The following is a 1,067,938-nucleotide window of genomic DNA, read 5'->3' on the forward strand; positions in this document are numbered from 1 at the left end:
CTGGAAGGTGTTTATTTATTTTTTTGTGATGGTAAATTCACATAATCTATTAAGAGCTAGGACAAACGCCTTTCTCTCAAAGCAGACCAGATTTCACAGTCCAGCAAAATATGTTCTAAGGACTCAAGCTGACTCAAGCTGACCAGATCCACATTTACAAACTCTGTCTGTATGATATGCCTGTGAATCGTTATGGCTGAGGAGAAAGAGTTTAAGCAAGCATGTATAAATGAGGGATCATTAGGTCTTTTATGGAACTTGGAAGGGAACTCCGGAGAACACTGGTGGTGAGTATACATGCCATACACCTCAATAAGGTCCTTGTTCTATGATGATTCAGCACTTAGTGTATTATTTGTTTAACGATGTCCATATCTTCACCATGAAATCCTAACCACTGGAATCTATTCTTAACAGTCACCCTCCATGGCCCCATATAAGGGTCTTTCTCAATAAGATTTAAAATCCTTGCAGTGGAGAATTTTTGCTTTATTTTTTTTAATATTCCAGATCTCAGAAGTGGAGCTAGAGCATGGATGGCTTTGTTCGTACACATGTTCATTGCCCACGTTGAGGCAAGCATGCGTAGAGGAAGGCAGGCACATCACGCTTGCTCCCCCTCTGCGCATGTTGACTCTGTGCTTACAGTCTCACACATTCAGAACTGTTTGTTTTTTTGTTAAGGCTTTGCATTGCTGAAACCACCGTAGCTTTATATTCCCTAACAGGTTTGATTGATTTGATATAGCATACTAGTGAGCCAACAAATCATTATACAATAATTCAATTTCGCCATCACTGGTAACAAAATCAGATTTGCTATGATTGAAATTACCCGTAGATGGATAATATACGTAGCATATTATTATGGACAGCTTCATGCTGTGCTGCTGTTATTGAAACAGTCAAAGCAATAAAGGGAAATAATCACAGAGCACCTACCTTGATCTTGAAAGTGGGGAAAGACCATCTCATCCAATTTCATTTCCAGAAGGAACATCCAGGAAGCTCTCGTAAGATGTCACCTAAGGACGTAAGAAGGGCCCTGCTGGATCAGACCATCAGTTCATCTAGAAAAGTATGCTATCTCACACAGTGGCCAGCCAGTTCCTTTGTCGGCCAACAACAGGGCATAGAGGCTGGCTCCCTCCTCTGATGTTGCCTCCTAGATCAGGGATTCAGAGGATTAGTGCCTCTGAATGTGGAGATGAAGTTGATACCCATCTTCTTTTGTGGTTGGAGCCATGCTTCCCTCTAAGCAGGCAGGTGCTGTTTAGATATAATGGCTATTGGTAGACCAGTCCACCGTACACTATCCGCAGCACAGGGCATCTGAAATTTAACAATTCCCAGCTGCAGCTTGAGGGCTGCTTGCTTCTGTTATTACTAGGCGCTCGAACAGCACAGTCTTAACCCTGCTAAGCCCATCTGATTAGTGTGGCACTGCAATTCATCCGACTTGACCTAACATTCTTTAGCTAGTATGAAAACACAAATGTGCAATTTTTTCCGTTCCTCGTGCAAGTCTTGTATGTGTGATTGTTTAGTTGCTTCATCTCCATGTCTTGCATGATTCTTAAATTGTTATGACTAGTTTTTCTATCAATCTCTAGCCCAGGCTTTCTCAGCCAGGGTTCTGTGAAACTCTGGGGTTTCTTGATGACCCTGGAAGGGTTTCCTGAATTTATTTTTAAAATATATACAGTATTTGCTGGCGTATAAGACTACTTTTCCCCCCTGAAAAATTTGCCTCCACGTGGGGGGGTCGTCTTATACGCCGGGTGCACTTCAGTTGGGATAGACATAGTTGCCCATAGTGGCCCATAGTACTGTATTTTGAGTGGAAATGTTGGGGGGTCGTCTTATACACCTAGTCGTCTTATACGCCGGCAAATGTATATATTTAAAAATTTTTAAATATGTATTGACCTCCCCCCCCAGTCCAATAATTGAGCTGGAGGCAGTGAGAAGGGGAGGGGCCCCGGGTGGGTGCGTACACTAGGGTTGGGTGCTTCGGCCGTTCACTTCCACCGCAGGAAGCACCGCAGGGGGGAGGGAGGCTGGGGCATCGGCGCACTGGTGGGTGCAGATCTCTGTGCCTGTGTGTGTACGCCCACCAGCGCGCCGATGCCCGCACCCTCCTCTCCCCCCCCCCGTGGCGCAGCGCTGGCTGTGGCGGGAGCAAACGGCTACTTTGGGCACCAAAAGGCCCAACCATAGTGTAAACATTTATGCTTCTCAACCATGATCTGCACCAGCGGTCCGCAAGCTTGCGCCCGCTGCTCCAGAGTCCAAGGAGAGGGCGGCCCGGGGGCCCGCGCACGTGCGGCAGCCCCAGCACATGCGCGTTTGCACCGCCACCATGCCAGCGGCCACGGCTCCCCTTCCCGGCCCCTCCGGGCCACAAGTAAATCGGCCGCTAAAGCGGCCGATTAACTTGTGGCTCGGCAAGCTTCTCTTCCCTCCCCCCCCCCCCCCGAAGCAAGAAGCTTTCCGGGCCGTGAGCTAATCGGCTGCTTTGGCGGCCGATTTGCTCGCGGCCTGGTGAGCTTCTCGCTTCGGGGGGGAGGGAAGAAGGAGCCGCAGCCCGGTGCCAAGGCCTTCGCGGCCCGGCGCCGGACCACAGCCCACGGGTTGGGGACCACTGATCCGCACGATCGCGCCACTTCTGGGGTTTCTCAAAGCCTGAAGAATGTTTCAGGGGTTTCTCGACAGTAAGAAAAATTGAGAACGGCTGCTCTAGCTTATTCCCCCTTGAAGGTCATTGAACACATAGAACAGCATCTCCGAAGGATGAATTGTCTCGAACAGGATATGCCGCAGGATGGGCCTGCATTCCTCCCCAAAGTTCCTCCACTTTAAAAGCAGCAGTACGTCCTTGTTAAGCGCCAGCAGGCTTGCCTTCTATTGTAGTTCCATTGGAGCTGTCTCTTTGATGCATGTTCCACTTGCCCTGAAATGTTTCCCATATGGCATCATTAAAACGAGTTGCTTAAGCGTGCTTGAAACCTGAAATTCACTTTGGGTAGCCAGGTGAGGCTACTGAACCTTGGTAAGTTGTCTCTCGTTCTTATACTAGCATATGTTTGGCAATGCATAAATAATGTTCTTTGTCACGTTGGCTCTAAGGGACTGTCGCTAAAGTACAGTGTCTGATCCATGAAAGTTCGAGGGCCGGTATCCACCGAAAATATAAGAAACCGGCATTGAGTTTTCACTCCACGGCAAAAAGGAGCTGTTTATATTGTAACCCTTTATCCTACCCATCTGAAATACACGGACGGAATCTTTGAACGGCTTTTAAGTATCTGTGTGATGGCCTTTACAAGTGATTGCTTTGCTGGGAATTACAGATATCGCACATCAATGTAAGTATTCACTAGGGATGAGCCGGTCTGGTCCTAGCACTGAAAAATGTATTCATTTCATTGGAAAAGGGGGGGGGAAATTCAGCCTGAGGAAAGAGAAGCCGGTGTGAAAATAGAGTCATTGGTTCATTTCTCACAAGGGAGAGAAACAAAACTGAAAGAGAGATCTTTGAATCAAAGACACTCTTCAAAATTCACTCTCCCCTTACAGGCTACCTGCTGGCCTATAGCTTCTTGTGCGTCCCTTTTAATAGAAACTAATTGCCTTTCAGAAGAATTTCTCAGTATGGTTTGCAGGTCAGAAGAGAAGTCCCCCCTGTGTTTGATCGTGGAGGTGGTGTCATGTCATGTGACACGAGATACCCTGCTGTGAGCCATCACTCTATACCTCGTGGTGTGCTACAAAGGATCAAGGGTGATACACAGCACAAGGCAACTTTGAATGCTTGATGACTAGAATTTAAAAGCACAAGGTCCTTACTGCTTGTGGAAGACTTGCTCTTGACAACATTGGTCAGGACAGAAAGTGGTTAACAAGGGGCATTTGGGCGGTAAACCAGCTGGGATCAGCATCCTGGCTGTTGTCCCATCTCCCAGGAGGCAATGACAGTTCCCATGGTGTTCGCATCCTCTTTTGTTTTCAGGTCGTAGTCACCATGAACTTGGTTGTGTTGTCAGATAATTTTCATCTTCCAACTTCATATGCAGGTCCACAGTGGGACTGTTCTTGTGCAGGTCAGCCGTATGACATTTTGATCTAGCTTCAATACTCCAGAGAGGGGGCACCCTGCCCCTTTGGGAGCTGATGCACATCGCATCATGTGCTCTGTTGACAGGCGCCCCCTTCCCTCAGTTACTTTTTCACTGCTTCAAGGATAGGAAGCTTTCTAGCTCACTCTGTTTATTTTTCCTCGTCATCATTGTGGCTGGAAGAATACTTCTTTTTGACCATCGAGGACTAATTTTGAACTCCTTCGGAAGTCTGTTTCATGGGGGACAAGCCCCGTTTCCTTGCCCAGACTCTCCCTATTAGCTATGCTTGTGGTCTCTCGTGGTGGTCAAGGCACATTTTTAAAAGATGTGCAAAATGTAGAACAAAAGTGATGCACAATGACGAGCATGAATTCCACCTTATTTGCTTAGGAGAAGCCCACAATGTTGGAGCTTGTTCAGTTTGCAAGCACCTTACCCCTAATGCTCAGTCAGATAGGATGTCTAGGCTGAAAGCTATGCTATGGAAGAAGGCTTTGTCTTTCTTGGTTCCTTCCAAGGTGACTCCGAGCTCGGGTCCTACTACCTCAGGTCCATTTCTTTCAGTTCCAATTACTGAATCCCATTCTAAGCCCCCATTGGTCTGTTTGGTTCCTACAGGCTTGAGTATCAAGACAGCTCCAATTCCTCCAAAAGAGCCTCTTGGGTCACCCTAGAGGTGAAATCTCTGTGTCCTCCTTTTCAAGGACCATCAACAAAGGTTCAATCGCATTCAGAACCTCCTGTGAAGAAATGTAACAAATGGAATCATAAGGAGAAGGCCAAGACTGCACCCAAATCAGGAAGTCAAATGTCAAGTCCTCTAATGATCTAAGGATCTTGGTTTCCCTTGCACCCTGTTGCCACATCTCACCTCTGCAAGCTCCTTTTCAGGTGCAGATAACAACCAAGGACATGGGGAACCCTCAAAATTGGGTCCTCCCTTATCATGGCAACCAGCAGATCTTTCTCAGTATTCTTACTGTATGTCACCATCCTACTTAAATAGATGGGTTGGATATCATCCTCAAGCTTTGGTGGGATGTGACCCAAACATGGGGATACATGGATACCCACTCCACTCTGGTTCTTTTCTGGTCTCTGATTAAGAGGTTTCTGTGGCATCTCTTTATAGTTCCAAGAGTGCTTTGGACCCATCACCAGTACATTTGGACCCATCATCACATACCGTGGGTGACCTGACCCCAGTGTCTCCTAGCAAAAACCTTCATCTCTACAGAGAACAAATACTAAGGATGGCAAAAGCCCTTGAAATTGATGTTTTCACTTGAGACAACTTTCTGAAGGACAGAATTTTGAGCTGTCTCTATTCCAATACTCCTGGGATAGTTCCATCCATGGAGCATAACTTCCCCCCTTCTTCTGCAGTATAAAATCTTGTCCAAAATATTGCTTCTGTGGGACAGATTTCCCCCCGCCAAACAGCAATGGGAGAGTTGGGGCCAGCGCCGACTTCTAATCTGGTGAGCCAGATGGGTGACCTTGGGCTCATCGCTGTACTGATAAAGCTGCTCTGACCGAGCAGTAATATCAGGGCTCTCTCAGCCTCACCTACCTCACAGGGTGTCTGTTGTGGGGAGAGGAAAGGGAAGGCGAATGTAAGCCGCTTTGAGACTCCTGGTAGGGAAAAGCAACATAAGAACTGACTCTTCTTCTGTGAAAATGCAGAATTGGTGAGAAAATCTTGCTTTTTCAAGCAGAAACTCTCCACTGAATGGAGCTGTTCTCTGGTTGCTGTTCTAAGTGGGACCTTGAACATAGGAAGCTGTCATATATTGTCAGACCAACAGTTCACATGGTCTGCTCTCATCATTTTCCTGCTCTCTAAGTTCTGAAGTTCCTGTCATCATTGTCAGAAACTGCACTCCAAGCACTAACGGCCTCTTCTTCGATAATAATTTCATGAATATGAAAATATCCTGAGCCAGAATAATGTGTCCAGTGTCTTCTGGGCTTGTGCCAAGTTACCTTTAAAATGCATATGTTGGCTGCCCCTTAGCATTGACAGAGACATTTTTTAAAAAAATTCTCAAGGGAAATGTGTCTTGCTCAAATAATGCTTTTACGATCACGTTGACTAGTGATCTCCCACCTCTTGTTCCTTCAAAAGATTGCATAGTGGACCTCTAGAGTGCCATTCGTAATATTCAAAATTCCATTCCAGGTTCTCTGTAGAGCCACTTGCTTTTGAGGTCATTACAGAATACAGAGGGGATAGGCTTCTGTTCTCTGCTGGAATACATCTTATATGACTAAAGATGGCACTAGATCAGTGGCTTCAGTTTTTGCCTCCTGTTTCTCAAGAGAGCCCGTGTGGTGTGGTGGTTAAGAGTGACGGCTTCTATCTGGCGAGCTGGGTTGGATTTCCTGCTCCTCCAAGTGCAGCCAGCTGGGTGACCTTGGGCTCGTCACAGCACTGATAAAGCTGAGCAGGAATATCAGGGCTCTCTCAGCCTCACCCACCTCACAGGATGTCTGTTGTGAGAAGAGGAAAGGGAAGGTGACTGTAAGCCGCTTTGAGACTCCCCGTAGAGAAAAGCGGCATATAAGACCCAACTTTTCTTCAGTAATATCAGGGCTCTCTCAGCCTTACCTCCCTCACAGGGTGTCTGTTGTGGGGAGAGGAAAGGGAAGGAGGTTGTAAACTGCTTTGAGACACCTCTTGGTAGAGAAAAGCAACATATAAAACTCTTCTTTCTGGTACTTCAAGTGAATTTATTTTCAAAGTGCTGGTTAAGCACTTTGCCTTTTGTTTGCTTCTTTTTCCGCATTGTGTGTCCAGTTGGCTAAAAATAATAGGGTTTGTTTTACTATTACCTGACCAAGGTTACTTTCCCTGCAGTTGATTAATTAACTCCTTCCCCCACAAGGCCCTTTTATTTAAGGAATTCAGAACATTCCATACAATTTGAAAAAAAAAAAGAACCAGGCTTCTGTGTGTGGCGGGGGGGGGGGGGGGGAAGGGAAGGGTCATTGCTTCTCCATTTCAAGAAGCCATTAGTATTGACTAATTATCATCCATTTAAGCAAACCAACCCCACAATTTTGCATAAACTGCACCTGTGACTTTGAAAGGTGAAAAGTTGTTGCAAATGAATTATTCACGGGGAGAAAGAAGACCAGAGGCGAGGAACACCAATCTCTGTGACATGAGTTCAGAATTCATTAGTTGGCACTTTTCACCTATAGCAGTCATTGTTCGGCAAATCTCTTTGCCCTGAACTTTTTTCGCAGTGGCATTGAGTTCTGCTTCCACCTGCCAGTGTCTGCATTACAGAGCAAGGCAACACGTGGTCTTGAGGTATCCCCTCCACACCCGAATATTGTATTGCTCTGTCAAGATGGAGCTTCTGCACTGCCAGCTCTAGCACAAGAACCATTAATCAACTTCAGCGGTTGCTTCCTGTAAATGATTGAATGCAACCTGGACAAAATCTGATTAATGATACTTAGGGCTGTGCATGTGTTTTGGCTCTCAAAAGCATGTAAAGCAAAACAGGTTGTCTTTAGCGCTAAAAAAGCAGATGAGAAATCGTTCAGAGGGGAAACTGAAAATTATTTCGATGACCTTCTCTCTTGTGGTCTGCTCTTTCATCCTTAGGATATGACTTAAAGGAGGGAGTTTTTTTGGGGGGGGTACAACAGGTCTTCAGGGACAAGAGGGATTGTAGCACCACCGCTTGCGGGGAGGGGTGGGTTAGCAAAATCTAGCACCAGAGCAATGTGGTATCTCCATGCAGCAGCAACAGGGTTTTATTACTGCCGGTAAACATCAGGATGTGATTCCCGAGTCCTCTCAAGACTTTATCGACATGAGCAGATGTCTTTTATTACATCCTTCAGCAATAGTTTATCTCCAGCCAAACATTTTGTCAATTACCAGAGTCCTTCAAAATGTGTATATACCCCCCCCTTTTTTTTTTTAAGAAAGAAAACCTTAAGGGGGAGGTCAGTAGAATCTGAGATACAAAGTACTGCCTTTTTGGGGGGGAGGGGGAAGACATCAAAAAAATGAAACTGCCATTCGTGTAAGAAGATTGCACTGCATCCTCTTATCACAACAAAGTGAGATTAAAATTATCAGCCATTTTCTGCTCCATATTTCTAGCATAGATGTTACACAATTACCCCCTTCATTTATCTGAGGTTGTTTGCATATTTCGTTTTCAGCTTGCTTTTCATGCTGGTATGTTTTTTTGCCTGCTAAATGTCTGTCCAATTATTGATATTTTAGATTCTGATTATCTTTGCCCACAATCTGAGACAGGTTCCTGACTTTGTTAGCATAGACCTTGTTATTTCCCCCCAAAATGGGAAATAAGCAACATTTAGGGAACTCATGAGAGCTCCCTTCTTCCAAGTGAGTAAAAGAAGCAATGGCGGTGGTCAAAGCAACTAATTTATGCATACCACTGTCTTCATCATGATACCTCTGCTTTACTGAACTGGATAGGTGTGTCTTTGAATGGAAACCAAGAAGTACATCCACATCTGAGACTGCTACAGCTGAATTGCCCTGATCTTGATGGCCCAAGTTAGCCTGGTCTTGTTAGATGTCCAAAGCTAAGCAAGGTCAGCAGTTCTGCAGGGCCTGTCAGACAGAGTTGTTCTGCAAAGCCTATTGTTGAGGTCTAAGGGTACGTCTGATTTCAACTGGCCTCCCTGCCCGACTCCATTCAGTCAATGTGTTGACATTTGAGAGTTGACATTTCTGTACATTGTCCCCTCCTGTCTTCTTGGTCAAAATGCAGAACTGGGTTACCTTGGTACCGTGGATGGGAAACCCTGCCCTAATCACTACACTGTACTGGGACTTGGTCTAAGGCCAGTTAAATGTATGACAATACTCAGTGTTATTTCAATGTACTAAATATTGGACAATGTAAAGGAGGGGCCATGATTCAGTGTTAGTCCCGACACTATACATGCCAGAAGTCCTGAATTCAATCCTTTTTTAAATATCTTTTTTATTTTGTAAAAGTATACAGAAAGGAGAAATAGGTGTGGATTACAATATATCCCCATCCCTTGTCCTCCCACAGTGTCTGTATCCTGCTTGGAGCTTCATTGGGCGAGGTAATCAAGGAAGAAGCTGCACTGCTCCTGAAATTCTTCCTTTGGCTTTTTGTTGACTATGGACGTGAGTTTTGCCATTTTCGCTAAATCAGCAAGTTTATCCAACCATAGTTCAATAGTTGGCATCTCCTGAGATTTCCAATTCTTGGCCAAGACTAATCTTGCCGCCGTAGTTTCTGGACACAAACTTAATAACATATTCAGCTCTCATAGGGAATTTAGGATTAAACATCTCTTCTAGAACAGCATGTACTGGATTCAATCCTAAATATCTCTGAGTACAAGGATCTTGTCTAGATAAAGCTGGGGAATAACCTTACTAGAGACCTTGGGGAGCTGCTCATGGTATAGGGATGAGGATCCAGTGACAGGCTTGGTAAAAACTGCTTTGCCTGGGTTAGAAATTTGAATTTTTCCTCACTTGTACAATCCTTAGCTCAACACTCTTTAAGCCTCTTGTTGGAAAAAGATGTGGCCGTAGGTAAACATTCGGCCCATATCTTCATCTCTGCTTGATGCCTATGGGGAGGGGTGGACAATGCGGGACTGAGCTCTTCCATTTTAATAATAGGCAAATGGTGAGATCGGGCAATTAGCTGGGTGATGAGCTAATTTCTGTTCTCATTCTCCATAATCAATATCCTCTAAGCATACAATTCCTCTAAAAATCTATAATTGAGGAACATTATGCTAGCTTTAAAATTTTTAAGGGTCTCATTTGATTTCCACTATTTGCACTGGGATGTTTAACTACTTCCTGTCCCTGATGTTGTTCACACAGAAACCTATTGGTTCTATTGCTCTTGTTTATTTATAGACTTCCCATAAAAAAGAGAAAACAGCAAATATTTTTATTCATTCGGGTGATCCAGCTTGAAAATCCAAGGGCATGTATTACATGCTAGTGGTCTACATCACCAGTCCTCAACACAGTGCCTCCCCATATGTTTAACAACACTGCTTGTTTCTTGGGTTCTGAGGGTACAATCCAAAGGGATTGAGTGAAACCCCAAAAATACAGGGACCTTCAGTTCACTTCCTAACAAAATGCTGAGTTTATCCCAGGCAGGCAAGTTCCAGTTGTGTAATGTAGACTTGGCCATATACTGATGTCTCTGAAATGCTAAACCTTTTCATGCAATTGCAAAGGGAACAGATCTTTCCCTTTCATTGGATACTGAAACCAAGCAGCATCGCCTCTAAGAGGTATAGTTGACTCTGTACTATGGCAGCCATTTTGTGGCAGTACCTGCTGCCCCTTTTCTCCAAAAAGTGCTCCAGGATCCACAACGTTGGTGATGGCAATTTTGCAGCTTTACCAAACTCTAAGGCTGTTGTAGAGTGTGGGTGATAGAACAATAAAGCATGGATTTAAGAGAAAACATTTTTGGTTTTCCCTCTTCGTTTGCAAACAAGATGTCATCGAGTGCTTCAGAATTCCTCCTCCTTCTCTCTTCTCACTTCAGAATTCCTCCTCCTCACTCTCAACTTGCAAGCTTGGTCTTTAAGCAAGAAAAATAGAAAATACCACAAAGTGAAGTGGTCATTTTAGGCAGCCGTTGGAATGCCTCTCCATGTCCTTCATTCTATTCTGGTCTGTCGTACTTTGGGTGGCCATGGTTACTGAATTTTCAGTTGAGTTTGTGAAGTAAATGACATTTGAATGGTGGTCCCTGGCCCTAGAAATGGCCACCTGACCTCAACCAGAGCCAGGGCCTCTTCAGCCCTGGCTCCACCCTAATAGAATGAGTTGCCAGCTGAGACCTAGGCCCTGATGGAGCCATCAAAGTTCCATAGAGCCTGCAAAGTGGCACTCTTCCATCAGGCCTGTGGCTGAGGTCATGGTGACCTATAATCAGATGGGCATACCCCCTTTTTTTCCTTCTATCCTTTCTCTTCCATTCGGTGCTCTCTCTCCTCAACTAGGCAACTCGATCAATCAAAACAAATGACCTGGAAGGTAGTTTATGTGTAAATCATTGTTTTATTGTTTTTAGTGATGTTTTATTGATGTTTCTACTTTATGCTGTAAACTGCCCCAAGCTGGTGAGGGGAAGTATAGAAACCTAATTATAAATAAGTGAAATGGATCCAAATAGATTTCTGGAAAACAATATTCAAGCCCATAGCTGTCATGATCATCCTCCCGATCTCCTTGGGAGTGTTAACTTAGAGATTCAACGGGCATGCAGGACCTTCAACTCTCCCTAGCCCCCATGTTCCTTTCATTTTTCTGTACCTTCCCTCCCCTCTTCCAGCCCATGGTTTATGACCTTTAGAGACTCCCCCACTGCAAAGAGCTCTCCCTTATCTATCCTCATCCTTGGTTCACATAGCAGGGGTTGGAAATTTACTGCTAGGAATGGCAGAGAAGGCAGACTGGATGTCTGCTGAATTCACACCTTTTAGATCAAAAGCCTTCTCTATGAGAACTATTTATCCCGCTTAAACTATCCCCCCTATATATAGACCCGAGGGGGCCATCTGTACTTGTCTCTGTCAGTGTTCCTGTTCCTGCCATGCTTTGTCCTACTTTCACTTATGGAACCCTTCAATAAAGACTGACTTTTTTGCACCACGTGTGTATGAAGCAGTTCTCTACAAGGGGGTCTCTTCTGATCAGCCAAACCAGCCTACGGTTCATGACAATAGCATCTTAGGGACCAGTAAAATTTGAGGGGGGGGGGAGACAAAACTCCCTTTGACTCTTAAAAGCTTACATCCCAAAAATCCTGCTGCTATGGAACTCAAATCTAAGCCTTCTACTGCAGACCAAAATAGCCATCCTCTGAAACTAAAGGATAAAAAAACACTTTCCAGGGCAACGGTGACTGCTATGGGAGAGTCAAGGAGATGGCACTGGGGAAGTCATAGATCGTTGATTGGCCACTGCCAGTATCATTTTTTGTACTGGGATTTTATCAGGTTTTTAATGTTTTAGGTAAACCACCACGAGCCGGCCGAGCTGAGAGTGGTGGTCAATAAATACAATAATAATAGTCATAATAAAGAATGACAAAGTCCGTGTCCTGCACCTGTAGAATCATTTTTCAATTTGCTTCTTTTCAAAAGGTTAAATATAATCTGAAGAGCTGGTGAGGAATTAAAAGCTCTTGCCAAGGCTTCTAAAGAATGTCCAAACCAGACAGAAGAGTGAGTATTTTCAGTGAACTAACAGTTGCCCATTACTGAATACTACATTACGTTTAGCTGAATTTATAGATAACATTCCAAGTAAATTCTTTTGAAAGTAAATACACATTTATAAGAAATCATTTTGCTGCTCATTTTTTTTCTTTAAAAAAATGTAAATGAGCAGTTTGTAATTTTAGATTTAACCTAGGTGTCAGAACTAAGGGCAAGATCAAGGTTTAGGACTTCCTGACCTAAAGACAGACACACAAACACATATTCACAGACCTTACCTTAAGCAAAATTCAATATTTCCCCATGTGGTCCCCCCATTGTGGGGGGGGCATCAAACAACTGACTCTGCATATGTCAACTGAATAACAGTGAGCTCTAGTTGAACTAAATTTGATCTTATTTTATGGACTTTTAAATGTATATTAATTGTATGGTTTTATCGGTTATTGTTATTGATGACATGCTGTAACCCTCCCCGAGATGGCTGGGACAAGAGTAGTGGGCTATAAATATAAATAAATAAACTAAATTTATTACAGCAAGAAGAGTAAAGTTTTGCACACAGGGTATTTTATTGCCCACCTCCTTTCCCTTGCTGTCCTGAGTTCTTCAGAGAAAGAGAATAATGAAGCAATTAATACACCAGTGTGACTTTCAATTCACTATCATCATTGACTACAACTAGGCTGGCGCATACAAATTGTGAAAACTGCACAGTTGCTGCCAACAGACTCCATATATTGCCCAGGTAAGCAGAAAAATACAGTTGTGTAAATTAAGCAAAAGAAAACGATTCAAATCAAGTGGCTCGATTAGGATTGATTATGCAGCAGGAAACATCTAATGTTGATAGTTAGTGAAAGAGGGGGGGGATGGTAAGAAGGGGAAATTCATCTGTTCATGTCCCTGAAAGTTTATAGACTTCTGGAGTAGGGAAGTCTTGGGATTGCACAGATTTTCAGAATTTCCTCTATTCTAGAATGTCTCATAGAAGAAGAAGAGTTGGTTCTTATATGCCGCTTTTCCCTACCTGAAGGAGGCTCAAAGCGGCTTACAGTCGCCTTCCCATTCCTCTCCCCACAACAGACACCCTGTGAGGGAGGGGAGGCTGAGAGAGCCCTGAGATTACTTAAGAAGAAGAAGAAGAGTTGGTTCTTCTATGCTGCTTTTCTCTACCCGAAGGAGGCTCAAAGCGGCTAACAGTCACCTTTCCTTTCCTCTCCCCACAGCAGACACCCTGTGAGGGAGGTGAGGCTGAGAGAGCCCTGATATCACTGCTCGGTCAGAACAGTTTTATCAGTGCTGTGGCGAGCCCAAGGTCACCCAGCTGGCTGCATGTGGGGGAGTGTAGAATCGAACCTGGCATGCCAGATTAGAAGTCCGCACTCCTAACCACTACACCAAACGCTTTCATAGGCCACCATCTTGTTTCTAATCTCCAGTAAAGGATAGTTGACTTGATATTAATACCAGAAAGGTGTCAGTGCTGCTGGTGGTGTTGATATAAGATCAATCGTCCCATGACTCAATTTCTTATTTGCAAGTTAAATGTGTTTTTAGATGTTCATTTACAAATGTCAGCCTCCAGGTGGGACCAGGGGAAGCCCCGGCGTTACAGCTCATTTCCAGACTCCAGAGATCAGTTCTTGTGGAGAAAAATAGATGCTTTGGAAGGTGGGCTTTATAGCATTGTATCCCCTTGAAGTCCATGTCCTCCGCAGGCTCCAATCCCAAATCTCCAGGTGTTTTCCAACCTGGAGGGCAGCCCTACACCCCTATCCCCTTCCGGTGGCCAGCAGGGACCTGGCAGCCCTACATTTATTAGATACGTGTTCACAAGCTACATAGACATTGTCTATATAGCGCAAGGGCTAATCTGCTGTACAATTCCATACAAGAGAAAAAAACGTCCCACTTGTCTATATTTGCTTGTGCAATTTCATGGCTTCTTGGAGTGCCAGTGGAATCAGTCTGGTCACATGGTGGAACAAAGTCTTTCATCAAAGTTGTATGAGCAGAAAGACCCTTGGGTTTAGAATGGGCATTCCACTTTGTAACAATGTGATGGAAAGTGCTATCAAGTTGCAGCTGGCTTACGGCAACCCCATAGGGGGTTTTGTGGGGAAAAACACGAACAGAGATTGCAGCCATAGACTTCCTTGGTGGTTCTCCATACGAGCACTAAGTAGGGCCAATCCTGCTGAGCTTCCAAGATCTGAAGAAACAGGGCTTTGTACCTCAGGCAATCCTAAATTTCACATTGGATGTGTCCAATAGTTACCTTGCAGCAGCTGTGATGGTCAGATGTGAGGCGATCACCGGATCTGTGTGGTGTGGTACCAAATGATTTGAAATTTCATCCGACAGACTTACGTTGGTAGTCTCAAAACTGCGCATGAGCAAAAATGTTGCTGATCCAAACAGATCAACAATCCTAAATGTTGCTTAAAACTGGTTAGATGATCACCAAATGATAGAACAACATAGCATTTCTTTATGACTGATCAATATAATTTATAATTGACTTTAACGGTCTAAACCAGCCTTTTCCAAGCTTTTGACCATGAAGGAGCCTCTGAAATAATTTTTCAAGGAGCCCTGGAAGTGATGTCAGCTGGCCATGTATCCTTGATAACCACCATCCCCCTTACACACAGAGAGAAGTACCATGTCACCAGAAGTGATATTACCACCTGCATTAACAGGCAGGCTTGAGGAGAGCTGAGGGAGGGGAAGACACAGGAGGCGGTTAAAGGCAGGAGTAGGTGTGCAGTCCCCGTCCCCTCCCAGGCAAAGAAACCACAAGGGAACTCACCCATGCTCAGGGGGGACATTGAAGTGCCTGGTTCCTTAGCATGTGGCTGAATCCATTGAGGCAGGAGGGGAAAGGCTGTGGATTTCCCCCCCCCCAAGCTTTTGCAGACCTCAGGGGACCAGACACCCCTGGTTGGGAATCCCTGGTCTAAACAATTGTCTGCTAAACAAATAATCAGCAGGAGGTAGAAGGCAAAGGAAGTCATGTGCCACTGGCAAATCATTCCTTCAACTCATTTGGTTGCAGCTTTGAGAACGGGGACACTTTCAGGGAAGCTGGGTACCAATGAAATATGCCAAAAGAGGTGGATGGCAGTTAGGCAAGGCGCCAACAAGTGTAGACACCTAGGACATTCTCCCCCCCCCCCTTTAAACAACCAATAAGCCGGGAGCCAGGTTTCAAGCAGTGAAACTGAGTGGAAATTGAAGGGTTAATTCCCCTCTCTCAACTGCAATACAAATTGCAAGAGGGAGCTCCTCCACCAGGCATTCGCTTGTGGCCGACCGACTCAGAACGCCTGCTGGTCCCCCCCTCAGATGCCCCCCCCCATGACTGGAAGAATTAACCTCCCAATGTTACTGTTAATTGTTATTTATGTTATAATGTGGATTTGTAATCTTTGGATGCTTTATTGAAAGTTGTTTTGATGTTATAGTCTGTATAACTGTCCATGTAAGTTATATAATGTTCAGTGTAGACCGCCCAGAGCTGCAAAGAAATGGGCGGTATAGGAATCTAAATAAATGAATGAATGAATGAATGAATAAATAAATAAATAAATAAATAAATAAATAAATAAATTTTCAGTTTATCTGCACAATGAGATAGTGATCTTCATCTCATCTTTTTAGCCGTAACTGTTCCCAGATCTCCAGCCTTCCCAAATATGTGCATCAACATAGCCACCGTTAAACTAGAAATAACCGTTTTACTTCACCGTTTACATGTCAGTCTAGCTATTCGTCCTACGATCTTGCAAGTAACTTTAAAATGCAGAGTATCTACCACTCAGGTTAAAAGGGAGAACTCGTGGCCTGGAGCACAGATTGTTCCAGACTCAGTGGGGAGTTAACCCCGTCCTCAAGAGGCAGATGGTTTAGCTTTGTCTCACTGACAAATGTAACTGGAACAATGGCTTGCTTAATAAGACCTTTGCAAGCAATGGCTTAATCAAGTACTTAAAACCAGCAATAAAAACATGTTCTGCTGTAGTGTTTTTGATGCAGAATGGAAGCTGACACTATAAAAGTTTGTCTTCCCCCTCCACACACACGCACACAAATCAGGGCCATTTTGCACGGGGATCTTTGTTGCAAATTGGTCACTGAATGAAAAATCGCCATTTAAAATAGTGGAATTCGTCGTTTTGCACACCTGGCTTTGTAGTGGAATCAGTTGCGTTTTTTAGCGTTTCCCACAGGCTTCCGGTCTCGGCAGAAATCGCTAGAAAGGAAGCGCTATTGCCAAGCTCGTCCCGCCCCTGGCCGTCAAGCAGCCAATGGGCAGCCGTTAGCATGCTCCCAAACAGCCCCTTTCCCTTTAAGAAAGGTTTTTTTAAAAAAAAAACAGACCCATAGCAACGAATCTAGGTAGATTCGTTGCAACGGAGAGACCCATCCAGCTGCCTAATGTGAGCTGTCGTTTGATTGTATGATCGTTGGCACGCTGCCTCGAGTGATAAAAAAAAAATCCCCCCCCCTCACGGCCCCGATTTTGGGCTGAATTAATGTGTAAAAAATAAAGGGACTTTATTTCAGCAAACGGGCTTTTATGTGGTTTGTGCTTAGTGACTAAAGGTGAAGGACTGAAGCCAGGGAAGCCTCTAAACAGAAAGAGGCTCGCCGGTGCGTTTATCCCCGCTCGCTCCGAGAAAAAAAAATGGCGATCGCTTCGCCGGAAGTTTGGAGGACAGGCTCAGGAGGAGGGACTTTGAAGAACCCGCAACAATGGTAACGCACAGGTCTTTAGCGCTAGTGTTGCAGATTGGTTGCAGGAGTGTATCGCTATCCGGAGGGTGAATCCACTTTTCTGGGGCCATTTCGCACGGCTTAAAAATAGCACAATGGTTGCTAATTGAAAACGCTACTAATTTGGCATTACCCACGACGTCGTAGACAATCTGCAACACTCCTGAAACCGATCAGCAAAAAGCGCTTCGTTTTAGCGCTTTCAGGGGAATCCAGAAAAGTGGATTCACCCTCCGGATAGCGATACACTCCTGCAACCAATCTGCAACACTAGCGCTAAAGACCTGTGCGTTACCATTGTTGCGGGTTCTTCAAAGTCCCTCCTCCTGAGCCTGTCCTCCAAACTTCCGGCGAAGCGATCGCCATTTTTTTTTCTCGGAGCGAGCGGGGATAAACGCACCGGCGAGCCTCTTTCTGTTTAGAGGCTTCCCTGGCTTCAGTCCTTCACCTTTAGTCACTAAGCACAAACCACATAAAAGCCCGTTTGCTGAAATAAAGTCCCTTTATTTTTTACACATTAATTCAGCCCAAAATCGGGGCCGTGAGGGGGGGGGATTTTTTTTTATCACTCGAGGCAGCGTGCCAACGATCATACAATCAAACGACAGCTCACATTAGGCAGCTGGATGGGTCTCTCCGTTGCAACGAATCTACCTAGATTCGTTGCTATGGGTCTGTTTTTTTTTTTTTTAAACCTTTCTTAAAGGGAAAGGGGCTGTTTGGGAGCATGCTAACGGCTGCCCATTGGCTGCTTGACGGCCAGGGGCGGGACGAGCTTGGCAATAGCGCTTCCTTTCTAGCGATTTCTGCCGAGACCGGAAGCCTGTGGGAAACGCTAAAAAACACAACTGATTCCACTACAAAGCCAGGTGTGCAAAACGACGAATTCCACTATTTTAAATGGCGATTTTTCATTCAGTGACCAATTTGCAACAAAGATCCCCGTGCGAAATGGCCCCTGGATTCCTCTGAAAGCGCTAAAACGAAGCGCTTTTTGCTGATCGGTTTCAGGAGTGTTGCAGATTGTCTACGACGTCGTGGGTAATGCCAAATTAGTAGCGTTTTCAATTAGCAACCATTGTGCTATTTTTAAGCCGTGCGAAATGGCCCTCAGTATTCCTGACTGTCATTGTGAGTAGATAATATTTTTACGTTCTTCCTAAAAGAAAAGCTCAGTGGTTGCTGTAAACGGCTTTCCCTCAGACAAGAGAAACAATATTTTGTACGAACAAATTTGCTACTGTTTTCATGGAATCATTTTAGAACCATTGAGTTCTTGGGCTTGGTGCCCCTTTAAGAACATAAGGACATACATACTGAAGAATTTGGATCCTCCTCAGGATATATAATCTTGAGGAAAAAGACAAAAGTGATAACAGTTTTTTAAATAGAAGAAGATATTACAGAGTACAAAATACACATTAGCTACCGACTTGATTAAATACCTGAGGATAAATGTGACTGAATAAAATTGTAATCTTTTCTAAAATAATTATGAGAAGACTTGGAAAGAGATACAAGCAGATTTATCCAGATGGAAAAATTAAAAATTTCCTGGCTAGGTAGAATTTCAGCCTTTAAAATGAATGTAAATACCTACACCCCTCAAAGAGCCTTGCGCTCTACCACCTCCAACCTCCTGGTGGCCCCTGGCCTCAAGGAAGCCCGCTTGACTTCAACCAGGGCCAGAGCTTTCTCCATCCTGGCCCCCACCTAGTGGAACGAGCTTCCAGATGCGATCAGGGCCCTGACAGAACCTAAACAGTTCCGCAGGGCCTGCAAAAGGGAGCTCCTCCGCCAGGCATTTGGTTGAGGTTGACCTAAACCATCGTTTCCAATTGGCCCCCAAGCCTCCCCCCACACTACGACTGCTATGAATCTATCCAACATACTGGGTCTCAGTAAGAGTTGAGCTGAGGCTCCTTGAAGCTACAACATTCTTTAATGTTGTTATTGTTATTATGTTAATGTTATTGTTGTTATTCACCTTGTTGTTCTAGAAGTGATGTTACCTGTATCGTTTTCTTGTTCCATGTAAACCACCCTGAGCCTTTGGGGAGAGTAGTATATAAATAATAAATAAATAAATAAATACCTTCTTTCAAATGCTACCTATAGGGAGAAAGAATCTTGACAGAGTGGCAAAAACAGATAAACTAATTTATTTGGAATGGCAAGAAATAAAGAATCAGTTTTAAAATACTCCAAGATGAGAAAAAGAGAGGAGGGTTAGCAATCCTAAATATAAAATTATATTGTCAAGCAACAGGATTGGATTGCAAATAGAATTAAAGACCCAAAACAAAGAATAGTAAAGCTTAAATCAGCCAACCTAGATGAAGGTCTATATAATTATTTATGGATAAAGAAATCAACCAGCGTCATTACAGCAAACACAAAAAGCCACATAATTAAAGATGGATTATTGAGTCCCCCAAATGGAATTTATTGAATCCTTCAAATGGAATTTATTGAATGCTCCAGATTCCCTGCTTATGCCCCCGAATAAAAGCTTAACATGAAAAGAATACGAGAAATAACAGCAGTTTTTCTAAACCTATAATAATATGCTTTAACATTGAAAGGAAATTTAAATCTTATCAAGATAATACAGATGGAATAAATTAATATTCAGTGGTTACGACATTATCAACCAGCTTCAAGATTAAATACAATAATATGGAAGGTGGAGCTGTGTATGTATGTATGTATGTTCGTTCTACATACCCCGCAATGTACAATAACTTTTAAGGAATATGATTTGTTATACAATCCCATTTCTCTCTGTATTATATTTCTAGTTGATTTTTTTAAAATTATGGGAGAACGTAAGAGAAGGCATATTGGATCTAGTGGAACCAATGTTATGTGTCACTCAGTGGGCAAAATGCAGGGGCCATCAGGAGGTCTACCAGCAGGGCCAGAACTCCAGAAGCCTCCATACTGTTGCCCCTCAAGCACCAAGAATATCACTGCCCCAGACAGGGTTCCATCTGTACTGTGGCCAGAAGCTAATGGTAGACCTCTGCTTCATATATTTACCCAATATCCTCTTGAAGCTGTCTATGCTTATAGCCGCCGCCACTTCCTGTAGCAATGAATTCCTTGTGTCAAATGCTCCTTGGGAGCAATTTTATCTGTTCTAAGCCTAAGATGTTGTTAGATGCGAAGTCGTGTCCGACCCATCGCGACCCCACGGACAATGATCCTCCAGGCCTTCCTGTCCTCTACCATTCCCCGGAGTCCATTTAAATTCTCACCGACTGCTTCAGTGTTTCCATCGAGCCACCTCATTCTAAGCCTACTGCTTAATAATTTCATTGCATGCCCACCAGTTCGTATATTGTGATAAAGGGTAAAAACTTTCTTCTTTCTCTGCCTTGTCTATCCCAATCGTAATTTTGTCATGTCACCCTTGAATTATCATTTCTTAAAGCTAAAGAGCTCTAACCTCTTTAATCTTTCTTCATAGGGAAGGTGTCCCATCCCCTTAACAATTTGCATTGCCCTTTTCTAAACCTTTTCCAATGCTATCTTTTTTTGAGGTGCTGGGACCAGACCTGTACAGTATGCTGTAAACAGCATTCCAAATTTAGCCGCACCACAGATTTATGAATGGGCATTATGGTAGAGGCTGATTGGTTTTCAGCTCCTTTCCTAATAATCCCTATGATAGCATTTGCCATTTTTGTTGCAGTCACACACTAAATTGACTTATCTACCACAAACACAACCTCTCTCCTGGTGGATCCCCACCAGTTTGGACCCCATCAATGTGTATAGTTGGGATGTTTGGCTCCATTGTGCATCACTTGCCCATTTTGAGCTCATTTGCTGATGCCCACTTGCTCAACCTTGACAGATCCTTCTGGTGTACCTCACAGTCCTCCCTGATTTTATTCCAGCACTGGAGAAATGTTTAATCTTTTCCTGTTTCTTGTGTTTGTTTATTTATTGATCCTTGTGTATTATTATTCTGACTAGAGGCCAAGGCTGTTGCATTCAGGAATACAATGAGCGCTAGATTAAGGGGGTGGGGTGGAAGAACTCTGTGGACGGCCTCCCCCTCCCCCCAGGACCTGAAAAGGCTGCAGGCAGCTGTTAGGGAACTCACCGGCAGGGGCAGCTCTCATGCACCAGGGATCTGCAGCCTCCGAGCCTCAGAGGGAAGCGGAAGGAGGAGGGGGTGGTCAGGGGTGGAGGATGGAAGGTGATTGGCTGGCCGCTGGACAGACAGGCCAGCTGGTTGGAAGAGGAGGCACTCAGGGGCTGGACGGCCACCCTGAGTGGGTGTTAAGTGCAGAGTGGCACTTAAGGCCTTGGAGGAGGAGTGTGTCTCATGGCTTATCAGAAATATTAAGTGGAACAGATTATTTAGTATTCCTCTGTAAAATATATTGCTTTTAGACAACAAGCCACAGAAGGCAAGTGACTGGAATGAAGAGGTAAAAAGGATAATTTGACATTAGTATGTATTGACTAGGTTGGCTCTAAATTGAGAGAACGTTACTTGTTGAGACAGATGGACAGACAGAATATTAACGCATACTTGTACTGGCTTAACAGCAAAAACAACTGGGTTAGAAAACAGCATCAAGGCTGCATAAAACAGCTGTGGTCTATATTTATTTATTATTTATGCGAGTGTTACTCTTCTGTGGTGAAGAATGAATGCTAGGCTGTAAAAAGGGAAATGCATGAGCTAATGAGGAGGAGGAAATTGAATTATATTTTCCATTTTCCTCTTTGCACATTGATGGAATTCAACATCCATTACCTATTCAATCTATATTTCACCAATGCTGCTACATTTGTGGTCAGGAAGGCAGTATGGAGAAAACAGGACATGATATCTATTCTAGTTTCTCAGGAAATGCAAGGAGGGGGGGGCTAGTCATAAAAATTATCTCCCCCCCCCAATTTGTTGAGTCCTTTGCCACTTTGGATGCTAAATTGGAATAGAAAATGGGTAAGAAGTCTAAATGATGAGTTGATGATTTGAGCATTACAGATGGATGGAGCAGAAAGTCTGAAGGTCCCTAAGTCCCCAACAGAGGTTCAACGTATATGGAAATACAGATGCTAATCAAATTGGCATTAATTAAAATTAATCTTAGAGTCCTAGAGGAGATCAGCCCTAACTGCTCCTTAGAAGGCCGGATCCTGAAGATGAAACTCAAATACTTTGGCCACCTCATGAGAAGGAAGGACTCCCTGGAGAAGAGCTTAATGCTGGAAGCGATTGAGGGCAAACGAAGAAGGGGATGACAGAGAATGAGGTGGCTGGATGGAGTCACTGAAGCAGTAGGTGCAAACTTAAATGGACTCTAGGGAATGGTAGAGGACAGGAAGGCCTGGAGGATCATTGTCCATGGGATCGCAATGGGTAAGAAACGACTTCACACCTAACAACAACAACAGAATTAAAAATCCCCATGGAGTAGACTTCAGTAGGATTCTGAGTTGACTTGCTTAGGATGGCTCTGTGAAAATCCATTTTAGGTCCCTAAGCATCACAGGTACTAACTTAACTAATAGACAACCTGAGAACTCTTTCATGTCTAGAATCCCCAAAAGTGTTTCCCAAAACTATGATTACAGATGCCACCTAGTGGCTGAAATATAGCAGGGAATAAGACATCGAAAGATTTACATGGGGTGGTTTTTTTGTTTATCTAATAGAAAGGTGATCAGATGCCACTTTTAGTTAGGCCCTGGAGTGAAAAACAAATCTGTACATTGGAAGAAAAAGGTTTACATGATGGGACTGGGGACAGCCCATTACGTAAACTAGAATGCTTAACCTGGAGTGATGTCATAAAAGGGTTGATAGTAGCTTTGATCGCATTCAACCATTGCAGCCAGATCCTTTGATCCTTTGCACCAACCCCTTCCAATGTCCCCAACCATGCTAATCTGGGTGGTGATGGAAAGTGGCATCCAATCGCTGCTGATGTAGGGTTTTCAAGGCTCGAAATGATTTCAGAGGTGGTTTGCCATTCCCTGCCTCTGCGTCCCAGCTCTGATATTCCTTGGTGGTTTCCCAACCAAATACTAACGAGGGCTGGCCCTGCTTAGCTTCCAGCAACTGGATAGCCTAGACCAGGGGTAGTCAAACTGCGGCCCTCCAGATGTCCATGAACTACAATTCCCAGAAGCCCCTGCCAGCATTCGCTGGCAGGGGCTTCTGGGAATTGTAGTCCATGGACATCTGGAGGGCCGCAGTTTGATTACCCCTGGCCTAGACGAACCCAATCTTGTCAGATATCAGAGGTCTCTTGGATCGGAGGCCTCTGAGGAATACCATGGTGGTGACACAGGAGCAGGCAGTGACAGATCACCTCCAAACGTCTCTTGCATGGCTGCCAGATAATTTTGGGATCTCCTGGCACACATGCCATACGATGAGGAAGAGGAAGAGGTAGAGTTGATGTTTATACCCTGCTTTTCTATACCCGAAGGAGTCTCAAGACAACTCACAATCGGCTTCCCTTCCTCTCCCCACAACAGACACCCTGTGAGGGAGGTGGGGCCTGACAGAGCTCTGAGAGAAACTGCTCTATAAGATTTATTTGACTAAAGGTATTTTATTGGATTAGTTTTATGGGGAAGTTTTTTTTCCAGACAAGATTTTATTAATAGTAAATTTTTTGGGTTGATGGGACTATTCTGCAAGAATCATACATGCTTTTCTCAATCCATTTTCCCATTATTCCCTCATATTTTCTAAAAATCTGTTTTGTCTCGGAACTATGTTGCTCCTCCATTTTCCCACAGATGCTTTGGACATGATGTCCATGAATGCTTATCTCACTCAAAAAAATAATAAGATTCAGACCTAGCAGACACTGATCAATCCAGCACTAAACCTTCTGATGCATGAAACCATTATGAAGTAAAGTCAGAAGAACTGCTTGACATGAGTATTCCATGAGTGCTATGCTGTTCAGTTTCCTGTCTGTGATCCTTTGTCAATTTATTTAAAACTAGGGGCAAATCCTGTTGTCTCCAGGAAACTTAGCCAGCTGCCTGTGGGGAATCAAACCCAGCTCTCCAGGTCAGAGGCCGCTGTTCTTTATATGTTACACCCCGGAATGGCTCTCAGAGACCAACACTAGAGTTGCTCTTTTCCCTCCTCCAGCTGTTTTGTCCTGCCAAGATAGGTCTGACATTAAAATCTTTGGCAAGGGATTTCCCCTCAGAATTCCCACAGCACATGGAGGCCGGGCCTTAGAGGGCTCTCCCTCCGACTGGCTGACTCTCCTTTCCCCACATTCTCATTGGCTCTGGTTGCCATGTGTTGCAGGGAGGCCCCTGGGAGCGCACTCTCCAGGCACCTGCCTGCTCTGTCAGTGGTCTGAGTCAAAGGGAGCAAAGTCCTTGGACATGACAGCTGGGGTATGAGACGCAGCCTGATTGGGCAGCTGTGGCCAGCCACTCAAGCAGCAGGATGACACAGGCAGAAGCATTCATTGGCCCTTAAATTGTGAAGGCCAAAGCAGGATTATTCATTGGTCCTTAAATTGTAAGGCCGAAAAGGTCATTGTGTGGCCCAAAGGTCATTAGGTCTTTTATAACAGTTACTGATATTTATATACCTGTATTCCCTCCAAGTATCCCAGGGCCAAAAAATGAGTACGTAAATATTTGAGAAATGTAATTTGAAGTGAAAAAGACAAAAAGATTCTCAGAAGCACTAATGAGAGGGGGGGGACATATAATTAATTCAATACGAACTAGTAATTTATCCTTTGAAAAGCATACCTTCTCAGAAAATGTACACCTCGTGTTTTTTTTTTATTTATTGACAAATTAAATGATGATATAATTTCTTATCACTTCTATAGAGTCTTCCATACGTAGGGTGAGATTTATTTCTGTATCATCTCATCAAGTTGTGGACAGGAAAAAAGGAAATTTGTAAGGGACGATTTTTAAATGTTTTTTTTTAAAGAATTTCATTATTATTGTAAAAGAAGACATCCTCAACGGAGTAATGTACCTTCAGAGGTCCTTCATCTGTAATAAAATAGCCCAGACCATCTACTTCAGAGTCAAATTAGATATGTTGAAAGCAGATTGTTGTCAGTTCCCTTGTTCAGATATAAAACAGAAGATCGGAGTTTTATATTTTACCCCACAGGTGGGGAGCAGAATCCTTCTTTTCTCCCTTTGCTCACCTGAAGCATTCTTCTCTCCACTCAACAGGTAGGTAAAGTGGGCAAGGGGAGAGTTTTGTTCTCAGACATGTGAGGGAAATATATATATTTGTATAGAACTCAACCATGGACAAGTATGAGCTCTGGTTAGGCTTTCAGCCTAATAACAGCACATGCTGTCCTGATTTCTTCTCTGTGCATTCGTTCATGTGAATAGAACAATTCTATTTTTCCCCCCTTAACAGTATCAGAGTCAATGCGGCTTAGCGGTTAAGAGCTACATACTCTCATCTGGAGAACCGGGCAGTTCTGTCAGAGCTCTCTCATCCCCACCTGCCTCCCAGGGTGTCTGTTGTGGGGAGAAAAAATTTTGTCCAGTAGCATCTTTAAGACCAGCAAAGTTTTTATTACAGGTATGAGCCCAAACACTTACTCAGATACAATTGTGAGTCTCTTTGGAACTCCTTTGGGCACGGAAAATCGGGTATTAAAAAAAACAGCTCTTCTTTTTCATCACAATATCAACATAGAAATTCTGGTATGGCATAGCCTTTATGACCTTTATGACCGTAAAAACTTAAAATTATCAGACTTCCAAATGAAATGTTTCTTTCGCTATATCATGATTTATTCATAAGTGTCAAGTTTGGAACGCAAACAGAATTTATGTTTATGTATTCTCCTGTAAAGCACTAAACGGTGTGGCCCAAGGTTAGGTAGAATGCCGTCAGTTTACTAATTACACTTTGGATTCTTTCAGCTAAACGGGTGAGTTTTAGGAAACAGAAAACTGGATCAGGCATCTTTCAGAGGTCTTGTTTTTGTCTACTTTTTTTGCTGACACATCACCAAAGGTCATTTAAGTTTGGGTAATGGAGAACATGTCAGATATATCATCGAAGAAGGTTCAGGAGCTACATCAGGGACTGCCACCTTGAAATCTGCAGACTTCTCAGTACAACTGGTAGCCCTATCACATTTTAATCCAAGACCATTTCAGCACTAGGGTTTGGGCTCAGATTTCCATTTGTATAGGGTGGAGTATTTAGTCCATTTCCGCATTCAAATTCCCCCTTTCAGACCTGACTCGCCCCCTCCCCCCAGTTGCCCTGCAAACAAGGGAATCCTCAGAAATCCAGTTCTTTCTTTTTGAACCAGGAGCTAACAGGGTATGAGTTGGATCTGGCCAATGTGCATACAAGGACATTCCAGCTTTTGGGGGTCTTTGTACAACATTGTTTCCACCTTGCATAGCATCACCTCCATTGGCAACCCTCAACCTACCTCCCTTTTTTCTTTCCACTTGTATATCCTGATGAAAGCAGCCAATAATCTACCCCTACCAGTTTGGTACCTCTGAATGCCCCCCCCCTTCCATGTCTGACATATTTTTGGCTTTAAAAAAACCCTCAACCTCAATCGCATTATAGCATGATTCCACACTTGTTCCCCCCACCCACTGCCATGCATCCATTTTGCGGACTGTACAGGCGAGGCTCCATTGCTATCTTGCAGCAAATGGCAGCTTCCCTTTCGCTCCACATTGCAAAATTTCCCAGCATTTCTCAACAGGAATTGGGTCCAGACAGAGTCTGCAAAGTCACTCTGATCATACTCCCTGGGGATGGCCTGAATCAGGGACACAGAGGCAGCATACTTGGGGGGGGGGGGGTTGAGTTCTCTGCTTGCCAAGAAAAAACGTGGCCCCAGCTGGCCACACCTGGGTGTAAACTGCACGAAGCTTTTATTCCAACCTCTGATCGATTCAGTCCCTGCCCTCTACACAGAATGCGATTTCTGTTTGGATTTAGAATCATAGAATCATAGAGTTGGAAGGGGCCATACAGGCCATCTAATCCAACCCCCTGCTCAATGCAGGATCAGCCCAAAGCATCCTAAAGCACGATTTGGGGCGATTTTTTCTCCCTTCTCTGCCTTTTTTTGATCCTCTCCCCCACCCCCTCCAAGAAAAGAAAGAGGCTCCCTGCCTGGCTCCTCTCCCCCTCCCTTCAAGAAAAGAAAAAGGCTTGGCTCCCTCCCCCCTTCTGAACTACCCTAACCATGTGCAGAAGACTTTCCTATTTCAATGGGGAGGGAGATCCGAGTTCAAAGCGATCTGAATTCAACAGGATTGACAATGGAATAAACAAAGTAAGTGCAGACTCTGCCTTGGTCTGCTCTTATCTGGGGTCTCAGCAGCTAAGCAGGGTGGGCCCATGCTGCAAGATTGCAGCAGAGACTAGCCTGCACAGCTCACTTCTACCTCACCGACTCAAGTCTCAGGTTGGTGAAATGGGGGTGCGGTATGCAGGTGAGGTCATGTTGCAACATTTTGCCCTGTTGAGGAAAAACTTGAAGAAGCCCTGCCCCCCCCCCCAACCTAGTTCCTAATGGTGAACAGTGCTTATGAGGGCATATTTTCCTCAGGACTGCTATTAAGGAAGGCAATATTTGCCGTTGCCAATAGTGTTGGATTAAGAGGAGATGCCAGTTCATATCTCCACTCAGCCATGTAGCTCACTGAGTAACTTTGGACTTAACGGTCATCCAAAAAAAGCCATTTTGGTGTAGTGGTTAAGAGCAGCAGCTTGTAATCTGGCCAGCTGGGTTTGATTCCCCACTTCACAGGCAGCCAGCTGGGTGACCTTGATCTCGTCACAACCCTGCTAAAGCTGTTTTCATAGAGCAGTCCTGTCAGAGCTCTCTCAGCCCCACCTCCCTCACAGGGTGTCTGTTGTGGGGAGAAGGCGATGGTAAGCCACTTTGAGACTCCTTTGGGTAGTGAAAAGTGTATAAAAAACAACTGTTCTTCTAAGCTGTCTTACATAATTGTGAAGAAGACAAAAGGGGGAGGGGATTGTGTATGAGCTTCTTAGAAGAAAAATTGGTTCAAATGAATAAATGGCTGCAGCAGCTGAATCAACAATAGGTGTGAAGGAGAAGACTAGAATTTGACACTTTTGGAACGAGGGCAGAAGTGCCATTGACATTTCAAACATTGAGTTTAACAACAATAATAAATATTATATATAACTATGATAAATAACCAAACAAAGGTTGGTGTAGTGGTTAGGAGTGCGAACTTCTAATCTGACATGCCAGGTTCGATCCTGCGCTCCTCCACATGCAGCCAGCTGGGTGACCTTGGGCTCGCCACAGCACTGATAAAACTGTTCTGACCGAGCAGTGATATCAGGGCTCTCTCAGCCTCACCCACCTCACAGGGTGCCTGTTGTGGGGAGAGGAAATGGAAGGTGAATGTAAGCCGCTTTGAGACTCCTTTGGATAGAGGAAAGGGGCTTATAAGAACCAACTCTTCTTCTTCTCTCCAGGAGTTTAATTATGACAGGCTTTCTCCACCAGGGTTTCGTGAAACACTGCGGTTTCTTAACAGCCCTGGAAGGGTTTCCTGAATGGGTGGGAGTTAATTTTTAATATATTTATCATGATCTGACCACATAGGGTCATGTCTACCCACCCACCCCAAATGGCCATTGATGGGCCTAGAACGGGTGGGAAGGGGAGGGACCCACAGCTATGCCTCCCGACCATATTCGGCACAATCGCACCGGTTCTGGGGTTTCTTGAAGCCTGAGGAATGTTTCAGGGGTTTCTCAATGGTGAGAAAGGCTGAATTACGCCATCAGTCTGACACAGCACAATGACGTGCTTCAATGCACAACGGCTGCCATTATACATAAAAAATATTGGCAGGGATTTGAATGCTAAACAGCTTGGGATGGGGTGGGGGACACAATCCAGCTCACAATATAATGAAATACATGAAATAAATACCATGTCTTTAGTATGCAGTGCAGCCTTCTAGCTGTGAATATTCCACTCTTATTTATGCACAAATAAAATCAACCCCCCCTCCTTTTACTACTAAATATGCTCATTTCTAAAAGGATCATTTAACAAATCTGTTAAGTAACTTCCAAGAGACTCCGTCTGCGCTTCCCACAGTGACTGTCAGTTGTCTCCCCCATGATCATTCGAAAGCCAATAGTCTCTTAAGGAGGTTTGGCCACCAGTGGTTATAGTCCCCACAGACTGTTACTGATTACAGTAAAACCCAGAGTCCATAGCTCTTGCTCACAGCTGTATGGATATCTTCCATTATGGTAATAAGGGAATGAGTCATTAACCCAATTGCACTCGTGCTGCTTAGATGCCTATCAGGAACACTGAATAATACAGAAACCCATGTTTCCTAAATGGAAATATTATAACATCATTATATTATAATAAAGTTACAAAATAATTCCTCCTTCCAAGATATGTTTTTTTGGTTTCTGGGGAGTAATAATTGATGGTATTTGAATTATTTCCTTTGTGATGAGCACCAAACAGATGGTTGAGGTCGTTGAAATGGCAAAAGAATTGAAGAGCTACAGGGAAGACTGACTGTTATGCAGAAATACTTGTACCCATAACATGGCTCCCTCGTCTGCTTGCTTCCCTGTCTTTCTGCATGGACAGAATTCATCATTTTCTTCAAAATTCAAAAGAAATTCCATCGAAACATCCGGAAGAAGTTAGAGCGGTTTCTCAGTGGAACAGGCCTCCTCGGGAGGTGGTGGGTTCTCCATTTTTGGAAATTTTTAAGCAGAGGCTAGATAGTCATCTGACAGAGAGGCTGATTCTGTGAAGGGTCAAGGGGGTGACAGGTTACAGTGGATGAGCGATTGGGATGTGAGTGTCCTGCATAGTGCAGGGGGTTGGACTAGATGACCCATGAGGTCCGTACCAGCTCTATTATTCTATGATTCTGTGTTTCCATAGATACTTCTCTTATATCACTCTTTCTCGGCTGTTTACCAGATCTTGTCGTTTTCACTAGGTCTCTCTCTTCCCAACATCACCCACCTAGGACACTTCCCAGCAACCTGGTTTGTTGCCTGCCAGCACCTGAAGACCTGGTGGGAGTAAAAGGGGGACACAAGTTCTGGTAAATATCACGCAATACCCTATGAGTTATAAAAATTATGTGGTTTTAACCATAGAGTTTTAGCAAGTGTTGAGCATTGAATGGTATCATCTTTGGTTTTAACCAGAATTGACACTAGAACACCAGAATGATGCCAGTACACAAGACCCTATCCCCTAAACCAGGTTTCTCAACCAGAGTTTCATGAAACCCTGGGGTTACTTGACGGCTCTGGGAGGATTTCCCTAATGGTCTGAGTTAACTGATTTTCATATATTTTTAAATTGGTTAAAAATTTATCAGGTGATATGACCATATGTGGTCATATTGACCCCTCCCCATGGCCAATGGGGGGTATGGAGTGGGTGGGAAGGGGAGGGGCCCTGAGTGAGCATGTACACAGCTATGTTTCCCAACCATATTCTGCACGGTCGCACCCCTATTGGGGTTTCTCAAAGCCTGAAGGGAAAAAAAATTTCCCGCCACAAAGAGAAAGCACCTGTCAATGTTATGGGGTGAGGGGAGGAAGCTCTGAGACAACTATCTTGTGGACTGAGGAATATTCTGTCTCCTACTCTGGCCTCTCCCATAAATTATATCCCAGCCACCCAGAATCCAATAAAAAGGGGGACATAGGCACTAAATAAACATTGGTAGTATGTAAGCCAGGGGTAGTCAACCTGTGGTCCTCCAGATGTTCATGGACTACAATTCCCATGAGCCCCTGCCAGCAAATGGGCCCCCAGAAAGCCTCTTATGTGCAAGCCTGCTAGACTAAGGCTGTACTTATCTGTGGGGTAGAGAGTAGAGACCACTGCTTCTTAGATTTTGGTCTTGGCAGACAAAACAGATGGAAATGAAAAACAATGGTGTATTTAACAGAAAATACAGAATCTAACAAGGTAAATATATATAGATAATATATATTAGTAAATATATAAAGCTGACTGTCAATATGCTGATTTTCCCCACTAAAATAAACTTTCTTTCCTAAACTGACCCCCACCCCCACCTTCCCCCAAAAAACCCCTAATGAAAAAGTCAAATAAAAGTCTGGCTAAGTTGACATTTCTGTCCAGAGCTAGGAAATCCCTATCTGCAACTATTACAAAAGACCTAATGACCATTGGGCCTCACAGTGTCCTTTTGGGCCTTACAATTTAAGGGCCAATGAATGTTTCTGCCTGTGTCATTCAGCTGCTTGAGTGGCTGGCCACAGCTGCCCAATCAGGCTGCGTTTCCCACCCCAGCTGTCATGTCCAAGGACTCACAATTTAAGAGCCAATGAATGCTCCTGCCTTGGCCTTCACAATTTAAGGACCAATGAATGCTCCTGCCTGCGTCGTCCTGCTGTGTGAGTGGCCGGCTGCCCTATGGCCAGCCACCCAATCAGGCTGCATCTCCTGCCCCTAGCTGTCACGTCCAAGGACGTCACTCCCTTTGCCTCAGACTACTGACAGAGCAGGCAGGTGCCTGGGGAGTGCGCTCCCAGGGGCCACTGCCTCCCTGCAACAGACAGCAACCAGAGCCAATGAGAATGTGGGGAAAGGAGAGTCAGCCAATTGGAGGGAGAGCCCTCTAAGGCCCAGCCTCCGTGTGCTGTGGGAATTCTGAGGGGAAATCCCTCCATTTGGGGGGAATGGAAGATTCCTTGCCATAAATTTTAAGGTTGAACAAAACAGCTGGGGGAGCGAGAAGAGCAACTCTAGCATTGGTCTCTGAGAGCCATTGTGGAGTAACAGTTAAAGAACAGCAGCCTCTAACCTGGAGAGCTGGGTTTGCTTCCTCACAGGCAGTCAGCTCAGTGACCTTGGGACAGTCTAAGTTCTCTCAGAGCTCTCTCAGCCACACCTCCCTCACAGGGTGTCTGTTATGGGGAGAGGAAAGGAAGGCAATTGGAAACTGCTTAGAGACACCTGAGATCTGCGGGGTGACCAGTTATCTCAGAGCTCTCTCAGATGCACTTCCCTCACAGGGAGTCTGTTATGGGAAGAGGAAGGGAATGTTTCTTCTCCACAACAACCCTGTCTAACCTCCAAAGCAGCCCTTTCTGCCTGGGGAAGAAACATTTCCTCCTTTATTGTCTCGAGATAAGCAGCAATTCTAGGAGATTTCCAGTCCCCACCTGGAGGTTGCTGTCCCTGGTCTGAATATATTTCATGAAGTTTGAAAGTGGGGCCTCAAAAGTGTGTCATGCCCCTGCAGCCACCTAGCACCCTCTGACTTATTTCAGGTGAAGAAAACATTGCAGAGAGAAGGTAAGGTTGCCAAATTGATGTAGGTTCATATTCTCAAATTTCACACTACCTAAGTGAGCATAAACCTGACTAGGGTCAAAACTACTGTGCACAGAGGGACCACCTTTTAGGGTTGCCAGCTTCCAAGTGAGGCACTAGACCTACACAAAACCATGAGCTAGAACTCTCTCGGCCCCACCTCCCTCACAGGGATTCTGTTAATGGGGAGAGGAAGGGAAGGTGATTGGAAACTGCTTTGAGACACCCGAGGCCTGATGGGTGACTGTGAGCCATTCTCAGTTCTCTCAGAGCTCTCTCAGAGACAGAACGAGCAGGGGGGATACCAGTGTACTGTGACTACCTTATGTGGATTAGGGCAGGGGGATATTTTGGTGTCTGTGGCCTAATTCACACAAGAAGGGAAATGAGACTGAATGCAGAAAAGGGAGGAGTTGGCTGCCATGTAATCTCCCCCTAAGAAGAGTCTCCAGTCTGATTTTCCCTTCACATATCTGAAGACATGGCTCTGGAAAGCTCATCTATAATAACCACTGTGCTACAATTCCCGAAGGCCAGTTCTCTCCCATACTGAACAAACCTTCCAATCCACAGCTTCTTGATACCCATCTTGAGAGAGCCAGTTTGGTGTAGTGGTTAGGAGTGTGGATTTCTAATTTGCCGGGTTTAATTCTGCACTCCCCCACATGCAGCCAGCTGGGTGACCATGGACTGGCCATGGCACTGATAAAGCTGTTCTGACCGAGCAGTAATATCAGGGCTCTCTCAGCCTCACCCACCTCACAGGGTGTCTGTTGTGGGGAGAGGAAGTGAAGGCGACTGTAGGCCGCTTTGAGCCTCCTTCAGGTAGGGAAAAGCGGCATATAAGAACCAACTCTTCTTCTTCTTCATCTCTCCACACCCATGCCCTCATTTGTCACCACGTTACTACAGCCCCCCCCCAACACACACATTCAACCCCATGCCCTTACAGACTAGATAACCCCTCTCCTTCTTCCCACCACCAAGCTCTAGTGCCCGTTGTTCTAAAACCAACAGTCTCCTGAATGCTTCATTGTCTTTGAAGTTCTTAACGTATTCATTTTCATATTTATCTCATCTTGTTTCTCTGAAGTTCAGGGCCCTGAACATGAATATCAATGAGCTTATTCACCTATTTGAATCTATGGCTGTCATGGTTTTTTAGATAATGCATGCTGACTTGTGCATAGGCTAAACCTGTCAAGTGCCTGCCATACACCATGTGTTAAGCTGAACCTGCAACTGAGACATTTGCAACTGGTTGCAATTGAATCTACAAAGCTCAATATGTAGCCATTAGTGATAGCATATCTAATTTGATACAGAGTTATCTAGGGTCGGGGAAAGTGGCATGTGTTAATTAAAATGTCTGTCTGTCTGAGATACTCTCGAGCCTCTGTCAAATTCCCAATAAGCAGACTGTTGAAAGAAATGTCTTTATTGAAGAAAATAATGAGCAGAGAGGAAGGTGTTTCCTTGCTAGAACTGAAAACAAAGCTAACAAGCAAGACTATATGCTTTCCCCAAAACCCCTTTCCCAATTTGAAAATAGGCATGGACAGTCTCAGAAAAAGAACTACAGTAGTTTATTGGAGAGGCATATGAATGGCTACATTGAACTCTTCATTACTGAAATTGACCGCATTAAAAATTCAAGATAATTATAGAGTTTAGCTTGCTCCCCCACATACCAGTTGTTTTTCACACAATCTGCGATCTCATAGATTGTACCACCTTATCTTCAAAGTGAAAGTTTGTTTTATAACTTAGCTCCTAGAGCTGGAAGCATGGTCAAAACACACAGAATGTGATAAGAAGCCAGAGGGCCCCGGAGCCAGAGAGCACAGAAAACACTTGGGAAAACAGGAGGTGATAGTCTACCTTCTAAAGTAGTCATTTTCTCCAGGGGAACTGATCTGTAGCCTGGAAATGAGCTGTAATGATTCTGGGGGATCCTCAGGTCCCACCTGGAGGCTGGCACCCCTAACCCAAAATGACTTGGCAGGTATTTTGTGCGAGTGATGAGAGTTCTTTCCATGGACATCTAATACAAGGCAAGTTGCAGAGGTGAACAGGGATTGGTTTACTGATGGTCTTTGGCCTGCCTCCCAAGGGGGGGGAGGAGCCACCGTTGCTGCATAGTATCGAATTCCAGAACAGCCAAAGCTCAGGCTTTTGTTTTTGTATCTTTGTTTTAATCAGCAGTGCTTTGTCAGGAGGAGACGAGGAAGGTCTCTTATTTTTAAACAGAAAATTTTGACGGGAGCTAATCCGAACGGTTTAATTTGCTGGCAGGACCGTGTCTTGAATTCTGGATGTGCTTCCAGACAACTCCATTCATATGCTGATGCTCGGATTGTTTACCCATTGTTGTACGTTGGGTGTAATGCAGAAAGCCGTCATCTGCGTTAATTAGATAAAACCACAGCTTGTGAAAAGGTGAGCGCCTTATCTGTAGTCTTTTGCCGTGGCTTAATCCCAATGCAGACAAAGCTACCCGGTTAACAATGTTTAAAAGTTGTTCGTTCTAGCAAATGCAAACAACACCCCCACCACTCCATCTCATTGGACAGATATAGGTCATGAGGGTTTCTGGATTATTATTTGGAGTTCTTAAAAACCTATCATATTAGTGATCGGGAGGCATACAAGCCAAAAAAAATGCTGTGAATGAAAAGTGAGGGAGGAAGCTTTGCATAAGCTTTGGGGACAAAAATTGCATTTTCCTTTGTAAACGGAACAGAGAAGTCCATTTCATTTCATGGACACACCATGTGCACATTGATTAGCAGGCTAAGCTCTGGGTGACAACTGTGACTCCGCTGAAAGGGAAATTATTTTGTGGCCATAATATTTTTTAAAATATGGGAAACAGGGTTGTCAGTGGCTTACAATAAAGGCTAGAGAGCAAACATAGTCCCTGAAAACAGACCTCTGAACCAGCGTGGCATACTGGTTAAGAGCGGTGGCTTCTTATCTGGCGAGCCGGGATTGATTCCCCGCTCTTCCACAAGCAGCCAGCTGAGTGACCTTGGGCTCATCACAGTCCAGATAGTGCTGTTCTCACAGAGCAGTCCTGTCAGAGCTCTCTCAGTCTCACCTACGTTACAGAATGTCTGTTATAGGGAGAGGAAGGGAAGGCGATGGTAAGCCACTTAGAACAGGCAGTTAAAAGCGAGGTATTTTAAAAAAACTTCTTCTTCACAATCTGTCTGCAAAAGTGTTGATTGGGATCCTCACTTTTTCAACCTTGACCCTGGCCTGGTGGAAGGCTCTACCTAGTGAGATCAGGGCGCTGCAGGCCTTTAAACCACGCAGTGGGGCCTTCAACTTGGAACTGATCTGCCAAGCCTATCTGAGGCCGGATAAAAACATCAAGAAGCTGCTGGCCTCCTTTCCTGGAAACCCACCCAGTCAACTTAATCCTCCAAGATCTTGCCCCCTCCCAATAAGTTGATTTGGAAAAAGGAGGTGGATTTTAGGTGGTTTTAATCCTGACATTCAAATTTATAATTTTATTTATTACTAGATTTAAAGCCCATTATATAGGAAAATACAGTGCGCGCTAGCATGCCATCTGCTGCCCCCGTTCCCCTTGCAGCCCTCCTGGTGGGCCCCTGCACCCTGAGGCCCAAACTTTGGCACTGGGAAAGGAACAAGCCCTACGTGTCTCTGATGTACCGGGCCTGCTCCTTTCCCCGCGTTGAAGCCTTTCCCCCTGCCGCCCTCCCCCCGGAGGCCCTGGCTTCGGCGCGAGGAAAGGAGCAGGCCCACCGCGTCTTTGATGCGGTGGCCCTGCTCCTTTCCTGGCGGTCAAGCCTCTCCCCCGGCCCCCTCACCCCTGAGTCCAGGACGAGCCAGACTGACACTCGGAGGGGCCAATCGGAAGCCGCTTTGCAGGTCCTGATTGGCCCCTTCGAGTTTTTATCCCGGACTCGCCCTGCCCCTTTCTCCGCCCACTTACCCCTTACTCTTTTATTTTTACCGCTCCCGCAGGAGCAGTTTACAGGTGTTTGAGATTTCTAACCCACCCCTCTCCAAAACTGGTCTCGGGGCAGTGTACATCAGTAACATACAAAATAACATATACATAGAAATCTAGATAAAATTCTAAAAATTCAACTCAAACCGATTTTATTTACTCCTGCTATCCCACTTCATCCTGGAAAGCCTTTTAAGCTACAAGTCAGGCTTGGCTACAGCTCCAAGCTGAGCAACTAGCATGTCTAGCTCTGAGTGCCATGCTCCCTCCCGCCCCATTGCCACTGGCCACCCAGAGCTTCCTTCACTTGTCTAGTCAGGATTCAGGCTGGTGCCATATCTATAAATCTGATGTTTTATAGATTTTAAAATTTTGTTAAACATTTGTCAGGTGATATGGCCATATATGATTATGTCAACCTGCCCCCCAATGGCTGATGGTGGGCATGGAGGAGTGGGAAGGGGAGAGCCCTGTGTGGATGTATACACAATGAGTATGCTTGCCAACCATATTCTGTACAATTGCGCCACATCTGGAGTTTCTTGAAGCCTAAAGAATGGTTCAAGAGTTTCTCATTAGTAAAAAATAAGTTGAGAAAGGCTGGTTTGACCAGTTTGTTATGACCCCTGAATTCCATTGACCATGGGAATGAAGTATCCATATTCCACAAGTACATTCCATAGCGAACAGTGAGACATAGTTGTTTGTGTGGTTCTTGAACATGCCTTACTTTATATCAATAATTGCGTATAGAGCTTCTAGCCATAATATTTCAATGGGATTTTTGCTGAAGACATTAAGCATTGTTGCTCAGTAATGGGTATCACATTACCAGATGATTTTAAAGTACCTTTTTGTCTTTCTGTTCTACTGTTCCTGTTCAGCCCCATTTTATCGCCTAAATTTTAGATGGGCCTTCTCAAGGGCAAGATTTAATGCTCTTCCCTCAGCGGTTTGACAGGTTAGATTTTCCTGTACCCACATGCACTTGAGGCATTGTCTCTGTTCAGTAGACGTAATCAAGACAATTGCCCATATTTTATTATTTTGCCCACTATATGTGGTAGAAGGGAAATTGCTAATTATGTCTCTCCTTACACATTTTAACCCTCTTGAAAATTTGTGAAACAAGCTGAGGGCCTAATACTGAGGGCATTTCCGCACATCGGTAAAAAAAGCGTTGTGCCAGCTGAAGGGTGTAGCGCTAAATATTATCATGCCTCCTGGCCATCCTCACCTTTTTGCTGTCTCACTCTTGTCTGCCGCCTTTTCCCATGATATCGACTGTTTTTTTAATTCCCACTTCTCTGTTTAAACTCTGATGCATAGTGCTTTTTGAATGCCACCCCTTATGGAATCACAAGTCTTTAGATACATTAATCTCGTTCCTGATTTGGGGACGGGGAACTTTGGAGAGGCATGTTTTGTGTCACAACTTTGGAAAAGAATACTTTTATTTCTGGCATCACCTGCATGCTTGGGTGCCTATCCATTGCTCCAAGCTGTTCTCCATTTTTAAAAAGCACTTCCTGTCCCCCGTAAGAAAGGAGAGGGAGGGGGTGCAAAGGGACATTGGAGGTGGAGGTAGCGGTTCTTCGCCTCCATGCATTTCTTTGGCTGGTGGCCTGCTAGTTGTCTGCTGGGTGATGGCGCTTTTTAGGTTGGTGAATCCACTTTTTGGGATTCACCAACTCACATTTTAAAATGGCAGATATAGTGAGCAGTTTGCTGGCGACGTCATGTGGAGCAGCCGGAATATAGCGTCTTCAGAGGGTAAGTATGATGCTAAATTTATGGCGTGCAGAAAAGCCCTGAGACATCTTTTGGATGATAAGCATAAGACAATCTCATATATGGTTGCAAAGCTTTGCCATACAGTGATTTGCAAACGCAAAGTGCTTTTAATATTGATGTTATTTTAGAACCTTTATTATTATTATTATTATTATTATCATCATCATCATCATCATCATCATCATCATCATCATCATATTTTTATTGGAGCCTTTTTGTTATTGTTCCTGACACTATATTGTTACTGACACTTCATAGATCTAATGTATCTATGCCTCATTGACTTAATCCCTATATGTATCAATTCGGCATCGTTTAGCACCACGTTTAAACCTTAGATGACGTAATTTTTATCCATTTGTTGGGAATTCCGTTCTGTTGCCCCCTTTCAGATTTCCCCATTCCTTTCTCTCTCTCTCCCCCCACACAATCACTCTGCAGAGAAAGGGTTTTCTATTTAAAGCACGAACGTGCAGGGCCTGTTCAAATGTCCTTGGCCAAGGAGCAGGGAACACACCGGGAGAGCCGCCAGAAACCTATAACCCAAACCCAACCATGTTGGTGGGTTCTGCTCTTCATGCAAATGAGTTAGCCTGCAAAGAGACCGATGTGTGTGTGTGTGGGGGGGGGGGGCAGCTCGGGGACTCGTTGAGAAACCCACACAGCAAGTTTTTATTTTGGCATCGCTTTCTTTTCTTTTTTTTTAAGTCGCAGACTGTTTATAACAGCTTTCATATGAAAAGCGACAGGGCTCCTAAACTTTTCCGTGTGGGAACGAGGTCACTTGGAAGAGGCTGACAAGCTGCCAGCTTGAATGGGAGAGAGGTGTTCATCCTTGGACTCTCGGTGCATCTGCCTGCCTCTCGGTGGCAATTACTCTTGCTCACAATCTGCTTTGACGAGGGAATGCTTGCTGGGCGGGGTGGGGGAAGGATGCCTTCCCTGCACTGCTTTAAAGTGGCATTCTAAGCATCTCTCCCTTCCATAGCTGGCAAAGCCTTTGGGGCGTTTTGTAGTTGTTTAGGTCCCCGCCCCCACCCCTGGCTCCGTATACACTTAGCCAGGGCCATTTCGTCCACGCAGTACATGTAGCATGTGCGATGGGCCTTGCACTTCCAAGACCCCCATGCAGTGCCTTCTCCCCTTGGATCAGAGCCATAGCCCCTCTCTTCCCCTGTCTTTCCCTCTTTGAGTGACACTCCTTTCCATATGTGTGTGTGTGGGTGGCTTCTGCCCCCAGTCTGGCTGCTCCTGCCCCAATTGTACTCTGCTCGGGGCTCAAGAATCCTTAAACTGGCTCTGGTGCTATGGACTCTGCAAATCCTTAAACCACTCCTGCACTTAGGGACTGTGGCTCAGTGGAAGAGCCTTTGCTCTGTGTGTCATAAATCCCAGGAACAATCCCCCATGCCACCGATTAAAGCCATCAAGCAACAGGTGACACGAAAGACCTCTGTTTGGGACCTCTGTTAGGGACCCTGAAGAGCCGCTGCCCTTGATGGACGAAGGTTCTGGTTCGCTAAAAGGCAGCTTCATGTATTCATGTTATAAACCATTGTGTTTTTTTGGGGGGAACACAAGGCCTATGTGTTTGATGGAGGGGGGGTTGTGCCTCTCAGAGGCTCTTTGTCTGCAATCACAGTGTGTAGGGAGAAGGGCTTGCCAGCTCCAGGTTGGGAAATACTTGGAGATTTGAGGGTAGAGCCTGGGGAACATGGGATTTAGAAAAGAAGAGGGAGCTTAGAGGGAGGATAATGCCATAAAATCCACCACCCAAAGCAGCCATTTTTTTCCAAAGGGGAACTGATTTCTGTGGTCTGTAGTTTGACTGTCATTCCAAGAGAAGAAGAACCTGTAATGGTAGAGGTGAAGATAGGTGGCTAATATGTAAAGAAAGGTATTATTTTGTAAGCAGCTGGGATTCCTTGGGCAGTGGTCCCCAACCCCCGGTCCGGGGACCGGTACCGGTCCGTAGATCAGTCGGTACCGGGCTGCAGCTCCTCGTCGTCTCCTCCCCAGCTGCTGCCTCATGGGCTGCCCTGCCACTCTGTCACCGGCTCACCTTTGGTGCTCTCCAGCGGCCACCGAGACTGGGGCTCCCCCTCAGCATGGCACTGCGCAGCTGCTGCTGGCAGCGCCCCCCAGTGGGCAGTGGGAAGTCAGGGGCACCAGCGGGAAAGCAAGGGGCTCAGGTGGTGGCAGTGACGTCCCTCGGCAAAAGACTACCCCCTGGGGCCTCAGTAGAATTGTCAAGTGTTAACCAGTCCCCGGTGATAAAAAGGTTGGGGACCACTGCCTTGGGAATCCTGGGCTGATTCTGCACTTTGTTTTTTTTCTGTTGTGGATCCAGCTGAATTCAGACTGATTTAAACTCGGGTCTTCCTCTATCCCCCCTCCCAATTGAAACAGAAAGTGTTCTGCACTTGATTGGAGAAACTCAGAATGGGGAGGGGAGCCAAGCACAGCAGGAGTCTCTTTTCTTGAATGGGGGGGGGGGATTGGAGACAGCAGAGGAGGGGGGGAAACTAAGGGGGGGGGGAAATCTCTGCTGAGAGAAATTAGGGCTTCTGGAGCGCAGTCACTTTAAGGGAAGCCTTGCAACCAGGAAGTCTTTGAACTGATGCCCAGGCCAATCAGGGAAGACTGCTTTGCTAACAGGCACGGAGAAGGAAGTTAATTCGCAAAAAGCAAGAAACTTCAGACTTACTGATGCCGATTTTTCAAATATCGAGGGTTATATCCACTTCTGGATATCGCAGGGGAAAGGTAGGGTCACTCTGGATCACTCATACATGTTGCTCAGGGAAAATTTAAAGTGCTCAAAATCAAAATTCAGTGTAGACAGGAGGGATTTATTTGGACTGAGAGTGGGTAAAAAAACCCATGCAGACTACACCCTGGAGGATCTTCATAAACAGGAATATTTTAATGGCAGTGTAATTATCCCTACCAGTAGGTGGTGTTGTTGCACATCTGAGTGTTTGGTTTGGTTCTCTATTGGTTCTAATTCTTCTTCTGAAGAGAGTTGATAGTTTTAACAGTTGGAATTGTTTTAATATCTGTTCCGGACAGACTTGGAAACCATTTATTAAAGGTGGTTCCTTAAACTGGGGCGTAACAATATCTCAGAAGCCTGATACCTGTGTTGCTCTGATGCAGCAGAACAAAGTTTAATGTGCGGGTACCTCTAAGTCCAACAAAGTTTTATTCCAGGTCAAAGCATTCCGGAGCCACTGGACTCAGACTTTCAATAGCCTGAGTCAGCTGTGGCAGAAACAACCAGTTCCTCCCCAAACCAATATGCATTTGCTATTGTGCTCCTTTAAAGCCATGAGGTTAGTTGTATGAAGGCATGTCAGTTGCCTGATTGAATGCTCTGTAGCAAGACTTGTAACTTGGGTAGCTATTATGCCCAGTCTACCCTAACTTTTCTTTAAGATAGGAATGCCGGTCTCTAGGTGGGACTTGGGGATCCCTTGGAGATACGGCTAATCTCTAGAGTACAGAGATCCACTACCCTGGAGAAAATGCATGCTTTGGAGTTTAGACACTATGGAATTGTACCCATCTGAGGTCCGTGTGCTCCCCAGGTTCCATCCCCAAATCTCCAGGAGTTTCCTAAACTAAATCTGGCAACCCTACTCCCCCACCTCCACTATCTATTGGTGGCCAGAGGGACCTGAAAACTCTACTTAAAGAAGGTCAGACCAGCATACAGGGTTTCCCTCTGTTCTATATTATCTTTGCAACAATTCTTTGAGTTAGATTAAGTTGAGAGAATGTGACTGACCAAGGTTATCCAGTGAGCTGTATGGCTGAGGGGGGATTTGAACTCAGATCTTACCAGTCTAATGCTCTAACCCAGGGTTTTGTGAACCCGGGGGTTTCTTGATGGCCCTGGAAGGGCTTCCCAAATAGATGGGAGTTAATTTCGTATATATTGTTTTCAATTTGTTAAACATTTATTGGGTTATATAACCATATATGGTCATGTTGACCTGCCCCTTCTCCCCAAATGGCCAATGATGGGCCTGGAGGGGGTGGGGAGGGGAGGGGCCCAGGGTGGGCATATACACAGCTCTGCTTCCCAGCCATATTCTGCACGATCATGCCACTTCTGGGGTTTTTCGAAGCCCAAAGAATGTTTCAGGGGATTCCCAAGGATACAACACTTGAGAAAGGCTGCTCTAACCTTTATACCACAATGGCTCTTTGTGACAATGGGAGTGTGTTGAATGGAATCAAGATTGCTCAGATACCAGTTGCTGATATTCACATAGCCTTTGGGAACAATAACTGTGCGTTTCGTACAGAGGCTTCTGTGGTAAGCTTGGTTTATATCTTGGTTTCTGTGGCAACCGTGGAGCTAAATTTCTTAGGAGCCAGCACCTCCGGGTGGTGGGGCTAGTCAGATATGCCTGCAGTGTCTTTAGTGAAGAACTACTACTTCTACTATTACTACTACTACAATAATAATAATAATAATAATAATAATAATAATAATAATAATAATAATAATAATAATAATAATAATGTTATAGCCCACCCTTTGTAGCTGGCTCTGAGGCTCAGTACTCCTTCATCTGCTGGTTTTCATTTTTCTCCCCCACGGTCGTTCCCCCTCCCCATCTTCTCCTCAGGCAAGAGCTTTGCCAGCTAAGTACCACTGGTGTGTTTTTCCCTTCCGTGTCCAAGCTGCTGAAGTTGTAGAACGTGTGGGTGACGCGTATAGCATCGAGATACGGTTGCCATTCATCATTGCTCAGAGCTTTACGGAGAGTGAATTACAGATCCGTATTTCCTAAAAATATAATAAGAAGCTCGGCTGACATTTATAGCAGAACTCTTTGCATATTACAGTGTCAACATTCTGCAATTAGATGTTTTGAATTATTAAAATGCCTTATTACAATTATTCATGCGGCAGGTCGAAGCTGTCTGCCCTGCTCTCTCTTTTTCTTTCATCAACCAGGATTAAACTAGCTCTCTCTGCAGGGTTTTCATAGGAGGGGGTTATCTGAAGGAAACGGTGTAAGGCTTCCATAATCTATTGAAGGGAATGAGTTGGGTTTGAGGCTCCTTACAATCCTTGGCATGCCGGTCTGGAATAGCAGACTTCTGGATTGTCGCGATGACCAAACAAAAGTTAAAGGATCCTGTATTTCCAACTGGTTTGGCTCATGATTTGCCTGTGGAGTTTAACCTTTAATGTATTGTGTGCCTGTGTCTGAGCAACCCAGGTACTGAATTATGAGAAAAATATGTCCGTCCCCACAGTGATGATTTTATGCTGCTTTGACATTGCTCTCTTTGTTGGAAACAACCCTCTGTGTGATGTCTCCTGACTTGTGAGGCTGTAAGCAGGAACTCTCTTCACCATAGAGTTAGACAGGGACTCTGACCACTCACTTTTGATCTCACTGACCTGTCCCTAGAGGGTATTTCCTGTTTCCCCAGTCTCTTCCTCTTCTCCATCTCTCAAGCCTGCAACATAATGGAAGGGAGATGCCTCAAGCATCTCTCTCCATCCAGCTATTTAGAATAGAATAGGAACCTTCTCTTTACCTCTAAGTATGTAGAATTATGTTCTTTAATACATAGTTCTTATATTAGTTAAGTACCATGCTGGTGAACATGTCTTTGTTTGTTGTTTTCTGACCACATGCACTCTACCTCCTGCTGCACTAATTGCCATACTAAGGCACTCTGCTAACTTTCTGGATATTAATACCTTACCAATGTTTAATACCCTTCACTCTTTCTCTGTGTCCCTCAACAACTGCCATGATTGCTGCCTCCATGCGTTACATTACATACGTTAGGTGGTGTTTCTGTGTCCATTATAGCAGCAGTGCTTAACCATAAATGGCTGTCCATCTGTCTAGATGTGGTACAGTGGTTAGAACAGGGAATTCCAACCAGGGGACCGCAGGCACTCTAGAGTAGGTCCATGGCCTTTCCCCCTCCTGTCTTAATGGACTTGGCCACAAACTACGGAAATGGTCTCTTCCATTGCTCCCCTTCCCAAGTGTAAGTGAGTTCACTTGTGGTTTCTGAGCCCGAGAGGGGAGTGGAGCCTGCACGCCTACTCCCGCTTTAAACCACCTCCTGTCTCTCTCCTCCCTCAGCCGTCCTCAAGCCTGCCTTTAATGAGAGTGGTGATGAAACTTCTAGTGACATGTCATGTCCAGGGGTGTGACAGAGAGGCGTAGCCAGCTGACATCACTTCCGGTGCTCCTCAAAGCCTGATAAATTATTTCAAGGGTTCCCTCATGGTCAAAAGGTTGAAAAGGGCTGGCTTAGAGAGTCAAACTAGTGTCTGAAAGGCTCAAGGTTTGAATCCCCATTCTGCCATGAAAATTCTCTGGGTAGCCTTGAGCCAGTGACTCACTCTCAGCCTAAACTATAGTTTTATGCTGTAAGCTGCCTCGAGGTGACATCTGTCAAGAGAGGCAGGATACAAATTTAAAAATAAATAGAATAAATAAATAAAATGGAGGAGAGGAGAATGGTATAGGCCATTTTGGATCCCCATTGGGGAGAAAAGTGGGTTATAAATACAATAAATAAACAAATCTAGATGGATTTCCACATTTGAATTCTTGTAGTGCACGGTGACCTAATGGGAAAAGGAATTGGAGACCCCTAGGCTTGGAGGAGGAGAACTCAAATAAGAGGCTTTTGTACCTTGTTCTTCGCTACTAAGAGTTTCAAAATGGCTTACAATTGCCTTCTCTTCCTCTCCCTGCAACAGGTAGCTTGTGAAGTTGGGGGGGGGGGCGCTAAGAGAGTTCTGCGAGGACTGTGATTGGCTTAAGGTCACTAAGTAGGCTTCATGAGGAGGAGTGGGGAATCAAAGCCGGTTCTCCGGGTTACAGTCTACCTCTCTCAACCATCACACTCACACTGACTTTGATTGCTGCTGCCCATAGATGTTTCAGGAAAGGTTCTGCTCCAGTCTTGTTACGCTGAGATGAGCTTGACGTGAAGCCTCTTTACGGTCTGAAGGCTTGTAAGAAAGGGAGTGGGAACTTTTGAAGGAAAGTTAACTCTCTCCTGCCTTCCCTGAGGTAATGATACTGATTGGTTTGAAGGGGGAGAGCTAAATGCTCAAAGAAACGAGCCACAATTTATTCCAAATATACTAAGTGCTTATTTACAGGCAAAAGATTTCAAAGGTACAGATGACACCGGGATCATGTTTGGTTCAAATAGGAGAGTTGAAGGACCTCAGGATAATTCAAAGGACAAGGGAACTAAAATCACAAACATATCTCGTGTCGTAATCTTATAATAGTTTGTGGCTAGAAGTTTAGAAACCAGGCTTTAGTTTCCCCCCCTTGCTTCCCAAGGATGAACAGGGGCAGAATGCACAACCAAAGCCTGAGGCACTCTTAAATAAATAAATCTTTAGCTTTGTAGCCCACCCTTCCTAAAAAGCTCAGGGCGGTTGACAGCATTAAAAAAGACAAGCCATCAAAACAAAGTCACACCTTAAAATTACAACATTTACAGATTAAATTATATAATAGCTACAGGTAAGCTAATTTAAACTGATTTAATGGGGGAGGTCAGTCCTTTGAGGGCAGATCTTCCCTCTGTTTCAGTCATGAGGCCAAACCAAAAAGGAGTACACAGAGAAAGAGCAAGTACTCAAAAATAAGCAGGTCTGTGCTTATATAGTTATTATTATTATTATTATTATTAGATTTATAGCCCGCCACTCCCTTGCGGCTCGTGGCGGGTAACAATATCGCAATTCCCCATTAAAACCCCATAAAACAATAATAACATTGCCAATATTGCCGGCATGGCAAGAATGGCAGCTCAACTCCCCCCCCCCTCCCTCCCACTACTAGCGGGTGGAGAGGAGGTCCTGATGATGTTTTGCTTCGGGTCCAGAACCCGAGTCCCCTCTCTATAAATGAATCTACTGTGAAATAAAACACTATATTTGTATTTCTTGGTACCAGATCACTCTGATAAACCGTTGCTTGTAAACAGAAAAATTTATAGAAATTTTTCGCTAATGTAGTGAAAATACTAGACAGGGGTCTGGTATTTAACTCCTGTTTCTGGTGCTCTTGGTCAGTAGCCAAAGCTAAAATAAATAAGGTAACGGTCATCATAAATATATTGTTTTCCCCTCTTGTTATAATCATAATATAAACAACTAGTAAAAGAGCCCATTGTATCCTAAATACAATGGGCGCTAGGAGGCATTGGGAGAGTAAAAGATTACTTACCCGGCGCTGGGTTTGGTGTCTGGCGGCGAGTTTTAGCGGCGGCTTGATCGGCGGCGGCGGATGCGGCTTTACAGTGAAGGCTGGCGGCCATTTTGAGCGGCGGGTTGATGGCGGCGGCGGCTTGATCGGCGGAGGCAGAAGCGGCTTAAGAGCGGAGGCGAGGGTAGATCGGCGGCAGCAGAGGCTTGAGGGCGGAGGCGGCTTTACCGCGGCGAGGCGGCTTTACCGAGGCTTGAGGGCGGAGGCGGCTTTTTGAGCGGCGGCTTGACGCGGCGAGAGGCGCGAAGCGGCGAGAGGCGCGAAGCCAAGCCGCCGGGCAGGAAGCCCCCGGCAGCCGCGCTTCGCGCGACTGCCGGGGGCTCCCTGGCCGGCGGGCTGACGCGTCGGAGGCGCTTTGCGCCTCCGACGCATCAGCCCACCAGCAAGGAAGCAACTGCGAGCCGCGCTTCGCGCGGCTCGCAGTTGCTTCCTTGAGCGGCGGCTTGACGCAGCGAGAGGCGCTTTGCGCCTCTCGCCGCGCCAAGGCGCCGGGCGACTGCCGGGGGCTCCCTGGCCGGCGGGCTGACAGTTGCTGACAGTTGCTGACAGTTGCTGACAGTCGCGCGGCTCGCAGTTGCTTCCTTGTGAGTGGGGTGGGAATCGACCGAGCCAATCGGCAGGCGCTTCGCGCCTGCCGATTGGCTCGGCCGATGGTCCGTCAAGAGGAAGGGGCCAATCGGCACCCTTCCTCATCCCGGACCGAGCCCGCCCTAACTCCTCCTACACAGCCCTTACGGCTTTATTTAGTCCGTGGCGCCCGTGGCGCCATGGGCGGTGTAAAGATCATAAAGGTATACTTTCTTACCAAATATAAATTGGATAAACCCTCCAATAGGCAATTAGCTCAGTTAAACAATCAGTTAAAGATATGTCACATAATATCAACATTCATACAATTCCTGTTGACTTAACCATTAAAAAAAATCAATTGGATTTATGCAAATGTCAGGCAGTTTATATGAATAATTGTTGAAAGCATCATGAAAACCTGAATATCAAAACCTAACTGACACCAAATTTTATTTTAAGGATTTGGATACTTTCAGTAGGAAGCTGAGCACTACTTAATGGTCCATCCAGGCCTGGATCATAGGCCTTGTGGAACAGCTCCTTCTTGCAGCCTCTGTACAACTGGTTAAGGTCCTGCAGGTCCTGATCTCTTTGGCAGATTATTTGAGTAATTCTAGAACCCACATTGTCTTTTTCTAGTAGGAAACTAGATGGGATCCTCTTCTCACTTCAGTCAGGTGGACCTCAATTGGTTTAATCCAGGGACAATGCGGACCATTTGCAGGTTGTTTAAGTTGGGCAACAATATTGTGTTTCCCTGGGTTTGTGAGATTTTAGGACAGCCTTTCTCAACTTTTTTATCATTGAGAAACACCAGAAATGGTGCAATGGTAAAGAATATGATTAGGAAGCATAGCTGTGTACACACCCACCTAGAGCCCCTCCCCTTTCTACCCCCTCCAGGCCCATAATAGGTCACTTTGGGAGGGGTGGCGGGTCAGCATGACTATAAATGGCCATATCACATGATAAATGTTTAACAAATGTAAAAATATATTTAAAAATGAATTAACTCCCACCCATTCAGGAAACCCTTCCAGGGCCATCAAGAAACCCCATGGTTTCATGAAACCCTGGTTGAAAAAGCCTGCTTTAGGATAACTTAGCCGTTCTCTTTGCATGTGTCTGTTGAATGTACCTTCCAGGACACAGTCTCCTGGAGTTTGGTGATACAAACAAACCATTTCATTTTGGACTCAGAAAGGAGAGTGATGGGCCCTGTCACTTCACAGTGCCTTGCACAGGAATGTTAGTTTCTTCTATTATGACATGACAGTAAAATTCTTGTCCGTCAAACATTTGAACCAAGAAAGAAGTTGTACCTTCTTTCTTGGTTCAAATGTTTGACAGACAAGTTGTACCTTGAGGCTTTTTTGCTCCTCAATTGCTGGTATACGATGCCTACATGGAAAACTAAAAGGAAGTCAACTGGGCTATCCTGATCAGGATAAATTATACATATGTGTTCTCACAGGCCATGTATTCAGGGTAGGCCATTTAAACAACACCGTCAATTATGCAGTCTGAATTTGTGCTCACGTTAAAGACCCAACCATAACCCCTGGGGATATGTACTATCTTTCCAGAAATTGAGAATATTTATTTTAATAATTCTTTACCCTCTGTGTTCTGTCTCCATTAGGCCTAAATTAAAGAGCTGTGTTCTCCTAACAATCTGTGGTTTAATCAATGCCATTTATTGATAAAACTCACAAATTATCCAGATTGTTTGGCTAATGTGATTTGGCTAATGTAATCTCTACCATTAGCAAATTACATGATTTTATAGAGCATGGGATTGCTGGATTCAGTAACTCAGTCCTGCCATCACATGAAGGAAATATGTGCACTGGAAAGTATACATGCACATTGGCTCACATGACTGCACTGTTTTCTGTTATTCTGATGGCTTCCAAAACTGGAATCAGTAAATTAGCACAGGCTAGTACGGAACTAGAATCTGGATAGACATGGTTTGATGTCTGCCCAGACATGTGGACTATCAAACGAACACACTGTTGACCAGAGTTGCTTCATCAGCCAGGTTTTCATGAAACACTGGGGTTTCCCAACGGCCCTGGAAGGGTTTCCCAAATGGGTGGGAGTACATTTTTAATATATATTTATAATTTGTGAAACACTTATTGGGTGATATGACCATTTATGGAAGGGGGAGGGAAGGAAGGAAAGGGATGATGGCAGTTGTTGGGAGCATTTCTCAACACAAATACCCTGCTGTATGATGCACATGACAGGACGCATTTGGGGGGGGGAGTGCAGGAAGTTCAGGATCTGAATTTATAGTTCTGACATTAAAGCTGAGTCCCAATTATCACTAGAGTCACGAGGGCTTATAAACAAAATTAAATGCTTAAGCAGTACTGGAGCATAAGGAGGGGGGGGGAGAATCTTCTACTAAAATGTCTACCAGAAAGTGAAAGCAGATTTAATAATCTCTCCTTGCAGTTTCAAAAGGCGCCCCCTGCCTGAAACTGACCTGTGAGCAGAGACTGCAGTATAATGTTGGTGCTGGAGGAGTAGCCTCCCATGTGCAGGGGAAGGGGAGAAAAATATCTGATGGAATTGTTCTGTTTGTGAATTGTCTTTAACTTGGGAGGTAAGAAAGGGAGGAAACCATGGCAATAGGACTTTTTAAAAAAAGACATAAAGTGGGTGGGAGAATTGAATCCTGACCCACCTGCAAAGTGAAAGTGAGTTAGTATCAGAAGTGAAAAATATACCTGACAGGAATGCATGGCAAAAGCCAAGGGAAACACCAGTGCATGAAAGGCCAAGTGTAATCTAGGTTGTTGGGTTTTTTCCCTGCATTATTTAAATTGTGTTTTTGTGACCTGATTTTGGACCCTCCAGGCAAAATATTGAGGTGAAAACACTTACATAAAAATATATTGGGCAACAGTACCTGGATTAAATCACAGTTTAACTTCCAAGAACAACAACAAATTAATTCTACAACTTCAGTCCCTTTACAGCTGGTTGAAATATTTTTACCCAAACGAGATAGTATCACCTTACCTCTGCCTCTCTCACGCTTGCTTTTATATATATGGAAAATTGTTTATATTTTCTAGCATTTAGGATTCTAAGCAAACAACATATTATTCCTATTACTGTAAGTTTATACAAAGAAGGAGAGTCTCTTGAGAAATGTCTGATGCAGTGGAAATAATAATCATATCAAACATGAACAAATATAATATCTCAGCCTTTAGAAATATGAAGATATCAAAGAAGGGGGTGGCATGGCTTCCATAAACAGGAGCACACAACGAAGCAAAACTGTGTTTTCTCCAAGGATTTTTCGCTTTCCTAAAATGTGGCGCTGAATAAAATGATTAAACGCAATATTATCTACCACATTAAAAAAAAAACATTTCAAACGTTTGAAAATGTGTGTTTACACATTTAATATGGTAATAATTTCCTAATCTTCCCATATATGAACAGCATATCCAATCTTGCAAATCCCCCCTTTTGTAATTTATACAGCTGCTTTGTTTAATGTCTATGGGTAGAAAGGCTTTAAGAAAGAAGTCCTAGGCCTTGAATTTCCCCTTAGTTCCAACTCCCATGTTATATATATGATGGATAATTTACTGTTCTAACTTACCTCAGTGGGTAATTTGAAACTCCTGTAATACATGTGAATGTTCTTCTTGCTCACTAATCGTGGTAGTTTTATTTGGCTATTAGCTTGGATCCAGAACAGCATTTGTGGGACTGTATGGATTTTTGACTTGTGGAACATGATTTTCCAACCTCCCCCTGTCTGTGGCACCCTGAAATTTCCCCCAAACCCTGTTTCTGGGGAATTTGGGGAAGGTGAGGAAGTCACATTCCACAAGCGGAAATTCTTGCACCTACAAAAATGTTCTAGATCCTAGCCATTAAGTCCTAACCAAAAGATTTCTTGGTTTTTGCATTTCATCCAGGATTTGCTTCCCTCTAAATAATTCTCTTTCTGTAAAAAAAAATAATTACATCTGGTTGCTATGTTACCACAGAAGTATTGTTACATGTGCAAATGAGTATATCTAGTAGCTGTTAGCTTCATTGCTGACACTTTTGTTTTTATTTAATAAAAAGCATTCTCAGAGTAAAATTCTCTGAAATTAACCCGTCAGTATAAGACATCGGGCCTGAACTCTGAGGTTACTTTTATTGTGTGCAAGCTGACATAATTTCAAACAGCTTCTTACCGAAGAATCTCTCAGTGAAAATGTGACAACCAACTAGATGCAGCAGCTTTAAGACGAGGATTGGTGGTGGAACGCCTTCACCTTTGATGACTGTTGTACAGTTGATGTGTACAATTTTTCCCAACATGAACAGACACTGTCTTTGAAACAGTTTAAGGGAAAGAGTTCTTCTAAGAAAAACTAGCGCCTTCCATCTTCAAATATCTGTGGTCCAAAGAGAGGCCCATGTGACTTAGAACCACAGATTAAGGTCTGAGGTAGCAGTCCAGGGGCATCTTTAAGACCAACAAAATTTTATTCAAGGTGTAAGCTTTCAGGTGCATGCACACTTCCCCAGGCACAATGAAATGGGAATTTTCCAGTCCATGCGTATATAGGCAGAGGGTGAGTAGTAAATCAGTAAAGAGATACAAGGGCCGTACAGGAATAACAAGCTAAGTCTATAAGGTTATCATTTGTTTGGGTTAAATTCTGAGGGATACGCATAATAAAAATAAATAAATATGTTGGAACTGGAGATTAATGGAAAATGCATCCTCAGATGGAGAATGGATCTGTAATCCTATCACTATGGTCCATCCGTATCCCCCAAGCACCCATTCCAGTCTCCCATTCCGAATTACATTACATTGTACTATTCATTACAGTACATTACAATCTTCTACTCAATTCTATGATTCCAAATAAGAAATCAAATACAGTGAAGAGGATGTGTGGCCCTTCTTGGGGACTGTTAGGAATGCAGACATAAGGGCTGAATGGGGTTAGCACACAGGAGTGGTTTAAGGATTTGCAAGGTCCATAGCACCAGAGCCAGTTTCAAGATTCGCAGGGCTGTAGCAGAGTACAATTTTATTGAGAGCAGCCAGACTAGAGGCAGAGAGCCCACCCCCAATTGAAAGGGGAGTCACTCCAAGTGTCCTTAAAGAGGGAAAGGGGGAGGAGAGAGGCTATAGCTCTAGTCCATGAAAGGAAGGCACCGCACATGGCCCGTGGAAGTGCGGGACCTGTAGCACATGCTACATGTGCTACACTGATAAACCGGCCCTAGGTTAGCATGAAAAGGTAAAGGTAAAAGTATCCCCTGTGCAAGTACCGAGTCATGTCTGACCCTTGGGGTGACGCCCTTTAGCATTTTCATGGCAGACTCAATACGGGGTGGTTTGCCAGTGCCTTCCCCAATCATTACCGTTTACCCCCCAGCAGCAAGCTGGGTACTCATTTTACCGACCTCGGAAGGATGGAAGGCTGAGTCAACCTTGAGCCGGCTGCTGGGATTGAACTTCCAGCCTCATGGTCAGAGCTTCAGACAGCATGTCGGCTGCCTTACCACTCTGCGCCACAAGAGGCTCTTGGGTTCGCATATATAGTGAAATAAGAATCCAATATCCTAATCTGAGGGACTGTGTGTGCATACAAAAGCTTCCACCTCAAATAAAACTTTGTTGGGCTTAAAGGTGTCCCTGGACTCCAGCTCAGATCCACAGTTTCTTTTATTTATTATTTATTATTTACCTACCCCAACTGCATCTATACTCTGGCACAGCCAGGTGGATCTCACACAGCGCCTTCCACTAGGAGGGACCTCCAGTTCGTAAATCCTGGGACAGCTCTTCCTCCGCAGTCTCAACCAGAAGCCTGGCAGAAGAGCTCTGTCATACAGCCATTGGTTTATAGCTGTTGGGTTGCATCTGATAGCAGTTCCTAGCTGATTGAAGGATAGTCCCAACCCTAGAGGATAGGGAGCAATTCTCCCTCTTCCACAGCAGACCTCCATAGCTAGGGCTGCCATCTTTGAGTAGGGATATACCCGGATATTTGGGGGGTGGAGCTTAAGGAGGGCAGGGTTTAGGGAGGAGGCCCTTCAATGGGTTATAATGTCATAGAGCCCATTTTTCTCCAGGCAAGTCCATTTTTCCTCTCTCACCTGGAGATCAGTTGCAATAGCAGGAGATCTCTAGGGACAACCTGGACACTGGAAAGCCTACCCATATAGCAAATGAAGGATCATTGTCCATGGGGTCGTGATGGGTTGGACACGACTTCACCACTAACAACAACAACAACAACATGTGTTAGGGTGCCCTGGTAGAAGCATTTGATGGGGGGGAGGGGGTCACCAGGGCAGAGTCTGCACTCTTGTCAATCCTGTTGAATTCAGATCGCTTTGAACTCGGGTCTTCCTCTCCCCCCTCCTCCCCATTGAAACAGGAAAGTCTTCTGCACGTGGTTAGGGAGGCTCAGAAGGTGGGGGGAGCCAAGCCTCTTTCTTTCTTTTCTTGAAGAGGAGGGGAGAGAAGCCAGGCAGGGAGCCTCTTTCTTTTCTTGGAGGGGAGGGGGAGAGGATCGAAAAAGGCAGAGGAGGGAGAAAAAATCCAGGACCGACAGAAGTTGAGAGAAATTAGGGGCTTCTCCTTTAAGGCAAGTGTGTCACATGACCAGGTGTAGCCTTTCAGAGGTTCTCTACCACGGAGCTTTCTTTTCCAATCCGGATATTGAGGATTAAAAGGGTGTAAACTGCACGGAGCTTTTATTCCAACCCCAGGTCGATTCAGTCCCTGCCCTTTACACAGAATGTGATTTCCGTTTGGATTTGGGGCGATTTAAAATTTCCTTCTGCAGCAAGAAGGATTGATCCGGAGTGACCCTACCTTTATTGTGCGATATCTTAGAGTGCTTTTAATCCTCAATATCCATTGGGAAAGAAAGCTCTGTTCCAGAAGGAGAATTCCACTTAGATTTGGTTGGATTGAATACAACTATTTCTCATTGTACATACTTTCCTAGTGCATTGCATTTCTGGCTTGGAAGACACCTTAGAGAAAAACCTGCTGTATAATATGTAACTAATTTAACAAGATAAGACTCTAACTGCAGGATGCATGGCTCATGGGAATTGTAGCCCATGGACTTCTGGAGAGCCAGTTTGGCCACTGCTGTATAAGAGGAACTCTGAAATACTACCCCACTCCCAAAGTAGAAAATGTTAAAATAAAAAGAAATTCCAGGAACCACATCAGAAACAAATTTTGGACTGCTCTTATTTAGTCCATGGGGCCCTCCACTGAACTATCACCAAAGGTGAGGAGGGCCTGGGAGGCATGATATAATTTAGCACTTTGCCATTCTGCGGGCGTAACGCTATTTTTATTAATGTGTGGAAATTCCCCAACAATCAATCAATCAGTCAGTCAATCAATTAATCAATAAAACTTACTGCTCCCTAAGATCCCATCTAGGTTGTAGGTAAAAAGAGGTTTCCTTCCTCAATGTGCAATTTTGCTGACTTGGGGATAGGAAAGAATCGGTCATACCTTAAACTCTGAAATATTTAATGTTGAAATTCACTCATTCAGAGATGACCCCTTCAGAGCTGGCATAGTGTAGTCCTTAAGAGTCTTGGGATGTAGTCTGGGTTCGGATGTCCACTATGCATCGAGGCTTGCAGGCTGATTCTGGGCCAGTCTCTATGCCTGATGGGCCTCGTGGGTTTGTTTTGAGAGTGGAATGGGGCGGGGAGAGCCATATATGCCATTTTGAGTTCCTTGGAGGAAGCAAAGGATAAAAATATAAGCAGTCAGACAAATGCTCTATTCATCCCAGCCTCGGGAAAATAATCCTGACCTCAGCATTACATCTAAACAGAACCTCTGAATAGCAAAAGCATTGGGTTGGATCCAGCCAGCTGTTTGACTTGAAGGGAAACAGGAATCCTCTTTGATCACCAAAGAAGCCTGTGATGGGGATTATGTGAACAACATAAAGAAAAGCCATATGGGGCGGTGTGTGTGTGTGTTTGAAGAAGGAGAATTGGGTAAAACTAAAGAAACCCTCAACGCTAGGTGAATCACACCCATTGGCTTTAGAGGTAGGTTTTTGTGCGGGTTGAATCCCCTTACTGGACTATTGCTATTCCCTCAAAGAGAGCTATGCCTTTAAAAATAAGATATATAATTTGGTTGTGGAGTTTGCTAGAAGGAGCCCAGGAGCTATAGAGGGAGAATTTGGTCTTTGTGTGTTCAAAATGTAATTCTATGCCTGCGTAAGCTCCAAAAGGTCAGAGCCTGATTTAATAAATTCATCTTTCAAGAATATAAGATTCCTTCTTTAAAGTTTAACGTAAGCACTTAACTGAGGGAATGGACGCATGGGGCATTGCTAATGAGCTCTTTAACATGCGCGTCACAAATCTGGATGTGCACCACACAGCCACCAAGGAGCCAACTTAATGAATTTTGTGTGATCCCCTACTGTGTGGTGCGTTTGATGCCTCTGACTACCAAGAAACAATACAGAGGATGGCGTCCCCTGCCCCAAATCCTGGATCATAAGCATAATGGATTGTCAGATGTCTGTGGTGCTATACCCTACAGCTTGGGCTCTGCAGATGGAAGAATCCAGTCACATGACTCTTAAGATGGCTCCCTGCCTCTCGGTCTCTGTCTGTCTCTGTCTGTGTCTCTCTTGGGAATGACTTTCTCTGGTTCGGACCCTGAAGAGCTTTTGCCAGTCAGAATGTACACCATTTTATTCGTTATTTCTGTAAGCATCTCTATCCTTTTCTCCCACATCTGGGGACATGAAACTGCTTACAAAATCAATGCAAACCAACAATTTAAACAAAGACTTTGATGCTCCAATATCCTGGGAGATTGTGGTTTCACTGGTCCTGCTCACTTTAGGCCACAGGCAACAAGACAGGCCCAAGAAGCGCCCTTTGTTGTGGAGGCTTGGGGTAGTGGTTAAGAGCAGCGGATTCTAATCTGGCAAGCCGGGTTTCATTCCCCACCCCTCCACATGCATTCAGCTGGGTGATCTTGGGCTAGTCACAGCCCCGTTAGAAGCTGTTCTCACAGAGCAATCTCTCTCAGAGCTTTCTCAGCCTCACCTAGCTCACGGGGTATCTGCTGTGGGGAGAGGAAGGGAAGGTGGTTGTAAGCTGTCCTTTGGACAGTATAATGGGGTATAAAAGCCAACTCTTCTTCCATTTTAGGGCATGATAAAGTTGTTACCCTGTTCCTGCTGGGGAGAGAAATCTAGAATTTCAATGGAATCTTAGATTGTCACCCTGATGACATCACTTCTGGGTTCCACACAGGAAGTGATGCCACACATACCTCACTGTCTTCCAGCAGTTTCCAATTAATTTTGGTCATGCGTTTTCAGAATAAAGACAATCAATCAATGTGTTGTAGCCTGTTCATCAGTTCCTCCTTTCTTTGTTCGCAGCCAACAGTTGGTGGGTCTTCTCCTCCCCCCACCCCTTGGAGATTAGCAGCTCCATTTTACAAACAATTAGCAACCTGACTATATCCGTCTCAGCAGAGTTTTGATCAGAGTTGGCTACAGTTAGTACTTGGATTGGGAAACCACCAAAGAATTCCAGGGTGGCTATGCAGAGGAAGGCAACGGCAACCTCTGCTCATCTCCTCCCTTGAAAAAAACATGGTCCTGTTATAGGGTTGCCAGATCCCTTCAAGCAGCTGGCAGGAAATCTTGGGTGCACTTCCCAGGATCACAGAGGAACGCCCAACATTTCAGCAATGTGCCTATGTTACTCTGAAGTGATGAAGTAACATCAGGGATGCCGGGGGTGAAACTCTTAGTTTTGGGCAAAGCTCTATGGTAGAATTAGCTTCTCCTATAGAGACTTTGCCCAAAATCCCATGCATCCCCCCTGAGGTCCCTATGTCACTTCTGGGTCACATAGGCATATCACTTTAATTTTCTGTGTTCCTCCATTTTGGGAGGGGGGTAGTTTTTTGTCACTGGCCAGCTGATTGGCAGTGGAGAGGTGGGGCCTGGCAGTGGGAGACCCCCCCCCTCACTCCCACTGGTATCCCTATCCTGGGGTCACCATAAGTCAGTTGCGACTTGATGGCACAGAGTTAATCGTTTTTATTGTTGTTACTGTTGTTAGTATCAGGAAATAGCTGTGGCTCACATCCTCCACCTAAGATCGTTGCCTTCCTAGCAGAACCTCTATGCCTTTAATATTGCTGCTATAAATACAACACGTGACACTTTCCTCCCTGTGGGAAAGCTGTACCTGTTGAAACTCTGTCTATTCAAGGTGCAGCCACTTGGCCAGAGAAAAAGATGGCAGGACTATCTGTTTCATAGCGGAGGTGCCATTCTGCAGCTAAGATTCTTGGCAGAGCCTCCAAGAGTAATCTGGCTGCAGAGGGAAGCAAAATTGTTTGGCAGAGCAATAACTCAGCTGCAGAGAACGGCAGGAATCCAAAGAAGCCATTTAGAATTGGTCAAGGGAACACTGCGTGCAGCTGGAGTTTTCGATATGCTATGTCACTCCTGGTACAGTTTCCAACTTCCAACCACATGGTCAGAGCGGACCACATGGTGACATACCATACTATTAATAAGCGGGCAGGACAAGCATGGTGTATTCCTACAAGCGCTACCCTAACTATGTGGCAGATCTCAACTACCCCATGTGTTTGATGGCACAGATTTCTGTATTCGGCTTGCCATGAGATCTGGAGGATTCAAAACGTCTGCGGCTTATGGCCTATTTTATTCCAGAGCAATGTTCTGCTAGTGCGTTTGCAAGCTGCAAAGAACTCTTCCTTTTATGGGCACAGATGTAACTTAAAGGGTCGAAAGTCCAAACAGGATAGAACAACACAGAAAAAATTCTGTTGTCAAAAATATGTTAGGGCAATGATCATATTCCTTATCTGTATAGCTCCCCCCCTTGCCCCTCCAGGCAGATTACTGGTTTGGCCTCTACTGTTGGGGTAGCATGGCTGAATCGGTTGCTGATTGTTGGATGTCCAGGACCCTGCAGATATGCCTGGATGGGTCTTAAAATCTAGCAACAGGCTTCTAATAAGCATGCTTCTATTGCTTTTCAAGGAGCCTCTTGTGGCGCAGAGTGGTAAGCAGCAGAAATGCCTGTCCATGAGGTTGGGAGTTCGATCCCAGCAGCTGGCTCAAGGTTGACTCAGCCTTCCATCCTTCCGAGGTCGGTAAAATGAGTACCCAGCTTGCTGGGGGGTAAACGGTAATGACTGGGGAAGGCACTGGCAAACCACCCCGTATTGAGTCTGCCATGAAAACGCTGGAGGGCGTCACCCCAAGGGTCAGACATGACTTGGTGCTTGCACAGGGGATACCTTTACCTTTATCGCTTTTCAAATATTTGAAAATATTCTGGAGGCCGCAAACAAATATTTGAAAATATTTGAAAGTGGAGGAGGGTTTTTTTTTAATTCTTCTCATTGCCAGAGCAGGTTGTTGTTAGATTTTATGATTTTTAATGTTTTATATATTGGGGTTTTATTCTCGATTATAACCTGCTGTGAGTCAACTTTGAGAGCACAGGGGGGGGGAATCAAATAAATACATAAATAAATAAATATTGGCTCCCTTGGCGGGGTCAGCCCCTTCTTCCCAAAAAGCCCTCTCTGAGTGGCCTCGTCCTGGAGGCCGCAAACAAAACAATCTCTGAGTGCCTCCTCAGGGTTGGAGAAGTGGCAATCTCAAGCGAGTTTGCAGAGGGTGGCTGTGTAGTCAGCAATGGACTCACCCTCCTGCTGCACTCGAAAGAATACATGGTGGCAGGCGATCTCCCCTGACTGCGGGTTACAATGTTCCCGGATGCGCCAGAGGATCTCATTCAGGTCCGCATCATCCACGTTGTCTGAATCAAAGTGATCTTGTGCTAGCTCGTAGGGATGGGGTCCACACAAGCCCAGGAACACCGACTATGCCCCATTGGTGATGCCATTGGCTAATGAGGAAATGCCGTTGACTAATGCCATTGGCTAATGAGGACCATTTCCTTGCCCCGTTGGTGATGCCATTGGCTAATGAGGAAATGCCGTTGACTAATGCCATTGGCTAATGAGGACCATTTCCTCGCCCCGTTGGTGATACCATTGGCTAATGAGGAAATGCCGTTGACTAATGCCATTGGCTAATGAGGACCATTTCCTCGCCCCGTTGGTGATACCATTGGCTAATGAGGAAATGCCGTTGACTAATGCCATTGGCTAATGAGGACCATTTCCTTGCCCCGTTGGTGATGCCATTGGCTAATGAGGAAATGCCGTTGACTAATGCCATTGGCTAATGAGGACCATTTCCTCGCCCCGTTGGTGATACCATTGGCTAATGAGGAAATGCCGTTGACTAATGCCATTGGCTAATGAAGACCATTTCCTCGCCCCGTTGGTGATACCATTGGCTAATGAGGAAATGATGGAACCACTTTTCATAGAACTGCCAATGGGTTGTGTGGCTGAGATCGAAGGCCTCAATTTGGCCAAAGGTAGCCAGTGCATTCAGTTTGCTGAGTATGCTCTCCAGCAGCATGTTCAGCAATCAGTCAGTCCCTTCCCTGGAGGTCGGGTACCGATAATCTCAAGTGATTCAGCAGTGGTTTGTCCCTCCTTGGCGGCAAGGCTCCACTCTAGTGATCCAGTTGATTCAGTAGGATTGGTAGTTTTAAAGCGCATTGGCTGCTTTTGAGTCTGCTAGAATCCTCCCTCTCACCTCAAGCTCAATCCTGTGCAGATTCACATACACAGGTCACCAAGTTAGATTCCGGATGCATGACTTTATGTTGTTGTTGTTTTCTTCTTGCAGATTTAAAATACAATCTCTTAAAGCCTCCTGCTTTTCAGTCAAGAAACAAATGCATTTAAAACCCAAACATAAAAGCAGAGTGAGAAGGATCTTGGTTTTGATTATGCCATGAATCATAACCAGTTGAAAACCTCTCAGAGATGATCCCCAGCCCCCCACCCTACCCCGGCTGCCTATGGATGTATTTATGTATGTAAAGGATTTCGCTACAAGCATCCTTGTGGTAGTTTGCAAAATCAATTAAAAGAAACAAATTATAGCTATGAAACATTAAGCACCATGTGCCGATTACAGATCACCACTGCCGGCATCGTTGAGTGAAGCAACAATTAAAGTCATCGATTTTAAACTGATATATTAATAATAATGTAAATTAATGTATTTTCAGGAAAGGCTATTTCTGTCTAATCCTTTGCCAGAGTTATAAGAAGTTGGTCTGATGGGTCTCAGGCAGGGAACTGAGAGCCATTTTGACCCCATCTTTTAATTTTTGGAAAGAGTGAGGGGTAGAGGAATCATTTTTGGAGCAAGTTGAGAAATTGGAAAAAAGATGTTATTCTCTGAATGTACCGTTGACTAAAGATTCCTCTAGCATTCTACTAGTACCAGTAAAATGATCTTTCACCACTATGGAAACTCAAGGAACTATATATTCAGCTCATTTTCTGATTTTGAGCTAGAAAGTTCCGAATAATATTCTGCCAGTGCAGTCATAAGCAAAGCTAGGCTCTTCTAAGCTAACTGTCTTCATTGGATTTAGAAGGGCATTTAGATTTAGAAGGTCAGCTGATCATGATGGCACTGCCTTTGCTTAGGACAGCCCTGTAGAATTTTGGGCATAATTTTAAAGTACTGCATGTTATCGTTATCAGGCACCAAAAGTAAAATGATGTTAAGCCTTCTGTGACTGAAGAAACAGCTCCATGATCATTTTTAACCTTTCATCAGGATAATTACCAAAAAATTAACAATGATAAAATGATTGCAGAGTCTGAGGCAGGAGAGCGATTAGCATTAAAGTGCCTACTGCTTTTGACTGAGAGGTGACCTATTTATCTTGCATTTTGTCTGAAGAAGTAAGTGCTGTGAATTTAAGAGTGTCTAAACGTTTCTGCTGGATATAATCTTTCCTACAAATGTTTCCTGATGTTCTTCTGGAGAAAATAGCTGGTTTGGAGGGTGGCAGAGTCTATGGCGTTACACCCTGCTGTCGTCCTTTCCACAGGCTCCACCCGATACCCCCCACATCTCAGGAATTGCCCAAACCGAAGTTGGGAGTCTGAGGGAGTATAACAATTGACCTCTGCTCTGCCTGTTCACAATTCTCATTGCGTACACAGTGCCGAACGACATGAGGTTTTGAGGAAACTGTGATCTAACCTCTCTAGCGTTTCTCAATTGAATTAGCTGTGGTGTGAGGTACAATTCATTAAGGTATTCAATTCATTTATACCCTGCTTTTCTCCACAATGTAGAACCCAAAGTGGCTTATATCATTCTCCTCTCCTCAGTCTGATCCTCACAATAGCTTTATGAGGTAGGTTGTGCAGAGAGTTTGTCACCCAGCAAGCTTCTATGGAAGAGTGCTGTTCAAACCTGGGTGTAAACTGCACGGAGCTTTTATTCCAATCCCAGGTCGATTCAGTCCCTGCTGTCTACACAGAATGCGATTTCCATTTTGATTTGGGGCGATTTAAATTTTCCTTCTGCAACAAGCAGGATTGATCCGGAGTGACCCTACCTTTATTGTACGATATCTTAGAGTGCTTTTAAACCTAAATATTTTAAGATTCGGATTGAGAAAGCAGGCTGTTTTGAATCTGGGCTCTCCTCTGTGGTAGAGACACCCTGATTGGCGAAAGGTGCCCATGCAACAAGCTTACCTTAAAGGAGAAGCACCTAATTTCTCTCAACTTCTGTCTTGGATTTTTTTCTCCCTCCTCTGCCTTCTTCGATCCTCTCCCCCCCTTCAAGAAAACAAAGAAAGAGGCTCCGTTTGCCTCCCCCCTTCTGAACTACCCTAACCACATGCAGAAGACTTTTCTGTTTCAATGGGGGGGGGAGAGGAAGACCTGAGTTCAAATCGATCTGAATTCAACAGGATTGAAAATGGAATAAACAAAGTAAGTGCAGACTCTGCCCTAGTCTCCCAGATGTACCATGCCAAAGTAAGAAGGAAGGGTTGACTCTTCCGGAATTGCATATTTGTCTCCTAAAACCAGCCCTGTTACACTTGGAAGGAAAAATGATAAGCAAAAGTTGTATGTTGTATGTGACTTTTGGATCCACAAGTATGTATGCTGTCTAGTTTTGATTGGCAAGACCATGCAAGGGCAAAAGGGATTAAAACCCGCTTTTTCCCACTCCTTGTCCATAGCAATGACTATCAGTCCATCTATCTAGCTCAGGCTTTCTCAACCAGGGTTTTGTGAGACCCTGGAGTTTCTCGATGACCCTGGAAGGGCTTTCCAAATGGGTGGCAGTTAATTAATTAATGTTAATATATTTTAAACATTGGTTACACATTTATTATATATTATTTAAATATTCTTTTATTGATTGGTATAATAAAGGTAAAGGTAAAGGTATCCCCTGTGCAAGCACCGAGTCATGTCTGACCCTTGGGGTGACGCCCTCCAGCGTTTTCATGGCAGACTCAATACGGAGTGGTTTGCCAGTGCCTTCCCCAGTCATTACCGTTTACCCCCCAGCAAGCTGGGTACTCATTTTACCGACCTCGGAAGGATGGAAGGCTGAGTCAACCTTGAGCCGGCTGCTGGGATTGAACTCCCAGCCTTATGGGCAAAGCTTTTAGACGGCTGCCTTACCACTCTGCGCCACAAGAGGCTCTGTGATTGGTATAATACAGAAAGAATAAAATATAACAGATACAGTGTCAGTGAACCTCCCATTCGGGAGTTTAGAAATATTGATTTTTCCAAAAAAAACCCAAACCATTAGTTCTATTTACCAAGAAAATCCAGATAGTAATACCATTGTTCGTGGCATTCTTGTGTTGGTCTCTCATCGACTTGACTTGTCAATTTGGCCATTTTTGAGAATTCTCGTTTATCAAACCAAGCCGATAAAGGAGGTAAAGTTGATATTAAACATTTATTGGGTGATATGATCATATATGGTCATATTGACTGCCCCCCCCTCCATGGGCAATAATGAGCTGGGAGTGGGTGGGGAGGAGCCTCGGGTAGGCATGTACAGAACTAATGATATTCTGCACGATCGCACAACTTCTGAGGTTGCTCAAAGCCTGAAGAATGTTTCAGAAGTTTCTCGATGCTAAAAATGTTGAGAAAGCCTGATCTAGCTCATCTTCCAGTCAGTTCCTGTGATTACTTCAAATGACACAATAGCACAGACATGGGAATAACTTTCAAAAATGCATACTTTCCCATCCATGCAGCATTCAAAGGTGCTTTAATGGTGATCTATCACAAAAGATCATTTCAAACGAGGTTTAAGAATGACTTCAGCAAAATGGGGAAACCCCCAAACTGATGAATAGCAGCCAAACTACCCTCAGGATGTTATTTCACTTGTTTATACTTGTTTTCCCATATTACCAGTAGGCACACAGCAGCTGTAGGGAACCAGGCCTGTAGCCAGAAAATTTCTATGGGGTGGGCAGGGGATGAGTGGGCAGGGCTCCCTACAACTGATCATGATGGGACTGCCTTTAAAAGAAAGTTGAGTTGAAACAGAGTTGGAATGGCACCACAGGGAGAAGAAGGGCCCCTGCCTCCCCCATAGCTGTTTTCTTACCCAAAAAACTGGGGGTGAGAGGAGTTATTTAGCTAGTTTGCCTGATCCACATACACAGATACTCCACATGGAGCTGCAAATTGGTGAAATGCCCACCCACCTCCACGTCAGAGGACAAGAAGATGGTGTGGGGGAAGGAGTCCTATCTCCACCACCCCCTGCCACCGTCACTCCATTAGGAGCCTGTTTGGGATCTCTTTTTAAAAGAAACCGTTCCTTCTAACTGCTGTGTAGCTATGGGGAATATGGAAAAATGAGTGTAAACATGTGAAGAAGTGTATCCTGTAGTTAGGCTCTAGGGGACAACATCACATGGATAAGGAAGAGACCCAGCTTGGCAACTCTATGCCTCAACATGTAACACGCCATCCCCACAAACCCATTGTTCAATTTGCTCTAGCCTCTTAAGTCTGATAAATAATGTGTTAAATTCAAAAACTTGGTGGCAAAATATACCACAGATCAGTCTCTTACACTTAAATTGTTGCTCTTGCTTCAAGCAAGAGAAACAAGAATTGTGCCCATTCACAAGCAATATGGGCCATAATGTAAAAGCCTCAGACACTCCTTGAAATAGAAAACATGAAGACCCATGACCAATTAGTGAGGCAATGAAATGAGATCACACAGAGCCAGCTATGGATCTCTGCTTAATTAGAGGATTTTCAAGACACATGGTGTCTCTGTGTATGTAATTTTTAAAACATTCCTGAGAGGGGGAAATGACAACCACAGTTCTCATCCCCCTTGGCAGCCCTACCGACGTCCTCTCCCTGCGGTGGTCAGGGGCAGACTGGCAGCGATGTCTCCAGATTGCCCCTGGTTGGGTGGGTGGGCCCAGTCAGTACTTTGGTTCAATGATTGGGCCAAAGTCCTGAGTGGGTGTAACCTGTCTGAGGCAGGGCCCAATCGGGACGTACGAATGCCATGCCCACTCTCCGCCCATTTAGCCCTTAGTGAATTATTATATAACAGCAAGCCCGCTGTTACAGATATTATTCAATAGAGGCTGAATTTCTCAATTTGGATTTTCATTATATTTACATTCAAAGGACAACCATTGAGGAAAACATTTTGAAAACAGGACATATCTAGAAACCGTTCTGGTTGGATCCTACATTATAATAAACAAACAAGGATGAAGAACTCTTTATTTTACTCTGTAATAATTTTAGTAACAACAATAGTAGCCTTGGGATAGGTTTTTTCTTTCTCTAATGGTAGACAGAAACAGGCTGGGGAAACAAAGTAGGTGGTTTTCAACTCATAATGATAAAACTCATAAAACATGATAAAAATCCCAATATCAACCGTCCTTGACAGTGAAAAACTCCCTCTCTCCGCTCTACAGAATGTCTGAAAATCAAATCTCACGAGAGATTTTCCTAGGGGAAATCCTGAAGACCTCAGTGAGGGGCCGCAGATCTTCCTTATTCTGGCCTCGTGCAAAAACCTGGTGGAAGAGCTCCATCTTGCAGGCCCTGCAGAATTGTGAAAGCTCCAACAGGGCCCATAGCTCTCCTGGGGGCTCATTCTATTAGGTAGAGGCCAGGACCAAGGAGACCCTGGCCCTGGTTGAGGACCGGCGAACCTCCCTCTGGCCAGGAACCTTCAACAGATTCATACCCACAGAGTGCAAAGCCCTGCAGGGGGCATAAGGAGTTAGGCAGTCCCGCAGGTATGTGGGGCCCAGATTGCAGATGACCTTAGTTGACACCAAAACGTTGAACTTGATCCAGGCTGTAACTGGCAACCAATGCAGCTTCCTCAGCACAGGCTGGATATGTATCCTCCAAGATGTTCCAGTGAGGACCCTAGCAGCCGCAGTTTGCCTCAGCTACAATTTCTGGGTCAAGGACGGGTAGGCCTGCGTGAAATTAATTTTAATTTTAATTTTGTTTAACCTATTGTACCCAGACCTGGATGGCGCAGGCTAGCCTGATCTCATCGGATCTTGGCTGCTAAGCAGAGGTGCCCCCTGGTTAGTACTTAGATGGGAGACCTCCAAGGAAGTCCATGGCCACTACACAAAATGGCAAACCACACAGGCAATGGCAAACCACACATCTTTGTTCCTCTCTTGCCTAGAAAATCCAGTTGAGTCGCCATCATCAATTGGCCCCGTACTTGATGGCACTTTTCACATACATTGCTTGTTGTGGGAATACTTAGTATGTGGTTATATGCCCAGTTAATTTAGCCAGCGTTATTTTTACCGGTGCCATATGTTCAGACAGCTTTTTCACATTCCTGGTTATTTACGCAACTGAAAGTCATTAGTATGAGTGAATGTTTTTGGAACAGCTAATTAACAAGAGCACTGTGATTCAATAGAGTAAAACCTCCCAACATATTCAAGAGGAGTGTTAAGCAAATTGGGTTTCTTCTCCCTCAGCAATGCCGAGAGAAACTTCTTTGCACGCAAGGACATGTTACTTTTTATTATCTTTGGAAATATGCTAATGGACCCCTTAAAAACGTCATTCATAAATAACAACTGCGAAGAAAATAATTGCACCAAGTCCCATTCCATTACTGATAAGCAGAATTTGTTTACCCTAGTAATAATGTAAGAATAATCATATGGTTTTATTAGATTTTTAAAAGTTTCTTTCTGTTTGGTATAACTTAATTATTTTTAGTACACAATCTAATATAATGTAGTATGTGTCAATTACTGAAAAATTAAAAATTAAAATGAGTTTGATATAATCCAGAAAATCTAACAAATAAATATGCTTTGTGTATGGAACGCATCTATCTATTAATTCTTGAAGGAGATTCTCCCCCCACCACTCCCAGTTTGATAAAATTTATAAATGTATCTTTATAGCAATTTACAAGACAGTAAAATAAATCCACAATCCAACAGGAATGATTTATTTATTACTGACTTCTGATTGCATGGGGGCTTGAAAGGGAAGAGGGAATTTAAAAGGTCAAAAATAAAATGCAGGTTTGAAAGAATACATAGAGGACTAAGGGAGAAAAGATGAAAGTGTAGGCACAGTACAGATATGGGTGAAAGTCTGGAGGGCTGCATCTATTAATCTTTGGGTATTGGGCAACCATTGCCCTATATTAGGCTTTCTCATTCTGGGTTTCATGAAACCCTGGGGTTTCTTGACAGTCCTGGGGCATCCACTCTGATCCTACTTGGTCCCCCCCCCCCATTTGTACTGCCCAGGATCGACTCTGGAATTAAACTACATATTCCCCACCATATCCAAGAGTGCATTTTTTCCTACTTTATCGGAGAAATGTGGGTCCATTGCACCCAATTTCCTGAATGGGTGAGAGTTAATTAATTTTTTAGATATTGTTTTAATTTGTTAAACATTTATTGGATGGTATGACTAAATATGAAAATGTCAAACTGATCCCCCCTCCCAAAATGGCCATTGATGGGCCCGGAGGGGGTGGGTAGAGGAGGGGCCCTCGGTAGACAGGTACACAACTATGCTTCCCAATAGGTTTGGGCGCTTTGGCCACCAAAGCGGCGGTTCATGCCTGAAGCAGCCAGCACTGTGGCACGGGACAGGGAGGGGCGGTGCCGAAGGTGGCACACAACCCGGTGCCTGCATGCAGGTGCAGAGCTCTGCGCCTGTGTGTGTGTGCCAACTGGCATGCCGGCCCGGCACCACCCTTCTCCCTACGGTGTGGCACTGGCTGCTTCAGGCATGAATGGCCACTTTGGTGGCCCAAGTGCCTAACCCTCCTTCCCAACCATATTCAGCATGATAACACACCACTTGTGCAGTTTCTCAAAGCCTAAAGAATGTTTCAATGGTTGCTCAACAGTAAAAAAAAAATTGAGAAAGGCTGCATTATGTCAATCATTTGCTCTAGCTTGTCCAAACAGGCTAATTTATTTGTGAATGCCTGCTAAAGTAATAGTGAGGGGCCTTCTTGCCATCATTTTTGTTTGGTAAGCAATCTCATGTCAACTCCCCAGCATGCAAAGAGACGCACTATTTGTCATTTCTGGGAGATAAAGGTATAAAGCTCAGAAATGACACATGGTGCCAGTGGCTCCAATCAGAATGACCAAATCTAGGATGCATGCTCTGCAGCAGGGGAACTGCCTTTGCAAAGGACAAAGAGGAGTGCAACTTGAAAAATGTTATAGAATGTAAGCACATCTGTTTTTATTGATGATGCATGTATTAACTTAAGAGCCTCTTGTGGCGCAGAGTGGTAAGGCAACAGACATGCAGTCTGAAAGCTCTTCCCATGAGGTTGGGAGTTCAATCACGGCAGCCGGCTCAAGGTTGACTCAGCCTTCCATCCTCCTGAGGTCGGTAAAATGAGTACCCAGCTTGCTGGGGGGTAAACGGTAATGACTGGGGAAGGCACTGGCAAACCACCCCGTATTGAGTCTGCCATGAAAACGCTAGAGGGCGTCACCCCAAGGGTCAGGCATGACTCGGTGCTTGCACAGGGGATACCTTTACCTTTACCTTATGTATTAACTTACTGATTGATAAAGCCCGATTCAAATACAACCCTCGTGGGCAAGAAGAATTTAGTTGTGCAATATCATGTTGTATGGGTAACTTCTTATCTTTCACCAATGTCACATTTAAATCCCTGAGTGTTCTGGGACTTAAATTGCTTTCTCCTTTAAGAGCCTGACATACAACTGAAACCTTCAAGCTAGATCCTTTCCCCTCCCCTCCCCGCTGCCTGCCTCATTGTAAAGTAAGATGGGTACCCAAAAGGCCCCTTTCCCATTGGTGTGTCAATCTACGGAACTGCCTAGAGCCCAGTTTGGCCAGGATTAGGTGTTGATGGAAATATTCTGAGTTTTTATGCCCAGCCCTTTGACATACTCATTGCCCCCGCCCCTCCATCCCCAGTTAAAATATTTAATGGCGGTTCCATTGTTTTCATTTTCAGGTCTGGCAGGCTGCTGTTATTAGATTTCACTTGTTTTATAGCTGTTTCATATTTGATGTGTATTGTATTATTTATAGCCTAGCATTTTTATGCATTTTTAAATATTTTATTGTATGGTATGATTTCCAGGGTTGATTTGAAGCTGCTTCATGACCCTATATGGGCTAAGAGTTGCAGGCTATAAGTGCATTATATTAAATGTATTGTATTATAGCCTATAAATGTATTATATCCTGTTAGTAATAACGGTAAGAACCTTATTTTTATAACCCGCCCTTCCCAGGTGGCTCAAGATGGGTAACAACAAGAAGTGTATAAGTAATTAACTCCCACAAACAGGCTTTTGAATGTTTTAAATTAACATAAATTAACATATATTATTTAAATTATTAAACGGTCTTCTTAAAAACCCTTCAAAGGGGGAGCCAGTTTCTGTTGGATGGGTTGATGTTTTATGGATGGAAAATTGCTGTGTTGAGAGTTGAGGAGACCGGTTAGATCTAAGTGTAAAGTAATCGAGTGTGAAGAAACCAGAAACCAAATGATGAATTTCCATGTGCAAATCCTACTCTAGTAATAGAGCTAAATGTGGAATCTAATGTAAACAGAGATGGCATTGTATCTGATGATATTCAAAGCCCCTAGTAGCACTGGGGCTTCCGGTTGGGTTGCCAGCTGTGAACATAAAGTTATTAAATGAATAATATGTCGCTTCTCAAATTCTTTCATAGAATCATAGAGTTGGAAGGGGCCACACAGGCCATCTAGTCCAACCCCCTGCTCAATGCAAGATCAGCCCAAAGCAGTCAAGCTTGAGCCATGAAGGAATTTGAGAAGTGACACGTTATTTATTTTAAAACTTCGAAGTTACGCTGTTGGGTTGATCATTTCTTAGGTCTTTGCTTCACTGATTGACCAGTCTTAGTTCTTCAACTTCCAGGTGTGGCCTGGAGATGTCCCAGAATTTCAGCTGATCTCCAGACTACAGTGAACATGTCTCCTGGAGAAAATGGCTACTTTGGAGGGTAGACTCTATGCCAGGCGTAGTCAAACTGTGGCCCTTCAGATGTCCATGGACTACAATTCCCATGAGCCCCTGCCAGGGGAATTGTAGTCCATGGACATCTGGAGGGCCGCAGTTTGACTACCCCTGCTCTATGCCATCACATCCAAGCTGAGCTTCCTCTCCTTCCCAAACTATTTCATCTCCAGGTCCCTCCCCCCAAATCACCAGGAAACTTCCAACCCCTAATTGGCAGCTATAGCTTCTGAAGACGTGATAGTTCTCGAGGATTCCCTCCTCTGACTTTTCTCTCTCCTGAACAAGTACTGATCATGCCAGTCATCTATTGAAACGGATACCAATCCCCCCACCCTTTTCCATTTCACAAACGGGTAGTGCTAGAGTTGCCAGCTGCAGGCTGGGAAAAACCTGGACATTTTAGGGGTGGAGCCTGAGGAGGGCACTGTTTGGAGAGAGGAGGGCCTTCAGTGCTGTATAATTTATTCATTCATTCATAATTATATTCATATACCACCTCTCCTGGTATGTACCTGCTCGCGGTGGTTGACGTCATTAAAAATAGTTTGCAATTTAAAATGAGTTAAAATACATTGACCCGCATCAGCTAAAAGTCCTTCGTTTCTGTACCCCACCCCACCCATCTCCAGGGCTGGGTTGGTCTTGAGGAGGGCCCATTCAAGAGTGTCATTTAGTGGCCCCAACCAAAAGCCTGGTGGAAGAGGTCTATTTTGCAGGCCCATAAAGGCCACATTCCAAAGCAGCCATTTTCTCCCAGGTGGACAATCTCTGTTGCCTAGGCATCCGTTGTAATCCTAGGAGATCTCCAGACACCACCTGGGGATTGGCAAGCCAAGTAGCAGGATCAAAGCTAAAAGGGACAAACATCTGTTATTATTATGTGGCTGAGGAGAGTCGTCTTTGCCGCTCGACGTAGGCGCTCCCTTCCCAGTATAGCAGCATTTGTACTCCAGATAGGGTTAGTTAGACAGGTAGAAATCCTTTTTATGGATCACCGTCAAAGGACCACAGCAAACATCTTTGAAGCAAACCTGAAGTCTTATCCGCCCTTGTATAATAAAAGGCCTTATGTATATGCAGCCACAAAATAATCAGTAACATAATACCTCAAGCCAGCCATTCTAATGACACATTCTGATAATATCTATTATTCCTGGAGGTAAAAAAAAACAGAAACAAATCTATTCCACTTTCCTATAAGCACATTTACTATTTCCCTTTCATCTGTAATGCAACCGTATACCTTAGAGACATTATCAGTACTGTATCCTCTCTGCAGCAGCCTGCTGGTATTTCCATCAAGTGGTTATTTCCACTCTAATCGTTTCTGAAGCTCATCAATAATCCTGTGTGTCTCCTTATGTGTCTTTTGTACACCTTAACAAAAAATAAGGTTAGCATAAAGAATATGCAGTGCGCTCACAGTTTGATACTGTTAAAGCAAGTCCAACAGAAGTCCAACAGTGGTCTTTTTTAGTTTTTTATAGCTCCAACGCATTTCGTAAGGTACATCTGAATTTCACAGCTCTCGTGTAGCATCTCTTAATCCCTTTTAAAAATAATTATGTCATACACACACACACACAATGTCACCTCAGTAAAATTATGCGTCAAATAGCAATGTCTCGAATAGAATGGAATGGTAGATGGAATGCCACAAATCCATTGGTGCAATCTGAAGGAACTCAATAGAGAATCGCAAAATCACAGATATCCTTTGATGAAAGATATTTCTCCCAATTTAGTTTCTATTGTCTCAAACAACACGCACGTCGCTTTAGAAGTTCCTGGCCAATACTGTCAATGTAATCATTTAGGAAAGTCCGCCAGCGAGAATTATGGCTAATATAAATTTTTTAAATGCACCCCTTCAGAGTTTTTCAAGCCATTTTACATAAGTCTCAGTTATAATTGGGACGTAATTCATTTCATAGGTATATGAATAAAACATTCAGTTCTTGGATCCTTAACTTTTCATGTCCTAAAGAGTGAGCCAAGTAACAGACAGAATCCTATGCAGAGTTATTCCAGTCTAAGCTCATTAATTTAAGTAGAGTAACTCGGCACAGAACTTTGCCGAGAGTTTCCAAAAAAAGATTACTTAAGGATATTCCCTTTTAGATAGTCTCTTTTCTGACGGAAAAAGACACGAGGCGAGAGAAACTTCTGGAATGTCAAGTTTTGACTGGATGAGCCGCTGATTTTTTTTTCCTTTCCTTTTTAAAAAGAAAGACAACTTTTCTCAGAGTGATGAGCTTTGCCTTGTCACCCCTAAAAATAGTTTGGATTTCTAAACTTTTTCATATTCAGTGTGAGGCTATAGGCATGCATGATTAGCATTAGCAAAGACCAAAGGTAGGTCGTGGTATGGAAAATTGAAAATCTAAGCTGGAAAGAAGGGGAAGCTATATTTAGCGTTTCTTTAAGAGGCAAAACCAAGTTTTCTGAAAAATTCAAGGTGACAAGAGAAAACCAAATATTAAGACGTTCATGAGATCCCCCCCCCTAATCTTCTCTCGGTATGATCCTTGCAAAACACATCCTCCACGTCACTTTTGTGTATTTTTCAAGGGCAGGGGTAGTCAGACTGCGGCCCTCCAGATGTCCATGGACTACAATTCCCAGGAGCCCCTGCCAGCGAATGCTGGCAGGGGCTCCTGGGAATTGTAGTCCATGGACATCTGGAGGGCCGCAGTCTGACTACCCCTGATATAGGTTCTCTGTAACTAAATATACATAGCTGTCATCCAGGCTGCAATCACAAGAGCCACCTGAATCTCTGCTGGTCGATTCTGTTTTTTGGTCAATAACAAAAACAGCAGGTGCAGCCTCAGACATCTATTAATGCCTGGCTCTGCTTCCTTTGCCATGGCTCAGTGTTAGAGCATCTGCCTGGCATGCAGAAGATCCCAAGTTCAATCTCTAGCATCTCCAGTTAAAGGATTTCACACTAGACAATGGGAAAGACCCTGAAGAGCTGCTGCCAGAGTAGACAATACTGACCTTGATGGATCAAAGATCTGATTCAGTAGAAAGCAGCTTCATGTGTCCAAGTGTTCATGTGTCCAAGTGCTGCTAATGATACTGCAAATGTAATTGTTTCATGGAACAAAAAGCAGTCCTCCAGATAGGTGGGCCCCAGGTATGAATTACCTCTTTGAACTGAGTCCAGTAACAGGCAACTCATGAAGCTGTTTTCAACCAAGAGTAATGGATTCAAAGCAATTTGTTTCAGTCAAGAGATGAGCTGCCACGTTTTGTACCAGTTTAATTTTGTGAGATAGCTGCAAGAGTAGGCAAGGTAGAACATGGTACAGTAGTTCAATGTGTTGTTAGTTGCGGAGCCGTGTCCGACCCATTGCGACCCCATGGACATTGATCCTCCAGGACTTCCTGTCCTCTACCATTCCCAGGAGTCCATTTAAGCTCTCACTGGCTGCTTCAGTGACTCCATCCAGCCACCTCATTCCCTATCGTCCCCTTCTTCTTTTGCCCTCAATCGTTCCCACCATTCTTCAGGATCTGGCCTTCTAAAGAGCAATCAGGGCTGATCTCCTCTAAGACTGACCGGTTTGTTCGCCTTGCAGTCCAAGGGACTCGCAACAGTCTTCTCCAGCACCAGAGTTCAAAAACCTCAATTCTTTGACGCTTAGTTTCCTTTATGGTCCAACTTTCACAGCCATACATTGCAACTGGGAAGACCATGGCCTTGACTAGGCGCACTAGACCAACCTAAAGGTAAAGGTAAAGGTACCCCCTGTGTAAGCACCGAGTCATGTCTGACCCTTGGGGTGATGCCCTCCAGCGTTTTCATGGCAGACTCAATACGGGGTGGTTTGCCAGTGCCTTCCCCAGAGACCAACCTAGAGGGCCGCTATTATTTATGTGCCTAAATCAGCTGAGTCCAGAAGGGAACAAACAAGGTAGAGTTCATAGAATCATAGAGTTGGAAGGGGCCATACAAGCCATCTAATCCAACCCTTCATTCAATGTAGGATCAGCTTAAAGGCAACTGAGACCTTTTCAACACCTCAGTGTTGCTGCTGTTTCCTGGTGAATCTCTGACTTTGCAGTACCCTTCCTGCAAAAGAGCATTTATTTCAGGGAATTTTTCTTGGATTGGGAGCCAGTCCTCCCCATATGTTCTACATTTCCTTTGTGCGGTTGTGTCATCGTGTATTTGGTCAGTAGGTATAGGGAAAGGGATGGGGAGAGAGAATGAAGAAACAATAAAAGTGTGAGGTGATAAAACCTACCCCCAACCCCCTCCCAAAAAAAGGGGGGAAAGGAACTTTTTGGTCATGTAACTGCACAGAGAAAACTACATGAAACCTTGCTACTCATTTTGTCCCAATATTATTACCTTGCTATATTACAATGAAAAAATTTCCATCATAACATAGTCCACATTACACTTTATACAAATTAGCAGATCAGGGGACAATCTGAGAGGGCACAGGAGGGTGGGATGTCAACTCAACAGGGTGGCTGGAAACAAGATTCAAAATTGGGAATTCTTCACTGGGAAACTGAGTTTGGATTAAAATGGCAGGGAGGGATCACAGAAAACGTGGATTCAGAAAATGTGAGGTAACAGGGCACTAAATTCAGATCTATTCCTGGGGAGGCAAAATTTAATAATTTAATTTAACAAACATAAAAAAGTTTTCCAGAAAGTTTTATGAGCTTTGATTACTTAAGAAACTGATGTAGAGGTTTGTACTTGTGTTGAAATAGTCTCATCTGACATGTTCCTCAGCAAAGTTGAATCTAAAATCACCACCCTCAAACAATTCCCTGGCCAGGAAATATATATATAGGGTACCAACAATAAGGAACAAATGGAATAGAAGGAAATTTGATAAGGGTCTCTGACAAACAATTGCATGTAAGATTCATAACTCCAAAGGACAATTCAACCAAGTGTCCAAAAGCTGGTTTCTGAATTCACCATTTCTTTGCTTCGGCAGTAGATGGTGCTAAAGCAAAATTGCACAGTTGCTTCACCATCAAGAGAGTGATTGTGAATGAGTCATGTGTATCAGATCAAGAGAATCTGAGATGGGGAGAAAAAATAACTGTACTGCAATGCATGTGTGTTTTTAATTGATTCTCCCCCCCCCCCTGGTTCTTTCCATACAACCTGTTCATGCACCCACACAAGGAGAGAGTGTTAGGCAATATGTAAGCAGTTAAATGCACCCTAAGTATGGAGTACGTTTTCTATATCTAATACTTGGAATTTGACACCATGCATTATCCATAATTTTTTCAACATTTCCTTATTTATGAACCTTATTGTTTTTACTTATGGGGGGATGCATTTAACTATTTAGCATTTTCTTTTTCTCGTTACCTTATTCTTCCTTCTCCCTGGTTATTTTCTTAAAATGGAAGATTTCACCACTCATATCAGTGTTTTTGTCTGTTTTAGATCAACTCTCCTGGTAGAATTGGCTGTTTTGGGGGGTACACAGGGCTGTTGTGCAAACAAACATTTGAGGCCTCCCACATAGGTTGTTGTGGAGATTAAACAGTTGAGGTCTACTGCACAGGGTTGTTGTGCAGATTGAAACAGGAGGCAAAAGAACCCCCCACAACCTTTAACTTCAGCCATCTTTTTAGATGATTTTAAACCCTGTTTCTAGAATCTACCGTTTTTTTAGTGACTCTGTAAATTCTTATATTGCAGATTTTATTGATTACTACTGTGAAATTAACAAGAATTACATGATTGGGGGTCTTAGTGATAATTTTTCATTCCTTTAAACAGATTGTTTTCTGCTTTTTTTGGAATTTCCTGCCTTGGCAAGATATGCTTGGAGAAACAGAAGCAACAACAACCACACACACAAAAAGAACCCATTCTAAACAAATAAACAAAAGGACTCAAGGCTGTGCAATCCTGTGCAGAATTAGTTCAGCCTAATTCCGCAGATTTCAGTGGGTTTAGATCAGCCTTTCCCAATTTTTTTTACCATTGAGAAAACCCTGAAATGTTCTGCAGACTTCAAGAAACCCCAGAAATGGGGCAAACATGCAGAATATGGTTGGGAAGTTATTAAGCCTGCGGGTTCAGTGAACACAGATTCCGATTCTTCAAAACAGCTTTTTTGATCTAGCAACTGCAGCAACAAGCTCCAAATACTGAACAGGGAAAAACAGGCGAACTCATGCATCTTTATACTTTTCAGACAGCCCGCTGCTGCCTCTGATTGGCCCTAAGCAGAGCAATCCAATTGGCTCTAAGCAGAGCATTCGGATTGGCTCTAAGCAGAGTAATCTGGTTGGACCTTAACAGGTTGCTTTGATTGGTTAGTTCCTTGGCCAGCAGAAGCCCTCATTTGCATCAGCGGCTAAATGCCCACAGACATAGCAGAAGTATTAGCTGTGTACATGCCCATCTAGGGCCTCTCCCCTTCCAGACTCATCATTGGCCATTTTGGGAGGAGGGAATGGGTCAACATGACCATACAAGGTCACATCACCCAATAAATGTTTAACAAATATTTTAAAATATATATAATTAACTTCCACCCATTTGGGAAACCCTTCCAGAGCTATCAAGAAACCCCAAGGGTTTCACAAAACCCTGGTTGAGAAAGCCTGGTTTAGACTGAAGTAAATCTGCATAAGATTACTCTGCTGCAGACAGATATGCCTAGCTTAATAATAATGCAATGACCAAAACGACCTAACTATATCTCAGCCCATAATTGCTTAAGGGCAAGCACGTTTGGATGCTCTCTCTCTCGAAAACTTTTGTTAAACTTCATGGTGGATTACGTTTCTCTACTACATCAAACAGTTATGAGGATCTAAATATGGAACTTGCAGGCCAGCTTTCTATTGGTTGTTGTCACTTTCAAAAAGGAAGCTCATATGTCTTCCAGTGGGACATGTGTGGGATGGCCTCCAGATACATTTAGAGTCTGGATATCTTATAACAGGGGAGATGCCTTGTTTCCTTTTTGGATGTCACAGTGTGTGCTAGAGAGGATATCTGCGCTTTCCCTTTTCACTGTAGAACAAAATTTGAGACCAACAGCTCCTTTAAGACCCATGAAATTTTATTCAAGGATCAACAAAAGTTTTATCCCTTGAATAAAACTTTGTCGGTCTTAAAGGTGCCATTGGACTCTAAATTTGTGCTGCCACTTCAGACCAGCACGGCTACCCACCCGAATCTACCTTTTTACTGCAGCTGGTAATGTGCAAAGCTAATATAGATGGATGATTTTAAGAGGGAAAGGTTTATATAAAAATGGTACTGAAGTTTAATTTCAGTTCCAGGTTACTGTAAAGGCTCCTAATCCAATTAGACATCAAATCAATAGATGCATTTGCATTTAGATGTGACACGGATGTGACAAACACAGGTTCAAATCCCTGCTTAATTGTGGCTCATTGGACATGTTAGTAAGGTGTATATAACCATCATGGACGGATTATGCACAGGCCAGAATGCCCGAGCTGGCGGCGATAGGGCTTCGGGGAAAATCCCTGATTATTCTTGACATTGCCACCATTCCGGGCGCCACCAAGCCCAGGCTCTCGAAGACCCACGGATTCTTCCACGTTCCTGGGTCTCCCGAGGGCACAAGCAAGGGCTAGGTCGGGCTAGCCTTGTGCATAATCAGAGGAGCTGGGCTTTCAGGCCCAGCTTCTCCGACCTACAGCATCCCTTCAGGGAGCCTCTTGCCCCTGCCAGCTCCATGGAGCTGACAGGGGCATCTTCCCCATCCCCACCATGGTGGGAGAGCAGCATGCCGCTCCCCACCATCGTGCAGTGTGGGCCCCATGTCCCTGATCCCCGCCACCACTGCTGCCGCCACTCCGGAGCACTCCTAGCGCTTCTGGTCCCGCGTTGTGTCTGTGGGGCCATTGCACCACGCATAATGGGTCATGGTTAACTTTGCAGAATGGAACTTTCCTATTTCTACCTCCCCCTGCGGCTTACTAAGCTACCTGAAATTCTGTTCCTGGAATTGGAAAAGTGGGGGATCTGGTGTGAGAGTGGGAAATTGGCGGAAACTGGTGTCTCCACTTTTGGGAGAGACCTCTGTTTTGTTAACAAGCCTAAATGCCATTAATATTGACATGAGTCTGTTCATTCTTGTCACATGTTGTTATTTGTCTTCCAAAGCAGCGTTTAATCAAGACGCAAATCACAACAGTCCTTCAAATTCATTAAAAAAATTTTTACTGGAAACCTTTGCGTCATAACTTTACTCCCAGCTAGGGCTCTCGAGACGCGACATTCCTCCAAACAGTAACTTATTTCAATTTCACATGCATTGAACACAGCCTGCAAGTTCACTACAGTCATTTCTGGATTTCAGTGCTTGTCAAATAGGCATTACGGACATTAACCATATATGGTGATTTGTAAAATGCTGCCGCATCGAACGTTAGCCTAGTATTTTAATAAATGGAAAAGCATTTGAATATGATTATATACTCATAGACTCATCAACTGCTTGATCGACTGCTATTTTCCTTTTGAAGCACGCAATGGAACGGCAGTGTTCGCTTTTGTATTTGTGTGCCAATACGTTACGGTGGGTTTGATTCTATTGCGGTGCTGTTTCGGTAAACATCAATCTATCTGGTACAGAAAAGCTTTGCAACAGAAGAAGGTCTTAGAGAATATCCTAAAAGTGATTAAACTGTGGATTAATCTAATCGCCTTTGGAAGTTAGTCCAGAAAGCAATCCTTTGCAATGAGAATGATTTATTTCTGGCTCTCACGTGTTCTGTACATGTAACCGTCCTGAAGGGAGGTAGCTCTCCTGACACACTACGGCTAATGGTGATTACTGGTGTGAGTGAAGCCACATTCATTAGTGCGTAAGTCAGGTAAGGCCTGATTGCAATAACAGGGAACAACCTAGATCTAATGAATGCAGTACAAAGGCTCTTCCATGAAGGATCTCATCTGATTGCCGTAGCAAATTACCACAATGTTCTGAAGTGATATACTTCTGTCTGGGCTGTACCACTTCAGAGTGCAGAGGAGTGCACATGGAACCTGTTACTTTCCCTTTGAGAGATTATTTTCTTTCTATTTTTCTCTTAATTATTTTCTTTCTATTTTTCCTCTACCCTTGTGACGTTTCCTCCCAAAGCCGCCACAACTTCCACAACATTCACGAAATGAAACAAAAAAAACCTATCATATAAGAGCGCCCCCTTTCTCCGGAAGAGTGTGGTTCCTTCCTGGTCCGTGGCTTCAACTCGCCACCTCTGAGGGAAAATGGTACTTTCCCTCAGTTCCCCCTATGCCAAGCCAAGCTACTATTTTATGGAAATCCATCAATGCTCTCCCAGGATATAATTTCCCATTGTGGGGAGGAGGAATTCCTTGACATATAAAACCCAAATGTGACGGAAAGCCTGGAATAGAAGCCAAATGTCGATTTTCAATGTGTAAGATCTATTTTTTTTTTAAGTGAGGGAATGTTCTATCATGTGAGCCCCTTCTCAAAGAGATCCTGCCAATAGGTTGGCTACCTGCCGTTTGTGAGAACAATCTATTCCGCACTGGTTAGACTTCATTTGGAACATTGGGTCCAGTTCTGGGTGCCACAGTTCAAGAAGTATATTGACAAGTATGTACATGTTCAGAGAAGGGTGACTAGGATGGTTGAGGGGTTGGAATCCATGACTCGTGAGGAGAGCTTGAGAGAGTTGGGTATGCATAGCTTGGAGGAGAAGAAGGGGTAATGTGATCTCTACTAGGTTGCAAAGCCCGTCCATAAGCATAGGCTCTAAAGGGACTGGGGCAGCCCCCCCGGCCCCTCTGAAGCCTCCCCGGCTGCCCCCCTCCTCCACGATACCCTGGCTTCGGCGTGGGCATCAGAGCAGGCCGGCTGTATCTCCGATGCAGCGGGCCTGCTCCGAGGGCCGCACCGAAGCCTCCACTGCCCACCCCCCTCCCCTGTGAGTCCCCGGGCTTCGGCTTGGGGCTCGAAGCAGGCCCGGCGCATCCCTGACATGGGGGGCATGTTCCAGGGCCTGGGCTGAAGCCTCCCCTCGGCGGCTGCCTAACTGGCGCATCCCATGGGGAATGGTAGAGGGGCCAATTGGAAGGCGCTTTGCGCCTTCCGATTGGCCTCTCTGTCATCAGTTCGGGGCCAAGGGGCCAATCAGAAGGCATGCAGTGCACGCCTTCCAATTGGCCCCTTGCCCCCAGAGTGACAAGGCTTTGCGCCTTCCGACTGGCCCCTCCGCTTGTCACTCCTAGGGCCGGGGGCCAATCGTTGTCCCCTGTAAGCTATCCCTGACTGAGCCCACCTTAGGCTTTTATTTATACCGCGGAGCGGTATAAAGACGTTTAATTTCATGGAAGGTAGACATGCTGAAGAGGGAAGGGGGCAACTTGTTTAGTGCAGCCTTAGAGAAAAGGACTAGGAGCAATGGCTTCAAATTATGTGAAAGGGGGTTCCACTTGGAAAGAAGAGCCAGCTTGGTGTAGTGGTTAGGAGTGTGGACTTCTAATCTGGCGAGCCAAGTTTGATTCTGCGCTCCCCCACATGCAGCCAGCTGGGTGACCATGGGCTGGCCATGGCACTGCTAAAGCTGTTCTGACCGAGCAGTAATATCAGGGCTCTCTCAACCTCACCCACCTCACAGGGTGTCTGTTGTGGAGAGAGGAAAGGGAAGGCAATTGTAAGCCACTTTGAGACTACTTCAGGTAGAGAAAAGCGGCATAAAAGAACCAACTCTTCTTCTTCTACTTAAATATTAGAAAGCATTTTCTGATGGTGAGGACTGTTCATAGGTAGAATATGCTGCCTCAGAGGGTGGTGCAGTCTCCTTCACAGGATGTTTTTAGGAGGAGAATCTGTCAGAAGTGTGTGATTTTTATGTCCCTGAGGAGGTGGGGAGCTGGACAGGATGGCCCTTTGTAGTCTCTTCCAGTTCTGTGTGATTCTGATTCTGAGTCCATTTACTAGGTATGCCTGAGTCCATTTACTAGGTATGCCTGAGTTGGATATTAATTTTTTTTTTTGCTCTGAAACAGAAGATTCCTCTGAGGTAGTCAGTAGGCCTTTTCCTAACTTTGCAGGTGAAGAAGGCATCTTTACTAATCTGCTTGCAAAGGTTGAATGGAAGCAGCAAAGGGCTGCTGCCCAGTGGTGGTTCTACTGCAGTTGCCTTTTTAGACGGAGAAACAAGCTGAAACATTCCAGTAAGTTATGCATTGCTTACTCTGTTTTAAATATCTGTGCAGGCCTTACAGAAGGAGGTCTGCAAGTTGGTCTGTGATAAGACTATGCACCAGTTTTTCTTTTACATTCAAAATGTATTCATTTTTATTGTTCTACCTATTATCCTGATTAATTTTTTGTTATTAATCCTCCTCCCAATTATTTCCTGGCTATTGCTACTTTTTCCACCTCTTGCTGTGCAAGTCGTTCTGGTACTGGGGCTGCTGCTATATTTTGGTGTACCCTGGAAAATGCCCACTGCCTGCAGCTGCCAAATCCAGATTGAGACACTACTGGAGGTTTAGTAGTGAAGCCTGAGGAGGAAAAGATTTGGAGAGGAGACAGAATGTCATGCGTCATGGAGTCCATCCCCCAAAGCAGCTGTTTTCTCCAGGGGAACTAGTCGGTGTAGTCTGCAGTTGTAATTCTAGGAGACATCCTGGTCCCTTCTAAAGAGTAACAACCTTACTACTGGCTTGCTCTGCTTTGAAGGGGTTTCAGCAGTTGCCACAGAAAGGAGGAATGGGGAAATATCTGTATCTGTGAGCAGAATTTTTAGATTTCAGCTCATTATTTTTAATTCAATTAAGAGCAATAAGTATACTAACAAAACTAGGGGTTTTCTGATTGTTTTGAATAAGTTAATATGTGAATTTACTGCCTTAATAAGTGGAGCATTGTACAGGGCATTTAAGTGTCAAAACTGTATCTAAGCAGAGATATAACACAAAGATGCAATCTGCAGGCCATTTAACTTGGCATTCTTGCATTTTAGCTGGCTTCTAGCCACTGTGAGTAATATAAACTCTTTAACAATGACCTCATTTGGCATTAAGTATAATTTCTTCGCATAATTTGTGTTTTCAATATTCCACAAGTTTATTTTGCATGGTCTACTGAATTTTCCTTTGCTTTTGCTTTCTTTGAGAGCCTTTGAGGCCTGAACTAGCTATGTATTTTTATCAACCAGGGTTGACACCTAGTTTTAATCAAATTAATGGCATGTCCTTCCTAGTGTTACCTGTCATACAAACCAAGATATAAGTTATATTGCTTTCTGAAATACTTTCTGACTTAGATGGCACACTGGGAAGAAAAAAACTATATTGTCAATATATTTAATTCTCAATGTGGTCAAATCAGTGGATACTTAAATCCAGAGATTGGGGCCATGAACAGACCCCAGCCCTTTCTAGAAACCTTAGAAAAATTCAGAAATCTTTTTAAAAGGGATAAATGATAAAAAGAACACCTTTAGCTTTAAGCAACAGTTTCCTTCAGTGGCTGTTTCTAGATAACCTCAAGAGTATTGCCAGACTTCAAGCCGGTTTTTTTTCTTGTGAATAAAAGGCAAAGAGGGTGACTCTTTCCAGGGGTGTATGGGCCTCTGGGGAGGATTTTATTGATTTATGGATTTAAATATTTATTAACCATCTTGCTTCCTTTCAAATTCAAAGAAAAGCAGCTAACAATATTAATAAATTACTTTTAAACATTTAAAACCCAACATTTAAAATTAGAATTTAGGATTAATCAGAGTCAGGCCTGCCAACAGCCACTGGGAAACTTGATACCACACAACTTGTTTTATACTCCCAGACTTAGCTGCTTGTTACTGTTCAACCGTAGGTATACCATGAAAGCCAGTGTGGTTAGAGTCTCAGAGTAGGATCTGGGTGGCCCAACTTCAAATCTCCACTCTGCGGTGGAAACTCAGAACTCTCTCAGCCCATCTACTTCACAATGTGCATAATGGGAATGCAATTATAACTCACTTTAAGACGCCTTAAGAAAGTGACAATAAGGAGCAGCTATATAGAGACTTATCATGGATGCTTTAGGCCAGTGGTTCTCAACCTGGGGATCGGGACCCCTTTGGGGGTCGAACGACCCTTTCACAGGGGTCATGGCAAGGCGAGCACCTTGGCCGGGGGGGGGGCGCTGCCACTGTTTCCACTCCTCCTGCAGGTGCCCACGCTCGGCTGCCAGCCGCTCCAGCAGTGCCTCCAGTGCAGCGTAGTCTCCCGCCTGGCGCTCCATGTGGTGGCGCAGCTCAGCCGGACAAGAGGCAGAACTGAACTGAGCAACCCCAGAAAAAAAAACATTTATATACAATCACGAACAATGGATCTCACACCATTGGTCAGTTTCAGTTTAATTTCTGTGAAAGAACACTTGCATAATTTTGTGTTTGGTGTTCACCACAACATGAGGAACTGTATTAACAGGCCACAGCATTAGGAAGGTTGAGAACCACTGCTTTAGGCTGATCCTGCGTTGAACAGGGGGTTGGACTAGATGGCCTGTATGGTCCCTTCCAACTTTATGATTCTATTATTCTCTTCTTCTCCCGTCTCCATTTGTGTACTTTTTTAAATAACCTGTGTGCAGGATTTTGATTTGGATGCGAACAGCTGCAGGCAGGTTTAACTCTTTCCTTCCTATATGGCTTCCTCATTTGAAATCGTTCCCCGAAGTAAATATACATATACAGAAATATTTCTGCGGGTTGCCTACATTTCTGTCCCATGAGCTCTGTGAGCTCATTTTGGATAAGAAAAAGATGGGGAAATAGCCCCCACTGGGGAATCAGCATCCAAATCTGAATTGGAGCCAGTTATGTTAACATGTCAGTTTTTTAAAAAAATAAAACGTGTCCAAGGTAATTTTGTCAAGTTTTTAAGGTACCATGTGATGTATATTTGTTTCCCCATAAAATATTAGGACAACTCTTCCTCCGAAATTTGCTATCTGCCATTATCATATGATCAGGATTTTTCTACAAATATGATCGATGGAATCATTCTATATAATGTCCCAAGCCATGCAGGGCAATTTTATTTGGATGCTATACCTGACAGCTAAAGCACTTTAGGGCCTTTCTCTTGTTCTCGGTATACATGTGCAAAAGACAGAAATATAATTTTAGACGACCTTGCTTCAAGTTTGTAAATTGACTGATGGTCATGCAGTAAAATGGCTTTGTGATCACATTTGAACTTTTTTAGTGGGGGGATGAACAGATGCATGGCACCTAAATTCATTTATTATAGTCCACTTTTCTCTTCACAATGGACCCAAAGCAACTTACAAAGTAACACAATTTAAACCAGCCTTTTTCAACATTTTTACCATTGAGAAACCCCCTGAAACATTGTTCGGACTTCGAAAACCCCAGAAGTGGTGCAATCATGCAGAATATGGTTGGGAAGCATAGTTGTGTACATGCCCAACCAGGGCCCCTCCCCTTCTCACCCCCTCCAGGCCCATTTTAAGAAGGGGGGAACTGGTTCAACATGACCATATATAGTCATATCCCCTAATAAATGTTGAACAAATATATGGGAATTGTGGGAATTGTGGTCCATGAACATCTGGAGGGCCACAGGTTGACCACCCCTGGCCTAGAGATCCCTCCGGGTGGCGAAAAGCGTGGCATAATAGCCAACTCTTCTTTCTCCACATGCGGTTCCGCTTCACACAGGCTGGCCGGTGCTTCCCGAGATCCCTTTCCTCCTTGGCCCGGGAAAGAGGGTGAGGAGGGGGGGGGGCAGGAGCCATTAAAGCAAAGGGGTGTGTTTGTGTGTTTGTGCGTGTGACACCCCCCCCCTCCAGTGCCTCTACTCCGCACGTGCCTGTTATATATATAACAATGAACTCCTAGCCATTCAGGAAACCCTTCCTGGGCCATCGAGAAACCCCAGGATTTCATGAAGCCCTGGTTGAGAAGGCCTGATTTAGATAAATAAAAACGTACTTCACAGTTTCAGCTCTTAGGCTGGCTGACTCAAGGCTCCAGATCATATTCCAAAATTTGCAGCCCTGGCCTCAGGCTTAGATACGTACAAGAGGATTGGAAGCAGATGACTATTTCCCGACTGACTACTTCAAACAAGAGATCACTATACCAAATCTCATTTTAAATTCCACTACTATTCAAGCTGTGATAAAATGCTACTAACTAGGAATATTCCTGACCTTCCAACACAAGAGTACCATTTCATCTACTTTTTAAAAGCCCAGAAGAGGACAGACGCACACACAAAATAGGTACCCCTACCAAACACACAATACCAACAACAGGGTTAGAGCACACAACAGGCAAGCTTCGGCTATGAACCGTGGTTATGGCCTCAAACTGCCTAGGGATAAAAATGCTTTTTCATGCGCACTAGAGAGCCAGCTTGGTGTAATGGTTAAGAGCAGCGGTCTCTAATCTGGCAAGTCATGCAGCCAGCTGGGTGACATTGGGCTTGTCAGTTCTCTTAACCCTGTTCTTGCAGAACAGTTCTCTTAGAGCTCTCTTAGCCCCACCTACCTCACAAGACTGGTGTTGTGGGGAGAGGGAAAGGTGTTTGTAAGCTGCTTTGGGTCTCCTTCAAGTAGTGAAATGTGGGTTCTATGAACTCTCCTTAAGTGTAAATAAAAACTCTCCTTAAGTGTAAATAATGCAAAATTAACTTTTCCTTGTACAATCTCAGGATATGGCCATGGAGTATGGCTACAGGTGTGTCACAATAGGGCTGTCAGGTGGTCTTCAAAATTTACCATGACAAGAACATAGTGGTGGCTATAGCTACCCAGTGAAATGTGGGTTATATATATATATAAACCCTACTTAATAAGTGCAAATAATGTAAGGTTAATTTTCCTTGTACAAGCCCACGGTGTGGCTACAGGTGTGTCACAATGTGGGTGTCAGGTGGTCTTCAAAATTTACCATGACAAGGAACTTGGGATAGCTATAGCTACCCAGTGAAATGTGGGTTATATATATATCAAAATTCTCCTTAAGTGCAACTAATGTAAAGTTAACATTTCCTCGTACAGTCCGTAGTATGGCCACGGGGTGCGGCACGCGTCTAATGTGCAATGTGGCTGTCCGGTGGTCTTCCAAATGGCTATCGCTCCCCAACACATGCACAGGTCTGTACAGAACAAGGCTGTAAAGCACAAAGCCAGTTCTGCAGGAACAGTACTTCCTGCAGAAAATCGCTTTTGCATTAAGAAAGACCGCTTAAAGCAGGGGTAGTCAACCTGTGGCCCTCCAGATGTTCATGGACTACAATTCCCATGAGCCCCTGCCAGCAACGCTGGCAGGGGCTCATGGGAATTGTAGTCCATGAACATCTGGAGGGCCACAGGTTGACCACCCCTGGCTTAGAGATTCCTCCGGGTGGCGAAAAGCGGGGTATAATAGCCAACTCTTCTTTCTCCACATGCGGTTCCGCTTCACACAGGCTGGCCGGTGCTTCCCGAGATCCCTTTCCTCCTTGGCCCGGGAAAGAAGGCGCGGAGGGGGGGGGGGCAGGAGCCATTAAAGCAAAGGTGTGTGTGTGTGTGTGTGACACACTCCCCCCCCCCCTCCGGTGCCTCTACTCCGCACGTGCCCGAGCCTCCCCAAGCGCCGGGCTTGCCTCGGCGGCTGCATTGTTCCCCTCCAGGGTGGGGCTCTTGGCTGACCCTGCCTCGGAGCAGCTGCAGCGCGGAGGGGAAACCCGACCTCCCCTCAGCCTGGCCGGGGGGGGGTCTCCGGCGGCGGCGGCGGCAGTGGCGGCATTGCCAGGGCGGGCTGGCTGGCTGGGTGGGCGTGCTCGGCTCGCCCTGACTGTCAAGCGCGGCGGTGAGGGGCTGCCGCAGCCACGCCAACCAGCCAGCCAGCCAGCGGCCGCTTTTGTCCGGCCCTCACGGGAAGGCCCGGCTTGAGGCGGGCCGAGGAGGAGGCGGAGGAAGCCGGGCGGAGGAGGCGGCGTCGACACTCGAGAGCTGCCCGCTGCCTTCCCCGCGCCGTCGCCTCAGGCCGGCCCGCACCCAGCCGCTCGCCCCCAGGCCCAGGTGAGTCTCTGCTGCTTGCTTGCTTGGCTTGCTTGCTGGCGGGCGTGGAGAGGGGAAGGGAAGGAGGAGCAGGCCCGGCTCCGAGGCCCGGGCGGGCTTTTGTTCGCTGGCTTCTCCTCCTTTGGCGCGGCGGGAAGGAAAAGGGAGGGGGGGGGGCTGCACAGCAAAAACGCGCCCCCCAGTCTCCGCCAAGGGCGCTCTGCAAACACCCCCCTTCCCCTTTCCCCTTCCCCCAGACTCTGGTCCCGCTGTGGGATTTGCCATCTGCTCTCCGCCCTCCCCAGCCTTTTCTTCTGCAACGCAATATCTCCCTGGGCTGCCTTGTATATTTTGTCGCGTGTTTTGGTTTAAAACGAAATTTATTCAGCCTGGGTGGACCTTAGAGCATTAGCATTCCTTGCATTGCGTGTGCATGTAAATATATACATCCATGTATATATATATATATAGCAACAGGTATCTTCTTGGAACTTAAAAAAGGCGGGTGGGTTTTTCCGATCCCAACCCAGCGTGGAGAAGAGGCCGGCTTTAGGCTCCCCGCCGCTCTCTCGGGCTCGGGGGTTTCCTCCTTCTCCCTTTGTATGGTTGCTTCTCCCAGCCTCGCCTTGAGCACCAGCCGGTGACGCTGCTTTCTGGTGCTTCCCCCCTTTGCTTTCTTTCGCGGGGCCGCTTCTCGTTTAACTTGAAATCGGATTCAGGAAGGGAATAAAATGCCCCAGAGACATAATAGCTTTGAGATTTTTTTTTAAAGAATAGTTGCCAGCATCATCGGGAGGCGTGAGGTTTATGTTGGCTTCCCTGTGACTTCTTTGACTCTTGGTCAAATTGGTACTCTGCTTTGACTCTGGCCGTGATTTGGCAGCCTTTTCAACATTGCAGAGGAAATGCATGGCTTGGGGTGGGGGGGTGAGTGGGGGGGGGGGGTTGTTTCAGCACAGCAGTCCTCTGAATTGCCTTGCTGTCTCCTTTGGGTTTTGGACAGGTCCTTTGTCTTGCTGTTATGCCTCTTCCTCTCCCTCATTGTACTGCATCTCGCTACCTACTGAACGGTGGCTGGCTGAGAATATGCCTGATATAAAGCCATTTTGGGAGGTTTCCGTTCCCACCGTATTGTGTGGGGAGCTGGGAAGGAGAGATTAAAAAGAGATTAAAAAAAACCCAAATGAAGAAACTGGAAGTCACTGCAGGATACGTTGCCCAAATCCGGTAATAGCTCTTTCATGAAATTCTTTTCTACCTTGCTTCCCATTAAAGGACGCCCAGTTGACCTTTGCAGTCATTTACACATGTAAAAATGGTGGCTCTGCAGATACCTTTTCATGCTGAACTTCTCTTTGTAACAGTCTGCATTAATTTCCTTGTTTCCTTTGCCATTTCATTATGCTGTTTAGGTACATAAGCTTTGTCGTTCTTCACCATCACCACACCAGCTGAATTATTTTCTGCGTTGTATAGAACATTTTTTTTGGGGGGGGGGAGGATTGATTGTGGGGAGAAATGTCACTGAAACATAAAACTGAAAAAGCAGTTTCAAAAGTCTCGTATAGATACGTATATCTGGTGAGAGAGTGAAAATTGTACAAGATATATTTGGAGAATGGTGCAGACAGAGCATTAGGAAAGTGTACACTACACACTAGCCTCGTGTATGATTGTAACCCTTGTCATCAGGTTGGGTTAAAATCTTACCAAAATGCTGATGCTGACTGACATCTTTAAGTTGAGATGGGTAATAAAGCATTTTGTGGAAAGTTCTGCCCCCAAAATCTCTGCCTCTTCTGAAACTTCTGGCATAGATCAGTTTATTTTGTACTCTGTTCATTGCTGTTGGTTTCTTTATTGTGAATATAAGGTAGAGGCAACAAGGCAGCTCTCCTCTGCCAGGTGGTCAAAAACAGAATAGTTGTTTAGATATTTCAGTCCAGAGCAGACCCAAAGCAGTTTATAATACTATATTTGTAACACCCCTCCTCCCTTTTATCTTCACAACAGCCTTGCGAGACCAATGAGAAGGTTACAGGATAAGAGAATGCATCTATCTCGCTGTTCTGTACAGCACTGGTCCCCAACCCCCGGTCCGGGGACCGGTACCGGTCTGTGGATCAGTCGGTACCGGGCCGCGGCTCCTCTTCATCCTCCTCCCCAGCTGCTGCCTCGGGGGCTGCCCTGCCACTCTGCCACCGGCTGACCTTTGGTGCTCTCCAGCAGCCACTATGGCTGGGGCTTCCCCTCGGCATGGCACTCCACAGCTGCTGCTGGCAGCGCCCCCCAGTGAGCGGCGGGAAGTCAGGAGCGCCGGCAGGAATGCAAGTGGAGTAGGGGCTCAGGCGGCAATGTCCCTTGGCAAAAGACTACCCCTCCCCGGGCCTCAGTAAAATTGTCAAACGTTGACCGGTCCCCAGTGATAACAAGGCTGGGGACCACTGCTGTACAGATTCCACTTGGTGGAATGAGCTCCCTGATGACATCCGGGCCCTGTTGTAACTAGCACAGTTCCGCAGGGCCTGCAAAAGGGAGCTCCTCCACCAGGCATTTCCCTGAGACGGACCAACCCAATAACACCTACAGGTCCCCCCTTAGACACCTCATCCATGGCTTACACCAGTCTGACCTCTCTGGGGGTTCATCTAAGTTATATTAGTGTTGATCAAAATAATTGATATTATGTTAATTTAAACCACTGTTGGATTATTGTTGACGTTATTTTTGACTATGTTGTATGCTTAGGTTGTTCCATGTATTACCCCACAGTGTTGTATGTAATCCGCCCCAAGCTATATGGGAGGGCAGTATAAAAATCTGAGAAATAAATAAAATAAATAAATATTTGCTGCTCAGAAAGACATCGTCTTTACAATCATTGTACCGTGTACATTATGGATTTGCAGGACCTGGTTCGCTATGGACGATGTGTTTCAAAGAAGTACATGTAACGGGATGGCTAACGGATATATTTTCCTCTTTAAGAGTCTGTTGTAGAGAACTATTAAAAACTGCTCTTAAGAAGTCAAGCAGCCCCCTCCCCCCCACACACACATACAGAAACAGGATCGTTTAGAAGAGATAAGCAAACAATATTCCAGTGTTTTATTTTTGTGAGGGAAATTTCCGTTCTAACGATCTGTTATTTCATAAAATGAGTAACATAATTGGATGCTATTGCCAATCTGATATTAGGGAATCCTGGCAGCTTCAAAGTTGTAATTCATATTTTTCACATCATCTTTTCTAAGAGTTATTGATTCGTAAACAGTGGGAGGATAAAACTGCGAATGTATTGAATTCAAATGTTAAAAGTCAGGTTGTGAATTCATCTGATTGGCTGGGCAGGTGAAAACCAGAGGGTAGAATTCTTATTGATTTTTCTTATTTCACGTGAAGAAGAGCAGATCAGATCTCGATACTCCACTTTTTTCTACCTTAAAGAGTTTCAGAGTGACTTATAATACTCTTTCCCTTCCTCTCCCCACAACAGACACCTGGTGAGGTAGGTGAGGCTGAGGGAGTTCTGAGAGAACCCAGCTGGCTCCATATGGTGGGGTGTGGAATTAAACCCGGCTCTCCAGATGGAAGTCCACCACTCTTAATCACTGTACCACACTGGCTCTCATGGCAGAAGGAATACTGTAAACACCAATCAGACATAGAATTAGCAAGTACTGCAAGAAGAAGAGTTTGTTCTTATATACCGCTTTTTTCTACCCAAAGGAGTCTCAAAGCGGCTTACAGTCCCCTTCCCTTTCCTCTACCCACAACAGACACCCTGTGGGGTAGATGAGGCTGAGAAAGCCCTGATATTACTGCTCAGTCAGAATAGCTTTATCAGGGTTATGGCAAGCCCAAGGCCACCCAGCTGGTTGCATGTGGGGGAGGAGTGGGAAATCAAACCCGGCCCACCAGATTAGAAGTCCACGTCCTAACCATTACACCAAGCTGATGCCACAGAGTGTGAGTGAGTTGTCTCATTGACTTCTGTGGGGGAATTTTAAATTCTGCTCAAATAGGTGGGTGAACAATCACATCCCTGATACTTCCTATATACATTGTTAGGGGGCACTAACATTATTATGTCAACAGTTTTCAATGTCTTGGGGGGGGGTTGCTCCTTAAAGATAAACAATGCAAGGGAAGTACATCCTGTTTTGCCTTTAATTTTTTTTAAAGTATTATTCAAATAAGATAATATTTGAATAAGTGAAGTTGGGGGTACTTTTGTTTGCTAAGGAAAAGCCAAGATAACCCCCCCCCCCAAAAAAAAACCCAACATTAACTGGGACTGCAAAGAACTTTGTGTTTTCCTTTGCGGTTATTCTTAATATCTCCCTGATGAATAGAGCCTTGGAAAACTGATACTTTCCATTAAAGAAATATGATCCCCTTTATGGAGATCTTTTTGTTACTCTAACCCAGTGGTTCTCAACATTCCTAATGCCACAGCCCTTTAATACAGTTCCTCATGCAGTGGTGACCCCCAGCCATAAAACTATGCAAGTGTTCTTTCATAGAAATTAAACCAACACTGACCAATGGCATGAAGATCCATTGTTCGTGATCGTATATAAATTGTTTTTTTCCCGGGGTTCCTCAGTTCAGTTCTGCCGTGCCGTCTCGCTCTTTTCCGCTGATCCAGACAGACGAACGCTCTATCTCGATCTACCCCGCAAGGCTGTTGTATGGATGTTGCCAACCCCCCCCCCCCGGCCAAGCTGCTTGCCCTGCCGCGACCCCTGTGAAAGCGTCGTTCAACCTCCAAAGGGATCCCAACCCACAGGTTGAGAACCACTGATCTTGGTGTAGCAAGAAGGAATTATTTATTATATATATTTTGGCAATGTCCCATTTGCATGCCTGGATTAACCAACATACTGTGTTTTCATAGATCAGGAGGTACTTTTTAAAGGATCTGCAGTGTATGCATTTTATGGTAATGTGACTTTGAGAGACTATGTATTCTGACTAGCTATTTAGGAGATCTGAATACTGTGATAGAAGAAAGGTTTGGGAAGATCTGTGTAAAGATTCCTTTCACCTTTACTCCCTCACTGACAAAGCTGTTCCCCTTTTAATTTTTCTCCCTTCGATATCTAGAATTTTCAGTTGACAATATAAGCTTCAGGAGTGCTGACTCTTATTGGTTTGCCATCCATTGTTTTTCCATCTTCACTTGAGTATTTTTATTTATTTATTTATATATTTACAACGGCACTTTATTTATTTATTTTTTAATTTTTATACCGCTGCTCTTCCATTGGTCTCGCGGTGGTTTACACAAGATAAAAACAGTAAAAATACAATAAAACACCCCTTACAGCATGATAGCGAATAGTAAAATAGATGGTGACCTGTCACTCAACTTGTCTAATATCCATCCCCTTCCCCATTCAGCTGGAGGGCCCAGCCGTCTTCCGCTGGGAGCGAGGAGTCAGATCTGATAGACATCAAGGGCATCAAGGGGGAGGGTCCTCCAATGAAAACACCGGAACTCCACCCCGGCCTCAACCATATGCCTGGCGGAAGAGCTCCGTCTTGCAGGCCCTGCGGAATTTGATATTCTGCAAGTGGATTAGAGCAGGGGTAGTCAACCTGTGGTCCTCCAGATGTTCATGGACTACAATTCACATGAGCCCCTGCCAGTGTTTGCTGGAGGACCATGGGGCTCATGGGAATTGTAGTTCATGAACATCTGGAGGACCACAGGTTGACTACCCCGGGATTAGAGCATGTGAAAGAAATTTTTACTGCTTTCCTTTTTCATTAGGCCAACCTCCTGTGCCTTATGAAAATGCTCCTCAGGGACAAAGGACTGTCCCCAAAGGCTGTTGGGGGGGGTTCCTGTTAGGGTGGGTTCCGAGGGGGGAATTGGTAGCAATCACCCTTCTGCTTTTGGTGAGTCTCTGCTTTGTACATGCAAAAATGAACAGTGTGAAATTTCTGTCAGTTCCCATTTCATCCTACACCACTCACAACCTCAGCAGTATGGGGTGTGGGGAGCACCAGAAAGAAGCAGCAAACACCCATTCTGTGTTCTCTCCTTGTGACAGATTGCACCCATCCCTGCGTCTTGTAAAACAGAGGGGAGGGTGGAAATAAATAAGTTCTTCTTATTACAAGATGGGTAGCTGTGTTAGTCTTTCTATAGCAGTAGAAAAGAGCAAGAGTCCAGTAACACCCTAAATAACAAAATTTGTGGCAGGATATGGGCTTTTTTAGTTGGTCTTTAAGGTGCTGCTAGACTCAACTCAAGCTGTCTAAGCTCATTTGTATGATTTCAGTGCTTTTTGTTCCTGATGTACACTTTTTTACAGTTCTATAAGAACAAGCTTGGTGTAGTGGTTAGGTTGGTGGATTCTAATGTGGCAAACCAGGTTTGATTCCCACTCCCCCACATGCAACCAGCTGGGTGACTTTGGGCTCGCCATAGCAGTGATAAAGCTGTTCTGACCAAGCAGTAATGTGAGGGCTCTCTCAGCCTCACCTCCCTCACAGGGTGTCTGTTGTGGGTAGAGGAAAGGGAAGGCGCTTTGAGACTCCTTTGAGTAGATAAAAGTAGCATATAAGAACCAACTCTTCTATATTAAGCTGCTAGGAACAACCATTAAAAAACCCAAATAACAATATTAAAAATATGTAACGTTCTAATTTAAATTCACAGGCTTTGACTCATTGAGTCAGATCTGAAACGTGTATTGGCAAGGATTCCCAATGTTTCTGGAAACTGCAGAACACACAGTAAGTAAGACTATTTACGTTTGGAGGCTTTTTTCCATTGTACGGAATTAAAATGAGCCACCTAGAAAAGAGAGTTTGTATTTAACTCAATTATATGCCAGAACAAGAGATGTATTAATGGTTTGTGGTGTGCTATTTGCTTTCAAGATGATGTTGCAGGAGGTATTTTGGTTATGCCAAGCAGTGACGCTTTAATAGGTACCTGTGTGGTTTCATATGTAGACCAATTCTTTAGCTTGGATCTAATTGTAGTTTTGACTATGTACATTAATGATTTCTCACTCAGTGGAAAATACAGAGGTTTTATTACAGGGATACACAGTGTGTAAGGCCCATTGGTCCAGTTGTATTGGTCCATACAATTCTTAGTGTTGATTGCAGATGAATTGTTTGAGAAAAACCCATAGCAGATGGGTTCTATTCTATGACCTTCATGGACCCATTATGCATGGCACCAGCCACACTGGACTGCTATTGGGTCCTTATGCTGGGGTGGAAGCAGGGGACATGGGGCCCCTATTAAATTATAGCAGGGAATGGCATATAGCTTTCCCACCAAGGTGGGGGCGGGGGAACGCCCCAGCAAGCTCCGCAGCTCCACAGAGTTGACAGAGGTGTATGGTGTCCCTGCAGGGATGATTTTCTGATTATGCACAGTACTGGCCCTACCTAGCCCCCAATGGTGGCTGCGGCATCTCAGGGAATGCAGAACACTCTGCGTTCCCTTGCCGCGGGCCATCCAAGGACCTGAGTCGGGCCAGGGCTGGGTGGTGCCCGGGATGGTGGCGACATCAGGCATAATCGGGAATAAGCCCCGCAGCCCTGCCGCCGCCAGCCCGGGCATTCCGCCCCGTGCGTAATCGGCCATGCTGCATATACTTTTGTATAAACATTTAAGCAGGTGGCTTTAGACAGTTTATCCACCACTGTGCAATGGTGGCCTGGGCAATGTACAGTGGCTGGGGATTGTGTTTTAGTAGGTTGTGGCCTTTGAGGCCTAACAGTCGTATCCAGTGCACTGGTTGAACTGAGACCACAGCAGAAAACCTGCCTCAGACTCCACTGCAATGTGGCTGACTTTCTGGAGTCCCCAACAAACAGTTTCCTTACAGGAGAATATTTTAGGAGTTTTGGAAATTAGTCTGGGTGGGCTTGGAAAAAACATGGACTGATGTACCCCTGGCTATAGAAGATCCAGATTGACTTTGTGTTGCTAATGATCTAGTCCGAAAACTTCAGAATCCTAGGAAAGAATGCTACCAACTTGTTCTGTCACGTTATTAAATTTGTGCTAATGAAGCAGCTTCATAGAAGCCAGTAAATAGGAAGTCGTTGGGTTATTTTTGGACTCTAAAGATGTCATTTGGAAAGAGATTAATACGGAATGTTGTCTTTCGTCTTTAGGTGAGAAGATGAGCAGCTGCAATTCAGAAAAGTTGAAGTTTGGAATATTTGCACATAAAGCCACAAAGAGAGAAATTACAGTAATTAAAATAAAAAGAGATGAAGGTATGATAAAGTGAAGCGGTGGAACTGTTACTGAAATAAGCAATTGTGTACGTACACATACTGTATATTACCTGAACTTATGGACGATAGATAGGGTGATATATGATCTATTGAAGTGTGCTTATACTGAATTGGACTATTAGTCTGGCTAACTGAGTAGTTTTTGTTCTCTGACCAACAGGGCTACAAGATCTAGGGCAGGGGTAGTCAAACTGCGGCCCTCCAGATGTCCATGGACTACAATTCCCAGGAGCCCCCTGCCAGCGAATGCTGGCAGGGGGCTCCTGGGAATTGTAGTCCATGGACATCTGGAGGGCCGCAGTTTGACTACCCCTGATCTAGGGCAAAGCCCTTTTCCCTCCCAGCCACCTTTCCAAGTGGAGATGACAGAGTTGACCTTGGTTCATGAGCTATGGAGTCATGCTGGCTTAGAATTTAATTTACCATATATACTCGCATATAAGCCAAGGCGCTTAATATTACCACCAAATCTGGGCAAACTTATTGACTCGCATATAAACCGAGGGTGGGAAATGCAGCAGGCTACTGGTAAATTTACAGGGTGGCCTAAGTGCTTAATCCATGCTCAATCATCACAGGCTTTCCCATCCAGCCTCCCTCCCAATAAATACAGAAAAGTCAAGAGGATGAATAGCTGCTGTTTTTGTACCCTGCTTTTCACTAGCCAAAGAAGTCTCAAAGCGGCTTACGATTGCCTTCCCTTCCTCTCTTGATGCCAGACACCCTGAGAGAGCACTGACAGAACTGCTCTGTGAGAACAGCTCTGGCAGGAGAACCAAACAGTGCCCCCCAGGCCAGCAAACCAGAGCAGAACAATAGTACCCAAAGTTGGCAACCTACTACAACAAATACAACTGGGGGCTACAGTGCCCCCCAGAACAAAACACTGAAAGAAAGAACTGTAAAAATCAACTTGTAGAAGAAACACAACCCCAAGAAGAAAAGGCAAACAATGCTGCCCCTCAGATAAAATAAGAAACAATGAAAAAACAGTAAATCCCAAAGCACCCCCAAATAGATATTCTATCTATATCTTCTATATCTATATATCTCAAAGAGCTGACCTTTTTTTAGGGAATAGTGAATTTGCTAGCATTATTTCAAGTGTGGTACAGGCAATGTTACTTTGTAGAAGTCTCAAGCATTTCCTCAGTAATGGGCCAGAAATGCATAAGGCATTACATTTTGATTATGAGAGACCAGTGTAAACAATGGCATGTTACACTTTGGAGTAATTTGCTGTTCTTTGGGGCTGAAATATCATGACTGGTTTGCACATGCAGGTATGTGAGCTTACTTCCTATCTTTTGATCATGTAAGTGTGATGTGGGTTCCCTCAGAAGCCCCCTACCCCTCACTCGTATACCCTCTGTCAGTGACTGACTTCTTTTTTGCAGCAGAGAGAAACTGATTGGGAGGATGATTCATCAACTAGAAAAATTTACACATACACAAGTCATAATTTGATGCTATAGCCAACAAGTAATCACTAGTCAATCGACCCTTTGATATAAGGACCACTGCACAGTGCACATTCCTGATTCAGCTTTGTCTTGTATGTCCAATGTGGAAGTGTTGTCTTCTCCTTTTCTTGAGTGTCTGGAAAATATAAAGAAGAAAAGGGTCTGTTTTGGCTGTTTCTCTTACTGTCTGTGTCTGGATCAGGGTTTCATGAAACCCTGGAGTTTTTTGATGGCCCCGAAAAGGTTTCCTGAATGGCTGGGAATTAATTCTTAATATATTTTTAATTTGTTAAATATCGGATGATATGACCATGTATGATCATGTTGACCCTCACATACCATTCTCAAAATGGCCAAGGATGGGCCTGGAGAGGATGGAAAGAGGAGGGGCCCCGGTTGGGTGTGTCCACAGCTCTGCTTCCCAACCATATTCTGCACGATTGTTCTACTTCTGGGGTTTCTCAAAGCCTGAAGAATGTTTCAGGGGTTTCTCAACAGTAAAAAAGGCTGGAGGTATGGGAAGGATTTGGGAAGTAGGTTAAAATATTTGTGTCAGAAACGATACCTGGAATGCAGTTTACAACATTGGCTATAGTAGCTGAGACTTTTCTTCCTAAAGAAAAGAAGTCCAAAGTTTAGATTAATATCCCAGAAATAACTAAATCAGAGGTATATGTAATCAGGAAGTAGTTTGAAACGAATAAGGAGTTAGTGCAAAATAAATATTTTAGGATGTCAGTTCATCTGTTGAATATATTAAAGTGGACGAACTTCCACATTCATCTAGGTTGATCTATGCATTTATAATTAATGACATTTTATTCTCCTCCTGTTTACAGAGGACTTATATGCATAGCATTCGTCTTGTGAGGGGAAAGTAAGCTACCCTTAAGAAAGAAAACTTTAAAAGTACAGAAGGTCCTTCAGGGTAGTAGTAGATTTTCTCTTGAATTATGCATTTGAATAAATGTGGTAATAAGTGTCAAAATTCAGTTGTCTGGACTTGTACGTAGTCCTTTGGACTGGAGAGGCCTCATCTTTCTTTCACCATCCAGTATTTCTGAGGAGTGGATTCTTTTGTCATGGTTATATATTTACTTCATATGTACGATGCTTTTGTCCCCAGTGGAGACCCAAAACAGCTTAATTTTTTTTCCTCTGCCCTATTTTATCCTCACTCTGTGACATAGGCTTAGACTGAGACTGTGTGACTGACTCAAAAGTCACCCAGCAAACTTCCATGGCAGGAGTGGGGATTTGAACCTGGGTCTCAAATCCATTTATTTATTTACTAGAAATAGAGCCCATTGCACGGAATAATGCAATGGGCGCTAGGATGGGGGTCAAAGGGGTGGGGGCGCGGGCACCCACGACCCCCAGCGAGGGCCGCGGTTTTGCGCAGTCTGCGGAGGCGAGCTGCTGGTGGAGGGGAGAGCAAAAGACATGGGGAAGTCCTTTGAGCCGGGCACGTCTCTCCCGGCGACCAGTGCTCCGGCCAGCAATCCGTCCCGCAGCAGGTGGGTCAGAGGGAAAGGCACCATCGGGGCAATCCCCGGGCGAGTGGTGGGGTCAGGGTAGGATGGGGCTTGAAGGGGGCGGAGCACGCGCATCTCCCACCGGGCCTCCGACAAGGACCGCTTGTTGGCGCACTCAGCAGAGGCAGGGCACGGTTGGCGAGGAGAGGTATGGCATTGGGGAGGGCTGGGAGCCAGGCGCGGCTCCGCTGCCTACCTGGGCAGTCCTGGGGCTGGCAATCTGGACCGCAGCAGGCCGAGGCAGATGCGGGCCAAGGCAGCGGCACTGCAACGGGAGGCTCCCTTTGTCCCAGCAAGGGAGTGGAACCCCCCCCCCCACCGGTGGTGACAGGGCTTCACAACTCACAGGGAGGCTGCAAACTCCCCTCCCCAGCTCCCTTGCAGCAGGAGCGTACCTGCGGGCTGCAAAGGCCTGTTGCTGCCTCTCTCCTCGTGGGCAACAATGGAGGCCAGAGCCGCATGGCTTCTTGCAGGCAAGGAGGGAGGGTGGGAGCTGGAGGGGGAGGGCCAGTCAGGGTGGACCAGGATGGACAGGGCCCTGGACAGTCTCCTCCCAGGAGGCTGTTTCCCAAATATATAAGGGAGCGAAATAGTGTTAAGGATGTAACAATGCAGTCAACTAGCACGATAACTGTTGTTATCTAATCAACAGTGCAATAGGACTGGGATTACAAGAACTGGAAACAGTACAATCAAATGTTAGATGTGATATATTTTAAAGGAATGTAATTACAGAATTAGAACACAATGCAGTAAGAGCAACGTGGTACACACCATACATTGGCATAGACCGCTGCATGCACTTCATATATCTCTGTTATCCATAGATGGAAAAAGGATGATGAACTCAAAGGAACCTCCTGATTCATCCGGACAGTTCTTGGTATGATTGTAATCATTGCCTACAAAATCCAGCGTCCCTTGTAAGTGTAGAATTTCTAAAGCTGTGGGTGGTGAGATAGGAGCCTGACTGATTTCTTTGCAGAAATCTAGTCTGTATGTGCAGAAGCATGTGTATGCGGTTTGGATTGTGAATCAAATTGCTGGGTCGGGGCAAACTCAAATTCTATGTCTAGTTTGACTGGACAATTACAATATTTTAAAAGTATGCCAGCATGCCATTTTCATCTGTAACACACTACTGACGTCTTTAGATTTTTTCCCGTAACTAACATATCTGCTTGTAACATGATTCTTACCATTGACAATAGAATGTTACTTTTGTGTTGTTCTAGCAGTTATTTCTGTATTTTAGAAAACTAACTCTTGCATTCCCTCTATTTTATCCTGATGTCTCCACTCTACTTCCAGATCTGCTTTAGTCGTAGGGGAAAGAACAAGATGATTAAGGATGTGCATGATCTGCTTATTAGTTGTGGCCATAATCCTTATTTTTGGATCACAGATAATAGCGGTGTTGCAAAGTTAGTGAGTCACGGATATCTTTCAGTTTAGCAAAAGGCAGGGCTTTTTTTTTTTTTTTGCGATCTAGAAATTATCACATATGAACTCTGTGACTTCCAAGAACTCTAATTCTGTTTTCTGATTCTGGCTTGTTGACAGTGGGACAAGGATGTTGATTCATATGAGTGTAACTCATGTTTCTTTAGACCAGTGATTCAGGCACTCTAAAATATCTTTGGCAAGGAGATGGGTAAAGAAGAATTGTCGAGTTGTTTGGGGAAAATACCTACTAGCAAAAAATCCCATTGTACTTTAAAACCATAGGTTGGGTAGGCCTTTTCAGGATGGGGTGAATTGCTGATAGGGACCCTTTTTCTCCCCATGCAGACCCGCTGCAGACCCCATGCAGACCCGCTGGAAAGGCCATGGCGGGCCTGCCCGGAGTGTGTGTAGGGGGGTGCTGGCAGGGACTGCGTTCCCCCTGACCCCAGGTGGTCCTGCTTAGGCCTTACAAGGCTGTGGCAAGGGCTGTTCAGGGTGGCGGGAGCACTGGTGGGGACTGGTTCACTCCCTCCCCCCTGCCAGCCCTGGTGAGGACGCTGCTGGGGCTGCTGAGGTTGGGGATGAGGGCTGGCAAAGGGCTTCCTGCCTCCTTCTCCCCCCATGGGCCTGCAGTCCCAGGCCCTCTGCCCTCTCTCCCAGCTCCTGCTGGCTGCCTAGCTTACTGCAGGCTGGCACTTTTTCCAGATGGAAGAAGTTGGAGGGGGACAGGACAGCCTACCTGATTGGCAGTTAGGCGATGAATCCCAAGTCCTCCCACCACTCCCTTCCCGTTATATTTATATGTTCAGAAGATCAGATCTCTCTCCATATCTCCACACCTAATAAAGGGGGAAGTTAATATAAGGTAACTCATCAGAAAGCCAGCGTGGCGTAGTTGTTAGGAGCAGCGGTTTCTAATCTGGCGAGCTGGGTTTGGTTCCCCACTCCTCCACATGCAGCCAGCTGGATTACTTTGGGCTCATCACAGCCCTGATTTTGCTGTCCTGTCAGAGCTCTCTCAGCCCCACCTCCCTCTCAGGGTGTCTGTTGTGGGTAGAGGAAGGGAAGGTGATTGTAAACCGCTTTGAGACTCCTTTGGGCAGTGAAAAGTGAGGTATATAAACCAACATCATCTTCTTCATCAAAGGTTTTGCTTATTAAACAAAATATTTAAAGAGAAAGCATATTGTACCATCATCTAGAGCTAATCATTCAGCTTAAGTGATATGCTGATGACTTGATGCTGGTAAACGGCAGATTTATTTGGCTGTACTCTGCTTGCCAGCAAACATCCACTCTTTACTATATGGTGTATCTGGTATATATTTGTGCTTGTTTCTAGTTTGTAGAGACCTTTGTTCGCTAACTATGTTGTGTAAGGGGCGGGGGTTTCCTCTTGACTGCTGATACAGTTGCGTAAGCCTTGTTTAATGCACAGTTGTGCTGTGGATCATTCTTTCATGTTGGTGGTACAACTCATTGACTCTTTAAGGGTTGTTGCTCCAGTTCAGCAGATTAATGGGCCGAAGAAGAAGAAGAAGAGTTGATTCTTATATGCCGCTTTTCTCTACCCGAAGGAATCTCAAAGCGGTTTACAATCACCTTCCCTTCCTCTCTCCCCAACAGACACCCTGTGAGGTGGGTGAGGCTGAGAGAGCCCTGATATTACTGCTCAATCAGAACAGCTTGATCAGTGCTGTGGCGAGCCCAAGGTCACCCAGCTGGTTGCATGTGGGGGAAGCAGGAATCAAACCCGGTTCGTCAGTTTAGAAGTCGGCGCTCCTAACCACTACACCACTACACCAAGCTGGCACTACACCAGGTTGGTAACCCTGTAAAACAAAATGTGCAAACTGATCATTTGGACCTCTGTTGTCCCTTAATTTTCACATCGGCTATAAATCTTCCTGGGAGATTGTCACATCCATGAGTAGAAGCAAGTTAAGACTTTTATCAGATACAATATATTTGGTCATTGTCCAAGTTCCTAGCAGACATCCTTTCATCATCTGGTTGTGAATGCTGAGCATGGATAATCTTGAGTGACCAAGACCTTTGTAAGTTGTTAGTGTGTTACAAATGATTAATATGTTTAAATCGGCTAAGGGGAAGTTTTTTGTGGAGTTATTTTCGACATGGTGCTTTCTATCATTGAACGTTGCGCATTGTCTCAAAACTTAAGCATGTGGAACTGTTAAGCTTGTCTTAATTCTTGGAGGATCAGCACTCTTTGCTGAGTGAAATAAGTACATCTTCTTAAGTACCACATCTACCTTATTTTACCCAATGCTCTCTTGAGGAAAAATTATGTAAAACTGTAGATGGAGATGGAGCAAAGCAATCCAGATAAGATAAAGCCACAGTTAAAGCTTCTTTTGGAATTGTCAGATTTAAAGTTTTTCATTTAGGCTTACAGTCCACTGTGAGTGACTATTCAAAATGTGAGATTTTTAAAAGGATTGCCATTAAAATAATTTCTTTGTGACTGAGGTTTATTCTAAGCTAATTGGAGGAAGAAGAAAAGTTGGTTTTCATACTCCAGTTCTCTCTACTTTAAGGAGTCTCAAAAGTGGCTTGCAATGACCTTGCCTTCCTCTCCTCCCAATAGACACGGAAGGAGGTTGGGGGGGCTGAGAGGTTTCTGAGAGAACTGTGACTGGCCCAAAGGCACCCAGCAGGCTTCATGTGGAGGAGTGAGGAATCAAACCTGGTTCTCCAGGTTAGGGTCTGCTGCTCTTAACCACAACATTCTTGCAGGCCGGGATGTCAAAGGTAGTAGCAGAAAACTTTGAGGAAGAGTGTCCCATGTTGGAACCATTGGCAAGAATACATATTTGCGTAAGGTGACCAGATTTTAACATTGGTAAAGCAGGACATCATTGATCGGGGGGAGGGGGTCTTGATTAAATTTTGGTCTATATGGAGCAACAAAAATTTTCATAGAACACAAAAATAGTACTGTAATATATATATATATATTTAAATTTCAACATAAGTACAATTTGCCAGAAAAGTGGGGCAATTTGTCCCAAAAGTGGGACAATCTGGTCACCTTATATTTGTGGTCCCTTGCAGGATACTTGTAAATGTGACGAAAGCCTTTATAAATCCAGGTCATCTGTTACCAGCACTATCTCCTTTCTCTCTTGCATGTTCATTCCTTCAGACTGTGAATACCTATCTGTTACCTTTACATCTGTTTGGGAGGGATTTCCCCTGCTCTCCCTCCCTCATTTGCTGTGTAAAGTGCAACAGCACTTTGTATTTTTCCCATTGCTTTTTAAAGTTTCTTTTCCCCATTGACCATTTAATTTTACCATCCGAACTAGGGGAGAGTGCTTGGTGCGGTTCGGCTGCCTTGATGGTGCAGAGAGGAGGGGCGGGCGTCTGGGTGCCAGCTGGTGGCAGCATGCAGGCATGTCGCCACCGCCCCTCCTCTCCACGGTGTTGGCTGCCTTGAGCTTCGGTGATCCGTGCCGAAGCGCTCACCCCTAATCCAAACTAAATTTTTAATCCATTGCTTTGTGAAAGAGAACATCGTTCTGATGAATTGAAAATTCAGCTTCTTTTAACAACACAGAATCCTTGTATTAATTTAATCAGTTGCAAAGTTTTTACAACCTGCAATGAGGTGTCGTGAACATACTCTAAAGTGCTTTTGTCTACTTTGTTAGTATTGCAATGAGACCTTCTGTATATTGCTCCCTTATATTGTTCATTTATATTATATATATATATAACAACATATATGTGTTTCGATGTTAAGAAAGGCTTTTTTGTTGTTCTTTTTGGTCTATCCCCCCCAAAATGATTTTACTTTGCATTTGTGTTGATTGGTGTACGAACAGCTTTCGGGATAAGGAATTATTTGTCTTTTTCTATTTTTCCTCCAGAGAAAGGCATATGCCTCAGGGAGACATATATCCCCTCAACAACTTGTTGTAGTATGTTATGTTGAGGGAGTTTGTGGCCCTAAGTAACCTCATGTGTTTACTGGCTGAATTTGGGTCTTTGTCCTGCTCTGACATTCTTCCCACTAAACCATGCTGGCCCACAGCATAAGAGAACGTGATTATAGTATGTGGCTGGAATCTGGAGAATTGTATAACTGGTTTCATATGCCCAAGGGGACTCCCCTGCTGTTTGAAATGTGGCAAGCCACATTTGAAATGGAACAGGGAGGAGGAGAAAAAGTACACCGGGTATGCCTAAAATAGCTCCTGGGACTAAGCAAATATTTGTATATATTCTACCTTGATTCTCATATAATTGCTGTACGTTTTTCTACATCAAACATTCAAGTAGCTTCATATCCTGCCTCCTTCTGAAACTTTCCCTGAAATAGTTATATTGCAATCACATTTACATGGTTTTTCTTCCATCAGATCTGCTGGTGATCTATCGGGATAGATGTGTTCACTGCATGTAACTTACCTGTTGTTGTTGTTTTGCTTTCTCCTGTAAATCTCAAGCTGTTTGAGACACAGGGGGCTCAGCGGTCAAGGGGGGGTGGATATGGGTTTTAACAGTTTGAGTATTGTATTTTATTATAGTTTTGTGTGAACTGCCCCAAGCTCATTTGGGGAGGGTTGCTACAAGTGATATAATTATAATCATGCTTGAGGAACATAATCCACTCTGAAGGCCATCTCCACAATGAACAAAATTGTGTACAAGTTGAAAGAGGGTGGGTGTGTGACCCAAGTTTATGACCCAAGTTTATATACGAAGCATTATTCTAAAACTAGGGGCCAAGCCTATTGCATTCAGGAATACAAGGGGCGTTAGATTGGGTGTGTGTGTGGAAGAACTCTGCAGATGGCCTCTTCCTCCCCCCAGGACCTGGAAAGGCTGCAGACCCCCAGGAAGGGAACTCACCAGCAGGGGCAGCTCTCACACAGCAGGGATCTGCAGCCTTAGTGGAAGGAGGAAGGGGTGGTCAGGGGTGGGGGACGGAAGGAGATTGGCTAGCCATTGGACAGACAGGCAAGCCGGTTGGAGGAGGAGGCACTCAGGGGTGGGACAGCTGCCCTAAGTGGGTGTTAAGCTCTGAGTGGCACTTAAGCCATGACACATGTTCCTCCTCCAAGTCCTTACCAGAAATATTAAGTAGAACAGATGTTTTATAATTAATTCCTTGCTTTCACCAATGTTCCTCAAAGTAGTATTTTATGTTGCATGATGAGGATTCTATATTTGAATTTCATTTTTTCCCCCTTCAACACATCAAATAGTGCTCATTTTTCATTTTTTTTTTAAACTAGCTAAAAGCTCTTCTTTCTCTCATGCATTTCCCCAGGTCTTTTTCTTTCTCTTATTCTTTAGAAATAAAGTTCTTACCAAGTCTGTGAATAAAATACTTGATATCCTGGGATAATGTTTTGCACCCCAGTTTCTGTCTGGATTTTTTTTTTTAAATACAGAATCACTTTGAAATTATTTATCTTTAGTGTTTAGTGCTTCATGAACTAAATGAATGCTCTAGCTTTAAAATTTTATTCCTAATTTTCCCACTCAGCTACTGTAAAGGGAGATATGACAGCATCAGTAGAAATGATGAATATGAGAAACAATTGTCATCAAGGAGTATGAAATGCTGAAAAAGGGAACAAGTGATACTTTTAAATTACTTTTTGGAGTTCAGCTTTAATGAGGTACTTATTTAGCAGGCTAAAAGCTTTCCTTTTCTCCCTTTTTGCTTCCAGCAAAATATTTTATGTAGAGCTGCAGCTGTTCTATATGTGGAAAATCTTCGGATGTCCTTTTTTTGTTGAAAATTGTGAATTTAAGTCATTCATGCAAGTCGGTCAACTTTAGAATGTAGTATGACTGGTTAATATTAAATGCACATGTTTAGTTGTTAATGCTGTACTTCGTTGCTGTACTTCGTTGCTGTACTGTAATGCTGTACTTCGTTGGTATTTCCTTTGTCCTAATGTGAGTAATATTTTAATATTATGTCTGCTCTGTTTTTATGTTTTGTGAGCTGGCTGTTGCGTTCTAAATAATTCTGATGAACGTACTCCCAGTCTTTCTAGTTCCTGGTGAATAGGAGCATTCTAGTGAATGGGACTTGTTTCCTAATTGTAGCTCTATATAAAGGCCTTATTTTAGTTAAAAGAAGCACCTTGATGTCTCCCAGCATTTCACTGTGCAGTGAAAGCATATATATGGCACATACCTTAAGTCCACATTCCAATATAAGGTAGAAAAGAGAACTCTGAAGGTAACCTTTTCAAGGACACGACTAACTTCCTATGGGGATCACTCCCGCCCTCCATTTTTCATTATGTGTATTACACTAGATTTAAACGTCATGCACAGTGTGTGTTTAAATAGCTTACCTGAACATGAAATTATCTTTTTGGTGAGATTATAGTATTGTATGGATTTGTGGTTTACCCTGATTTGAGCCTCTACTTGGAATAAATGAAAACTGTTAGTAGTATCAGTGGTTTGGACCCAATACTGGGCCAGGAAGAAAGCAATCTGTTTGAGAAAAATGCTGGAGCATTTGGTATTTTCACAGTAGTCCAGAGCAGAGAGACCTTTCTGAGCCCATGGACTTGGAAAGATATAATAACTCTGTAAATAATTTCAAATGCACCCAAGTTTTCAGAATCTCAGCTTGACCAAGAGGAAAAATAAAGACAACTTGGTTTCTAAATGTCTTCTGTTGTTGAATAGGTGATACTTTTGGTGATGCATTAATACATTTTCTTTGCTCTGTAGAAGATTAAGGAAATGTTTTTGTTATGGGCTGAAAAGGTGATAATGCTCAGAAGTCTTCAGCAGTCTCAAGTACGGTACAGCAATAGGGGTCTTTAATTTGATCTTAAAACCTGCTATTTTATGGAAGCCGCTCACCAATTTTATGAAAGGATCTCTGTGGTTGCAAAAATACATTAAAAACCAATTAGTGCTGTGGCTTTGAAGCTTTGGTGAACAAAAAGAATTTTTCAACATTTTCTGCAGTATTACACCTGTATATGTGCTTCTGCCACTCTTCAGTCCCTCCTATACTGAGAGAATGATTTGGGATTGGGTCTTTACCATGTACTAGGACACCCTTGCTCAACTTTTTTACCACTGAGAAACCCCTGAAATATTCTTCAGGCTTTGAGAAACCCGAAAAGTGGCACAATCATGCAGAATGTGGTTGGGAAGCATAGTCGTGTACATGTCCACCCAGGATCCCTCCCCTTCCTACCCTCTCCAGGCCCATCGGCCATTTTGGGAGACTAGTTCAGACCATTGAAGGGATGTCTAAGGGGGACCTGTAGATGTTAGTGGGTTTGGTCATTTTCAGACAAATATTTTGGTGGAGGATCCTTTCATGACCTTGGCCCTCTTATTTGCGGGACTGCCTCTCTCCCTACGTACTACCATGATAACTGCTCAAGTTAGCAGGGGCTTCTACGGGTGGCAGGCTGCAAATGCACAAAATCAGCAATGGTCCTTACATGTGCCTTCTCCATTGTGGCTATTGTCGTGAGGAGTGGTTTACCCAAGAAGGTCAGGAAAGCTCCCACTGTCCTGGCTTTCTATGGACTATCAATCAGGATTTGAAATCTGCTTCAGACCCTAGTTTAAGTATAAAAATGCTTTTTGGCACTCTGAATACACATAGGAAGAGAGAGCCCAGGGCTATTCCCTGGCTCAGCACCTAACTGGATTATTGTTCTTTGGAGTGGAAAAAAAAATTGAGAACTACTCATTTGAAGTGGGTGTATTTAATACTGGATAAAATAGAACAAACTAGACTCCAGGGAGGCCGGAAAAGACAGAGAATATTAAAATACGCAGCTGAGTTGAATTATTCAGTAATTAAATCGGGGCAGGCAGAACTGGACTTCCATAGTGAAAATACTCTGAAATGTTAGGTTGAAAGATTTGTTGAGTATTTTATTAGGCGTTATAAAAGTGTTAGCACAGGGTTAGCTAGGGTTTTGTTTTTTATTACGAAGCATTCTGTACCACTGTTCAGGAATCAAGAATAAATGCGTGTTGTTGTAAGCTGACTATTGAGCAGCTTTAGTGGAGCATAGTGATTGATATCTCTTGGCTGGCACCTTCTAACATTAATTTCTTGTGTTTCAGAACTCTGAAAGATAACTGAAAGTAGGATGGATGCTACAGTAATACTGCCTATTCTGAAGAAAAAGTTGGCCTTCCTTTCAGGTACAGCTTGTGTGTTGTGTTCTTGGTTTGTCCTTCTGAATAAGAAGAACTGGATGTGGTAATTCTTACCTGAATTTCTTGTATATGTGTTTGACAAGAATAAATTTGATTAATGGTATTTGAAAAGCCATTAATTCATTTTTGGCTATGACCCTTTCAGCAAATATTAGTGATAATATTACCCAAGTTCTTGGGTAAATCGATTTCTCTCCCTCCCCCATCTTGTTAAAATTTGGATTGGTTGTGTTTTACTTTATTTTTTATTATAAGACATCAGATTTACAACTTGTTCAAAAAGAACAAACAGAAATACAGTTTCAGAGTTCATTAACTTATGTTTTATTTTGTTCTAAAATTATAATTTCTTCGAAAACCAGTGGTCAGTTTGACGAGCATGTAAACAATTATAAAAATTGGGATTTCCCAGTCCTTCGATACCTTACCAAAATGAGATGTCTCTCACTACAAGTTGCTAAACTCTCTGGGTGTCTTGTTTCTGGGATGCTTTCATTCTTCTGAATTATGTATAGCAGAGGGAAATGAATGAGTAATTGGAGAAGATTTACAGGCTATACATTTCTAGTACGTCTGTTGCAGTGAGCTCCAACTGAGGAAAGTTTATGTGGGAATAAATTGAGTTAGACTTCAAGGTGCCAGTTGACGCACGCATTAATTTCCTTCTATGGACTAACACAGCTGCCCATCTAAAATTACCAAACGTTTGTTCGCTGTTTGGAATTTAGCACTTTATTATTCTTGTTAAAACTGATGTAGGTTCCCGGGATCCTCCACTGGCTGAATCACTCACTGGCTTGCATACGGAGAAGTTATGTCAAAATTACCCATATTTGCTGGAGTATAAGACGACTGGGCGTATAAGACGACCCCCCAACATTTCCACGCAAAATATAGAGCTTGTTACATTACATTACAGTACTATGGGCCGCTATGGGCAGCTATGTCTATCCCAACTGAAGTGCACCTGGTGTATAGGACGACCCCCCCACTTGGAGGCATGTTTTTCAGGGGGGGGGAAAGTAGTCTTATACGCCAGGAAATACTGTATTTAACCGTACATAAGAGGACTTGCTTTGAATTAAATATGCTTTAAACCTGGTATGTAATGTGATTCATATTAGACATTTTTTGTTGTAGTTAATGGAGGGGAAAGAGACTTTAAGGTTTGTATTCCCTACGAACTAATAATCCGTCATGGTCATAGGCTGGGTGCCCTTTGGGTGCCCATTCAAGTGCTAGTGCTAATGTTCCTAGCACTGGGTTATGGAGCATCGATGGCCACCTTCTAGCCCACACGATTAGATATTGGTAAGAGAGTCAGGTTAGGCTTCACCATTTGCAGTTTTTTGTTCATTGATGGATTTCCTATTTTTAATGGATTTATCTGGGTTTTATATTGTTATAACCTGCCACAAGCAGGCTTTGGGAGTGGCGGGGAATAAATCTAATAACAATACAAATACCGATAATGCCGATAACGATAATGATGATACTACTACTACTACTACTACTACTACTACTACTACTACTACTACTACTACTACTACTACTACTACTACTACTACTAGAAACTTGCCACTTTAGTGGGTGGAGGCAGCTTGGAGTGCAGCTACAGTGAGAGGGTATGTTCAGATAGAGTGTAGGCAGAGGGCTTGCACACTACCTTCTCCCATCCTTTGATACAGACTTTCTCTGCCCATCCCGTAGCTGAAGAGCAGGGAGGAATGATCCATGGGTCTATTACTAATTCCTCATCAGATTTATTTTTTAAATCTAATAAGCAGTTCCTAAAAACTAAAAACTTTAAAAACTCCTGAAAAAGTGGTACGGTGGAATGGGGCTAAATAGTACAAGAAAGGAAAGGCAAAAACACTTTGAGATTTACTAACTTCCCTGTTATTTTCTGTGTCTTGTTCTTTACTTTCTCTTAATTTATCCAAAGTAGGCCAGTTGTTATCTACTGGTAACCCAAATCACCATTTAAATGTAGCCTAATGAGTCTTACAATTAGTTGCAAACTCAAGAATTCCCATTCCGTTCTTCTAATTAAGATACGATTGTTTGCTTTCAAATCATGTGATTATAATCTCTAATTGCAAATTGGTTTGTCATTGTTACTTCTAAAGTTAGTATGGTGTAGGAAGTGGAAGAAATTTTAAATAGCACGGGGGAGAGGAAAGCTGGAAACTTTCATATGAGTTGTAAGATAAAGCCCAGGACTGTAATTCAGTTCCTTTTTAGTAAGAGTGGTGTGGAGTAAGTTGGGGAGAGCTACAAAAGTGGAGTGGAGTGGTAGGGAAGGAGAGCAAGCAAGGGTTGGATAGGCTGGTGGAGAAAAGGCTGATGGAGGGGCAAAAGATAAGGGGAATGGGAGAAAGGGGGGAAATTGGGGTATGCTATCAGAGAAGCAGGTGTAGATTGACAGAGAAATGGGCAAAAGAGATGGGGATAGGTTGACTGATAAGGGAAGGGTAGAAAAAGGGGGAAGATTGTTAGAGAAGGAGAAAGTGAAAAAGAAACAAAAGATGGGAAAGGGATACACATACTCTGCAAGTTTCTTGTGGATTCCCACCAGTTTTTAATAAAATGTACATTTTTAAAATTCCGGGTCACACCATCGTGTGATTACAAATAGCTTGTTATGTACTGTTGTTTGTTTAATTTGGTATTTCCTCCTTTCCTGCTGAATGGAGAGCACTTTGCCCCTTCCATTTAAATGGATTTTCTGCTCCCCACAGAAAGCTGCAGGGAGCTGAAAGTGTTTAAATGGTTCTGACCCATTGAAACTAAGCAACGGGGAGCTCGCAGCCCCTCAGCAGTCTAACCATCACATGATGTTTGCTCTCTTCTTCAAGAACCATCATGAGGCACCATGAGTTACACCGAATTCATGGTAGATTCATCTGGTTTGGCAGAGATTTATCAGATGGCTGTTTGGATGCTATGACACAGTTTACTAATGTAACAAGATTAACTTTTGTTTATATATTCCTCCTGTTATGATGGTCAGTTCTTAGTCTGACGAAGAGTGCTTGCACTCGAAAGCTCACGCCCTGAATAAATCTTTGTTGGTCTTAAAGGTGCTACTGGACTCTGGTTTTATTGTGCAAATTCATGGTAGTTTATTGTAGTTCTCTAATTCTTGTACTTCAGCTCATGAACCCCGAACAGACCAAAATTCATGACGAATTTTAGTTTGTCAGCCTATTCATGCTTATCCCTATTTATAACATTACTAGTAATCAAGCCCGCTGTATGAGTAATACAGCGGGCTCTAGGCACTTACCGGATCGTGGGAGGTCCGTCGGGTGGCGGGGCCTCCCCCGGGCGGTGGTCATTTGGCGGGCAGGGAGCTCCCGGCAGCCGCACTGTGCGCGACTGCAGGGGCCTCCCTCGAGCGGCGGCGAGAGGCGCTTTGCGCCTCTCGCTGCGTCAGGCCGCTGGGCAGGGAGCTCCCGGCAGCTGCGCTCTGCGCGGCTGCCGGGGGCTCCCTTGCGGCCGGCCTGACGCGTCGGAGGCGCTTCGCGCCTCCGATGTGTCAGGCCGGCGGCAAAGGGAGCAACTGTGAGCCGCGCTCTGCGCGGCTCACAGTTGCTGGGGCTGGGAATCGGAGGGACCAATCCCTCTGATTGTCTGTCCTGAGGAAGGGTCCAATCCGGACCCTTCCTCATCACGGACACATCCCGCCTTAGAACCCCTTAACCATTTATTTAGTCCGTGGCGCCCGCGGCACCAAGGGCGGTTTAAAGATTATATCCTCATAACAATCACTTTGTGAGGTAAACCAGGAAGAGAATAACTGGGCCAAGGTCACCCGTAAGACTCCATGATAGAATGAGGAATTGAAGCTGGATCTCCAAATTTTCAGTGCACTAACCATTACATAATGCTGGCTCTATTCTATTTTGATTCTTAGTCTTTATTATCTGAATTGCTCCCGTCAACATTGCTGATGTTGATCAAATTTCACATTAAACATTGGTACTGTGAGTCAATCCGGTTAAAATAATTGGGCATAGAATGGAGTACCTAACTTATCAAAGGATGGCACTGGAAACATCTGAACTAATTATTTCTTTAGGTCTTGTTCATGCATGTTCTCCATGAGATCATTTTTTCCTTCTGCTGACTTTCAACTGAAATGCATAGGGCTTTATTGTTGCCCATTAGAGAGGGATTTGATTGCTTACATAATGTGTGCATATAGTATTTTGTTATGTATAGTATCGTGTTTGTATATATGTTGCTAGGGGTCATTTCATGCATGAAGTACATGTTGTACATGCTAAGTATGTATGTATGTACCCACGCTTGTATCTATTTCAGAGCTTGAAACATAGTATCAAATACTGACTTACACATGAATTGTTGTATGCTTGAAGAAATATACACAAACCTTAGACTTTTTCTGCACAGGAGGGGTATATTGTTGCTCGCCTTGTGTAACAGAGGTGTAAATTTCATTTATAAAACCAACTATTTAAATTATGGAAAGTCGAATTGTTCAGACGTATAGTCTGCATACAGGTGTTCCCGTATTATCGGCTCGGCTAGTGATCTGTGTTGAGGGAAATTAACATGAGACTCTGTTTCGGTCTCACTTTTGTGCACAGATGTTTAAACAGTAAGGCCAGTCTTGAAATACACACTTTATGCCCACACTGACAATCCTAGAATGCATAGGTGACTCCCCCTGCCAACCTTGGGAAATACTTAACCCAGGGGTAGTCAAACTGCGGCCCTCCAGATGTCCATGGACTACAATTCCCAGGAGCCCCCTGCCAGCATTCGCTGGCAGAGGGCTCCTGGGAATTGTAGTCCATGGACATCTGGAGGGCCGCAGTTTGACTACCCCTGACTTAACCATTTACTGCAACACAAACACATTCTCAACATTTAACCATAAAAATAAAGAGCAGGGTTCAGAGCTTCTGTCCCTAGATGACATTATCCCTTTTACCATCATGACACGGTTCCAGGTTGCCATGGGTCTCTGCACATGCTTTATTGTTAGAGCAACTAATGAAAGGGAAAGGGTCTACCTTTGTGAGTCTTAGCTTCAGGAAATACAGCTTAACATGACAACCATGAGCCCCAGGAGGGATTGGGCAGCTGAACGGCCTCATCAATAAGATGCATAAACATTCATATATAGTTTCAGAGGGGAGCCATGTTGCTCTGATATCGAACCGCTAGATTCAAGTCCAGTAGTGCATTAAGGCCAGCAAAACATGTCAGGTAGGAGGTTTCACAAGCAAAAGTTCCCTTTGTCTAATAGGGAAAAAACTCTGATGAAGAAAGCTTTGGCTCAAGGAAGCTCATACTTATAAAATCTTGCTAGTCAGGGATTCTCAACTAGGGGTCCGTGGATCGCTGGGGGTCTGCAGGAACTCTGGAGGGGGGGGGGTCTGTGACCTTTCCTCTCCTGCTGTAATGGACTCAGCCACAAGCAAGGAAACTGGCCGCTTCCATTGAGTTCTGTTAAGGTTTCTGTGCCTGGAAGGGAGCAGAACCTGTACATCTAATCTTGCCTTAAACCCCCTCTTGTCTCTCCCTGCCTTGGTCCTCCTTGAGCCTGCTTGTTAATGAGGGCAGGGGCAGTTCTCACTTGGCAGGGATCTACAGCCTCAGAGGGAAGTGGAAGGAGGAGGGGTGGTTAGGGGTGGGGGACGGAAGGTGATTGGCTAGCCGCTTGACAGACAGGCAAGCCGGTTGGAGGAGGAGGCACTCAGGGGCAGGGACAGCCTCCCTGAGAGGGTGTTAAGCAATGAGTGGCACTTAAGCCATGAGACCAGCTCCTCCTCCAGAAATATTAAGTGGAACAGATTCTTGAGCCATCAGCAGTGGTGTCTCCGCGGTACTTGGCAGGGGTTGGGAGTGCTACCTGGGACAAGCAGTTTTGACTGCAATAATTTTACTTGAAGTGCACATATGCTGCTTGAATACATTATTTCACTTTACGTGTTTAAAAAGATTAAAATCACCTTTTTCTCCCTCCCAACTAGTGATCGCTTTTATTGTTAATTACTTTAAAACCAATAAGCAGCAAAAGGAGTTAGCCCTTCTCTATTTGAATAATAACTCGGCTTCAATAAACCTTTAAGGAAAATGGGGCACATAAATAGAGGCGCAGAGGAAAACAATTACCAGCAGGACGCGTCTTTTTCTTAGCATATAATTTTTATAGCACCTTTTCCTGGAAAACATTAAACATATGGGTGCTCGGTAGTCATTTTAGTTTCTAGCAGTAAACCATTTCACCTGTTGTAAGCGCTTAACTGGAAATAATGAATTTAATTGATGCTTTTAAAGCCTGTGGTTCTGACACTTTGTAAGGGTGCATATATTCTGGAAATCATGATGTTCCCAATCTAGAATTTGTGGTCTAAAACATCTTTGTTTCCCTTGTAAAAGTCATGTGTTTATCTTTTTAAATCTGTCTTATCCTCTTGCTTTTACTGTAAGCAGTCTTAAGATGTATGTCTTTTTTTCTTTGTAGGAATATTGTTCTTTCCAGCGTGGTGTAGTACTGGCAGCCTTTAATCTGGAGGACCGAGTTTGATTTCGCATTCCTCCACATAGAATCATAGAATAATAGAGTTGGAAGAGACCTCATGGGTCATCTAGTCCAACCTCCTGCACTATGCAGGACACTCACATCCCATTCGCTCATCTACTGTAACCTGCCACCCCCTTGAGCCTTCACAGAATCAACCTCTCCATCAAATGGCTATATAGCCTTTGTTTAAAAATTTCCAAAAATGGAGAATCCACCACCTCCCGAAGAAGCCTGTTCCACTGAGAAACCACTCTGTCAGGAACTTCTTCCTGATGTTTAGACAGAATTTCTTTTTAATTAATTTCATCCCATTGGTTCTACTCCGTCCCTCTGGGGAAAGAGAGAACAACTCTGCTCCATCCTCTGTATGGCACCCTTTTAAATACTTGAAGATGGTTATCAGATCCCCTCTCAGTCGTCTTCTCTCTAGGCTAAACAGACCAAGCTTCCCCAACCTTTCTTCATACGTCTTGGTCTCCAAACCCCTCACCATCTTTGTTGCCCTCCTCTGGACACGTCCCATTTCTCTACATCCCTCTTCAACTGTGGTGCCCAAAACTGAACACAGTACTCCAAATGAGGTCGAACCAGAGCAGAGTAAAGTGGTACCATCACCTCCCGTGATCTGGATAAGATATTCCATTTGATACAGCTCAAAATCCCATTTGCCTTCTTAGCTACCGAGTCACACTGCTGACTCATGCAGCCAGCTGGGTGATCTTGGGCTAGTCATTATTCTCTCAGAGCTCTTTCAACCCCGCGGGGTATCTTTTATGGGGAGAAGAAGGGTAGGCAATTTTAAGTCACTTCGAGACTTCTGAATGTAGTAAAAAGTGGGGTACAAAAACACAGCTCTTCTTCTTCCCAAAAACAAACAAAAGAAAACATGTGCGAGTCAGTGGGGGAATCTCTCACATGCCAAACAAATAACATTTTCCTTTCTTTTAAGTGTCATTTTGCAAATGGCACAAAAGGAAGGAAAGTGTGTCCTCTTTAAACCTGCTCAGTTTGCTTCAGATTAAAGGATGAATATGATCTTAGTTTTTCAGCTGTGCCGAGTTATTTCCTCTTCTTCCACCTGCTTCCTTTTTAATCAGTTTAGTATTGGCTGAAATCCTATTCCCTGGGAGAAAAGGAGGTAAAAGCAACTCTTTGCAGAATTGCAGAGGCCCCACAAGTTTGCTTAAGTTGCAGTGGCGTGGGGAAATTAATTATTCTTCTGATCATTTTTTGTTTATTGGAAAGTGGATTTATAGTGCGTGACTTCCATTTCATTCATCTGTCATTAGCTGCAGGAGAAGGTAAACAGAAGATGGGGCAAAAATGTTGGAAGAGGGGTCTTTTCCACAAATAGAACTGGGGAAATTATAAACTGATCAGGGCAGAGTCTGCACTTGCTTTGTTTATTCCATTGTCAATCCTGTTGAATTCAGATTGCTTTGAACTCGGGTCTTCCTCTCCCCCCCCCTCCCCATTGAAACAGGAAAGTCTTCTGCATGTGGTTAGGGAGGCTCAGAAGGTGGGGGGGGGGCTCTTTCTTTTCTTGAAGCCTCTTTCTTTCTTTTCTTGAAGGGGGGGGGGAGAAGCCAAGCAAGGAGCCTCTTTCTTTTCTTGGAGGGGGGGGAGAAGATCGAAAAAGGCAGAGGAGGGAGGAAAAATCCAGGACCGACAGAAGTTGAGAGAAGTTAGGGGCTTCTCCTTTAAGGAGTCACATGACCAGGTGTAGGCTATCAGAGGTTCTCTACCACGGAGCTTTCTTTATTCAGGATTAACAGCAGTCTCAGATATGGCACAATAAAGGTAGGGTCACTCCGGATCAATCCTTTTTGCTGCAGAAGGAAAATTAAAATTGCCCAAAATCCAAACTGAAATCGAATTATGTGTAGAGGGCAGGGACTGAATCGATCTGGGGTTGGAATAAAAGCTCCGTGCAGTTTACACCCAGGTTGAATAAACTCTACTTAAAATACATTTCAGTGAGGGACCGGTTCTTGTCATCCATGTTAGGGCCCCAAAAGCCCAGTGCAAATGAGCTGAAAGAAGAAAACATTTCTCTGCCCAAATCCATTCTCATCCAGCAAGACTTTTCTCCAGAGGTGATGGAAGGAGACAGAAAATCAGAAATTTGGTTCTTGAATACAGAAGTCATGTTCGTTGAGCTCACACCAAAGAAATCCAGAATCTTTCAAAGACAGGCTTGCCTCCATACATACCAATGCCAGCTTTAGATACAGCTAATAAAGTGTCAAAAGTGGAGAATCCCAACTGGTGATGGAGGAAATTCTGCCCCTTTGCCTGTTTTATACCCCACTCTGTCTCAGGCCCCATCTCGTTTATGCTCTCCTCCTTTCTAGGAATTGGCCAGGTCCTGGTGTGTGGTGCCACAGCTTTCTTGGGAGAATGCCCTGTTTGGGAACATCTAGGGAAAAGTTCACCTTTCACTCTTATTAGAAGGTTGTGGTGGGCCAATTCAGGGGACTCAATAGGACCTAATCCAGGGACATCTTCAGTATCTTGACCAGAGATTATCAGGAGAATGGCCCAGATACCGCTTTATAAGAGTTGAGGTGGGGGAGGAAGTCATGCACACAAAGTCACTTAGAATTCCCTGCGAATTGGGGAAAGTGTCTTCTGCGTTTGCAGCTTGTGTTCACTGCAAACAATGGAAACCATTGCTGATCTGCTTTTGTAACTTGCCTCCATACAGAACACAATCACACCCAGCCACTTATCCATGCCTTCAAGAGCCTAGCATTCAGTGAAACAAATATCAGCTAATAATGAGAAACACAGGCAAGCACTGCATGTTGGTTCAAAGAGAGCATAAATTCAAGCATAAAGGTAAAGGTATCCCCTGTGCAAGCACTGGGTCATGTCTGACCCTTGGGGTGACGCCCTCCAGCGTTTTCATGGCAGACTCAATACAGGGTGGTTTGCCAGTGCCTTCCCCAGTCATTACCGTTTACCCCCCAGCAATCTGGGTACTCATTTTACCGACCTCGGAAGGATGGAAGGCTGAGTCAACCTTGAGCCGGCTGCTGGGATCGAACTCCCAGCCTCATGGGCAGAGCTTTCAGACTGCATGTCTGCTGCCTTACTACTCTGTGCCACAAGAGTCTCAAGTTCGAGCATAGATCAGTTCAAAACTCATAGTTCCTCACAACCATAACAGTTCCAACGTAACCATTGCATGTATGCATTCCACAATGTTCAATGTAAACTGCCCAGAGCCGGAGGGAAAGGTGGTATAGAAATCTAAACAAGCAAATAAATAAATAACTAAACGTAGTTGTCTAAACCTCTTACTGACTTTTGATCTCTCCAGCCTTGGAAGGTATTTATCTTAACGTAGAAGGGATGAAAACTGTTTTCTTTAAATGAATGCTTGCTGTTGCTGACAGTAATAACCGTATTTGAATGAATGGCGTTCCTATTGACCTGAGTGGATGAACTTTTAAATTGGGGTTTACAGATTTCCCATACTCATATTATCAAATGGAGTAATATGACCTGAAAGTGTATCTTCTTTTTTTTTTCCTTTTTGAAGCAACTAATGAAGTTCATGTTCATTAGTACACAAAGGAATGTCCTAAACAGAATGTCTTGTGTGATAAGTCTGGCGGGCAGTCTTTTGGTCATTCAGGTTATGTCCTTCTGTACACTAGGGAAGAATTCAGTAAAACTCTCAGCATTATTGGTAAGTCCGGTATGTGTCAGGATTGCAGATTTGAAGGAACACACCACTGTTAGAAGATGGTAGTTCAATCAAACAGAACTCCCAGGACTACATAGACGAATCTGAACAACACAGGTCAAACCCCAGTTCTTATCCCTCCCAGCTTCTCACCTTTCCCAGGCCCATGGAGATTCACATTCCATCCAGACACAATACACAGAGATACAGGTGCAAAGCTGGGAGGCCAGGCAGACCAGATAACAAGCAGCAGCACTGACCTTGGAGAACGGTGCCTATGTCTAAGAGTCATACAGAGAGAAACAGGCGCAAAGAACATAATTCAAAATGGTTACTCTTTGGTTCATGGTACAGCAATTAATTATGGTAGAAACCTTGGGGATCTGACAATGTGGAAATTTGGGGTAATAATGGTACAGGCCTGATCTGTTTTTGTCCTGTTTTGTTAATTTTTAATGTGGCAACGGGTGCTTTGATACGCCAAATCTCAAATGCAGCATTTTTTAAAATAATGTTATTCATTTGACTTTAAATAGTTTTAGAAATTGAGGAAGAAAGGATCAATTTTGTGTATGTACACCTAAATCTATCTGTTACTTTACAATACAATACAATACAATACAAAACCTTTAATGCCATTCACGATATAAAACAATATACAAATCGGTTCTGTAATACAAGTCTAAAAAAAAACTGTGAGGAAAGTTACAGCAGGCAAGGGAGCAGCAAATACAAAACGATGAAGCCAGCGACGTTTACTTCTTTACCCTGTGGGACATTACTATAGATAAAAACTTGGCTACCCGTTCAGTAGTCTCCGAGCAAGTATCGATAAGCAGCAATTCAAGAGCTCTGCTATCTGAGGCATTAGGGAAGGGTAGAAGTGGGGAGATCAGGTCAGAACGTTTGTTGTTATACAACTCACATCGCAGGATGATATGGCAAACTGAGTCTGGTTCTGTATGGCAATTTTGTGTATGTACACCTAAATCTATCTGTTATTGATAATTTGCTATTACAGGAGGGAAGGACCGAAGAAGTGGCCTCATTCTGACAATTCCATTATGCCTTGAACAAACCAATATGGATGAGTTGAGTGTCACCCTAGACTACCTGCTAAGCATTCCAAGGTAACTCCAAGGGTTTTCTTTTTAAAGCATTGTGGTTTGCCATTTTGTTTCTCAATAAAACATGTTCCTTGCATTGATGGCAGTTGCATTAGATTTCCTGCAGAGGGAAGGGGTGGGTGGACAAGAGCCTTAATACGGCACGTGAACTATACTATTGCTTAGAATTGTTTACAGAATTTGTGGAAAGAATAATGAAAGCCATATTATGCTGACATTTAAATTCATCTCTTAGAACTGAGGGATGAGGAATGGGTACAAATACGTGCTACAGAAGTGTTCCTTGATAGCATTTTAAAACTGGATAATTACTACTTTTATTTAGGAAATGGGTCAGCAAGAATGCTGATCTTCTAAGACGTGGTTTGAAAACAAAATCAACATTGATGGTGAAATGGAATAAATTAATAGGTGCAATAGTATTCATTCTTGGAACATGTGCACCCACGTGCACTCATGGAGAGTTGTGAAATGTGCTATTGTTGACATATTTCAATTACAAGCTATGGAGCCAACAGCCATTTAAACCTCTGTTTTGTTCCCCCGCCTCCAAATTGAGGGAAGCGAAAGGGGCCCTTGAAATGGCTTGCAGCCCTTATAGCAGATAGCTATACTTCCTGTTTTGGGATGAGCTCTGATTAGGGACTAGGGAAATACCTTTTTTTTTAAATTCAGTATACTTAAACCTGACAAATGTTGCTTTGGATACCCCTGTTGTCCATATGCTTTTTTACCAAAACAACGCTTATCCAAAACAAAAAGTCAGTTCTAGTTATCTTCCATCTTTGGATGGAATGTGCTTCAGAAGACCTGGGAGACATTACCTTTGCATCGGCAGGATACCTGCCCCTATCAGAGGATGCTTGGCTTGGAAGTTCCCAGCAGTTGGTAATTTACCCTCAAGGCAGCCTCTGAAGAGTTATCTTTTGAATGACTATTTCCCAAATTTTAGCTTTTGAAGCCACAGTCCGTAATTTCAAGTAAAAAAACTGAGTTAAGCCTTCAGAACTTACCTGGTGTGAGAATATAATGTATGTCGGGAGGAATAGCAATTGTAGAGGACAGATAACATCAGGTTTTGAAAAAAGTAGTCAGTAGGTGAGGAGAGGTCATCTCTGAACGTTTCCCATAATGCATTTATGTGTTTTTGTTTCAGTGATAAGTGTAAAGCCAGAGGATTTACTGTTATAGTGGATGGTAGAAAATCTCAATGGAATGTTGTCAAGACTGTTGTATTAATGCTACAGGTGAGACATTTTTATGCATTCGTATAAATGAAAGAATTAAGGTTGGTGAAGATTAATCAGTAGTTAATTTTAGGGTCATTGTTGCATTTACTTATTTGGAAAATAGGCCATGCTGAATTTCATACATTTTAAATAGAAAGTATGTTTGCGTGTGTATTTAGGGGAGAGATGAAGGCATTTGTATGAAGGCATTTGTATTACCCAGTTGTTTAAATATGTTCAGCTGGTAGTCTGTTAGTTCCCCCCCTGCAGCTAGTTAGCTATTCATTCAGTCAGTCAGTCAGTCAGTCAGTCACTTACTCACTTACTCACTCACTCACTTATTTACTCACTTATTTACTCACTTACTTACTTACTTACTTACCGCCCTCCCTGGAGACTCAGGGCGGTTTACATGGAACATATGCACAATACATGAAGCAATCTACAACATGTGTACAATAATATTAATGATAGTTGTAACAATATAAACAGTGTAAACAATGCAACAATGCATCAGCTGCATATCTTGCAAACCTGAAAGTCTGAGGTAGCAAACAGCTTCTGTGGCTGGCTGCTTACAGTAAAGGGTTATGTAGAAAATAAGAGCGGAAAAAGTGCTTCAAATGAGGAATTTTTCGCATTCTGAGAACCTGGGTAGTACTTCCTACCACTCCGTGACTGTGTAACTTCAGAGTGTTGATGGGAACTTAACCATATGTCACGATTTGTCCCATTAGATACTCCTGTAAAGCTTAGTTGCTATGACAATCCATTCTTTTTAGAGGTCTCTTATGATTCTCATTTTCAATTCACTTCACAACTAGATTAATATAGGTTATTTTATAGAATTTCTGGGAATTTTCAAGAATTGCATTTCATGGTGTAAACTGTGGGAATAAAACTGTGTTACCTTTATAAAATCAAATAGATGCAGTTTGCTTTTAATCCAATTCTCTTTTATTGAGTGAAGAGCTTGTTAATTTGATAATTTCTGAAATGGACGGGGCAGAGGGTCCTTGAAAATCATGGTTGGGTGATAAATAGTACCCAGTTTAAAAGTATGGATAAAATTTGGGATGAACAGCAGGAGGTGTGAGGCTGACTGTAATGCTGATTAACAGAACTGCTTAATCTGTTCAAATGAATTGTCTTGTTCTTATTGTTGCTTTTTCTGAAGAGTTAAAAGTGGGGAAGGCATTTTTCCTTTTGGTTTTAGGGAAATCCTTAACAGATGTTGGTTTAATGAGGTCCACATTTTGACTCCAAGCCATCTTTTTCTTTTTTCTTTTTCTTTTGGTCAAGTGGGAAGGCATGTTGCTTTGCTACTTTTTTTTAGTTCTTTATGAATGCACTTTTCCAGGATGTGTGCTGTCAAGGTCATTGAATCATAAACACGTTGTTTCTGTCTATTGAATACGTAATGTGTGTGTTCATAGAGAGGGACAGAACACCAAAGCAACTTGACAAGCAGAGGAAACAACTGTGAACCATGAGCAATTCTGAACTCTTCTCAGCTGTGAATCAAGTTGGTTTAGATGGCAAGGTGCAAAGTTATATGGATGGGAAAATAGAAAGGAAACAGCCCAAATAAGCCTTTTTATTGTGCAGTCGATCCTGTGGAATGGAGTTTCCTCCATTTTACCATTTCTGCTGTAATGAAATGGAGTTTTTACTTCTTTTGAGGGCCTTAGACCCTTTAATCATATTTCTCATCCTTGAAGAGTGAGCGTACTCTGAATTTAAGCCAATATAGTTATGTTTTTACAAATTTCATTTTCAAGATGTCGCTAATACATTAGTAGTTACAGGCAACGGCCTATCAAGGAAAATAGAATTGGTATAGCTCTTTGTATTGTACGCTACTTCTGAACTTTTCTGAGAAGCAGGATAATAAGATTGAAATTGGCTGTTGATGGTCCTACTATTAGTGCATCAATAATCAAAGCACTGAAATGTATAAAAGGATCTCAGGTGACATTAACCCAGATCTGCACAGTGGAAGAAGATATTTAGTGCTTAATATTTATGTTTATTATTTTTACATAATATGAACATTGACCTACAAGATCACAAAGGGGGACTGAAATCCCATAACTCATCTACCCTTTTCACTTGCATGCCAAACCACTTGACAGTCTGCAGTACTGCCACCACTCCTGGTCCCCCCTACCCATCTGGTTCATGAGGGGGGAAACCCCATCTGCTTCACCTCTATCCAGTGGGTCCCAACGCTCACAGTAGGTTAAAGGTATCTTTAATTGTTTTAGAGGAGAATTTAAACATCTCTGTCTGTTTCCGGTCCCCCCCAACATTTTTTCTACGAATCTGGGAAGGGCAAGTTTGGCATTAAGATATAAGATTAATTTCCCTCCAATGCAGTGTGTGTTCTTTTAGGAAGCTTCTGTTCATGCAGGGTCTGTGCAAATACAGTGCCCAGTGCCAGGGGAGTGCACCCCACTATGAAGGGCAGTGCTGCTCAAGAAGAGAGGAATATAGAATCCAAATCATGCTGTCTTACAGTAAAAGAACTTTAATTTTGTACTTTTAATCTTCCTAGAATGTTGTTCCAGCTGAAGTGTCACTTGTTTGTGTGGTAAAACCGGATGAATTCTGGGATAAGAAAGTTACACATTTTTGTTTTTGGAAAGAGAAGGATAGACTTGGGTTTGAGGTATGTATATCTGCATTTAGCTTTGTCAGCCCTGTAATTCTCTTAAAACCTCATGAACTTAATAAAAATGTATATCTCCTAAAATATTTAATAAGCAGTTATTTTATTTAGTGGGTATGGTCAAATAGTTCATATCTGTTATTTTGCTGGTATATATATTGAAGACCATATGTAATTGTTGAGTGTTATACATGTTATGTGCTTTCATGTCGCTTCCAACTTATTGATTGTTACATAAATGCATTGTAAAATGAGTATGGGTTTAGAGGAACTGAGCTTACAGGTATGGATGGTTTATCCATGTGTCACATGTAGCACATGCTACAGCCCCCACCTTTCCCGGGGTCTCTCATGGTGCCTTTACCCCCGTGGATTAGGGCTGCAACCTCTCTCCTCCTCCCATTTACCTCTTTAAAGACACTCAGAGGGACATGCCTTTCCACTGTGGGGTCCACCTCCATCCTAAGTCTGGCTGCTCCTGCTGCAATTGTACTGTGCAAGGGCTCCACATATCCTTAAACTGGCTCTGGTGTTATGGGCCCCGCAAGTCCTTAACCACTACTGCTTTCAGGTTTGCCCACCAGCTCAAGAATGGGAAAAAGGAATATTTCATCTGGTTCCCCCCACCATCCCATGCAACATAGCATGGGTTTTCTGATCCTCAGCAGGGGTTTTATAGAGACTGCAAAGGAATGTTAAGAACCTCCACTTGCACAGGTTCCATCCACCAACTTACTGTAGGATCCAAACCTATTTATTCTTGTTCCTGAAAGTATTTTCTATGATTTAATAGACCGTTTTCTTTGCCTTGTGCTCAGTGGTACGACAAGCTGCCAGTAAACCTTCTTTCCATATGAAATAGTTTTCATGACTATGCCAATTCAAATAATGTATTTCTTTAAATAATATATATATCGCATTCTTTTAAAAAATGATTTGGTAATTACAAGTCTCGGTCCAATATGATTCTAGAATTCTTTGGATTGAGTTGGACTCTGAACACCCACCCCACATCCTAGCAACTGAATATTCTCAAGTAGTTCTCAATGCTTGTAAAAATATATATTTCTGTAAATATTTGTTCCAGCTTCACCTGTTTTCTTGACTCCTTAGAGACTAATTACACAAAGTCCTTGGTTAAAGCCTTCCCTTTGGGAGGCTTAACCTAATTTTACAGGTTCTGTTGAAACATCTAAGAATGATAACCATATAAGGTGAAGCAAGGAAAAATCTAGCCATGTTTGAAGATAGTCAACAAGTGTCTGTAATAGATTTCTCCCAAGCAAAGTTCAGTATATAAAGATATTAAGCCCAGGGGAAATGAGCATTCCTAAAAGGTCAGTACGAGTAATATCCGCTATCCTGTAATTTTCTGAAGTTAAGAACAAAACCTATGAGATCCAATTCATGAACAGGGAAAATAATATATTCCCATTCATAAAACAGTGTAGTCTTCTCGAATAGGCAAGGTCATGAATACAAAAAGATGTGCATCACAAGATATAGCTAAAAATTATTTGGAAAGGTTTTTGCTATTGAAAAGCAGTACAAAGTTTTTCTACTCACTTAGTTTACTCCTGATTTTCTCAGGAGTCAATCCATAAGTAATCAGGTTGAGCCCAATTCTTCGGCACATTTGCCCTCCTACAGATGTGGTGTCAGTTTATTTTCTTCCACACATTATTTAAATATTGAGGATTTTCAATGGAGGGTGCTGTCGTCATCAGTGAATCCCAGCACCCCCCCCCTTCTTTATTATTATTTTTACATGCTTATATTGATATCACGGCTGTATTTTTTTTAATACTCTTTTGGCCTTAGGGAAAATTACTGCTTATAGTTTGGTTAGTAGCCATACTGTAGAAGAAGAATGGTGCAGTGTTCAGGAAGGGAAGTGGCACGTATGTTCACCCATATAGTTTGGATAATCATACTTTAATCAGTTCCAGTTATGCAATAATTATGGTGTATAGATTTATTTGTATATGGCTACAGATCTTTACCATGCTGTCACCGCCCTCGGACCGCCCTCCCTTCCCGCCATTACTGCACTACAGGCGACCAGGTCTCGAAGCACCCACCTCCTGCAGCGCCAGGCCAGCTGCTGGGAGCGCTGCTTAGTTTCGCTGTGGCCGCAAGGCAGCACCTCCTGCCTCGACTTGGCCACCCTTCTTCAGCACTGAGCTGACCACCGGGAGCGCTGCTTGGCCCCTCTGCGGCCTCACAGCACAACACATGGCCTCTATGGGCCTTCCCTCATGGAGCCCCGAGCTGCCCGTCACCAGCGCTGCTCGTTCCCACCGCTGTAGGATGGGAGGCCATGGTAAAAGCAGCTTCAAAAGAACATTTTTTTGGGGGGGGAGGGGGGGACATGGGCAGACAAAGGAAAACTAAAGCAAAAACTAAAGGCATAAAAAGATGTGCAGAAATCAGCAGTAGGGTGCCAGAACTGATGGGGAAGAAACCATGCAGAAAAGCACACAATCTCAGTTATTGGATCTGAATAATAAATTGAAGTTGGTCATTTCTTGTACTGCGAACATTGTCCACTCTAGCACAATCAAAAGGTCTATGAAAAAAAAAGTTTAAAAAAAAGATTGTTACTATTTTTACTATATTTATTTTTTAAAAGTTCTATGTAAATGTTCCAAAATGTTTTATGTAAACTGCCCAGAGCCATAGGGAAGGGCAGTATAAAAATCTAAATAAATAAATAGATAAATAAATCAGCCATATGCATGGAGCTATTTGCTTGGAGGGAAACATCATATTGTCCCTTTCTGTAGAAAAAAGTTGAAAATATGTATGTACTTTTTTGGGTAAGAGGCTTTAGATATTCTTACCCACAACGATACTAAGATCAAAGCTTGTTTTGAAAACTGGCTCTTAAAAGGGTGGTGAGCAGGAGGGCTCCTGCAGAGTGTGGCAGCCCAGCCAGAGTGCAGCCAGAGTGCAGCCAGTGAACCTCCATTATGAATATAACATGCATAAAATGCAGCTCCATGGCTTGGGAGCTCAGTAGCCTACTCATGGGGGCTGGGGCAACAGGGATAATGCAGTGGAGAGCATCCAACCACTTCCCCTGCTTGGGAGTTGGGCAACCCAGCTATGGGGCTGGTCTCCTGGGGCCAGCATGCAGCTGACTGGCCTCCCCCATTCCTCATTTGCCAAGAGGCTTTGGAGCATGGTGGCCCAGCCATGGGGACAGGACCAATGCTGCGCCCATGGTCGAACAAAGCCTGCTAACTCCTCCGCAGCCAGAAGGCTTGGGAGTGGGACTGCCTGGCTGTCAAGCCGGGCTGCTTCCTCCACCCTCCCCGACTTACTTTCTATCAGCTTTTCCTTCTCCCAAATGCTTGGAAGCAACACGAAGGAGGAGGACGGGTTTGGGGAAGATGCACAATTTGCCTGCTGTGGGGAAGTGTCCTCTCCCTATTTGATGCCTGTCCCCCACTGAGGGTCAGTCAGGATGGGTGTGTCGTTCGCGCACAAACCGGGCATTATTAGAGCTACAGATTTCGTAAGGTAGGGGTAGTCAACCTGTGGTCCTCCAGATGTCCATGGACTACAATTTCCATGAGCTCCTGCCAGCGTCTGAGGGCAGGGGCTCATGGGAATTGTAGTCCATGAACATCTGGAGGACCACAGGTTGACTATCCCTGTCGTAAGGGACTTAAGGTAATGCTGGAGGCTTATGTTGTTGCTTTCTTTCTCTTTAACAGCAAATGGAAGTCATTTTGTAGAGGATTATCCATGCAATTTTGGCCCTTGTTTTAGCTCTACTTATCATAAACACTTCAGGCCTCCTTTGTTTGAAACTTGTTTTTGATTTTAAAAGTTCTCTACTTGTCTCTTACTATGACTTGGTAGCAACATTTCCCCAGTGACATAAGCAGAATGCCTAAAATAAAAATCTGATGTACTCATGAGGCTGGGATAATATCCGGATTTCAGATCTTTTGGAAATGCGGCCATTTTTTAAATTATTTCACTTTAAAAGCTTGTTCAATACCAGTCATTTAATCATAAAAATGTATTTAATTAAAGTTGGTAAAGATAGACATTTAATTAGAGAGTGTTGCTGTAACCATGCGGATAATTTCGACTCCTATAAGTGAACCTCCATTATGTACGTAAAATGCAGCATATTTGAACTACACAAACTTACTGTACTGAAACACAGGGGTCTTGGCTTTAGGTAATAGTTACTTTGTAATCAGCTGAAAATGCTGCAGGAAATTGGATAACTAATTAGCGTGCTTTTTGATGTAAAGATTAAAATAGTTCCAAATTTAAAACGGTGAGTGCTTATGACGTGTTCACAATCCGGATATTTTAATGGGTAAAATTATGAGAACTTGCAGCTCAAGAGCAAGGACAAAAAATGTATTTTCTGAAGATTTCCCCTTGGGATATTTTTGTACCTTATTTGGTAGAGGTCGCTCATTTCATGTTATGCAAGTCAAAATGTACTCATTGTTTCCTTTTACATTGAATTTCTAAAAAGGCAAACGTTATTTGCAGTGCAATCCCATAGAGTCATTGTATGAGATCACTGGGCTGAGATTGGAGTAATTGTGCACGATTGCACCATTAGACTAGCTGGTCTGGTTGGATGGAGTGTATGAAAATCCATAGGCTTGGAGCCATCTAACTTCTGTACTCAGTCTCAACCAGTTCCTATTTCACATTAGGGTTGTGTGCTTCGGGTCGGCTGCCTTAATGAGCACCAAAGCCCGAGGCGGCCAGCGTTGGAGGGGTGGCGGCTGTGCCCCAGCCAGCACCACCCCTCCTCTCTGCGTTGCGGTGCTGGCCTACGTGCTGCTTCAGGCTTCGGTGATCACTGACGCAGCCAAACCGAGCCGAAGCGCACAACTCTATAGCTTTCATATATGGGGGCTCCCTGATTCCCTGCACAGCTTTTTGTTTGTCGCGGGGAACCCCTTCCTCCTTTTTCTTCCTGTAGAAAAGTCAAATGGATCAGGAACTGGGCTTTATATCCTGATTTGAGATTCTCATCTTGATTTTTATGTGCTACATGGACCTCTGTTAACTTCAAGAAATTATATTATGAAGGTCAAGCCAATGTGCTGTTGAAAAAATGTTGGTCAAGGGATGGGAGGAGGGGAGAATCATAGGCGTCACCTTGAGTTTGTTGCAGGAAGGATGGAATAAACATATACTAAAAATGAATCTGTAAACAAATTCTTAGTTATTAACTACTGCCAGTAATTCTAGAATGGGAGGTTGGGAAACCAACAGGTAAAAGGGGAAACAGGAAGGGGGAAGGGAAGGGAATCTGTGCGTGTTTGTGAGGGAGGGGGGAGGAACCAAGGAGGAGTTTGGGAAACCAACAGGTAAAGGGGAAATGGGGATGAAGGGATGATTGTCTGTGTGTGTGTGTGTGTGTGTGTGTGTTTGCAAGAGAGGGAGGGGGGTTTCCCAACGTCCTCCTTGATTCCTAATCAAGGAGGAGGTTGGGAAATCAGGTAAGTGGGGAAAAGGGGGGGGGGAGGACATCTCTGTATGTGTTTGTTTGCAAGTGAGGGAGGGGGCCCTGACCAAGTAGACCCTGATCAGGTATGTGTCCCACATACCCTCTGAGAGTCAGACTATCAGTAGGTTTTTTCTACTTGGGCTATGGATAAAAATACATCTTTTGAGACAGTTGTTATAATTGTAACAAGCATCATGGCATGATTTTGTTTTAAACCAATCCCAGGTAAATATCTACAGTGTTGGATTCTGCAGAAGGGTTGAGCACATGCTTAAATGCCTCCATGGGTGTGTTCTTTATGTTGAACTTTATAGTCTTTAGGATAGCCTTGAAGCCAGTTACATAATTGCTGCCTCCCATAATTCCATGGAATTCTTACCGCATTCAAGAACTTTCCAACCAGCAGAATTCCAACAAAAGAGGGAGAAATTCAACTTGAGGATGTTTTCCAAAGCTTGTAGACCCTCAGAGGAAGCTGATTTAGAGCTGCCTCCCATTCTTTCAAGCCATGAATAAGGCTCCTGTAAGGGGAGTGGGGTATAGAAAAGAGACTTGAAGACCTCAGGGCATTAATTATTAATGTTATACTTCTGTCTCTGCAACCATCTGCCCAGGTCTCTCCTTATTCTCTCAGAGCAACAAACTGGGCCAGTTTAAGAAATGTCATTCAAAACATTAGCAATATGCTACGGCAGCTAGATAAAGAGGAGGAAGAAGTTGTTTATATGGAAGAGCTTTCTTAGGATTGTAGCTCTTTTGTTCTTGCTAATTTTGAATTTTGTTTAAGCTTCATAGCTTCTAATCTGTCATAGTTAACAATGGCTAATAATTCATATGCTGAACATGCTGACTGAAGGCCATCAGAACTAAGTCTGAAAGGAGTGCTAACGTTGTTTACAAATCTGGCAGGCTGTTCTGTAATAAAAGAAGCATTAAATGCACTTTCAGCAGGAAAGTCTTCTCCTGACCTTTTTTAACTATTTGCACTGTGGAGTTCTGACCATGAGGTTGGGAGTTCGATTCCAGCAGCCGGCTCAAGGTTGACTCAGCCTTCCATCCTTCCGAGATCGGTAAAATGAGTACCCAGCTTGCTGGGGGGTAAACGGTAATGACTGGGGAAGGCACTGGCAAACCACCCTGTATTGAGTCTGCCAAGAAAACGCTAGAGGGTGTCACCCCAAGGGTCAGAAATGACCCGGTGCTTGCACAGGGGATACCTTTACCTTTTTTACTATGGAGCTCAGTGGTGTACATCAAGGGTAGTCAACCTGTGGTCCTCCAGATGTTCATGGACTACAATCTCCATGAGCCCCTGCCAGCATTTTCTGGCAGGGGCTCATGGGAATTGTAGTCCTTGAACATCTGGAGGACCACAGGTTGACTAACCCTGGTGTACATCATTCTTGTCCAGTTTTATTCTCAAGCCAGATTAGTCCGAAAGAAAGTGACTGGCCCAAAATCAACCAGCAAGCTACATTGCAGGGTAAGGACTTGAACTTGGGTTTCCCAATTCCTAGTAGAGGGGTGGCCAAACTGCACCTCTCCAGATGCCCATAGACTTTGGGGCTCGTGATAATTGTAGCCCATAAACATCTGGAGAGCCACAATTTGGCCGCCCTGCCCTAGGGCAACATTATAATTGCTAGCGCTTTCCTGGCTACGATATTTAATTAGACCACTGTGCTAGGTGCTACTGTCTGTGTAAACTTTAAAAAAAATATAAAATAAACTCCTAAATTAGTAGCTTCTCTCAAACGCAGTCTGGCTGCTTGTCTTCCTTTGCTGAACTTGCTCCCTTTGTTGGTAGAAAATCCTAAAGAGAGTATAACAGCATTTCTTCACGTTTCCCAAAGAAAACCAATGAAAGTAAGATCATTTTCAGTTACTATGAGAATTTATTTCGATCATAGCAGATAAGACTTTCTGAAACAATCGACCACTCAGACCAAAATATGTGATATACATTTTTTTCAGAAGTCTAGTTTTTACTTTATTATTGTTATATTCTCTGTTCATGTTAAATAAGATATAGTTTACTTGTGTGCAAGGGGCGTTGACTATAACCTGTAATTCTACCTTAAAACCACGATCACTGCTAAGGAACAAGAAGGTGAGTTGGTTTTTATACCCTGCTTTTCACTGCCTGAAGGAGCCTCAAAGCGGCTTACAATTGCCTTCCCTTCCTATCCCCCCATCCGAAACCCTGTGAGGTAGGCAAGGCTGAGAGAGCTGACAGGACTGCTGTCACCCACGCATGCGCGGCCTGCTGGACGTGGTCACCCAGCTGGCTGCATGTGGAGGAGCGGGGAATCAAACCTAGCTCGCCAGATTAGAAGCTGCTGATCTTGACGTACCCCACAAGTCCTGCTGGTCTTAACCTACACCACACAATAGAACTTGTTGCTCACTAAATATGCTTATCACAACAGTAGCCATTGGACACTGCAACTTTAATGATGTTTGCCAAAAAATGTTCTAATTTTATGGTGATAAGTTAATTACAGTGTTTATTTCATTACTGAACTTTTCTCTTTTAATATACTCATACAGGTTATTTTAGTATCTGCCAACAAACTTACTCGGTACATAGAACCATGCCAGCTGACAGAAGACTTTGGAGGGAGTATGACTTACGATCACATGGACTGGCTAAACAAGAGGCTGGTTAGTTTCTTGATCAACTTTTGTCTCTGTGATTCGGTAGACTTTACATAGGACGTTAGCAGGCCTCATATTTATGCTGGCAATAGTGCTGATGTTACTTTATAACAGTGGTTCTCAACCTTCCTAATGCCACAACCCTTTAATACAGTTCCTCATGTTGTGGTGACCCCCAAGCATAAAATTATGCCAGTGTTCTTTCGCAGAAATTAAACCGAAACTGACCAAATGGTGTGAAGATCCATTGTTCACGATTGTATATAAATTGGTTATAAATTGTATATCCTTCGGCGGGTGCCTTCAGGAGGAGCTGCAACAGTGGCGGTGCTCCCCCACCCGGGCCAAGCTGCTCGCCCTGCCATGACCCCTATGAAAGGGTCGTTCGACCCCCAGGTTGAGAACCACTGCTTTAAAAGGTAAATAAGACATCAATAAGTTGATGATGGTCCTTAAAAGGTGGGGCATGGAATGTCAGTAAAATAGAGTCACAATATGGACATAATGAATAGAGAGATTTTAAAAAACCAACTTGTGTAACATTATTAGCACATTAAAATGTCTAGTATATGGCAGGGTGTTATTAGAGTAAAGAACTGATACTTCATAATTTCTGTTTTAATGATCTAGCTATGGCTTGTCTTAGTTTTCTTAAAGGATGACTTATTGTTAGTCATTCCTAAATAGATGCTTGTATCCAGAGGTATATCTGCTCCTAACTTACTAATGAAGTGAAGTATTCTCAGTGAAGTATTCTCAGTTGCTAATAGGCATGAGCATTCGGTTCACCCAAACTGAAAAAATAGTTTGTTTGGGGGAATTTCTTTTTTTTCCCTTCAAAAATGATTATTTTCTAATAATAGGCAGAAAGTTACAAAAACAAAACAAAAACCATGCTTTACAAACACTTTAGATATTCGTCCCAGCAGTTTTGGTATTCTTCAGCTGGTCTTTGATTTACAATATTTGTTAGCTTAGTCATCACGGCTAGTTCTCAGGGCGGTTTACATAGAACTGAAAACTATACAGGAAACATTACGAGTCTTTCTGCTTGCTTTTGGGGTATTTCTAAGCTGAACATAGATTCTCTAATCTGTCTCAGCTTCTGGTATAGCTGATTCAAATAAAAGCCAGCTTTTTGAGGGTGGGGTGGGGTAGGGGGGGTTATTTGGACACATTCAGTAGCTGTACTGCTGAAATTGCTGCCAGCCATTTAAACTTGTTAGGTTCTGACCATCAGTTGTTAAGATAAAATTACCAGCAGCCATTTAAACCCTCACTTTTACTTTCCCCACCCTTCCAATGGGAGAGAGGGAAAGGGATTGTTAAAATGACTCTGGTCTTTGAGTGGGGAGAGTGGGAGGGGGCTTGTTCAAACCAGGCTCTCAGCAGTCCCATCCTGTGGACAGGGTTTTGTCTGTGGGATCAGCAGTTTGCCAAGCTGTGTGAGTGGCCAAGGCATTTAACTGGATCTCAGTCCCTTTAAATGCCTTGGAGCTGAAAAAATCCAACTTTTCTGAATATTTTCTGAATTCTGGTATCATACTGGTATTGGAATTTAGGAATATTGGGTAACCCGAACCCGAAAAATGCAGAGCTTTTTCTGCACATGCCTAGTTTAAGGTGACCAGATTGTCCTACTTTTGGAGGGACACCTGGGGGCACCTGGCAAATTGTACTTATGTTGAAATTTAAAAATATACCGTATTTGCCAGCGTATAAGACGACTGGACGTATAAGACGACCCCCCCCCAACATTTCCACTCAAAATATAGAGTTTGTTACATTACATTACAGTACCTGTCATTGTCACCATTGTACGGCTGCAGCGCGACCGCAGCGCCTCTGGCCCGCCCCTGCATCTCCCTGTGACCGGCACTAGTGCGCACGTGCGAGCTCTGCGTAGACAAGGGGTGGGGCGTAGTGCCGCTGTTTCCCACCGAGCAGCACGGGCCGGTCATGCCGAAAAGGCTGGCACCCCTGTCTCGCTGCTGATGCTCGCCTCAGCCACGCTGATGACCCGCCGCGGGCACGCTGGATACCGTGCAATACTGGATGGAATGTAAAATGAGGTGGGCGAATATCGGGAGGCCACTATGTGCAGCTATGTCTATCCAAGCTGAAGTGTACTCGGCATATAGGACAACCCCCCCCCCTCCCACTTGAAGGCATATTTTTCAGGGGGAAAAGTAGTCTTATACACCAGCAAATACTGTATATTACAATACTATTTTTGCGTTCTATGCATTCTATGAAAATTTTTGTTGCTCCATATAGACCAAATTTTAATCAAGCCCCCCCCCCCCCCCCCCCCGGTCAATGGTGTCCCGCTTTGCCAATATTAAAATCTGGTTACCTTAGCCTAGTTGCTAATAGTATCCGGAGCTGACTGTTCATTGCCAGAATGTGTGACATAATGTGTGATACTATGGTTCCATGATAGAAGTCACCATGTTCTGCTCATGCATTACATTGAATAGATTAATTCCTGATCGCATATTTCAATCATTGGCATCTTCATGTGGCAATACCACATAATGACTGATGCTACATGGAAGCTGTTTTAGATGAGCTCTGCAATATTTCAGCAATCTGAGTCCTGGGTTTAACAACAGTAACAAATTGTTTTGGGAGGAGGGGGAATTGCAAGGACAAAGTTTGCAAGCTGTAGTAAGGAATATGAAATCTCCTCCAGTCCACAACTAAAAAGCATGTGTTCTTCCCAGCAGTCAAATAGAAGCTGTAGAAACAAATAGAAGCTGGCATTGTACTGCATAAATGTCATATGAATGAATGTTTAGCCTTCTTTCATCTTTAGCAAGTGGTTGTTAGACAAGAGAGGATTAGACGGAGTTATTAAAAAAAATTAAAAGCCACTTCTCTGAAATGTAAAGGTTTTGCGGTTAAATTTGCATGCCTTTGTACTCAACCTTTAACGAACTGATTGATACCAGCCACTGCTACAAAACAGTTGGATCACGTTAGATCAGTGTGGTGTTGTGATTATATACCGATATTGTTCATTTCAGTGTTCTCCAAATCACATAATGTTTGCCATTTCAATAGTATTAAACTATAAATATTTTATAATAGGCCTTTGAAAAGTTTACAAAAGAATCAACATCCTTACTGGATGAGCTTGCCTTAATCAATAGTGGAAGTGATAAAGGAAACCAACAGGAGAAAGAGAGGTAATCCTGTTTCTTATTTTCACAGCTAATTAGTTACATTCTGTTTTAACATGCTGGCTGAGGACAGCGTCTTGCTGAATGCTCTGGGGGGTGACACAGGTGTTTTTCAAGAGCAGTAGTGTGAAATATATTGGATGTATGATAACTTGTATCCAGTACATGTGTTTTTTAAGAAGGGGGGTTTTATACACTGCTTTTCACTACTAGATAGAGCTTCAAAGTGACTTCCCTTCCTCTCTCCACAGCAGACAACCTGTGAGGTAGGTGAGGCTGAGAGAGTTCCGAGAAAAACTGCTGTGGCAGGTGCTCTAACAGGACTGTGACTAGCCCAAGGTTACCCAGCTGGCTGCATGTGGAGAAGCGGGGAATCAAACCTGGCTCTCCAGATATGAGAGCTCTCCACAGCTCTTAACTACTACATCAAGCTGAACTACCACTCAGATTGAGTTTACACCTTCTCAGTGGCAGTGATTTTGCTCAGTTTTTAAAAGTCCTTGCATTTCCTTGCATTTTTAATCAATGGAAGTAGGCATTTAATTTCACAATAAATTTTGTTATAATGAAGCAGGAAAAATTGTTCTTTTTCATAAGTCTGCCAAGATAACGCTAGAGGGCGTCACCTCAAGGGTCAGACATGACTCAGTGCTTTACCTTTATCTTATAGGTGGAACACTGTCTGGGGCAGTGATGCTCTATGTTTTTGGTGCTTGGGAGGGGGCACCAGTGGGAGGGCTTCTGGAGTTCTGTCCGTACTGATGGATCTCTTGATGGTACCTGGGTTTTGGTCCCTGTGTCACAGTGTTGGACCAGATTTGGTCATTGGCCTGATCCATCATGACTTCTCTTACAGTCTTAAAGTCAGCTATCTTTCTCATTGGATAAATAACTAAAAAATAGATAAGGCAAAAAAAATCCAACTATTCCAACATTTCTAATTTCTAATGAACGTTATTGATATTTTCAAAATGTCAAAAATTTATTGTTTTCAAAGATGACACCAGATTTTGATGCAAATATCTTTAGTATTCATAGTGCAAAAGGAAAAGCAGTATTTATCCTGGAGTATTGGCGGGGAGGAGCCCAAACCCTTTCTGAGAGTACTGTTGGTATAGTTTTAGGATTTTTGTTAGTCTGCTTGCTTTAATAATAGTTAATCCTTTTTTCATTTCAAGGTCAGTAGACTTAAATTTCCTTCCGTCGGTTGACCCTGAGACCGTCCTGCAGACAGGTATAGTAAACTGAACTCTAGCTGTGGCATCATTCTAATTTTTATTGATTTATGTCTTGCTAAGACAGTGGGTGATGTGTGCCATTTGTCTAATTTCTGGGATTTTGAGTGAACTAAAATTCTCACCATCAGTCATTCAGCACAGCAGAACAATGCATATTAGGAATTGATTCATTCTTGCCATCTCTATCTCTTATATCTTATATCTTATATCTTATATCTTATATCTTATATCTATATCTATATATTCCACACAGTGTCATTCTAGCAAGCCACCTCAACCCATTTCTGGGAACAGCAGCTATACAGAAATAAAGTACCAATCTCCCTTTTTGCTGGAATTGCTAATCGACCTCCTGAGATTGCCAAGAAGGCAATTAAGAATTAAGAAATAAATAATCCAGTGGGAAGGATAATGGACAATGTTAAGACTTGGCAAGATGCTAACTTAAAGATGTTTATTGTGGAAATGGAAATAGTATGCAGACATTTAGTTTCTAGCTCAAAAAATAGGCTGCTTCTCCCATCAGATAAGGCAACTTGTTGCTCAAAATCCTGAAATTGTTCCTCAACAAATCCCTTTTGATTTTGGGAATAACACATCTTCCCAGTTCCCCAAATACAGTAGGTTCAGTCCAGCACAAATTAAATATGTTTAAATTGATTGGATTTCTTGGGAGGAACTTCTCATAGGACAAATTCAAAAGGGTAGTCTTGTTGGTCTGAAGTAGCACAATAAAATCAGAGTCCAGTAGCACCTTTACGACCAACAAAGATTTATTCAGGGCGTGAGCTTTCAAGTGCAAGAACTCTTTGTCAGACTATGATCTCCTGTCATGTATGATTCCCCATCACGTTAGAAGTTCATAGTCTGACAAAGAGTGCTTGCACTCAAAAGCTCACACCCTGAATAAATCTTTGTTGGTCTTAAAGGCGCTACTGGATTCTGATTTTATACTCACAGGACTGATGTTTAGAACTATTCAGTCAAGTTAGATTGCGTCCAATATGTATTTCCGGCAGAATGCAGTCATTATCCCCTCCCCATTTTTGAGGACAGTGAATTGGACTCAGTGCCCCCATTCTGCTATCATCATGCCATTTATGCTAATGAAATGGTGCTTCCATTGATGATGATATCAAAAGGGGACATGATAGCCCTCTTTGACTATTTGAAAGGTTGTCATTTGGAGGAGGGCAGGATGCTGTTTCCATTGGCTGCGGAGGAAAGGACATGCAGTAATGGGTTTAAACTACAAGTACAACGATATAGGCTAGATATCAGGAAAAAAATTTTCACAGTCAGTGTAGTTCAGCAGTGTAATAGGCTGCCTAAGGAGGTGGTGAGCTCCCCCTCACTGGCAGTCTTCAAGCAAAAGTTGGATACACACTTTTCTTGGATGCTTTAGGATGCTTAGGGCTGATCCTGTGTTGAGCAGGGGGTTGGACTAGATGGCCTGTGTGGCCCCTTCCAACTCTATGATTCTATGATGGAGGAGGGGAGGATAATACTTGCCAGTTCGCTCCTGCACTGCAGACCTCCACTTTATCACCCATGATGTTCAAGAAGTCTCTTGACTAGTGAGAGCAGAACTTCAATGTGCCCAGTGGGCTCTGCCAGGAGAAGGAAGGCAGAGAAAGACACCCTTTGCCAGTTCCATTCCATTGGCAGTGCTTTGGATCCAATCCATTGAGATTTGGAGCACTTTGGTGGAGGTTGTTGGGTTAGATCCAACCTGTTTTTCCACTGGTGGAAAAGGGACGCTGGAGTTCCCAAGAAGCCCTGGGACCGGCATGGAGAAAAGGCGTGTGGGATGAGAGCTGTAATAAGGAAGAGAGTTGGGTGAGTTGGAGTGGAACAGCTGGCTACTCCATTGGGAAGGGTCTGTGACATCACTGATGATGGACTCAGCTGCCCCCATGTCATGCTGTGACCGTAACACCAGCAGAGAATTGCATAGGAACTAGAAAAGACTGGGGTCAAGACAGCATGTGAAGCCTATTCCTCATTTTTACTGCTCGTCACCTACCCCTTGAGATTTTGCCCCCTGTCACTTTATTATTTTTTTTTTTACCTGGCTGTGCCTCTTGGGTGTTAATTATGACGACAGCTTCTTTTGTCATTACAGGCCATGAGCTGTTGTCTGAATTACAGCAGCGCCGCTTTAATGGTTCCGACGGAGGAGTCTCGTGGTCTCCCATGGATGATGAGCTGCTCGCCCAGCCTCAGGTCATGAAACTGCTGGATTCGCTCCGGGAACAGTACACGCGTTACCAGGAGGTGTGCAGGCAGCGCAGCAAGCGGACTCAGCTGGAGGAGATTCAACAGAAGGTAATGCAGGTATGTGCCAAGCTCCACTTGGTTACTTTTACTTACCTGTAATAGGACATCTAATACAGACTTTCATAACCAGGGGTTTGTGAAATCCTGGCGTTTCTTGATGTCCCTGGAAGAGTTAATAATTTTTAATATATTTTTTTAATGTTGTTAAACATTTATTGGGTGATCTGACCATATATGGTGGTGGTTCTCAACAAGGGGGTCGCAACCCCTCGAGGGGTCGCTCGACCCTTTCCCAGGGGTTGCCAAGACAGCTCAGTGGTGGCCACAGTCGCAGCCTCCTCTGCACCGCCTCAGAGGTAATGGAAGCTCATGGAGATCACCAAGGATGCGTGGAGGAGCACAGCGCCACGGTGAGCAGGAGCGGTGGTGGCACGTACACATGCCCGTGCCGCCACCCCCGCTGTAGAGGTCGCGGCATTAGGGCAGTTGAGAACCGCTGATATATGGTCACGTCGACCTGCCCTGCCCAATGGCCAGTGATGGGCCTGGAGAGAATGGGATGGGGAGGGGCCTCAGGTTGGCCGCATGTATGGCTTTGCTGCCCAACCATATTCTGCATGATCGCGCCACTTCTGGGGCTTCTTAAAGCCTGATGAATATTTTAAGGGTTTCTCAGCAGTCAAAAAGTTGAGGGAGGCTGATCTAATAAAGACCGCGATCGAAGCAGCCGTACTGCACCTCTGCAGATTATTCACGTAAACATCCCTCAATGATCAGTTTGACAAGTAGAGAGAAACAGCTCCTGATCATTTTGGCAGATTTACAACGCAATAGAGCTTTGTGATAATACAGTCATTGTCCTTCGGTAGAATAAAAGTATTTAGCCACTTGTTTGTGTGGTCTAATCTATTTTTTTTACTGAGGCTTTTTTCCCCGTTATCCCAGTCATGGGATAGGATTTATACCCTTGTGTCTCCTGAACAGCCAGATGTCTGTGGTTTGAATAAACAGGCCATCTGCATCTGGGAACATCAGACAACGGCGCCCTTCCTGTGTGTGGTTTGGGAGCCATGTGGAACAGTTTCAAGTTTCATTAGCATAGGGCAGTTTTAATTGCACCCAAGTACGGCAATCAATAACATTAGTTATTAGTTTCTGCTAGGGTTTGCAATCAGTTACCAATTTTTTAAAAAATGAACCAAAAAGCCCTCAGGGACAGTGAGCCGTAGGAAGTATGATACCTTCTCCCAGAGGCTTGGGGCTCCTCAGCAATTATTGGTGTTAGCAAGCTCAGCAAGGCGAGAGCAAATCCTCTGTCACCCATTACTGCTGTAATAAATAATCTGTACTTTTTTCTTAATTACGTCTGACTTTTGTGTAATTACACCTCACCTTGTTCTTCCTGCTTTTCATGGCCCTTTAACCTTTGCTGTTTACATCTGGGATTTTTTTGGTTTTTTGTTCATAACCTCTGTATTTTTGTCAGCCTAATGAGACCTCTTGCGCGCATGCAGGAAAGTAGGTTCTAGTTCATGAAGCAGGGGAAAAAATGTACTCGTCTTTGTGGTCCCACAATGTTTTGTATATGACATGTAAGGCAAGCTATTCATTGTCCTATATGAGCCTGTCTAACATTTTAAATAGGTTAGTATATTGAGTAATTAAAATCTATAGCAACACTTGTAGTGCAAATCTGTCGCTGACTGGAATGAAGACAAATCCTTTTAACGAATTGGGTGCTAAAAGGTCATAAAAAGATGGGGTGGACGGTTTGCAAAGCAGCATGTAATTGGTGCTTTCAACACTCTTGCAGACATTGTCTCAGTAGAGATAACAGAGGAAACAGAACAATTGTGCTTCTTTTCCAGGCTTGTTATTTGAAATTAGATGGGTATATATATTTTAGCAGCTTTGTTGGATAAATTGAAGGCAGTGAATTGTGATAGGTGACCTTCGGGTCCTGAAAACACAAACCAAGAACTCAAATGATTTTTTTTTTCTCCGCGCCATTTTAGATGTATTTAAATGCCACGGTTAAGTTTTGCTTCTTGTTTTAATTGTGGGAATATACTGTATAGGCACAGTATTCACATTATTAGACTTTTAAAAAGTCAGGCCATAGTTACGGAAAGAAAGACTGACTGAAAACAAAGCAAAATAAGCACTGCATCAGTAAAAGGCTTATTATGCATGGGTGTTTTCCCTCACTTTCACCAGGCATAATAGCCCTTTTACATTGATTCTCCTCCCTTCCTCACTTTTGTTTTCTGGTCTCCGTTTCCTGAGGTTTTTGGAGAGTGTGGTTGTCCCCATTTTCCCCTGGTTTACCTTCCGAGCTAAAGGTAATTCAGAAGCATACAGATTCTCTCAGATTTCCCCCAACCCCTTTGCCCTCCCTTGAAGATCACTCCCCACCCGCATCATGGCTGTTCTGACCACTCTGCATTTTTACCATCCACAGCCCTTCATTGGTGTTCAAGCTCCATTTCCCTCTTGTTTTTAAATGTCCAGGTTTTTGTTATTTTTACAAGCAGCATGAGTTTAACAATATGAGACTATTGCTAGTGTCAGATGGCTGAATTAAAAAAAAAATGACGGGGAAAAATGTAAAAGGAGCACCGCAAGGTTTAGTTCCTTGCTGGTATAGACTTGAAAGAGGGGGGGGGGGTCAGGGAGGAGGCAACTGGCAGCATCCCCCATGATGGTGGGAGGGGGAAGGATTCCAGTGCTGCAGGCAAACAAAATTTACAAGGGGGGGGGGTCATCTGCATGGAATAAAATGGAGAGAGAGAGATGCTGGGTTAGGAAGCTTAGAGGTTTGAAAATACCTTTTCCCTCTAATGCTTTAGTAAACAAAGTTCGGGGGGTAGGGGGAGGCTATTTTACGGTCTCTGGAAGTCTAACATTAAAATGGCGGTTGACTCACATGGACCATCTGTGAACTGCCAATCTTAAGAATAACTTGGGATTGATCCATGTGGAGGAAGAATGCAATCTGCACAATCCACACAGGACAAGCTTTAAAAAACTGCCCAGATCACAACTAGCGTGCAGGATCAGATTAGAGAATCCCAGGAAACCACACACATTTGCAGGGAGGGCAGGAAATGAGTGTTATTAGGCAGCTGCCCTGGTGCACTAGTGAAAATATACACCCCACCCTCCCATATTTTTTTTCCAATTTGGTGCCACTGGACTGTTCCTTCATAAAAATTACAGCCCTGCGGAAAGTGTTGGGCAGGTGCAGCTGACTTTGCACAGGTGATGGTTCTGATTTTCCACAGTGGCTGATAACACTGCAGAGAAGGCCCTAGTACTGCACAATGTAGAAAATGGGACTTTGCAGCTGTTTATCAGTTTCAAGTCTAGTCAGTTTCAACATCGGGTTCCCCTCCCTTTGCCCGAGTTTCTTCCTGTTCCCATTCATTCAGCGGACTAAAATGTCTGCACAAAGCCTGGACCAGAGGGATTTAAATGGAAGGCACTTGCTGGACAGGGCAATCCAGCAAGTAGTACTTAAACTACAAGTACAAAGATATAGACTAGATATCAGGAAAACATTTTTCACAGTCAGAGTAGTACAGCAGTGGAATAGGCTGCCTAAGGAGGTGGTGAGCTCCCCCTCACTGGCAGTCTTCAAACAAAGGTTGGATACACACTTTTCTTGGATGCTTTAGGATGCTTTGGGCTGATCCTGCGTTGAGCAGGGGGTTGGACTAGATGGCCTGTATGGCCCCTTCCAACTCTATGATTCTATGATTTTATGATTCTATCATTTTTTAAACAAACTTTGGACACCACTTTCCAGATGTCTCAAGAAAAGTGCATGTTGTTCCATTGCAGCTGCAGAATAAATACTCCGGCGGAAAAATAATGGTTTGTAAAGCTGGCACAAAATCCCAAATCAGGATTAAAGCTTGCTGCTCTGAAAATCCGCAGTAAGATGAGCATGCATCATAGGCCAAAAACTATATTGACTTCATTTCCCTCTGTTGGTAGCTTGAGTATTCAAATGATCTAAGCAACGAAGAGCTGATTGGAATGAAGTTTATAACTCAGTTTGGCAAACTGCCATTATTAATGCATTTAAATAGACTTGTTTACTGGGGCATCAACCTCAATTTGCATCATTCTGATTAGAAATTGTCATCCATTTGCTCTGTCTATATTACCGATGCTGCATAATAAATGACTTGAACCTTGGCAAGCAATGAAACTGTGCATTCGTCTGTGTTTTTATTTGGTTAAATCAATTTGGAAGGCACCTGCCAAAGATTTCCAAATACTATAGGGAGAGAGAACCTCAGTGACTTCTTTTAAGAGTTTTTAACAAGAGACCCAAGAAACCACAAGTGATTATAAAAAAAAAAACCCAAACATTATTAAGCCAGCTGTCCACATGCTGCAGGAATGGTGGGATGAAAGGGAGAAATGGAACAGGGGTCCCTGACGCAGACAGATACGACGGGATGATTTGCCGTACCATTTGGATAAAACGAATCGTAGCTGCTGCAGTGGGAAATTCCAACTCCCAGTGCAAGCTGTGTTTTGTTCTGTCATTTAACACAAAATAGATGCTAGCCAGCCATGTCTAATTGCTCAGCTCCAGGTGTGTTTGTGGATAAGGTCCATATTAGTCATCTTTTTATTTGATTACTACCAAGAAAGCAATGAATGCAATGGGCACTAGGGCCCAGGGGACACCGGGAGGTGCAGATCTCTCTCTCTGTGTCTCTTTCTCCCTCTCGCTGCATGTCTCTTGGTGTGCCTCGCAGCAGGAGTCATAGCAGGTAATTAGAGCTTGTTCTTAGGAGGGGAGCAGGGCTGGTCAGCTGCTTGGGGCAGCTCTCTCTGTGTGTCTCTCTGCCTCCCTTGTGATAGGAGGGAATGAGGGCTCGTGTTCATTCTGGCAGGCCTCTGTGTGTCTCTCTCTGTCTCTGGTGCGTCTGAGAGGAACGTGGCTAGCGTCCAGGGAGGGAGGGCAGGAACTGTAGGGACAGCCGGACACGTTCCACCCCCCCAGACTGTTTCACAAATATATAGAGGAGCCATGGATAAGGATTTGTTGCATCCATCTCTAATCCGAATGGCACATGTCAGTGAGCTATTTTTCCACAGTATAAACCAAAGACTATTGAGAAAGGATCAAGGCTCTTGACTCCCATGAACAGAATCATTTTAAAAACACACATGTGCCATTTGAAGTTGACAGTGTACTCTGTGTGTGTTTGTGTGTGCTGTTTTTCTGTTTGGCTCTCTGTGACAGACTACAAGAAACACAGAGTGGGGGTCAACTTTTATGTGGCTTGAATGTGTAAGAACTACTGAGGATTTTGGTATCCGGCCCCTAGTTGAGGGATAAGACTTTGAAAATACCTGCAAGCCATCTGCCTAGGCCGTGCTGGTTGGGCAGGAGTTAGATGTGGATACTCGCATAGCTAATGCTATGTAAGTAGCAGGGATTTGGACCGCTTCCCAATCATAATGGTACCTTTCCCATCTAGGAGCTATTGAATTTTTTTCAGAGATTAATACAGAGAACTCTTGGACCAAAGAATTCCCCATCACTATGTATGGGCATGAAAACTGGACAATGAAGAAGGCTGACGGGAAGAAATCTTAATGTTGCAGGAGAGTTTCTCTCTCTCTCTCTCTCTTTCTCTCTCTCTCTTTGAAACAGTGGAAGAACTTTTCTTGATGCACCTTATTGAGTTTACACAGGATACATACCATCTAGAGACTTTACGATGCCACACCCTGCTCTAGAATATTCCCTTGGAGCAGATGGATTGTGTTCTAATTCCTGCAAGTGGAAGGTGTTTGCAGAAGCAGATCTTCTAACTTCTAACTCATTTTGTAGCAAACTTCTGTCTCTCTTTAAGAGACCCTGCCAGTGCCCCTCCTACCCAGGTTCCATGTTATAGTTTGTCAAGAAGGGTACTTATTCTTTGCCATTGACAGGGTACTTTTAAAGAAAGAAATCCCACGAACCTCTCTGTTAGCCAAGTAGAACGCATCTCAGAGCCACAATCGCTCTGTTTGTGCTTCATGCGGACGCACACGTTTCTTCCTGTCACATTTGAAATGTGATGTGGCAGGAGACTTTCACAGATAGGATGGGCCGCCGAAAAGATAAGTGGGTTCAAGATCAAATCAAGCTTCAAATGAAGTCAAGCCTGGAAGCGAAAAATGACTAAGCTCCAGCTATCGGATCTTGGGTGTAATACAGGAAGACACATTGGAAACAATAGTAACATTAGGTAAAGGTAAAGGTATCCCCTGTGCAAGCACTGAGGATATATCAGAAGATGCATGTGATTACCATAGAAGCCAAATGCAACACACTTTGAAACTGTATAACAAAATGCACAGGGTAAGTATAACGAGTCTTCTATCACTGCAAGGTGCCTGGTAGAACAACATGGCTCCCTTTTCCTCCACATGCAGCCGGTGAGGTGACCTTGGGCCAGTCACAGTTTCTCTCAGCCTCACTTACCTCACAGAGTGTCTGTTGTGGGGAGAGGAAGGGAAGCTGATTATAAGTCACTTCCAGACTCCTTCAGGTTGCAAAAAGAATGCAAGAACCCAGCTCTTCTTCTGAGAGCTGTTGCCGCAGAGCAATCTTCTTACAGCTCTCAGTCCCCGTCCCCCCCCGTCCCCCGTCACAAACTATCCGTTCTGGGGAAAGGAAGGGAAAGGTATTTGTAAGCTGCTTTGGAAATTTTTCTGGTCAAGAAAATTGGGGTATTAAAAAACCTTTCAATTTTTGTCTTTAAAAGTGTTAATACAAGAATCTCCTGCAGACTTAATCTAATAGAATATTTAAAAGGTAAAGGTACCCCCTATGTCATGTCTGACCCTTGGGGTGACGCCCTCCAGCGTTTTCATGGCAGACTCAGTACAGGGTGGTTTGCCAGTGCCTTCCCCAGTCATTACCATTTAACCCCCAGCAAGCTGGATATTCATTTTACCGACCTCGGAAGGATGGAAGGCTGAATCGACCTTGAGCCGGCTGCTGGGATTGAACTCCCAGCCTCATGGGCAAAGCTTTCAGACGGCTGCCTTACCACTCTGTGCCACAAGAGGTTCTATATAGTATATAGTAACGTTAGTGAAACTTAAAAGCAGCAGGACAGGAGGACCCAACATGATGTGGACTGCGACAATTAAGGAAGCTGCAGTTTGTGAGACCTGAGCCAGGCTGTTAATGCTAGGGCATTTTTGAGGTTCTTCATTCATAGGGTCACCGTAAGTCAGAAGTAGGGCCTCTTGTGGCACAGAGTGGTAAGGCAGCAGACATGCAGTCTGAAAGCTCTGCCCATGAGGCTGGGAGTTCAATCCCAGCAGCCGGCTCAAGGTTGACTCAGCCTTCCATCCTTCCGAGGTCGGTAAAATGAGTACCCAGCTTGCTGGGGGGTAAACGGTAATGACTGGGGAAGGCACTGGCAAACCACCCCGTATTGAGTATGCCATGAAAACGCTGGAGGGCGTCACCCTAAGGGTCAGACATGACTCGGTGCTTGCACAGGGGATACCTTTACCTTTAAGAGAAGTGACTTGATGGCCCAAACACAACAGCCTTTAGGGAGCTTCTAGAAAGAGTTCTTGGGGGGGGGGGGGTTGCTGCCTTTTGACTTCCTGGTCCCCCCCCCCCTGAAAAATTATAAAACACTGCATTTTTGTTAATCGTCTGCTCTGTTTATCTGAAACACATTAATGCCCTGTTATGACTCGGTGTGAAGTCCTCATTTTCTGTTATCACACAGATTTGTTGATCATTAAGGGATGCGTAATGCTGTTCCCTCGGTGAGGCAGGCTCCTCCCCAATGAAAAATATTGTTCCAGATCCATTCATTGTGTTCTTCCACCTGCATTTAAACACAGACCATTAAATAACCTGCAAACAGCACGGGGCATAACGAGGGAAGCAGGAAATGGGTGTGCAGTGCACTGGGATTTGTTCCTAAGCCAGCTTGGGCACTGGAACTTTGCAAACAGGAACAAAACTGTTTTCAATAGAAACTGTTTCTCTCCCCCCCTCCCCCTTCTGAAGTGAGCCTTTCATCTTACCTGCTAATAAAGACAGGAGTTGACAAAACACGGGCGTGCCAAATACTTTTCATGCTCTGCTTCTAACATGCAGCGACACCTTATTAGGGCTCACAAAGCAAACATTCTTCCAGAAAAACATTTGCCTATGCTTGATCCAGCTTGGTTGGTTGTGTGTGTACCGAGATGCTACTCCAGTGTATTCTGCCCGCTCGGTCCTTTAGGGACAGGGAGCGTCGCTAATTAAACGCGCACCGTTTAAAAATGTAAATATCAATGCCATTCATGAAAAATGTAAATAATGTTTCCTACGAACTGCCTAGGCTGTGTTTGCATCGTATATTATTTGCTGTGGTTGTAAAGGTTGCTGTTTGATTTAACAGGTGGTGAACTGGCTTGAAGGACCCGGGTCAGAGCAGCTGAGAACCCAATGGGGGATAGGTGATTCCATCAGAGCCTCACAGGCTTTACAGCAGAAACACGAAGAGATTGAAAGCCAGCACAGTGTGAGTTTTCGTGTTCTTGGAGGAGGCGATCGCATGATTGTCCTTACGTGTAATTAATTATATCAGTGGTTCTCAACCTGGGGGTTTGGACCCCTTTGGGGGTTGAACGACCCTTTCACAGGGGTCATGGCAGGGTAAGCAGCTTCGGGGCGGGGGGGGGAGCTCATCCACACAACAGCCTTGCTGGGTAGATCGAGATAGAGTGTTTGTCTGTCTGGAGCAGTGGGAAAGACTGAGATCGGCATGGTGGGACAAGAGACAAGTGAACTGAGAAACCCCGGGAAAAAACCAATTTATATACAATCGTGAACAATGGATCTTCATGCCATTGATCAGTTTCGGTTTAATTTCTGTGAAAGAACACTTGCATAATTTTATGGTTGGGGGTCACTACAACATTAGGAACTGTATTAATCGGTCATGGCATTAGGAAGGTTGAGAATCACTGAATTATATGCAACATTTTTCAGTGACATTTTTTTCCTACTAAAATTTTTGGACAATGATTTATGACTTACAAAGCACTGCATTGGGTTTTCTGTAACAGCCCACCAGAATAGCTGGCAATAAAAGTTGGTGATCACCACGAACGGTAATTAAAACCTAATGCCATGGCAGGGTACAGTGATGTTTTAAAATGGAAGAATGAGGATGCGTGCTTCTGATGAGATTGAAAATGCAACATGAGGAGCATTAGATTGGCATAGGCATTTCTTTTTCCTAGTGGTGGAAAGCACCATAATTACTTCCATGCCCAGTTATGTAAAATCCTGTGTAAATCTGATGAAGATGAGATTGCCCAGTCTGGCAAACATGTAGGACCGGAATTCCTACGCAAATTCTGCAGTTTATAGGGAAGAAAGGCCGAGAGGGCAGCGTGCACCAAATGGAACTATCCCATTTGTCTGGAGCTACCCTGTAGACAGAACATATTCCTGCCAGCAGAGAATTCAATCCTGCAAATCATGATTACCGTGTCACTCTTGCCTACAGCAGCCAAGAGCCGGCTTGTTGTAGTGGCTAAAAACTTCTAATCTGGTGAGCTGGGCTTGGTGCCCTGCTCCTCCACATGTTGCCAGCTTGGGATAGTCACAGTCCTGATAGTGCTGTTTTCACAGAGCAGTTTCTGTCAGAGCTCTCTCAGCCCCACCTACTTCACAGGGTGTCTGTTAGGGGGAGAGGAAGGGAAGGCGATAGTAAGCCACTTTGAGATGCCATCTAGTAGTGAGAAGTGGCATATAAATCAAAACAAGCGACTTAATTCTTTGCTGGATAGTGCTGTGGTTTGGGAGATCCACATGGAGAAAATGCCATACAGCATTGGGGAGAAAGATTGGCCAAAATTGTACTCTGTCTTGTTCCACTGGCAGAATAGGGGCATGTGTTGGCCAGTTCTTCATCGTCCCTGTGAAATCCCCCATATAGATTCTGTTCCTGTACTTCTTTGAACCTAAGTTTGCAAAAACTTAATTTACAAACTATAGTTAGCATCAGTAATAACTTTTCTGTGTGCAGAGAAATTTTCTTTAGCAGGGCCTTTCACAGCTGCCTTATTCAAGGGGGTTGATACTCTCATGAGGTTTTAACTGTTCCCTCAATCCTACTATCCACATGAGAATTTATTCCATGTAATTTGTTGTTGTAAAGATGAACATTTCCATTCTAGAAACATTATAAAGCATGGCCCTTCTTCATAAAACTCAAAACATTTCAGCGTTAACTAGTCATTTTCTACTGGCCTCAATAAATGTCCTCAGGTCCCTTGCCCCTTATATCAACTTGAACGAATGTATGAATGAAGTCTCATTTCATAGCCATGCAGCACATCCAATTTGTCAGTGCTGCCCTTTATTCAACCTGTTCCTTGGATGAACTCATTGTGGAATCCTGTTTTTTTTTTCTTTTCTTTCTTTCATCTAAGCTAGGCTATTGTGATGACTGCTCTTCTAAACGTAAAGGCTGCAGCCATATGTGTGGTCTGCTGCTTTTGTAGAAGGATATGACCAGCTTTCATTTCTTAGGCTTATGATCCACTTGAGCTCTCCTAGTCCCAGCTATTAAACATCCTAGACTGATCTATATTTACTTCCCTAGTGAGGATCCTTTTCCAGTTTCTTACTTTCACTTTGTTGTAGGGAATGCATACAACCCACTGCAGCAGTGTTCTATCCTCCTGCTTAAAGGTAGAATTATCCTGGCCAGCCATGGACTACCAGATTTTACATCAACAAACAAGGGGTACTGCCCTCTTAAACTTCATGCAGTCTTACAAGAGCAGTCTGGGATTTATATGTTCAGATCATGACATTCTGCCTTGAAAGAGTTGGGCCTTTATAGCCCATGTACGCTGAATGAGATATGTTGGCTGGCCTACGATTGATCGTTGCCCAGCATAATTGCTTCTACTGTGCCTTTAAAAGTTTGTAGCTGATCTTGTATCTTTAGGGAACTGAATCAACCAGCATCCAGGAAAGCCCTTATGGGAATTATATTCATGTGGTCATAAGATGGAAGCTCTCGTTTTATTTGTCTTCTCTTGCATCTGAAAGCAGTGTAAGCAAAATCCACCCTAATTTTATCCTCCCGAGTCTGTAATGGCCTCCTCTTCCCAGACTCACAATACCTACACATCATACAGAAGACAATTAGCTACAGCTGCTGATGAAAGTGAGCTTGCAAACCATCTCCATATGACGATCAAGGAAGATCCCCTGTCACAATATCCAGTTATTGATATGGTTCTCCTTGGATCATCCCATACCTTTTGAACGATCCACCAGAAAGTCTTGATTTCACTGATGCTTTTTCCCCCCCTTTTGCTGTACAAACAAGAAACAATTGATTCATTTTCTTATTTCCATACACACCATTTGGGACTCCATACTCCAATGGAGTCAGCATGGGCTTCACTTTCTCCTTGTGAAATCACATGGCTGTGATTTGTCTCGTACAGCCTCTTGTTGAAGGTCATCATATTCTTTGTCACCAATCGATTCAGTTTTTTTCCCCCCTGGGACCTTCAGAATCTACTCCCATCTGTCATCCCATCTGTCCCAGCCTGTGGATTGTCCTCAGTGCTATCACAGCTAACGCATAAATATAGTGTGACGCTATTGCCTCTTTTCTCCTTCAGAACTGCCTTCTTTTATGTGCCTTGTGCTCCAGTATGCCCTTCCTCTGGAAGCTTAAGCTCAAGGTTGTATTGTGCCTAGACTTGGCGTCCCCCATTAAAATGACTTCTGTATTTCAGCTTACATAATATGTCCATTTCCTGGTTTATTTTCCTGCTCCACTAGGTAATAGAGAATGCAAGGCCTTTCACTTGTCAGAAAAAAAACCATCTCCATACCTGTTGTGTAGCAACTAATGGAGGACTTAGTTTGTAGCTCAACTGCTTATTTTTTTTTAACTGCTTGGTATTTCCAGTGCCTGTTTGAATAGGGATTGTGTAAGATCTGAAGGTAATCATCCCATGGCTGAAACTTGTTGGGACCCAGTTGGTTCAGAGTTGGACAGGATTCTCTCACTTTTGGCCGTGTTCTCTTGATCCCTTCTTGCCTGCTGCTTTCTTACCTGGCCCGTTCCTCAGTAAATAAGGTACAGCAGGCTGTGTTTGTGATTCCTGGACCTCTCAAAACATAGACCCTTCTCTCACCTCTCACATGGTTCCCAAGCGACCCCAGACTCTCAGGAGTTGCAGGTGGGGATGGGGGGGGGGTACAATGAGTTTCAGTAGGAATGGGCAGAAATTGTTTCCAAAAGCACACTCTGATTGCCATTCTGTAGGACAGGCTTTCCGTGAAACCCGGGGGTTTCTTGACAGCCCTGGAAGGGTTACCCAAATATAAATTTGTTAAACATTTATTGGGTGCAATAAACATATATGGTCATGTCAACTCGCCCCCCCTCCCAAAATGTCCAGTGATGGGCCTGGAGGGGGTGGGGAGGGGAGGGGTGAGGTGGGACGGGGAAGGGTGGGGTGGGACGGGGCTCTGGGTGAACATAATTGTGCAACTTCTAAGGTTTCTTCAAGCCTGAAGAATGTTTCAGGGGCTTCTCAATGGTAAATAAGCTGAGAAAAACTGCTGTACGATCAAACTCCAAAGGGAGACGGAAAGTAAAAAATATACATAGATTAATTCATACTATTTACATTACGAATTTATAGTGAAAAAAGGGGGATGATCAGTGGAAGCCACTGGAACCGCATGACTTTTTAATCACTTGGAAAACATTTCTTTGGTAAATAAAGCATTAAGAGACTATCAGTCAATCTGTCTTTTGCCACTGAATGTGAGAAATTGACACCAAGGCTGTGCAAGGCAGCGATTAGAAGTTACTGCCTTATATACATAAAAACCTTTTTAAATAACTCTGGTGTTTCTTTAATAAGCTGTCTCATTGATTTACAAGCTAATTACTTTTAACTGTGTTTACTAAAAAGGATTCTGACTTCATTGCATGCCGTAGTCATACTGCATATGTCATTTATTTCACTGCTACTGCAAAATAGCTCAAATATTCATTCAGCTTTCAGTCATTTCCTTCCCTTTCTCATTGGGCATTATACCACCTTTAAAAGTCCTGGTTCATGATACCATCATTTTTAAAGATGGTACTGATGCTATTTGCTCTATTGGAATTTTAGCCAATAATTACAGGAAGAGTTGGTTCTTATATGCTGCTTTTCTCTACCCAAAGGAGACTCAAAGCAGCTTACAATCGCCTTCCCTTTCCTCTCCCCACAACAGACACCCTGTGAGGTGAGTGAGGCTGAGAGAGCCCTGAGATTCCTGCTCGGTCAGAGCAGCTTTATCAGTGCCGTGGAGAGCCCAAGGTCACCCAGCTGGCTGCATGTGGGGGAGCAGGGAATCAAATCCAGCTCGGCAAATTAGAAGTCGACACTCCTAACCACTACACCAGGCTGGCTTTCTCCAAGGTTTTACCGCTGAAAAAATACAAGTAGGATAGCCTATAGGAGTTTGCAAATGGACTAATTAGAATTAGATCAAGATTCAAGTCCAGTTGTTCCTTTAAGCCAATAAATTATGTTGTATGTTAATTTGCTGCTCATCTTCTACCTACACGTATGGATTGGTAATTTCCATTTCCGTGTATCTGAAGATGTGCATGTACATGAAAGCTTACACCTTGACAGTGGCCCAAATTATGTTGTGTTGCATCAGACCACCTGAATCTAATTAGGGCTGCCAGTCCTGTTCTGGTAAGTCCTGGGAGCTTTTGGGGTGCAGAGTATGGGGAGACCATCAAGACCATAGAAGCCAGAGAAATCCCTCAATATTTTTGAGCCCTTAGAATTCTGACATAGGGTGGTAAGCACAACCACAAAATGGCTGCCACAGGAGGTGTAGCCAACCCAAAAATGGTCACTGCTGGACATGGAGCCATCCACAGAGGAAGCACAAATACAATGGATAAGGGTAGTAATTTAGAAAAAGAAACACTGGAAAAGTGGAGTATGAGAGAAAATAAAACCAAACAGCATATTGGCAGCCATCACCAAAAAGATGTTTCTTTAATCTGCACAGCTAATCAGAAGCCCTGCTGAGCAAGCCTCCCAACTTGACCCCATCCACTTTCTAAAAAATCCAACTGGCAGCAGGACTAATATCATTAGAAGTGATGAAATGATACTGTTTGGTTGAAAGAGAAAGGCAAGGTGCAGAGACTGTTAACTCAGGCTAGCAGCGTAGCTCCAGATATTTAAAGTGCATCTTAAACATCCTAGAAGTCCTGAGATCTAGTGCAGTCTAGTGGATTGAGAGCATGTAGGGCCTAAACACCCCCCCCCCCAACCCTCTGTATTTTTCAAGCTCAGGTATACTGAAAGCCCAAAATATGTTATTTCCCAGTATTACCAAATCCCGATACTGGTATGGTATTCAGATTCGGGTATAATCAGGAGTGCCAAATTGTTCCAGCTCCATGAGTCTGAAGCATTTAAATGCCTCATTCTCAGCTTGGCCAATCCTACCAGCCTGGCCAATCCTGGACTGGCTCCTGTTTCAGCTCAGTTTAAACAGCTGCAACAAGAGTTAGCCAGCCCAGCCTAAGCAGCTCAGGGCTATCAGTTTCTTCCACCCCGACTGACCTGGCTGGGAGGGACTGAAAGAAATTGTCTCCAGGGAGGTCTCCCTGCCACATGCAGACCTGACTGGAGGGGCTTTAGTTGCAATGTGGATTAAAAGGAAGAAGGACCTGTCAGCCGAACCATCCAGGAAAGGCAAAAAGCAGGCTGACAATGACAATGGCGAACCATTAAGTAATACTTAATAACAGGATGAACTGGAGCCAAAATAAGCCCTAGAGGAATACAATGCGTTTTCATCAACAATTGTTCCATTTTGGGCACCACAGTTGAAGAGGGATGTAGACAAACTGGAGTGTGTCCAGAGGAGGGCAACAAAAATGGTCAGGGGTTTGGAGACCAAGATGTATAAGGAAAGGTTGAGGGAGCTTGGTCTGTCTAGCCTGGAAAGGAGATGACTGAGAGGGGATCTGATAACCATCTTCAAGTATTTAAAAGGCTGCCATGTACAGGATAGAGCAGAGTTGTTCTCTCTTGCCCCAGAGGGACGGACCAGAACAAATGGGATGAAATTAATTAAAAAGAAATTCCGTCTCAACATCCGGAAGAAGTTCCTGACAGTTAGAGCGGTTTCTCAGTGGAAAAGGCTTCCTCGGGAGGTGGTGGGTTCTCAATCTTTGGAGATTTTTAAACAGAGGCTGGATAGCCACCTGACGGAGAGGCTGATTCAGTGAAGGTTCAAGGGGGTGGCAGGTGACAGTGGATGAGCGAGAGGATTGTGAGTGTCCTACATAGTGCAGGGGGTTGGACTAGATGACCCAAGAGGTCTCTTGCAGCTCTATGATTCTGCGGTTCTAGTTGTCTTCATAAGTAACTCTGGATTTTTGTAGATGATTTTCACCACTTGATCCCCATTCTACAGAACTGATTGAACCTTTGTAGTCTACTAATATTACTAGAAATCCATGCGGAAAAAAATTGGTGCATTCAAAGCCTTGTTTAAAGTACCCAGAGTCACTGATGAATACAACTGTTGTTGTTGAAAATGACTTGTATTACTCCAGGGCTCGTTTTGGCTCTGATTCATCTGTTTCTTAAATATTACTGAACGGTTTGCCATTGTCAGCTTGCAATGTGGCTTAAACATCGCAGCAGCAGAAGCTTTCTCCAGTATCTCCGAGTGTCTGGGAAGACACACAGACCTGAGACATTCAGCTGGGGTGGCCAGAGCTGAAAGCTCTCAGCTCCCACTCCCCCAGCTGATCTGTATAGCCAAATTAATGCTGGAAAAATTTGGCTTTTATTCGGATTCTGCTAGACCAATAACTGATCCGATAATCTGTACTCAACTTCAACAATACCAGAAAAATACCAGTATTTTCATTTTGGTTCAGCCGAATGCACACCCCTAGTAGGGCCTTGATATTCCGCTTTGGGCAAAGAATGAATTATGGAGTGGTGCGTTCGGCAAGAAGAGCAGCTTCAATTGCATCAAGGTACAGAGTCACTTCTGCTTTATGAGCACCTGGTGATCTCCTACAAAGAACCCAATAACGGCACATGCTTATGAAGCCTTTGTAGTTTTTCTTCCCCCACCTCCAAGCAATAAATTCCCTTTCGGACATCGCTGTGCACAATGGTAGATGAAGCAGTAGTGGCAACACTCCCACACTTTTCGCTGTGTAAACCTGCCCTTCATCTCTGTTGTGTCATCAGTTTGTCCCTTGAGCGGAATGCACAGCATGTTGGACTTGTAGCATGACTCTATTAATAATAATCAGATCAGATAAGACAACTGATGTGTAATCCTGATACCTGTAAAAAGAAAAGAGGTGGTCAAAGTTTTGTGAAGCTGCAGATAGACTGAGTGTGAAATAGTTTTAAGATTTGTTCTTGCATTAATGGAAAGGAAGACTGTTGGGGAAAGAGAGGGCATATGATCAGGGGAACACGCAACAGGGGGATATGATCAGGGGAATATGATCAGGGGAACACGCAATATGGAATGTGCATGTTAAATGGTTAAAATTCATGTTTGGATATTATGGTACAGAAAGGTGAAAGGGGTACAGAGAGTGGATAGAGAAAAAGCTGGAATTTCATTTGGAAGAACAAGGAAGGTTTAGATCACGTTTTTTTGATGGCCTGGAAGGGTTTCCTGAATGGGTAGCAGTTAATTAATTTTTAATCTATATATATTTAATTGGTTAGATATATATGGTCATGTTGACCCATTCCCCTCTCCCAAAATGGCCAGTGATGGGCCTGGAGGGGGTGGCAAGGGGAGGGTCCCTGGGTGGGCATGTACACAGCAATGCTTCCCAACCATATTTTGCATGATCACTCCACTTCTGGGGTTTCTTGAAGCCGGAAAAGTGTTTCAGGTATTTCTCAATGGTAAAAAAAGTTTCAAAAGGCTGATTTAAATGAAGGGCCCACCAACTTCCAAGGCTGAATTAATAATAGAACTAGCTTGTCATGTTGAAATAGAAGGAAGTTCCTGACACTTAGAGCGGTTTCTCAGTGGAACAGAGAAAGCTAGTGGGTTCTCCATCTTTGGAAATTTTTAAACAGAGGCTGGATAACCATCTGATGGGGAGGCTGATTCTGTGAAGGCTCAAGGGGGTGGCAGATTATAGTAGATGAGCGATTGGGATGTGAGTGTCCTGTATAGTGCAAGGGGTTGGACTAGATGACCCATGAGGTCTCTTCCAACTCTATTATTCTATGATTCTAAGTTTGTCATCAACATTTGTTCCTTAAGAAGCCAGGCATTCATACATCCTCTTGGCCGCACGTATTTATTAAAGTATATTTAACCACCCATAATGCTAGAGCGAGCCTAAATTTTGTTTTCATTTGTCAATGAAACATAGTGTCGTCTCAAAATGTAGGATTATATGGTTGAATAACTTTCTCTTTTTGCAATGCCGGTTTTTGCAGGAGTGGTTTGCGGTGTATGTGGAACTTAACCAACAGATTGCGGCGCTGTTGAATGCCGGGGATGAGGAAGACCTTGTAGAGCTGAAGGCGTTACAGCAGCAGCTGAGCGACGTCTGCTACCGGCAAGCCAGTCAGCTGGAGTTCAGGCAGAATCTGTTACAAGCAGCACTTGAATTCCACGGGGTTGCCCAAGATGTAAGCAGGCTTTTATTCAAATATTTACGCTCTGGTTTGTTGCAAGCTGTTACAACTTCAGAGAGACAATAATGCAGACAGCTTGTTTCAATAATGGAGGCAGCTCATAGCTGTTTATTCTGAGGCTAGCAATCGTCATTTCTGAGGATGCACCCCCTATAATCCTCCAATTTATTATTATTTCCCCTGCACTAATGTAGGCATATTCAGATCTACTTGTCCTTTCAACACATGCAGCGCGAGAAACAGGTTCCTTTTGTTAATGCCTCTGAAAGAATATATTAGGAAGCCTCCATATTAAGTAATAACTTTGCAGCTGGATTTCATTAAAGGTGTGAATGCCTTCAGTTCTTATAGCTGTTTTTTTAAACTTTCGGTATTTGATAAATCTTTTTTTTGTGCGTGTGTGTGGCCTACTTCCCTTCTTACATGATTTATACTCAAATACCAAAAAATAATACTATGTAATGTACCTATTATTACCTAGAAATTCATTTTCTTTTATTGAAATGAAATCGAGAGTGGTTGATTGAACCTTTTGATGGAGCTATCAGAGTTCTGCAGGGCCTGTAAAATGGTGCTATTCCGCCAGGTGTACAGTTGAAACCACAGCCAACAAATAAAATCCACGGGTCTCTCCCCTCCCCACCCCGCCCCAAATATAGCTCTCCAGACTGTAAGCATAAGATGGCCTATTGATTCAGATATAAGAACAAGGCCAAGAGGTAAAACTTGGGGGAGTCTGGGTCATGGTTTTATGGTTTTACTACTTTGTGGTTGGATTAGAATTTATGTTTATAGAGAATTTTAACATGTTGTATACCGTTCTGACCCTATATAGCAGTGGTCCCTAACCCGCGGGCCGCAGCCCGGTGCCGGGCCGCAAAGGCCTTGGCGCCAGGCCACGGCTCCTTCTTCCCTCCCCCCCCCCGAAGCGAGAAGCTTGCCAAAGCGGCCGATTAGCCCGCGGCCCGGCAAGCTTCTTATTTAGGGAGGGGAGGGAAGAGAAGCTTGCAGAGCCGCAAGCTAATCGGCCGCTTTAGCTTTAGCGGACGATTTGCTGGCGGCCCAGAGGGGCCGGGAGGGGGAGCCGCGGCCGCCGGCATGGCGGCGGCGCAAACACGCATGCGCGGACTGCCGTGCACGCGCGTTTGTGCCCCTGCCGGGCGCAAACACCCGTGTGCAGCAGTCCGTGCATGCGCGTTTGCGCTGGGGCTGCCGCGCATGCGCGGCCCCCCGGGCCGCCCTCTCCCCCCACCACGCCGCAGCGGTCCGCAGCGGGAGAAAGCTTGCGGACCGCTGCTATATAGGGAGAGGTGGTTTATAAATCCGATCATATAAATAAATAAAATAAAGTAAAGCAGAACTTTTTCAAACAGCAGTATTAGTTTGTTCATGAAATGTTTTGTGTGTGTGTTTAAATGATGTAGAGCTGTGGATACAGTCCAGACCAGGAATTAGGTTTTTTTTAATACATCCTATTTTACCCTCTCACCACCAATCCCTCAGAATCAGGAAGGAACTTCTAGTTTGCACTCTTTGCCTTCGTGTTGTCTTGAAGCTCCTCATTCATAGCGCTTAGGAGCAGAGAGAGTTTTCTCCCTCTCAAAGTGACGCTTAAGAGTCAGCATCACTTTCCTACTCCTGGATCTTTCCCATTCCGTCTGGCCTTTCAACCCTGCATTGGTGTCTGCCAAAACGGAAATGCAAAGTATTTGAGGGCTCTTGTCCACCCCCACACTTTTGACCCCCAGAAGACAGATGGAAAGTATTACGACAGGATTCTTTGCAGTCGTCAAGTGTTAGCCATGAGCCATTCCACTGATCAACTCTTCTACCTGAGAACTTACTTTTTCATTTGATTTTTTTGGCCTCGCTTTCCTGCACAGCAGGATCGGGCTGGCTTACATCAAAGGTTTAATGCACTGTTGAAAACATAAAAACACAGTTGAAAACAATTCAGAACCCAGTAATTCTACTAATAAGACTAAGCTGGTGGGGCTGCTCAGTTCCGTTTCTTCTGTTAGGAAGAGGAAAGGAGGGAAGGGGGGCCAATTTAATATCCTGCTTGCTCATTTTGGCCTAAACTATACTCCTGATGAGTATAGCTTTCCTGGGGAGGAAAACTATGGCAAATCTAGACAGCATCCTAAAAAGCAGAGACATCACCCTGCCAACAAAAGTGCGTCTACTCAAGGCTATGGTCTTTCTATATATTATTTCTATATAGAGCTTTTATTAAGAAAAGTAGTCGCTTATCAATTAGCCCTTATCACTTAGCCCAAAGCAAATTCCTATTAATGGAACTTCCAAAGTTGAGAAGAATCTCTATAGAGAACCACTAGCCTAATGCTGGGAGCGATTGAGTGCAAAAGAAGAAGAGGATGACAGAGAATGAGGTGGCTGGATGGAGTCATTGAAGCAGTCAGTGCAAACTTAAATGGACTTCGGGGAATGGTAGAGGACAGGAAGGCCTGGAGGATCATTGTCCATGGGGTCGCGATGGGTCGGACACAACTCCGCACCTAACAACAACAAATACTACTGATGGAAGAGTGGTTATCTCCCACTAGCGCTGTCATCCTTATGAAGCACCTTTTTTCACAGCACGTTCAGTGCACCCTTTAGAAAGCACTGAGATTGGGAGAAACTAACTTCTGTGGTCTTCTTTTTCTCGTTTCAGTTATCTCAGCAGCTCGATGGCTTATTAGGGATGCTGTGTGTGGATGTAGCGCCGGCTGACGGAGCATCGATACAGCAAACTTTAAAGTTACTTGAAGAAAAATTAAAAAGTGTCGGTAAGCCAAAGACGGGTGATGTGCCGAAACTTGCATTGCAGTGAATTGCTCCGTTAGGATGAAAAAAAGGGAGATGCCACCTCCCTTCATGCTTGACATTATATGTACTGTCATCTCTTGCTAACAGTTGAGCCAATTCCTTGAGATGGACAGAGGGCTTATGCTAGGGTTGCGCACTTCGGCCGCCGAAGTGGCCGTTTGAGCCCGAGGCAGCCAGCACCGCGGTGCAGGGGAAAGGGGGTGGCACCGGCCGGGTCATGCACTGCCACCGGCGCCGCCCCTCCTGCTCCACAGTGCTAGGTGCTTCTGGCTTGAGCAGCTGCTTCGGGGGCCGAAACACACAACCCTAGCTTATGCATGCCATGCAAGTCTTCCATCAGATATGTGGGTGCCCTCCTCCCACCGGTAGCTTCCAGGACTCTAGAAATTGACTCTTTAAAAAAATAATAATAATGTAATGAAATACAGGAAAAATAAACAACCCTCACTGAGTGCACAGACTTAAAAATATTCTCCTTTGCATCATGGCCTAAATCGTCAGTTTCTTTTAAGATTCAGCTTACAGGTAACACCGTTATTTGGATATAAAATGCAGCACTGTGTTAACATTGCACAGAAAAGAAACTTTACAATCAAATATAAAGTCTTTAAAAGTCTTTAAACAGACACCCTGTTCTGACCAAGCAGGGCTCCCTCAGCCTCCCCCACCTCACAGGGTGTCTGTTGTGGGGAGAGGAAAGGGAAGGTGACTGTAAGCTGCTTTGAGCCTCCTTCAGGTAGAGAAAAGCGGCATATAAGGACCAACTCTTCTTCTTCATCAGTAATATCCGGGCTCTCTCAGCCTCACCTCCCTCAAAGGGTGTCTATTGTGGGGAGAGGAAAGGGAAGGCAATCGGAAGCCGCTTTGAGATTCCTTCGGGTAAAGAAAAGCAGCATATAGGAGCCAACTCTTCCTCTTCTTCTTCTTCTTCTTCTTCTCCTCCTCCTCCTCCTCCTCCTCCTCCTCCTCCTCCTCCTCCTCCTCCTCCTCCTTCTGCATTTAATAGCAACTTGTCCACCCTCATTGTGACATTGTAACAATACATATAAAATGGAGAAAATGAAAGAGTTGGTTTTTATATCCCGCTTTTCACTGTCTAAAGAAGTCTCAAGTGGCTTACAGTCTCCTTCCCTTTCGTCTCCCCACCACAGACACCCTGTGAGGCAGGGGAGGCTGATATCACTGCTCGGTCAGAACAGCGTTATCAATGCTGTGGCAAGCCCAAGGTCATCCAGATGGAATCAAACCCGGCTCGCCAGAGTAGAAGCCCACACTCCTAACCTACACTACAAAGCTGCATGGTTATGATGAACATGTGATCTAATACGACATAAGAAGAAAACTACAGATAGGAACACAAGGAACTGCCTTTTACAGAGTTAGGTTGGTGGCTTATCCATTTCAGTACCGCCTCTTCAGACTGGTAGCAGTTGTCTAAGGTCCCTTCGGAATTCGAGGGTGCACCATTGAGTTCTGCCCCTTGTAATAAGTGCTAATGCTGTTTGTAACAAATGATAGCGTAGAAACTCTGGATGTGCCTGTGTACCTTCCTAGTCACTTAGACGCTAATTACCTCCTTATAAAAGACCCAAATAGAATTGACCGTCAATGCTTGTAGGAAGAGTTAAAGCATTTTCTCACTTTATAGTCCAGTAAGCTAACTCAACGTATCATTCCTTGAAGGATAAATTGCCTCCACTGGCTTGTACGTGAAAAGAGAATTGTACAGTCGGTTCTCGAAAGAATAATAATATTTTATTGATTGAATGTATATACCGCGCCTCACTGTGATGTCTTGGGGAGATGCACAGGATTCACGGGGGAAAATATGTAATCGTTTTAGGAAATAAAGGTGCTTGCTTTGCTGTGCCTTTAGATTTAGGTCTGCAGGGTCTGCGCGAAAAGGGACAAGGCCTTCTCGATCAAATAAGTAGCCAGGCGTCTTGGGCTTACGGCAAGGATGTGTCTACCGAAAACAAAGACAATGTGGATCACATCCAGGGAGTGATGGAAGATATGCAGCTGAGAAAGCAGAGGTAACTCGTGCAGTGACAGCAACTCCAAACATGTTTGGAAATTAAAAAATATTGCGTGGAGCCATTTTATCTTCGATTGATGTTCCTGCTACAAAGGGAGGTCCATATGCTTTCTTAGTTTGCTGTCCCACTTATAATTGCTGTTCTTCACTTGAGGCTTTTCGATGCCTCGGCGCCAGCTGTTGTGGTATTCTTTTATAGAGGATATATTAAAAGCAACCTGTTGTGCTCAGCAGAACCGGTAGTTTCAGGCTCAGACGCAATACATTAATCACGACCTAAAAATCAGCCCCCTTATTTCTGAGCCCCCATTTAATATTCACCGACGAGATAACGTCTCCCTCCAAAGTTGCATCTTGAAAGCCCTTTGGATTTTTTCCCTTCATATCAGATGATTAATTTATCTCGAAACGTTTTAAATAATAAATCTCTCTGTCCCCTGATATAAAGACTAGGAAAGAAAGAAGTGTGTGTTTGAATGCAGAGATTGGCCATTGCAAGGAAAGCCAGTCTTGCTCGTCTCCTACCAAAATTTAGTTTGCTGGTTGCTCTTTGGCAGGAGGTGCTGTGAACAGCCTGGGTTAGTCCTCGGGACTTACGCGGAGGTAGCTTGGCCCAGCCGCCCTTCCGTCCAACAGAATGAGAATGCGGGCACGGGGAGAGCCGCAGCCACCCCACAATTTCTTCTGCCGTTCCACAGGCACATACCACGAGGTCCCCACCCATCGTGATGCTTTCCCATCACCCTCAGGTGCCTGCACAGACAATGCCGATGGGGCCTCGGCTGCATTGTGCCGGGCAGCTGCGTGCTGTTAAGTTGAAGCGAGGAGGAGCTGTGCTGTAGGCTGAAAATGGCCATTCCGTCAGTGGGCTAGAGCCTGAAGAGCCCTGAGCTTGGCCTAGCTGTCCCCAGCTGAAACCTCCCCCATGGCCACCTTTCTAGCCTACTTTTAGGGGTTGGAGGGTGGGATTCCTGGGCTCAATGCGCCCACCCCCGGTCTGGCCTTGGCTTCTGCTTGCTGAGGCAGTAAGGTGGGCTCTTCCTTAGGGTGGGGCTGCAAAGTGCCCATTAGCACCTTCCAGTATGGCACCCTGGGTATGCGCCCTGTTTGCCACACCCTAGATACACACCTGCTTGTTTGGGGGGAAAATGACTCGTCAGTCACCCTGAAGAAGACAGTTGCAAAGCTCTTCAATTATCAGAGGAAATGCCTGGATACGTTGAGTTGGATCCAGCAATCTACTCATGCAGGGCTTTCAAATCTTCACTGCTTTTCCTGCTTTGCAACAGTGTCTTCCGCACAGCACATTGCCTAGTAATGTTTTTAACAAACTTTAGTAATAAGAAACAATGTCCTCTAAAACAGAATTGCTTTTGTATACTGCCATTGTATATACTGTGGGAGTGATAACCATGCAGAGGCATCATAACTTCCTTTTGAACACTGCTGCATGCAATTTCTGGCTTTTACAGATGCGAAGACATGGTGGATGTGCGGCGACTGAAAATGCTTCAGATGGTTCAGTTATTTAAATGTGAAGAAGATGCCTCTCAGGTGAGATACAGTCCCCTACACAGCCCATTACGCATGGACTGGAAGGTCCGCATTCGGGGTGTAATGGCGGCGGATAAAATCACCAATTATGCACGCTGCAGGCAGCAACTGGGCGCAGAGTCAACATATGCCGCTGAAAAAGCCGTGTTAGCGAGATGCGGAAGAAAGTGGAGCTTCCCAGGACCAGGGCGCAACCAGAAGCGGCTCCAGAGTAGCCGCATGCATAGTCGGATACTTTTGCCGCCATTGCGTTCCGGCCCGTGTGTAAACGGTTTGCTTCGCTTCTTCCTCCTCCGTGTTCTCCATGCTGCTATTTCAGCGGCCGTGCATAATAGGCCCATTGCAGCTTTTGAAATGTATTTCATTGATATTTTAATGACCAAATGAAATAAGCTCTGGAAATGAAATAGATGATGTTTGGCCCTTGAGCATCCCTGTGTTAAATGGCAGCCTCGTTGAAGAAAGTGCAAAGTTTAAGTAATCAACCTTACTCTCATGCCACCTTTTGAAAATTAGTTTCCATTTGGATTAACCTGGTTGACATATATTCTGCTTCACCGCCTGCTGCTGCTTCTCTCTTCAGGCAGTCGAATGGTTAAGCGAATTGTTAGATGCCCTACTGAAGACTCACATCCGGCTGGGAGATGACAGTCAAGAAACCAAAGTTTTGTTGGAAAAACATCGGAAATTTGTTGATGTAGCACAGGTATGCGAAGGAGATACTTCATTTTGTAGCAGGTCAGATAGGTCACTGGCAAGTTACAGGGAGAGTGGCTTGTTTCAATGGGTATGTGCAGATTTTATATTCACACAGCTATCTACATCTATCATCCATCCATCCAATCTCCCTCCCCGAATGCTCAGGGTGGTTTACATGAAACAAGGAAATGATACAGGTAACTCAGTTTACAGTGAAAACAAGGTAGAATCAGAGAATAACAGAGTTGGAAGAGACCTCCTGGGTCATCTAGTCCAACCCCCTGCACTATGCAGGACACTCGCAACCGTATTGCTCATCCACTGTAATCTGCCACCCCCTTGAACCTTCACAGAATCAGCCTCTCCGTCAGACGGCTATCCAGCCTGTTTAAAAATCTCCAAAGATAGAGAACCCACCACCTCCCAAGGAAGCCTGTTCCACTGAGAAACTTCTTCCTGATGTTTAGACGGAATTTCTTTTGAATTAATTTCATCCCATTCGTTCTGGTCTGTCCCTCTGCGGCAAGAGAAAACAATTCTGCTCCATCCTCCATATGGCAGCCTTTTAAATACTTGAAGATGGTTATCAAATCCCCTCTCAGTCGTCTCCTTTCCAGGCTAAACAGAGCAAGCTCCCCCAACCTTTCTTCATACGTCTTGGTCTCCAAGGTGACAACAACAAGAACATTATAGAACAGTGGAAACTGCAAAGAGCATCAGCTCATGCTGAGGCCCAGTGAGTTTGGGTGGATTTGTAGTAGTCGTCGGAGGGAGGCTTTGGGGGCCAGTGAGAAGCTGTGGTTCAGGTCGACCTCAACCAAATGCCTGGCGGAGGAGCTCCCTTTTGCAGGCCCTGCAGAACTGTTCAATAACATTGCTTATCAAGCAAAAAAAAAAGTTTGCTGGAAATTATTGCTAAGTCTGATGAGATTATTTTCCTGGAACATGTCTTTATGGGCAGTCTTAATCTTATGAGTGAAGATGTATATGACATTGATAGTTTTGAGATCAGAAGCAAACATGGAATGGTTTTCCTTGGGTGCTTTCTGCACCTGCCACTGGATTGTGCTGTGTGAGATGGCAAAAATCCACTTGCAAACAATCACGGATGTGGGTTGAAACGGCATCATTTAGCCCAGGGGTAGTCAAACTGCGGCCCTCCAGATGTCCATGGACTACATTTCCCATGAGCCCCTGCCAATTCTTGAGAATTGTAGTTAATGGACATCTGGAGGGCCGCAGTTTGACTACCCCTGATTTAGCCAGTGTGAAAGTTTCCTGTGCTTGGTGACAACAACTTCACGTTTTGGTGATGTAGCTAATAAGGGAACTGAAACATTTCAACAAGTAGTCTGCACAAATTGGAGATGCTGCATGTCAAATTGAGGACTGCTAATTCTCTCTTGGCTCCTTAGCCAACCATTATTCATGGTTACCACCAATCCAATGCGTAATTTGCCTTGAGTCCTTTTGAGAAAGGCAGGCTATAAATAAGGTAGTAGTGGAAGATATTTATTGTATATGGCCAAAGGCCTTTACACAACATAATTAAAACCATAAAATACAAAAATAGAACTGTATTTCTCCAGTTAATACATAAAAAACAGTGAGGATAAAACAATATATCACAACAAGATATTACAGAATTGATATATCAAGATGGGGGCTCTTCAATAAGGTGATAAATTTTAAAAGTCTGATCAGCTCTTTTCTTCCAAGTCCTGTGGCAGAAAACATGGGGGAGAACCAGGGAGTCCTTTTTTGCCCTCCTGCTAGACTTTGGCCTTGCTTCTGCAATCTGCAGTTGCCCAGTTGGAAGAGGATTAAGGGACCACCTCTTTGCTGGAAACCCCCCCCCCCCTAAGAACACTAAGGTCCAACGATCAGTATTTACTCAAGATACCTAGCCCCAAAGCAGTAAGACTTGCTTTGAGCAGAGCATTTTCAGTCCTGGTGGAATGCTCCCCCTGCTGAGATCAGGGCACTCCGGAACCTTAAACAGTTCCGGAAGGCCTGCAAGGCTAAATGTTCCGCCAGGCCTACAGTTGAGGCCTGGAAAATAACGCTGAGGAAACTGTGTGACCTCCCTACCCACAAAACAATGCACCATCCACAAAACCGCCAACCCGGCCAACAGAATCGGGCTCCCTCTGCAAGGTTTTTAAGAAGGCGGTTTAAAAATATGTAATATAATTAAATTTAATATAATTAAATTATATATTTCAATTTTAAACATTCAAACACCGTTTAGCAATGCCAAAATTAATTGTATATGTCTTGATACCTGCCCTGAGCCAACCGGGAAGGGTGGGCTATAAAATAAAATTACTTTTTCTGATTATTATTAAAATACTTTTCCTCGCCCAACATCTCCACGAGAAACGATGTAACCCTCATGTTGGACTTCTGCAATTGTGCTTCCGGCAGAAGGACGGAGATTGGAGGAATCAGTCATGTGATGGATCCATCTGGCTTTTAGCTTTCGGAAAGGAGTTTATAAGTAGTTTGTAAAGTAGTTTATAAGGCAGAGGTGTTGAGCATACTAAGTATTGGCTGTGCCTATTTGTGTGCACACAAGAAGTGGCTCGGTACAAGCTGGCAAGAGGATTGTGTTCCTGTTTCCCTCTGCGTCTATCCCTTTTCTGCTCTCCCACGTGAGAACATTGCAGGTGTCCCGCGACAGCTAACTGGGAGAATCCGATTGGTAGTCTCAGTAAGTTCAGGAGTGCCTGGTCATGTACATTTTATTTATTTATTTTATAAGTACAATTTTTTATTTTTCATGAAAGATAGAAATAGAACAGATATATAAAATATGAGTTAGTAAACATCAAGTAAGATATGCTCTACACATGTTTGCTGTAAACCCCTCCTTTACAATATTCCATTTTAGTTTATCTTCATAGGTAACTCAGGTAAGGGCCCCATTGTTCTTGGAAAGCATCTTGCGTTTTTCCATTGGCTATCAGTGTCAGTTTGGCCATCTTAGCAAAATCCACCAGTTTATTCAACCAATCCTCTATTGCAGAGGCAGCCAACCTGTGGCCCTCCAGATGTTCATGGACTACTATTCCCATGAGCCCCTGTCGGCAAACGCTGGCTGTGGCTCATCAGAATTGTAGTCCATGGACATCTGGAGGACCACAGGTCGACTACCCCTGCTCTATAGAAGGCAATTCTTGGGCTTTCCATTTTCTGACTAACCTTGCTGCCGTCGTCATGTAAAAAAATTAACTTCTAGTCTGTGCTGGGAGGCACTGCGGTGGTACGCTTAATAACATAGATTCAGGTTTCAAGGGAAAACTCAAACCCCACATTTGCAGCGTGATAGTATGAACGTTAGGCCAGAATTTGTATCCTTTTTCGCATTCCCACCACATATGAAAAAAGGAACCAGCTTTGTCGAAAATCTCAATCTCACGTACATTTTAGATGTAAAATCTCATGTATATTTTAGATGTTTCGTCTCTTGCCGATGTGTCACTCTGTCGTCGTCTAATCTGTTCCCAGCTCTTTTACCTCTTTTTCCCCCCTTCTTACACAGAGTACTTACGATTACGGGAGACAGTTACTGCAGGCGACTGTCGTTTTGTGTCAGTCTCTACGATGCACGTCTAGGTCCTCAGGAGACACGCTTCCGAAACTGAACAGAGTATGGAAACAGTTTACGATAACTTCGGAGGAGAGGGTAACTCGGCTGGAGATGGCTCTTGCGTTCCATTCGAACACGGAAAAGGTTAGTTAGTCCAGACTTGTAGTGTCTTTTTGTCACTATTTATTGCACACAAGGCCTAGCTCACGATTCAGTGGGTTCATATGACGATAACGTGAATGTTGCAGAATGGACAGGTTATTATTTATTTATTTATTTATTTAGATTTCTATACCGCCCATTTCTTTGCAGCTCTGGGCGGTTTACACAGAACATTATAACTTACATGAAACATTATGCAGACTATAACATCAAAACAACTTAAAAAAAAACATCAAAAGATTACAAAACCACAATTATAATATAATAACAATTAACAGTAACTTTGGGCGGGCGTCTGGGGGGACCAGCAGGTGTTCTGAGTCGGTCGGCTTCAAGTGAATGCCTGGTGGAGGGGCTCCCTCTTGCAGGCCCTGCGGAACTGTGGAAGTTCGGGCAGGGCTCTGATCTCTTCAGGGAGCTCGTTCCACTAGGTGGGGGCCAGGACCAATAAGGCTCTGGCCCTTGTTGAGGTCCGACGCGCTTCTCTGGTGTTTTTGAGTGGCCCAATTGAAGCAGGTCTATCTGGCTTCAGTCTGTGCGGTATCCTCATATTAACCAGAACTTGGTTCTAAGGAAATATGTGTATTATCACACTGTTATGGTTATGTCAAACAGTCCTGTAGATTTTCTTTTTATATTCCATTGTGCCATCCCATGTAGCTTAGGTCCAGCTGGTGCAAACAACTGATCCTGGGTCAGTATAATTATTGGGCTGTACTACTTGAGACTTCCAGTGGTGGTTTGTGAAATTGTCTTACAAGTAGCCCTTGTTATCTTCATCCCACTCTTCATTAAAATATATATTTAATTGCATTCAAGTGACCTAACACAGCCAAATAGACAGAAGTATTGCTGTCTTTATGCAGATTTCCACATCGCAGCCCAAATAATTAAATCTTAGAGCACTTTCAAAAGATGCTCAGATTTGGGCCACAAGTTCTTCAGGACTGGACTTTCCATAACTGGGAAGAAACCTCCATGGAGTGTTTTCAGCGTGTGTTCTTACTGTATCACCCTAAAGCAGAGGTGTCAAACTCATTCGTTACAAGGGCTGGATCTTACATAAATGTCACTTTGTTGAGCTAGGCCTTGTGTGCAATAAAATGTAATGCCAGGTACCAGAGATGATATATGACTGTTGTACATGCCCTGGGCAAAACATGGGGAGGGAGGAGATGCCCACTGAGACAATGTTGTCAGTGGTTGCTGTGGCAGCCACATTCCAGCATCAGCATGCTCTGTCAGCCATGAAGTGCCACAGGCTGTGCAGCAAAACGAAACAAATGAAGACCGGTCAATCCCACAGTCAGCAAACCGACGGCTCCTGAGCTCCAAGAACTTGTGCATTCCAAAGAAACAGACTTGCTTAACTTGATTCATTAAGGAAGATTTATTTATACAGTTTGTCCGGACATGGTAGAAAAATTCGCTCTGCTCTTTTAATGGCTCTTTGGCGACTTGACCTCACCCAGTTTTTGTTGTTTCTCAATCCAGGTTTTGCAAGAGTGTCCAGATCAGCCTGAATCTATGAATGATGTGGAGCAATTTGACGAAATTGAAGCTGTGGGGAAATCCCTTTTGGATAGATTAACCGTGCCAGTAGTTTATCCTGATGGGTACGTTGCCTGCTCTTCTGATACCTAAGCTGAACCAATCTGTATATTCCACATGAGAACATAAAAATACTGTGCCTTGCATTCATTTTGAAATTATTTCATTTATGGGGACCCAAAGCAATGGGGACCAAAAGCAGTACATCACTCAACCCAGAAGTACACCGGGCCAGGCACTGTGACTTTAGCAGTCAGTAGAATCCACCCTCTGAGGTGGAGGACATCTTGGATGGGTTTTCCCACCCATCATTCTGGAAAGAAGAAGAAGAGTTGGTTCTTATATATGTGTCTTTTTCTCTACCCGAAGGAGTCTCAAAGCAGCTTACAGTCGCCTTCCCTTTCCTCTCCCCACAACAGACACCCTGTGAGGTGGGGGAGGCTGAGGGAGCCCTGATATCACTGCTCGGTCAGAACAGCTCTATCAGTGCTATGATGAGCCCAAGGTCACTGAGCTGGAATCAAACCCGGCTCGCCAGATTAGAATCCCACATTCCTAACCACTACACCACTACACTACGAAGCTGCATGGTTATGATGAACATGTGATCCGACATAAGAAGAAAAATACAGATAGGAACACAAGAAACCGCCTTTTACAGACTTAGGTTGGTGCCTTATCCATTTCATAACTGCCTATTCAGACTTTCTCAGTGCCATGGCGAGCCCAAGGTCACCCAGGTGGCTGCATGTGGGGGGAGTGCAGAATCCAACCTGGCTCACCAGATTAGAAGTCCGCACTCCTAGCCACCACACCAAACTGGAAGCAGGAGCAAACTTATTTCCGCTTCCTGTCTCCTTGTGCGGGACAACCCCCATCTCAGTTTTCTTCCTGCCTCGAGAGGGAACGCATCTAGTCTAGGCTGCTCTGCCAGCATTTGCTTCTAATCCTTTCTATTTCTTCTCCAGCTCTTAAATGCTCCTCTCCCTCCCTCCCTTGCCAGTCAATGGAAATCACCTGTTTTATAGGTGCGTGTGTGTTTTCTCCCCGCCCTCCTTGTTTCTTTTAGTACTGAACAGTACTTTGGGAGCCCAAGCGATATGGCTTCTACAGCCGAACACATCAGAGAGAAGATAAAGCTAGTTTGTCTGAAGAAGCAGCAGCTGAGACAACCAGAAGTCTGTCCCGCGGAGAGCTAATAGTCCGGGTCTTTTTATCTCGCCAGTTCATAACATGCCCGTTTGTAACCCCAGCATGTCACTGCATTTTACACCTGGCGTAATCACTTTAAAACGCATTTCCTCCGCTATTATAAACTCTCCATCTTGTTGGGTTTTGGTTTTTTTTCCGAAGTAAACCTTATTCTACATCTTAGCAGTGTATTTCTACCAAGCCATAATTATTTAACATGCTACGAAACCATAGACTTCAAATATCGTCTAAGAAAACCCAGGAACTGAACAAGTTGCACTGAACCTTTTTGTTCTGAAGCTTTACCCGACTCGTCAGGTGCTTCTCTGCCTAAGCAGCTGACGCAAGTTTTGAATGGTGCTAAAAAGTACAAGTTCCACGCAAAAAAACAACAACAACCACCAACACACAAAAAAGAATTCTCTTCTCCAAATGATTGTAGTATTTTTAGGCTATAGGCAAGCTACCTGTTGTGTAGACAGTGGTGACCCTATGCTTCTAATTCGTCTTACTTTTTTAAATGCTCCTTTCTGATTGTGCCAATCCGCATCCCACCCATTGAATCTTGGAGTATCGATTTCAGTATAATGGACTTTTCCTCCCAGTTTGTATGGATAATGTATTGAGAACTGTTTTGTGCTGAATAAAATCCATCTTTTAAAAATCAGATCACATTTATGTATGCCTGTGTTTTCCTAGTTGTGCAGTGGAAGTTCACCAGTAAATCTGGGGAGGGCATTGTTTTCTCTGGCCTTCCAGCTTTAAGTCAAGTATTCTTCCTCTCTTTCCTGTGATGTGGAACAGGGAGAGAGAAGAAGGGTTGGTTTTTTTATACCCTGTTTTTCAGTACCCAAAGGAGTCCCAAATTGCCTTCCCTTTCTCTCCCCGCTACAGACACCCGGTGAGGTAGGTGGGGCTGAGGGAGCTCTGCAAGAACTGAGAGTGGCCCAAGGTCACCCAGCTTGGCTGCATTTGGAGGAGCGGGGAATCAAGCCCAGATCTGCAGATTAGAGGCCAGAACTCTTAACCACTGTAGTACGCTGGCTCTCGCCAAAGGAACATGGTCATTTGAAACTTCTGGGGAGAAGAGCCTCTTAATATTTGAGAGAACATGGAATAGGGGGGAACTTGTCAAACATAGTATGGGGGGGACACGTCTCCTTCTGTCTGAAATCAAGAGATGTGAGGCAAGCAAACATTTGTAGAGGGGGATGGAAGAGAGCTACCTGAGTTCAGATTCCTTTTGCCTTCACAGTATGAGTGTTAACGTTCCTTTGGCTCCTTGAGTGGTACAGCAGAACTGTGTTTCCTATCAACGTTCATCTCTAGATGCAGAGAATAAAATATTAGACTTGGAAGGGGGAAAACTCTAGTGGCAAATTAGCAAAGTTATCCATTGCTTGGATGTTTTGAATGAGGAGGAAGCTTCTTGGGACGGGTCAACCCCTCCCTAATGCTCACACTTTGTTCTCCTTGCTGCTTTACAGGGTTGTGGACTGTCAGTTGCTCGTGGCTGAGCAAGCTCAAATTAAATAGGCAATCTGTATGCGACGTCCAAACTTGATAAATGCTGCATATTGTAACGAAAAGCTTATTTAAATTAATAAGATTAAAAATTATGTGCAGACTGTATTTACTCTTCCAATCTGCAAAAGCCAAATAAAGACCGTTTTATACATAAGAATCATAATTTCATTCTCCTTTTTGACACCCTTTGCTTTGTATGGGGCAATTGCCTGCATATTTTGTTGCCCTTTGTTGTTTTTACATCATCCTTAGGGACGTAGGCTCAAAATGTTTACCACTTCGGCTCCTGGAAAGTTACAAAAGCTTTTGGAGGCACCTGAAATTGATCATTTTGGGGGCGGGGGACACAATAGGAAGAGAACACACTGTACTAGAATTTTGCCATACGCATAAACCCTTTACTGGCCAGGTACTGAAAATAACTGTCAATATTGCAAGATTTCTCCAGACACGGCGTTAATAAAACTGACTTGCAAGGAGCACAACATGGTATATCCAATGTTCTGCTAATTCACATCCAGTATTATGCTTCTTATTAGAGCCTCTTGCGGCACAGAGTGGTAAGGCAGCCGCCTGAAAGCTTTGCCCATGAGGCTGGGAGTTCGATCCCAGCAGCCGGCTCAAGGTTGACTCAGCCTTCCATCCTTCCGAGGTCGGTAAAATGAGTACCCAGCTTGCTTGCTGGGGGGGTAAACGGTAATGACTGGGGAAGGCACTGGCAAACCACCCCGTATTGAGTCTGCCATGAAAACGCTGGAGGGCGTCACCCCAAGGGTCAGACATGACTCGGTGCTTGCACAGGGGAGACCTTTACCTTTACCTTTTAAACTGCCAATCAATGAGCCTCTTGTGGCGCAGAGTGGTAAGGCAGCAGACATGCAGTCTGAAGCTCTGCCCATGAGGCTGGGAGTTCAATCCCAGCAGCTGGCTCGAGGTTGACTCAGCCTTCCATCCTTCCGAGGTCGGTAAAATGAGTACCCAGCTTGCTGGGGGGTAAATGGTAATGACTGGGGAAGGCACTGGCAAACCACCCCGTATTGAGTCTGCCAAGAAAACGCTAGAGGGCGCCACCCCAAGGGTCAGACATGACTCGGTGCTTGCACAGGGGATACCTTTACCTTTTATTATGCTTCTTTAGCATTATTTGTCCTGCTTGTTGCATTTGAGGAGGAGGTCCTGGGATCACTACAGCCCATGGAACGGGCTCTCCTGTTCCTTGCAGTCCGTTGCCCAATGCAGAGTTGCAGCCTATATGCTTCCAGGCCTTATCAGTACAGCCACCTGTGCTTGACATTTGTGGTTTTTTAATGATGTGTGCCTACTTGCAGCCCTGACTATATTTTTGCTGTGTTAAAAAAAATTTATTTGTTGAAGGGCAGACCACCATGCTCCCTTCTTAATTATGTGTCTCCCTGATGTTTTCATTTACAAAGTTTCTGTGTCAATAACTTGTTTATCAGTGCGATTTCAATTACTGTAGTTCAACTAAGCTGCTTATGTATAATTGAAATTGTCCAATATGGAATGACTTCCAGGAGCAGTCATAGCAGGCATAATCTCTGTTCTTTGGCATGAAAACCATAATTGCGCTTAAAGTATATTAATGTAATAAGCCAGTACGTTTCACTCATTTTTACAGTACATTTCCGTAATTGAAAACAAGGGTTACAGTACATTGCGAAAGATTTATGTTTGTTCTTTTTTCTCAGTGATAAAGCCATTTTTTTAGTTTAACTCTTTAAACAGAATCTGTATTTCAAAGAAAAGAACAATATTGAAGAACAAAAACATTTTTAGCACTAAGGAAGGCAAAAATGTTATGTCTCATACTGAATTGATTACGGTATACCGAGCATCTATCTGGGCTTCCTTTTTTAAAAAATGGCATGTTAATCTGGGCCCATGGAGAATTGCGCTGTTTTCTTCTCTTACAACTTTTGAAGGAAAGATTGTATTTTTGAAGGTATGAGAATGCCAGTTAGTGTCACAAATTCTGATTCATAAGAGATTGGAGCATGGTTGAAGAAAGCTCAGATACTTTATCCTACAAAGGAGCATGGAGACGTTCTCAAGCAGAACTTAAAAGTCCCTCCAGAATGCTTCTGAAGTATTGCCTTGGACAGGATGCTTCAGGAACTTTTCCATAGTTTTAATTTCATCTATCAAAGCAGGATGGCCTTCAGCTGCCACTTAGTTCTCCAAGTCTCCACTGTAGTCCAACGGTAAGGAAGCCATAGAAAATTCTCTCTTAGGTGTGCACACGTGCTTGCTAAAGTCACATTTCTGAATATTTTAATAGAGTAGTGGTGCTGGAAAGTGACGGCCATCTTCTGGAGACCCCATAGGGCAGGAGTAGTCAACCTGTGGTCCTCCAGATGTTCATGGACTACAATTCTCATGAGCCCCTGCCAGCATTTGTTCATGGACTACAATGTTCATTGTAATCCATGAACATCTGGAGGACCACAGGTTGACTACCCCTGCCATAGGGTTTTCAGGCCAAGAGAAGAACGAGGTGGTTTGTGATCCTGGTCTGCTTTGGTGGTCTCCCATCCAAATACTAACCAGGGCTGACCCTTCTTAGCTTCTGAGAACTGATACCAGGGAAGCCGGAGCCATCCAGTTCAAGGTATCTTGCACATATTTACTGAGACAAAAGTCTCATTGAGTTCAGTGGGATTTAGGCCCTAATAAGAGTGGTTAGTGTGGATGCCTTAATCCAGGCTTTCTCAACCAGAGTTTTGTGAAATGCTGGGGCTTCTTGATAGCCCTGGAAGGGTTTCCTGAATGGGTGGTAGTTAATTTTATATATATATTTTAAGTTTGTTAAATATTTATTGGGTGATATGACTACATATGGGCATGTTGACTTGCCCTCCTCCCAAAATGGCCAAAAATGGGCCTAGAGGGGGTAAGAAGAGGCCATGTTGACTTCCCCCTCCCAAAATGGCCAATGTTGTGCCTGGAGGGGAAGAGAAGATGCCCCAAATGGTTTTGTATAGTATAGAGACTTCCTGCATCAGGCATATTGTAAGGCATAAACAGAAAACATTACTATGCTTATTTTTGAACAATTAAGGCAACCTTTCTTGATTTTTTAAATACTGAGAAACCATTGAAACCTTCAGGTTTCGAAAAACTCCAGATGTGGCACAATTGTTATAATGGAGACAAAATTAATTCAGGTTTTCCAAATATTTCTTATTTATTTGTTTATGCTCTTCTGACTAAAAACTCTAGCATTACCAGTGAAGAGTAAAATGATGACCAGATTAAAATACAATTAGTAATACAGGTATAACTATAATACAACAGCTGATCTTGGACATTGACAAACACAATAACAGTACTAAATGTCAATATACATACCAATACAAATTCATCTCCATTTGCATTTCCCAATTTTTTTCCCAAATCCAAATATCATAACAGTATTTGGGATTCACTTAGACCTGTAATGTACATATATGTATGGATGAAAAAGCCGGAAAATGATGCAAGCCGATAGGAAGAAAGTTGTTTCATTTGAAATGTGTTGGAGGAGAGTTTTGCAGGTACTTCAGTCCACCAAAAAGACAAGATCAAATAAATCCTGAATTCTCTCAAGAAACTAAAATGACTAAACTGAAGCTATCGTACTTTGGCCACATCATGAGAAGACAAGAATCACTGGAAATATTGAAGGCAGCAGGAAACGAGATGGACAGACTATAAAGCAGTGGTTCTCAACCTTCCTAATGCCACGACCCTTTAATTCAGTCCCTCATGTTGTGGTGACCCCCAATCATAAAATTATGCAAGTGTTCTTTCACAGAAATTAAACCGAAACTGACCAATGGTGTGAAGATCCATTGTTCATGATTGTATATAAATTCGTTTTTTCCCGGGATTTCTCAGTTCAGTTCTGCCTCTTGTCCCACCGTGCCGATCTCGCTCTTTTCCGCTGCTCCAGACAGACAAATGCTCTATCTCGATCTACCCACGTCTGTTGCGTGGATGGCCCTCCCCTCCAGCCAAGCTGTTCACCCTGCCGCGACTCCTGTGAAAGGGTCTTTTGACCCCCAAAGCGGTCCTGGCCCCCCAGGGTGGGAACCACTGGTATAAAGGAAGCCATGGCCCTCAGTTCCCAAGACCTGAGCAAGGCTGTTGACAATAAGATGTTTCTGGATATGGTATTAATCCATAGGGTGACCAGAAGTTGAAAGCTACTTGATGCCACATAACACACACACACAATGTAGGACGTTTCTTTCAGTAACCATACCCTGCAGTAGATTACAACAGGGGTAGTCAACCTGTGGTCCTCCAGATGTCCATGGACTACAATCCCCATGAGCCCCTGCCAGCAATGCTGGCAGGGGCTCATGGGGATTGTAGTCCATGGACATCTGGAGGACCACAGGTTGACTACCTCTGGATTACACAACAGCATCCAAAAGCCTCTTCCCGCAAACTCAGCAGGCAAACAAGAAAATGTCAGTGTGTAAATTCAGGTTGTATATCTGAGGCAATATTAGGACTCTGCAAAAATCCCAAGCTACATAGGCTGCAGTCCTGAGAACACTCTCCTGGGGTAAGCCTTATTAAGTAAAACAAGGCTCACTTAGGCTGTCTTGTCACTGAACGAATCTGAAGTTCTCTTCAGGCAGGCAACCGGGGTCGTTCCGAAGCAACGATCAGCCTTCTGAGTAAATATCAAATACCATGAGCTCAGTGGCTTTAGTGGCTTGAAGTGGAGCCCAGCAGTCTCTGGAAATGTGTATAAAAATAAGTAATGTACCAAAATAAAAGCAAGAAGCCTTAATCCCTTTCCTATTTCTGGGTATGCAGTTCCTGGTTACTGAGCTGCCGGACAGTCGGCTTGGAATACAATCCCCTAGCAGGTAAGAAAACTTCTCCTTGTCATCTCCTGGCTTTTTCCTCAAGCACGGGTTTAGGCCGCGACTCGGGTTTTGTAAGATTTAAATCTTATTTCTGCTGCTGCTGCTGTTTTTGTTTTACACAAGGCGAGTGTGCAGTAGTACACGTTGGCACTCTGCCGAGAGGGAACGTGGGAGAAAAATTTAGCGTGCTTCCCCCCCTCACGTGAAATCAATGCGACAATTAAAGTGCTTAAATTTGCTTAGGTTATGCCCCATTGCTGTTAACAAAGAGTTCTATCTAAAAAGCCCTGAGTTATCGAAAAGAGATGAACAGATTTTCTGCATCTTTGTATTCTTCTTTCAGTAAACTTGTATGGATAACAGGGGGCCCACATTGGTGGAGGAAGCATGAGGAAGTAAAGGGTGTGTGTGAAGGGGCTGAAAACCGATTCCCCCATTCCTTCCTAATCTCCAGACCCCTACTAATATTAACAATGCAAGGGAAGAGGTTGGGTACGGTGGTGACTGAAGAACACTTCTCTTCATTGTAACAAAATTTGTTTAATGGGGTCACCATTGTTAAGGGAAACAAAGAGAACTTCCATTCGTGCTATTGGCCCATTGTGCTTTGGGGCTTCCCAACTACTGCTGGGTCCCTGTGCCCACCCATTCCATGAAGCTTTTGGATATGACAAGGGCTTGCAACAGTGATGATCTCCCCATGGAATGTATATTTGGGACGGGGTGTGTGTGTACCCTTTGTTATTCATTGTTTTGGATTCAATGGATCATGTCCATGGCAGAAAGGATTTCTTTTGTACTTCCTGCTTCCCACTGGAGTCAAGTATTCCAGGAGCTGCATTTTGGGCTACCCTAGGAGGTAAGAATGTCATGTTCTGCGGCCACGAAATCTTTCCTGCCAACTGGACCTGCTCCTGGAGCCAAGCCATTGATGCTTAACAGAGCAGAACTAGCTAGCAATGATATTCTAAGGCCAAGAAGTTCTGTATCAAATGGCCTGGTGGAATGTACATGGTGGAACATTTCAGTTATTTTTTAGCCTTATTGATTTTTATCCGAGGGTACATGCATCCCATTTTATCCTTTGCAAAAATAACCCTATGAGGAAGGTTAGACTGAGTGAGAATGACCAGCCTAAGGTCATTCCCAGAGAGATCCGGAGCAGTGTAGGGATAAGAACTTGTATTTGCTAGTCTGACCACAATGCCCTCAATTTATTGGTGGTCTTTTTTCTGTTGTTCCTGTTCCAATTATGCCTTTTATACTTTTACAAATAATAAAGCCCATTTATAAAAATGGGCAAGAAACGCGAGGCTGCGAGAGGGTGCGCGGAGTCGGTAGGGAGGGGTGGGTGGAGGGTGCTGTGTGGGGACGGGTTGGGCTGGCGTCACGCAGTGGGAGTCGCACGGGTCAGGCTGGCGTCGCGCAGGTCGGGCTGATGGGTCAGGCTGGTGTTGCGGAGCGGGAGTGGGACAGCCGGTCAGGGTTGGGGGGAGGGGGAGGCGGAGGGGAACCACACATGGCCGGAAGTCGGCGCATGCGTGGTCTGTCGTTGTGGCATGGGTAGCGTGGGGAAGGGAAGGCACGCATGCGCGGAACGCTTTGCGGCTCCTGATTCGCCCTTCCGAGTTTTATCCCAGACAGCACCCACCCTAACTCCTCCCAACTTGCCCTTAGCCTTTTATTTATAACTGCAGAGCGGTTAACAGATCATTTACTTTAGGTCATTGTTTACTTTAACCTTGAACCTGGGACTTTGTATCTAAATTTGGGCATTTGCAAATCTATCTACTGAATTTAGGTGTATAAAGAGTAGTGAAGACAAATCCACAGAAAAGCTCCGGATGTTGATGCTTGTCTTTTGCGCCATCTCACTGTGGGTCAGCTTCCGTGACCCACGAGATCCACTCAAGTGCTACTTGGTGGGCAGAAAAATTGAGGCATGGACCATTCTATCTCCAGAAACTTTTGCAGAGCAACTGAAAAGTTTGAGCACAATTTATTATTAAAGGGCATATTACGTCAGAATAATGCCATGGAAAAGAAATACTGCTGGAACGTGAGAAGTAAGATTTTTTTATTCGTATTCTTTTAGTGTCATGCTTTCTTCTGCATTCCCAGTTCTATACTACCCCAGGAAAAAATCACTTTATTCTCCCTTTCAGGGAGTTGCAGCCCAGATACACAGATACTAACTTGGTTGATCTCTCTCTCTCTCTCTTCTCTCTCTCTGTCTCTCAGTAAGGGTTATAAATACTGGATAAGTGACAACATATTCCGTTTCCTAGTATCACCGCTGACTTCCCAGGCATGCAAAGATTGCTGTTGATCCCCATTCCCCTCTATACAGAATGGAACACTTGAAATTCATATTTGAAATAAATTTAATTGGGATCGAGACAGAAAATGCTTGGCTGTTTTGTGTCGCAGTCAGGAATTTCTCCTGCTGTGTCTGCTCGCTTTAAAGATACACAGGACAAGCCGCCTTGACAATGAATTAACAGCAGATAAAGGCAGGGTTTTTAGGATAGTTTTCTAATGTATAGTTGTCTGTCTTTTCCACAAAAGGCTTTTCAAGTTTTTAAAGACCTTATCTGTTCCATGTGTTGAGTCGAGGCCTAAGAGCTACAAGTAGACCAGCACTGAGAATGGATATCTGTCTCCTCTCTCTCTCTCTTGCCTGTGGGGCCCCCATAGGCCCACCCTTCCTGAAAACACTCGGGTCAAAAAATTGCCATCTGTCAGGAAATGCTCTAACTTTAGATTTCTCGTAATGAGCAACGGGGTTGGGCTAGATATCCTATGAGGCCTCTTCCAGTTCTAGGTTTCCGTGTGTCGAGGTAAAGCAAGATTCTTCCTTTACAACATTTTTACTACCTGGCCAGTGGTATTTTGAATCAGATGGAATTTTAAATCTTTTTTAAAGATTGTTTTTCTTAAATTATATTTCTTAATTGTCTGTAATTACTATGTCACCAACTTTACACAGATGTTATATATTTTATAGCATCGAATCAGAATGGCTTATATTTTTGAACTGCGACGCCAATAGTTATACTGGTCTAAATGACTGCAAATAAACATCCTTGACTTACTAACATGTTGACTGGATGCTGTTGTGAATAACTGAAAAGGACAAGACTATGTATAGTGTTCCTTATGAAGAATGGCTCCAGGACTTTTTAGTTTGTTCAAGCACTGATATAAACAATCCATGTAGACACAATCCACAAATTGCATCTCCCTGCTCTTTCTTCTAGCTCTCACTTCTCATGGGAGAGGGCCTCGTCCTCTTGTTTATTTACTTACTTCACTTACCCCGTGTTTCTTCCCAACAGGGACCCAAGATAGCTTATATAACCTCCATTTAATCCTCACAACAACCCTGTGAGATAGGTTAGGCTGAGAAGATACAGCTGGCACAAGGTCACTCAACTGACGTCCACTGGTAAGGAGGGATTAAAACCTGCTTCTCCCAGGGTCCAGGGTTTTCTGGTTTTGAGCCTGCGTGTACCTTTGATTGCATACAAAATGGCTGCCACAGGAGGTGGGACTGGTCACAAAATGGCAGGGAGTTCATAGCTCTTAATAGTACCTCCTCAACATTTCAGGCCATAGCCCTGTTTAACATGATGTTTCTTTAATTTGCAGTGGCCAGTTAGAATCTCCGCTGGACCAAAGCCCATCTGGCCCCCACCATTTTCAAAAACTATTTGGCAGGCTCCAGTAAAGGTATTGGCAGGCACCATGACATCCTCAGGGAACATGTTGGGAATTTCTGTCCTAGTCCAAAACTTTAACTCGATACCACGTTGGCACTCTCTCCTCTTAAAGTAACAGGCTCTTTGAAGAACATATTTTGATATCAGACACAATTTTATGTTTGGTTAACAAACTTCCCCTTGCACATGGGTTGAATCCAGAATACCAGTGAATCATGGAAGGCAACAATGTTCTCCTCTGTCCTGTGTGGTCCCAAAGAATAGTGTTATGCAGCACAGCTAACAGGCAGTACATGAAATATTTGACAATTTGATAGCCTCAGCATTATTTGAGTTCAAGTTCTTATTGCTAATCAGAGTTTGGTGGGTTCCAAATCCACAATATCTGAGGAGCTTCAGAGGTTGCAGGTTGCCCACTCTGCGTTGGGAAGTTCCTGGAGATCTGGGGATGGAGTTGGGTTATAATGTCATATAGTCTATTCTCCCAACCCATAATTTTATTCAGGGAAACTGATCTCTGTCATCTGGAGGTCAACTGTAATTCCAGGAGATGGATTTGGCAACTTTAGAAAGGCTGCATTAAATGTACATATCTGGTCTATATGAAAGGACTGTGTACAACACAGGGAAACCCTCCTCCCAAATTCTGACCCCCCCCAAAAAAGACAAAGGTAGATGCAGAAACAGCTCTTTGTTAAATTTCTGTCGACTCTTGGTCTTCTCTACTGTGACAGACTAACTCGGCCACCCATCTTGATCTATCCCATATACTTTTTGAAACTAGTTCTTCAGAATCTGAAGTAGCTTCAAGAATTTAATTACCCTGGTCTGAAATGTTTGCTAGTCAAAACATAATGGTTTGCTAGAGTTAGTCTGCTAATTTAGCTCAATATATGTAAATATTAAGAGCCTCTTGTGGCGCAGAGTGGTAAGGCAGCCGTCTGAAAGCTTTGCCCATAAGGCTGGGAGTTCAATCCCAGCAGCCGGCTCAAGGTTGACTTAGCCTTCCATCCTTCCGAGGTTGGTTAAATGAGTACCCAGCTTGCTGGGGGGTAAATGGTAATGACTGGGGAAGGCACTGGCAAACCACCCCGTATTGAGTCTGCCATGAAAACGCTAGAGGGCATCACCCCAAGGGTCAGACATGACTCGGTGCTTGCACAGGGGATACCTTTACCTTTACCTTTTTATGTAAATATTATAAGTATAAATATTATAATGTTTTCTTTTAAATGCATTGCAATTTTATATTTAATACAGTTTGAAACCCTACCCCCTAAAAAAAAGATTTACTATCCATTTCTCTTGTTAAATCTCTGTTGACCTAAGTTAGATAGCTCAATCAACCAAGTCCTTTATTTAACGTTGTGCCTTTCCTGAAAAGCTGAAGGGCTAATTAATTGGTTTTTATGGTATCATTTCTTCATTTGTAATTATGGCAAAGAGTATACAGAAGGTTTTGTATGCTTGTTTTATCATCAAGTCTCAGCACATGTATAGTGACCACACAGGTTTTTCAGAGCAAGAGACATTGAAAGAAAGTCTATTGGTTTATTTAATTTATTTATTTACAAAATTTGTATCCTGCCTTTCTGCCTTCACAAGGGCCACCAAAGCGGCTCACAAATTAAAGTACACACCATAAAGTCGCCTATTAAAACCATTTAAAACCTCACACACAAAAATCATTAAAATAAAGTCTGCGGGTTCGGTCGACACAGACTACAGTTTCTTTGAAATAACAGCTCTTTTATTGAACCCAAACACCAACCAAACACCAACCAAGGGAAAATGACAAACTTAAATATCGTTTGGCTAGCCCACTAAAGAACCTGATTGGTCCTTAACGGGCACAGTTAATTGGTCCATAAAGTTTGTCAATAAGAATCTCTGATGGGTTTTTTCACAAGCCTTCATTTGCATAGTATCTGAATCAGCATAACTTGGACTACATATGTAACAACACTAATTACAGGAGGCACGGTAGCTGGTTGTGAACTCCTCAGATTAACTCATACATCCACATTTCTAATAATGGCTCTGTAGATTCTGGATGCTTGTATTGAGAATTCAACAAGCAGCGTTTCCCTTGTGAATCTGGAAGCGGAAATAAAATTTGTTTGCATTAAGTTAGGTGAGCTGACTGCATGCTGTGAACCCAATCCAGACCGCTATCACACCCAGGCAGTAAGCCTAAAGGCACCTGACTAGGTCATTTCATTTCCTTTCTGCAAAAGCCACAGGTATTTATTACAATCCTCTGAGCAGAAGTCTTGGGATGAAAGTACCTCTGAGGTATCCACTAACATGAAGGTTTAGTATTACAGCCTCTGATTTGGAATGCGTCTCAGTTGAGCTTAGGAGTGTGAACAGCTTGAAGGAGTGCACCTGGCCCTCACAAAATTCTCCATCTTGAAGCATCACAGTGTAATGCGATTCTTCCCTTCTCGATCACTGGCTAACTTCACAGCAATTCCTGGCAACTCCTCCAGAAGAAAATTCAGACTGGAGAAATCCCAAATTAGCTGGAATAGTTGGCCCCCTCGAGTGGTTTCAGCGTGCGGGTGAGGAAAATCGAAATAGCTCTGGCCTGACTCAGAAGCCAATATGTAGTCTGAAGTGGAGAGATAAAGGGAACAAATATTTCAAGGGCGGGAAACACCCAGTATGAAGAGGAGCCCACGTGGTATGGTGCTAGAAGGCAGCCTAAGTAGAGAATGTGTAGAATCCACTTCTGAGAACATAAACGCCTCAAAATTATGCACGCCTTCTGGTAGTCTGAATTATCATGAAGGAACCTGGGGGCTGTGCAACAGATTGAGGCAGGAAATCATACACGGGATGAAGTAGAGGAAGCCAGGAATGGTGAGTAGGGGTTAAAGTGAGTTAAGTACTCATGATGTCCTGATATCCAAGGACACTGATCCCTGAGCTGTGTACATTGCTTGCATTTGGGTCTATGCATGCATGCTCTGGGCCCATAATCAGGTGAACATAAATAGAAGAATAGAGGAATGGCCCTTGATAAAAAATGGGCCATCATATGCTTTTTTTTTGGTCTACCTCCACGCTTGTTGCCTTATACACTGAGATGTTGTGTGTAAAGGACTAAAGAGGTCCCCCAGAGAAGAGTGTCATTAAAGCTTTAATTCACTTTGTGACATTAGAAGAAGAAGAGTTAGTTCTTATATGCTGGTTTTCTCTAGCAGAAAGGAGTCTTAAAGCGTCTTACATGCGCCTTCCCTTTCCTCTCCCCACAACAGACACCCTGTGAGGTAGGAGAGGCTGAGAGAGCCCTGAGATTACTGAAGAAGTAGAAGAGTCGGTGCTTATATGCCGCTTTTCTCTACATGAAGGAGTCTCAAAGCAGCTTACAATCATCTTCCCTTTCATCTCCTTACAACAGACACCCTGTGAGGTAGGAGAGGCTGAGAGAGGCTGATATTCCTGCTTGGTCAGAACAGCTTGATCAGTGCCGTGGTGAGCCCAAGGTCACCCAGCTGGTTGCATGTGGAGGAGGTGCAGGGAATCAAACCCGGCTCGCCAGATTAGAAGTCGGTGGCTCTCATTACATTTCCGTGAAAAAGGGCTGTAGCCAAGTTATGTTTCCTTATGGTACAGTGCTACAAATTCGATTCCGCTAAAAGAAAAGAAGACATCAAAACTAATAGCAAGAAAAACCAATCTTGATCTAACTCTTGGGTCTGCTGTTTAAAACTGTAAAACGTTATAACTGCTCTATTTTATTCAGAATAATTAAGGCAATGCAGTGAAGTAGGTTTCAGTAGAATTTGCAGAGTTTATTGATGCCAATTATTAAGAAAAGCATGGAGTGGTAAAACTTAATGTGCAGTTAATGTGCCTTGCCAGAATGCCCAAAATACGTCTAGTGAAGTCTTTTTCAAATCTACCATAAGATGCAGGGAATGTAAATTTTGGGAGACTTCAGGCAGATTTTATTTTTGGAAGCATTTGACCTCAGTGAATATTTGTTGTTTGTTTCTTTGAGAAGTATTTATATGTATGTTGTGGAGGTTATGCCCACTGTGATGATACAGAATGTTCAAAACATGTCCCTTACCTTTGAATGAAGGGAAATGGTAGTTGAATGAGATCAAAGCGCCTAGAGGCAGATATAATTTTCAGAAACTAGTGAGCTAAACAGGAAGGGAATCCAGTGTCATGGCTGGGCTTGCCAACTTTGGTTTGGGAAATACATTCAGATTTGGGGGGAGGTGGAGCCTGAAGGAGGGTGGGGTTTGGAGAGGGGTGGGGCTTCAGCAGGGTATATTGCCATAGAGCAGAGGTGGCCAAACTTTGGCTCTTCAGATGTCCATGCTGGCAGGGACTCATGGGAACTGTAGTCCATGAGTGTCTGGCGAGCCACAGTTTGGCCACCCCTGCCATAGAGATCATAATCTAAAATTTTCTCCACGACTCTTTCCACGTGACCAATTAGGCTCTGATATCCACTTGTTTGCCATCTAACAGAAATATTGATTTTGTGAACTTAGGCAGATTGTGAGTGGGTGGGCAGGAAGGGTTGTGTCAGTGTTTGACTTTTGTGGCCCTTCTTGCATGCACAGGGAAATTCCAATCACCACTTCGGGTTTCTTGTTTTCTTGGGGTGGGGGCATCACCTGGGTGTGACATTTGGGGTCACTGTGTGTGGGCGGGTAGTTTCCTGGATTTTGCAGGGCGTTGGACCAGATGGCCCTGGAGATTCCTTCCAACTCCATGATGCTATGATTCGATGAAAGTGAGGCTAAAATAAGGTATATCTGAAATGCGGAAATGCTCCCAGTCACTTTTGCCTGGGATGACCTTGGGCTAACCTGTCTCACAAAATCATTGTGCTGATAAACATGGGAAAGGAGAACTACTAGGCAACCCTGGTGTTCACAGGAGTACATCTCCCTGCCATGAACTTTCAGTACAGTGCCTTGAGAAATGAGGAGTTATGATTCTGATGATTAACTTAATGTATAAAATGCCTTTCTCCCTGTGGATCAATGAGGATTATAAAATATGAAAATCATTTATATCATACCACAACAGCCTCCAAGAATGCAGTAGGACTATGGTTAAAGAGCTAGAAAACAAGGCAAACAATACACTGTTTAAGGCAGCAAAAACTGATGAGGCATTGTTAGATTCCAGCTCCTTAAAGACCAATGAGAGTTTCAGGTCTAAGCTTTCAAGAGGCAAAGCTCCCTTCGTCACACATGAGCAGAATCGAAATGGGGATCTCTACATCCTTTTATCCCAGTCAGAAGGTGGGAGGGGTGATGTAAAGACTGCTTGTAAAGAATGCAAAGGTCTCGTGCATATTGTAATCAGCTTGATGGGAGCAAAGTATAAAGTAGCATTGAAATACGTTTATCCCCAATTTTTGGTGGATGGAAATTTGGGTTCTTCAAAACACAACTGATATCATTTATAAAGAAGATGAATAAAATTAGGGCCAGGATACATCCTTGTTTGACTCTGTTGCCTGACTCTATTGCGTTTGTAAAATGGCCTTGGGACTGCATTTGATTCTGACAGATGTATTTCTATATAGAGCTTTTATTAAGAAAAGTAGTCGCTTATCAATAGATGACCTATCAATTAGCCCTTATCACTTAGCCCAAAGCAAATTCCTATTAATGGAACTTCCAAAGTTGAGAAGAATCTCTATAGAGAACCACTAGCCTAATGCTGGGAGCGATTGAGTGCAAAAGAAGAAGAGGATGACAGAGAATGAGGTGGCTGGATGGAGTCACTGAAGCAGTAGGTGCAAACTTAAATGGACTTCGAGGAATGGTAGGGGACAGGAAGGCCTGGAGGATCATTGTCCATGGGGTCGCGATGGGTCGGACACGACTTCGCAACTAACTACAACAAGGCTCATTTGTTCACAATTGTCCATTGTGGCCTTTTCTTTTTAGCTAGAATTGTATTTTTATCCTTTTTTCTATTGCTGGGTCTCAGTCCTTAAGGCTTCTGAGGGGTTATCCCGATGCCAGATGTGCATGTATCTCAAAGTCTTTTTGAGAGACCTGCACTCACTATCAAACTACGATTACTACTGTAATCAGAAGGAAATGGGCTATTAATCCATAAGAAATGAAATAAGTGATAACTCAAAATGCTTTCCTTCAGCAATTTTATTGTCTTTAGCTTTTGATAAGTAAGACCGAAAGAAGTTATTTTATAAAATCTTAAAACACCTTTTAGTGATTCTTGTAACTGCTATATTTCAGGATCACAATTACATTGTTCTTAGTTATAAATCTCATACTTTTTTTATTATATCTATACTATGACTACTGGTCTTTGACAGTCAGTAATTGACTTTGACTTTGATTGGAGCCAAGTAGAAATGCTTGAGGGCAGAAAATTAGCATCAGTAGTGAAAGAAGAATCCTATGTGCTCATTCAACCCTTGCTCTGAACTTGGGAACCGTCTCGAGGTCAGCAAGCTTGTGTTGCAATTTCCCCTTGAAATTTCTTTGTTTGAAGACTGCAACTCTTAGGGTCAGCCATGGAATGACCTGGAAGGCTTCGATGAGTCATTACATATCGCAATGAAGAAAGGGGGCTACAAAGGTAGATTGCATTTTAGTAAAAAGGAAGGTAATACCTGTAATACTGGAACAACAGGTGTAGGGCCATGTTACTTGCAGGGGAGGAAATTCCCACACACAATTTTGCGCTGGGGCCAATACAACCAAGAGGCTTTGCCGCTGCCAGCAGCATACCCCTCATGTCTCTCAGGCTGTTGCCACTGGACCCACTCTGATTCCTAGGTTGCACCACTTCAGGGACATGCCCTGTATGGTTCCCTGGAGGTGTGGCTGACCACAGGACCAACAGGGTTCCCCAGCTGCACCATTGGGTCCAGGCTGCACAGCTGCCAAAGCCATTAGACCCAGTTTGGCTACCCAAATCAGCCATTGCTTCTGCTGGGCCCAGAATAGCTCCTGAGTTCTGGAGATAATTTTATTTTTGGGGGAGGGCGGAATTAAAAACATCTATTTAGTATCTGTGCAAAGATTTAGCTATCCACAAATGGGGGTCACACATCACTAGTAGCATATATATATACTCTCTCCCTTACAGAAATGACACCTGAGTACTTCCATTAAACTCCAATTCTCATCTGTTCCACATAATATATTTCTGGTAAGGGCTTGGAGGAAGAGCTGGTCTCATGGCTTAAGTGCCACTCAGTGCTTAACACCCATTCAGGGCAGCTGTCTTGCCCCTGAGTGCCTCCTCCTCCAACTGGCTTGCCTGTCTGTCCAGCGGCAAGCTAACTGCCTTCGGTCCCCTACTCCTGACCCACCCCCTCCTCTTTCCACTTCCTTCTGAGGCTCGGAGGCTGCAGATCCCTGCTGTGTGAGAGCTGCCCCTGTCAGTGAACTCCCTTCCTGGGGCCCTCCAGCCTGCAGCCTTTCCAGGTCCTGGGGGGAGGGAGAGAGCATCCACAGAGTTCTTCCACTCCACCCCGCCCCCCCCCAATCTAGCACCCGTTGTATTCCTGAATGCAACGGGCTTGGCCCATAGTCTTCTATATATATACATTCTGCAAAATGAGGAATGAGGCTTTCCTGACCACCTCAGGCCTTTCCACAAGGTGGCAGGTACCATACATGAATGGGATGTGGCTAATTTTACCCAATTGCATGGTTGTATCTTCAGAAGGTCTTGTTCAGGTGAACAAATTCATTGCACCAGGATGCAGTGGGAAAGGGAATCCTGCAGGTGTGTAAGTTCAAGACCAGGAAGAGCCTTGTAGGTGATACCCAGGACTTTGAATTTAATTTAGTAACTGCATGAATATATCATAGGAGAATTAGTACTTCTAAGAGACTTGCTGCATGAGAGACGTGTGACTTTCTTCCCTCTATGAATACAGGTGGAGGATCCTAACTGCAAAAACCAAGGCAGAGGCAAACTTAAAAGTCACCAAAAAGGATTTTTATATTAAAAAACAGTCCCTAACACACATTCACACTACTTAAACAAGCACGCAAAGAGAAAGAAAAGACCAGAGATGATGCGAAAGAGGATTAATAATTTGAGTCCGAAAAAGGATTTAATATCAAGCTTCCATGATGGGGAGAAGTCCGTAAAGATGAGAGAAGCAGCTAGACCAGGGGTAGTCAAACTGCGGCCCTCCAGATGTCCATGGACTACAATTCCCAGGAGCCCCTGCCAGCGAACGCTGGCAGGGGCTCCTGGGAACTGTAGTCCATGGACATCTGGAGAGCCGCAGTTTGACTACCCCTGAGCTAGACAAACCAATATGGTTTACCAATATGAAACAAACTGAGAGCAACTAGTGTTTTTAGTAAGCCTGTGGCGAAGAAAACATCATTGGGCTACAGGGAAAACTCCAGAGGGAGGAAATTCAAAAACAGTTTTCTCTGGCAACTGCAGCATTTTCATTCATCCCTAAATAGGTGTTTGGGTGTGTGGTGGAATGAGTCCCGGAGGGGGATTTGTGTCCTGAAATGGCTGCCCTGAGCCTGCATTTTAAAATGGCTACTAGGGGGTGGAAGGGCTGCAATGGCCTACATTTCCCAGGAGACTCAGGGAAGGGAGAGGGTCACATGCCCAAATGAGGAAGGAGGAGTCAGGCTCTCTCAGGGGGAGGAGCTTGAGAGTATTTAGGCTCCAGAGCTCCTGGGAGGGCTCAGTCTCTCCAGGAAACTCCAAGGGAGGAGGTGGCAGAGGTCCTCTCCAGAGAGAAAGAAGGCCCTGCTTGCCCCAGGCAGAGGGACAAGGGCTGGCCTGCCCACAAGAGAGAGAGAGAGAGAGTGGGAGGCCTGAGAAGCAGCCACCCAGGAAGTCGATGGTGAGACTGGCTGGCAAGTGTCCATGGGAGCCTCTCCCCCCTCTTCAGCAGGGAGTGTGGTGGAAAGAGAAGTGCATTTAGGCATCCCTTTAAGTTCATGTATAAGTGCTGAGGCTTGATTTCACCTGTTGTGATTTCACCTGGGAGGGTAAATTTACCAACCTAATTGTTAATAGTTGAATAAGCCTGAGTTTTGAACCTGAACAAGTGGCTGTGCAGTGGACTGTGTAGTCTCCTCTGCTCTGGTAGAACTAGTTTGGTGGGAGGGCCCGGGGGTGGTGGTGGTGGAAAATGAGGCAAACCAGTTGGTTGCCATCTCTCCAGGCGGGGCCCAAAAATTTATGGTTTTGATGCTAAAAGGCCAAGAACTTAGCTGTCCCTCAGGAAGGGGTATTTCAGTCACTGAGTGGTGGTAGTGATGGAGAGGAAGATATAGGCTCCAGCCAGGGAAAGGGTGGGGGGGCTGGAACAGGGCCCACAGGCTTGGCATCTGTCAAGTGGGTGGCCATTTCCGCCACAGGGCATGCCAGAGCTACCTGCTAATATGGATTTGGCAATCTGGTGCACAGAGATGGGAAAACTGACTTGGACAGATAATCAGGGAATAAATTAGGAAAATAATAGTTCCAGTTATTTTGTGGGGGTGGTATCTGAGAGGATTAGCAAATTGCTAGAGTGAAAATTGCTTGAGGTGTTCCCAGGTGAAAGAAAGGTTGCGGAATGGGCCTTCTGTGCAGTTAATGGGGTTACTCTGTGACAGAGTCTTTTGGCTGGAGGTTGACACCTCACTAAAGCAAGCATGGCTCGTCCCTGACATGCAAACATGCCTGCACAAGCTCCCTGGCCCAGCCATGCTTTGTTAAGGTGTACCAGAAATATTATTATGAAAGGAATTCTATGGACAAACTCCCCCTTTTGCAAGGGGGTGGGTCCTGGGGCTCTAACACCAATAGTAGCCATGCTGTGGAGCTCTCTACTGACTGGAGTTTGAGTTATCTTAAGGACAGAACCATAACGTTAGATCCATATGACCAGATCAGCCAAACCAAAGTAGGAAGCCGTCTTCTGAACTAAGTGAAACTGAAATAATACCTTTCTTGCACCTTCATTAACTTGCTTCTTTAGCAATAAATCTGGATCCGTAATAACCTCTAATATCTTAAGATGGCTCATTTTAATTTAATGGGGGTGGGGCTATACACCATAACATAAAGGGAGTTTACCTTTCAGTCTAGACACCCTTAAAAAATTATCTGGCTATGACAGGCAGAAGGGTGTCCAGCCTTTCATATATTGGTCCCTTCTCAATTGGCCAGTTTTAGTCAATAGTTCTCCACCTCACTGATCGGCAGCTTAAAACTGTGACTTTTATGTGTTTTATGTATTTTTATTATGTGATCTGTTTACCTTGTAAGCCACATTGAGTTCCATAGGGTAGAAATACAACTAAAAATGTTGTAAATGAATAAATAAAACGATTCTCGCAAGAAACATTCTGACAACTAAGGGCATCAGTGGGCCAGAAGCAAATAGGTTATTTGGTTAAAGATCATGGCATCCGGCCCTCTCAATTCATGGCAAATAGATGGGGAAGAAATGGAGATAGTGACAGATTTTATTTTCCTGGGCTCCAAGATCACTGCGGATGGGGACTGCAGCAAGGAAATTAAAAGACCCTTGCTCCTGGGGAGGAAAGCTATGGCAAATCTAGACAGCATCCTAAAAAGCAGAGACATCACCCTGCCAATAAAAGTGCATTTAGTCAAGGCTATGGTATTCCCAGTTGCAATGTATGGCTGTGAAAGTTGGACCATAAGGAAGGCCGAGCGTAAAGAATTGAGGCTTTTGAACTCTGGTGCTGGAGAAGACTCTTGCGAGTCCCTTGGACTGCAAGGCGAACAAACCGGTCAGTCCTAGAGGAGATCAGCCCTGATTGCTCTTTAGAAGGCCAGATCCTGAAGATGAAACTCAAATACTTTGGCCACCTCATGAGAAGGAAGGACTCCCTGGAGAAGAGCCTAATGCTGGGAGCGATCGAGGGCAAAAGAAGAAGGGGGCGAGAAGAGAACGAGGTGGCTGGATGGAGTCACTGAAGCAGTCGGTGCAAAGTTAAATGGACTCCAGGGAATGGTAGAGGACAGGAAGGCCTGGAGGATCATTGTCCATGGGGTCGCGATGGGTCGGACACGACTTCGCACATAACAACAAACATGTTTGCACCATGGACTTAATCCAAAGGGAGCCCACTTTCTGAAGGGAGGAGCCTGGCTAGCCGATTGGAAGAACTCCTAAAAAATTGGAGCTGTTGTATGATAGTTGACTGCAATTTCTACCAGAGTTGAAGTGCGTGTAAAGTTTGGTGAGAGCCAGTTTGGTGTAGTGGTTAGGAGTGCGGACTTCTAATCTGGCATGCCAGGTTCAATTCTGCACTCCCCCACATGCAGCCAGCTGGGTGACCTTGGGCTCACCACGGCACTGATAAAACTGTTCTGACCGAGCAGGAATATCAGGGCTCTCTCAGCCTCACCCACCTCACAGGGTGTCTGTTGTGGGGAGAGGACAGGGAAGGCGACTGTAAGCCGCTTTGAGCCTCCTTCGGGCAGGGAAAAGCGGCATATAAGAACCAACTCTTCTTCTTCTAAACTCTGAAGGGACTTAAATCCCCCTATGACAATAACTATCCGAAAAAGACAATATTTACCTCAGCAGAAAGTGTTGAAACTTTCCTAAGGAACTGAATGTACAAATTCATTTTTTCCTCTGGAAATCCTGTCTCCTGTGCGTCGGTCTCCTAATTTGTCATTCCTCGTAATAACAAACTCACATTAATATAAATGTTGAAATAAAGACTGGGGCATGTTAGCTTAAAATTCATCACGTGAGTTTTCTGTTAGGAATAATCTGAAACATAAAGAGATTGGGGATTTAAGAATGTTAGAGCGGATGTTTAAGACGGTTTTAAAGAATGCGCTAGACATTTCCTCCCTGCAATTAATTTCACTCATGAAAATTAATGTTTATGAAGTAACATCGCTAAAATTGCGGTAGCAGATACTGTCTCAAATTCTATATATAGGATTCTAAAAATCACACACAGTTGTGGCCTTCTGTTCATTAAGAAACGGTGTTCTTGTTTAGCGTGTTTAATATCTCTAGGACTACTAATGTACATTTCATGTGAACAAGACACAAATCTACACATTAATTTGTTTTTTTGCTTTTATTAAAAATACTATCATAAATGCGGGAATGATTTATATTAGTTTATCATACGTTATGAAACAAAATCCCACTTAAGAGGTAAGTGATTGGATACATTGCTTTTTAAAGTTAGAAAATGATGCTATACAATAGTATTTTTTCATTCTTGCTGACAGATCGGTTTGGCCAAAGGGAAATGGAGGATTTAATTATAGCTCAGTTCCAAGGACTGAAGCAGCTCTGTAGCTGTAAATAGGCCTTGTAAATTAGCCGTCAGTCCTTAGCTCAGACTCCTCTGGTGATATGTTGTCACTTCTGCCCTCTGAACCTTGATCTAGAAGAGGGATTTAGCATGTTTTTTCAGGTGCCCATAATGATGTAATGTGCGTTATTGTTTTCTCCAGTGTCCCCAATATCCCCTTCCTGGATAGGTTCTGTCCTCATGATTGTGAATCACGGAAATGCACAATTTCTAATGACTTGGGTGGTGGTTGGAGATCTCCCAGAATTACAGCTGATCTCCAGAAGAAGAAGAGTTGGATTTATACCCTGTTTTTCACTGAAGGAGTCTCAAAGTGGTTTACAATCACCTTCCCTTTCTCTCTCCAAAACAGACACTCTGTGAGGTAGATGGGTCTGAGAGAGCTCTGACAGGATGGCTCAGTCAGTCAGAAGAGCACCATTAGGGCTGTTATGAGCCCAAGGTCACCCAGCTGGCTGCATGTGAAGACGAGTTGGTTCTTATATACCGCTTTTCTCCACCCAAAGGATTCCCAAAGCGGCTTACAATCGCCTTCCTTTCCTCTCCCCACAACAGACAACCCTGTGAGGTGGGTGGGGCTGAGAGAGCCCTAATATTACTGCTTGGTCAGAACAGCTCAATCAGTGCTGTGACTAGCCCAAGGTCACCCCACTGGCTGCATGTGGGGGAGTGGGGAAACAAACCCAGCTTGCCAGATTAGAAGCTGCTGCTCTTAACCACTACACCACACTGATGGAGATCAGTTCACTCAGATCAAATTGCTTCTTTGAAAGGTAGACTTTGTGGCATTGATGTCCCTCCCCTCCCCAAACCTTGCCTCCTCATGTACCATCCCCAAAATCTCCACGTATTTCCCAACTTGGCAACCCGCCTAAATCAATTTGCATCCAAAGAAGTCCCGTACATATGCCATTTTGACTGAGGAAAAGTGGGATATATAATGCTATTAAATTCAATTTGCAAATGAAATTGTTGTGATACTTAGTTTCTTCCTTCTGCCACAATTCTGCCACATCTACATCAGCAGTGACCCCTGGTTTTTCAGATAGTTCCGCCGCCATCAGGTAGGGTGTGTCCGGGTGGGTTGGGGAGGGGTTTTATGGGGGTTTTACATGTTGTTACCCGCCGTGAGCCTCAGGGGAGCGGCGGGCTAGAAATCTAATAATAATAATAATAATAAGGTCTCCTTTTGTCTTTTAGACATTGCTTTTGTGAGCAGTTTAGTTTCCTGATCGTGCAGGAGGCACTCTTGTGTGGTTATTTCATGAGGTAACAGCTGCATCAGTAATTGGGAAATGCAGTTGTTAAAACCAATAAAGTCCGCAGCAAGACTCAACGCTGATAAACCTCCCGAATCTCCTTTTAGTTCATTTATTTAAAACAAAAAGTACAACTAGCTGTGAAATGTCTCATGTTCCCTTTGGTGATTTCGCTATCGGGTTTTCCAGAGGCCTGAGCAATTCCAACAGAGGCTGCATCTTTCTATTCAGACGTACTTAATTCTGTCAGATTTCCAGCAATTCGGGCTGCTATTGTTATATACAATTTATCATAAAACTTAATTTAACAAAAAAATATTTCTGTGTTTCCTTATATATCTCAGTTCAAAAATATTTCACCAGGCGCCATAGTGATAGAAGCAACTACTTAAAACTCTTTCATTGTATTAGAAGAGCTTTTCAAATCAACTAAAAAAAAAAAGAAAAGAAAACCCCTTTGCAATTCAACCTAGAAAACTGTCTACAAAAGTATTAAATCGTAAGATACTCATCTTTAATTATTTTGGCCTCAGGTTAGCTACGATCGTGGCACGTGGAATTTTAGTGTGCTAAATGGGCTACTGCCAGGTAATTCTGGAGGTTATATTGCTTGTATAATCTCTAGTCACGGGGGAGCGGGTTAGATTCTGCCATTCTCCTTCATAGTGAAGAATCATGGAATAATAACCCAAAGTGGAAGACAAAAATTGCCTTTGGCTAGTTTTATATCCTCGCTTTCAATAGCATATACCCTTTGCGGCAATTCTTTAATGGATCTCGATTGTAAGCATAAATGTATCAAATAAAAGGGATGGTCAAAGGAAGGAGGAAAGATCAATATTAAAGTAATTTTTGATAGTCTGAGATATCTGCTAAAAGGTAGGTTTCTTTTTATCAACATCTTTGTTAAGATTTCTAGTGTTTTGGAATAATCCATAACTGTAGGAATCCTCTCTGTGTACTTATCATAAAAAATACATTTGCAGAGGTTGAAAAGCTTCCTGCAAACATATATTATAGTGACATCAGATGAAAAGCCGCACAGTTAACAGGCTTAAAAAAACAAAACAAAAAACCCACTACTTTTACCTTAATCCTTTGGGAGAAAATTTGAGGGAGCTATTGAAAAGAAAGGAAGGGTGGAGGGATTCTTTCTAAAATTAATTTCGTCTCTGCAGATAAAAAGACAACTATATATATATGTTTATTTCTGTGTCTTGCCCTTCCTCACAAGCAGCCTGTGAGTTCCAGTCAGCCCAGAGGTAACACACTACTATGACCTCTTCACAGAGAACTCCATCATTTCAGTGCCCCAGGTTCTACATAACCTCACCTTTAAACCTTCGTCTTGTGGCACAGAGTGGTAAGCGGCAGAAATGCTGTCTGAAGCTGTCTGCCCATGAGGTTGGGAGTTCGATCCCAGCAGCCGGCTCAAGGTTGACCCAGCCTTCCATCCTTCCGAGGTCGGTAAAATGTGTTCCCAGCTTGCTGGGGGGTAAATGGTAATGACTGGGGAAGGCACTGCCAAAACCACCCCGTATTGAGTCTGCCATTAAACGCTGGAGGGCGTCACCCCAAGGGTCAGACATGACATAGGGGATGCCTTTACCTTTTAAATATTCTATTAGATAAAGTCTGCAGGAGATTCTTGTATTAACAATTTTAAAGACAAAAATTGAGTGGTTTTTTAATACCCCAATTTTCTCGACCAGAAAAATTGCCAAAGCAGCTTACAAATACCTTTCCCTTCCTCTCCCCGGAACAGATAGTTTGTGACGGGGGAGGGGGGGGCTGAGAGCTGTAAGAAAATTGCTCTGCGGCAACAGCTCTAAGAAGAAGAGCTGGGTTCTTGCATTCTTTTTGCAACCTGAAGGAGTCCGAAAGTGACTTATAATCAGCTTCCCTTCCTCTCCCCACAACAGACACTCTGTGAGGTAAGTGAGGCTGAGGGAAACTGTGACTGGCCCAAGGTCACCCCACCGGCAGCATGTGGAGGAAAAGGGAGCCATGTTGTTCTACCAGGCACCTTGCAGTGATAGAAGACTCGTTATACTTACCCTGTGCATTTTGTTATACAGTTTCAAAATGTGTTGCATTTGGCTTCTATGGTAATCACATGCATCTTCTGATATATCCTCTGTGCCAGGGGTAGTCAACCTGTGGGGATCCAGATGTTCATGGACTACAGTTCCCATGAGCCCATGTCTGCTGGCAGAGGCTCATGGGAATTGTAGTCCATGAACATCTGGAGGACCACAGGTTGACTACCTCTGCTCTATGCCTTGATGTGATTGCGTTTACTCTTTTATTGGCCTCTAGACACAAATCCATTTTTTGGAGCAACTATCCTTGGCCCATGCACAGTTCTCGTAGAGTAGCCCGCTGGGTGTGTTGGTTAAGAGCGGCGGCCTCTAATCTGGAGGAACCAGGTTTGATCCCCCACTCTTCTGCAGACAGACAGCTGGGTGACTTTGGGCTCGTCACAGTTCTCTCAGAGCTGTTCTTGCAGAGCAGTTTTGTCAGAGTTCCCTTAACCCCACCTACCTCACAAGGTGTCTGTTGTGGGGAGTGGAAGGGAAGGCAATTGCATGCTGCTTTGAGACTCCTTCGGATACTGAAGGGTAGGTTATAAAAAACAAGTTGTCTTCAACCTTTTGCTCCACTATCCTGACTCAGAGTGCTTTCTGGCGAGGTTCCACTGACTTTAGTGAGAACTGAGCATGTACCGAACTCTGCCACTGAAATCAGTGTTATGTAAATCTAAACATACCCAGAAAGGAAGGTGGGTGTTATGACCCTATGGAAACACAGCAGACAGAAAGGCCTTAAGCCAGTGGTTCTCAACCTTCCTAATGCCCTTTAATACAGTTCCTCATGTTGTGGTGACCCCTAACCATAAAATTATGCAAGTGTTCTTTCACAGAAATTAAACCGAAACTGATCAATGGCATGAAGATTGTGTGTGTGTGTGTGTGTGTGTGTGTGTATACACACACACATACACATATACATACATTTTTTTTTGTATATAAACTGTTTTTTCCCCCGGGGTTTCTCAGTTCAGTTCTGCCTCTTGTCCCACCATGCTGATCTCACTCTTTTCCGCTGCTCCAGACAGATGAGTGCTCTATCGCGATCTACCCGGCAAGGCTGTTGTGTGGATGGTGCCCTCCCGGCCAGGCTGCCATGACCTCTGTGAAAGGGTTGTTCAACCCCCAAAGGAGTCTTGACCCCTAGGTTGAGAGCCACTGCCTTAAGCATTATCCCACGTATAAGACTCCACGTATGATACTCCCTGAGTTTCTTAAGACAGCTCTTTTTCTTGATCCTGTCCTACTAAATTAACAAATGCCTACATAGCTGAAACATCATTCAAACTGTCTAAAGAACTTCATAATTATAGAGAACTTTCTGTAGGAATCCCAGCCAGCCAGCTTTTAACATATGAAAATTTAATGCTTTAATGTATATTCATAAATAGAGTTGCAGCATGGAACTTCCATTTTATGTTATTACTCATTACTTTTTAGTACTTCCAGAATCAGCATTCCTTTTATTTTTTTACAGTCTTTATCTTACTGTGGGGACCTCCCTTTGGTGCCAGTAGAATCTTTCATTTCTTTAGTAGCTCTCTGAATCAAGCCGTTACTGCCTTGTGTTTTACTCACGGGCTGGATATTTCTTCCACAGAATCATTAAAGAGATATTTTCTGAGGGTTCTCTTCCTGAATTCCCCCCCCCCCAAAATGGCTAAAGTGTACTCAAGAAATGTGACATAGCGACTCTCCCAAGTTCTTCACATCCAGTTTTAAAAGATAGGTTCACTGTGTCATTTGTGAGCATTACTTTGGCACAGTGCTTTTTTTGTTTGTTTGTTTGTTTCCCGCCCCCCCACCAAAAAAAGATCCTGATATTAATATATAAGATTGTACTGATTTCCACCAGTTGCCTCTTAGGAGTGGTTTAAGGATTTGCAGGGCCCTAACAGAGTACAATTGCATTGGGAGCAGCTAGACTGGGATGGAGCCCCCCCCCTCACACTCACACTCAGTGGAAAGGGGGTCACTTCAAGTATCCTTAAAGAGGGGGAGGAGGGAGGCTACATCCCTATTCCATGAGGGGAAAGGTACAGCATGGGGGTCCCTGGAAGCATGGGCCCTGCAGCATGTACTGCATGCATAACATGGCCCTGCCCCCCCCCCCCCGACTTGGGGGAGGCCGTCAAAAAGATGGCAGTACTCAGCATCAGTTTGAATACCACCACAAGAAAAGAACAAAGGAACCCCCTGCTTTTGCAGGACGGTGACAGATCTTGGTAACCCTTCCACTCATCTCTGTACCGCTACTTTGTAAGTTGCGGTGTAGGGGGATTTCATATAAAAATCCCCTTCTGTCACTGCCTTTGTGTTTCACCTGGCATTGCCACAAGGATCGACCTTAAATATTGTACTTTAGCTTTGTTTATTTATTTATTTTGTTTATAACCTGCTCTCTCCGCTGAAGTCAGACAGTTGAGGCTAGGGCAGGGTCCCGATATTCGATCTGGGATTCCCCCATGTTAATAGCTGATTGATCTGATACCTCACTCATATCAGTAGAACAGCAGGAAGGTTGGTCCTTGGCTGGACCGAGAGGATGAGATAGTTATTGGATTTTTTCGCCTGCTGACTCAGCAGTAGTAGCAGTAGTAGCAGGATTAAGGGAAATGATGGTGTTTTATTGTGTTTTTATTCTTTTACTGTTGTAAACTGCCATGAGCCCACCAGGGAACAGCGGTATATAAATCCACATATAAATAAATATATTAATTTTGTTTTTTTAAGTTTTAAAAATTAGCCACCTTGGTGCCCCTGACTGGGCAGAAAGGCAGCATAGAAATTCTGAAATTGAAATGTAAACGCCAATTGAAGTGCTACTTTTAGATGTTTTTGTCGACTTCCCAGTAAAAGGTAAAGGTAAAGGTAACCCCTGTGCAAGCACCGGGTCATGCCTGGCCCTTGGGGTGACGCCCTCTAGCGTATTCATGGCAGACTCAATACGGGGTGGTTTGCCAGTGCCTTCCCCAGTCATGACCGTTTACCCCCCAGCAAGCTAGGTGCTCATTTTACCGACCTCGGAAGGATGGAAGGCTGAGTCAACCTTGAGCCGGCTGCTGGGATTGAACTCCCAGCCTCATGGGCAAAGCTTTCAGACGGCTGCCTTACCACTCTGCGCCACAAGAGGCTCTTGACTTCCCAGTAGCCACACTCATCTGTGGTTTGATTTTGCTTTTCTGTATAAGTGGACACTCCCATTATATGTGTTTTTTGAACCAAGGAATACTTAGTATTATTGCTATGTTTGTTACGCGGTTTTAAAATAGCAGATTCTGATCTTCTGTTACTTTGATTTTGTTAGTGTGATTCTTAATGGATTTATCATGAGCCTCATTGAAGGCCGGCCCACAAAGCCATGTGACATGGTTAAAAACCCATAAAACCTTCCTGCATGCTCAAATGCCATGCTTGAAAGCTCCCCTTTTGGGGTGTAAAGTTACCTGCTTATATATCAGGGGGGGGAAATTTCACGGTCAGAGTAGCTGAGCAGTGGGATCGACTGCCTAAGGAGGTGGTGAGCTCCCCCTCACTGGCAGTCTGCAAGCAGCGGCTGGACAGATACTTTTCATGGATGCTTTAGGCTGATTCTGCATTGAAGAGCGGATTGGGCTAGCTGGCCTGCATGGCCCCTTCCAACTCTATCAGTCTATGAATAGGAGGTAAATTATGGTGTCAAATAAAAACCATATCTTTGAACAAACTAAGTGTACAAGAACAGCATATAGGGGAATGAAGTCTGAGGTACACTCAAGTGTAAATCAGAGAGCTGCAGAATTATCTTGATTATATGTGGGTATCCTGTGATAAACTCAGAGAAGATTCTCCTCTTTGATTTTGATACTATTAAAATCTCATTCACATTCTGACACCTTCACAGATTACAATTCCTACTTCATTAAACGTCGCTGGCAAAATTCCCATTCATTGTGTTTGGAGCCAGAGTTTCAAACAGTCTTCCCTTTCTGGGTTTGCCTCTTAAATTAGTCCAAACATGTCACATATTTTCAAGAAACAATGTGATGCCAGATGGTAGGGACTGCTCAGAATGTGCAAACCTCTCTGAGGTTTGTAGTGTCATCTGCGGAGAGACTTGTGGCCTAAACTCCCGTGTCATTTTCTCAGCTGTTCTGTCACCGAGAATCAAACAGCTGCGGCCTAAGACCTCAGGCTGCTTCTGGCACACTCTGTCTTTCTAGCAATAGATTCAATTTACTGACCCTGTGACATGGTTTAAGGTTGTCTGCGATTTTGCTTGCACCGGATAAATGTTCTTCCTTAGACAGTACTTCATGAGAGGACTATTACAGCGCTCCTTTGATGCATTATTATAGAGAATCACCTCCGTTTCTGAGGTGATTTTAAACAACTTGGAGGTAACTTGCAAAGACGTGGAGGGCACAAGGTTCAGCAAAACAGCAGTCTTAACAATTAAATGCACGGGGTGCCGTTTTGCAGAGGAGAGCCAGCTTGGTGTAGTGGTTCAGAGCGGCGGCTTCTAATCTGGAGAGCTGGGTTTGATTCCCCACTCCTCCACGTGCAGCCAGTGGGGTGACCTTGGGTTAGTCATAGTCCTGTTAGAGCTGTTTTCAGTTTCTCTTGGAGCTCTCTCAGCCTCACCTACTTCGCAGAGTGTCTGTGGTGGGGAGAGGAAGGGAAGGTGATTGTAAGTTGCTTTGAGATGCCTTCAGATAGGACTTTGAAGGATGGGAAGTGTGTAGGGGGGGCTGAGGGAATCTGTACACTTTTGAATTATCCTTGGCTTAGAAGCAAAAACAAGGGAGAAATTGGCACAAAAACACTCTCAGGAAATCTGGGGAATCAGCAGCCAGAAAGCAAACTGAGTGCTGGAGGGAGGAAAATCAATGCAGATCAACAAAGAAAACCCAAGGGACATGCACTGTGAAAGGGTATTAGATTTATTATTATTATTCAATTTATTGCCTGCCATTTCCGGAACCGGGTCATGGTGGTTTACAAATGTCCAGTAAAACCCAATTAAAACGGACAGCACACATTACAATAAAAACAGAACAACATGGCAGTAAAAATTCTCCAATCTCCCCCCCCCCCTAAAACTCTAGGAGGAAATAAAGAGGGTCACAACGACAACTGACTGCTGAGTAAACCAGGGCCCCCCCACAGATCTTCCTTGATACCCCCAGCCTCAACCATAGAACTAGAGAGAACTCTTATCAGTGGCTTCTAGCCATGAGGACTGAGGGGAACCTCCACATTGCTGGCACTAATCCTCAGCATCTCAGAGCAGGAGGCAACATCGGGGAAAGGGCTTGGCCTCTATGCCCTGCTGTTGGCCATCCAGAGGAACTGATAAGCCACTGCATGACTCAGGATACTGGACTAGTTGTACTATTGATCTGATCCAAGAGGGCTCTTCTTATGTCCCTCTTGAAGTTTGATTTTGGGATCTCTGCCCGCCCTGACTTGATAGGTCTGGCAATGGTTAGTGTTGTAGGCCAGTGGTCCCCAACCTTTTTATCACCGGGGACCACTCAACGCCTTTTACTGAGGCCCGGTTCGGGGGGGGGGAGTTTACTCCTCTACTCTCAACCACTGCCCTAACGCTCTCTGACTCTGGTCGCTATGGTAATGTTTAAACATCCCTTCAAAATAAGATGCAGACACGCCACAACAATGAACATAAGGAACATTTTATTTTCATGGAAATTTTAACTCATGACAATGACAAATCAATGGGAACCCTGAGCTTGTTTCTCTGCAACGAGATAGTCCCATCTGGGAGTGATGGGAGACAATGACACCCGAAGTGTGTTGTAAAGGGCCGGGGGGGGGGGATGAAGTAAAGGGCTGGGGGGGGGAAGGCGTCCTTCGGGGCCCACCTCCAATTAGTTGAAGGACCACATGTGGTCCGCAGCCCACAGGTTGGGGATCGCTGTTGTAGGCAATACACTCGGACTGCTTCCCTATGGCTGTTTAGCTCTGAGTTGCCTCTCAGCCAGCAGCATCCCCCTCCCCCCAAGGCTTCCACGACAACATTGTCCCTTTTCCTGGGTTTCCCCTGCTTTGGTGCAGTTCTCCCTCACCCATCCAAATCTTACCAGAAGGATCATACTTGTGGATTTGTTCACTCATTGGGTAGATATGAACGGATGGTATTTTGGCCCTCCCCATCCACAGCAGCACTGTTGCACCTCAAGATCAACTCATGCCCTTCTACGCCCTCCCCCTCCTGCCAGTGGGGGACTTATTGACAGCACTTAAAAAAAAAATCAGGAGGAACTTCATTCATTCATTCATTCATTCGTCATCTTCATTATCTATTTACTTATTCATTTTTACTTTTTGTTTTTTATTTATCTTTTATTTTGTTTATTTATTTATATTTATATTAATTATTTTATTTATTGTTTGTTGTATTTATATACTGCCCTCTCCTGAGGCTCAGGGCGTTTTTCATAGAACGTAGAACAGTACAAAGAACTTTGGTTTTACATAATTTATAGATAACCACAACAATAATAATTAACATTAAAAACTGTAATACTATACTGCTGCTACTTTTTTAATGCAGGGGAATAAACTAACCCTCCAGCAGCAGGGTGGGTGGGTGATACTGGACAGGCAAACCAAAGGGGATCCCAAGCAAAACATGGAGAATCACCCATGTGGATACTCAGCTGTAGCAGCTGTGTATTATCAACGCTACATTTATGACATAAGGAATTGGTGTTGATTGCCCATCAGGTCTTCTCAAGACTGGCACTTCTCTAGGAAAAAGAAGCTGGTTTTTATGCCCTGCTTTTCCCTACCTGAGGGACCCTCGAGGCAGCTTACAATGGCCTTCCCATCCTCTCCCTACAATAGACCCCTAAATCACAATAGGTGAGGCTGACAGAGCTCTGACATAACTGTGATCAATCAGGCCTATGACTAGCTCAAGGTCATCCAACTGGCTGCATGTGGAGGAGAGGGGAATCAAACCTGATTCTCCAGATTAGAGGCTGCCACTGTGAACCATGACACCATGCTGGCTCTCTAATGGTTTGGTCCATCACGGAATCAAGACAGTATTTAACTAATATATAACTAATATTTTAAAAATCCAAGGAATTCACTTTTGTATTAAAAAATTCTGAATTACTAACAACTTCAAGGCGTTTTAGGAGGCGGTTACTCACAGGGACTAAGGGAAATGTTTGTTTAAAGCACCTCTACTAACGGTGTGTATGTATGTGTTAGACTCACCTCTCTCCCCCTCTAGGATGATAAACTCAATGGCGTTGTCTATTTTTAACTGTCTGTTCTTTCCTTTTGGCAGAGCAATCAGTGTTAGCTGAGCTCTTTGACGGACGACAGCCAAGCAGCCCTGTTTATTGCCTTCTGCGATGACCGGCAGACATACCCAGCTGCAGAAGAGCAGCCTTTTTACATGAAGCCGGGACCTAGGGCAACCATGACGAGCCAGAGCAGTTCCAAGGATCCACCGTCTACAACCACTGTTAGTTCTGTCTTTGTTCAGGCTGGAGTCTGCAGAATTGTCATTGGTATACTCAAGGTAGGCTTAGCAGTGGTGCTTTCAGCTCTGCAAGATCAACTTGTTTGGGGTTTGGGCCATTTTAATTCATTTTTCTGCACACGTTGGCTGGTGCTGCAGATGAATGGGAAACTTTGGGGAAGGTATTATTTGGTTGTCCTGATCTGAGTTAGAAAATTTCTAATCCATTTGAGTGGAATAGAATGCCTTAAAAGCATTAAGTGTCAACAGCGATTATCAAGCTACACCACGACAAACAAAATATTCTTATTGTTTGAACAATATAAGTGTAAAGCAACGTCATGGTAAAACATATTGGAGTATGCTTACTGTTATGTCTCAAACTTCATTTTATTATAACCGCGTTAAGTATATCTAAGTGTTTTTCCTGTACTGTACATCTATTAATATACATAGTGCATTGGTAGACAGATTTAGTACTATATTCTTTTTGGCACAAGTAGTAAATCATTAATGCATGGGCAAATAATTAATGTTCCAGGGATTACATCCCTCTGTTTTAGAAAGAGAAAAGTCGTTTCTCTCTTAACAGGAATGGTGTAGTTCTCCTTTGAAATACAATTTCATTTTCATTGCAAGCAGTTCACAAATATAAAGTACTTCTCAAACCAGATCCACTAAAACTTAACACGGTGTCACATTATTATGGGTGGAATAGAATTTTGTACTTTATTAGGCTCTGATGATGTCTTAAAGTATTTGCACGTACATACATTAGAACTTTTGTATCTTGTATTTGCATTTTAGTGTGGAAAATGGGTGCAACTCCAGTTGTCTGAATCTGTACCAAATTTGTTAGAAATTGGAGGCAATCAGGAAGAAACAAAAAAATTGTTACAAGATCATGAACTTCTCTTGTCTAAACTTAAGGTAAGCCATGCAATACTATTAACTAGACTATAACTAGACATGTTATACTTTGAACATGGAAACTAGAATTGATCGTTGAACCATTATCCCTAGGCCTAGAGTTGTTTGGTCAAGCTTTCACGCTGACACTTGGATTTTAGGGATCACTCTTGGAGCCTCAAGTAGAAACTTCAGGGCCATCAGCTCGAAATAGATTTTCAAAAAGATATATGGAGCCCTGCTTGTGGTCAACTGGAGGCGATTCTGACAGTAATATACGGCAGTTTCATTTTACCATATTATTTCTCTGATATTTGTTGGGGCAAATAGTCTATTTTTCAATGTCATCTGGGTGGCATTACATACAATCACAGACACCCTAATGTACAATAACTAGGGCTGCATGGAGGTACTGGTACTGCAATACAATGTTTTACTGCTGGTTTATGCCTAGAGTTGCCAGTCCCCCAACCTCTACCTCTTGTTTTCTGTTGCCATGCCAAGCAATGGTGAGATAACATTAAAAAAAATGTCTGGTGGGCTGATGGCATGATGTTATTTCTGAGGAAAACGTGGAAACGGCATCATGCCTCTCAAAGAATTGTTGGAAACCTCCCTCCATGCTTTTACTTCCTCCCTGTCTCCCTGCCCCAGATCTGGCAACCCTAGTTGCACCCTGTAAAGATTAGGGTTTGGGATACTGAAGTCCTGACAATTAGTTGCTTGCTTTTAAACTGATCCATCTCTCTTTTTGAGGTTTCTAAAGATTACTCCTAACAAGTAGACTATTTTTGTGGTAAATCTCTTTATTGAAAGAATAATGAACTGGACATCATGGGAACTTTGCTAAGACTTGAGATTCTAATCAAACTACCCCTTTATCTACCTTTTGCCCTCGGCCCTTCCATGCACCAAATGTTTTGGGTGTGAAGACAATCACTGCTTGAAAGCACCTGCTGTGGACCTGTGGTCACATGATTTGCTTCCACCTTCAAGATTTAGGACCATTCCGCACAACCGCCAATGTAGCTAAATGTAAGCGCTATTGTAAAGTGCTACAATTAATAGCAGCAGGTCTTGACAACGTACACAGACGTTTCTAGTGGGAAAAAAGCGCTGTTTTCGTTACCCACAAATTTCCGGTCTCGCAACAGAGGAGGCGATATTTTTCTGCACTTCTTCCTGCCCCTGGCCATCAGTCAAACAGAACAGCCAATGGACTGCTGTGTTCATGCTCCTGGAAAGCCCCTTTCCCTTTAAAATCTGTTTTTTAAAAACCTGAAAAAATCAGTAGCACCCTCTTCAAGTTAAAAAAACAATTCCCCCCTCTCTGATGGGTGCAATTTCTGGCCGAAAATAATAGGCAGCATCGAACACTGGGCTGTATTGTGCTCGGAAAGTTTAAAGACAATTGCAGAAGGGAGCTTTGTTTTACTGTTAAGCACTTCTGTGGAGGGACTTCAGCCGAAGAAGCCTCGCTTATTCGTTGCTTTAATGGAGGGAAAATGGTGATCGCGTCTCCGGAAGTGCAGGGGCAAGAGCTGGGGGGGGGGGGGTGGACATTCATTCTACCGCTATATTGAGAATGCACATATCTTTTTCGGATGTGTTGCAGGTTGTTCTCAGGAATGAAGTGTTTTTTTTAGGAGGAATCCACTTTTTACGATTCCCTGAAAAGCTCTACATCGAAGCACTTTTTGCAGGAGTGTTGTGGATTGTGTACTACGTCATGCATAATGTTAAAAAAATAGTGTTACACAACAATTAGACATCAGCATCGTTAGCCCTGTGCGGAATGGCCCTCAGTGTTGGCAGATGCTAGAGGGGAAACTCACCAGTGGTAGTAGCAAGGATCAAAAAGTATAATTTTGCAAGTGACAGTACCTTCCACAAGGCATGGCTGTACCTAGGATATTCAAAGGCTTTCCCATGATTAATATTATATGCTCGATGGTTGAATAAATTTGTCTTAAGAGAAAATGAATATGAACCAGCTGTTAGAGCTCACTCTGAAGCATCTGGTAACCTGCTTCAAGGGCCTTCTGGGCATCTATATGTTAGAATCATTTTCTTTCTCCCACCATGCTTTGTGATAGTTTATACAAAATAATTGCAGCAGCCTGAAAACTTTGCTGGAAGCATGAGCATCTTGCTTGATGTATTGAAAAGTTTGCAAGAAACATGTCATAGTAGCAGATATATATCAGTCTTTTATAAAGGGACATTAACATTTTTTAGCATATGCAGGTAGGAAGCAGAAAGCAATTTGAAGACGTTCTAAAGAGAAATATATGATATATATGTATCAGTGTGTATATATTTATATGATGTCTGATTTCAATATAGCACATAGAACTTAAAAGAATTACATTCTTGAAGTTACCTTGCAAAGCACATTCTCTGAGCTCATCTGTCTGTTTGGCTGGCCCCTTGCAAATTTGGCTGGCCTATTCCTAAACTGTCTCACCCGGGGTAGTGAGAGTCATACAGCTTTTCTACTGTCCACTTCAGCTGTGGGCTAACTAAGGCATATCTCAGTTGTCTACTATAGTATTCTTGGCCAATGTCCCCTTGGACAGCATCTGCAAGGCTGGTCTTCCTCATCAATGTTCATCAAACACTATGCAGTTGTTGTCTGCTCCAGATGGGATGCAGCTATGAGGAAAGCAGTCCTTCAGTCTTTGTTTTGCTGTGAATCCCAAGTCCATGTCCTTCTGGTACGTGAGATTGCTATTCTCCCTTACAGGACTGCACAGAAGCCATGAAGATAAAAATAGGGCTGCCCTTACCTGTAACCGTTGTTCATCTAATGGTCTTCTGTGCAGGCACACATCCCTCCCTCCATTCCCTGCTGTAGGATTCCTTAGCTGATCGCCGCATGGCTTCTGGGGAGCATACCATTTCCTGGATGGTTCCTGCCACTTTCACGTTTCCTAATAGTAAAAAAACCCCAGTCTTTCACAATACAAGGCAGAATCACTGAAATGCGACAAGCTTTCTTTTTCAAAATGAAGGAGGAGCAATGGAAGTAGACTATTGAGGGCAGGGAATGGTGAAATGGAGGGGTGCAATTAAAAGGAAGGTGCAAGGAGGCAACGTTTGGCAAAAAAAAATTAAGTAAAACCTTTGGGAGAAGGGGAAGGGAGCAAAGCATCATGGGAGGCTGCCTCCTTCCCACAATGCAGAAAACACATGGCAAATTACAGCCTGGAAAACGAGGGGAGGAAAGTCCAAATGCAGAAAGCCAATTTCAACTCACAGCAGCCAATCAAAATCCAAAGCGAGGCTAAAACCAGATATGCCTTCTCATGTATGCCGGAGACGGCCACTGTTCGGCCACCCCCTGACACATGAAGACAAAAATCCCTGCACATGGAAACCTAGAAATTTGTAGAATTTAGATCACGTCTACTGAAACTTGGCAATGACGTCAGCCAGCCTGTGTGTGAAGCAATCGCACCACAGTTGTTCCCAAGACATCCAGGTGACGATGAATCAGGCTTTAGCTCGTTTCAAGCAACAAATTGCCCTGGCTTCCAATTACCTGCATGAGAACGGGCTAGCTAGGAAACTGTGGGCTTTAATTTGCATGCTCTGTGGACTCTTAAATGTGCAATTCCTACCTAATCTGCCTGGCCTGAACCCTGGAATGGCTACGAAGCACAGCCTTTGTATGAGCACTTAATTGACTAATTATGAGATAAATTGTGACAGCACAGGGCAAAAGAGCATCAGTTACTGTTCTCTACGAGCAAACTCTCTAAGAGTTAGGCAACACAGATCTCTCGCACGCACCCCTCCCCAGAGTTGTACCAATTATTTTAAGGCAATTTTTGCCAATTCCTTTTTTCTGCGGTAGTCCTCCCAATTCTTCCCCCTTCCCGAGATTCCTTGACCCTGGAAGCTCCCTGATGTTGAAGGGTGCAGGCGGGGGGGGGGATGTTTTGATTGATGTCAAAATGCTCTCACCCCCAGATGCTAAGCTGTGAGAGTAACAATGATGAAACTGATTGTGATAACATGAACAGTACTTAAAAGAGTTGAGGTGGAACTGAGATCAATATGATTGTCAATCTTAAGTTAATGTTTGTTACCCAAGGAAAGGAAATCTAGAGTGTGGTATCATCTATCTGTTGATGATGCCCATCTATCTTCCGTTTTCAGCAAGGAGGCCATGGAATTAGGTCCCCACAGACAGGGGGGGATGAGGGTGAGCAGACCAAAAGGTGACAATGAGGCAGCTGCACTGGTTGCCGGTTATTATCTGTGTCCCAGATCAAGTTTAGGGTTTTGGTGGGCCATTCGCGATCTGGGCCCCACATACCCGAGGGGCCATCTATCGCCTTATGCCCCCCATAGGGCTCTTTGCTCTGCGGGTGCAAACCTGCTGCTGGTCCCTGACTCAAGGGAGGTGCACCTGGCCTCGACCAGGGTCAAGGCCTTTTTGGCTGTGGCCCTGATCTGGTGGAATGAGCTCCCAAAAAAGCTAAGAGCTCTGCAGGAGCTCTCACAGTTCTGCAGGGCCTGTAAGATGGAGCTCTTCTGCCAGGTATTTGGTTGAGGTAGGGGCAATTAGATCTGTGGATCCCTCCTTGCCTCAGCTAGGACAACATGCTGACTTCCATAGTTTCTTTCCCCCAAGGTACGGAATGGTAGAAGGGGCGCATTGAGCTATGGGAAGTGGGCGGGCTTGGTTTTACACTCAATGTCATTAAGGGATTAGGATTTTTATGGTCCTTATTATGGAGCTTTTAAGAATTGTAACCCGCCATGAGCCAGCCAATCTGGGAGTTGACAAACAAGATGGAGATGCTAATACTGGTTGCTCCTTAGCGCTGGATGGGGCTGCACTAGGGTTGCCAAATCTGGGTTGGGAAATACCTGGAGATATTTGGGGTGGAGTCTGGGGAAGGCAGGATCTTCGTTGGGAGATCTCCAGGCGGCATCTGGAGGCTTCAAATTCCTATCACTTGAGTGACAGGAATGTCACTGGGGATCTTTATTATTGTGACTAGCTGGAAAGAACGGCCCCTAAGAACGGGCCTTGAAAAGGTCCCCTCCCCTGGCCCCCAGCCAGGCATTGTAAGGTGGCTATGGGCTGCAGCTGGCAGCCGGATCAAGTGGGGCGGGCGGGGGCTGGGCAGCTTGTTAGCAGTGCCAGGACAGAGCTCCTTAGCAGGCAGTTAGTAGGCCCTTCACCACGATCCTTTGCCCAGGGCCCTCTCCTTTTACCTGCTGCTGTCTCCAGGCACTGAGGCACGTCTGAGAGCAAAGAGGCTAAAGTCCAGGGATGGAGGGCGGGAGTTGCAGGGGCAGGGCCAATCAGGGTGCAGCCAGCTGCACCCTGATTGGCCCTATTCCAACTTGGACAGCCGGACACGTTCCACCCCCAGGCTGTTTCACAAATATATAGAGGAACAACAATGGATAAGGATGAGCCAATGGCTGCTGGGATACTAGAAACTGATAATAGAAAAGTGAATTCTACATTTTGAATTTATGAAGGTTTATGGAAAGCAGTGCCACTGATCAAGACGTTTGAAAATGAGTATTTTTAAATCCGGAACCTCATTTTGGCCTTTTGACTTTTGTTGCCACATAAGCGACAAGAAATCATTGAGAAATTTGACTTCTGTTGTACAGCCTCATATTGGTTCTCTGAGAGAAAACCTGGCTGCTGTGTTGCATGCCTTGGTAGCCTTTGGGCTGGACTACTGGAATCTGCTGTACATGTAGCTCACTTTGAAGACTATCTGAAAATGATTACCAGTAGGGTGATTGCTACCGGAACTGAGCATGTTATCAGGAGGGGACAAGGTACTTTGGGACTGTGAAAGTATTCCAGTGGCTTCACTGGATATTTTCATGTACAATCCCAAGTGTTTGTTTTGACCATTAAAGTCCTGAACACCTGGGCTCTGATTACTTTGGAGGAGCATTTCCTCCATGGTGAGCCTTAGTGAATTCAGTGGTGTTCTAGCCCTGAATCTCATCTTTTACTGAAGGAATATCTATTGGTTGTGGCATGCATTTTCTGGAATATCTTCTTTAGGAAAGTTTGTGGTGCAGCTTTTATTTTATTTTTTATTTGTATTCTTGCAAGGGCTTGGGGGACCAGTGGGTAACATTTCAAAACTTTTCTGCTGACCACCACTTAGGTTATTTTTCCTCAGTTGTGCTTATGCTGGGTTGATTTCAGGTTGTGTTTTGTTCTTAATCAGTTGAGGAATGGCACGGTTGTACTGATGGTTATTTCATTAGGTTGCAAGCCACACATGTTGTTCCAAAATATTCAGTTTTAATCCCCTCTGGCTGTTGGGTACTACAGGTTTGTGGTTGAGGAGAAGACTATTTGGAATCCTGCTGGAGTATCTTTTCTCATCACTTAAGTGTGGAGTTGGGAATGGTAATGTAGAGTCAGTTCTTCTTGGCAGACCATTGGGCATACAGGAAAAATGAGGCCCATTCCACATGCAATGGATAATTTACTTTGAACATGCTTTCACAGCTGGATTTTCCTGTGCAAAACAGAGCCCATTCCATACACATTAGATCAGGGATTCCCAACCCGGGATCTGCAGGTCGCCAGGGGTCCACAGGAGCTCTGGAGGGGGTCTGCAGCCTTTCTTCTCCTGCCTTAATGGATTCGACCAAAAGCTATGGAAGCAGCCACTTATTGCTCCTCCTCCCAAACTTGAGTGAGTTCTCTTGTGGTTTCTTCCCCCCTCCCATGGGGGGGGGGGAAGACTGCACACCTACTTCTGTTTTTAATCACTTCTGGTCTCCCCACCACCACCAGTCCTCCTTAAGCCTTAACATGAGTGGTGACGTCACTTCCAGTGACATATCACTTCTGGGGGCATGGCAGGGAGGCGTGGCCTGCTGACTTCACTTCTGGGGCTCCTCAAAGCCTGAAAAAATTATTTTTTCCCAATAATGCACTTTCAATTCACTTGAGAAACAGATTTTTCTGTTCCACACAGAAGGACATTGCAAGTGTATTATCCAATTTGTGCTGAATGTGTCCAGGAAAATCTACTTGTAAAGAAGAAGAAGAAGACGAGTTGGCTCTTATAAGCTGCTTTTCTCTACCCGAAGAAGGCTCAAAGCGGCTTACAGTCGCCTTCCCTTTCCTCTCCCCACAACAGACACCCTGTGAGGTGGGTGAGGCTGAGAGAGCCGTGATATTACTGCTCAGTCAGAACAGCTTTATCAGTGCCGTGGCGAGCCCAAGGTCACCCAGCTGGCTGCATGTGGGGGAGCGCGGAATCGAACCCGGCTCGCCAGATTAGAAGTCCGCACTCCTAACCACCACACCAAACTGGCTCTCTGGCATTGAAGATACAGTATCCAATGTATGTACACTGGGCTTCAGCAGAAATGGAGCCAGGGTAGGATTGCCTGTCACTATAGTATGGCTGGCTTTGTATGCACGCAGATAAGGGGCTTGCTTACTCCTTAACCTTTATTGACATGCCAAATTATTACAAAGTATATATGGCAAAAGGTCAGAGCAAGCTTATTAGCAAGTTTACTTACTCATAAATCCAGTTTGATCAATCAATCAAATCACCCAGCCTTTAGTGGCATAGTGAATCCAATTTGATCCAACTTTTGGACACGTGGAATCTTCCTGTTTGGGGGATGGGTAGGCATTAGCAGTGTTATAATCACCCTCTCACCTGTGACGAGGATAAGATGCCGGCACCGATGAAAAAATCTGATCTCTTTAATAGGAGCATTATGGCAACTCTCTCTGAATTATTCTGGCAAAAACGGTTACTACCTTTCCCGCTCCCTGATTAATAGGGAACTTCCCTTCAAAGGGTTGCAAGATTCATGTGAATGCATCTGCACATTCTTGATTGCTTGCCAAAGCACTGTTCTTCGTCACAATAAAAGGTCACAGCGAGCTGTAATAGAGAACCCGGACATATATATATATATCAAACCCACTTTTTAGAGCGCGGATTTGCATCAATAACTTGAACCACGTTCTCTTAGATACAATTTTGGGTTGCTTTTAATTACTCGGTTTATCCCATTTGCAGAACCTACATTTCAAAACGATAATCTATATGCTAATATTCTAGCAGGACAAATTTGGAATGGAAATGCTTTTTTTTTAAAAAAAAGAAATAAACATATTATATTGCTCTTCGGCGTTTTTAATCCTTGATTTCTACGGGGACATATTCACTTCTAAGTATCTTTGTTATATTATCTGATAATCCTGTTTCACAAAGTTCTTTCCATTTAATCATAGATGTGCTTTCATGACGCCAGGAAGGCTACAGTCCTGCGTTTTTCCCATTACAAAATAATTCCTTAGGGTTTTGAGATTTTTTTACAGCTAGAAAAGTAACCTTTAAAGCGACATTGGGAGCCTGCTAGTATCTACAGTGTCATCAGCATCTTGCTTATAAAAGCAGTCGTCGTTCCTTTACCCCCAGGGGAATGCTGATGGAATTGTCGTTTGGTTTCCAACTCACCTGCTAGCCCCATCATTCCCTCCCAAGAGTTACTGTCACCAATGCTTAAACTATACTAATGCTTGGATGCTTTAGGATGCTTAGGGCTGATCCTGCGTTGAGCAGGGTGTTGGACTAGATGGCCTGTATGGCCCCTTCCAACTCTATGATTCTATACAATTTTGGGGCCTGAGGTCCTTTTCTATGGCTCCCCATCATCCCTAGTGGACTCTGTGTGACCGTTTTGCTAAGCTTCGTCCCCATAATATATGCAAGCGATTCCTTCCAAAACAAATACGTTGTTGCTAAAATAACAATGATCAGGACAGCCCTAAAGTGACTTACCTACCGTCTCAGCTTGGTCATGCATGCAGAATAGACACCTGGCCCTACCTGTGTGTCAGAGCAGCATCAGAGACAGCTTATGCCTGTGCTTTCAGCATGCAAAGCAAACGCAGAAAGGCCATCAAAATGTACGGCTCCGAAGTTCTACGGAAGGAAAAGAATTAAGGGCAAGAATGTTTTGAGAGCACAGCATGATGTGTTAAGCGTGCAAGTGCTTAATGCAGCCTTTTTCAACATTTTGACCATGGAGGAGCCCCTGAAATAGATTTTCAGGCTTAGAGGACCCCTAGAAGTGGTGTTAGCTGGCCACACCTCTCTGCCACACACCCCAGAAGGGGCATAACCATCCAAGTAAGTGTAATAGATCTTATGAACGTTGACCCCACTCCACTCCATGCATTATTTAATGAAGAAGAAGAGTTGGTTCTTATATGCCGCTTTTCTCTATGCAAAGGAGTCTCAAAGTGGCTTACATTCACCTTCCCTTTTCTCTCCTCACAACAGGCACCCTGTGAAGTAGGCGAGGCTGAGAGAGCCCCGACATTACTGCTTGGTCAGAAAAGCTTTATCAGTGCCGTGGCGAGCCCAAGGTCACCCAGCTGGTTGCATGTGGGGAGTGCAGAATCAAATCCGGCTTGCCAGATTAGAAGTCCGCACTCCTAACCACTACACCAAGGTGATGTACCGGCATGAAAGTCTACTATTAAGATTACACAAGAGTGACCGTAGTTTCAAGCAGTCAGCCTGCATAGAGCTTGGCCTCTCCTTCACCTTAGAACGCTAATTGCATATCTTTCATTCATTGTACACATGTGGTTATTGTACACTGATTACACAAGTGTGGAAAATCACACTGATTAGGTCTTTTTGTAATCCAGATTGCAACACAAGATATTTTTTTCCTTCAGTAATTTTTGGGAATATTCCCATATTCACGGAGCCCACTTGGTGTCATGGGTAAGAGTGATGGCCTCTAATCTGGAGAGTCACGTTTGATTCCCCACTCCTCCAAATGCAGTCATATGAGTGATCTTGGGCTAGTCACAGTCCTGTTAGAGCTGTTCTCACAGAGGTGCTTTGAGACTCCTTCGGGTAGTGAAAAGCAGGGTATAAAACCAGCTCCTCCTCCTCCCATGTTAAGAACACTTGCTCAGATCCTATGAATCACTCACACCAGTGGGTCCTCCCTGCCTTCCCTTCTCTGCAGCAGCTCCCGCAACAAACCAAGGCTGACCTCACTGACCTCACAGAAAGAATCACGGCCCCCTTGTTCCCACAGCCTCATGGACAAAATGCCACAAGGCAGGAGGTATTGCAGAAAACTGGGGGAAATCACACCGTTTATTTAATTTGTTGATTTAAAGTATTTATACCCTGCTTTTCTTCTAACCAGCAGGACGCAATTTCCCTCTTCCTACTAGTAGAGGGTCCTTGATGGAACAAACTGTCTAGTCACATTCACTTAAATCTCCTCCGATTCATGTGTGCATTGTCTTTTCTGAGTGCACAGGGCCAAACTGGCACCCACAGCCCCCATGCCACATCATCCTTAAGCTTCCTTAGCCTGTGATTTGGCAGGATCGCTGAGCTGAACCACTAAAATAGAAGGTGCTTTCACACATACAAAACAGGGCAGTTTTAATCCAGAACGGTGCCTATTGGCAAGTGGATTTTACCATCTCACACAGTCAAACCCAGTCGCAGAGTGCATTATTTGGTGTGTGCAAAAGTTCCCTCATTCAGCTTCTAAGGCTCCCATTACATGAGACCCCTGACATGAACCAGGGTTCCCTCACAGGCTCACAGTCAAGATATTCAACAGGGGGCTCACCTTAAAAGCAGGATTTGCTTGGAGCAGTGGTGGGGGTATTGATGCCAGCCTCCAGATGGGACCTGGGGATCCTCCAGAATGACAGCTTATTTCCATATTACAGAGATCAGTTTCCCTGGAGAAAATGGATGCTCTGGAGCAGGGATTCCCTACCAGGGGTCAGTGGTCCCCCAGGGTCCATGAAAGCTATGGAGGGGGTCTGGGTCGTTTCCCCTCCTATCTTAATGGATTTGGCCACAAGCTAGGGAAACAGATGTTTCCATTGCTCCTGCCCCCCTCCCGAGTATGAGTTCTTTCAATACGTACCGTGTCGGAATGATAGCGCCCCCTACCGGATTAAAACTTGAAATACATGTTCCGTAGCAGGCTTGCAAAGTCCCAATGTGTGTCTGCACACAAGACCTCAATGAACAACGGTTATAGGTAAGTGCAACCCCGTTTGCTTTCATGTTATCTGTGCTTGGGAGGGGATGGAGCCTGCATGCCTGTTCCCACCTTAAACTGCATCCTGTCTCTGCCCCCCAAGTCTTCCACAAGACTGCCTGTTAACGCAGACGGTGATATCACTTCCAGTGACATGCAGCTTATAGGGGTGTGGCAGGGGACGCATGGTCAGCTGACATCACTTCCAGGGCTCCTCAAAGCCTGAAGAGTTATTTCAGGGGCTCCTCCATGGTCAGGTTGAAAAAGGCTGTACTGGAGGGTGACCTCCACTGAGGTCCCTGTCCCCTCCCCCAGTTTCCATCCCCAAATTCCCAGGAGTTTCCCAGCCTGGATTTGGCAATGTTATCCCCTATCCCCACTGGTGGCAGGGGAGACTCAGCAAGGGTAGGCATAGCACAAGAAGGGGCTGCCATCTTCTTTCCCACACTGTTTTCGCCAGCACAAACCGCTGCGGAGGAGGCCTGTTAGTCCCACGGCCAGGGGCCACATGTCCTCAGTCACACGACCCCTGACCTGACTTGCGTGGGACGTCTCACTAAATGAGAGCTCTGAATGTAAAAACCGGGTTCCCAATCCCACCCTTGCAGCATATAGTTCACGAATCTAATGAAGGGGGTTCATGAAAGTTATGCTAAGTCTTTCCTGTTACATGACTCCTTTTTGGTTTTAGCATAATGTGCCCTTCAGCAGAGGTTGTAGGAAGGTAACCATATCCATTTATCCTTCAGTCCAATGTCTTCCGCAAACGGATGACGTTTATAAGTTATGTATCCCTGTCCGATTCTGCTTTATACTTCCACATTTATATGCATGAAGGAGACCTTCTCTTGGAACATTCTGATGTTGGGAGAGCATAATGGGAACAATCCTGGTTTGTTGTGTACCTGTTCAGGTTATACGTGAATGAATATATGAAGAGGGCCTGAGAAAACAGTCTTGTTTACTCATATGGTCCAGTTGTGGTTGTTTCTCCAGGGGATAGAAGAATTAGAGGATGCCACTTTTAACCACTAAACCAGACTTTCTCAACCAGGGTTTTGTGAAATGCTGGGGTCTCTTGATGGCCCTGGAGGGTTTTTAAAAATTTGTTAAACATTTTTCCGGTGACATGATTATATATGGTCATGTTGACACCCCCCCTCTCCCCAAATGGCCAATGATGGGCCTGGAGGGGGTAGGAAGGGGAGGGCCCCCAGGTTGGGCATATACAGAGCTATGCTTCCCAACTATATACTGTACTATCATGTCACTTCTGGGGTTTCTCGAAGCCTAAAGAAAGTTCCAGGGGTTTGTTAGCGTTAGAAAAGTTGAGAAAAGCTGCACTATACCATATCTAAAACATGGTTGATGCAAGGTTGACAGAGTTAATTCGTCTCTTATAAGACTGGCTATTCTAGCAGATTTTTACTATGGTCATTTTTAGTAAACATAGTAGATTCAGCTAACCCCTGCTTCCCCCTTGCTGCCCCCAGATTCCTCACTACCACCTGGATCTTTCCACCACCACTGGGGGCGGGGGTGGCATACCGCCATTTTGGAACCTCTAAACTAATCTAAGCCAACTAGAATAAAAATAAATGCAGTGGTCTCAGTCCAGCATAATTAGGTGTGCTTAAATACAGAATTAGTTCAGCAGAATTAGATTTGCTTAAATACAGAACCGTTTTCCCCAATTTATGGCTGGGACTAAGTATTAAATGCATGGATCCAGCAAGACACGGACACTCAGCTCCGACAACCAACAACTTTAATAGCACAAGAAAATACTGAACAACAGTTGTAACTGTGAAACTTATATACACTTTTACCTTCAAGACATGATTGATCCCTGTTCTGTGATTTGCTAAGGGACTAGGGTTGGCAAATCTTGAGTGAGAGCTCAGGATCCCAGCCTTAGGTCCAAGCTTAAGGTTTTTTGTAAGGTCCCTTGAAAACCACATACACGACACTAAGTGCATTTTATTCATGGAACAGAGAGTGAACGGATGGCTAGGAGGCCGATTAGACTGCTCACAGAAACTCAATTCTTTAAGTCCTGGGCAAGCTCTAACCTATTATGAAAATGTAGCTTCAGTTTGGATTTGTTGAAATAAATCGGCCCAAAACACCTCAGCCCTTTGCCGTCCTGGATATTTAATACTTTATTATTCAAGAGACTGGTGTTCCCCAGACAGCACATTTTTCTTGAACATTTCATTCTTTTCTTATCGCAAAGTGTCTTGAAACTTCAGTAAGCGGAGCTAGCAAGCGATCTCTTAGGATACCTTCCAAGTGACCTTGTGACAGAGCTTATGTTATCACTGTACAATGTGACCTCTGGTGCCCTTGTGTACTGTAAGGCTATTTTAAGCAACTGCTGTTCAGTCCCTATCAATGGTCAACTGGCACATGTGTGCTTAGGTAAGGGCAATGTTTTCCAATGCTGGATCTGTGGCAAAATCCTTTGTGGGAAGGAGGGTAGCACAAGGAAAGCGCAATTAGTCCACCTGATACAATTGAGATCGGAGCAGACAATGACAACAGTAGAGACGGAAAGTAGGAATATTGAGACCTGCTGTGTATGGACAGATTGGGAAGCAACATTTATCCCCTCCCTTGCTGAATAGTTAGGGATCTAACTAGGTTAGGAGTCTAACTAGGGGTTGCACACCTTCAGTTCGTGGGATTACAACAGATTTCCAGGTAACAGATCAATTCGCCTGGAGAAGATGGCTGCTTTGGAATGTGGACTCTATGACATTATATCCTTTCGAACTCTCCCCTCCTCCAACCCTGTCCTCCTATGGTGCCTCCCTCCAAATCCCAGCCCATAGATGGCAACCCTAAGTTCCAGGGATCAGTCACTCTGGAGAAGATGGCTGCTTGGGAGAGTAGACTCTATGGTTTGGCAGGGGCTCTTGGGAATTGTAGTTTATGGACATTTGGAGAGCCACGGTTTGGCCACCCCTGCTGTGTGGCATTGTACCCCACTGGAGTCCCTCCCCAAGCTTCACCCCAAAAGGTATTTCCTAGCTCAGAGCTGGCAACCTTCCCTCCCACTGTGGCAGATACATATTTTGTTAGTCAGGTAATATTGAGGTCCTAACAGTTGAAGCAGTTCTGTGACTACCAAATGTAGAACATTACATATCTCAGCTTTTTAATCGCATGGGTAACATTTTGAACTGATTCCAGCTGCTGGGTTGTTGTTTTTTTTTTTTAAGGCTGCCCTGATCAAGGGCTAAAACCCGAAACGTTCACATGTTGTTTCACTGCATGAACAGGGATCAGAATCTTGCATCTCATTCCTGTTCCAAATCTCTATGCATTGAAGTGGCAAGAGAGTCTAAATGTCCGTCCGTCTGGAAAGTTGTATGTATGTAGTCTCCATCCATTCAGGAATCATAGCTCTCTTCACACATTAATTCTTGGGTATGTTACCAAAACTCCGGAACTATCTCCCAGGGAGATTTTCCCATCATTTTCTGTTGCCATCTTCGTCTATCAGGTGAAGAGGGATTCCTCCGGTCATCGTAGGTATTTTCATTCTGGTTTTAATTGTTTTATTGATGTGTTGTTATTCCTTTTAGTTGGTCTTGATGGTTTTTTAACATTAGATTAGTGTGTGTGTTTTAATTTGGTGGCTGCCTAGATGGCAGAATGGCAAGATATAAATTTTGTAAAAGAAAATAAATTAAAAAAAAATTGTTACACAAAATAAATATGCTCCTGACTTCGCCATATTAGCCCTGTTCAGGTATTACACCCATGAGAACCAGAAGCCTGCCACCACACATATTGCGAGTGTGCAGTCTCTGTGCTTCTTGCATGGTGTTTTCTTAGGCTGTTTTCTGGACAACACATGGATTATTCATCCACATAGATAATTCATCCACAGTCTTTCCCAACCTTTTCACTATTGAGAACCCTTTGAAGCATTCTTCAGGCTTCAAGAAGCCCCAGAAGTGGTATGATTGTGCAGAATATGGTTAGCATAGCTGCACACACACCCAACCGGGGTCCCTCCCCTTCTCACCCCTTCTAGGCCCATCACTGGCCATTTTGGGAGAGGGGACAGGTCTACATGACCACATATGGTCGTAAAGGTAAAGATATCCCCTGTGCAAGCACCGAGTCATGTCTGACCCTTGGGGTGACACCCTCTAGCGTTTTCATGGCAGACTCAATACGGGGTGGTTTGCCAGTGCCTTCCCCAGTCATTGTTTACCCCCCAATAAAAGTTTAACAATTTTAAAAAATATATTAAAAGTTAGACCCATTTTGGAAACCCTTCCAAGGCTGTCGAGAAGAAAAAGAGGAAGAGTTGGTTCTTATATGCCGCTTTACTCTACCTGAAGAAGGCTCAAAGCGGCTTATAATCGCCTTCCCTTTCCTCTCCCCACAACAGACGCCCTGTGGGGTCGGTGAGGCTGAGAGAGCCCTGGTATTCCTGCTCGGTCATTGCAGTTTTCTCAGTGCTGTGGCAAGCCCAAGGTCACCCAGCTGGCTGCATGTGGGGGAGCACAGATTCAAACTCGGTTTGCCAGATTAGAAGTCCGCACTTACACTAAGCTGGTTCTCCAGGTTTAAGAGAGCCTGATGTAGTGTATATGCAATGCATGGGAAAAATCCATTAATTGCCCAGTCCAAACAAAAGTTCTCAAAGAGGATAATTCCTATTGTTCTTGGTCTGTCAGAATATGATCAATTGACTTTCCTGCTTTAGACATTGATCCTTATGCATCTAACAGAGTCGCTTTCTAGGGAGATGAGAGCAAATGATCCGTGTCTCTGAATTTGGGGAATGCGGTAAAGTTCTGTTTGTTTTCACATATGTGTTGTTAGATAAGATAGATACTTACGTGTCTGAGCTTGGGAAACGGGTAGGGTTTTAATTGTTTCACATGATTTGCTACTTTGTGGCATTTTTGTTTTGTTTTTCTTTTTATGGTTGTTTGTGTTGTGCTGGCCTTTGGCCAATGACAAATTTCACTGCTACTACGGAGTGAAAACTGTGATCTACCGCAGCATGAGGTTATCGTGGGAGTGGTCCCTAACTGTAACTCATTGCCGTCCATGAATAGAGCAGTGAACAGACCGTAGAATATAAACTAGATTGCCCAAATTCCCAGACCTATTTTATGTCTGCCTCAAGCAATTTTGCCTTTGATCAGGATATATGGAACTAGTTCAGAAGGGAAGAGCTACTGACACTTGGCGACAAGGTCTTGAATCTTCACCACTCGGTCTTGTGATGAACAAATTTGTCAGAGATTCAGGCACATAGTAGGCAAATGAATTTCTAACACCTCCGTCTGTTGTTACTGAGATTGAGATACATTGCAGATACCTCAGTATTTAAGGATATATCTACCGCTATTCAGCTTGCCCGGCATTAGAACATTTTTCTGTTTAGCCTAAAACAACTGATATTCTTACTGCCATTTCGATGTAATTGAGCTAAATTGAGCTAATTTTATGCCAGGAAAGATATTATGCAAATAGATTAGAAACTCTAATGGTGTCTTTAGCACAGAAATTACCTGTGAAAACTGTAGGCATTATTGCATAATGTCAGCATTAAAATCCCTACCAGTATTTTGCAATTCAGAATTTGTTTTTGCTGAAGTGAGAATGAATTAAGTAACCTAAATTACAGGGAGATATTTAGACAATAGACTATTAGTTATTCTTTTCCTAAAAGTTATTATTTTAGTTATTCTTATTTCATCTGCGCCACAGTAAATTGTACTCTAAAAATGTCTACCAACCCCCCCCCCAAAAAAAAAACGAGAGAAAAAAATTTGAAATGCTGCCCACTTATTAGCTAAAACCTACACAGAAGGGATTGCTGTGCTTCAAATTATGCCAAATTTATGGGAAAATTCAATATGACTGTAAACAAAAAAGTATTGTAATTGAGTTTAACTTGAATTGATCTAGCAAATATTTTCTACACTCTGGTGTGTGAAGTTCAAACATCTGGCCCTTCTGTTAATCGTGTTTTATGTCCAGTTCACACATGCAGGAAGATGACGTGGAAATAAAGTGACAAAAGATCTGAGTTGGTAGAATGAATTGTTCCACTTCAGACTGTAAGTGGGAGACCTAAACATTCCTTCATGTTAAATAATACCCCATACAAATAGGAAGCAGGAGGCAAAGAGAGGGGTAGACTCTCCCAGTTGTTTTGGTTTTCTGCTTGCACAAGGTTATTTTATATGAACAAACACCCAAACCTAGAATAATCCACACTTGGAAGTAGTACAGCCTATTCTATCACCTTTGTTTCCACTGCATACCCCTGCATTTATGACTCCAGCCTAAGATTAACCCAGCAATTTACCAGGTCCCATTAGTATGCTCTAAGACAAGCTTTCTCAACCAGGGTTTCATGAAACCCTGGGATTTCTTGTTAGCCCTGGAAGGGCTTCCCGAAAGGGTGGATGTTAATTCATTTAAAAATATTTTTTAAATTTGTTAAAAAATTTTGGGTGATATTACCATAGTAGTACTGACATCCCCATCTCAAAATGGCCAGCAATGGCCCTGGAGTGGGTGGGAAGGGGAGAGGGACTAGGTGGGTGTGTAAACAGCTATGCTTCCCAACCGTACTCTGCATAATCATGCTAGTTTTGGACTTTCTTGAAGCCTGAAGAATGTATCAGGGGTTTATCAATGGTAAAAAGTTGAGAAAGGCTGCTCTAAGAGATTTATGAATGCATTTCAGGGACTAAACTAGTTAAGAGTTCTTGTAACTCCCATCAATCAAGGCGGTTGCCCTCCATCTAGGTACTTGCTTTATTTCTTTGACTTTACCACTTTCCCAAACACCCACCACCGTGGGAAGGTAATTCTTCCTTATCTCTTCATTGACTGTGAATGGGTTTGTAAGTCATTTTTCATGCAGATATACACCAGGATTTTCTACCTCTGGGGGAATCTGTCTCTCTTCAGAAGTTTCTGCCCTACATTAATCTCCTTCAGATCAGGAAAATGGCTCAAAACAGTGGCAGAAACATAAAATATGGGTTCTTCATAAAACAGGAAGTTTTCACATGCCCCCTCTCTTTCTTGCTCTAGAAGAGAACGAGCTGCTGGAGAAAGTGGTCAGCTAGGAAAGTCCGTTTCTTCAAACTTGCCCAGGAAATTCTTAGAATCCAAGCTTAAACATTCCCAAGAGTCCCCAGTGTTGAGAGACTGGAGGAAAGCTCAAATACATATTATAACTGTTATTACTGGGAGGGAGGGGGGATTATTGAATTGCTGATCAGGTGTTAAATTAGTGTTGTGGGTAGGAGAAAGTAGATTATAGATAGTGGAGAGATCAGGGTAGAAAGTTATGGGAGTAGTGGGAAGGGACAGGAATAGGGAGAGGTCTTTGATACGGAAATGCTCAGACCTCTTCTAACCTTCATACCATCCTAGAGATGAAAGGGAAGAGGCTAATGGAATGGACCTGGCTCTGACACAGATGTTGTGCACTGCCAGGTCTATAAGCAATAAGATCTCAATTCTGCAAGCATATTTCGCAGACCATAAAGTAGGCCAGGCACGTGTGACTGAGACCTGGATGAGGGACAGAGAGTCTCCCTAAAAGGACCTGCCCCACCAGGGTACTTAGTCCTTCAACAATCCTGGACTATGGGCTGAGGGGAGGGGTGACAGAGTTCATCTAGTAGTCTTTCTCCTATAGGGCACTCCCTGCACCAATGATCCCAGGTATCAAATGTGGGTCGTAGGATGAGAATTGATCAAGCATTTGGCCATATGGCTAGTTTACCACCTGCCAACTCCAACAGCAGATGCCCAGCCGACCTTGCTAGAGGCAGCGGCTGCCTGGGCGCAACTGTACCCATGACTACTTACCATGGATGAATTTAATGTCCATGCAGATGAGCCTGCTGCTAGTCAAATGCTCAGACCTGGTGATATTCACGGCAGTGCTAGGGTTCTTGCAATTTGTTGCCAGTCCCACCCACCAAGCAGGCCACATCCTGGCGTAGGGTTGAAAGTTGATCTGGTAGCAAAAGAGAGAATACCTTGGTCAGATTGTTATGCCCTGAAAGCCCAGTGATCCATACCAACCCCACCCTGTGTAGGCAGGGGGCAAATTTACACCCACCTGTGGAGACTTACAGATCCAGCTGGGTTCCTGAATGCTCTGTGGAACCTGATGCCTCCCAGTGATTTGTTGGATGATTTAGTCATCAACTGGCAAAAGTGGCTGTTGGTTGCCATCAACGAGACAGCTCCCCTACATCCTCTCAACCCCAGACCTAAACTATCCCCCTGGTATAATAGGGAACTATGTGAAAGGAAATGGGAGTTGAGACGACTCAAGAGACTTTGGAGGAAGAATCGGGACAAAGCATCAAGGACATCCTATAGGACGCTTATGTACGCCTATGAAATGGCAGTGAAAGTCATGGAGAATGAATACTACATGACTTCCATTGCATCTGCTAGCTCACAGCCAGCACATTTATTTAGGGTAATTCAGTCTCTCACAGACCTCAGAGAAGGGCACAAAAATGACACCCAATTGGTTATTAGCTGAGAGGGTTTTGGGAGCTTTCCTGCAGATAAAATCTTGGTGCTCAGCTACATCAGTAAAGGAACTGAAGGACCCTTGGCTGCCTTCTGGGATGAGTTTTGGGTGTTTCAGGGAGCTCATACAAACTGGACAGGATGCTGCCCCCTGGATCCTTGCCCCTCACGGCTCATTAAAATGGGTAGGGAAACCTCTATGGGAGATAATAAACTTATCCCTATCCTCAGAGATATTCTTGAGCAGTTTAAAGGAGGTAGTTGTTGGGTCTCTAGTGAAGAAACCATGGCTTGACCTGTGGGACAGCTACCACCCTGTCTTGCATCTAGTGTTCTTGGGGGAAGGTGGTTGAATGAACAGCCATGAATCAGTTGCAAGCATTAGTCTAAGAAGCATCAGTTCTAGACCTATTCTGGTCCAATTTCTGGCCTGGCCGTAGGGTGGAAACAGGTCTGGTTGATCTGGCGGATTCCTTCCAGAGGGAGCTGGACCAAGGCAGGTCAGGGCTGCTAGAGTTGTTAGACTTCATGGCAGCGTTTGACCTAGTTGATCACGAGCTATTAGCTCACTGCCTCGTCAAAGTAGGGATATGGGAACCAGCCTTACAGTGGCTATTGTCCTTCCTCCAAGGTCAAGGACAGAGGGGAGCAGTCGGAGGAACAATCATGTTGCTGGGAGTGCTTTTGGGGGGTGCCCCAGGGTAGCGTTTTCTCCCCATTGTTATTTAACATCTTCATGCGCTATCTTGCACAGCTGGTCTGGAGGCATGGGCGTGGGTGCCATTAGTATGCAGTTGACACCCAGTTTTTTCTGGTAATGAGTGACCGGCTGGATCAAACTTTATAAATAATAATAACCAGAAGTTAAGAAAAGACTGGTATAACCTGTCTCAAACACACGTCACAATGATAAAATAAGTCCATGTGCGCTGTTTGACAGAAAGATCAATGCGCCAGGCACACAAATTACAGTTCAAGATCTTTCATGAAATGTCAGGTAATGAAGGGCTTTGTTGATTTTCGTCTAAGGGAAAATGTGCAAGGACTTCTCATTGTGTAGTTGGGGCATCCTCCATCATTAAGAAGACTGCAAGGAAGTCTCAGAGCAAAAGATGCTCCTTGTATATATTGAAATAATAGCCTCATGTCCCGCGTTTGATCATCTTATTCAGTAAATAAAAGCTGTTATCCTGCTTAGGTATGCTTAGAACCACCAAATGTCCCCCAGACTGATTTATTTAGGGTTGATTCACAAAAGCTCATATGGAAAATAAATGCTGTCGTCCCCCCCCCCCCATGATCTCCTTACCCCACCAAAACCCAGACTAAATATCATATGAGAGCAAATCTGGCTCTGTGGGTCCCCAGAGGGAGTGGGACCCAGGGTCAGCATCAGCATACCCAGAGGGGGGGGTGCAACTGCTATGGCCCAAAGCTTCTGGAAGGGCCCACTGCCACTGACCACACCCCTCCCCTGTTGCCCACTTGCCCTTTCCCCTGTGGGCATGTAGGTGGTGCAGGCATCTGTAAGTATAGGAAGGACTGGTAGCACACTAAGGAGAGGAAGGGGCCACTTTCTGCCCACCCACCTCCCCAAAAATCTGGCAAGTCTGCAGAAATTTTGCCCCCCTAGTCTGTCTCCCCTTCTCAGCAGCCTTGATTGTTCTTGTTTCCTGTCCTAACCCTGCCCTGTTCTCTGGGGCCAACTCGACTACCGAAACTCTGATTTTACAAGTACAGTTTTGTTGCATGTTGTTCTGGAGAGCAACTTGTGAAAACAGGGAACAGCAAACAGCAGCCTGCAGGCATATTTGCAGCAGCTCTTCCATTTGTACTTGTCTGAAATATGTCTTGAGTCTGCCCTTGAGCATATTTTCATGGTGACAGATAGTTCAGTCTTTTAATGTTATGCTTACACTGGGCTGGCCTTTAAGATCTTCTCGTGAACAGGCGTGCTACAGTTCCCAGGACCCTTCTCTTTTTTTCGGAAATCAATACCTAGGCCTGTTTCGAAAGCCCATAAATGTCAACTTCTGACTTGGTTCTGTGTGCAAAAATGTAATGAATGATAAGAGGAACAGCTGGCACTGGAAACAAATTGGCTGGCTCAAAATATATTTATTGAATTCATAGGCAGTCCCGCTTAACAAAAGAGGCGCATAATGGCCAAACGTGCCCATTTACCTATTGGCAAACAGCTTCCAATTAAAAAATAAATTGCTCATTGAGATTCCGCACGCCAGAAGCCTAAGAAACAAATTTATTGGTATAATTAGTAACATCAGAAAGAAACAACACGTTGGGAACTTAATCAGTGATTTTAACTGCATTATATAAAAAGATTCTCAATGTGCCATTAATAGCGCAGACTTCTTTTTCGGTGTGCTTACTCTGAATTTTTAATTGTACAACAAGAGATGCCTAAAACTAATCATGGGGAACTCAGAAATTTGGGTAGAGTGTGATGCAATTCTCCAGTCAAAGTCATTTGGGAATGCGGTTCCCAGGTGGTTATTTATCAGAGTTTGGGGGCCGAGGGGGGGGCAGGTAACTGTGCTAGTCTGTTACAGCAAACTTAAAAAAAATTCCAATAGCTCCTTAAAGCAGATTCCTTCTACCTATTTAGCTTATAGGTGTCTTTTAAATTTTTACGCGGTGCGTTGGGCACAGTTGTACAATGACTGACACAAAATGGCTGCCTCAGGAGGTGAGGCCAGTCTTAAAATGGTTGCTACAGCAGTCATGCACTTAAGGGACTTGTGTAGTGGTGGCAGCTTCTGCCAAAGCAACATTTTTTTAAAAAACCGCCCAGTTAGTCAAATCTCCACTGGCCAATGAGGAGCCTAGGTAGGCAACAGCCCCACCTGGTGTTACCCTCTTTCTAAAAACACTCGGCAGGTGCCAGAAAAGGTGGTGGGGTGGGACAACATTTATTTCCACATGAGCTTTTGCGAGTCAACCCTAAAATATTCCCTGCTCAAACTTGTCCTTGCTATGTATATAAAACATTCAAAGCTTTCATTTATGCATTATCTCTACAAGGTTCTGGCCCCCTGTTCATTAATCTCTGGTTAAGTAATGCATAGGTAATATGGGATTCACTTCCACAAGTCATGTTAATGGACACTTCTTACCCAAAAGAAAAATTAAAGCAAAATCATGAATGGTACGAGAACCCACCAAATGTTTGCCACTGTAGCTAAATGGAACCATGGTCAGAGATTGGTTTTGCAAAGAGGGATTTGATTTGTCGCTTTGCAGGAGGAATCTGATGGTTACATTTGTAGTGGCATCTCATTAACCAGCCATTAGCATCAGTTTGGTGCAGCTGGATTAAATTGCATCCAATCATACGGCCTTAGAGAAAGAGACAATAAAAGTGTGCTATGAGCCAATAGCTTTCAGTATTGCTGATAATAGCGGTCGTATTTGACGCATCAAGTCCCAGGTTTGGACAGAAATTAGCTTAGTGACGTCTTCAAACATTAAAAAGACTGCTTTTTTATCAAGAGGTCCAAGTGAACTTGCTCTGTTTGTTCCCGTGTATTTTTGCACTGCTGCTTGAGAAGTATAGAATGGGTGTCAGGAGAGGCAGCACGTTACAAAGGTTGGATTCTTCTGTTGGCTGGGGCACATGATTTATGGGACTTTCCATTTAATATCGATTGTTCCCTGAAGTGTCATGGAGGATGTTTAGTGACTGAGTTCTCTCTGTGTGTGTCTTAATGCGTTGGTTTATTTGCCATTCAGGAATGAAGCTAACAACAAACATTCAGTTCCCTTGGCCAGAAGGTGTCTTTATTAACAGTAACTGTAGGGCAGGTAAGTTGTCTACTGGAATAAGGAATGGTGATGGTGTTAGCCATTCAGTCGATTCCGGCTCTTGGCGATCCTATATGGCTCAACGGTTGCCACGTTTTTGATCTTGCACTGCTTCTTTTAGTTATATAATGTTCCGGCCGGTGTCTGTTTTGATTGTATCTAGCCACTGCGTTCTTGGTCAACCTGGTTTCCACTGACCAATCCTAGCACAATTGCTTTCTCCATTGAGTTGGATTGCATGATATGGCGAAAGTAAATGAGCCGAGTTTCGTGGTTTTGCCTGCCAACAATATATCAGTCTTTCTGTACTGTAGTATTTCCTTGTTTGTGACTTTTGCCACCCATGGAATCTGCAGAAGCCTTCTTCTGCACCAGATTTCAAACAAATCAATTCTTCTCTTGTCTGATTTTTTCATCATCCAGCTTTCACAGCCATAAGTGGCTATTGGAGGTATGATAGATCGAACTAATCTACATTTGATAATGAGGTATATGGCCTTGCTTTTCCATGTTTGGAATAAGGAACAACAATAGGCTGTTTCTAGACCTCTAGGCTGGGTTATCCTGGCTTGTTTGGGCAAATTCTTAGTAAGCCTCTGCAGGATGCTAGCAGGGAGACAGAAAGGAGGACAGAGTTCCTCCTACTCTCCTGCTTGGTCAAACAAGATAACCCCTTAAAAGAGGCAGTAAACAGGTACTGGGTCTCTTGTTTTTCCACTCCTCCTCTTCCACTTGTTTTTATAAGCTTCACATTTTGGTCAAGATGAGGGCTGCTGAAGATTTCACCACGAATGAGTTCGACAGTCCAACTTGGTGTGTTAAGAGAGGCTGATCAAATGTAAGTTGATCATAAGATCTGTTCCATTCATGCTGAATTGGTTGGCGTTGGTATTAAATCCATGGGTTCAGTGAAGGCACAGACACTTCTGCTCCAAACAACCAACACTTTACTAGAACCAGAAAACACTGAACACGAACAAGCACAGCGGGTGAACTTACATAAATGCTTGAGACTACTGCCTAGATAGACCATTGGTCCTTAATAGGAGCATGCGATAGGCTTGTAAGTCTGTTTGCTGATAGGACACAGCCCAGGAGCTGGCGAATCCCTGAAAAGAGTTCAGGATTCCAGTCCTTGTTCTAAACTCAAGGTTTCTGAATAACCACAGACGCACCAATCGGATTTTTATAAAACTACTAGCAAGAAAGCCCATTGCAAGCAGGAATGAAACAGGTGCTAGGACCCAGGGGACACCGGGAGGTACAAATCTCTCTCTGTGCAGATGTCTCCCTCTCACTGCGTGTCTCGGTGTGCCTGGCAGCAGAAGGCATAACAGGCAATGAGGGCTGGTATGCAGTTTGGGTCAGCTCTCTCTGTCTCTCCCTCCATCCGTCGCAGCAGGGGTTACTCTCTCTGTGTCTCCGTCAGCAGCTTGGGGCAGCTCTCTCAGTGTCTCTCTCTGCCTCCCACGCAGCATGAGCGATAGGAGGGAATGAGAGCTTGTGTTTGGTCTGGCAGGGTATTGTGTTTCTCTCTCTGACTCTGGTGCATCTGAGAGGAACATGGCTAGTGTCCAGGGAGGGACGGCGGGAGCTGTAGGGGCAGGGCCAATCAGGGTGCAGCCAGCTGCACCCTGATTGGCCCTATTCCAACTTGGACAGCCGGACACGTTCCACCTCCAAGGCTGTTTCACAAATATATAGAGGAACCATGGATAAGGAAAGATGAATGGTCAAAGTCCTTATTCTCCCCAGTCCTCCTCAGGCTCCACCCCCAAGGTCTGACCTCAGTCGACCGAGAAAGGTGTCTTTGCTTAGGATTGTACTGTTTTGAAACAAACCTAAGAACATTATCCTGGGACTGAACCCCACTAAATAAAACAGAACTTATTTCTAGTAGACTTGTTTAGAATTGCTCTTTTAGACAGGAATCAAATGTCTACACATACCTTAATGCTACAAGCATGCACTGGTTTTTGATTCCTTTCAGTGGAATAAATACTATTATGTTTGGATGAAAACTTTGTAGCAGCTTTCCAGAATGTATTGATATAGGACACATCTTCTGGTGTGCCTCGTCAAATGAAAATGTAAACGGGCATGACATCTGTTGTCTGACCCACAAAGCGCACCAGAAGATGAGGAAGGCCCAGCCAGCGAATCACTGGAAGCTGGACAGCTGCTAAGCAACCCACAGGGGCCGAGGCAGCGGTTGCCCCACCTATGAGGTGTTTGCAGTGGTTGCACTAGCCCCTGGGGCCTGGGCAGCTGCTGAACGACCCACAGGGGCTGAGGGTCAGACTGTCGGGGAAATTTATTTGTGGTTTGTGTGTTTGTGTATAGTTCGTATTTCAAATGCTGATTAATAATTAGTGACCTCATCGCCGGGTTTTTTTTCTTTTACTGACAATGATTAATCTTCTCAAATGAAGGAATAATAGTTCATTATTTCCAAAAAGTGTTGCTCTATGAATTTGTTTTAGAAAGGACAGATTAACAGTCTATTCATATGCAACCTATCATTCATGCAAAGAATACACTGGAGGTGGGCTTGAGAGAATTTGGGAGATTATGATTCTGAGTTTACCACAATGATGAATGAATTTTCTATTATTTCCTAGTCTCAATTCAGCCTCTCTCAGGAGAATTTCAGATAGTCCTATCTTGAGTTTTTATTACAACTTGTGTCATGAGAATGAGTTATCTGAGACTTTAATTTGCCCGTTACAGGTTTCTCTTTTCATTACGCATTTCCTACTGATAGTACTAAACGTAACAGCATAAAATTGGCATTTCACTCATTCATTGTCATGATAAAGATGCGAGATGAAAATAGCCAAACATAAATCAGCTCTCAAGAAAGCATGAATAGAAAATGCCCCACTTATTACACTTTATAGCAGCCTTTCTCAACCTTTTTACCATTGAGAAATCCCTGAACCATTCCTCAGGCTTCAAGAAACCCCGGAAGTGATGTCAGCAGCCCACACCTCTCTGCCATGTCCACAGAAGTGACATATCACCAGAAGTGACATCACCCAGACACTCCCACTGGAAGTGACATCATGCTCCATTACCCCGCCCCCTTCCATGCCAGAACTGGCCCTGTGACTTACTCTGTTGGTCTGGGACAGGCATCCGCTGTTCTGTTACTGTCTGCCACCTCCCAATGCAATTAATTTAGAATAAGAGTATTTACCTCTCTGGTCTCCAGTTTCTACTGCATGTTACTAGCCTGGCTAGCAAGGTTCTTTATGCCTGGGGACCCTCCCCTTTCTACCCCTCGAGGCCCATCATTGGCCATTTTGCAATGAGGGGGACAGGTCAGCATAACCATATATGGTCATATCATCGAATAAAGTTTTTAAAAAAATATAAAATATATTGAAAATTAACTCTCACCCAATTGGCAAAACCTTCCAAAACCTCTGCTGGGAAAACCTGCTTTATAGTGAAAACAGTAAAAAGGGCATAAACACAACTCATTCTCACGCTATCCCATATAAAATGCCTGACTGAACAATAAATCAGAACTTGCTCCGTAACACTTTTCATACCTGCCTTCCACTGGCTCTCTCTCCTCTCCTAAAAGGAGCTACAGGCTTACATCCTATACTACTTTGAGGAGGTGGGGAATAACGCACACACTTACACATTCAAGAACTCCGGGATGGGTTTTAATGAAGTATCAAGGCTCCTAGGGACGTTTGGAAAAGGTGCCGAGACTTGGAAAAACAGTTTGAAGAGAACAGTCGGTACAATTCCCTGCATAGAGACTCTCTCTCCCCATATGACCCCCCACCCCCGAAGAACTGCTTGCTCTGCAAATACCAACATGTTGGTCAGGGGTAGTCAAACTGTGGCCCTCCAGATGTCTATGGACTACAATTCCCAGGAGCCCCCTGCCAGCGTTCGCTGGCAGGGGGCTCCTGGGAATTGTAGTCCATGGACATCTGGAGGGCCACAGTTTGACTACCCCTGATGTTGGTTGTCCCCAGCCTTCGAGAAGTGTTGGCCCCGGCTCCAGCCTGGTGGAATGAGCTGCTGTCAGAGATCCGGGCCCTGACGGCACTCCCGAAGTTCTGAAGGGCCTGCAAGATGGCGCCCTTCCACAGACCTTTGGTTGAGGCCTAGGCTGCACTCTTATCACTTGAGAAGGCTCCCTCCCTAATCCCTTGCTCAGGCTTTTCCTTGTCATCAAACCCAGGCCAATATTCTTAATCTCATCGGTTCCAACATCCGGCCCAGGAGATGGTTTAACTGACAGGGCAATTATAGTGTGTGTTAGTTAAATTTTAAGATTTGAAACCTTTTATTGTAAAATTATTTATGTCGTTAGCTGCCCCGAGATCTTTTCGGAGAGGGGCGGCCTAGAAATATAAGAGAAAATAAATAAATTCCAGCAGTCATGATAACATTAGGCACACAAAAGTATTACTCAGTGTTAGAAGGTCCACAATAAAATAAACTTTTCCAAATAACCTTATACTGTCATGCAAAATGTGCCTCTCAAACAGGAGAGGCGGTAGGGATGCCACCCTTCAGGTGGGAACTGGGGATCCCCTGGAATTCCAGTTTATCTCCAGATTATGGCGGTAATTTCCCCTGGAGAAAATGGATGTTTTGGAGGGTGGACTACATAGGAATTTACCCAATAAAGTCTCTGCGCTCCCCAAGCTCCATCTACAAATCTCCAGGACTTTCCCAACCTGGATTTGGCAACCCCATCCCTCGTCAGTGACTGTGGAAACCTTTACAATATTAGGAGGAAGTGTCCAAAGAGGTAAAGTAAGAATGAAAAATCTCCTAGCTACCTGTCAACGCAGGCTTCTGGGAGGAATTCAGGACTGTGCCTGAAGGAGCAAATTTTAGTGCAGAAACAGACAAAAAAGCTGACCATTTAAAAATGCAAATCCGAATGATACCGTTAGTGCGGAAACAGTCTGGGAAGCTGCATCCTTATGAACAGGACTTGGAGGAGGCGGTCTTTGGAAGTGCAGGCTTCAGCTGTCCCTCAGACTTAATCCCTCTCCTTTGTTTAAAGCCCTGCCCTTGAGCTCTTCCAAATTGTTCAGTCTTGGGTTAAAAGATGTCTTGGAGATGATCTTGTAGTTTCCCTGTAAGAATACGGAGTGCCATAAACAGCTCTCCACTGCCTGTCTTGAGTCATGTAGAGATCAATTTTTTGTCTGAAGGTGCTAAGGTACAGCTGTGGTTCTGTAAAGGAATGTTAATGTAATAAGTGGCTTTGTGTCAAACATACCTTGATTAATTGGAGCAAAGTACTGATTAGTGGTCTAAGCACCTGAGTGCTGGTATAGGTCTAAATGTCTTGGAGGTTCACGTTGTTTTTCTTGTGAGCTATGCTGGGATGAAGAGCCTCTTGTGGCGCAGAGTGGTAAGGCAGCAGACATACAGTATGAAAGCTCTGCCCATGAGGCTGGGAGTTCAATCCCAGCAGCCGGTTCAAGGTTGACTCAGCCTTCCATCCTTCTGAGGTCGGTAAAATGAGTACCCAGCTTGCTGCTGGGGGGTAAATGGTAATGACTGGGGAAGGCACTGGCAAACCACCCCGTATTGAGTCTGCCATGAAAACGCTAGAGGGCGTAACCCCAAGGGTCAGACATGACCCGGTGCTTGCACAGGGGATACCTTTACCTTTTTATGCTGGGATGAAAGTTGGTATATGTCATGTTCGCCTCGTACCATGGTGGCTCAATTAATGTCCCAGAATCCTCTTTGAGCAGCCAGCAGTCTTCCTCCTTCAAGTACCCCTCCCTGTTTCTCAGGCTCTCAGGCCATCTGGATTCCTATTGCCTTCTGAATGTTATGGCCACCTTTTTCCTGCCTCTAGGTGTCAAGTTGTAAACTGTGTATACTCTTTGAAGATAAGGTGATGCATACTGTAAGATCACAGGCAGTCGGAACAAATAGCACAAGGGTGTATGTGCCTGGCTCTGTATCTGCTTTGTATGTCTTCAGCTTCAGCAAAAAAAAGTGTTCTATGTAGCTGTTCATAGTCTTTTCAGTAAACTGCTGAGGTTAGTCCAGGGCTTTGAGTTTGCCTTTTGGGGGAGAATTGCCAGGGAACATGCCAGTGTATAGCCAATCTTACTTCCTTTATATCAGTTCTCAGCCATTATGCTGCAAATGAACCAAAACTACAATTCCTGGGCCCTATTTTAGTGCCTGAGATTAGCTGATCACAGAGCTAAGCAAAGCATATGTTATACCCATTGAGCCATGACCCATCTCTAAATGATGGGTTTCTATCAGCTGTGGCTTGACATGCAAGAAGAGCAAGAAAAACTGCTTGCTAAAATGCTTTCCTCTGCATGGCTCCAGAGATACGTAGCTCTTAAATCATTTTACTCTGCTCTGCTTAGACCTCACTTAGAGTACTGTGTTCAGTTTTGGACACCACAATTGAAGAAGGATGTAGACAAACTGGAACATGTCCAGAGGAGGGAAACGAAAATGGTGAGGGACTTGGAGACCAAGACGTATGAGGAAAGGTTGGGGGAGCTTGGTCTGTTTAGCCTGGAGAGGAGACTACTAAGAGGTGATGTGATAACCATCTTCAAATACTTGAAGGACTGTCACATAGAGTAGTGATCCCCAACCTGTGGGCCGCAGACCACATGTGGTCCTTCGACTAATTGGAGGTGGGCCCCGAAGGACGCCTTCTCCCCCCCCTCCGGCCCTTTACAACACACTTCGGGTGTCATTGTCTCCCATCACTCCCAGATGGGACTATCTCGTTGCGGAGAAACAAGCTCAGGGTTCCCATTGATTTGTCATTGTCATGAGTTAAAATGTCCATGAAAATAAAATGTTCCTTATGTTCATTGTTGTGGCGTGTCTGTATCTTATTTTGAAGGGATGTTTAAACATTACCATAGCGATCAGAGAGCGTTAGGGTAGTGGTTGAGAGTAGAGGAGTAAACTACCCCCCCACCGGGCCTCAGTAAAAGGCGTTGAGTGGTCCCCGGTGATAAAAAGGTTGGGGACCACTGGCATAGAGCATGGAACAGAGTTGTTTTCTGTTGCCCCAGATGGTCAGAGCAGAACCAATGGGATGAAATTAAAGGAATGTTCAGCTAAAAATCCAGAAGAAGTTCCTGACAGAGCAGTTCCTCAGTAGAACAGGCTTCCACTGGAAGTTTTTAAGTGAAGGCTAGATAGCCATCTGACAGAAATGCTGATTCTGTGAACTTAGACAGATTCTAAGTGGGTGGGCAGAAGGGATTGCGTCTGAGCTTGGATCTTGTGGCTCTTTCTTGCATGCCCAGGAAAATGCTGATCACCACTTTGGGGTCAGGAGGCAAATTTCCTCCAGACCAGGTGAGCAGGGATTCTGGTGGTGGGAGCATCATCTGGACATGGAATTGGGGTCACTGTGGTTGGGCAGGTAGTTATGAATGTCCTCCATTCTGCAGTGAGTTGGACTAGATGACCCTGGAGGTCCCTTCCAACTCTATGATTCTATGATTGCATCTTGGTAATTTTCTGTCAAACAACAGGATGCATTGGGGGGGGGATCGGTAACAGTTGAGACCACAGAAGTTCCAACTCCTAAATACATCAAAAATCAATTGCCTATTTTGTAATAGATTTGATTAGAGACCAGCAAGAGTTTAAGGTATAAATTTTGGCTGTCAAAGCTTGCACCCAGAAACCCTTGTAGGTCTCTCAGGTGCTACTGCATTCGAATCTATCTGTTCTGCTGCTGACCAACATGTCTACCCTCTGAAACAGTACTGATATTCCTCATGCCACAAAAGTGAGCCACAGCTAAGTCCCCTTGAAAACAGTGAAAAGGAACTTGGTTATGACTAATTTAAGTGCCACTTCCTTCACCGAGAGTTTGCTTGAGCTGTGCCTTAGAGCAGCGGTCCCCAACCCCCGGGCTGGGGACCGGTACTGGTCCGTGGATCATTCAGTGCCGGGCCGCAGCTCCTCCTTCTCCTCCTCCTCCCTGGCTGCTGCCTCGGGGGCTGCCATGCACTCTGCTGCCTGCTGACCTTTCGTGCTGTCCAGCGGCCTCCATGGCTGGGGCTCCCCCTTGGTGTGGCACTGCGCAGCTGCTGCTGGCAGCACCACCAGCGAACGACGCGAAGTCAGGGGTGCCGGAGGGAAAGCCAGTGGAGCAAGGGCTCAGGTGGCGGCGGTGACGTCCCTCGGCAAAAGACTACCCCCCCCCCCGGGCCTCAGTAAAATTGTCAAGCGTTGACCGGTCCCTGGTTATGCCTTAGAGGAGGCATAACTCAAAGAACATTCTTTGCTGTTACGTCTATTGTGTTCATTCATGCCTTTCTGGTGATTTGCCACTTCCTGTTAAATGGGTGTGATCCACAGTAATTCCAAAAAAATTTTCTGGTCTCACATTTCTTTCTGCTCCTTTTTTAGCCTCTGGAAGACCAAGTTTGGGACCTGTTACGTGAAGCGGACAAGACCGTGGAAGAAAACAAAGATCAAAAAGAAGTGTACGAGGCCATGGCGGAGACGCTGGGAGACGCTTGGGATTCCCTTGTTCTCGTTCTGGAGAAGCGCAGGGAACTTCTGAAACTTGCCGCAGATTTTTTTGAAAAAGCTCTGGAGGTTTGTCTGCAAAGATTCTCAAGCAAATGTATTGTATAAAAATTCCGTTCAATATATTAGAATAGGTAGGGAGTAAAATAGTCCCTAAGTGGATTTCCGTTTGTACTCTGCCTAGAAGGGAAATGATCAAAACAGACATTTAGAGTGAAGGTACCTGAGGAAAGTAAATCTGGGACAGTTTTGAGACACCTCATTGAATAAGAAATAATTAAAATGAATAATGGCTTATTTTGTGAATTAATTAGTGCTTCTTCGCCCCAGTTCGTAAGTAATAAAAAAAATGCTCAAAGGGATGAGGAATCCCCCCAGGTAGTTTTGTGACTCTTAGCAGAACACTTTTTATTTCTTGTTCTCTCACTGCTCACTACTTCCCTCAGCGAAGAGCCTCCCAAATGTGTCTTACTTTCTGTGAAATTGCTTGGCAAAATAGGTATGTTGCCTTTTCATGATTTAAAAACAAAAACAACACTGGCTGCAGCACCATGTCACTTTCAAGTAGGAACAAGAAGTGTCATTTAGCAGAGTTGTTCTCTCTTGCCCCGGAGGGACGGACTAGAACCGATGGGATGAAATTAATTCAAAAGAAATTCCGTCTAAACATCTGGAAGAAGTTCCTGACAGAGCAGTTTCTCAGTGGAACAGGCTTCCTTGGGAGGTGGTGGGTTCTCTGGAGATTTTTAAACAGAGGCTGGATAGCCATCTGACGGAGAGGCTGATCCTGTGAAGGCTCAAGGGGGTGGCAGGTTACAGTGGATGAGCGATAGGGTTGTGCATGTCCTGCATAGTGCAGGGGATTGGACTAGATGACCCAGGAAGTCCCCTCCAACTCTATGATTCTATGAATTTAGACAAAAGTTTCTGCCAATAGAAGACAAATGGGACTCTTGAGTGAGTCCTGGCTTGTTTGGTTCATGCTCAGTCGAGAGAAATGGAGGTCAACTCCTGCCAGTTTCTCCTTGAGCTGCAGCAGTCCACAGTGCATCATATTGTTCCCCCTCCCCAGAACCCCCTAGCCATTTGAAGCCGCTTTTCACAGGGCACAAGGAGCTGCTGAAGGAAAGCAGAAGGGAGACAGTTCAATTTCTCTCCTGTTGTCTTTGTATCAATAGATTTGGGTTATGACTCCATTGTTGAAAATCCCTCTCCTCCCAAAATCATACCCTTGTCGGCTCCATGTGCAAATCACCAGGAATTTCCAACCCTGTGCAGGGAACTCCTCTCCACCTCTCCCTATCACCGAGTCTGGGTTCTCACACCCAAAACTCAACTTAGAAATTGCATTTAGAGGGATGGTTAGAACATTTTATACCTTTTAAATAAGAAATTAGATGTTAACTATCTTTTGTTTTTAAAACCATGTATGTATGGGTTTTTACATGCTGCTGACTGCCCCGGGATTGTTGCCAAATCAATCAATCAATCAATCAATCAATCAATCAATCAATCAATCAATCAATCAGCTTTATCAGGGTGTTCTTTTGAGTAAGAGAACTACTAAAATAAAATAAAAATTCCCAGAGCATTGCTTTTGCTGCCAGAATGCCAGAGCGGGACCCAGGAAGAGGCCTAATTATATCCTGAAGAATGTGAACAAAGGATGAGTGGGAAATGTCATCCTGACTTAAAATGGAAATACTGGAAATTTCTCTCTGAAATGTTTTGCTTCAAATGACAGAATGTGATTATATGTAATCTTTGTTTTATTATGATAAAGTGCATGCCTCATCTCAAGGATCTTCTTTAATGAAAATCAGAACCCAAATCCCAAATGCTGAAGCATAATGGATTTGTTTTATATCATAAAGATCATAAAAAACAGGGCAGAACATGAGAGGCAAGCAGAGCAAAAGGCTTATTTTTCATCTTTCTTAATTTCATCTGAGGTTGCAACGTCCTGAACTCGGGCGGTTGGTTTTATTCAATTTTACAGTTTAGTTTTACAGTTTTACTTAGTAGACAAAGGGCAAACTTACTGGATATTTGCTGCATTCAAGAGGCAGGGGGTGACTGCTTTGAACCAAGAAGAAAGGCAGGACAGAAATATTTTATAAACAGCTGAATGGATAGACTGGAGCAAAAAAAGTGAGCATCAATCCATTTGAATATCAACCAATTCCTTCCTGGCCTCCTCCTCACCAGGGTACCTCACTGGACTGTGGAAGAGTCTCAACGTTCCCAAAACAAACAAAAAAAACCCCAACACTTAATTCCATTCCAGTGTGCTTCTGCAGCTGGTTTTTCCTGTGCAAAACAGGAAAATCAGCTTCTGAAGTGCATTGAAAGTGCATTATCAACTTCTAAAGTGCATTGAAAGTGGGTTATCCAACATATGTGGAAATGGGCGCTTAGAGAAAGTATTAAGTCTGTGGGTTCATTAGACACAGACACAACTCAATCAGCTCCTTATTCCAACTCCGACTCAAAACACCAAACAGCAAACACTAGAAGAAGAGTTGGTTCTTATATGCCGCTTTTCTCTACCTGAAGGGAGGCTCAAAGCGGCTTACAATCACCTTCCCCTCCTCTCCCCACAACAGACACCCTGTGAGGGAGGTGAGGCTGAGAGAGCCCTGATATTACTGAAGAAGAAGAAGAGTTGGTTCTTATATGCCGCTTTTCTCTACCCGAAGGAGTCTCAAAGCAGCTTACAATCACCTTCCCTTTCCACTCCCCACAACAAACACCCTGTGAGGGAGTTGAGGTTGAGAGAGCCCTGATATTCCTGCTTGGTCAGAACAGCTTTATCAGTGCTGTGGGAAGCCCAAGGTCACCCAGCTGGCTGCATGCGGGGGAATGCAGAATCGAACCCAACATGCCAGATTAGAAGTCCGCACTCCTATCCACTACACCAAACTGGTGTATTTCAGATGGCCTACCAAGAACCTGATTGGCCCTTAATGGAGGCCACAGATTGGTCCATTTCCAGAGTCTCAAGAGTCGACATGACAGGGAGGGGAGAGGGAAGGACTCCTACTGCTCCCACGATGCATTGGGAGGAGGTATTTCCCTGTTTTAACTGAAGAACAGGAACAGCAAAAACGTGGAAATAATGCAGCTGCATTGATTTGGCACTCGAAAATGACTTCAAGTGGGAGGGAAGAACCCTTCCCATGCAGTTGTGTTTGGATGGGCTGTCCTTTATTTTTAAAAAGCTGTTTCGTGCAGCGGCTGCTTTAAAAACCCAAAATTTGGTCCCTAGTCATGAAGATATGACGAGATGTCCTTTCCCCCAGCCTTTCTTCCCCCTCCTAAGCAAGGCACAAGACGTAATAATATGTCTCTCGGAGCCAGTCTAGTAACCCTCCAGGTATTTGTCACTGGAAATGATTGATTGACATTGTTGTAAAAGGGCCAAGCCCGCTGAGGAACCTCGAAATGGCAGCTTGTCACACATCTCTGAAATGTGTTTTTCATTTTCTTCTTCATCAGTTTGCCACGAAAATTGACCAAGTTGAAGATTTCCTGCAGAATTCTCAAGAGTTTGAGAATCCCGAATCTTTGACAGCGCTTCTGAACCAGCATGAACATCATACCAAAGGTAGCAAAGGCAATTTCTTCTTTTACAGGGACATTTTTAGAACGTGGTATTTAGCAATCAGTTTGGCTTATTTCGCATTGAAAGGAGGGAAGGTGAATAAAGTTCTGCACAACAGTTCTGACTTTGCAAGAATCTAAAAATCACATGGAAGCTGACAGTGCAAACCTACAAAATCAATAAGCTTTGAGCTACTCAATTAAGGAGTGCCCTGAAAATGCACTGAAGCATAAGTAGAGCCCAACTTTCAGATGTTTGGTGGGCTTCAGCCTGCTACAGTTTATGCTTAAATAAATCTGTTAGCCTTTCAGTTGCCTTTTTTGGTGTGAATTTCAATATAGCTACCTCACCTATAAAGCAAAACCAGCTTCCCTCTTCTCTATACTTTCCCTCTTTTTTTTAGTATGTGTATTTCCCTGGCACAGAGTCTTCACTGTATTCTTCCAAATCTTAAAGGGCACTCTTGCCTTGATTGGTGTAAGGCTGTGTCCGTTCAACACGTCCCCTAATGGCCAACTTAACAGGGTAATACTAAATCCGAGGGATGGTACCAACTGTCAATGGGGGTCCGCTCTGTTTGAACACTTGATGCTGCCCGATACTCATTCACACCACTGGTTTGTGAAGGCCGGTATTACGTACTCTGACTCACAGCAGCTCTTTCTCCAGGGTCTCAAACAAAGAGGTCCTTCACATCACACGTGTGTGTTTGTGCCCGCCGGAGGGGCACAAACGCGCATGCGCAGTAGCTCTGCGTATGCGCGTTTGTGCGGAGCTGCCACGTATACGCGTTTGCTCTCTGCCAGCGGACACGAACTCGCACGCGCGGCAGCTCCGCGCAAACATGCATGCGCAGAGCTGCTGCGCGGGCGCAGCACCCAGGCTGCCGGCTCTCCCCCACCCCCGGAGGCGGTCCTCAACCGCAAAAAGGTTGGGGACCGCTGTCATAACGTATGAATGTTTGGAGCATGACAGCACATATGATGTTACTAGAAATCTTTGGTGTTAGACTAAGGTGTTGTTATAGTTAGTAACCGGTTTGTTTGTTTATTTATTTATTTTTGAATTTATATCCCCCCCCCCCCAACTATTGTCGGCTCAGCCAATCCATGAAGCAAGGTCATCAGGCTCCCTGTATGCCTGGAGGCGCCAGTCCTAAGCCTGTGGAGCTGGGGCGGGGGGACGCTGTTTGAGAAGGCTGAAGTTTTAGGGGGACTGGAAAGTATTCTTGTAGAGAGAATGGAGTTGGCATTTGCAGATGAAGTTATGTATGCTGGTGGGGGCATGACATTATGATAGGGTTGCCAGATCTGGGTTGGGAAATACAAGCAGAGATGTGGTTACCTGCTAGCCATAATTTGTCAAATACCTGAAAAAATAGAGAGGGGGGAAAGTTCTTTCACTTTCTAGGCTTCCTGAATAGGCTGTAACGTTGCCAAGAAGGACCTGGTAACCAATGCGGGGACTTATAGCATCAGAGGCCCTCACTTCCCATGTGCCCAGAAATGACAACAGTGAGTAGCTAGGGGACACCAGAAGCTCTGGCATTTGGGTTAAACCATGTGGTTTAACCATAAAGTTTTGCTTGAATAGGAGAACCTTCCTGACATTCCTTGGTGACACACTTAAATCACTTCCAGGTGCCCAGGGAATGATGTCAGTGTGCCAGGCTGCTAATAACACCCCCCCCCCCAATTCCCTCTCATATTTCCCCACAGCCAGCTGAGCAGCAGCAGGGAAGCACCCAATGTGGGTGTGGAGCCAGTGTGTGACCGTTTATGCACTGGGAACTTCACTTCCCCAGCTCCCATGCAGGAACATAAATCGGGGGTGGATGAGATACACCAGGCCAAATGCTCCCCCATGTGAGTGCAGGAGGAGGTGGGGCAACCTGCCACAACTAAAACTCCAGCCTGCAGCCTGGCATGAAACCTCCAGTGCGTAAACGGTCTGTGAGAGGCCACTCTAATTGGCTGTGACCACCATCCATGGAATTCATAGAGTCATGGATTTGGAAGGGTCCTCCAGGGTCCAACCCCCTACAGAATGAAGGAAATTCACAATTACCTGCCCATCCACAGTGAACCCCAAATCCATGTCCAGATGATGCCTCCCCCCAAAAACCAGAATCCCTGGCCATTCTAGCCTGGAAGAAAATCACCTCCCAACCCCAAGGTGGTGATCTGCATTTTCCTTGGGCATGCAAGAAAGGGCCATAAGAGCCAAGCACCGACACAGTCCCTTCTGCCCAGCCACTCACAACCTGCGTAAGTACACAGAATCAGCGTTTCAGATGGCTCTCTAGTTTCTGCTTTAAAACTTCCAAAGAAGGAGAACTCACCACCTTCTGAGGAAGCCTGTTCCACTGAGGAACTGTTCTAAAGGAACTTCTTCCAGATGCTTAGCTGAAACCGCGGGACCAACTTTTTCAACACTTAAGAATTACATTTTGCCTGACGCATACGTACTTCTTGTTGTTCTTCTGGGTAAAGCCATTACGATAGTGAAAAACATGATCAGTTTTTTGGCAGAATGCAGTTTGTGTAGTCGGCGGTTTTTCTGCTGAGGGCCATTGTCCATCTGTGCTGGGAAGTTGGATTAGCAAACTAAAAAGGAGTTGCAGGTAATGGCTTGGCAGATTGGAGAGAGAGATGCAGCCGCCCCATCATTTATGTTCCAGAAACATATTTGCAAGGGCCCCACCCTGTAGAATGGTTGTTATATATACTGCCCACTCACTGAATGTGTCTCTTTGTGAAGTCTGCAAAATAGCATTTCTAGGCTTTTAAAAAATGTTGCGAAGAAATCCCTTGACATTTTAAGCCCCAACCAGAGTCCATTTTACTGCAGTGTTGTGAAGTAAATTTAAAACTTTGGAAAGAGCATAAGAAACATTTTGCCATCAGTGGCAACATGTACAATTAAAACATGTTGTTAATGGGAGTTTTATCTGTAGTTTTGATGTTTGTTTTTATTAAATCCTTTTTACACTGTTGTTTTTATGTTGTTATGCTGAGCCTCCTGAAATGTTCACGGGAAAGGAGGACATTTAAATATTGTATGTACAGGTGAGCACGTTTCGAAACGAACTGTGTTGCTCACAACAGTGCGGAGGCTCTGAAATAACTCCATTTGTATTCAGTACATTTCTCAGAATCAAGGGCACATTTATTTATTTATTTATTTATCTATCAATCAGTCAATCAATCAATCATACTTCTATACTGCCCTCCCCGGAGGCTCAGGGTGGTTTACATTATAACAGAGAACCATACATAAAACAGTCTGTAAAACATGTATAACTGATAACTAATAATTGTAACCAAATAACAACACAGTATAACAGTAAACAATATAGTACTACAAACAGGTCCAGGGCTTATTGATGGGATTCTGAGGGGGGTGGCTTATTGATTATCATCTTGCCTAGTAACGCTAAGTGCGAGACGGGCCTGTAGTTGTTAGGCTCTTGTGGATTTAGAGATTTTTTTTCAACAGTGGATGTACCACAGCCTCTTTCAAACCCTCCAGGAATTCTCCTGTTGTGAGAGATAGGTTGATTATCTCCCGGAGGGGGCCCTTTATCTTTATGCCAGCTGTTTTTAAGAGCCAGGATGGGCAAGGATCTAGTGGGCATGTAGTTGGTCTTGTTGTCGCTAGAATCCTGTCCACTTCGGTCAGCGTGAGTCGTCTGAAGTTACTCATAGTTTTCTCCAAAGACGGCCAAGGGGCCTCTAGTTCACTTTTTGTATCTAAGGTTGGAGGGAGGTTGTGGCGGAGTGTCGAGATTTTGTCCGCAAAATGACTCGCAAATGCCTCACAGCTGATGTCCAATTGGCTACTGTTTTGTTCCCCTTCAATCAGGGCAGTGAGGGATCGAACTACCTTAAACAATTGAGCTGGGCGTGAGTCTGCAGATGTGATGGTAGCCGAGTAAAAATTGCGTTTTACTGACTTCACCGCCATCTCATAGGCTTTCATCTGCATTCTATAAGATGTTCTCGAGGCTTCGTCACGAGTCTTCCTCCAAACTCACTCTAGCCGTCTCAGTTCCCGTTTCTTGGTGTACCAGGGGGGCTCGCTTGAGACGGGGCCGGAGAGGGTGTCGGGGAGCTATCTCATCAATGGCAGTCAGCAGTCTGTTATGCCAGTCACTGACCAGGCCATTGAGAGAAGTGCCGGGAGGCATTGGTTCCTGCAGAGCATTCAGGAATCCTATTGGATCCATAAGTCTGCGGGCGAGCTAAAATTTGCTCGGCGCCCAACTGAGGAGGTGGTGGGAGCCTTAGCCGAGCCTTTAGAGCATAGTGGTCCAACCATGGCACGGCTGTTGTTGTGACCAGATCCATATCCAAACCTGCGCCGAAAATAAGATCCAGGGTGTGGCCTGCTTGATGGGTGGGGCCAACAACAAATTGAGAGAGCCCTAGTGTTGCCATGGATGACACTAGGTCCTGTCCAGTTCTAGAGGACAGTAGCTCAGCATGGACGTTAAAGTCCCCCAGGACTAGTAGACTGGAGAACTGTAGCGTCCAGGCCGCCACCGCCTCTAGCAGGGCAGGCAGGGCATCTGGCAGTGCAGTTCTACTTCAATCTTTTGAGTTCTACTTCAATCTTTCAGTTCAAATTGTATTACAGTCATTCAGACCAAGTTATACAAAGTTAATACATAAAAGACCAAAGGAATATGGTCATTTGATATAATACAATTTAAAACATTATAAAATAGAACTTAAAATTATGCTACTTTATAGCATTGGATTTTTATGGCGGTGGCACAAAACTTAGCCAGCTGAGTTGTCACCTGGGGGGACTCATCACTTAGCTGCTTCTTTGCTCGATCTACATCATGATGTTCTGGCAACTTTTTAAGGAATGGTTCAATCAAGTTGCTACGAATGTCTGCATAAGCAGGGCAGTGGAACAATATATGATATCTTGTATCAATTTCGTCACTCCCACAAAAACATAGTCTCAGTGTAAGGGGAATGTTCTTATAGCGACCCTCTACAAGAGCTGAAGGCTCTACTTCAATCTTGGCCTACACAGTCAAAGATAACATAAGAAGTCTAAGAGATCCCAAGCAACAGTCAACAGATGGGATTGGCCCTAGATACTATATACTAGAGTTATGGAAAATTGGAAATCTGTATAGTAACCTGATTGGAAGCGCAACTTTTTAGAAGACAAAAAGGTGTAGCGTTACTCATCAAACAAAACCTAAACCAAAATGCTGACAATCGCGTATGTTTCACAACAGTGACAGAAGGAATTGGTGTCAGGTCCTGTTCACACGTTACAGTGAACATATGTCGATGCTGCTACAGGCGTATATCTCTTTGTAAGAAAGATCCAGTGTGTGTTCACCTTCGAAATTTAATTGCAGAACCGTACCTGGATGAATGTGGAGTTTCAATCACATGTTCAGGTATATGCGTTGAATGTAACATAAAAATTATTTGACACACATCTAAATTAATATCATGGGTATGTGGGATCCTGATTGTATGTGCCTTAACTGTAATTACTGACAGGGCTTGATTGCACAACTGTACAGTGAAATGGTGCCATACTTTTTGCTTTTGTTTGCATACACGCTAAGAGGTGCAGGAGAAGTTCTCCATGGCTTTGCCCTTTAGGTCATTCCTCACTGTTATTATACCTACTGGTGCTTGGCTTATATTTCTATCTCCAGATCAGTGGGTCCCATGCAGCATGGGTTTGGAAACATTGAAGATCACTATAATGGAATTTATTCTCCATCAGTCCACCTGCTTATAATATCCTCATATCAAGGATCATTTTGTACTTTTCACTATTACCCTGTGTTTCTTCTCAGCCAATACATGGATGCTTGTTCATATACTCTGCGATACCATACCTACTATTGGCTTTAAAGCCCAAAGTCTGATCGTTCATTTGGTTGAAGATGTATCTGGTATATCTTAAAATATGTATTGACAGATCACGGTATGGAATGGCATGGAATATCCCTACATTATGCTCTTAGATTTGTGTGCATACGTCTATATTACAGTTGAGGTGAATCCATGCCCCTAATCACAGATTTAGTTTTCAGAGACCCTGTGGCTGCACTATGAGGAAAGACAGTGTTGACTACTTATACAAACGTATCCCCAAAATTTAGAAATGAAGACAAAACTAGGACAGTAATTTATTGGGAATGTTAGCAGAAAACGGGTGCTGTCTAAGTATAGATAGGAACGAGGATAATGTGGTTTAGGAACCAGGAAAACATGGGCTGGGTCATGATTCATGACATGCTCTATTCACAAACCACATACCATGAATTGATAATACTCTCTCCCCCATGATAGAGATGTCAAACTCACAGGGGATCTCCAGCTGACTCTTTTCTACTTGCCCTCCAATTTTGGTGAGGATTGGATTTATGGGGTCAGAGTTCTCTCTCCCCCCAAAGAAGGTGTTCCCAGGAAAGTGTTCTCTGGGTAAATGACAAGCAATCATTTCCACAACAATCACTTTCCTAGGGAGACCATCCTAGATGGGCTGTGACTCAGACCCCTTGAATCTAATTACCATACTTGTAGGGCATGTAGAGGACAGTCAGTCAGAGATCCCCTGGGTGTTTGATGTTTCTTGTGGTCACAGGATCTATTCTATACCCTGCTGAATTTCCTGAACCTGCACCTGTCAAAATGATGGCTTACAATCACCTTCCCTTTCCCCTCGTCACAACAGATGCCCTGTGAGGTAGGTGAGGCTGAGAGAGGCCAGATATTTCTGCCTGGTCAGAACAGCTTTATCAGCGAGCCCAAGGCCACCCAGCTGGCTGCATGTGGGGAAGCGGAGAATCAAACCTAGCTTACCAAATCAGACCCACCACTATTCTGTCTCTTGGGCCTGATGTTAAAACCAGTCAAGATAGAATAATTGGACCAACTTTGATGGCAGGGAAATAGCTCAGGCAGAAGTCTGGTCTGCAGGTTAGGCAGGGGGTAAGATGGTATGAGTGCAATCTTGGCCTCAACCAAATGCCTGGTGGAAAAGGGTCATCTTGCAGGCCCTTCCGAACTTTGGGAGCTTCATGAGGGCCCTGATCTCTGACAGCAACTCATTCCACCAGGCTGGAGCAGGAGTAGAGTCAAGGCCAGGTCCACCTCTCTGTGGCCTGGAACAACGAACATGTTGGTATTTGCAGAGCGAATAACTCTTTGGGGGTCATATGGGGAGAGATGATCCCTCAGGTATGCAGGTCCCAGACTGAGTAAGGCCTTAACGGTTAAAACCAACACTTTAAACCCTGCTGCTTCTGGTGTTTTTTGGTGCCTCTCCCACATGGGTACATATGTGAGAAACAAATATGTAACAATTTTTAAAAATCAATTGATAGTCGTGAAGGAAGGTAAGGTCACAAATGATACTGAGGTGAAAAGCAAAGCATCTGGGGTGTGGAGTCTCTCCTTAACGCTGAGAAATTTGACATGGTACCTTTTAGGAGGTGGTATTTGCCTACATCATTATGAAGAAAGCTGTTGTTACAACAAATCGTAACTCTCCATTGCTGCCCCATTCCTTCTTGCCACTCAGGTGAATAGGGAATGTGGAATAATTTAAAAACAACAGACTGATCAGGGACCAGATTGTAAAAACTTGGCAGGATCCAGAGACAGCATTACTGCTCCATCATACTTGATTACTTTCTTGGTGTTGTTATTCAGAATGTATAGTACCCCAAATGAACAGTGTTATACATATTCTGATACAACCAACCAACTTGATATGGGAAGTGGGTGTAAATCCTTTCTCAACATTTTTACCATTGAGAAACCCCTGGAACATTCTTCAAGCTTTCAGAAAACCCAGAAGTGGCGCAATTGTGAATATGATTGGGAAGCAAAGCAGTGTACATGCCCACCCAAGACCTCCTCCCCTTCCTGCCTCCTCAAGGCCCATCAGTGGCCATTTTGACTTGGGGTGGGGGGAGAGATGTTGAGATGACCATATATGGTCATATCACATGGTAAACGTTTAACAATTAAAATTATTAACTCTTTCCCATTTAGGAAACCCTTTCAGCCAGCAAGAAACCTCAGGGTTTCATGAAACCCTGGTTGAGAAAGTCTCATGTAAATAGACAGCTGGCTATAATATCTGTACTCACACACATCACCAAAGGAGATAGATCCCGATGGGTAGCTGTGCCAGTCTGTCTGTAGCAGCAGAAAAGAGCCAGAGTCCAGTAGCAACTTTAAGGCAATACAAGCAGCTTGCATTTTTCTCAATGACAATTATTTCCAGGAAAGGCATTTGTCATAAAGTGGTCCTGAGCTTTCCATGAGAGAAATGTTGGATCAGGCCTTTAACAATTCACCTGCCTGATCATTAATCTCTATAAATACTGTATTCCCAAACAACTGTTTCTGTCATGTAAACTGAAAATCTTATTCCCCCTCCCCACATAAGCCACTAGTGTATTGCCCTTATTTAAGAAATCAATCGCTTGTTATAACCAAGGACAACTGAAATTCATTTGAAAGGCTTTTCTAATCTCCCACGGGCTTGGTCCTAGCCTAATAGCTTCTAGATTTAATCATGTACTTTTAATCAAACGTTTTACATCAGTGTGGCAAATGTTAATGATTTAGCACATTAGTAGCCACGTAGCTTAAGACTAAAATTTTTTGAAATGCCTATATAGTTTAAAAGCCAGTGGTTTGAATGGTATGTAATTCTGTTCCTAAGTCAGGATAGTGAATGGAAACCTGGCCACTTCAATATGAGTTTGGTGGTCTCCGTTCAATCTTCATTGGTCTGAAGGACTCATCACACACCGATTTGGCCTTGGGACTCCTGATAGTGATTGATTGCCATAGCTAAAAGGAAGTTCATCGCAGAAAACAATCCAAATGGAATTGTTTGTCATGGGGAGAATCGTCTTGAAGAACCTGGCTGTTTCCCAGAGGGATAGGAGCTAATCTCTAGTAGCTATCTTCTTTGTTTTGGGTCTTTTCAGAGAGAAGTCAGAAACGGGCAGCCATGTATGTAATTAAGATTGTCTTTTGTATTGTTCACTGTGTGATAATCAAATCAGATTCTACCAGTTGATGATGGAAAGGGGGGGGGGATGCCTGTATATGGGCACTGCCACAATCTTGAGGTATCGTCTGCTTCTCTTTCCCAAAATGCCTGGTAGCATTTTTTTCAGCACTCAACCCAGCTGTGCTCATATGCAAATGAGGGATGCCTAATTTGATTCTCCTGACCTCCTTGGTCCCAGCCTCCCAGCTGCCTCTACACAAGGAAGTCGGAAAAAGCTGGCTGGCAATTTCTTCAAAGAACAACCTGACAGATGCCTTTGCCTTTTTGTTCTTTTGCCTGTCAGTTCCTGAGAGAGAGCCTTTTCTTTGCCTTTAGTCTTTCCCTGAGTATATTTGGCATCTCCAGGTTGGGAAAAATCCTGAATATTTTGAAGTAGAGCCTGAGGAGTGTAGGCTTTGAGCCTCAGTACAGTATAGTTCTGTGTATCGTCTTTACATTTTGTGTGAACCGCCCTGAGCCTCAGGGAAGGGCAGTATATGAATATAAATAAAAATAAATAAATAAATAGAATACGCCCTCCAAAGCAGCCATTTTCTCCAGGCACACTGGTAGTCTGAAAAGCAGTTGAAATTCCAGGAGTTCTCTAGACCAGCTGTCCCCAACCCACGGTCCAGGGACCGGTCCCAGTCCGTGGATCAGTCGGTACCAGGGCGCGGCTCCTCCTTGTCCTCCTCCCCAGCGGCTGCCTCGTGGGCTGCCCTGCCACTCTGCTGCCGGCTCACCTTTGGTGCTCTCAGGCGTCCACCAAGCCTGGGACTCCCCCTCGGCGTAGCACTGCGCAGCTGCTGTTGGCAGCGCCCCCCCATTGAGCAGCGGAAAGTTAGGGGTGCCAGCGGGAAAGCAAGCGGAGCAGGGGCTCAGGCAGCAGTGATGTCCCTCGGCAACAGACTCCCCCCCCCCCCCCCAGGCCTCAATAAAATTGTCAAGCGTTGATTTGTCCCCGGTGATAAAAAGGTTGGGTACCACTGCTCTAGACCCCACCTGAAAGTTGGCAGTCCTTACCCCTCTCTTGAATTTCTGTCCCCGTCCCTTTTCCTTTTAAAGGTCTGAGGGACAAGTTTCTGTATTACTATAATACAGCTAAATATCTGTTAAAAATAGGGCTTCCAACCTGTGGCCTGCTTTAGGGTTGAGATATGCTGTAAGGGGCTCATACAATCTCAGTGACACCACCAACAGGGTCACCATAGAGTTTAATGTGATTCCTAGAACTACTCCATATCATTTCCAGGTACTCCTTGGGAGACGAGTAGTGGCATCACTGTCTTTTAAATTTTAAACTAAATTAATTCAGTTTTTGATTTTAAAGTTTAGAGGAGGAGAAGGAGGTGGTTCTTATATGCTGCTTTTCTCTACCCAAAGAATTCTCAAAGCGGCTTACAGTCGGCTTCCCTTTCCTCTACCCACAACAGGCACCCTGTGAGGTGGGTGAGGCTGAGAGAGCCCTCATAGCACTGCTCGGTCAGAACAGTTTTATCAGTGTCATGGGAAGCCCAAGGTCACCCAGCTGGCTGCATGTGGGGGAGTGCAGAATCGAACCCGGCTCGCAAGATTAGAAGTCCGCACTCCTAACCACTACACCAAACTGGGTTTTTGCCTTTTCTCTGGAATCAGTTGCACCAAAGACTTGATCTTAGAAATATTTACATCTCTGCCTTGATCTTATAACCTCTGCTGAGTTTTGCAGCTAAAGCCTGGCTTTAAAGCCCCTGCCAGCATGTGCTGGCACAGGTTCATGGGAATTGTAGCCCATGGACATCTGGAGGCCCACAGTTTGGCCACCACCACTGTCCTTAATTATCTGGGACTGGCATATCTACAGGACAGCCTTTTCCCTTACATTCCCCCCCTCCCAAAAAAAAGTGTTAAGATCAGCAGACCAAAATCTGCTTACAAACCCTGGCCCACAGGAGGTGAAATAGGCCTTGGCCAGGGCCAGGACTTCTTCTGCCTTGGCCCCGTCCTGGTGGAACACTCTGCCAAAAGAGATCAGGGCCTACATGCTGGTAGGGGCTCATGAGAATTACAGTCCATGGACATTTGGTGAGCCAGTGTGCGCCACGGACTAAATAAAACAGTAAGCCCTCCTGGGGCGGGCTGTGTCCGGGATGGGAAGGGTCCGGATTGGACCCTTCCTCATGACAGACAATCGGAGGGACCTGCCGATTGGTCCCTCCGATTCCCAGCCGCAGTTGCTCCTGGCCTCTCCCCGCGTCAGGCCACCGCCCGAGGGAGCTCCCGGCAGTCACGCGGAGCACGGCTGCCGGGGGCTCCCTGCCCGGTGGCCTGACGCGGCGAGAGGTGCAAAGCGTCAAGCCGCCGCCCGAGGGAGTCCCTGCCAGCGGCGCGCTATGCCTTTCGCCGCGTCAGACCGCCGGGCAGGGAGCCCCCGCCAGCCTCTCTGTGCGCCGCTGGCAGGGACTCCCGTTTAAAAATCTGGTGCAAAACGCTCCTTCGGAAGACACCGACGGATTCGAAGATGGCTGCCAAAGGCCCGCAGAGCAGCCGCCCGCCCTCTCTAAGGTGAGCTTCCTTGCTCCGTGCTGCCCTGTCCCTCCCTATCCCCCACATTCTAGCGCCCATTGTATTTTGGTTACAATGGGCTCTTTTACTAGTATATTATAATAATTCTCCACTTGGCCAAATCTGAGGATACTTAAATAGCAGAGAATAGACAAGACGGATTTTTCAACAAACCTTAAAAAACACCACAGATTTTCAGAAAATAAAATCTAAAATGTAAAAGCCTGAAAACATTGGCAGGGGGAGGGTTTAAAAACCCAGATATAAAAACCCAGATAGATAATAGGATCACCTGCAGCTTTAAGAAATGAAAGCCCCTAGTGGCCATTGCTTGGCAACCACAATAGTTTTTGCCAGCTTTGCAGGCTTGATTTCTGGCAGTAAAAAGCAGATGGAAGAGGCCTTTTCCAGATGTGTTTTGACCTTTGAGGGAAGACTCATTAGGGCCAGGCCCAGCAGCAACCACCGTATGAGTCACCTAGACCTGGTTTCTTGCTCAGTTCAACAGCTGGCACCCTATGAAAACCAGCCGGGTGTAATGGTTAGAGCTTCATATAAGGGCCTGGGAGACGCAATTTCAAATCATCAATCTACCATAAAAACTCACAAGGTGACTTTGGGCCAGTCACATACCATTGGGCCTCTCCCACTGGCCAGGAAGGCACAACTGGGCCATAGTTTTTCTGGGTAGAGGCTGCTGGTGAGGAAAGAAGAAAAACGTTAGAGGGGAGAACAGATAATGGTATGATGGCTGTTTGGTGGGAAGGAGAGAAGAAAGCCGGTAAAGAGAATAGACTGGAGGCTTTTAGGGAGGGGAGGAAACTAGATACTTCCCAGAAGCAATAGGGAAGAACTGGTAGATGAGGTGGAAGTAGTGGGCACACTTGGTAGCAGTGACCATGTGCTTTTGGAATATTCAATTGTGGGAAAGAGAAAACCTTTACGTAGTCATACGTATAGACTGGACTTCAGGAAAGCTGATTTTCACAGACTTAAAGCTGTGTTGAGTACAGTCCCGTGGTCAGAAAGACTTAAAGAGATGGGAGTCCAAGAGGGCTGGGAGTTTCTTAAGTGAAATACTGACGGCTCAATCACAAACAATTCCCTTGAGAAGAAAAGATGGAAGGAGCCCAAGTTGGCTCCATAAGCAGTTGTCAAAAGATTTGAGGAATAAAAAAGAGTCATTTAGGAAAGGGAAGGAAGGCCTTCTTACCAAGGATGAGTATAAACAAATAACCAATAATTGTAGGGGGAGTGTTAGAAAAGTTAAAGTTCAATATGAGCTCAGGCTAGCAAGTAATGCTAAACATAACAAAAAAGGCGGCTTTAGTTATATTTCAAGCAAGAAAAAGAATAGGGACACCATAGGACAACTGCAAGGATAAGAAAGTGAAATTACAACACATGATGAATAGAGGGCTGAACTGCTTAACTCCTATTTCTCCCCGGTCTTCTCTTGTGAGGGAAATAGAGATCAATGTGGCAACAACGTAACACTGCATGGGGGACGGGAATGGTGGCCTAGGATCACTGTTGGAACAGTCCACAAACACCTAGTTTCTTTAAATGAAACAAAGCCTTCTGGGCCAGATGAATTGCATCCAAGGGTACTAAAAGAACTTGCAGATGTCATCTCTGAACCTCTGTCCATTATTTTGACACTTCTTGGAGAACAGGTGAGGTGCCAGATGATTGGAGGTGGGCAAATGTTGTCCCCATCTTCAAGAAAGGGAAAAAGGAGGATCCGGGTAATTATCGATCCATCAGCTTGACATCTGTAGTTGGCAAAATTTTGGAACAAATAATCAAACACTCGGTCCTTGAGCATCTGGAACTGAGAGCTGTGATTTCTAAGACTCAGCATGGGTTTCGCAAGAACAAGTCATGTCAGATCAACCTTATCTCTTTTTTCAAGAAAGTGACTACCTTGCTGGATCAGGGGAATGCCGTGGACATAGCTTATCTGGATTTCAGTAAAGCTTTTGATAACGTTCCACATGATATTCTTGTTCACAAGTTGGTAAAATGCAGTACGGATTCTAATTTTGTCAGGTGGATCAATAACTGGTTGAGAAATTGTACCCAGAGGGTACTTGTTAATGGTTCAGCATCTTCTTGGAAAAGAGTGACAAGTGGAGTACCCCAAGGATCTGTCCTGGGGCCTGTGTTGTTTCAACATATTTATAAATGATTTGGATGAGGGATTAGAGGGGATACTTATTAAATTTTCCGATGATACTAAACTGGGAGGGGTAGCAAACACAACTGAAGATAGCAACAGAATACAGGATGAGCTTGATAGGCTCGAGAAGTGGGCTAAACTGAATAAAATGAAATTCAATAGGGACAAATGTAAAGTTCTGCATTTAGGTAGGAAAAACCAAATACACCAATATAAGATGGGGAAGACTTGTCTTGGCAGTAGCATGTGCGAAAAGGATCTCGGAGTCTTAGTAGACCATACACTGAACATGAGTCAGCAGTGTGACTCAGTGGCTAAAAAGGCAAATAGGATTTTGGGCAGTATCAAACGGAGTATCGTGTCCAGATCACGGGAGGTGATGGTACTGTTTTACTCTGCTCTGGTTCGGCCTCACTTGGAGTACTGTGTTCAGTTTTGGGCACCCCTATTGAAGAGGCATGTTGACAAACTGGAATGTGTCCAGAGGAGGGCAACAAAGATGGTGAGGGGTTTGGAGACCAAGACATATGAAAAAAGGTTGGGGGAGCTTGGTCTGTTTAGCCTAGAGAGGAGACAACTGAGAGGGGATCTGATAACCATCTTCAAGTATTTAAAAGGGTGCCATATGGAGGATGGAACAGAATTGTTCTCTCTTGCCCCAGAGGGGCAGACCAGAATGAATGGGATGAAATTAATTAAAAAGAAATTCCGTCTAAACATCCGGAAGAAGTTCCTGACAGTTAGAGCGGTTTCTCAGTGGAACAGGCTTCCTCGGGAGGTGGTGGGTTCTCCATCTTTGGGAATTTTTAAATGGAGGCTAGATAGCCATCTGACCGAGAGGCTGATTCTGTGAAGGCAAAGGGGTGGCAGGTTACGGTAGATGAGCGATTGGGATGTGAGTGTCCTGCATAGTGCAGGGGGTTGGACTAGATGACCCAGGAGGTCTCTTCCAACTCTATGATTCTATGATTCTAAGCCTTTGTGAACCTCCTGTATTTATTGTAGAATGCTCACTGGACCCTTTGTTGAGGACATAGCTTATAGCAGCACTGATTCAGTGCTGCTTCTCATTTTCATTTCTTAATTGGCAAATTGAATACGTTGAGCATTAGCATTTCTAATTTTGCCATTAAGTTATCACATATCTTTAAATATGAAGGTTCTTCCTCGGGGCACCGGTGACTTTTGAGCCTTTCAGACTCAGGCATGAAGACGACGAAGAAGAGCTGTTGTTTTATAACCCAATTTTCACAACCCAAAGGAGCCCCAAAGTGGCTTACAAACACCTTTCCCTTCCTCCCCCCCCCCCACAGCCTTGATGATGCACTCACAAACTAACTCCAAACTAACATAGATTTAAGTTCGAGTTTATGATTTGTTTTAAATTGTGTTATATTAAATGACCATATTCTTTTGGCTTTATATAACTTGGTCTGAACGAACGTGATAATGTTTGACTGACTGACTGATGAACTTACATGTCCTTTTTTGTGATTTTGGAATACTTTAGTCCTATGCAAATTGCATTGAACCTTCCATCTGTTTAAAGACAGTGAGGTTTGATTTGCCGCCGTGATCATTGTTTGTCAATTCGCTGTCAACAGATGGAATGAAACATGTGGAACTACTTGAGACAATTGTGTGTTGGCAGAGAACTTTAGAGGCAAAATTTGGCACTTACCGTTCAGTGCTCTTACCTTTTTGGTCTGTTGCAAGAAGACGGCAGTCTGTGCAGTAGTTTTCGACTGCCTATTATCACATTGTGATACTGGCTTTTATCCTAGAGTGTTTTTTAAAAAACAAAAGGCTGTTTGAACAGAGATGATGTGCAAATGTATTTAAATACCATTGACATAATATGCAAATTACATGCTCTCCAGTTTGGACCTCAGGTGCTGTCAATCATACCTAACAATATGAAGTGGTTTGAATTGCCACTTATGTAGAATGTCCTCCAGAAATAAATGGCCTGAGTGTTTGGAATGCCACTGCTGCCCCCTGCTGGAAAGAATAGTCACACTTCTTTTGATTCTAATATTTGGGGTGGTATTTGGGGTGGGTTCCCCCCCACACGCCAAAGGCCAGCTCATGAAGTACATTTTTATAATGCTAATATTCTCACAGTGTAACTTTTGTGTAGAAGCCCACATGTATGGCATCATTATTAGAAAGATCACTAATGTAGGACACTGAAATGCCATCTGTACCTGTTGCACATCTAGGAAGATGAAATTAGATCTGGGCACGAACCTGGCAAATGGAGGTTTGTGGGGGGTCGTGGGTTGTGGGGGCATCATGAACTTTGAACCCCAAATCTGCATGGACCTCCCTGTGTTCATGAACTTCGGGGTTCGCTCGAGTTCGTTAATTGCTTAGCTGTTTCCTGGGGTGCTATAGATGTGAAATTCACTGTGGAAGCCCCTTGACTGCATCGCATCAATGTGAACATGGTTTCTGGGTCACATCCTGTGTCTACCCTTCTCCCCTTGGGAGGTGGTTATCTACCTACCTACCTTCCCATATCATAGAGAGGAGCATGGTTTCCTGTTGACTTAATGGACTTTCTTGTATAAATACTTCTTGTACTTTGGGTAAGGTGAGATATCTAAGTCAGGCATCTCAGTAAGTGTGGGGTCTCCAATGGGGTTTTGCCTGCCCCTACCCACACAAAAGCTTCCCACACTTTGTCCACTGGTTGTCAAACCACCATCTCCCACAACTGCGATAGGGGATGACATACCATAATGATGCCTTGTCCAGAGCCTGTGCCACCTAAAGCCATTCTCTCTAGGTGCAAGATCCTCATCCCCCTTTCCAGTCCTCAGATATCCCTCCTTCTTATAAGACAAACATGAACTTTCATCGTCTGGGTCAGCGGTCCCCAACCTCCATCTGGTCGGGGACCGCCTCCGGGGGTGGGGGAGAGCCAGCGGCCCGGCTGCCGCAGTTGCTCAAAAACGCGCATGCACGTTTTGGCCACCAGGGGGCGCAAATGCGCATGCGCGGCAGTTCCGCGCGTGAGCGTTAGCATCGCTGCCGCGCCGGCCTCTTTCCCCCCCTCTCGCTGCAGGGGGGGGCAGGCGTTCTTCTGGCGGCCCAGTATGATGGCCTTTGCGGCCCGGTACCGGGCCGCGGACCGGGGGCTGGGGACCCCTGGTCTGGGTTACAATGGGAGGACCATGGATCATTGAATTTCAAGTGGCTGGTTAGCTAGTGAAAGACAGATGTACTAAGGTTGAGATGGGCTGACCATACATAGTTACCATATCCCCAGTAAGCCTAGTTATAGCAGCCTGCGCCCTGTCCCTGGAGATCTTGCTCATCATGATTGCAGTGCCCATAGGAAAAAAAAACATGTCAGAATTGCCTGTCTTACAGTCCCTCCCACTTGTCCTGTTGGGACCCGACTTCCCCAATGGGAGGAACAACCCACTATTTGGGTAGTCCCCGATAAGGCCCGGCCATTAACACTCAACCATGCAAGCAGCCTTGGGGGTGGCAAGAGCTCCTTGTGGTCTCTGCGAGGCAAGATGATCTGTCTCTTGCTCCCACCAGAGATTGCTCTCTGCTGCACGAGCAGAACAGCAGGGTGCTGCAGGTGCTGGCAGACAGTGGAGGAGGAAAGGTGGTTTGAGTCTTTCCCATGGCGCATGTGTGCCTTGCAAATCCTGCACTCCACAACACAGGGATCACCTGGAATCCTTTGGAAGTGGTCCCATAGCTCTGGCTGAAATCTAGGACTCAGTCTGGGTCTGCGAGCTTGTCTAACTTGCTGTGGATGAAATCTACCACTAGTCCTCAGGGATGGTCCCTAGGGTTAGTTTGTGGCAGATGCAGAAATAGTGTCTTTTTATATAGAGGAGCTAGAGGTTCTCCAATTCCATTCCCCAACTCTGCAGAGTCAGTTTCCTCCTCCAGAAAGAGTGTGATCAACTGCTGCTCTTTGGACTGCTCAACCAACTGCTCCTCCTCAGAGTCTGGGGAAAGACTATGTGTCAGCGATGAGGAGCACCCCTCTGCATCCTTCACCACACCATCCAAAGCGAAGCTAGCGGGACTGACCCCTTGGGGTGCCGCCTCTTCTGGCACCAGGCAAGCCTCCAATCGGAAGGGTCCCTACATCATGGTAGAAGGGATGATTTTCCCTGCTCCACGATGAGCCACCGTCATCTTACCCTACCACTCATTTGAGCTCGACCCCGCATTTTTACTCTACCACTGATCTTGTTGGGGGAAAGGCAAAAAACATTTTGTGCGTGGAAGAGACAAAACTCTCACCAACTCTCAAGTCAGCCTGGGAGATGTGCATGTAGGCGTGAGATGGACAAACCTGTTCGTTGTGGGGGGGGGGCACATAGTAGGGTGCCTCTTACAAGTCACAACCATCCCTCGCAGGAAATCAACTAGTTACTAGGGAATGCCTGTGGTGTTGTTGGATGTAAAACAAGGGAAAACACCAAGACACAGGAAAATAAAAAAAGTTCAATAACTAGGTTTGACCACCCAGGAAGGGATGGAAAACCTGCAAACAATATCCTCTCTGAAACACCTCCCAAGTCACCACTGACAGCTATGACTGGACTAGCCTTGTTACTACCTTAGGTCAAAAGGGAAAGGAATGTACATATAGATAGGAAGAAGGAGTGTGGAATGGATGTCCTCCCAAGGCAGGATCATGACCACAATTTTTTTTAAATGGTGACAACTCTGGAAGACCCAACCTGAGCATGGGGGGGGGGGGACCGCAGAAGGGGAGCCCAACCTGAACTCTCCCTGACGCAGCAAAAGCAGTGATATAAGACTGACCTCAAAGTGTATCGATGGGAGGTGAGCAGGGGAAAGAGGGTGAAGAGGAACAGAAACCGTGCTCCAAGAGAAAACCACAGAAAATGAAAACTTGACAGGTAGAGTTGGCACTTCAAAGTAATCCCATGTGTGATCTGGGGTAAGTAAGGAGGGAAAAGAAACATGGCAGCCAAGACTAGGCTTGTGCACGTCGGCCACTTTGGTGGCCGATCAAGCATGAAGTGGCCAATGCTGCAGCGTTTGGGGTGACGGCACCAGTGCGCCAGTCAGTGCACACATGCAGGTGCTGGGTCGCGTGCCACCACCAGCGCCGCCCCTCCTGCCATGTTGCAGCTCTGGCTGCTTTGGCCTTGAATGGCTGCCAAAGCAGCCGAAGCGCAGAAGCCTAGCCAAGACACTGATTTGCCTATCCATCTATGGCCTTTTCTGCACACATTACATAATGCACTTTCAATGCACTTTAGAAGTAGATTTTCCTGTTCTGCACAGGGCAATACAGCTGCCAAAGCACATTGAAAGTGCATTATCCTATGTGTGCAGAATGAGCTTTAGATACCATGAAAAGATGCCGATGTTGGAGTCACAGCTCCCCTCCACACAGGTGCCCAGGTTCAGGTGAATCATGAGATAAAACCACACCTCAGATTTGAGAATATACTATCTTCCAAAAGGATGAAAGCCTATATACTGATTTGGCTGTCCAGCGAAATTCAGCCCCAAACACACAAAAATATGCAGGGGGCCCTCCCCGCCGAACACACAAATCTCGTGAAGGGGAAAATCAAAATAAAATATCTCCCAGGAGCACTTTATAGAAAAGTAAATTGAAAATCAGAATTTATTAGTGATCCTTTACTAGAAAGAAAATGAGGAGAGTTAACCGTGAAAAAAGGTATCCAAAACAAACCCACAAGAACACCAGGTTGAAATAAAATGTGTTTCCCCCTTGCTCCAAGAGAAAACAAGACATATCTATTCAAAGAGGAAAAGACTTCCATAGGCTTGAGAAAATTCTTGTTGGCCTTCAAGGTGTCATGAGATATCTGTTTATTTCAGGGGTGCCTCTATTACTTTTCTCACGTCTACACATTACCAGATTATCACATTTCCCTTAAATACATGCGCCTAAAGATTATTTGCAAAATGACAATCCTAAATATGTTTTAGGAAGGAAGCTGCAACAGATTTGTATTAAGAGAATCATCTGCATGTGTTCAAGCCAATGAGATTCTTCTGTGTATGATGTATTATCCATCGGCAATTTAAAATATGTATTTTTCCCAATTCTGTTTTGACAGAGCTGCTAGAGAAATCGCTACTCCTTTTAAACAAGAGCCATGACCTTACTGAATTCATAGAGGAACTCAAGGCTGATGGGCCAAATATAAACCCAGAATTTATTCAAGGGGCCCACAGCAGCTGCTTGAAAATTGACAATCTCCTTGAAGTTCTACAAGGCAGGAGACGGCAACTGAGTAAATTCTTAAAGCTGCAGCGGCAAGGACTGGAACAAGTTTTGCAAATATGCCAGTGGCATCAGCAGGAAAATCAGGTACAATCTTTGACAAAGTCTTTGGGAGTGAGCATGTGAGGTGTGGTGGCCATACCCTGGTTCAAGTTTCTACTCTGCCGTGGAAGCTTGTTGGGTGACCTTGAGCCAATCACACATAGGGTTGCCAGGTCTCCCTTGGCTGCTACAGATGATGGGGAGTGGCCAGATCCAGGCTGGGAAACTCCTAGAGATTTGGGGATGGAGCCTGGAGAGGATGGGGACCTGAGTGGGGTACACTGCCACAAAGTCCACCCTCCAATGCATCCATTTCCATTAGGGGAACTGCTCTCTGTTGTCTGGAGATGAGCTGCAAATCCAGGGATTCCCAAAATCCCCTGGAGGCTGGCAACTCAAGTCACACACTCTCAGTCTAAGCTATCTCACAGGGACTGATGGGAAGGTAAAATGGAGGAGAGAAGAAAGAAGCAAGCTACTCCAGGTCTCTATTGAGGAGCAAGGCAGAGTATAAATGAAGAGAATGAGTGGGAAAGTATTATTGTTATTTATTATTATTATTAGGAGCACTCTCAAGGCTTTAAGGCCCTATATGTTTGGAACTAGAATAAAGGATCACCTTTTCTTATACAGTTACTTGTCTGCTATGGCCATCTTCTGAGGCCCTGTTTGGGGTGTCTTCACCTTTCGAAGGGGGAGAAAAAGCCATCAATAGAAACAGATCACCTAAAAATGACTACATCTAACATGTTAAAAATGAAGAGAGAATAAACATTTTCATAGTCAAAACTGGGGAAATGTTCCCAATAGCCTCAAGTAGCTACCAGTCTAGCTCAAAGGCCCACTGAAGACTTATCTACACAAAATGCAAGGACTTACAAGTGCCCTTAAAGTTCAGACTGGGGATGGCAGTGGCAATGGGGAACAAGTATATCTTCCCTTGTCATTTTTGTGCTCTGAAATTTCTGCTAATATATATTATTTGCCCTGTTGGGAACAAACACATAAATATCCATGGTATAGTTGTTGTAGCTACCTGTTCCTGCAGATTGGGGGTGGTGCCTGTGTAAGACAAAAATCCACTTAGAATCTATAATAAACCATAGAGTTTGCCCTCTGTAGCTGTCATTTTCTCTAGGTCAGTGGTCCCCAACCCCCGGTCTGGGGACCGGTCCCGGTCCGTGGATCAGTTGGTACCGGGCTGCAGCTCCTCCTCGTCCTCCTCCCCGGCTGCTGCCTCTGGGGCTGCTCTGCCGCTCTGCTGCTGGCTCACATTTGGTGCTCTCCAGGGGCCGCCATGGCTGCGGCTCCCCCTCGGCATAGCACTGCTGCTGGTAGCGCCCCCCAGCGGGCAGCAGGAAGTCAGGGCCGTCGGCGGGAAAGCAAGTGGAGCAGGGGCTCAGGCAGTGCCGACGTCCATCGGCAAAAGACTACCCCCCCGGGCCTCAGTAAAATTGTTAAGCATTGACCGGTCCCCAGTGATAAAAAGATTGGGGACCACTGCTCTAGGTGGTCAGATCTCTTCTCCAGAGATCATTTGCAATTACAGGAGTATAGGCCCCGCCTAGAGGTTTGGAATTATATAGGTTAATTTCAGACTGTGAAAATGGTACAAGGGAAATATAACACACATACACAAACCCTCACATTGTGGTATGCATATTGGTCTCTAGCATCCTATTGCACTGGATCCTAGGTTGCAATCCCAAACTCTTAAGGTCATAACCTGTGTCCCCCAGATTACCTTTTTACTCAAGGCATTATGTGGTTTAACCTGCCCAAGTCTTTTATACAGGTAAATCTTTTGTTCCTAATTTTTTAAGTGTTTTCATTCTGTGAGCTGTCTCAAATAGGCCACTGGGGAGCTGGCATCTACACTTTCTAAATAAATAATTCAGACAGATTGCAAGATGAAAATGTCCAAAATGCTCTGGACAATGTGCTCTTTCACAAGCTAAAAGTCTTTCAAAATCACATCCCAGAAAAATTCTTGCTTTGTCACTCTCTTCTGTATGGCACACTTGAATTAATTAAGACAGAAGAATGAATAAATTATCTGAAGAGCACAAACGTCAAATCAATATATATATACTTCAGCCAAAATAAGTTGAAATTTTGTTGTTAAAATCTATATTGAAGCTCTTAATATTTTCCCATAGAATGATACCATTTGTCTCAATAAAAAGCACAGAGTACATTTTATATACTATGTGTTTATGAAGCTTAATCCTATTCTGAAAAAAATCAAAGAAATTTCTTGCAGCTGTACGCATTTTATTATGCTAGATAGTGTAATGCTTTACATATTTATGTTCCTTTATGTTTACAGCAGTATTTCATGGAGCTACTAAATTATTTAATTTAATGTATATAGATGTGCACCAGGGACGGGTGATTCAGCTTGGATAAGCCAGAATGTACCCAGAAAATACTGTATCTGAGCCAAATCACCGATCCCTGTAGTTTAAACTGGTTGAATCGGCTGAATCCGAATCGCGATTTGGTGATTCGGTTTCAATTCAGATAGTTTAAACTTTAATGGTAGGGACAGTGTGCCAAACAGCTAATACTAATGATCAGCTGTTTGGTGTGCCCTTTAAATGCCTCTCCCCAGAGGCTGCTCTCATTAAATCTCACCCCAGAGCCTTCCCAGACAGCAGGAGAGCCTGCTTTCCATTGACTGGGAAGGCTTGGGGAAGGGAAAAATTCACTAAACAGTTGATTAAACTCTTTAAATGCCTCCTCCCTTCACCCCATCCTTCCCAGGCAGTGAAGGGCTCTTATGAGAATTTGTGGGAAATCTGGAGGGTTACAGCTGTGGCTTATTTAAATGATGTGTTTAAAGTATTTTAATAGAGGTGTGTGTGTGTGCGTATACCACGGCTACACTTCTGGAATGCGAACCATAAAAATAGTGAGTTGGATTCAAGCATGCCAGTATAGAAGTAGTTAAGTTAGTGAAACAGTAGTTTCATTGGCTTGGATTAGAGGGTGGTCCAATTCCCTTCTCCCGTACCAAAGCGGGGAGGTCTCTTTACCTCAGAGAGCAGAATTGAGAGGGGTTTAGTGGACTGTAGTAAGGAGGAGAAGGCCGAGAAATACTGCTTAGAACCATAGAATCATAGAGTTGGAAGGGGCCATACAGGCCATCTAGTCCAACCCCCTGCTCAACGCAGGATTAGCCCTAAGCATCCTAAAGCAGCTTCATCAGTATCATTCCACTGACATTGCTTGGATCTGGCCCAGCATAACCCGAACTATGCTTGATATCACCCACCAGTTTAATAATCAATACAATACCTTTATTGGCATAAAGCAGATTAGCAGGATACACAAAGTTAGTCAAGATACGTCAGACAGTTTAAATTTAAAAACTGAGGACAGAAATTCAGCCATAATAAAGGTAACGTCGGCATCCTTATCACTCAGTAAAAATTGGCAAATTAGGTCTCTTGAATGGTTTCTCCGTTTTGGTATTAGGGGTATAATATGCCTTCTCTGTTCAGTGAACAAGGGACAATCCAATAAAATGTGTTGGATGGTGCCACCAGTTTAATATATCTCATTCTTTTTCAACTGAAGCTGGATCTTGAAAAGTCTTGCCTTTTCTAAGTTAACGCCATTGACCCCTTGAAAGTCATTACGGAGCATCCCCAAGAGGTTGTAATCCAACTTTAGTCTAGCCTGAAAAGTCATGTAATGTTCTACAGAAAATCATCTTAACCAAACACGTAAGGAAATCGCGTTTTATGTTTTCAGAAATCATTAGCAGCCTTATCATCATAGAAAATAAGTATGCAAAAGGCAGAAGCACTTTATTAAGGATTCTTCTCAAAGCTCTTCAAATAGCCCCCTGGAGAGTGCCCCATTACCTGTTTCGTGAAACGCTAGGGGTACATTATAAATCACAAATCGTTCTTTGCATTTTCATGTAACATTCCCCAAGTGAAGCCTTACACATTTGCCTGAGCTTGCTAGAGGGCTCTAAAGCACCCATCAGATGTTAGTAATTGCTCACAGGAGGACTGGATTTACCAGTTACTTTACTAGATTGATCTGTATCCAAAATGACAAATCTCGTGCTCCTTCAGAAGTGTCATCTTCTCATCCTCTGGCTATTAGCAGGTAGCTGAGAGCAAACCCTCCCGACTTTGCAAAACAACATGCTGCAGCCATTGCTATGCAAATCATGAGGACATCATGCAAATGAGATATAATGTGACACCATTTTGGTTATTAGTTTGCTTTGTCACCTGGGAAATACCTGGCCAAAGATCCCTCTTGGAATATTAATGTTCTTTGAGATCCATTCTCAGTGGTTAAAAGTGATGTTACAGAAATCCCCAATTTAGCCAAGTCAAGTTGGAAAAGTATCCTAAAAGAATTCGACAGGAATACATTTACTATCTCAGTACATGCTTTCCAGCAGAAAGAATTTAGTCTCCTTCCTAATAATTTTGTTTGTGGTTTCAACTCAGAATCAGTCACAAGATGAATCTCTTATTGGGTAGATAGACATGCACTGAGATTTTTATGGTAGATTTGCATACAGTTACCTGAGACTTCTTTTTGATTGCTTTGTTGCTTGAATTTGAAGAAAGAGATGTAGAGTTCAGTGTTATTATTGTTATAATGTTATTACTGTCATCACCTGGTTACTCTATGTTATCTGTATCTTTTCCCATTTCCTGTAAACCGCCCTGAGCCCTCGGGGAGGGCAGTATATACATATAAATATAATAGCAATAGCAATAGCAATAGTAATAACAATCCTGGGCACCTCCCATATCAGATCTCAGGCAGTAGATTCCGAGAAACGTCTGAGGCTGGAGATCCACTGCCAGTTGATAAAGCTGAGCTAGATGGATCGATGAGGCAGGGGGGTGGCTGAACCATGGCTCTCCAGATGTCCATGGACTGCAGTTTCCATGAGCCCCCTGCCAACTGAACATGGACACCCGGAGAGCCACTCCTGGCATATATCATACGGATGTCTAGGCCCCATTTGCCATGCTGCCACATTAGGAGGAAGAATCACAATTAGGGCCGTGTGCTTCGGCTGCCAAAGCAGCCGTTCAAGCCCGAAGCGGCCAGCACTGTGGTGTGGGGTGGTGCGCGGGGAGTGCTGGCACAGCAGTCGGCATACGCACGCAAGCGCAGAGCTTTGTGCCTGCCTGCGGGGCAGCATCTGGCGGCAGCACCAGAGACTCCCTCCCCGCGCCACGCCGCTGGCTGCTTTGGGCTCAAACGGCCCCTTTGACGGCCGAAGCACACAACCCTAATCACAATATTATGTCCTTTAGTGCAGCTAAAAGCAATTCGTGGGCTCCAGATTTTTAAGCACTTGTTGCTTCTCCCTTCTTTTCTGCATCTCACAATGGCAACTGCCCCGGTGTGAGCAGCTTCATTATCCTATCATTCTATTCCCTGTCAAATATTTTCAGCAAGCCCCTTTCAGAGGCAGATTGGGCAATTTTGTCTACAGTTATCTTGGCAAGCAGAGCCATTATTAATGGGTTTTCATTGTGAACGGCTCCCAATCCCATCTTTGCGAGGCGAAGCAAATACATTGCGCCTATTCTGGGCCCCTCCACGCTTATTTATTCATAGCGTATTGCTCCAGAGTGGAAACTGAAATCATCCGCTAAGATTCCCCTCTTCAGGAAGGAAAGGCAGTAACAAATAGTCTTGCGGCATCCTGAAGAGCAGCAAATACGTTTTGCTGTGACCTCTTGTCGACAACGGCTGCTCCTGATCCCATAGCCTCTTCAGTCTTGTGACAAAAACCCATAATTACGGACCCTATGAACCAGGAAAGAGCCTCTTGTGGCTCAGAGTGGTAAGGCAGCCGTCTGAAAGCTTTGCCCATGAGGCTGGGAGTTCGATCCCAGAAGCCGGCTCAAGGTCGACTCAGCCTTCCATCCTTCCGAGGTCGGTAAAATGAGTACCCAGCTTGCTGGGGGGTAAACGGTAATGACTGGGGAAGGCACTGGCAAACCACCCCGTATTGAGTCTGCCATGAAAACGCTGGAGGGCGTCACCCCAAGGGTCAGGCATGACTCAGTGCTTGCACAGGGGATACCTTTACCTTTATGAACCAGGAACAGATTCATAGAAAGGATCTTTGCTGCCTCTCCGTCACAGCCAAAGTCACTGGTGCAAACCGGCTCCTAAGAACTCAATCGCTCAGCCATATAAAACCCACTTCTGAGAACAGGAAACCTTTGAGAACAGTGTGGGATGCAGGCAGTATTCCTTTTAAGCTGTGTACTTGAGCGGCTGCTCATTAACCCAGGAAGCAGTCATCTGGAGCCACGCTCGGCAGCCGTCTCCTACTGCCCGTTGCCCTTTTTAAGATCACAGCAGTAATAGTCTGCTCAGGATGAAAACTACTCTACCCGGTAGGGAGAAAAATTCAAAGCAACAGTAGATGCAGGTAGGGACAGCAGTGTCTGGAGATGGAATTGCCGGCAAATCCTGTCCCTTTCCGGCAGGAGCTCTTGCATGACTGGAATACAAGCTCATTTCCCTCTTCAGATTTCACAATAAACATGACAGTAACTTCCTTGCACGATCCATGATCACCATGGCGGTGGCTGGTGAGACTTTCGCCACTGGACCATGTGGCTCTTGGTTGCTTGCCTGAGAAGTATGACAGAGCTGCTCACTTGGACCATTTATGCACTGGAGGTTTCATGCCGGGCTGCAGGCTGGAGTTTTAGTTGCGGCAGGTTGCCCCACCTCTTCCTTAACCCACATGGAGGAGCGTTTGGCCTGGTGCATGTCATCTGCCCCCAATTTGTACAGGAGCTGGGGCAGTGAAGTTCCCAGTGCATAAACGGTCTTGGTGAGGTGGGACAGGACAGGAAAGAAGAAGGTGAGGTCCACTTATTTGCAACAGCACCTGAAGGTGCAGGAAAGCCAGGGAAAGATGGCAAACAGCAGCCCAGGAGGAGACACAGCACTGGTGGTAATGCAGGAGTGGCTGCACTCACGGAATGCTTCTTGCTATGGTCCTGTGGAGGAGAGAGACCCAACATGGTAACAGTGGTTCCGGCACCCAGGGATGCTTGGGGGCTGGTGTTGGGGCCTGGGGCATAACTCTTGCCACCTCATCGCTGTTGCCTCTTGCACAGTAGTCACGCCCTCGGTCCCAGGGCCAGGGTTCGAGTATTCTTGCCTTTTAAATGGCTCAGAGCTAAACAATTCAACATTCTTGAATATATCCCGAATCCCAATCCCATATCGGTATTAGGATTCGAGAATATTCGGAAATACTAGCTCCCATCCCACTTTCTCCTGTTGTGCAATCCAGCAGAGCCAAGAGATTGTAGTGTATGCATGCAGTCAGACATGCAGGTGAATATCTTTGAACAAAGTCTGAGTTTTTAACACAGAAGAACTTTTTTCATTTTAAGGTGTCTTTTCACACTAGAGCACTGTGCCTAGAGGAAAAGTATATCACAGCATTTAAAGCATTGGGGCCTATGGCATCCAATGTGTATAGCAAAAAATTATATATTGGGTTATGAAGAATAAAAATTATAAACAGCAGGGTCAGAGTGCCATGAAACGAGTACAGTGTGAAAGGTAATTATATAAAGTTCAAACGTAATCAACAAAGAGTATCAAGGTGATTTATAATAGTCATAATTGCCAATCATTGTAGCTTTCATCAGCTAGCAAAGTTAGTTTCTACCTCTCAGTGAACATATTTTCATGGACAGTAATGTAGTCTCAGCAATATAACAATTTTAAAAATCCATGTTGAACTTGGTTGTGAGGCCATGTAAGAGTTCTTCTGAAATTGGTTAAATTCATGGTCAGATTTTACATCCCAAGAGGGGTGAATGGGAGTAGAGGATATCTACTATGGCTTATGTATGTTTATGTGGTCTGCCAAGTTGCAACGAAATTATGGTAAGCCCAGCAAGGGGCTTTCAAGACAAGGGAGAAGCAGAGGTGGCTTGCCATTGTAGAGTTTTCTGTAGTGTCCTCTCATCCAAGTAATGATCCTACTTAGATTCTGAGATTGGACAAGACTGGGCCATACCTTACTATACCATACCGTAGCAAATCCCCTTCTATCCCTTAATGCAGCCTTTCCCAACTTGGTTTTACCATTAAGAAACCCCTGAAACATTCTTCAGGTTTCAAAAAAATCCAGAAGTGGTGTAATTATGCAGAATATGGTTGGGAAGCATAGTGGTGTACATGCCACCCAAGGCACCTGAAGGTGCAGGTGATAGACCTCCACCTCTCCAGGTCTATCATTGGCCATTTTGGGAGGGTGTGTGTGTGTGTGTGTGTAGGTCAACATGACCATATATGGTCATATCACCCAATAAATGTTTAACACACACACACACAAATTAATTAACTCCCACCCATTCAGGAAACCCAGAGCCGTAAACAAACCCCAGGTTTTCACAAAACCCTGGTTGAGAAAGCCTGCCTTAATGGCGCATAATTCAGCTACAGTGTCACTGATTTTCATATCTCTGCTGGCAACATGTGCTTCAGGCAGGGGCATTTCAGTCATCCCTCCTAGTAGCTGATAAAAGATTACCAAACATCAGCACATTCACTTGTAGTGTTAACATTTAGAGCACAATTAGCAATTAACATTGTTTACACAGTTGCTGGCTGGCTTCTGTTTTTATAACAGCTTCCCAGAGTTAAAAGCTAAGTGTGTCTTAATCACTGACTTTAGTATTTCACCGCCTAGTCTTTCACAGAATGGCTGGCTGGGAGAGCCCTTTAAAAGAATCTAATTACCATCACCTGCAGCCATGACAACCAAAGCTATTAACAGCCTAGCCTAAATCATTGAGATTATAGAGGAGTCCATTTCAGAATGGGAAGGACCACTAGGCCCACAGATAATAAAGAAACCCTACTGCTGGGCCAGCTAGTGAAAGCAGTGAATCTGAGACAGCCATCAAGATCCTGTGGTCCTGATCTGGCTGGCCCCTACCTCTCTCACCGCTCCATGTGTGTCCCTCCCGAAGCTGCGCGCTCGGTGGAAGAGGATGACCATCCCAGATAGGAGTGTATTGTTCTTCGGTCAAGGGTATACAATAGCTGCGCTCCCCTGCTAGAACCTCCAAACAAGCTTAAGGTCTAAAGGGATCGTTGACACGTCGTGGAAACATATCTGGAAGTACAAATGGCTTCCTACATTGGATGGTTGCAACTACAGTTGTGCATGTGTGTGAATTACTGTTAAGTTGTTTCCACCTTATGGTGACCCTATGAATTAATGACCTCCAAAACATCCTATTATTAACAGCCTTGTTAGGTCTTGCAAATTGAGGGTCCTGACTTTCTTTGTAGAGTCAATCCATCTCACGTTGGGTCTTCCTCTTTTTCTGCTGCCTTCAACTTTCCTTGGCATTGTTGTCTTTTCCAGTGAGTCTGGTCTTCTCATCAAAGTACGATAACCTCAGTTTAGCCATTTTTTACTTCTATGGAGAGTTCAGGCTTGATTTCACAAAATCACAGAATCATATTGTTGGAAGGGGCCATACAGGCCATCTAGTCCAAACCCTGCTCAACACAGGATCAGCCCAGAGTATCCTAAAGCTATTTTGTCTATTTGGTCTATGACCCACTCATTTTATCTTTTTGGCTGCCTGTAATATCTGTCAAACTCACCTTGAACACCACATTTCAGAGGAATCAACTTTTTAACCATCAGCTTTCTTCATTGCCCGACTTTCACTACCACTACTACAAAGTAATGGAGAATATTACAGCACAAAATAACTTCATCTTGGTCTCCAGCAGCACATCCTTACACTTAAATCCCTGCAGGATTTACCAGCTTTCCGTAGGGCCTGCAAGACGGAGCTCTTCCACCAGGTTTTCGGTTGAGGCCGGGGTCAGCGAATGAGTAATAAATAATAATAATAATAATAATAATAATAATAATAAGTTTCCTGCATTTTGCAGGGTGTTGGACTAGATGACCCTGGAGATGACCCTCTGTGATTCTTTAGGATTTTTTCTAACTTCTTGATGGCTGCTCTACTACCATGATCAAGCAAATAATCCATTGTCCAAATATACTATTCTCTCTCTTTTCCAACTCCATCTGCTATTTCAGCTAGGAAGCACCATTGATTTCCATGCCCAGCTAGTGAACTTCATCACAGTGATTTGTGTGTTCTCATCTCTTTCCCATGCATGCTGTTCTTACTCCAGAGTGGTCCATGGCACAATTATGCAAAAACCTTTAGTGTCCTTCCCCAGGCTGTATGCTCCAACAGAAATGGTCCAGATAGAAGCAGCTAAATCATCTCTGCCATCTGCCACTTTTACCAGGAGATGTTGGGAAGTGAACCCAGAACTTTCTGCATGCCAAGCAGATAGTCTACTACTGAGCCACAGACCCTCCCTTGCAAATGTTCATGTTCAAACAGAACCTTTGATGTGCTTGTCCAACTGCTGACACTCAAGGTTTGCAGAAAGCCATGTATGTCTGCTCAGCAAAGTCTTAAGCTCGACTTTTTTACTGTTGAGAAACCCCTGAAACATTCTTTAGGCTTCGAGAAACCCCAGAAGTGACGCGATCATGCAGAATATGATTGTTAAGCATGACTGTGTACATGCCTACCTGGGGCCCCTCCCCTTCTCAGGCCCTCCAGGCCCTTCATTGGCCACTTTGGGAGGGGTGGGCAGGTCAACACAACCATGTATGGTCACATCCCAATAAATGTTTAACAAAATTTAAAAATATATATACAAGAATGAACTCCCACTCTTTCGGGAGACTTTTCCAGATCCGTTAAGAAACCCCAGGGTTTCATGAAACTCTAGTTGAGAAAGCCTGTCTTAAGGCTTCTTCAAGCCCAAGAAGCATTCCTGCAGCACAAGTGGCTTTTCCTCTTCCCACAGAACCCCATCTTGTACTGGAGAGAGGCCACGCGTTTTGCTGAGTGGCCAGATAGAAACCTGCGTCTACATTCACCTTGTACATGTGGAGGGCAGATGAGGGGCTAACAGCTGCACTCCCAATCCTTCTTTTTAAACCAGTTTCTAACAAGCAGAAATATTTCCACAGGCCTTTTTAAATTCAAAAACAAGCTTTGCGTTATGAAAACAAGATGGCCTTCATGTAGCAGGGATTTTTCTCTCTTCACTTCATTCGGAATTATTTTGATAGTTCAAAGGAAACGCATCTAATTCCCCAAGAATTATATTTTTTTTTTGCAGTTTTGCATCTCTCTTAGCAGGGGGCAGAGAGACAAATAAATGGAAAAAAGGCTCTGCTGACGAGTTTGAAAGATTTCTCCGTGATTACTTTGCCCTAAATTTAATCAAGCTCTGTTGGAACCACGCGTTTTATCCGTCTTCTCATTCCTCTCTTGCGAATGCCATTTTAATTAACGTTTTTGGTTTTAAGATGGTCGTTTTTTTCACACCGGCTAAGATGGCTGATTATTTCAAAATAGATGTGAAATTATATAATGAGAAAGCCAGTCCATTTACTATAAAATTTGTTTGAATACTGCGGCATAATGGATCTTGGGGGAAACCTAACACGTTTGAACAAAAGAAATAAAAATAAAACCACTTCAGCTAATCCGTTATCATGAATAAACAGATGGGAATCTCTGGATTTCCACTGCATACATTGATGAGGTAACATACAAATATGGCTGCCAAAATCGAGGTGGCCCTGGAAGATCTTCTGTTATTACAGTTGACCTTCAGGTCACCAAGATCAATTGCCCGGAAGAAAACAGCTGCTTAGGAGAATGGACTACATGGGAGAGGAGGGACCCTGTGGTGGTCTCTCCTCTCCCAAGTCCTGCTCTTCACAGGCTTCACCCCAAAAATATCCAGGTATTTCCCAACCCCAAGCTGGCAACCCTATGTGCAAGTGCTGGATCTTCTGGCCCTATGTAAAAGGTAAAGGTATCCCCTGTGCAAGCACCGGGTTGTGTCTGACCCTTGGGGTGACGCCCTCTAGCGTTTTCATGGCAGATTCAATACGGGGTGGTTTGCCAGTGGCTTCCCCAGTCATTACCATTTATCCCCCTGCAAGCTGGGTACTCATTTTACTGACCTCGGAAGGATGGAAAGCTGAGTCAACCTTGAGCCGGCTGCTGGGATTGAACTCCCAGCCTCATGGGCAGAGCTTTCAGACGGCTGCCTTACCACTCTGCACCACAAGAGGCTCATTTCTGGCCCTATGAAGAACAGTCAATTTCAGTCTGGGCATAGCTTCCTAAGCAGCAAGGTAATGTTTTATTCTCGTTCTCTGGCATGGTGCTCTCAGAGACTGATGCCCTGCAAGTACTTATAGGCAGCCTTCCTCAACTTTTTTACCACTAAGAAACCTCCAGGGCGGGTTCTGGAGCCTGAGATAGCGCTATTTCAGCTCCACACATTCCCTTGGCGTGTGACTTGCTGGTAGCCTTCCTCCCGCTCGCGCTAAATAGTTGGGGGAATCCAGTTTATGCGATTCCCCCACTAGTGCTTTAAAATGGAGGATGTACCTGCCAGTTTGCTGCTGGGTCACTGGATGCTGATGACATTGTGCGAAGTGTCGAAAATATGGTGTTTGCAAAAGGTAAGTATTTCACAATTTTCCCAGAGTGCGGAATGGCCCTGAGTCCAGTAGCCCCTTTAAGACCAACAAAGATTTATTCAAGGCATGAGCTTTTGAGTGCATGCACTCTTCCTCATACATAGTGGCACTGTTGGACTCAATTTTTGTTTTGCTACTTCAGACTAACATGGCTATCCACTTGACTCTGAATGTGAACATTCCCCCCACCCCCACCCCCAATATCTAGCCAGTACTGTCTACGCGTGGTTTAAACTCATTGCCACAGGTCCTGTCTTCTGCTGCTAACAAGAACTGTTCCCTGCCCTCCTCCAAGTGACAATTTTTCAGATACTTAAAGAGAGCAATCATGTCCCCTCTCAACTTCCTCTTCTTCAGGCTGAGAGATGGGACTGAGGGGCTTTACGCACCGGGATCTTTGTAGCAAATTGGTCACTGAATGAAAAATCGCCATTTAAAATAGTGGAATTCGGCGTTATGCATACCTGCCTTTGTAGTGGAATCCAGTTGCGTTTTAATTGTGTTAATTCGTTGCAACGGAGAGACCCATCCAGCTGCCTGGTGTGTTTGAGCTGTCGTTTGATCGTTGCCACGCTCCCCCCGAGTGAAAAAAAAAATCCCCCCCCTCTCACGGGCCCGATTTTCAGCTGAATGAATGTGTAAAAAATAAAATGACTGCTTAGTAGTGTACTTAGTGACTGAAGTGTGCTTAGTGACTGAAGGGGAGGGACTGAAGCCGGGGAAGCCTCTAAACTGAAAGAGGCTCGCTGGTGCGTTTATCCCCGCTTGCTCGGAGAAAAAAAAAATGGCGATCGCTTCGCCGGAAGATCAGAGAAGAGAGCCAGGGGGAGGGACTTTGTAGAAACCGCAACAATGTTAACGCACAGGTCTTTTTCGCTAGTGTTGCAGATTGGTTGCAGGAGTGTATCGCTTTCCGGAGGGTGAATCCACTTTTGGGGATTTCCCTGAAAGCGCTACAAGGAAGCGCTTTTTGCAGATTGGTTTCAGGTGTGTGGCAGATTGTCGACGATGTTGTGCAAAACAGCAAAACAGTAGCGTTTTCAATTGGCAACCATTGTGCTATTTTGAAGGCGTGCAAAAAGCCCCTGAGTTGGGAGCAGTTTTCCCAAGGATAAGGTTTCCCCCCCCAAAAGGTTCTTTCTACCCATCTTTGGTAAGATTGCACCAGAATTGAATATTGACAACTCTTATCATTAGACAGATAAACCAGATTAGTAGTTCTGGGGTTTTTTTTAGATTTCAGCCACCGTTGTGCAAAAACCCGGTAATGGGGTGTGTAGGTGCCTTAATTTAGATCTGTTAAAGGTATGGCTTCACTTTTCTTTTTTAAAAGGAAAGGAAAGAAAACCATTGTGTTTCTGAGCCTCACAAGATAGGGCAGGGATGCGAAAGCAACCCACCAGGTCGGTTCACATCCTTTTTGCTGGCTGCAAATAACAGAGCTGACTTTTTGATGATTGGTTCAATGTTTCGATAGTTCATCGATCTGTTTTGAGGTGCTTGGCAGGCTGCTTCACTGTACTCTTGACTAACCGTACAGTCCAACGAATGGGAGTTCATACTCCTAAACTATATGCAGATGTCACAAAAATCAGTTTATTGATGATGAAGAAGGAGAGTGGGTTTTTATACCCCATTTTTCACTGCCTGAAGGAGTCTCAAAGGGGCTTGCAATTGCCCTCCCTTCCTCTCCCTACAACTGACACCCTGTGAGGGAGGTGGGCCTCAAAGAGCTCTGACAGGGCGGTTCTGTGAGAACAGCTCTAATAGGACTGTGACTAGCCCAAGGTTGTCCAGCTGGCTACATGTGAAGAAGTGGGGGATCAAACCCGGCTCTGCAGATTAGAGGCTGCCACTCTGAAACACTACACCAAGCTGGCTCTCTGAAGAGTTGGTTTTTGCATGCTGCTTTTTAACCACCCAGTGCAGTCTCAAAGTGGCTTACTATCTCCAGCCCTTCCTCTCCCAACAACAGTCACCCTGTGAGGTAGGTGGGGCTAAGAGAGCTCAGACAACTGTGAGCAACCCAAGGTCACCCAGCAGGGCTTCATGGTTGGGAGCAGGGAATTGAACCACTCTTAACCACTACACCAAGCTGGCTTTCACCAAGCTGGCTCTGATGACTAAAACAACCCAAGTTCTTGAATATTGTCCTACCCCTTCCTCCCAAATAAGGCATCAAGTTAGAAGACTTTCTAATTTTGGAAGTCTTCCATCTAGCTGAAGTTATGTTATGATGTCTAAAATTGAGCCTTTTAACAGAGTGGAGTTTCTTTCTTTCCTGAAACCTGTCATTCTAAACCACAATTAAATCCTGGTTTAGATTCCCGATTTTTAATCAAGCAAGAAAACGCATGGGAGAGATTTTGAGGTTTGAATTTCTTTATAAGTGTGGAGTGTCACATGTATTACCTCGCCTGTATCGTTATTAATTTTTAAAAAATCAGGTTATGGAATGTGGGACAACATCAAAATGAATAAATCAGAATCACTTAGAAAGCAGCTTTGTGGTTATGACATCAAATTAAAATTTAATTACATTAATTATCTCTTTATATCCCTAGCTATGCTGAACTCCTTGGGTAATTTTCTGAGTTTGTCGTAGATTTATCGGAAGCAGGTTCACTTATTTGCAGGCTATTCTTAGGAGAATATTCTGTAGTTTAATGTTTGTTGCATAAAAGAATAGAGGATGGCTATAGACCAGTATGCAGGTATGTATGCTTAAACACCACTGAAACCAACAAAATTTCAGCATCATCTCCTGTATACCTTAAGCCATTGGTCTCCAACCACTGGGCTGCGACCCGGTGCCGGGCCACGGCTCCCTCTCCCGCCCCCCCCCCGCAGTAAGAAACTTCCCAGGCCGCAAGCAAATCAGCCTCCAAAGCAGCCAATTAGCTTGCAGCCCGGCAAGCTTCTTTTTGCGAGGGGAGGGAGAGGGGGGGAAGTGCGGCCGCCGGTGCAAACGTGCATGTGTGGCAGGAGAGGGGGGGAAGTGCAGCCGCCGGTGCAAATGTGCATGTGTGGCAGGTCCGCGCATGCGCATTTGCGCCATGCGCAGTCGCAAATGCACATCCGCGAAAGTGCCGCACATGCGCAAATGTGCATGCACGGACCTGTCGCACATGCGCGGCACCTGGATCACCCTCCCCCCCACCGGTCCGCAGCCTAAAAAAGGTTGCAGACCACTGCCTTAAGCTATTAGCATTTGTTAAAACAATCTTACTTACTGTTAAGAGATTATTTCCCAAAATCAAAGTTGGTTTTGAAAACATTAAAATTGATGTCCCTTAAAAAAGCTAAAGCGCGAAACGCGTTGGGATCTGTTGAATATCAACGAATAAAAAACAATGGAAGTTTGAAGACTCCATCCATAGAAGTCTACTCTGTATATTCAATTCGCCATATTGGTATCCCAGTGCCTCATAACTTGCCCTATGTTCTATTGCAGCGTTTCATACCACATACTGAGATATTTTTATTTTGGATACTTTCTATCTGTTTTTTTCTGCCTAATGGGGACCCAAATCAGCTTCAAATAATGTGAACAATTCAAATAAACCAATAAATTACATTGTAAATAAATCAATAAATGACATTATACATGACTAAACAAAAAGCACACTAAACAGCCTATACTAATATCCACTGGGGCAGTCCATCAAGTCTATCCTAAGTCTCTAAACAAGCTTCGGAAGCTGCCAAATCAGCAGTGGTATTGCACAGGTCCATAAATATATGAAACTCTATCTTTCCAGAGATTTCCTAGCATTGGCAGATTGTGTTACACTTCCAGCTCTATGTTTAGGTTTACTAGATTAGTAGTGCTCTTCTGGGGCAGCTTAATCAGCCGTCATAGACGTCATAGTAAAGTAAAAATTCAATTAAATGTGGGGATTAAAAATTTCTGGGGCTGGATTGTTTGTGAATATCATCCTGTGTCAGGTGAAGTTGCTGTATGATTGAGAACACCGCAATTATTTATTAATTGACCAAAAACATTTCTATACTGGTTTTCCACCCAATTCAGGATCCTTGGGGTTGAATCCTGAATATAGGCAGGTCTAGTCAGATGAAAATCCCATCCCTCCCAGTGGAACTTATTTTCATGTGCCTGTCTATAAGATTGCAACTGGAATCATTTGGATATTATTTCTGTTTTCAGGTAACCTTTTGCTATAAGAAAAATATAAAAGATTATTTGCATAAGGAAAATGTGGGGTCAGATTTAAAAGAAAATGAAGAGTTACGCCAGGAACACAAGCAGATGGAAATTCAGGTTAAGGTAGGGACCTTCTTATCTGAAACAATCCTTTGCAGATTCAGGCCTATATTATGCATTGGTGCTTTCCCTTGCTTTCACTGTTCATATCGGTGGGTTTTCATTGCTGTTCTGTATTGATTTTCTTCAATTAAGCACTCAATTTTCTTTCTGGTCACAGTTTCCCTGGGTTTTCTAAGAGTGATTTTGTGCCAATTTCATTAGCAAGCTGAAGGTGATTTTAAACTTTACAGATTCCCTCCGATTTTCCCTCGTATGCACACCCTTTTCCTGCCCCTTGAAGGTCACTTCCCATCTACAACAAAGTTGCTCCAGAGACTGTGCATCTCCCACCAATTTCCAAATTCCATTTCCCGTCATTTTAAATTTCTTACTTTTTTTCACAAGTGGCATGAGTCTAGTGTTATGTGACTATCGCTAGAGCTGCATTCAAAAAATTTAAACAACCAGGGAAAGGATAGTTCCCTTCTGATAGTGACTTGAAGGGGGGTAACAGAGAGGAGGCAAATGGCAATATCTCCAGTGGAAGGAAGGAAGGAAGGAAGGAAGGAAGGAAGGAAAGAAAGAAAGAAAGAAAGAAAGAAAGAAAGAAAGAAAGAAAGAAAGAAAGAAAGAAAGAAAGAAAGAAAGAAAGAAAGAAAGAAAGAAAGAAAGAAAGAAAGAAAGAAAGAAAGAAAGAAAGAAAGAAAGAGGATTCCCTTGCTATATGCAAATAAAATAAAGGGGGAGTGAATTGTCAGTGCATAATGAAGTCTACATAAGATGTAAAGCTGTGCTTCTCAACCTGGGGGTCAAACAACCTTTTCACAGGGGTCGTGGCAGGGCGAGCAGCTTGGCAGGGGAGGGGTCACCACCACTGTTGCTACAAGATTGGCATGGTGGGACAAGAGACAGAGCTGAATTGAGAAACCCCAGGGGGGAAAAACAATCTATATACAGTCATGAACAATGGATCTTCACGTCATTGGTCAGTTTTGGTTTAATTTCTGTGAAAGAACACTTGCATAATTTTATGGTTGGGGATCACCACAACATGAGGAACTGTATTAAAGGGTCGTGGCATTACGAAGGTTGAGAACTACTGATGTAAACAAGGAAACACTGGGATGGGAAGCCTAAAGCTTTGAAAGCATTTTAAATGCTTTTGTGAGCGAAGTTGTATAGTTGGGAACCATTTTGGCAGTCTCTGGAAGCCTCACGTTAAAACAGTGGCTGAACTGCATAGCCATTCTGCAAACTGCCAAATTTAAGAAGGACTTGGGATCAATTCACTTGGAGAACAGAGTGCAATCTGTACAGGACAGACTTTTAAAAACTGCCAAGATCACAACCACTGGGTAGGATCATATTAGGAAATCATAAAGATAAAACCACACACAAAACACAGGAAATTAGCATTACTTTGCAGCTGCACTAGAACATGGGTTAAAATGCCTTCCTAATTACAGTGGCACAAGACTAAAAAAGCTCTCCAGATGCATACATGTTGCTGACGATTACAGCTTGCAGTGCCACCATCTATGAGTTCTGTCATGCATTCTGTACACTCAACACATTCCCCCATATTATGAGATCATGTGATTCCCATTTTTCACGATCAAAATAATAATTGTCAACTTGAAGTTATTTTGGTTGCTTTTCAGCTCAACTTGAAGTTATTTTGGTTGCCTTTCAGCTTGATAAACCCAAAGGCTTCATGTATTTGCCAGGTAGTCATTGTCGTCCTGCTGGACAATAACTGTGTTTTAGTAGCGCTAAATGACACTATAGTAACACACCTCAAAGCAGGGGAAGAAGAGTGATTTTTCAAAATGATGATTGCTCAGAGCTTGAAAAAGACAGGTTTTCGCCATTTCATAGTTTGTCTAGGCAGGTCTCCTCTGCGCAATCATGGAATTCACCCTGGAGTGGGAGAATAGGATGCTTTAGGATGCTTTGGGCTGATCCTGCGCTGAGCAGGGGGTTGGACTAGATGGCCCGTATGGCCCCTTCCAACTCTATGATTCTAATAAACCTTACCCTTGGCTGTTTCTGGTACAGACAGTGAAGGAGAACATGCCTTCTAGATTCTGTCTCTCCCATTGTACATGGGCATAACCTTTCAGAGTAAGTGATTCCCTTGTACTTGCCCTCAAGAATGGTATGGCTTCATATCTAGCCAATGTTAAAGCCCCTCTATTGGGATGGAGCTCAATAAACTATAGATAAGGGGGCGGTGACATAATATGCTTTCTTTCCACAGGGGCTCTAAAACAGGATGACTTACTTAGGTCTTGCATCGATGTCTAGCTTTTTTACTTCCCACAGTCCTTTGTGCCTCTACATGTTTTTTTCTCCCCAGCGTGATTATGTACTACCTGTTGTACCAACTCAGTTTTTGTACAATTGTGACCAAATGTTGCTGGGCTTTTTTGCTCAATAATTGTAATTTTTTTTTAAAGCTTAAGGCTTCTCATAAAGAGCTCTATTTTACTGGCCCTGTGCAACTTTTGGGGTCTGAAGCTCTTTCAGGAGCTCGTTCCACCAGGTAGGGACAAGGACTGAAAAGGCCCTGGCCCTGGTTGAGGCTAGACATACTTCTCTGGTGGAAACCATCCAACAGAGAAGCCTTTACCTGAGGCTGAGCCAAACTCATATATATCAATATTAAGTGATTCACAGATCAGGAGAAAAGTTCACAAGTTGACAACTTCCGGGGAGCAGAATCATGCATGCTGCCCACATTCCTGCCCCTGTGTTATCCAATCCAATTTGGTGAAGTTTTCTATGGTCAGGGGATCCCCAGGTACAGCATCTGGGAGGGCATCTATCACCGCAGCAAGAGGGAGAAGGTGAGAAAGTTACACTCCACAGACAGAAATCATTTTGTCCACAGACAGCTCTTCATTGGCTCCATGTTGACAAGCGTAAGTCCTACATGCGGGTGGGACCCATAATCATTATTGTACTTATTTCTTGCCATTTCTCTTCAGACTCAGGGCAGGGTATATCATAGTAAAACATACAAAATATCTATATATACGATACACATTCAATAGTTAAAAGTCTAAACCATCTAAAACCCGTGGAAACATTATTTGCAGGAGTACCTAAACTGGGGCCAGTCAGCCTACACATGCCCATTGATCATGTGTAGGTTATGGGTCATGAGTTATTTTAGATCAAGAGAGCAAGAGAGCCAATGCACATGAACCCATCCCACCAGTTCCATTCACTCTGTCCGGGCTGTCCATGTGGGACTGTCTTTGAGAAAGGGATTTGCAGTGACAGCAAAACCCACCTCATGAGAAGAAGGGAACGGCCTTAGGGATTAGCCCAATGCCCTTCCACGCTTATTTTTCCCTGCGACAGCAGAGATTTAGCTTTTATTTTAAAATCCATAAAGTGCTCCCTTGTAAAAAGCAAAGTCTATAAAACTGAATAATGAACATGTCTTGTAAGTGAATGGAGCACTGTCTGCCAAGATTCGGAAGAATAATGAGTCCATTATTACTAGTTTAGGTACAGAATATCAATCAGGCCTTAAATATAACTAAAGTCCAGAGAAAAATGTTCAGAGTTATAATATATAAGGATTTCAGGGTTTTAAATAAAAAAAGCTTTATATCATTGTAATACATTATCACTGAAAGTCTGATGGAAAGGTTAAAACGTAAGCCATGTTAGATCTAACAAGGGCACAAGGCTAATATGGTTATTAAAAGATATTAACTTTTATTTGAAGTTTGTCTAAAAGGCTAGCGTTGGGAGAACTTGCAGTGGGGACACGTTTTGGAATGCTGCTTCCCTTTAAGTCGCTTCACCATGAGTGGTATCATATTTCTTCTAATCAAATGTTGGTCACCAATGGAATTTTAATTAGACTGTATATTTTGTTTGCAAACAAGGTTTGCCTGTCTCAGTTCCTCTTGAGGGGATTCAGTTTTATTGCTTCCTTATGCACTGTAAGTAATCAAAGATGCTCTAGGACCCTTGTCAGCAATTAATTTTTAACAGGGGCCATATTTTGAATTTAGCCATGCCCAAAGGGCAGAGGGCGTCCTGGTAGAAATGAAGAAGAAATGTAATCATTTCCCAAGAGGACTTCAGCTTTACCAATAAATGTCGAAAGCGCTGGTGATGCTAGGCATGTTTTGATCATTTAGAGCAGGGGTAGTCAACCTGTGGTCCTCCAGATATCCATGGACTACAATTCCCATGAGCCCCTGCCAGTGTTTGCTGGCAGGGCCTCATGGGAATTGTAGTCCATGAACATCTGGAGGACCACAGGTTGACTACCCCTGATTTAGAGGTATCAGCCAAGGTAAATACTGGCTTTTTTAGCAGTAGGTGTTGGAAATGAGAATGAAATTTAATTGTATACGGAGAGCATTTAGTGTCAGCATGTGGATTTTCTATATGGGGCATTGTCTGCACAAACAATTTTTTTCTGCTCTTGATCCTGATTAATTCCGATTGATCTATTACAAAATCTTGTAATAGATCTGCAACGTTCTTTTTTTCTGACTCAAAACAGCTTTCACTCAGATGCTGTCTTCTGCACTTGAATTGTTCCAATTATCAGTCTCCTATCTCTTTCCTGCATGATTGGGGGGGGGGGGCGGTCACGTGAGTGCCACTGCCTGTGGGCATCTTTTAACTTTAGTGTGGAGGGGGGAGCGGAAGTCGTGTGATGCTCCAGCTGGCATTGAAATAGCAAGAGGCTGGAGGGGGCTCCCTCTCCCTTCATTTATTTGAGCTGTTTATTGGTCTGTGGTTTGGTTTCCGGCAGGAGTAGAGCTTTCAATTCCAGGCTTAACACTTATACTTTCTTTTAAAAAAATGATTGTAGGGGGGACACTTTTCAAAAGACTTTACTGATGAGCATACTGCCTTCAAAGTCTCTATGCCAGGTTTTCTGGTGTTTTCTCTCACTTCCTGCCCCCCCCCCCGGTGTCGTCTCCTCACTTTAAGAAACAAATTTCCAAGCTTGAAAAGAGAGCACAACTCATTTCTCCTCCCTGTGAAGCACTGATGAGCTGATCTTTAACTCTTTATTGTATGAGTGCTTCTCACATTACTTAAAGAGCTCAGACCGATTTTAGGCAGCACCAGAAAGGAAATAGTCTGCTGCTGCTGGGAGCCAACCAATCAGCTGAGACCTTGGCCAGGAGGAGACTAGGGCCCTTGGCCGCAGGAAGAATGGGCATGGCGGTTGGCAAGGGCAGGCACTGAGTCCTGGCAGCTACTACCAGTGTTCCCGCCATGGCCACAGTTGTTGACCCTGCCTCTGCTGCCATATCTGTCGCTGCCACAGCTATTGACCCTGCTGCTGCTGTTCCCACCCCGTTCGCTCCCCCATAGCCGTTGACCCTGCTGCCACAGCCATTGCCACCACAACCGGTCATACTGGTGCACTCCCAGGGGCTGCACCAGTAGATGCATATCCACATCAACAGGCTTCCTTAAAGTCTTATGAAATGGTTTGCCAACCTCCAGGTGGGAGCCTGGAGGTGTCCTAGAAGTGTTATTGATCAGATAACAGATAACAGTACCCCTGGAGGAAATGGCTGCTTTAGAGGGTAGGCTTTATTGCAGGGGCAGTCAACCTGTGGTCCTCCAGATGTTCATGGACTACAATTCCCATGAGCCCCTGCCAGCAAATGCTCTATGGCATTATGCCTCCCCTCCCCAAATCCAGTCCTCTACAGGCTGGACTCAGGAAATCTCCAGGAATTTTCGAACCCAGACTTGGCAGCTTGACTTATGGACATATAGTGCTCTATAATATCAGGCCGTAGTGCTGCCACAGAGCCAGTGTGGTGTGGTGATTAACAGGGTCAGGTTAGAATCCCACTTGTGCCATAGAAGCTCGCTGGGGGACCTTGGTCCAGTCACACTTTTTCACCCTAGCCTAACTCACAAAGGGGAAATTCAGGAGAGGAGAATGAGGGTCCCCTTTGAGGAATAAATCTGGGTATAAAAGTCATTAAACAGATGAGAAATAAATAAATACCCCAGTTTACAGTGAGTATAGTACAGCGATGAGAGTGCCATGCTAGGACTGAAGAGATCCAAATTCAAATTCCCACGACCATGAACTCCATTAGGAGACCTTTGCCAGTCATGGGCTTTCAGCTTAGCCTACCTCACACCATGGCTGTTAGGATAAAATGCATGGCCCATCAAGGAAAGGTCAGGTAGAAATTCCAAGGAGATTCTTCATGTGTTCTGCTCTTGAGCTATGGCAGGCTTTCTCAACCAGGGTTCTATGAAGCCCTTAGTTTTCCTATCAGCCCTTGAAGAGTTTCCAGAATGGATGGAAGTTAATTAATATTTCATATATATTTAAAATCGGTTCAATATTTATTGGGCGTTATCACCATATATGCTTCCCAACCACATTCTGCATAATCACGCCACTTATGGGGTTTCTCAAAGCGTAAAGAATGTCTTTGGGGGTTTCTCCATGGTAAAAGAAATGTTGAGAAAGGCCGAGCTATGGTCTTCTGGCTCAACAATCTTTTAAATGACTGGTAAACATCGATTTTTTACCGTCATTTCCTCTATAAACAGGGAAACATGTCTTTCTGCAAACAAATTTGTAAGAGTATGACTGAATTCTGGCAAGTTTAACCAGCTTAGCAGGTCTGTTGTGCACACAAAGTGCTGTGTGTTCATAGAACTGTTCCATACCCTGCTGAAATGTACACACATCAATAATTTCCCTTCATAGCAAAGGGCAGAGGGCGTTGGACAGTGTCCCTTTTTGAATGCCCTACCATTTGCAGCAGACACTTGGACACTGTCCCTTTTGAAGGAGAAAGGCGTGCCCATTATTTGAAACCAAGGGGACTGAAGCACGTTGCTAAGTACTTAAATTCCACAGTACTTAGGCACGCATGGCAAAGCTTTTTGCGGATTGTCCGCGAGTGAAATGTAACAAATTCTTGATTGCGTTCTTATGTCAAATAACAGGCCACACACTGTTGCGTTTTTAGTTGGATTGTCTATTGTTTGGTTCCTAAGTGATGTAAATTTAGAGGCCACTTAGAGCACATGACTGCTTCGCGGCCGTGTTGCCCACCCTGAATTTGTTATTGCCAATCCTTATTTAGTAGAGTGGGCATTACACGGCCTCGTTATCTGACGCCGCACGCTTGGCATTGATGACTTGGTCTGTCCCCTATTTTTAGCCTCTGTTCTGTCTTACAGAAGGTGGAATGATTTTTGGCAAAACTAGAAGTATGACCTCTTATGGTGTACGTTAATGGGTCTGATCAAATAGGTAGGGTTGCCATCTGGCGGGGGGGAGGGATGGGGACATGTCCCGACCCTTTAATAGAGGCATAATGTGATATTATTCACCAGGTGATGTTATTTACCTCCATGCCGTGGAATGTTTCAGCTGCTCATTCCCTGAGTCTGCACAGGTTGGAGAATGCACTTCCAATGCACTTTAGAAGCAGATTTTCCTGTTTCGCACAGGAAAATCTATCCACAAAAGCACATTGGAAGTGCATTTTCCAACATGTGAGGAATGAAAGTGTCTGTTAAAGAGACAAGGCAGTCTCTTTAATGGTGTCTGTTAAAGAGACCTGCAACCCTAACTAGAGGGGGTTGCTCTCCCTTGGCTGAAGAAAAGAGACATGTATGGGTTGGTCTGTTTGAAGAAGGTGCAACATTTGGACTGGCAATGAGAAGGAGAGACGGGGGAAAACAGGAACTATTGCTGGGACAGCCCCTTTCAAACATGTTGAATAATACACTTTCAGCTGACTTTGAATGCACTCAGGTGATGGGTTGCAGGTGGATTTTGCCATTTCACACAGTAAAATCCAGTTTCGAAGTGGATTGAAAGTGCCTTATTCAGTGTGAGGAATCTGGAACCTATGGCTCCGTATGGGACGAGATTTGGCTCTTTAGCAAAGAAAACCAAATATTTCTGCTAAAGTATATTAGAGGGGTAGATGGGGTGTTAGAATAACCAGTATGGGAAGGGAAACATGGCTGGCAAAGATTTTTGTGAAACTGTAGAGCTTCTTAGAGATGTTTGACAGAAAGAGAGATGATGGACATGACTGGTTGGTAGTTATCTAAATATGGGCCGTGTGCTGACTTATGCCAGTGCCCTGCAACAATTATGCTGAGTGCTTCTGCTTATATTTATTATTATTCATTGTGAGACCTTCTGTATGCCACTTTCCTAATAAAGACTCCATAGGAACAGATGTTTGGGCCATAGAAACATTATGGATTATTAATCAACATGTCAATGATAAGTGATGTTATGCAAATGCAAATAGACATCCTTGTACCAGCTGTTTGTTGGTCTCTTGCTCCAAACATTGAACTAACATAAACACACATGAAGCTGCCCTATATTGAACCAGAAAATCAAAATGACACAGACGGAAAATCAAAAGGACCCTTTCTTGTTGACTAAGAGACCATGATCTGTTGAATCTAGTTTTGTGTGGTCACGTGTAATTCATCTTATGAACGAACTGAGGAAGACGTATGAAACTGGATCATATCCAGAGTGCTAGTTACTGTGTTCCATACTGTGTTCCATGATGCTAGATTAGGATCCTTTTCTTTCTTTCTTTCTTTCTTTCTTTCTTTCTTTCTTTCTTTCTTTCTTTCTTTCTTTCTTTCTTTCTTTCTTTCTTTCTTTCTTTCTTTCTTTCTTTCTTTCTTTCTTTCTTTCTTTCTCTCTCTCTCTCTCTCTCTCTCTCTCTCTCTCTCTCTCTCTCTCTCTCTCTCTCTCTTTCTCTTTCTCTCTTTCTCTCTCTCTCTCTCTGGCGTTCTCTTTCTCCACATCCCAAGGATTTGATCTGGAGGCCTTTGTGCCTCCACCTGTGCTCAATTAGTATGCAGATAAAGCCAGTATTACAAGTACGACATAATCCTGGAATAGTCTTTCATTCTAATGGGACCAACCTGGATAAATATTAGCCTCTGAGATGTCTCAGTGCCCAGAGAAAGCAAACAAAACAATGAGAACAGGATTGTTTACTAAAGCCATTGTCAGCTTTGTAACTGAGAACTTCCTTTTGAGGAACTGCAGGCCAGGCTTTCTCAACCAGGGTTTTGTGAAACCTTGGAGTTATTTGACAGCCCTGGAAGAGTTTCCTGAATGAGTGGGAGTTAATTATTTGTATATATATTTATAAATGCGTTAAATATTTATTGGGTGATACTCTGGTGCTGGAGAAGACTCTTCCGAGTCCCTTGGACTGTGAGGCAAACAAACCAGTCAGTCCTAGAGGAGATCAGCCCTGACTGCTCCTTAGAAGGCCAGATCCTGAAGATGAAGCTCAAATACTTTGGCCACCTCATGAGAAGGAAGGACTCCCTGGAGAAGAGCCTAATGCTGGGAGCGATCGAGGGCAAAAGAAGAATGGGACAACAGAGAATGAGGTGGCTGGATGGAGTCACTGAAGCAGTCGGTGTGAACTTAAATGGACTCCGGGGAATGGTAGGAAGGCCTGGAGGATCATTGTCCATGGGGTCGTGATGGGTCGGACACGACTTCGCACCTAACAACAACAACAACAAACGACAATTATGGTCATTGACCTACCCTCCCTTCCCAAAATAGCCAGTGATGGGCCTGGAGGGGGTGGGAAGGGGAGGGGCCCCGGGTGGGTGTGTACACAGCTTTGCTTCCCAGCCATATTCTGCACGACCGCACCACTTCTGAGGTTTCTTGAAGCCTGAAGAATGTTTCACAGGTTTCTCAGTGGTAAAAGAGCTTGGTAAAGGCTGTTCTAGGTGCAGAACAGTTTCAGAGAGCCAGCCAGCAGGGGGAGAAATCAACAGTGATATACCACATGTTTTTTTCCCTTGAAACCACTTGGTATACCTCCAAATACTAATCATGCCAAAAAAACCTATTTGCCAAAGTAATACCTACAAATATATGTCCCTTTCTACCATTTGTATGCTTCCAAATTTGATAGAGCAACTGTAAGATTCCCTCAAAAGGCTGAGAAGTTCAACAGTGACCAAGTCGGGGCTTCTCTTTCTAGGAATGGAACTGCACGGTGGAGGACTTAAAATCTGATGCGCTCAAGATCCTGTTTTCAGAGGAATATGCGGAGAAAGAGCACCTCAAGCTCTCGAATCAGAAAATAAATCTGCTGCAACAGGAGGTAAACCGTCATATGGAGGAAAAGGAAGCCTTGCTACAAGAGAGCAATGAGTTCTTCAGGGCAGCTAACAAGGTTAGTGAAAAGAGAATTCTGTAATGATGATCTCGGGTAGGTCTGAGCCAACATGGCCCTGCCCAATTTGCCATGCTGCCTGCAGGCTGTAAAGGTGTCCGTTTAGTGATTTGTGGGGAGAGCCAGGCTTGAACTGTCTTCCCCCCCCCCCTTTATCTGCAGCAGAGACAGGGTCCAACCTTTAGCACTATTTCCTTCTCCCTGCAATATCAATAAGAAAGGAAAGCATTGCCCTCACTCTCATTGGGTTTTCTGATAAAGTTATGTAGCCAATGGGATTTTGCTATAAAATCTGAAGCCAATTCTGAGTAAAGTTGATGCTGTCGTGTTGGCACCATGTCAGGGAGGGGGGGGGGGAATGGCACTAGGCGGTAGAGGTCAACATGATCAACACTGCTCTCAGAGCTTCCCCTTTAAGAGCACTTGGGTTTGATCCTAGCAGCTTTTCCATTGGTAGAAAAAGGAGGAGGGTCCAATTTCGACCACTGAAACGGCTGTCCTAGATATCATTGGAGACAAGGGGTATAGTATGGATGGGAATTGGGCAAGATGGAGCAGGAACTCCTGTAGGATCCTAATCCAAGGCTATATATATACCAGCAGTGTGAAAGTAGCTGACAAATACAACTGTGTCGTCTTTATGGAAGTAAAGTACTTGCTGATTGAGATTAGCTTCTCTAGGATCCTATTGATGCAGTAGTGTACCTAGCCTGTTTGGTGTCTAAGGCAGGCAGGCAAGTGGGGCTTGGTGATGTGGGGACAGGATCCCTGCAAAGTGCCCTTGGCTGCACGCCCTAGCCAATGAGGTATATGGCTGGCATCTGGTCACCACTGCTGTCATTGCCTGGGTCAGGGGAGATGGACCTGGCTTCTGGTGCTCCTTCTGCCACATCCCCCTGATTTCTGAGCTCTGAGATGAGATCTTGGCTACCTTGCTGCAATCTGGACCTTCACTGCACCCTCCCCTTCCAGGGGGCCACCACTCAAGTGAGGCCTGCCAGATCCTGGCGCCTACTGCGTTCCCTCATGTGAAGGCTGATTTGGTGCCAGCAGAGCCCCCAGTCCTGCCTGCTGCTACTGCTGTGGCCCTGTGACTCCTCTCCTGGTCCTCTCAGCTTGGCCTGCAGAGGGTGCATTGGCTCAGCAGCAGCCCCTGCACTGAGGCCGCCCCATGTCCCTGGCCGCTCCTGCATCATCAAGCCCCACCCAACATCCTGACTCAGTTTTTATGGCTGTGCCCCCCATCAACTGGAGCCCAGGCCACGTGCCCTGGCTGCCCCACCCTAGATACACCATGGATTGAAGGAGGGCAGGAAGAGGAAGTGATTCATTGGAACCATGTGAGTAGCTGCCTCCTGCCTATGGAGCTGCCTCTATAAGGGAGAATCAAACAATTTTTACATACTTATGATTGCTTTATTTCCCATTCCTGACTTGGTTTAAGTGCTTTCATTTGCATATGTTTCTATGCTGGCAACCAAAGCCAGGGGGAAAAGTCCCAGGATTTTTTGCTTGTAGTAGTTTATACTCTAAGCACCAGGGGGAGCAATTAGCATACTGTTGCTCAGTGTTTGATTGTGCATTGAAAGTCCAATTAAAATGACGAAGGTCTTCCAGAAGTGCTACACTGCTTATTGAGGTTTCTGTAGCTCCAACCCCCAACAAGCAGGAAACTAATCTCGTAATACTATATTTCTGAATGCTCCTCAGTTGAGAAGTTTTGTGGATCGCACGTTGACGTTTCACTCAGCCCAACTTAGTATATAAGTCCTCTGTTTATTCAGTTTAGTGGATTTTAAAAGTATTTTCCTAAACTTCCATCCCAGCTATGTCTTCGGGATACCTCACAAATTCATTTTGACATAGTTTAATTGGAATCTTTATCTGGTCGCTTTATGGCATGAGTTGGATCCTGATAGTTTCTCCCCCTTCTGATTTCCCCGGCTTTAGTGTAGCCACCATCCCATGTGGTTTTTGCCCACACAGGCCCCTCAGCACCCAGAATACCATTTCGGTAGTCAAAAAGCTCCTGTTGATAAATAGGTTGGATACAGCCCCATCATCTCTTTTCACGTAACTTACAAGAGAGAAGAAAAATCAAAGACCTTCTTACATGCTGTCAATGTCCTGTCGAATTCCCCGTCAATGCCCCTGCTCCTCATAAATGTACCTGCCACCGCCTCCCAGTACTCTGAGGGCCCAGGCAATCCTGTTTGAAGGTATGAGTGCTTGCCATTGTTGGTTTTCTGGGCAATGGCATTTCTCCCTTTCAGGTGGATCCTTGTAAAGGATCATGGGCACTCTCTGCCAAATATCTGCCCCAGTTCTCCAGGGCTTTTTATGGGAGTTATTCTGCTGTTGTGATCCACCTTGAGTCCCAGGAGGAAGCTGGACTGTACAACAACAACAGGAAGGAAAGATGGCAGATGTATTCTGTGCAGGGATATAAAAAATTTATATATATTGTCAGTCACTAAACCGGATGCAGCCAGGTTTGTTAGTTTTTTAAAACTAAATTGCAGCTGTCCTGCCAGGATCCAACCATTCTCCCACCCCACAGGAAACAATGCATAGGATGGTGCTGGGGGGGGGGGCTTACTTGGGAGGTCTGTAAAATCAAACTGGTTGTCCATTCTTCTTGAAAGTTAGCCCATACTTAGATTAGAGGGAGGACTGTGTTTTGTGCAAATTTCGTGCCACGGTTTTTAAAAACGGCTGCACCACACCCTGGAATTGGTTCCCCCATGGGAAATAAGAGTCCCAACATTCTGGAACCCAAGAAAAGGCACCGATCTGAATCCTGAATTGGTACTGTCCCACATAAAAACCAGGAATAAACAGTAACGTTGTCCTCCTGTAATCCCAGATCCAAAACTATAACATTTTTTATCAGAACACATTCCTAGCACCTGAAGTTATCAAGCATCTTATCAGATAACTTTGCAGCACACATCCCCAATTCATTCTTTGTCTCTTGAGGAGGTTGCCTTATATTAGGGGTGGCCAAACTGTGGCTCATGGGGACTGTAGTCCATGGACACCTGGAGAACCACAGTTTCACCACCACTGTCTTATACTGACACACTTTTACTCTACCTTGCTCAGTATTGCCTAACTACTTGAATGTAGGGAGCGCCACAATATAGGTCAGGCAGTACCTCCACCCCACCCCACAACAGCAATCCACATTGTGACAGCAGTGTCACCAAAGACACCGTTATCTCAACACTGATGATAATGGTGGGGATGGTAAGAAAGAAATGATAAAGCATGGAGGAGCCCCCATCACTACCACCATTTGATCCAGCCATCCCTTTAGGACAGCCTTTCTCAACTTGTTTACAGTTGAGAGCCCCCTGAAACATTCTTCCGACTTCTAGAAACCCCAGAAGTGTCACAATCGTGCCAAATATGGTCGGGAAGCATAACTGTGTATGTACTTACCCAGGGCCCCTCCTCTTCCCCTGCCCAGGCCCATCAGTGGTCCGGGGGGGGGGGGCTGCTTGACATGCCCATATATGGTCATATCGCCTGATAAATGTTAAATCCCGTCCATGAAGGAGACCCTTCCAGGGCCGTCAAACGCTCCAGAGTTTCATGAAACCCTGGTTGAGAGAGCCTACTTTCGGATTACAAGAACACCGACTTCCATCAGTGGGGTACAAACACGGATGATGTGATTCTTTTATCATTTTCCGGTCCAGCAGACATTGAAAAATTGCACAGTCCGGGTGGCGACCTTAATTAATATTTGGAAACGTGCTTGGCGGAGCCTGTCTGCGGTTTCTTCCTCGACTCTGCTTCAAGGCCCCGTGGTGTAAGCGGAGGCTATAGAAGGAAATTGTCTTCCGTGAAAGCCAGTGCCTGCCTTTCCAGAAACAGAAGACACCTTCACAACATTTTATAGTCATTTCAAAGTTATTCTACTGACGCCTTTTATCTCTCTTGACGCCTCCCGAGTTCTGCTGCAACAGATAAATGAGGAATTTTATTTCTCTCTTATTAATCAAGAGCACACACAGTACTGCTTGAGGTGCTTTTAAAAGTAAAATACAGATTCTTTCTGAAACAAAAACATTCAGATAGGTGGATTAGGTTAACAAAACGTTGAGTTTAGCTGGAGAATAGAGCTATTATGGTAAGTGTCGTGTTACGTTGAGCTGGCACCATTTGTGAAACGGTAGCGCTATGAGAGGATCATCTTGTCAACCAAAAGGGCCTTGCAGCTGTCGTGGAAAAACCTGTCTCAGTGACAAGCAATCTTGAAACATCCTTCTGGGCATTAGCCCTATTGAAATTAATCAGAGGGTTTGGGAGCCATGTGGAGCACGATGGTTCTGTCTTCTAGCCCAGCAGTCCGCAAGCTTACGCTCGCTGCGGACCGCTGTGGCGTAGTGGGGGGAGAGGGCGGCCCGGGGGCCCGCGCACACGTGGCAGCCCCAGCGCAAACGCGCATGCGCGGACTGCCGTGCACGCGCGTTTGTGCCCGGCAGTCCGCGCATGTGCGTTTGCACCGCCGCCATGCCGGCGGCCGTGGCTCCCCCTCCCAGCCCCTCTGGGCCACGAGCAAATCGGCCACTAAAGCAAGCTTATCTTCCCTCCCCTCCCGAAATAAGTAGCTTGCCGGGCTGCGGGCTAATCGGCTGCTTTGGCGGCCGATTTGCTCGCGGCCTGGCGAGCTTCTCGCTTCGGGGGGGAGGGAAGAAGGAGCCGCGGCCCGGCGCCAAGGCCTTCGCGGCCTGGCACTGGGCTGCGGCCCGCGGGTTGGGGACCACTGTTCTAGCCCAATCATATACATGTTTACACGGAAGTCAATAAAACTCTGCAACATAATCCAGCTTGGTGTACTGGTTAAGAGTGGTGGCTTCTTCTCTGGCAAGCTGGGTTTGATTCCCTGCTTCTCCTCCACACGCTGGGTGGCCTTGGGCTCGTCACAGCCCTGATAGAGCTGTTCTGGCAAAGCAGTAATATTAGGGTACCTTCAGACTCACCTCCCTCACAGGGTGACTGTTGTGGGGAGAGGAAAGGGAAGGACATTGTAAGCTGCTTTGAGACTCCTTCGAGGACAGAAAAGCAGCATATAAGAATAAACTCTTCTTCTTCTTCCTCTTCTTCTTCTTGATTATAACCCAGGCCTTCATGCTGGAAACAAAAGATAGACATATAGATTTGTAGTTCAGCTGTAAATTGTACATGCTTCCTGATTAGTACGTGTACTGCAAATGCCAATAATATTACCCAACAGACTTGAGCAGAGATTCTGAGAAGCTCCTGAAAGCATTTACTTTTTCTGTTGGCCTTAGTCGTAGAATCATAGAGTTGGAAGGGATCTCCAGGGCCATCTAGTCCAACTCCCTGCGGAATGCAGGAGATTGACAGCTACCTGCCCACCCACAGCGACCCCAGTTCCATGCTCAGATGATGCCCCCTCCAAGTCCCAGGCCAATGTGGCCTGGAAGAAATTCACTTCCCGATCCCAAAGTGGCGATTGGAATTTCCTTGGGCATGCGAGAAAGGACCAGAAGCGCATTGACACAGTCCCTCCTACTCACCCACTCACAGTCTGCCTAGGTTCACAGAATCAGCATTTCTGCCAGATGGACATCTAGCCTCTGCTTTAAAACTTCCAAAGAAACAGCTGTGTTGATTGCTCAGCTGTTCATACCTCCTGTTCTCCATGAAGCTCATAGTGTGGTGGACCTGGTCCGCTATGTTTCCTTTGCATAACTTTATGAGGCGGGAGGGAAGTGACTGGCCCAAAGTCACTAAGTCTCTTCTTTACGTGCTTTGACCTTCTAACTGGACATAAACCACTGTACTATTGGCATGCCTATCCTCTGCCTAGTAGATCTTCTTGTCCACCACATTGGGCTGGCACTAAAATCCAAGGTACTGATCAGCTTTAGTGTCAGGCCACAGAATACCTCTACTGGTGATTTTAGTCTACAGTTGATTAGTCTGGGGAAAAGAAAGCAGACAAGGGAATCACAGAAACCTGCATTGCCATTGATTTACTACTATGATGATATCAGCCATTCAGTCATGTCCAATTCTTGGCGATCCTATGGCTCAGCTGCCTCCACCTTTTCCAATCTTGCACCGCTTCATTTAGTTGCATAATGCTCTGGTCCATTTGGATCGTCTCTAACCCCCGTGTTCTTTGTTGTTACGGTTTCCTTTTACCACTGACCAGTCCTAGCATAATTGCTCTCTCCATTGAGTTGGATCGCATGATATGGCCAGAGTAAGTGAGTCGGAGTTTTGTGATTTTGCCTTCCAGTGATAGATCAGGCTTTACGCGCTCTGGTATTTCCTACTTTTTTGCTGTCCATGGAATCTGCAGAAGCCTTCTCCATGCTAGAGTTCAAACAAATCAACTCTCCTCCGATTTACTATCGCCCACAGCAATTACTGCACTGCTCCCCACATCCTTCTCTTTGGTCTACTTGGACTGGTAGAATCTCTGCCCTACAAAGGGCCCTGGAGAGAGAACGTACTGTTTCTACGACCACTTTTCCCCCTGACATTTACTTCACAACTGGGGATATATTCTGAGCATAGTTGTTGTCTCTCCCTCGCACCACAGCCTTCATGGCCTGAATCTTGTACAACGCTTAGAAAAATGTCTACGTTGTGAAATCAAAAAGCTGATAATTTGTATCCTGACATTTACCTAAATAGCATTTCCCTGCCTGTCTCTGCTGCCCTTTTTGCGGATGATACTTCACTTCCCTCTCACGCCTGTATCAGAAAACTCTGCCTGCGATAAAGGAAAATCCGATAATATGGAAAACAATGTTATCAATGGGGATTATCTGTGCACGCTGCCACAATCCAAATAACATACCTGCGTATTCTGGGTCATCTGGGTCAGCTTGCAAGGACGACATTTTGTTTGTAAGGAAAATAAAATGTCTTCATACTTGGATGTTCAAGTTTTTGATGGTAATATAGACATTTTGATCCAGAGCTCCGGGAGCAGAGCAATGGATTGTGGGCCTCGGCATTTTCTTTAGCGGAGGACACAACCCAGCAGTATGCATAAAAAACTTCCTCATTTATTCAGGTGGACTGGCAGGTGGATTCAGCCTGCACATTGGAGCCCTGCTATACAGGATCCCTGCTGAAAGTTCTTCTGTGCCATGGAAGAAGAAGAGTTTGTTTTTTATACCCCGCATTTCACAGCCCAAAGGAGTCACAAAGCAGCTTACAATCGGCTTCCCTTCCTCTCCCCATAACAGGCACCTTGTGAGGGAGGAGGGGCAGAGAGAGCCCTGACAGGACTGCTTTGTGAGACCGATTCCACTGGGGGGGGGGGAGGCAAGGCCAGGGCTAATCCCCACTTCCACGTGACATTGGTACCAGCCCAGCCCCTTCCTGGCCCTGGCTCACTTTAGGCCCTCCATTGCCCCATGGAAAGGAAATGCTGATAATCCGCATTTCTTTTTTCCCCGCAGGCACCATCAGCAACCATGCTGGCCCAGGCCCATGTGGACGGGGCATCCCAGCACGGACAAGAAATGACCCATTTGTCTCAGCAGTGTGGTGCTGAATGGGGCATTATTTTAAAATTTGGGTTGTGTTATTACACAATCCCACCTTCGTACAATTTTTTTTTAACACTGTCCCTCCACTGTGCAGCGGAACCTTTCCGCCCTGGCAGCGTTGTGGGGGTGCAGAAAAATGGGATATAAAAACCAACTCTTCTTCTTATAAACCTTCCCTTCCAGTGCAGGTTAGGATGAGCGACAACATAATAATATAGATTCAAGTGTAAGGTGACCAGATTTTAACATTGGTAAAGCCCATTGACCTGGGGGGGGGGTCTTGATTAAAATTTTGGTCTATATGGAGCAACAAAAAGTTTTATAGAACGCATAGAATGCAAAAATAGTATTGTAATATCTTTAAACGTCCCGCGGTGCAGGGCACCGCAGACTAAATAAAGTAGTAAGGGCTTGTGGGGAGAAGTTAGGGCGGGATCCGTCTGGGATAAAAACTCGGAGAGGGCCAACCAGGGGCCAAGTGGCCAATTGGGAGGCGCGCTATGTGCGCCTCCCTATTGGCCACTTGGCCCGTCCCGGACTACCTGCACACACTCCGTCCCCATATGGCTCGCTGCCAGGAAAGGAGCAGGGTGGGCGCGTCGAAGACGCGGCCGCCCTGCTCCTTTCCCGGCAGCGAACCATCGCCCTTCCCTCCCCAGCACGACTCCCCGCCGCCTCGCCTACAGATGGCCCCGCCGCCCTGCTGCCTCCCCGACTAGCGGCATGCCAAGCCACTTCCCCCCATCTCTGTGGCCCGCAAACGACCTCCTCTGCCGCCAAATCGATCTGCCACGCCACCAACGCCAACGGGACCATCCCCGCCCAGACTCTCCAACGCCGACCCGCCCGCTCGATCCCGTTGCTCGAAACAAGATGGCGGCCTCGCCCCCTCGCCCTGACACACCGCTAATGCTCCCTCTCCCTCCTCTTCCCACCATGGCGACGGTGGGTCTCCCCCGCTCGCGACCACAGCAACAAACGCCTAGCGCCCACTGTATTCGGCCTACAGCGGGCTTAAATTCTAGTATATATATATATATTTAATTTCAACATAAGTACATTTTGCCAGGTACCCCCAGATGTCCCTCCAAAAGTGGGACAATCTGGTCACCTTAGTCAAGTAGGTAGCCGTGTTGGTCTGAAGTAGTACAACAAAATCAGAGTCCAATAACACCTTTAAAACCAACAAAGATTTATTCCATTAGTCTGAGGAAACCTCCATGCACTCGAAAACTCATGCCTTGAATAAATCTTTGTTGGTCTTAAAGGTGCTTCTGGACTCTGATGTTGTTGTACATAATAATGCGACAGTAATATCGTAAAATCATCTCAGTTCCCCCGCTAGTTTTGACAGAGGGCTGTTTAGTGTTCTCAGAGTGGGCTTCTCTCAGTTCCTAGAAATGTGGCCAACACTTCTTGATGGTCTCTCCAGGCCCTGACCATAGGCCTGGTGGAACAGTTCTTTCTTACAGGTCTTGCAGAATGGGTTAAGGCCTCTCAGGGCTTTGATCTCTTTCAGCAGGGTGTTCCACCAGTCTGAGACCAAGGCCGAAAAGGCCCTAACCCTGGTCGAGGCCCATTTCAACTCCAGTGGGCCAGAGATTGTAAGCAGATTTCGGTCTGTTGATCTTAACACTCATTAGGGAAAAGGCTGTCCTGTAGATTTGCCAGTTCCGGACTGTTTAGGGTGGCTTTCTCAACCAGGTTTTCATGAAACCCTGGGGTTTCCTGATGGCCCTGGAAGGGTTAACTGAAAGGGTGAGAGTTAATATGTATGTATGTATGTATGTATATATATACATACACATATATATATATATATTGTAAAAACAATGTTAAATAGGGTGACATGACATTATATGGTTATGTTTACCTGTCCTCCCAAAATGGCCAATGACAGGCTTGGAAGGGGTGGGAATGGGAGGGACCCCGGGTGGACATTTACACAGCTGTGCTTCCCAACCATATTCTGCATGATCCTGCCACTTCCGGGGTTTGTCGAAGCCTGAAGAATGTTTCAGGGAGTTCTCAAAAGTAAAAAAAAAATGAGAAAGGCTGGTTAAGGGCTTTAAAGGTTAACACCAAAGTCTTGAACCTGATCCAGTCCCCAATCTGGAGCCAATGCAGCTGGGCAAGTTCTGGTGTCATGTGTGCAGTCCACTGGGTTCCTGAGAATACCTGTGCGGCTGCATTTTAATGATCTAGATGAGGGGGTGGAAGGACTACTCATCAAGTTTGCAGATGACACCAAATTGGGAGGACTGGCAAATACTCCGGAAGATAGAGACAGAGTTCAACAAGATCTGAACACAATGGAAAAATGGGCAAATGAGAACAAGATGCAATTTAATAAAGATAAGTGTAAAGTTCTGCATCTGGGTCAGAAAAATGAAAAGCATGCCTACTGGATGGGGGATACGCTTCTAGGTAACACTGTGTGTGAACGAGACCTTGGGGTACTTGTGGATTGTAAACTAAACATGAGCAGGCAGTGTGATGCAGCGGTAAAAAAGGTGAATGCCATTTTGGGCTGTATCAACAGGGGCATCACATCAAAATCACAAGATGTCATAGTCCCATTGTATACGGCACTGGTCAGACCACACCTGGAGTACTGTGTGCAGTTCTGGAGGCCTCACTTCAAGAAGGACGTAGATAAAATTGAAAGGGTACAGAGGAGAGCGACGAGGATGATCTGGGGCCAACGGACCAAGCCCTATGAAGATAGGTTGAGGGACTTGGGAATGTTCAGCCTGGAGAAAAGGAGGTTGAGAGGGGACATGATAGCCCTCTTTAAGTATTTGAAAGGTTGTCATTTGGAGGAGGGCAGGATGCTGTTCCCATTGGACACACAGTAATGGGTTTAAACTACAAGTACAACGATATAGGCTATGTATCAGGAAAAAACTTTTCACAGTCAGAGTAGTTCAGCAGTGGAATAGGCTGCCTAAGGAGGTGGTGAGCTCCCCCTCACTGGCAGTCTTCAAGCAAAGGTTGGATACACACTATTCTTGGATGCTTTAGGATGCTTTGGACTGAACCTGCATTGAGCAGGGGGTTGGACTAGATGGCCTGTATGGCCCCTTCCAACTCTATGATTCTATGTTTCAATTTTCCTAAATAATTAGCTCTATGCAATTTCTTCCTTTCTAAAGATGGATAACGTCCTTGGAAATGTTGAGGCTTCCCTAAAGCTTCTGGACTCTGAAAGTTTAAGTTTGCCTATATTGGCACTAAAGCACGAGGAACTGCAGAAAGAAATTAAAGAAGGGTCAGAGGATACCCTGCAGAAGGGACATGCCTTGCTTAGTAAAGGCAAAGCCAACAGGTAAGTTAAGTATGTACATTAAGACCCTTACGTTTTGTGCACCTGCACTGGTACACGTGTAGTGGTGCCTCTCAAATTTGTTGCATTGAGACGGATGTTATTTCCTTCGTATTTATCCTTAGGAATGTTCTGAGTGAAAGTTTCAGAAGGTGATAAGCTGGAGTATTGGAAATAAAGGAATTGGGCATAGATTTCCCAACAGACCCCAGCTCTACAGGTTATTCCCTCCCCCAATCTCCCTCCTGTCAGAGACTGAGGAGCTGGGAAAATATGACCTCCGTAGTGGCTGCTCTAGGAATGTCCTCTCCTTTCTGTGTTCTTTACCATAGAGAGTAGGAGAAATACCTAGAGAATCACTTGGAAGTGACATCATATCCTCCTTAAACTCCACTCTTCCCAGGCACTGCCTCCCAGATTTCCTAGCATTGGCCTGACAACGTTGAGAACCAGTGCTGGGAACCAGATTTCATAAATTTGCCTCCCCAAATCCATTTAGGATTGGAGCCTGACTTTTTATTCCAGTCAGTTCCTAAATGGATTACTGTTGTTCATTCCTTCACAGACCTCTTCCTCACCTGCTTATTTCATCCGAAAACCTACTGAAGTAGGAGATAGTACTGGGGAAATCTCTATGGTTTATTAACAATATTAGAGCCTCACAGTGCAATGAGCATGAGTAACAGGGTTACCAGATGCCCGTTGGGAGCAGCAAATCCCCATCCCACACTGGTGTTCAGTTGAGCAGTGGGAGGACGAGTAGTAAATGGTGTTGTGCAATACTATAGTGTCAGCGCTAGGAACTTCAAAGTGACATTGACACATTGTGCAATTGAGGAATTTCATCAATCTCTGTTTTGTACCATAGAGTTCCAGGGAAATCCTAGAGCACTGCACAACGTAGTGATATGACTTCCATTATTCTACTGGAAGTAATGTCACAGTTTTGTTTGATGCAGCTTCAGCATGTCTCAGCCACACAAGTCTAGAGTTGCCAGGTCATCCCTGGCCATTGGCCAGGAATGGCTTGTTGGTTTGTTTTTGCCATATCCAGTTTGGGAACCCCCTGGAAATATGGGAGTGGAACCTGGGGAGAACAGAGACTTCAGTGAAGTCCAGTGCTCCACTCGGAGGAGGAGGTGGTGGTGATGGTGGTGAAAGAGGAGGAGTAGTCCGCCACTGCCACATAACAGCATCTAAGATGGAGCATTCTGAGAGCGATGAGTGTTTTAACCTGTCCTTACTGCCAACATCCCATAACTCTGCAGATCTGAGAAGAGGAGAGTTGAAAGGGTTGTGAGCTAGGGAGTAGATCTTTCCCAACCTTTTCACCATTGAGAAACTCCTGCAATATTCTTCAGGCTTCAGGAAACCCCAGAAGTGGCTTGATTGTGCAGAATTTGGTTGGGAAACATTCCTGTGTACATGCCCACCTGGGGCCTTTCTTATTCCCACCCCCTCCAGGTCCGTCCATCGTTGGCCATTTCGGGAGGGGTTGATAAATCTTTATCAATTTTTAAAAATTATTTACATTAATTAACCCCCATCCATTTGGGAAACTTTTCCAGGGCCATCAAGAAACTCCAGGGTTTCACAAAATCCTGGCGCAGCTGCAGTCCAGTGAGGGGATGATTCTGAAAGAGGCTAGTTTTTACTTGATTTAGGGCAGGCCTTGGTGTATTGAGGCGGATTGAAGATTAAATTAATTTAAGATGCCCTCTGAGCTTCCTGGATTTGATTTGGACAGCCCCATTCCACATCAGAAAAGGGAAGGGACTGCCCCCAACATTAATGCCAAAACATCTGATCCAGGCATTGTCTGCTGTTTTTGTTAGTTTGTTTTGGCCTAGCTTTTCCCACTGCCTCTTGTGGCATAGGGTGGTAAAGCAGCCGACATTCTGTCTGAAGCACTGACCATGAGGCTGGGAGTTCGATCCCAGCAGCCAGCTCAAGATCAATTCAGCCTTCCATCCTTCTGAGGTTGGTTAAATGAGTACCCAGCTTGCTGGGGGGTAAACGGTAATGACTGGGGAAGGCACTGGCAAACCACCCTGTATTGACTCTGCCAAGAAAACGCTAGAGGGCGTCACCCCAAGGGTCAGACATGACCCAGTGCTTGCACAGGGGATACCTTTACCTTTTCCACTGCAAAGGAGATAAGATCCTTTCAAACTTGGAAAGTGTCTTGTTTCTTCACGAAAAAAAACTACCATGTGAAATGTCCCCCCCCCCCCAAAAAAAAATTAAGATCTAGTTCTCCGGTTTGAATCATGTCCAAATATCCACACTTTAATGGAATTGGTATTACAATTTAATTTCACAATGTTTTGCTAGAGAAAAATTCCATTGTAAATTAATGGAGTGTGCGAGTTAATTTCCTCCTTATATGCAATTTCCCAATCCTAATTGTATATGATAAGCGATTCAAAGAGGACTGCCTTGAGCTTTTCGCGTTGCTATAAATCAGCACCCTGGAGTTTGAAATGTTGTCTTTTGGCAGCTGACTTATTCCTCATTTCTATTTAAAACAACATTTTAAAAACAATGTTGTCTCTAAAACATACAGGGAATATTAATTGTAAATGAGTGGTTATTTGTGTAGAAAAATGTAAACTCTTTGGAGGACAAATTGTCCCAAGTGAGAAATACACGTTATTTCGCATTGTATCCTTTTGTATTTAAGCACTAGGAATTGGTTGAACTATTTCCAATAAGCGCCCTGCAGCAGGTAAAATGCTTACTGTGTCTTTATTTCCATCTGCAGTCCCTGGGTTCCTGGAATTCAGGAAATGGTAGACAGCATTCAGAAAAGATCAGAGCACTTAATCAGACAGTGCCCTGCTTACGAAGGACTTGCCTCCAAAAAGCAGCAGTTAACCACCTCCTTAGAAGACTATCTTCAGAAGGTACATGACAACATCCTTTTTCCTAAATGCACCTTTTCTGCTACCCACTCGGAAGTGCTAGAGCAGTGGTTCTCAACCTTCCTAATCCAGTTCCTCATGTTGTGGTGACCCCCAACCATGAAATTAAGCAAGGGTTCTTTCACAGAAATTAAACCGAAACTGACCAATGGCATGAAGATCCATTGTTCATGATTGTATATAAATTGCTTTCTTTCCGGGGGAGGCGGCACTGGAGTGGGACATGCTGCACAGTGAGCGGGTGTACCTGGAGAGGCTGGCTGCAGGAGTTGTGCCACCGCCGGGAGCCCAAGGCCACCAAGCTGCACCGCCACCTGGAGGGCCTGGTGGGAGACTGCGCTGTGCTGGAGCGGCTGGTGGCCGAGCACGGGTACCTGCAGGAGGAGCAGCGATAGTGGCTCCCTAGCCAAGCTGCTCGCCCTGCCGCAACCACTGCGAAAGAGTCATTCGAACTGCAAAAGGGTCCCAACCCCCAGGCTGAGAACCACTGTGCCAAAGTGTCACTGCTTTCTTATTTCTCTGTCTTCCCTCTCATTTCATCTCTTCTTCCCTGCCTCATGTGGGATTTCTTCTTTGATCTGGGTAGAGATAAATGAGTGCTGTTTGGAATCTGGTGTTTCAAAGGTTTTTTTTTTAACTGAGAGAAACTTTATGGAGTTTTGAAACAGCAAGGCCTAGATTAAAGGGAAGTCACAGGACAACACTGAGGAATAAAAATGATGAGGAGAAAACCAGTGTAGCGCAATGGGTGTAAATGCCTCTCCATAGATAGCTATCCCGATTTATCAAAATAAGAATCTCCTATTACAGCTCCCCTACGAACATTATACCTCTGTAAAATCTATTTAGTGCTAAAATTGTTGCTGGCATTTACATAGAATACGCATTTAGATGCCTCTAAAATGTGCTGTAGGAATGGATTCATATTCCTCATAATGACTATATATACTGGGTTGGATCCCACTGTAGGCATAGAATTAGGTGGTTGTTTTTGCTGAGTCCAGCCTCCTGCTGCAGAACATTGACACACACACACACACTCTATACTGATCATCGGGGGTCCTCTATCTCTCAGGAACAGCATTTTGGGAATCATATGGAATTGCAGTAGAAAAAGGAAGGGGGGCACAGAAGTCCTGCAAACAAAACCCCCTTTACTAAGTGGATGAAAATTTACTGTGGTATCCAAGCCACCATCAAATGTGGTACCCAAAGCCATGACTTCTGTTCCCACTGTCACGAATGTTGTAAATAAGCATGCACTTGATATAGGGGTTAAGAGGGGTGGCTTTTAATATGGAGAGCCAGGTTTGATTCTTTGCTCGTCCACATGCAGCCAGCTGGATGATTTTGGGCTAGTCATAGAGCTGTTCTCACAGAGCAGTTCTGTCAGAACTCTCAGCCCCATCTTCCTTACAGGGTGTCTGTTGTGGGGAGAAGAAGGCGATTGTAAGCTGATTTGAGCCACCTTTGATACAGTCAAACCAATAGAGCCACAGTAGTAATGAATACAGTAATTGCTTTTGTGCTAGATTCAAAGGAGTAGCTGTGATGGTCTGAAGTTGCACAATAAAAACAGAGTCCAGTAATACCTTTAAGACCAACAAAGATTTATTCAAGTCGTGAGCTTTCGAGTGCAACTACTCTTCCTCAGACTAAGAACTGCCTACATGACAGTGAGAATATACTCTGGTTTCTCTTCAGATCACAAACAGCAACAGAATTATTCAGAATTCATTGAGACTCCTTTGGCCAGTGAAAAGCGGGGTGTATAAAAACATTCTTCTTCCATTAGTATTTTCACAACTGTTGGGGCTTTAGGACTAATCTTGATCCTCCAGAAAAATAGAACTTTAGAGAAACAGAGCATTTTGAAAGTATGCAGTTATTAGTTACTTTTGTGGATGAGGTACAGATCCAGACTCATAGCACTTTGAGGTTTTAAAAGAGATAATCTTTACTGGAAAGATTATTTACGGAAATATATTCATCTGCTTCAATGTTCTTACAGCATAACATTGTTGTGAGAAGCAGAGGCCATAAAGCACAAACTGGGGAATGCGGCCTTGAGGTGTGAAGGGAACCAGCACTAGAAATATCACCCATCAGGCAAAGCAGACAAATCACAGAAACCAAATAGAAACATATGACAGAATTCCCAGGATTCTGACAGTAACACTGGCTCTCACTTTAGATCCCACAAGAAAAATTCCTGTGCCAAATTGGTCCTGAAATAAAATTTGACACATGGGAGACAAAAGCTCAAGCTGAGGTCAAAAGTAGAGCCCAGTTGGTTGTCTGCATATAAGTATTTTGAATGTTTCCGACTAACGTTCCTTCTTTGTTTAAAACATGAGGCCTCTTCGAAGATCAAAAACATTGGTCCGATCCTCTCGGTTGGAATGAATCCTGGATCGTCCGTACCCGAATCAGAGAAAATTATGAACCAGTATTTAGAACTGGCAAATCAAACTAAGGTAAAGTGCCTTTTCACATAAACTTCATTCAGCTTTACCTGTATGCTGCAAAGAGAAATCCAGAATCTGAACTAGTCTCTGCTGTATAATTCATTCAAATTAGGATGAGAAAATGCTTATTTCATTTGGGCTGATCCTCAACAGATTGCAGAAAGATGCATGGATGAAAAATTTAGTTAGTTACTGTCATATTCATTTAGAACAGCGGTTCTCAAGTGGACCTGCATCAGCTGCCATTTGGGTACAAGGTTTTCATAATGATTATTAGAAATTCATTCTACCTGAGTCCTCGTCCCTCTGTAACTGTGGCATGTGGTCCCCTGCTGATCCTCTCTGCCACAGATCTTCAGACTGTGAACTTGTAGCATGCTACTAGTCAAAATTGAATGCCTTTAAATGTATAAATATCTTTCTCAGAAAAAGTTGGCTATTTGTTTCTATTGTAGATTGGATTTTTTTGATAGACTGATTGGTGGGATATAAGATAAGAAAGCCTGAGAAACACTGATTTAAAACAGTGCAAGGGGTTGTTATCCTGTTAGAGTGCCAGCTTGGTGTAGTGGTCAGGAGTGCAGACTACTAATCTGGTGAGCCGGGTGTGATTCCCCGCTCCCCCACATGCAACCAGCTGGGTGACCTTGGGCTGGCCTCAGCACTGATAAAGCTGCTCTGACTGAGCAGTGATATCAGGGCTCTCTCAGCCTCAACCACCTCACAGGGTGTCTGTTGTGGGGAGAGGAAAGGGAAGGCGAATGGAAGCAGCTTTGAGACTCCTTCGGGTAGAGAAAAGCGGCATATAACAATCAACTCTTCTTCTTCTAATTTTCCTTAATACTTTACCTGTACTTTTGTATTAGAAATACAAATTAATTAAAGCATAGTTATAAAAAATTAGCCAGTTAGTTACACTATCTTAGAAATCTGGTGAGAATTTTTTCTAGTTGTACTAAATGGTTTTTGTTTTGGTTAGCGGATTGTGAATGAATTGTCCAAATTTTGGCAATTCTATCCATCCATCCACCTACCTACCTAAATGTGCACATTGCAAAGTATTATTTCTTCTGTTTATATTGTTAAAGGAGATGGCACATGAGCTGGAATTAGCTGTGAGAATTGTTAAGGAGATGGAAGAATTTGAAACTACAGAAGCAGAAGCTTTCTCCAGCAAAACGAACCTTCTAAATGAGGAACTGGCAACGCTTAACAAAAATATTAATTTAAAACTGGAAGTCCTGAAGCCTTATGTCACGTTTCTGAAGTCATCAAAGGAGGTATTTATATACTTTTGAAAGAAGGAAAGTGGGGTACCCAGTCATCGTTTTGTATCCTCAGTGCCTGCCTATAGAGGGATCTCCATCAAGCTCAACCAAGCCTTAGTTCAACTTTTGCTTTGGCGGCCGATTTGCTTCCGCCTGGGAAATTTCTCACTGCGGGGGGCAGGGGGGCGCGGGGAGAGGGAGTCGCGGCCCGGTGGTTGAAGACCACTGGTTTAGGGGTTTCATCCTATTCACGGGGCTGGTTTATCTGTATACCACATGTAGCATGTGCTACAAGCCCTGCACTTTCAGGGGCCCCTACACAGTGCCTTCCTCCCAAGGATCAGGGCTGTAGCATCTCTCCTCCCCTTTCCCCTCTTTAAGGACATTAAGAGTGACACCTCTTTCCACCGTGGGGGGCTCCTCCACCTGCAGTCTTGCTGCTTTCACTGCTATTGTACTCTGCTAGGGCCCTGCAAATCACTAAACTGGCTCTGGTGCTACAGGCCCTGCTAATCCTTAAACTACTCCTGACTATTCAGCCTGCCCACTGCCAATTTTAAAGCTAAATCAAGCTATGGTCTTTTATACTTCCAGCAACCTCTTCATTCCATGATCTTATATGTACATAGGCCATTTTCAAACTGCTTTTATATTCTGTTTTAGTAACTAGTTGCTAATGGATTTTTTCCTGTCATCTGAGACAGACTCTTTTTCAGTAACCAGCTGCTAGTGGAATTTATTTACCTATCCGCACAAACCCAAGTCAGGTTACAAAGTACAGTTGAGCTGCTCTTGAAGGAAATGGCTTTTCCCCCGGCTTGTTGGCACCAGCCTCGGGGCTTGCTGACAACACGTAAAAACCCATACATACATGGGTTTTAACATACAGTTAAAACCTAATTTCTTATTTTAAATGTATTAAATACTCTGACCCTTTAGTTAAAATTTTTAGGTTGAGTTTAGGGTCCAAGCGCTCGGACTCCAGTGATGGGGCAAGGTGAAGAGGAGAGGAAGGAGGCCTGCTCTACCCCTTAGTTGTACTTCTGAATTGCTGCAGTATGCTTCCTACTGTCACGACCTTGGGGGGCAGTCCTGAATCAGATCCCCTAAGACAGTTGTTCTCAACCTTCCTAATGCCGCAACCCTTTAATACAGTTCCTCATGTTGTGGTGACCCCAATCATAAAAATTATGCAAGTGTTCTTTCACAGAAATTAAATCAAAACTGACCAATGGCGTGAAGATCCATTGTTCATGATTGTATATAAATTGGTTTTTTTCCGGGGTTTCTCAGTTCAGTTCTGCTTCTTGTCCCACCATGCCAATCTCACTCTTTTCCTCTGCTCCAGACCGATGAACGCTCTATCTCGATCTACCTCACAAGGCTCTTGTGTGGATGAAATGGAAGAAGAGCGATGTCAGCCACTTTGAGACCCCCTAAGAGAGAAGGGCGGGGTATGAGCACCTGGTGGGAGACTGCGCCATGCTAGAGCGCAGGTGCCTGCAGGAGGAGCGGCAGCAGTGCCCCCCCCCCCCCGGGGCCAAGCTGCTTGCCCTGCCGTGACCCCTGTGAAAAGGTTGTTGGATCCCAAAAGGGGTCCTGACCCCCAGGCTGAAAACCATTGCTCTAAGACAAACACACAGGAGTCCCAGGCATAGGAAAACTCTAAGGTATTCTTTATTAGGGCATGGCAGCATGTACAGGTAGTCAACGTCGCAGATAGGCATTGTCGAAGACAAGGAACAATAGAAAACATGACCAGATATACTTTCTGTCCCCCCACCTCTTGAACCCAGATTTGGGTACCAATTTCCCTTTCTGATAGTCGACCCATTTGTTCCCAATGCAGTGTGAAAACATGAGCCAGCCAATCATTCTTAAACCCAGGTGTGAATGCTGAAGCAAGGTTGTTAGGCTTTCCAAGAAGATAAGAGCATTAGCACTACAAAGGCCCTCTGAAGTGAAGGATTAGGGAGAACTGGGGCAGGGAGAATGGGAGGCCACCAGACAGCCAGTTCTGGATGGGACAAACATCTAAGCTGGCATGGGCCAGACGTGGCACATGACGCCTGCCATACCGCTTTTTCCCTGCCTCTTTTTGCTGTGTGATCTTCCACAGGCTTTTTTTTTTAACGTTCGAAGTTGAATGCTGTAGCACTAAACCAATAGAGCAGTGCCTTAGTGCAGTGGTCCCCAACCTTTTTTAGGCTGTGGACCGGCAGGGGAACTGCCCCGCCCGCGCATCGCGCAGGCGCGGCCACGGCCGAAATCGCGCCCGCGCACATGCACCATGCGCGACCGAAATCGCGCATGCACGGCACTTTGCGCATGTGCGCATGCACGGCCCAGCTGCACATGCGCAATGTGCGGGCGCGGCCCTGATTCCCTCTCCCCCCTCCCGCAGTAAGAAGCTTCCCGGGCCGCAAGCTTGCGGCCTGGAAGTTTTTTACTGTGGGGAGAGGGAACTGCGGCTCGGCACCATGGCCTTCGCGGCTCGGCACCGGGCCGCGGACCGCAGGTTGGGGACCACTGCCTTAGTGGCACCATTGAGATGCCTTGACTTTATTGACTCCTCAGGTATGCAAAAAACAGACAAAACAGGACTTTAAACTTTAAAATAATTAAAAGAAAAGGAAGGGGGAAGCATGAACTTTTCATTCTACAGGATTTTGCACTAGGTATTTTCAATCTAGGCTTGGTAACCTCTTTCTGAATCAGAACCAGTCTCTAGACTTCATGGAGAAAATGGGAGCTTTTGGAGGTTGCTCTCTGCAGCCTCACACCCCTGAGCTCCCCTCCATTCCCAGGTTTTGCCCCCAAGTCTCCAGGAATTTCTCAGCCTAGGTCTGGCAACCCTTTGCAGACTAGAACTCCCGACATAAATATCTTCTTCTACCCTTTTAGATTGGCGGCGATGCTCTGAAGCTGAAAGAATTCTATACATCCGAGCCTGTGCAAGATGACATTGAGGCTAAAAATGAGACCTTGATGCAGTCAGCTGAAATCCAATGGCAGATGGTTTTGAAGAAGATTCTTTCCACTCAAGATATGGGACATGACTTTTTAAATTTAGTCAACATGGTGAGGCTGTCTCTGAGACACCACTGACTCTAGCATCGATGACTGCCTGCACAATTTTAAAAATCTCGGTGTCATCTTTTTCAAAATGTTTGCAAATCACAATATGTTATACCTATATGCAAAAGGCATACATTTGCAGCGTCATTATTATATATGCCCCCCGAAGAACTCTGCAGCCAGCAAATTCTAACCCCCTGATGATTCCTGGCCCTAAAGAGGTGTGCTGGCCTCAAACAGAGCCAGGGCCTTTTGGGGCCTTTTCAGCCCTGGCTCCAGCCAGGTAGAATGAGCTGCCAGCAGAAACATGGCTCCTTACAGAGTTCTCAAAGACTGGCCTGCAAATGCCAGTATTTCACCAGGCATTTGGTTGAGGTTTGGGCTGCACCTCCATTAATACATCTGGGCCCCCTGCCTACCGCCACTTTGGGGAGCTACTTTTGGACAGGTACCTCCTAATTGGGCCAGGCTTTCTGATATATGCTCCAACTTGTTTGCCTGACTAATTGGCATGTTCATGTCCAATACGAAGTAGGATAGCAGGAGCAAATTAAATTGAGTTTAGCTTAATGTTTAGAATTCTATCCAGATTTCTATTGTCTATTGTATTTTATTGTTGTACCCCCAACAATAGACAGGTAGTTGTAAACCAATTCTGGAGAGGGGCAGGTTAGAAATCAGGGGGGGGGGGAAACCAATTCAGTTACTAAAGAGTTCTATCTTGGAATCCATGAAAGCTTTTGTATTGTATTGTTACTAGAGAGTTTTTGCTTGCTAGTAAGAAAATGATGAAACCTGTGTTGTTTAGAAAGACGTGGGTTGATGAATAACCTACATATGGTGGGTTCAACACAGCCTGAATAACAGGGACATATTCTTCCAGTATAGGGCATTTTCGAGAAACTCCCTAGAAGAGCAGCAGAGGGGAGAGTATCAAATCTTGCTAACTTAAATACTTGCTGCAGTTGGGGGAAGGGTTTATTAAATAGTGAAAATATGAGGGACTCATAAGTTGGCAAAAGACCCAAACTCAAAGGAGAACATGATCTTCTGGCTCCCTCACTGAGATTTTGTAATTCCATGTCCAATAATCTATGCTTTGGACTTCCAGACACAATCAATCTCCAGACTACAGAGACTAGTTGACCTGGCAGCTTTGGGGTTGGACTCTGTGACATCACACCCCAGCTGAATTCTCAATCCCAAACTTTTGTATTCTCAGGTTTTATTTATTTTATTTATTTATCATACTTATATACCGCCCTCCCCGGTATACTTATATACCGCCCTGCACCCAGGGCTCCAAAATTGCTCAGCCTTGAATTGTCAAGCCTATATCTTGCAGAAAAGATAAGGTGGTATATAAATGTTTTAAAACATCTAATAGAGGAGAGATTCCCAACCAGGGGTCCACAGGAGCTTTGGAGGGGGTCTGCAGCTTTCCCCTCCTGCCTTAATGGACTCGGCCACAAGCTAGGGAACTGGCCACTTCCATCACCCTCCCCCAGCGATGAGTGAGTATATTCTGTTGTGGTTTCAGTGTCTGGAGTAGGCTGGAGCCTCCAGGCCTACTCCTGCCTTCAACCACCTCCTCTCTCTTCCCCTCTCCGTTCTCCTTGAGCCTGTCTATTATCATAGATGGTGATGTCATTTCTAGTGATTTATCACTTCCTGGGGGTGTGTCAGGGAGGCATAGCCAGCTGACATCACTTCCGGGGCTATTCGAAGCCTGAAACATTATTTCAGGGATTCCTTCATGGTCAGAAGGTTGGAAAAGGCTGTAATTGAGGAAAGAAATGTTGCTCGCTTCCCTTCCTTTTCCAGACCATGAATGTAGAGTTCTTGAAGACTCATTAAACCCAGTGTCTTTTGTTTTTCTGACTTCCACTCAGCATTTAGGTCAGCTGTTGACAAAACTGGGCATATTTTCTCCCCTCAGGGGAAAAAAAAAACAAGGTTTGTTCATTCTCCACTTAACAGGTAAACGAGAATCTAATACTGAATGTGGAAAACGTTGTGCAAGTCACACAACAAGCTATCGCCGTCCTGAACAAAGAAAAGGAAGAGCTGACATGCCTTTGGACAACGTGGAAACTTAACTTGAGTCAAGTGAAATCCATCAAAGACCAGTGTGGGAAGTTTAATGAGCAATTCAAAACTGTAAGTGAAGGTCTATGTCAAGGGAAGTGCTTTGACCAATCTCGGGTGTCTGAAGCAATGTATGGCTTGCAATTTGATTGCTATCAACTGGGCTTGTTAATTGATCTGATTTTTGCCAGGAGATTTCAGAGGAAACACTTACCGGGCTCTAAATCAAAACCAATCCATTTCTCCAGTATAGCGGTACAAGAATGTATATTCAAAAGGATGAAATTACAGTGGCTGCACTTTTCAAATACACATTCCATATCGCTAATGATGGCACATTTCCCATAACTGGCTTGAACCTCTCACTTCCTTGTATATGACTGTGCACTCATTGACAGATGTGCACTGTAACCCCAAAACAGTTTGCGAAATATTGCTCTTTGCTTTGAAACAGTAGGGATGTAGAGAGGCAGCATGCATGCACATGTTTGTGGGGCCAAATAGGGCAATGATGATCAGGATTCTGAGTTGCCCCTTGTTAAAGGCAGCCCATCTTGTCTTTTACAGCTTCCTTAGCTCTGCTCGTTAAGCACATTGACCTCCCTTTGAAACTGATGATACCGTCTATACATTCTATCTGAGCCACAATCATTTTGGTTTAAATAACATCCAGCTGTTCATAATCTGCCTTCAACCTTCTTTTGATTCATTCCTTCAATTTTTTTAGAGGATTGATTGGCTGGAACAGGGGTAGTCAAACTGCGGCCCTCCAGATGTCCACGGACTACAATTCCCAGGATGTCCATGGACTACAATTCCCAGGAGCCCCTGCCAGCGAATTGTAGTCCATGGACATCTTGAGGGCCGCAGTTTGACTACACCTGGTCTATACTATGTAACTGCGTTATTGGGCACCCAAAAGTTCACCGTTTTAGTATTGAAATTGTAGCTTCTTACCCTTCTGGTGAGGACTAGCCTTCAAAAAATTGGATATGTATGAATACATTCAAATGAATGTTTGGGTTGCCACACTTGTACAACACGTTTGTAGCATTCCTCTGATACGGTACAGAGGCTGACACGCTCTATCCACTCTAACAGAATGGTGATCCTGGGCTGCAAAGAAGTGCTCCTGGCCTCATCAAGAGCCAGGGCTCTTTTGACCATGGCTCCAATCTGTAGGAACAAGCTCCCCAATGAGATTTAAGGCCCTAATGGGCCTTAAACCGTTCCATAAGGCCTGCAAAATGGAGCACTTCCACCAGGCTTTTTGCTGAAGGCCAGCAACGGAAGGCCTCCCTGCAGCCAACTGTACCATTCCATTGTCCCCAAGCTCATGATCTTCTCCTCTCTAAATTGTTGCAGTTTCCAAACTATTCAGTGCTCTCAAATTAGGTTTGATGTTGACTGTTATGATTGTTATATGATGACTATTACGATCTGTTCTTACTGTTAAAAATAGTTGGGGTGTATTCTGTTTTACTGGTTCTATGTACACTGCCCTGAGACGTCACAGTGAAGGGCGGTATATAAATTGAATGTGAATGAATGATTGGAAACCTCTGGTTCTTCAAGCACCAAATGCACACCAAAATATATGTTTGCATGTTGCTTTTCCTATCATAGACTACACAAAGCTTAAATGCTCTCCAAGAAGCACTCCGGTCCACTGCAGCGCTCGAACTTGGAAGCAACCTTTCTGTGCTTGTAGAGCTGCAGAACAAATTTAACCAAATGAAACCACAGTTTCAGGTGAGGCTAGAAATTAAGATTTCTGAGAGCTTGTTCTTGACAGTATGGATTGAAGACAGTAGAAGTTTAGACAGGTAGTTGTAAATCATTTCTGCACCAGAGAAGACTAGGTTTTTATTTTTATTTTATTTATATTTTTGGTATATAAGATGGGTATATTCAGATATGGTTATATTCAGGATATGGGTATATTCAGAACTGTCTCTAACAGACATGAACACAGCTTGTTGCTGTGCTTGTCTCCTCTTTCCTCCACCTTTTGTTGGTCAACTTCTGAAAAGTTTCTTCAACTTGGAGTCTTCAGTCATTGCCCATCTTGGCCTGACCTTCAAAGGCTGATGCCTGAACAAATAGGAGAATAATTATTGTTATTTGGTCCCTCCTATAAACTCATGATTTTTAGCCATGTTTCAGGACTCACCCATCTATTGTTTCTTTGAGTGGGCAGCTATCAGTCCAAAGTGAAGGCATCAGATGGGGACGAATTATAAGAAACGGGCCTTCATAAATAGGCCTTCATATTGTAGTATTGGGGGTCCACCGGGAATGAATAACCAGTAATACAAAGCAAGCAAACTTGCTAATGGTATACTTTCTCAGTGGCCTGGCCTATCTTCACAGGTGATTCTGCACTCATGTCTGAGAGAAGGAAATGAAAGCAAAGTGGACAGTGATTTGTTTGGACTGGACATCCAATATGTTTGCCATTTCTACTCCGAATAATCTTGTTGTGTCCAATTTGTTAGCAACTGAATGCTGAAGTGGAGTATACATTAAAGTTATCAGAACAGCTGAGCTCCAAAGGAGTCCCTGACATGGAAAAGTCTGAGAAAGTCAGTGAGCTCATTCATCTGCATAAGGAGATAAAGGAAAGGATTGAAGCATACGATGAAATTTTCAACAAGACCGTGAAGTTCCATCACGCAAAAGAACAAGTGAGTCTAATTCTATTTGGCTTCATGGAAACGCACTTTCTCTCTTCTGCCATGCGTATGCCTCTGTGTGCATATTCTGTTGCTGTTAGCTTGCTTTGAGTGTGCTCCGATTAAAACAGAAGTTTATAAATTTAAAGAAATAATAAATAAATAAACAAACAGAACACAGGATTTTAAAAAATAACTCCATAACTTGGTAATATTGATTGATTGATTGATTGATTGATTGATATTGATTTAGATTTAGATTTTTTATACCGCCCCTCATGACAAATCGTGTCGAGGTGGTTCACAATATAAAATCAATAAAATAGCATATAAAAACTCCTTAATTATGCAAATAGAAATAGAACGTAAAAGCCAAAAAATGTTATCTTGGGAAATTGAGCGCAGTGCTCCTTGGGGAGGATGTAATTTGCCACTCTAGGATTTCCATTTCTCCTAGACTCTATGGTATACCGTAGAGTCTTCCATCTAAAGGAGCTTTTTTCTCCGGGGGAACTAATTAGTTTCCTCCAGGGGAACTAATGCTTCAGTATATACGTCCCAAATCTAGATTAAAATCCAGATCTGCCTCCGGCCGGGTGGAATGAACTCCCAAGTCAGATCAGGGCCCTGCTGGGACTCCAGCAGTTCTGCAGGGGCTGTAAAACAGAGCTCTTTATTTTATTTATTTTAGATTTTTATACCACCCTTCCATATGGCTCTGGATGGTTTACATCAGTGGTCCCCAACCCTTTTATCACTGGGGACCACTCAACGCCTTTTACTGAGGCCCGGTGTGGGGGGGTAGTTTACTCCTGTACTCTTAACCACTGCCCTAGCGCTCTCTGATCGTTATGGTAATGTTTAAACATCCCTTCAAAATAAGATACAGACACGCTACAACAATGAAGTGTGTTGTAAAGGGCTGGGGGGGATGAAGTAAAGGGCCGGGGGGGGGAGGCGTCCTTCGGGGCCCACCTCCAATTAGTCGAAGGACCACATGTGGTCCGCGGCCCACAGGTTGGGGATCACTAGTTTACATAACATCATGTAACATGATTACATAGAACATTGCAGCAAATATAACAATTATTTATATAACAAATATAACAATCATAACATATCAACCAGAACAATATTTAACAGGAACATTGACACAGCTTTGAGTTGGTCAAATTTCTTTGGTCATGGGAGGGGGCGTTTGGGGGTGGGAGTGGGTGTTTTTGGGCTAGTTGGCCTCAAGCAAATGCCTGGTGGAGGAGCTCCCTTTTTTAGGCCCTGTGAAATTGTGGGAGTTCAGGCAGGGCCCTGATCTCTTCAGGGAGCTCGTTCCACCAGGTGGGGGCCAGGACCGAGAAGGCTCTTCCACTGGTCCTTCGGTTGAGGCCAGTGCAGACATAAATAAACCCTACATACATACACGCTCCCCTTTTCACTGTCCAGCAGGAACTGCCCTGATAAGTATGGCGTTACTACGAGGGGTTATTCATCTCGTTGTATTGATTGTTTATACTTATTTTTTACGGTTTTATCTATGTTGTATTTTATTCGTGCTATTAGCTGCCCTGAGATGCTGAGTGGAAGGTGGGGGGGGGCAGGATATAAATAAAATTAATAATAACAAAAACAACAACGGCATGTTGATTAAAAATCAGATTCATAAATCCCAAACCTATTCCTAATAGCCCTGAACCTATCCCTGATTGATTTGTGAATGCAACCTGTTAATTTTTGACTTGTCACTTCCCCAGCTTGAAGGTCTCATAAAAGACGGAGGGTTGGCGGTCCCAGAAACCAAAGAGGTGCCCAGCAACACGTCCCATGCCAAGACCCACCTAAACAATGCTCAGGAGAAACACACCCGCATCAGGCAGCTGTACAAATTGGCCCTCACGCTCGGAATGGATATCATCTCAACCGTGCACCATCCAGTAAGTCCGTATCAGAGCCTGCCAAGGAAGGGAACAAAGTAAGAATGAAAGGCCTTTGCCTTTCCTGCTTCAATCCTAGGCTGGGATATTTATAATTAAAGGGGACCCTGCCTCATTGAAGAGGTTTGCTATTTTTATAGCATGGGCTACTGCTATGCTACGATGGAGGGCAACGTCCTTCGGTGTATCGCTGGGCTGGAATCCATGGCCAATTTCTGCTTTCTAATAGAGGTGTTATTTAAGGGGTCCCCCCCACCCCCACCCCCCACCCCCCTCACACACACAACCAGCAAGCCTTCAATTCCCTCCTCATGCCATTTCTGGGGAACTTCTGTCCCCCAGGAGAAGCATTTCTGGAGGCCTTTGGTGGGGGTGACGAAGAAGTCCTGCTCCACTGCTTTCATCAGCAGAGACCTACCTTGTTCTCCAGTACATTAGGTCGTGCCAAGAACAGCGAGCTTAGTAATTGCCTTATTTGGGAAGCAACGGCTTTGCATATATTTTCCTAAAGGTCATCTTGATTCGGGTAGCCAGAGTTTGACATTAGTTACTAATCGACAGATGCAGGATCCATTCCTCACCCACACACCAAGCAATAATGCCAGGAGCGCTCCTGTAGCCAAAGCCATAACTTCATATGCTGTTGCTACATGGCAGGAAAACAGTGGGTGTTGCGGTGACTGGGATTTGGGAAGCCACTTCCACATTTCCACTCAGCTGTGGAAACCTGCTGGGTGACTTTGGGCTAGTTACTTTCTGTCAGCCTAAAATGCCCCACAGAGTCGCTGTTCATAGGTTAAAATGGAGGAGGGAAAACCAGTGTTGTAAGTTGCTTCAACTTAAGGCAGATCATGAGTGGGTGGGCAGAAGGGACAGTGTTGGTGTTTGGCTCTTGTGACCCTTTCTTGCATGCCTAGGGAAACGCCAATCAGCCACTTTGGGGTCAGGAGGTGAATTTCTTCCAGGCCAGACTGGCCATTGGTTTCTGGTTTGTTTGTTTTTTTTTGGGGGGGGGGGTTATCTGGACATAGAATTGGGGTCACTGTGAGTGGGCAGGGAGTTGTGTGTTTCCTGCATTGTGCAGGGGGTTGGACTAGATGACCCTGGAGGTCCCTTCCACCTCTATGATTCTGTATCCCCATTGGGTAAAAAAGTGTATAAATATCTCAGTCAGTAAATACCGCCAAGGACTTGCCCAAATGTAAGTCACGGCTGGGTTGCTTATCTTTCTTTTTGGCAAACACGGTCTGCAAGGTTTTAAAATGATTTTTTTTAAAGGCCGTCTAAAATGGTGTTAAAAGAGCAGCTTGCAGGTCTAAATGATCCTCATCTCACCTTGCTTTCCGCACCTCATTCCAGAATCCCTTTAACGTGTCCGTAAAGAACCTGCGACAGCAGCTGGAGGCCCTCGAGTCTGACAGGGCTAGCTGGGGTTGCAAAGCGGCCAAGTATGAGGAAGAGCTCTCCCACGTCCTCCGTTTCTGCACCGCGAGAGACGAGATTCATGAGGTCTGGTGAAAAGAAACCCATTAAATGATTCAAAGCTGTTGTGTCCTTTGACTTCTTGCTGCTATGTCGTCCACGTAGGTTCCTTTTCAGTTAGGCTTCTGGATTCCAGATTCCGGTAAAGGATAGACTGTGCGCCTCTGTAATTCTACAGTTTTACTGACATTGATGTTCTTCATAAAAGAGGGCTGAAAATGGTCACATTTACAGTCTGAGCTTCACACAGATGAGATTGTAGCGGTCTGGACTGTGACATTTTCAGGCCATGTGTTCTTTTATTTTAACCCACCCTCCCCTACACACACACACACACACACACACACATCACAACTCCCTACATGTTGTTAACTGGATACACCGGAAGGGGGGTGTTCTAATCATTTTAACGTATTAAATTAGAACACCAGTAATCAACGAGAAGTTTTTGCATGGGGGGAGGGGGGGGATCCACAGTTTGACAGATATTTGGACTGGAAGTGGTATTTGATATATGTGGATAACTGTAGCTGTCACTTTTTAAGGAAGAATATAAAATCTAGCTGTCACACAAAGTTTATTACATGCACCTTTGCTTTCTGATTATTTCAAAATATAGAAGAAGAATAAGAAGAGTTGGCTTTTATACCCCGCTATTCACTACACAAAAGGAGTCTCAAAGCGGCTTACAATCACCTTCCCTTTCCTGTCCCCACAACAGACATCCTGCGAGGTAGAAGAAGAGTTGGTTCTTATATGCCGCTTTTCTTTATCTGAAGGAGTCTCAAAGTGGCTTACAGTCGCCTTCCCATTCCTCTCCCCACAACAGACACCCTGTGAGGGAGGTGAGGCTGAGAGAGCCCTGATATCACTGAAGAAGAAGAGTTGATTCTTATATGCCACTTCTCTCTACCCGAAGGGGTCTCAAAGCGGCTTATAATCCCCTTTCCTTTCCCCACAACAGACAACCTGTGAGGTGGGTGAGGCTGAGAGAGTCCTGATATTACTGCTTGGCCAGAACAGCTTTATCATTGCTGTGGCAAGCCCAAGGTCACCCAGCTGGCTGCATGTGGGGGACCGGGCAATCAAATCCATCTTGCCAGATTAGAAGCTGCTGCTCTTAACCACTATACCATGCTGGCTGGGATAATAATGACTGGCATCCACACCCCACACCCCCCCTTATTTAGATGCACTGAGTGGTGTTTTTTCCCCTTTGGGGTATTTTTGGAGAATGAAGTGTCTCCACATTGCAAGACAGATCACTTTGAAAATCCCATTTCTTTCAAATGGGTTTTGCCGTGAAGGACTGCATCCAAAAACCTCCTTTAGTGCAAGGAGCGAGAGGGAGGTGTGCAGTTATATTAATGCCTTTGTTTTTTGTTCTGCTATCTACTCTTTAGAGACCTTTGTGTTCTCAAGGACCATTTATGCACTGGGAACTTCACTGCCCCACCCCCCTGTCAGGAGCACAGATCGGGGGTAGATGAGGTGCACCAGGCCAAATGCTCCCCCATGTGGGTGCAGGAAGAGGTGGGGCAACCTGCCATGACTAAAACTCCAGCCTGCAGCCCGGCATGAAACCTCCAGTGCATAAACGGTCAAGGGAAGCCTGCCTGACTTAAACTAGAAAGGTTCCATGTATCCTTAAACTGTTTTTCTGAATCAGAACAATTCTGCCCATGCTGTCTATATAAACCTCCAGAGAGAACACCTTGAGTAAGGCCATCAGGATGTTACACCTGTGGCGATCATTCTGCTAGCTGTCAGTTGGCCTCTTACCCTCAGTAAGGGCCTGAATTAGACCAGCTGGTTCACCTGCTTCTTTACTCTTATGTCCCTCACGTCAACACTATATTTGATGCTCAACTGAGTGTTGGGGGTTGGGGGTGGATTTAGACTGATGTGTGCCTGTACCTTTTATCCTATTTCTTTTGACCCAGCTCTCCCTCTCAGGAGCTCAGGGCATTCCCAGATTTATGCTCATAACAATTCTTTGAGTTAGTTTAGGCTGAGAGAGAATGACTGGACAAAGGTTATCAGTAAATTCTGTGGCAGAGTAGGAATTTGGAACTGAGCTTCCTGCATCTTAAGATTACTTCATCACTCTAGGAATCCAGTTTCTGCTGTGGGGCAAATAGCAGGTCAGAAAAGTGGTGTGACTGTGCGTAAATTTCCCTTCTACTATGAATCAGGCCTCCTCTTGGCTGCTGTTCGTTCTTTAAAACAAAAACATGGGAAAGCCATTCCTGGATCTTCTGACATTTTGCCGAATTTGAACCAGAGGAAATTTATAGCTCAGTGTTGGCTGCCTTTTCATTCAAGAGGTGTGTGAAACTGTCAGAAATGCTGATTCTGTGAACTTAGGCAGATTGTGACATGGTGGGCAGTAGGGATTGCGTCTGAGCTTGGCTCTTGTGGCCCTTTCTTGCATGCCCAGGGAAATGCCAATTACCACTTTGGGATCAGCCGGTAAATGTCTTCCGGGCCAGGCCCCCAGACCAGAGATTCTGTTTTTTTTGGGGGGGGGCATCATCTGGGCATGGAAATAGGGTCGCTTTGGGCAGGCATGGTGTTGTGAATTTCCTGCATTCTGTATGGGGTTAGACTAGATGACCCTTCCAACTGTTATTATATAATTTCATCTGATGATCACAAGCGATTTTCTTTCCCGTTCGGCACACGTTAGAAAATGCACTTTCAACACCCTTTAGATTTTCCTGTTCCACACAGGAAAATCCAGCAGCAAAAGCACATGGAAAGTGCATGATCCCATGTGTGCGAAATGGGAGGGAGCTTGCACATGGAAGCAAACTAATAGCCCCCCACCATCCCCTCCATCATAATAAAAGGTGGCATGGAATGGTTTCAGTTTTACTGCCTTTTAAACAGTTTCATTATCTGGCCCTGTGACAACAGAGAAATGACGGTCCGCCTGTCATTGAACTGGTACGTAGGTTTACTTGAATGTAGAATACTGTGTTTGTTTTGTTTTTGAATTGACATCAGGAACAAGACTCTTCTCCCTTTGGCAGAAGCGGCATAAAAGGTACAAATACGTGCTGTTATTATGATGCAAAAGAGAGAAGTCCCAGGACTAAACTGTAAAGCACAAATTCCTTTTTAAAAACAATAACAGCAGCACCTTTCATAGTTTAAAAGTGTCTGGAAAATTACAGCTTGCTAAGGACTGACTCTGTGGGAAACTGAAAGAGAAATTGAAAAGCACCCTTTCAGAAAGGTTTCGCCTAGAGCCAAAGTTGGAGAGCTTATTTAGCTATAAGAAACATGAGCCTCCAGTTCCTACTGGGATGGGGGCCTGCAGAAATCTAGGTGTTTTAGCCCCCCAACACCACTGTTTTTCCACACAGAAATACCCTAAGAAACTGCTATTAGCTCCATTGGAGAAAACGTATAGCTCCCCATTGCAGTATCTCGGCGTTTTCCCAATGAGGCGAATTATTATTATTATTATTATTATTATTATTATTATTATTATTATTATTATTATTATTATTATTATTATTATTATATTTATTTCCCGCCACTCCCTTGCGGCTCGTGGCGGGTCACAGCGTCCCAGAATACCCATTAAAACCCCATTAAAACCATAATAGCATTACCAATATTACCGGCAACTCACTTCCCCCCCCCCCCCCACTACTAGCAGGTGGAGAGAAGGTCCTGATGATGTTTACTTCGGGTCCGAATCCCGAGTCCCCGGGGGGGGGGGGCATAGATCTATATTATTGGCCCCGGCCTCAACCATAAACCTGGCGGAAGAGCTCCGTTTTGCAGGCCCTGCGGAACATTGAAAGATCCCGCAGGGCCCGCAGCTCTCCCGGGAGCTCATTCCACCAGGTCGGGGCCAGGACCGAAAAGGCCCTGGCCCTGGTCGAGGCCAGGCGTGCTTCCCCAGGGCCGGGAACGACCAGCAGATTTTCACCCGCAGAGCGCAAAGCCCTGCGAGGGGCATAGGGCGAATTGCATTTCCCTGCAGTTGCATTTCCCTACGGTTGTTTCAGATCAGGAAAATGGTGCAAGCCATAAGGTTTACAATCCCTTTCCCTTGTGCCAAGACCCCTATTGGAACTTGGACATTAACATGTTTGATGCTTGAATTTGGCGGAGAGGGCATGGGGGGGATTCACAATACCTTGTCTGGTTTTGGACCTTAGCCTAAATTAGCATTTATGCAGAGCAAACAACAGAAATGAAGAACTTTAACCAATTGTTTTTTGTTTATTTCATAATAATCATGGAGATACCTCTAATGTAATGTTATAATTAATGGAATGGATTTATTGTAAAGGGTTAGATCAGGATTCCCCAAAATGGTGCCTGTGGGTGCCATGACACTTACCAGTGCTTCCCAGCCTTGTAAGGCAGGACTTGTTATTGGCTTCCCTGATTCAAATGAAAAGGTTTCCCCATGGAATATGAAATGGATGGGTAAGCAACTGGATGTCCTCTAGTCAATGTCTGGTCTGATTTCCCATGCAGGATTTTGTTATTCCTAGGAGGTGTGAGGAAGGAAATGTGTTGTTTGACTTAGCCTCTGGAGGCAGCCATTTTGAATTTGGCTCCACCTCTTGTGGCAGCCATTTTGAGATGGTGCTTGCGACCTGCACTCAAAATTCCAGAATCGTCTACAGCCTCAAAAGTATTGGGGCATCTGGGATAGACCCTGCAAATAAGCTTTCATGAAGAAGAAACGGCGTACCTGAAACATTTTGCTGTTGTTAGCGGGTAAAGGTTGTTTAGGTCTTACAAGCTAGGTGGCCACTAGGGAGCTAAATTATTTCCACATCCCCAGTTGACAGCATTAGATTTGAAACCATTTCATTTGTCAGGGGAATGTCCAGGGCTGAATTATGAGTGATGCATGTTTGGGATCAGAACTCTGGACATTTTCCTTTTACTCAAAAGTAAAATTCCCTCAGCAGCCTGAGGGAAAGGGAGAACTTGAATTAGGGAAATGATACAGCAAGAAAGACCTGTTTCTCTAATGCTGGTGCCCAAGCATATTGGGTGCTCTGTACGACTGCATTTCAGGAAGGGAAGAAATGCCCGGAGATTGAATCACAGATCTCCTGTGCATTGCACATAGTGATCATACTATTTGGATATCTGAGAGAAACGCAACAAGACGCAACTCACAGTGACATCTTGAATTGCAGCTGACGGAGTAGCAAGCAAAGGATTAATTTCCCCTTTTAAAGCACAATAAAATACCACTTGTTCCGCATTCCTACACAAATGGCTTCTGTAATAACAGGAAAATTGGAGAAAGTGTTTGGTCCTTCTTGTAGGCATTTCACCAAAGAGAAAGCAAACATGAAGTGCCCACTTCAGCATGCCCATCCTTCAAGCAAGTGGCCATAAATAGCACCCACAGTTTCAAACGAACTGGGAGCTCATAGGGCACGTCAGGGCCATTCTCAGTGTGCTATGATGTGCATCCAGCCAATCAGATTTCCACTGCTCTAGGCAACTGACATGCATCAGTTCCACCATGCAGGCAGGACTGATCCGGGTGTTACTGAAGGTTCTCTTACTCCTCTTTACTTCCACTGGCTCATTTCCCATGAAGCTTTGTTAATCCACAGATGCCGACTTATATTATTTCTGTTTTCTCTAGCATCATCTGTAATAGCAAAGTTGATTTTTTAAAAATTTGCACCTGTATTCAGCTTGTTTTTAATGCCTGTCCTCCAGACAGCTGTAGGTCTGTGTCAGAGGGCCCTTCTGAAAGTCTCTGCTATGGACAAGGGGAAGAAAGGTGTTTTCTTTTTTCTTCTTCTTCCCCTTAAGGCAGTGGTTCTCAGCCCGGGGGTCGGGACCGCTTTAGGGGTTGAATGACCCTTTCACAGGGGGCGCCGCAGGGCAAGCAGCTTGGGTGGGAGGAAGGCACCATCTGCACAACAGTCTTGCGGGATAGATCGAGCGTTCATCAGTCTGGAGCAGCGGAAAAGAGCGAGATCGGCATGGTGGGACAAAAGGCAGAACTGAACTGAGAAACCCCAGAAAAAAATTTATAAACAATCATGAACAATGGATCTTCACGCCATTGGACAGTTTTGATTTAATTTCTGTGAAAGAACACTGGCATAATTTTATGGCTGGGGTCACCACAACATGAGGAACTGGATTAAAGGGTTGTGGCTTTAGAAAGGTTGAGAACCACTGCCTTAAGGCGTTTTTCTGTTTTGGTTTTTGTGAGCCTGAACTATCAAATGATTAAACCTTGGTCCTGCTGTCTCTTTATTATCTGTCTCTTTCTCTTAATAAATCTCTGCGGTTGTCATCGAACATCCCCCTTCCGTCAGTCTTTAGCAATGACAGCTATGGTTCAGGACAGCTGTACAAAAAAAAAAAAATACTGCAAGACCCAGGATAAACCTCTAGGGCCAGAGTCTGTTAAAGTTGTCGTAATGCCTACCTGCGTTAAACACTTCTCAATGAACGTATTGAAGGAGATCACTTCAGAGGATCTACTTTTCTCCATCTGCTTTCTCTTGGAATTGTTACAATACTGTTCTCATGGAATTCTTACCCTAACGAATCCAATACATTTCTGCAACTATGCATTCAGCAGTTCTCCCCCCTACACACATAAGTTTGTTCTGAGCATGGTGTCCTCCTTATACTGAGCATGTTGTCCTTAGAATGTAATCCTTTACTCTCTTATCAGGTAATGTTCCATTTGATATCAGTGGAAAGTACTCCTGAATAATCATAGAATCATAGAATAATAGAGTTGGAATGGACCTCATGGGTCATCTAGTCCAACCCCCTGCACTATGCAGGACACTCACATCCCAATTTCTCATTCACTGTAACCTGCCACCCTCTTGAGCCTTCACAGAATCAGCCTCTCTGTCAGATGGCTATCTAGCCTCTGATTAAAAATTTCCAAAGGTGGAGAACCCACCACCTCCCAAGGAAGCCTGCGTTTTCGTGATAGTACAAAGTTTTTAGGTGCATCCATAGCATTTTCCCCCATTTGTTTCTTGGTAGAAGGACTAGGCTTCTAATGGTTTATCAGGCCTCCTAATGGTGCCAAGTTATACTGATCTAAGATGATGGATTTCGGCGGTTGTAACTGTTCAGGAGTGCCTTATCAGTATCTCACTCAACATCCACATCCCTTGTGGTTCTAGATCCCCTTTTTCTCATATCTCTAGCATCCGTGCTCCAGTCTTTGGCAGTGATATAGCATAACCATGTTCATGTATTGATATGGCATAGCTGTACTAATGTATTTCAAACATCAGTAGTACTAGGAAATGTGTCAGTAAAACCTGGAGTCACAGTAGAAACCCACAATGACAGGAATATGGGAAAGAGATGGTAGGTTAGGCGATCTGTTGACTTATTTCAGCACTTTTAACTGAGCAATGATAGTACTATTTTCTAATGCCATTTAGAATCTAACTCTCTGTTCTCAGGACAGGATAACATACTCAGCAGGGCTTGGTCACTTGTGGGGATTCCTCTCATGTTTGGGTGGAGATGGATGGGTTAACAAGAAGTCCCTTTTAATTACTTCTTTTCATAACTGGGGAAGTGTCTGCCACTAATCACTAACTTTACATTTTTATTGCCCCCATGTTTTTGTGAACGACATTGAATCCACAGGATTGATCGGCTTTTCTAGCCAATAACTATCATGCTCCATATTTGGACTTATGGTGCTGTCTATTAATTTTCTACTAATTTACTCTCTCCTTATATCTGCACTCTTATGATCCTTGTTCCATTGTCTGAGGAAGTGTTCATGCACACGAAAACTCACTGGTCTTAAAGGTGCCACTGGACTCAAATTTCGTTGTACCACTTCAGACCAACGTGGCTATCCGCTTGAATCTATTTTAACTGAGCAGTTCTTTAATCACAAAAGAACCCCTTTGTGATTAACTCTTTAGCTGTAGATGTAATGTAAGAGGGTAGTAAAAGGTAAAGGTATCCCCTGTGCAAGCACTGGGTCATGTCTGACCCTTGGGGTGACGCCCTCTAGCGTTTTCTTGGCAGACTCAATATGGGGTGGTTTGCCAGTGCCTTCCCCAGTCATTACCTTTTACCCCCCAGCAAGCTGGGTACTCATTTTACCGACCTCGGAAGGATGGAAGGCTGAGTTAACCTTGAGCCAGCTGCTGGGATCGAACACCCAGCTTCATGGGCAGAGCTTCAGACTGCATGTCTGCTGCCTTACCACCCTGTGCCATAAAAGGCTCTATAAGAGGATAGTACACAGGTCTAAATCGGAACTGATTTTTCCACTAGGACTAAAAGAGAAAAGCAACAGTACTGGCAGCACGTTGGACATATGAACTGTCTCTTCTGAAGCAAGGAGATCCCATTTCATGCATCCCCCTCTGCCAAAAAAAGAGGCTTAAAGTCACTGTGTTGACAAAACTTTTAAATGAAACTCTCTTGTTGATTTTTAGCTTGGTCTAGAATTTCCTCTTTCTCCCTCGAATGCAAAAATTTCACATTTTAAGTATGGATTATTTATCCCAGTCCCTAGTTTTAAGAAGAACGGTCAGCTCTGGCTAGAAACGAGTTTCTTGGTGGCTCCACATAAGAGAAGTTGTAGCCACTTCAGTTTCTGATCAAATGGTAACAGCAACTAGAAGTCTGTTTATAAACTGATAAGTGTATATTAAAGCGGGAGGCATTGCATATAATTTAAAATGAAGACAATACTCAAACAGGTCCTCCAGTTTGGTGTAGTGGTTAGGAGTGCGGACTTCTCATCTGGCATGCCGGGTTCGATTCTGCACTCCCCCACATGCAACCAGCTGGGTGACCTTGGGCTCATCACGGCACTGATAAAACTGTTCTGACCGAGCAGGAATATCAGGGTTCTCTCAGCCTCACCCACCTCACAGGGTGTCTGTTGTGGGGAGAGGAAAGGGAAGGCGACTGCAAGCCGCTTTGAGCCTCCTTCGGGTAGAGAAAAGTGGCATATAAGAACCAACTCTTCTTCTTCTTCTAAAGCATATTTATTCTGCGTTTATTTGGACCATGCTTTTAGTATTTAATTAGTATTCTTCCCATTCAACCTCAGGGTTTATTCAGAGGATATGATTGCGAAATGTTATCTTCACATCGCCCCTAAGGAAGGCTAGGATGAGAAACAATTGCCCCAGTTCTGGGATTTCTTGAGACACAATGCTAGTGCTCTGCCACAAACTGAAATGAATGGAGAAGCCTGCTTTATTTAAAGCTTTTATGTGGGCCCTGTGATCGGAAACAGCTGCCTTGCAAATTGCAAGTCTGAGCAAGGATTTGCACTTGGGTCTCCTTCATCCAGACATTTATTTATTATATATTTATTATATTTGTAGACTGCCACTTCCGGACCAGCCATCTAGTGGCTGTTCGCAACATGAATACATTTAAAATAAAACAGTTTAAAAACAACTAGAAAAACCATCCCACATCCCACCCATCACAATCCCCCCTCCAACCGCAGCCATATTTCTCAAGGTTGGTGCTTAGAGGAGGGGCCCAAGATCTTCCCTTGCCCCGGCCTCAACCAAATGCCTGGTGGAAGAGCTCCGCCTTGTACACCCCGCAGAACTGTGTGCATTCCGTCAGGGCCATTAGCTCTTCCGGTAGCTCATTCCACCAGGCAAGGACCAGGACCTAAAAGGTTGAGGCCAGGTGTGCTTCACACAGGCCAGGGATTACCAACTTATTAAAACTTGCAGATCGCAAAGCTCTGCAAGGAGCATAAGGAGTTAGGTGGTCCCTCAGATATGCTGGGACCAGACTCTGCATGGCCTTGAAGGTCAAAACCAGAACTTTGTATCAAATATGGAATTCAAGTGGCAAGCAATGCAGGGGCCTCAGGGCATGTAGTATGTTCACTGAGAAAGTATTTTCACAAACCGTACGCAAAGGCAAAAAGGTTGGAATGAACATATTTTGCATGGAGTTCCAACGCCATCATCATGGATAACGTTCCATGTGGTTGGGGAGACTCAGCAGCAATCGTCTGGCTTTTTAAAAAAATCCCAAAGACAGTTTCCTATGGAAAGAAGTTAATTAGCATTGTCTTCTCTGTGCCTGTCCCTCCAGTTCAAGGTAAACCAAGATGCCGTCTTCCTTTCCTTTCCTCCATCTTTTAGCGATTGGAAACATGCCCTGGAACCTAGAACCAGTGAAAATTAAAACATTTTTTAATATTTGGACATTGAGTCATTAAATAAGTAGAAGAATAGCTAGATTTTTGTACTCTGCTTCTAACTTGCCAATGGAGTCTCAAAGCAGCTTATACTCCCCTGCCCTTCGTCTCCCCACGACAGATACCCTATAAGGTAGATGAAGCTGAGAGAGCTCTGAGAAGAATAGTGACTGACCCAAGGTCACGAGCTGGCTGCATATGGAGCAGGAGTGGGGAATCAAACCCGGGGTTTCAGATTAGAGGCCATCGCTCTTAACAACTAAACCAAGCTGGCTCTCAAATCAGCTGTCAAAGAGTATCTAGTTTCCTCTTTTGGCAATTCTGGGCAACCAGGGATTAGTCAGTTGCCAAGCACATCATGTTGTGATGATATCTTTGAGATGGCATTTATCTCTGTGCTTTCGCAACACAATGCTAATTTGCCAGGAAAGTTCAAGAGGCTCTTCATTCCTTTCCAAATACACACTATGAAAGCCCGTAGAGGTATCAAATTCACTGATGACCTCGGGTGAAATCTCATTACTTGCTAGATGCCAAACATCATCTGTCTTGTTGAAGTTCAGAAATGACTTCTCCATTGGCAAGACCAAAAAGAAAGCCATACTTGACTATGGGACTTCCCAACTAGAAGAAACAAGGATCACCTGGAAAAATTAGGATTAAAATCCAAAGAATCACCAGTGTATTAACGTCAATCTTAACCCCACAATAGATCTTTTCTCACAAGTTGCTTCCCCCCCCACACACACACACATACAGTTGGAAGACTCCCAGAAACAGCACTGGGGACAAGGAATTAAGGAACATTGCCCCCCCCCCCAACTGCACAAATGACATTGCACTTGCGGAAGAGAAATTTGGATCCAGCCCCCAGATCCCAGAAACTGCTCTGCAAGTCAATCAGGACTTTTTTGTAATATGGGAGTACACTTGCAACTCCCTTCCACATTTAGTAGCATCACGTGGAAAGGTTCATTGCATAACAGTATTGTCAGCACATATAGGTCCAAGTTGTATGCATATGTGTGTTTCTTAGCAATGATTGCACGGATTGTCAATCCCCATACAATATTTTTAGATAGAGAACTGGTTTATTTCTTGAGAGGCATACTTCCAACAGAAGACATAGTTGCACTGCATTTAACAAATGATGGGTCATCACTTCTAAACAGAGATTATCTCCATTCTGAACAATGGTACGTATGAAACAGTCTATAGGTGTTTTTAATATGTCTGATGTTTTGTCCACTTGAGAAGCAAAATCAGATTACGTGTAGTTTCTTGATTTATCCGTGTTACTGTCAAAATTCTTCAGGAAGCTCTGGTCTCCTTGCAGCTCAGGGAATCCTTTAAAGATCTCAAAAAGAAATTCAACAACATGAAATTCAACTACAGCAAGAAGACGGAGAAAGCGCGGAATCTGAAGGCTCTCAGAATTCAGATCCAGCAAGTTGAGATGTATTCCGAAAAAATGCAGGTAACAATTGGAACGTTATATGCTTGAAATTTATCCCAATTGTATATAATGAGAACTGTCATTATATATTTTCCCTGACCAGTGATGACTACATATTCTTTTTTTTTTTCCATCTTTGGCGTAGAGCATTTATGTTCAAAACCAACTCTGTCCCTTTGGTTTCTTTGATGTTCTTCTGAATGTATGTTATGAAGCCTAAGCTGCTGAGAAGAGATCCATCAAACACTGGAAGCCCAACAGATAAACAGAAGATGTAGAACAATGATGTCTCACTTTACCTTCAGAAGGAAAATTTAAAGGTTTTGGTTTGATGGAAGTTGTAAATACGCAGGGCAATGCAGCTATGTTTATCCTATTTGTTTAATATGTTACATACAGAGGTAGTCAACCTGTGGTCCTCCAGATGTTCATGGACTACAATTCCCATGAGCCCCTGCCAGCATTTGCTGGTAGGGGCTCATGGGAATTGTAGTCCATGAACATCTGGAGGACCACAGGTTGACTATCCCTGACAGAATACCTTTCTTCCTCCATTGTATATGCACAATTTTTTTTAAACACCCACTGTGTCCTCTGGAACAGATTCTGAGAAAGAAAGCAGAGAATCTAAAGAGAAAAACCTTAGAGTGTTCCGCAACTCAGCCTGCCGACAGAGCCACCGTTCTCTCTGAGTCGATGCGTGAATTAGAGAAGCAGCTCGGTGAATTTGGCAAAATTATGGAGGATTACAAACAACATTTGGATCTGATGGAGCACCTGCAGCAGATGATGGAAGAGGTATAAATGCCCTTTGTAGTTGTGCTGTGGGACAATACCTGGGATGTGGGATAAACATGAATTCTCGTTTAATATGGGTTGATGGGCAAATTGCCTGTCATTTGGTGGTAGAGCATTTGCTTTGCTTGCAAAAGGTCACAGGTTCAGTTCTTTATGATGATGTTAGCCATCCAGTCATGCCCAACTCTTGGAGATCCTATGACTCACCTGTCCCCACATCTTCCGATCTCGCACTGCTGCTTTTCATTGTATTATGCTCTGGCATAATACAAGATGACTCTCTCTACAAGAGACGACTCTACACATGGATATCACCAGACGGTCAACACAGAAATCAGATTGACTCTGTGGTCTGCAGCCAAAGATGGAGAAGTTCTATACAGTCAGTAAAAACAAGACCAGGAGCCGATTGTGGTTCCGACCATCAGCTTCTTGTTGCAAAATTTAGGCTTAAATTGAAGAAAGTAGGGAAAAGCACTAGGGCAACTCAGGTATGAACTAAATCATATCCCTGACGAATATACAGTAGAGATGACAAATAGATTTAAGGAATTAGATCTGATAGACTGAGTGCCTGAAGAACTTTGGACGGAGGTTCGCAACATTGTACAAGAGGTAGCAACTAAAATCATCCCAAAGAAAAAGAAATGCAAGAAAGCAAAATGGCTGTCTGAGGAAGCTTTAGAAGAAGAAGAAGAAGAAGAGTTGATTCTTATATGCCGCTTTTTCCTACCCGAAGGAGGCTCAAAACGGCTTACAGTCGCCTTCCCATTCCTCTCCCCGCAACAGACACCCTGTGGGGTGGGTGAGGCTGAGAGAGTGCTGATATCACTGCCCGGTCAGAACAGTTTTATCAGTGCTGTGGCGAGCCCAAGGTCACCCAGCTGGTTGCATGTGGGGGAGTGCAGAATCAAACCTGGCATGCCAGATTAGAAGTCCGCACTCATAACCACTACACCAAACTGGCTTACAAATAGCTGAGGAGAGAAGGGAAGTGAAAGGCAAGGGAGAAATAGAAAGATACACCCAATTGAATGCAGAATTCCAGAGAATAGCTAGAATGCCTTCTTAAATGAACAGTGCAAACAAATAGAAGAAAATAATAGAATAGGGAGGACTATATTGGAGATATAAAAAGAAAGTTTCATGCAAAGATGGGCATGATAAAGGACCGATATGGTAGGGACCTCACAGAAGCAGAAGAGTATAAAAAAGGTGGCAAACTTATACAGAAGAGCTATACAAGAGCGAGCTTAACATCCCTGATAACCATGATGGGGTAGTCACTGACCTGGAGCCAGACATCCTGGAATGTGAAGTCAAATGGGCCTTAAGAAGTCTGAGCAACCATAAAGCTAGTGGAGGTGACAACATTCCAGCTACACTCAATATGCCAGGAAATTTGGAAAACTCAACAGTGGCCACAGGATTGGAAAAGGTCAGTTTACATTGCAGTCCCAAAGAAGGGCAATGCCAAAGAATTTTCAAACTACTGCACCATTGCACTCATTTCTCATGCTAGCAAAGTTATGCTCAAAATCCTACAAGCTAGGCTCCAGCAATATGTGGACCAAGAACTTCCAGAAGGACAGGCGGAGGAGCTAGAGATCAAATTGCCAACATACGCTGGATCATGGAGAAAGCTAGGGAGTGCCAGAAAAAAAATTTACTTCTGCTTCATTGACTATTCTAAAGCCTTTGATTGTGTGGAACACAGCAAATTGTGGCAAGTTCTTAAAGAGATGGGAATACCAGAGCATTATCTATCTCTTGAGAAACCTATATGCAAGTCAAGAAGCAACAGTGAGAACCAGGCATGGTTCAAAATTGAGAAAGGAGTTCGACAAGGATGTATACTGTCGCCTTGCCTATTTAACTTGTATGCATCATGAGAAAGGCGGGGTTAGATGAGTCACAAATTGGGATGAAGATTGCATGGAGAAATATCAACAACCTCTGATATGCAGATGATACCACTCTAATGGCAAAAAGCGAAAAGGAACTAAGGAGCCTCTTGATGCGGGTGAAGGAGGAGAGTGCAAAAGTTGGCTTGAAACTCAACATCAAGAAAACAAAGATCATGGCATCCGGCCCTCTCAATTCCTGGCAAATAGATGGGGAAGAAATGGAGGTAGTGACAGATTTTATTTTCCTGGGCTCCAAGATCACTGCAGATGGGGACTGCAGCAAAGAAATTAAAAGACTCTTGCTCCTAGGGAGGTGATGTAAAAGACTTCTATCTGAGACTCTAGAGAGTCACTACCAGTTTGAGGAGACAAATGCCAACCTTGGTAGGTCAATGATGGTCCAACTTTGAGTAAAGCAGCTTTATGTGATCATTGAGAGATGCTTAAATGGTTACTGAAGCTTTGTAAAATAAACCTGGAGGTGGATGAAAGTAACATTTTTCATCTATTCAGTGATCAGTAGTGTTAACTTGCGTATGTTGGGAAAATGGAAATTATAATACAGTATTTGTTTTTTTATTTGATTGATGATGTTGATGTTAGCCATTCAGCCAGGTCAGACTTTTGACCATCCTATGTCTCAACTATTGCCACGTTTTTCGATCTTGCACCTCTTCTTTTAGTTGTATAATGCTCTGGCCAGTGTCCATTTTGATCATAATATTGTATATACTCAAACTACAGGACAAAACTCTACCTTGTATTTGAATGTAAGATGACCCATTCTGGGTTATTTTTAATGGCATACCTGGTGAAAAGCCCTAGCTCTGCCTTTGAGTAAATAAATACAGTATTTACTCAAAAGCAAAACTAGTTTTTTCCCCCCGGGTAAAAAACAAGCAAACTAAGTGTGTCATCTTACAATATACTACAAGGTAGAGCTTTGTCACATAGGGTTATTGCCATTCAAGGTTGCGTTTTTTCAAGTACACACACTCAATACAATCAATGGCATTAAGTCCTTTCAAGTAAATATACCTATTTGGAAGCATACAAAAATTAATTAGGGATTCACACATGACTGTAGATAGTAATTTTCAACACATTCTATAAACAGAAGCATAAGTCAACTCAAAGTCCAGCAGAGTTCATCAGTAATTTAAGATTATTAAGATGTTTAAAAAATGTCATGAGTATACTTATTTCTTTTCCCCAACATAGTGTCAGTTTTGGTCAGACGATGCAGGTGCAACTGTAGTTAGAGTTGAAAAATATTCAGCAGAGTGTAATACGCGGGAAGCAGTAGAAACTCTCTCCAAGCAATTCCGCAAGTTCATTGAACCTACAGTCCCTCAACAAGAAGAAAGAATCCAGCAGATTACCAGCCTTGCTAAAGACTTATATGGTACGGGCTTCTTATATGGTATTTAATCCACAAATATGTTACAACAGCTAAAGGCTCCTTACGTGCAGCCTTCATTGATCTCAAGGCTGCTTTTGATACCATCCCAAGAAACCCATTGTTGGCCAAGCTGGCCAATTCCTCCATTGATAAAAGGCTGCTTTGTTTGATGATGATGCCACATAAGGACACCAGATTGCAAGTGAGATTTAGTAACGAGGGTAACCTAACAAAACCAGTAAACACTCAGAAAGGTGTGAGACAAGGTTGTATTCTAGCCCCCTTTTTATTTAACTTCTATGTATATGGAAGAGCCTCTTGTGGCGCAGAGTGGTAAGGCAGCAGAAATGCTGTTTGAAGCTGTCTGCCCACGAGGTTGGGAGTTCGATCCCAGCAGCCGGCTCAAGGTTGACTCAGCCTTCCATCCTTCCGAGGTCGGTAAAATGAGTACCCAGCTTGCTGCTGGGGGGTAAAACGGTAATGACTGGGGAAGGCACTGGCAAACCACCCCGTATTGAGTCTGCCATGAAAACGCTAGAGGGCGTCACCCCAAGGGTCAGACATGACTCGGTGCTTGCACAGGGGATACCTTTACCTTTACCTTTTTATGTATATGGTATAAAAACATACTATGAAACAGTAAGGGAATGTTTGGGGGAAATAAGGAAAATGGGGTGATGCCAATTGCAAGATACCTTGTTTTCAAAATAAATTGGTTTGCTGGGGAGATTTACTCAGGCAATGCAATTCTATAAAGGGTTCAGCATTGAACATTAAAGCCATGAAAACTATCAGAGCTTTCTTCTTTCAATGCCCGTGTGTTTTAGCATTCAAACGTTTATTTCATTGGCTTTAAGGCCATCCTCTCGTACCTGAATTTAGTGGTTTATAATTAAGAAAAGTGTCAGATCTTCACATTCTTCATGCCTTTGAATTGTTTGAAGGACTAATGAAGATTATATACATGCCAGCAGGGGGGGAATGATACTATCATCACCACAATTATATAGACCAGCAATTTCCAGTCAGGGTCCCCGGCAGTCCCGGGGCTCATGTGAGCTCCCCAGGGAACCCCCCTGGCCTTTCCCCCATATCCTGCCTTAATGGACTCGGCAACACATTTGGCTCCTTGAAGCCTGAAAAATATTTCAGGGGCTCTTCCACGGTCAAAAGTCTGAAAAACGTCTTCTCTCAACTTGTCAGTTTTTCTAACACAAGGCACAGGTAATCCTTTTGTGTATCCTGGGGTTGAAGCCAAACTAAATTTTCCAAGGCCAGAATGGAACGTTCCTACCTCCATCATCCAGCAGCCCACTGACCTCCAGGAAATGCTACTCCTGGGGAAATAGGGGATCCTGAGGCATGAGAAGATCTGCACTGAATGTCTGTGGAAATTGTCAGTTTACTTGGAGCCCAACCCTTGTAGTCCTGTTACCGATAGTGCTGAATCTAATCCTATAGATTCTTACGCTATGGAGTCACAAGACATTACTTGTTCTTGTATCCTCCCGTGGCTTAAATGTGACTCAGTTCCTGAGTAACAAATCAAGGAAGTCTGGCATCTAATTACAAGGACTGAGTATTCTGCTAAGTAGAGGCCTCATATTATGCCGGGAAAGACAAAACCTGTATAAAATCTGGGGCTGAAAGTCCACTGTCTAGCCTTGGATGCTGCGCAGAAGCGGGCAATGGCAAACCATGTCCCTTGCTTTGGAAACACTACAGGGCTACCATAATTAGGTTATGACTTGAGGGGCAAAATGAAGTGGCTACAATGGGTTGGATCCTGCAGCAGTTCTCTTCAATCCAAAGGCACTTCCATCAGCAGACTGTAACTTTCCAACCTCCACCCTTCCATTATAGCTCACTGAAGGCACATCTAGATGATACAGAATCCCTGGGGGCACTGCAGCTGTTTACCTCCAGAATTCTCTTGCTTTAGAAATGCCCCGGGGGCCTGATCCTGCTCAGAACTATACTGCAGAGAGAAGGAGGGGTCTGAAACGTTTGGGCTTTTGAAAAATGGAATGTAGGAAAGAAACAGGACCCCTCCCTCCCCCAATCACAGTCCTCTGCAGGAATGGACCCTCACAGTACTCTTAAAGCAAGACAATTCTTGAGCTCTCCAATTCTTGAGCTCTCCAAACTCTCCAAACTTCCAGTCTTACAGGACAGGGGATAGTCAGGAACAGCAAATAGGGGATAATGAGCAAAAATTGTCTTCTTCTTAGTTCTGGCAGATAATTACTGCTGGATCTAAGCCAGCATATGTATTATTGCAGTCTGATGGAAATGCATTTATTTTACCCTTGTAACTATTTTATACTACAGGCATTGAAGAAGGGATGAAGTATGTTGAAAAAACAATAACAAAACACAAAGAAGTCCTTCATTCTATTGATGAATTATGCGTTTCCTTAAAAGACCTTCAAAACGAGCTTGGGGTAATTTTTTTTCCACAGTTTTTCCCCCTACTGCAAATGATCTGGAATATTTATAGCCTAAACCTCTGAGCCTGTGTGCAAGCAATAAGCACTTATGTGGATTATATCAACTGCTACTGAAGTTTCCTGGCCTTTAAAAGTGGCCGGGTGAGTTTGTTGCTCATAGTCTACATGCATCAAGATGTCAAGAAGAGCCATTGTGACCACATGCGACATGGCAGGTTGGCGCAAAATATTTCTGTTACCCTGGATTAAAGGGAAAGCTGGCCCTATTCTGCACACATTAGATAATGCACTTTTAATGCACTTTAGAAGTAGATTTTCCTGTTCCGCATAGGAAAATCCAGCTGCTAAAACACATTGAAAGTGCGTTATCCTATGTGTGCGGAATGGGACCTGTTCGACTATTGACAGGACTTCAGCTGGGTTGGATGCTAGCAGCCCACGCTAGAAATGTTTCAGCTACTCACTGTATGCCATGCATATAAAAAACACAGTTCCTGGATTCTATTACATTCTGGTGGGACCAAATGCTGTTGTACAGATCAAAGGGTAGAAGGATTCAGAATATAGTGTCCGGCTTGGGTTCAGTGTGGTTCCCAAAAACCAAAAAGGGAGGGAGGGACTAGAACTGGAACCATAAAATGTCAACAGTTAGGACTTTCAAAGGTTGAATGTCTGTGTTATTGTTAAAATTGTATTACTTTTATTTTGCACAATCGAGGCGCGCTTCGATTAGGCTCATGCAACCTGTGACGTTTTTTTTTTAAATTGCTTGCCTGGCTAGGATGGAAAGATCCGTATGCACATTGTGGCCTTTCAAAACCTTTGGAGTGCAGCTCCTTGCATCACTGAAAATCCTAAAGGTCAAAGATGCTTCCATTCAGCCTGCCACAAAGGGATGGTGTGAACGGAAATACCCTGGCTTCCTCTCTGGGGCTGGGTGAAAGCACTTTGCATGCACAAGCCAATGTCTTTAGACCCTAGCCCTAAAATCTTCCATATCAGGCAGGTTCGTATGTGTACAGGCACCATTTTTACGGTTCAGTAGTGTAGCTTTTTGTTTCCTTTTAACAGGAAGAGCCACAAAAGGCGAAATCTCCAAATTCTGACGAAGGACGAAAGAGTCAGCAACAGAAGATAGATAAGGAGAGTATAAAAGAAAAGGGAAATGAGCCAAAAGAGCAGGTTTGGAAGCATTTCTCACATTAATGTTGTATAAACAAAATTAACAAATGTCACTCACAGTGCTGGCCTAAGCAGCTCCATGCTTCTTAAGCCCATTGACTTCACGGAGGATTAAGATGACACTGTTCATCTACCGCTGGGAAGCCTTGCTAACTTTTTGACCTTGAACAGTTAAGGATGCTCTCAAACTGATTATTAAGTTTAATAGTGTATTGTGAAACCAAACAACACTTTGAACAAACCTGTTTCCCTGAACTTTTTGCTCTGCTTAAATGCTTTTCGTTTTCAATAGAGTTTTTAAAAACTTGGACTACATTATGCCCAACTTTATTTTTATACTTGACTGGTTGATACCAAAAGCATAGTTCTTAGTTCTACCTTGCATTTAGACTTGCTTCATCCTTGTTTTCTGTCTGCTCTGGAGGATGACCAGGGTGGCCTCTGAGGGCTGGTGTTAAGGAGGAAGAAGTAGAGTTGGTTTTTATACCCCACTTTTCATTACTGTAAGGCAGTGGTCCCCAACCCCCGATCCGGAGACCAGTACCAGTCCGTGGATCAGTCGGTACCAGGCCGCGGCTCCTCCTTGTCCTCCTCTCTGGCTGCTGCCTCGGGGGCTGCCCTGCCACTCTGCTGATGGCTCACCTTTGGTGTTCTCCGGCAGCCGCCATGGCTGGGGCTCCCCCTCGGCGTGGCACTGCGTAGCTGCTGCTGGCAGCGCCCCCCCAGGGGTGGTGGGAAGTCAGCGGTGCCGGCAGGAAAGCAACCAGAGCAGGGGCCCAGGCGCCGGCTGCGACGTCCCTCAGCAAAAGACTATCCCCCTTCACTCCCCGGACCTCAGTAAAATTGTCAAGCATTGACCGGTCCCCGGTGAGAAAAAGGTTGGTGACCACTGCTGTAATGAGTCTCAAAACAGATTATTATCGCCTTCCCTTCCTCTCCTCGGAACAGATCCCCTGTGAGGAAGATGGGGCTGAGAGAGGCTGAGAGAGCTGTGCCTGGCTCAAGGTCACCCAGTTGGCTGCATGTGAAGGAGGAGTGGGAAATCAAACCCCGGCTCGCCAGATTAGAAGCTGCTGCTTTTTAACCACTACACCAATCTGGCTCTCAGGAAGCAATTCAAGCGTATCAAGCATCCATGCTGCTCAGTTGCTCAAGGGTCCATTTGTGGGAATCACTTGCAGGGAAAATCACCCATCTGGAAAGCATGTAACGATGGCAACAATCTATCTCCATTGAATTAATAGCTTTCTCAGCAGTCAAATTAAACACCTTGCTTGTATCTTCCACTTATTGTCTATCTCCCCCCCCCCCCACACATTGGAGTCAAACTTGTTAGCTGAAAGCCCAAAACCTGGACTCAGTCATTCCATTGGGATATGTCATATTATCGGGGTATGGCATATATTGTGCAAATTTCTCAGCATTTACGCAATATACGTCATACCCCGTAAATAAGACATACCCATAAAATAAGCCGTAGCAGGATTTCAAAGTGTTTGCACAATATACGCCATAGAAGTAAAGCTGTGGTTGCCGTATTACTCAGCACTATGGTCTCTCTCCCCCAGCACCATCCGGGAACAGTCTGTGGTAGGGTTGCGCCCGCTTTGGCCCATGGATGGCCGAGGCGACCAGCACCGCAGCATGGAGGGGAGGAGCGGAGCTGGCACCAGCATACCAGCTGGCACCCACACACAGGCGCAGAGCTCTCCCCCCTCACACGGTGTCTGTTGTGGGGAGAGGAAAGGGAAGGTGACTGTAAGCTGCTTTGAGTCTCCTTCGGGTAGGGAAAAGCGACATATAAGAACCAACTTTTCTTCTTCTTGAAGAAGAATTGAAAGGGTACAGAGGAGAGCGACGAAGATGGTCTGGGGCCAAGGGACCAAGCCCTATGAAGATAGGTTGAGGGACTTGGGAATGTTCAGCCTGGAGAAAAGGAGGTTGAGAGGGGACATGATAGCCCTCTTTAAGTATTTGAAAGGTTGTCACTTGGAGGAGGGCAGGATGCTGTTTCTGCTGGCTGCAGAGGAGAGGACGCGCAGTAATGGGTTTAAACTTCAAGTACAACGATATAGGCTAGATATCAGGAAAAAGTTTTTCACAGTCAGAGTAGTTCAGCAGTGGAATAGGCTGCCTAAGGGGGTGGTGAGCTCCCCTCACTGGCAGTCTTCAAGCAAAGGTTGGATACACACTTTTCTTGGGTGCTTTAGGATGCTTAGGGCTGATCCTGCGTTGAGCAGGGGATTGGACTAGATGGCCTGTATGGCCCCTTCCAACTCTTCTATGATTCTTCTCCTTCTCCTTCTCCTCCTTCTTCCAGCATCAGCACCCTGCTGCTCCATGCCAGGGCACTGGCTGCCCCAGTCTTTCTCACCCCCCACAGACACCAGTATAGCTGCTGTTCCCCAGCATTGATGAGCAACAGTCTGTGGATCTCTCTCACCCCACACAGACACCTTTGTTGATGGCATCAACTTTTCTAAATACCAATAAGACACCCCCTGAAAATTTGCCATAGTGTGTCTTCTTGAGGAAAAATAAATATAAGACACTGTCTTAATTTCGGGGAAACACAGTGTACACACACACACACACACACACACACACACACTCATACATAAACTGGCCTGGCCTGGGGAGGAGTCAGGAGGACAGAGTGGCTTTCTGTTAATCAGTCTGGTGTTCAGTGGCCTCATTGAATTCACACACTATGAAAAAAGAATAGAAGAGCCGAATCTGCTGTCCTCCCCCATTGATGCCTCCCATTCCCCCCTCTCAGAATTTTTTCTCAGGGCCCCGTCCACAGAAAACGGCTGCAGGAAGGCTCTTGCAAGCAGATTGAGGTATTCAAGGAGGAGAGGACTGTGTCCAATGCCAGAGTCTACCCCCCAAAGCACCCATTTTCTCCAGGGAAACTGAGCTCTATAGTGTGGAGATGAGCTGTAATTCTTGGGCACCCCCAGGTCCTGTCTGGAAGCTGGCATTCATAGCTGAGAGCTGTTATACCTGGATCCAGCGCAAGGACAATGCACAGCTTGCACAAGGATTCTTTCCTTCCCAAATTTCCCCTCGCCCTGGCAGCCATTCCCAGCCCTGAGAAAATATATTCTCAGGTCTTGCTAGAATTGCCAGCCTCCTAGTCATGCTTGGAGACCTCCCAAAGTTACAAGCAATCTCCAGATCTCACGGATCATTTCCCTTGAGGAGAACTGCTGCTTTGCATGGTGGGCTTTATGACAGCTGAGATGAATGCTTCCTTGTTTTGCTCAGGCAAGGCACTGCACACACAAGGATGAAACTTCCTTATTTAACGAGTATATTATTTGGTTAGCAATGCCACACACACTGTAAACATGTGACTTCCAGGGGACATGACCAGCTGGTGTCACTTCCAGGGTTACTCAAAGCCTGAAAAATATTTCAAGGGTTACTCCACAGTCAAAAGGTTGAAAAAGGCTACCTGGACTTATTAAAATGTCTTGTGTGATTTTGCTCTGATTTTGTAACCAAAGACACCCGAACAGTAATATAAGGGCTCTCTCAGCCTCATCAACATCACAGGGTTATGGGGAGAGGAAAGGGAAGGCGACTGTAAGCTGTTTTGAGACTCCTTCTGGTAGAGAAAAGTGGCATATAAAAACAATTCTTCCATGTAGGACTGCTGAATGGCTAGCAACATTACATTTTAGGTGTACATATAAAAATTCTGTGCCTACAAATGTATAGCTTGCATTCACACATTTATTAATTTTGAGAAAAGGACATCTTAAAAGACGGACAACATTTTTCCGGGCATAAGCTTTTGTGAATCACAGTTCATTTTGTCAGATATCTGATGACGTGAGCTTTGACCCACAGAAGCGTATCCCCTGAAAAATCGTGTTGGTCTTCAAGGTGCTAGTGGATTCAGATTTTGTTCTAGGACTTACAGGCTAACATGGCTACCTGCCTGAAACTACGTTAGAAACAGAATGTGTGGCTGTCTCAAGGTCACCCAGCAAGCTTCCAAGGCCAAGCGGCAACTCAAACCTGGGTCTTCCAGAACTTATTCTGACACTCTAGCTTTCTACCCTTTCACATGGAGGAAGCCATAGTTCCCCCCCCCCCTCACCACTCCCTTTGTTCTGCCTCCCTCTGAGCGACATCACTCTCCTGCAAGAGAGTTGTGGTCCGCTTTTTGGTCCCAACTCAGCTTGAGCACCACTGTTGGAGAGAAATGATAAAGTGAACCCACTATGACCTGTCAAAGCGGGCATATCCTTATTAACCACCCAGCTGTGTTCTTGCGCTTTCATAGCTATGTAGAATTACATGCAAGGGAGTAAGCAAAAGATTAATTCATTAAATTCTAATGGTTGGTCATGGTTCAGCTTCTCTCTTTCCCTTTCTGTCTTTCAGGAAGAGAAGCTGCTGCCAGACATTTCAGCGAGCTTTACAGCTAGTGAGGATTCTGTTTCCCAAGACATGGACCTCTTGCCTCCTGCTAAGGAGGACAGCTTTCAGGCCGAGCTGCTGGCGGAAGATGGACCCTCGGGAGATGAATATGAGTGTATATCCCCTGACGATATCTCTTTGCCGCCGCTTTCCGAAACGCCAGAATCCAACCTCCCGCATTCGGAAACAGAGCTGGAAGAGCTCCCTCCCAGCTCGAGCTCTCCTGCGCTGCATGTCAGCTCCTATAGCGTGCAAATGCCGATAAACGCTGGCAGTAAAAGAATGAGAGGCGAATCCGATCCCTTAACCTTTTCCGCTTCCACTGACATGCCTGGTCACAGAAAGGAACATGCCTCCGATCAGCCAGGAAGATTCTCTTCCTCCACCCTGGGCCATCACTTGACACGCAAAACGGAATCCCCCTTCGCTCACGGGTCGCCCGAAATGCCTGACGCCAACACTGTCCCCGGCATGCCCAAGGCAGCCCCTGCCTACTGCATGCGGAGTGGCGTGTGCGAGACGCGCTGGCAAAGCCACGAGGTCCGCAGAAGCATGCCGGGAGCGCAGGGACAATTGCATGACCGAAATAACTTTACTAAAACCCAGGATAGGCTGCATGCTTCACCCGGTGCATTCTCAGGTCTCCTGTTTCAATCGGACGCCACCCGAAGCTGTCAGAGGCAGATGGTCACCCGAGAAGAGATTAAAAGCGTATCTGAGAAGAACAGCATGGCCAGCCTATCTGGACAGGCACCTAACTTCTCCAAGCTTCTGTCTAATGTAACTGTCATGGAAGGCTCCCCGGTGACTTTGGAAGTAGAAGTAACAGGATTCCCAGAGCCTGCAGTGACCTGGTGGGTAGCTTACAATGAGAAAACCTAAATATATAAATAGCGAAATTCCCCTCTCCCAAGCCACATAGAACAGGGTCCCGATCTGGAAGCCAGAGCGACCCGTTTTGTATCACTCCACATTTCCCCGTGACTCCTCTTCCAGTTTCCACTCTGTAGCCATGAGCGTTCTGTGATTAGGGCCCCCGGGCTCCAGGAATCACAATTACAGAGGTCAGTTCCCCCGAAGAAAACGGCTGCTGCAGAGGGTGGGTTGTTTGGCATTGAAATCCACGGAGGCCCCTCCCCTTTCCAAACCTTGCCCTCCTCAGGCTCCACCTCCCAAATCTTCCAAGACTTTCCCGACCCGGAGTCAGCGGCCCTAACTGTGACAGCAGGCCTGGAACGGATTACGCCCCCCCCCCCCCCAATTCGTAAACGAAGCGATTAAAGCATTTTCTGTCCAAAAATTTCAGGCAACCTTTACAATATGATTACAGACCTTGAATTTCCATCGAAACATTCCAGTTGCTAAACGTGATCAGTGAAGCGTGAAATTCCTTTTCCCGTGATTGGCGCAGGTCAATACCACCTGCCCCCCCCCCCCCCCGCCCACGATCCAGAACAGACGTCCAAACAATTACCTGTACGACCGATTCCGTATGCCCACTCGGAATGTGTGTGTCTTAAATGACAGCTTCAAGAGTTGCCATCCAGCCAGAAAACAGTTGAAGGTTGGCTAGAGCAGGGGTAGTCAACCTGTGGTCCTCCAGATGTTCATGGACTACAATTCTCATGAGCCCCTGCCAGCATTTGCTGGCAGGGGCTCATGAGAATTGTAGTCCATGAACATCTGGAGGACCACAGGTTGGCTACCCCTGGGCTAGAGCACACATAGTCTCTCTCTCTGCTTTTTGCCAGCTGCAGGGGGGGAAAGGATGCAAGGCCATTTACTGTGCCCTTTTAAATAGAAAGGTGTCTTGCGTAGATGAACCTGCAGGTCTTGTCCTGGACCCTGCAAAATGAAAGAACAAACAGACAGCTCAGTCCACTCTCCAGACCCATTCAAAATGTTGGTCTGTGGCTTGCTCTGGGGCATATTTTGGTTCTATCCCAAAGCCCTGCACAGGTATCAACTCACCACCAGAAACCTCTTTGGAGACATTCAAAAGCGGTTTGTTGTTTTTATTATATTGTACAAGAGCCATCGCATGTGTCAGACAGTCCTCCTGAATGTCCCTCAGCAGACCCTCCCTTTGAATTTGCTTAACATTTAGCATAATCTTAAACATCCACAATGCTCTGTTGCCATTATCTCTTTAATTCTCACCATAATTCCAAGAAGGGAGGTCATTAAGGGTTCTATTTAATAGATAAAGATCTGGGTCCAAGACTAACTACCATTAATACATTTCTAAAGCACTCTTGGAATTACGACTTTTTACAAGTGAACAAGGCTCACGCACCCTCCTGTTCCCATGTGGCATTTAAGACCTCTTTGCTGTATTCTAAAGAGGAACCTGGCCATCTCACTGAATGTCCATCAATAGCTACTGCTGGGTTCAAGACCACCTACTTCGGCCGTGCCAAAGCTGTGAATCAAACCTTGTATACAAAACTTCGAGCTGAGAAACTCCCACTTGTCCCTTGGGAACATGGGTTGTTGTTGCTGGGTGCGAAGTCGTGTCCGACCTATCGTGACCCCATGGACAATGATCCTCCAGGCCTTCCTGTCTTCTACCATTCCCTGGAGTACATGGGTAGCAACACAAATACATGTGTGGTTGGATACAGCCAGCAAATGGGGGGGGGATGGGGGACGGGCTCCGAATTTCACAAATACATACCTGAAACACTTGGGGCTCTATGGTAGCCCATCTGTGGCCAGCTTAGAAGGAAAAGATATCTTGGCCACTTAGGTGTTTTGAGTAAGAAGGGGAAAGAGAGACTCATACATACATACATACATACATACATACATACATACATACATACATACATACATACATACATACATACATGTTAAATCTTTTTTATTTTTGTATATAAAAATAGGCAGAAATAACAGTAACAGTGTTACATAATATCCCCAATTCCCACCCTCTTGAAATCCTGGATTACTGCAGGTCTTATTTTTCTCTTTCTTTTGGCAAGAGAGACTCTTGTATGCTTTAATCCAAAAGTTCAGCCTGCTGGGTTTGTGGTAGGGAAAGCCAGGTGAATATATTTTGAATATATAAGTCTACATTCTGTCCATGTAGATTTTCCACAAGTTGCAGTGAAGGGAAGTTTAGTGAAATGGATACCAAAGAGTTAACTGAAACTTGATTAGGAGTGGAGAGAATTTGTTGTTTCCCCTTAGCTTTTAGTTCCTATGTTAGTTGGAGTTGGGTTAAAATAAAGAAGTTGTGTTCTAAAGCTCCTGTAAGTATGTAGATTTATCCCTGCCCCCCTGAGAGACAGTTTGGTGTAGTTGTTAGGAGTGCGGTCTTCTAATGTTGCATGCCAGATTCGATTCTGCACTCCCCCACATGCAGCCAGCTGGGTGACCTTGGGCTCGCCATGTTGCTGATAAAGCTGTTCTGACCGAGCAGTGATATCAGGGCTCTCAGCCTCACCTTCCTCACAGGGTGTCTGTCATGGGGAGAGGAAAAGGAAGGCGACTGTAAGCCGCTTTGAGCCTTCTTCAGGTAGAGAAAAGCGGCATATAAGAACCAACTCTTTTTCATTACAAAAGGAAGCATGCATAATTAGTTAGCTAAATAAAATCCAAATCATTTTGAAGTTCATATTTCATGTTATCGCTTATTACCCTCCAGTTCTATAGCTGGCCTCGAGTTCCTTTGCCGCTATTTTGGGTCTCTCTGCGGCACCTGCCACTGTACATATAAAAGAGGACTGGAGAGACAGACAAACATGTTTACATTTGCAGAATACTTGGGTCTATAACAACTCTCAAACCAGGAAACTAACCCCAGTTGAATAGAATTTAATAATCAGAATGCAACTGAAAAAGCCAATGAAGCAAATCTAGCACTGTGTTCTGCCTGGATCACTAACCAATGTGCAAGGTTTTTGTTTTAAATTCCTTACCCTTCCCACTGGGACCGTGTTTGCTGTCAATTTTAAGCAGACTGAAAGACTTAAGACGGTTTTATAGGATATAAGAAAGCCATTTGTTCAACTTGCCAAACACAAAACCACAACCTTTTGAAACGGAATGATCTTTCTCAGCACTCTATAAAAACTAAGAAGAAATATTCATAATATAAGTGTTAAGTTTGGAAAGTCGATGTGTCCTTACATAGAAAAGTAATCCTACATGGAAAAAAACCAGGAAGCTTATATCTAATAACCTAATTGAGAATGTCAATAAACAGGTATTAGAAGGGCACACAGTAAATGTTACTAAAGGGTAGCAGTGTGTTGCAGCAAACAAAACAGAAGTCCACTCATAAAAGTAGTAACTTATTTCAATACTAGAATAAAACCTGTTCTGGCTGATACAATGGGCGCTAGCATGGGGGGAGGGAGGTAGAAAGGAAGAGAGTGATTAAGAAAGAGAAAGAAAAAGAGGATAGAAAAAGGGGAAGAAATAAAGAGAAAGAAGAAAGGAAGAGAAAGAGAGTGTCAGCCAGGAGTATAGGTAGAAGGAGAAAGAGAGATAAAGGTCAGAGAACTGTAGAGAAAAAGAGGGAGAAGAAGACTGAGAGAATTACAGAGATGTAGGAAAAGGTAGAAAGGAGGGAGAGAGAGAGAGAGAGAGAGAGAGAATGGGAATGGGTAAGGCCAGGCCAGGGTGCAGCCATCCCTCCCCCCCCCCTCCCGCACCTACCGGTGGGCTGGGAAGGCCTCCTGCAGCTTCTGCGAGAACACAGAAGGGGGAGCGGCCTTCCTCTCCCCGCCCCCACGCACTTACCAGAGGGCCTTCCCACCTCTGTGCAGTTACCGGAGGGCCTTCCGGGTCTTGGGGGGGAGTGGAGCCTTCTCACTTCCCAGCCCTCTGCACTTACCTGTGACGCTGTCAGCAGGCAGGAGCAAACTGGCAGCTATGCTGCCAGATTGCCTCGGGCTGGGGGGGTGGCAGGCCCTGTCCAGACTTTGGGTCACCATGAGGTGTTGTGGACCTACCGATTGGCCCAAAGATCGGACAGGCCCCGCTCACTGCCCCCCTACCCCGTAGCTTTTTATTTTAACAGTGTAAGCTGTTCCAGATGAGCTTTTGTGAGTGACACCTTGCTTCTTCAGCCATGTGCAGAGAAAATCATTCTGGAAATTCTTTCCAAAGGGAAGATGGGGAGAGGGGCAGGGTTAGCTTATCTGGAATGCCACTTATTTGTTTTCCATGGAAGGGTATCTCAGCAGTGGGTGGTAGGAAGGAGAAAGAGGGATTGATGGGTAGAGCTCTGCTCCTCCCTTCCCCCAGCTCTAATCCTTGGGATTGCATTTTCCAACTGTGTTAGAGCAGCTTGACACATTGTGGATGGTAAATAAAAAGTTAAGGTAGGAGTGAGAAATCCACAAAAGGGATTGGTATTTGGTATGCAAGAGTTTGCCTCTTACATTCCCTAGCCAATGAATTGGTGGTATAATGTCTACTGCCTCGCTGGGTTCTTGCCAGGCAGTGGGTTTTTATCCTCCCTTCCCTCCAAATTAAATCAATACAGGGTTACCAGGTCCCCACAGCCACTAGCAGGGGATGGAGATTTCAATGCAGGCAAACTCTGAAAAAGCAGCATGGTGTAGTGGTTAAGAGCGGCAGCTTCTAATCTGGCGAGCTGGGTTTGATTCCCCGCTCCTCTTCAACATGAAGCCAGCTGGGTGACACTGGGCTTGTCACAGCCCTGTTCGAAGCTGTTCTCACAGTTCCTCTCAGAGCTCTCTCAGCCCCACCAACCTCACAGGGCGCTTGTTGTGGAGAGAGAAAGAGAAGGCTATTGTAAGCCGCATTGAGACTCCTTCAGGCAGTGAAAAGTGGGGTATAAAAAACAAGTCACTCCCCATGAAAACCACATGGGCTTCTGACATAAAACCTGGTTTTCTTCTCCTTTATAGTGAGATCAATCAGCAATCACATTGGTTGATTCAGAAGAGAGAACTCAGATCTTGGCTCCCTTTATCTGTTTTCTTGGATGTGTGTATATTTAAATTCGATCCAGGTACCAATTGGGCCTTTGTGGAGCTAGCAGTCCCTTCATGGCCCCTCTTGAGTGCAGAGGCTGCCAGACTCTTTTCTGCTGCTACAGCTTTCTCCTAAGTTAATGGCAAAAACTGATCTGAATTGTGAGCAAACCCCTTCGCCCCTTTAAAATACAGGGAGGGGCGGTGCTGCTGCCACCACTGATTCTCTGTCCCAGCTCATTAAGAGGCTATTCAACAAAATCACCGCTTATTCTTGCTTCAAGGACCTTTGGTGTTAAGTTGACTTGAAACCTGACTCTCTACTCCAGGTACCAGAAGGGAAAGAAAGTGACTGGAGATGAGCGCTTAAAGCTCTCACACAAGGATTCAGAGTATGCTTTGTTCATTCAGAAGGTGTGCGACACTGATGCGGGCCTCTATGTGGTTCGGGCTCACAATTCTAGCGGCACGGTCTCCTCCAGTGCCGTCCTCCGCGTGAAAGGTAACGGGCCGCCCATAAAAAGAATAGACTGGATAATTTTGTGTGCCCTCTACTTGACTGTATCGCTTGCCTACCGAGTGCTGGCTTAGCGTGGCACACCGGCTTCACGGGACTTTTTTTTTAACACTTCACCATTGGAGACCACAGCGAACGGTTATCCGATTCCACAGCTTCTCCGCACGCCCCCTTGCTTGTGATACCCTCTGAATTTTGATATTAACACCACAGAGACACGGGTTGTTGTGAGACCTTGATGCTAATGCCACACAGGGGAAAATAGAGTTCTAAAGACAGACCTGAGTTCTAAACAGTTTTTTAAAAAATGCTTTAAATCAAGAAAAATGAAAGAACTGTTTTGATGGATAATGATGATTTGTTTGAGGATATTCAATTTAATATGTCTTGTTTAACAAATATATTATGGCTGCTTTCTATGTTAGCTGTGTTCCTAAACATATTTTTTTTCTGATGTCCCAGTTCAGGTTAGCTGGGTTTTCTTTCTGGAATCCCCTTGTTGCATCTTGCTTAATGAAAGAAATGACTTTTTAATGCTCTTGGGATTTACTCAGCAGAAACCATTAACAATAATTCTTTAAATCTCTACAAGGTAGGGCAGGACCATTATCCTCATAAGGCAGATGGAGGTGGGAAAAATATAGCTGAAAGTATAGCAGCTTTCCTAACGTTTCTTAGGGGCTGTAATTTAGGAGCCACTTGCACTAGGAATAAACTGAGCAATCTTAAGCAGGTTTTCTCAGCATCTTACTCAGGTCTGTTACACTCAGGAATGTCTCAGCTCCAATTCTACACTCTTGACTTTGGCTAATTTCAGATGTCCCCTCAGTGCGTCAAGATATAAAGGTACAATAATAATGTAAATAGATGATATCTTAATATTTGAATGTTCTCTTCAAGGTTTCCTAAGACAACAAGAAATTCAGAACTGTATTTAAAATGACAGAAATGCTTGTGTCAAGTACGATATAAAATATAGAGCCAAGACAGTATATCCTCTTAGATTGGGGTTCCCAACCTTTTTGAGCCTGCAGGTGCCTTTGGGATTTTGAGAGGAGTGGTGAACACCATCACAAAATGGCTGCCACAGGAGGTAGAATTGAATCCCTCCCTCCTCACACTGGCTGGGGAGAAGGAAGGTCCTATGGGGGAACCAAGCCACATAACAATTAAGGAAAACCCAGATGCTTACCGATCTTATTATTTTTATTTCATTTTTATTTATTAGATTTTTATACTGCCCTTCCATACAGCTCAGGGCGGTTTACATATAACGTTGAAGGGGATACATGAATCGACCTAACATATAATCCATCAGTGGTTCTCAATCTTAATCAACAACAATATAATGTGAGCGATAACTTAGATAGGCCCCTAGAGAGGTCAGACTGGTTCAGGGCATGGATGTCTGAGGGGGGAATCTATGGATGTTTGGTTTGGTTGGTCTCAGGCAAATGCCTGGTGCAGGAGCTCCCTTTATCAGGTCCTCGTCCTTCAGTGGAAAATCCTTTCATTTGAATGAGGGCATCCAAGAAAACCCTAAACTTACCTATCCTTGGAGGGCACTAAGAGGAGTTTTGGCAGGTACCACAGCACCCCCAGGAAACCCTGTCTTAGATTATTAAAAGTGCACAACAGATAAGGAGTTTGCTTGATATTTACACTTCTTTTTATTTTTGAAAGATGAAGGCTCCTGCGACAATGTGTTATTAGGCTTTATTGGCTGTTAAACGTAGTATCTTTGATTTATAGAATAATGCATTTCCAGTTTCGACAGAGGTAAGGAAAGAAACGATGCTATTTAGAGCGAGTGCTCACTTGTAAATTCTCACTGTAGTCAAGTGACATCTTAATCATCATTAATTCCTTCTGTTTTTTGAGAAAGCTAGGCATATGTTACTGTTGTAGTTAAAAAAAGGCACGCACAAAAAGGCTGATAAGCATTTGTATAATTTTTTTCTTGGAGAATAACTCGCTGCTTTTGAATAATGACTTCTTTCTGGGAAAATTTATAAGGGAAAAATATGTCCAATATCTTGAAAGAAATTTACAACGTGGAAATAAATTGTCAAGCACACAGCATGCTGTTTGAAGAATCTCTGTTAAACATGGCAGGGGGGCTTTGAAGATGGAGAGAAGAGGGTTTTTAGCCAACTGGCTGAAGATTTATTATAGACATGCAGAAAGTGAAAGAAGATCAGGTTTCGAGGAATTACATCCTTGAGGCCAAGAAATGGAGGGGAATGATCTGCAGAGACAAACTGTTCTTATTGTACGAACAGAATGCATTTCCCTTCCATCCAGTGGATGCAGGGGAAATGAACCTTCATAAAGGCATCTGTCTGCAGAATGCTCCTTCTTATATATGAGGTTTTGTACACGGTTTCACGAAAATTCTGCATTGCCCTGGCTGCAGCCACAGGCTTGACACACATCAGATTTGTCCCGAGGCTAAATTTCAGCCTCAAGCGCGGCTTGGGGAAGAGAGTATTTAATCTCTTCCTCCCATGCCTCTTCCTCCATTTAAAGTGCCTCTCCAAACTTGCCATTGACTCTCGTAAGAAAACAGATGTGGCAAAATTCCACTGCACTGATGCCTCAATTAAGACGTCTCCAGTGGCCTGTCCTTTCACATATGTGTTTTGTACCTCATAATAACCATGGCCTGGATCCACTGGAGGCATTCCATAAACAAATGGTTGGGATCACTGATTTCTCTGTCCCACTGTAGATCTCCCACTCCTCCTCGTGGTGTTACTGGGCAGGATTTGGGGGGAATTCTTGGTTTCAGCAGAGCAGAGAAGCAAGGAAGTCATGCTCCACTGAGGGAAAGCCTTTCTGCTCCCAACAGTCCTCCAGTGGATCCAAGCTCATCTATATATATCTAATACATCTGGATATTTACATCTGCTGACTGAGCCCACACAGAGAGCACTGAGATTTTCCTCCATGCTGGGGCAATCCCACACATTTCCAGAAAAATCTGAAAATGTTTTCAAGGATACACCGGGGGGGGGGGGGGAGATATCTGAGCCATTCAGTTGTGTCCAACTCTTGGCGATCCTATGAGTCAACTGTCGGGACGTTTTTCAATTTTTGCACCACTTCTTTTAGTTGTATAATGCTCTGCCCAGTGTGCACTTTGATTGTCTCTAACCACTGCGTTATTTGTCGGCCTTCTTTCCTTTTGCCACTGACCAGTCCTAGCAGAATTGCTTTCTCCATGGAGTTGGATCGCATGATATGGCCAAAATAAGCGAGCCGGAGTTTTGTGATGTTTGCCTTCCAGTGATAGATCAGGCTTTATGCTCTAATATTTCCCTGTTTGTGACTTTTGCTGTCCATGGACTCCACAGAAGGTTTTAATTCTCCCCAAATACACTAGAGCAGGTGTATTCAACCTGTGGCCCTGCAGATGTGCATGGACTACAATTCCCATGAGCGCTTGCTTGCAGGGGCTCATGGGAACTGTAGTCCATGAACATCTGCAGGGCCACAGGTTGACTACTCCTGCACTAGAGCTGCAGGCAGGTGGGGGGAGAAAGCTGCCATTTAAGAGGCTGCTGTGCAGCTGGGTAGGCTGTTAAAGGAGTAAAGAGACTAGGCAGCTAGGGGAGCAGCTGATAGATCCACTAAGATGGAGAGGTTGAAAGAGGGGGGGAGCAGGTGAAATCTGCCATGATGATGGTGATGATGAAGTATTTCTAACCTGCCCTTCCCCACAGGCTCAGAGCAGGTAACAACATATATAACAACACTGATAAAATAATAACAGTTTAAAACAGGGATTCTCAACCATGGGTCTGGGGACTCCTGGGGGTCCGCAGGAGCTCTGAAGTGGTGTGGTATTGGGGGGTCGGTCCAGGCTGTCTTCTTCGTGCCTGCTCTTTTTCTGGTCTACATGATATGGAGGGGGGGAGGCATGGGAAAAGAAGAAAACGAGGGCTAAGGATGTGAGTAGCGATGTCACTTCTGGGGGTGTGGCAGGGGACGTGGCCAGCTGACCACTTCCGGGACCCCCTGAAGTCTGAAAAATTATTTTAGGGGCTCCTCCCTCGTCAAAAGGTTGAAAAAGGCTGGTTTAAAACATTCTAGATACAGTTGATTCAGTCTGCCTTTATTTTCCTAGTGGGGAAGGTACCTATGTCAATATGGTAACGATCTGGCTGATGTTTTGGGCAAGGGGGGCAGAATTTCAGTGTCATTCCTGGCCTCAACTATAGACCGGGCAGAACAGCTGTTTTATAGCAAGAGGCTGGCCAGCTGAGTGATGGATCAAGAAGCCACCAAAAAGGTCAGGGGGAACAGCCAGGTTTTTTTTAACTTTCCCACTTTGCAAGGATGAGGAATTCGTAGAGCAAATGTCAGTCAGGAGTTTGCGATCTCTGTTGGTGTTCTCCGTTTCTCTCTCTCTTTTTGGAGATATTTCTTTCCTCTCTAAAAGTTGAACTATTAGAAATCTGAGGTGCTTTCGCCTCTCTGTGGATTAGAAAAATCGAGACCGTGTAACAAATTCGGCAACTGCTTTTATCTCCTAAGCTTTCCCTGCTTCTGGTACTACGTTGTTAGTTTATGTAATATTTCTGTGAACATTCTTGTAAAAGCAAGGTACGTTTCAACCGAGATTCATTCTGGGTGAAAGAAAGAGCAAAGCCCTGATTCAAAGCGACAGTTGTTTTCTGAGGGGAACTCAGACCTTTCCACGCACTTTCTCTCTCATCTGAGGTCTGGTATTTTCCTTGCAAAAATGAAAGAGGGACGTCTGCTTGGCTTCTGGCAGAAATGCATTCCGAAGGTTAAAAAGAAGCAAGTCTATACTCCTAGAAAACGGGAGAGATGGGGGAAGGGGAGTTCTTTCCTACTAGACCACTCTCAGCCCATGGTAGCAATGCAACCTCACTGCATGCATCAGCTTTATTCCCCCCCCCTCAGGTGAGCTTCAAGTGCATTTGGGGGGGGGGAGTCCTGGGGCAGCAGTGGAGAAAGGGAAGGAGGATGAGAATACATGGTGGGAAAGTGGGATTAAAAGACATGGGGCAGGCAGGTGGGGCAAAGAAGCATTCAGATGTAAGGCCAAATGCACCACCAAGTTGTGGACTGAGGACAATGGAGTACTTTCTCTGGAGCAAGGAAGAAACTCCCATCCTGGGTTGACCACTGGCCAACAGCATCCCATCCCTTCTTTGGACTCAGCACCAGTTGCTTGGCTCTCATGTGGCTCTTGACCACCTCCAAGACCCCCTGCTCAAAACATCCATCTGTCTCTGAAATGGATCTGGGGTGTAGCTTAGTGGGGACCTCTTATTTCAAGTGCCAAGGTGGCAAGAGGAATGACCCCTGGAAGCAATGGAAACTGTCCGAATGCCCACATGCCTATTGATTTGAATGGTTGATTTGAAAGTACAAAAGAAACTATTTTAAAAAGTGGAATGCACAGAGAGAAACAAGGCAAAACTGGTGGGGGAGTGGGCAGTAAGAGCAAAGAAATGGCAGTAGAGTGACATAAAGAAAGGGAGGGGCGGGAGAGTGGAAGAGAGATTGAGGCAAGATGGGGAAGAAAATAATCAAAGGGGGGAATGGCATGGTTGCTTCCTGTTTATCCTTATCCATGGTTCCTCTATATATTTGTGAAACAGCCTGGGGGGTGGAACATGTCCGGCTGTCCAAGTTGGAATAGGGCCGATCAGGGTGAAGCTGGCTGCACCCTGATTGGCCCTGCCCTCTGTCCCTGGACTCTAGTCTCTTTGCTCTCAGACGTACCTCAGTGCCTGGAGCCAGCAGCAGGTGAGGGGAGAGGGCCCTGGGCAAAGGGTTGTGGTGGAGGGCCTGCTATTGAGGGCCTCTTGGTCTGCTAGGCTGGGCCTGCTAACGAGGGCCTCTTGACCTGCTAGGCTGGGCCTGCTAACGAGGGCCTCTTGGCTTGCTAGGCCGGGCCTGCTAACGAGCTGGCCAGCCCCCGCCCACCCCACTTTATCTGGCTGTGAACTGCGGCCCAAAGCCACCTTAAGCTGCCTGGCCGGGGGCCATGGGAGGGGACCCTTTCAAGGCCCGTTCTTAGGAACGGGCTTTGAAGCTAGTGACATAATATTGTGTGAAAACATACTTCTAACACCACAATTAGGGATGGGCATGAACTGAAAAAATGTAATTCTTGTCAGTGTATGGTTCCCGGCCAAACTACAAACCAAGCTGAACTGGGGGATTCATGTGGGCATTGAATTGGGGTGGGCAGGTAGTTGTGGACTAGACTCTGAGTCTATGGTTCTAAGTTTGTTTACAAACTGAATGGGTTTGTGGTTCAGGGCCCCCACAAACCCCATGGAAAGGGACTACAGTTCCTTTCCATGGGGCTTGCAGTAAGACCAAAACAACTGAGTAGTGGGGAGCAAGGTTCTCTCTACCACTTTGCTGTTTTTGTGGCTTTTCGCTCTATCCGTGAATCACCTTGAACTGCTTTAAAAGTTTGTGGGAATTCGTAATGTCACAAATTTCAGTTTGCAAACCACGAACAGGTTAAAATTCATGAGGATTTTTTCCTGGTGGCTTGGTGTGTGCCCCTTTCTAACCACAATACATGGATCCTTCATTTCCACAAAAGCAACACCCTTTAATGGAGTCTATTCACACACACCCTTGTAATAAGCACAGAGAAATACACTGAATGCATGAAAGAACCCCTAAATTAAAAGAATATATAATTCCACACCGATCCCATAGCCCCTTGAAGAATGAAACAGCGAAGTATTTTTTTGACCTGGAAGAACTCCTTTCTGTGGGAAGAAATATACTCCCAGAGATTCAGATACATAATTGTGCTGACATCATTGTTGTCAATGGCACAAGTTAACACATGTATTCGGATGAAGTTTAGATAGTTCCACTGGGATGAGATTATAGATTTGAGTAATTCAATAATTTACAGGAACTGCAATAGCCTATACTGGGCAAAACAAAAGAGTTGGATTGTCTCCCGGCTTTCTCTAGTACCAGAGTGTTCCCAGGATCCTCCAATAGAATCCAGTGGTCCACCAGACGAATACAAGCACGTGCCTATGCATGATGGAAATATTCATGAAACTAATCAACGAATTCTGATGCTAGTAATTTTGCTTGTGCGTAGGAACAAGCCTCCAGTAATTGTTATGGTGTTTGAGACCCAGCCAGCCTGTTTCCACCCCCCAGAAGCAATTCCTTCCCATTCTCATCCTGGGTAACATGAAGCACAATCTTAGGCAAAGTTACACCTTTAGGATTTTTGCTGGAAGGGCAAGTAGAAACTCAACTGATGCTAAACTGGGTGGCCTTGGGCTAGTCACAGTTCTCAGCCCCACCTAACTCAAAGGGTGTCTGTTGCGGGAGAGAAAGGGAAAGTGATTGTAAGCCATTCTGTGACTCCTTTGAGTACTGAAAAGAAGGTTATAAAAACTTAGAGCCATTCTGCACCCTGAAAATAAAGTGGGACAATCCCTGCAGACGCCATATTTTTGGCCTTTCAAACGACCTCGTCTGCATCTAGCGTCCCAGCAGAAATCCGGCAGCCTTCCATTTTAACTCGCTAGTTGGGAAATCCACAAAACTGGATTCCCCCAGCTATATTGGGTGTGCGGGAGGAGAGCAATCAGCAACCAGCAGCGAGATAGCAGTGCGTAACAACGTGGCCAGAAGTAGCACGATCTCCGTCTGCAGTGCCTGCCCTTGTGCCCGCCTCCCTTTCCTATCCCCCTGGAACGTGGCTTTTTTTTTCTGTAGCGAGGTGCCTGAACTAACAAATATGTGTTTGTCCATAGAGGCAGACAAAAAAAAAAAACTCCCAGCCATCAGTTGGCACACAAAGCATGCCTCTCACCCCACCTCCCCCCCAAAAAAATCTGAAAAAAAAATTACTTCTGTTCATCTTCAAGTGTCAAACTTCCTAAATGGGCTGGCTAAGCTATGCACTATGCACCTATGATTATATGTATAGGCATAGCAAAGGAGAAGTTTAACTTAAAAAAAAAAAGATTGCTTTCCCTTTAAAGCTAGGAGAAACCTGATTGGCTGGCTCCCCTGATTAACAGGCAAGGGAAGACTTGCTGGTATTGCAAGTCCCTCTCTGCAGCCATTTTATTCAGCCATGCGGAGTGCCAGGAAGCGGGAGAAGAAACCAAGAGAGTGAAGAGGTAAGAAATGGCAGGGCACGTGTTTCTTTACAGTTTTAAGCAATTGCAATTGCTTAACACTGTGTTTTTAGAATGCGGAATGTCTCTTACTCTTCTTTTTTTAACTGGATCTAGAAGTAGGGACTATGGCCCTGGAACCTAGGGGGAACCCAGCAGCTCTGATGTATATTATTTCCCAAGCATGGCTCCTATCTCAGTATCTATATCTACCAATCCAGGGCATACTTACCCAAAATAGAATTTTCTGAAAAATGTTGGGACCCTCCCTAGATTTGTGGGAACATCTGTAATTAAAAAAAAATAATTGGAGAGTTTAAATCCCCCCACAACGAAATAAAGCTCACACTGCACTTATTGTTGAGAAGCGGTAGAGGGACCTGCCTCCACTGGCTGCAGTGGCAGGGCTCTGGAGCCAGGTGGTGGCGGCTACAGTGGAGTCCCCCAACGGCCACTGCAACAGTGGTACCCAGGAGCTCCCAACAGGCCCAGTCGGTGGGTCCGGCTGCCGTACCTACAAACACTAGGAGCCAGTGTTGGGCATCGGAAGCTGCTCCAGGCCTGGCCACAATGTTGACAGAAGCTGGAAGCTGTTCTGAGCCTAGCTGTGGCAGGTGGCAGTGGGCACCAGGAGCCATTTCCAGAATACTGCCCACCTCCCCGACACCACACTGCAGCTCCCAGATGCCAACTCCAGTATGGCTGAGCCCCCAGATGAGTTGTGCTGGAGAGCAAGGAGAAGGAGAGGGTATTCCCACACACACACACACACACACACTCACACATGAGTTTCAACCCCCCCCTCCCACATACACACACACACGCTTGTTATTTCTTAATTGGGACTAACCATCTATCTGATTTTAAACTTTAAAAATAAAATTGCTACAATATGCAAACTGCAGAAGCCATGGCCCTGAATCTCCCAGCCGGGAAACTTCTCCTTTTGATTTTCCACAAAGCCACAGAGCTCTGAAACTTTATTCGCAGAGGGGAGTCCACCTACAGAAGGCCTCGTCAAACTCAGCCAGCAGCAGAGGCCTCCTGCCAACCTCTGCTCAGACCAAACCACACACAATTCCCACCTTTTCTGAGGTAACCTAATTGCAAACGAGAAGTATTTGTGCTGCTATCATTAAATGGCCATTGCAGTGGAAAAGGGAACCCTGGCAAAATCTGCTTTGATAACCTATAGAACTGGAGTGGAGGCCATGAGACTTAAAATGCTACTAAACCCCTAACCGAGCTGGAACGTGGCTGTGGAGAAATGCACAGAGAATTGTGTAAAAAAGAACCGCTGTTTTTGCTTCCCGGCAGAGGGGTCCTTGAAAACTGCCCGTTCCCAGCTCAAAAAACATTGTGTCTCTTCTTCCCTTATAGCAGGGGTAGTCAAACTGCGGTCCTCCAGATGTCCATGGACTACAATTCCCAGGAGCCCCCTGCCAGCGAATGCTGGCAGGCGGCTCATGGGAATTGTAGTCCATGGACATCTGGAGGGCCGCAGTATGACTACCCCTGCCTTAGGGAACTTTGCATGTTTTAAATTGCTTTCTGTGCCCCTCCCCCCAGTCTTGTTCATCTGTCTCTATGTGTTTTTGAAATAACTTTTTAAAATATATTTGTTATGCTTCTTTGCTTATGGGCCAGTTGCTCCAGTCACTTCCACATATAGGAAGGCCACAAAAGGAAGGCAGTGCCTTCTGCGCATGAAGGATTGCCCTGGTTCTTTTCTTAGGGCAAAGAGGGGACTTCCTTTGTTACTCCTGCACACTTTGCGCACTGAAATTCAGTGGTTGTTCTAGCAAAGTCAATCAGGGCTACACATGTTTAACAGAGAGAGAGAGAGAGTTGGTAGATCTACCAAAAAACCCCGGAGGAATTGAAAATACTGTGCATTGTGCATAAAGCACCTTTAAATATCCACATCACACTGCAGATCTGTATGCTCCTTCTCGAGTTCAGTGAACAGAAAGGGCAATTTCACTTAAAATTGCAGCCTAACAAGTGAGCACTTCTGGAATGAGAAGCTGACTTGTAACACTAGGCCTGGGGCTCTTCTGAGCATAAACTGTACCGGGATTTTGCACTTAAATATGCCATGCAAAGTTAAGCCGATTATGCATGGGTATTTTTCCTCGCATATGTCATGCATCTCTGTGGGGTTTTCTTTTTCATTCTGCATTGATTTTCCTTCCTTCAGTGCTCAGTTTGTTTTCTGGATGCTGTTTCCCCAGGTTTTCTGAGAGTGGTTTTGTGCCAGTTTTCCCCTTGTTTTGCTTTCAAGCCCACGGGTAATTCAAAAGCAATTTATAGCTCTCATCTGCAGCCCCTAATAGTGTGTGTGTATGTGTCTATACAAGGTTGACTCAGCCTTCCATCCTTCCGAGGTTGGTGAAATGAGTACCCAGCTTGCTGGGGGGGTAAACGGTCATGACTGGGGAAGGCACTGGCAAACCACCCCGTATTGAGTCTGCCATGAAAACGCTAGAGGGCGTCACCCCAAGGGTCAGACATGACTCGGTGCTTGCACAGGGGATACCTTTACCTTTTATGTGTCTATAGCTTTTTTTGGAGGGTGTATCACTGCATAATGTACAATACATACATACACATGTCTATCCTTTTTAGTGTACCTGAAAGCAAGCGAAACCAATAGGCAAAAAGTGGTATCTTCTTAAAGTTGATTAAATGTAGTCCTAGGTTATTTAAATATTTTTGCAGCCAGAATGGGGTCCCAGGTTGTCAATCCCACTTCCTGTTTCTTCTTCAGTGGCTGCACTTTTAGTCTTAATATAAAGATTTAACATCACCAGTATTAATTTCAGTTATAAAGGTAAAGCATATCACATTGGCAATAGCTCTTCGGTAAAGGGGTCAATTCTTCAATTGTGCATGAGGGGTATGTATACGTGTGTGTGTGTGTAATAATCACAAACATGACTGTGACTATTCACATTCCATGTGACTCAGCACAAGATATTATCAGTATTCAACGATTCCACAGTGTCTTCCTGCCAACCTATTTCTAGCAGTGCTTTGTGGTTCATCTGTTCTGAGGCCAAAACACCTGTCTTGAGTCCTCTCACTCAGGCTTATCTGTCATTACGAATTAACAGGCCACTTACCACTTTCCAGAGGAAATCCACACGCACTGTAACTTTCTTTGTGTCGTGAATCAACAGTGAAGGCATATGTTTATCCCTTACAGTAGCAATCCCCAACCTGTGGGCCGTGGACCACATGTGGTCCTTCGACTAATTGGAGGTGGGCCCCGAAGGACGCCTTCTCCCCCCCCCCCCCGGCCCTTTACTTCATCCCCCCCCCCAGCCCTTTACAACACACTTCATTGTTGTGGCATGTCTGTATCTTATTTTGAAGGGATGTTTAAACATTACCATAGCGATCAGAGAGCGCTAGGGCAGTGGTTGAGAGTAGAGGAGTAAACTACCCCCCCCCCACGGGCCTCAGTAAAAGGCGTTGAGTGGTCCCCGGTGATAAAAAGGTTGGGGACCACTGCCTTACAGCAGTTCTCAACCTGAGGGTTGCGACCGCCAGGGGGGTCGATTGACCCTTTCAGGGGGTGTCGGAGGTGGGAAGGTTGAGAACCGCTGCTTAAGTTTACAGCATTGTCTGTACCTCAGCAAAGAGAGAACATAGCAGCTTGATCTTGTTAATATGTTTAAAGAAATCATACATGGGAGTTGGTGGTAGGTGATTAGCACTGAATTTCATTTCTTCTTGGTCATGTATTCTTCTACTAAAATTGGGGCGATTACAGCTCTGTCTGAAACACACAGCCATAATGTTCTGTATCCAGCTATGTAGTTCCTCTAGTGGTATGGGATTGCTACTTGTGAAACAATGATTTTAGACAATTTCCTCTCCCACTGCAGCCCCCCACTGTGCCCTCAATGCTGTTCCTGCAGATCCACTGACCTCGAAACAGTACTATTTGTGGGCACAACAGCAGGAAAGGGAAGTGAGATATTCCTAATCCGTGAAATCCACGGCTTTTTAGTTGCACCCCAACCATGCCAGCATTGTTAACTATTATGTAGGCACCCTCCTTCAGGAATGCTGGTATTACAACATCAGTCATTAAGCACTACTAGTTGTATACAATGTCTTTTCTGCTTAACACCATTAATATGTCACTCTGGGGAGTACCTTTGGTCAGGGGAACATTGTTCCGTTGAACACGATAAATTTATGTTTAATACTATGTATGGTGGTGATTTGGATCCACAACCCCTCCATTAAAAAGTTAATAGCAATTACTGTATGCCACCAATATGATAACTATTGTGAAAGAGTAGCTGCTAATCTTGCTCAAAAACCCTGTTGCTGGTCAGTCACTCTTTATTATGGTCCAGAGGCCATTCAGAAGCAAGAAAAATCCACACTATTATGGAATTAATTACCTCCATAAAGCCTCGGCATGCAACCTTATTCCTAGTATGTTTTACAGTTTAAGGCAGCCTTCTTAACTTACATTTGAGAAACTCCTGAAAAATTCTTCAGGCTTCAAAAAACCCCAGAAATGGTGTGATAGTGTAGAACATGGATGGGAAGCATAGTTGTGTACATGCCCACCCATGGCCGCTCCTCTTTGCACCCCCTCCAGACCCATCATTGGTCATTTGGGGAGGGGTGGGTTGACATGACCATATATGACCAACTGGGGAGGGTGGGCTTTAAAAACAAAGTTGATGATGACATCATTGTCACCTGATAAATGTTTAAATTTTTTTAAATATATTAAAAAAATTAATTAACTCCCACCCATTCAGGAAACCCTTCTGGGCCCGTCAAGAAACCCCTGGTTGGGAAAACCAGGGTTGGGAAAGCCTGGTTTAAGAGTTAGAATCTGAATCGATTGTACACAGGACCTTATCTAGGCCCACATTTTCATTGCCAAGGACAAAAACATAGCTAAAGATATGGTAGTTCCTTGATCAACCCTCACCACTTTAATTGTGAGAGACTTCTGCTCAGAGAGCAGTTTTTTTTTAAATCGACCAGCAAAGGTTTCAAAACTCATCAAAGCATTGCTTTACATAACATCTAAAATAGGAAAAGAAGTGAAATTTCAACCAGGTTCCCAGAGCAAAGACAAAATCTGCCATTGGATGGAATGTTTTTGTATCTTCCCGTCATGTGTGCAGATGGTAACACATTAAACCACGGATTCCCAGCCGGGGGGTTGCAGACCCCCAGGAGTCCACGGCAACTCGGGAGGGGGTCCACAGCCTTTCCTCTCCTGCCTTAATGGACTTGACCACAAGCTAGGAAACCAAATGCTTCCATCGGTCCCCCTCCCCTCTCCCAAGCATGACTTATCTCGTGGTTTCTGTGCCTGGGACTCCCTATTTAAACCATTCTCTCTCTGCCCCTCAGTCCTCCTCAAGCCTGCCTGTTCACATGGGTGATGATGTCACTTCCAGTGACATTGCACTTTGGGGGGGGCACGGCAGAGAGGCGTGGCCATCCGACATCATTTCCAAGGCTCCACAAAGCCTGAAAACCTATTTCAGGGGCTCCTCCGTGGCCAAAAGGTCGACAGAGTTAAACTCTCTTGTTCAAAGCCTCAGCTCCTCAATTTGGTAACTGTACAGCCAGTTACCTCAAAATGGGAGTGCAGCTGCTGACATTCCTGTGCTGTCTGGCTGTTTAAGCCCGGGATTGTAACTCCTTCCTGACTCAAGAGAAGGCCTTCTGTCTTTTGAAAGGCAGCTGATCGTATCAGCCAGGGCACATGAAGTCCCTGTGCTAGAGTTCAGTGTTACGTCCACTTCAAGTGGTCGTGTGGTCATGGTTCTGCTTTCACATTGCTGTAATTTATTTGTAGCGGGAAAATGCTGGGAAAGGATGTGAACTACTCTAAAGAGAGCACTGCTTGCGGAACTGGACTTTCCTCCTCCCCTCTGCAGCACACCGAATCTCTCAAATTCCACCCGTGTGGGTCAGGGGACACGCATGAGCAGCACGCTCCGGCAAAGCTGGAGGTCTGAAGAGTCAAATATTGCCCGCTTCCTCTGCCAGTGGAAGTGCTCCTCCACTGAAGTTCTGTGTGCCAGCAAATGTGCCTTCAAATCCAGTTAAATATGCTAAATAGAACTTAAGGAAGCATTTGGATTCTCCCCTTAATATGTTGGTGCAAAATTTTATCATCGTTTTTCCTGTATGCTGCCCTGCCAGTTTGAGAGCCAGTTTGGTGTAGTGGTTAGGAGTGCGGACTTCTAATCTGGCATGCCAGGTTCGATTCTGCACTCCCCCACATGCAGCCAGCTGGGTGACCTTGGGCTCGCCATGACACTGAAAAAACTGTTCTGACCGAGCAGTGATATCTGGGCTCTCTCAGCCTCACCCACCTCACAGGGTGTCTGTTGTGGGGGGAGGAATGGGAAGGCGACTGTAATCTGCTTTGAGCCTCCTTCGGGTAGGGAAAAGTGGCATATAAAAACCAACTCTCCTTCTTCTTCTGCCGGGCTGCACCATCACAGCCAGTTGGTTGTGCCGGAGTGGAGAGCCTGCCCAGTGTCCAGCTTCCAGTCGGAGGACGGAAACTGGGAGGGACAGAGTTCACAGGAACATGGGGTGGGGAGTGAAGTCAAGCCAAGCTCTAGTCAAAACCAGAGAGCGCGGGACCAAGGCAAAACACGAACTGGAATCAGGAACAGAGTTGAAAACCAAATGAATTGAAGAGCCAGAGTGGGAACGAGCCGGGAGCTGCAGGAACAGAGCTTCGCTGTGGCAACTCGGAACAGGAGTCAGGAGACAGGCAGGCTATCTCACACATTGCTCGAAGACTGCCAGTGAGGGGGAGTTTACCACCTCCTTAGGCAATCGAGTCCACTGCACAACTACTCTGACTTTTTTTTTTCCTGATATCTAACCAATATAATTCTAACACATACTTTAAACCCATTAATGTGGGTCCTATCCTCTGCTGCTTTCTCTAAGTGACAAGAATTCAGACACCTAAAAACAGCAATCGTGTCCCCTCTTAACCGCCTCTTCTCCAGGCTGGATATTCCCATGTGTCTCAGCCTTTCCTCACAGGGCTTGGTCCCCAGGCCCTGGATCATCCTTGTCACTCTCTTCTGCACCCTCTCAATTTTGTTCACCTCCTTTTTGAAGTGAGACCTCCAGAACTGCACACAGTACTCCAGGTGGGGTCTTGCCAATGCGGTATACAGTAGGACTATGACATCTCTTAAATATCCATGAGAGTTTGGAGAAAGTGCCCTCCCCCCTTTTCCTAAGAAGGACTGGTATGGATGGATGAGGGAGAAATCAAAAAATGAACGCATAAAACACTTTTTAATAGGATGGACTACAATGACACCAAACAGTGTGTAAGCTTTAGAGTCTCCCAGCATTTTTCCTCAAGTTGGGTATTACAAAATAATGATGTTGATGATGAAGTGTGTGAGGAGGGAAGGAGATGTTTAGGGCCATTCTGGAAAACTCAACGCTTTTGTGCTGTTATGTAGACCAAATTTCATTCATTCATTAATTCATTCATTAATTCATTTGGATTTTTATACCACCCCATGGCTCTGGGCGGTTTACATGGAATTTGAGTCTAGTAGCGCCTTAAAAACCAACTATTACTACAGACTAACCTGGCTACTCCCCTGTAATGGCAAGGTTTTGTGTAACCTAATAACAGGTAAGTATGTGGGTTGTTGCATTTCAATTTTATTTATTTATTTTATTTATTTAGATTTCTATACCGCCAATTAATTTGCAGCTCTGGGCGGTTTACACTGAACATTATATAACTTACATGGGACATTATACAGACTATAACATCAAAACAACTTTCAATAAAACATCAAAAGATTACATGAAAAGATTACAAAACCACATTTATAATATAAATAACAATTAACAGTAACTTTGGGAGAGTCATGGGCGGGCGTCTGAGGGGGGGGCCTGCAGGTGTTCTAAGTCGGTCATCCTCAAGCAAATGCCTGGTGGAAGAGCTCCCTCTTGCAGGCCCTGCAGAACTGTGGAAGTTCAGGCAGGGCTCTGATCTCCTCAGGGAGCTCGTTCCACCAGGTGGGGGCCAGGATCGAGAAGGCTCTGGCCCTTATTGAGGACCGACGCGCTTCTCTGGGGCCAGGGATTCGCAGCCAGTTGGAAGTGGCGGAGTGTAAGACTCTTTTGGTGGTATAGGCAGGGAGGCGGTCTCTCAGATACACTGGGCCCAAACCACGTATGGCCTTAAAGGTGATTACCAGAACATTAAGCTTAATCCGGAATTCAACTGGGAGGCAGCCAAGTTGCTGGAGTGCCGGCCAGATACAGGATCTCCATGATGTTTTAGTGAGAATCCTGGCCGCAGCATTCTGCACCAGTTGTAGTTTTCAGATCAAGGATGACGGTAGGCCTGCATAGAGCGAGTTGCAGAAGTCCAGCCTAGAAGTGACCGTCGCATTGATCACTGTGGCTAGGTGTTCTGGGTCCAGGTAGGGAGCTAGTAGCTTGGCTTGGCAGAGATGGTAGAATGCCAGCCGCGCTACCTTTGTGACCTGGGCTTCCATTGTAAGGGAAGCATCCAGGATCATGCCCAGGTTCCTGGCGGAGTGCGTTGGTGAGAACTGCATACCGTCCAGGATGGGCAGACATGCTTCCTCCCATGGTCCCCTCCTACCCAACCATAGGACCTCCATCTTTGTAAGGTTGAGCTTCAGGCGACTCTGCTTGATCCATTTTGTCACTGCTTCCAGACATCTGGCTAAGGTTTCTGGGGGGGAGTCAGGGCGGTCATCCATCAGGAGGAAGAGCTGGGTGTCATCCGCATATTGGTGCCAACCCAGCCCAAACCTCCGCACCAGCTGAGACAGAGGGCGCATAAAGATGTTAAATAAGATAGGAGAGAGGACTGTTTTTTGTGGGACTCCACATGTGAGCTGGTGTTGGTTAGATATTCTCTCTCCTCTCACTACCCTCTGTCTGTGGCCCCAGAGGAAGGAATTCAGCCACTTGAGGGCCGTTCCCAATTCTGGTGTCGGCGAGGCGGTGAGCTAGGAGCTCATGGTCTACTGCAGGGGTAGTCAACCTGTGGTCTTCCAGATGTTCATGGACTACAACTCCCATGAGCATTTGCTGGCAGGTTCTCATGGGAATTGTAGTCCATGAACATCTGGAGGACCATAGTTTGACTACCCCTGGTCTACTGTATCAAACGCTGCCGATAGGTCTAATAGTATGAGCAGCGCTGATCCGCCCTGGTCTAGCTGGCATCGGAAGTTGTCCATCAGGGCGACTAGGGCTGTCTCCACCCCATGTCCAGGCCGGAAGCCCGACTGAAATGGGTCAAGGGCTGAAGTTTCCTCCAGGAATGCTGATATTTGGTCCACAGCAGCCCTTTCAACCAACTTCCCCAGAAACGCTAAGTGCGAAACGGGTGATAGTTGTCAGGGTCTTGCACAGCCAGGGATGTTTTTTTTGAGTAACGGGCGTACCACTGCCTCTTTTAATCCCTCCGTGAATTCTCCTGTTGAGAGGGAGAGGTTAATTATTTCCCGGAGGGGGGCTCCTATTCTTCTGTCGTTTTCAGGAGCTATGATGGGCATGGGTCTAGTGGGCAAGCGGCTGGCCTCGTTGCTGCTAGCATCCTGTCCACTTCAGTTTGTGAGAGTTGTCTGAAGTGACTCATTGTCCTCTCCAAAGACGGCCAAGGGGCCTCTAGTTCACTTTCTGTGGCTAAAGTTGAAGGAAGGCCACGACGAAGCCTTGAGAGTTTGTCTGCGAAGTGACTTGCAAATGCCTCACAGCTAATGTCCAACTGGCTATTATTTTGGTGGTGGTGAGAGATCGGACTATCCTGAATAACTGTGCCGGGCGTGAGTGCGCAGACGCGATGCTAGTCGCGTTTCACTGACTTTACCGCCATCTCATAGGCTCTTAACTGCATTCTATAAGATGCTCTCGATTCTTCGTCACCAAACTCGCTCTAGCCATCTCAGTTCCCGTTTCTTTTGGCGGAGCTCCTCCATATACCATGGAGTGGGCTTGAGAGAGGGTCAGAGAGGGCGTTTGGGAACTATCTCATCAATGGCTGCCAGCATTCTGTTATGCCAGTCGCTGACCAGTCCATCTAGAGAAGTGCTGGAAGGCATTGGGTCCCGTAGAGCATTCAGGAATCCAATTGGATCCATAAGTCTCTGCCGGTGAGCTGAAATGTGCTCGGCGCCCAATTGAGGGGGAGGTGAGAACCTAAGCCGAGTCTTCAGGGTATAGTGGTCCGACCATGGCACAGCAGTATTTGTGACCGGATCCACACTCAACCCTGCACTGAAAATCAAGTCCAGGGTGTGACCTGCTTGGTGGGTAGGGCCAACAACAAATTGCGAGAGCCCTAGCGTTGCCATGGCTGACACCAGGTCCAGCCCATTGCTAGAAGACGGCAATTCCGCATGGACATTAAAGTCCCCCAGAATTAATAGTCTGGGGAACTGTAATGTCCAGGCGGCCGCCGCCTCTAGCAGGGCTGGCAGGGCATTTGGAAGTACATTGGGTGCTCGATACACGAACCAGGTGGCCATGCTCTCGGTTGTGCCCCACCCAAGGCCAACACACTCAATTCCTGGGATTGTCATTGCAGGGAGATCCCTGAAGGGGATGTTATTACGGATCAGGATTGCCACTCCTCCTCCCAGCCCCACAGTCTGTGACTTATGGACTGATTTTGAACTGGCACAGCTGTAAACAACTTTGGGGTAAAGGAAAGACAGGTTTAGTGTTTGGAACAGAGAAAGGCAAACTCCTTTGAACTGACTGCTTGGGGTGCAGGATCCCTCCTTCACTGTGGATCTGCTTTGAGGTGGTACAGCAGCCTGTGGAGGCGGGTGTTGAGGCAGAGGAGGAGGAAGAGGAGCCTCAAGTTGGAGGGAGCCATGGGGAGTGACAAGCCCCTTCAGCAATGACAGCAGAGGCAGTACCTAAGTCATTGAAGAAGAAGTCCCCGGCTAGCTTCTCATTACCCTCAAAGGCTGGAGGACACACCTTGAATCCTCACAGGTTGAGGACTGAAAGACCTGAACTCCCTAAGTCCTTGTAGGTGCTGTCCTCGTTAGCTGGCCTTGCCTATTTGAGGCTGAGGCACTAAATGCTCAGTCTGGGTGTGAGGGGGCTGCCTAGCTGACACTTGAGAACCCAGACGCCTGACCTGCCTGGTTTCTGATCTGGATTGTCCAACGATCTTGAATTATTGCTGCCTGCCTCAACCCCTGGATCGCCTCACGATTGTGCTGTGTTGCCGCCCCCCTCTTGGTTTCTGGACCACCGTGTAACACCTTCAAGTTGCTGTGACGGGTAAAAGACTGCCTTGGTTCTATGTAGATTCAAGTGGGTAGCCATGCTGGTCTGAAGTAGCACAACAAAAATAGAGTCCAATTACACCTTTAAGACCAACAAAGATTTATTTAAGGTGTGAGCTTTAGAGCAGGGGTCGTCAACCTGTGGTCCTCCAGATGTCCATGGACTACAATTCCCATGAGCCCCTGCCAGCAAATGCTGGCAGGGGCTCATGGGAATTGTAGTCCATGGACATCTGGAGGACCACAGGTTGACTACCCCTGCTTTAGAGTGCAGGCACTCTTCCTCTGATTCTCTCTGTGTTCCATCTTCTGTCTAAAGCTGTGTACTGTTGGTTCCATTGTGCTGTTGGTTGCCAGCCAGGGCTGATAAGAGCACAGGTGAGAACACTTCTAGCTCCAAGGCTGGTGCAAGGCCAAGCCCAGACGGCATCTCCCGGCCAACCTGAGAGATAGTTTGCATTTCAATACTGGGAGAGGCCATCACAGTTGTTGCCCTACAGTTGTGCCTCTTATGCTCCACTTTGTCTGTGCTCTACCTGTGTATTTGTAAATGTGACCAAGATCCCGGAAATGTCATAGGGTTCCAGTGCTCTCTGCTCAAAGGGGAGAAAATCCCTCAGCAAAGAAATCCCTGCCTGCTCTTCAAGTGGCAAGGAGAAAACACACCCGTTAAGTCAAAGTGGGAAAAGATGCACTAGTTGATGTAAGTTTTATATCTGTTTACCTATATATAATTTGTACTGTATTATTTATATCAGCATGCTGCTGGCAGGGGCTCATGGGAACTGTAGTCCATGGACATTTGGAAAGCCACAGCTTGGTCACCTCCTGTTTATAGTTATAAGTTACTGACATTTTAAGACTCAACTGTTTTGCATTTTGTGGGAAATGGAAACAACCATTAGCAGCCTTCAGGGCTGAAGTGATTTGGGTTCTGAAAGTGTTAAAAGAAGATGATTTGTTGTTTATACCCTGCTTTTCTCTACAAGTCTCAAAGCAGCTTATAATCACCTTCCTCTCCCCACAACATGTGCCCTGTGAGGTGGGTGAGGCTGAGAGACCCCTGACATGACTATTTTATGAGAACAGCACTATCAGTGCTGTGAAGAGTCCAAGGTCAAGTGGGGAAAAGAAAGGGCTGAGGTTTTTTTTTTTTAATCTAACCTGAAGATGTGGCCTAAGAGATTATTCTAACTAAAATGGTGCACTAGTGCAGGGGTAGTCAACCTGTGGTCCTCCAGATGTTCATGGGCTACAATTCCCATGAGCCCCTGCCAGCGTTTGCTGGCAGGGGCTCATGGGAATTGTAGTCCATGAACATCTGGAGGACCACAGGTTGACTACCCCTGCACTAGTGCACTAAAGGGAAAGCAGCAGGAATTGTGGGAAAGATTGGAGTAAGAATGGAACACCGCGTGGAGTAGGCCTGCCAAACCCAGGTTCAGAAATATTTGGAGATTTGAAGGCAGAGCCTGAGAGAGTGAGGTTCAGGAAGGGGAGGGCCCTTGAGGGAATATAACGCCATGCTATCCACATTCTGAAGCAGCCATTTTGTCCAGGAGAAGTGGCATTAGTGTTCTAAATAAATACTAAGCAATTTAATGTCGTCTGAAGAGCAGTTGTAATTCCAGGAGATCGCCAGCTCCGACCTGGAGATTGGCAACCCTAGTATAGAGAAGCACACCCGGCTCAGGAGAGTAGAATAAAGGCTGGATGATTTATGGGATTAAAATTGATGGTGTCATGAATTGAAGAGCCTGTGGGACTGGATCCTGTGATGGGTGAACAGAAGAAGGCCGCAGAAAAGAGCCCTTCTCACATCCCAATTTCCACGCTAACTCTCTGAGATTTCTGAAACTTAGTCAGATTGTAAGGGGGTGGGCAGAAAGGACTGTGTCGGTGCTTGGATCTTGTGGCCCTTTCTTGCATGCCCAGGGAAATGCCGATCACCATTTTGGGGTCAGGAGGTTGAATTATCTCCAGGCCAGAATGACCAGGGATTCTGTTTTTTTGGGGGGTGGGAGGCATCATCTTAGCATGGATTTGGGGTCACTGTGGATGGGCAGGTAGTTGTGAGTTCCTGCATTCCTTTAGGGGGTTGGACTCTATTACCCTGGAGGACCCAACTCTATGATTCAATGAGTCTATGGCTCTATGAAAAATCTGGTGCTGGACATTTCAGGACCCTTCTGGACAGAAACTCATGTGGCAGCGATGGAAGAGGCAACAGGAGCAATTGCCCACATCTGGCCTTTGCACCAATGAATCATCTTCATCACGGGAAGTCGCTCCTGGCAGAAGAGAAAGACTGAGTAATTTTGTCCCATTTCTCCCTCCTCACGGCAGCTGTCAGGCCCTGTGGCTTTTTATCGATGCAGGTCTCAGGACCGGAGGAGGAGAAGGGATGAGTAAGATCTGCATCAGCATGCACCATTAAGCTTGTGCTTCCTCTAACCCATTGGGCAGTTGTTTTTTCAACACAGCACATCATTTCTAAAATATATATTATTACAAGGCTTGAATATTCAGAATAAGTGGATTAAAACGGACAAGAATGGAAGTTAGGGCTGCCGACTCCAGGTTTGGAAAATCCCAGAGGATCTATGGGCAGAGCCTGGGGGAGAAAGGGACTTCAATGGGGTATTGTTTGTTTATTTATTAAATTTCTATTCCACCGCTCCTGATATAGTCAGCTTGTGGTAGCTTGCAGCCATAAAAACCAGTACAATCAAGAAAACAACTTGAATGAATAAACATCAGTTTGCAGTAACTAAACAGTGCAGGTTGCTTAACTATGTCGAAGTCTCCAGCATTGTCATAATTTTTTTAGGGGGAGGGATTGCCTTTATATAGAGGAGAAGCCTTAGATTTGACTCTCCAAAGCTGCTATTTTCTTCCAGGAAACTAATCTTTCTCATCTGGAGATCAGGATACATTATGCACACATTGGATAATGCACTTTCAATGCACTTTAGAAGAAGATTATCCTGTTCCACACAGGAAAATCCAGCTGCAAAACCATATTGAAAGTGAATTATCCAGTGCGTGCAGAAAGGGCCCAGCTGTAATTCTGGGGAAATCTCCAGATGCCAAGGAAGTTGGCAGCTCTAATGGAAATATAACTTACCCTTATAGCTATGACTTCTTTATCCGATTCTCAGGTTATTTTTACTTTGATTTCAAGCAGAATATCTTTTCCCTCCCCAGTCCCAGGGAAGCACCCGAACTTCCTAAAAAAATTTGGACCCACAACTCTGCAAGAGGGAGACGATTTAAATTTACGCTGCACAGTCTATGGAACGCCAAGGCCAAATGTCATTTGGGCGAAGGATGGCGTCAGAGTGGGCTCAAGAGAGATCAGTGTACGTCTGCAGGTTTTGTCAGTGTTCCATTGGAAGAGCCTCGTATGTCCTGCTCTGTACTACTCACCTCCCTTTGTGGCTATTACATTCTTTTCCAGATTGAGAAATTAGGGGACACCTACTACCTTTTAAAAAGAAATGCCTCCCTTGCTGACGCTGGAAAATATATTTGCATTGCCACTAATGAAGTCGGAGAGGCGTTCTGCTCAGCCTTCGTAAGAGTAATAGGTAAGGAGAAGCACATTATTAGATGCATTAGTATAACAAATGGAAACCTTGATCCTGCTCCGGCTGACGTCTGCGTTTTGTTTCAGGGAAGAATACAAACGTACCGATCCCCAGCGTAATGGAGACTAAATCAAAGCAAGAGTGGGGCTATTTGTCAGGGAAAATGAAGCCTGCTGCCCTACCTGAAGCATTACAAGGTCAGGATTCGCACTGCTGGAGAGGTCAAAGGCAAATGACTAAATACTGCTTTACAAGGTGATTTATGGTTTTTGTCTGTCTCTCTGGGGAGGGTCAGGTGGGCAGCCATCTTGACCTTAAGCCAGAGAACAAAGTTTTGAGTCTAGTGGCACCTTAAAGACCAACAAAGTTTAATTCTGGGTCGAAGCTTTCCCGAAGAAGTGTACATGCACATGAAAGCTTCGACCCAGAATTAAACTTGGTCATCCAAGTGTTTTGTTTTCAGAAGCCTGTGTTCTACCATGTTTCTCGGCAAAGGCTGAGAATTGAAAGCTTCTAGCCTAAGGTGACTTCCTCTGGTGGAAGTGCTTTTTTGCCCAGTGGAAGAGCTGTTTCCATTAGATTAGAGCAGCCTTTTTCAACCAGGGTTTCATAAAACCCTAGGTTTTTTTGACAGCCCTGAAAGGGTTTTCTGAATGGGTGGGAGTGAATTAATTTTTAATGTATATGTTTTAATTTGTTAAACGTTTAATGGATGATATGACCGTATCTGGTCATGTTGACCCCTCCCCCCCCCCCAAAAAATGGCCTAACAAAACAGGCTGGCGATTCCTAGCTCAAGAAAGGTATATCTGGCTTCAATCAGGGCCAGGGCCTTTTTGGTCCTAGCCCCTACCTGGTTGAATGGGCTCCTGGAAGAGCTGTGGGCCCTGTGGGAGCTGGCTGAGTTCCGCAGAGCTCTTCTGACAGGTGTTTGGTTGAGGCCGATGAACATCAACGACGAGAATTCTAACAAGAATACTCTCTGGGCCACTCTCTGTACAAATAGACCCCCTGAAACCAAGAAGTGACTATTGTGACAACCCTGAAAAAATACTATTCAGATAAAACAGCCATTCTCAGCTCTTTTTTTTACCATTGAAGCACCTGAAGTATTCTCCAGGCTTCCCAAAACCCCAGAAATGGGGCAATATGGTTGGGAAGCATAGCTGTGACCATGCCCATCCGGAGCTCTCCCCTTCCCACCCCTTCCAGGCACATCATTGGCCATTTTGAGAGGGGATTAGACGTGACCATATATGGTCATATCATGCAATAAATGCTTAACAAATTTTGAAAATGTATAAAGAATTAACTTCCAACCATCTGGAAAACCCAGGGGTTTCTTGACAGCCCTGGAAGGGTTTCCCGAATGGGTGGAAGGTAATTAATTTTTAATAGTTATAAAAATTTGTTAAACAGTTATCAGATATATCCATATATGATCATGTCAACGCACCCAACCCCAAATGATCAATGATGGACCTGGAGGGGGTAGGAAGGGGAAGGGCCCTGGGTGGCCATGTGCATAGCTATACTTACCAACCATATTCTGCACAATCGTACCTCTTCTGTGGTTTCTTGACACTTGTTGAATGTTTCAGGGTCTCAATGGTAAAAAAGTTGAGAAATGTTGGAGTAATACTGTCAAGTTTGCTCTGGGTTTTTGTTGTATGATTCCTTATGTCCTTGTATTGTTTTATTGGGGTTTTAGCAGGGACAACAACTTGTAACCTGCCATGAGCCAGTCTTGGGAGTGGCAGGAAATAATTTTTTAATTTAAATAATAATTAATAATAATAGGGTCAGACTAAGTTATGAATATGATTATGATTAGATTTATATACACCACTCTCCTCAAGCAGGCTCGTGATGGTTTGCAAAATAGTTAAAACATTCATGGTCAAAATGTAAAACATCCTTCAATTAAAACTCCCAATCCAAACCCACTCCCATAACACCCACCCTACTCCATCTGTTCTCGATCCACCTTTAAAATCTCACTCTGCCACAGAGCTTGATGGGTCCTCTTAGGCCAGTCCTAGACTTTCCACCTAATCTTCTTCAAAGGGTTGTTGTAATGACAGAATGGAGGAGAGAAGGACAAGGTGAGCTGCTTTGGGAGCCCACTGGGGAGAAAAATGGAATAAATGAAGTCCTATAGTTACATCCAGGGTGGATTAACCCCTTATAGTATTTTATGTTCATCAGCGATCTCTAGTTCTCCTTTCGTACTAGAAATTCAGGCTTCTTTCTTTTGACTACAGACAATCATACCATCGACCATTAACCACCCCAAAACCACATCAAGATCACCATCAGAAGAGCTGGAAGATGTAGACTGATATACTTGAGCAACCAATAAAGTTCAAGACATTCGTTTCAGAGCCACCAGGATTTTCAGAGTTGGCTTCCCCAAGAATTCTTCATCATATTGCCATAATGGTTTGGAATTACCACACTCCCACATAGCAGATACCATATATGTCACAGTTTTCTCTTGGATGGAGTCGTCACATAGAAGTGGAGAGTGTTTGAACACTGTCACCTGGAATTAATGTTTTCTTCATCCCTCCCCCTACTTGTCCTTTATTCCTCCATATTTTGCCTTCCCTGTTCCAACCAGGGTGGTTTACATTAATGTAATGCCATCGTCCACCTTAGGAAATTCACTAGGCTAAAGAAAAAAAGCTATTGATTCAAAGACAACTTGAGAGTTTCATTGGATTTGAATCTCATGGCTGCTAGTTTCTTGGGATGTCAAGCTTTCAGAGATACCAATGGAAATCTAATTGAATCACCCAGATAAGGTCATAAAAGTACTAGGGGGCAGTTCACATAGCTAAATCTTCCAGTGTTGTGCGTCTAGGGTCATGTGGTACAGCTTTAATCATCATTTTAAATGAAGAAGAACTGACAAGGAAAATAGGGCTTCTCCCAGTTCTTCATAAACAAGGATCCCAAGATTCCCTCTCAAATTACACATCTGAAACTATAGAACAAATGAGAGCTAGAGGAGCTATTATTCCAGATTGGCTATAGAATATGATCCCTCCAAGCTGTGCTCTTCCAATACTATGTTTATTTAAGCATTATTTCCCAAGAAGAGATGATCTATCCTGCTCCTCACATTGGGCTTCTCCCAATTTCAGTACAATTTAAAACTGTACATTATATATATTGGGGGAACAGGATCCCCAAACGGTACCCTTGTCTTTTGTTCTCCACTTCTTTGTAATATGTAGGAATGCTCTTATTGTCGCGTGACATTATCACAGTCTAGGTTTTCCTACTCCCATTCCACATCAGTGGCTGATGGACTGAGGAGAATCACCTGATGCCATCACTTCATAGGTGGGAAGTTCCTTATGTTTACAGGAAGAAGCAGAGAACACACCTGAAGCTGCCTTCTACTGAATCAGACTATGGATCCATTAAGGTCAGTAAGGTCTACATAGACTGGCACTGGATCTGCAGGGTCTCAGACAGAGGTCTTTCATATCACTCTCTACGTGATCCTTTTAACTGGAAATCTCAGGGACTGGACCTAGGACCTTCTGTAAGCCATGCAGCTGCTCTACTGTTGAGCGATGACCCATGCCCATCCAGGAATTAGAGAATTCAGCCAGAGAAATCCCTATGAGACGGTAGCATTTTTGGAGTATAACCGTTTGTTCTTTACACAGTGGCTGATTTTCAGGTAGGAGATTAGAAGAACTATATAATACCTACCGATACATTTGTTTATATGACTTCTCTATGTAAGCATATGATAAAGGGTTTGACTTGTGTGTTGCCTACGATATCTGGCCTCCAAATGTTATGCTGTTTCTATATTCTTTCTTCTGCAAAATTATTAAATAAGACCTATTCACATTCCTTAATAACTATGTTGCCCTGCAGTTGTGCCTCCTATGCTCCACTAATAAACTAAAAAGTCAAATGTAACCTATCTGTAAGTAGAGGAATAAATTATTTGCTCAAAAATGATACTGCAAATTCAATTTTTTTCGTCTCCTATATATGGTGAAAACACCAGAAAGTTTATATTTGCATCCAAAAAACAGAGGGAAAGAGAGATTATTCTGCTGTTTTTTTCTTTGTTCCTCAGACGAGTTGATTTGTTGGCAAAGCAACAAGCACAAGAAAGAAAATGTGAATTTCGAGACAGGATACTCATTCATGTTTCATCAATAGATTTCTTATTGCGCATTTCTGTCACTGTGTGGTTAAAGACAAATGTTCGTAAGAAGCTGACGTATTTTATTTTTAACTCACTGTAAATACAGAATACTGGAATGCCCATTACCTAATTCCATTTCTTCCACACATAAACCCCACCCTAATTACTACAATATTTTAAGTCATTCTTCCTTTTATTAGATGAACTGTCAAGGTACTAAATTCAGGGACAGGGGAAAGTGATCCACAAGAAATTAAAATATGTTCTAGGAGGACATCTATGCTTTAGGGGAGGCGGTCATTTCCCCCTCAACTGGCTTTAAGACCTAAAAATTTGAGTTGCCAGTATGTTTGAGACTATATTGTTTTCAAAGCCTTGTATGTTATAATTAGGGTGACCAGCTCTGGATTGGGAAAGACCTAGAGAGTTGGAGTAGGGTTGGGCGCTTTGGCATGTCTCGGCCACTTTGGTGATCTCAGAAGCCCGAGGTGGCCCGAGGCGCGGAGGAGAGGGGTGATGCCGGCACTCAGACCCTGTGTGCAGGCGCCGGCTAGCGCGCCAGCACCAGCACCGCCCCTCCATGGTGCTGGTCGGCTTGGGCTTCTGCGATCACCAAGGCAGCTGAGGCACGCCAAAGCACCCAACCCTAATTTGGAGGGATGAGCCTGAGGATGGCAGAGTTTGGGGAGGAGAAGGACTTCAGTGGGGTATAATGCCATTAAGTTCACATTCCAAAATGGCCGTTTTGTCCTGGTGAACTAATTTTGTTGCTTGGAGAATCACGTTCAGGAGATCTCCAGCCATTCCTCTAGAGATTGGTAACCCTAATCACAATGAATACAAGGTCCTCAGATGAAATGCATTCAGCAGTTTATTGGGTTGGATCCAACGAGATTTTACACTGGTGAAAACGAGAGGAGGGGAGTACCTTTGACCACTGAAAAATCTGCTAGAGATCATGGGGCTTATACTGATAAAACAAAACATGGAATGGGAGTGGTAAGAAGGAGAGGAACTTGGGTGACAATGTGTGGAAAACTTGGTGGGATCCAACCCAGCTTTTCTTATCTTTGTGTTTTCTACAAGTGATAACTATTGACACCAATTATAAATGGACAAGGACAATATTGCGGAAAAAAACTAATTTGCATTCCTCTTGGAAGAGGTTTTGTTTCCTTTTGACTTCTCATGGCCAGTTTATTTTAGTACTTGGTGGTTTGGTCAGCTGTTAATTTTAGCAGCTGCCATATTTTAAATTTGGCCCGGTGATCCTGGCCCACTATATCTTCCGTGAGTTAAGACGAGAGGAGGGGCTGTGGCGCAGTGACAGAGCATTTGCTTTGTATCCAGAAGGTCCTTGGTTTAATTCCTATTACCTGCAGTTAAAACTACTAGGTAGTAGGTCATAGGAAAACCCCGAATCCAGTGGTTTCACTCAGTTCATTGCAGTTATATGTGCTCAGCAAAAGGTGAGACCTTAGCAAAAAAATATATCACACGGTAAAATCACAAAGCTTGGTTTCTAGCCTGTCATCCAACCTGTTATCAACTTCTTGAATGCTGTAATGATCTAATAGACAGTTTCTGTTTAAGCTCCATCTTTGGGAGCTGAGGCCATTTCATGGTGTGACCATGGAGAAGTCTCTATTTCTCAGTCAGCTCCCATATGTAAAATGGGAATAAAAGTGACTCATCACTTGGAGATGTTAGAAGGACAAATGCATTGTATATACAAAAATTGTATATAAATTACAAGCTGCAGAGATACCAGCTTTCAGTTAAAAGGAATCTAAGATCCAGTATGCTGTCATGAGTACGGTGTTGGACTGAGATTTCATTTGGGAGAACTGTTTTCAAAACTCAATTCAGCCATGAAAGGTCATTTGGTAGCCCAGATCACTCATGTTCAGCTTCACCTACCTAATTGGGCAGTAAGGACAAAAAAATGGCAGGAGGGAAATATATGTGACTCCATAGAGGGAGTGTGAAATCAAAACGGGCATATCGAAAAAGAAGAGCTGGGTTTTTTGCACCCTGATTTTTATTACCCAAAGGAATCTCTTAAGTGGCTTACAATCATCTATCTTTCCTCTCTCCACAGCAGCCATCCTGTGAGGTAGGTGAGGCTAAGAGAGCTCTGAGGGAACTGTGACTGGCCCACAATCGCCCAACTGCCTGCATGTCAAGGTGTGGTGAATGAAACCTGGTTCTCCAGTTTAGAGGCTGCGGCTCTTAACCACCAAGCTGACCTTCCTAGTTGCAGTGAGGCATTTAAAGACATCATGACAGGATCTGCTGAAAGCTTCTTAAATGGAGAAGTTTGGGTGAAGCAAAAAAACAAAAAAAGAGGTCAGTGTAGTCCCATTATCTTCAATGCTTCAATGAGCTGAGCAGTTGGGGAGAAGGCAAGAAGCACGTGGAGTTACTGGCAAAGTGAGGACAGTATTTGTGGGTAAGTTGGTGTAGTTTCTGTTAAGTGCTTTTGTTTGTGGCTGATTGAGGAAGTGTGTGCTGGAGGTAGAGTGCAGCAGAGGGATTGCAAGCTCTGCCCTGGGCTGGGCTGTGATCCTGTGAGTTTAAAGACTCCTCCTCACCAGAGGCGCAAGCCAAAGGTCTCTTTTCCAGGGGATTTGTCTGGGGCAAAGATAAAAATTCTATAATAGAAGAAGATAATGGATACACAAGTCCCATATCCAGTCACCTGCAAGGAATGTTCCATATTCGTGTTCCTCTCTGAAGTAAAAATGGACTACCCTTGTTATAAGTGTAAATTGATAGGGCTTTTAGAGGAGAAGATTAGGGGACTGAATGAGAGCATTAAAACCCTACACGAAATCAAGGAAGGAGAAGATTTTATTGACAGGAGTTGTGCAAATCAGTCCAAAGGAGAATGGGGAGTTGACTCCCTATGGAGCCTCCCCTTACTGCTACAACATGAGCTCGAAGGCATCAAGCAAGACAGCATTCAGAGCCATTAGAGCTCTGGAATAGATTTCAGGGCCTTGAGGAGCAGATGTAAGAAGCAACAAGGAGGCAGAGGAGGAGGCAAAACAAAATCAAAGCCTAAGTGAAGAGGGCATAGGAATAGGAGGAAATGGCATCTGAAGGAAAAGGAAAGTGTTGATCATTGGTGACTCTCTTCTGAGGGGCATGGGATGTCACATAGCTAGGCCTGATCCCCTAGTATGAGAGGTGTGTTGCTTGTCAGGGGCAAAGAAAGATATTACCATATTTGCCGGTGTATAAGACGACTGGGCGTATAAGACGACCCCCCCCCCAACATTTCCACTCAAAATATAAAAAGGTAAAGGTATCCCCTGTGCAATCACCGATTCATGTCTGACCCTTGGGGTGACGCCCTCTAGCGTTTTCATGGCAGACTCAATATGGAGTGGTTTGCCAGTGCCTTCCCCAGTCATTACCGTTTACCCCCCAGCAAGCTGGGTACTCATTTTACCGACCTCGGAAGGATGGAAGGCTGAGTCAACCTTGAGCCGGCTGCTGGGATTGAACTCCCAGCCTCATGGGCAGAGCTTTCAGACGGCTGCCTTACCACTCTGCGCCACAAGGGGCCCATACTCAAAATATAGAGTTTATTATATACCCGGTCCGCCCCTGCATCTCCCTGTGACAGGCACTAGTGCGCAAGTACGCATGTGCAAGCTCTGCGTAGACAAGGGGCAGGCTGGAGCGCCGCTGCTTCCCACTGAGCAGAATGGACCGGTTACGCCGAAAAGGCTGGCACCCCTGTCTCGCTGCTGATGCTCGCCGCAACCATGCTGATGACCCGCCGCTGTTGCGCTGGATACTGCGCGTTACTGGATGGTATGTAGAATGAAGTGAGCGGGCATCGGGAGGCCACTATGGGCAGCTATGTCTCTCCCAACTGAAGTGCACCCAGCGTATAGGACGACCCCCCCCCCACTTGGAGGCATGTTTTTCAGGGGGGAAAGTAGTCTTATAGGTCAGCAATTACAGTAGATTAAAGGTATTATGGATTATTACCCATTTGTGATGGTCTACTTGTGAACGAATGATATGGCCATAAACACAATTGCACATATTAAGGCGGACTATGAAGATCTTGAGAAGCAGCTGAAACAAATTGATTTTCTTTTTGATCTTATCATAGAATCATAGAATCAAAGAGTTGGAAGGGGCCATACAGGCCATCTAGTCCAACCCCCTGCTCAACGCAGGATCAGCCCTAAGCATCCTAAAACATCCAAGAAAAGTGTGTATCCAACCTTTGCTTGAAGACTGCCAGTGAGGGGGAGCTCCCCACCTCCTTAGGCAGCCTATTCCACTGCTGAACTACTCTGACTGTGAAATTTTTTTCCTGATATCTAGCCTATATCGTTGAAGTTTAAACCCATTACTGCGTGTCCTCTCCTCTGCAGCCAACAGAAACAGCATCCTGCCCTCCTCCAAGTGACAACCTTTCAAATACTTAAAGAGGGCTATCATGTCCCCTCTCAACCTCCTTTTCTCCAGGCTGAACATTCCCAAGTCCCTCAACCTATCTTCATAGGGCTTGGTCCCTTGGCCCCAGATCATCTTTGTCGCTCTCCTCTGTACCTTTTCAATTTTATCTACGTCCTTGAAGTGAGGCCTCCAGAACTGCACACAGTACTCCAGGTGTGGTCTGACCAGTGCCGTATACAATGGGACTATGACATCTTGTGATTTTGTACCTATAAGGGGAAGAGAAACAAATCAGGAGCTGAAAATAATGGAGGTGAACTGCTGGAGCTAGGGGTGTCAGCAGGTGGGATTTGGATTCTGGGACCATATCCAACTTTGGGAAGAATGTGTTTGGCAGAAACCTGGGGAGATTCATCACGACAGCTTTAAACTGAAGCCACAAGGTTGAAGGAGATGTCCAATGTAGAGATTCTCATGTAGGAGACCAAAAAGCAGTGGCCCGGCTGGACAGGCCGGATCAATTGGACCCAAGGTTAAGAGGCTTCAGGTGCCTATTCACCAATGCCAGAAGCATGGACAGTAGAAAGGACAAGCTTGAGCTTCTCATGCAGACAGAGAGAGATTTAGTAGGCAAGGCGTTAACTCCTCATCCTCCTAATTGAGCGATACTTGCTGGCGCCCTGCAAAAACTCCATGGGCTGCTGGTAGTGATGCTGAGAGGTGGAGGTTTTGGCAGCTGCTGCCCCTTTGGAGTGCAGCAAGCGCTATTGATTCTTATGGGGTCACCATAATTCAGCTGTGACTTGGCAGCATGTCACACACATGTGTCAAGAAGAAACATGGAGAAAGTGACCATCTTTTAGATCACGGTGGAACCCCCTGAAGTTATTTTTTCAGGCTTTGGGGGGGGGCCCAAAGTGGTGTCAGCTGGCCACGCCTCCCGGCCACACCTCTCGCCTATGCCCCTGGAAGTGACATCACCAGAAGTGATATCACCACCTGTGCTAGCAGGCAGGTTTGAGGAGGACTGAAGGGGGAGAGACAGGAGGTGGCTTAAGGTGGGATTAAGCGTGCAGGCTCCGCCCCCTTCCAGGCACGGAAACCATGAGAGAACTCACTCATGTCCGGAGAGGGAGTGGTGGAAGTGGCTGGTTCCCTACGCTGTGACTAAGTCCATTAAGGCAGGAAGGGAAAGGCTGTAGACTCCCTCTGGAGATCCCGTGGACCCCCACGGTTCTATGGAGACCTGGCTGGGAAACCCTCTTACAGTCATTCAGATAATTACAAGGATGACTTAGTACAAGGAGTCCCACTTAGTGCCCCTGCTGATGCTCTGGACCAGGGGTAGTCAAACTGCGGCCCTCCAGATGTCCATGGACTACAATTCCCAGGAGCCCCTGCCAGCATTCGCTGGCAGGGGCTCCTGGGAATTGTAGTCCATGGACATCTGGAAGGCCGCAGTTTGACTACCCCTGCTCTGGACAAAGGCAACCCGTGGTTAGGTCAGTCCTGGAAGCAACGCCTCAGTTATTTTCTAGAAAGAAATACTTGGAGTAGCCTTTATTAAGCAGAAACAACATACACCGTACAAATAAAGCTGAGTAGCGTGAGATCGATAGGTGGCAGCTTGGTTATTCATAGGTTGGCCATGGTAAGTCTTTCGTTGATTGGCACTGCCAGAGGCCATAACTGAATCAACTCTTGTTGCCCTTCAAATAAAATCTCTATTAGCACTCCCCCGCCCCTTTTTCGTTTTTACTCCCCCGTTTTCCCCTGATGTCTAGGACACAAACCACTTAGCAGTGCCCGATAGAAGATAGAGCGCCGGTCCTTCCCACTCAACTCTTTTTCCTGAACATACTGCTTGCTTTCTTCGGCCCGCGGCCTCTCTTCAGGGCCCAAAATTAGCCCTGTCCATCAAGCAAACAGGTGGCCTATTGCATAAAGTGGATCCCCTCTCCCAAGGCTCCCCCCCCCCCCCCCCCGTCCTTTCCTCCTTTGGAGAAGCCAATGGGAAGAGACGCCGAGGGGCCGGAGCCAGACGGGTCAGCAGATCTGGGGTATAAAAAGCAAAACAACCATGTTAGCACTTCTGAGCAGTCACGCATTCCCAGCCTCGCCTCGGGTGTAGGGATTGCAGAGAAAAAGCAAAACTACACTGTCTCGACTGTGTAGTTTTGTTTTTTTCTGGTTAGAGGCTCAATCATTCTCATGTTGGGATTGTCTAAAACCAAACTCTGGATAAGGAGGTCGCTTAAGGAACCGGCGTCTGGGCTCGGCCCACTCCAATTAGGCACTCTCGGGAAACCAGGTTAGTGGTATTGATTGTCTCTTTGTCGAACGGACCATCTGCATGTACCTAAGTCTATCTGCTAGATAATGTTTGGGGGTAGGAAGGGGGTAGAGATAGCAATCCGGCGTGCTTCTTTTGATTCACGTTTGTCATCCACGTTGCTTGACTGGGACTATTTAGATCATCGCAGTACTTGGGTGGTAGTTCTTTAAACGGGTTTTGAGGATGTTATTTTGGATGGGTTTTTTTTTGGAGAGGGGGGGGAATGCTTGTTGCAATGTCTGGTTAACTTTTCATGCTCGCCGGGAGGGCTCAAGGTTATATTACTTACCGATAAACGGAGACTCTCCCAGAATAGCTCTGATAAAGCCCAGCTGGTATTGGCTGGGGTGATGATGACTTTTTAAGGGAATCAGCTGCAGGGGTATCTGTTACCCGGCCGGCCTGGACCACTTGCCTGCTGTCAGTCAAAGGCAGGGGGGTTATTTTTGGAATGTGACATTTCAGAGGCATACCATTGGCAATACTAATAATACAAAAGCCATATAAGATCACAATTGGGGAAACAAGAAACGTCCCCTGTATGCTAGGAATATTTAAACATTTTGATGGCTGAACCATCCCTGTCCAATAGAGATCTGGTAATTGGGTTTGGGTAATATTTGCATCATTTTTTTAATTGTCTTTTTAAAGACAGATAATGAAACCAAATGAGCCAAGTTCACTTTAAAGCCAACTAATGAATGTCAATCAATTGATAGTGCTTTGAAGGCATCTGGAACCAATCAACATTTGTCAAGAACTTATGTTATCCACATGCATCTTAAAAGACAACGAAATGAGCAATTCTTACCACTTAAAAACCCTTTAAATTAGTTTATCCAGATGAACTTCCACTGTTTGAATTCATAACCACAGACTTTTGCAAAGGTGACCTACCAAAACAGGCCACAGACCACCAAAATCAGAATCTTAATTCTCTTTGGCTAATAAATTCATCATGTTCAACGTGTCCATTTCCAAAACGAACAATAATCTCCAGGTGGAGATTAAATGTTCTCTTTGGTGACATCAGACTAAATTACAGCCCCTGATACTTGATGTCAGTCCCCTGACCTTTCCTCTGGGAAGATTTCGTAGCCAAGTTAACATTACTGAGATGTTAAAACATTAAAGTTATAGGTATGCTGTACAAGCAAATATTTTCTTGCAAATCATTGAAATCATTATCTTATGGATATGTATTCTCTATTGCAGTGCAGCAATGAGTGAAAGCATTGTGTTACACCAACAAACTTTTTGGAGGAGGGGGGAGCAGGTTTTACACCTTCCCGCAGTTGTTCAAGCCATCAATGTCATCTGTTATCTTATAGCCTAGCTCACATTTCAAAGTTGGCCTTCCCTTTCCATAACCTAGAGTCAATTATGCAGATTACGTTTACCTTTTACTTAAGTTTTTGTCCCGGGTACTTTTCATGTTAAAGAAAATGTATTCCACATTCAAAAAGAAACCTTTTTTCCCACACTTCTAAAATGCCGCTTACGCATCATGGTTGGTATCTAAAGGAGAGATTCCGTTCAACAAAAGACGAAAATTACAGCAGCATTCCTAGAGGGTTTCTAAGTTTTAAAGACGGTATTGTTATGTCACACTTCTTCACATATCTGAATTGGTGAAGGGTAAAGTGATGCAGCCAGGGCTTTATATTGTCAAGTGGCAGAATCTCCATTAGTCAGAAGGCTCCTGATACGTGCAATTATAGCAGGGAATGGCTCCCTTCTAGACACAGACAACTGTTATCGACTGCTAAGTCAGAAGTAAAGATTATGCTGGAACAATAATCATGCTGCACAATCATCCACCAAATCGGGTGCACTTTTATGAGCTGAGGGTATCTATGAGCTAATTCTCTCTCTCTCTCTCTCTCTCTCTCTCTCACACACACACACACACACACACACACACACACATACACACACAGCCTCAAAGTGATTGTTACTTTTATGAGCTGAAGGTATTTGTGAGCTAATTCTCTCTCACACACACACACACAGCCCCAAAATGATTGTTACTTTTATGAACTGAAGGTATTTGTGAGCTAATTCTCTCTCACAAACACACACACACAGCCCCAAAATGATTGTTACTTTTATGAACTGAAGGTATTTGTGAGCTAACTCTCCTTCTCTCTCTCTCTCTCTCTCTCTCACACACACACACACACACACACACACACACACACACACACTCATACACGCACGGACACAGAGCCCCAAAGTGATTGTTAAAAACTAGCCAGGCTCAAGTTCCACAGTCCAAAGACAATGAGAGTATAAATGGTTTTATGTAAGAGGCCACTGATCGTGTCACCTGACGTTTGTCATGCTAAGTAGTATAAACCAGAAGGGCCTCTCACCTCCCTGTTTCCTTTCTGCCTTTCTTTCTAGAGTGCCGATAAAGATGACGACAAAAGCGCCGACGTTTACGCAGCCGTTACAGAGTGTTGTGGCACTGGAGGGTAGTGCCGCAACCTTTGAGGCTCATATTAGTGGTAAGGCTTTCAACCTGATTTCATCACCATCGTGTCCTTGGCTTTTCTGGTTGTCTCCGTGCAAGGGTTGGGTCAGATGATGCATTCGCCAATAGTGGCCTAAGCAAGGGGTCCCCAACATGGCACCCTCCGGTGACTTTCCTGGCACCTACAAAGGGGGTGATAGGGAGGGGAACCAATCACAGGACGGCTGCCACAGGGGCTGGGTCCAATCGCAACATGTAGGAGCTTCGACAACAACACGTGTCTTCCTGTGATGGAGGAAGTCATTTTCAAAGGACACAGAAATGATGCCCCTCCGGGGCTCGTTTTAGGCAGCTCCGACTCCAATGAGATGGAGGGAAGTCGGAATTAACTCTTTGGTTAGGATGTAGGTACACTGGGAAAGAAGCAAGTTGGGGCCAGGAAGCGTCTGTTAGGCGCCATGTTGGGGATTATTGGTTCAAGCAAATCGCAAGATCGATGTAAAGGGTAGATTGCTTCAAACCTCTGCTTATATCACGGGTTCCCCATTTGGAGCTTGGGGGTGTTGTGGGGCCTGCTGGCCCTTTTTCTGTTGCCCACCAAGTGTTTCTAGAAAGCGATTGGGGCTTGTTTGAGCGTTTTCCCAGCAAGGCTTCTCCAATTGGCCACTGGGGATTTGATAGGCTGTGCATATTTACTTATGCCATCCCAGCACTGTATGACAGGAGCTGAACTGTAAAAGCAATTTTGTCACTGGCTCTGCCTTTGGTGGCAGCCATTTTGTGACTGTGCCCACCACATTATTTCAGAGGTCAAAGGTCGGGGACCACTGGCTTATATCCTACTATGGCCTCCATCACACCCACTTGCACAGACTACGTGTATAAATGCCCAAGCATGCCTGTAGAGACCGTATAGAGCAGGTGTTCTTTCCTAGACATCATTATCCATCATCCAAGGGAGACCATCAAGGAAGGCGCCACTGAGGAAGGCAGAGGCAAACCACCTTTTCTTCATATTTGCCTTGAAAGTCCCTTGTTGGGGTCGCCATTAGTTGGCTGTGACTTAACTCCACTTTGCACCAGCCTTTCTCAACTTTTTTACCGTTGAGGAACCCCTGAAACCTTCGTCAGGCTTTGAGAAATCCCAGAAGAGGCATGATTGTGCAGAATATGGTTGGGAAGCAGAGCTGGGTCCATGCTCACCCGAGGCCCCTCCCCTTCCCCCCCCTCCAGGCCCATCACGGGCCATTTGGGGAGCGGGGTCAGTCATATCTCCTGATAAATATTTAGCAAATTTAAAAAGTATGTTAAAATTAATTTATTCCCACCCATTCGGGAAAGCCTTCCAGGGCTATTAAGAAACCCCAGGGTTTCACAAAACTGTGGTTGAGAAAGCTCGCTTTGCACACACACAAAGTGGGAAAATAAGATTCTCCTGTGCAGAACTTGCCCAGGGCAGAAACTTATAGTGCATGCCACACCACTTTCTAGCCCACCAAACAGCGTTAAAACAAGGAAAGCCATTTATGGTACCATGACCTGCAAATGGACAGACCTCTTTGGGTGATAAAAGAACCAGGGTCTTCTTTCTCCCTTCTCCAAGAGGCCATCACAAATCCAGTTGTGGGCGAGGGGGCTAGCCTTTTCTAGTTGGTAGCTGCCACGTGCTGAAATTTTATCAGCGCTAATCTTGTTTAAATGCATAGAAGGTGCATCAGTGCCGCCAAGTCGCAACGGACTTATGGCTGCCTCAGCAAGAGGCTTCCAAGGCAACTGGGAAGCAGAAGGTGGTTTGCCGTTACTTTCTTCTGCAGGGCCTTCCTTGGTGGTCTCTTGTCCCAGGACTGACCCTTCTTAGCTTCTGAAAGCTGATGAGACTGGGCTAAGTGGTTAGGAGTGCAGACTTCTAATCTGGTGAGCCAGGTTTGATTCCCCGTTCCTCCCCCACATGCAGCCAGCTGGGTGACTTTGGCCTTGCCACAGCACTGATAAAACTGTTCTGACCGAGCAGTGATAGCAGGGCTCTCTCAGCCTCACCCACCCCACAGGGTGTCTGTTGCGGGGAGAGGAAAGGCAAGGCAATTGTAAGCCGCTTTGAGACTCCTTTGGATAAAGAATACCGGCATATAAGAACCAACTCCTCTTCTTCTTCAGTAATCTCAGGACTCTCTCAGCCTCACTTCCCTCACAGGGTGTCTGTTGTGGGGAGAGAAAAGGGAAGGCAACTGTAAGTCACTTTGAGACTCCTTTGGGTAGAGAAAAGCGGCATATAAGAACCAACTACTTCTTCATACCTCAAATGCGTAGGATGACAACTATAAAACATAACCCTAGCAATGTACTCCTGTGGAAAGAGTATTCTTGAACCCCTTACATTTCAGACTTGCATGAAGTATATACGGAGGGCTGAAACCCAAAGTCCAGACTTCAAACATTATTCCTGGTTGCCAGGAGGTGCCGCAAGCTAATTTCAAAATGGAGTCAAGGCCTATTTTGGATATGGGGCAAGCAACCAAGTGCAATGAAGTCATGCTGCAGTTTATGGCAGACCACTTATCTTTTTTATGGTCAGGGCTATCTTACTGGAAACAAACAATATAAAAATACTCCATGACTCAGAATACAGATCTCACGTGTCTAGGCTTGCCAACCTCCAGGTGGGGTCTGGAGTAATCCTTGAATGACAACTTATCCCCAGATTCCAGAGCTCAGTTCCCCTGAAGGAAACAGCAGTCTTGGAGTGTAGACCTTAAAGCATCACATTACTGCTGAGTTTCCTCCCTCCCTAGACAACACCACCAAATCTCCAGGATTTTCCCAAACTGGAATTGGCAATCCTACACACGTGACTCACCAGTAATAGGTAGGCCTGAGAGGCCAGCCATTCTTGGTCTCCAAGATTTGAGTAGGTCAGCCTAACCTGGGCCTTCCTACATGTCCTTACCTAGAAATTACCAGCCCATGAGATCTAACTTGGATCTTGGCTTAGTTAAAGAGCTAACGAAGCACACTTATCTGCTGTGCACAGGTTAACTGCCCACTTGAAAGAAGTCTGCTGGGTAGGGTCGCCAATTGGCCAGTTTCCACTGGCATTACTGCTTCCATATTACACCACACAACTGGCCGGTTGCCAAGTTGTGTTTCCATAGCATAGAGAGGGGCTGTTTTTTTTGTTTGTTTATTGCCTTTTCAAGCAAAGGGTTTTCTGTGCCAGCCCTTTTTGGGCTTCTGCTAATGCTAGACTTGTATCCAATTTTAAATTTCACTTTCAAGCCCCAGCTCAAAAGCAACTTCTGTCAGTATTGTATATACCAGGGGTAGTCAAACTGTGGTCCTCCAGATGTTCATGGACTACAATTCCCATGAGCCCCTGCCAGCAACCGCTGGCAGGGGCTCATGGGAATTGTAGTCCATGAACATCTGGAGCAGTGGTCCCCAACATTTTTATCACCGGGGACCACTCAACGCCAGGGACCACTCACTGGGGACCACTCAACGGCTTTTACTGAGGCCCGGTGGGGGGGGTAGTTTACTCCTCTACTCTCACCCACTGCCCTAGCGCTCCCTGATCGCTATGGTAATGTTTAAACATCCCTTCAAAATAAGATACAGATACGCCACAACAATGAAGTGTGTTGTAAAGGGCTGGGGGGGTGAAGTAAAGGGCCGGGGGGGGGGGGAGAAGGCGTCCTTTGGGGCCCACCTCCAATTAGTCGAAGGACCACATGTGGTCCGCAGCCCACAGGTTGGGGATCGCTAATCTGGAGGATCACAGGTTGACTACCCCTGGTATATACAACCCAACAGAGTCCTTCCTGGCTACATAAATGTCCCCGGTTTTTCCAAAGGGAGAACTGGGGGTAGCGCAAGTCAAGAAATGACACCAGCCCTTTGTGGCTTGCCAAGCAATTATGAAATGGGGTTCAAGAAACGTATTCCAAGAGAGTACATTTTTCACGGTGACATCATTTATCATCACCTTGGAATCTAATTACAACCACTCGGTATGACTGAGACAACAAGGGCAACCAACCAATACAGACGCTTCAGTTCCCTTTACAAAGTGTCCTCTGAACACAGCCAAGTCCTAACCAGTGGTGCTCAGTAAAGCAATGAAAGAGAAAAGTTGAAGTTTTCACTTAAAGAAGTGAAGGACTTCTTCTTCCCCTGTTCCCACTGAAGGGGGTCCTCCTAATGCTGCTGCACTTGATACTTTCTCTTTGGCTTGGGTCGGCTAAAAAAATTAGCAATTCCTACAAGGCCCTGTTTCTCTGCTGACTGACTTCTGGGTGAAGCCAGAAGATCTTAACGACGAGATGAGCAGCAATTGGAATAATCCATTATTTCATAAAGTAAAGGTAAAGGTATCCCCTGTGCAAGCACTGGGTCATGGCTGACCCTTGGGGTGACGCCCTCTAGCGTTTTCATGGCAGACTCAATACGGGGTGGTTTGCCAGTGCCTTCCCCAGACATTACCGTTTACCCCCCAGCAAGCTGGGTACTCATTTTACCAACCTCAGAAGGACGGAAGGCTGAGTCAACCTTGAGCCGGCTGCTGGGATCGAACTCCCAGCCTCATGGGCAGAGCTTTCAGACTGCATGTCTGCTGCCTTACCACCCTGCCCCACAAGAGGCTCCATTATTTCATAATACCTCCTAAAAAGGGCACTCTAATTGGGACAGGACTGAGTTGGAAAATATCTGGAGATTTCGGGTAGAATGGGGTGTTGCATCCTGGAGAGATCAAAGTTTAGGGAGGGGTGAGATGACCTCATCATGGTACAGAGCCATGGAGTCAACCCTTCAAAGCCGCAATTTTCTCCAGGGGAGCTGATCTCTATTAGCTCAGTTGTAAATGGTCGTATCATCTGATAAATGTATAACTAATTAAAAATATATATAGAGACATCACCCTGCCAACAAAAGTGCGTTTAGTCAAGGCTATGGTCTTCCCAGTTGCAATGTATGGCTGCGAAAGTTGGACCATAAGGAAGGCCGAGCGTCAAAGAATTGAGGCTTTTGAACTCTGGTGCTGGAGAAGACTCTTGCGAGTCCCTTGGACTGCAAGGCGAACAAACCGGTCAGTCCTAGAGGAGATTAACCCTGACTGCTCTTTAGAAGGCCAGATCCTGAAGATGAAACTCAAATACTTTGGCCACCTCATGAGAAGGAAGGACTCCCTGGAGAAGAGCCTAATGCTGGGAGCGCTTGAGGGCAAAAGAAGAAGGGGACGACAGAGAATGAGGTGGCTGGATGGAGTCACTGAAGCAGTAGGTGCAAACTTAAATGGACTCCGGGGAATGGTAGAGGACAGGAAGGCCTGGAGGATCATTGTCCATGGGGTCGCGATGGGTCGGACACGACTTCGCACATAACAACAACAACAAAATGCAGAGATTTTTAGGCCCCACGTAAGGCTGGCCCAGCACAGGACTGGGACCAGTTCCCCAGGGCGCCACTAGGGTTGACTTATAGGGTCGGATGACCCAAAGAGGGGTTAGCAGGCTCCCTTTCCCCTTGCCAGCCAACACATTGTTTGTTGAATTTAAAATCAAAAAGCGAAAGGGTCATCCTTTAGCCACATGCCTGCCTGCAAGTCAATTGCAACTCATTGCAACTGATTGGAGTCATTCTCTTCTCTCTCCTGTACCATCGAGCTCTGGCAACTAATGGAGGGAGCAAGGTGGGTGATAGGAATGTGTGGGATGCCAATTTTAGAGATTTTTACATATTTTATTGAATAGTTTTTAACGATGTGGATCTTGTTTGATGTACTCTATCCTAAGCTGGCTGGGCAGTCCTTTAAATCCAATCATAAAATAAATAAATACAAATAAATTTCCATACCAGAGAGAGGCAATCTTGAAAGGATAGTAAGAAGCATTGCAACAACACCTGTCTTTGGTTGTGTTTCTCACTCCCCCCCTGCCTTTCCTAGGCAGCAGTGGGGGAGGTAGTGCATCTTAGTTAAATGAGCAGCTTCTGCTGAGGTCCCTCCCCAGGGTCATCAGGAATTATCCAAAACAGCTGGCAGCCCTAGATTTCTCAAATTGTATCATAGACTTCAGAACAGAGGTAAGAAATTGTACCTCTGTAAGAAATTGTATTTATAAAGGTTTCCTTCTGTGTAGAAGACTTCCTCAACAAGGCATGGGAGGGATTTAGTTTTAATAGCCAAAAGGCCTGCAAGCGAAAGGTTCTGAGCTCTCCTTTCATCTGTTTCTCTAGATCAGGCTTTCTCAACCAGGGTTTCATGAAACCCTGAGGTTTCTTCACAGCCCTGGAACAGTTTCCTGAATGGGTGCAAGTTAATATTTATATATGTAGATCCAAATGAGTAGCCATGTTGGTCTGAAGTAGCACAATAAAATCAGAATCCAGTAGCACCTTTAAGACCAATCTTTGTTGGTCTTAAAGGTGCTACTGGACTCTGATTTGATTTATATATATGTGTGTGTGTGTAAAATTTATTAAACATTTATCAGAGGATATGACCATATCAACCCTCTCTCCCCTCTCAAAATGGTCAATAATGGGCCTGGTAGGGGTGGGATGGGGAGGGGCCCCGGGTGGGCATGTGCACAGTTATGCTTCCCAACCAATTCCTGCACAATTACGCCACTTCTTGGGTTTCTCAAAGCCTGAAGAATGTTTCAGGGGTTTCTCAAAGATTACAAAAAAAAAGTTGAGAAAGGCTGTTCTAGGACTTTTCTTTACGCACCTTTTACCCTGTTGAGATCATTCCTAGTACTGGAGCTGAACAGAGTGAAAAGGTAAACTGGGGAGAGATTAATCATATTTGTTAGAGTGGGGGTATCTGGACCCTCTGGGAGGCCTGCCGGTTTGAGAATTTTGCAACACAGAACAGCCATTGTCAATCTGTCCCCTAGTATATATTGGCTAGATTTTGGTTGCTGAAGAAATGGGCCTAAATGGACCTTAACCCCAAGATGCCCAATTGAACTGATTTACGGTCCTATCACCTGATAAATGTTTTCCAGCTTTAAAAAATGTATTAAAATGAATTAACTCCCACCCACTTGGAAAACCCCTCCAGGGCCATCTAAAAAAAACCCAGGGCTTCACAAAACCCTGCTCTAGGATGTCTCGAACATTTCCTTAATCATCAAAGAAGCATTAATTCAGCTGTAATTAGATTGACAAAACTACCAAGCAGACTAACCTGAGTCCCACACTCTTCTTCTCATACTTGGGTTACCCAGCTGTGAAAATTTGTGGACATTTGAGCCCGGAGCTCAAGGAGGATAAGATGTAGGGAAGCAAGGATGTCCACGGGATGTAATACTTTAGAGTCTGCTGCCCTCCATTTTCTCCCGGGGAACTGGTCTCTATAGTCTGGGAATCAGTTGTAATTTCCAAAGGTAGGTGTGGCGTGGTAGGTACAGCAGCAAAATGGTTGCCAAGGGAGATAAAGCCACCCTTAAAATGGAGGTTGGTAGTGCTATCTAATACCCAAAGAGATTAAAGCAGGCAGTTCCTTCTGTTGTTCACTTTGATCCTCCCTTCTTGAAACCACTGGACTCTTCAAGGAGATGTTGAGTAAAAGTTTCATTGGAAAGAAGGAAGAAACAGAATAGGAGATAGTGGAGAAGGGAATACACTGTAGAGATGACTGACAAGGCAATCGTAAACAGAGTTACATCTTTCTGAGGCTGTTTACTTCTGTTGGTTTAGAAGAGTAACTCTGCCTGGGATTATACTGAATCTCCCCTTGTTCAAATAAAACAGTGTAATTCAAAATGACTTTTTGAGATGGTCTGTAAGCGAAAACACTTGTAAAGCATAAAGACCTTTAAACTGTAGTATTTACTCAGCATGGGTTGAATCAATCTCTTTCGAAATATCTCATGCTCTGGACCTGTTTGTATTGTTGCATTGTTGTATTGTCTATATTATTTATACTGTTACATTATTATACGGTTACAACCATTAGTTATTATTGTAAAGTTATTCACATGTTTATAGATTATTTTATGTATTGTTGTTTGTTCTTATGTAAACCGCCCTGAGCCCCCGGTGAGGGCAGTATATAAATATAATAAATAAATAAATAAATAAATAAAATATAAAATCGCAGCTATATAGTGCCTCTCAGAGAGTGATCCCCAGCCTGTTTTAGTCTGCGAGCACATTTGAAACTCGCACAGAACATGGTAGGTGCAGCAACAAAATGGCTGCCACAAAATGGCTGCCACCCTCAAAATGATAGCCACAACTTAACTTCAGTAACAAAACATAGATCTTTGTATTTTGGTCACAACTGTTGCCCTACCAAAGCAACATTTAAAAAAATCTGCACAGCCAATCAGATCTTCAATAGTCACTCAGAAACCTTGCTGGGCAAAAGCCCTACCTGGCCCCAACCATTTCCTAAGAACACCTGGTGAGAGTCAGAAAAGGTATCAGTGGGTGCTATGACACCCATGGTGATCACTTTGGGGCAGCCTTTCTCTACTTTTTTACCATTGAGAACCCCCTGAAACATTCATCAGGCTTCCAGAAACCCGAGAAGTGGTGTGATAGTTCAGAATATGGTTGGGAAGCACATCCTCTCAGGGACCCTCCCCTTCCAGGCCCATCATTGGCCATATATGGTCATATCAGCTGATAAATGTTTAACAAATTTAAAAATGCATCAAAATTAATTAACTCCCACCCATTTGGGAAACCTTTCCAAGTCCATCAAGAAACCCCAGGGTTGAGAAAACCTGCTTTGGGGTCTCCTGCTCCAAGAGATATATGCCGAGAGACTTTGAGGTCATCAAAATGCTAATTGGCTTTAATTCTCTTTACTCTGCTGTAGGTTTCCCAGTTCCTGAGGTGAGCTGGTATCGGGATGGTCAGGTTATCTCTGCTGCAACCCTGCCTGGTGTGCAGATCTCCTTTAGCGATGGCCGCGCTAAACTGGTGATCCCTGCCGTGGCAGCTACCAGCAGTGGAAGGTACACCCTGCAAGCCACCAATGGATCTGGACAAGCAACTAGTACCGCTGAACTACTCGTCACAGGTACGCTATGAGTAGGGGGTTCGCAGCCCCTTGGCACTTTCCCTTCTGTCTCTTCTCTACCGCTGCAAAAGAGGCATACTCATATCACATTCAAAGGATAACTCAAGTCAGAATTGTTTTCTCAAAGGCAAGGGCATCACGGGATTCATCCGTATTTTACTTTTTTACACTTGTAACTCGCTTTACCTTGGGTGTAAGAACAGCTAAATCATCTTATAAATGAGGCGAGGCTTGAGGTGGTGCAGGTTTCCTCCAACATGAGCAGGGCTGAATGCATGATTTTTAATGTACACAAGAGCTTTGCGATCCTTTTCCCTTGAAAAGGGAAATAGGAATCATAAGATTTAAGGTCACGCCTATTCACATGTGTCTCTGACATGGCCCTTTCAGAGTTTATTTGTATATTATATGCACATCTGTATAGTCAAGATTTTCCAGCTGGTAACTGCATGAATCAACTCTATAACCATTGATTTCTGGGGAGTGTGCCCTTGTAAACTGATTTCACAAGGCTTATTTTTGAGTATGTTTTGGATTGTGCCTCGTTATTTTCAAATCAGATTCAACATCCTAGCAATTTCATGGACTACTTGACTGAATTGCTTACTATCCTACTAAAAGATGGTTAATTTTATTCATTTGAATTGACCGTTGAGTGGACTCATGACAGTGCAATCTAAATAGTGGATTTACACATTACACAGTACGTGGGTTGGGTCTGGGACACTATCCTCTGTAACACTTACACATGAGTTGCAGGGTCTCCTCAATTCCTGCCTCCTTTGGATTTCAAATGTGGTATACCTGGAGAAGGGGCTTCATTGACCCTGAACAGTCTTGGTGTGTGTGTGTGTGGGGGGGGGGTATTATTGGCCTGTTAGGGAAATCCACTGTACCTGTAACAAAGAAGAGTTGTCTGCCTGTATGTTATGATTATAATTATGATTGATTGCATTTATAGCCCAAACTAGCTGGCTCATGGTGGGTTACAAAGAACTGTACTTCAGAACCCATAGCGGGTTTTACAAGAACAGAAATTCAGTTTGTGGTAAAAAAACAAAAAAACAAACAGCATGGTCTGCTAGTGTAAGTTTTTAAAAATTATCTAGGGATGCCAGCCTCTAGGTGAGCCTTGAGAAAATCTTGTGAGTGGCAAAACATAGGAAGGGATTTTGATTGTAATGTTATTCATTCAGAAACAAGTGTCTTTGCAAAAACAACTTCAAGTGTGTTTAGATCGGTGATTCCAAAATAAGCTTGAACTGGTTAAAAACTATTTTCTGGAAATATAATTCATAGAATCATAGAATAATAGAGTTAGAAGGTACCTCATGGGTCATCTAGTCCAGTGGTCCCCAACCTTTTTATCACCGGGGACTGGTCAACGCTTGACAATTTTACTGAGGCCCGGGGGGGGGGGAAGTCTTTTACCGAGGGACATCGCTGCCGCTGCCTGAGCCCCTGCTCCACTTGCTTTCCCGTTGGTGCCCCTGACTTCCTGCTGCCCACTGGGGGGCGCTGCCAGCAGCAACTGCACAGTGCCACACCAAGGTGGATCCCCAGCCATGGCAGCCGCTGGAGAGCACCAAAGGTGAGCTTGGTGGCACAGTGGCAGGGCAGCCCCTGAGGCAGCAGTCGGGGAGGAGGATGAGAAGGAGCCACGGCCCGGTACCAACTGATCCACGGACTGGTACCGGTCTCCGGACTGGGGGTTGGGGACCACTGATCTAGTCCAACCCCTTGCACTATACAGGACACTCACATCCCTATCGCTCATCTACTGTAACCTGCCACCCCCTTGAACCTTCACAGAATCAGCCTCTCCATCAGATGGCTATCTAGCCTCTGTTTAAAAATTTCCAAAGATGGAGAACCCACCACCTCCCGAGGAAGCCTATTCCACTGAGAAACCGCTCTAACTGTCAGGAACTTCTTCCTGATGTTTAGACAGAATTTCTTTTGCATTAATTTCATCCCATTGGTTCTGGTCTGTCCCTCTGGGGCAAGAGAGAACAACTCTGCTCCATCCTCTATTTGACATCCTTTTAATTCCTTTCTTTAGAAAATATTTCATTATGCCAGTAGAGTTGAACTCAGTCTCTTGACTGAGCTTCTCTTCTCTCTGGATGAACATGGATGTTTTGGAGGGTGGACTTTACGGCATTTTACCCTACTAAGGTCTCTGTCCTCACCAGGCTTCATCCCCAAATTGCCAGAAATATCCCAACTTGGTGCTAGCAACCCTACCTCCCACCCACACCCACCACTGGCTGGGAGGACCTGGTGACACTAGCAGGGATTCCCAAACCAAGGGCCCATGAACCCATGGGGGCCCACAAGAGCTCCGGAAGAGGTCCACAGCCTTTCCCCTCCTGCCTTAATGGACTCAGCCACAGGCTAGGGAACTGGCCACTCCCATTGCTTCCTCCCCCTGCCCTTACGAGCATGAGTGAGGTCTCTCCATTTCTGCGCCTGGGAGAGAATGAAGCCTACATACCTACTCCCGCCTCCTGCCTCTCATCCCCTCAGTCCTCCTTGAGTCTGCCTGTGGTGATGTCACTTCCCTTGTAGGAAAGGCGTGGCCAGCTGACATCATTTCCAGGGCTCCTTGAAGCCTGAAAAATTATATCAGGGTGAAAAATTTCCACAGTGAAACATTTTCACTGTGAAACTCACAGTTAGAGCGGTTTCTCAGGCCACAAGCCTGAGGGGAGTGGTGAGCTATAAATTGAAATAATAGAAATAGTAATAGTAATAGTCATAATTTGAAAAAGACTGCATTAGAGTATTCAATGCAGGTGTTATTGTTATCATAGGTGCTTTAATATGTGATGAATTGCTCTTGCAGGAGCAATGTCTTTTCATCCTTCTCTGGCTCTCTTAACCAAGCGCTTTCTCCCTTTCTTTGACCGCAGCTGAGACCGCACCCCCCAACTTTTCTCAACGACTCCAGAGCACGACCGCAAGACAAGGAAGTCAAGTTCGACTAGACGTGAGAGTGACAGGAATCCCTACACCTGTGGTGAAGTTCTATCGGGATGGGGCAGAAATCCAAAGCTCCCCCGATTTTCAAATTTTACAAGAAGAAGACCTCTACAGTTTAATCATCGCAGAAGCTTACCCCGAAGACTCTGGAACCTATTCGGTGAATGCCACAAATAGCGTGGGACGTGCCACCTCCACGGCCGAACTGCTCGTTCAAGGTGATCCACGCAAATTGGATTTATTATTATTATTATTATTATTATTATTATTATTATTATTATTATTATTATTATTGTTGTTGTTGTTGTTGTTGTTATTGTTATTATTATTATTATTATTATTATTATTATTATTATTTAATTTTTAGACCGCCCTTCTCCCAATAGGTCTCAGGGCGGTTTACAACATAAATAGTTAAAACACAATAAAATCCCCATAAAAACCCCAATTAAAAGTTACATATAACATATAACATATAACATATAGCGGCGGTGGTCACAATTCTGATCTTAGTTCAGCCTGGTGGAGAGAATAATGTTCAGAAGAGGGTGGCACCAATACAATAGATCTAACCATGATCTCGATGTTAGAGATCTCAATATTGGAGGGGATCCTGATGGATTAGTGGGAGAGCTGCCCTGGTCTCAACCATATGCCTGGCGGAAGAGCTCCGTCTTACAGGCCCTGCGGAAAGCTGGTAGATCCTGCAGGGCCCTTAGCTCTTCTGGGAGCTCGTTCCACCAGGTTGGGGCCAGGACTGAAAAGGCCCTGGCCCGGGTCGAGGCCAGGCGAACATCCCGTGGGCCCGGGATAACCAGTAAATTCATACCCGCAGAGCGGAGTGCCCTGCGGGGGGCATAAGCAACCAAGCGGTCCCGCAGGTATGTTCGTGACAGTGCAGTGTGGTAGGGGTTAAGAGATGAAATAATATTTATTTATTTATTTAATTTATATCCTGCCTCTCTTGACTAGGTCATCTCGAGGCGGCTTACAACGATCAAAACAGTATACCCCCTAATAAAATTAATAACGCATTAAAATCTACAATTGCATACAAACGTATTGAACAACAAAGCTTATTTACAACAAAGCTTGATCTCAGTCCATTTACCCCTTCCCTATAGGTTAAATAAAAAAAATTGTTTTCTGGTCTGAAAGAGCATGCGCGAAGAATCCAGACGGCACATAGAGAGCATTTTGAACAAAGGATTTGGCTGTTTGGCCTAGGAAAGACTGAATTTACTCGCCAGTCTTTCCTGAACAGCTGAGGTAGAACTTCAGCTTTTGTGTAGCTTGGTGTAAGAGCAGCGGCTTCTAATCTGGAGAGCCAGGTTTGATTCCCTGCTCCTCTATATGCAGCCAGCTGGGTGATCTTGGGCTAGTCACAGTCCTGTTATAGCTGTTCTCACAGAACAGTTTCTCTTACCTGACAGGGTGTCTTTTGTGGGGAAAGGAAGGGAAGGTGATTGTAAGCCACAGGTAGTGAAAAGCGGGATATAAAAAAACAATTCTTCTTATTTTCGAATTTGAAATTGTAATACCTTTACAACAGCAGAGGTACAGGAATAAAGAAACAAGATCTACTAGACTTACATTGAAATCCTCTGCAGAGTCACTCCAGTTTAAGCCCACTGAAATAAATGGGCTTCAACTGGAATACCCTAGCAAAGGATTGTACTGAAGGATATGGAGCTTTGCATTAATATTAAAATGGAACATATTTTTTTCAGCGGTAGATTGTATTGCCAATACACACATACACAGGGAGAGAGACTTGCATTTAGATGATCATATGCCATATTCATTTACTAATTCTGCATAGGAAATAAAGGGGAGCCACTTTTCTAATCATTTTGAGGTGGAATTGGATTTCTGTATTTTTCCATTGTGTCAAGATCTTGATCATGATTTTCCAGATTTTATTATATATGATGGTTGGCAACTTTTTGCTAATGGGAGTATTACTGTGGATTTCAGTTTTAAAAAACAAAACAGGGTGGGGTGGGGGAAGGGCCTCAATCACATTGGATAATTCTGCATACAGCATATACCCGTATTTGCCGGCGTATAAGACGACTGGGCATATAAGACGACCCGCCAACATTTCCACTCAAAATATAGAGTTTGTTACATTACATTACAGTACTATGGGCCACTATGGGCAACTAAGTCTATACCAACTGAAGTGCACCCGGCATATAGGATGACCCCTCCACTTGGAGACATGTTTTTCAGGGGGAAAAAGTAGTCTTATACGCCAGCAAATACTGTATTTGCTTTTGCAATTCCCCATTGGCCAAGAATGCAAAAGACTTCTTTCCCTATTTCCTCTCTGGGTGGCCACCCTTTATTGAAGGGAACCTTGCACCCAGAAATCATCTGAAACCCATAGAACGGAGCCAAGTAGTTCGGAAGGCCACAAAATCAAATGTGTGTAGAAAATGAAATAAAATTAGCGTAGAGAGCACGTGCAGATGTTCCTAGACTTCCATATGAAACCCTGCAATGATTCTGAATTAGCCATTCATAATCTTAATTATTATACGTTACGTGTTTGGCCTAATTATACAAGTGATGCGAAAAGCCAAACCTTATATCAACTGTCCTTCCTCGTCCCAATTATTCTTTAAAGCTAATAGAAACAGATGGCCAATTTTGCTCCTTTGTAGTGTTTCTGGGCACATATAAATAATTGAAGTGACAGTTTTTACTTTTGCCTGTCCTCCCTGTGTAATGAATGTTTCTATTTTGCCATTCTGAGTCCCGCTTTCATTTCCATTAGGCGAGGAAGAAGCAGTCCCCGCTAAAAAGACAAAGACAATTGTTTCGACTGCTCAGATTACACAAACTACGAGACAAGCCAGAGTCGAAAAGGTTTGTATTTCTCTGTGTTTGTTTGTCAGACATTTTAGGATATTCATTCTCACACTTGTGCTGGGCTGGGAAGTTTGTGGTAATTTTTTTTGGGGGGGGGAGCCTAGGGCAGAGGGGAGCTGGGTATGTTGCCCTAGAGTCCTTGGCATATTCTGCATTCAATTATTTTTCCCGCATTCATTCTTACCGATCTTCGTTTGATTTGGGCCCAGACATAGTAAGTGATCTGCAACAAACCGTTTCCCCGAACCGAATCACCCTTCAGTCGCTTTCGCCATCTGCATATGGGTGGGCTCCCCCAGCCAACTGTAGTCTTCCTTAGTGCTTCTCGGTCACACCACCCCTCCCTCAGTTTGTGGTGGGCTGCCAGGAAATTTAGCGCTCACCGCACCACTTTAAAGCAACCTTGCGCTTATCGCGCCCCCACCCCTCCTTCCTTCCCCCCTCCCCCCATACATAGCAAGATGTAAGGGCCTCGGGGCAGAGTGAGCCTTTGAAATGCATGGCTGAAGCCAAAGGGGGGGAGGGTTGCAAGTGCCGCTGAGCTTGAGCTCGGAGAAAAGGCTCCGTAAAATGTAAGTTCAGATTAGCGAGCAGAGAGTAGCATAAATCTGCGAATAATGGAATGATATCGATCTCTCAACAATCCCAAGCAAAAGATCCGAAGGACAGAGCTTTCTCTTTGAGTCTGCGACTCAACCAATCAGCAAGAGACATGCATGCTACATCAGGATTGTAAACATGTTTACAGCATTGTAAAAAAAGTGGGGGGGGGAGGAGTGCCAGTTAATCCGAAGCCACGTACATCTACACTTTGATCTATTGAGCCTCCGGAGCACTTTAGTCAAATATCCTGAAAAATAAGCGCTCCCTGATATTCCGGTAAAAAGGTAGGGTCAATGTGGGTCGAGGCATGGAGATTGCAGATGAAAAATTTCCATCGACCAAAATCAAAATGGAAATCGATTTCAGTGCAGACAGGAGGGATTTAATCGATCTGGGATTGCGATAAAAGCTTTGTGCAGATTCAGCCCTCCTGTAACCCCTTCTAGTGGGGAGGGTTCAAATCCGTAAATGACAGCACCTTTATGGCTTGACAAGATGGGAAATGGCTTCAAAAGAGAAGAAACCATTTCGGGCATTGGATAGTTTTAAATAGAACAATATTTATCATCAACCCCAGAACTGCAATACCAGAAATAGAAGAAAATCACAATGGCCATGAGCATAGCAACATGAATGGGAACAAAATCTTCAGCGTCCTTCCAAAAGGACACTCAGAACAGAAGCGATCGTAACAAACATTGAAAGAAGAAAGTCCAAACTTGAACTTGTGCATGGCTGCTGCTTCTCATCTGCTGCTTCAGGAGCTGCTGGTGCTGCTCAGGAGTTCACTCCCTGGCTTGGGCCTGCCAAAGAATTAGCAGATTCCCTCAGTCAAGCTCTGGGCCTTCTCTCTCCTGCTGCAGGGCCAGGCTGACTGAGGGGTGGGGCTTGTGCAACTAATATGTGAACCACTTAACTTACTGCTCATGCTCAGTAACCTTTGGCTCCCTAGGCCTAAATCCTACATTGATGGAAATCATTAAAACAAAAAAGACATGGGTTACACACCTTCCAAAGCAGACATTTTTTCTGCAGGGGGGGGGACTAATCTCTGTTGTCCAGAGATCGGCTGTAATTCCAGGAGATCCCTAGGCCCCACCTGGAGGTTGGCAACCCCATGTATTGCAGTGTCTCACGGCCGTCCTTGGTGCTTGCTTTGCAGAAGATAGAAGCCCACTTTGATGCCAGAAGCCTTGCGACTGCAGAAATGGTCATCGAGAGTACCGCTGCGCAACAGTTGCCCCACAAGGCCCCTCCACGGATGCCGCCAAGGCCTACCTCCAAATCCCCGACTCCGCCAATGATCGCTGCCAAAGTCCAAATGGCTCGGCAACAGTCTCCGTCCCCCGTTAGACAGTCACCGTCTCCCGTGAGGCATGTCAGAGGGCCGACACCATCGCCCGTCAGGTAAAACATGAAACTTTTATTGCATTTTAAAAAAAATCTCCACGGACAATGCAAAGTGGGCTGCTGAGATGGGAGGGGCTGGGGGGTTGGGTAACGTTCGGGGGCCCGTGATCACTCTGGTGGCCTTTGAGGCCGGTCAAATCAAGTTGTTTTCCTATGATGTTCGGGATGTGTCTGGGTGGCTCCAGGAGGGACCTGGAAGGATTTTTTAAATTATTTATGGGCCTCTTGACAGCCATTGAAATGGAATCATGTGCATAAAATGCTGCGGACTCTTCACACATCATGAAGTGCACTATGTGGTGCCCTAATAGGACCAGGACTGCAGTGGAGAAGGGGTTTTCTTCCTGTGCTATTTTTCCAGCTTGATAGGGGGCTGTGGAATTTCCCAGGGCACCTTATCAGGCCTGCTGTGGAAACCCATGTATGTTTCAGTGAGGTTCCCCAAATGGTGCCACCTGGGACTGTTTTGCCTTGAGGAAATGGTGCAGGCCAGGGGTAGTCAAAACTGCGGCCCTCCAGATGTCCATGGACTACAATTCCCTGGGAATTGTAGTCCATGGACATCTGCAGGGCCGCAGTTTTGACTACCCCTGGTCCAGGCCCTGAAGCCCCTTCTCTGTGTGTCCTGATCCTAAGCAGGCATGTGTGGCTATGTTCTTTCAACACAGTGGGGACCTCATCCCCATCCTGCTTACTCAGTAATGTGGTCACTTCTATTTGAAGCTTTGTTACGTATCCTTTGCACAGCACTGCAAGGTTTACTAATTTCTGGTTTGCAGAAAGAGAGCTGAGGCTGTAAGATTTGGCCCTTTACTTCTGGGAAGTCCAAAACTTTAATCACTACATAATATTGTCTTATTTTTATGTCTCTTCTGTGCCCTTTCTTTCTCTCCTGTGCCAATAATTCCTGGCACATACCACTCAGTAATTCATAACGTTAATTTTGTAATGCACAGTCTGAGCTTATCCAGAGAATTGTTCCAGCTGGATGGCTTTCGAACTCTGTGGTTTTCCAAATACTCTGCCGTCCCAACTGCATTTTCTGGTATTGGCTCTTGAGAGACATTGCCTCTGTAGTCAGATGGAGCTGGTGGAGGGTAGCAGACGCTCCCCTCCTCCCAACCTCTCACCATCTCTTCCTGCTTGCTCCTCAGTCTCCTGGGTGATTTTGAACACATGGCCAATCATACATGGCCAAGTAGGAGCTCAGGAAGTCCTGCTGAGCATGCTCAATTTTCTGTGCTGTGTTTAAAGATTTAAGTTAATTTCTTGGACCACTGATGTGGACACCTATTGGCAACTAAAGGAATTCTTTAATAAACCACAGGATGCAATTAGGTTGTGCTGAAATCAGTAGGCTTCTAAGTAATGTGTTTGGTATGGAAAGTTATCATCTTTGAGTTGGATATGGCCAACTTTCTCAATGAATCTTACTGAAAAGCCAGCTTGGTGTAGTAGTTAAGAGTGGTGGCTTCTAATCTGGAGAGCTGGGTTTAATTCCCCACTCCTCCACATGCAGCCAGTGGGGTGTCCTTGAGCTAGTCACAGTTCTATTAGAGCTGTTCTCCCAGAGTAGTGTTATCAGAGCTCTCTCAGCAAACCCCTCCGCCTGCCTCCCAGGATGTCTGTTATGGGGAGAGGAAGGGAAGGGGAATTGTAATCCACTTTGAGACTCCTTTGGGTAGTGAAAAGCAGGGTATAAAACCTACTCTTCTCTTTCTTCTTAATCCCCTTTCTTACTGTAGACCCTACCCCATAAGGCTTTTGTCCATGTAGGTCCCATGATCCTAATTGTAGCCTTGTTGGGGGTCAGAAAAGACCCAATCTTCCCTTTTTCACTGGAGAAAAACTTGGTTGGATCCGGTCCTTTAGTATTCCATGTAAATCAATCCGAAGCAAGTGATACACTCTTTTTTGTGTGTTTGCAGTCTGTAAAGGGAGGCTCTGTTTGTCTTGCTGTGGGGCACCACATGCTGCAGCTATTACATGTAGAGCCCTACAGCAGAGCAAGCACCTGCCCCCCCCCCAAGCCCTTTTGGCTTGGGAAAATGGTGTCAGAGGGACAGCTGAAGCCTCTCCTCCCCTGTGCTAAATTCCCAAACTGGTCCAGGTCCCAGAGGTCTTTGGAATGTTAATCACTTGACATTACATGTGACTGCAAGTCAGGAGACCCCCTCATCTGCCTTGTGTTGCATGTATCACCTAATTTGGCCCTGAGCTGGTAAATCTGAACCTAGACTGGACCATCTCAGAGTATAAATGAGGGTGCTCAAATAAATGTTTCTCTGAACAGAAGTTTCCCTTCATATAGCAAACCAGATGTCACGAAGGAGCTGTAAACCTTTCCTTCTCTCTGATATGCAAGATTTTTTTTACTGTGTCGGATTTTTTTTTGGTGAATGATCATGGGATCTCACCTACAGATCTCACCTAAAGATCTCACCTACAGTTTGAACTTGGGTTTTCAAGATGCAGTGCTTTTCTACATTCTCATTTTACTTGCTTTTAAGCTCCTGTTTCTTCGGGGGGTTTTCATGTTCTGCATGTGCTTTTCTTCCTCTAGTGCAGCTTTTTTCAACTTTTTTCACTGTTGAGAAACCCTTGAAACATTCTTCAGGCTTTGAGAAACCCCAGAAGTGGAGTGATCCTGCAGAATATGGTTGGGAAGCACAGCTGTGGACATGCCTACCCAGAGCCCCCTCCCTTTTCCACCCCCTCTAGGTCCTTAATTGGCTATTGGGGGGCAGGTTGACATGGCCATATATGGTCATATCACCCAATAAATGTTTAACAAATTTCAAAAAGATATAAGAAATTAATTAACTCCCACTCATTCAGGAAACTCTTAAACCCTTCTAGCTTTAGAAGGGATCTCTTAAACCCTTCTAGCTTTAGAAGGGATTTATTAATAGTTGGCAAAGCCCTATAAAGTTATGCAAATAAGGGCAAGCACGCTCAATTTTCTATCTGCTTCTTTCATTTGTAGATATAATAACTCCAAAGCACGTATGAAATTGTAATTATTTGTTGGCTATAGGTCTCACCTATATATCCAAGCAGTATCCAATATATATCCAAGCAGTCATATAAATGCAATGATAGGAAAAGAGTGACACCTAAAGGGAGCACTGCATTAGTTCCATATCCCTTCTTTTCACTGAAGCATCCTTCTAAATAAATGTCTATACCCTAACTAAATCTTCAAATAAGTGGAAGAAGGGATGCAATGATTTAGGGGTCAAGCAGGAATGTAAATGTTTAGATCTAATTTCAACACGTTATAGTGATGATTTTAGGGACTCTGTTGGTCCATAAAAGGAAAGTGTCTGAGTCTGCAAATACTGCAAAAATGAATTTTTAATTTCCCCTCCCAGGAACATTGCCATGGTTTTTAACAAATAAATTAAAATGAACTTAAAAGAGCTCACTATAGACAAGGCACCCTATTTGTCAATGCACCCATTGATCTAGGTCAGTCTTTCTCAGCTTTTTTAGCATTGAGAAATCCCTGAAATGTTCTTCAGGCTTTGAGAAACCCCAGAAGTGAGGCAATCGTGCAGAATATGATTGGAATCATAGCTATGTCCATGCCCATCAAAGGCCACTCCCCTCCCCACCCCATCCTGGCCCATCACTAGCCATTTGGAGGGGGGGCAGGTCAATATGACCATGTATGGTCATATCACCAAATAAATGTTTAACTAATTTGATATTTATAGATATAAAATTAACTCTCACCCATTCAGGAAACCCTTCCAGGGTTGGTCTAAAGGTAAAGGTAAAGGTATCCCCTGTGCAAGCACCGAGTCATGTCTGACCCTTGGGGTGACGCCCTCTAGCGTTTTCATGGCAGACTCAATACGGGGTGGTTTGCCAGTGCCTTCCCCAGTCATGACCGTTTACCCCCCAGCAAGCTGGGTACTCATTTTACCGACCTCGGAAGGATGGAAGGCTGAGTCAACCTTGAGCCGGCTGCTGGGATTGAACTCCCAGCCTTATGGGCAAAGCTTTCAGACGGCTGCCTTACCACTCTGCGCCACAAGAGGCTCTAGGGTTGGTTTAGATATAGCTAATTATCTAGATGTTGGCCATTGTCCACTCTAACATATAGCCAGAGTAGTGTTTATAGTATTGGACTAGGACAGGGATGGTCAAACTGTGGCTCTCCAGATGCCCATGGACTACAATTACTATGAGCCTCTCAGGGATCTGGAGAGCCACAGTTTGGCCACCTTTGGACTAGGACCTGAGAGACCTGGGTTCAGATCCCCACTCTTTTGTGGAAGCTTACTGGATGACCTTGGCCGGGTCTCCTTCTCTCAGTCTGACATTGACTCTGAATACAGACCTGCTTCAAGAAAGTTATAATTCCTAGACATCTTTTTGTTTATCTGTGACAAAATCACCATAACTGAAGATTTCACTCACTAGAACCCCAACAACTGCAAATTAATTTTTTTTTAAAGTTTTAAGCCAATTTTCAGCATGATCCTAATCACTGTTATGCAAAGCTCTTAACCTTGAATCCTCAGTTATTTTCCTTTACGGTCGTAGAGAAAGGCTTTGGCAGAACAGAGTAATACAATTTAGGAACAACAACAGCAATAAGAAATGTTAAGAGTTCTGCAGGCTCAAACCAAGTGTCCCGTTTGAGAGCCAGTGTGGTGTAGTGGTTAAGAGTGGTAGACTCTAATCTGGAGGACTTGACGCCTTCTGGGTGACCTTGGGCCAGTCACAGCTCTCTGCCAGCCCCACCCACCCCACAAGGTGCCTGATATGAATGCGGAGAGGGTAGGGAATTATAAGCCAGACTCCTTAAGGTAGAGAAAAGTGAGGCATAAAACCCCATTTTTCTTCCTCTAGTTGCTTTCAATTGAATTAGAGTGATTTAATCTCAGTTGAATCCCAGATTACCATTTGTTACTATCTATCCCCTGAGGTAGTGAGCTGGGAAGTTGTGGAGTGGGGAGGGTGGTCCTTCTTTGTCTCCAGGGTGGGATAGAACCAGCTTGGTATAGTGGTTAGGAGTGCGGACTTCTAATCTGGCATGCCGGGTTCGATTCTGCACTCCCCACATGCAACCAGCTGGTGTGACCTTGGGCTCACCATGGCACTGAGAAAGCTGTTCTGACTGAGCAGGAATATCAGGATTCTCTCAGCCTCACCTACCTCACAGGGTGTCTGTTGTGGGGAGAGGAAAGGGAAGGCGACTGTAAGCCGCTTTGAGCCTCCTTCGGGTAGGGAAAAGCAGCATATAAGAACCAACTCTTCTTCTTATTATTATTGGGGGTTTTATTGTGAAGTTTGACATCTGTAGTCTGCCACAAGCCAGCTTGGCTGGGAGTGGCAGGCTATACATCATACTATTACTATTACTATTACTATTACTATTACTATTACTATTACTATTACTATTACTATTACTATTACTATTACTATTACTATTACTATTACTATTACTATTACTATTACTATTACTATTACTATTAAATCTACCCAGTGATACAGAAAAGAACTGCAAACTGCTGCATCCTATGCTTAGTTTTTCTCATTTGAGAGGTAGAAAAAGATAAAAAGTTGAAAAGTTTTATTTGGACAGAGACATTCTTCTGCATTCACAATAGAACCAGCATCCTCTTTGGATGTCATCATCACAAGGAACACTGAGTTCTTCAGCAGTGTCTTATCATTTTATAAATGAGAGCCATTTAATTGCGGGCAAAGTAGCTCATATTTGAACGATAAATGAAGCCTTCAAAATACGCCTACAGTACACAAAAGGAGTCATTATTCTCTAATAATACAGATTGTATGGGTTTTTTTTAAATCATGTGACCTATCTTAAGAAATATTTCATTCATTCCAAAAGAGAAAATGTTTCATGGAGTTTTTTGAGGGTCCCCCAAAAGTTTTCCATTGAAGAAGGGCTTCCCCCTCTTTCCCCCCCACAAAAGTATGGTCTAACCCTGGGGGGCCCATTATGGTGCTCATGCCTGTTAACATCTTTCCTGTTGCCCACCAATTCTTTTTAGAAAGTGTGTGGGGCCAATTGGGACTTTTGTCTAGGAATGCTTATGATTGGCTGTGCAGATTTTCTTTGGAAGTTGTTTTCGCAGCAGTTGCTACCATGGCACAAAGATCTTCAGTGTTTGACTGGAAGTAATCTGGGTTTATGCAAGAAACTTTTAAAAAATGTTCACTTAAATTTTATTCTGTGAACTTAGGCAGATTGTGAGCATGTGGGTAGAAGGGACTGTTTCAGTGCTTGGCTCTTATGGCTCTTTCTTGCATGCCCAGCGAATTGCCAATTGCCACTGTGGGATTGGGAACCGAATTTCTTCCAGGCCAGCCTGGCCAGGGGTTTTGGTTGTTGCGGGGGGGACACCATCTGGACTTTGAATTGGCGTCACTGTGGGTGGACTAGTAGTTGTGAATTTCCTGCATTCTGCGGAGGGTTGGACCGAATGACCCTGGAGATCCCTTCAACTCTATGATTCTATTATTCTAAAAGCAGCCTGATCAATAGAGCTTCCGCTTAACAGGTTGAAGAATTACTATTAGAGTTATGCTGTGAGAGTCCAGCCAATTGCTCCCAATAAGGAGACTTCATTGTACCTAATCCCTTTATTGAAGTAACAGCAATGCTAACAACTCTACGTCCTTTGCTAAGACTATCTTCCCAGAAACCATTGCTCTGTTTTAACCTCCAACCCCCTGGCTCCTGCCCCGCCTGCCCTTTTGGGCATGAAACCACTCCAGATGACCCCCCCCTTCCATACCAGGAAGATACAACCAGTGCCTCCTGCCCCAAGGCTGAAGAGAAGGATATCAGTTTCCCAGCGATCAAAGCATCAGAGCCAGAATTCCTGAGCTAGCTAAACTTCCCTAACTCAGCCACAAATCACATCACACCACACCTAGGATAATCCATTATTCAAGATGGAAAACAGAGCAAGAGAACAAATGGCAAAAGCATAGATGCATGGTTTTGACATACCCTGAGATTTTGTGGTTGGTTTGCCTTATGGGATGGCCATTTTTAAGTTGGACCCACCACCCTATATCAGGATTCCAAAGGTGCCCACCAGATCAAAAAGTCTGGGGGCCCCCGGTCTAATCTGTGATCAAATTCAGGAGCTTTGCTAAAATGCTACTTGTGGCTCTATTTTCACCACCTCAGTGATATTTTATTTTTCCCCCCACCAGGTCTGTCTCTCCTGCTGGGAGACTCTCGGTCTCTACTTCACCCATCCGTCCGGTGAAGTCTCCAATAATGGTCCGTAAAATGCAGACAATGACGGTGGCGGGTTCCGAGGTCCTTCCTCCTTGGAAACAGGAAGGCTACGTAGCCACGTCGGAAATGAGAATGCAAGACACTAGAATAATGACAAGCAGTGCCCAGATCAGGACTGAAGAACGATGGGAGGGGAGATACGGTGCTCACGAACAGGTCACAATCAGTGGCGCCGCAGCTGGGGCCGCGGCGGCTGTTGGAGTGAGCAGTGCTGCTTCTGCGGCCATTGGAATCAGCGCGGCAGCCGCGAAGGAGGTAAGAAATGGGGATTGTAATATTTTCGAAGTACGCCCTCCCTTCCTGTCTTGGTTGCCGCGGAATAGCTTTCATTTTCGAAGTATGCTCGCCCCCGGTACGAGCCCCCGGGGTTTTTGATCAGGTCCCCCCCCCCTTAAGGCCCGATTGAACTGCAGTGCTAGACTGCGGTGAGGCCTAATTTCATCTCCCAGCCAGATTTATTCCATTTTATGTTATGCTTTCAGTTATTATTTCATCTACATTGACTGATGCCCGGAACAGGGAAGGTGGCTATATTAGGTCGCCGCCATTTGCTATTTGTTATATGTTGTAAATTGTTTTAACTGTTTATGGGGATTTTAAATTGTACGGATTTTGCTATTTGTTAACCGCCGCGAGCCAGTTCATGGGAGCGGCGGTATAAAAATGAAATAAATAATAATAATTAAATAATTTCAGCGGATTTTCAGCGGCTGTCCGTCACTTCCTGCTTCCGCAGCTGTTTTGACAGCGGCTGTCCAAATGTCTGACCGGACCGAGATGGTTCTTCCACGTCTGCATGTCCTGTGCTTGTGTTGCAATGGTTTTAGCCCCAACCAGGGGGGGTTAAAAGAAAGCAACCAAAGCGATGTCTTTTGATTTGACTCATTTGGGCCCTACAGGACATGGGGAAAACAGCAGCGGTGGCTAATGTAGTTGCTGCTGTGGACATGGCCCGAGTGAGAGAACCCCTGCCCAGTGCCGTAGAGCAGACCGCAAAGAGGACACCTATGGCCGCAGTGCACATTCAACCTGTCCAGGAGCAGGTAGAAGTAAAACACAGCTGCTGCAAATAACACCTCCCTCCTCCCATTGACGAATCTCACGCCCGGCCAACGTATGCAATTCAGCATACGGCGAACTAGCGAGTGTTTCAGAGATTGCATGCATTACTGATCCAGAAGCATTTTAATACAACTCCATGGTTAATGGGTGACATCGCATCCACCCTTCCATTTTATATTGCTTATAAATTAGCTAACACGTAAAAAAAACACCCCTGACGTTTGAAATAGAGGTTTCAGAACCATTCCTAATGACCCTAATAAAATGATAATCCTTAACAGCAAGAGAACTAGGTAGTTTGTTTGGTTCCTCTAACATGTTTTTTTTTTCATCACACTGACAAAGTTATTATTTCTAATATTCCACTTAATCCATACCCCTGCCTCCCCTCTCCTCCCCCCGGTCTGAGCTTAAAATAACTCTTCTCCGAGCATATTTCCCACCCACCCCCCTCCATTTGCCACCATGCCTGCGATTTGTTCATTTTATTTGAAGTGACCAGATGTGCAAGTCAATTTTAAGGCGTGGTTTTCTTTGTTTTTTTGCTGTGAAAATCAGATTATAAAGGACGCTTCCATAGTAGTTACAAGTACAACGGGTAAAGAGGTAATATCGAGAACGAGAGAAGGAGTTGCTACTAAACAAGAACAAATACACATCGTTCAGGAAAAGGTGAATAATGTGTTTCTACCCATGGGAATTCACTTCTGTCCTATTTTCCATTACATCATCAGTGCCAATCCATGTATGTGTCTCCCTTTTGTGTTGGCTGCTATGAAATGAAGAGCGTCATCCGGGAATTGTTGTGGCTGTTGTGACATCATATCGGTCATTGCTAACGTTCCTGTCAGTCACCCTTTGTCATTGTGAATCTGTACCTTTATTTAGAAGAGAGAGTACTGATTACTATGAAAAGGGATCCTTGGTTGGGTCGATAAATGGAGCAACAATGGGCCACCCGGTCCCATGCGGAGAGCCGTCCGCTTTAGGAGTGGAGTGCAGCCAGAAAGGGGCCGCCTCTCACCCGTAGCACACTGCACGTTTGTGGGAAACCCAGTGCTCAATCATTCGTAGACCTGATTCGGGGTCCGGGTTTCATATGTAGCAGAGCAGCTCCCTCGCTGCGATCTATTGAAAGTCAGCCCTCAACACAAGCTTTTGCAAAACAAAATAAAAAGGATAAATGGAGCAACAAGGACATTCAAAAAGGCTTCTGGGAAACTTTGGTCACAAGTATATTAGTTGGAAATACTTGGGGACTTTGGGGGTGGAGCTGGAAGCGTGTGGGATTTGGGGCGGAAAGGGACCCCAGTGAAGTATAATGCTGTGGAGTCCACACTCCATTTTCTCCAGGGGAACTGATCACTTTAGTCTGGAGATGAGCTATCATTCCAGGGGATTCCCAGGTCCTACCCGGAGGCTGGCATGCCTATACATTAGCCAGAGTTCAAAGAAGTGTAAAAAAAATAACTGTGCCGTCCTAAACTGATACTTTTGGGAGGGCAGCCTGTAGGAGGAGAGCTCAATTTGCATCCAATAGCACGTTAGAGACAGCCAGCTCTTCAGGGTATGAGCTCTTTATCGAAGCTTCCTTTGGCAATAACGTACAATGAGATGCTTCAGACCAGTGATCCCCAACCCCCGGTCTGGAGACCGGGAGCGGTCTGTTGATCAGTTGGTACCGGGCCGCAGCTCCTCCTCATCCTCTTCCCCCGCTGCTGCCTTGGGGGCTGCCCTGCCACTCTGCCGCTGGCTCACCTTTGGTCCCCTCAGCGGCCGCCATGGCTGGGGCTCCCCTTCGGCGTGGCATTGTGCAACTGCTGCTAGCAGTGCCCCCCAGAGGGCGGCGGGAAGTCAAGGGTGCCAGCAGGAAAGCAAGTGGAGTAGGGGCTCAGGTGGCGACAATGCCCTTTGGCAAAAGACACCCCCCCCCCCAGGCATCAGTAAAATCGTCAAGCGTTGACCGGTCCCCAGTGATAAAAAGGTTGGCGACCACTGCTTTAGATTGATCTGCATTGAGCATTGGACTAGATGGCCTGTAGACCCTTTCCAGCTCTGTGATTCTAAGCACACTTCCACTGGACCTGTAGAGGCCTCTTGCATGAACCTACACTTCCAGTCTTGGTTTCCTGTGCAGTGGGAACTGGGGACTGACAGAAATCCAATCCTTACATTGCTGTTTCCAGAGAGCTTGTACAAAAGTTCTCCCTGCAGCTGCCCTCATGCTCAATCCCATTCCATTTCCAAGAGTTCCGTACCCCACCCTTTTCCGGGGTTGCAGGGAGATAGGGGGAAGTGGGGAAGGAGGAAAGGTTAGAGTTCTGTTCTCTGACCTTGATCTCTTAATGGGTTATTGGATCCAACCGATTAGTTCAGGAAACAAACAAACCTAGGACTTATGGTTAGAAAAGATCTGTAAGAAAGGAACCCTACTCTTTCATTTTCACCACCCTATTTGTTCCATCACATATGTTCTTTAACCACATGTGTCCCATGAACCTATGAATCAGCTTTCCCATGATCCAAAGGACTGCTACTAGAGGGGGAGCAAGGAAGAGATCAGTGGCCACTGACAGATCACTGTACCCAGCCCATACCTACCTTTCAAAACAGTGGAGTTTGGGGAGCCATGAGAGTTCAGCCATGGAGTCCACCCTCCAAAGTCACCATGTTCTCCAGGTAGACTGATCTCTGTTGTCTGGAGATTTCTTAAAATTCTGAGAGAACTCTGGGCCCCACCTGGCGACCTTCTTTCAAACCAATTCATCTCCCCAGTGCTTGAGCCACAATATTTAGCTCTTCCATTTGTGTAGTTTCTAAACAGGCTGACAAGAATCCACCACAGGATTTCACATAAACCAAAATCAATCAATCTCTAATATTGCCCACCAAATTGTCTTGGGATTGGGAAGGGCATGATGTCATTTCCCCAAGGTAGCCCTTTGTCAGTTACAAGGGCGGGAGAAAAGGTGTATGTGATCAGATGTAAGTTAGGCCGCAATTAAAATCCTGGTTCTGCCTTGGAAACCACACAGAACTGTTGTAGGTCCCACAAAGCTCTGGTCTGACTGAGAACACTTCACTCCATGTTGGACGGTAGCCTTGAGGTGTTATTGCCACATAATCTGATAAAGGCACGGCTTGTTTTTAAGGCTGTGGTGTAACTATTTTTTTAAATTTAAACACCAGGTAAAAAAGGAACCTGTGAAAGTTCCTGTACCCAAAGTAATAATTGCCACAGATACAGCTAAGGAACAAGAACAGATTGCAAGAGCTAGAGAAGAAATTTCTACTCAGCGAGAACAAATTCATATCAGTCATGAAAAGGTAATTATAACTGTGAAAAAAAGTTTGATGATTGAGCAAGTCTGTTCCAATTCAAGTATCGTTGCCAGTTGCTTCTAATTTCTACTTGCTTTCTCCTGAGCAGTATGTGCCACAAAGGTTTCTATAATTTCTGTTACCAGACCATCCGTTCAGACCTAATTTGAATTTTCAAAAATTTCAAGAGGAAATCTGAAAAAAAATCAGGACTGTAAAATTGGGCCTTTTGGTTTAGGAGGGTTTGGTTTAGGAGGCCCTTTGGTTTAGGAGGTATCTTATTTATTAATTTGATTTATATACCGATGTCTCGCCTCTCTCTTTTGCTATAAAATCAGATTAGGAAAGAAGTGGTGAAACCCGTGAAACCTTCTGTCCCTAAAGTAGTCATTACCACTGGCAAAGTGTCAGATGCGCTAGTAAAAACTACAGAAGGGATTGCAACTAGACAAGAACAAGTCCACCTTGCCCAAGAACAGGTGAATGGAATTGTTGCAGACGTGATAGTCATTCTCATCTCCCATTCTTACCTTGCCATTCTCATGTAACTCTGATGAAATCTACTAACTTTTTAATATCATTTTCCCTACGGAAATAATAATACACCAGCAATGCAAAGTGTTCTTTGAGACTTACAGTATGCCCTAATACGTTCAGAGCTGTGACAGCATTTTATGTTCTGTTACTAATGGTTGCAATTTTCACTAATTTGTGAAGTTTATGCGTGGTTTTTCTTACAGGCAACAAGCTGGAAAAAAAACATGAGCCTGTGAAATTCAGTAGCTCTAGCCTAGGTAGGCCTCAAGGTTTTTCCTAGGCCTGGACTGGAGGTCAACTTAGAAATTATTCACCGGAACAGTGGGCTCTCCGGCTTTCTTGTTTTCCTCTCTTGAGGATCCTTATTGCTTTGGAACTTTAGTGGTCGATTTGATATTACTTCGCTTTATGTCCAGGATATTTTGGTGAAATTGCTTGGCTTTTATGCAGTGTAATACTGAATCGACCACAAGAGGGAGCCAAATGTGCAGAAGGGGGACGGGGAAACCGATACAAGTGCAGGAGAGCCTAGTGCCTTGGTTTAATTAGGAAATCAATGTGTGTTTTGCGAATCTTAAACATCATGGTGGGTAATATGTACTGAAACTGCAGGCCAAGCTCTGTTAGATACTCTACGTGGAATTAATATGGAACCCCATCATAAGGTATTAACAGAAAATCATCTTGTTGTAACACTTTTGGGAAACCAGTTGCATGTGTGCACCGTGTCATTGAGAGGTGCAACTGAAGATTGAGGCCGTTTTACGTATTCAAGGAAACCCTGTAATTTTTTTTCGTTTAAAAATGGCATTGCCAAATTGCCATTCCTCGAGTTCAAGCATAGTGTAACTCTACGGAATTTAATGACGACAAATAGAATTAAGAGGAAACTTTTGCGGATCACGGAACTGAACACGACTCGACAGACTGTATAAGAATGTTGTTATCTTTTGCTTCTTCTGGTGCCTTGTACTTTACTAATCTCTTCCCGCTTGTCTGAAATGTCTCCGTGCACATTTCTTTGCAATACTGTGTGCATTCACACCTCTCTCTTTTGCTATAAAATCAGATTAGGAAAGAAGTGGTGAAACCCGTGAAACCTTCTGTCCCTAAAGTAGTCATCACCACTGGTAAAACCAAAGTGTCAGATGCGATAGTAAAAACTACAGAGGGGATTGCAACTAGACAAGAACAAGTCCACCTTGCCCAAGAAAAGGTGAATGGAATTGTTGCAGATGTGATAGTCATTCTCATCTCCCATTCTTACCTTGCCATTCTCATGTAACTCTGATGGAATCTACTAACTTTTGAATATCATTTTCTCTACGGAAATATAATAATACACCAGCAATGCTAAGTGTACTTTGAGACTGATTTGTATGCCCTAATCTGTTCAGAGCTGTGACAGCATTTTGGGATTGTGTATTTATATCATAAAAAATAATTTTCATTAGAATTTTACTTAAGTAGCCAGCCAAATAATGACCAGACACCAGTATCTATCCAGTAGAAGACTTTGCCGTGAGCCCTAATGCCCTTTAATCTTGTTAACCTCTTAATTATCCACGCATTTCACTGTCATTTCCTGTTCTTGTTGGAAACCTATGTAACACCAAACCTTTTATTCTTGCTGTAATGATCAGATAAGAAAGGAAACTGAGAAAACCACCGTAATTCCAACCATCATGGCTGTTGACAAACACAGAGAGCAGATCTCAAGAACTAGAGAAGAAGTTGCTACTAAGAGAGAACAAATCCATCTAGTCCATGATCAGGTGAACGGACCTTTAAAAAACACAAAAGTCTCTAATGAAACTTGCTATATTTCTGCAACGCCCACACTAGCAGAACGCCACTGCAGTGTCGTGTCGTTAAGGTTCTACTTTGGTTTGTTTGTTTAAAGTCATGGTTCCGCATCTATATTTCTTTCCTTGTATAGCCAACTGAACTAGTTGCTGAGCAAATGGCAGCCATTCAGGTTACAGTAAAGCAGGGGTAGTCAAACTGCAGCCCTCCAGATGTCCATGGACTGCAATTCCCATGAGCCCCTGCCAGCGTTTGCTGGCGTTTGCTGGCAGGGGCTCATGGGAATTGCAGTCCATGGACATCTGGAGGGCCACAGTTTGACTACCCTCGCAGTAAAGGTTCAAAATAATGGCTTGGATCCAGACTAACGTTGTTATGGGTGAAGAGCACAAGTTTACCATCTCCTTTTTTCTCATGGCATTCCCCAGAATCCCCAGAGCACCTGAAATTGGCAGAAGTTGGGGGAGAACTTTAGGTTACCGTTTTGGCCAGGAGGGGTGGGAAAACCATGCTCTGCTGTTTGAAGTCCTTACATCGGCAGAAATAGTAGCCTGGATCCAGGCCAATGTTTAAAGGAATACGTCTGAAGTTTAGAAGGAAAGATGAACCAATTGTGTGGAGGGAAATCAATTTAAAAATAGTATCTGTGAGCATTTAAAAAGAAAACGCAATGAGATTCAGGAAGATATCAAATTATATCCCTCTAGTAATTTCATTATGGCCTATTTAATTTAATTACGTCCCATTCAGAATGTCAGCTTGGCCATCTGTGCCATCCCGTTATGGGAAAATGAGAATTTTACTACGTACCTATTGCAAATGTGCGGTAAAATGTGCAGTAAGCTATTTGTTTGTAACCGTCCAAACCATTACAATTTGTTGCAAAATTATACGTGCAGCTATCTGAAAAGGCAATATATGTGTCCATGTTTAGTCAGTAAATCTTCCAATGCATTGTGTGCTTTTCCATAAAATATTGTGCTCTATGTCCATAAATAAGTGTAAATGCATAAAGTGAAATATATACTTACACCTGTCTCCAAATACAGTATTTGAACATTTTGTATTTTATTTAATAACAGTTTCATCCTACCTTTCTGTATCCATGTTCAAGAGATACTGTATTTGTGTGATATCTGTCTGCATCGTACACAGTGGAATCTTCCTTCCTCTATATTTGCATCCTTCAAAGGGACAAAATATTTGTTTTCAACAAAAGGAATTCCCGAATTTGAGCTTGGGTTCCTATGCAAGTCAAGTGGAACTGGGCTGCATAAACTGCAACTATCCTGCCTCCCCCTCTCCTGTAGTCTTCTTTGACCCTCAAAATCTTGCTTTTGTAGGTCACTGCCCCTCCCCTCCCTAGGAACCCCGTGGAAGTCAAAGTAAGAGGAGGGAATCAACAAACCTTGCCTTGCTTCCACAGGTAGAATTAACTAGTAGGAGTGGAAAGCCAATAGGGTAAATGGAAAGGGAACTGCAGGCTATGTGCAAAATCCCAGCCTATGTATAAAAAATATACAAATTGACAAAGTAGGGGTCATGATATGAATATGGAGTAAGGAAGTCTGTGGATATGTGGAAAGTCTGGATCAGCAATGTTTTTTATGTGCAAGAAGTGTTGCCATTCTGCGCGCCATTCTTTGTCATTAACAAGAATCTGTGTCAATGTTCTACAAATGTTGCTTTTAGATTGGTGTTCACAAAAAAGCAGAAGCTGTAGCCACAGTTGTCGCTGCAGTAGATCAAGCACGCATTAGAGAACCGAGAGAGCCAGACTATGCTGAAGAAGCTTATTCTGAACAGGCAGCTTTGGAGTATGGATATAAAGAGCGTACTTTAGCAAGACGTGTTGTTGAGTTGCCGCCAGAGCATCACATTGTCACCAAAGAAGTGAAAACTGAGGAGGTTCACATTCCTCCTGAGAAGGTTCCCATTCCTCCTGAGAAACACGTTGTGGCCACCGAAAAAAGGGGAATGGCCGTAACGACCCAGGTTAGGTTCCAGTTGAGCGATGCGGTCATTTCCTATGGCTGCTGAACATCTTTTGGTTGGGTTTTTGTTCCATACTTGGAAAGCAGCATCACCTTCTCAACAAATGTTTTGTTGGTTCAACGTAGATTAAAAGAACGGCAGAAACGACCGTGGAAAAATCAATCCAGGTGGAACCCCCACGACCACGTACAGCAAGCCCTCATTTTACAGTTTCAAAAATTACTGTTCCTAAACCAGAACATACTTATGAGGTAAGAAGAGGAGGAAAGATGTGTCAGGCAACCAGCTATGTCATCCCCCCAAAAACCACCCCCCCTTAATGAAAACAAACAAAAATTAACAGATGTATTTATAAAGGAAGGCAGTCTTATGGAATCTGGTCAAAGGCATTCTCCATTCTACAGGGGGACATGTGGCACAAGGGTTGCCAGCCCCCCACCCGGGCCACTGTCAGGGATAGGTTTGCCTGATCCAGACTGGGGAACTTTTGGGAGGGAGCCTAGGGAGAACAGGATTTCAGTGGGCTACAATGCCCTAGAGTCCACCTCCCCAAGCATCCATTTACTCTAGGAGAATGGATCTCTGTTGACTGGGGGTGAGCTGTAATTCTGGGAGATCCCCCAGTCCTACCAGGAGGCTGGCATCCCTGTATGGCACCAACACTGGGCTGTCAATTGTATTCATGCCAAAGTATCCACATTCATGTTTATAAAATTCAGATGAAAAACTCCATTCCCTTATTGATCGAGCAATGAGACATGTTTGATTCAGAACAGGGGGAGGGGAGAACTATGGAACAAAATGCTACATGCCTGACACTCCTTTTCTCTCTTGAAGGGTAGAAAAATCTCTCTCCATGCTCACCCAAAACATTAATCAAATGATTTATGGTTAATTTTTCCTCTCTACAGTACTACGTACTAAATCAGCTTCGAAATTAACATACCATACATGTGTGATCCAAATGACATAATACCCCTCCATTAGAATTATGTTCTTTTGTGTTCCTTTCATTTTGCTTCCCCCCCCCCCATTTTTTGATTTGACATTTTAACTGTCTCCTTCACAGGTCTCATCATCTAACGACCCATCTAATCAATTTTTAGAATTCTGTTTTGTGCTATCTCTATCATCACATTAATAATTCACTTTTGCTGTAATGCTCAAATACATGTAAATCATCCAAAGAATATTCTGGAAATCACCTTGGTTTGGGTTGCCAAATCATCAATCTGTTGAAAAGACAATTTGGGAGTATCTGGCTATTCTATATATTCGATTGCAAATTAGTATTTTCAGATATTATATTTTAATAATGTCTAATATTTTGGGATCGCATTCCCAAGACTTCTTTGAAAATGTCTACAACTTAACTACCCGCGGTTTCAAAATTTAATAACTGAAAATCGGGAAAATATTGTTTACAATAAATTCAAAAATGAGGAAATTCGCTATATATACATTCTTCCCTTTTTACATGTATTTGCCTGGCTAATCATCTTTTGGGATGAACCTAAGTAGTATCTCTTTTTCTTTTGGGTTTGGTTAGGTTTCAATAGCAGGATCCGCTATAGCAACTCTGCAAAAGGAGTTGTCAGGAACTTCCGTGCCAAAGATCACCAAGCCCGTGAGGCCTCCTCTTTCAAAGTCACCCGAGCCCCGAGTGATGGTCGAAAAAGTGGTCTCCCCGCAGTTTCCTTTCGGAGACACACTCGACACCTATCAGAGGTCTTACGGTGTTGAGATGAAAAGAGACATAGGTGTGCGTGTGACAGGTGGTCTGTTGCAGGAAGAACACATTGAATTGATGCAGGAAGGCGAACCCGAGGTTTGTCACTATGCACATTCCCATCATGCCGAAGTCTTGCGTCTGGAGTAACCCACCGTGTTTACATCCTTCCTTCATTCACAAGCCTCTTTCCCCCCCATTGAAATGTGTCTCCCTACTGACCTTTGTGTGACATACTTCATTCGTTTTGGTTTTGTGGCTCGCCTCTAAGACCCTAACATCACTTTGTCATAGCAAACAACGAAGAACGCTCAACCGGGGGCCGTCGTTGTCCATTCTTGCATGCTGCCATTGAGTTCCTCGGGCACGTGTGGTCTGGACTCACTCTGCTTTAAATGCCCTTAGGTGATCGAAATTGAAGCTGCCAGGGTTCCCGAGCCGGCAGAGGTTCCTGCTACTCCCCCATCCATAGTCTCAGTAAGTAACAATCCGGTCTTGTATTTGCATGTACCCTGTTGGAGAGCTTTGACAATTATGCGTTGTTATTATTATATTGTCTAACTTAATACAATGCAGCTCTGGTGCCATCTAGCGTCCGTCATCTGTTGGATGACAGAAAGCAAAGTAGATCAGGAATCTTTCTCGGTTTTATACTGAGTGACTAATCCCAGAACCACGTGTGCAGAACAATGGATTCCCCCCACCCCAAGGATCCCCCCCCCCAAGGTCTATCAGACCTGCACCCACTCTCAGTGGAAGAGGACTTGGCCTCTGGCTGAACAAGGTGGGGATAGGATTGGCTTCAATTAGAAGCTTGCTGCTTTTGTCATAATGGGAGAATTGTATGGGGTTTTTATTGTATTTTAATGTTTTATTGCTGTGAACCGCCGCAAGACCATTAGAGGATATAGAAATGGAAAAAGAAATACATTTATCTATTTATTTTATTTATAGAATCATAGAATCATAGAATCATAGAATCATAGAGTTGGAAGGGGCCATACAGGCCATCTAGTCCAACCCCCTGCTCAACGCAGGATTAGCCCTAAGCATCCTAAAGTATCCAAGAAAAGTGTGTATCCAACCTTTGCTTGAAGACTGCCAGTGAGGGGGAGCTCACCACCTCCTGAGGCAGCCTATTCCACTGCTGAACTACTCAGCAGTGGAATTTATTTATTAAACTTTTATACCGCCGTTCCCTTAGGCTCACGGCGGTTTACAAGATAAAAATTGCAATAAAACCCATAGTTAAACCATTAAAACCAATCCATAATATCAACATGTTAGGCAACAGGCGAGCACTAACTAACCTCCCTAACCCCCCCAAACCGCCCCATGTTAGCCGAGGGACATCAGGTTGCTAATACTATAATACTGTAATATGGGAGTGAAGCAATCAGATCATTTAGATGAACCCAGGGAGCCCAGATCCAATGTCGGGACCACCCGCCCTGGCCTCATCCATATGCCTGGTGGAAGAGCTCCGTCTTGCAGGCCCTGTGGAAAGCTGTTAACTCCGGCCTTTAGCTCTTCCGGAAGCTCATTCCACCAGGTTGGGGCCAAAGATAAATATAAGTGTGCCTCTATCTAATTCAGTGCTGGGGAAAGCTCCATGGGATGTATAAAGTGCCGTCATTTTACGGCTGACTTACAGCAACCCTGTAGAGTTTTCGAGGCAAGAGACGTTCAGAGGCCATTTGCTATTGCCCGCCTCTGTGTAGTAATCCTGGGCTTCCTTGGTGGCCCCCCATCCACGTACCATGCAGGGCTGACCCTGCTTAGAGTCCGAGTTCTGTTAAGATTGAGCCAGCTTGAGCCATCCAAGTCAGGGCAAAAGCTCCATATCACATAGGGATACATAAACTCTCTCCACTGAAGTGCATGGGAGAAAATTCAAAATTAATTCACTCCCACCAATTCAGGAAAACCTTTCAGGGCCATCAAGAAACACCGGGGTTTAACAATATGACTGGATATGCCAAGGATAATACACCAGACGCAGAAAGAACAGAAAACCAAATAAACCAGTTCAACAAATCTGCATGATCTACACAGAAAGGCTGATTTAGATGCAGTCAAAAAGGGAATATGGGATACTGTTAAAAAACCACAACCCAGCTAACAAGGCACAACAGAAAACCCCATTCATGGTACCAGTTAGGTCAGTGGTTCTCAACCTTGGGGTCCCAACCCCATTTGGTGTCACCTGGCCCCTTTTCACGGGGTCGCCATGTTGGTGGCTGCTGTGGTGGCAGTGACCTGCAGCAGTGGAAGGTGGTGGCGGGCAGTGGAAGCGGGCGGTGGTGGCAGGTGGTGGAGGCGGCAGAGCCATGGCAGTAGCCACCTCTGGATTGTTGTGCGCCTGTGTGCACGCGTGTCTGCACGCGCCACCCCCGCTGCCACCACAGTTGGGGTCGCGGCATGAGGGCGGTTGAGAACCGCTGAGTTAGGTGCTCATCCAGGACTGCAAGAAAGATTTACTGGCAAGATCCTTAATATAAAAGGTTATAGGAACATATGGTATCAGGATCAACGTTTCCTGCCAGGCGACTAAAATGCTGCCTCTGCATTGACCTTTCCTAGTGTAGAGTCGAAGCCTGGAAAACCAAAGGTCTAGTTGGGAGCCAGTCCAGATGAAGAGGTCAGATGCCTGACCATTTATGGCTAACATACAAGCCAGGCTTGACTGCGAAAGGTCTTTGTTGGCCTTGAGGAATGTATCACCGATGATTCCCTCATGCTTGGATTTGTCATTGGCACCAAATATATAATACATCATTGGTGTGAGGAAAGCTGGCTGCTGGTTGACGGGACTCAGGCCCATTCCATACATGTTGAATAATGTACTTTCGGAAAGGAAAGTCCAGTTTCAAAAGGACATTATCAAACATTCTCCAAAAGTGCATTATCCAACAAATGTGGGATGGCCCTCAGAGAGCAATGCCCCAAGCAACATAGGCAATATTGATGTGTGCATTAAATTTTATTAAGCTTTCGTGCAGTAGTCCCAGTGGGAGCAGGAGCTTTGGAGAAGTTTTAAACATTTAAGCTAGATGAATTAGGGTTGCCAACCTCGAGGTGGGACCTAGAGATCTCTTGGAATCTCAGTTGACCTCCAGACAACAAATATGAAGGAAATGTCCACTTGAGTGGGTGGACTTCATTTCATTATGCCTCACTGAGATCGCACATCCCCCAGGCTCCACTTTCCAATCTCCAGACCTTGCCTAACCCTAAGAAGAAGGTTTTCATATGCTTTTCAAATGGTCGCTTGTGAGCAAGGGAACTGCACAAATATTCTAAATACGTGTTTATGTTTTTTTTCTTCCAGGGCTTGAAAAATGTGACCGTTATAGAGGGGGAGTCTGTTACCTTGGAGTGCCGTATCTCTGCCTACCCACTGCCAACTGTGGCATGGTACAGAGAGGACTACCGCATTGAGAGTTCCATAGATTTCCAGATTACCTTTGAGGCGGGAGTAGCTCGTCTTGTGATTCGAGAAGCTTTTGCGGAAGACAGCGGAAGATTCACTTGCACGGCTACCAATGTTGCTGGGAGTGTCAGCACTTCCTGCCATCTTGTCGTACAAGGTAAGTATTGTAGTAAACCATGGGGCGAGACCCACTGACAGCAGTACTTTGCAAAATAAATGGGAAAAGATCACTAGACAAAAATGGATCACTAGATAAAATTGGGACTGGGTTTGCCCATTGGTGCCAGCCAGGATCGGCAGTCCTGCTACCAAGACCTTGAACTCAGAAGCCATCAAAGCAACCATCTTGTAGCTTTGTGGATCATAAGAACATAGGAAGAGCCCTGCTGGATCAGACCAATGGTCCATCTAGTCCACACAGTGGCCAAACAGTTCCTCTTGAGGGTCATCAACAGGGCATAGAGGACGAGGCCTTCCCCTGATATTGCCTCCTGGCTCTGAGATTCAGAGGTTTAATGGCTCTGAATTTATTATTTATTTATTAGATTTTATTATTATTTATTATTAGATTATTATTATTATTATTTATTATTAGATTAGATCCATCATGGCCCTCAGTTCTTCCTGGAGCTCATTCCACCAGGTTGGGGCCAGGACCAAAAAGGCCCTGGCCCAGGGTCAAGGCCAGGTATGCTTCTTTAGGGCTAGGGACCTCCAATAGATTAGCATCCGCAGAGTGAAATGCCCTGCAGGGGGCATAAAGAGACAAGTGGTCCCTCAGATAGGCAGGGCCCAAGCCACAGATGGCTTTAAAGGTCAACAAAACCTTGAACCTGATCTGGGCCAGCACTAGCAACCAATGCAGCTGCCTCAGCACAGGCTGGATATGGGCCCTCCTAGGTGCGTGTGGAGGTTCCCTCCAGCCACCATGTCTAGTAGCCACTGGTAGACCTATCCTTCGTTTATCTATTTAATCCCCTTTTAAAGCTATTTATTCTAGGCCTAGGCTGCACACAATAGATAATGCACTTTCAATGCACTTTTGAAGTAGATTTTCCTGTTCCACATTGAAAGTGCATTATATTAGGTGTGCAAAATGGGCCCTATATCCTCTGGCAGCAAATTCCACATTATAATCACTCTCTGGCATGGCAAACTGGTAGATGTGGTACCCATTCGCAAGATATGCTTATGTGCTTTTATTGAATTTTTAAAAATTAATTGTTGAAATGTTTAAATGCCGTCTTATTCGCCACCTTGGGAACCGTGAGTGGTTGGAAGGATGACATAAGAAGAAAAAATAAAGAAATAATGATTGGCCACAGTTACTTTTTGGTGAAACCATATAATGAATTTGTCTTAAGTCCGTGGTTCTCAACCTTCCTAATGTCGTGATCCTTAAATACAGTTCCTCATGTTGTGGTGACCCCCAACCATAAGATTATGCAAGTGTTCTTTCACAGAAATCAAACCGAAACTGACCAATGGCGTGAAGATCCAATGTTCATGATTGTATATAAATTGTTATAAATTGGTGGGCGTCTTCAGGAGGAGCAGCAACAGTAGCAACGCCCCCCCTCCAGCAAAGCTGCTCGCCTTACCGCGACCTCTGTGAAAGGGTCGTTCGACCCCCAAAGGGGTCCCGACCCCCAGGATGAGAACCACTGCCTTAAGTGCTAAGAGTCATTGACTCTGACTCTTTTATCCTGTTAACAAAGAAGTTCCCAAGTTTTCCATTAATTTGTATAACTCCTATGTGTTTTTTCCCATATTGGAAAGCGTCATGACACCTGTATTATATTTTTCCCCAAAACATTAGTTTCAGAGGAGTTTGAGAGCAAAGAAGCAGTTTCTGCAAAAGTGGTCACAGAAGACAAACGGTAATCTTTTTATTGAAACTGTTTGAAGCATGCATACTTCCTTCAATTTCTGTCCTGTAGTGAATGGCTGTAATTTACCCTTTGCCTCTCTTGGGATTGTGCTTCTAGCTACGTGGAGTCAAGAGACGTAGTGATGACTGAGATCACGGCTGCTGTGGAAGAAGTTTCCGGAGAACCTGCTGCTCCATTCTTCATAAGAAAACCTATTGTACAGAAGTTAGTTGAAGGCGGAAGTGTCATTTTTGAGTGCCAAGTTGGAGGCAATCCAAAGCCACATGTTTACTGGAAGAAAGCCGGAGTTCCGCTTACCACTGGCTACAGGTACAAGAGGCCTTTCACAGCTGTAATGACAACACGATAGGAGAGTAAACAGATAATCTCCATTGCCCTACCCTTCTGAATTGCATACATCAGAATCAAGTCAATAACATTTGTGATAAACAATAGAGTCGTCCAGCTTGGAGCGTCCATAATAAGATCACCATAGGTGAAACCAGAGAATAAAATTCGCTCATGAATTAATATAATATTGTGAATTCAGCATCTGGAAGCCAAGAAGAATATTTGGGAGGGAGGAAAAATGGGGTGCAGGCTGTACCGTTTCAAAATATAGATTGTCGGATAATATGTTTGAATTGGGGTTTGTTTGTCTGTTGGCCGTCAAGTCACAGCTGACTTATGGCAACTCCTTGTGGGGTTTTTAAGGCAAGAGATGTTCAGAGACGGCTTGCCATTGCCTGCCTCTGCACCTTGGAATTCTTTGGTGCTCTCCCGTTCAAATACTAATCAAATACTAACCAGGGCCTATTCTGCACACATGGAATAATGCACTTTCAAAGTTGTTTTGCAGCTGGATTTTCCTGTGCAGAACAGAATAATCTACTTCTTAAGTGCATTGAAAGGGCATTATCCAATGTGTGCAGAATGGGCCCAGGCCTGACCCTGCTTAGCTTCTGAGATCTACTTCTGAGATCTACTCTACTGAGAGCAGGCTATAAAGATTTCAAAAGAAACACTGCATGTAGAAGCCGAAAGCAGAGGCTAGGATTGAAACCTCTTCTTAACCTGCTAAAATTCCCGAATTGAAAAGCATTCGATGACAGGGAACACCTAAACATAATTCGTGTCCTGGAGGGGTTTTGTCCTTGGTGACGTGTTACTTTCCTAGAAATATCGAATGAGCTCTCAGCATTGATGTTAAATTTGAAAGGTCCCTGGGATTCCTATTATACAGCTATAAAAGCACAGACACTTTATATACATTCCTCATCTTATGAGCATTCTTTTTATATCCCTACAGATACAAAGTGATGCACAAAAAAGAAACTGGGGAATGCAGACTTGAAATTTCTATGACTTTTGCCGACGACGCTGGAGAATACACGATTGTTGTTCGTAACAAACATGGGGAAGTTTCTGCATCGGCTTCCTTGCTAGAAGAAGGTATGTGAACAGGGAACGAGTGACCATTGATTTTAGCACAATTCAATGAGGAGTGGTAATAGGAGTGAAGAAGTGCCAACTTCATGAAAATCAAGATTGATTGACAGTATTAAAATGAAAGACAAACACAAGCATTTCCATTAAAACGGACCAGAGAAAATTGGATGGTTACATGGAATTGGATAATACTGTAAACACAATGGCACCAAAAACTCTGAAAAACAGTCAATGACGGTCCCCAGGGGGGAAAAAGAGGCTGCAGTGAGAAGGGGGAAATGGGCAAAATTGCCTCACTCCTTTGTCTTCTGCTGGAAGTGCTTATCTTGGTGCAAGAGGCTTTGTTGGTGGAAGCCTGAACTGGGACACTTTTGCCCTGATCCCTCACTTCATTGCAGCCCCCTGTACAATGTAGCTTTTTATGTACATGATTCCCATTACCTCAACCATTAGCTTTTCAGAGGTCCCTATAGTTTGCCTTCTACTCACATTTATAGGATCCAGGAATCTAGGGATTCCCAACCACGGATCAGCAAACATCCAGAGATTGTAGAAGCTCCCCTCCTGTCTTAATGGAGTCAGCAATAAGCTAGAGAACTGGCTGCTCCCATTGCTCCCCCTCCTGGGCATGAGTGAGTTCTGTCATGGTTTCTGTGCCTGGGAGGGCTTGGAGCCTGCAAGCCTACTACTGCCTTAAACGGCTGCCTGTCTCTCCCTCCCTCAGTCCTCCTCGAGGCTGCCTGTTCACATGGGTGGTGATGTCACTTCCAGTGACAGGTTACTTCTGGGGGTGTGGCAGGGAGGCGTGGCCTGCTGACATCACTTCCAGGGCTCCTCAAAGCCTGAAAAATTATTTCAGGGGCTCCTCCATTGTCAACAAAATGACCTAAGCTGACCTAAGCTGACTGACCTAAGCAGCAATTGAATAAGGAGAGAAAACTAATATTTAGAAGGATGTTGTTCAATAATCCAAAATCTGAGCACACCCGTGCAGATTAGTCCGTAATATACTTGTCTGATGAACCCAGTTGGTTGGATGCTATGCTTCCTACCTCATCTTCTTCAATGGATAGGTATTCCTCTCAGTCTTTCCCAACTTGCCTCCTTAATATACCTCCCCCCTTTTCTGCATGGCTTTTGTCTATGCAGGTCCCATAATCCCCAGCATAACGTTTTTGTGTGGTGAAAGGAGACCCTTTGTACGTTTTTATTAGCGACAAAGCTGGTTAAATCTACACCACTGTTATCTCCAACATCCCCTTGAAGTAGCCTGTCACATACTCAAAGACCAATCAAATATAGAACCGTAGATTCCTCAATATGAACTCAGAAGAAAAAAAAAAGGAATCACAAGGCAAGATAGTGTAACAGTCCTCTCTGTATTATTAGTAAAAGTCCAAATAATGATAACGAGTCAACCTTTATCGTTGACTCTTTATCATTATTTGGACATATTCAAAGACTGCATAGCTCACTTAGAAGATTAAAGACATCATTTGGACATAGCCATTTTGGAACAGCCATTAAATGATGCGGTTATTGCAAGAATTATAAAAGAAAGGCTGAACTAGTTCTTCAAGCCAGGTCACATAAACATTTGTTTGTTATTGAAATGTTATAAATGTGAAAAATAAATAAATAAATATTACATCACATCACATTACATTACAATACAATACACTGTTGTTGTTGTTGTTGATGTTGTTGTTTTTGTTGTTATTATTACCACCCTCCCTTGTGGTTCAGGGCAGTTTACAGACAACATGACTTGTGTAATACAGTACAATATAAATTTGATAACTGTCATTAACAATGTGGCATCATCAACAATAATTGTAACATAACATAGGCAATAGAACATTTATTCCCAGTAAGATTACAACAGCACCTCTGTAGAGTGAACATGTCTGGATGGGAGGGGGTTCTGGAAGTCCAATAGGTGTTGTCCCTGACCTCAATCAAATCCCTACTGTAAGAGCTCCATTTTGCAGACCCTGCAGAACTGTGGTAGCTCCGACGGGGCCTGGATCTCTTCTGGGAGCTCATTCTACCAGGTGGGCCAGGATAGAACAACCTGGCCCTGGTTGAGGCCAAGCGTGCTTTTGGGGGGCCAGGGATCACTAGCTGGTTGATGTTGGCCAAGCATAGTGCTCTTTGGAGGGCATTAGTCAAGTATATACTTATGGACATGACTAGAACTTAAACTGCCTGATCAGAACTCCTGCTTGGAGGACACACATTTGCCAATCGGAGATCACTTGACAAAAAGACAAGTATGTATGTATTTCCCTTTCAGCTGATTATGAGGTCTACCTAAAATCTCAACAAGAAACAATGTATCAAACTCAAGTGACTGCCTACGTGGAGGAACCTAAAGTGGCTGCAGTAGCCCCTCCCACTTTGTATGCTGACTATGAAAAAGAATATGAAAGAGAGCAAGCTCTCATTAGGAAGAAAATGGCCAAAGATACTGTTTTGGTCAGAACCTTTGTCGAAGAACAGGTAAGTCCATTACAGTCGAGTCAGGTTAATTTCCAATAGAACATTGCACTTCCATTTCATTTTGTTCTCTCTTGACTTCTCCAATATTGGAACTGATCATTTCTTCCCCTCTTTTTTAAAATAGGAATTTCACATTTCCTCCTTTGAGGAAAGACTGATCAAAGAAATTGAGTACAGAATAATTAAGACCACCTTAGAAGAACTTCTTGAAGAAGACGGAGAAGAGATGGTGGTTGATGTCTCTGAATCTGAAACCACTGAAGCAGGATTTGAAATGAGATTAAAGAATTACAGAATCTTCGAGGGAAGCGGCGTTACTTTCCACTGCAAGATGACCGGCTATCCTTTGCCTAAGGTATGTATCACAGTAGACCAAACATGACAGTACCTGTATCTTCCCCCAGGTTCCTCAAATTGCCTTCCAATTTACCCAAGGGTCATTTCTTCATCATGATTGTAATAGGCAACAGCAGTTTACAAAAGGTCTGCCCTAGACTTTCCCTACTGAGCTCTCGCAGGCTGCTGCCAATTGGCCAATGCAGTGAGAAGGACTGCTCGGGCCCCTGTCTAGAAGGTTCTTGCTATCATCATCATCATCATCATTTAATTTATTACCCGCCACTCCCAAGTAGGCTTGTGGCATGCTACAGATGTCAAGTTAAAACCCCCATTAAAAACCCCATTAAAATGGACAAAAAAATACAGATACAGTAGACCATCAACCCAACAACATGGTGGAACCCCCCCCCCCCCAATCTCCAACCCCTACCCCTAGCCATAGAGGGAGAAGACAGGAGAGACGAAGTAATCAAGTTGCAACTTAACAGCAGGAGCAGCCCAACTCCACCCCAGGAGCGCCCCATCATGGCCCAACTCTACCCAATTACTTAGCCAAACCCTTTTCCCCGATCCACCCTTTCACCCCATGGCCACAAAGTGACCCCAGGTAAATTCGAAGCCATTGTTTGCACACAGTTTAACAAGTTACCTAATAAAAAGACCTTTCAAGTTAAATTGTTCAACTTCAATGATGTACACGTAAGAAAATTCGAAGTCATTTGGAACCAAGGGACATTTTTTTTCCTGCCCGTTTCATAGTTCTGCAATGTTTTTGTATAGATTGCCTGGTACAAGGATGGTAAGCGCATCAGGCATGGAGATCACTACCACATGGAAGTCCTACAAGATGGCAGAGCCAGTCTGCGTTTACCTGTTGTGTTGCCTGAAGACGAAGGCATTTACACGGTCTTTGCCAGTAATATTAAAGGAAATGCCATATGCTCTGCAAAATTGTATGTCGAACCAGTTGGACCAACAGGGTCTCCGGGTTATACCCCATCACCTGAAATGATGCGAAGATATCGGTAAGAACCACATCAGATATTGAATTAGTTATTAGTGGGATTTCATGATAGCACCTTCTTTGCCACTCTGCCCAAGTACCGTTTTGTGAAAGTAAATTGTTCAGCCTGTAAAAATATCTCACTGTTGGCGTGAAAGTTCTCAGTGAGAGGTACATTACAGTGCATAATGAAGGCCAGTTCCATTTTTGGGGCTGACGGGGCAGAGGGTACCTGGGGGCTCCCCCCTCTCCTCCTCTGACAGCCTCTAGGACTCCTACTCATGCCTTCCTTCCAGCCTGCCCCTATCCCCATCTGCCTATATGTCCTTCCGCATGACCTTGAGCCTTCCTGCTGACTTTCCCCCAATGGTACTGGCTTCAGCGCCTGCAGATGGGAATACCACCACTGTGACCCTACTGGGCAGTGACAGTGGGCCTCCCAGAAATCCTGGGGCTCCAGCTGCTGACCCACCTCAGGGTATGCTGGCCCTGGCCCCGTGCATAATATACATCACCTTGACCGTTTATGCACTGGAGGTTTCATGCCAGGCTGCAGGCTGGAATTTTAGTAGTGGCAGGTTGCCCCACCTCTTCCTGCACCCACATGGGGGAGCATTTGGCCTGGTGCACCTCATCCGCTCCTGATTTGTGCTCCTGCACGGGAGCCGGGGCAATGAAGTTCTCAGTGCATAAACGGTCCTTTTGAGGCAATGTGATCAGCTGCGATTAAAATTAAGGGAAACTCATTGCTACATTTTGGGTACCATTGTTAATATGTGATTACATTAGACAATATGGTATCTTCTCCAGGTCTCTGTCTCCCCGGTCCCCCAGCCGATCTCCTGCACGTAGTTCACCTTCACGCTCTCCGGCACGCCGACTCGACGAGACGGATGAAGGCCAGCTGGAGAGATTGTACAAGCCCGTGTTCGTCTTGAAGCCAACATCATTCAAATGCGCAGAAGGACAGACGGCGCGATTTGACCTCAAAGTAGTGGGCAGACCCATGCCGGAAACGTACTGGTTTCATAATGGTACGGCCGCTTAGAGCTTTTTGACATTGATCTCTGTAAAAGCCTGAGCTTCATGCGAAAGGAAAATAATGCTCAGGGGAAAATAATCCCAATATTATTTATTTCCACAGGTCAACAAATCCTTAATGATTACACCCATAAAATAGTGATTAAGGAAGACGGCACACAGTCACTGATTATTAGTCCAGCCTTGCCTGCTGATTCCGGGGAATGGGTTGTGATTGCCCAGAATAGAGCGGGAAAAACGTCCATCTCAATGACTCTCACAGTGGAAGGTATCTATTCTGCCTCTTATGGGAAAACGGCTTGGATGATAACGTTCTTGCTCGCCGTCTTCCTCGGATAACCTGTTATCTTCTCCTTTTAGCTAAAGAACAGTTAGTGAGGCCACAGTTTGTGGAAAAGCTGAAGAACAAGAGTGTCAAGGAGGGAGAGAAATTAGAAATGCACGTGAAAGCGAGGGGTAACCCTAACCCTGACATTGTGTGGCTAAAGAACAGTGACATCATCGTAGCCCATAAATATCCAAATATAAAGTAAGTGCTTCTTTTTTTTTTATTTGGAAAATATATACCTACTTGTTTTTTTTTTGTTACAGAGTAAATTAAAATGTACTGTTTCAATAAAAGATGGTTCCAATTTAGAATATGTGCATGCATGTGTGTGTGCAGAGTAGCCTTTCTCAACTTTTTTAGCATTAAGAACCCCCTGAAACAGTCTTCAGGCTTCAAGAAAGCCCAGAAGTGGCACGATCATGCAAAATACGGTTGGGAAACAGCTGTGTCCATACCCACGTGGGAAACTTCCCTCCCCTCCCCTTCCAGGCCCATCATTGGTCATTTTGGGAAGGGGTGGGTGGGTCAACATGACCATATATGGTCATATCACCCAATAAATGTTGAACAATATTAAAAATTAGCTCCCGCCCATTTGGGAAACCCTTCCAGGGCTGTCAAGATACCCAAGGGTTTCACAAAACCCTGCTTGAGAAAGCCTGGTGTAGAGACAGACAGACAGACAGACACATGAAGCTGCCTTTTGCTGAATTAGTCCACTGGCCTATCAAAGTTAGTATTGTGTACTTAGACTAGCAGTGGCTTTCCAGATTCTCAAGTGGAGGTTTTTCGCTTCACCTGCTACTCAATCCTTTTTTAAGGGAAGATGCCAGGGATTGAATCTGGGACCTTCTGCATACCAAGCAGATGCTCCGCTACTGAACCATGGCTCCTCCACATCTATGTATGTGCATATTCAGTCCAAACAATGCTCAACAGGTAGGCTGCAAACGCAGCACAAAACATCAATAAGACAAGTGAGCTCTCCCGAGAATTTTGCTCACCTGATCAACGCTTATTCAGCAGTGTTACTTTAATTAACAAAATAAATTAAAATGTGCTGGTTGATAAAAAGCAATTCCCGTTTTGAATGTGTACGTGTGTGTGCATGCACTCAGTACAAACAATGTACTGTGTATAGGCTGCGCAACTACTCAATAAATACAAGAATTTCCATCAACTCTTATTTGTAAGATACAGGCAGCCAAAACTAAGACCCCAAGGATAGGATATTGTTGTCACCAGCGTGGTGGCAGTGCTTCTCCTTGCTATCCTCTGGCAACAGCCCTTAGGATTGTGCTGTGAGGGTGTTGATATAGGATATATAAGTAATTACTGAGATGCCACAGTTCTTTAAGACAAAACTTGGGAATAAATTGTATCTTATATTCCTTTAGTAGGCTGGTGTCTCTATAACAATTTTCCCTCTAGTTAATTTTATTGGCAACTAACTTTTAATTCCTATTTTTAAATGTCCTATAAATGTTTCATTTCATTTCATTTATATTCTAATTTATGTTATGTTATATGTATCGTTCCACGTTTAGGTTTTATTATTACAACAATCAACAAATATCTGTTTACTCCAAGTAATCTGAATATATCTGATTATTATTGTGTACTTGGATTATGGTTACTGTGCCATTCAAGGTTTTTGAAATTTTGATTTTGATAGGATATTGCTGAAACCAGCATGATAAGAGAAATAAAAAAACCTACCCCAAGGCTACTATAGATGTTACTGAAATTATTACAGAATAAATGAAGTAAAGGATTCTTCGTTCTTGTTTGTTTATTCCCATATAGGATCCAACCAGAATGGTTTCTAAATATGTTCCGTTTTCAAATTGGAAATTTTCCTCAATGGTTGTCCTTTGAGTGTAAATGTCATGAATATCCAAATTGTGAAATTCAACTTCTATTGAATAATATAGGACATATATCGGCCTTTGGTACTTCAGTATGGGGATGCTAGTAATACCAACTGCTCCCAGCATGATGGCAGTGCTTCTACTTGCTATCCTCTGGTGACAGCCTTTAGGATTGTGCTGTGAGAGAATCATAGAATCGTAGAGTTGTAAGGGACCTCCATGGTCATCTAGTCCAGGGGTAGTAAATCTGTGGTCCTCCACGTGTTCATGGATTACAATCCCCATGAGCCCCTGCCAGGGTTTGCTGCCGGGGGCTCATGGGAACTGTAGTCCATGAACATCTGGAGGACCACAGGTTGACTACCCCTGATCTAGTCCAAACCCCTGCACAATGCGGGAACTCACAACTGTCTGCCCACCCACAGCGACCCCAATTCCAGGCCAAAAGTGATGTAAGAGTGATGGTAATTTCTTTGATTGGGTTTTTTGCCGATCTGAGATCCAAGAGCATTTGTGATCTTTCTTTCAGCCTTGTAGTGAAAGAAGGCTTCTGTTGATCAAAGAAAAAAAATGACAAAAGTGTTTCCATACTCTTGTGTTTCAGAATTGAGGGAGTAAAAGGAGAAGCAGCCCTGAAAATCGAGTCCACTCTCAGACAGGATGCTGCCTGGTATACCGCGACTGCCATCAATAAAGCCGGGCGTGACACCACACGGTGTAAAGTGAACGTTGAAGTTTTGTTCACTGAACCCGAACCAGAAAGGAGGTTGATTATTCCAAAGGGGACATACAGAGCGAAAGAAATTGCTGCCCCGGAGCTAGAACCTCTCCACCTGCGTTATGGTCAAGAGCAATGGGAGGAGGGTGATCTTTATGACAAAGAAAAACAACAGAAACCATTTTTCAAGAAGAAGCTCACGTCCTTGAGGCTCAAGCGCTTCGGGCCGGCTCATTTTGAGTGTCGTTTGACCCCCATTGGTGACCCAACCATGGTAGTGGAATGGCTACATGATGGCAAGCCTTTGGAGGCAGCCAACAGACTCAGAATGATTAATGAATTTGGTTACTGCAGTCTTGACTATGAAGTTTCCTATCCCAGGGACAGTGGGGTGATCACATGCCGGGCAACCAACAAGTACGGCACTGACCACACCTCAGCCACTCTAATCGTCAAGGACGAGAAAAGCCTTGTTGAAGAATCTCAGCTGCCAGAAGGCAGGAAAGGTCTGCAGAGGATAGAAGAGTTGGAAAGGATGGCCCATGAAGGCGCTCTTGTCGGGGTGACAGACGATCAAAAAGTGAAGCAAAAGCCAGAAATAGTTTTGTTTCCTGAGCCTGCGAGGGTCCTTGAAGGAGAAATTGCCAGGTTCCGTTGCCGAGTGACTGGTTATCCACTGCCAAAGGTCAACTGGTATCTCAATGGGCAGCTCATCCGTAAAAGCAAAAGGTTTAGACTTCGCTACGATGGCATCTATTATCTAGATATTGTGGACTGCAAATCATATGATACAGGTGAGGTTAAAGTAACTGCAGAAAACCCTGAAGGCACAATTGAACACAAGGTGAAACTCGAGATACAGCAAAGGGAAGACTTCAGATCTGTTCTTCGCCGGGCACCAGAGCCTAAGCATGAAGCACCGACAACTGAGCCTGGTAAACTTTTATTTGATGTTCAAAAAGTTGACAAGCCAGTTGAGAAGACCACCAAGGAGGTGGTAAAGCTGAAAAAGGCTGAAAAAGTCAGTCATGAGAAAATATCGGAAGAATCCGAAGAACTCCGTAGCAAATTCAAACGCAGAACTGAGGAAGGCTATTATGAAGCCATCACGGCAGTTGAGCTTAAATCTCGGAAGAAGGATGAATCCTACGAAGATTTGCTTAAGAAGACAAAGGAAGAACTTCTTCACTGGACCAAAGAGTTAACAGAGGAAGAGAAGAAAGCACTTTTGGCTGAAGGTCAAATCACTATTCCAACCATAAAGCCAGAGAAGATTCAACTTAGTCCAAGCATGGAGGCGCCTAAGATTCTTGAACGTGTACAAAGTCAGACCATTGGCCAGGGAAACGATGCTCATTTCCGTGTCCGGGTAGTAGGCAAACCAGATCCGGAATGCCAGTGGTTCAAAAACGGCGTGCAGATTGAGAGGTCAGATCGTATCTATTGGTACTGGCCGGAGGATAATGTCTGCGAATTGGTCATCAGAGATGTGACAGCAGAAGACTCAGCCAGCATTATGGTCAAAGCTGTTAACATAGCTGGTGAAACCTCAAGTCATGCTTTCTTGCTGGTGCAAGGTACATGCCTCTCTTGTCCTATTTGGTGTTTTTTTAATAATGCAGTAATGCTAGAGCTATAACGTAGTTCTTTACTCGTCAGTCTTTTCCCATTTGCTTTGCAGCCAAACAGTTCATAAAATGTTGTAATGCTGTAGCTATCTCATAGTTCTTCACTGGTCAGTCTATTCCTATTTGTAGTGGTTAGGAGTGTGGCCTTCTAATCTGGCATGCCGGGTTCGATTCTGCACTCCCCCATATGCAGCCAGCTGGGTGACCTTGGGCTCGCCACAGCACTGATCAAGCTGTTCTGACCAAGCAGTAAGGGCTCTCTCAGCCTCACCCACCTCACAGGGTGTCAGTTGTGGGGAGAGGAAAGGGAAGGCAACTGTAAGCCGCTTTGAGCCTCCTTCGAATAGAGAAAAGCAGCAAATGAGAACCAACTCTACTTCTTCTTTGCGGCCAAACAGCTTATAAAATAATGCTGTAATGCTGCAGTTATTGCATACTACTTTACTCATCAGTCTTCCCATTTGCTTTACAGCCAAATAGCTCATAAAATAATGTGTAATGCTGCAGCTATTGCATAGTTCTTTACTCATCAGTCTCTTCCCATTTGCTTTGCAGCCAAACAGCTCATAAAATTCACACAAACTTTGCAAGATGTCACTGCTAAGGAAAGAGACTCAATGGCAACCTTTGAATGTGAAACCTCCGAACCTTTCATCAAAGTGAAATGGTTCAAGAATGGTCTGGAAATTTCTTCCGGAGACAAATACAGGACACATTCCGACAGGAAGGCTCACTTCCTTTCTGTACTCATGATTGAGAAGTCTGATGAAGAGGAGTACAGTTGTGCTCTGGTGGAAGATGAATCTATAAAAACCACCGCTAGACTTAATGTTGAAGGTAAGAACAAAGTGTACTGTATTAGGGTCCTTACCTACATCATCCTGAACTTCCCTCAATAGCCAACCAGCACACTGGCCTAGCTGTGTAAATTGTGGATGATTGGGTGTCCGCTGAGCACTGAGTGAAGTTATGTAATTGTACAAGTTATGGAAAGTCTGTGTTGGATGGTGAATGGCAATCTAGGTGTGTAAAGAAGTCATTGCATCCCTATTGGATTGTGAATTCAAGCTGTCACACCTGGACTTTGTTGTGAAAGTGTGGGTCTGCAGCTCATAAGCTCTGGAGGAGCCCCATTGTGGGCTAAAGCTTATAGTAAGCTCTACTAAGCACAGTGAGACTTGCTTCTGAGTAAGCATGTATCTAATCCAATTATGCCATGGATGTGTGTCCATGAAGGCAGTAGGGTGCGATGAGATAAGCTTCTTGAATCTCCATCCTGGTCTTCACATTTGAAGTCTACCTTGGCATCTAAAAGAGGCCCTCTGCAACTGTCTAGCATTGTCTGCAACACCTCTATGCAACACCTCTAGTATTATCTAATGCAGCGGTATGCAACCTTTTTTGAGTTGCGGACCACAGCCAAGGGGGGGGATGCTGACCCAGGGCCCCGCGCATGCGTGGCAATTGTGCCTGGTGAGGCCGGAAACGTGCACGTGCGGCAGTTTCGCGTGTGCGCATGCACGGGCCTGCCACGCATGCACATTTGTGGTCCTGGCGGGGGTGCAAACGCACGTGCACGAAACTGCAGCGCATACGTGTTTGCGGCCCCACCAGGCGCAAACGTACAAATACGCATACGTATTTGCACCGGCGGTGTGCCAGCGGCCACACTTCCCTCTCCCCTCCTCCTGCAGCAAGAAGCTTGCTGGGCTGCAAGCTAATCGGCCACTTTGGTGGGGAGAGGGAGCCGCGGCCCGTCACCAGGCCGCTGCCCGGGGGTTGGGGACCACTGATCTAATGCACCACTGCAGCTGGCCAATAAGCAATATAGATCCCCGTTGAGTCTGGCTTTGAATACCTGTAAACAGTGCAGTTGTCTCTGTTTTTGCCATTGCTGTTGTGCAAGTTTGGTTCAGGTAAAAAGACTTCTATTATACAGCATGTAAAACAAGGGTCCACCACCTTTTTGAGTTTGTGGGGACCTTTGGAATTTTGGCACAATGTGGTAGGAACAGCAACAAATGAGCTGCCACAGGAGAGGCAGCCAACCACAAAATGGCTGCCACCGGAGACAGAGCCAATCAGAAGATGTGAGGGAAAGAGGTTGTGTAACTCCAACAATAACTCCTCAACAATTATTACAGAAGCTCAGTTTAATAGAATGGCTTTTAATCTGCATGGCCCCACCCAGTTTTTCTAAAAACATTTGGTAGGGACCAGGAAAGGTATCAGCAGGAACAATGGCACCCACAGGCCCCTGTAAAACATGCCTGGCAAATAATGGCCATGTCTGGAGGGGGGGTGGGTACACTGTTATGTAGGCATCCTTTGTTAAACTGGAGCCCAGTAGTTCCTTTAAGACCAACAAAGATTTATTCAAGGTGTGAGCTTTCAAGCGCAAGCACTCTTCGTCTCTGATTTTATTGTGCTACTTCAGACCAACACGGCTACTCGTTTGAATCTTTGTTAAACTGGGTATAGTCTTTAAGAAATGGTGGTTGGCTCCCATATAACTCGTAAATTGCCTACTGAGATAGTTGTCTTTGGATGTAGGAGCCGTTATTGAGTTTATCAAAGAACTGGAAGATATCGAAGTCCCAGAAACTTTCTCAGGGGAACTGGAATGCGAGATTTCCCCTGAAGACGTGGAAGGCAAATGGTATCACGACGATGTCGCTCTCGCCTCCAATCATAAATACGTCATAGCCTCACGCCGAGGTCGCCAAATTCTCACCGTTAAAGACGTCACCAAAGAAGACCAGGGGCAATATAGCTTTGTGGTAGACGGGAAAAAGACCTCCTGTAACCTGAAGATGAAACGTGAGTGATTCCAGCTCAGTTGCCGCTTTAGAACTTTACAGCATATGCTCCGTGTTACAGTTTTTTAACAATCTGTTTTTTCCCCATTGCCGTTCCATAGCACGGCCCGTTGCGGTCCTGCAAGGTCTTGCAGACCAGAAGGTCTGCGAGGGCGACATTGTGCAACTCGAGGTGAAACTCTCCCAAGAAAACGTTGATGGCGTATGGATGAAGGATGGAGTTGAAATTCAACCAAGCGACCGCATCCACATCGTAATAGACAAACAGTCGCACATGTTGTTAGTTGAAGATGTAACAAAGGAAGACAGTGGAGCTTACTCCTTTAACATCCCCAGTCTTCTTCTGACAACCATGGGCCGTGTTACTGTCTACAGTAAGTGGATTCTGCTCTGAAAGTCACACAACTAAACACTTAATTATGGCATGAAAGTAAATATCAGTATATGTTGTCATGAGCCTTGGCCTTAATAGCCCAGGCTAGCTTGATCTCGTCTCATTTCAGAAGCTAAGCAGGGTTGACCCTGGTTGCTATTTGGATGGGAGACCCCGCTGTTACACAGAGGCAGCCAGTGGCAAAATCACCTTTGTTTGTTTCTTGTCTTGAAAACCATACACTGTGATTGCCACAAAGCAGCTGTTACAGCACTTTTTATTGGGAGATGTGTTGATGGACACTTGGTTTGGTGGCTTAACAAAAAATCTCTTGAGTACAAGATGCTGGGGTTGAAGAAGGCTTGATGTTCATGGCCTAACCTTTGAAGCGTCTGGTATCTAATACCGGAAGCAGAACACTTGGCCAGAAGAATCTTTCATATTTATTTTTATTGGGCTTATGGATAGCCTGGATTTCTCACTGAGACTCAAGGGCTGTAGAATTACACTGTTGTTTCCTTGTGGCCTTGACTGGAATATTTATAGGGGGAAATCATGATGGTTACTCCATTTTATTTGTTGTTTGCGATCCGCAGGTGTGGATGTCGTGGTACCTCTTAAAGACGTCCATGCTATAGAAGGCACAAAAGCTATCCTGGAATGCAAAATTTCAGTCCCTGATGTCTCTTCATCCAAATGGTACCTCAATGATGAACAGATAAAGCCTGATGAACGCATCCAGGTCATCTCCAAGGGTGCCAAGCAGCGACTGGTCTTTACCAGGACATTCGCGTCCGATTCAGGACACTGCAAACTGGCTGTCGGCAAGGTTGAAACCAGCTGCAATCTTACAATTGAAGGTCAGTCCGCTTCAGAGGTGCATGTTTCACTAAAACCCATTCTGCTTATGCCAACGAAGCAGGAATAATAATGCGGTACTCATTACACATACCGTCTCTTCTCTCTTTTTTTGGTGCAGAAATTCAGATTGTTAAAGGTCTTCACGATATCACCTGTACGGAAACGCAGAATGTCACCTTTGAAGTCGAGCTGTCCCACGCAGGGATTGATGTTGTGTGGCATTTCAAAGATCAAGAACTGAAAGCCAGTCCCAAATACAAGATAGAGGCACATGGCACAATCTATAAACTGACCGTAGTAAATATGATGAAAGACGATGAAGGAGAGTACACCTTTTATGCTGGAGAAAAGAGGACATCTGGGAAGCTTGTGGTAGCAGGTGAATAGTTCAGAGTGTGCCTGTGTGCTTCATTTAAGGGTTTTTTTTTCCTTTGCAATTCAAATGTTTTATTGTCACATCAAATACTATATCCATACTAATTCATCTATTCACTAAGCTAACATTCAGTCACAAATAAATACAAATATATATTCAAGACTTCTGTCCTAATTCTAACAAATGAAATAGTAAAGCCTAGATCTGTGACATAAAATTATACTTAAAACCTGCTGTTATTATGTTAAATTTTACAAATCTTTGCAAAGTCTGGATAGTTATTTTTCCATATAGTTCCAAAACAATGCCCATTGTTTAACATATTTTCCAAGATCCGGATCTTTGTAGATTTACAAAGATCTACATGTAAGGTTTAAATACCAAGTATTTTTATATGCTTGGCAGTCGATTGCAACATTCGTTTTCCTGCAGTTTGTTGTTGAAACCTAAAAGAAAATTGTGAATTTGGCGTCAGGGTTGGGGAGGGCAGATGGAGAAAAGTCCTGCGTAAGGGAAGGAAAACAATATTAAAAACCATTCCTCCACATGAATCCAAATTTCCCTGAGAGAGGTTGGCCATACTTTGTGATGTCTGAAGGTTCAACCTTCTAGAGCCTGATATAAATGTTCACTTAAATCCCCATTTGCTATTACAACGTCTAAATTACCAACACATCTTAAAGCCCACCCAAATACCCTGTTCCTGTTCTTTTATGCAGAAGTCCCACTTTAGAGTTCCATTGTCCAGTATCCATGGAAACTTGAGAGAAGAGCTTCAGGTTTTCAGAGTCAGAGACACAGAACAAAGCTCAATGCAATTTCAAATCTTTATTTAAAAAAAAAAAAAACCTACCATTCCTGGGTATGGCCCATGCTGGTAATTGTAAGCTGGTGTGTACACACCTGTATGGGCACATCACCCTCACACAACTGTCTCTGACTATGGTTGAGCTAGTTCTTACAACTTTTAGAGTGGGCAAGAGATATCTACTGCCAGAGAGCGCATACAGTGAATACAACCTTTTGTTTTGCTTTTCACGCAGGTGGTGCCATTTCAAAGCCCCTGACTGACATAACAGTGGCTGAATCCCAGAGAGCTGTTTTTGAATGTGAGGTAACCAATCCAGACTCTGAAGGCCAGTGGATGAAAGACGGAAAGCCACTTTCTATGACGGATCACTTCAAAAGTGAATCAGATGGGTTGAAGAGGAGACTTAATATTCCCATCAGTAAAATCGATGATGTCGGTGAATATACCTTTCAAGTGGCCTCTTCAAAAACATCTGCCAAGCTGAAAGTAGAAGGTGAGTTGATGAAAATGCACCTCAATCCTACAGTCGCCTGCTATTTAGTAAAATGTCAGTTTTTGATCATTAGTTTTGTAAAATTTATCCTCAGAAATGTTGATAAATAGAAAAAAGAATTTAGGTTGATTGTTAAGAACCATACCAGATGGAATTGTGTTGGCTGGGTTTTAATATACTGTCATAGTAGTAGTCGTAGTATCACATTGGCAAAATGCTCATAATCGTCTGGGGATTTCATGAAATCCCCAGACGATTATGAGCATTTTGCCAATGTGATACTACGACTACTACTACTATGACAGTATATTGTAAGAGCAACCACTGACGAAGATAAAACAGAAAGCGGGTCACAACCTAGGATCCCATTTTGGTTGACTATGTTTGATCATATGTTTGACCATTTAGACTTTATGTTATAACCTTTTCCCCTATAAACATAGAGAAGACTATTATATCATTGTGCCTCGTGATTTCCTTTTTTCTTTTGAGTCCACATTGAGGAATCCACAGTTCTATACTTGGCTGGGTTTTAATGGCAGATTTAAACAATTACAATTGACTTTAGCATTCATTCATTCTACTCGACTTTTATACCACCCTCCCAAGTGAGGCTGGCTCTATAAAAATTGTAGACCTTTCTGATGTGGAAACATAAGTCTTTGGGAATTCAGGGTATACTTGAAATATAAAACTAAGTTTCATCTGTTGGCTCTAAGGGGCTTTAAATCCCTCTTTTATCTTAACATCCACCTTGGCTTATGAAATAGAAATATTGGATGCGACCTAATACACCAGAAAAAATAATCTGGGAATAATAAATGCAATCGCTTTTATTCAGAACAATCAAACTGAAACATAATCGCTGGTGTCAATTCGATAAAATATATTACTTGGATTTTATTCTTGTTTTTGGATTTTGCCTGGATCAGTATGGATGCACAGCTTTTTCAGCTTTAGCGGATCATTAAAAGAACAAGTAAAGAGGATAAATTTCAACTGACCGTTAAAAGCTAATAATGTAGGCACTAGGAAAATTTGACTTGGCAAAGAATGCTGCAGCTGGAGTGCCTTATAGATAGAATATGCTATCATGGCATTCGTATCTGCCTTATTTTCCCCTATTGGCTTTTCCCATACGATTTGTCCTTTTTTGAAACAGCTGTGAAGATCAAGAAGACACTGAAGAACCTGACTGTAACAGAAACACAAGATGCTGTCTTTTCGGTGGAACTTACTCATCCTGATGTGGAAGGAGTTCAGTGGATTAAAAATGGCGTCGAGCTGAAGTCCAATGACAAATTTGAGATCAAAGTGGAGGGAACTATCCACACGCTGAAAGTCAAGAATTGTGCCGTGTCTGACGAATCTGTTTACAGCTTTAAACTGGGCAGGATAGGCGCAAATGCCAGACTCCATGTTGAAAGTAAGTCTGCCTTACTTAGTAAGAAGAGAGAGCTTACAATAGAATCGTAGAATCATAGAGTTGGAAGGGACCTCCAGGGCCATCTAGTCCCACCCCCTGTAGAATGCATGAAATTCACAACTGCCTGCCCAGCCTCAGTGACCCTAATTCCATGCCCAGATGATGCCCCCCTCCCAACCAGAATCACAGGCCAGTGTGGCCTGGAGGAAATTTACCTTTGTATTTAAGGTGGTAAGAGGGAGTCATTCATTCATTGCCATGGGCTTATTGATTGATTCTTTCCCCACTATTAATTATAGCAGGTTCTTTGAAGCACTGCAAAAACCTGAACTTGTAGATCAGGGGTAGTCAACCTGTGGTCCTCCAGATGTCCATGGACTGCAATTCCTATGAGCCCCTGCCAGAAAATACTGGCAGGGGCTCATGGGAATTGTAGTCTATGGACATCTGGAGGACCACAGGTTGACTACCCCTGATGTAGATGATTAGAGGAGAGCGGGGTACTCAGGCGATGGCTGAATGAATGAATCACCCTTCATTATATATACAAGCATCACCCTTCATGTAGGCTTTTTACCCATTTCAAACCATTTGCTTTCCTTCTTTGGCTGGTCACTTAAGAAACGGTGGCATTCACTGCAATAAAGTCTTCTTATCTTTCTCCCTGAAGCTGTTAAGATCATCAAGAAACCAAAGGATGTGACTGCCCTGGAAAACGCCGTTGTTTCCTTTGAAGTGAGTGTGTCTCATGACACCGTTCCAGTCAAGTGGTTCCACAAAAACGTCGAGATCAAACCAAGTGACAAACATAGATTGAGTTCTCAAAGGAAAGTTCACAAGCTGACCCTGCAAAACATATCTCCTGCTGATGCGGGGGAATACACAGCCGTAGTCGGACAGCTTGAATGCAAAGCCAAACTATTTGTGGAAAGTAAGTTGTTTCCCCCCCCCTAGACATTAATATTAATCTACCTTATTTAGTATCACATCAGAAGAAAGGGTCTGGTTCGTAGAACTTCCTCAAGGATCTTCTAACTTTTATTTTCCCCCCTTATTTCCTACAGCCGTACACATTACAAAGACCATGAAAAACATTGAGGTTGCTGAGACCAAAACTGCCACTTTTGAATGTGAGGTGTCTCATTTCAATGTTCCTGCCATGTGGCTGAAGAACGGCGTGGAGATTGAAATGAGTGAGAAGTTCAAAATAGTCGTTCAAGGAAAGCTCCATCAGCTCAACATCATGAACACCAGCACGGAGGATTCCGCCGAATATACTTTTGTCTGTGGGAACGATAAAGTCAGCGCAACTCTGACGGTGAAACGTAAGCATCTGTGATTCTATATGAATGATGTAGAATACCTTTGAGAATTCAAGTGAATGGTGTGACATCAGAGCTTCTTGGGTTTAGAATGAGACTGGGCAAGATACATGATTTTGTAAAGGAAGGAGGCTACAATATTATTATTCGATCCGGTGTCAGTTTAAAACAGGGATTCCCAACCACGGCCCATTCTGCACATGCTGGATAATGCACTTCCAATATGCTTTTGCAGCTGGATCTTCCTGTGCGGAACAGGAAAATCTACTTCTGAAGTTCATTGAAAGTGCATTATCCAACGTGTGCAGAATGGGTCCAGTGGTCCATGAACCTGCAGGGGTCTGCAGGAGCTCTGGTGTTTTATGAGGGAGGTCTGGGCTGTTTTCTCAGCTCCTGCTCTTCTTTCTGGCCTACATGAGGCAGAGCCACCATAGTCGTAGTAAAGGCAGGGAAGGGAGCAAAGGGAGGTCTAAGGTTGTGGGTAGTGATGTGACTTCTGGGGGTGTAGCACCAGCTGACATCATGCCTGGGGCTCCTCAAAGTGTGAAAAATTATTTCAGGAGTTAAAAGGTTGAAAAAGGATGCCTTAAAGATTAACAACAATTGTGGCTGGACATGAGCTTTTGTGAGTCACTGCTTCTTCAGACAATGAAATGAGCAGTAACTCTCAAAAGTTCATACCCTAAAACGATGTTTGTTAGTCTTTAAGGTGCTATTGGTCTCTTGCTCTTTTCTAACAGGACTACTCATCTTGACCTATCCTATATGCACAGTTATATGCACATATAACTGAGGCCTGGTAGCCCCTTGTATCCAAGTATCCTTCCAAAGAATACTTTTTACTTCCAAAGAAATCACTGTACTGCTGTAGAAATACTGCTACGGCTGTAGCTATACAGATACAGTCTGAGAAGACTTTACTAGTTGTTTTCCAGCTGTCAGTATTTCCTCAGACAGATGGGTCTATGACCCAACAACATCAAAAGCAGTGGGGAAGGAATTTTCAGAGAGTGAGTAGCAAGCAACAGGAGGTTAAGCAACCCCTTTCACTTGCTCCTTCATTACAAAGCATCTCATCCCACAAATGTTTTCCAGGACAGCAGGGTACACCGGTTCACACGCTTTTTTTTTTTTTTTTGTAAAAAAAAGAAAATATCAGTGATTTCCTTTGTAAAGGTTTGCGTGATTCATATTTCAAAAATAGAAACAAAGATATAGCCAGAGAGTTCTGGATTGGAGATAATTACTGCTGGTGATGTAAAGATGGTGGAACAGGAATCCTTCCCAACTGCTACTGCTTTCATTGATCCTCCCCAAATTTTGCTCATGGGGTTCAGGTGACCCTCAGGAACAGTGTAGGACAGGGGTAGTCAACCTGTGGTCCTCCTGATGTTCATGGACTACAATTCCCATGAGCCCCTGCCAGCAAACTCTGGTGTAGGAGTCCTAGTTGGAGGGGTAAAGTGGCTGCAGTTGCTTCCCCCTCTTCTACTAACCTAGGATCAAATGCCATCTGTGTTTCCAAATTGGTATGGATTTGGTGATGATGGGGTGAGGGAAGGTGACTGTTGGGCAGATAAGGGCCAATGTGGCACAGCAGCTAGAGTAGCCTTTCTCTTTACTGTTGAGAAACCCCAGAAGAGGCATAATCATGCAGAATATGGTTGGGACATATACATGCCCACCTGGGGCCCCTCCCCTTCTTGCCCCCTCCAGGCCCATCATTGGTCATTTTTAGGAGGGGGGCAGGTAGACATGGCTATACATTGTCATATCTTCCAATAAATGTTTAACAAATTTAAAAAATGTAACAAAAATGAATTAACTCCCACCCATTCAGTAAACCCTTCCAGGGCCAAGGAATCCCAGGGTTTCATGAAACCCTGGTTGAGAAAGCCTGAGCTAGAGTGTCAGTTAGGAGAATATTTATTTATTTCATTAACACCCTGCCTTTCTCCCCAGTGGGGATCCATAGTGTCTTTCACCAGTATTCTCTGCTTCATTTTATCCTTGCAACATCCTTTGAGGTAAACTAGCCTGAAAGAGAAATAGTGGCAGGCCTAGGGTCACCCAGCAAGCTTCCAGGGCAATGGAAGGAAGAGAATCCAAGAAGGTCTATATTACGCCAGACCATCGCTGGGTTGAACCATCACCATCCGTTGATACCCCCTATGGCGCTCTGTGAGGGGATTAGTTGTTATGGCATGGGATGACGCCAGGGTTTGTGTTATATTTTAATGGGTTTGTATGTTTCTTTTATGTGGGGATTTATCTTGTAACACGCTGTGAGACAATTCACCAATAGTGGTGGGCAACAAATGTAACAACAACAATAATAATGTAGGAGTTCAAACCAGGTTCTCCCAGATCCTAGTTGAACACTCTAACCCAGTGGTTCTCAGCCTACCTGAAGGTGTGACCCCCCCCTCCCTTTGGGTCGCCGAGGCTGCTGCAGCGGGGTGGCAGCAGCCTGGGTCACCAAAGGGGGTTGTAGGGTTGTGCGCTCTGGTGTGCTGGTGATCACGGAAGCCAGAGGTGGCCAGCATCGCAGCCCAGAGGTGAGGGGCGGCAGCACAGAGTTCTGTGCCTGCGTGCAGGCACTGGCTGGTGTGCTGCCCCCTCCATGCTGCGGCACTGGCCACCTCGGGCTTTCGTGATCGCCAAAATGGCTGGAGCATGCAACCCTTGCACCATTGGGAAGGTGGCGTGGCCTTGGCGACCCCTGGGATCAACCCCCAAAGGGGTCACAATCCCCAGGTTGAGATCCGCTGCTCTAACCATTATATTGTGTTTGTGTAGCCCTGCTTAAGAATCCTGTTCAGTCCTTAAACATGCTGTGTAGCCATCGGAAAGTCTTCATCTCTCCAAATAACATCCTATATCACAGGGTTATGATAAAACATTTAAAGGGTCCTTGAAGCTTCTTGGAGAAAGACCAGCACAGAAATGAAACCAATTAATAAGTCAGCCTCTGTTAGAGCAAAAAGAGCTAGATGTCGCCTCCAGGGTACATACTGTGGCCTACGTACAGTTTCCTCTTTGCTTCTGAAGTATTTTGCCGCATTTCTCTCCAGCCAGCCTCTCACTCTTGATATTTCTTTTTTAAACAGCTATCTTGATTACCTCCATGCTGAAAGATATCAATGCCGAAGAGAAAGATACAATAACTTTCGAAGTGACCGTGAATTACGAAGGCATCACGTACAAATGGCTAAAGAACGGGGTGGAGATAAAATCTACCGATCGGTGCCAGATCAGAACTAAGAAGCTGACTCATTCGCTCTCCATCAGGAATGTGCATTTTGGAGATGCTGCAGAGTATAGCTTTGTTGCTGGGAAAGTTGCTTCCTCAGCGACTTTATATGTGGAAGGTATTTGTTTTCTTAATTTATTAACTTCTTGCTTACGCCAGTGTCACAGCCCTTGGCTGCTATAGGCAAAATGGCAGCTGATGAGAACTTATTTGCATTAAGTCATGCTGAGCTGCTGGTGCACCTACAGTTGGCACCACCATGCACTGAATTCAGTCTAGATCAGCTTTTGGCACGCTGGTCTTTTCAGCAGCCGTAGTGTTCCAGCAGCCAATCTAAATATGGTGACAGTCTATGCAAAACATAAGTGATTCTGTTTCATACTGCTGGAAGCTAATCTCCATAGCTGCCACAGACTGTTGTGTGACTGTACCCTGAAAGAAACCTATTGATTCTCCTGGTACACATGTCTACCTGAATAACAATATATATATTTTATTTCCCGCCACTTCCAAAACTGGCTTGTGGCGGGTTACAGAGTCTTATAAAATCTCCATTAAAACCCCCATTAAAGACATAAAATGCCCACTCCCAACTCCCACTATTAGAGGGGTGGAGAAGGAGGTCAAAGCGATGTACTACTCATACCCAGAGGGGGTGTGTTGATCTACCTCGCCAACCCCAGCCTCAACCGTAGATCTGGCGGCCCTGTTTTACAGGCCTTGCGGAAGGCTGAAAGTTCCTGCAGGGCCCGTGGCTCATCCGGGAGCTCATTCCACCAGGTAGGGGGCAGGACCGAAAAGGCCCTAGCCCTGGTTTGAGGCTAGGTGCACTTCCTTGGGGCTGGGAATGACCAATAAATGTTCATGAGATTACTTCGCCCCCTCCCCTCCAGCTCGTCACATTGAATTTCGGAAACACATCAAAGACATCAAAGTTGTGGAGAAGAAAAGAGCTGTTTTTGAATGCGAAATCTCGGAACCTGACGTCGCCGTTCAGTGGATGAAAGATGGGCAGGAACTCCAATTTGGAGAACGGTAATTTCTGTCTGAGTGTGTGTGCTTGATTTTTTTGTTGTTGTTGTTGCCTAAGTTTTGCATGCCATCATAAACAACACGGTTGTGTAGCCACAAGGCAGTGTAAGGGCTAATACTTTGCGTAAGCACTTGAAACCAACTATGTCACTAGAAGTGAAGGTATTATGGCTGAAGCTCACTTACTTTGGACGCATGATGCGATCAAACTCACTAGGAAAATCATTAATGTTCGGCATGGTCAGTGGCAAAAGAGAACGTGCTGCCAAAGGATCCGCTGGCTCGACACGATCAAAGCCGGTACAGGGATGACCATGAACCAATGAAAAGAAGCAGTCAGAGGACAGGGGCGCATGGCAAAGACTTTCCTATAGAATCGCCGAGGGTTGGACACGACTGAACGGATAACATCATCATCAAGCACTGAAGTATCCGAGGGTAAAGAAGACAAATGGTCTCATTTCCTGGATGGTCTGATGTAGCTTTAAAGACTATAGATGCCGAGCAGGCTATGGATGGTGGGCGTTGTGAATTCAGAAGTCAGTTGTCCAATCCAACTCACTCCTGAGTTGATCATCAAGCATAGCTTCTCTAGGCCAGGGGTAGTCAACCTGTGGTCCTCCAGATGTCCATGGACTACAATTCCCACGAGCCCCTGCCAGCATTTGCTGGCAAGGGCTCATGGGAATTGTAGTCCATGAACATCTGGAGAACCACAAGTTGATTACCCCTGCTCTAGGGGATGCTGCAACTATTCTTCTTAATTTACCTTTACATCTTCAGTGTTCATGATATTTGGAGTCCATGGATTCCTGTTCCTTGCTTCTGATGGCTACTTTTGATATCTTGTATCTTATTCCTCCTTGCAGTGAACGGGATAATCTAAGGTTTTGCATGCCAACACAAGCCAACTATTGTCTTTCCAAGTGACTTTTGTCTTTTCATAATGTGATCAAAATGCAATAGCCGTAGTCATCTTAGCTTCCAGGGAGAGTTCAGGCTTGATTTAATCTTAAACCCTCTTATTTGTCTTTTTGGCAGGGTAATGGGGTTGCAAAATAGGGCAATAAATAGAAGCAAGAATGAATCCTCATATATTCAGATACATTATTACATTATATATGACATTATATTTCATTTTCTGCACCATGGAAGATCATTGTGGGGTTTTTTTTCCTGATTTGTTGTATCTTTGTACTTTTTAGAGTGAAAGTTCAGCGAGAGAGATTCGTTCATCGTCTTTTGATTACTTCCACTAAGATGTCCGATGCTGGGAAGTACACTGTAGTGGCAGGAGGAAACATGTCCAATGCCAATTTGGTAGTGGAAGGGCGTGATGTTCGCATCAGAAGCCTCCAAAAAGATGTTCAGGTATAAAGCCTGCTCATGTTTCAATAAGTGGTACAGTAGATTTGTCTCTAGAAAGCAGAAATTTCAAATATTTTTCAAATAAGCTAAAAATCCATACCAATATTTATGGGAGAATTTCTGATTATGGCAAAGACTCACGTGTTAAACTAAAATTGTAGAAATGTTTTGTTCAAAGCTTTCTCTCCAGATTTCATAACAGTATCATACTACATAAAATGTGCAGGGTACTTGTGATGACATGCTGGCCGTCTGATTAGCTCTCAGGGGGAGGGCCTTCCCCTCTTAAGGCCACTAAGAGGAGTTGGTGCGCCATCAGGAAGCACCAGTAGGCCTCTGATTGGCTCTCACTGGGAGGGACTTCCCCCACAAAGGGTCAATCAGAGACTCTTCCCTGCCTCTGGCAGGAGCAATGCTTGCCTCCGCTGCAGCCACCTGCTGTTCTGGCCAGCCTCCCTGCCTCTGCACAGGCTGAGGACAACCACTGGGTCCCACCACCAGAGCAGGGGGGCCTGCCACCATCTCCCAGTCTTTTGTGCTGCGAACCGGTGGAGGGTGTCTGCCACCAGCTCCTAGCCTTCCACAGTGAGAGCTGGCATGGAGGCCTGCCGCCGGCTCTTGACCTGCTTTTAAAGCGGGCTTCACCCCTAGTAAGTTATAAATTGTGATCCTCATATTTCTGCATGTTGACCATTTTTTTTGCAAATACATCTGCACGCCAAAGAAGGGACTTAATCCCATGGTCGAGAATGGAACATGCATTTGTTTCTGAAACAGCAATTCTCTACTGAAGAGACACGCTGCTTTTTGGACTCAACCGTGTCTTGTCTTTTCAGCAATTGTAATTGCACAGGTGGCAAAATTCTGGTTGTGTGCAGTGTTCTCTTCCACATGTTCCTATCCTTTCTTTAGATAGGCAGTCATAATTTCAGCAGTCATGGCACTCACCCCAACAGGTTAGATTGAGCCTAACTGCGGCCACCTTAGGGTCACCTAATTTTGGCCGAGCTCGAATTTTTAACCTCACTAGCACTGAGGTCTAATGGCATTTTCCCCTCATCTGCTTTTCCCTAAATGGGTTTGGGATGGCAGATGGACTGATTAATGTCTTACTAGGTTGGATTGCACCGAATAGGATGTAATATCTAACTTGTGTTCCAAGAAATGGGACAGGACTCACCCCCAAACACCTTAGGGCTGCTACTATTCTCCTCACTATCCCAATAGTAAATGTTTGGTAGTGAGAAGCCAGAACAGTACTTGAAGCAAGGGTTTACTTCCCCAGCTAGCCAGAATGCTTAGACAGAAGAGGACTGACACTTCTGTATCCCTGGTGGTTTTGTTACCTGCAGTAAGTCTGGGTGTAAATGGAACAGTTATTCTGCCCATTGGCGATCCTTGCTGTAATAAATAAAGATGGTAGCCCTTTTATTTTCCCAACAACTGTGTCAGCTCTCTTTATTCATGTGTCTGCCTCCAAGTTATCCTTTAATTGACACTACTGAATGCGCACAAGCTCTTCTGAAAAAAATAATATCAAGGTTTTAACAAAATAGGTCTTTTGAACACCATCTTCTCCCCAATGTTAATATTAAGTAGTTGTGTGTGTCCGTTGGAAATATGCAAAACAAAAAGGAGAAAATATCCTGACCCAAACAAAAGTCAAGAACCTAAAAAGGTCAACACAAGGGTAATGAACTTAAGCCTATACAGAGTGGAACAATTTTTTTTAAATATATAATACCCGTATTTATTAATCAAGTTAAAAACCCATGGCTTTTAGCATAGCCTCAATAAAAGCAATGTGTGCATACATAATGGTGACATTAGTAATTATGCACGTATTGATTTTATTGAGGCTATGCTAAAAGCCTTGGATTTTTAACTTGATTAATAAATACGGCTATTATATATATTTTTAAATTTGTTTTCCACCCTGTATAGACTTAAGTTCATTTCCCATGTGTTGACATTTGAACACTGCATCTACAAGAAAAAAAATATGAGAGGGAGCATGTATGTGAAACTGATAAATGGGTAAAAAAGTATTACTGTTCTCCTAAGAATGAAGGGGCAGGCCCCTGTTAGGATAATGAAAGCTCTGTTTTAATTATAAATGAAACAACCAGAACGGACTCTAGATTTTATTCCGTTTTCAAAGTAGACCTTTCATCGGTGGTTGTTTCCTCCTGTGATTTTGAAACTTATCCTGGACAAAGCTCTCCCATACCTGCGAGCTGAAGACCGGCATAGAATTTTGATAACAACTTGTAGTTGGTTGAAATATTTAAAACTTCTAGGATAAGTTTCAAAATCACAGGAGGAAACAACCACCGATGAAAGGTCTACTTTGAAAATGGAACAAAATCTAGAGTCCGTTCTGGTTGTTTCATTTATCATTAAAATAGAGATTATAGTGCAGGATAAAAATTTTGTTAACTGATTTTGATAGCCTGGAACAGGTTCTCTCTTTTTTTGTTGGAATAATGGATAATTGGATAGTTGTTGGATAGGATAATGAAAGCAGCAAAACCAGGCTACTCATCACAGGCAACATACAGGGATCTTTAAAATTCTCATTTACCTCGCTTGTGTGTTCCTGTTGCTTCAGGGGTTTTTCTTGTTCCGCACATGTTTTCCTGCCCCTAGTGGTCAACTCAATATTATATCATGTTATACGCCTGGCATAAAAACCTGCAGTTAAAATCTGCAAGGAAATGTGCTGAACGTAAACAATGCAATATTGAATCGAAGCAAAACATGTGGAATCGAAAACCCCAAAAGCAACAGGAGTGCACAAGAGAGGAAAATGAGAATGTGGAAAAGACCATACTTTGAGGACTCTCCAGTGTGCAAGATAAAAATGATTTTCTTAAAAGGGAGGGTTGCTTCAACAAATAAAAATTGGTGAGGATTGAGCGTGCTCCAAAAGTTTTTTTAGTCAAAAAAAGCAAATAAAACAGAGGGAGCTTAGATATTTGCCTGCTCAAGCGCATGAGACCATATAGAATCCTGGATAGCTTGATTTATTTGTGTATATGTATTTTGGGCAGGAATTTGTTAAACACATATTAAGAAATCAAGATATGAATATATACGGCCTCAACTAGGGCCAGGGCCTTTTCTGTCCTGGCCCCTACCTGGTGGAATGAGCTCCCGGAGGAGCTGCGGGCCCTGCGGGAGGTTCCGGCGTTCCACAGGGCCTGCAAAATGGAGCTCTTCCACCAGGTCTATGGTTGAGGCCAGCACGCTAAGGAAGATCTGTATGACCCCCTTTCAGGATAGACTTATGTGTGTGGCGGCCATGGGTTTAATCTGCTCCCTCTTCCCTCCTCCCTCTATGAGATTGTATCGGGGAGAATAGGATTGAGTTAGTATGGAACTGGGGTTTTTTTCCTGCCCTATCGTATTTCACTTATTTTACTTTTTGATTGTATTTTATGTCTGGGGTTTTAAGGGAAGTGTTACTGGGGTTTTATACAGATTTTGTAACCCGCCACGAGCCATTCGGGAGTGGGGGCTAAGAAATTGAAGAAAATAAATAAATATAAATTCCATTCCCAGTGAGTACTTTTCCTTCAAATCTTATCCTACATTGGGCGTTACTTCCTATTTATTGTTTGACATTTTGTTAATTAAAATAAAGTGTAAGGTTCTGTGAATTTCTTTGGGAGCTCAGTGCTGAACAAAGAAGCCTGCCTAGCAGAGTTATAGTAGTTATTCTGTTGACTGATAGGTCATTGAGAGACAGCGAGCCGTGGTTGAGTTTGAGGTTAACGAAGAGGACATTGATGCTCGCTGGTATAAGGACGGAATTGAGATCAACTTCCAGATCGAGGAGAGATATCATTATGTGGTGGAAAGAAGAGTCCATCGGATGACCATCACTGAAACCACCTACACAGATGCTGGAGAATATACTTTCTTGGCAGGGAAAAATAGGAGCTCCATTACTCTCCGTGTGAATGGTATGTTTAGGCTGAACTCGCTTCGCATTGGTTTTTAACCCACAATTCGCCGTCTTAAAAAACTTAACACCATTAACATAATTAACATCTTTGTATTACTTGGGATGCCCTGACATACTCACTGACTCACTCACAAAAGTGTAGAAATTATTTGGATATTTCCTGACAACTGGGAGGCATATGTGAGATTCAAGACAACCCATGTACAAGAAACATATGATACCTCAAAGCAAGGAATTCAAGTTATACCTAGGGGTTAAGGCAGCCTTTATCAACTTTTTTACTGTTGAGAAACCGCTGAAACATATTTCAGACTTCAAGAAACCCCAGAAGTGGCACAATCATGCAGAATATGGTTGGGAAGCAGAGCTGTAAGGCCCACCTGGGGCCCCTTCCCACCCCCTACAGGCCCATTATTGGCCATTTGAGGGAGTCAACATGACGATATATGGTCAGATCACCCAATAAATGTTTAACAAACTTTAAAAATTTACAAATAATTAATTAACTCCCATCCATTTGGGAAACTCTTCCAATCAAGAAACTTCAGGGTTTCACAAAACCCTGGTTGTGAAAGCCTGGGTTAAGGAATAACCTGTCTACCAGGAAACCTGAAATGTTTTATGCTAGTAGTCAAAGTCTTATTGATAACTAGAAAGACTGGAGCAGATAACTTTTGAAAGTGTCTTACATTCTAGTACAGACCAGACAAAGACGCCCATGTACCTGAATATTGGCCTGTGGGAGTTCTTTTGCCTCTTTAGATCTAAGTTTGGGTAGCATCCAGCAAAATATGTCTGAAATGCAGAATGCAAACCTCGTTTATTACTAGTGAAGATAAAATTACTAAGGATGCCTACAGGTTCCTATAAGGACATTTACTTCTTATTTTTTTTAATTTTCAGTTTAAGTACTCAAAGCAGCAATGCTTCACCTCTGAACACACAAGTCATTTAATGACCAGTGGTGATTACATCCTCATCGTAGATTCAAAGTCTTCCTTGGTTTACAACATTTCAGATGATGTGTGATATGTGCTCAGATCTTCCCATGCCTCAAACATCTCGTTGCTCAAGAAACCTAGTGTGCTAAATTAAAATAGTAACTAGCCTAACCTTCTTGCTGATATATTAGTTTTCTATGAGTCTAACTAGATGTTACAAACAGCATCAGTTCATCATGGGAACTTACAGATATATTGTAGCTGTTAGTTCCCTCTGGCAAAGCATGACTAAACCATGAAAGGGTCTGATTCAAATCAGGGCTACTGTGTGAGAGAAGGAGGAATTCCTGACTTCTCCCCTGTTTTGGGTAGCTAAAACAGCCTTGAGGGGGGCCAAGTAGAGAGTATTATCTACTCCAGCATATGCCCTGAATGCTTGTGTGCGCTGGCTCCCCCATAGAGAAGATACCCTCCCCCCCAACCCTGGGGCATCAGTGCTTTTTCAGAAACTGAAACTACACAGGGGAAAGCCAGGATTTCTCCTTTCTTCCACACAGCAGTTCTGATATGAATTTGATCCTGCATTTTGTAGAATTACAAGTTACCATTAGCAACTAGCAGCTACAGCAACCTTCATGGACTTTGTACCATTGAGAAACCCCTGAAACATTCTGAGAAAACCCAGATGTCATGTGATCATGTAGAATATGATTGGGAATCATAGCTGGGCACCCTCCCCTTCCCACTGCATCCAGGCCCTTCATTGGCCGTGGGGGGGGGGGTCAACATGACCATATATGGTCATATCACTCGATAAATGTTTTAACAATTTTTAAAATTTAATTACCTCCCACCCAATCAGGAAACCCTTCCAGGACATCAACAAACCCTGGGTTTCATGAAACCCTGGTTGAGGAAGCCTGAGCTACAGTATAGCTACAAATGCCCATGGTGAACTCATGCAGTTTATAACTACCAGTTATAAATTGGGGGAGGGGCTTCACACAGCCAGTCCTCCCCTGCGACTCGTGTTGTTTACACCTACATGTTTATACCTGCATTTTGCCAAAAACATGTATCGAGCTTTGGTTGCTGAATTACAGTCTGAACTGTTTCTCTCAAGGCAGACTCTGTTCTCCCGTCCCCGCATTACACTGGCTATAGATAGCTAATTAAATAAACGGTTATTTTTACTTTTATTTAGTAAAAGAAGACAGAAGAACCCTGTAAGATAGGTTAAGGCCAGGAAATTAACACTGAGGAAATGCTGGCCTCCATGATCACAAAACAACACTCCATCCACAAAGTATCAGTCGACCAAACAGAAATTAGGCAGCCCCACTTTTGAAAGGGTTTTTTTTTTAAGGAGGTAGTTTTAATAATATATTTTAAAGTAAATAATAACTGCTTTATTCGTGTAAATTAATTATTTGTGTATTTCTGTTGTTGCCCACCCTGAGCCAGCAGGGAAGGGCAGGTTAAAAAAATAAAGTGATGGTTATTATTATAATTATAATTATGTGAGATGGTACAAATTAGGGCTGATACACATATTCAGAAAACAATATGGCCTCGTCCTCCATTTCAGACTGTATGTCAGGTACCACATGCTTGAATGTTTCCATACGCCAAAATCTCCTTGCCCAAGAAAACTTGCATATTAGTATCTCGCGCAAAAGTATTCAGCTGGTTTTCCCTGAACTTTACAGCTCCAGAACCACCCCAGATTGTAAAAGAGCTTCAAGAAGCCACAGTGGAATCCGGGAAACCCGCCCGCTTCTGTGCTGTAGTATCGGGCCTACCGCAGCCCAAAATCTCCTGGTTCAAAGACGAACAGCCGCTCTCTCCAGGCTTTAAAGTTAAGTTTCTTCATGACGCCCAGGAGTACACTCTGTTGCTGATTGAAACGTTCCCAGAAGACGCAGCCGTTTACACCATTGAAGCCAAGAATGACTATGGAGTGGCCACCTCTTCAGCGTCATTGTCAGTGGAAGGCAAGTTGATCATCTCTCCAGGGCATTTTGGAAATGGAAATGTCTGTGTTTTGTATTGTGTGCTTTTCCACAGAATCTAATGATAGCTTTTTTGGCCTCCCTTCCCTCTCTCTAGTCCCGGAAGTTGTTTCTCCTGATGTAGAAGTGCCAATTTACCCACCTATGATTATCACACCACTACGTGATGCTGTTACTTCTGAGGGACAGTCCGCTTGCTTTCAGTGCAGAGTTACAGGAACAGGTGAGTTTAACGAAAATCGCATGCCATTTTTATACTCCTCGTTGAATGGCACATGTCAGAAGCCAAACGAAGCTTTCCCATAGACACCTCTTGCCAACGTACTGACAGGGATGGCTTCCGTCTTACTTGCAGAGGCGTTCTCTGTTACCCTGGGCAACAGAGGGCTTCATCTGTTGCTTTGGAACATGCTCCGTAGCATTTTGAAACAAAATCGGATGGGAATCGTTTTCTGATTCTACTCCAATCAGCAGATCGAGGACTTTTTTCCTGCAGTGCTTAGTGCAATAAAGGCAGTTAACCAGATCAATTATTCTACTTTCCTATTTGATTCAGAATAGCATAGCATTGTGTGCTTTTCTACCAATGTAATTTCGACTTCAAATAATTTAGCATGATGTGTTGAAAAATGAACCAATCCTGTAGCGCCACCTACTGATACGAAATTGCCTTGAAAATTGTTGCGTTGAATTGGCCTAGTAAATTTACTGTATCTAACTTGTATTGTTTGTGCTGAAGTTTTCATATATGTTGGGGGTGGGGGCATATTTCTTTACAGAATCCAAAAGCAACAATTAATGTCAGGAGTTTCTCCCCCTCCATGTAATTTCTGAGAGTTTAAAATAGATGCATACCGTACATGATTAATTGTATCAGGAACTTACAATGAGAGGGGAAGGTTGATTAGAGAGGAATAGTAAGAGGGATATTAGAACTTTTCTAAAATTGCTTGCTGTTCATTCTGCCATTTCAACTATATACATCAAATGCCCAGTAATGCCCCTCAGTGAGAGTCACAGCCAAATGCATACATGAAATCTTATCGGGCAGGGTACATGTTTGTTTTGAATTTTGGTATATATACCAGAGTTCATAAAGTGCAAATCTGCCTGTGTTTCATACTAAACGTTTTTCTCAAAAAATTAATTGCGTCTCAGGAAATTTGGATGCATAGCAATCTAGCAACTCTGAAGCAGATTTGTTGATGTCCAGTATCGTAATTTCACCTGCTTTCTGTGTCTCTAGCTACAGAACTATTACCTACTTTCAAGGAATCCTTAGTCCAGGGCCTAGTCTGCATTATGATCAGACAGGATCGGGGGGGGGGGGCACAGCATACCAATGATGAGCTTCAGTCATATTCTGGGTAACTGAGGCTCAGAACTAGGAGATTCTATTAGTATTTTCAATAGTCTGAGGTAGATTTTTGACGATCCCTTCTCAGGAGAGATACTGTTTACATGGATGTAGTGTCCCTGATAAGTTGTACCATATACTTCTGGTGTGTCCTAAGTTTGAAGTATATCGTTGCCCGTTAGCTAATTATCTGAAGAAATTGAAATTCATCTGTGTTAATGAGAAACATTGGATTAAAATGATACTAAATGTGAGGGACTCAGCAACTATTATAAAAGTAGCAAAGTTTTTACTGGCAATTTAAAATGAAAATCTTTTACGATAGATTTTACAACTGAAACTGTTTATAATTTTTGTTTTATGCCGTGTAGTTTTATGACAATAAAGGTACTCTGAATCTGAATCTAGTCTGAGGAATAGTATTCAAAAGCTCACGCCCTGAATAAATCTTTGTTGGTCTTAAAGGTGCTACTGGACTCTGATTTTATTGTGCTTTCAGACCAACACAGCGACACATTTGAATCTACTTAATATTATGTTGCCAATCTCCAAGTGAGACTGGAGTTCTCCTGGAATTACAGCTCACTTCAGAAATTAGTTCCCCTAGAGGAAAAGGTAGCTTTGGAGGGCAGACTCTGTGGTATACCATAGATGAGAGCCTCCCTCAAAGTTGCCCTTCCACAAGTACTGGGGTTGACAAACCTACCAATAGGGCTGAACTGTCCATAATACCCATTATGGCATATTCACCCCCAAATTCCTTCTCTGTTGAGTTTACTCTCCTTACTTCTCAATACTTTTACCTCTCCTTTCTATTTGATTTCCCTGCCATCCCTGCATTCTTCTTAATTTTCAACTACTGAAGGGAGTGCCACAAACATTGGAACACATGGGAATTTCTGTCTAAAAGGGGGAGGGGGGGGCCTCAGCATAGAAGAAGAAGAGTTGGTTCTTATATGCTGCTTTTCTCTACCCGAAGGAGGCTCAAAGCAGCTTACAGTCACCTTTCCTTTCCTCTCCCCACAACAGACATCCTGTGGGGCGGGTGAGGCTGAGAGAGCCCTGATATTCCTGCTTGGTCACCTTTATCAGTGCCGTGGCGAGCCCAAGGTCACTTAGCTGGCTGCATGTGGGGGAGTGCAGAATCGAATCCGGCATGCCAGATTAGAAGTCTGCACTCCTAACCACTACACCAAACTGCCAAATATTGCTGGTGACTGGGACCTGCGAATCAGTCCTGAGTTCCAACTGCTTCTCTGATTTGCTCACTAAGACTGTTTATGCACTGGGAACTTCACTGCCCCAGCTCCCATGCAGGAGCACAAATCAGGGGCGGATGAAGTGCACCAGGCCAAATGCTCCCCCATGTGGGTGCAGGAAGAGGTGGTGCAACCTGCCACAACTAAAACTCCAGCCTGCAGTCCAGTATGAAACCTCCAGTGCATAAACGGTCTGCGAGTGTGATGCTATGAAACTTACCTGTGTATTTCTTTTCTCTCCCTTCCCTCTTTCATATTGTTCCTTTGCACCTGAGCAGACCTTCGAGTAGCTTGGTATAGCAAAGACAAAGAGATCAAGCCGTCCCGCTTCTTTAGGATGACTCAGTTTGAAGACACTTTCCAGTTGGAGATAGCAGAAGCTTTCCCAGAGGATGAAGGGATTTACACATTTGTCGCCAGCAATTCCATAGGCCAAGTGTCAACGACGGCCGCACTGAGGCTGGAAGGTACAGCGTGTCATCTAAAAAGCAACTCCGTAAAATCAGCATGTGTTTTTCAATTAATATTATTAATTTTTAAAAAAAATAATAATAACATGTAATTGTCTGTCTTGTCCGTGTTTTTTAACCCGGAATAATCTATCCCATTGTCTGATGTCCACCATGTCCATTTCATCCTCCACCATATGAATTCAGCACCACATCATTTCACAATGTCCCGGTTTCGTATTGTTCGCTTTCGCACTATGTCCCCAATAGAGTTCGGCATGCATCAGAGAGGAAGAAAATCCTTTTTTTTACCAAAGCATTTTGGTTTGAAAGAAGGCACAGGCCAGGACCCAAAGAATTATTCAACTAATTCTGCATGCCCAATAAGTGGGGGGGGGGGAGGATTGCTTATGTTTTTCAAACTGTAACACTTCCCCACACCCCACGCTATAAGCCAGAATGGCATATTGAATGGCATAGACTTGGCTCCTGCTGAAACCTCCTGATTTCCTTTGCCTCCCTCCATATGCCTAATCAATAAAAGGTGTCTGACGTAACACAGTCACATTCCCCCCCCTCCCTATGGGCAGCAACCAATGAGAAAAATTGGAGGTGGAGTAATTTGCAGCATAATGTAATAGTGCAATCCCATCTAAGCTTATAGCCATCTTCTGGTCTCACTGGAACAAAATGCCTGCAGTAACTCTGCATAGGATTGCACTATAAACATTGCAGCAGACCTCTGAGTCATTTATGTTTCTGACATAATTTCTAGTTTTGCATAAAGAGAGCTAATCATTTTTATGGTATGACATAGAAATCTATGCAAAGGAAAACATCAAATATTCCAAGATGGCATGCATAACCACATGAGGTCATGTCTGAGTAGCTCTTTGGATCCCAGCCAAGATGTCTAATATATGCAAATTTATAAAATAATTGGATATTGTTAATATTAGTGTAACTGCATTTACATATATAAGAGAAGAGCCTCTTACATTTCAATTAGGAGGGATCGCCCAGATGTAAGAATACATTAGCATCAGAGCAGATTTTAGAACGTGAAGCAAGTCCCTAGGACTGGTTGTAATTTTTTAAAATTGTATTTTTAAGACTAATGTGAGACTGCAATCCTAAATTCCATTTAACACAATAGGGTTTACTTCTGAGTGCATATGTTTAGGATTTCACTGTAAGTAGGTAAGCTCACCACAAATTAGGGGGATTTAACCCCTTAGGTAGGGATTTAACCCATGGTGTTCCAATTCAAACGTGAATATTTATCAAAGAGTTAATGGATGTCCATATTTGAGGCATGAGCTTTAAAAATATTGCTCCTTTAATCTAACCTCTAAGGTATACCCAAATGCTTTATTTTCTATTCATTTGACAACAGAATTTAAACACTGTCGTGAAGGAAAAGAAGTATGTCATGTGGTAAATTGTAAGCTTTTTTTAAAAAAAGAATGAGATGTAAGATAACAAGAGAGCATTGAATGGTGTCTAGGGTAAGAAATTAAAAGTTGGCATGCTTCTTTGCAGGGTTTAAGGTTGAAGAAGTTACCTCAGAAAGTCATGTTTCTTCCACTCTTTCCATTAAGAAGGAACCTGTTGGCCAAAGGCCCATCTTTCTCCAGCCTATTTCAAGCTGCAGTGTATGCAGTGGGGAGACAGTCAGATTCCAAGCCAGGGTTTCTGCCATGCCAAAACCAGAAATCCTCTGGTTTCATAACCAAGAACTAATGTTACCAACCAAAGACGTAGTTTTCCATTTTGATGAGTCTACAGGCACGGCCACATTGATAATTGTAGATGCTTTCTCAGAACATGCCGGGCAGTACTCTTGCAAAGCACGAAATAGTGCGGGAGATGCAGCTTGTACAGCTACCCTTACAGTGACCGCTGAAGGTAAAGCCCCGTTTTTGTTCCCAGGGAATTCAGTTTGTTGCATATACCACACTTTCTACACTACGACTAATTATCTTCTTTTCCTCATTCCACACTTTTTTTTTAGAGTTAGCCATACCACCACTAATTGTGAATAGTCCTAGCCATAACCAAATAAACCACTCTTGTTTTCGTGTTCTTTCGAGCGTCACCTCATTTCGAAACGGTGTCTTAGCTAGGTAGCTCCGGGGCTACGGCTGTTTTCGTAGACTAAACAAAATGCATACTTCAAACCGGTGAATTAAATTATGGCAGTTGTAGCATTCTCTGAGGTTTGCTCTACTCGGTTTGGGGGGGGGGACCCCCTTCCTGACAGGACATAAACAAATATTCAGAGTTTCACAAATACTTTCCAATTGCCACGGACAACAGCAGTGAAAAGAAGAGACAAAGGCCAACCGCATATTACCAGCATGAGCCCACTTCATTTTTCATCCGTCGTTGTGGCTGAATTTACTTTATGTATTATGCTGCCTGCTGAGGGCACCCTTAGTGAATGCACCGGGCATGCTAGGCTTTCAAAGGACAGTGGTATATTTCATTCTCATCATCTATGGCATATTATTATTATTATTTTTGTTTTAAACAGCCCATTAAAGTGCATTAGGTATTAATCATATGTTTTGTTACTTGATTACACAGTGCAAGCCCTAGATAGGCAAAATTCTGGGAAAGATGTAAGAGAGGCTGCCCAGGCAAAGTCAGAGAAGGAAACCAAAGTTTATGTAACAGAGATTAAATCCGTGCGAGAGCCATCACAGAAAACGGTTGTGCAGGCCTTCGAACGCGTTTCCGAAACTTCGTCTGGAATTGAGAGAGAAGTAAGGAGTCTCCATACTACGGCTGTTTCGCAGAAGTCAGAAAGTATCAAAATTTCGACAGCGTCCATTCAAGTGTTGGGAGAGACTAGCCCGAAGATTCTTCTGAAGCTTCATGATCTCACTGTGAGATGTGGTGACACTGCCCAGTTAATTTGTGCTTTGGAAAGTGAGAACTTTTCTACTGTTTTGTGGACCCACGAAGGGGAAACCATACAGGAGTCGGAGAGAATTAAGCCTTCACAAAACGGAAGCGTTCTTTTCCTCACCATTTTTAACGTCCAACTTTTAGATCAAGGACTGTACAGCTGTCTTGTTCGTAACAACTTTGGAGAAGTAACAACCACTGCTGTACTAACTGTAGAAGGTGGTTATTTGATTTTTAATGTTCTGTAACTTTCCTTCACATCATCACTGCTTTTGGCTTTAATGCTAGCATTTAATCTCGAGACATAATTTTCTGTCCCACTTTTTGCATTTTGGGCTCTATTCATGAAAGATTTACAGAGCACGGCAATTTAGCGTGACTTACTCGTAAAAGTAGGCTTCTGGGGCCTAGTCTGCACACAAGAGATAATGCACTTTGAGTGCACTTTAGAAGTAGATTTTCCTGTTCCACACAGGAAAATCCAGCCGTGAAAGCACATTGAAAGTGCATTATCTATTGTATGTAGTCTAGGCCTAGGACTGCTTCTTCCCAGTACTTGAAATGCTCCTCCTCAAATGCAAGATATCTTTAATTTGTAAATGCTTGCTTTAAAATTATCCTTTTGAAGCAAAGGAAAGAATGCAGAAAGAGCAACCTCATCTTTACCATTATGGCTGTTCTAGTATCTGTTATTTGAGGAAATCGGTTTTCTATAAAGGAGCTTGATCTAACCTTTCCCCTAGGTTAGATTCTAGAAAGCCTTACACAGAGAGTAACAGTGCAATCACAAACATACTTTCCTGGCTGTAAGGCCCATTCAAAAGACCTTTGCACTATTTTGAGTGGGATGCTGATTGAGTGCGATAAACACAGTGCTTTGGTTATGAAACTGATAATACACACCTGCAGTCTCATGGGTGAGCATTTTTTAAAAATGTTAATGGAGATCCACCCCAAAATTTCCTATCCCATTTCAATTTTTTTTAATGGATCACATTGTTTTGTAACGCCGAGCACAAGGAAATGGTTCTTCCAGTTGCTTTGCCGTGCCATTTATCTCTGAATCTGATCACTACCCAAGAAATCTTGTTCTCTGCCTCTTTCGTAGGCTCTCCCATTTTCCGCTGCATAAAACAATGCTCTTAAAACAATGGCAGGTCTCTGGACCTATGATATTTTCTTGAATCCGAATATGACTTCCCTTTTCTCCTGAAGACCATGAGAATACTTTTCGTTTTCTTCCCTCCTACTTGCCTTTCAGTATTACTTGCCTTTCAGCAGAGAAGTAGCTGCAGGATTAGATTCAGAAGAACAGGAATATCAACCTGAAGCCACAATAGAACCATGGAAATCTGTCATTGCCATGCTGACCTTGCTTTTACAAGCTGGTGGAAATCTTGCCTGTTCACCTGTGGAAAGTGTTGTCTCTGCTGCTCCCACCGCCTCTTATGCTGTGAGGAAGAAACTTTAACTTTAAACAGAAGAAACTGCTGTCAAAATTTATTTTTATCATGGATCAGTTCCATTGTACAACTTCCTCTCGCATACCGTTGTTGCCATAGATGTCAATGGCACGAATCCCATGGATCTAATTGCACCTAGCTCAACATGAATAGAGCCCCTAAATGTGGAACAGAATAGTAAAAAGAATATTCAATTTTTTTTGCACTAACATGCTGAACATTCCTTTTACCATACTAATAGCTTTCTATTTTTTTAAGTATCAATTATTTTTTTTAAATTGCTGCCAAACATCTAATCTTATCCTAACTTTATTCTTACCTAGCTAAAGAAGCGCAAGCCAGAACAATAACCAAAATTACCCTTGAAACAGATACTAAAAGCATTAAAACTGTCCAAGAGTCTCAGATTAAAACAGCTTACGCGTACAAACAAGAGACTTCCGAAGAAACCTCCAGCACGACCATTCCGCCGGCCGAAAAACCGCAAGACGTAGAGAAGCCAAGGATCCGAGACTACTACCCTGATGTCGTGCCGTGCGAAGACTTTGCCGAAACTGGCGCCATTGTACCATTCTTCCTCCAAACTCTGCCCCCAGAGACCTTTGTCAAACAAGGAGCTGATGTTTCCCTGTTCTGTGTGATCAAGGGTGTACCTACACCTTGTGTCATCTGGCTGTATAATCAGCTAATAGTTGAGGAATCGGCATTATGCTGCTTAAGGCACGATGGTCCACTGTGCAGTTTAAAATTACTGAAAGTTAAGGAGAATCAGAGGGGTATATACAAGTGCAGAATAATTAATTCTGCAGGACAAGCCGAGTGCAGCACACATCTGAGAGTGACAGGTTGGCAACTGCATGTTCCTTCCATATGCAACTTCCTCTTGCATACCCTCCATTTGCATTGAGATCCATTTTGAGCCACCGTTCGGGATAGACGAAACGATTGTGGATTGCTGAATCTTTCCCCCCACGGTGTCCGAGGCATGTGAAAGGCATGTTGAGTTATCGAAACAGAAACCCTTTTAAAAATGCTGTGGGAAACTAGGCAATATAGATATATATATATATATATTTAGCATCCTCTCATTGTTTCCTTTAGACTTATCAGGCATTTCCTGGCATGTATATGTACGTATGTTGGTGTGAATTTTTTTTTTTTAATCAGTGCATCGTAAACGAAAACTTTCTTCTTCCATAGTATCAAACTTTTCCATACGTTGATCGTCCCTCTGTTTTTATTTACAGCTCTGGAAAAAGTTCTTCAAGAGAAGATAGAGCAGCAAATTGAAATGGAAGTGAAAGGTACATTCCCAAATAAATGGTATACTGAAGCCACAACGTAGCATACAGAAAACAGTAATTGTTACGAGAAGCTTATCTGTATGACAGAAAGCAAAACATATTCCGAAACATATTTCGATATGCAGCATGTTTTGTTTTAATACGCAAAGGATAACTTGCATTACAAAAGGATACAAGTTTTAAAATTCCATTTAAAACTTCTGTTTTTATAGATATGCCATCACAATGTATCGTTTCATTTTCTGCTTTGCAGCTGGTTGCCAAAGCTTTTTACTTCTGATACCTTCTTCTAGTGCATGGGATACTTGAAATTTGAGTTTCTTTCAATGGCTTCAAAACACATTTGTATGCTAACATTCCATTGGTCAACACATTTCTGATGACCTATGTTTACAAAATAATATAATGCAAGTTGGGAAAGTGATGTATTTCCATCGTGCCCCCCCCCCCATTTTCATGAACAGGATATTAATTCTCCGTGGTAAATGTTCTTACCCTGGCTTGCAGATAGCATAGTTGGGTTCATGTTGCTTGCTTTATTTTTATTTTTGCATAACACTGTGAAGTTAGGAGCTGTATTAGTTCGAATAAACGCCTTCCCATTTTATTTTAGCAAATTGTTTACAGTTTACATTTTTCATACTTTTGAAAAAACATCTTTTGAATTCTTTGACCATTTTAACTCACAGTCAAAGGGATCAGAAAGGGCGTTTATTCTACTCTCTGCAAGTCAGGTAAGATCATCCCTTCCCCATTCTTTGCAACAAAATGTGCAAAAAAAAAAAAAAGGTTTTTTTTCTGGGTGGCAAAACATGCACTCACAAAAACATGTCATTTTGAGATTCATTTTTTGCTTGTTGACGAAGAAATTTCCACAGTTGGAAGAAAGAACAGACAACGAACGATTTTCGTGTCAGAATCTTTAAAACAGAACAAGGCATTGCGTTTATTCGAACAAATATGGTGAGTGAATTTTTTTATGGATTTGTGATGAATCCGTTGCATGCACATTATTTAATTTCATTTCTAGTTATTTCATTTCTTCTCATTGTTTTTTCAAAATATATGGAAAGAGCGACGTTTGCTGAAATGTGATGGTATTCTTTTGCAGAACTGTTCTTCGATGAAGAGACAGAATTCAGGAAAAAGCCAGCTGGTGTCCAAGATGGTTTCTCCGATTCCAAAGACCTTCGGGACCAACAATCTTTGTATAAACAAAAATGTGCAAGTAGAACGTCAGCTTTCCATTCATGGCCTGAGAAACTGAAACCTTCTTTCTCACAAAAACTGAAGTATAGGTCTGTTTTGGTGGGAGACCCAGTAACTTTCCAGTGTAAATTAATTGCCTGTCCATTGCCCCAAATAACTTGGTTTCATAACAACAGGCAAATTCCCAGAACTTTTCGAACAATCATAAAGACTGAGAGCAGCATGGACATGCATAGCTCTAGCCTAGAGGTTAAAGAGGTTCAGGAAAGGGATGCAGGGAGCTATAAGGTTTTTGCTATTAATAGTGAGGGTTCAGCTGAGTCCACAGCGTCGTTGTTGGTAATCCGCGGGGAGGAACAGAATGCTAGACATTTAGAGTTTCTGAGAAAATCAGAGCGAACTCGTGCAGTTATTGAATGTCAGGTGCAGAAGAGGAGAGATGATAGGCTAAAAGTTGATTTGAAATGTATTGGCTCTCCATTTGATAAGAGTCAGGAAACTGAGAAGGTATTGCCGGCTTTGTCCTTTTCCAAGGGGATCATAAGGACCATAAGCTTTGAAGGCATCCCGTCCCAAAAAAGAGAATTGGTGTGTGATAAGAATCAGTTACGAAACAAACATTCCGCTAGAGAAAGAAGCGCGGAAGAGGATTTACTTGATGAAGAAATAAAACTGAAATTAGAGCGCCTCCGTGCAGCAAGAACGGCTATGTTGGAAAAGAAGAAAATGCAGCTGTTGCAGGAATCAGCGGACCTACAACTTACCTCTGTGAGAACTGTTGGATTTCGTGGAAACAAAGGCCGGGCAGTTCATTCAACCTCTCAGGCAGAGACAAGATCTGATTTCCAAACAATAGAGCAAATTGACGAAAAAGCTGTGATGCCTGCAAGGCCAGAAAGAGAGGCAATAACCTTAGGAAGTTCTAAGAGAGGGTTTGAGACGGAGTTAAGTAAATACCATGTTAGAAGGGAACAAATCCCGGGTCTTTATGAATCGTCTCGAATTCCCGCCCAATTAGCTCATGGATGCACTGAGAAAGAAAAAGTGGCAGCATTTAAGGGGACAATAAAAAACCGGGTTTCAGAACAAGCTCCGGTGATGATGGGAAAAAATGGGTGGATGGATTACACTTATACCCAAGTAAAGTCATTAGGAACAAGAATGGACAGTGAAGTGCAGGAACGTTCTGAAGACTTCAGGACATCCAAAACAATTAAGAAAAACCCCTCTCCATTGGTCTATGTACTTCTGACTGATGACATCAGTGAGGCAAGAAAACCTGAAATGGTGATGTCCGATACAATCACACTTAACGTTAATGAACCTATGGCTGATTGGGAGAGCAAGGAAAAGAGCAAAGGTTTGGGAACTCCAGCCACAGTTAATAAATACCCCGTTGAAACAGAAGAGGAGATACTGAATAAAATTACTGAATTCAAACCTGAGATAAAGGAAACCCCTCTCCAATTGGAGTGTCCTGTTCGAAAAAGCAAGTTGCCATGCCCTCCTTTGTTTGTTAATGAAATTGAATCTCAAGAAGTAAATGAAGGGGATGGCTGTAGTTTTCATTGTGATTTCAAAGGTTATCCATACCCCACAGCCACATGGTATAACAATGAGAAATCTTTAGAATGCAACCAAGAATGCACTGTTAATACTAGTGAAGATCGTTCTAGTCTGGTATTCTCCACAGTGGTCCAAACTCAAGAGGGGTCCATTACATGTGTGATTGTTAATCAACATGGAACTGCTAGAACTACAGGTCAGCTAAAAGTGAAAGTAAAAGAGGAGCTTGACCCAGATCCAATCAATATATGTAAAGTTGAGTTATTACCAGAGTATATAGAAGAGGAAGAAGAACTCAGTTTAGCTTTTGACCATGTGAAAGAATACAAAGCTGTTTCAACCACAGATACTAGATCCAACCTTCTGCTTCCACCAGTTAACTGGCCTAGGCCTATCACATTAAATCCAGACTTGCTTTCATTTCCTGTGGAAATCAAGATAACAGCTCCAACTCCAACTCCAGAACAAGAAGAAGAATGTAAAGTAATTCAACCAGTTGCATTTAAACCTGAAGAACCTACTGAAGAACCTTCTTCTCCAGGAGTAAAACATAAATTTAAATTTTCATTTGATGTGGTATGTAAGCCCCCCAAAATCATAAAAGAAATTCAGCAATACATTAGGTGTCAGGAAGGGGATTCAGTTGTCCTTGAATGCTTAATATCTGGAGAACCTCTACCCATTGTTACGTGGCTTCAGAATGACAGAGTCTTGATTCCTACTGAACGTATTTGCTCTGAAGAGAGAGATGGTATTTATACCTTGAGTATTGTCAAGGTTTCCATATCTGATGCTGGCGCATACAAGTGTGTTGCTGAAAACAAAGCTGGGACAGTTGAAACAGTTTGTGATCTTTCAGTAGACCCAGCTGTAAAAATATTTGACAATAAAGTAGAACAAACTAAGCTGAAGAGTTTCCAAGCTCAGGAAAACATTGCACAAGATCATCTGGAGAATTATTCTGAATCTTCAGTAGGACAAGTGGAAAGCCATTATAATGAGAAAGATGATTCTGTAATCCAGAAGTCCCATAGCATTAGTAAACTACAGATCATAGAAGACGCAACATGTGTACCATCAGAAGAAATGGAATCCCAATTGCCTAGTTACCTAGATGACATCATGAAGTCCCTACTTGCTGATGAAAGTGAAAGCACGGATTTTCAGATCCCGGACAAAAAGGAAACGAATAAAGAAATGGAGCCAAAAGTAGAAGAAGAACAAAAAGAACCTATTACTCCAGGAATTTTATCTGATGCTGCACTTGCTGATGAGTTAAGCGATACGTATGTTGAACAAGTAAAAAGCACTTTTGAATTTGCAGCCACGGAAAGTAGCCAACCTGAAATGGTTGTAGAGAGTCGTTCAGAAAGATATGAATCCGTTACTGTAGAGGAAGACAAACTGGAGAGCTATGAATATGAAGTAAAGAGTGTAAAAGATAAAGTTATTCTCTTTGAGAATAAGGAAAAGATTCCCAAGCACCCTAGTTTCACCGAGTTGAGTTCTCTAACAAGTGCAAGTGAAAAAAGCATATCTCCTAGTAAGGAGAGGTCTGGGGAATCAAAGGATCAGGCACTCATGCCAGAAAATTTGGAAAGTGATCGATGTGTATTGTCTCAAAATACAATGCACAAGGAAGTGGTTTCAAGAGACATAATAGAAACACCACTCAAGGAAGTAAAAGAGCAAATCCATGGTTTTGGGCAGGACCTATATGCAGAGGAATCTGTTGATTACAATTTTTCCTGTCCTATAGCAAAGGCAATGCAAAGAGACCATAATATCCAGGAGAAGGATCAAGGCATTACTAATATATTAAGCAAGAATTCTCAAGATGTATTGGCCCTAGGAGAGACAAGCATGTCATATTTACAGAGCATGAGTGAGGAATTCCAAAGTGAGTCTATGCTAGAACAACTTGGCTTGGAGGAGATAAGCAAAGAAACCCTGCAGAAAGCCATCTGCAAGCAGCAAGAAATGGCCACAATAGAAAAAGAGCAAACTTTTAGAAGCTCTTATTCTGAAAACAAAGATATTTTGATCCTTGAGGGAAAAATCACCAGCTTGGGTGAGGAAACCAAGAATGAAATTCATTGTGGTGAAGAATTATTAGGAAAAGTAAAAGCAGATACCCCTGAATTTGTATTTGATTTAAAACAAATGTTACTAGTTGATGACACCACGGAGAAGAATACAGAAGATCAAGTTGAAACTCAGCAACCCACAGATCTCTGTGCAATTTCTAACACTCTTGATACTTTGCTAGAGGAAATGCAAGCTGATTCAGATAAAGAATATTTTGAAAAAGAGCAAAGCAGACTTGAACCGGAGGAAATATATGCTGAAGATCCACCTTTTATTTCTGAAATCATAGAAGCTGATACAAGCAAGATAACCGAAGCAGTACAAATCACATCAGCTCTAGAAAACAGTACAGACTCTCGTCAAGGTTTTCATGATGAGAATGAGCTTATGAAGGAGATAAATCTTGGCCAAGAAAATACGCTGTGCCGAGGGGAACAGGAATCTGATTTACAGCAGGCTTCCTTGGATATTGAAACTGTGGTTGAAAAACAGGAGGACATCGTCGTCAAAGCTGTTTGGGGATTTGAAGGAACGGTTACCAGTTTAGACAAAAGAAAAGAAAATACAGAGACAGAGACACCCGTTGTAGCCACAGAGGTGTATTGTAATCAGGACATTTGCAATGAGAGAGAGCCAGTAGAGGAAACTATGTTTGATATAAAACAACAACCCATACAAATTGACAGCGATAATCAAAACCAGGAAGATCTCACTCCCACAGATTTGTATTCTGAAGGAGTGGAAGCAGATGTGGACAAGACTATAGAAATTGCACAGAAAACCCCAATATTTTTAGAACAAGAAATGGTTTCCAGTAAAACCTTATCTGAAAACAGTGAACCAGTGGAGGCAGAATTTAGCACTAAGGACCTGGAGGAAGAACTTTTGTTAGAGCAAGCTAAATCTATTGTTGAAAATATAATTCAGGAACAAATCAGTCTTCACCAAGAACAAATGCACATACAAGACCGATATTCTCCTTCTGTAGAAATGAGTGGTGAGAAACATGTTACAGGTGACCATTCGGTTGCTGAAGGCATGGAATCTGACATCGCAGAGAAAGCTCAGGAAAGTATTCCATGTGTGGAAGAAAGAGAATATGCCGATCAAGACGTTTCCAAGGTTATTCTGTCTATGAAGGAAGAAAGTAGAGAGTGGCAGTATTCATCTTCTACCCAAGAAAGCAACATTTTTGCCTCTCCCTTGAGTGTGGAGAATAGCAGTCCGCCCCAAGAGGCCGCGTGGCCGGAGGCAATACATTTCAAACATATTTGTCCTACTTCTGAACGGATTGAGAACATTGCAGAAATAGCACAAAATCAGACGTTCGTGTTTACTCAAGAAGATTCACTCTCTTTGGAAACCACATTGGAAAAAGAAAATGTAGAGGAATGTGCATCCCCAGAAGAGGAAGAAATCACTTTCAAATTAGCTTTTCTGAATGTAGAAAACCAACTGCAAGATCAGGAGGACATGTCTCTGAAATCGCTGTATTTTGCCTCTGAAGGAACGGAAGGTTTTCAAGGACAGCAACAGGCTATTGGTCTAGAGATTTCTAATGATGGTGAAGCCCACACGGTAGGGACTCTGTCCCAGGAAACAGAAGTACAAGAACTGGCATTTGATCTAAGAGCACAAGCGGCTACTTTACCACAAGAGCCGTTGTCGAAAGAGACGGAAACAGCACAAAGGGAAAGTGCGTATTCCTTTAACCTGAAGTCTCTTTTTGAAATGGGGGCTACAGAAACAGAGGGCTTCATAAAACTCCTACGGGATGCCCATGCTTCAGAAGAAAAGACCTCTCTTATTGAGGAACTTCGCCGGAGCTATAAGATAAGGGTGGAAGGAAGGGATTCCCCGGAACAGAGGGCCCAAACGGAAGCAGAGCTGTCACTAACAGAGATGCTTAAAAGGGCCTTAGAAAATGCCGGCCTTCTCACTGAAGAGGAACCAAAGGAGCAGGATGAAGACGAGAGAAAGATTTCAGAAGTGGAAGTGCTTAAAATGCCTGACGATGCTTTTATATGGGGACAGGCGGAACCTGCCCCTGTCACTCAGTATTTTCAAAGCCTACTGAAAGAAGTGGGTGTGCCTGGGCACGCTCCAGAGAGTACGGTTCCGGAAACAGATAATTTCATAGCTGATCTGAAAAAAGCCGCACATGAAAAAGTCTCTCCTGGCAAGCAGAAGGTAGAAGAAAAAGCAGATGTCATTGAACGCATCTTTACTGAAGAAGAGAGGAGCTCTTTACCTGAGAGAAGTCCCGACACTTCTTTATACACCCAAATTACAGGTGAGGAACAACATTCTGTTTCTCAGGAGCCATCAGACAAGGAGCCCTCTTTTGCACAATACCTTCTTTCTTTAAAGAACGAGTCACCTGCAAGCCAGGAAGGACAAACTGGAAGCCTTACAGGGCAAGAGCATGGTGCAAAACCTCAGCTTGATGAAGCAAAACAACACGAAGCTTCAAAATCCGCAAATCGATCTCTGGGAAGCCCAACTGAGAAAGCTATTGCAGAACCCATTGTTCAGATTCAAGTGGTGCCTGTTTCTCCTGATGAAGCAGCAGATTTCTCTCTAACAAAGTATTTGCTTGTGGCTGGGGAACAGGAGACTCCAGATGTCAAAGAGACCAGGAGTCTGGTTCGGGAGGGTTCTATCACTTCCTTGGAGGTGGAAGATGTAACGTTCAGCACTGTTTATGATTATTACAACCAACAGCAAGAACTGGTCCGCCCCTTTTCCCCTGAGTCTGAAATGTCCATTGATATGGATAACGTTAGCGGAGATGAACTGATAGAGTCTGAGAGATTTTACACACCACCGTCATCTGTGGAGAACTTTGAATCTCCCATATCCTTTGATTCTTATCACACACCCATTGGCAGCCCAGAGCGATACGCCACGCCTTCAGAGGAGCCTAATTCAAGGACGTCTCCCTCAGATCTAGTAAGAGGGAGTACGCCACAGGAACATTATCAAACACCCATTGGCTCTCCTTTGCAAGAGAGAAGCTCTTCCATTGAGGAGTTACGTGCTGAAATGTTTGGCACCCCTTGTGAAGCACTGGAGCCAAAGGGGAATGAAATCCCTCCAGCATTCATTAAACCACTGACAAAGAGAAAGATTTATGAGAATAGCACATTACGTTTTATTGCGGAAGTCATAGGCACTCCCACCCCTGATGTGAAGTGGTATAGAAACAGGTCATTGGTTGAGCAAGGTCAAAGAGTCAGAGTGCAAAAAGAGGGTGATATCTGCATCTTGGAAATTGGCAACGTTCAAAAAACAGAAGGAGGAGAATATATGTGCCATGCGGTAAATATCATAGGGGAAGCCAAAAGTATCACACAAGTAGAAGTGTCGCCCCATGACGGGAGAGCTTTAGCTCTTCCTCCTCCGGTAACTCACCAACATGTCATAGAGTTTGATATGGAACCAGGCACAGCATCACGAACTCCTTCTCCTCAAGAAATACTCCTTGAAGTAGAGTTGGATGAAAATGAGATCAAGGAATGTGAGAAGCAAGTCAAAATAGTTACCGTCCCCGGATTTGCTTCTGATAATCAGAGTGCCATAGTATCTCTTGATGTTCTCCCTTTATCTCTAGTGGAACATGCTGTGGCTTCATCTGGGAAAGACAATGCAGATGTCAGAATTGATTTTGAAGTCACTGAGATGCCCCCACGATTTACCACTCCTGTTTTTGACACAGAAGTTCCAGAGAAATCCGAGGCATTGTTCCAATGTACAGTAACGGGCTCTCCTACTCCAGTAGTTCAATGGTTTAAGGAGCATAGGTTAATCACTCCAGATGTTTGCAAGTATGCTGTGAATAGTGAGAATGGAAGTCATAGTCTTAAAATTCAGAATGTGGGGCATTCTGATAGTGGCATATACTTGTGTAAGGCTGTAAATACTGTTGGGGAAGCTGTATGCCGAAGCACGTTAGTTGTAACAGAGAGCGAGAGGGCTCCCACAGGGGCACGTGGTGGAGGGGAAGCAGGTGCAGATGTGATTAGTGGAAGGCCTCAAAAGATTGATTTGCTTGTTGATAACACGGTTCAAAATGGCTCCCAGACCGAAATAGAACTAGAGTTTGAGTTTGAACGTGACAGTGACGATTCCCAGAAAGCAGTTCGGCTGGTAGCTGTAACCGAACAGGACCAGGAGGAGGAAGGCGAGTCTTGTGTGAACATCAACTTTGATGTATTTGCCGAGCCATCCAAAGAAGAGCAGATTGAATTTAAAGCAGAGAGTACAGACAGCTGTAGCTTTGAATTCCAGGTTACAGAAGTGCCTCCAAAGTTCACAAAACATATTTCGGATTGTGCATCTTATCTGGGTAGATCTGGATGTTTCCAGTGCCTACTAGTTGGTTTTCCAAAACCGACTGTCAGTTGGTTCAAGAATGGGACATTGATTCAAGGAGAGAGATACTGTGTGGAAGAAAGTCAATCCGGCTGTCACAGTCTGATGATCAGGAATTTAATACGTAGTGATGAAGGTGAATACAAATGTATGGCAACAAACAAGGCAGGGATCGCCCATAGCACTGCTTTGTTAACCATCTGCTAAATTCTCTAGCTGAAAATGGTGTTTTTTTTCTGGCATAATGAGATGGCAGATTGTGTACTGTTTTAAAAGATCCATACAAATCAACAGTGTAGCATTCTGTTTGGATGCTTCCTGTATTTTGAAGCATTCTTCTTAGTGAAATTCACTGGCTTATACCAATGAATGGGGAGATATAGTAGTGCTTAGATCTTATTCAGGGCCACAAAATAGTGTGAGTTCCATTGATTCTCATCCTTTGTGCATCCTTGTAATGATACCATCACCCCCATCTTTGTCTGATAATGTGTAAATATTGTGTTATTTAAAAATGCATCGCATTTCCCCCCAAAAGTTCCTGAAACTTTGGGTACCCCCATTTTTATAACTGTAACTGATCCATTTGGAATTGTATGTAATATGCATACTGTATTTTCAGTACAGTTCCATGAAAGATGAGGGTTTCTCCTTCACAATGTTGTATCAGAACAGAACATTGTCTCTTGAATGGCTCCTGGATCTTTATGACATTTCTCTCGTGACAAATATCCACTGAAGTAGCTGACACTTGCATCAGTCTCATTCCAGTACAAATTAAGAATAATACAGTAGCAATTGAAACAACCTGATTCAAGACCAAGTTGGCCCATGGGAGAGTTTTGTCACAGCGAGGACTACATAAAGACATCAGGAGCTATTTATCTTTTGCCAAGTTAGAAGCACCTGAAAACTTGAAAACAAGTGATGTAAGTCAGACAAATGTGAAATCAGTATAAACAAAACCGGTTTCACCCCAAAATTGCTAGAGAAACTGAAACTGGAGCAGTGATTTCTGGTTCAGCAATATGCTTCAAGTCAAGCCCTAATATCCAGCAGCTGGGTTAGATCCAGCCAGCTATTCTGCTGGTTAGTAATGGAGGAAGTTTCTGGTGACCACTCAGAAAGCTGTGCTGGGGATCACGGGACCCACATGGAGGAAAGGCATATGGGATGGTGGCTGTAATTATGAAAAGAAGTGGCTGAGCAGAAAACTGGCTGGATCCAACCCACTATTTTGTTTTTTAAGACCACACATTGTTAAACAGGGAAGAAACAGGAGATGAAAACTATGCATGTAGTTTTTCACTACTTGCTACTGTATAATTTTGATGCAAATCATTAATTAGTGTAATAAATAAGGTGGAAAAATAACATAAACGTATAGGATGATCACTACCACAAATCAATAAACGAAAACAACCTTTCTTAAGCTACAGAGAAATTAATCCTTAAATAGAAAAAAATATATATAGAATTTATGAAATTCTGTTAGTTGATCTCTAGAAAGCACACACTGTTACCTTAAAATCAGAATATACTTCCTGAGACATCACGCTGCTTATTTTTATTATTATTATTATTACTATCAACTCTCATATTTTAATGGAAGCATGATTATTTATACATTGGTGCATTTATATACTCAGTTATGTATATGCATGTTCATATTTATATAGTAAATATGTGTGGCTTTTGGAACCACATAATCCCAACATTGCCTCTGCATTAACAGGGATCCCTAATGTACCCTGAAGTATTAATACTCTTGTAGTGCAGCCCTATACAGAGTGAATGCTATGTAAACCCATTTATTTAAACAGGCTTAAACTGGCGTAACTCTGCCTGGGACTGAACTGTTAAAAACAGAGTAGCACCTGAAAAGTTATCTTCACCCCTTCATTATTCTTATGGTTATAAACAAAACAGCCAAAGCAGTTCATTGGGTAAGAACTCCATAAAATGTTTTGGAAAATGTCACCTTAGCTACGAGTGAAAGCAAGCATTAGGTGAGACAAGGAATCACCTTTCTTTATATGGCCAAGAATGGACTTGTGGTCTAGCTGATTTAAACGTTAAGCGATTGTTTAAGGATGACATTTTAGACTATTTTCTGTCAGTATTTCCTTCCTAGCATTTTTTATCTCAGTTGGCTAAAGGAAATTTTCAGACATGATAAAATACACATAATAAACTATCAAGCATCTCTGGTGAGGAGGGGAAATGTATTTCATTCGTTGTTTTAGTCGCACAATACATACGGAAATACAGGGTATTTTGGCATGTGGGATGAACACTACATAAATACAATAGGCATTAAAATAATTTCGGAACTAGGAGCGAAAATTAAATACTATTAAAGGCTAGGGAAATTGAAATGGAAGAGAAATGAGTGTCCGATCCAACATTGTGCTGTGTAGAAATATAATATATCACTGCCTCCGTTGTCATTCCCTGTGCAGTGAACTAGCAATTCTTGAGTTAGTGAAGTGCAGCTATCCATGTTTCTTAGGTAAGAATAAGCGTTGAATGTACTGTACTGTCTGAAATCACAGCTACAAGGAAGATCAGATCCAAAGATCTCATACCCGTGAGCCAGTCTCGTATTATCTTTGTTTACACGTATGTGGCCTGATCCTACAAATCAGATCAATGTCAAGAAAAGGGTCTCTGCACTCTATCAGAAGCCGAGTAAACTGATCTCTGCTAGTGTCAGGCTTCAGGTGACCATCGGCCATTAGTGGTGTGGAATGAAACTGGTCTTATATTTGGCTTGGGCATCCCAACACTCCCTGCACATGCACATACACAAACACACACAGACACACACCGGCAGAAATAAGGTCAGTTGGAAGCACAGGTTACTAGGGAGTAGGCTACTGACCCTGTTCCCTCTATTTCTGTCTGAAAATCCATTAGCCAATACAGGGGACACTGAGACCGTTTATGCACTAGAGGCTTCATGCCGGGCTGCAGGCTGGAGTTTTAATCATGGCAGATTGCCCCACCTCTTCCTGCACCCACATGGGGGAGCATTTGGCCAGGTGCGCCTCATTTGCCCCCAATTTGTGCTCCTGCACGGTAGCTGGGGCAGTGAAGTTCCCAGTGCATTAATGGTCTGAGATACCTATATGGAAGCACAAAATAGCTGAACCCTGTGTTGTAAGTTGACACACAAGGAGTCTTTAATCTTCAACACAACAGTCTTGAATAGTTCCCGAGGCGTTTCGCTATGCAACACTTTGTCAAGGGATTTTTCAGACTGATACGTATGAATCTGATGTATTAGTCTATAGTCTAAATATTTCAACAGCCGATATAATGGCTTAAGAGAACAGTTTCACAAGCAGCTTTCCAAAGCTTGTAGGCGTTCCCACCCCTCCTCTCCTTTGTATTGCTTTGAAAATCCATTAGGATAGATCATATTTCTGCCCTCCAGACCCAATCATTCTTTGGCAGGACAGTTGTACAACTTCCTGCCATGCTCCCATTCCATATGAGTCTAAAGCCTTTACAGTTTTAAATTTAACTTCACAATTAATAGATGCCTAGCCAGAGAAACTGAAGCGAAACGTCATAAGACCTGCAGAGACTGCTTCGGTAACACCGATGTAAATTCAAAATATTTATTTCTGTAAAAAAATGTTGCCGGACAGACAGCCCTCGTGAAAGCAAAGATGCGAGACAGATCTGTGTCTTCCAAAAGTAGCATTTAAGCTATATTTTTTCCATGGTCAACTCCAATGTCTTTTTCCTCCCTAGTTACGGAGGACTTAAAAAAAAAAAAAGAAGGCCTAAAGGGTTATATTCAATGTTACATTCATGCCAATGTACATATTGTTTTAATAAAAGTATAAAATAAACTATTCTTGCTTTTTCATCCTTCAACCAGTCTTTGTGAATTAATTGAGATCCTTTTGAGACAAAGTTTAGAGCACAAAGTGGAATGCTTGATAATTTCATAGGCTGCACAACCCTTTCAAGGTTGAAAAACAGAACGCTCAAGACAGGAGAGCTACAAAAATAACCCTCAGGGGGCGCACTACCCAATATCAGCTCCTATATGTGAAAACTTTTTTATTTCCCCTCCCTTTTGGTGTCAATGCAAGCTCTCTTTCAGCTACTCATGTATTTTGAATGAAGGTGTTAATGTAAGGTGACCAGATTTTAACGTTGGTAAAGCGGGACATCATTGACTTGATTAAAAATTTGGTCTATATGGAGCAGCAAAAAGTTTCATAGAACGCATAGAACGCAAAAATAGTATTGTAATATATATATTTTAATTTCAACATTAGTACAATTTGCCGAGCACCCCCAGATGTCCCTCCAAAAGTGGGACAATCTGGTCACCTTATGTTAATTGTCCCCTTGAGCTAGTCTTCCCATCTATCTTTGTCCTGAAAACAAAATCAGAATAATTTCAGTACTTTTCCAAAATAATGTTTCCAACTGACATCTAATATGGTTTTGAAGACATGGAAATGTTTAGGGTGGATTTGATAACATACAAGACTCAGTGACATACTAATGAAATTGGAAATGTTGAACACACTGTGAACTTGATAGCTGTCGGTCAGTCAGGTGCCTGTGCTGTCCAGTCATACAATACTTTTCGGCTGTGGAGAGGAACACTTTACACGTTTGCAAATGTTACATTTTCCTGTGTGAATATTAATTACCGTTTTGGATGAGTGAGGAATTTATCATGGGTGAAGAGTGGGAAGAGTTTTCCATTGCAAAGAGATGGATTAGGAACTTAATACTGCCTGATCCACGTTCCAACAGTGGAATACAGCTTTCAAAAGTTTCTATTTCTGTTTCTTTTCCATTTAGAAAGACTGTATTGCATTCAAGATAATCTAATGCTATTGAGCACAAATCATGAATGCTCTCTAGATTCAGTGATGCTCATTATGGCAGACAGAAATATACAACATTCTGCCACCAATCAGCTTACAACATTCTAATTAGCTAGAATGCCCATAATTAGCTAGAACACCCATAGCACATCCCAGGCCTCCCTCTTGACTCCTTTGCCTTTCCTTCCTCCCTGTCCCCCATTTAATATCTAATTTCTTACCAGCTATAATCTTGATCCCAGTAATGAGGACCAATGCAACAGTAAAAAACTGTGGATTTATAACATTCTTAATTTGGTTTTATCCATGTGATTTATTGTTTTATTGAGTTTTAAATAAAACAATAAGTACCGCCCCGAGATGAGCAACCAAGAGGGGCGGTATATAAATCCCAAAATAAATAAATGCTTATTTCTCCTGAAAAATGTAAGAACAGAGAGCGCACCAGTTAAACTTTATTCTAAATGAACTCAAGTCAAGAATGATTTGTTCTGTTGATGTCCATGGGACTTCAGAACATTCTAATATTTTCTGGATGGGATCCTTCTAATGAATTTCAAAGTTAGAATCATAGAATCATAGAGTGGGAAGGGGCCATACAGGCCATCTAGTCCAACCCCCTGCTCAACGCCTCCTAAAGCATCCAAGAAGGTTAGTGTGTATCCAACCTGGGAATGCCTGTGGTTTCAGTTTAGTTTTGGAAGCTTGTTAAGTTGGTCTGCTGTAGAAGAGCTAGATTTTAATCCAGTAGGACCTAAGAGACCAACAAGGTTTGGAAGGCATAAGCTTTTGAGAGTCAAAGCTCTGATAAAGTTAGCTTTGATTCTCAAAAGCTTATTCCCCCAAAATCTTGTTGGTTCTTAAGATACTACTGGACTCAAAATTATCTGTTCAGGGTCCATTTTACACACATTGGACAATGTACTTTCATTCTGCTTTTGCAGCTGAATTTCCCTGTGTGGAAAAGGAAAATCTGCTTCTAAAGTGTATTGAATGTGCATTATCCAACATGTAGGGAATGGGCCTCAGTTGCCATCCTACATCCTATTCAGGGTCCATTCCACATACACTGGATAATGCACTTTCAATGTGCTTTTGCAGCTGAATTTCTCTGTGTGGAACAGGAAAATCTACTTCTGTAGATGTGCATTGAAAGTGCATTATTCAAGATGTACAGAATGGGCCCTAGTTTCAGTTGTCACCCTACATCCTGAGAACAAACATTGCCAACCACGAAACAGCCTTGAGGAGCATATATTAATATTAAATAGATATAAAAATGCTTTACTATGCCATCCTAAGCAGAGTTATGGCCTTCTAAATCCATTCAATCCAACAGATTTGAAAGATGTTTAGGATGGGATTCTATATTACCAAAATTCCCAAACGCTGGCAGAAGCTCATGGGAATTTTAGTCCATGGACATCTGGAGGACCACAGGTTGACTACTCCTGCAATATAAGTGCTAAATTGGCCCCCAAAGCGTAAGAATTAAGAAATCACAAAATGAACATTGCAGACCCTTAGATCTGTTAGAACAAACAGCATAGACACAAATGCGCTTGAGAGGAATCTGTTCATTTCATCCCCAGCTTTTAGCTTTTTTGATTATGTCAATATTTCCCCCCACTTCTCCCATCTATATGGTGGTTATCATTATTTGGGACTTCCAATGGTCAAAGATAATGAAAATATTGCCTCTGGCAATGCAATTAAAAAAAAGATGTATGTGAGTTAACACCTGGTGTTTATTTTGTCTTCATATTATATATAGATATTTTCTGATATTCATTTCCTTTTTAAAAGGCGACAATATAAATGAGGTTATCTGGTATGGTCCTCAATTGATGTGAATGTTTTAATTGCCTCACTGTGCAGGAGCAACATTATAAGTGCAACAGAAGTGCTGCTGAAATGTGTCAATTTGTTGATATAATCCAGCTCTTCAAATGTTATGACTCCATGTATTAGGAGCCCGCAAACTGTATGTATCAAGATATATATGGTTGCCATGTTGCCTGAAAGAAGCAACACAGAGGCCTTGCCCATATGTAGAGCCTCTGTAAACACCCTACACCAAGTCCACATTTCAAGATTTTTCTGGGCTGTATGTATGGAAGCTGAAAGAGAGGTACATCTGGCCTCAACCAGAGCCAGGGCCCTTTCAGTCCTGGGCCCTACCTGGTGGAATGAGCTCCTGGTAGAGCTGCAGGCCCTGTAGACCAGGGGTAGTCAAACTGCGGCCCTCCAGATGTCCATGGACTACAATTCCCAGGAGCCCCCTGCCAGCAAACGCTGGCAGGGGGCTCCTGGGAATTGTAGTCCATGGACATCTGGAGGGCCGCAGTTTGACTACCCCTGCTGTAGACCCTCAGTTCTGAAGGGCCTGCAAGATGGAGCTCTTAGAATAGAATCATAGAATTGGAAAGGGCCATACAGGCCATCTAGTCCAACCCCCTGCTCAACGCAGGATCAGTCCTAAGCATCCTAAAGCTCTTCCACCAGGCTTTTGGTTGGGGTCAGTGAATGACCGGAAATGACATCATTGAATGGGCCCACCCTAAAATAATCCCTCCCCCTTAATGGGAAAAGGGGATGCAAATACCAATACCAATGGCTGATGCAATACTGAACAATTTTAATGGTTTTAAACTGTATTTTACTACATAGTGCTGCTGTGTGTGTGTGTGTGTGTGTGTGTGTGTGAGAGAGAGAGAGAGATTTAAATGCTTTGAACTGCCCTGAATCGGCAGTGCAGAAAGGAGTGGTATAGAAATCCAGTTAAAAACAAATAAAATAAAATCTGGTCATTGTAGGTTTCAGACAACATAGCAACTATGCATATCGGCAGACTGTTCATGCGATTTTTGGCCTCCTAGCATGTGTAATCACAACATCTGAAGAGCCCTTTAGATGTGACATCTCAAGAAAACATTTTAGTAAAATTACAATGATTTTTTTCCCCCATACAGCGATTTCTAGCTCTATTATTGAGTCTGCTGAGGAAGAAAGAGTCGAGAGTTACAGCAGCGGCCTGCAGTTATCTGATAGAGAAGTAACACTTGAACTTAAGCCTGAAAATTCAGTTTATTCCAGCAGTTTAGAGGTCATAAGGGAGAAGAGTAGTGTTCCAGTCTTCCTCAAGCATGTCTCAAATGTTGAAATAAACTTAGGAGATCTAGCTATGCTGTCGGTGACAGTTACTGGGATGCCCAAACCTCAAATACAGTGGTTTTTCAATGGGGCGAAACTGACATCATCAACAGATTACAAAATCGTATTTGACGGTGACAATTACAGTCTCATTATCCTTTCCGCCCAATTCGATCACGAGGGAGAATATACTTGCGTCGCCAGTAATATTCATGGAGAGACAGCATGTAGTGCTTATCTGAAAATAAATCCTAAGGAAGTTAGCAGGGAAGTGGCCGACCAAGCCACCGAGACTTATACTGAAAGGACCGTGAGACCCCAACCACCATCTTTTCTTAGGGAATTAAATCCGATTCACACTGTGCAAGGAGCTCCAGCTGTGTTCACATACAAAGTGACTGGCGAGCCATCTCCTGAGGTTCAGTGGTATAAGGAAAATATTCAGATTTTCCCCAGTGTGCATCATACCATCGTTCATAATCCCGATGGTTCTGGATCGCTAACAGTTAATAAGTGTCAGAAAAACGATGGAGGTTCATACGTCTGCAAAGGAATAAACCCCTTTGGAGAAGCGACTAGTAGCGCTAAACTTCTTATTCTCATGGACACCTCTGAAGAATTTACATTTAATGGACAGAAAGCCATGCATAAGAAACACACCAAGACATACAAAGAAACTGTAAGCGATCAAGCCACCGAATCTCGTTTATATGCAGTTAAACTACCTGGTGATGTTCGGCTGGACGGGCAGCAGGGGATGTATACAATTGGAACAGAGGGCAGACATTCCCTTCATAGTGAAGAGGTAGATGCTTTACATATGGCTTCCTACTCCATGGCGACGGTACAGCAGGAAGCCCTTCTTACCCAACAAGCAGCCTTGCTCGAAACTCATGAGGTTGAGGAAACTATTGGTACATCATCACAGGCTAGGCAGAAGGTAGCCACGATAGCTTTTACCGCAAGTGAGGTCAAAGAACACTCTGGGTTTCTAGAACAACACTCTGAACCCATTGAAAGCCCACCCATCACTGAAGTGAGTGGTTGCCAACTCCACCAGCTGTCTGATACCAGTTTAGCTGTGGTGGAAGAAATACACCAGGAGGACAAAGAAAAAGGCCTAGTCCTCCAGCAGCCACAAGAAGTCAAGCCCAAATCTGTGAAGGAAGACCAAGCTCCGTTTGCCTCAGTGATTTCTGAGGAGAAATACACGGTCAGCGAGGGCGAATCTGTTGCTCTCTCAGCCCCAGCAGCCGGTGAAGTTACTAAAACGAGTGAGCCCAAACAGCTATTGTATATTCCAGGGACTGAGGGCGTCCAAGAGTTGTCTAAAGAAAGTGCTTTGGTAGCCCAAACAGACCAGGGGGACAGCAGCAAACTAGTGCAGGAAGAAGGCCGTTATTTTCAATCGGTTGTGGCGACGGAACAGCACAAAATAAGCGAAGCTCATACGAAGGCCCTTAATGGTGTTGGTTCCCCTGAAGAAGTTAGCCCAACCCTGGAATCGTCAAATGTGTTATACGTTCCCACAACTGCCTCCAAACAGATGCTTCCAAAAGAGTCTGCTTTTGACGCAATAGCAACAGAGCAGCAAAAGGGCTCCCCGAAGCAGGACACAATTGTAAAAATGGCCTTAATCGCCGAAGAAAAACAGCAGCTCTTTAATGAACAGACAGAGGATATTCCTAGAGTAGACAGCCCGGTAATCGCAGAAATCCAACGAGAAGGCCCCAAAATATTACATTTGCCCAGTGTACTTGGGCAAGTCCTCTTACCTAGCGAAGAGCATTTTAGTCCTGAGGTACCAATGGAGGCTGAAGCAGTCTCTAAGAAAAGCTTGAATTTGCTGTACTGCTCAGTGACAGAAGAACAAGTCCCCACCACATGTGAAGATACCAAGCCGTTTCCGGCTCTGGCTGAGGCCATAACCATCCCTTCTGTTAAAGAGCCCCTTTCTGTTCTGCATTTGCAGATGAGCCAAATGGAGGGAATGTTGGCGAAGGAGGGCATGTTGGCTTTACAAAAACCAGAACGGCAGTTGGCTTTGCAGAAAGCTGAAATGCTGTTCAAACGTGCAGGGTCTTCTGAGGAGAAGGTCCAGATAGTCGCCGAGTCCCTGAAGCTCTTCCGGAGCAGCGTTACAGGAGAAAACCCCACAGCCGTAGTTGAGCCTCCGCTCCAAACATGCCTGGCCATCGTTTCTCAGGGTATTCTGCTACCCAAGGAGCAAATTCTCCCTGAAGAAAGGAAAGGGCAGAAGGCTATCTTAGAAAAGGAAGACTTTCAAGCCGTTCTGCAGGCATCAACGGTGACCGAAGAGAAGCCCTTGGAGGCGGGGCGCGTTGGACACTGTGAGGCTATTCAGGCCGCGAGCTGCGAGGTGATATCTGAGCCTGGATTGCCTTCCGAATCAGCCTGCACTGAGGAACGAGGGGTTCCGATAGAGAGCACAGCTCTGTTAGAAGCAGCTGAGCAAGACTTTGCGGCGCGAATCCAAGAAGGCCAGTCAGTCAGGCTTCCCTTGTCATTGGAAGAAACGCAGCAGTACCAAGAAGAGCATGCAGAGGAAGTCGCCAGGTCCGAAGCTGAAGTCTTACAAGCGCAGAAGCAGCCGCAGGTTCTTTTGGAGGTGCCCCAAATTCACGAAAAGCAAGTCTTTTCTAAAGAGCCCCGGTTTTTCACCGAAGCTCCAGTATGCTGTAGTTCAGGAACGACGGCTCCACTAAGAAAAGTCCTGAAAGCCGCTCTGACCAGTGAACTCTGCCCGGTTTTGTCTGACTCGTTATCTGACCTGGCAAGCGTTCAATTTACAACCGTAAAGGTAACGAAAGAACCTAAATATATAACATGCACCTGCCTAATTACTACAGGAAGTTCCAACCCCATAGAAATAACTCTCTTGCTGGAGGGTGTGTACTCTCAGGCAGCTGACTTGAAAACAGAATTAGAAGCGGCGTTTAATTCTCTCGTCTACGAAGAGCAACGTGTTCTGATGTCAGACGAAACCAGTGCTGCGGCCCTGCCTCAGCACCGTCAGTTGTCTGTTAATTCCTCGCCGTTCCAAGAAATGCATCTCGCTTCTGTCACTGATACCCCTGTGCAGCAGCAGTCAGTAAGTAACATTAGCGGTTTGCCCGAAACTCAGAAAGCAGAAATGAGAAATGAGTCAAAAATACACCTGGAGCCGTCTGCGTCTGTTCAAGAACTCAAAACGGTTACTTTGCAGGAACCAATTAAAGACGTTGGCACAACCACTCTCACCCTTGACGTTCCCGTAGCAGCTGTCCCGGAGGAGAAGCCAAGAGGTGCTCTAAATCTGAAAGAGAGAAAAGAAAAACTTTCGGTGGAGTACGAACAAGAGGCATACCCAGTTAGGGCTTCGGGACAACAGGCTAGTCTATTGAGAGAGAATTGCCCCATCATTCACCAAAATTTAGTCGACGCTGTCGTTGAGGAAAACGACACCGTCAGCCTTTCCTCAGTGATAACCAACGTTCAGGTAGTGAACTGGTACTTTGAGAGTAAACTGATATCTTCAGGCGGTGAGTTCAAGTGTTTGCAAGATCACGACACATACACATTAGTAATCAACCGAGCGTTCAAGGATGCCCATCAAGGAGAGTATGCCTGTGAGGCACTGAACGAAGGCGGGAAAACGACAACGTCCGCGAAAATCACAGTTGTAAAAAGAGGTTGGATGATGGGGATATTGCTTCCTTGTGCTCACGGATTGTCTAACTGAATCAATTCAAGTATACATATTTGTATCTCTGCGATCTTTATGGATACAGATATATACTTCCTTAGTACGTCACGAAACTAATCACACACCGCCCTCCTTCCTTCTTTGTATTAGTACTCCTCTCAGTTTCTTAAGCGTACTCATTCACATCCCTCCTCCCTCCGGTTTCCAATGTCATTTGCAACCTTTCACCGTTGGGTCGTGCGATGAAATTAACCGCCGTGATTTGTCCCGTGAATGACGATTGATAAAGAAACATCCTTTTGGTTTTCAAAGGGTGCATGGCTCAGCCCTTTCATCCCCATATCCACAGAGCAACTCGGTTCTCTTTGTGTTTCCATTGTTGCAGTAAGTCTCGGAAATCATGGCACCATTTTGAGTCGAATGTGGCACATTTCACGTTTGCCCCGTTCCAGTGCAACCTGGTATAATCCCACCTATATCACGTTGTCCGCATGTCTCGAGTAGCCGGTAGCACTTCGGAACAGCTTCGGGTTTCCACTGCGCGCTGCAATGTAGTCTTCCGATAGTCTGAGCACTGCTTACAGCTGGCTTTCTTTTTTTTTTGACCATGGTTTTCCTTTTCAGCCGCTTTCTTTGGACTGTCCGCGAAACCATCCATCCCATTTCCGTCGATCACTTCATTAACAGGGAATGTACACTGATATGCGCCACCTAAATGTCATCCCTACCAATGTGGGATGCTTATAGTTACCTTTGTGTGTTTGCTTCTGTTTCTAGTTGCGCCCATCCTGAGGAGAAGGCTGGAATCCCAGGAAGTGGCTGTGAACCACGTTGCCAAGTTCACCTGCGAGATAGAGATGGCCCCAAACGTACGGTTTCAGTGGTACAGAGCTGGGCGGGAGATCTATGACGGTGACAAATATACCATCCGTACGGCTAATTATATATCCACCCTTGAAATCCCGAGACCTCAAGTAGTGGACTGTGGGGAATACAGTTGCAAAGCTTCCAATCAGTACGGCAGTGTAAGCAGCATGGCAGTCTTAACGGTGACTGGTAAGTGTGCTAAATGAATGAATTCTTTGTTGCTGTCTTGTTAATTACCTGGACATGCTTCTTTATTGCCAGTGGTGCTGGTGGGGGATCACGGTAATTGTAGACCACGGACATCTGGAGAGCCACAGTTTGGCCACATCTGGTATAGTGTATTGTAAGCTACTTGGAAGAATAATTGTATTGGTCGGCTTGGATCCCACCATCTTTTTTGCTCATTCTCATCCAATTCCCCTCCTGATTTTTCCCCCCTGTCCCACATGGGTTTTGCTCACACATGGCTTATGATCCCTAGAATAGACTTTTTGGTCAGGTCAAGGGGATTCCCTTTTCTATGTTTCCTGCAATGGAAAAGCTGGTTGGATCCAACCAGTTGTTGTTGCTGTTTGTTTATTATTATTATTATTATTATTATTATTATTATTATTATTATTATTATTATTATTATTATTATTATTATTATTATTTTGATGTGTAACCTGTGTGCTCCCTTTTGGTACGCATGGAAATAAAACAGTGGACATTTCCCCTATGCTTATCATTTATAGATGTGTTGAAAACTGGCTGAAGAAAAAAAAAAGTTGGTTGTGATAAACTTAGTTCTTAACCAGTTTCTGGTTGTTTTACTGAAAGATACTTTTGGACCCCTTAAGACTGCAAACATAAAATGGGAGTGGGTGGGTAGTATTAGGGATGGAGAAGAAAGTGACTCATGGCCAAAGCCTTGGTGAAAGCCCTCTTTCCCCATCTTCTTCACTTATAAACATTCTTACATCCTGTAACTTAAGTATCTTCATCTCTAAGAAACTATCATTTAAATCATTTCTCCAGATAATGTATTTTCTTGGCTCCAAATGACTTCTCTTACTACTTGTGTATGGAGATACCTAGGATGGCTAACGTGTTCAGCAGGAGAACCATCTTAAAATAAATAAAGAATATGTACTGGGGATTCTTTTATACTGAAAACAAGATCTTGGCTACAAATAATTATTTTATTTTTTTTAGAACTTTATGTATCTTTTCCCTAACTGAATCCATGTTGCTGGTTAATTCACGAAATGCGCTTAAAGTAATCATTTGAGAACCTAATTTGGCAACGAAACACTCTTGTCTCCTGAAATTCGGGCTTTTAAATCGACTAGCTTCTAAAGTTTTCATACCGCACTTGATACTCTTCACAACAGTAATCATAATGAGTGTTTTTGACCATTGGGGATCTTTGTTTCACCCTATTCCTAACCAGTGTAATGTGTGGGTATGAGCATAGCGTATCTTCCCCCTTTCTCTTTCTCTGGCAATGATAAATAGCCGTCGTATTAGCCAATGCAATGTCAACTTTGCACCATTTGTTTTGCAGAAGCGTTTCCTCCAACTTTTCTGACCAGACCTGAGTCTATTACTACATTTGTGGGTAAGAGCGCCCGCTTCCTCGGCACAGTGGCAGGCACCCCAGTGATAGACATGGTCTGGCAGAAGGACGGCACTGCCATTTCCTCTTCGGAACACTGCAAGATAACATCCGCTGACAATAAGCACGCTTTAGAAATCACCCACCTTACAATAAATGACAGGGGAACCTACACCGGCAAAGCCTCCAACAAGTTCGGAGCGGACATCTGCCAGGCAGAGCTAAGTATTATCGACAAGCCCCGTTTCATTAAGGAGTTGCAGGCTGTCCAGTCTGCAGTCAACAAAAAGATACACCTCGAATGTCAAGTGGACGAGGACCGGAAAGTGACAGTAGCATGGAGCAAGGACGGAAAGAGAATACCTCCGGGCAAAGATTACAAGATTTACTTTGAGGACAAAATAGCATCGCTTGAGATCCCTCTGTCTAAACTTAAAGACTCCGGAACATATGTATGCACTGCTTCCAACGAGGCGGGAAGCAGCTCCTCTTCTGCAACTGTAACCATCAGAGGTAAGGCAAATCTTTGCCCTACATTTACTTTTTTTTTACCCTCTTAACAGTTATTGAAGAAGTCGGCGGTCCGCTTTCAAAGGGGAGCAGGTGGGCTCCGTCATTCGTCAAACTCGGTGTGCTCTTTCTACGTCCGTAATATCCATCTTTTACAGGTGTCTTATGTCTTTACTGAGGCTTATCGTCTGCCTTTCATCCATGTGCATACTCTTCCACCATTGGCTTAAGTCTGTGTCCTATAATTTTTCCCCCCTCCTAGGCAGTGCTTTAAATAATTCCTACCTAATCATTTTAAGAAAAGTAAAGGTTTGGAGTAACTAGAGGTGACTTTTCGGAAGTTTGCCTCTGAAAAACTCGTCTTGCAATCCTCATGTCCAATGGCTCTTCGAGGGTATTGTATTTCAGGCGTCTTTCTTTCTGCACTCTTCCTTTAGAGCCGCCATCGTTTGTGAAGAAAGTGGACCCCTCTTACTTGTTGACTCCCGGAGAGTCAGCCCATCTTCAGTGCAAAATCAAAGGGTCTCCTGAGATCCAGGTGACGTGGTTCAAAAATAACAAGGAGATTAGAGAGAGTGACACACACAAGATCTCTTTTGCCAACAACGTGGCCGGGTTAGACATTTCCAACGTGAAAGTTGACGACAGTGGGAGTTACTCCTGCGAAGCGGTTAACGATGCTGGCAGTGATAGCTGCAGCACCGAAATCATTGTCAAAGGTTGGTTCGATTGTCTTTTGGGGGGTGCTTTATTCTGCGCGTCTCTCGCCCGTCGCTAACTCTTTCTTGCTACTTTGATGGCTTTTGTAGAACCCCCAACTTTCATCAAAACTCTTGAGCCGGCTGAACTAGTGAGAGGAACAAATGCCACTCTTCAATGTGAGGTCGCTGGTACCGGACCCTTTGAAATCAGTTGGTTTAAAGACAAGAAGCAGATCCGCAGTAGTAAGAAATACAGGTTGACTGCCCAAAAGTCTCTTATCTCTCTGGAGATCTCTTCCTTTAATAGCGCAGATGTTGGTGAATATGAATGCGCCGTAGCAAACGAAGTTGGAAAATGCATTTGCAGTGCGTCGTATGTACTGAAAGGTCAGTGAGCAAAGGTTTTTAAAAAATCTTTTCACATAGTGCAAAAATGGGGGAAACTCTCTTTATCACAGGTTGCTGTCTTCTGGACATTCTTTCTCTTTGTGCGTCTTGTTAGCCTACTACAATAATTCCCAGGATGGCACCCCTGTGCATAATGTTGCTCATGGATGGGTTTTCTGGTGCTTCTTCTTGTTTTCTCCGCTTTATTACAACTGGAGGTACTTCAGAAGAACCCCAAAAGCATCACTTCTGGATCTTCAGGGAGCACTGATCTACAGCCACCACTACTAAAGTTGGCTTACAACTTCCTGTCATTTGTCCCCTGCATCCCATGGCAGCCCTTTCTTTCCACTCACAATTCCATTCTTCTCACAATTCTAGATGCACTCAAAAGTTCAACAAGGTTGAGGACCCCCGGCCTGTAATAGCTACTGCCATATCCCTGAATCTAGAAGAAACAGCAGAGACCGCTACAATGAATAAAGCCAGTTTGAAATGAAAAAAAACCCTATGTTAACCAGAATTCCCATTTGCATTGCATGGGCCTCTCTTCAGCTTCCTGCTCCACTTCAACCTTTTCACAATTGGGAGTAAAAAGGAAAGGGCTCAAAGATACACATAAGAAATTGCTCTTACACTTCCACCACCTGACAAGCAGAAGCTAGTCTGAATGTATTCACTCATTGACATGTACCTAAGAATGGATTAATAACAGGGAGCCCTGAGGAATTTCCTGGCCAGACGTGTGACAATTAGACCAAGTCCCTCACACTGACTGCCTAAAAGGAAAACGCTTCCTCTTATACAACTGAACCACCTCCAGCTGGCCGATCCTCTTTATATCCTTCAACACACTGTTATATATAGATGAAAACATTTGTTCCCACCTCCACCACTCTCCTGGCCCTCATTCAGAGGAATTCCAGCTTTAGCCACCATACAGAAGTCCCACTTCTGACATCTCTCTGACCGTTTATGCACTGGGAACTTCACTGCCCTGGCTCCTGTGGAGGAGTACAAATCAGGGGTGGATGAGGTGCACCAGGCCAAATGCTCCCCCATGTGGGTGCAGGAAGAGGTGGGGCAATCTGCCATGACTAAACCCCCAGCCTGCAGCCTGGCATGAAACGTCCAGTGCATAAACGGTCTCTGAGAAGCAAATCCTTACCTAATTGGTTCGTCCTTGAGTCTCCCTGATTTTACCCTTCATATACTTGGGAAATATAAAGCATTTACATGTCGGTAGGTAACCTGCCTTCTGCATCACAGTTTTAAATAGCAACACATTTCCTAACCTGCTTCTGGAGGCCGGTGTCCATAAAAGATATGGACCCTTGCTTGCAGAAGCAGAAATTACTTCCTTGGGCAGAAGGTGACTGTGCTTTTTGCAGATCTCCTATTCCAGTTGCATTCTCTCTGACTATATCCCACCCTGTTCCCAAAGGCCTTCCAGGAGTAAGGATGGGAGGGTGCAGCATGATATGGTAGTAAAAAGAGGCAGAAAACCCTCATTCCATACACAGAACTCCACTGACAGCCCTCTGCACCTTGCTATAGCTCAGGCTTCCTCAACCAGGGTTCATGAAACCCTGGGGTTTCTTGACAATCCTGGAAGGGTTTCCCGAATAGGTGCTAATTAATTAATTTTTTATATATGTTTTGAATTTGTTAAACATTTATGAGGTGATATGACCATAGATGTTCAGGTTGACCCGCCCCCCCTCCCAAAATGGCCAATGATGGGCTTGGAAGGGTTGGAAAGGGGAGGGTCCCCAGGTGGGCGTGTACACAGCTATGTTTCCCAAACATATTCTGCACCATCACACCATTTCAGGGGTTTCTGAAAGCCTGAAGAATGTTCCTGGGGTTTTTCAATGGTGAAAAAGTTGAGCAAGGCTGCCCTAGCAAGAAGACGGCTTCTCTTGAATTTTCTTTTAAAAGATTGAAAAGTAGCACCTAGCTCTGATGTTTGAAGCAGTAATAACAGATGAGTTCTTTTTGTCTTCTTCCCCCCCCCCCCAAATTAGAACCACCGTCTTTTATTAAGAAAATTGATGACGTTTCAGTGCTTGCAGGCGATTCAGTTGTCTTACAAACAGCTGTGAAAGGATCAGATCCTATTTCGGTAACGTGGATGAAGGGGAAAGACGTTATTAAAGAAGATAACAAAGTCAAAGTGACCTTTGAAAACGGCATAGCGACTCTGCAAATCTCAGATGTCCAGATTAGTTCTGGCGGTAAATACACATGTCTGGCTGAGAATGACGCAGGAAGTCAAACATGCTTTGGACAATTAGCCGTGAAAGGTCAGCCTAGGAACATTTTTAACAGCACGCTGTTCTTCCTCGATTAGGAGGGTGATTATATTTGCTCGGTAATGACCGTCCTTTAATTTTTGTTGTAGAGCCCGCCACCATTCTTGAGAAAGCAGAGTTAATTCAGGTCACCGCCGGAGATCCAGCAACTCTGGAGTACACTGTTGCGGGCACTCCCGAGTTAAAAACAAAGTGGTTCCAAAATGGAAAACCTCTGGTTTCTAGCAAAAAGTACCGCATCAGTTTCAAGAACAATGTCGCTCAGCTGAAATTTTACGCCGCCGAACTGCAGGATAGCGGCGAATACACCTTTGAAGTGGCCAACGATGTGGGAAGCAGTTCGTGTACCACCACGTTTACTGTGTTAGGTTGGTACCATTCTTCTGGGCTAAAGGAAACATGACTCTTAATTGAGAGCAGGGGTGGTCAAACTGCGGCCCTCCAGATGTCCATGGACTACAATTCCCATGAGCCTCAGACGGCAATCTGGAGGGCCGCAGTTTGACCACCCCTGATTTAGGACACCAAAAAATCTGGAAAAAAAGATTTCCCCCCTTCATATATTGGTTTTCTGTCTTTACTCTGTTTTGAAACAGATCGTACCATCCCCCCCTTCTTCACAAAACCCCTGCGTAACGCTGACAGTGTCGTCGGTGGCTCGTGCTCCCTCGATTGCAAAGTGTCAGGCTCTCTTCCGTTGACTGTTTCTTGGTTTAAACATGACAAAGAGATCAAAACCAGTGCCAAATATTCAGTACGGTACGAGGACGGTTCGGCGTCTTTGGAAATCAAACACTTGGAGACCGGCGATGTAGGGGTCTATTCCTGCAGAGCCACAAACTCGGCAGGGACTAAAGAAAGCCGTAGCACATTGACCGTAAAAGGTTTGGTGTCCTCTTTTGCTTTCTCTTCTTGGTCATTTTTTTCCCCCTAACCCTTTCTCCCCCATGCCGTTTGCGTTTAAGCTACAGAAATCTTTTATATTATTTCTTTTTAAAACAATGTGTAGAACCGCCTAGCTTCACGACAGAGCCAGAGTCGCAAGAAACGGTTCCCGGGTCAACGGTGCGTTTGAAGAGTGCCTTTAAGGGAACGGCGCCACTCTCTGTCCAGTGGCTTAAGGGTGATGCTGAGCTAACAACTGGTGGAGCTTGCTACATCTTGACAGAAGCTTTGTCCAGTTACCTGGAACTTTATGCTGTGAAACCTGCCGATTCGGGTGCCTACACTTGCAAAGTCAGCAACGTGGCTGGCTCCGTGGCGTGCAGTGCAAACTTGTTTGTGAAAGGTTTGCATTTTCTTTCTCTTACAACAAGATCTTGGAGCGGGTGACCTACCATTGCTCCTTCTTGAACTTTCTTTCTCCATCTCTTTATAATAACATTTCTTCATTCCACAGAACCGGCTACCTTTGCGGAAAGGCTCGAACCCTCTCAGTTGTTTAAGAAAGGAGACTATGCCCAGTTAGAATGTAAAGTCACAGGCACCCCTGAAATTAGAATCTCTTGGTTCAAGGATGACAGGGAGATCAAAGACAGCGACAAGTACAAGACGTCTTTCGTGGGCTCCACGGCCATGCTCAGACTGTTGGAGGTTGGAGTGGAAGACAGGGGCGAATACACATGTGAGGCCAAAAACGATGCCGGCCGAGACACCTGCAGCAGTGTTGTGGAAGTGAAAGGTCCGTGTTCAAATGTCCTTCCTCCAGATTTTCTCAGTGTTCTCTTGTACCCCTAAAAAGATTCCCAAGGCAAATAGCAACATTCCCGCTCTTTCTCTCTTCCACTATAGAATCGCCTTATTTTACCAAACAATTTGAACCCAGGGAAGTGTTAAAAGACTCCGATGTCATACTGGATTGTGAGGTGTTAGGTACGCCTCCCTTTGAGGTATATTGGCTGAAGGACAACAAGCCTGTGAGAATCAGCAGAAAACACAGGATAACCACTGAGGATTCCTTGATTAGCCTCCAGGTTTTCAAATTTGACTCTTCAGACGTGGGTGAATACCAGTGCAGGGTAACGAATGATGTAGGAAGCTGTGTCTGTAGCTCTGAAGTAACTCTGAAAGGTCAGTGGCACGTAGAACATTTTACTGGATACCTTATTACAACGTTGTATTGAGGCTGATACTCACCAGGCCTCTAAATTTTATTATTTTTTTGATAGAGCCCCCGCAATTTGTGAAGAGGATTGAAAATTTTAGCTCCCTTAGAGGAGGCACAGTTGTGTTTCAGGCGACCATTAAAGGCTCCATGCCTATCACGGTTTCGTGGTTGAAAGATAACGATGACATTGTTGAGGACGAGAACACCAAAATGACTTTTGTGAACAACGTGGCCACTCTCATGCTCAGGGCCATTGAAGTGAAGCATGATGGGAAATATTTCTGTCAGGCCAAAAATGACGCTGGAATCCAAAGATGTTCCGCTTTACTAACGGTGAAAGGTTGGTTGAGCCTCCCCTCTCCTTCGCCCCGTTTGCCATTTACATTCGTTTATTTATTATTATATTTATATACCGCCCTCCCCAGGGGCTCAGGGCGGTTTAGTCAGCCTTACATTTCAACTCGCCCAACTCTTATGTATCCCTCTGTTTATCACAGAGCCAGCCACAATCACCGATAAGGCCGTCTCAATCGATGTCACAGAAGGTGACCCAGCCACCTTGCAGTGTCGATTTTCAGGAACAAAAGACATTACTGCCAAGTGGTTCAAAGCTGGGAAGGAGTTGACTCTGAGTCAGAAATATAAAATCAGTGTGACCGATACAGTCTCTGTGCTAAAGGTTGTTTCTGCTGAAAAGAAAGATAGTGGAGAATATACATTTGAGGTCCAGAATGATGTTGGAAGCAGCAGCTGCACAGCTAGCATTAATGTGTTAGGTTCGTATTTTATTCCCCTCTTTTCCTGGAGGCGAGGGGCGGGACTCCGCAATTACTTAAAAAAAAACAACAACCCCCGATACCAAACGCTAGCAGAGTAGTGGCCTTATCTAATATATTGATTTTGGTTTTTTTGGCTCTGTCCTGGATAGATCTGATCATACCACCTAAATTCACCAAAAAGCTCAAGAAAATGGACAGCATTAAGGGTTCTTTCGTTCACCTTGAGTGCATAGTGTCTGGTTCCCACCCAATAAGTATCCAGTGGTACAAGGACGGCCAGGAGATAACCGCTAGCGATAAGCACAAGTATTCTTTCCATGATAACACGGCGTTCTTGGAGATCAACCAACTGGAAGGTTCAGACAGTGGGTCTTATACCTGTGAGGCGACAAATAAAGCAGGGAGCAACCAATGTTCTGCACATTTGACAGTCAAAGGTTTGGACACCTTATTCTTTCTCTCTTCCGTAGCACATTTCGCTTTTCCTTAAAAAAATAAAAATAAATAAATGGTCATTCTGAAATGAACTATCTCCTTCTTTTCCCACCGTTCTCTCCCCCCCACCGTGTTCTTTGTAGAACCCCCATCTTTTGTGGAAAAGCCCCAGTCGCAAGATGTCATACCTGCTTCCAGAGTGCAGTTCAAAGCCCTAGTTAGCGGCACTCCTCCTATCCAAATCAAGTGGTTCAAAGACAGCAAAGAGCTGCTTTCGGGAGCCTCTCGCTCCGTTTACAAGGACGACACTTCCAGCATCCTGGAACTCTTTTCAGCCAAGACAGCCGATTCGGGAAACTACATCTGCCAAATAAGCAACAACGTTGGGTCAACGACCTCCAAAGCGACGCTTTTTGTCAAAGGTCTGCGGGCTTTTTTGCCCTCTGTGGTTCTAGTTGCATTTCTATCCAGTGCAATCCTGAGCAGAGTTATACCCTTCTAAACCTATTCACCTCAATGGTCTTAGAACCATAGAATCATAGAGTTGGAAGGGACCTCATGGGTCATCTAGTCCAACCCCCTGCACTATGCAGGACACTCACAACCCTATCACTCATCCACTGTAACCTGCCACCCCCTTCACAGAATCAGTCTCTCCATCAGATGGCTATCTAGCCTCTGTTTTAAAATTTCCAAAGATGGAGAACCCACCACCTCCCGAGGAAGCCTGTTCCACTGAGAAACCGCTCTAACGGTCAGGAACTTCTTCCTGATGTTTAGACAGAATTTCTTTTGAGTTAATTTCAGCCCATTGGTTCTGGTCCGTCCCTCCTGGGCAGGGGAGAACAACTCTCCTCCAACCTCTATATGGCACCCTTTTAAATACTTGAAGATGGTTATCAGATCCCCTCTCAGTCGTCTCCTCTCCAGGCTAAACAGACCAAGCTACCCCAACCTTTCCTCATACGTCTTGGTCTCCAAACCCCTCACCATCTTTGTTGCCCTCCTCTGGACACGCTCCAGTTTATCTACAACTTCTCTTCAAGACGGGTGTAACTCTGCTTATGATGGCGCTGCATCTATTTTAATCGCAATTATTGTATTTTAATTTTTGCTTTTTCTAATTCCTATTTTAGAGCCCCCTAGGTTTGTGCAGAAGCCAAGCCCTGTAGTTGTGTTGAGGGAAGGGCAGTCTACGGTTTTTGAATGCCAGGTAGCCGGAACCCCTGAAATCTCTGTCACCTGGTATCTTGACGGCAATGAAATAGTGGACCATGCTAAATATGGAGCCTCCTTCGTAGACAACATTGCTACTTTCCACGTCAGCACTGCTAAGGTGGCGGACAGTGGAACTTATGTCTGTGAGGCCCACAATGAGGCAGGTAGTGAAAGCTGCAGCATCGAATTGAAAGTGAAAGGTTAGTTGCAAGGACTCTTTTCCCGTTCGTTGTCCCTGCCGTTGGGATCCACCACTAGTCCCCATCACCTGAGGCGGCTTTGTGTTCTTTTTCTTCTTAATATAGAACCTCCCACATTTATAAGAGAGCTGAAACCTGTGGAGGTAGTGAAAAGTTACGACGCCCTTTTAGAGTGCGAGGTCACCGGGACGCCTCCCTTCGAAGTCACCTGGTTGAAGAACAACAAGGAGATTCGCAGCGGCAAGAAATATGCCATGCTTGAGAAAGAATCTGTATTTGCCCTTCAGATAATGAATTGTGACCTTCAAGATGCTGGTGAATACCAGTGCATTCTGTCCAATGAAGCGGGCAGCTGCTCTTGTAGCACGAAACTCAGCTTGAAAGGTCAGTTTAGCAACTTTAATAGCGGGGGAAGGAAAAAAAAATCTACAAAAGATCCCCGTTTTCTCTCCCTCTCTTCGCTTTGTCAGCTTTTAAGGCTTGCCTTCCTCTTCATTCCGGATTCTTTCTTTAAAACCCAGAACCCCCCTCCTTCGTCAAGAAACTGGAAAACATCCAGGCTGTTTTGAAAAGCTCCGCCGTATTCCAGTGCACTGTGACTGGCTCTCAGCCGTTGACAGTGTCTTGGATAAAAGACGAAAGGATTCTGGAAAATGACGAGGTCTTCCACAGTACCTTCGAAAACAACGTGGCCAGGCTTAAGATCCGGAACGTTGACCTGGCTCACAGCGGGAGGTACACTTGCCAGGCAAAGAACGAATCAGGCATTGAGAAGTGTTTTGCTTTACTTTTAGTACAAGGTTTGTGAGCGTTCCGTCCCGCCCTTGAAACCTCCTCTCCTCGTCCTGTCGTGTAGAGGCGGGGCTTCAACCTTTCCCCGTTTTCCATTCTCCCTGCAGAACCTGCTCAGATCATAGAAAAAGCTAAATCGGTTAAAGTGACCGAAAAGGATCCGGTGACTTTGGAATGCACTGTGGCCGGGACGCCGGAGCTCCAAGTGAAATGGTTCAAAGAGGGCAAACAGCTCTTGCCCAGTAGATATTACACCATGAGTTTTGATAACAACGTGGCCAGGTTCAGACTTGAGTCCGTCATGAAGGAGGACAGTGGGACGTACATTTTTAAGGTGGAAAATGATTTTGGAAGCAGCAGTTGTGAAGCTGTCTTGACTGTCCTAGGTTTGTATTTTGTTTCACTAAAAAGGGCGGGGTTGTTTACCCTACTGAGCTCTTCAATGTGCATGTGTTTGGTGAAGGAAATCAAAGCACGGGATCTGATGCTACTTGCCTTCCCTCTCCTCCTCTTGGGCAGGTCAATCGATCCCTCCTTCGTTTACCAAAAAGTTAACCAAAAAGGATAAAATACTGGGATCGTCTGTTCACATGGAGTGTAAAGTTTCCGGCTCGCTTCCGATCACCGCTAAATGGTATAAAGACGGGAAAGAGATAGCAGACAGTGCGAAATACAGAAGTTTATGCCATGAGAATACGGTATCCCTGGACGTTAACAACCTAGAGTTGGTAGATTCTGCCAATTACACTTGCAGTGTCACTAACGTTGCTGGAAGCGATTCGTGTAGCGCCGTCTTAACTGTTAAAGGTTTGGACTCATTCTTTTTGCCTTCTTTCCACACTCTTACTGTCATAAATCTATTTTTCGACTTCGGCAAACTTAATCTTAAACGTATCTTTGAAATCGGCTATCGTTTAAACATGGCTGCATGCAAATGATGTTATCTTATAATCTTCTCCTGATGGTTTAGTATTTCTTTCCAGGCGGCTTTTCGTCAAAACTTGACTAATCTTTCGTTCTTTCTTTCTTAAAATCTTCAGAGCCACCAAGCTTCCTGGTAAAACCAGAAAGTCAGCAAGCAGTCCCTGATTCGATGGTAGAGTTTAAAGCGGTTTTAAAGGGAACGCCTCCTTTTAAGATAAAGTGGTTTAAAGAAGATTTAGAACTGGTGTCAGGACCTAACTGTTTGTTTGGGGTTGAAGGGACAACTGGTTTCTTAAATCTTTATTCCGTGGATGCATCAAGAAGTGGGCGCTATACTTGCCAAGTTTCCAATGATGTTGGAAGTGATTCTTGTACAACAACACTAAGTATAACAGGTGTGCTGTTTTTTTGTTTGGTCTGTGTTGCTCTTGTCTTCTACTCCTTTCTTTTTTTGCACCTGTGTCTAGATTTTCTCTTCTTGCTCTGCTTGAAAAATCCGTGTGCAGGATAATTATCCTTTTAGATTCTTCTGTCCCTGCTCCTCTCTCCTTTTGCTTCACAAGATTCCAGACAAGATCCTTTTTCTTCCCGCTCACCTCACTTTCCTATATTCTGTTTTATTTCTTAGAGCCTCCCAAATTCGTTAAGAAGCTAGAACCGTCTAAAGTCGTGAAACAGGCCGAGTCTGCTCGGCTTGAGTGCAAAATCAGTGGCTCTCCCGAAATCAAAGTGGTGTGGTACAGAAACGACACGGAGCTCCACCCTGGGGAGAAATTCCAGATGTCTTTCTTAGACTCTGTAGCAGTCATTGAAATGAGACACCTTGCTGCTGAAGACAGCGGGGATTACATATGTGAAGCTCAGAATCCTGCTGGCCGGGCAAGCTGCAGTACAAAACTTTTAGTAAAAGGTTAGAAAACATTCTTTCCACAGGCTTGCTGCTCTTCTAAGACGGTTGAAATGACCTAGTTTGTATTCTAACGTTGTGATGCCGCATCTCTGTCTTATGTTGTCCAGATAATGGCCTAGTTTTTATCTTGCCATGTGTAATTTCAAACAGTTACCATGCAGAAGTTTGCCCTTCTGAGATTGCATTACCAGTCTGGCTGGAATGATGGAGAAACCATTCATGTGCTTATGATTTATTTTATTTATGTATTATTATATTATAGTTATTGCCTGACACTCTTGGTCCAACCAGCTTGTGGCAGTTTACAAGCAGTAAGCATTCCCAGTCCCAAAGAGGCTCGCCTGGCCTCAACTAGGGCCAGGGCCTTTTCGGTCCTGTCCCCTACCTGGTTGAATGAGCGCCCGAAGAAGCTACTGGCCCTGCGGGAGCTTCCAGCTTTTCACAGGGCCTGTACGATGGACCTCTTCCACCAGTCTATGGTTGAGGCCAGTGGGTCCCCCAAAAGGAAGAAAGGTATTACATCACATTTTAACAGTGGTGGCCAGCAGTTCTCCCCTAATCCCCAACGGGGGTAGTTGGGGGGTTGGTTTGCCACCGTGTTTGTAGCTGGTTTCTGTATTTTGTTAATTGTTGTGTTTTTAGTGGGGTATTTAGGGGACTTGTATTTTATTTCTTATCTTGTAACCTGACATGAGCCAGCTTCGCCGAGAGTGGTGGGAAATAAATTCAAATGATAATAATAAAATACAATAAAACCCCCACATTCCTATAAAATTCCCACAAACCCATAGTCCCACCCCACAAAAGACTTGATGAACCCTTTGACTCAGTGCCTCAGGGAGGGTGTTCAGGACCCAGCAGATCTTCCTTGCCCTGGCCTCAATCAAACGCCTAGTAGAAGAGCTCCATCTTGCAAGCCCTGCTGAACTGTGCTAGCTGTGATAGGGCCCTAACCTCTTCCAGGAGTTCATGCCACTGGATTGGAGCCAGGACTGAAAAGGCCCTGGTCCTGGCTGATGTCAAGGGCACTTCCCATGGGCCAGGGATCACCAACCTATTCAGATTCACAAAGCAAAGAGCTTTCATTCATTCATTCATTCATTCATTCATTCATTCATTCATTCATTCTCTGCCACTCCTAGAACCAGCTCATGGCAGGTATCAAGAAATACACCCCCACAATAAAATTCCCATAACACCCTAAATAATGCAAGAACGCCTCAGGCAGTTAATAGGGAGTGGCAAGATCTGAGAGAGACATAAGTAGTTAGATGGTCCCTCAGACCTGCTATGTATCAAAAGTCCTTGCTCATTCAAAGAGGAGCAGTAGCTCAATGGCAAACATTTTGCTTTGAATGCAGAAGGTCCCAGGTCTGATCCCTGGCAATTCTACTTGAAAGGACCAGGCCCTGAGACCCTGGAAAATGGCTGCCAATCTGAGTAGCCAATATCAACCTTGATGGACCAGTAGGCTGATTCCATGGTGTTCCACACAACAGATAATGCACTTTCAATGCACTTTAGATTTTCCTGTTCTGCACAGGAAAATCCAGCTGCCAAAGTACATTGAAAGTGCATTATCCTATGTGTGCAGACTAGGCCATTATTTCAGTATCTATATACTGCTTTCCTCCTAGTTCTGGACGCAAAGTTGCATGCAATGTTCTTGTCCCTTCTTATCTTCCTTACAATGGCAACCTCCTGAGGTAGTTTAGGCTGAGTGAGAACTTCCATAGGAGAGTGCGGTCTCTCTAGAGAAGCAGTCCTTGCAACAAGAAAATGATTTGAAGGACATTTAACCATTGATTAAGGACTTCCTGTTTGTGGGATTCCTAGAGATAGCTGATGGGTCATTGTGCAAGCAGAATGCTAGATTAGATGGTCCTTTGGTCCAATCCAGCCTGGTTTTTCTTATGTTCTTCAAAAAACGCACATGTGCTGGTTCATCTAGCAATGCATTTCTCCCTTAACCGTCTTTTAAAATGATATACATCTCAGGATCTTTTTTTTCAAAATGGCACCTGCTTCTTTTCTTCCCCTCCTAGAACCTCCCGTATTTAGCAGGAAACCATCTCCAGTAGATACCCTCAAGGGTACCGAAGTTAGCCTTGAGTGTGAAATTTCCGGGACTCCGCCATTCGATGTGACATGGTATAAAGATAAGAGGCAAATCCGCAGCAGTAAAAAATACAGGGTTGTGTCCAAGAACTACCACGCGAGTGTTCATATTCTTAATGTCGAAGCTTCCGACATTGGCGAATACCAATGCAAAGCGCAGAACGATGTCGGGAGTGACAGCTGCATTTGTACCGTAAGACTCAAAGGTAAGTATTAAGTGTGTATCAATCAAGACATAAGATTCTTCACCTTTGGGCAGCCAGTGGCAAAACATCTCCCTTGCCTTCTTGATGGACCCTTACCTCTTTCCTCTTCAGAACCACCGAAGTTTGTGACCAAAATAAACAGCCTTACTGTGGTGGTGGGCGAACCCATAGAGCTACAAGCTACTGTGGAAGGCTCTCAACCCATTTCCGTTGTGTGGATCAAGGACAAGGAAGACGTCATCCGAGAGAGTGAAAACACAATGATTACCTTTGTGGATAACGTTGCGACCTTACAGATTGCCAAAGCCGAACCAGCCAGTGCTGGGAAGTACATTTGTCAAATCAGCAATGATGCTGGAACCCGAGAGTGCTTTGCCATTTTAACAGTTCTAGGTCAGTAATCGCGCAAACCTGCCTTAAGCAAATTTGAAACTTGAGAGAGGGAGACAAGACACAGAATCTTGCAGCTATAAGACTTACATTTTTCTAAAAGAGGCATTCTACCGATCCTTTGTCGCCCTATTAAAATCGGTTACAAAGTAGTTACAACTTTGAGGCAGTTTTTAAATCTGTAGCTTCCATTTAATACGGGTGATATATATCGATTCGGAATAACAATTGACTGGAAAATATAGGGTTGGATCCAAAACTGGCAATTTTCACCTTCCTGGTGCAAACCTGCCTCAAGTCATTCCTCAGAGTCCCCTATCTATGCCCCAAGAGCAGCATCTTGTAGGTCAGTGGGCTGCAGGAAAGGAGAAACCAGGAGAATTCAATTTTGCTGCTAGAAAATATAGTCTGGATCCAGCCCAGTGCCTATCGAATGAATATTTGGATGTTAGAATCATCACATTTATTTATTTATTTTTATATTTATATACCGCCGCTCTCAAATGTCTCGCAGCGGTTTACAGAATTCATAAGAACAATAAAATCCCATTAAAAACCCCATTAAAACGTAATTAAAACACAATATCATAATAAATATACAAGCTACTCCCCTCCCCCCGTCCAGCAAAGGTCTATTACTCTCTATCTGGGAGCGAGAGACTTAGTTGGTTTCAGCTAGTTTAATTAATGTTTATGTGATGTAGTCCTAAGCAGAGTTACAAGCTTCTAAGTCCATTGAGATCAATGGATATTGAAGGGAATAACTCTGTTTAGGATTGCACGGATAGTCCAAAACCATTGGATCAAGCCCTAAAATTTTGCACAATGTCTAGATATGAAATAGTGATGCTCCTGAAGATCTGGGGTAGGATCTTACCAGCCTAGCATTTTTGGTGATCATAAGGACACTCTCCTCTCTCTTTCCGTAGTGAAAAATCTCAGGGGATCTTACCCTTTGCAAATACATACATGTTATATAATGAATATCTTTTGTCTTTCTTCGTTCCAAAAACTGCAAAGTAGAGCTCTGGAGCATCAATTTCACTCATCTCCAGATTGAAACCTGCCTAATGAGTTAAACCGATTTACCAAAGGATATCACTTGTATCTCTTTACAGAGCCGGCCGTCATTGTAGAGAAGGCAGAACCTATGAAAGTCACTGTAGGAGACATTTGTACCTTAGAGTGCAAAGTGGGTGGAACTCCTGAACTCTCAGTAGGCTGGTTTAAGGATGGAAAAGAACTGACAAGTAGCCCCAAATACAAAATCACCTTCCACAACAAAGTGGCCACTCTTAAAATCCTCGATTCCGAAAAGGACGATTCTGGCTTGTATACGTTCGAAGTGCAGAACAACGTTGGCAAAAGTGGCTGCACAGCCTCCGTCGAGGTCCTAGGTTAGTTTCACCTCTTCTCTTTGTAAAACACCCTCCAGGGTTTGTTTCTCTCTTTTAGTATAAGAGAGCTCCCGAACCCCCAGAAATAATTGGGAAGCAGGTGGATGAGAGAGACGCATATCATGCTATCTCCTTTGTGATGCATTTCGGGTAGGGGGGACAGCCGTAGGAGGGGACGGTATTTGTCCCACCCCTTTCCTCTAGGGGGGAGTCATCGCTTTCTTTCGTTTGCTTTATCTTGCACAGATCGGATTATTCCACCTTCTTTCACAAGGAAGCTTAAGGAGACTCATGGTGTACTGGGTTCCTCTGCGGCTCTTGAGTGCAAAGTTGCGGGATCCCCGCCGATTACCGTTGCTTGGTTTCAGAACGGGCAGAAAATCACCACTGGGGAGAAATATCAGACCACTTTTTCAGATAATGTCTGCATTTTGCAAATCAGTTCTCTGAACTCTGAGGACACTGGAGTTTACACGTGTAAAGCTGCTAATGTAGCAGGCGCTAACGAGACTAAGGCTCGAATGTCTGTACAAGGTCAGTATTTGCGGGCTGATGTCCGTAATTTGAAGTCTGGATAAAGCCCAGTGTTTAGATTCCATCCACAGCACCAATGACTATAGAATGAATAATAGCACTCTTTTCTCTCTTTCAGTAGTGCAAAATGTCATGGGACCTAACCCTTTGTAAATACATCCGTGTTATATAATTAATATCTTTGTCTTTCTTCATTCCAAAACTGCAATTTCACTAATTTCATGATTGAAACATACCTAATGAGTCAAACCTATTTACTGAAGGAGAACAATTCTTTCCAAAAAAATGTATTCTTTTCCATGATGTAATCAGGGGAGAAGGGAAATATTTGCTTCCATTCTGTGTTTCCAAACCTTTAACCTGTAGTATTGTTTTTTTTTTTAACGCTCATTTAGAGCCACCCTCTTTTGAGAAGGAACCTGCACCTGTGGACATTTTGCCTGGCAGAAGCGTTACCTTTACCGCTGTTGTAAGGGGAACACCCCCGTTTAAGGTGAACTGGTTTAGAGGGGTCAATGAACTCACGCCAGGCGAAAAGTGCCACATCTCTTTGGAAGAGTCTGTCACGGAGCTGGAGCTGTTCGATGTAGAGCCGCTTCAGACTGGAGAGTACACTTGCGTGGTTTCTAATGACGCCGGCAAAGTCTCTTGCACGACTCATCTTTCTGTAAAAGGTTTGTATTGTAGCACAGTGTCTTGTCCTAGTAAAGAAGCCCTAATGTTTTTGAGCCGATGGGCACCTTTGGAAGTTCGACATGGTGTGGTGGAGAACAAAATGGCGGCTGCCAAATGGCTATGACAGGAGGCAGAGCTGGCTACAAAAACGATTGCTGCAGCTTATCTTCAGCCTCACAGTGAAGATCTTTGTGCTACGGTAGCAACATTTTAGCAACATTTTTAAGTATTTTAAAACATTTTAAAGTTTGACATGGTGTGGTAGAAAACAGCAACAAAATGGCGGCTGCCAAATGGCTATTACATGAGGCAGAACCAGCCACAAAAACGATTACTGCAGCTTATCTTCAGTCTCACAGTGAAGATTTTTGTGCTGTAGTAGCAGCTGCTGCCAAAGCAAAATTTTTTAAACATCTGCCCAGCCAGTCAGATTTCCAATAGCCCATCTAAAGCCTTATTGGGCAAAAGACCTACCCAACCCCAATCCCTTTGTAGAACACTTGGCAGGCACCAGAAAAGGTATCAGCGGGAGCCCACAGGCACTACATTAGGGATTCTTGCTCTAGTATTCACCGGTTTGCCTAGCTCCTGATGTTCAACACCTGACTTCTTCTCCCTCACCAGAACCACCAGTTTTCGTGAAGAAACTAAGTGACCATTGCGTGGAGCCAGGCAAGTCCATAATTCTTGAGAGCAAGTACACGGGTAGCCTTCCGATTTCAGTGACATGGAAAAAGAACGGCGTAACTTTAAGCCAGTCTGAAAAGTGCAGCATCACTACAACGGAGAGATCCTGCATTCTGGAAATCCTTAACAGTACCAAGGATGATCAAGGAGAATACACTTGCTTGGTAGAGAATGAAGCAGGGGAAGATGTTTGTGAAGCACTGGTAACCACTTTAGGTGTGTCCTTGATGATGTTTTAATGCTCTTTGCCAACCTGGCTTTAGTTCCCCCACTTGACGGCGGTTAACCTTAATTCTGACGCTGAGTATTTATGTTCCCAGAACCTCCTTATTTTGTGACCCACGTGGCACCTCTCGAAGTGTCAGTTGGAGACTACACAACGTTGCAGTGCCAAGTTGCTGGAACACCAGAAATCATAATCTCTTGGTACAAAGGTGATACGAAATTAAGGTCGACGCCTGAGTATAAGATGTACTTCAAGGACAACGTTGCCACTCTGGTATTTAACAAAGTGGATCTCAGTGACAGCGGGGAATATATTTGCAAGGCAGAAAATAGTGTAGGAACGGCTTCTTCAAACGCCCTCTTGACCGTCCAAGGTGATAATTCTAATTACAATTGGCTGCTTCTTTGTAATTCTTTCACTTTCCCGTCCGCCAGCATGCCCCAAGAAGTGTATTATTTACTGCGCGCCTGCTTTCTTACAGAACGAAAACGCCCACCGTCTTTTGCTAGGAAGCTGAAGGACACAGAGCAAACCGTTGGCTTCCCGGTCAAACTAGTGTGCCGTCTCAATGGGTCGGAACCCATCAGTGTGAGTTGGTATAAGGATGGCGTCCCTCTACGGGATGACTTCAATGTGCAAGCCTCATACATCGATAATGTTGCAACGCTTCACCTGTTGCAAACCGAGATGAGCCACACTGGGCAGTACTCGTGCACTGCCACCAATCCGGTTGGAACGGCCACGTCTAGTGCCAAACTTACCGTCTCAGGTTTGTGTGATATTGACACTTTTGCTCCCATCTTTCTGTTCTGCCTACTTCTTTCTTAACGCCGGCAACCTGTCTCTGCATGTGGTTCTTGAAAATATGGGGTCTTTAAGTGGGGGGTCTCTTGGAGGGGTAAGTGATGTACTGGAATCCCTGGTGTTGAAAAGGGGACAATGGCTGACAACGATTTTTGTGGGTTTAAAGGGCTCCCTAGAGATGGCTGTAAGCAAGGAAATGACATATGGCTGCCAGTATTGCAAATGAAAACACACACAGAGATTTATATCAATGCACATTTTGCAGAGGACTTCTGTCTAGATTTGTTAACCTAATGCCGAAGTTTGTGTATGCTGCTACCTAATAAAAGAATCCCCCCGACAACCCATATTTGAGCTGCAGAAGCTTTAATCGGCATGCCTATTTTCAGTAGTATTAAGTTGTATGTTTTCAGTTATACCAATGGATTTTTCTTATCTTGACTCTTGGTTGGTATCTTGATCTTAATTGGGAGTATTTAATGATGAAACATTGCTGCTGACTCTTGCCCTAAAGAAATGCTTACGGTATTCAGCGACGTATATCTTGAAAAGGGAGGGGAAACCAACCAGCATTCTCCTCTTCCTTTTCATCTTCAGAACCCAAACAAGCTCCCTTGTTCGATATCACCCCGGAATCCAAAGATGTTCCAGTTGGAGAAAGTGTTGACTTTGAGTGTCACGTGACCGGAGCTCAACCGATACATATCGCCTGGGCAAAAGACGGCCGGGAAATCCGCACAGGAGGGAACTACGCAATTACGTTTGTAGCAAATACCGCCTGTTTAAGGATTCTCAGAGTAGGCAAAGGTGACTCCGGACAATACACCTGCCAAGCTAGCAATGATGTTGGGAAAGACTTTTGCTCCGCTCAGCTGAACGTGAAAGGTATTGAAATTTACCTGGCCTTGTTTCCATTTCTTACTCACACTGGAGAGGACATCACGTTTTTCAAGGTTTCTTTTTCAAAACGAGTCTTTGTTTCCAAATGGTTGACATGAGAATGAATCAGACCACTGCTAAATGAAACATATCTTGGGGAAAGCAGTCTGTCAATTTTTACCTGAACTCTTCTCTTACTTCTTGAAATTCCAGGAGAGCTAGGAGTGGGGTGGATCATGCATGTAGATACGTGATTCATTTTTCCAATCAGTAAAAGCTCTTGGCTAAGCTTTGTTAGTGTTAAGTGGAATTTAATGCAGTCCATAAACGTGAGAATGTTTTTTTTTTTACATTTTCTTTTTTTTTTAATGTTGGATAACTCCAGCCTTTATTTTATTTAAAAGAGAGAATAATAGAAATAAGAAAGAACAGAAGATTATAGTTCCATAACAAGTCAGTTCGCCCTACTAACATATTTGTTAATGATACCTATCTGGATAAATATTAATACATATTTAGTTAATACATATATACCTATCTGGCTATATATTGTAAGAAATACCCCCAATGTTCTTCAAATTCTTCTGCTGGTCTTCCATTAACTAGATTAGTAAGCGTTGCCATTTTGGTCAGTTCTCCCAACTTTTCTCTCCAGTCTGTTAATTTTGGTATATCTTCTTGTCTCCATCTTCTTGCAAGCACCATCCTTGCTGCAGTTGTTGCATGAAAGGAAAAAAAACACCTGCTTTACGAGGGAGATTTTACATTTTCATTTTATGTCTATATTTAAAAAACAGCTACATGGGGGAAAGGTAGATGTCCCAGTCCATTAATATACATGGAGTGCAGGCTTTCTCAACCAGGGTTTCTTGATGGCCCTAGAAGGGTTTCCCAAACTGGTGGGAGTTAATTAATTAATTAATTAATTAATTACGTACATACACACACACACACACAAAATTTGTTAAACATTTATTGGGTATATATAGTCATGTTGACACCCCACCAAACTGGCCAATGATGAGCCTGGAGGGGGTGGAAAGGGGAGGGACCCCAAGTGTTCACAGCTATGCTTCCCAATCATATTCTGCACAATTGCACCAGTTCTGGGATTTCTCAGAGCTTGAAGAGTGTTTCAGGGGTTTCTCCATGGTAAGGGAGTTGAGAAAGGCTGCTGTAGTAGAAGGGAAACACATTACAACTTGGCGAACTAGCAACTGGCCTCTTTATTTGTCACAGTTACTCCAAAATCAATGCCAGTGCCTCCCCATTTTGAAGGGTTTCAGAGTGACAACTCTCACAGTGCCAATCAAATGTCAGAGGGGGTAGAAGGAGAGAAAAAGGAATATGTGCACCTTTTCCCTGTCCCCTCAATTCCCCCTAACAGAAGAATGATCATTTCTATGAGGGAGTTCTGTCAAGAGCTTCTCCAATTATTGATCTTTTCTTCGGCACAGGAGGAGAAAGAAGTGTTCTTCTAGGTGAAGCAGAAATCCCAGCTTTCCCTTGCTCACCTCTTGTCACTACTAATTGGGGCTGTGCTCAAATACCTGTGCTTCTCCTGCCCTTCCCCCACTCTGTGTGAGTCGGGGGGCAGAGCAGTGGCATGCACAAATTATTTTATAGTATTGCCTCTCTGGTCAATGAGGACTTCCATTCAGTATTGGCAAAAAGTCACAATGAGACCAAAAATTTATCTCAAGTGGTTTAAATAGCCGGTGTAACACATTATTGAATTGCTCTAAATTTTGTGCATGAAAATGAATCAGGCTGCTGCCAACTGAAACGTATCTTGTGAAAACCAGTCCATCAGTCTTTACTTGAACTCTTTTCTTCCTTCTTCTTGAAATTCCAGGAGAGCTAGGAGTGGGGTGGATCATACATGTAGATATTTGATTCATTTTTCTAATCAGTAAAAGCTCTTGGCTAAGCTTCGTTAGCTATTAAAATAGCTAACAAATAGCTTATAAAGCTATTTAAAGGAATACATACATACATACATACATACATACATACATACATACATACATACATACATACATACATACATACATACATACATACATACATACATACGGTGCAATTGAATATACAACATAAAGGGAAGCCTGCCTGTCCCTAAATAGTTTGGCCCAAGATAGACAGACTCTTTGAGCCCTTTCTTGTCCCCCCTCTTCTCAAGTTTCACTTTGGCTTGTTGCCACTGAACATTAAAGGTAAAGGTAAAGGTATCCCCTGTGCAAGCACCGAGTCATGTCTGACCCTTGGGGTGACACCCTCCAGCGTTTTCATGGCAGACTCAATACGGGGTGGTTTGCCAGTGCCTTCCCCAGTCATTACCGTTTACCCCCCAGCAAGCTGGGTACTCATTTTACCGACCTCGGAAGGATGGAAGGCTGAGTCAACCTTGAGCCAGCTGCTGGGATTGAACTCCCAGCCTCATGGGCAAAGCTTTCAGATGGCTGCCTTACCACTCTGCACCACAAGAGGCTCATTCCACTGAACATTACTGCTATAATTTCCACAGTAAAACGCATGCATTCTTCACCACCATCATAAATGCTGAACGCTGTTTTCCGTCTGGTCTCTTAGAACCTCCCAAGTTTGTAAAGAAACTAGAATCCGCAAGAATGGTGAAACAGGGCGATTCCTGCCAATTGGAATGCAAGATCAGTGGATCCCCGGAAATCAAGGTTGTCTGGTACAAGAATGACCATGAAATCAGCGCGAGCGACAAATACTACATAACATTCAACGAATCCATAGCCGTGCTAACCATTGTGAATGCCACCCTTGAAGACGGTGGGGATTACATTTGTGAAGCCCTCAATTCGGCGGGCACTGCGAGCTGCAGTACTGTAGTCACAGTCAAAGGTGAGAGTTGATGTTTCCGTAGCCTGCCTTCCTTTCTCCTGCCTTGTGTCTTCTCTGCTGTTGCATGACTCAATGAGGGAGGGGCCATGGCTTACGGGCAGAGCATCTGCTTGGCCTACAGAAGGTCCCCATACAGCCCCCAACATTTCTAGTAAGGGGGTCAGGTAGTAGGTGATGTGAAAGACCTGTGCAGGAGACCCTGGAGAGCCACTACTAGTCTGAGTAGAAAGCTTTGACCTTGACAGACCAAGGGCATGGTTCAGTATAAGGGAGCTACATGTGTTCCTGTATGACTTAAACCAGTGGTCCCCAACCTTTTCATCACCGGGGACTGGCCAACGCTTGACAATTTTACTGAGGCCCGGGGGGGGGGGTAGTCTTTTGCTGAGGGACGTCGCCGCCGCATGAGCCCCTACTCCACTTGCTTTCCTGCTGGCGCCCTGACTACCTGCCACCCACTGGGGGGTGCTGCCAGCAGCAGCTGTGGAGTACCACGCCGAGGGGGAGCCCCAGCCATGGCGGCCGCTGGAGAGCACCAAAGGTGAGCCGGCAGCAAAATGGCAGGGCAGCCCCCAAGGCAGCAGCCAGGAGGAGGACAAGGAGGAGGCGCGGCCCGGTACTGACTCATCTATGGACCAGTCCCTGGACCGGGGGTTGGGGACCACTGACTTAAACAATTGCTTGGAGATGAGTAGTAAAAACCATAAGTAGTAAAGTATAAGAGATCGCAAAACAAAAGTACAAGAGATAGCAAAATTGGCTGAAGTGCTGATGGGGGTAAGACCCAAGCACGCTATGCTAACGTATTGTAAAATGATCTCCAAGTATGCCAGCATAGAAGCAGCAGCCTTAAAGGTTCAGTTCTCGTTTTAGCCTTCTCTGGCCCTGAAGCAACAGAACCGTACAGGAGCAGAATACATTAATGGTCGCAGCCCATTTCCTGTCTTTCAATCTGCAATGGTCTGAGGTTTAAAGACACCTTACACCCTACAGTTTGACACCCTATACCTTCTTGAACATCTAACTCATACGTAGGAGATCAGTGACAAGAGATAGCAGGTGGATGGCTCGAACAAGTGGGTGATAATGAAAGACATGAGTTTAGAGGAGTAGGAGGACCAGCTTTCTGTGTGGGTGCATCTGCAGGGACTATGAGCTGCTTGTCCGTTCGCTCCTAGCAACGCTCTATAGATAGAAAAGATATTAAATACAAATAAGGTGGAAACTCACGGCTTATTTTTAGTTCTCGGTGCTCATAAAGATAGAAAGGAAGTCAGTAACAGTATACCCTTGGATAAAGAAGGTACAGGGACACAAAATTTAAGAAAAGGAGTAGATGAAGAATTGTAAGATTTGAGTCCAGTAGCAACTTAAAGACCACCTAGATCTTTAGGATGCTTTGGGCTGATCCTGGGTTGAGCAGGGGGTTGGACTAGATGGCCTATATGGCCCTTCTAACTATGATTCTATGATCTTCCAGGATATAAGCTTTTACAAGTCATGAGATTGGCTGTTCTTTAAAGTTCTACTGGACTTCAGCTTTGTTGTTCTGCTTCAGACCAACATGATTACCCACCAGAAACTACCTCAATAGATACAGCCTGTAGCAAAACCATGGTGCATAGTGAAGGTTACACCCAATTCCTTTTGCGCAGTATTCTAAAAGAATCCGTGATGAGCGGTCAGAGAATTCCAGGAGGGAACCTACAACTGAACTGGATACTGAACTGGCCTCATCTAATGGGGTCAGCACTTTTGAAAGCTAAAGGACTTACTTGGCAGAAGAGGGATTTACAAGTGTTGACTCCTGGCATCAGTTGCTGAGTGTCCTGCCCACCCTTCCCCTGGCCCCCGGTGAATTAAGAAACCATTCCCTGGAGTCCAATTACCCAAGCTCATTTTCTTGGTCTTCTTTTATAGAACCTCCTGTTTTTAGCAAGAGGCCAAGCCCTGTGGACACACTTAAGGGCTCTGATGTCATCCTTCAGTGTGAAATTGGAGGCACACCACCATTTGAAGTGGCATGGTTCAAGGACAGGAAGCAAGTCAGGAGCAGCAAGAAGTACAAAGTTACAACAAAGAATTTCAATGCCAGTGTTCACATTCTTAACCTCGAAGCGGCTGACACTGGGGACTATCAGTGCAAAGTCACCAATGAGGTGGGGAGTGACACTTGTGTGTGCGCAGTGAAGTTCAAAGGTCAGTCTTGCAACAGACAAGGTTCTCCTATAGCATGTCTTCTGCTTGTCGTTTTTGTTTTCTCTCTTAACCGCGGTTTGTTCTTTCCCCCTTCCAGAACCACCGCGGTTTATTAAGAAGCTGAGCGACTCTTCCACCTATGCAGGGGAACCCACTATGCTGCGGGCCGTAGTCGAAGGCTCCCAGCCGATCTCTGTCATGTGGCTTAAGGACAAGGGTGAAATAATCCGAGAAAGTCAAAACATCCAGATTTCGTTTTCAGACAACATTGCAACTCTTCAGATTGCGAATGCCGAAACCGCCAATTCTGGGAAATACATTTGCCAGATTAAGAACGATGCCGGAATGCGAGAATGTGCAGGACATTTGCAAGTTCTAGGTTGGTACTGACATAAGAACGAAAACCGCCTTTGCTATCTCAACAGTGTAATCATTTGCTTCTTGGGCTCGGCTTTGCAACTCATTGTGGTACATTATCTCCCTCTTTCCCAGAACCGGCGGTGATTTTAGAGACACCAGAACCAATGGTCGTTACGGCTGGCAATGCGTTCACTTTGGAGTGCACCGTGGGTGGGACGCCAGAGTTGATTACCAAGTGGTATAAGGATGGAAGAGAACTCACCAACAGTCGCAAACATCAGATCATCTTTTCCAACAAAGTGGCGACTCTTAAAGTTCTTTCGGCAGACATGGGGGACCGGGGGCTGTACACTTTCGAGGTGCACAATGAAGTCGGGAAAAGCAGCTGCACTTGCTCAGTCGACATCTCAGGTGAGCCAGGACTCTTCCTTCCGGCCCGCCATTTTTCTTTCCTTTGACTGTGTCTGCTGAACCAGGATCAGCCTCTTGTTCAAACGCATGTTGTTGCTTTTCCTTTTACGCAGACCAAGTGGTGCCTCCTTCTTTCGTAAGGCGGTTAAAAGAGACCTACGGTGTGCTGGGATCTTCCGTCGTCTTGGAGTGCAAAATTGCTGGATCTCTCCCTATTTCGGTCACTTGGTTTTATGGTGGAAATGAGATTGCCAGTGGGGAAAAATATGAGACCGTCTTTTCAGAGAATGTCTGTGCGTTGAAGGTGAACGCTCTGGATTCCTCCGATACGGGGCCCTACACCTGCACTGCTGCAAACATGGCTGGCTCTGATGAGTGCAGCGCCTTCTTGACCGTGCAAGGTCAGTAGATGTTTGATAAGCCATGTTTCTTCTGCGTGCGAATCTCGCTTTCGTGAAGGTTCGTTTTACGAATATTTCACCTACCTTTGCTGTGTCTTTCTAAATGCAGAGCCTCCATCTTTTGCAAAGTCGCCCGATCCATTGGAGGTTTTGCCTGGGATGAGTGTAACATTCAGGGCTCTGATCAGAGGAACACCTCCATTCAAAGTCAATTGGTTTAAAGGGAGTCGGGAACTGGTGCCAGGGAAAACATGCAATATTGTCGTAACAGACTCAACAGCAGAGCTGGAATTGTTTGAAGTCGGACCGCTTCAGACTGGAGATTACACGTGCCTGGCCACTAACGATGCCGGCAGCGCTTCGTGCACGACCCATCTCTTTGTCAAAGGTTAGTCCCAAATGCTACCCAGTATCCCAGTTGTGGTACGTACCCATTATCATGAACCCCGTAGTTCCTGACCCGCGTCCCTCATTCTTCTTTGTTCATTTTCGCTCCTGGATCTCCCGCTAGGTTGTGGCACCTCCACGGGCCCTTTCCACAGCACCCCTCCCATCCTTACCCTGCATCTCAAAAAGCTTGTTCAGCTGTGCCTTCTTATCGCCGCGCTTCAAGGTTGTCTTCTCCTGCTATGTAGTCTAAATCAGGGGTAGTCAACCTGTGGTCCTCCAGATGTTCATGGACTACAATTCCCAAGAGCCCCTGCCAGCGTTTGCTGGCAGGGGCTCATGGGAATTGTAGTCCATGAACATCTGGAGGACCACTGGTTGACTATCCCTGGTCTAAATAACAGATGGCCAAAGAAGCGGGCTTTGGCACCTCTGAGATCAGAGAAACACTATTGCTCTTTTCCTGTGTGAACCCGAGTTCCGGCCAAAAGCCTATTTCCTGCTGCATTCCCAAAGCTCAGGTATATGATCTGTGTGGACCCCCTCCTCGGTGTCTCTGTCAAGATTCCTGTCTGTGACCATAGATGAAGTGTAGATCCTGAATTCTGATTCTTCCAATAAAGACTTCTACTTAAAGCTTTGGCCTGAAGCCCAAGAGTCTGGGGAATGATTCTGTGGGATCTCAACCTCTTGGTTCCTGACACCCATACACATATGTATCTATGCACACACATTCACACACAGGGTACAGTTTTTGACCTGACCTTTCCCTTTGTCTAACTCTACCCCAGAGCCAGCTGTCTTTGTGAAGAAACTGAGCGATTTCAGCGTCGAGCACGGCAAATCCATTGTCCTGGAAAGCACATTCAGCGGGACACCCCCACTTTCGGTCTCCTGGAAGAAGAATGGCTTAAACATCACAGCGTCTCCAAAATACATGATCACAACAACAGAAAAATCAGGGATCCTGGAAATTCCTAACAGCAGCAGAGAAGACGAAGGAGAATACACGTGCGATATTGCAAATGATGCCGGGGAGGACACGTGCCATGGCCTTGTATCAATCTTAGGTGTGTTACTCTCTTAAATTGTATGCCTGTTTGGCGTAGTAGTTAGGAGTGCAGACTTCTAATCTGGGTTCAATTCTGCACTCCCCCACATGCAGCCAGCTGGGTGACCTTGGGCTCACCACAGCACTGATAAAGCTGTTCTGACCAAGCAGTGATATCAGGGCTCTCTCAGCCTCACCTCCCTCACAGGGTCTCTGTTGTGGGGAGAGGAAAGGGAAGGGAACTGTAAGCCGCTTTGAGACTCCTTCAGGTAGAGAAAAGCAGCATATAAGAACCAACTCTTCTTCTTCTTCAGTAATATGAGGGCTCTCTCAGCCCCACCTCCCTCACAGGGTGTCTGTTGTGGGGAGAGGAAAGGGAAGACGAATGTAAGCCACTTTGAAACTCCTTCAGGTAGAGAAAAGCGGCATATAAAAACCCACTCTTCTTCTTCTTCTAAATTAGTGGCTATCATACAGTGGGCTTGATTGGACCGATTATTGACCGTGTCCTTTTATACTTCAGAACCGCCTCACTTTGTGAAACACTTGGAGCGTGTGGAGGTGATTGTGGGGGAGCCTGTAACTCTGCAGTGCCAGGTTGCTGGAACCCCAGAAATCAAAGTGTCATGGTACAAAGGAGATACCAAGCTAAGGTCTACTCCCGCTTATAAAATGCACTTCAAGAACAACATGGCGTCACTCACCTTCAGCCAGGTGGAGAATGCAGACATTGGTGAATATGTCTGCAAGGCAGAAAACAGCGTCGGGTTCGCAACATCAACAGCAGTGCTCACTGTCAAAGGTGATGGTTTCTTTTCAGAGAACGGAGCCTTATCATTTCGTAATTATAAGTATAAACCGTGTGCATGAAATGCGTTAAGGGCATGTTCCACTCACATCATGGGAACAGCGTCCATGAACAGAGTGATTGGACTGTTTTCCTGGGTCCGTATATGTACCCCTAGTCATGCATGTAGACTCTGTATGAAGACTTTAGGAGGAACAGAAATATCAGTGAAAACCTCCAGTGCCATCCAGCCATCCTTCTCCTTGCTTTGGAAATTACTGAACATGAGGAGCAACTTGCATTGATCAGGGGAGGGGGGCTAGAGGGTAATGTGAGGCATGCATGGACATGGTGCTTGGGTTGTTTTCTGTTGTTTAATTATTGGTTTTGGTAAGTTTTTATTGGGGTTTTTGGACATTGGGATGTTACGTATTGGGGTTTTATTGTGCGCCACCGCAAGCCCTTGTGGGAGCGGCCAGGTAGAAACGCAAAGATAGATAGATAGATAGATAGATAGATAGATAGATAGATAGATAGATAGATAGATAGATAGATAGATAGATAGATAGATAGATAGATAGATAGATAGATAGATAGATAGATAATTCTTCTGCACCCATGCATGCGCCCATGCGCATGGGGAAGGGGGAGGAAAATCCCACATCGGATGAGGATCCTCCATATGCAGCCCCCATCCCTGCAGTCCAAAAGCTACACGCCCTCAAATGTCTTTTGAGGAATCTTGTATAAATTATTATAAGCTCCAATGTCTTTTTTTTGCAGACCGTAAACTCCCGCCCTCATTTACGAGAAAGCTGAAAGATCTCCAGGAGACTCTTGGTTCTCCAGTCACTTTTGACGGCCGAATAACTGGCTCCGAACCCATTGAAGTGTCTTGGTATAAGGATGGGGTGTTGCTGAGAGGGGACGAAAACATTCAAATAACCTTCTTAAATAACGTAGCGACTCTTCAGATCTTGCAGACCAACGAGGGTCACAGCGGCCAGTACACCTGCTCTGCCCACAACGCTATCGGAAAAGCTTCTTCAGCTGCCAAGCTCCAGCTCACAGGTTCGTACTAAATTTAACCTCCGCGCACATTGCTTTGGTTTCACTCGAAAGGACAGATCGGGGGAGCCTGTGAGAACATTGGAGACAGAGGCTTTTTGAAGGGCTTGCCTCAACAAGAAGTGCATTCAGTTTCAAGTGGGCAGCTGTGATGGTCTGCAACAGAAGGGCATGATCGGAGACCAGCAGGATTGTAAAGGTCTAAGCTCCCTTGGTAATGTACCATCGTACGTTTTGCTTTTTAGAACACCTGAAGCCTCCGTTCTTTGATCTGAAACCTTCGCCCCTCGATGTGGCTCTCGGGGAAAGTGGTTCTTTCAAGTGCCATGTCACGGGATCAGCGCCGCTCAAAGTTACTTGGGCAAAAGACAACCGAGAGATACGCCCTGGAGGAAATTACAAAATCACCGTGGTAGAAAACACCGCCACGCTTACCATCCTTAAAGTAGGTAAAGGTGATGCTGGACTGTATACCTGCTACGCAAGCAACAATGCCGGGAAGGATTCTTGCGCTGCTCAGCTCAGCTTCAAAGGTAATTTACGAAACGGCTGTTTTTGTTTGTTCTTTAGCTCCTTTTTTATAATGGAAACGAAAATGGGGGAGGGAGAGTCTATCTTCTGATATTTGGAGTGGTAAGGGGGAATAGCACCCCTGAGCAGCATTAGAAGCTGATAAAAAAATATTTGGGGGATTTTTATATGAAGTTATTTTAATGTGAAAATTAATATCCTGCCATACTTCAAATTTGCAACTTGCAAGGTTGTTAAACTTAGTAACGTGTGGAAATACATTAGGCCTTAAACTGTCTGAATATAGAAGGTCATTTATTAACTATGTGATACTTGAGTGGGGTATATTTTTAGATGAAAATAATTGTGGGTAGCTTTCTCCCAAAGATGAGTGACTGTGTCATCTTTATGCCTTTTTATGTCCATTAAAGTCAATGGGCTTAGAAGGGTATAACTTCTAAGATTGGACTGTAAACTATAGAAATATGAACTCCAAAATAAGAGCAGATAAGAAAAAAGATTGTTAGTATTAGAACAGAATTATAAATTACCCTATTTTTAAACATGTGATACAAGCAAGTTTTGCGGAAATTTTCGTATGGAAGTCTGGAGAAAAGGAGTTTGTGGGGGGCACAATTGCTTTCTTTAAATATTTGAAAGGCTACTACTTAGGACAGGGAGCTTTTCTGCGTTGGCAGCAAAGGTTAGGACTCACAACAATGGGTTTCAATTGCAGGCAAGGGAGGAAATTTACAGTTCAGCTGTGAAATCGGTTGCCTAGGGAGGTGGCGAGCTCCTCCTCACTGGCAATTTTCAAGCAGCGGCTGGACAGACACTTATCCGGGATGCTTCAGGCTGATCCTCCACTGTGCAGTACGGTGGACTTGATGGCCTGTATGGTCCCTTCCAATTCGATGAATTTGTGATTCTGTATTTTTAGGGCAGTTCAAACTTTATTACAGTCGTTCAGACCAAGTTAGATGAAGTTAATACATAAAAGACCAAAAGCATATGGTCATTTAATATAATACAATACAGATCATAAAACAGAACTTAAAAGTATGCTACTTTTGTATTTTAGGAGCACAGATTGTTGTCCTGTAATGCATAAAAATCTTGCCAGGAAAAAAAAGCTGGCAATTCTAAACACAGGATATTAGGCTAGATTAGAAGAAATCAGTAGAAAGCCCCTCCCCCCCCAAAAAAATTAAAGACAAACGGAAAGAACGTTGCACTGTATAAAGATATGGGGTGGGGGGGAAGTAGCTGGGTGTTGTCTTCACTCTGCTTTCCATAGCAAGCATAGGCTCACATTCATTTTTTTTCCCTTTCCAGGTTTTGGATTTTGTAGTTGTAGGATTGGCGGGGGAAGCACAGCAGTTGGCATTAGCACAGTGTTGTACACAACCCTGAGTGTTCAAGGAGCTGGGGAGGAGTATGGGAGCACTTCAGGAGTGTGTGTGTGTTCTTAAGTCCCCAGGAAGGCAAGGGGGACAGGACTGGGCTGGATGGCCCTTTGTGGTCTCTTCCAGCTCTGTGTGATTCTGCCTCTGGGGGCAAATATGACTGTAACAGTGGGTGATTTGGAATTTCTTCTACTTGCACTTTCCTTGGCTTCTAAGGGAAACTGGGCAGAGGAAAGATATTCAGGGTAGGGAGGGGGAAATGCTGAACAGGATGGGTGATCACTCAATATGATTTGCAAAGCTGATTGTAATCATATTGCTATATTATTCTGAGTTGTATAATGCAGCGGTCCCCAACCTGCATTATACAACTCAGAACCGGTCAACACTTGACAATGTTACTGAGGCCCGGGGGGGGGGGTCTTTTGCCGAGGGACATCGCCACCGCCTGAGCCCCTGCTCCGCTTGCTTTCCTGCTGGCGCCCCTGACTTCCCACCGCCCACTGGGGGGCTCTGCCAGCAGCAGCTGCGCAGTGCCATACCGAGGGGAAGCCCCGGGCATGGCAGCTGCCGGAGAGTACCAAAAGTGAGCCGGCGGCAGTGGCAGGGCAGCCCCTGAGGCAGCAGCCGGGGAGGAGGATGAGGAGGATCCGCGGCCCGGTACCAACTGATCCACGGACTGGTACCGGTCCTTAGACTGGGGGTTGGGGACCACTGGTATAATGCATAAAATAGAGGCCATGTGTAAGGATTGGGTTGGATAACTAATAAATAAATAAACAATATCTAATAAAGGGTTTTACATGGAGCTTGTTCTTGTTTGGCGGTAGAGGAAAGACCTTTGTACTATCTTAAGGGGGTTTAAGAGCGTCAGCTTCTAATCTGGCAAGCTGGGTTTGATTCCCTGCTCCTCCATATGCAGCCAGCTAGGTGACCTTGGGCTCATCACAGCCCTGATAGTACTGTTCTCACAGAGCAGTCCTGTCAGAGCTCTCTCAGACTCACCTACCTCGCAGGGTGTCTGTTGCGAGGAGAGGAAGGGAAGGCAATTGTAGCTACTTTGATTTCGGGCAGTGCCTTCGGGCAGTGAAAAACAGGGTATAAAAACCAACTCTTCTTCTTCTTCATCATCTTTTGTGTTTTATTTTCAATGGGTATGAAATACACAAGTAGCTAGAGCAAATAGGGTTGCCAGTCTCCAGGTAGTAAAAACAGGGGGAGGGGGGAACCATTTGAGGCTGAATGAAAATCAAAATATTATTTAATACAATCGCAGTTGGGATTTTTGATCGAAAGGCTATACTCTTGTCCAAAAGGAACTCCCTTATATCAGGGAAGTAAAAGAATGGGTAACAGTCTAATAATGCAACAAATATTGTAACAATAATAGTCCAAAAATGTAACAGTCAAATGATTGCTGGATTGACCAATTTCTCCAGGTAATGGCTGCAGATCTCTCAGAATTACATTTGATCTTCAGGTCACAGAAATCAGGGCCCCTGGATAAAATGTTTGCTTTGGAAAGTGGACTCAATGACTTTATATCCCACTGAGACCCTACCCTTCCCCCAAATTACCAGGATTTTCCCAACCCAGAGCTGGCAACCTTGAGAGCAATATATCTGCTAGGTTTTACTCCAATGTGCTTTTGAACCAGATATTGTTTCAATGATGCTCAAATCACACAGAAGTTAAATAACTCTTGAAAGATTAACAAGCTTATTGGAGCATGTCAGAGCTCACATCTTCAGATGTCCTTGAATGCTCCACGGATTTATTTTGTGAAGAAATGTGGTTGATCTTGGACCCTGGCAGAATACAAATCTCTTTCCCAGCCTACTTGTGATAGTTGGGCAGATGCCTCCACATTCTTGAGTTCTCGAATACTAACATCTTTCTTGATCTTTTATCTCATGAGTGCTTCTCTTGGTTTTTTTCCCCACCCACTAGAACCACCAAGATTTATTAAGAAGTTGGACTCCTCCAGAGTTATAAAAGAACATGACTCCACTAGATACGAATGCAAGATAGGGGGTTCTCCTGAAATTAATGTCGTGTGGTACAAAGGAGACACACAAATCCATCCCAGTCACAAATACAGCATGTCCTTCGTTGACTCCATGGCAGTCATTGAAATGAACAACCTGAGCGTTGAAGACAGTGGAGACTATACCTGCGAAGCCCAGAATTCAGCGGGTAGTGCCAACAGCAGTACTTCATTGAAAGTGAAAGGTCAGAACCTGTTCTTAAAATCTATCCTGGCTTGGGGGGAGGGGGTCTTGCTCTCTTGAGCCAATTACGTTCTCCATTAAAGGATAACCATGCTTTGTTTGCATTGAGAACGTCATCTTACATGGATCTCACTCTGTGGCACAGCCTTAAAAGCGGGTATATTCTTTGCCTTCTAACACCACCCCTTTAACTATAACGAGAATCCAAACCTCCTCTCTTATAGCTCCTCCTGTTTTCCGCAAGAAACCCCGCCCCGTGGAGACTCTGCGAGGCCTTGATGTTCACCTTGAGTGTGAGCTCCAAGGCACCCCTCCTTTCCAAATTTCATGGTATAAAGACAAAAGAGAGATCAGGAGTAGCAAGAAGTACAAGATCTTGTCTGAGAATTACCTTGCTAGCATTCACATTCTCAACGTCGATGCTGCCGACATTGGTGAATATCACTGCAAAGCCGTCAATGACGTGGGAAGTGACTCCTGCGTTGGCTCTGTGTTACTTAAAGGTTTGTTAAAAAAATATATTTTTCCGTCATCAATCTTCCTCAGTAGTTCTATATTTCACCCTCCTTCTTTTATGCATTCCATACGTATGTTCCGTTTTCTTTTATTAGCACCCCCCAAATTTGTGAAAAAACTGAACGACGTCAGCGCCGTAGTTGGGGAGCCGGCAGAACTACAAGCCACTGTAGAAGGTTCCGAGCCCATCTCCGTTCTGTGGTTGAAGGACAAAGGCGAAATCATCCGAGAAAGTGAAAATCTTTGGATGGCATATTCAGACAAAGTCGCAATTCTTCAGATTTCAAATGTAGAACCCACCAATACCGGGAAATATACCTGCCAGATCAAAAACGACGCTGGAAGCCAAGAATGTTTTGCTACTTTATCGGTTCTAGGTTGGTAAAAAAAAGCAAATGTCATGTCACAGAATAGAATCATAGAACCATAGAATCATAGAATTGGAAGGGGCCAAACAGGCCATCTAGTCCAACCCCTGCTCAACGCAGAATCAGCCCTAAGCATCCTAAAGCATCCAAGAAAAGTGTGTATCCAACCTTTGCTTGAAGACTGCCAGTGAGGGGGAGCTTAGGCAGCCTATTCCATAATAATAATTCTCTTATTATATAATAATATAATTCTCTTATTCAGTCATCTTGACGTGCCCATGTGACCGCCATGTTGCATCTAATTCCAGAGCCAGCAGCCATCATAGAGAAGCCAGGACCAATGAAAGTCACAGCTGGAGATTCTTGTACTTTAGAGTGCACCGTAGCTGGGACACCCGAGCTCTCTGCTCGGTGGTTCAAGGATGGGAACGAGCTTTCGACTGACCATAAATACAAAATCACTTTCTTCAACAAAGTATCTGGCCTTAAGATTCTGAACGCAGGAGTAGAGGACAGTGGAGAGTACACATTCGAGGTGAAAAACAACGTCGGCCAAAGTAGTTGCACTGCTTCTGTACAGGTTTCAGGTTAGTTGGTTGATTTTAGTAGAAGGGGGAGTATCGATTCCTAATTCCTTCCACATCTTTATTTAGAGTGTGGGTCCGTGTTTGGTAAATTTCAAAATCTTGTTCAGTATGCCAGAAAGAACCTGTAGGTCATGTCATCCTGGAAAATTCCCTGGAACGGAAAAGGAATATATGGTAATTATGTATGAATCTTTCGACATGAGTTTTCACTCAAGTAGTTTAATATCTTTGCTTTGCTTCTCATAACCCTTGAACTATGAAGAGCGTCTTTCTTATTGAGAAGAGAGTGCATTCCTCTTTTCAAAGCCTTGAAGACTCAAGGCAGGTTCTTTGGCCAAGTCATATACTGACAAAAGAAGGATACTGTTGATACCCTTAAGCCTTTGGAGGTCTACGATTCAGGAAAGCGCCCGTGTTATAACGTTTATCTTTATTTTCCGCTCCTCAGATCGCATTATACCTCCTTCGTTTACAAAAACACTGAAAGAAACATATGGCCTTCTGGGTTCTTCTACTGTGCTAGAGTGCAAAGTCATTGGGTCGCCTCCTATCTCTGTTTCCTGGTTCCACGATGGAGAGGAGATCACGAGTGGGGAAAAGTATCAGGCGACGCTTACGGATAACACATGTTCTTTGAGAGTGAATGCTCTTCAAGAGTCCGATGTAGGAAATTATTCTTGCACTGCCACCAACGTAGCTGGATACGATGAATGTGATGGATATTTAATAGTCCGAGGTAAATATTGACAGTAACAAGTCGATTAAAAAAACAAATCAAATTCTTGGCATTCTTTTCCTTTTGTAAACCAGCCATCTCCATACAGAAATGTATAATCATCATGTCTTCATCTGTGCCTAGAACCTCCATCTTTCGTGAAGAAGCCTGAACCTTTGCAAGTTTTATCCGGGGCCAACATCACATTGACAAGTATTATTAAAGGAACACCTCCATTTGAAGTGAAATGGTTTAGGGGTAGTGTGGAACTAGTCCCAGGTCACAGGTGTAACATCTCCCTGGAGGAAACAGTTGCCGAACTGGAGTTGTTTGATGTCCACCCAGTCCAAAGCGGAGACTATACCTGCATTGTTAGCAACGAGACTGGCAAAATTTCTTGTACAACCCATGTCTTTGTCAAAGGTTTGTTATTCTCTTGGGCTCTTTATCCAGGGTAAGAAATCACCCATGTACCTTAGAAAGCTTGCTTTAAGTTTTGTTTTGTTTTTTTACTCTTATATTATCTTTGATATAGAACCAGCCAAATTTGTGAAGAAGCTGAATGACTTGAATGTTGAGAAAGGAAAGCCGTTAACCCTGGAATGCACGTATACAGGCACAGCTCCCATTGCAGTTTCCTGGAAGAAAAACGGCGTCAGTGTATCTCAATCCGAAAAATATAATATTACCACCACAGAAACATCTGCCATACTGGAGATCTCTAATAGCAAAACAGACGATGCTGGACTCTATTCTTGCTATATCGAAAACGATTCAGGACAAGACAATTCTCAGGCTACAGTCTCAGTGTTAGGTTTGTAGCCGACTGAAATTGTTTTTAAGAGGGATTTAAATAATTGCCGTCTGGTTGGTAGGGACAGGAGGTTTGGTTTGGTGACAAAGTCCATGTGTTTCTTCCTCAGAACCACCCTCTTTTGTGAAAAATCTGGAGCCTATCCAGGTGACGGTTGGTGATTCGGCCTCCTTACAGTGCCAGATTGTGGGAACGCAAGAAATCACAGTCTCGTGGTACAAAGGAGACACAAAACTAAGGGCGACTCCCACCACTAAGATGCACTTTAAAAACCAAGTTGCCACTCTGGTCTTCAACCAGGTGGATAGTAACGACAGCGGGGAGTATATCTGCAAAGCAGAAAATATTGTGGGGGAAGCATCTTCTTCAGCACTGCTGAGCGTTCAAGGTGAATATTGCAATAAGCTTTCAAAAGGGGTTGTTATTCTTTTCTTCTGTCGCACCAAAACCAAGTCTTATTTGGGAAACATCACATCTTTTAAGTTGCTCTTTAATGGAACTGCCTGGCCGAGAATTTACATAGCCTGAAAATTGGCAAGCTGAGGTGATGTTAGAAAATGTTGTGGTAACGCAACTGCGCCACCTAACTGGGAAGTTCTCTGTAGAGACAATCTGTACTCCTGAGCTTCAGTCATTCCTTCCCATCTTATTATTCATTGTTTATATACTGCCCCTATACTGGAGAAAAGTGGCATATAAGAACAAACTCTTCTTCTAAAAAAAAAAATCTTCTACATTGCCCTTGATTAATCTGACAGAAATTGGTTGGAAACTCTTCTGAAGACAATGAACACAACCCAGCTAAAGTCATCACAATTTTGTCACTATTCACTTCAATGTCCTGAAATTCATTGGGAGATCTTCGTGACTGACTACCATTGGATTAGGGGCATGCTCTCCTTATCTTCACCGTTTTAGCCCTGTCAGGCCTCAGTCTTATACAAAATATTTGTAATGCGGTCTGAAGAGTAAACAGAGCACAGGAGTTTTATGAAGGGAATTAGGCAACTACTGAATCATTAAAAATATATATTTCATTGTGCAATGTCTGCTTCCTTGCAGAGCGTAAACTTCCTCCTTCGTTCTCCCGAAAATTAAGAGATATTCACGAAACGGTTGGCTTGCCCATTACCTTTGACTGTGGCATTACTGGCTCCGAGCCTATTGAAGTCACTTGGTCTAAAAACGGTGCGCAAATAAGAGATGGCTATAATGTGCAAACATCGTTCTTAAATAACGTCGCAACCCTGCAGATCTCCCAGACCGACATGAGTCTCGCTGGACAATACACGTGCACAGCTTCCAATGCCATTGGAACGGCTTCTTCCAGTGCCAGCCTAATCCTTACAGGTTAGTCGGCCATTGAGCATACATGTTCCCCCCAGTGCTATCGACTGATGGAGTATTGCTGCTTACGTCTCAATTCTACGTCCACTCCATTAGCAACCTTTGATTTGGGCTTGATTCTTATATCTTCGTGTGCTTTTATTTACCGTATTTGCCGGCGTATAAGACGACTGGGCGTATAAGACGACCCCCCCCCAACATTTCCACTCAAAATATAGAGTTTGTTACATTCCATTACAGTACTATGGGCCACTATGGGCAGCTATGTCTATCCCAACTGAAGTGCACCCGGCGTATAGGACGACCCCCCCACTTGGAGGCATGTTTTTCAGCGGGGGGAAGTTGTCTTATACGCCAGCAAATACTGTAAGTTCCACATGCTATAAGATGTACCCAAAAATAATCAACTGGGAGGGGTGGTTCCCAGTGAGGAAACAAATACAGAAAAATATAGATGCACTGGGGAACCAATATGGCAATAAAACATCCAAAATAGACTTATATTGAGTCTTCTTTCTTCCGCCACTCTTTATTCTTTATAATTTCACACAAGTCCTGACGCGGTTCGCCTTACAGCTTTTTCAAGGGACAATGTTTTTTATATTTAAGGACCAACTTCAACTTTATAAAGGAATCTCTTGACAGAGTATAACATCATACTAACAATAGTTAAACGTAGCTTGTGGCGCTCCAGAAAGACGTACCCAATCACTCATTGCCTCTACTTTTTCCAAACTTTAGAAGGGAAGACTCCTCCGTTCTTCGACATCCCCATTGCCCCTGTCGACACAGTGGCTGGTGACAGTGCCGACTTTGAATGCCACATTTCTGGGACACGCCCCATTAAGGTTACGTGGTTAAAAGACAACCGAGAATTGCGAACCGGAGGGAACATCCAGATCAGTTTTGTGGAAAATATCGCCCATTTGACCATTCTGAAAGTTGTCAAAGGAGACTCCGGAAAATATACATGTAATGCGAGTAATGAAGTCGGACAAGAGTCCTGTGCAGCTCAACTTAATATTAAAGGTATTGGATGTTGCATAGGCAGGATAAGAACTCGATTTTGTGATTTGTAGACACTGTTGTGAATCAGGAACTCAGCCTGTTTGGATTTGTTTAAAGACTTCTCCAGATGCACAGCCGGTTTCCTGGATTTGAAAAACACTGAAAAAATATTAATCCATTACCTATATTTTGTAAATATACTCTGGAAAAAATCTAATATAGTATGAGCAAATATGAGGAATATAGGCCACAAGAACACAATTGTTGAGAAAGTGACCAAAGCGTATATATTCTTGCATTTAACCCCTCTCAACTCTTACAGGGCTTGTATCTTTCTTCGTTTATTTAAAAAAAAAAAACTAATTTATTATTTAAAATATAGCATTGTAAAAAAGAGAAGAATGGAATTATAAATAAGCTGTGCATTTTTCCCAGTCCTGAACCAACTGATCAGTTTTGTACGCTATGTTGTGAAAAAAACCAAGCGAGATTACAACCTTAAACCTTTGTTATTTCTTGAAAAAATGGCACTGCCAAAATTCTTTTCCAATCAGGAGATGTTTCTTCCTTTTTGACAGAGCGACAGACTCCACCTTCTTTCACCAAAAAACTGAGTGAAGTGGTAGAAGAGACAGAAGGGAACACGTTTAAACTTGAGGGTCGTGTTTCTGGTTCTCAGCCTTTGATGGTGGCCTGGTTCCGGAATAACCAAGAGATCTCTGAAAGCTCTAATTGTGAAATTTCATTCAAAAACAATGTCCTCCTTCTTCACGTTAAGAGTGCACGGCAAAACGATGCAGGTTTATATACCTGCAAGGTGTCCAATGAGGCTGGGAGCGTGCTGTGTACTTCTTCTGTCGTTATCAAAGGTTGGTTCATGGTGTCATCTTTTCTTTTTCGTTGTATGCGTCCTTATTACTGTCCATATCTGAGTTCTGTACGTGCATATGCAAAATAAAGGTCTCATTCGTTTTAATTACAGTGCCATATTTTGTGGTTAAATTTCATTTTATCTGTTGGTACTGACACTCAGATTGCAATAGAAAATTATACTAATAATAGAAGGTCTTCATTCCATGGGGTTTTGTTATTAAAATGATCTGCTCAACTAACATCTTTAATAATGCAAGTCTAGAGTGCTATTCGTTGCCGTGAGCAGACAATTTGCTCATATTTTCTCTTTGTTTTGAGCTTCTGAAAGCATTCTAGACTCTGTTCTTCATCTTTTGAAAAATTATCTTTATTGTTCGTGTCCAGTGAAGAAGAAGAGTTGGTTTGTATACCCTGCTTTTCACTACCTGAAGGAGTCTCAAAGAGCCTTCCCTTCCTCTCCCCACAACAGAGGCATGAGGGGGCTGAGAGAGCTCTGAGAGAAACTGCTATGTGAGAACAGCTCTAGCAGGACTGTGACTGACCCAAGGTCACCCAGCTGGCTGCATGTGGAGGACTGGGGAATCAAACCCGGCTCTCCAGGTTAGAAGGTGCCACTCTTAACCACAACACCATGCTGGCTTATTTTCTATGAGGTGCCAATCCTTCAGTTCTTCTTAACTTACTGTTTAATGCTTTCAGTCACAAACAGATGTAATTGTTGAAAAATTGGAAAGCATATACACTGAGGAACACTTCAAGAGAGCCAGCATGGTAAAGTGGTTAAAGAGTGGTGGACTGTAATTTGGAGAACTGGGTTTGATTTCCCATTCTTCTACATGCAGCCAGCTGGGTGACCCAGGCCAGTCACAGTCGTGTTAGAGCTGTTCTCACAGAGTAGTTCTCTCAGAGCTCTCCCAGTCCCACCTCCCTCACAGGGTGTCTGTTGTGGGGAAATGGAGGGAAGGGGATTGTAAATCACTTTGAGACTCCTTCAAGTAGCAAAAAGCAGGGTATAAGAAAGAACCACCACTCAGGCATGCATGATTGTCATGTGTGCCAGGCAAAACCTGGACTATATTCTTTTCTCCGCATGAAATTGTGAAATAGCCTCTGGTTTAGCAATATCCTATAAAGAGCATTTAACATAAGATTCAGATTTGAACAGTTCTTATATTCTTTATCCCTTTGTGCCAAATAAGAATGTTACATGTTGATCTTAAAGACTGCACATTTTAACTTTGCGTTCTGGTACAGTGAATTAGAGAAGACTTTCTTTGCTCTTAACTCCAGTGTTTCTATACAGGTAATGTACTAGAACAATAGAAAGTCTTTGTGTATGTTGGATAATATTGCTCTTATCTGCCACGGGAGAAAAATTCTTACCTAACTTCTTTACTCCAGAACCTAAGAAGCCACCCGTGTTCGATCAGCCTCTTAAACCAGTGACGATAGATGAAGGCAAAATCTTGCAACTCAGTTGCCACGTTCAGGGATCGCAGCCCATCAAAATCCAGTGGCTCAAGGCTGGGAAAGAACTGCGCTCGTCGGATAAATGCAGTTCTAGCTTTGCCAACGGAACTGCTCTTTTGGAAGTCCAGGCTGTTACGAAAATGGATTCTGGAGAGTATGTCTGCAAAGCTTCCAATGTGGCTGGGAGCGATACTTGCAAGTCCAAAGTGACGATTAAAGGTACTGCAAAACCGAGTGTTTGAGAATTTAATGCTAATGCAAAACTGCTGTGTTCGTCCATTCTACTTCTGCGGTAAACTAGGAGTAGCTAGTGGTGGCTTTGCCTGTGGATTGACATCTTGATATGGTTGAGTTCTGCTGAATTAGCACGTGATATGCCATGATAGAGCCTCTTGTGGCGCAGGGTGGTAAGGCACCAGAAATGCTGTCTGAAGCTGTCTGCCCATGAGGCTGGGAGTTCGATCCCAGCAGCAGGCTCAAGGTTGACTCAGCCTTCCATCCTTCCAAGGTCAGTAAAATGAGTACCCAGCTTGCTGGGGGGTAAATGGTAATGACTGGGGAAGGCACTGGCAAACCACCCCATACTGAGTCTGCCATGAAAACGCTAGAGGGCGTCATCCCAGGGGTCAGATATGACCGGTGCTTGCACAGGGGATACCTTTACCTTTTACCTTATGCCATGATTTGCAAATATACATGCGTGACATGCCATGGTTTCCAAAAACACAACTGAGGAAACCACATTACCACAAAGTATTTGCGTAAACAGCCTGAAATGGAACTGATGTAAGCTAATCAACTGATATTAAGCATTCTGTTTTTCTTGATATGGGCTGATAAAAATACAAGATTTGTTAAACTACCTAATTAATTGAGTTCATACAAAATGAGTCTAATATTAAGCAGGACAGTAGACGCCACCTTTCTAGTCCATTACATCTATGCTTTGGACGGGGACTGTTTCCTTCATCATACTCACTTCCTGTCCCCAATTGTAATTCATACCATTGATTTTCCAGAAAAACCAGCAGCAGCCCCAGTGGCTAAGAAAGCACCAGTCGATGGGAAACTTTTCTTCGTTTCAGAGCCTCAAAGTATAACCATCGTTGAAAGTAAGCCCAACTTTCCACCACCATCCCAAAATAATTTGTTCCTTGTGTGTCACATTTCACATAATGTGTCATCCTCTTTTCCTTCAACCTCTGACCATTGTTTCCTACTCTACGTTTTCTTCCCCAGAATCCATGGCAACATTTATTGCCAAAGTTGGCGGTGATCCCATCCCCAACGTGAAATGGATGAAAGGGAAGTGGAGGCAGCTGAACCAGGGAGGTCGTATTAGTATCCAGCAGAGAGGAGACGAAGCGAAGCTGGAAATAAAAGACGCAATGAAAACCGATTCTGGGCAGTACAGATGCGTGGCTTTCAACCAACATGGTGAAGTTGAAAGTAGTGTCAACTTGCAGGTGGAGGAAAGGAGGCAAGAGATCATTGAAGGTGACCTTAGAGCAAAACTGAAAAAGTAAGTCATGGAACCTTTCCACGAGATAGGAAATTTTAAAAAACTCTGGGGCTGGCGAGGTAGATCACACACACACACCCCGGTTATGAGTGGTACATCATTTTTGACCTCCTTCCTCACCCCTCTAGTAGTGGGAGTTGGGGGGGGGGATTTTCCGCCATGTTGGGATTTTTAATGGGGGGTTTAACGGGATTTTATGAGACCTTGTAACCCGCCCCGAGCCGGCTTTGGAAGTGGCCGGGAATAAATTGAAATAACAACAACAACTGGCTGGTTATCCCTAGCCTCAAGGAAGCATGTCTGACCTCAACCAGCTTTCTCTGTCCTGGCCCGCACCTGGTGGAATGAGCCCCCAGAAGAGATCAGGGTCCTGCTGGAACTAGCAGAGTTCCTCAGGGCCTGCAAAACGGAGCTTTTCCACCAGGCATTTGGTTGAAGTTGACCAAACCAACAACAGCCACTGGGCCCCCAAAATCTCTCCCCACGAGCTAACCAACCTATGGGATCATTGTTAATCAGGTTAATATTGTCACCACCAGTTATTGGAATATTGTTAAAACCACTGCTGTTACTGTTGTTTTATTCGACGCTGGTGCTGAATTGTATTATACTTTCTTCCATTTTCTCCCAAGTTTGATGTAAATCTGTTCTCCCATGTTCTAAGTAAACCACCCTGAGCCGCAAGGGAGGGCAGTATGCAAACAAACAAACAGACAAATCAAACTTGATACCCAGACTACAAAATGTACCCCAAGCTGCAGTCCTAATCACACTTACTAGTAAGACGTTCTCATTGAGTTGGACCATATACCTCTGGCAGAGCTCACCTTGCTCCATTGGAAGACATCTTTCTCAACTAAAGGGAAAGAACGCTAAGATCCAGTCCTTTGAATTTGATGTGAGACTGAGTCATGGTTAGGATCAGGGTTAATACTATTTAATAGTGTGTACTAATTGGCTGTTTGTGTAATCTGCCTTGCATCTTGATGTGAAAGACAGACTACAAATGAAGTACATTATTATTATTATTGGATTATTGGATTTGTATCCTGCCCCTCACCAGCATCTCAGGGCAGCTTGACAATATAATTAAAATACAACATAGGATTACACTAAAATACAATATAAATATCTTAAAATAGTAAAATACATCCAATAAAATGACGGGACAGCCAAATCTAACTCCTAACAGGCTGCAGACATAAGTTCACCTGGTTGATTTATAGAGCAGTTGCCAGTGCTGTAACGCAGTGGTCCCCAACCTGCGGCCCGCGGCCCGGTGCCGAGCCGCGAAGGCCAGGGCGCTGGGCCACGGTTCCCTCTCCCCGCCCCCCCCCGCAGTAAAAAACTTCCCAGGCCGCAAGCTTCTTACTGCGGGAGGGCGGGGAGAGGGAATCAGGGCCGCACCGCGCGTTGCGCATGCGTGGCCTGGCCGCGCATGCGTACATGCGCGCTGCACTGCCGAAATTGCGCATGCACGGCGCTTTCGCGCATGCATGCATGTGCAAAAGTGCCACACATGCGCGATTTCGGCCACACAGCACACATGTGCGCATGCCCAGGCAGTTGCCCTGCCGGTCCTCAGCCGGAAAAAGGTTGGGGACCATTGCTGTAACGGAAGGCAGGGGTGTGTGTAGGGGGAGGCCCATTAGGTGTATATAGTGCAATGCATGTAGTAGTTGCACTGGACTCAACCAAAGGTTTGGTGGAAGAGCCCCAAGTTGCAGGCCCTGCTGCGCTGCTGGAACAGTTCCAACTCAGCCTGATAATATATTTGTATCATGATGTTGATCAACCAATCATATAACCTTACCTTATTGTTCCTGCTGAGGATATTTTTTTAATTTGTACAGGTAAGAATTCCTAGGAACTTGCACACAAATTAAACCGAAGTCTCAAAAGATAAAGAAAAATCAAGGGCAGTACTCCTTTAACAAATAAGTTGTCTATTCTTATAGGACTCCAACCAAAAAGAAGGAAGGTGAGGAAGAAAAAGCTATTGATATCATGGAACTCCTTAAAAACGTGGATCCTAAAGAATATGAGAAATACGCTCGTATGTATGGAATTACGGATTTCCGAGGCCTCCTTCAAGCCTTTGAGCTGCTAAAACAAGAACAGGAAGCAGAGACTCATAGACTGGTAACTACTGGTTCCATAACAGGGTTTCCCATTACTGCTTTAGAGTGGCTTTAGGATTTGTATCTCGCAAATGCATTTTTAGAGTGATTCTAAAGCATTTATATTCTTATATGAAACTTGGGTGTTAACCTTGACTTATACTAGATTCCAATCCTATGGTAGGATCTTCTCAGCATTAAACAGTGAACTCCTTTGGTTCTAGCTATTCCAGGGCCCGTTCTGCACATGTTGGATAATGCACTTTCAATGCACTTCAGAAAAATCCAGCTGTAAAAGCACATTGGAATTGCATTATCCAATGTTTGCGGAAGGAGACCAGGGCACATCACTCATGCTAAACAAATTTTATTCAGTGTTCTTGCCCCAAAGGATGTGATCACAGGCCCATACATAATATATATATATAGATTAAGAATTGTCTTTTGGGATATTGTAAAAAGAGAATTGAGCGATCTTCTTATTTTTATTGGGCCACTTGTTTTGTTACCCTTTGGTAATATTTGGAGTTTCAGAAGAAGCAGAACAGAGCTGTGTTGCAAGAAACAAAAATTAGATTAGATGCGGGCAAGCTGAATTATCAGTGCCATCCTAAAAGAGTTATGCCTAACTATGCCCGTTGAAGGCCTTGCAATTAGAATGATGTAAGTCTGTTTAGGAAGACCCTATTAGTTATGTAAGTAAGACTGTTGGCGTGGTGAAAATAAATATACAAAAAGATAGAAATGGCATCTAATGTTATATCTTGGTCTGTGTTTCAACAGGAGATTGAAGTAACAGAGCGATCTAGACGGGAAGAACAAGAGTTTGATGAACTTGTCTCATTTATTCAGCAAAGACTCACACAGACAGAGGTAGTTAATACAATATATTTACAAAACGAATGCCCAATCTTGCCAGGAATACAATGTTATCAGACAGCAGAACCTGTGCTTTGAAACAATTTAACCCTATCAATAATACTTTTACAGCCTGTTACGCTCATCAAAGATATCGAAAACCAGACGGTATTAACAGACGAAGATGCGATATTTGAATGTGAGATTAAGATCAATTATCCTGAAATCAAGCTTTCCTGGTACAAAGGGACAGAAAAATTGGACGCTAGCAACAAATACGAAATAAGAATTGATGGCGACCGGCACATACTTAAAATCAGGAATTGTCAGCTGGAAGATATGGGGAATTTCAGAATCGTCTGTGGGCCGCATATCGCCAGCGCTAAACTCACTGTCATTGGTAAGTTCGAAACTCGTGTATGAAGCAGCTCATGGTTTGATGTCACCTTTTTTCGGTTTCTTCTGAAATGTGCACTTTAACCTGCTCGCAGAACCTGCAATTGAACGACCTCTGCGTGATACTGCCCTCAAAGAAGGCTACACCTGCTCTTTCGTTTGTCAGTTCTCTGTCCCGAATGCAAAATCCCAGTGGTTGAGAAATGGAAGGGCCATTAAAATAGGAGGTAGATATTCCACAGACGTCTCGGAGAAGGTGCATAGGCTCATAATCAAGGACGTAAGGACGGAAGACCAGGGGCGCTACACCTGCAGGTTTGACCATCTCGAAACATCTGCAGAATTAACCATCGAAGGTTTGTATACAGATGCATTTCTTTTATTTTACAAACAGGAAAGCACACAAAGATCTTTACGTATAAGACAAAAGGGAAAGGGAAGAACAGTGAAAGAAAATGCTCTGATAGAAGCAAACTCTGGTCTAATCTTTTTTTCTAAGACATCTCTTGAATATCATCGAACACTTCTTACTTCATTCTTTGTGTTTCAACATTCTTCCAAAATTCTTTTATCTGGTCTTTGCCTACAATGAGAAGTTCTTTATTTTGCCTCTTCATTCCGCATTCTTACATCCTCTATAATCAGAGCACTTTTCTGTACCGGTTATCTTAATTGTCTCCTCTTGAAGCTAACATAAAACTCTGGACCACCTATTTTATGTTTTGACTCCATTTTCTAGTTGATGGGGGAGCTTTCTGTGCTAAACCCATACTGCGGATCCTTCTTAGTTTTGTCCCCTTATCCATATTTGGATACCGGAAAGAACATCAACATTCATCTTCCCGTTCTCCCCACCTCCCCCACCTAATTAACAACATCAACTTAATGCTTGATCTTTTGTGTTCTATTGGCTTTTTCTGAGCTTGTTGCCCACCTTAGCACTGTCTTTCAGGGAGATTGCAGAATTGTGCTTAGACAAATGTAGGCCACGATCTATAATTATCCTGCTTTTAGGGATTATAATTTGTACCATCTGCTGCTGCAAAAGGCAAGGTAACATAGCTGGAAGAAGAAACAAAGCTGTTTTGTAATACTGAATCAACTATATAGCAAACTTTATATTAAACTGTTTTGTGAAAATCAGGAAGATGACTTCTTAAATATGGATTCAGGTACACATGGAGGCTTAGTTTGTGTCCCGCTTAATATGCTTGATGTGGCTATTCGGAAAGCATTTTATTCAGCTTCTTGGTAGATGAGCTCATTATCCAAAAGTTTTATGCATATGTATGATTTTGGACATATTCATGCATATATATAAAGTTTTATATAAGCACAAAAAGTATCTAATGTGGGACAGTGGTCAGGGTGTTGGACTGGGATCTAGAAAACCCAGGTTTGAATTAGGCATGTGCGATTCAATTTGTCCATGAATCAGCCTTGATTCGGGCACTTTTCAGATGAATCCGGTCCAAATTGCCATGTCCCACTAGTTTAAATGGCCGAATCAACCTTGGCCGAATCGATTCAAACTTTGAAACTCCACTCTCCGTAGAAGTTTACCAGATGACCCTGAGCCAGTCACTCCTTTTTAGCTCATTCTAACTCACAGAGTAATTGTCATGGGGATAAAATGAAGGTGAGAAGAAGGGGGTCAGGAGCCTTTCTGGGTATCCATTGGGGCGCAAGTCAGAAATCAAATAAATAAGTAGCGTAAAAGGTTAAATATTGTCTTTTCCCCACTTGCTTCAAAACAGCCGAACCCATTCAGTTTACAAAGACCATTCAGAATATAGTGGTGAGCGAATACCAGTCTGCGACCTTTGAGTGCGAAGTATCTTTCGATGATGCCGTGGTCACATGGTATAAAGGCAAGATGGAGCTGAGAGAGAGTCATAAGTACAGCTTTAGAAGTGAAGGCCGTTGCCATTATATGACCATCCACAATGTTACGGCAGACGATGAAGGTAATACTGAAGGATTTTCCTGGCCTCTGCTTTCACTGATATTGGCATGCCCTATGCAAAAATGACCCAATACCAAATTGCCTTTTCATTTTCAGGCGTGTATTCTGTAATCGCTCGTCTCGAGCCAAGAGGTGAAGCGAGAAGCACCGCTGAATTGTACCTGACAACCAAAGGTCTGTGAGGCTTATTTTTTCTTTCTCTCTTTTTAAAAATCATGCAATGAAATGTAAAAAGGTGAGATGAATGTATTTAAAAACCAAACGTTCCCAATAAAATTTTGATTTCTTCAATTTCTTGCAGAGATCAAATTGGAAGTGAAGCCTCCAGGTAAAGAAAAACAAATTAGGAATGCAAACTTTATTCTTGTACGTGAAGGATACAGGAAGACAGATAGCCTTGCATGTATTCTTAAAGCACACAAGCAAGGGATATTCTCTTCCAACTGCAATTCCTTGGACTGCATTTGTTAGCATTCTAGGGCTCCCGGATCTTCAGAAATGGTCCAGGGGAGGGGGTTCAAATACAAGTGACTTGGGTATCTGTGTCTGAGTGGAAAGCTCTAGAACAGTGGTTCTCAACCTGGGGGTCAGGACCCCTTTGGGGGTCAAACAACCCTTTCACAGTGGTCGCGGCAGGGCCAGCAGCCCTTCTCTCCAAGGGGGTCCCAAAGTGGCCAACATCGCTGCTCTTCCATTTCATCCACACAATAGCCTTGCAGGGTAGAACGAGATAGAGCGTTTGTCTGTCTGGAGCAGTGGAAAAGAGCGAGATCGGCATGGTGGGACACAAGGCAGAACTGAACTGAGAAACTCCAGGGGGGAAAAACCCAATTTACACACAATCATGAAGAATGGATCTTCATGCCATTGGCCAGTTTTGGTTTAATTTCTGTGAATGTACTCTTGCATACTGTTATGGCTGGGGGTCACCACAACATGAGGAACTGGATTAAAGGGTTGCGGCATTAGGACGGTTGTGAACCACTGCTCTAGAAGCCATACACAGAAGCATACTGATGGCTCCCTTAACACTAGAATTGAGTTCCTCATAGTCTGTCTGCTCTTTAGTGCCATGAACAGCACAAGAAAAATATCTGTACTTAGGCAGGGGTTTTGAGGATCCCAAAATTTGGGAGAATCATTCCACACACATTGGGTAATGCACTTTCCATGTGGCTGGATTTCCCTGGGCAGAGCAGGAAACTCTGCTTCTAAAGTGCATTATCTGACGTGTGTGGAATAGGGAGTGTCTCCGGAATGACAACATAACTTATCCAACAGCCTAAAGCAGAAGGGGAACACAATTCCAAGACAAACTACCATTTATATTATATACCATAATATTATATTCTGTAAACCAGGTCAGAAAGCATCATATGATCACTCCTTTATAAGCATATGTGTCTTTTCAGACATCCCAGATGCTCGAGTGGCAGTTCCAATTGAAGTCCCAGCAGAAGGTAAGATTGACATCAGTGCAAGGCCAAGGCTGACCAGGAAAAGAGTTTGTGCCATATCAATGCCCTTGAATGGAAATATTCTTTGTGGTTCTTTTTCAGAAGTCCCTGCTCTTCCTATCTTCATTCCAATGCCAGAAGAGAAGAAGAAAGAAAAAAGTATGTTGCTATTCTGAACCCTTACGAAATGGGGGGGGGGGTTTGTATACTTTTTCCTTCAGGGTTTCGTGACGCGCTTAATGCATTGATTCATTTGTTGACTTGTTTCTTTCCCAAAGCGACCAAAAAGACGGTTGTGCAAAAGGTCTCCAAAAAGGTGGTTGCAAAACCTGCAGAGGAAGTTGCGCCTCCTAAAGGTAAGTTTGAAACAAAGACTGGTCCAGTGTGTCCCAATTCTTTTCAAATGACCACAGCAAGAATGTTAAGATTCACCCTTCAAACATGGTTCCCTGTCTCCAAAGCCCTGACTGTTTTGCTGGGAGAAGAAAAAGTAAACCACAAGCTATTTATTTCTTTCAAATATTTGAATGCCACCTTTTCACGTAATCAAGGTCCACGAGGCAGATGTAAAAAACAATTTTTAAGGGGAAACTTGTAAACAAAGATCGTTACAGTGATAAAATTCAGTTAAAAAACACTAACTCACAGCTCTATAAGGTGGGCCAATACTATTTTGGGGGTGGACCAGGTGAACCAAAAAAATCTTCCCCTGCTAGCAAAAGACCTTTATGAATGAGAAAGACAGATCTCCCTGGGGAAGGAGCTCCAAAGGCCCTTCTTGGGTCTTTACCAGTCTACCCTCAGATGGTAGCGACAATCTAAATAGGGCCTTCAAGGATGACTGGAGTGAATGATTAGGTTCAAATGGGAGAAGGTGATCCTTAAGATATGTTGGCCCCAGGCCTTTAAAGGTCAAGATCAGCACCTTGAATTGAGCCCAGAAGCAAATTGAAAGCCAACGTAGGTGGAACAAGACTGGAATTATATGGTTCCTATGAGTAGACTCCAGTCATCACTCTGGCCCCAGCATTTTGTACCAACTGTAGCTGCAGGGGTAGCCCCACGTAGAGCACATTGCAGTAATCAATCCAGATGATACCAGTGGCAAGACCTGCCTGGGGCACTGAAGAACTGTTGCCAGTCAGAGTTAGACAATATGGACCTTGATAGATCGGTGGTTTGACTCAGCATAGGCAGCTTTATGCGTTCTCCACATAGCTGTTTACTTCATTAAACAATCCAGTAGAGAAACTCATAGGCCGAACTAGCCCTGAAGCAGATTTGGCCTGCACTGAAACCCGTGTTATTTAAATTCCCAGTTAATACACCAGTCACTCTTCTGCCATATAGTTTGCTGACAGATTCATAATGCAGTCCTTTAAAAATTTACTCCAGCCTAAACCCATTGATTTCAGTGGTCTTACTTCAGGGAGTTTTGTTCCATTTTCAATGTGGTCAATGTCTGGGCACTTCCTATGACTCTTCTCCATTTTGTCCTTGGGACTGACTCTACTCCAGTTTAAATGAATTGGACTGTTGCAGCTTGTTCAGTAGGGCATACCAAATTGGATCCAGCCAGCTTTTTCACTCAGCCTCATGCAGTTCTTCTTGCTACACCTCCCATCCCACCTGGCTTTTGTCTGGGAAGGTTCCGTGATCCTTAGAGGGACCCCTTTTTTACCAGAAGAAAAGTTGGCGGGATCCAACCAATATTCAGCAAGAGGCCCTGATCGTTTTTGTGCCTCTCATATTTCTCTTAAAATGTTGACAGGTATTGCACGTGCCCTGGATACAGAGGCAGAATGTGAATAATTTTTTTCTGGGGGTGGGAAGTGCCATCAAATCACAGCCGACTTATGATGAAGTGGGCCAACACTTTTTGGTGTAGTGGTTCAGAGTGCAGACTTCTACTCTGGCAAGCCTCCACATGCATCCTTGGGTGACCTTGGGCTTGCTACAGCACTGATAAAGCTGTTCTGACTGAGCAGTAATATCAGAGCTCTCTCAGCCTCACCTCCCTCACAGGGTGTCCATTGTGATAAGAGGAAAAGGAAGGCGATTGTAAGCTGCTTTGAGACTTCTTTGGGTAGAGAAAAGCGGCATATAAGAACCAACTCTTCTTCTTCTTCTTCTTCTTCTTCTTCTTCTTCTTCTTCTTCTTCTTCTTCTTCTTCTTCTTCTTCTTCTTAACTTTTGAGCTTTGATACGATCAAGCTAGCCTGGGCCACCCATGTAAGGGCAATCTTTTCTACAAATGAGTCCATCGAATTTAATCCCACTGATGTTAATGAAGGATTGAGATACAAGTACTACAGGCTAGCACAATGGGAGACCAGGCTGCTTATTGGACATGTCTCTAAATGTTTCAGAAGTGGTAACGAAACCAGAACCCCCACCTCCTGCCCCCATCCCAGTCCCTAAAGTACAGGAAATTATTCCAACAAAAGGTAACAAGCTATACAAACATCCCAATAAAATAATCTGTTGTGAGACAAATTAGCTTTTTAACACCTCCTCCGTTTGCCATTGTGTGGGTGTAATTCTTCATTTTTTCCCTTCAATCATCCTAACGTCATTACTCATCCTTTCATTTCTCCCAGTCTCTTTACTGGCCTATCCTGATAATACTAATCTGAACTCTCTTTTTTTTTTTCAACATGTGCTTCATATGATAATTGCTGATGAGCCAGCATCGTGATTTCCCTTTGAACAAATTATCCACTAAAATTATTAGTTTGTTTAAAAGTTGTATTAAAAAAACAAGAGACTGTGTATGTTTTCCAAGAGCAGATAACTTTCAACTAGTTTTCCTCTCCACTAGCCAGGTGTAAATACGGTTCCTTTTTATACCAACCATGTTGCTATAGTTTACTCTGCTGGGCCCTTTCAGAGCCCAACGGTTTGTTTATGCATGTAGTCTGTGAATATTCTGCAGATTTCAAATATTTATGCAATGTTATTTTTTTTCATTGAAAGTTCCCGCCAAGAAACCTCAAGAGGTCAAAGTGACTGCTGTAGCCAAAAAGGAAGCAGTTTACGAGAAGAAAGAAGAGATCCATGAGGTTCAAAGGGAAACTTATGAAGAATGGGAAGAGGATTATGGAGAAGAACATGAATATTATGAAAGAGAAGAGGGCTATGAAGAAGGGGAAGAGGAATGGGAAGAAACTTATGGGGAAAGACAAGTAACTTACGAAGAAAAACGAATTGTCCAGGAAGAAGGTATTGTTGATTTTTTTTAAGTTTCTGTATGAATTTTGTTTCCATTTCTTCAAGGGGAGGGGTTGTTTGTTCCCTTTTCTTGCAGTTTATTGACCTGAGCCCATTCCGCACACATAGAATAATGCACTTTCAATGTGCTTTGGCAACTGGATTTTCCTGTGCAGAACAGGATAATCTACTTCTGATGTGCATTGAAAGTGCATTATCTATTGTGTGCAGAATAGCCCCTGCTCTTTTGTTTTAGTGATCTTTCCGGGAAAATAGCTCCAATATTTTTGAAAAACTATTATTTTTTCTACCAAATTTTATATTTTTTGAACCATTCAATGGACAGAAAATCCTCTATACATGTTTAACCAATCTCATACATATCTCTGTCATGGTTCAACATGTTCTTAAATCCCACCCACCTTCTATCTAAATTGAATTTCTTTTCTGTATGGCCTATATATATTAGAAATTTCTGTGCATGCAGGTTGGGGGTAGTTTTGACTGATTTCCCCTTCCTTACAAAGGTCCTCTGTGCCAAACCAGATGTTGTTCTGATGGTACAGTTATGTGATCCTTGTCTGAATATGGAAAATTGGGTACCCATGCCTACCGACCAGTATCCAACCCAACATTCCAGACTGGTGTCCAACCCAACATTTTGTGTTCCTATGGACTGTGGGATCTGACCCCTTAGCCAAAGCCTCCTTCTACAGACTGAAAATGCATTTCCACTTGCCTATGGCCACCTACAAAAGTAGAATGCTGACCATGATTTTCAGTACCTTTGTTCTAAAATACTTTGAGGAAGAACAAATGCAAATAAACAGATGGTGGCATGGATCCCATCTCTAATTTCCACAATTGCAAGGAACAACCATTTTTACCGGGTTTCGCCATTAGAGACTTCTGATTCCTCCCAAACTTGGGGGGGGTCGTCTCCATTTCCCAGGAGCACCATTTCAGAGAACATTTGTGGCTTTTGTTAGAGGACAGCCAAAATCACCCCTCCCCCTTGTGCTTGAGGAAATTCTAGCTGGGATAGCACCTGTATCGCCAAACATTAGACTAGTCTGATGCATGGCAATAAAAGCATACCCCTGCATATTCCCTAATATTAATATTGTATTTATTACAGTGGTTCAGGTGCCAAGGAAGCCTGTGCCAGAACGTAAACCACCAGCAATCGCAGCGAAAAAGGAAGAAAAGAAAGAAGTCATTGTAGAGAAAAAAGGTAGGACTTTTAGAATTTTGGTTTCCAAAGGTTTCCTATAGCAGCATGCTTCCAATGGCTGATATGAAATCTTATAGGCCCATTAAGCACGGCCGTCGAAACGGCGATTTCGGGTCACATGGAAAACGTGGAGGGGGAAGATTCGAAGCACACCGGTTATGCACGGGAGGGGGCGCGACGGCGGCAAAACCCAGAGTAACCGATTATGCACGCGGCAATCCCGGCGCCGCTTCTGGTTGTGCCCCGGTCACCCGGAAGCTGCGCTTTCTTCCGCGTTTCGCTGACGCGGCTTTTTCGGTGGCATGCACCGAAGCTGCGGCCGGTTGCAGCCGGCACCGTGCGTTATCGGTGATTTTAGTCACCGCCATTCCACCCCGAATGTGCGCTAAAACCCCCGTGCATAATGGGTCATAATGAAGCATCTACCTTCATTTGACTTAATCTGAATGGTAACTAACACCTGAAGTCAAACTCTGCTTTGTTTCAGCCATTAGAAGGTTTGCTACCCATTATAGTGTGCTCAGAATGTTTCCTGCTTGCACGGAGAAACTCAAAAGCCTGTGTTCGAATGCCATCTCTTCCTAGTCCCCTTCTGCAAAGGGACTGAAAGGGAATAATCGTGGGCTGGTTAACAGAAATCGTGGGCTGGTCATAGAAATCGTGGGCTGATCAATAGAAATCCCAGAGACAGAAAATTCACTTTTAAGAGGCACATCCAACATGGTTTTTAAAAAGTCAAATATCTCATTATATGGTAAACAGCCTTACAGCCTCTAACTCGTGCTTAGATTAACCATTCCACAGTAACGTGAAATCTCTTAAATACCCTGCAGTCATTCGAAAACCTGTAACTGAAGATGTTGAAAGAACAGCTCGGGCGCTGGAAGAAGAAAAACTCAAAAGGACCGCTAGAGGTATTACCAAAGATAACAAGGGTGTTCGAAACCATAGGGCTGGTTCCCAAGATGCTCTTCTCTAAGCAGGACTTCTTTGATTAACCCTGACATAAATCCCATGTGCTTAATGTGAACAATAGTAGCAACACGCTTGCTTTCATCTGAAATCGGAGAAGCCATCAAGTCGGAGAAAATTATAATAACCATAATTCTGAATGTCCATCACAGTGAACCGTTTATTTGATATTTTATGGGGAAAGTAATCCACAGGGTTGCATGTTTCATATATATGTTTATTTAAATATACAGCCTGCTGTAGCTCAAGGGCTCACAGTGGGGAAAGTCAAGTTGTACAGTTGAATATTAAGCACGTCAAGGGATTGGTCCAAGACACTGATAAAATCTTAGTCTAGATGTGCAAAGCACTATAACTAAAAGCCAGGGGGTTTGCGAAACCGTTTCTTAGGAGCTGTGTTATTTAATGGACATTTTCATCATCAAGCCAGGGTATCCTGATAGCCTGCCCTTACTAAACTCTCAGTCACCATGCTTCAAAGTTCTTGTAAGAATACGTAGGGGACTGGGAACTTCACCCAATTCTAGAACGAATGGCACTCCCTTCAAAAACCATGCTAAGTCAGATGTCAACTTTCACATGAGCAGCTTCATTATCTCTTCATTCTTTCTTTTTTGCATGAGGCTTACATTCTTTTCCTTTTCGGAAGCCCAAAGTACGTGTTTTATACGTCCCTTGCCGTGTTTCCAAATCTGTGAAGTCAAAACGTGCCACGCGCTGGTTCTTCCTGTCTTTCTAAATATCGTTATTATCCGTTCTCCCGCCGGCGTCTTTCTTCAGTTTGAAACTAACTGTTTGTATTTTTTTTTTAAAGTGCCAGAAGCACCGCCACAAAAACCAGCACGCAAAGTGGTCCAGGAAGAAATTTTAGAAAGGAGAGGTACGGAATGTACTTTTTCTCCCTTTATATGCGCCAGACCGTGTTTGTGTGTGGTTGTGTGTGAGCAAATGTGTGCATTCAGGTGTATTCTGTGTTGCCCCTCTTGGTTCCTCTTGTCTTCTCTTCATTAGTATATTATTCATTAGACCTGTGTCATTCCCATTATAAAACACTGAACACCGTGACCTTTTTGCTTGCAGGCATAGCACCATTAAGGCCCATTATGCACGGCCGCCGAAACGGCGATTTCGGGTCACATGGAAAACGCGGAGGGGGAAGACGCGATGCACACCGGTTATGCACGGGGCGGGGCACGGCGGCGGCAAAACCCAGAGTAACCGATTATGCACGCGGCAATCCGGGCGCCGCTTCTGGTTGCGCCCCGGTCACCCGGAAGCTGCGCTTTCTTCCGCGTTTCGCAAACGCGGCTTTTTCGGCGGCATGCACCGAAGCTGCGGCCGGTTGCAGCCGGCACCGTGCGTTATCGGTGATTTTAGTCGCCGCCATTCCACCCCGAATGTGCGCTAAAACCCCCGTGCATAATGGGTCACATGGAAGCATCCCCAGAGTTTAACAAAGCCCAGTTTCCGTTTTTTTAAAGTACAGACAAACACGGGCATGTGGGTATGCAGTTCTACAAGCCATTGTGGAGAATAGGCCACATTCTTTGTAGTGTGACTGTGCCCGTCACAGAGGAGATAAAAAAGAGGGCTTTGTTAAGCCTTAAAGAGATCTCTCCTTGAGCACGTGCTGCACTTATACAGGGATGATTGATATGGAAAGAAATTATCTTGGGTTTAGTGAATTCCCTTCTCCATGTTTTACATTTCTTAGATTGGTCTGCAACGTGCACGCACATGCATACACACACTGCAAGTAATTGTAGAACTGATAAACTCACAGGGATATGGACATGTTCCAGTGGCCTTATTATTTCTGCAGTTCTTTAGAAACAGGGATTTTGTGTGCTCTCCCTATAAGCTTTCCACAGGAAAAGGTATAAATGCAATAATTTAAGGCGGGGCTCATCAACCCCCGGGCCACGGGCTGCTCCCGGGCTGCAAAAGCCTCGGCAGCGGGCCGCAGGGGCCACGTCTCCCTCTCCCCGCCCCCCCCCCACAGCAAGAAGCTCACCAGGCCCCAGGCCGCCCTCTCCCCCCAACCCTCCTAGTGGTCCACAACTACGAAAAGGTTGTGGGCCGCTGATTTAAGGTGTCTGAGGAAACTATACTCATTGTGGTATATAAATATGAATAAATAAATCAATATCATTATTTGATTTCAGTGTATTGCCATGATGTATCTGTAATTTCAACTCTTCAGGCTTTACACAGTATCTATTGTTCTAAGTTGTTCCACATATTGGTTCCATTACCGCACATTCATTGTCTACAGATTTTTAAATCCAGAAATACTAATGCGAACCCTTACTTTTAAAGTGCCCACAGAACAAAAATGGACTGTTTCAGAAGAAAAGGTCTCTGTTTCTTACCACAGAGAAGAGGAATATTCATATGTTACAGGTACCTGCCAAAAATTCTTTCATTTCTTGTTGCTCCTTGTAATTCTTGGTTTGCATAAGAAATCTTTCCTTTCCTTTGCTCTGATTAGTTGACGTTGTGGGCTTAGGAGCACACAATGTACACAGAACTCACACACACACATTCTTTTTACTGGGAGAAATAGAAGTGAGTGTTTCTTTGGCATGAGGATCAGCTCCCTTCTTGAAATGCATGAATCCAAGACGAGAAATCTACGAGCACATGTACAGCTCTGGATCAGGGTGTAACACATAGTTGTTTCCTGTTGCATTCCTTAGTGGTTATTTATGCACAGTTTCAGTATAAGTCTACCATACAATAGAAACATAACCTTTCCATCTTATAATTCTCTTTAAAGAACCAGAAGAATACGAAGAAGAACAATACTATGAAGAAATTCCCGAAGCTCCACGGATCGAAGGTAGATCCACTTAAGTTTCAAATCACTTTACTATTCTTCTGTTATATGTAACTCCATTTAAACTTGTTTGGTCTCTGTTGTTATTGTACACCTTTGTGCACCTTACTCCTGGTCTACCACATGCTTACATGCACTATTTCAGTATTATCTAGAATGCGGTATAAAAATCTTTTTTTTTAAGAAATCTTATAATTCTCTTTAAAGAACCCGAAGAATATGAAGAAGAAAGGGTCTATCCTGAGATTCCCGAAATTCCACCCGCTAAAGGTAGACAAACATATCAAATTGCAGTAATACTCATACGGTTAATCTCTTAACCAAGGAAGGCTTGATTTGTCCAGTTCTTAACATGTCTCCTTGTCAGTCAAGCTTCTAAACGTCTCTGTGTTTGCATGTTCTGCAGAATTCATATGTTTATAATGTGGAGGTAGCATAAAAATACTCTTGACTGCTACAGTTCACTGATGAATCCATGTTGATATCTTTTAAGTTCCTGAGGTGCGTAAGAGGGTAGAAGAAAAAGTTCCAGTGGCTGTTCCCAAAAAAGTAGAGCCTCCACCCGCTAAAGGTGAATATCTATGTAATAATACACCTCTTGTCAGACCTTCTATTATCACAGTTTTTCAACTACCCGCCAAAACGTGGCTGCTACTACAACAGAAACACGGCTTTACCACTAACAACCTTCATGTTAATCATATTTTTGACGCCATATTGAATTAACCATTTGATAGCTGCAATTAATTTTTCATTAATGAAAAACCATGCAACACATACAATATTTGAATGTTGTAAAGTCCATGTTGATATATGAGCATAGTCTTCATGTAAAGGCTTTGGTCTCTTAGTGCCTTTCTAAACTTACATTACCTGTGTACCTTTCAAGTGCCGGAGGTACCGAAGAAACGTGTCCCCGAAGAGAAAAAACCTGCTCCTCCTACCAAAGTAGAGGCTCCACCAGCTAAAGGTACATCTGTTGACCTTGGTTAATTCTGTCATTTTTTAAGCACATATACATGAGTTACTTAACGTGACTTTGTTGTCTTTAATGTTTGTGTGTATCACAATGAAGTAGAAAATGATCTACTGCGTTCTCCATTAGAGAGTATCATCTGTGTGCGTGATGTGATTGCTGTTATGTCTAAATACTGTAGCATTTACCAATCAAGGTTTTAATTGGCACATAATGGATTGGGGTCAGTGAGATCGTATCAATGTACGAATGATGCCATGGTGTTCATAACTGGAGTGTTGCATCTAGAAATGTCGAAAGTTTACTCTGATGTTTCATCTGTGTGTCCCCCTGCCCCCCACCAATTTTCTACTTCTTTGTACTGTATGAAGTCTTTTAATATTCAATCCAGATTAAGGGTACAAAATAATAAAACTCCTTTTTTTAAACAATGCTAAAGTTCCCGAAGTGCCTAAGAAACCTACTCCTGAAGAAAGAAAGCCTGTTCCTGTTGCCAAGAAAGAACCAGCCAAAGGTACATGAAATCAGAGCTATCAAAAAAAGCAATGTGTATCTTTAACACAATTTCACTCCCTTATATATTTGGGAAACAGCCTCCTGGGAGGAGACTGTCCAGGGCCTGGTCTTTCCAGGTCCACCCTGATTGGCCCTCCCACTCCAGCTCCCGCCCTCCCTCCTTGCCTGCTAGAAGCCTTGTGGCTCTGGCCTCCATTTTTGCCCATGAGGAGAGAGTCAGCAACAGGGTTTTGTGGCCCTCAGGTACGCTCCTGCTGGGAGGGAGCCAGGGGGGGGGAGTTTGCATCCTCCCTGCGGGCTGCAAAGTCCTGTCGCCACCGGCAGGGGGAGGCTTTCCACTCTCTTTGTGGGCCAAAGGGAGCTGCGGCCACCCTCTCACGCCCTCCTGCTTGCCCGCCCTTTCAAAGCCCATTTTTAAAATGGATTTTGATTCTAGTATTATATATATATATATATATGGGATTAGACACATTTATAGAGGAGAAGTATGTGATAGAATTTATACATGCCAGTGAAAAACAGCTTTTGTTAGAGTAGCAGTGGGAGATGGTAGGATGGTTGATCAGATGGACCTTTGGACTGATTCTTCAAGTTCTTCTTATGTTCTGTCTTTGTATGTCCAGAAGTAATGTTCACAAGAGTTTACGTAATTGGTGTATGTAGTTGTCTTTCTTGGGCTGGGTTTAGGGGAAACCTGTTTATGCTACCCACCAGTCAGGGGGAAAGGCAAGAAATGTGGGAAATATCAACTTTGATTGCTTGAAAACACAACAAATGCAACCAATGATATCTTCAGGGATAAAATTAATTCAGTAGTAGAGTCTACTTCCGCCCTCTCTTTTCCCAGAGTTCCACTTATCATTTCTTAAAGAGGCAGTAGCACTTATACAATCACTCGCTTGTATATTCATGCATATCAGGACCAATACTTGCAAAGAATCTCACTCCTTTGTGAGCTGGGCTGGGGTATTGCTCTTGGGGCCCATACTTCATCCTTCTTGTTTATATGTGATCACATTAAGCATGTGAAGTCATTGGTTGGCTGCTGGTTAGTCCAGTGAATTCTCAAAAACTTTTTTGCAAGAGTCTCTTAAAATCACTTTTAATATCTTTTAAGTGCCAGAATTACCTAAAAAGCCAGTCCCTGAAGAAGTGCCTGTTCCAGTTCCTAAAAAAGTGGAACCACCACCCAAAGGTAGGATATTGTAGCAAATCAGAAACCTTTAAACTATCTTGTTGTTTAAAATGTCATTTATACGGTATTTGTGAACTGATCCAAGAGTCTTCAATTGTGGTTATTTTTGTGGTGTCCCTGTTGTTTTCCTTAAGAATGCATATTGCTGAATAGCTTTTTTTGGCAAACAATTCCTTTCTCATCGGTCTGAAAATTCTACTAGAACTAGACACATTCAAAAATATCACAGTTCTATCACCGCACTGCTCCTTCAAAGTATCCCTTTAATGGTGTCTCAGTTCATAAAATCTTATGGCTACTAGATTTCAGTACTCTTGCATTTGATGTTTTTAAAGTGCCCGGAGTCCCCAAGAAAGCAGTTCCTGAAGAGAAAGCCCCGGTTGCTGTCCCCAAGAAGAAGGAGCCTCCCCCAGCCAAAGGTAAAAGGATCAGATCTGGAAACATTCTTAGTCTTTTTCTTCGTTTCTCCCTATGTGTATTTGCCTCTTCATGGTCTGTGTGTCAACTCGAGCCAACCACACTTAATTTGAGTCCCACGTGGCACATACGTTTGTTTATGGGTGTTGGTGATATATCAGACATAATTAGGTTCTTGGTCTATGTGTACATTCCTTGAGATGCTTCTTTTGCAATTCTTAAGTGCCAGAGCCGCCTAAGAAAGTCGTCCCCGAAGAAAAAGTACCCCGTCTCCGCAAAAGAGAAGAGGCTCCCCCGGCTAAAGGTATATTGTTGTTTTCAAAGAGACGTATGCGTTCCATCCAATAGACTTTTCGTTCCATACGTCTCTTTTATCATAGCATCTCCTTTCATAGCTTAAGTTTGCGCTGTTGCTCCCGTTCTTGCCGCTTTGCACATTCTAAAACTGAACCGTCTCTTTGAAGTGCCCGAGGTCCCGAAGAAAGCCGTCCCCGAAGAAAAATTACCCGTTGCTGTCCCCAAAAAAGTGGAAGCTCCCCCAGCCAGAGGTATGCAAGTCTTGCCTTACCTAAAAGAGCTTTCACCTTTGTCTTTTTGCCCATCAGCTATTACATTTTTTTTAGTACTGCTGTCACGTTGCTAGTGACCGTCCGTGACATTTGCACAGGGATTGAAGATCTGTGTTTTGTTTCCTTTTAGTACTGTATCAGCTTTACTTTGTGTGTTGCAAACGAGAAAGCTTTTCGTAGTGTTACTTGTCCCTTTTTGCTCCTTGGAGTTGTGGGACTCAGATCATTGTCTTCACAACAGTCTCTTTCGTCGTCAGGATTCTACGTCCCCCAATTAAACCATAAATCGTTTAATGTCTTTTAAAGTGCCCGAAGTGCCTAAGAGAGCTGTTTTTGAAGAGAAAATGTTTGTTTCTGAAGAAAGAGTATCTGTTGCCATTTCTAAAAGAGTGGAAGCTCCTTCTCCTGAAGGTATATTGCAAATGACCGCGACTGTAAGAAGCATAACCCTTTCTAGAAGCAATCAGTTGTCCCAAAATAATTGCCTTCCCTACTTCCTGTTAACGAGAATATTGACACATTCTGGTCTTTGTTATTCCCTCTTAACAAGAATATTGACAAGATACGTTTACGTGTGTTTGTGAGTGTACTGGAGTGCTTTACGTGTTGGAACATTTAACATGCAAGGAAGATCCTCAGGGAAAATGTCTTTTCTCAAGCGTCATTCGACTATATTTTCGTATCACCTCCTGTGACCCTCTAATACACCTTGCTTAAGAAAAGGTGAGCTCACTACTTTCCCAAGAGAATCACAGCCCAGACTATTCTAAGGGTTTCTTTCATACCTGAGGTTGAGCAGGATGCTAAAACTACAAACAGGAAGAGATTTCAGAAATGTCAGGTATGCTAAGAAGAATTAAATATTCTCATCACATTCCCTTCTTCTTCTGGTGCCATCCTGCTAAAGTAACACTACCAATTGGTCTACACAGTGGTTCAAGGATATAGCAAAAATAAAAAATAATAATCTAGAGACCTTTGGTCTCAGAATAGAGTAGTGAAGCCCCCTTTCCCATGAATTTATGGCAGAAGCAAATCCTGACAAATATATGGTACTGTGCGGCAGGAGAGATAATAGAGATGAACTAAAGTAACAACTAACCTAAAGCATATTGCAAAAGATGTACATCAGGAGCCTCTTTGCCATAAATGCATACATGTTTCTCAATGCAAGCCAATCCACTGCTTCCAAGTATACCTTGTTGCTTCTTTCTGAACACTATTAAGATCCAGTCACTTGGCAAGAAGAAGGCCAAGAGCAAAGGTCGATCCCATCTGCCTGTTTGTACTTACCAGTAATTTGTTTTTCTTTGCTTGGCTTAGCCTCGTTGGGATTTCAGCACTGAAAATAAAAAACAGGATAGAAATAATGAAATCAATCATCCAATCATGGAGCTGGAAGGACCTCTGGGGTCATCTAGTTCAGCCCCTGAACAATGCAGGAATCTGTAGGGATTTTCTCAGAAGGACCTTCTGAGCTCCTCCTTCTGGAATCTATATGGAGCAATCAAAATTATTTGAGGCAGGAGAAGGCAATGCTAGGGTTCTAGCCAGTGCACCAGAGGGGGTGTTCCCCCCGCCCCATGGAAGTCCTGCCCCCTCTTTTCTAGAGGGGAAACTAGGCCATATTTGAGTCATCCCATAATGGCAATGTAGGATTACTTAGTTCAGGGGAAAGGGTTTGGTAGCCTTACCGTACTTAGCCCAGATGGAGAGAACCGTCCTAAGCAGAGTTATGCCCTTCTAAGCCTTAGAATGGCCTTAGACTTGACTTCAGATGGCACAACTGGCCATTTTGTGGGAGGATCTTCTTATAGGGTAGTTGCAATGAAAAAGTTCTGACATCACCCCTATTTGCAGTGGACACTAAGCGTTTAATGTGTCTATGTCTTTTGTGTACGCAACCCAGTTCTCTGTGCTGTGTCTGCATGTCTGTAGCAACCATAAAGACTTGATAGAAATTACTATAGGTCTAAAAGCACATTTCACAGCAAGGGTAAAAACAAAATCCTTAAATAAACCCACCTTTGAAATGCCAACAGTGGAAAGATGGACTGAAGAAGTGGAAGAAGATGAGGAGGAGGAGGAGGTGGAAGAAGAAGTTTCCATTTCCTATGAACAAGAAGAAGAGATTTCAGAAGTGTCAGGTATGCTACTACAGCATAATCAAATAGGGTGGGTTTAATAAAGAATACCCATAGAGCACAGGTGGCCAAATTGTGGCCCTCCAGATGACTATGGACTACAATACTCATGGGTCCCTGCCAGCACATGGGAATTGTAGTCTGTGGACATCTGGAGAGCCACAGTTTGGCCATCCCTGCCACAGAGAGAAGGTAGCATGTTGTAGCCCAATCTCATCCTGTTTTAGGAGCTAAAGAGGGTCGGTACTTGGGCCGGTACCTCTGCTTCTCATTTGACTTGAAAACCCCTTCCTGGAGCAATCTGCATACAAGCACAAATACAATACAATACACATAATTCACTTCAGTGACTTGCATGTAATTTCATGCTTTTCTGCTGGTATAATCTGCTCCTTGTGATATGATTGACATCACCAATGATTGCCTAGTTTAAACAGCAGATTAGCAGTGCAGTTCTATGCAGCGTTGCTCCATTCTTAGCCCACTGATCTCCATGGATTTAAAGGACAAAAGAGCAGATCTGAGAGTATGTAACTCTTCCCAGCATTTCTCAGTTGAAGCAATTCGTGAGTTTTTAAGACTTTCCCCATTTTGCTGGTTTTGCCTCTGTATTTTCTTTTCTTTGTTTCTGTTTCTTAATCGGTTGGCTTAACTTGGAAAGCCTGTAGACCAGGGGTAGTCAAACTGCGGCCCTCCAGATGTCCATGGACTACAATTCCCAGAAGCCCCCTGCCAGCATTCGCTGGCAGGGTCTTCTGGGAATTGTAGTCCATGGACATCTGGAGGGCCGCAGTTTGACTACCCCTGCTGTAGACCTTCTCAAACTCAGGGTTGGATAAAGAATTCTAGATGCACGAGAGCCGCTGAGCAAGCAAAAATGTACCAAGAAGCCCACCCTGACAGTTTGCCCTGACTTAAACTTCTTGTAGTTAGTTTGCATTTCTATGTGCAAGCAATTCTAGGGATTTCGATATGTCCAGCATGATTGCTTGTGCGAGTGGGACTGTGCTAAGTGGGTTTGTATTTCCGTTCAAGTATCACTGAATCCAGCCCATACCCTCTGTCGTGAATTTCTTGAAGCCTCTGAGGTGATAATGAAAACTATAACTAAAACTATTGACTTGAAAGCTTATGCTTATGCTTTCAAGATCGCATGGTGTCACACCATGTGTAAGTATTGAGTAAGCTTGTCCACATGGACCTCAGACAGAATTTCTGTGCAAGTCTTGAGTGTTTCTATGGCTCTTAACCAATATCGGTTTTCTTGTTCTGCTAATAGAATCAACATTCTTATCGCAACTGTTTCAATTGTCTATTCTTAACGCTATCTTTAACAGAAGAGACCTACTACGCTGAGGAGACAGTACATGTTTCTATTCCCGAGGAAGTGCCACCCCCTAAAGGTATATATATCATCAACTCTTCGATAGCAATTTCCCTTCTAGTTTAGTTGCTGCGATTGCATCTGCTCTTGTGTGGTACCGTGAACTTCAACCACCTTGCAAATTTATGTGCCTTTTGCAGTTTTGACAAGACACACGGTCGTGTTTTACCCATTTGAGCCCTTGGCCAACTGTAACGATTTGTGTTCTTGTTATGTGTACATTGTTTCATTCTATGGTGTACCGATTATTATGTTTTATTGCACCAATAACATATGCATACATCAAGTTTGGAGTTAAACTCCAAACGCTAAAACTATATTTTATGTTTTTTTACCATCTCTTTATTTTCACTATCATTCAATGGCTGTGTCTAATATACCACACAAAGTACACACACGGAAAATTACATTCTTTACTGTTCTTCCTGAAGTGCCTGAGATACAGAAAAGACCTGAACCAGAGAAGAAAGTTGCTGTTCCGAAAAAAGTGGAAGCTCCCCCAGCTAAAGGTACATACATGAACTACTTCCTAACAGTAAAGAAAAGCAGATTTTCTGCTTTCAATTATCAAATCTTCTGTGGGGGGAAATAGATGAGCTGAAATGAATCTCTTCAGTGCAACAATTACTTGTTCCTGATACCTGTCTAAGACATCTAGTTGTATGTTTCTAGATGAAATGTGTGTGTTATTAGTCTTCAGTGTGCCCCCCCCCCAAAAAAATGATACTGAAATGGTTCCGACATTATAAAATTCTGTGATTTTTTAAGTGGTCAAGAAAGCTCCTCCAGAAGAACGGGCACCTGCTATTACTCCCAAAGTAAAAGAACCCCCGCCAACCAAAGGTAAACAGGAAAAACTCTTCTCAGTAATGAATTTTGTCCATATAATGTTGTAGCTATTTGTTGGTCAATTTCATGTGAAAGAGCAATACTATCTTGAGGGGCTATAGCGCCACCTCTCAGTCACTCTTTTAATCTTCTGCCAATGGTTTTGTCAGTGCTACTGTCTCATATACGTGTTATTTATGTAGTTAAAAAAAACTATGTATTTCTAGATCTTTGAGATCAAATCCCATGCTGAATTTTCTTTCACATGGCAATATCCCTACCATTATTGTTTTTAAAGTGACCGAAATACAGAAGAAAAAAATAATCACCGAAGAAAAAGTATCTGTTATCGAAAAGAAGGAGGCTCCACCCAAAAAAGGTACATCGAGTTATAAACTTTACAGAAAGCGTCTGTCTTTTATTATTGTCTGGTAATCTAAGAACTATATAGCTGTTTTATATATATGTTCAAAAGGCTGGTTCTCAAATACCAGACCTCCCCCCGCCCCCGCAGCCCCCCCCCCCCCCGGACACAGGGCATATAGCAGACCACCTTGTAAACTGAGAGCACTTTGGAAGTCAGCTGGCTGGTGCAATGGAATTGGGATCTATTTTCCAACCAAAAAAGTCAAATAACCCCAGTGGGCATGACCAAGACAATGGGCACATTTACAGTATCTCTCGGGAATCCAGCCTCCGTCTGTCCCCATGTTAGTCTGTGTTAGTGTCCGTTTCCTTTTTGACTTACGTCTGGGATGTCTTTGTATTTGATTGCATGGTGGTTGTCTTTGAGTGATTCAAATCACCTGAAAATAAATAATGTCTTTAAAGTGCCAGCTGTACAAAAGAAAGCTGTGCCAGAAGAGAAAGTCCCGGTTCCGGTTCCGAAGAAAGTGACTCCACCACCCAAAGGTACATCACCTCGCTCAGACCACAAAAGACAATTGTGTAGCGGAAACACGCGTCTTAGTATGTTGTGAAGCGGCTGGTTAGGAACAGTGGCTGCTTTAAACTTTCCTAGAAATTCATAGAATATTTCTTCTGCTTCCACCTTTAAACAACTATGGAATATTTCATAGCTAGGACCAGAAGTTTCAGCCTTGTAGCGTTTTGCTCTGACCCCTTCCAGCTTTTATCGGGCAGTAAGCCTTACAGTACCATCCAGTGCACACATACTTTGGATTGCATGGATTGTTGATTAAGTAGCTTGTTTAATTAATAGATTAACTAACTAAATTTTAATATGGAGTCAGTTTTAATTGGGGTCAGTTTTATGGCATGGGAGTCAAACTCGCATCAGATGATTCTGGGAGCTAAGGGGTACTCTTCCTTTATTTTACAGCTTTTGTGACGTTAGTGTGTGATTGCAATTGGTAAAGAAAGAGCAATAGATGGTGGCATAGCAAAATTGTAGGCTGTTCCCTCTAAAATACATCATACTTTTTATCTTTAAAAAAAGATTTTACATTTCCTTCCATCTCTAAACACGGAATATAAATTGAGAGTTTGGTTGAATGTAAGCTTACATATTTAAATCTATCAATTGGCGATAAACCAATGATCTACTAAAAACTTCGGGTGCACAGTTCAAACCTTTGCTGTTCTGTAGCATTTTATTGTGTTCTTAGACCTTCAGGGGATTCTGTAGTGCATGATACCTTTTTTCATGTTGTTTATTATGTCTGTGAATTGGTCAGGTCTTTATACGTGTCCACTGTTTTGTCATTCTTACATTTGACTACCAATAATGAATGCAATTATTTTTCTCTTATTCACACATACCTAGTCTAATTTTCTTCCCCTCCCCTCAGTTTGTTCTATCATTTCCATGTTTCAAAACCTTCATTATTTATTAGTCATGTTTATAGACCGCTCCTAACAGGCCTGCCATTTCAGGGTGGTGCAGAACACGTCATAAATACAATCAATTCAAAAATTAAAATCAGTTAAAACAATTGAAAAAACCAAGCAATTGGTGACATCTTCATTGATGTCCCTCTTCCGTGGGTGGCTGGTGAGAGCTGTCTCCTTGAGGCAGGGGAGGATAGTTTAATTTGTCTGAACAGGCCTCAACTGTAAACCTGGCAGAAGAGCTCCTTCTGTTCTAGTTCCGTTAGGGCCCCGATGTTTTCCAGGAGCCCATTCCACCAGGCCGGGGCCGGGGCTAAAAAAAGCCCTGGTCCTGGTGGAGGCCAGGGATATTTCAGGGCCAGGGACTACCAAACAGTTTGCAGACACTGAACACTGTGCCCCCTGGTGGACGTATTCAGATTGGCAGTCCCTTGGATACAGCAGGCCCGGACACTCATATATATTTTATGCGGCTTCCTAATTTAAATTAAAAAATTAAGAACAAAATAGCTATTCCAGTTCTTGAATAGGGAATTCCAGAAAGCAGAAGCTTAGCCTGCCAGTTACAAAACTTGAAATCTCTGTGAAATGTAAGTTCACTTATATACGTTGTTATGTTGGTCCCTTTTGATTCGATTGTCAGTGTAGCAAATGTGTGTTGGTTTGTTCTGTTTTCGTCATCTTATATTAACAACAGTTATACATCACACAGAGAGGCTTACATTCACATTGTAGTTTTCTTAAAAATTGATATCTTTCAAGTGCCGGAAGTCCCAAAGACCGTTGTCTCTGAAGAAAAAGTGTCCATTGCTGTCCCCAAAAGAAAAGTTGCTCCTCCCGAAAAAGGTACTTAAGATTTGTGCTAAAACAAACCTCAGGGGGCTAATTTGCTAATTGGTTTCCAGTTAGTTCCCTTGTCCAATACTATATTACTGTGGAAATTTTCCACCCCAAGTGAAGAAACAGTGCTTTAAATGAAGACTAGCCTTTCATGTTATAGAATTTTTCTAACAATAAACATTCTGATTGCCTGCCACAAGTAATGATTCTCCATAAGCAATACTAAAATTAAATTCTGTCTTTAATAACAGCCGTGGAAGAGCAGTGGGGATATTCAGAGGAAGTATCTGTTTCTCTCCATACAAAGGAGGAGATTTCATATACAGGTATGAAGTTGGGAGGCAGGGAAAAGAGACCATAGAAAAGTTTAACCATGTAGGTTGCCATCCAGTCTGAGATATTATATAATTTTAAAAAATAACTATTGGCCTAAAGAGATAACAACCACTCCTTGATGGTTTCAGAAATGTTCACAAATAGAGTTGATTAATTATCTAATTCAATAGCTGTAGCATTATTTCCCCTGTATTTTAGTTGCAACTGGGGGGCAAAGCTGTCATCTCAGTCCTCTTGAAATTGCAAAACAGTTCAGGGTACCCATGTGTCAAATGGCCATTCGGTTTGATGAGGGAAACTTTTAAAGAAAATCAGTACCATATCCTACCCCTAATACCAGAACAGTGGTCTATAAGTTCTCAGAACTTCTATCCATTCCATATAATTCCATGTCTTCCAGTGAAATTAGCTGTGTGTTCTCTTGGAAGATTATGTTGAAAATGTCATCATATGAACACACAGCATCTTTGTCGAGAGAATTTTATGATGATGGTACTTAAAAAAAAGAAAAACACAGTTTTTGTACCTTTGGGCTATGTAGATTTCCAAGGTTTTGTGTATCACAAAAGAAAAAAAATCCTTTTTAAAGGGGTATACTCAAAATTAAGCATACATTTCATTTTCTTTTGTTTTTGTCAAGTTTTTTTTTCTTTGTTCTGGAAGTGCAATTGTCTGTTCTGTCCAACTTCTTGCTGCTCTTTTTTGGGGGGCCTTCTGTGTCGTCGTGTGAAATGCTCTTAAAATGAATATACTGTGTCTTTAAAGTGGAAGAAGCACCTGTGAAAATTACCACTGAAGAAAGGGTGCCTGTGTCTATTACCGCAAAAGTGAAGAAACCCCCAGGTAACAGTATGTTCGATATTGATGTGTGTTCTTTGTATGCTATAAATGTACACTCTATGTTACTCTGTAGTATATCTGTGTGTTCTGTTTTGGTTTAATTCTTACATTGCATTGGATTTGGTTCTTGGTGTGTTATGAATATTGTAGCTAAGATTCATAACAATTCATGTCTTTAAAGCCCCTGAAGTTCGTAAGACTGTTGTTCGAAAAGAAGTGGTCCATGTTGAAGTTCCTGCATATGAAGAGGAGGAAGAGGCTCCTCAGTACGAGGAAGAAGAAGAGCTTCCTCAATATGAAGAAGAGGAAGAAGTTCCTCAATATGAGGAAGAGGCTCCCCAGTATGAAGAAGAAGAAGTGGTACAATACCATGAGGAAGAAGAAACCACTCACTATGAAGAGGAAGTCACTCACTATAAGGAGGAGGTCAGCCACTATGAGGAGGAAGTCACTCACTATGAGGAGGAAGTAATTCACTATGAAGAAGAAGTTACTCCTCCGCCTCTCCCAGCTAAAGGTAAAATTCACTTTGTCATAGACACATACACACACATGGCAGAACCTATCCACCACCACTGTATTTCCTGGGGGGACATGTTTCAGGGCCAGAGCAGATCTGGAGCTGAAATGTGTGTCCTGTGAGGACACAGAAAGCTGCAGAGCATAAAGCTCCACAGCATCACACCGTCAGCTGACCAGCACAGCCACCACCGTGTGGAATTGGCCTCAGAGGGCCAGCATGGTGTAGTGGTTAATAATCTTATATTCTGGCAAAATGGATTTGATTTCTCACTCCTCCACATGCAGCCAACTGAGTGATATTGGGCTCATCACAGCCCTGATAGGGCTGTTCTGACTGAGCAGTCCTTTCAGATCTCCCTCAGCCTCACCTACCTCATAGGTGAGAGGAAGGGAAGACCACTTTGAGACTCCTTTGGGCAATGAAAAGCACTCTTCTTCTTCTTCTTCTGTACTTGAACATAATTCAGCTTGGTGCAAATGGCCTTTTGTGGAATGGAAGTAACATAAATGGAATTAGACTGGCTAATTTGATTCTGGAATAAGACAGAGTAGGCATTGTTTTATTGTTTGATCTCTTAATGTTGCCCCCCATGTTGTCACATTGCAACTTACCTGTTGTTGAAATGTACTAGACTGTGTTAGATATATTCCATCTTGCAATGCAACTGAGTTTTTGTACTCTTATTCTGTGAGTACACTCTTTTAAACAAAGTGCTGTCTTTAAAGTGCCCGAGGTACCCAAGAAACCCGTCCCCGAGAAAAAGGTCCCTGTGGCAGTACCCAAGAAAAAAGAGGCTCCTCCAGCTAAAGGTACCGAATCTCTTCATTGGCATTCTCCTTTCATTTTTTTAAAGAATCTTCTTCTTGGTTCAATAATGGCGGGGAAAGGGGGGAGGTCATTGTAGAAATGTTTTTTGCCACGTTTCTTGTTGCTGTTCTGTTTGAATGTGTTTTGATTGGCTGGAAATCCTCAAAAAAAAAAAAACCCTCTCCAACCCTATCTTTGAAGTGCCTGAAGTGCCAAAGAAACCTGTCCCAGAGGAAAAGATCCCAGTGCCCAAACGAAAAGAAGCTCCACCAGCTAAAGGTAAATCATTTTGGGATTTGCAGTGTTCATATCAATTTAGGATCCCTTACTCCCTTTTTGGTTATGTGTCCGAAAAAAGGTGTTTCCTTTTTGAAACGTTTTCTCTGTGTTTGTGTTCTTGAAGTCTGTCTCTTGCTTCTGTGCCTTATCAAAACAAAATGACCTTCTCAGAGTATCTTATATTTAAAATTTAAGTGCCTGAAGTGCCCAAGAAAGCTGTCCCGGAAGAGAAAGTTCCTGTTCCGGTCCCTAAGAAAGTGGAAGCTCCTCCCACTAAAGGTATATTCCCCTGCAATACATGCAGACAATTAGAACTTTGTTCATTTGGTCATCATTGTGAGCTCCTAATTAATTTAGGAGCAAAAGATTGAAATTAGGGTTGTGCACTTTGGCCGCCGAAGCAGCCGTTCGTGCCCAAAGCAGCCAGGACCGCAGCGCAGGGGGAGAGGGGCGGCGCCAGTGGCAGTGCGCAACCCTGTGTCCGCACGCAGGCGCAGAGTGCGTGTGCCAACTGGCACGCCAGCACCAATCAAGGAGAAAGGCTTCTTAGGCTGTGGAATTTCTTCCAGCCTAAGGTAGAATGCCGCACCCTATCAATATCCCAACCCTATTGATTTCAGTCTATATAAGTCCTTCAGCTGCAAATGATTCGGATAAATCCCTTTTGTGTGGCTTTCGGTTCATTTTTTCAGTTTAATCCTAGCAAGGGTGCAAAGAATAAAAAATGACGTTTTTAAAAATTAATGTTTTTAAAGTGCCGGCAGTGCCGAAAAAAGCCGTGCCAGAAGAGAAAATCCCTGTTCCGGTCGCTAAAAAACCAGAGCCTCCGCCACCAAAAGGTACCTGAAATATTAACTGAAAAATATATGCAGGTGATACTTACATGCCTGAGTGTTCTTTTACTCATATGTCCCCTGTAAAATGTGAGCTAAGTACTACGAAGTGCAATATTAACAAGAGCTTCTAGATCCACAACCATAGTCCCCTGTACCTTGACAGTTTTTATGTTTGGTCTTCTGCTGTGTGTGTCTGCTTTCTGTTTCTGATACATCCATGCATAGTCAATTTCTTAATATCTTTAAAGTGCCCGAGGTACCAAAGAAAGCTGTCTCGGAAGCCAAAGTTCCTCTTGCTGTGCCTAAAAAGCCAGAGCCACCAGCCGCTAAAGGTAGATTAATTGATCAAATCAGTCTTTGTGCTTTTATGTGTTGGCTTCAATTATCTTAAATGTAATATGTGTTTCATGTCAGCGGTTCCCAACCCCCGGTCCAGGGACCGGGACCGGTCCGTAGAACAGTCAGTACCAGGTCGCGGATCCTCCTCATTCTCCTCCCCGGTTGCTGCCTCGGGGGCTGCCCTGCCACTCTGCTGCCGGTCCACCTTTAGTGCTCTCCTGCTGCCGCCATGGCTGGGGCTCCCCCTCGGCGTGGCACTGTGCAGCTGCTTCTGGCAGTGCCCCCCAGCAGGCGGCAGGAAGTCAGGGGTGCCGGCGGGAAAGCAAGCGGAGCGGGGACTCAGGCAGCGGCAACATCCCTCGGCAAAAGACTACCCCCCCCAGGCCTCAGTAAAATTGTCAAGCGTTGACCGGTCCCCGGTGATAAAAAGGTTGGGGACCACTGTTTTCTGTCATATTGTTATATTGCTGTTTCTTGCTCGTCAGCTTTTTCTGTTATTGTCTTGTAACAATGCATTGTCCATTTTCTTCAAATTGAATCTTGAAGTGCTAAAAATACCAACGGCGCCTCCTGCAGAGGAAGAAGCTCCAGTTTATATACCAGAAGAAGAAGAAGAAGAAGAAGAAGAAGAAGAGGAGGCGATACCTGTGAAAGGTACATCAGCTCTCCAGTCACTTTATCAAAGATCTCTTTTCAATTAATAGTAATAGTATCGTCTTCATTCTTTATTTTCCGTTTCCTATGGAACACGGAGTCTTCTCTTATGAATGTTTTCTCTGCAGGGCATAAGATTACATTTACTGTATATACTCGAATATAAGCCTACTTTTCCAGCACACTTTTAATGCTGAAAAAGCCCCCCTAGGCTTATACTCGAGTGAGGGTCCCACTTACCTGTTATTGTTGATACTGTGGTAAAATTAGGTGCCTCGGCTAACATTCGGGTTGGCTTATGCTCGAGTATATACGGGTAATTTATATTTCAGGATGTCTGTTTCATCTTTTAAGTGTTCTTGGTTATGTTTTGCGCTTCTCTTTCTTTTGTGTTTTGAAAAGACAACAGTTTTTCTTTCCTAATATCAAAGAATGTTTGTAATTTCCGGGAGAGAGCACTAGATAGAAACTTTTTGTAAAATATAGATCATAAGCAACACTGTGGCTGGGATGCAGAGAATTAATATGCTAGTTCAAAGATGAAATTAGACTTAACTTGTGCAGAACAGCAGTTCCATATTTCGTCAGGCAAACTGATTTTAAGACTGAGTGGAATTTCCCAAGCTGTTTACAACATGGCATTGAGGGATTGCTATTCAAAGAATTCCACTAGTATAAGCTCCTTCCATTAAATGAAACTTGCTTTCTGAATCTTGGCCTCCCCGCCCTCGCATGTGTATGTTTGTGTTCCGCGGGACTTATGTTTTCTTTTTCATTCTGAAATGGATTAACACAAAATTCGTAACCCGAAAAAATATGTTTAAAGTCCCAGAAGTGCCAAAGAAAGTCCCAGAAAAGAAAATTCCTGCCGCTGTTCCCAAAAAAGTGGAGCCACCTCCTCCGAAAGGTACATTCGTGTGCATATAAACAAATGAACATATCAGCATTTTTAGAATCTTGTTCTGCCGCTGTTTTCTGCGAATAAGCTAGCAGACTTAATTCCACACACTTCTTCCCGCTGAATTCAGTGGCATCAGAATAGCTACGTACAGGAAGCATTCCAAAATTGTGTAGCCCGAAATCATATTCATGTGTCAGTTCTGTCCATTTGCAGGGAATAAAAAACACATAACTTTCTTACGGTTAACGTGAAATACCCTCTGCTGATCTCTTGAATGACAAGGATCCGTTTTCTTAACTGGCTCTGCTAAAGTCTTGTTTGTACTGTGCCTCTTACACTTCACATTGTTTGTTAATGTTGTGTTGGTTTCGTAGCTTTAAAACATACTCTTACAACAATCTAAATGTCTTTAAAGTGCCAGAGGTTCCTAAACCAGTCCCAGAAGAGAAAGTGCCAGTTGCCAAAAAAGTACCAGCTCCTCCAGCAAAAGGTATAATATATTAAATTATGCCAAAGCACATTGTCACAATCATTTCCATTCTTTAAAAGGTATAAAGATCTTGAAAATAACATTTGGTTATGAATGATGTTTGTATAATTCAGTCACTAATGAAATCATTCTAATAATTCACGTAAAACTTTGTCAAGTCTTCTCTGTTTGTGTGTGATGGTTCGAAAGCACATTCTTAAAATGTTGTACTGTCTTTAAAGTGCCTGAAATTCCTAAACCTGTTCCGGAAGAGAAAGTTCCTGTTGCCAAAAAGGTCCCGGCTCCTCCAGCAAAAGGTAGAATATATTAGATTATTCCAAAGCACATTTTAACAATCATTTCCATTCTTCAAGGAGGCATTTAAGAATTTGTATAAATGGTTCTGTTGTCTTCCTTGTTTGTTAGATTAGATATTAGATTATTCCAAAGCACATTTTAACAATCATTTCCATTCTTCAAGGAGGCATTTAAGAATTTGTATAAATGGTTCTGTTGTCTTCCTTGTTTGTTTGTGTTGGCATAAAAATGAACAAATGTTGCGCAGAAAGATAGGTTATTACATAGCAGTAATTTCTAACATTCAATGAAACATTAACTTAAATAGTACCAAATGCTAAGATGTCTTAAATGTTTCTGTGTTGCGGGATTAGAAATGCTTTCTTACAAAAGATATGATATCTTTAAAGTGCCTGAAGTTCCTAAACCGGCCCCGGAAGAGAAAGTGCCTGTTGCCAAAAAAGTGCCACCCCCTCCAGCAAAAGGTATAATATATTAAGTTATTCCAAAGCACATTTTAACATTCGTTACCGTTCCATTTAAGAATTCGTTTAAATTGTTCAGAACATTCTGTTGTCGTCCTTGTTTGTTTGTGGTGGCCTCAAAAAATATATACATTTTTGTAACGCTGTGTCTTTAAAGTGCCTGAAGTCCCTAAACCTGTCCCAGAAGAGAAAGTGCCTGCTCTCAAAAAAGTGCCAGCTCCTCCAGCAAAAGGTACATCCTTATATGATTACACGTGGACATTCATCTTTACGTTACATAACACCCTTAATTGCATAATATTCGTTAACATTCTTCAATGAAGTTTTAAACCCATTGTTTGCGATGTCTTATTTCTTGAATGTTTTGTTTGCTATCGTACATATTTGTGTGTCGTGGCTTGAATTCAAATTCTGAACATCACGTAATATCTTTAAAGTGCCTGAAGTCCCTAAACCTGTACCAGAAGAGAAAGTGCCTGTTCTCAAAAAAGTGCCAGCTCCTCCAGCTAAAGGTACATCCTTGTATGTAATATATGGAAGTATCCGTCTTCGTGTTTATATTCTTCCATTACATTTTAAATCCATTGCTTGTGATGTCTTATTATTTTTCAGTGTTATACTTGCTATTGTATGTGTTTGTCTGTGGTGGCTTGAAATCAAATTCTTAAAAGTACATAATATCTTTAAAGTGCCTGAAGTCCCAGAAGAGAAAGTGCCTGTCCTCAAAAAAGTGACAGCTCCTCCAGCGAAAGGTACATTGATATGTGTCATAAACGCAAATGTTCGTTATTGCCTTAACAAATACTTTATGTGATTCAATTACATGTGAGCGGAAACATTTGTAGCACCTTGTATGTCTCTGTGTTGTTTGTAATCTGATATATTTTGACTGATGCTGTACAAGAAACCATGCTAAAGTAGTGCCATGTCTTTAAAGTACCTGAGGTGCCCAAGAAAATTGTCCCAGAAAAGAAGGTACCTGCGGCTCCTCCTAAAAAAGTGGAAGAACCACCCATAAAAGGTACATCTGTTCTTATCCAGTAAAGTCTGGAGATGCTGTTTTCATAGCACTAGAGTCTGTGTTTTGTCAGTCTGTGAACAATCTTTCTTTCACCGTGTTTTGTTGTTGTTTCATTAATCCATTAAGAAGTTTTTATGTTGTTTTTGTTTTCATACCTTAAACAATTTTAAGGTATCTATCTATAACAGGGGTAGCCAAACCATGGCCCTCCAGATGTCCATGGACTACAATTCCCATGAGCCCCTGCCAATGTGTGTTTGCAGGGGCTCATGGGAATTTGGAGAGCCACAGTTTGGACATCTGGAGAGCCACAGTTTGGTCACCCCTGATCTATAGCAACAATGTATTTCTAAGTCTCATGCAGTGGATTCTGTGCATGTTTATAGGGAAGTATATGCCACTGTGTTTGGTGGAATTTATTCCCCAGTAACTGCATACATAGGATTGCAGTCTGAGATACATATGAGAAAGGTCTATGAGAAAAAGCACCTGCTTCTAATCCAAAGGAAATTAATCCACCTAAACATAATTTTGTGTCTCTGTGAATGTCTTGTAAAGATTTCTTCTTAATCTCTTCTAACATCTTACTCTAATTGTGGTAGTATCACTTCTCTTCTTAAAAAAAAAAAAGATAATCGAGGGCAATTGCAGTTTCATTTTGTTGTTTGCTTTTACATGCCAACCATGTTTTTGAAATTATTAAAAGTTAATAATCTCATTTAAGTGCCAGTGGTACATAAGAAACCCATCCCAGAAGAAAAGATCATAGTTCCTGCTCCCACTGTTGAAAAATATTCTTATGAAGAATACGAAAGGCGTGAGACATATGAGAAGATTGAGGAGTATGTGGTCCAAGAACCTGAAGAACCTGAAGAATATGAGGAAGCCCCAGAACCTGAAGAATATGAAGAAGTCCCAGAACCTGAAATTGAGCAATATGAGGAAGTACCGGAGCCTGAAGAAATCGAACAATATGAGGAAACTCCAGAACCAGAAGAAGTTCAGCAATATGAGGAAACTCTGGAAAGAGAAGAAATTGAATATTATGAAGAGGTTCAAGAGAGAAAAGAGATTGAAGTATATGAGGAGGTGTATGAGGCTCCAGCAGCAAGAGGTATATCAACGCTTTATTTGTTTGCTGTCTTTTGCCCTAATATCAAGCTCTTGTTTTGATGTCAAAATCTTGTTTTTTTGATGTTCATTGCTTGAAAAAATTCAGATCAATCAGGAAATCAGATTAAACCAACTTGGTTTTTAAGGACTTATTTGTGATTACAAATACTAACTTTATTTTTAAAAATACCACACGTTGATCATGTGATCTTTTGGAGATTGGTTTGTCCAAAAAGATCTTTTGGAGATCGGTTTGTCCAAAAAGTTAGCAATCGGAGCTATTTTGTATTAAAAAATGGCTTATTCTTGACTCAGGGACAGGAAAGTAGACTAACAATGATTGTTATCCAACCAATGTTCAGAGTGAAACACGCTTAAAAAAAAAAAAAGCTAGATCTGCAATTTCAAATCTCTGAGAAATTCATCTTTCCAGAAATATATATGAACAGGGGACTATAAAATTATAAATTATAAAATTTTCTCATCTGATCCTCTGCAGTGATCAACTTTCACCCTTATTCTTTTATCCTGTTTTCAGTAGTTTTGTTTATTTGCAAGTAACCATAAAACTCCCTAATACAATGTTTTTCAAGTGCCTGAAATGCCTAAGAGAGCCGTTCCTGAAGAAAAAGCACCCCGTGTTGTACCTAAAAAAGAAGCTCCACCAGCTAAAGGTACATGCTGTTAAACAAATTCCTTTATGTATCCCCCAAAGCCCAAATTTCCTTTGATGTGATATGAGTTTTCATTAGCCAACAAGATCAGGATAATAAATCAACACTTATTTCAAGGCAGGATAATAAACTCATATTTATTTCAATAATTCAGTATTCACTGAACTGCTTAAAGATATAATGGTATGAACCCATTTCCTCCAAAAGCAAAAGGAACCTGTGCTTGTTTCAGGTGGGCCATGTCATGAGATTCTGAGAGTATCTCCTTTCACTCTCATCCCCTTTCTCTCGCTATTCTAGGGGGTTTCCAGTTTTTTAGGGATGGCTTTTTCAGGAAGTATGCCCAGCTGCACTTGGAAGAATTAGCAATGGGAAAGCACCATTGCATAGATAAAATTCTACTCACATTTTTCTGCATCCAAGCCAGTTGTTCCTCTCTGTTTGCCTAAGTTATTGTAAGTTGTCACTGGTGAAAACAGAACAGAGTTCAGAAACTATAGTCATGAAAGCCAATGCTTCTGTGAGGGCTATCTGAGGTGCAAGCCTTCATGGAGCTCCCAAAGTTCTGGAGGGTGTGTAAGATGCCTTCCACCAGGCATTTGGTTGAGGCCAGGGTCCACCTTTACCATCTAATGGGGCCCCCCAGCCAAACAACTGAGCCCCCCATTATCCTCCATTCTGTGCCTGGCCACAATTTAATCGCTAGGCTATGGGTGCTAGAGATAGATCTTCAAACTGATTTTAATGTAAGGGGGTAAGTCCCATTGGATTCAATAGAACTTGTGCTTAAGCATGCCTATGATTACCTGTTAGTTTCAAAATTAAAACATTCCAATTTAAAAATTATAACAAAATAGAAGCTATAATAAAAAAGTTTTATTCTAGATGGTGAGCTTTTGTGTGGATGCACACTTCCTCAGACAATGAAATGGAAATCTCCAGATCACATATATAAAGAGAGAGTAAATTAGCGGTAAATTAGCAAACAGCAAGGTGAAAATATACAACAAATATGTGGTATAATGAATATGTTTAGCAGATTCCAGAGCCTTGCTAGAATAACCAGCTGAGTTTATGTAGAATCTATAATAGTTTATTCCAATTAAGATAGGGATGACCATTGATCATTATGCCACTGACTCTGAAGTAGCCATGTTAACATAAGATTTTAAGATTCATTAACTTGGAGTTTTGAAAATGCAACCTAACATAGAGAGAATGAAAATAAGAGAAGGACTGGATTTTTGATCCAGGCATAGGCTTATATTGTGTTGGTGGGACATTTGTCCAGGTATGTATACCTGGCTTGTAGAACTAGTCTGAAAGTCAAGGGTTTTCCTATATTCTCATTTTACTCACTGGTAAGTTTCTCACTGGTCCCCTTTGGGAAGGGGGGGGGAGGTTCTATTCCACGTGTGTTTGTCTCCCTCTAGTGGCTGATTGGATATCACACAGGTCTACAGGAAGATATACTGAATTAAATCTGTGTGATAGTGAATTGACCACTCGAGGGAGCAAAAAAACATATGCAGAACAAAGAGATACCCCCAAAGAAACAGGAACTTGCTAGCAAGCAAAGTGAGAATGCAGGAAAGCCCAGAGTCAGGTCAATCTAGTTCACCATCTAGAATCATCCTTATTTTATGGAATACTATTTAATCAGATGGGTGTATTTTTTTTTTTCACGGCTGTGATTTTGTGTGAGGCTTTAAGTTGCTTCTGTGTTTTTGCTGTGCTTCTTTTGTAATTCAAAGAATGAGTCATTCTTAAAAAAGCAACCAATGTTTTTGAAGTACCCTCAGTGCAAAAGAAACCAGTCCCAGAAGAAAAAGTGCCTATTGCTGTACCTAAAAAAGAAGTGGCTCCCCCACCTAAAGGTATATTTGTCCTTCACTTGCGATAAACTCTTCCATTTCGTCTTCCATTTATATTTTGTAGAAACGCATTGGGCGTTTGTGTTCATTAGTTGTGCACGTGTACGTCTTCCCTGTCTTGTGAGTTTTTGGCTCTTTGTTTTCTTCTTTCTTAATGATCGCATAACGTTCTTCCAAGAAGGCTACATAAATGACTCACTAAAAGTAAATACTGTGTCTTTAAAGTTCCGGAAGTGCCCAAGAAAGCTGTCCCTGAAGAAAAAGTGCCAAAGGCTGTCCCAAAAAGAAAGGAGCCTCCACCGCCTAAAGGTAGAATCCGTATGAAAGTAACAAAAATATTCTTGTTCTTGTATTCATGTGTCTTTATTGTTAATACTAATGCCATACAAGAGCAGGGTACACCAGGGATTTCCAACCCGGGTTCTGCAGAACCCTGGGGTTATGCAAGAGCTCCCCAGGGATTATGCAACATTTCCAAGTTTGGATGGCTACTGACATATTTAGATGCCACTGGAGCCTATTACTTTACAGGCCTGGGCTCATTCTGCACATGTAGGATAATGTACTTTAACTATGCTGTTGCAGCTGGATTTTCCTGTGCGGAACAGGGAAATCTACTTCAAAAGTGCATTGGAAGTGAATTAACCATTAGGTTAAGTCTCTTTCTCTATAATGGAAATGGTAAATGATTGATTGGTTGGCTTCTTCATCTTACTTCTGCGCCCACTTCACTGAAGGGGTACGTCACCACTTCCGGGGTTCCTCGATGCCTGCAATACATTTCAGGGGGTTCTTCCATGGTCAAAAAGTTGGAAAAGGCTGGTATACAGACTATCTTATGGCAAGTCTTTCTCTGAGAAACTTTAAGTGCACCCTATTTTTAAAGCCTTTGCCATTCCCCAGAGAGCTGTCCCCAAGGAAATAGTATCTATCACAGTGCATGACGTAGGAGAACCTCCAAAATAATTTGGAACTAATAGTATAGTCGGATCTCTTGCTCAAGTCCATAATTTAAAGACAAATATTAATGAAGGAAAGCATAATTAGGCCATAGCAGAGGCGTTTAAATTTTATAACTCAAGCAGAAGGTATATCCTATGAAACTGCGAAAACCTAAACGTAAATTTTCTTTTCATTTACAAGTAGCCTTGTAAATGACTTGATCAGGGATTGTTAAGACAAACGTGCTATATATATAATTTCGGTTTGCCTGTGCTACCTTATTAAGGTTAAATAACTCGTTAGCAAGTAACTGACTAGGCAGCAAGTCCTTAAAATGTAATTCAGCCTGTAAATAACGGGATTACTAAAAATGGTAACATTTCCAGCTTTTCTTGTCATCACGTTGCTGCATTTCACCTAAATTTCATCTAAAGATACTGTCCATTTTTTAAAAAAATTCTTAAAGAAAACTAATATCTTTAAAGATCCTGAAGTTCATGAGGTAATTATTTTAGAAGAAAAGGTTCCACATATTATTTCCAGAGTAATTGGAAATTATTTCCACCAATTGAAGGTACATCAATATTTAATTTGATTCAATTCACAACATAAATAAGTTTAGAAAATCAGTCAGCATCAGTTTTTTGCACTTAAGATCATGGCAGGAACATTGCTGAGGTTTTATGTGTGGCTTTTATCACTATTTATGTAACCCACCACAAGACTGTTCACCAAGAGCGGTGGGGATTTGTTCATCTTTGCTGTCTGTTGTCTTTCTAACCTATATTTTGTGAGTCCTTTTGACATTTCTGAAATATACTAATATCTTTAAAGTGCTTGAACCAGAAGAGGAAGCTCTCCCAGAAAGAAAGGCTCCAAAACAGGAAGCTCCCCCAGCAAAAGGTATATCATCCCTTTCACAAATTTCCAAGCTTACCTTAAAGGACTTTATTGTTCTTGATTAAGTTTGTTGTCCTCACCCCTTTCCTTTGTGTCTTCTGTGTGTTCCATTTGTCCATATACTCAAACTGAAACTAATATCTTTAAAGTGCCTCTACCAGCAAAGAGAGCTGTACCCGAAAAGAAGAAACCCACCCCACCCCTTAAAGAAGCAGCACCACTTATTGAAGGTAATTCATCTCCACCTGAAACTGGAGTGAAATGGGAGGTGCATACAAGAAAGTGAAAGAAGAGATAAGGAAAGATAGATGGAGGAGGGGAAAGGCAAATGCCATTTTGGGCTGTATCAACAGGGGCATCACATCAGAAACACAAGATGTCATAGTCCCATTGTATACGGCACTGGTCAGACCACACCTGGAGTACTGTGTGCAGTTCTGGAGGCCTCACTTCAAGAAGGACGTAGATAAAATTGAAAGGGTACAGAGGAGAGCGACGAGGATGATCTGTGGCCAAGGGACCAAGCCCTATGAAGATAGGTTGAGGGACTTGGGAATGTTCAGCCTGAAGAAAAGGAGGTTGAGAGGGGACATGATAGCCCTCTTTAAGTATTTGAAAGGTTGTCACTTGGAGGAGGGCAGGATGCTGTTTCTGTTGGCTGCAGAGGAGAGGACACGCAGTAATGGGTTTTAACTTCAAGTACAACGATATAGGCTAGATATCAGGAAAAAAATTTCACAGTCAGAGTAGTTCAGCAGTGGAATAGGCTGCCTAAGGAGGTGGTGAGCTCCCCCTCACTGGCAGTCTTCAAGCAAAGGTTGGATACACACTTTTCTTGGATGCTTTAGGATGCTTAGGGCTGATCCTGCGTTGAGCAGGGGGTTGGACTAGATGGCCTGTATGGCCCCTTCCAACTCTATGATTCTATGATTCTATGATTCTATGTGTTGTCCTTTCATTTTTGACCCCCTGATCTCATTAGAATCATAGAATTATAATCACAGAATTATTAAAGTTGAGTGTTTTGTGCAAGGTGAACAAAGTGACAAAATGATTGCAGTTTTGTGCAAATCTGGAGATTAAGGAGATAAAGTTGGTATTGAGTACTCTGAAGTCTCTCAAACAGATCTCAATATCAACACCTATAGCCGAAAATCTCTTCCGATATCCTGCTTTCAGTATGAATCTTTCGAGTATTAGAGTACTCACAGTGCTGGTTAAAAGGAGGAATCTCAGAATATTTTGTTACTTTGGATCTATTAGTGCAAGTTTCTCCAGGGAAGAACTAAAAGGAGACTTATAAAGTAGCTCTGTTTCATCATTGTAATTCTAGCATGGTAGAAACCACAAATATAGATCTTCACCGGAGGATGGGTTCCATTTCAGTTGTTCGTCTTGTGTACCATTTGTATTAACCTTTGAATTAAAATACCCGTGTTTCTAAAAAAGACTAATATCTTTAAAGCACCTGAAGTTCAAGAGATGCCACACGAAATACCTCCTTTTTGGACTTCTCAAGAACTGGAACCTCCAGCCGCTAAAGGTACATCACCTTTTCAATGAAAAATGATTATTAAGGGACTAAAGTTAAGGCATTCCAAGTAAGCCACTCTTACGGCATGATCACAATTCTTCTGTACTTCATGCACTAGCTTCACAAATAATCTCTTTCTGTTTGTCTGTTTCTTTGTGTTTCACAATTTTTAACTTTCCTAAAACAAACTAATATCTTTAAAGCGACATCAAAGAAAGTCATCTCTGACGAACAAGTATCATTTCCAGTCGCTAAGAAAGGAGCTACATCGATTGAAGGTACATGCGCCTTTAATTGCGAATCTCATCCTCTAACCTCTTGGGGAGTGTTCTCGATGTTCTGTGTTATAGAGCCCAAGTTTCTAGCTGTATTAATGTATTTAGGGCAGCTTATATTGCGGTTCTAAGCAAAGTTACGTCCTATTGATTTATGTGGATTTGGATGAGTACGACTCCACTTAGGATTGACTTGTTAATATATATTATATTGCATTGGCTTTATTCATGGGATCTACATTCAATATAAGAAAATAACTATTCATGAACAGCAGAAAATAAATCACAAACAAAAAAAAAAGAAAGAACAAGATACAAGTGCAATAGCACGTCAAGCACTCAGATTTCCAGGGTGTAAGCTTTCAGGAGTCGAAGCTCTCTTTGTCAGATCCCATCCAAAACAAAAACAAACATACAAACAAAAATTATCATAATTTTAAAAGTGGTATTCAGTATGCCCCAGGTATTGCTGAGTAAAAGTTTCTGTCTCAAACATTTAAGGAAAGGAAAAACTTCTTATTTATTTATTTATTGTCATTTTTCAGCCTGCTGTCTCAGGGCAGCTTACAACATTAATATATAATAATAATTAAAATAATTAAAACAATTAACAGTTAAATCGACCAAACAGTTCTTACATGGTATGCATACAAGAAAGTGAAAGAAGAGATAAGGAAAGATAGATGGAGGAGGGGAACGCTGGAAGAAACTGCTTAAGCCATTGTGCTTAGATTTCACTTGTATCTGAACATTTATTATTATTATTATTATTATTATTATTATTATTATTAGCTGATCTGCATAGCAAAGCATCTAATTTGATCTTGTCTTGTAAAATTATAGAATTTCCTTACTCTGCTATTGCCCTTCTTCCTACATTTGGAAGGGGGTAGCTTAGTCTGTTGACCAACCCAAAGATTGATTTCTACTGAGGCTCAAGGCAGATGTTACAATGGAAACTTCATTTCCAGAAAGTTGGTTTTCCTCCAATTACATATAGAAACATAGAATCCTAGAGCTGGGAGGGGCCATACTGGCCATCTAGTCCAACTCCCTGCTCAATGCAAGATCAGCATAAAGCATCCAGGATAAGGAGCCATACAGCTGAAGACTGCCAGTGAGGGGGAGCTCCCCACCTCCTTAGGCAGTCGATTCCACTGCTAAACTCCCCTGACTGTGAAAATATACAGCAGCAGTTGGGAGAATACGGATGAGGGGAACTGACTCCCTATCCTACCTGCATTTCTTTCAGCTTAATTTCATTAACACTTCACCTAAAAAGGAATTTGGGAATTGGACGGTGGGGAGGTAAGAGGTAGAAGTGAATAGGATTCATTCCCCCTCTCCCGTATGCATGTTTTGTACTCAAAACTGGATATTCCATGCATTTTATATAGGACCGAGCAGACCCAAGATTAGGCAAAATAGGTCTGCTAACATCACATTGAGTTTTAACTTGAGTAATTTCATTAAATTTTGAGATAGGGCTTATTCTGAGGATGTATAACCAAGCAATATTGGATTTATTAAATAAAGTTGGGCTCTCTGTAGGTTTTTAGTTTTTGGTTGTGGTTTTCTTGTCCTAAGATGTTGTGGTTATGGTTTTCTATGTCTTAAAAAAAACACTAATATCTTTAAAGTGTCAGAAGTATATGAAGAAATAGAAGAAATGGAAGAAACAGCTGCCATTCCTAAGAAACCGGAGACTACGCTTAGTAAAGGTACATTGTCTCAACAAGTGGTGTTTAAGGCAACCAAGCTAGGAAAACGAGAATTCTTCATGACTTAAATCTTATTCAAATTAATATTATTCTTTAGAGTTTTAACGATTCTTACAAGGAAATTAATTTTGTTTATTGTCCGAAGTGCCGAGAAAAGGAGCGATTGAAGAGAAGACGGCCGTTAAAAAATTTAAAAAATCAGAACCAGTTTCTCAAACAGCAGAACCAATGACTATACCTAAAACAGCACCGTCTCACCTGCCAAAAGACAGATTGACTCCCAAACCCCCCAAATCAGAGTCTACTCCTGTACCCAAAACTTTGACGCCACAAGTTGGGGAAAAGGAGACAGCCATTGCCGAACCCCACAAAAAAGCACCTACTGCAGGGCCAGAAATAACAGGACGGGAACTGTCTGAAGAAAAGATGACTGTTGCTAAATCCAAAAGGAGAGTTATTGTAGAGACAGGAATATTAGAGGCTCAAGTGCCTGAAGAGTTATTCATAGATAGAGAGTCCGTTGAAGTGCCAGAAACAGCAGAAGTTCAAATACTGGAAAAGGAAGTGGTTGTTACTAAACCGAAAAAAACAGAATCTGTCACAGTGCCTGAAACAGCTGAGCCTGAAGTGTTTGAGGAGAAGATCCTCGTGAGTAAACCCAAAAGGAGAGCTATTGGAGTTTCGGGAAAAGAGGTGTCTGAGAAGACAGTAGTTGTTGCTAAACCCAGAAAAGCTCTGGCCGTACCTGAAACCATAGAGACTGAAATGCTAGAAGAGGAGGTAGTCGTTGCCCAACCCAGAAAAATAGAATCTGTGGCAGAGTTCGAGACAACTGAGCCTGAAATATCTGAAGAAAAGATGGTTGTTGCAAAAACCAAAAGGAGAGCTGTAGCGGTTTCTAAAAAAGCAGAGGCTGTAGTATCTGAGGAGACAATAGCTATAGCTAAACCCCGAAAGGGTATTGCAGTACCTGAAACCATAGAGACTGAAATGGTAGGAGAGGAGGTAGTTGTTGCCCAACCCAGAAAAATAGAATCTGTGGCAGAGTTCGAGACAACTGAGCCTGAAATATCTGAAGAAAAGATGGTTGTTGCAAAAACCAAAAGGAGAGCTGTAGCGGTTTCTAAAAAAGCAGAGGCTGTAGTATCTGAGGAGACAATAGCTATAGCTAAACCCCGAAAGGGTATTGCAGTACCTGAAACCATAGAGACTGAAATGGTAGGAGAGGAGGTAGTTGTTGCCCAACCCAGAAAAATAGAATCTGTGGTAGAGTTCGAGACAACAGAGCCTGAAATACCTGAAGAGAAGATGGTTGTCACAAAAACCAAAAGGAGAGCTGTAGCGGTTTCTAAAACAGCAGAGGCTGTAGTTTCTGAGGAGACAATAGCTATAGCTAAACCCCGAAAGGGTATTGCAGTACCTGAAACCATAGAGACTGAAATGCTAGAGGAGATAGTCATTGCTAAACCGAGAAAACCAGAATCTGTGGTAGAGTTTGAGACAACAGAGCCTGAAGTATCTGAAGAGAAGATGGCGCTAGTGAAAACCAAATGGAGAGAACTTGTGGTTTCTGAAAAAGTGAAGTCTCAGGAGCCACAAGGGACAGTAGATGTAGCTGAAGCTCCCAAACTAGAACCTGTTGGGAGGCCTAAAATGCTAGAACCCGAATTACCCGACGAGCAGTTGATTGATACTAAATCGAGAAAACCAAAATCTGTTCCAGTGGCTACAACAGTGGAGTCTGAATTGTCAGAGGAGGAAGTATCCCTCGCGAAACCCCCAAAACCAAAGTCTAAAACAGTAGAGGCTGAAGTTGGGGAAGCAAAGACATTGCAAACAAAACCTAAAAAACCAGTAACTGTTGCAGTGCCTGAAATGGCCAAAGCTCAAGAGCCAGAAAAGAAGATAACGGCTTCCCGGCCTAGGAAACAAGAACCTTCTGCTGTTCATGAGACTGTAGAACCTCTGCCATCGCAAGGTAGATGCCGCTCAAAGAAAGAAAAATATGCTAATGTCTTAATAAGTGTTTGTCGTCTTGTGCTGGGAACAAAAGCCATGTTTGTGTGGCATTTGTGATGAAGTTTGTGCGTCATGTCATTTGTAAATATGAGTATGTCAGAATCATGTTTAGTATTTGTTGTGTTCGGTTTGTCCCTCCGTCTTTTTGGATATTGTTCTACTTATAATATCTTCTTCAATTCTTACCATTAACACTACCTAATATTTTTAAGTGTCTGACGTACTCGAGGAACCTGTCCCAGAAACGTAAGTAATTCTTCCCATGCCTAAAAATCAAAACAAAGCAGAAGCTCTGCTGAGTATTGAAATAAGGGAGGGAAAAGAGTCTTTTTGTTTTGTTGATGTCCATTTGACGTCCAAGTGACTAATATCTTTTAAGAAGTTTTTCACGCTATCTGCCGCAGAAATGTCAGTATAATTGCAGCTCCGTTCTTGTTTCGATGCAGATGTATATTTCCCGTTAGGACGAAATTTTACTTGCAGTGGCGTCCGAAGCCTAAGTCCTTTGAAGCCAGCGGTTTTAGTCCATAAACTCCACTTAGGATAATCCCGTTTTAAAAACTCAAGCTCAAATTGCGGCATCAAATTGGAAAAGGCCCGTATTTAATTCAGTCACGTTTGTCAGGAAGCTCACACAGAGGGGATGGTCTCCCAAAATGGGCATTATAGTATCACAGCAATTTAAAACTCTTTCAGAAGTTCAGTTGAGTTTAGCCTTTACTCCTCTATCAATAACAGGAAAATACAAAAGTCCCACTAAAAACATTATGTACATCAATGTGGGAAGTCCTGAGGAAAAATGGGAGATGGATGTTCTTCAGAAAATTCTTTCGGAAGACCTGAAAAGAAATAATGGCATGGCACTGATTCATTTCTCAGCTCTAGAAGCATTGAGGAAGTACTTTACACAACGTACTGTGGGAGAGGGGCACTTCCTGCTTCCTGCTGTGTAGGCCTCTGTGCAGTTTTATTGCCTAATCATGAATGTCTTTGTGTCCTTTTCTGTTTGTTCAGTAGTACATTTTGTTGTCTGCTTATTTTCTTCTTCATACTGTGTTGTGAACCTTTTGAAGTTCTTCCAAGTAAAATATACTAATCTCTTTAAAGTTCCCGAGGTACCCAAGAAGATTGTGACAGAAGAGAAAGTTACCATTGCAGTGCCTAAAAAGCCAGAACTTCCACCCGCCAAAGGTACACCTCAGTCATGGTGTCATTCTGAAGGGAGGGGGAAATGTAGTTGTGTTGGCTTTCCCCCTCTTGACAACTCTTTCTTCTTCTAAAAACTATCTTTCCTTCCTTAACAGAGAATATCAGAGTAGGTTCCAGCCACAATCCAAAGGATTTAACCACCCTTTCGCCCCATTTATTTCAATGGGACTTTGCACATGAACGTGCGCTGGATTGTGTCGCCGTTATATGACATCACCACTAACCTTCTCAATATTCCTCTAAAGGTGGTTCTTCTTAAGACTTTAACCTACAGGGTAACATGCTGAAGTGTAATAAAAAGTAATCCTGTTTCTTTAAAGTGCCCGAGGTCCCCAAGAAACCGGTTCCAGAAGAGAAGGTGCCAGCCCCTGTACCAGAAGCACGTCCAGCTAAAGGTACTTTTGGCATGGCTGATAAAACAGAAGTGGGGGACACATGTGGGGAAGAATCATATATTTAACCATTTCTATCCTCTCAATTATCATCTTCCAGCTTTATGATTGGAATCCGCAAATCAAAATTTGTCTCATTTGTATCCAGGCATACTTGTGTAAAAAAAAAAAAAAGATCCTTTTCGCTAACATTAGAATATGTGTGTAGAATATGTATGCCCATTTTCTTAGGAGTGTATGTCCCAGTTAATTCAGTAGGAATTGAAAGCCAATGGCTTGGCTTCCATTGTAGCCGAAAGGGATTTTCATCCATCTTCCACTTTCCACACTGCATCCCAAAATATACCCTGCTCCTTTTGAGGGAAAGGGGGCAGCACCCCTGCCGAGCAGTATGGTGTGGCGGTCAGCCTACAGTAGAGGAAGAAAACCCCTCCGCCTTATATCTCTGGGACTCAGGCCAGCATATGTAAGATTATGTTTGCTTAAAGTGCCATCAAGTCACAGCTGAATTATGGCAACCCTGTGGAATTTTCAAGGCAGGATGTGAACAGAGGTGGTTTTGTGTAACAACCCTGGTAATTATCACCTTAAATAGTACCTGAGGGACCACTTACTCCAAATGCATCCCTCTTCGTTCAGTTAACGCTAACTTGCTGACAATCCCTGGACTCAGAGTGGTGCACCTGGCCTCGACCTTGAGTTCCCGTTTGAGGTGCAAGCCCTCATGGAGCTCCCAAATTTCCAGAGAGCATGTAAGGCAGCACTCTTCCACCAGGCATTTGGTTGAGGCGAGGGTCCATCACTACCATCTAATAAGGCCCCCAGTCAAACCTCCATTATCCTCCATTCTGTGCCTGGCTGCCATTTAATTGCCAGGCTCTGGGCTCTGGAGATAGATGTTTGAACTGGTTTTAATGCATTTAAAAAAATATATTTTTTAAAAAATTAAATAACCTATTTGTAAAACAGGTTTTTAACCCTACTGTTGTGAGCCACCCCGAGATCTTCTGGAGAGGGGTGGCATACAAATCAAAATATGACTGACTGACTGACTGACTGACTGACTGACTGACTGACTGACTGACTGACTGACTGACTGACTGACTGACTGACTGACTGAATGAATGAATGAATGAATGAATGAATGAATGAATGAATGAATGAATGAATGAATGAATGAATGAAAATTTGATGACATACTTTGGGACAGCAGCTGAGTTAGGTTATATGTTGCGCTGTCCTTCCCTTCTCTTTTGTTTCTTAAAAGAACCCTTACTTTTATGGCAAAGGGTAAACCAAAAACCAACACTCTTCCTTTCATAGTGCCTGAAGTACCAAAGAAACCTGTTCCAGAAGAGAAAGTTGCTGTGCCTAAAAAGCCAGAAGCACCGCCAGCTAAAGGTACATACATGCATCTTATAAAAACCAACCATCAACTCTTCTCATTCCTCGTTACATTATGCAATACATGCTTGATTTCTTTCAGACCCAAGTGCCATAAGCATAAAATAGGTGGGCTCGCAAAGACAATATCTGCCAAAGGACGGGGGAGGTGATTTCACAGATGTCCCCTCCTCACTGCAGACCACATATTCATCCCTCATGCTTTTGCTAGGGGTCCCCTGTCTCCTAACCCGCAGCATATTCAGCTAAAAGGACCATGTGGTTGGCAATATCAACAGCCAGCCAGAGCTCCTCAATTCGGGCTTCTCTTATTTGGCCCATTTAAACTAATGGGGTGTGCAATTTGGCTCAGATAAGCCCGAAAAATATCTAAACCAGTGGTCCCCAACCTGCGGGCCGCGGCCCGGTGCCAGGCCGCAAAGGCCATGGCGCCGGGCCGTGGCTCCCTCTCCCCGCCCCCCCCCCCCCGCAGTAAAAAACTTCCCAGGCCGCAAGCTTGCGGCCCGGGAAGCTTCTTACTGCGGGAGGGGGGGAGAGGGAATCAGGGCTGGGCCACGCCCGTGCGGCCTGATGCGCGGGCACAGCCCGATGCGCGGGCGTTGTCCCCACGGGCACGGCCCGATGCCCTGCCGGTCCCCAGCCTCATAAAGGTTGGGGACCACTGATCTAAACCAGCACTGATTTGAGTGTTTGGGGGGTTCTCCGAGACCAGTTGCCCAGTTAACATATGCTAAGATATTTCTAAATACTTGGAACATTAACATAAACTATTTTTTTTAAGTACCTGAAGTGCCCAAGAAACCTGTCCCAGAAGAAAAAGTTCCAAAGAAGCCAGAACCCCCACCTGCTAAAGGTACGGGATATTATGAAAAATGAACAGTGCAATCCTGTGTAGAGTTACTTCCACCTAAACCTGTTGATTTCAATGGGTTTAGACTGGGAGCAAGTCCCCCTAGGCATGCTCAGAAAGGCTCTATGTTGTACAGGTAGTTCTACATATTTTTAAAAGCAAGGTTTATCATGGTTAACGTATTGCATGTCCTCAGAACTGGAATTTGTCTCTGTGAGAACGGCATCTTTGAATAATTGACGAATGAGCTGTATTGTTATTGTTATTATTTTGTATTTGTTTATGAAACTGCACATGGTAAAAGGATATTAATATTTTTAAGTGCCTGAAGTGCCAAAGAAAGTTGTTCCAGAAAAGAAAGTTCCAGCAGAAGTACCTAAGAAACCCGAAGTTCCACCAGCTAAAGGTATTTATTGAATTATGAAATGCGTGGCCATTGTTGTAGCCAAATGCCATAACATCAACGTATAAGTCCCCGGGAATAAGTCCCCACCCTGAGCCAACCGGGAAGGGCAGACTATAAAAATAAAGTTATTATTATAATAAATTATAATGTCGGAGGCTGGACTGGCTGGTCTTTTGTGGTATCTTCCAGGTCTGTGTGGTTCCAGTTCTGATTATAAGCACCACCATATAACAGTGTGCCACAACAAAAAGGTTAAAACGTTTTTACATAATAAAACTAAGGTGGTAAGAAATCAATGCCACATGGAATTACAATTTAGCTGAAATTCTTGTAGAAGGAGCAGAAACCAATTTCTTCCTCATATTTATTAATGCGTGGCCAACAAAATAGCATCAGCCAATGAAAAATTAATACATTCCTCATCTGAGCTGGAAAAATTTACAAAAAAAAAATATTCAGCAGTTTATTGTGAATGGGCACATAGAAGGAGCAATGTAGAGCATAGTGCACAATATCGTCCACCTGATTAAGACCACAAGAGCAAAGGCATTGTTGCTGAAAATATAATGAAATAGTTTGCTTTGCACTTTGAATACTGATGTTTAATACTTCTGTTTTGAAGGAGGGACAAAGGGGTGCATAGAACCAGACAGTTGGAAGGGGCCACACAGGCCATCTGGTTCAACCCCCTGCTCAATGCAGGATCAGCCTAAAGCATCCATGATAAACAGATTTGTGTCTCTGTGTTTTTATTGCATGGTGTATAAAAGAAGAGGGAGAAACTTCCCCACTTATGCTCAAACTGTGTCCTCCTTTTTCTGGTTTGCTACAGAAAGATAAATGAATCGAGAGAAGGACTTGTTTTGTGCCTGTGTTGTATGAGTTCTGTGTGTTTTCTGTATTTTATAAATATTCTTGATAAGTGCGTTGTTAAAAGAAAGCTCTGTCTTTAAAGTTCCCGTGACCAAGAAAGTGGTCCCTGAAGAAGTAGAAAAGGTTCCTGAGCCTCCGAAACCCGCGCCACCTCCTCCTAAAGGTACTTACCATAACTGAGAAAAACATATAAGATTTATTGTGTTGTTTTGTAATAGTTCTGTCATAGAATCATAGAATCATAGAGGTGGAAGGGACCTCCTGGGTCATCTAGTCCAACCTCCTGCATTATTCCAGACACTCACAACCCTACACATCTAAGTCCCCATGCATGGAACACGAAAATTTCCCATGTTCCTCTCTGTTCTTGCAGCCCCATGTGACCACCAGTTAGTACCCTAGGAATTGTTTTTCTGGAAGCCAAAAGGATCTGCAGGGATGGAAAGGAATGTGGCATTACTCTGTGTGTCTTCTGTGTTTCTGTGTGGTTGCGTACAAGCCAACGTGAATTCGTTTTCACATAACTGGATCTTTATGAATGCATATTTAACAATTTCTTCTCCTTCGGAAACAGCTGCGTTGACCATTTGTCGTGTTAAATGTTTAGCTGTGTTAGCCTATAGTAGAACAAAATTTTGAGTCCAGTAATATCTTAAAGATCAATAAAGGTTTCCGGGGTATTAGCTTTTTGTAAGTCAAAGTTCACTTTGTTAGATATAAATAGATATGAAGATCCAACAGCCCTTATTATCCAGAGCCCATTCTGCACACACTGGATAATGCACTTTCAGTGTGCTTTTGCAGCTGGATTTTTCTGTGCAGAACAGGAAAATCTACTTCAAAAGTGCATTGAAAGCACATTATCTAGTGTGTGCAGAATGGTCAGAATGTGGGAAGGTAGTTACAAAGAAAGGGCCACTTGGACTTAGAATGCCGAGGTACCGTGATCAGTGCTGGGGCATACAAATAGAGGTGGGAAATGCAGAAAATTCATATCTTTAATGCGATAAGAATCTTATGTTCCTATGCAGCCCTAGGAGGTCCATTATCCTAAACATTTTGATGAATTCTTTGGTGGAAAATCATCTCTTGTACTCATACATAATGTATGTTCTGTGTACGTAGCAGAAAGAGAGAGCATACTTGGTGATTCACGTACATATTAGCCTGTTTGTTTTTCCTCTTCTTGATTTTATTCTTGTTTTGCTTGACATACATCTCCGAAACCTTAAATTTAAAACAATGTACTCTCTTTGAAGTTCCCGAGGTAAAGAAAATTACTCCAGAAGAAAAAGTACCTGTGATTAAAAAGCCTGAACCTCCAGCACCTAAAGGTATATGTTCCTATACTTGGAATCATCTATCTTATCTTCCGTATTTAATTCTTTCAAATTCTTTCCATACTGATATGTCTATGTACTATTGTAGTCCCCTACCCTGTGAATGGGTCATTTCTTCCTAAGTAGCATCAGTTGATTTTCCTGTATAAACATTTTTATGTCTGTATTGTATTTCTTGATGTTTTTCCTCTCCATTTTGTGTTCAAAATACTAAAACTGACCAATGTATTTTAAAGTGCCTGAAGTTCCCAAGAAAGCTGTTCCAGAGAAGCCTGCTGAACCGGAAGCACCACCCACTAAAGGTACATGTCACATGGAAGGATCTTTCCTGATTCTGATGAACCAGCTATCTTTTGTCCTGATTTGTTTTCCTCTATTAAGCACAAAATGTTCTGAACTTTGAGATCTTCAGGATACTTTCAGCCTATCTTTTAAAAATAGTCATTTATGAAGGTCTCTTGCACATGGGGTTCCCGGTGGTCAACTATGCCCTTTAAGTTTCTTTATTGGGCCCATAGTTTCAGCAACTATGCAATACGCAGCTCCTAGGTCAATCACCAGACCTCAGTGTCCAATCACTTAAATCCATCCACTGCAGCCTGAAATCTATTAAGCAATCAACACATGGAGGCAAATTATATTTGCTGAACATTTTAAACTAATATTTTAATAGAAAACTCTGATGAGTATGAATTAGGTCAATATTTCCACTCCATGAACATCAGACAATTATTCCTGAAAGTATAAATTGATGTGTAGGGATTAAGAAATTAAGAAATATAGAGATTTTTACATGAAAAATATAGAGAAGGGATACGTGACAATGGGAAAGTCAGGATGTGGACCAAGACAACAAAATGTCTGTGTGCTGGTTACAGATAATGTTAAAAAAAGAGAATATTGGCATGTTATCCTTGGTGTTGTGTTCATGTTTTGTCTGCTGTTGTTTTCCAATCTTGTATTATCTTCAATGTTCACAAACTCAAAACCAATCAATATCTTTTAAGTGCCTGAAGTGCCCAAGAAAATTGTCCCAGAAGAGAAAGTACCTAAGAAACCAGAACCTACCCCTCCTAAAGGTATTTGTCAGTGCTAAAATAATGAACAGTTCAACATTTGTGGGTGCAGTGGGGCATACAGAGCAATCAGTGGTAAAACTCCCATCAGTTTTAATGACCCAAAACTCCCTCTTCTACCTTGTTCTCACAAACTTAATGCCTGATATTTCAATGCATTATTAGTTAATGAGATATAGCAATAATATTTTTACGGGCTCAACTCAAGACACGTTAAACTCTTTTTAAGTTCCACGTCAGTTAAATTCAAGCATGGGGAATTTCAGCATAGAATTAAATCTCTTCCATAAAGGTCGGCTGGATCATGGCCACAGTATGAATGTTGGGCCCAAGGATATACAAAGATATCATTTTAGTCTTTGTGGTCACATTGGAAGATCCCTGACTAAGACAGGGATGCCCAATCTGTGACACACCAAATAGCCTACCACGTGCTCAACGGCCCCCATTAGGCAAGGGACCAAGTAGGCATCAGGACCAAGAGATTTTTAAAGGGCATGAAAGCCAGTTTGGTGTAGTGGTTAGGAGTGCGGACTTCTAATCTGGCAAGCCAGGTTCGATTCTGCGCTCCCCCACATGCAGCCAGCTGGGTGACCTTGGGCGCGCCACGGCACTGATAAAACTGTTCTGACTGGGCAGTGATATCAGGGCTCTCTCAGCCTCACCTACCCCACAGGGCGTCTGTTGTGGGGAAAGGAAAGGGAAGGCGACTGTAAGCCGCTTTGAGCCTCCTTCGGGTAGGGAAAAGCGGCATATAAGAACCAACTCTTCTTCTTCTTTCCCATCACTCTTAAAGTGACTAGGTGTTAAAGTTAACACCCCTTTAAACATTTATTTAGGGGTTATAGCATTCAGATAATTTTCATCAGGCTTTGTGAATGAAGGATAGATGGAAGAACGATTTGAGATGACTGCCTACCATGAAAGATACTTGATAAATATGGAAAGAAGCTGAATCTTGTAGTCAGAATCATAGATGCCTAACTAGATATCCCTGAATGGGTAGCATAGCAACAAGTCACTAAAAAGATGCCTGGTGCAATAAGGCTGGCCCATAAACACTAATATAAATAAATACAAATATAAATAAAATCTTGCATGAGATTCTGTTTCCTAAATCACTAAATAATAGGCAAAATCTGTCATAATCCTTATAACAAGTTCTATTGGGAAAGATTTGTTATTTATGGGGAAATGATGTACAGGAGTCTCTGACACAGAAATTATTTTTTAAAAAAACAGAAATTTCCTAGAATAACTTTGATCTTGATGTTTTTGTTTGTATGTTGGGTTAATGGTTGTTTTAATGAAGTCAAGTAGGCTGCTGAGATAAAACTATAGCAAAATGAAGCCAATAATATTTCTACCTGAGGGCCAGTGTGGTGTCGTGGTTAAGTGGCGGATTCGAATCTGGAGAACCAGGCTTGATTCCCCACTCCTCCACATGGAGCCTGCTGGGTGACCATGGGCCAGTCACAGTTCTCTCAGGGCTCTCTCAGCTGCATCTACCTCACAGAATATCTGTATTGGGGAGAGGAAGGGAAGGTGATTGTAAGGGCTATAGAAGCCAACTCTTCTTCTGCTACCTTCATGTTTTGTTTCAACGTTTGTTTGAATATTTTATATATCTCAGTGGCATTAGTAATACTAGAATAAACTAATATCTTTAAAGTGCCTGAGGTACCCAAGAAGCCTGTGCCAGAAGAGAAAGTCCCAGCCCTTAAAAAGAGAGAACCTCCAACACCAAAAGGTATATATTATCTTTGACAAAATCATGAAAGAAGAACTAGTCTTTTTCTTATTCTCTTGTTCATTTAGCATCTTTTGGCTATACACTGGGGAATATGTCAGATATATTGTTTTGAGTATGCTTTTTTGTTATCTGACAGCTCTGTCCAAGTGATATTACCCCAAATGAAGTAAACTGTAGTTTTAGGTATTTTAAAAACGGAAGCATGTATTGTCAGTTGTTATCGCTTAAAATTTGATCGTCCTGTCTTTTGTGATACATTGCTCTTTTAATTCAAAACTGTAAAAATAAAATAATATCTTTAAAGTGCCCGAGGAGCCGAAAAAGACTGTCGTTGAAGAGAAAGAACCAACTCCTGTTCTTAAAAAGCCTGAACCACGAGTTGTCCCTAAAAAACCAGAACCTCCTCCTGTTCAAGGTACATCTCAGCATCAATGTAATCATAAAAATGTTTCCACTCGTTTATAAAGTATGTCTGAACACTTCTTGTCCAGTTTGTGTCCTGTTGTTAGATGCTCCTTTTGTAAACAATATTGTGTGGGTTCATTATGGTCAGTAGTCTAAGTTTAATGTAACTTCACCAAATCCTGTGCCATTTAATGTAAGGAATGTATAATTGCTGGTTTTGTTACTCCTGTCCTTTGTGTTTTACTCTCTTTCTTCTTCTTCATGAAAGCCAAATATCTTTACAACTCTTAAAATAAAACTAATATCTTTTACGCACCCCAAGTACCTCAGAAACCTGTGCCAGTGCAAAAAATACGTCTTGCAGCACCTGAAGATGTAGAAACTTTCACCGTGCCTGAAGAGACGGAGCCAGTTCCCAGGATTGAAGAGCCAGAGCCCGTTTATCTTCTTGAAGAAGGAGAAGTCACACCTGAGCCCGAAGAACCTGAAGCTGTTCCGGAAGAGCTAGAAGTCACTGCTGTTCCTGAAGAGCCCAAGCCTAAAGTCACGCCTAAAAAAACAAAACCCGCGGAAGTGCCGAAGAAAGCAGAACCCACAGGGGCCCCCAAAAAACCAGCACCTGCACCTAAAAAAATAGAAGAACCTAAAAAAACAGAACGTTTGCCAGCTAAAGGTGCCTGGCATCGTGAAAAAGAAACCATTCTTGCAGTTGAGGAACATACCCGTGTTTCTGTTTTTGAAGAAACTGAGGTAATAGCGGCCTTTGAAGAAGCTGAGAGTGCTTCATTTTTTGAAATGGGTGAAATCAGCTATGAGTTTCAGGAAGATGTTCTTGAAGAACCGGAGCCTGCTGAAGAACCTGAACCTTTTACTATTCTTGAGGAACCAGAGGAACTTAAGCCTGCGGCTGTGCCTAAGAAAACAAAACCTGCCGCTGCACCTCCAAAGGTTGAGCCTGTAGCTGTGGCCAAAAAACCAGAGCCTGCGGTTGTGCCTAAAAAGCCCAAAGCGCCTCCTGTAGCTAAAAAACCAGAGCCTGTCGCACTACCTAAGAAACCAGAACCCGTGTCAAAAAAACCAGAGCGCTTGCCGGTGAAAGGTGCCAGGCAACGTGAAGAACTGGAAGTACAAACCGTTTTTGCCTTAGGAGAACAAAAACGGGTAACTGTTTCTGATAAAACGGAGGTCATCGCTGCACTTGAGGAGCCCAAGCAGGCTTCCGTCTTTGAAGTAACAGATGTCATGGTTGAGCCTCACGAGGTTGACCTGAGGGAACAAGAAATCCTTTTGGCACATGAGGAACCTGAGCCAGAGGTCGAGGCTCCTCCAGAAGAAGCTGAACTAGAAGTTACCCTTCCTGAGGAGCGAGAGCCAGAAGCTGTTGAACTTCCCGAAGAACCAGAACCAGCACCTGTGCCTAAAAAGCCACTACCCACTAAAGGTACATGGCGTAATTCCGCAACAAAAAAAAATGTTGTCGTCTTTTGGCAAGCGTTGTTTTGCCAACTATGTGTTGAGCAATTCAAATATTTATCTTGTAGGTAAAAGCCAAACTGTATGTAAACATTTGTTGTGTGTGTGTGTGTGTGTGTGTGCGCCTGTGTGAAAGATTCTGAAAAAGAATGACATTCTGATTTGGCAAATTAATTTGCAAATAATCGTAGGGTCATCAATAGACCAATAATTAATTACCTGCCTGGTTGTAAGTCATAAGCTTGAACCCAGTAGGGAAACAGTATCAGGGAAAGTGATATTCTTGAAATTGTATGAGTTAATGTCTGTTATGCATGTGGTCTTATGGCTCTTCCTGTCTTTTTACAAATCAACTAATATCTTTAAAGTACCTGAAGTGCCGAAGAAAGTGGTCCCCGAAAAGAAAGTATCTGTTCCTGTGCCTAAAAAACTCAAACCTCCACCACCTAAAGGTACATGTCAACACTAATATGAAGGGGGAAAAAATCTTTATTCTTCTTATATGTTTCTTGAAATACTTTGTTTTGTATTGTCTGTTCTGTCTGGACTGGAATCCTTAAAGTACGTTTGATCTGAAACGTGTATTGCATGTCATGTCTGAATGTATAGACATATGTATGTCTGTAGCTTTTAGTCTTTCTTCTTCTATGTCTTGAATGATCTACAACTCTTCTTAATGTTTGGTATCATTGACTTCAACAATCCCCAAAGTTAAAAAAGAAATGTTATCTTTAAAGTGCCCGAGGAGCCCAAGAAAATCGTTCCAGAGAAGAAAAAGCCAGTTGTTGTACCGCCTAAAAAACCAGAACCTCCAGCTACCAAAGGTACTTAGTCACCAAGAAATCACCCATGGAGGGAATAACAATCCCCAATTTTATTAACAAAACTTTTACAAATGTAGGTTCCCTAACTTAACTCTGTTGTTGGAGATGTTAACCATACTGAATACGTATACTTTTGTATCCTAAAGACATCTCTGTGATGGGCTAAGGGTAGAGGTTGGGGGAGAGAAAGAGATGTGTTCATAGCTTCACAAGCATATGAATATATTTGGATCTCTGTTTACATGTTTAAGCATCCAATTAATATATCCATGAAAGTAAAACAAGAAAATAACTCTTTTAAAGTGCCTGAAGTGCCTAAGAAAGCGGTGCCAGAAGAAAAGGTACCTCTTGCTGTACCTAAAAAACCAGAACCGTTACCGGCTAAAGGTACAGATCCACACAAAAATTTATGCTTCTCCAGCCTGTATTGTGTACATAGTTTGGTCTGTTGTTTTATGTGGTCCTATGTGTACAAGAGCCTCTTGTGGCGCAGAGTGGTAAGGCAGCTGTCTGACAGCTTTGCCCATGAGGCTGGGAGTTCAATCCCAGCAGCCGGCTCAAGGTTGACTCAGCCTTCCATCCTTCCGAGGTCGGTAAAATGAGTACCCAGCTTGCTGGGGGGTAAATGGTCATGACTGGGGAAGGCACTGGCAAACCACCCCGTATTGAGTCTGCCAAGAAAACGCTAGAGGGCGTCACCCCAAGGGTCAGACATGACTCGGTGCTTGCACAGGGGATACCTTTACCTTTACCTTTTATGTGTACAACATGGCAGCAACAGTATACTTTGTGCTGTCTTCAGAAGTATGACGTATTTTGTCATAATCAGCTTTAGAGGATCTCCATGTTGGTCTGCAATAGAAAGACTAGATTCAAGTCCAGTAGCACTTTAAAGATCATTTGATCAACAAGACATTCAGGATCATAGTTCCCTTTGTTCAATACCTGATGAAGGAAGCTTTGACTCTTAAAAGTTAATACCCCCAAAATCTTGATCTTTAAGGTACGACTAGACTCAAACCTAGCTTTCATAATCAGCAGACAACCAAAATATGTGTTATATTTACCTAGCAGTAGCTGTAAACAAAAGAACCTCTTGTGGCGCAGAGTGGTAAGGCAGCAGACATGCAGTCTGAAGCTCTGACCATGAGGCTGGGAGTTTAATCCCAGCAGCTGGCTCCAGGCCGACTCAGCCTTCCATCCTTCCGAGGTTGGTAAAATGAGTACCCAGCTTGCTGGAAGGTAAATGGTAATGACTGGGGAAGGCACTGGCAAACCACCCTGTATTGAGTCTGCCATGAAAATGCTAGAGGGCGTCACTCCAAGGGTCAGACATGACCTGGTGCTTGCACAGGGGATACCTTTACCTTTAGCTGTAAACAACCCTAGGTTTGTTACGACCTTGGATATTTTGGACATTAAAACATTCAACTATATCAAGTTTCTGCTTTGGTAAATTTAGATACTATTCTTAAGATCAAAAGATCAGAGCTGCGGGCCCTGCAGGAGTTTTCTGCTTTTCGCAGGGCCTGTAAAACGGAGCTCTTCTATCAGGTTTACGGTTGAGGCCAGGGTGAAGAAAAGATCTGTGGGCCCCCCAAGGGAGGGCAAAAGAGGGGTAAAGAAGGAGGTTTCCTCCATAATTCAACAATTGTGACCAGCAGTCCCCCTAGTTTCCCAGCGGGGGTAGGTCGGGGGGTTGGTCTGCCGCCATGTTTTTTTCCTGTAGATTTTGTTGTGAATTGTTATATTTTAGCGCAGCTTTTAGGGGACTATTTTACTTATTTTATCACCACGAGCCGGCTTTGCCGAGATTGGTGAGTAATAAATCCTAATAATAATAATAATAATAATTATTATTATTATTATTATTATTATTATTATTATTATTATTATTATTATTATTATTATTATTATTATTAAAATTTACCTTCAGAAATGCAGACAACAGATCACGGTCAAAATTTCAGACACATTTGTTTGTTTTTTGAATCTTGGTTATGGAGACCTCCTAGCAGTTACATAAACGTCAGTCTTCCTTGGGGGCCAGATGTGTGTGTTGCTCATCCTTGCATCCTGCCCCAGTGCCTGTCTGGCACCAAATTTGCCCAATGCCATTGTTCTGTCTGTCCGTGGTTGTGGTTGTGTATGTTAGAAGTCTCCAAACTGTCTAGAAAATTCTTCTTGCCATCCTGTCTTGCCAATGGCAATCTTATACCAGTTATCAATATTCTTTAAAGAGCCAGAAGTCACAGAGATCATTGAACCTGAAGAACCAGTAGCTGTTCCTACTCCAGAAAAAGAAGAGATCATTCCCACTGAAGGTATTTTTCCACAATTAGAATATAGCAGTCCCTTCTCTTTTATGTTATGTTCATTCTTCTGTATTCAAGTTATGTGTATTTGTTGAAAGTTAATGTAAATTTTGATTTTGTTTGTTTGTGTGTGTGTGTGTGTGTGTTTGTTTTGGTGACCATTTATGTCCATTATGTCCATCATAATATCCATCGTGTTGGTCATAATATCCATCGTGTTGGTCATATTTTGGTCGTGAAAATGCTTTCTTTAGAGGACTTTTTCTGTGAAAGTTACTTGGAGATTTACCAATGACTATTTAGTGTTAGGGGCTGGATTTTGGAATGTTAGATATTCTCATGTGAATTACTGGCATGGGTCTGGACCAGGATTTCCACAGGAGGAGGGGGGGCTTCTATCCCCTTCCACTGCAGCTCTAACCCCCCCCCCAAAAAAAAATCAGGAGATATCTTAGGCTTCAGCAGGAGGGGGAGGAAAGAAAGTTGTGTTCTGCAGGCAGAAATTGTTCTGTCAAAATGCTTCATTGGATCCAGACCACTGACAAGAAATGGCAGTGCAATCCTATCTAGAGTATTTTAGTCTGTCGAGGCTTGATATAGACTAACTCCGCAGGAGATTGCATTAGTTTTACTAATGACATCTGTAGAAGCGATTTTATTTCTTTGGGAAAGTAGACATTTTCCTATGAGATTCTAGTAATGACGTTGACACTGAATCTACCATTTAAAGAGCCAGTACCAGAAAAGAAGATACCTGAGAAACCCAAACCCCGTGTACCTATACCACCAAAAGAGGAGGTTAAGGAGGAGAAGGTTCAGCTTAAAGGTATCCGAAGCAACCCAAAGCAGTATTAACAGCTTTACTTAAAGCTCCCATTCCATAACTAATTTACACATAATACTTTTCATGGAAAGGCTGATGGTTAATATAGTAACGTAAGTCTAACTGAGTGTTGTTTGAATTGTTTTCATCTAATGTTCCTACTCACCAGCGGTTAATCTAATGAGACCATTCATCGATGCTTTGTTCAGTTGATTTGTGGATTTTCATCTAAAAGAACAGTATAATTGTTAAAACAATGCAACGGTTTCAAAAATATTAATTTTATACTAATTTAAAATGACATTCAGTATTCACAATCCAGAGAGTTATTTTAGGTATGACTGAAGGCAGCTTTTGGATTTAACCCAGCAAATGACCATGTGAGAACACGTTGGCTTTGAAGCACAAAAACAAAAGCTATGTAATCCATTTCATGAAGACAGAGTTGTTGGCCATCTTAGGCCGCTGTCCAGAAACCTGTTGGGTGCTTGAAATGAGTTTTCAGACTAGCTGGATTATAATTGAATTCTGTAAAGGAGCAGGTGTCAAAAGCATTGCATTTTGTGGTAACAGTAATGTTTAGAATTGCATAACGATAAACGAGAATTAAAACACTTCCTTCTTTTCTGCTGGTGGTCGATGGTAGCTGGATCACTGGTCTGCATCATTTTTATACTTTCCAAAATGTATAACCTAACATTGCCTCTCATTTTAAAGATGTAATCTTCTTACCTTACCACGGGTGGGGGGGGATACATATACAGTTTTGCCCTTGTCCATTTTATTTATTTATTATATTTATATACCACCCTCCCCGGGGGCTCAGGGCGGTTTACATAATAACATAAGAACAATACATGGAACAGTCTTATAAAACATTTGAATAACCGTGCAATAATAACTGATAATTGAGAAAGATGTGCCCATAAACAATGAGAATTGCTGCTTTTTCCATATCTTGTGAACCATCGGAACAGAAACAGACTAACCGAAAAACAGAAACTCCCAAAAGGAATTTCTCATAATTGACTGTTTTTTAACTATCTTCTAATTGTTAGTCCTTGGTACTATTTTGTATATCAGATACCTAGTGCCTGTATACTGGTTGTGTGTGTGTGTGTGTTTATGTTGCTATATACTGGCTGTGTGGCCGTTATTATTGTGGCCTTATTCTTACATTGTTGTTTTAAGCACCTGGGCTGAAACCACGGAAACAACTTCCTGAACCTGTCGCTCCTCCACCTAAAGAAGAAATTGCTCTGAAAAAAGGTATATTGCTTAGGCCATGTTGTTATTTTAACATTCGTAGGAATCAAGGACCAAATTATCTTAGGATTTATGCTATCTCTAAAACTATATTATCATATTGATTCACAGCAGCGGTCTATAAATCTGATAGATAGATAGATAGATAGATAGATAGATAGATAGATAGATAGATAGATAGATAGATAGATAGATAGATAGATAGATAGATAGATAGATAGATAGATAGATAGATATATAAGAAAGAAAGAAAGAAAGAAAGAAAGAAAGAAAGAAAGAAAGAAAGAAAGAAAGAAAGAAAGAAAGAAAGAAAGAAAGAAAGGTTCTTCTGCTGTTTAAAAAAAAAGAGTAACTCTCATTCTGCTAAAATTACTGACAAGTTCAGCAACTCCCAAACATTAGCATGTTCTGAATGCCAAGCTATTTCATAGATTTAAAAACTCAGTAGCACTGACACCATACCAAGCAATGTTTTAACTATGTCCAAAAAGGTATGTTTTTACTGGAACTGCATTGTAGGTTATAAGACCACACTGATCATCAGTATATTGGTCCAAAATTATGATGGAAGTTGTTCTCCAAATACAAAGTCTGGAGATTAAAGTAATCACAAGTATAGAACTAGTGTGCAACTGTACAGTCATAACTATAAAATTGTTTCAGGGGGTAGCCCTGTTGGTCTGAAGCAACATAACAAAATTTGGCACTTTTAAGACCAACAGTGTTTAATTCTGGGCAAAAGCTTTTGTATGTATTCATATTTCTTCAGATAAAATTGTTATGCATTTATGTTATGCATAATACTTCTTGTTTCTTATCTTGGCCCATTTAATTTCAATTGCCAGTTCTTGTTAATGTTCTTCTTCATCAACATCATTGTTTTTGAAATGAAATTCTTTATCTTTTAAAGTCACAAGAGCGGTTAAGAAACCAGAGGAAGAAGAACCTAAGCCAGAGAAAGTGAAAGAACCTAAAGTTGAACCTAAGCCACTTGAAAAAATTAAGAAACCTGAAGGTACAAGTCAAAATTGATTTCCTGTAACTTTAAGCAAACAGGGACCCCCATTTTTCAGTATCTGCAACATGTTATAACATCAGAATAACCCAGTGTTATCCTAAAAGTGTTCCCGGACATGAATATTTGAAATCTTTGGGATACATCTTAAATTTAACTTCTTCATATCTCCCTTCCCCCTTTCATACACTCTTTGTATCTGAACGTTCATGTGGAAGAAGGCTTGAAGAAAGTTAGATTTTTTAAAAATTCTGTTCTGTGCATCATTATCCTCTTCAGTCTCTCCCTGTGTGCTGAAGTGGCTGCATGGTAACTTACACAGTATAATATCAGAATAAGCCAATATTATGCTAAGAGTGTTCCCAAACATGAATACCTGAAATCTTTGGGACATGTCTTAAATTTAACTTCTTCATATCTCCCTTCCCCCTTTCATACACTCGGAACGTTCCTTTGAAAAAAGGCTTGCAGAAGATTTTTAAAGAATTATTCAATTCTGTGCCTCATTGTCCTCTTCAGTCTTGCCCTGTATGCTGAAATAGCTGTATGGTAATTGTCCCATCTTGTCAATATAGATCTTTGCAAATATTTAAAATATTTGCTGTAAATATTTGCTAGCTGTGTATATTGTCGTATATAGTCTACAAATGTCTTGAGAAAATCAAGGTTTTTAAATCTACCTATCGAAGTAAAAACTAATCTTTTTAAAGTGCCGGAGATTCCAAAGAAGAAAGTTGAGGTTCCAGTGGTAAAGAAGAAGGAGGAAAAGCCCATACCAGAACCACCAAAAGGTACAAACCTGCTCTGCTATTATCTTTGGGCCTAGAACTTAAACAGCCTTTATCTGAAAAGATGGGTCTGTGCGCTCCACTAATCTTTTCGATTGGCTAGTTATAAACACTATCATCTTGGCATTCTTCTATCTAACCTCTAATTCTTCCATACTTCCTCATCTTTTCATCATCATCCTCAAGCTCTTCTTATTCTGTGTTTATCTTTCAAGCTGGGTGGTTTGCCCTGATGTCATTAATGTTTTTTTGTGCATGATGCAACAAAGGGGGTTACAGTAGGAGCATCATCTTTGTTGATGCTGTGATGTCTGTTGTTCTGACATAGACCATTTATGCACTGGAGGTGCAGGCTGGCGTTTCAGTCATGGCAGGTTGCCCCACTTCTTCCTGAACCCACACGGTCATTTTGGTCATTTTGATACTTCTACTCCAGTTATGCCATAGTCTATTATCACTGTTTTATTAACCTATTTATTCTTGCTGTGTTTAAAGTTCCAGAAGCTAAACCAGCTACCATTCCTGAACCAAAGCCTGCAGTAGGTAAGGAATTTTAATCAGCTATTTGGCATATTCCCACACACTCTAAGATTGGTCCTAAAGAGATAGACCAAGATGGGAAGGATTTCCACTCATGGCATGTCACTTCCTCTAGTCCTACTACAACCATCCCGGAAGCCCCCCTTCACAATGTAGCTACTTGAGGGGACACCCCCCCCCCCTGAAGAAGCCGTTCAAGGGTTATTTTGGGCAACATTAGGAGGGGAAAGGTTAGGAATTCACAATCTGTGAGTGCAATTTCTTCTGCCTGTGGAAATGTTCCAGTGGATCCTAACCAATCTGTATGACTATAGACACAGCTAATGAGTGCCTAACTACTTTATGATTAAAATAAATGTTAAAAAGCCATTCATACACTAGTTTCATTTATAAAATGAAAACGGAGCTCTTCTGCAAGATGGAGGTCATCTGCCAGGTCTATGGATGAGGCCAGTGCTGGTAGAAGAGGGGATGGGGCTCCCCCCTGGAAGATACGCTCCCGCACCGGTCCATCCATTGGCATGGGTGGTTGTCACACCCCCTTCCTTAGCCACCCCAGTTGTTAGTGAGGTTGTTAAGATGGACCATTATCATTCCGCCATGCAGTTTTGTATATTTGTAATTTTATGGGGTTTTAATGGGAGCTTTATTGGGGATTGTTTTTACTGTATTGAATGTTTTATATAACGCACCATGATCTGGCGTGCCAAGAGTGGTGGGCAATAAATAAATAAATAAATAAATAAATAAATAAATAAATAATAGATTTAAAGGGGTTTTTTAAAATCCCATTTTAATTCTTTTCACAGCTCTGAAGTCTCCTAGACCCACTCCAGTGGAGCCAACTCCTGAAGCTGTTCCTTTGACAACACCAGTGGTTGGGAAGAAAGCAGGTATTGATGCATTTGTACTCTAATACAGTGGTAGTCAACCTGTGGTCCTCCAGATGTTCATGGACTACAATTCCCATGAGCCCCAGGGGCTCATGGGAATTGTAGTCCACGAACATCTGGAGGACCACAGGTTGACTACCCCTGCTCTAATACATCTAATTTGCATCAAGTAGGGTTGCCAAGCCTAGCAACCAGCAGGGTTGGGGGTAGGAGCATGGTAAAATCATAGAGTTTCCAGTGATTCTTCGAGTTATCTACCATCACTTCCACATTTCCCCTGGAAGAGATGTCAGCACATCAGCAGGCAACAAGAGGTCAGCTGCAGATGATTCCCCACTCCAAACAGGGGCCTGAGGGCCCTATTTGCATGCATAGATGCATTTGCTGCTGGATTCCCAAGGGAAGAAGCTGACTTCGAGGGCACGGCTTTTTAATAGGGAGGCTTGCTAAGTGCTTTCTATGGAGCACATCTCTTCATGTTAAATCACATACACAAGTTATGAGAATGTTGGCCTTTTTATAGAACATATCACCCAGTATTTTACTTTCATATTGAGCAGAACATGAGATCCCTGACCAAATCAGCATCCTTTATCAATTAGAGCATGAAAAGTCGTTAGATGAAAGAGAAAAGTGATCTTGAATCCCAAGATGCCTCAAGTTTAGATATCGCTCGATTGCAGCTTTAGAAGAAGAGTTTGTTTTATAGACTGATGTAAGCCGTTTCAGAAGAAAGTTGGGGTCCAAACAAACTGAATAAATGAATGAAAAAAAATGTTATTATAGACATTTCTGTTAATAATTCATTGTTTTGTGTCAGAGCCCAAAGGAACACCCAAAGAGGAAGCTGCCAAGGGCAGAAGTCCTATTAAAGGTAAGAAGGAGTCATGAAAATTCAGTCTCCCTATCTGCATGTTCAAATTTCTGAAAGGAATACGCCCAGTTTTTATGATGAGAGCTACTTAAGGTTTTTACCTTTCAAAATAAATTTACTAGTAACCTTGCTTTTGGAATGGCAAAAATGAAGGTGTTCTTTCCATGGTGTCCCAATTAAATATTCCTCTTCTTTCAAAAGAATATTTTCATGGCATCATTTTTAATTGGTACAAAATTGTACTTAAAATTGGTGTACAGACTAACCTTACTTGCTTTAACGTGCTTGAAGAAAAAGCAGAGACACATCTGAAACAGAGATTCTTCAAAATCCATTTTACAATGTTCGTAATTCTAAGTCAATATGGTTTCTCTGTCTGTAAACAAATATTACCATGTTATCTAGTGAGGACAGGTCAAAAGGAGGGCATGAAGATGTCCAATCTTCCCTACCCACATTTCTTACCCCATCCAGCACTATGACCTGCATCCCATTTGGAATTGTCTTGTAGGACTCAGTAGGAGTTACTGAGGGCCATCTGTCTTTCTCGGCATAGTTCTGCCTTGGTTGTTGTTCCTTTATTTTGGTGGATTGAAACAGAATAGAGGGAGTGAGAGATAAGAAGTATGAGAGATAAGAAGAACGTGAGAAGATCCCAATCAAATGGGACCAGTGGTCCATCTAGTCTAGCATCATAGTGACCAACCAGTTTCTCTGGAGGGCAAAACAAACAGGACACAAAAGTCAAAGCTTTCTCCTGATATTGCCTTTTAGCACTGGCATCCAGAGCTTTAGTACACATGAGTGTGGAGGTTCTCATTTGTCGCCATGGTTAGTAGCAATTGCTTGAACTATCATCCATTAATCTAGTGTGTGGATAATGTTGAGAACTGGCATTTTTATAGATAAATAGATTGAAGTGACCTGGGTGGAGCAAAATTAGATGCCCCATTGCTCGTGTAGACCATTTACGCACTGGAGGTTTCATGCCGGGCTGCAGGCTGGAGTTTTAGTTGGGGCAGGTTGCCCCACCTCTTCCTGCACCCCAGTGGGGGAGCATTTGGCCCGGTGAGCCTCATCTGCCCCAAATTTGTGCTCCTGCACTGGAGCTGAGGCAGTGAAGTTCCCAGTGTGCAAACGGTCGTAAAGAGGATGTGGATCATCCATTTTTTCCAACTTTATTTACTTCGGTAGTGTCTAATTGTATCCCTGCCATATGACATGTGAACAGCTAAGTGCTCAACTCCACACCCTGCTCCTCACCCTGCTCTTCAGTAATATAAAGAGCATTCCTGCAGAGTCTGGTTTTATGCATTGACATCTCTGACTTGCAGCCAAAAAGACACCTTCACCAGCCGATGCAGAAAGGAGGAAATTGCGTCCGGGCAGCGGTGGAGAGAAACCCCCTGATGAGCCTGCTTTCACCTACCAACTTAAAGCTGTACCGCTCAAGTTTGTTAAAGAAATCAAGGACATTGTGCTGACGGAAGCCGAGTCCATTGGCTCTTCCGCCATCTTTGAGTGCCTCATCTCTCCGTCCACCGCCATCACCACCTGGATGAAGGACGGCAGCAACATCCGCGAGAGCCCCAAGCATAAGTTCCTGTCTGATGGCAAAGACAGGAAGCTCCACATTATTGACGTCCAGCTTTCTGATGCCGGCGAGTACACCTGCGTGCTGAAGCTGGGAAACAAAGAGAAGACTTCGACAGCGAAACTGGTTGTGGAAGGTATTCCTGGGCTTCTCCAAAAAGATTCTCATTAAGCAGGGCTGTATTTTGGCTCCTCAGTTATTTAACCTATTCCTACATGACCTCCCTGGGTAACTGGAGGAGGTGAATGGTCATCCGCCTACGTTAGGGTCAAGACCTACCCCCCTACTACTGTATGCTGATGACACAGTGTTGCTATCCAGAACAAGAATTGGTCTAGATTCTCATTAATCCCTTTTAAATTAAAAATATGTGTAGTACAAAGCTCTCGAGCACTCAACAAATGTCCATAAGTGGTAACAAACACAGGTCGATATTTTTTTGATTTCTAATGTTTACAAGATGGGCAATTCAAATCTATTTGGACACGTGAAGCTGCCCTAGCAGTCGGTCTTTCATTATTCTAAAAAATAATAATATTAATGTAAAATAATGTATATTATTATGTATACGTAATATTAATAATAATAGTAATAGTAATAATAATAATATTGTCTACTCTGACTAGTAGCCTCTCTCCGGGGGCCCAGGCAAAGGTCTTTTTAATTGCCTGGCATCCAAACCTTTTAACTGGAGATGCCTTATTGAACCCTCTATATCAGGGGTAGTCAAACTGCGGCCCTCCAGATGCCCATGGACTACCATTCCCAGGAGCCCCCTGCCAGCATCGCTGGCAGGGGCTCCTGGGAATGGTAGTCCATGGGCATCTGGAGGGCCGCAGTTTGACTACCCCTGCTCTATATGAATATATGCCCAGAAAAATAAATAAACCTTTGTTTTTAATAATGATAGTACTTTGTTATTTATATCATGCCCTTCCGCGTCGCTCGGGGCAAGTAACAGCGTTAAAATGACATACAGATTTAAAAGATTTAAAATGTTTCCAGTATAATTAGTATAACTAATGTTCTTTCACATAAACTGCCAGATGGGGTTGGGATGGAGCCCATCTTCCATCTTGTGTCTTCCGTTTTCTTCTCTTCTCCCCCCTTCCCAGTGGTGAGGCCGGCTTCTCTCAGTGGATCTCATTTTAGGCCTCGTCCATAATCTGGTGGAATAGCTCCATCTTGCAGGCCCTGTTCAGATTATAACCCTCCCTTCCAATACAGCTCAGGGCAGATAACAACATCATTAAAAACAATCAATTAAAATCATTCTCCGATTTACTCCCCAATTAAGTAACTTAACAGACAAGGGAGATCCAAGATTTCCAGAGTGGAACTTCCTTCAATTTCTAGTAGTGAGGCCAGCATTTCCTTTTGGTCCTTCCAGGCCCTGACCATAGGCCTAGTGGAGCAGCTTGGTTAAGGTCCCACCAGGACCTTTCTCTGTCTCTCCTCTGTCTCTTTGGGCAGAGCATTCCACTGTGGCCTAGAACAGTTATTATGTAATCAAATGGGCTCCATCCAATGATACGAATGGGATCCTTCCCATGCTAAAGAAAGCTGTGTACACAAAAGCTCACACACAATCATCCACACAGTTCTAAAGGGTTTGCTTAACACTCTTTGCTTCCTTTCGACATGAGGTTAAAGAATTTCCTTTGTTCGTCCCTTTCAACAGAACTCCCGGTGCGCTTTGTGAAGACTCTGGAGGAGGAAGTGACTGTGATTAAAGGGCAGCCATTTTATCTGAGCTGTGAGCTGAACAAAGAAAGAGACGTGGTCTGGAGGAAGGATGGGAAGATTGTGAAAGACACGCCTGGAAAGTTTATCCTGAGTATTATCGGATTGCAGCGCTCCATCACCATCATGGACGCTGACGACAAAGATGCCGGAACGTACACTGTGACCGTCGAAAATTCTACCCTGAGCTGTCAGTCTTGTGTACAAGTTATTGGTAAGTTAAATCCCTCTGGAAATCTGATATTCTATGACTGTTATTCTATAACTCTATCATTCTATGATTCTACCTATATGTTGCCTCCTATGCTATGGAAGGATCTTCTGAAATATTAAGAAAAATATATGTAGGGCGCCGCAGACCTTGTATGTGTCATTTTCAAAATCGAACGTTACTTGTGTTTTCCCATGCAGAAATGATAAAAGATTGGCTCGTGAAACCAATCAGAGACCAGCATGTCAAACCAAAGGGTACAGCCATCTTCCATTGTGACATAGTCAAGGACACACCAAATATTAGATGGTATAGAGGCGATGAGGAGCTCTCACTTGAACCCACCGAAAAGACAGAAATCACAAAAGATGGACCTCATCTGTATCTCAAGATTAAGAATGCCACACCTGAAGATATTGGGGAGTATGCCGTGGAAGTTGAAGGCCGTAGATATCCAGCTAAACTCACACTTGGTGGTAAGTATGTTGCTATATCAATGCAGAACTGTGTACATTTTTTTACTGATTTGCATATATGTTATTAATTCTTTTGTTTCTGAATACCAGAACGTGAAATTGACATTCTTAAACCTTTGGAAAACGTCACTGTCTATGAGAAAGAAACAGCAAACTTTGACACTGAGATTTCTGAAGGCGACGTCCCTGGAGAATGGAAATTGAAGGGAGAAGTGCTCAGACCTTCACCTGTAAGCATCTGGAGATAAAAAGAAATCACGAATTTAAACCTAGAAGATGCGGTAGTTTTTAATAATGCTAGTTAATAACAGTTCAGCATCATACTCTAAGCAGGTTATAAAGCTGTTAGGAGTTAGTATAGTTCTTTAATAGTGCCGTTCTAAACAGAATTACAACCTTCTAAGTCAGTGGTTCTCAACCTGGTATTTGGGACCACTTTGGAGGTCGAATGACCCTTGCACAGGGGTCGTGGCATGGTGAGCAGCTTGGCCGGGGAGGGGGGGCGCTGCCACTGCTGCCGCTCCTCCTTCAGGCGTCTGTTTGGAGCAGTGGAAAAGAGCGAGATCTGCATGGTGGGACAAGAGGCAGAACTGAACTGACAAACCCTGGGGAAAAAAATAATTTATATACAATCATGAACCATGGATCTTCATGCCATTGGTTAATTTCTGTGAAAGAACACTTGCATAATTTTATGGTTGGGGGTCACCACAACATGAGGAACAGTATTAATGGGGCGCAGCATAAAGAAGGTTGAAAACCACTGCTCTAAGCCCATCCCTTACCTAGGTAACCCAGACTAACTCAGTCCTGTCAGATCTCAGAAGGTAAGTGATCGTGATCCTGGCTACTATTTGGATGGAAGACCTCTAAGGAATAATGGTGTCGCGATGCAGAGTCAGGCAATGGCAAATTACTTATCAACCTTCTCTTATCTTGAATATCCTAAGGGTCTCCCTAAGTCAACAGTGGCTTGGCAGCAAAAATCAAAAAGTCCATTAAAGTCAGTGGGCTTATAAAAGTTGGACTCTGCTTAGGGTAGCATTGTAAAAAGCTCATTTTTATTGGAAAACTGAAACAGGCAATTCATTTGCAAAGACATGGGCTCAGAAGTAGATCATCTATTTCATATGTACTACAATTCTGGGCAGAAGTATTGATTCAGATACAAAACATCACAGGATATAAGATCCCATTCATAATGTCAACAATGCCTAAAACTAAGACTAGAACTCATTTCAGTGTTCTTGCTTGCTATGAAATTTCTAATTGCAGAATGTGGGAAGACAATAATCCAAAAGTGGTTTCTTAAGATTTGGGACCTCTTGATTGTGGACAGAATTTCTTCTCAGCTCAGGATTACTGGTGGTCCCGCTTAGTCAGCTGATTCAGGATCTATATGATGCTAATACAAACTTGATGATATCTAACTATGCCCAGCTATGGAACACCATCTGCTGTTGCAATTACTTATTATTTTCTGCAGAAATTTCTGTTTGTGTTTTCATACATTGTGAGATAATTTTCTTAAGCCAATAAAATAAAACAAAGGGCCATCTTAATTTTAAGGGGACTTTTCTATCACATTTTTGCTACAGTATTTTTAAAACAATAAATAAATGAATGGAATGCAGCATGTGGTGGTTATAAAACTGTTGCCTCTAACAAAAATAAAATTAATTTTTCCAGACTTGTGATATCAGAGCCGAAGAAGGAAAACGCTTCTTAACTTTGCACAAAGTCAAGTTAGACCAGGCCGGAGAAGTCCTCTTCCAGGCCCTTAATGCAGTTACTGCTGCTATCCTGACCGTGAAAGGTAGGGCGCTTTCCTAAAAACACACGTTTGATCTCAGGCCTTCGTTCCATTGTGTGCAGGAAAAATAATTCATTCTCTTTCTTTGCAGAAATTGAGCTCGACTTTGCAGTGCCTCTGAAAGACGTAACTGTGCCCGAGAAACGGCAGGCGAGATTTGAATGTGTGCTTACCCGGGAAGCCAATGTAATATGGAAAAAGGGGACTGACATTCTCAAAATTGGAGACAAATTTGACATCATCGTGGATGGGCTGAAACATATTCTGGTCATCAATGACTCGCAATTTGATGACGAAGGAGAGTACACCGCAGAAGTGGAGGGGAAGAAAACCACAGCAAAACTGTTTGTGGAAGGCAAGTTCCCTTCTGCGTAAAATCGTGGCAGGAGGGGGGAGACTGTGGCCCAGAGCTCGATGATCCGGGGATCAATTCCCGGCCTCTTCAGAAAGAAATCAAGCAGTAGGTGATGTGAGAGACCTCAACCTGAGATCCTGATTCTTGAAAGCCACTCCCAATCTTAGACAATAGTGATTGTCTGAATCAGTATAATGGACTGGTGGACCATTCGGTCGATGGACTTCTTCCGTATAAGGCAGTTTCATGTGTGGGAAGGTTATGAGAAGCACTGATCATGTAGAGCAGTGGTTCTCAACCTGGGGGTCGGGACCCCTTTGGGGTCCAATGACCCTTTCACAGGGGTCACGGCAGGGCGAGCAGCTTGGCCAGGGGGGGCGCTATCCACACAACAGCCTTGCAGGTTAGATCAAGATAGAGCGTTCGTCCCTCTGGCACAGTGGTAAAGAGCGAGATCGGCATGGTGGGACAAGAGGCAGAATTGAACTGAGAAACCCCGGGAAAAAATACAATTTATATACAATCATGAACAATGGATCTTCACGCCATTGGTCAGTGAAAGAACGCTTGTATAATTTAATGGTTGGGGTGTCACCACAACATGAGGAACTGTATTAAAGGGTCGCAGCATTAGGAAGGCTGAGAACCACTGGTGTAGAGTAACCATTGGATTTTTTTTTGGTCCTCATTGTCTTTTACTGCATTTCAGGTGTCAGGCTGAAGTTCATCTCACCACTCAAAGACCAGAAGGTGAAAGAAGGAGAAACGGCTTGTTTTGAATTTGAACTTTCTCATGAAGATATGCCAGTGACCTGGTATAAAAACGACAAGAAACTCCACACGAGCAGAACTGTTCACATGGCTGCAGAAGGCAAAATCCACCGATTAAAAATCGAAGAAGTGACGCTCGATGACATCTCTGAGATCAAAGCGGAAGTGAAGACCTTGCACACCAAAGCAAACCTCATAGTTTTAGGTACTATTTTGCCATCTATCGTCCCCTGTTTTGTTCACTTTGAAGTCTTGGACTCTTTCTGTGTTTTATCTTTCTGTGTTTTAATCTTTCCGTCTGTGTGTTCAGTGTTGTTACTACTAACCTCTTCAAAAAATTAACTACCTCATCCCAAACCCATATCTTATAGAGGCCGATCCGTATTTCACTGTAAAATTGCAAAACTATACTGCCACTGAGAAAGACGATGTCACTCTGGAGTGTGAACTTAGCAAAGATGTGCCGGTGAAATGGTACAAAGATGGTGAGGAGCTTGTAGCTTCCAAGAAAATCTCTATAAAGACGGATGGCAAGCGTCGTCTATTAAAAATTAAAAAGGCGTCAGATGCTGACAAGGGTAATTATGTATGCGACTGTGGAACTGACAAGACAAATGCTGACCTTAACATCGAGGGTAAGTGATGGTCCTCCTTCAACACATAAACTCTTGGGAAACTTACACCTATTGGTCAAGGCAGGAGGTCTGATGTGTACATATATATTTGCTTTCAGCTCGGCTAATAAAAGTAGAACGGCCTCTGTACGGCGTAGAAGTATTTGTAGGCGAAACAGCACGCTTTGAGGTTGAAATCTCTGAGCCCGATGTTCACGCAATTTGGAAATTAAAGGGAGAAACTTTAACGGCTTCACCCGTAAGTCCCTTTCAAACTGGGGGGGAAAAAATCTCAAAAAAAAAAGATTAAAAAAAAACCTTTCTTACGAAATTTTGACGAACGAATAAGTGATTCGGAAAAAAATTGTTTGTTTTTTTCCCCTTTCCCTTTAAAAAAAAACGTCAGGATTGTGAAATGATTGAAGATGGTAAGAAACATGTGCTGATCCTTTACAACTGCAAATTGGACATGACCGGTGAAGTGTCTTTCCAGGCAGCAAATGCTAAAAGTGCTGCTAATCTGAAAGTGAAAGGTAGGCGCCAGGGAAATTACGCACTCCATTTTGGAATGCTTTCCTAATTCCACCTGCCTACAGAAACACCCTTAAAAAGAAGTAGCTGAGAAGAATCAATCTCTAACCCTGGGCATTGCCTGATTTGATTTCAGAAATACCTCTCATCTTTATCACTCCGCTCAGTGATGTCAAAGTCTTTGAGAAGGACGAAGCCAAGTTTGAATGTGAGGTCTCTAGGGAGCCCAAGACATTCCGTTGGTTGAAAGGAACTCAGGAGATCGCGGGCGATGAGAGATTTGAAATCGTACAAGAGGGCACGAAGCATGCCCTTGTCATTAAATCTGTGGCTTTTGAGGACGAGGCTAAATACATGTTTGAGGCCGAAGATAAACGGACAAGTGCCAAACTAATCATTGAAGGTTCGTTTGTGCCGCTGGTTCAAGTTTTGTTCGCGTTTTCATAGTTTTTTGTGTCCGTTGTGTGCTTCTCAGTTTATCCTTAATGAGGTGCTTTTATGGTTTAGGCATTCGCCTTGAATTCATTACCCCTCTCAAGGACGTAACGGCCAAGGAGCGCGAGAGTGCAGAGTTCACTGTTGAGCTGTCTCATGACAACATCCCTGTTATCTGGTATAAGAATGACCAGCGTCTGCACACTTCCAAGGTCGTTTCAATGACAGACGACGGCAAATTCCATACTCTCGTATTTAAAGATCTCAGTATCGATGACACTTCCCAGATCAAAGTGGAAGCTATGGGCAAATCATGTGAAGCTAAGCTTACTGTTCTTGGTATGTGCTCCTCGATTTGTATTATTCCGATGAATTTTCTTGTAACCACTGTGCATATACACTCTATCCCTATCTTTTTACTCTTTTAACTCGCTCTGTGACCTTAACAGGTCCCTTTGCCTCTTTTTGTGGTGTGTTGGTTGCCGTGTTTCCACATGTAATGCGGAGAATGTGTGAAATGGCTTTGAAAGACAGTTGTTTGATGTTACTCCCTGTCGTGTTAAGAAAAAAGTGCTTGTGCTAATCAGTGTATCACAAACTTCTTACAGCCAAAAACTTCAGTTTGTTCGCTTGCTCCCACTCACCGTCACAGGGCCTAACAGACTATTGACTTCAGTTTGGATGAACTAACTGACCGCACAGCCCAATGGGCTTTAAACGGCTGAGATACAAGCACCTTGACATAAATGGTTTGTGGAGCACCCTATAAAGTCGTTTCTTTCAATACAGGGTTCAGAAAGTTTTCCAGTAGCAAAATGGGCAACTTTTAAAACTCTCCCTGTAAAAATTACTGGTTTTGCTTTTAGAAAGACTGCCCAGCATACTGGGTGAGCATAATAATTCTAAGAGTAATAATAAGAACAACAATAATTAAGCTTAAGGTGTTGGTAATCACCTTTAAGGCCATACGCAGTCTGGGTTCCAGTGTATCTGAGAGACCGCCTCCCTGCCTGTACCCCCAGAAGAGCTCTACGCTCCGCCACTTTCAACTGGCTGCGGATCGCTGGCCCGAAAGAGGCATGTTGGACCTCAACAAGGGCCAGGGCCTTTTCAGTCCTGGCCCCCATCTGGTGGAATGAGCTGCCCGAAATGATCAAGGCCCTGCCAGAACTTCCACAATCCCTCAGGGCCTGCAAAAGGGAGCTCTTCCACCAGGCATTTGGTGAGGCCGACTGACCCATAACACCTACAGGCCCCCCCCCCCAGACTGAGGAATCCAACCTACTGAGGGAGCATCAAAGTTATTGTTGACATACTGTTCTAGTTGTTCTAGTTGGTATGTTATTGTTATATTGATATTGAGAGTGTTCTATGTAAATGCTCCAAAATGTTTTATGTAAACCGGCCAGAGCCATAGGGAAGGGCGGTATAAAAATCTAAATAAATAAATAAATAAAATAATATCCACCCCTTACAAGAAACTCCTTTCAAATCATCTTGTGCACACCGTTACAAGTTTGAACGTAGGAACTATAATCGGGATGCTTACTCATGTTTACCTTGACTTGCAGAGGGAGATCCTTATTTTACTGGGAAGCTTCAGGATTATACCGCCGTGGAGAAAGACGAAGTGATTTTGCAGTGTGAAATCAGCAAAGCAGACGCTCCAGTGAAATGGATGAAAGATGGCCAAGAAATAACCCCGTCTAAGAATGTGGTGATCAGGGCAGATGGCAAAAAGAGGATCCTTATCCTCAAGAAAGCCTTAAAGAAAGATATTGGTCAGTATACATGCGATTGTGTCACTGACCAGACTTCTGCAAAGCTCAACATTGAAGGTAAGGCCATCTTCTCGGTTCTTCTGTGAAACTCAGATAGCCAGTCTTTAATAAAAATTAATGGCATTTGATTGTCATTTTTGTTGTTGTTTTTTTACAGACCGTGATATTAAGATCGTGCGCCCCTTGTATAGTGTGGAAATATTTGAGACAGAGACTGCCCGCTTTGATACAGAAATCTCTGAGGAAGATATTCATGCCAACTGGAAATTGAAAGGAGAAACCTTGTCTCAGTCTCCTGTAAGTAAAACTTCTACTTACAAAACTTCTAATTATAACCCTTATAGGTAATGTTATTATAAACATTCACCTCCTGGATTTTCCGGCCCGGACAAACACTATGTCCAATGATGTGCAGATTCAGCCATGGTTGAAAAACGCACTAAGTCAACAAAGAACAAAACTCTCCCAACAAAGAACAAAATGAGATCTGAATTTCTGCTAGTGCTTTAGGTCTCTGAAGCCTGGAATAGGAATGCTAACAAATGAAAGTGGGTGTCCATCTAAGAAATTCTGATTGGTGACTGTGTCTCCTTTATTGAAAACACTAGCTTCAAAGCCCATTCCTAAGAATGGGCCTTGAAAGGGTCCCCTCCAGGCAGCTTAAGGTGGCCTTGGGCCACAGCTCGCAGCTAGATCAAGTGGGGTGGGCAGGGGCTGGCCAGCTCATTAGCCAGGACAGAGCTCCTTAGCAGGCAGTCAGCAGGCCTGGAGGCCCTCATTAACAGGCCCTGCTTTGCAGGCCAAGAGGCCATCGTTAGCATGCCCTCCACCACAACCCTTTGCCCAGGGCCCTCTCCCCTTACCTACTGCTGGCTCCAGGCACTGAGGCACGTCTGAGAGCAAAGAGGCTAGAGTCCAGGGATGGAGGGCAGGAGCTGCAGGGGCAGGGCCAATCAGGGTGCAGCCAGCTGCACCCTGATTGACCATGTTCCAACTTGGACAGCCGGACACATTCCACCCCCCCAGACTGTTTCACAAATATATAGAGGAACCATGGATAAGGATTTGAGAAAATATCATTGGGTTTGTTTTCTTTCTGAAGGACTGTGAGATTAAGGAGGAAGGCAACAGGCACTGTGTCATCCTCTACAATGTACGTTTGGACCAAGCTGGTGGTGTAGACTTCCAAGCAGCCAATGCCAAATCAAGCGCTCATCTTCGAGTGAAACGTAAGTGTAAAAACAGGTGTCCTTCCACAAGCAAACCATGCTGGCGACACAATATGTTGGGTCTTTGGCTGTTAGCTTGAGAGATGTGAAAGGGATGGTGACTTCAGAGCAGAGCCAGTCAAATGAACATGGGATGAGGGTTGGAAGGAACTGAGAGAACAATTATTCTAGCATTTTGCCACAACCCTGTCAATTATTCCAGCTGTGCAAAGATTTTTTATATTAGTTAATCCAGTCTTTTGTTGGGAGTTAGAGATAAAGTTAGATCATGATAAAATTCCAGAGCAGTTGCTCAGATCTTGGAAGATAAGCAAAGTCAACCTTGAGCAGTATTTGGATAGAACACAACGAAGGACCACCAAGGAATACTAGGGTAGCAATGCAGAGTCAGGCAATGGCAAACCGACTCTGAACATCTTTTGCCTTGAAAACCTCATCAGGAGTCAACACAAGTCAACTGTGATTTGACATCAAAAGAAAAAGCCTGTTAACAAGTTCTAGGAAAATTATGTAGGAGGCCATTAGTGCCTTAAGAACTTTAGATCATCATGAGCTTTCACGAAGCAGGGCTCACTTCTTCAAAGGCATGTACACTCTGTGCATGTGCTATCACACTCCTGTCGTAACATGAATGAATGAATGAATGAATGAATGAATGAATGAATGAATGAATGAATGAATGAATGAATGAATGAATGAATACTTATTCTTATAACCTGCTCTTCCTGTGAGGCTCAGGGCAGGTAACATTGGTCAACAAAATACAGTCAGATAATAAAAAAACACCTATTACATTAAAACATTTTAGAATTTCCCCAAGATGTACACTAGTTGGTTTCATTCTTCAAGTTGATGGATATCTCTTGGTGCTCCAATAGATGTTTCCACATAGGTGTTTCCATGGGGTGGGGGGGAACCAACGTGATGTTATTAGGTGGTATGGTCCCTGGCATCCAGCATTGGTCTGATGGAATTGCTCTATCTTCCAGGCCCCTCAGAACTGGTTAAGATCACGGAGGGTCCTGATTTTTGTTGGTAGGGCATTCTTCCAAGCTGGGGCCAGGTCCGAAATGGTCATAGGCCATGGTTGAATTCAGTCTTGGGGCCAGGGTCCCTGAGCAAATTTCAGTCTGCCAACTTTGGAGAGACACAATGGGAAAGGTGGTCCCGCAGATATGTTCGGTTATACTTGTCAGACTACAAGACAAAAATTCCAGAATGATGGGCAAAGATCCTTGCATAATTAGTTGTGACAGAATTTGAATATTATAAATGTATGTTTTGCTGAACTGGTGTTTCTGGGCCAGATTTATGAGAGAACACCATGCTGACATTGGTGGGAAGTGCTGTTTGCCTGATGGACAAGGACCCCCTTCACAGTTGGGACCCACTTGTCTTGCTGTCCAATCATTGGCCTTGCTATTTTGGAAGGCGCATGCCTTATCTTGGGAGAGGCATGCAGGGCTTGGCGGGAGGACAGATGCACTGTCGTTTTTCTGCTGATCTTTTCATTTAAAAGGACCAACCTCTGCGAATAAGGAATCTCCAGTGACCAGCTCTACAGCACGAGAACCCTAAGGGCGCCAATCTAGCAGAAGAATTTAAATAGCCTCCGTACAACCACACTCCCTGCCTCTCTCCCTCCCTGACTCTCTTGCTCGCTCGCTCTCTCTTGGGGAAGGGCATTATGGAAACTAGTAAAAGTTGGAAGTGGCTAATCCGAAGATGATTTCTCTTTCTCAAAAAGCACGTGTAATCGGTCTCCTGAGACCTCTCAAGGATGTGACCGTGACAGCTGGTGAAACGGCAACCTTCGAATGCGAGCTCTCATATGAGGGAATCGTAGTGGAATGGTTCTTGAAAGGAGAAAAACTGGAACCTGGTGACAAGGTATAGAAGATGTCCTTGCTTCTTTCCCCCAACACCCCTTCCTCGCCTGCTTCTCTTCTTTCCTGCCGGCTCTTGTTTCTCTCCCTTCTGTTTCCTTCCCCGCTTTTAATTTGAATGCCCCCCAAAATAGTACCTACAGGGGATATGCTCAGGTATCATTTCAAAACAATTCTTTTATATGGGAATGGGAAAAGTTCTCCGGATAAAATGTTTTGAAATGGTATATCCTGTTTATCAGAAATGTATTATGCGCTTGACCTGGGGAGAGGGGTAGAATGTGTTGATAGTTCCAGCAAAGTTTGCAACAATTTCGGTTTCCTGATTCTTTCTCCTTACGGAGTGTAAAGCCGTGATCCTGTTCTGCATGTATAAGGATTAAGGGAGATTGGAATGCCATTTCAGACATTTCAGCCCAGCTTCCAGATAACTCTCTGAGCAGAATTGCTCACCAGGCATTTCCCACCTGCTATTTTTAACCCTAATTCAAGTATGCTGTTAGCACCGAGATGTGAACAGCCTGGAATGCAATTAAAGGAATACTTAAAGGCATCTTGGAGCCAAGTGAAAATTACAAATGGCATGGGAAAGCTGCACTGGATGAAATATTCTTTCTTTCTGCTCTTTAAGTCGGCAGGGTATCCATTAACAGTAGTTGCATTAAAGCCTTAACTTATTAATTAAATTAAATAATCAACTTTTAAAATGGTTGACATTATTAAGTATAACTTACAGAGGGAAGGAAGCCTGCATGTTGAAACAAAGCAAAGACCTAATAATGAAAGTTTAGGATTTGTAATAGTATTTTCAGACTAATCAAAATGTTAGGTTTTTGATTTCTAGATTAGATACCAATTTTTTTAAAAAAAACCTTCAGATCTTCAATAGGTCTTCATTGTTTGTTTCAAGATAGTATTAAATGAGTCATGAAAAACAGTATTTTAAACCCTTTGTTTCCCTACCAAAAAGACCTTACATAGTAGGCATTGAGAAAGATCCTTCTCTGCTTGAGACTCTGGAGAGCCTAAATCAGTCAAATCACATAGTGAGCTGCATGGACCATTTCTCTGGTTCAGCATATGGCTGCTTCATATATTTACATGTATTGATGGACAAAATGTCAGCGGTTTTAAACTACACAGCTGTGCAGAAGAACTTAATACAATGAGGGTGAAGTGACACCAGATAATTAAATCAGATAAGATTGGGCCCCAACCCAAAAGTCCATGTGGAGAACTTCTTTACTGATTCATTTATTCCATTTATTGTCCTCCTGCCTCACCAATACTTGAAGATTTCTGTGCACAGAAGCGTGACTTCCCTGCCTCCCCTTTTCTCTTGAAACCCCAAATGCTGCTCCCTGTGGGCAGGGGACTCCATGTATATCTATACTAAAAAAGTGAATGCATGGGCTATATGAGCTGAACATCACAAAACAGGACATTATGGTCCCATTGTAAGACTATGTAAGATTTTCTCTTTAGTACATCAAAGCTTTATCACCCCTTTTGCTGCTTTTACGCTTCTGCTCAGTGAACCATTCATGAAACCATAAGAAGCTTTAGGGACTGTCCTCTGTTGCATCAGCTGCAATCCAAACAGGAAGCCCAGAGAAGCTCCAGTTCATGAGCAGAAGGTTATATGCAGGGAACTCTTTGGATCAGATATGCTTGCCCAGATATTTAAGATGGACTACAGTGTGGCTAATTACAAAATCTACTCTGCCTTTTTTCTTTTTTTTAAAGATTGTACCCCGCGCTGAAGGCAGAGTTCACACACTTGTTCTCAGAGATGTCAAGCTAACTGATGCTGGAGAAGTCACTTTGACAGCTAAGGATTTCAAAACCCAAGCAAATCTTTTTGTAAAGGGTAAGTTTGAGAGTGCCGACAGTTTATTTTATTTATTTATTTCCGTCAGGTCTTTGGTTGATGCCAGGTTTAAGATAAGCTGGGCCCCTCCATAGGATCAGGTCCTGCATTGATATCTGCGCACCCCTCCCCTATGGTGATCTTAGCGTGGGTACTGTGGGTTAGGGAGGTATGTTTTGCCGCCAATCTTGTGGTTGCTATTGGGGGGGGGGGGTTATTATTAGGAAGGTTTTATCGGGTTTTATGGGTTCTATCTCTGTAACCCGCCATGAGTCCTTCGAAAGTGGTGGGATAAAAATCTAATAAATAATAATCTTTTAAAAATGTATTTATTTATAATTTAATTTATATGCCGCCCCTCTCTGACTCACTGCCTCAGAACAGTTAATGGTAGAATCAAAACCATATTATAAATCAGGTAATTAAACAACACAAGCAATCAAATAACACAGAACAATGTAAAATTTTAAAAATTGTAAGTAAAATATGGATTTGCAGCACTAATGATGGAAATATTTCTGATCCGTCAAAATTAGAAAGATGAGAAGGTGGTGGGGGATCGGGGGCGGGGAGGGGGAGAGGAAGGGAGGCCCGATTAGTTGTTTTGGAGAGTTTCTGGAGTGACCTCAACTGTAAGCCCAATGGAAGAGCTCCATTTTGCAGGCCCTGTGGAACTTAGTAAGCTAAGTTTATCCCGTTTGTAATACACTACTGGACAGAGATCTAAATCCAGACACGATATGTGGTTGTATACCTGTTTCCCTGCAAGTACTTAATACAATTCTTGTCCCATTTCAATCTTTAAAAGAAAACTTATCAGAAACCCTCTAACACATTGGTCACTTCTGGATTTGTTTTTCCCCTTTAGAACCCCCTGTTGAGTTTACTAAGCCGCTTGAAGACCAGACCGTAGAGGAGGAAGCCACTGCAGAGCTAGAGTGTGAAGTGTCCAGAGAAAATGCACCCGTGAAATGGTTCCGGAATGGCCAGGAAATTCATAAAACGAAGAAATACGACATCATCGCCGATGGCAGAGTCAGAAAACTCATCATTCACGGCTGCACTTTGGACGATGCTAGAACTTACACTTGCGATGCTAAAGATTTCAAGACCTCTTGTTTCTTGAACGTTGAACGTAAGTTTAGTGGCAATTGAACCGGAAGATTAGTTCTTTGGTCCCCCCAAATGGTCAAGTTGTGTGAATAGGCCAAAGCACAGTGAAGCTATTTTGGGACATGCGGGTGGGCTCTTTGTGGTTTCCCCCCAAAGGGAGCCACCTTGAATTTCTTTGTTTTCGCTTCTTTCTATTGGTCAATAAGTACTATTGCACCAGTATTTATTTCAATTTCCCCCGTATCATTTTAAAACTTGAAATCTTTTCTCCTCTTATAGCACCTCATGTTGAGTTTACAAAACCCCTCACCGACGTCGAAGTTAAGGAAAAAGAAGTTGCTCGTTTTGAATGTGAAATTTCTCGACCAACTGTAAAGGTCGGTTAACGGTCATGTTTCCATTTCTTGACCTGTTCAGTAGAGATTGTTCAGAATCAAATAGGATTTGTTCAAAGCAGAGTCCTGAAAATAGGTTATTCATCATCATCATCATCATCATCATCGTTAATAAGTACAAAGTTCAAGTCTCCATCATTGTCTGCCCCTTGCAGGGCCTTGCGCTCTGCGCGTGAAAATCTGCTGGTCATTCCCGGCCCTAGGGAAGCACACCTGGCCTTGACCAGGGCCAGGGCCTTTTCGGTCCTGGCCCCGACCTGGTGGAATGAGCTCCCGGGAGAGCTGCGGGCCCTGCGGGATCTTTCAACGTTCCGTAGGGCCTGCAAAATGGAGCTCTTCTGCCAGGTTTATGGTTGAGGCCGGGGCTGATAATATAGATCTATGCCCCCCCCCCCGGGGACTCGGGATTCGGACCCGAAGCAAAACATCATCAGGACCTCCTCTCCACCCGCTAGTAGTGGGAGGGGGGGAAGTTGAGCTGCCGTTCTTGCCATGCCGGTAATATTGGTAACGTTATTATTGTTTTAATGGGGTTTTAATGGGGATTTTGGGATACTGTTACCCGTCACGAGCCGCAAGGGAGTCTAAATATAATAATAATAATAATAATAATAATAATAATAATAATAATAATAATAATAATAATAATAATAATAATAATAATAATAATTGCACAAAAATGTTTTGAAGTGAAGCTTGTGGTTCAGTTCAGCGAAAAGTGATTTGGGTGGGACAGAGTGACTTGTAGAACTCCTGTCCCTTCTTGTGGCCAACAAACGCTGTCCACCTATCAGTGTCATGAGTGCTTCTGTTCCCTTTTTCATTATAGGACCTCATAATAAAATTATATTTTACAAAAAAAATTGATAAAAAATAAAGTGCATAAAGAATTAAATATTTATTTATGATACTTATAGGCCACCACTCCCAACCTGTCGGCTCGCAATATAATGCAACAGATACAATTTAGTACAATAAAATACATAAGACTCTACAATTCCCAAATCCCACAACATCTAAGACCCTCCCCCCCCCCATTCTAACACCCCCTACCAAGTTTCCAGGGATGATGGTCCCTATCGGAGACACTAGAAGAGGGGCAAGATCTTCTGTCTGCCTGGCCTCAACCAAATGCCTGGAGGAAGTGCTCCGTCTTACAGGCCCTGAGGAACTGCGTTAGCTCTGACACAGCCTTTCGCTCTTCCAGGAGTTCATTTCACCAGGTGGGGGCCAGGGCCGAAAAGGCCCTAGCCCTGGTTGAGGCCAAGTGAACTTCACATGGGCCAGGGATCACCAACCTATTTGAACTCACAGAGCAGAAAGCCCTGCAGGGGGGGGGGCATGTGCTATATCTATGGAATTGGCAATTCTTGCACAGAATTTGACCATATGTTATGTGCCGTTAAATCACTTCCAACTTATTGCACCTCTGTGAATTGATGCCCTTCAAAGCACCCTACTGTTAACAGCTTTGTTCAAGTCTTGCAAACTGAAGGCTGTGACTTCCTTTATTGGGGCAATCCTCAATATTGTTGGGTCTTCTCCTCCTTCTTCTCCTCCTGCCTTCTATTTCCCTAGCACTATTGTGGGTTTCTTTTTCAATGAGTCATTTTCTCATTAAGCATTTTAAAAGAAACTGTAATGGATTCAGAGAAGTCTGATTTCCGTTCCGACATAACTTTTCCGCCTCTCCACTTCAAAAAACCCCCAAAAGATTAGGGGCACCAACCCGTGAACCATGAAGAATGACACAATCAATTACACTTTGCCCAGACATACAAGCTTCTCTAGATGCCATCCAGTCTATCCCATTTGAAAATCAGCAATCACTCCAGTCAGCTGTTCAGCTGCCTACTTCTCCGCCTCCTGAACAACTGATGAGTATTAGGGCTGATTTTCCAACAGGGCTGCATCCATTTAAGCTACTGGATGAAAACCGCAAAGGAATTTCTTGCACAGCATCCAGTTGCCTAAGCAACCTCGCCAGAGGTACAAACAGAAGCCTGCTTCTACATCCTTAATGTCCATTGCTGGCTAAATTATATCATGGCTTGTGATCTTCAGGTGGCTTGCAGAGCCACTCCTGTTGAGTCATGCACTTCGGCAGCTGATTTTTGTTTCTGGTCTGTAATTAGGTCCTTCTGCTACTACTTGTGTGTCCCATACCACCCGCCTCTCTTTGCACGCACGCTAAGAGGAGCAAAAGAATGGTGTGGTTGCTTGATAGTGGAGAGGATTCCTTCTATATACACACAGTTTCAGAGACTTCCCTCTCCTGGCAAAAGCTTTCCTTGCTTTCCGTCTCTCTTCCCTTGGCTGGTTACTCCCACCAGCAGTTCCTGAAATTCTTCATGTGTGCTTGCGGTTGTGGATCCCCTCTACCTACACTAAGGATAAAAAATGGGTTTTTCCTTTCAAGTGATTCCGAGGTCACATGACTCCCTGTCTCATACTAGTAGTTCAGTGGTCACATACTGTTGCCAGGAATTAAAGGTGGGTTGCTGGGTCTTGAAAGGGGGAAGCCCCATTGGATGATATCATTCCAATGCTAAGTGTTGACGTAATATTTTCATGTACGCACTGTGAATTTGACTGCTACTTGTGGACTTTGGGTTTGCAGTTTCCTTCCAAGTCTTGTTCAAAAGGACTTGAGCTACTCTAATGCTACCTTTTGTCTGCTGTAGCTTCATTTGTCTTTTACTCAGTTTCGGTTTCATCGATGCTTCCCATGTAGGCACGGTGGTTTAGAGATGGCGTTGAAATCAGGAAAGGCAAGAAGTTTGACATCATTGCCAAAGGCGCTCAGAGGATACTGGTGATCAACAAGTGCTTGCTTGACGATGAAGCGGAGTACGCCTGTGAAGCAAAAGCTGCCAGAACCTCGGGCATGCTCACGGTGTTAGGTAAAGCAAAACCTGCTTTTGTATGTATTTATTTAAGTAGTCATATCTGTCCCTTTCCTCGTGGCTCAAGGGAGCTTACAAATTGCAATTCAAGCGATCACAATTTGAAATGCAAACATGCAACATAAGGTCCCACTTCACCCACCTCCCCCTGCCATGATGCCTGCAATCCATATTCCTTTAGAAGCCCTGACAAATAAAACAGGATTGGAGAGCCTGCTGAAAACTTCCAGTGGTGCCCCCCCCCCCCACTCACTTCCTCAGGGAGCCTGTTTGCTTGGCAGTAGGACATGTTCTGGGCCATATGGAAGACAGAATATCTTGGCATAAAATAGGCCACAAATTTATTGTTATGCAAAATAAGCATGGCAAACCCTGTGTGAACCCTGCCTCCATGCGGCCAGCTGACTTCATGAGAGTCAACCACACCAGCAGCCCCCCCCCATGGGGATTGAGTGACGTGCAGGTCAAGCTCTCCTTAGCCAAAGGCCTGCTGGGCAATAGGAGGGTGGCATGAAGAAGGAGCCCTGCGGGCATCAGTCTCTATTAGAGCTTCCCCAGCCAACCACTATGCAAGGCAGCAGCCTCCTCAGCAGGGGAGGCACTGCAGTTCAGCATGGCCATAGGACCCAGAAGGCATGCTGGACCCCAGCTTAAGAGGCCAAGTCCCATTCTTCCTGGCTCAGAATCCCCATGTCACAGCAAATGTTAGCCACAGGTAATGGTACGCCACTGGGCTTCTCAAAGTTGAAGCTACAATGGAAGTGGCCCTAGTTGATGGCCAGTGGGCTACCCAAAGTGGGACATTCACTTCATGTCAAGGAGCAGTGGCTTTATCACTGTTGCAATCAACTTGACCTTTTCTTTTTTACAGAGGAGGAAGCCGTCTTTACCAAAAATCTTCCCAACATCGAAGCAAATGAAACCGATACGATCAAATTGATATGTGAGGTTTCCAAACCTGATGCAGAAGTAACTTGGTTCAAAGGGGATGAAGAGCTACCAGACGGCGGGCGATACGAACAAATTTCCGATGGCCGGAAGAGGATTTTGGTTATCCATAACGCTCGTCTTGACGATGCCGGTGCATACAGCTGCAGGCTCCCTAGTACACGCACAACTGGCAAGCTCAAAGTCCATGGTAAGAAAGTTATTGTGGTCGCTCCCACAAGGTCAAAACCTGCAGCAGACTGGCTATGACTAGAAGCCAGGTTTTTCGAATTCTATATTCTAAAGCATTCAGCAAATGCAGCCTTGTTGACAGGGGTATGACTAAGTTGATAGTCAAATTCCCTTGGAATTTTTGGTCCATTCCTTTATTGACTAGCACAGCAAGACCCTCAAGATACGCAATGGTGGTGTTGAGTCAATCGGGGATATTTTGGGCTGAGGTTCTTTTCCTTTGTTTTCAGAACTTGCAGCAGAATTCATAACTCGACCGCAGAACACTGAAGTACTTGAAGGAGAAAAAGCAGAATTTACTTGCTCGGTATCCAAAGATGCCTTCGAAGTACAGTGGCTCAGAGGTAACACTGTTCTCGAAGCTGGTGAGAAGTATGACATCATTTCCGATGGCAAAAAAAGAGTCCTGGTCATTAAAGACTCAACCCTGGATGATGAAGGAGGTTATTCAGCTATGGTTGCAGGATCCAAAGCAACTGCACGTCTGAGAGTGATTGGTAAGCGCTGTAATGTTTTCCCAGGTACCCTTGAGGGTATTGGGTTTTTTATTTAATACCGTGTGAGCTGTGAAATTTACAAATCATCCTATGTACGTATGTTCAAATTACAGAGAAACTAAGGATCATTACACCACTAAAGGACCAAGAAGTTAGAGAGGGGGAAGAACTTGTCTTTAACTGTGAAGTAAATACAGAAGGTGCCAAAGCCAAGTGGTTCAAGGATGACGAGCCGATCTTTGACAGTGTAAAATACATCATGGTCCATAAGGATCTCGTCTACACTCTCAGAATCAGAGATGCCCACCTGAATGACCAAGCCACCTATACTGCATCCCTAGCCAACCAAAGAGGGGAACACGTCAAGACCTCTGCTACCCTAACTGTACTTGGTAAGTACTTCATGTTGTGTATGAGCTTGAGGTCCAAGGCAGGATCGTAATCCTGCTATTGTAATTGGCCAGCACACACGTGTATCCCGGCTCCTGGATCCAATCAGCTTAAAGTGAAACTGAACAATAGTGCACACTGGTGGAAATCTCTCATTGTTCTTTTCTGTAATATTGGGTGTTTTCTGTGGGATGTTCTAGTTCAGTTTTGGTTCCTTGGTAACTAAGAACTGGGGTCAATAAAGAGCTGAAATGAACTCTCATTGTACTGGGCCCGTTCTGCACAAACTAGATAATGTGCTTTCAATGCACTTTCGAAGTAGATTTTCCTGTTCTGCACAGGAAAATCCAGCTGCAAAAGCACACTGAAAGTGCATAATACAGTGTGTACAGAATGGGCCTGGGTCTCTGAACCCATGGACTTACTTACTGACTGACTTATTTAATTTATAGATGGCCACTCCTGTCCAGCCAACTTGTGGCATTTTTCATTACAATAAAAACAACATTAAAATCCCAATATAATATAAACTACAATTTAACACTTCACAAGTTCTAAATGAGATTATTTCACTCATGTCACGGTCAACTTTTGGTGAAGATGTAAATTAACCACCTTTTATTAAACAACAAACAAACCTGTCTTCACAGAGGAGGACCTCCGAATCGTCGAACCTCTTCAAGATATTGAAACCATGGAGAAAAAATCAGTCACATTCTGGTGTAAAGTGAACCGCCTTAATGTGACTCTCCAGTGGACAAAGAATGGAGAAGAAATCACATTTGATCGCCGCATCCTGTACAAAGTGGACAAATACAAGCATTCCCTTATCATTAAAGACTGCGGGTTTGTAGATGAAGGGGAATACACCGTCACTGCCGGCCAGGACAAGTCTGTTGCAGAGCTAATTATCACAGAGGCTCCTACTGATTTCATCGAGCATTTGCAGGACCAGACGGTTACCGAATTCGATGATGCTGTCTTTAGTTGCCAGCTTTCCAAAGAAAAAGCCAACGTGAGATGGTACAGAAATGGACGAGAAATAAAAGAGGGCAAAAAGTAGGTGGAAAGATCCTTATCCGAGAGTTGGGTCCTACCTAGATTTTCACGGATGAACCACCAGCAGCCCGTGCCGCAGTCCCAAATGAGATCCCCCACGACAGCGTCCCCCAGGAAAAGTGGAGGGAATTGAAGGGATCAGTGGGAAGAGGAACCAATACAAAAATATGCCCCCTGCATGCCCGTGAAAATCAAGGCAGGACCCAATGCTGTAATTTTATACTGTCACTACTGATTGTTGAGTTGATTCTCGTCTCTCAATCTCATGCACAATCCACTTTTCTGTCTGCTTATAAAGGTATCAGTTTGAGAAGGACGGGAACTTGCACAGGTTAATTATAAAAGAGTGCAGACCAGAGGATGAATGTGAGTACTCCTGCGGAGTGGACGACAGGAGATCCAGAGCGAGACTTTTCGTTGAAGGTACGTTTGCAGTGACTATTGACTTTTCACCAGCTTTTACAAACCCATTCGGTCAAGAGTTCTTTAACATAACCTAAACATATTGGCATAGGTTTTTGTTGTATTGTTAGGGGGGTTTAATGGGATGCTGTGTTTTTATGTTTTATGTGGGTTTTAATGCTGTGGCCCGCCATGAGACGGCTTGAGGTAGGTGGCGGGATCTAAATGTAATAGATGATGATGATGATGATGATGATGATGATGATGATGATGATGAATAATTTGTACTAGAAATTCCAGTGGAGATCATTCGCCCACCTGAAGATATTTATGAAGCTCCAGGCTCTGACGTCATCTTTTACGCTGAGTTGAACAAAGACAGGGTGGAAGTCAAATGGCTGAGGAATAACATGATCATCGTCCAAGGAGACAAGCATCAAATGATGAGTGAAGGGAAAATCCATCGGCTACAGGTCTGTGAGATAAGGCCCCGTGACCAAGGAGAATACAGATTTATTGCCAAAGATAAAGAAGCTCGAGCGAAGCTAGAATTGGCAGGTGAGACTTGTAGTTTGTTGCCAATGAAGGGAAAGATGCCTAATAAGCAGTCATGTCACATTTCCATAGGTAGATGAAATTATTTTTCTCATGACCACTAGGACTGTAATATTGTCACGGGAAACGCGCATAACACCGTTTATCATGCTTACTGTCACAGGCAACACCACTCATTTCTAGTTGTCTAAATAGAAGGAAAGAATTTGTTTTTGATTTGCTTAAACAGATCATAGCTTTCATCTTTTCAACAAATAATTGTCTCTTAGTTAATGTGCTGAAGCAGCATCAGGCATAATAACCCTAATAACAGGTGAGGCTTGCTGCCACCACTACCACTACCCCAGTCAACAGGATAGACAAACAACATATTTCTGTGCCTTTTAAAATATTTGCACTGTAGCTTCTAAGCTTTTAGGAATCTGGCTTTACTTTGATCATTATCGACCTCGTGGGTGGTATGTCATCTGAACCCTTCCCCTTTTACCCCACTGGTACAAGATGATGTGTTACTTAGCCTCAACTCATCCCCCCTCCTCCATTGTACCAAAGTAGTCCCCCTAGTAGCCCAGATTAATGTTATCCCCTGATCTCATCAGAGCTTGGGAGCTAAGCAGAGTTGGTACTTGGATAGAAGACCACTATGGAAGACTGGGGATGCTATGATGAAGAAGCAATGCAGACCAGACATGCTCATCTATTGCCTTAAAAATGCATGGGGTTGCCATGCGTCAATAGCACACTTTTTCATACCTACAAAATATTGAAACTATATATATATACACCTTGTGGTTCTCTGTTAGAGTCTGCATTGTACATGGCTAACATGTTCAGTTTATTGTGATTCTCACTAGCTGCTCCAAGAATCAAGGCAGCAGACCAGAACCTTGTGGTGGATGTCGGACAGCCGTTGACCATGACTGTTCCATACGACGCTTACCCAAGAGCTGAAGCAGAGTGGTTTAAGGAAGATGAAGCCTTGCCCACTCAGACAATGGACACGACAGCTGACTGTACTACATTCAGGATCTACGAAGCAAAGACCTCACACAGAGGAAGTTACAAGATTATTCTTAAAAATAAGCATGGCAAAGCTGAAGCACGCATCAACGTTGCAGTTATTGGTAAGTTTATTGCTCCCCGAGCCCTTTTAGAAACATAGATCATGAAATCATCATAGAATAATAGAGTTGGAAAGGGACCTCATGGGTCATCTAATCCAACCCCCTGCACAATGCAGGACACTCACCACCCTATCACTTCTTTGAGTTTTGTTTTACTGACGACAGTAGCAATTTAAATAATCGCCAAAGTTATGCAAAAGGCAAAACACTGGGGTGACGGTGAGATATAAATAAAATAAATAAACCATACAGATGATTGTGTTATGGGTAGCTTATTTCAACAGGGTCAAAACAACAGACACAAGAAAATCCATTAACATATTCCTTGTCTTTCATTCTAGATGTCCCAGGCCCAGTTAGGAACTTGGAAGTCACTGAAACTTTTGATGGTGAAGTTAGCCTTGCCTGGGAAGAACCAGAAAGCGATGGTGGGAGCAAAATCATTGGGTATGTCGTTGAAAGACGTGATGTCAAGCGCAAGACGTGGATTTTGGCCACTGACCGTGCTGACAGCTGTGAATACACAGTGACTGGCCTTCAAAGAGGAGGAGTTGAGTACCTCTTCCGTGTGAGTGCAAAGAACAGAGTAGGCACCGGGGAACCAGTTGAAACAGACAAACCCGTGGAAGCAAAGAGCAGATTTGGTAAGCAAACGGCTCAGAATGGTTTTGGAGAAAGCAAATTGCATTTTTTGTCTTGAGTGGAACAATATTCATTTTTCATCTCTTCTCACCTCACACCCCACAGAGGTCCCAGGGCCTCCTCTCAATGTACAAGTTGCTGACGTGAACAGATTTGGTGCTTCTCTGACCTGGGAGCCACCAGATTATGATGGAGGCTCTCCCATTACGGGCTACATTATTGAATTACGCGATCGAGCTTCAATCAAGTGGGAGCCAGCCATGACCACAGGAACAGATGAGTTGGCTGCAACATTGACGGATGTGGTGGAGAACAAAGAATACTTTTTCAGAGTCCGAGCACAAAACCAGGTTGGAATTGGAAAACCTAGTGCGTCCACTCATGCAGTGAAGATCATGGACCCAATTGGTTAGTATGTGGGTGATGAAGGGAAAACCTCCATTTATCCTGGTGATAATTTTATTTATTTTAAACATATGAGCACAGAAAAGAGAGGGGAAATGAAAGGTTGGAATGTCACTGACAATTTCATTCATTCATTCATTCATTCATTCATTCATTAGATTTCTTACCCGCCACTCCCCTACAGCTCGTGGCGGATTACAAAAGTCTGTTTAAAACCCTAATAAAATACCCGTTAAAACCACAGACAGCAATACAACTGTAAAAGCACAAGATGTGTCAGCCAATAAGTTCCCAAATCTGTCCCAAGAGAGGGTAGAATCATTAAATTCCCAGTTCAAAGGATGGGTGGATGACTCCCAGTCCACCTACACTTAGTTAAAAGTCATCAGGTTGGCTCCGGAATACCACTTCCCCCTGTTTTCAGCATCCTCCCACACCACATCTATAGCTATCCCTGAGGAACAGAAGGCCCTCAGGAATAGCATGGACTCAAAACATAGAGATGGATTGGAGTCCAGTTGGCATCTCAGAAATAATTGGGAGGAGAGAGGTATAAGCTTTCAAAAGAAACCTGATGAAGTGAGCTTTTGACTCTTCAAAAGCTTGTAATGTCTAAATCTTGCTGATTTTTAAGCTGATAGCTCAGTCGAGCTCCCCTACTGCAAACTAACATGGCCACCCTCCTGAAACTATCAGTATGGGATGACAGCATCTCAGCTGGGAAACCCACAGAAATCCACTCCTGTAAACGGCACCTTTGGAGCCAATCCATTGTATGTATGATCAGTTAGCAGTGTCAGAAAGTACAAATAATAGAAGCACCACATGAAAAATGTGCGTTACTATGGGACCAATGTCAATGTTCACCATGAAGAAATCAAGCGATATAACAGCAGAAATCAGTCATGTGTTTGAACGCTATGGTCAGAATCCACAACACAGTCTTAGGCACCTCCTAGTTTTGCACACATCTGAAGAGATTTTTGCATTTCGATCCTGGTGAACAAGCTGTCCCTCATTCCAAACTGTAATGTCCTTTAGATAGTTTTTTGCGTGTAATGTGTAGAGGAGATTGTTGGTCCACTGGGGAGAGCCCTGGAAGCATCAGGCTGAGTCAACCAACAGCTGGCTGCCTCATCAGGCTGGGGGGGGGGAGGGCTTATCTTTCCCCCATTCTTCCTCTCTCCCTTCTAAGTTCATGTGACTTCCGGGCTCCCCCACTGATCAGCTTCAACCACCCCTCCCACTCTCTCTTTTTGCTGTTTTATTATGCGGTTGTGCTTGTTTTTGTCATTCTTGTTTTCTTAACATGCCACAGCTTGGGAAAGTTGTATGTACTGGGCAGGAACCATTTTGGGGGAGGCTGTGAGGATGAGGCCAGGGGACTTGGGGGCAGAACCCAGTAGAGGCATGCCCCGCTTGAGGGCTCTCTTGGCTCCACTCACAGGTGGCAAGGGGACTATGCAGAGGCTTGCATCCATGTGGGAACACTGGGCAGGCCATCCCAGGAAAGTGGGCTGGGGAAGGGTTCATTGGTGGTAGGCAGGTTGCTTGAAGACTGGATTCTGGTCCTGTACCACATCGGTGCTATAATGGTCATATTCAATAAAGCTGAGGCCTGTTTTGTCCCAACTTGGTTTTCTACATGCTTCCTCCCTTGCCCACACCTGGCCGTAGGACCAGAACCAAGCTTAAAGTCCCCTTGAAACTTACAGGATGAACCCATGCCTAAATTCTTGACCATTAACCCTTTCTTAAAGTGGGCAATGTTTAAATCATTTATATGACTATGTTTTCCAGAAAAGCCAAGCCCTCCCATTAACCTCGACCACTCAGACCAAACCAAGTCATCTGTGAAACTGACCTGGGAGCCTCCCTTGAAAGATGGAGGGAGCCCCATATTGGGCTACATTATTGAAAGGTGTGAGGAGGGCACGGACAAGTGGATCCGCTGCAATGCAAAACTTGCCCCTGATCTTACTTATAAGGTAGGCTATTTTCCTTCCCCGGCAAGTAATTTTATTTTAGTGAAGGTGGCTTTTATTCCAGGCCTTTGTAGGTAACTGGACTGATTACTTCTGCCTTTGTAGGTAACTGGACTGAAACCGCTAGCCAGGTACTATTACCGGGTATCCGCAGAAAACGCTGCTGGTATTTCGGATCCGACGGAGGCTCTTGGACCACTGACTGCTGACGATCCTCATGGTAATTAAAGTTCTGTTCTGTTTACATGATCAACTCCCATGATGCTATAGTGGGTAGCCTTCATCAGGAGTGGTTTAAGGATCTACGGGGCCTGTAACACCAGAGCCATTTGAAGGATTCGCAAGGCCCCAGCAGAGTACAATTATGGCAGGATCAGCCAGACTGGGGGTGGAGCGGCCCCCAACAGTAGAAGGGGGGTATCACTTTGAGTGTCCTTAAAGAGGGAAAAGGGGGGAGGAGAGAGGCTATGGGCCTGATCTATGTGGGGAAGGCACCATGCGGGGCCCCTGGAAGCACGGGGGTTATAGCACGTACTACATATGCTACATGGATAAACTGGCCCTGGCCTTCATAAGTCAGGGTTCATAACTGAATCCATTCCCAGTCTAAACACTAATATACCTTCAGCCAGAAACTACTAGAATGGAAGAGAACCGTTAAAAGTCCCCAGCTGGTTTTACTGTACCTGTCAAATTTGTTCTAACAAATTATCATGAATAAAGGATGATACTTATATGCCTTTCATGCAATTGCATTTATATTTAAAATGTACAATTTTAAAGATAAACATTCAACCTCCTATGGACTTTGCACAATAGTTCTATCAGTTTATGAAAAAGTTGTTAAATGTGGATGCATGGATGGATAAAATCGGAGCGCTTCCAAAGATGGCTAAATTGACTAATTTGGTAAACAGGAGAATTCTATGAGCGCTGGAACTATTATTTGAGTTTTGTAGCCAAGTATCTGTAACTTTAATGATGGAGAGAGTATTAATCTGTAACCTGGATTCAATTTATTTTCTCTGTATTCTATTTCCTGAACAAAATGAATAATTTTTTTATAATTGTCAAATGGGCCATTTTCCTATAGTAGGAAGCAGAAGATGAAGGGGGAGCTGGTACAGTTTTATTGCTGTTGTAATAAAAGTTGGGAACTGTTAAAATGGCATAATTTATGTTTATTTTCCAGTTGGACCTACAATGGATTTAAGTGGATTTAAAGATGGGCTGGAAGTTATTGTACCTGAGCCGCTAAGAATACGTGTTCCTATTACTGGGTACCCAACCCCCACTGCCACGTGGTCCGTGGGTGAGAAAGTTCTAGAACCGGGCGAACGAGTGAAAATTGAGACTACTGCAGCCTTTGCAGAACTCATTATTACTCCCAGCGAGCGTCCAGACAAAGGGATTTATACCTTGAAATTAGAAAACCCCGTGTCATCTGTATCCGGGGAAATCAACGTTAATGTCATCGGTAAGTAAATGACTATTTCCTTATAAGCTGAGTTGAATTAAATTGATTGCAGGTAGCTAAAGGCCATTGCAAACCTTACAAACAATCATTCCATAACTATATATATTTCATTATATATTTCAGTGTATTCTAATAGAATATAACAAGCATTTTGTAAATAGATGAAGATTATCAGTTCAGAAATGATTCAGTGAATCACAAAATGTGAAGACCATTAAATTCTGAAATCCTGCCCCTTTGTTATATTTTTATTATAAAAGTTTCCAAGACCAGGAAAATCTGAATCTGAATCTTGAAATCTTGTTACAAACATGGAGAAGTATGGTATAAAAGCTAGTGGGTGTAACTGTGCGATATCAAATAAATAGGAGAAAATTGGAGCAATCTATTAATGTAATGTGTAACCCTTTCAGCACGCCCAAGTGCACCAAGAGAACTGAAAGTTCCAGAGATGTCTAGAAACTCAGTACAGTTAACGTGGGAGCCGCCCGAAAACGATGGAGGAAGCCCCTTAACTGGCTATCTCATTGAGAAACGTGAAGTGAGCCGCAAAACGTGGACCAAAGTACGTCCTGTTTTTTTAAGTAGAATGCGTGTTTATTTTCAGGATGTTTTCTTTATGTTTTGCTGAAGATCACATGAACTATTCTGTTGCCTTGAAAGGGGGGAAAATACCTTGACTTTGGTCTTCTGTTTCTTTTCAGGTTGCCGAGAATGTCCTCGACCAAGAGTACACGGTGCCAGATCTCACCCAAGGAAAAGAGTATTTGTTCAGGGTTTCAGCATGCAACAAATGTGGACCAGGAGAACCTGCTTACATCGATGAACCTGTCAACATGTCAGCCCCTGCGAGTGAGTTTTTGGAACATTTAGTTATTCTCATTGGTTTTATGTGTCTGGCCTCTTTATTTTACGGTCTCAATGATTGCACATGGTATCACCATGGACAAAACATGTTTCGACCCAAGGGGGTCTTCATCAGTATAGACCCTGATGTCTCTAGAGACAATTCAAATATATTCCAGAGAAACACCATGGCCATTCAAATTAGTAGTCCTCTAGCCATGGTAGGTAGCCTCTTGTGGCGCAGAGTGGTAAGGCAGCAGACATGCAGTCTGAAAGCTCTGCCCATGAGGCTGGGAGTTCAATCCCAGCAGCCGGCTCAAGGTTGACTCAGCCTTCCATCCTTCCGAGGTCGGTAAAATGAGTACCCAGCTTGCTGGGGGGTAAACGGTCATGACTGGGGAAGGCACTGGCAAACCATCCCATATTGAGTCTGCCATGAAAATGCTAGAGGGTGTCACCCCAAGGTCAGACATGACCCGGTGCTTGCACAGGGGATACCTTTACCTTTACCTTTAGCCATGGTAACAGCCTATCACTAACTGAGAAGGCACTTCATGCAACCAGTGAAATAGACTCCAGTCCTTCAAAGTATTTATCGGCATAGGTCTACCTATTCATTTTTTTTAAAGGTGCCATGATTATCTTTCCTTTTGGTCTACTGTCATGGCAGGATTTCAGTTCCTACCAACGTTACATACAGAGCACCAGTGGGCTGTGGCATGGCTCCCTTTCACATTTCAAAACTAAAGAAAAGTCCCTGGACTAAATGGGAGAAGGCCATGTGATTGTTCCCGATGCCTGTGTCATCACTCTGGGGGAAATGAGTCCCTGCTGGCATGGAAAGAAGATCCGTGGCCTCCTCCCATGTAGCTTCTAACACTGAGTTTGCAGTACAGCAAAGAGCTGCACTGTGGTGACTCCTTGTCCAACAAAGATAATGTATAAAAAAAAGTAGGCTGAAAAGCAATAAAAAGCTAGAAAAGGCCAGCTGGTTGTACATTCTTATACATTTTCTTCTCCCCATTCCCCACCCTTACAGCGGTGCCTGATCCACCTGAGAATGTAAAATGGAGGAATCCCACTTCAAAATCCATTTTCCTCACCTGGGAACCACCCAAGTTCGACGGAGGCTCGCGCATCAAAGGTTACCTGGTTGAAAAATGCCAGCGTGGCACCGACAAGTGGGAGCCCTGCGGAGACCCGGTCGCCGAAACTAAGTAAGAGTTTGTTGTCGTAAATATGAGACAGGAATGCCACCTTGGAGAAACGACATGGTTACTTCTAAATGGCGTTGTGCACTGAACCTCTTTTATGATATGCAGGATGGAAGTGACCAAGCTGCAGGAAGGGGAGTGGTACGCTTATCGCGTGAAGGCGCTGAACAGGCAAGGGGCGAGCAAACCCAGCAAGCCGACAGATGAGATCCAAGCTGTGGACGCAATGGGTAATTCCTCCGGTTACATCAAAACTCCCTTGGCAGTCTTCAAAACATACAGTGGGGCCGTAGCATCGGTAGGGCAGGCCTAAATGTGTTATTTTGATTCTCTTTCTCCAACCAGAGGCCCCAGAAATTTTCTTAGACGTGAAACTGCTCGCTGGGCTCACTGTAAAAGCAGGAACTAAGATCGAACTGCCCGCAACCGTCACGGGAAAGCCGGAGCCTCGGGTCACCTGGACGAAGGCTGAAACCATCCTGAGGCCCAGCAAAAGAATCGCCATCGAATCCAAACCTAACCATTCCACAGTCACCATTACTGACAGCACAAGAAGTGACAGTGGTACCTATATTATCGAAGCCGTGAATACCAGCGGTCGGGCGACAGCGGTCGTAGAAGTTAATGTTCTCGGTAGGTCAGCCTTCTCTTCGTGCAAACAGTTACCTGTGTTTTCTGAAATCAGTATCTCAATAGAAGACTTTCAAACTCTTATTCTGCATCCACAGACAAGCCTGGGCCCCCCGCTGCGTTTGACGTCTCCGAAATCACAAACGTCTCCTGTCTTTTGACCTGGAATCCTCCTCGGGATGACGGCGGCTCCCGGATCACAAACTACGTCCTGGAGAAAAGAGAAGCAGACAGTGAAATATGGCACAAGCTGTCGTCCACGATTAAAGAAACAAACTTTAAGGCGACCAACCTAACGCCTCTGAAAGAGTACATCTTCAGAGTCAGTGCGGAAAACATGTACGGAGTTGGAGAACCAGCCCTGTCCAGTCCTATCATCGCTAAATATTCATTTGGTAAGTTCGTTCGCGTGACAGAAAGGCCACTTGACTCATGAAGTGACTTCAGTGTGGGCATGGTTCCACTGTTGTTTTGTAGGTGGGTCCCACCTCATCTCATCGATTAGTCATCCTTATATTGTTTATCTCCACACTGTTGCTAATAATGTGTATTTGTTCTGTGGTAGAACAAATACAGATCGTGAGCAGTCCAAATAGCTCTGTCTATGTTTCAACATTGGCCAGCCCCGATTTAGACCCCATTAGCCCCCACTTCTGAAAGTTAAAACTGGATTTATGAGGATTCCCTTGCTGCAGGACAAGTGAGGGGGCAATTCAGGTCTCAGCCTGAAAAGGCAAATTTCAGTGCGGACGAAAAACTCAACCCTATACAAATGCAAATATAAGCTAAAAGCCTGGTATGGCTCAACCTGATTAGAACTTGAACGCTAAGCAGGGTTAGTCCTGGTTACTACTTGGATGTGAGACCACCAAGGAAGACCATGGTTGCTGTGTACAGGAAGGTAGTGCTCATCTCTTGCCTTGAAAACCCTATAGTCCTGGGATCACCATGACAACACCAACATATAATTATGTGAGAGCTCACAATTGTTATTATTGCGGGTTACCAAGTGATCCACTTGGTAATGGTTGGAAAGTCAAACTACAGCAAGTAATACATGGGTTCAAATCCTCATTCTGCCATGATCTTTATTAGCTGACCTTGGGGCCAGGGACCATATATGCCACCTTGGGGTACTTGAAGTAAGTGTGGCTTAAAGATCAAAATAGAAGTAGAGCAACAGTCACAGAAAGACAGCCACCAGCTGGAAGCTATTTTATCAGAATTGGCACGTTCCACAGCCAAGAGGTTCTTTTATATTTAAACAAAACAACAAGCTAACGTTGATTTCCATTTCTAAAATATGTGAATGTTAATTTTCAATTCTACTTCACTGTTCAGATCCACCGGGCCCTCCAACTCGAGTCCAGCCTGTTGAGGTCACTAAAGATTCTGTAACGTTAACATGGACCGAACCAGATGAAGACGGGGGCAGCCCTATCACGGGTTACTGGGTTGAACGATTTGACCCCGAGAGTGGCAAATGGGTACGATGCAATAAAATTCCCATTAAGGATACAACATTCAAGTAAGTATAATTCTCTGTTCCGTTTGTGGGTTCATCAACAGATTCAAAGGGAAATTCAATGTAAAATATTCAATTTTAAAAATTAATAGGTTCTTTTTGTATTGTCCTGATTACACTTTATTGTCCATCTGGGCCCATCAGAGCTCCAGAGCTAAGCAAGATTGGCTGTGATTAAGACTTGGATGGGGGGCCACCAAGGAAGAATGGGGATGGTATGCCAGGAAGGCAGTGGGTAACCACCTCTTGTCCGGAATGCCCTTGCATGGGGTCCACTAAGACAGTTGCAACTCAACAGCACAGCCTTCTTTTTTACTTATGATCAGGATAAATGATAACTGGTATCCCAACCTTTGGGAACACAACTATCTTTGGGAATATCCCTTCCTGAGCACTATGTGAAACCCTGCACGAATGCTACTGCATGGTCTATACCAGGGGTAGTCAACCTGTGGTCCTCCAGATGTCCATGGACTACAATTCCCATTGTAGTCCATGAACATCTGGAAGTCCACAGGTTGACTACCCCTGGTCTATCCAACTGTATTTAGCTTTGGGGACCAAGCCCTATGAGGAAGGGCTGAAGGACTTGGGAATGTTCAGCCTGGAGAAGCAGAGGTTGAGAGGGGGCATGATAGCTCTCGAAGTCTTTGAAAGGCTGTCACTTGGAGGAGGGCAGGGAAAGATTCCTGTTGGCAGCATAGAACCCATAGTAATGGGTTTAAACTTGATGTAAAACAGTATCAGGGGGAGAAATTTCAGTCAGAGTAGTTCAGCAGTGGAATCGACTACCTAAGGAGATGGTGAGCTCGCCCTCACTGGCAGTCTTCAAGCAATGACTAGGCAAATCCTTATCAAGGATGCTTTAGGCTGATCCTGCATTGAACAGGGGGTTGGATTAGGTGGCCTCTATGAACCCTTCCAACTCTCAGATTCTATGGTTTGTACCTGCAGAAAGATACCACCTAAAATCTGTGGGATTTACACTTGCGTTGATATAAATGTCTGATTTAAATACAAATTGGCATTTTCATATTAAATACATATGTCATGCATTGTCGTTGTTACCAGGGTAAAAGGTCTCACAAACAAGAAGAAGTACAAGTTCCGCGTCTTAGCAGAGAATCTTGCCGGGCCAGGAAAACCAAGCAAAGAGACTGAGCCAATCTTGGTGAAGGATCCCATTGGTATGGGAAACATTATTATTTGTGGCTTCATTGAATATCTTAATCCAAAATATAACAACAGACTTTGAAACTAAATTATCAATTTATGTGTAGATCCACCATGGCCTCCTGGAAAGCCAACCGTGAAAGATGTCGGCAAGACCTCATGCTTCCTGCAGTGGACAAAGCCAGAACATGATGGTGGTGCCAAGATTGAGTCATATGTCATTGAGTTGTTAAAGACCGGTACAGATGAGTGGGTGAGAGTAGCTGAAGGAGTTCCCACGACTGAGCACTTCCTCAAAGGACTTATGGAGAAACAAGAGTATTCCTTCCGGGTCAGAGCTGTGAACAAGATTGGAGAGAGCGAACCAAGTGACCCTAGCGATCCCGTGCTGTGCAAAGAGAGACTGAGTAAGTAGCGCTTCAGAACAGAACGTCAGAAACAAAGAGAATGTTTGGGATTCAATGGAAGCCTTGAGATGAATTGTTTGCATCGGGATACCCCTTGAACCCCTGTTTTAAGAACTTTCTCCCCAGCTGCTTTCTTCATGGCATGGTTCCAACTACTGTTCTTCCAACAGAACAGCATTTCGATCTGTGCAAGGCAGGAGGATGGCCATTTTTGCCAGTTTACACACACAAAACACACACAACATACATTCAGATACCCATTTTGTCCCCAATACTGATTCTAGGGGGGTTTGCTGACTCCATTGAAAAAAAATTGAATAGGTTGCTCAGTATGGTTCAGTAGTCTAGGGCCTAGTCTGCACACAATAGATAATGCACTTTCAATGCACTTTAGAAGTAGATTTTCCTGTTCTACACAGGAAAATCCAGCTGCCAAAGCACATTGAAAGTGCATTATCCTATGTGTGCGGACTAGGCCTAGGTCAGCCTTTCTCAATTATTTTTGCCATTGAGAAACCCCCTGAAACATTCTTCAGGCTTTGAGAAATCCCAGAAGTGGCAAGATCATGCAGAATATGGTTAAGAAAATATTTGTGTACATGCCCACCCAGGGCCCCGCCTCCTCCCACTCCTCCAGGCCCATCATTGGCCATTTTGAGAGGGAGAGTAGGTTGACATGCCTATATATCACTCAATAAATGTTTGACAAATTTGTAAAATATATAAAAACTAAATTAACTCCCACCCATTCAGGAGACCCTCCAGGGCAATCAAGAAACCCCACCCTGGTTGAAAAAGCCTGGTTCAGGAAAACAGTCAAGTCCCACTCTACAAAGTCCATGGATGGTTGGATGGATGCCAGTAATCTCTGAAGCTCCAATTCACTACAGCTACTTTCCTTGAATGTTTTTACAGATCCACCTTCACCACCTCGTTGGCTTGAGGTCATTAATATCACCAAAAACACCGCAGACCTCAAATGGACAGTGCCAGAGCGAGATGGCGGCTCCCCTATTACGAATTACATTGTGGAAAAGAGAGATGTACGGCGGAAAGGCTGGCAAACAGTAGACACCACCGTAAAGGACACCAAATATACAGTGACACCACTGACAGAAGGCTCTCTGTATGTCTTCCGCGTGGCAGCGGAAAACGCGGTCGGGCAGAGCGACTACTGCGAAATTGAGGACTCTGTCCTTGCTAAAGACACCTTCAGTAAGTTGTCCATACACACATTCGGGATTTAGTGTCAGCAAACTAGGTTTGGGGTTCTCAGATTTTAGTTTCCCTAATGCCTATTTTTCTTTTTCTCAGCTACTCCCGGAGCACCGTACGCCCTTACACCTGTTGAAGTCACTAAGAGACACGTTGACCTAAAATGGGAGCCACCTAAGAATGATGGTGGCAGGCCAATTCGAAGGTAGTGATAGTTATGATGATGATGGTGATAATAGTATTAGAGCTTGTCAGTATGTGTCATTAAAAAAAATACATGTTGTGGCTTGTGCCAGATGACTAGCAGTCTTCATAGCCCAGACTGGCATGATCTAATCTGAGCTCAGAAGCTAAGCCACATCAGGACTTGGGTTGGGAGACCACCTTGAATGACCAGGGCTGCTAGGCAGAGGAAGACAATGGCAAACCACTTCTGCGCATCTCTTGCCTTGAAAACCTCATCAGGTAGAACTTCATTGGGTTGTCAATGAGTCAATTGTAAATGGACTGCCCACTTTGCCCTTGGATGACTAAGAGCAATGTACGGGGTAGCAAACATAAAATCCAAACAATCCTTATCCATTGGTCGTCTTAACATTTTGGAAACTGGCCGGTGGGTGGAGCGACCTGCCTGCCACAGACACGGGGCACACACATGGTGAGGTTTAGAAAGTCAAGTGTCAAATCAGTTTTGTTGCCGCAGATCTACTCTCACATCTTCATTGTGAGATATGGGACAATTAACAGTTGTGAAAAGCTTGTGAAACCAAGAGGAAATTCCAGTCAGTCTCCTGCATTGAGCAATGTATAAATTCCTCTCCTCCATATACCTTAAGTCTTTAGTAAGAGGGGGCAGCAATTTCCATTGATTCCTCCCTGCCACCACAGACCCCCTTTTGTCCACAAGGCTTTTTCTCTGGTTCTGCTGACCCCAAAGAAACAAATTCTTAGGAGGCTCCATGGGCTACAATAGTAGGGAGGGAAATTTGAAAATCTTACTCTACGAAGTCCATGGGAGTTGGATACACCTCAGTTTATTATACAGCGAATGCGCACTGGAAGGGTGGGATATATATTTAAAAATGGTTATTGCTATTGTTCCATAAATGATCAATTTGCTTTATTCCATCTTTATTTCCTCTACCTGATTTTGCTGCACAGTCGTTGGCACGCCCCTTATAACATCTCTCCTTGCTATAGGTACGTTATTGAAAAGAAGGAAAAGCTGGGCACACGGTGGGTGAAAGCCGGCAAGACAGCGGGCCCCGACTGTCAATACAGAGTGACTGACGTCATTGAAGGCACAGAAGTGCAGTTCCAGGTCCGTGCTGAGAATGAGGCTGGTTGCGGCCATCCTAGCGAACCGACTGACATCCTTGCCATTGAAGATCCAACAAGTGAGTTACAGAGTTCATTGGAGTGAACGAAATGTTAGGACAACCTATTATTCAGAACAGAAACCCACATATGTCTTTTCTGTTGTGGCAGGCCCTCCTTCACCTCCTCTGGACTTACATGTGACAGATGCAAGCAGAAGTCACGTTTCCATTGCATGGAAACCACCAGAGAAGAATGGCGGTAGCCCCATCATTGGCTACAACATTGAACTCTGTGAAGCGGGGACCGAAAAATGGATGAGAATAAACTCCCGACCGGTCAAAGACTTGAAGTACAAAGCAGAAGAAGGCATTGTCCCTGACAAGGAGTATGTCCTGAGAGTCAGAGCTGTCAACGCTATAGGAGCTAGTGACCCATCCGACATCTCAGAAAATGTTGTGGCCAAAGATCCAGATTGTGAGTATTTTACTGGTTAGCAATACTAAACAACGACGGGAGAATAACCTTGACAACTTGACTGAAATTCTGTTTCCGGGCTTTCTTACAGGTAATCCGACTGTCGATATAAAGACTAAAGACCTTGTTGTTGTCGAAGGGGAGAAATTACGTATCGATGCTCCCTTCAGAGCTGTCCCTTCTCCAAGCATTTCATGGCACAAAGATGGGAAAGAGCTTAAAGTAGGTGACAGGACAACCATGAAGAGTGACTACACCTCTGCCTTGCTGGAAATCACTAATGCTGTACATGCCGATGCTGGTGTTTATACTATCACCTTGGAGAACAAGTTGGGTTCAACAACCGGTTCAGTCAACGTCAAAGTAATAGGTAATTTATCATTCTTTCTTAGAAGACCGATGGTGAGCCACTGGCAAGGTCTTCATTCCTTGGCTACTTCATAGATGCATAACCAAAGATAATATCTGTAATGGATGACCCAGTTACTGAAATAACTAGTCATTTGACTGGGGAAATGGTTATCAGCCAGTGCTTGAAACTGTCAATTTTATACACTTGGCCGATTTATTGGTCATATACTTTATGCACACATGAATAAGACTATATCATTTTGTTTGTTTATTCATACATTTATATTTATATTGTCCCTGCCATCTCGGGGTGGTTTACATCATATAATAAATACAATTCTTTCAAAGTTAAAATTGATTAAAACGCATTAAAATACCAACAATTAGCGAGGTCTCTATTGATGCTCCTCTTCTGGGGGTAGCCGGTCGAAGCTGTCTACATACAGCAGGGGAAGCCCTTTATGTTGATGGAGTCATTTGTCTGAACAGGGCTCAACCATACACCTGGCGGAAGAGCTCCATCTTGTAGGCCCTATGCTAGTTCTGTTAGGGCCATGATGTTCTCCAGGAGCTCATTCCACCAGGCAGGGGCCACGGCCAAAAATACATATACATTGGCCTGGATTCAGAGATTTGTGATCAGAGCTCCACTCATGGAATAGTTCTTTGCTACCTTTCCTTTCGTGCTGCAGCATTCTGCACATATACTCTTCCAGAACCACTCTTGAATGGGGTGGGAGGCACCATGGTGGAGAAGAGTGCCAAAGGAGGGACCGGTGGAAATCAGCTCATTCCCAAGATAGTACAATGGGTTGGTTCCAGCCCAATATTTCTATTCTATTCTATTAGCAGGCGTATTGTTGCTTTCTTAACTAAATGCTATGTGCTTATATATTGCTATTCAAATAGGCCTGCCTGGACCCTGCAAAGATATTAAGGCAAGTGAGGTGACTAAAAGCTCATGCAAAGTGGCTTGGGAACCACCTGAATTTGATGGCAACACTCCCATATTGCATTATGTGCTGGAACGGAGAGAAGCTGGCCGGAGAACATATACACCAGTGATGTCCGGTGAGAACAAGCTAGCCTGGAACGTAAAGGACCTTATACCTAATGGTGAATACTACTTCCGTGTTAAAGCTGTAAATAAAATCGGAGGAGGTCAATACCTTGAACTGAGAAATCCGGTGATTGCAGAAGATCCAAAGCGTAAGTTTTCACATCACTAATTGAAACCCAGAGCAGTCAGTAGTTTTTCTATGCCTTCTTTGTAATTCTTTTTATGCTTTTTATGCTTTAATTCTTCTATGCTTTCTTTTTAATTTTCAACCTACAGAGCGTCCAGACCCACCCATTGACCCTGAAGTTCACAATCCAACATCCAAGTCAGTCACGTTGACATGGAAGCCACCATTGTATGATGGAGGATGCAAAATTATGGGCTACATTCTAGAGAAGATCGCTAAGGGAGATGACAAGTGGGAGAGATGCAATGACTTTTTGGTTCCTGTGTTGACCTACACTGTGAAAGGTCTTGAAGAAGGCAAAGAATACCAGTTCCGTGTCCGTGCAGAGAACGCTGCAGGTGTCAGTGAACCTTCTCGGGCTACTCCTCCGGTGAAAACCGTGGATCCCATTGGTATGTTTTCCTTATTTTTCCCCCTCCGGCCTGTTAATGTTTAATAAGTGCTACTTTCCATTCAAATGCGCCATAACGCTCCATTTTGTGGTTGCAGAGGCTCCAAAAGTCTACCTCAGCGCTAGTCTACAGGGTGGTCTTGAGGTGAAGCAAGGTTCTGAGATTCCCCTTGAAGCGCATGTTTCCGGGTCACCGTATCCAGCTATCAGTTGGCTGTGGAATGACGACATCATTAAACCAGAAGAAATTAAGAAGAGGGTCACCAAAATTACTCGGAGGAAGAAAGGCGAAGTTGAGGAGGATGAGCCTTTCCACTTGTCTCTGACAGAACGTTTGACCATTGACAACAGCAAACAAGGCGTCTCTTTCATGGGAGTTCGGGACTCGATCCGAGCAGACCACGGCACCTTTACGATCCACGTTCAAAACGATCATGGGGTTGCGAAAGCTTCCTGCGAAGTCAACGTGTTGGGTACGAGCAAAGACGCGTGAGGTTTTGGTTTTTTTCTTCAGCCTCCAAGACGCGAGATCTTTGTAGCGGTGCTCACCGTTCTTTTTTATTTGAATTACACAGATGTTCCCGGACCGCCGGTCAACTTCGTGTTCGAAGAAGTTAGGAAAACTTCCATCGCTTGCAAATGGGAACCTCCCCTGGATGATGGCGGAAGTGAAATATTGAACTACGTCCTGGAAAGGAAAGACAACTCCAAAGCGGACATCAACTGGGTGGTGGTCACTTCGACGCTGAGGCACCGCAAATATATTGTGCCCAAGCTGATTGAAGGGAAAGAGTACCTCTTCCGTGTGAAAGCCGAGAACAGAGTAGGGCCTGGACCCCCATGTGTTTCGAAACCGGTTGTAGCTCAAGATCCATTCAGTAAGTGTTGCTCTACTGATAACCTTCAGAACAATCTTAGACTCATAGCTGCTTTAATTCTGAAACTACAATTCTGAAACTATAATTCTGTAGATTCACCCAATTACAAAAAATCCGCGAGGAAAGATAGTTATAACTCATGGTTAAGTTTGAGTGCAGCTTGCTTAAAAGCACAAAGGTTAGATGAGATGTCAAATACGAATCTCAACCTCTCTTAATACGTGACTGTACTCGCTTCCATTGTGAAAAAGAGGCCCCCAGAGGATGTGTGGGGCAGCCACTGAGACTTCATTGTTCTCATCCATCCACCCAGTGCAGCTTTGCTGTGGTGGGAGGTTATTGTCTTAATGCTGATCCGCGTGTCCGCCTAGGACAGGGGTAGTCAAACTGCAGCCCTCCAGATGTCCATGGACTACAATTCCCAGAAGCCCCTGCCAGCATTGTAGTCCATGGACATCTGGAGGGCCGCAGTTTGACTACCCCTGGCCTAGGAGACCCACATGGATGGAACCAGCAGTCAGATAAATAACTCGCCTCCCACAGCCCTCCTGTGCTTGCAAAACTCCGCATGGTGGAAGGGAGGAAACACCTAGGAGCACATTTCCTCTAAACCAGGGGTAGTCAAACTGCGGCCCTCCAGATGTCCATGGACTACAATTCTCCTGGGAATTGTAGTCCATGGACATCTGGAGGGCTGCAGTTTGACTACCCCTGCTCTATACATACACACACACACTATTTTGAAGGTGAGTGAAGTCAAACATTAAAAGCAAGTTAGATTGAGGTTGCCCCAACCCATGATTCACATCATATCTATCCCCCAAAAAAAGGGTCAAAAGAAGGAAAAAGCGCTCAAGCCTCTGTAGAGTAGAACGTATTGTAAAACTGAATATTAATATTTATTAAAATTAAAAACCCAAGGCTTAAAATATAGCCTCATTAAAATCCAAGGGTACATTCATTTATGCTCTAGTCTATACCAAATTAAAGACTAAAATACATTTAGTGCAGATGAAGTCAACTTTATTAGAATATATATGATTGTTGATTACTACACCTATTGCAAGCATGGTAAAGTCTTAGGCAAAGTATTGGCATGTAACCAACTACGTTCCTATGCGCACATGCTTCCTGAAATCCAAACTATACATTATACAAGAATTCCATGATCTGATCTCCTGGGGTATTTGTATTCAACCCTTTTATGCCACTTTTTCCCTGTCTCAATCCCTCACAGCCTCTGCCCCGTTGCTCGGTCCATTGGGGAAAACATAGTAAAAGCCAGCTTGGTATATTGGTTGAGCAGCAACCTCTAATCTGGAAAGTGCACCTCCAGATGCAGCTAGCTGGGTGCCCTTGGGCTCATCACAGCCCTGATAGTGCTGTTCTGACCCAACAGGCCTGTCAGAGCTCTCTCAGTCCCACCTCCCTCACAGAGCATTTGTAATGAGGAGAGGAAGGGGAGGAAATTGGAAGCCCCTTTGAGACTCTTTCGTGCAATAAAAGTGGGGTAGAAAAACCAACTCTTCTTCTTCGTGGTGCATACAGTTTGGAATAATCTGCTAAAAATGTGCACCTCTGTCTTTCTCTTTTTAAAACTAGCTCCTCCGGATGCACCTGATAAACCTGAAGTGCACGAACCCAGCAGCAGCAGTATGTTGGTTAAATGGAATGAACCCAAAGATAATGGTAGCCCCATTTTGGGATACTGGCTTGAAAAACGTGAAATCAACGGAACTCATTGGGCTCGTGTGAATAAAGAACTTATAAACACCTTGGAAACAAGAGTTGAAGGTCTTTTGGAAGGGCTAACTTATATTTTCAGAGTTTGTGCCGAAAATGCAGCCGGCCCTGGCAAATTCAGCCCCCCATCGGACCCTAAAACTGCACAAGACCCAATATGTAAGTTTAATCGGCAGCATGGCCAGTGAGTACGACTAGGGTAGATTCAAAAGTCTGTTCATTGTTATTTACCTGTGTTATTTTTTTTTTCTTTTTCTCTTTTTCCTTAAGTGCCTCCTGGTCCACCTGTTCCAAGAGTTGTTGACACAAGTTCAACATCTATTGATCTCGAATGGGATCCTCCACTGTACAATGGAGGTAGTGACATCACTGGATACTTCGTCTACAAGCAACTGGTGGGCTCCAATGAATGGTCTCGCTGCATGGACAAGTCTATTAAGGTCCGAAGTTATATAGTGAAAGGAATTAGGGAAGGTGCTGATTACAGACTTCGCGTTACTGCTGTTAACATCGCTGGGGAAGGACCCCCTGGACAAACAGAACCTGTCACGGTTTCAGAACCCCAAGGTACTGAGATCATGTAAAATTTAAAGTGAGGTGTGAAGTCGATCATGGGATCATAAACTGGATTAAGGTGTCTCTCTCTTTTTGTACACAGAACCTCCCACCGTTGAACTGGATATTTCTGTCAGAGCAGGCATTCAGATATTGGCAGGTCAGACTCTGAGAATTCCTGCTATCGTTACTGGACGCCCTGCCCCTACAATCGTCTGGACGCTAGAGGATGGGGAAATTGACAAAGAACGGGTTGTGATTGAAAATGTCGGCACCTCCTCTGAACTGATTATCAAGAACGCACTCCGAAAAGATCATGGGAGATACGTGATCACCGCAACCAATGACAGTGGCTCTAAATTCGCTGCAACGAGGGCGGAAATATTCGGTAAGAAATACTGCGAGCAGCAAAACGGGTAGAAAAGAGGTTTGCGCTTTTTAGTTACGTGCTGTGCCTTCTTTTTCAGACGTTCCTGGACCAGTGACTGACCTACACCCTGTGGTGGTGAACAGGAAAATGTGTCTGCTTAACTGGGATGATCCCAAAGATGATGGAGGAAGTGAGCTCATAGGCTTCCTTGTGGAAAGGAAAGACGCCAAAATGCACACCTGGCGACTGGCCGTCGACACAGACAGATCTAAGTGTGACATTACGGGCCTTGTTGAAGGACAAGAATACAAGTTCCGTGTATTCGCCAAGAACAAGTTTGGCTGTGGCCCACCTGTTGAACTGGGACCTATCTTGGCTGTTGACCCCAAAGGTAAGTGTGTGTGTTTTTTTTAATAGGGAACCATTAGAGCACCTTGAAGAGAGGATATTTCAACTACTTTGTATTCCCTATGCATGGAAGAAAGCAGAATATCATTCTTCTACATGAACATCACTAATCCCCTGCACTTCATATCTACAAGCCAGCATTGGGATTGTAATAGTTGCTAGTGGTGACTGAGGTCAGGTGCAGCACAGGTCGCATGGCCTAAAAAAGGAGGAGGGGAGGAGAAATAAGTTCAGGTACAAAACAGTATTATACTGATCCTTGAGGTATCTTAAGAAAGGTAGTCATGTTGTTCTACTGTAGAAGAGCAAGATTTGATTCCAGTAGCACCTTAAAGCAGGGGTAGTCAACCTGTGGTCCTCCAGATGTTCATGGACTACAATTCCCATGAGACCCTGCCAGCAAATACTGGCAGGGGCTCATGGGAATTATAGTCCATGGACAGCTGGAGGACCACAGGTTGACTACCCCTGCCTTAAAGACCAGCAAGGTCTCTAGGTTAGAAACTTTCAAGAGTCCAAGAAGAGAGTTTTGATTCTTGAAAGCTTCACGCAAAAGAGAAGGGTGAGACAGCACCTGTAGCACCTTAAAGACCAGCAAGGTTTCTAGGTTAGAAACTTTCAAGGGTCCAAGAAGGGAGATTTGATTCTTGAAAGCTTCACACAAAAGAGAAAGGTGAGACAGCAACCAAGGAATGTCCAGATCTTTTAAAAGATCAGAAGTTTCAAATGGACATATTATACACAAGGTTATGAAAGCACAAACCAGAGCTGGCCAAACTGTGGCTCTCCAGATGTCCATCGATTGCAATTCCCATGAGCCCCTGCTAGCAACATGCTGGCAGGGGCTTATGGGAATTTTAGTCCATGGACATCTGGAGAGCCAGAGTCTGGCCACTCCTGGCATAGACCTACATGACTACAGGGGGGGGGGGATATTGGCCACTAGTGATCAGAATGTACAGGTTATTAAGATTCTGGCCATGGAGGCTGCACATTGTTACCATGCAAGGAGAGGCAAAAGCTAACTGTTAAAAAATGAAGTTTCTCATTTTGCAGAGAGAATACTTGGAAAATCCCCATGGTTTTATGAGACCCCTAAAAACAGATGTTAGAATTAGCACAATACTTCTTGATCAGGATGGATATTTCATGTTAACAGCTGAAGAAAGAGGGTGTTTTCTGGTGAGGGGGATGTACTTTTTAATTACCACTGCTCCATGCCCTGAGCCTCTTGGATAGGGTAGGGTTTATAAATCCATACAAATAAAACAATAATTTAGCATTGTTGCCTTCTCCACCAATGCAATTGCTCAATGATCAGGGGAAAGTGTAATGTTTAAGGAGTGTTTCTGTCACATAAGGGCCTTTCTCATCAAAAACAGGTCCGCCGACATCACCTGAAAGGTTCATGTACACCGAGAGAACAAAATCTAGTATTACACTTGACTGGAAGCCGCCCCGTAACGACGGGGGCAGCCCCATCCTCGGCTACATTGTTGACAAAAGGAGACACGACTCACCCGATTTCGAAAGAGTCAATAAGAGGCTCTGCCCAAAGACATCGCTTCTTGTCGAAGACCTTGCCGAGCTGCATATGTATGAATTCCGCGTCAGAGCCGTCAACGAGATCGGAGAAAGCGAACCATCCCTACCACTCAATGTAGTTATTCAGGATGATGAAGGTGAGGGGTTGTTGACAGAACGGCATCTGATTATTTTTGTATAACTGGAAATTAGATCCCACGGCCTTTCTGACATTGAATTGTTCGTTGCACCTCCTTTGTTCCAGAGCCTCCCACCGTGACATTACGTCTGTCTGTAAGGGGAGATACCATCAAGGTGATGGCAGGACAGCCCGTCAACATGCCAGCCGACGTGACCGGGCTCCCATTACCGAAGATCGAATGGTCTAAAAACGATGTCGTTATTGATAAAACATCAGATGCGCTTAAGATAACCAAGAAGGAGGTATCTAGAACGGAGGCAAAAACGGAACTCAGCTTACCCGTGGCCAATAGAGGAGATACGGGCACTTACACCGTTACTGCTTCCAATCGCCTTGGCACGGCATTCCGCAACGTTAATCTTGAAGTGTATGGTGAGTCTGTGGCTTGCTTTGGAAAGGGCAACGGGAGTTGACCGTTTTGGTTTGTTTTTGGTGCAATCGTCACGCTCTGTTGAAATTGGTTTCCTGTAGATCGTCCTTCTCCACCGAGAAACCTTGTGGTTTCGGACATTAAAGCGGAATCTTGCCAACTGACTTGGGATGCTCCACTCAATAATGGCGGCAGTGAAATTACTCACTACATTATTGAGAAACGCGATGCAAGCAGGAAGAAATCTGACTGGGAGGAAGTATCCAGCACTGTTGTTGACAGGCGATTTGGGGTAAAATTTCCACTCCCCCCCCCTGGTTTAAAACTGCATGATCTTTCAATCGTTTTCAATTTAGTGAGCTAACTCAGTTTCTCCCCGATGGGGACCGAAAGTAGCTTACAACATTATTCTCCCTGCCCTTATATTTTATTCAGAATCAGAATTAGAAGCCCCTTATTGGCCTACCAATATTTTATTGTCACAGCAACAAATCCATACAATGGGTTGGTCTGAGAGAGTGACTGGCCCATGGTTACCCTGTAAGCTTCCATGACAGAGAAGCTTAGATCTCCCAGACCATAGTCTGATATTCTCATCATTGTGCCACACAACAATAACATTTATTCTTCAAAGGTATGCCCCAGTAACATCTAGACAAGATTACTGCAATGCATTCTATGTGGGGCTGCCATTGAAGACTGACTTTGAAGCTAGTGGGTGTAGAATGTTGCGGTCAGAGTGTGCCATGAGTAAAGTGAGCTTTAGTAGCCCTATCACTCTAGTCTTGTTCCATCTACGCTTCTAATTTTCTTCCAAGCTCAATTCAAGGTACTGGCATTGACCTTTAAAGCCCTGTACAGCCTGGGACCAACCTGCCTTAAGGACTGCCTTCTCCTATGCAATCATTCCCATTAATTCTGGACATTCTTGGAGCTTCTGTTTCTGTTGCCCCCACTATTTGAAGCTAGACAGGGCTGTTGGGTGTTTTTGTTTTTGTTTTGCCAGCTGACTTATGGCCACCTCGTGGGGTTTTCAAGACAGACATTTAGAGGTGGTTTGACATAGCCTGCCTCTATGTCATGTCCCTGGATTCCTTGGTGGTATCCCATCCCACTACTAGCCTCCAGCCCCCTCTCCACCCTGCTTAGCTTCCAAGGTCTGAGAAAATCAGGCTAGTGAGATTTATTCAGATCAGGGCAAACAGTAATATACAGTATTTTAATTTCATACATGTTTAAAGTATAGATTCAAATTTCAAAACAAACTAACTGGTTAAAAGCACACAATGAAACAACAAAAGAACGCTATTCTATGCATACAGAATAATTCTTAAATATATTAGAATACAAATGCCTGAGTGTAGTGGTTTTGGCATGCCATGTCTAAAATGTTAGGAGATTCACAGGAATTCAAATTGGAAACTGATTCTTTTAGCCTAATTCATTATTGTTTTGTTTTACAGGTCTATAAGCTTATCACAAATGGCGAATATCAATTCAGAGTTAGGGCTGTAAATAAATATGGAACTAGCGATGAGTGTCTTTCAGAGAAAGTGGTCATCAAGGATCCCTATGGCCTTCCCGGACCGCCCGGAAAACCAAAGGTCACAGACCACACTAGGTCATCAATGGTGGTAACATGGACACCTCCCCTGGACAATGGTGGTGCTCCAATTACTGGCTACTGGCTGGAGAAGAAAGAAGAAGACGGTGTCTATTGGTCACGTGTCAACAGGGCTCCAGTAACAAAGCCAGCGGTCAAAGGACTGGAATTCACTGTACTACGTTTGATTGAAGGTGTTAAATACCAGTTCAGAGCTATGGCAATAAATATGGCGGGTGTTGGTCCTCCCAGTGAACCATCAGACCTTGTTGAAGCAGCAGATCCTGTCTGTAAGTATACAAAGTTTATGGATGGTGAGCAATAAGTAACTCAAGGGACAGAATGTGCCACTTTTGCTTCATTTGTTTTAGCCTCTTTCCAAGAAGGATCCTGTGATTTCAACATTTGAATATTTACAATTTTTCATTGCAGAAGAAAATATTGTCATAATCTATTTCAAGTCTTCGTTGGTCTGTGGCACATTGGTAACAATATAAAAGACCAATTGGGCAAGGGGGAGCATATAGATGTTAAATAACATTGGGAAGAGAATATCTTCCAGTGGAACCCTGCATATCAGGGCATGCCACTGGGCAGTCCTCTTCCTTAGTGCCACCCTCTATCCCCGACACTAGAGAAAGGATTACAGCCATTTATGGGCTGTGCCTCCTATCCCCATGTTAGGTAGGCATCAGGCAAGTAGCCCATGATCAATTGTGTCAAACACCACTGTTAGATCTAATAGATGTAGCAGATCTATCTGTCTCTGGAAATCATCCATGAGGACGACCACAGCCGGTTCCACCCCTTGGCCAGGCTGGAAGTCAGACTGGAATGGATCAAGGACTGATGTTTTTTCTAGGAAGTTCTGAAGATGTTCACCAACCACCTGCTCAACCACCTTACCCAAAAATGGCAGATGCAGAACTGGGTGGTAGTTGGTTGGCTTAAACTCTGTTTAAGATCACATGGTAAAGATACAAGTCATCCTTTTAGCAGAGATGTAGCACACATACATGGAGGAATTACTACCGGGATCATTAAACCCTTGGTTTCTCTTCTCCCTTTTGAGCCCAGGCATGCACAGAAGGCTATTACACAAACTGGCAAGTCTGAGTGTGAATATTACTCCATCTTATTCAGAGCTCAGCATATAGAAGATGTGGCCTTGTGTAGACCATTTATGCACTGGAGGTTTCATGCCGGGCTGCAGGCTGGAGTTTTAGTCATGGCAGGTTGTCCCACCTCTTCCTGCACCCATATGGGGGAGCATTTGGCCTGGTGCCCCTCAACTGCCCCCTATTTGTGCTCCTTCATGGGAGCTGGAGCAGTGAAGTTCTCAGTGCATAAACGGCAGTAGGTGGGGGGGGAACAGGATTCTAATGGTTCTTCAGCAATTGTTCCCTGCATTCTTTTTGTATTTGGGCATTATGGTTTGTGACGGTTGGGTTGGTGGAATCCAGATGTGTGTTTTTTTTCCCCCAGAAGTGCTTAACCACAGTCTCCTTAAAATTTTCTAGGAAGGTCCCTGAGGTTAGAAGGGCGTTTTAGAAATAAAGCATGATTCTGATTATTATTCTAGATTTTTCATTTACTTCAATGCAGAAAGCGCACGAAGGAGCACCATTATTATTATTATTATTATTATTATTATTATTATTATTATTATTATTATTATTATTATTATTATTATTATTATTATTATTATTATTATTATTATTATTATTATTATTAGATTTCTAGCCCACCGCTCCCCTGAGACTCGTGGCGGGTAACAACATGTAAAACCCCCATAAAACCACTAGTACATAAAACATCTAAAACAATCCCCAACCCACCCGACCCACCCTACCTGATGGCGGCGGGACTATCCGAAAAACCCAGGGGTCACTGCTGATGTAGATGTAAAGGGGGGCCCAATCTAAAAAGGGGGGCACCGGGCTCAACCATAGGCCTGGCGGAAGAGCTCCGTTTTGCAGGCCCCGTGGAAGGATGGCAAATCCTCCATTATAATGCCAATACATGCATTAGAATGCCAATGCAGTATTTTAGTGGGATGGCACAGGAGTGAGTTTGAAATGTTTTCCATTTGCTCATTAGTTCCTCCGGGAGCACCATCATGTCCGGATGTCACCGACAGAACCAAGTCAACGATCTCTCTGGCATGGAAACCTCCACAGAAAGATGGCGGCAGTCCTATTAAAGGATACATTGTTGAAATGCAAGAAGAAGGTAGTACGGATTGGAAGAGTGCGAATGAACCAGACAAGCTGTTCCCCACCTGCCAGTGTGTTGTGCCTAACCTTAAAGAACTCAGGAAGTACAGATTCCGAGTAAAGGCTGTAAACGCTGCCGGGGAATCCGAGCCAAGTCTTGCAACTTCAGAAATCCCGTGCAAGGAAATTCTAGGTGAGCACGCTGGTCTTTAACACTGGTACTTAACTTTAACACTCTTTTCATTTGGATAGACACCTGTGAAGGGTGAAAAAACTGAATTGCTGAAGTCACAGGCCAATGCTTGAGTACTGTATAGCGGGGGTCATCAACCCCCGGTCCGCGACCTGGTACCGGGCCGTGAAGGCCACAGTACCAGGCCGCCGGCAGCCACGCCTGCCTCCACCCCCCACAGTGAGAAGGAAGGGAAGAGGCAGGCGCGGCCGCCAGCATGGATGAAAACGTGCATGTGCGGCAACTGTGTGCATGCACGTTAGTGCTCCCTGGTAGCGAAAATGCGTACGCGCTGCAACTGCACATGCACGTTTGCGCGCAGCTGCCGCGCGTGTGTGTGGCACCCGGGCCGTCCGCTCTCCCCTCACCCCCGGCGGCGGTCCCTGACCTCAAAATGGTTGGGGACCGCCGCTGTACAGAACAATCTTTATTCATTGGGGACATAGGGGTGAAAGGAGAGCGTGTTTTGATGACCTCATGAATCAGTCTAATGGCACCATTGTCACAATAGGTGCAGAGCCAAAGAACTAGGCAACTTAGGAGAGATCAGAGAAGGAACTATCAGCATCTGAGATCTTTGTGCACACAGTTAATGTGCAAAGTCTATACACTCACAGAGCTCAAGGGAATAGATCCAGACAGTAGACGTGTTAATCTATCTGTAGAAGATACCGGAAGAAGTGAGCAGTGACTCCTGAAAGCTCATACCCTGCCACAAATCTTGTTAGTCTTTGGGGTGCCACGGAACTCTTTCTCTTTCCTACTCTTCTGGAGGGAAATTAGATGAGAAATAGTTACAGTTTCATTGATGTTACCTCTTCTGTTTTGTGGCCTCTAGTCTGGTCACTTAAAGCAAGACCTTTTTTTAAAAAATCTGTTCTGCCTGTCACACCACATGCTGACATGGCTAGGTCCTAAAATCATTGCTTGAAAGTCTGCTTTTTTTCCCCTTTCTCTTAATTTTTAAAAATTCCTTTTGCTAATAAATGTCAGTCAGTCAGTAACCTTTTATTGGCATAAAATATGTATAAGACTTTTAAAAATAGGGTTTAAAATTTCAACAAAATAATAAAATAGGCCATGGGGTTACATAACCAAACAGATCTTAAAATGATTAAATAAACTATAAAAGATAAAATACAAGGTAGGCAGCATATTATAAAAGCATCTTAGTTAAAACTCTGGCAACTAAAATGGTCACCTCCGGGTCTTTGTCAGAGAGCAGAAATTGCAAGGTCATAGATTTACTTCTTTCCCAGCAAAGCAACAAAGCTGTCATCCCGACACTGCTCATATAAGGGGCAATTAACAAAATGTGTGAGACAGAGTCAGGGCAGCCAGAACCACACGGACAGAGTCTCGCATGGTATGGGATATGGTGGAATCTTCCCTCTAAGACCTTTGAGGGGAAAGCATTCATTCGTGCCAGGAGAAAAGCTCTTCTCAGGGGTGTACAAGCCAGCCTGGTGAAAAGTGCTTGCGCATTATCATCATCATTATTAAAATTTATAAAACGCCCATCCCTAATAGAGTTGGGATGGTGTGCACCTAAGCCGGTTTATCCACGTAGCACATGCTACAGGCCTTGCAATTCCAGGGTCCCTGCACAGTGCTGTCCCACCATGGATCAGGGCAGTATCCTCTTTCCCCCTCTTTGAGGATACTCAGAGTGACAGCCCTTTCCACTGTAGGGGACCCCTCCACCCCCAGTCTGGTTGTTCCTGCCGCAATTGTACTCCGCTTGGGCCCCGCAAATCCTTAAACTGACTGTGGTGCTATGGGCCCCACGAATTCTTAAACCACTCCTGCGTACAACATTTTAACCACAGTTTATTAAAAATACATATATTTGCAAAATATCCAATCTCAGTCTTGCTTGTGAATTACTTCTCTCGTGATAGGTTCATTGGAGGAATAGGCTGCTACTGTTGAGATACCTGTGCACAGTTTAGAGGAGTGATGTGATAAACTACATGGATTTTGATTGTATTGCTTACACTTTGCAGAGGAGCCAGAAATCTTTCTTGATATCGGAGCACAAGACTTCCTGTCCTGCCGTTCTGGGGCAACCATCAGAATCCCGGCAATTATAAAGGGCCGCCCAGTCCCCAAAACATCTTGGGAGTTTGAAGGCGAAGCAAAGAAAGCCGTAAAGGTCTGTTAAAAAGCAATTGCTGATTTGAAAATCTCTTAACTAACTTCATTTCAGTATCTCTTATGTTTCTTTCTCCTCTTTATTTAAAGGATGGAGTTCATAACGTACCTGAAGATGCTACGGTAATCAATAGCTTCTCTTTTAATTCATTGTTTTCAAGAGGTTTTTTTTTTAAAGAAATCTGAATAAGTTCATTTTTAATTTCCTGTATGCAGGTGGAATCCACTGACACTACTTCAGTAATCACTATCCCTGTATGTAACAGAGGTCACTCTGGGAAATACAGTATTACAGCGAAGAACAAAGCAGGACAGAAAACTGTAAACGTCCGCGTGAATGTCCTTGGTAAGACATGTGAATCTTACATTTGAAACATTCCATTCCACAAATTATGACGTAAACTTAGCTGTGAAATCGCTATTTTGTGTCGTTCCAACAGATGTTCCCGGACCACCAAAGGACTTAAAGGTGAGCGATATAACCAGATGTAGCTGTAAGCTTGCGTGGAAAATGCCAGACAACGATGGCGGAGATCGAATCAAAAACTATATCGTTGAGAAAAGAACCGTTGAAGGGAGAGCATGGACAAAAGTTAATCCAAACTGCGGCGGCACGTCTACGGTCATTCCTGACCTCATAGCAGGACAACAATATTTCTTCCGTGTGCGAGCCGAGAATCGCTTTGGTGTTGGACCCCCGGCAGATACAATTCAGAGGACCACAGCAAGGGATCCAATCCGTGAGTTAAATCCAAGGGAAACATTTGGGTTGACTAATGATACCAGAAATAGCCATTGATACTTATTCTACTTTACTTGCTTTTTAAAGAACCTCCCGATCCACCTATCAAACTCAAGATAGGGATTGTGACTAAGAACTCGGTAAGCTTGACGTGGAAACCTCCCAAGAATGATGGCGGCGCTCCTGTGACACATTATAACATTGAATGCCTTAGCTGGGATCGTACTGGGGAAGGGAAAGAAACCTGGCGGCAGTGTAATAGACGCGATGTGGAAGAAACAAAGTTTACGGTAGAAGATCTCATAGAAGGTGGAGAATATGAATTCAGAGTGAAAGCAGTCAATGAAGCAGGTCCAAGTAGACCATCAGCTACTGTGGGGCCAATCATCGTCAAAGATCAGACGTGTAAGTACTGCAAAAATATTGGGTTGGATCCAGTGATCTGTCAGCAGAAGGTTCTGATGGTTATAGAGCTTCACTGTTTTTCCCTTCCCCCTGCAACCACTTCTGGACCCAGGAAGGTTGATTCCCAGGTTCATGGGGGCCTGCATTGGGGAAAGGGGCTAAATTACCCATCCTACCTCTATCATCAACAGAACTGCCTCTTCCATCAACAAAACTCCCCCCACACACACACAACACACACTGCAGTCAACCAGACCCATACAGGGGTCCCATGACCCTGGGAATCAACTTTCCCATGGTCAGAAAGGACTGCTGGATCCTTGTATGAGTGGATTGCTAGATCTAATCTCTTACAATTCAGAATACACTTGACATTTGGACTCCTATAAGTTTTGAAGAGGCAGCTTGGTGTAGTGGTTTAAGAGCAGCAGTCTCTAAACTGGAGAGCCAGGTTTGATTACCCACTAATCCACATGCAGCCAGCTGGGTGACCTTGGGCTAGTCACAGTCCTGTTAGAGCTGTTTGCATGGAGCAGTTTTGTCAGAGTTCTCTCAGTCCTACCTACCTCACAGGGAGTCTGTTGCAAGGAGAGGAAGGGAAGGTGAAGCTGTTTAGAGACTCCTTTGGGTAGTGAAAAGCGGGTTATAAAACTCAACTCTTCTTCTCATTCTTCATCATAATTTTTTGTCTTTCAAAAATACTTAGGTCCACCATCCATTGAGCTCAGAGAGTTTATGGAGGTAGAAGAAGGAACAGATGTTAACATTGTAGCCAAGATAAAAGGTGTGCCGTTCCCAGCACTGCAATGGCTTAAAGCTTCTCCGAAGAAACCCGATGATAAATTACCAGTACTGTATGATCAGCACGTCAACAAGATTGTCAGTGAAGACTCTTGCACTTTACTGATACAGCAGTCCCGCAGAAAGGATACGGGCTTGTTCACGATAACGGCTGTCAATAATTTTGGAACAGACGCAAAAGAGATGAGATTGAATGTTCTCGGTAAGTGCTAGCAGCTCTTGGCTTTGGCAACCCAATGTTTAAATACTTTAGATCAGGGGTAGTCAACCTGTGGTCCTCCAGATGTCCATGGACTACAATTCCCATGAGCCCCTGCCAGCGTTTGCTGGCAGGGGCTCATGGGAGTTGCAGTCCATGAACATCTGGAGAACCATAGGTTGACTACCCCTGCTTTAGATCATTCCGTATGTTTATTTCAATTAATATGTTGTAACCTGTATTTTTCAGGTCGCCCCGGACCACCAGAAGGGCCCATCAAATTTGAATCCATTTCAGCTGATCAGATGACACTGTCTTGGCTCCCTCCTAAAGATGACGGTGGCTCTAAAATAACCAACTATGTCATTGAAAAACGGGAAGCCAACAGAAGGTCCTGGGTCCATGTTACCAATGAACCAAAGGAATGCATCTTCACTGTACCCAAACTGCTGGAAGGCCATGAATACATCTTCCGCATTATGGCACAGAATAAATATGGTGTTGGGGAGCCTCTTGATAGTGAACCTGAAACAGCAAGAAATCTTTTCAGTAAGTGTATAATGGTTTCAAATGTCAGCTGTTCTTGGGGAATGTCAACAGGTGCCAGGGCCCAGGGCTTCGGGCAAGGCCCACTGCTACAGTCAACCCCCCCTCTGACATGCAATTGCCTGTCTCCTTCCTTGTGAGTGCCATGCCTGCAAGATGAGCTCTTCCACGAGGCATTTGGTTGAGGCCAGGGATTGGGGGGGGGGGGGGGGTTTGACCAGAGTTTGATCTTGGGTCCCACCCTAGTTGAGAATCCCTTGAAATACAATAACAACTAGTGCTGAATTGTTTGGCTGGACTCTGTAGATTGAGTTGGGATAATTGTTTCCGCCATCTTGTGGGTTGTTTATATGTACTCTTACTGTTTTAATGGTTTTATTATGGGGTAATTGTTATGATTTTAATTGTTAGCCGCCTCGAGGCAACAAAAGTCATGAGAGGCAGGATATGAACCCGAGAATAAATAAAATAAATAGATAAAAATATATTGAGCTGCACCGTGAGGATGGGCAGTGGGGAGGCTTGTGAGCAGGGTAGGGAGGGATGCACAGGCCGGTAGTGAGCCACATGGGATAGTGGGTGGGAAAGGGGCCTCCAGGAACTCTCTTCCCAGCCCCCCCCCTCCTCCATCTACAACTGGTCCTGCCAGGTACAGGTTAAAACCAAAAATTCAGTCTAAATTTCTATACAGCCAAAACGTCTTTAGTAGTTCGGACGTGGTTTCTGTAAACAGAGCCTTCTGTTGTTTACCCAAATGTATGTCATCTATATAAAACGGATGCATATCATTTTAGCCACTGCCTCCATGGTTATATTTCATTTGGGATAGTATTAGGTGCAGCATGGAAATGGGAAAGCTTCACAGAGGCAAGTGGTACGGAGATGAACAGCCCTGCATTACTTGCTTCACATAAGACAGGCTTTCTCAATCAGGGTTTAATTAAACCCTGGGGTTTTCTTGGTGGCCCTGGAAAGGTTTCTCTAAGGGGTAGTCAACCTGTGGTCCTCCGGATGTTCATGGACTACAATTCCCATGAGCCCCTGCCAGCAAATGCTGGCAGGGGCTCATGGGAATTGTAGTCCACGAACATCCGGAGGACCACAGGTTGACTACCCCTGCTGTAAAGGATGGGAATTAATTAATGTTTAAAATATTTTTTAATTAGTTAAACATTTATTCGGTGATTTGCCCATATATGGTCATGTCGACACATCTCCACCTCCCAAAATGGCCAATGATGGGCCTGGAAGGGGTGGGGAGGGAAGGGGGCCCCGGTTGGGTGCGTACACAGCCATGCTTCCCAACCATATTATGCATGATTGTGCCACTTTTGGGGTTTCTCAAAGAAGAATGGCCTGAAGAATGTTTCAGGAGTTTCTCAAACAGTAAAATTTAGAAAGGCTGACATAAGGTGCTGTTGAAGAGGCTGTTGCACAAAACTGGGACGGCACGACAAAACTGGACAAAAAAAAATAATCGGGCTGCATGTTCAAATAGTACTGTAAGGCACCTTCACACACACTGAACAATGCACTATCAGTGCATGTTCAGTACACTTTGAGACAGGATTTTATTGTGGGAAATAGAAAAATCCACTTGAAAACAGTTGCTGAAGGGCATGGGGAAATGGACTGAAAGCACACTATTCATCATGTGTGAAAATGCCCCCTGAGAAGGCGCAGTAGAACAGAACGGTTTATGTGAATAAGCAATAGTTTGCCTTACACTTCCGTGTACCTTTTCCCTAGCTGTTCCTGGAATTTGTGACAAGCCAACGGTCAGCAGTGTCACACATGATTCAATGACCGTCAACTGGGAGGAGCCAGAATACGATGGAGGGTCACCTGTGACGGGTTACTGGCTGGAGCGCAAGGAGACTACTGGAAAGAGGTGGACAAGAGTCAATCGGGATCCGATTAAACCAATGACGTTGGGCGTTTCTTACAAAGTGACAGGCCTCATAGAAGGTTCAGATTATCAGTTCCGTGTATATGCTATTAATGCAGCCGGTGTCGGCCCACCAAGCATGCCCTCTGATCCAGTAAACGCAAGAGACCCTATTGGTAAATACTTCAGATTTATTATTTTTTTTTAAATGTGAAAACATCCAAGTAAAAATGGAAGCAATATACTTATGCCAAAAATTGATCTCCCTCCTCCCCCCCAGCTCCTCCTGGTCCACCAATTCCAAAAGTGACAGATTGGACCAAATCATCCGTTGACCTTGAATGGACTCCACCAGCAAAAGATGGCGGTTCTAAAGTCACTGGTTACATTGTTGAATATAAAGAGGAAGGGAAGGAAGAATGGGAGAAGGTAAGCGAAACAGAGCTTTTAAAAAAAATTGTGCATCATGCTAAAGGGGAAAAAAACTGCTGATTGGTCATTAATTAGTTTTCATCAAATCACTGTATCCAACAAGAGGCAGACCAGGTGGCGTGATTTGAAGAAGAAGGAGATTAAGTTAGCTTGGAGAATGTTTGCAATATGTTCTTTCCTTAGGCCCTAGGGCTGGTAACTGTATTAGAACAGTGGTCCCAAACCCCCGGTTTGAGGACCGGTACCGGTCCGTAGATCAGTTGGTACTGGGTCACGGCTCCTCCTTGTTCTCCTCCCCGGCTACTGCCTCGGGGGCTGCTCTGCCACTCTGAAGCCAGCTCACCTTTGGTGCTCTCCAGTGGACACCATGGCTGGGGCACTGGCATGGCACTGCGCAGCTGCTGCTGGCAGCACCCTCCAGCGAGCAGCAGGAAGTCAGGGGCACCCGTGGGAAAGCAAGTGAAGCAAGGGCTCAGGCAACGAAGAAGTCCCTCGGCAAAAGACTACCCCTCGGGCCTCAGTAAAATTGTCAAGGATTGACCGGTCCCCGGTGATAAAAAGGTTGGGGACCACTATATTAGAATATATCTTCATGTAGAAGGATATTTATAAAACCAATGATTCTATCCAGCTTCATGGGTTAGTAAAAATAAGCTTTCGTCATTTCACTGTTACTGCTTATGGTGGGTGTTACTTTTCACAAACTTTTCCAACACAAACCATCTTAGTGCTTACAATGTGTTTGCAATTAAGAAACATTGGTTACCCTGGAAATATATGGGCTTACTTTTCTCAGATGGCATTCCTTGACACATTTCAAACAACAACATATGCACCACCTGTACGCAGTGTTTTTTAAAATACAAAACATAAGCTCTCCCCATATGTCCCCTTGTGCCAAATATGGTGCCTTTGGTGCAGCCTGCTGACTTTTCCTCCACTTCTGATAACTAACCTGGCAGCAACACTTTTCTGTAATAGCTTTTGTGCTAAGAAGGTGCCGGGGGACACTGTTTCCAGAAATTGTTCGGAGGCTATTTTATATAGCATCTGCGTACAGGGTACAGGGTATAAGAGCCTCTTGTGGCGCAGAGAGGTAAGGCAGCCCATGTAAAGCTCTGCCCATGAGGCTGGGAGTTCAATCCCAGCAGCCGGCTCAAGGTTGACTCAGCCTTCCATCCTTCCGAGGTCGGTAAAATGAGTACCCAGCTTGCTGGGGGGTAAACGGTAATGACTGGGGAAGGCACTGGCAAACCACCCCGTATTGAGTCTGCCATGAAAACGCTAGAGGGCGTCACCCCAAGGGTCAGACATGACCCGGTGCTTGCACAGGGGATACCTTTACCTTTACCTTACAGGGTACAACTGAATGTTCTTGGTATGTGCATTGAGTCAGTTAATGTACACTTAAACATATGATACAAACCCCATGTTTTTTCAGGTACCAGTCCCCAGTTCCATTCATAAAGTTAACCTTGGTTTGCTCTTTCTTACAAACAGATATATGTATGTGCGCATTCACTGCCACAAGTGAAAAGGGATATAGTGGCTGCACAGCTACTTAGCTGACATGAAATTAGCTTTATTAAAATAAAACAGTATCACCTCATATTTTAGTATTTGGGAGACTGTTCTTCCAGTGATTCCCATCCTCAACTCCACACATTATGAAGAAGAAGAAGAGTTGGTTCTTATATGCCGCTTTTCTTTACCCGAAGGAGTCTCAAAGCGGCTTACAGTCGCCTTCCCTTTCCTCTCCCCACAACAGACACCCTGTGGGGTGGGTGAGGCTGAGAGAGCCCTGATATTCCTGCTCAGTCAGAACAGCTTTATCAGTGCTGTGGCGAGCCCAAGGTCACCCCGCTGGCTGCATGTGGGGGAGTGCAGAATTGAACCTGGCTTTCCAGATTAGAAATCCTAACCACTACACCAAGCTGGATCTTGGTGAATCTCGCCATATCTATTCAAAATACTGAATCCTCCTGTCTTTTCCTGTAATGTGCCATTAAAACATCCAGCCTATGAATTCCTTAATTGGTTGATTCCTAATGTCCTTTTTTCCCCCCTTGCAGGCAAAAGATAAAGAAATAAGAGGAACCAAGTTTGTTGTGGCAGGATTAAAAGAAGGATGCTTCTACAGATTTAGAGTGAGAGCAGTCAATGCAGCTGGCATCGGAGAACCAGGGGAAGTTACTGACATCATTGAAATAAAGGACAGAATAGGTATCCTTCCTTTAAGAAATGCATGTATGATGTGTACATACATGAGTGAAAGAATGAGAAAGGATCTAAAAGCCATTATTTATTTCCGCAGTTGCTCCTGATCTTCAGCTGGATGCTCATGTGAAAGACCGAATTGTCGTTCATGCCGGTGGCGTGATCCGTATCATAGCTTATGTCTCAGGAAAGCCACCTCCGACAATATCCTGGAGCAGAGACGACAGAGCGCTCCCACCAGAGGCTACGATTGAGGAAACGGCTATTAGCTCTTCCATGGTCATTAAGAACTGTAAAAGAAGCCACCAGGGTGTCTACACTCTTCTTGCTAAAAATGCAGGTGGAGAAAGAAAGAAGACTATTATCGTCGATGTGCTAGGTAAGCAGCAAGATCTGGCTAGATATGATGGCCATGATTGCCAGAGTCGGCAGCAGGAAAATCATAACTACTCTGCTCTGGTTCAGCCCCACTTGGAGTACTGTGTTCAGTTTTGGGCACCCCAGTTGAAGAGGGATGTTGACAAACTGGAACATGTCCAGAGGAGGGCAACAAAGATGGTGAGGGGTTTGGAGACCAAGACTTATGAGGAAAGGTTGGGGGAACTTGGTCTGTTTAGCTTGGAGAGGAGACGACTGAGAGGGGATTTGATAACTATCTTCAAGTATTTAAAAGGCAGCCATGTAGAGGATGGAGCAGAATTGGTCTCTCTTGCCCCAGATGGACAGACCAGAATGAATGGGATGAAATTAATTCAAACGAAATTCCATCTAAACATCCGGAAGAAGTTCCTGACAGTTAGAGCGGTTTCTCAGTGGAACAGGGTTCCTCGGGAGGTGGTGGGTTCTCCATCTTTGGAAATTTTTAAACAGAGGCTAGATAGCCATCTGACGGAGAGGCTGATTCTGTGAAGGCAAAGGGGTGGCAAGTTACAGTAGATGAGCGATTGGGATGTGAGTGTCCTGCATAGTGCAGGGGGTTGGACCCCTTCCAACTCTATGATTCTATGATAAGCAAACCAAAAAAGTCACCATTAGCCTACTGGCATTAAGTCACTTCTGAGAACAACACAGAAGTGATGTCATACCAGTCTAGGAATCACAAGAAACAGTGGTTTTTCCTAGAAATGACTCTGCTGCCCAGCTTGGTCCTCCCCGTTCTTTCCAGTGGGCCACAGGGCCATCCAGACCAGACACACAGCCCCTGGCCACACACACACACACACCACCCACACTGGCCCTCGCACAGCCGGCTGGACCTTGCCCTTTTCCAACTCCACACCCTGCAGCTGCAGTGAGTGGCCAGAGGTTAAGGGCAAAGCCACACCTGTCACTGTCAGAGCCCTGTCATGTCCCTGCCTGTCCTCCAGAGTCTAGTGTGAATGAATTAAAATTGAAACACATAATACATGCTATTAAGTCTGCGGGTTCAGTGATCAGAGACTCCAATTCTTCAGAACAACTCTTTTTATTTAGCAACTCCAGCAACAGACTACAACTACTGGACAGAGAAAAACAGGCAAACTCATGCACTTTTATACCTTTCAGGCAGCCAGATGCTGCCTCTGATTGGCTCTAAGCAGAACAATCCGATTGGCCCTAAGCAGAGCAATCCAATTGGCCCTAAACAGAGCAATCAGATTGGCTCTAAGCAGAGTGATCAGGTTCCTTTGATTGGTTAGTTCCTTGGCTGGCAGAAGCCCTCATTTGCATCAGTGGTCAAATGCCCACAGACATAACACATGCTTTCTCTACTTTTCCCTTCCAGACGTGCCTGGCCCAGTTGGCATTCCATTCCTTACTGAAAACCTAACCAACGATTCTTGCAAGCTCACATGGTTCTCTCCTGAAGACGACGGCGGTTCCGCTATCACCAACTACGTGATTGAAAAACGCGAGACGGATCACAGGGCCTGGACACCCGTGACTTACACGGTCACCCGACAAAACGCTACCGTTCAGGGATTAATCGAGGGCAAAGCGTACTTCTTCCGAATTGCGCCTGAAAACATTATTGGCATGGGCCCATTTGTAGAGACGACGAGTGAGCTTCTCATTAGAGATCCGATAAGTAAGTTCCTTTGTCTCGTCCATAATTACCGCAAGGAGAAAAAAAATATGTTTAGGAGGATGTCATTAACGTGCTATGCTTTTTCAATTTCCAGCTGTGCCCGAGAGGCCTGAGGACCTCCAAGTAAAAGCGGTAACGAAGGATTCCGTTTCCTTGGCCTGGAACCCCCCTAAGTACAACGGCGGCTCTGATATAACCATGTATGTTTTAGAAAGCCGTCTGATTGGAAAAGAGAAATTCAGTAGGATCACGAAAGAGAAAATGCTTGACAGGAAATATACCGTTGAAGGGCTGAAAGAAGGAGACACCTACGAGTACCGCGTGAGCGCTTGCAATATCGTGGGCCAAGGCAAGCCATCGTTTTGCACGAAGCCAATCACGTGCAAAGATGAAATCGGTAGGCGGTTGTTCTGAAAATAGCTGTGCACATTTGTCGCTCTGTTTTTTTAAAACATTTATTTATTTTATTTATTATATTTCTATACCGCCCTCCCCGGAGGCTCAATAATGCGGATTGTCTTCCTCCCCCTTCCCTCTCTCAAAATACTTCTAGCTCCTCCTGCACTTGAACTGGACTTCAGAGATAAACTCACTGTCCGGGTCGGTGAAGCGTTCAGCCTGACTGGCCGTTACTCGGGCAAGCCGCAGCCGAAGGTCACTTGGCTCAAAGATGACATCACAGTGAAAGAGGACAAACGGACAAAGATCCAGACGAAGCCAACGACTCTTTGCTTAGGGTTCTTGACATCTACCCGTGAAGATTCTGGCAAATATTCCGTGGTTATTGAAAATAGTTCAGGATCGAGGAAAGGCTTCTGTCAAGTTACTGTCGTTGGTAAATATCGTCATATCACTGTAATGTTTTCTTTGTATTTGTATGAACAAATGGTGATAGACCTGTTTATTACTGATTAGTTTATATAAAAACTTTTTAAAATAACCTAATGAGACTAATGACTTAACAATGCTTAGGACTGTACTCAGAGTCAAGTGCTTTCCTGAGTATAAATTGGAGAGACAACTTCAAGCTTAAATTTGAAAGATGCAGAAGAGTTGCCCATTCTCAGAGGAGGTTGCCTTCTCCCTGGGCTGGCCCTTTTCTCAAGGCAAATAATTCTCCATGGGGAGCATTCACATAGAGATTCATCCAACAGGCTCTTTGTTGCTCAGAAACTTTGAAATTACAGCATACTTCATTTTTAACAAATGAATTTATTGGCATTGACTCAAATATTGGCATTGCCTTTCATCTTAAATAGTTGGCAGATCAAGAATCAAAACAATCAGTTATAATTCCCCAATTATGAACCGAATTGCTATAAACCAGTTACCATTTACATCTAATTTATATCTGCGTTTAGTTTGGGGGAGGGGGAATCAGAGGGTTTTTTTTTAATCAATACATTTATATGTTGCTTTTCTGATAATAAAGGGTGTTGAATTTGTACATTGTTGTTTGAATCAGTGTTCCAAGTCTGTACACTGTTCTTTGAATCAACATTTCAAATAAGCATTTGTACTATGTTCAAACAGATCGTCCTCAGCCGCCTGTGGGCCCAGTTATTTTTGATGAAGTACATAAAGATCATTTTGTTATCACTTGGAAACCTCCCCTGGATGATGGTGGCAGTCCAATCACAAATTACATTGTTGAGAAGAAAGACGCTCACAGAGATCTCTGGATGCCTGTCACATCGGCGACTGTCAAGACCACATGCAAAGTCCCTAAGTTACTCGAGGGAAAAGAATACGTTATCCGAATTTATGCTGAAAATATGTATGGCATGAGTGATCCCCTACTATCGGATGAAATGAAAGCCAAGGATCGATTCAGTATGTCATCTACTTGCTAATTCGTTGGATTGATATGTTTGTTATATTTAAGTCCACACTGTAATTTTCTGCTTTAGCTTTGTTTGTTTGTTTTTTTAATTGACTATAAAACTTTGAAACATTGTTTCTTCAGGCGTTCCTGATGCACCAGAACAACCTATCATTAAGGGGGTTACCAAAAATTCAGCCTTAGTTACCTGGAACAGACCTCGTGACGGCGGAAAACCAATCACTACTTACATCCTGGAAAAGAAGGAAACAATGTCTAATAGATGGGCCAGAGTCACCACAGATCCTATTTATCCAGATACCCAGTTCAGGGTACCAGATCTTCTTGAAGGCTGTGAATATGAATTCCGAGTTTCAGCACAAAATGAAATTGGCATTGGTGATCCCAGCCCGCCATCAAAACCTATCTTTGCTAGAGATCCAATTGGTACGATATGACAATATATTCTCTCCTCGTTCTATTATTTATAATATTTTAGGTCAGTTATTATCTTTTGCAGATTTGTTATAACTAATTTGTCCCTCCTCCCTATAGTTAAACCAAGTCCACCAATTAACCCTGAAGCTGTGGATAAAACGAAAAATTCAGTTCACTTGTCTTGGCAACCCCCACGACATGATGGGAACGGCAAGATTTTAGGTTATCTCATTGAATACCAAAAGGAGGGAGACGAAGAGTGGAAAAAAGCCAACTATACAGCAGACTCCTGCCCTGATACAAACTACAACGTCACTGGCCTCACAGAAGGTATAAAATATAAATTCAGAGTCATGGCGGTCAACGCTGCTGGAGAATCAGAACCAGCTTACGTTCGTGATCCAGTGGAAGTAAAGGACAGGCTTGGTAAGTAGACTATGATATCCTTTTATTCTTCACTTTACCCAAATGTGCATGTCTTCTGAAGCTGAATTTTGCTTGTTTGGTTTTTTCAGAGCCTCCTGAGTTAATCCTGGATGCTAATATGTCACGAGACCAACAAATAAAAGCTGGAACTACACTGAGACTCAGCGCGGTAATTAAAGGAATCCCATTCCCAAAAGTGACCTGGAAGAAAGACGATAAGGAAGTTTCAACAAAAGCCGATATTGAGGTCACAGGAGTTGGCAGCAAACTAGAAATTCGTAACGCTGCACATGAAGACGGAGGCATTTACTCTCTGACGGTGGAGAATCCGCTTGGTTCAAAGACGGTTTCAGTAAAAGTGCTTGTGCTAGGTAATTGATGTAATTGTTTTAACGCCCTTATTTGCTGTGTGTTTTGTTGCCTGCTTGGAAAAGGAGAAAAGGAGGTTGAGAGGGGACATAATAGCCCTCTTTAAGTATTTGAAAGGTTGTCACTTAGAGGAGGGCAGGATGCTGTTTTCGTTGGCTGCAGAGGAGAGGACGCGCAGTAATGGGTTTAAACTACAAGTACAACGATATAGGCTAGATATCAGGAAAACATTTTTCACAGTCAGAGTAGTTCAGCAGTGGAATAGGCTGCCTAAGGAGGTGGTGAGCTCCCCCTCACTGGCAGTCTTCAAGCAAAGGCTGGATACACACTTTTCTTGGATGCTTTAGGATGCTTTTGGCTGATCCTGCGTTGAGCAGGGGGTTGGACTTGATGGCCTGTTTGGCCCCTTCCAACTCTATGATTCTATGATTCTAAAACTTATTAAACAAAAATGGTGGGAACACAGCAGTGAAAGGGAAGTAAGTAATTCTACTTCCAGTTATTGTTTTTTTGGTTATTATACTTTTAGCTTCGCTCAGTAGTGCAATGGGAAGGGCTGTTAATTGCAAGTATTTTAAAACTAAATTTAAGTTATTAATATCTTCAGTGTTTTATCAAGCAATTATTTTTGTATTCATTTAATACTTTTAGATAAACCGGGGCCACCTAGGAATCTACAAGTCAGCGAAGTCAGAAAAGATTCTTGCTACCTAACATGGAAGGAACCAGAAGACAACGGGGGCTCTGTCATTACCAACTATGTTGTGGAAAAGAAAGATGTTGCTGCCGCCCAGTGGGTGCCAATATCATCATCTTCTAAGAAACATAGCCTGTTAGCTAAACATCTTATGGAAGGCACTCAGTATCTTTTCCGTGTCGCCGCTGAGAACCAGTATGGGCGAAGTCCCTATGTTGAAAGCCTCAAGCCTATTAAGGCTATAGATCCACTTCGTAAGTCCCTTTCAATTCATTATTCTGTTTTATACAAGCTTTGTAAAATGCGAGATGGTCCTTATTTGTGTAGTATGCATGAGCGTATTGAAATATACATCAGAAACATAATCCTATGTTTATCTTTTTTTCTGTAAGACCCTCCTGGCCCACCAAAGAACTTGCATCATGTAGATGTTGACAAGACAGAAGTTTCTCTCGTTTGGAACTGGCCTGATCGTGACGGCGGTGCTGAAATTACTGGGTTTTTGGTGGAGTACCAAGAAGAAGGTGCAGATGAATGGACCAAATTCAAAACCGTCACTGTGCCAGAGTGTGTTGTTACTGGTCTAAAACAAGGGAAGATTTACAAATTCCGTGTGAAAGCCCAAAATATTGTGGGGCTTAGCCTTCCGGACACAACTATTCCAATAGAGTGTCAAGAAAAACTAGGTAACTTGTTTGATAAATTGTACGTTATTTAGATTTTCACTGCTTAATTGTACTTGTTGAAATGGTAATTCCTATGTATATATATTTTTATTATTACAGTACCTCCATCTGTTGAACTGGACGTTAAGCTTATAGAAGGCCTTGTTGTTAAAGCTGGTAGCACAGTAAGACTTCCAGCAATCATGAGAGGTGTTCCTGTCCCCACGGCAAAATGGGTAACTGATGACAATGAGATTAAATCAGAAGGCAATTACAAGATAGATACAGACAATTACTCAACTGTTCTTACTATTAAAAGCTGCACAAGAAAAGACACTGGAGAATACCTGCTAACAGTCTCTAATATAGCTGGAAGCAAAACTGTACCTCTTCATCTAACAGTTTTGGATGTTCCTGGACCGCCAACTGGACCAATTGATATTCTAGAAGTCACTCCAGAACACATGGTCATTGCTTGGCGGCCTCCTAAAGATGATGGTGGCAGTCCCGTGATTAACTATATTGTTGAGAAGCGAGAGTCAAAGAAAGAAACTTGGGGAGTGGTCTGTTCAGGAACGAGCCAAACTAGAATTAAAGTTCCTCGTCTACAGAAGGGCTGTGAATATATTTTCCGCGTTCGCGCAGAAAATAAGATAGGCATTGGCGCGCCCCTTGACTCCAAACCCACCATTGCTAAGCATGCGTTTGACCCGCCATCTCCACCCGGGAAACCATCAGTTCATGATATTACAGAAAATGCTGCAACCGTAACCTGGTCTATTCCGAAATCTGATGGCGGCAGTCCAATCAGCGGCTACATTCTTGAACGCCGCGAATTATCGGGCAAGTGGGTTCGTGTCAACAAATCCCCTGTGCTTGATCTGAAGTTCAGAGCTACAGGCCTCTTTGAGGGCAACACGTATGAATTCCGGGTTTTTGCCGAAAACATTGTTGGCCTTAGTAAACCATCTCCAGTTTCTGATCCTATAAAAGCATCACGGCCTATCAGTCCTCCCGGTCCTCCCATTAATCCAAAACTGAAAGATAAGACCAGAGAAACAGCTGAACTAGTATGGACCAAGCCATTCAAAGATGGCGGTAGCCCTATTTTGGGGTACGTTGTGGAATGCCAGAAAAGTGGAACCACACAATGGAGTAGGATTAATAAAGATGAACTCATCAGACAGTGTGCCTTTACTGTACCTGGGCTGATTGAAGGAAATGAATATAGATTCCGTATAAAAGCTGCTAATATTGTCGGTGAGGGAGAACCCAGAGAATTGCCAGAGACTGTAATTGCCAAAGACATTCTCTCCCCTCCAGAAGTAGAATTGGATTTGACCTGCCGTGATGTAATTACAGTCCGAGTAGGCCAAACAGCAAGGATTATTGGCAAAGTGAAAGGCAGGCCAGACCCTGATATAACATGGTCTAGAGACGGCAAAGTATTAACAAAAGATAAACGTATCGAAATCATTCATGAATTCCCTCATATAGAGTTGCAAGTGAAAACCGCTGTGAGAACAGACCATGGCAAATACTTAATTACAGCCAAGAACAGCAGTGGACATGCCCAAGCATCAGCCATTCTTAATGTACTTGACAGACCAGGGCCTTGTCAGAACCTGAAGGTCAGCTATGTCACTAAGGATTCTTGTATGGTGGCTTGGGAGAACCCCGAAGATAATGGTGGCTCTGAAATCACAAATTACATAGTAGAGTATCGTCAGCCAAATCAGAGAGGATGGTCAATTGTTTCTTCAGACCTCACTAAGCGATTGGTAAAAGCACATCTTGTGGAAAATCACGAATATTTCTTCCGTGTTTGCGCGGAGAACAAAGTAGGTCCAGGCCCAACTGTTGAGACCAAGACTCCGATCCTTGCAATTAATCCTGTGGAAAGGCCAGGCCCGCCTGAAAACCTTCACATTGCAGAAACCGGAAAGACATTTGTGTATCTGAAATGGAGAAAGCCAGACTATGATGGCGGAAGCCCCAACTTAACTTACCACGTTGAGAGAAAACTCAAGGATTCAGACGAGTGGGAAAGAGTGCACAAAGGCAGCATTAAGGAAACACACTACATGGTTGACAAATGTGTTGAAAATAAGACGTATCAGTTCAGAGTTCAGACCAAGAATGAAGGAGGTGAAAGTGACTGGGTGAAGACAAGTGAAGTTGTTGTGAAGGAAGAACTTCAGAAACCGGTTCTTGACCTCAGATTCAGTGGAGTACTTACTGTGAAAGCCGGCGATTCGATTAAACTTGAAGCAGGTCTTAGGGGCAAGCCACAACCAGAAGTCGTTTGGGCAAAGGACAAAGATGCTGCGGATCTAACCAAATCTCCAAGGGTCAAAATTGAAACCACTTCAGATTCATCGAAGTTTCTGCTCACAAAATCCAGGCGCACTGATGGGGGTAAATATGTCATTACTGCTACAAACCCAGTTGGTAGCTTTGTAGCGTATGCTACTGTAAACGTTTTGGACAAACCGGGACCTGTAAGAAATCTGAAAGTCTCTGATGTTTCAAGTGACCGGTGTACAGTCAACTGGGACCCACCTGAAGATGATGGTGGTTGTGAAATTCAAAACTACATCTTGGAGAAGTGTGAAAGCAAGCGTATGATTTGGACGACCTATTCTTCCTCTGTACTTATGAACTACACACATGTACTGCATCTGGTCGAAGGCAATGAGTATATATTCAGAGTCCGTGCAGAGAATAAGATGGGCACTGGCCCACCAACAGAAACTAAGCCAATTATAGCTAAAACAAAATACGATAGACCTGGCCGTCCTGATCCCCCAGAAATCACAAGAGTGAGCAAAGAAGAGATGACCGTGGTTTGGAATCCACCAGAACATGATGGTGGTAAATCAATCACAGGGTATATACTGGAGAAGAAAGAGAAACGGTCGTTAAGATGGGTTCCTGTTACCAAAACGGCAATCCCAGAAAGGCGCAAGAAAGTTACAGATCTCATTCCAGGACATGAATATCAATTCCGTGTCAAGGCAGAAAATGAAATCGGAATCGGTGAACCAAGTTTCCCATCCAAGCCAGCTTTAGCAAAGGACCCAATAGGTAACGATCTTTCACCTAATGTTCTATTTAAATTTAACAACTCTTTCACTAAATCTCTGGAATGCTTACTTCTGTGCTTCCGTGTTGTCTTACAGAACCACCTGGTCCTCCCACTAATTTCAAGGTGGTCGATAGTACCAAGACATCCATAACTCTTGGCTGGGGAAAGCCAGTCTACGACGGCGGTGCTCCAATTATTGGATACGTTGTGGAAATGAGGCCCAAAACTGAAAAAGCAGGTCCTGATGAAGGATGGAAAAGATGCAACGTGGCTGCTCAAGTTATCCATACAGAATTTACTGTGACTAGCCTGGATGAGAAGGAACTCTACGAATTCCGAGTCGCTGCTCAAAATCAGGTTGGCCTTGGCCGACCAGCCGATCTAAAGGAAGCTGTCTCTCCTAAAGAAATACTTGGTAATTTGACATTAACACAGTCGATATTCATTGGTATTCTTCCACTATAATTTCCAAGAATATTTTTTAATGTTTTGATATGTCATTCCCTCCCCAGAACCTCCCGAGATTGAATTGGATGCAAGCCTGCGAAAGTTAGTCACCGTCAGAGCAGGATGTCCCATAAGACTTTTTGCCATTGTTAGAGGGCGACCAGCCCCCAGAGTCACCTGGAGGAGAGTCGGGATCGATAATGTGGTCCGAAAGGGCCAAGTCGATCTTGTTGACACCATGGCTTTCTGTGTTATCCCCAATTCTACACGGGATGACTCGGGCAAATATTCCTTGACCCTTGTTAACCCTGCTGGAGAAAAGGCTGTATTTGTGAATGTCCGTGTCCTAGGTAAGTAAGAGAAATCATTTTGGTTTGGGTTTAAAGCCTAATTGTTGAATTGCGAATGTGATCGTGGCTTCTGGCTTGACCATTCCTTTGTTGAATCAATGGTCCAGCAGGAATAGCTTATGTTTTATCAATGCAAGCCAACGGTTGGGAGATTATTTCTTGATAGGTGGAGAATCTGTTTGAATAACTTATCCATCAGGCTTGGAGTTATCTCTCAGACAAACATACAAACCAGCTGAGGAAAGGGGGCTGTTTTAAGTTAGAGGGAAATGCAGATACAGAGCAAGTTGTAAATTGGCTGAAGCGGAAGGAAATTGGGAGCACAGCATCCCTCTGGTAATCTGAAGTGGAGTGGGAAATTTGTGGAGTTTCTTTGTGAGAAGGATTCTTTGGCTATTTTACAAATCTAACTTAAGTCCTCAGTACCAGACCCTGCAGTACTGCCTCAAGAACCTCTAAGCACTGAAAGACAGGTTTAGCTGCTATGTCGTTTTGAATCGTGGCCGAACACTAAAACGTGGATTGATATTCTCTCCTAGATACTCCTGGGCCAGTGGCAGAGTTCAGTGTCTCGGATGTCACAAAAATGTCATGTCAGCTTTCATGGACACCGCCAGAGAATGATGGCGGCAGTCCTGTTACACATTATATACTGGAAAAACGTGAGGCGGATAGGAAGACCTGGGCAACTGTTATCGGTGATATAAAGAAGACAAGCTTCAAAGTTGCCAACCTCGTACCGGGTACTGAGTATTTCTTCCGAGTGACTGCCGTCAATGAATATGGTCCGGGGGTTCCAAGAGACACTCCGAAGCCCATCCTAGCAACAGATCCACTAAGTGAGTCTCTGTTAATATAGATTCTGAAAATCGAACATATTCCAATTTTCAGTTTTTCAAGACGGCAGAGCTAGTAAAAATTAAGTTGTCATTATTGATTATTAATTGTTTGTTTTATTATTGGATTTCTGTACTGCCCTATTCCCATAAGAGCATTAACTATCATTAGTTATTATCATTAGGTATCATGAATTATCATTATTTATTATCAGGTGACCATGTTTTGGTTGTTACCAATAAATTAAAGGATTCACACAAGTAAACATTCAGGGGATTCCGAAATCTGCATTCCTAAGACTGCACTTTTAGGCACAATCTGGCATTTCTAATACAATACGGTGAACCAATTCTGGAATATTAAGAGTGGTGACTTTCATTCATTAAGGAGACGGGGGGAGGGGGGAATTTGATTTCAGGCAGAAAGTGGCTCCTAACCACTCAGACATGGAAAGCCTATCCCTCCCTCCTGGTGCAGGCCTCCACTATGTCTCCTATGCTGTTCTTGAGCACCTATCCTGGAAAAAAAAAGTTTGGAAGCCCAGTGGCCGAGCTGCAGCAGAAGGGGGGAGCAAGAAAACCTAGCTCCATTTGGTCTGCCTTTACAAAGCAATCTCAAAATGATGTCCTGATCTTAGTAATAGTGCCATCTCAGTGTGTTGTGGCGAATTTTTATTTTTATTTTTATTTTTATTTTTATTTTTATTTTTATTTTTATTTTTATTTTTATTTTTATTTTTATTTTTATTTTTATTTTTATTTTTATTTTTATTTTTATTTTTATTTTTATTTTTATTTTTATTTTTATTTTTATTTTTATTTTTATTTTTATTTTTATTTTTATTTTTATTTTTATTTTTATTTTTATTTCAATTTATTACTCGCCTCCCCCCGAAGGCTCGAGGCGAGTTACAGCACTGAACAAAACCCCAGTAAAATCCCTTGAACAGACATAAAAACAGCAGTACAAATAAACTCAAAACCCACTTTGGGGAGAAGATGTGGCAGCAAAACACATCCCATTTTAACAACCATCCCAACAAACCATTCCAGAGGGGAAGGGTGGGCACTGTTGAAACTGAATATGTAAATGTTTTGATGTGCTTGCCTGTTTTGTTCTAAAGGTGAACCCGACCCTCCAAGGAAACTCGAAGTGACGGAAATCACAAAGAACAGTGCAACTTTAGGATGGCTGCCCCCCCTGCGGGATGGTGGTTCTAAAATTGATGGGTACATTATTGGATACCAACAAGAGGGTCAGGCTGAGGATCACTGGACCCAGTACTCTATTGTTAAAGATCTCCATATCGTCGTCGCTGGGCTGAAGGAAGGAAAGAAGTATAAATTTAGAGTGGCCGCTAGAAACGCTGTCGGAGTAAGCTTACCGAGAGAAACAGAGGGCATATTTGAAGTTAAAGAACAGCTCAGTAAGTAGCTACTTATTATCACTAGTATTATTCAAATATATTTCCTTATTCACCAAAATGATTGTTATGCAGTTATAGCTATATCCAGCTGTTTGTGTCACAGCTTTAAAAAACATTTACACCTGCTTGTTGCCACATAAATTCCTTCTCAACCAGGGTTTTGTGAAACCCTGGGGTTTCCTCACGGCCCTGGAAGGGTTTCTCGAATGGGTGGGAATTAATTCATTTTAATATATTTTAAAAACATGTTAAACATTTATCAGGTGATATGACCGTATATGGTCATGTTGACCCACCCCTTTCTCCCAAAATGGCCACTGATGGGCCTGGAGGGGGTGGGAAAGGGAGGGACCCTAGGTGGGCGTGTACACAGCTATGCTTCCCAACCATATTCTGCACGATCGCGCCACTTCTGGGGTTTCTCAAAGCCTGAAGAATGTTTCAGGGGCTTCACAATGGTTAAAAAGCTGAGAAAGGCTGATCTTGTGTCTAGCGGGGTAGTCCTCAGGCAGAATCACTCCATTTTAAGCCCACTGGTTTGAGTAGGCTGAGACTGAAGTAATTCTACACAGGACTGCAGTATAACCGAGTCTAAAAGCTGTTTTATATACCAATTCATTGCCTCTTGAAGTTCCTGTGGTTTCCAGTGTGTGTGTTGTCCCCCCCCCCCCCCAAAGTGTAAATGGTTGTCTCCATCCAGTAGAAATCCTTGCAGGGCGGCATTCTGATGGCACTTTGCTTGCATTGCCCACATCCAGCAGGAGCACGCTGATGTCTAATTTAATGTTCCTTGCGATTTTAAAATACAGTCCAATTCCCTGAGTCTGGAGAAACAGGCAAACGTAATTTTAATTAAATGTTTGCTCTGTCGAATGAAATATCTATATATACAAGGCAAAAGTCAAAGGAACAAAATTATTATCAGTCAAAGTTATGAGGAATATGACTCCTGAGGGCCAGGGTTTTTTTTGGGTGATTTGGTAAAAAATGAGCTAAACCTTTTTATCGTTCTGTACTTATTTGATTAATTAATTAATTAATTAATATTACATTTTTAGCCCGCCACTCCCGTGAAGGCTCGTGGCGGATAACCATGTCCAGAAAAACCCCAATAAAATTCCCATAAAACAATTTAAAAACCCAAGCAATAAAACACAGAGACCACCAAAGATGCTCCGCGGGATGTAGCACTAGTTCTGCTCTGTCTATCACATTGTATTCTCCCATCATCCTTCCAAGGAGCTCAGGGCCTCCCCTCCCCATAGGCTGCCAGCAGCACCGATTGAAATGGTTCATAGTTTTCTCCAGTGCTGTGGTTGCCTGTAAAAAAAATATAACGTTCATCCTCTTTAATGCTCTTTGTGATCGAAATGGGGGAAAAAAGGGAAAGAGCCAGCGTGGTGTAATTAGAGCCAGCGGCCTCTAATCTGGAGAGCCAGGTTTGATTCCCCACTCCTTCGCATGCTGGGTGACCTTGGGCCTGTCCCCGTTCTCTCAGAGCTCTCTCAGCCCCATCTCCCTCACTGGGCATCAGTTGTGGGGAGAGGAAGGGGAAAATGTCTGTCGGCTGCTTTGGTAGTGGAAAGTGGGGTTTAGAAAAACAGCTCTTTTGATCGCTGCTTCTTCTCGAATAAAGGCCCTTTAATCCTATGCTGCTTCCACCCCTTTGCATTTTAATTCCGAAACAATGCATGTGGTTTGAGTTCAGGAAATCTGCACCGTAGAAACCCGAAGCTACAATTATCTCTAGATCAGCCATGCTATTGGCTAAATACTTCCGATACCCAGTCACATGGGCTATTGGCTTTTCTTTGGAGTGACCTGTGTGTTTCCCTTTGTTTGATTTCCATTGCAGTGCCACCCAAGATTCTGATGCCGGATCGTATCAGCATAAAAGCTGGCCAAAAACTGAGGATTGAAGCACACATATACGGGAAACCTCACCCGTCTTGCAAGTGGATGAGAGCCGAGACAGATGTCATGACCTCCAGCCGCCTGGCCGTGCATAAAGCGGACGGCATGTCTGTTCTCATTATTAAGGACGTCACTAGGAAAGACAGCGATTATTACAGTGTCACTGCTGAAAACAGTTCTGGGGTCGCAACGCAGAAGATCAGAGTTATCGTAATGGGTGCGTTCGGTTTTCCTCTCCTGTGATCGATTCTCAAGGTGTGGGTTTTCGACATATCTCCCGGTGACCATTGTCTGATACATTTCATTTGCCTTTTTCTATAGACATCCCAGGTCCGCCACAGCCACCCTTTGACATTGCTGACATAGATGCCGATACGTGCACCTTGAATTGGCATATGCCTCTTGAAGACGGTGGGAGTAACATCACCAACTATGTGGTTGAGAAGTGCGACGTCAGCCGAGGAGACTGGATCACAGCCGTTGCTTCTGTGACAAAGACTAGCTGCAGAATTGGAAAACTCACCCCTGGACAAGAATACATGTTCCGGGTTAGGGCTGAAAATCGGTTTGGCATTTCTGAGCCGCTGACGTCGGATAAAATGACCGCAAGGTTCCCATTTGGTAAGTCTAGCCCAACTCATGCTACCATCCTTGTTTAAATTTCTCTAGTGCAGTGGTTCTCAACCTTCCTAATGCCGCGACCCTTGAATGCAGTTCCTCCTGTTGGGGTGACCCCCAACCGTAAAATTATGCCACTGTTCTTGCACAGAAATTAAACTGAAACTGACCAATGGCATGAAGAACCATTGCTCTCGATTGTATATGAATTGTTTTTTTCCAAGGTTTCTCAGTTCAGTTCTGCCTCTTGTCCCACCGTGCCTATCTCACCCTTTTCGGCTGCTCCAGACAGTTCGATCTTCCCCGCAAGGCTGTTTTGTGGATGGAGCCCCTCTGGCCAAGCTGCTTACCCTGCCGCAACCCCTGTGAAAGGGTTGTTTGACCCCCAGGTTGAGAACCACTGTTTTAATGTTAAGCCAGGCTTTCTCAACCAGGTTTCAAGAAACCTGGCTCAGGAAGAGTTTCCTGAATGGGTGGGAGCTATCTATATCTATCTATCTATCTATCTATCTATCTATCTATCTATCTATCTATCTATCTATCTATCTATCTATCTATCTATCTATCTATCTATCTATCTATCTATCTATCTATCTATCATCTACCTACCTACCTACCTACCTATCTATCTGTTGATAGGACCATATATGGTCATGTTGACCTGTTCCCCCCCCCCAAATGGCCAATGATAGGCCTGGAGGGGGAGGGAAGGGGCCCCAGGTGGGTGTTTACACAGCTCTTCTTCCCAACCATATTCTGAACGATTGCGCCACTTCTGGGGTTTCTCAAAGCCTGAAGAATGCTTTAGGGGTTTCTCAATAGTAAAAAAAAAGTCGAGAAAGGCTGCGTTAAGCAGATGAGGTGATATTCTTTTCCTCGTGTCTTTCCCTGCAGATGTTCCTAGCGAACCGAAGAATGCACGCGTTACCAAGGTGAACAAAGACTGCATTTTCGTGGCCTGGGATAGGCCAGACAGCGATGGAGGCAGTCCAATAACCGGCTATCTCATTGAACGGAAAGAAAGAAACAGTATCCTGTGGGTGAAAGCCAATGATACACTTGTGCGATCCACAGAATACCCATGCGCAAACTTAATTGAAGGCCTTGAGTACACATTTAGAATCTACGCTCTGAACAAAGCCGGAGCGAGCAAGCCTAGCAAACCCACTGATTTTGTTACCGCGAGAATCCCAGTCGGTAAGCAAAGCCTTTGTATTCAAGGAGTGGCGTGCAAATGTTAATAGCCAATTTTATGTATTTATTATATTTCTATACCTCCCTCCCCTTGTGAGTCTGAGAACGTAGGAATCGTAATACAGGTACAGCCTGGTTCAATAATAACGTCTGATAATGATAACAGGAGCAACAGTAAAGACAATAACATCTAGTGATAACGATATCTTCTAAATCAGGGGTAGTCAACCGGTGGTCCTCCAGATGTCCATGGACTACAATTCCCATGAGCCCCTGCCAGCAAATGCTGGCAGGGGCTCATGGGAATTGTAGTCCATGGACATCTGGAGGACCACCGGTTGACTACCCCTGTTCTAAATGAAACCTTAACAGTAAACTGAATCCCATAGGTTGGTCAGTTCACAATTGCCCTTTTGTTTGTTTAATGGGCATGTCCGTGTGGGAGGAGGGCTCTAGGGCTCCAGTAGATGTTGATGCTTCAGTTGACCTCAACCAAATGCCTGGTGGATGAGCTGCATTTTGTAGGCCCTGGACTTCTTCAGGGATCTCATTCCACCAGGTGGAGGCCAGGATGGAGAAAGATCTGGCCCTGCTTGAGGACAAACGTGCTTCCTTGGCATATGCCCTTTAAATATTACTAATTGGATGATTATTTTTCTTAATCCTTCTCCCTTTTAAAATTTTCCTTGGCAATTCAGTGTACATTCATCAACAGCGCATGCTCATTGATAGTGTATACTGTAGACTCGCTTTACTTGCCTGTCAGAGAAAAGGCATCCTGTACGTTCATTGCATTTGAAGTCGCATCTGTCAGATGCCCCAACCGCAAGAGTAAATTCGACCCCATTTGTTTTTAGATCCTCCCGGTAAACCTGAAGTCATTGATGTCGCTAAGAATGCTGTATCTCTTGTCTGGACAAGACCCAAACATGATGGCGGCAGCAAACTCATTGGCTATTACGTTGAAGCCTGTAAGTTGCCCGGCGATAAATGGGTCCGTTGCAATACCACCCCCCACCAAATACCCCAAGAGGAATACACGGCAACCGGTTTGGAGGAAAATGCCCAGTACCAGTTTAGAGCAATCGCGAAGACAGCCGTCAACATAAGCTGGCCTTCCGAACCTTCCGATCCAGTGACTGTTCACGCAGAAAATGGTAAGGGACATATTCGCTGAAGGTTGTTACTATTAAGCATTAAATTAGCCACTGCTAATACTCCTTCTCTACCCCTCTAGTAGTGGGGGGTGGGATTGGGTTTGCCGCCATGTTGGGTTTCTTTGATGTCTTTTAATGGGTGTTTTGATGGGGATTTTATAAGACGTTGTAACCTGCCACGAGCCGGTCAGGAAGTGGTGGGAAATAAATCTAAAAACTATTATTATTATTATTATTATTATTATTATTATTATTATTATTATTATTATTATTATTAATTTATTAATTTATTAATTAATTTATTTATTTATTTATCCTTCTCGTTGAGACGTGCTCTTTGCAATTGTCTCAATCTCTTTTGTTGTGGTTGTTGCCTTTCAGTACCACCAAAAATAGAGCTCGGCGTAAGCATGAAATCTTTGCTGACGGTGAAAGCCGGGACAAATGTTTGTCTCGAGGCTAATGTGTTTGGGAAGCCTATGCCAAGTATTACTTGGAAGAAAGAGGGAGAGGTCCTGACACCAGCGGAAGGTATCAAGATCACTCAGAAGAGAAACCTGTCGACTGTGGAACTCTTCAGTGTAAACAGAAAGCAGACGGGCGATTACACCATTACAGCTGAGAATTCAAGTGGCTCCAAGTCAGCGACCATTAAGCTGAAAGTCCTCGGTAAGTTAAAGGTTCATTGAAGCAGCCACGTTCCAACTTCTAAAAAAATGTATCCAGAAATGAGACTTTTCTTCACAATCTTCTTTTGCTCTTCCAGACAAACCTGGTCCGCCCGCTTCAGTTAAGATCACAAACATGTACACAGATCGGGCGATGCTGTCTTGGGAGCCGCCACTTGAAGATGGAGGGTCAGACATTACTAATTACATTATTGACAAACGGGAAACAAGCAGGCCCAACTGGGCTCTGGTCACTGCCAATGTTCCGATCACCAGCAGCAGTGTGGAGAAACTGATTGAAGGGCATGAATACCAGTTCCGCATTTGCGCTGAAAATAAATATGGAGTGGGAGACCCCATCTTGACTGATTCAGCAGTGGCTAAAAACCCATATGGTAAGTTGCTCTCACTAGCATCTTCTAAACCTTTGATCTCCAGCATGGCGTCCATGGTTGTCATGGTGTCTGCCAGTGTGTTTCATGACACCCACATGTTTCTTCTTCAAGGCAAACAGCCAGTCCTGACTTTCTTCCATTTTACTGGAGTAAGAAATGCTCCAGATGGACCCAGGAAGGATTATTCTTGTGTCTTTAGGAAACTATTGCCTTCATCATAGGAGGATACTTGGCTTGGAACCTCCTAAGGGTCTGTGGAACCTCCTGATGTTCTGTGATTATACCTAGCCCCCCATGGCAGCTATTTGGTGATTGGCCCTCTCATAACATCTATTTTATTATCACACCCACTACCTGCTCTCCAAATTCCAGGAGTGCTCACGTGTCCAACAAAACGGGAGAGCTTTGTTCAAACAAGTTGGTGCTCATTTGTGCTTTCTCGGCTGTTTGTGTAAGCCGAAGGATATAAAAGTAAATTTCAAACCATTACTTGCAGATGTACCTGGACCTTGCGAGCCACCTATAATCAGTAACGTAACTAAAGACTTCATGACGGTAAGCTGGAAAGCTCCTGCAGATGATGGTGGCTCCCCTATAACTGGATATACCGTTGAAAAACGTGAAACGAAGGCTGTTAATTGGACGAAAGTGAACAGGAAGCCTGTCATTGAAAGAACCATAAAGGCTACCGGACTACAGGAAGGAACAGAATACGAGTACAGAGTGACCGCTATGAATAAAGCTGGACTAGGCAAACCCAGCGGGCCATCCAAGGCTGTATACGCACGTGATCCTCAGTGTAAGTTAAATGAATATATGTTCCTTTGTCTATATGTAGCATGGGTGGGGGTCAATGTGAGTGAGTGGGTCCGAGTGCTTTTGGCAACTTAAAGTTATACACTGTGTAACTTCCTGTTTCTTCCATTCTCAGATCCTCCTGGCCCGCCAGCATTCCCCAAAGTGGTTGACACCACCCGTAGTTCCATAAGCCTGTCTTGGTCCAAGCCAGCCTATGATGGTGGAAGCCCAATTATTGGTTATCTGGTTGAAGTGAAACGAGCCGACACAGAAAACTGGGTCAGGTGCAATTTGCCAAAGAACCTGCCGGACACCAGTTATGTTGTGACAGGGCTCACGGAGGGGACAGAATACCAGTTCCGCATTTATGCTGTTAATAAGATCGGATACAGTGACCCAAGCGATGTGCCGGACAAGCATCTTGCCAAAGACATTTTAAGTAAGCATCCTGGAAAGAAATGGCCTTGCTGGTTGAAATGCAGATTAAGGGGGCAGTTTAGAAGATTTACTAGGCTGGATTGAAGGAACCTTGTGGCCCTCTCTGGAACCATGTACATTATAGATCTTTGTGTCCCTGTCCTGGTCCATAAACCATTGTCTAAGTCATAGATTCTGGCATTTGTTGCTGAGCAAAAGTGGTGAGCACACCATGCTGCCCCATTCCTTCATTATAGGGTGCAGTGCTTCTCATGCCAGTCACTCTGTAAGTATTCTAAATTTCCCTATAGCTGAGCATTTAATGAAGGAAGAAAGTGACCATTCCTTCATGGAGTTTTGAAGGTGTCATGCCTGGATAGCTCAGGCTAGTTCAATCTCATCAGATCTTGGAAGCTAAGCAAGGTTTGCCCTGGTTAGTTCTTGGATGGGAGGCCACCAAGGAGTACTGTGGTCACAATGCAGAGGCAGGCAATAGCTAACCACCTCTGAATGTCTCTGGCCTTGAAAACCTTCCTGTGTCACCATAAGTCAGCTGTGACTTGTCAGGGGGGGAAAGACGTCATGGGTTCTTAAGGCAACATTAGCACCATTTCCTTGTTAATAAACTAGATAATTAGACCCCAGCAAGGACCTTAATTTGGCGAGCAGTAGAATGCTCAGCAAGGCAATAGATTCTGGTCTGAGAATTTTAGCTCAGAAAACATATAGGTAACTGCCAGAGTCTCACTGAGTTGGCATGAAAGGTCACAATTGAGAGAGGAGTCCAAATAAACAACTGGAGCTCTCCTCAGCAAGGACACCAGATAAAAGTCTCCACATGAGAGTAAGTCAGACAGTTATGCTTCTATTTGCCCTACAATATCTGGGTTTTGTAAAATATAATTGAGAGCCTACCATCAGACATGCTCCTCAGCAGCCGCCATCTTGAACCACTGAGAGAGGAGTCAAAAATTGTCTTCTGGGGAGATCTCTCTCTCTCTCTCTCTCTCTCTCTCTCTCTCTCTCTCTCTCCCCTCCCCTCATTAAATATAACTTACATTCCTGTTTAATTTCTCTCCTTTGCACATTTCTTTTTCTTTTCGTATCCTTCTCCAGACATTGAAACTGTTTCTTTTTCTTCTATTTTTTCAATTATGCTTTAAAGTGCGTTACTGAATGTATGCATTTTTTTTTTATTATTCAGTTCCACCCGAGGGAGAGCTGGATGCTGAACTGCGGAAAGCTCTTATCTTACGTGCTGGAGTCACAATGAGGATTTATGTCCCAGTGAGAGGTCGTCCATCTCCAAAGATTTCTTGGTCTAAAGTGGGTGCCAACATAAAAGACAGGGCAGGATTGGACATCAAGTCCACTGATTTTGACACTTTCCTTCGCTGTGAAAATGTAAATAAGTACGATGCTGGAAAATACGTCCTATCTCTGGAGAACAGCTGTGGCAAAAAGGAATATACCATTGTCGTCAAAGTACTTGGTAAGTGTGACCATTATTGCACAAATGGCTTTAAGAGAAATGTACATCCAATAGTATTAATATATTTCTCAAGTGGTTCAAGGGCTATTGTGTCGTTAGAAACGCTGATGTAATATTTCTCCCATTTCTGAGCCAGAATAATAGGAATGGAGGATATGCTAGGTGAATTCTTAACGCCAGCTTCTAAGGCCCAGAATGACTTGCTGTTTTTATTCTTTGCCACTACAAGTAGTTGTGACCATTTCCTCATTGAAGGGTCGTGTTCCTTTTGAGCTATCAAAAGTTGAAATTCTTTCCTGTTTCTGTAAAAAGCAGAGGCGGCTATTGGGGAGTAGTTGAAGTGTAACTGGCAGCAAATTTGCCATAGCTGGGTTTTTTTTAAGTAGTAGCACTCGATATCAAACTGAGTATTACACCTCGCAGAACTAACATGATGCGTTTTCCAAAGTCCCCACGGATCTCAACAATCTCACGATTGGCAACTATCATGTCAGATAAGAATTTAGCATTAGCACACAACTTGTGTTTCAACATTTGTCCGGCATGACCAAGCAGCCATTGATTAATCTTGTGTTCATGCAGATACTCCTGGGCCACCAGTTAATCTGGTTGTAAAGGAAGCATCTAAAGATTCCGCCTACATTTCATGGGAACCTCCTTTAATTGACGGTGGGAGTCCAGTGAAGAACTATATAGTTGAAAAACGGGACGCAGAAAGGAAATCGTGGTCTACAGTATCTACGGAGTGTCCAAAAACAAGTTTCAGGATCTCTAACTTGGAAGAAGGGAAATCTTACTTCTTCAGGGTTTTGGCTGAGAACGAATACGGCATTGGGGACCCATGTGAGACTCGTGATGCTGTTAAAGCTTCTGGTGAGAAAAGTGCATAATTTTGTCCAATCGAGCTATTAAAGGCCTGGTTTTATGTCGAAGCTTATCCATTTTTTTTTCTTCCCTCCTAGAAACACCTGGGCCGGTTGTGGACTTAAAGGCATTGGCCGTCACCAAATCATCTTGTAATTTATCATGGAAAAAACCCATTAGTGATGGTGGAAGTCGTATCAATTTATATAGTGTTGAGCTTATGGTTGGTGAAAATCAGTGGCAAGAAGTCATGAGGTCTAAAAATCTTCAGTATTCAGCAAGAGACTTGAAAGAGGGGAAAGAATACCTTTTCAGAGTGAGAGCACAAAATGAAGCTGGGTATGGAACCCCTAATGAAATTGCAGTGGTAGCAAGGGACGATGTTGGTAAGTACACGCCTACATTCTCGTATTTACTGGGCACGTTATTTTTCTTCGCTTGGCAAATAGAACTTTCTCGGCCTACATTCACTGTATACGATGCATATTTTGTTTTACAGTGGCACCTGACCTTGATTTAAGAGACCTGCCAGGCCTGTGTTACTTAGCCAGAGAAGGAAGCTCTTTCCGCCTGAAGATCCCAATTAAAGGCAAGCCAGCACCAGCGGTGACATGGAAAAAAGGTGAAGACCAAGTTCTTACCGTATCGGGAAGAGTTGCATTTGAAGCGACCGCGGTAAACACTACACTCCTTGTGCGCGATTGTCATAAAGACGATGCGGGAAAATACACCATCACACTGAAGAATGTTGCTGGGAGTAAAGAAGGCACTATTTCTATGAAAGTGGTTGGCAAACCTGGAATACCAACAGGGCCGGTGAAGTTTGATGAGGTTACAGCGGAAGCTATGACGTTAAAATGGGGCCCTCCAAAAGATGACGGCGGTTCGGAAATCACCAACTACATCCTGGAAAAGAGAGACAATGTGAACAATAAGTGGGTGACGTGTGCATCTGCTGTCCAGAAGACTACATTCAGAGTCACAAGACTTCACGAAGGCAACGAATATACATTCAGGGTCAGTGCGGAAAATAAATACGGAGTAGGTGAAGGCCTTAAGTCTGACCCTGTCATTGCAAGACATCCATTTGGTAAGTCTAAAGCAATGCGTTTCTTTTTAGAAACATGTTGTTATTTCGGGTTTCTTCTAATACTCTTTTGTATTCGTTCCATTTTCTAGATGTTCCCGATGCTCCACCACCACCCAAAATTGTTGAAGTTAGGCATGACGCTGTATCTCTAGTATGGACCGATCCAAAGAAGACAGGTGGCTCACCAATCACAGGTATTTCTTTTGAAGTCCATGATGCTTAAGATTAAGATTAATCCCTCGTTCAGGTTTTTCTGGGCCCCTCTCCACCATCTAGGTCGGGCCAACTACCTGTATTTCAGACTGCTATAACATCAGGCCCATGGATAGAATCATAGAGTTGGAAGGGGCCATACAGGCCATCTAGTCCAACGCCCTGCTCAACGCAGGATCAGCCCTAAGCATCCTAAAGCATCCAAGAGAAGTGTGTATCCAACCTGTGCTTGAACACTGCCAGTGAGGGGGAGCTCACCACCTCCTTAGGCAGCCTATTTTAAGTGATGTTTTTAAGTGATGGATATTTTAAGTGATTGAATTAATGAATAATTTTTATGGAGACTAATTTTTCGGATTTTAATGTTTTATCGTTCTACCGTATGAGATTTGTCCTTCTGTCATAAGCTGCCCCAAGATATTTTTGGAGAGGGGCGGCCAAAAAATTTAATAAATAAATTTCTGTATTTGTATTCGATTTATATCCCGCCTCTCCCGAAAATATTGGCTTGGGGTAGCTTACAGATAAAACGGGGAACAACCCCATAAAACCCCAAAACAATAAAATCAACAATCCCATCAACCACCCTAATTAAATTGTGATACTTGATGAGGTTACAGCAGATGATACTTATTCATTGGCTTGGAAGCCACATGTGGCTCTTTGAAGCACAGTGCCCTCGTATGGCACTTGCGTCATGCTTTAGAAAAATAGGTATGGTCAGATGAGGGTTCTGGTTGGCTGGAAGTTCCCACTTAACACATTCTAACCAGGCTGTTTCCTGCAGCAGCAGAATTCAACCTGGTAAGTACTTTTAATATGAGTGTTTATGTTTTAACATCCATCTAAGACAGGGGTAGTCAACCTGTGGTCCTCCAGATGTTCATGGACTACAATTCCCATGAATTGTAGTCCATGCAAACGCTGGCAGGGGCTCATGGGAATTGTAGTCCATGAACATCTGGAGGATCACAGGTTGACTACCCCTGATCTAAGAGTTCTGGAGAACTTGAAAGCCTGCACACTGTTTTGCCTTATACGTCTAACGTCCCCGTACGCCAGAAATACAAGATGCAGCAACTGTAAATGGAGACCACTAGACATGCTTCGAGGTCCTCTGGTAATTAAAAAAGGTTATAGTGAAAGATTGAATTTTGTATCTTCTTGAATCTGTTTTAGATGGGAGGGTGCAGTGAGCACGTAGTTAGACGTGCAGTTCTCCAGGTTGGTTGTATTTGCAGATGTGGCTTTCTGTGAGCCACTGCTAGAAGGAAGATATGAATAATTCTGAAGTGTGTGTTGTTACAATGCTATACACCCATCTGGACAAATCTCAAAAAGGAGATACAAAAACAGAATTAATGGTTAAAAAGTTTACCAGAACCATAGAGACTTGATATTGATAGGGCATCTGTATTTCTCTGAATGCTTGCTTGCTTTCATAGGTTATCACATTGAATACAAAGAAAGAAACAGCATTTTATGGAAACGGGCAAACAAGACTCCACTAAAGATGAAAGACTTTAGGGTAGCAGGATTAACTGAAGGTCTGGAATATGAATTCAGAGTGATGGCGATCAATCTAGCTGGAGTTGGTAAACCAAGCCTGCCGTCCGAACCAGTGGTGGCCTTAGACCCAATTGGTAAGCTCCTGAAAGAGAAGAAAGAACTTTTCAAGAGTTCTCCTACTCTTACCATTCCTTTTTCCTCACCTCTTATGCTGTCCTGTTTCAGATCCTCCCGGAAAACCTGAAGTCATCAGTGTGACTCGAAGTTCAGTGACACTGATCTGGACAGAACCAAAGTATGATGGTGGCCACAAATTAATTGGCTACATAGTAGAGAAGCGTGATCTACCCGCCAAGTCCTGGATGAAGGCAAATCATGTGAACGTTCAAGAATGTGCATTTACAGTGACAGATCTTATGGAAGGTTCGAAATATGAATTTAGAATTAGAGCGAAGAATACGGCTGGAGCCATCAGTCCTCCATCAGAAACGACAGGAGCTATTATATGCAAGGATGAATACGGTACGTGTGCCATACAAAATACACTGTACATTTGCTTAAATCCGTCTTTTACAACCTTTTGACCATGAAGGAGCCCCTGAAATAATTTTTCAGGCTTTGAAGAGCCCCGTTAAGTTATGTCAGCTGGCCACACCCCTGGAAGGGTCATGTCACTGGAAGTGACATCACAACCCATGTTAACAGGCAGGCTCAAGGAGGTCTGGGGTAGGGAGAGACAGGAGGCGATTGAAGATGGGAGTAGGCGTGCAGGCTTCATACATTCCTGGGAGCAGAAACAACAAAAGAATTCACTAATGCTTGGAAGGGGGAGCAAAGGAAGTGACTGGTTTCCTGGCTTGTGGCCGAGTCCATTAAGGCAGGAGGTGAGAGGTTACAGACCCCCTCTAAAATTCCCATGGATCCCCAGGGGTCCACGGACCCTTGATTGGATTAAATGGATGCTTAGATGTTTTGTTTTCCACTTCTATATTCTAAAAGACGGGATCGTTTTCTTTTACAGAGGCACCAACAATTGTTATTGATCCTGCCATCAAAGAAGGCCTGACTGTTAAAGCAGGAGATACCATTGCAATGTCTGCCATTAGCATCCTCGGCAAACCTCTTCCAACTTCAGCGTGGTCCAAAGCAGGAAAAGACTTTAAGATTTCGGAGACGATACACATTGAATCAACTCCAACTTCTTCGACGCTTACTATAAAATATGCAGCGAGGAAAGATTCGGGCGAATACACCATCACTGCAACCAACCCGTTTGGCACAAAGCAAGAGCATGTGCATGTCAAAGTTTTAGACATTCCAGGCCCCCCAGGACCTGTTGAAGTCAGCAATGTCTCGGCTGAAAAGGCTACTCTCACCTGGACACCTCCTGCAGAAGACGGCGGATCACCAATAAAGTCTTACGTACTTGAAAAGAGAGAAACTAGCCGACTGCTATGGACATTGGTCTCTGAAAACATTGAATCCTGCAGGCACGTCGTTTCTAAACTTATTCAAGGAAACGAATACATCTTCCGCGTTTCGGCTGTGAACCAGTATGGCAAGGGAGAACCATCGCAATCAGAACCAGTTAAAATGGTGGACAGATTTGGTAAGCAGAAAAGTGAACAGATTTTAATATGGATTTGCTCCAGTGTATAACAATCTAAGGGTTTTGTTTTAAAATATATATATTTTTTCCTCCATCTTAGGTCCTCCTGGTCCCCCGGGGAAACCGGAAGTTTCAAACGTTACCAAAAGCTCTGTTACAGTTAACTGGAAACGGCCGACCGATGATGGCGGTAGTGAGATCACAGGCTACTATCTGGAAAGAAGAGAAAAGAAAGCCGTGAGATGGGTCAGAGTGACAAAGAAACCAGTGTCGGATCTGAGGTGCAAAGTGACGGGACTCTTAGAAGGAAATGAATATGAATTCCGCGTCAGTGCGGAAAACAGAGCAGGAATTGGACCGCCCAGCGATGCTTCTCAACCAGTATTAACCAAGGATGCCGCATGTTAGTATGGTTTCTTTACTTGGAGAAACTCGCTTGCATTGCCCCACAAGGATGATTATTCTGTTCAAGGTGTCAGGAATTAGGCTGAGCCCAGCCTGCAGAGTCCAAGATAAAGGCACATCCGTAATCCAACAGCCAGTTGAAGAGAGCTTTATTAAACAGAGTCTACAGAACGCTAAGGCAAACCAAAATCTTCCTAAGCAAAGATCTTGATAATAACGAAGTACAAAGGGACACTCAGGGCAGATATAGAGCCCACCACATAAGGGAGGGGGTACATAGGCATTTTGGCGGGAGAGCGAGAGGACACCAAAGGTGTGGGTTGATTCCCAGGCGACCAGATGGCCCGGAATCTTAACTAAGCAGTTGGCACTTTGTTGAGACTTTGAGTTGTCTCCGCAAGGACACTTACAGTAAGATTGATACATCAGCATGGAGCCTCTCCCGCTGGGAAAAGGAAGGGAGGCTGGGAGTTAGCCGACAGGTTTATTGCTTTATGGCCTTGGCTGGGGCCGGCTGGTAAGAAGCCTCAAGGCATGCGAGAAACGAAACTTAGATGGCATGAATCGGGGTTCATGACACAAGGTTTCTAAACAAATATCCTTTCTGTCTTTCCTTTCATTGCTACAGATCCACCAGGACCTCCTTCAAATCCACGGGTAACTGATACCACAAAGACGTCTGCCAGTTTATCATGGGGGAAACCACATTATGATGGTGGGCTTGATATTATTGGCTATGTTGTGGAGCACCAGAAAGAAGGAGAAGAAACTTGGGTGAAGGATACGACAGGGACGGCTCTAAGAATCACAGAATTTGTTGTTGCTAATCTCCAGCCAGGAGCGAAGTACAATTTCAGAATTATGGCCATCAATGCTGTTGGAGTTGGTGAACCAGCACAGATCCCAAGCGTTGAGATCAAGGAACGTGAAATGATTCCTGATTTTGAATTAGATGCCGAACTGAGAAAAACTCTTGTCGTCAGAGCCGGACTGAGCATTCGGATATTTGTTCCGATCAGAGGACGTCCAACGCCTGAAGTGACGTGGACCAAAGACGATATCCCACTTAAGGCCCGCGCCAATATTGAAAATACAGACTCTTTCACTCTTCTCATTATCACAGAATGTAACCGATACGATGCAGGGAAGTACTTGATGACCCTGGAAAACGCGGCTGGAAAGAAGACCGGCTTTGTAAATGTCAAAGTTTTGGATACACCCGGGCCACCGATCAATCTTAAACCCAGAGAAATATCTAAAGATACCATCACCCTGCAATGGGATATGCCTCTAATCGATGGTGGCTCACGCATAACGAATTATATCGTTGAAAAACGCGAGTCGACGCGGAAAGCCTATGCAACAATCACAACGAACTGCCAGAAATGTTCTCTTCGGATTCCTAATTTGGCTGAAGGCTGTGAATATTACTTCAGGGTGTTGGCTGAAAATGAATTCGGAATTGGTGAGCCCGCTGAAACGGCAGAGCCTGTAAGAGCCACCGAAGCGCCATCCCCGCCGGAGAGCCTTAATATCATGGACATAACAAGGAACTCAGTCAGCCTTGCTTGGCCAAAGCCGGAACACGATGGTGGCAGCAAGATTACAGGTTATGTCATTGAAGCACAGAAAAAAGGTTCAACACAATGGGCGCATGTGAAAACTGTGAAAGCATTAGAATGCGTGGTGACGAACTTAACTGAAAACGAAGAATATACCTTCCAGGTTATGGCAGTTAACAGTGCTGGAAGAAGCGATCCAAGAGAAAGCCGGCCGGTTGTTGTCAAAGAACAAATGATGCTTCCAGAATTTGACTTGCGTGGCATTTATCAAAAAACGATCATTGCCAAAGCTGGTGACAATATCAAAGTGGAGATCCCTGTGCTTGGTCGCCCAAGGCCCACGGTGACTTGGAAGAAAGAGGACCAACTGCTTAAGCAAACTCAACGGGTAAACTTTGAAAATACGGCCACTGCAACCATCTTAACCATCAATGAATGCACGAGAAATGACAGCGGCAAATACCCACTTTCCGCTAAAAATATAATTGGTGAAGTTAGTGAAGTGATAACTATACAAGTGCATGACGTTCCCGGGCCCCCAACAGGACCAATCAAGTTTGATGAAGTTTCCTCTGATTTTGTCACTTTCTCATGGGAGCCTCCTTTGAATGATGGAGGTGTGCCAATCAGTAACTATGTCGTAGAAATGCGTAAGACTGATAGTACGGCCTGGGCTGAATTAGCAACGACAGTAATACGTACCACCTTTAAAGCAGCTCGCCTCGTGACTGGCACCCAGTACCAGTTCCGTGTTAAAGCTCAGAACAGATACGGTTCCGGTCCAGCCATCAGTTCAGATAATGTCATTGCTAGCTTTCCATTTAAGGTTCCTGGACATCCAGGCACTCCTCAGGTGGTTGCAGTCACAAAAGATTCAATGACCATAAGCTGGCATGAGCCTCTTACTGATGGAGGAAGTCCAATTTTGGGATACCATATTGAAAGAAAAGAACGGAATAGCATCCTCTGGCAGACTGTGAGTAAAGCTTTAGTAGTCGGCAACATCTTCAAATCCACCGGTCTGACAGATGGCATTGCTTATGAATTCCGAGTCATCGCAGAAAACATTGCAGGCAAAAGTAAGCCAAGTAAGCCCTCTGAGCCAACATTTGCCCTGGACCCTATCGATCCTCCTGGCAAACCAGTTCCTCTCAATATCACAAGACACGCAGTAACACTTAAATGGACAAAACCTGAGTATAATGGCGGCTTTAAGATCACCGGATACACTGTGGAAAGGAGAGACCTTCCCAATGGCCGATGGCTTAAGGCTAACTTTGGCAATATATTAGAAACTGAATTCACTGTTAGTGGACTCACCGAAGATGCTGCTTATGAATTCCGTGTGATTGCCAGAAATGCGGCTGGTGCTGTTAGCCCACCATCGGAACCATCAGATGCCATAACCTGCAGAGATGACATAGAAGCACCAAGGATAATGGTTGACGCCAGATACAAAGACACTCTAGTGTTGAAAGCAGGTGAAGTTTTCAGACTTGAAGCTGATGTTGCAGGTCGCCCTCCGCCAACTCTGACGTGGACAAAAGATGGAAAGGAGATTGAAGACTCTGCAAAATTAGAAATGAAAATCGCGGATTTCTCAACCGTTCTTACCAATAAGGACTCTGCAAGAAGAGATGGAGGCGCCTACACTCTTATGGCTTCTAATCCAGGGGGCTTTGCAAAACACGTTTTTAACGTCAAAGTTCTAGACAGACCAGGTCCTCCTGAAGGGCCACTGGCTGTATCGGATGTCACGTCAGAAAAATGTGTACTGTCATGGCTACCACCTTTGGAAGATGGAGGCGCCGCCATTGATCATTATGTTGTTGAAAAACGTGAGACGAGTAGATTGGCATGGACAAGCGTAGCCACAGAAGTGCCAGTAACAAAATTAAAGGTCACCAAGCTGTTGAAAAGCAATGAGTATGTATTCCGTGTTATGGCTGTTAACAAATATGGGGTCGGTGAAGCTCTGGAATCCGAGCCTGTTCTTGCAGTCAATCCATACGTACCACCTGATCCACCCAAGATGCCTGAAGTCACAGCTGCTAACAAGGATTCAATGATTGTTTGCTGGGGACATCCTGATTCTGATGGTGGAAGCCCTATAACCAATTACATTGTAGAACGTCGCGATAGAGCAGGCCTTCGCTGGGTGAAGTGTAACAAGCGTATCGTTACGGACTTGCGCTATAAAGTCTCTGGGCTGACAGAAGGTCACGAATATGAGTACAGAATAAAGGCTGAAAACGCTGCTGGCGTAAGTGAACCAAGTCCGTGCAGCGAGTTCTACAAAGCTGCTGATACCGTGTTTAAACCAGGTCCTCCCGGGAATCCTCGCGTCTTAGATACAAGCAAGTCTTCAATTACAATTGCTTGGAATAAACCAATCTACGACGGTGGGTCAGAGATCACAGGCTACATGGTTGAAATAACCATCCCTGAAGAAGATGACTGGAAAATTGTAACTCCGCCAGCTGGTTTAACAGCGACTTCCTTTACCATCACTAATCTAAAAGAAAACCAGGAGTATAAAATCAGAATATATGCCATGAACTCCGAAGGCATTGGAGAACCTGCTCTTGTTCCTGGGACACCCAAGGCAGAAGAAAGGATGCTGCCGCCAGAGATTGAACTTGATGCAGATCTACGTAAAGTTGTGACTATTAGAGCTTGCTGCACTTTGAGGCTCTTTGTCCCAATAAAAGGAAGACCGGCACCTGAAGCCAAATGGTCAAGAGAACATGGAGAGTCTTTAGACAAAGCCACCATTGAATCCACAAGCTCTTTTACGCTATTGACAGTTGGCAATGTGAACAGATTTGACAGTGGCAAGTACATACTGACTGTAGAAAACAGTTCGGGCAGCAAATCAGCATTTGTGATTGTGAGAGTTCTTGATACGCCCGGCGCACCACAGAACCTGAAGATAAAAGAGGTCACAAAGTCATCTGTCACAGTTATGTGGGACCCTCCACTCATAGATGGTGGCTCCAAAATAAAGAACTATATTATTGAGAAGCGGGAGGCAACAAGAAAAGCCTACTCGACTGTTATGGCCAATTGCCACAAGACCAGCTGGAAAGTAGACAATCTGCAGGAAGGCTGTAATTACTATTTCAGGGTCCTCGCTGAAAATGAATATGGCATCGGTCTCCCAGTTGAAACATCAGAATCAGTCAAGGCATCAGAAAGGCCTCTTCCCCCAGGGAAAATAACTTTATTAGACGTAACAAGAAAAAGTGTCTCTTTATCCTGGGAGAAACCTGAGCATGATGGAGGAAGCAGAATTTTGGGCTACATTGTAGAAATGCAAAGCAAAGGCAGCGACAAGTGGGCCACGTGTGCCACTGTCAAAACCACGGAAGCGACCGTGACTGGATTGATTCAGGGCGAAGAATATGCTTTCCGCGTTTCTGCGCAGAATGAAAAAGGAATCAGTGATCCTCGACAACTGAGTGTACCAGTCATTGCTAAAGATCTTGTGATACCACCAGCCTTCAAACTGTTGTTTACTACTTTCAGTGTACTAGCGGGTGAAGACTTAAAGGTTGATGTTCCATTTGTTGGCCGACCTAAGCCAGCTGTAACATGGACTAAAGATAATATTCCACTAAAGCAAACAACTAGAGTACATGAAGAAAGCACAGAGAACAACTCGTTGCTAACAATAAAGGAAGCTTGCAGAGAAGATGTCGGACAGTATTTAGTGAAACTTTCAAATTCTGCTGGTGAAGCCACTGAAATTCTGAATATTGTTGTTCTGGACAAGCCGGGACCTCCAACTGGACCAGTAAAGATTGATGAAGTAACAGCCGACAGCATTACCATCTCTTGGCAGCCGCCCAAATATGACGGTGGCAGCTCTATCAACAATTACATCGTAGAAAAACGAGACACTTCCACCACTGCTTGGCAGATGGTTTCAGCTACAGTTGCCCGAACAACTATCAAAGCGTGCCGATTAAAGACTGGAAGTGAATACCAATTCAGAATTGCAGCTGAAAACAGATATGGCAAGAGTCCTTATCTCACATCTGAGTCGGTGGTAGCCCAGTTTCCATACAAGCTACCTGGCCCACCTGGAACTCCTTTTGCATCAGAAGTCTCCAGAGACAGTATGGTTGTGCAGTGGAACGAACCTGTCAATGACGGTGGTAGCAGAATTATTGGGTATCACTTGGAGCGCAAGGAAAGGAACAGCATTCTGTGGGTTAAGCTGAACAAAACAGCAATACCCGACACTAAATATAAAACCACTGGGCTTGAGGAAGGCCTGGAATATGAATTCAGAGTCTACGCAGAAAACATTGTTGGCATTGGAAAGGCCAGTAAAGGGTCAGAATGCTACACAGCTCACGATCCATGTGATCCTCCAGGGCGTCCTGAGCCTATCATTGTCACGCGGAATTCCGTTACCCTTCAGTGGAAGAAACCAGAATATGACGGTGGGAGTAAGATCACAGGCTACATTGTTGAAAAGAAGGAACTACCAGATGGCCGCTGGATGAAAGCAAGCTTTACCAACGTAATTGAGACTCAGTTTACAGTAACTGGCCTCGTAGAAGATCAGAGGTACGAATTCCGTGTCATCGCACGCAATTCCGCAGGTGTCTTCAGCGAGCCATCGGAAAGCTCAGGGGCGGTCACAGCCCGAGACGAAGTAGATCCACCTCATATAAGCATGGATCCCAAATTTAAAGAAACAATTACTTTGCATGCTGGTGAGTCATTCAAGATCGATGCTGACGTCCGTGGCAAACCGTTGCCCACCATCCAGTGGCTGAAAGGAGATCGGGAACTAGCAAATACAGCCCGCTTGGAAATTAAAAGTACTGATTTTGCCACAAGCTTAAGCGTGAAGGAGGCCATTCGTGTCGACAGCGGACATTACATTTTGCTGGCGAAAAATGTTGCAGGAGAAAAAACAGCTTCAATTCATGTCAAGGTGCTTGACAGACCCGGCCCACCTGAAGGACCTGCTGTAATAACAGGTGTGACTGCTGAAAAGTGCTTGCTGTCATGGAAGCCTCCACTGCAGGATGGTGGTAGTGACATTTCACATTATGTTGTTGAAAGAAGAGAAACAAGCCGCTTAGTCTGGACTTTAGTCGATGCCAACGTACAATCCCTTAGTTGCAAAGTTACTAAGCTCTTAGAAGGAAATGAATATATCTTCCGCATCATGGCTGTGAATAAATATGGTGTTGGTGAACCTCTTGAATCTGAACCCGCCCTTGCAAAAAATCCATTTGTGGTACCACAGGCACCAAAGGCACCAGATGTCACAGCTGTTACCAAGGACTCTATGATCGTTGTATGGGACAGACCAGCCTCTGATGGTGGCAGTGAAATTCTGGGTTATATCCTAGAAAAACGGGATAAAGAAGGCATTCGATGGACAAGATGCAACAAACGCTTGATCAGTGAACTTCGATACCGAGTTACTGGACTTATAGAAAATCATGATTATGAATACCGAGTCTCAGCAGAAAACGCAGCTGGCACTAGTGAACCCAGCCCACCTTCTACTTACTTCAAGGCTTGTGACCCTATATACAAACCAGGTCCTCCTAACAATCCCAAGGCAATAGATGTTACAAGATCTTCAGTTTTCCTTTCCTGGGGTAAACCCATCTATGACGGTGGCTCTGAAATTCAAGGGTACATTGTGGAAAAATGTGATGTAAGTGTTGGAGACTGGACAATTTGTACGCCGCCAACTGGAATCAAGAAAACAAATATGGAAGTTGAAAAATTAGCGGAGAAGCATGAATACAAATTCCGTATTTGTGCTGTTAATAAAGCGGGAGTAGGTGAGCATGCTGATGTTCCCGGAACTATTATTGTTGAAGAAAAGCTGGAGGCTCCAGACCTTGATCTTGACATGGAACTGAGGAAAGTTATAAACGTAAGAGCTGGTGGTTCCTTAAGATTATTTGTCCCTATCAGAGGGCGTCCAACACCTGAAGTCAAATGGGGTAAGGTGGATGGTGACATCAGAGAGACAGCTATTATCGACAGCACGAGCAGCTTTACCTCATTGGTTCTTGACAATGTGAATAGATTTGACTCTGGGAAATACACGCTAACTTTAGAAAACAGCAGCGGATCAAAGTCCGCCTTTGTCAGCGTCAGAGTCCTAGATACCCCAGGTCCTCCAATCAACCTGAAAATTAAAGAGATCACCAAAGACTCCGTCTCTCTTGCATGGGAGCCTCCTGTGATAGACGGTGGATCTAAAATTAAAAATTATGTCATTGAAAAGCGTGAAGCCACAAGAAAAGCCTATGCAGCTGTTGTAACAAATTGCCACAAGACCTCCTGGAAAGTGGATCAACTTCAGGAAGGCTGCTATTATTACTTTAGAGTCTGTGCAGAGAACGAATTTGGAGTTGGCCTGCCAGCAGAGACCACTGATCCAGTCAAAGTTGCTGAAGTTCCTCAACCTCCAGGCAAGATAACAGTGGATGATGTCACTAGAAACAGCGTGTCCTTGAGCTGGGCAAAGCCTGAACATGATGGTGGAAGCAAAATTCTACAATATATAGTAGAAATGCAAGTTAAAGGCAGCGACAGATGGTCAGAGTGTACGCGAGTTAAAGCCCTTGAGGCAGTTGTCACCAATCTAACTCAAGGAGAAGAGTATCTCTTTAGAGTAATAGCTGTAAATGAAAAGGGTAGGAGCGATCCACGCTCACTTGCTGTTCCAATAACGGCTAAAGACCTAGTTATTGAACCTGATGTAAGACCTACATTCCACAGTTACAGTATACAAGTGGGACAAGACTTAAAGGTTGAAATACCGATAGCTGGCCGCCCTAAGCCTACTATTACATGGGCAAAAGACGGGATACCCTTAAAACAGACAACTAGGGTTAATGTCAGTGATTCACCCAACCTGACGATCCTGAATATTAAAGAAATAAACAAAGATGACAGTGGAAGATACGAAATCACTGTGGCCAATGTTGTCGGGCAGAAATCTGCAACTGTTGAAATTATCACACTGGACAAGCCTGATCCTCCAAAGGGCCCTGTCAAATTCGACGACATTAGTGCTGAAAGTATTACACTGTCATGGAACCCTCCGGCATATACAGGGGGCTGCCAAATCACCAATTACATTGTTCATAAGAGAGATACAACCACCACTGTATGGGACACCGTGTCAGCCACTGTTGCAAGAACGACGCTAAAGGTGACCAAGCTCAAAACCGGCTCAGAATATCAGTTTAGGATATTTGCCGAAAATAGGTATGGACAGAGCTTTGCCTTGGAATCTGATGCTGTTGTTGCTCAGTATCCCTATAAAGAACCTGGACCCCCTGGCACACCATTTGTGACAACAGTTACCAAAGACTCTATGGTTGTCCAGTGGCATGAACCAATAAATGATGGCGGAAGTCGAATTTTAGGTTATCATCTAGAGAGAAAGGAAAGAAATAGCATTCTGTGGACAAAAGTAAACAAGACAGTTATTCAAGACACATGTTATAAGGCAGCTAACCTTGAAGAAGGCATTGAATATGAATTTAGAGTGTCTGCAGAAAATATCGTCGGTGTAGGCAAAACAAGCAAAGTTTCAGAATGCTGTGTAGCTCGTGACGCATGTGACCCACCAGGATGTCCAGAGGCTATTGTTGTTAAGAGAAGCTCAATTACCCTGCAGTGGACAAAGCCAGAATACGATGGGGGCAGCAAAATTACAGGGTATATAGTAGAGAAACGCGATTTGCCTGAGGGCCGCTGGATGAAAGCCAGCTTCACAAATATACTTGAAACTCAGTTTACTGTCTCTGGTCTTACTGAAGACCAAAGATATGAATTTAGAGTCATTGCAAGAAATGCTGCTGGGGCTGTAAGCAAACCTTCTGATAGTACAGGACCAATAACAGCCAAAGATGAAGTTGAGCTTCCAAGAATTTCCATGGACCCAAAATACAAAGATGCAATTGTTGTAAATGCTGGAGAAACATTCAGACTGGAGGCGGACGTCTATGGGAAGCCAATCCCCACTATTACATGGCTAAAGGGAGATGCAGAACTTGAGGAAACTGCTCGATGTGAAATAAGGAATACAGACTTTAAGGCATTAGTGACCGTCAAAGATGCCATACGTGTTGACGGTGGGCAGTACATTTTACAGGCCTCCAACATTGCAGGAACAAAATCAGTGCCGATCACAGTAAAAGTACTGGATAGACCAGGGCCTCCAGAAAGCATTCAAGTGTCTGGAGTAACGTCTGAAAAGTGCTCTTTAGCATGGGCTCCACCTGTCCATGATGGTGGCAGTGACATTTCTCACTACATAATCGAGAAGAGAGAAACAAGCCGTCTTGCTTGGACAGTTGTTGCTTCAGATGTTGTAGCCACCATGTTGAAGGTTACCAAACTTCTGGAAGGAAATGAGTATATCTTCCGTATAATGGCAGTTAATAAATATGGAGTCGGTGAAGCTCTGGAATCTGCTCCGGTACTGATGAAAAATCCGTTTGTGGTTCCTGGACCGCCCAAGTGTCTAGAAGTCAGCAACATTACAAGAGATTCTATGACTGTCTGTTGGAATCGTCCCGACAGTGATGGCGGAAGTGAAATAGTTAACTACATTGTGGAGAAAAGAGACAGAGCAGGCATCAGATGGGTGAAATGTAATAAACGTCGTATTACAGACTTGCGATTAAGAGTCACGGGGCTAACAGAAGATCATGAGTATGAATTTAGAGTATCTGCTGAAAATGCGGCCGGAACTGGTGAACCAAGTCAGGTTACTCCGTACTGCAAAGCGTGTGACCCTATGTTCAAGCCTGGCCCACCCACTAATGCTCACGCTGTGGATACCACCAAGAACTCAATTACAGTTGCCTGGGGTAAACCTATTTACGACGGGGGCAGTGAGATCCTGGGATATATTGTGGAAATCTGCAAAGCAGACGAAGAAGAATGGTCTGTCGTTACACCCCAGACTGGCCTGAGAGTCAATCGTTTTGAGATCAAAAAGCTTATTGAACATCAAGAGTACAAACTCAGAGTGTGCGCCCTCAACAAAGTCGGAGTCGGCGAGGCTGCGACCGTTCCGGGCACAGTCAAACCAGAAGATAAACTCGAGGCTCCAGAACTGGATATCGACTCAGAGCTAAGGAAAGGCATTGTTGTTAGAGCCGGTTCGTCTGTAAGAATAAACATACCATTCAAAGGACGGCCAACTCCTGAAATTGCATGGTCTAAAGAAGAAGGAGAATTTACAGATAAGGTTCAAATCGAAAGAGGGCTGAATTACACTCAACTATCAATTGATTATTGTGATAGAAATGATGCCGGAAAGTACGTGCTCAAACTGGAGAACAGCAGTGGCTCCAAGTCGGCGTTTGTTACTGTTAAAGTTCTTGACACCCCGGGGCCACCGCAAAACTTAGTTGTGAAAGAAATACGAAAAGATTATGCTGTACTGACATGGGAACCCCCAGTGAATGATGGCGGCGCCAAGATAAAGAACTATGTGATTGACAAACGTGAGTCGACCAGAAAAGCATACGCAAACGTGAGCGCCAAGTGTAGCAAAACGAGCTTCAAAGTGGAAAATCTTACAGAAGGAGGCATTTATTATTTCCGAGTTATGGCTGAAAATGAATATGGAATCGGTGCGCCGGTTGAAACGGCGGATGCCTCCAAGGCCTCCGAGCCCCCCTTGCCTCCTGGCAAAGTGACACTCACTGACGTGACTCAGAGAAGTGCGTCCTTTATGTGGGAGAAGCCTGAACACGACGGAGGAAGCAGGATTTTGGGATACGTTGTCGAAATGCAACCGAAAGGAGCCGACAAATGGACGGTTGTTACCGAGACCAAAGTCTGCAATGCAGTCGTGTCTGGTTTGAGTTCTGGACACGAGTATCAGTTCCGTGTCTTGGCCTACAATGAAAAAGGCAAGAGCGATCCCAGACTTCTAGGAGTCCCTGTGATTGCCAAAGACCTCACGATTCAGCCAAGTTTTAAACTGATGTTCAACACGTTCACCGTCCAAGCCGGAGAAGATCTTAAAGTAGAAGTCCCCTTTGTAGCTCGACCCAAGCCTACTATCACTTGGGAGAAAGACGGTCAACCTCTGAAACAAACAACCAGGTTGCATGTTGAAGATACAGCAGCATCAACCACCTTGCTTATTAAAGAAAGCAACAAGGATGACTTTGGGAAATACACCGTCACCGCCACTAACGCAGCAGGCACAGCAACAGAGCATATTAGTATCATCGTGTTGGAAAAGCCTGGCCCGCCGAAAGGACCGATCCGCTTTGACGAAGTTAGCTCCAACTTTGTTGTATTATCATGGGATCCACCAGGGTATACCGGTGGCTGCCAGATATCCAATTACATAGTCGAGAAACGTGACACCACCACTACCGCCTGGCAGATGGTATCAGCAACCGTTGCAAGAACAACTATTAAAGTAACAAAACTTAAAACGGGTTCGGAATACCAGTTTAGAGTGAGTGCTGAAAACCGGTATGGAAAGAGCTCTCCGTTAGATTCGAAAGCAGTCCTTGTGCAGTATCCCTATAAAGAACCGGGGCCACCTGGAACACCATTTGTCACTACAGCTACTAAAGACTACATGATAGTACAGTGGCATGAGCCAGTTAATGATGGAGGAAGCAAAGTCCTTGGATATCACATAGAGCGTAAAGACAAGAACAGCATTCTTTGGATGAAGTTGAATAAGACTCCTGTCCAGGACACCAAATACAAAACTGAAGGTCTTGAAGAAGGTCTTGAATATGAATTCAGAGTTTCTGCTGAGAATATTGTGGGCATTGGGAAGGTCAGCAAAACATCGGAACTCTATGTCGCCCGAGATGCCTGTGATCCACCTGGCCGTCCAGACGCCATTGTTATCACTAGAAATTATATAACGCTAAAATGGAAAAAACCTGAATACGATGGTGGCAGCAAAATCACCGGCTATATTGTAGAAAAGAGGGAATTGCCCGAAGGCCGTTGGATGAAAGCCAGTTTTACGAATGTCATAGAAACTGAGTTTACAGTAACTGGCCTTGTGGAAGACCAAAGATACGAATTTAGAGTAATTGCAAGGAATGCAGCTGGTAGCTTAAGTGAACCATCTGAAAGCACGGGGCCGATTATCGCTAGAGATGAAATTGAAGCACCGAGCGCATCGCTGGATCCAAAATACAAAGATGTCATTGTTGTCCATGCAGGAGAAACATTTATTCTTGAAGCTGATATCCATGGAAAACCTATTCCTGATATTGTATGGTCAAAAGATGGGAAAGAATTTGAAGAAGCAACTGCAAGAATGGAAATCAAGTCTACTATTGAACGAACAACCCTCACAGTCAAAGATTGCATCAGAGTCGATGGAGGCATTTATACACTTAAACTGAGCAACGTTGGTGGCACAAAGTCTATACCAATAACTGTAAAAGTACTTGATAGACCAGGCCCTCCAGAAGGTCCTTTGAAGGTTACTGGTGTGACCGCAGAAAAATGTTACTTGGCATGGGGACCACCTTTACACGATGGTGGCTCTAACATTTCCCATTACATCATAGAAAAGAGAGAGACAAGCCGGCTTTCATGGACGCAAGTGGCCTCTGATGTGCAAGCCCTGAACCATAAAGTAACTAAACTTCTCCCAGGCAATGAATACATTTTCCGTGTCATGGCTGTCAACAAATATGGAATCGGTGAGCCGCTGGAATCTGAGCCTGTGTTGGCTTGTAACCCATACAAACCTCCAGGTCCTCCTTCAACACCTGAAGTTTCCGCAATCACAAAAGATTCTATGGTTGTTACCTGGTGTCGCCCCACTGATAACGGCGGAGCTGAAATTGAAGGCTACATCTTAGAAAAGCGAGACAAAGATGGCATTCGATGGACCAAGTGCAATAAAAAGAGACTGACAGACTTACGATACAGAGTAACTGGACTTACAGATGGTCATTTCTACGAGTTTAAAGTTTCTGCTGAAAATGCTGCTGGAGTTGGTGAACCTAGTGAGCCATCCATCTTTTACCGTGCTTGTGATGCCATCTATCCACCAGGTCCACCAAGCAATCCAAAGGTAACAGACACTTCCAGATCATCTGTGTCCCTTGCATGGAACAAGCCTATTTATGATGGCGGTGCTCCAGTGAAAGGATACATTGTGGAAGTAAAAGAATCTGCCGCCGATGAATGGACAACCTGCACACCACCATCGGGATTACAGGGGAAACAATTCACAGTAACACAACTGAAAGAGAATAATGAGTACAACTTCCGTATTTGTGCTATCAACTCCGAAGGCGTTGGAGAACCAGCCACTATCCCTGGGAGTGTGGTTGCAGCTGAAAAGATTGAACCTCCTGAAATAGAACTAGATGCGGATCTCCGGAAAGTTGTCACCGTACGTGCCAGTGGGACACTGCGTTTGTTTGTCACTATCAAAGGCAGGCCAGAGCCAGAAGTGAAATGGGAAAAAGCAGAAGGCACTCTGAGTGACAGGGCTCAGGTTGAGGTCACCAGTTCGTATACGATGTTGGTCATTGACAACGTCAACAGATTTGACAGTGGGAAATATAATCTGACTTTAGAAAACAATAGTGGCAAAAAATCAGCATTTGTTAACGTGAGAGTGCTTGACACGCCAAGCGCACCTGTGAACTTGACCATCAGAGAAGTGAAGAAAGATTGTGTGACACTAGCTTGGGAGCCACCATTGATTGATGGTGGAGCTAAAATTACAAACTACATTGTTGAAAAGCGAGAAACGACAAGAAAGGCCTATGCCACGATTACAAACAACTGCACTAAGAATGTCTTCAGGATTGAACAGCTACAGGAAGGATGTAGTTACTACTTCCGTGTCTTGGCTGCAAATGAATATGGAGTTGGCTTGCCGGCAGAAACAAGCGAACCTGTTAAGGCTTCGGAACCACCCTATCCACCTGGAAAAGTGACTCTTGTGGATGTCACCCGCCATACAGCTACAATTAAATGGGAGAAACCAGAAAGTGATGGTGGCAGCAAAATCACTGGCTACCTAGTGGAAATGCAAACTAAAGGAAGTGAAAAATGGAGCACCTGCACACAGGTGAAGACATTAGAAGCAACAATATCAGGGCTGAGCATGGGAGAAGAATACACTTTCCGAGTACGTGCTGTTAATGAAAAAGGAAAAAGTGATCCACGACAGCTTGGGGTTCCAGTGGTCGCAAAGGACATCGAAATCCAGCCTTCAGTGGAGCTCCTTTTCAATACTTTCAGTGTTAAAGCTGGTGATGATCTTAAGATTGAGGTGCCCATCAGAGGAAGACCAGTTCCATCCGTTAGCTGGAAAAAAGATGGATTGCCTTTAAGAGAGACCACAAGAGTAAATGTCCAAACGTCCAAAACATCAACGTTACTCATAATCAAGGAAGCATCAAGAGAAGATGTAGGAAGTTATGAATTGCATGTTTCAAACAGTGCTGGCTCTACAACTGCTTCTATCACTGTAATTGTACTTGATAGGCCAGGACCACCAACCGCATTACACATTGATAACGTTAGCGCTGATAATATCAGCATATCATGGAAACCCCCAGAGTATGACGGTGGTTGTCAAATTAATAATTATATTGTGGAGAAGAGAGAAACAACAACGACATCATGGAGTGTTGTTTCCGGAGCAGTCGCACGAACATCAATTAAAGTTGTTCGCTTAACCACAGGATCAGAATATCAGTTCCGTGTTTGTGCAGAAAATCGCTACGGCAAGAGTACATATGTTGAAACTACACCTGTTGTCGCAGAATATCCATATAATCCTCCTGGACCCCCTGGTACTCCTCAAGTTGTACAAGCAACCAAAGCATTCATGGTTGTAAGCTGGCAGGAGCCAGTTAATGATGGAGGCACCAAAATACTTGGATATCACCTTGAACGTAAAGAAAGAAGCAGCATTCTTTGGACTAAAGTAAATAAAGCCCTCATTGCTGACACACAAATGAAAGTCACAGGCCTTGACGAAGGACTGTTGTATGAATATCGTGTCTATGCTGAAAACATTGTAGGAATAGGTAAATGTAGCAAATCATGTGAGCCTGTAGCTGCAAGGGACCCATGTGATCCTCCTGGCCAACCAGAAGTTACTAACATTACAAGAACATGTGTCTCATTGGCATGGACCAAACCAGGATATGATGGTGGTGCGAAGATCACAGGTTATATTATTGAGCGGAAAGAACTACCAGATGGTCGTTGGCTGAAGTGCAACTTCACCAATGTACAGGAAACCTTCTTTGATGTAACGGGGCTTACAGAAGACCAGAGATATGAATTCCGTATCATTGCTAGGAATGCTGCTGGATTATTTAGTGAGCCATCAGAATCAACTGGGCCAGTGACTGTAAAAGATGATGTTGATGCTCCAAGAATTATGATGGATGTCAAATTTAGGGATGTTGTAGTGGTTAAAGCTGGAGAGATCTTGAAAATCAATGCTGATATTGCGGGACGACCTTTACCAGTCGTTTCCTGGACAAAAGATGGGAAGGAAATTGAGGAAAAAGCAAGAGTTGAAATTGTCTCAACAGATCATACTACTGCAATCACTGTTAAAGACTGCATCCGACGTGATTCAGGGCAATACGTGCTAACTTTGCAAAATGTTGCAGGAACAAGATCATTAGCTGTCAATTGTAAAGTACTTGACAGACCTGGTCCACCAGCAGGCCCTCTAGAAATAACAGGACTTACTGCAGAGAAGTGTCACCTGTCATGGGGACCACCTCAAGAAAATGGAGGTGCAGATATTGACCATTACATTGTGGAAAAGCGAGAGACCAGTAGAATTGCTTGGACTCTTTGTGAAGCAGAATATCCAGCCACATCCTGCAAAGTCACAAAACTACTCAGAGGAAACGAATACATCTTTAGAGTGATGGGTGTTAACAAATATGGTGTCGGTGAACCTTTGGAGAGTCATGCTGTGAAGGCTCAAGATCCTTTTACTGTTCCAACCCCACCCACATCTTTAGAGCTTACTAGTGTGACGAAAGATTCCATGACCCTTTGTTGGGCAAGGCCAGAAAGTGATGGGGGCAATGAAATTTCTGGATATGTCATTGAAAGGCGTGAGAAAAACAGCCTGCGTTGGATCCGTGTAAACAAAAAGCCAGTTTATGACCTAAGAGTAAAATCTCTGGGTCTGCGGGAGGGATGTGAATATGAATATCGTGTGTATGCAGAAAATGCTGCTGGTCTTAGTCCTCCTAGTGATGCATCACCACTCGTGAAAGCAGAAGATCCAATTTTCCTGCCTTCACCTCCATCTAGGCCCAAGATTCTGGACTCTACAAGGTCAAATATAACAGTAGGATGGACAAAACCATTATTTGATGGAGGTTCACCTGTTACTGGATACACAGTTGAGTACAAAACAACTAGTGAAACTAACTGGTCAACTGCTATTCAAAGCTTAAGAGGCACAGAATACACCATAATTGGCCTGACATCCGGAGCTGAATATGTTTTCAGAGTGAGGTCTATCAACAAAGTCGGTGCTAGTGATCCAAGCGACGTATCAGAACCTCAAGTGGCAAAGGAACGGGAAGAAGAACCGGCTTTCGACATTGACAACGAAATGAGAAAGACATTAGTTGTGAAAGCTGGAGGATCGTTTACAATGACCGTACCTTTCAGAGGAAAACCAATCCCCAATGTACTTTGGAGTAAGCCAGATACCGACCTCCGCACACAAGCGGCTATTGATACCTCAGATAACTGCACCTCACTTACCGTTGAAAAAGCAACCAGAAATGATTCTGGGAAGTACACTTTAACATTACAAAATATCATAGGCACAGCTACCCTGACGCTGGTTGTCAAAGTCCTTGACTCACCAGGACCTCCATCTAATATTTCTGTAAAAGACGTAACAAAAGAATCGGCTGTTTTATCTTGGGACGCTCCTGAGAATGATGGTGGTGCTCCTGTGAAGAAGTATTACATTGAAAAACGAGAAGCCAGCAAGAAAGCTTGGGTCACGGTGACGAACAATTGCCCTCGTCTTTCCTACAAAGTCACCCATCTCCAAGAAGGTGGAATTTATTACTTCAGAGTCTCCGGAGAAAATGAGTTTGGCGTTGGAGTTCCCACTGAAACCAGGGAAGGAGTTAAAATAACAGGTTGGTCTCCAAAGAACTATTTTCATTTTATACCATGTACCATATATGTGTAGTCCAAAATAAGTCCTGCTGAGTTCAAATGGGGCTTGCTCTCAAGGTATTACTCATAAGGCTGCAGTCATCATTGGTTATTAATGATAATGAAAATGATATTCCTGATACTGCATACTAATTTATTATAAAACACTAATAAAAAATGTTAGTGTTAGGAAAAAACTAAGAAGTCTCACAACACTTTATATGCAACACTACCATCAAGAGCCAGCTTTGTGTAGTGGTTAAGAGTGTGGACTTCTAATCTGGTGAGCTGGGTTTGATTCCCCACTCCCCAACATGCGACCAGCTGGGTGACCTTCAGCTCATCACAGCACTGGTAGAGCTGTTTTGACTGAGCAGTAATATCAGGGCTCTCTCAGCCTCACCCACCTCACAGGGTGTCTGTTGTGGGGAGAGGAGAGGGAAGCCGCTTTGAGACTCCTTTGGGTAGAGAAAAGTGGCATATAAAGAACCAACTCTTCTTTTTCTAAAGCCCCTGAAGCTCCAAGTAAAAATAACGGGTCAGGGAATCTTGCCTATATAGACATATTTATTAAACACAAACATACAATAAACATATCTCAGGCACCCATTCAACGAGACTTTTGTACGTAATGTTAATAATCAGTTCCTCTGTTTCATTTGTGCCATTTCAAGAACCTGAGATCTAGAAATCTAGAATGGTGATTTATTCTCAAGATTTAGTCATCAATATGAAATGCCTACCCTGCATGGGTTGTTAGTAGCCACAGTAAGTGGGGGAAAGAATTGCCCAAAATTCCAAAATGTCCCCCATTTGTCTCCAAAAGTTCTAGCCTGCCTTTCTCAAAAAGTCTCAAGATTGTCCCCATCACAGATTGAGATTGTACCCTCACCAGCCATATAGCCACAGCTAAGAATCAGTGCTATAATAAGGTAAAGGTAAAGGTATCCCCTGTGCAAGCACCAAGTCATGTCTGACCCTCGAGGTGACGCCCTCTAGCGTTTTCATGGCAGTCTCAATACGGGGAGGTTTGCCAGTGCCTTCCCCAGTCATTACCGTTTACCCCCCAGCAAGCTGGGTACTAATTTTACCAACCTCTGAAAGATGGAAGGCTGAGTCAACCTTGAGCCGGCTGCTGGAATCGAACTCCCAGCCTCATGGGCAGAGCTTTCAGACAACATTTCTGCTGCCTTACCACCCTGCACCACAAGAGGCTCTCAGTGCTATAATACGAACATGCAAGATAGTTCAATTATGTACTATGTGTGCTTACTGAATATATATTAAGTATAACGCATATGGCTTATTTGTTTTCAATTCATTGTCCTTTTATTTCTCAGAAAAACCAAGCCCACCAGAAAAATTGGGAGTATCAAGCGTCACTAAAGACAGTGTCTCTCTCGTGTGGCTAAAGCCAGAACATGACGGTGGAAGCAGAATCGTTGGCTACCTTGTCGAAGCTCTGGAGAAAGGGCAGCAAAAATGGGTCAAATGTGCAGTCGTCAAGACAACTCACCACATTGTCCATGGCCTCAAGGAGAATATGGACTACTTCTTCAGAGTATTTGCTGAAAACCAAGCTGGTCTAAGTGACCCCAAAGAACTCCTCCTCGCTGTTACCGTTAAGGAACAACTGGGTATGTCTGCTAATACTAAAATCAAAGCAAATAGAAATTAAACTGAAAATGTTCTTTGAAGCCACGTTTTTAACATTTCGGAAATATCTTTTTCAGAATCACCGGAGGTTGACATGAAAGGCTTCCCAAGCAATACGGTTTACGTTAGAGCGGGTTCAAACCTAAAGGTTGAGATCCCAATATCTGGAAAACCATTGCCCAAAGTGACTTTATCCAGAGACGGCGTTCCGATCAAGGCAACCATGAGATTCAACACAGAAACCACAGCCGAAAGCGTCATCATCAACCTTAAAGAAAGCACGGCTGTTGATGCTGGTAGATACGACATCACGGCTGCCAATTCCAGCGGAACTACGAAGTCTTTTATTAACATTGTTGTCCTAGACAGACCAGGACCTCCTGTTGGACCTGTGGTCATTAGTGACGTCACTGAAGAAAGTGCTACTCTGAAGTGGGAACCGCCCCGTTACGATGGCGGAAGTCAAGTTACCAATTACATTGTGCTGAAAAGAGAGACAAGCACGGCTGTCTGGTCGGAAGTCTCTGCCACAGTCGCCAGAAATACTATTAAAATAATGAAGCTAACAACAGGAGAAGAGTACCAGTTCCGGATCAAAGCTGAAAATCGTTTCGGCATCAGCGACCACATTGACTCAGCGTGCATCAATATTAGATTGCCGTACAGTAAGTCACTTCCTGTTTGCTATAATAATAATAATAATAATAATAATAATAATAATAATTATATTTATATTTATATTTATATTTATATTTATATTTATATTTATATTTATATTTATATTTATATTTATATTTATATTTATATTTATATTTATATTTATATTTATATTTATATTTATATTTATATTTATATTTATATTTATATTTATATTTATATTTATATTTATATTTATATTTATATTTATATTTATATTTATATTTATATTTATACCCCGCCTCCCCCCGAAGGCTCGAGGCAGCTTACATAACCCTGTCCCCTAAAACCATAAAATGACAATAAAAAACGCTAATTTACAGTAATGGCAACAGCGATGGCGTAATCTACTCATTTACTCTCTGCATCCTCAACTACAGGAGGGGGGGTGACACTCTCTACTGCCAGTTTGTGAGGGGGGGCTGATCTTCTTTCTGCCCGGCCTCAGTTATAAGCCTGGCGGAAGAGCTCCGTCTTACAGGCCCTGCGGAATGCTGGTAATTCCCGCAGGGCCCTCAGCTCTTCCGGGAGCTCATTCCACCAGGTTGGGGTCCTGGTTGAGGCCAGGCAGGCTTCCTTGGGGCCGGGAACGACCAGTAGGTTAGCCCCCGCAGAGCGTAAAGCCCTGCGGGGGATATAGGGCAAAAGGCGGTCCCTCATATATGCTGGGCCTAGACCACGGATGGCCTTGAAGGTCAGAACCCTAGTTATAGTTATAGTAGTAGTAGTAGTAGTAGTAGTAGTTGTTGTTGTTCTTATTCCGACATAATTTTTTAGGTTTTATTAACCGGTGTTTAATTGAATGTTTGTGTAGCAACCCCTGGACCACCTTCCACACCCTGGATTACTAGTGTGACTCGAGAATATATCACCGTTGGATGGCATGAGCCTGTTTCCAATGGAGGCAGCGCAGTCATTGGGTATCATCTCGAAATGAAGGATAGGAACAGCATCTTATGGAAGAAAGTGAACAAGCTGCTCATACGTACCACTCACTTAAAGGTGACCAACATCTCTCCCGGACTTATCTACGAATTCAGAGTGTATGCAGAGAATGCAGCTGGTATCGGAAAAGCAAGCCATTCCTCTGATGCAGTGCTTGCTATTGATGCATGTGGTAAGTGCCAGGTGTAATGGACCGTGTTCCCAGTCATGGATTTAGTGGGAAACGTTCTGTCGTTGTCGAGGCATTATGAAATCATTCACTCCAATAGCAAAGTGGTTGGCCCCTTGCTGACAAGCATAGCTGTAGAATGGCAAGAAGATGGTTTCAGCCAACCCAAGAGACACCATATTTCAGCGGGGGGGGGGGGGGGTGAAAGAAAATAAATCTCTCAAATTTGGAACATGGGTAGTAAAGAGCAGATGCAAAGTATCTAAAGTTTATAGGAGGGCAATTGGGATGGGAGGATGTCTACCATTCCCCTCCTTCCAAGGCCTTTAGATGATCTGGCCATTAGGATGTAAAGAGTCACATGGAAATTTGAACGAATAGTACTTCCTCGGATCCAAATTACCCATCACCACCACGAACACACTTAAATTCCAAAGGGACAAACCTCACAACACTCATAAAAGATTTATGGAAAGTAGAAAATGTGTGTTTCTTTTTCATGCCCTAATTCCCCACAACCACCAAATTTTCCAATATAATATATGTATGGGATTTTTTTAAAGCCCTCCATGTACTATTTCAGGCAGTTCAGGAATGGCCAGAACTTGAGCAGCTTAGTCCTTTTGCACTGTTAGGTGTGCTAGAGCAGTGGTCCCCAACCTTTTTATCACCGGGGACCACTCAACGCCGGGGACCACTCACCGGGGACCACTCAACGCCTTTTACTGAGGCCCGGTGGGGGGGTAGTTTACTCCTCTACTCTCAACCACTGCCCTAGCGCTCTCTGATCGCTATGGTAATGTTTAAACATCCCTTCAAAATAAGATACAGACACGCCACAACAATGAAGTGTGTTGTAAAGGGCTGGGGGGATGAAGTAAAGGGGGGGAGAAGGCGTCCTTCGGGGCCCACCTCCAATTAGTCGAAGGACCACATGTTGTCCACGGCCCACAGGTTGGGGATCGCTATGCTAGAGAATTTCATGGTCCCTGCCTTCTCCCAGAATTATTCATGGGCCCTAACTTGTACTAGTATACCTACTAACTTATTTTATTTTTTTGTGTTGCAGAACCACCGAGGAATGTTCGCGTCACAGATATCTCCAAAACATTTGTCAGTCTTTCTTGGACAAAGCCAGCTTTTGATGGTGGTAGCAAAATTACTGGATATATTGTTGAGAAACGTGATCTGCCAAATGGAAGGTGGACAAAGGCCAGCTTCACTAATGTTATAGAGACTCAATTTACTGTCTCAGGCTTGACTCAAAGCTCCCAATATGAATTCCGTGTTTTTGCAAAGAATGCTGCAGGCTCAATTAGCAATCCATCAGATGTTTTGGGCCCCATTACATGCGTGGATACTTACGGTAAGGAACATTTAACTGCACTAGTATTAATTTCAAACCCTGTATTTTGGTTTACCGCTATCATTTTTTTGTATAAGATTTTATTTGAATTCAAGGTGTCGGGTTTGATGACACAGCACTGATTCAAATTCTGTTTGCTTTAATAAGACTTGTGTTAAAGTATGTATATTTGTGCATTAGTCATCCCCCAAAAGCTTTAGTCTGACACACTTTCAGATGTATTAATACCTTTTTATTCCGTATTGTTCATTAAGGTGCACCTGAAATAGATGTTCCACCAGAATATACCGAAGTCGTAAAATACAAAGCTGGTACTGCAGTTAAGCTGAGACTTGGCATCTCAGGAAAGCCTTTGCCTACAATTGAGTGGTTCAGAAATGGAAAAGAGATACAAACCAGCGCCCAGGTGTCTATTGAAAATACGACAGAATTTGCATCCATCCTAATCAAAGATGCAACTCGCCTTAACACTGGAAATTATGAACTGAAATTAAAGAATGCTATGGGCTCTGCAACTGCCACTGTTAGAGTACAAATACTTGGTACGTTTTAAACAATATTGCATTGTATTCATTCTGAAATTCAGTTTGCTGTACCCACTCTTATATATTAAAATACTTCATTTCGTCTTAACAGATAAGCCAGGACCTCCAGGTGGGCCTATACATTTCAAGACTGTCACTGCTGAAAAGATTAGCCTTCTGTGGGACCCGCCAGCCGATGATGGTGGTGCCAATGTAACTCATTACATTGTTGAGAAACGTGAGACAAGCCGTGTGGTATGGTCGGTAGTATCTGAAAAACAAGAACAATGCAATGCCACTACCACAAAAGTCATTAAAGGAAATGAATATATCTTCCGTGTACGAGGTGTAAACAAATTTGGTGTTGGTGAGCCACTGGAATCTGATTGTGTTATCGCTAAAAATGCATTTGGTAAGTTAAGTAGGTGTTATTAGATCGGCTCCTGGAAGTTTTATAGGTTATCTATTATTCAGTTATGTTGACCTGATGTGATTTTTTTTTTCTTTTAACACAAACACAGTTACACCTGGACCACCTGGTGTGCCAGAGGTCACCATGATAACTAAGCATTCAATGACTGTAGTGTGGAGCAGACCTACAGTGGATGGTGGCAGTGAAGTAAATGGCTATTACCTTGAAAAGCGTGACAAGAAAAGCCTAGGCTGGTTCAAGGTCCTCAAAGAAACTATCCGTGACACCAGACAGAAAGTAACAGGGTTAACTGAAAACAGTGAATACCAATTCAGAGTTTCTGCTGTGAATGCAGCTGGACAAGGACCATTCTCAGATGCATCAGATTTCTATAAAGCAGCAGATCCTATCGGTAAGAACCCATCCATGTTGATAACTGAAAATTTAAAACCAACTTACAGTAAACATGTATGGTAATATTAGGGGGAATATTTTGATGTTCTGCCATGATTATAGTTGTTTGTCTGCCTTCGAATGTGTGACATCTCAGGGTATAATTCGATGCTCTAGCTGTTTCGTATCTGTCTTTTGAAGTCTCATTGTTACTTTTATTATTTTACAGACAAACCTGGACCACCTGTTAAGCTGAAGGTTGTGGATACCACCAAGACCTCTGTCACACTTGGCTGGACTAAACCAGCCTACGATGGAGGCAGTGCAATTACCAGTTATGCTGTAGAAAAGAGAGAAGGAGATGAGGAAGAATGGAGTGTTGTCAGTGCAAGAGGAGAAGTGAGAACCACAGAATATGTTGTTTCTCATCTCCAGCCAGGAATCAACTACTACTTCCGTGTAGCTGCTATAAACTATGCCGGACAAGGTGAACCTATTGAGATGACAGAACCTGTACAAGCTAAAGACATACTTGGTATGCAATGTGATTTTGCTATTATTCTTAATATTTCCCCCCCACACATACACACATATTAATAACATGCATTTTAAACTTTCATTTTCTTGCAGAGGAGGCAGAGATTGATCTAGATGTTGCTCTCAGAACTTCCATTGTTGCTAAGGCAGGTGAAGACGTACAAATAATGATTCCTTTCAAAGGAAGACCTCCTCCAACTGTCATATGGAGAAAGGATGAGAAGAACCTTGCTGTTGATGAAAGATACACCATTCAAAACACAGAATCTTCCACGCTGCTAAGTATTCCTCAAGTCACTCGCAACGATACAGGAAAATATGTACTCACAATTGAAAATGGCGTAGGAAAACCAAAAACGTCATTTGTGAATGTTAAAGTGCTCGACACTCCATCTGCGTGCCAGAGACTGCATCTTAAACATGTTTCTCGTGGAACTGTGACATTGGTATGGGAACCACCACTCATCAATGGTGGTTCTGAAATAACCAACTATGTCATTGAAAAACGAGATGCCACCAAGAGGGCTTGGTCTTCTGTGACAGCAAAATGCTCCCATACATCATTCAAGATAAGCAACTTGTCAGAAAAGATTCCATACTTCTTCCGTGTTCTTGCAGAAAATGAAAATGGATTGGGTGAACCCTGTGAAACTTCAGAACCGGTCAAAGCTGCTGAAGTCCCTGGACCTGTTCAGGACCTGTCTATGAAAGACTCAACAAAGACTTCTGTGACTTTGCAGTGGACCAAGCCTGAATTTGATGGTGGTAGTATTATATCAGAGTATGTCATTGAAAAGAAACTAAAAGATGAAAGAGAATGGTCATACGCCGGCGTAACCAAAGCATGTGAATTTGAAGCTGATAAACTTAAGGAGCTTTCTGTGATGGAATTCAGAGTTTCTGCTAAGAATGAAAAAGGAAAAAGTGATGGTGTTATAGTTGGACCCATTACAGTGAAAGATTATGTAATAGCACCCGAAGCAGACCTTTCTGATATCCCTGGAGGACAAGTAACCGTGAGGATTGGTCACAATGTACACATTGAATTGCCATATAAGGGAAAGCCAAGACCTACAATGAGCTGGCTGAAAGACAGCATGCCTCTTAAAGAAAGCGAACTGATCCGCTTCAAGAAAACGGAAAACAAAATAAGTTTAAGCATTAAGAACGTGAAGAAAGAAAACGGTGGCAAGTACACCTTAATCCTTGACAATGCTGTGCACAGAAAATCTTTCCCAATTACAGTGATAACACTTGGCCCTCCATCTAAGCCAAAAGGACCTATAAAGCTAGATGAAATCAAAGCAGATAGCATGGTTCTTTCATGGGGAGCACCTGAAGACGACGGAGGAGGAGAAATTACCGGCTACAGTGTTGAGAAGCGGGAGACTTCGCAAACCAACTGGAAAATGGTGTGTTCTAGTGTAGCGAGGACAACTTTCAAAGTTCCTAACCTTGTAAAAGATACTGAGTACCAGTTCAGAATCCGTGCAGAAAACAGATATGGAGTAAGCCCACCGCTTTCCTCCATAGAGGTCATAGCAAAGCACCAGTTTAAACCCCCAGGTTCACCAGGGAAGCCTGTTGTTTACAATATTACAGCTGATGGAATGTCCATATCTTGGGATGCTCCAGTTTATGATGGTGGTGCAGAAATTACTGGCTACCACGTTGAAAAGAAAGAAAGAAACAGCATCCTGTGGCAGAAAGTGAATACTTCATCGATATCTAATAGAGAATACAGAATTATTGGATTGATGGAAGGCCTGGACTACCAGTTCCGTGTCTACGCTGAAAATTCTGTTGGATTGAGTTCTGCCAGTGATCCAAGCAAATTTACCTTGGCAGTGTCTCCAGTAGGTGAGTGGCTGACCCCTGAATCTAAAACACCAATCACAGCACACTGTAGAGCAGTAGTTGTTCTCAACCTTCCTAATGCCGCGACCCTTTAATACAGTTCATGTGGTGGTGACCCCGAACCATAAAATTATGCAAGTGTTCTTTCAAGAAATTAAACAAAAACGGCCCAATGGTGTGAAGGTCCATTGTTCGTGATTGTATATAAATTGGTTATAAATTGGTGGGCACCTTCAGGAGGAGCGGCAACAGTTGCGGCACCCCCCCCAGCCAAGCTGTTCACCCTGCCACGACCCCTGTGAAAGGGTCATCTGACCCCCAATGGTGTCCCAAGCCCCATGTTGAGAACCACGGCCCTAGAGACTTATGCTGATGTATAAATTACTATGCATGCATCTGTCTCCCTTTCAGATCCACCTGGCACACCTGATTACATCGATGTGACTAGGGAAACGATTACTCTGAAGTGGACTGCGCCACTTCGTGATGGAGGCAGCAAGATCGTGGGCTACAGTATTGAGAAGCGTCAAGGAAGCGGTGACCGCTGGCTGAGATGCAATTTTATTGATGTCAGTGAATGCCAATATACAGTGACAGGACTTAGCCCTGGTGATCGATATGAATTCAGAATCCTTGCAAGAAATGCTGTAGGAACCATCAGTCCTCCTTCCCAATCTTCAGGTTATATTATGACCCGAGATGAAGCTGGTAAGCACTGTTTGCTAATAGCTAAGCAACTGGGGGGTGGACTAGATGATCCTTGAGGTCACTTCCAGCTCTGTGTTTCTATGTTTAATAGAACCCGCAACTCCCTTAAAGTTTTGTGATAAACTAGACTATTGCATGTAACATTGCCTGATTATCGCCCTGTCTGCTGAACCATCAGTTCACACTATTCATTTATGTTAATACTAGGAAAAAGCATAAATGTTTTGAACATATAAATGCAGTGCAAACTATAATGCTATGCTACTATATTGCAATTTATTTATGTATTTTCAAATTTCTAGACTAGTCCTTTTGGCGTGGCCATCTTGGGGCGGTTTACAAAAGCAGAAACTCTGTAAATGGTGGCTAAGAAAATCTGGGCTGAAGCTGCATATGATCAGACAGTAAACTGCTCAAACTAGTTGCAGTTTAGTCTGTGTTTTGGGTTTGTTTGTTTGTTTGTCTGTTTGGTGAAGGAAATTTGTACTTTATTATTATATTATTGTTTGGGGATATGCTTGATTCTCTTATTTTAAAATGTTGTGTACTCTTTGGCTATCGGAGATAAATAGACCTAAAGGATGCTATAAAGTAATATCCTTTCATTTCTCTTCGTTCTCTAGTTGCACCATCCATCGAATTTGGCGCCGAGCACTTTGAAGGCCTCACCGTGAAAGCTGGAGAGACCATCAGACTTAAAGTTCTCATCACGGGCCGCCCGGTTCCTCAGGTGACCTGGCTGAAAGATGGAAAAGAAATTGACAAGAGATTGAATATGGAAATAACCAGTGCCATAGGCTATAGCACCGTCTTTGTGAGAGACGCTTCTCGGGACCATCGTGGAGTATATAAGGTAGAAGCCAAGAATGCATCAGGCGTCAAACATGCAGAGATAACCGTACGAGTCCAAGGTAACTTGGCATCATTTGTTCAAGATTTTAGTAGTATAGTCTTACATTTAGTAGTATAATCACGTTGAAATGAGCACCATTAAAATAACTGGTAATTTAATGTTACAGATACTCCAGGAAAAGTAGGCGGGCCAATCCGGTTCACCAATATAACTGAAGAGAAGGCAACGTTATGGTGGGAGCCTCCAGCCAATGATGGTTGCGCAGCCATTACTCATTACGTGATTGAAAAACGTGAAACCAGCAGGGTATCCTGGGCACTAATTGAAGACCACTGCGAAGCCTGCAGTTATGCCGCTGTTAAATTAATAAAGGGCAACGAATACCAGTTCCGTGTCTCTGCAGTCAACAAATTTGGCGTCGGAAGGCCACTGGAATCTGACCCATTCGTAGCACAAGCACAATACAGTATGTTTACCTTGAATTACGTCCCCATTTAACTCTTGCCAGTCTTCTCCAGAATGTTCTCTAACCTTTTTTCGTATTATTATTTTGCAGCGGTTCCTGAAGCACCTGGCACTCCAGAACCCAGCAATGTAACAGGAAACAGCATCACACTGACGTGGGCCAGGCCCAGATCAGATGGCGGAAGTGACATTAACCAGTATATCTTGGAAAGGAGAGAAAAGAAGAGCATTCGCTGGGTTAAGGTGTCCAGCAAGAGGCCCATCGCGGAGACAAGGTTCCGAGTCACCGGCTTAACCGAAGGCAACGAATACGAGTTCCATGTCATGGCAGAAAACAATGCTGGAGTGGGGCCTCCAAGTGACGTCTCCAGGCTGATTAAATGCCGAGAGCCGGTCAATCCTCCAAGCGCTCCTACCGTAGTCAAAGTGACAGACACGTCCAAATCAAGCGTCAGCTTAGAATGGACCAAGCCAGTTTTCGACGGAGGTCTGGAAATCATTGGCTACATCATTGAAATGTGCAAGGCAGATTTGGGAGAATGGCATAAAGTCAACGCCGAGGCTTGCATCGCGACTAAGTATACCGTGACGGAACTGGAGGCCGGCGAGCATTACAAATTCCGGGTCAGCGCTGTGAATGGCGCCGGCAAAGGAGAAAGCTGTGAAGTCCCTGCTTCCATACAAACAGTCGACAGGCTCTGTTCACCTGAGCTTGATATCGACGCTTCCTTCAAGCAGACTCACATTGTCAGAGCGGGCGCAACCATCCGTCTGTTCATCGCCTTCAAGGGCAGGCCGGTTCCGACGGCCGTATGGTCCAAAGCCGATTCCGATCTTAGTCTGCGTGCAGACATTCATACTACAGACTCTTTTAGTACATTAACTGTGGAGGAATGCAACAGAACTGACGCTGGAAAGTATGTGTTTACGGTGCAAAACAACAGCGGTAGCAAAGCTATCACTTTCACTGTCAAGGTGCTAGACACCCCTGGGCCACCAGGTCCTATTACGTTTAAAGACGTCACCCGAGGTTCTATCACTTTGATGTGGGATGCTCCTCTTCTGGACGGAGGTGCCCGTATCCATCATTACGTTGTGGAGAAGCGAGAAGCAAGCCGTCGCAGCTGGCAGGTTGTGAGTGAAAAATGTACCCGTCAAATCTACAGGGTCACCGGTCTTGCAGAAGGCGTGCCCTATTATTACCGTGTTTCAGCGGAAAACGAATACGGAGTAGGAGAACCGTGTGAATTACCAGAGCCCGTCGTAGCAACTGAAGAACCTGCTCCACCCAAGAGATTAGACATTGTTGATACTAGCAGGTCGTCTGTAGACCTAGCTTGGCTGAAACCTGATCACGATGGTGGCAGTCGTATCACCGGATACCTCATAGAGATGCGACAAAAGGGATCCGACTTTTGGGTTGAAGCCGGTCAGACGAAGCAACTCACTTTCTCTGTTGAAGGTCTCATGGAGAACAATGAATACGAGTTCCGTGTCAAAGCGAAGAATGATGCTGGCTACAGTCAGCCAAGAGAAGCCTTTTCTTCTGTCATTGTTAAAGAGCCACAAATTGAGCCGACGGCCGATCTCAGTGGAATTACCAGACAACTTATCACATGCAAAACTGGAAGTACCTTTACTATTGACATACCGATCAGTGGACGTCCTGCTCCGAAAGTCACATGGAAACTGGAAGAAATGAGACTTAAGGAAACAGACAGAGTAACCATCAAGACGACAAAAGACAGAACCACGCTGACTGTTAAAGACAGCATGAGAGGTGACTCGGGAAAATATTACTTGACTCTGGAAAACACCGCTGGAGTGAAAACATTCACCGTCACCGTAGTTGTCATTGGAAGACCAGGTCCAGTTACACGCCCCGTTGAAATATCATCGGTGACAGCTGAGTCTTGTGTTCTGTCATGGAAGGAGCCTGAAGACGATGGCGGCTCTGATATTACAAACTACATCGTTGAGAAACGAGAATCTGGTTCGACGGCATGGCAGCTGGTCAACTCCAGTGTCAAACGTACACAGATCAAAGTAACCCATCTCACCAAATACATGGAATACAGTTTCCGGGTCAGCTCTGAAAACAGATTTGGTGTCAGCAAGCCAATAGAATCTGTACCGGTGGTGGCCGAGCATCCATTCGGTAAGGACTAATTTATAAAAGGGATGTGCATAAATCTCCTCTGACCTTGCTTTAAAAACTTGCACAGCACTAATATTTCTCTCTCTCTCTCTCTCTCTCTCTCTCTCTCTCTTTAAAATTAGTTCCACCAAGTCCACCCACTAGGCCCGAGGTATATTACGTCTCTGCCAATGCCATGAGCATCCGTTGGGAAGAGCCATATCACGATGGGGGCAGCAAAGTTGTCGGATACTGGATCGAAAAGAAAGAACGCAACACAATCCTTTGGGTGAAGGAGAACAAAGTTCCTTGCTTCGACTGTGACTATAAAGTTACAGGGCTTGTGGAGGGCCTTGAGTATCAGTTCAGAGTATATGCACTGAATGCTGCTGGGTTGAGCAAAGCTAGTGAAGCTTCCAGGCCAGTAATGGCTCAAAACCCAGTCGGTAAGTAAAATTGGCAGAGAAGGTATGCTTCCTTCTACTGTTTTCATGGACGGCAGAACTGTAATTTTCATGCTGTGTTCTCTTCCAGATCCACCAGGTAGACCAGAAGTCACAGATGTCACAAGGTCTTCAGTGTCATTAAGTTGGACTCCTCCCCTTTACGACGGTGGAAGCAAAGTTGTTGGCTATATTGTAGAACGCAAGCCGTACAACGAAGCTGGAGATGGACGCTGGCTGAAGTGCAACTACACAATTGTCTCCGAAACCTTCTTTACCGTTACAGCGCTCAGTGAGGGAGAGGAATATGAATTCCGTGTTCTGGCAAAGAACGCTGCAGGCGTAATCAGCAAAGGCTCTGAATCTACCGGCCCTGTTTCCTGTAAAGATGAATATTGTAAGAGACGTGGATATGAGTTTAAAATTATGGGTTAAGAACCCAGGCCTTTTCAGTGTCCACGTGTAACTCTATTTCTCTTGCTTTTTTCACAGCACCACCTAAAGCTGTGCTGGACGCCAAGCTGCAGGTAGATGTCGTCACGATTAGGGCTGGCTCGGATCTTGTCCTCGAGGCATCCATTGGTGGGAAGCCAGAACCCAAAGTGTTTTGGTCTAAAGGCGACAAAGAACTGGACCAGAGTGAAAAGGTCTCTTTACAATACACCAGCAAGCATGCTGTGGCAATCGTCAAGTTCTGTGACAGAGGTGACACAGGAAAATACACTTTAACCGTTAAAAACGCCAGTGGGACAAAGCAAGTCGCCGTCTTTGTCAAAGTGCTTGGTAAATATTTTGCAGTTTTGTTTCTCGAAGGGACTCAATCGTCCTTCGAAGCCGTTTCTTTGCTTTCCTCGGGATCGTTAACTAATATTTTACTCCTTATCCGCAGATTCACCCGGATCGTGCGCTGGCAAGCTCACCGTTAGCAGAGTGACAGAAGAGAAGTGTACCCTGGCTTGGAACTTGCCTCAAGAAGATGGCGGAGCAGAAATCACCCACTACATCGTAGAGAGACGCGAGACCAGCCGGCTGAACTGGGTGATAGTTGAAGCCGAGTGTCAAACAATGTCATGCGTAGTAACCAGGCTTATTAAGAATAACGAGTACATTTTCCGTGTAAGAGCCGTCAACAAGTATGGACCAGGCCTTCCACTTGAGTCGGGACCCATCATTGCTAGAAATTCATTCAGTAAGTCCATTTCTCGCCACGGTGCCACTTGTTGGGGAGGGTCGACTTCTATCACACAAAATAGCTGATCCCCCTCCCTTCCCCGCCTCTCTCTTTCAAAAATATTTACAGCTATTCCATCAGCACCTGGTGCTCCGGAAGCAGCGGGCGCTGGCAAAGAGCATATCATTATTCAGTGGCTGAAACCAGAGTCCGATGGGGGCAATGAAATCAGCACCTACCTTGTAGACAAGCGTGAAAAGAGAAGTCTACGCTGGACACGGGTCAACAAGGACTATACTATTTACGATACGAGACTGAAAGTGACGAATCTCATGGAAGGCTGTGAATACCAGTTCCGGGTCACGGCTGTGAATGCTGCTGGTAACAGTGAACCTAGTGATGCTTCCTCATACATTTTGTGCAAAGAACCATCATGTAAGTTTCCAAGATTGAAATGAACACCTAATTGGGGGGCTGTATGAGGGGTCGTAATGACTGGGGAAGGCACTGGCAAACCACCCCGTATTGAGTCTGCCAAGAAAACGCTAGAGGGCGTCACCCCCAAGGGTCAGACATGACTCGGTGCTTGCACAGGGGATACCTTTACCTTTACTTTATGAGGGGTTGTATGAGTTGTGAGACTGGAACGGTCCAGTGGGATAGTTTGGGACACTTATTGTGTCCACAAATGGTTGAGGATCAGTTCCATTTTGAACAGTTGCCTCTACTGTTATATAAATGATTAATCATTCTGGGGATCTCAAAAGTAACTTTGGATCAGGGGCAATCCCATAACCAGACACATTCACAAACTGTGTATTTATTTTGATTCTGCTCCTTCAGTCGTGATGTACTCAGGTCAGTCAGAAAGCAAGTTTTCCTTTACGTAAGATATTCGGGGGCGGGGGGGGAATTCTTTCTGGATTGACAATGACAAAGGGTATGGTGCTGGCTACGATGGGCCTGATCTTCAGTAATGTTTTCTGCTTGGGGAAAGTGGAATCGATGGATTTCTTTTGCTTTGTACTCCGGGTTCACTGATCTCCTTGTCCAGCATTAAGAAAGATCCCCCACCCCCCAGAAGATAAACTTATGACTCTAGATCAGCCTTTCTCAACTTTTTCCCCATTGAGAAACCCCTGAAACATTCTTCAGGCTTTGAGAAGCCCCAGACGTGGTGCGAGAATGCAGAATATGGTTGGGTTGCATAGCTGTATAGATGAACACCTGAGGCCCCTTCCTTTCCCACTCCCTCCAGGCCCATCACTGGCCATTTTCAAGTATGATTGCAGAAATTTTGACGTAATGATTGATTTGGGAGTTAAAAGTGCAACCTCTTCTCTGTAGTAACATGAGGCATGTGTTATCCTTTTCCAAAGACACTCCCGCAGCACCTTCACCTCCCAGAGTTGTGGACACTACTAAGACCAGCATAAGCTTGGCTTGGACAAAGCCCACGTACGACGGTGGCGTCGACATATTAGGCTATGTCCTGGAAATGAAAGAAGAAAGTATGGAACAATGGTACAGGGCCCACACTCAGGCTACCATACGGAATGCTGAATACACTGTGACTGGCCTTAAGACGAGCCAGAAATACCGATTTAGAGTGGCTGCTACCAACATCAATGGCTTGAGTGAATACAGCGAGTCTTCGGCTGAAATAGAGCCCGTGGAAAGGATAGGTAAGGTCAAGATCCAGGTTTTCTTCTAAATGGGAATGTACACATTGGTTTCGAAGTAGTAGAATAGTAGTCGAATGAGCCTCTTGTGGCGCAGAGTGGTAAGGCAGCAGTTTGAAAGCTTTGCCCATGAGGTTGGGAGTTCAATCCCAGCAGCCGGCTCAAGGTTGACTCAGCCTTCCATCCTTCCGAGGTCGGTAAAATGAGTACCCAGCTTGCTGGGGGGTAAACGGTCATGACTGGGGAAGGCACTGGCAAACCACCCCGTATTGAGTCTGCCATGAAAACGCTGGAGGGCGTCACCCCAAGGGTCAGACATGACCCGGTGCTTGCACAGGGGATACCTTTACCTTTACCTTTAGTCGAATAGGAAACCAATATCTTGTTTTTACCTCTACGTGTGCAGAAAAACCAGACCTGGAACTTGCTGAGGATCTGAAGAAGACTGTGATTGTCCGGGCTGGTGGCTCTTTACGTCTAATGGTGTCAGTGACCGGCAGACCACCCCCCATCATCACATGGAGCAAGCAGGGCGTTGACCTGGCAAATCGCGGCATTATTGATACCACAGATAGCTATACGCTGTTAGTTGTGGATAAAGTCAACCGGTACGATGCTGGGAAATATGTTATTGAGGCTGAAAATCAATCAGGAAAGAAATCTGCAACAGTTCTTGTCAAAGTATATGGTAGGTACAAATACAGTAATGTATCGTAACTTGTAACTGCATAACTATGCCTATCTATCCATCTCTCCCTAATCTATCCACCTCTCTCTCATCTATCCGTCTGTCTATCACATTTCTTTGCCGCCCTTCCCTGAGGACTCAGGGCAGCTTACAACATCAATCCAAAATAATTGTGCAATTAGAAACACCTTAAAACATTATATTATTAATTATTAAAATCTATTTGTCTTAAAAACCCCAGGGCTCTTCACCTTCCCTCCAGTGGGAGGGTAGGGGAATAAAGTGCCGAGATGGGATTAGCTATATTGCATCCAGATGTTATAAGGGCAAAGCTCATTGCATTCAGGACTGCAACGGGTGTTAGATTGGGGGGGTTGATGGAAGAATTCTGCAGATGGCCTCTCCCTCCCCCCAGGACCTGGAAAGGCTGCAGGCTGGAGGCCCCCGGGATGGGAACTCACCTGCAGTGGCTGCTCTCATGCAGCAGAGATCTGCAGCCTCTGAGCTTTGGAGGGAAATGGAAGGAGGAGGGAGTGGTCAGGGGTGGGGGACGGAAGGCGATTGGCTTGCTGTTGAGACAGGCCAGCCGATTGAAGGAGGAGGCACGTAGGGGTGGGACAGCTGCCCTGAGTGGGTGTTAAGCACTGAGTGGCATTTAAGCCATGAGCCCAGCTCCTCCTCCTAGCCCTTACCAGAAATATTAAGTGGAACAGACGGGGAGGCCAGTTATTGTTGGACCTCAACCATAAGGAGCTCTGTATTACAGACCCAGTGGAAATGCTTTAAGTCCCGCAGGGCCCTGATCTCACTTGGCTAGTGGATGGTGGAAGCCCTGGCTCTGGTTGAGGCCATTTTCACTGCATAAGAGCTTCTCAAACATGAATAGATATGGCGACAATTAAATGCACAGATACGACATTAAATAAATAATGGGAGAACCTGGGAAAGTGAAAAATAGAGAGGGGACACCAGTGAACAATAGGTTTGTAGAATGCCAATGGTCTGTACGCCTGACTTGAATAATACAGAAATGCAAGGATGAAGGGGGAAAAGACAGTGCGGAAAACATTTGTTTTGTTTTTTTCCCTTCCCCAGATACTCCTGGCCCATCAGGAGCAGTGAGAGTCAAAGAGGTTTCCAAAGATTCTGTAACCATCACTTGGGACATTCCTACCATTGATGGTGGCGCGCCTGTCACCAACTACATCATTGAGAAACGGGAGGCTGCAATGAGAGCCTACAAGACAGTGACGACGAAATGCAGCAAAACCTTTTACAGGATTTCCGGACTCATCGAAGGAGCTCTTTACTATTTCCGAGTGCTGCCCGAAAACATCTACGGCATCGGTGAACCCTGTGAGACCCTGGATGCTGTTCTAGTGTCGGAGGTGCCGAGTGTACCTCAGAGACTGGAGGTGGTTGACGTTACAAAATCTACTGTATCACTTGCTTGGGAAAAACCAGTGCACGATGGCGGCAGCAGATTAACTGGCTACGTCATCGAGGCCTGTAAAGCTGGAACGGAAAGATGGATGAAGGTGGTCACGCTGAAGTCTAACATATTTGAGCACACAATCATTTCATTAAACGAAGGCGAACAGTACCTGTTTAGAGTCCGAGCGCAGAATCCGAAAGGCGTGTCTGAACCAAGAGAGACAGTCACAGCCGTGACGGTACAAGATCTAAAAGGTAAGTGGCATAATTATAAAGAAATATCATTCGTAATGTTAGAGCCTCTTGTGGCACAGAGTGGTAAGGCAGCAGACATGCTGTCTGCAAGCTCTGCCCATGAGGTTGGGAGTTCAGTCCCAGCAGCCGGCTCAAGGTTGACTCAGCCTTCCATCCTTCCGAGGTCGGTAAAATGAGTACCCAGCTTGCTGCTGGGGGGTAAACGGTAATGACTGGGGAAGGCACTGGCAAACCACCCCGTATTGAGTCTGCCATGAAAACGCTAGAGGGTGTCACCCCAAGGGTCAGACATGACCCGGTGCTTGCACAAGGGATACTTTTATGTTAATGCATACTTTCCTGGATTAACCCTACCGGGTTCTTATCTCCTTTCAGTTCTCCCTGCAATTGATCTTGCTGGAATACCTCAAAAGACCATTAATGTACCAGCTGGCAGGCCTATCGAGCTAGCAATTCCAATTTCCGGGCGACCGCCTCCAGCGGTTTCTTGGTTCTTTGCTGGCTCCAAACTAAGAGAATCAGAACGTGTCAAAGTGGAAACAACTGTGAAAGTAGCTAAATTAACCATACGAGAAACCACAATCCATGATACTGGGCACTACACACTGGAACTGAAGAACACAACTGGAACAGCGCTGGAGAAAATAAAAGTTGTTATCCTCGGTAAGAATCGGTTACAAAAATATAATTGTCTGTTATTTCCCTTACATCAGTGGTCCCCAACCTTTTTATCACCGGGGACCACTCAACGCTGGGGACCACTCACCAGGGACCACTCAACACCTTTTACTGAGGCCCGGTGGGGGGGGTAGTTTACTCCTCTACTCTCAACCACTGCCCTAACGCTTTCTGATCGTTATGGTAATGTTTAAACATCCCTTCAAAATAAGATACGGAAACGCCACAACAATGAACATAAGGAACATTTTATTTTCATGGAAATTTTAACTCATGACAATGACAAATCAATGGGAACCCTGAGCTTGTTTCTCTGCAACGAGATAGTCCCATCTGGGAGTGATGGGAGACAATGACACCCGAAGTGTGTTGTAAAGGGCTGGGGGGGATGAAGTAAAGGGCCGGGGGGGGGGAAGGCGTCCTTCGGGGCCCACCTCCAATTAGTCAAAGGACCACATGTGGTCCGCGGCCCACAGGTTGGGGATCGCTACCTTACATAATTGCTTTGCTAAATTTAAGTGCTCTCTTTATTTTTGTATTTGGCGATTCCTTTGCTTATGCTCCATTTTGTTTTCCACAGACAAACCTGGACCGCCAACTGGACCTATTAAAATTGTTGACATTGATTCCACTTTTGTAACCATCTCCTGGGAACCACCAGAAATGGATGGTGGTGCTGCGTTAAGTGGCTATGTGGTAGAGCAACGGGACGCCCATCGTCCAGGATGGCTGCCGGTTTCTGAATCTGTGACTCGGACAACGTTTAAATTCACTAAACTTACGGAGGGTACTGAATACGTGTTCCGCGTGGCTGCCACAAACCGTTTTGGAATTGGATCATACTTACAGTCTGAAATTATAGAATGCAGGAGCAGAATCAGTAAGTAAAATATTTTCCCTGCATTAAAAACATTAGATCAAATTTTATTATTATTATTATTATTATTATTATTATTATTATTATTATTATTATTATTATTATTATTATTATTATTATTATTAAAATTTGTTACTTGCCTCTCCCTGGAGGCTTGAGGTCGTTACAGCAGATAAAAACCCCAATAAAAACCATACATTAAAATCCACAAAAACAACAATACACGCAATTAAACCACAATAAACCAAGATAAATTAAATGTACAGAAATTAAATGTACAGAAGTACATCAGGATTTGACTCTAGCTTTTCTTTGCCTAATTTAGAAATCTCATTGCAGTGGGTTGGATCCTGTCAGATAGATCCATACATGCAGGGAGGGGGAGAAAATTTGGCCATTCTGCCCCTTCTGTGACAGCTCTCCAACTGCTCAATCGTGAAATCTTTAGAGGGAGGTCTTGTACCCCAATATTTGGGGGGCATTTTTGAGCTTCAGCGGTGGGGGGAGAGGGGGCAAGGGAAGAAAACCTACTGGCCATGGTAAATTTCAAGAGGACCCAAGCCAATGTATTCATGAAGCAAAATGCAGTGCCATGTGTCTGCTTATTATGGGGGAAAGGGGATTATAAATAAAATTGTATTCTCAGTTTTTCATTTTTATGACTACAGGTATTCCTGGACCACCTGGTACCCCAGAGGTATTTGATATTTCCCGTGATGGAATGACACTTACTTGGTATCCACCCGAAGAGGATGGTGGTTCACAAGTCACTGGCTACATCGTGGAACGTAAAGAAGTCAGGGCAGACAGATGGATCCGCGTAAATAAAGTCGCAGTCACTATGGCGCGCTATCGTTCCACTGGACTGATTGAAGGGCTGGAGTATGAACATCGGGTCACAGCAATCAATGCCAGGGGTACTGGCAAGCCAAGCCGACCTTCTAAGCCTGCAGTGGCTATGGATCCCATTGGTAAATAATTTGCAGTATTCATAAAGTATACTGTCAACAAAGAAGAAATTATATAAAACTCCCATTCACTCTGCATGGGAAAAACTAGCTCTCTGGTGGGCTGGAGAATTTTGTTGTGGCTTAAGAGGCCAACTTCCAGGTGGGGGCCTGCAGCTATACCACCCTGAGATGGCCAATTTGACAGAGGCAGTATAGAGATTTAGATTTAGATTTAGATTTAGATTTAGATTTAGATTTAGATTTAGATTTAGATTTAGATTTAGATTTAGATTTAGATTTAGATTTAGATTTAGATTTAGATTTAGATTTAGATACTGCCGCTCTCAAATGTCTCGCGACGGTTTACAAAAAAGTAATTCTAACATGTCTAACATTGCTCTGGCCGTCTCTTCCAGCTCCTCCGGGCAAACCTCAGAATCCAAGGGTTACCGACACCACAAGAACATCTATTTCGCTGGCTTGGAGTGCACCAGAAGATGAAGGCGGATCTAAAGTCACTGGCTATTTGATAGAAATGCAAAAGGTTGATCAATTTGAATGGACCAAATGCAATACTACTCCTACCAAAATCCGTGAATATACTCTAACACATCTTCCACAAGGGGCGGAGTATAGATTCCGTGTAATGGCCTGTAATGCTGGAGGTCCCGGTGAACCATCTGAGGTTCCAGGAACAGCCAAAGTGACCGAAATGCTCGGTAAGCTCTTTTAGCTCTTCCTTCTTAATGGGATTCATTTTTTTAACACTAGCTATGTATTAGCAATGTTTATGGAACATAATAACAGCAGTAATAATATTTCATAAACAAAATGAATAAAACCATGAACTAACTATGAAGGAAAGATGAATAATACCAGTAACCAATGGTGTTCCAAAATGGGCATATTTGGATAAGTGAGCAATTCTGTTAGCACATTATAGAGAATTTTGGTGGTCAGGTAAAATACACTAGGTCTGGCCCCTTAATCAATCAGGACAAAGACCCAAACCACTGGGCTATCAGTATGAGTTAATTTAATGTTTCCCACATTTTTCTACTGTTCCATATTGCTTGTTGTTTCACTTCATTATTGTTAATCTAAGTTATCTTTATTGTTTCTGTTCTGTTTTATGTGAACCGCCCTGAGCCTTCGGGGAGGGCGATATATGAATAAATGAATAATTGAATTTGCTACTTAGGCTTCCAATGAGAGTAGTGATCTATTTGTAAAATTAGCTGCATAATATGGATTTCACAACTTGACGTTCTCCCCATTCACAGAGTATCCTGATTATGAACTCGATGAAAAATACCTGGAAGGTGTGTTTGTAAGACAAGGCGGAGTCATTAAGTTGACAGTGCCCATTAAAGGCAAACCCATTCCAATATGTAAGTGGACTAAAGAAGGACACGATGTCACCAAGAGGGCTATGATTGCCACTTCCGAAGTAGACACTGAACTGGTGATCAAAGATGCTGAGAGAGAAGACTCGGGTACCTTTGATCTGACACTTGAAAACAAATGTGGTAAGAAGGCAGTGTACATCAAAGTCAGAGTGATCGGCATTCCAAACCCACCGGAAGGGCCGCTTGAGTATGATGACATCCAAGCCCGCTCTGTTAGAGTCAGCTGGAAACCTCCAACGGACGACGGCGGCGCAGATGTACTAGGGTATATTGTTGAAAGGCGTGAAGTACCCAAGACCGCCTGGTACACTGTTGATTCCAGAGTGAGAGGGACATCGCTAGTGGTCAAAGGTCTCAAAGAAAACGTGGAATATCACTTCCGTGTTTCTGCTGAAAACCAGTTTGGTATAAGCAAGTCCTTGAAATCTGAAGAGCCAGTTGTACCAAAGACACCTTTGAGTGAGTATACATTTCAGTACTGATTGTTTCGTTCCACCAAAAGCTTGCGGCCTGTTATTACCAGTGTGTACTTATCAGAACAACACATAAAAGACTGTGAAAATATGTTTTTCTCCCCCTCCAGATCCTCCAGAGCCCTCAAGTTACCCACCGGAAATACTTGATGTCACAAAGAGTTCTGTTAGCATAAGCTGGTCCAGACCTAGAGATGACGGTGGCTCTCGTGTCACTGGCTACTACATTGAACGCAGAGAAACATCTACCGAGAAGTGGGTCAGGCATAACAAGACTCACATCACAACCACAATGTATACCGTCACAGGGCTTGTTCCAGATGCTGAATACCAATTCCGAGTAATAGCCCAGAATGATATTGGTGAGAGCGAACCAGGTCTTGCTTCTGAGCCTGTTGTATGCAAGGATCCATTCGGTAACTACCTCTCTAGTCACTTGCAGGTTATAGGGCAACAGGAAGAAGTCTTGCCGTGGACAAGTTTTCATTTCTTATATATTTGTTTGAAATTTTACAGACAAACCAAGTCAGCCCGGAGAAATTGAGATCACATCTGTCTCTAAGGACAGCATCACTCTAGAATGGGATCGTCCAGAATGCGACGGCGGTAAAGAGATTATTGGATACTGGGTTGAATATCGCCAGTCCGGAGAAAGCACATGGAAGAAGTGCAACAAAGAACGGATCAAAGACAGGCAGTTTACAATGGGTGGCTTGCTGGAGTCTACAGAATATGAATTCAGAGTTTTAGCAGAAAACCAGACCGGAATCAGCAGACCCCGCAGAACAGCTATGGCAATCAAGACTAAATTAACATGTACGTTGACACGTTCAGTCATAATTGTTATGTTTTATATGTGTTTTATGTTGTGCTAGGATTGTTAGTATAGTACCACAATAAAGAACCACAGGATATAGATACTATCTAATCTAACCTAGGCCCGTTCTGCACCCAAGGGTTAATGAACCTTCAATGCACCTTAGAAGTAGATTTTCCTGTTCTGCACAGGAAAATCCAGCTGCTAATGGACATTGAAAGTGCATTATCCCCCTTGTGCAGAATGAGTCCTGAACTGCAGTATTACAGTTTGGGTAGTTTCAAGATGTCATTCTAGCCCTTTTCATTGCCTACATCTACTTATCTGAACTGATCAAAATGAAGGAAACAAGCTCTTTCATCCTCTGATGCTAATGAAACGGCATTATTTAAAGGGGCAGAATGAAAATTATAAGTTGGCGGCACAATATTGTGGCTTGAAGGGCACAATGCAAAGTTTCAGGATTACCATTTTCTCCTTTTATCAATGCAGCTGGAGAAGCCCCAGGAGTGAGGCAAGAAATGAAAGACGTCACTACCAACCTGGGTGAGCCAGGTCAGTTGTCATGCCAGATTGTTGGGAGACCTCTTCCTGACATCAAATGGTATCGCTTTGGCAAAGAACTGGTACAAAGCCGGAAGTACAAGATGTCATCCGACGGACGCACCCATACATTGACAGTCTACACCGAAGAGCAGGAAGATGAAGGGGTTTATACCTGCAGAGCCATCAATGAGGTTGGAGAGATTGAAACAAGCGGCAAGCTTCTCTTGCAAGCTCCTCCCCATTTCCATCCTGGCTTCCCTCTAAAAGAGAAATACTATGCAGGTGTGGGTTCCTCTCTTCGCCTCCATGTTGTCTACATTGGTCGCCCAGTGCCTGCAATCACCTGGTTCCATGGCAAGAAACCCTTGAAGAGTGGAGAGAACATTACTATTGAGAACACAGAGCATTACACCCATCTGGTCATTCGAAACGTGCAGCATAAAACCCATGCAGGGAAGTACAAAGTGCAACTCAGTAACACATTTGGAACGGTTGACACTGTCCTCAATGTGGAAATACAAGGTAAATCACTGGCTTCCCGTTGCTTTTAGAAGCGCTCGCCTCTAAAACGTTTCCTGCGCTATAAAAGTAAACTACTGTGTTTGTTTGCTTTTTTTTGTTTCCGTAGACAAGCCAGATAAACCAGCAGGGCCAATTGTTGTGGAAGCTTTGCTAAAGAACTCTGCAGTAATCAGCTGGAAACCGCCTGAAGATGATGGAGGTGCTTCCATCACAAATTATATTGTGGAGAAACGGGAAGCAAAGGAAGGCACAGAGTGGCAACTGGTATCTTCAAGCATTTCCGGCACAACCTGTAGAATTGTTAACCTAACCGAAAACGCTGGCTATTATTTCCGTGTCTTTGCTCAGAATACATATGGCATTAGTGAACCACTGGAGGTTCCTTCTGTGGTTGTTATCAAGACTCCATTTGGTAAGTGTGCTCCATGCCTCTTAGTCTATTGATCCTCAATTCAGGGAAGCAAACTGACTTCATGCTCTGAATTTTTCCTTCAATACAGAAAAACCCGGAAAACCAAGTCAGCCAGTAGTATCTGCTGTGACCAAGGATTCCTGTGTGGTCTCTTGGAAGCCACCCGCGAGTGACGGAGGCTCAAAGATCAGAAATTACTACCTCGAGAAGCGCGAAAAGAAGCAAAACAAATGGATCGCTGTCACAACAGACGAAATCCGTGAAACCGTATATTCAGTAATGGGTCTTATTGAAGACCTTGAATATGAGTTCCGTGTCAAATGCGAAAATCTAGGTGGGGAGAGCGAATGGAGTGAAGTTTCACAACCCATCACCCCCAAATCAGATGTACCAATTCAGGCACCGCACTTCAAGGAAGAAATCAGGAACCTGAATGTGAAATTTAGAGGCCATGCTACATTTGTTTGCAAAGTCACTGGTCATCCTAAGCCTATTGTGAAATGGTTCAGGCAGGGTAAAGAGATTCTGCCCGACGGTGAGAAGGTCAAGATCCAAGAGTTCAAGGGTGGATATCACCAATTGGTCATTTCAAATGTAAATGACGATGATGCCACGGTGTACCAAGTGAGAGCAACCAATCAGGGAGGCTCTGTCTCTGGAACTGCCTCATTAGATGTCGAAGGTAAGGAGTAGGCTTTGCTGCTTACTTTCCGTTCCTTTTTCATAGCTCAGACTCAGTATTTGGGTTAATCAAGCAAAAAAAACTTTGACTTTTCCTTTATAGCCACAAAATACCACAAGGTGGTAACAAACACTGGAAATTAATGGACAGTATAGGGGCTCAGCTTGATAGTAAGGCTATGTCATGTCACACCATACTTTCATTTCATAGATCAGACCCATGAGAGTCAGCATAGTGTAGTATTTAAGAGTGGTGGCTTCTAATCTGGCAAGCCGGGTTTGATTCCCCACTCCTCCACATGCAGCCAGCTGGGTGACCCTGGGCTCATCATGGCCCTGATCATGCTGTTCTCACAAGGCAGTTCTGGCAGAGCTCTCTCAGCCCCATCCACCTCACAGGGTGTCTGTCGTGGGGAGATGAATGGAAGGCAATTGTAAGCCGCTTTGAGACTCCTTCAGGCTGTGAAAAGCAGGGTATAAAAAACAACACCTCTTCTAATCCACCTAGTCTAGCATCCTGCCCCACACAGTGGCCTAGAGTGCCACCAACGGGTTATAGAGGCCAAGCCTTCCCCTGATGTTGCCCCTTGGCTCTGGGATTCAGAGGATTACTGCCTCTGAATGTCAACATTCCCCCTTAAGTCGTCCTGGCTAGTAGCCCCCAATGGACCTATGCACCTCAAAACTATCTAAAACCCTTTTAAAGCCTGTAGCAGCAAATATTAATCACTCATTGTATAAAGAAATATTTCCTTTTGTCTCTTCTATTTCCCAACCACTTCACTTGATACCCCTGAGTTCTAACCATTTGGGACAGGGAGGAAAAGTTCCAGACTTCAGCTTTTACTCGTGGGAAAGGTGCTGCAATCCCTTAATCATCTTGGGCCCATTCTACATTGGATAATGCAGTTTCAATGGATAATGCAGTTTCAATACACTTGTGCAGCTGGATTTTCCTGTGCAGAACAGGATAATCCACTGCTAAAGTGCATTATCCAACATGTGTGGAATGGGTCTTGGTTGCTCTCTTCTGGACTTTTTCCAGCTCTGCAACAGGCTTTTTGAGAAAAGGTGACCTGAACTGCACACAATATTCCAAATAAGGATGCCCCATAGATTTATACAAGAGCCTTCTGGTTGTTTCCCAATAATCCCTTTCCCAATAATCCCCAGCATAGAGTTTGCCATTTTCACTGTGCTGACATTTCCATCAGGCTTTCCAGTATGATGCCAAGGTCACTTGCCCTCTCAGTCTCAGTCTGTCTGTAGCGGTAGAAAAGTGCACGAGTCCAGTAGCAACTTGGCAGGGTAGGAGCTTTCATGAGTCATTGCTCACTTCTCCAGGGCCAGCTAGAATATCAGGGAGGGTGAACTGATTTCAGTTGCCAATTAATTATAGCAGGGAAATAACAATAGCAGATGGATGATAATAGCAGGCATGATTGAATTTGGTGTGATATGCAGAGGGGTAGTAGGCTGCAGTTGCCTAAATCTTTCTGAGTTAGTGACTGAGAGCCACTGTGGTGTAGTGCAGTGGTCCCCAACCCCCAGTCCAGGGACCGGGACCGGTTCGTAGATCAGCGGGTACTGGGCCGCAGCTCCTCCTCGTCCTCCTCCCCGGCTGCTGCCTCGGGGGCTGACCTGCCACTCTGCTGCTGGCTCACCTTTGGTGCTCTCCAGAGGCCGCCATGGCTGGGGCTCCCTCTCAGCATGGCACTGCACAGCTGCCGCTGGCAGCACCCCCCAGTGGGCGGTGGGAAGTCAAGGGTACCGGCGGGAAAGCAAGTGGAGCAGGGACTTAGGCGGCGGCGGCATCCCTCAGCAAAAGACTACCCCCCCACCCGGGCCTCAGTAAAATTGTCAAGCGTTGACCGGTCCCTAGTGATAAAATGGTTGGGGACCACTGGTGTAGTGACTGGAGTGGCAGACTAGGATCTGGGAGACCCATGTTCAAATCCTCACTCTGCTATGGAAGCCTGCTGGGTGACCGTTGGCACCTCACACTACCTCACAAAGTTGTGACAATAAAACAGAGAATTACATAAGCTGTTTCGGTCCTCACTGAGGAGAAAAGTAGAGTTTAAATGAAATCAATAAAGCTAGCTTTCTTCTCTTTAAACCGGGCTTTCTCAACCAGGATGTCATGAAATCCTGGGGTTTCTTGACAGCCCTGGAAGGGTTTCCCAAAAGAGTGGGAATTAATTTATTTTTAATATATTTTTAAATTTGGTTAAACATTTATCGGGTGATATGACCATACGTGGTCATACGTGGTCATATCCACCTCCCTCCCAAAATGGCCACTGATGGGCCTGGAGGGGTTGGACGGGGGGGGGGAAGCCAAGGTGGGCATGTATACTGCTATGCTTCCCAACCATGTTCAGCACAATTGTGCTACTTCTGGGGTTTCTGGATAATGTTTTAGGGATTTCTCAACAGTATAATGGTTGAGAAAGGTGGTTTGAACCAGTACTTTTATTTCTTCGCTAATTTTATGCCTCCTTTCAATTTGTCTTTGTTGCAGTTCCTGCTAGGATCCACTTGCCTAAAAATCTGGAAGGCATGGGGGCTGTTCACGCTCTCCGAGGAGAAGTAGTGAGCATCAAAATCCCCTTCAGTGGCAAGCCGGATCCAGTGATCACATGGCAGAAGGGACAAGATCTCATTGATACCAACGGACATTACCAAGTGATTGTAACAAGGTCGTTCACGTCTCTCGTGTTCCCCAACGGCGTAGACAGAAAAGATGCCGGTTTCTACATCGTCTGTGCTAAGAACCGATTTGGCATCGATCAGAAAACAGTTGAACTAGACGTGGCAGACGTACCCGACGCGCCAAGAGGGTTGAAAGCTAGTGAAGTTTCAAGGGACTCCGCCAACTTAACTTGGAATGCTCCGGCTAACGATGGCGGAAGCAGAGTCACACACTATACCGTTGAGAAACGTGCTACTACAGCTGAGAGATGGATCCGTGTTGGTCAGGCCCGCGATACACGATATACCGTGGTAAACCTGTTTGGTAAGACAAGCTACGTGTTCCGTGTTATAGCTGAAAATAAATTTGGACAAAGCCAGCCTTCTGAAGCCACAGAACCTATTGTAACAAAGGAAGATAAGACGAGAACAGTAAACTATGATGAAGAGGTTGATGAAGCCAGAGAGGTCACCACTACGAAAGCACATCACTCTTCTACAAAGGAACTTTACGATAAATATATGATCGCTGAAGAGCTTGGGCGTGGACAGTTTGGAATTGCCCACCGGTGTGTGGAGACAGTTTCTAAGAAAACCTATCTGGCCAAGTTTGTCAAAGTAAAAGGTGCAGATCAAGTCCTGGTCAAGAAAGAAATTTCCATCCTTAACATTGCTAGGCACAGAAATATCCTATATCTTCACGAATCGTTTGAAAGCCTCGAAGAATTGGTCATGATCTCCGAGTTCATATCTGGAGTCGACATTTTTGAAAGGCTAAATACGCCTGCCTTTGAACTGAATGAAAGAGAAATTGTAAGCTATGTACGTCAAGTCTGCGAAGCCCTTGACTTCCTACACAGTCGTAGCATTGGGCTCTTTGATCTCAGGCCAGAGAACATTATTTACTTCACAAGAAGAAGCTCTGTCGTTAAAATCATTGAATTCGGCCAGGCCAGGGAACTGAAACCTGGTGACAGTTTTAGACTCCAGTTTACTTCTCCGGAGTATTATGGACCTGAAGTCCATCAACACGATTTGGTCAACACCGCCACTGACATGTGGTCACTTGGAACTCTGGTGTATGTGCTTCTAAGCGGCCTAAATCCTTTCATTGCGGAAACAAACCAACAGACAATAGACAACATCATCAATGCCGAATACAACTTTGACGAAGAAGCGTTCAAAGATATAAGTATCGAGGCCTTGGACTTTGTGGACCGCCTCCTGGTAAAAGAAAGGAAAGCGCGCATGACTGCGGCCGAAGCACTTGAACATACTTGGCTAAAGCAGAGGACAGAGAAAACCAGCACTAAAGTAATCAAAACATTGAGACACAGGCGTTATTACCAAACCTTGGTGAAGAAGGAATGGAATACAGTGGTGTCGGTAGCCCGTGTTGCATGGGGAGGTGCAATCAGATCTCAGAGAGGTGTCACAGTCGCTAAAGTTAAAGTGGCCTCCATTGAAATAGGGCCTATTTCTGGGCAGATAATGCATGCTGCGGAAGAAGAAGGCGGGCATGTCAAATACGTCTGCAAGATTGAAAACTATGATTCAGCTACTGAAGTGACTTGGTACTTTGGAGTAAGGCAGTTGGAGAGCAGTGAAAAATATGAAATCAGCTACCAGGAAGGTGTGGCCACAATGTACGTCAAAGATATAGCGAAATCAGATGATGGCACCTACAGGTGCAAAGTAGTCAATGATTATGGTGAAGACAGTTCCTATGCAGAACTTTTTGTGAAGGGCGTGAGAGAGGTCTCTGACTATTACCGATGCAGAACCGTCAAGAGAGTGAAGCGCCGAGTAGATACCATGAGACTTTTGGAGAAGCCACCAGAGTTTACTCTGCCTCTCTACAACCGTACTGCCTACGTTGGTGAAAACGTCAGGTTTGGAGTAACTATAACAGTCCACCCAGAACCTCGTGTGACATGGTTCAAATCAGGCCAGAAGATCAAGCCAGGTGACGATGACAGGAAGTATACCTTTGAAACAGATAAAGGTCTTTATCAGCTTCTCATCCACAACGTGACTGAGGATGACTCTGCTGAATACACTGTGCTCGCACGCAACAAATACGGTGAGGACAGCTGCAAAGCCAAGTTAAACGTTGTTCAGCACGCACCGGCAGAGGATACCACTTTGAGACCTATGTTCAAAAGACTACTGGCCAATGCAGAATGCCAAGAAGGCCAAAGTGTCTGCTTTGAGATAAGAGTATCAGGGATACCCAAGCCAACATTGAAATGGGAAAAAGATGGGCAGCCTCTATCCGCTAGTCCCAATATCGAAGTTGTCCATGAAGGGTTAGATTACTATGCTTTGCACGTCCGGGATACTTTGCCAGAAGACAGTGGTTATTACCGAGTCACTGCGACCAACAGTGCCGGATCCACCAGCTGCCAGGCTTACCTGAAGGTAGAACGCTTGAGATACGTTAAGCGCGAGTACAAGTCTGAAGAAGAACGGCAAAGACTTGTACAAAAGCGAATTGACAAGACAGTAAGAATGGCTGAAATCCTTGCTGGGACAGAAGCTGTTCCCTTGACACAAGTCGCTCAGGAAGCTCTCAGGCAAGCCGCTATCATGTACAAGCCAGCAGTAAGCACAAAAACCGTGAAAGGTGAATTTGAACTGAGAGAAGAAAAAGTGAAAGAAGAAAAGAGACTCCGGATGCCTTACGAAATCCCCGAACCTCGCAGGCACGTGCACGCTTTAGAAGAAGATCAGAACATCAAGCAGTTTGTTCCCATGTCTGACATGAAGTGGTACAAGAAGTTAAGAGACCAATACGAAATGCCCGGGAAATTGGACAGGATTGTTCAGAAGCGACAGAAGCGCATTCGCCTCTCCAGGTGGGAGCAGTTCTACGTCATGCCACTGCCGCGCATCTCCGATCAGTATAAACCCAAGTGGCGCATACCCAAACTGACCCAAGACGATCTGGAGACGGTGAGGCCGGCACGCCGGCGCACACCTTCCCCGGATTATGAGTTTTACTACAGACCTAGAAGACGATCGCTTGGGGACCTGTCCGATGAAGAATTACTCCTCCCCGTTGATGACTATTTAGCCATGAAGAGGACTGAAGAAGAAAGGCTGAGACTGGAAGAAGAGCTGGAGTTGGGCTTTTCTGCTTCACCGCCAAGTAGAAGCCCCCCGCGTTTTGAACTGTCCTCTCTTCATTACTCTGCAGCAGAGGCGCAACTCACTGCAGAAGAATCTAGACAAAGAGACCTGAGATACGCCACCTACCATATACCCTCTAAAGAAGAAACTGGGGCGACTTATGCCGAGCTCCGACAACGGCACGATAGAGCTCTTTATAAGCCATCAAAGCAGAAGCAGAGAATAATGGCTGAGAAAGAGGATGAACAGCTACTGCGCCCAGTTGCCACGACCCAGAGGATCGCTGAGTACAGGAGTGAGCTCGAATATATGTCAGAAGAGGAAAAGAGACGGCTGAGAAGAAGACGAGAGAGAGAAATAACCGAGATCACATCAAGAGAGGAGGAGGAAGAAATAGAAGTGGTGAGACATGTTCCTAGGGAGTTTTCACCTCCCTCGAGGTTACTAGGAAGAAGACGATCTCTTTCTCCAACTTACATTGAACTCATGCGTCCAGTGTCTGAGTTAATCAGACCCCGCTCACGTCCTGTGGAGGAAACTGAGAGAAGATCTCCTACGCCGGAGAGAACTCGCCCACGCTCACCTAGTCCAGTAACCAGTGAGAGATCTCTCTCTAGATTTGAAAGGTCAGCAAGATTCGATATATTTTCTAGATACGAGTCCATGAAAGCTGCTTTGAAAACTCAAAAAACCATGGAAAGGAAACATGAAGTTCTGACGCAAGAACCTTTCACTCTGGATCACGGCCCACGGGTCACTCTGAGAATGCGCTCCCATCGTGTACCGTGTGGAACCAACACCAGATTCATTTTGAATGTCCAGTCCAAACCAACGGCTGAAGTGAAATGGTACCATAATGGGGTTGAACTCCAGGAAAGCCATAAGATACATTTTACTAATACTAGTGGTGTGCTAACCCTGGAGATCCTTGACTGTCATATTGACGATAGTGGCACATACCGTGTTGTGTGCACAAACTATAAGGGAGAATGTTCGGACTATGCTACACTAGATGTTACAGGAGGAGTATACACTACTTACACCTCCCAACGCAGAGATGAGGAAGTACCCAGATCTATTGTCCCTGACTTGACAAGGACTGAGGCATATGCGTTTGCTTCCTTTAAGAAAACCTCTGCGACAGAAGCCAGTTCGTCTGTAAGAGAAGTCAAGTCAGAACTTTCGGAAACCCGAGAAACACTGTCGTCATATGAACATTATGCCTCTGCTGAAAAGAAAGTCAGTGCTTCTGAGGGAAAATCGCTAGAAGAAAGAGCTGTACACCGGAAATTTAAAACTACTCTGCCGGCGACAATATTAACAAAACCACGGTCAATCACTGTTTCCGAAGGAGAAACAGCAAGGTTTTCTTGTGACATCGATGGTGAACCAACGCCAACAGTGACATGGATACGGGCAGGTCAAGCCATAGTCTCTTCTGGACGCCACCAAGTCACACGTACACAATATAGATCTACCTTTGAGATTTCATCTGTCCAGACCTCAGATGAGGGAAGCTACACGGTGGTCGTGGAAAACTCTGAAGGGAGACAAGAAGCCCACTTCACTTTGACGGTTCAAAAGAGAAAGGTTCCAGAAAAAGCAGTCACAACATCTGCAAGGGTCAAGTCTCCCGAGCGTCACGTGAAGTCCCCAGACAGAGTCAAATCACCCAAGAGGGTAAAATCCCCTGAACCATCTCCTGCCCCAGCCAAAGCCAAGTCAACAGCTGGAGCCAAAACTACTCCCGCAGAGAAGGTCGAACTGCCGATCGCTGTGCCTCCGAAACTAAAACAGCAGTTGAAGGCGGAAGCTTCTGGCGACAAAGTAAAATTCTTCTGTTCAGTAGAAAGCACCGTGTTGAGTGTGCGGGAGGTTGCCTGGTACAAAGATGGCAAGAAGCTCAAAGAAGATGAGCACTTCAAGTTTCATTACGCCGCTGACGGAAAGTATGAACTTAGAATTCATCATCTCAAGGAATCCGATCAAGGTGAATATACATGTGAGATTATCGGGGAAGGTGGCAGCTCCAAAACCAGCTTCCAGTTTGCTGGCCAAGCTTTTAAAAGCATCAGTTCTCAAGTGTCAAGCATGGCCAAAACTCAAAAAGCCGTTCAGAAAGAGGCCGAAACACTTGAAGTGTCTACCCAGAAGAAAGCCGCAGTGACCTCTCAACAGAAGGCGGTGGTCCAAGAAGAAGTGAAAAAATCCCTCGTGTCTGAGGATATGAAAAAATCCCACACAGAAGTTAAATCGACTACTAGTAAAATGACAGTGTCGGAAGGTCAGAAAGCAACCCTGAAGGCCAATATTGTTGGCGCTTCTCAGGTGAAGTGGTTTCTGAATGGGATGGAGCTCGCCAACTCTGAAGATTACAGATATGGTGTGTCTGGAAGCGACCACACCCTGACCATCAAAAAAGCAACTCACAAAGATGAAGGAATTCTTACTTGTGAAGCGAGGACTGAGGAGGGCATCGTCAAGTGTCACTTTGATATGAATTTTTCCAAAGACCTTTCGAATGCGCCAGCCTTTGTTTTACAACCCCGGTCCCAAAACGTTGATGAAGGACAACGTGTGTTGTTTACCTGTGAAGTTTCTGGAGATCCTTCTCCTGAAATCGAGTGGTTTAAAGATAACCAGCCAGTAAGTAATTACTTACGTTAATTTTATACCTCACTTTGAACTTTGGTTAGCCTTGATCTGAATTCTGCGTCTTTTCCAATCCTTAGATTGCGCTCTCATCCAACATTCAAGTCAATCGTTCCAAGAATGTCTATTCTCTTGCCATTCAAAACACTGCCGTGAGCGACAGTGGGAAATACACAGTCAAAGCGAAAAACTACCATGGGCAGTGTTCTGCAACAGCGTCCCTGAACGTCCTTCGTAAGTTTTCTTCCTATAAGCCTTCTCTTCAGCAGGGTGTACAGAATGTGGCAAAACCAATTGTATGAGCTGATTCTTTAGCCAGTTAGTTTTCACTGCAAAATCTAATACGAATTTTAGTTAAAATGTATAGCATCAAAATACAATATTTACATACAAAACTCAAACTGGTCCAGAAATGCGAACTTGAGCAGCTTAGTCCTTTTGCACTATTAGGTGTGCTAGAGCAGTGGTCCCCAACCTTTTTATTAATGGGGACCACTCAACGCTGGGGACCACTCACCGGGGACCACTCAACGCCTTTTACTGAGGCTCGGTGGGGGGGGTAGTTTACTCCTCTACTCTCAACCACTGCCCTAGCGCTCTCTGATCGCTATGGTAATGTTTAAACATCCCTTCAAAATAAGATACAGACATGCCACAACAATGAAGTGTGTTGTAAAGGGCTGGGGGGGGGATGAAGTAAAGGGCCGGGGGGGGGGGAGAAGGCGTCCTTCGGGGCCCACCTCCAATTAGTCGAAGGACCACATGTGGTCCGCAGCCCACAGGTTGGGGATCGCTACCTTAACTCATTCTGCAGGGCCTGCAAGATAGAGCTGTTCCACCAGGCCTACGGTTGAGGTCATGATGGTCCTTTAAAAAAGCATTGGCCTCACTCTAAAGATTTGACCCTCCAACCTAAACAAATTGGGGCTACTGAAATAGAATGTTTTAATACTTATGGAATTTATATGTGATTTTATATTTTTACTTATTGTTGATTTATGTTGTCACCTGCCCTGAGTGTTGAAGAAGGGCGGGATATAAAAGATTTATTGATTGCTTATTGTAAACATTGTTCTTGTCAGCTCTTTGCTACATGAAAGCTTTGACTATACCATGTAATTTTGTTATTAACCCGTTGGTTCTGGTGATCACTGTTTAATAAACTATCAGAGCAACTAATTCCAGAGGTATGGAATGTTTTAATGCTGCATTAAATTTCTCAGAGCAGTTAAATTTTCTTAATTCTTAGCATTTGTATAAAGCTTTCAGTGTTCAAAGCACTTCACATACATTATCACGGTAATCTGTATTTGCATATTAAAATCTAAGAATGTCTGGATTCCAGGAATCAATGGGTTACTCTATGTTTTGCTATTAATGTTTTTATGTACTTGTTTTTAAGGAAAACTTCAGGAGCTTTTAACCACTACCTTCAGGCAGACTAACTATGGAAAATAAGCAGGCGGAGGGGGGAGATCCGACATTTTTCGAAAGAGACACCTACTTATTTCACGTCATTTGTTAGCTAACTACATATATTTTAACAGAAAAGAAAAATAAACTTAAAATGTGGTCTGCGGTTGGAAAGAAACGTCCGTGCGGATTAAGTTTTCCTTAAATAACAAACCTGCCTCCTCTTTCTTTCTCGACAAAGTCGATATTATCGATCGCATGGCCGCCAATGCATGTGATCTCATTGGTTTTTACCGTCTGTGTTTGCTATGCTCCACAGCTCTAATTGAAGAACCTCCAAAGGAGGTAGTGTTGAGGACAAGTGGTGATGCGAGCATGCAGGAAAGCTTCTCTTCGCAGTCTTTTCAAATGTCTGCTTCTAGACAAGAAGCTTCGTTCAGCAGTAGCAGCAGTAGCAGCATGACTGAAATGAAAATGGCCAGCATGTCTGCCCAAAGCATGTCCTCCATGAAAGAATCCTTTGTAGAGATGAGCTCCAGCAGTATAATGGGGAAATCTAGTCTGACCCAACTGGAGAGTTCAACTAGTAGAATGCTTAAATCTGGTATGAGAGGTGAGCAATACCGTTATATGTAGAGCTAGAGAAACCACATACAATATCCTGGTGTTGTTTGGGTAGAAAAAAGGGTTCCCAAGCAGGGGCCCGTGGACCCCCAGAGGTGACCGGGGTCTCCAGAGGGGGGCCACGACATTTCACCTCCTGCCTTAATGGGCTCAGCCACAAGCTAGGGAATCAGCCACTTCCATTGCTCCTCTCGCCTCCTCCCAAGTGTGAATTCTCTTATGGTTTCTGTGCCTGGGAGGGGAAAAAACCAACACACCTACTCAACTTAAATTGGCTCCTCTCCTCCCCCCCCCCCATACTCCTTCAGCCTACCTGTTAACATGGGTGGTGATGTCACTTCCAGCGACATGTCACTTCTGGGGGGAATGGCTTGGAGGCAAGGCCAGCTGACCTGACTTCTGGGATGACTCAAAGCCTGAAAAATTATTTCAGGAGCTCCTCCATGGTCAAAGGGTTGAAAAGGGCTGGTATAAAACCCCACTTCTACTTGTGAAATGATGTTTTGGCTAATAATTGATTATGAAAACCTTTCTTTTCCTGTTTTGCAAAGGAATACCGCCGAAAATTGAAGCCCTCCCAAATGATATCTCCATTGAGGAAGGAAAGGTTCTCACCGTGTCCTGTGCCTTTTCCGGCGAGCCTGTTCCTGATATTACATGGTCCTGCAGAGGAAAAGACATTTCCAGCCAGGGTGGTCGATTTCATATTGAAACCTGTGAAGATTTAACCACTCTGATCATCATGGATGTCCAAAAGAACGACGGGGGACCTTACACACTGAATTTGGGGAATGCCTTTGGCACCGATTCTGCCATTGTGAATATTAATGTCCGATCGATTTAGAGGGCTTGCCCTATTTATTTCCACTTGACTTTTTGGCAAGTGATTCATTATGGACCGAAAAATCTGCTCTGTAAATAGATATTTTAAAAGCTATTTTTGTACCTACCCAAACCAGACAAAAAGTCCAAGGAAATGCCTTATGACTTATAGTCATCATTACTGCCCGACTTGAAAACAATGTTTCATTTGACATGTACATACTGTATATAGCCGAAGATGACGGTTATGGAGTTTTGTACCCTTTATTTTCTGACCTTTTAAAATGTAACTTTTTTGGGAACGAACCGTTGGCAGGAGAAAGTCTCCTAGGGGGGACGAATACCCTGCTCAACATTGAACTAATTTTTTGCGCCTCAACGAAACGTTGATGTCTAAGATTGCCTCAACAGGTAGAGAGGCTCCCTGTTGAAGACTTATTTTACTGACACCTAAGAGATGATGCTGTGCAAGGTGCCTTACCTGCACGAATACATTTGGACTCAGAGACATAAGGCATTGGTGAGGTTTGCAACTACCCTCCTGTAAGCCACACTTTAACGCTTTATGTCGCGTCTGATCCATGTCGAAACTCCTAATTTATTTTCATGACGGAAACTCACAAGACTTTGGACAAAGCGCAACGGCCAGCGTTCTGTCCGCCCCTTGTGAGTGTATTGTTTCTGGCATATTGACTGCCTAAATAGCTTTCCAGGAAAACAACATCACCTGGCCATCCCCTCGTTTTGACAAAGCTATTTCGGGTACTCGAGTGCAGAAGCAGTACCAACTCTTGGAGGTTCCTCGGGTGCAGTGATTGTGTGGTAGTGTGTAGAAGACCGGTAGATAACTCTCAACTCCAGGCAACTAAGCTTTGAGCCACAGTTTAGAGAAACAAAAAAGATTCAAACTGTTGTCGTAACATCCTATTTCTTTTGCCCTGAACTTTAAAAATTGAAGTAGCTTATTTTATGCAGTAGTAATAAATTGTATCGGTAGCTGTTTGGCTGAACCTCCTTGAGATAATATTGCTCAGTTGAAATAAAGCATGCTACCTGCACCTCACCACGTGTGTTTTGGTTCTTATTCTTTTTTGGCACCTACAACGGTACCCTGTGCTTCGGGATGCCAGCCTCCTGGTGGGCCCTGGGGATTCCCTGGAATTACACTTCCTCTCTGGAATACACAGATCAGTTCCCCCAGGAGAAAATTTGGCTGCTTTGGAAGGTGAACTCTGCAGCACTGCACCTCATGGGGGTTCCTGTCATCCCCAGGTTCCATCCCCTAATCTCCAGGAGTTTCTCAACCTGGACCCGACAACGTTGACTCTTTGCCTTACTGAGTCCAGTCTTCCACCTCCAGCTTTTAATCTGCCATAGAAGTGAAAGGGCATCTCTTAACATGGCAATAATTGGTGGTGAGAGAGATTTAGAACTCTGGTTTGGAAAGACAAGCTAGATGTCAAAAGACATCTAGCCAGAACTTCATCGGCAAAAATGGAAAGGAGAGTCAAAATGGTATAGTGATTAGACCAGCCTTTCTCAACTTATTCACCATTGAGAAACGCCTGATATATCCTCAAGATTTTGAGAAACCCCAGAAGTGATATGATTGTGCAGAATATGGGTTGGGAAGCATAGCTTAGTGCACGCCCACCCAGGGCTCCTCCCCCTCCCACCCCCTCCAGGTCCATCATTGGCTATTGTAAGGGGGCAGGCACACGACCATATATCCCTCTCTGCATAGGCTCCGACCTGCTCTTTCCTGTGACAAAGTGTAGTTTGAGGTCATATCCAACCATAAATAGCAACCTTTAAAAATATATTAAAAATTAATTAACTTCTGCCCATTCACCAAACTTTTCCAGGGCCACGAAGAAACCCCAAGGTTTTGTGTAACCCTGGTTGAGAAAGCCTGGGTTTAGAGTATTAGCTAGGAGTCAGGAGTGAGGGGGAGCCAAATATAAATTCCTTCCTTTCTTCCTTTGGCAAAGTGGTGACAGGGCCTCTCTCCTGCCCCCCCTCCCCCGCTTTTGACAGGAGCATGGAGGCCTATGAAATGCCTGCTTCTCACTCAGCAAGCCAGCTTAGGCCCAGCCTAGAATTTGTGGCCTACTGGGCTGGCCCATCACAGAGAGAGATTTAAAGGGGCTGTGATGGTTTGAGATAAACCACTCAGGCTAAAATGAAATCCTTAGCACTTTGCTAGATCTATTCTGCAGGGATACCAACCTGCAGGTAGAACCTGGAGATCTCCTGGAATTATTGCTCATTTCCAGACTAAAGAGATCAGTGGTAAATTCTATGGCATTATACACCACAAGGCCCACTTGCCATCAGGCAAGCTGCCACCCGGCCAGTCCGCCACTGACTCCACCCTCCACAGGCTCCACCTCCCCAAATCTCAAAAGTATTTCCCAGCCCAACACTGGCAACCCTAGATAAGGCAAAAAAAAAAAATGGCTCTACAGCCTAGAAGGAAGGCCCGTGAAGCAACAAAAAGATCCATAAGGCATTAGGAGATGATTTGGATTTGTTTTCTTTCTACCAGATTATTACTATTTTAAAATTCAACCACTCCATGAGATTTGCAGCAGAAATAGTGTTGAAGAGTGCTGAACAGTGTTACGACCTGATTTACTGCCTGAGTAGTGCCCCTGAACCCACTTCAAGGTCCCTGAGGGATTTAAAGCAGTTCTGCTGGGCATGCAAGGCACAACTATTCCACAATGCCTATGGCTGAGGCCTACAAAATACTAGAATAGCCAGCCTCCCTACAAGCATACAATATATACAGATACTGAGTGGAGGGAGCCACCTCCTGGCACAGCCTCCACGCGCCTTCTGGAGGGAGGGCTGTAGGTGGGCCAGAAACGCCCCCCTGCCACCCCTCTGAGACCCAGGGCAGCCAGGGAAAGCCTCTGCCCTGGGAATGTTTACTCACAAGTTAATGTGTGGTTTACAGTTTGCAATCTGAGAAGGGAGGAATGCTTTGGGAGTAACCATCACAGGGAATTACAGCAGGAATAATAATGCTGATCATCTGTACACCATAAAACAACTGTACCTCCCCCCAAAAACAGAAATGATGCGCGCCTACAATTTTAAGTGGCGCAGAGTGGTAAGACAGCAGTCTTGCAGTCTGAAAGCTCTTCCCATGAGGCTGGGAGTTCAATCCCAGCAGCCGGCTCAGGGTTGACTCAGCCTTCCATCCTTCCGAGGTTGGTAAAATGAGTACCCAGCTTGCTGGGGGTAAACGGTAATGACTGGGGAAGGCACTGGCAAACCACCCCGTATTGAGTCTGCCATGAAAACGCTAGAGGGCGTCACCCCAAGGGTCAGACATGACCCGGTGCTTGCACAGGGGATACCTTTACCTTTACAATTTTAAACATTTTATTGTTTAATAGTAAAGCCCATTGCATTCTGTAAAGCAACAGGCGCTAGCTCATGGTTTGGTGTGGGTTTAGTGCCTCATTTGGAAGCTGGCAACTCTAAGAGGAGGTCTCTCTGGGCACGGCAGTCTGCCTTAGTCGGGTTCAAGCACACCTAAGTAGCGTGGAATTCCAAAACATGAACCACCAGCAATCTGGCAACCTTACCTCCTCTCTGCAATGTTTTCTGGTCCTGAAATAGGTCAGGGGGTGCTAGGTGGCTGCGGGGGGCATTGCACACTTCCAAACTTCAAGGAATATGTTCAGACTGGGTACGGCCAACCTCCAGGTGGGGTCTGGAGATCTCCTGGAATAGCTGAACATCTCCAGACTATAAAGATCGGCTCCCCAGGCAAAAACGGCTGCTTTGGAGGAGTGACTCCGTAGCATCTTTGGCGACTGTAGGCGACTGATTGGCCACTGGCTGCCCAATCAGATTAGAACTCCTGCCCGTAATGGTCTTCCCATAGTTCTGCCACTTCTTCACAGTCTCTCAGACAGGTCTCCTGAGGTGAGTGAGCTGCCAGGGGTGCCAGGGGCTCTTTGGCTTCACTCTCCTGAGGCAATGGCTCCTGCCTACAGAGTTTAGGGAAGCCAGCCTGCGTCTTTTCTGAGGGGGAGTGCCCACTACCCCCAATGGCAACCTCCCCCCTCTTATGGTCCTTGGGGCACATTGGCCGCTAGGCCGTCCTGCCCGCCCGCCTGACAGGGAGGCTGCCAGCACCTGCCTCCACACCGCCTCCCGCCAACTCTGAGGCAGGCCTGCAGGACGAGAAAAGCCCTGGCCTAAGGTGCAAACATAGGGGAGGGCCAGGAGGGAATGCCAGGCAGGGCCCTCTAGGATTACGGGTGAAAGAGATCAGTTCCTCTTGAGAAAATCGATGCTTTCAAAGAACTCTCTGGTGGGACCTGGAGATCCCCTAGAATTACAGCTCCAGATTAAAGAGATCGGTTCTCCAAGAAAAAATGGATGCTTAGAAGGGAGAACTTTATGGTACTGTATTTGGGGATGCCAGTCTCCAGGTGGGACCTGGAGATAACCTAGAATTACAACTCCAGACTAAAGAGATCAGTTACTCTTGACAATAATGGATGCTTTGAAAGGAGAACTCTTTGGTACTGTAATGGGGAATACCCATCTCCAAGAGGGATGGGGAGATCCCCTAGAATAGCTCCACAATACAGAGATTCGTTCGCCAGGGAAAAAATGGATGCTTTGAAGTGAGAAAGCTCTGGTACTGTACTGCAGGATGCCAGTCTCCAGGTGCGACCTGGAGATAAACCAGAAATACAGCTCCACAATGAAGAGATCAGTTCTCTTACGAAAATGGATGCTTTGAGGGGAGCCATCTGACGGAGAGGCTGATTCTGTGAGGGCAAAGGGGTGGCAGGTTACAGTGGATGAGCGATTGGGATGTGAGTGTCCTGCATGGTGCAGGGAGTTGGACTAGATGACCCATGAGAACCCTTCCAAATCTATTATTCTATCCTTATCCATTGCTGGTCCTTTATATATTTCTGAAACAGCCTAGTGGGTGGGACATGTCCGGCTGTCCAAGTTGGAATAGGGCCAATCAGGGTGCAGCCCTGCCCCTGCAGCTCCCACCCTCCGTCCCTGGACTCTAGCCTCTTTGCACTCAGTGCCTGGAGCCTGCAGCAGGTTGTGGGCAAAGGGTGTGGTGGAGGCCTTGCTAACGAGGGCCTTTTGGCCTGCTAGGCTGGGCCTGCTGACGAGGGCCTCCTGGCCTGCTGACTGCCTGCTAAGGAGCTCTGGCTTGGCCCTGCCCTGCCCCCACCTGCCCCACTTGATTTGGCTGCAAGCTGCAGCCCAAAACCACCTTAAGCTGCCTGTCCAGGGGCCAGGGGAGGGGACTTTTTCAGGGCCCGTTCTTAGGAACGGGCTTTGAAGCTAGCTATTCTACAATTCTATGATTCTATGACTCTATGATATCCAGGTGGGAACTGGAGATACCCAAAAATTATAACTCCAGACCAAAGAGAGTAGTTTCCCTATGAAAATGGATGTTTTGAAGGGAGACTGCTCTGGAACTGTAGTAAGGGATGCCAAGCTCCAGGTGGGACATGGAGATCCCCTAGAATTACAGCTCCAAAATAAGAAAACACCTCCGCTAGAGAAAAATAGAAGCTTTAAAGAGAGAAGACTATGGTACTGTAAAGTGGGATGCCAATCTCCAGGTGGGAACTGAGGATCCCCTACAATTACATCTCCAGACTATGGAGATCAGTTCTCCTGGAAAAAAATGGATGTTTTGAAGGAAGAACCCTCTGGTAATCTAATGGTGTTTGCCAATCTCCAGATGGGACCTGGAGATATCCTAGAATTACAGCTCCAGACTAAAAAGATCAGTTCCCATAGGAAAATTGATGCTTCAAACAGAGAACTCTCTGGAACTGTAATTCTGGATACCAATCTCCAGGTGGGACCTGGAGATCCCTGGAGATCCCTGGAGATCCCTGGAGATCCCTGGAGATCCCTTAGAATTACAGCTCCAGACAAAGGAGGTCGAATTTCTTAGGGAAAAAAATGGATGCTCAGTAGGGAGAACTCTCTGGTACTGTAGTTATGGATGCTAATCTCCAGGGGGGACCTTGAGATCCCCTAGAAATACAGCTCCACAATAAAGAGATCAGTTTTCCTGGAGAAAATGCATGGGATCCCCTTGAATTTTAGCTCCATACTAAACAGAGCAGTTCCCCTGGAGAAGATTGATGCTTTGAAGGATAAATTATCTCTCTGGTACTGTAAATTTGTTGTTGTTAGGTGCAAAGTCTTGTCTGACCCATCGCGACCCCATGGACAACGATCCTCCAGGCCTTCCTGTCCTCTACCATTCCTCAAAGCCCGTTTAAGTTTGCACCTATAGCTTCAGTGACTCCATCCAGCCACCTCATTATCTGTCATCTCCTTCTTCTTTTGCCCTCGATCGCTCCCAGCATTAGCCTCTTCTCCAGGGAGTCCTTCCTTCTTATAAGGTGGCCAAAGTATTTCAGTTACTGTAAATAGGGATGCCAATATCCAGTTGGACCTGGAGATCCCCAGAATTACAGATCCAGAGTAAGGAGATAAATTCTCCTAGAATAAATAGATGATGTGAAGAGAGAAGTATATAGTAGAATGAATAGGGATGCCAATCTCCAGGTGGGAGCTGGATATCCCAAAATTACAGATCCAGAGGAAGAAGATTTTTCCTAGAAAAAAATTGAAACTGTAAATAGGGATACCAATCTCCAGGGGGGACCTGGAGATCCCCAGAATTACGGATCCAGATTAGAGATAATTTAACCTACAATAAAAATGGATGCTTTAAAGCGAAAACTATCTGGCACTGTAAATAGGGATGCCAATCTCCAGGGGGGACCTGGAAATCCCCAGAATTACAGATGCAGAATAGAGATAATTTATCCTAGAAAAACATGGATTATTTGAAGAGAGAACTATCTGGCACTGTAAAAAGGGATGCCAATCTCCAGGGGGGACCTGTTGACTCCCAGAATAATAGATCCAGAATAGAGATTATTTATCCTAGCAAAAAAATTGGATGTTTTAAAGGGAGAACTATCTGGCAATGTAAATAGGGATGCCAATCTCCAGGGGGGACCTGGCGATCCCCAGAATTACAGATCCAGAGTAAGTGTTAATTTCTCCTAGAAAAAAATGGGTGATTTGAAGAGAGAACTATCTGGTACTGTAAATACAGATGCCAATCTCCAGGGGGGACCTGGAGATCCCCAGAATTACAGTTCCAGAGATAATTTATCCTTTTTAAAAAATGGATGCTTTAAAGGGAGAACTATCTGGCACTGTAAATAGGGATACCAATCTCCAGGGGGGACCTGGAGATCCCCAGAATTACGGATCCAGAATAGAGGTAATTTAACCTAGAATAAAAATGGATGCTTTAAAGCGAAAACTATCTGGCACTGTTAATAGGGATGCCAATCTCCAGGGGGGACCTGGAAATCCCCAGAATTACAGATGTAGAATAGAGATAATTTATCCTAGAAAAACATGGATTATTTGAAGAGAGAACTATCTGGCACTGTAAAAAGGGATGCCAATCTCCAGGGGGGACCTGTTGACTCCCAGAATAACAGATCCAGAATAGAGATTATTTATCCTAGCAAAAAAATAGGATGTTTTAAAGGGAGAACTATCTGGCAATGTAAATAGGGATGCCAATCTCCAGGGGGGACCTGGAGATCCCCAGAATTACAGTTCCAGAGATAATTTATCCTTTTTAAAAAATGGATGCTTTAAAGGGAGAACTATCTGGCACTGTAAATAGGGATACCAATCTCCAGGGGGGACCTGGAGATCCCCAGAATTACGGATCCAGAATAGAGGTAATTTAACCTAGAATAAAAATGGATGTTTTAAAGGGAGAACTATCTGGCACTGTAAATAGGGATGCCATTCTCCAGGGGGGACCTGGAGATCCCCAGAATTACAGATCCAGAGTAAGGAGTTAATTTCTCCTAGAAAAAAATGGATGATTTGAAGAGAGAACTATCTTGCGCTGTAAATACAGATACCAATCTCCAGGGGGGGGGCCTGGAGACACCCAGAATAACAGATCCAGAATAGAGATAATTTATCCTAGCAAAAAATTGATGATTTGAAGACAGAACTATCTGGCACTGTAAAAAGGTATGCCAATCTCCAGGGGGGACCTGTGGACTCCCAGAATAACAGATCCAGAATAGAGATTATTTATCCTAGCAAGAAAATTGGATGTTTTAAAGGAGAACTATCCGGCAATGTAAATAGGGATGCCAATCTCCAGGGGCGACCTGGCGATCTCCAGAATTACAGATCCAGACTAAGTGTTTATTTCTCCTAGAAAAAAATGGATGATTTGAAGAGAGAACTATCTGGTACTGTAAATACGGATGCCAATCTCCATGGGTGACCTGGAGATCCCCAGAATTACAGTTCCAGAGATAACTTATCCTGTTAAGTCCCAGAATAACAGATCCAGAATAGAGATTATTTATCCTAGGAAAAAATTGGATGTTTTAAGGGGCGAACTATCCGGCACTATATATAGGCATGCCAATCTCCAGGGGGGACCTGGAGATCCCCAGAATTACGGATCCAGATTAGAGATAATTTAAGCTAGAATAAAAATGGATGCTTTAAAGCGAAAACTATCTGGCACTGTAAATAGGGATGCCAATCTCCAGGGGGGACTTGGAGACACCCAGAATAACAGACCCAGAATAGAGATAATTTATCCTAGCAAAAAAATTGGATGTATTAAAGGGAGAACTATCTCGGACTGTAAATAGGGATGCCAATCTCCAGGGGGGACCTGGAGATCCCCAGAATTACAGATCCAGAGTAAGTGTTAATTTGTCCTAGAAAAAAATGGATGATTTGAAGAGAGAACTATCTGATACTGTAAATACGGATGCCAATCTCCACGGTGGACCTGGAGAATCCCAGAATAACAAATCCAGAATAGATATAATATATCCTAGCAAAAAAATTGGATGTATTAAAGGGAGAACTATCTCGCACTGTAAATAGGGATGCCAATCTCCAGGGGGGACCTGGAGATCCCCAGAATTACAGATCCAGAGTAAGTGTTAATTTCTCCTAGAAAAAAATGGATGATTTGAAGAGAGAACTATCTGATACTGTAAATATGGATGCCAATCTCCAGGGGGGACCTGGAGATCCCCAGAATTACAGTTCCAGAGATAATTTATCCTTTTTAAAAAATGGATGCTTTAAAGGGAGAATTATCTGGCACTGTGAATAGGAATGCCAATCTCCAGGGGGGTCCTGGAGATCCCCAGAATTACGGATCCAGATTAGAGATAATTTAAGGTAGAATAAAAATGGATGTTTTAAAGGGAGAACTATCCGACAATGTAAATAGGGATGCCAATCTCCAGGGGGGACCTGGCGATCCCCAGAAGTACAGGTCCAGAGTAAGTGTTAATTTCTCCTAGAAAAAAATGGGTGATTTGAAGAGGGAACTATCTGGCACTGTGAATACAGATGCCAATCTCCAGGGGGTACCTGGAGATCCCCAGAATTACGAATCCAGATTAGCGATAATTTAAGGTAGAATAAAAATGGATGTTTTAAAGGGAGAACTATCCGGCAATGTAAATAGGGATGCCAATCTCCAGGGGGGACCTGGAGATCCCCAGAATTACAGTTCCAGAGATAATTTACCCTGTTTTAAAAATGGATGCTTTAAAGGGAGAACTATCTTGCACTGTAAATATGGATGCCAATCTCCAGGGGAGACCTGGAGATCCCCAGAATTACGGATCCAGATTAGAGATAATTTAAGCTAGAATAAAAATGGATGCTTTAAAGCGAAAACTATCTGGCACTGTAAATAGGGATGCCTATCTGCAGGGGGGACTTGGAGACACCCAGAATAACAGATCCAGAATAGAGATAATTTATCCTAGCAAAAAAATTGGATGTTTTAAGGGGTGAACTATCTGGCAATATTAGAGATAATTTAAGATAGAATAAAAATGGATGCTTTAAAGCGAAAACTATCTGGCACTGTAAATATGGATGCCAATCTCCAGGGGGGACCTGGAGATCCCCAGAATTACGGATCCAGATTAGAGATAATTTAAGGTAGAATAAAAATGGATGATTTGAAGAGAGAACTATTTGGCACTGTAAATAGGGATACCAATCTCCAGGGGAGACCTGGAGATCCCCAGAATTACGGATCCAGATTAGAGATAATTTAAGGTAGAATAAAAATGGATGTTTTAAAGGGAGAACTATCCGGCAATGTATATAGGGATGCCAATCTCCAGGGGGGACCAGGAGATCCCCAGAATTACAGATCCAGAGTAAGTGTTAATTTCTCCTAGAAAAAAATGGATGATTTGAAGAGAGAACTATCTGGTACTGTAAATACGGATGCCAATCTCCAGGGGGGACCTGGAGATCCCCAGAATTACAGTTCCAGAGATAATTGATCCTGTTTAAAAAATGGATGCTTTAAAGGGGGAACTATCTGGCACTGTAAATAGGGATGCCAATCTCCAGGGTGGACCTGGAGACCCCCAGAATAACAGATCCAGAATAGAGATAATTTATCCTAGCAAAAAAACTGGATGTATTAAAGGGAGAACTATCTGGCACTGTAAAAAGGGATGCCAATCTCCAGAGGGGACCTGGAGATCCCCAGAATTACAGATCCAGAGATAATTTACCCTGTTTTAAAAATGGATGCTTTAAAGGGAGAACTATCTTGCACTGTAAATATGGATGCCAATCTCCAGGGGGGACCTGGAGATCCCCAGAATTACGGATCCAGATTAGAGATAATTTAAGGTAGAATAAAAATGGATGTTTTAAAGGGAGAACTATCCGGCAATGTGTATAGTGATGCCAATCTCCAGGGGGGACCAGGAGATCCCCAGAATTACAGATCCAGAGTAAGTGTTAATTTCTCCTAGAAAAAAATGGATGACTTGAAGAGAGAACTATCTGGTACTGTAAATACGGATGCCAATCTCCAGGGGGGACCTGGAGATCCCCAGAATTACAGTTCCAGAGATAATTGATCCTGTTTAAAAAATGGATGCTTTAAAGGGGGAACTATCTGGCACTATCTGGCATCCAGAGTAAGTGTTAATTTCTCCTAGAAAAAAATGGATGATTTGAAGAGAGAACTATCTGGTACTGTAAATACGGATGCCAATATCCAGGGGGGACCTGGAGATCCCCAGAATAACAGATCCAGATTAGAGATAATTTAAGCTAGAATAAAAATGGATGCTTTAAAGCGAAAACTATCTGGCACTGTAAATAGGGATGCCTATCTAGAGGGGGGACTTGGAGACACCCAGAATAACAGATCCAGAATAGAGATAATTTATCCTAGCAAAAAAATTGGATGTTTTAAGGGGTGAACTATCTGGCAATATTAGAGATAATTTAAGATAGAATAAAAATGGATGCTTTAAAGCGAATACTATCTGGCACTGTAAATATGGATGCCAATCTCCAGGGGGGACCTGGAGATCCCCAGAATTACGGATCCAGATTAGAGATAATTTAAGGTAGAATAAAAATGGATGTTTTAAAGGGAGAACTATCCGGCAATGTATATAGGGATGCCAATCTCCAGGGGGGACCTGGAGATCCCCAGAATTACAGATCCAGAGTAAGTGTTAATTTCTCCTAGAAAAAAATGGATGATTTGAAGAGAGAACTATCTGGTACTGTAAATACGGATGCCAATCTCCAGGGGGAGCCTGGAGAACCCCAGAATTACAGTTCCAGAGATAATTGATCCTGTTTAAAAAATGGATGCATTAAAGGGGGTACTATCTGGCACTGTAAATAGGGATGCCAATCTCCAGGGGGGACCTGGAGATCCCCAGAATAACAGATCCAGATTAGAGATAATTTAAGCTAGAATAAAAATGGATGCTTTAAAGCGAAAACTATCTGGCACTGTAAATAGGGATGCCTATCTGCAGGGGGGACTTGGAGACACCCAGAATAACAGATCCAGAATAGAGATAATTTATCCTAGCAAAAAAATTGGATGTTTTAAGGGGTGAACTATCTGGCAATATTAGAGATAATTTAAGATAGAATAAAAATGGATGCTTTAAAGCGAAAACTATCTGGCACTGTAAATATGGATGCCAATCTCCAGGGGGGACCTGGAGATCCCCAGAATTACGGATCCAGATTAGAGATAATTTAAGGTAGAATAAAAATGGATGATTTGAAGAGAGAACTATTTGGCACTGTAAATAGGGATACCAATCTCGAGGGGGGACCTGGAGATCCCCAGAATTACGGATCCAGATTAGAGATAATTTAAAGTAGAATAAAAATGGATGTTTTAAAGGGAGAACTATCCGGCAATGTATATAGGGATGCCAATCTCCAGGGGGGACCAGGAGATCCCCAGAATTACCGATCCAGAGTAAGTGTTAATTTCTCCTAGAAAAAAATGGATGATTTGAAGAGAGAACTATCTGGTACTGAAAATCCGGATGCCAATCTCCAGGGGGGACCTGGAGATCCCCAGAATTACAGTTCCAGAGATAACTGATCCTGTTTAAAAAATGGATGCTTTAAAGGGGGAACTATCTGGCACTGTAAATAGGGATGCCAATCTCCAGGGTGGACCTGGAGACCCCCAGAATAACAGATGAAGAATAGAGATAATTTATCCTAGCAAAAAAACTGGATGTATTAAAGGGAGAACTATCTGGCACTGTAAAAAGGGATGCCAATCTCCAGAGGGGACCTGGAGATCCCCAGAATTACAGATCCAGAGTAAGTGTTAATTTCTCCTAGAAAAAAATGGATGATTTGAAGAGGGGAAAATCTGGCACTGTAAAAAGGAATGCCAATCTCCAGGGGGGACCTGGAGATCCCCAGAATTACGGATCCAGATTAGAGATAATTTAAGGTAGAATAAAAATGGATGATTTGAAGAGAGAACTATTTGGCACTGTAAATAGGGATACCAATCTCCAGGGGGGACCTGGAGATCCCCAGAATTGCGGATCCAGATTAGAGATAATTTAAGGTAGAATAAAAATGGATGTTTTAAAGGGAGAACTATCCGGTAATGTATATAGGGATGCCAATCTCCAGGGGGGACCTGGCGATCCCCAGAATTACAGATCCAGAGTAAGTGTTAATTTCTCCTAGAAAAAAATGGATGATTTGAAGAGAGAACTATCTGGTACTGTAAATATGGATGCCAATCTCCAGGGGGGACCTGGAGATCCCCAGAATAACAAATCCAGATTAGAGATAATTTAAGCTAGAATAAAAATGGATGCTTTAAAGCGAAAACTATCTGGCACTGTAAATAGGGATGCCTATCTGCAGGGGGGACTTGGAGACACCCAGAATAACAGATCCAGAATAGAGATAATTTATCCTAGCAAAAAAATCCCCAGAATTACGGATCCAGATTAGAGATAATTTAAGGTAGAATAAAAATGGATGTTTTAAAGGGAGAACTATCCGGCAATGTATATAGGGATGCCAATCTCCAGGGGGGACCTGGAGATCCCCAGAATTACAGATCCAGAGTAAGTGTTAATTTCTCCTAGAAAAAAATGGATGATTTGAAGAGAGAACTATCTGGTACTGTAAATACGGATGCCAATCTCCAGGGGGGACCTGATGATCCCCAGAATTACGGATCCAGATTAGAGATAATTTAAGGTAGAATAAAAATGGATGTTTTAAAGGGAGAACTATCCGGCAATGTATATAGGGATGCCAATCTCCAGGGGGGACCAGGAGATCCCCAGAATTACAGATCCAGATTAGAGATAATTTAAGGTAGAATAAAAATGGATGATTTGAAGAGAGAACTATTTGGCACTGTAAATAGGGATACCAATCTCCAGGGGGGACCTGGAGATCCCCAGAATTACGGATCCAGATTAGAGATAATTTAAGGTAGAATAAAAATGGATGTTTTAAAGGGAGAACTATCCGGTAATGTATATAGGGATGCCAATCTCCAGGGGGGACCAGGAGATCCCCAGAATTACAGATCCAGAGTAAGTGTTAATTTCTCCTAGAAAAAAATGGATGATTTGAAGAGAGAACTATCTGGTACTGTAAATACGGATGCCAATCTCCAGGGGGGACCTGGAGATCCCCAGAATTACAGTTCCAGAGATAATTGATCCTGTTTAAAAAATGGATGCTTTAAAGGGGGAACTATCTGGCACTGTAAATAGGGATGCCAATCTCCAGGGTGGACCTGGAGACCCCCAGAATAACAGATCCAGAATAGAGATAATTTATCGTAGCAAAAAAACTGGATGTATTAAAGGGAGAACTATCTGGCACTGTAAAAAGGGATGCCAATCTCCAGAGGGGACCTGGAGATCCCCAGAATTACAGATCCAGAGTAAGTGTTAATTTCTCCTAGAACAAAATGGATGATTTGAAGAGTGGAAAATCTGGCACTGTAAAAAGGGATGCCAATCTCCAGGGGGGACCTGGAGATCCCCAGAATTATGGATCCAGATTAGAGATAATTTAAGGTAGAATAAAAATGGATGATTTGAAGAGAGAACTATCTGGTACTGTAAATACGGGTGCCAATCTCCAGGGGGGACCTGGAGATCCCCAGAATTAGAGTTCCAGAGATAATTTATCCTGTTTTAAAAATGGATGTTTTAAAGGGAGAAATATCTGGCACTGTAAATAGGGATGCCAATCTCCAGGGGGGACCTGTGGACTCCCAGAATAACAGATCCAGAATAGAGATAATTTATCCTAGCAAAAAAACTGCATGTTTTAATGGGAGAACTATCCGGCAATATAAATAGGGATGCCAATCTCCAGGGGGGACCAGGAGATCCCCAGAATTACAGATCCAGAGTAAGTGTTAATTTCTCCTAGAAAAAAATGGATGATTTGACGAGGGAACTATCTGGCACTGTAAAAAGGGATGCCAATCTCTAGGGGGGACCTGGAGATCCCAAGAATTACTGTTCTAGAGTACAGATAATTTATCCTGTTTAAAAAATGGATGATTTAGAGGGAGAACTATCTTGCACTGTAAATACGGATGCCAATCTCCAGGGGGGACCTGGAGATCCCCACAATAACAGATCCAGAATAGAGATAATTTATCCTAGCAAAAAAACTGGATGTTTTAAGGGGAGAACTATCCGGCAATATAATTACACCAGAATTACTGTTCTAGAGTACAGATCATTTATCCTGTTCCAGAGATAATTTATCCTGTTTTAAAAATGGATGCTTTAAAGGGAGAACTATCTGGCACTGTAAAAAGGGATGCCAATCTCCAGGGGGGACCTGGAGATCCCCAGAATTACCGTTCCAGAGATAATTTATCCTGTTTAAAAAATGGATGATTTAGAGGGAGAACTATCTTGCACTGTAAATACGGATGCCAATCTCCAGGGGGGACCTGGAGATCCCCAGAATTACAGATCCAGAATAAGGAGTTAATTTCTCCTAGAAAAAAATTGATGATTTGAAGAGATAACTATCTGGCACTGTAAATAGGAATGCCAATCTCCAGGGGGGACCTGTGGACTCCCAGAATAACAGATCTAGAATAGAGATAATTTATCTTAGCAAAAAAACTGGATGTTTTAAAGGGAGAACTCTCTGGCAATGTAAATAGAGATGCCAATCTCCAGGGGGGACCTGGAGATCCCAGAATTACAGATCCAGATTAGAGATCATTTAATGTAGAATAAAAATGGATGCTTTAAAGTGAGAACTATCTGGCATTGTAAATTGGGATACCAATCTCCAGGGCGGACCTGGAGATACTTAGAATTACTGATCCAGATTAGAGATCATTTAATCTAGAATTAAAATGGATGCTTTATAGCAAGAACTTTCTGGCCCCATATAGGGATGCCGATCTCCAGGTGGGATGCTTGGATTTTTATTCTTCCCATTCTTTACGGTTCTGGGATTTTAGATGGTTTACATGGAACATTATAACAATGTAATACTTTATAGAATGTTCAATAGAATACAACAAGGGGTAATACTCTGGCACTCTGAATGGGGATGCTGATCTCCAAGTAGGACCTGGAGATCCTGTACGGTATTCCAAAATTAAGAAGATCAGTTCCCCTAGAGAAACATGGATGTGTTTAAGCGTGAATCCTCTGGTACTGTAATCATGGATGCCAGTCTCCAGGTGGGACCTAGTGATTTTCTAGCATTATAACTCCAGACAAAAGATATCAGTTCCCCTGGATAAAATGGGTGCTTTGAAGGGAGAGCTGTCAGGCAATGTTATTGGCCATGCCAATCTCCAGGTTATTTGGGGTGCCAAGGTTTGAAGATCCCCTAGAATCTTCAAAGCACACATTTTTCTCTAGGGGAACTGATCTACTTTGTCTTGATGTGTAATTTCAGGAGATCCCCTTGCTCAATTACAGTGCCAGACAGTTCTCCTTCAGAGCATCCATTTTTCAGTAAGGGAACTGAGCTCTTAAATCTGTATAGGTATTGCTAGGAGATCTCCAGGTCCAACCTCGAGATTGGCATCCCAAATTACACTACAATGGACTTCTTCCTTCAAAGCACCCATTTTTCCAGAACTGATCTCGTTGTGGAGCTGTAATTCTAGGGGTGCTCCAGGTCCGACCTGGAGATTGGCACCCCAAATAACACAACCGAGGACTTCTCTCTTCTAAGCATCCATTTTTTCTAGGAGAACTGGTCTCTTCTTTTTGTAGGTGCAATTCTAGGGGTTCTCCAGGTCCGACCTGGAGATTGGCACCCCAAATTACACTACCAGGGAGTTCTCCCTTAAAGCATCCATTATTTCCCTAGGGGAACTGCTCTGTTTCGTATGGAGCTATAATTCTATGTAATCTCCAGGTCCCACCTGGAGATTGGCATCTGCAATTACAGTACCAGAGAGAACCCCATTTAAAGCATCCATATTCCCTAGGGGAACTGATCTCCTTACACTGGAGCTATCATTTTAGGGGATGTCCAGGTCCCACCTGGAGATTGGCATCCCTAGTTAAAGTACCAGGGAATTCTCCTTTGAAATCATCCATTATCCTTAGGGGAACTGGTCTCTTTCAACTGGAGATGCAATTTTAAGGGATCAACAGGTCTTACCTGGATATTGGCAAACCTAATTACAGTTCCAGAGAGTTGTTCCTTCAAAGCATCCATTTCCCTCTTGGGGAACTGATCGCTTTTGTCTGCAGCTGTAATTATATGAGCTCTCCAGGTCCCACCTGGAGATTGGCATCACAAATTAAAGTGCCAAACAGTTCTTCCTTGAATGTATCCATTTTTCTTAGGGGAACTGATCTTTTTAGACTGGAGATTAAATTTTTCGTTTTTTTATTGTAGTCCACTATTACAGTACCACAGAATTCTCCTTTCAAAGCATCCTTATTCCCCAGGAAAACTGATCTCTTCAACGTGGAGCTGTAATTCTAGATCTCCAGGTCTGACCTGGAGGTTGGCATCATAAATTACACTGCCATGGACTTCTCCCTTCAAAGCATCGATTTTTCTAGGAGACCTTATCTCTTTGATGTGGAGCTGTAATTCTAGGGGATCTCCAGGTCCCACCTGGAGATTGGCACCCCATATTACAATACCAGGGAGTTCTCCCATCAAAACATTTTTTCTAGATGAACAGATCTCTTTGTTGTGGAGCTGTAATTCTAGGAGATCTCCAGGTCCAACCTGGAAATTGGCATCCCAAAATACACTACCATGGACTTCTTCCTTCAAAGCATCCATTTTTCTATGACTGATCTCGTTGTGGAGCTGTAATTCTAGGGATGCTCCAGATCCGACCTGGAGATTGGCACCCCAAATTACCCGACCGTGGACTTCTCCCTTCAAAGCATCCATTTTTTCATAGGAGAACTTATCTCTTCTTTGTGGAGATCTAATTGTAGGGGTTCTCCAGGTCCCACCTGGAGATTGGCATCCCCAATTAGACTACCTGGGAGTTCAGCCTTCAAAGCATCAATTTTTTCATAGGAGAACTGATCTCTTCTTTCTGTAGGTGCAATTCTAGGTGTTCTCCAGGTCTGACCTGGAGATTGGCATCCCCAATTACATTATCAGGGAATTCTCCCTTCAAAGCATCAATAATTACTAGGAGAACTGATCTCTGCATTGTGGAGCTGTAATTCTAGGGGATCTCTAGGTCCCACCTCAACATTGGCCGCCCTAATTAAACAACCAGAGGTATTTCCCTTCAAAGCATCCATTTTTCCTTAAGGGAACTGATCTCTTCAGACTGGAGAATCAATTTTAAGGGATCCCCAGGTCCCACGTGGAGATTGGCAGCCCAAATGACACTACTAGGGACTTCTCCCTTCAAAGCATCCATTTTTCTAGGAGGCCTTCTTTGATGTGGAGCTGTAATTCTAGGGGATCTCCAGGTCCCACCTGGAGATTGGCACCCCATATTACAATACCAGGGAGTTCTCCCATCAAAAGAACTATTTTTCTAGATGAACAGATCTCTTTGTTGTGGAGCTGTAATTCTAGGAGTTCTCCAGGTCCAACCTGGAAATTGGTATCTGCAATTACACTACTCTGGACCCTTCAAAGAATCCATTTTTTCTAGGAGAACTGATCATTGTGTTGCTGTAATTCTAGGGGATCCACTATTACAGTAGCAGAGAGTTCTCCCTTCAAAGCATCCATATTCTCTAGGGGAACTGCTCAACGTGGAACTGTAATTCTAGGGGATCTCCAGATCCAACCTCGAGATTGGCATCCCAAATTACACTACCATGGACTTCTTCCGTCAAAGCATCCATTTTTCTAGAACTGATCTCATTGTGGAGCTGTAATTCTAGGGGTGCTCCAGGTCCGACCTGGAGATTGGCACCCCAAATTACACAACCGAGGACTTCTCTCTTCTAAGCATCCATTTTTTTCTAGGACAACTTATCTTTTCTTTGTGGAGGTCTAATTGTAGGGGTTCTCCAGGTCCCACCTGGAGATTGGCATCCCCAGTTACACTACCTGGGAGTTCACCCTTCAAAGCATCTGTTATTTCTAGGAGATCTGATCTCTTCATTGTGGAGCTGTAATTCTAGGAGTTCTCCAGGTCCAACCTGGAAATTGGCATCTGCAATTACACTACTCTGGACCCTTCAAAGAATCCATTTTTCCTAGGAGAACTGATCATTGTGTTGCTGTAATTCTAGGGGATCTCCAGGTCCAACCTGGAGATTGGCATCCACTATTACACTACCTGGGAGTTCACCCTTCAAAGCATCCATATTCTCTAGGGGAACTGATCTCCTCAACGTGGAACTGTAATTCTAGGGGATCTCCAGGTCCAACTTCGAGATTGGCATCCCAAATTACACTACCATGGACTTCTTCCGTCAAAGCATCCATTTTTCTAGAACTCATCTCGTTGTGGAGCTGTAATTCTAGGGGTGCTCCAGGTCCGACCTGGAGATTGGCACCCCAAATAACACGACCGAGGACTTCTCTCTTCTAAGCATCCATTTTTTCTAGGACAACTTATCTTTTCTTTGTGGAGGTCTAATTGTAGGGGTTCTCCAGGTCCCACCTGGAGATTGGCATCCCCAGTTACACTACCTGGGAGTTCACCCTTCAAAGCATCTATTATTTCTAGGAGATCTGATCTCTTCATTGTGGAGCTGTAATTCTAGGGGATCTCCAGGTCCCACCTGGAGATTGGCACCCCAAATTACACTACCATGGACTTCTCCCTTCAAAGCATCCATTTTTTCATAGGAGAACTGATCTCTTCTTTCTGTAGGTGCAATTCTAGGGGTTCTCCAGGTCTGACCTGGAGATTGGCACCCCAAATTACACAACCGAGGACTTCTCTCTTCTAAGCATCCATTTTTTTCTAGGACAACTTATCTTTTCTTTGTGGAGGTCTAATTGTAGGGGTTCTCCAGGTCCCACCTGGAGATTGGCATCCCCAGTTACACTACCTGGGAGTTCACCCTTCAAAGCATCTATTATTTCTAGGAGATCTGATCTCTTCATTGTGGAGCTGTAATTCTAGGAGTTCTCCAGGTCCAACCTGGAAATTGGCATCTGCAATTACACTACTCTGGACCCTTCAAAGAATCCATTTTTCCTAGGAGAACTGATCATTGTGTTGCTGTAATTCTAGGGGATCTCCAGGTCCAACCTGGAGATTGGCATCCACTATTACACTACCTGGGAGTTCACCCTTCAAAGCATCCATATTCTCTAGGGGAACTGATCTCCTCAACGTGGAACTGTAATTCTAGGGGATCTCCAGGTCCAACTTCGAGATTGGCATCCCAAATTACACTACCATGGACTTCTTCCGTCAAAGCATCCATTTTTCTAGAACTCATCTCGTTGTGGAGCTGTAATTCTAGGGGTGCTCCAGGTCCGACCTGGAGATTGGCACCCCAAATAACACGACCGAGGACTTCTCTCTTCTAAGCATCCATTTTTTCTAGGACAACTTATCTTTTCTTTGTGGAGGTCTAATTGTAGGGGTTCTCCAGGTCCCACCTGGAGATTGGCATCCCCAGTTACACTACCTGGGAGTTCACCCTTCAAAGCATCTATTATTTCTAGGAGATCTGATCTCTTCATTGTGGAGCTGTAATTCTAGGGGATCTCCAGGTCCCACCTGGAGATTGGCACCCCAAATTACACTACCATGGACTTCTCCCTTCAAAGCATCCATTTTTTCATAGGAGAACTGATCTCTTCTTTCTGTAGGTGCAATTCTAGGGGTTCTCCAGGTCTGACCTGGAGATTGGCGTCCACAATTACATTATCAGGGAATTCTCCCTTCAAAGCATCAATGATTTCTAGGAGAACTGATCTCTTTGTTGTGGAGCTGTAATTCTAGGTAATCTCCAGGTCCCACCTGGAAATTGGCATTTGCAATTACAGTACCAGGGAGAACTTCTAGGGGAACTGATCTCCTTACTCTGGAGCTATAATTATAGGGGATCTCCAGTTCCCACCTGGAGATTGGCATCCCTAGCTAAAGTACCAGGGAATTCTCCTTTGAAAGCATCCATTTTCCTTAGGGGAACTGGTCTCAATTTTAAAGGATCAACAGGTTTTACCTGGATATTGGGCATCCCTAATTATAGTTCCAGAGAGTTGTTCCTTCAAAGCATCCATATCCCTCTTGTGGAACTGATCGATTTTGTCTGCAGCTGTAATCCTATGAGATCTCCAGATCCCACCTGGAGACTGGCATCCCAAAATACTGTACCCGAGAGTTCTTCCTTGAAAGCATCCATTTTCCTTAGGGGAACTTATCTCTTCATTGTGGAGCTGTAATTATGGTGAATCTCCAGGTCCCACCTGGAGATTGGCATCCTAAATTAAAGTACCAGACAGTTCTCCTTTGAACGTATCCATTTTTCTTAGGGGAACTGATCATTTTAGACTGGAGATTCAATTTTTAGGGATCCCCAGGTCCCACCTGGAGATTGGCATGCTAAATTACACTACCGTGGACTTCTCTCTTCAAAGCATCATTTTTTTTCTATGAGAACTGATCACTTCATTGTGGAGCCGTAATTCTATGAGATCTCCAGTTCCCTCCTTGAGATTGGCATCCAATATTACAGTAAGAGGGCGTTCTCCCTTCAAAGCATCAACCTTTCTCTAGGGGAACAGCTCTGTTTAATATGGAGCTGTGATTAGGGTTGTGCGATTCGGCCGCCAAAGCGGCCGTTCCGTCCGGGCGCAGCCAGCGCCGCGCCGCGGGGGGAGAGGGCGGTGCCGGCAGCGGCGTGACAGCGGGCGCAACCACGCAGGCGCGGAACTCCGCACAACCCTAGCTGTGATTCTAGGATATATCCATGTCCCACCTGAAGATTAGCATCTGCAATTACAGTACAAGAGAGCAACCCTTTCAAAGCATCCATATTTCCTAGGCGAACTCTAATTTACTCTGGAGCTGTAATTCTAGGGGATCTCCAGGTCCCACCTGGAGATTGGCATTCCTTATTACAGTACCAAAGTGTTCTCCCTTCAAAGCATCCATTTTCCTCTAGGGGAACTACTCTGTTTAGTGTGGAGCTCTAATTCTAGGAGATCTCCAGTTCCCACCTGGAGATTGGCATCCACAAATACCGCTCCAGAGAGTTGTCCCTTCAAAGCATCCCTTTTCCTCTAGGGGAACTGAACTCTTTTGTCTGGAGCTGTAATTCTAGGAGATCTCTAGGTCCCACCTGGAGATTGGTATCCCATATTACAGTACCAGAGAGTACTGAACCAGGAGGCCAAATAACCTCTGCAACAGCACCAGTTTTATCTACTTAACAACCTTGTGCTGTAGGCCTCATATCTACAGCGGCATCTCCGTCAGCATCTCCCACCACCATTCTGGAAAAACCTCATCGACCACTTCCGACTTCCCAAAACCGCCTACCGACGTCTTGCCGAGCCTTTTCGGGGCGCTGCAGGGAGAAGCAGAGTCCCCGCCCGCGTTTCCCAGCGCAGTCCTGTCAACGCCCGCCAATGACTTGCTGAGCCTTTTGAGGGCGGCGTAGGGAGGCGCATCATCCCCGAAAACACCCACTGAGGCTTTGGCAAGCTCTTTTAGGGCAGCAGACGGAGGGACGCAGTCTCTGCCTGCACTTCCACCACTGCCCCCAAAACACCCACCGAAGCCTGCAGGGGCCTTGCTGAGCCTTTTGGGGCGGTGGTGGGAGGCGTGGAGTCCCTACCAGCGCTTCCTCCTCCTGCCCCAAAAATGCCCACCGAGGCCTTTCCAGGCCTCAGCTGGCCTGCCTGGGCAGAAGGGAGGCCTTGCACCTGTTGTATTTTGAGATAAAATGGGCTTTTTCACTAGTAGGTACAGAAAAGAGTTATTTTTCAAGTGTAAAATCTCAGGCTTTCCAATGTATAAAAACGAAATTAGTCAACCGCAGATCTAAACAAAACTGTCCAACCGTCTGCTGGAGATCAAAAGTGTGGGATACGGGCACATCTATATAATGTATTAATGCTTATGTCTATATAGGTGGCATTATCTTAACACCGCCCGTGGCGCCACGGGCGCCACGGACTAAATAAAGCTCTAAGACGTTCTGAGGCGGGATGTGTCCAGGATGAGGAAGGGTCCGCATTGGACCCTTCCTCTGGACAGACAATCGGAGGGACCAATCGACAGACAATCGGAGGGACCGGCCCCAGGCAACTGTGAGCCGCGCGCAGCGCGGCTCACAGTTGCTCCTAGCGCCTCCGATGCGCCAGGCCGCCCGATTGCCTTCCCTGGGGCCTGGTGAGCTTTTCCCCAGATCGGGGGGGGGGGGAGGAAAAAAGCTCCCCAAGCCCCAGGGAAGGCGAGCCGCGGATCGCCTTCCCCGGGGCTTGGGGAGCTTTTTCCGAGATCGGGGGGGGGGGAGGGGGAGGAAAAATGTTCCCCAGCCTGGGGAGCTTTTTTCCAGATCGGGAGGGGGGAGAGCTCCCCAGGCCCCTAGCGCCCGCTGAATTTTGGTTTCAGCGGGCTCTACTACTAGTATAGACACTAGCTTCAAAGCCCGTTCCTAAGAACAGGCCTTGAAAGGGCCCCCTCCCTTGGCTCTCAGCCAGGCAGCTTAAGGTGGCTTTGGGCTGCAGCTCACAGCCCGGTCAAGTGGGGCAGGCAGGGGCTGGGCAGCTTGTTAGCAGGGCCGGGACAGAGCTCCTTAGCAGGCAGTCAGCAGGCCCAGCCCAGCAGGCCGGGAGGGCCTCATTAGCAAGCCCTCCAACCATGACCCTTTGCCCAGGGCCCTCTCCCCTTATCCACTGCTGGCTCCAGGCACTGAGGCATCTGAGAGCAAAGTAGAGTCCAGGGATGGAGGGCGGGAGCTGCAGGGGCAGGGCCAATCAGGGCAAAGCTGGCTGCACCCTGATTGGCCCTATTTTAACTTGGCCCTATTTTAACTTTAACTCAGCTGGACACGTCCGTCCCCCCCCCCCAGGCTGTTTCATAAATATATAGAGGAACAACAATGGATAAGGATGCTAAGACCAAAAGGAGGGGACTTGATTGCAGCTCCCTTTATTTTAGAAGACATTATTGGGGAGAACAAGCACTTTGGACCATTTCAATCTGACATGAAAAGTGGAGCAGATTTCAGAACCAAGGTGGTGATTGAGAAAAGGATTTCAATCTCAAATACTCTGGCAATAGTCAAGCTGCAAAATAGATTTGCGTGTGAGAGGCTGACTCCATGCTGACCTACTCCATGTTGACTGTTATTACTTCTCCTCTTCGTACACCTATGCAGCTCCCATTCTGCTTCCCAGGGCCCTGACATAATTTACTTGTAAGATTTAGTGCACTGGTTCTTAACCTGGGGATCGGGACCACTTTGGGGGTCAAATGACCCTTTCACAGGGGTCACGACAGGGCAAGCTGCTTGGCCGGGGTGGGGGCACCTTGCGGGCTAGATTGAGATAGAGTGTTCGTCTGTCTGGAGCAGTGGAAAAGAGCGAGATCAGCATGGTGGGACAAGAAGCAGAACTGAACTGAGAAACCCCGGGAAAAAACCAATGTACATACAATCATGCACAATGGATCTTCACGCCATTGGTCAGTTTCGGTTTAATTTCTGTGAAAGAACATTTGCATAATTCTATGGTTGGGGGTCACCACCACATCAGGTTCTGTATTAACGGGTCGTGGCATTAGGAAGGATGAGAACCACTGATTTAGCGGATGGCAAGCCAATATGTTAGATCAGGGATTCCCAAATCTGAGGTTCCTGGCCCCCTGGGGGTCTGTAGAAGCTCCAGAGGGTTTCTGTGGCCTTTCTCCTCCTGCCTTAATGGACAGCCATAAGCTAGGGATCTGGCCACTTCCATTGCTCCCCACCCCCCCAGCATGGAGACTCTCAATGCGGAGCTGAGGCCTTCTTGAAATATCCATTCCCATATCCATTAAGGGTCCCTTAAAGTTGCAATGTACGGCTGCGAATGTCGGACCATAAGGAAGGCCGAGCGTCAAAGAATTGAGGCTTTTGAACTCTGGTGCTGGAGAAGACTCTTGCAAGTCCCTTGGACTGCAAGGCGAACAAACCGGTCAGTCCTAGAGGAGATCAGCCCAGACTGCTCCTTAGAAGGCCAGATCCTGAAGATGAAACTCAAATACTTTGGCCACCTCGTGAGAAGGAAGGACTCCCTGGAGAAGAGCCTAATGCTGGGAGCGATCGAGGGCAAAAGAAGAAGGGGACGACAGAGAATGAGGTGGCTGGATGGAGTCACTGAAGCAGTAGGTGCAGATTTAATTGGACTCCGGGGAATGGTAGAGGACAGGAAGGCCTGGAGGATCATTGTCCATGGGGTCGCGATGGGTCAGACACAACTTCGCACCTAACAACAACAAAGAAGACCTGAAGGATTTCAAGAGAATCCTGAGCTCAGGCATTGGCTTATCTGGCCTTCAGCAATTTAAAAGGACATTCTGGTGCCTTCTTTATCAAGGGGGTGGGGATGTGCTGTTTGAGGGCTTGCAGTTTGTCCTAATCATTTTATCCGTTCCAAAAAAAGATTTGAATAGAAGACAAGAAGCAGTGCAGGTCGGAGTGTAAAAACGATATTTTATTGAACACTTAAGTAACTTCATTAAAAAAAAAAAACATTTTTATTTAATTTTTTAAAAAAGTGCTCCATGGCCAAGACATTACGTACCAAATTTATCCCAAAGTGAATACAAAACCAAAGAATTTACAATGCAAAACACGAACACCATCTTTGGTGCAATTCGTCAGTAACTTCTTTTGCACGCATCAGCTGCATGTTTACTTCTGCTCATGCCAAGTGGCATGGGCGAGAGAGGTTTCTGACAAACTGGACCCTTAATATATGTGGTCGTCGCCTGCGCTTAATGGGAGTTGAGAACATGGCAGGGCGTGTATGCCATTTTGGAGTTATGTAGAACTCACAATAAAAGCCACCCTCCCTCCCCCTTTGGTATAAATAGGTCATAAATAAAGGTATCGCTGCAAATTCAGATATATTACAACAGCAGCTGTAAGAGCGTATTTTAGAAACCAGCAGTAAAATAACACTTTGGTAATAAGACACATCAAATGACATCGTTTTCCTTTTAGGGGCGGGAACAATCCAGCCAGAGTTAAGCATATATGATGCCCCGTTACTTCATGAGCAGTTGTGGAGCGAAAAAACAGACTTTACTCTCCCAAAGAAATCAAGAGGACTTAGCTGCATAACAATGGCTAGATTGTTCCCAGCTACTTCAAAACAAAAGTGCTACCATGATATTTAGTGATGCAACACACCTCAACGACGATTACGCACAATTTTTACATCTTTGTTCAATAATGAGAAGTTAGGTAGGCTTTTTTTCCCTTCCTTTTTGGGTGCAAAAAGAAACAGAATGAATATGTCAAAATATCTTTCCCCCCTGTATGGTTATACCACCTTGTACACAGATATGTCTGTTTAGAAAAATACGGAACATCTTGCATTATTCTGACTGGATAAAAAATAAGGACCGGATCTTGAGGGCAAGCCTAAATCCCATTAGGAGGGGGAAAACAATAACCCAAAATCCCAGAATCCAAGCCCAGAGGATAAACTGTGTTGGTTTGTTGCAGCAAAAAGAAAAAGTCTGGGGGGCACGGCCGTTCCCGCTGGTAGCAGCTAGAGCCGCACCATGTGTGGGGGGGAGGCGTGGGCAATGGCGCGCCGGTCGACGCACATAGGCATGCGCAGAGCTCTGTGCCTGCGTGTGTGCATCGACCAGCGTGCCACCGCCCATGCCACCCTCCCCCCCCCCCGTGATGCGGCGCTGGCCGTTCCCGGTGGGAAAGGCCACTTCGGCTGCCGAATCGCACAACCCTAAGCACAATTTTATTCTGGCATAAGCTTTCATGGCCCACAAACTATTTTGTGAGATTCATTTGACAACAGGGTCTCTGGTCTGTGAACACTTGCAGTAGAATAAAAACGTGTTCGTCTACAGGGTGACACCAGATTATTCCTTTTCTCCTTTTAATCTTTCTTTTTATTCTTAACAGAAAAGAGAAAAAAGATTATACTCCTCAAATCAAACACTGTTATATATTCACCCATTATGCACGGCAGCAGCCCAGCATGTCTGGAAAGCGCAAAACGGCAGGGCTGGAAAGTCCAATACGCTAACTGGGGGAGGCGGCAGTGGGGGGTGCAACGGGGGGCATGGGGCCCCCACCGCATCATGGCAGGGAGCGGCATGCTGCTCTCCCACCAAGGTGAGGGTGGGGGGACTCCCCAGTCAGTTCCGCGACTCTGTGGAGCTGACAGGGGAGTCCAGTGTCCCTGCAGGGACACCGTGGGTCAGTAGAAAAAATAATATGCATGGTGGCAGCCTGACCTAGCTACTGCTGGCGCCCACGGCATCTTGGGGAACAAAGAAGATTCCGCATTCCCTTACTGCGGGCCTTCCGGGGGCACTGTGCAGGGCTAGGGCTGGGATGGTGGCAGCGTTGTGCACAATCCAGGCTGCTGGGCTGCCCGAGATTACGTGCCCTGTGCAAAATCAGTCACTGTATAGTATAATTAAAAAGAACAGACTATTAAGCCATCAGATTCTCCCCGTCTTCTCCTGATCTAAATCTTCACATAATTCTCTCTATTTCTGGTGGAATTTAAGCACAACCTGGCTAAAGCAAACCACAATATAACTGCAGTGACTTCGACAGGGGAAGTTACGTGCGCGTCTAAATCCTTCTCAGAGAAGCCAATGGGATTTTAAGGTGCTTAAGTTGGACTAGAGAAAGTACGCTCAAGTCCCAATGGTTCCAGTAGGATTTTGGGTGTGCCATGCCCTTTATACATGCTTGCTTTAAAAAAAAGAAGCAAAGAAAAGACACTAACCAGCATGCTTCACTTTTGGGCTGCCTTAACTCAGGCAAGCGTGCCACTGAAATTAACGGGGCACTTTCAAGCCACGAAAGCAGAACGGTGGCTTCGCCACAGAGTCCGACAGCAGGACAAGAAGGAGCACCCCTGAGGGATGCTGCAGCTGCACAGCTCATTCGGAATCGAGCGACCAGCTGGATCTATGGCACGACTTTTCCCCCACCCCAAATCGTACGCGTTTTTTGCACTGCCAAACTTGCGAAGTAGTTTGAGCATCCCAGCACGTAAACAAGAAAAAGCTACACTGCACAGGGGTACCGACTTTTCCGCTGAACCATGAATCGGTTTCAAAAGCAAATGTCTTTTTCTTTCCTTTTTTTTTTTTTAGGAAAATACTCTCGCAAATCAACTATACAAAGATAAAATACACCTCAAAATTAGGGTTTGTTTTGTTTTTACATTATTCTATAAAGTGCAGAGAAATCCTTCAGAGAGGGAACTAACTCCTTCCTACGATAGTAGAATCACAGCAGCTTTTGCATAGCATGACTTCTAGAAAGTTGATCCTTCTTTTTCCTCAGGAGGTTGGGGGGAGGATCTCTTCAAGCCTGGACTGTTTCTTAGACACGGCGAAAGTTGCCTCGGGAACGGCTGGAGGCACCAAATCCCCGTTGAGGGTACCTCTGGGACAGAAGGGCTGTCCTAAAAAAACAGCGATTGAGAGATTCAAGGGGGTGTCTTTGGAAAGAGCTCCATCAGATCAATTTTAACTTGATAACGCAACAAACACTATCATCCTTCTCACACCGGGCCTGCAAATGCATAGGGGTATCATTGCTTTAAAAAAGAAAATTTGGAAAATGTACACATCAACAATGGGGAAGGCCCTGGCAAACCACCCCGTATTGAGTCTGCCATGAAAACGCTGGAGGGCGTCACCCCAAGGGTCAGACATGACCCGGTGCTTGCACAGGGGATACCTTTACCTTTAGCTTTACCTTACACATCAACAAATAGAAAAATAACGAACTGTAAAGTGCCCACTGTGCTTCCAATAAATTTTGGAGAGATCCAAGTTCATATCCCTACTCTCTCATGGCAGCTCACTGGGTAACCTTACTTTCTTCTTGCCTGACCTACCTCAGACTGTGGTCATTGCGAGGAGAACATGGAAGAGAGAAGTATGAGAGTATAAGGCAGACTTTCTCAATCAGGGTTAGGTGAAACTCTGGGGTTTCTTGATAGTCCTGGAAATGGGTGAGCCAAATGGGTGAGAACTATTTGATTTTGTAGATATATTTTTAAAAATTGTTAAACATTTATTGGGTGGTGACCCTATATGACATGTACACAGCTATGCTTCCCAACCATCTTCTATACGATCGCCCCACTTCTGGGGTTTCTTGAAGTCTTAACAAAGTTTCAGGTGTTTCTCAATGGTAAAAAAGTTGAGAAAGATGGTGTAAGGTGTTTTGGGTTCCAGTTGGTATTTTAATAAGTCTTAATAAGTAAATATACACATGATTTCCCCTTAAAATAGATTCAGATGGGCAGCCTTGTTATTCTGAAGCAGCAGAACTACGTTTGAGTGCTGTGGCATCTTTAAAACCAACCAGATTTTAGTCCAGGTACTAGCAAGAAAGCCCATTGCAAGCAGGAATGAAATGGGCATTAGGACCCAGGGGACAACAGGAGATGCAGATCTCTCTCTCTCTCTGGCTGCGTGCCTTGCAGCAGGAGGCATAGCAGGTAATTAGGGCTGGTTTGTAGGAGAGAAGGAGGGCTAGTCTGCAGTTTGGGGCAGCTTTCTCTGTCTCTCTCTCCCTCCATCACAGCAGGGTCTCTGTGTCACTGTCAGCAGCTTGGGGCAGCTCTCTCAGTGTCTCTCTCTGCCTCCCTCGCAGCTGGAGCGATAGGAGGGAATGAGGACTCGTGTTTGTTCTAGCAGGGCTCTGTGTGTGTCTCTCTGTCTCTGGCGCGTCTGAGAGGAACGTGGCTAGCATCCAGGGAGGGAGGGCGGGAGCTGTAGGGGCAGGGCCAATCAGAGTGCAGCCAGCATTGCTGGCTGCACCCTAATTGGCCCTATTCCAACTTGGACAGCCGGACACGTTCCACACCGCAGGCTGTTTCACAAATATATAGAGGAACCATGGGTAAGGATAAGCTTTGGGGGACAAAGAAGAGTTGGTTTTTATACCCCAATTTCACTACCCAAAGGAGTCTCAAAGCAACTGACAATCACCTCCCATTCCCCTCCCCACATCAGACACCCTCTGAGGTAGGTGGGGTGGAGAGGGCTCTGACCTTACTGCTGTGAGAACAGTACTATCAGGACTGTGAAGAGCCCAAGATCACCCAGCTGGCTGCATGTGGAGCAGAGGGGAATCAAACTCGGCTCTCCAGATTGCTCTTTACCACTGCAACAAACTGTCTCTCAAATGGTTTGTCAAATGGGAGACCGGGGTATGTCCCTTAGGACAGGGGTAGTCAACCTGTGGTCCTCCAGATGTTAATGGATTACAATTCCCATGAGCCCCTGCCAGCATTTGCTGGCAGGGGCTCATGGGAATGGTAGTCCATGAACATCTGGAGGACCACAGGTTGACTACCCCTGCCTTAGGACACGTCCACACGCACTGACCAATGCACTTTCAATGCATTTTAATTTTAGCGAGTACATGCAAGGGGATTTTGTAGATTTCACACAGTGAAATCCAGCCTCATTGAAAAGTGGATTGAAAGTGCGTTGTTCAGCATGCATGAAAAAGGCACGAATCACTACACGAGCTTCCATGGGCCCAATGAGGTCCATACTGGAGCCATTTAACGTCCCTTCCATTTCATTATTTATAGCGCCTTGCGCTCCCCCAATGCAGCTCACGACATCATTCTCCCCTCTTATTTCCCCTTAGAACCACAACCCTGAAAGGTAGCTTAGGCTGGGAGAGAATCCTGGCCCGAGATCACCCAAGGAACCCTCATGGCCAAGTGGGGATTCGAACCTGGGGTCCCGGATCCTATCCCAACACTTTAGCAATTTCCCCTGGCCATTGGCACCATGCCCAGCCATTGTTTGCACAAGACAGACCAAATGTTCCCTGTACCAAGTGTGGGTTGGCTTCTATTTTAAGTAAGCAGAACGGCACATGTTGAAGGAGAACGTACTCAAAGTGCTTTCAATTACTGCAAAGAAAACCTAGCAGTTCCAGCAATTTTTTACACAGAAATCACATATGTTTGTGGCAAATTGCAGCCTGGAAGGAAGAATCCCCCTCTCCCAAGCTACTTTGGACCTATTTTGTCAGAAAATGTACTGACAGGGAAGGCCAGAACGTAGTCCCCCACTCATGGAGTGTCACCGACCGTCTGCCCAGATGTAATTCTAGCCTAAAGAAGGGTGACTAGGAAAAATATGAGTTAGGAACAGCTTGGGGAAGGGTCATTTGAACGGTGAACATTTGTGGGCAAATATTAAAGGCTCTTTTGTTGATGCTTGCGGCAGATCCTTCCCTGACGCTTACTATTAAGACCAGCAGATAAACGCAAGACTGGGAATCCCCTTTTTTATCTGGTAACATCGGAGTTCCTCTCTTTAAAAAAAAAAAGGAAAGGAAAAAAAAAGTCATAAACCTATTTCAACTCTCAGCCAGGCCTTTAACTCTGGCTTAAATTCTCTCTGTAATACATACTCAAAAAACCGGCCTAAATAACACTAAAGAGCCAAAACAGAACTAAGCGTGTAAGAATAACAGAAGACTAGGAACAATGGGCAGAATTCAGCAACAAGGTTTCGGTGGGAGCGACTTAAGCTCTTTCTTGGGGATCAGCAAGACTCAACATTGTTGTTCTTTGGCTGGACTGTGCCTTCTGTTTGCAGAACTCTCTGCAGCCTTTACTCTCCCCCCCTTGACACAAGAGGCTAAAGACCACAGGAACAATGGTTTGAACCACTCATCTTTGCCTGGACTGGCTCTTGAAACAGGCCTCTGGAACTCACTAAAACCTCCCAGTTGGCTTCTGATCAATTTAGATTATGGAGCAACAATGGGGTGAGAGTCTAGGGCAGGTGTGGCCAAATTGTGGCTCTGCAGATGTCCATGGGTTCCCAGCTTGATCAACTGGCAGGGGCTCATGGTAATTATAGTCCATGGATGTCTGGAGAGACATGGCCAGGCCACCCCTAGTCTAGGGCAAGCTTTCTGTTCTCTGTGGGTTTCCCTCCCTGACTTTCCCACCTGTTCATGCTTGTTTGTGTTTAATGCGCCTATATGTCATTTAAACCTTGGTTTAACATTTCTTCAATGACTCTCTTTCCTGTTCATGCATCTACACATCAGTGTGTATTATGTAACCGTTTTCAATGGTTTTATATGAAAGCCTATACGCTTTGTTGGTTGTAATGCTTTCGATCAGTTTGCTGCCTCTGGAACCGTGAGTTGGGTGGAAGGGTGGCTTTGAAAAGTTTCAAATAAACAAGAGGGCATGTGTTAAACAAAAGGGAGTGTTAGTGCCACACCCGGCTCATTGTGCAATGCAGGAGGCCACGCTCCTTGTCTTAGAACAAAGAGGAGGAAAATACAAGGGAAGCATAAAAGCTCTTAGCAGGAACACACACTTGCCCCAAACTTACTATTTGTATCTTCAAAGTGAGGATCTGTAGACGACTCTGTATCTGACAATGTCCTTCTGCACCGGTGTGACGATCGGTGGGATGAAGAGTTTAAGTCTTTTACAGAGTGACTGCCCCTAAAAAGTCAAGAGCACGGCACATTTTATCATTCTAATTATCATTTACTTCATCTATACTGCATGTTCCTCCCCAATGGGGACCTGGAAAAGCTTAAGTTGTTCTCTGCCCACACAACAACCCTACAAGGTAGGTTAGACGGAGAACATGTGACTAACCGAAGGTTACCCTATGAACTCCATGGCTGAGCGGAGATTTGAACCTGGGACTCCAAGATTTTAGTTCAATGCTCTAGCCCGCGCTTTCTCAACAGGGGTATTGTGAAACCCAAAGGTTTCTTGAAGGATTTCGCTGATTGGGTGTGAGTTCATTCATTTAAAATAATTTTGTTTTGATTTAAACCATCAGGCAATATGACCATATATAGTTATGTCAACCCTCTCTTGCAAATGACCAATAATGTGGCTGGAGGGGCTGGAAAGGGGAGGGGCCCCGGTTATTAGAATGACTTCTGGGGGCGGGTCACGGGGGTGTGGCCTGCTGATACCACTTCAGGGGTTTCTCGAAGCCTGAAGAATGTTTCAGGGGCTTCTCAATGGTAAAAAGGAAGAGAAAGTCTGCTTTAACCTGCAGCTCTCTCCGCTGTGGCTTACGGCGCTATTAAATAGTGCTTGTTTGGGTAAATATTTTCATCTGTTCCTCACTCCAGGCAGAAGACTCCAGGCAGGAGACAACACTGCAAATCAATGCAATCAACAGGACGGGACACCCAACCAGCAAAGCAACAGGACTGCAGGAATCTCAAACACAAAGGGCAAAAGGTTTCCAATAACAGAAGAGAGGAGCCAATGTTCATCAATCCCCTCCCCCTTTCCTCCACAGATCTACAACTTGTTCCTCATGCTGATCCCAGAGGTCCTCCCCAGGAATGGCATGGCAGGAGGCATTTCAGGCTGTAGCAGGAAATGGGAGATGGTAAAGTCCTGTCCTGCCAAATCCACCCCACAGCAGTTTCCTGAATGATGGCACAACAAAACGTGGATTTTTGATAAAGGGGTAAAGAGTTGTTTTTTAAACCCTGCTTTTCTCTACCTGAAGGAGTCTCAAACTGGCTTACAATCACCTTCCCTTTCCTCTCCCCACAACAGACACCCTGCGAGGTGGGTGAGGCTGAGAGAGCCCTGATATTGCTGAAGAAGAAGAAGAGTTGGTTCTTATATGCCGCTTTTCTCTACCAGAAGTAATATCAGGGCTTTCTCAGCCTCACCTCCCTCACAGGGTGTCTGTTGTGGGGAGAGGAAGGCAAATGTAAGCCGCTTTGAGACTCCTTCAGATAGAGAAAAGCAGCATATAAGAACCAACTCTTCTTCTTTTTCAGTAATCTCAGGGCTCTCTCAGCCTCACTTCCCTCACAGGGTGTCTGTTGTGTGGAAGGGAACAGGAAGGTGATTGTAAGCCACGTTGAGACTCCTTCCAGTAGAGAAAAGCAGCATATAAGAACCAACTCTTCTTCTTCTTGGGCAGCACACCTGTGTTTATTGTGAGAACAGCTAAAGAGAAGGGCTGTTGGATAATCACATTCATGAGGAAAGGAGGGGGGCTCACATTACTGGGAGTAGCCAGGGGTCTTGTGGGACATCCATCCGGCAGCCAGCTAGGGATGTAATGAGCTCAGTGGAATACCAATCAGGGCCCCCTTGGCATCCACAGATACACATAAATAGTTCGCTTTGCACAGCAAGAGTTCGAGAGGCCACAGCGAGACAAATACACGGGAGACCTCTGCCGGTGTGCAAGTGAGGTAGAATGTCTCAAGTTATTTTTTGCATCAAAAGGAAAGAGGGATCGGATTGTGGGAAAGCCCATGTTCTAGTTCTTAAATGAGGAGAACACTTTTTATACAACCCACACCCCCATATGGACTGCGGAAGAATCCCTGTGCTGTCCTGAGCAGCACTGCTCAGGACAGCACTGTCATTCACTAAACTCTCATGGTATTGCACATGGTCAGAGAAGCAAGCACCATTTTGGTTGGAACACACAGATATGATACCACGAAAGGGCAATCTAATAGGCATTTAGCTGGCTAGACAAAGGTGATATTATTTAATAGCAGAATTATTTATTTATGGAATCGATACCCCGCACCTCTAGAGTCCAGCACAAGGCAGCTTGCAAGTGAAAACAAGCCCAGATAAAAATATCACAGATCCTCAAAACAGAAACAAAATAAGCCATTAAAAAGAAATACTGTTGGTTTTAAACCTACCTTTCTGAATTACAAGTACCTGGGTGGCTAACAGATCGTTTCATCTAGGAGGGGGGAAAAAATTAAAAAATTAATCATCAGAATATTTTCTTTTCCTGGTTATTTTGTTTATTTCAATGAAAGATTCTTGTTTCTTTAAACAAATATAAATTTAGAAAAAACAGACTGTCATGAAAGGATTTATGATACTTTGACTGCAGTTCTAAGAACATTTTGCAGAAGTAGGCCTCACTGAATCAAACAGAACTTATTTCTTAGTAGGTCAGCTTCCGCCATCATCCCGAAATCACAGGATTTATAATGATATTTTAATTTTGTTTGAACACTCTGCTAAGTCCTTGCATGCACCACTTCAAAACTGGCATTTGCATTTACATTTGCCATTCCAAACAGTTTTATATCGGTTCCACTTAATATTTCTGGTAGGAGGAGGAGCGTGTCTCATGGCTTGTGCCACTCAGTGCTTAACTCCCACTCAAGGTGGCTGTTCCGCCCCTGAGTGCCTCCTCCTCCAACCGGCTTGTCTGTCTGTCCAGCAGCCAGCCAATCACCTTCCGTCCCCCACCCATGACCACCCCCTCCTCCTTCCACTTCTCTCTGAGGCTCGGAGGCTGCAGATCCCTGACACATGAAAGCTGCCCCTGCTGGTGAGTTCCATAACAGCTGCCTTCAGCCTTTCCAGATCTTGGGGGGAGAGGGGGCATCTGCAGAGTTCTTCCACTCCACCACCACCCCCAATCTAGCGCCTGTTGTATTCCTGAATGCAATGGGCTTGGCCCCTAGTTTAATCATAATGAGTTGGATCCATAGATGTTGCTCCACTGGCATGTCAACATAAAGGTACTTCTGCCATCCTCCAAATGGTAGCGGAAGATCTCCTGAGAGTACAACAGATTACAACAATAACATTGACTGGGCCCTCCCTGCCAGAAACATGCCCCCTGAATATACTCTAGCTTTGGAAGAACTGTCACCAATTGGGACGGTTGGTGCGCTAGATGGTACAAAAATCTATCACAATGCCGTCGCCCCCATGGATCACTCCTCTTCCCTTTCCCCTCTTGAAGTGTGACACTCCATTCCACTGTGGGGGACTGATCCCGCCGAAATTTAGGCTTGTGCATCAGGGGCCTGATCCAGACCGATTCGGCTTCAGCGCCCATTAAAGTCAATGGTGCCATTGACTTTAATGGGAATTACTGTGTTACTGTGTACCCCTTTCTCGGGGCCTGGAGGGTGAGAGTTCCAGTTACAGCCTCCAAATGTTCAAGGTAGCTCCGGGGGGCTCTTTCCTGACTCCCCTCAAAATTTCACAACGGTTGTACCACGGACTCCACATCCAGGGGTTCCAAAAGAAGGTGTGCCCCCATCCCTCCATTCTACCCAATGGAGAGTCTGTCCGTCTGCTACGACAGGCCTCACAAATCCTTAAACCACTCCTGGCTTTAACTATATATGCAAATTGTAAGTGGACGATGTCCGCTGGGAAGGTGGTACAGAAATTAAATAAATAATAATTATCTGCAGGCGACAGAGATCAATCCCCCAGGTGAAAATGGCTGCTTTGGAAAGTGGATTTCATAGTTTTATCCCGCTGAAGTCCCTTCCCCCTCCCCAAATCTCTCTATAGGCTCCAACCCCCGATATTTCCCAACCCAGAGCTGGCAACCCTACTTAGAACTCTGCTGGAGACCAGATTGTTCCATTCATTCTCTCTCTCTCACTCCCCCCCCCCCTCCCCAGCCCTCAGGAGAACAAATATTAAAAAGAGCCAACCATTTGTACGGGAGAAGGAGACACGGGAGAGACCAGGGGATCCGGGTGAGGCAACTGAAACATCTCAGGCTTAAACTTGGCATTCGCTATTTTCACACATTCTTCCAGTGTCGTGATAAACGTGTCGCAGGTGGCACTGAGCAAGGAGGACGCTTCATTCATATTCTGCAAACACACACACAAAAAGCCTCCGTTGGCAACTGATGAAGGAAATATTTTCAAAATACTGGATATTTCAGTTTGTTTATTACATGTTGTCGCCATAAGCCTTAACATTATTAGAACATCAAAAAGGAAACTAAAATAAAAGGACAATGATCACAACAATAAGCATCAGAAAGAATATTCAGTATAATAAATCCACACAATAAATACCAAAACCATAAAAGTCCAAACCATAAAAATTTAATATAGAAAAAAACAAATAAAACTTCAGTTTTAAATCCCCCCGACATTCCTTTCAACAAATTTCTTTCTTAGTTTAATTGATAAACGTATACACGTGGCAACAGTGATAAGAATAGGCAGGCAGGCATCAGTAAAAAATACTTTTGTTGACGCAACAGCAGCATGCGTCCCAAATTAATTGGCCAACACATCCAATTTCAATAACTGGGTTTTTTGTGCAGTTTCTCTTTGCTGGTAGTGTTGGCCCAAATTGACAAATAAACGAAGAAGAAGAAGAAGAAGAAGAGTTGGTTCATATATGCCACTTTTCTCTACCCGAAGGAGGCTTAAAGCGGCCTACAGTCGCCTTCCCTTTCCTCTCCCCACAACAGATACCCTGTGGGGTGGGTAGGCTGAGAGAGCCCTGATATCACTGCTCACTCAGAACAGGTATTCTGTTTATAAGCGGGAAGGAAAGGGGAAATCTTTCCTATCCCATAGGAAAGGGGAAATCTTTCCTATCCCATTACTCTTTCCCTCTTGCTCTTCTTTGCCTGTTGCCTGTGGCCACTTCCCTTTCATTCACTTCCAACTTTCTACCTTTTCCTACTTCTCCCATGACACTCTCTGCTTCCTCCCCCTACTTCACCCACCTTTTTTGCTTCCTCCTCCTTCTTTTTATCTTTTCTGCTCCTCCCTTCCTCCAGGTTTACCTTCCCTTCCTCCTACCTTCTCCATTTTAAAATCTGTTTTTGTTTCTCTCCCCTTTTCTCATGTACTGACATTAACGTAGGCTTGGAACTCTCAGCGATGTTGGTTGGAGGTTGCTTAGCAACCCCAATGGCTGCCGAGATCTCACACTGTAGTTCTGAGATATCTCGTTGGCATGATTTTCTTACAGAAGCAGAAACTGCTTCTATGATATTTCATGTTCTTTAACCCTACAATTATTTTTTAAATCATATTTTCCCAGGGCTTTCCCTAAGCTTGTAGAAAAATGCTTCTCACATGGCTCCATGGTGGGTATTTTGCATCCATAGCCTGAAGACATTGTTCACAATTAGATGGAAATTTTTAAGTAGAGGCTGGAGAAGCCACTAACGGAGAAGATGATTCTGTGAAAGTTCAAGGGGGTGGCAGGTTACCGTGGATGAGCGATTGGGTTGTGAGGGTCCTGCATAGTGCGGGGAGTTGGACTAGATGACCCATGATATCCCTTCCAACTATGTTATTCTATGATGGTAGGGTCATAGCTCTGAGATGGAGCCTCTGATCTGCATGGAGAAGGTCCTGAGTTCCATCACCAGGCATCTCCTCCAGTTAAAAAGTTCAGGTAGTTGTTGATGTGCTAACTGAGACCCTCAAGAGCCAGTGCCAGTCTGAACAGACAAAACCGTCCCTGATAGATGATGAGTCTGACTCCGTATAAGGCAGCTTCATGGATTCAAAGTATTGGTAACTAACTCTTGGTGCTCCCACCAACCAGAAATTGCTTTTATGTATTTATTGAAGCTATAGAATTAACACCAGGACTATTTATCGTGCTATTAGATATTCTGCACATCTGATTAAATACTGACTTTCAAGGGGATATGGCAATTTTGGATGACCCCCCCGCCCCGCCCCCCGGTAACCCTTGGTACATTCTAATACCTGATCTGCACCCAACACCTTTTAATCCAGTTAAGCCTTCTGCATAGCCAGTATTCACTTTTAAGACTGTCAGACACAACGTTTTCCCTCTCCCTAGGACTTTTTGAATAGAGTCCAGGGGCACCTTGAAGACCAGCAAAGTTTTATTCGAAATGTCAGCTTTCGTGTGCATGCGCACTTCCTCAGACCCAATGAAATGGGAGTTTTCCAGTCCACACTCTCCACTCTATAAATGGGGATGCATCTGTCCATTCACCTCCAATCCTGACATATTAATTTTTTCATTAAGTTTTCCCCCCAGAGTTGAACCCAACAAATGACAACCTTCTGATTTGCTTGCTCGAGCTGAACAGACCTTAAGGCGAATAAAAAGCCCCCTCCAGAAAGAAGCGGATGATACCTCAATACTTGGTGACGAGTGACTCTCATCGTGGTGAACGTATTCTTGTATCGTGTGCACTTGCTGCATTAAGAGGTCACAGTAGAGGCGAAGTTCGGACATTTTGGTTTTCAGAGATTCATTGGTTTCATTAATTTCTGGAAGACCGGAGGAAAACAGAAAACTCGGCGTGAACCAGGGCCTACGGATCCCACCTTCACATCTTAACATTTAATTATTTTAAAAGGAAAGATTCGTAGACTTTCTGCACGCTGATAAGCATCAGGAGATCGGTCAATTCCCATCCCTTCCTCTGGTTTGCTAGATCCCTACACATGCAAGGTAGGCTACGTAGATCGTTGTAGCCTCTTAAATAGCCCAATGCGTAGGGTTTATGCATTAAGGGGCGGAGCTGTTCTGAAATATCATGTGTTATATGTCAACCTATGACGCCTAAAGATAACTATATCGAACGATGACTAAACTCTTTGGTAATCAGTACAAACTCCTCTCTGCACACAGGAATGCTCATGTGCACAGAGATATGACCTGAACAAATATAAAAGTGGAAGTTGGATACAGTGAAGGGTGAGCAGGTGGTACTCACAGATGTCGGTTTTCTCCACCTCTCTCTTCTCCAATATAATTGTGAAGATTGTGGGACACAACGTGCCCTGCAGTGAAGAGGGGGAGCCACCAGGAACCTGCCCCATTTCACTCTTGCACCTACAGACACACCACTGGCAGAAGACAGCACAATTCTGCCCCGTGTCCCCTCCTCACTGTAGTCCCCTCAAAAACTATGCGACTTTTTGTCTACACAGGACCTGCAACCCCCAGCGTCAGCTTTTGGGAGATCTTAGGAGATTGTTGGAGGACAGGAAAAGGAGAGAAACATCTGAACCTGTAAGTGCTATTGCATTCCATCTTCATAGGATTCATCCCACCATTTTAACACCGTAGCCATAAAAGCTGCTAATGAATTACCTAAATGTCAGGCAATCGGCCAATTACATATTTTTGGTGAATTCATTTGGCTCGAAGCTTTAGCCCAGGGGTAGTCAACCTGTGGTCCTCCAGATGCCCATGGACTACAATTCCCACGAGCCCCTGCCAGCATTTGCTGGCAGGGGCTCGTGGGAATTGTAGTCCATGGGCATCTGGAGGACCACAGGTTGACTACCCCTGCTTTAGCCCATACTAGGTCCCTTCAAGTACATACAGCTGACGAGAACGGCACTTTTAAGACATGCAATCACACTGCTGGTTTTATTCTCTGAATGTGGGGGCAACTTCAAGGGTGGGAATACCTGCCTTTCAAGAGAGCCTGCCCAGGCAACAAATTGCACTTTGCTACCAAGCAGCATGTTACCAGATCAGCAGCCTTCAGGCAGTAGAACTTCCATACAGTCACTGCTCACTTCTTTCGCCTCTAGGTGAGGCTTTCTCAACCAGGGTTTCATGAAACCCTGGGGTTTCTTGATGGTCCGGGAAGGGCTTCCCAAATGGATGGGAGTTAATCACCGGATGATATGATCATATATGGACACGTCGCCATACACGCTCCCTCCCAAAATGGCCAGTGATGGGCCTGGAGAGGGTGAGAAGGGGAGGGGCTCCCGGTAGGTGTGTCTACAGCTCTGCTTCCCACCCATATCCTGCACAATCACAATACTTCTGGGGTTTCTCGAAGCCTGGAGAATGTTTCAGGGGGTTCTCGATGGTAAAAAAAGTCGAAAAAGGCTGCTCCAGGTTGTGATCTTTGATTAATCTGTGCACACGTAAGGATGCAACCTCACATATCCTTAATCAGAACCAGGTCCCACGGAATACAGGGGGGTTTAATCCTAAGAGAATATAGTCATGGCTGTGGTTATAAACCTTGATTAAATGAAACAATAATTACGAGCACATGTAATAGGACACAGGGCGATCTGCTCTTTACAACCGACCCTCAAAAAAATTTTTTTTGAGAATTTACACGCAGAAAAACTTTCACCCAACTGCCCTGGAGGGACAGACCAGAATAAATGGGATGAAATTAATTCAAAAGAAATTCCGTCTAAACATCTGGAAGAAGTTCCTGTCAGTTTCCTGTCAGTGGTTTCTCAATGGAACAGGCTTCCTCGGGAGGTGGTGGGTTCTTCATCTTTGGACATTTTTAAGCAGAGGCTGGAGAGCCATCTGATGGAGAGGCTGATTCTGTGAAGGTTCAAGGGGGTGGCAGGTTACAGTGGATGAGCGAATGGGATGTGAGTGTCCAGCACGGTGCAGGGGGTTGGACTAGATGACCAAGGAAATCCCTTCCAACACTATTATTCTATGATTCAATGCCCCAAAGTTTTAAAAAACAGGGTTTTGAGAGGCAAAAAAAGCAGCAGTGGTCCTCACCCCCCGGTCCGGAGATCGGTCCCGGTCCGTGGATCAGTCAGTACCGGGCCATGGCTCCTCCTCGTCCTCCACTCTGGCTGCTGCCTTGGGGGTTGCCCTGCCACTCTGCTGCCGGCTCACCTTTGGTGCTCTCCGGCAGCCGCCATAGCTGGGGCTCCCCCTTGGCATTGCACTGCGCAGCTGCTGCTGGCAGCGCCCCCAGCGGGCGGCGGGAAGTCAGGGGCACCGGTGGGAAAGCAAGTGGAGCAGGGGCTCAAGTGGCAGCGGTGAATTCCTCCCCTCCCCTTCCCCCCCCCCCCGGCCTCAGTAAAATTCTTAAGCATTGACCGGTCAGCGGTGATAAAAAGGTTGGGGACCCCTGCCGTACAGTGTAAGATTTGAGGCATTACCTTTTTCTTTCTTTGTTTTGGAGTCGGCCAAACAGGCTTTTGAGCTTCCCAATGCTACCAGCCACCTTTGTCGTTCAGCCGCATTGACTGCTTTCATGTAGAAATGTTGTTCCCCTGGGATTATCAACTCCAATCTTGTGCTGTCTGTTGGATGAACTGACAACAAAGACAGAAATAAAAATTAACACCTTCCAGCAGTGTAGATTTTCAAATATTGCTTGGAATAACCTTTTCCAAAAGTAATTTTTCTTAACTCCGAGCTATTTTGTAGGTAGGGTGTTCATTCATTTTAGTACTTTTACCCTGATTTTTTCCCTGCAAAACCCCCTTTTGATAAATAAATGGCACCAGACAAATGACAAAATTCACCGGTCTTACAGAGGCTTGCAAATCCGCAATTGCCTGTTCACCTATGGTGAACAGAAATTGTTCGTGGACGATCATAAGTTACTCTCAGATGAGCCCTGCGGTTTCACCATGAAGACTGGTTCTTGTTAAAAGAGGGAAGCCATTGCGCATGTTCAGTATAATAAACCAGGGGTTCTCAATCTTTTTGAGCCTGCAGGCACATTAATGTGAGCCTCTTGTGGCGCAGAGTGGTAAGGCAGCAGACATGCTGTCTGGAAGCTCTGCCCATGAGGCTGGGAGTTCGATCCCAGCAGCCGGCTCAAGGTTGACTCAGCCTTCCATCCTTCCGAGGTTGATAAAATGAGTACCCAGCTTGCTGGGGGGTAAACGGTAATGACTGGGGAATGCACTGGCAAACCACCCCGTATTGAGTCTGCCATGAAAACGCTAGAGGGCGTCACCCCAAGGGTCAGACATGACCCGGTGCTTGCACAGGGGATACCTTTACCTTTACCTTTAGTCACAAAATGGCGGCTACAATTGATAGTGCCAGCCACCCTACGGCTCCTGCAGCTTACTTTCAATCGCACAGTGGAGATTTTTGGAGTGTGATAGCACCTGCTGCCAAAGCAACATTTCGAGAGAAAAAAAAACCTGCACACCCAATCAAATCTGCAATGGCCATTCCAAAGTCTTGCTAGGCAACCAGACTCGCCCGGCCCCACCCTGTCTACAAACACTGCACCAGGTGGCACCACATTTAGAACGCTGGTAATGAATACTTCCTTCTACTTAAAAATAAACACACAGGCTTCTAGTTAATGCACCCAACAAAGCAGTATTTAGGCAGAACCTAAATAGGATCGTGACTCCAGAAGCAACTACTTTGAGTCCAGTGGCACTTTTAAGACAAACCACATTTTATTCAAGGTATCAGCTTTTGTGTGGATAAAATTCGGCCTCACTTGGAGTACTGTGTTAAGTTTTGCCACCCCAGTTGAAGAGGGATGTAGAGAAATGGAGCGTGTCCAGAGGAGGGCAACAAAGATGGTGAGGGGTTTGGAGACCAAGACGTATGAGGAAAGTTTGGGGGAGCTTGGTCTGTTTAGCCTGGAGAGGAGGCAACTGAGAGGGGATCTGATAACCATTCTCAAGTATTTAAACGGGTGCCCTATAGAGGATGGAGTTGTTCTCTCTTGCCCCGGAGGGACAGACCAAAACGAATGGGATGAAATTAATTCAAAAGAAATCCCGCCTAAATAAGTTCCTGACAGTTAGAGTGGTTTCTCAGTGGAACAGGCTTCCTCAGGAGGTGGTGGGTTCTCCATCATTGGAGATTTTTAAACAGAGTCTGGATAGCCATCTGACGGCGAGGCTGGTTCTATGAAGGGTCAAGGGGGTGGCAGCTTATGGTAGCTATTGGGGTGTGAGTGTCCTGCATAGTGCAGGGAGTTGGACTCGATCACCCAGAAGGTCCCTTCCAACTCTATGATTCTATGATTCTCTATGTTGATCTTAAAGGTGCCGCTGGGCTTTAACTTCGTCCTGCTGCTTCAGACCCATATGGCTACCCACTTGAATCTAAAGAACTGCTTGCTACTGTTCTGTTTTTCAGTTTCTTTTCTCTCATGATTTTAGGTCTGAGCAGAATGAGTTGGGGCGAGGGACTACTTTGCACTGTAAATAAGGGAGTACCAAGAAAACCAACAACCTTGCAAGTAGAAAACTAGTGCAGCAGGGAGATCCCCCCCCCCTTTTTTAAATGAGGAAACATTCAAAACAAGTTTCTGATTGCTGGACTCACCTTTGATTTCACACACGGCCATCTTTATGCTCCCTTTGCTGCCCTTGCCAACGTCATCCTGTGAATCGTAGTACGACAATATCCCGTTATCTAGAACAAACCAGCGAGGCTGCCAACCTGAGAGAGAACCAGAAAGAGCAGAAAATGACATCAGTCTCGTTGTGTTTCATCACAAATATAATCTCACCCAAACAGCAGCATTATTGAAGTTCTTTATTGGAAAATAGGGCCAATGCTTATTCGAATAACTTTCAGGAACGAAACAGAGACACTTAAAAAAAAAACTGCACAGCTAATTATAATCTTTTTTATGTAACAGGCTTCTTCAACCGGGGTTTCATGAAACCCTGGGGTTTCTTGACAGCCTTGAAACTCTGAAAGGGTTTCCTGAATAGGTGGAGAGTTGATTCTTTTTTTTTTAATGTTAATCATTTATCAGGTGATATGACAATATATGGTCATGTCGACCCCCCCTATGGCCAATGATGGGCCTGGAGGGGGTTGGAAGGGGAGGGTTACCGGGTGGGCGTGTCCACAGCTTTGCTTCCCAAGCATATTCTGCACGATCGCTCCACTCCTGGGGTTTCTCGAAGCCTGAAGAAAGTTTCAGGGGTTTCTCAATGGTTAAAAAGTTGAGAAAGACTAACTATACACTCAGTATACTGGAGTGGCCAAATTGACAAGGGCTCATGGTAACTGTAGTCCATGGACATCTGGAGAGCCAGTTTGGCCACCCCTGATTAATGACAACCCACCTGAAATGTTCCCACTGACCAATTATCCTTAAGACCTATGTAAGCCTTGTAAGATTAATACCTCAGTGTCAGTGTTTCCCCAGTCAGGAATGGATAAGGTATTTGTCTAAAGAGAAACTGTGTCTATATATGTTGTAAGTACAGTCTGACCAATAGGGACCTTCTTCAAGAAAACAGCAGGGAGAAAAATATAGTTATGAGGCAGGCCAATTACAACTCAAGGCTACTTTCCATGGTTGTGATGAAGACCAACCTTGTGACCAAGAATGGCAGCTTAAGAGAGTAGGGCTCTAGAGAATGGCATCCAAGCTGAGTGCCCTCCCTTAACTCTACCTCTCCCGGACTGTCAGATTCCTCCCGATTTCCTTGGGAGTGTTGACTTGGAGCTTTAATGAGTCTGAGAGCCCTCCCTACCCCCATGTTCCTATCATGTTTTCTGTGCCTTCCCTCTCACCTCCATCCCACCTGTAGAGACATTCTCCCCTGCTGCAAAGAGTTCTCTCTTATCTATCCGCGTCCTTGGTTTGCATAGTAAGGGTTGGAAATTTACTGCCAGGAAGGACAGGGGGAACAGAATGGATGCCTCCTGGATTTGCGCCTTTCAGATCAAAAGCTTCCCCTATGGGAACTCGATCTCCCGCTTAAACTGTCGCCCCTATATATAGACCCGTGCTTGTCTCTGTCAATGTTCCTGTTCTTGCCATGCTTTGTCTCACTTTGCCTTATGGAACCCTTCAATAAAAGCTGACTTCTTTGCACCTCATGTGTATGGAGCAGTTCTCTGCAAGGGGGTCTCTTCTGTCTAGCCGGACTAACCCACAGTTCATGACACACTGTCCCAAAATATCCAGGATTTTCCAAAAGCAAAGTTGGCAACGCCAAGGATGCATCTTCCTTCCCATTTCAGCTGCCTGTTTTGTCTGAAATTCTTTTTCACACGCAGACTCATCTTGCCTCTATCTATCCTTGTAACATGGAATGCAGAAAATAGCACAACCGGATTTTAAAGGGGTTTAACAGTCCCATCCTAAACAGAGGTACCCTCTGCTAAATCCATTGAAATCATTGGGCTTAGAAGGCTGTAAGTTTGCTAAGGCAGGGGTAGTCAACCTGTGATCCTCCAGATGTTCATGGACTACAATTCCCATGAGCCCCTGCCAGCAAACACCTTTGTGACAAGGAACAAGGGCATTGGAAGCTGCAGAGTTGCAAATTTTGCTTTCATTTTAAAGGAAATCAGATAAAGAAAATATAGGTCAAGATAGCGAGACAAAACCACCCAAGAGAGATTCCTAAATTTGGAAAAGACTGGCTCCATTCTATAAGTGTACGGCAGGAATCTGAGCAGAGCACGGGAGCACAGCCTCGCAGAATCAAAGAATGCCCAGGGGTCTGCAGTTAAAGGAAACCTGATTAAGCAGTTTATGCAGCTCAGAATTGAGCTGCACCAAGGGAAAACACACAGTCCTATTGTCCTGGCAGCGAAGAAACCTTTTCAGAGTGGTGAAAAGGACATAAAACCTTTCGCCATTCCCAGCAGATGCCCCTATAAAGCAAGAAAATGAACAAGGCTAAAAAGCGCTCGTGAATTTGTAGAACCCAATGTCAGTGATTCATTTTACACGTCTTCAATTGCCTTCTTAAAAATTAAGGGAGAGTACAAACATATATTTTAACAAGCAAGCCCTTGTTCTGTTTTTTTTTAAAAATGAAATGGCCTTCAAATCGTATTTAAAACAGGATATCATATAATTTTATCATCTAGGTTTTTTTATAGGCAGTTCCTGCTGGAGTCAAAGATTCTTAATGAAGGTCAAAACCTCTTCTATAACTCATGAGCCATACACTAAATATTTCTATAGCAAATTAACGCCGTTACGGCTTCTTAGCCCATACACATCAGTGGGAAATGGAAATAGCGTTATTTCATGAAGGAAAATCCTGTATTCCTCCCCCACCAGAAACACAGCCTATTTTAATAAAGAAAGAAAATGACATTCTTAGAATGCTAATAGATCAGCTTAACTCCCCAAGCACAGTTCCTTTTTATAAAACTCACTGACTTAAATTATCGGCTTCATTTATACGCCACCTTACTTTCCATCTGGGGCCCAAAGCACCTTATATTGTTCTCAACTATTCTTATTTTATCCTCACAACAACCATGAGAGGTCATAGATCCAGATGGGGAGCTGTGTTAGTCTGCCTGTAGCAGTAGGAAAGAGCAAAAGTCCAGTAAGACCCTAAAGACTAACCACTTTTGTGCAGGATACGACCTTTTGTGCATCACTGCTCACTTCTTCAGGTGGGAGGCTATGTTAGACTGAGAGCATGTAGCTGACCCAGGGGAACCCAACAAGTCACTATGGCAGATCAGGATGTCCCAGATCCTAATTCTACTACCTACAAAAAGGGTTCTTCCAGTATCCTGCCCGCCTGACGTATTTATTTATTTATTGCATTTGTAAGCCACTGCTCTTGGCCCGGCCAGCTCACGGCAGCTTACAACAGTTTAAAATAATACAAGCTAAAATATACACAATACTAATAAAACCTAGAACCAAACCTCTGAATCCCCTTAAAACTACTCCCCCCAGTTGCCAACCACCAATCCAGGAGGATGTAGATGGATATAGCTGAGGAGCAATAGAGGAAGGACTCAAAATCCAGTTGGTGTTTTCCAACACTCCACTAAATCTAGTCACACCAATAATTCTTTCTAATAAATATCAATCACTATTTTAGACGTATAGTACTGATGACTGATCAGATTTATAAGCTGAAGTTCCAAGGATAACTGAAGAGGAAGAATTTTTTTTATACACCACTTTTCACTACCCAAAGGAGTATCAAAGCTGTTTACAATTGCCTTCCTCTCCCCACAACCGATACCCTGGGAGGGGGGCAACACCAAGAATGCAACTTTCTTCCAATTTCAGCTGCCTGTTTTGTCTGAATTTTTTTTTCACATGCAGACTCATCCTGACCATCTCTTACTGTCAAGTACCACCCATGGCAGACTCTGCACTGGGCTTTTCATCCCCTGTGACCCTGAATTAAAAAAAAAAAAAACCTCATCTAGACCTTATTCGATTTCCATTTTGGTATTTAGCACTTTAAATTTTCCCCCTGCAACGTCTGTGATTGATCCGCGGTGACACTACCTTTCCCTGATGATATCCAGGAATGGATATAACTCACTACGTTTGAGGAAACTGCTTTGAAAGCCCCAATATTTCAAGTGTAGGTATCTACGTTTTGCAGGATTAACTTTCTCTGTCGCTGATTGGTCAGGGCGTCAATTCAAAGACTACAGAAAACTGCGGTTCCCGGTAGCCATTCCCCTGCAAGACTTATTTTTGCCATCATTTCTAAAGTGACTGTACTCCAAGCCCACACTTCTATGTACCGAGATTTGCCTTTCCCCCCTTGTTCTCCACCCACTCCCCTGCTCGCTCAGGAAAAGAAAAATAAACAAGCAGACTTGTGCTCCATCTCCCCATTCCCCTGCTTGCTTTGGCTGTACAGCAGTGGTCCCCAAGCACTGGGCCACGACCCGGTGCCGGGCTGTGAAGGCCTCAGCACCAGGCCACGGCTCCCTCTCCCCGCCCCCCCCCCCGCAGTGAGAAACTTCCCAGGCCGCAAGCAAAGCAGCCGATTAGCTTGTGGCCCAGCAAGCTTCTTTTTGCGGGGGGTGGAGGGAAGCGCGGCTGCCGGCACAAGGGCGCATGCGCGGCAGCTCCGCGCATGCATGTTTGTGCCATGTACGGCAATTTCACGCATGTGCGGCAGGTCCGCACGTGCACATTCGTGTCACGTGTGGCCACAAACACGCATGCGCGGCAAGTGCCACACATCCACGTTTGTGACCGTGCATGGTGCAAGCACGCATGCATAGACCTGCCGTGCATGCGTATTTGCACATGGGCTGCCGCACATGCGTGGCCCCGGATTGTCCTCCCCCCCACCGGTCCGCAGCCTGAAAAAGGTTACGGACCACTGCTGTAGAGGAGACAAACAGCAGGAAATAAGCCCTTCTCCAGCCTTGTGCTCTTTCAACACCGCTTGGAGCTTCGTGACCACCATCCTCCTCTTAGCTTCCCCAATCAAGCGGGAAGGAGAGAGCAGCCACACAATTAAGTGTAGAAGGCAATGCCTGTTTCAATTCCGGATAAACAAAGATGGGAGACCCAGGTTCAGATCAACCTGAATTCAGCAGGATCGACAACAGGCAACCCCCCCCCAAAAAAAAACATAACTGCAGAACGAGTCCATATCTACTTCCTCCTTTTCGCTCACCCACTTCTGATAACCATCATCACCTTCTCTTCTCATCATCTGATCTTAGAATTGGCAAACTGCCCTGCTGCCCACATCCCTTTTCAGCAAAATAGTGACTTCCTTATGTGTGTGTGCGTGTGCACATCGCTCTCAAATAACATCAAGCAGCCACAAACAAGGAAACCGTGTTTTTGTAGGGGATGGCTGCTTAATTCTCAACAACAAAATCAAATTTCTCCCGTGATCCAAAACATACATGCTCAGAGACCCATTTTAATTCAATACTCTCAGTGAATAACATAGGACTTCCTACTGAGTAGACGTGCTTACAATTGCTTCCTGTTATCTATTGACATTCCCCATAATTTGGTGCAGTTCCAGAATTGCCTGGCTTTTGCCCACCATCAATGTCCTGTTATGCTACAGCCCGGGAGAGCACCCCCACCATCCTTTCCCAAAATATCACACAACAATGTATTGTATGGGAAATAAAATAATACTGAGAACAGAAAATTAGAACTGTTCATCTTTAATATTCAGGAATTCTTTCAAAGCGAAACTGCACCTCCTACTGTGTTTTCCTCCCCCTCCTTTTTATTTATCATTAACCATACTTTGCATTATCTTTACTTGCAGACTTGCTATCTCCACCGAGTCTCTGAGTTTGACGTCAAAGAAGCCACACTCAAAGCATACGCAGCCTTTCTCAACTTTTTTACCGTGGAGAAATCTCTTGAAACATTCTTCAGGCTTTGAGAAACACCAGAAATGGCGCAATCATGCTGCATATGGGTGGGAAGCATAGCTGAGTACACACCCACCCGGGGCCCCTCCTCTTCGCTCCCCCCATTGGCCATTTTGAGGGAGGGGGCAGGTCAGTAGGATCACATATGGTCATATCACCCAATACATGTTTAACAATTTTTAAAATATATAAAAAGGTGACTCTCACCCATTCAGGGCCATAAAGAAACCCCAGGGTTTTACGAAACCCTGGTTAAGAAAGCCTGACATGTGTAAACACAGTACAACTATACAACAGTGAATCAGATAGACAGGCAGATGCTTGGTTTCAGATAGTATGCAATTTTGCATTTGATAGAACTTTGCATATTAACAAATGGGAATGGAGACAGATGGACAAAGCAAGCCATGGATAATAAAACAGACAGGCAGAGCACTTAAGTGACGGGTTGTGTGTAAAGTTCATAGTAGATGTGATGGGGAGAGCCACATTGTTTCTGTAAATGTCTGTTCTTTTCACGAGCCAGCTTGGTGTAGTAGTTAAGAGACCCAGGTTTAATTCCCCACTCTTCCCTCACAGCCAGCCAGTTGTGACCTTTGGGCTAGTCACAGTTCTCAGAGCTCTCTCAGCCCCACCTACCTCATGGGGTGTCTGTTGCAGGGAGAGGAAGGGAAGGCGATTTGTTAGCTGCTTTGAGACTCCTTCAGCAGCCTCTAATCTGGACAACCGGGTTTGATTCCCTGCTCCTCCACACACAGCCACTGGGTGACCTTGCACTAGTCACAGTCCTGTTAGAGTGGTTCTCACAGAGCAGTTCTCTCACAGCTCTCTCAGCCCCACCTATCTCACACGGTATCTGTTGTGGGCGATTGTAAGCTGCTTTGAGACTCCTTCGTGTAGAGAAAAGCAGGGTATAAAAATCAACTCTTCTTCTGAAGCCAGATGGGTGGCGTGGGTCAAATTAGAAAAGTTTAATGGTGCCCTTCCTTGTACTCTGTGACTATCTGCGTGGCTCCCTGCCCAGTTCCTACACATGGCCACCCTGCCATATCTAATAGCCCTAAACGTACTCTCATAAAATGGCAGCTTCTCTTTCTGATTACATAAAATCTAACCTCAAACAGTCTATCTGGGAGGAAGCAGCTACAAAAATTATAGCCTCTCTATAAACTTACGTGATGCAAGTACATTTCCAAAGGAAATAGGATTCAAACAAGGCCTTGAGGGAGTGGTGGATAAAGAACGAAGAGAACAAATTTCAGAATAATACGTACACACAAGGATAAAATGGACAGACACGGATTTTGTTGGTAATCTACTCACATGGATTGTGTTCAGGCTAAATGCTGCATTAAGAAAAATTCTATTCTAAAATTCTAGACACAGCCAGTTCAAGGGGCGGGTTAAACCAAGCGCATGTACATATTCAGCAGCCAAAAATGGAGACCAAATATTTTTCAATCCCTTAGCATCTTTTCCTCTCTCCAAACAGCTTTCCATAAGCTACTGCCCTTGAGTTTTATTTATTTAAAAGGGCAGCTAAAACTGCTACAAGGGCAGCTTTCTCAACTGTTTTACCATTGGGAAACCCCTGAAACTTTCTTCAGGCTTCAAGAAATCCCAGAAATGGTGCAATCACACAAAATATGGTTGGAAACTATTGCTGTATACCCAGCCACCCAGGGCCTCTTCCCTTCCCACCCCATCACCAGCCCTTTGGGAGGGGGTGGGTCAACATGACTATGTATGGTCATGTCACCTGATAAATGTTTCTTCCAAGGCTACTATAGATGTAGTAAAATTATACAGAATATATATGAAATAAAAGGTTCTTCGTTCTTGTTTATTCTTGTATAGGATCCAACCAGAACGGTATCTAGATATATCTAATCTTCCTCAATGGATGTCCTCACTTTTGAATGTGAATGTTATGAATGTCCAAATTTTGAAATTCAACCTCTATTGAATAATATATATATCGGCCTTTGGTTCTTCAATATGGGGATGCTAGTGTTCACTACAAACCGTCCCACTTGTCTATATTTACCCGATAAATGTTTAACAATTTTTAAAATATATATATTTAAAAATTCATTCATTTCCACCCACTCAGGTGACCTTTCCAGCCCCAGGGTTTCACAAAACCCTTGCTGAGAAAGCCTGTACTAAACCACAAGAGAAATCAAGAGGGCATTTCAGGTCTTTATCCATTCTCAGAGAATGATCTGGTGTTACCCTGTTAGGGTTAAGTGGCTCTCAGTTCACAAGCTACTGTCTTGATGTGGGGCTGGGCTAGTGGCATGGTTCACTGGTAGACCAGCTTTTTGGCATGCAGAAGTCCTAGGTTCAATCCCTGGCATCTCCAGTTAAAAAAAACCTAGGTAGTTGATTTTTACAGAAGAATTCTAGTTAAGACCCAGTGAGCCACTGCCACAGTAGACCATACTGATCTTGTTAGACCAATGGCCTGCTCCTGTGTTCGGCAGTTTTCTGCAAGGCTGCCTGGGAGTCCCATTTAAGCTGGCACTAGCTTCTCAAGGGAAATGTGGGATGTATATGGAATACATTCCATGATACGGTAAGACTAGGAATTGTTTCCTCAATACATAACAGATTGGTTTCTCCTTAGAGCAGTGGTTCTCAACCTTCCTAATGCCGTGAGCCTTTAATACATGACCCCCAACCAAAAAATTATGCAAGGGTTCTTTCACAGAAATTAAACCGAAACTGAACAACGGCGTGAAGGTCCATTGTTCATGACTGAGCAGTGAGGCTCTCTTAGCCTCACCTCCCTCACAGGGTGTCTGTTGTGGGGAGAGGAAGGGAAGGAGATTGTAAGCCGTTCTGAGCTTCCTTCAGGTAGAGAAAAGCGGCATATAAGAACCAACTCTTCTTCTTCAGTAATATGAGGGCTCTCTCAGCCTCACCTACTTCACAGGGTGTCTGTTGTGGGGAGAGGAAGGAGATTGTAAGCTGCTTTGAGCCTCCTTCGGGTAGAGAAAAGTGGCATATAAGAACCAACTCTTCTTCTTCAGTAATATCAGGGCTCTCTCAGCCTCACCTACTTCACAGAGTGTCTGTTGTGGGGAGAGGAAGGAGATTGTAAGCTGCTTTGAGCCTCCTTCGGGTAGAGAAAAGTGGCATATAAGAACCAACTCTTCTTCTTCTATGATTGTATATAAATTGGCAGGCACCTGCAGGAGGAGCGGCAACAGTGGCGGCACCCCCCCCCCAGCTGTTCGCCCTACCGTGACCTCTGTGAAAGGGTCGTTCAACCCCCAAAGGGGTCCTGAGGTTGAGAACCACTGCTTTAGAGATTTATATGCCCCATCCAAATTCATTCTACCTTTTTATCAACGGTTGGGTGGGGTCCACATCCACTCTGAGGGCATCCCTTACTCTTCGCCTGGATCTTTTTTCACCCGCGCTCTGCAAAGTTATATAATACACCTCTGTTCTAGAAAACTGGGCTATGTTCTTCGTTCTCTTCCTAATAACTCCTCCTCGTCCTTCTGTTGTTTGCAGCTTTGGGTATATATATCTCTCAGCCAACTGCAGGCAACAGTTCATGGATCTGACAAAATGGGCTCACAGCTCCGTTGACTGACTGCGGTAGAATCACAAGACGACGCCTCCAGAATTAACATTTGCGAGGCTGCTATGGGAGGCGTTTCTCAATAACATGTTGACAATCGCAAAGTGATGAAAAGCTCCATTTGTTCTCTAGCATTAAACAGGATTTGGGGCCTGCCCGTTGTTTTCCACTTAGGACTTTGGCCTCTTTATAATACATGTCCAAGCACTCACTGCCTGCCTGCGACATGGAAATTCATCTTCAAGGCCTCTACAACTTACTGTTTGGGACACACAGCCTAGCAGTGGCAACCTGCTTCTCACATTCCTAAGCAGTTCCCGATATTTTGCTTTTATTTTATTGCATAAAAGCTACGCTGACAGGTGGAGACGTTCAAAACAATTTCACAATGTTCGAAACAATTCCAAATTGGATTCCCAGGTAGAGTCCACTTTCGGGATCTTCATCAGTGTTGTCCTCAATATATTGTTAATAATTCAATCTTCTCTAACTGTATTTCATGGGTGGTGAAATTATACAAAACGACAAACCCAAAATGAAACGCTTCTGGATCTCTAAGATGTTACTGGATTGCAATTTAACAGGCCAAATCGGATGTCTCCCGAAATCAAGAGCCATGAAATGTTTCACAATACAGAGTTCCTACTGTACTCGAGGAAATTATCCCAAAATAAGTGGCAGAACTTTAAAAGAAGTGCCATCTAAAATCTGTAGCATATCCTTTAGAACAAGGGTAGTCAACCTGTGGTCCTCCAGATGTTCATGGACTACAATTCCAGCATTTGCTGGCAGGGGCTCATGGGAATTGTAGTCCATGAACATCTGGAGGACCACAGGTTGACTACCCCTGCTTTAGAACAATGGTTCTCAACTGGGGGGAGGGGGGTCAGGACCCCTTTGGGGGTCGAACAATCCTTTCAACAGGGGTCATCGTAGGGCGAGCAGCTTGGCCAGGGGGGCACCACCACTGTTACCACCCCTCCTGAAGGCGCCCGCGTTCAGCCACCAGCTGCTCCAGCAGCTCCTCCAGCGCGGCCCAGTCTCCTGCTAGGCACTCCAGGTGGTGGTGCAGCTTGGTGGCCTTGGGCTCCAGCAGCTGTGCGCTCAGCCTCTCCAGGTGCACCCATTCGCCATGCAGCGCATCCCACTCCAGCGCCATCTCCCCGTGGGCCTGGCTCAGCTTGGCCACCGCCAGCCAGAACTCGGCCACCTCCAACTGCCCCACACAGGCAGCAGTTCAGCTCCAAGAGCTCGCCCTCCGCGTCCCGCAGTTCGCTGTGCATGGCTGTGCCTCCACCCGCTTGCCTTGTTGAGCATGCTCACCCTGGCAACTGGCGCACCTGGTTCCACTGCGCTGCTTTGGGTCCGGCCCCGGCTGGGCGGGGAGCGGGTGGCCAAGGCTGGATGGCCGGAGGAGGCAACTGGAGAGCGGCCCCTGCTGGACACGCACCAGCTTCTTCCCCACCCTTCTTTCCAAGGGGGACACAAAGTGGCCCACATCCCTTTAGCGATGTCTTCAAATAAATTTTGTCTGAGGGGGGATGCTTGCACATGAAATCTCACACCTTGAATTAATCTTTGTTGGTCTTTAAGGTGCCCCTAGACTCAGTTTTTGTTCTTCCAAATCATTGGTTTTCGTTACTCAGTTCGTACTCTGCCATTCTCTCTAAGGGGGTCCTAAAGTGGCTGACATTGCTTCCATTTCATCCACACAACAGCCTTGTGGGGTAGATCAAGATAGAGCGTTCGTCTGTCTGGAGCAGCGGAAAAGAGTGAGATCGGCATGGTGGGACAAGAGGCAGAACTGAACTGAGAAACCCCGGGGGGAAAAAGAATTTATATACTATCATGAACAATGGATCTTCACGCCATTGGTCACTTTCGGTTTAATTTCTGTGAAAGAACACTTGCATAATTTTATGGCTGGGGGTCGCCACCACATGAGGAACTGTATTAAAGAATCACGGTATTAGGAAGGTTTAGAACCACTGTTTTAGAACTGGGAACTAGACATAGTTATACAGAAGGAAAAACTCTGAATACATGTTTTGCTAGAGCTGTAAAACTTCCAGAAATTATGGGGGGAAATGGGGCTTGGTGCAGGATTGAAACATATGCTATACTTACTATTCCGTCAAGCCTAAAGACAATTTGTGAAAGACTTTGTTTATTCATTTATTTCATTCGTTACATCTATATACCGCCCTCCCCAGATGCTCAGGGCGGTTTACATGGAAAGCCCCATATCAGACTAATAGTCCATCTAGTCCAGCATCCTGTCTCACACTGTGGCCAACTAATTCCTCTGGAGGGCCAACCACAGGTCACAGAGGCCGAGGCCTTCCTGATGTTGCTTCCTGGCTCTGGGATTCAGAGGTTTAGTGGTGCTGAACGTTAAGGTTCCCCTTAGTCACTCTAACTAGAAGCCACTGATAGACTTAACCTCTATGAATCTATCTAATCCCTTTTAAAGCTGTTTATTCCTGTGGCTATCATCACCTCCTCTGACAAAGAATTCTACATTTTAATCCCGCTCTGTGTAAAGTGGTATTTCCTTTTGTCTGTCTCAAACCTACTGCCCCTCAGCTTCGTTGGACACCCTCAAGTTCCAGTTTTTTGAGAGAGGGAGAAAAGTTATCTTGTTCTGTTCTCTACATCAAATGGCAGTAGCAATTCAACAGCAAGTAGCAGGCATCTTAATCTAAAGCTACAAATCCCACAGCTGTTGAAAGCAAAATGCTTATGTATTGAGGGGTAAGGGGAAATCTCAGAAAAAAATTCACAAAGTGGTATGATTTAGGTATGTTGATTCACACTTTTTAAGAATATCAATCTTGAGGGCAATTAGAAGAGTTCGTACTTATATGCTGTTTTTCTCTACCCGAAGGAGTCTCAAAGCAGCTTACAGTCGCCTTCCCTTTCCTCTCCCCACCACAGACACCTTGTGAGGTGAGTGAGGCTGAGAGAGCCCTGATATCACTGCTGGGTCAGAACAGTTTTATCAGTGCTGTGACAAGCCCAAGGTCACCCAGCTGGCTGCATGTGGGGGAGGAGTAGGGAATCAAACCCAGTTTGCCAGATTAGAAGTCTGCACTCCTAACCACTACACCAAGATGGCAAATTAAGTTTGGCTACGATGCAGACAGGACCCCGCACAGCAAACCAGATATGTCTCCAAAGAGGACTTCATCCCACACAAAGTTTCCTGTTTTGCCAAAACATCCACCAGGCATACCTTTGATAAACTGAGAACCCTAAGAAACATCAGACACATCAGACCACCTTTTGACTCAGCCAGCATAGATCTGAAAGGATTTCCACACTGAACTGCCTAGCTATATCTATTGGCAGAACCTGTGGAAGAACGAGAATTTAGAGGCCTAAGCAGAACTAGGCCATATTTGCTAAATCCTACAGTATGATTTAAGCACTTATCTCTAAATTCCCCAGCCCAATCAAGCAAGTGTGGTTGCTTTTAATCCTGCAAAACCATCAGGCCTCACTGGTTCAAAAGACCTCAGTAGGATGTGGGGCAGACTCATGGCTCAGTGGTAGGGCGGCCAGATCCGGGTTGGGAAATACCTAGAGACGTTGGGGGTGAAACCAGGAGTGGGCAGGATTTGGGGTGGCGAGGGATCTCAGTGTTGCATAATGCTTTGGAGTCCACCCCCAAAAGCAGCCATTTTCTCCAGGGGAACTGAGCTCTTTAGTTTGAAGATGACCTGTAATTCCGGGGGATCCCCAGGCCCCGCCTGGAGGCTGGCATCCCTACACAGTGGCTGAGCATCCTTTTTCTCCACGCACAAGGAGCCAGAACCAACCCCTTCCCCTCGTCTCCCACTAAAAAGAGGCAATCGCTCACGTTCAGTATCAGAGGCCCTGGGAAGCTGCTTCCAGCCAGAGAAGGCAGCACTGACCTTGAAAAACCAACCGGGCCAGGCAGCTCCCCCTACTGAAGTACCCTCAAAGCAAGGAGCCAAAGACCCTCTCCGGGAGTTCTCAGTAAGGTTCGTCTTTGGACGTCCGCACCCAGAAGGGCGCGGGACCCGCACCTGCCCAGCGCCCAGGTGAGCCTCGCCTCCCGCCCTTACCCGTGATGTAGTTGGTCCACTTGTACAGAACTCCTTCCATAGTTCAAAGCGGCGGCTGGCGCAGCATCCTGGTCCCTCCCGTCGTCGCCGCCGCCTCCAGGGAAAGAGCAGCAGGCCCCCACAGGGCTCCTCGCGTCGCCTCTTCCCTGCCGCGCTCCCCACCACGGCCAGCGCCTATGGACATGGACAGCTGCGCGGCTGAGCCCGGCGCGCAGAACCGGCGGCGGCGAAGGCAGCAGCCTCGGGATCCGGCCGGCGCTGGCGATGCTGCCCGATCCGGATTAGAGGCACGTGCAGGAGCAGCAGGAGAAGCGGAGTCATTCCTCGCCTAGGCGCATCCCAGCCGCTGGGGGGGTGGGAAAGAGAGCGATTACCCCCCAAAGAGAAGGGGGAAAGGGCCGCCTCCGGGCATGGGCTCCGGGCTCTCTCTCCCCTCCGCGGCTCGCCGGCCCAGGCCTTGCCTCGTCTCCTTCCTCGTTCCCTCCCTCCCCCTCCTGCTCGGGCTTCGGCGTTTGCTGCCATTGACCCCGGCGCGTCATTTACTTCCTGGAGGAAAGGGGCTGGGGTTTGCACAAGCGGCGGAGGGAGGGAGGGAGGGAGGCGAGGAGGAAAGTGCGCGGCCACGGCTGGGCACGCCCGAGAGACACTCCAGCGGCAGGCGGCAGGCGTTGTCGGGGTTGCTGCAAAGAGCACGAATGCACTGCCTCGGGACGATCCGCCCCCCCCCCCCCGGCTACGCACAAGCACAAGCCCCCAAACCACGACGATCTGGCCCGCTTTTCCTTCCATCCACGCACCCACCCCGGACGCCGATCCTATAACCTGCAGAGCGCAACCCGAGGCTGGAGATGATGACCCGCGCAATGCCCAACCGGGACTGCGAGGGATCTGGGGCAGGCTTTTAAGGCGCTGCCTGCGAACCGCCCTGGGGCTGGACGGGACCTGCACGGGGGGAAAAGGATCCCGCCGCGCCAGCCTGAGCGCGCAAGGGAAAGCGGGGGCGGGGGATCGTCGGACAACGCGGGCGCGGAGAGAGCCGCCCGGGATTCTCCTCCCAGTGGGCTCAGTGCCTCGCTTGCCTCCCAAAAAGGGAAGCCGTGGCAAAAGGGCATCTCCTCCCGATGGGAAATCGTGCAAAAAGGGATTGCCCTCCACTAAGGAGCTCGTGCAAAGGGGATTTTCCGCCCAAAGGGTGCTCGTGCAAAAGCGAGAATCGCCCCGCTTTCGCCGCAAGTTTCCGAGGAGGAAGCAGCGGGCCCGGCGGGCAGGAGCCTGCAGTCCCCGCTGCCCCGTCCGCCCTCCCCCGTCGCCGCCCCGCTGCTCCGAAGGGAGGAGACCTGCGCACGTAGCTTGAAATGGAGCCGCGCTGCCAAAGCTCCGCATGGGGGCGGGGCGGGAGATGAAGCCCAAGAGAAGGGGCGTCAAAAGCGGAGGGAACCCGCCCGGCCTGCTTCGGAGGCGGGCCCCGGGCAAAAACATCTGGATCTGTTTTGGGGCCACGCCCCTGGGTGACGTCGGACAATGGCAGTGCCACGCAGCCCCGGGAAGGAGCGAGGCGCATTGTGACGCCGCGCCTGCAAGCCCCGGTTGTGTCTGCGGCGGAGATCGGCCGTGCGGGGCAAGATGCGTCTGGGGGCGGCCGTGCTGTGCCTTTCCCTGCAGGCTCTCGCGCTCCTCGCTCTCCGCGCGGGCGGCCAGCAGCCAGGAGGCGCCCCCGACGACGGCCAAGTGCGCATCGAAGTCCTGCACGTCCCCCGCGAGTGCCAGCAGAAGAGCAAGAAGGGCGACCTGCTCAATGCCCATTACGACGGCTATTTGGCCAGCGATAAGTCCAAGTTTTACTGCAGGTGAGTGGGGGAGGGGCCGTGCCCTCCTTTCCCCCCAGCACCCTATGCCAGGGGTAGTCAATCTGCAGCCCTCCAGATGTCCATGGACTACAATTCCCATGCAGATGCTGGCAGGGGCTCATGGGAATTATAGTCCATGGACATCTGGGGGGCCGCAGTTTGACTACCCCTGCTCTATGCTCTGCTAGGTTTGCACCTCGGCCTAACCCCCTTCCCCCATGCGGAGTCTCATAATAAGAGCTGGCACCAAGAGGTATGTGACATGAGTAGTAATTTGGAGAGGCCCCCCTCCCCTGCTAAGGAAACGATTTGGCTCTTGTTTGGTTTGTAAAGCACCAGGGAAGCCTGGTTTCTGAAGCTGGTGTGTTTATTTTTATTTGTTTTTAATATATTTATATACCGCCCTCCCCGAACGCTCAGTTTAAAGAGGAACAAGTACGAATAACTCAGCTTATAATAGTGCAGTAATAACAATAGCAACATTATGGAACAGTAGAATACTGGGGAGAACAATAGGTCAGTGCATACTGATGGCCCAGTGGGGTCTGTAGTGGTGGTTGAAGGAAGGAGCGGGGGGTGGGTGGGGGGAATGAGAAGCCATGGTTCGGGTTGACCTCAAAAAAATGCCTGGTCGAGGCCCTTTTGCAGGCCCTGCGGCTGTTCAAGTTCCGTCAGAGCCCTGATCTCCTCTGGGAGCTTGTTCTACCAGGTGGAGGCCAGGACAGAGAAGGCTGTGGCTCTGGTTGAGGTCAAGCTGGTTTCCTTGGGGCCAGGGATCATCAGGAACTTTGAAGCGGTAGAGCGTAAGGCTATTTGGGGGGTGTAGGCAGAGAGGCGATCCCTCAGGTACACTAGGCCCAGACACATGTGGCCTTAAAGGTGATAACCAAAACCTTAAGCCTGCTCTGGAATTTGACACAAGGTATAGATTCAGGTGGGTAGATGTGGTGCTCTTAATCAATAGAACAAAGTCTCCCAAATCTCTAGGAGCATCCCAATCCAAAGTTGGGAACTTTAGGTCATATTCCAGTAGACCACACTACGTAGATGCATAACAAATATGTCATGTCATGGAACCAAGTTTCAGTCCAGTGGCCCCTTTGAGACCATAAAGTTTTATTCTGGGTCTAAGCTTTCATGTATAACCCTCTATCAATATGTAAGGGTTGGTGACTTCTGGTTCGTTGTATCTTAAGAAGTGCGTGCACACCAGAGTTTGTACCTAGACTTAAACTTTGCCCTAAAGGGGCCACTGGATTTAAACTTGGTTCAATCACATACATGTTATGCATGTACATCATGTGTTTTACTGGGTCCTGGCCTAGGGTTCCCAAATTTGAGTTGGGAAATTCCTGGAGATTTGGGGATGGAGCCTGGGTAGGGTGGGGTTTGAGGAGAGGGTGAGTATCTAGTGCCGTAAACTTAAACCTCCAAAGCTGTTGTTTTCTGCAGGGGAACTGGTCTCTGTTGTCTGGAGATTACTGTAGTTGTGATTATGGGAGATCTCCAGACCCCATAGCGTTCACCACAAATGACTGTCCTTATAAACTCAATTGCCCTCTTTACATTTAACAAGGATGTTTTAAAATCTCTCTCTCTGTCTCTCTCTGTTTTTGTCCATAGCCGAACACAAAATGATGGCCACCCGAAATGGTTTGTTCTCGGCGTTGGGCAGGTCATCAAAGGATTAGATATTGCCATGTTGAATATGTGTCCTGGAGAGAAACGCAAAGTGATCATCCCTCCTTCGCTAGCATACGGGCAGCAAGGATATGGTAAAACAAAGATATGCCTTGAGACCAGGTCCCTTCTGGATCTAGCCGAGGGTTTTTAGGAAGAGGGCGGGGCCAGGTTGGGTTTTCACCCAATAGGGTGGCTGATTGGCTGTGGAGATTTTAATAGTTGCCCCAGCACCTGCTGCTCTCACCACACTGTGGTACTGTAGGGATGCAGTTTAAACAGCATCCCAGCAGAGATTCTACCCAAAATGTTGAAGACATTTTGTGGTTGGCTCCATGACATTTTGTGGTTGGCTCCATCACCTCTTGCGCCAGCCATTTTATACTTCACTGCCAGTGGCAGCCATTTTGTGGTTGTACCCACCACCCTCTGTCAGAATTCCATAGATGCCCACAAACTTGAAAACACTGGGTACCTTTGAGCAACACTACATTAATACGAGTTTTTAAACCCATTGGTTCAGTAACATTTGGCTGAGATCCTAGTAATAGAGTTTTGTTTCCATTTAAACCTTTATATTCTCCCAAGAGTATAAAGATCTTAAGAGCAGCAGATGAGATTGGTCTTGACCAGGGCCAGGGCCTGGTGAGATGTGCTCCTAAAGGAGATCAGAGCCCTGTTCCACAGGGCCTATAAGATGGAGATATTCCACCAAGCTTATGGTTGGAACAACATCCACCAATAAAAGCTGGCCTCACTGCTGAGAAAGACCAGCTCCTGATGCCAACCCCCCCCCCCCCCGGTCTGAAAATATTAGTTAGGGGCATTTAGATTAGATAAATGTTTTTAGCCTATTTATATGTTTTATGAATATTGTTATCTGCACTAAGCAATTCTGGAAGGGTGAACTGAAAATTTTAAAAAATATATGGTGTAAGATTATTGTTGATGTTACTTTTGACTATGTTATATGTTCGCTGGTTCCATGTATGCCCCCCCCCCCACACACGTTATATGTAAACCGCCCTGAGCCATATGGAAGGGCAGTATAAAAATCTAATAAAATAAAATAGATTAGTACCTGTATGGAATGAAGAATACAAAGTCCCAGATCCGTTCACAGGGAAAGCAGAGGGAATGTCTGCTTTTAACCGAATATGGAAATGGTCCCAGGATATAGTCTGAAGTCACATGACCCACCAGCCTTGCTGAAGTCTGGATCTGGCTGTCAGCATCTAGACAGGAGATCTGGGATCTGCAGGCATACTGCTGTCTCCCGTTGTTCCAAGTGTTGTTCTTCCAACTCAGGTTGCTTCCAGAATCAAAGCTGCCCTGGGAGATAAAAGGCTTCAGACAATGCTATGGTGTATAAAGGAAGCCACGGCCCTCAGTTTGCAAGACCTGTTAGTAATACCATGGCAGGGTCCAGCTGTCCTTGCACAAGGGCTCGGTTGTCTGTTAAAAAGTAGACCCAAACTTCATAATGTGATCAGGTAGATAAGTGAAGGAATACAGGTGGGTTCTCCCTCTCCTGTCAAATCTAAGGTGGCCGGCCCTACATGTGAACCAGTGATGCTTCAGGTAGGCAGGCACTGCAACCCTTTAACTTCCATAGGCAGAATTAGTTTGCCATTATTTCCTCAGCCAAATTAACATGCCCTACCATGCAATCCAAGGCAGAGTAACACCAGCCTAGGCCATTGACTCTAATGACCTTAGGCTAAAGTAGGTTTTCTCAACCAGGATTTCATGAAATCCTGGAGTTTCTTGACAGCCCTGGAGGGGTTTCCCAAATGGGTCGGAATTAATTAGTGTATTATATATTTTTAAAATGGGTTAAATGCTTATCGGGCGATATGATCATATATGGTCATGTTGACCCCCCCCCCAAAAAAGGGCCAGTGATGGGCCTGGAGGAGGTGGGAAGGGGAGGGGCCCCGGGTGGGCATGGTCACAGCTATGCTTCCCAACTATATTCTGCATGATTGCATCGCTTCTGGGGTTTCTGGAAGCCTGAAGAAAATTTTAGGGGTTTCTCAAAGGCAATAACGTTGATAAAGGCTGGGCTAAAGTAACTCAGTTTAGAATTGCGCTTCTAGTTGGACAAGAGATATTCTCAGAGAGCAAGCTGAACGTTGCATGGTTACTGAATACTAACTGACGGCTGTTTGTTCTAGGCTGCAGCTGAAGAAGCCTTTTACCCCCCGCCTATCGTATATTTAAGCCTGCATGCTGGGCAAGATGGTTCTAGCTTTGACTGTCAAGAATGCATGTCCTTTTCTAAGTCTTTCCGTGTGTTTTCCTGTGGTATGTATAATTCTCAAAACTGCTCGCCTCCGAATCCTTTGTTCCTTCAGCTTACTACATCTTAAGAGCTTAGTGGTAGCAAGGGTATGAGCTCTGTAGAATTCTACAGTATGTGTTCAGGGATTTTTTTTAATATATAAAATAGTTTGGAGAAAGAAATATCTTAAACCAAGCTGGGGCGATTTGTAACATACCAGGCTAGGAATCCCACGAGACAATGCATAAGTGGCTTATCAGGGATTCCGCAAATCGGGATTTTGCTGCCCAATAAGGACTTAAAAAACAGGGATCGTGTCAGTCAGTCACCTGATGGGCTACTGTACGTGGCTGGTGTCAACCCTGGGGGGGGGGGGTTACAGGTTATGCAAGCGTGTCTCAGATTGTCCGTAAAAGGCTATATTGTATTTTTATCCCCCTCGGAATTCATCGAAAGACTGTAAACATTTGTTTCCCCTTTGTTAATGAAGAAGGCTGTTCCAACTTCTTTGTTTTCAGTGCAATGTACGGAAGCTGAAGAAAGAAGTATAAAGTTCATAATGTCATACTTTAGATTAATGGCAACCTAAATCCTTCTGTATTAATGGCATGCTGCATGGCTCGTCAAGAGCACTTTGGAAAGCTCACTGGTTTCCTAACTGCGGTTTCTTTCTGACCCAACGCCCAACTTTGGTGTGAGGTTTGAGAATAGGATACACTAAACTTCAGTTTTCAGTCAAGAATACACTATAAACTTCAGCATCCTTCAGTGGTACATTAAATGTCAGTCTTTCTGGAAGCCCAGTTTTTAATATAACTTTTGAGACTGCTTTCCCTGTCCTAAAAAGCCTGTTCCAAGTAATGCTTTTTTCTTTCATTGAATGTGTGTTTTCCTAGCCATCTTAGGTTTGAGGAGCAATGAGTGCCTTGACTTTATGGAACAAAGGCCTATTTACTGTTCTTCCTTTTTCTTCAAGAAGGGTTACATTTGGCTAACAGTATACTTAGAAACATAAAGCTGGAAGGGATCTCAAGGGTCATCTAGTCCAAACCACCTGCACGACGGAGGAAATTCACAACTACCTCCCACCTATCTCCATTCCCTCTATAAGCAAAAAATCTCTAGGACTCCCAGCCAATTTCTTCCTGACCCCAAAATGGCAGTCAGCATTACTCTGGACTGAAAGAAAGGTCCACAAGAGCTGAGCCTACCACCTCCCGAGGAAGCCTGTTCCGCTGTGGAACTCCTCTGTCATGTAGTTTTTCCTAACGTTTAGCCAAAAACTCTTTTGATTTAACTTCAATTTGGTTTGAAGCAATCCATTTGGAAATTTTCATGGAAGTAGTTGTTCTGCAAATGCCAGTTACAATATTTTAAAACCAAATGTTTCTTACATGGAAGCTAGGAATAATATTTTTCTAAAATAATAGCAATCTGAGTTTAAAGTTATCTGTGATCTGTGTAAAGGTTTCCTGTATCGGTCTTCTTACGTTCTTAGAACCAGCAAAAATTCCACCGAATGCAACGTTGATATTTGAGATTGAGCTGTACGCCGTAACTAAAGGACCACGCAGTGTTGAAGCTTTTTCTGAGATAGACATGGACAATGACAAAAAACTGTCAAGAGACGAGGTAAGGAGTTTTATTGCCCACCACCTCAGTGAAATGACTTCTTATTCTATTCATCTTTAGCCATCTACCTGTTTCTTGAGTTTAAGCAAATCCACGGATTCCTAAAGCGGCAGATTTGTCCACACTGAGAGAAAAGAGATGGTTATAAATTTTTGAAAAATAAATTGGGGAGGGTTAAATCCAAACAGAAGACAAGAAAAGGGCTGCCTGTTCATGCCCAGCTCTCCTCTTGAGACAGTGAAGTTATAGGCAGATGGAGGAGTTGCCACTACCTTTGAAGTGGCAAAGAGGTGAGCCGCTGTAAAGGGGCAGGGAGGAAAGAGAGAGACACAGATAAATGATGGGAGAGAGGAGCAATGAAAAATGGGGAGAAAATGCAAGTTTCTTGCGGGTCCCCGCTTGTTAACTTATAATTTGTTTTTTTCTGACTATTTCACCATGGCAAAGGTAAATGAAAATTTAAATTTAAAAGCGGCAAACCTCATTTTCTCTTTCTTTTGCCATTCTAGAAGGATAGCAGAAAAGGTTCACATATACCCACAAATTAATTTTGGCCTTCGTCAATAACCACTGCTTCTCCTTTTTCGTGAGCACCTAGATTCCTTTTCACTGTCTCACCCATAAGGGTTTTGACACCCTTGGCCAGTAAAATTAATTCCCACCCACCATGAGCACAGCTGCCCTGTGGAAAAATCCATCCACATGCGTGACAAAAGACAGTGTATGATTTTAACATATTTGCATTTTTAAAAATCCTTGATTGCAGGCTGCTCTGTCATTTCAAAAATAGGATTAAATATTTTGATTGCATTCCAACCGTTTTAAGTTAAAAATTAAGCTGTTTTGTTTTACGATACTGGTATAAAAATCAACTTAGTGATATTCCTCTGGTTACTTCCCATTTCATCCTTTCAGATCAATGGTTACTTGAAGAGAGAATTTGAAAAGGATGGAAAGAAACGTGACCCATCGGTTCATGAGACTATTTTGGTTGATATATTTAAAAAGAATGATCACGACAAAGATGGCTTCATATCTGCCAAAGAATACAATGTCTACCAACACGATGAACTATAACAGAGGAGTGCTAAGAGATCCGTTCATTGCCTTATGGACACTCAGGAGCCCCAATCTAGCCATTCATCTTGAGTGAACATCTAGTTTCAATAACCACGTGGGCTTCCATATACACTTCAGTAGAGTGTAGAGGGCTGCACTCATAACCCAGCATCCCCTCCATTCAAAGCAGTACAAAAGTTTGCTTGTGCAGGAGCCCTTAATGCCTACCACAGTGAAGGTGGAGCTGTGGATCATAGGTGGTTAAGCACTGCGGTCCAGGAAACAGCTATGTTCTCTGACCCACTTAACATTTCTGGGATTTGCGCACAAAACTTCTGCCTTGGATTTAGAGTTGCCACATTTCACAATGTGCATCCTGTTTTCTATACTTTCCATTGTGGTTTTGTATGCCTTTTTATTAAAAAAAATTAAATGAGTTATATTTAAATGAATGGCGTTTGATAAACCAAAAAACGGGAGCATGTGTGATTTTTCAGTTCTGTAAACTTTCATAGAACATGTAGATATGAAAAAATGAGTGTGCCCATAGGAGTACCTGGAGTATTTACAAAGGGTTGGTTTCCTGGTATGCCGGATGCCCCAAGACACCTCCCTAAGGTGATACAGAAGACAACTTGGGGAATAGTTTTCAGCAGAGAATCAGTGGGGGGAAAGAATTTGGTACCCCTCCTTTGAGCCTCTTGTGGCGCAGAGTAGTAAGGCAGCAGACATGCAGTCTGAAAGCTCTGCCCATGAGGCTGGGAGTTCAATCCGAGTAGCCGGCTCAAGGTTGACTCAGCCTTCTACCCTTCCGAGGTCGGTAAAATGAGTTCATCAGAATGGGGATTAGAGGGACTGCCTTGCAATGGCTGATCTCCTTTCTCCAGAACCGGACAGAGGGTTGCAGTAGGTAAGGAGACGTCAGACCCTTTCTTGCTCCCTTGTGAGGTGCTACAGGGGGTGATACGCTCACCCATGCTTATTAATATCTGTATGAGCCCTCTAGCACAGCTGATCTGGGGCTTTTGACTAGGTTGTCATCAATATGCAGATGACACCCAGCTAGCCAGCCGGATTTCCCCCCCCCTCCCCGAAACATTTGCCAGCTGTTTGGAAGCTGTATCTAGATGGCTCAGGAAGAGTCGTCTAAAACTCAGCCTCTCCAAGATGGGAGGTCCTTTGGCTGGGTACAAGGGGACAGGACCAGGAAGCATGCCTCCCCTGCCTGGATGGGGTGCAACTTATGGCTGTGCCTAAGGCCAGGAATTTGGGAGTGATCTTCGATGCCTCCTCGGACCACCTGGCCATGGTGATCCATGCAACGGTCCCTTCCAGACTAGACTTCTGTAACTCAGAATACGCTGACCTTCCTTGATCTCTGACCTGGAAATTACAGTTGATACAAAATGTGGCTGCCAGAGTCCTCACTAAGTCATCTTGGAGGGCTCATGTCCAGCCTATGCTGAGGCAGCTGTATTGGTTGCCAATCAGCTTCCAGATCAGGTTCAAGGTTTTGGTTCTTACATTTAAGGCCTTTCATGGCTTTGGTCCCATTTATCTGAGGGGCCGCTTGTCTCCTTATGCTACCCTGCAGGGCCCTTCACTCTGTGGGTAGGAATCTACAGGTTGTTCCTGGCTACCGGGAGGTGCACCTGGCTCGACCAGGGCCATGGGCTTTTCGATCCTGGCCCCAACCTGGCAGAATGAGCTTCTAGTTGAGCTAAGGGCCCTAATAGAATTCTCAATGTTCTGCAGGGCCTGTAAAACGGAGCTCTTCCACCAGGCATTTGGTTGAGGCTGGGCCAGGAAGATCACCTCCTCCCTACACAGGCCTAAGGAAAAGCTGTTGGAAGCTACCTCCTGGAAGGTGGACAGCTGTGCTTGGGAAGGGCAGGGGTGGGAATAAAGGAGTATCCTGTAAATAGCGTTTTTCTGTCATCTGGGTTTTTTAGATTTGGATGGGTATTGTTTCATGTGGGGTTTTAAATCTATTTAAACCACCACAAGCTAGTTGTGCTGGGAGTAGTGGTCAAAAATATATCCTTACCACAGTTCCTCTATATTTTAGAAATGGACATCTGGGCGGCGCTGTCCAGGTCTCGGGGCTGCTGTCTGGGTCTCCGAAACCATGGGCAGCAGGCCAATCCAGAGGCGCCCAGCAAAGCTAGGCGTCTCTGGTTTGAGACAGCCCCTAGAGCGCCCGGCTCCCCAAGCCATGTGGGAGCGCTCGCCCAGCCTCGCTGCCACACAGCTCCTGGCTGATGCCGTCGCTCCAGAGCGCCCCTCCGGCCACCCGCCGCTGAGGCACCCGCTCCCAAGACACGTTCCCCGCAGCACTGCCACACCACCCTCTGGCCACCTAATGTCGAACCAGATGCTCTCAGTGGCCCTGGCCACAAGCGCAACACTCCCCAGCCGCTCACTGCCGAGGACACGCCACTACTGCCGCCATTACCCAGCCACCACCTTCTCCACTGCCAAGACACAAGCCCTCTGTGCGCCCGCTGCCACTTAGGCTGCTTCCCAGCCTCCTGCCCACCACTAACCTGCTCGTGTCCACCGCGCCCATCACCTCCAGTATTTCCCCCCCCCCCCGGCCCGCTTTCCCTGCCACTGCCCGCTAGTGCCCATTGCATTCCTGAATGCAATGGGCTTTTCAGCCAGTAAGTAATAATAAGTAATAAAGGGCAGAATGGTTAACAGTGTAGTGGTTTCAGTAAAGATCTTAAGTTAATGGTTTCAGATAGGCACAGTTTTTTCTCAGAAGTTCTTTAAAAAGAGCTATCCACAAAGGCTTATTTTCTAGCCACTTAGACTAAGAGTTTCAACAAAGCTTAATTTACTAACTCTCTACTTAGACTAGAACTTTCACAAGGAACACAGATTCCTTACTCTTCACAGCACCTCGCTTAGCTCTCTTCCCACACGCACTGAACACAACACTCTCTCTGCAATCTAGTCAACTCCACCCCTTTGAATAAACCTAACACACTTTATCACCCATCCAGGCCCTTTCTTAGTCAACAGGCAAGTCTTTTAGAACTACAACGGGATACATATAAAACCCAACATTAACACAGAAATAAGACGAGAGCAGCCACTTGGCCCACAAAGGCCTCTGGCCACGTGTGCGACGCAGCGAGAAGCCTTCACGGGCTACAGAAGGCCCCCTCACACCTGTCGGGCTTTCAGAATAAATAAGTTTCAATTTTGTAGATTTTTGGCCTTTTTTCAGAAATTCGATTTCCAGTTCCTGCCGAATGGCTGGCTCTGAATCTGTCAACGTAATATGGTTAAAAAATGAATGTGCACGTAACAGTTGAAATGTTGGCGGGTATCACTCTGAAATTCCTTTTTATGCAATAATTCACTGTGGTCTAAAGGGGATATGTTTCTGTACAGCTATTAGCTATTGTTTTTGGCTTTGTTAGCTGTAACTGGCAAACATATGTTGTAAGGTTTGGGAGGAAAGAGCAACCTAGATTCAGGGAACTTGATCTAGGAATATGCACAGGCAGGGATTACAGATCTTTCCCTTAGATTCAAATGGGGAGCCGTGTTGGTCTGAAGTAGCACAATAAAATCAGAGTCCAGTAGCTAGCACCTATAAGACCAACAAAGATTTATTCAAGGCGTGAGCACTCTTCCTCTCTCTCTCACTCTCTCTCTCTCTCTCTCTCTCACACACACACACACAGCTCTACTTTCAGACCACAGGGCAGTTGTCTTCCAGATCTGTATGCACCCACATGGGGATTAGGCCACATGATTCATGTGAGCCCACGGTTCAACTTTCCTGGGGTAACAACATCTGGGAGAAGGGGAACTAAAGGATGATTTGCATCTGTCAGGACCTTCTGTTGACAGATCACTGGATCCCAAACTGTCCTGGTGACTGATGCTATTAAATGACAACGCTGATCCTTGGCTTGTTAATCCCGCAGTGAGAATTGCAGCCCAGGGCATTAGGTAGTGCAGTTTTGGATCTGTGTGTGCAGATTGCAAATGGTGGACCATTGTACTTGACTGTCATCACCTCTGGTATTACCACTCAGTCTGGTCCTACTACTGTAGGGTTCACATTTCAGTAGTTTAATTACTGTTAAAAATTAGCTCCCAGTGAGCATATTGGGAATAACGTCCCTTAATTAAATGTATGGGAATACAGATAGAAAGTTTATTTTTGCCATACGGGCAAAGCAAAGAGAAGCAGCGGGCCTAAAATCCTTCCTGGAAAACCAATGCCTATACTGCTGAAGTTTTATTACTGAAATAAATGTACATCTTTTGATAAGTGCAAGTTTAGACTTGCACTGTCATTTGTGAATTAGAACAAGGAATCCAAGGCTTGTGGCCCATTCCCAAGAGGCTCAGATACTTAATCCCCTCTACTTTTAGAAACGCTCTGGCAGAGAAGCACTCAGCAGCCATTCTAGAAGACTTCAGCAGTGCCAGTTTTAGCTGTGAAATCTTGAATGCAGATGTGGACAGTGCCATCTAACGGCTAGGTCATAATCCTATTTGACAACACAAAATCCATGTCAAATAAGTGGCTGAAGAAATGCAGGGTTGTATTTCTCAAAATGGTACATCTTTATTACAAAAACAAATATATTTTAAATGGTCAAAAGGCACTTTAAATAGCAACTACACCATTTAAAACCAGCTCATTTTGAATGATGCAAATGAGAGGCGTAGAGTAAAAGGAAAGTAATATAAGAGAAGACATTGGCAATCTAAACATTTGTTCACCACCAGCTTATAGCTTTTCTCTCTGTTTAAGTGTATCTATAAACAAAGCTAACACAAACACCTACTTAATTGGATACTTCAGTTAAATATTTATAGTATCAATAAATAATGCATATGCCTTCTTGACATCTTAGTGGTGTAGTTAAGGTAAAACACATGGTTTTCTTTAGACAAAAACAGACGTTTCCAAGTTACTCTGGCAAATACACCGATAGGCATAATTTTTATTTTAAGACGTTCCCGTTTAGATTTAAAAGGGTATATGTGCTAGCTATTATAGTACCTTGAGTTTGAAAGAAATTCCACAGAAAGGAACACATTTACGGAACAGTTCTGTGAAATCGTTTCTGAACTGATGCTTATCTTACCGAAAGAAGTACTGCTTTAAAAACCCAAAAAGAGATAAAATAATTTGTGGCTCGATGACTGTTTACGCACTGGGAACTTCACTGCCCCAGCTCCTGTGCAGGAGCACAAGTCGGGGGCAGATGAGGCACACAAAGCCAAATGCTCCCCCCCATGCGGGTGCAGGAAGAGGTTTGGGCAACCTGCTACAACTAAAATTCTAGCCCGCAGCCAGGCATGAAACATCCAGTGCATAAACGGTCTGCATTTTATGCTACAACTCACGAGGACGTCCGTGGCACAGTCAACCCCTAAGGCATTTATAGAAAAACCTTACTTTATTCTTTTGTGCCACAGGTCAAAACAAGGCACAGCGTGCAGCCTTACAAACTTCTGTCCATTGGAAGCACACTCGAGACAGCCGTAGACCGTTTCCCTTTTAGAACGCCCCATTCCACACAAGGCACAGGGACCTTTGGGGATGTTGCTGTTGAGTAAATTGACTCGTATGTGAGCCCCTTCTCGGAGATAGTTAGTGGAGATGTCAGTCATACTTGCAGCTTTTTCATAGTAATCTGCAAAAAGGTCGTCTAAGTAATTATCCGGATGAGCAATAATATCCATTACCCCTTTATCTGTAAAACAAAACAAAACACCAAGAATAGCGATTGCTCACTTTTAATGTATTTAAGCGCTAAAAGAAATATTAACTGCTCCCACAATTCTAACTCTATAGTAACCTTTAGAATTTAATTATTATTTTTAATGAAAGGTTTATACCCCACATTTCCTCATGGTTCAAGGTAGTTTACATTAACAGTTAAAAACAGTTTTGGTCAAAACCAGTATGAATAAACTCAAATTTCTCCTTCCCCACACCCAAAAGGAGCCTGTCGTACAAGTATTTAACAAATTACATTTGCAGTACTTAATTCAGAATTATCAGGACACACTAGTTGCTAATATCACTGTTAGAAAGTGATTAAACATGGATGGTCGTATCCTTATTGTATGGTGAGGTCATAAAGCTTGGTCACATTTTACATTAACTTGAAAATATTTTATGTTCTCAAAATAAACCATCTGATTCCTACTGTATCAGTATTTGTGACGGCTTGTACTAAAAATAGTTCAACATTCATATCGTTAACACTATTTCGCTCCCTTATATATTTAGGAAACAGCCTCCTGGGAGGAGACTGTCCAGGGCCCTGTCCGTCCAGGTCCACCCTGATTGGTCCTCCTCCTCCAGCTCCCACCCTCCCTCCTTGCCTGCAAGAAGCCTTGTGGCTGCGGCCTCCATTGTCACCCATGAGAAGAGAGGCAGCAACAGGGCTTTGCAGCCAGCAGGTACACTCCTGCTGGGAGGGAGCTGGGGGGGGGGGGAGTTTGCAGCCTCCCTGCAGGCCGCAAAGCCCTGTCGCCACCAGCGGGGGAGGAGCTTTCCACTCCCTTTAGCCCGCTTTGCAGGCCAAAGGGAGCCACGGCCACCCTCTCACGCCCTCCTGCCTGCTGCCCATTTTTAAAACGGGCTTGATACTAGTCCTTTAATATTTTCATCCTTAGAGTAACCCAGTAACTCACTGGCCAGAAACCAAAACACTTGTATAACACAAGAAATGCAGGTTAAAGACAAAGTGTCTTATGACAATGCACTATACAGGCTCACAGAAGAGTTGCATTTAGGATTACAAAGATAGGTAACAAGCCTATAATATGGCCAGGTTTGCCAGTAGCATGGGAACATCCAACCCATTTTTATCATATGTCACAAAATGTCTTGCTAATTTGCTAATTATAATCCAACTATACAATGAATACAGTTAGGGTCTGCAATTAAAGCAGTTTAAAATGTGAGACAATGTTATATTAAGCAAAGTCTTATAATTAAAAATTGATGCTCCATGCATATTTTGAAATCTCTGCAATTATTTTAATTAGGCTCAGTAACAGCCCTCCTGCTATTGCACTAGTGCAAAAAAATCCTTTTCCTAACATTTAATTTTATAAGCAAATGTAGTGTTAAATCAATCACTAATCAAATAAATGTGGGATGAGCGCATAAATATAAAATATCATACTTCGATTAAACAGACTGTTTGTTAATCTGATTAAAGAAAATGATCTCGCTGGCCATTTTTCAAATCCTCCTTTCGATTCTGGAGTGACACAGAGTTCTGAAAAAAAAACATAACATTTTAAACTAGTTTATTTAAGCAATAGCACAGTTCCAAAACATTAAATACAACCGTGATATGGATTTTGTTAATCATTATAACAGAAAAGGGGCATTAACGGGTTGCTGGGAGTGGGGTGGGGGGAAGATAAAAGCAAAATAAGCTAGAAACACAAGCTTCCAAGCACAGATTCATTTGCTGGACTAGAAATCCTATGTCCAGCTGGTAGGCAGACACTGTGATACTCATTCAGACACCAAGCATCTGCTCAGTCCTTTTAGAACATAACTGATAACAGCGCTGCAGATCAGGCCACTTAGCTTACAGAAAGATTTCCAGGTAGGCCATTGCCTAGAGGGCCACTAGCAACCAGGAGTAAGCAGACTGAAGCTCCAGCAACTCTGCCAGTTCCTCAGGGACCAGGTGGCCCAGACCTTTCAGCATTGAAATGACAATGATGAACCAGCCTTAGCTTGCTAAGGACCTCCTCCTGAACTCCCACCAGATCCCAGAATTGATTCTTCTCTTGTCTGATTTTTTCATCGTCCAACTTTCACAATCACAAGTGGCTACTGGAAATAATCTGCATTTGGTAGTCAGGCTCATGTCCTTGCTGTTTCATGTTCGGTTCAAGCTTGTCATTGTTGAGCGACCCAGAGCAATCTGACGTTTTATTTCCATACTCTCATCAATTCGTGATCCACGAAAGATGAATTATGGAACACTATCGATCTCTTCACCACCAATTGTTGTACTCTGGCACTTACCTTCCACAGACTGCACATACCTAAATGTTCAAGTCATAAATGGCAGGCCTATGCAGTGTCACACCATTCTGAGGCCATTGGTTACAATGGCCTTAGAATGGCCTAACAACAGAGAATTGCACTATCAATATTGTTGTTGTAATACACTGCCTTTTTAAAAAAAGTAACAATTTGTGACTGCAGAATAAACAGATTACTTACCAAAATTTCCATCCAGGTGAATGTAAAGTTCAAAAACACTAAATGCAATAGTTGTATGCGCAGGAAAGACAATAGCTTTGTCACGTCCTTTGTAATTATGTTCATCAATAATATGAAACTGTTTTTTAAAAAAATAAGATATTACATTAACCATTCTTGCAAGTCAAAACTCTCTTCAATAACTTCAATTACTCGCTGCAAAGTTCCAGCAAGTTAAAAAGTATCCTCCACATCATTGTTGCTACTATCCATACTGGATCAAATGTTTCCACTATTTAAAATAGTTTTCTACTAAAAGTGACCATGAAAACTAAGATGAAAGCTAGCAGAAATGACTGTCCTGTTACACAATTCCATGTACAATACTGACACAATATTCCCTCCTTAGTCTCCATGGGTTTATGGGTGTAAATGGACCATAACCAATAGGACGAAATGAATTCACAAGAAGTTCTTGACAGAGTGGTTCCTAAGTGGAACAGGCTTCCCCGGGAGGTGGTGGGTTCTCCTTCTCTGGGTTCTCCAGAGCCAGTTTGGTGTAGTGGTTAGGAGTGCAGACTTCTAATCTGGCATGCCAGGTTCGATTCTGCGCTCCCCCACATGCAACCAGCTGGGTGACCTTGGGCTCGCCACGGCACTGATAAAACTGTTCTGACCGAGCAGTGATATCAGGGCTCTCTCAGCCTCACCCACCCCCACAGGGTGTCTGTTGTGGGGAGAGGAATGGGAAGGCGACTGTAAGCCGCTTTGAACCTCCTTCGGGTAGGGAAAAGCGGCATATAAGAACCAACTCTTCTTCTTCTTCTTCTTCTTCTTCTTTGGGAGTCTTGAAGCAGAGCCCAGATAGCCATCTGACAGAAATGCTGATTTTGTGAACTTAGGCAGATTGTAAGTGGGTGGGCAGGAAAGGATTGTTTTGGTGCTTGGCTCTGTGGCCCTTCCTTGTATGTCCAGGGTAATGCCAATCACCACTTTGGTATCAGGAGGTGAATTGGAATTGGGGTCACTGTGGATGGGCAGGTAGCTGTGAGTTTCTTGCATTCCGCAGGGGGTTGGACTAGATGACCTTCCAACTCTATGATTCTAAATTAAAGCATGTACATATGCCATCAACATTCATTACTAAAAAAGACCCATGTAGGCAATACAATGGGAACTCTTTGACTTCTATAACTTATCAAAAAGGTGAGGACAAGTATCTTGTGTTGCTTTCTTTAATCTTCTAGTGCGTCACCGTAGAAAGGGCAACCTCAAGTGTATAGACAGGCCTGTTTCAAATATTTCTTCCTCAGTACAGTTTCTACAATAGAAATGACTACAGTGATATTCAAAGTAATATCTGCATAGTATTATACAGTGAAATTTATACAGTATTATACATACACTACAGGCAAAGCCCATTGAATCCAGGAATACACCAGGCACTAGCACAAAGACCTGCACTGTGACATTCCTGGGCTCTGCCCCCTCCTCCCCCTTGACATCCAGTATGGAGAAGTGGTTAAAGAGTAACAGACCCTAATCTCAAGAGCTGGGTTTGATCTCTCTTCCATATGTAGCCAGCTGGGTTGCCAACTTCCAGGTGGGGTCCTGGAAACCTTCAGGAAGATGAAAGAAAGACAGGATGGAAGAGAGATAAAGAGGAAAGAGAGAAAGGAAAAGGTGTGAGGGAAAGGAGGAGAATAAGCATTAGCTATACTGGGGAAAAAAACAGCTGCCTTGGAGTAGCAGTGGTCCTCCAACCCCCACCCCCATACAAAAGTGACTACACAGGTCCCTATTTTCCCCACCTTCCCATCAAACCCCAGATCTTCCAAAGGCCAGAACAGGCAGGGAAGGCCACGGGGGTTACCTTCTTCCTGCCCCTCCCCTACATCTCCCAAAGGCCAAGTTGGGTGAAGAAGGCCATGGGTGACAGAGGCTGCCTCTTTCCCACCCACCCCCATATCTCCCAAATGCCAGGCTGCTCAGGAAAAGCCATAGGGGATGGGCTTCCTCTTTCCCACTCACCCCATCTCCAAATGCCAGATTGTAAAGGGAAGGCCATGGGGGTGGCCCACCTCTTCCCCTCCCATATCTCCTAAAAGGCTAGGCTCCATAGGGAAGGCCATGGAGGAGTGGGCTGTCGCCTTTCCACCCAACACACATCTCCCCAAGGCCAGGTTGCAAAGAGAAGGCCATAGGGATGGTCTGCCTCCTTCCTACCCCCCACATCTTCCAAAAGTCAGGCTGCGTGGGGAAGGCCATGGGAAGTGGCGTGCCTCCTTCCCAGCCCCCATATCTCTCAAAGGCAAGGCAAGGCCAGGCCGGGCAGGAAAGGTCATGAGGGGCTGCCTCTTTTCCACCCACCACCCACATCTTCCAAGGGTCAGGCTGGGTGGGGAAGGCTGCTGGATCCCCCCAGCCACAGTAAGGAGAGGGAGGGTGGGAGAAAGCAAAGAGCTGCAGGGCCATGGGGAGATGTTGTGAGCCCAGATCCTGTTACTGAGGAAAAGCCTTACCAGGAGCTCCCAGCTTTATCCAAGCCTCAGGTGGATGACAGCTTAGCCCAGCCAGATGTTCAACAGGAAGAGACTTCTGACCCGGAAGAGAAAACGGAGCTGCACACAAACCAAAGCTTAGAACCCAAAGTTCTTGCAGGAGCTCCTCATTGCCCTGCTCAGCCTCCAGCTGCAGCTTCCTGCCTTGTCATCCAATCTGGCTCACCTGAGTCAATTAAGCAATGGGCTGGAAGAGAGCTCAGTCTAAAAGGCTACATTAGCCAGACAGCTGCTGATTGCAGAAGACTGTGAGTGAGGACAATGAGGACTGAGAAGCTGCAAACAGCCTATATTAACTTGAGGCTGGGCGGGTTGTGGACCTGTTTCTTCTGCTGATGCTCTTGGACTGTCTGAATGAACCCTTTACTCCCTGAACTGAGTTAAGACATTAATTGCATTCTGTCTGTCCCTTGGCACTCTGTTTTTGAAATACTGATTCTCTCTTCCTGTATCAGCTCATCTATGCTTATTTCCAGCAGGGAGCTGAAACCTGAGACCAACACAGGAGGCAAAGGAAGCAGCTGGCTGCCCTCCCTTGCCTGGGGAAGATGGAGGGTGGGATGTAGCAATTTACCCACAGCAGGGCCTTTCAGGGAGGTCAGGAAGAGGTGGACAGATGAGCCCCACAATTGGCTCTAATTGTGAGAGTACTCTCTCCCTATTGGTGGCACACCGAGGGAGGGCCAATCAGGTAGGGAGTTAGTTAACTGCATGCAATTTGAACTGATTAGCCGTCACTGGGACAGTGCTCTCTCCCTATTGGTGGCAACCCTCCAGGGAAGGCCAATCAGTGCTCCTTCTCTATGTGCATGCAATTTGAACTAACTGGCCCTCATTGGGACAGTGCCCTCTCCCTACTGGTGAGATACCACCAGGGAAGGCCAATCAGGTAAGGAGTGAGTTGTTTGGATGCAACTGGAGCTTTATTACGTTTATTGATTAGTGCTAGTGATGCTAGTGATAGGTATGATGATGATGATGATAGTAATGATAATACATATCATACCATATCAACCTTTATTGGCATCAAACATATATAATACAGCGTAGATATAAGTTTCACTGCATAATACTGTGCAGATGTTACTTTGAATATCACTGTTTGTAGTAATTTGTATCATAGAAACTGTACTGAGGAAGATGTATTTGAAACAGGCAGACACAGGATTCACATTGTATTGCCTATGTGGGTTTTTTTAGTAGTGTACTTATAGAGTACCCCATCTGTGCCTATCTCCATTTATTAGTCAGGAGGAAGGTGCTTGGCCTACCGACAGGAGGCTATAAGCCTGCTAAGCATGGCATTCTATCACAGGTGTGTGTTGTCAGAGGCCATATAACTTCTAGGGAATATTTCACATTGTCCTCCTTACTAGTAGATTCATGCTAAATATTTGAGTTAAGAAGCTTGCAAGCTAGATAATTTCTCTACATACAATTCTAGAGCAAAGTTCCGGGAAAATAATTTGGTCTACATATAAGCTGACCCAACAGAGAATGTTCATGTCTTGCTTTTTGGCATTGCAGCCATTATCTATCCCAAGTTCAAAACCAAGACAATAAGCTTAAACGTTTTAGCACTTCATGAATATGCTACCGAATACTCACAAATCATTTCCAAAAGGAAAAAATAACTAGGATATTAGAATTAATTTATCTTAGCGATTGTTTCTATTTCTTTTGTAAAACTCGTCATCTTAAATGATCCCCAGTCCTTGGGCAGAGAAGATTTTATGCACATGGGCAATAAAACAGCATAGATTTAGTTAATGTATTTAAAAGATTCTACCTCTGCTTGTGTCGGACATCAATATGCATCAGGAACATCATTAAACATGCTCACCCTCATCGTGTCGCCTCTCATACCAGCATGCACAGACAGGGAACACTGCCGTGTTGTTCTAATATTTTCCGAGACCACACAAAGAATTGTCTTCTTACTGTCTTGTGACTGACGGACAAGGCAGTGATCAAAATTAATTTTTCTGAAATAGCAAAATACTCCTCATAGTCCTGCAGTATTTTCAATTATGGTGTTAGAAAGCTTATAAAATGCGGCATTAGTGACATACACATATAGAATATTAATATTCATTTCAAAAATGGAACTAGATAATAACTGTAATAGCAAAACAAGGAAAATAATACCAACCTACTAGTAAGTTCTCTGAGTAATGTTGGTACCTCAACCTCGTGTTTGGTTACAATACCAAAAGAAGCCTTCACTGCAAGGGAATCTGATCCAGCAACATTGACTCCAACAGAATTTCTGATGTGATTTCCTCGTCTACCATTGAGTGTTACATCTGATTTGTCTTCATAATTCAGTAACTGGTAGGATGAAATACCTGTGGAAAAGAAGCCGTTTACTGAAGTATGAAAAGGTCTCAGCTTCATTTATAATAATAATTTGCCACATATTAAATTATATTCTATGTATATAGAATGTTCAGTACACAGAATAAGACCACATCATCCTAAAGCATCATTTACAATTTCACCCATAACCCACCAAGTGAAACAAAATGCATCTTAGATATTTCTGTAGGAAGCACGAGCCATCTGGCATGGGCACTGGCAAGTTTCCAAGAACAGGAAGTTTAATAAATTGAAAGTATTCACCTTTCACTTGCTTGCTTACTAGTTTCCATTGGCAATACCTTTTCTGAGAAATGTCAAATAACTAATTTTAAAAAAAGAGGAAATATGAGTCAAATTGAGCAGAATAAAAATAAGGAGGCAATAAAAAGTATCCAGTTGGAAACCAATGTCTGAATCTTCTGTAAACTTCAGACTAAATTATCCTGATTCAAATATCCTAGAAAGAAGCCAGCGGCAATCCGTTAAGACAGTGGTCCCCAAGATTTTTATCACTGGGGACCGGTCAACACTTGACAATTTTACTGAAGCCAGGGGGGGGTAGTCTTTTCCTGAGGGACGTCGCCACCTGAAAGTCCCTAGCTTTCCTGCTGGCACCCCTGACTTCATGCTGCCTGCTGGGGGGCGCTGCCAGCAGCAGCTGCGCAGTGCCACGCCGAGTGGGAGCCCCAGCCATGGCGGCCACTGGCGAGCACCAAAGGTAGCCCCTGAGGCAGCAGCCGGGGAGGAGGACGAGGAGGAGCCGCAGCCCAGTACTGACTGATGCACAGACCGGTACCAGTTCCTGGACCGGGGGTTGGGGACCACTGCGTTAAGATATCTTAATTTGAACTACAAATCAATTAAAAAAACACATATATTAGGATGTATTTACAAATACCTTTTGAAGACAGAAACTGAAGGTGACCAGGTTAAAAAATGTATGATAATTTGGCAGAATGTTACCCAAAATATCTTGTTAGAGGAGTGAGAGCAATTGTGGTGCAAAAATGTTAAGTTAACAAAGTATCAATCAGTGAGGGAAAACTGAAGCACAGAGATGAGACGTGTTGGAGATGCCAAGTGACAATAAGTTCGTTTTTTCATATATGGTGGTTATGTAATTTAGTTTAAAAAGTTGGATAAAGATACATGGTCTTATGCAAAAATTATAGATGTTAAGTTCCTATTACATATACTAAATATATGTTGTTAAGCTTTCTCCTACCAAATTTACCTGAGTAGCTGACATAATTCTTCTTTCATGTGGCAATGGCAGCCAGAGTCATTGTGGAACAAAGATGGAAGCAGCAAGAGCTACTGGAAATTGACATCTGGCTAACAAAAATGGGAGAATTTGCAACAATATCTAAACTTGGCAGTCTAATACATAGAGACTCTCTTGAAAAGTTCTTGGACAATTGGAATTGTTTTCCGAATATCAAATAAAATTATATCTGATATATATATATATTATACTAAAAATGTTTATTAACTGCATTTTGTAACCAAATAATTTTAATTTGCTGAGAAAATATATTAACATGTATTTATATTTATACCCCTTTTTCCTTTCTTCTCTATCTTTCTGAAAATTTAATAAAAATTATTTAAAAAACCCCACAAATATCCTATAAAGGATTTATGTCACTTTCTCCTAGAAAGAAAGTAAATCTGTTCGTACAAGGACAGATAAGGGTAATTATTGCACATATATCTTCTCCATTACTTCTTCGTGTTCAAATCATGTTATTTATTAGATTTTTTTATTTATTAATTTTTATTAAATATTGTTACTTATTGCAACAGGGGGACTTCTGATGGTTACCAAAAATTACGAGCACCTGAGCTACCTTTCTAAAAATAAGCGGCTTACCTAAAATCATATCCCTTTAGAAATAATGCAATAATTTAACTTCTGTTGAGGTTTGTGATTTGTGGAGAGAAAATAATTTTGGATAGAGAAGATGACAGAAAAGCTGGGATTTTGTACCCTGATTTTCATTACCTTAAGGAGTCTCAGAGCAGGTCACAATCACCTTCCTTTCCTCTCTCCCCAAACCACATAACCTGTGAGGTATAGGGGGCTGAGAAAGCTGGCTGCACGTGGAGAAGGAGTAGGGAATCAAATCCGGTTCACGAGAATATAGGCTTCCACTCTTAACCACTGCACCATGCTGGACAGAAACACTAAAGGACACATTTAGCCTAAACATCCAGTATCAGCCTTAGTTTTGGAGGGGGGCTGTTGGTTTTTTTTGTGTATGCATGAGACAGGACTTCGTCTACTAGTAGGTGAGGATTAAACAAGGGCTGTAATGTGTAGTTTCTCCAAACAATTTCCATCTTTACAAGATCCAAGCAATTTACTGTCTCTACAGGGTCCATAATGTATTGGGGTTTTTCTCCCAGAAACTCAAAAGCTCTATTGACATCTTACTTAAAATTATGGTTTTTGAATAACAAATTGGAGGATGTGGTTTGAACATGAGTGTTTTATAGAAATTTGAATTAAACGTATGATGTGCTAAGGAAAACTAAGTCTGTGGTAGTCCTAAGCACTCCTTCTAGGAAGTAAATACACTAAGGAGAGGTCCTGAGCACACCTACGAAGTACATTAAGGAAATGCTGACACATTTAAATAGTATTTATTTTGCTAACAGTGTAGGACTACACAGCACAACGAGCCTATTTTTTATTTTAAAATCACAAAAATATAATCATCTTGAATTTCTAACATTTTTCAGTCTTCAGAGGTTTTTAAATGTTGCCTGTTTATAATGTGGTATTTCATTTCAGTTTCCTTAAAACAGCCTAAGCTATATGTCTTTTTCATAATCAGACACGCTCTTCCTTTGAATTTATTCCATTCACTTATACCTTTAAACATTATAAAATTCCATGTTTATAGACAATTAAGAAGTTCAAAACAAAACCCCTTACCAGCTGAAATTTCCTTGTCTCCTTGAAGAATGTCTTTGAGGCTGAATGGTGTTGAAATAAATTTGGATCTTTTGGAAATAAGGCAGCTTTTCTTCTTGATAACAAGACTGAGGGGCTGATACTTATCAGCTTCGCTGAGGCTACGAACAGGAATTAGTCGGCCTCCATCACCAACCTGCTTAACAAAACTTTTTGTAGCAGCAGCGAACATATTATGCACACTCAAAAAAAAAGAAAAAAAGAAAAAAGAAATCCAGATCAACTGCAAACTTCAAAGCATACAGCCATATTAAAATTGTAAACAATTCAAGGTTAAATCTCGTGCTTTGCTTTGTTTTAAAGTGTATTACCTTTGGCTAGAAGGAAAGGACTACCATTGTTTGAACTGGCTTCTACATGGTATTGCATCAGTAATATTAAGTAGCTTCCTTTCATTGTGCTACCACTTTCAAAATAATTAATAATAGATTAGCATGGTAAACTGATATGGTAACTTTCTGTACCTTTCTGTCGTGTTGTCTTAGCTTTCACGTCAACAATTTCAACTCAGAACAAAAAGCCTTATTTTAAAAGTTTTTAAAACTGTCTAACAGTATCATAGATAATACTGGTTTTATTTACTCATGATAATCTCATAGTGCTTTTTCTATTGTGGAGTTTGTCCACAATTAGATATCTGTCTAGTAGTTAGCTATCGCAAATCATTCTATGATTGCATAACATTCCATTTTAAGGCATTTTGCAAGAATTTATGATAAAGAAACCTTGAAAAGGATGGAAGTTAGAACGTAAATTCATTCACTAGATTTTTATTTTAATGTAATCTTTTCACATGGGAGAATAATTATGTTCTGAAACAGTACACCTGAAACATATTACGATTTGTGGACAGAGTTTTTCCTGTTCTCTGGGGAAATTGCATTCTTAAACAGTAGTTTTACAACCTACAGAAAGGCTATGTCCATCTGCCAAGGCATTTCTACAAATTGCAAAAGATTTTGGAGTGTGTTCTACATGCACTGTTAATACATATGGGATGATGATGAGGCCCAAGTGTCTGGCAATGATCCATCTTTACTTCATGGACATCTTAGATTACCTTTTAAAAATGCTGTCAGGATTTTGTTTCACTGTTACATGCATAGACCCATAATTTTGAATGAAACTCCTTGATGGCACTAGTATTTAAACTTCCTTTAAGACAGTGGTCCCCAACCCCCGGTCCGGGGACCGGTACCAGTCCATGGATCAATCAGTACCGGGCCGCAGCTCCTCCTCCCCAGCTGCTGCCTCGGGGGATGCCCTGCCACTCTGCTGCCGGCTCACCTTTGGTGCTCTCCGGCGGCTGCCATGGCTGGGGCTCCCCCTCAGAGTGGCACTGTGCAGCTGCTGCTAGCAGCGCCCCCCAGCGGGTGGCGGGAAGTCAGGGGCGCCGGCGGGAAAGCAAGCGGAGCAGGGGCTCAGGCAGCAGTGGTGACATCCCTCGAGAAAAGACTACCCCCCCCTCAGGCCTCAGTAAAATTGTCAAGCGTTGACTGGTCCCCGGTGATAAAATGTTTGGGGACCACTGCTTTAAGAGACACATTCCATTTAATATCAGTACCATTTTATTTAATAGAAAATGGCAAATCCCTGTGCCAGTCATGAAGACACAAAACCATACCCGCAGACAAAACAGATATGTAGGAATGGCAGAACTGCAGAAAACTACAACAAAATAACCTGCCCCGAAAGGCTAGAGAGTCCTGAATGCTGTTTTATGATGTCCTATTCCTGTTTAAATACCTAAGAGCCCAAAAGTACTTTGGTAAAACAGCCCCACTAACAATTAAACCCAGAGATATTTTCAACACATGCCCATCTTACGTAATTTACCACAGACACAGTAACACACCTATCATTACTGGCCAAAAAATATAACAGATACAAATTACATTTACAATGAGGAAGCCTGCTCAATAAAAGCAATATACATTTTGCTCTTATAGACAAATAGAAATAACAACTAAATAGAAAGTGAGGTAGAGTTTCAATTACAGCTCTACCACAATGGAAGAGTCTCTGGGGACTGCTAATACCCTTGCAGCGACTTGACAATTTTATCAGACTGGAGGGAGGTGAGCAGTGGAGTGCCACAAGAGTCACCACAGCGCTGTTAAAGTTCTGTGCCTATGGGCTGTATTCACAACATCCACTGCTGGTTTTTAATTTTTTTAAAAGAATGAAACGAAGTGCCTTCACGCAGTTGTTTTTTACACAAAGAAATCCCAGTGTAAAATCCCAGTGTAAATCCCTTCCGTAAAAAAAAAGAAAAAAAAAGACCAGAAAGAGGGCAAGTAATCTGTCTAAACCTTGGTACGACAGAGAATGTAGGCAATGTAAGAGTTCCCTAAGAGCTAAACATAGAAAGTACAGACATAACCCTACACAAAAACTATCGGAAAAACGAAAGGAAAAGAAATCTTATTACAAAGCATTAATTAAATGCAAAAAGTTAGAGGATACATACAAAACATGGGAGCTGCTAAGGCAAGCAATTAAACAAAATAACACATCACAATTCTGGAGAGTAGTTTCTGGTTGTACACGTAAATCCTATCCAAGTTCAGCCATACTACCAGAGATTTGGGGAAAACACTATCAAGAACTTTATGCGGCTCTGGACATCTCTGAAACATGCCAAGTAACCTCAGGAAGTTTGGATAGTTTTCCCCTATGGCCTACTGTTCAACTTTCTGAGATCAAAAATTTGATAGGTACAATGCAACCGGATAAGGCAGCTTGATTTGATTTAGTCCCCCCGGACCTAATTAAAAGAAAGACTTGACAATTGTGCAATTGGTAAAGTTCTTAGTCAAGTCAAAACATTTATTTAAAAGGTCAGTTAGAAAAGTAAAAAAAAACCTCAGTAAGACAGGAAAAAGAGGGATTTGCCCTGCAAAGAAGTTAACAATGACTTCTAAAATGATAACATCCTGAACAAGGCTCCTCAATGATTTCAGAACCTTCTTTCTAACATGATATATTACTAGTAAGACAAATTAAACCCTAACCTCAACACCTCACCCTCCGTTAACTTATCCCAAGATGATCTATAGAATTTGAATTATATTTCAGAGTTCACAGAAGAGTAAAGGAACCTGCACAACCTCCAGTGTAGTTAAAGGTGCTGAAATCCAAATAGGGGCTCTATGCAGTAAAAACATGATTTTTGCTTGATAAATCTCCATCAGAATAGAATGATCCACAAACTGAACAAAAACCTTCATAATAGCAGCTGTTGTTGTTAGGTGCGAAGTCATGTCCGACCCATTGCGACCCCATGGACAATGATCCTCCAGGCCTTCCTGTCCTCTATCATTCCACGGAGTCCATTTAAGTTTGCACCTACTGCTTCAGTTACTCCATCCAGCCTGTCGTCCTCTTCTTCTTTTGCCCTCAATTGCTCCCAGCATTAGGCTCTTCTCCAGGGAGTCCTTCCTTCTCATGAGGTGGCCAAAGTATTTGAGTTTCATCTTCAGGATCTGGCCTTCTAAGGAGCAGCCAGGGCTGATCTCCTCTAGGACTGACTAGTTTGTTTGCCTTTCAGTCCACGGGACTCACAAGAGTCTTCTCCAGCACCAGAGTTTAAAAGCCTCAATTCTTTGATGCTCGGCCTTCCTTATGGTCCAACTTTTGCAGCTATACATTGCAACTGGGAAGACCACAGCCTTGACTAAACGCACTTTTGTTGGCAGGGTGATGACTCTGCTTTTTAGGATGCTGTCTAGATTTGCCATAGCTTTCCTCCCCAAGAGCAAGCGTCTTTTAATTTCTGTGCTGCAGTCCCCATCTGCAGTGGTCTTGGAGCCTAGGGAAATAAAATCTGTCACTTTCTCCATTTCTTCCCCATCTATTTGCCAGGAATTGATGACTCTGCTTTTTAGGATGCTGTCTAGATTTGCCATAGCTTTCCTCCCCAAGAGCAAGCATCTTTTAATTTCTGTGCTGCAGTCCCCATCTGCAGTGATCTTGGAGCCTAGGGAAATAAAATCTGTCACTTTCTCCATTTCTTCCCCATCTATTTGCCAGGAATTGAGAGGGCCAGATGCCATGATCTTTGTTTTCTTGATGTTGAGTTTCAACCCAACTTTTGCACTCTCCTCTTTCACCTGCATCAACAGGCTCTTTAGTTCCTCTTTACTTTCTGCCATTAGAGTGGTATCATCTGCATATCTGAGGTTGTTGATATTTCTCCCTGCAATCATGATCCCAATTTGTGACTCCTCTAATCCCGCCTTTCTCATGATATGCTCCGCATACAAGTTAAATAGGCAAGGCGACAGTATACAGCCTTGCCGAACTCCTTGATTAAGATGAATAGACCATTTATTGAAAGCTGTAAAATGAAATCTAAGATAATAGAGCAAATACACTTGCTCAGAGTCAGCTTGGTGTAGTGGTCAAGAGTGGCAGGTGAGCCAGGTTTGATTCCCTGCTCCTCCACGTGCAGCCAGCTAGGTGACCTTCAGCTCATCACAGTCCTAATAACGCTGTTCTCACAGAGCAATCATGTCAAGGCTCTCTCACCCCCCACCTATCTCACAAGGTGTCAGTTGTGGGGTGGAGAAGGGAAGACAATTGTAAGATACTTTGGGACTCCTTTGGGTAGTGAAAAGCAGGGTATAAAAACCAACTCTTCTTCTTCAGTCAAATGTCCTTCAATTATCTAAAGCAGATTAACTTTTCTGTATATATCAGCTTTCTGAAAAACAAAATTGTTTGATTTACTATAATTAGCCAACTACTTGTCCTGGCAAAAAAAATTCCGATACAACAATCTATATGGTTCAGCTCTGCTATTGTATAAATAGCATAAGTACTATTGTACAAAGCATAATCGGCATACAATAAAATCAGCAAATGATGAGTACTAAAGAAGTTTCCACACCAGAAAAATGTTCCTGGAAAGGCTTCCCATGTTGGCAGCATATAGAGCCCCCCCCCCCATGACGTTGCCTGTCGACAGCCTGTCGAGGCTGTCCAGTAGCTGGGCCGCGATTTGGCCATTTTTAAATCATGATTTAGGGAATCCATAAAACTGGATTCACTACCCTAAATCGCGCCAACCATCAATGAGAAACCAGGGATAAGACCATATGGAGGGGCCCTCGCTCCTGCCCTTGCGGGAGTAATTTTTTTAAATGGCACAGTCCGTGTTGCAGCGTGACCATAAACCTACATTATCTAAGGTGAAATACAATCTTGTGTCCATGATCAGGCAGGCAAAACACAGCCATGTCTGTTTTCTGGCAGTGGAGAATGAGCTGGGAAAGGGGGGGGATAATCTGGCAGCCTGATCATACAGGGGTCTGAGCAGCTTGGTTTAAAGCCAACCATTAGCACGAAATGTCTTCCTGGGCTCCATGGACAATGTTCAGCTTCTCAGACATCCACCCAGATAGAAACAATCTGCAAAAAACACTAGAATTCCAAAAGAAAGGGGGGGGGGGAAGAATACTGTATCATTCTGGCAGTGTTGATTTTATTAAAGATGCATCTGTCTTGTGACATTTCCACATAGCAATGTGGAAGTGCCTTCTTAAAAAAATTAATTTGGGGGTGGGAGGAGAAGAAAGTTTCAGTCCATGAAGAACTGCTGTGCTGTGATTGTTGGCTTGCTCTGATTGACAAGCCAAGGAGCAGAGGGAGAAATTCAGCTCGTTTTCCCTTGCAGCCTCATCAAGGCAGAAAGCCTTGATGGGCAGGGGGGAAATGCAGGAGGAGTCTCTCCATGAGGAGGGCTGAAAACGCAAGATTTACTATCCCGTGTTTGCCAGCAGGAAGCCACTCGCGAAGAAAGGCAGGCAGGCATAGAGAAAGGGAGAAAGAGAGAAAGAAAGCGGGAGAGAAAGTGAGAAAGGAGAGTAAGCAATGGGAGCAAGAAAGAAAGAAAGAGAGAAAGAAAGGTGCATAGAAGCGAGAAAGGAGATTAAGGGGAGGGTGGATGGATGGATAGAAGGAAGGAAGGAAGAAAGGAAAGAAGAAATAAAGCAATGCAGAAAGACTGAAACACAGCAAGCAAGAGGGAGTGAAAGAGGCAGAGAGACAGAGGGGCGAGGGAGGGTCGCGGGGGAAGAGACTGGTGGGTGTCTGGGTGTTTGGGGGCTGGGAAGTGGTGGCAGAACGCGGGGGCAAGTGGGGGGAAGCAGGGGATCCTCGCGGGGCAGAGAGGGGTGGACCTGGCAGCCCCCCCGGCCGGCTCCCCAGCTACCTCGGGGCTTCTGCCGGGCGCAGGGACAGCCCCGCCACGTCTGTGATGCAGCGAGGCTGTCCCTGGGCCTGGCAGAAGGCCCCTCCCCAGCTGACTCCCACCCGACCTTGGGGCTGTGGGCCTACCTTCCCTCTTGGCAGTCAGCACGGGAATGGCCACTGTGGGGCGAAGGTGGCCCACGTGGGGGGGTTGGAAAGCGCTTTGTGCCTCCCGATTGGGCCCTCCGCTTTTCAGTCCAGGGCCAGGGGCTAATCGTTGCCCCCCCCATCACGGACAGCTCCCACCCCCACACCCCTTACTGTTTTATTCATACCACTCTGCGGAGCAGTTACAGATTTGTAATGAGCAGCTAAAGCAGAAAACTTTTTGAAAGTGCTCTGCGGGTATGAATCTACTGAATGTCCCGGGCTCCCGGGACGTTCGCCTGGCCTCAACCAGGGCCAGGGCCTTTTCGGTCCTGGCCCCAACCTGGTGGAATGAATTCCCGGAGGAGCTAAGGGCTCTGTTGGAACTACCATCTTTCTGTAGGGCCTGTAAGACGGAGCTCTTCCGGCTGGCATATGGTTGAGGCCAGGGCAGAGCCCGGGTTCCATCCAAGATCCCTAATCCATCGGCCAGTTTTTCTCTCCTCTCTCTTATGGAACTAACCTCTGACCTCTGAACAAGTGAGGAAAGCGGGGAGTTACAGAATATAATGCCATCTTTTTATTGTAATAATGTGTATTTATGGGATATTATATGATTTTACTGAGATTTTATATTTCATTGTGAACCGCCATGAGACCTTTAGCAAACGGCGGTATATAAATCCAACTATAAATATAAATAAATAAATAAACCTTTCTGCAATCCAAGGATTCACCATATACTTAGCACTTTGAATGTGAATGCTTTGTACTTGCACTTTCAACCTGCTTTTCCAAAGAGGATTGAAAGTGTATTAACCTGTTGGCACCTGCTGCCCTGGTCAGCATTCAAACTAGTGAAAGAGTTTATCACAGTGTTAGCAAATCATGACAAATCCGTGGCCAATATATGACCTTCTGTTATGATCTTTTCAGAATGTGTGGGTAAAACATCAATCAGGCTCCCTCCATATAAATATGCTCCCTCGACCCAAATACAGCAAAATGAAAATTTACCTGACTGACAAGCTGTTTGATTAAAGTTTTAATAATTTATACTAATCTAAATCAGGCTTTCTCAATCAGCGTTTTGTGAAACCCTGGGGTTTCTTGACAGCCCTTGGTTTCCCAAATGGATAGGAGTTCATTTTTTATATATTAAAAAATGTTAGACATTTATTGTGATATGACCATATATGGTCATGTTGACTTACCCTGTCCCCCCCCCTTCCAAAATGCCCAATGATGGGCCTGGAAGGAGGTGAGGAGGGGCTCTGGGTAGGTATGTACCCAGCTCTGCTTCCCAACCATGTTCTCCACAATTGCACCACTTCTGGGGTTTCTTGAAGTGAGATTTTTTTGGGGGGAGGGGGGTTCTCAAGGGTTAAAAAGTTGAGAAAGGCTGATATAAAGTAATTGTTGATAAATTGCATTTTACTGTTTTATGAATTAAGTAGAATTGGATTTTAAAATGTCGGAAACCACCCAGAGTCGCCTGATGGGACGCGGTGCTGTATGTATCTCAAAATTCCCCCCCTCAGAACACCACCTATAGACTCTGGACCTGTTTGGATGTTGCAACGTTGTATTGTTTATTGGTTATACAATTATATAACATTATTATATATCATTGTTTACAATTATCAGTTATTATTGCATGGTTATTCAAATGTTTTATAGACTGTTCCATGTATTGTTCTTATGTTATTATGTAAAACACTCTGAGCCCCCGGGGAGGGCGGTATATTAATTAAATAAATAAATAAAATGAATGACTGTGTGCGGACTAAGAATATACTTCCGAAGTGCCCTGAAGGTGCGTTTCATGCACTTTCGTGCCTACCTTCAATTGCACATTTTTTTTCTTATGCACCTTTGTTATAGTCCTATCTGAATTAGGGAGTGAACTCACTATCAGATCCACACATGCCGGTACTGCCTTCTCGGAAATCTGTTCTGTTTGCTGCAGGAAAATCCACCTGCAAAAGCACACTGAAAGTGTACAGAAAGCGGAAAAACCATCGGAAAGGGTAAAGAGACCAAGGCTTACGTCACGAGCGCCTCCCTCGGTTCCCCCCCCCCCCCGCTGCCCTGGGCGCCCCCGCCCCCTCCCGGCAGAGGCCCGGCCGAGCCCTCCTGCGGGCGCGGGTGGGCGGCCCTTCCCCGAGCCGGCCCCCGGAACGACACGTGACGGGCGAGGGACTCTCCAGGATGCTTCCCGGCCAGGAAGAGGCGGCGGCGACAGCCCTGAGCGGCATGGCGCTTCCCTGCCCGGCGGGGCCCCAAGAGGAGATCCCGGGCGCGGAGCCGCGGAGCCTCGCAGCGGCGAAACCAAAGCCCCTCAGGTCGGGCGGAACGCGCGGGGCGCGGGGCATGGTGGGTAACGGCCGCCCGCGCGCGCCGCGTTCGGAGGCGCGCGGGAGCAACGGCCCCTCGCCGGAGGGGGCGGGTCACGTGACAAAGGAGAGCCGCCGGCGGGGAAAGCGACCACCGATCCCCCCTCTCCCCAGGGCGCATGTCTGGGTCTTTCCTATCCCTGGGCCTGGGTCTCTGTAGGGGCTCGCTGGGCTGGAATGAACCGAACCGCCCCCTCCCCGTCTTTGCAGGTTGGCACAGAGATGTGCAAACCTGGAGCACAAATTTTGAGCCTGGTGGCACCTTCCCGACCGAGAAAGTTTGATTCTTTGTTGGCCCTAAAGGTGCTACGGATCGAAATTCGTTCTGCTGCTCCAGAGCCACAGGGTTACTCACTGAAACCTGGGAAAGGATGGGTTGTGGGTTTAACACCCCCTCCACCCCAAAAAAGAAGTATGTGCAGAGGTTGCCCTGGAAGGGTGAGGGTCTATAGCAGGGGTAGTCAAACTGCGGCCCTCCAGGTGTCCATGGACTACAATTCCCATGAGCCCCTGCCAGCATCCGGTGGCAGGGGCTCATGGGAATTGTAGTCCATGGACACCTGGAAGGCCGTAGTTTGACTACCCCTGCTATAGAACCATAGAAGGGAACACCCAAAAGGATGGGCAAGGGCAGGGGTGACCAAACTGTGGCGCTCCAGATGTGCGTGGACTACAATAACCATGAACCCAAGGCACATGCTGGCAGTGGCTCATTGTTGTTGTAGTCAGTGGACATCTGGAGAGCCACAGTTTGGCCACCCCAGGCTGCAGCTCGGTTTTGGCTCTTGGCTTACAGCTTGAAATCACTGGATGGGTAGATGGGTAAAGAACAGGACATGGAAGACAGCAGTGGTAGACCACCCCTGAATGTCTCTTGCCTTAACCCTTTGTGGTCTCTGACTTAAGAGTGCTTTCCACCATTAAAGACAAATAAATGGGGGTAAACGCCCTGGTTTTGAAGTCGGGCATTCAAATTTGACATAAGGTAAAGGTATCCCCTGTACAAGCACCGAGTCATGTCTGACCCTTGGGGTGACGCCCTCCAGCGTTTTCATGGCAGACTCAATACGGGGTGGTTTGCCAGTGCCTTTCCCAGTCATTACCGTTTTACCCCCCAGCAGCAAGCTGGGTACTCATTTTACCGACCTCGGAAGGCTGGAAGGCTGAGTCAACCTTGAGCCGGCTGCTGGGATCGAACTCCCAGCCTCATGGGCAAAGCTTTCAGACGGCTGCCTTACCACTCTGCACCACAAGAGGCTCATCAAATTTGACATAGTTGATCTTATATATATTGCTATAGCTTTTATGAGCCTCTTGTGGCGCAGAGTGGTAAGGCAGCTGTCTGAAAGCTTTGCCCATGAGGCTGGGAGTTCGATCCCAGCAGCCGGCTCAAGGTTGACTCAGCCTTCCATCCTTCCGAGGTCGGTAAAATGAGTACCCAACATGCTGGGGGGTAAACGGTCATGACTGGGGAAGGCACTGGCAAACCACCCCGTATTGAGTCTGCCAAGAAAACGCTGGAGGGCGTCACCCCAAGGGTCAGACATGACTCGGTGCTTGCACAGGGGATACCTTTACCTTTATAGCTTTTATATTGGAAGTCAGTGACTGTCAGGTTACCCAAGGCAGTGAGATCCAGCCCGGACTTCTGAACTCATATCCGTAGGAGATTTCATTTTATACACCTGTTTGATTTGATGCTGTATGAATACTTGCTCTGCAGCTTTGTAAGTTCTCAGGTTATCAATCTTTGATTCTACATACCAACCAAAAGATGAGGTTTTCCATTTTGTGTCTTCAACTGTTTTCCATATGGTTACTGTGTTTATAGAACAGACTCAGATTAACAGTACTTGGAAACAATGATATTATTTAATGTTAATTTTAATCAGGGGAAGAGTTTGAACTTGCGTGTGTACTGTAGGTTAACACGACCGCTTTCAGACAAAGGACCTTCTGCTTAGAAGTGGGAGATGCTGAAACTTTTTTCTTTGGACAATTGATTTATATGTGTCACCTCTATCTTTGTTATGATATACAAATATCTGTTTGCCTTTATGTTTTATATACTAGAAGAATATTTAAAAAGATTGCTTAGTTCTGTTTGCATAGTTAACAGGTTTACTTAATTATATAGAGAGAGAAAAGGAAGAAAGTTGATTTGTTTGAAATATGGTGTTAGAGAAGAGTTGTCTTCTTGGACTGCCAAAAAGACAAGTGGGCTCAAATGAAGCATGTATTCTCACTAGATGCTAAAATGACTAAACAGGGTATTGCTTATGAAAAGACAAGAGTCCCTGGAAAAGCCAATAATGCTATGAGAATGTAAAGGTATCAGGACAAGAGGAAGACCCAATATGCAATAGCTGATTTAATCAAGGAAGTGTCTGTCAGTTTGCAAGACCTGAACAAGGCTGTTAATGATAGTTCATAGGGTTGCCATAAGACAGGAGGTACTTGACAGCACATAACACAATACGCACAGAGGAGTGTTTGCAGACTTCCTGGTTATCAAAAATTAAAGCTATTATAATTCTTCCACTGTGTCAGAATGTTGGGCAGAAACAATATAACCCATTGGAAACGTAGAGTGGAAATCCGTGGAAAGGTGGACATAAATGAACATGAACATTTCATGGTAGAGAAAACCTATCATGTACATTCCTTTATCCTTATCTGCCAGTCCAAATAAAAAGGTAAAGGTAAAGGTATCCCCTGTGCAAGCACCGAGTCATGTCTGACCCTTGGGGTGACGCCCTCTAGCGTTTTCATGGCAGACTCAATACGGGGTGGTTTGCCAGTGCCTTCCCCAGCCAGTTCAAATAGTTTCTGTCAAATAAAAAGGACCATACTTGACTCCTACATGTACTTTAACTGGGCTGGATTTTATCAGTTTTCTTGCTACTTTTGACTTCTTGTATCTGCAACTCCCACAATCCCTGGCATAGGTTGTTCAGGGGTCAAAAGGGGCCAGTACTCGTGCTAGATGGCAAACTGGAAGAACCCAGACTGTCATTGATAAGAAACTGGTCTAAAATGCTGTTCAAGCAGCCACAGCAGCTTCTCTGATTTAGAGATCCAATCAGAATCTTGGAAGGCCCTTCATGGCAGGAGCATACAAGCATATTATCATGGCATTGTAGCAAGAGAAGTTTGTGATTTGTCTGCAAGTTACACTCCCCTCCTGATCTGCTATTAACTTGAAGCAACCCTGGACTTGTAGTACATTTGTAATAGAGATTTGGGATTGAAACTAGGATTGCCGCCACAGCATAAAGAACTTCTCTGTGTGACTGAAGTTAAGCTACTGCAATTGTTTAGTAGCCCGGCCCAACTCCTGCAGCAGCCATTTTATGGCTACGCCCACCACGCTTCATCAGAATTCCAATTATGCCTGCAGGCTCAAAAGGTTGGGGACCCCCATAATATAAACATTCAGTTAGTATTATGAGCTTTCAACAATAATCTGTTGTTCATGTACCAAACCTTGTCTGCTAAAGGTGCTTTTTTTTACAAATGGTAAGCGATGACGATAAGAGTGTCCAAAATCCATGAAATCTGGCTTCACATCTAGTTCTACATGAATCTGGCTAGCACTCGTGTTTGTTTTCAAACTGCTGCCCAAGTGGGTTTGTAAACTGCAGGTTAGTACCACAAACAAACCCGTCTTCACACTTCTGGTGTGAGATGAGAAGCAAGGACTGATGCCTTGCTTGTCTTAACAAGTTTAGCAGCCACCTGTTACCCCAAAGTGACCTTATCTTAATCTACAAAATGTCAGAAGACTCCTGTTTGTTTTCTCTGCCATTCACTAACTTAGTTATCGTTCTCCGATTTATTTTTTCCATGGTTTGGCTTCCTTACAGCAGCACTTAGCAAGTGGTCAAAAACCTGCAACGAAGTGTGATTAAAAGGATTTTATCCTCGGAATGTCATGACTGAAAAGCATGGCGTGACAGTTTAAATAAAATTGTGAATAAATATTGTTTTTTAATATGTCACTATAAAAATTGGTGATAACTGCACTCTATACTAAATATAAATTTATCCCCCCCCTCCCCAGTGTTCATAGTAAATACTGTTCTTTTTCCAGCAGCCTGGAGAAAATGATTATAGCCAAGCCAGGGAAAACACCAATTCAGCTGCTACATGAGTATGGCACGAAGACTAACATCACTCCGGTGTATGAGTTTGAAAAAGCTGAAGGACAAGTGCATCTGCCGGTCTTCACCTTTAAAGTGACCTTGGGTGAAATAACTGGGACAGGTTTGTAGCTGTATTGCATGTAGCTGTATTGCACCAGGGCCTTTTCGGTCCTGGCCCCTACCTGGTGGAATGAGCTCCCAGGTGAGCTGCGGGCCCTGCGGGATTTGACTTCTTTCCGCAGGGCCTGCAAAATGGACCTCTTCCACCGGGTTTATGGAGTTTTAAGACTATGCTACCCGCCATGAGCCCATTGGGGAGTGGCGGGATACAAATTGAATGAATGAATGAATGAATGAATGAATGAATGAATGAATGAATGAATGAATGAATGAATGAATGAATGTTGCTCTCCCAAGCCCAATTTTCCTTTTACTGTATATACTCGCATATAAGCCAAGTTTTTCAGCCCTTTTTTTAAGCTGAAAAAGTCCCCCTCGGCTTATATGCGGGTATAAAAAAACCCAGCTGCCAGACAAGACAGGAAGGTGGGAGACAAGTATACTTGCCTGAAGAGCAGAAGCAGGAACAAAGGAGAGACACAGCAAGCCCGGGATGGAAAGAGCAGTCTCCGCCTCCCCCTCTCCCTGCCTTAACGAGGCCAGCATGAGGCTGGGATGTGCAGGAAGCTGCAAGAAGCTCTGAACAGAAAGCAGGAGGAGGAAACGCCCTTAGAGGAAGGCATGGGAAGTGGAGGGAACAGAACACCAGCTAAGAAGAAGGGAAACAGCACAGGATTGGGTATCAAAAGACAAGAGGGGTCAGAGGGAAAGAGGGAGGAGGAAGGTGGGAAGAAAAGGGGGGGAAAAAGATCTTGTCCAAAACAGGAAGCAGGGGAGGAAAGGAGAAAAAACGACTATCCAAATACCACCCTCGGCTTATATGCGAGTCAATAGGTTTTCCAGCATTTTGGGGTTAAATTAGGTGCCTCGGCTTATATGCAAGTATATATGGTACTTGATCCTGACCATACAGCATACTCTTTCTTCCTCCTATCTTGATCCCTGATCATAACTCACTTACTCCTGTACCTGCCTACCACCTATGCCCTTCTTGAATTATTTTGGAGTTTGCTTATTCAAATAATCAAAATAATGATTGAGAATGGGCATTAAGAGCTCTAGGAAGAAATGGGGGGAGGGGACAAGAGAGTAGCTTTTTAACAGAGAGGTGGGATCAGAACTGCCTCTTGGCTATACAAAACTGAGATGAGTGCCTCAACCCACCAATTGTGGTGCTTTGTGCCCCAAAGACACTGCTGGACAGGACTGCCAAATACTAAATCTGGTCTCTGTTGGGTAAGCAATTGGCAGAGTAACCTTTAGGGTTGAAAGGAAGTCCATTTTTATTTATTTACTAGATTCAAAGCCCGCTTGTGAGAATGGGCTTTGAAAGCCCCCCCCCCCTGCGGCCGCCCAGCAGACACATAGAGGCGGCATTTTCCCCGGGCGCAGTGTTTCTGGGCCTGGTGGGAAGGCCTCCCTCTGCCCCGGTCAGCGGTGCAGCCTTCCTGCTGGGCTTAGAAGTGCACCCGGGGCCTCTTTGAGGCCCCGGATGTGATTCTAGGCCCAAGGGGAAGGCCTCCTTCCCCCCCTCCTCCCCCGGCGGTGGCTCGGCCTTCCTCTCAGGCCTCCTTCCCGCCCCTCCCCACCTGGCAGCAGCTCAGGTTAGACAAAAAAATTATAATTTAGAATCCAGCATGCCAGTTTTATGGTATGCACTCAGTATTTTATTCTGTTATTAAAAATAACTCATTTCTTTGTTTTTTCCTTCCAGGAGAAGGTCCCAGCAAGAAAATTGCAAAACACAGAGCCGCAGAAGCTGCGCTGAACATATTAAAAGGCAGTTCTAATATTTGGTGAGTTCTGTTTTGATCCCTGTGACACAGTACTGCTAATGAATAGACTCTGTGGGAAAATAAATATAAACACTCAACTCATTAACTGAAACAGATTGTTTTTGAAAACGATTTTACAAATGTAGAAGAACTGTGATTTTAAGCATTGTTTATCTATGACTTATTTTTATCTTGCCCTTCTTTCAGGACAGTGTATGTGACACCTAGTCCTTTTATGGATGTGTTAAAGCAGCAGCTTTACCACTTGCATGACCTTGACCTATCTCAATATTATCTGGCATTCTCTGCAACTTTCTCTTAATGATATAATCATGACTAAATGGATATTTCAGGATAAATTTGCATTTCTTTTGAGTAGAAGAGATTTGAATCTCTGTTTCTTTATATAATATGCTGGGATTCTATTCCAGTAATTTTGTTGTGAAGAAGGTGGTTATCTAGTTCTTTTCGAAGGAGTGGCCAAACTGCGGCTCTCCAGATGTCCGTGGACTAAAATCCCCACATGCTGGCATGGGCTCATGGAAGTTGTAGTCCTAGAACATCTGCAGCGCCATCTTATAGACTGCACTAGTTTTGTTGAATTCCATGAAAAAAGTTTCATTGAATGTAAGAAAGCCAAACATGTAAGTTTTCCATATATAGATTGCTACATGCATATTTTCTTTTGTGCTGTAGTGTCTGGGATTGCCAAATAATTCATTGTTGCATAGGGGGGGGGGGGGTCTCCCAACTAGGTGGGAGAACCTTGAAAAAGGCAGTACCCCTTTCAGGCATGGGGGTGGGGAGCTGAAAGAGGCTGGTGCCTGGATTGAAACAACAGTGGTAGCCATTAAACTCCCACCTTTTCATCCCAATCATTTTGTGAGATGGGCCTCCTTGTGAGAGGACATGAAACTGCAGTCTCTGTGCATGGCCTCCCATGCTCTATTTAATTAAAGAGGAACTTAACAGCCTGAGGTGAGATGCTCTATCTCCTAACCTGGAAGGCAGCTGAGAAGAGAAATAATTCACTAGACCTTTTTATTGGGTCAGGATGAATTGTGGATTTATTGTTACTTGGATGTTTAAAATAATTTACACTTCCTTGAGCCATGGGAAAGGATGGGCATAGATACTTTATTTTAACAAATAATAAATTAAAAGGAGGAGGACACAAGGGAGACTAATATTCCCTTTAGTTCTGGGGCTCTAGGAGTTGCCACAAGGCATTTAATTTGGGATTAGGCAAATTTGAAAGGCAATAGTGGGGCAGTAAATTATTTCGTTTTGTGTACAACATATATTGGTTGTTTTCTTAGTCTTTGGCAAATATCAGCAATATCTGATCTTAACTACTGTTGCACTATAACTCACTGTACAAACATTTTCCTGAAGTCACATTGAATGTTTGTTTGAATTTCTAGGCTGCCCTTTCCACTGACACGGACTCAAGGCAGTGAACAACATGTATAAAAACAGTGCAGTTAAAAACACAATTCAGCATGTTGAAAATGTTCCTAAAACACTTCTAAAAACTCCACCAATAGATGTCATTTCCAAGCCCAGGGTGGGGATGCAAGTTCAGGAGGGAGGCCAGTACAATGTTGTTGGTAGTTGTTTCAGTGGCCTGGTGTAAGAGCTCTGTTTTGCAGGCCCTGCAGAACTCAGTAATATTTGACAGGGTCCTGATGGGAGCGGTTTGGGCTCAGTGTATTTGAGAGACTGCCTCCCTGCCTATACCCCCCAAAGAGCCTTACACTCCGCCACCTCCAACTGGCTACAGATCCTTGGCCCCAGAGAAGCACATCGGACCTCAACAAGGGCCAGAGCCTTCTCGGTCCTGGCCCCCACCTGGTGGAACGAGCTCCCTGAGGAGATCAGAGCCTTGCCCGAACTTCCACAATTCCGCAGGGCCTGCAAAAGGGAGCTCCTCCATCAGGCATTCGCTTGAGGCTGACCAACTCGGAACATCAACTGGGTCCCCCCCCTCAGATGCCCTTCCATGATCTCCCCGGTGTTGTTATTCATGTTGTGTTGTGAATTGTTACTTGATAGATTGTGTTATGATGTTCTATTGAAATTTGTTTGTATAGATTGTTATAATGTTCCATGTACATTTATGCAACGCTCCATGTAAACTGTAAAGAATGGACGGTATAAAAATCCAAATAAATAAATAAATTCCACCAGGCAGGAGCGAAGGCCAGCCGGATTCCTTCAGGGCTGGAGACCACTAGCTTGTTGGTATTGGCTTTGTCATTCATGGGCTATTTTTCTCGTGAAATAAGCTTTCCCCATAATTCTGCATTTAGGTGCACACTAATTAACATAGATTGTTGTTATTTCCCCCTAATATTGCTCTTTTTAACATGCTACCTGCATTTAAAATGCAACTTGTGATGCAGTTTCTACCTAAACTGCCATTAGGTAGGAAAAAAAGTAACTGTATTCTGGCTTTCGATAGATTGTTTACACCCGTCTCTGTGTCATGATAGAAATCTTCAGTTTAGGATTTTTTAAAAAAAATAGAGTTCAATGATTAAAGTTCAAATGGTTTTGGGATTTGTGGTGGAATGTGCCATCAAGTCACAGTTGATTTACGGGGATCATGTAGGGTTCCCAAGGCACACGATGTTCAGAGGTAGGGTCGGGCGCTTTGGACGCCGAAGCGGCCATTGCTGTGGTGTGGGGAGGAGGGGCGGCGCCAGTGCAGCAGTCAGCGCCGCGCCTCTCCCCCTGCACCACGGTGCTGGCTGCTTCGGGCTGGAATGTCCGCTTCAGCGGCCAAAGCGCCCAACCCTATTCAGAGGTGGTTTGCCACTGCCTCGCTCTGTGTGGCAACCCCAGACTTCCTTGGTGGGCTCGCATCCAAGCACTAACCAGGGCTGACCCTTCTCCGCTTGCAAAATTTGATGAGACCAAGCTGGACTGGGTCATCCTGGTTAGAGCATTTGTGATTGAGCCCTCATTTATTAATGGAATGATGATGCCTGTAATTCTTAATTGCCAATTTCAAGTGTACTGTGTTCATTTTAGTATTTCTATACCAGACCACATAATCCCTGAATCTTGCAATCAAGCACAGAATCAGACCAATCCTATAGGATCATTGCAGGTAACCTGTAAATTGCATTTCAAATATAACATGTTACATTTGCTTATTTTATAGTCAATTGCAAGTCAATATTAAGTCCCTGTAAACATAAAAATTATTATTTCTTTTTACTTCTTGGGTGACAGGAAGTGAGAAGGGCTGTAGCATAAATGAGGAAGGAGTAGATGGTTCTTGTCAGTAGCAAATAATGTAGAGGAAACTACATACAAAATGTATGGAAGAAAAAAAAGAAGAGATCATTGGTCAGCATTTCCCAGGCACATCTGTAGATCACTAGGAAAAGTTTTAAGGAAGGAATTTTCATTGGAGGTAATCTTTCCTTAAAAAAAAGAAAAGAAACAGTTTCTTTTTACTTAAATCCAGTGTTTTCGTGAAATTACTGTTTGGACTTTCAAGTGTTCTGTTCCTTGTAAGTTTCTCAACATTTGTTCTGGGATGCAGAAGATTGTCTAAAACTAGTAAAAAGATCAAGGGTTAGAATCCTGCGCATCCATTCTCCCATGCAAAGTATCCAGTCTCCCATGCAAAGTATTTTTCTGTGGTGTAAGAGATTCTGGTGATGTAAGTTTCTCCTGCATCTTCCTCCTCACTTTTTCTACCCGTATTGCATAATTTTTAATCTGCATCGGTCCCCTATTTGGGTCTGTGGGCAGATTTGGAATTCTGGCACAGCATGAAGCCCTACCTGACCCCTCCTTCCTCCTCCAAACACTTGGTGGGTACTAGGTGACATTAGGGACCTCTGACCTAATCATTAGCATATCCTTTCCAAATCTAATAGTCATAGGACTTCCTTGCTTTTCTAGCAAGAAAGCATGCCTTAAAAAGGAAACTAGTTGGTCTGAATGTCTTATCGTTGACTGTACATATCTTTATATTTAATAGCTATATGTGCGGATACTTAAATAATTGAATTGGGACAATACCAACACTAAACACATTTCTCTGGAAACTCACAAAGTTTGCAGAAAAATACAACTGGGATTTAAATTGCTGCCCAATTTTAAAAAATGCTTTGTCTGTGCACGGGCAGACAACACTCTTGACAGTTCCAGTTGGTGGCAGTCGCCACTGCAGATGTCATCTCCAAGCCTGGCATGATGGAGGATGCCAGGATGGGTCCAACCACTGCAGCATCGGACACCAGGAACCGATTGGACCTGGGCTGCCACCGCTGTTCACGTTACTCTTCAATTTTAAATAAAATATTTCTCAAATATATGACTCAACTCCCCAAATTTGTTGAACCTTTGAGTGGGCCCCAAAACAATATAGCTGCTGTGAGTAGGGGGTAGTACCAACCACAAATCGTTACTAGGTTAATATAACGTTTTATGAGTTTCAAGCCTAAGCACCCACCTATCATGGAGGCAATCATTTCAAAATGGGAGTTTTCTACAGACATAAAAATAATGTCCCTTGGGCTGGGTAAATAAGCAAACCCAGAATTGATGCTCTGTTCTGTTAAAGAAATTTGATGGAATTAGTATGTGGTTGCCAGGAAATATACTGATGGGAACTATGACATCTCCATGCACCACGCTAGGGTTCACTGCTCTAAATGGATCCATGACTGGTTTTTGTTTTTTCTAAAGTCAATTCAAATACTGTTCTTTTTCTCTGTTGTGTGTAGGAAATGGCTATTCATAAGGGATGGAGACTTCCTGAATATTCAGTTGCCCAGGAGATAGGACCCGCCCACAAGAGAGAGTTTACAATTACTTGCAGAGTAGAAACATTTGTAGAAACAGGTACGTATTTCTTTTTTGGCAGTAGAAAAGGTAGGATAATCTGAATTTAGCTACAGGATTTTAAACCCCTAGCAATTCTTATATACAATTAGAGTTGTGTGTATTTTTAGTATAGTACTTGTCCTTAATTGCATTTTATTTGGGCAAATATTTGACATGGGATGTATCATCAGAATGCTTAGGGTGCAATTCTTTTATGCGTTAAAACTCCTTTATCGGAGTTGTGTTTCAAGTGCAGCCTTGGGGAGCAATCCCATTCAGGCTTTCTCAGAAGTAAAACTCCATGTTATGCAATGGGGATTACTCCCACGAGAATGTCCTTAGGACTGCAGGTTTAGTTAACCTATTCTAGCTTACAAGGAAAGAAACATGGGAATCTATGCACATGAATGCTGTACCCACTCAGGGTGGATTATCCCATCAAGTGTAATGCCAGTCCATTCAGTTTTACACAGAAACGAATTTCTGTTATTTCCTTTGGTATTCACAACTGGAGGAATTCTGTGATTTGGCCTAATTATATTGCATAATTAAATACTGGGATTTCTGTTGTGAAAAGTTACACTTACAAATCAAGACAGTGTTCTGAACAAAAGTGCTTAACTGCCAAATTGAAACAGGAAATTAGTTATCTGAATGCAAGGCTGTTATCTTCTCAATGGCATCATCAAACTATTTGTGAGGCAGCTTTAATATATCTGCTGCATTTATAAATGTCTGATTGGTCTACCAAGAAGAATTTGCGAATCAAATTTGGAAGTGATCAGTTGAATTTGAATGTTCCAAGATCTTCCCCCCTAGAATTTTCACCTGGTCCATTCAGAGGTGCATAGGATCTCAGCCCAGAGCTCCTGTGTATAGCTCAGTTACATCCTGAATTCAGCATCACTTTTCTGATCCAGCTTCCCTGATCTGTATGCCTCTTTATCCCTCTTCTTCTGTGACACTTGAGATCAGGCTGTGGATAGATGGGAACTTACAAGATAACACTTTGGTCAATGTTAAAACAGCTGGAAAGTTCGGATTTTTATATGTAATAATAGAAATGTCAACTGTAAGTTTGAGAGTCATTGCATTTGGCCTCTGGAGACCGGTTGCTTTGTATGAATTTGTTGCAGTACTAGCTCTCTGTTTATTTGTATCATCTTTGGTTTTGTTTTTCTGCAGGGATGGGGACATCTAAAAAATTAGCAAAACGCAATGCTGCTGAGAAATTGCTTGCTAAATTCCACAGTTTTTCTGGAGACAGTATCAATATTTCTTTAGTAAGTAATCCATTACCTTTCATAGGAACTGCATAGTCACATATAATAAATATATTTTTCCCATTAATGATTCACCAGATTCCACAGAATTGATCTCTTGCCGGGGTGTGTGTGTGTGTGTGTGATGTTACATTTACCTGCCATCCAGACTTTCTTCCCTAGACACCAGGGCTGAATCTTCATGGAGCTTTTATTCCAATCCCAGGTCGATTCAGTCCCTGCCATCCGCACTGAATGTGATTTCCATTTTGATTTTGAGTGATTTAAATTTTCCCTCTGCAACAAGCAGGATTGACCCGGAGTGACCCTACCTTTCCCCTGTGATATCCTGGAATGGATATAACCCTCAGTATTTGAAAAATTGGCATGACTAAAGGTGCAGCTCTCTGCTGGTCCCAAAGTAACTAGCTGCAATGCTGTAGAACAGCCCAGATTGGCCGGGGCGTCAGTTCAAAGGCTTCCTCATTCCCAAACTGCAAGGTTTCTCTTAAAGGGGAAGCCCTAACTTCTCTCAGCAGATGCTCCAGAAGCTCTAACCTATCTCAGCAGAGATTTGCCTCTTGTTTTTTCTCCCCCTCCTCTGCTGTCTCCAATTCTCTCCCCCCCTTTCAATAAAAGAGGTTTCTGCTGCACTTGGCTCCCCCCCCTTCTGAGCGTCCCTAATCACGTGCAGAAAACTACTGTTTCGATGGAGGGGGGATAGAGGAAGACCTGAGTTCAAATCGATCTGAATTCAGCAGGATCCACAACGGAATAAACAAAGTGCAGAATCAGCCCAGGTTCTCCTTCCATCTTGGGCACAGTGCTAGGGAATAAGTACCATTGATTGAACTGCAGGACTTGCTTCTGAGCAAACATACATAGCATTCAGTTGCACATCTGCCCTAATAATAAACAGGAAAACATTATCTTCCTGGATAATGCACACCTTGCTCCTCTGGAGGGTAGAGAAAAACCTACGTCCTGAACGGGTGTCATTCATTTTTTAATCAATCCGTCAGTTTAACATGGCCATCAACAAGCAAATTTCTGGCATACAAATAAAAACATATTTGACCTAATAAATCCCAATTAACTTGATATCAGTTTGGTAAAGTGCTTTTCAATAATAGAGGAAATTTTGGTCTTTTTTAAACGAGCACTTCAGGTGATAGAAGAAGCTCTTATTAGCTATTTTCACAAACTCCTTTGTACAGGAGATAGTTAATACAAAATCGGCGTTCTGCAGGGCCTGCAAGACGGAGTTCTGCCAGGTCCATGGTTGAGGCCAGCGGCTAAGGAAGATCTTGATCCCCCTTCTGGGTCATCTTGCTGCCGACTTAAGATTATTCCCCTATGTCCATGTACGGAGGGGATACTGGGGGGGTGGTGTAAGTCGGTTTTCTTTGTCGCGGCACATCTTGGACTTTGTGGATTGTGTGATAATTTTTCTGTAATTTTTCAGGGTAGTTTTATTGGGGGATTTTATGTATTTGTATTTTGTAACCCGCCACGAGCCTTTTGGGAGTGGCGGAATAGAAATATAATAATAATAACAACACCAACAACCGGGCTGGATTTTATCAGTTTTCTTGCTACTTTTGACTTCTTGTATCTGCAACTCCCACAATCCCTGGCATAGGTTGTTCAGGGGTCAAAAGGGGCCAGTACTCGTGCTAGATGACAAACTGGAAGAACCCAGACTGCTATTGATAAGAAGCTGGTCTAAAATGCTGTTCAAGCAGCCGCTGCAGCTTCTCTGAAAAGTGAGGGATTTAGAGATCCAATCAGAATCTTGGAAGGCCCTTCATGGCAGGAGCATACAAGCATATTATCATGGCATTGTAGCAAGAGAAGTTTGTGATTTGTCTGCAAGTTACGTTCCCCTCCTGATCTGCTATTAACTTGAAGCAACCCTGGACTTGTACTACATTTGTGCAAGTCTGTAACAGGGATTTGGGGCTGAAACCAGGATTGCCAGCTTTTAAACTGTTACTCTAGCTGCCCCTTTAATAACAGGATGAGCTGCAAGCAGTCAGCTCGTGCTGTTACATAAGATCATGCCATTAAAAGGTTCAGTTGCCCATTTCCATTCCTTAGGCCTGCTAAAGGGACAGGATATGTTTTTTTCTGTTCAGCTGGCAACCTTAAAGTAAATTAGGGTTGCCACTTTGTTTTTTTAACTGCCTTTGATAGCAGTTAAAGTGTTGTATTATGATCTGGGAGACCCAAGTTCAAATCTCCACTTTGCCATGGAAACTTGCTGGATGACCCTGAGCCCATCACACACATTCAGCGTGATTTGCCTCACGGGTTGTTGTCAGGATATAACAGAGGAGAGGAGAATGAAGTAAGCCACTTTGGGTCCCCACTGGGAAGAAAGACGGGGTAGACATCAAGTCAACTAAACGGACCGATCTATTAATAGATCTGACTTTACCTGGCATGTAAAGGGACAGGAGAAACTGGGATGCAGTTAAACGTATTTAAGCCATAGCAGGACAGTGTGTCAGAAAAAATGGAGAAGAAATTAAGGAAGGCCATGTTAAAAATAAGTTTCAAATGAGAGTAGAAATAGAAAACGTAAAGCGGGAATCGCTGCTGGTGCTGGTTTGTTTCAGAACTTCCAATTAAATCTATGTGAGGTTAATTTTCAGCTTTTTTTGCCCTGCATCAAATTTTATATGCCTAAACTTTCTTATCTTTTGAACATATACATTCTAAATAATACATAAATCATTAACAGTATTTTTATATAATAAAACAAGCACCATTGTCATTACATATTCCAAATTACGTGTTACAAAAAATATTTTCTGCTTTCTGCCATCATTTGTAAATGGTCTATTTTATGATTTTAGAAAGCATAGTGTAATAGAATAATGAATGTTGTGCTGTAATAAGATATCATCTTTACCATTATTGCATCAACCTTTATCCAAAATATTTCTACTCTAAAAGTAATTTATCCATTTCTGCCCCTAAAATGCATCCCAACATTAACTTTTCTCCTGTTTCCAGTCTTTTCCCACTTCACTTAGAATATTTTTATCTTTCATCATATGTATATACGAATTCTAAACTATATAAAAAAGGAAAAAAGTTCACAGCTTATCTATAAATTCTTAAATAAACATAATTTTCAATATTTTGGCCTGGTGTCAAATTTCATACACCTAAGCTTCCAAATTCAAAAAATATGCAAAATGTTTTTAAAAAAACACCCTCTTATCAGCATTGTCATTATAACATATCCCAAGTTAGATGTTGCATGCAATTTTTTTTCTGCTTTTTATTATTATTTATAAACTTATATGATTTGTAGGATATTAAAGTACTAAATGTTGTAATATTATAAAATATCACCCTTGCCATTATCACATCCCCCTTTATCCAACAATATTTCTACCCCTAAAATACATCCCAACGTTAACTGTTGGCTATTTTCAATACTTTTCATCAATAAACCCTCACGTTCTTGACCTTAAACAAATCCAAATCAAAGCAGCACAAAAAAACCATTGGCAATACTTTATTACATCAGAAAAGAAAAGTTAGTTGTTACCACATATTCCCAGTTACATATTACAAGTTAATTTCTACTATTGCTTATAAATTGGTTATTTTATAATTACATACAATACAATAATAGTAATATTCCCACTGTCACCTAATCCAAATTACATTATCAAAAATCATTTATCCTTTGTTCCAAAAAATTTCTGCTTCTAAAAGTTTCTCAACAATGACTTTTTTTTGCCTCAGCTGCCTGTCATGCCCGGTTTCTGAATTCCATTCTTTGCTCGCATATACAATTATATCTGAAGGCAATACTTGTGGTACAAATGTCACTTTCTCTAATTCCAGTTATTTGTTTCCATGTAGAATTTCTTTCACCTTCTTGCCACTTAAGAGGGTCTGAATTTCTTTGCTGGTTTTGTTTTCTCTGGTTTTTCACCCAAGGTCTCTCGAAGACAGATTATTTGCTCTGAATTTCAGTCCAAAGATCACAGGTTTTTCTTTTGCCAGTTCATCCAAACCTTTACGTGTTAATTCCTGTTTCTTTTGAGTTTGCTGTGTGGTGACCTGTGCTTGCTCATTATAAAGAATTTGTAACGTTTGTGATAACCGAGCCCCAGCTTCATGATTCTGTTTTATTTGCATTACTAAAGTCTCTGATTGTCTAGTCATAACCGCAAAAAGTCTGTCAATTAGTACATCCATTTTGATGTTCTTGAGTTGATGCATTTTTATGTAAAAACAGTGGATGGCAGCATTTCTCACTGACAGAAGTTCAAAACATATACTAGTTAGAAGCAAATTAAATCTAGTTCTGGAATGACTTTTGCAAAAAAGATATTATATTCAAAAGCCACAACATAATAGTTTTAAGAGCAGCCAGTTTTTCGTTAATATAAAAGCGTAAAAATATGTTCAATTTACTTGGTCTTGTTTCCGCAATGATCCAATGTCCCAGCAAACATTATCGAATTAAACGTTAAAGTTAATGCTTGGGTAAGGTTCAGCAATTTAAAACAGTTATCTTTGCTCTTGAAGAGGTAGAGATAAAATAATTAATTCTTCAAAGCAAGTTCAGAAATAAACATAGCCAGTATATAGTGGGCAAGCCGATGGTAAATAGCTAAACTTTCCATTCCAGCCTAGATGTTTTCAGCAAATTCAAAGTGATTAAAAGAAAATCTTCCCCTCCTTTCTTGCAGTTATCTCTAGGGCTCTGACCTCTCCAGCAGGAGAGGTGCAGGTATTTCCATGCCTCTGTCTCGCTTATTGGCCCCGGGACAGAAAAGTCCAGTATCAAGAAAGCATCTTTATCATATCGCCATTTTGCCTGCCTCCTTCCTATTACATTTATGTGCTTCCACCATGAACTGCACTGTAGCTCCCGCGTCCAGTCCACATAGACCAGCTGCCAATTGTTTGTTTTGCAGACAGTCATCCCATGTTTCTGGAAAAGCCCTGGCCTCTTCTACCATAGAGCTGTAAACATGTCACTGCCAAACCTGTGAGAGAGGAGATAGCTGGAATTCCTGATACTGTTGCCTGTCTCTTTATCTCCTTTGCCTACTGTGGAAAAGTCTCTGCCCCCTCTTCCCTTTGCCACATTCCACCCACCATCGAGAAGCTGCCCAGAGCTACCATAGAAGGGTGGAGTAGAAATGCAAGAAAGGAAGCCAAAGGCAGGCCTTTGCTTTTAAATGGTCTCAGAGTTTCCCGTTTCTGGAAGCTGCAGCAGCAGAAGTCAACAGGGTTGGTGGCTGTGGGGTTCCAGTAATTAACTAGTGGGTCAAGAGGAGCTTTTCATAAGCTAGATTTTTTCCCCCGGCTGTTAACTAGTTCTTTGTGAACAGTAACTCAGGAGAAGAGAAGACTCTTCTTGAGATTTTAAGTATGCCTCCCGGATGCTGGGTATCAGTTGGACATTGGAAGAAAGGGGTACGTTGTTTTGCCAGGTAAATAAAATGTAGCTCAATCTAAGCCTCCTAATTTGTTCCAGGGAAATGAACAGAATCCTAACTTGGAATGTACGTGGGATACACTTAGGAAATCTTCTGGAGAAAAAATTACATTGCTGAAGAGGAATCCGCTCAGTATTCCTAATACAGATTACGCCCAAGTACTTGGTGAAATTGCAGAAGAGCAAGGTTTTAATACAACGTATCTGGATATAGGTAAGCATTGGCACAAGGAATAAAAGCCATCTTTTCCCCAATTCCTCTTGGTCCCAACACTGTCAGGAATAATTTCTGGAGAACTGTACAAGAGAAGTGGGAATTACAGCATAATCTTTAGGATTATTCTCTTTAGGTTTTGGCATGAATATAAAAGATTGTTTTCCAGAGCCTCAGTGTAACTTTCTTTTTTTAAGAAAATGAAGGAATTCTGCTGCTAGCTTTCAGAACTTTCCAAGAGTTTAATGGGTTGTAGAGGTTGCAGTGAGGTTGCAGGGTTAAAATATACTCGGCCATTGGGGAACCTGTGGGTTGGCCAGAGCTCTTTGTCAAAAGAATTCTTGTAATTATGAGAAGAGATGATGATGATGATGATGATGATGTTAGCCATTGAGTCGATTCCGACTCATGGCGATCCTGTGGGTCAACTGTCGCCACAATTTTCAATCTTACACCACTTCTTTTAGTTGTAAAATGCTCTGGCCAGTGTCCATTTTGATTGTGTCCAACCACTGTGTTGTCGACCTGGTTTCCTTTTTCTACTGATCAATCCTAGCATAATCGCTTTCTCCATTGAGTTGGATCATAAGATATGTCCAAAGTAAATGAGCTGGAGTTTTGTGATTTTGCCTACCAGTGATAATGTACTGTAGTATTTCCTTGTTTGTGGCTTTTGCTGTCCATGGAACCTGCTGAAGCCTTCTCCAACACCAGAGTTCAAAGCCATATGGAAGGGCGGTATAGAAGCCACACAAACAAACAAACAAATAAATAAATACATTCCTGTCAGTCTAGGCAAAAGCTCATCTCTTAAGGTATTTGGAAAACAGAATTTGTGTGGTTGTATTTTACTGGGCAAATACAATATTCCACTAATCAGGAATACCCGTGTCTTAATTCCAGAGGAGCTGAGTGTGAATGGACAATACCAGTGTCTTGCGGAACTTTCAACCCACCCAGTCACAGTTTGCCATGGGACTGGAATCTCCTGGGGCAACGCCCACAACGATGCTGCTCACAGCGCACTACAATATTTAAAGATCATGGCCGGAGGGAAATGAGTTTCAAACAGGGGCGTTCAGAAGTCACAGCATACAGCCCATCGATAACTATCCATTGTGACAGAACAATAATTTAAATTCCATCACTGCAAGGTTTTTTTATGTTGGGTGGTGAGACTCAGGAAGCCTAGCGACCTGCATAGGCACAGTCATGCCTTGAGACACAGTTAAGATGGGTTCTCGCAGGTGTGTCTCGGAATCCTTAGGGTCAAGCCTAGACATTACCCTAAACAGATGGTTCCCCCCTCCCCCCCCAGCCATACATGGGGTTTCTCCTCTCCTTTTCAGTATTGTGTAACACACTTTTACATTGTGAATTCACGACATTCTATATTTCTCTTCCTCCCTCCTCTGTGGCAACAGTGACTGAGGAGGAGCACAGAGAAATAAGGAATTAAGGACATTTTCGGTGTGTCTCATGGAGATAATTAGGTTTGGCAGCACTCCGGGTGGTGGCTGTGTGTTTAGAATAATGTCTCTCCTTGACCTTCAGAATGCATCATTCCAGAAGGCCCAGAGCAGGACTTCAAAGTTCTCCATGCCCCCTTTCACTTGACACTGCTCCTACCCACTTGACTTTCCCTATTTGCATGTTTCCTTCTTTCTTCATTTTATTTCCACATTCTGGAAAAAGGAAGTTTTGGAATCAAGAGTAAATTCCAACTAAGTTTGATTAGGCAGAAGCTATTCCGTTTTTTTTTGGGGGGGGGGTGGGTTTTTGTTTTTTGTTTTTTTTGTGATTTGTTCGGATGACGTCATTTTGGTGTTCTGGTCGCTCATTTAGCACAGAACTGAAGAAAGTTCCGCTTTAGTATCACAAAGTAGCTCTAAGCCTACACTGCACATGTACTGAAGTTTACAGACTCCATATGAAAACTTCTGTCCGTCGAATAAATTGAAACCAAAGTTGCTAATTATCTGAAGTTCCCCAAGAAAATTATGAGAGCTTTATGTGGTGGCCATGGTATATTATGCATTTTTCTGGTATTCGGGTTTCATTGTGTGAACTGTGGCCTTTTTAAACCTATGATTTGAGGAATGGATTTTATAGAAATAATGACTTTATTAATATCACTGTCCTTTTTCATAAAGAGATGTACCAGTGTCATTAAGTCATCCTTTAATAAATTGTTTTAAAGAATGAATTGCAGCTGTAAGTTTTTATTTTACTGTTAAGGTGCCACTGGATTCAAACTTCGTTATCCAGTAGAGAATACGACCTGGATCCAGACACACATTTCTACAGGACCAAGAACTTCTGTGATGTTCCTTTCTCTTGTGACAGTCTGAGACATTCCAAAATCCTGTTCTTGGGAGATTTGGGGCTCCAGCAGGCCAGGAAACAGGCAGAAACCATCACCTGCATGTACCCTCTGCTGGACAGTCTAGTTCTGCATGTGAAACTGCATGCAAATGTCCATTTGAGAGCCTGACCCCCCCCCCACACACACACACTTCCATGGTATAGGTCCTTTGTTTCCACAAGGACAATATTGTTGCAGGAGAATCTTGCTGGACTTGTTTTCTGAACTGGGCCCAAAGAGTGTTCCTCTCATCGATTTCTCCAATTTTGTCCTGGAATGGTCAAATACCAATGATCAAAGCAGTTTTAATAGTTTGAAGTGACGGGGCTTTTGATGTTTGCATCCACAGTATCGAAGGACCAACATACAAAATAATATTTGCATATTACACTAAGAAAGCACCTTCATTTGCCTTCTGTTAAACATGCACTGTTTCCTCCTATGTCACCGGGCTACAGGAAGTTTTATGTTGCAGCTCTATCGAAACACTCTAGAGCAGTGGTCCCCAACCCCCGGTCCTGGGACCGGTACCGGTCCGTGGATCAGTTGGTACCGGGCTGCGGTTTCTCCTCCTCCTTCCCTGACTGCTGCCACGGGGACTGCCCTGCCACTCTGCCACTGGCTCACCTTTGGTGCTCTCCTGTGGCTGCTATGACTGGGGCTCCCCCTTGGTGTGGCACTGCGCAGCTGGCAGCAGGAAGTCGGGCGCCAGTGGGGAAGTAAGTGGAGCAGGGGCTCAGGCGGCGGTGGCAATGTCCCTCAGCAAAAGACTACCTCCCCGGGCGTCAATAAAATTGTCAAGCGTTGACCGGTCCATGGTGATAAAAAGGTTGGGGACCACTGCTCTAGAGGGCTAGAAAGTAATGCTAAATATTGGCATTTGCTCAGTGAAGACTTTTTAAAAAGTGATGGGTGGATGTCCTTGTAAAATAACCAGAGACACCACAAATCGATGGTATTGTTCAGATCCAAAGGTTCCCCCTTGAAATCTCATCTAATCCAGACTAGGATTGTGCACTTTGGCTGCCAAAGCGGCCATTCCATCCCGAAGCAGCCTGCTGGGGTGGGGGTGGGGGTGGAGGGGTGGTACGGGTGCCAACTGGTGCGTCGGCACCCACACCACCCCCCTGCATCGTGCCGCTGGCTGCTTCGGGGTGGAACAGCCGCTTTGGTGGCCGAAGTGCACAATCCTAATCCATATTAAGGAAAAAGTATGGTACTCAGCCCAGGGAGTTCCAGGTTCAGATTCCTACTCAGCCATGAAGTATGCTGTATCATCTTTGGCCAATCATCTCCTTTCAGTCTCAAACCTACTTCACAGAGCTGCTGAGTGGATCAAATGGAAGACGCTCCCCCACCCCCCGAAACCGCCCCGAGTTGCTTGGAAGGAAAACGGGGGTACCGAAGGAGTAAAGTGAAACAGACAGTGAATACACGAATAAATCAATGACTTTAAAAAATAATTCGTGTGAATTTATTGAGGCCTGTTTTCTTACAAATGGAACATTCCTGTGTACAACATTCATTTGAAGAGGCACAGTTCTGCTTTTTTTTTTTTTGGTAGCACAACATACAGAGGCTGTGATCCAAATGTCATGATATGTACATGCAGAAAAGAAACATGCGCATAGCTGAAGCTGCACATTTGGTTCTGCCTCCGCAGTTCCCACGCCTGGGGGGACGGGGGACACACACAAACCAGAACAGTGGCCTGTTTCTTTGGCAGTGGGAACAAGCAGAACAGGGAGCGCTCCAACCGCTGGTGATGTTCTCTTCTGCCCTTGCGCACCACTTCTTGCAATCCTCAGAGGCTGCCGTCGAGTAAACATCAACGGACTTGATGTCACTCAAGTGGGACTCTGCACCCAAACCCACTGGTGATGGTGTTGGTCAACCTTTCAAACGAGCATTTACTGCCTTGTGCTCTAGGTTTTTTAAGAGTAAATTTCATCAGCATTCTTGAACCACAAGTTTTCTGAACTTAAAAAAAAAAAAACACTGCACAAAATGTAGCACATTCTTTTTGTTTTTCCTATTGAGAATAAGCACAAATTCAAAATCAAACAGGGTCTCATTACGGTCTTTAAGGCTTATTATTGATACCTTCTGCCATAACAATTTCATGGTAAAACAACTAAAATCCTGACAATGAAATGTTATTTTACACGGAAGTTATTCAGTGGTGATTTGGTGAGGACCAGGAACTGCAGACAAAAGAATGAGGGGTTCAGTTGGACACCCGCTGAAATAAATAGGAAAAAACACCAATGCATTTTAATTGCACTCACAGTTTCCCACGGAAGTCCGATAGGAGATGTACTAATCTGGAATTACTGAGTCATAAAGGAGAGGCACCTCATTTATATGTAGCGCTGAGCATCATTCAGAAGTCCTGTCCTGCATCCTCTTTACACTCTGTAAACACTGTATTTTGTTGTAAATGCATCTGCAAAGGCTTAAACCCGCCCGCTGCCTTGGATTTCCCACTATTTCACAATGAACCCAGTCCCAGCCTTCCTTGTTTTTATATCCTACTGGGGAACTGTTAACAGAAGGACAAAAAACGTTATGAAAAATCGTTTTGCCTAGATTTGTGTCGAGACACCATGCCTTCGTCCAGCAAAAGTGGTGATGGAACTGTGACTCAAAAGTTCCAAGCTAAGTAGAAGGCCAGGGGAGGGGGGGGGCACAGCTCTCTGCACCCAGACATTGACCCCGCAAGTCTCAACAGCAAGGGAGTCTTTCTAGACTTTCCCCATAATCCTGAAAGCCCCCACACCTAGGTGTTCCCCCCCCCCCAAATCTTTAGGTGTGATCCCAAATTCTGACATGGAAACTCAGATTTTTGTGATAATAGCTAATAGGGGGAAGAGCAGGACAGAATGTAAAAAACAAAACAAACAAACCCAAAACTCTTAAATGAGAGGAAGAACTCTGTTAAACTAGGATGCAGCCGGAGCTTAACTGGTCTACAGGTTTGCAATGTCTCCTTTCGGCTGAGAAATGGGAGGGTGGAACTGGTTAGTGGGACATGCCTTCCAATACAGTGCCTTCCAGAGAATTAAAAGCATTTTAACAAGCAAACGATACAAATTATATCTTCTTGAGGTTATCCTGAAGCTTTCAGGAGAGGGAAGAGTCTCAGGGTAGAGAAGAGCTCAATCTGGAAATTTAATAAAAAAGATCTGTATCATACGAGTTCGGTTGTTTGCAGAAATACACGATATTTGCATTTCTGTTCGCTTTTGGATGTGTATCCGTTCTTGCACGAGCTCCATTGTAACTTTGAATGCATCTTTAATGCTGTATTTTGATTTGGTTATTCTGAAAAATCCATGAATTCGTAAGGATGCCGTAAGTCGGAAGCGACTCGCTGGTACTCTACATGCACATTTGAAAAACAAACACTCGTTATAAACATATGTACTAGCTGTCTATGTAGGAGGGGTTTGTCCCTTATTAATAAGTCACTTAAAAAGAAACAACACGGGATATTCACGATACCAATGGAACAATGTGGTTGACGCTGCAGAATCGCTTTGCCGTGATCTGCTCCCATGCGGCGCTGGCAGCATTTGAAGGCACCAAACGGAAAGCTGTCCTAATTCTCACAGCACCATTGGTGCCCCCAATTTTGCAAGCCTCCTTGGGTTTTGAGGGTTTTTTTAAACAGACAGCACAAGGTACAAATATAATATAAATAAATAATGTTGGACAGGACAGTGCTGCAAGAACTTAAATCACTGGGCAACGGAAGTGAAGGAACTCTTCTACCAATGAGATGCGGGAACTGATTTAGTCAAACTGCCTTTGTGTCGGGAGTCACCACCACGGAGAGAACGTGTCAACTGGACTTGATGAAAATCCACAGCAAGTAAAGGTGCGATGGCTGTAAACAACTGGGACCCAGGAATTTATGGAAGTGTTGCTCTTCTCTAAAAGCTTTCGCCCAGATTGAAATTAGGAGGAGAAATGCATTAAAAAGCAAAACTTCATTCCGAGCGCTGTAGTGAAACGGTCTTTAAAGTCACAACAGCCAGAATCCACAGTACTGTGCAACTAGTTCAGTGAACCTAAGAGCATTAGACTCAATGGGATAGATCTAAATATTGTCTTCTGTTAACAAAAGGGACTTCCGTCATATAATGGGGTTTTCTGGCCTCCCTCCATCTGCAGCCCACTGAGCTCCCTGAAATATTGCTTAGGAAGAGCAAGAGAGGCGAACTGCTGATATGCAATGGGTGAGTGGGGGGACTGGTGAAAACTACCACACCTCTTGCTGGGAGAATAATTGAGTTTGACTCTTACCAATTCCCCTTAAACCATAGCCCTTCAATGCCACAGCACACACTCCTCCTGAGAGTTGCTAAAATGCTTTCCAATGTGAGAGGCCAATTCCAGAAAAAAACCCTGAGTTTTCTATGGGTCAAGTTCTTGCAGAAGTCTAAATAACAGATGGGAATCTCAGGAACACGTCTACAAGGTGCAGAAGGCTAGTGCTGATCTTCTGTTTTCCGTTCCTCCTATATGTATTAAAACCTGAGCAAAGCCAGTTGGATGAGCCTTTGAAATAAGCCAAAGGGGTCACGGTCCTTGGTCTGCAGCGTATGGGTTGAGTGAGCCAACCCAGCTGGATCCTAGTTATACTAAAAAATAAAAATTTGTTGCTTTTTTCTGGTGAATCTTTTTGGGGTCCCTAGTCAGAAGATAAGCAGGATGTAAGTGTAAAGGTAAAGGTATCCCCTGTGCAAGCACCAGGTCATGTCTGACCCTTGGGGTGACACCCTCTAGCGTTTTCATGGCAGACTCAATACAGGGTGGTTTGCCAGTGCCTTCCCCAGTCATTACCGTTTACCCCCCAGCAATCTGGGTACTCATTTTACCGACCTTGGAAGGATGGAAGGCTGAGTCAACCTTGAGCCGGCTGTTGGGATTGAACTCCCAGCCTCATGGGCAGAGCTTTCAGACTGCAAGTCTGCTGCCTTACCACTCTGCGCCACAAGAGGCTCTGATGTAAGTGTATAAAACAATAAACTCCTTGAACTGTGGCCACAGAATTAAAGTGCTGGGTGTAGTTCCATCACTGAAACTGAATCTGTCTGGGCTTAGTTTCCAAGACGGAACTACAAGAGCCATCTCCAGCCAGGATTCAAACAGCTGTCTCATTTGCAATGGACAACTTCAGCTAGCCAGAGCGGGATACAAGGGTAAGAAACAAATATGGTTGAGTTAAGATATATTATTAATGAACCCGCTTGTTTGTGACCCCAACAAGCCCGCAGTCTTTGGGCTCAAATGCTCTTTCCCTCCTCCTATCACAGGTAAAACTGTGTTTTAACACTTCCTCAATTAAATAGTCTTCACTATAATCATGATCCCGTGTGATGTAAAAATCTGAACACCTTTAACAAACTTGGGTTTATTTCCTGCCCACAACCTGGGATTCTAAACCGAGATTTGGGGTTGTATACAGGCAAGAAACAAACATCAGTTTGTTAAAGTCTCCCTGGCAAGATGGTACAACACGCTTGTGATCTGACGAAAAACTTCACTGAGTAGGCTGGTTTGCATCATGCGCTAACTGTGGCTTGCTCATGATGTTCTCTTGAGAGAGAAAAGTATGAGATCCTAAAAAGAGGGTGGTTTCTAAAGGCAAAATATGAGCTCAATGGTATTATCCAGCAACACTTTAACAAGTGAGAATGAATGGTCCCGAAAGCAGCTATTCCTACAAGTACTACTCCCATCTTCCGCCGGGAGAAGAAAAGTGTTTGGGGCTACAGGTAGTAAGAACTAGGGTTGGGTGTTCAGTGTCCGAAGTGGCCATTCGCTCCTGACGCAGCCTGCCCCGCGGGGGGGTGCATCGGGGGGCGCGGGCATTGGGGGCGCACACACGCAGCCACGGAGTTCTATGTCTGCATGTGTGCGCCAGCCGGTGCGCTGACGTCCACGCCTCCCCCCCCCCCCGAACTGGCTCCATCGGGAGCAAATGGCCGCATCGGACGCCAAAGCACCCAAATCCTAGTAAGAACCCTTCCAGAATAGCCCTACTGTTCTAAAAATATTACATCCATGTTCACCCTTGCTTTGTGATAATGCAAGGCTGTGGTGTAGTGGCTAGAGTGCGTACTCATCTTGGGGAGACCCAGATCCAAATCCCCACACAGCTCTGGATAACCGTTTGGGCAGCTTTAACCCACCTCACAGAGGAGAGAACCACACCCTGCCCTGAGTTCTTTGGAGGAGGGGTCAGGTAAAACAAAAGGAATAGGATTACCGTAGCAACTCTCGTGTTTTATTTAAAGAGTTTGGAGGCAGTTTAGCTGATGTACATATTAAGAGAGCACACGGGGAGAAAGAGGGGTCAGTCAGGCTTTTCGCTACTGCCCTAGCAACATTCTCTGCCTCTGCATCAGGATTCTGAAGGTTCCCGCAGGAAATCTGATACGGGCTTGAGAGTTCATGATGCAATCCCCACCCTTAACTCTTTTAGATATTCCTGGCCCAAGCCTCAGCCAAACCAGGAAAACCGCCAGTGGCAAGTGAAGCTCAGAGACGAGGTACAGATTGTATGTTTAATGATTATACAAGTGGTGTTTGTCCCAACTGGCAGTTAAGTTTGGGGGGGGGGAAGCGAAACACATGGGATCCTTTTCTGTATTTGTTTGACAAGGTGTAGCACATTATGGGCTTGGAGAGCAAGAAAAACAGCATGGAATATAGATGTGTTAACACACAAAACTTTGTTATCTGGGACTTGGTTATCCAGAACGTTCAATCCTCCTCCATCCACCAGAGGGCAATCTCCTCCCTCTCAGCCTCCATACCTCTGTGACCTCTGGCATTCGTGCACCACGCTCTGGCTACTCCAGTTGACCAGATTGATCCCTCTGGCTGCTGCTGGGCTTTTGACAGCCAGCACTGCCGGTGATCTCATCCTTGGCCACCTCCTTCGTCCTCAGCTTGCCTCAAGCTCTTGGAAGCCAATGTACTGGGGGGCTCCTGGACTACGCAGTAGGGCCCTACTGCTTTAGGGGAGAAGGGTCCTTGCCATGGTGCCCCCAGGGTTAGGGGCTTAGTTGCTGCAGATTCCTCTGGGATAGAGGGGGGCCCAGCAATGATACAGGGATAGAGGGGGCACAGCATGCGGCACAACTCCTTAACTGGCTATTCCCATTCCCCTAAGTACCAGATAACAAAGCTTTTACCATAATTTGTTATTGGACATCCATGGTCTAAATCACTTCTTCTCATAAAAAACAAACAAACAAAACATGTGAGCTCTATGGAACTGTAGACTTCAGGAAGTCAATAAATGAAGGGGAAAAAAAAACACTCAGAGAATTACATGCCATGTATGAAGACATATGACTTTGCAACATATACAAAAAACAACAACTCCACAACCCTTACCTGCCCTCAATGGCCAGGAGATGAAACAAAGTGTAAACAACTCTTGGTATTAACAAAAGACAAGATTTTCTACAAAGCACTCCCGGATGCCCATTTCATTTTACTTTCAAACAGCCGCCACTAGATGACCAACTAGGTTTTCGTTCTCCATCCCAAAAAATAGAATTGTTTTATGAACAATGATAAAATATAATTTGGTATAAAAAGCACACTTGAAAGCAGCTGAGATGTCACCAGCACCTAGCGTGTGTGTATTGCGTGATTCCTCCCACCAAAGTTCCCCAAAAGGTTGTGCAATAAAAATATGTAGCTAACATTAAAAGAACACAACTGCAGACACAGAGAGGGAAATGCTAACAAGATGGCCCTTCCAGGAAAAGAGCCTGATGCTTTTCTAATGTCTTTTTGTGCTTAACACTCACGTGACCCTTCAAGGAATTCCAGTTGCATAAAGAGTTATGAGAAATGAGGCAAAATCTGAGGGCATGGTTACTTGTGGTAAGCGATGGTCTATTTCAGTGGTTCCCAACCTGCGGGCCGCGGCCCAAAGGCCATGGCGCCGGGCCGCGGTTCCCTCTCCCCACCCCCCCCACAGTAAAAAACTTCCCAGGCCTCAAGCTTGTGGCCCGGGAAGCTTCTTACTGCGGGAGGGGGGGGAAGGGAATCAGGGCTGCGCACGCGCACATGTGCCATGTGCAGCCGAAATTGCGCATGCACAATTTCGGTAGCGCATGGCGCATGTGCCCATGCACGGCCTGGCCGCACATGCGCGATGCACGGGCATGCATCCGCGATGCGCAGGCGGGGCAGTTGCCCTGCCGGTCCCCAGCCTAAAAAAGGTTGGGGACCACTGGTCTATTTAGCAAAGCCAACACGGATCAAGAACATGACCTCAGATTTGCTACGAAGGTGGTCACCAAACTGGCCACCTTCTTTCCACCTGACCACACATCCATGTTTAAAGCATGTCTCAGTGGATCACTCTCCTTCACAATCACTGCTATTCCCACCCCCCCCCCCCTCTGAAATTAATACTCTCGCCATTATTTATAATATATGAACAAAACCCTGGTGCTTTAAAAATCTGCCCTCAACAAAGGTCTAAGAATACATTTCAAAATGATGTCATGTACAACTTCACATTATTTTTAAGGCATGAACAATGGTCTATGGATGCAAAGAGCTTCCAGAAAAGCACTGTGTCGTCTTTTTCGTTTTTCTGACATGGCCAGTCCAAGCGTACCACATCAAGGAACTAAAACCTGAAGCTAAACATGAAAGAGTCTTGTCATTCAAGATTTTCAGAACAGCATGGAGAAGCTAGGCAAGTTTAGTTTAAACGAGAACTTCTGCTATTTCTTTTGGAACTTTCCGTGTCTACAGTAAGCACCAGATCCTCTTCAGAGGAACTTTGGCTAACTTGGTACGCGCTTCTCCTGTGCTGCGTTTTCCCATATTTGAATCTTTAAAGGGTGTGTTTGCTTTTTGTATTTTTTTTTAAATGAAATGACCGCGGCAGAAATGTTCAGGGTTTGGGCTAATGCACTTTTGGACGTCCGTTATAAAGATGAATATAAAAGCAAATGAAAGATTCCTTGCCGACCCACAAACCACCCTCAGCTATAAGAAACATGTTGTGCATAGTTTTTCCCCCATCTTTTTTTAAAGAGTGTTATGTTTACTAGATCTACGTTCTCAGTTTACCAGAGTATGAGGGTTTCTATTTTACTGAAGCCAGGATCTTTTCGGAGTTCCCAGTATGTGTCATTAGAAACCCAAGCTTCTCTTTGATTGGCATCGACAACTTTTCTGCAAAATCAAAAAGAAAGGAATGGTAGTTGGAGCAAATAAAACTTGCATTCGACACACAGAACTGTGGGCGGAAGAGCTAAAGCCTAAAACCCTGCCAGTCACTGTTTGAGGGAAGAGGGGAATTGACTGAATTCAGCCGTTGGTGAGCAACATTTTGCCTTTTCAAAAAGGGCTCTGTAGGCATAGCCCCAGAGGCTGGATAATAGCATCTGAAAGACCCACTGGCATACATACAGCGAGGGACAGACAAGTAGAAGCTAGATGTTAATGTGAAGCTATGTAGATCATGGAGAGGTCATAGAATCATACAATAATAGAGTTGGAAGGGTTCTCATGGGTCATCTAGTCCAACCCCCTGCATTATGCAGGACACTCACATCCCAATCGCTCATCTACTGTAACCTGAAACCTCTTTGCCTTCACAGAATCAGCCTGTCCATCAGATGGCTATCTAGCCTCTGTTTAAAAATTTCCAAAGATGGAGAATCCACCACCTCCCGAGGAAGCCTGTTCCACTGAGAAACGGCTCTAATTGTCAGGAACTACATCTGGATGTTTATATGGAATTTCTTTTGAATTAATTTCATCCCATTCGTTCTGGTCTGTCCCTCTGGGGCAAGAGAGAACAACTCTGCTCCATCCTCCATATGGCACTCTTTTAAATACTTGAAGATGGTTATCAGATCCCCTTTCAGGTCCATCAATGGCTGCTAGCCAGGTGCCTCAAGGGAACCTTTATGTTCAGAGGCCATCAGTCATTGAATACCAGTGCTAGGAGGCAACAGCAGGGAAAGGCCTGGCCTCCATGCCCTGTTTGTTGGCCCTCCAGGGCAACTGGTTGGCTGCTTTGTGAGTCAGGATGCTGGACTACTGGGACCCTGGGGTGATTCAGCAGGGTTCTTACATTCTTAAGTTCAAGGATTTTACAATATTATCAATTTAATTTTCAATTTATGGTACATAAAACCCATTTCTATGTCAGAACTCAAACCACATAAGGCAGAAGTGTTTCAAAGGACAAAGTCCAAGTTGGAAAGACATAATCTCTAGATTTTTTGCTTTGTTTTCATCTTGTGCATTGGGGAAAACTCTGTTTTTTTACACAACAGAGTGTGGTTTGCTTTGGTTTTCCGTGCTGAAGACAATGACTTTACAACTTGTGTTAAGTTTTTTTTTGTAAGGATGTAACAGTAATTTCCCTATTTCTTCAGCTATCACCTTCTAATCCCTTTGACAAAATGCTAGGAGTAAAACAAAATTTTAAAACCCTTCTAAAAAAAATGTGCCCGTCTGTTACTACACTGGCTGTGCGTGAATCAGTAGGAAATAGCCAAATTCTTGAATTAACATACTTAAAAAATTTTGGTACGTGTTCCATATTGTTTTCTTCTAAGTAGCGCCTTCGTGTTCTCTGGAGTTCTTCTATCCTTTGTTTCTCAGCAGCCGCTGCTTCCAAATTCCCTTCCTCCAGAAACCTGCAGTAAAGGAATTGGATCTTTCAGTAGGATGCTAACAGTTCAGCAGTGGAACAGTCAAACAAGAAGAGATGCCTACCTCACTCTTCAAGAGCCACCAAGTTCACATATGCCAGAAAGGGCACAATAATTTTAAATCATTCTAGAACCCTCAGCAAAAAAACCCAGAAAGAACTTTCTAGTCCAGGCTTTCTCAACCAGGGTTTCATGAAACTCTGGGGTTTCTTGATGGCCCTGGAAGGGTTTCCTGAATGGGCAGAAGTTAGTTAATTTTTAATATATTTTAATGTGTTAAATATTTATCGGGTGATATGGCCATATATGGTCATGTTGACCCCCCTCCCCCTCCCCAAATGGCCAATGATGGGCCTGGAGAGCGTGGGAAGGGGAGGGGCCCCCAGTGGGCCTATACACAGCTATGCTTCCCAACCCTATTCTGTTTCGAGAAGAAGTCCACGCTCCAATCTGAAGCCTGAAGAATGAATATATTCCAACAATGTTTAAAATTTTGGGGACAATGCCCTTACCTGCCAATGGTGCAACAGTGCACCGGACTTCTACATGCAATGCCAATTATATAAAAGCCGCAACACAATTTCTGACAAGGCAAATAAAAGGTCAAATGTGTCCAGCTCATATCCAGTTTCCCCCTTTTCCACAAGGATAAAATAGGCAGTTGAAATTAATTGTGTATCAAACTGGTATTGACAAGGAGTCAGAGAGAATACAATATAGGCACAAGGGACATCAAGCAGCAGTCGTAGAAGTCTAATAATTGCCTAAGCATTGGTTTGCTAGCAGAATACCATCTCAAAGGAGTCTTGTCAGATAACTATCAGCCATTCCTGAAAGACACAAAATTAACTTAGCACACTGTTATATCATTGGCGAATAATGGCATTGTTACCATGATTCTGAATATTGTTGGAATGTTTTCTTTGCCTATTATTTAGGGGCTATAGGTAGCTTATATGTTTTTTACATAATATTCTGTGCGCGTCTTTACTCTGCACTTCTCTTTTTCAATATGGAAAAGGGTTCCCATTCTTCTTCTTGGGGGGGGGATTCTGAAAAAGGGTCCCCATTCTTCTTCTTGGGGGGGGGACTTCTACTTCAAACCAATCATCGAACCGCTTCTTGCCTTTGATCCGGCCGGAACCGTGCATCTGTTTTTGGAAGAAGGTCTTTGAGTGCGGGATCCAACTCGTTCAACTCAATGGCAAACCTCGTAAAGCCATAATAACGTTCATAATTGGTTGGCATGGAGCCTGTATTAGCAGGAAAGACAAAACGTTAGCAGTTAAATCAGTGGTTCTCAACCTGGGGGTCAGGACCCCTTTGGGGGTCGAAAGACCCTTTCACGAGGTCGTGGCAGGGCGAGCAGCATGGCTGGGGTGCGGCCCATCCACACAACAGCCTCGTGGGGTAGATCGAGATAGAGCATTTGTCTGTCTGGAGCAGCGGAAAAGAGCGAGATAGGCGTGGTGGGACAAGAGGCAGAACTGAACTGAAAACCCCCAGAAAAAAACCAATTTATATACAATCCTGAACAATGGATCTCACGCCATTGGTCAGTTTCGGTTTAATTTCTGTGAATGAACACTTGCATAATTTTATGGTTGGGGGTCACCACAACATGAGGAACTGTATTAAAGGGTCATGGCATTAGGAAGGTTGAGAACCACTGAGTTAAATCTTTCTGAATATAAGCAAGAGGTTGTGCATCCAGAAGAATAAGCTGTAGAGCAGTGGTCCCTAACGCCCGGTCCGGGGACCGGTACCGGTCTGTGGATTAGTTTGTACCGGGCTGTGGCTCCTCCTCCCCGGCTGCTGCCTCAGGGGCTGCCCTGCCACTCTGCCACTGGCTCACCTTTGGTGTTCTCCATCGGCGGCCATGGCCGGGGCTCCCCCTCGGCGTGGCACTGCGCAGCTGTTGGTATCCCCAACACCTGTGGTTCTAGGGGACCTTCTCTTACAGATAAGCACCTGTCACTGAATCAAACCATTGGTCCATACAAGTACTCTCTACTTAGATTATCAACAGCTGCCCAGGGTCCCAGGCAGAGGGCTTTCACATCACCTACTATCCTGTCCTTTTTAACTGGAGATGGAACCTGGGACCTTCTGCCTGAGCCACAGCCCCTCCAAAAGAGAAAAAAGAAAAGGAGGTTGGATCTGATCCAAGCTGTGTACGTGTTTCACTCTCCAAGAAGAGCTAAGACATATGACCATATATATGTGTGTGTGTGTGTGTGTGTGTAAATATTTTTACCTGGCCTCCATATGCATTTTGCTGAAGGCCCAACACCACAGTACAATCCTTCATGCCACTTTCCAAAGAGGCGATGCACCACTTTCCCTTCTTGGTCCATAATGACACCCTGAACTTCATTTACATTAGAATTCCAATAATTCACCTGAGAAAGGTAAAAAAACAAGGAATCATGGACCTTTTCCTTTGCTGAATAAATACATGACCCTATTTTAATGCATTTGAACACAATTAGGATATGAGCATGGACACCCACTTCAGTCTGTTAATGGATGAACAGTGGTAATTCTGGAATATATAACAACCCCATCAACCCTGCTGCTGGCCCTCTATTCAACTTGTCCGCATGCAGTCCAATGGAATGTCTAGAATTGTGTGCATAACCAAGTTCCGATAAGAACGATGGACAATGAATGAAGAAAGAAAATAAGGAACTAAAGGAGCTACACACAGTCAACTCTTTAGCGTGTGTGTGGGTGCTGGAACACCTGATCCAGAAGGAAATCTGTACATGGAAGCCTGCTGAATACTCATTGCTGGGATGGAACATCCCATCTTGCTCTACGGTTGTTGTGGGGACATAGGTTTAGTTATTGCCAATTGCCTTCCGTCCCCCACCCCTGACCCACCCCCCACCCCCTCCTCCTTCCACTTCCCTCTGAGGCTCGGAGGCTGCAGATCCCTGCTGCATGAGAGCTGTCCCTGCTGGTGAGTTCCCTAACAGCTGGCTGCAGCCTTTCCAGGCCCTGGGGGGAGGGGGAGGCCATCCGCAGAGTTCATCCACTCCACCCCCCTAATCTAGCGCCCGTTGTATTCCTGAATGCAACAGGCTTAGCATCTAGTTAATAAATAAATGTTTAGTGGTTGATTCAACATTACATTATATACACCAACACACAGGTGAGGAAAACGAGATTGCCGAAAAGCCCACAATCTGATTTTGATGGCCTTGTCTTGTGTTCTTAACATTTTCAGATTATTTTAAATATTACTCAACCATATTTTAATCTTCACTGTACGAAAAACTTATTCTGGAACTTTAAAAGTCTTTCCAGAATGCCCATTTTGAACTGTGACAGAGAACAGAAAGGGACATCATAGTTCCCATCGCAATCTTGGGTTTATTGTTTATTTGGGATTTTTCTTTGAATATTTGCCGGCGGTGGTGGTGGTGGAGGATCCACATGGCATTGCCAAGTTCCGGAAACAGTTTGTCCAACCGGAGGTGCTATGAGTTGGTGTTCTCTTAAATCACAAGATTTTTTTTGCTACTTATGACAAGACGAAGCAAGGCAAGGCAGTGTGTTGTGACGATCAATAAGGATCCGGGTTCAAATCCCCACTCTGCTATGGAAGCTCCCTAGGTGACCCTGGACCCGTAATTCTCTCAGCCAAACCTACCTAACAGGGTTGTGGGGAGGATAAAATGGAGAAGAGAAGGCTGCAAGCTGCTTTGCGTCCCCACCAAGGGAGCGACGAGGCCCAAATGAAATAAACAAATACATTACCTTGACAAAGGTGAGTTTACAAATGCAGGCACTACTTTTTGTGTTTCTAATGGTTATTTCGCCGTAATGTTCTATCCATCTCCTTCCGCTAAGGATGTTGTGTATACATGTGGTCACTTTGTTCCATACATAACAATCCCCATACCTGGAAAGAGAGTTAAGTAAGGTACAGGGTCTGAATCAATGCCAACTCACATACACGTTATTAATATCCTTCGAACACATGCTGATACCAACATAGGAATATGAGGAATATGAGCGGATTGTTAATGTACTGGACTACAGAATCCTAAACCACCCTATGAAACCAGCTTGACGTAGAGGCAGCTGCCTTTCTCAACTTTTTTCCCATTGAGAAATCTCTGAAACATTCTTTAACCTTTGAGAACCCCCAGAAGTTGTGCGATCATGCAGAATACAGCTGGGAAGCTTAGCAGTGGACACGTACACCTGGGCCCCTCCCCTTCCCACCCCCTCCAGGCCCAGCATTGGCCATTTAGGGGGGAGAGCAGGTCGACATGACCATATATGGTCATATCACTCAATAAATGTATAAGACATTTTAAAAATATATTCAAAATTAATTAACTCTCACCCATTTGGGAAACCTTTCCAGGGCCATCAAGAAACCCCAGGGTTTTGTGAAACCCTGATTGAGAAAGCCTGGATTACAGTGTCAGACTAGTATCCAGGAGAACCAGTTTTAATCTACTGTTCTGCCACGGGGACCCTGGACATCTCACACTTTCTCAGCCAAGCCTGCCTGGAAGAGTTGCTGTTGCGAGGATAATCCAAGGAGGTAAGAACAATGTGATGAACTCCTTTGTGGGAAAAGTGAAGCCATAAAAACAAAGTGTTCAGGTTTGTGAAGATGCAATTTGGATTACACACTATAACCTTAAAGCCACCTTGTGGCAGAGCAGCACAAGTGTTAACATGCTTTAGTGGTACATGTGGCGATGTTATTTTATCCTGTTTTAGCCTCACAAGAACCCTATGAGGTAGACTGAAAGACAATGAGTTGCACAAAACCACAGGGGGAAATCTCTCAGTTAAGCCTGGTTTTCAATGAGGTTTCTCCCATACTAAATTCATTATTCTTTTAATTCAGGAGTTCCCAACTAGGGTTCCCAGAGGAGCCTGAGATTTAGTGAGAGCTCCCCTGGGATTACGTGGCCTTTCCCAAAAGTTTGGATGGCCGCTGACATCATTAGACATCCCTGGAGCCCACTTCTCCTGTTACTCTACAGGCCTACTCTCTTTCTCCACAGTGGAAATGGTAAATGATTGATTGATTGATTGATTGATTGATTGATTGATTGATTGATTGATTGATTGATTGATTGGCTGGCTGGCTGGCTGGCTGGCTCCTGCATCTTACTTCCATGCCCACTTCTCTGAAGGGTTGTGTCATCACATCTTGGGTTCCTTGAAGCCTGAAAAATATTTCAGGGGTTCCTCTACAGTCAAAAGGATGAAAAAGGCTGTTTTAATTCTACCCCATTGCCTCTGGGCTGCAGAAGAATGAAGCAAAATTTTGAACACCAGGTGCTAGGGAGACTCAGTTGATCAGCTACACACAACGCTCTGGATAAGATTTTATAGAAATGAAATCTTGACAAATCCCTGCATTGAGACACACATGCACATCTTTGGCTTGTGTGTGTGTCTATGAATTAATATATGCCCATCCACAAACAACAGACTCTTAAGAATGTGTTGCTTTGCGAAACCTCAGACTTTAAAAAGAAAACACACATCACTCTCACTTACCACGAATAGCTCATCCCTACCTTTCTACAGAAAATTGTCTGAGGAAATCCAGAGCTTTTACAGACAAAGATTCCCTTGAACAGTCCCAAAGAACTGCCATAAATAGCTTGCTAAATTTTCAATGCTGTCTGAACAAACATAATCGTAGCATTCGGTAACAGCTGAGCAAGGAGGTTCAGAGTAGACTCTGAAAAAGTTCCTAGTCCTTTGATACGGCCACCAACTTCTTCCTGTATGCTTCTTGGCCTTTTCTAGTGTTGGTTCTTCCCCATTAATCTGTGATTCCCCAAGGGTGGCCAAACGTCGCCTCTCCAGATGTCCATGGACTGCAAGTCCCATGAGCCCCTGCCAGCATGATGATGGCAGAGACTCATGGGAATTGTAGTTTATGGACATCTGGAGAGCCCGTTTGGCCACCCTTGCAAGAGACTAAAGTGGCTCCCTTGGGCAGGCGTTCCAAAACAAAGGAATGCACAGGAAAGACCAGAGAAACTGCTTACTTTGGAAGAGTCACGTTCAGTGTTCCGATGGGCAGGATTTCCATTGATTTGCCCCAAAACTTGTTTTTCCACCTAATGTCTGAAAAACAGAACGGAAGGTTCAGAAGGCTGGAAAGCCCTGAATCACTAGTGATCTGGTCATCGTGTGGTCTAAACTAGTGATCCCCAACCTGTGGGCCGCGGACCACATGTGGTCCTTCGACTAATTGGAGGTGGGCCGTGAAGGACGCCTTCTTCCCTCCCCCGGCCCTTTACAACACACTTTGGGTGTCATTGTCTCCCATCACTCCCAGATGGGACTATCTCGTTGCAGAGAAACAAGCTCAGGGTTCCCATTGATTTGTCAGTGAGTTAAAATTTCCATGAAAATAAAATGTTCCTTATGTTCATTGTTGTGGCGTGTCTGTATCTTATTTTGAAGGGATGTTTAAACATTACCATAGCGACCAGAGTCAGAGAGCGTTAGGGCAGTGGTTGAGAGTAGAGGAGTAAACTACCCCCCCACCAGGCCTCAGTAAAATTGTCAAGCGTTGAGTGGTCCCCGGTGATAAAAAGGTTGGGGACCACTGGTCTAAACCCAATTCTGAATAAGTCATTTGAGGGACAAAAAAGCTTAATTTTTCTTGTTGTCAAGTATGACAACAGAGACAGCCATCATTGGGGCTATCATAATGAACCGCACAGGTAATTCTTGCTTGGATCTGGGACAATTCTTCCAAAGCCAGAAGAATTCCCACCTGTAGAATGCAACAACATGAACCTGCCTTTTACTGGATCATACCATTGGTCCATTAAGGTTAAGACTGTCTACTCCGAGGGTCTCCAGGGTCTCGGATTCAGATCTTCCATATTATCTATGTGGTTCTTTCAAGCAGAGATACTGGGGATTGAACTTGGGATCTTTTGCATGCAAAGCAGAAGTTTTTCCACTGAGCCACAGCTCCTCTCCCAGGGCTTTCTTGCTTCCCTTCAGGCAAAGGCAGGATGTGGGGATGCCAGAAAGTCATATTCCATGGGCAGAAATGATTCCACCCCTGAAAACACTGCAACAAATGCCAGCCACTAATATATTAATTACCCCCCCCCTTTCAAATTAAGTCTGATCTTGCATTTCAGGCTGCAGTGGGAAGGGGAGAGTGAGGAAGTCAGTACTCTGGACATGGAAATCTCTCTGCTTACAAAAATGCTGCACTGGATCCAAGCCAGTAAAACACACCCCACGCCCAAACACACACACTTTTAAAATCAAATACAATCTTTTGGTTTGTGAATGAAAATGAACATACCTTGCCAAAACACAAAATTCTTTGATTCACAGTGACAGGCCGAAATGGGTGGGTGGTGGCTAACCTGAATGGAAAAAAACATGGCAGTGCAAAAGGCTCATTTTGATCATGAGTTCTGGTTACCTATACAAAATACATGCACATCTAAAATGGATAAATACATGTTTACTCTGCTGTGGTTCGGCCTGTGTTCAGTTTTGGGCACTCCAGTTGAAGAGGGAAGTAGACGAACTGGAGCGTGTCCAGAGGAGGGCAACAAAGATGGTGAAGGGTTTGGAGACTGAAGAGGAGATGACTGAGAGGGGATCTGATAACCATCCTCAAGTATTTAAAAGGGTGCCATATAGAGAGGATGGAGCAGAGTTGTTCTCTCTTGCCCCAGAAGGACGGACCAGAACCAATGGGATGAAATTAATGCAAAAGAAATTCCATCGAAACAACCGGAAGCAGTTCCTGACAGGTAGAGCGGTTTCTCAGTGGAACAGGCTTCCTCGGGAGGTGGTGGGTTCTCCATCTTTGGACATTTTTAAACAGAGGCTTGATAGCCATCTGACGGAGAGGCTGATTCTATGAAGGCTCAAGGGGGTGGCAGGTTACAGTGGGTGAGCGATAGGGTTGTGAGTGTCCTGCATAGTGCAGGAGGTTGGACTAGATGACCCAGGAGGTCCCTTCCAACTCTTATGATTCTATGATTCTCTATGTTGCTTCTAAACTGGATTTGACACGGTGGCATTTTTCAAGACGCTTTAGAAATAACTTTTAAAAACCCCAAATCATATATTTATAAATTCATACCAACAAACTTTTTTAAAGTGAAGAGAAATGGTCTTAGGTTACAACAAAGTCTCCCAGCGTGCTGATCATGGAGCTTTCAACCACAGTGATTTTACCTGCTCCGCAAAAAAACGAAATCCTTTGTCTTCCCTAATCGTCTCGTAAGTCTCCCCGAGCACAGGGTTGAAAGGCTTGCTCCCTGCTCTGTAATACGTGGAGGCGTATCCTGAGGTTGCAAACGCTGCAACCAGGACCTGAGGGAAGCAATGAAAACAGCATTTAAGAAAACCACTGAAATGAGGGGTCTGCAAATTATGCTGAACTGAAAAACTCAGGACTGGTACAAACATTTCGTTTTCAGGCAATGGGAGCTCTTTTGCAGCCTTGTTTCTTGAAATAAGACAGTGGAAAGAGACTTTCCAATGATTGTCCCCTAAGCCTCCCCAGGAACAGCAAAAGGGAAAAGTCAGAAGTCTACAACTGGGGTACAGCGAATCAGCAAAACGTGATCCTTTTCCTGGGGTCAGTCCCAGTTTTGGGGGTCCCTGGGCAGAAAGCTCCTCTGCCCAAAACCAGGCATTCATGTCTTCCTTACCTCCCATCTACCTGCACACCTCCCACCTGCTTATCTGTCTGCTCCTCGTCTGCTCACAAGCACTCCCACTCCCCATTTTCACAGCGGCCTGAGGAACTTATCCCAGTGGCATTGGGTAGCATGGAGCGTGGGAAGTGAAGTGCTACCAAGTGAGTGGTCAGGGGATCCTGGCAGTGGTGGGTCCTGCCAGAAACCCTGGGCTCCATCAACTGTCTCACTTGAGAGTATGCTATCGCTCACAAGCACTCCCACTCCCCATTTTCACAGAGGCCTGAGGAACTTATCCCAGTGGCATTGGGCAGCATGGAGTATGGGAAGTGAAGTGCTACCAAGTGAGTGGTCAGGGGGTGCTGCCAGTGGTGGGTCCTGTCAGAAACCCTGGGCCCCATCAACTGTCCCACTTGAGGGTATGCTATTGCTGGCCCTGCTCTTCACATTTCTGAGTCGTAATTTTCCCTGGATCCAAAGCACAATCCATACAAGCCCTTTGGGACTGATCTCATATTTACTGAAGATTACATCACCTCGATAGCCTTTTGACTGTATGGCAGTATAGAAATGATGTGAATATAAATAAAATAATGTTTTGATGGATCATCAGGATGGGAGACCGAGGTTTAGCCAATATCCTAATCAAAAGCCAAATGGCAAGGGGCAGGTTGCCTACCACCTAACTCATCGTGCAGCACAAAATGGTAGGCAGGCTAATACAAACATGCAAGATTGTGAAAAGCCATCCCCCCCCTTCAGTATTCAGTGTCATTCAGTAACCACAAGGGCAGCCAACACTGGTCAGATGGCCTAGAATGGAAACTGCACAGATATATTCCGCCAAAGAGCTCTAGCAGAGAGTAAGGCGACTGTGGGACATGCAAGTGTGGCTCTCTGTCAGGGTTGCTACCATGCGTTCATAGGGGTCTTCGCTCTCTGCAGCCTTGTCCAAGAGTTCACTGTATTCCAGCTCTTCGCAAAGGTGCTGCAGCGTGTTCAGAGGCTCGTTCAGCTCCACAGGCATGGATACTTTGGAGAGATCCTTCCCAATGTTGTTTCTCAAAATGTTCCACAGATTGATGTTACTCGTGTCAGGGCAAGGGCTCGGAAGACACGTCCGTCGTCCGTTTCTGAAAGCACCTCCTGTCAGCTCGCCGTTAAGTACTGGAAGAGAAAGCGGAGAGCTTAAGATTTGAATTGAGACGTTATTGTTATTTGTTATATTGATATTGTTCTATGTAAATGTTCTTCAATGTTTTATGTAAACCGCCCAGAGCCATAGGGAAGGGCGGTATAAAAATATGAATGAATGAATGAATGAATGAATGAATGAATGAATGAATGAATGAATGAATGAATGAATGAATGAATGAATGAATAGGAATGCCTCAGGCTATTGGGTCTGAATTCAAACAAACTTCTAACCTAAACACCCATGAGCCAATTATAGTCTTGTCCTGTGGAATTCAAAAAAATATCTGTTTCTCACTGCCTTGGTGGGCCTCACATAAAACTAGGACAATAATCAAAACAACAGGGTGGGAAAGGAAGGGATGCCGTGGCGCTATATCTACTTGTTTTTTTCTTCCTGTGGAGTATGAAGAACTTGATGGAAATGGATCTAGCTTTTCCAGACAGCTACTTGGGGCCAAACTAAACATTAGAGTGGTCCTAGGTCCAATCCCGTGGCAGCCAATACTATTATAGAGTGAAATTTAGGAATCTAAAAACTGTTGCAAGGGGCTCACACTCTAGTGGAAACAGGTGATACCACCCCCAGTGTGCTTTGGCATTTGAAAAGGCAGGGTGGAGAAACCAGATCTCCTGATACCACTGCAGATTAGGCTTGATCAGAATAAGGCCCTTGTGGCAATTTTTAAATGGCTAAATTTCCTGCTAAAACAGTGTTGGTGGCCTTGCTCTGGAATGTGGCCACTGTTAACATGTAGTTTGGCTCTTATTCTGCATGTATTTGAGAGCAACACTGTGCACAGCACAAGGAATTCTGGGAATTTTATATTCTATTGTTTAAATACTTCTATCGTACTATCCTGTCCATAGTTAATCAACTTGGTTAACAACCAGGTGGTTTTTTTCTCACTTTTTAAAAATCTGGCACACTGAGCCCACATTTGGATTGGGGCAACGGTGTGAGGGGAAGGAAGTTTTAAGCCTTCCCTATCCTGTCAGTGACATTATTCTGTTACCACAGAATTGCCATTTTCCCCACAAGGAGATGTGTTTACCCCCGCTGTGACAAATGGTGATCTTTTAGGTCTATTTCTGAGGCAAGAAAATGGAACATGGGGAACATTTAAACTACCTACTCCCTGGGGCCCCCGTCTGAATTGGGTCATTGTGCACTTTCATGTATGATTTGGCTCAAAGACACACTCAAGGCCGAACTGTATGTTACATATATATAAATCCAGTTTTGGAACTCCGATTGCCCTTGTAAACCAGAAAAGCAACCAGAAGGGGGCAACAGGGAACCAAAAAGCAATAGGGATGGAAAAGATGGGATGTCTGCCTATTTTTTCAGCCCCCCCCCCCCCCCCCACGCCCTGAAGCTTTTCCTGTGACTAAACTCATCCTGGGAACACGTCCCAACCTGCCCCTTCTCTACTCCAACCTGCCCTCTTCTCCGAGTGGCTTATTGGGATTTCATTCTATGCATTTGTATGTAACACCCTGCACATGAACTGCTGGGAGACTGAAAGTCTTGACTGTTCTTTGCCAGTGGATTCTGTAAGGAATGGAACAAATTAATGAATGAAAGAAAAGAGAAGAAATGAGCATGCAGAGAGGGTAAGGAAAGACGGATCAGACATGGGATACAGAAGTAGTACAGAAGGAAGACTGTGCTACCCTCCCAAAGAATGTTAGGATCAGGTAGCTTCAATCTGTTTAGGATCCCTGGCCCCAGGGAGATAAAACTGGTCCAAACAAGGGCCAGGGCCTTTTTGGCCTTGGCCCCGGCCTGGTACTAAGCTCTGCCTGGAAAGATCAGGGCCCTCCGGGATTTCTCAATTCTGGAGGGTCTGCATAACTGAGCTGCCAGGCCTACAATTCAGACCACACAATGACATCAAGAGATGATAGCCTCCACACCTGAAACATCCACTGAGAGTGACCCCTCCAGACTCTGAGAAACCCCCAAAGGGAGCCAATAATAGGAGATGGCTTTTAATGAAGGATTGTTGTTTTACTGTTTTATAGCTCATGATGTATGGCTTTAAAATGCTGACAACCACCCTGAGCTAACAGGGATGGGGAAGGATACAAATAACATATTTGTTTATTTTCTATTGGTGTTCATGGGAAAAAGTATTCAGAAAGCGGATAACTGAGAATGGGGGGGGGGAGTGGAGAGGCCTGTAGAATAAAGAAAATGAGGCTAAAGGGGGATATCTAAAAGCACAACCAGGAATCCTGCAGTGATGCAATAACAGATGAAGGGGTTTGGGTAGAGGCAGACACAAAATTGGGTTGAGTAGCATCTGAGACTTTGGAGCTATATCTCAGTATGAAGAAAGGAGGGACCATATACTATGGACTGAATAGAGGCTAGGAAGGAGGATTAGCAGACAGATGAATGCAGAGAGATTACGGCATTCCACAGGGCCTGCAAAACGGAGCTCTTCCACCAGGTCTATGGTTGAGGCCGGTGCGGCGAGAAAGATCTGTTGGCTCCCCCTCCAGGATAGTGTGTGTATGGCAGCTTGGTTTCATCTGCCCCCTATTCCCACCTCCCGTTTGAGTTACTGGGAGAAGGGATAGGGTTTTTAAAATATTTTTTCTGCCGTTCTTCTCTTTTACATTGTTCATTTGGATGGTGATGTTTTTGTGTCTGGAGTTTTAATGGGGTTTTATTCCGACTAATGTAACCCGCCATGAGCCATTGGGAATGGCGGGCAATAAATCTACGTATAACAATAACAATAACAATAACAATAATAAAAAGAAGAAGAAGAATGAGAAGAATGAGAAGAAGAAGAAGAAGAAGAAGAAGAAGAAGAAGAAGAAGAAGAAGAAGAAGAAGAAGAAGAAGAAGAAGAAGAAGAGCTGTGATGGTACAGACAGAGGATATTATCAGACTCAAAGAGAAACGAGGAGTTAAAGCACAGATTATTAAGGAGAAACATTGGGAGAGTTCTTGAGGGATGGACGGAGGGTATCCTTTTTTGTTAGCCATATAGCAATATGGCCAATCTGAGTTACTAAAAATTTAAACATGGTCTTCAGAGTGATTTGAGATTTGCATCCCTATGCTATTTAATTTATTCATTTCATTCATTTATATTCTGCTTATGTCCATGATGGGAGCCAAACTGACTTCTATCGTTTTCCTCTCCTCCAGTGTATCCCCATAGCAACACTGTGAGGTAGGCTAGGCCAAGAGTGCGACTGCTCATGATCACTCAGGAAACTTACATGGCAGAATGTGGATTCAAACCTGGGTCTCTCAGATCCCAGTTTGGCCCGCTGACCACTACACAACACTGCTCCCCACACTGGCATTAGCACAAACCCACACAATTCCACAAAGCACAAAGGAAATGTTCCCCCAAACCTGTGTATGTTAGCCCAGGCCCTGAAAAGAACATAGATTTCTACAATTTACGTCTCTTTAACTGCATACTTTGCCGAGAAATGTTGTCAGCTACGCTGGTGTTGTCCTCAGATATGTTATCGCTCACATCGCTGATGTATGATTCATCGTCAGAAGCCTGAAGGAGAGAAACGAAGAGATTCAGTGGCTGTGATCATTATTCGCTACGGACACAAATAGCTGGTTTCAATCCCCAGTAGGGTTGGGTGCTTCAGCCGCCGAATCAGCCAGCGCCGCAGCATGGGGGGAAGGGCGGTGTGGGGGCAGGCACACGCACGCAGGTGCACTCTGTGCCTATGTGCATGCGCTGACTGGCGCACCTGCACCGCCCCTCCCCCCCCCCCGTGGCACTAGTGGCTTCAGGCACAAACGGACGCTTCGGCAGCCAAAGCGCCCAACCCTAGTCCCGAGTAAGACAGGCTCCCTTTCCCCTCCTCCACCAACCATGTCGTGTAGAGTGGAGTATTTTTCAACTGTTACCTTTCACCATCCATATAGGGCAGGGATTCCCAACAAGGGTTCCTTGGAACCCGGAGGTTGTGTGAGAGCTCCCCGAGGGTTACACATCCTTTCCCAGAAGTCTGGATGGCCACTGACATCACTTGACATCACTGCAGCCCACTTCCCCTGTTGCTCTACAGGCCTAGTATCTTTCTGCACAGTGGAAATGGAAAATGACTGAATGATTGATTGGCTGGCTCCTGTATCTTACTTTTGTGGGGGAGATATTGGGGGAGATCTGTTAAGGCTACAGAAAGAGCATAATGTAGGATTTACAATTATTTGGGGTGTGTAACCCTTCTCTACGAGCCCCTTGTGGCGCAGAATGGTAAGGCAGCCGCCTGAAAGCTTTGCCCATGAGGCTGGGAGTTTAATCCCAGCAGCCGGCTCAAGGTTGACTCAGCCTTCCATCCTTCCGAGGTTGGTAAAATGAGTACCCAGCTTGCTGGGGGGTAAACGGTAATGACTGGGGAAGGCACTGGCAAACCACCCCGTATTGAGTCTGCCAAGAAAACGCTAGAGGGCGTCACCCCAAGGGTCAGACATGACTCGGTGCTTGCACAGGGGATACCTTTACCTTTACCTTTAACCCTTCTCTAAGACATCTGGTGTTAATATCCTCTAATCCAGGAGTAGTCAACCTGTGGTCCTCCAGATGTTCATGGACTACAATTTCCATGAGCCCCTGCCAGTGTTTGCTGGCAGGGGCTCATGGGAATTGTAGTCCATGAACATCTGGAGGGCCACCTCACAGAATGGATGTTGCAGAATGGATGTTTCTCCGCTTCAGTTTTTCATCACTAAAATGAGAAAAGCCAGAATCCATAAGTTCTAGTTTGATTTCCCAGCACAGCTGTTATTTGTAGTCATCGTCAACCCCCCTTTCCACATGTTCTGTAGAATAGTCTGCTGGGCTTTTGCAGAAAATACAAATAATTCCTTAGTGCTGGTGCTGCCCCGGGCAAAATCCTACTTGAAAAGAAAGTGGTTTTCTTTCTTCACTTCCTACTAAATCCCAGCATGTGGTGGAGAAAGAACAGGAGTTTTCCCTTTTCTGTGCTTGGTTTTTGCAGAATGAGAAAGGCAAAGCAATTATTCCTTTTCTACCTCATTCTACAAGTCCTCTGTAGAGTTCTACAAGTTCTCTTCTGTGTTGTGATTTTATTGCGGCAACTGAAGCGGCTCTCAGCTGATGGGGGGAGACTGCTCACCTCCCAGCAAGTAAGCAAGTGAATGTATCGCACCCTGGGCACATCGGTAAACTGACTTCTCAGGATTATTAGGGAAACTAAATCAATTTTTTTTTTAATGCTGACCATGAACAGTGCTATATAAACAATTGTTTGTAAAATAAGTTAAGAACAGAAACACAAAGGCTGAACTCACAGCTGCAATTCACCAAAGTCATTGGCTATCTATATACCTAATTCTGAGACTGGCCACAGACTGCAGACGAAAAGGTCCACACACTGCAACCAGGGAGAGACAGGGAATCATATCTCAGAGGAAGACAACGGAGGAAAAGCACTCTTCTTTTATCATCCTCCACAGAGGAAAGCAGGGTGGTTTCTCTCTTTTAAAATCCATTTGTTGGAAATTGCTGGTCAAAGGACCATAAATAAATGAATTGAATCTCTCTTAGAATATGATTTTTGAGGGAGAAATAGCGTTAGGTTTACAGGGAAAAAAACACCCTTACACTAAAATTAAAAAGGAGCTGGTAAAAGAGAATGTTTTAAAATGCTTGTATCTCATGAGATTACGTTGGCTTGCCTAAGTAACTGTGGGGGGAGGGGAGGTAAATGGAGGCTGGAGGGAAGGAAGCAGGGAAAAGCAGATGGGGTATAAATGGGGTCCAGGAGAGATAGCACAGGGTGGAAATCCCCACCCCACCCCACCCCATGAATCCTTGCAGATTCCTTGCTTGTAAGAATATTGAACTTTCCAAGCTCCCCCCCCCCCCTTTTACGGGACATGCTTGAAATATGTTAGGAAATCTGCTTTTAGACCTTCCCTACAAGATCAAAAATTAAAGGGAAATAAACTGCAAAGCAGCTTCTTCAAGTGGAACCAACGACCATTCAAATCCTTAACATAAAAGTGAAGGTATCACTTTGCTCTACAGAGCAGGCAAATAAAAACTGAAAATTTTAGCACTATTTGAGCCAGTGAGTCTCACGGCCCCTAAGCAGCACGTTCAGAAAGGCCATGCTTTGACTTTCACAAAAATGAGTCCTGGCTGACAAAAGCTTGTAAAAAAAGGAGTGGGGTAAAAATTCATGTAAGGTTTGCCAAACCACTATTTATACCAGTATATTGGTTCTCGAGATAACTAAACTGGAAATAATTTGCTGGAATAACTGTATATAAAACAAAATAAAGCGTTATACTACAATAGAGCAAAAAGGGATATACTGCAATTGAGCAAGAAGAGGTGGCTAAGTTTTTTCATTGACCTTACATTGGTGGTTCTCAACTTGGGGGTCGGGGCCTCTTTGGGGGTCGAATGACCCTTTCGGCACGGCGAGCAGCTTGGCCGGGGGGGGGGGGGTGCACCGCCACCGTTTCCGCTATTCCTGAAGGGGTCCGCCAATTTATATATAATTTATAACAGTTTATATACAATCATGAGCCATGGATCTTCACGCCCTTGGTCAGTTTGAGTTTAATTTCTGTGAAAGAACACTTGCATAATTTTATGGTTGGGGGTCATCACAACATGAGGAACTGTATTAAAGGGGTTGAGAACCACTGCCTTACATGTTTTTTTTTTCTCTCTGGACAAAAGCTTGTGTCACAAGAAATGAGCTAGTGTTTAAGGACGCCTGTGATTTTGGCAGCGGCACACTGGCATGGCCACTGCTCTGGAATCAGAGCTGGGAACTCTCTGTCCACCAGCAGTATAAACTTATCAATGCCTAGAAATATTACAACGACCAAGAGGATGACAGAATGCCCCAACCAATACCTCATTTTCCGAGGAGCTTGCTGACAAGAGCACCTCTTGCGCGTCAAAGAATTCAGAGACCGATTCTGACATCGAAAGCCGGCTCTCGTTAGAAACTTGCTGGGAGAGTGGCAGACTGACATGGATCTGCTCGCCAGCCTGCAGAAGGAAAACCAAGCACAAATGCACAGATGCAAATACGACGGCTATTAACCTCACATGCTTGCTGCCCAAGGCTTCAGGAACACGGCTTACTGCAGTGGTCCCCAACCCCCGGTCCAGGGACCGGTGCCAGTCCGCAGATCATTTGGACCGGTCCGCAACTCCTCCTCCTCCTCCTTCCTGGCTGCTGCCTCAGGGGCTGCCCTACTACTCTGCTACCGGCTCACCTTTGGTGCTCTCCAGCGGCCGCCAGGGCTGGGGCTCCCCCTCGGCATGGCACTGCGCAGCTGCTGCTGGCAGCGCCCCCCAGCGGACGGTGGGAAAGCAAGTGGAGCAGGGACTCAGGCAGCGGTGATGTCCCTTGGCAAAAGACTACCCCCCGTACTGGCCTCAGTAAAACTGTCAAGCATTGACCGGTCAACGGTGATAAAAAGGTTGAGGACCATTGGCTTACTGGATAAAGGGACTGCCTCTTACATAGCCTCTTGGTCTGTCTTCCGAAAGCTGCTTGTGTAAGAGGCAGCAAAGTTCTGCTGAGCCTTGTACAAGTAACAGACTGGGAGGCAGGGAAGAAAATGATAATTTTGCAAGATCGCTCCGATGACCTTTTGCAGCTCATTTCAAATGACAGATGCCCCTCTGCCTCACCAGGCTGCAAACAAAACCCAGTTTTGCACAGGATTCAACCTGCCCATTCTGTCTGCTCTGCATGGGGCAAAGCTCTGGTAAAAGGAACATCTATCCCTTTCATGTGACTATCACCAGCACCTGCTTGGTGTAGCAGTTAAAAGCAGCCGTCTCTGATCTGCAGAACTGGGTTTGATTCCTCCCTCCTCCACTGGCTGCCAGCTGGGTGACCTTGGGCCATTCGCAGTTCTCTCAGAGCTCTCTCAGCCCTACCTACTTCACAGAGTGTCTGTTGTGGGGAGAGTGAGGGCAGGAGATTATAAGATGCTTTGAACCTCCTTTGGGTAGGAAAAAGCAGTAAGAAAAGAACCAGCTCTCCTCTGTTGTTCTCTCTACTGAGGAGAGTGCTAATACCATTTCTGACAAGGAAAATAATCAATTTTTTCACCCCCATAGCAAAACACCACTTATATATACAGTATTTGCTGGCGTATAAGACTACTTTTTTCCCTTGAAAAATATGCCTCCAAGTGGGGGGGGGGTCGTCCTATACGCCGGGTGCACTTCAGTTGGGACAGACATAGCTGCCCATAGTAGCCCATAGTACTGTAATGGAATGTAACAAACTCTATATTTTGAGTGGAAATGTTGGGGGGTCATCTTATACGCCCAGTCGTCTTATACGCCGGCAAATACGGTAGTTAACAAGCTACTGTGGGTATACCCAACCTTGTGGAGCAGGTGGGAAGAAATCCAAGAATGGGCAATGGGTGTCACAACAAAATAGCTGTCCGGAGGGGGGGGGGGAGCTGAATGGGATTGATCACAAAATATCTACTCTGTGAGCATTAGGTCCAATCCCAAAATGTTGGGAGTTTCAATAAAAGGTTAGCATGTTCCAATCCAAGTGGCCCTCCCATGATGGGGGCAGCTCTTCCCAAATGGGTGCTTCTTGCAAACAGAATGGTGATATCTCTGAAGCACCCTATGCTCCATTGAAGGAAGTCACAATTGGCTCTGAATTTTGCAGAACAAGCAACTGGGCACTAGAAAACACTTTGGTGGGTGTCACAGCACCCTTCATTGCCATGTTGGGGATCACTACAACAGCACTGGAGACACGACAAAAGAAGCTCTCTAAGTTGCTCCAATGACTTGAGAGAAAGAAGTGGGGCAACAGAAGAAACCACCGAAATTCAAGTATTCAAGGCCCTCCGTCTCTGTAATCCCCGGTAATGTTTAAATCTGCAATTCAATCCACTCACATCAATTTCTCCTGAGAAAAAGTCCTTCTTCCAGCTCACGCTCTACAGAGCTGGATTCAAATGAAAGAAGCTGAAACAGGGTTTTTTTCTTCACGTTGAAGAGAACAATCCGCAAAGCACATGCTAATGTTGACTGGGAAATGAAAGAAATGTAGCCAAAAGAGGTAGGAAGGGAAAGGCAACCCCCACACTTTCTAAATAGTAATAGATGGAAAGAAAACACATAGACAATCCAATGGGACATGTAAGTGCTAAATGTTCATGGGCTTCTGAGGCTGAAACCATGGTTAGCTTCTCTATTTCATGGAAGACAATGAAGAGTTGGCTTCAGGGCAGCATTTCTTGAGGAGCAAAAGATGTTTGGTCCACAGAGTGAATATGGATCAGCTCCCAATCTCCGTGGCAGCCTGAAGTAGCCCCCCAACCTCCAGGCGGAGAGGGGACTTTCAGGAATGGGATTTCAGGCTGCCTTAAAAAATGGGAGCTGAACAGATTGCAATCTTGCATGAGTGGAAATCTTGCACTGGAACCAACCCTAACTCTTGGACATGAAGACACTCCATAAAAGCGAACGATATGCTAAGTGAGGATGAAGAAGACCAACCCCTTCAAAAGTTTACTACTGATTCTCAGTTATTTGAGACGGATAATTTCAACTTCAACAGGCAAGGCTGTTAACTGAGTAACAGGTATTCTCCAAATGCTAATACATGCACTAAAATGTTTCCCTTCCATATTTCAAAATCCATAGCATAGGGTTCTCCACAAACTGCTCATTTCATACAAAACGCCTTATGGTCTGATTACGATGTTAACTGTGAGTTAGGTTGGAGAGAACCCCAGCTTGTCTTGTGTGACCCAGGATTTGCTTTAGAAATGGGGGAGATTGGCTTCTGAGTGTGGCGACAGATGGCGCTAGAAAATATAGCCATGGGGGTCGGCTGCTTGTCCTGGTGGTGGCTCCACGTGCTTCCTGGGCAGATGCACGGAACTGACTGTGGGGAAACAGTCTGCCCCCCATGGCCAATTATTTTCTAGCAAAGGTTCATGGAGTGAAAGGGAGGGGAGGCTGATGACCCTCCTGCTGCTGTGTCATGTGTGGGAGCCGATCTGGCTCCCCCCATACTGTTTTTAAGGTGAGACCCGGAATACACATGAAACATCCTTCTCACAGTTCATATATTGGCTAATCAGACCCTTAGACTAGTTCCTGTTTTTTGAATGTGCACACCAAACCCTCCACTTCTCAGAGATGTGAAATATTTTTTTTTCAGGGGAAATCTCACCGGAACGGCAGCTCATTTACTTTTATGAGTGGAAGTGGAAAATGATCTCAAATGAGTTTGACCCCACCACTTGCCAGCTTTTGTCAAACAGAATGATTTAGTCATTAGTGGTAATTAGCAGGATTTGACTGTTATAAATCCATTAGAGCAATGCCAAAGTCTTACCTCGTCAGGGCTAGGGATAATATTTACACTGACAACCTGATCACAAATAACAGACTCTGAATGTATTCTGTTCAAGCGACTCCTTAGTTCAGCATTCTGGTTGAGAGCCTTAAAATAACAAAAATTGAATAATTTAATTTCAAAGGCACGGCACAGCATGAAACAGAGCCACACGATTGTGTCTGACCTGTAGTCCAGGTCAGAACTATTTGGTTATTATGCAGAGTACTATGAAGTGTACGTCGCTGTGATAAGCACCTTATTTTAGTCCCCTCCAGAAGTTTTCTTTGGGAATATGTTCCCTACAAGTTCATAACCTTTTAAAACTAGTTTTAAAATTATCGTTCACTCCTTAAAGCATCTTCGGATTCAGATGAAGAGGCTGAGAATTCTGTTAAGAAATTCAAAGCACACCTCATTAACTACTTTAATGTCAGGGCCAAACTATAAGCAACAATTAAGGTGTATTAGCAAACTTTACTTTAACCCCCCCTCCCCAAAAAAAGAAAAACAACTCTGACATGTAACTATGTTTGGAACAGCAGCAGCAGAAGGTACAAGATGCTTAAACCTTTTTTCCTCTCAGAATGACATGTATTCCAGCTGTTTTCTCTCCTATGGAGAAAAGATAAGGTGTCCCTGTTATCTTTTCACCAGTGCAGAGGGTGATTTTGAGCAACAAAACAGCAAAGGGGAAGAGTTAAGCATACAAGCTCACCGTGATGCTCCAATCAAATACACATCCCTCGCCTTAAATGCATTTCAGTTTTTAAAGATCCTGGGAAACAACATGGGCATCTCCTACATCTTGCCTAGTTAAATCCTAAAACCATAATCCCATATAGGAATATTAATTTGGGAGTAGTTCATACTGAACTCAGTAGTACTTAGATTCAAATGAGTAGCCGTGTTGGTCTTAAAGGTGCTACTGGACTCAGTAGTACTTGTAAAATACACAGGACAGTCCTACATATCATTCATAAGACAAGGTAAGAAAAAACTACCTGTGTTTGCTACAGGAGACTCTGGTCATTTAGATGCCTGGATTCCATTCTCCAACAATGGTTGTGAATTTGATTAGTGTTTGTATCCAGGTTCAGTAAGTAAAGAGAAGATTAGCCTTTACATTTATCGATATTTACCCAGCAAGGCCTCTCTAATACTCTGTGCCATTCATAGGGCACAAACATACGAATACATTGATGGATTATGCCCATAATAGCATACTACTGTTATTGTCAATAGTGATCATTCCATAGGGTTGGCTCTTTTGGAGGAATGGAAAAATACTTTATACCCCCCCCCCCCAATTATGGAAGGCAGGGAGAAATTAAAAAGCAACCGTTAGTACATATCGGCTTGGATCCCACTGAAAATCTTGGACAGCTAAAGAACAGAGTAAAATTTCTCTACTATCCCCACTGCTGAAGTTCCAACTGCACCCTGAAGGGCAGAGGACCCCCCACCCTGGACAAGCATGGAGGGGGAGTCGGTGCAGAGGACGCCCCCAAGGTTATCATGAAGGGGGAGTCGGATAGCTGCTGTGACAGCAGGAAATCAGAGTAAGTCCCTCCCCCTTTGCACACAAGGAAAGGATCAGTGGGATCCAACCTATAGTGTTGCCTGATTATTCAATGTGTTTTTTAATGGCCAAGCTTAATTTATTAGACATCAATCTTCATTCTACATCAGCAGAAGACAGACCAGCTGAATTGAGACAGCATTCCACATGCTAACTTAAAGAGCCTTCTCCAGTTGCAAAAACAGTGCAGCAGCTAGTGAGGAAGCCAGAAAGGGAATGATGGGATTTTAGCAAGCAGTACTGGAGGTTCAAGGAACTGAGAAGGACGAGGAAGGAATTAAAAAAATAATTTTAACTGCAAATGAGAAATTTCTTTTCAGACTTCCCTCTAGTCTCAGAGACTTCAGTGGATCCTGTTTTCACCTTTTATGTTTCTCTACAAGGAGTTAATTGTAAAAAGTGGGAAAAAAACCAGGTGGCAAAATATCATAGTTTCATCATCCATTGACGAAAGGAACATACTTGACTCCAGTAGAGTTGTTGAGGAAACTGTGGCAAGTATACAACATTTTCATGTCAAGAAGAAGTTACAAGACTCTGAAGCAGAGCAGATCAGATTATTTAAAAACAAGAGTGTCTTACGGTTTGCGGGTGAGAATCTATTGGTCGTTCCGAGCTCTAGGGAAACGCGCTTAGCCTCAACCAGGGCCAGGGCCTTTTCGGTCCTGGCCCCTGCCTGGTGGAATGTGCTCCTGGGCAAGCTGCAGGCCCTGCGGGAGCTTTCAGCATTCCGCAGGGCCTGTAAAACGGAGCTATTCTGCCAGGTCCATGGTTGAGGCTGGGGTCGGAGAGGTAGATCTACTGCCCCCCCTGGGCCTCCGGGCTCGAAATGAACATTGTTGGACTTCCTTCTCCACCCCCCCTTAGTTATAGGGGTGAGGAATGGGGTTTTTCCGCCATGTTGGGAGTATTTTAACGTCCTTTAATGGGAGTTTTAATGGGGGTTTTTAGACATTGTGACTCGCCACGAGCCATTTAGGGAGTGGCGGGAAATAAATCTAAACAACAACAATAATAATGATAATGATAATGATCATCATCATCATCCATCCATACACACAAGATGCACTTACACTGATAACACAGAGACAAGAGACAGGAAGATCAAATGTTAAAGTTTAACATATATATGAAACATGAGCAACTTTTTCCATCTATTTTTTTCCCACACAAAATGAAAGATTTGTACTTGGCAGGAGACCAAGCAGAACTCATGGTTTTAGGTAACGAACAAGGAGGACAAAGATTATGAAGAAGAGGCATAGACTATCATGAACCATGCGTCTGATGTAGCTAAATCTTTCCATAAAGTTTTATAATTAAGAACAGGAAGGAAAGCAACAGTGACCTTGACAATTTAGTTTAATTCAATCTGCTCAGCTGTTTGGAAAACCCTGAATTTGCATATGGTTACAGATGGTGTTTACATGTTGGCAGAACTGGGTAACTTAATATGTTGGGCAATGCAGTTTTATCTGCTTCAGGCAGGGAAGGAGACTCATGGGCCAAGATGTTGCAAGCTGCTCTGAGAACCCTGGACTACAGAAGGGCAAGAAAGAAAGATCCCTCTCTCCTTAGGATCTTGCCGGGTCAGGAACACAGGTTGCCAGCCTGACAGAGATTGGGCTGCAAGCTAATGACGTCACAGGTTTCTCATGAAGTCAAGAGAATTCCCAAGCCTGCAGGCAAGATGTCCAGTTTTGCCCACACATGAATAAGAATGCTGACTTCTCATAATGTTCGATAACCTGGACCATAAAAACATCAAGAAAGCAATTTGCATTCTTCAATACAAATATGTCAGTAGCTCAAAGAAAAGAACTAGAAAACGGGGCTGTTGTTCTCCAGCCATGGCTAATATTCAAGTGTCTTTCCTGCTTTTTGTTGAATATGCAATTATCCGATCGAGAACATCAGTTCAGTCCTTTCAGAGAGAGGCTTTTGCCTCTTACTGTCTAGAAGAACGGCTGATAGTTAACTATCAAAATCCGTATTATTTCTCACTTCTTTTATTCATCTGGGGCTCAATATGACCCAGCCACCATCAAACTTTTTAATGCTAAGGTGGCCACACAAAGTTTATATGGGGCTGGTATCTGGATTGATAAAATAGGAGTGTCCTTGGATTCGGTTCATCTGTGGAATTCCAAACTGTGCACCGGAATGGCCCTCCGGATTCAATTAGGCCAACCATCATTTGAAGTTTGATCTTGGATGAAGGCTTTCCTTCTTAAATTAAAATTATAATTCAAGAGGGCTACTTCAATTTAGTCAGACACTCGAGATTGCTACCTCAATTTAGTCAGAGAAGATTCTTATGTTTCCCATTGGGATATTCTTGCTGAACAATGTATACAGCTCCTCGATCTTTCCTTGGACTCCATTTATTCAGATACCAGACAGGAAGCCATAGGAATAAGAAACATCTATTTGAGTATGATTATAATAGTACAAGCTGTGGAGCACAGCATGTTTGTTCCACTCAATTAGCTGGTATTCTTCTGCCTGGAGTGTTTCCCAATTACTGCTCATATTTAACTGTTTCTTGCTATAGGTAAGCTTTATCTTGGTGTACCTTAATGTCTTATCACTCAGGTATCTTATCATACTCTTTAAGTATTTGAAAGGTTGTCACTTGGAGGAGGGCAGGATGCTGTTTCCGTTGACTGCAGAGGAGAGGACACGCAGTAATGGGCTTAAACTACAAGTACAAAAATATAGGCTAGATATCAGGAAAAAAATTTTCACAGTCAGAGTAGTTCAGCAGTGGAATAGGCTGCCTAAGGAGGTGGTGAGCTCTCCCTCACTGGCAGCCTTCAAGCAAAGGTTGGATACACACTTTTCTTGGGTGCTTTAGGATGCTTTGGGCTGATCCTGCATTGAGCAGGGGGTTGGACTAGATGGCCTGTATGGCCCCTTCCAACTCTTCTATGATTCCATGATTCTTCTATGATTCTATACTCTGATAGAGTTTGTGACTATGGTGCAGGTAGTGTAGGCACCCTGTATCACATGACCTTTGAATGTAATTACTGTTCTAGGCCTAGAAGTCTTTTAACTCTTCCTTTTCCCCTAAATACAGATCACACAGACACATCACCTCTTTTATTAAAAGATAATAACAGACCTATCCACTCTTTCAGCTGCAAAAATGTATTCATCTATCATAGATTTCTGTAGCTGCCGAAACGGGGTTTAGCTTTTTAATATGTTTTAGTATCCTGTTTAGAACTAAGAAGTTAAGAAGCAATATGAGAGAGTGAATAAAATAAAGAAAGGAGCTAGAAAATGTCCACATTTAGGAAGTAGGAAAAACAGATTACATTCATCTTTTATTTCATTAACAAGTTTAGTGCAGAGGTAATATATAGGAAATATTGAAACACAACGAAATAGAAGAAAACTGAGGTATTTCTTTAGAGTGGCTGGGATGGGATGAAATTATATCTAAATAAGTAGCCCAAGCTCACCAGCAGCAGAGTCCTGTAAGAAGTGAACTGTTTTCTGAAATTTTATTCAACGTTTAAAAAAAAGAACCAGAATTTATTTTACCAAAGCGTGTCATGAATTAATATTAACCATTTTATTCCTCTGTCCTAACATCCAGTTTAAATGGTCATGTTGACAGGATTGACGAATGAACAATGAGGTAAGTCAAAATAGGAATTTGTTGCTATTATTGCATTTTTTATTATATAATGTATTATCAGTTTTTCTTCTTGGCCAATGTTTTTACCTGCCTCATGTTTTACTTCTACTTATGTTTAGCAGATCCGGCTTCATAGATTCTTACGTTGGTTTTAGTTCCCTCAGTTTCTATGCTGTTTTATTGTCATTTTGTTTTATAAGCTAATGCCTTTGCTTGGATTGGTGCTATACTTTTCTAATTATTATAAATGATAATTAAACACAAATGGTTAAATATCAATAAAACCTTTAAAATTATTTTAAAATATAATTACAGATCAATTTTACATATCTTAGATTTGTTACAAGCTACCAAGGTGGCCAAGAAATGTAGAAATCAAATGTTTACTAGGGACAGTTTAAAAATCAGTTAGCGCAGAAGTAAGGCATACCTGAGAAAGCGATTGTCTGAGACGTGTGAGTTGCGTGTTGTGTCCCGTGAAATCTTGTTCCGAAACCATCTGCTTAAGTTTCTCCTTCTCTATCGCTATGCTGTTGAAGGCAGACTTCAGAAGAGAGTGCACTGGAAAGAAAGCAGAAATGCCTTTGTTTATACAGTCATAGCACTTTGCATGCCATGCGGAAAACAAATGCCAGCTTGAGGTTTCAAGATTGTCAAAAGGAGCTGGCACAACACTGCCGTTGTCACATAGCCCCATACTACAGGCCAAGGTGATAAGCGAACCAGAGCCCTAGGAGCTCTCAGGCTCTAATCCTGTTTTCCGGATTTTCCTTCTCTCCCCTCTTCTCCTGCGGTTGGCTCTCAGCACTCACGCACCCACTGTTCCCAGGAAGTTGAAGATGTCCCTCGCAATACTATCGCTTGCTCTGCATGTTATGGCTCCAGCGAATAGTGCTGACTGCCTTCTGGCCAATAAGTGCAAAATTGTATATTTCGCTTTATTCTAGCTGCCCTTTGAAGATAAAAACCTTTCTGCCATGGGAATAGCTTATTGATTTATGTATTTGTTAGATTTATATACCACCCTCACTTTTGGCTGGCAGGGGCATGTGATGTCCCTGCAAGGACACCGTAGGTCAGGGTTGATCTTCTGTTACGCACGGGGCTGGCCCAGGAGGGCCATGGATGGCGCCCACGTTATTCCAGGGAACCCGGGAGTTTCTGCATTTGCATACTGTGGGCTAGCGGTCCCCAACTTTCTTGTAGTCGGGGACCGCCTCCGAGCGTAGGAGAGAGCCGGCGGCCCGGCCACAGCAGCTGCACGTAAACGCGCACGCGCAGTTGCTGCGCATGTGCGTTTTCGCCACTAGGTGGCGGTAACGCGCATGCGCAGAACAGCCACACATGCACGCTTTCGCCAGCAGGGGGCGCAAAGACGCATGCGCGGCGGCCTCTCGCTGCGGGGGGGGGAAGGCAGGCGCAGCCACTGGCTGCCCGGTACCATGGCCTTAGCGGCCCGGTACCGGGCCGCAGACCGGGGGTTGAAGACCCCTGCTATGGGCCATCCAGGGCACTACACCGGGCCGAGATGGCGGCAGCATCATGCATAACCGGGGATTAACCCTGCTGCCACCCTGGACTACCCGCCCCATGCGTAATTAGTCAAGGAGATCTTTTCCATCATCTTCGTTTTCCTTTGCTGCTCATATTCTGTTCAAGTACAGCACTGAAAAAGAGTTTCTGCCCGTTTTTCAAAAACATCAGGATAGAATTCACATATTTCTGGTAGACCTGGAGGTGGCTCTAAGGCATGCTGAGCCAGGCTGTTTGAAGGATGACTGATACTACGGGAAGTTGTTTCTTCTCTGCCGTTCAAGTGTGTCAGCATGCTACACCGTAGCCACACTTCTTAGCAGCAGGCAATTTCTAAAAATGTTTATTGCCGTGTAATGAATTAAATGTCACTGTGCCTTAATGGGCTTAAGTGCAGTGGGATTTATCCTTTGAATCTGACACAAAAACTGTGAGAGCTGACAAGTTACTCATATATTTTGAAAAGCTTCAGAAACCCCTCGACTGTATTCATACCTGGCATATGCCAATAAAATGGAAAAGACACATGCAATCAACCCCGACCCACACGGTTCCGGTATTCAAAAACAAACCCAAAGCCCTGAGAGATAAGCACCATGGGATAAGCAGCTCCCACATGGCCTTTGGCTATGTGTGAAAGAGTTCTGAAAGTGTCGATAAAGTATTTTAAACACAAAGGGTCTTTTTTAGGAACCGGGAAAAAATGAAAAAGAAATCTTCAGTAATTGCCCCATTCAGCCTCTTCTTTTCCTTCCTCTGCCAACAAAATAAGGCTATGCACAAATCACACACATCCACAGCTCTGGGCAAAACTCAATGCATTAGAAGTTATTTCTGGTGGGATACGGTTTTTGTACACATGCAATTACCTTTCTGTGCCATGAGGCAAAACTCTTCTTGCAGTTTTATGTAGTCCATGGAGCTTTCCAGGGGGTCAGATACATGGCTTGGAGGAGTCTGAAATTCGATGTCTGCACAAAGGTTAGGATTGGAGGAATGCAGGCGAACGGGAGACATTGTAGCACTGAAAGGAACCTAAATCGAGAAGTAACAGATACACGCGACTGCATCTTTCCTCCATGGCACAACAGGAAGGTAACCATAAGGCATTTCTCATGTTATCCTGAGCCTTGATTTTTGTCTTTTCACCAAGATATGGGCATTTCCTCCCCTCTCCTTTGCAGTAAAAGTTCTGCTTATTTTGATGAATCCATCAAAATCAGGTTTCTTCCTTGCAAACTAATGATGATGCACATTTGAGTTGCCCTTAGGAAGATCCATCAAATGGAAGATCCATTTGAGTTGCCCTTAGGGTGTATCAGACTAAAAAGGTATCAATTCGCATACAGCCATCTAACAGCCCTCTTCCACTAAGACTTGCCTCAGAGGAAGGTTTCTCTGGAAGAAGAGATTCATTGGATCTTCATCATGGTTAATATGAGAAGCCAAAAGAATCTTGATGTATGGCAAAATTTAATCGTACATTGCATTGGGAGAAGAATTAAATAATGGATTTTCAAGTCTGAGTATAAAATACATTCTACAACTACTCAGAGAAAAGCAGAAAAGTGAAGGGTGGCATTTTGTGAGTGATAATTTTTGTTTAATGTTCAGTCTGGTCTTTCATACTAAAGGCTATCTGAGTGGACAGAGGAGGCTTTCTCAACCAGAATTTTATGAAACTCTGGGGTTTCTTGATGGACCTGGTTTGGTGGGAGTTAATTTTTAATATATTTTTTAACATTTGTTAAACACTTATCGATTTATATGACCATATGTGGTCACGTTGACTCCCCACACACCCAAAATGGCCAATGAAGAGCCTGGAGGAGGTGGAAAGGGGAGGGGCCTCACGTGGGTATGAACACAGCTAAGCTTCTCAACTGTATTCTGCACGATCATGCCACTTCTTCAGGTTTCTCGAAGCCTGAAGAATATTGCAGGAGTTTCTCAATGGTAAAAAAGTTGAGAAAGGCTGGGAAACAGTGTAAAATTTAAAACTAATTTTGCCATCGCCACCCCAATACGGTTAAATATCTCCAAAGAGAAATTTATAACAGATTTAACAAAGCACATCAGGAAATCAATTTAATCTAACACATTAGTACATCCACAAATCACTGCATGAAGCTTCACATTCTGTGTGGATAGTTCTCTTTTAATTAAAAAAGGCAGGGTTTACTTTAATGTATTTGTTTACAAAATTCATAAAAAAACACAAAGGTTATCTCTTGAACTATGTCTCCAACTTGTTTTGCCCTCTCTACCTCTCATTCCTTTTTTAAAACAGTTTTGCATATACATTAAGTGTAGGGAAGTTATTGAATATCATGAAGATACTTTCGATTCAAGGATCCTAGTTTCTAACTGCACTTTTCTAACCAGTAAGTTTTCTTCTTTTCTAACCAGAAATTATGATAATTATTGTTCACAGGGACACTGTTTTCCCCCTAAATAACATATAAATGGTGCTTTAAAAGCCCCAAATAAACAGGGAATTCAACAACAAAAATAAGGAAATTAATAAGGAGTCACAAGGATAACACATGACATATTCATACATTCCTTACATAAATTTTGTAAATACATGTATTTTACTCTGTGTGTGTTTACTGATGTATACATCATGCATATCTAAAATAACTACGCATGCACACTGGTATACATCAATGGTTCTTCTATCAATTTACATACATGTATATATTAATATTCTACAGCACACATGCAGGCATAGCAGATGTACAGAGCCTTATGTGATAAATGCAGCCCAATATTCATGCATTTCTGGTTTATTAACCTTAAGCAGTCCACTTTGGAATGTTCAGTGCTGAATTATAAAGCTATTCAAATATGGGCTAGATCCATGCTCATTTAAAGGTCAATGACGGAAAAATTAGCACAAAATATATTAACATGCTTCTGAAACATCCTGAACAGCAGCCAGAATAAAAAGACATAGTACTCCAACTGTCAAAAGAAAAACAAGCTAAATGACCAGAACCAGTCAGAAATAGGAAGATACAATGGTTCTCCCACATTCCTTCCTCTTTATTGCAGTAACTCTCTTTGACTCATTGAAAGATTTGCAGGACCTGTACATCAGAATAACCACGTGCATTTGAGCTGTGCAAAAAGGTAGAAAAAGGAAATGAAATCTCCTCTTCCTCAGTGGAGCAATTTCACCCCTCTCCATCCCATAATAACCTGACCTGTATAGATATTCTGTGACTTCAGGAATCCAGGATTAGGAGATATGGGACCAGGTAGGAGCATGTGGGGGAGGGGTGGGATCTGTGTTCAATTTGTACTATAAATAAAACTGGTAAGGGGTGGTGGGAGGAGAGTGGGAGGTTTCACTACCCACCAATCAGGTCAGCTGTCCCATTCCTGACTAGCTGCCTATCCAATGAGCAGCCAATCGGCTCCAGTTACATCCCCTACAACTTCCATTTAAAAGAAATACCAGCCCAGTAAGCTGAAGTTGGAGAGGGCGTCGGTGGCCCTGGGACTGTGGGTTGGTGCGGGTGAGGAGAAGGGGAGGAGGCCCTACCCAGTGCTCCTGCTGATCTGAGCACCTCCAGCCATGGCCTTGCCAGGCCAGGCCTTGGTGGGGCTGCTGGGGTGGCGGGAGGAGGGATGCGTTGCCTGCCAGCGCCCTCCCTCCCAAATGCCAGCCCCCGCCTACACAAGGTTCGGATCAGCCTTTGTAGCCAGCAGCCGGTGGGGCAAACCCGTGCCGCCAAATGCGCGCTGAGCCCCCTGGGGGGTTCAGCTGGCCTTTGGCGGCTGCCAGCAACAGGGGCTAACTCCCTGCCCCACAAAACACCCGAGTCCTCTGCAGACTGAGGCGGGCAATTTGCGGGCTGAGGCGGAAGGGGAGGGCTCCCTGATGGCACTTCCCTAGCTAACCCCACAAAGCACCCGCCGATGCCTCTGCAGGATTTGTTGAGTGCTTCATGGGCATCGACAGGAGGGGAGGACTCCCTGTCAGCATTTCCCCCCACCCCACAAAGCACCCACCGAGGCTTCAGCAGGCACTTTGCAGGTGGAGGTGGGAGTGCAGGGCCCCTTCCTTTCACTTGACTCCCCCACCCCATGAACGCCTGCCGAGGCATCTGCACGCTTTAGCGGGCATTTTGTGGGTGGTGGCAGGAGAGGACAGGTCCCCACCGGCATTTCCCCTCCACACAAAACGCACACTGAGCCCTGTCCCAGGACGGGGGGGGGGGGGTGTTAGTTATTGTGGGGCTTTTCCCGGCCCCTCCGCGAGGTTCACCCTTCTCAGCCGTGGCGTCCCCTCTTCTTCCGCCCAAGAATCACAAAGTCTGCTGGATTTTCCAAACACCGTCTTTTATTCTCTCCTCCCCGTACACTCGCAACGACCTTTTCTCTCATCCACACCAACCAACCACCCCGGTGTATTCCCCACCTTATATTTCCCGCCTTGGACCCCGCCCCCCCTACATAACCCATCTTGCCACCGCCGCCCTTCCGTCCTAGTCGCTCGTCAGCGTCCGGAAGTTACTTTCGACTTTCAGGTAAGCGTTTCTTTCTAGGTTCCAGCGCCGGCGACTTCTCGGGCGGGCCCTTCCTCGGGGTGAGCGAGTAGGGAGGTGCCACTGATCACAACTCCCTTTTCCCCCGCCCCCTTCCCAGGCTGGCCGGGCACTCAACGCGAGGACCGGTTTGGCTGCTATAAGTCCCTTGCGCTTAGCGTCCTTATTCCAGGTTTGAAGTCCGGGCGCCTCTCTACAGCCTCCCTCCCCGCGTTCGTATCCGTTGGTCCCTAACTCTCCATCCTCGCCCGGACAGTTATTGATGGAAAAGAACCTCTACTTCAGAGGCAGTAAACTTCACAATATCAATACTATGAGGCAACTCTGGAAAAGGCCTTCTTTTCTGTTCCCTCTCTGTTGGCCCACCAGGGCAACTTGATAGTCCACTGTGTAGACTAAGATGGGCAGGTTTGGTCTCTTTTTATGTTCAGATGTCCTTTAAAATGAATCTGGAAAACTCAGCTGTAGAGGAAGGTTCCTCTGATGGTAGTTAGAGTCTCTCACTGGCATTTGTTCCTTTTGTGCCAATGCTGGCTCATGAGCTTAGCACCCGCACAGGAACAGCCCATAGTGGAGCCACAGGTGACTCGGTTAGCCTACTCTTGGTTAGGAGAGTTGAAAGAACAGCAGTGGAAAGCCCTTTTGCTCCAAAAATATTATACTGTAGTAGGTACTAGCTTCTACAGAGATTCAAAGAGGGGCACGGGGGAGCTTCCACACATCAAATGGAGCTTCTAAACCTTCATTAAAAGCCTCTGGAAGCAACCCTGTTGTATAAAGAACCTGTATAAAAATTAAAGTTTATATGCAGACCTAAGAGGCTTTTCGAATCTCAACCCCCATTTGTACATTTACAAAAAAAGGGGTGTGAATTAATTAATTAATTATATTTATATTTAAACTTGTATACCGCTGCTCACAGAGATTTGCGGAGGTTTCCAATAAAAAGTAAAAACAACCCGTCCCATAAAACCCCATTACATTAAAAGATGGCTATACATAAATTCATCAGAATCAGATATTAAATTATCTGAGCTGATCTGAGCTGATCTTACTGATTTTGAGGAAGGGAAGGGGAACAGTCTATGTCTACCCAGAACCTCCCTCCCTTGTACCCATATGCTGACCAATCATGGGTCTATTAGATTGTTATTGTTAGAATGTTATTTTATCTGTTTATTACTGCTACCTTTATTTCATATAGTCACAGAGTTCGATGTACCATTCTTTGTTTTTCGTTCCATGTGAACCACCCTGAGCCTTAGGGGACGGCAGTATACCAATGTAATAAATAAATAAATTTGTGTTTAAAAACTGAAATGTTGGGAGAAATTTCTACAACCCAGTGTTTCATATATCCCTAGAAGTCTAGCTCTTCATTAGGTTCCCCTAATTTTTTAATGGCCACTGGTTTGGTTGGTATATGAGGAGAATGAAGTCATACATCTGATATACAAGATGAAGAGCAAGATAGTGGAGGTGTAGAAGAACAAGGTATGGAAATATAGATAGTTCCTCATCTTCTGAGATCTGACAAAATCAGGCTAGCTTGGGCTGTCACCATGTGGGAAGACCAGATTCTATAATATGATAAAATGATATAATATGATGTAAGCAGGCCGGGTCCATATTCAAGGTCCCCATTACTAACTATGAGAAGGAAAAAGACTGATGGGAGCTTATTTTCTTTTGCTCTCTTTTGTTGCTGAATAGGGTTGCCAGACCCCCCACTCAGGACAAGGGTCCCCCACTTTCAGGCTGTACCACTCCCCCAAATGGGAAGAATGCTGGAAATTAATGTGATATGTCTACGTGATCGAGAATGTTGGGGTGATGCTGTTATTTCTGGCCAAAACTCTATGGTTAGAAGCTAATTCTACCATAGAGTTTTTGCCTAAAAGCCAATGTCACCCCCCAACATCCCCAATGTGCATATATAATTTGGGTAACATAGGCATGTTGCTTTAATTTCAGCTCCCAGGAAGTGCAACCCCCATCCCCCACTGGCTGTTCCAAGGGACCTGGCAACCCTATTGCTGAATGAGATGGTGCATCCTCCTTCTATATTGATTACAAAGAAGATGGTAATGAACATTCAGAAATCGATGTAAGTTATAGCGAAAAGTAGACATGAGCCATAGCAGGATAGAACAGTAATTATCTCCTCAGCACAGAGTTGCCAAACACTGAGAATAATGGAGGAGCGCTGGAGGAAATGTGAAAGTTTAAGATGAATATTCAGGTATACCCTGTGAAAATTCCACAGAAATAACCATCAAGAAACACTTTACTAAAACATGCCTCTGAGAAGGCAAAGTATATGTCTTTGGGATGGGAAATCCACATTGCTCAAGTATTAGTTTATTGTGGACAGAGGAAGCAAATGGAACTTTTCTTTCTTTTTTTTTTTTTTACCAAGGGGAGCATCTATGTGTGTGATGTAAGCCAGTGGTCCCCAACCTGCGGTCCACAGCCCGGTGCCGGGCCGCGAAGGTCAGGGAGCCGGGCCGTGGTTCCCTCTCCCCGCCCCCCCCCCGCAGTAAAAAACTTCCCAGGCCGCAAGCTTGCGGCCCGGGAAGCTTCTTACTGCGGGAGGGTGGGAGAGGGAATCAGGGCCGCGCTGTGCATCGCGCATGCGCGCTGCGCGGCCCAAATCACACATGCGCGGCACTTTCGCATGTGTGATTTCGGCCGCGCAGGCGGGGCAGTTGCCCTGCCGGTCCCCAGCCGAAAAAAGGTTGGGGACCACTGATGTAAGCTATAATATTAGGGTCATGCTGAGGTGGAGAAAACTATGTTCACTTTGTTTTTTAAAAATGTACATCTGCATTCATCCTGCAAGAGTCAAAAGAGAGCAGTATAGAATCCAAAAATAAAAAATAAAATAAAACATAGCTACATTGGTCTTCATCGGGGAAAACGCAATTATTGGTTAAACAGGAAACAGAAGATTCTGCCTAGGTCCTGAATCAAATTCCCAGTATTGGCACAGTACCACAAGTTGCAACTGTGAACAACACTTGCATGATGGCATTTATAGTGTATTGCCAGCTAAAATGCCTTTATCTTTATCTGTTCAAGCACATCCTCTTTTACACATTAGTAAATTGGTAACTGTTCTGAGGCATTATAAAAATGAAATTAAATTGAATCAATGTGCTGATTGGCCATCTATCACATCAGCGACATGGTGGAGAACCCCTTGCAACTCCTCAGACACTGTAACTTTTTATCTTTTGAATTAACTGCATCATCTCATGTGGTTTTATCTCAACATATACACCAGTGTAAATCCTCTCTCTTCTCAATTTGTAGACAGGTAAACATGATGTTCAGAAATACCAAATTATGAACTTTCATTTAATTGACATCTCTTTCGCCAGAAGTCTGTAAAACCCTTTTTTTTATTATTTAAACCCTTAGAATTGCTGCTGATAGTAATATGACTTATTCCCAAAAACCTATGCATATGATTTCAAGCCTGGACCATTAAACTAAGTAACTTTCCTATGATTTATGATATCAAGTATAATTATTAATATATGCCATAATGATAGGAGGAGACATAGGCTTAGATAAGGGATCCCCAACCTTTTTGAATTCCTCAACCTTTGGAATTCTGACACTAGGTGGCGAGCACAATCAGAGCCAAACACAAAATGGCTGCTGCAGGAGGCAGAGCCAAACACAAAATGTCAAGGTTTGAGGTTGTCTATAAGAGGAACTCTTTAACAATTTTAGCAGAAGCTCTATTTAACAGGATGCCTTTTAATCTGCATAGCCAATTAGAATCCCTGCTGGATGGAAGCCCCAGCTAGCCCTAAAAGGTAAAGGTATCCCCTGTGCAAGCACCGTGTCATGTCTGACCCTTGGGGTGATGCCCTCTAGCGTTTTCATAGCAGACTCAATACGGGTTGGTTTGCCAGTGCCTTCCCCAGTCATTACCGTTTATCCCCTAGCAAGCTGGGTACTCATTTTACCGACCTCGGAAGGATGGAAGGCTGAGTCAACCTTGAGCCGGCTGCTGGGATTGAACTCCCAGCCTCATGGGCAGAGCTTTCAGACTGCATGTCTGCTGCCTTACCACTCTGCGCCACAAGAGGCTCTTCCAGCTAGCCCTATCTACTTTCTAAAAGCACTTGGATAGCACCAGGAAATGTGCACCCAAAGGCATCATGTTTGGGATGAAATACCGCCCCCATGTTCACCAGGGGACCCCTCAGAAACAGGATTTGGGGAGCTGTGAAACAGTAAAGGGATAAAGCTGACTCCACGAGTTCATGTCCTTCTGCTCATGGAAAATCTCTGGGAAAATCTAAGCCTATGTTCTGATTTTATCTTTTCACACATGTCAAGTTCTACTTTAAAAAAATGTATGGTGCCTCCCATTATGCCTAAAACGTATTTGTTTTCTATCCCGCTTCTTGAGCCAGAAGAATCCCCAAAACCCCTCATAATAATAAATACAAATAATTTTTGAACTGTATCATCCCCTCAGATATGTAACATTACTGTGGGGTAATCACTTAATATAAATTCATAAATTAGCACTTGATTGTTGTGACTGCCCTCAACCCTTTCATTCTAGTTCACCTTGTTGAATGCGGGAAATGGTAACACCAGTGGCCTGAATGTGTACTTCTTACTCTTCTAGGACCACAGCTCTCTGTGCCAGGGTAGAGGAACCAGCCACACAAAACCATGACATGGATGAGATGTTGAATCTCCCCTCTAACAATCACATATTTATCCTTTCCTTCTTCAAAAAACTTGGAGCAGCATACACAGTTCTTCCCTCCTCCCTTGGCGACTGGACAGGAGCATGCGTGAAGAGGTCAACAACAGTTATTGGGATGTCTGAAGTAACTGTAATTATTAGTTACTGGAGTAGCATCCGCTTACTGGAAAAAGAAAGCTACTTGTCATTGTCATTGATCTATCTATAACAGGAGGCCCCAACCTTTTTGAGTCTGAGGGCTCCTTTGGAATTCACAGCCACAAAATGGCTGCCAGAAGAGGAGGAGCCAGCCACAAATTGGTTGCTGTAGCTTACACATAGTCACACAGGGAAAATATTTGTGCTGTGGTAGCAGCTGCTATCAAAGCAATATTTTTAAGCATCTCAGCCAATCGAATTTCCAATTACCCATCAGAAACCCTGCTGGGCAAAAGCCCCAACTGACCCCTCTCTCGTACTGAAAACACTTGGCAGGCACCAGGAAAAGGGTCACAGACATCATGGGGACCTTGATCTATAAACATACTACCAGCAATAAACACAACCCTTTTGTGAATCTTTATGAGGAGTTCCATGCATGCAAAAAGAGGCACAGATTGTGGCTTAGAAATTATACAGAAATCCACTCATGCACTTGTGTGAGAAGTATTTTAGGTAGGGCCCATGGCTCAGTGACAGAGCACATGCTTCAAAAGCAGAAGATCCCAGGTTCAATCCCAGGCATTTCCTTGAAGGTTCTCAAGCTGGTGCTCTTGAAAAAGAGCTTTCAGTCCCTGAGATTCTCAAGAGAATTACCATTCTCAGCGGACAATACGGAGCTAGATGGAACAATGGTCTGACTTCTTCAAGGCAGCTCCATATGTTCATTACAATTGTGCAGAGCCACGCATAAGCACGTCTCAAGCCTCATTCAAGCTGAACTTGAATGTTTAAGCACATGCTTAACTCCCTCACACTGAATCTCAACCGCCTTAAAAGGTCTAGCTAGACCTGTTCTAAAAAACACTTTACACACTCATTTGGTTGCACAGTCTCATAAAACATGTGCAAGGCAGAGGGTTCCTGACCTCACAACATTATTTTATCAGATAGCAGAGTCAGCTTGGAGACCTCCGCTCCCCAAAATGCCATCGCCACACGTAGCTGAAGCACAGCTCAAGCTCTGAGCCTTGGTAGCAGATATCCCCATCTTTAAAGCTGTAGTGCCTTGACCGTGAATCCACTCACTGTTGTAGCCACTGCTGCTGCTAGTCTCTGTCGACGCCGTGCAGTGCTGAATTGGCCCTTCAGCGCTGTCCCTTCCTGACAGTGAAGCAGAGAAGAATAGGGAAGCAGAGAGAAGGGGAGAGAAAGAATGATGGGACGCCGGAACATGAAAGAAGTTCAGGAAAGGAAGACGGAGACTCTGTAATGTAATTGCGCTAAAGGGCTAAATCACATCACTTCGTATGATGACTGACAATACAACCTGTCTGGATTTGTTATGTACCAAGAGGAGCCACCCAGCTGCTTGGCTTTATACCCCCATTCCCTGCTAGCCCATGCTAACCTGAAGAACATAGGTTGCTAATCTCGTCAGGTGAATTCAGACAGCTCTTAGTCGAAGGTGTAAAAAGGAATGTGAATTGGCCCAAATTCTTCAGAGTAGAAAGGCACAGGGAGTTTTAGAGAGAGACAGACTTTTTTCTCACACAAGGAAGTGTAAGGTACTTAAACATGTAAGAATCATTTGCTCTAGGATTTTCTTAACAGTACCAATTACTTGTGAATTACAATTGCATTTCTGAAACCTAGGCCCTATCTGCACACACTGGATAATGCACTTTGAATGTGCTTTGGCAGCTGGATTTTCCTGTGCAGAACAGGAAACTCTGTTTCTACAGTGCATTGAAAGTGCCTTATCCCATGTGGGCCCTGGTCATATTATTCAACATGAAAATGGAGAACAAAATGCTATGGTATGAAAACCTAGGCTGTGAATTCCACTGATTTACTTGGTGTATTTAGCATGAATCACTTAATATGCCTAAAAATAGAATTTACACACATAGATGGTATAAAAGTATGAACTAAGGCTTTCTTTATGTACAACTGTAGCTGCCTCAGATTTCAGAGGAACAATTTTCCTCGAGATTTGCAAATCTCTTTCACTGTTCCTGTGTGAAACAGAATGATTGTCTCTAAGTTTACTTCCTTTCCAAATTATTCTACACTGCTTTCAAAACAACTTCATGGAGGGGAAAAAAACTTACCACTATTTGTATGCTGTAACTAAGGGGGGTGGAAGACACAATATTTTTCAGATTTAGGTATACTGAACCCGGAAAATATTCCCATATCCTAATATTGCTATGGAATTCAGATCCGGCAAATATTTGGGATTCCTGAATTTTTTCAGCTCCATTATATGCTATGGGGACCATTTTAGTCAATGGTTTCCAAAGGGTATAATGGAAAATCTGTCTTGGGGTATCTGGGGTTGTGTGTTTTTTGAGGTACAGGCGCCAACAACTTTGTGTTTTTGCACACCCCTAAGCTGTAGCATGCAAACAATGATACAGTTTTTCTTTCTCCTTGAAGATTTTTTTCCCTCCTCCAAACACCCCCCAAGTTTCAAAAAGATTTCAGGATTTTTCAGACTCAGCCATTTCGAATAGCTGAGTAAATACCTCAATTTATAGCCAACTGAAAAAAATTCTGTAAAATATTGATAAGGTATTTTTCAATGATTCCCCCCCCCCCACTTCCCATATACGCTAGCTATAACCTGCAAAAATGTAGCTATGACTGATAGTGGGCTTTCAAACAAGCTTTTTAAAATCCAAAGTGCCACTCGAGAGAGTATTTGGTAAGTAGTTTCCCAAGGACAGAGGCAACTTGTGTTTATCCTTTCATTGGTATTCTTGAAGGCAACCTCTCATCTTTATATAATCAAGGGCAGCCATTAATGGTGGATGAGTTATACAACCTATTTCAACCTTTGATGATCAGACCTAAAACATCCCAGTCTTCAATCACGCATCCTTTTCCAGGCCTTATCAGGGCTCTGTTCAACGCCAGCAAGAACAAAGTCTCAGGCATTCATATATTTCAACCTAGGCTGACTTGTTCTTTGAATCTGTCCCCCTTCAACAGGAAGATGGAAATAAATCTTGCATCTTGCTGGATCAGATGTCGCTTTTCTCTTGGGAAGAACAGAAAGAACCACAAAGGAACCCAAGATGCACTCCTGTCAACCTAAGCAGATTTATGCCTTTTTAGGCCCATAGAAGGCCGTGATTCTGCTTAATACGGCACTATAAGTCTTGGCTCAGGATAGGCATTATAAGAACAAGTCTTAAGCTTGGGTTTGCGCTGGTTTTCTCAAACCCTCCTGAACTCTCTAGCTATTTGTAAATTGGTTAAGGTGACCAGATTTTAACATGGGTAAAGCGGGACACCATTGACCGGGGGGGGGGGGTCTTGATTAAAAATTTGGTCTATATAGAGCAACAAAAAGTTTCATAGAATGCAAAAATAGTATTGTAATATATATATTTTAATTTCAACATAAGTACAATTTGCCAGGTAACCCCAGATATTCCTCCAAAAGTGGGACAATCTGGTCACCTTAAAATTGGTGTTTTCAATTTTGACTGGGCTGGCAGCTGCCAGTCACAGTTTTGAGTCACAGCCTGTAAATCTACCAAACTGAGGTTTGTTCATATCACTTCTGCCCAGGATTTGGCATTATATCTGCTCTATGTCTAACTAGCACTCAATTGCAGCAAGGAGCTATTTATGAAGAGGGGGGAAAGTTGGCAATGATTTCCTGATCCCCTTAACTGCACCTGTGTCTTGTAAGTCACACCCTGCTACAGCATCATACAGAGTAGAAGCATGTATATTTGAAGGATCCATAAACTGACACCTTATTCCACATAGCTTCCACAGGGAGGAAGGCAGGTTCTACTTTAAAAGACTTTTCAATGATTAAACAAGTCTCCAAATTCCTTTCATTCAGTGTTAAACAAAACAAACTTCAACAAGTCAGAATGATTTTAGGAAGACGGCATGGAACTTGGATTAAAAACAGAAAAGTTTATCCAAGTAGCCTTGACTATAATCCTAGTGAGCTAGATACAAAGCATAGCATTGGATCGAAAGATATTTTTCTATTTGAAGAAGGTGGTATCTTTAGATCTAGTCCCATGGCTTGGATCTACCTCCACCTCTCTGACAATATCTATCAGACAATCATAAAAAGCCCTAACAACTCACTATTTTGCATAATGATTGCTTCACAAACTCTGAAAACACTGCAAAACAAAGCCAGTGTACAGTGGGGACTGTACAACATGATCCGTTAATGTTTTTTTTTATTTGATCCTTAGAAACAACAGAACTTCCTCTACTAGTCAACTGTTCTAACTTTTCCGGTTTTTCTGAAGAGCACCCAGACTGACTGTTGACTCCCTATGTGAAATTATCCTGATTTCCAAAGCAGGCAACATCAACCAAGTTCTCCTTAAATTGTACCCTTCATCCCCAACCCTACTTTGATATTTCATTTCCAATGAAATGCTTTAGGATGCTTAGGGCTGATCCTGCGTTGAGCAGGGGGTTGGACTAGATGGCCTGTATGGCCCCTTCCAACTCTATGATTCTATGATTCAATGGTCCAAAAAACAGACAACATCCAGAAATTGTGCTTCAAACCAGAGATGTTAGTAGCAATGTAACAATGTTAACACACATAACACATTTAAAGCACAGCACATGCAAAAAAATTGAAAGATTTTGTGTACAGGATGCTATGTGAACTATCATTTGAGCAAACACCTGAATTTGTCTGAGGCAGCTTTCTTAAAAATACTAATTCTTACCCTAGAAAATCTAGGTCCATAACCTGGGGAGAATTTAAAAGGTGGCATTTTTCACCAAACTGATACAGTCATCTAAGTCCGTTACATGCTCTACACCAGGGGTGACCAAACTGTGGCTCTCCAGATGTTCATGGACTACAATTCCCATACACCCCTGCTACTCATTGGAAATTGTAATCCATGGACATCTGGAGAGCCACAGTTTGGCCACCGCTGCTCTACAATATTTGTGAGAGGCAAACAAAATATAGGTTGCTCTAAGCAAGGTTTTTTATTAATTAAGCTTATTGAGAATCCCATACAGTCGATTCTCACTTGGTTTCAAAGTGTTTTTCTTTATTTGTAATAATTAGCAAGAAAAAATTTCAGTACAAAAGGCATCTATGACAAATGATCACACTGTCCTTCTGATCACAAAACTACCTAGTTCAAAGTTTGTCTTTGAACCTATTCAAAAAGAATTCACTTCCTATATGAACACTTCTTCCTTGTAGATAAACCAGGTGTACATTGCCATACAAGGAGTCTACACACTTATTTGTCCACATGCACCAAAATTTGCCAGGTGCACGTACTTGTCACACATAATGCTGTGGACACTGCAAAGGTGTTCTTAGAGGAAGTGGTACCTCTGTAGGACAGAAAGGATGATTCAAAGATGATTCCTATTCATTCTTTGTGGATGAGTTCTGATGTAAATTCCCAGAGGCTAGGATCCAAAAACTTTCGTAGCTAGTTCTGCTTTCCTCAGAAACCTTTGGGCTGCTTACGCTGTGTTTCTCCTGTTTGTTATACGGCAAAACAAAACCCAAAGCCTTTTTGAGGGAGAGGCACGCAGATGGTCTCAGATTCAATCTTCAGCATCTCTAGTTAAAAGGACCAGGTGGTGGGTGATCTGAAAGACTTCTGCCTGAGACACTGAAGAGCTGCTGTCAGTCTGGGTAGACAAAACTGACTTTGATGGACCAAGGAGCTGATTCTGGATACAGTGTGTGTGTGTGTGTGTGTGTGTGTGTGTGTGTGTGTGTGTGTGTGTGATGGGCCCATTATGCATGGCCGCCGAAACAGCGATTTCGGGTCACATGGAAAACGCGGAGGGGGAAGACGTGAAGCACACCGGTTATGCACGGGACGGGGTGCGACGGCGGCAAAACCCAGAGTAACTGATTATGTTGCGCCCCGGTCACCCGGAAGCTGCGCTTTCTTCCGCGTTTCACTAACACGGCTTTTTCGGCGGCATGCACCGAAGCTGCAGCCGGCACCGTGTGTTATCGGTGATTTTAGTCGCCGCCATTCCACCCCGAATGTGTGTTATTCCCCCCGTGCATAATGGGTCATGGTGATACAATATGGGTGCTAGTAGTAGTGGGTTCAATGGTGCAAAACTAAGAATCCCACTTGACAATCTCTATTTAACCTCCCTAATCTAACCGACAGCATTTTTTTTATTCTAAAAATTTTATTCTCCCTGTCTCTCTTCCACATGTAGAAGGGGTGGTGGTGAAAGAGTGGAGATGGAGGCAAAATAATTTCTGAGCATCAGGCCTTCTTAAAATGATGAATGCCTTAAAAACCGGTGCCTTAAAATCAGCTGGAATGTTTCGGTTCCTGGAACTATTTCATTACCTAAAACTGCAATGCAAAAAAAAAAAAAAAAAAAAAAGGGAAACAACAGGAAGGGGGAAATACCTGAAGTTGTATTTTAGCATCTTTGCTGACACTTTTTGTTCGCCATCTTCTTGTGACACGCTTGTCTTTCTTTGAAATATCTACACAGTTAGCCTATGTCACAAAACAGTTAAAAGCAACAAAGCGTTGTGTTAAAGCTGGCATTAACTGACGCAGACAACAACAGCAAGTTAGTAAATCAGGATCTTAGTAACGCTTTCGACAAATTGAAAAGTGTGGTAAAAATGTCGGCCTTCGTTCCAGAAGTACAGCAAACGAGGTGCCCGTTTAAGACAATCTGAGAAGCAAACAAACTTTGAACACGTTTCTACAACCATGTATCTAGACATTTTCCAACTAACATTTATCTACCCAGCCAACAGCCTCCTTCTCTAACACATCTTGTTGAGATGCCATCCTGTGAGGGAAAGCAAGGGAACTGCTAGAGAAAAGACCTTCTATATTGTGACTTTTCAGACACTTTTCAGACACTCCCGGAAATTTTGGTCATGCGGATCAGTGGACCCCTCAGGAACAACATAATGGACAAAGTAGGGGGTCTGCTGTGGGAAGGGATAGTTGCTGTGAATGAGTTCCCCCTCTTCTGCAAATGGAAAAACCCATTCCGCTGCAGGAACTATGGGGCTGGATAAACGCCAGTGCTGTTTTAAGTTACCGGTGCCAAGTTAAGATCCATTTCCTTAGACCTTTCTTAGTTAGTTTTCTGAAGAGTTTCCCAGGGGATCTTCCCTCTGCTCTCTCTGCTGCTTCGAGTTTGTTTAGCATACAATCATATTGATTCTGTTTTTACCACCATTCCGCTCCTATTTTTTTTTAAGATTGTTTTTACTGCCAGTTATCATATGATCATTTTCTCTTCATGCTCTTAAAATGACATATGTTGCTGTCTTATTGATTTCTGGTTTTTAAGAGCGCTCTGCTGCCATTTCTGCATTTAACATTTAAGTACAGTTTTGTGTTATTATTTTTTATCTTTATGTTATTGTGTTATTATTTCTTAACAAATGTATTGTTCATCTCTGAGGCTCCTTCATGAAGACTACTTTATGCTTCGTTTTAAATCATTTTAGGCTGTAACTATTAGGGTTTTGTGTTTTGGCTGCCAAAACGGCCGTTCAAGCCCGAAGCGGCCAGCACCGCAGCACAGGGGGCGGGGGGGGGCAGCACCAGTCCCACCCCCACCTCGTGCTTCTGGCCCAGGCTCGAATGACCGCTTTGCCAGCCAAAGCACACAACCCTAGTAATTATGCTAACTGAAGTTTAGTTGTTTTGATGCTTATTTTGGAATTTTTAACTACGTTTTGTGAGCTACATCCAGGCTGGGGCTGTGATTTAGTGACAGAGCATCTCCATGGCATGCAGATGGTCCCAGATTCAATCCATGGCAAATTCAGCTGAAAGGATCAGGCAATGTGAAAAATCTTCGGCCTGAGACCCTGGAGAGGTTCTACCAGTCAGAGTAAACAATGCTGACCTTGACAGATCAACAGTGACACCTTGATATTGCCCAAAGTAACACTGCATGGGTCTGAATCAGAACTTGCTTAAAACATATGAAGTGGCTCGTAAGCATATGAAGACAAACATCACTGAAAACAGGATTTCAACCCTCCTTCCACATGATACTCCAACTCACCAACAAAAGTTGAATATTATATATCTGGCATAAAGAATGCAAATTAAGTAACTGTGCCCATTTCAAAGTTTTGTATCGTTTATAGTCATCATGGAACTTGAACATAACCCTAAACTATTATTCTGTACTTTCTAAACTAGATAATAGTATGCTTCTTCGCAAAGAAGCCACCGACATCCTTTGGCAATCCTATCAAACGCTTCAAATAAAGAACATATTGGATCAGACTCCGTAGCTCCAATGCAACAATGGTGGCACTTCCTTTTGATGCAAGAAGCTTCCTTTGCACCGGAGGAAATAGCCACAAGAGCCGCAAGACCACACTCAACATGTGTACACCCCGTCATCTGAGCTTTAAAAACGTATTTACCTGTATATCTGTGAAGTTCGGGGCCGACTGAGTTCTCTGTAGTATTTCTAAGTTCTGAAGGATTTTACTGAGTTCCACAAGGTTTGATTGGCAGTGAGCGAGATCTAACACAAACACAGAGAAGTACATTAGTTATCCTGACTAAGATCTTCTTTGCCAAGGTATGTCATATCATTAAGGAGAGCACTTTACTCTGTAGAAGCATAATCAAAGGCACACTGCCTGATGTAGCAAAAAAGCAACTCACAGCAACCCTTTCTATAGACATAAAGAGGTACATGCTGAAAGAGACAACCTAAGGATTGTTCCACTCGTCTGAGATACACAAGACAAGAATTAGGGCAAAGAAAAATTTAATCAGTCCTCGATTGAGGCAGAATACAAAAACTTAGGCAAAAAACAACCTGAAATCATGCATATTTTTTGCTCTTGTACAGTTCCATCATTCTCTAGTGTTATTGTTGTTATCATGTTAAGGTTATTGTTGTTACAATGTTATTGCTGTTATCACACGTTGTTACCATATTTTATCTGTATCTTTTTCCTGTTTCTTGTAAACCGCCTTGAGCCTCCAGGAAGGGCGGTATATAAATAAATAAATAAACAAATAATTCATTTCACACCCAGCCACAGAGTACCCTACATAGTAATACAGTAACATAGTAACATAGTTAGGCTGCCTATTCGGTCCTAGCCCCGACCTGGTGGAATGAGCTCCCGGAAGAGCTAAGGGCCCCAAAAGAACTATCTCAGTTCCACAGGGCTTGCAAGACAGAGCTCTTCCACTGGGCATTCAGTTGAGGCCAGGATGTGGTTACCATCTAATAGCACCTCCTCTATACAATAGCAACCCCCCTATTATAAAACTCAGACAATGATGCTGGGGAACTTGACAAGTATTTATTAGTATAAGCAGCCGATGCTGCTAAATGTAAAGTATACTGATGTTTTATTTGCATTGTTCATATTGGAATTGTACTGGCTTTATCGTTTTGAGCCACTGCAAGCTGGCTGGGCCAGGAGCAACAGGATAGAAATCTTATTAATAAATAACAAAATAAATAATTTCAACAGAAGTTCATAGTTCCAGGAACAGGCACAACAGCCAGCAAGGTATAAAGGTATAGCTGTATCTTCTTTAGCCAGCAGGTCATTGTGACAAAAATGGAAGCAGAACATTGAGTCAAAAAGAGGGATTATGTGTCAGCCCACATCTCACATCTGGGCACAAAAAAAAGGAAAATCTTGTTCTGCTCAGCCTCTAGACCAGCCATTCTCAAAGGGGGCACATTTAAAGGGGACCACAGCTTGAAAAAAATGTCAGGGGTAACCAAAAGCTTAATGGAGGGGGCCCTGGAACCCTCAAAGAGCTTTTAAAAAGGCCATGGCCCAAAAAAGGATGAGAATGGCTGCTCTAGACTCATGGACTACATGTAGCTACTACCCAATTTTTCCCAGCCCCTCACTACCCCTTCTTGTAACCAAACTGTAAATGTGAGGTGTGTCACTTGCTCATAGCTTCTGATTTCCTGAAGTAGCACCACACTTCACAGATATATTAATCTGGATAAGATAGGGCACTTTTATGTTTTGCATGTGTACTTCCCATCAGGCAATAAAAGGCTTTTTCCTGACAGCTCAGCATAGCCAGAGTGACTTCTTATTTTCCAGAAAGGTAGGCAGTGAAAGCTTGTAGCTTCTCAGCACTGAAAAAAGAGCACATGTCTTTCATTTCCAGCGGGAACCCTCTCTTCAGGAAATAAGGTCACTCAGAACAGAGACAGCCCCCTGGGATGATCTCTTGTTTCCTGACCGGAGAAGAGTCAAGGAAATAAGCACTAATGCAACACTTTTGTGAACTGTTTTTCTTCTTTTAGGTTCTATGTCAATACAGCATCATCGAAGAGGAAAGGGTAAGTGGTGCCTAGAAAGTCAGGCCTACTTGACCAGCTATTCATTGGTCTTTCCAGTCCATTTAAAAGTTTAATGGGCCATTATTTTTTGTAGAACTAGACTTGGGGCCATTCTGCACTTCTAAAAAAATAGCATTAAGCCAGTGCAATGGCTTAATGCTATAAAAAATGGCACCCTCCGCCATTCCTAATCTCCTCGCTCTCTCGCTTTCTTCTCCCGCTTTCTGGCACTCGGCACGGCTGATTAAAATGGAGGAGAGGGACTCGCTATACCAACAAGTCTCTCCCTGCCTGTCAATCATGGCAACAAGCCAATTACCTTGCTCCCCAGTCTTAAAGGGAAAATGATCTTTTTAAAAAGTGAAACTTCTCCATTGTTATGCCTATGCATCTACTCATAGATGCATAGTGCTTATTTTAATGTCACCAGCCTTGAAGCTTAGAAGAAGTAATTTTTTCACCTTTTGGGGGGTGGAGGGGATCTGAGAGGCATACTTGTGCATCAACAATTGGGGGAAATTTTTTGCACTGACTGGCTGGAGCAACAAATATGCATTGCTCCAGGCAGTTTGCTAAAGAAAAAAAAAGCACTGTTGCCGGGAGATGGGAGAGGGAGGCGGGGGGTGGGCGGGCACTTAACACAGAGATCTCATTACTTTGTTTGCTTTGGTTATGCACAGCCATTTTGCTAGTGCTTGCTGGCTGCTGTCCTACTGCTCTCACTACAAAGCTGGGGGAATCCAGTTTTCAGGATTTCCCAGCTAGCACTTTAAATTGGAGAATGTAGCTGCTGGTTTGCTGCTGGGAAGCTGCATACAGACGACATCATTTGAAATGCCAAAAATATGGTGTCTGCAAAAGGTAAGTGACTCACTATATTTTCTGGGTGCAGAATGGCCCTTAGACTCTGATTTTGGAGGCCAGGTTTTCCCATAGAAAATAAAGTCTCTTTAAACTTCAAAGGGAAAGAGAAGCCATTAAGCAACTATATGGCCAGTTTTCTCACTCCCCCTGCTTTTGGAAGGTTGGGGACAAAGGCAACTGCTAACATGGTTCTAAATTTGTGGGACAAAAACTACCTGGAGAAACCTACAGAAACACAGTCCTAAAAGATCAGGTTAATGAAAAATAAGCTCTCTCCTAATCTGGATCCAAAATTAATCTGTACACTCATATATGCAATGCACACCCTTACTAAAGATCCAATCAGAACTCCTCATTTATGTGCTTTGATTTGAATTTTATTATTTCAATTGTATTTTTATTTAAATGTTTTTTTGTTCAGTGCCTTTTGGACTCTGATTGGGTGGAAAGGTGGCACAAAAATATTTTTTAAAAATCATTTTCAAGCCGCTTCCATAAACATAAGCACATGCCAAAGAGGAAGAAAATGACTAGAGCTAAACAGCCTGGACATCATATTTGAAATTAAGGGTCACTGTTGGTAATGATTACTGGACCAGGGTACACTGAAGACTGCTTTCTGTCAAATAAGCTTTTCTGTCAGCTTCTGCAGAGGCCTAGGTTCAAATGTCTCTTCCCTTCAGAAATACCAGAGAAAGAAGCTTTTTGTGGTGGTCCCTCAGATTTGGGTGCCCCCCCCTAACAATCACCCAGGCCCCTTGTTTATCTCATTTTTAGGTATCAAGTAAAAAAACGTTGATTTTGAGGTCTACTGGTGTCCTATTGACGCTAATTTCACTAACTGGTGGGAAACTTTAACTGTCTTTATGCTGCCAGTTGTTATATGCCACAGAGTATATATGTTTAATTAATTTATTAATGCTTCCCTGTGAATCAGAAGAGCCAGTAAAGACTCCAGTGGGATTCTAACCCTCAAATCGCTTAATTCAAAACCAGGTTTGGGGATAGGAAAATTCAAAGAGAAGTATCCGCCAACTACTAGTGGAATGCTGAAGATGACTTCAAGGAAATACTGATTGGTCTCATGAAAGAACTTTGCCAAACAAAATTAAGTATTAACAGCACTTCATTAAGCACATCCTCCCACTGCACCAAAAAGCCTATAGCATTAAATGATACGCATATCTCCACTGCTGACTGCATACGAAATCCTGTTTCTTAGGAGGGGAACGAATAACAACTTAAAGGCAAAGTGGACATAAAGGTGAAACTGACCTTCCGCGCACCTGTCCATCTCCTCAGAGTTCTGTAGCCAAGCGACAACTTTACTTTGCCCAGTGGTGCACGTTGCAGGAAGACTGCTACTGCAAGGGATGGACGGCTGCCATGGGAAGCTGTTCTGTGGTACCTACACAAAATATATTTGAGAAAACATTGTACTGAGTGATGGGGTGAAATTGCCCATGAACAAACCCTAATCAATAAAAGGAGACAAAAATCGTCCCCTTTAGTCATCAGGAAATCAAAGAATAATAGAGTTGGAAGGGACCTCCAGGTTCATCTAATCTAGTGGTTCTCAACCTTCCTAATGCCGCGACCCTTTAATACAGTTCCTCTTGTTGTGGTGACCCCCAACCATAAAATTATGCAAGTGTTCTTTCACAGAAATTTAACCCAAACTGACCAATGGCATGAAGATCCATTGGTGATGATTGTATATAAATTGTTTTTTCTCCCCTGGGGTTTCTCAGTTCAGTTCTGCCTCTTGTCCCACCTTGCCGATCTCATCCTTTTCTGCTGGTCCAGACAGACGAATGCTCTATGTTGATCTACCCTGCAAGGAGTGTGAGGCCGCCGAGCTGTGCTGCCACTAGAAGCACCTGGCGGGAGACTGCACCACACTGAAGCCGCTGCTGGAGCAGCTGGTGGCCGAGCATGAGCACCTGCAGGAGGAGCTGCCCCCCCAGCCAAGGTGCTCACCCTGCCACAGTCCCTGTGAAAAGGTCGTTTGACCCCCAAAGGGGTCCCAACTCCCAGGTTGAGGACCACTGATCTAATCCAATTCCCTGCAGAATTCAGAAAATTCACAACTACCTGTCCAACACAGAGACCTCAATTCAATGCTTAGGTGATGTGACCGCCCCCTCCCCCCCAAAAAAACAACAACCAGAATCCCTGGCCAGTCTTTGGAAAGGTGCAGCAAAACGAAGAACTCTTTAGTCATACATCTTCTTCCTCTCACCATTAGTTCTGCCTCTTTGGAGATTCTTCCCATGGCTAGCAACATCTATTTTCTAACTAAGGACAATGCTTGCCGTGTGCTGGGAAATCTAATAAACTATTCAACAGATGCATATTTTAAGGCAGCCTTTCTCAACTTTTCTCCTGTTGAGAAAACTCTGAAACATTCTTCAGGCTTCAAAAAAAACCAGATAATGCAGAATATGATTGGGAAGTATGGCTGTGCACATGCCCACCTGGAGCCCCTCTCCTTCCCATCCCCTCCAGGCCCATCATTGGCCATTTTGGGAGGGAAAGGGGGTCAATATGACCATATATGGCCATATCACCCTATAAATATTTAACAAATTAAAATATATATATTAAAATGATTAACTCCCACCCATTCAGGAAACCTTTCCAGGGCCGTCAAGAAACCTCACGGTTTCACAAAACCCTGGTTGAGAAAGCCTGTTTTAATGTATTTACTTAATTTATCCCCACTTTTCTCCCCAATGGGGACTCATTATTCTCCTCTCTATTTTATCCTCACAAGACTGCTGTGGAGTAGGTTAGGCTGAACCAAGGTCACCCACCAAGCTTCCACAGCAGAGTGGAGATCTGAAACTGGGTCTCCCAGATCCCAGTCCGACTCTCCAGCCACTACACCACACTGACTATCATATAAATATAATGCATCTTTTGAATAAGCTAGAGCAGTGGTCCCCAACCTTTTTATCATTGGGGACCGGTCAATGCTTGACAATTTTACTGAGGCCCGGGAGGGGGGAATAGTTTTTTGCCGAGGGACGTCACCACGACCACCTGAGCCCTGCTCCACTTGCTTTCCCACCAGCGACCCTGACTTTCCGCCGCCTGCTGGGGGCACTGCCAGCAGCAGCTGTCCAGTGCCATGCCGAGGGGGAGCCCCAGCCATGGCAGCTTCTGGAGAGCACCAAAGGCGAGCCAGCAGCAGAGTGGCAGGGCAGCCCCTGAGGCAGGAGCCAGGGAGGAGGACGAAGAGGAGCCGCGGCCTGGTACCAACTGATCCACGGACCGGTACTGGTCCCGAGACCGGGGGTTGGGGACCACTGAGCTAGAGTAGCGATCCCCAACCTGTGGGGTCCGTCAACTAACTGGAGGTGGGCCGCGAAGGACGCCTTCCCCCCCCCCCTGGCCCTTTACTTCATCCACGATCCGGCAGGCGCACATGGGACTATCTCGTTGCAGAGAAACAAGCTCAGGGTTCCCACTGATTTGTCATTGTCATGAGTTAAAATTTCCATGAAAATAAAATGTTCCTTATGTTCATTGTTGTGGTGTGTCTGTATCTTATTTTGAAGGGATGTTTAGACATTACCATAGCGACCAGAGTCAGAGAGCCTTAGGGCAGTGGGCCTCAGTAAAACTGTCAAGCGTTGAGTGGTCCCCGGTGCTAAAAAGGTTGGAGACTACTGAGCTAGAGGACTGGGAAGAGTTTAACCAAGTTATATGCCCTGAGCAAGCCAGCTTGGGAAAAGTACTATAAAGCATTGCTTCATGCTTTACTCTCTTGCCACAATTAAACACCTGTATGTGGCTTCTTGCGAGTCCCTTGGACTGCAAGGCGAACAAACCGGTCAGTCCTAGAGGAGATCAGCCCTGACTGCTCCTTAGAAGGCCAGATCCTGAAGATGAAACTCAAATACTTTGGCCACCTCATGAGAAGGAAGGACTCCCTGGAGAAGAGCCTAATGCTGGGAGCGATCGAGGGCAAAAGAAGAAGGGGACGACAGAGAATGAGGTGGATGGATGGAGTCACTGAAGCAGTAGGTGCAAACTTAAATGGACTCCGGGGAATGGTAGAGGACAGGAAGGCCTGGAGGATCATTATCCATGGGGTCACGATGGGTCGGACACGACTTCGCACATAACAACATGTGGCTTCTGAAGATTGAGCAATATCAAAATGTCGGGGGGGGGGCGGTTCTCTCCCATAAGAGGGACATCATATACCTTTGCATCCAATACAGTGACATTAGCAGCAGGCGAAGACTCGGTGGTCGATGTGGAAGGAAATATGTGAAAGCTGGCATCTCGGGGTGATCGCACAATCTCATTCTGACGGTACAGTCTGTGGTGTCGCAACTTTGATACCCAAGCGTCAAATGAATCCTGGGATTTTACCTGGTCAGTGAGAATGGACAGTTCATAACAGCATTTATTCATTCATTTGTTTGTTTGTTTAAACTTATTGCCCACCACCCCCAAACTGGCTCGTGGTGGGTTACAACTGTCTGTATTAAAAGCCTCATTAAAACTCTATTAAAACAATTCCGGACATTCATCCGTGTACAGTAAACAGACTCCTAAAAACTTTTAGAAACCACGGCGGCCTGAAACCCACTGACCCCCCCCCCAAATCTAGAACAGGAGTGGGAAGAGGGAGCGTAGAAAACATAGTGAATGTTTACTCCCTTAATGTAAACCGCCCAGAGCTGCAAAGAAATGGGCAGTATAGAAATCTAAATAAATAAAATAAATTTATTAACATGGGGGGCCAGCACCTGACTTTCATCAAGTCATTTGACTGTGGTAAGCAGAAAAATAAACGGATAGAAATACTCCTTACTTTCAGGTGGTAGATGTGCTCTTCGGTATCAAGATCTATCCTACGAGCTTTCTTTTTAATTGACATAACCGATAACCCAACATCTATGCTCCCATGGACTTTCCCCTTCTGAGTCTGGCAAAAAAAATATATCATAGAAGACATTACCATCAGCCTAGAAAAATAAAATAATGCAGTGCTTCAGTATAGGTCTTCCAGGGGTATATTATTTATTGGGCGACAGTTCAGGTTCTTTCTAGCAAGCAGAGCTGGAGAAAGAGGGAGGTTGTTAAGGAAAATGTCAAGTGCCTTTCATCAGAAGAGGTGCAATGAAGCTAGCAGTGCACAGTCCTTTTGCTTCTCTCCTACAAAATGTAATAGATTGAGATGGGTGGGAAAAGATTACATGGAATTTTGCAAAGCTAATTCAAGGAGGATTTGGAAATCTAAGAATTAGTTTTAAAAAACCCAAGGTTTTTCAAATAGGCCTGGGTCTCCCAACAGATAGCTTGTGGGTTCCTGGTCTCTAGCTGGCTGTTGTGGAATAGCTCACGCAACCCTTAGAAAATCCAGGAAAAGATTGCAAAAATATATATATATTATGTATGTACATTTTATTTATGTACACACACATATATGTATATGTATGTGTTTGTGTGTGTAGGCAACTTTTAATTTTTTTTAAAATAAAGCTTTTAAATAAAGCGTTATGTCTGGTGCACTTCTTAGTTCTTTTAAAATCTGGGCTGTTTCCACACTGTATTTACACTAGATATTAACTGTATTTCACCTAACTGGTACATTTTTCCATGTTTCTACATGATGTTCTCTGTGTGTACACAGAACATTAACAGCCCATTCTTTCCACATACAAAAAATCTGCTTTATTTTAAACCTGTAAAAAAACCCAGTAGCTCTTTATGCACTGGCGGTTTCCTTCATTTTCATTATGCATTCCTGTTAGCTGTATTTTTTCATTATGTATGCCCCCTCACTTTCACTGCATATGTGCATTTGGCGATCTTTCTCCTTCTGGGTGGATTTTGCTTCCTTCAGCATTGAGCCCGGTAGAGAGCTACCAGGCCAAGAGGGGCGGGGGTCTTCTTTTATTTCCACAAAGGAGGAAATGGGTTCCAATTTTCAGAGTTTGCTTTCCTCGTCAATTAACATTCAACTCATAATGCTAGACTTGACCCCTTGGGGTTTTTGGGGGGAGGGAGAGGGAATAAGCTTCTAAACTGATAAAGGGGGGAGAGCCACAAGAATTTACGAGCCGGCTAAAATGGCTACCCCATAGTAACTAAAGACAGAAGAATCTTTACCTACAATTTTACAAAATGCCCTGCCAGAAAGGGACCAACAAGGTGAGAAACAATTGTTGCAAGTTCTGCAAATTCAAGTTTGAGAATCACCAACAGCTCAACCTGCCTTTTAGGGAGAGGGAGGGGATAACTGGAGGTGTCTGCAAACAAATGGAGGGTTTTTTAAAAGTTCTTTAACACGTATTTTGTTATTATTATGCAGTGCTGTGTTCCCATGCTCCTCAAAGTAAGAAAAACAACAAAACCAGGATGGTCAGAGAATCCTGAGAGTCATGTGAGAACACAAAGTGGGGGGGAGGGTGAACTGTGGTGGGTGGAGAAGAACGGTCCATGAAATTAAACTATGACTTTTCTGTTGCAACTATGCTCATGGTTAAAGGGGCAAGCCACAATTCAACAAAAGCAGCTTGTCCTTGCAAAACTGATAACCACAATAAATTATATGGAATTATATGGACAATATTTGCAGTTCGTGTAAATCTCTCCCTCAAACACACACGGGGATACTTTGAACTATGGCCCAAATAAATAAATACAGGAAAGATACCTCTTTCCTAATAAGAACTTATTACAGGGCTAATTCCAGGATAGTTAATTTGGCATATGCTAGAAGCACTAGCTATACAACATGCACTAATATTGCAGAAAGGAGGCATTAAGATGATGGAACAAAATAGTTGAGGACCATCACGGAACAAAACATTTTTATATATTCTGTAACAATACTTCTTCCTCCTCCTACCTAAATAATCCTCAAGGAAGAAGCGATTATTATAGCCAGAACTGGCAAATGTAATAAATAAATAAATATATAAATAATGTAATTCTAAGGACAATCTGCCTTGAAATCTCAAACTGGTTAAATTAAAACAAATAGCAGTGCACAGCTTATTCCATCTTTAGAGGGAAAGAGAGAAAGAGACAGACAAGACAGAACGTGTGTATAATACATAGCATCGATAACTGAACAAGTACATTTTCAGATTTCTAGCTTGCTTGCTATACGAGCAAGCAATACTATTTCAGCAATTAATTCAATTTTTCTCACAGAGAACACAAGTGTACATCAGCTCTCTAGTAGAGAATTCCCAAGAGGTAATCCTTTTTTTTTCCAGCTGGAGGCTACTTTTAATATTCATGATCCAATTAAATTCAAAGTATTGAATAAAGCAAATCTGATGTCCACTTGATGTACATTATATCCGACACATGGAACAAATGTGTATAATATGATCACATATATCTATTGGGAGTCTATATAATCACTTGCATTAGTCACTCCACTGTAGGCCACTGGAAACATCAGGTGTGCACTTATTTTCACACAGGAATGGAGAGCTTCGATCCCAGAACACAAGAAATCCTAGAAATATTGCAGGAATGGTCAGGTAAAGCCCTTGGCCCATAAAAGCCACCTGCTGGGCAACTCCACGTTCCTTTAAGCAAAAGTTTTCATCTATTCCCAGAGAGCAGTGAAAAAGTGATGCCCTTGATCTCTACGGGAGATGGCCTTAAGAGATCAGCTTAATTGTTCCTGGATTGCAAACTCCACCCAGCCCTGCCCTTTCTTGGGTGAATGATCCCACCAGCAGAGAACTGGTAAATGCTAGCTGGGAATCACTGTTGGCCACAATGTAAATCTGTAATGTGATGATTGCTATATGTTCTGGCTAAGAGTGAGCCATGATTAATTGCTGCTGCCAATTTAAGGCTGAATCACAGTTATGGATGAACACAGAAAAGTGAAAAGAATTAATACTCAAGAGGTGGCCCGCTCTGTTAACTGGAGCTGACCAATCAGCTTGTTCATTTAGAGATGTGTTCATCAGGAATAGACAGTTTCTTCTGATCAGACATTTTCTTTGCTTGCCCACGAGATTTCCAAACAGGGCACCCCAAACGAACTTTCACAGAAGACACCCATTTTGAGATCATAACTTCCAGGTTAAATGCATTATTCTTTCCCTCCTGCCCCTTTCCACGAGTTTCTTTTCCCGTGCCTTATCTGAGCTAGGTGTTTACTACTGGTTGATGTTTCTGTGGGTGTGCACCAAGGGGAACTAAATTGAAATTCTCCTCTGATCTGCAGGCTCCTTAATTTCCATGTCATTGGGTAGGACAGAGAGAAAGATTCTGTCAACACTGGGTTATCTTCAAAGCTATGCAAATGTTAGAGATCCACAAACTCAGTCACCAAAGAGCACGAACCCTCCCTTTTGGCCACGTCTCCTTTCTCTGGCATCAAGCACAAAGATGCCATCCCCTGAATTCTGTGTACACTGCAGAAAACTCACGCAAGGGAGAGGATCTTCCTGGCTTGGGCAATGGTCTTTAAAGGGCCCATTACGCACGGGGGGAATAGTGCACATTCAGGGTGGAATGGCAGCGACTAAAATCACCGATAATACATGGAGCCGGCTGCAACAGGCCGCAGATTCGGTGCATGCCGCTGAAAAAGCCATGTTAGTGAAACGCGGAAGAAAGCACAGCTTTCGGGTGACCGGGGCGCAACCAGAAGTGGCACCGGGGTCGCCGCGTGCATAATCGCTTACTCTGGGTTTTGCCGCCGTTGCGTCCCGTCCCGTGCATAAGCGGTTTGCTTCACTTCTTCCCCCTCCACGTTTTCCATATGACCCGAAATCGCCGTTTCAGCGGCCGTGCATAATGGGCCAAGGAGCAACAAGACAATCCTCTCCTTCCCAAACACTAAATGAGATGTCACCTCCCTTGAGCTGTTTGTGTTCCAGGCTTTTGGAAATGATAGCAATCAGTCCAAGTCTTCTCATTCTGAACTGTCCTCAACACCTTGTGCAAAATGAGAACAAGGCACTTTGTACCAGCCACCTAAGATATAGAAGCTGCAAACGATGTTTGTGTAGCTCATTGTCTTCTCCAAAGTGTGACATGAAACCTTGTCTTCCTCCCAAGCTGGGGAGGACCAGGGCCTATTCTGCATACAATAGATAATGCACTTTCAATGCACTTTAGAAGTAGATTTTCCTGTTCCGCACAGGAAAATCCAGCTGCCAAAGCACATTGAAAGTGCATTATCCTATGTGTGCAGAATGGGCCCTAACATAAAAGTGGCTATGTACTGAGTGAAGCCAAAATTTGAACACCCTGGTAAAATGATGCTTAAGAAAAAGCTTAAACACCTCTCCTCCCTTTAGAACCACTTCCCCAATCAAATTAGCAACTCCGGTTCTCTTCTTGAAGTTAGAAAGGACATCCATCATTAGGTGTCTCCCACATCATGTCTACTTTGCCCCCTAGTGTTACTGAAAGTAACTCTTTAAATAACAACAGAAAGAAAGAACAGCTTTGAAAACAACTCCAGGTTTACTTACATCAATCGGTGATTTTGAGTACTTCAACATTCCGTTATCCAGGACAAAAAAGCGCTGTGGAGAAACAGTTTATTAAGGACTAAAATAAAATCTGGACTATATAAACCAACACATGTACAAAGGCAAATGTATATTCCCCTGGTACTGAACCATCAACCTGTGCTTGAAAATGAAGTTAATTGACAACTTGCTCCCACTTGCAGCAAAAGCAACAGACAGAGAGAGTGGAATAGTCAAAGCACCTTAAATCCATTATTTCAGTCATCTTCATGACAACTCCATCTTGACCATCTGCCCCAAATGCAAAGATAATGACACAGACATATCTTACTGAATGGAAAGGCAGATGTCATTTATTTTGAACAGTTCCGCAGGGCCTGCAAAAGGGAGCTTCTCCACCAGGCATTTGGTTGAGGTCGACCTGCACCATCACTTCCCAAGGACCCTCCTCCTGTGCCCCCTCCTATGGCACCCACCATAATTACACCCAACCCGTTAATTTAATGTTCCCCACATTTTTCTACTGTTCCATGTTGCTTGCTGTTTCACTTCATTCATTATTGTTACTCTAAGTTATCTGTAAAGTTTCTGTTCTGGTTTATGTGAACTGCCCTGAGCCTTCGGGGAGGGCGGTCTATAAATATAATAAATAAATAAATTTTGTCCCTATCTTTGTCCCCAATGGTGATCCAAAGCAGCTTACATCATTCTCCTCTCCTCTTTTTTACCCTCATAACAATCTCAGGATAGGCTAAGAGAATGTGACCCGCCCAAGGTCACCCAGCAAGCTTCCATGGCATGGGTGGGGATTTGAACCTTGGTCTCCCAGATATTAGTCTGACACTCTTAACCACTACACCACTTTGGCTCTCTTTTTCCAAAAAATAAATAGAATGTCTGGCTACATGCTGGCATATTTATGAAGGTGAGTATAACATTGCTTTAGGATGCTTTGGGCTGATCCTGCGTTGAGCAGGGGGTTGGACTAGATGGCCTGTATGGCCCCTTCCAACTCTATGATTCTGTGATTCTGTAACATCACTGATTAAACAACAGGATCAAGAAATGGAAGACAGGTCTAAATGGGAAACTTAACACAACTGAAGAACAGGAGGCGGGGTCCCCTACCCATGGGGGAGGGAGCAGGAGGAGGAGGAGAGGAAGAGTTGATTTTTATACCCTACTATTCACCTTCCTCTCCTCACAACAGACATCCTGTAAGGTAGGTGGGGCTGAGATTGCTCTAACAGGACTGCTCTATGAGAACAGCTCTAACAGGCCTGTAACTACCCCAAGGTCACCCAGCTGGCTGCTTGTGGGGAAGTGGAGAATCAAACCTGGCTCTCCAGCTTAGAAGCCACTGTTCTTAACTGGCTTATATTAGGCTCTCGCTGGTTTATATTGGGATCAGTGTTATTTAAGATTCGCAATTTATCCTGGCTCAACAAGGACCAGTGAGATTCTTAAGCAAGAAAATGACACAAAATTATATGCAACAAGGAAAGCCAAAGCAAAATATGAAAGGATCTACAAATATATCTCAGAAATGGGGACCAAAACAGTACATTTTAACGTACGTGACTGCAAAGTAATGAATATTGGCGAAAAAATATCTTCAAAACACAGGCTGATAGAATCTGAAGTGGCTGTGATTACCCAAAAAATAGATCTTGGGGTCATGGTGGAATAAATGAAAGCATCAGCGCTGCGGTGGCAGTCAGACAGACAAATCTCACATCAGACTTCATTGGAAATGGGATTGAAAAGAAAATAGCCAGTATCAGCTTGCAAAATTAATGGGTTGTATCTCTCTGTCCACTTTGCTAACATGAATATATTTCTCAAGCACAAGAAGCCAGCTTTCAACACATGAAGCCCTTCCATTTTTTAAAGTACCTATTATTTTATTTAGAAGAAGAGCTGTGTTTTTGTACTCTTTTTTACTACCCAAAGAAGGAAGAAGAAGAGTTAGTTCTTATATGCCCCTTTTCTCTACCCGAAGGGAGTCTCAAAGTGGCTTAAAATCACCTTCCCTTTCCTCTCCCCACGACAGACACCCTGTGAGGGAGATGAGGCTGAAGGCAGCTTACGTCATAATTTTCCCTCCTCAGTTTCATCCTTATAATATCCCTGTGAGGTAGGGTATGATGGAATCCAGAAAAAGGGAGACAAAAATGAATAAATGCAAGGTTCATTTGTTTCTATGAAGATCCCAGCCCATAAATGGTTAATGCCAATCAGAGTCTGAAGGAAATACTACAGCACGTAACTCCTGATATATCATTGGTAGGCAAGATCACAAAACTCACTTACTTTGGCCATATCATGCAATCCAACTCAATGGAGAAAGCAATTATGCTAGGACTGGTCAGTGGAAAAAAGAAACCAAGCCCAGAGATAATGCAGTGGTTAGATATGATCAAAATGGACACCGGCTAGAACACTGCAGGTCTGAGGGAGGCAGTGCAGAATCAGAGATTATGGTGACTAGACATATGCGCTTCAGAACACTTCAGTCGAAAAATGTCCAAAGCAGGGCTGATTCAGACATAGATCAGCCAAATAGGGACCAAAGCAGCAAATGCCATAGATTTCTATGGCCGAATCACTGCGATTCGGTTATTAAAGTCAATGATGCCATTAAAATAAATGGGAATCTTCCCATTTCCGTCTTCTCCAATGCCTGGGGGGTGGGAGTAAGAAACTCCAAACTTTCACTGTAGCTTGAAGACCCTCTTCTCTAAAGACCCCCCAAGTTGCAAGAAGATTGGATGAGGGGGTCCAATTTTACGGACACCCAACCTAGGGGCCCCTATCCAGATCCATTGTATCATATGGTGGAAATTTAGACCCTCTAGTCTAGGCCACATGGGGCAACTACCCAGAGCTCTTCAACTGGGACAATGAGGGTTGGTTCATGTGCTGATTCTGCTGAGGAGGAAGAAGGTATCCACGTGGCACTACTCCCCCTTGCTTTCTAAGGCTTGCCAGAGGCAAATGGATTGTCTTTTTGAAACTTGGGGGGAAGTCAGAGAAGAGGCTCCTGAAGTTACACTGAAAGTTTGGAGCCTCTTACTCAAACCTGTACCCGCAGTCTCAGAGATGATGAAAACCTGAAAACCTGGAGACATCCGAATCAATTCAGATGAAGCTGGATCCAAAACAACTTATTCAGGTGGCCCTTTAACATTCTAAACTGGGTTCCTCCGAACCCAAAACGGTCCAAATTTTTTTAAGAGTGCACATGCCTAGTGGCGACAGCTGTGCCATGGGATTGCCAAGAGTCAGACACAACTGAATTGCGGACAACAACAACAACAGAGTCAGAACTCACAGGCTACAAAGAGGTGGGGCAACAAAAATAGAGAGGGAAAGGCTGGTGAAATTGGAGTCAGTCTGAAAGGAGACTGAGGCAAGAGAGTCTAGTGAGAGACACTCAAGCAGGAAGAGTTTGAGACAAAAAAACTGAATTCAGAGGAGAACAGTTGTGTTCTAGATACAGATCTAGAGAACAAATAGAGGGCATATTGAAAAGGAGTTTGGGGGGAAGAAGTCCAAACTCTGGTGCCTACTGGGGGAAGAGTCTTCTGGGGAAAGAAGCCTTCCCAGCTGAAGTTCTAAGAGAGCTCAGTGACTGAATTCAGGGAAACTCTCAAAGATAGTGTGGAATTTAAGAACTGGGGAAATTTGGGTTAAGAAAACAAAGGCATGACAGTGAGAAGAGTTCTCTCTAGCCTTGAGAGAAACTGCATTCATTTGAGAGGATTGCTTCAAAGCTGTGACGCTTCCCAGAGGGTGAAAAAAAGAGCAACTCTCTCTCTGTAACGAAGTCTGCTTCACAATAATCTATTGAAACGTCATGTATTTAAGAAATATCCATCCATCTAGTCAATCAAATTCAATTTCTAATTGTTAAAAAAGACAAAGTTGTGTGTCTTAGTTCCCTGCCTCTTCCTCTACTTGGGGTCCAGAAATAGAGGATGTCGTCTCATAGAGTTAAATTGAATGAGAATGACTTGCTCAAGATCCATCGCTGGTCAGGTTCACAAATTTATGTAAGGCAATCTCATTTCAGTAGGCCTTTGACAACGAGGTCTTTGAGCTATTTGAAACGCCCAGCAAATGTTTATTGATTGACAGAGTTTATTTTTGAGTGATTCACTGATTTGCTTTCTTAATCATTTGAGACAAAGATTTTGAGATGCACTGGAATTATTTGGATTACTTGATTGGTTTGTTATGATATTTTATTGTTGATCTGTTTTCCTGCTTTGTTCTATTGTTTCTCATCCTTTTGGCTAAGACCAAAGGTGTGTGTAGATTTGTTCTATTGATAATTATTAGCTGTTTCAAAGACATTGGATAATTTTAATATAAATGAGTGTTACTCTAGCCTTGATTGAAATTTCAGACTTGCAAAAAGAATGAGGGGATATGAGGAATTTATTCAATGGAGCCTACATCAGTACAGATGAAGGGATAAGAGAATAAAACAGCAGAGAGAAATCTCAAGTTAACAAGATTTTATTTAGGGTTAAAACAAGACATCACTTGTCATCAATGGATATATTATTTTAAAAATAAAAAGTAGATTAAGAAGCAGAAGGATCAAAGTGTGTGTGTGGGGGGGTATGAAACCTTGGGGGCGGGGGGGCGGTGTCTTAAAACTTTGGCTGTTTTTCCTACTCAAAATGTCCTTACCCACTTCAGCTCCTAAACTACCCTTCAAATTTGAAACGGAAGCTGTTAGACACTTTTTCTCTATTAGGATATAGTTCTAACTGACCAATCCTTGTATAAGGAAAAAGCAAGCCAACCTCTTTAATAGTCCAATTGTACATATTAAGACTCACAAGTTTTTTAGTCACAAGAACTGCAAGTGATGCAAAAACTATAATGAAGAACTTGAGGCTAGTAATAGCACATATTCAATGTTGCATCTGCATTTTAATTGGTTTTAAATTCTGGTTTGTATGTCTGTATGTTTTAAATTTTATTGTCTGCATTTTGTCCCCCTAAAGACAATAATGTTAGGAAAAGTTGAAAATAGTACGAAAAGAGGAAGACCCAACCAGAGGCGGACTGACGCAATCAAGGAAGCTATGGCCTTCAGTTTGCAAACTGGAATGAGGCTGTTGATAGGATGCGTTGGCGGTCATTAAATCATGAGGTCACCATGAGGCAGAAGCGATTTAACAGCACTTCTCTCTTTCTCTGTTTCTGTTCACTGGAACACAGTTTGAGTCCAGTATTACCTTGAAGACCGACAAAGTTCAATTCTGGGAATAAGCTTTCGTGTACATACACATTTCTTCAGATACCTGATGAGCTGGGATGGAAATGTTTTAAATAAAAGCTGTTTCAAAGACCTGATGGAACAGTCCTACGCAGGTGTATTGAGAAGCAAGCCCCATGTTATTCAAAAGCATTTAAACCCAGGAAAGTGAGAAGCAAGCCCCATGTTATTCAAAAGCATTTAAACCCAGGAAAGTGGCAATGGCCCTTGTGAAGAGGACTCTCTTCTTAAGTGTCATTGGTTGGAATACTACAGACACATTAAATGTTAAGCAAGAACTGCTAGAGAATCTCACTTTGCTGTTCCTGGGGTACAAACATTTCAGGGGGGCTCTTCAGTCTACAAGAAGAGGGGGAAGCAGAAAAATCTTGCTCTGGGCCTGGTTGCATAGACCCATTCTAAAAATCGTAAGACAGCTCTTTATGTATGAAAAATTTGTATCTGCCATTGATCACGGGGTCTATGATTTTTCTTGTTTAAACTGTCTTCTGGGCTTTTCCTTATATAAATTCACTTCCATACCAAGAACCACTGGACTGTGACTGTACAGTGGAATTCAACAAACAGACAAATCCATCAGACTCAGCACCTCCGTGTGTGGGATGACAACCCACGGAGCAGAAGAACAGAGGTCACAGATAGACAGATAGGCACAACTAACTTCATCATACATACAGCTTTCTGACAGCACTACTTCTACCAAACTAAACATGTATAAAATCAGCTTTTAAAACTAGAACAGAACGACAGCCCTCCCTTAGTAAGTCCCTTTATAGCTATGGGAGCTCTTTGATATTTTTTACATCGTTAATGTTCAGAAAAAGTTCCTGTGTCAACTACAGCCATGCTATGTTGGTGTACTCTCTCACCATTCCAATGCCATAAGTAATTCTGCGAATAGATGGAGAAATACAAGTTTAAACTCTTGTGCCATGGACTAACTGGTAGCCTAGTCATAGCTAGCAGTCATTCATGGACAAGACCGGCAAGGAAGTATATTTAATCATCAACTAATGAACAGTACTGAAAGGGGGGGCGGGTACAATAGGATCCCATAAGGCTTGTGCGATTCGGCCGCCAAAGCAGCCGTTCCTGCCCGTAGCAGCCAGATGTCCATGCACTACAATTACCATGAGCCACTGCCAGCATGGTGTTTGCAGGTGGTAATGGTGATTGTAGTCCATGCACATCTGGAGCGCCACAGTTTGGCCACTCCTGGCATGGACCATAAGAATTTATTGTAAAAAAGGGAGGGAGAGATTTGCCTCAAAGGACAGCAACCTCTTCCTTTTAATCTAAAGTAATTTTCATGCAAGATGGAGCTCTTCTGCTGGGCCTATAGTTGAGGCCAGCTACATCGAAATCTTGGGCCTCCCTCCTGCTGCTCTCCCTTCCTCTTCCAACTCCTAATATCCAACACCTTGGATGGAGATAAACTATTATGGATCTCAGTAATCTTGGCTGATGCAATTGTGATTAATCTCTAGTTCTAAAATTTTAATTTGTCTTTATATTGTGGAATATATTGGTTTTACTGAGGTTTCAGATTTCGTGAGCCGCTCCGAGATGCAACGTCTTAGAAGGGTTGCCACCTTTCTATAAATCTCTAAATGAATAAAAGGTTTCATAGACATTTTACCTTGTGCCAGCCTTTCAAAGGCCATTTCCGTTTCTTCAGCATGAATCCCTCATGTTTGTCTGGCTTCTGGACATTCGTCTGGCCAATTTTCAGGCCCTCAATAATCTCCCAGCTGTCTGCTTCCTGAAGGATTAAAAATGTGAATCAAAGCCATATAACTTCAATACTGGCCTGAACCATTTTTTAAAATTAAAACTGCTTCCCAAGGTAATATTTGAGAATAAGTTCCAGTGCACTCAACTGGGATTACCACTCAACAACCACCCAGAGGATTTGGCTGAAAACATTAGTGTGTGTTTAAAAAGTTTAATTTCTTCCTAAAAATTAAATTCCATAGACACCTTAAAGCTAAAACTTGTATATTCAAGCCATTTCATGCACAACGTACTGGCCACAGAAAACATGGAATGGAATTCACTGTACCTGACGAACATTCATCATTCAACCAGTGCCAGCCAATAATATGGCCCAGAGGAGAGAAATCATAACACAGGTTTCTAAAAGTTATCGCCGAGAACTTAATCTGGGAAGAACAACTTTTGAGTCCAGTGATACATTTAAGTCCAACAAAGACCATTTACGCACTGCAGATTTCATGCCAGGCTGCAGGCTGGAGTTTTAGATGTGGCAGGTTGCCCCACCTCTTCCTACACCCACATGGGGGAGAATTTGGCCTGGTACACCTCATCCACCTCCAATTTGTTCTCCTGTACGGGAGCCAAAGCAGTGAAGTTCCCAGTGCATAAACCGTCAAAGTTTTATTTAAGATATAAGCTTTCGTGTGTATGCACACTTCCTCAGGGACTTTGAATAAAGCTTCATTGGTCTTAAAGGTGCTACTGGAGTAAAAGTCTTTTCAGCTGCATCAGAATAGCATGGCTACACGCCTGAATCTATTAATATGGGCATGTTATTTTTGCAGCATTCATCAAACGAATTCCAAAATTCCAAGGAAAGTATCCTGTTGGAATAAGCATCACTCATATCACTGGGATTTACTTTTTTCTTAAGTCTATGAAAAGGAGAATCTAAAAGCTTAATACAATGCCCAAAGAAACTGGCATTTGCAACCTGGAAATTATGCAGGCCCTGATGGCAAGTTTTTGACTTAGCAGTGGTCATGCAGAAGCTGGGCATATCCACGTAGAGGCTGTAATGCAGCCACCACAATCTCCATGGTCTCTGCAGCCTCAATCGTGGGGGGACTGCTACAGTTTAATATTGCATATTAAGCTGATTTTAACATGTTGCAAACCGCCCCAAGCCCATCGACAGAAAGACACAGCATATAAATGTAATAATAAATAAATAAAAGAAGAAGAAGAAGAAGAGTTGGTTCTTATATGCCGCTTTTCCCTACCCGAAGGAGGCTCAAAGCGGCTTACAGTCGCCTTCCCTTTCCTCTCCCCACAACAGACACCCTGTGGGGTGGGTGAGGCTGAGAGAGCCCTGAGATTACTGCTTGGCCAGAACAGCTTTAACAGTGCTGTGGGAGGAGCCCAAGGTCACCCAGCTGGCTGCATGTGGGGGAGCGCAGAATCGAACCTGGCATGCAAGATTAGAAGTCCGCACTCCTAACCACTACACCAATCTGGCTCTCTTTCTACATTTCTACAACATTTCTACATTTCTACAACATTTCTACAACAAGGATTAGCCAGAGAGCTCTGCAAGGTTTAGTCCTGGAAGTTTATCAATGTCAGGGGTCACAGTGGTAGAAGAGAAGTATAACCAATTCTGAGTATAAATCTCTGTTGGTCTTAAAGGTGCCACTGGACTGTGATTTTGTTTTATTGTGCATCTCTGAGTTCTGCTTTCTCCAATTCTGATATTACATGCAAAGCAAGGAGGACTCACAGATGTTCTTGCTGATCTAGAAGGGCTCTGTTTACTCTGCTTACAGAAGTACAATTTCTATACCCGGCTCTCTCAACCAGTTTCATGAAAAATCTGAGGTTCCACAGTAGCCCTGGATGGATTTCACCGATTGGGCGGAAGTTAATTAATTTTAATATATATATTTAAATGTTTTTAAAATGTATCAGGTGATGTGTCATGTAAAAAAAAAAAAACCACACTTGCCAATGATGGGTCTGGAGATGGTAGGAAGGGGATACAAATCCTTGCTGGCCAAGGCTCATCACAGGTGGTGGCAACGGGAATTCAGAGCCTTAAGTACTTTCATTTTAATTTAACTGCAGGGGGGGAGACACAGCAGCATATGCCTGGCCCAGCCATCTTCCTGGCCAGTGGAGTAGGTTACTGAGCAATTTATGGTGTTGGGGGAGTCACGGAGCAGCATAGGTCTGCTGTTTCTGGTGTTGGGGTGGGGGTGACAGAGTGGCACAGGCCTGCCCCAGTTTTGTTTCTGGAGTTGGAGAGCTGGAAGCAGCGGAGCAGTATAGGTCTACCTAGGCCAGGGGTAGTCAAACTGAGGCCCTCCATATGTCCATGGACTACAATTCCCAGAAGCCCCTGCCAGCAAACGCTGGCAGGGGCTCCTGGGAATTGTAGTCCATGGACATCTGGAGGGCCGCAGTTTGACTACCCCTGATCTAGGCCCTATTTCTGCAGGCTCCCACTGTAAGCTTCCTTTGCTGAAAAAGAGCAAATTGGCAGCCAGCCTAGAGTGCAAGTATGGTTCTGTTTATAAATCATTTGCAAATATTTCTGTGCTGTCACTTCCTGTGCTGTGGGAGTGGCCTGGTGATGTCACATCCAGTGGGAATGTCCGAGTGATGTCACTTCTGGGGCATGACAGGAAGGTGTAGTCTGCTGACATAACTTTCTGAGCAGCAAGTATGGCTTCCAAGTAGGCTCAAACCATATATCTTATTTCTGAAACTGCCTGTGCAATCCTAGGCAGTGGTGCTCTCATCGACTGGAACACCTGCCCAGGATTGCACGAGGAATGCTAGTGAATACTATCAACCACTTGAGTCATCAGTCCCAGTAATTGGATCAGCCCTGTTTAAATGCAGGTCTATATATTTAATTTATTTAATTAGAATCAGCAGGAATTCTTATTCCATTAGTTCAAAGGAAGGGTTGTACAGGAGGTGAGGCTGAAAACGGTGTGACTAGCTCAAGGTCACTCAGTGAGTCTCCATGGCAGAGCAGGAATTTGAAATCGGGCCTCCCAGACCCCAATCTGACCACTACCATGTGTGACTTCCATAAATGAGCAAGTGAAGTTGGTCCACTTAGCTCAGGATTGTCTATCCTGCTAGTCCTCTCCAGCATCAACAGCAGAGAAAGTTCTCTTCCAGTACCTTCTGAGACCCTTTCTTTGGAGATTTCAGGATTTGACGCACTGAGCTAAACTCCTTACCAGCTGGCTAACCAGCACAAAGCCCAATGCATGTTGATCCATCTATATGGCTGCTTCTGTGTATTGACCACCAATGAAGATTTTATTAACTTACTTTAGTTACCGTGACAGGCTCATTTTCTAACAACTGTTTGCTGGTCAAAGGGTCTGTGCTCCCAGTAGACATATTCCGCTCTAAGACATGGCCACCCTGAAAACAACAGCAATAAGGAGAGTAAGTGCTCAGCCAAATAAAATGTCTTTAACATACACAGAATCATACAATCATAGAGCTGGAAGGTAGCTCCAGGTTCATCTAGGCACACCCCCTGCAGGATGCAGGAAACTCATAACTACCTGCCCACCCACAATAACCCCGACTGCATGACTACATGATGTCTGTGTCCGTCCCGTCCCTCCCCCCCCAAAAAAAACAACAACAAAAAAAAGAAATCCCTGGCCAGTCTGGTCTGGAATAAATTTGCCTCCTGACCCCAAAATGGAAATACAGATATAAGAATTCATTGTTTATAGAACAGCAGACTGCTCCCAGAAACAATCACTGCCTCATCCCAAAAGTCTGCCTTTGTATTCAGAGACTTTAAAATTATGTTTAATCATTTTTTCAAAATACCCCAACATTCAGAACAGAGATTCCCAAGGTCATATCCATTTAAAACATAAACAAATTACCAAAGAACATTAGAGAATAGAGTCCAGTAACAACGTAAAGACTAAGAAAATTTTTTGGCAGGCTATGAGTTTTCATGAGTCACTGCTCGCTTCTTCAGATACAAGAAGTGAGCAGTGACTCACAAAAGGTCATGTCCGAACACAAATTTTCTTAGTCTTTAAGGTGCTACTGGAATCTTGCTCTTTTTTCTACTGCTTAAAACAGCCTACCACGGCTACCATCTTGTTCTACCTCCAAAGAACATTAGTAAAATATTAATTGAAGCAAATCAATCTAAAAAAAGTTTACAATACAAGTTAATAGTCAATTGTCTGGCCACCAACAGCATGGAATGGATTAGGCCAGGGGTAGTCAAACTGCGGCCCTCCAGACGTCCATGGACTACAATTCCCACGATCCCTTGCCAGCGAACGCCTGGATTAGACCATTAAGGCAGCCTTTATCAACTGTCTTACCATTGAGAAACCCCTGAAAAATTCTTCAAGCATTTGAGAAAGCCCAGAAATGTTACAATAATGCAGAATTTTATTGGGCAGCACAGCTGTGTACACACCCACCCAGCACCCCTCCCCTTCCCACCCACCCCATTCCCAACACTGGCCATTTTGGAAGGGTGGGCATGTCGACAGGATCATGTAAGGACATATCACTGGATAAATGTTTAACGAATTTTAAAAATATACAAAACATTAATTAACTCCCACCCATTTGGGAAATCCCTCCAGGGCCATCAAGAAACCCTGCATTGAGGTGTAAAAGGTAAAGGTAAAGATAAGGAAGTGACTGGGATTCACAAAGACTAAAAAGAGGAAGAACAAAGTAAGATTCAACCCAGAACTTAAGTTAGGCAGAACAGAAAAGCTTTACCCAGGGCCAGAGTGGGCTGTTAAGATGGCCAAGAAGCAAGCTGAGCTAAGTGCTCTGCTCTCATCTAATAAATAATTAAAATAACAAACAGAGATTTCCCCATCACCATTTTCTTTCCTGCTACCAGCCACATCTGAGCTAAGTAGTCCCTTCACCACTACCAGGACTATAGGGATTCAGTGAAAACGAGGCTTTATTCTGTGGGCCAGAACTTGTAATATATATGGTAGCACTCTAGAAATCATCTAGGAACGTTCTGGGATTATTGCCCTCAAGAACATATTGAAATTGTAGCTTCCCATCCATTATGTGACCATTTGAACAGATTGTGAAAACCCACACATGCTCTCCACATGGATAACAGTGATGACTCAGCAACAGTTACCTTGGATGTCTCATCCGTTATTATCTCATCAAACTGCTGTAATCACTGGGGGAGGGCTGACCCCGTGAACTTACATTTCGTTTTGTATCTGACAAATATTACTTAACTGATCTACACAGAGTAAAGTATACCACATTCATCTTCCATTCTCCACAATCTCAGTCTCCTTTGAGCAGGGATTCCCAACCAGGGGTCTGTAGACTCCCAGAGGTTCCTAGGAGCTCAGGAGGGGGGGGGGGTCTGCGGCCTTTCCCCTCTTGCCTTAATGGACTTGGCCACAAACTAGGGAACAGGCCGCCTCTGCTTGAAGGGCTCAATGGGTAGGTTGTCGGAGTAAAAATCAAAGGGAGGGGAGTCAGCTGTGGTTTATTATTATTATTTCAGTTTTTATTTCCCGCCACTCCCGGTTACAACCGTCCACAATTAAAAACCCCAATAAAACACCATTAAAATTAAAAGGGACATAAAAAATTACAACACATAAAGAACTGGTGATATAAATCCACAACATCCTCACCCATAAATATCATCCAATAGGGAAGAGGGGAGTCATAACCCCACCATTTGGTATGGGGGGAGGGGAATCCAGGATGTCTTCCCAGCTCCTGCCCTTCTTTCTGGCCTACATGAGACGGAGCCACTATAGTAGTAATAAAGATGGGGGGAGCGACTGAAACAAGGTGAAGGGTGCAGGTGGTTATATCACTTCCAGGAGGACATGGCAGGGAGGTATGGCCAGCTGACATCACTTCTAAGGGTCCTCAAAGCCTGAAAATTTATTTCAGGGGTTCCTCCATGGTCAAAAGATTGAAAACTGCTTCCTTAGAGAGACAGGTTAGTTCAGGTTCGATCTAGGTTTAGATGGGTCAAAACTAGTGTTGTGACTAACAAATTATTTCTGAACCAAGTATAATGACTTGTATGGTTGGATGTAATCACGCAATCAAAGAATTTCCATAACCAGTCCTGAGAAAGTCTTCATTATCTATCCCAGGTATTCCCAACTAGGGTTTCGAAGACCCTTGGGGTTACATGAGAGCTCCACAGGGGTCGCACAGCCTTTTCCAGACGTTCAGATGATGGCTGACATCACTAGACATCACTGGAGCCCACTTCCCCTGTTGCTCTACAGACTTAGTATCTTCCTCCACAAGGGAAACAGTAAATGATCAATTGATTGATTGGCAGAATCTTGCATCTTATTTCTGCACCCAATTCTTTGAAGGGGCATGTCACAACTTTCAGGGTTCCTTGAAACCTGAAAAATATTTCAGAGGTTCCTCCATGGTTAAAAGGCCGATCTATCCTCTTACTTCAAATGTAAAGAAGTCTATGCATTCCCTTCAACATTCAGCTCTGAGATATATCTCCTCCTCCTCCTCAAAGTAATAGATCTTTTTCAAGCCAGCATTATCCATCACCCACGAGGAAAGAAAACAACACCTTATTGCCCAAACCCACACCTCTTCTTTGCAGATAATACTGTTAGGTTTGGAAATAAACCCTGAGGAAGCAGCTCCTCGTGCTGTTACATCAAATTACTAATCAGGCATTAATGAATAATTCCATTTCTTCGACCAGGACTTTTTAAAACGACCCCTTTCCTCATCAGTCTAGGTTACCATCCACAACTACAAATTAAAGCTCTGAAAAGAGATGCTTTGTTTAGAAATGACCAGCTTCTCATGCTTTACTTTCCTTAAGCTTGATCTAAAGTTACACTGGCAAAACACCTTTCCAGCAAGTGCATAATTTAGTTTTGATCATATTCTAATATGTTAGCAAACACAACCACAATACTGTTTGCAGAGACATGATGCTTTGCCAAGAAAAAATTGCTGCATGCCAGGCACCTCCTCAATTTGTTTGTTTTTTTCCAGTTTGAGCCATGTGTCAGACACAAGCCTGCAGCCCACAGGTCTGTGTGCCCCACCCATTCCACGGTGGGCTTACCTCTCGAGTGGGCCACAGGAGGCTGCTTCCAAGCTGACTTGCTGACAGCCAAACCTGGGCCCAATTGCCTCAAATCATCCTTGCTCCTCCCTGCATGCCATTCAGGCACATATAGCTCCCCTAGCCCAAGGATGAGCCTGTCCTCATAATCTAGTAAAATCCTTGAGGCCTTGCTGAAGAATCCCAGCATTTTTGCCATAACAGAAAAACCTTGGAACATGCTCCTTCCCCCAATACTTAGGGGCTTTCTGCACCGGGATCCTTGTAGCAAATTGTTTGCTGAACGAAAAATCGCCATTTAAAATACTGGAATTCGTCGTTATGCATACCTGCCTTTGTAGTGGAATCCAGTTGCGTTTTCATCGTTTCCCACAGGCTTCCAGTCTCGGCAAAAATCGCTAGAAAGGAAGTGCTATTGCCAAGCTCGTCCCGCCCCTGGCCGTCAAGCAGCCAATGGGCGGCCGTTAGCATGCTCCCAAACAGCCCCTTTCCCTTTAAGAAAGGTTAAAAAAAAAAAAAAACACCCGTTGCAACGAATATGCGTTGCTTCGTTGCAACGGAGAGACCCATCCAGCTGGCAGGTGTGTTTGATCTGCCGTTTCATCATTGCCACACTCCCCCCGAGTGAAAAAAAAAATCCCCCCCCTCACGGGCGCGATTTTCGGCCGAAAACAGTGTGAAAAATAAAGGGAAAATAAATCAGCAAACGGGCTTCTCTGTTGTTTGTGCTTAGTGACTGTAAACAGCTCTGGGGAGGGACTGCAGCCGGGGAAGCCTCACTGGCTAAATAAAGGCTCGCCGGTGCGTTGATCTCTGCTCGCTCGGAGAGAAAAAAATGGCGATTGCTTCGCCGGAAGATCAGAGGAGAGAGCCAGGGGGAGGGACTTTGTAGAAACCACAACAATGGTAACGCACAGAACTTTCCCACTAGTGTTGCAGATTGGTTGCAGGAGTGTAGCGCTTTCCGGAAGGTGAATCCACTTTTGGGGATTTCCCTAAAAGCGCTACAAGGAAGCGCTTTTTGCGGATCGGTTTCAGGTGTGTGGCAGATTGTCGTTGTGCATAACGGCAAATCAGTAGCGTTTTCAATTGGCAACCATTGTGCGATTTTGAAGGAGTGCGGAAAGCCCCTTACTGTTAGCCTTTCTGCTCAAGTAATGTTTTCAGAAAGGCTGGATTCTTTGAACCACAATGAAATGAATACACAAAACAAATCTCTCTTTTTTTCGTCCTGCAATTGTCTGTCAGACACACACCCACAACAAAGACTGATCCGGAAAGTTAGAGTATCCTGGGGATCAGACTGAGATATGATGGAGAGAGGTGAATAAGAATATTACTTTGTAGAAAAGTTCCTGTAAGACGGAGTGGAAGAATTTGCAACAGTGTTCTTCTGAAGCTTACTGCCAACATATCAGAAAATAACATCTATTCGTTTTAGATCTCGTTTTATTACAACGGGGAAAAAATGAAATAAGACTGTTATTTCGTATAAATGGGAAAATTAAACTGGAAACGTCATCCACTCAAAAAGGCAAGTGCACTCCAATTAAGTTAGAGTCATTATTTAAGGAAATCGCACCGTCAGACTTTTTATCCTGGCTGGTGCCTAAGAGATCATGACGCCATCAAGACTAGCCTCTCTCATCTCCTTAATGTCCTTTGGCTACATGGCTTGTGACCTGAGTAAAACCTTTACTGGGAGGCAGAGAACAGGCAAGTCGATCAATGGCTTTCCTGCCTCACTTCAGCTACCTCTTAAGAAATGCTAATAGGTCTAGCTAGAGACAATGAGAGGGTCCAGTCTACCCCACTCCCCAAAAAGCAGATAATGGAGACTAAAAATGACTTCACGGAGAAAATTCTGGAAACTTCAGGAAAAAAATTCTTTGATTTGGCCTGACTGGATCATGGGGAGGGGAAAGAGGGAAGATAAAACTCCTGAAGGCAAGGAGAAAGCTCTCTTTGGATGCTGATTCTATCCAAAAAGACAGAACTTCTTAACTGAGGAACGGAGGAGGCAGCCATTGTCATATGCTGGCCTGGACAGCTGAAAAAAAAGCTGCAAGGTAATGGAAACTCTGAAGAGATCTAGAACATTCTACGGCAGCCTTTTTCAACCTTGTGAACCCTGAAATATTTTCCAGGCTTCAGGGAATCCTGGAAGTAGTGATGTGTCTCTTCAGAGAAGTGGGTGTGGAAGTAAGATGTGGGAGCCAGCCAATTTCAACCCCCCCCCACACCGGTTCTTGGGTATTAGACCAGTGGTCCCCAACCTTTCTGAGGCTGGGGACCGGCAGGGCATCGGGCCGCGCCCGCGTGGACCACGCCCGCGGATCGGGCCGCGCCTGCGCCGCGCATCGCGCCGCGCCCGCACGGCGAGCCCGCGCATCAGGCCGCACCCGCACCCGCACGGGCCACGCCTGCTCGTCGGGCTGTGCCCGCACGGGCCGCGAATGAGCGAATGCATCGGGCCACGCCCCGCGCATCTGGCCGCGCCCGTGGACCGCGCCCACGCGTCGGGCCGCACCCGCACGGGCCACGCGGCCCGGCCCTGATTCCCTCTCCCCGCCCTCCCGCAGTAAGAAGCTTCCCGGGCCGCAAGCTTGCGACCTGGGAAGTTTTTTACTGCGGGGGGGGGGGAGAGGGAGCCGCGGCCCGGCCCGCAGGTTGGGAACCACTGTATTAGACCACATAGAACCATCCTGTTGTAGTCCATAACCCTAGCCACTCCAGACCACCAAGTTGACGGTGTTGGAGGCTGGGGAGATCTTTTAGTCGTACCGCCATCTTGTTTTATTTTATTTCATTGTTAGGTGTATTTTACTAGGGTAAGATTTGGGGATTTTATTGTTGTAAAATTTTATTGTACCATGTTTTATATATATGTTGTAAACCTCCGCCAGCCACTTCACAGGAAGCGGCGGTCTAGAAATCCAATGACCTCTCCGAACTTCTGAGAAAGGCCGTGTACCCCATGGGAAGCTCTCACGTAACCCCGGGCATTCCTGCTCTAAGCTAAGGTACCTGTCCTATATTCTAACTCTGATAGGGCATATATAGAGGGACAGAGGAATTGTGTTTTACCTATTTATTTTGGTGCTGTGCTAAATGTATGATTGTCAACATTTTCTTTTTAATAAATACTTAACATTTGAAGAAATACTTTATGACTTTTAAGAGAAGTGCCCAGAAGAAGGCATTCAGTGGGCATATGGCTATTCCTCCAGGGATGCACAAGGCAGTAAACCGTCCCCATGCCGACGAGGTACTGAGCAGCAGGAAGCTCAGAGGCAAGGCCTCAAAACATGGAAGGAAAGTTGGATTCCCTGAACTTCCCAGTGGGCAATTCCTAGAAAGGTCAGGTGGTGGTTGGTGGTAGGTTGCCAGAGAGAAAGAAAAGCCTCTCCCAGTGTTGGGCAACCTTGGGGGGCAGGGTGGAAGACAGACAGGACCTGCAGGTCTGAGCAGGCCTGTTCCAGCATACTGCTCTATTGCCAGTTTGGTGTAGTGGTTAGGAGTGCAGACTTCTAATCTGGCAAACTGGGTTTGATCCTACGCTCCCCCACATGCAGCCAGCTGGGTGACCTTGGGCCCCCCCACAGCACTGATAAAGCTGTTCTGACTGAGCAGTAATATTAGGGCTCTCTCAGCTTCACCCACCTCACAGGGTGTCTGTTGTGGGGAGAGGAAAGGGAAGGCAATTGTAAGCTGCTTTGAGATTCCTTCGGGTTGAGAAAAGCAGCATATAAGAACCAGCTATTCTTCTTCAAGAGTTGAATGTGAGGCTGCGTTCTGAAGTGACTTGGTGTCCTCAGTTTAGGTCACACACAGGGCTTTTTCTATACACTACTGGATTAGAGTAACATGTTGATCCTTGTTTTTATGCTTTGGAGTTTAAAAATATAAGTATTATCAAGCCAAAATGTAGTATTAAAGTGGGACACTAGTAAAGCATGATTCATTCCCTGTTGGGCTGAAAACGAGGAAATGGTAGGTAATCAGCTTGTTACAGCAGATACTGTTTCACAGCTGCCACGTCTCTAGTAGGTAAAAACTTCTGCCAGATTGACACATGGACGAGACAGAGGCATTATGTACAACTGTTTAGTTTTCCTTACGTACAGCAGAGGGAGAACACCTACAAAAGCCAATACAGAAAATATTTCTTCTGCTGCTGTGAAGTTTAGAGTCCGTGCCAGCAGGTCAGGGGTAGAAATCTGCTTTACTGGAACTGCAGCATACATGCAACCCCACTTCCTCAAAAGCATGGCCAGTCTCATTGCTCAACAAAAAGTATCTGTCACTCAGCCACGGCTGTAATCACCTGGTGTCAGTGGTGGTCATAGAAAGTGCCACTGCCACAGCCCATTTAGGCAACACCACACGGTTTTCAAGAAAGAGATGTTCAGAGGTGCATTGCCTGCATCTGTGCAACAACCCAGGCCTTCCTTGTAGGCCTCCCATCCAAATACTAGTCAGGGCTAACCTTGCTTAGTTTCCAAGATATGACGAGATCAAGCTACCCAGATTTCTCATCTATAGGTTCCTATACTGTCCCTTTCTGGATGTACTGGTTGCTATGACTTGAGGCAGAGAAAGGATGGGACAATACTCCATCTAACCTTTCTACTCAAAGGGATTTTGATACTGCTTGTTTTTTTCCACCTCAAATGGTACTGTTTGCTTGTTCTTCTATTTATTCGTATTTATTTGACTCTGGAGAGGCACAATATAAATGTTCTTAATAAAGCCATGCACTGAGTGGTTTACATTTTTAAGAGGCCAAAATCATTTAACTATACAATGACAGATGTTCTTTATCTACTGAAAAGCATCCAAATATCACAGAATTATTTAAATGCTTGCTTTTTATGGAGTAAAAAATTCCATTCCTCCCTAGGGATCACTGAAAATGCTATGGTTTTAAGAGAGTTTCCAGCAATTCTTAGAGTGATTTGATGTCACTTCTGGATGTTTCCCATAAGTAATGGCACACAATCAATCCAATGGCCATTTTAAAGAAAATATTCTACGTCTGCCACTTGCAAAAGTAAAGGAAAACAAGAGGCAGGCTATGCCCTACCCCTGCTGGGGGATTAGGAACCATAAGCAGAAATCAGAAATCAAAGGGAAAAATTGTAATTCATCATCCAATGGGAGAAATTCTGCATGCCATATAGATACAAATGGGTAGCTGTGTTGCTCTGAAGTAGCATAATAAAATCAGAGCCCAGTAGCATCTTTAAGACCAACAAATATTTATTCAGGGGGGGGAGCTTTCGAGTGCAAGCATTCTTCAGACTATGATCTTCTTACATGACAGGGCATATATAGCAAAAATCAATTCTGTTACATCAGTAGGCTGTGTCACAACTAAATACAGTCAAATACAGACAAAGGATTATTTATCATTGGCTGTATTTGGTTGTGAGACGGTCTACTCATATAACAGAATTGATTTTTGCATGCCATATAGTACACCTTTTTGATTATTGTGTTGTTGTTGTTATGTGCGAAGTCGTGTCCGACCCATCGCGACCCCATGGACAATAATCCTCCAGGCCTTCCTGTCCTCTACCATGCCCCGGAGTCCATTTAAGTTTGCACCTACTGCTTCAGTGACTCCATCCAGCCACCTCATTCTCTGTCGTCCTCTTCTTCTTTTGCCCTCGATCGCTCCCAGCATTAGGCTCTTCTCCAGGGAGTCCTTCCTTCTCATGAGGTGGCCAAAGTATTTGAGTTTCATCTTCAGAATCTGGCCTTCTAAAGAGCAGTCAGGGTTGATCTCCTCTAGGACTGACCGGTTTGTTCTCCTTGCAGTCCAAGGGACTCGCAAGAGTCTTCTCCAGCACCAGAGTTCAAAAGCCTCAATTCTTTGACGCTCAGCCTTCCTTATGGTCCAACTTTCGCAGCCATAGATTGCAACTGGGAAGACCATAGCCTTGACTAAACGCACTTTTGTTGGCAGGGTGATGTCTCTGCTTTTTAGGATGCTGTCTAGATTTGCCATAGCTTTCCTCCCCAGGAGCAAGCGTCTTTTAATTTCTTTGCTGCAGTCCCCATCTGCAGTAATCTTGGAGCCCAGGAAAATAAAATCTGTCACTATCTCCATTTCTTCCCCATCTATTTGCCAGGAATTGAGAGGGCCGGATGCCATGATCTTTGTTTTCTTGATGTTGAGTTTCAAGCCAACTTTTGCACTCTCCTCCTTCACCCGCATCAACAGGCTCTTTAGTTCCTCTTCACTTTCTGCCATTAGAGTGGTATCATCTGCATATCTGAGGTTGTTGATATTTCTCCCTGCAATCTTGATCCCAATTTGTGACTCCTCTAATCCCGCATTTCTCATGATGTGCTCTGCATACAAGTTAAATAGGCAAGGCGACAGTATACAGCCTTGCCGAACTCCTTTCTCAATTTTGAACCAGTCAGTGATTCCATGTTCAGTTCTCACTGTTGCTTCTTGACCTGCATATAAATTTCTCAAGAGACAAATAAGATGCTCTGGTATTCCCATCTCTTTAAGAACTTGCCACAATTTGTTGTGCTCCACACAATCAAAGGCTTTAGCATAGTCAATGAAGCAGAAGTAGACATTCTTCTGATACTCCCTAGCTTTCTCCATGATCCAGCGTATGTTGGCAATTTGATCTCTAGTTCCTCTGCCTCTTCGAAATCCTGCCTGTACTTCTGGAAGTTCTCGGTCCACATATTGCTGGAGCCTAGCTTGTAGGATTTTGAGCATAACTTTGCTAGCATGGGAAATTAGTGCAATGGTGCGGTAGTTTGAACATTCTTTGGCATTGCCCTTCTTTGGGATTGGAATGTAAACTGACCTTTTCCAATCCTGTGGCCATTGTTGAGTTTTCCAAATTTGCTGGCATATTGAGTGTAGCTCTTTTACTGCATCGTCCTTTAAGATTTTGAATAGTTCAACTGGAATGCTGTCACCACCACTAGCTTTATTGTTGCTCAGACTTCCTAAGGCCCATTTGACTTCACATTCCAGGATGTCTGGCTCCAGGTCAGTAACTACCCCATTGTGGTCATGAGGGATGTTAAGCTCGCTCTTGTATAGTTGTTCTGTATAATTTTGCCACCTTTGTTTAATCTCTTCTGCTTCTGTGAGGTCCCTACCATTTTGGTCCCTTATCATACCCAACTTTGCATGAAACGTTCTCTTCATATCTCCAATTTTCTTGAAAAGATCTCTGGTCCTTCCCATTCTATTGTTTTCTTCTATTTGTTTGCACTGTTCATTTAAGAAGGCATTCTTATCTCTTCTAGCTTTTCTCTGGAATTCTGCATTCAATTGGGTGCATCTTTCTCTTTCTCCCTTGCCTTTCACTTCCCTTCTCTCCTTAGCTATTTGTAAAGCTTCCTCAGACAGCCATTTTGATTTCTTGCATTTCTTTTTCTTTGGGATGGTTTTAGTTGCTACCTCTTGTACAATGCTGCGAACCTCCGTCCATAGTTCTTCAGGCACTCTGTCTATCAGATCTAATTCCTTAAATCTATTTGTCACCTCTACTGTGTATTCGTCGGGGATATGATTTAGTTCATACCTGAGTGGCCTAGTGCTTTTCCCTACTTTCTTCAATTTAAGCCTAAATTTTGCAACAAGAAGCTCATGATCTGAACCACAATCAGCTCCTGGTCTTGTTTTTATTGACTGGATAGAACTTTTCCATCTTTGGCTGCAGAGCACATAGTCAATCTGATTTCTGTGTTGACCGTCTGGTGATGTCCATGTGTAGAGTCGTCTCTTGGGTTGTTGGAAAAGAGTGTTTGCTATGACCATTGTATTCTCTTGACAAAATTCTACCAGCCTGTGCCCTGCTTCATTTTGTACTCCAAGGCCAAACTTGCCTGTTATCCCGGTTATCTTTTGGCTTCCTACTTTAGCATTCAAATCCCCCATGATGATAAGCACATCATTTTTGGGCGTTGCTTCTAGAAGGTGTTGTAGGGCTTCATAGAACTGATCAACTTCATCCTCTTCAGCAGCAGTGGTTGGGGCATAGACCTGGATCACTGTGATGTTGAATGGTTTGCCTTGGATTCGAACTGAGATCATTCTGTCATTTTGGGGATTGTATCCCAAGACTGCTTTTCCTACTCTCTTATTGATTATGAAGGCTACTCCATTTCTTCTGCGAGATTCTTGTCCACAGTAGTATACCTGATGGTCATCTGAATTAAATTCACCCATTCCTGTCCATTTTAGTTCACTGATTCCTAAAATGTCGATGTTCAGTCTTGTCATTTCTTGTTTGACCACGTCCAGCTTGCCTTGATTCATGGATCTGACGTTCCAGGTTCCTATGGAATAAAAATCTTTACAGCATCGGACTGTCTTTTCGCCACCAGTTACTTCCACAACTGAGCGTCCTTTCGGCTTTGGCCCAGCCGCTTCATTCATTCTGGCGCTACTCGTACTAGCCGTCTGCTCATCCCCAGTAGCATATTGGACACCTTCCGACCTGAGGGGCTCATCTTCCGGCGTCATATCGTTATGCCTATTGGAACTGTCCATAGAGTTTTCATGGCAAAGATACTGGAGTGGTTTGCCATTTCCTTCTCCAGTGGATCACCTTTTGTCAGAGCTCTCAGCTATGACCTGTCCGTCTTGGGTGGCCCTGCACGGTATAGCTCATAGCTTCACTGAACTACGCAAGCCCCCTTGCCACAACAAGGCAGCGATCCTTGAAGGGGGGATTATTGTGTACTGTTTTATAATTTTTAAAAAAATCTTCTGTTGCATTTTTATTCCATAACATAACTGCACACATCATCAGAAGTTTGCATGAACAAACCAAGAAAACATTTCACTAAAACCTAGAACACTAAGGGCCAACCAGATGCTAAGAAATAAACAATTCTCCCATAATGCCCCTGCAAAGGCTGTAAGGGAGGCTTTAACTCTCCCATGTCGGCCTTTTCTTCCTCTTCACATCCCCGCCCCCCAAATTCTTTCCTCTCAACCCCACCTCATAGCTTAATTTTCCCCCAGGTACCCTGAAGCAAATTGAATCTGTCTGAGGGAAAATGACATTTAGGTAACTACAAACACCTGATTTGTTTTGCTTACATATAGTGTCCAGGGAGCATAAGTACTTGTGAAAAATTGGCAGCTGGGGGAAAGATTAAGTGCTGTTCCCTCTCATTCATCGATCCTGCTTGCCACATTCCCATTACCCCAGCAAACGCATGGCTGAGACTATCCATACCATCTATCTCTCCCCAAACCATAAGCTTAAATGGACTGTCTTCACCCATGCAAGTTCACTTAAAGTAACCTTCTCAGATCTTCTCACATCTCTGTATTTTTCAACAAAATTAGATGACCACAAGGTCAATAAAGAACTTGATTAGTTGTTGTTGTTGTTGTTGTTATTATTAATTTGATTTTAAAGCGCCGCTCCCATAACTGGCTCACGGCGGTTAACAAAATAGAAACATCCATACAAATTAAAATCCCCAAAAAACAATTAAAACAGTTTACAAAATATAGCCGATATAACAAATGTAGTAAATGGCGGCAACCTAATCTGACCATCCCCCCTATTCCGGGCATCTGTCAGTGTAGATCAGGGGTAGTCAAACTGCGGCCCTCCAGATGTCCATGGACTACAATTCCCAGAAGCCCCTGCCAGCGAATGCTGGCAGGGGCTTCTGGGAATTGTAGTCCATGGACATCTGGAGGGCTGCAGTTTGACTACCCCTGGTGTAGATGAATCGTAACTAAAAGGATAACATAAAATAGAATAAACCCAGCTAGAGTATGTGCTTAGGCCCCTCAACAGTCTAGCACTGCAGTTCAATAGGGCCTCAGGAGGGGGGTGGGACCCAATCGAAAACCCCAGGGCTCCCATAATTGGTATTCATAATGTTATGAATAGCAAACTATGCGATGAAAGGGTTTTTTTCCCCCCAGTTGACCTCTAAATTCCCCTAATACAAGAAAAGACAACTGGTAACTACCCAACAGATATTATAAAAAATTGCAAAGAAAATAAACAGCATAGCACCGATACTTACCTGCCTACTCTCTCGCTGGGATGAGGACGGAGTAGAGGCACTTTTATGAGATAGTGAAGAGGTTCTGTGAGCAGGAGATACACCCTTCTCCTCTGAACTCATCACAGCAACTAGATTCTAGCGGATCCCGCTCACTGTGAAGACTGCATTGATCTCCTTCAGAGGTTCAAACCGAGACAGAACCTGGTGGTTTTCCGCATTCTTCTATTTCACAGCGTGTTCTCTACATGAAAGGGTAAGGATGAATTCAAGGCATCTAAACCAGACCTTTAAGGAAAAGGAAAAGGAGAGAGAGATAACATGTACTTGCTCTTTTACAGAATCCCCCATCTACCTCACACACAAACCCAAAACAAGCACATTCCACCGCTTTAACAGAAATGACAGTTTCACAGGAAAGAGAAAAATGCCCTCCTTTATATATTCTATATAAATTCACTTATCAATTTATATCAGTCTCTCTATACTTATATAAATATGAGTCTGGGGGGGAAAGATACCGCAATTCTATTGTGGAGGCAATTTTTGTTCTAGGGGGTTTCTCAATGAAAAAAAAGTTTAATTTCATATCACATTGATTGTTCCCCTAACCCTTTTTTCCCTGGCTTCTCAATTGACAAGCTACCGTGCAGCTAAAATTATTTACATTCTGTTTTCTATAACTCCTCCCCCTCCCCAGTTTTATTTATTTAAAAATATGTACATGTGATATATAGCAAATATAGTAAAGTACACATTGAAAATCCAGTATGTGTGGTAACCGGTATAGGGGTAACCACATATTTCTGGAATAACCACAGCCTTTAAAGGGACCTGTATGTTCTGATTTGACATTTGATCAGCTGCTAGGTTTATTCCTTTGCTTGAATTTTCAACAAGAGGCTGCCATCAATCTTTTCCTTCCAAGAATGTTGATATACCAACTATCTGTTCTAATCTGCCTGTCCATTCTATGTACAATGGAGACAAGATGCCTTATCAGGGCTGAAATATCTGCTCCCCCGCCCCACCTTGTTATCCCCTCTTCTAAAATTCAGTCTCATTAAAAGTTCTGGAGAACGCAAAAACTTGCAACACATTTGTCTTATAAAAGAAATTGTACAAATAAAAAAAATTATTTAAGGTAGCTAAACATCATCTTCTCTACGTATGGTTGCCACAGATATGGATATGAACATTCAGTGTAACCAGAGTAGAGCTTACTTTACATTGTTTAAATGCATTGCATAGTGGAGGGGGGGGCACATGTAGGAGGCCGAACAAAGAACTCAGATAAGGTCTATGGAGTAAACAAAGCCACAGCTATATTATAACCCCACAAAAAGAGGACGGTTCAAAATGAATATGATAACAGAAGAAAGAACCTACCCTAGGCTATAATTAACATTTAAACGATTTGACAATAAATACAAATAGAAATTATTATTATATTATATTATTATTATTATTATTATTATTTAGATTTATTTCCCGCCTCTCTCGACAGGCTTGAGGTGGGTCACAACAACTAACCCCATTAAAATTCCCATTAAAACATCAAACTACTAACATGACGGCTAAAAATCCCATCCCTCCCCCAATTATCAAAGAGGTGAAAAGGAAAGGATGGGGGAGTAGCGTCTTATCCCTTCTTTTAATTGTCATAAAACAACCAAAATGGCCTCCAGATTTAAACCGTTTTCAAAGTGGCATTTTCATCAGTGGTTGTTTTTCCAACTTAGTATTTGCTGATGATCTAGTCCTTCACTATGATCTATTCTTCTTCACAGAATTTAAACAATATATATATTGGCCTTTGGCTCAAAGGTATGGGAAGCTTAATCAAAAGGCTGTTTCGACATTATTATTATAATAATTATAGGAGGAGGAGCAGGGCACAGCATGAGGGGGTACCCTGGGGGATAGCAGGTGATGGGTACCAACAGGTGCAAGCCTCTAAATGGAGAGCCTCTGCTAGTCAGAAATCTGAGCCCACCAGGCCATTGTTATTTTTTAGATAGTGTAAGTGTGTCGTAAGCAAGCCCCTTTGCATGTGAACACAGAGAGATTGCAATTTCTAAGATAAGGCTTAATGAAACTTGGTATAGTAATAATTTTAGAAAAATCTGCTGTGCAGTTAATCCTAGACAATTTTATAACTGATCAAAAAGCTTTAATCAATTAATCTAACCACTAAACCAGGGGGAGTCAAACTGCGGCCCTCCAGATGTCCATGGCCTACAATTCCCATGAACCCCTGCCAGCATTCGCTGGACATCTGGAGGGCCAGAGTTTGACTACCCCTGCCCTAAACTTTGCAACACACAGACTGAATCTTTCACTTTTCTGCTCCACCTTCCAATTCAGATAAATGATCGGGGATACCTCCCATTTTTCTGACATGGTGATACTCTGCCAAACTTCTCAAACTCTAATTCTCGTTAACCCTTTCTGGTTGATCTGAGACCCTTTCTTCCAGTTCAGTTCTGTGGTTGGTTGGCAAGCTATGTGGTTGGCAAGCTATGCACCTTTCTTGTCTCAACTGCTGTCCTAAGAGATTGCTTTGGATGGAAGAATAAGATGGACACACTCACTTGACAGAACAGAACCTTAACCGAAAACAGTACACCTACCCTGACTAATGCTGATATGCTTTTGTTTTTCTTTAATGTATCTTTATTCCTAGACCTCTACCCCTTCCATCCCCTGGGGCTCAGGTGGCTTTACAGTATATTTTTTCAACATAGTCTGAATATACTGAGATAATACTGAATAAAAAGTTTAAATATTTTTGAGAAGCAACTGTCTGAAATGAGATAATGGATCCCAGGACAAAGCACAACTTAATTTGCGCTGGGCCTCACTCTTTATTAACTTTAGAACATTTTTATTCTTGCCCTCAGCTCTGGAACCTTAATTATCACAAAGCATGATTATCTGAACATGTGCAGATGTCACTACCCCTCACCAATGGATATTTATTCAAAAGACGAGGTTGTCCCCCCCCCCACCCTCAAGTTGGGCCATAAAGAGAAAATACAGCTGTCCTACATTAGCATCCAAATATGTACTATAATAAAAACATTTTATAAATAAAAACATTTTGTGTGTAACATTTTTGGGTTATCTTTCATCAGGAGCCAGCTTTCTTTCAAGGCCTTCTATCTTTCAGGTACATGTAACGGATAAAGCTAACTTTGAAACATCTGTTATTAAAGAGATGGTTTCCAAGTCTGCATTTGAAATTTTCAAGCAGATTTGAGACACAGAAGCTGTGAATTAGAAACAAAATATTTATAGAACCTCCCTTATACTACTATTTATTTGTCATGACTTTTGCACATCATAAAACCAATACTGTATCATTAGAGCAGGCTTTCTCAACCAGGGTTTCATGAAACCCTGGGGTTTCTTGACAGCCCTGAAAGGATTTCCCAAATGGGTGGGAGTTAATTAATTTTTAACATTTTTTAAAATTTGTTAAACATTTATCATGAGATATGACCACATGTGGTCATGTTGACCTGCCCCCCCCCCCAAATGACCAATGGTGGGCCCTAGGTAGGCAAGGATACAGATATGCTTCCCAACCATATTCTGCATAATTGTGCCACTTCTGGGGTCTCAAAACCTGAAGAATGTTTCAGGAGGTTCTCAATGGTAAGAAAGTTTACAACAGCTGCATTACAGACTAATGCCACAGATATTGTTTGTGTAATACAAGGAATTCAGTTTACTGTTACGTGATACATGGCTGTGCTTCCAAATGAAACAACAAAAATTATAGTCCTAGTGTAGTCACACATTCACCCTTCAAGGTGCTTATGTATGAAATACTAAACAATACACCAAGTAGATGTCCACAGCTAAGTATAGAACTCCATTCATAACGTAGAAATTCATGAAAGCTTGCTACAAGGATCTGTATCAATTCACTTTTTTCAAAATGCACACTGCTCTTAGATTTAGCACAAATCAAAAATCAATTCTAATGTTTAAAATAGCTGCACCTTAACAGGTTTGGCACATCACAGCAAAAGAACAAAATAATAATTTCAGATCACTGAACTGTATTCAAGAGACTGTTCAAGGGCTGAAAAGGAAAAGGGCTTTGGCTATTTATGCAGAACAGAGGCCATTACAACAACAAAAAGCAGCTGAATAGACCCGAGGTAATGAAAATCAAATTGACTTTGACGCATCTGAGCCCCATTCAGTTGATTCATGTGGAAAATTGTATGTTTATATTTAGCAGGCGCGCACATGTTTGTGTATATGTAAAAGAGAGAGAAAGAAAGAGAGGTCTTACACTTCAGTAAAGACATTTAAAAAGCACTAATGAGGGTAAGCAGCATTGCTAAACCCAAGTATGGAACACTGTGACTAGAAAAAAAATACTGTTTTTAGGGATGTTTGAACAAAGATGAACAGTACGGTTTTGAAGCACTATCCATGAATTAGGCTTACAAACCTCCAGGGATTGGTTGCAGATCTCCCACTGTCACAACTAAACTCCTGGCAACAGACCTCAATTCACCTGGGGAAAAAGGCTGCTTTAAAATGTGAATTCTATGGCGTTATATTCCATCGAAATCTCTCCCCTCCCAAACTCTGCCTTCCTTGGACTCCACCCCCCCAAATAGCCAGGTATTGCCCAACCCAGAGCTGACAACCCTACGCGGGGGGGGGGGGAGAGGATGGACCTAGCCCACACTAACCTGCTCTAGAGAGAACTTTTTGAGGGGACATCCCCAGCCAGACCCTGCTGATTCAGGCAGCCTGAGTAGGGGTTACGGAGAAAGGAGCAAGGGCAAGCTTACACCCAGAAATGTCCCGGCAGCACTCTCAGAGCCCTCCAAGACCAGCAAATGCCTCAGAAGGGGGAAGGGATTCAAGCAACAGACTGCACCCAGGATCCGGCTTAGAGGAGGAAGCCCCAAAACAAAAAAAGGAACGGAGAGGTCCCAGTACAGAAGCATGAAAGAACGAAACTTGGGCCTCCTGAGGCCTCAGAAGGCCAGGAAAGCAGCATCAGAAGGCCAAGAAAGCAGTCTCTTAAAACCTCAGGATGAGGTGGAGAAAGACAAGAGAAATCCCAGCCCAGCCAGAGAGGCCATTGGCCCATGCTCCCTTCACTCTAGGGTGTTCAGCTCTGGGTTATGAAACACCTGAAGACTTTGGGGGAGGAGCTGGGAATAGGCGGGATTCAGGGCGGGGATCGATCTCAGTGTTGTATAATGCTATGGAGTCCACCATCCAAAACAGCCATTTTCTTCAAGGAAACTGATTTGTTTAGTCTAGGGATGAGGGTATCTCCAGTTCATCCCCAGACTAAATAGATCATCTAAATAGAAAATAAGGTTTTTAAAAATTAAACTGAATTGTGCTAGCCTTGATAATGTTTTATTCTACTGCTGTAGGCCAGCATATACTATCAAGAACTCTTTCTATGTGGCATTCATTACTATGTATTTCTGATCTTTCCCCAAGCAGGAAATACAATAATTCCCCTTTTGTCACAGTCAGAGTCATAGGACTATACATAGAGCAAATTCAGAAGAGTTATTAAAAACAACACATCTCCATAATTCAGCAAAATTATTTGCGTTTCAATAATATGCTCATGGCAAGTGAGCATTTGTCTTCCCTGTGTAACAGTGAATCAATCACTTCACAGCCTTGAATGGAGAATCAACCACCTAAGCAAATAAGGCTTCGCCTCATGGGGACAATTTCCGGAACACACTCCATTTCTACCACAACCTGAGAGAATTAAACAGAGCGACACCATAAAGGAATGAAGGGATATGAATAACGCACCAACCAGAAAGGAAGAGAGAGAGAGCAATTAAATATCCAATTTGTTGGCTCACTGAAACCTGAAACAAAAGAAAAAATCACGCCCCCTAAAAAAAGTGTTTGAGGGGTCTTGTTCACGCATGGCCATCTTGAGGACAGGAGCAGAGCTAGGGCTGTGCTCATACTGAGTTGATGAAAAGAGAAGCAAAACGAATATGGGAGTTAAAATAAGAATCAAACATGATAAGAGGTTGTAAGACGTTCTCAAGGGAGCTTTGCAGCCAAGTTTCCGTACAATGAGAAGCTACGAGACACTGAGAGCTCAGGTTCAGTTCCCCCCTGCCAATCATCATCTCAAAAGTTTGAGAAAACTTTCCCCAATGAAATTCTGTCTTCAAACTTGAATACCCAACACCTATGTAATTACAAGTAATCATCATTTGTTGGTTGGTGTTGGCTTGAGTAGAAGATGTCAAGTGATCTGGCTGTCACCCTATGGACTGCCAAGATTGATTCAGCTAGCGAAGTGGGTGTCTACCTTCCTAAACATTCTATGTGCATCCCTCCTGAACCTGCATGCGTAGTGGAAGAGGGCAACCACCCCACAGAGTAGCAGCATATCATGTAGAAGAATGTAGCCTTGATAACACAAGTGAACATTATGACATGTTCTAAGCAAAACTGAGAGAGGCTCAAATGGCTGCATTAAGAAATTAGATTTCACATATTGGTTTTGTACTACCTTTCCAAATGATGTGCTGTTTAATTCTCATAGGCCTCTTATGCACGGTGGCAGCTATTGTGAGCTGCCACCATGCTGTTGTGGCGGGGCAGGATGCCTCACCATTCCCCGTGTATGCACAGGGGCGGGGCATGCTGGGCTGCCTCAGTGTAGCATGCTCACGGGCACTGAACGCCAGGGACAGAAGGTAAGCCGGTGCGGCGGGGGGGTGGTTTGGACGGCCCGGGGAGGGAGTGTGGGGGGGCCCTGGGCTTCTGTAGCCCTGGGCCGGGAGGCACCTGTGCTGGTGGCGGCAGTGATTTTAACCGAAGCGCTGCTGCCACCAGCGTGGGCATAATGGGCCATAGATTATGCACAGGCCAAGAAAGGTGGGCCAACGCCTGCATGCCATCAGGGCTAATCCCTGCTTACACAAGCCACTGGTGCCATCCAGGCCCCTTCCCGACTGTGGCCCACATTAGGGTCTCTGATGGCTCGTGGCAAGGAAACGTGTTCCCTTCCTTGCCACTGCGCCCACCAGAGTCCCAGCTGTGCCAGGCCCGTGCATAAGGGAGTAGCATGCTGCTCTCCCACCATTGTGCAGTGGGATCTTCATGCCCCCCGCCTGCCCCTGCTGCTGCCAACACCACAAAGCACAGCAGAACCCACCTGCCCTGGATTTGTGTGTGTACATGCACAGCTCTGGGATAGATGGTGTATGCTTGGGGATGTCTTCCCTCGTGCGTACGCAGGAGGTGGCGGGGCATGCTGCCCTGCCACTAGGAATCAACGGTGGCTGGTGAGACCACCACCATGCATAATCAGAGAGATGTAATTTACAAAGTTTACAAGACAATCAAAGTATGCTCAATGTGCCACAGAGCTAATTTGCACATAGTCCAGTTCTGTTGCTGGCACACGTTAATTTTTTTCCATATTCAAGATATCTCATAACCACCTTTGAACTGTGAACATTTTTGGCAAGAACAGAAACCATCACATGCCTGCTACTTTCTACACTTAATTAGGCCAGCCCGAAAGAAAATTATCCGTTGAAGTCAAGAACATCATGAAATGCAAACACTCTTTCAAATTCTGCTGGGGAGGGGGGGGGGGGAGAAAATCCTACTGGTATGCACGTTAGAAATACCAACATGAAACTCCTTTTATTGCAATTTAACGCACCTTTCTTAGAAAATATCAGAAGTCTCTGAATTGACCCTTTGAGAATAGATGCACAAAAAGCCTTGCTAATGAGAACACATGTGGTATTTGAAAATTCTCTATGTCGTAAAACACTGTGCTTCATTGAATTTTTATTCACTTGATGTTCATCCATTGGTTGCACTCATTCCCCAAATATTCATGTTCATTCCTTATACTTCTGATGCACCACTTTGTTGTCTTGCAAAACAAAATATAATCATCATATTCTTCTGTAAGATGTTCCTACTAGTTCTAAATGTCTAGGGCTTACGGATTTCATCAATGATGACCTCAAATCTAGGGAGAAGGTCAAGCCACAGATAATCAGATTCCAATGACAGCGGGTCAACGTGACATCTGCCTTTCCTATTTGCCGCCTGCCTACACGATTATACATATTTCCCCATCCCTCCAGAAGCTCGGAAGCATTTATGATAATTAGGATAGTTCTAATGCATTCAAATTACCATTTTAGATGACTAGAGCCTCCCGTTCTTTGGTATTCTCTGAGGACTTAGTAACAGAAGGAACTCTACTATTTGTTTGCTGTACATCTTGCCTCAGATTGCTGCAGCTGAAAAGGGCTGAAAAATCCATATACAAACATATAAGTTATTTTTACCTGAGCAGTTCAAAGCCATCAGAACAGCGCCATATCCAAATACGCTTGGAATGCTGGTGATCCCAGTGTGAGGAGATTATGCATGAAAGGGGGCACAACCATTAGCTTTTCTTTTTAGTAGCAAAATCCAGAAGGCACTCCAAATAGGCAGATTCTTTGAAAGAGCATCTTGACTCCACATGCTTTTGTCAGCTCATGCTGAAGACGCAAAATCCCATTGATTATGGACATCAATCCAATGAAGCACAGCCAGCAGTAGCTTATTTCTTATTTTAAAGAAATTGTATTTATTTTAGAACACTGGAGATCCATAGAACTTCACTAAATGCTTACCACTGGCTCCCAAATGTTCATTGTTTGGAAATCTTAAGAAATAAAACAAGGAGGTGCAGCTTTTTAATGAACTGAGCTGGTGCTGCTCTCTAGTTATAAAGAACGCTGCAACTGTTATTGCTATAATAATTATGAATATTACTATATTACTCCAATAAACATAAATTATACTCACAAATTGGGAATTTTTGCCTTGGATAATCCAAATCATAATTTGGATCATTTCCCTCCTCTTAAATCGATTATTTCTTTCCAGGTTTGTATTTTTAGAATGAAGAAATATATCCTGTTTTTTTTTTGTTCTTGAATCATAGAATCATAGAGTTGGAAGGGGCCATACAGGCCATCTAGTCCAACCCCCTGCTCAACGCAGGATCAGCCCTAAGCATCCTAAAGCATCCAAGAAAAGTGTGTATCCAACCTTTGCTTGAAGACTGCCAGTGAGGGGGAGCTCACCACCTCCTTAGGCAGCCTATTCCACTGCTGAACTACTCTGACTGTGAATAATACAAAAGTGCACAAGTTGGAAACACCAAACAAACACACTTTTACCCCAGCATTGTGTCAGAGGTAGGGAGACCATCAGAAAATGGCCACGTTTAAGTAGCAACACATATGTTCTATATATACCGTCCCAAGTTTGTCTCCTGACATCTTCAGTTGAAAGGATCTGAGGTAAATAGTGAAAGGCAGTTCTTTATATCCCTTCTAGCATGAATATTAAGGAGGGAAAGATGTCTGTGATTAGTATCTCCATGAGACTCATAAATCTGTACGGTTCCCATTTGACACAAGATATTTTGTTCCCTCATGACTGTCTATGTGAAACAGAATGTCGAGGGACCTCATTTCCCCTGATTGTCGTGTATTTTAACATCCTGTATCCCATCTCCCATACTTCATTTACGATTCAGGTTTCTTCAGGTTTTGAAACTGAAATACATTTTGGCCTCCTCTCAAAGTTCTGTTTCGCCTAGCAAAAATATCTCTGCAGAGTGTCTTCCCTGAGTTTGAGCCAGCTTTACATTTCAGAACAGTACGGAGTATCCTCAAATATGCAATCAGTATGCTACACGGAGATAAAAGTGCATTCCCTCCCTTTCACGTCTGCTGAACTCAGAGACCCTTACTGTTTCATCCTAACACAACATTTGCTTTTGCACAAACATATCGCATCTGTGAATATAAATCCCTCTTCAATTAAAAAAAAGAAAGGAATTATTATATGCTGTGTTGGATAGAGACCCCCAGCAAATAGTAAAGTTTATCATCACGAGGCAATATTTACTAGAAATATTGTTCTATACTATATTTACTAAGACTTTCTAAATATTTCCGAATGAACACCACATTGCACTGAGAAGTGCACTGTCCAAACAAACTAGCTATTGGCCATTAAACAAATAGCAGATTTAACTTTTTACACCATCCCTGAGATTTCCCTGTAAGGAATGAAAGGCAAAACTGATAACAGATTGAATTCTGACTTCTGCCAGAAACACATAAAGCGTTCTCCTTTAAAGTCACAGATCTGTACAATGATACAGAACTACCTGCCCCTTCTCCTGGAATAATCTTTTTTTTAAAGGAAGCTGCTGGTGTTTGAGAGAGCTGTTCCAATGATTTCCACTCACTAATGTCATCCAAAATTGTTTGGTACCTTGGCTGGCTTTCCTGCTGAATAGCTTATACTGGTGGTGTTCTTGAGCTATGACCTGTGCAAAACAGCTTCTGCTGTGCTGATTCCTATATAATAACTAATCATTAAGCCAAATGACTCCCTTTAATGGCAAAGCAGACAAATGCAGAACCTGCTCTGCTGACTGATATTCCCAGATGCCAACACCACAAGATGCTCCAAAAAAGGACCACTCTGTACTGTTTCAAGAAATTTAGAACTGATATCACATACTGGGCAATTGCTTTGTTATTATTCACCAAGGACAGTAAATTTAAAACAATCCAAATCATTGGATTTCCAAAATGATCCAGGGAAAAATATATATTTACACTAAGGACATCTTTAGGAACAAAATCCAGTCTCTTTGGTATGATTCACAACATCTGTTTATCTTTAATAAATTAGAAGTTCTCTTTAAAAAAAAACAATATATATTTCATTCCATGAGTATTCAGAAGTTTTCCTCTATCGCATTTCAAATTCAGAGAAAAGATGTATCAACAAAAATTTGAACTGAAAGGCCCTGAAAGTAATAATTTATTTCACTTTATGAGGATTTCAAGCGCACATCAGAATCTTTTTTTTTTATTTATGCTTTTTATACCTTGCCTTTCTCTCCAATAGGAACACAAAGTAGCTTTCATTGATCTCTTCTCTTCCATTTTATTTTATCCTCATAAAACTGACTCAGGTAAGTTAGGCTGAAACTATGTGACTGACCCGAAGTCACCCAGCAAGCTTCCAGGGCAGAAGAGAGATTCAAACCAGGATTTCACAGACCATAGCCCAACACTAACTGCTATATCACACTACACCACATAGATGAAGACTTCCCTCAAACATTACTATAGTTTTGTAATGTTTCCAATTCAAAATGTTTTCTTACCAAGAAACAGAACTGGATAAGGCCATTTGACTGAATATAGAAAAAGACTGATTTACCATAAAGAACTTCAACTGGTCTCACCTACCACGGCAGAAAGATCGTGGAAACCGAAACCAAATGGTACGATGGAAAAAAATAGCCGACCCCACTCTGAATCGCTTAAGAGCTCTGGGTTCAGATATTTCACACAGCCATTGTTGAGTGAAGTAATCTTTAAAACATTGTGACTAGGATATAAAACGAGCCAATGTTTCCAGAGGGAAACCGAATACCTGGGCACTACCATGAGGACATTCATGAACAAAAAAGCCTATGTCAGTCGACACCGAAGATGAAAGATTCTGTTACTAGATCTGATTCACGTTCATAGACGTATGGTGTAGCGTTCCCTGGAGCCAAAAGGGATTTGTTTATTAATAAAGTTACCATGTTATTTAAACCTTGTTGAAAAGCTACAAAAGTGCCATAGCATCCTCAAAGGCCATAATCTGCTAGGCCCAGCAACAATCTGCAGATTAAACTATCCCTATTCTTCAAATAAGATTCACCAAATATGGTAAATACCCAAGATGCTGTAGATACAGAGTAGCTTGTACTGATATAAGTACCATGGCTTCAAAATGACCATTGGACACTTACTGAAAAGGGTCCTTCTCCTCGAAGGTCAGGAGGACAGCTTGATGGATATTTCCCATCTCTCTTTGAGGGAGGCAAGTCAAACTGAACTCCTGTCTTCCATGGGAAACACCCCTCTTAAGCCAGTCTTCTTCCTGCCTTGAGAGGTAGCTCGACTAGGCATCTCCTACTCTTTTTTGGCTAGAATAGCGATCCCCAACCTGTGGGCCGTGGACCACATGTGGTCCGTCAACTAATTGGAGGTGGGCCGTGAAGGACACCTTCTCCCTCCCTCGGCCCTTTACTTCATCCCCCCCGGCCCTTTACAACACACTTCGGGTGTCATTGTCTCACATCACTCCCAGATGGGACTGTTGCAGAGAAACAAGCTCAGGGTTCCCGTTGATTTGTCATTGTCATGAGTTAAAATTTCCATGAAAATAAAATGTTCCTTATGTTCATTGTTGTGGCGTGTCTGTATCTTATTTTGAAGGGATGTTTAAACATTACCATAGCGATCAGAGAGCGTTAGGGCAGTGGTTGAGAGTAGAGGAGTAAACTACCCCCCCCCCACTGGGCCTCAGTAAACTTGTCAAGCATTGAGTGGTCCCCGGTGATAGAAAGGTTGGGGACCACTGGGCTAGAAGACTTTTTTAGTAATTATATCAGTAATTATATCAGTAGCTTGTACTGATATAACTACCATGGCTTCAAAAGCAAACAAACTCATACTGCTCTACTGCTTGTAGACTACAGTTCAATAAAGCATTACATGAGATTAATCAGATATTTTATTTATCTTTTTTCATTTATACACAACCTTTTTCCCTAATGAGGACCCAAAGTAGCTTACATTATTCTCCTCTCCTCCACTTTATCCTCACTACAAATCTATAAGGAAGGTTAACTAAGAACATGCGACTAGACCAGGCTTTCTCAGCAAGGGTTTTGTGAAACCCTGGAGTTTCTTGACGTCCCTGGAAGAGTTTCCCAAATGGGTAGGAGTCAATTCATTTTTAATATATATTGTTTAATTTGTTAAACATAATATGACTGTAAATAGTGATGTTAACTTGTGTCCGCCGCCTCCCAAAAATGGCCAGTGATGATCCTGGAAGGGATTGGAAGAGAAGGGGCCCCAGGTGGCCATGTACACAGCTATGCTTCCCAACCATATTCAGCATGAGTGCGCCACTTTTGGGGTTTCTCAAAGACTAAAGGGGTCTCTCAATGGTAAAGTTGAGAAAGGATGGACTAGTTGAGAAAGGATGGACTAGACCAAGGCAGGTGGAAGTGCCCAGGTATGTTATAGATTTTCCCTCCTGGAAGGTGTTTAAGATTATTTAATTATTAGCAGAAAAGCCCGTTGTACAAAAAAACACAACGGGTTCTAGGCTCCCCCCCCAACCCAGGCAGCTCTGCCGAGGCCTGGCAAGTCTGTGGTGGTGCTGTTCAGGGCAGGGGCCATCTTACTTGACTACCACCTCTTCATGTGGCTGGAAGGAGGAGGGGGAGGCAGTTGGGGACAGGGCATCCCCTGCCTGTTTGGTGCTCTGGGGTGAGTGACTCCCCAGAGTCCCAATAAGGTCGGTGATTAGTCCCAACTCCTCCCACCACCCCAGTCTGGCTTGCTTTAGATTACTGATTTCTCTGGACTGCTTTAGAGTACCCTGCATGGTTCAAGGGGTCGTACTGGATGGTCTTTAGTCCCCTTCAAACCTTTTCATTTTATGATTCTATAAGTTAAGGTTAGCATGGATTGTCTGTGGCATAGTCATCATTTTCTTGCACTGATATAAACAATTTTTATTCACTTAATCCTTACTCATTTAATTTGATCATTTGCAAAACTGTCAACAGTTTTGCCCCTTTTTGCCATGCAATCTTCTTTGGAGGGTTTATTACCATTCTAATTGTAGCTCTAGAGGGTTATAACAGTACCACTGAGATAAATTGATCTCAATGATACCATTATAACGCTATAGTGTTACAGTTAGAATGTTTAAAAAAAAGACCTGAGGAAAATCACACAATGAAAAAGGGCTGAGGAGGAGCATCACTGTTTTAAATGGCCATAGTACTTCAGAGATGACTCAATGATGTAAAGAAATTTGTTGTGTGAAACTCCTATCCCTGTATCACTTTACATACATACATACATACATACATACATCTTTATTCTTGTAGCCCACCTTCACATAAGGCATGTGGCGGGTAACATCATTCTGTGAAACGTAGTAACAATCTTAAGCATTTAAAACCATAAATTACATTAAAACGTATCTCAATGCATCTGCCAGTTGGATGAGCACTAAGGGCCTCGTTTTTGCAACTGGCTCAACAACGAATAATATCTGGTTTAGAATGGTCATGTGAAAACCACAATGTAAAAATATGAAGATGTAGTTAAGAATTTAAAGACTAGCTTGGTTTCTTAGTTGGGGGAATGACAAAAGAGGAAGCAAAAAGAATTCATACTGTTAATCAACTATCCTGTCACCAAGAAGGCCTTCAGTCCAAAGCTTTCCTGCTTGGAGGAAACAAATAGTTCAGTAGATGACTACAGCTACACAGCTGGAAACTTAAATGGCTTCAAATAAAGTAGACTGGAAGTAGAAATGGCAACTGCCTTTGGGACCAAAAATTGCTCCAGGCTTTTAAAATAAAGATATTTGTTCCAACTATCTACCCATATGACAGTTGCTGAGATGCACTTATTAGCACAGATGTTTCCCTTTGCCAGTGGCAAAAAACGGAAATAATCTTTACACTCCTAGTCACTAATGGCATTAATGGCCAGCGATCAGAAAGAAAAAGGTTGACTGAACCACCGGGTACAACCAAAGGGATGCAGCATTTACTGTTGTGAGATATGTTATCAGAGAAAGAGAAGGAAAGGTGACATGGGCAGAGTCTGCACTTACTTTCTTTATTCCATTGTCAATCCTGTTGAATTCAGATTGCTTTGAACTCAGGTCCTCCTCTCCCCCCTCCTCCCCATTGGAACAGGAAAGTCTTCTGCACGTAGTTAGGGAGGCTCAGAAGGTGGGGGGGGGCTCTTTCTTTCTTTTCTTAAAGCCTCTTTCTTTCTTTTCTTGAAGGGGGGGGGAGAAGCCAAGCAGGGAGCCTCTTTCTTTTCTTGAAGGGGAGGGGAAGAGGATCGAAAAAGGCAGAGAAGGGAGAAAAAATCCAGGACCGACAGAAGTTGAGAGAAGTTAGGGGCTTCTCCTTTAAGGTAAGCGTGTCATATGACCAGGTGTGGCCTATCAGAGGTTCTCTACCACGGAGCTTTCTTTATTCAGGATTTTCAGCACTCCAAGATATTGCACCCTAAAGGTAGGGTCACTCCGGATCAATCCTTCTTGCCGCAGAAGGAAAATTAAAATCGCCCCAAATCCAAACGGAAATCGCATTCTGTGTAGAGGGCAGGGACTGAATCGATCTTGGGCTGGAATAAAAGCTCCGTGCAGTTTACACCATGGTTTTCCTTTTCCAGCAGCAAGAGGGCTAAATATATAGAAGTATGTGGGGATTTATTCTGTACAAGCTCGTCAAGGTATTTTCAACCAAGATGTTTTTTTCTCCAAGTTAAATGGGATTGAGTATAACAAAAATTCAAGACCATCTGTTTTGCAAAGTTTAGTGAGACGAAGCAATAACGTGATCACTGCGTTTCACTGACAAACGTTCTGTAATACTAACAATGCAATCCTGAAGTCGATGGAAGGTAGAATTCTAATTAGGAGAGCACAGCCAGTGTGTTGATAACCATGGGCTGGATACAAAGATATTCTTCTGAGAATGAAAGGACACCTTCTGATCTAAAGTCACCGTTTTGTTTCATATCTTTTCCATTACCTAATTCCACTCAAATATACAATTCAGGCCTATCAGAATCAGTAGCATTGACAATTGTTTCACTAATATTTGGACTGGTCCCATGTATTATTATCAGCTTCTTTCCTCTAGACCAGGCTTTCTCAACCAGGGTTTCGTGAAACCCTGGGGCTTCTTGACGGCCCTGGAGGAGTTTCCCAAACGGGTGAGAGTTAATTAATTTTCAATATATTTTAAATTTTTGTTAAACTTGTATTAGATGATAGGACTACATGAGGATATGTCGACCTGCCTCCCCCTTCCAAAATGGCTAAAGATGGGCCTAAAGGGGGTGGGAACAGGAGGGGCCCCAGATGACCATATTTTGCATGATTGCACCACTTCTGGGGTTCCTCAAAGTCTGATGAATGTTCTCAATGGTAAAAAAGGCAAGAAAGACTGCTCTAGACTGTCATGGGTATGATACAAACAACATTACAATGAATCATGACTGCTACTGCATTCTCCTCTCCACCAATAGCATCCTCCTCTTCACCAATATTGCTCCGTATCATCTGTATCTGTCATTGGACTTTCTTTTTACAAACCAGTGGTTAAGTCAAAACTGACTCAAAGATTATGCCTTTAGCTTGTCAATGAAGTTGCACAGAACACCCATAAAGGCCTCAAAGTAATTTTATGTTGTGGTTTTTAAAGCCATGTTAAGGCTGTGCTTTCATGAATCGGTACTCACGAGTTCAAAGACAGCATGCTACATCTTTGATGCTGTCATATTGGGGCTGTCAGCTCTGGATTGAGAAATACCCAGAGTCTTTGGGGGTGGAACTGGGAATGGGTGGGCTTTGGGGCAGAGCAGGACCTCAGTGGAGTATAATGCTTCTCAGGGGAGTATAATACTTCTTAGGTCCATTCCACCTATTCCATTTTATTTCCTGAATAGCAATAATTTCCATGTAGGCAAATACCTATTCATTATCATGTCAGCACAGCAGAGTTACTCTCTTCTTAACATGGATCTGCTGTTGTTCAACTGTGACAAAATATAATCCCATGAATACTGGGAGTTCATCCAGTTATCCGCTGCATTAGTTTTGGCTTCACAGAGGCAGTAAAATAAATATTTTGAGAACACAGCGCTAAATTCACCAGTGAGCACAGACTGACCTAGAGGACATTTTGGTTATGAATAAAGAGAAATAAAAAGCTGAACAAAAGTGACCAGCTTTTCAATGTTCGATTCGTAATTAAATATTGAAATAGAAATGAATTATCCTAAAACTCCTATAGATTTGGGGAGGAGCTGAAAACAGTGCAAACTTCTCCATTATTTGCTGGATTGTGTGGGTTTTGTAGCTGGCTTGGAGCCGTATTTTGATCAATCTAATTAATCTAATCAGTGCAAACTTCTAATTGCTGCTTCATTTTGCTCCTGTGGGTTCCCTGTCCTTCAGGAGCAGCACTGGAGGGGCATTTGGCACAAAAGCTCAATGTAAATTCCTTATGGCCAACTTTTCTTTCACAATTCTTCTAATATGAGGCCAAAGCCCCACTAAACAATGGGGGGAAATTACCCGTGAGGAAAAAACTAAGCTAATAAAACAATTCATCACTAGAATTTTCAATAGGACGGTGAGACAATCCAGATTTATTCAGTGACATTTACTTCCAGGAAAGTTTTCTTAGCAAAGAGGAGGGGTAGGAGGCTCAGAGCTGTGGGAAGGGGGGGGGGGAAGATTTAAGGGGGCATTTTCTTTACACGGTTAATGACCCTACAAACCATCAGCTCTCGGGCACTTCAAGGGCCACAGTCTGGCATGTATGAGGGGGGAAGCTTAACAGACCCTGAGGTGGGCAGAGTCAGACTTATGTGGCAAAGACTTTCTGCAGTTTCTGTCTTTTGAAAGAATTCTGCCCCATCTTGACATGTCGATCTACAGGATTTACATAGGAGTAGCCCATTGGCTTGGTTACATTTACTCTTGTGTCAATCACACGATGCTCTCAAAACCCAGATCTGAAGCAGGAAATATCATTTCCTAAATTACTTACCATGACATTTTTAAGCTACCCAACATACACTCACCATACAAGGGGCCTTACTCCATAGGGCCTGGGTGAACCTGGCCACCCTAAAGAGGACCCTGGGCTTACTCCCAGGGTCATCTATCAACTCACTCACCCATAAAGAATCACAGCAGCAGAAGCCCAACATTGCTGCACAACCTGGCAGTAAAATGAGTGAGGACTGCGTCAAGGAAAGGGTGGAGATGGAGGTATCCTGGCAGGGGGCAGTACCCCGTAAAAATGGATACCGAAGGGTAAACAAAAGAGCTTAGAGGCAAAGCTGCCTTTGTGAGACACATCAGTCACAAATTGGACCAATCAGGAACTTTATGCAAAGCAACATTTAGAACCCCCCAACAAACAATCCGCCACAATCTTCTCATTTCATGAGTTGTTGCAGAAAAATTACAGCAATAACCAAGGATGACACTGAGAAGAAAACAGCTTGTTGCAGAAATGAAGAGGCATAAAATGCTGCAAATAAATGCACTCAAACAAAGAGGAACTCTGAATAAACCTTTGAAAGCAGAAAAGGATCTAGTCTGACACTCAAACTATTACACCATACTGGTATATGCACTGGCTAAAGCAGTCATCCATAACATGCTGCCCGTGGTACTCTCCACTGGATTTTGCTTCTTCCACAACGGAAACAGCCAGTCTAGGCCTTCCTTCCACATAACTGGAGCAGGAGAACCCAGAAATAATTGACTTCATCATAGGAGGAAATCTGACTTCCAACATCCCAAAATTTTGTGGTTGCCCCCAGTACCCCATGGCAGCCACTTTCTGATTGGCTCTGAGCCTCCATGGTGGCCATTTTCTGGGAGTGCTTCTCTCCTGTTCTCAAAATTTAAAGGTGCCCACATGCTCGATTCTTTGTTGAAATGGCGAACTGGCCGAAACTACAAGATTTTTCTTCCTCTAAGCACCAGCCGCAAGATGAAGTTAAAACTGTTTCCAATTTCTGAGACACCGTCCATCATAACAGCTTGCAAATCACGTTCCATTTCAAAAGCACGGCACACGTCTGCAACGGCTCCTTGCTAACGTAAGCTCTTCAGCTGTACGCCAAATGATTCCCTCTCTTGCAAAATCTCAGCCCGAGAAAACTCTATTGCTCATATGCCAGCAGTCACAGAGGGGGGAGGGGGGACTAGAAAACGTTACATCACTTTAACACTAACTGGAAGTGCTAAGAAAATACTACCAAGCATGAAGGAGTGAGTGGCATAGAGTTTTCTTTACAAGCACCAGTTTTCCTTACAGTAACAATTCCAAGAAAACATTACCAAGACTAAAGAAATCCGCTTATTCACCAATGCATATTGCTGTCCTCTCGGGCCTGCTGGCTATTTCACTTTTTAAATGCCCAGGCTACTTCTTCTATTCATAATTACTTGGAATTGTCCTTGAAGATAATGAGGAAGACACCTTATCACAATATTGCTAAAAAGTCAGACTGTCAGCTGAAGGGGACAGCAATCAGGGGCATCATGTACTCATTCTGCACATGTAGGATAATGCATTTTCAATATGCTTTTGCAGCTGGAGTTCCCTGTGCAGAACAAGAAAATCTGCTTTGAAAGTGTATTGAAAGTGTATTGAAAGTGCATCAACCATTGTGTGTCAGCCAAGCAGAAATGTTTGTAAAGCACCCACTAGTGTTCTACCACAAAATGGATATAAACTCTGCAAGCATGCTGATTGTGTCTCTGAACCTCTCTTCTTCCTCCCTACGTCTCCTCCATCAATGTGACCAGGACAATCTCCACCCCATAGTGAGGATAGAAGCCAGACTGTATGGATCCAGGGCTAAAGTTTCTTCCAAGAATACTAGGAGCTGGTCTGCAGCGGCCCTCTTAACTACCTTACCCAGGAACGCAAGATGCGATACCAGGTGGTAGTTGGCGGGGTCCCAAGGGTCGAGCGATGGTTTCTTCAGAAGAGGACAAACCACTGCAGCCTTGAGCCTCTGAAGGAACTCTCCCAAAGAAAGAGAGAGGTTGATAATCTCCCTCAGAGATTCACCTATTCGTTGATCAACTGACTTAAGTAGCCATGACGGACAGGGATCAAGAAGGAAAATTTGCCCTCACTGACCCTAGAAGTTTGTCCACTTTGGGGAAAGAGAACCACCTAAAGCCATCAAACCTAATCCCCCACGACAGTCACAGAGCTTTCAGTTCACATTCTGCATCAACTGTGGCAATGAGGTCACAACAGAACGATAAGACTTTGTCCGCAAAACAGTCCGCTAAAGCCTCGCAGCCTAATTCCAATTCATTATTATTTTGGCGCCCTTCCTTGAGAGCAGTGAGTACACAAACCTCCCACCTGTATGTGTATACATCTGTTTGTAAGGAAGCCTCAAACTTGCATTTGCTTTACAGATGAACCCAGGGATCAGTACCTGGATTAGAAGAATTAGAAGAACCCTGCTTGCTCAAACCAATGGTTTATTTAGTCCAGAATCATGTCTCACACAGTGGCCAACCATTTCCTCTGGAGGCACATGGAGGCCAATACCTTCCCCTGATGTTGCTTCCAGGCTCTGAGCTTCAGAGGTTTAGTATCTCTGAATGTGAAGATTCCCCTCAGTTTCCATGGCTAGTAACCACTGATAGATCTATTCTCCAGGAACCTATTTATTTATTTTATTTATTTATTTATTTATCATACTTTTATACCGCCCTCCCCGGAGGCTCAGGGCGGTTTACATTATAACAGAGAACCATACATAAAACAGTCTGTAGAACATGTACACCAATAACCAACAATTGCAACCAAACACAACACAGTATAACAATAAACAATCATAACACAAACAGGTCCAGGGCTTGTTGATGGGATTCTGAGGGGGGTGGCTTATTGATTGAATTCTGAGGGGGGGTGGGGGGGAGCAGGGGCCCTTGGTCGCTGTAGATTACATCTGGTCTCGGCCAAATGCCTGGTGGAGGAGCTCCTTTTTGCAGGCCCTGCGGAACTGTTTAAGCTCCGTCAGGGCCCTGATCTCCTCTGGGAGCTCGTTCCACCAGGTAGGGGCCAGAACAGAGAATGCTCTGGCCCTGGTCGAGACCAGACGGACTTCTTTAGGGCCAGGGATCCTTAGCTGATTGGAGGCAGTAGAGCGTAGAGCTCTTTTGGGGGCATAGGCGGGGAGGCGGTCCCTCAGGTACACTGGGCCCTGACCGCGTATGGCCTTGAAGGTAATCCTCTTTTAAAGCTGTTTATTCCTGTGTCCATCCCTACATCCTCTGGCAGCAAATTCCATATTTTAAGCATTCTCTAGGTATTTTCTTTTGTCTGTCTTAATGTAAAATTTGCTAAACTTCTGGTAAAACAGAGGAATTTAGCAATAGATTATATATACAGTGAGTAGGTCAACTGTCTCACTTTTGAGTACCCTAACAACTCGCAGGTGTACGAGTCCTAGAGACTTATAGGGTTTTAATTTCCCCAATAGGGTGCATGCTTGTCTGCTGTCAGCCCGAAATGGCTGTAAGCCATCTCGGAAAACCAGATTTGTTTTCCCCTGCTTCCAAAGGGAGAGGAGCTAACCACTGTGCCGAAATGGCTGCTAATCTCAGGCTGACCCCCCCCCCCCTTTGCAGTTCAGTTTAAACTGTCAGCTGCTACAGCTCGGGCAGCAGTAAGTTGTTTGAGAAAGGGGGGGGGGCTGAATGTGTGTAAGAAAAGGTTTGCCCCACCAGTAGCTGTGAAAGAGAACTATCATTAGCCAGTAGAGGCTGTGAGCCACTGATGTTGTGTTGAACTTTATTGTGCTGAAAGCTGCATAAGACCACTAGAGGTGTTCTGTTATTGTCTCTTTTGAGCCTGTTTTGCAACAGATTTTCTCTGGGTACCATTCAGGCTTTGTTAATCTGATTCTTGACTACATCAGGTGGATACTTTAGTTCAAAAAAGGTTTGTTGTTGATCCCTCAAGCGAGAATATCTGTCTGTAGGATAGGAGCAGATGCAGCTGTGGCATAGAACCTGGCTGTATACAATGCCTGGCAGAAAATGTTGAGGGCTTCTTTACCATGTTTCCAGACAATAAGAATGTCATCGATATAACACATGTATAAGCGAGGTATGAGTAGATGGGAGTTTAGGAAGCACTGCTCCAAGTCAGTTAAATTGCATGTGTTCAGTTATTTTTTTATATTTAAAAAAAGCTTTCTTACACTGATTCTTTATTGATTTCTTGCTCTAAATTCTGACGTACTTTGTGTCTTTAACTGTAAAAGGTCGCTGACTCCTTGCCAATATTATCGAGTGGTGATGGCAAAAAAACCAAAAAACCTTCCCAATATATGGCTCACACATCACAAGTATAGCAGGATACAGCAGCGGGGTTCTAGGACATTGCTTTAGATGCCTGGGCTTACATTAGTGCACCATCATTTCCTACTATCTGAAAGCAATTCCATGAATCAACCCGCATCATTTCCCAATAACAATAACCTGCAACAGGAATTAATTAATGAATCGCTTCATGCAGAGAGCTAACAAGATTTCAGAGCTGCACTATGTTATTTTTGTCCATGAGGTAAGCAGAAATGACTAAGTACAAGAAGAAGTTTGTATAAGATGATGCCTCACTTCTCTCCCCTCTTTTTTTTTTTTTTTACTGTATCTGATGTTTAAAGCAAGAAGACAGTGACTCACCAACGCAGTTGCTTCACATGAAGAATAATGACTAAGGACACAAAAACAGGTTAAAAAAAAAGATCATAGCCCATAAAGACCATTTTCCATTACAATAAATGGGGAAAGCAAGGAAAACATACCATAGGGATTTACTGTAGTCTAACACAACACCATAACAATCCCCTAGAGCAGACTTTCTCAACCAGGGTTTTGTGAAACCCTGCAGTTTCTTGACAGGCCTGGAAGGGTTTCCAGAATGGGTGAGAGTTAATTAAATTTTAACATATTTTTTTAAATTTATTAAACATTTTAACTTGTTAAACATTCATATTAGCAGAGCAAGAGCTCTACTAATACAAAAGCAGGATGGGTTCAGTTTCACGCAATTTCCCCTTATTGTGGTAGTCCCCCCTATGCCAGATGGCTTTTTGCCCATGACCTCTGGTTAGGTCATTTCAAGGGTCAGTGGCAGCTGCTATTGGAAGGGCTCTTAGGCACTCTCTGATTTGCATTAGAGCATGCCCTTCTGCAGAATCCAAATAATGGTAGGCTTTATCCAAAGCGTGTTGAGAAAAAGAACAGGACAAAGCCTGTAAATCACTGGGTTAGAATTGCCATATATTATTGAGGGCATATTGCCATATAATATTGAGGGGAAGGCAGAAGTCCTTCTACCACTGCAATCATTTTGATCAGGCTTTCTCACCCAATGTTTTGTGAAATCCTGGGGTTTCTTCAAGGCCCTGGGTTTCCTGAAAGGGTGGGAGTTTACATGTGGAAATAACGCCTGTGTATATGTGGAAATTCATCTGTGGAGGACCTGCCCCACTATGTTTTGATTTGTCCCCTGTACTCCGAACCCAGGGGCAAACTCCTTGCCAAGTTACTACCAAACTCACACCCCACTTCTGATTTTGATAAAGTCACCTATCTGTCATCAGATGTCGACCCCTACATTTCATATAGGGTGGCACTTTTTGCTCTGGCCGCCAGGAAGATCCGAGCCAAAGCTTTTTTACAGGTGTCCCCACCTTGATATACTGTGTTTTTATTAATTGTAACTCAGTAGCCCTCGTCTACAATTTTATGTACGCAATGTTAGAGAAATATTGTTTTATTTGTATTTGTACCATATTGTTTTAATTATGTTTTGTAATGGCCTTTGGCTATACACAATAAATGTTATCATTGTGCGTGTGTGTGTGTGTGTGTGTGTGTGTGTTAAACATTTATCAGGCGTTATGACCATCATCCCCTGGCCAATTATGGGCCTGGAGGGGGTAGGAAGGTAGGCATGTTTTCATCTATGCTTTCCAAGCATATTATGAATGATCGCACCACTTCTAGGGTTTCTCTAAGCCTGAATAATGCTTCAGGGGTTTCTCAATGGTAAAATAGTTGAGAAAGGTTGTCTTAGAGAAAAACAGATCTGAACTGAGCAGATCTGTCTGCAGAAAGTAAGACAATTAAGTAAAAGTCATAGCTTGATTGAACAGAATTGAAAACAGTGTGGGAGAAAAGAAAATATCTCCAATTATGGAATAGCTATTTTTTCCCCACTTTAAACGATTGTAATGATGTAGCAGGGTTCATTCATTCGCGGGCAAGATGTCAGCATGAGAATAAATGTCCAGCATCAGCTATTTATATACTGCCCCTCCCCTTGCGGATCATGAGTTCACAGCAGCCATTTTGAGGAAGGGAATGATGAGGAGACTGTGAGAGGTGCTGTTGTCACCACTGCTGCCAACCAGGTAAGCAAGGCAGGCCGGCAGGGATGGCGGTGTGAGTGAGCAGAGATGAGGAAGGAAGACAGAGGTAGAAGAAAGGCCAAAAGACATATTACCAGCCAAACAAGCATGGTTAAGAGAGGCAGTGGAGAAAGCAGAAGTTGAATTAGGAGCTGGGAAGCAGCAGAGGGCTTGATTTCCCTTCTCTTCCCCTGTGAGTTTCTCATTAGTATCTGCTTGTCACATTTATTATTCAACTTCATAGATCTCTATTAGAAAATCTTTCTTTCCCCAAATCACTGGGAGGAACTTAAATCAGGCTTTCTCCCAAATAACCATGCATAGCGCTTCAAGTTTGAGATATGTAAAGATGTGACGTGACCCCTTTCTGGAGATTTTGGCAAAGAGGAAAGGCTATGGAGTTCAATGTCCACAAAGCAAACTTGCTGTAGTCAGCATCGTCTTCTTGCCAGGAAGAACAAATCAGAAGCAAAGCCCTGACTCGGAAAAAATCTAAGAGAAGAATCTGCTCAACATTCAGGTCAAGGAGGGGGGGAAATTGCCTCTGAGTTTCAGGGGCTGAATACAAACACCCTGCTGTGCTCAGTCCCATGAGAATTCAAGCTTGATGTAAAATGGATAGCCATGGTTTTCTGGACTACAGAGCACATGCAGCCCATCTAGGGAAAGCACAGAGTGGTGTTTCCAGTGTGGCCCAACAGCAAGAACAGTGAGGGACAGCAACATCTGGAGGTAGAATTCTGAGCCCCAAAAGAGAGCAGCTGCTCTCTGTTCATCATTTCCCTTTGGTATTTCCCATTTATTGTATGGAGATCTTAAGATTGTCTGTCTGCCAGGCAAGAAATGTTCAGAAGTGGTTTGCCCCTGCATCATGACTCTAGTATTCCTTGGGGATCGCCCTTCCAAGAGCTAGCAGGGTTGACCCTTCTGAGGTCAGACAGGATTGGGCTCACCTGGGCTATCCAGGTTGGGTCATCCTTTCCTAAGAAGATATGAGATGTGAAACCACTCATCACAATGAATGTAGAAAAAGATGTCTGAAGAAATGTGTGTGCACACGAAAGCTTATACCTTAAAGGTGCCATAGGACTCGAATTTTGTTCAGCTGCTTCAGGCCAACACAGTTACCTACCTGACTATAACCGAAATGTGCCCCCCACAAAAATCTAATCATGAGCACGAGGAACTGGCCATTACGCATTGCTTCCTTGGATCTTAATTAACAATTTCCAAAACCTGTGAAGGGGGGCATTGTCCCTAAAGAAGGGTGGGGAGACAGGTGGTGAAATTAGGGCTGTGTAATTGAATATTTTTCCTCTAAATCCAACTCAAACAGACCTGATAATATACAGCAACCTGATAGAAAGATGCAAAATCTGAATAACATATGCAAAAAATAAAAGATATAAACAGGTGTTGAAAGTGCTGGATTCAAATTCAGTAACACCTTAGAGCAGTGGTTCTCTAGCTGGGGGTCGGGACCCCTTTGGGGGTCGAACAACCCTTTCACAGGGGTCGCGGCAGGGAAGCAACTTGGCCAGGGGGGCGCCATCCACACAACAGCCTTGCGGAGTTAATTGAGATAGAGCGTTTGTCTGTCTGGAGCAGCGGAAAAGAGAAAGATCAGCCTGGTGGGACAAGAGTAGAACTGAACTGAGATTCCCTGGGGGAAAAACAATTTATAAACAATCATGACCAATGGATCTTCACGCCATTGGTCACTTTCGGTTTAATTTCTGTGAAAGAACAGTTGCATAATTTTATGGTTGGGGGTCACCACCACACGAAGAACTGTATTAAAGGGTTGCGGCATTAGGAAGGTTGAGAATCACTGCCTTAGAGACCAACAAAATGTTCACTATGCATTTGAGTCAAAACTTCCTTCACCAGATACAAAGGGCACTTGACTGTCAAAAGTTTCTTGGTTCTAAGGTGCTACTGTGAACCGATATGGCTGCCCACCTGAAAGTATGCATTGACAGTGTTTTGGATTTTGGTTTTGGCCTGGGAATCAATAGTCTCCTTTATCAATTCAAATCCTGCAATGCAGTATTAACATGTTAGGATTTTTTTTTCTGTATAAATCTGAAGCAGGTTCTAAATGATACGAGTTTCATTGGGTTTTAATATCAAGTCTTGTTGTGTGTTAATATCTGTCTACAGCTGCAATGCCCCTTGTGGCTGTTTTCAGCCCCTAAAAAGGTCCCAAAGGTCATTCAATAGTTTGACCCTTAACTACCAAATACAACGGTGTTTTTTGTTTCCTTTGGGTGGATTGCTTTTTGCCCCTTTGTTTCTTTGTTACAGTCACTTGATTGTTTAGCACATTTTTGGTAGATAAACAGAATAGCTAAAAACATGCACACAAGCACACACGCAACCCCTCTCTCTGACAATAATTGACAAAAAAAAAAATCTGTTTACCATTTTTGTTCCAATGTTACCAATTCGGCTGTCCCTTTGGTAATTGCTGGGGATGTCATGTTGCCCCAGCAACCATTCCCAATTCTCCCGGGATGCTGGGCAAACAAGATTTCTTTCCTAAGCTCTGTGAAGGTCACCCTTACACTGTGATACTCAAGCACAGGTTACCAGTGCAGTAAGCCGAGTGAGTGATCAAGCACACAGTGTCCCACTAACATTTCCGTCATTACAAAGAATTCCTCTGCCCTACAATCAGGACCATGTCGGAAAACTGCTTATAAACCACAGTTGCATAGTCTGAGTTGCTCACTGGAATTGAGGTTTCGAGTCTTGCTAAATCTCACCATCTAAGACTTAGTGGGATGATAATGCAGTCTGTTTTCAATCACTCCCTGGCAAGACTAATTTTCATCAAGTAACAGTAAAAGAGAGCAGTAAACTATCCATGAAGACAAATGAGAAAATCCAAAAAAGGGAACGGGGTATATAATAAAGAAGGGAGAATTCGGCAGCCAACACGAAAATTTGCTCTTGCAAAGATGAGAGGTTAACAGTATTCTTTCCTATGACGGCCGATTCTGTACTTGGACCAGTCAGCTGGTATTTAGTTTTTGTGGGCTAAACCAGCAAGAGACCTTTTTAGCCTTTCAAGATGAATAAAAAACCCCTCGAATAAGCTGAGTGAGTGGGTGGGTGGATGGATTTTCTTCCCGTCTGATTGCATCAATTTAAATCAGGCCCCAGAGTAAAACCAGAGGCACCCCTAATCCTAAAAGGTCATTTTTTTGCTGCAATGGCGCAAGCACGCACGATTTGTACAGACACAGTTAGAAAAATAACATTAGCAAGCAGCGATGATGTCACCATTGGCAAGAGCATCAGTACTGTGGTAGCTCTGATCCACATGACAGGCAACTTTTCAGAATAACAAGGCACTGTGCCAATCTCAGGCAGGGCCAAGAAAACATCAACCATACAGGAGGTCTAATGGCTATTTTTGCACCAAGGCTGGTCTGAATCCTAGTCCTGTTTGGTTAGAATCTTATCAACTGATAAGCACCAACAAGGTCCGGAGGGTATATTACGTTCCTCGGAATTGACATACACAATGTGACCAGCACTACTAGATGGTTGGTAGTGAAGATTTTCTTTTTTGATCCAGTTAAACACAGCGCACAGGACCTTGCATTTTGCTTAAGAAGCTGCATTTAGTTGTGAAATACTCATAGCAAAGAGAGAGAAAACATACACCAATGGACGAAAACTGAAATGAGGCCTCTCATTGTTCATGTTCCTGTCCCATGAAAATATAGGTAAGGGATGTGAAAGATATAACTGGACATTTTATGTCAGGGGTAGTCAAACTGCAGCCCTCCAGATGTCCATGGACTACAATTCCCAGGAGCCCCTGCCAGCGTTTGCTGGCAAGGGCTCATGGGAATTGTAGTCCATGGACATCTGGAGGGCCGCAGTTTGACTACCCCTGTTTTATGCCAATAAAAGGTATTCTGATATAACTGTACACATTCATAGAAGAAGGAGGAGGAGGAAGAGGAGGAGAAGGAGGAGGACTTGTTTCTTACATGCCGCTTTTCTCTACCCAAAGGAGTCTCAAAGCAGCTTACATTCGCCTTCCCTTTCCTCTCCCCACCAAGGACACCCTGTGAGGTGGGTGAGGCTGAGAGAGCCCTGATATCACTGCTCAGTCAGAACAGCTTTATCAGTGCTGTGGCGAGCTCAAGGTCAGCCAGCTGGCTGCATGTGGGGGAGCGTGGAATCAAACCCGGCTCGCCAGATTAGAAGTCCGCAATCCTAACCACTATGCCAAGCTGGCTCATAAGGAAGGTGATCACCATACATCTAATTAATGATTACTGGGGAACATCAAGGGAACATCTAAGCTACAGTAAAGTGGCAGGCTATTCTTTTCAAGTTAACTTTTTTCTCTGCAAAAATTACTCAAAGGGCAAAATAGACGATATATATGTCCAAACAGCATCTAAAGGACAAACCAGATGTGACAGTATTGTTATGGCTGCCATGAGGACAATGCAAATATTTTAAAGTCAGCCCTAGCTCCTGCCTGGTGGAGTGAGCTCCCAAGTGCAATTATGCCGGGCCTGTAAGATGGAGCTCTTCCACTGGGTCTATGGTTGAGGCCAGCTAGATAATCAGCTAGATCAGGGGTAGTCAACCTGTGGTCCTCCAGATGTTCATGGACTACAAATCCCATGAGCCCCTGCCAGTGTTTGGAATTATAGTCCATGAACATCTGGAGGACCACAGGTTGACTACCCCTGAGCTAGATAACACCTATAACAACTCTCGGGCCTACCTCCTGCTCCCTCTGGCCTCCCCTCCTCCCTTGTCCCCCACTTAATAACTAACATCTTACCAACTATAATTTTGATCTCAGTAATGAGGACTGATGCAACAGTGATAAATTGTGATTTTATATCATTCTAAATCTGATTTTATCTATGTGATTCACTGTTTTACTGAATGTTTAGACTATAGAAATCACACTGAGATGGCCAACCAAGAGGGGTGTATACACAGAAAGAGAAAGAGAGAGAGAGAGAGAGACACAGACACAGACACAGACAGAGAGATAGAGACAGAGACAGAGAGACAGAGATAAACAAATGTAAAAATATTTATTTATTTAGTATTTGATTTTTACTCTGCCATTCCCCAGAAAGGTTCAGGACAGCTTACAATAAAAATGGATACACAGTAAGTAATATATAAAATCTGGAATTAAAGTTTGGCTAATAAAAATAAAAACCCATAGCCGTCTCTTATACATTTTTGCCGGGGAGGCGTATGGAGGGCTTAGATGTTATCTTTGGGTGGCCTTTCAGGCAGGGCCTGATCTCCACTCAATTCTGTTTCTGCAGGCAGAAGTCCTTACACTCTGCTGCCCCTCCCCAGTTATCTGAGTTACTTTATCCTAGAGATTTCAGGGGGCATTTCATATTGTTGCACTAGATCCCACCCAACATCTCTCACCATAAGCAGGGTTTCCAATCCACCAGTGGGGGCGAAAGATGCTCCCTTTCTTGTTTCCCAGAATTTTTAAAACATGGCCAGTGGCATGATGTCACTTTCAGGAAAACCTAATGCTTCCCTAGAGTTTTCGATGATTCCTAAATAGGATGAATGTAACTTCTCAGATTTTTCCTTTAGTTACATCACAGTGTCCCCCACCATGTCCCTGTCCCTCAATCTTCATGCTTGGCCATGAAGTTGAAGATGAAGTTGAAGTTGAAGGGCTAAAATAGGAACAGCGAAGGAATCATGGACACTGCTTTGAGTCAGAGTACCTTTATTGGCATAAAAATGGCAAGGCATAAAACTAACATTTTAAACAATTTCAGTTACAGATTCCATCATGGAAAGATTTTCATTTAAAATTGCCAGCAAAGACTTTGCTACTTTTACAATAATTGCTGAATCCCTCACACTTAGTATAATTTTAATCCAATGTTTCTCGTCAACACAGAAAGATCTGAGTTTCTTCAAATAATTAGCTAAAGGGCGACGATATAGAGCAAACTTAGGACATTCCAAGAGTATGTGGTATAACGTGTCAGGGACACTACACTCATGCAAACAGTATCTCTCCTGAGGAGGCATCTTCAAAAATCTATCTCAGGGGAAGTTTGAGGGAAAGATGTTTAGATGAGCTAATAGAAATGCTCTTTTTAATGGGTGTGCCTCCAAAATCTGGGGATACAAGGGCATGGTTTTATATATTAAAGGAACATCTGAGAAATGGGAAGAACATATGTTGTTATTAGAGGAACCACAATAAAAAGGGCATCCTGATCTTCTAATCTCTGTGAGATAGAAGAAGAAGAAGAAGAAGAAGAAGAAGAAGAAGAAGAAGAAGAAGAAGAAGAAGAAGAAGAAGAAGAAGAAGAAGAAGAGTTGGTTCTTATATGCCGCTTTTCCCTACCCGAAGGAGACTCAAAGCGGCTTACAGTCGCCTTTCCTTTCCCCTCTCCACAACAGACACTCTGTGGGGTGGGTGAGGCTGAGAGAGCCCTGATATTCCTGCTCAGTCAGAACAGTTTTATCAGTGCCGTGGCGAGCCCAAGGTCACCCAGCTGGTTGCATGTGGGGAAGTGCAGAATCAAACCTGGCATGCCAGATTAGAAGTCCGCACTCCTAACCACTACACCAAACTGGGATTTTAGTATAACTCGTTCTTCTTACATGCTAAGAGTTGAGATGTACAGACCTATAATTTGAAGTTTCTGTGACATTTTACTAAACCACTTAAGACAGTAAGGATAACTCAAAAGGTTAATCAGCAGACCACCCGGATGAGCATGGAAATGAATTTTTAACCAATATTTGAAGGACTGAAGCCAAGCTAGACTCTGTTGGCTAAGTTCTGTGACAAGTGTATAATTTCCCATGTAGTTTGGGACTCCTAATAGGAGTCTGAAAAAGGAAGATTGATTTTTTTCTAATTTATTGTTAAACGCTTCTATCCATATTGGAATTCCATAAAGAATCTGAGGAATTATTTTAGCACTATAGATTCTGAGGGCTGGTGGAAGGTTTTTGTTACCTTTTTGGTGGTAAAACTTGGCTAAAGAAGATAAATGGCCTTTTGCAGTTTTGATATTTTTCTCTCCGTAGTTTGCCCACCTGTTGTTGTAAGTAAAATTTATGCCTTAATACTTGTAGTGATTGATCTGTTCTATATGATTAGAGTTTATTTTCCAGCAAAACTTGTAAGGGGTCTTTGCGAAAACCATGATCTTAGTTTTTTCAAAATTTATTTTTAGTTGATTGTTTCTACAGTAATCTGAAAATGATCGAAGATAGCAAATTAGGCTTACTTGAGTTCGAGATAAGATTACTGTGTCATCCACATATAAAAGTGAGTGGGTCTTTTGCCAACTACAGGGGGAATGGCCATTAACTTTATCTAAATAAATAAATAAATAATTGAGGAGCAAGGATACAACCTTGTTTAACTCCTATGTTTATTTGGATTTTTCACTGCTTTGATTAATTATCAGTTAAGAGACACTCCAATCAAATACTTTGAAGAACATTATTCTCCTTTAGCTGTGAAGAAAAAAGCATTCATATATTGCACCAAGTTCCAGAGAATTAACCAGTGGAATTCTTCAAAGATCAGTTTTATGGCCCCCTATAATATCTGAACTAGAAAACAGGGAGAGAAGTGGAAAAAATATTTGTGGGGAAATTATGGAACTTTAAACAAATTAGGAAATGTTACAGAATAGGATGGAGGGGCTACACTAGTAAGCTGAAATATTAAATGACCTCAGAAATGGAAGATACAGATGAAACAAATTGAAGTTTTTACTATCAGTTGGACTATCACCAGCTAGAGAAGAAGGAAGAGATCCAAAATATTGATTGAGCAGAAGTTACCTATCTTCCACAAACAAGACTGCCAACTTGCAGGTGGTTGCTAGATACATCCTGGGATTACAACTGATCTCCAGATAACTGAGATCAGAAAACTGCCACTCTGGAAGGTAGGGTATGACATAATATCCCTTTGAAGTTCTTCATCCCTCTTAAATCCTGCCCTCCTTAATTTTCACACCCCAAATCTCCAGGCATTTCCCAACCCAGAGCAGGCAACCCTATCCATAAATATGACCTGTCTGCAAATTATGTATTTCTTAGACGTATTCAACAAGGCTGTTCTAGCACTTTTACTAGGCAACGTCAGGGAAACATCAGGAATAGTGTATCAGCCTTTTGTTACCCATGTTGAGAGGAACTCCAACAACTTCTAACACTGCACAGCCATCAGACTATAGGTACATTAACTCAGCACGCTGTAGCTCTACAGATTTTCAGTGCGAATATTCAGCTATGAGATACCACATTACAGCCCCGGAGAAACCGCAGCTAAATCCACTGAGCCCCTACTAGATCCACTGATTCTATTCCCCAGACTTCTGATTTCCAACCTGGAAACATCAGTTAGAAAGAGTGAAGCTCAATATTATCTCTGAAGTACCAAGTTCATCCTGAATTTTTTGCAATTTCAATTTCCAGCCAGGTAGAAAGTACAAAGTGGGACATCCTTTTTACCAAAAACAGCAAAGCTCTTATTGCACAGAACACACACTCAAGCAATGAGATAATCTCCAAGATGTCTACTTTGTTGGCAACCAGTGGCAGACCCAATGGAACGACAAGTGCTGCCAAGGCAGTTCCATCTCAGTAATAGCTGGGCAAAGTCTTCTACGCTCAATGTCAGGATGTGATCATTCATCCAAAATTTCTATTTTCAGAGTCCGAACGCAGCTTTCAAAAACTGTTTCAAGAAAATGCTTTTTATCCTTTAACCTTTACGTGTGAAAATACCATCATCTTCCATTTCATAACACAGAAAGAAACATCCCGGTTTTCACAAATAGAAATCTCCCAATCTGGGCTGAAATAAAAAATCCACTCAGTTAAGAGCTGTTATAAAAAAAGAACACGGATAAATCCACCTTCCTAAACAGAAGTACTTCATAGATGCTAACGCTAAAGATTTCTTCAATTAATATAGATTTTGGTCTCTCTTATGTGAAGATGTATCCTCAAGGACCTCTGGGTGTTTACAAAAGTTAATTGATTACAGCAGGGCTTGATATCATAATCCAAGTAGTCTAGTTTAACACTTCCCACTTGGAAAAATAAAGGTTACATGAGTACAATTCAATAAACCTCTTGTCTTTTGCAAAGCGTGCAGATTTGCATGTGCATAGAATCTCACAAGGTCAGATAGAGGAGAAAAGGTCAGGTGGAATCAGGTGAAGGACGTACAAGGTAAACAGATAACAAAATTGAAGTGATGTATTCACGCAAACACCAGATAATATGTTGCCATCATGTATTAGGCAGTGAAATAGGCTGCCTTAAGGAGGTGGTGAGCGCCCCCTCACTGGAAGTCTTCAAGCAAAGGTTGGCTACACACTTTTCTTAGATGCTTTAGGATGCTTAGGGCTGATCCTGCGTAGAGCAGGGGGTTGGACTAGATGGCCTGTATGGCCCCTTCCAACTCTATGATTCTATGATTCTATGATTTCTGCAATCCAACAAGATCTTTAAACTTTTAGGGAAGAAGCTTCCTTTTCATATTCTACTTAAACCCTCAAGCATAGGTTTCAAAGTTTCTTCAACCAATAAAGTATAGAAGGCACAAACATATAATGTTACCAAAACCCTTCTTTCTACACAGACTAAAATAGAGGAGTCTGTGTAGAAAGAAGGTTTTAAAATAAGTTATTTCCCTTCTCTTTACTAAATCACTTCTCTTTACTAGATGATTTCCAATTTTTTGCTTGAATGAGAATCCTCCTTGATCCACTCACCCTCTTAGTCTCCTTCCAAGTCTACAGTCAGTGCTTAACTTTCTCTTCTTCAACTGTCAGTCCCCAACTGTCATTCCTTAACTGACTCTCTCACCAGAATTCCATTCAAATACCTTGTCACCAAAAGGTTCTCAGATGTGGTTAGTCATTAATCCTTGACAATTCACCACAACTGCATTTAAAAAAATCCAAATTTTGCAACCAGAATAATCCCATCCTACAGTGGAGAACTTTATTCACACAAGATTATTTAATATACTTTCTATATTTTGGTTGCAAATCAGCTTTGACTATATGGAAGGATGGAAAAGATATAAAATAAGTTGTTACACTTTTTTAAAAGAACAAATTGGAGTACAAAAACAAAAAAGGGGGGGAGGGCTCAGAACACTAGAATATAATGGCTACGGAGCAGAGAAAATGGACCACAGAGACATGTGTTGAGAAACGGGACCTATTTTCTGACTCCTGAAATTAATTATGTTTATCTGATCCAAGCCATTGTCATAGACTACCAATCTGTAAAAAACACAATAAATACCAGTTGCAAAAGCTACTACTGGGATTTGCAGAACTGTCAACTAGGAAACAGAATGTAGTCAAATGCATCTCATAAACAGAAATGAATAAATGTCAGTCACCATAAAACTGTATCTTGCCCAGAGGTACCAGTAATCTGTCTTTTGAAGCCATCAAGTCCCTCTACTATTCTGCAATTTAATTTGAAGTTATAGTGTTTCCGGAGGGTTTGCTGTGGGATTTCCTGGCATTATCTGACAGCATGATCTACATGGCAAATGGCTGTCAAGGATTTATTGTGTGTAAGAGACAGCTAAAAATGTTAGCTTATTATCAGTAACAAGAGATAGGACAAGAAAATGTAAATTCACTCAGTTTACAGATGCGTATGCTGTTAACTCATAAGCAGGACACTTCACGCCAACACATCTTACAGGAAATTGCACAACAGTTCATTTTGAGCCATCTGCTACTTAATCTGCATTTGGACAACATGATAGTACCAATAATCAAACCACAGTATCTATTTAGCCACTGGAAAAAAGGAACACTGAAGTGTTAACATACAGCTTTTTGTAACAGACTTACTCTGTCATGCACACCTATTTAAAATGATGAGGACCTATTAATTATGATGCCGTAGGGCAGGCTTTCTCAACCAGGGTTTCATGAAACCCTGAAGTTTCTTGAGGGACCTGGAATGGTTTCCCAAATGGGTGAGGGTTAATTTTTAAATATATTTTTAATTCTGGTCATCATTTATAGTGATACTCCCATGTCAACACCCCGCAAAATGGCCAACGATGGGCCTGGAGGGGAGGGGGAGGGGAAGCCCCCCCTCAGGGGGCCATGTATACAGCTATGCTTCCCAACCATGTTCTGCACAACGGCACCACTTCTGGGGTTTCTCAAAGCTTGGATTGTTTCAGGGGATTCTAAACGGTAAAAACAAATAGAGAAAGGCTGTCCTAGGGGGGAAATATTTCTGACTTTATTCATTAAAAAGAATGAGTAAAATAGCTAAAGGTAAAGGTATCCCCTGTGCAAGCACCGAGTCATGTCTGACCCTTGGGGTGACACCCTCTAGCGTTTTCATGGCAGACTCAATACGGGGTGGTTTGCCAGTGCCTTCCCCAGTCATTACCGTTTACCCCCCAGCAAGCTGGGTACTCATTTTACCGACCTCGGAAGGATGGAAGGCTGAGTCAACCTTGAGCCGGATTGAACTCCCAGCCTCATGGGCAAAGCATTCAGGCGGCTGCCTTACCACTCTGCGCCACAAGAGGCTCTTTTTAATGAGTAAAATACATCCCTTCTATTTAGTATTTCAAAATAATCATTTATTCCTATTGCACTTAAATCTAAACTGCCCAGAGCTGTATGGAAGGGCGGCATAAAAATATGAATGAATGAATGGATGGATGGATGGATGGATGGATGGATGGATGGATGGATGGATGGATGGATGGATGGATGAATGAAACAGCCATTCTCAACCTTTTTTGGCCATGGCTCTTTTAGGAGCTATTCTCAGGTTCTAGGGTCCCCTGAAATAGGCTGTCCGCTTGTGCAATGAACTAAGCTAAAAACAGCCTAAGCTAAGGATGAGCTAACTATACTTGACATCCCTTGATATATATCAAGGCCCAGATCCATAAAGAATGGGTGGTATAAAAATCCAAATACATACATACATACACACACACACAAACACACAGACACACGTGGTAGAATTCTACAATATTCAACCAAGAAAAGCATGTATGATCGTTTCATTCCTTGAATGCATTAATTCAAGCACATACAAAAGGTTACATTATTTCTTTTTCTTTCCCTTGATGAAATATGGGTATTCACATTTTTCGGTCAGTAGCATCCTTAAAATGTGCCAGGGCCCCCTAGCCACATGGCCTGCATTGAGAATGGCTGATCTAAAGCACTGAGCTGGACCCTACGGGTACCACAATTAAATGGTGCTTGCATTGGTGGACTTTTCCCCACCTCCCCTTCATACCACACCCCTTAGAGAACCACACATTTTTTGGAACTCATAGGACCCTCAAGGACAACAAACTTTCAAGATAAGGATTCTGCTCCAAGGGCCAAACTAGATGTGATGGAATCCACGTGGCCACGACAAAAACAATAATACCATTTTAAATTTATTTTAAAATGTTACAAAGGCCAGATCCTGATGAGGCTCACAATACAGCAGGATGAGCCACTCTGGTTTCCCCTGTCTTGTCAAGTGCCAAAACAACTACATCTACATATGCAAGACAGCCCATGAAGTTTTTTCAGAACTTGAAAAGACACACAACAGCTACGGACAAGAGCAATGCCTCATGTTATTTTAAAATGACTTTTAAATGACAGTCATAAGGACATCGTCACATCTAGCTTGGCTCTAATGTAGAATTGGGCAAAAATCACCCTCGACCCAATCTTGAGTCAACAGAAGTGAATGAAGAAGCACACTGAAGCAAGAGCTCCCTTAATACAAAAGCTAGATGGTGTCAGTTTCACACAATTTTTACTCTTTGTGGTAGTCCCCCCCCTATGGCAGATGGCTTTTTGCCCATGACCTCTGGTTAGGTCATTTCATGGGTCAGAGACAGCTGCTACTGGAAGGGCTGTGAGGCATTCCCTGCTTTGCATTAGAGCATGCCCTTCTGCAAAATCCAAATAATAATATACTTTATCCAGAGAGTGTTGAGAAAAAGAACAGGATAAAGCCCGTAAATCACTGGGTTAGAATTGCCATATATTATTGATGGCAATTTTTTTTAAAAAATTGTTAAACATTTATCAGGTGATTATGACCATAAATGCCAATGACGGGCCAGGAGGGGGTGGGAAGTGGAGGGGCCCCAGGTAAGCATGTACACAGCTATGATTTTGAACCATATTCTATACAATCATGCCACTTACGAGGTTTCTCAAAGCCTGAAGAATGTTTCAGGGGTTTCTCAATGATAAGAAATTTGAGGAAGACTTATTTTGTTGATTAAACAAAAAAAAATTATTTTATTATTATATCACCGTGTCTTTTATTTACATGTTTTGTTATGATTATGCCAATAAAGGTACTTGAATTTTAATTTGAAGCATGAAAGGATTTTCTTTTCCAAAATGCCTTGTTATTCCCCTGGACCTTATAACATTACAGAACATTCTCGTGGGCACTGCCTAGATTTTGCCATCGCTCTTGCCACATGCAACAATTTATATGCCAGCAGTCCTCAATCTGGCACGTCAGGGCACAGTGGAGCTCATTAGCACAATGGCATCTATCAACAGGTTTCCTGGCACCCACTCACTTCTTCCTCAAAGATAAGAGAGCTGAAACAGACTTTCCCCTACTTCAATAGAACAGGAGGTATTTCGGCAGAACTGAGAGGGCAAGAATTGTATAGCTTGCAAGGAGATGACATGTGACACTAATGCCTTCCCTTCCTTAGCATTCCCTACTTATTTTCTTTGCTACCAATGGCTCTTGTCTTACATCTCATCGTTGAGTCTAAAAAGCAGGATGGCTTAGTGGTTCTCAACTTTCCTAGTGCCGCAACCCTTTAATACAGTTCCTCATGTTGTGGTAACCCCCAACCATAAAATTATGCAAGGGTTCTTTCACAGAAATTAAGCCAAAACTGAGCAATGGCATGAAGAACCATCATTCATGATTGTATATAAAGTGTTTTTTCCCGCCGTGGTTTCTCAGTTCAGTTCTGCCTCTTGTCCCACCATGCCGATCTCGCTCTTTTCCACCTGCAGGGGGAGTGGCACAGTGGCAGCACGCCCCCCCAACCAAGCTGCTCACCCTCCCACGACCCCTGTTCAACCCCAAAGGGGTACCGACCCCCAGGTTGAGGACCACTGGCTTAGTTATATTTGGTTGAATGACAGAATGGTCAGGCATGGGGATTCTATTGAGGTTAAAGGGAACCCTTTCTCTTAAACATAAGAAGAGTTTATTTGGTAGCATAACATTATAACAGTTTCAGTAAAGTTCAGAAGCGCAAGGGTTTCGGAAAAGCACAGTTCTTCTTTCTGTAAAGTTCCTTAAACAGACGTGGCCATAAAGGCTTATCTTCACTCACCACTTAGGCTAATAACGTCAACAACGTTTAACTTCCTAACCTGCCACTTAGCCTAATACAGCCTTTTCCAATTTTTATACAATTGAGAAACCTCTGGAACATTCTTCAGCCTTCTAGAAACCCCAATAGTGGTGGGATTGTGCTGAAGATGGTTGGGAAGCATAGCTGTGGACACGCCCACATGGGACTCCTCTTCCCACCCCCTCCTGGCCCATCACTGGTCATTTTGGAAGAGGTGGGTGGGTAGACATAAATGGTCGTATCACCTGATAAATGTGTAACACGTTTTAAAAAATATATAAAAATTACCTCCCACCCATTTAGGAAACCCTTCCAGGGCCATCAAGAAACCCCAGGCTGAGAAAGCCTGGCCTAATAACTTTCATATAGAACACAGATTCCTCACACTCTCCACAGTTCCTTTACTCAACTCTTTTCTCTTAAATACTCTGAGCTCTTTCTACCAACCAATAAATTCTGCCCTCAAGGGTACAGCTACCATTCAATTATAACACACTTCAATCATTCATCCATCCTCCTCTTTCTTATTCTAAAGGCCAATATTTTAAACCATGAGCCTCTTGTGGCGCAGAGTGGTAAGGCAGCAGACATGCAGTCTGAAACTCTGCCCATGAGGCTGGGAGTTCAATCCCAGCAGCCGTCTCAAGGTTGACTCAGCCTTCCATCCTTCCGAGGTCAGTAAAATGAGTACCCAGATTGCTGGGGGGTAAAACGGTAATGACTGGGGAAGGGAATGGCAAACCACCGTGTATTGAGTCTGGCAAGAAAACACTAGAGGGCGTCACCCCAAGGGTCAGACATAACCCGGTGCTTGCACAGGGGATACCTTTACCTTATATTGTAAACCATAGCAACAAAGTTATATTCCCAAGAACTTTGCTAGATCTTGAATTGCAGAGTACCATCACCTGTCAAATTGACTGTGACCATACATACCGGCGTATAAGACAACTGGGCGTATAAGACGACCCCACAACATTTCCACTCAAAATACAGTACTATGGGCCACTATGGGCAGCTATGTCTATCCCAACTGGAGTGCACCCGGCGTACAGGATGACCCCCCCACTTGGAGGCATGTTTTTCAGGGGGGGAAAGTAGTCTTATACACCAGCAAATACTGTAATAATCATAACCATAATACCTGTTTTTTAACTTCTAAATGTGCCAACAGGTTCAATAAGGCTAAGGATCCCTTAAGGAAGGGGGTGTCTATTAATTGATCTATCTAGTACATTTCTATTCTATTCATCCAAGGAGCTCCAAGCAATGTACTTTGTTCTCCCTTTCTCCATTTATTCTTAAAACAACCCTGCAAAGTGAATTAAGCCAAGAGTGAATGACGGGCCCAATGAGCTGCATGGCAAAATGGGGATTTGAACTAAGGTCTTCCAGATCTTAGTCCTGGAAGTCATAACCCTGTCTGAGTCCAGAACTCTTAACAGCTACACTAAACTGGCTCTGAATTGTGCTCATAATCTGAACACCCAATCCAGAATGGGGGAAGGGAGGAGAGTGTTCAAAGATCAGTAGGGATGCCTACCTCTGCTGAAGTAAACAAGGAACAGCACATTACACTCTTTGCAGCCTTTTGAAATTTGCCATCCAAACAAACAGATGTTCCTACTGTGCTACAAGCTGATGACGACAGGCAATTAGGAAGGTGAAAAGATTTAAACATATGTGTATTATAACCATCCAATTGTTCCATCAGCCCCTGTGGTTTCCAACAGCCCCAAAACCCACAGCTGCTTATGCTATTCTTCTGTAGTTGTCCAAATCTGAACTTCGTAACATGTCACCCGAACTAGGCAGAGGCAGACAATCTGTTTAGGAAAGGAGACTACAGGAGAGTGTCATGTCCGCCTCCTCGGATTTGTCACCAGGGGGCACTCCAGAGGCAGAGGATCTCCCGGAGGCACCAGAAGACCCACCTGCCACAGACTAGGAGCTCCCTTACGTACCTGGAGATGAGCAGCCTAGGCCCTGCCAGGCTGTTTCACAGGCCCATATTCCTTTAAAAACAAGATACCTTTCCAACAATACGATGTGGCAGCCCTTACAAACTTGAAAATATATTTTAATGGTTTAAATCTTGGAAATCATAAAAGCCCTCTGAAATACATTGCAGTGAATGTCAGTGTACGTATAAGAAGAAAATTCATTTCTGACGATGTATTTTGGAGTGGGTTCACCGGAGTCTGTTTCACAGATCTTATCAGAAGATTCAGGAAAGCATGGTTATGCATGCTAATTTGTGACAAAGCTCCACTGAACACACTGGGGTTACTTAAGAGTAAATGCACCTAGCTACGAATAACGGAGGGATGGACTTAAATTGCATAATTACTGGTTGTTTCTGCGGTCTCTTGACAAAGCTCTCCCATACCTGCGAGCTGAAGGCCGGTGTTCTATGAATAGAGTTCATGCTACAACTTTGAGTTGGATATATAGTAAAAAAGACATGATTGTCAGCAATATAGAATAGGAAAAATATTGGAATATCAGAATATTGGAAACTTGCAAGGATAATTTTCAAAATCACTGATGAAAATTCAACACTGAAAGCAGCACAAATCTAGAGTCCACTTTGGTTGCTTCATTAATCATTAAAATAGAGATAAGACACATTTTGATGTTTGATTCAATATCTTACTAATGTGTATTGTATAAATATTATACTGTATACAGATTTTGATACCCTGGGACAGGCTCAACCATAAGCCTGACGGAAGAGTGCCATTTTGCAGGGCCTGGGGAACTTTAACAGCTCTGTCAGGACCTGGATTTCAACAGACAACTCATTCTACAAGGTCCGAGGCAGGTCTGCATGGGAAGAAGAGAAGGAAGAAAGAAAGGGAGGGGCTATGGAGACTTTCAGGGATGGAAAAAGAGGAAATAGTAGGCAAGGGGGCCTCCTGCATGGCTTTGCACGTTCTCACTTGTAATAGATATTTGACATGCCAGTTTCAAAAAACAGAAGAATAGAAGAATGGCCCTGAATTGGTCAGTGGAATGGATTTACAAACGAATCTTCAACATAAAGTTCCTTCATTTTTTGTTTGGATATGATAACCCCCAATGGATTGAACTTAAACATCGATCTTACATGTATTTTATAACTCTTTGACATCTTGCTACCAACCCGTGGCCCTTTAACATCTATGCCCCCCCGGGGACCCGGGACCCGGGATTGAGACTGGGGATTAGTACCATCAGTATCCCCTCTCCACCTGCTTGTAGTAGGAGGGGGAGGTTGATTAGCCTATCTTGCCAGGTTAGCTTGCTAACCGATAATGTTATATTGTAATTGTTGCTGAGGGTTTTTAATGGATTTTATTGGGGGTTTTAAAATGTTGTAACCCGCCACGAGCCGTAAGGGAGTGGTGGGCAATAAATCGAAAGATAATAATAATAATAATAATAATAATAATAATAATAATAATAATAATAATAATAATAATAATAATAATAATAATAATAATAGAATGCTAACACCTGTGTTATCAGGGCATGCTTTTTAAGAACAGCTTTAGGCAGTGTAATTTGGCCCCGTCAAGAACAGAGCTAAGTAATAGGTGTTATTGGCTCATATTCCAAGTGAAATGTGTTAACTGTGACACTCTATTCAGGTATGTTGCTGTATGGATTTGTTTTTGCTGGATGCACAATTTATGTGATTCTGACTCTAATTGTGACACTGCCTAATTGTAGATATTGACAGGCAATCACTGATGAAGACTCAGAATGCGGGATAAGAATATCTGGGGCCCCGTTCTGGTTGCCGATGTTTGGAAATTACTGGATACTGGTAAGTTGAAAATTAGAAATATATTAATTTTAAAAAAATACATTTGTGCCATTTTGATTTCAAGTTTCAAAAAACAAACACATACAGGTAGAAGAAGAAAAAGAAGAGTTGATTCTTAGATGCTGCTTTTCTCTACCCGAAGGAGTCTCAAAGGAGCTTACAATCTCCTTCCCATTCCTCTCCCCACAACAGACACCCTGTGAGGTGGGTGAGGCTGAGAGAGCCCTGATATTCCTGCTTGGTCAGAACAGCTTTATCAGTGCTGTGGGGAGCCCAAGGTCACCCAGCTGGCTGCATTTGGGGGAGCGCAGATTCAAACCCGGCTCACCAGATTAGAAGTCCACACTCCTAACCCCTACACCAAGCTGGCTCTCAACCACTACACCAAGCTGGTAGACAGTCCCCTGGGCCCACTGCCTCCAGATTACTGTCTGGAGGTGTCAGGAGGCAGAGGCCACTAATGTAATACAGGGGCTGCACTTGAGCCCAGACATCACTGCAATGGAGGTCAAATAGCATTCCCACCATAGTCTGTCCTGCCAGTGTCCAGGTCCATACTAGGACTGATGCAGATCTAGGAGAGATTGGCTGCCTTTTGCTTGAGATAACAAAATATTCAGAACCAACCTTGTTCTTTATCTGTATGCAAAACAAAATTGGTTGCCTGAAGATGCAAGACTCATGGCCTCTCTGAAGCAGTATTTAGCTTTACTATTTATAAACTGTTTTTCCGCATTAAAAGGTACTTAGAACAGTGTACAGCATTTATTGACACAGTTTGGTAAAGATGTATACAAATAAAACATGAAAACCAATTTAAAATAATCCAACTGGATAAAACGCAAAACATCCACACTGGCAAACACTAAACATCTGGCAAAATTGATGTTTTTGCTGGCCTCCTACATTTCAAAGTCCAGCCCTTCTCACAGGACTGCTTGGGAGGCTGCCACAGCCTACAACGCAAGCTACGGTAGATGTCACATCCCTAAAAGACGGCTCTCTGCCATTCTTAATTATCCATGATGCAAAATGAAATAATAATTATAGGGCTTGTCACAGCCATTAGTTCAATCTAAATAGAATTCTGACAGTGAAATCCTAAGCAGGTTGTATTGTAAGTACACATGAACACTTTTGCTAATTTTTTTTTAAACTGCAATATAAAAGGAAATAATTAAAGTGAATTATAACATGGCAGGAGAACAAGAGCATAAGCGAAGAGTGCAAATGCAGAAACATTTTGTGCTTGCCCATCCAGGGCTACTACAACACAGTTATCTGTATATCCAAAGCACAAGAAAGAGCATGTTAGCCATGGCAACGTCAGTTGGCTGATAACATTATCCGGGCTTCTCCTTTCTGAACGCACAGGAAATTATCCAATTTCTTTTGCAAAATTCATACCGAGCAGATAAGAGTGCTCTAACAAAAAGGTCTTATCTTTGGTATACAAGATGAAACCTTACTTCAAGAAGCTGAAATAAAATTTATCTCAGACTGATAACATATTGAAGGCCACAAAGGACTCACTGAAAATTTCTACCCTTTTGGTACACTTCAATTAATAATCAATTACATCAGTTGATTTGCAGGATGAAAATTTGTCTTCACAAAAAGGCGAGGGGAGGGGAGGGGAGGGGAGGGGAGGGGAGGGGAGGGGAGGGGAGGGGAGGGGAGGAAGGAAGGAAGGAAGGAAGGAAGGAAGGAAGGAAGGAAGGAAGGAAGGAAGGAAATTAAAAGCTATTTAGCATATTTCATTCTGATAACAATAAATGAGTCAACGATACTAGTTTCAAAGTTAACTGATGACTATTCATTATGGCTGCTGCTGGAAAATTTGATTTACTCTCAAATGTGTTTTTAACTTTAAATTATGTTTTTAAAAATAAATATACACAAAATGTTGAGTTTTAAGATAGTCACACTTGGCACAGAACTAATCTCGATCCCAAAAGGATGACAGTACCTTTACTATTTTATTGAGAACAAAGGCATGACTTAGAGTGCTCTTAGTTTTGGATTAGACCAGCCAGGTTTGGTGAAATGTTACTGAAAATCATCCTCTGTGTGAAAACAGAGTGAAACCCCTCACTAAAGGTTATATTATCACTACCACAAGTCCTGATCTGATATATCGATTGCAATGGTAGCAGCTGAGAGAAGTATTACCATCCTCACACATCATTTCTCCCCTGTTTTGTACAATGTAAAGGTGTTTTTTGACAGATGTAGTAAAGGCTCTGTATCATTTATTATTTATTTATATTTATATTATTTATATTTCGATTTATATACCGCCATTCCCTGGTGGGCTCATGGCAGTTTACAATAATCATAGAAATGCTTCTTTCTGTAACTCACTCTACGCGGGCCTACCCTTGTCCCTAGTCCCTTGTCCTGGTTGTCACAGATACATCTTGGAGGACCCATATCCGGCCTGTGCTGAGGCATTGGTTACCAGTTGCAGCCCAGATCAGGTTCAAAGTTCTGGTTTTGACCTGTAAGCCCTTTTGTGGTCTGGGACCTACATATTTGCAGGACCACCTGTTGCCCTATAGGCCCTGCAGGGCTTTGTGCTCTGCAGGTACCAACTTGCTGGTCATCGCCGACCCCAAAGAAGCTCGCCTGGCCTCGATCAGGGCCAGCGCCTTTTTGGTATTGGCCCCTACCTTGTGGACTGAGCTCCCAAAAGAGCTGTGGGCCCTGCAGGAGCTTCCAGCAATCCGAAGGGCCTGTAAAATGGAGCTCTTCCGACAGGCCTATGGGAGTGGCCAGTGCAGGATACAGATCAGATGGGGACCCCTACGGAAGACACTCACCACCAATTTGTACCTCATCGGTGGAAGCTAGCTGATGCATTACGGTTAATTCATAGGGTTGCCAGAACTCAGAAAGAACTTGACAGCACTTAAGACTAGAAATCAGTAGGACTCAAAAGTACTTGTTTGACTAGATGTCCTAGTTCTTCACACAAAATGACCTATTGAACATCTACTTATAAAAATTTTAATATATTTTAACTGTTTTATATATGCATGGCACTAATATAGAATTGGTATGCTTTTATTCATATATATCACATAAAAACATGCAAATTATCAGTGACAATGACTCCAGTTTAAAATTATATTGGAAAAAACGGTCGAAGTGATGATGATGATGATGATGATGTCTGTTCAGTCATGTCCGAACCTCGGCGATTCTATAGGAAAGTCTTCGCCATGAACCCGTCTCTGACTGCTTCTTTTAATTGGTCTATGGTCATCCCTGTGTCAGCTTTGATTGTGTCGAGCCAGCAGATCCTTTGGCGATCACGTTTCCTTTTGCCGCTGACCATGGTGAGCATGATTTTTCTAATGAGTTTGATCACATGATGTGTCCAAGGTAACACAATAAAATCAGAGTCCAGCAGCACCTTTAAGACCAACAAAGATTTATTCAGGGCGTAAGAATATGGAACGCTTCACGAATTTGCATGTCATCCATTCGTGAAGCGTTCCATATTTTTATGCCCTGAATAAATCTTTGTTGGTCTTAAAGGTGCTGCTGGACTCTGATTTTATTGTGCTACTTCAGACCAACACGGCTACCCATTTGAATGTGTCCAAAGTAAATGAGCTTTAGCCGCAATGTCTTGCCTTCTAATGACAAAGTTGATTTGCTCCTCTCTAAAACTATCTTGTTGGTAACTTTGGCTGTCCATGGTATTCACAGCATTCATCTCCAACATCATAAACCCCTGATGATTATAATACAAATAAGTAATTGTTTACCTTAACATATATTTTAAAGCGAGAATCAAAGAGCTGAGTCATTTTTCTAATCATACAAAACAAAAGTAAATGTCCATAAATAAAAGATTCAAGTCTTTTATGATATCCACGCCACATAGCAGAACACAGAGTATGTTCTCATAGGATAACTATACCAACAGCATCTCCTAATCAGTGATGATTGCTTCATTCATGAGAATTGCAGACATGCAGAATTGCTTGAATACTTATTCTTAACAAATAGGGTGGTGGCGACGGGGGGGGGGAGGGGTGATTATAGTACAAATTCTTGATGTTCTAACCCTGATCCTATCATTTTGTGGTGCTATGACTTTTAAATTGAGAAATTTCATTTTTATATCATTCTGGAGAGAGATGATTACATCCAAATTTTTTTATTCATTTAGGTTAAATCATTTCAATGACACCCCACCAAGGAAATAAAGCTGCCTCAGATGTTTCTTGTGAATCTAGGACAATTTTGGTAATTAAGTATTTTTTAATTAGATAATTATTTCTATGAGTAATTCCAGAAATGAAAGCCTTATCCTTTAGGAGTTAATCCAAGGCTCCTATAAGTGCCTGAGATATCAAATACTCTCCTGTTGCTCAAGGTGTAACCTATCCCAGTTTTGAACCTTACCAGTTATTTGTCTAAAAATCAGGAAATCCCCACACCTTGAATAATGGCCAAAGTAGACATGATAGCATCCTCAAGGCCACTACCGCCTACCCCGCATCTCAGATCACCGCCCAGTTGCGAGCCCCCCATTTTGAGCAGGCTACATAAAATAAATAAAGACCTATTATTATGTTTCTATACTCCCCTCCACTGCAGCTCAGAGCGGGTTACAACATAAATTTATAGCTCATCGTTTTTGGTACATTATATTATGGTCAAACTCATTAACTTGTAATTCATAAAAACTTGCAACACGTAACATTGTAATCAGCCATATTACGTCAAGCCCCTGGATCAATTAGTCACCAGTCCAGAAGACTCACCAAAGGAGCAGCACTGGTGGGCAGCTCCGCGCATGCGCATTTGCACCCGCCGGCGTGCCAGCAGCCACACCTGCCTCTTCCCCCCCCCTGCAGCAAGAAGCTTGCCGGGCCACAAGCGAAGCGGCCACATCGTTCGTTGCCTGGCGAGCTTCTCGCTGTGAGGGGGGGAGGCAGGTGTGGCCAGCAGGGCCCAGTGCCGAGGCTTTTGTGGCCCGATACCGGGCCACGGCCCAGAAGTTGATGACCCCCGTGCTAACATATAACATATAAACTGTCACTTGATGAGGTGGCCAGGAAGGCCTGGAGGATCATTGTCCATGGGGTCGTGATGGGTCGGACATGACTTCGCACCTAACAACAACAACAAGAATAGCAGCAGTCCCATGGCGGCCATAAGCACACGGTCACATCTAGTTTGCCCTCCAAACAACAGCTTGCTTTTGTTCCAAGTCTCAGTACCTTTAAGCTACCAGTCTTATTTGTCAAAATACTATAGTCCCATTCATTAAAAAATTATAATCCATACTCCATACTTGCAATTCCTTCCTGGTGTATGCATCTTGCCGTCCTAATATCTTAATTTTTCTGTTTATTCTAAAGGCTTTCAAACCATAAGCAGTAAATCCACATACCTTAGCTTGGGTTTTCTGCGTGCCAGAGTAAAACAATATAAGAGTTAATCTTGCCACTACTTCCTCACTTTCTCAAATATCAGCAAAAAGTTGGTGTTAATAGTTTCCACTACTCTCCTTTTCCCATGGGCTGAACATTCATTCCCAATAAAGCTGCCCAAATCAAGAAAGAGCCTGGTTTGTGGACCTTGCTGATGAGACAGAGAAAAGGACTCATGGAATAAGAAATAAAGTCAGACACGTTCATTGTAACCGTGCCTTGCTTGATCCAAAATAATATTCAAATTGAATTTTTTGGAGGCCTGAGCTTCCATGGAAACCTATCAAGGGTTTTCAGTGATAAAACTGACAACAGGTGATAAGACAATCCAAACAGAGTTGCGTACAATCCAGAGCATGCAAACCACCACCACAGCACTCTTATTAATTCACAAGAAGCAAAACTCGCAGTGCAGTCCTTAACTGAGCTACATTCACTCTTCAAATGCCAATGGCCTTGTTGTTGTTGTTATGTGCGAAGTCGTGTCCGACCCATCGCGACCCCATGGACAATGATCCTCCAGGCCTTCCTGTCCTCTACCATTCCCTGGAGTCCATTTAAGTTTGCACCTACTGCTTCAGTGGCTCCATCCATCCACCTCATTCTCTGTCGTCCCCTTCTTCTTTTGCCCTCGATCTCTCCCAGCATTAGGCTCTTCTCCAGGGAGTCCTTCCTTCTCATGAGGTGGCCAAAATATTTGAGTTTCATCTTCAGGATCTGGCCTTCTAAAGAGCAGTCAGGGCTGATCTCCTCTAGGACTGACTGGTTTGTTCGCCTTGCAGTCCAAGGGACTCGCAAGAGTCTTCTCCAGCACCAGAGTTCAAAAACCTCAATTCTTTGACGCTCGGCCTTCCTTATGGTCCAACTTTCGCAGCCATACATTGCAACTGGGAAGACCATAGCCTTGACTAAACGCACTTTTCTTGGCAGGGTGATGTCTCTGCTTTTTAGGATGCTGTCTAGATTTGCCATAGCTTTCCTCCCCAGGAGCAAGCATCTTTTAATTTCTTTGCTGCAGTCCCCATCTGCAGTGATCTTGGAGCCCAGGAAAATAAAATCTGTCACTATCTCCATTTCTTCCCCTTCTATTTGCCAGGAATTGAGAGGGCCGGATGCCATGATCTTTGTTTTCTTGATGTTGAGTTTCAAGCCAACTTTGGCACTCTCCTCCTTCACCCGCATCAACAGGCTCTTTAGTTCCTCTTCACTTTCTGCCATTAGAGTGGTATCATCTGCTTATCTGAGGTTGTTGATATTTCTCCCTGCAATCTTGATCCCAATTTGTGACTCCTCTAATCCCGCATTTCTCATGATGTGCTCTGCATACAAGTTAAATAGGCAAGGCGACAGTATACAGCCTTGCCGAACTCCTTTCTCAATTTTGAACCAGTCAGTGATTCCATGTTCAGTTCTCACTGTTGCTTCTTGACCTGCATATAAATTTCTCAAGAGACAAATAAGATGCTCTGGTATTCCCATCTCTTTAAGAACTTGCCACAATTTGTTGTGCTCCACACAATCAAAGGCTTTAGCATAGTCAATGAAGCAGAAGTAGACGTTCTTCTGGTACTCCCTAGCTTTCTCCATGATCCAGCGTATGTTGGCAATTTGATCTCTAGTTCCTCTGCCTCTTCGAAATCCTGCCTGTACTTCTGGAAGTTCTCGGTCCACATATTGCTGGAGCCTAGCTTGTAGGATTTTGAGCATAACTTTGCTAGCATGAGAAATTAGTGCGATGGTGCGGTAGTTTGAACATTCTTTGGCATTACCCTTCTTTGGGATTGGAATGTAAACTGACCTTTTCCAATCCTGTGGCCATTGTTGAGTTTTCCAAATTTTCTGGCATATTGAGTGTAGCACTTTTACTGCATCGTCCTTTAAGATTTTGAATAGTTCAACTGGAATGCTGTCACTACCACTAGCTTTATTGTTGCTCAGACTTCCTAAGGCCCATTTGACTTCACATTCCAGGATGTCTGGCTCCAGGTCAGTAACTACCCCATTGTGGTCATCAGGGATGTTAAGCTCGCTCTTGTATAGTTCTTCTGTATAATTTTGCCACCTTTGTTTGATCTCTTCTGCTTCTGTGAGGTCCCTACCATTTTGGTCCCTTATCATACCCATCTTTGCATGAAACGTTCTCTTCATATCTCCAATTTTCTTGAAAAGATCTCTGGTCCTCCCCATTCTATTGTTTTCTTCTATTTGTTTGCACTGTTCATTTAAGAAGGCATTCTTATCTCTTCTAGCTTTTCTCTGGAATTCTGCATTCAATTGGGTGTATCTTTCTCTTTCTCCCTTGCCTTTCACTTCCCTTCTCTCCTTAGCTATTTGTAAAGCTTCCTCAGACAGCCATTTTGATTTCTTGCATTTCTTTTTCTTTGGGATGGTTTTAGTTGCTACCTCTTGTACAATGTTGCGAACCTCCGTCCATAGTTCTTCAGGCACTCTGTCTATCAGATCTAATTCCTTAAATCTATTTGTCACCTCCACTGTGTATTCGTCAGGGATATGATTTAGTTCATACCTGAGTGGCCTAGTGCTTTTCCCTACTTTCTTCAATTTAAGCCTAAATTTTGCAACAAGAAGCTCATGATCTGAACCACAATCAGCTCCTGGTCTTGTTTTTATTGACTGGATAGAACTTTTCCATCTTTGGCTGCAGAGCACATAGTCAATCTGATTTCTGTGTTGACCGTCTGGTGATGTCCATGTGTAGAGTCGTCTCTTGGGTTGCTGGAAAAGAGTGTTTGCTATGACCATTGTATTCTCTTGACAAAATTCTACCAGCCTGTGCCCTGCTTCATTTTGTACTCCAAGGCCAAACTTGCCTGTTATCCCGGTTATCTTTTGGCTTCCTACTTTAGCATTCCAATCCCCCATGATGATAAGCACATCATTTTTGGGCGTTGCTTCTAGAAGGTGTTGTAGGGCTTCATAGAACTGATCAACTTCATCCTCTTCAGCAGCAGTGGTTTGGGCGTAGACCTGGATCACTGTGATGTTGAATGGTTTGCCTTGGATTCGAACTGAGATCATTCTGTCATTTTGGGGATTGTATCCCAAGACTGCTTTTCCTACTCTCTTATTGATTATGAAGGCTACTCCATTTCTTCTGCGAGATTCTTGTCCACAGTAGTATACCTGATGGTCATCTGAATTAAATTCACCCATTCCTGTCCATTTTAGTTCACTGATTCCTAAAATGTCGATGTTCAGTCTTCTCATTTCTTGTTTAACCACGTCCAGCTTGCCTTGATTCATGGATCTGACGTTCCAGGTTCCTATGGAATAAAAATCTTTACAGCATCGGACTGTCTTTTCACCACCAGTTACTTCCACAACTGAGCGTCCTTTCGGCTTTGGCCCAGCCGCTTCATTCATTCTGGCGCTACTCGTACTAGCCGTCTGCTCATCCCCAGTAGCATATTGGACACCTTCCGACCTGAGGGGCTCATCTTCCAGCGTCATATCGTTATGCCTATTGGAACTGTCCATAGAGTTTTCATGGCAAAGATACTGGAGTGGTTTGCCATTTCCTTCTCCAGTGGATCACCTTTTGTCAGAGCTCTCAGCTATGACCTGTCCGTCTTGGGTGGCCCTGCACGGCATAGCTCATAGCTTCACTGAACTACGCAAGCCCCCTTGCCACAACAAGGCAGCGATCCTTGAAGGGGGGCCAATGGCCTTAGAATTTCACTATTTAATTAGCATGAACTGAAGACGGCACCATGGCTCATGCCCCAGAAACACAGGGCAGCGATTGAGTCGATGCGGAACCAATTCTTGGAGGGTAAAAAGTCTGATTCACTTGCATATACAGTAAACAGTTTATTCCACTGAGTTTTACTTCTCGTACTGAAAACCACACCATTGCTGCTCTTAAAATTGCCAATTACACCGATGAAAGATTTGTATGTTATTCCACCCAGGACTATTTCCATCGAGCAAGAAATAAGAATCTAAGAGGTGCACTGCTGGATCGAACCAGTCAATCAAATAAACCATCCAATTTTGGAGAGTAGCCAACCAGCTTCCAGGGACAGTCAGCTCTTGTGTAACCCCAGGGTTCCCCGGAACCCTAACTGGAAACCCCTGATCTAAGGTGTGTGTGAGGAGCTAAATCACCATCTACCTTTTAAACAGGAAAAGAGGTTATTGCTATTGATTAAGCTATGAGAACAGACAGGGAAAATAGATATCACACCCACTGGTTACAGAGCCACTGAAAAGAACATATACATAACACTAAACTAACTTTAGTGTTAACAACTACATAACAATTATCTCTGATATTCTGGATGTCTGCAGGACAAATGCTCCTCTAGAATCACTCCTCTCAGCATTGGGACAAAGCATTTGAACCTAGACTAACACGCTTCAAACTTTCTGTTTTGTTGGCAGGAAGACTCTCCCAATCCAGATTTAGGGAACTTGGCCCACATGCACCCCAATCTACCCCCAAACAATCTAGGGCTCATATCCCACACATCTCACTACCTGGACCAGAGCTGGTCCATCACCCAAATGTGTTCTCTGTGGGGATGTGGAAAGCAGCGTGCCAGCTTGAGCCACTTTCTAGAGTCCCCCATGCATCCTCTGTAAATGGCAGAGCATACTGCTCTACTGCAACCCTTCCCTGGTGTGGCCGCTGCCATGCATAATCAGCCAATGAGCATATAAAGTAGCTCACATCATTCTCCTCTGAAGAGATGTTTTCAATGGGTTCTCTATTGTACCTACCAGAGCTCTTTCAATCTCATTCCCAGTTTACACTCAGTTTATACTAAAATCTAGAATTTATTTGCTCATGTGCACCTTTTGATTACTTATGCTGAATTTCATTTGCCATGCTGCTGCCGACTCATCTAATCGGGAAAGCTGCCCCTGGTGTTCTTCACAATCCACTTTGGTTTTCACCCTCCTAAATAACTTAGAATAATATGCAAAGCTGTCCCTATACCGTTCACACACAATTCTATTACTATGAACAAACTGAATAGCACTGGTCACAGTTCCACCCCTTGTGGGACCTCACTGCTTCAAAGCCTCTGTTGAGAAAATTGTATTATTTATTCCTATTTTCTGCTTCCTGTTTAACAATTTTTGCCATGAAGAAGGAGGAGAAGGAGAAGAAGGAGAAGAAGGAGAAGGAGAAGAAGAAGAAGAAGAAGAAGAAGAGTTGGTTCTTATATGCCGCTTTTCCCTACCCGAAGGAGGCTCAAAGCGGCTTACAGTCGCCTTCCCATTCCTCTCCCCACAACAGACACCCTGTGGGGTGGGTGAGGCTGAGAGAGTGCTGATATCACTGCTCGGTCAGAACAGTTTTATCAGTGCTGTGGCGAGCCCAAGGTCACCCAGCTGGTTGCATGTAGGGGAGCACAGAATCGAACCCGGCATGCCAGATTAGAAGTCCGCACTCCTAACCACTATACACCAAACTGGCTCTACACCAAGAGGACTCATCTTCTTATCCCATGATTAACTTCATTCAGCAGTCTTTGGCAAGGGACGTTTTTTGAAGTTTCTGGAAATGTATATATATATAACGCTGAACCATCCATATACTTATGCTAGTTTGCCCTCTCAAAGAGCTCCCAAAAACGTAGAGGCTAGACTTCCCTTTGTGGAAACCATGTGGATTTTTCCTCAACAGGTCTGGTTCCTATTTGTGTTTTATTATTCTATTTTTTAAAAATGAATTACCAATTTATCTGGAACTGAGGATAGGCTGACCATTAATTTTCTGGATCTCCTCTGGATCACTTTTCGAAAACTTAGCATCGCTATTTTCCAGTTTTTTAACAGAGAAGTCAATTTTAGTGACAAATTACATATACTAGCTTGGAGCCAATTAAATATTTATTTATTTATTTATTTATTTATTTATTTATTTATTTACGCGTGCGTGCATGCATGCATGCATGCCGCCCTCCCCTGACGCTCAGGGTGTTTTACATAAAACATAGTCTTCATGACTTTCTCACCTACCCCCTCATATTGGAACCCAAGATGGAGGCTCACCATTCCCCAGAAGTGGCTTTTTCGGCTTCAACATGAGACAGGAAGTGAGAAAATTATGCTCTTCAGGTAGAAATCCTTCCACCTGTGGAAACACTTCATTCAATCCAAGCCAGTGGTTACATCAACAATTTCCCATATGAGTTCCTTCAGAACCCTTGAGTTGTGTGCCATTTAGACCCAGAGACTGATTTCAAAGTTGTCCATCAGATCTGGAATACCATCTCCTCTCATCTCAATTTGACTAAATTCTTCTGGCACCATTTCTGAAAAGAGAAGTTCTGATGTGGGTATCCCTCTCCATTGGGCTTTGCCCTTTCCCAAGGCAAGCCTTTTACTTTTTAAAGCCTTCCATGGCTTCCTTTGGGGGGGGTCATTAGCCACATTGGCATTCTTTAAGATTTGGTGGTACCTTTCCTAAGCTTCAATTAGCATGATTTTAAATAGCTTCCAAGCACCTTGGAGGAATCTGAAGTACCCTTGCTTGAAAACAAATGTAATGGTATTGAACTTGGGGAAACACTTTCTACTGGATGGGGGACACGCTTCTAGGTAACACTGTGTGTGAACGAGACCTTGGGGTACTTGTGGATTGTAAACTAAACATGAGCAGGCAGTGTGATGCAGTGGTAAAAAAGGCAAATGGGCTGTATCAACAGAGGCAACACATCAAAATCACAAGATGTCATAGTCCCATTGTATACGGCACTGGTCAGACCACACCTGGAGTACTGTGTGCAGTTCTGGAGGCCTCACTTCAAGGACGTAGATAAAATTGAAAGGGTACAGAGGAGAGCGACAAAGATGATCTGGGGCCAAGGGACCAAGCCCTATAAAGATAGGTTGAGGGACTTGGGAATGTTCAGCCTGGAGAAAAGGAGGTTGAGAGGGGACATGATAGTCCTCTTTAAGTATTTGAAAGGTTGTCACTTGGAGGAGGGCAAGATGCTGTTTCTGTTGGCTGCAGAGGAGAGGACACGCAGTAATGGGTTTAAACTACAAGTACAACAATATAGGCTAGATATCAGGAAAAAAATTTCACAGTCAGAGTAGTTCAGCAGTGGAATAGGCTGCCTACGGAGGTGGTGAGCTCCCCCTCACTGGCAGTCTTCAAGCAAAGGTTGGATACACACTTTTCTTGGATACTTTAGGATGCTTAGGGCTGATCCTGCGTTGAGCAGGGGGTTGGACTAGATGGCCTGTATGGCCCTTTCCAACTCTATGATTCTATGATTCTATGATTCTATTGAAATAAATGTCTATCGATACAGTCCTCGTGGTCACTGTTCCCAAATGGTATGAGAAAGTCTTACACCTGCTCTCCAGTTCTGCTCCAAACCAAGACCAAGATCACCTCCTTCTAGTTGATTCCATGACCAACTATTTCTATGCACACTTCTTTATGATATCCAGAAACCTTCTCTCTATGGCATAATAACAGCACGTTTACCCAGTTACTCTTAGGATTACTGAACACAAGTCTTCCATCATTACAATATTTTCTGCTTGCCTCCCATATTTTCTGCCCCATCTTGAGATCATACCCTTCCCCGGTCCTGTCTATAGGGTTTATATCCATTGATTTTCTCCATTCCACCATGTTTCTGAAACGTCTACTATCTTTATGCCATTTAACACCAAGAACTCCAGATGTCCCATCTTGGTTCGCAAGCTTCTAGTACTGGCATGTAGACACCTGTAGCTTGTTTACCTTCCCAGGATCTTCACCACCTATTGCTCTTGTAAAATAACTATCAATGACTGCCCTATTCTTATTGTCAAGCGGTATCCTGCTTCTGCAAAGGCTACCTTGAAATTTCAATTAGTATTGTAGTGGAAATTTATCTCAATATCACTTCTACTCCTTATTTGGCATAATATACCCTCTCGTTCTCATTAGATTTCCTAACCGTATTCGAGCTTTAATTTGTCATTCAATACATGCTGTCAATAATTCAATACACCTTTGCACAATTATCCAATTTACTACTCACTGACAGGATAGCTTTTGTTAGAACAAAACCTTCCACTGCTGAGGAAACAGAATAAGCGCATTTACTGCGCTATTGTGCAAGACACATGAAACAAATTTAAGAATACAGCACCCTTCATCTCACCGGCATCAGTTTCTGTTGCCTACAGTTTACAAAACATTTAACAGGGAAAAGATCACTACTGGCCTTTGACCACTGCAAATAAACAGATCAATATATGAATTTACAATTGAAGATGCCAGCCATTCCTGTGACTAAACTATCATTCAAACTCTCCTGCAAGGATGTAACCAGGGGGGCATCTCTGAAAAATTAGACAAACCTAATTAACTGGCTAAAGCAGCACAGGCTCCTGGGAAAGGAAGTATAAATTAAATGGTTTGGAGGACCAGTTCTTATATTTTGCACCTTTCAAAGAGCCAAAACTGTAGCAAAAGAAGATGGGAAGATATGGAAACTTCCAATGTAATGAAAAGGACATGTTCTAATAACTGAGGAATCAAACAGAAGATGGAGGCAACAACTGACAATGCCATCCATTCTGGACTTTTCCTACCACGTCTAGAGAGTACATCTGTAAATACATAAGATGTGGCAGGAAATGGAATAAGAGAAAAGCGGAGGCAATGCTTAAAAATATAATAAAAATGAAAATATATGCAAAGAATCAGGCAAAGTAAGAAGATGTAATGGAGCGAAGACCACAACCAGTTTCAAATTGAAGACAACTTCAATGACAATGGTGCCTATATAATAAAGATACTGGAAACGATGTATCTGGAGATCTTATTTAATGTATGTGCATTGGAAAGGTTTACTACTTGTGCTCCTGAACAGATATTCCCACTGATATCAAAAACACAGAATTACAAGGTTACAGTGTAGATGTCACATTCGTTATTTAAGCTAGTAGTTCAGTCTATGACACTAAGCACATTTTCTTAATTTATGAAAGGTTACACGCTATGGTCATTACGGAGACACCACTTCAACCACCTTCCCAGAACAAGTTCTCCAGCTCCCCACAGCAAAAACTTTGGTGTAGTGGTTAGGAGTGCGGACTTCTAATCTGACAAGCCAGGTTTGATTCCCTGCTCCTCCACATGCAGCCAGCTGGGTGACCTTGGGCTCGCCACAGCACTGATAAAGCTGCTCTGACCAAGCAGGAATATCAGGGCTCTCTCAGCCTCACCCACCTCACAGGGTGTCTGTTGTGGGGAGAGGAAAAGGGAGGTGATTGTAAGCCGCTTTGAGACTTTTAGACTCCTTTGGGCAGAGGAAAGCGGCATATCTGGACCAACTCTTCTCCAAAATCCACATGCTCTATAATAAATACGACTCCTCCAACCCATTTTGAGCATCATTACGACTATCACTACAGAGTAGAGACAGGGATAGTCACCACATAACTATTCCACTTGATGCATACACACCACCTTTCTCCCCAACTGAGTTGACCATTATATTTCCCTTTCCTCCATTTTACCTTCCCAAAAACACTGTGAGGAAGGTTAGGCAGAGAGGACACCAAGCACGGCTGAATGAAGACACTCAGACTTGGCTAGTGAGAGCCTTTTAATTTTATAGTGGGATGAGAAAGAACTTTCACAAAAAAATTAAATGTTAAGTCATATTCCCCTTAGCAAATATACTGCACTTGAGCTAAGAAAGGCATAACTCTGCCTAGGAATATTCCGGTAAAATTGGAACTTTCCGACAATCTCTTAACTGCCACTGCTGTTAACGTACTTGGTCTTATGAGGCAAACGACGTCAGCCAATACCATTTTTGTTTAATTCTGCCCCTTCATAAATTCCTCTGTAGCCTCTGAAAGTCAAGGTCATATTATTTCAAAAAAACTACAGTTAAATTAGGGTAAGCATGGATACAGGAGCGAAGGACAGTTGTTATATAAGAGAACTATTTTGGTTCAATCCAAAGAGGGCTATATTATGAAGAAATGGCTTTATGTTTGACCCAGTAGCATCCTGCTAGTTAGAGAACAACAAGTCTATTAATCATGCAGTGAAATTTTAAGTGTCACCAGGATTTGGCTACGGAGACCATATTGGGTAGGCAGATTAAAATCGTTTTCTTGCACTTTTAACAGTGTCAGTGCTTTACGGGGAAGATGAACAACACGTAATTGTTTCTGGAGTCCATTCAATTCAATTCACGCTGCCTTTGAAGAGGCTTAGTCACTTTTCCTTGCTGTCAATGGTAAAATAAAACAGTTACGCTGCAGTTTGCTACTCGACCTTGGAAATCTGTTTCACTGTGGAAAGTACAAATGAGGTATTCTCCTTGCTTTAATTACTGCTTGCAAAGAGCCACACAGAATGGCTATCAGTCAACAGACCCACCGTATCAAGCAGCATTGTGGCAGTTTGACTGGCAAATTAAATACAGAGGAAGGGAAAGATTTAAGTATGTTCTTATACTGCACTTCAGCAATTTGGGCAAGGATGACTCTTAACGCTTTATTTTTAGCGACCCGAAACAAAAAACAACACTGCTCCACTAATTAATAGCAAAAATTAAAATCATTAGTTAAAAGTAAGCACCGATTCATTTGTGAACTCTAGCCACAACGCCGGAGACGGATGCAATAATGTTAATCAGCATGCCAACTTACAAGACATGGTTCCTCTACCCTCTCGTCCAAATGCGTTCAAATCTAACTAAAAAGGGATGGAAAATTTACTTGATTTTTTTTCCCTTACAAAGAAAAGAAAAACCAAGCTCATAGATGCGCGGGGGTTGTTTTTCCTCAGTTTTCATTGCATTGCCACGAAGTTAAGTTATATAATAACGTCATGCCCTAATGACAGTTCTGGGTGTTTAAGCTGCATCTGGAGATTTTATCACAGGCCGGCATCCGATTACAACTTTTAAAGCATGCACACGCAGTTCCTTTTTATCATTCTACAGAGAGCTGTATCTCTTCCCAGGCCCGGGCTTTTCCGATGACATAGGTAATGCAGAGAGAGAGAGAGAGAGAGAGAGAGGCTGCCTCCAGCTATGCAGGAAACACACATCGTGACTGTGTCGAGCATCCACACAAACACACATGCCCTTTTGCACTGGCGCCAACCCTTCTTTTAACGCAACTTAAGAAATGCAGCTATCCCTCAACCCCCCCCCCCCTTAAATATAACCGCCGAGCAGAAAACGGTGCACTTTCGGCAGCGTCTCTTCGAGGCTCCCAGTTTGGGAATGCCCAACTGACAGGCGTGATTGTGCAAAGCAGAGCGGGGAACCACCGGCCTGCCTCTGCCGGCGCGCGACCACCGCACACCTCAGCCGACCCTGCTCACCCCCCCCCCACCCGCACAGCCAGGCCTCTCTTGACGAGCCCCGGGCTGCAGGCGAGGGGGCCTGGGCGCGCTCGGCCCGAGCCGTCCGTGCCCAGCCGGCGAAGGGACGCATCCCTCCCTCATTCCCTCCCTCGGCCTGCGTGCCATTTTGGTCCCAGCCCGGCGCCACGCAGCCATTGTCGCCGGTGCCCCGTGCAGGCGTCCATTGCATTGCAGCACGCCGCCTCCCGCCTTTCCAGCCGGCGCCGGGCCCCTTGAAGGGGAGGCGGGGAGGGAGGCAGGCAGGGAGGCCGGCCCTCCTTACCGTACCGGCTCTGTGGCGTCGCTGCTGGGGCATGCCTCGCTCGCCCGCTCGGACAGAGGCGCGACGTGGAGACGCTGCTGCTGCTGCTGCTGCATGCCCACCCACCCCCGGAGCAAAAGGCGCCCCGGCCGGAGCAGAGGCGGCCGGGCGCTTCCCGCGCAGGGCCCCCTACCTCTCTCCCGCCCGCCCGGGCGCGCTGCTGCTGCTGCAGCAGGAGGATGCGGAGAGGGCTGAGGGAGCCCCGGCTGCGGCTCCTCCTCCGGCTCGCCTGAGAGGAGAAGGGAAGGCTGCGGCGTCGGCGGGCACAAGGAGCCGAAGGGCGCGCGGAGGGCTGGGGGCGACCGAGCGGGGGGGGGGTCTCCGCGCCGCCTTCTCCTCCTCCTCCTCCTGTTCCGCGTCGTCGTCGCAGCCGCTCTCGCCTTGCCTCGACGGCTGCTGCCGGCCGCTCCTCCCTCGCAGCCCCTCGGAGGCGGACGGGGCTGTGGCAAGACCCGGAAGACAGGCGGGGTGGGAGTCAGTGCCAAGTCATTCCGCCTCCGGAGCTGGCGAGGGGGAGAGCGCAGCAGCAGCAGCAGCAGGAGGAGGAGGAGGAGGAGGAGGCGGCGGCGAGCGCGCTCCAGGCCCTCTCGGCCCCCGCGAAGAAGACGCGCCGCAGCCCCCGCCTCCCTCCCTCCCGCGCCCGCGTGGAGGAGATCCAGAAATGGAAGGACCGCCCTCCGCTCGATCCGAAAAGCAAAGGGGGATTGGGACCCTGCCTTGGGGGAGCCCCGCTTGGGTGGATAGGTTTGCGGGCATCCTTTGAGAAAAGGCACGCACGCCTCCTGGGGTCAGTCGGTTGGGCCGAAAAAATAAACTGGTTTTTTTCTTCTCGTGATTCCATTATTATAAGTTTGAGTGGACGGGAGCCCACTTTGGGGCGATGACGTCGTTCTAATCCGCTGAAGCGTGGGAAATAAATTAATTTATTTATTAATTTGCTAGGCTTCAAGGTGTCACCATTTGGTTTGTGTGTGTGTGTATTGTAGAAACGGAGCTAGATATAAGTATATTTTATTTATTACCTTAGAGTATGTTTATTGGTCTGCTGAGGGGGCGGGGAAGCATGCACAAGATGGTGAACATTTAAAATACAGTTAATTCAATAATGCAGAATAATAGTAACCGATGAGTGCTGCTATACAAATTTAAAAACAGGACAGAGAGAAGGGGTTAAACCAAAACAAAAAAGTAAAACCTTATTTAAAAGCCTGGGTGAAGATAAATATTATTATTTTGGGTGCCAGTAAGGGTAGCTTCTAGTGATGAAAGGAGTGTGGGTGTGTGAGAGAAAACTTGTGGGTGTGGGTGTCAATTATGTTCTGTTTGTTTTTATACCTCGCTTTTCATTACCCAAAGGAGTATCAAAGCAGCTTACAAACACCTTCTCCTTCCACTCCCCTCAACAGACACCTTGTGAGGCCGAGAGAGCGCTAACAGAACTGCTGTACAATTATAGCTGTTAGAGAATTGTGCATGTGGAGGAGTAAGGAATCAAATCTGACTCTCCAGATTAAAGTCCATCCCTCTTTAACTGTTACACCATGCTGGCTCTTTTGACAATCTGAGGCAGAGATTCCCAACCAGGGATCTACGGACCCCGAGGGGTCTGCAGAAGCTCTGGGGGGGGTCCATGGCCTATCCCCTCCTGCCTTGGTGGACTTTATTTATTTATTTATTTATTTATCATACTTCTATACCGCCCTCCCCCGGAGGCCCAGACTTGGCCACAAGCAAGAGAACCAGCCACTTCCATTGTGCCTGGGAGGGGATGGAGCCTGTATGTCTTCTCCCACTTTATGCCACCCCTTGTCTCTCCCCGTTGGCCCTCCTTGAGGCTGCCTGAACAAGGGTGGTGATGTCACTTCTGGGGGGAAACGTGGCAGGGAAGTGTGGCTAGCTGACATCCCTTCAGGGAAAACAAATTACAGGGGCTCCTCCATTAAAAAAAAAAGTTGGTCTAAGCATGCACATGTTTCTCCTCTTCAATCATGGCCATCAATGTCTGTTATATTGGAAAGGTTTGATCTGGTTGACCTAAACTTAGTGGGTTGCATATGCTGAGTGCCCTGAGGGGAACTAAATGGCTGTTCAAGTTGAGGCTACTAGATACAGTTGGTTATCCCCTGCCAAAAAGAAGTGTGTTTGGCCTCCTCCAGAGCCTGTGGAATGAACTGCCAGTCCACATTAATAACCCATGGGTGGAGATGGATGGGACCAGCAACAAGTCTCTTTTAATTACTTCTTTCCACAACTGGGAAAGTGTCTGCTGTTAATCACTAACCTTAACATTTTTATTCCCCCTATGTATATGTGAATGGCAACTGAACTCAGGTGACTGATTTTGTTATTCTAGCAAGGAACTAACCAATGTTCATTATCATACTGCTTATTTGTTGTGATGCTATTTACTAATTAGTATTAATTTTTCTCTCTTTATATCTGTACTCTTAAGTTTCTTGTTCTGATGTCTGAGGAAGTATGCATGCACAACAAAGCTCATTCCTTGAACAAAACTTTGTTGGTTGTAAAGGTCCCTTTGGACTCAAATTTTGTTCTGTTCCTTGTTCTGACCAACACGGCTACCCACCTGAAACAAACCTTTAATGGCGCTAAAAGAACAATGAAACCGCGAGTAACCTTCATGACAGAAGGTTTTACAATTGGAGCAGGCACAATGATAGAAATTTAGACCTAATAACAACCAAACAATCTAGAAACCTTTATCTTTTAGACCTAAGCAACATAACTGTAGATAAAAGTTTCACAACCTGCTTAGTAATTTCTGAGGACCTGTGATCCAGCAAAAGGCTGATACCCTTGTCATCTGGTACATTAACAGACAGTAAGGAAGCTAGAATCAGATGCTAGTGAGGTTGATCCAAATTAATACAACATAAAATGATATGATAAAGTGCATCTGGTTCATTACAGCAGCATTGGCAAACTCATTAGTTGCAAGGAGGGCCCGTGTATCCGCCCATAACCATAGCTGAGGGAAATATGTCAAATCTGGCTAAGAGCTGCTGGTAGAAATCTAGGCCCCTTTGGAACTACTGCAAAATGGTGCTCTTCCACCAGGCATGTGGTTGAGGCCAAAACAACCAAGCAAAATGTCAAATTAGACCCCCCCCCTTCCTTTCCCCTTCCCACCTGGGGAAATATTAGATTGTTAAAAAACAACAACCTGCTAATTTATCCATGGAAGCACTACTTTTATTACTAGAATTACTGGATTTTTAAATTATTTTAAATTGTTTTTGTTTTTAACAGTGTGTTAAACTTCTGATGTAAACATCCCCGAGCCTGCTGTGCAGGGAGAGGCAGCCTAAAAATCAAATAAATAAATAGAATCAGCACTTGAACAACCTAATAAGAAGAACCCAGTGCTTGCCACTTCTTCCAGGGCCTTCATACACCTTAACCAGACCACTGCTTTGATTCTTAGTGAGCAGTAGATGGGATGAAAAGTTGCCTGTATGTTTTCGTAAAGGTAAAGGTATCCCCTGTGCAATCACTGAGTCATGCCTGACCCTTGGAGTGACGCCCTCTAGCGTTTTCATGGCAGATTCCCTTCCCCAGTCATTACCATCTTACCCCGCAGCAAGCTGGGTACTTACTTTACAAACCTCGGAAGGATGGAAGGCTGAGTCTACCCTGAGCCGGCTGCTGGGATTGAACTGCATCTCCTTAATAAAGGACTACAACTTGGTGTAGTGGCTCCAAGCAGCAGCCTCTAATATGGAGACCCTGGTTCGAATCCCCACTCCTCCTCCTTTACATGCAGCCAGCTGGGTAACCTTGGGCTAGTCACAGTCCTAAGAGTTGTTCTCACAGAGCAGCCCTGTCAGAGCTCTCTCAGCCCCACCTACCACCCTCTCTGTTGTGGGAGAGGAAGGGAAGGCAACTAAGCTGCTTTGGCGCTCCTTCAGGGAGTAAAAAGTGGGACACAAAAACCCAGTTCTTTTCTATAGGTCACAGACTACACAATCAAGTTTGGGATTTTGCTGAGGGACACTGCCTCCAAATATACACACACACCTATGACAAAAGCCTGGACTGGTACAGATTCCCTGATCAATGATGCATGATTGTAGCAGTTCTCTACAACATGGACAGACAAGGGACCATCCAAGAGTGCCTGTTTTCCCCTGGGCCAGAGTTTCTGTCCGCTCTGATGCTTCCCACCTGTCCTGTGGCCCAGCTGCATTCACGCCAGCTCCTTTCCCACCTTCAGCGGTGCAAGTCGTCATCTGCTGTTGTAAGAACACACAAATGCTTTGCTAACTTCTCTGTAAGTGTTCAGGCTTTGGCTAAAACAGAGAAGCATATTTCATTGCCCCCACTGAATCCACAAGAATAGCTCAAACAGACTATTTGCAAAGCTTCCGAGGAGCGTGCTTGTGTGGTCCCTCGCTATTTCGGATTAAAGAGTAGTACTTCTAGATTAAAGAGTATGATTTCTAGGCAAAGTTCAATCCCAGCATTTTGGGACAACTTGGTGTCGTGCTTAAGAGCAGCAGCCTCGAATCTGGAGAGCTTGATGCTCCATTCCTCCACATGTAACCAGCGGGGTGTGACCCTGGGCTAGTCACAGTCTTGTTAAAGTGGTTGTTGCAGACCAGTTCTCTCAGAGCTCTCACAGCCCCGCCTAACCCACACGGTGTCTGCTGTTCACTGTATTTTACTTAATTTTAGTCTTGTGATTTTAGAATTTAACTTTTATTTTATCTTGTTTTTGTATACTATACATGTGACTGTGTTGTGATGGCCTATGGGTAATACAATAAAATCTATACTGGCATAATAGGGTGTCTGTTGTGGGGAGAAGAAGGGAAGGTGATGGTAAGCCGCTTTGAGACTCCTTCCAGCAGTGAAAAGCGGGGTGCAAAAACCCAGCTTCTCTTATTTTCTCCTTCTGAAATTCTACACATGTGAGAAAGTCTATGCAACATGTTAAGTCGACAGAAATGAAACACTTTTTAAAATATAAATATTTTTATTATTTAAATACAGAAATATAAAAGATACAAAAGAGAAAAGGGGTTATAGATAGCAAATCGTATTATTAAAAATTACCATACATTTCAGATTATGTTGGAATATGCATATATACAAAGAAATGACTGGAAAATCCTGTGCAGGGCAGCAAAGGGGATGGCTAGCTACAATACCAAGGTCAGGAACCTCCCCCTATTTCAAATACTTCCCCTTCTTGCATCTGATTGGCTCATTCAAGTCCCCTCCCCCATTCTTCTGAGGACAGTTAGTTATTCTCTTCCCCTCTCCAGGCAGATGGCTTCTATCTCACTTCTTTCCTATTCAGTTTGTTCTCTTATTCAATAAACCTATTTTGTTCTTAATCAGCATGTGCTCAGATCCTATGCCTATTTAGACTCTTCCAACAATCTAAGAGAGCCAGTTTGGTGTAGTGGGGTTAGGAGTACGGACTTCTAATCTGGCATGCCGGGTTCGATTCTGCACTCCCCCACATGCAGCCAGCTGGGTGACCTTGGGCTCGCCATGGCACTGATAAAACTGGTCTGACCGAGCAGTGATATCAGGGCTCTCTCAGCCTCACCCACCCCACAGGGTGTCTGTTGTGGGGAGAGGAAAGGGAAGGCGATTGTAAGCTGCTTTGAGCCTCCTTCGGGTCAAGAAAAGCGGCATATAAGAACCAACTCTTTCTTCTTCTTCTTCTTCTTCTTCTTCTTCTTCTTCTTCTTCTTCTTCTTCTTCTTCTTCTTCTTCTAAAACAGACCAGTCAAAACATTTCTAGGCAATGTCCTCCTCATAAACGTTATAGTAATAATTGAGACAAAACACTTCTGACATTTTCTTATCATGTTACATGTGAGTGTGTGTAAAGTGTGGTCAAATCACAGCTGACGTATGGGTGGAAATAAAAGGGGTAGGTGGAATCCTTGACTTTTCCTAGGGCCCCAGAGTCACAACCACACGTGTTGGATAATGCATTTTAGAAGTAGACTACCAATAAAGCTCATTGTGCAAAAGATTACAATGGGCTGTACAAAACTGTCACTGGAAACCCACAGCCCCCCTCAGTGCAACACAGGGGTCTATTCCCATGGTGTGTGTGTGGGGGGGGGATTTAAACCCCAGCGTCATGCTACTTCTGGTACAAAACTGGAAGTGACATTGGGTAGCTCTAGGGATCCTCATAAACTCTATGGTTTTACCATAGAATTTTGGGGAGTTCCTAGAACTACCTATGTCACTTTTTGTTTGTTTCCTGGACGTGATGCCACAGCCAGCACTGCAGTCCCCCTATCTCCCCACCCACAGGCTTCCCACCAGTTGCCAGACACTGCCAGTTTCCAGGATCTGTCTGCCATCCCTACCATCCCTGTTCCACTTAGAGTTGGGCGCTTCGGCACCCAAAGCAGCCATCTGCACCCAAAGCAGCCAGCACCGCAGCACAGGGAGGGGGGAGGCGCCGGTGTGCTGGCTGATAATCTGATGTTCTATGGTTGTTACTTATATGATGATTTTATCATTTTCCATGTTAGTTTTTAAATTATACAGCGTTGTTATTTATCTGCCTTTTTGACAGCAGAAAGGTGGTGTAAATTAACTAATTAAACTAAAATTGTAGGAAACAATAATCATAGAATCATAGAGTTGGAAGGGGCCATAAAGGCTATCTAGGCCAACCCCCTGCTCAACGCAGGATCAGCCCTAAGCATCCTAAAGCATCCAAGAAAAGTGTGTATCCAACATTTGCTTGAAGACTGCCAGTGAAGACAGAAGATGTGAAGACAGTGAAGACAGAAGACAGTGAAGACGATGGAAGATGAATTTGGCATTGACAGCATGCAAAGTGATTTTCATTAGGCAGGCAAGAAAAGAATGGGGTGGATTGTGAATCCACAAATAACGAATAAGCTCCTCCAGCTATACTAGAAGGTACAGTAACAGCTGGCTGTAACATCTCATACCTTTGCTATTATGTACTGACTCTTTGAGTTTTGAACATTTCAGATTCTGGTAATGAAATTCCCTGTGACTGCCAGTTGTTCTGGGATGTAACCCAGGAACACGTTGTCATTTCCTGGGGGCTCATCTGGCTCAGCAGCTTCTTGTTTGGCACATTAATGCAAAATGGAAAGTTCCAGAAGCAAGTGCTCTGGGACAAGAGGGAGCGCACTAGATGAGTACATTGACTGGTATGCTCCACCAGGACCACCTTCCCTGGTTCACATTTGTGACGCACAATGGAAGGGATGGCGAAGAAGCAACCACAGGCTTTAGCCTTTGGTATTTGCCAGCTAAAAGCATCAGATGTGCACTGGATGAGCATCTCCTCCTATTCAAAACCATTAGAAGTCTTTCTAAGATTAGAAGTCATTCAGCTTTGATTTGCTGTTAATTATTTCCTGAGGCCAACGTAGATGGAAATATGTAGTTCCGGATCCTAAGCCGCCTCTCCTCTCCTGTTCGTCTTCATCCGTTACAGAGGTGATCCTGTGCTGCAGAAAACTGCAAAGGGGAGAAAAAACTTGAAAGGACTAGAACAACTACGACAACAAACCATTTGAAAAACAGTTAGTATCCAAAAGGATGGACGCCTATACAATATTAATAATAAAATTATATAAAGACTAGGGGCAAAGCCCGTTGTATCCAGGAATACATCAGGCGCTAGGCCCCCCTCCCTCCCTGGGCAGGCCAGCCAAGGACCGCCACCAGGCCCCAAAAGGCCCACCGAGACCCCTGCAGGCCTCAGTGGGCCTTTTCGGGGAAACGCAGGTGGGGACTCTGTTCCCCCCACCCCCCCCAAAAAAAAGGCTCACTGAGGCTTCAGCGAGCCTTGACAGACCTTTTCAGGACAGGGGGGAAACGCTTGCGGGGACTCTACCGCCACCTCCAAAAGACCCGTCCAGGCCTCTGCAAGCCTCGGAGGGCCTTTTTGGGGAGGGGGAAGTGTTGATGGGGATCCCATTCCTCCCCATGCCACCCTGAGCAGCCCTGCCAAGGCCTGGCACAGCCACAGCCAGAGTTGTTTGGGGAAGCAGGAGTGCTGGCAAGGCCTCCCTCTTCCCTCCACCCCTACCCCACCCCCACAGCTCCCAGGCACGGTCCCTGACCCTCCGCCCTCCTTCCCAGCTCCAGATGGCTGTATACCTTGCTGGGGGCTGGCACTTCTTCCATATGGAAGACCTTTGAGGGGGACTCAGCAAGGGACGGGACATCCCTCCTGATTGTCTGCTCGTTGGAGCGCCCGCCAATCAGGTATGGGTCAGCAGGGACAGCATCCGTGGTTGGTGGGCAGGCGATGAGTCCCAGCTTCTCCCAGCACGCTCTTACCCTTTTATTAAGAGGAACAGATTTATTGTACGCAACTTATAAAATAATAAAATTAAAAACATGCACAAAGCCCATAGGCTATTCTTAGAAAAGCATAATCTGCACTAAAGTTTACTATTGTATAGAATCACAGTATCATGGAGTTGGAAGGGGCCCTACAGGCCACCTAGTCCAACCCCCTGCTCAATGCAGGATCAACCTAAAGCATCCAGGATAAGGATCTCTCCAGCCGCTGCTTGGAGGACCACTGCCTAAGGTTGTTGATTCCGTTCATATACAATACGATGTTATTATTCATATTGTACAGATGCCCAGCCTTTAGGATCTTAACCATTTTTTTCTGTTAGGTTTTTTTGTTCTGATCCTGTGCCGCAGACCTGATTCCACGGGTATTACACATTTTGAGGGTTTGTTGAAAGGGTTTATTGGTCTTGCATGAGCAGAAGTGCCTAACACCAGCAGAACATGCTCCAGGACGGTGGGTGGTCTCCACAGTGGAAAAGAGCATCATGCAAGAAACAAGGTTTAGCATTTGAGCCATTCCCTTCCCACAGTTTCTTCACCTGACCCCTCCCTCCTATGCTCATTTCTCTTGCAATATGCGACTGGAATTACTCCCTGTGTCGAATGAAGTAAAACGCAAATGATGTTTAGCCTGAATTATACACAACTCTTCCGGGGTTTTCCCCCAATTTGGATGGCTTATATTTTAAAGTCTATTACTCCCGTGGCCCAAGTGTGTGGCGATTATCACAGCAATAACAGTTATGCTCGAACATTATAGGCAACCTCAAGCCCCTATCATCATTATTAACTTTATTATTATTGTCGCTTTAATTATTAACAACAACAGCCACAGCAAGAAAAAAAGGCAAAGAAGAAGTTGGCTAGTTTTGATTTGATTATTTTACTTTGCAACCTAGTTTTCGAAGCACAGGCTATTGGCCAGCAGCACAGAAAGATCTTTTGCTGTAAGCGACTGACCTCACAAGTCAGTAAAAACAATTTTTTTGCAAGGTGAGAGAACAAGACAGTCTGACCCCAGAAACAAGTTGCATAATTGTCAGTAATATAGCACAGGATGACAGGTACAAGTTATTATACGAATAAAATACTTGGGGATCCAGTCTAGGCATGGGGGGGCGGGGTCAAAAGTCAGCTTATCTGCACATGGTGACTTCTAGAACATGCTGCATATGTTAAACACCAGCCTAATTAAGAGTCTACCCAGATTCACGTAATTGCCACAGAATTGTAGAAGGTCATGCACATATACCTAGTAACGACGGAAGATGAATTTGGCATTGACAGCATGCAAGGTGATTTTCATTAGGCAGGCAAGAAAAGTATGGGGTGGATTGTGAATCCACAAATTAATACCAGTGATGGAGAACAATTAGGCTGGTCCAAATTGTTTTTTGAAAAAGGAAACACTTATTAAGTGATATGACCATATATAGTCATGTTGTCCCTTTCCCCCTGCCAAAATAGACAATGATGGACCTGAAGGGGGTGGGAAGGGGAGGGGCCCTGGATGGGTGTGTAAACAGCTATGCTTCCCAGCCATATTCTGAATGATTGTGCCACTTCTGGGGTTTCCTAATGGTAAAAAAGTCGAGAGAGACTGATTTACACAGACATGGAATGCATCAGAAAAGGGAATGGGTTCAGGAATTATTAATTCTGAATATTCCATCATATAAACAAGCCGGCAGTCAAAAGCTCGCGCAAATGGGAAGAACAGTGACAGATGAAGTTTTATTACAATGACTGCAATGAGATGCCATAACAAAACATTTAGATTTGAGTCTAGTAGTGCCTTAGGGATCAAAAAATTGTATGTCCCAAATTTTGTGGATCTTTAATGCTCTGCTCCCCCTTCAAGGATCGCTGCCTTGTTGTGGCAAGGGGGCTTGCGTAGTTCAGTGAAGCTATGAGCTATGCCGTGCAGGGCCACCCAAGACGGACAGGTCATAGCTGAGAGCTCTGACAAAAGGTGATCCACTGGAGAAGGCAATGGCAAACCACTCCAGTATCTTTGCCATGAAAACTCTATGGACAGTTCCAATAGGCATAACGATATGACGCTGGAAGATGAGCCCCTCAGGTCGGAAGGTGTCCAATATGCTACTGGGGATGAGCAGACGGCTAGTACGAGTAGCGCCAGAATGAATGAAGCGGCTGGGCCAAAGCCGAAAGGACGCTCAGTTGTGGAAGTAACTGGTGGCGAAAAGACAGTCCGATGCTGTAAAGATTTTTATTCCATAGGAACCTGGAACGTCAGATCCATGAATCAAGGCAAGCTGGACGTGGTTAAACAAGAAATGAGAAGACTGAACATCGACATTTTAGGAATCAGTGAACTAAAATGGACAGGAATGGGTGAATTTAATTCAGATGACCATCAGGTATACTACTGTGGACAAGAATCTCGCAGAAGAAATGGAGTAGCATTCATAATCAATAAGAGAGTAGGAAAAGCAGTCTTGGGATACAATCCCCAAAATGACAGAATGATCTCAGTTCGAATCCAAGGCAAACCATTCAACATCACAGTGATCCAGGTCTACGCCCCAACCACTGCTGCTGAAGAGGATGAAGTTGATCAGTTCTATGAAGCCCTACAACACCTTCTAGAAGCAACGCCCAAAAATGATGTGCTTATCATCATGGGGGATTGGAATGCTAAAGTAGGAAGCCAAAAGATAACCGGGATAACAGGCAAGTTTGGCCTTGGAGTACAAAATGAAGCAGGGCACAGGCTGGTAGAATTTTGTCAAGAGAATACAATGGTCATAGCAAACACTCTTTTCCAGCAACCCAAGAGACGACTCTACACATGGACATCACCAGACGGTCAACACAGAAATCAGATTGACTATGTGCTCTGCAGCCAAAGATGGAAAAGTTCTATCCAGTCAATAAAAACAAGACCAGGAGCTGATTGTGGTTCAGATCATGAGCTTCTTGTTGCAAAATTTAGGCTTAAATTGAAGAAAGTAGGGAAAAGCACTAGGCCACTCAGGTATGAACTAAATCATATCCCTGACGAATACACAGTGGAGGTGACAAATAGATTTAAGGAATTAGATCTGATAGACAGAGTGCCTGAAGAACTATGGACGGAGGTTCGCAACATTGTACAAGAGGTAGCAACTAAAACCATCCCAAAGAAAAAGAAATGCAAGAAATCAAAATGGCTGTCTGAGGAAGCTTTACAAATAGCTAAGGAGAGAAGGGAAGTGAAAGGCAAGGGAGAAAGAGAAAGATACACCCAATTGAATGCAGAATTCCAGAGAAAAGCTAGAAGAGATAAGAATGCCTTCTTAAATGAACAGTGCAAACAAATAGAAGAAAACAATAGAATGGGGAGGACCAGAGATCTTTTCAAGAAAATTGGAGATATGAAGAGAACGTTTCATGCAAAGATGGGTATGATAAGGGACCAAAATGGTAGGGACCTCACAGAAGCAGAAGAGATCAAACAAAGGTGGCAAAATTATACAGAAGAACTATACAAGAGCGAGCTTAACATCCCTGATGACCACAGTGGGGTAGTTACTGACCTGGAGCCAGACATCCTGGAATGTGAAGTCAAATGGGCCTTAGGAAGTCTGAGCAACAATAAAGCTAGTGGTAGTGACAGCATTCCAGTTGAACTATTCAAAATCTTAAAGGACGATGCAGTAAAAGTGCTACACTCAATATGCCAGCAAATTTGGAAAACTCAACAATGGCCACAGGATTGGAAAAGGTCAGTTTACATTCCAATCCCAAAGAAGGGCAATGCCAAAGAATGTTCAAACTACCGCACCATCGCACTAATTTCTCATGCTAGCAAAGTTATGCTCAAAATCCTACAAGCTAGGATCCAGCAATATGTGGACCGAGAACTTCCAGAAGTACAGGCAGGATTTCGAAGAGGCAGAGGAACTAGAGATCAAATTGCCAACATACGCTGGATCATGGAGAAAGCTAGGGAGTACCAGAAGAACGTATACTTCTGCTTCATTGACTATGCTAAAGCCTTTGATTGTGTGGAGCACAACAAATTGTGGCAAGTTCTTAAAGAGATGGGAATACCAGAGCATCTTATTTGTCTCTTGAGAAATTTATATGCAGGTCAAGAAGCAACAGTGAGAACTGAACATGGAATCACTGACTGGTTCAAAATTGAGAAAGGAGTTCGGCAAGGCTGTATACTGTCACCTTGCCTATTTAACTTGTATGCAGAGCACATCATGAGAAATGCGGGATTAGAGGAGTCACAAATTGGGATCAAGATTGCAGGGAGAAATATCAACAACCTCAGATATGCAGATGATACCACTCTAATGGCAGAAAGTGAAGAGGAACTAAAGAGCCTGTTGATGCGGGTGAAGGAGGAGAGTGCCAAAGTTGGCTTGAAACTCAACATCAAGAAAACAAAGATCATGGCATCCGGCCCTCTCAATTCCTGGCAAATAGAAGGGGAAGAAATGGAGATAGTGACAGATTTTATTTTCCTGGGCTCCAAGATCACTGCAGATGGGGACTGCAGCAAAGAAATTAAAAGACGCTTGCTCCTGGGGAGGAAAGCTATGGCAAATCTAGACAGCATCCTAAAAAGCAGAGACATCACCCTGCCAACAAAAGTGCGTTTAGTCAAGGCTATGGTCTTCCCAGTTGCAATGTATGGCTGCGAAAGTTGGACCATAAGGAAGGCCGAGCGTCAAAGAATTGAGGCTTTTGAACTCTGGTGCTGGAGAAGACTCTTGCGAGTCCCTTGGACTGCAAGGCGAACAAACCAGTCAGTCCTAGAGGAGATCAGCCCTGACTGCTCTTTAGAAGGCCAGATCCTGAAGATGAAACTCAAATATTTTGGCCACCTCATGAGAAGGAAGGACTCCCTGGAGAAGAGCCTAATGCTGGGAGAGATCGAGGGCAAAAGAAGAAGGGGACGACAGAGAATGAGGTGGATGGATGGAGTCACTGAAGCAGTAGGTGCAAACTTAAATGGACTCCGGGGAATGGTAGAGGACAGGAAGGCCTGGAGGATCATTGTCCATGGGGTCGCGATGGGTCGGACACGACTTCGCACATAACAACAACAACAATGCTCTGCTTGACTGGAATCTAGCTGTTCTGCTACAAGGCAACATAGTGACAATAGTAAAAATGTGTTTGTTTTTAATGGTAGTTTATACAACGAAGGGCTTTTTTGCATTGGTGTTTCCCTGCACCTTTGTGGTGCATTTCCACTGATATATTTTCCTCATTCTGTTGACCCATCACTTTCGGCACGCTCAGTCCACTTTAATTTTCCATTCTGCATAAATTTCATTTCTTCAGCTCGCAGTCTTCTTTCCATCCATCTTTATCTTCAGGGTATTTTAAAATGCTTTTTGTGCAGGTTTTCCAATTGCCACAAACTGCATAGTAAAGCATAACCATTATGTCAGATTGGTTGCCTCCCTGCCATTTCTGTGCCCCTAGCAGGAAACTCTATACCCCTCCACAGATCACCTTGGAACCTCCCTGCCCACTTGGTGCCATCTACCATGTTTCCCCCCAAGGTTTTTTTGGGGGGTGGGGGGTTATGTTGTCCTGTCTAATTAAAAGCCAGGCTGATTACTAGACATATAAATGTGGATAGTGATATATTCCCATGTTAATCTGGTCCAGAAAGTGTAGGAACTGGTTGGAAACCACACCTTTTGTTGTCAAAATGGGGCTATAAGAATGTACTGACTGCTGTCAGTCTGCAGTTTTCCCAGCAGTGTTCCTAGAAGATCAAAAGGAAGAAAGGCAAAACCACACACACACACACACGGCATCCAATGTATGGATACTTGATAGCATCACCATCAAATTTGCATCCGCCCCTACTCTGGAGTAGAATCGGACACATTTTGAATTGGTGCTTGTGGCAAATAGATCATCTATTGGTGTGCCCCACATATGGAAAACAGAGAACAAGTATTGATCCCTTACTGCCTTAGATCTAGGTTCTGACTCAAATAATCAGCTAAGACGTTGAGATAGCTCAAAATGTGAATGGCTGATAGCGTGATGGAATGTATCTTTGCCCATAGCCCACACCTCTGTGGCCTCTTGGCGTAACCTCGGTGAGCTTGTACCACCCTGCTTGTTTATGTAATGCATAGTTGAGGTGTTGCCCAAGGCCATGAGAACATTCTGACTTTTGTTGAGATCTTTGAAAGAAGAAAGGACAGGTTTAATAGCCCTGACCTCCAATATATGAATATGATGTTTACCTTCAGCAGCAGACCAAATGCCAGACTGTGATGCTCACAGTGTACCCCACAGCCTGACAATGAAGCATCAGTAAACACCCCTATTTCTTTCATTTTGGTACCTAATGACACTTTTCAATGGAGGGCCCACCAACATTACAACCTCTGGACTGGCCTGGAAACAATAAGCCTGATGAGGACCCGGCTCAGCCACCCGGCTCAGCACCAGGCCGCTGAGCAGGGGTTGATGACCCCTGCTTTAAAGCACTTCTGGGTACGGCAGGAAAGAGGAACAGAAAATACTCAACAGAAAATTGCCTTTGCTCAACATCTAAGCCTCTGATTCTCCTAAGATAGGGTAGGAGGAACGCTCATTATGTATGGTTATTTGCAAGTGGGCACAGTAAAATGGAGGGATAATTTTTTCCCCTTGAAAAATAACTATGGTCGCTTAGAATTTGAAATTACAGTGAAGATACAGAGCATTGTACTTTGAACACCTTGGAGGATGCTCCAGATTGCTTGCATAAGGCACCATCAATCTTCTTTTAACCTCATCATCTGACAAGAAAGAATCACTGTCCCTGAAAGCAGATTCTGCCACCCAAAGCCAGATTTAGCTGCAGAAATTAACTCTTAAAATTGCTTTCAGGATTTTGTCTTAACCCTAGAATGCGGGTGAAGTCTGAACATCTTGCAGAAAAGCTACCGAAAAGAACGTTTATGAGATCTCATGGGAATACTATTTGTTGTTTTATTTCTCTGATTAATAAGCTCTTTTTATAATAAAAGGCCCATTGAATGTAACACATTTTTCAGGACCTCTGTCCAGTACCCCTAGAAACTGTCTTGAAAATCACCTGGATGGGTGCATAATTGCTTTTTTGTTGTCTTTCCATAGCATATCCACAGCAGAGAAGCTACTTCATACAATTTCCTATAGCTGCTTTCATTTGCTATCGACCCCTGTTACTGATGGCACTCATTTAAATGCAAAACTGTAGTGGAAATAATCACTGCTTTGAGTGAGATTCTAAAGTAGTATAAGGGTCAATTCTCATTGGGTCTAAGGAGGAGGTGAAATATGAAGGAAACCTGAATAATTACCCGGTAAAGTGTAGATATTGCAAAGGACCAATGGACACGCTGGAAAATAACTATTATTTGGGCTTTGTAAATGGGCCATTTGGGGGTAACTGATCAATGTCGCATAACAAATTCTAGCCTTTTAAAAATATGTCAGTACTTTCACTGTTGTACTGACAGACATGGAACCATCAAGTTTCCCATAGGATGCAGAACTGTAGTTGTAATTACTGAAGTAAAACAGCAGCGTATAGCCTGATCACGTCAGATCTCAGAGACTAAGCAGGGTCAGAACTTGGATAAGGAACCATCAAGGAAAACTCTGTAGAGGAAGGCAATGGGAAACCACCACAGCATCTTATATGACTTAAATGTTCCTTGCTGGGACCACCATTAGTCAGCTGTGACTTGAGGTCATTTTACTCTCATACACATGCAGAACTGTAATTATTATTAACCAGACTGTCAAAATCCCATGTATATTTCCCATGCGATCACAGTAATGTGCGTGGATCGGGGGGGGGGGGAGCAGCAATTTTTCTCCCTGTTCCAAATTACTAGAACTTCTAGGCAGCCAATGAAACTGATGGGCAGTAGGTTCAGGATGGAAAAAAGGGAATATTACTTTACACAGAAAATAATTAAAATCTAGAATTTGCTGCCAGAGGATATAATTATGTCTTAAGGAATAAACAGTTTTATCAGTTATTGTTACGGTTATTTATATGTTATGGATTGTTTCATGTTTTGTTTATACGTTTTTATGTAAACTGCCCTGAGCAGTATATAAATAAATGAATGAATGAATGAATGAATGAATGAATGAATGAATGAATGAATGAATGAAGGGGGTTAGATAAATTCATGGAGGATGTTGACCAATGGCTACTAGCCACGGTGACTGAGGAGAACCTCCATAGTAAAAGGCACTAAGCCTCTGAATCCCAGAGCCAGGAGGCAACATCAAGGGAAGGCCTCGGCCTCTGTGCCCTGTGGTTGACCTTCCAGAGGAACTGATTGGCTAGTGTCTGAGGCAGGATGCTGGACCAGATGGACCATTGGTCTGATCCAGCAGGGCTCTTCTCAGTTTCCTAACTATCATGAAAAATACTAAATTCACCAGGCCTAACGATCACATGGTCCAGACATTCATACATTCCCAGTGCAGCATGGGAGCCAGCCATAGGTTAGGAGCTGGAATCGTGGTGTATTTATCAGATTTATAACCCATTTGCCAGGCAATCAGTCCCGTCCCCTCCCCTCACATCAATCAAGTGAAACCGCCTTTTGCCCTCAGGCTTACCAGCGAAAACGAAAACGAAAAAAGGTCACACAAGAGAAAAAAAGACGGAGAAAGGCTATTCAGTTCTATCCAGTGGATGCCCTGCTCATGTTCCCTCAGAGATGATATTCTGCCTGGGAACGTTCCGTCAGTGGCTATTCGACCTCCGGCTAGTGGCTATGCCCTTCTCCGTCTTGCCTCTGCAATGCCTCAGCATAGCGCAGGAGTGTATCTTTTTCACACCTCTTTAGTTAATTGAAATGAGTGTGCTCTCAAGCTGCTGATTGCATTGCTGACGCTGTTATGTCATAGACTGCTGGCAAACATTCAAACCGGGCAGGATTAAGCTATTAGCACGAAGGGCAGGTAGCCAGGAGGAAACGGCTTGGGAGCTGCATTTCCACCCACATCTTCAATTTCCAGAGGGATGTTTGCTGACAAGAAGAGAGAAAAAGTGATCTGGTTTCAATTGAAGAAGTTCTTCAACATCTGTGAGTATACTGATGTGGAAGGGTGAATGTAGAATAGTTGGGGAGATGGAGGCGACAGCAGACCCCACGGACACGCATATATACTTTACAGCCTACCAAATGATCAGGCCAGGGCCCATTCCTCACACATAGGATAATGCACTTTCAATGTGCTTTGGCAGCTGGATGTTCCTGTGCGGAACAGGAAAATCTACTTCTAAAGTGCATTGAAAGTGCATTATCTATTGTGTGCAGAATAAGCCCAGGAATTAGATCTGCGCAGCTTGCCCTTTAATAATCAGGCGGCCACTGACAACTGACCCTTTGACTGCCAGCTGTCTTCACTATCAAATGGAGGAGGGAAGTGGAGAAACTTGCAAAAATTGCTCAGAAGGCATTATCAGTTCATGATAGGTTTGGCCACATGCTCATAGGGTTTCTGGGTACAGGGAGGCCAGGCTAGGGCCTTTACAAGGCTTGAAGAAGGAGGTCGAGGAAGGTAGAATGATTCCCAGCTGAGGGGAGGGCTGGGATGGGACCTGACCCGACTCGATCCAATCCCCAAGCTTTTCTGAGAACATGTAAAAGCATTTTGTACCAATTGCACCCTGCTGCATGATGGCTGGGGCATGGGTTCCTACAAGAATAAGCTTTTTTTTAGAGAGTTAATATTTCCACTGCTGTGTAAATCCAATCAACGTCTTCAGTGCACAGAAAACAGTTGTCTTCTGTAATACTTCAGCTTAAAATTTAGGCTGCTTCAAGAACGTGAATGCAATGGTCCTACTTAACAGAACGTTCATTTTGTTCTTGCAGGCGTAGAGCTGTTGATTCGCTACAGCGAAACGAGATAGGTCTTCCGCTGCGTCAGATCAACAGAAACTTTTTGTGAAATGCAATACTCTCAAAAGCAGTTAAGTTGTGTGCAATTCGAACTGCATCTTTGCTTGGCAGATCCTAAATTTGGCTCTCGCTTAGGAGCGGTGTCAAATTTTATCTACATTTAGGCTATTAATTATGCCAACATACTACCAGCCAGCAATGGGGGATGGGTGGATAGTTAGTCCCTTTAGACCTGTATATCCAGAAAGCAAATGGAACTAGTATATCTCAGCACTGCAAAATATACAACTAACATAGCAGCTCATGAAAGTAAGTTGTAGTAGTTAAGTCTCAGATTAAGATCTGGGCCTAGAGACTTATGAAGAAGAAGAGTTGGTTCTAATATGCCGCTTTTTTCTACCTGAAGGAGTCTCAAAGCAGCTTACATTCACCTTCCCTTCCTCTCCCCACAACAGACACCCTGTGAGGGAGGGGAGGCTGAGAGAGCCCTGATATCACTGCTCGGTCAGAACGGTTTTATCAGTGCTGTGGTGAGCCCAAGGTCACCCAGCTGGCTGCATGTGGGGGAGCGGGGAATCAAACCCAGCTCGCCAAACTAACCACTACACCAAGCTGGCTCCTAACCACTACACCAAGCTGGTAAGCAGGGAAATCTGTCTTTGCAAAGAAGGGGGAAATGATGGAAATCCCTGCTTGGTGGGAACTAATTACTGGCAGCATCAGGTAATTAGTTAAAGGGGAAAAAGAGGGCAGGAGAAATTAAATCAAACCACTGAGTGGGCCGGGTGAGATTTCTAAATCCTCATACACCCCGCTGCCTGCCACTCAATCTTTTCCCTCTTAATAAAACAGTAAGGGGTATTGAGGTGGGCTCAGTCCGTGATGAGGAAGAGCAACAATTGGTCCCATGGCCCTGGACTGACAAGTGGGGGGGCCAAAATTCCATCCAGCCAGGGGCAATCTGGAGAAATGGCTGCCAGTCTGCTCCTGACCACCAAAGGGAGAGGAAGTCAGTAGAGCTGCCAAGGGGGGTGAGAACAGAGGCTGCGCCAGCCCTTTTCGCCCCAAGGCTGTCCTAATTGTCAAGTCTTACTGCAAATTGCCTCAGAACCCCGACAGAGCTGGCAGGAGGCTGGAGAATGCGCTCCCTCTCCCTCGCCCCCTTCAGGCCTGCTGCGAAGGAGCCTCTGACAGGCCCTGGCTGAAGGGAGGGAGGCCTTTCCAAGAGCAGGGGAGCCTGAGGGCCTTCCTTTTGAGGGTGGGGAGGACTATTCCCTTCTGCCAAACAGTTGGCTGACAGGGAGGCCACAGAAAAGCCCCTTCTCACTTAAAATACTGCTCTGGCTGGGGGTTAGAGACAGCCAAGCCATGTGTCTTTCTTCTTTGCAACTCTCTGCAGGTTTGAGGCCACTGCACAGCGTTATTCTGCAGAGGAAGCTGGCTCTTTTGTCTCCTGTTTCATCTGCACAACAACCCTGTGCAGTAGGCCTCAAGTCATTCAATTCAAGAACAACAACCTGTGTGGCAGGTCTTAAATGATTTTTATACTCTGCAGGTGAGCTGTAATTCCAGGAGCTCTCCAGGCTCCACCTGGAGGTTAGCTACCCCTGGATTGGAAATATTCCTGGAGGTTTGGAGGTGGGACTTCAAAATCATACAATGCCTCAGAGTCCAGCCTTCAAAGGAGCCATTTTTGCCTGCAGTTGGGAGGGAGTGGTGCAGGAGTGTCCCTCCTGGCCTATGGGCTATGGCCAGCCCTTATCAGCAACTGTTTGTATTCTGGGGCGTAGACAGGCACCCCAGTATCAGTCCTGTGAGTCTGGAAAGTGCACAAAGATCTAAATAAATACTTACAGCCTGAAACTGTAAATGGGGAAAGGAAGGGAAGATGCTTGGAAAATGCTTTGAGACACCTGAGGCCTGCTGAGTCACTGCGGCCCATTCCCAGTTCTCTCAGACCTCTCACAACCCCACATACCCCACAGGTTGACTATTGTGGAGAGACAAATGGAAAAGGTGTTTGTGAACCGCTTTGAGACTCCTTTGGATAGTAAGCAATAGGGTACAAAAATCCATTCTTCTAAGGAGCAACCATGAAAGAAGCACGTGGCCACATAACATTTTATCAGCAGTGAAAAAATGGAAAAGAAGGAACAGGGTGGACACCTGTGTACTGTTACTACCCCATGTATATTAGGGCAGAGGGGCATTTTGGTGTCTGTGGCCTAATTCACACAAAAGGGAAATGACGCAGAACTGGGGGGAATTGGTTGCCATGTAATCTTCCCCTAAGAAGAGTCTCCAGTCTGATTTTCCCTTCACATATCTGAAGACATGGCTCTGGAAAGCTCATCTGTAACCACTATGCCACAATTCCCAAAGGTCAGTCTTCTCCCACACTCAATGAACATTCCACACCACAGGTTCTTGACACCCATATCACTACACCCATGCCCTCATTTGCCACCATGCCACCACAACCTCCCACACAACACACACATTCAACCCCATGCCCTTACAGACTGGACAACTCCTCCCCTTCCTCTTCCCACTGCCAAGCTCTAGTGCCCGTTGTATTCTTGGATACAACGGGCTTTGCCCCTAGTCTAATAATAAAGTAGCTGACTCCTATGTGATGAAAGAAACACATTGGGGACACTTGCTAAAGTCGGGGGCCTCTGTTTACTTGTAAGCCTCCCCAGATATGCAACGTGATATCCTGAACTGGTCAAACGGGAAAGGTATTCAAAATGGCCCATTTGAGGAGAGAATATATTCTAGGAACATGGGTTGTTGCTGAATGCTTCCGTATTTGTTTCAAAATATGTAAACCAGGCGTGGTCAACCTGTAGTCCTCCAGATGTTCATGGACTACAATTCCCATGAGCCCCTGCCAGTGTTTGCTGGCAGGAGCTCATGGGAATTGTAGTCCATGGATATCTGGAGGACAACAGGTTGACTACCCCTGATGTAAACCACCAGTTAGCATTGCTCTAATAGCAACTGGCAACGCTCAGGAGCTATGAGGGAGCAGAGACTGGTGCTCCAGTGATAACCAGAAGTGATGTCATGGAATGCTCTAGGAACTGAAAAATTCTTCAGATACTAGTGAACAAGGAACTGGCTGGCTAGCTGGCTGGCTGGCTTGCTTGCTCATTCATTCATTCATTCATTCATTCATTCATTCATTCAATCATTAATTCATTCATACTGCCGCTCTTCTAGTGATCTCCTGGCAGTTTACAACAAATAAAAACACTAAAATACAATAAAACCCATAAAAACCATCCCTTACACAAATAGGCAGCCGGTGACCACGTACCACTACTACTGATTTCCCAGCCCCTCCCCACCTCATTCAGCCAGAGGCCGAGTTGTTTTCCCACTGGGAGTGAGGCGCTAAAACTGATTATACCTTAGGGGATCCTCAACCATACGCCTGGCGGAAGAACTCTGTCTTCCAGGCCCTGCGGAAAGCTGACAACTCCGGCTTGCCAGGAGGTCTGTCACTGTGGCAGGATTCCAAACAACCTCAATACGCCCCCCAATCCCAAAAGATGTGTGTGTGTGTGTACACGTGTGTCAGTAAAGTGCTGTCACAATAGCTGGCTTATGGTGATCTCAGCAAGGGACTTTCAAGGAAAATGAGAAGCAGAGGTGGTTTGCCATTGCCTTCCTCTGTAGAGTCTTCCTTAGTGGTCTTCTTTCCAAATACAACCCCTGCTTAGCTTCCGAGATCTGGTAAGATCGGGCGATACCATGCCATTTTCCATTTGTGAAAATTTCATTAATATATTTTAATTTGAATAACTGGTTATCAATGTAACGTTATGACTTGCATAAGCCTTGTCATTACCTGCATTGTGCCAACCGGGAAGGGTGGGCTATAAAACTTGTTTATTATTGTTATTGTTAGGAAGCAGTAACCCCCTGGTGTTCTGCTTTTGCCCTCTCCTGCTTTCATACAGTCAAGAATTCCCCAGCTTCCATCATCATCTTTAGTGTCCTTCTTTGACACCTTAATCCAGACTTTCTCAACCTTTTTACTGTTGAGAAACCCCTGAAACATTCTTCAGGCTTCAAGATTGTGGTGTGATTGTGCAGAATATCCATGGAAATTATAGCTGTGTAGACGCCCACCCAGGGAGCATCTTGTGGCACAGAGTGTTAAGGCATCAGAAATGTTGTCTGAAAGCTCTGCCCATGAGTCTGGGAGTTCAATCCCAGCAGCCGGCTCAAGGTTGACTCATCCTTCCATCCTTCCGAGGTCGGTAAAATGAGTACCCAGCTTGCTGGGGGGTAAACGGTAATGACTGGGGAAGGCACTGGCAAACCACCCTGTATTGAGTCTGCCATGAAAACGCTAGAGGGCGTCACCCCAAGGGTCAGGCATGACTCGGTGCTTGCACAGGGGAGACCTTTACCTTTACCTTTAGACGCCCACCCAGGGCCCCTCACTTTCCCACCTCCTCCAAGCTCATTATTGGCCACTTTGGGAGGGGGTGGGTCATATCACCCAATAAACAAAATTTAAAAATATATAAAAAAATAACTCCCATCAATATGGGGAACCCTTCCAGGGCCATCAAAAAATCTCAGGGTTTCACTAAAGGCAGCTTTAGAAAGCCTGCCTTAATCAGTAGTGGAAACCTAGTAGAGAGCCAGATTGGTGTAATGATTAAGAGCGGCAGAGTCTAATCTGGCAAGCCATGTTGGATTCCCCACTCCTCCACATGTAGCCAGCTGGGTGACCTTGGGCTCATCACAGCCCTGATAGTGCTATTCTGACAGAGCAGTTCTGTCAGGCTCTCTCAGCTCCACCTCTCTCACAGGGTGTCTGTTGTGGTGAGAGGAAGGGGAGGCGATTGTAAGCCGCTTTGAGACTCCTTAGGGTGGTGAAAAATGGGGTATAAAAACTATTAAGTCTGCGGGTTCAGTGATCACAGAGTGCAAGTCTTCAGAACAGCTTTTCATTTAGCAACTCCAGCAATGTACTCCAAATACTGAACAGAGAAAAACAGGCAAACTCATGCACTTTTATACCTTTCAGGCAGCCAGCTGCTGCCTCTGATTGGCTCTAAGCAGAGCAATCTGATTGGTTCTAGCGGAGCAATCCGATTGACCCTAAGCAGAGCAATCAGGTTCCTTTGATTGGTTAGTTCCTTGGCTGGCAGAAGCCCTCATTTGCATCAGTGGCCAAATGCCCACAGACATAACAAAAACGGACTCTTCTTGTATTAAAAAAAAACCTGTGTATTTATGTCTTTCATTGATGCTGAAGTCCTAAGGCATGGAGTTGAACAGAGGTGTTAGTCCTGACCCTTATTTTGAATTCCAGTTTAGTTGTCTGTGGTGAAACAAAGAATGCAAATAGCTGCTGAACAAAGGGCAAGGGCAGGGGGAGATGTTTTTGTCTCAGTCCACCTTGTAAATAACCTACAGGTAGCTGTCGTCAGTGGTGTGCTGTGCACCGCAGTAATCCCTCACCTCATCTCCAGCACCACATTGATCTCTCACCTCATCTCCAACTGGACATCGGATAGGGTTAAGTAGCAAATGGGGCAAGCCCCAAAAACAATGAATTGATGTGGAATCCCATCTGCGCCGAGGCTAATCTCCGACCGATCGTAATCAAGGAGCTTGTTCCACATTCAGCTGAAACCGTGCAATGCAGTGGGGAGTTTCAGCTTGTTTCTGAAGGAAGCTGATGTGGTACACTGGCCGATGATCATTGCACAGCTTGTTAACTGTGTGAGAGAGAAACAGGGTCCGTATTAAGCCTGCGGGTTCCGTAGGCTCTTCTAAAACAATCAGCTCTTTATTAACTCCAACAACAAACACTAGGCCCCATGGAACATATTAAGTTCAGACGGCCCACCAAGGAGCCTGATTGGCCCTCAACTCAGCTCACAGATTGGTCCATACTCAGTCAGCGATTGGCTAGATTATAATCCTTCATTTGCATACCGTCTGTAGGAATGGAATGTCCACGTACACAGCAGTCTGGGCCACAATGGGGAATCCAGATCAAATGAGGTGTCTCGACATCTCCAAAGGCAGAACTCTCAAGCTGCTAGAACTTGGAAGTGGACTACCTGCATGCAAATCTAGTCCCCGATGTTTCTGTCCAAGATAGAAGAAAAGGTGGGAGGAGTAGAGAAGGTGAATTGGTTTTTATACCTTGTTTTTCACTACTTGAAGGAATCTCAAACTTCCTTACCATCGCCTTCCCTTCCTCTCCCCTTATGAGGTAGGTGGGGCTGAGAGAGCTCTAAAAGAACTGGGACTGGCCCAAGCCCTCCAGCTGGCTGCATGTGGAGGAATGGGGAGGAGGGAAAGTTAAAAATAAAGGGGAGGGTGGAAAAATCAGCTGTTGCCAGTTGGGGGTTAGGAAATATCTGGAGATTTTGGGGGTGGGCTGGGTTTGGGGAAGGGGAGGAGCCATAGTAGAATATTATGCCATGGAGTCCAACTTCCAAAGCAGCCATTTTCTCCAGTGGAATTGATCTCTATCATCTAGATCAGTGGTCCCCAACCCCCGGGCCGTGGCCCGGCGCCGGGCTGCGGCTCCCTCTTCCCGCCCCCCCCGCAGCGAGAAGCTCGCCAGGCCGCAAGCAAATCGGCTGCCAAAGCAGCCAATTAGCTTGCGGCCAGGCAAGCTTCTTGCTTTGGGAGAGGGGGGAAGAGAAGCTTGCTGGGCCGCAAGTTAATCGGCCGCTTCGTCGGCCAATTTGCTGGCAGCCTGGAGGGGCGGGGAGAGTGAGCCGGCATGCCGGCAGCGCAAACGCGCACGTGCGGACTTGCCGCGCATATGTGTTTGCATCTGTCGGGACCGCAAACTCGCATGCATGTTTGTGCCCCTGTTGGACGCAGACGCGCGCGCAGCAAGTCCATGCATGTTTGTTTGAGCTGGGGCTGCCGCACGTGCGTGGGGCCCTGGGCCGCTCTCTCCCCCCACTCCGTCACAGCAGTCCGCGGCAGCCGAAAGGTTGCTTACCGCTGATCTAGATATTTTATTTATTTATTTTTAGCCCGCCATTCTCAGAACCGGCTCACGGCGGGTTACACAAAACAATCCATACTATAAAACACAATAAAATCCCTTAAAACCCCATAAATCCCATATTTCTACAATACAGCAGTACAAAAACTTCAACAGATGTCAACCATAATCCCCTTAAGACAAACCCTACAAAGGCAGCATAGGGGGGAACCAAGATGTCTGGAGCCAGATGTTCAGCCAGTCATGTGGTATCATAATGCCAGATTTTCAGGCCCACCTGAAGATTTGCAATCCTACTTGAGAGCTTAAAGAACCCCAAAGAATGAACCCTGAAGTGACGGGATAGGATTTCTACCTGGGTATTATCCACTTCCCCATAATTCCTTGCAGTGTCCCAGTTCCCAGTGTCCCAGTTCACTTTCCTATATTCTCTGAGTCCTACATGAGAGAAACCAACAGAATATAAAGCAACTTAACAGCGTAATAGCACTGGTTGCAGGGTATATAGTACAGTATTTTAGAACTAAAGTACATTTTAAATTGTACTTTGTAATGCTACCTTTTAACTTAGCCATTATATGAGCATCTAGTGAGATAGAAATCCTTCAGAAGCATCTCACAATCAAAGTGGATTTGTGTCCGGATTTCGGTTCGGTGGTTAAATCTTTTGCATGTAGCAGGCAGTACCATTTTTAAAACACGTTTGACCTCTTCCATGTGAAGTTTGGGGGTTTAATTCTCATCCATAAAGAGGTCCAGCAAAACCCCATGAACCCAATTCACTTTGGTATGTTGATAACAGGACCCAGGTGGATTTCCGCAAACAGGTCTTTTAGCCGTTCTTGCCATGCTTTTGTACTCTTGAAAGCGTGAACGCCATGAAGTGAACGAGCAGCCTTGTGCTGTGTGGATTTATCTGGGCATAGTGGAGCTTCTTGGACTTTTAGCATTGTAATCCTAAATAGGTCATAGATATCAAGCTTGCAAACATTTATGTGCATATGTGATGGATTTCATGATCTTGGAGAAGAGAAAAGCTGTACGTAGTCACACATACAGGCTGGACTTCAGGAGAGCAAATTTTAACAAACTTGAAATTATGTCGGATAGAATCGCATGGTCAGAAAAACTTAGGGAGATGAAAGTCCAAGAAGGTTGGGAGATCTCAAAAGTGAAATACTTAAGGTGCAATCACAGGCAATTTCCTTGAGAAGGAAAACTGGGAGGAACCTAAAGAAACCAGGATAGCTCCATAAACAAGTTTCAAAATAATAGAATAATAAAAAAGACTCATTTAGGAAATGGAAGGAGAACCTGATAACCAAGGAAGAATATAAACAAATAACCAGTGTTTGTAGAGAAAGCGTTAGAAAAGCTAAAGCTCAGTACGAGCTTAAACTAGCAAGAAATGCTAAAAGCAACAAGAAAGGGTTCATCAGTTATATTCAAAGTAAGAAAAAAGAATAGGGACATAGCAGGACAATTGCAGGGACCACAAAGTGACATGGTAACAGGTGATGAAGAGAGGGTTTAATTGCTTAATTCCTACTTCTCCTCGGTCTTCTCTTGCAAGGGGAATTGTGCTCAACATCCTCAAACACTTGAGGAGTTGTCATATAGAAGATGGAGCAGAGTTGTTTTCTGTTGCCCCAGAGGGTTGGACCAGAACCAATGGGTTGAAATTATATTCAACCAGTTGAATTGCTGCGGGATGGTAGGTGGATTTCCACCAGGCGAGGCTAGATTCTGGAGATTTTTGGTGGAAGGATCACTTGGGCATGAAATTGGGGTCATTGGGGGTGGGCAGGGGGTTTGGCCCTGGAGGTCCCTTCGAACTCTATGAATCTATGATCCTCAGTCTTAATTGTACATAGAGTTAGATCTGTGCATTAATAGCCTGAGTACCAGTGACCTCTGCTGGAATACAATGGAGATTTCCACAGTTTGGTATTTAAAAAAAAATGAAAAGAAAGCCAGAAAGATGGAAAAGTTTTCAGGGGCCAAATTCTACTTTATAACTGGCCAGCTTCCATCAAAATATTTCTATATTTTGCCAAGGTGTAGATCCTTTCTCATATATTTTCTTATTGTGCAGGAGGTCTTTTCAAAGCTTCAGCACAACATTGCTCTGAAGCCATCTGTTTTTTAGCTTAAAGGCATGAACACTTATTCCAGATGCTCAGAGAAACCCAATTTGCTGATTGCCAATTGAAGCAAATTCATGTCCACTAAACTGATAGCATCACTTTCTGTCTGGCCGTTTTAGACAAAAGTACATGCTTAGAAATATTCTAAATATTCAAGATCACGTACCCACAATCTTTTGTCATGTATTTGTTATACACATTATCTGTTTGTTTTTCTTATTCTTTTTATTAGTGCATTTAACCCACTGTCTTTAACAAATGTAGCCCCGTGCCTGTGTAGTGTTAAGGGTCACCATGGGTTCAGGTGGACTGGGTAGCCATAAATCTGTTGAGATGTTTGGGTGCCCACTATCTCTCTAGCTTTGGAACACTGGCTTTCCTCGATAATTTTAGTTTTTGTGGAACTGTGAAAGAGGAGTTTCATGCCTAGTTCTAATAAGGGGGGGGAGCCTGGAGCAACAGCTTGATAAGTGTACAAGTCCACTTTGTAACAGCTTAGATAGACGTAGCTGCTCTACAGACCTCCAAACCAAAGCGCTGGAGCAAAAAGCAGCTGTGGTGGCTATGCCCCTGGTTAAATGGGCTGTAATCTCCTCCTGGAGGCTTGATCTCCTGAAAAGAATAGGTAAGAAAGAAGCATTAATTCAGCCACCTGATGAAAGGTGTTGTATACTACCTCAGGACCAATTTTGGAGAGGGATGGTTTAGAAATCTGAAAATAAATGTACTAAATAAAAATAAATATACGCACCATGCTAAGATTTTGCTTTTTTATCACCAAACAAAATTCCTGAAGTACCTCCACGAGTTAGTCCTCTTCTTCATGTATTTCAGCCAGAATTCAAAAAAGATCATTTGGGATGCTTACTTGTTCTCAGATTACTTAGGCCAGTGGTCCCCAACCTTTTTATCACCGGGGACCACTCAATGCCTTTTACTGAGGCCCGGGGGGTAGTTTACTCCTCTACTCTCAACCACTGCCCTAGCGCTCTCTGATCGCTATGGTAATGTTTAAACATCCCTTCAAAATAAGATACAGACACGCCACAACAATGAAGTGTGTTGTAAAGGGCCGGGGGGGGGGGAGAAGGCGTCCTTCGGGGCCCACCTCCAATTAGTCGAAGGACCACATATGGTCCGCAGCCCACAGGTTGAGGATCGCTAATTTAGGCAACTAAGGATGGACGAAGAAAGTAGAATATGTACATACAAGCATCCACATCAGGGTATCTTCAAGCCCGCAACCTATGACCCCCAACTTCCTGGAATCCATTCTTGGAATATACAGAAAACCCACTTCAGGATTAGAGTTCCCTTTCAGTTCTACAAAATGATAGCTCAGGTTGCCAGCTCCGAGTTGGGAAATACCAGGAGATGTTGGGAATAGAGTCAGTCATGGCAGGGGAGAGATTTCATCATCAATAAAGTATAATGCTACAGCATTCAGCTTTCAAAGCAGTCATTTTCTCCAGGTGGACAGATCTCTGTCACTTGGAGATCAATTGTAATATCAGGGGATCTCCACCTGCCCCCTGGGGGCTAGAAACCCCAGTAACAACTATTTCCATTAGCTTGGTGTAGTGGTTAGGAGTGTGGACTTCTAATCTAGTGAGCCGGGTTTGATTCCCCGCTTCTCCTCCACATGCAACCAGCTGGGTGACCTTGGGCTCGCCATGGCATTGATAAAGCTGTTCTGACCAAGCAGTAATATCAGAGCTCTCTCAGCCCTCCTTCACAGGGTGTCTATTGTAGGGAGAGGAAAGGGAAGGCGGATGTAAGTCGCTTTGAGACTCCTTCGGGTAGAGAAAAGTAGCATATAAGAACCAACTATTCTTCTTCTTCAGTAATATCAGGGCTCTCTCAGTCTCACCTACCTCACAGGGTGTCTGTTGTAGGGAGAGGAAAGGGAAGGCAATTGTAAGCCGCTTTGACACCTTAAGGTAGAGAAAAGCGGCATATAAGAACCAACTCTTCTTCTTCTTCTTCTTCTACATTGTATTCCTTCTTCTCAGCCCTTTCTCCCCTCCCCACAGACAAGTGCAGATTCCCAGACCCATCACCAAAATCTATAACACATCAGCGTCTACTTAGTAAGTTCAGAACATAATTTAACTCGGTGCTGTAATCAAGCCAGACTCAAAGGGCTTCCATAAATATTTGTATCCCTGTGGGAAGAAAGGGCGTCCTTAATCAGAAGGAATGACTCAAAGAGCATTTGGAATTAGGTTATAATTATGGAGACCTCCCAGGAAGGAGAAGAAATGTTAAATTCCAGCACTGGCCTCACGTTTTACACCAGCAGCGTGAATGAAAAGTTGCTTTTTAATAAACAGGATTTAATTTAAACCCTTTCCCCCCTTTAACAAGTAGCCTAGATTAAAATGAATTCTGAATGTAATTAAAATAACCACGTTAGAGTTTTCATTCGTCTTGCAAAAGTGCAGGAAGACAAAACCAATCAGGTTGTATCCTATGGCTCTGCCTGTGGAAAACTCCTCTGTCAGAAGGACGGATTCTGAGGCCATATATCCCAAAGGGTTAAAAGCCGCTTTTCCATAGGCAAAAGGAAACCTGAAACTGGAGGTTAATCCTTATAAATGAGGCCAATTTGTATTTATTGCAGTGGACTTTCTGTGATATCTGGGGACTTGCAAGTTATCATGAAGAAATGGTTGAATATATATATACATATTAGTGTTCATTTCTTTTCCCTCCGTGGAACTGACTATGCCCAACAATCTACACGTTTCAATAAAGCAAACGCAATGGCCAAGAACAGTTTGCCCCTACGTGTGTTTTACCGTTCTAGAAAATGTGGCACAGAGTAATTGTGGCATATAGTTTCCTGGAAGGGTTTTCCGAATGAGTGGGAGTTAATTAATTTTAATATATTTTTAAAATTCGTTAAACTTTTATTGGGTGATATGGCCATATATGGTCATGTTAGCCCCCCTCCTCCTAAAATGGCCAATGATGGGCCTGGAGGGGGTGGGAAGGGGAGGGGCCCCGGGTGGGGGTGTACACAGCTATGCTTCCCAACCACATTCTGCACAATTAAGCCACTTCTGGGGTTTCTCAAAGCCTCAAGAACATTTCAGGGGTTTCTCAATGGTAAAGAAGTTGAGAAAGGCTGAGTTAGAGGGAGGCCATAAAAATGATTCTTGTTTTTCTTTTCCAGGGAGGAGGAAAGAAAAAAAAACAAATCTGACAGATAGGCATTTTAAAACACTAACCAAGATTAGTGTAAAGTTCTGGATAAATGTCTAGGATTCCTGTCTAGGGATGAGGTCAAAGAGGTTTAATAGCCACAGTCATACCAACAGGAGCTCTGAGACGACAGATAAGCATCTAGAGAGCAGCTACCCTGTTTGATGTGCTCATTCTTTCCTCATCTTGCAATTTCTTGCTGCCTTTCTAAATAACCTATTAATTTGTGCCACTGAGGGTCTAGGCTGTATTGATCATTCAATCCCCAACACACAAACACACTGCAATTGATCTACAAGTTCTTAAAAATCTATGACCTGTACAGAAAGTCTGTGATGTTTGCTGTTAGCATTTTAAACAACGAGACAACACAAACAGAAGTCAGAATGCATTTGATCAATATAACACGAAGAGAGAGAAATTACAAAAACTTGGGCATATTTTAACAAGCAGCTTTGTGCAGATATGCAAAGAAGCATAGACCACGTGACATTGAAATCGTTTCCTTTGGATGAAGAGGGATTCCCCTTAAAAAAATAAACAGCTGCAATACCCATTTTCTAATCCATGGTTCCTCAACATCAGGGGTAGTCAAACTGCGGCCCTCCAGATGTCCATGGACTACAATTCCCAGGAGCCCCTTGCCAGCGAATGCTGGCAGGGGGCTCCTGGGAATTGTAGTCCATGGACATCTGGAGGGCCGCAGTTTGACTACCCCTGCTCAACATGGTGCCCTCAGGAGCCATGGAGTCATGGCACCCACTGAAAACGTTTTTAGTGCCCAGAAGACGCTTTTAGGAAGTTTTGGGGAAGCTTTCTGCCCAGCAAGGTTTTTGATTCATCGCTAGAGATTTGCTTTGTTGTGCAAAGATCTGCAAAGAAGAAGAGTTGGTTCTTATATGCCACTTTTCTCTACCAGAAGGAGGCTCAAAGTGGCTTACAATCGCCTTCCCTTCCTCTCCCCACAACAGATACCCTGTGAGGTGGGTGGGGCTGAGAGAGCCCTGACATTATTGAAGAAGAAGAAAAGTTGGTTCTTATATGCCACTTTTCTCTACCAAAAGGAGGCTCAAAGTGGCTTACAATCGCCTTCCCTTCCTCTCCCCACAACAGATACCCTGTGAGGTGGGTGGGGCTGAGAGAGCTCTGATATTACTGAAGAAGAAGAAAAGTTGGTTCTTATATGCCACTTTTCTCTACCAGAAGGAGGCTCAAAGTGGCTTACAATCGCCTTCCCTTCCTCTCCCCACAACAGATACCCTGTGAGTTGGGTGGGGCTGAGAGAGCTCTGATATTACTGAAGAAGAAGAAGAGTTGGTTCTTATATGCCACTTTTCTCTACCAGAAGGAGGCTCAAAGCGGCTTACAGTCGCCTTCCCTTCCTCTCCCCACAACAGATACCCTGTGAGGTGGGTGGGGCTGAGAGAGCCCTGCTATTACTGAAGAAGAAGAAGAGTTGGTTCTTATATGCCACTTTTCTCTACCAGAAGGAGGCTCAAAGCGGCTTACAGTCGCCTTCCCTTCCTCTCCCCACAACAGATACCCTGTGAGGTGGGTGGGGCTGAGAGAGCTCTGATATTACTGAAGAAGAAGAAGAGTTGGTTCTTATATGCCACTTTTCTCTACCAGAAGGAGGCTCAAAGCGGCTTACAATCGCCTTCCCTTCCTCTCCCCACAACAGATACCCTGTGAGGTGGGTGGGGCTGAGAGAGCCCTGATATTACTGAAGAAGAAGAGTTGGTCCTTATATGCCGCTTTTCTCTACCCAAAGGAGGCTCAAAGCGGCTTACAATCGCCTTCCCTTCCTCTCCCCACAACAGATACCCTGTGAGGTGGGTGGGGCTGAGAGAGCCCTGATATTACTGAAGAAGAAGAGTTGGTTCTTATATGCCGCTTTTCTCTACCCAAAGGAGGCTCAAAGCGGCTTACAATCTCCTTCCCTTCCTCTCCCCACAACAGATACCCTGTGAGGTGGGTGGGGCTGAGAGAGCCCTGATATTACTGAAGAAGAAGAGTTGGTTCTTATATGCCGCTTTTCTCTACCCAAAGGAGGCTCAAAGCGGCTTACAGTCGCCTTCCCTTCCTCTCCCCACAACAGATACCCTGTGAGGTGGGTGGGGCTGAGAGAGCCCTGCTATTACTGAAGAAGAAGAAGAGTTGGTTCTTATATGCCACTTTTCTCTACCAGAAGGAGGCTCAAAGCGGCTTACAGTCGCCTTCCCTTCCTCTCCCCACAACAGATACCCTGTGAGGTGGGTGGGGCTGAGAGAGCCCTGATATTACTGAAGAAGAAGAGTTGGTTCTTATATGCCGCTTTTCTCTACCCAAAGGAGGCTCAAAGCGGCTTACAATCTCCTTCCCTTCCTCTCCCCACAACAGATACCCTGTGAGGTGGGTGAGGCTGAGAGAGCCCTGATATTACTGAAGAAGAGTTGGTCCTTATATGCCACTTGTCTCTACCAGAAGGAGTCTCAAGACAGCTTACAATCTCCTTCCCTTTCTTCTCCCTACAACAGACATCCTGTGAGGTAGATGGGGCTGCGAGAGCTCTTCTCTGTGAGAACAGCACTATCAAGACTGTGATGAACTCCATCAGTGCTGAGGTTACGCAGTGCCAATCATTTTGTGACAGGCCTTGCCTCTTGCAGCAGCCATTTTGTTGATGGGCTCACTGTGCCATGTCAGAATTCCAAAACTGCCAACAGGATCAAAATGTTGGGCGTTCTCATCTGTTCATTCTCAGAGGTGTCATTAATACTTCTGCTCCCTTCTGTACAGCTCTGATGATTGAAGAAACACAGTCTATCAGCCCTATCCTCAGTAGCCAGCCAACCAATGAGAGAAGGGCCACCGCCTGACCAGCCCAACACCAGCACCCCATACTGAGCAATGTAAGGGGCAGTATCTGGGTTTGGTTATCCAGAGCCAGTTTGGTGTAGTGGTTAGGAGTGTGGACTTCTAATCTGGCATGCCAGGTTCGATTCTGCGCTCCCCCACATGCAACCAGCTGGGTGACCTTGGGCTCACCACGGCACTGATAAAACTGTTCTGACCGAGCAGGAATCTCAGGGCTCTGTCAGCCTCACCCACCCCACAGGGTGTCTGTTGTGGGGAGAGGAAAGGGAAGGCGACTGTAAGCCTCTTTGAGCCTCCTTCGGGCAGGGAAAAGCGGCATATAAGAACCAACTCTTCTTCTTCTTCTTCTGGGGGTTCAGCATTGCAGCAAAAACTGCCATATCACTCCTGGCATGAACCCAGCAGTGGCATCACCACATCAGAGTCAACTTCAGGGTTCAGCCAAAACATTCATAGTTTACTGGTAGGTTCACACCAGAAGTGACACCACAGCATTTGTACAATACTGGTTCCACCCCTCCGTTTCACTTCCACCGTTCCACCAAGGAGTTGCAGGGGTGGTAAGCCTCTAGCCAGGGGACCTGGTAAGCCCAACACCCACCCATTCCAAACATTCCCTTGTACTTTGGGTTGAGAGGATTCAGGGGCCTGAGTCTCAGCCTCAGCCAAAAGAGTCCCACAACTCAAAGTTAAAAGGCTGAAAGATTCTGGAATGTTATTTACATCGAACTTCCTTAACCCTGATGTTCTCTTGATGTTGCAGAGTTCTGTTTTGAGCCAGTAACAAACAGTTCATGATCTGAACCGCAATCAGTACCTCAATATATTTTGACAGCAAGGACTAAACTGGACCATCGTTGGCTGCATAAGATATAGTCAATTTGGTTCCTGTGTAGTCCATTTGGTGAAGTCCAAGTGTATAGGTGACGTTTATGCTGTTTGAATGGCTGACAACGACAATACTATTTCTGGAATCCAGAGATTCATATTGCTGACTTGCATGTACTCGTATGAGAGCTGTGTGCCACGGATAACCTGCATCTCCTTAGAACCAGTGCTTTCCCAGCTGCACTGGTTCCAGATTTGGAGACCGGATCAGATTCAAGGTTTTGACTTTGATGTCCAAGGCCATAAACCATCTGGGAGCCCTATATTTATTTATGTAATTTGTATACTGCCGTTTCCAGTAATGCTGGCTTGCGGCAGTTCACAGCACATATATAATATATAATAAAACGTCTATCTATAAAAACATCAATACAACAATAAAACATCCTAACATTACAACAATTCCCAGTAACAACATCAAGGTAGCAGTTACAACTACAAAAGTTCCCCCAACCTCTAATGCAGTTGAGGCAATGGGCTGGAACAACTGGAGATTAAAAGAAACCAAAGAGTGAGTCAATCCGTGGTTCCAGGCCGGTCTAATACCTGGTCCTGTGAGTCAGGGGGGGCCTGATTTCTCCCAGAATTCATCGCGCCCGGCCTCAACCAAATGCCTAGCGGAAGAGCTCCGTCTTGCAGGACCGCCTCTTCCACTATACATTAAGAACATTTAGATCAGTTTAAATCTGCAAAGGATCCCTGACACCAGAGAATTAAAACTGGCCTCAACCAGGACCAGGGCCTTTTTGGTCTTGGCCCCGGCTTAGGGGAATGCTCTGCCTGAAGAGAACAGGGCCCTCTGGGATCTCACACAATCCTGGTGGGCCTGGAAAACTCAGCTGTTCTGCCAAACTATGGCTCAGGCTAGGAAATTACATCATGAGATGCTGGCCTCCCCACTTGAAACATCCACTAACAGGGACCCCCCACTTGAAACATCCACCAACAGGGACCCCTCCAGACTCTGACAAATTTCCACAGGGAGACAATAACGAGGTGATTTTTAAAGTAGGACGGTTGCTTTTTTGTTTATGATGTGTTGTATTTAGAATGTTAACCACCTTGAACTAAAATACTTGTTTATCCCGTAAAATGAGGAGAAAATTCCCCACAATTTCATTTTCATCATATAAACATCAGGATCCCAACCTGCGCACAGACACTGTGCTACCTTCTCAAAGTAAGCAAGCTGCTCCCTCATCTTTCATGGCTTTCTGTTTCCAGTTTGACAGCATTTCCACAGCATTCATGTTCACAAGATTTATGATGTTCGGTTACAGGCTTATCCGAAACAGCTTGGAACCCTGAAGCCAAAAGAAGAGCAGTTCTGAATGAAAAGTTCGCTTCATACTTGAAATGAGGCCTGAGAGACAAGTGAAGATTTGCATGGTGAAATGGATGTAAATTCTTGGTGGTGCAGTTTCAACTGATGACTGGGAATCTGTGTGTGGTAAGAATATAAAGCGAACCAAAATGTCAAACGTTGTGTAAAAGTTGGTAGAAATTGTATACCAACTGGGATTTAGGAGAAAACGCTGAGGGATCGGCAATTGCATATCAATACGTTTATTTGGGATTACAAACGGCCTAGAACTGCCCATAAAGTTTTAATTGATGACAAAATGAGAGGAGGCCAAGCTGTGCTGGATTTAAGATTCTTCCATCATTCGGTGATACTAACTTGGATATCAGACTGAATTAAGAATCTGCTGGCCAAAGGCTTAGCGTGTGAAAGAATTAACTCATTGAAGGAATCCATAGCCATCTATGGCCTATAACGAGTGTTATGAAAGAGAAGAAGCTCCACTTCAGGAGGAAGGATATATTAAAGATCTGGGCTAAATACAGAAATAGAATTAGCCCAAATCCCTCACTGCTAAAATTGCCGATTGAAGCCCATCTGAGTAGGTCCCAACAAAAAAGAATACAGGAACTAAGATACAAGGATATAACTAACAATGCTCAGGTTGACAGCTGGGATCAGCTATTGAGAGAGGGAGTAAATGGTTTGAATAGTAAAAAGTTAAATGAATCCCCTGTGCAAGCACCGGGTCATGTCTGACCCTTGGGGTGATGCCCTCTAGCGTTTTCATGGCAGACTCAATACGGGGTGGTTTGCCAGTGCCTTCCCCAGTCATTACCGTTTACCCTCCAGCAAGCTGGGTACTCATTTTACTGACCTCGGAAGGATGGAAGGCTGAGTCAACCTTGAGCCGGCTGCTGGGATTGAACTCCCAGCCTCATGGGCAGAGCTTCAGACAGCATGTCTGCTGCCCTACCACTCTGCGTCACAAGAGGCTCATGGTTTGAATAGCAGCTAAGTTTGAATTAGAAATGAGTGACCCTAATACACCAAGGACAAATCTGACTGAATTTGAGATCCTAATAAGCCAAGAGAAATCACGCATACAATGTCAAATTTATAAATTCTTGGTTGAATATGAGGCAGTCTCCACGATTAAGTGAATGCAAAATTTTAATTAAAAAGTCAGTCTAAATGAGTGGGTACTATTTTAGAGTGGTCTAAAAATATTAAACTTACAAAATGTCAAACCCTGAAAGAAAATTGGTACAAAATGTTTACAGGTGGTATGTAACTCCAAAGGTAATCTCTAAAATGTCAAATAAACACGATGGAAAAGGTTGGAGAAGTCAAGATGGATTGGGTCCATTTTATCATATGTGGTGGAGTTGTGAAAAGAGTAAGAACTATTGGATTAATGTACACATGATGACTGAAGAAATGTTGGATTATAAATTTCCAGTGCATTCAGAGTACATGTTATTGAGTATAATACCAGATTCAGTTCCTATGAAGGCAAAATAATTTTTACCCATGCCACTACAGCTGCAAGACTGTTGGTCACACAAAGCTGGCAAAGTCAAAACCTACCGACTATGACAGCCTGGATGGATAATATGGGGAAATTGTGCAAAATGGCAAAACTAACTTAGTTAAACAGAAGACCAATTGAAGAGTTTCAAGAACATTGGAACTGCAATCTGGAGTTTATTCATAAGTAAACCACACATATATCTATATGTGATTAAGTTGCTATGACTGATGGCGGGCAAGAATGGTGATCTTGATTTAAGATGCAACTTATTTATTTATTTATTATATTTCACTTGTTTCAGAATATTTTTTTTCTTTCTTTTCTCTTTTTCTTTCACTTCTTTATTATAACCACTGGAAATCAATAAAATTATCATTAAAAAGTAAAATGTTTTAAAGATGGCATTTGACACCAAATGTTATAAGTAAAATGTCTTATCAAATAGAGCAGGGGTAGTCAAACTGCGGCCCTCCACATGTCCATGGACTACAATTCCCAGGAGCCCCCTGCCAGCGAATGCTGGCAGGGGGCTCCTGGGAATTGTAGTCCATGGACATCTGGAGGGCCGCAGTTTGACTACCCCTGAAATAGAGGGTAACCGTTGGAGATGTCACAAAGCAATCGGATCCTTTTTTCATATTTGATGGAATTGTAAAGAGGTCAGGTTGCTATAGGATGGCAACTGGAACAACCTCCTCATACAGATTCTCGGCTGGGAAAAATCAGAGAACTCACCCTAATGACTAAACTAACAAACTTGGTCAGTCAAAGACCTCCAGAAGACTATCAAGAATGTTGGGGTGAATATATAAATTCTTCGCAAGAATTCTATTCTGTTCTATCCTTTTTGCGTTGTTGTTCTTGTTAGGTGCGAAGTCGTGTCCGACCCATCGCGACCCCATGGACAATGATCCTCCAGGCCCTCCTGTCCTCCACCACTCCTCGGAGTCCATTTAAGTTTGCACCGACTGCTTCAGTGACTCCATCCTTTTTGTATATCATGTCTAATATATGTTTTTAAAAATGTAAATATCTTTAAAAAGAAAAGAGTTCACATTGTAATCCAGTATGGCAGATGGAAGAAGACTTTTGAAAAATTCATGTTAACATTTCATCACTAATTGCAAAGATTTATATCAGAGAGGCAAACTCTGGTAGCCTTCTCACATAGGCATTCCTCCTGACTTCCATGTGATTGTGTGTAATATTCTACACACTAAATGGGTATGCATCAAGGATGATTTTCTAATAGGTTCTTTCGCATTCTCATTTTACTCTCTGTTAAGTTCTTGTTCTCATGTGCTCCTCTAGCGCAGGGGTAGTCAACCTGTGGTTCTCCAGATGTTAATGGACGACAATTCCCATGAGCTCCTGCCAGCATGCTGGCAGGGGCTCATGGGAATTGTAGTCCGTGAACATCTGGAGGACCACAGGTTGACTACCCTTACTCTAGTGGTCCCTTCAATGGCCCTTTATACAGTCATCAGTCCATTCAAAGACCCTTTCCACACTCAGCATTAACTCTTGATTTTCACAGAGTTGGATGCAACTTGGGTGAATTGGCAAGTTTGTCATCAACGCTGCACAGAAATGTTTTCTTCTGTTTTTCTCCCTGTGTTTCTGAGTTATAATGTTGGCACCCTGAATAGTACAAGAAATGCATTGGGGAGAAGGGTGCGGGGCTGGAGCTAGCATTTTGAACAAACTTCCCAGTTGATCCAATTAGCAATGAGCAAGTTTGTGTTAACACAAAAGGGCTGTGTTTGCTCTTGAGTGTCAGTTATCACCGATCCTCCCCCCACCATCCTGTAGAAAGTTGCAATGCATTTAATGTATAGGTTCGGCTACTAACGAGGTAGGACGCATGGCGGCTCTCTCTCTACTGAGGATTATAACATTAACAGCTGAGACTTTTATCTAATTCTTAATTGAGTCAGTACAGTGATATGATTTTAGGAGCTCCGTCTTCTGCTTTGGAATTTTAACTATTTGTTTCGTCTAGCTGAGCACAAAGATAAGGACTCCCTACCGAGACCTTCTTACCTCTCGTTCACGCTCTCCACCCCACCCACATATGCCGTAAAACCTTGCAAGACCTTGCAAAACGTCTATAGAAAATATTTCTGGAAGCTAAGTCTGGAAGTTTGAATACCGGAAGATATTAGTAGTTGCTGACTTGTAGCAGGATATTTTACTTTAATGAGCACTGCAATGGGTGGAAGTAAGAGGAGAAGAAACGCAGAGGGGGATAGCCAAGAGGAGGAGGTGGTTTTGCCAGCTAACAAGCAAAAGAAAATTGATGATTTTTTTAAAAAGAAAGGATCTACAACATTTAACGTGCCAGTCTCAAATCACCATTCGACCTTGTCAGTAAGGCAAGACAACCCGAGCGGACCACAGCCTCAAATTGAGAGGAAGATTGGGAATGAGAAGCCCGAAATTAGCTATGAGGAGATAAACTCTGAGGAGACTGGAGCCAGCTTAATAGCAAGATATGCAACTCTGACCGCAAGTACTGTATCAAGTATTTTTGATATGGTAGGTGATATCAAAAAGGATTTGAGAGATCTCTCTCTAAAAATTGAATCATTAATAAATGTGGTACAGTCAAAACAAGGAAGTAATGCCCAGTACTTCACTAAGCCATTAGAGAAGAAGCCTGGACGTATTGGTTGGTCAACAGCTCAGACTATCCAACCACTGTCTCATATCCAGAAGCTTATTCTCCAAAAAGAAAAAATTTGCCTGACAGTCTGCCCACTTGGAGGATTCCTACCACCATGGGCCCCTCTAAGAATAGCAATAAGACATCTGAGCAACATCTTAAGGAGACCACTATATTCCATCAACCTGATTGCAACGGAGTTGCTAAACAGCCCGAAACAAACAACAAAAGTAGTATTAACTTTTAGCTCTGCAGCTATCCCTAGGCTGTTGATGAGGCAGAAGGAAAGGCTAACTAGGATGGGGCTGTTCCCTTGTAGGGTATTTAAGAACATTGACATCATGCCTCTTTTAATCTATAAACATCAGCTGAAAGAAGAATCAGTCTTGAAACATATCCCAGCAGCTTCGAATAAAAATTTATCAGAACAGTCACTGACTAATCAAAGTAAAAATAATGGACAAAAAGAGACAGAGAGTGGGACATTTTATCTGGAAAACTCGATAGAAGAAGATCTTTTAAAGTCTTTTGGAAAACTGCCCAAGGTTGAACAGGATGCAATAACATCACGCTTGAAGGATCTTGGGGCTAAATTAGAAGAAGTAGCGACCAGTGTAAATAGAATGGAAACGGCCTATACAACCCCTTATGAAAATGTTAGTACAATGAAGGAATCAGTTCAGCCCATTGATGTGAATCTGGATGTGCCTTCCATACATAAGAACACCAGTGATTGTGTTGGACAACTACCCCAGATGCTGCTTAATAATAATTCGCCACAGAAACATCAACACATCATGGGGAACGAACCTTTGCCACCAAAGAATGGATGTGTTTTCAATGATCAAGATGGTCAACTGGATCTTATCACTTTGGACTGACTAGATAAGCAAGAACTGAGGGAAGAGGTTGTGGGAGGGCAGGACCTTACCTTGATATCATGGAACACCAGAGGTTGGATTAATAGGAAAACTGATCCACAAGTCTCCAAGTTTCTTAACATCTTTGATGTTATCATGGTTCAGGAGACATGGCTTCTAAATTCCCCATATTTACCTGGCTATAAGTCATTTGATCTTCCAGCACAGGCTTCTTTGCATGGTAGAGCAAAAGGGGGGCTAGCCATTTTAGTGTCCACTCAGCTAACGATAAAATCAGAATCATTGTCTAATTTTGGACAGCTAGCCATGGCTGTGATCTTGTCATTCCAACAGATGAAATACTTGCTTGTAAATGTATACTTTCCCCCAGGGGGAACAAAAGCAGAAGTGGAGGCTTCCTGGGAGGGCTTTGAGAACTATGTAAGTCAACTAATGCATGCTCATCCCCTTGCACGTTTTATACTTGGAGGAGACTTCAATGCTAGGATGGGTTATGATGATTGTGCCCTATATGCTGGCTATAATTTACATGTACCTGAAATTGACACACCTGAGCCTTTACTCGCAAGAGTGTTCAAAGACACCAAATACAACTATGCTGGACTTATGCTGGCTCAGATGGCACATAGATTGGATTTAGTTATTTTAAATGGTGCAGCAATTGAGGACCATCCAGCGGAGTTTACATTTTGGGCTGGGGATAAAATGAGTACAATTGATTATATAATTGTCTCTAAAAATCTGATATAAGTTCTGAGGTCATTTGAGGTTTCATCCTTCTATGATAGTGACCATTTTCCCTTAGTAATATCCTGTACTCTTCCATTCAATCGGCTTCGGCTAACCCAGTGCTTTGAGGGGCTTGCAGCTGATGAGAACTGTCTACCAAGAATTAAATGGAACATCAAGACAGACAAAATAATTAATGATCTGTTTAGCCTAACATCTTTTATTAACAAAACAAAAGAATTTCTCTCTAACTCTGAAAGTACCTCAATCCTAAACAGGTATGAAAGCCTGATTGAGGTCTTTCAGGATGCATTATCTAATGCTATGCAAGGTAAAAATAAGCAGACAAACAGCCATTCCAATACTTGGTTCGATGGAGAATGTAGAGCCATAAAACAGGCCCTAAGAGATAAATACATATATTATAGAACTGATCCCTCTGATGTTATAGGAAATGAGATCAAGCAATTAAAACAGAAGTATAAAAGCGTGATTCTTGTTAAAAAGAAGAAGGCTGCTCTAGAAGCCTGGGAACAAATCAGGCAAGCTGTTCTCGATAAAAACTCATCTTGGTTCTGGAAACTAGTGTCTGATTGTAAAGCAAAATCAGTTTCAGCTTCAACCATCCCACCGGGAATATGGGAAGCACATTATAAGGCGCTATACTCTTCATTAGAGATAAAGCTAATTCAGGCAACAGATGTGGGAGAGCTGACCAGGATACCGGAATGGCCACAAGTTAATCACTCTGAAGTCAAGAAGCTCATTGGTACCCTTAAATCAGGGAAAGCCCCTGGCTATGATTTAGTACCTCCTGAACTAATTAGAAGGAACATAGAATGGTGGGTGCCAGTATTGGCTAAGCTGTTTACAACAATTGATAGAACAGGTATCCTTCCAAAAGGTTGGGAAATAGCAGTGGTGGTACCCATATACAAGAGAGGAAATAGGAAGGAACCCCAAAACTACAGACCAATAAGCCTCCTCAGCACCATAAGTAAGCTGTATGCTAGGCACCTTTGCTGGAAATATAGAGACTGGCTAGAAGAAGAGAACATCCTAGCAGAGGAACAAGGAGGCTTTAGAGAAGGATATTCCACACTGGATCATTGTATGCTGGTAGATCACCTAATAGCTAAATACTCCTCAAAGAAATCAACCTCCCTTTATATCTCATTTGTTGATTTTAAATCTGCATTTGACTCTATTCCAAGAGATCTGTTATGGGCCAAATTAGGCAGGACCTCCATTGACAGGAGGCTACTTGTGCTTATTAAAAAACTACATGAAAATACTGCCATAAGAGTTAAATGTAGCCCTCAAGGACATCTCACAGATTTAATCAAGACAACAAAGGGAGTTAAGCAGGGATGCATATTGGCCCCCCTCCTATTTAATTACTTTATTAATGACATTGGCAGCTATCTCAAAAACCCAAATTTCCATCCTCCAAAAATCAGTGGAAAACACATCTCATTTTTGCTTTATGCCGATGATCTAGCCTTATTCTCTAGGACTCCCATAGGAATGAGAAGAGCTTTGAGTGCCTTAAACTTGTATTGCCAAGCAAACTACCTTGAAGTGAACCATAATAAAACTCAGGTGATGGTTTGTGGAAAGAGGCCAAAATCTCACATTTGGAGAATAAATGGGACCCTGATAGAGCAAGTAAAACAATACAAATATTTGGGAGTCATAATTCAGGCCACACAAGCTAGAACTGCACATATAAATTATATCTCATCAAATGCGCAGAAAAGCTCAAGTGCAATTCAGAATTTTTTTTGGCAAAAAGGTGGAAGATGCATACAAGCGGCCATCAACATCTTTAAGGCTAAAGCTCTTGCACAACTAACCTATGGGGCCCCAATAAGCATCTCTGGCAATCTATCTAACCTAGAGAAGGTCCAGTCTAAATTTCTGAGAACTATTCTCCAATTGCCAAATAACATCTCCAATATCGCAATTAGGATAGAGACTGGAATGGTTAATGTTCAGACTAGGCTCTGGATGGCAACCCTTATGTTCTGGCTTAAACTGGTATTTCGGCAGAGGGGTCTTATCAGCCTTCTACTAACAGACTCATTTGTCGCACCCTGGCTAAAAGCACTACCAGAGAAGCTGTGTTCCTATGGTCTGTCCTATCAATTTATTCTGGGCCTGGGACATGACAAAGCGAAAGAACTAATAAGGAACAGAGTAATAGATGTAGAAAGACAGCATGATATCAATAAGATATTGGACCCACTTTTTGGGAAAGACCTTCTTAATAAGGCTGTCTTAATGCCATATCTAACTGATCTTCCACATTCTGAACAAAGAAGATCTTTTACTCTTCTCCGCTATAATGCCCTCCCTTCCGCTTTCCTGGAAGGAAAGTTCAAGGGGCTACCGATAGAAGCACGTAAGTGTGTCTGTGGCGAAGGTCAAATAGAGACAGCTGAACATGTCCTATTTGAGTGCAGGCTCTATCGTCACATCCGTACAAATTCACTGGCCTCATTGCTCGCAGAATGCCCCAGAGGTTTGAGGAAACAGCGTCTTAAGCTACTACTTTCAGACACAAATAAAGATCTAACAAAAATTATCGCTAGATTTGCTTGGGTAGCTATAAAAATAAGGCAGAGCTGGACCAACCCTGTTCCCTAGTGTGTTTTTTTTTTCTCTCTCTCTCTCTTTTATACTGGATCTATATACAATTGTTCTTATTTCTTAGTTTTCACCCATTTATAATTGATTTTATATTTGTAATTTTATGCTTTTTTACTGGCTGGTCTATGACCGTAAATAAAATGTATAGGTTCCCTGTGATTCTTCATAGTATGCAGATTATTGCAGGCTGCCCTATCCTTTCTTTCTCATTGTGTCAGTCTACAAGGCAGTGAAAACCTCAGATATAAAAAACAAAAAAGGAATGTGATAATGATTGATAGATGATAGATGACAGATAGATAGATGAGAGAGAGATGGATGCATAATTTTAGTGACTTTCAATTATTGGCTCAGTTAGGAATTAGCTTAGAAATAAACAGGAAAATGGTTTAATTCTGGTTTTGTACAATAATTATTTCCATCACGGAACTGGCAAAATGTAGCAGTCTCCAGCGCTCCACCCTTCCAAGTTTTACATGCTGATTCTGGACAATTCAGTTCACTTTTTTTTATTTTGAAAAGCTCACATTTTTAAATGGCTGCACTTAAAAGTCAGACCACGAAATTAAGTCTGCCCCGATCTTACAGCCGTTTTAAAACGTGAGCTTTTCAAAAGCAACAAAAGTAAACTGAGTCATGCAGAATCTGCATGCAGAACTGGGCAGTTTTATGCAAGGTGCAAGTTTTCATGTGCAGGCACACTTCATCCAAAGAAGTGTGCATGCACATGAAATTTTATAACACGAACAAAACTTTCTTGGTTTCAAAGATGCCACTGGACTCAAACTTTGTTCTGGGATTTCTTGAGAGTTCTCTCCTTGATTATTCAATTCCAGAAGGGGCTGTGGTTTAGTGGAAGAGCCTGTGCTTAGCATGCAGAAAGCCCCAGGCTCAATGCCCAGCATTTCTGGATTAAAAAGGACCAGACAGGAGGTGATATGATAGTTCTCATAACTGATATTCTGAAGAGAAGCTGCCAATCTGAGTCGACAGGTTGATTCTGGTGGACTGATTCAGCATCCAGCATTTTCATACTTCAGCCATAAAACCCACCCGGCTAGCAATCCCCCCACATTGTTCCCAAGAGGGTCTGGGTTCAAGTTTAAGCACCTCAGAGAAAGGAGAAATGGATAAAAGCGCGGAAAGAGCCTGATTGACGTAATCCCCTCGAAAGGGCGGGGGAACGGCAAAGGAGCGAGTTCTTATTGGCTGGGACAGAAGCCAATCGCTTCGCTCCGTCCGCTCTGCTGGCTGTTGAACGCACGAGGGTTCTCTCCGCCGGCGGGAGAGCAGTTTTCTTCGAATCTTGCAGAAAAGAGCGCCGGGCAATCCAACGGCCCGCCCTCGTGGCAAGAATGCGCCAATCAGCGATCAGAGGGAGAGCGCCTCCTGGCCTGTGATTGGACAGCTCCATTGCGACACAAAACTCCTTTTTGCCTTGGCGGCACCTGCGGGCTTGATGCCAGAGAGCGCGAAGTCGCGCCGAGGCGACAGCCGTCTCTCTACGTTGGGCGGGTAGGAGGAGGATTTAGGGCTGGGCTTTGGGAGCAGGCTGAGCCGAGGTGTCTAAATCTCGATAGTAGGTAGGCAGTGAGGGGAGGCGGAGATGATTTGGAGAAGCTCCGTGGCATTCCTGGTTTTATCTTACAAGGAGTCAAGGTCCTAGTCCTCAGTAAAGTTTAATTTTTCCGCTAATTTCCCAGCCTAATATACTCAATTTTGATCGCACGTTGGTTGCTTACTCAGTTTAGGCATCTCTCCTCCCTTTCTCCCCTTCTTAATTTTTTTTTCTCTCCCCCCCCATCCTTGCTCCTTTTCTTCTTGATTATCTAGTTAGGGGTGGCCAAACTGGCTTTCCAGATGTCCATGGACTACAATTACCATGAACCTTTGCTGGCAGGGGCTCATGATATTTGTAGTCCATGGACATCTGGAGAGCCAGTTTGGCCACCCTGAATGAAAGCAGAAATCTTGTTTGTGAATTTCATATGCTTACATTTTAAAACTGTTTTACTGTTTTAAATGTGATTTTATGTGTTGAGACTGCTAGCAGGGAGGGGGTGGCCTAGAAATCAAAATCTAAATAGAGTAGCAAAATGAATTTGTTTTGCAGTGATAAGCTAAGTACTGGTTTTGTCACATTTAGGTCTCACGCTCCTTCCTTCAAGGAATTCAGAGTGGCATGGGCTGAGCCCATTGATTTCTTCACAACAGTCCTGTGAAGCAGGTTAGTCTGAGAAAAAGTGACTGGTTTGAGGTCACCTGGTGAGAGTCGTGTCCCTCACAGGGACTTGAACCCAGGCTTCCCCTCACCAAGTTGCTAATTGCTGCAACAGCCCCTGACACTTAACATGAGTTCAGACAGCTATATTACAGTTTTTCCTGGGAAATGGAATAAAGGAAGCTGAGATTCGCCTATTTGACTCTCAAGGACTAGGGTTTTTTTCCCCAAAATAAATAAATAAAATCTTTATCAAGAGAATATGGAGCAAGTCAAGGTCCAAACGTTTACACCCCCCGCTGTTCATTTCTGGGGAGGCAAAGAAGCCGTAAAAATGCCCAGCTCAAAATCTTTTATTATTATTATTATTATTATTATTGAATTTATTTCCCGCCACTCCCTTGCGGCTCGTGGCGGGTTACAACAGTATAAAACCCCATAAAATACATTAAAACCAATTAACATGTCAATAGTTAATGACTACCTGGCAAGAGCGGCTAATCAACTACCCATTCCCCCCCTAGCAAGTGGAGAGGGGATACTGATGGTACTCGTGTCTAATCCCAATCCTCAGGTTTTTTGCTTTCTTTGTCTATTATAGAAACTTTTGGCTTATTAGCTTTCCAAGGTTACTGACAGAGATTCTTCCTTTGTCCAGTTGGTACTGTTCCACACAATGGCAGATCTTTTTTTTATTATAATACATACTTTATTAGCATAATTTCAAAATAGGACTATTTTGACCAGTAAAATTAAATACCAATGAGAATGGCACATCTTGTGCTGCAGTATCCATCTCAGCAGCCTGATCCTAAAAACTTGCTTAAAACTTGGTCTGTCCTGAACAAATCTGTGGTACAAGACAATGTGTATAGGACTAGAGAAGACTTTCTGAACTCTTTTACTGTTGAGAAACCCCTGAAACATTCTTCAGGCTTCGAGAAACCCCAGAAGTAGCACAGCCGTGCAGAATATGGTTGGGAAGCCAAGCTGCATATAAATCCACCTGGGGCCCTTCCCCTTTGCACCCCCTCCAGGCCCATCATTGGCCTTTTGGGGAGAGGGGGTGGGTGGGTCAACATGACTATATTTGGTCAGATCACAGGATAAGTGTTTAACAAATTTTAAAAAGATATAAAAGATGAATTTACTCCCACCCATTTGGGAAACCCTTCTAGGGCTATCAAAACCCCCAGGGTTTCTTGAAATCCTGTTTGAGAAAGCCTGGACTACAGTTATACACCTTATGCTATACTTCAAGGTACTTGTGTTTTGCTCTCCATTGTTACCTTATGTAATGTCTGTGCACACCCCTCCTTAATACTGAAGAGGGTGCAGAGGGTTTCCTTTGTTTCAAGGAATGCTGTACTGCTCTTTGCCTTCAGTCCGGTATTGACATCGATGGCTTTAGCATGGATCATCTGCCCCAGGTTTGAAAAGTGATGGTCCCCCCACTCCCTTGCGGCATTGCAGTGCATTTGTGCGCCTCTGGGACGTTCCTTGGCTTTTCTCCAATCTTTCTCAAACCTGCTTTGCTCTGAAATTTTGGAAAGACTTTTAATCAATGAAAAACTGCCATACTTTGAAGTGCCAGCATCCCACAGGCCTCAGTATCTGCTGGGTGAGTAGGAACATTTGGGTTTTCCAGCCCACCTAACTGCCGTTTTTCTCTGGCCCTGCCGTTTCCTAACCTTACCACCAGGGAGTTTTAAAGTATTGTTAAAATCCGTACTAGAATAACAAAACAAAATGAGAGTCCAGTGGTACCTTTAAGACCAACAAAGATGTATTCACAGTGTGAGCTTTCGAGTGCAAGTCTAGTCTGACGAAGAAAGCTCACGCCTTGAATAAATCTTTGTTGGCCTTAAAGGTGCCACTGGACTCTCATTTTGTTTTGTTGTGCTGCTTCAGACCAACAAGGCTATGCACTTGAATCTATCAGTACTAGAATGTCATTATATTATGGAAGTTATAGGTATAGCAGGTTCGATGAATCCCTAGTGTTCATAATTTTTTTTTAAGGTCTCATTCTCCCTTGTAAATATCTAAGGAAAGAGGCTTTGCAACCAAAAGGGCTAGAAACTTATGAAGAGTTGGTTCTTATATGCCACTTTTCTCTCAAAGTGGCTTACAGTTGCCTTCCCTTTCCTCTCCCCACAACAGACACCCTGTGAGGGAGGTGGGGCTGAGAGAGCCCTGATATCACTGCTCGGTCAGAACAGTTTTATGAGTGCCGTGGCAAGCCCAAAGTCACCCAGCAGCTGCATGTGCGGGAGCAGGGAATCAAACCCGGCTCGCCAGATTAGAAGTCTGCACTCCTAACCACTACAGCACAGTGGCTTTTTATATTTAAAAAAAGCTGGGAACTACACCTATAGTTACCACGATAATATACCCTGAGCCTTCCAGGAAGGGCAGCATATAAATTAGATTATAAATACTAAACGAAACAATGCTGACTTTTTAAAAATTGCAAAAGCCCTTGTGACCCTAGGAATGGCTTCTTCTGGGGGATTGGGGCAAGGAAACTCGGGAAACCTGCCATGAAGAAAACCCCATTGCTGCTGTACTTTATCTGCAGTCACAGCATCACTGGAAAAACCAAAAAATAGTTGAATGTTTCCTCAAACTTGTGTCCACTGGTTTATTTGGTTTTTCCTCAAGCTACCTGTACAGTTACCTGATTTAAAACGTATTCCAGGCTTTCTCAACTAGGGTTTTGTGAAACCCCGGGGTTTCTTGATGGCCTTGGAAAGGTATTCTGAATGAGTGGAAGTTAATTAATTTTTGTATTTTTAAGCTGATTTATCCGGTGATACAACCATGTATGGTTGATTTGACCTGCCCCCACTCCCCAAATGGCCAATGATGGGCCTGGAGGGGGTGGAGAGGGGTGGGGCCCCAGGTGGACGTGCACAAAGCTATGCTTCTCAACCATATTTTGCCCAATTGCGCCACTTCTGCGGTTTCTCGAAGCCTAAAGAATGTTCAGGTAAAAACGTTGAGAAAGGCTGGGGTATTCAGAGTGATTCTTGAGAGGGTTTTGTCAGCCGGAGCCAAAACCTCTTCCATTGCAGTTTCCCCACTGAGGAATGGACTCTTGAAAGTTGTGTGTGGGGGGGGGCTCTTCGGGAGGCACTGCTAGGACTGCCTGTTTGCCGGGGCTTTTGGACGGGTTTGAATGGCAGGATCGGTGGGAGGGGCGAGAAGGAGGTATTTGTGCCAATTTATTTGATTTTAACCTATAATGCACCGGCATTATGGGGCTGTGTGCACTGTGGTTGGGGGTGGGTAGGAAGGGAGGGGAGATTTTAGACGGAGGGGGGGTTGTGTGTGTTACCGCCGGATATAGGATTGTATTTTTGTAATTGTATTTTATATGTTTTTATAGATTTTTGCAAATCGCCATGAGCTGGCAGGGTCTGGGAGTGGTGGTCAACAAATGTAACTATAAATAAAATAAATACAATAAATGAACGTTTGTAAGCCGCCTTGAGCCAAGAGGAAAGGTGGACCGTGACGGTTTGATTTGAATACATAAATAAGTGGCCTCCCTATCAAGGCCCCATTTAAGGATGGAATTGTTTTTAGACGTTTTAGATTTAAATTATTTATTATTATAATGCATTTATATATATAGTATTTTTATTCACTCAGTCATTTATTATTTACTTATTTTTCAGTTTATAGCCCACCACTCCCACAGACGTTTTACTCAGATCTACCCAGCCCTGAATCTGAAGAGAAAGGGTGGGGGATAAATACAATAAATAATAACAAGTCATCATTGACCTAAAGGCCGGTCCAGTCAACCTTTTTGTGCCCAGCAAGGCTATGAGAGTAGGAGGAGGAAGCCTGGTGATTGGCGCAACGGCCAACCAATTAGCACAGTGCAGAGTTTAGCTGGCTTCTCACACTCTGAAACGCAGGGTTATTCTAAACATGCAAAGCATTAATAGGGTTGGCAGGTTCTCCGCAGCCATAAAGGGGGGGGGGCAGGAAGTGTTGCCATATCCAGGTTGAGAAACTCCGGGAGATTTGTGAATGAACCCTAGACAGAACAGGGACTTCAGTGGGGTGTCATGCCACAGAGTAGCCTTTCTCAACTGTTTTACTGTTGAGAAACCCCTGAAGTTTTCCTCTGGCTTTGAGAAACCCCAGAAGTGGCTCGATTGTGCAAAATATGGTTGGGAAACAGCTGTGTACGTGCCCCTCTCTTTCTAACCCTTCTAGGCCTGTCATTGGGAAGGGAGATCAACAACCATATGTGGTAATATCACCCGATAAATCTTTAATCATTTTTTTAAAAATAAAATAAATTCCCACTCCTTTGGGAAACCCTTCCAGGGCCATCAAGAAACATCAGAGTTTCATGAAACTGGGTGAGAATGCTTGCCATAGAGCAGGGGTGGCCAAACTGTGTCTCTCCAGATGTCCACGAATTGCAGTTCCCCTGGCAGGGGCTCATGGAATTGTAGCCCATGGACATCTGGAGAAACGCAGTTTAGCCACGCTAAATTAATTCAAAATTTAAATTTAATTCAAAAGAAATTCCGTCTCAACATCCGGAAGAAGTTCCTGACAGTTAGAGCGGTTTCTCAGTGGAACAGGTTTCCTCGGGAGGTGGTGGGTTCTCCATCGTTGGAAATTTTTAAACAGAGGCTGGATAGCCATCTGACGGAGACACTGATTCTGTAAAGGCCCAAGGGGGTGGCAGGTTACAGTAGATGAGCGATAGGGTTGTGAGTGTCCTGCAAAGTGCAGGGGGTTGGACTAGATGACCCAAGAGGTCCCTTCCAACTCTATTCTATGATTCTAAGTGTACTCAGGACAGTACTGTCCCTGAAAGGACTTGCTTCATCTAATTCTGCACAGGCTTGCTGTCATGAGCCTTGCACCATACAGTCTACTGCTGAGCGATAGGGTTGTGAGTGTCCTGTATTGGGGGGGGGGTTGGACTAGATGACCCAGGAGGTCCCTTCCAACTCTATGATTCTATGATTCACACCTACAGTAGAACATCCATTTTCTCCAGGGGAACTGATCTCTGTCGCTTGGAGATGAGCTGCAATTCTGGAGGGTTCCCCAGCTCCCCCCTGGAGCCCGGCATCCCTAGGAGCCGGTCTTTATGTTGCTCATGCAAAGTCGTGCAAAGACACAGAGTGAGTCTCCCCCACAGGTTTGTACTTGGCACTGTATGCGTCTCCATGGGATCAGTAAAGTCCTCATTACCTTCCAATGTTTTATTCATTTGATTTAATGTACATTAGTATCAATGTATATTAGTATGACTTGTGCCCTCAGAGTTAGCAAATCTCAATTTATATTGTTCTGATACAGCAGAATGTGGTGGGGGTGTAATATCAAATGGCATTTTCTTTATAAATTATTACCCAGGCTTTTGCAAAAGCATTCCTCCTCTGCCCTTAATATGAGCAATACGTTCAGAATTTAGGTGTAAAGCCTAGCAGTTAGTGGCTTTCGGGCAAAAGAATATTTCTATCAGTACTTCTGCTCTCGGCTCCCTTGTCATGGTGAAATAAATTCGAAAGAGAAAAACGCCACTGATGCCATTTCACTTACACAAGTAACCGAGGCTGCAGTCCTACATATGTCCATGTGCAGCACAACTCCTTTAAATCAGTCGGATTTCTGTCTTATTTAGCAGCAAAGGTCAAACTGTTATCTGAGCAATTCCACAGCTTGCCAAAGGTCTGGGGAGAGTTTGCCAAAATGAGCATTCACTTCTGTGATATTTCCAGCACTTTAAATGTAAAGCAGGGTGTTTCTTGTCAGAGCAGGCCTTCTCAACCCTGGGGGTTTCTCGATGAAACCTCTGAAAGGGTTTCCTGAATGGGCTAATTAATTTTTAATATGTTTTTTTTAAATTGTTAAACATTTATCAGGTGATATAACCATATATCCGTGGTCCTCAACCTGGGGGTTGGGATCCCTTTGGGGGGTCAAACGACCCTGCCATGGTGGTCGTGGCAGAGGGGGGGCACTGCAACTGGCTGGGGGGGGCACTGCAACTGTTAACACTCCTTCTGAAGGTGCCCGCCAATTTATATACAATTTATAACCACTTTATATTATATACCATCATGAACAATGGGTCTTCAGTTTCGGTTTGATTTCTGTGAAAGAACACTTGAATAATTTTATGGTTGGGGGTCACCACAACATAGATTCATAGAATCAGTTGGAAGGGATCTCCTTGGTCATCTAGTCCAACCACCATGCAGGATGTCATTTACTTGGATTTTAGTAAAACTTTTGACAAGGTTCTCCATGATGTTCTGATGGATAAGTTGAAGAAATGCAATCTGGATTTTCAGATAGTTAAGTGGATAGGGAATTGGTTAGAGAACCGCACTCAAAGAGTTGTTGTCAATGGTGTTTCATCAGACTGGAGAGAGGTGAGTAGCGGGGTACCTCAGGGTTCGGTGCTCGGCCCGGTACTTTTTAACATATTTATTAATGATCTAGATGAGGGGGTGGAGGGACTACTCATCAAGTTTGCAGATGACACCAAATTGGGAGGACTGGCAAATACTCCGGAAGATAGAGACAGAGTTCAACGAGATCTGAACACAATGAGAAAATGGGCAAATGAGAACAAGATGCAATTTAATAAAGATAAGTGTAAAGTTCTGCATCTGGGTCAGAAAAATGAAAAGCATGCCTACTGGATGGGGGATACGCTTCTAGGTAGCACTGTGTGTGAACGAGACCTTGGGGTACTTGTGGACTGTAAACTAAACATGAGCAGGCAGTGTGATGCAGCGGTAAAAAAGGCAAATGCCATTTTGGGCTGTATCAACAGGGGCATCACATCAAAATCGCAAGATGTCATAGTCCCATTGTATATGGTACTGGTCAGACCACACCTGTGTGCAGTTCTGGAGGCCTCACTTCAAGAAGAACGTAGATAAAATTGAAAGGGTACAGAGAGCGAAGAAGATGATCTGGGGCCAAGGGACCAAGCCCTATGAAGATAGGTTGAGGGACTTGGGAATGTTCAGCCTGGAGAAAAGGAGGTTGAGAGGGGACATGATAACCCTCTTTAAGTATTTGAAAGGTTGTCACTTGGAGGAGGGCAGGATGCTGTTTCTGTTGGCTGCAGAGGAGAGAACACGCAGTAATGGGTTTAAACTTCAAGTACAACGATATAGGCTAGATATCAGGGAAATAAATTTCACAGAGTAGTTCAGCAGTGGAATAGGCTGCCTAAGGAGGTGGTGAGCTCCCCCTCACTGGCAGTCTTCAAGCAAAGGTTGGATACACACTTTTCTTGGATGCTTTAGGATGCTTAGGGCTGATCCTGCGTTGAGCAGGGGGTTGGACTAGATGGCCTGTATGGCCCCTTCCAACTCTATGATTCTATGACACGCATAACCCCATCGCTGACACTGTAGCCTGTAACCTATAAGATATAAACATGAGGTACTGTATTAAAAGGGTCATGGAATTAGAAAGGTTGAGAACCATTGCCATATATGGTCATGTCAGCTCCCCCTGATGGCCAATGATGGGCTTGGAGGGAATCGGAAGGGGCGGGGCCATGGGTGGGCGGGTACATAGCTATGCTTCCTGACCATATTCTGCAGAATCGCGCCACTCTTGGGGTTTCTCAAAGTCTGAAGACTCTTTCAGGGATTTCTCAATGGTTAAAAAAAAAAAAATTGAGAAGGGCTCTGTTAAAGTCTTGCTCGCCGTGTTCTCTCTCATGTATTGTTCTAGTTCTAGGTGGAGTAGAGCACCGAATTATCTTTTCTGAAAAGTGATTGTTGACTGCCTGCTGCCTATAGACGGGGTTAGATATTGATGAAGCGCTTCTCTGTGTGTTTGTGCGTGTATATGTGCAAAGCTAGTCGTTGGTGCCAATACATCTGCCAGCAACACTAATGAAGCAGCATTATAAAGCCCCCTGTTTGTGATGCTGTGCCATTCCTATGGTGATGGGTCCAGAAGGTCTTCCAGGGAGGTCGTCACATGAGTCCACAGCAGCAAAAAGAAAAAAAAAACTTGTGGCATCTGAAAGACCAGCTTGTTTTTATTCCAGCGTAAGCGTTTTGTGTCCTAGAACGCACTGGGTCAGACATGCACCATGGGTCCTCATTAGGCAGACAGAACCAGGTTAGGTTATGAGCTGTAAACAGCAAGTACCAAAGGTCAATGAAATGCAGGAAGCAAAGGTGAGATGTAATGGGGTAAACTTCAATTTAATGAGAAAAACAGAGGCACAATTCATAGTATCAGTTATAGGTAATGGCTGCAAGATGGAGCTGTTCCGCCAGGGCCAGGAGCATCTGTAGAGGCCAGGAAATTAACATGAACACGATGCTGGCCTCCCTGCCCAAAAACCATCCTCCAAAAACAAACCCACCCAGTAAGCCCCCCCCGTAAGATTTTTATTATTTATTTGTTTATTTAGAGATTTATATACTGTCCCTTACGGAATACCGCCTCGGGGTTTGCATGATTTAAAGCAGTAGTCCCCAACCACCGGGCCCCGATCCCCCCGCAGTGAGAAACTTCCCAGGCCACAAGCAAAGCGTCCGCCAAAGCCAAAGCGGCCGATTAGCTTGCGGCCCATCCAGCTTCTTTCTGCAGGAGGGGGGGAGAGGGAAGCACGGCCACCAGCACAAACGCACATGCGCTTTTGCACCCAGTGGGGCCGCAAACACGCATGGGTGGCACTTTCGCGCGTGCGCTTTGCGCTCCCGTGGGGCTGCAAACGCACAGGTCGGCGCATACGCATTTGCGGCCCCACTTGGCGCAAATGCGCGTGCGCGACGCCCTGATCGCCCCCACCACCACCAGTCTGCAACCTGAAAAAGGTTGCGGACCACTGGTTTAAAGTACAAGAAAAACTAAGATCACAGCAGTACAAATAAATTGAAATGATAGAATTTACAAAAGTTACAAAACTGCAATTAGTATCTCTCACACCAGCCATTACTAATAGTGATCTAATTGCGCTGGCCCACTGGATAGTAAACTAGGAGGAGTCAGAAGGGAACAAAGGACAGTGTGGGAGGGGCGGGGGGGAGGCCAAAGATTCTATTGGCTTGTTGTTAACTGGCTGGCCTCAACCATAGGCCTGGCGGAAGAGCTCCATCTTGCAGGCCCTGTGGAACTTGGAGAGTTAATTATGTGGAGCAGGCTTTTATTATTATTGTAATGACTTTTTACTGGATATTGGCAATGTGTTTGAAATCGAATGTTTTTAAACCCCCGTGTATACTCACCCTGAGCCACACATTGCTAAGGAACTCTCCATTATTATGCATATTAAGTCTGTGGGTTCAGTGATCACGGACTCCAAGTCTTCAAAACAGCTCTTTTTATTTAGCAATTCCAGCAACAAGAGTACAACTACTGAACAGAGAAAAACAGGCAAACTCATGCACTTTTATACCGTTCAGGCAGCCAGCTGCTGCCTCTGATTGGCTCTAAGCAGAGAATTCTGATTGGCCCTGGCGGAGCAATCTGAGCAATCTGATTGGCTCTAGCAGAGCAATCCGATTGGCCCCTAAGCGGAGCAATCTGATTGGCTCTGGCAGAGTGATCAGGTTCCTTGATTGGCTAGTTCCTTAGCTAGCAGAGGACCCACATTTGCATCTGTGTCCAAATCCCCACAGACATAACAATGCACATAGACATCGGATAGAAAACAGTGACCACTATTTTGTTCTATGAAAAATCACTCAGAGAAGAAGTAATTTGGAGAACTTAAGTGGCTGGGAGGCAGGGGAAAGGATTGATCACCTTGTCTCTCCATGCCATCTTTTCGCTCCAGATCTTCCCATCCTGAAGCTCCTTCACCAGAAATTGTTGGGGACTGAGATTCTGTTCTGTGTGTTTCGTAGGGAACATGTGGCTAGGTCTTTAATATCTGTACCAGTCATCCATGACTTGCCATTATTTACTACCTGCGCCATTCACCCAAGTCTTATAAAGTTAAATTGCATCATAAAGACGCAAGGTTAGACTTTTCTATACTTCTGGGTGACTGGGCACCGGAATTCTCATTCTGAAGCATTGATTTTCCTCTGGGATGATGGCACTTTACGGTGTGGCTGTTTTTCATTGCAAGCGATACAGGTGCTGACTGAAATGAACTATTAACAGTCAGTATTCCTTTTTATTTTTTAAGGGTATTTATTCTTATATTAGCTTCCAATTTTAATGAGTTTTACTTAAACTAGAATAGACATCTTGCATTTCCTTATTGACGGTGTGGATGTGGTTTATCCTTGCTTGCAAACAAATTGGTAGGCCCGTAGCATTTATTTTTCTGCCTGTAACTGGAAAGGTGGGCATTTGTGGCTTCTAAACCACTGCCACCCATTACAATTCAAAAGTGTTACTATATTAGCAGGCCAATCCCTTGCAAGCTTTCCAGTCTCTCTGACCTTTTCCGCACGGGCGAAAAAGGCAGAACTGGTGCTCGTGTGGCAGCGGGACTAATTGCTGCTTCCACATGATGTCGGCGCCAACTAAGTCCTGGCCCGAATTAAGGCCCTCTGTTGCCTCACAACAAGAGAAAGCACATATTTCCCCGTTCCCTTTTTTGCTGCAGGTACCAATGGGACCTATTCCATGCCAGGCCCGTGTGGCAAGGGAAGAGTTGGGCTTTGCAGGCCCGGCTCCTCCGCCTCCTACGGTCTCCCGGAAGGAACAAAAAAATGCCCCGGTTGGCTCTGTGGTGGGAACCAACTGGGGCATTTTCCTCATTTTCATGAAGGTGGGATTGCATTGTGAAAACACGCCTATCCACCCCGTCACTGCGAAAGCCAGTGGAACAACTCTGCCCAACTGCCTCATGTGGGGAGGTAGGAATCCGAGGCGGACCGGATCCGTCGGGGAAAATCTTCCCCCACCTGGACCCAGGAAGCAGCAGGGTTAACTGGCAGCCCGGCACAGCCACCACCATGCAGAATAGATCTCTGTGTGCTTTGCTACTTATTCCCTTTTCAGTTTTCACTGGATTGTGTGTGTGTAAAGTGCTATCAAGTCACAGAACAATGACCCCAGCAAAGGGCTTTCAAGGCAAGTGAGAAACAGAGGTGGTTTGTCATTGCCTTCTTTTGTGGAGTCCTCCTTGATGGTCTCCCTTCCAAGTACAGACCATACACAGCTTCTGAGATCGGGCTATCCCATTCCAGCTTCCCTCCCCCTTTCGTAGGATTATGGTGTAAATCAGTGGTCCCCAAACTTTTTATCACTGGGGACCACTCAACACTTGACAATTTTACTGAGGCCCAGGGGGGGTAGTTTACTCCTCTACTCTCAACCACTGCCCTAACGCTCTCTGATCGCTATGGTAATGTTTAAACATCCCTTCAAAATAAGATACAGACACGCCACAACAATGAACATAAGGAACATTTTCTTTTCATGGAAATCTTAACTCATGACAATGACAAATCAATGGGAACCCTGAGCTTGTTTCTCTGCAACGAGATAGTCCCATCTGGGAGTGATGGGAGACAATGACACCCGAAGTGTATTGTAAAGGGTCGGGGGGGAGAGAAGGCATCCTTCGCGGCCCACCTCCAATTAGTCGCTGGACCACGTGTGGTCTGGGGCCCACAGGTTGGGGATCGCTAGTCTAAATAATTGAGAGCAGTGGTTCTCAAACATTCCTATTAAAGCCATGGGTTCAGAGACCAGGATACTCGGAGTTCACAGCTCAAGGTACCAAGAGGCCAACATTTATTTTGGGGAAACCTTACAAAAACTCCCAGCTTATATACAATGCTACACAATAGATCTTCTTGCTAGCGTATACTATTGGTCACTTTCACTTTAAACTGACTGGATCCGGCAATCGGGATCTAGCCAATCATTGGCTGCGTGCAGAGCAAGGTTGCGATCCAGCCTCGGACCTCAAGCTCGGTCCTCGGCAGAGCTACAGTCCATATTGAACGCCCTGCCAATCCCTCCGTCAAAGAACCTGAGTCCCACCAATAAACAAGCAGCTCACTTTCCCCCATAAGGATACATCTATTTGCAGGCAGTCTTTTATTATATTTTATCAAAGAATTGCAGTGGTGTTAGTTGGGAGCAAATGTTACTGCTGTGGCTTCAGTGGAGAATCCCTGGGAGGAAGTGGCACATCCTTCCGGGGGGGGGGGGGGGGATGCGAGGATTAGGAGAAATGTTTGAGGGTCCAGGCTTACTACTGCCTGCATGCCTAAAGGTCAGAGATGAATAATCTGTGGAAGGCAGAGTAGGTACAAGATGGCATATCACACTTGCAAGTGGGCAAAAACATTGGGGGGAAAGTGAATGATTAATAATGGTGCCCGTGCCATTGGTGGAGAGCCCCCACAGAGAACACACGAGACTGTGTGTTAGGTTATTTTTCCGTGTTCATTTGCATTGACAACAGCATTCTTAGTGTACCAATAAATTCCCTACTAGCCGCACTGACTATTTATGCACAGGGAACTTCATTGCCCCAGCTCCCGTGCAGGAGCACGAATTGGGGGCGGATGAGGTGCACCGGACCAAATGCTCCCCCTTGTGGGTGCAGGAAGCTAAAACTCCAGCCTGAAGCATGGCATGAAACCTCCAGTGCGTAAACGGTCACTGTATCAAGTCATTTCTGACTTAATGTGACCTTGTGAAGTGATGTTCTCCAAAACACCCTGTCATTAACAACCAATTATAAGTCATGGCTTCCTTGATTCAGTCAATCCACCTCCTGTGGGTCTTCCTCTTCCTTCAGTGTTTCCTAACATAATTGTCTTCTCCAGTGACTCTTGTATTTTCATAATGTGGCCAAAGTACAATAGCCTCAGTTCAGTCCAGAGCTTCGTGGAACCCCTGAGGCTTCTTGACAGCCCTGGAAAGGTTTCTCGAATGGGTGGGAGTTAATTTTTAATACATTTTTTTTCAATGTGTTAAACGTTTATCAGGTGTTGACTCGCCCCTCCACTCCCCAAATGGCCAATGAGCCTGGAGGGGTTGGGAAGGGGAGGGGCCCTGGGTGGGCGTGTCCACAGCTATGCTTCCCAGCCATATTCTGCACGACTGCGCCACTTCTGGGGATTCTCAAAGCCTGAAGATTGTTTTAGGGATTTCGGTATGGTAAAAAAAGTTGAGGAAAGCTGGTTTAGTCATTTTTATTGCCAGCACTACTACATATTAATCCATGGGATGGTGAAATGGACGTGGGAAGAAAATGTATTTATATATTTTATTAGCTCTATTTATACCTTACTTCTCTCACCGAGGTATATCCTCACCAAAGAACAACCTACCTTGTCCTCCCGGCCTCCCTTTTATCCTCACAACGAGCCCGTGAGGTGGGTTAGTCTGTGACCTGGGGAAGGTCACCCAGCAAGCTTCCTTGGGGATTTGGACCTGGTCATCTGGATCGTGTCCCAACACTCAGTCATGGTAAAAGAATAACTTTATGCACCCCATTTTTGTTCTCTTTCTCCTTCACAGAGCACTATGGGTGATGTTGAAAAGGGCAAAAAGCTGTTTGTTCAGAAATGTTCTCAGTGCCATACAGTCGAAAAAGGCGGGAAACACAAGACGGGACCAAACCTTTGGGGTTTCATAGGTCGTAAAACGGGACAAGCCCCTGGATTTTCCTATTCTGATGCCAACAAGAATAAAGGTAGACACCGAGGAGTGTTTTTTCCTCTTCTCAGTATCAGTTGTTTAATATCCACGATTAAATTGGATACAAAGTTAAAAGGGGAAGGGGGAAATCATTGAGTGGGGATGCCAGGGCTGCTGTGGGAAGTGTGCTCTGGAAGGGTTCTTCTGGTTTGCCTAAAGAAGAAGAGTTGGTTTTTATACCCTGGCTGTCACTGCCCAAATGAGTCCCAAAGCGGCTTACCATTGCTTTCCTTTCCTCTCCCCACAACAGACACCCTGCGTGGTGGGTGAGACAGAGAGCTTCTGACGGGACTGCTCTGTGAGAACAGCACTATCAGGGCTGCGACTAACCCAGTCATCCAGATAGGTGCATGTGGAAGAGTGGGGAATCAAACCTGGCTCGTCAGATTAGAAGCCGCTGCTCTTAACCACTACACCCACAAAGGAGCATCCTTAGAGAGCATTCAGGTGTATGCCCCTCTGCAGCTCATGCATATGATAGAAAATCCTTAGGTCTCCAGATGATTTAATGAGGTGTTTTACTGGAAAGTGTCTGAGGCCTAAAACTTGAGGATTCGTTCCCTGAACGATAACATGTTTATTGTTTATTTTGAAGCAGAAGCTATTTGAATATGCTAGTAAAATTTCTTATCTACATGTTTTGCCTCGCATGGATTCATATTGTTTAACTCACTTACTGTGTGGCCATATTTTGGACACTCTATTGGGGGCATGTCCCCGAGTGAGGACCATTGTTGGAAGGGCCTTGTGCTTTTTATGGCATATGGTGATTAGAAGAAACAGCTACTGTATTCTCACTTCCATATCTACACATCTAGGGTACTTTTCACAACCAGACATCCAACTCTCACAACTATACCTCTACGATATGCTAAAATATTCACTGCCTGAATCCTAACTAGATCATTCAAAGATGAATCTAAAGTAAATAGAAGCACCGGATTTGTGATTCAGTATTAAATGCGTTCAAACAGTAACGAAATTGGATTTTCTTCAGCATTCTTTTGAATCCTCTTTTTTACCTTTACAGTTTAGATCATAATCTGTTTGAGGTGATTTTCATATTATGTAGATGGGTCAATAGATTTCAAGGACTTTCCGATTTTATAAAGATATCCTTAGGTGTCTCTGAAATCTGCCGGGAAATATTAATAAAACGAGAGAGATATCATTATTCTCTACATTTTTTTCAGGTATTGTCTGGAATGAAAATACATTGATGGAGTATTTGGAGGATCCGAAGAAATACATACCTGGAACCAAAATGCTTTTTGCTGGCGTTAAAAAGAAGACAGAGAGAGCAGACCTTATTGCATACTTGAAAAAAGCAACGTCTTCCTGAAACGTCACTGCAGCTTCCGTGTCATCGATACGATTTCCAGTTTGAATACGCCTTATGCATCAACCCGCATTTCATTATCGCGCTACCACTTGTTCATTACTAGGTACTAGCTAAAGAACATTAAATAAATGTTCATCTTTTCAGAGACTTTTGTCACCTTAATGGCCTAGCCCTGTTGTCCTCTAACAGGGTCCTTTGCCAGGCATAGCCTTTCTCAACCCCTGAAATACTCTTTGGGCTTCAAGAAGCCCCAGAAGTGGTGCGATCCTGTAGAACGGGGATAGTCAAACTGCAGTCCTCCAAGTGTCCATGGACTACAATTCCCATGAGCCCCTGCCAATGAATGCTGGCAGGGTCTCATGGGAATTGTAGTCATGGACATCTGGAGGGCTGCAGTTTGATTACCCCTGCTGTAGAAGAGGGGTAGTCAACCTGTGGTCCTCCAGATGTCCATGGACTACAATTCCCATGAGCCCCTGCCAATAAATGCTGGCAGGGGCTCATGGGAATTGTAGTCCATGGACATCTGGAGGACCACAGGTTGACTATCCCTGCTGTAGAATATGGTTAGGAAGCATAGCTGTGTGCATGCCCACAAGGAACTCCTCCACTTCCCACCTCCTCCAGGCCCATCACTGGCCATTTTGGGAGGGGAGGCAGGTCAACACCTTACAAATGTTTAACACACTAAAAATATATTAAAAATTGGCTCCCCCCCCCCATTTGAGAGACCCTTCCAGGGCTGTCAAGAAACCCCAGGGTTTCAAGGAACTCTAGACTGAACTAAGGCTATCATACTTTGGCCGCGTTATGAGAATACAAGAGTCACTGGAAAAGACAATCACGTCATGAAACTGAAGGAAGAGGAGGACCCACATTAAGTGGATTGGCCGCATTAACTCCCACCGATTCAGGAAACCCAGGGCTGTCAAGGAACCACAGGGTTTCGTGAATGCCTGGCTTAGCGTGACATTTCCCAAAGACACGCCAGACTGGAAAACCATTTTTATGTTTTTTTTTCTTTTGCAGCAGCCAAAGGGGAAAAAAAAGGGGGACTAGAGTCCAGAATAGAACAAAATTGTTCCATAGCGTTATATATGTCTACCTCAGAGGGTTGGCTGCATCCCTAGACCAAGGCAATAATGCCCCTTCCACAGTTTAGTTCCAGGTCCACTCCCTCCAAATCTCCAGGCTAGCCCGGAGTCCTGATGTCACACCTCCAATGTTGCAAGGATCAGCAGGTCAGCACTTCGCCATTGAGCTTTGACCAAGCGGAGCCTATTTCTAAACATCCATCCTATGCTAGTCTGTATCCAATGCTGCGTTATCAAAAATGCGAAGTTAAAGCAACGCTCTTCTAGCCCAAATACAATTCCTCAGCCACTCATCTAAAAAGCACTCTATTGTAGGTGAAAGGTTGCATAAAAAGCAGGTAAGAAATAGAGATCAGATCTTAGTCTTTCAATACAGAACTGAAGTTGGTATAAGGCCAATATCTAATACCTGACTAATAGTTGAATGATAATCTACAACAGCCTTTCTCATGTTTTTTTTACAATTGACAAACCCCTGGAACTCTGTTCAGGCTTCAAGAAACCCCAGAAGTACCACGATCATGCAGAATATGATTGGGAAGCATAGCTGGGTACATGCCCACCTAGGGCTCCTCCCCTTCCCCACCTTTCAGGCCCATAAATGGCCATTTTGTGGTGGGGAGGCAGGTTGACATGGCCATATACGGTAACAAATGATAGATGGATGGATGGACGGACGGACGGACAGACAGATACACATTAATGAACTCTCACCTATTTGGGAAACCTTGGGCTGCCAAGAAACCCTGTTTGAAAAAGACTGATCTAGAAGGTTGTAATCATTTCCTTTCTCACCAACCCATCAACCTAATAAAACAAGTGTTAACATTGTCATCTTTTTAAAAATGCCTCTCATAGAGATATTTCAGAAGGAAACGAGTTCAGTCTTGTACCAGTGAATGCATGTGGCTAACTTCACCTGAGAGCCTCTTGTGGCACAGGTTGGTAAGGCAGCAGTCATGCAGTCTGAAAGCTCTGCCCATGAGGCTGGGAGTTCAATCCCAGCAGCCCGCTCAGGGTTGACTCAGCCTTCCATCCTTCCGAGGTCGGTAAAATGAGCACCCAGCTTGCTGGGGGGTAAACGGTAATGACTGGGGAAGGCACTGGCAAACCACCCCATATTGAGTCTGCCATGAAAACACTAGGGGGCGTCACCCCAAGGGTCAGATATGACCCAGTGCTTGCACAGGGGATACCTTTACCTTTAACTTCACTTGGGTGTATATTGAACACCAAACCATGGCTTGGCATTACTGACAAGTTATAGGATTGCTCTTGGCTTCCCTTCTCTTCTTCTTTGGCAAGCTGCAATTCATTTTATTTTCTCTCTGTTTTGCAGCCAAGCATAGTAAATGAGGAATTGTGCAAGTCAGAATTTCCCTGGAAGGGAAATGTATGAAGATGGTCTATGGATTTTTTTTTACATGCTGACTATGTTTTTCTGCAAAATAGGGAATCGCAAGGTGTCAGAAGGGAGGACGGAAGGGATTTGCAAGTCCAAGCTTGCTTTGTGTGAGGTTTGAGGGAACATGAACCAAGCCGGTGGGTTTCTTGAGGCCATTTAACCCACCAAGAGTAAACTCTGGAACATGTCCAGAGGAGGGCAACAAAGATGGTGAGGGGTTTGAAGACTAAGACATATGAAGATACGTTGGGGGAGCTTTGTCAGTTTAGCCTGGAGTGAAGATGACTGAGAGGGGATCTGATATTTAAAAGGCTGCCATGCAGAGGATGGAGCAGAGTTGTTCTCTCTTGCCCCAGAGGGACAGACCAGAAATTAATGAAATTAATTCAAAAGAAATTCCATCTAAACATCTGGAAAAAGTTCCTGACAGAGCAGTTTCTCAGTGGAACACGCTTCCTCGGGAGGTGGTGGGTTCTCCATCTTTGGACATTTTTAAACAGGCTGGATAGCCATCTGACGGAGAGGCTGATTCTGTGAAGGCTCAAGGGGGTGGCAGCTTACAGTGGATGAGCGATAGGGTTGTGAGTGTCCTGCATAGTGCAAGGGGGTAGGACTAGATGACCGAGGAGGTCCATTCCAACACTTATTCTATGACTAGCAAGAAAGCCCATTGCAACCAGGAATGCAATTGGCGCTAGGACCCAGGGGACACCAGCAGGCGCAGATCTCTCTCTTGCAGCAGGAGCCATAGGAGGTAATGAGGACTCCTTGGTAGCAGGGAAGCAAGGCTTGTTTGCAGTTTGGGGCTCGTTTGCAGTTTGTCTCTCTCTGTCTTTCTCTCCCCCCCCTCGCAGCAGAAGCCATAGCAGGTAATCAGGGGTTGTTTGCAGTTTGCAGGGCTCTCTGTGTCTTTCAAGCATCTGAGAGCAAATTAGCTAGTGTCCAGGGACGGAGGGCAGGAGCTGAAGAGGGAGGGCCAATCAGAGTGCGGCAAGTGACCCTGATTGGCCCTATTCTATCTCGGACAGCCAGGACACTCTCCACCCCCAGGGCTGTTTCACAAATATTCAGAGGAATAATGGATTCTATCTGAGGTAACCATAGTTTGTTGCATAGATGCTTGTCTAATCCACTAGATATACATCACAGACCACTAGCCAGTCACAAAACCCAGCTACTCTGCTCCTTGCCTTCCTTCCTGCCTCCTAGCAGAATCCACAAATTCTCTTCTGAGTCTGTGAGTTGGCAGATACTAAAGGTAAAGGTATCCCCTGTGCAAACACCGGGTCATGTCTGACCCTTGGGGTGACGCCCTCTAGTGTTTTCATGGCAGACTCAATACGGGGTGGTTTTGCCATTCCCTTCCCCAGTCATTACCGTTTTACCCCCCAGCAAGCTGGGTACTCATTTTACCAACCTCGGAAGGATGAGTCAACCTTGAGCCAGCTGCTGGGATTGAACTCCCAGCCTCATGGGCAGGACTTCCAGACAACATTTCTGCTGCCTTACCACTCTGCGCCACAAGAGGCTCTTATAGCAGATACTATAAGGCCTTAAATAGAATAAAGACTGGAATATATATCGGCATGGATGGGGGGGAAACCTAGGGCGAGTCTCGTGCCTCGTCTCTGTCAAAGATAGTCAGTCCCCACACCCTTCACTGAATTACTGAACTTTTAAATTCCAAGACATCATTTCTATAGTGTTCTCCCCTCCTTTTTTCTTCTTGCTGATCAGCACCTTTTCTGTCCACCCGTTTTAGTGTGTTCCCTGATCTGTATTCTGAAAGAAAAATACATCTTTTACAGCTGTGGCCCTGATCGCTTTCATCATTCTCCTGCCTTTTATCTTACCACTCTCAACACAAAAAAACATCGAAGAACATTCCTGCATAGGGAATTGTCAGTAGCAAAAAGAGGAGGCAGGCCAAGGGGGGAAACAAGCAAACAAAGGAGTATCCTTGCAAAGCCCCCTGCGTGTGCAATGGATGGTCTGCACAGGGGCAGTGCAGTGAATCAATCACTTGGGATTTCTGCATCCAGACATCACAAAAAAAACCCGCACCAAAATTAGTACACCCCGCTATTAACTAGTAAGGCATAATCCACCTCTATTTTAGCACCGCCAGCAAACCTGATAAAGTGGGCCCAGCTTTCATTCGAACATCGCACTGGACTGGAGCTTAATCAAAGCGCAGTTTATAAACTAGGGTTGACTACGAAGGCCTGAACGCAGTTGCAACTTCCAGCTCTCTATGGCAGCCTGCAAGGACAACAAAACAAAATCAGAGTCCAGTGGCAGCTTTAAGACCAACAAAGATTTATTCAAGGCGTGAGCTTTCGAGTGCTTGCACTCGAAAGCTCACGCCTTGAATAAATCTTTGTTGGTCTTAAAGCTGCCACTGGACTCTGATTTTGTTTTGTTGTGGGGCTTCAGACGAACACGTCTCCCCACTTGAGCCTGCTAGGAGTTCAGTCACTCATTTCCTCCTGCCTTTTGGATTCGGCAAAAGCAGGGGGTGGAGGTGGGGGTGGCTGCCCAACACCTGGCAGACGATCCCAGGTTGTGCAGGTCTGCCTCGGAGCGTTCCTGGCATTGTGAAAAGATCATCTGTCCAAACCAGCTGTCATGTTTTATTCAGACCCAAAGTTCAGCCACGGCAAGGGGAGAAGGAACCCCTCGGCACTCTGCAGAGCTGTGCCAAAGGAACGAGGAAAAGCTGACAAAGGCAATTCATTGGACCGGAGGCAAGGTCAAAGCCCATTCGCGGCTTGTACAATTCTGGCCCACTGTCGCATCTGATTGCTGCTGCGCTTCGGGAAACTAGGTTTCTGACCCATTTATAATTGATTGCGGAATATTACTCAGACTTTCCAATGGATCGACAGGGAAGCATCTCGGGAGATTTTACAGCCACATCTGGAAGAAGAAGAGTTGGTTCTTATATGCTGCTTTTCTCTACCAGAAGAAGTCTCCAAGCGGCTTACGGTCGCCTTCCCTTTCCTCTCCCCACAACAGACCCCCCCCCCCGGTGAGGGAGGTGAGGCTGAGAGAGCTCTGACAGAACTGCTCTGTGAGAACAGCTCTAACAGGACTGTGAGTAGCCCAAGGTCACCTAGCAGGCTGCATGTGGAGGAGCGGGGAATCAAGCCGAGCTCTCCAGATTAGAAGCCACCACTCTTAGCCCCTGCACCAAGCTGGCTAAACATCTAGCTAAACTCAAGGTTTTCCTGAAAATTCACAATGGACATTGCTATTCGGGAAGATACACAAATGGCTGTCTCTCTGGATGCTTGCACCTGCAGTTTTATACACTCCGTTGCTATGGCTAGTCTGGTATTCAGTTTGGTGGGCATTTCGGTGTGGGTGATTGCTCTACAGGAATGCCAATGCAATCGGTAGTGCTTTCCTCAGCGTTGAATGAACATGTCTTCCCAGCAGAAGGGACCGTTTTCGCTTGACTCAGGTGGCCAAAGAGATATTCTAGAGACAAGACGTCACTTAATAAAGCAAAGAAAATCTGAGTCTAGTCAGTGTGTGGTTTGGGAGACCCACAAAGCAGACTGGGCAGCCAGAAGGGCTTGGAAATATTTGCAGAATTTAAATTAGCAGAGAGCTGAGTGACCTTGGGTTAGTCACAGTTTTCTTAGGGCCCTTCTCACATAATAGTTCTCTGAGAGCTCTCCCCCAGACCCACCTACTTCACAGGATGTCTGTTGTGGGGAGAGGAAGGGAAAGCTTTTTGTAAGCGGTTTTGGGGCTCCTATGGGAAGTGAAAAGGGGGTATAACAAACAGTTCTCTTCTGTCAGTTGGCTCTGGAGGAAAGAAAGGAGGAAGTGTGCTCAAAGGAGCAGGAAGTCTCATGAGCTAATCAGGACACTGGATGAGAATATTTGAAAACCATCAGGAAATTCCAATTCTAATTATCGTAAATACACGTCTTCCGCGGTGCCCCCCGCAGGACACTCTAAATGTTCTGTTCAAACATGCACACTGCAGATCTTGCATCGTCCAACAGGAAAAGGGTCACCCCCCTCCCATGAACAAGGTCACCTTCAAGGCCATCTGATGCTTCTATTTAGGTTTCTGCCATATGGAACGAGCGGAGCTGAGAAGAACTGAAAGGGGCATGGTCCAAAGAAGCTGAGAATGGCTGGCTTAGGGTGGTTTTGGAAGATACATTTATACAGCTCAAGTTCATTTAGCCTGGAGTGAAGATGACTGAGAGGGGATCTGATAACCATCTCGAAGTATTTAGAAGGCTGCCATGCAGAGGATGGAGCAGAGTTGTTCTCTCTTGCCCCAGAGGGACAGACCAGAAATTAATGAAATTAATTCAAAAGAAATTCCATCTAAACATCTGGAAAAAGTTCCTGACAGAGCAGTTTCTCAGTGGAACAGGCTTCCTCGGGAGGTGGTGGGTTCTCCATCTTTGGAAATTTTTAAACAGAGGCTGGAGAGCCATCTGTCAGAGAAGCTGATTCTGTGTAGGCTCAAGGGTGTGGCAGGTTACAGTGGATGAGCGATAGGGTTGTGACTGTCCTGCAAAGTGCAGGGGGTTGGACTAGATGACCCATTAGGTCCCTTCCAACTCTATGATTCTATGATTCTAAGTGTACTCAGGACAGTACTGTACCTGAAAGGACTTGCTACACCTAATTCTGCACAGGGTTGCTGTCATGAGCCTTGCACCATACAGTCTACTGCTGTTGGGCTCTCTCGCAAGCTCAACATCCTTCCAAGTTGTTCTGCAACCAGATCACAAAAATCCGGAAAGGGTGCGACTGGACAGAATAAAAGTGGATCAAGTGGGAAAGGGCTTGTTTAGAGAATGATGTAACGCTGAAAGCCTCTGCGTACATCTAAGGAAATAAATTTCACTGACTTTGGTGGGACTTTCTTCCCAGTAAATGCAGACAGGGTCAGCAGCACAACGTTAATCAACGCATCAGATATAGATGTCGTCATTCAAAGTTCAGTGGGTGTTATGATCAGAGATGGGTACAATAAAGTCCACTTGCTGCTGAAGCCCTCTTGCGATGAGGAAACACTCTAACCCTATTTACAAGTCCCTGTGAATGCATGTATCTCATGTTCACGTATGACTCACATCATGGCAGCTTGACCAATGTCCTGTGATCCCCTTGATTCACCACTCTTTCTCCACATGCAGAAAGCTGGGTGACCTTGGGCCAGCACAGTTCTCTCAAAGCTCTCAGGCCCACCTACCTCACAGGATGCCTGATGTGGGGACAGAAAGGGAAAACGACTGTAAGTCACTTTGAGACACATGCACCCAGCTGAGTGAGTTTGGGCCAGTCACAGTTCTCGTAGGGTTGTTCTCACAGAGCAGTTCCCTCAGAGCTCTTTCAGCCCGCCTACCTCACAGGGTGCTTGTTGTGGGGAGAGAAAGGAAAGGAGATGATCGTAAGCCACTTTGAGACACATGCAGCCAGTTGGGTGACTTTGGGCCAGTCGCAGTTCTCTTAGGACTTTTCTCCCAGAGCTCTCTCAGCCCCATCTACCACACAGGGCCTCTGTTTTGGGAAGAGGAAAGGTTTCCACTCATTCTGCACATAATTATGCACTTTCAGTGTGCTTTTGCAGCTGGCTTCCCTTGTGCAGAACAGGAAAATCGACTTCTAAAGTGCGTCGAAAGGGCCATAACCACTGTGTGAGGAATCGACCGAAGTGCACGTAAGGCGCTAAAGCCGGGTATGAAAAAAACACCCTCTCCTTACTTCTCTAGCAGTGGTAGTCAAACTGCAGCCCTCCAGATGTCCATGGACTACAATTCCCATGAGCCCCTGCCAGCGTTTGCTGTATTGTATTCCATGGACATCCGGAGGGCCGCAGTTTGACTACCCCACGGATTGGCGGCCGGTCTCGCCCTGCGCTCTGGAGGTCCCCGAGCCCTTCCTCCAGGGGGCGACCCTTCCTCGTGGGCTCTTCCTCCCCGCGGCACCCTGGGGCCCCATCAAGCGGCTCGCCCCGCAGACACAGGCAGGAATCCCCAGCCGGGGGGCAGCGCCGAGAAGTCGAGCACGGAGCCGACGAGCAGCCAGCCAGCCAGGGGCGCGCAGCCTCCGCGGCTCTTTCTCGGGCTCCCTGCCGAGCGGATCCGGAACGTGCCCCGGGGGGGGGGGTCCCTCGCCTGGAGCCGGGGTTCTGCAATGGGAGGGGGGGCTTGATCGGAAGGGACTCGGCTTCTGCGGCCAGTTCCCAAGCGCCTTGGAGGCAAGGGGGAGGCGGAGGTGGCGCGTCTCCCTTGGCGGGCTGGCCGCACGCTTTTCGGGGAGCCAAGGCCAGCACGCTGCCTCCCAGGGGAGACCCAGATTTGGGGGGGGGGGAAGGCTAGTGACGCTCACCCTCGAGAAGCGTAATAGGATGGCGCGCGATTCGAATCCAGTACCGCCTACGAGGATTTCCCGGGGATAGGCTTTTCGGACGATGGCAGCTCCTCCGGACTTGGAAACCTGTCTCTACGTGGCTGCCGATCCTAATATGGCTTTTCGGGTCTAGAAGGCCAGGGCCCGCCCCCTCTGAAACAGTCTTCTGGAGAGCCCAATACGAAGTGTGGGGCGGGGGGCGGGGGAGAGAACAGGGATCCGGGCCAGGTATTACGAGGGCGACCCTCGGAAGAACCCCCGCGGTTGTTGGAGGGCATCGCGACAGCCCCAAGTTCCTGGCGGGAACTCTGAAAAGCAATAACAGGAGCGAGGAGTTCGGCGGGGCAGAGGCGCCTCGTCCCCTTCTGCACACCTCAGACATGGCCCTTCCAGTGTGCCTTTGCAGCTGGGAGGTCCTGCGCAAAACAAATCTAACTGCTAAAGTGCATTGAGATTGCAATATCCAGGGTGTGAATCGACCTGGGATTTATTCCAATCCCAGGTCGATTCAGTCCCTGCCCTCTACACAGAATGCAATTTCCGTTTTGATTTTGGTCGATTTACATTTTCCTTCTGCGGCAAGAAGGATTGATCCGGAGTGACCCTACCTTTATTGTGCAATATCTTAGAGTGCTTTTAAACTTCAATATTTCAAGATTCGGATTTAGAATGCAGGCTGCTTTGAACCTCTGTGGTAGAGACACACTGATTAGCCAAAGCCGCTCATGTGACAAGCTTGCCTTAAAGGAGAAGCCCCTAATTTCTCTCAACTTCTGTCAGTCTTGGATTTTTTCCTCCTCCTCTGCCTTCTTCGA

The 1,067,938-nt window shown here is 44.1% G+C and overlaps 10 protein-coding genes and 2 long non-coding RNA genes across 47 annotated transcripts; 8 read left to right on the plus strand and 4 right to left on the minus strand.

Annotated features, from left to right (window-relative positions):
• Nucleotides 1-81,422: 81,422 nt before the first annotated feature.
• Nucleotides 81,423-169,813, plus strand: SESTD1 (SEC14 and spectrin domain containing 1). Of its 4 annotated transcripts, XM_077319569.1 has the most exons (21): nucleotides 86,335-86,739; nucleotides 93,392-93,468; nucleotides 94,873-94,977; nucleotides 101,069-101,264; nucleotides 107,543-107,623; nucleotides 118,916-119,024; nucleotides 120,178-120,268; nucleotides 122,808-122,921; nucleotides 130,969-131,082; nucleotides 134,170-134,267; nucleotides 135,440-135,495; nucleotides 137,625-137,836; nucleotides 146,212-146,334; nucleotides 155,327-155,521; nucleotides 158,205-158,319; nucleotides 160,236-160,395; nucleotides 161,870-161,951; nucleotides 162,535-162,657; nucleotides 166,195-166,386; nucleotides 167,899-168,020; nucleotides 169,025-169,813. In XM_077319569.1, the coding sequence occupies exons 5-21, from the start codon at nucleotides 107,569-107,571 to the stop codon at nucleotides 169,152-169,154; spliced, it is 2,091 nt and encodes a 696-aa protein (XP_077175684.1). In that variant the 5' UTR covers nucleotides 86,335-86,739; nucleotides 93,392-93,468; nucleotides 94,873-94,977; nucleotides 101,069-101,264; nucleotides 107,543-107,568; the 3' UTR covers nucleotides 169,155-169,813. The 4 variants fall into 4 exon arrangements, with proteins under 4 accessions (XP_077175683.1, XP_077175684.1, XP_077175682.1 ...); XM_077319568.1 differs by lacking the exons at nucleotides 86,335-86,739; nucleotides 101,069-101,264 and adding an exon at nucleotides 81,423-81,446; XM_077319567.1 differs by lacking the exon at nucleotides 101,069-101,264 and having other exon boundaries at nucleotides 86,336-86,739.
• Nucleotides 169,814-182,006: 12,193 nt separating this feature from the next.
• Nucleotides 182,007-372,207, plus strand: CCDC141 (coiled-coil domain containing 141). 7 transcript variants are annotated; one of them, XM_077319571.1, is made up of 29 exons: nucleotides 182,007-182,143; nucleotides 202,239-202,475; nucleotides 203,223-203,345; nucleotides 235,176-235,367; nucleotides 238,797-238,905; nucleotides 258,796-259,049; nucleotides 275,771-275,890; nucleotides 285,901-286,095; nucleotides 296,798-296,970; nucleotides 299,732-299,873; nucleotides 302,246-302,368; nucleotides 303,448-303,639; nucleotides 306,532-306,708; nucleotides 308,686-308,865; nucleotides 310,420-310,545; nucleotides 311,292-311,480; nucleotides 313,217-313,396; nucleotides 314,756-314,905; nucleotides 326,410-326,550; nucleotides 327,133-327,327; nucleotides 330,456-330,639; nucleotides 332,968-333,080; nucleotides 334,158-334,268; nucleotides 338,667-339,556; nucleotides 344,983-345,155; nucleotides 367,867-368,021; nucleotides 368,120-368,249; nucleotides 368,336-368,504; nucleotides 370,514-372,207. In XM_077319571.1, exons 2-29 carry the CDS (start codon nucleotides 202,350-202,352, stop codon nucleotides 370,584-370,586), a joined length of 5,085 nt encoding a protein of 1,694 aa, XP_077175686.1. In that variant the 5' UTR covers nucleotides 182,007-182,143; nucleotides 202,239-202,349; the 3' UTR covers nucleotides 370,587-372,207. The 7 variants fall into 7 exon arrangements, 6 of the variants coding, with proteins under 6 accessions (XP_077175686.1, XP_077175689.1, XP_077175687.1 ...); XM_077319574.1 differs by having other exon boundaries at nucleotides 368,336-368,446; XM_077319572.1 differs by having other exon boundaries at nucleotides 302,249-302,368.
• LOC143829155 (uncharacterized) lies at nucleotides 310,715-314,868 on the minus strand. The gene is made up of 3 exons (XR_013228012.1): nucleotides 314,732-314,868; nucleotides 313,301-313,414; nucleotides 310,715-310,887 (listed from the first exon to the last, which is right to left on the minus strand). It is a non-coding gene; the product is annotated as an uncharacterized LOC143829155 (long non-coding RNA).
• Nucleotides 372,208-378,959: 6,752 nt separating the features above from the next.
• Nucleotides 378,960-735,546, plus strand: TTN (titin). Of its 6 annotated transcripts, XM_077319578.1 has the most exons (315): nucleotides 378,960-379,165; nucleotides 381,596-381,699; nucleotides 390,490-390,693; nucleotides 393,609-393,896; nucleotides 396,461-396,552; nucleotides 398,321-398,565; nucleotides 405,775-406,117; nucleotides 406,762-406,905; nucleotides 407,483-407,596; nucleotides 410,114-410,251; nucleotides 410,584-410,724; nucleotides 411,852-411,998; nucleotides 412,426-412,557; nucleotides 414,281-414,583; nucleotides 414,709-414,834; nucleotides 416,133-416,411; nucleotides 416,718-416,789; nucleotides 419,644-419,902; nucleotides 421,565-421,625; nucleotides 421,734-421,946; nucleotides 422,926-423,068; nucleotides 425,362-425,567; nucleotides 425,692-425,922; nucleotides 426,687-426,931; nucleotides 427,720-427,943; nucleotides 428,054-428,218; nucleotides 428,311-428,479; nucleotides 430,754-432,444; nucleotides 433,051-433,332; nucleotides 435,049-435,315; nucleotides 435,416-435,688; nucleotides 436,284-436,547; nucleotides 436,667-436,927; nucleotides 437,968-438,228; nucleotides 439,391-439,654; nucleotides 440,325-440,585; nucleotides 440,719-440,979; nucleotides 444,087-444,347; nucleotides 445,123-445,264; nucleotides 446,467-446,632; nucleotides 450,366-450,597; nucleotides 453,250-453,534; nucleotides 453,650-453,775; nucleotides 456,447-456,635; nucleotides 458,160-458,525; nucleotides 459,207-459,749; nucleotides 461,317-461,838; nucleotides 462,241-462,297; nucleotides 479,369-483,241; nucleotides 484,033-484,311; nucleotides 485,669-486,232; nucleotides 486,667-486,948; nucleotides 487,039-487,317; nucleotides 489,345-489,623; nucleotides 489,722-490,000; nucleotides 490,229-490,516; nucleotides 490,642-490,920; nucleotides 491,032-491,313; nucleotides 491,424-491,702; nucleotides 491,801-492,079; nucleotides 492,237-492,515; nucleotides 492,668-492,955; nucleotides 493,097-493,375; nucleotides 494,090-494,371; nucleotides 494,477-494,755; nucleotides 494,893-495,171; nucleotides 495,271-495,549; nucleotides 495,683-495,970; nucleotides 496,204-496,482; nucleotides 496,716-496,997; nucleotides 499,043-499,321; nucleotides 499,433-499,714; nucleotides 500,830-501,108; nucleotides 501,355-501,642; nucleotides 502,038-502,316; nucleotides 502,942-503,220; nucleotides 503,325-503,603; nucleotides 503,712-503,999; nucleotides 504,632-504,919; nucleotides 507,506-507,787; nucleotides 509,708-509,986; nucleotides 510,084-510,365; nucleotides 510,479-510,757; nucleotides 510,871-511,158; nucleotides 511,268-511,546; nucleotides 512,337-512,615; nucleotides 513,120-513,398; nucleotides 514,167-514,454; nucleotides 514,697-514,984; nucleotides 518,318-518,599; nucleotides 518,823-519,101; nucleotides 519,210-519,491; nucleotides 519,791-520,069; nucleotides 520,518-520,805; nucleotides 520,929-521,207; nucleotides 521,320-521,598; nucleotides 521,708-521,986; nucleotides 522,661-522,948; nucleotides 523,687-523,974; nucleotides 524,532-524,822; nucleotides 526,228-526,515; nucleotides 527,316-527,408; nucleotides 527,536-527,818; nucleotides 529,777-529,960; nucleotides 530,722-530,811; nucleotides 530,929-531,196; nucleotides 531,288-531,548; nucleotides 532,950-533,159; nucleotides 533,255-533,332; nucleotides 533,460-533,486; nucleotides 534,571-534,618; nucleotides 534,718-534,774; nucleotides 534,894-534,971; nucleotides 536,985-537,062; nucleotides 537,592-537,837; nucleotides 538,964-539,059; nucleotides 539,893-539,973; nucleotides 540,846-540,911; nucleotides 542,351-542,434; nucleotides 542,811-542,873; nucleotides 543,078-543,140; nucleotides 543,364-543,441; nucleotides 543,760-543,840; nucleotides 544,286-544,360; nucleotides 545,480-545,557; nucleotides 545,893-545,976; nucleotides 546,198-546,278; nucleotides 546,439-546,522; nucleotides 546,850-546,954; nucleotides 548,586-548,690; nucleotides 550,025-550,090; nucleotides 550,503-550,580; nucleotides 550,840-550,914; nucleotides 551,198-551,278; nucleotides 551,731-551,811; nucleotides 553,513-553,596; nucleotides 553,842-553,916; nucleotides 554,692-554,769; nucleotides 554,948-555,283; nucleotides 556,015-556,098; nucleotides 556,298-556,375; nucleotides 556,571-556,654; nucleotides 557,131-557,214; nucleotides 557,460-557,543; nucleotides 558,097-558,204; nucleotides 559,031-559,111; nucleotides 559,521-559,595; nucleotides 559,817-559,891; nucleotides 560,282-560,356; nucleotides 560,514-560,588; nucleotides 560,794-560,868; nucleotides 561,046-561,108; nucleotides 561,294-561,377; nucleotides 562,102-562,491; nucleotides 563,084-563,164; nucleotides 564,958-565,041; nucleotides 565,264-565,347; nucleotides 573,537-573,620; nucleotides 573,959-574,033; nucleotides 575,354-575,431; nucleotides 576,216-576,287; nucleotides 576,607-576,690; nucleotides 577,646-577,726; nucleotides 578,823-578,897; nucleotides 579,140-579,205; nucleotides 579,911-579,982; nucleotides 581,652-581,729; nucleotides 582,037-582,147; nucleotides 584,348-584,434; nucleotides 584,738-584,821; nucleotides 586,675-586,758; nucleotides 587,480-587,575; nucleotides 588,764-588,841; nucleotides 589,749-589,853; nucleotides 590,564-590,644; nucleotides 591,137-591,184; nucleotides 591,991-592,074; nucleotides 592,895-592,948; nucleotides 594,283-594,678; nucleotides 596,224-596,499; nucleotides 596,697-596,972; nucleotides 597,063-597,202; nucleotides 598,662-598,788; nucleotides 598,877-599,140; nucleotides 599,850-600,116; nucleotides 600,283-600,546; nucleotides 600,645-600,784; nucleotides 600,932-601,058; nucleotides 601,193-601,459; nucleotides 601,564-601,830; nucleotides 603,063-603,329; nucleotides 603,430-603,569; nucleotides 604,375-604,501; nucleotides 606,249-606,391; nucleotides 608,134-608,257; nucleotides 609,126-609,392; nucleotides 609,650-609,747; nucleotides 612,500-612,668; nucleotides 613,543-613,809; nucleotides 614,081-614,347; nucleotides 614,461-614,739; nucleotides 615,388-615,796; nucleotides 616,095-616,219; nucleotides 616,490-616,756; nucleotides 617,608-617,877; nucleotides 618,219-618,521; nucleotides 618,625-618,927; nucleotides 620,725-620,912; nucleotides 621,015-621,129; nucleotides 622,102-622,386; nucleotides 622,800-622,951; nucleotides 623,091-623,238; nucleotides 624,272-624,449; nucleotides 624,555-624,676; nucleotides 624,792-625,079; nucleotides 625,175-625,471; nucleotides 626,418-626,604; nucleotides 627,673-627,788; nucleotides 627,882-628,181; nucleotides 629,097-629,396; nucleotides 629,496-629,601; nucleotides 630,597-630,793; nucleotides 630,885-631,190; nucleotides 631,282-631,560; nucleotides 632,451-632,750; nucleotides 632,878-633,180; nucleotides 633,278-633,652; nucleotides 633,755-634,057; nucleotides 635,660-635,959; nucleotides 636,071-636,367; nucleotides 636,459-636,743; nucleotides 636,823-637,116; nucleotides 638,516-638,815; nucleotides 638,923-639,231; nucleotides 639,331-639,521; nucleotides 640,693-641,122; nucleotides 642,933-643,241; nucleotides 645,287-645,435; nucleotides 645,525-645,557; nucleotides 645,651-645,780; nucleotides 645,875-646,174; nucleotides 646,264-646,581; nucleotides 647,288-647,584; nucleotides 647,831-648,130; nucleotides 649,877-650,191; nucleotides 650,296-650,444; nucleotides 652,520-652,670; nucleotides 652,762-653,043; nucleotides 654,430-654,732; nucleotides 654,827-655,129; nucleotides 655,286-655,567; nucleotides 656,266-656,565; nucleotides 656,699-657,001; nucleotides 657,110-657,418; nucleotides 657,508-657,789; nucleotides 658,439-658,738; nucleotides 658,877-659,170; nucleotides 659,270-662,236; nucleotides 662,332-662,652; nucleotides 662,750-663,034; nucleotides 663,574-663,873; nucleotides 664,995-665,297; nucleotides 667,153-667,428; nucleotides 667,533-667,832; nucleotides 668,724-669,026; nucleotides 669,881-670,180; nucleotides 670,562-670,849; nucleotides 670,947-671,243; nucleotides 671,740-672,042; nucleotides 672,175-672,480; nucleotides 673,663-673,950; nucleotides 674,533-674,823; nucleotides 674,913-675,200; nucleotides 675,314-675,904; nucleotides 675,994-676,098; nucleotides 677,563-677,760; nucleotides 677,852-678,148; nucleotides 678,648-679,235; nucleotides 679,336-679,638; nucleotides 680,269-697,371; nucleotides 698,731-699,027; nucleotides 699,124-699,711; nucleotides 700,557-700,859; nucleotides 701,926-702,222; nucleotides 702,477-702,764; nucleotides 702,859-703,158; nucleotides 703,268-703,570; nucleotides 703,781-704,086; nucleotides 704,182-705,948; nucleotides 706,357-706,653; nucleotides 707,277-707,564; nucleotides 707,673-707,972; nucleotides 708,063-710,129; nucleotides 710,252-710,554; nucleotides 710,643-710,948; nucleotides 711,044-711,334; nucleotides 711,441-711,740; nucleotides 711,852-712,157; nucleotides 713,102-713,407; nucleotides 713,811-714,092; nucleotides 715,188-715,781; nucleotides 716,157-716,444; nucleotides 717,040-717,339; nucleotides 718,005-718,307; nucleotides 718,703-719,005; nucleotides 719,570-720,154; nucleotides 720,279-720,584; nucleotides 720,685-720,984; nucleotides 721,478-722,053; nucleotides 722,160-722,465; nucleotides 722,554-723,147; nucleotides 725,671-731,618; nucleotides 731,705-731,858; nucleotides 733,357-733,650; nucleotides 734,213-735,546. In XM_077319578.1, exons 2-315 carry the CDS (start codon nucleotides 381,609-381,611, stop codon nucleotides 734,503-734,505), a joined length of 104,727 nt encoding a protein of 34,908 aa, XP_077175693.1. In that variant the 5' UTR covers nucleotides 378,960-379,165; nucleotides 381,596-381,608; the 3' UTR covers nucleotides 734,506-735,546. The 6 variants fall into 6 exon arrangements, with proteins under 6 accessions (XP_077175693.1, XP_077175694.1, XP_077175695.1 ...); XM_077319579.1 differs by lacking the exon at nucleotides 479,369-483,241 and having other exon boundaries at nucleotides 560,794-561,108; XM_077319580.1 differs by lacking the exons at nucleotides 459,207-459,749; nucleotides 461,317-461,838; nucleotides 479,369-483,241 and having other exon boundaries at nucleotides 560,794-561,108.
• On the plus strand, nucleotides 582,202-583,896 carry LOC143829158 (uncharacterized). The gene has a single exon (XM_077319584.1). It carries the CDS (start codon nucleotides 582,933-582,935, stop codon nucleotides 583,680-583,682), a length of 750 nt encoding a protein of 249 aa, XP_077175699.1. The 5' UTR covers nucleotides 582,202-582,932; the 3' UTR covers nucleotides 583,683-583,896.
• Nucleotides 735,547-759,971: 24,425 nt separating the features above from the next.
• Nucleotides 759,972-793,290, minus strand: PLEKHA3 (pleckstrin homology domain containing A3). Of its 2 annotated transcripts, XM_077319587.1 has the most exons (9): nucleotides 793,145-793,286; nucleotides 791,808-792,153; nucleotides 778,341-778,457; nucleotides 776,189-776,344; nucleotides 773,430-773,566; nucleotides 770,990-771,154; nucleotides 769,214-769,257; nucleotides 766,888-767,003; nucleotides 759,972-762,959 (listed from the first exon to the last, which is right to left on the minus strand). In XM_077319587.1, exons 2-9 carry the CDS (start codon nucleotides 791,845-791,847, stop codon nucleotides 762,835-762,837), a joined length of 900 nt encoding a protein of 299 aa, XP_077175702.1. In that variant the 5' UTR covers nucleotides 791,848-792,153; nucleotides 793,145-793,286; the 3' UTR covers nucleotides 759,972-762,834. The 2 variants fall into 2 exon arrangements, with proteins under 2 accessions (XP_077175702.1, XP_077175700.1); XM_077319585.1 differs by lacking the exon at nucleotides 791,808-792,153 and having other exon boundaries at nucleotides 793,145-793,290.
• Nucleotides 793,281-800,757, plus strand: FKBP7 (FKBP prolyl isomerase 7). Its single transcript, XM_077319588.1, has 4 exons — nucleotides 793,281-793,654; nucleotides 795,278-795,429; nucleotides 799,117-799,250; nucleotides 800,166-800,757. Exons 1-4 carry the CDS (start codon nucleotides 793,431-793,433, stop codon nucleotides 800,325-800,327), a joined length of 672 nt encoding a protein of 223 aa, XP_077175703.1. The 5' UTR covers nucleotides 793,281-793,430; the 3' UTR covers nucleotides 800,328-800,757.
• A 4,188-nt stretch (nucleotides 800,758-804,945) lies between these two features.
• On the minus strand, nucleotides 804,946-824,827 carry PJVK (pejvakin). 2 transcript variants are annotated; one of them, XM_077319600.1, is made up of 7 exons: nucleotides 824,684-824,827; nucleotides 816,394-816,614; nucleotides 813,244-813,439; nucleotides 812,935-813,076; nucleotides 808,552-808,669; nucleotides 807,488-807,583; nucleotides 804,946-806,041 (listed from the first exon to the last, which is right to left on the minus strand). In XM_077319600.1, exons 2-7 carry the CDS (start codon nucleotides 816,602-816,604, stop codon nucleotides 805,740-805,742), a joined length of 1,065 nt encoding a protein of 354 aa, XP_077175715.1. In that variant the 5' UTR covers nucleotides 816,605-816,614; nucleotides 824,684-824,827; the 3' UTR covers nucleotides 804,946-805,739. The 2 variants fall into 2 exon arrangements, with proteins under 2 accessions (XP_077175715.1, XP_077175714.1); XM_077319599.1 differs by lacking the exon at nucleotides 824,684-824,827 and having other exon boundaries at nucleotides 816,394-822,493.
• Nucleotides 824,828-824,873: 46 nt separating this feature from the next.
• On the plus strand, nucleotides 824,874-845,213 carry PRKRA (protein activator of interferon induced protein kinase EIF2AK2). Of its 4 annotated transcripts, none has more exons than XM_077319602.1 (8): nucleotides 824,874-825,116; nucleotides 829,264-829,433; nucleotides 831,147-831,228; nucleotides 834,244-834,322; nucleotides 835,956-836,073; nucleotides 837,241-837,338; nucleotides 842,833-843,007; nucleotides 843,911-845,213. In XM_077319602.1, the coding sequence occupies exons 1-8, from the start codon at nucleotides 824,983-824,985 to the stop codon at nucleotides 844,066-844,068; spliced, it is 1,014 nt and encodes a 337-aa protein (XP_077175717.1). In that variant the 5' UTR covers nucleotides 824,874-824,982; the 3' UTR covers nucleotides 844,069-845,213. The 4 variants fall into 4 exon arrangements, with proteins under 4 accessions (XP_077175717.1, XP_077175716.1, XP_077175718.1 ...); XM_077319601.1 differs by having other exon boundaries at nucleotides 824,897-825,116; nucleotides 829,261-829,433; XM_077319603.1 differs by having other exon boundaries at nucleotides 825,011-825,147.
• Nucleotides 845,214-846,819: 1,606 nt separating this feature from the next.
• On the minus strand, nucleotides 846,820-997,530 carry OSBPL6 (oxysterol binding protein like 6). 9 transcript variants are annotated; one of them, XM_077319592.1, is made up of 25 exons: nucleotides 997,051-997,530; nucleotides 937,399-937,665; nucleotides 923,571-923,666; nucleotides 920,146-920,268; nucleotides 913,211-913,264; nucleotides 908,563-908,676; nucleotides 907,947-908,117; nucleotides 905,007-905,139; nucleotides 900,955-901,058; nucleotides 898,949-899,041; nucleotides 883,970-884,135; nucleotides 881,998-882,128; nucleotides 876,337-876,444; nucleotides 872,853-872,990; nucleotides 869,414-869,501; nucleotides 865,682-865,935; nucleotides 864,302-864,439; nucleotides 863,412-863,475; nucleotides 862,126-862,204; nucleotides 859,853-859,997; nucleotides 858,345-858,489; nucleotides 857,214-857,340; nucleotides 855,950-856,072; nucleotides 854,490-854,594; nucleotides 846,820-848,535 (listed from the first exon to the last, which is right to left on the minus strand). In XM_077319592.1, coding segments are annotated over exons 2-25 (2,802 nt in total). In that variant the 5' UTR covers nucleotides 937,501-937,665; nucleotides 997,051-997,530; the 3' UTR covers nucleotides 846,820-848,534. The 9 variants fall into 9 exon arrangements, with proteins under 9 accessions (XP_077175707.1, XP_077175706.1, XP_077175708.1 ...); XM_077319591.1 differs by having other exon boundaries at nucleotides 846,820-848,753; XM_077319593.1 differs by having other exon boundaries at nucleotides 846,820-854,594; nucleotides 883,970-884,057; nucleotides 997,051-997,529.
• Nucleotides 961,231-1,014,289, plus strand: LOC143829166 (uncharacterized). The gene is made up of 3 exons (XR_013228013.1): nucleotides 961,231-961,550; nucleotides 979,693-979,789; nucleotides 1,014,270-1,014,289. It is a non-coding gene; the product is annotated as an uncharacterized LOC143829166 (long non-coding RNA).
• A 6,922-nt stretch (nucleotides 1,014,290-1,021,211) lies between these two features.
• LOC143829164 (cytochrome c iso-1/iso-2) lies at nucleotides 1,021,212-1,058,374 on the plus strand. 9 transcript variants are annotated; one of them, XM_077319606.1, is made up of 4 exons: nucleotides 1,021,212-1,021,321; nucleotides 1,032,541-1,032,710; nucleotides 1,056,713-1,056,887; nucleotides 1,058,086-1,058,374. In XM_077319606.1, the coding sequence occupies exons 2-4, from the start codon at nucleotides 1,032,690-1,032,692 to the stop codon at nucleotides 1,058,232-1,058,234; spliced, it is 345 nt and encodes a 114-aa protein (XP_077175721.1). In that variant the 5' UTR covers nucleotides 1,021,212-1,021,321; nucleotides 1,032,541-1,032,689; the 3' UTR covers nucleotides 1,058,235-1,058,374. The 9 variants fall into 9 exon arrangements, with proteins under 9 accessions (XP_077175721.1, XP_077175728.1, XP_077175722.1 ...); XM_077319607.1 differs by lacking the exons at nucleotides 1,021,212-1,021,321; nucleotides 1,032,541-1,032,710 and adding exons at nucleotides 1,042,317-1,042,607; nucleotides 1,043,171-1,043,251; XM_077319608.1 differs by lacking the exons at nucleotides 1,021,212-1,021,321; nucleotides 1,032,541-1,032,710 and adding exons at nucleotides 1,042,318-1,042,539; nucleotides 1,043,171-1,043,251.
• The last annotated feature ends 9,564 nt before the right edge of the window (nucleotides 1,058,375-1,067,938 follow it).

Source organism: Paroedura picta, chromosome 2, assembly GCF_049243985.1.
Source record: "Paroedura picta isolate Pp20150507F chromosome 2, Ppicta_v3.0, whole genome shotgun sequence".
Classification (NCBI taxonomy): Eukaryota; Metazoa; Chordata; class Lepidosauria; order Squamata; family Gekkonidae; genus Paroedura; species Paroedura picta.

Bases quoted from the DNA above. Each gene is read 5' to 3' on its own strand.
- SESTD1 (XM_077319568.1), top strand. From the start codon at position 107,569: ATGGATGCTACAGTAATACTGCCTATTCTGAAGAAAAAGTTGGCCTTC. The intron at 122,922-130,968 runs GTATGTATATCT...ATACTCATACAG, and splicing joins AGGATAGACTTGGGTTTGAG to GTTATTTTAGTATCTGCCAA. The intron at 160,396-161,869 runs GTAACTCGTGCA...TGGCTTTTACAG, and splicing joins ATGCAGCTGAGAAAGCAGAG to ATGCGAAGACATGGTGGATG.
- LOC143829164 (XM_077319605.1), top strand. From the start codon at position 1,044,810: ATGAAAAACTGCCATACTTTGAAGTGCCAGCATCCCACAGGCCTCAGT. The intron at 1,044,867-1,056,712 runs GTGAGTAGGAAC...TCTCCTTCACAG, and splicing joins CAGGCCTCAGTATCTGCTGG to AGCACTATGGGTGATGTTGA. The intron at 1,056,888-1,058,085 runs GTAGACACCGAG...CATTTTTTTCAG, and splicing joins TGATGCCAACAAGAATAAAG to GTATTGTCTGGAATGAAAAT.
- LOC143829158 (XM_077319584.1), top strand. From the start codon at position 582,933: ATGGGTGAAATCAGCTATGAGTTTCAGGAAGATGTTCTTGAAGAACCG.
- PJVK (XM_077319600.1), bottom strand. From the start codon at position 816,604: ATGTTCGCTGCTGCTACAAAAAGTTTTGTTAAGCAGGTTGGTGATGGA. The intron at 813,440-816,393 runs GTAAGGGGTTTT...TCTTTTCCACAG, and splicing joins AGACAAGGAAATTTCAGCTG to GTATTTCATCCTACCAGTTA. The intron at 808,670-812,934 runs GTGAGCATGTTT...TTTAAAAAACAG, and splicing joins TGAGAGGCGACACGATGAGG to TTTCATATTATTGATGAACA.
- PRKRA (XM_077319601.1), top strand. From the start codon at position 824,983: ATGCTTCCCGGCCAGGAAGAGGCGGCGGCGACAGCCCTGAGCGGCATG. The intron at 836,074-837,240 runs GTACGTATTTCT...GTTTTTCTGCAG, and splicing joins AGAAACATTTGTAGAAACAG to GGATGGGGACATCTAAAAAA. The intron at 837,339-842,832 runs GTAAGTAATCCA...AATTTGTTCCAG, and splicing joins ACAGTATCAATATTTCTTTA to GGAAATGAACAGAATCCTAA.
- PLEKHA3 (XM_077319585.1), bottom strand. From the start codon at position 793,286: ATGTTTTTGCCCGGGGCCCGCCTCCGAAGCAGGCCGGGCGGGTTCCCT. The intron at 773,567-776,188 runs GTAATGCCTCAA...CCGGTCTTCCAG, and splicing joins CAAAACAAAGAAAGAAAAAG to AAATTAATGAAACCAATGAA. The intron at 762,960-766,887 runs GTAAGTTTGGGG...CTGTTTTTTTAG, and splicing joins TCACTTTGAAGATACAAATA to GACAGCCCTTCTGTCCCAGA.
- CCDC141 (XM_077319571.1), top strand. From the start codon at position 202,350: ATGAAGCCGGGACCTAGGGCAACCATGACGAGCCAGAGCAGTTCCAAG. The intron at 299,874-302,245 runs GTACATGACAAC...TGTTTAAAACAT, and splicing joins TAGAAGACTATCTTCAGAAG to GAGGCCTCTTCGAAGATCAA. The intron at 333,081-334,157 runs GTAATTTTTTTT...TCCTTTTAACAG, and splicing joins ACCTTCAAAACGAGCTTGGG to GAAGAGCCACAAAAGGCGAA.
- TTN (XM_077319578.1), top strand. From the start codon at position 381,609: ATGACGACAAAAGCGCCGACGTTTACGCAGCCGTTACAGAGTGTTGTG. The intron at 531,197-531,287 runs GTAAGTTCGAAA...ACCTGCTCGCAG, and splicing joins CGCTAAACTCACTGTCATTG to AACCTGCAATTGAACGACCT. The intron at 537,838-538,963 runs GTATTGTTGATT...TATTTATTACAG, and splicing joins ACGAATTGTCCAGGAAGAAG to TGGTTCAGGTGCCAAGGAAG.
- OSBPL6 (XM_077319598.1), bottom strand. From the start codon at position 937,500: ATGAGTTCAGAGGAGAAGGGTGTATCTCCTGCTCACAGAACCTCTTCA. The intron at 876,445-881,997 runs GTATGCCTTACT...TGTTATTTTAAG, and splicing joins TCAGACAATCGCTTTCTCAG to GCTCTCAACCAGAATGCTGA. The intron at 857,341-858,344 runs GTAAAAATATTT...CTGCTAATACAG, and splicing joins AAAATGCATATGGAGGCCAG to GCTCCATGCCAACCAATTAT.
- FKBP7 (XM_077319588.1), top strand. From the start codon at position 793,431: ATGCGTCTGGGGGCGGCCGTGCTGTGCCTTTCCCTGCAGGCTCTCGCG. The intron at 793,655-795,277 runs GTGAGTGGGGGA...TTTTGTCCATAG, and splicing joins AAGTCCAAGTTTTACTGCAG to CCGAACACAAAATGATGGCC. The intron at 795,430-799,116 runs GTAAAACAAAGA...TTACGTTCTTAG, and splicing joins ATACGGGCAGCAAGGATATG to AACCAGCAAAAATTCCACCG.